This window comes from Lissotriton vulgaris, chromosome 11 (assembly GCF_964263255.1).
Source record: "Lissotriton vulgaris chromosome 11, aLisVul1.2, whole genome shotgun sequence".
NCBI lineage: Eukaryota > Metazoa > Chordata > Amphibia > Caudata > Salamandridae > Lissotriton > Lissotriton vulgaris.
This window is the reverse complement of record NC_141699.1, coordinates 90,202,516-91,200,886: the sequence shown is the minus strand read 5'-3', so window position 1 is coordinate 91,200,886 and position 998,371 is coordinate 90,202,516. Positions and strand designations below refer to the sequence as shown.

At 46.8% G+C, this 998,371-nt stretch overlaps 2 protein-coding genes across 4 annotated transcripts; one reads left to right on the top strand and one right to left on the bottom strand.

Annotated features, from left to right (window-relative positions):
• Positions 1–23,639: 23,639 nt before the first annotated feature.
• Positions 23,640–617,031, bottom strand: SLC2A11 (solute carrier family 2 member 11). 2 transcript variants are annotated; one of them, XM_086942750.1, is made up of 13 exons: positions 617,005–617,031; positions 518,530–518,592; positions 119,990–120,088; positions 87,763–87,923; positions 87,480–87,604; positions 84,263–84,392; positions 67,900–68,048; positions 62,205–62,392; positions 41,132–41,242; positions 40,487–40,588; positions 36,067–36,142; positions 28,403–28,530; positions 23,640–26,153 (listed from the first exon to the last, which is right to left on the bottom strand). In XM_086942750.1, exons 1-13 carry the CDS (start codon positions 617,014–617,016, stop codon positions 25,953–25,955), a joined length of 1,545 nt encoding a protein of 514 aa, XP_086798876.1. In that variant the 5' UTR covers positions 617,017–617,031; the 3' UTR covers positions 23,640–25,952. The 2 variants fall into 2 exon arrangements, with proteins under 2 accessions (XP_086798876.1, XP_086798877.1); XM_086942751.1 differs by lacking the exons at positions 518,530–518,592; positions 617,005–617,031 and adding an exon at positions 174,734–174,903.
• A 285,639-nt stretch (positions 617,032–902,670) lies between these two features.
• Positions 902,671–979,322, top strand: DERL3 (derlin 3). 2 transcript variants are annotated; one of them, XM_086942749.1, is made up of 7 exons: positions 902,671–902,897; positions 914,793–914,858; positions 915,419–915,492; positions 929,310–929,403; positions 946,098–946,293; positions 949,389–949,479; positions 978,591–979,322. In XM_086942749.1, the coding sequence occupies exons 1-7, from the start codon at positions 902,805–902,807 to the stop codon at positions 978,706–978,708; spliced, it is 732 nt and encodes a 243-aa protein (XP_086798875.1). In that variant the 5' UTR covers positions 902,671–902,804; the 3' UTR covers positions 978,709–979,322. The 2 variants fall into 2 exon arrangements, with proteins under 2 accessions (XP_086798875.1, XP_086798874.1); XM_086942748.1 differs by having other exon boundaries at positions 902,688–902,897; positions 946,098–946,305.
• Positions 979,323–998,371: the final 19,049 nt, after the last annotated feature.

Below are 998,371 nucleotides of genomic sequence, written 5' to 3'. Positions count from 1 at the left end.
ACAATGCTGGTTCCACCCCCTGTGGTGTGTTTGATGTCCCTGGCCTGTCCTGTGAATAGGGAGAGGGGCTGAGCAAAACAAAGTGCTCCAGAACCATTTGCATCTGGTTCGCCCCTTGCCTGTACCTTTGGAGACAAAGGAATTTATGTATAAAAAGGGGCTGTGACCCCATGTAAAATGTTCTCGTTCCTGACTTGAATCTACCAGGGGCATGCTGCTGGTGGGGCCCAGGAGAGACCGCCAAGGGGGCTACCTCCCTGTTGGAGGGCCCTGTGTGCTGGCCCCTGGGCCCTGCCCAGCCCCTGGATGCCTGGAGTTCTTGCTGGATCCTACCAGGAGGGGACTTGCTACTGCTGGGGCCCAGGAGGGACTGTCATGGGGGCTGTCTCCTTGCTGGAGCGCCCTGTGTGCTGGCCCCTGGGCCCTATATTGCCCCTCCTGTTGCCGAGGACTTCTGGGACCTATATCCTCCTTTTTGGATTTTACCAAGGCTTGTTACAGCCTTCCTGCGCCATATTTTGGGACTGGGCGCTTTGATTTAACTTCCCTGGAAAAGGGAGAGCCTGGGGGCTGAGCAGCACGGTGCTGCAGCCCTTTTGAGAGGGACTCCCCCTGCCCAGGGATTCCCCCTCCTTTCCTTCTTGGCAGGTGCCCACCCCACTTATTTGTGACTTTCTTTAACAGGTGCCCACCCTGCATTATGGCCGCCGTGCCGATGTGTCTTTCAATTGCGCGGGTGCCCACCCAGCGACTTTGCCCGTATTCCTATTTTTAAATCCAAGCGGGTGCCCATCCCGCGTTTCACCGCCGCGGCCTGAGCCGCGCTCTAAACTGCTGCTGAGCTGCCGGTGCTGCACTGGCCCAACCCGGAAGCCAGGCGGCCTTGCCTGACTGGGGGCGGGCCTAGTGCACGTCATTTCCGCTTCCCCCCCCAGACGGAAAAAAGCTGCCCCGAGCCACGAGGGCTCCCTGACCAAGTCCCGGTCCCGAGACGGGGGACCGGGTGAAGATGCGCCTCCGCCCCTAGTGAGGCGTTGTGTGTGGCGGGGCTCCCGTGAGTGTGAGCCCCAGAGACCCGCCAAGAGGAGAGTGTTGCACACAGCCCTAGGAAGCTCCTGTGAGTGGGGTTCCATGTGTTGGTGCCTCTGAGGCACAGGACGAGTGGGATATTTCGAGCGGCCCCGTCTTGCAGTGGACCGCTCCAACAGTGATGCCTCCTATCCTTTCCCAGAGCCCAGATGGCTCCAACAACTCCCCCGGTTATTTTTAGAGTCCCCATGAGGGACTTGAGACGCATTCAATTTAGAGCCGTTTTGGCTCCAACCTGTGTCTTTCAAGAGCCTAGATGGCTCCGGCAGTTGACCCTAAGTGTTTATGGGGTCCAGAGGGGGCCCATGTTCTTGCCCACATTCTCGCCTCATGTTTCCAGAGCCAGATGGCTCCCACATGCGCAGCATGTACCGTCAGAGCCCCGTGTGGCTCCAACATTGGGCGCAATTTATTCCGAGGGCCAGTGAGGGCCCATGTCGCAGTTTATTTTCCAGCTGCCCAGCAAGTAGTGGGCAGCTGCAACGTTTAGGTTTTTGCGCAGTGGCGCAACCTGGACTTTCGCTGCCTAGGCAGCAGCCCTGACTCTCTGGACATATGGCGTTTAAGCCCCCCTGTTTAGATGGCCAGTTGGACAGGGGGAGGGTTACTTTTATAGGGGGTAGGCCCTAATGTGATTTATGTGCTAATGTGATTTATGTACTAATGCTTTTGGGTGCTAGGAAATGTATGGTGTATATTATGTTTTGTGCACCCTGTTTTTGATACCTCTAGATATGGTTTATGCATAGGAGGTTGTTTTACCTGTTTAGGTTTGTATTAGGGAGATGATACTTCCCTGTGGAATTTACGCCCCTAGTGTAAAGTTTACTTAGGTGGTGAGGGTCTAAGGTAGTTAGACTTGTGGGATACTGTGCATGATGGATTTCATGTCACAGACTGTTGCAAAGTACAGTGATTATCAGTGGTTACTGGCTGTACGTTCTATGACCTATTTTACCTGTATGTTTATGATTTAGTTCACTTTTACCAAGTTCACTTTGTGATGATCCTGACAGTGGTCCATGTCGCCTTGTCAGGTGTACATAATCCCTTGTAAATATTGCCTGTGCCAGTTGGCACAATGTATTTGGTGTGATTATTATTCTAATGTGCTTTGAGACTACAAAGGCTATTTTTGATATAACCTTGTGTGGAGTTCCTTTTGTGGGGGGCCTGGGATGTTGTTGCTGGTGGGTGCGTGTGCAAATGCTTTACAGATTGCCTCCGGGATAAGCCTTACTTCTCGTGTCACGTTGCCAAGGGGGTGAACAGGGGTTATTCTTGGTGTGTAACTCCCTTACCCTGACTAGAGTGGTGGTTTCTGCCTGGCTTTGGCGCAAGCCTCAGCCAACCGGAAATCCCATTTCTAACACTGACAGAGAAAGGGAATCAGCTACAGCCCTTACACTGGATGAGCTGAGCCTAACTGCTGGCGAAGGCAAAAGTGCTGGGCTGGTCCTGTCGATCTGTACGCAGCATGTGACAGTGTGGCTCATTACATCCTGATTTAGCGCCCCAGGAGTGTAGGCACAAAGGAGAGCATACTAAATTGGTGTATGTCCTTCTTGGAGACTCGGTCTTACACAGTGATGGTAACCCACCCACCCCCCTACCGCTTGACATCGCAGGAAGTTTCGTGCAGAGTGGTCAGTGGTCATCTTTATCACCAACTTTACTAATATATACATATATTCGGCCCGTTCTTGGTGCTCATTAAATCCTTTCTCTGAAAAGTAGGGCTCTATGTGGAGGACCCATAAATGATTGTGAAACTGGATCAAAATACACCTGCATTGCAGGTACTTTAGCATCAAACTTCACTGCAGTACACTCCTGGATGGCTTGTAGCCTTCTGGAACTTAATACCAATAAAACAGAGATGCTGCTAAAGGGAAACAGTAGCACCAGGTGGAAGGTCGCCCTGTGGCTTGGGTGCAGGGTTTTAGCTCGTGCCTCAGTGTTTAAAGTAAAGAAAAACTCGGTGTCCGTGTAGATGAACATCTATTCATTGAAGGTTAATAGAAAAATATTGTCTTTCATACCAAAACATTTATACAAGTAAGGAGTTTCTGCTATTGACTAATGCAATACGATGTGTCTGCTGTATCTAGGCCTTCAAGAATCCTCACTGAACACATAGCAGTGGGTTCAACATTTGAGCAGTAATCAAACCACAGAAATTCAAGCCTGTTTTTCAAGCAAGAATGAAGCTACGCTGCATTCCTGTCAGAGAATCCTGTTTAAAACTCACAGTTTGATGTTTAGGGTATTCTGGCGAGCCAAATCCACCCCCATTCATCAGACTGAACTGCTTTATAACCCGCAGAGATCTACATTACAACTTAAAACCATTATTTTGTAACATGCACACACCACTCTTCTCTTGTAACACACGGTTTGCTACCTCTCACATTTTGTTTGCCTTTGATACTTGCACAAGTGCCACCATTGCCTACGTAGCGTTTGTTCTTGTGCCTGAGTGTTTAGCATATATTGCAGTATTATACCTCTAATTGTACTTTGATTTATCTTGTAACCTTCACACTTGTCACGTTTTCCTCCTGTGCACTGTTTGCTACCTCATGTATTTAGTTTGCTCACAATTGTCACTTTTACCTCATGTAACTTAACGTCTGCTTTTGTAATCTGTTCACGTGTAATGTTCTCTTCATGTATCACTTCATGTATCAATTCTGTTCCTATTGTGAAGTGCTCTGACGCCTTCGGGTAAAGTCTGCGCTATATAAAAACGCATAAATAAAATAAAATAATAAATAAAATACGCAGGCTTTCGGAAGGGTCTGAAGACCTCCTATTTTGAAAGTTTTAATGGCGTTTGTGATCTGTGCTTAGCTTGAGTGTTGACTGCCGAGGGGCAGTCGGGCTGACATTGCACTGTATAGGTTTTGCATGTGCGGCCGCGATTCCCCTGGTGTGCTGTAAACAACACGAACAGTGACGAACCCCAGCCGTCATCAGCACACGAGCACTGTAGTGCATGACGGCTGGGGTTCGTCATCAGCATGGAAGGGGTTAATATACCATTTCCAGGGATTCTGGAGACTTTATGAAAAGCGAGGGGTTGATTACAGTGCTCAGGTTGTCCATTACACCAGAGGTCCAGCCCGATTGACACTATGCAATGTGAGTGGTCTTCTGTTCTTGATTACACTGGGGTGGTATGTGTTCGGTCGGAAGTGGGAGGTGAGGGGCTGCCGCTTACAGTCCTGGAGCTAAAGAGTCTATCCCTGATTACACTGTGGGAGGGGCGAAGTCTGCTCCTGATATTACCGCTGTAGATAAGGCGTGTGGCATGGACACGTGTGCTGGTTACAATGTTAGAGGAAAGGGGTCTTGTCGGGAATAATCCATGCGAGGAAAGAGTGTGCTTGATTACAATTATGGGCTGTTCAGACTTTTATGCTGCTAATGAGTTCCTATAAATGGGGAGTAACCTGTCCCATATTCTTTGGTTGATGAGTCACCACCAGTTTATTTTCATGTGATCAATTGTGTATAGCGTAAGAGGGTATCACTACATTCTTGATCTAGTAATACTACAGTCTAATAAATGTGTGGAAATGACGGGCAAGCGCATCACCAACAAGGTTTTTATCTTTAAAGCCACTTACTGCTGGGGTGCCCTGCCTGTAAAGTCCATTTAATTTTGAATGTGGCTCCTGTTAATCGTTGCTCGGGCGGAAACATTAACCTTCCACCTCCAAGATTCATAAACACTTGGGTTGCGCAATCGCACGACGCCCCTCCCACAATTGGTTGCAGCAACTGACAAGAGACCAATCAGCACAGACATATGAACATCTGCACTGGGGAAGGAGGTAGGTCCTCGTGCTCGTCGTGGCAGTCACCCCAGCCTCCCACGTGAGATCTGCTGGCGTCGCTCGCTCTGCGTGGACGGCGTGTCCTGAGATGACACACCGTGACGCAGCCGATAAGGGACGCTTACGATTTGTAACTCCAAAGGAGTTCGATGCTGCTGACAAAGGGTCAAGCCCTCGGACCTGTGTAGGTGCAAAGGCAATACACCCATGCGTTAATTTACAGCTCCTACTCGGCGCAGTTATCACTCATTGATAAAAGCACGAGACTTCATTTCCATATCAAAGCTGTGTTCTGACCTTAAGGACCTTTTCAGAATTAACTAGTATGATTCAGCCGACATACCTTGGTGTAATGTGGTAGCTGAGGCCTACCACGTGCTGCTTCAGGGGCTAACAATAAGGACACTCGGACACCAGGTAAGGGTTAGCCGGAAAGACCACGAGCGGTCTTCCGCTTCTTTATTTATACCCCGGCGCGAGCCCGCCCCGGGGTTGTGCGTGCGTGCGTGGGGGAAAGCAACATTGTAGTGGAGAGCCCGAGTGGCTCTCTACATCCCTCCTTTATTTTAGTTCTTTCTGCCCTCGGGCATTCAACTGGCAGTTCACGGAGATGTCCATGCAAAGTCCCTCAGCCGTTGGCTGGGCACCGGATTGGGCCTCAGGCTATAGCGACGACTCCGGATCCCTAATGGTTCGGCAGCCCCAGCCGGGGTTGCCCTCGGATCTTCGCTCGACTCAGAGGCCCTTGGCTGGCTCCGTTCGGTGCTGAGGCCGGATGGCATGGGCCTCGGTTGACTCTCTCCTCGTGCCGGTCCTGGTGGAGGACTCGGGGACCTAGGGCAGCCCGGCTCTTCCAGCACCAGCTCTTCCTCTGCCACTTCCTCTGCTCGCTGGTGTCCCACGGCTGCTTCGGTTGCCTTTCTGAAGCAGGATACGTTCCGTGTGACGGTTTGTCCATTTCTCCTGGCCGTGATCATTGTCCCTTGTACCTTTTCGACTCTCCACACCTCTGGTTCAAACGGTGTTCGAAACTTCCATCCTGGGTAGCGATCCTTGACGACCACTGCGTCACCTTCTCGGATGTCCGGCTCTCTGGCGTGGCGGTGCAGGCTTGCTTTGGCATTGGTGACCAGTCTCCTGGCTTGCGTGGCCTCTGCGTCTCTCTCTGCCGGCATCCACTCGCTCACCGTGGGTATGCCATCTCTGGGGGCCCGCTTGAACAGTATGTGGGCTGGGGCGCACTTTGTCGTCGAGTGCGGCGTTTGCCGATAGGCTCCTAGAAACTGATCCAGTGCTGTCTCCGGATCTTCCCCGTTGTCCACGGCAATCCGAAGTGCTCTGTTTATGGTCCGCATCAGTCTTTCCACTTCTCCGTTGGCTTGAGGCCACAGCGGAGTGATCTTTCTATGGTTGATTCGGAGGGATTCTAGGTATGATTGGAACTCTCGCCCTTGAAAGGGAGGGCCGTTGTCTGACTTAATTTCCTCGGGGAGTCCCATGGTTGCGAACACTCGGTTTAGCACCTTTCTGACGTGTGGGAAAGCGGTGGATGCTATGACTTCCACGATGGGGAACTTCGAGAAGGAATCTACCAGCACCAACATCTGCCTCCCGTCCGGGAAGCTGCCAAAGTCAATACTCAATTGGGTCCATGGAGCCCGGGGCGCATCTTCCGTGATTACAGGGGCTGGAAGGGGTTCGCCCCCGGTGATCGTGCAGGCATGGCAGGACCTTATCATTGCCTCTACTTGGGTGTCCATCGCTGGGAACCACACCTTGCTTCGTAGGCGCGCTTTCGTCTTCGCCATGCCTTGGTGTCCCACGTGAGCTAAGCTTAATGCGCGCTGTTGGAGGTTTTCCGGCATGACGAGGAGGTGTCCTCGCAGAATCACTCCTTCTTCTCCCACGCTGAGTTCACTGCGAATGTGCCATAGCTGCTGTCTCGCATGGCTGACTTCCGGACGGAGGCTTGCGGCGCCATCAAGGAAGCAGGCCCATTGGTTCTCCTCCAGGGCTCGGCGGACTTTCGTGAGGGTTTCATCTCCCGCCGTAGCTTCTCCGATCTCCTTGAGGGTCATGTTGTCAGGACACGCGGCCTGCGTGACCATGTGCACGATCTCTTCTACTTCCTCTCCGTCCTCGGTGGGTGGCGGTTGCGAGGCAACGTCCGGGTGCCGCGATAGGTAGTCAGCGGGATTGTGAGCGCCAGGCCGGAACACCACTTTGAAGCGATAGCCCTGTAGCTGGACGGCCCACCGCTCGATCCGTGGAGGAGCTAGTCTTGAGGTTCCTGCAAAAAGGGGTAGGAGAGGCTTGTGGTCTGTGACCACGGTGAATTCCTGTCCACAGAGGTAGAGATGGAAGTGTTGGCAGGCCCATTTGATTGCCAGGGCCTCCCTTTCTATCTGTGCGTATCTGGTTTCCGTGTCTGTCAGCGCCTTGCTGGCATAGGCGACTGGCCTCCATTCCTCCGGACCGTACTCTTGCAAAAGGACGGCTCCTAGTCCCACGGGACTGGCGTCCACAATCAGTTCGGTTTTCCGTCTCGGCTGAAAGTAGGCCATGGTGGTATTATCTAGAAGACCAGCTTTGACGTTTTGGAACGCTTTGTTTGCGGCCGAGGTCCAGTCCCACTTCTGATCGGTGCGGGTGAGAGCCCGGAGGGGTTCCGCGATGGCAGCCAGGTTCGGGATGAACCGGCCGCAGTACGTGGCCATGCCCAGAAAGCTGCGTACTTCCGTTGGGTTCCGAGGTGTGCTGGCCGCTTTAATCGCCTCCGCTTTCTTTGGGTCCACTTTGAGGCCTTCCCTGGTAAATGTGTAACCGAAGAAGTCCACTGCTTCCTGGTAGAAGGCACATTTGGCTCGATGCAAGGTCAACCCGCTGTCGGCAAGTCTCTGCAGGGTCGCCCTCAGGTTGGTGTGATGCTCTTCTAGGGTTGAAGAATAGACAAGGATGTCATCGCTCAGGTTGATGACACCCGTCAGTCCTGACAGCACCTCCCGAATAGCGTTTTGAAAAACCTCGGCTGCCGAGGATACGCCGAAGCTGAGCCTTGTGTAGCGACGCAGCCCCACGTGCGTCGAAAAGGTGGTAATGTACCGGCTGGCGGGCTCCAACTCTAGCTGGTGATATCCGGAGTTAAGGTCCAGCTTCGAAAACCACTTTGCCCCGTTGAGGTCCGCTATGATGTCCTCCATGGTGGGGGTGATGTGCCTCTCACGCTTAACGGCCGTGTTCGGAAGTCTCATATCCACACATAGGCGAATGGCTCCTGGTTGCTTTGGTTTGGGGGCGACGACTAACGGGGAGACCCAGGGTGTCGGTCCCGACACCTTCTCAATCACCCCCAGCTCTTCAAGCTTCCGCAGCTCCTCCTCTACTTGTGGCCGTAGGTTGAAGGGCACGCGCCTATGCCTGAGTGCGACGGGCCTCACAGTGGGGTCTATGTGAAGTTTGTACTTCCGCCCCTTGAGTTTGCCGAGTCCTTTAAACAGTTCTGGGAAGTCTTTGAGCATGAAGTCCGCGTGTGCTTGATGTACCTGGTTGGCGAAGAATACCAGGCCGAGATCCTCCGCGGTGTGACAACTCAGGAGGGTGCCTTTCTTGCCTTCGGTGATATGGAATTTGGTCTCAGTGGAGTATTCCCCATTGACGACTGTGGTTTGTATTACCCCTCGGAGAGGGAGCGGTTCCGTGCTTCCATAAGTGTATATTCTTGCCGTGGATGGTGTCAGCGTCGGCTTCGGGGACATGCTGTCGTATTGCTCTGAGTCCATGACGTTGACAGACGCTCCGGTATCAATCAACGCGTTAACATTCGTCCCGTCCACAGTGATGGAGCACATGGGTGGCGGCCTTCGTTTTGTAGATGCCCGGCTGACGTAGGAGACGATGTATACCTCGTCATCTTCATCGTCCTCGTACCTGGGCCGACGGTCTTGTGCTTCGGTGTCCGGCGGGGGTCGCTCCTGGTCAAGCGATAGCTGATGAATCCGCTGCGTCACCGCACGGGCACGTGGTCCTGCTGATTTGAATTTGCCACCTCGGCAGACGGCGGCAAAATGGTTGAGGCGCCCACACTTGAGGCACGTCTTGCCTCTTGCGCTGCACGTGGCGGCGGTCGGGTGATCTTCTCCGCAATACCCACAGCGGTTGGTCCGTGGAGGGCCTTGTCGCTGCCTTGCCGGTGGGAATCGCCTGTGAATGGCGTCCACTCGCTCTTCCTTGATGGTCGGGGTTCGCGCCATCGTTGGAGCAATGACTGGAGTGCGCAACGCCACCTCCATCTCTTCAGCCCTCGCATCCGATAGTTCATGCGATCGGGCCAGGACGAGGATCTCGTCAAGCGAAATCCCTGGTTGCCTGAGGATCAACTTTCTTAGCAGCTTCGACTTGCATCCGACAATTATTTGATCCCTTATTTCTTCCCTGGGGTCAGTGAACGGGCATGTGCTCGCAAGTCGACGGAGCCGAGCATAATACATGTCGACGGACTCAGATTCGGTCTGCCAGGCGCGCTTAAACTTGAATTTCTCGAAGTCGTTGTTTAGCTGTGGATCAAAGTGGGCGTTCAGGGCCGCGACCGCGGCGTCGTAGTCGTCCTCGGCACCGGTGTTCGGGAGTGACTCGAATAGGTCGTAGATTTCTTGTCCCCCGTAGAGGATGAGTAGTGATCTCTTCACCGTTCCATCGGTTTCTCTAGTTCCTTTGAAATAAAGATTGAGGCGTCCGACCCACGCTCTCCACCGGAGAGCGGCCGTTGCTGGATCCGACGTTTCGCTGAATGGCGGGATGGGCGCTGCGCCGGCATGCAGGTGGGCAGGCTGAGCAGGAGTAGTGGGCCCGGCAGGGGCCTGATTGCCCGCCTGGGCATTGGCCTGTGGGACGACTGCAGGTGGCGGCGGCTGGGCCACGCCGTCTTGAGCTCCGCCGGCGTCCAGGCTCATGGTGGCGCTGTGTGTGAGGCGGTGCGGTGTCTTCCGGGGTCGCGTCGGCGTGCAAAGCAGTGTGCTAGGGGACTGCTGCTAGCTGGTGCCCTCAGATGCTCCCCCTTGCCTTGATATAAGCTTTGTCCTCAGGGATGCAGGCATGCAGAATCTCCCCCAATGCAGGCAGGAGCAAGGCCCGAGTTGCTGTAGCCAATGCTTGTTGGCACTAAAGTGTTCCTTCTCCCAGGCTGCAGCAGGCAGGATTTGCCGTCGCCAATGCTTTATTGGGCCGACGTGGCTGGGAGTGATGAGGGAGAGAAAGAGCAGCGCGGAGCCCCGCGCGCACACGCAGTAGAGGCGTCACCCTGGAGTTGCTTGCGGAGAGGGAGAGGCGGGCCTGCTCTGGGCCGCGAACACGTGGTCCTGCCGGTGTCTTGACTCTCGCCGGCCGGCGAGACGAGGGGGCGCGGTGAGCGCGCGCAGGCGGGGCAGAAGGATCACTCACCCGCAGGAGGCGAAGGCTGCGCACCAGTACCTCGAGTCCCGCCAGCTGAAGGCGCACCCTCACGGGTGACGCGTGGGCGGGTCTCGGTCGCAGAGCCCGGCGAGCAGGAGCGGCAGGGCACCGCAGCCAGGGCACCCACAGCAGGACGTGCAGGAGGCGGCGGGCACGCGTGGGACACTGCCGCCTCGTCGCCAATGTAATGTGGTAGCTGAGGCCTACCACGTGCTGCTTCAGGGGCTAACAATAAGGACACTCGGACACCAGGTAAGGGTTAGCTGGAAAGACCACGAGCGGTCTTCCGCTTCTTTATTTATACCCCGGCGCGAGCCCGCCCCGGGGTTGTGCGTGCGTGCGTGGGGGAAAGCAACATTGTAGTGGAGAGCCCGAGTGGCTCTCTACATCTGGTAATAATGTTGCGGGGTCTCATCTGCTTAGACGGTAACTATCCTTTTAAAAGTTTGGAAGGCCTGCCACCTAGTGGTAGGATGGTAAACTGTTTACTAAACGAAGCACATACGAGGTCACCTGTGCACGACTGCGTCCATCCGCACACTCTCTGCAGTTCCCCATTTATACCCAGTCAATGTTAGGGCTTGGGTGATGACTGGGCAGCCAGTGGGAAATAACTTGTAAAACACGTGAAAGGTCAGGAGCAGTGGAATCACAATACCGGTAGTGTTTTCTAAAGTTTCTACCCACTGGAACTGATTCACAAAGAGAATGATAGGCAAGGATTGGGAATCAATAAACTGACCGCGGTTTAATCAAGCTTCACTGAGTGTCATAATCACATGATGGTATTTCCCTCCCCTCCCCATCCCTTCTTGCCTCTTTGGAATGCTCCTTATCCTAACTGTCATCCTAAAGATTCAAATCAGACGCTGTTTGCTGGACAGCTAACTGGAATGTGATGGCGCAAGTATCGTTCTAAAAAACCTGTTGACAAGTAATGCACTGAGCCCTGGGACTCTCACCTGAACAGCTGCAGAAGGATCTACACTACATCAGGAAACAAGAGATCACAAAGCTCGAATGAATACAGAAGCAAGCTGCCAGACTACTGGAACCTAAACAAAAACACTGGATCACATTACCCAGGCGTTTAAAGGACTTTACTGACGTCCAGGGGCGCAAATAATAACGTTATCGATTCTATTTTCAAAGAGCATTTGGGCCACAACTCAAAATACCTCCAACAAATGTGTTTATGCTCTCCAGGAGAGACCTGATTGTCAGTGCTTAATTTGTAAAAAATAATAAGTGGCAGGGCTCTCGACAGGAGTCTACTGCATCTTGCACCACAGATTGCCTCTGCTAGCACTGCCAGTGATGGTAATAACTCAACTATTAACCATCACACTTCTACCAGTGTGACAGTTTGGACTATTTCCGGCCCCCAAAGCTAGAAAAATGATTTGGGCGGCAGGTAATAGTGATTTTTTAAATATATTTAATTAATACTTAACTGTTGTTGTGAGCATCTCTAATATGACCAGACAGCACCACCTTGTGGCAATCTGTGACAAGCACCGGTGCTGACAATTTAGTGACGTTGCCAAGAACCGGAAAGCACTAGCTCAAATTAAGCACTGCTGATTGTGTATAGTCGAGCGTAGTATCAGCGTTGCCCTTATTGGAATTGGTCTGCAATCTCTCCGGAGGCTGCTCTTTCGCCAGTGAGTAGCAGACCCTAATGCAGAGGACTATCCATCTTTTCTACACCAGCTAACCATTCTTTGCCACAGAGAACCCCCCAAAAACCTGAACATCCATCCGATGGTCCTTAGTGCCATCAATGTAAAATCTCAAAGTTCCTTTTGTGGTCCAGCTGACAGGGCCTCTCCTCTTTCAAGGGGCGAGGAAGAGCAAAATACACTGGGAGTGTGATGAATTGTCCAACGTAAAAGAAAGTCACAACTTTTGGCAAAAAGGCCGACCTGGTCTTCAACACCAGTTTGTCTAGAAAAAAGGTGGTGGAGGGAAAGACTTAACAGTCATAAGACGCACTGAGCTGCTGTGGATCAGCTACAAGTGAGTACACATGAGTAAAGTCTGGACCAATCTGATATCCCACTGAGGATCATAAGGGTTTGGTGGGAAACACATTTGTCAAACCTTTTATATACCTCATCAGGTGATTTAAACAAGGGGCGGTGGAGTGAGCTAAAGAATGATGATGGATTAAACCCAGATCAGTTTACTGGGGTGAGTGCTTGCAATGTTCAACACTCCGTCCATCATCCCCATTGGTTTTGCTTTGTTCGCCCTAAGTTGGCAGGGTATGGCAGGGTCCCTTGCTCACTGTGCCACTGGATTCAAGTTAGCCTGGCTGATGAGGGTTGATTAGCCAGAAACCGGTCCCAGGATGCTTGCTTTCGGTCCAGGGAAGACATGGCTTGGCAGTTCGGGCTGGACTGTTCCCATGAGGCACAGGGTCACACTGATTTGCATATGGCCATGTCTGAACTGGGGTGGTGGAGTGAGCTAAAGAATGATGATGGATTAAACACAGATCAGTTGACTGCTTGCAATGTTCAACACTCCGTCCATCATCCGCTTTGGTATCACAAATAATAAGACATTCTTATAATGTAACCATTTTTTAATTCAAACTGGTGTACATGTAAACACTTTCAGTCTTGTGATGTCTAATGAGCTGGTTTAATAAAAAGATTTAAAAAATAATAATAATAAGACATTCAAAAGTTTGGCTTGTAAAGGGTCCATATTGTGGGCTCTACTGCAAGTCACAAATTTGTCCCAGCACACAGCGTAGATGAATTTTGTAGAGGGAGGCAGGGCAGGCAGGATAGCATCTATATTATCGGGAGAGGGAACGAAAGCAGTCAAATGCTGCCGCTCAGTCTCCATGCATGGAGGTGCAGATTGTGTAGATTGTGCAGCTGTAGAATCCAGCCCTGCTGCTTCAAGAGAAGATACTTCAGAAGCAGTAGCCTGATCAGAGGACAGATTCTCAAGCCTAGAAGTTCCATGTTACACACTCTCCTGGCCCAATCCAGAGCCACTAGGAGGACTTGGGCCTGGTCGTTCATGATTTTCAGAGCTGGAGGCAGGGGAAAAAGGCATCTAGTAGTCCTGTGCTCCACTCTAACCGGAATGCCTCTGCTACAGAATGCCTTCTTGGAAACTGCAGCATGTGAAAAGTTTACTACTGCGCATTCTCAATGGTGTCAAAAAGATCCAGCAAGGGTTCTCCCTTTTGTTGGAAGATGCTCTGCACCACCACAAGATGCAACTGTCATTTGTGAGCTGCCTGGCGTCTCTGACTGGGCTCATCAGCCCTAGGTTGTTCATGATCATGAAACTGGCCTGATGCTCTAGCTAACTCCAGAGGCACAGTGTCTCTTGGCACAAAACACAAGACCCCACTCCACCCTGCTTGTAACAGTACCGCATGGCTGTGGTGTTGTCTCTGGGGATCTGCACCAGCCTTTCTTGATGGATGGCAGGAAAGCCTTCAGTAGCAGGTGAACGGCCCAAAACTCTAGCAGACAGATGTGGAGTTGGGTTAGTGCCAGAGACCAGAGGCCTCCGATCTCCTCTCCATGATGTCCTCCCCATCCCAGCAAAGATGTATTGATCACTACTGTTTTGTCTGGGTGGGGTTGGGAGAGGGTTCTTCTGCTGATCCAATTGCGGTCAAGCGGAAATCACCGCAGGTCTTTTGCTGTCTCCCCCAAAACCTGAATGTAATCTGGCAGGTTCCCTAAATGCTGGTCTCCCTGAGATTTCAAATCCCACTGCAGATTCCACTGCAAGGGCCACGTATGTCACCTGGCAAAATCAATGAGTAGGATGAAGGAGACCTGTAGGCCAAGAAACATCAGACTAACTCTCACTGAGACAGAGGAAAAGGCAAATGCATCACGATCATAGGCCAAATGTCCTGGAATCGAGGGAAGATCGTAATTTCACTACATCCAAGATGGCACCAATGAAAGGGAGCCTCTGCAAAAGAATCAGGTGTGACTTTGGTACGTTGATCTTGAACCCCAGCAATTTTAGGAGGTGTGCCGTTGTCTGGGGGTAGTCTAGAACTTAATGCAGTAAGCTCGCCTTCAAGAGCCACTTGTTGAGGTAGGGCAAAACAGGCTCTCCTAATTTCCAAAGGAGTGCCTCAACCACTGCCATCGCTTTCGTGTAAACTATGGGGCACTGGTGAGAAGAAAGGTGAGCATAGTACACTGAAAGTGCTCCTGGCCCACTCTGAACCACAGGCAATGTTTGTGGGATTGCAGGACAGGTACATAAAAGGAGGAGTCCTGTAAGTCCAAGGCCACTATCCAATCTCACAGATCTAGGGCAGATAGAACCTAGGCCAGTTGGAGCATCTTTAGTCAGCTAGTGTTCATGTGGAGATTCATAATAGGACGAAGGCCTCTGACTTTTTTGGCACCAGAAAGTAATGGGATAAATGACCAGCTTCTATATCCGAGACTTGATACCTTTTCTTTGGCCAGGAGAGTCTCCTCTGAAAGCAGCTGTGACATAAGCAGAAGATGCAGTGGGTTGCAAAGGAATGGCAGGACATGGCCCCACTGAATGGTCTGAAGGACCTCTCTGTCGGATGATATATTTTACCACAGTTAGTTTCTGTCCAAAGCATAGTGTACATCCTTGTCTGAAGTTTAATGTGTTAGCAACCATGATTGTTAAGTTTGCAGTTAAATTTGAGTGTGCAGCACAGGAGGTTCAGTATGATCATAGTTTGACGTACTTTGAAGACCAACAGTTATTTAAACAATTAGTGAGCATTTGGACACACATCCATTTTCACAGAGAATCCCTAATGAATATGTAACTACATGCATATGGACACACTAATTGTTTTTCATGTATTTCTTGTCTTTTTTTGGAGTGTTTATTCATTGTCAGTGTTGAATATTTTTGGTTATTTCAACGTTAAGAATTTATTCAGCAATATTTACGAGTATTATGCTTATTTTGTATTACGAGGCGCGCAGCATGAATGGGGTATTTTTTTCATTTCACTACTCTGCACTGGTTGGCTAGTTGTCACGTGGTATGCCCTAATCGCACAGTTTAATTACACGGCTGACCTACCCGCCGCTGTGTCTGCCTCAGAGGGCATCGCCCCGGTGGTGGGGGGGACCCCAATATCCTGCCTGATGTATGCTGATGATGTCCTCATTTGCGATTTAACCCCTAAAGGACTTTCCAATCGGCTACATGCTCTCCATAGTTTCGCTGTGGCTCATTGCATGAAGATTAACATAACCAAAAGCAAAGTCATGTGTATAGCTGGCAAGAAGAGGTGTCGTTCTGTAGATTTTGGTTGGTTTATCGGGGGTCAAAAACTGGAGGTTGTAAAGTCGTATATTTTTCTGGGGAAAATCATTACGGCTAATTTGAGTGAGAAGCTCCAAATAGAGCATTGCTCTCGCAAAGCTCTTGCCCATGGCAAAGGGTTAAACTGACTATACCGTGCAACGGGGAAACGGCACTTTCCGATTTTATTGGAAGTGTATAGATCTAAAATCCCCGCAACAATTCTCTATGGTATCGAGCTAATAGAGTTGAAAAAGTGGGACTTCTGCCATAAGATTGAGGGGAAACTGTTAAGATCTCTCTCTTCCCTAAATACTGCCTGCTCTTTGGCCGCTTGTAGGCTCGACTTTGGTCTAAGGAGTAGTTGGGTACAGGGATTATGTGCCCTAGTAAGATGGGTGGCCTGTCTTGCGAGAGCGGAAGTAGGGACAATGAGAGCTCTCCTTAAAAGTGAATTATTGGGTAATTTCAATGAGTTTTCTCAACTGGTTCGTAATTTTAGAAAATCCGTATCTCTTTTAAAATTAGATGAAACCACTCTCTTTGTGTATTCCCCCTTACAGTTAAAACTTGTTTTAAAAGCAGCCTCTTGGGACCTATGCTTTCAATCGGATAAAAAGCTTATTTGTGAAAAATGGAATGTAGATATCCTTCTTGACACCTATCTGATGAAACTTCCACAACCTTATGTGCGATGGTCCCTGCCTCACGGTATTCGTAGATTTTGGTTTCTTCTACGTTACGATTTAATACCCCTTAATCTTTTGTTATCTAAATGGCATGGTTCCTCTTCTTTGTGCAATTTATGTAATTTGAACATCCAGGACTGTATGCATGTTCTACTGATTTGCCCGGCGCTCTGTAAATTGCGCTCTAGATGGTTAAAAGTTATTTGTCTCCGTCTTGGCATTGTCACCTTGAATGACTTTCTTCATGCACTTTATTGTCCCCCTAATGAAATGTTCTGCTTCCACATTTTTAACTTTTTTAAAGGTTTTTTACCTATTTATTAATATTCAACGGAGATGCTTTTCGACTTGCCAATTCTCTACAGTTCTGTTTTGTATGTCAGTTCTGTATTTAATCTAGGTATCCTATATGGCAGATATTGTTTGTCCAATGTAATTGTAGTGTTTTTATTTCTGTACATTTTATGTGGCCCTCTGTCGAGAGCCAAAACATAATAAATAAAAATTGAATTGAAAAAAATTGCACAGTTTAATTCAAGAATATTCGGCACACCTGCTTGTACTAACAAAACACTTGTTGACGGATCAGTCCGTTTCGGTTCGGCTTCACTGGTGCACTTAAATTGAGCGTTTTAGCTCATGGCACAATTATATTAACAGCGTCAATCGTTACTGTGGCATAGTACAAGATTTCGTTTAGTAATATGTTTTGAACAGGCATGTTTTGTGTTTTATTTTCAAAGGTGCTGCACTCACACCATATGTTTTTCAGTATTTGGTACTAACACATGAGCATTTTTGTATTCTGGACTTGGTTTTCGTATTGGCCCTAATCATGTAGGTCAGATGTCTTCAAACTTTTTTAGGTTGAGCCCCCCAGCTGAATTTTATTAGATGTCAGGCCCCCTCCCCACCACCTTACAGAAATTTCTGGAATCTGGTACACTACATAATCGACCGCCATCCGCATATCCCAGGCCATATCAGGCAAATAATATTAAACAGAGTAAGAGTGTTTAGTAAACTGCAGGTTTGTGAGTGGGGGTGGTTAAATGACAGAAGCTTATTAATCTGCCCAAATCACATTTTTCCAAAATAAATTGTGTGCAAATTATTTTTACTAGGGTTTTACGTATGCAGTTGAGTAATAATGGGAAAGTGTTATCTGGAGCAGCCCATTCACCTCCGAAGTATTTACCCTCAAGTTATACAAATACCTTTCCTTCCACAGCAAGCAACGAAGGAAAGGCTAGCACATTTATTTTAAAAGAAGGATCTCACAGGGTGCTGACATCCCTTCCTGTGACACCAATGCGCATTGCTTATTCTAATTAGTCCACCCACTTGTTTTCTTAAGACTTATGCCCTGAGTGAGGGTTTAGGACACGTCAGGCTTATGTTTAAAAAATAGAACTAATAAAAACTGAATGATGTTGCCTATTTTACTTCAGAGCAATGTTGTTTGACAGACTTTGTGGTGATCAAATTAATCTCGGTCCAGCTGCACAGTGAACTGGCAGCATTGCACTGCATGTAAATACAGTGGCGGCCGACGCAGGTAAGAGCGATGGGGCGGTGGCGGGAAAGTTGATAGACGATGGAATAGATCTAAATAAATAAATAAATAAAATATTCGGTCCCCCGCCCCACTCCAATGCCCCACCGCACTTCCTTGCACCCGCTGTGGCTGAAGTGTGGGCCTCCAGGGAGTGGGTCTAGGCAGAGAGTAGAAAAGACTGTTAGAGCCTGAAAGGGTTTATGGTGTATGCCCATTAATAATAATAAAAGTACAGGTGCCAAAGCTTTTATTAAGTCACTTCTGCCACACTGGCTCATGCCAGGGCGGCTGTGTACCAGGACTGTCGAGTCTTGAACGAACAAACACACGCCTCCTTCTTCCTTCTGCCTCTGTCTCATTCTTGCAGGTTGTTTGTAATCTCTGCTTTATCCCTTTGTCACTGTTTTCACAGCTTTCTTGCCCATTTACTTCCACCCTATTCTGCTTTGCTCTCTCTGGTCAAAGTTGGATGCTGAAAAATAATTCTTGGTTCCTAAAAATGAGTACCGGGGCCACCTCCAATATAAAGGGAGCATTGCCCACATTGGAGTGAGGTCAGGAATGGACTAGTTGGAAGCAGTGTTTGTAAGATCGCCCTTTGCTCCAGCACCAACCTTGGCCCAGTCGCCTATGCGCTGCAACGTTAATCATGTTGTCTTTTGTGTTCATCAAATGTATGCTTCTGATTGCATTACTATATGATTGTATGCCGTATAAAGTGCAGACATTATTCAGTCAGGCAACAAGTGGTGCTTTACAGAGGTGATAAATTAAGAAATAAATATAAGGCGTAAGTTGCGTACATTGCTAGAAAACCTTCCGTTCGTCACAGGTATGGAAAGGCTGCTGAAACTTCCCATAATCAAACCCTCTCATCTGCCTTTTCGCAAGACTGGAGAAACCCTACTTTTGAAGCACGTCGATGCGATATCACTATGAAGCATTTATTTAGGAGCAAAATGTTACAGCTGCAAATTGTGCCAGCTAGCCACACTTGCAATTTACATAGCTGCACATTTGCTACTGGCACAAATTGAGCATGGCACAATCAGTGCATGTAAATGTTACTGCCCTTCATTTGTTCCCTAAACCATTTGATTTCAACCTATTATAAAGAAAGATCTGTCTTAAAAGTGTGCTCTTTGAGTACAATGCATTAAACAAGCATGAAAATAGCTACATTAAATGTGTACTTTTGGAATTTTTAAAGAAAACTCTGAGTGCAAGGCATGCCCATTCTTAAATGTAATTTAACCCGTTGCGTGCTGCCGTCGGCCGTTGGACGACAGGAGCACTACCTCGCTACTGCTGCCGTCGGCCAACGAACAACGCAGCCTCGGCCACCTTTTAGAACGCCTGCACTGCGCCGAAATAACGGCCGCAGTTAAGGCGTTAAAGAGAAACTTTGTTTTCTTTGTGTGAAAAACCATCCATCCACAGTTAATTCCCAGAGCTGAAATGCTTCACTTTCGGTTTCACAGCACAGAAGACGCCCTGCCTCCCCCAGCAGCTGAAGCATTTCAGCTCTTGGAATTAGCTTTCTCTCGTAATTACAAACATCGTGCCCCATCGATTAGGAAACAGTGAAAGATTAGATTTTACAGTGGAGTTTGCGTCCCCCGAGAGGGTGTTGCGCCCCCCTGGGGGGCGCGCCCCACAGATGAAGAACTCTGATGTAGGTTTATTCACAGCGATGTCGGGTTGAAACATTTACACATATCCAATAGTTTTACATAAGCATATACTTTGCGCAGTCATTTTATTCTTTGGATGCACTCTCTGGAGGAGTTGTATGGTATGCTATGCGTGAGGTTTTATGATCACATAAGAGCATTTCTGATTATGTGCAGGACTCTACTGGTTCTGATATCGGTTTTTCCATCACAGCTACCCCTGACGAAGGGCAGTCGCCCGAAATGCATTGGGGATACAACATCCATGCTGATTTATGAGGAACACTGAACACTCTGTGCCACTGAGAAAAGCCTGGATTAGCATCTTGTTGAACCTGTTGTTTGTAACATTGTGGAACGAAAAATGTATGGATTAAAAAGGATTACTTGGATTTAAAAAAGTAGAAACGTTTAAACTGGATTTAGATCATTGCATCATTTTTCTTTAGATGGTTGTGCATTTTGTTTGAGGGACCTGACGAGGCTCCAGGAGGAAATGTCTGATCCTGCCCCCCACAAAGCAGTTTTGAGGTTTATACTGCAGGGTTAGGGGACTGAGAAGTTTATTGTTCCGGATGGCTCGTACCCAACCTTAAATGACACCAGGGCACAAGTCCTAAAAAAAGAAGTGGGGGGACGCGGTCAACAGAAGTGACGTCATAACAGGAAGTGACGTCACAAAAGGTGGCTTGCACCATCGGGCTCATTGCCTCCCCTAGCTCACCCCTTAGATGCGATTGCTTCTGCGAAGCCAGCACGCGTGCAGCGTCCTGTGAGCTCCGATCTCGTCTCCGAGAGGCCAAAGAGTGAAGTCCAGCTGTTTGGCAGGGGGACCGGCGTCCACCCGGTAAAATAAGTGGGGGGACGCCATCCACCCGCGTGGTACCCCGACTCGAGCCCTATTGTACGCCACATCTCTGGAGTACACCTGAAAGGGACAAGACTGTGGGGAAACTGTCTTGCAGGGATTAGGAGGCTCAAGGAAAGCACTATATCCCAGTTCTCTTTGCGGCGCTCCACGGCAGAAACAGCCATTTCACTAACTGGACAAGATTTGGGCAAGATCTGTCAAAAAGCCTATCCAAAAGGGATGCCTGCATGTGCCCGAAAATATCCTGTGACTTCATCCATGCATGGCGATGAGGCACCACACTAGTGCTAACTGCGCAGCCCAAGCAATCAATAGTATACAGGCCAGATCGAATTACATACTTGTTTGTATCCTATCTTGGATGGTTTGAGCCAGGAAGGCCCGAATTTCCTCAGTGAATGCAGCAAGATCTCACTGACCATGTCCTAAACAGCATGTGTATATCAGCCAAGCAGGCATCTGAGGCTGAGTGACCTTGGGGCTAGGCTGGCTGATGAAAACATCTGTCTCCTGAATGCCTGACTTCTCTTTGACTCTCTGTCCAGAGCGGTCGAAGGGAATCAACTGCGGTTCATTTTGCTGGTGGAAGCTTGCACCAATAAACTTTCTGGCATAGGATGTTGTGTCAGAAAATCACTGTCTCCTAGTGACAGCCTGTGGAATCTGGCTCCCTGCCTGTTCACTGATGTGCAAGACTAAACCTCAATCCAGGTGCCCATTATTGTGTTGTAGAGGGCCTCATTAAATGCTAGTAAAGGTTCAGAGGAAAATTGTCCAGGCTTAAACCTTCCGTAAGCACATTTACCTTAATTTCCCCAGAAGGAAGCTGCAAGTCCAACACCTCTGGTGCACATCTTATTACCACAGCAAAAGATGCAGTGTCTTCAGATGCTGATGGGGAGAAACCATGGGAAGAGTCCAACCCACCGGTCTCCTGTACATCCATGTAAATATTGTCATCATTATATGAGCAGTAAGTCATCACCGTAATTTCCATGGTCATCTTTGAAGACTGGTTGATTTTGATCAGTCAGAGTCAAAAACGTGGTGGAGCACAGGACGGTGGGTCCCTGGTAAAGGAAGTGTCTTGTCTCAATCCAAACATACAGGGAACACAAAAGTGAATTTGGGACGCAAACTGAGTCTAGACGAGATTGGCTGAAATGCGTAACAAGTTCTCCACTGCCTGGGACATTGGGGCCGGCATTTATGTTGAAGGAACCAGCATGGATTTTGGTGCCATAGTGAAAAGTGGCTCCAAAGCCAGTGTGGGACCCGAGACACGTTCAGGAGGCACAGATGGCCCTGGGAACAGATCTGCCAGTGCTAACCTTACTAGAGGCCTCTGAAGTTCCTTGAGGTCCAAAGGTGCACCAAAGGGAGTTGAAAAAGTGCAAGAGATTTGCAGCACAGCATCTTTCAAAGCTGGGATCTGCTACGACATCACTGACGGCCTAGTAAACTTAGGATGCATCAGGATCAAGTGTGGAACCAGCTTCTCTGAAGGAGTTCAGGAGAGAGACCGAGTGGCATCTTGACGACTTTGCAATGTCTTTGTTGGAGACAGGCGGGATGGGTACAAGTCCCGCTCTGCCATCTTATGCTTCCACTTCAACATGAAATTACCTGAAGACTTCGACTGCAAAGAGGACCTTTCTGTGAATGGCCTCAAGAGTAGGAAAAGGTCTGCACCCTCGACTTTCAGCAGTACTTGCACAGGTTCTCCTTCCGATACTCTGCAACGTACAGCTATGCTTTACAATCTATTACCTCCTGTGGGTTCATGAGGACATACTTCTCACATGACAGTGTGGGTCTGTCACAGACTATCGTTTGCAAAAGCCTAACAATGTTTAAACCATGCAGTCTTTGGAGGGGACTTGGGGACAGATGTACGATTTCTACCCACATACTGCGATTCCTTAAATAGGAAATCGCAAAAAGGGATTTCCGATTTCTTAGCACATGTACGAATCATTACCTAAATGCAAAATGAGCATTTAGGAAATGCCAGTACCTTTGGCTTAAAGTCGAGGGCAGTCACGTGCAATTTTAAAAAAAGTAACCCAAAATGGTTTTATAAAGTGCAATAGAGTGCACACATGCCCCTATGGCATTTGTGCACTATACATGTGCAGAACTATTTTTGGGGTGCCTTACGGGCGGGCCTTATGCCCATAGTCATCCTTGGTTTAGTGTTTCCAAAATAGTGATTTCCTAATAGGTAATTGGTATTTTGGAAATGCAAAACCAGCCCATTGGTATGAATGGCATGGGATTCCCTAATTGCGATTTCCTAATAGCAATTCCTACTATGTAGGAATTTCTATTAGGAAATCTGTAATTTCAAACATATCAATTTGCATTTCCTAAATTGAAATACATATGCTGTCGCTATTTAGGAAATGCAAAAATGCATTTTCACACACCTGGCCCTAAATTCCCTTGCGGACTGGCAGTTTTGGCAAGGAAAATGTTTTTGAAGAAAATCGCTCATCAACAGAAGAGAAAAAGTGAGAGTGGAACTCGGAAATGCATACAAATATGCGGCACAAAAGCAACTGACATTGGCACACAGGGTTGGTGATTATACGTAGGTCCATGTGTCACGTCTTGAGTGGAATGAATTTGCCACAGAGCCGCATGATGCCATCTACTGGTGCGCAAGACAATTCTGTTTAAATCTTCCCAATCCAGTCTTGTGCCTGTGGTATTCCATAGGTGAGGAATCTGTAGTTAGAAGTATCCATCAGAAATGTACATTTTCTAAATACAGTGATAGTATGAGCTTAATGACACTAGTAAGCTACTCTAACTGAAGACATAACTGCCTAATGCTACGCCTATATCTCTCAGTTACTACAGCACTGTTTCTTGGGAACATATGCGTTTGAATATGAAACTAATACCTTCTTGTCCTGAGTGACTATATATGATCTGCAAACACCTTCTCTATGATCTCCTGGGAGTAAAGTGGAGACGTGGATTGTATTCCTGTCACATTCCATTTCTATGGTGGGAAATGTCCATTATGCATTTTGGTTGAGTTTTTGATACAGTCTGAAATGTTTACAAACAAAAAATCAGTCTATACAAAGAAATGGGAATGAAAACTAACATTAGGAAAATCTAGGGACCCGTAGAGGATGAACACAGTCAAAAAAGCGAACAGGTGCTTAAACTCAGTTTACATATGGTACTGGATGCAACAAGACCAACACATTCCTATAGAACATACATCAAGAGCATTATAACAATATAATATTTTGGGAATATAGTCTTCACCAAGTGTGGCTAAAAGCAGAGAGACCAACCTATAAAGATTAAAATCTATTGGTATAGTGGCCTATACACAGAATATTATATAGAGAGGCAAGTCTTTAAGGAGTGCAAGGTGGAGGCAGTTTAGATTATAGAGACTAAGAAATATACAGAGAGGCAAGTCTTAAGGAGTGCAAGGTGGAGGCAGTTTAGATTATAGAGATTAAGAAATATATAGAGAGGCAAGTCTTAAGGAGTGCAAGGTGGAGGCAGTTTAGATTATAGAGACTAAGAAATATACAGAGAGGCAAGTCTTAAGGAGTGCAAGGTGGAGGCAGTTTAGATTATAGAGATTAAGAAATATATAGAGAGGCAAGTCTTAAGGAGTGCAAGGTGGAGGCAGTTTAGATTATAGAGACTAAGAAATATATAGAGAGGCAAGTCTTAAGGAGTGCAAGGTGGAGGCAGTTTAGATTATAGAGATTAAGAAATATATAGAGAGGCAAGTCTTAAGGAGTGCAAGGTGGAGGCAGTTTAGATTATTGAGACTAAGAAATATAGGCACACAGGTCCAAATACAGCGAACAGTAAAAGGGACCAGCCCATATGGAATTAGTAATAGAGGGCCCCATCTATACTGAGTGCAAGATGTTTGGAGATTGGACTGTATAGATTGAACCTCAGTTGGGAACAGTCTGAATGGAGTTCAAGACAAAGCAATGCAGACTGTAATATATTTGTAAACTGAGACCAAAGGAGGCCAGTCTGTATGGAGTGGAAGACAATGGGAATCAAATGTATAGAGCCTGCAATACATTGGAAACCTACAGGCCTCTCGGTGATTTTTATGGGGCCGGGACACAAACTTCAAGTGAGACCCTTATGGTTCAAATATAAAACAAAATTCTCAGAGAATGAAGAAACTATTGCAGCTCCAGCATCTGGTGCCATATAGTGTCAAGGTGTGTTTGCAGCCATATCATTAAAAACCAGGGCAGGTTTGCCTCAGAAGTTTATTTTTAGAAGCTGCAGAAGTGCAAGACCCTGAAAAGTGCTGAGCCTGGTGCATAATAGCTGCTCTGCTCCATATTGGACAACCTTGGGAGTCTGGGGTACACAGAGCTAATGACAAAGGGAGACCAGTCTCTATGGAGTTCAATACGGAGGGGGTCCATGTTATACAGGCCGCAGTGTGGCCCGCCTGTAAAGAGCCTTTTGTATAGGAAAGTCTTGTTCATAAACAGTACTGAACATATAAAGAGCAGCCTGTGCAGGTTAGGGAGTAAAACCAGTGCCAAGATAGCAGAGGGTTAACTTGCTTATCTACAGTACTGTGAAATGGAGACAAAAGGTTGGAGGAGAGGTGAGTACCTGCCTCACCATGTACTTTACACCAAATGGCTTCAGAGTTTGCCATTATAGTATGGTTGATTTAATCTCCGATAGCCTGTTCTGGCAATTAGATCACGGTTGGTTTCATCGCAGTGACTCTCTGATTACCATTAAACCATGGTGAACTTGAGCTTGGATGCCTCATTCTTGGTGTTATTGCACGGTGCATATGATCTTGGAGGTTATTTGATGCCATCACTTCATGCTGGACTTGATGTAAAAGGATTCTATCATGCCAATACAGCTTGGTGGGTTTGATTTCAGTGGGATCTTTGTTGTAATCGCGGACTTGATTCTGCTCGGTCGGCTATTGTCAATAAAGCATGTTGAATGTGATCGTTGTAGGCCTGTTTTTTCTGTTTAGCATGGTAGGCTGGATCTCGAAGGTCTTTTGTTGTTTACAGTATGATGAATATGCTACTGACTGAAACTATGTTGCTCTTACAACTTGGTGACTCTGATTTTTCTGGGCCTGTGACTGTCATTAGAGCATGGGGATTTGAGCTCTCTACTGCCATTAGAGTAGGGTGAAGTTGATTTCGGGCAATCAGGTCATGTTGTTATAGCACGGTGGGTTTGATTGCGGTGGGACCTTTGTTGCCGGAGCATGTTTTTTTTTATTTTGCCTGTAATTGTCATTAAAGGTTGAAGGACTTTTCATTACATTATGAGCAGCTTGATCTTGACAGGCCCTTTGTTGGCATAACTTGGCAAATGTGTTCTTGGAAGACCTGGTCCTGTTGTTATAACACAATGGGTTTGACGTGAGCAGCCCTTTGTAGTCGACAAAGAATGGATGATTTTAATTTGGAGCATGGCCTACGAAAGCCATCACAACATGGTGGACTTGACTTTGAGGGGTCCGTTGAAAACCTTGCCTCTCGCTGCGCCTTTGAAGTTCCGCTTGTTGAACTCTTCTGTAATTTCCAGTAGGGTCTTCCCTTTGGTCTCTGGGAGGAAGCAGCCAACATAGATGGATGTGCAGACACAGACGGTGAAGAACGGGATGTAGCAGAAGTGGCCCAACCCTGCCTAGGAGTGAAAGAAGAAATGTTACCACTTACTCCATTATGCCGAAGTATGGAGCCTACCGCCCTACTTTTACTATCACAAATGACATTTAATATCAGAAATGACTGACTCTGCTAAAGTTGGCACCAAAGAGCATCTCCCTGCCTGGTCATTCCTCTCTGCTGAAGAAGGTTCTGTTTTTGATCAAATAATCCGCATGTATTAACCCTGTTTGATGAACTAATGTGGGAACTCTCAAGGAGTGGTAACACTTGTGGAAAGTAAGCAAGTGGTGGCACTACACAATGGGCTGAAGGATTGACAGGGAATGTTGTGAAAGTCCTACCTGCGGGGAAACACGCCGAAGTGCTGCTTTGGGAAAATGCAGTCTATTGGTAGGAATGGTGCTGATGTGCTGCTTTAAGGCCTGATAGTGGAAGGGTCTGAGTCCAACGTGCAGGAATGCTAGATGCAGTGATGCTGCAGGCTCTAATGGCCCTCGGGTGCTGGATGCTTGGATATTTTAGGGAATGTTTGATAGCCCTGGACTATGTATATTGCAAGCTTGGTGTAGGAATGCTGTAGGGACACTGAATGTAGGGGTGTCGGACACGGTGTGAAGCACTTTCTTCAGGAATGCTGTGTAGAATGTATATAGTGTGCTGGGTGCAGGTCTGCTGCAGCGAAGGATGCAGGAATGCAAGTCTGCTTTAAGGAATGGCGTGGGGGTGCTGAATGGAATGTTATTGTATGGGATGGTATAGGAGGGCTGGAGATAGTGTAGTGATGCTATAGGGAATGATGCATGAGCACAGAATCTCTGGCTGCTCTGTCAAATCGGAAGGAATGTTAAATGTTGGATGTTGAGAGATGGTGTTGGAGCTCTAGACAAAGGGATGCTGTAGAACATGGTGTCGGGGCACTGGGAACAAGAATGCTAAGTAGGGGATGGTATAGGAGCACTGGAAATAAGGTATTCTACCTTTACTACACGGTCATTACTTCGTATTGCCATTACTATGCCTATTTTAGCTCGCAGATGCCATTACTTAGCATGTATTTACTTAGCTTGAATTTACTACGCATGTTCCATTACTTCGCGTGCACTTACTACACATAATGGACTCACTGTGAAAATCAAGTTAAGTTTAGGTTTTGGGGTAATTTTAGGTGTCAGGGTGGGTTAGGGTTTTAAAGTGTAGGGGTATTTTCAGGGTTCAGGGTGCATTTAAGGTTTTGGGGTGCTGTTTTTTTGGGGGGGGGGGGGTTGAGGGTGCCTTTAGGTTTTGGGGTACAGGAGTATTTTTAGCTGTCAGGGTGGGTTAGGGTTTTGGAGTGTAGGGGTATTTTAGGGTTCAGGGTGCATTTAAGGTTTTGGGGTGCTGGGGTATTTTTGGGGTTCAGGGTGCCTTTAGGTTTTGGGGTGCTGAGATATTTATAGGGGTCGGGTGGGATAGGGTTTTGGAGTGTAGGGGGTATTTTTAGGGTTCAGGGTGTGTTTAAAGTTTTGGAGTACTGGGGTATTTTCAGGGATCAGGGTGGGTTAGGGTTTTGGGGTGCATGGGGTATTTTGAGGAATCAGGGTGTGTTTAAGATTTTGGGGTGCTGCTGTATTTTTGGGGTTCATGGAGCATTTAGGTTTTGAGGTACAGGGGTATTTTTAAGGGTCAGGGTGGGTTAGGGTTTTGGGGTGCTGGGGTATGTTTGGGGTCCAGGGTGCGTTTAGGTTTTGGGGTGCTGGGATATTTTTAGTGATCAGGGGAGATAGGGTTTGGGGGTGTAGGGGGTATTTTTAGGGTTCAGGGTGCGTGCCAGGGGATAGGTTACTCTTACGATTCATTTTTTGTTTTAAAGTACCAATAACACGTTGTAATGGTATGCATAATAATTAACTGCGAAGTTAAAGCATTTTTAATATATTTGTATATATTTGCAAAGTAAAAGCATGTGCACTAAAATCATACGTAGTAATGGTATTTGCAAAGTAAAAACTTCGAAGTAAATACCTGCTACGTAAAGGTATGCTACGTAACATCATATATACTGGACATAAGGATAACAAAGGAACAATGACTGCCAGATGTTGCTATGGATAGTGTAGGGTCGCTAACTATGGATGCTGTTGCCATGGTGCAGGAGCACTTAACTGCTCTATAGAATGAATTGGGGCACATAGTGCAAGGATGCTAGAAGGCATGAAGTAGGAACGTAAACATTGAGATACAAAACGGTATTACACAAATACTGAAAACAAATCACCAGCAACTCACCACAATAAACGGAAAGGCCAGCCCAACCATGAAGAGCATGAGCCAGATGAGAGATCCCATGAGCATGTAGGCAGCTGGACGGGCCATCTGGTCGAAGATCTCAGTGGGCATTATCCCGGTCACACCCGCTGAAGAGGAAATTAACAAAGCGGTTATTCAACTCCTAGTCTAACCACCTGCGGCATCGAAGAATAGAACTAGGGTCCTTCCTTAAAGTAGTACAACTGGCCACAACAGGCCCTCCCTTCATGAGCTCAGGTCAGAATCATGGTCCATTCTGGCCAAAACCAAACACAACTTAAAGCAGAAGTCAAATAATAATATGCTGGTCATGGTTTACATTAATAGTGAAAATCCAATGAAAAAAGGCTGTAAAAAATAACGTGGATTATTAGTTTTCTTTAGGGAAGCGCACTAGCGCCCAGAGGTTTCTATGGACTCCTGAAAGGCTAACTTACATAACTTAACCAACTCCAGAAATAAAGTTTAATGATTCTTCCTGGGTCTTACCAGGTTGGGTTGAGCTCGCATACTCAAAGGTAACAGCCTCTGCTGGATCTCAAAGAGTGCTTGACCTTCCTGCATTTGTCAGTGGAAGGGCAGGATATATGAGAACGACTTATCAGTACCTCGTAATCTTCAGCCTCATAAGCTTCTGCAGCTTCTAAAAATAAAGTTCTGAAGTAAACCTGCACTGTTTATTGATGAAGTGGCTGCAAACACAACCTACCTCTACATGGCACCAGATCCTGGAGCTGCAATAGTTTCTTCATTCTCTGAGAACATTTTTTTATGTGCAATGGAGAGGTCTCTAAATTGATTTATGTGCAAAACTCACCGCTTTAAATAAGACCCTCTTGGGGGGGCGTGGCTAGCAGCCGATGATGGCGGCAGCAAACTAGAGAGGCTCCCGGAGTAAGGCGGCTTCCCGCATCAATCCGCATGCCTATCTGCACAAAAACGAACCCAGACAAGGTGCCCCGGGTCCGGTGACCGAGCGGCACTGGGAGGAGAAGTTTTGGAGCAGCGGTGCCCCGGGAACGGGTGGAAAAGACGGCCTACGTCTGTGGCCTGGTAACACGAGCACAGCAGCGGCGGCTGGTTCGGATGCTGCCCGGGCGGAAGTGGGGCCTCGTCAGCGCTTTTAACCGGAAGTGCCCGCAGTGAATACGGACTCAGCGACAACGGCGGTGAAAGTCTACAGCTCCTCGCAGATCAGTTAAGGGCTCAACATATCGCTCCACTGATAAGACATTGCTGCTGATAATGGCGACGCTAACGGTGACTGAAGCCGAAAAAACAAGTGCGTGGACGCCGCCATTTTCTATCACATCCGCCACCGTAGGCACAAACTTTTCTGACTGCAGGGCTGGGCGGCCTAGGTCTCCGCAAGCTCGACAGTGGATCCTGAGTGTACCGCCACAATTAAGGAAGGGGTGCAAACCTGACTGTGGGGATCCGGCCCAGTAAAGCCTGACTACTGTGCGGACGGAGCGCAGCTGAAACTCGGGCGGCCCTGTCGGCCATTCACCGTGACGAGAACATGGCGGGCAAAGGGTCCAGAAATACCTCCACCCAAGCTAAGCTTGATAAATTTGCTTATGACAAACAATCACTCTCCCAGACGGAGCAACACAAGTCCCTGGGCAAAGGCATGGAAGGAGAGGGTGCGAAGAAGGCCACTCTGGAGGATGTACTGAACGCCTTTGCCCAGGTGCAGGCGACGGTGGTGGCAACGGCAACGGAAGTAACCCTTATACGGGCGGACCTCCAGAAGATGAGCGAAAGGGTGAAGCAAGTGGAGGTGGTAGCTAAATCCCTGGTGGAGGATGTCTCGGATTTGCAGGTGGAAATGGAGAAACTGCAGGCCGATAACAAGTTGCTCAAAGAAAAGCTGGATGATCATCAAGGACGCTCCCGGCGGAACAACGTTCGTATTTTGGGGGTCCCGGAATCTGAAACCACGGGGGCTATAGATCTATACGTGGAAGAATTGATCAAGAACCAGCTAGCCTCCAAGGGGTCTCTCAAACTTCTTCACTGTGGAACGGGCCCACAGAGTACCAGGAGGAACACCGAAACCAGGGGCCTCACCGCGTCCGATCCTGGCGAGACTTTTTAACTTTCGAGATCGCGACACCATCCTTCAGGCGGCCAGAGTGGCGCCTGCCATTCAAATTCAAAATTCGTGAATTTCCTTTTTCCCCGACTACACGGTGGAGGTAACACGACGGAGGAGGACATTTTTGGAAGTAAAAAAGACGTTGCGTGAGCAAGAATTGCCCTACTCCATGTTATTCCCGGCTCGGCTACGGGTGGTCGCCGATAAGAAGGTCTGGTTTTTTGACTCTCCCGAGGCGGCAAGAGACTGGCTTGATGGCTGGCAAAATGTGGAGCGTAGGTCCGGCAGAATGCACCACGGACATCGAGACGACAGCCGGACAGGCTCGCAAACTTCAGACAGAAGAGGCGCGAGCACACCACCAACACAAGAACTATCTGAGGCTGCCGGGGGAAAATAATGTGGAAAACCCGTGTGCAAATTGGACGCTGACTCCTTTATCGACTGCCTACACACACAGGTCGCGAATGGACGCTGCCTTGGGTACTCTGAAGGGAGCAGGGGGGCCGCCTGCTCGGGGAGACACTCTCCCCCAATGTGCAAGTACTCTGTTTTTGGGATGGGTTAAGCGCTCTGCTCAGTTGGGGAGGCGGGCAGTTGAAGGTCCGTTAAGCAGGGAGGCAGGGAGGGGGTGGGTGAGGGGGGGTTGTTGGTTGTTGGTTGGAAATTCACTATGTCGGTCAGAAATCGGTGCTTGTTGTGTGTATGTTATAGCTGGCAGGATACACCTAAAGGTCCGGTTAATCCTACTAGATTCATTTGAATGTGTCTGCATGACTGGAAATGGCGGATGATCGGCTACGTAACGCGGGGAACGCTGAGTCACAGTCACGTGGTTCCCCCCTTCGAATACTATCGTGGAATGTGAGGGGACTTGGGGATAAGGTGAAACGTGGCTTGGTACTGAATGCGCTGAAGAGACAAAAACCCCATCTAGCGCTGTTGCAGGAGACACACTTGACGGGGGGGCCTCTAGGGCCTTAGATAGGAGGGGATACAAGATGGTGGCACACTCGGAATTCACATAGGGCTCCCGGGGAACCGGCATTTTGATCAAAAAGTCCCCACAATTTATTCCACTGGGCACGAAAACTGGTGGTCAGGGTTGCTTCGCAGCCCTGCAGGGACAATGGGAAGGTCGCTCCCTAAATGTGGTATCAGTGTACGTCCCACCGTCCCTTCACTCCATAATGCTTCCAGCACTCAGTGACTTTTTATTGTCTCTCCCAGAAGGCGATGTAATTTTGGGAGGGGATTTTAATGCTACAGTAGATACACAACTTGACAGATTCCCCGCAAAAGTTCACCCGGGGGACCCTCCCGGTTCCAACGTTTCCTGACAGCAATGGGTCTAGTAGACATCTGGCGTCACGTCCACCCTCACGACAGGCAGTACACATTCCACTCCACGGTCCATAACAGCCTTTCACAAATTGATTACTTTTTAGCTTTGGGTGAAGGGTTACAACACGTCGATACCGCAGACATCCACCCTAGAGGCATTTCGGATCACTCCCCGATTACCCTAACAGTTTCCACCCAGGAAAAGTCTTGCAGCCGCATATATCCCATTCAAGCATCATACCTCAAAATCCCGAAAATCAGGAAAACCCTCCAGAAGGCTACAACACAATATTTCGAAGAAAACGTGGCTACCGTGGCCTCTTCAGAGGTGCTATGGGAAGCCTACAAAACAGTGTTGAGAGGGCAGGCAATAAGCTCCATCACGGCCCATAAAAAAGAGCAGACAGCCGAACAGTCTAAGCTTGAATCGACACTGCGCGACTTAACAACTTTGCACAAGGCTAACCCCACAACAGACACGGCGCATACCATTACACTCCACCGACAACTCTACATGGAACACGTTCGACATATGGTGAAGGGGCACATAACTGATACACAGAATCGGATATACGATGTGGGGGACAAGGTGGGGAAGATGTTGGCCTGGCTCGATAAGAGGGGGGGCAGTTCCAGAGGGATCCAACAAGTGAGGGACAGCAATGGCGCAACTCAGACAAGCCCTGAACAGATAGTAGAAGCATTGGCGACACATTTTGAGTAGGTTTATACCCCAGAACGCGTTGTAACTTCTGACACGGCACGGGAAGCGCTAGGTAGAATAGAACTCCCAGTATTGCAACAGCAGCTGACCTGGATGCGGCCATAACTAGCGAGGAAGTACAGCTGGCCATACGAGCGCTCAAACCTGGCAACGCTCTTGGACCAAACGGCATTCCAGTGGAATGGTATCAGTCCCAGTCCGAGGAGCTCAGTATACATTTACTCAACATGTATGAGGAATGCCGGGAGAAGGGTGAACTTCCACTCGATCAGAGAACAGCCACTATAATTGCGATTCCTAAACCCGGGAAGCCACAAGAGGATTGCTCCTCGTACCGCCCTATCTCTCTGCTGAACGCGGAGGGAAACATTTTGGCCAAGCTCTTAGCCAGCCGGTTGATGGCACATCTGCCGGATCTTATCCACCCAGATCAATCCGGATTTATGCCTCATAGGAACACGGCAATGAACCTTCGCAGGGTTCATGGGGTACTGGTGAGAGCAGACTTGAACCACGACCAAGCAGTAATACTGGCCCTAGATGCGAAAATGGTATTTGATTTAGTGGAATGGAGCTACCTATTTGAAGTTTTGGTCAGTATGGGCTTCGGCTCGAAATTTATATCATGGATCAGGCTGCTGTATACGAAACCGATGGCACATGTAGTAGCAAATGGCCACATTTCTCGAACATTTCCGTTGGGGAGAGGCACCCGCCAGGGCTGCCCCCTTTCACCTTTGCTTTTCGCGCTCTCCCTGGAGCCCCTAGCTACTCTAATAAGGCAAACGCCTTTACTTAAGGGGATACAATGGAAGGAAGCTGGGAAGACCGGCTGTCCCTCTACGCGGACGACATGCTGGTGTACTTAACAGACCCAGAGCGTGGTGTACCGGTGCTCTTGAATTTGTGTGACGATCATGGTAAAATTTCAGGTTACACGATCAACTGGAACAAATCAGAAATGTATGTTCTGAAAGGCCCGGTCCCGGTGCTAGGCCCTGACTGCCCCCTAAGACTGGCTGGCTCCTCTTTCAAATATTTGGGGATCCATGTCACAAAGGACCCAATGGAATTCATACAACTAAATCTGACGCCACCTTTGGAACGGCTCAAGCAAGACGTCAAGTTCTGGGCGGGGTTGCCCTTGACAATGCTGGGAAAAGCAGCGCTGTACAAAATGATGTCCTTACCCCGCTTTCTATACGTACTGGAAAACACACCGTTTCCGGTGGCGCCAGGGTACTTTAAAAAGGTGGCAGCAGTAGTCTCTGGTCTGCTGTGGAGCAATCGCCCGACGCGTATTGCGCAAGCCAAGCTACACAGGGGCTGGTATGATGGTGGCATTGCGCTGCCGAATCTTAACCTATACTACTGGGCGGTGCACCTTAAGCCCATTAACCAGTGGATACATGCTCCACAGACTGACCCAGCTTTCCGACCAGATAGGGCACAACTGGGCACCAACAGCATGCTAGCCCCACTCTATGACCAGCGTAAAGTGCAAACATTAACGGGACCTACTAAACTTACTGTAACGCTGTGGCATACAGCACTAGCTGCGCTGGGCTGGAAGGGGAAAATTTCCAAACTTACCCCGCTCTGGGACACCCGTGCCTTGGGAAACCTAAGATGTAGCAGGGGCTTCTCTCACTGGGACTCCATTGGGATATCCACGGTGGGCGATATGTGGGAACGGGGAGAGGTCATTTCCTTTGACTGCCTGAGGGAATTGTATGAACTGGGACCACACAAATCATACCGCTATGTCCAGATACACCATGTTTTGCTTGCGGCCATCCCCTCCGGGACGGATTTACCAGAATCCTCCCCGCTGGAGGATCGTCTTCTAACTGACTTCATGATTGAACGAGCGACATCGTTGACATACCGCAAGCTCCTTAATAATTTACCTGACCCGCTGACCTCCTTGAAAGAAAGATGGGAAGGGGACGTGGACGCCCTGGATGAACACGAATGGAATGAGGCACTAGCGTCCCCAAAAGAAGTAGGCATCTCAGCCAGGCTGAGACTCGTACAGCTTAAGGTCCTGCACAGAGTGCTCTATTAGTACTCTATTACATCGCATCCATAGAATACAACATCCTTACTGTCTCCGTGGCTGTGGAGAAGCGGGGACCCTTTTTCCATACAATCTGGGACTGCCCACGCATACAAAACTACTGGAGACAAATAATGCGCACTGTGTCACAAACTCTAGAGACCTCGCTCCTTCCAGAACCGAGGCAATGTCTCTTAAATGTGTGGGGACCGACTGACCTGTCCAGATGTGGCCAACTTTGGGTTACATTAGGCATGATAGTGGCCAAGAGAGATATCGCTCAGCGTTGGGGGGCGGTAGAACTACAGACGAAGTCGCAGTGGTGCATGAATATGGACAAGATAATGGTGACAGAGAGGGCGGTATACTTGAGTCACGCTTGCCCAGGGAAGTGGAACAAGATATGGACCCCATGGAATGTGTATCGTGGTGAAATTTGTGATCCTCTGCCAGAGGACGGCCAGTTGGAGTCAGATGATGAGGGGGAGGTAGGCCGAGGGGTCAGGAAAGGGTTAGACTGCTACATAGTAACACATGGGTACATGGGAAGTACTGACTGTCACCTTGGTTTTGATCCGTGCAAATGAATAGCAACACATACTATCGGGTAGACTGTTACTACAGCTATACAGCATGACTACTTTTAGATGACCGCAATGTGATTTCCTCATTGTTATTTTTGTTATTTTCATAAAAAACAGAAAACCAAAACCTTTACTGATTTGCAACATAACGTCAATTTGGTACCTGTCACTTAGCTATGTGATGCATCTTTTACTTTCAGCAGCATGATCACAGTATGGACTTACTATATGAATGACATCCAATGCTCAATTATTAACGGCCGGCCCTTTGGGTTGTAGGCAAATGGCTGTGTAATTATGTGAAGGTACAATAAAGGTTTAAAAAAAAAATTTTTTTAAAATAAGACCCTCTTGCGGGTAGAGCCCATGTGATGCTGCGAGATGTTGAAATATAATTGTTTCTTATGGAAATGTATTACTTTTAGCCCTCAATGGTCCTGTTGCTACATAAAAAAGATGAACACCTGAACCAACTAGGTCCTCTGAGATTCAAACTTGTAAATCGGAGGTTACACACAGATTTTCATCGACAGCACCTTACGTTATGTTGTTATGTTATGTGAATTTGTAGAGCGCGACTAATCACTGGTGAGCATAACCAGGCGCTCAGGAGGACGAGCCTGAGGAGGGAGGAGGAGATCATGCCTGTTTTGTGTATGCAATGTGAATTTGTAGACAGTGAGTCAGTGGACATTCCCATGGACCACCCACTAAAGTCCAGAAATACATAGTAACTGACAGCAGAGAAGGACTCCTGGGTACATCTATCCTTCCTTTTAGGGGTCTGTGACCTCTCTTCGGTCTCTTCCTATGTATTCTCCTGGCACCTACCTGGTCCGATTCCGAAGCTGAGGATATAGGCGAAGATACAGGCCATGCTCAGGTAAGGCATCCAACTAACACGCTCCTGAGGACCAAAGGGAGACAGTGAGAGAGGAAGAAAGAGAGAGTCAGAGTGTTCCAATTTTAGAAGTTTTTTGTTGTCATAAAACACATTACACTGAATGCAAAAGGGCATTTCCAACCATGCACAGGCCGCTGAAATCCACACTACTGAGCTTTTGAAAATTTAGTGGGTCTTAAACTGCCCATAACTCTTTATTCACAAGTACTGATGGGTATGGCCTATCACCTTTTTAACAATAACTATAGACCCAACTAGTTTTGAAATGCCTTGTGGAGCGCACAGGCAGCTAGTTACCAAGACCAGGTGAAACCTATAAGCTGCTCACAGTCAATCCTTTTAAATCTTCCAGAGGAAGTATATCCCTAAGTCGGGGCATAGCTATTCATTAGCCACTCTATTTATATTGGCCCAGCCCTCAGGTTCAATTTTAAAGATTGGTTCAGAAGCTCCCATGCATTTTTGTCTTATATGTAATGACGCAAATTAGGAAGGCCATTGGACGACAGCGCCTAATCACCCGCAGAACACAATGAGGGTCTCCCACCCCAATTTTAAGAGACTCAAATAGGGGGGCATCTGTTTTTCCTCAGTAGCCCCCACACTTTTGAACGGCCTGCTTATAAGTATTAGAGTGGCCCCACCTTATTTATTGGACGCTGCTCAAAGCTTGGCCCTTTAACATTTAATCCTCTCTCTTCTTCCCAAACTTCTAAACCTACCAGCGCCAAGACACCCACGGGTATTCGTGCACTTTAGAAATGTGTCAACATAACATAACATAACAGCGCCTAACATCTTAGACCTAGACCAGTCAGTCACATATTGCCCTGAGAACTCTTGTACCTCAACACACCTTTATCCTTGAGTCCAGCAAACCTGCCATTTCCAGCACATGCCTCTTTGGCACACTGTGGACTGGCGGCACACTGTGGCCTGGCAGACATCAGACTATTTGCAAAGTGTCTCCTGCAAAGTTCTAGCATGAGGCTGTGTGATGGACAACCATCTACTAGCCTGCTAAGAAAGAGCCGTAGCACTCCGCTGAATGCCCAGGGCTAGTCAGACTAGACGGTTGGGTCTCAGAAAAAAGCAGAGCCAGAAGTAAGAAACCAGGATGGTCCTGGTGTACTGCAGTACCAATGACAGCCCCTAGAACAGCTGCCCAGCAACAGTCACAGTTAAACCTGCAGTCAGCGGCCATGCACTCACTTCCAGGGCAGTCATATGCAGATGAACCTCTCTTCCAATATAAACATCTTAGCTGCAACCCAGGAATATAAGAAAAAGTGCTTCATTTTATAAAAAAAAGAAAACAATGTGCGAAGGTAAAAATGTCAAGGTATCTCCACTCAAATAAAAGTATATTACAAGGGTATTTCTGGAGCTCAAAATCTTCCACCAGCACTCAGCTGTGGCTGTGCGGGGCTACACAAGGCCAAATGTCTTTTCCTTTTCTTGGGCAGTTGACGTACCTTCTTCCAAGTCCACAGGTCCAAACATTACTAAGTGGCAAAAAAAATGTTTTAATAAAATATTTGTATTGGCATAATTCCTGCAAGTACTTCCAGAGCTAGGCGACAAAGGTGGAGCAAGATCTAGTCCTCAGTTCTTCTCTAGACAGACACCGACCCGTCTGTTCTTCTTCAAAAGCGAGTTGTGTCTGTGGAGCTTTTCTTATAGAGCATGCTAGCCAGTGATTGGTGACAATTCTGGATCCAATCCAAGAATTTCCCTGTGCCCAGCATGCTTTTAATACATCCTATTGGTTTCTGATAAATCACTCGAGCAAAGCTTAGTCTGGGCGAGGGTTATCAAAGTGGCAGGGGCCCAGGGCCCTTATGTGGAGTTCGAGAGTCCCATCCCCATCCCATGGCAGACTTTTAACAATGAGGAAATTCCCAATGAAATCCAACATTGGCTGTTTAACAGACCAGGTCGACTGAGAGAGGCTGGGTGGGAACAGACCAGAATCAAATGCCTTCTCACACTAGGACACCTTTTAGCTTCTGTATAACCACATGGCCATGCTTCAGCTTGGACTTTGTGATACCATCTGCTATTCCTGTCCACACATCACCCACAGGTCAAGATAAACAGCAGTGTAATAACTGCACAGTAACTCCTCCTCGCTTTCATGCTATCACACCAAGCCTATAGTCTTCTCCGGGGACAAGTATTTCACACCTCAACAAAGAGCTAATAAGGCCATCTAGAGAGGGGAGAATCCGGTTTGAACTGAATTAAGCACTAACCAGTCTTCAAGGTATAGCAAAGCAAGTTAGAACAAACTCAACTTTCCAACCTATTTCCAAAAATCTGTTTGCTACTCATTTACATGTTTTATAAAGGTTATCATGTTATAACTATAAGTACACAGTCACCTTTACGGATCCTTTGATAAAGATAAATATATGTTTATACTTTTAAATTTCCTAAAATAATAAAGTTGACAGATAGTTAAAGTAGCCTGATATGAGAATGGTGGATGGGCCAATAAAACTAAAAAGGCATGAAATTCACAAGTTAAAGTGCTGCCTTCACCTCCGGGTCCAACCCCACCATACTCCGCATACCAAGTTCACCTTAGCTACCACCCCTGTTATTACTTGAGAAATCTTGAAATGAAATGTGCTTAAAAAAGTCATTGGTTATGTCTATAGATGTGCAAGAGGTTGTATTTTGGCATAACTCATTTTTTGAAGTGATATTGTAGGGCATAGGGTGTTTGGGTTCATGAAGGTTGAGATGATGGATTATGGTGCAGGTATTGGAATATGTCCAGGGCGTATGATGCGGATGACTTTACAGGGCTAGATTGGGAAACGAAGGAAGCTCAGGTGAAAATGTTCAAACTAGCGCCCACCCACTGTCTATGTTTCTTTCCAATCCTCTTTCTCTGTCTTCTCTCCAACTCTGCCGGTCGTCACAAATACTGGTAAGCTGGAGACCGAGGTAGTGGCCGCCCACCTTGAAAGAGCAGCTTCTAAAGACTCAAGTCACCTGCGGAATGGCCAATGGAATAAATGGCCATTCGGCCCTACTGCTTGGATACATATGGTAGGTGTGTTGGTGTATGATGATGGCTGTGGGGATGTTCGATTGTGGCTGTGTAGCATTTAATGATGTGTGTGAACATAAATTGGTGGATGTTGGAATATGCATGTGGCTTTACTGTTGTTGGTTCTGGGGTGGCTAGGCCTATACAGGTGGTTGTGCACATATATAATGTTAAGTGTGTGGTCATCTATAATGATGGATAGGTGGCCTTATGATTGCGGAAGTTTTTCCAAATAATAGAGTTTGGACACAAGTATGAAGGTGTGGAGTTGGCACAGTATGGTGCATTTGTTACCAGGCGTTGATTAGGTATAATGGTGAGGGTGCTAGCATATGATATACTGACATTTTATATTGAGTAGTGTGTTGTTTTTTATTTAAAATGGTGTGTGTCCTTGCAAAGGCTGCATGCTGAGGGCAGGATACAAGTTTGACTAAGTAGGGAGTGACTGAGACCTAAGAGGAAAGCAGATTCTCAAGTAGTGATTTTTCATTACTTTTAAGCTTTTATGCCAATTCCATTGCTAATATACTTCTTAACCTCAACTCCCGTTCAACTTTAGTTTTTCAGTGAATTGTGTTTGTTTTTCTTTTGCTTTTGTGTGTTGGCATATGATGTTGGTCATGTGGATGTATGATAGGTTTCTGTAATGATGGTGGTGGTAGCAGTTATGTTGGTGGCAATAGTGGTAATGGAGGTGGTACTGGTATTGATAACGGAACATTTTGTGTAATATCACCTAATCGCATTCTCTTTTTTACTAATCTGATTGGGGAGCTTTATTGCTTTGTTTTGGTTTGTATTTTACTTTAATGCTGTGTTGGTGCTGCTTAAAGTCATATTTCTCTCGCAGAAAGCCTATTGCTCAGTGCCACTGCTACTAGGGGCAACCCCTGGTTTGTTCATTGAACTGAGGTTTACCAAACAAGGCACATGTTTGTTAACTTTGTCCTTCCATCCGTTATTTTCCCACAATCGCACGGTAGGTGCTCAACATACCGCATACTTGCTATGATTTGAGGAAGTGCCTTATCACTTCCACCAATCCTATTTAGCATACAACACTTAGAAAAGGTGTGGGCCAGTGTCATAACAAGACATGCTTGGGTTGTTGGGTGTGCTACGTTATAAGTCTCTGTGAAGACTGCTGGTGCTGACAGCTTGATTTTGGTGGGGTGGGTCTCTTATTACTGGTGGAGGCAGCCTGATAATACGGCGAAGGAAGAAAGACATTTTAGTAAAAATACCACTAATACTAACAAAGTTACAAGGAAAGGTTGGAATACCTGTTGCGACAACGCCACCATGAATACAACGGCCCAGACTGACATGAGTCCATATCCCCCAAATACGAGAATCCTGCGCCCCAGGCGCTCAATGACAAAGGTCTAAAATAAAAGAGCAAACAATTAGTTAGAGAGGAAATAAAATGCCATGTTCCACACACTACTTCGATAGTACTGGAGTTCAGCATCTACCTATGAGAAATCAACGGCGGAGTCATGATAAGAACCAGCATTCCAGAGGTACCCTGAGCCTGTAACTGGCACCTCCCGCAGAGGGGCACCATCATTGATAGATTGAAGGGTGTGCTGCCACCTTCCATGCAGGGATACTCGTGTGCCCACATTTCCAAGCATACGCTCATGTATACATGCACCATTTGGAATGGGTGCCTTTTTGGACATGGTTACGTGTACACACTTATGTTTATATTTGTGTAAATATCTGGAGAGTTAGAATAATGCATAAATATGAAATAATAATGATGGATCTTTAATATTGTGCCATTATTTCTTTAGTCATTGGTACTCATGAATGATGGAGTCTCTTTGGCAGGAATCAAACAAGTGACCTTTTGCTTGAGATTAGTTCTGAGGAGAGCCACATTGTATGTATTAACACGTCAGCAGGTTGTTGGAGATACTCACACAAGTGATGGAGGTGATGAATTCGCAGCTGCCCGTGCCAATCACCACATACTGGATCTTTTCATAGGGGATTCCGGCCTCTTGGAAGACAAATGATGCATAAAAATACATCTACAAAAGAAACCCAGGTATCGTTACATGAGGGTAAAGGTGTGGTGAAGTCAACCAGAAGGCATGGGTAAGACATACATGTAAGGTGATAAAACTAAGCAAAAAAGGCCTGGGTCTGTTACACCAGTGTGACACTGTGGAGACCAGACTATGAGTAGAGGGAACATTGACCAGGCTTGGTGCAAGAGGAGAAATCTAGGGATCTGTAGATTATTTCATTTATGATCTCAGCAAAACTAGGAGTAAGCTAACATTCAGTTCATCAATCTCTACAAAATGAAGCCTTCATTAAATAAGTTATCTAACTGTAAGGGGATCTGGCAATCCATCAGACAGGATGAAGGCAAATTGAATGAGGGACCAGAGAGAATTTCTGGCAACCAAGCAAGTGTAAGAGGGATGATGAGACTAGAGAGTGTGCATTGCAGATGTGGTGCATATACAGACTTAATGGGATGAAGTTCGAGGTCTGAGTAAGGCAGACATTTGGCAATAAGTGTGTGTAAGTGAGAGAACTGGAGAGAAGACAGGGTATGAAAGGTACCACCTTTCATACTCTACTAGACTTAATTGTCTACTAGACAATTGATTGCCCAGGCTTGATTATGCCAACTTGCTTTTTTTGGGGGCAAATAAAGTCAAGATCATGCGCCTACAAAGTGTCCAAAATGCGGTGGCTAGAGCCCTGTTAGGACTTCCGAGAAGACACCCCACTTCAGGCGCAATCCGGCACCTACATTGGCTGCCTGTAGCCAGGCGTATAGAATTTAAAGCTCTCTGCCTGGCTTTCAAAATTTTGAAACTCTCCTCTCCATGTATTCTGACTAACGTACTGGTATCAGACACACCTACGTGCCACTTGCGCTCTCTGTGGTCATGTCTTGCTGTTGTCCCGGGGGTAAAACGCATGCGTGCTGGGGGACGTTCTTTCCGCTGTTTGGCAGCCAAACAGTGGAATTCCCTCCCCATGCACATCCACAGCCTGGAGAATTATTTGACGTTTAGGAAGGCTATAAAAACTCATCTTTTCCCTGCAGTTTAGGCTCTAGTGTTTGGGTCTGCCTGTAGTAAGTGCCGGGACGCCTCGTTGCCGAGGCAGCTGTTGCGCAATACAAGTCGGTTTAACATAAAATACCATAACATAAAGTTCTGTTGTTTAGACTAAGGAAGAGATCTGCAAATTACAGTGTGCAAGCAGGGAAGTCTGGTGAGCAGACTATGTAAAGAGCAGATCTGGTAGTATGTAAGTGAACAGCAGGAGATCAGGTGTTCACACCAGGCTCACATTAGAGATATTCTAATATAACTGGGTAATACAGAGATCTGGTAATCAGACTATACCTAAGTTCTTCTAATTGTATTTCTGCATGTATTGTCTTCATGCTATATATATATTGTTAGACCTGACATCCTTAGGGTGGTCTTTCCCCAAACGTTTTCCCCGCTGGCCTCCTACTTTTGCAAATTTATTGTTTTAGTAATTCTGGTCATCATTGTTTGCACAAATCTGCAAACCCTAGAAATGTTTTAACTTATAATCAATGGGAACATTGTCCAACGCCACGAAAGAGTAGCTCTAAAACATTTTATGAAAAAAATGTCCATACTTCTCAGGCTTTAATGTCATAAATCCAGAAATATTTTACTTTAAAAATGTTAATAAGACAGGAATGAGAAGTATGTTGACGAATACTAAGCACATTTATTCTGCATCCCTTTATGCTGAATTGTCCACATTAGGTTTTGACTTTTGGAAAGACAACATTGAGTCAAAAACTGTCTGAGGCACAAAAGACTGGCAGGTGCAAGGTTTAGAAGCCTTATTTAGAGCCTGCATAATCCCAGAACAAATAATGTTTTTGAATGAAACTGTTCAACAGACATCTTGTCTTGGCCTGGCTAAGATAAAAGATTTTAACAAACCGTCCATACCTAAGCCCACACCTGATAGCAATACCACTAAAGATGGTGAGGTAGACGTAAACTATATTTTTAAGCAGAACAGAACTAACCCTGATTGGAAAAAATGGTTAATCTGGCCCTCAGACACAAATAACTGTCAAGATAGACATGTGCCTCCTTAGCTGTACTCTATTTGAAGATCCTTCGCTATCTGTGCGTCGTCAGCCTTAACATTTGTGTGTGTTGTGGAGTGGCTTGGTTATGTAATCCCCAAGCGCGTTGTGTTTGACGTTAATGTGTGTACGCTGACAGTGCCCTGCGTGACACCGTGCTTATGAGGGCTGTACGTGTGTGATTCACGCTGGTAGTTTGAGTGCTTTTCAGGCCCCGCCTGAGCCCAGGATTAACTTTCAATTGTGAAGTGGCTTTTATCGTGTGGTACGCTGCCTCGCTTGAGTGTTCGTCGGAGCCATTGGAGCGTAAATGGCGCGCTTGTGAAAGCTGCGGCCCTTTTTTTTTTTTTTTTGTCCAGCCCCCTCTGACAAAGCTGACGCCCAGAAAGGAGTGAAGGTTTGTTTTGTTTGCAAATTGGCACCGCACTCTATATCAGTAATGCTGCCTGAATGGCAAGGGCCGTGAATGCGCCGCACCTTGGTGTTTGGAGACGCAGGGTCAGAATTCAGCAGAATGCCAAGGTGGAGCATGAATGGGCGCACACATTGCTTGTGAAAACCGCGCCCCTTCTTTTTTTTTTGTCCAGCCCCCTCTGACAACGCTGATGCCCACAAAGGAGTCAAGCTTTGTTTTTGTTGCAAATATTGCGCTGCACTATATATCAGTAATGCCGCCTGAATGGCAATGACTGTGAATGCGGCGCACCTTGGTGTTTGGAGACGGCCGTGTCAGAACTCAGCACAACGCCAAGGTGGAGCGTGAATGGGGCCCGCACATTGCTTGTGAAAGCCGCACTACTGAAATGTGCGGCCATTTTTTTTTAATTTGGGCCACGCTCCTTTGACAACGCTGCACACCCACAAGGCCTAATGTGAAGTGTACTTTGACATGCCCATGCCAACTTTTTATTTGTGCCACACCCCTCTGACAACGCTGTACGCCCACAAAGGACTAATGTAAAGTGTACTTTGACACGCCCACGCCCACAAGGGACTACTTTACCCCTAAGGTTCTATGACCTTTCTAATGTATATGGTGGACAGCTGTATAGCCTATGTCCATTTGCTGCAACTCCCCTTTACAATGCTGTATTGGGTGTTGTGATTGGTGCTGGACTTCTTGAGCTTACCCTCAAACGTTTCAGCTCTCTCTTTATAATAGTAGTATAGATATGTCACCCCTGAGGTTGGCCCTAGATACCCCATAGGTCAGGATGCTGTGCAATGTACTTTTAAGTGCTGCATGTCCTTGTAGAGAAAAACTTCCAAACTAGTTTTTTTCGCTATTGTGAGGCCTACCACTCTCATTGGTTAACATTGGGTATTATTTATTACATTTAATATGCTGTAAAACCTAATTGAGAGAAGGTAGAGTTGTGATGTTTGTACCTCTGAAATGGTAATGACAAATCCTCTTTAATGGCAAAGCTGGATTTGAAGTTACCATTCTGAAAATTGCATTTTTAGAAGTTGGACATTTTCCTGCTCTTAGGCATTTGGTGTCCACTGCCTGTCTCTGATCACTGGCTGGACTGGGTGACAGTTAATTTTGTGTATTCTCTCTAGACAGTCCCACACAAAGGAAGGCTGGAGGTGAATACATGAATTCTCCTGGGAGGAAGGGGCACTTACACCTGAAAAGGCTGGGCTCTGCCCACACACAAGGGGCTTCATTACTTAGTGAGTCTGTAGCCAGGACAGGAAGAAAGGACCTCTGTGCACTTCAAAGACCCTACTGTGAAGTCACTCCCACTTCAAAGGCACAACTGGGTATAAGTAATGGACCTCTGACCCTACCAATTCAGTCTACTTCTAGACCTGAAACCAATGTGCTGAAGGCAGCTACACTGTGGACTGCTGCTCTGGAAGTCTGCTGCTTTGCTGTGTTCAATGCTGCCTACTGCTTCCTATAACTAGACCCACATCACCTGACCCAGAGTGACTTCAAGTGCTAGCTGACGTGCCTCCTGTTCCTCAAAGACTAAGGGACATCAAAGCCTTTAACCCTGCTCCTGTGCCTGGTTCATTGGAAGAGAACCCAGGTGTTTGTTCCAGTGGAACCAATGTATCTTCTGCTGTGACGAGCAGAACCAACGCATTGCAGCGGTTACAGGCACAGAACCGGTGCATTGCTCCTGGAACTAGCGCATCGCCATCGGAACAGCAGCATTTGAACCACTGAATCGCCATCACTGCTGAAGGACAATCTGCACAGCCCGTCATTTTCATGGAGAAACCAGGTACATCAGCTTCGGAACCAACACATCTCAAAATCGGAGCTTCATCTTGGGAACCAACGCATCAACATCTTTAGTTGAGGAAAATCAAAACATCTCGTTTTGTGATCAGATTAGGTTACTTTGCTCAGCAGCTCCTGAATGGTTCTGTATCTGGCACGTGCTCCACCACGGTCAGCCTGAACTCTTGACTTTGTCTTGGTCCAGTGCGAACAAATAATACTTTAAGTGCCATTTGCTTCAAAGCTATTTGTGCATTAATCTTTAAAAATACATTTCTCAACTTCTACTTATTGCATTTTTTACGCTTTGGTCTTGTTTTATTGGTAAATGCATAATCTATTTTTTAAAATAAGTGTGGAGTCTTTTTGTGGTGTCTTCACTGTTTTACTGTCTGTTGTATTGCACAAATACTTAACACATTGCTTCTTAAGTTAAGCTGTCTGCTCTGCTCCAAGCTACCAGAGAGTGAGCACCACAGGTTAATTCATGGTGTGTATCTGGCTTACCCTGACTAGGACTGCTTGGACAGGGTGCATAACTTTGCGAACCAGAAACCTAATTTACAAATACATATATATATATAAACACAGACACACACACATGTTTATGTATGTTCACTGCAAAAAAGGTTAAAGTGACATTATAGTTAGTTGTTCAAAGGAAATATGAAACCCAAAAACCAAAGAAACATGCCTGTTATAGTTTAGTGAACTAAGCAAACACAATAAGATGATGGACGGAGCGCTGAAACTTTTCAGACACTCACTCCCGGTCACTATTAGATCTGGGTTGAATCCATCCTCAATCTTTTGCTCACTTCAACACCCAGGTTCAGAACCAGTCATAACCAAATCAGTCTTGACCCTGTTACTCATGGGAACACTCAAGCCCAACTGGCAAGTCAAGTCTTCCCTGGACTGGGAACAAGCATCCTGGGACCGGTTTCGGGATAACACCCCTCATCAGGCAGAAGTGAGCAAGGGTCCCATGACTGGGCATTCCCAACGAATTTAGGACGAACATGTAAAATCCCTAAAAGGGAATAAAAGGCCATATTACAAATTACCTATTATGTATCCCCTCTCTCCTATCGGTGAAACACATCCGTGTTGTCATCAATCATATAATTTGAGATGTCATCAATGATGTTGTTTAACATGTCATGGGTGATGTAATATGGGAGGTCATAAGCAGTGCATGGCTGGGGCACGTGTTTTAGTTAGTAGATTTCAGTGTTTGCTTTCCCAGTTTAAAATGGTATTTTTAACAGACATTTTCACCTAGCTAAAACATCACTTTAGACGTGTAACATAAAGTAAGATATTATTATGAGACCTAACAAATAAAGTCACTTTAACATTTGCTTTTTGAGTGAATTTGAATAATAATGTCATTAATAAAACTGACAGGGATATTTTTGACCTGCAAACCTAATGGTCTGGTGTTATTTTTCTGGTGCTCAGGTAACACTTGGGCATGTAACCGTGTGCGTATATTCTTCATTTAAGTTCCTCAACCTTTCTATTTTATCTAGATAAGTGCTTGGTATCACTCCCTTCTCGCCACTTAATAGTGACACATTTTCCAATAATTTATTTATCTATTCCTCAGTGCAGGAGGGGAGTGTGGGGTGTGTGTGAAGGGTTTACCCGTGTAAAATTGTATATATATTTGTATTTAGCTTTGTGGGGTACTCTAGATGTAATCAGTGATGGGTAATATAATATTTTTTTTATTGTGTACAGTAATGTGCTTAATTAAATCAGGTTTCCAATGAGAAATAAATGTCCCATTGTGATGAATATTTTGGACGTAATTGAGCCCCATTCTATATCACTTTATCATGTGTTGACTGTTTAAGCCTAGGTTATATGGGGTTATATGGGCAAAGCCTCCTTCTTTTTCCCACACTAATATAGAAGGCAAGGCGACTGGCGTTGTCAAGGCGTCACAACATCATTATTTGAAGTTAAGCCTATTGGCTTTGTCAAAGGGTGATCACATATAGAAGACAAGACAACTAGGTTTGTCAAGGGGTCACCACATCCTTATATGAAGGCAAGTTATTGGCTTTGTCAAAGGGTGACGACATCAATATAAGAGACAAGCCTGTTAGCTTTGTCAAAGGGTGATAACATCACTATACAATGCAAGACTACTGGCTTTGTCAAGAGGTCATAACATCATTAAATATAAGGTGAGCCTATTGGTTTTGCTGCACAGTGACCATGTTATACAACACAAGCTTAATGGCTATGTCGAGGTGTCACCACTTCAATATATGAAGGCAAGCCTATTGGCTTAGTCAACAATAAGGAACGTATGTTTCCTTTATACTCCTCAGGCCACATAATGCAGCCATAAGGCTAATAAAAAGAGATCCCCGAAACCCTACACTGAAGAGCAAAAGCTCCAATTCTGGGAATGCTTAGAAACACCATCAACGTTTCCCAGGGCCCGAAACATAACTTACTTTAAAAAATGATTTCTGGGTGGCTGCGCTCTCCCTGTACACACCCAGAACACTTTTGTGACATGGTACGGGTGCTACTGCCCAGGGTGGACATCACAAAGCAGGACAAAATATGAAAAATAGCAGACAAAGGGCATTATGGCAGAGAGCAGTCTCCCGCCGGTAGGTGAAAGCCCTGCTTCCTTGTCCGCTAGAAGGACCGGCAGGGACAGGCGCGGTTCGTCCATTGGGGCGTAGCCCCCCTGCCCAATGTTGCACGCAGCTCCCTCATGACAATCATGTCAATGAATCAACATGAAGTCAGACCGCCGGGCGGGCGTCATGTTGATTCACTGAGATCGTACAGGCGGCAACACAAGTACGCATGCGTGGGGACGGAGGGTGAAATTTTTACCCGTGCCCACGCATGCGCACTTGTGTTTTTGCGGCGTTGCGCATGCGCATCAGAAGCCCTAATGGGCGTGCTGCGGGCGAGAGGGTACCTGTGCCCCTGGCGCCAGGATTGGCCAGGGGCGCTGTGAGCCTGTGACGTGTGGGGAGCAGAGCCCAGAGATGGCGCGGACCGGGACCGGCAGCAAGGTAAGAGTGTGTGTTTTTAGTGCATTACTCCAGTCGTCTCGTCTCATATTTGTTACCCTCTCAGTTCAACACATCTCCCTTATTTCTTAGCTTTTTTCTCACTCGTCTTTATTATTCTGTTTTTAAAGCTCCGTCCTGCTCTTCCCCTCTGCCACCTGTCTCCCCCCGCCCCGTTACTGCTCCACGCCGCTCTGAACCTGCTTGCTACTCTCTCTCTGACTATGCCTCAGCTTCTTCCTGACACTCTTTCCGTCTCAATCTCTCTTTTTCTTTAAAATTTCGAAATGTTAACAAACTGTAGAGGCGGAATAGCATGATATATATGCATTTATTATTGCATGCATGTTGGTGTATGTTTGTATGTGAATTTGTATAGTACATACCTAGGGCTTACAGGATGGCAAATACATGGGCGGTAGAAGGTTTCCAGCATAAAAAGGTAGGGGTGATGTAATATGTAAACTGGCACATCCTTCAACATCGATCCTAAAGGCTTGTTAGAGTCCATAATTTATTTTTATATGGTCATAAAAATACATGAATGATGGATGGATGCAGGGTGGGTGCATTAACCCCATGGCTGCTAGGCGTTTTCCACTCCTGTGCTGGGAATTGTTGTTTTACTTTATTTCATGACGAGCTGGCCTTGTCATCCGCGCACGGCAGGTAAGCGCCATGACGAGCCCAGCTCGTCATTAGCTTCGAAGGGGTTAATGATTGAATTTGAATTTAAATTTGAATTTAAAATATTTCTATAGCGCGGCGTACACCGAACGGTTTCTTGGCGCTTCAGGAACATGGAAGGCAGAAGCAGAGAGATAAAAAGAAATGGATTCAGAAGTGGATTCACTGTGGGAAGGCTTGGCTGAACAGAAAGGTCTTCAGGCCCTTGCGAAAGAGAGAGTAATCTTTGGCCAATCGTAGATGGGCAGGGAGGGAGTTCCAAAAGGTAGGTGCCAGAAATGAAAATTTGGACCCACCCCATTTTTTTCTCTTAAAACGGGGTACCTGTAGGAGAGCTTGGGACGAGGACCGGAGCTCCCTAGTGGGGACATATTCCTTTAACAGGGAGGAGATGAAAGCAGGGGCAGTTCCCTGGCGTGACTGGAAGACCATGCAGCCTATCTTAAAAAGAGAGCGTTGCCGAACAGGCAGCCAGTGTAGGGCCTTTAGAAGTGGCGTGGAGTGATGAGAGCGGGAAAGGCCGAACACTAGCCGAGCCGCCTGATTTTGCACTAGCTGGAGTTTCCTTAGACTGTAGGCCGGGATGCCGTTGTAAAGGGCATTGGCATAGTCCAGCCGGGAGATCACAAGGGCAGACATGATTAATTTTAGAGCCGGAGGGGAAAAGAAACGAGAAACGGTGCGGATAGTGCGGAGAGTGAAAAAGCAGGAAGAAACGACAGAACTAACTTGTGAGTGAAGGGTGAGGAGGTTATTCATTCTTATGCCTAGGGTCTTGACTGTAGGGGAGGGAGTGGGAGGGGGACCAAAGGAATAGGGCCAAAAAGAGGAGGTCCAGGGACTGGAGGAGCCACCCGTGAGAATGGAAAGGGGCGACCAACTCGGTCCCCCCGAACGTATGGCCGAGTGCCTCGATCCCCCCGGGAAGCCATTTTTGGGCGGGAGGCGCGTCTCAGCTGGTATGCCCGAAGCGGCGTAGCTGAGGCGCGCTCGTTCCCGCCCTAGAGTGGGCTGGCCTAGACACCGACGCAGCCAGCCACGCCCTCGGGGCAGGCAGGGGCGGGTATACGCCCGCCCTGAAGACGGATAAAAAGGGACGCAAGACCAGAAGACATCCTCTTGTTCTTGTGCTCTGAAGCTGCACCTCCTCGCTGCACGTGAGCTCGGGACAGAACGAAGAGCCAATTTTGAGCGTTTTAATCTTTCTTTTTGTCTTCTAGATACTTCGTCTGAGAGATGCCCAAGAAAGGCGCGAAGGGAATGTCAACTGACCAAATGGTTCGGGCCCTTATGAAGGACATGTCCGAAATAAAGAGGCAGTTGGCGGAGCGAGACGGGGAAGAGGGATCCGGGCGTCCACCGGCCGGAGGGAGGCCAAAGAAGCCGAGAAGGGGGCCGGTCGGGGGAGACGTCCCGGTTCCCTGTTCCCCGCTCGAGGCGCCAGTTCCGGTACCGGCCCCGGTACCGAAGGAAGGGAATCCGATCCCCGTCGTAGTCACCCCGACATCTGCCGAGGATATGCCTCCCGAGTTGGCGGCACAGTTAGCAGCATGGTTGGGGGACAGTAATGGGGGCGCCATGGCTGCCGAAGCGCAAGCACTCATAAAGCAGTTGCGCGAGAAACGGGATGCAGCCAAGGTGCCCGCGCCGGATGCGGCGATAGACAAGCCACGAGGGACGGAAGCAGCGTCCGGTGCAGGTAAGCGGCCATTGCCGATCGCGAGGGATGAGTCAACACCCTCTCGTAGAGAAAAATTGGGGCAACATGTTCCTTTGGCTATAAAGGAAAAGATTTGGGCTGGGGAATACGTAAACATTTTCTCCTTGCTTGTTGATCATTATGAAGTTGAAACTGTTAAGAGTCAGAAGGATCTGATGCATCCAAGTGTTTGGCGCGCAAAAATGGCCGCCTTTAAAGTGAATGAGAATATTGGCAATTGGGGCAATGCATGGGGAATTTTTACGTCAATCTTAGGGGAACGTAGGCCTGAATTGCTCCCTGAGTTTCCAGTATATCAGTCACGAATTATGGGGTACTCGATATCGCACCAAGGTAACCAATGGTTCTGTTATGACAACCTGTTCAGGAAAGCAATGGAGCATAACAAAAGTTTAACCTGGGACTGTTATGATTCTCTGACATGGGATAAAATGAAAGAGTCCGGGATGTTGAAAATACCGTTGGTGGGGAGTACTGTGGGTGAGTCCTCCCGCCAATATGGGGGAACGCCCTTTCGGTCGGGTGCGGGTACCGACGATTATCCGAGACCCGCTGGCAACACAGGGAAGAGGGGTTTCTGTTTCAATTTCAACAAAGGTAAATGTACTAGGCCCCCGGGATCCTGTAAATTCAAGCACGAATGTAGTGGTTGCGGGGCCCCCCATCCTGAGTCCTCGTGCAGAGCCAAAACGGGTGAAAATGGGGGTAGAGGAGGCGCCAAACAGGTCTAATGTAGTCCGAGGGGCGCCCTTACCAACCCCGATTGATACCTTGGCGATGATTCCTTGGCTCAGCGAATACCCGGATCGTACTTCTGCTGGGGTGCTGCGAAACGGTTTTTCATATGGTTTCCGCATCCCGGTGGGGGACTTTCAGGGTGTCGGGACGTGCAAAAACCAACTTTCTGTCTTACAGCATACGAATGTAGTACAGGATAAGATCCGGAAAGAGGTTAGCCGAGGTCGGGTTGCCGGCCCGTTTAGTGTTCCCCCGGTACAGAATTTTGTTTGTTCTCCTTTAGGGGTGGTCCCTAAGAAGGACCCAGGTGAGTTTCGATTGATTCACAATTTATCAGCGCCTCATGGCCTTTCTGTAAACGACGCAATTGATCCAGAGATGTGTTCGGTGCGGTACGCATCATTCGATGAGGCCGTAGCCATTTTGAATCGCCTGGGGCCCGGGGCGCTGATGGCGAAATCAGATATCGAGTCAGCGTTCCGTTTGCTCCCGGTATACCCGGAAGACCAACGTCTTTTGGGATTCATGTTTCAAGGTTCGTATTACATGGATAGGTGTATGCCGATGGGGTGCTCTATATCTTGTGCATATTTCGAGAAATTCAGTAGTTTTCTACAATGGGTTTACACGAAGAAAACGGGTTTTGGAAATGTGATGCATTACCTCGATGACTTTCTGTTCCTTGGGGCCGCTGGGGATGATGAATGTGCCCGGGCCTTGACTGAATTTTGTGTTTTAATGAATCAATTTGGCGTGCCATTGGCACCAGGTAAAACTGTGGGTCCCACGACTTGCCTCGAGTTTCTCGGGATCGAGTTGGACTCTAGTGAGGGTTGTTTTCGTTTACCAGCTGCCAAAGTGTCGAAATTCAGGGCAGCCCTGCAAACGTGTATTATTGCATCTAAAGTTACGCTGCATCAATTGCAGCAATTGGTGGGGAAGTTGAATTTTGCCCTAAGGGTGATCCCGATGGCCCGCCCCTTCTCCCGTTCAATTGCCCAGGCGATGGTCGGCCTAAAAGAGGGTCATCATCGCACGAGATTATCGGCCGAGGTCCGCCAAGACATGCGTATTTGGTTAGCATTTTTGGCGGATTTCAATGGTCGAGTCGTCTGGAACAAACCGGCCTTGTCCTCTGAAGAGCTTGGTCTATGGACGGATTCAGCGGGAAGCATGGGTTTCGGCGCCATCTTCGGCACAAAATGGTCGGCACAAAGGTGGCCAACATGGTGGCATGAAGAGGGGCTGACGAGTAATATTGCTTTCCTTGAACTGTTTCCCATTTTGGTGGCCCTCAGAACCTGGCCCGATGGATTCAAAAATCACTCTGTCATATTTTGGTCTGACAATATGACCGTTGTAGAATGCATCAATAGTCAGGCAGCACGTTGTAAAATGATTTTAAGGCTGCTTAAAGAAATTGTCTTACTGTGTATGCAACTGAACGTGGTATTCAGAGCAAAACATGTCCCAGGGGTGATGAATCAGGCTGCTGATGCACTGTCTCGTTTTCAAATGCAGGCTTTCTCGGGTTTCCTTCCCTCAGCGGACCCAGAGCCAGCACCCTTTCCCGAAGCTCTCTGGTCTCTCGGTGCCCCGAACTTCGTTACCTCGTGGGAGAGAGTCTAGCACCAAGGACGAGGAAGGCATACGAAGGGGCGTTTCGGGCTTATTTAGCCTTTTTGGGGACTGAGAGAGGGGGGCTTTGGGGGCATGAGGATTGGGTAGTACATTTTCTGATGTCCTTGCGTAAGGCTGGGAAGTCGGTGGCTACAGCCCAGAGGCATCGTGCTGCCATTTCCTTTGTTGCCAGGGCTCATAATATCCAGGACCCGACAGCGTCTTTTGTGGTACAGAAAGCGCTGCGTGGGTGGCAACGCCTTGAGGGTCGCAAAGTGGATGAGAGGCGCCCGATAGGTCTGGATAGGTTGTCCCAGTTGCTGGCCACACTCCCCGCCACATGCTCGTCTCAGTTCGAGGCCTGTTTGTTCCGAGCTGCTTTTACGCTTGCATTTCACGGGGCAATGAGGATAAGTGAGCTGGTAGCAAGGAACAAGCGGGATGTGGTGGGGGGTTTGTGCCGGGAACACGTTCGGATCAGGGGTGAGACGATGACTGTATCCTTTGTCAAGTCAAAGACCGATCAAGGTGGGGTGGGAGACTGCATAGTCATTCGCAGGATTTCAGGGTCTTCCATGTGTCCGGTGAAGTGTTTAGAAGATTACCTAGCACGAAGGGTGGCATCATGGGGGGGGACATTGTTGAGACACGCGGACGCCACCCCACTGACGAAGTTTCAGTTTCAGCGGGTGCTCGCGATGTCAATTACCGCAGCGGGCTTGGAACCGGGTGAGTTTGGGACCCATTCCTTTCGGATAGGGGCTGCCACTGAAGCTACAGCCAGGGGTCTTAATGTGGAACAAGTAAAACGAGTGGGGCGTTGGTCCTCCAATTGTTATAAGAGGTATGTGCGGTTGCACATGTTGTGAAGCTGTAATAATGTACTCACGCTTCTTGTCTTTTGTTTGGTTTTCAGTTACGCAAGCCTTCGAGGCGGGGCGGACTATGCAGTCGACCCAACACCAGGCCAGCGGTCAGACATCACCGGCTGTGAGAAAGGAGGTGTGGGTCGTGGGCCACTCATACGTGAGGCGTGCCGCTGACGTATTCGAAGCAGGTGACACGATTCACGTAGCTGGGGAATACGGGTACAGAATGTCCTTCTACGGAAGGGGCGGTCTCTGTATTGACCAGTTTCAGGCATTCTTTGAGGGTTTGTTAGGGCGGACGAGGTCACCGCCGTCTATAGTCATAGTACATTTAGGGGCCAATGATTTGGTCACCACCGGTAGACGACTTCTCCTGGAGGCAATGCTTTCCACTGTAAGTTGGTTGGCGAGGAAAGTTCCGGGGTGCTTAATTGCGTGGTCTCATATGATCCCACGAAAAGTGTGGCGGGGGGCTGTTTCGATCCCTGCTTTGAACCATTCTGTTAGGAAACTTAATAACAAAATGAGTAGGTTGTTTCGTTCCAGGACATTGCATTCTATCTCGCACGGTTGTATTAATGATGACAGTATGTATCTAAGGGATGGTGTGCATTTGTCTCGGGTGGGAAATGAGTTACTCATAGGAGACTTCTTAGCATGGTTAAAAACGTTGGAACATGACCTTTAGCTAGGAGTTTTGTGGGGGGCCCGGATAGCCGGTCAACTATCCTGGCCTGTGGCGGTAAGGTCATGATCGGTGAGCACTAATTAGTAGATCCCTATGAGTGGGCGTCACCCAACACGGATGGGAGCGCTCGGGAGAGGTGGCCATTGGCCCCTCAATGGGGAGGCGGTCCCTTCTAAGGATGGGCCGCCGGAAGTAAAGGAAAGGCGGTCAAGGCCCCTTCCTTTGTAGGAGGGGTTACAGCCCCCTCCTGGGGAATTTCCCGGGGCCAGTGACATCTGCGACGGCAGATGCGGTAAGTTGTGTGGGGTTGGGATAAGGTCTACGGTACCTTCTAGATACCTCACACGAGTATTCGAACGACCTTTAACTGGCGTCGAGTCTTTAGGTGCCCCCGTCAAGTCAAGGGAAATTGGTAATAGTTGCACTTGAGGTACGCCTCCGTGCTGTCGCCCAGCCCAAGTGGGAGGGGTAAGTCTGGTTAGGGATCTTGACACCGGTTATGACCTTGCCGTTGGCCCTTAAACGTTAGGTTGTACAATTTCAATATGTCAAGAAATGTTTTGTAGGATGCTAGTTCGGCTAGGAGAACCTCTGTATTAGAGAATCTGTTAAGGTTAGCCAAACATCGCAATATGGTAATGAAATTGTACATAACATGAAACGTTTAATGTTTTAATTTTGTTTTAATAAATACGGCCGGGATGGTCACTCCATCCCACTTCCAAAAACTTCAAGAACTGTTTCCGGTTTCCCTCCTTTTGGGGATTGTGTTGAGAGGGGGTGGCGGGTATCTCGGCCATATGGAAAGGGGCGACCAACTCGGTCCCCCCGAACGTATGGCCGAGTGCCTCGATCCCCCCGGGAAGCCATTTTTGGGTGGGAGGCGCGTCTCAGCTGGTATGCCCGAAGCGGCGTAGCTGGGGCGCGCTCGTTCCCGCCCTAGAGTGGGCTGGCCTAGACACCGACGCAGCCAGCCACGCCCTCGGGGCAGGCAGGGGCGGGTATACGCCCGCCCTGAAGACGGATAAAAAGGGACGCAAGACCAGAAGACATCCTCTTGTTCTTGTGCTCTGAAGCTGCACCTCCTCGCTGCACGTGAGCTCGGGACAGAACGAAGAGCCAATTTTGACCCACCCACCAGCCCCTGAAGACAGCCAGTTGTGTATAATAAAGTTGATTAATCTTGCTTCGGTTTTCGTATACAGGTTGTAGTGCCATGTTGATGAGTTAATAAAGAATGGTCGTTTTGAGTATGTTTGCCATTAAAGATATTCAGTTTAGTGTTGAATTTTTAATTGCATGCTTTCGGTCATAGTGGCCAATGTATTCGTAGGTTAATTTACACTGTCGTATTTATTTTGGTAGGCGGTAAGGTCATGATCGGTGAGCACTAATTAGTAGATCCCTATGAGTGGGCGTCACCCAACACGGATGGGAGCGCTCGGGAGAGGTGGCCATTGGCCCCTCAATGGGGAGGCGGTCCCTTCTAAGGATGGGTCGCCGGAAGTAAAGGAAAGGCGGTCAAGGCCCCTTCCTTTGTAGGAGGGGTTACAGCCCCCTCCTGGGGAATTTCCCGGGGCCAGTGACATCTGCGACGGCAGATGCGGTAAGTTGTGTGGGGTTGGGATAAGGTCTACGGTACCTTCTAGATACCTCACACGAGTATTCGAACGACCTTTAACTGGCGTCGAGTCTTTAGGTGCCCCCGTCAAGTCAAGGGAAATTGGTAATAGTTGCACTTGAGGTACGCCTCCGTGCTGTCGCCCAGCCCAAGTGGGAGGGGTAAGTCTGGTTAGGGATCTTGACACCGGTTATGACCTTGCCGTTGGCCCTTAAACGTTAGGTTGTACAATTTCAATATGTCAAGAAATGTTTTGTAGGATGCTAGTTCGGCTAGGAGAACCTCTGTATTAGAGAATCTGTTAAGGTTAGCCAAACATCGCAATATGGTAATGAAATTGTACATAACATGAAACGTTTAATGTTTTAATTTTGTTTTAATAAATACGGCCGGGATGGTCACTCCATCCCACTTCCAAAAACTTCAAGAACTGTTTCCGGTTTCCCTCCTTTTGGGGATTGTGTTGAGAGGGGGTGGCGGGTATCTCGGCCATACCAGCTCGGTTTTATCCGGGTTCAACTTCAGATGGTTGTGGCTCATCCAGTCCCTGATGAAAATCATAACAGTTTGAAAATTAGAGATAGAGTGAGGAGAGGAGGAAAGATTGAAGACGAGCTGGAGGTCATCTGCATAATTATATACAGTGACCTCCAGCTGCTGGAGTGCAAAAATAAGAGGGTAGATATACAGATTGAACAAAAGAGGGGAAAGAGAGGAACCCTGGGGAACACCACAGGTGATCTTGAGGGGAGTTGATGTGAAATCCCCCAGCCGGACCGCCTGGGTGCGGTCCCGCAGGAAGGACGAGAGCCAGACCAGGGCTGAGCCCCTGATTCCCGCCGCTCTGATACGTGAAAGCAAGATGGAGTGGTCCACCGTATCAAACGCGGCGGAGAGATCGAGGAGCACCAGAGCCTGGTGTTTGCCCTGGTCCAAGCCCTCCCTGAGTTCGTCCTGGACCGACACCACAACGGATTCAGTCGAGTGCCTGGGCCGAAATCCCGCTTGACAAGATGCCAAGCCGCCAGTTGCTTCCTTGGTGGATGGGTGCATGGATGGATGCATGCATGATGGGTGGATGGATGCATGAATGATGGATGCAGGATGGATGGGTGGGTGGATGGGTGGATGCATGAATGAATGATGTATGGATGCAGGATGGGTGGATGGATGGATGGGTGGATGCATGAATGATGTATGGATGGATGCATGGATGCATGCATGATGGATGGATGCATGATGGGTGGATGGATGGATGGATGCATGAATGATGTATGGATGGATGCATGGATGCATGCATGATGGGTGGATGCATGATGGATGGGTGGATGGATGAATGGGTGGGTGCATGAATGAATGATGTGTGGATGCAGGATGGGTGGATGGATGGGTGGATGAATGAATGATGTATGGATGGATGCATGGATGCATGCATGATGGGTGGATGCATGATGGATGGATGGGTGGATGCATGAATGAATGATGTATGGATGCAGGGTGGGTGGGTGGATGGATGGGTGGATGCATGAATGAATGATGTATGGATGCAGGGTGGGTGGGTGGATGGATGGGTGGATGCATGAATGATGTATGGATGGATGCATTGTGGTTCGGGCTCGCTCGCCGTGCTCGATCGCTGCGGTGCAATATGCAAATTAGTTTACGCCCCCACCACTTTCAAATGTCACCAGCCGCCCCTGGGCATGGACCCTGAACCCACTCTGTCCCGGGGATGGGGTCTGCGGGACAGCAATGCGTCGGGCCCCAGGGGATGGGGTGCCTGGGGCCAGACATCAGCTCATGGAAGGGGGATCACACACCCCCTTCACATTATTGCATTTAAGTGCAGGTGTGCTGAACCCTGGGCCCTGGCCCATCCTGGGGGCATTTAAAAACAAACTTTGGCGTTCATGAACTAATAACAAATACAGTGATTAATTAATCTGCATGGCGTCTGGCCATCTGTTAGCACATTAAGGGATGGGACGACGATGTGCATAGAGCCTGGCTTGTGGCTCAACCCTGCAGACTACTCCCACTGCAGACAGCTCAAAGCTATTAAAAGCGGGCAGGCTGCAGAATGACAGAGGTGCTACCATTCACCACTACACATACCACACTCACATCATATATATCCACACAACCACTAGTGGAACACTGAAAGTAACTCATGAAAATCTTCTTTAGAAAGACACTGAAATTCACTGGAAAACCCCAGTTAAATTAAGTTACGATACATGCAGTGCACTATACAAAGTACAGCTCAGACCCCAAACGCGCTGCTCACGACCTTAGTTACGTCATCACTGATGACATTTTTAATAACCTTCCTTAGGAAATTACTGAAGGCATCTCAGATGACACCATGTATGACAATGCCACTGATATCACTAGTAATGTCACATATGTGCTAATTGTTTATCAAGAAAAGTGTTAAGATATTTACAGTTAAGTAATAGTTGTGGCCTAGCTTCAATCTTATGGGTATTTCAGATACACACTCACAAACCACCATCTCAGATATTCATGCATCCATCATCCCACATACCCATCATTATACAAGCACACAGTCACTATGAAACAAACATCTTAATGTCAACACACCTACCATCATACAGCCAAACAGCCTAATTCATATGTGAGCACATGCACCATCACGCAGTCAAATATTCAACATCATATAGCACCACACAAGCAACAGCAAACACTAACATCCACCATTAAAGCACTCATATATCAACATAACCACACACACCCAGCATCATCTGACCACACAATCAGGATTACCTAGCCACGAATATATATCCCCACACAATCAATAAAGTAGGCACATGCACACACAATCAAATGACCGCACAGCTAATATCATACATCCACATACTCACTATCATGTCTGCACAACCACTATAACAATTCAGATACTTGCCATTATACTCCAGCACACCTACCACCACATGGACGTACATCTACTTGATAAATCTATCCACCCGCCAAAATGACCACAAAGCGACTATCATATGCCATCTCAATTCCCAATCTACATCTATTCAACTGCCAATCATCCACACAACATTTACACACGAGCACACCCACCATTCTATTGTAAAAAACAGTGTTCACTATAAATAATAAATCATGCAAGCAAAGAAGAATCTGGTCTTAAAAACATTTTAATCAGATAAGATAATATATCAAGGGAAATGTTGAAGTAGGCACAAAACAGGTACTTTTGTATTGTATTTTGTATTGAATGTATTAATTGCAGAGGAACGCAGCATCCAGCAGGAGGGGGGGGAGGGGGTTAACTAGTCAACAGAGGAGTCTCGCTCATTATCGGAATTACCTGGCCCGGACCTGAAAAGGATTGACAGATTGATAGTTCTTTCTTGATTTGGTGGGTGTTGGTGCAAGCCTGTTCTTAGTTGGTGGAGTAATTCATCTGGCTAATTCCAATTAGGTACAAGACTCCTCAAAACTAACTAGTTACGCGACCCCCAGAAATAACTTGTGCCTTGTGACGATTCAAGCTTAAATTACTACGGTTCGAAGTTGGATTATACACCTCCCCGCCCCAGCTGGACGCGTGTTCCTCTGCAGGCCCACTATGGCCAATTTCAAGGTGTCCTCCCCACTGGAGGACCCGAGGTGCAGGGCTAAATTCCCAGTTACTTACCAGATACTCGGTGCTCACACACCTTGTCCTGATGATGACCTCACATCTTTAGAGGTTGAAACGCTGTCGACTATATACATACAGACTCCTTTTTTAACTGTATAAAAATAATCCAAGGAGTCATACGTTGAGATTTTGTTGGTTGATGCATGTTTTTTATTACACGCTTGTCACTGCACTATTCCACTTATTTGTGCGCACTGGATCTTATTTGACACTACTTGATCGATATACTTCAAATATTTTGCAATATAAAATATGCTATGAATAAATTAATTGCAGTAAAAAATAATACTGTTGTGCCTACTTCAGCATTTACCTTCATATAATAACTAATTATCTGGTTAAAACGTTTTCTACACCAGATTCTTCTATATTTACATGATTTATTATCTATAGTGAAAATCAGATTTTTACAACAGGATTTATAATCCCAGGTTCTCTAAAAATGTTGGGGTCCCCCTTGTTACTGAACACACACCCACTCTTATGCTCCAACACACACGATCATACAGACACATAGCCATTACACAATCACCACAATTTACAAACACATACAAAAATGTACTACTCCTCACCCAAATTCAGGAGAGCCACAAACCCACCGTCAAACAGCCAGGCACCCACTGTCATACAGCCACATAGCTGCCATACCACTGCTACTCAATCACCCTAAATTTTTTTTACAAAGATGCTACCATACACTAGCATACATACACCATTGTAAGGCTTCCAAGCCATCATCATACACCAACACAACATGCATGTCCGGTGAATATCTGTTCAGTAGGTTTTAATGGATCAATATCAACACATCAGTGACATCACAGGTGAGACATCATCAATGATATCACCAATTATGTCATTTGAGATGTTATCGGAAGTATCACATCTGACGACAAGAGAGGTGCATGGTGTGGGCGGAAGTTATAGTTTGTGTAGCATACCATAACTGAGTGAATTCCAGGGGTTTTAGGTTTTGTAATGGACCATAATGTCCCTTTAAATTACTTTTGGAGTGAATGTGTTCATATAGAAGGATGGGAATAAGTTACTTTTAACTGTGTTTCTGAAGTATAGAAGTTTCATCTCTCTTTGTTGTGATGATTTCACACAGCAAAAAGTGAGGCAGTCTTACACTGTTAATATCTGTTGACTACTAATGGTACAACATACCTAAACTTAGTTGGGGACTTCAATGCAATGAAAAAAGAACAAGACAGATCTCAATCTAGGATGCTCAAGACCAGCTGTCAGGTGGGCTGGAGATGAGTTACTCAGGCCATGTGCAAGGACAACATCAGGGGATCAGACTATGTGCAAAATTATTATGTGTAGGCGGCGATTTGTTTAGATCATGAGTAAGGAAGGGACCTGGTTTTCAGACCAGAAGTAACTAAAAATATATTGATTGAATTATGAGCATGAGGCGATTGATCGTTAATATTTTGATACAGATAATATGAGTGCGTGTGAGGTAATATCTGATAAGCAAGAGATAACATTTCATAATATGAAGATGTGGTGCTCAGGATACATGTGTCATGAAGATCAGTGCACCAGACTTTTTTTGTTTTAGAAGTGGAAGCCCCTAGATCAGATTCTAAAATTGGGGAATTTCGTCAATAAACTGTTTGCTGGGCAGGATTTGTTGATCTGACTGTGTCAAGGGAAGAACTGGTAATGGCATGTTGTGATACAATGTTGATATGGTGCATAATGCACAAGCTATTTAGTATATGCAGTGAACGTCCAAAGATTAGACCTATCACACCGTTACCATGCATTTTACATGGAAGGGCGAGGAAGATGGTTGTCTGAACTAAATATATTATTTATAAAAGAAAGAAAACTGAGGTTTGGGGGAGGTTTACTTCAATGAAACAGAATTTCCACCATAGAGTGTTCTTCACGAAATATTGTTTTTTAGTGCTGTCATTTTGTTATTTGATAACACGTTTATGGGGTACAGTCCAACACACCGAATCATTGCCACATAGCTGCATGGCACTGCTCAGAACAATGACGGTGATCAGCTGCCACCGGACGGATGGATCCCGGAACAGATCCCACAGCCCTTTGGCCTTCTGACCTTTGATGGCCGCTTGTTCCGCCAACATCTCCTCCATTTCACTGCTTAGGTCGCTGTTGCCTCTCAGCCGCTTTAGTGCTGCAAGATAAATAGAGAACTGCAATTTTAAAAAGACCATGGGACCAATGGATGAGTACTAATCCAAGACAATACATCAGCTGCAGAGCCATACCTTATTAGCTTCACATGTCATATACAAAACATGGATCCATAAATGACAGCCTCAAAAACAACACACCACTCTACTGGCAGCTTACTTCACCTTTGAAAAACATTCCACTGAAAACTGCATTTTACTCTTTAAGCAATAATCAACCAAAGAAGTCACCAATTACAAAACATTTCACAAACATCACAGCATGAATGATGAACAAAAGTATCCCTTATGGCAGAATTTCCAAGAAGGAAACATGCCACCAATAAAACAGAATTCCAATAGACATGTGGGATACACAATGAATAATATGTTTTCGACATGACCTCTATGAGGCTCTGATGAATGGATTCACACCATTTAGATGCTGTTAAACTAAAAACATGGCTGATGGTCAATGACAGTTCATAATTTATTAACTCTACAGAATCTGAGCAAAAAGCGCTGTAAGATCTATGTCTACTCAAGCCATCACTGCATTCATGTCCCAAACAAAGATTTCATTGTATCATTCAGGAATTCCTCCGTTAGATGCCCTTAAAAGACTGTCCAAGACATATAATTATTAAAGGAATACTGCAACCAATCTGAATAGCTCTAAGGATCATCAGATGACTGACGTTTTTATTACACAGCGAAAATCTTGCTTAACCTTAAAGAGAAGTCAAAACTATCTCACGAAAATAGAGTCGGAGCTCACAAGCCGGAAATGTGATTGCCACCAAACAGGTTAGTACTTGTGAAGGGCTGGTATGGCTTGTACAACAAATTACATGTTGGATAGGGCTGAAATGAGATAAATCATTCAATCTGAAGGATTCAGGGGGGAAATTGCCAAAAAACAAGGAAAACAGAGACAAGGCCAAGCAGTATTTGGACACAATATCGAGTTCTAAATATCAGGATACAGAAATATCGGACCAAAAAATATTGTAATACAAAAATATCGTGATACAGAAAAATCGCTCTTGAGAATATCGATTTTTTCAAATAAGTAATATTGTTAAGATTATCGCTGTTGCTAATATCGTTTTTAATAATATATGCAAACATATAATCTACTAATTATCTTAATATGTTTTAGTTTATATATACATTTTACGTGTTATTATTGCTAATAGTTTGTAATTTAAAGCAATTCACAATTTTTTATTTAATTGCTAATAGTATTTTATAGTGTTGTAGCGGGTTGCTAGGTTTGTAAGGGTATTGGATGGGAAATCGATTATGTAACAATTAATTATTAATGTATTAATAATTATTTAACTGATTATTAATTATGTAATTTGTTTCATAATCATTTTAGTGAAATATTAGGTGTGGGCTGCTGGGTTTGTAGGGCAATAGGGTGGGAAGGTAATTAAGTATTAATTAATTATTTCTTGATTTTTAATTCTGTATCTTGTGTAATAATTATATACTTTAGGTATACATTAGGTGTGGGCTGCTGGGTTTGTAGAGTTACAGAGTTTGAAGTTAATTAAGTAATAATGAACTAACAATTAATTAATATATTATTAATTATTTGATTATTATTTTAATAAACTGTGTAATAACTTTATATATTAGTTATAATTGAGGTGTGAGCTGTTGGGTTGGGTGGGATATATGATGGGAAGTTCAGTAGTCATTGTCAATTATTTATTCATTAATTATTTAATTGATAATTATGTACATTATATAATTGTAATTTATTTTAGTATATTTTAGTTGGGGTTGCTAAGTTTGTTAGGGTATAGGGAAGGACGTTAATTAAGTGACAATTAACAAATAATTAGTAATCAATTAATTTATTATCAATTATATAAACTGTGTCATGCTGATTTATTTTAATTATATTTTAAATGTGGGCTACTAAGTGTGTGGGAGTGTAGTGTAGGAAGTTAAGTAATGAATACATTTTTAACATTTATAATTATTACATTTTTTAATTATCATGTATATTGTTTAATTGTTTTTTATTTTTTATATATCATTTTTTTGGTTAGTTAATAATGTCCATATTAAGAGTTTTATATTTGTTCTAAATTAATAGGGTATTCAAATACGTAATGTGTTTGAAGTGAAGTACTTTCCCTACTGTTGCACAGACTGGAGTGGAAATAGTACATTTAATCCCTCCAAAGGCCAACACGTTCCCTTCTGTTGCATAGACTGAAGAGGGAACAGTAAATCTTACCCCTACGAAGGTCAACACTTTCCCTTTTCTTGCACAGACTGAAGAGGGAATAGGAAATCTTACAAACTACCCCTCCTGTTACCTTCAGGAAGTCCCACACAGTGTCATTGACAAATTCACTTAACTATGTTACTTTAACCTTTGTGTGTTTCAGTATATATCGGCAAAAACAGCACTGTGCTAGTCCTATGCTTAAAGCCCTTTCTGTACAAATGGCAAAATACTTTGTTCATTTCTATCTCAGCGTGGATAGTACTGTGCTAATCCTATGCTTAAAGACTTTGCTGTACAAATGGCAAAATACTTTGGGCCAGATGTATCAAAGGGTTTTGCCCAATCTGTGTCAATGGGGAAATGTGTTGATACATATGGCCTTACGTCCATTTCTATCTCGGCGTGGATAGTACTGTGCTAATCCCATGCTTAAAAACTTTGATAGAAAAGCAGACATTTGAGGTGAGCAAATTTAGAGTGTCGCTGGTGTTGAGGGTGCTCTATACAGGAGCTGCCTTCTACCTAAACCTGGGAACTACCCAGAGTTCACTCCTTTTTTTTCATAATTTATGTGTCACTCTATGCCTGCAAGGGAATTGTTTTGACTTATACTGGGTGCTCCCTTGTGTCTGGACAAAGCTAAGCCTCTCTGAAGAGCTGTAATGATAGCCAAACATGTGTCAGGGGTCGCTTTTATTCATTTCAGGTTGGCTTGGATGGTATTTTACCAATCCAAAGCTGTAATATTGTGCCTGGGGTGGTAAATGGCTTTTGTCATTTTAATGCTCGGCGAGCAAAGCACTGTGCTAATCCAATGCTTAAAGACTTTGCTGTACAAATGGCAAAAGGCTTTGTCCATTTCTATCTCAGTGTGGATAGTACTGTGCTAATCCTATGCTTAAAAACTTTGATAAAAAAGCAGACATTTGAGGTGAGCAAATTTAGAGTATCGCTGGTGTTGAGGGTGCTCTATACAGGAGCTGCCTTCCACCTAAACTTGGGAACTACCCAGAGTTCTCTACTTCTATTTTGCAAAATGTATGCGTCACTCTATGCCTGCAAGGGAATTGCTTTGACTTATACTGGGTGCTCCCTTGTGTCTGGACAAAGCTAAACCTCTCTGAAGAGCTGTAATGACAGCAAAACACGTGTCAGATTTCAGCTTGGCTTGGATGGTATTTTACCAATCCAAAGCTGAAATATTGTGCCTGGAGTGGTAAATGGCTTTTGCCATTTTACAGCTCGGAGTTGATAGCACAGTGCTGATCCTATGCTTAAAGACTTTGCTGTACAAATGGCAAAAGATTTTTTCCATTTCTATCTCGGCGTGGATAGTACAGTGCTAATCCTATGCTTAAAAACTTTGATAGAAAAGCAGACATTTGAAGTGAGCAAATTTAGAGTGTTGCTGGTGTTGAGGGTGCTCTATACAGGAGCTGCCTTCCACCTAAACTTGGGAACTACCCAGAGTACTCTCCTTCTTTTTTGCATAATTTATGCGTCACTCTATGCCTGCAAGGGAATTGTTTTGACTTAAACTGGGTGCTCCCTTGTGTCTGGACGAAGCTAAACCTCTCTGAAGAGCTTTAATGACAGCGAAACACGTGTCAGGGGTTGCTTATATTCATTTCAGGTTGGCTTGGATGGTATTTTACCAATCCAAAGCTGTAATATTGTGCCTGGAGTCGTAAATGGCTTTTGTCATTTTACAGCTCGGCGTGGATAGCACTGTGCTAATCCTATGCTTAAAGACTTTGCTGTACAAATGGCAAAATACTTTTTCCTTTTCTATCTCCGCGTGGATAGTACTGTGCTAATCCTATGCTTAAAAACTTTGATAGAAAAGCAAACATTTGAGGTGAGCAAATTTAGACTGTCGCTTGTGTTGAGGGTGCTCTATACAGGAGCTGCCTTCCACCTAAACTTGGGAACTACCCAGAGTTCTCTCCTTCTTTTTTGCATATATATATATGTATATATATATATATTTTCTTTCTTTCACACTGGCGTCTCTCTCCACTCCAATTCTAATCCCAGTTCTTCGGCGCATATATAGTTGCTGCAGTCATCCTTGGAATGTGCGGCCCTGCAGGTGTGTTGCGTGGTGTCGGCCGTAGCACCCACCCCCAATACATGGAAATCCAGATGGTCCAATTCAAGACAAAAGGTACGGCATTCAAGAAAGTCAAACATAAGTGAATTATGGAAAAAAACACAAGCCCCTGCAACGTGTTTCGAGTCTTGTATGAAATGTGTAGCAGGGGCTGATGGCTTTTTCAGTAAACCAATTATGTTTGACTCTACAGCGTGCGCGTGACTTTTGTCTTTGAGCGTTTGGATTTTCATAAATACATATTTTTTATAGCAGTGCATTTAAATAAATAACCCAAACATTTTAATATAATGTAAATTATATATTTTTTTATAAACATGTTACATTATGTATATGTATATATAAACATACACATATATGTTTTTATATAAGTATATGTTTATATATGGCATCACATATTATTTATATGTATTCAATTTACATTATAATAATGTTATAGATTAAAATATTTAAGATTTACTCTTTAAAACTATATTTATATATTTTTAAACAAATATTGTGTATGCTTTAAACGATATTAGTCTGAAACATTATTTCTGTCAGATATTTTTGTCCTTATCATTATAAGTATAGGGAATCTTTATTTTTGTAATCAATATTTTTGACACAATATTTTTGTATCACAATATTGTTATTTTAGTTATTGTTTCAGTGATCAGGGCAACCAAAATATGGCCTATATGGTTGGTTAACTTATATTCTCAATGTGTCATGGTCATACAAAATGCTTCCCAAAACACAAGTTCCTCTTTCTGCTACATTATAAGAGGCATTGTGTCTGAACTGTTTTCTCACGGATCTGAGAAGACATTATTGCTGCAAGAGGGCATTGTGAGAAGCTTCGGAGGCCTTTACACTCCAAGGTTTCAATCTGCCCTCTATCTCAGGTACAACATTTCCTCCTTAAATTATTCTTGGTGTCCGGAAGCGAATAGTCAACACTGTGTACTGACCATGAAAACTGATTCAAAACTAGAAACCAGAAAGGAAAGGTTAGATCAGAAAGGTATAGGAATAAATTATAGTATTCAGAATGCAGTAATCCTGGCACCAATTTGCAGAGAGGGGCGCTGAATGGCACACAGTTCAGAGACTCCAATCTGCTGTTGACAGGTACTGCACCTATGTTGTCACAGGGTACTCACCGGAGATGCAGGAATCTTTGTCCCCACGGTCAATCAACAGATATCGTGGGCTCTCAGGGAGCCATGGCAGGGTGATCAACTGCAACAGGGCTGGCACTGCATTGCTGGCTAGCAGGAGAGGCCAGCTCTCTTCACTTCCTAAGATCTCCCTGAAACCATGAACATGGATATAAATAAATCAATGCATGAAAGGTAGATATACTCATATCATAATAATTTCTAATGTTCTACAAACCCTACAGACTCTTTGCGCTTGCCAAGTTTTCAAAATAAGCTTTTCTAGTTATTGTCATGGTGAATATCTCAGGAAAAGTTTGGAACCCATGAAGATTGTGCAGAGCATCCAAACCTACAACCCATGACAATAGGCACTGAAAAGCCACTGTAAAAACAAAACTAAAGGGCAGATTTTATCTCGGTGATAAAGGTCAATCCTCAAATTTTCTATCTCAAAGTTCTATCTATCAGGATTTTATTCACAATAGGCATAGAGTGGCAGTTGATAACCTACATGTTGTTTTAGAAAATCATGCAATTACTGCAAGTAGTGCTAACAATCCCTATGGCGAAGGATATTACACAAGTAGATTTCCTCCAGATCTAGTTCTACCTCCATAAACATTGGATGTTACGCTACCAGCAGGCTATGGGAGACACTCATCTCCCATCAAACTGCTTCCTTGATGCTCAATGCAAACTGTGTCATTTCACTAATCATATTTTCAAAGTTCTGTATTTATTTGCATTTTCACATATATTAGGCATTAGCTAAGTTGAATGGTACTGTGTTAAAAGATGAAAAACACAATGAAACGATGGTCGTAAGCATAGGCATGTCATACAAACCCTTGTCTGAGATACCTTGCCTCTGGAAAAGAGTTCCATCTTACAAATGTGGCCCTGTGGAGTTTGGAACCTGGCCATGCAGTATAGAAAACCAACATGGCAGAGGGTAAAGAATGGCACAAAGAATGTAAATGGGCTGTAAGTACCCATAGCACTCTAGTGAGGCTGATCTTATAAAGGGCAAACCAAAGTTTACCTTAAAGTATTCTTGTCTTACCACTGCGTAGGTATGTCCAACCTCAAGACTTACAGCCAAATTGAGCATTTGGGATCCGGGTTCTTCGCCACAGAGGTGACAAAAGTACCCTGTCTGCTAAACCCTCAGTCCACTGCGTTTCTCTCAGTCGAGAGAAACGCAGTATGGTCAAGCTGGAGTAGGGTCAGTCGGAGTAAAGCCATCAGACCAAGCCCCCTATTTAAAGTGGACAATTTGTTTACTCTTCTTCCTTTGTCTGTTAGTGCCAGGAAAAATCTAGTGGTCACAGACACACACTTTCGAAACTTGTTTGATGGACAGCTATCATAACCGACGATGTCCTTCCCCAGATGTTTTTGTACCTTCAGAGGAATTTACAGGACAGCGGTTCCTCTAAAGATGCAGAGGTCATTGCTGGGCTGGTAGTAATCTATATATCTTAAAAGCAGTAGTCAATCAAAGTGGCAGATGTAATTACATCTACCACGATGACTGGCAGATTAACATTAGCAAAACTATAAATCTGGCCCCTAGTCTGAGGAATGCACTCAGAGGGTGCAAGCATCACAAAATAAAATAAGTAACACAGTCAAGTGAAGAAAGGATAAGTTCTATATGCATTTAAATTTTTTTAAATATATTGCCTTACTATCCCAAAAAATGTCAACACAATTGATAACAAAAAAATAGGTTTTAACCATTTCAAGGTACGTCAACAGGAACTGAGGGGTCAACATGGAAGTTCATGGAAACTGGAGCTATGGAACGGTAAAAGTAAAATTCCAGGGGGGCGTAGCTTGGCCGCAAGCAAAGATGATCACGCTTTACTGAGCTTCGCATTTAGTGGTTACTAATCCTGCCATCCAACCATAATCAGATACTTGCACATCAAGCACCGGAATCGAGGTCCCTGGGGTGCGAAGGACCTGGCCAGGACCGTGAAAACTGAGTGAGAGCAGCGGCCTGCGGGTCTACAAGAGAACCTCGGAGACGCGCCGAGAGCCATGAGGCCGTGATCTGGAAAGTGGATTGGTGCTCCAGCCGCAGAGTGACTACCTGGTGATCCCAACATAGTGAGAAGGTACCATGGGGTGTCCCATGGAGTGGTAGAGGGGCTTGCAACTGAGCCGCATTGGGGGATGCCGGGGAGGAGGGTTGGAGTGTGCTGGGGCCATTATACCGAGAAGATGGCGCTTGTTCCCCAACAGCGATAGCACTAGTGAGGGGCGGTCCCCGGTGTCCCAGAGTGTATGGAGTGCTTTGCCTGGGTGATCTAAAGCCACCGAGCGCTGCGGGGAGCCGTGGCCCAAAGACTCGAATCACATGTGGAGGCAGAACACACTTGTCACCAGGATCAGACAATGAAAGTCCGGAGCGAGGGCGCCACTTTGCTCATGAGATCCTTGGCGGCCTGAGTAGAGTTGAGAGGCCGCACACAACAGTCCACCACATACCTTGGGAAACGTAGGGCCACCTTGCGGTTTGGGAGACGTGAGGGGAGGAAAGTGCCCCCAGTCGAGGTACGAGGTGGAAAGAACCCCCTCCCTTGATGGGAGAAGACGAATAAAAGTGGGCAGACTGGGCGGCCAGGCGAGAACATATAGGGCGGCCGGGTGAGAACAAGCCCCCGGAGTGCTAATACAGAGGAATTGGGTTCCCTGGACCTGGCGTAGGGTGCACAACTGGGGGGCTGACAGGTGGAACTGACGCAATATAGCAAAGAGAAAAGACAACTGCTGTTCGGCCCCCAGGTCTAGGATGGTGAAACCCAAAGGGCAATCAACAATATAATCCAACAAAAGGGACAGCTACACAAATCTGAAACCTCCACCCATAGGGGGTAGCAAAGAAACCCGGGATCCCTCCCTGAAAACCATCATGGCCGCCAAAAAAGACTTAAAAAGCACCTTGGAACCAAAGATAGACACGGTGGCAATCTAAGTAACTCTAATCCAAACAGACCTATCCAAGCTCAGAGAAAAAGTCAGGATTGCCGAAACACAAATAGCCCAACTACCATCAGTGAATAAACGACTAGAGGGACAAGTGCAGAAACAAACCCATCACACCATGACGATGGAGGCTAAGCTTGAAGACCAGGAGGACAGGGCTAGACGGAATAACATCTGAGTAGTGGGGGTCCCGGAGGCATCAGAAGGCCCCAGCGTGGAGCTGTTCAAGGAAGATTTTATTGTGAACAAGTTGAAACCTAGGAGACTGCCCCAGTCCCACCAGCGAGGCCAGGACAATAATTGCAAGAATCTTAAATTATCGTGATCGGGATACCATCCTTCAGGCAGCCAGGGCCACAGGATAAATACAGCTCGAAAATACTCAAAATAGATTTTTTCCAGACTTTACCTCGCTGGTGCACAAGCAACGAAGGAACTTCGAGGAGGCAAAGATGAATTATGTGAGAAGGGAATCAAATACATGATGCTGTTCCCAGCCGAGCTCAAAGTCATTATGGACAGTAAAATCATTGCATTTCACCGACCCTGAGGAAGTATGGAAATGGCTGGAGGGGTGCTATCAAGGAGCTCAGATCCAAAAAAGCGGGCCATGACAGAACCAAAGAGACCCCGACCGAGAACAAGGCAATAAAAAACTAACAGGCCCCTCTGAGGACACAGAAAGAGAAGGCAGAGTTTTAAATGCAGCGGGAAGCACAGCAAGTTGAAACAGACTCGGATTTCACCACGGTGAGGCCCGAGGAGTGGATGGATTGATGGACCACGGCAGTAAAGGTATTCAGGGACTGAAAACTGCAGAGCACCACAACACATATATGAGAGACTGTGATTAACAAATGTAGAATCAAGGATAGTCAATGTGCTTGAGCGGGGCGGCGCGCTCTTAAGGCTGGGACACCCCCCTTCAGTGTGCTGAGACAGTTTCGTATTGGGGCGACAGGCACTCTGCAGGTTGGCGAGTTGGGAATGTACAACCTTTTTAGCAGGGTAGCAGGTAGAGGGGAGGAGGGTGTTAGTTTTCACTTAAGGATTGTATTGTAGTAGTTTTATAGCGCAGGTTCAAGCTCAGGAATTAACACAAAGAAGTTACAACACTAGACAGACCTACATCTTAGTCAGCATGCATCCCACCAAGAGTCAGGAAAAGAGGAGGGAGGTCAAATTAGACTTAGCCAATGGCATCCCTTGAAACTGCACGAGGACACTTAAAAATTTGGTCCTGGAATGTCAATGGCCTGAATGGAGGGTTGAAGCGAACAATGGTGCTTCAGTTCATTAAAAAAGTATACCCCAGATATCGTTTTGATTCAGGAAACCCACCTTCTTGGCAATCAATGCAAAGCACTAAACAGATATGGGTATACCTTGTTGACACACGCAGGTTACACAACATGGTCCGGGGGTGGGCATATTATGTAGGGCATAATTTCCTTATACCTAGACAACACAATGCTCCAACCCGTTGGGCAGATATGTGGCGGTGAGTGGCCAGTGGGATGTTAGGATCTTAAACTTATGCTCGGTGTACGGCCTACAGGAGGCAACTCTCGACTTTCTGGGTCCAGTGCTGCAGGCGTTTCCAGAGGGCCGATTAGTAATTGGAGGTGATATGAATGACATAGTATCCGGAGACCTTGACACCTGAGAGGCGCAGTGGCGGAAAGACAATTGGGCCCATTGAGCGTATTCCTCCGTATATTGGGGCTAGCTGATATTTAGCGACATTTACATCCTAGGGTTAAACAATACACACGTTTCATCGTCCCACAGGAGCCTCACCAAGCTTAACTACATTCTCACTCCGGCCCAAAACCTGGGGGATTTCAGCAGGGCGAATCACATAGCACGAGAGGTGTCTGACCACTCCTCAGTAGAAGTGATTCTAGAAGGACCATACCCTCCCCCCAGACTGGGCCCATGGTATCCTAAAGCCCCCAAATTCAGGGGTGCTCTAAGGAAAGGGGCGGAACAGTAATTTTTAGAAAATGTGGGTTCAGTTGATTAGAAAGTAAAGCTCTGGGAAGCGTTTAAAACAGTGATAAAAGGGCAGGCACAGGCTCATATAGGAGTGTCCAAAAAAGGAAAAAATCAGAAAAGTATTGTCTTAGAGAGGGAGGTGTCGACCATTGAGGCCCAACTTGGGAAGGGGGAGACAGATGATAACAACACAAGACACAAGTTACAACTAAAGCAAAAAAAGTTGAGGGACTTAATGGAAGACAGTGCCAGAACCTTGGCCCAGGCCACACAGCATAGGCTATATGACGTAGGTGATAAAGCAAATAAACATCTAGCATAGCCAGATAAAAAAAGAATGGAAAATAAATGGGCCCCCAGAATCATAGACGAGAACGGTCTCAAACACGAGGCTGGCAGGAAAAATGGCAGAAGCCTTTGCCACATGTTACAAGTCACTATACCTCTTATCCTCTACAAAAACTGTAGTCGAATGTACGGAATTCCTAAAATACATTTGAATGCCGTCCCTATCCGTCGCAGACAAGGAAATGCTGGATAGTGATTTAACAGTAGAGGAACTCAAAGCGGCCACACAAGCGCTACAATTGGGAAAAGAGGTGGGACCGAATGGTCTGCCGTTTGAATTGTTTAAATCACTACTAGATAAAATAACGGAACACCTACTTGCAATGTACACAGAGGCCAAAATAGAAGGGGCTCTCCCACCCGATCAGAGGCTGGCGATGATAGTAGTAATCCCAATGGATGGTAAACCCCCGAGAACTATGGTTCATACCGGCCAATACCTCTGATAAATTATGAGGCAAAGGTTCTGGCCAAGGCGTTGTCAACATGACTAATGAAGGTAAATACATCCCTTATAGATCCAGACCAGGCAAGATTTATGCCACACAGAAGCACAGGGCGCAATCTAAATCGCTTGTTTGGGGTCCTACACATAACATCCAAAGATAAATCAAACCCATCGGCCTTACTGTCCCTAGACGCCAATATGTCCTTTGAAAAGATAAAGTGGAACTACCTGTTTGCGGTGCTAGGCCACCTAGGCTTCAGACCTAATTTTACCCTATGGGTGAGGCTCCTATACTGTCTACCTCTTGCATGAATTAGGGTTAACTCAACTATTTCCTGAGCTTTTACATTGCAGAAGGGAACGAGACAGGGGTGCCCCCTGTCCCCACTCCTTTATGCCCTGGCCCTTGATCCCCCAAATCCGTGGATTCGTTGTGATCCACTGATTTGGGGGATACCAATTGGGGGGAGTGCGAAGAACGCATATCATTATATGCTGAAGACATTCTACTATACGCAAGGAAACCCAGGCAGTCGGGAGACAGGATGCTCCAAATCTTCTGTATATATGGTAATTATGCCAGATATCGCATCAACTGGGATAAGGCTTTGTTATCCCCCCTAGCGGGTGGTACCCCAACACTCACAAGTAGATGTGTGATCCCAATCGAAATTGAAACATTGAAATATTTGGGAATTAATATTACCAGAAGCCTGCAAGAATTTTATCAGAGAAACATCGAACAGCAACTGACCCGCTGCAAGGCAGATGCCGAAAGCTGGAAAACACTTCCCCTCACCATGATGGATTACGCGGCCCTATACAAAATGATGACCCTCTCACGACTATTATACACCATACACCCCTAATGAGATTCCAGACACATTCTTTACCCGAGATGAGGCTGAATTACGAGCCTTCATTTGGAGCGGCGGCCCGCCGCGAATAGCTCTGCAGAAGCTACAAAAAGGGGTATACGATGGAGGGTTAGCAGTGCCAAACGTCAAGAGGTATTACTAGGCCTCGCAGTTAGTATGTGTTAATGATTGGGTTTTCGGAGACAGGATGGATTCATACTATCAAGTCAATAAAGTATGGGAGAGGGAGGGTACCCACGCCTCCTTTACAACTCAAGGGAAACCGAAAACCTACCGCCACACCCGCAAACAGTTATAAAGGCAAGGAAAGCGGCCACAAAATACTTGGGCTGGGATAAGAAATGAATAGAGATGACCCTGCTATGAGAAAGTAAACAACTCGATGGGAACTGCAGAGCTTCGAGAATTGGAGGTTGCTGGGCTTAGAAAGACTGGGGGATGTATGGAAAGGTAGAGCCTACATAACATTTGCAGTCTTGCAAAAACAGTACGAACTAACACAAGGAGAGTGGCTGAGCTATCTCCAACTGAGACATGCCCTAAAAGCCCATATACGAGAGGGGACTGCCCTGCCTGCGTCATCCCTATTGGAAGACAGACTATTGATAGATACACTAACCAATAAAGCAGTATTGTGTATATATGAAAAACTACTTATTAATTTGCCGGACCCTTTAGTGGCACTGAAAGTTCATTGGGAGGATGATCTTAGACAGATACACAAGGAGGAATGGACAAAGGCGATACAGGGAGCATGAGAGGTAGCGATTTGTGCCAGATTCTGACTCATTCAGTTAAAAATCCTGTACAGGGTATATTATTCCCATACAGCAATATACAAAATGGGTCATGCAGATAATTATCAGTGCCAGAGAAACATCAGGAAGGTGGGCTCCTTTTTTCATTTGTTGTGGGAATGCCCAATGTTGCAAGAATACTGGCAAAAAGTGGGGAATATCATGACAGAGGTGGTGGGGTCGGAGGTTTTGCTGGACCCCAAATGGTTCCTACTGCTAATATCAAAGAACATTCCTGGCCCAAATACATGGAAAAGTAGTTACAATTAGTGGCAGTAGTGGCTAAGCAGAATATTTCTAAACACTGGGGGGCGGTGGCCCCGCCAGAGAAGTCAAAATGAATAGCTGACCTCAACTGGTGTCAGCAAGCAGAGCATACGGTCTATCAGAGTAGAGGGTGCCCGAAGAAATGGGAGAAAATTTGGGAACCCTGGTGTGTATACTGAGGCAGGTAACGACTTAAACACGTACCAAGGGAAAACCCGGACCTGCAACTGAGGTCTTATTATGAACGCAAAATGAAAACATTTAACTTGTACTATACTTCAATGTAACATAACTGAATTGCTGAATACTGAGAATGTTAATAAAAAGATTCATTTTAAAAAAAAGTAAAATTCCAGAATTATTTTTTTTGATAGATGTCTATAATGTTTGATGGTCAAACTTTTCCTACTTTGACTGGAATCTCTACAACGGTGGTTCCTGTCACTGTAGAGAGCTGTTTGCAGGGCTGGTAGACAACTCTAATTTTGGTGGGGGGTGAGGGGAGGAGTCACCTAGGATAGCAGGGGTATTGTCCTCTGCCATCTCTACAGAGTTAAATCCATCTGCCAAAGTCTAAATAAGGTCCTTAGTCATACTATATGATCAAAAGTCATTAGCAGAGACACACACAGTGTGTCCAACTTCATGCATTCCTCATAGGATGAAGACTTGAAGACTTGAAAACCTCTCCAGTGACAATGTCTGAAGCTAACAACAGGTCCAAATCAGTACTTGTGGTGAGCTTAGATGAGACCTGGTTCTCAGTTCTCATGAGTGAGTATTCAAAAGACCACAGCAGGAGTTTACTTTAAAAAAACTAAAATCTAATGGCCCCCACACCCGGGGAGTTTTGTCCCAGGGTGTAGGGGGGGTGGGCGATTTTCTTTTCCAGTACCTTACTGCCAGGGTTCTTCTAGCGGTAATGGAAAGGCAAAATCGGTACTTACACCGCTCACCCTAAAGAAGGTCGAATGGTGTAAAGCCCTTCCTCTGGCAGCCCGCCAGATTCAAGCCGTTGGAAGAAGTATTATGTTGACAGAGACAATGGGGGCTTCGTAAATAGAATACTTATGGTTCACCTGACACTAAATGAGGCGGCGTATTATCAGCTTGATGGACATCGTGTTTGAGACGGAGTACCTTATTGGCTAACTTTTAAATAAGGCACTCAATCTCAAGTTAAATATGTACTTTGGGCCAAAACCAAAATCTCATATGACCACATGAACTCATGAGTCAGTTGAACTTTGGCAGGAACAAAGGTTTTAATTGTTGGTTATAAACTGATTCATGCAGGCTGCGCATAAACCACTCTCACCAATGACAGGCAGATGCTGTGTTCATAAATCTTATTATGTTTTCTATGAAGTTTTTTTAATGATAAAAATCGAATTTTTGCCAGTTATGTGGAGAAGTGTGGCTCAGGGGTTAGAGGCGGCAGACCCGGAAGCTGAGATCGGCCTTGGACCAGGGTTCAATTCCCCGCCTCGGCGGGTCTTGGGCTAAAAATTCCACGGTCTCGATAATTCTCGCTCCGGTGCCTTCTCGACTCACGGGTTCACGCTCTGCGACTCTGGGCAATAGCTTGCTTAATCTCCACAACGGCCCCTCGCGGCGGGATGCCTGGCTTTCACCTTGTGGATACCCTGCCGGGGCCTCTCACAGGGGAATACCAGGACGGGTTCCCTAGGCAAGCGCCAGGATGCCCTTTGTGGTGACAGGTCGCGCTATATAAGTATACCTACATTTACATTTACATTTATGCTAACTTTTTTCTTTTTGGTTATTTCCTCTATAGAGAAAAGTTAGGATTATATTTTTATTGCACATATGTTTTCCTCATTTGTATGTGTTTAATTGTGAACTTCATTAATTTGGTAAAGTTCTGACAAAGTGGATCATCAAATCCACTAAATGTATGCTTTTGTGGTAGAGAAATCCTGCAAAAACTATTTTAGAAAGGACATTTTCCAGCAAAGAAATGATTTTGGCAAGAAGATTTGGGAAACTTGACCTGAGAGAGTAAAAATAAGAATTCGAGGGCTGTAAACCTGCTTTCAAGAGACATGGGCTTTAGATGCAAAATTTCAAGAGCTGGGATATAACCTACGTACTTCAAACGGGATCACAAAAACATATTCTAATTTCTAGAATTCAGAGGCTATATTCCATAATCTTGTGGTCGCCATTGCTAAATCATTGACACAAGCAAAGGTGAATTCAAAAAGCCTCCAGCTTCAGATAATATGATACCAATTTTAAAACCAGATAGAAATCAGACAGTGCTGAGGCTGTCATTTTCCTTAAAACAATGGAGTAATGCATTCATTTCAAGTCCCTTGAACCCATGTGCAGATCAGCAAGGCATAAATCCAAAACATTAGAAACGGTGGCCAAGAAATGTAGAGTAAACTTAGGCTCCCTATTTCATTATCATCTTCCTGGGTATGACCAATGGCAAGATGTTCGGAGCATAGAAAGATCATGCAGAACTACATATTTCTCTACCTCTTAAGTAAGGTTGATTCCCCCAGGGAGAACCGTGGTGGTCAACACTGGGCCTGAATGGCAGCATTCTGAGATGCCAATACTGCGGAGGCTGGATGAATTGAGGAACCCGGCAGGCGCTGCTGGTGAGTGGGAGGGATCGCTTGGCGCTAGTGATGCCAGTGGTGCGGCTCGGTGTTAAAAGACACCGATACTGAATTGCCGGTATGTGACGGCCCACACGGAGTAAAGTTGGCGCCTGGGGCCTGGTGGCAAATACACGTAAAGACATTAAGGAATAATGGGGAGAAAATGATATAACGCTGGCCATACCTGGGTTCCCAGGAACACACAGACCTCAAAACTGCTGCATAACTACACAGCAAGACACCACCTGAACTTCGCACCATCTTTGGCAAACGCTCCTGGGGCACCATGGCTCCGTGGAAGGGAAAGGCCGACAGGCCACAAGGAAGTTACCCCGGTAGGCGGCAGTGAGTGCCCGACCACATCTAGTCTGCGGCCCAAGCATGATCATGCCGTCAAGCAAGGGGGACGCGGTTCACATCAGCCTAAGATTGATACATTTGTGTGGCGAAAAACTCATGCCCTGGTCCGGAGCCAGAGGCACAACAGAAACCAACAGAGCAAGAATCCCCCATGCTACACGATGTGATTACCGCGATAACTAGTGTGCACACTTCCTTGGAGGGACCCCTAGACCCCATCTCCACAGACATATCCTTGCTCCGGGTGGACCGTAGGAAGATGGACTCCAGGGTCAAAGAGGTTGAGGATGCTGCCCGAGACTTGAGTGCAGACACAACAACGCTAAAGAAAAAAGTTTCTGATCTGCAAATTCGCACCAAACCCCTAACGGAGCAGCTGGATGATTATGAGGACAGATCAAGACGCAACAATGTCTGTAATCTAGGAGTGCAAGAGAGGGCAGAGGGACCAGCAACTGACGTATTTGTGGAGGACTTGGTACTGAGCACCTGCAAGCTAAAAACCTTTCAAACTATTTCTCCATAGAACAAGCACATCGTATGCCAGGGGGCAGGCCTAAGCCAGGGGCACCTCCCCGACCCATCTTGGCTCAAGTGTTCAATTTTAGGGACTGGGATACTATTCTTCAAACTGTACGCAGTGCTCCGCCCCTCAAATATGAAAAAAGCACAATATTACTTTTTCCTGACTTCACCACAAAGGTACAAAGAATACGACACTCCTTCCTGGAGGTTAAAAAAACAAACCTTAGAGAGTGGGAAATTAAATATGCAATGCTGTTTCTAGTGAAATTGCGAGTCGAGGCGGACGGGGAAAGTTGTTTTTTTACCGAGCCAGATGATGTCTGGGATTGGCTGGATGGAGGGCGGAGAGTAGGCAATTGAGGGGACCCGGACCAGCAGGATCAACGAGTAGGAAAGGCTCAGAAAAGACAAGACCCCACACATGGAGACAGAGACCAACACAGCATGGGCGGCTTGTAAATCGACTGTAAAGATTCAGAAAAGGATCAGGCTGAGAGGTATTTTTTTGAGAAATGGGGTATCGGACAACACCTATTGGTGCTTCCCAACCTTGACGGATAAGTGACCTTGGAAACCTTTAAGAGATCATCAGCCTGAAACAAGCCAGACAAGGCCGTTCAAGAGGGAGAAAAGCGGAAACAACAACCAGTGGTCATCGACACAAGGAGCAGATAAGTATAAATTGACTGTTCACATATATCTCCTGTAGCATATCGAAACAAAGGTCAGTGAGAAGAGGTGGTTTGGCCTACGACTCCTCCAACACAGGGATGGTAGAAGGACTGGTACTCTGCACAGCTGGGGAGGCGGGCCGATGGACACCGTCATGCAGGGAAGCTGGGTGGGGGTAGGGGGGAGTTTTTGTTGGGGGGGGGGGTTGCAGAATTGTTTGTTATATTGTTCATGCTCAGCAACAAAACACATCAGAGTGGTCGCCTTCAGAGTCGAATACACGGCCACACACCTTAAAGACACCAGGGTTGGTGAAAGGGGGGTATCATATTCATGTCTCGGCTCAGACAAATTAGTGGGAAAGGGAAGTAGCTCAACAAACTAGGAACCAGGACAGGTGTACAGAGGGAGTTTTTTTTTTGCCTGGGAGAGGGGGCCCATGTAGATCCTTCGCTACTCCGTCATCAAATAACACACACCCATCTCCATGGCTAGGAAGAAAGGAAGAGACCTGAGGTTCCTCACGTGGAACGTGATCGGGCGGTAATAAGCTCAAACGAGGTATAGTCCTCCAGTATTTAAAACGCCAAGTGTCAGACATAGCACTATTGCAAGAGACCCATCTCATTGGCAACACCTCTAAAGCCATAAACCAATGGGGGTATTAGCTCATAGCACATGCAGGATTAGCTCCTAGCTCCAGAGGGACAGCATCCTTATTCACAAAAGTTGCTCCTATTTGGTCACCAAAACATGTGTTGATGTACAGGGTAGATACGTGGCGGCCACTGGCACATGGGAAGGGAAGCTCCTGAGCGTATTGTCAATATATGATCCCCCTGCACTACAGCAAACCACATTCATTGACCTAGGTAAATTCATTTTAGGCCTCCCAGTGGGTTCCCTAGTTATTGGAGGGGGTTTCAACCTAACGCTGAATGGAATCACTGACCGAAACCCACCGCGTAGAGACCCTAGCTCCAGGTCTAAGTTGGTGGAATTCCTCTAGGCCCTTGGCTTGGTCGACGTCTGGAGACAGCTCCATCCTACTGCCCGCCAGTATACCTTCCACTCAGGAGCCCATGACAGCCAATCCTGTATAGACTACTTACTCACCCACACCGAAGACGCCCCTGATTTCGTTGAGGACTGTTGTTTGGCAAAGGGAATCTCCGACCACTCTCCAGTACTCACTAGGATGGCTGTGGACGTTCCACCTAGACGCACAACCCACAAATGAACCCATGGACTCTTAAAATTCCACAAATGAAAACAGAATTGTTGAAAGATACCAATCTATACTTCAGCGGAAATATTGGCTGACTGACCTCGCCTCAATCTATATGGGGAGCATTCGGCCGTTATAAAAGATTGAGCCTTTGCTGTAATGATGGGGCACAAAATAAGAACTGACAAACCATACAAAAAAGCTTGAGGAAGAGATCTTAGAGGATGAGAAAAACCTTACCCAGACCAGGTACTACTCGATCATACTAGACTCCAAGAGGCAAGATTATAGACAGCTTCTTACAGAAGCAACCATATCCAGGCAAAAGACAATGTACCACAAGATATATGAACACGGGGAGCGGACAGGTAAGCTATTGGCTTGGCTTGAGAGAAGGGAGCAGGTGCCAATATGGGTCCACCGGTTGAAGGGGACCGCGGCACAGGGTACGGACATAGTCGACCCCCAGGAGATAGCAGACACATTTGCCACTTACTTCAAGGCGGTCTATGAGTCTGCCTCTGAGTCCACTGCTCTTGATGCCCGAAATCTACTTGCAACTATCCAGGTTACTGGCCTCTCTTCAAAAGAGCGGGAATCCCTCGAGGGAGACCTGACAGAAGAAGAGATACAGACAGCAATCCAAGATATACACTCGGGTAAGAGAATGGGACCCAACTGATTCCCTATTGAGTTCTTTAAACTAGCTGCCACTAAGTTGACACCCCACCTTCGAGAAATTTATCTAGATAGCTACAAAAAAGGGTTACTGCCAGCCGAGATTCGATTAGCTACAATAGTTATAATACACAAGCCGGGCAAACAAGTGGCAGAATGTAGTGCATATAGACCCATCTCACTCCTTATCGCAGAAGCCAAAATCCTTGCGAAAGCATTAGCCAACAGACTTATCCCCATAATCACACATCTAGTTCATCCTGATCAATCAGGCTTTTAGTCAGGCTGAAACCCTGCCTCAAATCTACGCTGTCTGCATAGTGCTCTGTGAAGAGCGGATACAATACGGGCCGACGCTGCCCTGCTCTCTCTCGATGCCAAGATGGCATTCGATACTATCGAATGGCCTTTCCTGTTTACAGTATTGGAACTAATGGGCTTTGGATCCAACTTTATGAAATGGGTTAAGATTTTATATACAAAGCCAGAAGCACAAATAGTGGTTAACTGCCACACACCACGACACATCCACCTGAGATGGGGAACTAGACAAGGAAGCTCCTTCACCATTAATTTTCACGCTGGTATTAGAACCACTAGCGACATGGGTAAGGTGGGACCCCCTGATACGGGAACTTAAATGGACAGACCAATACAAAGACAAAATCTCCCTTTACACGGATAACATACTATTATACATAGCATCCCCGGCATCGTCAATTCATCGCATCGTACACATATTTCGTATATTCAGCAATCACTCCGGCTATACTATAAACTGGACCAAATCCCTTTTATTTTTAGTTCATGGCCCTAAGTCAAAATTGCCAAAAGGCTAGGACATCCCTGTGGTAACAGAGGGTGTTCGATTATTAGGAATCTACATAACCGACCCAACATTATTCTACGGCACTGATTTACAGGGGCCATTAACTCGCTTGCGCACTGATGTTAGACACTGGCGAGCCCTCCCACTGACCCTCCTGGGACGGGCAGCTCTTTTTAAAATGTTGGCATTGCCTCGATTTCTATATGCACTGCAAAACACTCCCTAAAAGGTCCCAGATTCCTATTTTACAAACATTGAAAGTGTAGTGCCAACTCTGCTGTGGGAAGGGAGGGCACCATGTATTGCAATGCAGAAACTGACGGGGAAGGTATGATTGTGGGATCACTCTACCTGATCTCAAGCTATACTACTGGGCGTCCGAATTGACCGTTATCAATCGCTGGGTCCACGGTCCGCAAACTGTACCAAGCCTTCAGACAGATAGATGGCTAATGGGAAAGGGGGGATATCGTAGAGCCCTTTACACAAATCCCAAAAGCCTACAACTTACAGGCCCCACAGCCCGCTCTATAGAAATTTGGCATCGGATTATTAAAAAAATGGGGTGGCATAAAAAGATCACACAAGTAACCACACTCTGGGAGCCCGAATGGTTAGGCAGACTGAGCATTTAGGACCAAAAAGGGGCTGATATCATTTTCAGATCTACAGAAAGAATATCAAATGGCACATTCTGAAACCTTCAGATACCTCCAGATCAGTCACCCCATGAAAATAGCGATACCTGAGGGAAGCTCTCTACCTGAAGCATCCCCTCTAGAAGATAGACTGCTACTAGTTCCTATGCCCAAGAAGGCCATGTCTTTAACATATAAGAAGTGAATTAATAATCAACCGGATGTGTTGACACACCTTAGACAGTAATGGGAGGTGGATGTGGGAGACATAGAGGGAGAAGACTGGCGGGACGCAGTGGCCTCCGACTAGCCTCCGACTAGGAAATCACCATGCCCATGATACTCAAATTGGTTTAACTCAAAATTCTACATCGAGTCTGCCTGGACGCGAGAACCCCGGTTAAGATGGGGAGGAGGACAGACATATATTGCCTCCGAAAATGTTCCCAAGAGGGAACCTTTTTCAACACATTGTAGGAATGACTGGCCGTCCAAACATACTGGGCTGCGGTTATGTCTAAAATGGAAAAGGTGTGTGTGGGGGGGAGGTGTGTGGGTGGGAGGAACGCCTCACCGAACTTCTGCTTATTAAATATATGGGAAGGCACCCACCTAACCCATACCGAACAATCCTGGGTCTCATCTTGATAAAAAGATGGGTAGTCCATATGGACAAGGCTATGATAGCAGAGAAAGACGACTTTAAAAACAGGGGATGCCCTGAAAAATAGGACCGTAAGTGGGCAGCTTGGAATACATATTGAGGTGAAATATGCTTGTCTCCCACTGTTGAATTATGCCAGAAGGAGGAGAGGCCGCGGGGCTCCCTGGATGCAGAGGGCGAGTTATAATAATGTTGGAATTGTAATGAGCATCTGTGATGTACCTGACTGTTGTCAAATTGCTATCTGTAATGCTGAGCTTTTTGTTGTTTTGTTAAAAAAAAGAATTAAAACAATAAAAATATATATTTTTACAAAGTGTAACAATATAAATGAGATATGTGGTCACAGACCCCACCCTTATTCCTTAACCTCCCATACATTTCGTGTCTAGGTATGTTTCACCTGAGTCCTACCACCTGTCCCAGGACCAGCCCCAATGCGGTGAAGGTGGCAGAGGTCATTGCTACTGCTCCTCGAAATTTCTTTGGCGCACTCTCCCCGAGATACATTGGCTGGATGTTCATGCTTACACCTGGGCAGAAATAGAGGCATTAGACCAATGTTAGCATTCGCGTTGTAGTATGAAAAGATATGAAATACAAATGTTTACATGAATTTCAGTCGACATTTATGGTACAAAAGGCAGCTAGCTGTCCTGAATTCTTTTTATAACACTTCACCAGAATCCCATCGCTTGGATTAAAAAATGCAAGTGTGAGTCAAAAGACTACCCTGTACTTTTCTTACAAGGTTATTTTCTCTTTCCAATTGTGTTTTTCCACTGATTCCCTTCTTGTTCTGCACACTCTTTGCTCTTCAAGGTCTCAATCCTCACTGCTCATCACAAAGGTCTCTACCATTAAGTGCTTCCAAAGGTCCATATGTACATACCTTTACATTTTCCAGAAAACACTGAATAAATATGAACTGCTGTACCTTATGCACAAGCTCAAGCTCTAGGTGTCCAAAGTACATTACAAATCTATTGAATTCTCATTCTAGTGTCTCCAAAACACAATCACAACAACCATGGGTAAGTGTTTTTCTATGTTCCTTCCTTATCCGTGCCATTCTTTCTGTCTTTCAACAAGAATCCATCAAATGTAGGCCCTTTCTTCCCAAATTTTAGGAAAAAGCCTCCTGTTGTACTAAGCCACATTCATTTGAAACTCCAGTTGTACTAGGCAACATACATTCCTACAACTATGTTTCAGAGGAATGCAAAAAGTAAAGATAATATATATATCATACATATATCATGTAGGTCATGCAACGTCACAAACCCAACTGTAATGCGCATCTCTCGAAATATAATACTTGCCCCCACTTTTCATTTGTGTTATAAAGTATACTGATTCCCACATGGGTCTAAGGCGTTAAGGATAAGATACAAGAGGCTACTGTGCTTGTTTTAATCACACTCCCTCCTTGTCTGATGCCACTCACTGTATTTCTATCCACCTAGATGTCCTTCATACATTAATTTCTGAGGCCTCCCTCCCAGTTCCACCACATTTACAAACTCTCCATTGGTCCTCACTCAATTCCAATACAGTGTTTTGAAGTAAAGCATTAACCCGTTTAGCGCGTCGAACATTCCGCCCCAGTGCGGACGTTCGATCGCGCTAACGGGATTCGGACGTCCAACGGTCGTGCGCAGCCCCAGCGAGGTAGTGCACGCGACGACCGTTGGACGTTCGAAGCACGGAAGGGGTTAAAGGTGATATCTAATATGTTACTGTTACTTCTTTGGTTTAGTACAACACAAACTAGAGACATCACTAGAAAACATCTTTTTAAGAGAGCCATAGCCGCCCTGATAAGCTTCTCACAAAAACTGGGCAAAAGGTCGCCTGTGGAACTACTAAAAATGTATCATGCTAAATGTCAGGCAATAGCACTGTATGGGGCTGGTGTCTGGGGACACGCGGACGTTAGTGCTCTACAGGTGGCAGAAAACTCATTCTTAAGATTAATCCTTGCAGCACCCAGACGAATCTCTACATATGCATGCCACATGGAACTAGGGATACCACATATAGAGGATCTGGCAAAAATTCAACCTTTGCTACTCTGGCGGCGTATATGGACTCCTGAAAAAAACATGTTAACAAAGGGAATTGTGGCAGATTCAATGGCATTAGATCATTCGGCGAAAATCAGGTGGCTCCTTTATATTAGAAACTTCCTCACTGATTTAGGCTTAGAGATTTTCTACACCACAGCTGCAAAGATCAGTGAGATATCTAAAAAGGATCTGAAAGTAATGGCCCTGAGCCATCTAGAAGGACTAAGGCTTGCTAACGAGTCAGGCAAAGCCTCTGTTCTCCATGCAACTATGGTTCAGACCACTGTCATGATTCAGCCTTATCTAACACTTGACATTAGTATCTTTGATCGATTTTTACTAACAAGATTTAGATTAAATCTCTTCCATCGCTTAGTAGCCTTTCTAACGAGGAACACCTGGGAGCCAACTCTTGGACTTTGTCCCTGCGATGACACATCAGCACAGACTACCATACACACCGTATTGTTCTGCAAATTTTATCATATTCATCGCAAATTTTGGCTGATATCTCTGTTAAAGCTGTGGGGTCTCAGACAGTGCCGTCCTGCTATGTTGCGTCTCCAGCTTTTAGAGTCCGAATGTACCTGCTATTATGTTGTCAATTTCCTGAAATGTATCTTTAGGCACAGGAAAAACCTCTGCAGAATATGCTTAAACTACAGAATAATGATTTTAATGAAAAGTGCAGAAATTCATTTTTAATTATTTTTTATGGGAATCCAATTTTATTGTGTAACTGATTCTCAAATTTGTATTGACATGGATAATTCTGCTTTTATGGATTTCTATCATGAAATACCGAATAAAGACATTAATTTAATTTAGAGACATCACTAGCTTCTAAAAATGGTGATGCAGTCATGTAGTCATCCTGTAAGTGTTACTTTCTGGACTTCCAACTGTGTCAATGTAGGTCCATTGCTTGGTAGGACAGAGCTTACATCGCAGGCCGAACAGTAGGACCACTATGCTGAAGATGGGATAACGAGCCGGCTTAAGATCACTCGACAATACACTTCCAATGATAGACTTTTGCATTATAAAGTAGCCCTTTCTTGAAGCTGGAATCCTGGTTTAGTCCTTTTGAATGAAATGGATTACAAGTACAAGATTGCAATGCCTTGCAAATGTAAAGCTCAAGATTGGAGCATGGTGTATCCATCAACATGCAGGGATCTACTAAACGTGTAAAAGATGAATACATGGAATACGGAAGCCTCCATTCTAACTTCATTTTGCAATACACCATAAAGTTAAAAACCACGATAATGCTCTTCAAATCAGCCACACCTCATATGTAACACACAAAATTCCTCCTTCTGCGCTATATGTCACTTTCCCTCTTTACAGTATGCCATCAATCCATAAAAGGTAAAATTGACAACTTCTCTAGCCAAATGGCCAAGATTTAACTGGTGCAGGATACAATCTAGCTGAGCCCTGCTGTGCAGCATTGCTCAGGCACTGCCTCAAATTTCGCCTAGGGGACACTGCACAGGTGTGATATAAGACCCAGCGCCAAGCCAACAACGACCAAACCATACGCACCAGAATTGATCCCAGCAAAGATCCTTCCCAGCACGATCATCTCAAAAGACTTGGCAAGCTGGCTGAACCCACAGAGCACGGCAGCGATGATCACAAACAGGTTGTTGAAAAGAAGCGAATTTTTCCTGGAAGGGCAAAAATAGAAAAGGGATAAGGGACAGTACTGCTGACCTTGTAGGTTTCACAGTTCAATGCTTAGAGATGTTTAAGTCTGAGATTCAAATGTTAATCAAGCATACTGACGCATTTTGTGTGCCTGATAAGCCGATCAGCATGGCCTTACCTTCCCAGTCGGATAGCCATGGGTCCGGCCAGCAGAGCCCCTAGGAAGCCCCCGAGGGGGTACACAGACACAATGATCGACCAAATAAGAGTAATGATGTAGCTCTCCAGGACATTGCCCGTGCGATCCAACCACGTTTGATTCACAAACTTCTGAATGTGCTGAAAGAGAGGAACATTATACTCAGTACTAATCAGTCAAGAGCAATCTACTTCTTGAAACACAACATCCTCAATATCACTCAATGGCCAAGAAAAACAACAGCTAAGAAAACATTCATTGCATGAAACTTGGCTCTTAGAACATTAAGGACCACTTTCTGAGCAGGCCAGAAATACAGTGAGGTAGGTCTTCTAACGATGAGGTTGATCCCAGGGGCAGAATTAATACATGTCGTTTTCTGCTAGGTATGCGATTCTACATGTGGAGTCTGAGTCAGAACATCTTATTTACGTGCATGTTCCATCTTTCCGACCAATTCTCCCCATACAACTTTTGCCAGGTATAAGCCGCTGAACCGTTGACTAGTATTTTAAGTTTGGAAATGGCTGAGGAGGGTATCACAGGTATGCAAAATCACCACACAACTATGATTACTTGGATCTGACACCAAAATAACTGATAATGGAAGGGATGTAGGTGCTAAGCACACAGATGGGTAATAATGCGCCTGTACTTCCTACACTTCAGAATGTGCTTGGTATTGTCAGTGAAGAAAGGTTGTTATGTTATTCATGACTGCACAATATAGGGATAACAGGAATTTGTCTTTCAAATTTAACGAAAGCACGGCAGAAATTTGCTGCAAACCTCTCTTACCAATGAAGAAGCCACTTTACTTGGAAAAGAAGTAATGGACAGAGTAGATATGATATGTAGGCACTGTTAATTGCATTTTGGTCAGTCTGATTTTTGTCCAGACCTAGCACAGTGCCTGGAGTCTCTCGTGATCCTGTGAGGGGGCTTCAGGTCCACGTACACTGCTCTGCTGTGAAGGCTAATCGCATCTGTTCTTTGCTCCCATTGTGTCTGCAGCACAACGTCGGGTTCAGAAACCCTCAGTAAACAGTCCGGGGAAGGAAGGTCTGGCACCCCAAATATATTGTATCATTCTCTACGTTGACCCTCTATGGTTATATTGGTGGTTGAATATCCAATGAGTGCCCCATGGATGCATAGCAATTTTAGGTAATTTGGCTATTGAAAATCCTATTCTGGGACAAACTTGGTTGACCATAGTTCTGCCACATCCCAAATCCTGCATAAGGGATGCATAATCTCCCCTGGTCAGCCTTCTTCCTTACACGTCTTTGGTTACTGCCCCTTGCCTATTTCTTAAACCTCTTAGGGGCTTGTGCATCATTTTTATAGACCCAAGACTCTTAGCACATCAGTTCTTTGAAAGGTTGAAGTCACCTCAGCGGCCTTCCAAGCAGCAACCAAGAGACAGTCGTATTATCACACCCTGAGCGCCAACAGTGCATCAGTAAACACTCTACAAGCACGTGGTGCCTGTGCTATCTACTTCTGTGTGTCAGTTGATCTCAGCCACTGCCGGCTGGCATTCCAACATTATTTACTGTAAACAAACAGAAAGGAAACAGACTATGTAGGTGTTCAAGCAGTGTGATTGGTTTAAATCAATAGGTAAACATTTGTAACATAAAATGTGAAGCTTTCTTGGAGCTCCTAGTGCATTAACAAATACTAACAAAAATTTAAATCCATGGCATGTGGTCATATATAGGGTCATCATTAGGACATGGCAAGTAACAAGCTTGCATGTACAACTCTGAGGGGAAGTGAAGGCTGACACTCCGCCATGCAAATCAGAACAGCAGTGAGGCAACTCAAGAGCTTCAGTAAAAGTAACAAGCATTTACAATGCAATGGTTTCGCCTTTGGAAAAGTTAGAGTTATTGGCATTGCTCATGACATTTCTTTTTTTTTTTTACTTATAAATAAATGGCATTGTTATTTACATTGCCAACAGCTCTCTCAGCCCACACAGCTCTCACAGCCCACACAGCTCTCACAGCCCACACAGCCCACACAACTCTCACAGCCCACACAACTCTCACAACCCACACAACTCTCACAGCCCACACAACTCTCACAGCCCACACAACTCTCACAGCCCACACAACTCTCACAGCCCACACAACTCACAGCCCACACAACTCTCACAGCCCACACAACTCTCACAGCCCACACAACTCTCACAGCCCACACAACTCTCACAGCCCACACAACTCTCACAGCCCACACAACTCTCACAGCCCACACAACTCTCACAGCCCTCACAGCCCCCACAGCTCTCACAGCCCCCACAACTCTCACAGCCCCCACAACTCTCACAGCCCCCACAACTCTCACAGCCCCCACAACTCTCACAGCCCCCACAACTCTCACAGCCCACACAACTCACAGCCCACACAGCTCTCACAGCCCACTCAGCTCTCACAGCCCTTACAGCTCTCACAGCTGTCACAGCCCTCACACTTACGTTTTTAAGGCACTCCTGATGCAGCAATATTTTACCTGAAAATCCCGAAAGCATGGAGTGTGATAATTTCCGGTTATGGTGTTACCCTTCCATTAGGAGACTGCCCTGAGGGTTTTAGAGTTATTGCTGAAATTGTTATTTTTACATTTCAGCATTTGCCATCGACACTCAGGGCTATATTACATGGACACACTTTGCCAGGTCTTACCTAGTGAAAAGTGTCCTTGAATAAGAATCAAGATTCCGCCTTTTAATTGTAGCTCTATATGTACATATTGTATTTCAATTTATTGCTCTCAATATCTTCCTGTATCTTTTTACTCGGCTGAGAGGATGTCATTATCAACCCTATGTAGAGACACAATGACTACAGCATTAGGAGTAACCTAAAAATCAAAAGAAAAGTTTGATTCGCTTTCTAAAACTCAGTGTGTGAAACACAACAGGCCTGAAAGCACTCGTCTGTGAGGTCACTACCTCTTCCAGGCTCATCACAGGTGAGTAATGTTCAACACTGCCAACACTGCGAATGGAAGAAAATAGAAAACCCCTTCCACTCCTAAATCAAAGAACACATTCCTGAATTTCCGATTAAGGAAATTTCACCCGAAAATCAAGACAAGAGCTACACTGCTAAGGAGCACCCGCCTTTTAACTGCAGTAAAATGAGCCTGAAATACTGAGCTCTCAGGGCCATTATATTAAATGTGGCCTTACCAGGCACCTGTCAAAGATGATGAATGGATCAGTGTATTTTTGGAAGCCGTCAAAGTTAGATTAATAAGAGAAAGAGTGCAGAGTGTTTGATTACCCATGCTGGCTGAGACACCACTTACATGTAAAATACAGCAGCAGTGGTTCCACGCAGGCAGTGGTTCCAGGCAGCTTTGTGTCGGTCAGAATCTAAGAACGAAGCAAGATCGTTCTTAGGAGAGTCCAAGTCCACAAGGGAGGTGGGCAAGCGCATAGAAGGGAGCAGGGATGGGGTATGTGCATCTTACCAGCCTAAAAAAAAAACTTGCCATTTTGAATCGGAGAACAGGTGAATGAGACTGACAGGATAACAGTTCTCCGGATGGAGTTTTTTTTACTATTATTATTATTTGACATTTGCATGGTGCGTGGAGTGGCACGGTCTGATATCACAGCACTATGGGTTGTTCAGGGATAACTGGCACGTTTATGAGGTGGACCATTGCAAGCTGGTGGCTCACTAGGATTGTGGGCATGTGTGAACGTCCAGTAGTGTGAGTAGTGCCACTTTACAGAACTACTTGAAAGATAAATAGCATGTTTGCTCTTGTGAAAATTATATGGTTTTGGCATTTTGCAAACACCTGAAGAGGTGGTGATACAATTCTATGACAGAGAAATGGTGCTCGCAATGGCAGTATTTGACAAGAGAAAGGCCTTCACTGTGAAAAGGGAGAGGTGGCTGCTCTCCCTCTCTCTCGAGATACCAAGCAGCTCAAAGTCTCTGTGAACACGTTGCTGCTAGAAAAAGAACAGGCAGGCACTTCTTGGCCGAGGACGTAAAGAATAGAAGGGGAGGATTTTGATTTGAGGCAAAAACACTAGAGCAACAAGACAATGGAGCAGAGAACACCAATACTTCAACTAGGGGACATGATATCCCTTTCCAAGCAAGACATGCATCAACTGTGGGCCAGGGAACACATCACAACAGAATGGAAAAGAACCAACTCTATAACACGCAATGCACTAATAATGAAATAGGGACGGGACAGAAGGAAGCAGACATCCAAACAGTGCTCAACACTCGAGTGGCTGTTGGTAGGAGGATGCAAGACCAGACTGGCCTCCCCTTCCCCCCCTCCCCTAACGGACCCTGCATAGTGTCACCAGGTCACTGGCAGGATAAGGAAAAGATTTAGACTATGACAGAGAACACACTGACAACAGGAACGTGGGTGTCCGTTTCGGGGACAGAGAGAGACAAAAAACGGAGGAAAAGGGCACACAACGAGACCCTGTTACAAGCTGGGTAGGTCAGGAAATACGTAAACACCAGCTCAAGGAATAAGCACACAGTCTTGGGCTCACAAAAAGCGCCAGTAATGAGTTGGGCCAGTGAATGCACTGACACTGCCCCAGAGCAAGGAAACATGCTGGCACCAGGCTATAGAATACAGAGGCACCAGGCCACAGAATCCTACAGCGCCAAGAACGCCAAGAAATCATTAGTTGTGCAAATGCTGCACTACTCAAAAGTTGTATAATTACATAACAATGCACCATCTCCTATACTACCACAACCTTTCATAAGTGCAAATACATTCACTGAAGCACAGTCATCCCAGAATGAATACTAAAACACACAATGCACCCTGGTTGACTCATGCATGAACTCACCTTGTAGCGCAGCGCCTGGTGGATGTCCGCAGCCAGCTGCCCCTTCCACCATTGCCCCTCCAACTCCATGGCATGGGAGAGGCGCAGCTCCGGGACACCCGTGCACCGCTCCGACCTGTGTTTTCAAGAAAGACAACGGAGAGTGAAAGGGGAGGGGGGCGGGAACGGGCACACGGGGAGGGGGGCGGGAACGGGCACACGGACAGGGGGGGGCGGGAACGGCGGACAAAATACGTAAACTTACAAAGTGACACCCAAATACGAGCGGCCTTACCCCAAAAATGTATATGGTCATAATAACACACCACACTGAAAAACATAAGGTAAAATATACCGACACAAACAACGCAGACACCAGTGCCCGGAACACGACAACACACCAACTAACGTTTTCAATGTGCTGGCTTTGGAACGCAGTTTAACTACCAGGAACTATTGCAGATTTGGAAACAGTGCTTTCAGTGTTTCTCCTCGTCGAACTCTCGCCTCATATATGAAAGCAAAGCATGTATGGGCCATGGAGGGTCGGAGCGGCCCAACCGGAATTCAAACAAGAAAACACCAGGACCCGGTGAAAGTGTGGTGTGTGGCAGCGCAACGCCTTCACCATCTGCCACATTCACAGCAGATTTGGCGCTACCAAAAGAAACGTTCCCTCTCAGTTTGTACAGCCTCTGAACGCACAACTGCAGGGCTGTGTGGTGCGCACCAGACATCGGAGCATATTTTTTTGTATCCATCCATCGACCTGGACGGATGGACAAAGATAGTGGGCACCCAGCAACCAAGGTGCGGTGCCCAGGAGCTGTGTTTGGCCTGACCGTTGCCTGCGACAGACACAGAAACTACACCGAGACATGCCCAGCGGAACTCATGATGGGAGGTCCCGCACTAGAGGGGTCTTGGGAGCAGAGCTCAATCCCAGTGAAATGATCTAGGGAGCGACCGACCCAGCCCGACGCCTCTTCCTGTGGCTGGACAGAGAGCTGATTGATCAGAGAGACAAGAGAGCGTGTGAGTGCGCCTTGCCTGGGCTGTTGACTGCTCACTGGTGGAAACCGCCCAGCTCGCCTCAGGCTCCCGTCCACAGTTGTTCCTCTGCCGGCTAGCCCCTGCAAAAGCATCACCAACCCTGAAAGTGGTGCAACAGTGGAAGCCGGGCAGCATCTCCTACGGAGCTTTGTATGCCAAACCCCAGACTGCGATTTTGGCCCGCCCACATCGGTGCAGCCTCGCTGCCCGAATCGGGCGCAGTGCTGGCTGGCTGGCGGGAAAGACACGAAAGGGGGGGGGGGGGAGGCGGAAAAGACACGGAAGCGTGGGGGGCGGGAAAGACACAGAAGCGGGAGGGGGGGGAAAGACGCGGGAGGGGGGAGGGGCGGGAACGGCAGACAAAGTACGGAAACTTACAAAGTAAAAACATATTTATAAACAAACTCCTTACCTTATTGCCTTGTGGAACTCGAATCTTGCAGCCAACTCCAACAACTGGGGGGGGGGGGGGGGCGGAACGGCACAGACGACATGAGACGCACGCAGCAAGCACTTACCAGAGGAAGACTTCTTCCGGGAATGACAAAAGCAAACACGGACGAAAAAAAAAAGAAACCCCGCCCACCGCTGCATGACTACACAGAGGGAACGCCCATGGAAAAAATCTCAGAAACGCCCCCGAATCTGGTCCGGCCTTGACGGACAGATCTCTGTTCCAATGGCTAGCCTCCATTTATGGAGCTAGCCAATGGAATCGAGGGGCGTATTCAAGTCCCCCTAACTGAAAACTAGAGATTTCTCTGGGGGCGGAGCTTACGCTCCTTTCCCCAGGCGAAACCTAAAAATGTATTCTGTCTCAGGAACAGAGGTCTGCCAGGAGATGAAAAGAAGCAAAAAGTATACATCAGGAACAAACATTAATAATCAGTAAGGTTGTCAAAATGTGTGTCCCTTACGACACACGCATGTTCACCGGGTACAAGACTAAAGTGTCTTAGGTTGGCGCTAAAGAAAGGGAGTTGCATTATGCTGCACAGACAAAAATAGATGGCCAAAGACCACAAAACTCTGCTTCTGCTGAAGTGAGACTGGACCTAAAAGGGAATCCCTTGATTTGCAAACCTAGTGGGCTGCCAGAGCGACCAATAATCAAAGCTTTAAAGTGTGGTGGTCACTGGCCGAGGCGCAAGCGGACAACAAGGGCAGAAACCGCGCCATGAATCAGAGATGCAAAATGAATCACCGTGGACAGACAAAAGCGCACAACTGTGCACTGGGCGCTGTCAACCCTAGGCTACTGAGGAGGATTTCATTATCAAAACCAGTGCTTTAAGTGGAAGACTAAAAGTGCCGGTACTCACTAATTTAGAGTGACCGAACGTCCCGGATTTGCCAGGACAGTCCCGATGTTTCGGGAAATGTCCCGGTGTCCGACACTTTTTAAAAAATGATCAAATGTCCCGGTTTTGAGAGAAATTCGGGTGAACACAAACATTTACACTTTGCTGTGAAGGCTCACCTTCACTCCGGCCCTCTCAAGATACCAGGGACAGAGAACAGTTTGAAAGATTCTCTTACTGTGCTGCCTGACCTAATTCAGGCAACAACACAGCAGGGTTTAATGAAGGGTGATCAACCCCTGCAAAGCACATTACCGGAGGCCAGAATCACAACGCTTCCCTTGCAACACACCCCAGTTTGGCACTTTCATAACTGCACAACATATTGACAGAGCAGGGTGTGTCTAGAGACCCTGCCCTGTTAATCACTGTGTGACAAGCGCCCACTCAAACCCCTGCAGTTTGGGAACAAAGAAATGGGCCCTTCTAATCTTCAGCAGCAACTCTGCGAAAGGGCGGCTACTTCACGGCTTATTTACTTGCAAGCTGCTCGGAAGCCCTGCCCTGCCTGGCCCCTGGAGGAGATGCCTAGCCTGAGCCTGCCGTCCATGAGGGTACCGGTACTCTCCCTAAGTTACAGAGAAGTGCTGGTACTGAGGACCCAAAATTTCAGAAGTGCCGGTACTCAGTACGGGTGAGTACCGGCCCATTTAAAGCACTGATCAAAACAGTCACATTGTCGTGTAAAAAAGAAAGAATCGGAGTAGAAAAGTATTTCTACAGAAGAGGGTATGTGACAACTTTATAGCCTTAAAAACCATGTAATGTCAGACTAAATGTAGTATGGAAGGAGCATGAATGACTTTTCAAACACACGGTTCGCTTAGTTCGATGATGTCCTAACAAAACAGAGTTTTAAGAACTTCTTCAAAGGACCTGCAGCGCGACATTTGTTTGCATTTTTGACTATGCAAAACAAAAGGGTGGATTTTAAGATACTTTTAATGGCTTACCACCTACTCTCCTCTGCAGTATATGGTAGTTCTTGATTCTGTGCCATTAGTGGTTCGTTTGGGACTTTGTACCAAAATGCTGCATATTGATTGGCTGTAGCTGAGACAAGACACATTACAGGGACACCCACATTTCACTATAACTTATTTTCCTAGCAGCGGCCAGTGCAGATCACAGAGCTCCAATAAAGATATATAATGCTATGCAAACTAAGGGAACAGGTCAGTGTTAGACAGGATAGCTTTAGCGTCCTTCACTTTCCTGTAAATGTAAATGTAAATGTCAAGGTATTTGTAGAGCGCACTGCCACCGATCGGTTTCCTGGCGCTATTACTCATACCGCTGTGGAACCCTTCCTGGCTTTCCCTGCGAAGTGTCCCCTCCTGGGCAGCCCCAGGGTGAAGCCAAGCATCCTAGCACTGTTAGGGCCGGTGTGGAGGTTAAGCAAGCTATTGCCCAGAGTCGCAGCGTGGGGCCCATGATTAGAATAGGCACCGAGGCGAGAATTGTCAGGTCTGAGGAAATTGAGCCCAAGACCCGCCGGGGCAGGAATTGAACCCTGGTTCCGGGCCAGAACTCTGCATCAGGGTCTGCCGCTCTAACCAATGAGCCAAACTCCTCCACTTTCCTGTGGAGCAGGCTAAATGTTTAGATGAAAATGGGTCTGATCTCCGTGGCTACAAGTTCTGAAACTAAAGGAGGCCCCAAAACATCCTTTCCTTTTGCATAGATTTGTCTTGAATGAAAGAATATGGTATTTGTAGAGCGCATGGTCACTCAAACAAGAGCATCCTGGCGCAACCTCAATATATATATTTTATATGTCATATATTTAAAGTATTTCCAGTCCTTGGAAATTATTTATAAGCTGCGTATTGCTGGTTGTGGGGATAGCGCATGATGGAGTCCCAGGAGTTAAATGTGAGTCGAGTGTTCAGCAGCATTCCGATCACCACTCTTGCGGTTTAAACTCTTATTGTCAATGATGACTAGGACTCCACCGGTCAAAATGGCGGTTCATCCCAGATGTCTTTATGTCTCAGGGGTATGTGTGCTTGTCACACATACAAAGACAAGAGTTTGACAAGAGTATATCGTCTACACTGATCTGGGCATGTAAACAACCCAGAGTTAAACTGAAGAGACTACAACTAACCCATGAGCAGGTGGTGTCTGCCCATCCCTGACCTGGAATGCTAGCTTCTGGTGGCCCTCTCCTGCCTGATTAGGCAATGCCCCCTAGCCGTGAATGAGTATTATTGGGAGGAAGGCATGGGAATATGGGCTTGCACTTTCAATACTTGTACCTAATACCGGCAATCACAGTAGTTTCCGATAAGGTGATTGTAGGAAAGTAGGGTCTGCTTCCTATGGTTACCCCCACTTTTTGCTATTTTTCATTGGTTTTTAGACTTTAGTCTGGCTGTGGCCCTGCTAATCAGGACCACAGCCTAGCCGTTCTCTCTCTAAATTGATTCCATGTACATTAGGTACATACCAGATTGGTTACTGAGTTACCTTGTGAGCCCCTAGTATATGGTACCTTAGTTACCAAGGGCATATACCCCATAAGCCTACCAGTGGCTGAAGCATGTATTATTCCACCCCTGGGAAGCCTTTCAAAATGGCACCACAGGTCTGCACTGGCAGCCTGGGTAAAGTGGTGTAAGCACCCCTTACTGGGATGTAGTATACCTATATCCACCATTTAAAACAGACACATATTAACCTATAAGCCACTCCTATGGAAGGCCTTGACAATCCAGAAGGCAGAGTGCTTGGTTTTGTGTGAGAGGGTGCCCTAGCATGAGCTGAGCCCCTCTGCAGCTTTCGGAATCTCTTCCTTATAGCTGTTCTGTGATATAGCCATACCATATACTCTTAAGTGCATTATAATCCTCGCGGCTCATGCTGACTTACTCCCGCCCCTCCTGCCAGTTCTGGCGGCAGGGGTAGCATTGCACCCTTTTAGAGGGAGAAGACATGTACACACTGGTAAGTTTTACAGAGCCTCAGCATCACAAAATGGATGCTGCTGCCACAGACACGAGTCGATCTCCTGCTGCTGGATGAAACTGTGGCAGGGGAGGCCTGGACAATAGGTTTCCTGTCCAGGGACAGGCTTTAGTCTATTGGGGGAGGGTGGGTTGCATTCAGTGAATGCTTTGAGACACTGCCTGGGGCACACAAGGTGCTCCATGCATTTTCCAGTTCAAACTGGTTGCTGGGGCACTCAGCCCCAGCTCTGTTGCGAAACTGGACGAAGGGGTGTAACAACTCCCTCCCCTGGTCCTCCATAGGTGGGACCCTAGAGTTAGTCCATCCCCTAAACTTAGTATAAGTATAGGAACCCAGACCCTAGGACTTTAGATTACCCTGGACGAAACTCTGAAGACAAAATCCTGGGCCTTAGACATTCCATATCGACTGTAAGACGGTAGAAATCTTCCTTGGGGTCAAGGAGTGACCCTCCTGTTCAAACAGGCACCTAAGAGCATCTTGCCGTTCTGCATTTTTGAGGCTCCCACCGGATCCCGAAGAATCTGCGACACAGGACACGGACTTCCAGACTTCTCTGAGGCCAACACGAGATCCCAGCAAAGCTGAGATCTGCAGCCGTCACGAGAGACGTGGGACCAGAACTCCTAGACATCCTGCAATTTTGCAACTGCACCTAGTTCCCGAAGTTTCCCAAAGTTGTGCTTTGGGCTATTTGTTGACCTTGCCCCAAGCACCTTCTGCACCAAAGCTGAGAGGCCTACACTCCACGAGCGTCCCGTGAGTCCACTTTCTTCACCGCAGCTCCAGGCTCCTTCGCGATCCCTAGTCCGTTGGCTAGGGGGTCCCGACAAAGACAATCCTTTGTTTCTTGAGCTTTCCTGGTTGCTCCAGATGTGCTCTGAATCCCCTCCAAAGGGTGAGTCCCTCAGACCTTGCTGGTCTGCACCAAATCCAATCTTGTCATCTTGCATGGGTTGCTGTTGCCAAGGTTTGTTGGGTCCAATCCGGATACCGACGCTGCAGCACTCTACATCCTTTGTGGGACAACTCAAATCTAGCCCCTGGTCATCGTCGACACCTCCTGTTCCTCGTGGCTGAAGAGTCAAGCTTCTCCTACTTCACCTTAAAGCACCCGACATCGGCTGGCATCTTCCTGTCGCCATCCTGGTCACTGGCTAGTGACCCAGACTCTGCCCCCTCTGCTTTCAGGTTCTTCAGGTCTCTAACCCACCCTTGGATCCACTGGACACTTTTCCTGAGGTCGCCTGCAGCACTTCTTCGCAGCTCTCGACTGGAATCGACGACGAAACCAGACACCAAAAGACACCTATGCACCCAGCTTCCCTGGGTGAGGTAACACGAGTACTCCTGTGCTCCCGTGGGTCTTAACTCTCGAAGTGTCTAAGTCTAAAGGGGTTCCATCATAGTTCACTCCGAAGTGTCCTTAATCTTTAAAATTGTAACTTGCTTTTCCTCCCTAGAAGTCAATGGTGATTCGCAGCTGTGTTTATGCACTGCACGTGTCTGCCGTGGGTCTCCTGCATCCCTACCTTGGGTGGTTCCTGGTTGCCCCAGCGGTTCTAAGGGCCCTAGGCCGCACTTCTATCCCTCACGTGGTTCTTATACCACTATTTTAGTGTATAGTTTGTGAGGTCCCTAGGGCATAACGTATACTGTTGTATTTACTGTGTGCTATTTAAAGTTCTTGTGTTGTACTTTGGCCTCTAGCCTCATAAAGAGACTAGAGGGGTTGTGTTTAGAATAAATACATATATATTTGATATATACCTTGTGTGGTGTGCTTTCATTTGATCATTCAAGAGATTATAGACTGGTAAAACAAGCTGCTTTACATTCCTTTAAGACTTAGCCTGAAGGCTGCTCTCCACAGCTACCACTAGGATAGCTTTCTATAAAGGTTGTCTTAAACCTACCATCAATAAGGGTGGTGTGGACTGGTGTAAGCTGCCCACTAGAATAGTGGACATCATATGCCAGGCCAACTTCTCACAGTGATCTGAATGTCGATGATATGGAACTGGGTAATGACGAAGATATTGTTGAGGACAACACCATCTACAACTGAAGACCCACTAAAGGGATTGAAACACTTCTGAATTTCTGAATGTTTCACACAGAGACTAGTGTGCTCGGGGGGGGGGGGGGGGGGTCTGTATGCTGATAGATGACTGGTATGAAGGAGAGGAATTTAGGTCCTTTGAGAACATTCAGGCACAGCCGCAAGTGTTTGTCGGGCTGTTTCTTATGTATGCCAGAATGGCCAGAGCGCCCCACATTGTACGGGAGCTGTTCCCTGGTCAGTCCCTGGAATCCCGAATATTCCTTGAGCTCGTCTCGCTGCTGACTGGCAGATATCCACTGTCTTCCTTGTATTAGGCACTTTGTGTACAGCGTCCAAGTTTAAAGCTACTGATTCAATCGAATGGCTGTGCCATGCACACTTTAGATTTTTACAAAGAGTTTACTTTACATCAGGAGCTATGCACAAGATGTTCCCTATTCATTCTGACTGCTATCCATACTATGACTTAGACAATGCTGCCTTTACACATATAATCAGGTGGTGTAAGGTGGTGTTGATGTATTGTCAGAAGTGGTGGACGAACTGAAGAAGGCAAAAGTAAACCTGGTTGCTTTGACCTTAAAAATAACAACAAAAGAGTGTAACTTGGTTGAAAAATACACAAGTGATGGAGCACAAGAGAGAAACAACACCAATTAGGTTTGTTTAGAAAGCCCTCACTCACCGACCTGGTCGGTGACATGCTTCATCATCGGGCCCCACTGGGTGTGACCGAATGTCACCCCAGTGTGCTTCAACGCCAGATTTTACTGCGGAGCGGGTAATGTGAAGATGTGAAGGCTAAGTGATAGATTACGTGAAAAGAGTGCCGTGGTGAGTTTAAAAATGCCTTGATTGTATCAAATATTGATTTAATGACTGATCAACAAAGACATATTAAAAAATGTGTTGGTAAACACGGCCAACTAAATTGAATGGTCTGTTTCCAATATCATTACGTGATGGTCAACATGTTTCTGCCAATGTTCGTGTAATTAACCTGGCATTCGTCAGGACCTAGAGTGAATAAACCCCGGCGGTATGGACACGCTAAGGCCCACCCTACCAAGGGACATGAAAGTTAAAAGTCGTCTGTGAAAGTGCAATGAGGAGGGGGCCACACCGAACAAAAAACCGGGAGGCACACACCCTGCTTGTCTCTGGATTAGAGACTTCAAAAATTAAATGCACTTGAAAGGTGAGAAAATGTCACCACATAGACCGCGGGAGGGGGGTGATGGCGTATCTGGCACATCGCCCACGACGCCAGGCCTCCGTGTGTAAACCTGTTTGATCCCTCTGAACCTCATTGCACTTTCACAGACGACATTTAACTTTCACATCCCTTGGTAGGGTGGGCATTAGCGTGTCCAAACCGCCGGGGTTTATTCACTATAGGTCCTGACGAATGCCAGGTTAATTACACCAACATTGGCAGAAACATGTTGACCATCACGTAATGATATTGGAAACAGACCATTCAATTTAGTTGGCCATGTTTACCAACACATTTTTTAATATCTCTTTGTTGATCAGTCATTAAATCAATTTTTGATACAATCAAGGCATTTTTAACCCCATCGCTGCTGATGACGAGCTCAGCTCGTCATCAGCCACGGGTGGCGTGTGCTGATGACGAGCTGAGCTCGTCATGTAACGCGGTAAAATGCAAACAGCCGCACAGCGCAAAAATCGCCGCAGCAGCGATGCGGTTAAACTCACCACGGCACTCTTTTCACGTAATCTATAACTTAGCCTTCACATCTTCACATTACCCGCTCCGTAGTAAAATCTGGCATTGAAGCACACTGAGGTGACATTCAGTCACACCCAGTGGGGCCCGATGATGAAGCATGTCACCGACCAGGTCGGTGAGTGAGGGCTTTCTAAACAAACCTAATTGGTGTTGTTTCTCTCTTGTGCTCCATCACTTGTGTATTTTTCAACCAACTTACACTCTTTTGTTGTTATTTTTCTAGTTATAGTGGGGACTAAGAGTGCTGCTCCTTCCCTACCTCTCTTTTTGTTGATTTGTTGCTTTGACCTTAAAACAGTATGCTTACAAACAAGACCAAAGACAAGGAAAACGTGCTATATATTCACAGCCTATGTGTATTATTAACAAAGAGAGGGGTGGGGTTAAACTGGTTGCAGAAAACAGATCTGGCTTTTGATTCCAGGTACAAAGATTAGAGAATGTGTTATCACCCGAGCCGCGATGCCGGTGTATCAAATGTAATAAAGGGGACATTAATTGTGATGAACCATGGAAAGATTCTCGGAAAATGGGATTGAATTAACCCCTTCCATGCTGGTGACGAACCCCAGCCGTCATGCACTAAAGTGCTCGTGTGCTGATGACGGCTGGGGTTCGTCATGGCCCGCCCCTGTTCGTTTGTTTACCGCACAGGGGCGGAAACGTGCCAGCATGGAAGGGGTTAACACATACACAGAACTCCTCAGTAAATTATTGGCTCTATGTTTGACATGGGTCAAGTCAGCACTCATCCATGAAGACCAAGTGAGACATATCCCAAACAGAAGCATCATTTCTAGTTTTCGCCTGGAGTCCGCTGCGCAGCAGCGTTCGCGCAGGTGAAATTTTATGTTAGAACAGTACGGGGGCTTTGTCCCGCCTGCTCTTCCATTGGCTAGCTCCATAAATGGAGGCTAGCCATTGGAAGAGATATCTGTCCGTCATTGCTGGAGCAGATTCGTGGGCGTTCCGGCGATGTTTTCGCTCTCCGCCCCTTTGTGAATATCATTCCGGCAGTGGGCAGTTGCTTTTTTTTTCCCAGCAAAGGCATGTTTTTGTCACTCCGCCGAAGATGGCGGCCAGGCAGTAGCTTACTTGTGAAGCTCCGTCTTGAAACTTTCGAGTTCGTATATGTAATGTACCTTTTGCTACCTCGTGTATTTTGTTTGCTCACATTTGTCACTTTTGCCTCATGTAACTTAACGTCTGCTTTTTTAATTTGTTCACTCGTTAATCACAGTGACTCGTGATTTCTGAGGCAGTGTTCAGTGCGGCTCTTTAAACTGAATGAGTGGAAGGGAGGGGTGAAACTGTGGCCCTTTGCCATCTTGGCTGTGTGGGGAAGTGGTGTTTGCGTGTGACCCTAAAATGTGCGTACCTAAGTTCTTAATTCCTCCTCTGCCAGCGCCCGCCATAGTCAGCTGTCTCTTGGGCATAAAAACATTCTCCACTAACGGCGCTAGGCACAGCGACTCAGAGCAGCGCTTTGGGGAGGCGGAGCCATCCGCTGACGTCAGAGGCCAGGGGGGGTCGGAGGGTTTAGCACTTGAGCAGATTTCATCCGCTCTGTGGAGATCCTGTTATTATATGTGTTAATTCATACACAACATGTCTGTGTGCTGAGGACGCGCGTTGCTAAGAGGCAGAGATAAATCCCTGACATCGTACTGCGCACAGGAATGCACCGTGTCAGAAACCTTGCAGATCTATGTAAAAAGATTTTTATCAACACCTACATTTGTTTTGTCCCACGCTAACACCCCAAAAAGTGTTCAAAACGACATCTCGCTGTCTTACCGGTACTTCAATATCACTTACTATAGACATCACGTCAAAACAAATGCACAGCATTTTTTGGTGGTTTTGTTATTTTTTTGTTGCTGTTATATATAGTGCGAACTCGGCCAAGTGACGCTTTCCATGAGCACCACTTTACACAACACATACTCATGTTTTTTATAGGCTCGTGGACATTACGTAATTAGCCAAGAATCAGGGGATGTTGAGCAGACGCCTGGAATCCAAGATCCAACCTTTCCTCTATAGTGTTCCCCTGTATTATTACTTCTCTCTACATTCACGTTTTTAAATCGGTTTACATTGGCGCCTGAGAAACAGCATTCTAATAATGCGGGAATTAATAATTGTGCTGTGAAGAAGCTTGCACTGCTACGTTCTTCACTGGCGCCTGTACCAAGTGTAGTAATTCTTATAAATCGTATAAGCAAAACGGTTGAATTTGTAAATGCTTGTTTCTTCTTCTAAACTAGAATTCCCAGAATGCAATGTGTTGAAGGCTGGACATGCAGGGCTGGGTAGCGGTGTACGGAGTGACCTGAAGCTACTTCACATTCAAATACCACCATGAGAACCACATTACGTTTGCGACACTACTAGCGCTATTGTGGACTTGTGACACCTACAATGGAAGGGCAACTTTTTTCTTCACTCTGCTCTTTGAGGTTTGTGACTGAACAGCAAGCATCCTTGCGGTAGTCCCAAAGCTCTAATGCTTTCCGATTCCATGTCAGATTAAATCAGCTCATTCATTGTTTTTTCTCTGCACTCTGGAATCGGCAGTCATTAACAGGACTACAAGTATCAGAATGCACAGCGAAAAAAGTAACCCGTCGGGCCTACATTTGCATGGAGTTGGGAGATTATAACTGCACACAAGCCGGGCTGACCCAGCCCCCCCCCGCAAGCACTCGTAAACAAAAGGCATTGTTAACAGCTGGTTTTAAGCCAGACATAAAATCAGGCGCAGTATGTGCTAAGGGGCGATCAGGTTGGAAGTTGTTTCACACTTAATCAGTCATGTTGTCTTTTCGAAGATCAGTTAAGAAATGTCACTTTAATTTAGCTTTTACAGAATATTTGACATGGTAGGTTTTAACTTATACGTGTTATATTTATATGCATGTCACTTTGTAAATATTTTGCGAGTTTTGCTCCCTCGTCACCTCTACCACGCTGCAAGACCCCTTGAGGCAGCAGCACACAAGTGGTCCTCTGGTGAGTGCTTGCTGCTGTCCTGCCCACCCCCCTTGTTCATGCTTGCTGTCCTGCCTTCCCCCGCCCCCCTCCCGCTGTTCGTGTCTCCGTTCCCACCTGTCCTGCCTTCCCCCGCCCCCCCTCTAGCCGCCCGGACATTTATTTCCTCAGTCCTACTGGGAGTCTCGTGTTGCCCCCTGCTCCGCTATCATCATTCTACTTTAAGCAGCAAATTACAAGACACAGCTGTTTGGCCATAAAAAGGCTACGTTTCTCATACCTAACACATTAGCTTACGTACGTCCAGCCCTCTCCCTCACCATGTCCATCTCCCAGAGTCCTCTCGCTCACTCACCCTCCAGCCCTCTCCCTCCCTCCCCTCACATACCGGCTGCACTCCCCATCTCTGGGGTCTGCCCTCATTTACTGTCCATGCTCCCTGCACACACACCCCCACCGTCCGGTCCCTGCATACCGCCCTCAATTCACTGTCCACGCCTGATGGCTCTTTCCCTCTCCATCAACCCTCACTCACTGTCCAGCCCCTGCAGATATCCCCCTCCTCACTGCCGTCCCGCAGCCCTCTTCCTCACCCTGTCTACCCCCACAGTCCTCTCCCTCCCCACCTCCCGTCCAGCCCCCTCCTGTGTGTGGGGGTGTGTGTGGCTGTGTGTGTGTGTGGGGGTGTGTGGCTGTGTGTGTTTGGCTGTGTGTGTGTGGCTGTGTGTGTGTGGCTGTGTGTGTGTGGCTGTGTGTGTGTGTGGCTGTGTGTGTGTGTGGCTGTGTGTGTGTGGCTGTGTGTGTGTGTGCTGTGTGTGTGTGTGCTGTGTGTGTGTGTGGCTGTTTGTGTGTGTGGCTGTGTGTGTGGCTGTGTGTGTGTGTGTGTGTGTGTGTGGCTGTGTGTGTGTGTGTGGCTGTGTGTGTGTGGCTGTTTGTGTGTGTGGCTGTGTGTGGGTGTGAGTCTGTGTCTTTGTGTGTGGCATTTGCGAGAGATTAAGATTTGGCATTGTAAATGACAATGCCATTTATTTATCTATTTTCCAAAACCAACACAAAAATAAAAATGTTGTCATTTACAATGCCAATAGCTCAAACTTTTGCAAAGGCGAAACCGTTGCATTGTAAATGTGTGTTAATCTATGTAACTCTGACACATATAAAACATTACCTACGTACTCAGGACGTGCACTACTCTAAGCATCACTCGATCTTGAAAAAGCCTAAGACACAGTTGGTTGGGAGTACATGTTCAAGGTCCTGGAAGCAATTAACTTTGGTCTCCATTTCATGTGGCGGGTGCGATTGTTATACACCTGGCTACGCCAAGAGTGAAGTTTGAACAGTTGACGTCCCCAAGTTGAGAATTGGGTAGAGTCACACATCAGGAAAGCCCATTGTTGCCCCTACAGATTGTCCTGACCGTAGAACAGCTGGCTAGAATTTTAAAAATAGAAGTGGCTGAGGAGGACGTCATGATACAGCATACAACACATGTAGTGTCAAGGTACTTTGATGTACCCTGGTGTACATGAGAGACACAGAGAGATCGGTGTCCTACCTCTTACCACTACTAGACGGAAAGAGAGAACTGTAGATACTCATACATCCAAATCACAACAATTTCTGATGGGGGCCTTGGTCTGAAAATCTGGTGATTTGCTACCAGACTTGGGAAGGTAATGCTAGGGCAACCCAGATTATTTAAATATCTGGGGATACATGTATCTCACACCATTTAGTAAGACATAAAACTCTACACTGAATAGATCATATGGGGTGTGGAGCGGCCACTTCCATTCTAGTGGAGACTCCTGATGTCACTTGTGGGAAGTCTGGCTATCAGTAAAATGATCTTGCTCCCACAGTGTCTCTATGGTTTTCAGGGACAGATTTGTTTGCTGCTTCGAACTGTAGTTCGCAGACTAGATACCATACTGATCATTCTCCTACAGGGCGGATCACAACCAAGAATGAAACCTATCTCACTTAAACTACCTTATGCAAAGTAAGGCTAAACAGTGCCAGATTATGAATGCTACAACTTTGCATCAAAGATGCAGCACCTGCCACTCGAGAGAAGAGGCATCAACAAGGAACAAGACCTCCTGGTGGGACAGTATGCCGTAGAATCTTTGGGAGCAGCGCAACTGGTACAGCAACCAGTCCCCTACCTTCTGGTCTTGATGACTCAAATCTGAGATCAATATTGCAAACGTGTATTGGAGGGAACACCCTTTCCTGTCTCACATGGAAATAGGGGATTTCCCATCCCTCCACAGGATAAAACGGATGGCAGAGAGGGCAGGCTGGATTGAGTGTAGGTGTAGTGACCTAAGGGATCTATATGAGGAGAGGACTTTATTTTGATTGACAAGGCTAGAAGAAAATTCTAGGTGGGTCCGGGGCAGTTTCTAACACTTGTCAAGAGGACGGTAAAAGCTTGGCGATGCTGGAGAGGGTTCCCATAGAGCCACCTCGAAACGGCAGCACTGCAGGGGATTCTGGACCTCGCAGATGGTGGTAGGAGAGTCTCCTGCCTATATACAGCATTGATACAGGATCGAAGTCGGAACATCTGAAGCTTTGGTCCATGTGGGAAGGAGACTGGGCAACTCCATTCACAGACCCGTATTGGGTTAAAGTGCTATAATATCACAAAACAGCTTGCAGCAATTCCTGCTTCTGCCAGACTCAATTTAACATGTTACACAAGGAGTAACTTTCACAACAAACTCTCGGTTAAATATATCAGACTCAAGTGGACAAATGCTCCAACGCCTCCGGAGTGGGACGGATTTTATGAATATGATTTGGGCTTTCCCAATGATTAGTGAATATTTTGCAAGGATCGTGTAGGCTCGGGCACTGGTTCCAGAGCTGTATTGCTCTTTTACCCAATGTATATTGGGGTTGCTTCCTATACCTAAGAAGGGAAGATAAGCGTAAGAGTATATCTTTACTGCAGGTACTTGCCAAATGTAGGCTAACAATCTAATGGATGCAACCGATGGCCCTTCACCACAACTGTGGTATAAGGATATCTCAGAATGGTCCCTACAGGATGCAATCCGGATGGAAATGGTACGGACTGATGAATAAAACTACAGGACGATTTACAAGTCTGAGGGGAGGTGACAGATTTGCTTCTGGAGAGAAGTGGCACTCTCGACATGCCACAAACCCCCAACCCCACACAAACATAAAAATACTGTGCTAGTAGGGAGATTGACAATCTATGTGTCTAAAATAGAGCTTGGATCTTTTTGGAGTTAAGATTGTACTCCTGATTGGTAACTGAATACTGGTATTATAATGATGTTATTGTATATCTGCTTTGTAATGGAAAAAATACAGTAAAATGTGTTTTTAAAAAATTGGCTTATCGCCAAGGAAATTTGTATGCAAAGGTTTCTCACTGATGAGAAACTTTTGAAATGACTTGAGAAACTGAAGTGGTATGCTAGAAGTAGTACTTGATGTTGAGAGAGGGTATCCCAGGTCTAAATTGTGATGTGTTTTTATGAGCCGTCCCAGTCCGGATTCAGACGCAACCACAGCACCGAGACAGCCCTCATCACCGCCACAGACGACATCAGGCCCCAACTAGACAACGGCGAAACATTAGCCCTCATCCTCCTGGACCTGTCAGCCACCTTCGACACGGTCTGCCATCGCACTCTAAAGACACTCCTCCTAGAAGCCAGAATCCAAGAGAAGGCCCTTGACTGGACCACATCCTTCCTCTCCGGCAGAACCCAGAACGTCCGCCTCCCGCCCTTCCGATCCGAGGCCACCAACATCATCTGCGGCATCCCCCAGGGCTCATCCCTCAGCCCGATGCTGTCCAACATCTACATGGCCCCCCTCGCACAAGTGTCCCACCAGAATGACCTCAACATCATCTCCTACGCCGATGACACCCAGCTCCTCCTCTCTCTCACCAAGGACCCGCACACCGCCAAAATGAACCTCCACGAGGGAATGAAGGCCGTCACCGACTGGATGAGGAACAGCCGTCTGAAGCTGAACTCGGACAAGACGAAGGTACTCATCCTTGGACCCACCCCTCAGCCTGGGACGACTCACCGACACTCACCGACCATGCACGCAACCTGGGATTCATCCTCGACTCTCCCTCTCCATGTCTAAAGATAAACAGGTTGGCGCCGTCTCCTCCTCCTGCTGCAACACCCTCCGCATGCTTCGCAGGATCTACAAGTGGATCCCGACCGAAACAAGAAGAACGGTGACACAGGCCCTCGTCAGCAGCAGACTGGACAATGCACTGTATGCAGGAATCACAGCCAAACACCTACAACGACTACAAAGCATCCAAAACGCCTCCGCCCGACTGATCGTCAACGTCCCCCGTCACAGCCACATCACCCTCCACCTGAGAGACCTACACTGGCACCCGTCGACAAGAGGATCAACTTCAAGCTCCTCACCAGGCACACAAAGCACTCCACAGCGCCGGACCAGCCTACCTTAACAGCAGACTCAGCTTCTACACCCCCACCAGCCAGCTCCGCTCCACCAGCCTCGCCCCGTCGCTGTCCCCTGCATCCAACGAACAACCTCCGACGGCAGATCCTTCTCCTACCTCACCGCCAAGACCTAGAACACCCTCCCTACCCACCTACAGCAGACCCAGGACCTGCTCGCCTTCAGAAGACTCCTCAAGACCTGGTTCTTCGAGCAGTAGCGACACCCCCTCCCCTCAGCGCCTTGAGACCCTCACGGGTAAGTAGCGCGCTTTACAAGTACTTTGATTGATTGATTGATTGATTGAGCCAAAGTGTTATGACGAAAATGAGAAGTCTATTGAGATACTGTCCTAGTTGTGCGGTGCTCTGTGTCCCCAAGAGGGATGCCTTCTTGAAAAATGTCTTGCAATGAGGTCTATGAACCTTCCAATTGTGTTTCACCTGGCACAGATATTATAAATGAATTTTCTGTTTATAAAAAAAATCAACAAAAACCTTGTATTGTGATACGTAATAGGCTTCACTATGTTTAAAAAAAAGCTGCCTGGTTCAGATGAACACCTATGGGAGGAGGTGGTGGGCTTCAGAACGGTGCTGTGTTTTAGTTATCAACCTGTTGACCACTTACCTGAAATGTTTTAGAAATAGAATGACCCATAACACTTAATAACCAGATAAAGAATACTATTATTGCTTATAATTTGTGTCTGGGTTCTTACATTTATTCTGCCCTGCACCGTGGAGTACAAAACAACAATATAAGATGGACTGCAAGACAAAACAAATTGTTCAAATACTACTTCAGCAGCATTCTATAGCAACAGCAAGATAAACGGTGAAATGTATTACTGATAAACATTGACACTGATGCTTCATGTGTCATGCAAAGTTTGGCGAAAGCCCCTTAGAATTTATGGCAATTCCTAAAATGAGTGTGACATCAACAACCAAGCATTTAAGAAAAATATTTTAGCAACTATTGATGTAACCCTCAAGAGCATTCTCTTTCTTTAATGTATTTCAATAGAAAACTCATGTTGGTCAAAGAGAAAAAGATGCCAGAGCCTAATCACCAAAACCAAATCGATATACTTCATGTAACCCTCAACACTAAAATACCATGAAAAGACGCAAACGCTAACTATCAACTGTGTAGATCATAGTTCAAGGGTCCGGTTTATAGTAGCAATGTTAAGTACAGGGATTAGCACTGCAAAGTACATCTCCACAGGAGTGGCGTAGGATCAGGGCGAAGTCCACTCCACTAGGTATCTGCCAAGGAGTGCCTGGCTGTCACTTGGATAATATGGCTTAATTAGAACATCAAACCGTCCAGCTCACACAGTGCCACCATATGCCGCACAATATCAGCTCCTCTCACCGGGTGAGGAGCAGATATCACTGAGCGTGCAAACAGTAACTGGAAACTCCTGCAGAGAGAAGGTTTCCAGTAAATTGTATGGGGGATATGTGCAGTCTATGTCCATTCCAGGGTGTGAAACCTCCCCAGGACAACAGCAGCAGATTAAAAGGCTAGGGGAGGCTGTGAGTTTAAAGGCCCCAGTTTGTGCTCGGCACAAAGCCCCTGTTTTTTTCTAATCTGGCATGTCTGTGACACACCTGTCTTCCTCAGCAATGTTTTCATGTTGGCAAACAAAAATGAGAAACTGTGACTTCACAAGGTCGTCACAGCAGGATTTCACACCTCTGCACAGGAAGTCTAAGTTAATAAAGATGGCTGCGCCTACTAATGTTGCTGCAGCTGCTACAATGATAAGCGATCTCTTCCAGGGAGGCATGGGCGTCCGCAGAAATTTTTCCAGGGGGGGGCAACATTTTTAATTCATCACCATCCTCCGACATGATTGAGCACAAGTATTAAATAAACAAGTAAAAAAATCTAATAAGACAAAGAGCCTAAATAAACAAAGAAACCCATGGGGTGGGAGAAAAATCATGTGAGGCTTCACAGCAGATTACCTGGCAACCACAAGAGGAAAAAACAAACAAGCATTGGCATAGCCAATAGGTCTCGCCTTTGGGACCTTATTAGTGTTTAGCCATGCAACACTTGAAGTTGTTTCACCAAGGATATTGTACTAGACAACTAAACACTTATAAGGTCCCAAAGGGGAGACCTATTGGCTATGTCAATGCTGTTTTTTTTTTTAAATGGCAAGCAGTGCTATATGGCTCCGGCTGCCACTTAGTCCACCACATCCCACGTAGATGCTGCAGCCATCTTTGAATGGTTTTAAAACCAATTCAAAAGCGGTCACCAGTGTATGTTAATCTCTATCTCAACTGTGAGACTGCTCTCCTGTTTCCCAATTCTATTAAATACAAATGATGTAAAAAGAATATCCCTTTCTGAGCTGCACGGCTCATCCTACCCACGTTTCATGCACAGATTTGAAATACTGATGGTTTGGGCTTCCCGGAATTCAACTGGTTGAAAGGTAGACAGGGTTAGAGAGGTAGAGAGAGAGAGGTGTAGAGAGGTAGAGAGACAGAGGTAGAGAGAAGTAGAGAGAGAGGTAGAGAGAGAGAGGTAGAGAGGTAGAAAGAGGTAGAGGTAGAGGTAGGGAGAGAGAGGTAGAGAGAGAGGTAGGGGTGTAAAGGTAGAGAGAGAGGTATAGAGATAGAGGGAGAGGTAGAGAGAGAGAGAGGTAGAGGGAGAGAGGTAGAGGTAGAGAGAGAGTGGGAGAGGTAGAGAGGGTGAGAGAGGTAAAGAGATAAAGAGGTAGAGAGAGAGGAAGAGAGAGCTAGAGAGAGGTAGAGAGGGGTAGAGGGAGAGGTAGAGAGGTAGAGAGAGAGAGAAGTTGAGAAAGAGAGAGGTAGAGGTAGGGAGAGAGAGAGGTAGAGAGGTAGAGAGGGAGGTAGAGGTAGAGAGGTAGAATGAGAAAGAGGGGTAGAGAGAGAGAGGTAGAGAGAGAGAGATGTGGAGAGAGAGAGAGCAGTAGAGAGAGAGGTAGAGAGAGATGTACAGGTAGAGCGAGAAAGGAGAGTGGTAGAGAGAGAGAGAGAGAGAGAGAGGTAGAGAGAGAGAGGTAGAGTAATAGAGGTAGAGAGAGAGGTAGAGAAGGAGAGGTAGAGAGAGAGAGGTAGAGAGAGAGGTAGAGAGAGAGAGAGAGGTAGAGAGGGAGAGGTAGAGAGAGAAGTAGAGAGGAGTAGAGAGGTAGAGAGGGGTAGAGAGTTAGAGTGAGAGAGGTAGGGAGAGAGAGAGAGAGAGAGGTAGAGAGAGAAAGGTAGGGAGAGAGAGGTAGAGAGAGAGGTAGAGGTAGAGAGAGAGCAGTAGAGAGAGGTAGAGAGAGAGGGGTAGGGGTCGAGAGAGAGAGAGTGGTAGAGAGAGAGAGAGAGGTAGAGAGAGATAGGTGGGTAGATAGAAGTAGAGAGAGAGAGAGGTAGAGGTAGGGAGAGAGAGGTAGAGGTAGGGAGAGAGAGAGGTAGGGAGTGAGAGGTAGAGAGAGAGGTAGAGAGAGAGGTAGAGCGAGAGGTAGAGAGAGAGGTAGAGGTAGAGGTAGAGAGGTAGAGAGAGAGGTTGAGAGAGGTACAGAGAGAGAGGTAGAGGGAGAGCGAGAGAGAGGTAGAGAGAGATAGGTAGAGGTAGAGAGAGAGAGAGGTAGAGAGAGAGAGGTAAAGAGAGAGGTAGAGGTAGAGAGGTAGTGGTAGAGAGATAGAGAGTGAGAGAGGTAGAGAGAGAGAGGTAGAGAGAGAGAGGTAGAGAGAGAGGTAGAGAGAGAGAGATGTGGAGGTAGAGAGAGAGAGGTAGAGCGAGAGAGAGTAAGATAGAGAGGGAGAGGTAGAGGTAGATAGAGAGGTAGAGAGAGACAGAGGTAGAGAGAGAGTGAGATAGCGTGAGGTAGAGAGGTGTAGAGAGAGGTGTAGAGAGGTAGGTAGAGGTAGAGGTAGAGAGAGACATAGAGAGAGAGACGTAGAGAGAGGTAGAGAGAGAGAGGTAGAGAGGTAGAGGAGAGGTAGAGAGAGAGAGGTAGAGAACGAGGTAGAGGTAGAGAGGTAGTGGTAGAGAGGTAGAGAGAGAGAGAGAGGTAGAGAGAGAGAGGTAGAGAGAGAGGTAGAGATAGAGAGGGAAAGGTAGAGAGAGAGGTAGAGAGAGAGAGGTAGAGAGAGAGAGGTAGAGAGAGACAGAGATAGAGAGAGAGATAGCGAGAGGTAGAGAGGTGTAGAGAGAGGTGTAGAGATAAAGAGAGACATAGAGAGAGAGACGTAGAGAGAGTGGTAGAGAGAGAGAGATAGAGAGGTAGAGAGAGAGAGGCAGAGAGAATGGTAGAGAGAGAGAGGTAGAGAGGTAGATTGGAGATCCTAGCATTTCCAGAGCATTAAAGGCACTACTCATTTGTAACGTCATTCCTTTCACTGCACATCCTGCTTTATCTAAATAACTAGGGCCCTCAAATACAAAAGGATGTTGTGGTCATAAAGCTTACAATTTGCAGCATCACAGTGGTTGCTACTGCAAAACCCATTTTTAGAGTTGTGTATAACCTTCATGATTGACAAAAGGGGTTCTGCATCTTGCTTCATATTGGAATTTGGAGGGGCAGTGGAAATGGTGCTATCTTCAAATTGCAATTTACAATGATATATATCAATGGTTTTCAAACGCAATGGCAGTCGCAAACCATTGATCTGATAGCAACACTGAGCTGCAGTTGGTATATGATTCAGAAACGAAAAGTTGTCCCGTGGGACAGCTTTCCCTTCGGGAATCATGGCAGGCGACAGTGAGTACAGACAGTGGTCCAGGGGCTACACTGGATGAACATGAGGGACAGCCCCTTTGGAGCTCAAGGCATAAACTCTTTAATCCATCTCATCTGCAGACCCTTCTGTAATACTAGTGCTTATGGTGCAAAAAACAGGCATTTCGTGTGTGGTGCAGACACTTCTGTTCAGTTTTAACTCTTTTTCAGTTGGCAACAAAATATTTAAATTCATATTTTGGTTTCCATTGTTAACTGTTTTTTAATACATCCATTATTTTATTTTAGAAATCATGGATATATTAAAAAACGTATAACAACAGTTAACAATGGAAACCAAAATATGAATTAAAATATTTTGTTGACAACTGAAAAAGAGTTAAAACTGATTATTACCATGGAAAAGAAATTGATGAAACTTTAATGTTCGCTGAAAAGTGCACACATCCATCGGAACAGAAGTGTCTGCACCACACACTATATGGTATACGAAAGGGCACCTAAAGAGTAGGGGCCTCATTTATGAGGCCATGTGTCAGTTTTGCGCTTCCGATGCATCACTTTTTGTGACACATCGGTGGCGTAAAACATGCCTCCTGTTGCGCACTATTTACAAAGTGACGCATCTGAGCAGATGCGTCACTTTGTAAACCCCTGCGCAACATTATACCTGTGTCAGGTATAATGTATGCAGGGGGGACGTTCCCCCGCAAAAAGCCTCGTAGAAATGACGCAGTGAAATCTATGAGATTTCACTGCGTCACTTCTAGGATGCCGTTGCGTCAAAATCTTGCGCCTTCCTCACAGCATTTGTAAGACTGACGCAGGCCCTTTCACATGGGGCTTGCCCCATGTGAAAGGATGCATTGCTGGAGTTGCGTCACTTTTGTGACACACTCCAGCGATGCGTCACTTTTGCGCTTACAGATACGTCAGAAATACTGACGTATCTGTAACTCCTTGCGACATGATGCGTCATACATTAAATATGACGCATCAGGTATGTCACAAGGAGTGCGCACTGAGAAGTGACGCATCGCTGCTTTCACGCAGCGATGCATCACTTTTCATAAATGAGGCCCCAGGTACCAGGATGTAGTAGCACCAACAAAAGAAAGGAATATAGCTTGAGTACGAATAAATCACGAGTGCACAGAAGGACTTTCCAATTGATCTCGCAAAAAACAGGCAGACGCACCCATTGCATCTCTGGGCGAATTGTGTAATTCGGTGCAGGCGTTAATGAGGCTTTGATGGTTTTCACCCCTTCCTAGGGCCCCTGGCTGCAGCAGCTCCACTCTTCCTTAGCTTGAAAAATGTGCCCCCCTCCCCGAAATGTGACTCTAGGTGCGCCTCTGCTTCAAGCTGTGGGAGCAGCCAGGCCCCGACCTTCTCTCTTGCCATCAGCAGCAGTCATTTCCCGCTCATCTAGCAGGGCACGCTTTTAAAATTGATGGCCCTGCAGACAAACACCACCGTGGGGGCTGTCAATAGTGACGGACCTGTGTTCCAGGGGGGGGCAAGTGCCCCCCCTTGCCCTCCCCTGCGGACGCCCATGCAGGGAGGCCTCAAGAACTAGTGCAAGCACTCGCAAAGCCAATAGGTCTGGAGTTAGCCACCAGCGTTTTGCTTGGTCAGTGCTGATCTTATTTTGTCTTTGTTTTGTTAGGGTTTTTTCAAAACGGTATTGATGAGGAAGTTTTTGGGCCTTGCTAAATTAAAAAAAAAACAATTATCACAGGGGAAACCCATTAAACCAACAAGGCATCTGGGAAAATCAACTAAAAATAAATACAATGATGCCTATGGTATTATTTTTATAAACTTCTTAGTTTAGAACAGATACCATTAATTATCAAGATGGCCGCTTGAGTCTCGGCTCCGCCGGCCGCCACATCCTGACTAGCCATCCGGCATATTATCCTACTACCCGTCCCTGCCATCGGGTAGGGGAGCAGCACCTGAGTCACTAGGTGAAATTCTGGCTTAATTGGACGTTCTGGTGACATAATACCGTCGTCTGAAATTTTGAGGCCTACGGACGTGGAAGCCGGGACCCCGAGTTTGGTGGCGCCTATTAGTGGAGTGCGACAACATCGGCTTCCGGGTCCAGAAGTGGTCGGTCGGATCCTGGCTCATTGTGAGAGGTCTTGGTGTGAGTGCCCTGAGTCCACTTACATTGGACTACGGCTACGCTACTGGTGAAGTAGCCAAGACCCCATTGGGGGTGGCAATTGCTTCGAAAGGAGACCCCGAGAAATCCCAGCCGATATCGATGAAAACTAACCGGCAGGTCCAGACCAAGAAAATCGATAAGTATGCCCTCTCTAAGGGGTCCCCAACTGATGTCAAGCGTACCCCGCCTGGGAGTCGGGAAGCCGATTTGGTCGTCGAGGACCCTACAATGAAGGACTTAATGGCGGCGATCACCGGGGTCCGCTCATCCTTGGACACGATGGACACTAAATTGGACACTGTGTCGATCGAGGTGGGTCTTATCAGGGCTGACCTGACCAAAGCGGCAGAAAAAGTTAAGGGCTTGGAAATCAAGACGACATGCCTCATCGAGGATGTATCGGAGCTTCAGAAGGAGGTGCGGGATCTGAAGGTGGCCTGGACCCAATTCGATCGGAAACTGCAACAACATCCGTATTTTGGGACTACCGGAGAGGTCGGAGGGGATGACCCCGGACCTCTTTGTCGAGGAACTCGTCCTGGAACATCTCAAGCCTAAGGGACTCAGCAAATTCTTTACGGTCGAGAGGGCCCATAGAGTTCCTGGTGGTCGCCCGAAGACGTCCCATATTAGCCTGGGTCCTGAACTTTAGGGACCAAGACGCTATCCTGCAAACGGCAAGGTCCACGGGCCCGTTGGCCTATGAGAACGCTTCGCTATCATTTTTCCCGGATGGTCCAGAGGCAACGACAGAGCTTTATGGACGTCAAGCGACGTTGAGGGACCGGGAGATGAAATACTCAATGATGTTTCCGGCCCATCTGCAGATCGAACATGATGGGAAAACATTGTTTTTGACAATCCTGAGGTGGCCGCGGACTGGCTGGACCGGATTGTGGGCTCGGACACTGGGGGTCAAGCCCGGACGGACGACGGAGAATAGTGTCTTCCCGCTTTGACTATACCGTATTAACGTCCCTAGTGATGTAATGGAACTGGTCAGGGTTGTTTTTTCCTTTACCCCCCAGACTATTTTTGGGATTTTCCTTTTATATGTATGCCAGAATGGGGGGTCAATGGTTGGTTGGGGTGGTGGGGGCAGGCGGCCTGTTGTAAGGTCCTCCTCCGTTTTCTACTTTTAGATACCTGTAGTTAGTTGGGGGCGACAGGCACACTGCGAGTTGGGGATGTGCATTTGCTGCATGCAGGGGTACAGGGAGGGGGGTTGGGGGATTGTTCTTGGGGGGGATTTGTTTGCAGAGTTGTTTGTTTTGTGTGACCAGAGTTCGCTATGGGTGCCTATGTATCTCCTGTTACTTTTCGGAGACGAAAATGGCCTCCGCTAGATCGGGCTTGGGGTTTTCCGTCCTTAGTTGGAATGTGAACGGCCTGGGTGACAAGATCAAGCGCACCACGGTGAGTCAGCTGATTAGGAGGCACATGCCCGACGTGGTGTTACTGCAGGAGACTCATCTCATGGGCAAGCGATGTATGGCGCTACACAGAGGAGGCTATAAACTAGTGGCCCACGCTGGTTTTACATCTGGCTCTAGAGGAATGGAGATTTTGGTTAAAAACTCTTTTCCCCTTACTATCCAGTCGACATGGTCGGACAACAGAGGCCGATATGTTGGCATTTCTGGGTTATGGGATGGTAGGATTGTCACTTTGTTGTCAGTCTACGTCCCCCCAGCGTTACAGGTGGATACTTTCCGTGACCTGGGCCATGTGTTTCTGACTTTGCCCATCCCATGGGTACTGTGGTGTTGGGCGGGGACTTTAATGCTGTCCTGGACGGCGAACTGGACAGGCACCCCTCCCTTGTGCTCTTGCCTTCTCGTAGATGGCTGGCGGACTTTGGGCAAGAAATTACACTTATACCTGCATATGTATGCGTTCTGGATCGTGCCTCGGGCTTCTCCTAAGTTTGAACTTAGGAGAAGCACGATGCACTGACGGAGAGAATACCAAGTTTCTATATGTACTGAAAGCGCCCGTTTTTGGGCTGATGTGGTATCGCTTTGCTAAGTGAGATACAATAATCCAGAACGCATACATATGCATGTATAAGAGTAATTTCTTCCCCAAAGTCCTGAAGAGGCCTAAATAGTTTATAGGCTGAAACGCGTCGACTGTTATTGTAATCTGACATCAAGAAAATGTGGAAATATATTTCACATTTTTTTTTTGATGAGAGCTTTGAAAATAGAAGCATAAAAGTGATTTCAGCTTCCTAAGCTTCATTATTGAATGTGGTGATCCAGATGAAGGAATTAAGGTCATATAATAAAGTACCATAGATTTCCTTGTTCAAATTGTTGGGCATTTGAACCGTAAAAGGGGTTCAAGAGAAAGTTTTGTTGCTTTTTATGTTTGTCTATACATTGTAAATATTGTGTAAATATATATACTAAATGTGACAAATATGTAGATATATGTACAAAAAGAAAAAAATAAAATACGTGAAAGTGAAAAATATGTTTTCTGATGGAAGTTTACTAAAAAAGTTTTTGTAAATCACTTTTTTTGTTTGTGTTGAATCATTTACGTGTTTAGATAGCGACTAGATGAATAAAGATAAAATAAAAATGGAGATTTAGTCAAGAAGTATTAAAAAAACAGAGGATAGATAATTAATGGTATCTGTTCTAAACTAAGAAGTTTATAAAAATAATACCATAGGCATCATTGTATTTATTTTTAAATAAAAAAAAACAACATTGGCTAAAAGCAAACAGATTGTTTTGGTCTCATCAAACACATATTGCTATAGTAGTCCCAGGCATTGAAGGAAATTACTTTGTGTGTGCACATGCTCCAAATGAAGGAAGACAACCTGTAACTCATAGTGAAGTTAGCTAACGACTGCACTGGGCTGACTCTGCAGTGCCGCATGCTGTAGTAGGCTGATAAAATATGACGGACACAATAAAATGCCAATGGATGAAGAGGTCTGTCTATAGTAAAATCAAAAGCCATGGCTAACGCCAGACCTAAAAATGGCCCAAAAGAGGTCGGAAATACATGTAATAGCTGGATTTACCTATTAAATGTTTTTTGCAAAAAGAAAGTACTGTAAGGCAACACATTGTTAACATTCTGTAACAGACCTTGGGAGAAGTGGCTATCAGTAGCTCATGCCATACACCCTCCAATCCTTACAGATGCAATAGGTCTAACCAATGCCAGAGATTTCAGGAAATAGAGCGCCTCAGCTGAGTCCAGGATTCGCACAGGGTGGAGTGTTGATGACTGTGAGGTAGAGTGTGTCAGGAACTTTCAAGTATGTTCCATACCAGAGATTAGTTCAGGGCTCCCCATAGTTGGGGCACTGATGATTACAAAGTGGGATGAGGCAGGAAGTTAGAACTGGTTGTCGGCTCCTCAGCTCAGAACTGGGAGTGTTGATGACTACAGCGCAGGATGGGGCAGGGAGTTTGAACGAGTTCTCGGGTGGCACAGCTTAGTAAGGGCTTGTAATAGTAGGGGCATTGATAACTGTTTGCAGTGGTTGTCCCCTGGCCGAGCTTAAATCACCATTGTTGGGTTGTAAATTAATACAAAGTAGGTTAGGCGTGGTAGTTTGAAATGGCTGTTAAGTGACTCCACTTAGTTCACAAATAACTTTTGTTGGGGGCGTTGATGAGGGAAACGCAGTGTGGGGCACGGAGTTAGAACTGGTTATCTGGTGACCCATCTCAGTCTACGACTCCCAATAGTTGGGGCATTGATAATTGTTTGAAGAGGTTGTCTCCTGGCAAAGCTCTGTTCAAGACTCACCATTGTCGGGGCGTTGATGATTGTGAGGTTGTAGCCATACTGGAAGGTGCCTCCGATGCCAGCAGCGCACACTGTCAACATCAAAACACGAGCTTGGAGCTAAGGGTGGAAACAGAGAAAGATGGGCCGCACATTACTGACTTGTTTCTTCACACCTAGTGTTTCATTCACAGGAGACTCTTGAATCACTGTGAGGGAAAACAACCTTGGCTTGTGCTACTTGCACGGGAAGCATTACTTTACACAAATGTATTCATGTTAAGGAGCATAAACATTTAAAGTACAGCATTCCTGTATTGTAATTTCCTTCTATTGCGTTTGATGAAAAAATGAAACCATATTTATTTTAATTCTAGTTACCCTCTGGGTGATGATGGTAGTGTGTATGTGCTGGTGTTTTCATGGCCTGGAATGATAGTGCAACACATGCAAATAATGTTGTTTCTTTCTATGGTTTTACCGGCTATCTCTGAAAGCCTCCACAATATTTCAGAATCCCTGCATTCAAACTGGCTTTGACTTAAAACTTCCAATTTTCTACTCTCCTTTTTCTTTTCAATGACTCTTTCCTTCCTTTCCATGCTCTGCATGTCTCATTTCTCCAAGCACAGCCTACTCTAAGGGCCCCCTGGAATTGCACCATCATTCCTGCACGGTGTGGCATGCACGACATGGTGCATGCCATACCATGCAGGACTGTGCTACAGGCACCTTCACGGCGGAGGTAGGATAAGGCTCTCCTATTAGCCAAACACAGCTGCCGTTGTAAAACAGCAACCGCACCGCCCGCACACCCTGGATTAAACTCAATCTGGTGCAATCTGGTGGGCTGGCTCACCACAGCCTTGGTGGTCTACCTGGGACTGTGGCAGTGGGGTCCCATTGGAATACCGCCTAAGTTGGTAAGGCCAATAATACCTAATCTCCTTTGGCTCATCTATTAATACCGCCAACCATTGTATAAATTCAGATTCCCCCCTACCACCATTTTACCAAAGACACCCCTAACTCGTATTAATCACCACCCCAGGATATTGAAGCATAGATTACAAATGTTTGCAGCAAAAAAATGAGAATTTTGTAGCACAAAAAGGAAAATGTTTTGGCATTATGGCAGCACTTTATCTTACTCACAATCATTCTTTTTCAGCCTTAAATCAATTGAAACTCTTTCATCTGAATATTCCGATTTGAAGTAGGCATGTTTAAAGAATCTGAGAGAGTTTGCCTCCAATACATTCCATGGTAATAACATTCTGTAATACAGGCACAGCCACTGGAATTAAGAGATTCAGTGACTGCAGTTTTTTCAGCATAATCATGGCTTGGCCGTATTTGTCACATAATCCACCATCTGCTGAATAGTCTACAAATGTTAACCCAAAAAATAGTTTCTAGCTCAGACGGAAGTAAATGTATGGCCACACTTGTCACTGTGCAGTGGAAGGCCCTTCGCAAAGATTGACAGGTCATCTTTCAGTTACTTATTTGGGTGCTCAATTGCTACTAATAAAGTGAAATTGTTCCCAGACAGAAGAAGAAGAAGAAAGTTCTTTATTAAGCGATTAGTTACAATCTTTGCAGTAAAACCATTAATTCGGCCATACACATCAGCAGCATTGTGGACTTGACAGAGCCATGAACGAGGGATGGGCACTTATTTTTTTGCGAATTCATAAAATGTTATAGATGAAAGTTGGTTCAGTGTGACCATCATAAGTCTATTTATCTAAAGTGTAAGCGTTAAAGTGCGAAAGTACAAAAAAAGTCCAAGCACGCCAATAAAATGAGATACTTGTCCCTTGGTGGATTGTATACCTACCACTAAGGCCCCTCATAGCTGCCAAGGTTTCAGATTGCTATGTGTGACATTTTCATAATTTCAGGATAATTATGAGTGACATTTCAAAGATTATGAGTGACACTTGATTGCAAAAAATCAAGCAATGAAGACGAGGGAAACGTATAAATATCAGAAATGACACCTATTTGAGCAATGAGAAACTCTAATTACAGATTTTAAAACTGCTGCAAACATTCTTAAAACTGCGGCAAACGCCTGTGGAGTCCCAGGCTTCCCCAATGACCACCAAATACACTGGTTGTGGCATGCAGGATAAGTATTTTTGATATATATCACAAAGGGAAGAGCGCCGGGCGTCTTACTACGATCGCGCTCCGAGTCGCTCTGCCAAGGTGCGAACCGCCGTTCTCGCATGCGCACTGGCGTGCGCTCTCGCCCGATGCGTGTTACGTCACACGCACATCAGCGCGACTGGAGCGCTGACACCACATATCTCCTCCTTTTACACAATGGAAAGGTTATAGTTCAAAGTCTAATGCCCCATCACTCAAAGTCTCTAAGGTGTGCAGGTCTGACAATCACTCTCCCCGCACGCGTGCGCCTTACCGGAGTGGGGGCTTCGTGGACACCCTTGGTCGCTGGGCTTCCCACCTTTTCTCTCCCCTGAGCAGGTTCATTCTTCCTAGGCGTCGCTTCTTCGTTAGCTGGTGACTCCCTCACACTCGGCTCAATTAGCTCTCCACTTTCCATGCACGCACCTTCTCCTCCATGGCTTTCGACGCCTGACGCTCCTTCTTCTGCTTCACTTTCTTGTCTCAGGACAGGAGTGCTAGTTCCTTTCTCCTCCGGCCACTGCACGATTTTATTTATCTTCGCCATGCGATCCCGGGACCACACTTTGCCATCGCTAAGAAGTGCTGCTCTGCTGTACACCTCTTCCACTTGTAGGGGTGGCATGTACTTGCTCTCTCCCTTCTTTCTCAGTACTGCCTGCTTGACTCTCACCCACTCTCCCCTCTCCAGAACCGAATCCTTCACCTTTCTTCTCTGGTTGTAGTGTTCCGTGTACACTTTCTGGGCCTTCTCCAAATTGTGTTGGACCACGGCAGGCGACCATTTACTGGTGATGGTCTTTTCTCTCCATACCGCATTGTCTTTCGTGAACGGATGCCTGCCCCTTAGGATCTGAAAGGGACTATACCCTGTTGCGGTGGGGGTGATTCTGTACGCCCACATCATCCTCTGAATCTCTGCTTCCCAGTCCTTGTCCTGCATGATGGCCGCTTGAATGGACCCCATGAGGACTCGGTTAAATCTCTCCACCTGTCTGTTGCTTGCCGGATGGTACACTGAGGTGTGTTTAGATTTGATCCTTTCCTCTCGGTGTATTGGTGCCACTTATCGGATGTAAATTGCGGGCCATTGTCTGTCAATACTGTCCTCGGTATGCCTTCCCTTGGGAACACCGAGGTGAGAAACCTGATCACCACCTCCGAGTCCATCTCCTCCTGTACATGCACTTCCGGTCATTTGGAGTACTTGTCAACTATAACACATATGTATTTGGCTGTCCCATGGCCGTCTAATATTGGTCCTAGTATGTCAACTGCAAGGTCTTCCCAGGGATTACGGGGTTGTTCAAATCTCCCCAGCGCAGGCCTCAATGGCTTGAGTACTTTGTCTGACCCCTGGCATTGGTCGCAGTCTCTAACATGTCTCTCAATCTGGATGTCCATTCCTGGCCACCAGTACATCTGTTTCACCCTTGACTTGGTCTTCACTATGCCCAGGTGACCCTCATGCAGCAGGATCAGCAGGGTCGGGATCAGCTTTTCTGGCGGCACCACCTTGTCACCGCGATACAGGAAGGTTCCTGAATCACTCATGGATAATTCCTCCCTTACTTCATACAGTTTCCTAGGTACCTCTTTCAATCTTTTCTTTTCCGGCCATCCTTTTACGAGGTTCTTTTTACCTCTTCCAGGTTCTCATCTTCCTCGTACGCTTGCTCCCACTCCTGTAAGCTGATAGCCCTTTCCATGTCTTCCATCACCGCTACCATTTCCTCGTTCTCTGCTACCGGCGTGGGCGCTTCCTCTATGGCTGAGGCCCTGCTGAGGTAGTCCGCCACCTTGTTGCGTGTCCCCGGGATGTACTCCACATCATACGTGTATTCTAGGAGCTTGAGAGTTATCTTTGCTATCCGCGGGGTGGCTGTGTCGTGTCCACATGAAATAAGCACTTTAACTAAAGGTTTGTGATCAGTCTGTAAGCGGAACCTTGTACCCCATAGGAACTGTCGGAACTTCCCCATGGCCCATGTGACAGCTAGCATCTCTTTTTCAATCATGCTGAACTTTTGTTCGGTGTGTGATAATGCTCTGGACGCAAAGCTGAGTGTTTCCATCGTGTTGTCATCTCTCTCTTGTGCAAGGACCGCCCCCAAACCTTTTTCACTGGCGTCCGTGGTGAGAATGGTTCTTCCCGCTGGATCATGTCTGTGTAGGGGCACGGCCTGGCTGATGTTCCCTTTAAGCTCCTCAAACTCCTTCTGAGCCTCGTCGTCCCACTGGAACATTGTATTATCTCTTATGAGTTGCATCAACTTGTGCGTTTTTGTGGCAGTATTGGACGAATTTGCTGTAGTACTCGGCGATTCCAAGGAATGACCGCACCTCGTCTTTGTTGGATGGGGACCTGGCCTCGCAGATTGCTCTCACATTCTCCCTCTTGGGAGTGATCCCGTGTCCACTTATCTCGTGTCCCAGATAGGTGACGGATGTCATCCCAAATCTGCACTTTTCCCATTCTGCCGTTAGTCCTTTCTCCTGCAGCACGGCGAGCACCTTGTTCCGTTTGTCGTCGTGGTCCTTACGATCCTTCCCCATTATGAGGATGTCATCCTGAAAGTACTGGATGCCTTCGACGTCTTTGAACAGGCGGTGCATGAGTTTTTGGAACACCGCTGCGGCGGACACTAGCCCGAAGGGCATCCTGCGAAACTGGTAGCATCCATATGGTGTGATGAAGGACATGAGTTTCCTGCTTGACGGGTGCAGGTCAATCTGATGGTATGCAGACGTGAGATCCACTGTGGAGAACCATTTCACATTTCTTGTCTTGGCCAGCATTTCTTCGATTCTGGGGAGCTGGAATTTCTCCACCACCAAGCATTTGTTTAATTCGCGCAGGCGTACTTTGCCATTGGGTTTCCTGGCGACCACCAAGGAGACCAACCACTCTGAGCTATCTATAGGCTCTATGATCCCTAGTCGGCGCAGTTCTCGTTGCACCGCTTCCCTCGCCGCTATGGGCACATTCCGGACTTTGTGGGACACTGGTTGGGAGTCTTCTTTGAGAATGATCTTGTGCATGAACTTCTCAAGTTTCCCTACCTTTCCTCCGAAGACCTTTGGAAACTCTCTTCTCACTCTCTCCAGGTCCGGCCAGCTTTCAATGTCCGTGAGAAGCACTTGTTCCTTGCCCCCTGGGTCCAGTTTGATTCTGAGGTCTCCCTGGTCTCTCCATCCCAGAACCGAAGGACCTTTCTCAGCCACGTACAACATGCATGTCGATGTCCTCCCTCTGAACTCGAACTTCAGGCTTCGGTATCCTACCATTGGGATCGGGTTGCTCATGTATGACACTGGTCGTATTTCCCGTGGTTCTAGTTTGGGACCTAGGCTGGGTTTGAATTCCTCTTCCCATACTGACCTCTGCACAATGGTGTATGGGGATCCTGAGTCAATCGCGATTCTAATTTTGACTCCCCCTATTAACATGTCCGCTCGTGGTTTGTCAGAGCGCTTGGTGTCAATACCTAGCACTTGCTCTTCAATGCACAGAACTCTGTCGTCTTCATCTGATTCCTCGTCAGCTCCTTCTTCGTGCTGCAGATGCGTGATGTATTTTACTACCGATCTCTTCTCTTTCCTTCTACACACCTTCTCGTAGTGGCCTACCAGGCCGCAGAACGTGCATTTCGCGCGAAAAGTCAGGCAGCGTTTGTCCTGGGCTGCGTGGTTCACGCTTCCACATCTATAGCACGTGGACTTGGTGTGCGAGAACTGTTTTCCCGCTTCCCCGGGTCTTCCCGCCCATTTGTTGGTTCCTCTGCGGTCTCCGGGCGCCATCTTGTGTTTTCCTGATGGCTCCGCGTCATCTACTTTGTTGACCATAATTCTTTGCGCACTCTCCTTTTTTGCGGCTTCAGCACAACGCTTAGAAAGTTTGGCCTTCTTCACCATCGCAATTACTTCCTTTAGCGTTGCCTCACCGTGAGCCTACAGCTTGTCCTGTACATTCCTGTTGGTGGTGTGCATTACATTCTGGTCCTTAATAAAGTCTTCTTCCGACGCCCCATACTTGCACGTGACTGCTAACCTCCTCAGGGCTGTGACGTAGTCGTCAACCGACTCTCCTTCTCCTTGCTTCCTCTGTTGAAAATTGTACTGGTCAATAGAGACACACACCGCTGGGCGGTAGTGGGCGTCTAGATCTTCTAGAGCTTGTTTGAAGACGTCTGCATCGGCTGCTTGTCGAGGTGTCGTCGCTATGTTCGTGAACACCCTTATACCTTCCGGGCCCAAGTTGTGCAGTAGTATACGTTTCCTTCTTGCGGGGGTGAATTTGTCACTGGATTCGTCTTCTAGGGCTTCTAGGTAGTTCTTAAAGTATTCCCTCCAGGCCTCCCACTTCATCTGGGGTACCCCCGGCCTGGGTAGGAACGGGATCGGTGCAGTGAGTGAGGACGCCTGGTTACTCATTCTGGCCTGTCTTTCAGGTTCACCTTCCTGATTACTGGGGCTTCCGGGTGCGCTGTCGGTCCCTCCCCGATTCCTGGGGCTGCTAGGTGTGCTGACGCTCCCTGCTTACGACGTGTTGGGGCTTGGTTCTCCCCTTCCCCCTTCCTCGTGGTCACCCTTTTCTGCCAGGGCCTTGATGGGGACGCTTGCTTACCCCTACCGTGCTTCTGTGCAGGTTGCCGCCAGGTTGCCGCGTCGCTGGACTCTTGGCCACGTGGTGTGTTTGCCCAGGTCACTGCGCCTCTGCCGCGCTCTTCCCGTGCATCCTGCGGCGGTTTTCTGCCTCACTTTCTCTTCTGTCGGTGGGCGGTATCAGTTGGTGCGTCCCGGGTCCTTCTTTTTTTCACTCCACTGTTGTTCCACTTTACTCTTTATTTTGTGTGTGGGGACAGATCCCACTCCTCGTCGCCACTGTGGAGTCCCAGGCTTCCCCAATGACCACCAAATACACCGGTTGTGGCTTGCAGTATATCACACAGGGAAGAGCGCCGGGCGTCTTACTATGATCGCACTTCGAATCGCTCTGCCAAGGCGCGAACCGCCGTTCGCGCATGCGCACTGGCGTGCGCTCTCGCCCGATGCGTGCTACGTCACACGCACATCAGCGCGACTGGAGCGCTGACACCACAACGCCTGCTTGGGCGACTCCTAATTATAATGAAATTATCAAAATGTCATATAAGCTTGGTTGCTATGCAAGAGGACGGATATCTCCTGTTCTTGACACCGAGTCTTTTTTTACTTACACATTTCATAAAAAAGTGATAGGAAGTATGTGTTTTATTCTATTGCTATTTAATTGCTTCTTTTGTAAAATGCTGATCATATAATGAACTTGTTAATTTTGGATGGCACAATGTATTGACGAATAAGTGAATGCTGTAAGCAGGAATGTGGGGCTTGTTAACTATTAATACCTGCCTCGGATGTCACCACTAGAAAACAATAAAAAGTGAACGTCTAGAAAGCAATTAACATGATGGCTTCGCTAAGAATTAACAGCAAAAAGAGCAACAATTTGTGTTTATCTGCAGAACCACGGGAGTATACAACAAGATGTGAGAGGCCCTAACACAGGCTCAGCTACCTCGGGCCTTTACCATAAATGAATTAGTCAATTGACTCGTGGACTCTGGCCGCCGAAGTCAGTAGCAGGGGCGGCCTTAGGCATGTGCAAGCTGTGCATCTGCATAGGGCCACCAAACCCCAGGGGCCACCACGCCAATATATATCCTTAATATAATAATCCTCTGAGGATGGATACATATTTGCGTGGCGGCCCCTGGCAGGGATTTGGCGGCCTCCAGCTCTGTTCCACTTCCAAACACCTTGACCCCCCACACCGCCTCTTCACTGGCCTCCGCGCTCCGCCGACCCCCTCTTCCAGGGCCCCCTACCTACACTCCCTGCCCAGGGCCGCCATGAGCCTAGAGCCGCCCCTGTCAGTAGTGGCATGGAAGCATGATTTTCGGGCAAGGCTCAGGAGAGGCTGTGAGACGCACACAGCGATCTCAGCAAGTCAGGCTGTATTATTGTAAAATGTCACCAGTAAAGTGAGGAGCCACAGCGTGATGGTCCGGCACACCGAAGCTTCACAGTTAACTTCATTTCACCGCGACTAAGAGATCAGCGCGTACTTTGCTATAGCAAACAAACTGTTTTATGTCATTTTACCCTACAGGATAATGTGTTCGATTATGCAGGTTTGCAAACCTTAAGATTTAGACTGGCAAAACATGTCAGTCAAACTAAGATGAATCAGTAAACCGTGATCGTTTGAACTGAAACAAAAAAAGAACGTGCACAGGGTGTCAATGTACTTAAATATTGAAGTAGTAATACGTCGGTGCAGTTTTTGCAGTTAAAAACCAAGCATTTGCAATTCAGTAGGTTTCGCATTTACTAAACTCTCAAAAATGTGAGACCTATAGCATTGCAACTGGTTGTTTGCAAAAGCGCCCCTGCAGCTTTTTTCACTTTAATGGCAGCCATGCCCCTTTCCTTACACACGGCTCATCTAAAGAAAGGGGCGGCGTGTCCGAAATTAAGGTGAAAGCATCACATGGGGCGCTTTTACAAACAAAAGTTAAAAAATAGAACAAAAAATACAGCCGCGTTCGGCGCATCAGATAAACAAAAGGCGTGGCTGAATGAAGCCCTATGAAAAAGCGTGTCCCCCAAGAAGGTAGGGAAAAGCATTAAACAAAATAGTGCTCTGAGGCCGTAATTAAAGCCTACCAAGCAACAACTCAGATAACAGGGGGTGTCACCATGGGAAGTTACAAATGAAGACAAGGCGTTGCTAAAGAGGGACTACCAGCCTATTAAATAATCAGAAGACAGCATTTACCTAGGAAAATGACACAAGCCAATGACAAATATGGGCAGAGAGTAGGCGGAGCTTCACCTCTATACTCCGAATACAGCATACCTCGGAGAGCAGCGCATGCGCTGCCCAGGCTCAACCTAATAATAGGTACCTGAGCAGTTGAAAAAGAAGCAGACATCAAAACACTGCAGGAGAAAGTGAACAGTATGAGTATTACATGACTGCATATTAAAAACAGTGCAAACGGTAAAGACAAGACTTTAAGTGGCCGGGACTCACCGGTGCTGAGCATCAGCAGTTTAGTAAAGGGGCGCTCGGAATGGGTCTCTATCGAGCTCTGTTTTGTGCCCTGCCACAGGGTGTCAGTTTTTTTCGGGACAGCAGGCACATCGACGTGCGCATGCTCACACTGCTCACCTCTCAGATGCGGTATGACGTCATGCCAGGTAAACGTTGCAGGGGAAGGGAAATCCTTTAAAGAGAGTCACTTCCTCTTTGACTTTCCTTTCTCTATTTCAAACTCAGGAGCAACAACATTGTTGTGGTGTCACCAGAGCTTTAAGTGAAAGAATTTTCAATATTATATAGAACGAACCCATAGTTGCTGCTTATTTATCTTATGCAAAAACAACAGTTGCTGGACAGAATGCAGAACAATGTCATACATTCATCCCAGTACAGAGATCTGGGCCTAAATCCATCCAGGAAAGACATGGCTTGGCAGTTTGGGTTGGACTGTTCCCATGAGGCACAGGGTCAAGGCTGATTTGCATATAGCCATGTCTGAACTGGGGTGGTGTGGAGTGCAAAAAAACGATGGATTTAGGCCCAGATCTCTGTACTGGGGGGAATGTATGACATTGTTCTGCATTCTGTCCATCAATTGTTGTTTTCGCATTTGTCACCCGAGTTGGATGGGTATGCTCAGACGTGAGTCCCATGCTCTCCACTCAACTGGAGTCAAGCTATCCTGGCTGAAGACGGCTGATAGCCAGAAACCGGTCCTAGGATGCGTGATTCCGGTCCAGGAAAGACATGGCTTGGTAGTTCGGGTTGGACTGTTCACATGAGGCACAGGGTCAAGGCTGATTTGCAAATGGCCATGTCTGAACTGGGGTGGTGTGGAGTGCAAAAAAATGATGGATTTAGGCCCAGATCTATGTACTGGGGGGAATGTATGACATTGTTCTGCATTCTGTCCATCAATTGTTGTTTTCGCTAATTTATCTTATGCAACTAAATTTTATTGACAAAGACAATAGCCCTGACGTGTTGTCGTTATGATATTACTTGATGTATCATATATCTGGATGCAATGACAGAAACAGCAAAATACAAGTAGGGAGCCACACTATGCTAAGCAGAGATTTTTAGCTTAGTGCTTTTAAGCCACGCCCTATGAGATGCACCCCCCCCCCTCCTTCCCCAGCTTTTTATCCCTCTTAAAACCCTGGGTACAGAGATAACCCAAACGTACCCAAACTAACGAGATCCTGATAGGAAAACATATGGTCAACCATAGGAGCATTTTGTAGGGAAAAGTGAAAGGTCGAAACCATTTGCTTTTAATTTGGGACACCAAGTTGTGCAATGCATGGAAAAAAATGGAAACTGAAAGCGGACTGCTGAAATGCAGGAAAAGTGCACTGGGCTTCTAAGTGAACGAAAAAGTAAACAATCGGATCTTGTGAAGTGCAGAATGCAAATGCGTAATAAATAGACAGAGCTAAACTACAATGCCATGTAATGCTCTTCACTTTTATTGTGATCCTGTAAACAAGTTACACATGCTACATTATACGCTGGGCACAATTTGAGGATACATGTGGGTACACGGCGTCCGCCCACTATTTTCACAGGTTCAAAGGGTGGACGCAGTGCACCCTGCAAGAAGTGCCCTCCAGGGAAATATGCGGAACTTGTCCTGGTGTAATTTTCAGACACCGGACACGTTCAGCAGGGCTTGCAGGTTCTCTGATTTCTTTCAGAGCAGAAAGGTGAATGGGGCAGGGTATTTTTCGTATTTTAGACTCTGGCTGGGCCCATAACAAATGCCGAATGTAAGAGGCCATTAGGCACCCTTTTGTTCCACTCTCCTGACTGAGAGCTTTACGAGCCTCACACCTCAATGCAATGGAAGGGAAACAAAAGCACACATCTCATCTCTTCACAAATACTTGAAAGGCATGCTTTTTACTTTGTTTGATCCCTGTATATAAGATATGCATGCACTGTAAGGATGTCAAATGTGCTGGTCTGTCCCTGTATTTACACAAATAACATTTTAAAATACCATTATTTTATTTTTCTATAGCGCTAATCGTCCTAATGCAGGGTGTCAGAGCGCTTTACATCACACATACACAGTATACATTGACAATAAATGATATAAATGTGGAAATAACTGTATAGGATGTGTTATAAAAGACAGTGAGCGTTACATGCTGTAGGAGTCATGTCCTTCATAGCTCGATGTGCTGTATTAGAAGGATTACAATTTAAGAACTGCAAGCAACAAAATGATCGCAGTGATAAAAGCATCCATTAACCTAGCAACATTAAATAAAAATCTTTTATTTGATTCAAAGCTGGGACTAGAGAAAATACAGAACTCTCCAGCAAATGCGTTACCCTCTGAAGTTACCTTACCATTATTATTATTCCATGAGATTTACTGGCCACACAAAGATCTCTGCAACAGGTGCCTTAACCCCATAAGATATTTAAAAATGCAGACTTTGCAACCAATTATGCAGAATAGATATGCTGCCACATTTCTACTGGTTGCCATTTTTTTTGTGGCAGAGTTTTTACAAAATAAATGCATAAGTTGAGGCATACATTTTGTCAGGGATGCGTCACTTTTTTGGCACAACCCTAACGCAAAATCTTGTTTGTTAAATCTTGTAATGTGCTCAAATGTACTCATGATAGACCTAAGAAACATATGTGCGAGGTGTTAAGATCTGATGTCACTTCTTATGATGTCACTTCCTGTGAGGTAATGCGTTGTGATGCCACTTCCTGTGATGTTGTGCCGTGATGTGCTGTGATGTCATGGCCCATGATGCTACTTTCATACTGTCTAACTCGGTTAGTCCCCCCACTTCTATTTTTAGGACTTGTGCCCTGAATATATAGTAGTTGCGAAAGCGCTAGGAAGTCTATGATCAGCCATGTGCTATACAAAAAACACAGAATAGACTGTTGTAATGTCGATATACAGAAAACTTTATGTGCAACACTTCTAAACAAAATACCATATTTTACAATTGCAGCACTGATTAACATACGAATGCTTAACATTTTTTTAAATTATGTGCTATTGAATTGTGCCTAGTGATGTTGTGTGGTATGTACTACTGGTATGCAGATTAACATGTTTTACAACGACTGCAGTGCTTCTTAACTTGCCCAGGCTTGAAAATTTCATAATATGTCAAAGAAAACTAGTATCACTCTCTAGAAACTATCACAAGTGCAGAAATTATCATATAATATTACATGGGTTGTCGATTCCAGTAATGTGAACAAAAGTGAAATACCCAAACATGTCAGTCAATAGTGAATCGAAATAACAGTAGTGGAGCGAACCAAACATGGTGTGAGTTTCAAAATCACTGAAAACAAGTTTATAACACATCTGCTATGTGAATAAAACAATGTCCTAGTACGAAAGAAGGTCCACAGATACGAGGGGTGTCATCATGAAACATGTGTAGGTGATAATTGTAGTTCTATCGGGAAAACAGATTGGGATGACATCTAACTACCCGAAGCCAAAGGAGATAGAGGCTGATTAACAAGGGAACTATGCTAATTGTAGGACAGTCAGAGTTGTGAATACTCTGGCAGGAAGAAGAACAGATGTGCTGCTCAAGGACTGCTATTCTGCTGGACTGGTACTCTGGATAACCTACTGCTATGCTGTGCTGACCTGCTGTCCTCCTTGCCTGGGTGAGAAGGATTGGACCTTCATCACTGACTCCAAGGGCTAGTTGGCTGGCCTTATGACATGAAGCCTTAGGGACATACCAGGCTTCGATTCACCTTGCATCTACACTTGCAACTGGTGCCACTCCAGTCCTGACCATTGGAAGTGGGCCTTAGGGGCTTACCGGTGAAATTGTTGCAGTTTCTCTGCAGAGCGGTGCACCATCAAGCCGAAATGAAGCAATCACCTCGGCTAAGTGGCTCATACCCGAGTTGAACTGAAGCATCGCCGCTACTGAGTGCATTGGGCCCGGCACAGAAGGTCCGCATAAACCTCGCATCTTTGGATCTGACGCCTCACCAAGGGCGCGGCACATCACTGACCCAGGTCCTCGCATCCCTCGTCGACAGCAGCTCCGTCAACGCTGACCTCAGCATCGCAGCCTCATAGCTCTTCTAAACCAACGCATCGCCTCAGTTGTGCATCACGTACTCGAAGCCCTGACCGCTTCACAAGCTCCGTTGACGGAATTCTTGACAACCACTGTAGGAGAGTAGGGTCTGCTTCCTATGGTCAACCCCACTTTTTGCTCTGATATACTGGTTTCTCGACTTTAGTGTGGCTGTGGGCCTGCTAATCAGACCCACAGCCCAGCTGTTCTCTCTCTAAATTCATACCATGTACTTTAGGTACATACTTAATTGGGTATTGGGTCACCTTTGTGAGCCCCTGTATAGTGTACCATAGGTACCCAGGGCATAGGTGCATCCAAGGCCTACCAGGGATTGCAGAATGTATTATGCCACCCCTGGCTGGCCGTCCAAACTGACACAACTAGCTGATCACTCAGCTGGGGCAAGGTCGTGTAATCACCCCTTGCTTAGATATAGTATTCCTGTATCTAACCTTATATATAGACACATATGCACCTATAAGTCACTACTATGGCAGGCCTTAACAATCCTGAAGGAAGAGTGCTTGGTTTTATGTGAGATAGTGCTCTAGCATGAGCTGAGCCTGTCTGCAGCTTTCGGAACCATGTCCTTATAGCTGTTCTATGATATAGCCATACCGTATAATCTTAAATGCATTATAATCCTCGTTGTTAATGCCAACATTGGTTTGGCTTTATCAAAACATGTCGTGTAAGTTGTCATACGCTTTGGAATACTACCCCCTCGCCAGTTCTGGCGACGGGGGTAACATTCCACCCTTCTACAGGGAGAAGACATGTAGTTGCAGCTTTACCCGGTTAAAGTTAAACAGAGTCTCAGCATCACAAAATGGATGCTGCTGCCAAAGACACAAGTCTGACCTCCTGCAGCTGGGAGCCCTTCCAGCGAGGGAGGCCTGGACAATAGATTTCCTGCCTTGGGAGGTGCTAGCACCTCCCCAGACAGGCTATAGTGCATTGGGGCAGGGTGGGTTGAACGAAATGAGACACTGCCTGGGGCACACAAGGTTCTCCATGGATAGTCCGGTTCAAACCAGTTGCTGGGGCACTCCAGCCCCAGCTCTGGCGCGAAACTGGACAAAGGGAAAGGGGTGTAACCACCCCCTTCCCTGGTCCCACCCATAGGAGGGACCTAGCAGGTAATCCAGCCCCTTTAATCATTAAAGCTAAGAGCTGAGTCTAGAGACTTTAGATTATCCTGAACTGAAACTCTGAAACGAAACTCTGGACCTTAAACATTCTACTGCAACTAGAAGACTGAAGAATCTCCCTTGTGGTCAAGAGTGACCACCCTTTGCAAACAGGCACCACCTAGCGAATTGCCGGTTTGCTTTGTCGACGCTCCCGAAGGATCCCGACGACTCTGCTTCATAGGACTGGACTTCCAGACTTCTCCGACCCTGACCCACACCTCCAGCAAAGCTGAGACCCGTGGCGGACACGAGAGACGTGGGACCGGACACCTGGCCATTTTGCTCTTTGCTAAATTGTACAGCTTCAGAGGTGTCCTCGAAGTTGTGCATTGGGACTTGAGAAGCCCCAACACCGAGTCGTAAGTGCACCGAAGCTCAGCCCTCCGCACTCCACAAGTGACGCGTGGGGCCTGCTCTTGCATTTCCTCTCCACGCATCTTCGTGGTTGCTACCCCGCTGGCTAGTGGCCAGCTCGAAGACTCCATTTTGAAACAACGCTGCTTGCCTGGTTGCTCTGGGCTTGCTCTTGCTTTCCTGTAAAGTGGAAGCTCCACAGGCCTTGCCGGTCTGTACAAGAAGCCGATCATCAATTCCTGCGTGGGTTGCATTTGCCAAGGCTTGTTGACTCCAATCCGGAAGCCGACACCGCCAACAGCGAGAGCCTTCGTGGGACAGTCCGTATCCAGCTCCTGGTCGTCGTCGACGCCTCCTGGTCCACGTGGCTGCAGAGACAAGCTCCACTTCTTCACCTGTTTGCAGCTCGACATTGCCTGGTTCCTTCCTGGTCACTGGCTAGTGACCCAGACTCTGTCCCCTCTGCTTTCAGGTTCTTCACTTCTCCGATCCACCCTTGGATCCATCCGGACATCTACCACCTGGTCACCTGCAGCATCTTCTTGCTGCTCTCCATAGGAACCGACGACTTCACACCTATGCACCCGGCTTCCCTGAGTGAGGTAACTCGAGTACTCAGGTGCTCCTGTGGGTAATAACTATCCAAGTGTCCTGTTATAACTGGGTTTCCCCGCAACTCCACCTGGACTGTCCGAAATCAATTAGTTTCTAACTTTTATGTTCCCATTGAAAGTCTATGAGAACTCGTGTGTGTGTTTAAACACTGCACACGCATCCTGTGAGACTCGTACTTCCTAACCTGTGTTTGTTCAGTGTAATCCCAGCAATTCCCTAGGCCCTAGGCCTATTCAACTGTTCTGAAGTGCTTCTTATACCACTTATTAAGTATATGGTTAGTGAGGCCCCTAGGGCAGAATTGTATTTGTGCAACTTATAGTATGCTTAATGAGTCAGTTTTGCTGTATCTCGAACTCTGACCTCATAAAGAGTGCAGAGGGGTTGTGTTAGTAATAAATACATATATATTTGATATATACCTTGTGTGGTGTCCTTTCATTTGGTATTCAAGGGGTTATTATTGGTAAAACAATTGGCTTCACATGCTATCTGAAGTATTAGCCTTAGACTGCTTTGTCCATGCTACCACTAGGATAGCTGGTCTATAAGGTTGACTTTACAACCATCACCATAAGGGTTGTTTGGACTCATACAGGGTGCCCACTAGAATAGTGATTCAGAAAAGGGGTGAAGAATTGGCTTGGCAGTTTGGTCTGCCCTGTTCCCATGATGCACTGGGCCAGGGACAGACTGATTTGCATAAAGCCAGGTTCTGAGCTGGGATGGGGCAGTGAGTTAAATAACGGTGATGGATCAAGCCCTGATCTTTGGACTGGGTAAGAGTGGTCTGCTTAATTCAGACCCTCTGTTCATCACCACCCCCTTTTCTGAATCGTTTTTGGCCACTATAGGTGTGGCAGGGTATACTCAGACATGAGTCCCTTACTCACTGCTCCATCGGGATTCAAGTAAGCCAGGCCGACGACAGTTGAAATGCCAGAAACCGGTCCCCGGAAGCTTGTCTCCTTTCTGGTGAAGAATTGGCTTGGTAGTTTGGTCTGCCCTGTTCCCATGATGCACTGGGCCAGGGACAGGCTGATTTGCATAAAGCCAGGTTCTGAGCTGGGATGGGGCAGTGAGTTAAATAACGGTGATGGATCAAGCCCTGATCTTTGGACTGGGTAAGAGTGGTCTGCTTAATTCAGACACTCTGTTCATCACCACCCCCTTTTCTGAATCGTTTTTGCCCACTATAGGTGTGGCAGGGTATACTCAGACATGAGTCCCTTACTCACTGCTCCATCAGGATTCAAGCAAGCCGGGACGACGGCGGCTGAAATGCCAGAAACCGGTCCCCGGAAGCTTGTCTCCTTTCTGGTGAAGAATTGGCTAGGTAGTTTGGTCTGCCCTGTTCCCATGATGCACTGGGCCAGGGACAGACTGATTTGCATAAAGCCAGGTTCTGAGCTGGGATGGGGCAGTGACTTAAATAACGGTGATGGATCAAGCCCTGATCTTTGGACTGGGTAAGAGTGGTCTGCTTAATTCAGACACTCTGTTCATCACCACCCCCTTTTCTGAATCGTTTTTGGCCACTATAGGTGTGGCAGGGTATACTCAGACATGAGTCCCTTACTCACTGCTCCATCAGGATTCAAGCAAGCCGGGCCGACGACGGCTGAAATGCCAGAAACCGGTCCCCGGAAGTTTGTCTCCTTTCTGGTGAAGAATTGGCTTGGTAGTTTGGTCTGCCCTGTTCCCATGATGCACTGGGCCAGGGACAGACTGATTTGCATAAAGCCAGGTTCTGAGCTGGGATGGGGCAGTGAGTTAAATAACGGTGATGGATCAAGCCCTGATCTTTGGACTGGGTAAGAGTGGTCCGCTTAATTCAGACACTCTGTTCATCACCACCCCCTTTTCTGAATCGTTTTTGGCCACTATAGGTGTGGCAGGGTATACTCAGACATGAGTCCCTTACTCACTGCTTCATCAGGATTCAAGCAAGCCGGGCCGATGACGGCTGAAATGCCAGAAACCGGTCCCTGGAAGCTTGTCTCCTTTCTGGTGAAGAATTGGCTTGGTAGTTTGGTCTGCCCTATTCCCATGATGCACTGGGCCAGGAACAGACTGATCTGCATAAAGCCAGGTTCTCAGCTGGGATGGGGCAGTGAGTTAAATAACGGTGATGGATCAAGCCCTGATCTTTGGACTGGGTAAGAGTGGTCTGCTTAATTCAGACACTCTGTTCATCACCACCCCCTTTTCTGAATCGTTTTTGGCCACTATAGGTGTGGCAGGGTATACTCAGACATGAGTCCCTTACTCACTGCTCCATCAGGATTCAAGCAAGCCGGGCCGACGACGGCTGAAATGCCAGAAGCCGGTCCCCGGAAGCTTGTCTCCTTTCTGGTGAAGAATTGGCTTGGTAGTTTGGTCTGCCCTGTTCCCATGATGCACTGGGCCAGGAACAGACTGATCTGCATAAAGCCAGGTTCTCAGCTGGGATGGGGCAGTGAGTTAAATAACGGTGATGGATCAAGCCCTGATCTTTGGACTGGGTAAGAGTGGTCTGCTTAATTCAGACACTCTGTTCATCACCACCCCCTTTTCTGAATCACTAGAATAGTGAACATCACATATCAGGCCAACTTCTCACAACCACGCAGAGACCTCACACCGCAGCCGGACTGCTCTGTGCCAAGCTACGAGGGGGCAAGCACAGGTTAATTTGGGGAGTGCGCCTGCCTTACCCTGACCAGGATTGTGATTATTGCTTTATCAGGGCTCACACCCCAGTCAACCCAAAACCCAATTTCTAACAATCACCATGGATCTTAGCCAAGCTGAGGACAGATCGCAAAGCAACAATAATAGCTTCTAATGATTGGATGGGGCAAGGGGAGAGTTGGAGTTTTAGTAAATGAAACCAAAGCCAACTCACCACAATATCCAGGTTAACCAACAAACTTAGTCATGCAGTGTAAGGATTTTTAGAAATCACCTTTGTTTCAAAACTTTCTTTTATTCCTCAAGTGATTCACATGATGATAAGTCCACACCGCCACCATCCTATGTTTAGCACTGTCACATCAGTGCTTAGCTTTAATTCTGTGCACTGATTTATGTTTTTGAGCTATTAAAGCATTGGAATTTCCTCTATCCTTTCTTGCACATTGGTGCAGCAGGTAACAATGTATAGGTAGGTAGTTAGGCAAGTCCCTTCCTTCCATCTCTTCATAAGTATATCATAATTTTGTAATCATCTACGTAGTTTTGGAATGATATCTTATACTTGTGGACAATGTTAGTTAGGAACATAACCAAGCATAAAAAAGCCAAGGAATCAGGAATAACCCTGTGGAATGCTACATATTCATTCAGTTTGCCAAGTAAACCGGCCCTGCTTTATTTGTACCATAAGATCTTGTAGGAGTGACCTGTTCTATGCTAGTGCTATCCAAATAATGCTGAAGCGCTCCAGAATGTGACAAAGTACCATGAAGTGATCAACAGTGTCATAGGCTCCTAAGATGAACAGCAATACTAGGGCTACTGGTAGATTCGGGAAACACCCTTTACAACTAAGTCATTACACCGCGATACCTTTACAACGCAAGTTACAACGACTTGCTCTAGATGGCACTCCAAACTAAAGAATAGTATAATTTACTATTCCAACACCTTCTCTACTGTTGCACACAATGAAGTTGGAATAGTAAATTATATTATTCCTAAATACAGCGCGCCATCTAGAGCAAGTCGTTATAACGACTTGCTTTGTAATGGTACTGCATTGTAACAACGCGGTTGTTGTAACAACCGCTTTGTAAAAGCAAGCGATGTAATGACTCACGTTGTAAAGAGACATGTCCAGTAGATTCTGATTGAGAGCTTGCAATATTACCACTGAACTTTTTCCCCAAAGAGATATGGGATTAGTCGAAGGATGAGTCAGGGAAGGAATCTCTAGAGAATGGGGCTATGGAAACTGAAAAGAATCAAACCTTAAACCACAAGTTAGGAAGGAAAATGTGATGTTTTGCTAAAGACTACCCTCCCTTCCTGGTCCTAATACACTTCCGGGGCAGAATCTGTATTTATGGGTCTAGCCAACATGTATATGATGCCTGGCAAAAGGTTGTTACTTGTAGCTCTCTAGTTACACTACTTCACACCCGTCCTTATTTTGTTCATCTTTATGGTTTTGCTCCGATATCAATTTCCTTGCGTTCCTGGTCCCCCTATTGCTATCACCTTGTGGCAGTATTGTGTTATTTGTGCCTTTGGGTATCTTGTTTCCCTCTGGCTTGCTTCTTCAACTCCTGTCCAGTTCAGTTTGCAACACCAGCTACCACTTGTGAGTTCAAGCTGATGTTTACCCATACTGCGCCCAGGTTTTGTACTTTTGTTTTTATATGGGAACTTGATCCCCAAATACTACAGACTGAGAACACTGGACATCAGTCTTTGTTTTGGAGGAGGTTAGTCATTGCAGTATCTGCCACTGAAACCAGTAAGGCGAAGTATTGGGAGCACTATTAGTGCATGTTGTTTATCAGTGTCCAATGCTTACCTGCACACCGACTCTCTTGCAGGTCAGGCAGTGCCATACTATATTGTCATCATCGAATCCTCCTGTCCCAAAGTCTCTACCACAAAAAGCCCTTTACCCATTCATGGATCAGTATGGGGCACGGGGCTGATGCTTGGCACTAAAACAGCTATGGAACAAACACGAAAGGGAACCGGAAGCGGTGGCCAAGCTAGAGAAACTATTACTAGAGATGAATCCATTATCAGAAGCCAAGCAGGCACTTGACAATTTGAAGAAAACAATTGAGGAACTTCATACCTTTGAAATCAAACATAATGTAGAGAAAGTGTCTACGCACATCAAGAATTGCAACAAAGAAAAAGCATATCCCTACCTAGCAGAGGAGTTTTAAACCCAAAATCAGACCTTCAATAAATCTCAAACTTAGGACAGATTATTTAAAAATCTAAAAACTTTAACTTCGTCCTTTTTCTTCATACCAATCCTTGTTGGCCAAAGGGACAAGAGAAGCAGAGGCATGTCACAGAATGAGAACCCAGGGGACAGGCAGATAGGGAGAATATATTACAGACTAGAAAACAATACAAACCAAACAATACTGATGTTCATAATTTGTCACAATCAGAAATAGCAATTTTAAGCAGAGGGCTGTCCTTTGTCCTTTGTGGTTAATGAGAGAATCGATTTTTCTTAGGTACAGACTGAAATTCAAAAACTTTTCGCAGAATAAGACTTACATTTTCTGCTCTTCAAATGAAATACAAACCCACACCTCAGCTACCAATTTGAGACCTCCCTCTAACTTCAAGCCCCAAAACAGTGGTATGCCTCCTGAGGCTCTCTACTTTGAATATCTTGTCTCACAGGACTTTTCCCTCATTAAAGGGAAAGGATTCTTCACTCCTTACAGCATCAGCCTCCAAGAAATTCAAGCCTTAAACAACCTATAGAACAACACTGAGATTATCATTAAACCCGCCGATGAGAGGGGTAAGATAGTAATTCAGAATGTAGAGAATTCTGATACTGAAGTTCTCAGACAAAACAACAATCCACAACACTACAAAAGAAGACACACAATCCCCTTCTGGAGATTAGAGAGGATAGCCTGAGAGTCACAATCCAAGCTAAAGAAGAGGGCTTTTTAAGTACTTCGAATTTAACTCAATTAGAAGCATCCTAGAACACCAGTTCTGTACACCTTGCCTGAGGTCGACATGGACAAGGAAATCCCTCCAGGGAGACACATACTCTATGACTCCATACTGGAGCAACTGGAGAATATACCAATCTTTCTATCAAAGACACTCTACCAGAAATACAGACCTATATACGAGGCAGTACTTACATGATTAACCTACTTGAAAGAAAGAAATCCAACCCAGAACAAGACATCTTTGTGACACAAGATGCTGAATCATGGCATAAAATGTTCCCCAATGTGAAAGTCCTTAAGAATATAGTGGACAATAGATTGTTCCCAGTGCATATCCCAACAAATTTTATGATCCAACTCTTAGTAACTGTCCTCACCAAAAATTACTTTATGTATAGGTCACAGTATTATAAACAATATAAGGGGACTTTAATGGGTGCAACATCTTCTCCAACTGTAGCTAACCTCTATGTTGACTGTTTTGAACAATGTGTTGCCTTCTTTGACAACAATCCCATTATATCTCATGTAAAACGTTGGAAAAGGTGCAGTGACGACAATTTTATCATTTGAGAAGGACCTGCCGTATTATTTACTTTTAATGACACAGTGACACTAAGGGAATACCCTTTCTTGACCTGATCTTCGACATGACAAACGGAATTTGAATCACTGGCCTGTACGGAAAACCCATTGAGAGAAATACTCTATTAAAATATTAACGCTTACATCCCAGATTACTTAAAGACAACCACAGCCTACTCCTGGCAAATAATTGGTACCTAACGTCTATGTGTCTGAGCTATATCCGAGACTAAAGTCAACCCCCCAGTTCCCCCCCCCCCCCCCAACCCCCCATCCCCGGGAGCTCAATAATCTAGAATGCATAGAAAGTTGTAACCACAAATAGGATGTTTCCTATTATTAATGTTTACTTTGATTATAGGGTGCGCACTAAAAACCTTTCTTGGTTCTAGGTGCAGTTGCATGGAGTAAGAGTGCAAACAGCTGATAGTGATAGGCAACTGCTTATGCAAGTAAAGGGGAACTGTTATAGGAAGCATATTACTGGTCCAAGTTACATAGTTAAAAGGGATCCGTAATGAAGATGCATGTTTACATAGGTTGTCCTAAAGTACAAAGAAACAGGAGGGCATGACTAACCATCGAAGATGGCGAACGCACTTCCCTGACGCTTCAGTGTAGAGCCTTGAAACCACACACCATCCATCACAGTTCGGAACTAAAGCAGGCTCACTTCACTGTCCCGGTATAGAGGCACCAGTCCTGCATACCCTGGAGGCGCTACTGACTGAAATGCCCGCCTAGAGGGGCTGACGGATAAATGAAGGAGGAGCAGGCCTCGTGGATGCCGGACCGAACGCCCAGTAACAATGGGTCGATCAGCTCCCTCTGACCCCTCCTGCTCGCCCGCTCTGATGGGGCAAAGACCAGGGCTGTAGCACTACCAGAGGGGCTCCTTTACCCCCTGGGTTGATGTAGGCTGGCGCTGGCCTGGGGCAAAGGAGTGCAGCAAATGGCAGTGGCCCACAATTGCAAGAGCCGAAGCCTGGGGCATGTGGACGCCTGACCGCAGCTCGGCAGGGGTATTGCATGCCTGCCAACTCACACGGTGCCAGTGTGACACGCAATATCGGGTCCCATCACACAGACTCCCTGTGAGGAGCGATGTCACACTGTGGCAGGGAAAACGAGCTGAAAACCATTGTAAAAAGTGGTTTTCAAGCTCTTTTTTAAGAAGCTTTGAACTGCTGACGTCCATTAAGGGGTGTGGAAAAAACCAGGGACATCAGCACCAGACCCAGCAAGCTTTTTTGGGGGGGAGGAAGGGGTTTGGGGGGTGGGTTTTAAAAGTGCCTCCTAGGTACTTCTCGGCATGAGGCCCCACCCCCTTCAAAGCCACACACCCTCCTCACACTGTGAGTTTGTTCTTCAAGTTAGCAGGTATGGTATTGTGATCAGCTTCCCCGGGTGCCACTGGCCTCTGGGCCCTGAGGGGGGACAGACAACTGCAGCGGCAAACTGAGAGCCCACTTCTTCACTGGACTTGGATATACTGGTGCCGGCCCATGCTAGAAACCAGAGACAGTGAGGGTGGGAAGGCAGCCACAGATGAGGCCAGGTGTTGGGGGCAAGTAATGGGGTGCGGACGCAGGGGTGCGGGGGGGCACCCAGATGGTCGCACAATGATATCAATGAGACAAAGCTTACTGTGTGCAAGCTGGAAGAGGGCTAGATAACAGCTGGTTGCGGTGATCTCAAGTTTCATAGTGTGCCACACCAGCTCATTTGACGCTACAGGCAGGGCTGCCTGTTTAGGATAACAGTGTCTCTACTGGACACATTGTGAAAGGGCATGACTTAATGAGCCGTGCACGTGAAAGCCCTCCTGCATACCCCTTTAGGCAGCTTCCTGGGGGAGCAGCACCACAATTGTGGGGCCTTGAGAGGCTGTAACTCACAACATCATGGCCATTGCCTGCCAGACGGCATTCTCTCTTCCCTCATCTGAAGATTAATATACACGCCGAGCTAAGATTCCTGCGCTGTGCCCTGGCCTTATATAATGTAGATTTCCAGCAATCGACTCTGCCTGTAAAACGCCATCTGACCCTATTGTTATCAAACACTGCCTGCTCGTCTATTACTTTCAGTGAACTCTGTGCCCTGGCTTGGCAGAACCACCACGCACTATGGGCTGCATCAACTCTACCAGGCTGGCGTCTCAGCCGAGCAATGGCATATTTGCTGGCACTCAGTCAGATGGTTCCTCCACTAAATTGTCTGAAGACTGCATTCCGCCCACGAGACTCCACCCAGCCCCTGATAAACTAGATATTATCCTGCAGGAAATCAGAGATTCTAGGGCAACTATTACTCACCGCATTGATATACTTGCCACAGATGTAAATCTGCTGAAGGAAGACCATTGTAAACTATCGGACAGAGTCAGAGTTGCTGAGACCACCTTGTCCTCACTGTCTCCTCAGCAGGCAGAACACTCCAACACCATAGAACGTCTCCAGAAACAACTCACCACCCTATATGACAGGGCTGACGATGCAGAGGGAAGTGTGTGCCACAATAACATGTGTATATTTGGCATGCTTGAGAACACGGAAGGCTTCAATGCTACATTGTATATGGAGAATCAGCTGAATTGGGCCTACCTCCATTATTCACAGTGGAAATGGCCCATAGGATTCCTTTGCCACACCACGATGGGGTGCCACCACGACAAATCATAGACAGGATCCTTAACATTAGGGACCATAGCATGGTCTACTACAAAAAAACAGAGAGCATACGCCTAACACTGTAGACAACACAACGGTGTCTCTCTTTCCAGACTATAAATTGGCGGTCCAGCGCTGGCACTCCTCCTTTCAAGCGACCAAAAAGCAGTTGTGTATAGAAGGCCTAACCTACACCCTTATGTTCCTTGTCAAGCTGAAAGTGATCAACCAACAAGCCCTTTTCTTTGAATCTCCGGGGCTGTGTGGGTCTGGCTTGAACGACAATACGGCGACGCCCGGCGCCCGTCTGCATCGGGAGTCCTCCCCCGGGGGACTGAATGGCCTACTCGTCTGCGCCGGCCCAAACAACAGCACCATCATCCGAGGTGCCATCCCCGTGACAGGCCCTGGAGGGCAGACAAACAGAGATCGCAACTGTATCCTCTATTTTGCTATGGCAACTGTAACCCAATTCAAGCTCTTCGTCACAACTTCTTTGGATTCGGGCTCCAATACTAGTATAAGATGGTGTGTATAATATGGGGTGTGCTGGGGAAGTGGGTGGCGGTGGAAGTCTGATGGGGGGTTGGAGATCAAGTATGTCCAGTTGGAACTGAATCTAGCATGGGGTCAGATCCCAACGCTTATAACGATGTGGCGTCTACAGCCACAATTACTAGAAGACACTGTCTTCAAGGAGGCTTTAGCTACTGCCATGGACCCCTACTTCACAGAAAACACGAATACCATATCATCCTTAATGATAGATTGGGAGCCCTTTAAAGTAGTGATAAGAGGACTGTCCATCAATATCACAGTCGGCACATGCCGAACCATTTACCAAGATCTCAAACATACTGAGACACAGGTTGGCATCCTTGAACATGAGGCGGCCCAGAATGATTCCCGGGTAGACAGCTTATAAGAGGCCAGAATTAAATACGCTGAGCTCCTTGAGCGCCTCAGAGTTGCAGACTATGCTGCATACACACAACAAATACACACGGAGGGTGATAAAGCTTGTCCACTTCCAGTGTGAATGATGAGACCAGCGCTAACTCCTACATCGGTGCTATACGTGTTTACACCCACATAGTCACTGCACAACAAAGGCAGAGATCAACAATAACTTACGTGAATTCTAAGCTGAGTTATATGCCACTCCCCCTTCCAAGACACCTGACAGCATTGAAGCTATCCTCAATGATTTACAATTACCCCAGGTGTCCGCTATTAATAGGGAGGAATTAGGGAGCCCTCTATCACCTGGGGAAATCCGCCATGCCATTAATGAACTTCCACATAACAAAAAGCACCAGATCTAGATGGGCTGGCTCTGGAAGTTTATGCCATGCACGCTACCCTCATGATTCCACAATTACAGAACCCAGAAGATCTGTCCTCTCACAGACTCTTATCTCTTCTCAACACGAAGTATAAAATATTGAGTAAAAGATTAGCAGCAGGACTACTTCCCTTGCTTCCTCGGCTGATACTTGCTGACCAATCTAGCTTTGTTCCCCAGCACAGCACCTCACCAAATATTAGACAGCAACACAAGGTCTTGGAGGTGGCCCGGGGGCACTACCCAATGGCTGGCTGCCTCCTCCTGGACTTGCAACAGGAGTTCGACATGTTGGGGTGGTACTAAGAGTTCTCGACTCTAGCGAAATGTAATATCCCCCTGACCTTTATATAGTGGATTTGACTATTATACACTAACCCCAGGGCACAAACAGGGGCACACATATCACCGCAATATTCAGTGCTCCACTACACCAGATAGGAATGCCAATTGCCACAGCTATTATTTTGTTTTGGCCATGAAACCCCTGGCACGGCGACTTCGAGAAATACCCCCACCCATGGCATAACACAAGGAGCAATAATCCATACGGTTTCAATATCTGCAGATGATATGATTATATATGTCAGAGACCTTTATATGGACATGACATCGCAATCTGACCTACTCCACTTACTGGGCGCGCTATCCGGCCTTCAGGTCAACCATGCCAAATCCATTGCATTTTCCTTCCAGAATAATATAGATTGTGATATGCTTCCCCTAGGTACGAATATAAATCACTGGCTCCTTAAACATTCCAGTAACTGGGCATCCAGATTTACAGGAGCCGGGAAGACTTGCTGGCCGGGAATCTTATGAAAGCCATTCCGTCGCTGAATTCCCACATAAAATGTGGTTCACACTGCCGCTGTCAGTGGCAGGCCAGATAGTGCTGGCTAAGATGGTGATGCTGCCTCTCTTGCTATACTACTTTGTCAATTTGCCTGTACTAATCCATGTGACGACCTTCAATACACGAAACCTCTTATTGACAGCACTCATGTGGGGTGTGGGAGGATGTAGGGTAGGCCTATCCAAAATGCAATTACCAACGGAGGAGGAAGGGATGGGTGCCCCTGATTTTAAAGCCTATTGTATGGCTGGGAACTTCAGGGCTGTACTACTGGTTGGTGGGCCACCAGAGGAAATTTGTTATATGCAACAAATGCTGAAAACGGGTAGACTTCACTGATTTATCATTATGAGAATGGAAAAAACCCTCACCTCGTTAGAAATGTCCCACCCTTGCTGGTGCTCTCCATCCCCTGTGGAATATAATCACACAATGTTGCATAATTCCATAGAGACAGTCCCACTCATAGGGCATCAATCCTTATGCATTGCATAATATATGAAGACATGGATCCAAAGATGACAGGTTGGGGTTCCTGTTCATAAGGGAACCTTTGTTTCACTTTTGATGCTGGTGAATAACGACGCAGTCACACGTGAAATCTATGCAACCTCAGCTGTTTTGACACTGTCTATTATTGAACAATGATTACATACAGTGGATATTGACAAATGTGTTGCATGTTTGAACTTTGTAATATCATATGTAGCTGGTCTGTACTATATGACGTTTTCTAAAGTACAATAAAATATGTGTTAAAAAAGTTACAAAGACAGAGAGACTTTAGGTGAATGTTCAAGGTTGCAAAGACCAGAGCTTGTAAACGATTACTGTACATTGAAGAGGCGAGGCATGTATTAACACAGATAATGTGCACTCACCAATACACTGACGAGGCATACTTGACACCAAACATATGTGGGAGATGAGGGTGAATGTGTAAATCATGTGTTTAGAATAAGTAGGTATTGATCTGAAAAGAGTGTGTGATTAAGAGTGGCAGATCTCTCTGGACAGATTGTTCCAAAGCTGGAGGTTGCTGCAAATGAAAATCATAATTGCATTTTCATCACAAGCTACTCTATTTCTAAGAGTAGGCTGCATGTAAGATTGTATGTTACAATGTTTTCTTATGGATATTTGGGGACTATGCCTTCAATACATTTGTAGGTGAGGCTGAGAATCTTGCATTTGACTCTATCTTCTAAGTGCAAGCCAGTTATGGCTTGTTGGGTGAGCTGCTTCTCGTGGGTTTTTTTCACCCAACAAATCCATCTTCCTGCCATATTTTGCCCCTAGTTAAGTATCAATTTGCTAGGCTACAGGCACATGACATTAAAGCCCAGGTTATGAGCTAGGCACAGTATGATTATCACATGCCATGAAAAATATAGAATAAATTTGATCACAAGTTAAAAACTGCATGAGATATTTAGAACATGTGCTCAATACTGCATGTCTGTGTCCATGTGAGCTATTTACCACATACGAAAAAGAAAGCATGTGGTAAATTAAACCCAAATACAAGTCAGACCTTGAAATATCTAGTCGCCCACTCGCTCTGGCGAGTCACATTTTATCAGGGCAAACTAATATTAGGGTCTACTGGCCTTCTGCCAGAGAGCTTGGGCTGGCAAAGAACAAGTTTTCTGTTCATTCAGAAAATGAATGAGCAATAAAGATGCTTTTAAATATTATGTTTATCTTGCCCCATTTGGTGTGTGATATAAGTTAGAGGAGGTCAAATGTCAGCTTGTGTCTAACAAATTGCTACTTATTGTATCCTGGAAAGTGCGGTTCACTTTTCTTTCTCTGACTGCAAAGTAGGAGGATTTTGTACAGTCAACTTTCTGATAATCATGCTGGGGTGCAGGGAGTGTGAAATAAAAGGATGTAGGATGTCGGGTTTTTTTCCTAACGCAGAACATTTAAATAGCTTGTAAATTAACTATACAATTATTTCGAAATATATCAGCAGTTAGGAAATCACGTTTTTGTAATACTGAATTGTAATGGATGCAAAGATCTCAATAGAATCTTAAAAAAATCAGAAGACTTTACTCGGTGAAGAGCAAATGATAAATATTTGCTGAAACCCAATTTCCACACATTATCGTTTTTACCATATATAGTTTTATCAATAAACTGCATTTCAGTAGGAAATGTTGGGGTCAATTCAGTGGAAAATGTATTTTCGTAAATGACAGTGCATTATGAAACCAAGCTTTAGTGATATAATTATTAAAAGTGAACATTTTAAACACTGACTGAGAAGCATTCCGGCCCCTGCCTTGATGATAACGCTATTAGTGAGCTAAGAGGCAAATCAAGGGTCATGTGTACCTTAATTGTGGGCTAGATTCTGACTGTACATGGAGCAATAGTTTAGTCTATTAAATCAAACAAGGGAGTTTTTTTTTTTTTTTACAGCAGACATGCTGAGCTCACATATTTGAAGATGCTCCTATATGTGATGATGTAGAAAAAGGTGACTATCTTTGGGAGGAGCTACGATAGCAAGCAAGATGGCCGCATAGTCTCCCGGCTCCGCTGACCTCTGTCTTTCACTCGAAGATCCTGTCATTTATCCTGATATTCCGCCCCATATCCGTGTCTAGGAACTAATCTGCAGTCCGATGGAGCAATCCCGAGACTTTTCCGACATTGTGGAGTGGAGTAATGTCGAGGTTTGACTTGAGGCCTAACCCAGTCTGGAAGCCGAGGTCTCGAGTGCTGGTCCAGCCGGGTCCTAGTTGAACAACAGCGGACCGGTGAGGGCGGCAGGGTCCGGTCCATGGAACTTTCAACATCTTTTTTATTGCTTTGCTGCCGATCTGCTGCCTGGTCTTGTATCGAAGGTGAGGAGACGAGTGACGCCCGAGGCGGTGTGGCGGGGGTCCCTGACCCGGAGGCCTAGCGTTTCCATCGCCGGTGCCTTTGGGTTGGAGACTTGGTGCGCACGAACGCATGCTGACGATCTGTCCCTCACGGTTCATTCCTGCTCCGACTAATCTTCCCCCGGGGAGGGCGACTCTCCGAGGGGATCACTATGCCTGATGTTATGCGAAACCCGGCGGAGCGGGCTAAGTGCGGCCCGTCATTGCGGTTAGTGCTGGCAGCCCTCGAGGCACTTCAGGTGACTATGGAGGCCCAGGTTTGGAAACTGATGTCGGCAGCGGATGGAATTAGAAGATCGGGACCGGACCCTGACTCGTTGCCCGGGACCCGGCGGCCAGCTCTACTCCCGATAGACACCCCAGCGGTGCATTCAGACCCGGTGCATGGAGCTGTGCCTGCCCCTACAGAAGTGGAACCGGTTGAACATGCCGAGATCTGCGTATCAACTATATGATCGGAATCTTTGGTTTCACTACCAGCGGAACACTTAACTGCTGTTCCCAATCTGGAAACTTTTGGTCGGAACTGTGAACTGTTTGGATTGTGTCGCACCCCCTTCCCAGCTGTTCCAACAAGATGGCGGATGGGACAGTGTCTGGCCTTGGAGTCGGGGAGGGGCATCGTTGGAACCGGCCATCTACTTTGGGATTTGCCATCCTTTCTCCATCTAACAGACTATATTTCGGCAACTTCTGTGTATTTATTTTTTTTGTTTTGCCTATATTGTTTCTATGGCCTTTTTTTCTCTTTCGTATCTTTCCTTTTGCCTTTTCTTTCCTTTCTTCCTTTTTTGGGTCAGCGTAGTGGGTCCACTCTTTAGTCAATTATCAAATTTTTCTTATCTGTGCCTATACTTTTCACAGTATTTCAGTATTATTGGGCGGGCGCTTAACTGGTGCGAACTGTGATTGTATGCTTGTTTATCCTGAATTGTATGCCTTAGCACCACTGTCCTAAATGAGATCGATCTAACTGTGGAACTCCTACTATTTTGCCCGCCCTTTATGCGACTCTGTGATATTATATGGCACCTGATCCTTCCTTTTTTTTATATTGTAAAATGGAGCCTTTAGAATCCTGTCATTCGCATGGTATGCTTAATAGCCAGTTTTAACCGAATTTGTGGTACTTTCGCTTCCCGGGCTGCCGTGTCGTGTCCTAACTGACTTGCTGTGATGAAACTGATTAGCGGCCGGCCCTGGTGGTTGTAGGCTCATATTTGTAACTGATTGAAGTAACAATAAAGGTTTTCCAAAAAAAAAAAAAGGGGGGACTATGAAATAAAATATTTGCCTATGATCACATAAATTGAAACCAGTTCATGGACCAAGCACATTACAGATAGGTTTAGTAGAATATTCAAGTCACTAGACCTGCATGTCTGGTAACATTTTAATGATTTTTCGAGGCCTGCAAGTATGACGTTATTGAAAACTAGGGGGATATACCACCTTAAAATATCTCTAATCCAAAAAGGGTGGTAAACATACCTGAAAGCATACACAGAGAAAATAAAGCTGTAAAACAATATAAAAAATCTTGTCAAACTGAACAGGGCAAAATAATACAGTACATGCATTGTTTGAGTTGAAGAAATAAAATCACAAACAAACACACACACATCTGTACACAGGGTCAGACTCACACAAACCGCCTTAGGAACATAACAGCACTCACAGGTTGACGGTAGTAGCTCACACTTTTAATCAACTGTACACCACCGGGTAAGCAGCCCTGTTAGGCCAGTATACCATTCTCTACCAAATTCATGTTCAGCTACAGTAAACCATGCAGCAAAAGGATGGAAAGCAAGCTACAGACCAATGACCTCAAAGGATCCAGCAGAATGGCAAGAAACAGCTGTAACCCATAAACATGTGTTAGCTGGAGATCCAGAGGACCTACAAGTACCATACAAAACATATTTTCAAAATTATGAATACCTTGGAGTCCAAAATAGGGGTCAACTGCAATCCCCCCTTCCTGAAATGCTAATAGGCACCAAATAGCAAACAGCAGGATCAGATGACATTAGTACTACTGTGGTGATACAATATCCTCAACGCACTGGGCAGGCAAATCACCCCTTAATAATTAATGTTATGGCACAATGCTATTGTTGTAGTCCAATCTCAGAAAGGCAGCATAACCATTAGATAGTTGTTAGCTCTTACGGCAGTACATTCATGGATCCACGTGAATATGTGTAACAAATTCCATCAGGCACTCTTCACAATGAAGATGATTCTCAGTCAAGTCACCTTGTAACAACCACATGTACTTCAATGTAAATCCCTCATCTTGAAACCCTGTGACCTCGAGACGTTCTTTCACGTCTTCCACTCAAGAAATGCTGAGGATGGTCATAATTTTTGCTTTCCACTGCTTGAGGTAGAGTTGAGGTGAAGAACCACTACCAGACTCTATGCTCCATGCTTGTAATAGGCTACTCCTGAAAATACCTAACATTTCAAGGATTACACTTTATTTTCAATGTTCTCAACATGATGTTGGCATGCTGACACAGTACTGATTTTTGTCCCTTATCTTCATTTTCTCACTCCAGGAACTTCCAATCCCTGAAAATGGGCATTTCCTGATGTTTTGTACATGTACTATTTTCCACATTCGGTAAAGAGCATGCAATCTGTATTTGGCATGTGTGGTAACTACTGATTCTTCGGTATACAGGAAAAAACAAATAATCAGTGTTATTTAACATGCATTATTTACTGATAACGAAAGAATCTGTAGCTACCTAATGTGTGAGTTTGGCTATTTTTACCACAAAACTTGTAGTTGCATTTTCTGTTTCTCACAGCCTAGTAGTACATTGACCAAATCCTCCACCTCCATGGAGGTGCTATTCCTGATGAATGGGGGGTTAACTTAGAAGTTTACTTTGGGGGAAGGAGGTTTTTAATGCTGTTACCACTTAGGAATTCAAGCTGATGTTCACCTCCCATAATACCCCCAGATTTGGTACTTTTGTTTTTTGGCTACTTGTAGGGAAATAGGATCTGCTTTTATGGTTAACCCCACTCTTTGCTAGAGGTAATGCTGTTTCTGACTAGCCTGATAATCAGGACCCCAGTCTCTGTGCTTTCTCCTCTAATTTGGTATGGTAAGTACTTAGGTACATCTCATATTGGACACTGGTGTACACTGTATCAGTCCTTAGTATATGGTACTAAGGTACCCGGGGCATAGGTACACCAGGGCTGAAGCATGGACTACTCAATTTGTAACTACAGGCCTGCCATTGCACTGTGTAAGTTGGTGCTAGAACCACTTGTGAAAGATATAGGGTCCCTATATCTAAGGTCTCTGCACTTAAAACCTATAAGCCACCCCTAGTGCACGTTTTTCAATCCTCAAGGAAGGGTGCTCGATTCTAAGTGTGAGGGTGCCCCTGCATGAGCAGGACACACCTACAGCCTACGAAGTCCATTCTCCCAGGCTGTAAGTGAGACAATCCGTACACAAAAGGAGCACAGAGGGAAATATCCAGACTCAGGTACCCTCCACTCACATCATTTTTATACACAAAGACCTGGTCCTACTGTACTACAGGCAATTATATTCACAATACCTCATGTGGGCTCGCTGGTGCGGCTATTCTTAACCTCACACCCAATCAAGGAGTCTGCAACAGGGTGTGCCTGTCTTTAAAATGTCCTCATAAAATCTCTGCGTGTCATTCACTATATGTCTACAATCCCTCTATTCAAGCTATGCTTGTGCAGCCCCGTGTGTGGATGCTGAAAGGGAAAGGTCCAGTTAAATCAAAACAAGGCCAGGAAAAAATGTGTGGTGGATGGGAAGGTACCTCACGGGAGCAACCACCAGGGAACTACTGACAGGTTCTCGTCAGTGTGTTCCACTTCTCATCATTGGCTCCTTCCCATCATAAATAAACAAAATGAAAAGTAGGAAAAAAGGAAATTCAGTTAGCTCAACAGTGTATTTCCCTACCATAACCATGTGAGTGAGACAACCGTATGACATATAAAGGGGCACTGCGTTATTATGCGGTAACCATCTTGAAACTGGCTGTAATGAATCCTACCATGTTTGGTATCAAACATGTTGGAATCATAACCCCACACCATAAACGGTGTGGGGGTATGATTCCATGCACATTAAAGCTCCTTTGGGAGGCCTGCTGTGCTCCCGGTATCCATCTTCCAGACCCAGACAGCAAGCTAGGGCTGCTGGTGGTCAGAGACACGTTTCTGCCCTCCTACTGCTGAGTCAAGCTCGGGCAGGGGAAGGCAGAACAATAGGTATCCTGTCACAGGGAGGTGTGACTACCTCCCAGACTGGGTTTAGTGTATTGGGGCAGGGTGGGGGTGCTTGCCAGCACCACATAGTCTGCATGCAGGGAACACTTGGTGTCCTCCATGCATAGCCCAGTCCAAACTACAGGTGAGTATCTTTCCCCTTGTCCGGCCCCTCATTAGGGAGAGACCTCTGAATCGTCCCAGCCCTTTCCTTAGGGCACTTAAGGGCTTACCTGAGGGTGGGTCCCTAGATTCGTCGCGGGACAAGATAATTTCAGACACCGCTTCTTCTTTAACTGTTTGGGCATTCTGGACTTCGCTGTACTTCGCTCTGGGCATCAAGGTTGAAATGGGGAAGGCTCCTGCTGCTCCTGATCTCCTCGCCCTGTTCTTCTGCTGCAACGTCCGTGCCTGTGCACAATACAGGAGCCTTCCAAGGCTGGTGGGCATCCAAAGATACCTGAAGGAATCTACCTTGAAGTGAAGGAGTCACTTCCCTGCATCTGCAGTCACCGCAACTAAGCTGACCGGTCTGCTGATCGTGAGCTACCACAGACTGCGAAAGGCTCAGCAACACAGGGGGTAATTGTTCACATCCCTCGAGGTCTGACCTGTCTTCTCGCCAAGTGTGAGGCCAGTATCCCTTGTCGGAGCCGCAGGAACTGAACACCTGTGCACTGCATCGATTAGCAGTTGCAAAGGCTTGTTGGCTTCCTTCAACCAAGATCTTTGGGCTCCAAGTAGCCCCAACCATCTCCAGTGACCAAGATCATCATCCTCACTGCAGTACTTGCATTGTGAATCTACTTTTTTCATGAGCTGCTCGAGGTCCTCTCGTGACTTCAGTGCCTCTGGCCTGTGAGTCCTCTTGAGGATCATCTGTGATTTCTTTGGGCTCCCCTGATTGCTCAGGGCCTGCCCTGACTCCCCTACTCGTGGGGAGTCACCCGGACCTTGCTGGTCCCAAAATTGCACCTTCTTCGCTTTCCATGTTGGTTGCAGTTGCCAAGGCTTGCTGGTGTTCCTGACAACCACTGACCGCTCAACTTGCAACATCTGACGTGGGACAGCTTGTGAATGGCTCCTGGTCTTCAAAAGCGTCGCCTGGTCCTCACAGCTGCAGTTCCACAGTCACTGTCAAATCTCCTGCAGCATCAGACATCGGTGGGCATTTGTCTTCAGTGCCTCCTGGTCACATCCAAGTGGCATAGATTCTTTCGCCTCTGCTTTCAGGTACTTCTCAACTTGAATCCACTTTTGGATTCCACTGGACACTTTCTCCAGCAGCGGTATCTTCCTGAAGTCCTCCATTAGGCTCGAATGCGGTTTCCGTCGCCACTTCACACTTATGCACCCAGCTCCTCTGGACCAGGTAAGTGGCTTTCCAACCTTGTGTCTTCCCCGGGGTTTCTTCAAGGTGCATTGGGAAGGGTCCTTCTTTAAAATTACAACTGCGGCTGATCCATTGACTTGCATTGAACTTGCTGTTATGTTCCCACACTGCACAGGACCTCCATGGGTCTCCTGGTTACTTACTTTCAGTGGTTCCTTGGGTCCCTGGCACTTCTACGGCTCATGGCTATAGTCTTGACTTGAGTCGTGGTTCGCATACCGCTACTTTAGTATATGGTTTGGTCTCCCCCGATGACCACTGTGTATTACATGATATTTATTTATTTACTTGAGTTTTGTATAGTGTGGCTAGACCTGGAGGTATTAGAGTGCTTTCCATGAGGAGAGTTATAAAGGTTGCAAGTTACACATTGTTACAGAAGGTACATCAATTACAAGTTTCATCCGTTGGTTCACGGCGTGTAGAAGGGTAAGGGAGTAATGTAAAAGGGAGATGGGGAGGGAGATTAACCAGAACAAAGCAGGCAGGGGAAGAGAGATTCAGGGGAGAGAGGAAAGGAATAGGGGAGGCAAGCAAAGAGGAGGGAAGAGGTGGGGGAGGGGGAAGGAGACACAGCAAGGAGACGAGGAAGTAACTGTGTCTGATGTCCGGCTGGGTGGGAGACGGCTCCCAGCGGTAAAGGGATAATTCCCAGTCTTCCATTAATAGTGATTCCCTTGTCGCAGTGGACTCTCTCAGCAGGGTCGCTGAGACTCCAGGGCATAGATGCTAGATCCCTCCCCAACAAGGGGAGAGGAGTGCTTTGGTCATGGGCACATTTAAAAGAATGACGGAGGGAAGAGGAGGGGGATGGGATAGAAAACCCAGCGTGAACACAGGGTTCGACTTCTGGCAGGGTAGGAGACGATTCCCAGTGGTAAGGGAATCAAACCAAGTCCTCCACTATATGTGACTCCCTTGTCACTGTGGACTCTCTCAGAAGGGTCTCTGAGACTCCAGGGCACAAAATGCTACATCCATCCCCAACAAGGGGGAGTAGGAGTGCTTTGGACAAGGGAATACTTATGAGGGCCATTTTAGGGAGTCAGGCTGGTAGGGTTACATAGGTTACAAGTTACACGTTGTTACAGAAGGTAGGTCAATTACAAGTTACATCCGTTGGTTCATGGTGTGTAGGAGGGTAAGGGGTAATGCAAAAGGGCGACGGGAGTGAGATTAAGCGGAGCATAGGCACAAGGATAAACAATGCAGGCAGGGGGAGAGAGATTCAGGGGAGAGAGGAAAGGAATAGGGGAGGCAAACAAAGAATGAAGGAGGGAAGAGGTGGGGGAGGGGGTAGGAGACACAGCGAGGAGACAAGGAAGTAACTGTGTCTGAAGTCCGGCAGGGTGGGAGACGGCTAAACCCGCAGGTATCAGTGGGCTTTACAAGAGGATTGTTGCGTTGCAAGTTACATCAGTTACAAAAGCATAGTAAAGTACAGTAAACAAAAACAATGTTGAAATCACAATCAAGTGTGGGAGATGGTGAGATGAGAAAAGCAGTCAAAATTGAAACAAGGTGTGAGAGGGGGTCCACGATAGGGGGTAGCATCCAGGGGAATGACGTCTAGATGGCAGTCCCAAACTGAGGGTCTTTTGGACGAAGTTCATCCTCAGTCGACCATCTTGAGGACGTCCATTTATGAGTAACGTTGTGGGGTAAACTGATGACCGGCTTAATTCGGTGATCAGGTGGTACAATAAAGTTGCTGCCCAGCGGGCCCTCACATATCAGGGGGCCACACTGAGGGCCAGCCCTGTCTCCCCACGTCACTCAACTTCCCACAGGGAGCCCAGGGAGCCACCCGTTCACCAAGGTGTGTCGCCGCATATCCTCTGCAAAGTTCCAGTCAGGCACCCAAACAGCAAAAACAAACTCCTCACCTTCATCATGAGCTGAGCTCAACTCAGCAGGGCAATCACAGTTGATTGATCTGAGAGCAGGAGCCCAGTCATTTGCAGCGCAGATCCGGTACAGGGGCTCGGCCCCGGGGTCCCCGCTGCGCAGCCACAGGCCTGATTCCTCACAGCTCAGGCTCACTTGATGTTGCGTCCATGAGTCATCTGCTACGTATCCACTGGCCAGGCTCCTCGAGGCTCGCTTACCGGACCACCAGGTTGCATCCCGGACCACCTCTCGGCTACGAAAAAGCCAGGGTCAGCCCCATAGGATTGTGGTCGCCATCTTGGATCTGCCTGCATAACACCGAGCCGGGGAAAGTTAGGCTGAAAAGCTTCAACACGCGTGGGCTGTTGGGGGTATCCCCCGGATCAGTACACTCCCAGGGCGTTCCGACACCCAGAATTATGCATAAATATTTGTGCACCGGGCTCGGGACCAGTAGTTTAGGGGGACTCTGTGGACAAAGCTCCGGAGCCCACTCCTCCTCCGGAGCTCAGTGTGGTTCTTTTTCACTTAATCTTTATCAATAAGATTATGTTCGGGTAAAACAAGCTGCTTTACACTACTGCTGGACTAAGCCTGAAAACTGATCTCCACAGCTACCACTTAGAGAGCTTTCTATGGTTGTCTAAGACCACTAAAATCACCATAAGGGTTGACTGGATGGGTGCAGGGAATCCAGTTACATAAGTGTACACCATATACCAAGCCAGCTTCTCACAGTACTTAATCCCCAAATAATACAGGTTGAAAACACTGTGCACCGGTCTTTTTGAGGTGTACCATTCCAAGAACCAGAATGTCTCTTTCCAAATTGTTTAAAATCGGGGCTGCTACCTTTCATCCATACCTCAAAGCTATTGAGGCTTTTTCATATAGACTACAAAGTACTTTAGATGCCCTGTATATCTAAGGTACATCTGTGTGTTGTCTGCTTAGTAGTGGAATTTGAGTTGGTATGAGGATCAGATCATTAAACATGCTATGACAATATTAAAGATGGGAACATCATATGTTACCGCTGCCTGGGACAACACCTGGTGGCCCCCCGCCCTCGGAACCCACCTACCCCACGGACCACGCACGAAACCTCAGCATCATCCTTGACTCCTCTCTCTCCATGAACCGCCAGATCAAAGCTGTGGCCTCTACTAGCTTCAACTGCCTGCGCATCCTCCGCACTACCTTCAAATAGATCCCCCCCCCGACTGCAGAAGGACCATCACTCACACACTCGCTACCAGCAGACTGGACTACGGCAACTCCCTCTTCACCGGAATCAACCAGACTCATCTACACAAACTTCAAACCATCCAGAACGTCCTCAGAACACTGTGTCACGAACACATGACCCAACACCTACGAGGCCTTCAATGGTTCCCTGTCAAGAAGAGGGTCACTTTCAAGCTCCTCACCCAAGCCAACAGATCCCTCTAGAACAGCGGACCCAAATACCTCAACAAGAGAGTATCTTTCCACGTACCCAAGAGGAAGCTCTGCCCCGCTGACCTCGCCCTGGTGGAGGTCCCCCGCATCCGCAGAACGGAAGGGAGAGCCTTCTCCTACATTGCAGCCAAGACCTGGAACGAGCTCCCTGTTAACATCAGACACTCTCCTACCCTGCACACATTCAGAGGGGACCTCAAGACCTGGCTTTTTCGACGGACACGGAGCCCCCCCCTCCCCCCCCCAGCGCCTTGAGACCCTCACGGGTGAGTAGTGCGCTTTAAAAAAAACTGATTGATTATTAGTAGGAGAAAGGAGTTTGCTGAGGATTTAAGCCAACTCCAAGTCTTCTCTGTGGTACTGGCCACAGCCTAAAATCTGTGAAGCAGAATGCTATGATTTACTGTGTCAAATGCAGCTCAGAGGTCAGTATGAAAATGCTGAGCCATTCAACTGCAATTTCAAATAGATCTCCTCTAACATTCAGGAGTGTGATTTTTGTCTGTGTTTAGTCCTTTACACCCAGAGCGAAATGTGTTGACAATGCTGTGTGATTCAATGTGGTCTTGGACTTTGTTGGTGGCTCTTTCTTTTTTTTAAGTATTTCTTTGATCGGTGGGAGGAGTGCGTTGGGATCCGTGGGCATTCAGGATGGCCTTTTAGAGCAGGCCTGTGATGTATGAGAGGTTAAGTTTGTTTCAGGCCTATCCTTCAGTGAGGATAGTATTAATGAATGTGCTCAAATTGGTAGCTATATGTAGCGTGGGATGCTGTAATAAAGGAAGAGCAGAGATCACCTGTACCTTTTTAGGGTCGGAGGCCTTTTAGGAGAGGAAGCTGTTATATCCTGATTTGAGTGAAATGTATTCTTCCTCTAGTTTTATCGTTACATGCTCCTCAGCCAGTGTGCGTGATGTAATGGAATGTTGATGAGTGCCTGGCCGGTGAAGGTGTCAGTTGCAAGAGTGGGCTGAACATTAGGATGCTGCTCCTGGTAGGGCATATAAAACATCTTATAACCTGTAACTTGTAATCAAGACTTGTCTTCTTCAGTAAACCTACATCTTATAACCTACGTGGCCAGCTTACCAAGAAGCTATTGTTATTTGCAACATAAGCACACTGTCTGTGAATACTGAGGTGAAGTTGAACTCATTGGTAGTTGACATTTTGTACTTTCTCAATGAAGAAAGCAGACAGGTTGACGCTCAGGCCCTGGGTTTCAGTATGAATGAACATTGAGGGTTAACAACTCTAGTATGCACAACTTGGGAAGTTTCTGTGGAATGCTCATAGTCTCTTTTATAATAAAAGTTTGCTTGATATGACTGACTTTTGCATTTTTGCTTGCGACAGGCTGCCAATATACCAGGTGAATAGGCTGCAGATGGACGTGAATGACACCCAAACCTAATTTGCCCAGAGTAAATTATTTGATGGATCAGTATACCATAAGAAAATGAAGAGACCTATAATTGAATAGCGTTAAAACTGAGACACTGAAGGGGTGCAGAGCAAATCTGAGTCTTTTCCATGTGGATAACTATCAATCTTCTGAACTATCTCAGGCCCAACCGAAAAAGTCTAGAAACTTGGCTCAATTACGAGTATGGTAGTAAAATCCTCCAAACTTGGCACTAGGTTTAATACCGATTTCACTGGATTTGGAAAATAACACGTCACACAAACACTGATTATTAGTTTTTACAGTGTACCTCTGAATCATTATTTAGCACATATGTTAAATACAGAATGTGTGCTATTTTGCACATGTGGTAAATACATAACCTGATATATAACACATGCAAAACAACATCAGGAAGTGCTCCTTTTCAGGTATTGGTAGTTCTAGTCTGAGGAAATAAATTCCTAGAGAACAGAAATAGCCAGGGCCACACACAAAAGGACATTAAGGCCTTCCAAAAGTACGCCAACTCCTGCTTGTGTGGGATACTGCAGCCATTCATTTTGCAAGGAACAAAGTACCTAGAAACAAGACACACAGGATTCACTGACATCCTCTGATATCACTCAGTCATCACAAACAGAAACCTGCCAGACTTTTCCATCATAGCCCCAGGCAGGGAAAGGAATTACAAGTTTATGGATCCTGAGCTAGAGGTCATTCCCAAGGAGGTGGTAAGACACCATGGGTGTCTTATGTGCCATCTCATGCTCAAGATGCTACCCAAACAAACAAAAATATGCCTGTGGAAGAAGATCATTGACTTAATCAAGATAAATGACTTAAACTAACGGCTAGGGCGATCGACCTCGAATCTGGGGAACTGGGTTTCAGTCTCGGCAATGACGCTGAACATCTTATAATTCTGGGCAAATCACTTAATCTCCCCATACCTAACAAAAAATGAATGTGTCATGATGTAATGCAACTGGTGCTATGTAAAGCACTCTGATAACCGATTCGAGTCAAGTTCACGTTATATAAAACTCTGTTAAAAAAAAATATCAGTACTATCAGTACTGATTAACATACGCACATGATGTTGAAAACATGCGCTGGTTATCAGTCAGGCAGAGTGGTAATTACCACATGCCAGGGTAAATAACGTATAACTAACAAATCATCTGATCACGAGTCAAAAACTGCCCGTGTTATTTAGCCCGAGTGTCCACGTGTGTTAGTTGGTGCATGTACTATTTACTGCCTGTGATATTTACCCCATGCAAAAAATAACCTATGTGGGTGACATGAGCATCAATTCACCTAAATGCCAGCAGAAGAGACATTACACGGCATTTGATTTTTATGTTCAATCGCACACACATGCTTGCACATATACACAGAATCACACATACACACACTCTCGCACATAAACACACTCTCACCTGCATGCATTCACACAACATAGATTTAAAAGTATTTTTACTTACCTCTGCAGCCAGGGAGGGTCATATTCCATTTTGATTACACTAATAGTGAATAATATAATATTACTCACTGTTAGTGTAATAAAAAATATTAACAAGTACTGGAAATGCAATAGGTCTCGCATTAGTAAAGTTTGAGCTATTGGTATTGTAAATGACACTTTTTTTATTTATGTGTTGGTTTTGTAACTAGCAAAAGTAATAGCTTTGTCAGTTACAATGTCAATAGTTTTAACTTTCGCAAATGTGACTCCTATAGCATTTGTAATGCAATGTGTGTTGTCTTTACGTGACTTAGATGTATTGATATTGCAAATAACAATGGCTTTTAATTTTGTAAATAATGCTGGTATCACTGGGCGCGGATTGTATGGCTTGCACATTGGCAATATTTTGATGGGGATACCCATGCCTGCATCTACATTGTTTACATGTTGGGTCTGTCCATTGATGCACATACTCCCTTGAAAGTTTTGACAACAGTCGTCCTGCCCTAAACGCAGACTGCTTCCTTGTGGCCCAAAGCAACTTCTAGATTGTTTTTATTGTTGGTAGTGCTCTAGACTGTGTTTACCTGGAACGACCGCTTGTGTTGCTTGCTCTTTCATTATTGAGGTGACCTCCACACTCAGTCATTACGGACATTGTCTTCGTTCGTTAACGTTTCGCATGCCAATCATTGATTTCAGCTGTGCTGGTCTAATTAGTTCAATAGAGGTAAAACAAGACTACAACACCCAGAATGCAGTATACTCTCACACAAGTCCACCCCCGGGAACGATGTTTGTAACGACCTGGAGGGAGGAGGTCACACTATTCCTACTCTTGGACATGATGTCCTGCCGCTTTGGCTTCACTCTTTCATCAGCCCTTCATTGGCTGAGTATAGGAGTGAACGCTTCTCGTGGCAGGCCTCGTATGCTTGACCCAAGAGTGGGCTTTTATTGTATTTTAATAGCATCTCATTCCCCTGAAAAGGCCCTTAAGGGCGGACAAATAAGAGGCGAGTTGTTTTGCTCTGGGAGGTTGCCAGACTCTTGAGGTTTTTACAGCGGTGCATCTTGAAAGGATTGGTGTGTGGTTTAAGGGGGGCTCTCCAAACGTGCTGTGGGGAACGTCGGGCTGCGTTTAAGCAGGAGATGTGCGGGGTGGTCTTGTCTAGATATGTTCCATGCTTGGTGGGAACAGTGTGGGCGTGTCGGCCGGCGTGCATGGCTGTAGTGGGTGCCCGGTCGCCAGCTGTTTGTGTGTTTGCATTCTCCGCACAAAGCCTCTGTTGTGCGGCCTTCTCCGCCCCTGGTAAATGCGAGGTCTGTTCCGCCGGTGGTGTGTTTATTTACTCAGCCCGTGTAGTTCCTGCTTTGAAAGGCGGGCCATTGATGGAGGAGGTGTGTTTAGCGGGACACGGAAATGGGCGGCAGAAAAGTCTCACCCACAAGTTGGAACTGGTTCCTGCAGCTACGGAAAAAGACATGAGAGGTTTTGTGTTTCACTTTCATTATACATGTTTGGGAAACAGCCGCGCCAATGTGCGCCGTCTCTGAGGGCTTCTCTGATGGAAACTGCAGATCACAAGGGCTTGGTAGGAAAGTGGCCAGAGTGAACGCTTCTCGTGGCAGGCCTCGTATGCTTGACCCAAGAGTGGGCTTTTATTGTATTTTAATAGCATCTCATTCCCCTGAAAAGGCTCTTAAGAGCGGACAAATAAGAGGCGATTTGTTTTGCTCTGGGAGGTTGCCAGACTCTTGAGGTTTTTACAGCGGTGCATCTTGAAAGGATTGGTGTGTGGTTTAAGGGGGGCTCTCCAAACGTGCTGTGGGGAACGTGTGGCTGCGTTTAAGCAGGAGATGTGCGGGGTGGTCTTGTCTAGATATGTTCCATGCTTGGTGGGAACAGTGTGGGCGTGTCGGCCGGCGTGCATGGCTGTAGTGGGTGCCCGGGCTCCAGCTGTTTGTGTGTTTGCATTCTCCGCACAATGCCTCTGTTGTGCGGCCTTCTCCGCCCCTGGTAAATGCGAGTTCTGTTCCGCCGGTGGTGTGTTTATTTACTCAGCCCGTGTAGTTCCTGCTTTGAAAGGCGGGCCATTGATGGAGGAGGTGTGTTTAGCGGGACACGGAAATGGGCGGCAGAAAAGTCTCACCCACAAGTTGGAACTGGTTCCTGCAGCTACGGAAAAAGACATGAGAGGTTTTGTGTTTCACTTCATTATACATGTTTGGGAAACAGCCGCGCCAATGTGCGCCGTCTCGGAGGGCTTCTCTGAAGGAAACTGCAGATCACAAGGGCTTGGTAGGAAAGTGGCCCGCCTCCCCAGTAATTATAACCGGTTCCAGGGGGTTTGAGGCAATGTCTGCAAACTGCGGGCAGAGAGAATGTGCGAAATGTAAAGCACGACACGGCGGGCAGGGGAGGGGGCGGAGCGGGGAGAGGGAACAGACGGAGGGAAGGCAGATAAGGGGAGGGGGGAGGAGAAATGCGACACGGCGGGGAGGGGGCGGAGCGGGGGCCTGGAGTGCGAGGGGTTTGAACATATGGCTGGGGAGTTGCAAAGACCGTAACACGGCGGGCAGGGGAGGGGGCGGAGCGGGGAGAGGGGAGAGGTGCGACACGGCAGGCAGGCAGGGGAGGAGAGTAGGAGGAGGAGGGGGGAGGAGAGTAGGGGAGGCACGGCCTAGCGGCCGTGCAATCAAGAAGTGAGGGGGCGGAGCTGGGGGAGGCTGTGAGAGAGAGAGTAGGCAAGGCAGGCGGCTGGGGGCATGTGCACGCGCATTTAAGCTCAATGCGCATGCGCATTGAGCTTAAATTTCTCGTGCACTGCAAGGAATCGCCACGATTCCTTGCAAGTTAGATAAAGAGTGGATAAGCCCCCATAGACTCGCAAGCTCGATGCGCATGCGCATCGACAGGCGAGACCTAAAAATCAAGGAGATTGGAGCTTCAATCCTTATCCAAAAGGACAAGCAGCCCCTGTGTTCATGGCACTGACTTTGATAACTCTGAGGACAGGGCGACGTAAACGCAGGGCCAGGGATCACACGGGGCAAACCAGGGGTCTCAGATGCAACCCCTGGCAACCCATAAACGAAATATGAGAGGTCATTAGAAATCAGTGAAAATGCCACCTTGAAATAACTCCAGTCAAAAGTAGGTATTCCAGGAGGAGGGTAGGCTTATCTTATACCTCCTTAACCCACCTAGGACTTATACAGATGTAGTGTCTTGTGCATTAGGGAGGACCGGTCCCTTTTGGTCCCCGACGGACTCCACAGAACAGTGATGTAAGTGCTTGGGTGTGGGGATAGAATTCATGCTGCAGAATGTTTAGTTTAGGTTACACAGTCAGGAATAAAGACATGTGATACCAAGCTCCATGTGTGGTGTAATTATTCACATGTTCCCCGGCTGGGAAAGGACGCCACAGCTGGCGATGAGGATGGGATTATATAAACCCCTCTACCCAAAGAACAGCGAGTTCTCTCCCGGAGTTTGCAGCGGTCCAGCAAACTGCTTGTGCATGCCACGTGAGCCTCAGTCAAAGTAAAAATCGACAGCTGACGTATGTAGAGTGAAAGCGCCACTCCAGCCAGTGCAAGGCCTGTGAAGAAAGTAAAAGTCTTACATAAAGTTTGTTATAAAGTTTGTTTGTCATCGGCTAGAAATTTGTTAGTAAATTCGAGACAAGAGATACTGCCCGACAGCATAATAGAGCTATCATTCATACAGTATGAGACAGCAAAAGACAGCAAAAACCAGGTACAGAAAAGCGCCATCGGTAGCGATTGCCGAGTGCAAGGAAGCATTAGTCCAAGCTCTGGTGCTGACCAGATTGGACTACGCCAGTTCCCTGTTTCTGGGTGTTAATCAAGCTGAGCTTGCCCGTCTTCAGCGGGTACAAAATTCGGCGGCTAGGATGCTGGTCGGCCTCCCCAAATTTGTTTCTGCTCGCAGCACTATCCGTGACCTTCACTGGCTTCCAGTAGGCCAAAGAATTAAGTTCAAGGCTTTGTGCCTTACTTTTAAAATTCTCAATTTGGCCTCCCCTCCCATTCTCACCCAGACCATCCTCCACTATGTCCCTGCAAGAGCTCTTCGGTCTGCAGGGTCTAATCTGGCCATTGTTCCTCGTTTTAAAAAATCCAGAATGGGTGGACGCTCTTTCTCGGTGATGGCGGCTACTCTATGGAACTCTCTGCCTGCTTCACTTCGTTCCATCCACGATTTGTTTCAGTTCAGGAAACAATTAAAAACCCATTTATTCTCCGCTGTATAGCTATGTGTTTTGGTCATCATTGTTGTGTTGTGTCTTCTATCTCCAAAAGCGCCGGGACGCCTCTTGGCTGCGGCATCTGCGCGCTATACAAAATTTAATAACATAACATAACATAAACTTGGAAAAGATTAAAATATTTCTAACATAACGATACGCTAGAGGCAGTAGAAACCAGGTGCAATGCAAAGAAGTGAGAGCGGTGAATGCCCAATGCAAGCAAAACAAGCACTGGCATAGCCAATAGGTCTCGCCTTTGGGACCTTATAAGTGCTTTAATTAATTAATTAATTTTTGAGCTTGTAAAGCGCACTGCTACCCGTAGGGTTCGTGGCGCTGTATAGCGCTGGGGAACCCGTCCTGGCTTTCCCTGTCAGATGGTCCCTATTGGGCACCCCCAAGGTGAAACCAGGCATCCCCGGCGTTTATGGGGCCGTTTGTGGAGATTAAGCAAGCTATTGCCCAGAGTTGCTGAGTGGAACCCATGGTTAGAGTGGCACCGAAGGCGAGATTTATCGAGCCCGCTGACATTGGCCCAACACCCTGCCGCGTTGGGAATTGAACCCTGGTCCCGGGCCGACCTCTGCTTCTGGGTCTGCCGCCTCTGACCAGTGAGCCACACTACCCCACTATAGTCTTGACTTAAGTCGTGGTTCGCATACTACTATTTTAGTATATGGTTTGGTCTCCCCCTGGTGACCAAACCTTAAACTGGTGCTACTTAAAATTAATTAATTAATTAATTTAATTAATTAATTAATTAATTTAATTAATTAATTTAATTAATTGCTTAACCATGCAACAGTTAATGTTGTTGCACCAAGGATATTGTGCTCCATAACTAAATACTTATAAGGTCCCAAAAGCAAGACCTATTGGCTATGCCAATGCTTGTTTTTTATCATTGTGCACTGAGACAAGGAGTGAAGGGGCGTGAGATCAGGAGGGAGAGAGGCACACTGGTCTGGGAGGGAAGATGTGACAGAGAGGGAAAGAGGAGTAACTGGAGGGAAGGGGCAGGATGAAGAGGGAGAGAAACGAAGAGTAGGAGGGAAGAAGCTGTTATGAGGAGGAAGAAAGGATTCTATTGAGGGCAGGGAGCTGGCTAAGGCGAAAGAGAGGTGAAGGGACGGATATGTGGTAAGGAGGGGACAGGATGCCACTTACGGAAAGGAGGGCGGGCTGAAAAGGAAGAGATGCTGTGAATGAGAGGAAAGGAGTATGGGGAGAGCGCCACTGGTGGGAAGGGAATTAATATAAAGCATGAGGACAGCATGGGGAGACAGAGGAAATGGAAGGAATGAGAGGTGGGCAATGAAAGGTGAATTAAAAGACATTTTGAGGCAGAGGGTCAGTGAGAGACGCGCAAGACAGAGACTGTGAAGCAATCTCACTACGTGGCTGCCCGTAAAGTCATTCGCTTTCTATTGAGGGTCCACGCCGCAAACGGTATAATCTTTGTCAGCACTGGGCTCCTAATCACAGCAGTAAAGAGGGCTAATTGAAAACTAAACTTGTACTAATACTGTGTGAGGGGGTGTAGGAAGGGCAGAGGCAGCTAGAAGGGGGCACGGAGGGAAAAAATAAGGGGAAGAGAAGTAGATGGAGAAGAGAGAAAAATGCAAACAACTGACAGACAGACAGGAAGGAGAGAGAGCAAGGCAACTGGAGATACACTGAGAAGAAACAGGAGGGGGAAAGGCGGGAACGAGGAGGAGACACAGAGGAAATGGACACGTTATGGATGACTGGGTGAATGCTTTTTTTAAATGTGATTCTCACAAGCCTTATACTGACTGTTATAATAACTTTCAGGGCCCTGTAAGGGCTTTTCCCACACATGATAGAATCCCACAACAACCAGCACTTGTACCAGCAGAGTTGCACCGGGTGCAGGAGATATTATATGTTTTTAGGATATGGAGTTTCCAAACGAGGCTCCCAGGGAAAGTGACGCCAGGCAAGACGTCACAGTGCTCCTGGGGAGTGAGGGCCTGCTAGGTCAGCTGAAAAGTGTTGAGACTGGCGCTCTGGGCACTAATAGTTGTAGTGCTCGGTGCCTTTCATCTGTGTTGTGAAAAAGTGAATAATCCACGCTGGAGAAATGTGAGCCAGGGAGCGGGGGGAGCGGATGTTGTGCCAGACGAGACGCGTTGTTCCAGGCACGTATATTGAACACTGAGGGTGACGATTTGATTTAGGGGTGAATTTCGCAGGGGCTACTTTGCCTTGTAGAAGAAGTGCCCCAGACCTATGCCGTGCAATATAACTATTACTATCAACGAGAACAGATGTAAAACACACGGCAAAGCATAATTTCCTCTGCCGCAAGATTAGCCGGACCTGCCAGATCAGAGAGCTGTTCGAGGGCTTGGCGTGGAGGTGTGGCAATAAGGCACAAAGTTGTATACACCTACAGCGGCTGTCCCCTCCAGGGCCATGTTTCAGGTCTGGGCGGAATGTCATCCAAGCCCCTGCCCTTTGGAGAGGTCTCCCATCACGGATCTTTACCGGAGGGCTGCGCCTCACCTAGCTGTCCTCAGACCCCTCACTAAGAGTGTTAAAGTTGTCCTCGGAGCACAGGAGATAACCTGAATGGTGATAATGCAAAGCATCACCAGCAGGTTGGGTGCTTTGTGGTGAGAGGCACCCGCGCGTGCCGCCGTCCACGAAGAAAAACCAAAGGAAATGATAGACGGAGCGTTGACAATACAAGCACTCACCCCCAGTCAACTGATCTGGGTTTAATCCATCACCGTTCTTTAGCCCACTCTGCCACCCCAGTTCAGACATGGCCATATGCAAATCAGTCTGACCCTGTGCCTCATGGGAACAGTCCAGCCCGAACTGCCAAGCCATGCCTTCCCTGGACCGGAAACAAGCTACCGAGGACCGGTTTCTGGCATTTCAGCCTTCTTCAGCCCAGCTTGCTTGAATCCAGTGGCAAAGTGAGCAAGGGACTCACGTCTGAGCATACCCTGCCAACTTATGGCGAACAAAGAAAAACGAGCCGCCACTAATTGCATGTACATTTCCAGAAGTCCTGGGCATATGTAAAGTAAGATATTTTATGTCGACAGGAGACGAATGGCTGCATTTTCAAGAGTAAGTGGCACCACCTTCTTGAAGGGCTGACAGGCAGGGCAGTCGAAAGCAGTGTATGATGTGCAGGGAGACAGGGGATATCGCGAGGCAACTTCATGGGGTGATGCTGCGGACTCAGTCAATGTACAGTGTTTACCTTGCGGGAGCGAGCGCGATAATTGCAAACAGATGGAGTCGCTGCTCGCTCCCGCAAGGCAAACGCCGTACATGCACGAGTGCCCATTGGAAACCGTGCAGAACATGCACAAGTTTCCACAAAAGGCCGGAGTGATTCCAAGAGGTCACTCCAAAGCAGTGCTTGCGTGCTGAGTAGGCAAGACCTAAAAAAGCCATATTCACCGCCAAAGAAGACCGCCTCAACACCAGAGAGCGGCTGTTGCAGCACAATTGTAGGCACGCAGCTAGTGCTTAAAGTAGCTGTTGATACAAGTGGGAAGGCAACACTGCTGGTGCGGGCTCCGCTCTAGAAAGCAAAATGTTGCACATGTTATGATGCAGTCGCCTTCTTTAAACCACCGTCTCCCTTTGATACCGCTAAGAAACAGAACATTGGCGACAGATGGACTGCCTGAATTGAAAAATGCAATGATTTCATTGATGTGCTGGGAGAAGCCAATGTCTAAAAGATCATTAAGTATCTGCAGAATTTTGCAGGTAAAGGAGTTTAAAGAAGTGATAAAGAAAATACTACACAGTAGTGAAGTGACGTATTGACAGTCAAATCAAGGAAGAATTAAACACCAAGTTCAATCCAATGCCAAATGTTGACTACAAAAGGTACATCTTTAGTCAGAAAAGGCAAAGAACTGGTGAAATGATGGAAAGGTTTGTAGAAAGACTTGATACGCTCATCAAGCATTGAAAGTTCAAGGAGTTAAACGATGAAGAGGCCATGAGTCTCAGAGTAATAGATGGTAGTCTCTCTGATTCCATCAGACGATGAATGCTGAAAGAGAGACTCAGCTTGGAGCAAGTACTCATGGCTGCTAGAGTAGAAGAAAGAGTCGACAGACAAGCAGTTAACATGGAGGTTTGAACGGACCAAAATGAATCTGTGCCGAGTGTGGAAAAGCAAGCGGAAATGCAAGTTAGAAGGCCATAGAGCAATGTCTCCTAAGAAGTTGTGTTTTCAATGTGATTTTCCATTCCACATGAAAGTAAATGTCCCGCCATTTGGACAGATCTGCAAAGGCTGCGGGAAAGAGAACCATTTTGTAAGGGTTTGCAAAGCAAGACAAAGATCAAGTGTGTCATTTTGAGAAAACAAAATGGGGAAGATCAAGTGTGTCACGTCAAGAAAACAAAATGGATGCTCTAAAATTCTAGTGACATTCCAACCACACCCACAAGGCTAAGTGGTAACATCAGTTGAGGCAAGTAGAAACTGAACGACGTTATTTGTCATCAAATTCCTCATCTGAAAGTTTGCCACTGCCAATGTCGAGCGACAGAGAGGAAGATGGGTGTGAGATGTCAATGTTGCCCACTGAATGACATGAGCAAGTCGGTTTTGCTTCTTGTGATGAAAAATTCCATTCGAAGCTAGATCAACAAGTGAAAGTTCAAAATTAATTTGGAACACTGTTTCAAAATCACAGTGAAAGTGAATGGATGCTCCATACCTTTTATCATAGACAGTAGCGCGTTGATAAACATTATGCCAATAGAAAAGTACAGTGAACTGTCTCTTGTGCCCCATTAAACACAGTTGAAAACCAAAGCTTTGAAGCCACTGCAAAGGCAAGGTTCATTTATAGTAACTGAAACATAAAAATATAAAAGCGTGACCACCAATTCATGTCCTGCCAGGCACTTAGTCAGGTGCATGTTTACTCAATTTTAGCACTGCTGCTGACATGGGGTTGATTTCCGTAAACTACAACACAAATGCCTATCATGAGATAGTGAATCTGTTTCCATTTTTGTTTCATGAACTAGGAAAACTTGAGATAATGAAAGTGCAACTTCAGATAAATGAGGACATCCATCCTGTTGCTCAAAGACATTGTAGAATTACATGTCTGTTGTTGTTGTAGTACTTTATTCGATAAAAACATTTATCATAAAAGTAAAAACCACTTTCAAGTACCAACAACCCTTAAAATTAATACAAGACAGGATACAAATGTATGTGCAATTAAAACATATATACAATTAAAATTGGATGCACCAGAAGGATCATTAAAAATAGGATAGCAGCATGTTCAGACACAGTTAACCTGGTATATCATTTAGCACCCTCATTTGAAATCATCTTCAGCTGTTTAGATCTTATCTGCCATGCTCTTCCCAGATATTTTGCAACCCCACACACCAAAACCAATGATGAAACATCAGTTGTGAGAATGCGCAGGGCATTAAGGGGCTGTCTGAAGCCCAGCTCCCTACAAATTGGCCTAAGCCACCGTCTTTTTACACCCCTATAGGCTCTACAAGCAAATAAAAAAGTTGCTAATGACTCTTTGGGGCAAGGTCAGCATGGACATGAGGTATGGTCAGGCAGGGAAGGTCTCCACTTTCCAGTAAAATAATTTAGTGGTTGGGTTCCATATCTGAATTTTAAGAAAAGTGTTCTGTCACCAGGTGATTGAATGAAGTCCAAAAATAGTTCGAACTTCCTGACAGACTTATTGTTTAGAAACTGTTCAGTGAGCAGTCCCCACCTATGTCCCTCCAGTTCCTCCTTCAGAACCCAGTCCCAATACAACTTCTTAACAACATTTTTTGGTGGAGGGGACCGAGTCAGCCAAAGCTTGCCCAATCCCAACAGAGTGACCAACTCCTTCAGCTTGCTCAGCCATCGAATCTTGGCACAGCCGCCTAAGGTGATGAGTTAATCAAATGCCGCAGCATACGTGACTAGATCCGTTGATCTTCGCAAGCGCACCCAGAATAGCAAGGGGCCCAGGCGGACTATATCCTTGATTGAGCGTCTGCCCAAATCAAATTTCAAGAGGCTGTTGGGAAAGAAACTGAAACATTATTGAAACATGACATCATTGAGCGATCCACTGGTCGGACGCCAGGGGTGTCCCCATAGTGGTAGTGCCAAAGAAGGATAGTGAAAATCGTGTGCATCTGAATTGATATATGCCAAGAAAACAAGGCATTTGAAAGAGAACGACATCCAAGTCCGCACATTGTTGACATGATTACGCAGTTGAATGGAGCCAATGTCTTTTCCCGCCTTTATATGAACAAAGGGTATCACCAACTTGAACTGGAAGAAAACTAAAAGGTACGTTACTACATTTACGACTTATGTTGGGTTGCTTAGGTATAAAAGACTAAGGGCCATATGTATCAAGCAAAATTGCATTCGCAAATTTTGCCAAATGGTATGTATTAAGGCAAAATAAGGAATCGCAAAATTTGCGATTCCTTATTTTGCAATTGCATTTAAGGAATCGCAAACTTTGAGATTCCTTAAATGCAATGTAAGAAGCACCAAAAAAGTGCAATTTGGTCTTAAGGAATCGCAAACTACCACCTACATTGTGAACATTTTCATGTGTTCCTTTATGGGAAGCATTTCACAGTTATCACGGAGCACCAAGCGTTGCTCACCACTTTCTACAGTCGTAAAGCCAAGATGCCCCCTCGCATTGAGAAGTGCGGTTGCAACAGCAGGAATATGATTATACGATTGTGCATTATCCAGGAAAATATCAAAATCCTGTTATTTTTCACTGTGATATGGCACCACTTCTAAAGAGGCTTATACTTATGGTAACTTCATCGTGAAATCCAGTACACCTGCTGCCATATCGGTTGAACAAATCAGTGCTGCCACAAGCACTGGCAGAGATTTGCAATTCCTCAGACATTACCAATCAATTGTGGCGAAAGCATGTTCAACATCTTCATGATGACCTAGAATACCAAAAATTCAAAAATGTGCAGAAAAAGCTTTCAGTCATTCTAGAAGGTATCATCCTACAAGGAGCGAGAATTATCATACCTGAGAGTCTGAGAAAACAAGTCATTGAGCTGGCACGAGGGACATCATGGAGCTGTACGGGACAGAGTGTGGTACGCTCGTCTTGATTAAAGAGTTGAAAAGGAATCAAGGGCCTGTCAGTTGTGCCGACATAGTCACTGAGAGATTAGAAAGTATTTTTGCAACATGGGGTGTACCTTTGATTTTTAGATCTGATAATGGCCCACCTTTTAATAGTTGAGAACTTAAAGATTTTCTCACTCATCCGAATGTCAAGCATCAGAAAAACACACCTCTCTGGCCACAGGTGAATGGTATTGTCGAGTGGTTCATGAACACCCTCAGGAAGTCCATTAAGTGTGCTACGCTAGAAAAGCTTGCCCTTAAATGAGTTCTTCAGTCTACGCTTCATGCATACAGGTCAACTCCCCATTCTACCACCGGTGAAAGCCCGGCCACCTTAATGTTTGGGAGAGCCATAGGAACCAAGTTACCACATAGGACGTTGAAAGATCATTTGAAATTGATGCAATTTGTGCTACTGATTCATATCATAAACGAAGAATGAAGACCTATGCCGATAGACACTGCTGTGCTTGAAGCACTGTGTTAAAAAAGGAGACAATGTAATTGTTAGGAGCAAACGGAAAAGCAAGTATGATGCTCCTTGACTCATTGAATGTTGTGACTAGAAAAGGACACATGGTGACTGATCACCGTCCTGAAAAGTCCATTACATGAGTTTCTTTGCATTTCAAGCACCTACCTCGACATTTACAAAGTCCAGGTGTCAGAATTGAGACTTATCCACCTGAGAATCCAGAGAGCTCAAAAACTGTATCAATGTCTCTTTCACCAGTCATGGACACTTGTCCACAGCCTCACAGTACAAGATCTGGGCGAGTGATTTGAGCACCAAATCGACTTATGTATTAGTTGTGATGTGTGTATTTATGTGTGTGTATATATATATACACATGTGTGTGTGTGTAATTTTTATTTAACATTGCAGATGTAATGTCATGTGAGTTAGAGAAGATGGGTCCCTTTTCGCCCCTGTCAGACTCCGTTCAACTGAGACGTATGTGCTTGGGCGTGGGGATAGGATTCATGCGGTAGAATGTTCTTTTTCCAGTTCCACAATGAGGAATATAGGCATGTAATACCAAGTTCTGTGTGGTGTAATTATTTTCATGTTCCTGCGCTAAGGAAGACGCTACAACAAGGAGCTGCCATTACTGTGCCACAAACTCGTTGCAATATTTTTCTCAGCAAAATAAAAGTGACCATCTTGAATAACCAATTTGGTAGTAATAGCACTTTAGTATTCTGCTCATACATACCAGTAAGCAATCTAACAACAATTATCTTTAGGAAACTTCTAAAGCGGGGCTTGCAAATAAACCATAAAAAGCTCAAGCATTAAAAATAATTCCTACGGGCTCAGAAAAGGTCAAGGGTAATGAAGGGAAAGCAATTACGGTATCCTGGACAGGACGGGGGAGTTTACCCTGTTTAGCTGTGTTCTCAACCATTCAGATCTTTTCAGTTTCAAGTGTAATCACACAGCATTTCGTGAGGTTTTCTCTGATGCCTGCACATACCAATGAATCATTTAAAAGTAGAAAGCCGGGCAGAGGGGATGGAATAACCCCGATGACTGACAACTGACCGGAAATACGTCACTCTGCGGCTAACGGTTCAACAAAAAGAATACGACACAAAGCGCTATTTTTACGACGAAGACGCACGCCCTGGTGCCTTTGTAGAAGTGGAAGGGATAGAGACCTTAAAGGAAGATGGAATGAGCAGTGATTATTTAACCAATATCCTCCCTTTTTAAGAGACCGATGGTGGGGTCCGGAAACGTCATCAATGTGCGCCCCTGGGGAGGAGGGTCCGCTACCTAAGCGTGGGTGACGGGGCGGCCGGGGTGAAGAGGTACCGAGGGGTGATGTTGGCAAGGAGTACAGAAGGGAGGCTTGCGATGGGTACATGGAGCCGTCACTTACCCACGGCCTATGGGTGTTCACGGGTCCTTCCTCTTCCTCGTCGGCCTCCCCCTCGTCCATGGCGGGGCCGCGAGCCTGACAGCCGGGCGGCGGGGCTCGGCAGCGGCAAGAGCCTGACTGCAGCCAGCTGCGGCGAGGCAGCGCCGCGTGTGCTGCAGAGGCGGGGACACAGGGAGGGAGGTGCCCCCACCGGCTGCACCTGTCCTCGCAGGAACCGAGCGAGAGGTGAAACGGGGCGGAAGGGAGACACGAACGGGGTAGCACCAGCGAGCAGATGACGAGGACTCGAGGATGGAAACGGGACTAAGAGGGGCTAACCTGTCCATAGAGCTGGGGACAGTGCAAGCAGCTCGGCTAGACCAGAGAGCAGGGTTTGGAGATGGAGTTGAACAGCAGAAAACGAACGTAAAAATAAATGGGTTCTATATGGCGCTAAATGCCGCGCTTCTGCCGTCCCTCGGAAATGTTAAAGGATTTCTTTTTTTAGGGTGTGGGCGAGCCAGCAAACTAACAGGGCGAACTAAGCCAGGAGTCTAGTTTGACTTTTAGAGCTTCCGTGAAAGCCGAGCCATGAACATGTTTGCTATGTTAACCATACAAAAAACACCCCTCGAATATGATAACGTCTCTTCAGATTTAAAAAAAAGTGTACGTCAGTAAAATGTGGACGTTTTGACATTAATATATCCCATTATAACACTGCACTGAGAAGTACTTATTAAAAGTTATAGTCTTAAATATCAACTTAAGGCCATCACTGCTGCTGGCCCACACTTTCTTAGTGAACTAAGAGGCAAGGCAGATGTTGTATGAACACTGTATATGGCCCTGATTCTTAAAGATAGAGAAACGTTATAGTCTATAAAATCACACACAATAGTCAGTCAAAATAGCTTTATTCAAGATAAAACTCATAAAAGCGAGACAAATTGTACATAGTTCAGACAAGCTTACATGAATCTGAATTAAAAATGTCACAGTAAAAAAGTTGTAGATAAAAGGAATCGGAAAAAAGCAGCAAATGGAAGAAGTAAAAATCCAATTTCATACAATACAATAAATAAAATCAATTGATAACTTTAAAAAGTAATAAAATCAATTGGCAAATAGTCTAGACATGGTCAAAAGACATCAATTGTATACATTATTCGGAAACAATCAATAGGCTTCGAATCAAGTTCTGCCTTAGCACCCATACCCATCCCAAATATTTAGCTACTGCTATTGAAATAAATGGCATGGAGCTAGTCCCTATCAGCCTTTCAGCTACAGAACTTCTGTTGGTGCCCAGTGACTTGCACATAGGCACAAGCCAAACACGCCTCGGGATTGCATAAACTGGACACACAAAGAGAAGATGCGCAAGAGTTTCCTTATGGTTGCCACTGGACGGGCAGCTGTTGGTACTTGCAACATACGATCTAGAGGTCAATGCCTTCAGGGGCAGAGAACCCGCTCTAACCTGAAAGTAGAGCTTCCTAATCCCCAGCTTAGTAATGGTGTCCCAATAAGATTCAAATTTGGGCGCAAGTTTTGCCCCTAAAAAGACCCCTGCCATAGTGGATGAATCAATGTCGTTCCATGCCTGGAACGAATCTGTTCCCAATTTTTCTCCTTCAAGATTTTCTTGGACAGGAACGAGACTTCCCCAGGGCTATCCCAGAGCATTTGCGTGCCCAGAGCTACCAGACTACTTCTTAGCTGGCCAAGCCAACAAATCTTATGGAAAGAGTTTGATTTTATAACATCTAAAAAACCCTGCAGCATATGTGGAAAGCTCTGGTGTCGACCAGAGCCTATGCCAATATAAAATAAGGCGCAGCCTGGCGATGTCAGCAATAGCCTTCCTGCCCAAATCGCATCTTAGTGGCAATAGGGGTGTACTCTGAGGGAGACTAGTAATGATACAGAAAAACTTATTTTCAGGTAGTGTCAATGGTGCCAACTTCTCAAAGCCCCATAATTCAGCGCTATAGAGCACGGAGCTAACAACTTTGGATTCGTCGTCTTGCAAAACAGGCTGGATTGGTTTGGTCAATGACTTTTTATGCTCCAAGTTGAGAGCTCCCGCAATTTGGCAATGCTTGGGAGCAGCTGTATCTATATGGTGTTCCCATTTAAGATCCTTACCCAGATGAACACCCAGGTAGGTAAAAGCCATGACCAGTTCGAGCGGTTTCCCATTCATAAAATCTTTCCCCTCAAAACTAGAATGCGGATTAAAAGTCATTATTTTAGTTTTGGCCACGTTAACTTCTAGGCCCAGCGCGAAACAAAACTTTTCAAAAATTCCTAAGACTCGCTGGAGGCCACTTGGGGTTTTGGAAATAATTAACGTGTCATCCGCGAACATTAAAATCGGAACCTTAACACCAGCTAACGATGGGGCATCTATGTGTCCTGGTGACAAACAATCGACTATGCCATTAATGTACAAAGAGAACAAAGTTGGGGCCATGGCGCAGCCTTGCCTCACACCATGCTCAACCGGAAAATCAGTGGTGACCCTACCATGTCCTCCCCACTGGATTTTTGCATAATTAGCCTCGTGCAGCCGCATCACCATAGTTAAAATCTCTGTAGAGAGAGACCTAATTGTTTTAATGTCATCCATAACTGTGAGCAGGGAACAAGGTCAAAAGCTGCACGCAGGTCGACAAAGGCAGCATTAAGACTGCCTTTGCCCAGGATCCCAATCTTACAATGGAGGAGAGTAAAACGAAAGACTTGATCGATAGTACTGTTATATTTGCAAAAACTCTTGAAACTGAGACAGTACGTTATTCTCTTCAATCCAGTCCAAAATCTTATTAAGGGTCTTCCTCCCAATTATTTTTTGAATTGTATCTATCAGACTGATAGGTCTGTAGTTTCCAGGTTGTGTCTAGTCGCCCTTTTTGTACACCGGAATTATCACCACCCCTTTGCAAGAGGCCGGCACCGGGGCACCTTGTGCTGTGGCATTTGCCAACAAAAGTATGTATCTACCCCCAACGAGCCTTGTCGTACAGAAAGACATCGGCGGGGAGGCAATCGGGTCCCGGAGCTCTACCTCCTGCCACAGCGTTAAGGGCAATTGAAACGTCATTACTGTTAAAAGCATCATCTTTAAAAAAAAAAAAACGTAATTCTTCCACTTGGTTTCCTACAGGGTTACACACGTACGTACTGCGGTCTGAAATAGTCAAACCACCTTTCTTGAGAGACATAATTTTCAGGCTGTTCAGACTTGCCCCCTCTGCCCCACTTAATAATATTCCAGAATAATCTGGGATTCTTGTTGTCGCTTGCTTCTTTAAGCTCCTGCCATCGACGCTCATCCCATATTCTCTTAGCCATAAGAATAGCCCTTTTATACATCTGTCTGCCACGGCGGACGGCATCCAGATTGCCAGCCCTTATGGCCTTGCCCAAGTCAGCTCTAGCTTTTCTACAATCATCATTATACCACCTTAGCAATTTTGGGGTAACTTATTTCTTAGTTTTGACAGGTGCTAGAAAATAGGCACTAACATACTTGAACAGACTGTCATGGATTGTAGTTACATAGCTCAAATCAGTATTGCCATTAACATGTAGGGATATTAGAGCACTATCAACCTCCTCGGCTATTTTATTCAGCACCTCTGGGTTAGAAGCTATATTTGGCCATTTAAGACGCCTCATATCATTAGTAGGAACAGTAGTTTGGGGACAAGACTCAACCCAATCTACACAAGTTAAGTCCCTCTCCCACCAATCATGGGCAACACAGAGGGGATTATGGTCACTTTCGATGCGGTCGTTGACCACCATGTCAACAATCGAAAGCCAGAAATCAATTCTGCTTTTGCTTCGCCCGTTCTTACATGTAGCAGCCCCAATCCTATCCTTTGGAGTTCTACTATTAAGTGCCCTAAGTCCCCTTTCATACCAGAGACTTGATCTGAATTACTACCTCTGACCATTTCTTGACAGGCTCAAGTTCTATGTGTGGTACACCCCACTGACTATCTTCGTCTTCATTTGCATGGTGCCAATCAGTAGCTACAAGGGGCTTGAAGGTAGAGTTTAGGTCGCCTGCAACGATTACGTTAGTATCCTGCGAGTGAAGCTCAATGAGGGAGTCCAAGGCCGCTATAACCTGCGATTTACCCCCTCAAACCCCCCTCACATAGACATTATAAATGTCCATGCATCCCATAGAGCCTAAATCCTATCTTAACACTTGGATGTCATTACTCCCTGAGGGTAATTCTTTAATAGCTAAAGGGAGATGTTGTTGCACCCAAATGGTTGACCCACCCATTGCACGCCCCTTAATCCCCTTTATTGCAGGGGCAAGAAAATGTAAATAACCAGGGCAAAAATGTGGCTCAGATGACCAGGTCTCCTGGAAGAGGCAGACTTCAAAGCCTCAAATGAACGCTAACCATTACGGTGATGACACTTAGGCGCCCAAGCCTGCTATATTCTAGGAGATTAGTGTCCCCCCTACCCCCCTTGAGGAGACACTAATTTCTTGACAGGCTCAAGTTCTATGTGGACACTCATTTCTTGACAGGCTCAAGTTCTATGTTTGGTACCCCCCCACTGACTATATTTGTCTTCGTCTGCATGGTGCCAATCAGTAGCTACAAGGGGCTCGAAGGTAGAGTTTAGGTCGCCTGCAACGATTACATTAGTATTCTGCGAGTGAAGCTCAATGAGGGAGTCCAAGGCCGCTATAACCTGCAATTTACCCCCTAGGACCCCCCTCACATAGACATTATAAATGTCCAAGCATCCCATAGAGCCTAAATCCAATCTTAACACTTGGATGTCATTACTCCCCGAGGGTAATTCTTTAATAGCTAAAGGGAGTTGTTGTCGCACCTAAATGGTTAACCCACCCACTGCACGCCCCTTAATCCCCTTTTTTGCAGGGGCAAGAAAATTTAATTAACCAAGGCAAAAATGTGGCTCAGACGACCAGGTCTCCTGGAAGAGGCAGACATCAAAGCCTCCAATGAACGCTAACCATTACGGTGATGACTCTTTGGCGCCCAAGCCTCCTATATTCCAGGAGATTAGTGTCCCCCCCCCCCTTGGGTCCATCGCCCACAAAAGGAATATTTGCCACATTCATAAGATTTTCCCTAGTCCCCCTCTCCGACCCTATATCAGAGGAGATACTTAACTGAGTTAGACTAATAGGCATTTCCTGGCTAAAAAAAGTAGAGGGACGTGTATTGACTTGTCGCAGACATCTGACCTAATGTTTGAACAAACACCAGTGGGACACCCAGACCCTTTACAGATGTTACTTCGATAAAGTGGTGAGCCCCACTGACATTATCAATTGGTACCGCTACACTATTACCTGGCCCTAAAGTACTGTCAATAATTTTCTTTTCTATATCAAATCCTCCCCTGGTGAAGTCCCCAGGGCTTGAGTTAGAGAAAGTTATCCCAGAAACAACTGGGAGTCAGTCAATGTTTTCAAGGCCAGAGCCCCCAGTGTTAACCCGCGATTTCTGCACATAGGATAGATTAAAGGGAGATTTCCTCAGGTGGATATGGGAGTGGGCTGGAGGGCTGGTTCTAAATTCCAAGGCGAATAAACTATTGGCCAGCGACTCCGTTCTTAAAACCAATTCAATACAGTCATATTGGCCGACGTCCGAGGTTAGCCTAGTTGCCTTAGTAATATCCTCCCTGATTACTGATCTGCAGCCTCTAACATAACATAGCCAATGAATGGCTTTGTTAGTTAGGGAGTCAACGCGCTCAAATTTTCCCCCAGTGCCTAACTTGGGAACATTTGTCATGTAGATTTTATTAGGACTATGGGGTCTTTTAAGTTCAGAACCCTCTCTTCTTGCTTGGCGTTTGCCTCTATTGTGGACTTTATCAGTAGTACCCCCCCCCCCTCCGCTCCCCCCCTACTATCGGGTGTGGAGTGCTCCCTTACCGGTGTCTTTAACTGATATGTCAACTTATACTACAGTGGTTTTGACAATTTGTTTTGGCCTTTCCCAGATGCAGTGAGTCCACTTGACCTAGCCTGCTCTGTGACAGTGGATTGTATTGTATTCCCAACCCTGGCTATGTTACCCTCAACTTGGGACCTCTGCCTAATACTGCTGATTTTCAGAGGGAACGTGTTACCATTAGTTGGGCTAGGATTCAATGCAGGCGTATCCTCTCACTTATCTGGGGACTCACCATGGCAGATAGGTTTAAAATTAGAGTTTTCATAGACTCAATTTCATCTCTTAGAAGGGAAACTAGACTCGTTAGGACACTAATCTCCTGCAAAATATTGTTGGACTTGGTGCCAGCTTGTACTAAAGAAACAGGTACTTGATTTGGCCGAAGTTTAGAAATAGGAATGACAGTGGGGGCTCTTTCCTTATCTGTGCTGGGGTGCTAATTTACAATCCGCCCAACACCCCTCCCATCCATATGACGGATCAAATTACAACGTTGGCTGACCTTTCTTTAAAACACCCCCACTTTACGGTCCTGGGGGATTTTAATCTTCATGTAGATGACAGCAACTGTGCCAAGGCATGCTCTCTAGTAGAGACTATGGTGGGCATTAATCTTCTTCAGAAAGTCGTGGGCCCCACACACACTGCTGGTCACACTTTGGACCTTATCTTCACTAACCTATCCGTCCTTTCCACCCTCGCCCCGGCCCCGGTGTTATGGTCGGACCATTTCATTATTCTTTTTAAAATTAATTCCCCTCCGGCCCGACCTTCACTGGCAAGACAGAGAAGGTTGGAAGAAAGTGGTTCAAAGTAACACTGGAAACTATGGAGCCGGCAATTGCCGAGCTCAGTTGGCAACCCTCCACAAACATTAATGAGGACGTAGTAAACTTGAATCAATGCCTCATTACGGCCATCGATAGCATTGCTCCCCTCACTGTTCTCTCCTCAGCCAGAGCCAAACCTTCTGCACCTTGGTTCTCCCAGCGGCTAAGGGAAGAAAAAAGCAAATGTAAAAGGCTAGAACGCCTGTGGCGCCACACCTACGACCCAGCAGCTAAAACAAATTACAGAATGGCGCAAAAATAATTCCATAAAATTAAACAAAGTTTTATGAAAGAATATTTCGCCAGCAAAATTAAAGCAGCAGATAATTCTGCCAAGGCGCTGTTCCAAATCGTGAAAGATTTCATTAGACCTGTGGCTCTCTCCCACACAATAGAGCCCTGTCAAGAACTCTGTGATGGATTGTCAGATTTTTTCCATGAGAAAATCAATCTCATCTATGCTTCTTTTAATGTAGCGAATAGACTAGACACAGAGGTCATACCGGTGCATACGACCAACAAGGGCACTAGGCTAAGCACATTTAAAACTATTAACTCAGATGCAGCACTGAACAAACTTCAGCTTTGTAAATCGGGTTCTCCTTTAGATCCTATGCCCGCCCTAATCTTCTCTACAGTTGCCTCGGCGGTGGTACAACCCCTTGTAACTATATGGAACTCCTCTTTCCTATCTGGTCAGTTTCCGGAGATTTGGAAACAGGCCATTCTCATTCCTCTCCTGAAAAAAACAGAAGCTGACCCCACAGTACTCAGTAATTATCGCCCGATATCACTGCTTCCAAAACCTGCTAAAATCTTAGAAAAAATAGTTCAAGAACAACTCTCGGACTATCTAGAAAGCAATGATCTTCTTCATGATTCACAATCAGGATTCAGGAAAGGGTATAGTACAGAGACAGCACTTTTAGAGGTCTCAGAGACCGTGCGGGAGAGTGTGGACAGGGGCGAGGTAGCCATGCTTGTGCTCCTCGACCTGTCCGCAGCTTTCGACACGGTCTCTCATGCCATCCTCCTAAACAGACTCCTCGAGATGGGGATCTGCGACACCCCTTTAGCCTGGATCACTTCTTTTCTAACAAACCGTACACAACAGGTATGGTGCCAACCTTTCTGGTCTAAAGATAAGAAACCACTTGGCTGCGGGGTGCCCCAGGGCTCTGCTCTCAGTCCCCTCTTTTTCAACGTATATATTGCACCCCTAGCAAAGATGATTGAGAAAACTGGGGTTAGAGTGGTCTCATATGCTGATGATACTCAGCTCATCTTTTCCATCAGAGACCACTCACCCCTTGGTTTTAAAAACCTTAAAACCTGCCTCTCGAACATCGTAGCGTGGATGACCTTGAACACGCTAAAACTTAACACAGATAAAACAGAGATATTGTTTTTCAATCAAGCAAACCCCATGCCACCCAACACCTGGTGGCCAGCCGAACTCAATCCCCCTCCTTCTCCGGTAAAAACGGCTCGCAACCATGGCGTTCAATTCGATAATGAACTATCTTTTAAAACACAAATCCAGAAAGTCACTTCATCATGTTTTGGTAAACTACACTAAGAAAGATCTCACCCTTTCTCCTCACTGAGGATATGAAGACAGTAACCCATGCCTTGATTACTTCGCATTTGGACTATGCGAATATTCTTTATCTGGGACTCCCTGCCTACCTACTACACAGGCTGCAGATCGTGCAGAACGCTGCAGCTAGGCTGATTTGTAAAGTCCCCTACCGCCACTCCATTTCACCCCATTTAAGGAAGTTGCATTGGCTTCCAATCACTGCTCGTGTCAGATTCAAGGCCCTCATACTAGTCTTTAGGGCTCTGAATGGTATAGGCCCCAGATACCTTAGACAGCGTTTGAAACCAGTCCATTCATCCCGCAACCTCAGATCTAACCACCTCCGGCTTCTACTCCCCCCTCCAGATTCCGCCTTGCAAGGAAGGGTGGAAGAGCATTTGCAGTAGTTGTATCAAAACTGTGGAACTCCTTACCCATCAGTCTCCGTCTCATTGACACTGAATCTCAATTCAGGGGCAAACTAAAGACCTTTCTATTCTCTGGCTACTAAATTTTCCCTCCTGCCGCTCGCAATCCTTAGCGCCGGGACACCCCCGTTGGGGGTAGCCGCGCGCTTAATAAATGTCAATAATAATAATAATCGGGGGAGTTCATGGCATGCACTCAAGTCAGCAAATGGGATGGGATAGTGTTGTACCTAGGTCTCCAATAGAGTTAACGCCTCTTTCGACCCATTGTTTCCAGAATAGGTTTCTGCCTTCTAGTTTAATTTTGTGATTATGCCATACAGAAGCCATGGTAGAGTCGGCGAGATGGTTGTACAGGGCTTTATTGACTCTTAGAGTAATGGACAGGGCGGCGCAGGCTTGCTCACAACTGTCAGCTGTGTAGCGGACTTTTCCTTTTTCTGTTTTTCCGGACAGTGTGCTAGAACTGTTCTCCAGCAAAGAAAAGGCGCTGCACCTTCAGCATTTGGCTCTCCAGCCCACCCCAGACGATAGAAGCATCTTCCTCAGCAGTTCCCAGCCAGAGGAGACTGAGCATTGGATTGCCTGCAATTGCCTGGAGCCCCGTAGGGCAGTACAGATCGTGGTCGAGGAGCCCCGCTGGGCAGCAGAGGAAGCGCGGGGGAGCAGTGTGAAGGAGGACGGGACTGCGAGGACCAGCAGGTTGTGCGTGTGTCATCGAGCACACCTGCGGCCTCTTCCCGTGTCCCCGCCCCCCCCTGTCTGATTGTTGAAAACTCCTCGCGGCCCCCGCTTCGCGGGTGCCGCTCGCCAGAGGAGACTGAGCATTGGATTGCCTGCAATTGCCTGGAGCCCCGTAGGGCAGTACAGATCGTGGGCGAGGAGCCCCGCTGGGCAGCAGAGGAAGCGCGGGGGAGCAGTGTGAAGGAGGACGGGACTGCGAGGACCAGCAGGTTGTGCGTGTGTCATCGAGCACACCTGCGGCCTCTTCCCGTGTCCCCGCCCCCCCCTGTCTGATTGTTGAAAACTCCTCGCGGCCCCCGCTTCGCGGGCGCCGCTCGCCAGAGGAGACTGAGCATTGGATTGCCTGCAATTGCCTGGAGCCCCGTAGGGCAGTACAGATCGTGGTCGAGGAGCCCCGCTGGGCAGCAGAGGAAGCGCGGGGGAGCAGTGTGAAGGAGGACGGGACTGCGAGGACCAGCAGGTTGTGCGTGTGTCATCGAGCACACCTGCGGCCTCTTCCCGTGACCCCGCCCACTTTATACACAGGCAGCATAAGACTTGGAGTCATTACGCGTCAGTGGGACGCGTGTGCGGGACATCACCCGGGACAAAGCCCGGACTAAGGGCGGACCCTCTGTGGCCCTCAGAGGCCCGAGGAGACTGGACTGGGCCAGAATCCCTGGTCGTTTATTCCAGGACTATTGTGTAAGTGCTCGGGGGGTCTATTATTTTAGTAATTATAATGTCAATTGAATTACTAACCTCGGATATGGCTGGCCCTGAGAAACCTGTGAGCTTGATAAATGGGAAACTAGATAATTATTTTAAGAAATCTCTCCTGGATTCTCCAACTACCCCCACCCTTGAAGAACTTCGGGCAGAGCGACGGCGGTCGGTTGAAAGCTTAAAGAATAGACCATTCCCGGTTTCACCAGTGTTAATCAGCTCTATGGGGGATGGAACCCCTATTGAAAATATTTGTACCCCCTCGCAGGACAGCATACCTCTAATATTTAGAGAGGGAACAACTACGAGCGAACCAGAATCCTTAGGCACTACTAGTAAATTGCCAACCATTGCTACCACTCCTAGTATAACTAAATCTATTGTTCTAACCAAAGCACAAATTACCCCTATCCCTAAACAACCTAAAGCTGTTAAAAGTAGGGCGAAAAAAGTCACGCCAGTTAAAATTTATGGCCCTCCCCCGACAAAAAGGCGCAAAAAAACTGACCTTCCAAAGAGGAAGATTAATCATGCAGATTTTGGCATTAAAAAGGACGATAGTACTAGGGAAGGACGGGTTAAAGTAACAGACAAAGGAAGGATAGTTATATCACCTATGCATCCATGCTTAACCCCCTTAATAGATCCTGTCATCTCCACCGCCGATAGCCTCCCCGCGGTTGTGTCGTTACAGGAACCTACAAATGGGGCCTTGATCGATAGCATAGAATCTATAATGAGGACCTATACATTGGCTATCGTAGATAGACTCAATAAATTAGATGATAGACTCGGGAAGATAGAACATGAACTGGGAACCAAGTTAGTGATTAATAAAGTGTTGCCTAACCCCCCTGTACAAACTCCAATTTTACCCACCTCATCAGGTATTCCTGTTATAACCACTATACCTACCTCTGTGCAGACTACTATTGTGCCTCAATCCTTAAATAATATGAGTAAACCCACTTTGCCCCCCGCTGTAACGTCTAATGGACATTCAAATAATCTTGGTCAAGCCCCAGGGAATGAAAAGAGAGAAAGAGGAAATGAGCGGCCGGCTCGAGGAAACCATAACAAGGGCCCCCTTCCAGAACTTCCACCAGACGCTGTACCCTTTGTTGTAGTCCTTACAGGGGTACCAGAGCTAGAAAAGAACAAACGGGAGGGCTATGCCCAGTTGAAAAATAAAATATCGCATTGGTTAAGTTTACACAGACCTATTGCAAATAATGTCAATGGAGAAATCGTCCATGTCCGCCGCCTTCCGTGGCTGGGAGGAAGACCCAAAGATATTGAGGGAGACATAGTGGTCATTAATTTTAGAGACCAGAATGCCGTCCATTTTATACTTAACTGGCCTTCTGACCACGGTGGTAAAACTATTACCCCCCGCCCCTAACATATTTTTATCCTCGCTCAGTGGTGTTCCCACCCAATCATCAATCACAGCGAGCTCCCCCTCCCCCGTTATTGAGGCAAATGCTCCCAAATCCATATCGTCCACCTGTCTACAACAATGGCCCCATATTTAACAACACGCAACCACCTATAGAGGTAGACCCGTATGGGTGGAATACTGTAGGCCCAAGGTATAACTCCATAACACACAGGAGAATGGACCATCTCAAACCTTTTACACCCCTAGATACCTCCAATAGGTTTGATGTGTTTAGTGGCCTGGAAGACTGTGACTGATGCCATCGAGCCACAGGGGAGGGGGGAAAGGAACTGTGTGGAGATATAGGAGGAGACATGGGTGCAGGCACGGGGGAAAAAGGTTCAACTGTTATTAACCCACCTAATGGGTACAATGTTATTTGCAGCCCTGGGTATAATACATGTTATTCTGGGCAGCCTCATTGTAACTCAGATACTCCTACCCCGGCAAATGGAAGTACAACTCCGACCCGACTATCTGAAGACCCCGTGTCAGGGGAAGTAACTCACATCCATACCCTACCGCTACCATCTATTGAGGCGGCTAGCTTAACAGAACGGGGGTATAAGATGGCGAGTTGGAATATTGCCGGGTGGAATAATAAAATAGATCGTCTAGGATGGTTAGAATTTATAACCCAATTTGACATCTTGTGTCTCCAGGAGACTTGGGCGGCCGAAGATGTCTATCTTGATGGGTATGTCGCCTATAACTGCCATGCTCAGCCATCGAACATGGGGAGAGCCAGTGGTGGGATGATGATATTGCTCTCTGTGAGGTTACCGGTTCGAGTAAAAATCCACCGGACTGTTGGTCTGCACTCTCAGCTGTTATGGTTACAACACAGGAATGGGCGAAATGTTTTAGTAATAAACCACTACAACAATGTTTTTAACCACTCAAAAACAGATATGGTCGATGAACTTGAAGCAGAGGTGGAAAGGTTATATGAGCACAGTGATGTGTCTTTTGATATTTTGTGGGGTGGTGATTTCAACATTCACATGTGCCCATTTGCTGGCAAAAGGGTATGTGGGTATGGGGGTGAGGGAGGGGAAGATCAGACCCACTTTCTACATTCGGTCTATGGGGAATCTCTAAACACTCTTATGCTTAAAATGGATTTATGCATTATGTTACCTGGCGTAGACAGCGAGGGCAAGTCGGTACCGACCTTTATTGGTAGGAACTGTGCCACCGTTATTGACTACCTCATTGTCTCCGCCAGTATCACAGCCTTGTGTTCCTTACCCGTAACAGTAGATCCAGCCCTAAGTGATCATAACTGTCTAACAATGCATCTCGCCCTGTGGGGGGATAAAGTAAAGGCATTACACGGTGCAGTGACAGACGTTGTCCCACATAGACCCAATGGCCCTAGAATTAAATGAGGTAGGCAAAATGAGGAACGTTTACTATGTACCATTGTGTCTGCTTGTATAGATGAGGTGGAATGCTGCCTCGAACCCGAAAAGGACAATGCTGATATTCTAGCCAGTTTCGATATCATTAATAAAAACATTGCACAAATCTTAACCGGGAGAAAATCAAAGGGCCCTAGGAATAACGGGGGATGGTTTAATAGGGAATGTACTAAATCCTTACAAAGACTTAAAGTTGCCCTTAAGGGTAAACCTAGGGATAAGGAAGCAGTTAAAACCCTTAGAAGGGAATACTCTATTCATTTGAGGAATAGGAAACAGGAACTAAGGGAAGAGGCCTGGAACAACCTGACTAAGGCAGTGGAACTTAAGGATGCCAAGCTTTTCTGGTCCACTGTCAATAGTCCCTTCCTCCAAAATGAAGAAGCCCCGGTAATGTCTGCCCAGGTGTCTGAGGAACAATGGGTGGCTCATTTTACTAGTATTTTTAACCCGGAAGGATTAGATGTGGGGGGTGACAGGGAGACCGTGGCTTTTATGCCCCTACCTCTTAATATCACAGTTTCTGAGGTGGATGCCGCCATCCGGGTTAGCAAGGGGGGAAAGGCGCCGGGCCCTGATGGGGTACCCGTTGACCTTTATAAAGCAGAGGTCTCCATCTGGAGCCCATTGCTAACCAAGGTTTTTAATGCAGCGGCAATGACTGCGGCCCCACAGACTTGTGGGGAATCAATCATTATCCCGGTGTATAAAAAAGGAGAGAGGGGCGAGGCAAAAAACTATCGCCCGATTTCTCTCCTCACAGCTTCCCTAAAAATTATGAGTAGGGTATTACTGGGTCGTCTGGAGGAATGGGTAGAAGATAAAGGGATCCTTGCGGATTCTCAGTATGGATTCCGCAAGGGTTTAGGCACAATAGAACAGTGCATTAATTTAGACCTAATTATAGGCAAATATACACGGGCCAAACAAGGCTCGCTGTTTCTTTGCTTTGCAGACCTGACCAGCGCCTTCGACCTGGTCGACCATGGTCTTTTGTGGTCAACCTTGCTGGACATGGGTGCCCCACAGGATATCATCTATTTCTTGGCCCAACTCTATAGGAATCTTACGGCTAAGATACGTTACGGGCAATCGGGGGAGTGTACACCCAGTATTAAAGTAGGCTCCGGAATTAGGCAGGGATGCGTCCTTGCACCTCTTCTTTTCTCCCTTTTTATTAATGCAATCGAGTCAGAACTGCGGACCATCAGTGCGGATGCTCCGACTGCTGACGGCCTTTCCATCCCAATATTGCTTTACGCGGACGACGCGGTTCTGCTCTCACAAACCCCTCTTGGGTTGCAAAAACTTATGAATAAATTTGCAGATTTTATTAATGGGAGAAAATTAAAAATTAATAATTCAAAAACTTTTATAATGGCCTGTGGGAAGAAAATTAAAAACCTAAGGCCCTTTACAGTTATGAACCAAACTATAAAAGTGGTGGATAAATTTTGTTATCTGGGTATCACTTTTAACAGTGGGGGGATGTGGACACCTGAAATGATCAATGTTAGAGCTAAAATGGCCAAGTGTTCCTTCGGCATATTTAAGTTCGCATCTAAGCTAGGCTCAAGACGGATACCAGACATGTTGTACCTATACCACCATAAATGTGTTGCTCTGGCCCTATATGGCTCAGGAGTATGGGGCCATTGTAATAACAACATGCTCCAGGTTGAGGAAAATAAATTTATCAAAAAACTCCTATGTTTACCATCTTCTGCCTCAACAAAGTTGATCCATCAGGAGGTCGGTCTAGAACATCTATCTGACTTGATCAAATTAAGACCCCTGTTAGTATGGAGATCTATATGGAGTAAGGAACAAACTGGTTTCACAAGAAAGATCATTTTAGACTGTCTTCATATGGACAAATGTTCCCGCATCCCCTGGCTTAACTATATTATTCGAACATTTAATGATGTTTTTAATCTTACTGTACGTGATAACCCTTCCTGTGTTCTAGATATCCCGAAGAGTGAGCTCAAACATGAATTTTTGAGGGCTAGCATGGTGAAGCGTAACGCAGCTACTGCCCAGTTCTCCACACATGTTTTTTATGACAGATATACTAAGGAAGAAATGGGGCTTTCAGGATACCTTAAATTGGTTACTATTCGATCCCACCAATATGTATTGACAAGATTACGGATGGGGATTGCCCATTTGCTTGTTGCGTATCCTGTAATAAAGACCTATACTACTGCCCCCTGTCCGTGTGATGGGACTACAAAGCAAAGTACGGAGCATTTTTTACTGTTATGCCCTCTTTATCTCTACCTTCGAAAAATATATCTGAAACCGCTTTTTAAAAAATACAATGTATCCACTATTGTATCGGCTATGGGGCTTTTATTTGGACTTGATTCACAGGACATCTGCTTTTTTACTGCTGTATTTATTTTAAAATCGATATGCTTGAGGAATAGCATGCTTTTTTGATATGTGTTTAATTTAAATTTTGCTGCTTCCTCATGTTTTTACTTATGTATGTACTTTTATGATTATTAATCAATGATCGAATAAAGTTTTTGAATTGAATTGACTCTTAGACGGCTGATTCCATATCTGCTATTATGGGAAAAAAATGGGCCACTGTTTTTGGAGGCCGTGAAAAGTCAGCGTGGAGTTTAGCTGTATGGGGGAGAGTAGCTGAGATTAAATTTGCATCCGAGGGGGGGTGGGGGTGGAGTCTGTGGTCTTATTAGACCACCAGCTAACAGTTTTAGGATCAGACCGGTGATCCTAGCAAAATAGCCTTGTTCACTGTGTTAAAAAAGGGGTTATGTAGGTTTATGGGAAGCATACTGGATAGTAAGTTGACTAGGGGTGCTATCCTCATTTTCAATGCGTCCAACCTGCCCCACCAAGTTAGGTATTTGGGAGACCAAGAGGCTAATAGGTCTTTGATTTTGGAAAGTGTCTTTCCCTCATTGATTGAGGCTGAGACATTGAAATCTTTGCCAAACCAGATGCCTAAATACTTGAGCGCCCCAGGTTCAGAACGGAGTCGCCAAGAATTGTGGGGGTACAGTGGATATTCATGGAGAAGATCTCCATTTAGTGTGGTTATGAGTGTTGCTAAATACCCTAGAGTAGTTTATTTCAGTTATAATGTGTGGGATAGCTTTGTCTGCATTTTTAGTGATTAGAACCGTGTTGGCGTGGATGCAACAAGTTGCCTTCCCATTTCAGATTTCACACCTTAAATGTTTTCGTTCCCTTTTAGGGAGCATAAGAGAAGTTCGATAACTAATACGGAAGGAGGGGAGAGATGGGGCATCCCTGTCTGGTGTCTTGGGTAAAGGAAATGAGTTGGACAGGCAGGCATATATCCTGACTTTTGCCACTGGTGTTGCGTAGAGATCCATCACCATTCGTATGAAGTTGTCCCATAGTTGGAATTTGCAAAGTGCCTCTTGTAGGAAGGTCCAGGAGACCTTATCAAAGGCTTTTTCTCGTCAAGAGCCATCGCCGTGGAGGACGATGACCGGGCTTTTTCAAGATTGTGGCAGAAGACTCCGATATTATCTGCCTTTCAGAAATCCAGTTGGGTTGGGGCGATGATTTTTTGTATCACTTTCTCTAGTCTTTGTGTCCGGATTTTGGCATATATTTTACAGTTGATATTGATTATCGATATCGGCCTGTAGCTTTTGACGTCCAATTAGTCCTTTCTTTCCTTTGGGATAACTATTGTGGTCTCTAAGGGCGAGCCGGCGGCATGGCCGGTGTATGCATAAGAGTGAAATAGGGCAGTTAGAAGTTCTGATAGGAGAGCAGGGAATATTTCCTAAAAAGTCACTGAGTAGCCGTAAGGGCCTGGAGCCTTACCTGGCGTGAGGGATTTAATAGTCAAGTAGATTTCTTCAGAAGTGATTGGAGCTTTTAGCCGGGCTTTGTCATCTGCTGAGGCTGATGGAAGTGAGCATGTGTTGAGGTGTGAAATACAGTCTTTGGGTTGATTGTATTGTTTGGAGTTTAGAGATCAGAGTAGAAGTTATGAAAGCCCTCCAGAATCTCAGGTGGGGAGGTGACTGTAGAGCGGGATTTGTTTTTGATAGCCGTGGTGATGCATTTGTTTTTGGAGTATTTTGTATAGTTAGCAAGGGCCTACCGGCTTTGTTTCTAATGGTGTATTTTTCCGCATTGGCAATGTCCACCCATTTCTGCGCTCTAATACTTGAGGTTTGGTTGTACTCATATTGTAGTTTGTGCAGTTTAGGGATGTCCTGGGAGCCTGCAGAGTGCCTGATGGAATCATTTATAGACTTGATTTCTGACTCAATACAATCAATACGTTTATTCAGGGATTTGTTTCTGGTAGCAGCTAGATTCATTAAGGTGCCTCTGAGAGTGGCCTTCAGGGCGTCCTACCTAATCGAGTCCAAGGTGTCACCTTCTTTGTTTTCTTACAAGAATTGTTGAATTACTTCCCTAATTTTGGATATGGATAGGTCATCCTCCAAGAGCTCATTATTGAGGTGTCAAACATTTGGGAATGGGTGAATATCTGTGAGTGAAAGAGCAGGGCAGGTACGCCGCTTGCAGGGGGTTTAAGAGACCGCTTCTTATTTGGTGTAGATGGTACTATTCAGTCGGCGATATGCGGTAGCGAGCTGTTTCAGAGCTGTGGTGGTGCAGCAAAAGTGGGGTTCACCCCCTGGAGCTGGAGTGCCGCATGATCACAGAGGTTGTGAGCGGGTCAGTATGATCAGTTGCTAGTCATGAAGCCGGCATGGGGCGAGACAGCCGTAGAGGAAGGCTCACAGAGGTAGCGATGCCAGCGGAGGCCCCGGGGGATAAAGGTGGGTTGCAAGTCGAACAGCACGCTGAAATCATTCTTCGGTAACACCTCCGGGGTGCTGCATTTGTCTGGCTGATGGCAGGGTCGCATCATTGTCAGGATGGACGGGTTGAGGGTATGAAGTGAGTGGATGGAACACGTGCTGACTGTCTAGCCAGCCATCGCTCTTGAGCGCAAGTCTGACATGTCAGGTTTCAAACGCATGAAGTCTGGACCACCACATCTGTCAGCAGTGAGCATTCAGATTGGAAAACCATCCTTCCATTTTATGGAGCACGGGAGGACAAGCCAAAAGATTAGCAGGGAGAGCCAAACAATTACAATGTTTGGCATGTAATTTGTGCAACAAACATCTTGTGAAAATATGATAAGGTCTCTTTAAGGATTGGGGGATATTTATCATATTTGTTTCACTGTTCTCTTTTTTCTTTCTTTACCCTTTGGCTGGTGGGGGGGTGTGCCGTTGATAGTGTCAGATTTGCAGTCCTTTGACTGCATAAAATGGCTAACACATTTAACGCCTTGACTTGGAATGCACGAGGCATGGCAACCACTGCCAAGAGACACAGAATGGATGCTTGCCTTAGGCACTGACATGTCCACTTTGCATGTTTTCAGGAGACACACCTAACTACGGAGTAACTTGAAATAGTTGGTAAACAATGGAACAGTCATGTGTATGGTATGAGCTTCTCGACATATGCCCTGGGGGGTTTTGATTTGGGTTGCCCCAGAGTTATTTTTCCGTAAGATGTAGGCTCCTGATCGACATAGAAGTCAGATATGTGTCCCTAGAGAGGGTCCTAGATGGCCGCTTATTTTTCATAGTATCTATATATGCACCCAAAACTTCACAGGGTGAGTTTTTGGAGTGCCTCTCCCCAGCCATGTTGCTTGAGTCATAAGCTCCGGGTCTATGGGTGGTGATTTTAACTGCGTACTTGATACAGACCTAGACTGTCCTGTCCCCCCACTCCCGGGCATACAAAGTCTGCAGGCTACAAACACTTACAACACTTGGCCCTGGCCCTCAACATGCATGATTTTTAGAGCCCTGTACACCCCGGGGAGGTGGAATATTCTTACTGTGCATCGGGGCACCAGGTTCATACTAGGCTAGACTACTTTTTTAGTAACACCAACTGTTGGCCCCTTATATGCGGCTCTGAGTATCTAGGCCAGACTCTATCGGATCACAATCCACTTCGGGCACATTCCGGTGGAGGAGGCCGAGGGCCATCATTTGGACCAGGCAGCTCCGTCCTGAGTTGCTACAGAACATAGTGTACTGAGATACCATCATTACACACCCCAACCAATATTTTGCTTATAGCATGGGCTAAACGGACTCTCGAGGGCTTGAATGGGATTCCCTGAATGTGGTCATGAGAGGGCACTTATAAATACGATGTGGGGTGTCTGAAGAGCACTTACACGCACCGTGCTGGACATAGAAACTTGTATTAGAAAGGCAGAGGCAATGGCGACACCTGCCGCTTGTCCCCGCTTGAAGTCTGCAATATAGGGAGGAAATTGACCAATAGTGTGCCCTGGACTGTAAGAACTCCTTGGCTCGCCTCCATGACATGAGGATGGTGAAAACCCAGGACATATATTAGCATGGTTGCGGCCCTCTGAAGTACCCAGGACAATGATTGGTACCATACGGGACAATGGGGGCCAGGTGGTGAACACGCTAATTGAGATTAATAAGGTGTTCCACATACTACTATGAATGGTTGTACACCCTGCCCCCTGGACCGGCTCCAACACAACTGCAAGATTATCTTCACACAGTGACACTTCCCCATCTGACCCCCAATACAGCTGTAGGAATTAGAGCAACCCCTCCAGCTAAAGGAGATTCATCTGGCTATTAGCCAGATTGCTTGTGATAAGACTTCAGGTACCGACTGGTTTCCTGTGGAATATGCCGCCTACAAAGAAACGTTTGCCCCTCATCTGTTGGAGGTTTACCAGGAAGCAAACGGCCAGGGTCTTTTCGAGGACTCTTCAGGAGTACCTTATAGTGGTACTACCCAAGCCGGGCAGAGTCCCTGCTGAACCACCTGCTGTCCATAATGAACATTGATTATAAAATATTAAGCCAGGTCCTCACCAACAGAATGATCCCAGTGCTCAGTTCTTTAGTCCACTCAGACCAATGTGGGTATGTGCTGCGGCAAGCGAGTCACTCCAATATTTGGCATTTGTAACATATCATGGTCACTGTTTCCCAGGAGTCCGACCTCCCAGTGGTGGATTTTGAGAAAGTATTTGATACGCTGCGTTGGTCCTATGAACTCCAAGTGTTGGAAGCCCTTGGAATGGGCCCGTCTTCTTAAAATGTGTCAGGATACTGTATACTGCTCCACAGGCAAGAGTCTGTACTGGCTGTCAGTTTTCACATTCTTTCCCCATCAGGAGGAGGACCCGAAAAGGGTGCCTCCTTAAACCTATGATCTTTATGCTGGCCATGGAGCCGTTAGCTGTCCAGCTGCTTGCCAGGCATGGGCTGTCAAGGCAGGAATGGACTGGCACACAGTGTCTTTATACGGGGATGATCTTTCAGTATTTCTTCAGAACCATGCTCTTGCTCTACCGGACCTCTATGCCTTGCTTGATTTTTTGAGAGACATGACAGGTCACAGGATGAATTAGGACAAGTCTTATATTTTTCTGCAGTGCTGGGTTGCACCTGAACGGTGCATGTCACCACCGAAGGGACATCTTGCCTGGAGTTATGAGACCTTTTGCTGCTTAGGTGTGACTGTCTATCACACAGACTGGGACTGGATTGATGGGAATTATGGTAGGACCCTGACCTTGCTTTGCCAGTCCCTTTATTTTTGGACTAGATGACCTCTCTCAAGAATGGTCAGAGCTTCAATAGCTAAGATGCTTATCCTCCCAGGGCTTTTATATTTTTTCGCGGGTCTAATGGTGGTTCTCCCCCACCCACCCCCTCCACTTCCCAAGATCCTTTTTTGCTGTATTACAAAGCTTAGAATCTGCATTGGTCTGGGGATCCGTTAGGAAGCAAATTTTGTTTCCAATGATTCACCATCCGATTCTTGAGGAAGGGTTTGGGGCTTCAGATCTGGAATTGTATTTCACTGCATCCCAGTTACAATGCCCATGCGCTGGCTAGCTAGTGTAGAAGCTGAGGAGGGTAGATTTATACAAGCAGACCTAGGGGACTTGAATGTGCTAGACTGGCTGGTGTCTCCGGGGTGTCCAGATGGGGCCTACGCAGGCTATCACTTGAGGCAAAGTTGGTCTTGGTATGTCACATGCGCCTTCGAAGCGCGCCGGTCCCTTATGCACTGCAGCTACACTCTTAAGGCCTTGCTTGTGGCACACAAACCTTCCCCTTGGCTGGAGTCAGGGATTACTCAGCTGGGCGACCTGTATGAAGAGTGGGCTTTGTACTCTTTCCAGGGCCTCGGGGAACTCTATGGATTGGGGCCAGGGCCCTTTCTTGCTCATAATTCATTAGTGGCCGCGATTGGGAATATATGGTCAATTGGATAGGCCGAGCCTCCATTGCCTTCTGAATTGCAATGGTTCTGGATACATGGCTTGGGCAGCAGGGGTATACAGACAGTTCGTACTCAACTTCAGACATGAGACAAGCCTAGGTGGGATGTGTATTTAGGGAAGGATTTAACAGCCAAACAATGGACCATTTCCTTGGAGCAGGTGAAATGCATTTCCGACAACACCTATCTGAAGTTTACACAATTTAGTTACCTGCATCAGACATATCTTACACGACACCGCCTCCACTCAATGTTTCCGGTAGTATCACCAGCCTTCCCACGTTGTGGACATGCGGATGCCACATTTTGGCACATAGTATGGGAGTGTCCCCGTTACTTTGGATATGGACCCAGGTAATGAAACCATTATTGCTGGTGATAGATGTTCAGTTACCACCTGACCCACTCTTATGTCTGCTGGGATCACGAAACGCACCAAGCGCTATACGCACTATCTCAAGCTGGTGGACCTGGCGCTAATCTTTTTAAGTGCTTAATGGATATAGCTTGGAAGGCTCCGCTGCTGCCCACGCTTGGATCCTGGCTTCAGGTGGTTGACAAATGGGCTCGAGCTGAGGCAGATGGCCCGTGATTGTCCATTTAGAGGAGGTGGTGATGGTGCTGCTATGCTCTGGAACACGCATGTTCTTAAATTGTTTGACAAAGTACATGAGCCACCCCCACCACCTCCCTCTAGGCGATAGCGTTCTCTACACTGACCCAGGGAAAGACTACAGGAGTTTTAGGTACCATGGCTCTCCTTGAACCTGCATGGGTGTGGAGTGGCACTGTGCCCCGAGTGGGCTCCTGGAGAGCTCCCTGTGGAGGTGCTCCTTGCACCCTCCTCTCTCCCCACCCCTCTGTTCACCGACTCGCAGCCATTTGCTGACACAGTATTGGCAAAGAGCTCCTCATTTGTCTTATCACTCCCCGTTTTGCTGCTTCTAAGCGGAATCAGCAAAAAGATTTTTGTTGATTGTCATTTTGTTTTTCGTTTCTAACAGGCAATTTGATAATTTCCCTGTCGGATTAGATGCAATATGTTGCTAATGGTTTTTCCTGATTGTATCAAGTGCCACATGTTTCTATTTTCCTTGTATGATATGCTTGAAAACTACTATCTACTTTACACATTGGGCCATGTTTGAGTACTCCCTTCTTGATGATACCTTTAATTGCTTTTCTGTACTGTATGATGTATCAAATATAAATGCCAATAAAGATATATAAAAATAAAATACAGTCTCTTCAAAATTCAAAAAAGTTTAATTAACTCATGGAAGAGTTTAAACTTAATACATCATTTTATATCACTGCAGTAAAAGGCATTCATTAAAAGTGGGAGTTTTTAAACATGAACTTAGAAGCATTCAATCCCCCTGCCAACAATGCAATTAGTGAACTAGGAGGCATGTCACTTGTCATGCACACCCTGTTGTGGCCTAGATTTATATATACATGGAGTAACATTTTAGTCAGTTGAAGCAAACATAACCAATATTTGCCTCACATCACATGGTTTGGTGAAGGGGATTGATCCCATGTTTTCTGGGTTCACCCTTTGCAATTCAGCAACTAGATGGGTATCTCGTTCTCCAGTTTTACATCAAAGGTTAATGCTTTGTCTTTAATTCGTGGTGCATGTGCTTAGATTCTGGAGTAGCTGGCAGAAGCCACATGACAGCTATCCTTTTTTGGTCACGAGGGTCCCAGAGGAACTTGAGCTGAGCCGGAGAGAGGCATCTGGCTGGAGCCTTGAGTGGCCCGCACATTTTTAATATCGAGGGAAACTGGAGGAGAACTAGGCAAGAGGGTGCCCAGTGGAATGGAAACGGCCAGAGAGCAAGGCTTGGAGGGACAAAAATACAAGCCCAAGAGGGAGCCTTCCTGGAGAGCAGGGCTCAAGAACTATAGAGAATGGGAACAGGACCAGAGGCGGAGGGGGGCAGAACTGCACTGTGAGAGATGCAGAGATGGAGGTGATAACGAATAAAAGATGAATGAAGCAGGAACAGGACCAGAGAGAAGGGAAGTGTAAGATCTCAAGCAATGGAAAGAAAAAGGACTAAAAGTGAGCAGTAAGCTATGGTTAGAGATCGAGAGGGAACGGCCCAGAAAACATAGAACAAGGATAAGCGAAAACAAAGGCCAAGAGGGAAGGAAACCAGGCAAGAGAGCAGAATTTAAGATGAAAAAGAAAGTGGGGCATATATGCAAAGAGCAGGGATGCTAACCTGAGAAAGAAAGAACAGGACTAGAGATCTGGGGCGATGACCATAAAGGAAGAGAAGCAAGGCTACAAGGGAATAGGATTGGTGAGCAGGGAACCAGGACTAAAGAGAAAAGTAGGCGACCAGGGGCATAAGTTGAGAGTCAGAGAGGACTGGATCAGAGAACAGGATTGAAAGAGGACTAGAGATGGTACAAAAGTCAGAAAGTGATGTGCAAGGGCTAGTGGTTGAATAGGACCAGGCCAGAGAACAGGAAGAAAGATTTAGAGACAAGCGGCGGAGAGGGACCCAGGCCACAGAATGGGGGACAAGGACCTGTGAGGGAGGAGGACCAGACCAAAAAGCATCCCAGGCAGTGTCAAGAAAGGAAGAGGAACAAGGCACGAGGGAGAGGTTTGGGGAGAATGGAACAATGACTAAAGAAAGGGGGGTGTCAGTGGAAGGGTATGGTATTAGAGCAAGGGGAAAGAAACAGGAGCAGGTCAAGAGAGGTGGCAAGTGGAAAAGAGGGCCAGAGAGTTTGGGGGGGGGGGGACACATAGGGGGACAGAACTAAAGAGCATGTGTGGCGGTTCAGAGAGGGAAAGGATCAGTAAGCAGGACGGCAAGCAAACCACAGAGCAGATGAAGTGCTTCAAATATTTAAAGTGTAAATACAAGCTCGAGTAGATAGTCACAGAAACTATACAACTTAAAGTATATAACAAAAGGCTTGCCAGAGCAGCTCCCCCCTCCTCTTGAACAGCGATGGGTACACCCAAGTGTCTACTAAACATGGCCCACAGAGACCCAGCTTGACTCCTCGCTCCAGCAGGCCTACTGTCAATAACACTGATTTGGGCACGGTTGCCGTCAGCACTGGTGTACAGCTCAGACTGAGAGTGAAATCCCTTCTAGATGGGCGTGGCTGTAGAATTAGAATGTCGATTTGCTCTCGGATTAAAAGCAGTAAAACCGGTCATTCAGACTCCTGTAATTGCACTTGTAAATCCACAGCTCGTGACAATAAAGCAGTAATGTATCGCTTTGGAAACAACTGCAAAGCTGTTGCGTGGGCGTGAAATAGCCTGCAGCAGCATGACAGCTGTATTAATTGACATAAGTGTCAGATTTATATAAGTTTTGTTTAGTGTGACTGGCTATAGTTTATAGTATTTTTTCTATTTTGCAATATAATACAAAACATGTTATCTTATGTGTTTTAGGTTTCGCCTCGTCGAAAGCTGCAGTTTAGAGTATGTTGGCTTAGTCCCGCCTCTGTCTTCCATTGGCTAGCTCCATAAATGGAGGCTAGCCATTGGAAGAGAGAGGCGTCCGTCATTCTTCGAGGCGACTCGTGGGCGTTCCGTAGACTTTTTCCCTTTTGCCTATGTCAGTGCGGCGGTGGGCAGGGTTTATTTTTTCGCTCGTCGAGGTTTCATTTGGTCCGCCGCCGGAGGAAGTCCAGGTGAGTGCCTTTCTTGCCGTTCACTCCCCCTCCCGCTGTCCGTGTGCCTGCTCGCCCCCCTCCCGCTGTCCGTGTGCCTGCCCGCCACCCTCCCGCTGTCCGTGTGCCTGCCCGCCCCCTCCCGTTGTCCCTGTGCCTGCCCGACCCCCCCCCGCTGTCCGTGCTTCTTGTTTTAAATGGGTGTGCTTGTGGTTCTGTGAAGCGCTGCATGGACTGCAGCTTCATTGTGCTATCGTTCTTTTCTCACCCCCTCTCTGTGCAACAGTTATTCATAGGGCGTCCCTGTGGCAGCGAGTAGTTATCAGGGTATAGCGCACACACGCCCGCCCTGCGGTGTGGAGAGGGCCGGCACCACGCCCGAGTGCACGTTGGAGCTCCCCTCCCCCCGAACCTGGGAGTCCTCGGGCTCAGGTGTGCAGGTGACGCTCGCAGGAGCCTGCTCTGCAGAGCGCTCGCCCCGGGCGCGTCCGTTGGAGGGACAGGGCTGTGGGAAACAGGTGGGGTGGGGGCCTGTGATTGCACAGGGGCCTGAGGGCCACGAGACTGGCGAGCCGCCCGAGTCCAGGGGCGTGACGCAGCCCTCACCCCACCCCTTCAGGCCAGTGGCGTCATAAAACTCGAGGGTGCCCCCCCCTGTAAATTGCATGGAAGGCGCCCCCCCACGCTCAAGGCTCAGTCAGGAGCTCAAGGTATGCCCATGCACAGTGCCGACCCCTGCCGCCTGGAGTTTGCCCCCCCCCTGCACCGCGGGGGCTATTGTTCCACCACCGTCTTCAGAGGCGAATACTTCTGGGGCCCTCTATTAGCACCAGGCCACGGAACACGCGGGAGACTCAGGAGCCCCGCATCACATTGTGCAGGGGGTTGGACATCATTTTGTGCTACGCCATCACCCTACTCAAGTGTCGATGCAAAGCCCCTAGAGCACTAACAATCTCAGGAATCTGCGCCCCTATCCCCCTATTTTCTGGTTTGGTAGTCAAAACAGTTATCAATCTTATAATCTTATTAATTGGGGTCGAGTGGCCCCTCACATCCTTGCCCCTGGCGCCACTGCACCTGCCGCACTATTGACAGATACGCCTCAGGGGAGGAGGCGATGTCTTTACATTGTCCCCACTCATTTCTGCCTCACACGACCCTCTGTCTCTCTCAGCCTCTCATCTTTGCCGCTTTATCTTTTCCTCACCCCCATCGTGCCTTTGTCTCATCCCTTTCTACCTCTCACATCAACGAAGTGTATGCTACTACCGCCCTTCTCTTGTGTGTAGATTCATTTCCTTCTACCTCAATCACATATCGCATAAGTGCCTCATACCTCTACCTCACTCTGCCTCATTTTTCTCCCACTCTTTTCTGCCTCAATCTCGCCTCTTCCTCAATCTCCCTCTCACCTCTGGCTCATTTTACCTTACACCTCTGCCCTATTAATGCTTAGGTGGCCACCTCCCTCAGGAAGAATCACTGCCACGTTATTTCCCCCCAAACTCTGCCTCATAAGAACCGCCTCTCCCCTGCCACCCGTCCCCCCCTCGTGCTTCATGTGTTCCCGACTGCCTCTTCCCTCGGCGCTCTTTCACCCTCCCGTTGCAGCCCGCTCTGGTGCATCTCTGTTTCTCTCTCACCTCTAATTACATTTCCCTCCCTTCCCAAATCGCTCTGCGTCATTTTCCTTGGCCTGCCCTCCCCTCCATCTCGTGTGTCGATGTATCTATCCCTCGGCCCCCCCTCCCCACGGCTCTGCACCTCTGTGGTCTCCTTCCCGGCCCCTCTCTCCTGCTCCCCACACATTTCCCTCGGATGCTCACATGGCCCTCGCCCCCATCACTTCCCAGAGTGGATGGCAGGGCAGAGAATCCACCCTGTAAAAGATGCACAGCTGTTTTATTCCCCGGAACCAGCCCCTCACTTTAAAAACAGCTGTTCCTGTCAGTCAAAAGGAGTGGTCAACCTCTGCCATTTCGTTATGGTGGTGTTGAGTTACCACCCAATCGCGCACTGTTCACGTGGCGCCGTGGCGCTTTATATAATTTTATAGAGTCAAAAATATGTTTAAACCTTTTTTGTGTTGTGTCTCTCATTTATTTTTCTAGTTCATATTGTTTTTCATGTAAATCATAATTACTTTTTTAACATACACAATTATTTTTCATTACTGACATATATTCACAAGGTTTATACATTCCATGTTCATCAGTTCATGTTTGGCACATTTAGTATGATACATATAGTCCGCATTTTACGAATGAGCCCAATGCATTTCGGCACTGTTATGTGCCTTCATCAGGGGCAGTATCTATAAAAGAAAAATTAAAGAATATGGTGTAAGTGTCAATTATTAGCAGGGGGTTCTGTGTATCTATGATCGTCATGTTTGCGTACCTGGTCCTTGTAGTGGTGTGTGACCTTAATCCTGTCCCTCAGAATGGCCCTTGTACCTGTGTATAAAACATAAGTGCAAGCCTCTATATAATAATGCCATGTTCACTTGTGTGGTAACTGTCCACTTGCCTAGAATGGTTTTACATACCTTAAAAGACGGTATCTTGGGTCTCTAAAGAAATATATACATATAATAGGCGATTAAGTATTCAGTATGTATTATCGTTAGGTTAGACCTTGTTACAATGTAATAGGTCTTTGACATACCTGATTCAAATGTGCCTCAGGTTTCTGAAATATACAAATCGTTGTTTGTTTTAATTTCAATGATGGTGAATACATTTCTAAGAAAACCGGCTCGCGGTAGCTTGCCGTGTTTACCTGTTTGTTGTTCTTCGTTGTCTTGATCTAAAAAGTCGGAAAATAACAGTATGAGCACCCTCATCGGTTGTCTCCGAGTCTGCTAGGTTTAGATATCGATATTTCTATCTTACCTGTTGCTAACTTGCCTTCTCCTCTAAACGATACCCGTGCTCCGCACTAGCGTGTGTATTCTTCGGTTCCCGGTTATCTACTGTTACCGCTACACTCCGCGTCAGTTTCGCGGAGTTTACATTAAACGACGGACTATGCGCCCGTGTGTCTAAGTTTATCGAGATCCGTGGCGGCCATATTGAAACGGGGTCTAGGAGCCCGTTAGTGAATTAAGTTCTTGCCATTCTAAACTCCTATGTTGTTCCTGTTGTTCGTGGGTTCTGTCTATATGCTGACTGTGCCGATAGTATATGATTGTTCTACCCCATGTATTCCATGTGTGATGTCAAACTGCTGTTACGAGATCTATGGGGTTAAAATATTTAATGGCTCATCTATGTGATGCTATGTCTTATTTAGGTGGTGCTAATGTGCTCTCACGTTATGTTGGGGCTGTTGGTTGTAGAGTGAGCCCGCTAGTCAATCACTTGAAATGTATTAAATTGGTACATCCTTTGGAATCTGTAAAGGGACTCGGTATATACATCAAAAATACTTCAAGTTTTACAGTATATAAGAACATCAGTATATGAGAACATCATGAACACCTTGTACCTAGTATATTGTTACATACATCACAAATACTTCTAGTTTTACAATGTGTAAGAACATCATGAGGACCTTATACCTAGTAACTTTTCTGTGCTTATCTCACTGGTTGCATTTAGCAATTACAGTGTCCTGATCACTAAACATAATTTTGTTTGATTAGTGTGTGAGTTACTCAGGTATATTATATTAAAATGTCTCTCTTTTGGTTATTCTGTTGTGATTGTTCCTACAGACGTTGTCTAAACAACAAATAACAACACTTAATAAAGGTCTAACATTTGTACCCACTACTCCGGCGAATGAATTGGAAACAGAAGGAGCTTTCTTTAGATTCATGAGATCACTAAAATTAAAACATTATTTCGGGAATATAGCAGAATCAAGTGATGCCCGGACGGAACACACAGACAAACTATTCAAACCAAAAAGCACCTTTCAAGCACCAATTTCGCACAAAATGTTGGACACCTTTGAAATCATGGTGAAGAAAGATTTGAAGACATTGGATTACAAGAGGAGAAGACACAACAACTTGACTAAAGAAGAACAACACATCATCAATAATCTAGCCAACAACGCAAAATTAACCATACAACCTGCTGATAAGGGGGGAGCATTAGTCTTAATGGACACCCAGTATTACGAGCACAAAGTTGATGAACATGTTTTGGACAAAGATACATATTTACAATTGACCGCTGATCCAACACCAACTCTGCAAAGGATGCTACAAGACATATTGCAAACAGCGAGAAGCAATGAAACAGTGGATGGTGACACAGTAGCGTTTCTAACAACTAGCAATCCGAGAAGACCAAGGATATACATGATCCCGAAGATCCACAAGCATCCAACTAACCCACCCTTCAGACCAATAGTGTCAGGATGTGGATCTATATTTGATCCCATTGGCCAATATATTGACCACTATTTACAGAAATTTGTTCAACAATGGGGCTCATACATTAGAGATACAACAGACTTCTTGAACAAATTGGCCTGGATAGAGGAAGGGTACCAAGAACATTGGATACTGTGTACAATAGATGTGGTTGCACTCTACACATCAATACCACATGCAGCAGGACTAGAAGCAGTGGAGTGGGCATTGTTAAAACTGGAAGACATACCGATTGACAAAAAAATGCTATTGATGAAACTAGTGAAATTTTGCCTTCACAATAGTTATTTTATTTGGAGAGATACATTTTTTGCTCAATTGACTGGAACATCTATGGGCTTTGCTGGGGCCCCAGCATATGCGAACACCTTCATGGCTCAATTCGAGTCACAAACCATGATGAGTTGGAGTGAATGGTCACATGTCAAGTTCTATTGTCGTTTCATAGATGACATTTTTTTAATTTGGGATGACACACAGGCAAAACTAGAACAAGTAATAAGAACCCTTAACCAGGTGGAGACCAGGATACAATTCACTCATAAAATAAGCAATGAAACTATAGATTTTCTTGATGTCAGAATCACCAAAAAGGACAATGGATTCAGTACTAAACTGTACACAAAACCCACGGATCGTAATAGTGCACTTAATTATACGAGCTTCCACCCGAGGAGCTTGATCAAAAATTTACCACTATCCCAGTTCATCCGCATCAAACGAATATGTTCAAATGTACAGACATATGAGACCACAATCCAAAGACAAATTCAAAGATATGAAGAAAGAGGATATCCTAGTGATATACTACAAGAGCAGATAACAAAAGTATCCACAATGGATAGAATGACATTGTTACAACCAAGACCAAGGAAACAACAAGACAGGATGGTATTTGTAACAAAATATACTACCCAATCAAACAGGATTAAGAACATTATCAATAAAAGATGGGAGTTACTATCCTTGGAACCGGATTTCAGAGGATTATTCAAGGAACTACCATTGCATGCATACACTCGAGGAATGAATTTAAAAGAGAAATTGAAATTGAAACATCAACCCGAGGTAACTTCCTCCCATAGAGGGACAATTCAATGTCACAACTGCACTAATTGCAATAATGCAATAATAGGAGATACATGTGTTCACCCAACAACAGGTAAACATATTCGTTTGAGACACACTAGTGATTGCAACACGCAAAACGTGGTTTACGGAATCAAGTGCCCATGTGGAAGAATGTACATAGGCAAGACTGAGAGAAAAATAAAAGTGAGAATAACGGAACATAAAAGCCGAATCCGGAATAACACCTTGACTTCTCCATTGGTACAACATTGGATCTCAGAAAAACACAGTATATCCCAATTAAGATTTCAAATATTAGAACAAGTACCACTGAAACAAGGAGTGAACAACCACCAGAAATTATTACAACGCGAACTTTTCTGGATAAGATATCTTAACACGATGATACCAACTGGTTTGAATGACAAGTATGATTTAGCGTGTTATCTGTAGGAACAATCACAACAGAATAACCAAAAGAGAGACATTTTAATATAATATACCTGAGTAACTCACACACTAATCAAACAAAATTATGTTTAGTGATCAGGACACTGTAATTGCTAAATGCAACCAGTGAGATAAGCACAGAAAAGTTACTAGGTATAAGGTCCTCATGATGTTCTTACACATTGTAAAACTAGAAGTATTTGTGATGTATGTAACAATATACTAGGTACAAGGTGTTCATGATGTTCTCATATACTGATGTTCTTATATACTGTAAAACTTGAAGTATTTTTGATGTATATACCGAGTCCCTTTACAGATTCCAAAGGATGTACCAATTTAATACATTTCAAGTGATTGACTAGCGGGCTCACTCTACAACCAACAGCCCCAACATAACGTGAGAGCACATTAGCACCACCTAAATAAGACATAGCATCACATAGATGAGCCATTAAATATTTTAACCCCATAGATCTCGTAACAGCAGTTTGACATCACACATGAAATACATGGGGTAGAACAATCATATACTATCGGCACAGTCAGCATATAGACAGAACCCACGAACAACAGGAACAACATAGGAGTTTAGAATGGCAAGAACTTAATTCACTAACGGGCTCCTAGACCCCGTTTCAATATGGCCGCCACGGATCTCGATAAACTTAGACACACGGGCGCATAGTCCGTCGTTTAATGTAAACTCCGCGAAACTGACGCGGAGTGTAGCGGTAACAGTAGATAACCGGGAACCGAAGAATACACACGCTAGTGCGGAGCACGGGTATCGTTTAGAGGAGAAGGCAAGTTAGCAACAGGTAAGATAGGAATATCGATATCTAAACCTAGCAGACTCGGAGACAACCGATGAGGGTGCTCATACTGTTATTTTCCGACTTTTTAGATCAAGACAACGAAGAACAACAAACAGGTAAACACGGCAAGCTACCGCGAGCCGGTTTTCTTAGAAATGTATTCACCATCATTGAAATTAAAACAAACAACGATTTGTATATTTCAGAAACCTGAGGCACATTTGAATCAGGTATGTCAAAGACCTATTACATTGTAACAAGGTCTAACCTAACGATAATACATACTGAATACTTAATCGCCTATTATATGTATATATTTCTTTAGAGACCCAAGATACCATCTTTTAAGGTATGTAAAACCATTCTAGGCAAGTGGACAGTTACCACACAAGTGAACATGGCATTATTATATAGAGGCTTGCACTTATGTTTTATACACAGGTACAAGGGCCATTCTGAGGGACAGGATTAAGGTCACACACCACTACAAGGACCAGGTACGCAAACATGACGATCATAGATACACAGAACCCCCTGCTAATAATTGACACTTACACCATATTCTTTAATTTTTCTTTTATAGATACTGCCCCTGATGAAGGCACATAACAGTGCCGAAATGCATTGGGCTCATTCGTAAAATGCGGACTATATGTATCATACTAAATGTGCCAAACATGAACTGATGAACATGGAATGTATAAACCTTGTGAATATATGTCAGTAATGAAAAATATTTGTGTATGTTAAAAAAGTAATTATGATTTACATGAAAAACAATATGAACTAGAAAAATAAATGAGAGAGACACAACACAAAAAAGGTTTAAACATATTTTTGACTCCACGGCGCCACGTGAACAGTGCGCGATTGGGTGGTAACTCAACACCACCATAACGAACTAGTATAACCAGGACTGACAACCCTTAACAATCGTAGCACCATTGTAACAAGCAGAAAAATACAGAAAAAGTCGGAGTGCTCCTACAACCCTCCTATTCTACAACCTCTGCCATTTACAGCAAACATCTGTAGCACAGAGTGGACCGGTAACAGAACCGTGCAGAGCGTGAACCGAACACACAATACGCCTAGAGGCGTTCTGGTACCCACCATCTGCGCTATATACCCACATAATTAATGTATCCATCTAACTTGTCAACTGAAAATATATCTGGAATATATTTGCTTCTGATTATAACAGATGCATACGTGATTTGGCTGGAGAGGTCTCGCCTTTCTCTCCAGCATTACTTCATTCATCAATTCAAATAAGTGACATCTGTTTTTAGCGTGTCCTGTGACTCGCTTGTCTTGTGCAACTCTCCTCGTGTGACTGCCGCTTTATGAGTCTCTCTAGGCAGCGAAAGTACCACTCCTCGCCCTACCTTAAGACCCTTCCATGCTGCTGGCGTGCCTGTATGTCCTCTGCACCTCTCACTGCTGACGGCAATCCTTGCTGCTCCACCCTTGACTGCTTGCACTGTACAATGTGCTGAGGAGCCCCCCCCCCCCCGACCACACATGTGCATTCACATGCAGGTAGCCCCTCTTCAATTCTAACACCTCCAAACTGTCCGGGTTTTTCAGCAAACTGCACTTTGAATTCTGGGTCTTGTAGTTTTTCTCACTGAGCGTATACGCCTACAACTTCATATAGAGAGGAGTTTGCTAACAGGAATGTTAATCTGTAACCCTAACAAACTGTGGGCACGCCACATTTGATTTATGGAGTTGAATGGAGGAACAGCAGAGATTTCATGATTTGCAGAGGATCACGCGGATAGGACAAGTGTAGAAGCCGAGACCTAGGTCTGCAATAGACTGACCTGACAACGCAATTTCTCTTTTCAACCTGGGCCTCACAACAACCAAGTGCGTCCTTGTAAAAGAAAGCAGGAGAGACCGGGGCCTTTCTTTTAGAGGGGCACTCCTCTTAAAAAAAAAAAACAGTTTTCTCCGTCCCGTGTACAATTATGCTGTGTTTGTTATGAGGTGATGCACAACAGATACTTGAAAGTCCACGGGTCTGCAACAGGGTCTCTCCTCTTGATACTCTTCTGCAGGAGTAAATGCACAAGCCAGTTTTCATCGTAGTGCAAAATGATAACTGAAATAGTTGCAATACAAATCGCATTTGCGAGAGATTAAGCTATTGCCATTGTAAATGACAATGCCATTTATTTATCTGTTTTCAAAACCAACATATAAATAAAAAAATTGTCATTCACAATGCCAATAGCTCAAACTTTTCCAAAGGCGAAACCTTTGCATTGTAAATGCTTGTTTATATAGCACTCGTTTTACAGTTACTTGCCCTTTTTGCAGTTTTTGTTGCAGAGCATGGGTCTGCGCTTATGGGCTTACCCACAGAGGGTCTCAATAGGGTGGTTGAATTTTGGCAGGTCATCAGACCAATCTTGCCCAAGTGAGTGCATTATTTGCATATAATTGCATTATATATCTCTTCATAACCCTGAAGAGATGCCAAAGCGCTTTTGGTGTACTCTGTAAAGTTTAGACCATGAATAAGAGGTTAGTGTGATGAATATGGACTTTGATTCTTTGCCCTAGTAGGGTACAAATAATGCCTGTAGGCATCTCCTTGCCCAGTGAAATGCGGAGTGTGTGTATTGTAATGTGAGGATTTTTCCCGCTGTGGTGCTGTGTCGCGACTGACAAAAATCAATCAATGAAGGATTTGTGAAGTGCGCTACTCACCCCTGAGGGTCTCAAGGTGCTAGGGGGGGGAGGGGCATGCAGCTCCGAATCAGCCAAAGAGCCAGGTCTTGAGGCTCTTCCTGAAGGTGTGCAGAGTCGGGGAACGTCTGATGTTGATCAGGAGCTTGTTCCAGGTCTTTGCCGCGATGTAGGAGTAGGTTCTCCCACCCGCTCTTGCTCTGCGGATGAGTGGGATTTTGGTGAGGGCGGTGGAGCAGAGGTTTCTCTTGGGTACATGGAAGGAGACTCTTTCGCTCAGGTACTGGGGTCCGGTGTTGTGGAGGGTTTGTAGGTGTGTGTAGCATGAAGGTTACTCTCTTCTCGAAGGGGAGCCAGTGGAGGTCACATAGGTGCTGGGTGATGTGGTCATGTCGTGGGATGTCGAGGACAAATCTGGCAGCGGTGTTCTGAATGGTCTGGAGTTTTCGGAGCAGGGACATGTTGATTCGATCATAGAGGGCGTTTCCGTAGTCCAGTCTGTACGTGGAGGAGATGGCGCTGATCTGTTGGGTCATTATGAGGGCGGAGTCGAGTAGGATGCCGAAGTTTTGGGCATGGTCACTGGGTGTGGGGGTTGCCGAGGGCATTGGGCCACCAGGTGTTGTCCCTTGCTGAGGGGGTGGGTCAGAGGACGAGGAATTCGGTTTTCTCTAAGTTGAGCTTCAGGCAGCTGCGGCTCATCCATGATGCAACGTCTTTCATTCGTTCCTGGAAGCTGAGTCTGGTGGTGTCGGGTTCCTTCGTGAGAGGCGTAGGATACTATGCTGAGTCTATGAGTGTGACTACGGCAGCGAGGAGGCCATGTAGATGTTGAAGACTGTGGGGCTGAGCGATGATCCCTGTGGGTTCGGAGAGAAAAGACATGAGTCTGATTCTTTGGGTTCAGCCGGTGAGGAAGGTGCGGATCCAGTCAAGGGCGGTTCCCTGTATGCCGGTGTCATAGAGTCTGGCGGTAAGTGTGCGGTTGAAGATGGTGTTGAAGGTTGTAGAGAGATCCAGTAAGATGAAGGCCAGCGTGTGGCCCTGGTCGAGGAGGGTGCGGATGTCGTCTGTGGCGGAGAGGAGGGCGGTCTCTGTGCTGTGGTTGCTGAGGAATCCGGATTGGGAAGAGTCGAGGATGGAGTTGGCGTCGATGAAGTTTGTGAGCTGGATGTTGACAATCTTCTCACTGACTTTGGCCGCAGAGGGGAGGAGAGAGATGGGTCTGTAGTTTTTGAGGTCCGTAGGGTCTGCGGAGGGCTTTTTGAAGAGTGGCAGGGATCTTTGGGGGCTCCTGAGTGAATGCTCTTCATGGTTGTTGCGGTGTCTTCAGTGGTGACCGGAGTCCAGGCGGAGCTGATAGGCTGGCTGGTGTTGCTAGAGGTATGAGTGGTTTCGGTGTCTGGTGTCTGTTCGTTGAAGTTGTCGTAGATTGACTTGATCTTGAAATGGAAGAAGGAGCCGAGCTTGTTGCAGAGTTCCTGGGATGGTGTGACTTCTGAGGCTTCGCTGGGGCATTTGGTGAATTCTTGAATGATGCTGAAGAGTTCCTTCGAGTTACTGGAGTTGGCGAGGATGTTGTCCTGGATGAAGGTCCTTTTGGTCGATCTGATGCATTGGTGGTATTCTGTCATGGTGTCCCTGTAGGTGGTCAGGGCTTTCGGGGTTTTGCTGTTTCTCCACACTTTCTCGAGACGTCTGCAGATGGGTCTGGATTCTCGGCTGTCGGTGGTGAACCAGATGGCTTTCACGGGGCGCTGTCTGTCAGTTACGGAGGGGGGCAAGTTTGTCTGGGCAGTTGGTGATCCATCTGTGTAGTTTGTTGGCTGCAGAGTTGACGTTGGTAGTGGTGGGAGGGGGATCGTGGTTGAGGGTGGTGTTGAGGTGCTCCTCGGTGACCTTGCTCCAGTTCCTTCGCAGTGGGCGTGGTGTAGGTTTGTGGGCAGTGGGTTTGTTGAAGGAGAAGTTTACACAGAGGTGGTCCATCCAGAGGGGTTGAGTGGTGTGGCTGAAGTGGATGTTGTTCCCTCCTGCGAAGATGGGGTTGAGTGTGCGTCCTGCCTTGTGAGTAGGGCTGGTGGTGAGCTATTTCAGTCCGATGTTGGCGAGGTTGTCCAAGAGGATGGAGTTGGTGTCGCTGAGGTTGTTGTGGTGGAAGTCCTAGTCTACGAGCAGTATGTAGTCCATGGAGGCATAAGTGTGGGGCGCGACAAAGTCAGTGATGGTTGTGGTGAATGCGGTTCCCTGTCCGAGAGTTCTGTAGGCGAGGGTGCCGCGAGGGGTCGGTCTGGGGCTGGTCTGGATCTGGAAATAGAGGTGTTCCGAGGGGGACGAGGAGTCGTTCGTGCTGGACGTGGTGAGTGGGAGGGAGTTCTTGTGTGTGATGGTGAGTCCTCCTCCTGGGTGGTTGGGGCGGTAGCGATGTTGGCAGCGGTGGTGGAGTTTGTCCAGGTTTCCGTGAGGAAGGCGATGTCTGGGGAAAGGGTGTCGACTAGGTCCCAGATCTCTATTGCGTGTCTGTGCATAGAGCGTATGTTGAGGTGATGCCCCTCAGGGGTTTGGGTGCGCAGGTGTCCGGATGGTGGGCGGTGGCCGTGGGTGTCCGGAGGTTGATGAAGATTCTGCGGCAGTGTCAGCAGGAAAAATGGCCGTCAGTGGTGTCCGGTGACGATAGCTGGCAGTTGTTTCTTCCGGGGTTGAGTGCGTGGAGGGTAGCTGAGTCATATCGCTGGGTAGTCTGAGAGCCAGGGTTCCTGGCGCTGGCCGTGGTCAGGTCGCGGACGTGCGCAGGCGGGCTTGCATTTGGCACGCCAGCGGCCGCCATTAGGTAGGGGTCGGGGAGGGTGAGTCATCTGGGGGCAAGAACACGAGGGAGGGGAAGGGACCACGGGGCGGCAGCGGCGGGAACGAGGCAGAAATGAAAGTAAAAAAGAGAATAAGGGAGAAAGAAATGAATAAAGGATAAAGGAAATAAATGAAGGAAATGAGAAGAGGAAATAAATAAATAAAGGAAATGAGGAGAAGGGAAGGGCAGGAAACTAGAGGGCAGAGAAGGCAGCTGAGATGCCAAGGGGAAGCAGGCTAATAGCGAGGCAGAGCGGAGCGAAAGCTTTGAACCAGGGTCAGAGGACGGTGCAGGGGGCAGAGGCACTCAAGGTGGAGCTGTGTGCTAGGAGAGGAATATCATGGCCAGAAGGCAGTAAAAAAGAGAATACAGGAGAGTAGAGAGAAAGAAATCAATAAAAGAGAAAGGAAATAAAGGAAATGAGAAGAGAAAATAAATAAAAGAAATGAGAAGAGGAGAAAGGCAGGAAACTAGAGGGCAGAGAAGGCAGCAGAGAGGGCCAAGGGGAAGCAGGCTAATAGCGAGGCAGAGCAAGGTGCAGGCCTCGAACCATGGCCAGCGGAGGGTGCAGAGGGCAAAGGCACTCACGGTGGAGCTGCGCAGTGGGAGATCAGTGTCCTGGTCAGGGGTCCTGCTCCACCCAGACCTAAATGGGATTGATATAAGGTATGGACTGTCTCTGCAGGCTACTCAGTGGGTTGGTGTCTTACAACTTTCCACCTACCCATCTAAGCTTTGGTAATGTTCTCTAGCATTATTGAAGGTCATGAGTGCCAAGTCTATAGCCTTTTCATGGAACTTAATCTGTGCGCCTTAGAGTAGTTGTAATTTGGCATTTTGGCCTGAGGAGCTCTAAAGTGGGGTGCCATGGCCACGAAAGAGTGGCTGATGACCTGCAGGCTAACCACAGCTTTGGTCCTCTATACTGCGCAAACTTTCCCGCTATGGCACTGGGAAGCTGCAATAAGGGCAACAAGACAAAAAAAAGCATTGTAATGCTTTTTTTTCTGGTTGTGGGGCGTGGATGACAGATGGATGTGGCTGGGAGGAGAAGAAGCACCACTATAAAATTTAGATTTTATAAGCTCAGATTTTACAAAATAACAGGACATCTGTAGTTCCTGTCTATCTACAGTACGTTGCAGATCAGTTATAATAACACAAATCAAAAGAATTGGCTTATAACGTTTTAAAATGACCAGATATACAAATATCTATCCAAACAAAAGATACTGTACACAGACAATTAAAAAACAGGATACTGTGAAAAGCACAATAATAAAAATATTTAACACAAGTCTCCATAACAGCAATCAGGCAGGCATCAGTCAGGTCGGTTCGAGTCAAGTTTGCTCTGTATAAAAATGACAAAAAATGAAGAAATAGTACCTCAGTATTAGCGCGAGCTGAGGGCGGAGACTAATTTGGATAAATCAATCTGTACTTGGTCCATGCTCCACACAAAGAAAAAGAAGTGAAGCCTCACATGCGCTGCCAGATTAGAAGGTAGCAATGAACAGTGATTATTCTAGCGTTTTTTTCCATACAATAGATTGTCGCCAAGGCAACAGCGCATGCGTGCTGCCTGCATGCAAGACCTAAAAAGCGTTGCCACCACTGCTTATTCCCCTTGAAGCTGGCACACCCATTCCGAAAGGGAAAGGTGCCCAAATGGAACACTTTCCTTTGACAATCAGTTACTACCCCAACTTGAGAGTTGGAAACTTAGCAATGATTTGTGACCACAATTATGGTTGCAAACCATTGATACATAGAGTTCACAGCAAAACCCCTTCCAAAAAGTGACTCGCTAATCATAGATGAATCCATTAAGCAATTCACAAAACTTTTCCTACTGTCTAAAATAGTTTAGTACATTAGAAAAAACCTTTCTGGGAGTCACAAACCCTCTGATTTAGAGACTTGGATTGGTCGCTAATAGTTTAAAGTGTTGTACATCTGACCCTTACAGGCTTTTTGTAACAAGAACAGAGATTGTATATAGTGCTTTAGAACAAATGAATGTAATGTTATCTGAAAAGGTGTGGCCAAGGTAAGTTGAGGTGGGCCAGATCCAATACAGATTCTCAGGATAACTATTATGTACTTAAGGACCATTTAAATTGATTAGATTTAAATTAATTTTATGCAGATAAACTGAAAATCAGATCAGGCCTCTATCAGATATAGCCTCCTGGACCCAAGTTGGCCACTCCTCATCTAAATAATATTAGTAAAATAAGGTAAAAATTGTTTGTGGCACTGAAGTACCTATTGTACACATTACACCGCCTCTGGAACATCTGTAAAGAGATGGTGAATGTGTTTTGAGTGCCAGCTCAGCTCTAATATGTCTAATGGTGGCAGCAAGTTTTCTCCAATGCTTGGTAGGCAGACAGACTTTATTCACGTTGTAGGTTTGTGTAAGACAGGTTTGAAACCTTTTGTAATAAGTCGATCTGTTTTATGCACGGTAAGATGCAGGAACATATTAAATGGACACGTGGAGTAATAGATTGAAGATTTAGGAGAGGTTTAATGATTGAACATCATCTCTTTTATAGTTTAAAACTATGTAAACTCTCCTACTTCAAAATGATTAGGAAATCAAGGAAACAGCATTGCGAGAATGTAACGTTTTCATAAAAAGCCAGAAGAGGGTGGCACCTCCGGGAATAGTTCTCAAGTTCTTCAAGCTTATTCTCCAGGACACATTTGTTTTTCGCTGCCTCCTTCACCTTCCCACGCACTTCATTCATGTCGTCCTCCAGCAGTGAGATTCTAGTTTCCGCTTCCTGTAGTTTGATTGGGAGACATGTCATTGCCTCTTCTATTTTCCTTAGCCTTTGATGTAGAGAGGCAATCTCGAGTTTTTGTGATTTTTTTAAATTTCTCGAACCTCTTCCAAGATAAGGTTCAGCATGTCTTGAGGTTCTGTATTTCGTGGCTTTGTTCGTGTTCAGCTGCCATTTTGTGACTTGCCTCCATTTTGTGTTGCCCTCACTCAGGCAGCACGGCCAGCCAGGTATTCTTTTCGTCGTTTTCCTGCATTCGCATACTAAGTAACCTTTTCGCCTCTATTTACTGTTCTAGTGTCAGGGTCTGCCCGAGTACAACAATCCATGTCTCATTAACTAATCCCCGTCCAGACTATCTGTAGGTTCGCACCATTCTTTCCTGAGGCTATCTTATCTGCTGTCCTTCGCCATTCCCTCCATGAACTCTCTGATTCCACAACTGTCCTTCTTAAACATACAAATGTGTTTCTTCACCTGCAAGTTGGATTGTGTGGGTTCATTTGCAAATAGCTTAAGGGGTTGGGTAACAAATACAGCCGACAACAAAGCTTGTTTGAAGTTACGTAATACTTTGCTTTCCGAGCCCCTCGCATTTGTCTGATTTGTATGTCTTGGGATTGTTCATTGTGTATCTCAAATGTATATAAACCCGTGTGCCACGGAGTTCGAGAGCAGTCTCCTTTGAACATACTTTCTGTACTTCATGGACAACTCTGCTGGATGCAGCTAATAAAATACGATCTTCTACACCAATGGAGTGTCCGGTGTCTCTGTTCGACCAGGCAGAAGAACTTGAAGATTCAGGCGTACCCTGCGCCGCCAGGCCCTCTAAGGCTCCGGTTCTTCAATTGGCGCCCAAGTGGGGCGGCTTCAGTGGGAGCGGTTCAGCCTGAGGATTGAGAGGAGCCCCGCAAGAAATTCCAGAGGATGCGCACCACACGATTGTCCCCTGCATGTCATAAGTGGACCGAAGGTCTTTACAGCGCGGCTTCCCCCTTTTTGCTGACGGCTGCTGACTGCTGCCCTGACTGCCGCCCTGCCTTGGTCCTTTCGGTGATGATTGCTATTGCGAGACGGTAGACGGACCTCCGGTGGTGTAAGAAGACACTTAGTTAAGTATTTGGTGGGTCGCTCCCACAAATTTGTTTTGTTTCTGTTTTGGGTTTCTATTCGGCCTCTACATTGGCCGAAGCCAAGGGGTAAGTTCGTTTGTGCAGTGTTATTGGCATTTAACCCCTTGATGATTGAGAAGAGACCAGTGAAATAACGATGCCTGGTTTCAGTAAGTTTAAACGTTGGTGTTGTTGTTCTTGTGATAGGGATTCCCAGCTGGAGGACTCTTGTCCGATCCCTCCGGTTGGAACTCCCACTTATGAGTTATATTCGAAACATGGTATCGGCCCCATTACATTTAATGAGACATGGATCCGATATACTAAAAAGGATGGTGTTCTGCAGTGGCCACAAAATGGTAGCTTTGATACCGATATATTAGATAATTTAGAAACGAGTCTATTTAAAAGAAAAGCCCGGCCGGCAATGTTTGACTCTTTCCGCCTCTGGCGAAAAGAAGCCAAACAGAGAAAAATAAAGCAGGCAAAAAAGAGATAGGAAAGTGCAAGGTATGACGATTACACAGGCTGCCCAACAGTTTGCAAATAATGAGTCTGATTATGCGATGGAGATAACGGAAAGACAACATCGTATGGCGATAGATAGGTGCTATCCGGCGTTGCCTATTTCCCCTCCAGAGAAGAGTAGGGACCCTGAGGAAGATCCTTTAATGGCCCGCTTATTGAGGTTGCCTCCACCCTATGCACAAGGTGCTACTGCACCCCCGTTAGCACCTCCCGCTCAGCCAGTGGCCATTCAGTTGCCGATTGTCCAGCCACCTGCACAACCGATCATTGCTGCTTTGCCTGTTCCTATTCCCCCACATTTTCTCCTCCCTGTAATTCAGCCCTCACCTCCCTCATTGTCAACTTCTTTGCCTCTGTAATCTACTACGCGTCCGCCGGTGTCACCTTCCACTTCCCTTATGTCACCTGTTCTTTTAAGTGATACCCCGACCACGCATAAGCGACTGGTAGACGCAGTCTCAGGTTTCTTTTCTCCTTTACTTGGATCGTTAAATATGTCTCCGGCTCTTTCTCGACGGCAATCCCGTCGGCAAATTCAGCTCTCAGACGAGAAAACGGTGTTGAGTTCTCTCGCTCGCAGGTGGATTAAGGAAGGTCCAATATATAGTGCACAAGATATTATGAGTTCTTTCCGCCAATGGGCCAAGCTCACCCAGAGATATGTTTTCGATGTTATGTGTGACACTCTGATTAAGGGATGGGAGGATATGGAGTTTGATACAGTTCCCGGGGATTTGTTGAGAGTTCAGGCTGATTTTGACAATGGTCTTACAGTGGGACCAAAAGTCGAGGAGGCTATAAATGCGCTCGTTGCTTTTAGAACAATATTCTCTTCCTTAACTCTTCCAGAATGTGATCCTATTGTCGGCCAGGAATTAAAGCACTACCCGATGCGTGAAGTTCCTCCAGTATGGAGAGATGCAGTGGGTGGCGCCCATCCCGTACCAGCCCACTTTCAGCGTGTATGGGTTCATATCCCCTGGAAAAGGTCTGAGGTTTTGGCTCTTAAACAGACTCTGCCGGACCCTCGTAAAAACCCTGCTGGTTACTATAAAGAATTGTCCCAGACGGTTGAGGCTTGTATTATGAACTTAGCCGATATCGATATGTTATTTGGGAATGTAGTCCCGCAATCTTTATGGGCTCAGGTTCGTAGAGAGGACCATGCAGTAGAATTAGGTGGTGATTGGGCTGCTATACGCGCCGCAGACGCAATGCAAGTGGGCGGTACGAAGCCCGATGTTCTGATTACGGAACTCCCTGGTAGAATTATTACTCTAATAAAGACAATGATGCCCGCAGTACGAGATAATTGGGATAAGCTGGCTGCATGTAAACAAAAGATAGATGAGAGTGCCTCGTTTCGAGGAAACATTTATTGATCACGGCGGACAGGACATGACTACTGAGGGTGTCCAACGTTTGTTTGTGGACAAGTTTTTATTTAACTTACTTCCCGAGTTATCCAACAAATTGAAAAGTTCAGAGAGTTCATGGGCTGTTTCCTCTCCTGCCCAAATATTAGCCACTGCACAATATTATGAGAATAGGGATAGGGAGGAGAAAAATAAGCAAGAGAAGAAGAATAGAGATCTGAAAACTAAGGTCCTTTTACAACAGGCTTATCCTCCACGTTTTGCTCAGCATCAGTTCCCCCAGCCTCCGCAATTTCAGAAGGTATTTAAAAAACCTGAGCCTTTTGTTCCACGACCTTTGTTGGGTCCTAATCAGTGTGCTTATTGTAAAGAGGATGGCAATTTAAGAATAGTTGCCCAGTTCTGTTACAGCGTAGTAATGGGATGTCTGTTCCACATGGTCGCGGTGGTTTTCTGTCACCATCCAGGGGTAGAGGAAGAGGTGTGTTCCCTCAAGAACAGCGTTCTTTCCCTCCTCCGAATGCTACAAATTATTTTGACCAACAGAAAGCTCAGTCTGCACAATACTACACTGATGATTGTTATGTGGACAATGGGAACAAAGGTTTCCACACTGAATAGGACAGCCATGAACAAAGCGAGGGAGTTGTATCGATTCCAGTAGACCAGAATGGGCCTTATGTTATTGTCAACACTATGGGTGTTTCAGAACCATTTCTTTTGGATACTGGTGCGACGAGAAGTTCTATCATTCATTCTAAACTCCCTGGGGCACCTTTGTCTGGCTCAATTAATACATCTGTAGGATTTTCCGGCGCCCCTGTCTGTAATCCGGTCTCTTGCCCACTGCCTATCACAATTGGTCCTTATAACTTGGAGGCTCCACTTATTCTGACAGCTAGTTGTGGTGAGAACGTTTTTTTTTTTTTTTTTTAAAAGGTTGTATGCAACATTACATTGTTCTCCTTCTGGTGTGCATCTCACACTAGGAAGGAAATTGACTTCTTCAATGTACTTGTCCCGAGACCAATTTTCACCTGAGTTGCTTTCTCTCCCTGAAAAGCTCTGGGCTACAGGCCCAAATGATGTGGGCCGTCTTGAAATTCCACCTTATGTTGTTACACTTAAGCCCAATGTCAAGTTGCCACGTATTCCTCAATACAAAATATCTAGTGATGGTGAGAGAGCGCTGTTGGCTATTATTCATGATTTGATTCAGAAGGATGTGGTTGAGGAAACAAGAGGAAATGTGTGCAATAGTCCTGTGTTGCGGATTCCTCAAAGAACAGATTCTTCCCAGCCCCCTGTTCATAGATTTGTGATTGATCTACGAGAAGTAAACAAAATTGTTGTCCCACAGTTTCCTGTCGTCCCGGACATCACAGCCCTGCTGACAATGATACCTGCTTTGGCAGCTTGGTTCTCTGTGATCGATTTGAAGAATGCTTTCTTCAGCATTCCCATCACTGAGGAGGGTAGGGATATTTTTGACTTCTCTTTAGGAGGTCGAAGTTTCCGATTTAAAAGAGCACCACAAGGTTACTGTGAGAGTCCCTCTATTTATAGTCAGGCTCTTAAATCCCAGCTTGATACTTTCCCTTTGCCTTCAGGTGCTACCCTTATTCAATATGTGGACGATTTGTTGGTGGCTGCTGATTCAGAGGATGTTTGTAAGGACGTGACTGTCGCACTGCTGCACCATTTGTCTGATCTCAATCATAAGGTGACACCCTCCAAGTTGCAGTTTGCCCGCCAAGAGGTTACCAACTTAGGTCATCTCTTGTCGAAGGAGGGAAGGCGATTGACCCCAGAACGTATTCAAGCTATTGCACAAGTGCCTGTGCCGACCACACAGAGAGAAGTGCGTACCTTCTTGGGCATTACCTCTTATTGCAGACAGTGGATCCTCAATTTTTCCTTATTAGCTAAACCTTTGTTAGCACTTACATTGAAGGATACCCCTCATCCGCTTCCTTGGACTGAGGAGTGCCAGAAGAGTTTCTCCGACTTACGCACTGCTCTGTGTCCGGCTCCTGTGTTGGGTACCCCAGATTATAGTAAGCCTTTTGAATGAATGAATGAATACTCATTTCTATAGTGCATGGTTACCCGGGGGCATCCCAGCGCTGCAGTGAACCAGTACATCACCCGAGAGATTAAAGAAATAGGAAGGTTTTTAACATTTTTCTAAACCTAGGGTGGTTCTCTTCCATCCGAATAGGGTCCGGCAGGTTGTTCCAAAGTTTAGCTGCTTGGACAGAAAAACGTCTGCCGCCCATACGGGTTCTCCTTATTCGTGGGACTGCCAGAAAGTTCTTACTACTAGATCTCAGGGTCCTATTGGTTTGGTAGGGGCAGAACAGCGGTTGAATTAGACCAGGACCTGTGTTGGTCAAGGCTTTATGAACAGTGGTCATATCCTTAAATTCGATCCTTTGTTGTATTGGTAACCAGTGGAGTTGTCGGAGTGCTGGTCTGGCGGACGTTCTATGTGGTATCTTTAGAAGCATCCGGGCAGCACAATTCTGTACCGTCTGAAGGACCCTGAGGGTCCCTAGTGGTGCTCCCAAGTATACTGCATTAGAGTAGTCCAGGCGTGTTAGAATCAGGGCCTGGACTAATATCCGCCTTGCTTCGAACGGAAGCAATTCAATGATTGTTCTAAAAGATCTCATCAGGGCAAAGCAGGTCGCTGCAACCTTCTGCGCTTGTGCCAAAAAGTTGAGAGCTGGATCTAACCAAACCCCTAAACTTTTGATTTTCTTTTTGGGAGAAGGGGGGTGACCCAAGGTGGTATGCCACCATCCGTCCACCGTGGATGGAGCATCATGCCCCAACATCATGATCTCCGTCTTTGTTCCGTTAAGTTTCAGGAAAGAGGCATCCATCCACTCACAAACCTTGCTAAGGCAGGAGGAAAGTTTATCATAGGATGACATCTGATCAGAAAGGCTGATGATGAGCTGTGTATCGTCAGCATACGTCACTAGTTGCACTCCCCAGGGTAACACCACCTCAGCCAAAGGCCTCATATAGATATTAAATAATGTTGGGCTGAGGGATGAACCCTGGGGAACGCCACAGTGAAGATGCGCAGGAGGAGAAGAGATGTCATCCTCAAACACCGAGAAAGTACGGTCGGAGAGGAAGGATTGCAGCCACTTCTGCGCGGTCCCAGTGACACCCACATCACCCATCCTTTGAATCAGAATAGAGTGATTAACAGTGTCAAAGGCCGCGCTGAGGTCTAATAATAATATGGCTGCACAACTACCCTCATCTACAATCCTTCTTGCTTCCTCAATGACTCCCACCAGAGCCGTTTCGGTTCCTTGTTTGCACCTGAAACTGGTCTGGGTTGAATGCAGTAGATTCTAGGTTTCCAGATGGGTGGAAAGCAGAGAATTGACATACTTTTCAGTCAGTTTACTAATTGTGGGCAGCAAAGAGATAGGGCGGTAGTTAGCCCAATCGTCAAGATTGAGGTTGGGCTTTTTCAGTAATGCTTTCACTCTTGCATGTTTCCAGTGGAGGGGGACTACCCCAGCTGCGAGTGAAGTGTTGATCACCTCCTTAATCACCGGGGCCACAGCATCGGAGACCAGGTTGAGCATGGTGGGGGGTGCTACATCAACTGGTGAACCTGATTTCAGGTTGCGCAAAAGTGATTGAACCTCAGGGCAATCAAGAGGGGGAAATGTCTCAAGGAGGTTCATCTCCAGACTAGGGGGTGATGCTGATATCCGTGGTGTATCATGGAAAGTGGAATAGATGTCTGTTATTTTTGATGTAAAAAAATTAGCTAGTTCCCTACAGCGAGTATGTGCAAGACTGGGATCAGCAGTGGGAATAGGTGGGGTGACTAAGGACTTGAATATTTTAAAGATTTCCCTAGAAGAGCTGGAGGCAGAGGTGATTTTTTCCTGGTAATAGTTGGATTGAGTGGATTTAATCCGTTTTTTGTAGTTGCGAAGAGCAGTCCTATAAATATCCTTACTAGTTTCTTGGTAGTCTTTTCTCCAGAGCCTCTCCTTCTGTTTACAGAGTTGTTTAAGAGTTCTAAGCTCCAGCTACCAGGCTTTTTTATTTGCTCCGATACGATGGGAAAGCTCAACCTTAGGTAGGGTCTGATCCAGTGAGTCCTCAAGCCAACGATTATAACAGTCGTTAGCATCTGAGGGGTCATTGCTGATTTCTGGTCTAGTTTCTAAAAGGTTGAGTGTCCATTTCTCAATTACTAGTTTAGACCAGGGACGTCTGGGTTTTTTTACAAAGCAAGCCTGGCCTGCCTGTTCCTGGTGGGTAAGGGAGAAGGACAGTAGCGTATGAACGGACCAGGGAATTGGAGTAGAGTTTATAAACTCAAGCGCACTTAGATTGGTGTAACTATGATCCAGGGTGTGTCCTGCTGTGTGCGTGGGGCCAAAGATAATTTGTTTAAGTTGGACTGTATTTAACGCTGTCAACAAATTCTGACAGATTGAGGTATCTGATTTATCCAACTGAATGTTGAAGTCTCCCAGCACCGTAAAATTGGGGGTGTTGCAGGATAAGTTAATGACTGAACTTAACAGATCTTCGCAGAACTGTCCAGTCGGTCCTGGAGGTCTGTAAACCAAAAGGCCCGAAAGCGAGCATGTAGGGGAAAGGGTGATAGAGAACATCATACACTCTGCCCCCGGGATGAGGACTTTCTCTATTCTACAGTTTGTAGATTTTGTATGTGCTATGGCGATCCCTCCTCCTCGTCCATCCATCCGATCCTGCCTTACCATGACATAGTTCAAGGGAAGGGCCCGAACAACATCAGGGTCGGAGCCATCGTTGGTCCACGTTTCTGTGAGGAAAAGAACCTCAATATCTGAGTCCTCCAGTAACATGGAGATTTCTAGGGCATGTTTAGGTAGGGATCGGCAGTTCAGGAGAGCTAGTAAGATAGGGGGTTGCTCATGGGTCCTTATGTCTGGGTTAAAATGGTAGTGGCAGCCCGAGCATAACTCATGATCCTTATAGGTGTTTAGCAGAATACAGGTAGGTCTGACCTTACCTCTTATAGACAGGAGTTGGTTTCTGTCGTATGAAATCAGAGGTCTATTGTCAGGTAAAGAGACAGGGGGACTGGCCCCTGGGCCCGGCGTGGCCCGGACGGGCCCAGACGGGCTTGCCTTTGGCGCGCCTTCGGCGCGCCCGCCCGCCGTGCGGGCGAGATCCTCCGTTCATTTTATGACGAAACAAGGGCGGGAAAGGCGGCCTGACAGCTGGTGCGGGGCTCGTGATTCCCTCACCTAAGATGGCGTTTCCTCCGATTTTTCACCGCCCCAGAACCGAAAATCGTTCTGGGCGGGTACAGGGGTTCGAGGCCAGTGGGTGCCAAAAGAATCCTCGAATTAAAAAACAATGTAAAGACACAGTAAAATAGGCTCTATGTCCATGAGAGAGAGGGTTGTGCATTGTCAGTCTTGACCCAACAGTTTGGAGATAAACAGAGGCCATGTGCCTATTTCTCAGCCACATTGGACCCAGTAGCTAAAGCATTGCCTAGCTGCCTCAGAGCTTCAGCAGCGGCAGCAATCTCTATTCGCCAATCTGCTGGAGTAGTATTGGATAACACACTTACTGTTATGGTACCACATGCAGTGGACACTCTGTTAAACAGAACTAAAACACAACACCTCACGAGTGCTCGTTTATCTGAATATGAGCTAACGCTCTTGGCAAGTCATGTACATATTAACTTTAAATCCAGCTACATTGTAACCATTCCCAGATGAAAAACATGCTCAGGAGCAGCATGATTGTTTTCTCCGCACAGAGGAGGAAACGAAAGGCAGGATTGATCTGAAGGATACTCCACTTAAGGACCCGGATGGGATCCTATGGGTAGATGGTTCCTGTTTCCAACTCCCTAATGGAGAAACAACTTCAGCCTATGCTGTTACTACCCTGCATACGATTGTTGAAACAACACGGATTAGACGCAATTCAGCCCAGGCAGCTGAGTTAATAGCCTTGACCAGAGCGTGTGTGTTGTCAAGAGGGAAAAGAGTGAATGTCTATACAGATAGCCAATACGCCTTTGGCGTAGAACACAGTTTTGGTCGCGTGTGGAAGGAGAGAGGATTTTTTACATCTCATGGAACGAAAATACAGCATGGTCAATTGGTGACTGACCTTCTTGTGTCACTTGCTTTGCCTACACAGATAGCAATCATAAAGTGTAGCGCACACAAGAAGGTCACGGATGATGTTGGTTGTGGGAATGCTTTTGCGGATGAGGTAGCAAAAACTACAGCTAGAGATGCCACAAGTCGCATGTATGTTGCGGGCCCTGCAAATTGGGTCAGAGAAGTTGGAATGTGTGAGGACACAATAGAGAGTGTAAGATCAATTCAAGGAGAGGCTACAGGGAAAGAATTGAGTAAGTGGAAAGAAGGCACAGGAATGTTAGATGCAATGGGATGATGGACGGAGTTGTCAGAGCTCCAGTGTTGACTGTTGCCAGACGCCTATGTGTTGCCTGTAGTTACTATGGCACATGGTCCAGCCCACATCAGTGCAAAGGGTATATGCAAGGTTTTGGCTCCGGTATGGCAGAATGAAGGTATTCCGAAGTGTGCGGAAAATGTGGTGAAACACTGCATTATTTGTCTAATGCATAACCCAGGAAAGGGAACCCCAACTCCAGCAGGTCATTTTGCTCCCCCGACATACCCTTTTGAAATCTTGCAAATTGACTATATTCATATGGATCGGTGCAACATCCTCAAGTATGTCCTAGTGGTGGTATGTGCTTTCTCCCGATGGATAGAGGCCTATCCTTTGAAGGATAACACTGCTTTATCAACTGCTAAAATTTTGCTTAAAGAGTTCTTCCCTAGATTCGGTTTGCTGCGAATTGTCTGGAGTGACAATGGGAGTGAATTTATGGGCCAAATTATGCAAAAAGTGTGTGCTGGTCTTGGTATTAGACAGAAATTCCATGTGGCAAACCATCCCCAATCAGCGGGTTTGGTAGAGTGCTATAATGGCACTCTCAAGCTTAAATTAGCAAAGATTCAGGCCAGCACAGGTCTTGCCTGTCCTGACGCTTTACCTTTAGCTCTCTTGTGTACCAGGACCACTGCGCATTCTCGAGTGGGACTTAGCCCCTACGACAGTGGCTCCCAAAGTGTGCGCCGCGGCGCCCCGGTGCGCCGTGATGAGAAGCCAGGGGCGCCGCAGCGCAGGATGTTGGTAGTGGAAACTGCCGCCTGAGAAATGTTCCATCCCTTCCCTGTGAAGTGTGGCGTATGGTGCACCCCGAGCGTCTTGAGTAGGCCATAGTACAAGATGACTGAAATGAAAAACGGCCTGACAAAGCAAAGCAGATAAATAATTGTAGAAATAGCAAGGGACACAGGCAGGCCACCCATTCCCCCCCCCACCCCCGACGAACCTGTTTGGGTTAGGTCCTATGTTCCTCCTAATCTGCGTGCCTGGGCGGCAGCCACAGTGTAATTATCACCGCACAGGGGGCCTTAAGGAGTGCACAAAATAAAGGAATCTCCTGCTGACAGGAGAAGTGCTCTGGCCTGCTAATGAATAGGTGTGATGTTTTTCCTCCTGAAGGTGCGACTCCCCTGCCCCACCATCGCCATTCTCTGAAGAGAATCAAGTGACAAACTGTTTATGAGATGGCAATAGCAGACAAGATGTAAACACTTTGCAAGCATTTTTTTGAGGGTACTACAATTTTTATAATAAAAGCATAAGCTTTTACTTGATGCTTGTATTTAAAAGATGTTGCTACTACAAAAGCCTCAGCCGATCCAAGAAAATAGTGTCATGTTCAACCTTTAATTAGGGAGGTAGAGAAATGCCGAGCTGGGAAAAAAATGAGGCCGGCTGAAAATGACTGCCATAAAATAATCTGCATCTCAGACATGCTGTTCTCCACCTCTAGGATGCACATTTCCCTAATAAACCAACTTTGGTGAAAATGTTTCGATATTACATTCTTCCCTGTGTGCACATTTGAAAGCTGCTTCCCTTTCCCTGTGCAGAAAGGATTTCCTCACTTTTCTCATATGTACCAGTGCATGGAAATCATGAAATTCCCTTGTTGCAAAGGTGCTGATAAGTGCCAGAAATCTCCCTACTAAAGCAAAAAAATTGCAGGTAACCGGTATCAGACAGGACCTGCCCAATAAAAAAGCTTCAATTAGAACATCTGTTTGCTCTTACCTCAAAACATGATAAACATAGTGGCATGCCAGTTGATTGCCGGGCGTTGCCTTCAGTCCATCATTAGAGCAGTTGCCTTTGTATATAAGGGATGATATAGACCAGTGGTTACCAAAGTGTGTGCTGCGCCCCGGTGACCCCCCCCCCCCCCTCCCCGCCCACCGGTAAAAAAAATGGTGGGGAGCCACGGCCAACTGCCAATTAGGTCAAGGGAGCCACGGGTCAAAAAAGTTTGGGAACCACTGCCCTACGAGGTGGTTTTCGGACGCCCAGCAAATATCTGGGGAGTCCCTCGTCCAAAAAAGTATTCAGACATACCATACCCAATGTTGATTGATTACTTACATGATTTGACTACTAAATTGAGTGTTCTTCGTCAACAGGTTCAAAGAGCTTTGCCAGAAGCCTCCAAAGACCCAGGTCACTCGATCAAACCTGGGGATTGGGTCTGTGTGAAGAACTTTCAGAGAACCAAAAACCTGGAGACCCGTTGGACAGCCCCTCGCCTAGTACTCCTCGTCACACGTACGGCGGTGAAAGTCCAGGGGAAGAAAAACTGGGTTCATGGCGTGCACTGCAAAAAGGTACTTTTGCCCTTTGACCAGTGGGTCCACAGGGGCATAGGTGAGTCTGAAAGAGAGAAGATTCCCCGTTTCGTACCTTTTAGTAGCGCCCGGTTGGATGGAACTCAGTCCGAGAAAGAAGATGATGATATTCTTCAAGAAGCTATACCACCACATCTTCGAACAGACACCACGAATCCAGAAACATTGTTTCAAGATCAGACTATATCGAATAAGAGACGCTACAACCTCAGGCCTAGGACTATCAAAGACATTTGAACTTTTTTTTTTATTCCTTTTTGTTGCAATTTTTACGAGATTACTGATGTGCCGTCTGCCCCGTTGCAGGGTCACGGTAGGAGTCTTGGACTGTACCCTGTTTTGGTTGCTAGGACCCCCAGGATTTGCAGTGTCATAAAAGCAAATAACTACAGCTAAGTGATTGAGGAAGAATCCCGTGAGCAACAACATTTTTTTAGAAAGGATGGATGGTACATCAAGTAGGGAAAATAAGAAGATAGAGATGAAGCAGAAATACTGTAAATTATTGCGTAGTTGATTTGGTGTTACTTTGTGTATTTCGATGTTTTTATGCATTTTATTAGCATCTGCGGGTTGGATTATCCATCTTCTACAGCCAAAACCCCTTTCTGATTCTACTTCTTTGCCTTCTCGCCTCTTTGTTTCTCAACATCAGACACATGCCCTTCCCCCGCATGAGCAGATAAGAAGTATTGAATACCTGAATAACTCGTTCATTCAACTCTTACACCAACACCAATTAGCTGTCAACATAACTGATTGTTGGGTATGTGAACTCATGCCTCATAGCACGCATAAAGGAATGCCCTACCTAGTTCTTCCCTTCTCCTATGAAGGATCGGCCTGGGCATACTTGGCTATGTTCTCGGCCGCATACCATAATCGACTAAGATACCCCATTGGCTCGTTCAGGAGCGGAATGGATTTTAGCAATAGTAGCTTGATAAAGGGAATAGTATCAATGGCTAAGATTGTAGATAAGAATAGGATACCCATCGATGAGAAACGAGCATTTGAAGGTTGGAATGTGACTCACTATATCACTAGCCTTAGTGTCAGTCAGTCAGTCAAAATACTTTATTCGGTTCATAACAAAAACCACAAAAGCATACATGTCAGAAAAAGGGGGAAAACATTCATAATACAATATAAATTAACCATCAGCAACAATACATTAGCCGGGGAAAAAATATATTACAAGAACTTTAAAACAAGAGCAATTCATCTAGATTAAAAAAACAGAAATCATTAATTAACAATTTCCAGGGTATCATCACAAACTAACTAATTAAAACATTTTTCCCTCAATCTCATGGCTATATTTAAAAAGGTAGCGACATTAAAAATTTCCCACGTATTGGACAACAGTTGGAGATATAAAAGCGCAGGTTTCACTTGTTTAAACCCTTTGTCCTTTAGCAGCGGTACAATACATTTTTTACGTATCTCCTTGAAGTACCCACAAAAGAACATGAAGTGGACAGTATCCATTATTGAAAAGTCATCACATGTACATATTTTTAAGTCTATGTCCTTAGTCCAGCATGGGCTCCCTGATATGAGTAGATGGATTTTGTTTAGTCTAAACTTTGTTAATAGATATCTATGGTTGGCATTGTTGACAACTTTCAGATATAATTCTAGGTCATTATCCGATGTTACGACTAACTGGTGGGTTCTAAGGGTGGGCGTAAAATCCATTTCGCGGGCGAATTTGCGGATTTTCTGCGATTTCGCAATCCGCGAATCAGCGGGGACGAATTTTCAGCCAAGCAAGGGTTACAGCAGCAGGTGCAAAAGTTGAACCTAATTTCTTTGTAACCTTTTACAAAAGGGTTACAAACATATTAACTTCAACTTGGACACCTGCTGCTAATTGCTTCCTGGCGCCTCGTTGCCTACTTGCAACTATTCTCTGACCCTGCTCTGACCCTTGAAGCAGGGTCAGAGAATAGTTACAAGTAGGCAACGAGGCACCTGTCAAAGGAATTAAACCTCATCAGGAAGCACTTACAGATATAAAAAACAGGAAGAAGGGAGAGGATGGCAAATACACCCATTTTGAGTTGTCAGGAGGGGTTAAACTAAAAGAGACCTTTACAGCACAATTTTCATATGCATTTTGCTAAAAATAAAAAGCTGTATGTTCTGTAGGGGCAACTCAGGAATCTGGCCCTTCAGAGATCCGGCCTCTCTTTCTTTCTCTCATTCTCTCTCACCCTCTCTCTTTCCCTCTCTTTCCCTCTCTTTCTATCTATCTATCTATCTATCTATCTATCTATCTATCTATCTATCTATCTATCTATCTCTCTCTCCCTCTCCCATAAACGACTGCATGGGTAACTTCGCTATGCAAGCGGCTCGCGAAGACGCAAAAATCCCCGCGAACACGCAAAAAACCCAGCGAACACGCAAAAAACAAAAATTCGCACAAATTCGCGAATTTTGCGGATCGCGAATTCGCAAATCCGCGAATTCGCGGATTGCAAATTCGCAAAATTCGCCCATGCTTAGTGGGTTCTCACAGTTGGTTTAGTCAGCTCGGAGCCCTCTCTTTCCATCTCTCTGTGTAATTTGAAATTAGTCTTGACCCATTTTATATCTGCTTTAACCAGGTTAGATGGCTTCTCAAAAAGTTCCGGGCGACCCAATGAGACTGCAATGTTTCTCACATAACTTAACCACGGTATAGAGTCCCAATGTGCTAGTTTAAGGCAATCCATCAGGATCTCATGGTTTACCTCAACCTCTGGGTTTAACCATACCGTGATCCACTTTAAGAGGGGGGCAATAGCAATTCGGTCAACTAAATAACCCACCCCACATTCTTGATGAACAATGAAACCTGAGGTCGACTGTGGTACAGAAAGAATGGACTTTAAAAATGTATCCTCTGCCACCTGTAACAGCTTAACATTCTTAAAACCCCATAAATCTGCGCCATACATTGCAATGGAAACACATTTAGCGTCTTAAACTTTTAACACTGTTTCTAGTGGTTTTACCCCCAGTTTACGAGAAAAACTCAGGACAGCGGAGATAGATCTTACAAAGGCATTTCTCTTCTCAAACAATTGGGGAAGCCAGGTGGATTTTTCATCAAAAACCACCCCTAGGTATGGAAATTTGGTTACCCTAGATAGCCTATTACCGTTGCAGTGTAAGGTCATCAACTTCCTATGCCTGCCCTTTGTGCCCACAGCCATAACGTGAGATTTGGTGTAATTAATACCAAGGTCCAAAGCAGACATAAACTCATAAAATGAATTTAAAAGACTCTGTAAGCCCACTGGTGTACGCGATATAAGTGTGGCATCATCCGCATATAACAGAGCGGGTAGTAAAAAATTGCCTGCTTTCGGAATATCTTTACAAGCTGTTCCCAGGACGTTTGCTAACTCATTAATATATAAAGTGAATAATAATGGGGCTAAAATACAACCTTGCCTGACCCCATTGGATATTCCTATCTTACTCGTCCTGTTCCCCTTCCGATCATATCTCACTGTAGCAGTAAGATCCCGGTGGAGATCCGCAAGAAAGTATACTATATTCTCATCAATGCCCATTTTAAGGAGCAATTCCCATAGCTTGGACCTGTTTACTCGATCAAAGGCCGAGGACAGGTCCATAAAAGCTATGTACAAACTACCTTGCTTGGCTAGGGTATACTTCCCAATTAGCAATTGAAGATTAAGGCTCTGGTCTATAGTACTACGTCCCTTTCTAAACCCGTACTGTTCGGCTGACAGGGAATTTGTATCCTCAAGCCAGTCGGATAGTTTACACAGTACCACTCTGCCAAGTACCTTCACTGCAGAGTCTATGAGGGAAATTGGATGGTAATTGCTCGGCTCTCCTCTGTTGCCTTAGTGATAAAACAAAGCAGGGAAAATCTCCCCCAGTATGGACAGTACCCCATCAAGGTAATTTTTGCCTTCAGATTAACAGCAAGAAGATTGATATACAACAGAATTGTTCCCATACGTATGTTTTCACATCCCAAAATTCCCCTCCATTGGTTCCATCTCAGGGTACATGCTTTGTCTGTGAGGACAGAGCCTACACATGGCTCCCGTCAGTCGTCCCAGCCAGGTTTGAATTTTCAGCTAATGTGCTCTCGGTTTCCAGTGAAACACCGCTTGTGGTATTCCCCCTCTCGAGAGTTGAGACTGATACTGGGACTGAGACTGAGGAAGGAGTTGATACTGGGATTGGGCTAGGTCCTGTGATGGCAGAGAGAATAAAGCTTCTCTTTCTGGCATTCTATTGCCATCAGAAGGAAGTAGAAGATACCACAAACAATCCTGTTGAACTTTGCAGACTTTTGTGTTAAGGAACTTATCTTAACGTATCTTGACTAATCTGTTGGCCTTCACGAAGGCCCTAACAACCTGGCTCTTTAACAACTAACCATCAACAGTCACTTTTGCAATCCACGGGTAGGACCTCACCTCAGTGCCAGGACACCTTCGGGTAGCAGCTGCGCTTTACAAATGTAGTTAACATTAACAAAGGCGATTCAGCAGAGACAGTTTGCTGTAAATGAAACCACTAAATGCCGAATATTCTCTGATATGACAGTGGTGGCAGCACATAGATGAAAATAATTTGTTAAGATGCTTTATTTATTCAAAGCTCAGGGGGCTCTAGCATCCATTGCACAACAGTCATAGCTACGGGTTTTGGTTAAGGGAAAGTTCCATCTTTTCTAAAATTCGAGGAGGCCCAGGGGCGATTGAAAGAAATCTCGGCAGGATCTTGAACTTGATCTAAATATTAAAGAAAGTTTGAAACTTTTATTTACTGGGGGCAGCAGGGTCACCTCAGGTGTGGTACCATGACACCCAAGAGGTCAGTAAGTTGGCCAGAAATGTGGGTAGCCTGGTTAGCAGGGTCTTTTCCACATTTCTGTGGGTGGGTGATTCTTTTGTTGCAGGGGTTGAGGATGGGTTGGTGGGGGGATCAGTAGCAGAAAAAAGAGCAGTAGCAAAAAGAGAAGAAAGTGGTTAATACAAGTTCTTGTTGTTTAGCAACCAAGAAGCTTACCTAAGAAATAGAAACAGAAATGGCTAGTAAATGTAAGATTCCCTCAGTTAATGCTAATGGAATGCTTAATAAGCAAAAATATGGCAGGCTCATTAGGTGGCTTGCCTTGTTTAATACATGTTTTGTTTTTCCAAGAGACACATCTAAAAACGAACTCACCCAAATTATATGTACCTCAGGCATTTTCGGACGCTTTTTTTACGTCATCAGGCCTGGCCATGAGAGGGGTTGCTATTTATTTTTCTAGGAATCTGCCGTGGGAATTTGAACAAATTCAACGTGATCCACTGAGGAACCGGAATTGATTCTCGGTTCCATGAATCATATAGTCGTTGTTTGTAAATTAGCGTGATGCATCTAGAATAATAATGAAGAAAACGCAAATACTAATATACACACGAAAAGCAGTCATTTAGGAATTAACATATACCGCATTGCACGTTTTTTGTACTTGCTTGACTCGACCGACGCCATTTTGTGGCCTTGCTCGATCCCTGCATTAGCAAGCCCTATCCTTGCATTTCACTGAAGCCGTTCCCCTGAGAAATAGCCCAACTGTTGCAAACTGCTGTCTCTGCTCGTTAGGCCTGTCAAGGTTATAGGTAGAAGGAGGAGGCCGGATAAGCACATTCCGAGGGGTGCGGTACGGACTCTCGGAGTTAGCAAAAGGGAGTCACCCTCACGACCTTGCTACAATGAGATGAGCTAAACCAAGAGCGCTTTGTCTCCCTTATATGGTCTTTCCCTCTGCACCAACCTGTACCAACTTGTATTTTTCCATCTTGGGTAACGGTTTCGAAATGTAACAGTATATATGTGATCTTCTTGGCAGACCTCGTGGGGTTAGGTCGCAAGGAGCTCCTCGGGCAGAGTTTGTTTGTTATAATAAACGATTGGACCTTCTACACTGCCAACCGACTGATTATTGGTAATGGGTATTGGGCTAGTTGTAAGTATGGCTCTAATTGGGTTGTAATAATAATTTTTGGTACTTCACCACAGGGGAGATGGCTATGGGTGGTAGCAAAATTGAAGGGGAGGTTCCTAAATCTTATAAATTACTATGGCCCAGTCACGGATGATGCCTCAGACCTGGTTACGATTAATAAAACTTCTAAGAGGGCCCCTGCGCATACCATTATCGGTGGGGATTTAAACTACCTACAGGATCTAAAGAAGGACACCTCAAATAAAAATAAAAAACAACTGAAACCAAATAAGAATTTTTTTTGGAGGCTATCAGACAGGAGTACCAATTAATAGATCCATGGCGGAATATTAATGTGGATAAAAATACCTTTACTTATCATTCACACCGCTATCAGACCGCTTCTCCAATCAATTTTTTACTAACATTGAGATCCATCCTTGTCTCAAGGGCAGATATCGGGACCAACCCCTTTACGGATCACGCATATGTAGGGCTTGAGGTCGAACTTGGTGCAGAGAGAAGGGAGTGACCCAGGTGGCAGATGGACCGCCTCCTTCTCCAGGATCAAGAATGGGTGGAGAATTTTAGAGTTTGGATCTCTGAATATTTTAGGATTAATGCGGAGACGGCTGAACCCTTTGCGATCTGGGGGGGTTTCAAGGCTGCAGCCCGTGGGCAAATAATCTCCTTTTCGTCTGCCCAGTCTAGGTCCTGGCAGACGAAAATAGCTGAATTACAGGGTGCGGTGGAAAGGGCTTATGCCCAGAGGACCCGGTCTTGTACACAGCAATTGGTGAATGCTAGAAAGGCCTGAAAGACTTCTTTGTTCTTGAAGAGATCACTAGTTCCTGATCCTTTCAACAAAAGGTTTATGAGGATAGTCAGCTGGTCGGCAAATTGCTGGCCAGCTCCACAAAAATTAAACAGGAAGCATCCCTTGTTTTGAAGGTTACCGATCCTAAGACCGGAACAGAAGTAACTAATAGGGAAGAGATTCTGCAGATTTTTTTAGAGCACTTCCAGCAACTCTACACTACTGAGTATGTGGTGGGGGAGGGGACGATACACGAGTATTTCGATAATGTAAATATTCCTAGATTATCCTATTTTTGGATTGATCAGTTAAAATCAGATATAAAAACCGATGAGATCGGGGCAGCTATTAAAGCAACGGCTGAAGCTAAAGCGTGTGGGGAAGATGGGTTCCCAATAGATTTTTAAAAGACGTTCTCAAAAGAATTGATTCCTCATATGAAAAAACTTTTTAATTATATCAAAAACGGTGATCAGGTTCCTCTGGCCTTTAAAGAGGCAATTGTTATTTGGTTTGTAAAAAAAGACAAGAACCTGAATGACGTCAATTCATATAGGCCCATTAGCCTCCTCAACTCAGGCTATAAGATTTTAATAAAGGTGTGGGCTGGGCGTTTTTTTTTATTTTATTCATTTAACACTTAGGCAATGATGATACATATATTGAGTATGAGCCACACAGTAAGGTAACACAGTTCTGTAAAATTACCGTTAAAAAACATAATTAATACCTATTTCCAATTGTTCATCCTTTGACAGTTCAACCCCACATGTGCCCCCCTTCCCCTAATCCTCATCTGAACTATCTGAATCTAATTCTGGTATTGGGTCACAGATTTCCCTCCTGTATGTGTTCCAGGCCGCCCAGATTTTAGCCCATTTTTTGGGGCATTTACGTGTTATGTACACTGTTCTTTCGGTTACCATATTAAGGTCCATATCTGTACACCAGGCCTCTAGCGTCGGCGAGTCCACTGCACCCCATTTCTGTGCAATATTCCTTTTCGCCGCCATAAACCCCTGCGTGACCCATGTCTGACCATAGCGCGTGAGATCATGTGGCTCCCATATATTAAGTAAACACATGCGCAGCTCAGGCAGCAGCGACACCTCCAATACTTGTGAAATTGTTTGTAGTATCTGTCTCCAATAATCCACTATTTTTGAACATTCCCAGATTGTGTGTATGAAAGATCCCTCCTCACCGCACCCTCTTAAACAATATGGGTGTTGTGCCTGTGATATTTTAAACAACATGGTTCTAGTGTAGTATACCCTATGTAAGATCTTAAGCTGCACTAGCCGAAGTCTTGCAGGGATTCCCACCTCTTTAGGTGATGCAGGGCCTCCAACCACTCCGAGTCGTCTATGTCACCTACATCTGTCACCCATTTTCCCTTAAGGGAGACTGTCGGGTCTGGTAAATTGTTAATCAGCTTCCTATAGGTTAAGGACGTGCCGTGTTTTGGCATATGATCAGTTAGAAGTCGGTCTTCTAATGGAGAGGCTTCAGAAACGTCTGTGCCGTTTGGGATCGCAGTGAGTAACGCGTGCCGTATACCTGTAGGTTTCAGTCGGACCCAATTCATATTGTTGTTGGAGTTGGGTGAAGGGAATTACGGTCCCTTTGTCCCAAAGATCCCCTACGGCGGAGATCCCAATATTGTTCCATTGGTCAAATGATCCTTTGCTATTTCTCAGCTGTCCCAGTCTCTTGGCATCCCACAGTGGGGTAAGCTTAGTAATAACCCCTCTCCACCCAAGCTGTGCCAGCGCCTTGTGCCTCAATATGGCCGCATGCTTTGTAGGGCCCTGTATTTCATTGCTAGTCCTTTATCATATAAAATTGTGAGTATCCTATTCGTTCCCAGTTGGGCTCTAGCCACTCTGTACGCCGGGTCATCCTGCCACGCATGCAGCCACTGATTAATGACCTTAAGGTGTGCCGCCCAATAATATATTTTGAGGTCCTGGAGCCCTATGCCGCCGTCGTACCAGCTTTAATGTAGCTTTGCCTGTGCTATGCGGGCTGGGTAGTTGCCCCAAAGAAGTAGTGACACCTGCGTAGCTATCTGTGTAAAGTACCTAGGCGGAACTTGAAACAGTGTATTGTCCAGGGCATAAAGGAACCTGGGCAGGGGCATCATTTTGTATAGTGCCGCTCTACCCAGAAGGGTTAGGGGCAGAGACACCCAGTGTATCATATCCCTCCGTAGCCTTTCCAGTGGGGGTGTTAAATTCTTGGAGAAAAATTCCTTCTCATCTGAGGTAATATGTATACCTAAATATTTAAAAGAGTCTCTCGCCACTACCAATGGGTAGAGCACCCCCACTTGTTATAATAAATGTTTACAACGTAAAGCGGGGGGAAGGATGGGCCCTCCAATCTTAAGGCCCTAAATTGTGTGTTGGACTCCCTAAAGGAGGAGGGTTTTGGGCACATGAACTTCATTTTAGCCGGGGATTTTAATTGTCACTTGTGCCCATCTTTTGTAAAGAATCATTCTAATGCAAAGCACTGTCCGCTTTCAGATGATCTCCATATGGAGCACACCACGGAAGGGGAGGAGTTAAATAATCTTATAACTTGGCATTCACTCTAGACCATTGATACACTTGACCTATCTTACATTTGCCCCTGTCCTACAAAGGAAGGGGTTTTGCCACCATCATAGATTTTATCTTTGTGACAGCCTCCCTGGGCGGGGTTCCCAGCTCGCTTACTATATAGAACATAACCCACTTAGTGATCACAATCCATTGACACTCTGGTTGATAGGGTTGTGTAACCACTCAACGGGTCCTTGAAAGTCCTTGGCATTTTTAACCCCCACAGACCAGGGTAGGCGCCTACTATGGGCGGGTATAGATGTAAAGGCCTTTAACCGTAGCCTTTTTTCCTCCTGTAAGCAAGAAATAGTTTTATGTTTGGATCTTCATACATCGAGTGAGGAAATTTTGGGCTCATTTACCTCCAGTGCCTAGGTAGTTTCTGGCCTTTTAACCACACGGGTGACAAGGCGTGGCTTGGCTCCCCTTTCATGGTTTGACCATAAGTGCTCCCACGCTTTAAGGCGGTTAAAGGTAGCCTTGAAACAGGTGCCCTGGGATAAAGACAGTGTGTCTCTGTGCAGGCATATTTAAAACAAGACTCTCAAAGAGCGCAGGCTCCAAATACAAAAGCAGGCATGGGAAGACTTAATCAAAGCGGGTGAATTAAGGGACTCAACTTTATGTATGAAGATCTCTGTACAGGGGTGAATGTATGACATTGTTCTGCATTCTGTCCATCAATTGTTTTTGCATTTGTCACCCCGAGTGGGATGGGTATGCTCAGACGTGAGTCCCATGCTCTCTGTCACCACTGGAGTCGAGCTATCCTGGCTGAAGACGGCTGATAGCCAGAAACCGGTCCTAGGATGCTTGATTCCGGTCCGGGAAAGACATGGCTTGGCAGTTCGGGCTGGACTGTTCCCATGAGGCACAGGGTCAAGGCTGATTTGCATATGGCCATGTCTGAACTGGGGTGGTGTGGAGTGCAAAAAACGATGGATTTAGGCCCAGATCTCTGCACTGGGGTGAATGTATGACATTGTTCTGCATTCTGTCCATCAACTGTGGCTTTTGTGCAAGCCTAATAGTAGCATTTAGTTTACAGGCCCTAGCACACTCAGTGCACTTTACTAGGGACTAACAAGTAAATAAAATGCCCAATCATGGAAACACCAATGCATAACACAATTTACACGGAGAGCATATGCACATTAGCACTGATTAGTAATGATAAAGTGCCCAGAGTCCTACAACCAACACAAACAGGTCAGGGAAAAAAAGGAGGAGGAAGCAAAAGGTTTGGGGATCACCCTGCAAAAAGGGCCATTTCCAACAGCCTGATTCTTTGATCTAGATTGTCTGAGTGGGTCATAGATAACCAGATTTGATCAGATGTCCAATTAGGTTCAGAGAAGGCATGTCAACTATAGACCAATGTCTTAACGTCTACCTCCTGATATCTAAATATACACTGACACAGCTGGGTGCCTTGTATTTAGCTTTCACGGACCTTACGTCCGCCTTTCATCCTATAACGCTGAAGCAGGTCCCTGCTACCTTCACAGCATGTGGTTGGAAGCTGAGGGTGGAGTCAAATTGCACTCCCAGATTTCTCGCTACTTTCACAGTCTCTGGTGGGGGTGAGGGACCCTCTGGCCACCAATCACTTGGTAGAAATGAGACTTCTTTCTCTATGGGTAGGATCTCAGTCTTGTTGGTGTTGCACCTAAGGTGGTTATCCTTCATCCACTGAAGGACCTTGGTTAGACATCTTTTAAAATTGAGTTCTGCATCCTTAGAGTTCTGATCCAGTGATAGTATCATTGGGGTATCGTCTGATTAAGAGGTTACTTCGATCCCTTATGATGTGTTCAGTGAGATAAGTGGAGTCATATAAATGTTGAAGAACAATGGGCGCAATGTGGACCCCTGAGGCACCCCAGTTGTAACGTTCCGTTTGACAGATAAGAAGGTTCCCAGTGACACGACTTGTTCGCGCTTAGAAAGGAAGGATAGTTTCCATTCTAAAGCGGTATTTGAGATCCCGCTGGATTTAAGTCTCTATAGGAGGATGCTGTGTGATAAGGTATCAAACGCGGCCTTCATACCTCTGTCTGCTATCATTTTTTAAATGTCGTTTTTTTTCAAAAGTGCAGACTCAGTGGAGTCTTTGGGATGAAAACCGGATTGATGGGGGTGGAGGATGTTGGCCATCTTTTTAAAGTAGGATCATTCTTTGTGAACACATTTTTCTGTAATTCTGCCTAAAGCAGGCAGCAGTGATATGGGATGAAGGTTAAAAAGTGTTGCTGAATCAATATTCAGCTTCTTTTTTAGTGGTTTCACAATCGCTAGTTTCCAGTCATCAGGCACAGTCCCTGTGCTTAAGGATGAGTTAACAATCTTATTTATGACTGGGTTAATTATGTCTACAATTCAGTGGAGAATTGTAGGGGGACAAGCATCCAGGGGAGAGCCTGACTTGCATGATAGGATTGCTTCTCGAGTTTGATCCAGTGCCACTGGTTTGAATGAACACATGGAGTGTTTAGTGGCTTCCGGTTCGTGTTCAGGGCCGGGGGCGTATGTGGTTGGGACTGGGCTCGTAGTGAAGTCCTTTTTAATATTCATGATTTTATCTTTAAAGTAGAGTGATATTTGATTACATGGCAACTGGGATGGGGGTATTTCTCTTTGAAGCGCTTTGGGATTGGTATAGGACTGTACGACTGAAAAAATTATTTTTTGGTCTAGATTAGCTACTAGTATTCTATTTGTATAGTATTCTTTTTTAGTTTGTTTGTTCTGAATGTGGTAAAGTTTTCTGCTTGCTTTAGACGCTTGTTTTTCTGCTGCGTTATAACCTCTTATCAATTTGCGCTCTTCTTGTTTACATTTGTAAATGTAAATGTAATTTGGATTTATATAGCACCTATCACCCAGGGGTCTCTAAGCGCTGTACAAATACCGCTGTTGAACCCTTCCTGGCCTGTTCCTGTGAGGTGTCCACTCTTGGGCACCTCCATGGTGAAGCCAGGCATCCTAACGTTGTTAGAGCCGGTGTGGAGATTAAGCAAGCTATTGCCCAGAGTTGCAGAGTGGAACCCATGATTAGAGTAGGCACTGAGGCGAGAATTATCGGGTCCGAGGACATTGAGCCCAAGACCCTGCCGCGACGGGGATTGAACCCTGGTACGGACCAGACCTCTGCCTCGGGGTATGCCGCTCTAATCTGTGAGCCACATTTCTCCACATTTGAGATGCGCTTGTTTCAGAGTAGGTGTAAACCAGCGGGCTTGCTGAGATGTTTTCTTTCTGTCAATTTGTTTTCGAATTTTAGCTTCTGTGATAAGTTCATCGCTGACAGTAGTCATCCAATTATGGAAGAGATGTGAGTCTACTGCAGTGTTCCCTGTCAGGGTACGCACCAGGGTCTATGCGGTATTAGGCAGCTTAGGGTTGTTTGCTAATTGTTTCCAGTTACACCTGGGCTGCAGGCTGATTGGTTGTGTGTCTTGATGATTTGTCAAAGGGATATTCAACGTAAGGGGCACAAAGTTATGGTCTGACCTTATTAGAGGAATGGGTGGGTCTATCAAAAAAGGGGGTGAAATTAGAGCAGACCCCATCAAGTGTGTGGCCAGCTTGATGTGTAGAGGCGTCTACCATCTGGGTTAGCCCTAAAATGTCTGTTATTTGGAGGAAATGATCTACGCCTGGCGCTGTTTTGTCTTCAAGGTAGAAGTTAAAGTCTTCTAATAATGTGAAATTTGCATATCTAAGTAGGAGGTGACTTAGGATGTCCCCTAACGAGTCAGTGAAAGTGGTGCTATGCAGCGGTGGAAGTGGAAACAACAGGAAGAGTTAAAAAAGGATGCAGGTAGGAAAATGCTACTGTGCCAAGCTGCTGTCTAAGATCTTTTAAAAAAAGATGTAGATGTGGGATTAGTAAAAAGAGCGCGATTGCGGGGCAAGATAAAAGACCAAAGGCTGTTATTTAAAAGCACACTTACAAGGCGATATAAAAAGACCAAAGGCTTCTAAGGCTTCTAAGTGAGAGCACTTCTCACCTCTCGTATCGCTGGCCGTCCGGCAAAGCGTATGATTAAATAGCTGGCCAGGCACTGTAAAGGCTGTAGTCAGAGTTCCCAACCGGAAGTGAGGTAGGTGAGTCAGGGGGCGTGTTCACTTCCCTTTGATCAATCGGCTAGTGCCGCATCGGACCGGGGAAGTGGAAACAACAGGAAGAGTTAAACAAGCACTGGCCTTGCCAATAGGTCTCGCAGTAGAAAAGTTTGAGCTATTGGTTTTCTAAATGACATTTTATTTTTTTGTTTTGCATAGTAGCTACAGCTGAAATGTAAACCCTGAGTGATTTTTTAAATTTATTTTTATTTGGTATCGAAATCGCTATGATGGATCAGGATTGTAGTGGTCTGTTCGACTTGTCAGCACTGATGTTATTTATTAGTCTGCTTGTATTTGCAAGGGATCACAGTTGTGTTGTTTTTAAAGCGGCAGAATTCAGCCCGGAGTCTGAAAACGCTGCATCAAAATGTTAATGATTTAGTTGTTCAATTGAACACATCTAAAGCCCACACGTGAGAACAATGATATGCAAGATGAAAGTCCAGGTTTGGAATATATGGTTCTCAAGACATGGAATCATATGGTAACTCGAGTCGCAAAAAACGAGAAACACATGGGTTAATGTCTTATATACCTGAACTAGTTGAAATCAATATTATAGCTCACAGAAAACAATACCATCCAGAGACGCATAAAAATGACCATAGATCCTAATGCAAGCAAGAAAAAAATTCCTCCGGCCTCCAAGCACACAACATATCATGCTGAATTTTAGAAGACAGCCATATGGAGGGGCCCCTTGCATCTTTTGCGTCCCTTGCACTGCACCTGCTGAGCTGTTGATAGCTTCACCCCGGAAAGTGTTTCATGTAAGCATATTTTATGCCTGCATTTGTTTAAATACTAAATTTAAAAAAATGACTGCCAAAGAATAAAAAACTCGTTTGTAGGAAAGTGTAACTATTTAAAATATAAAACAGCGTATAGGCCAGAATACATCTCCTATAAATCTAGCATGGTTTTAAAGAGCAGCCCTCTCACAGGTTAATAGCGCGCGAGCTGCCTCGATCTGACGATGAAATGCCAGAGCTATTTTCACCCTCCTCGGCAGGAATATGCCTCGGGCTAGGGGGCAGGGGAGCGTCTAGGCTGTGCTGACTGCAAACCTCTGCCAGATTTTTAGAAGCGATTTGCTTCGGAAATTCTTTTCAAAATATCCTCCTAGCGTTAAAAGTGTGCCTGGAAGCGTGCAACACAAGTTTAGTTTTGGCTTTTTAATAATCCTAATGCGAGAAACCGGCACAACGATGATCGTAATTTCTCCGTCTCACGTAAACATGCGTTTGAGTACGGCCTTAGCTTGAAATTGCAACATTACCCGGCACATTTGCAGTGTTTCGTTACCTTCTGGTAGCTTCGAGGTGCTAAGTGCAGTATTGTAACAACTTTAAACGATTCTTTTAGTCACCAGTCGCTGCCGTGTAAACATTGTAACTTTAAAAAACGTACACTCACGACGTTGGGATCATTGCAGATATATTTTACATCTTACATGATCTGTGTGACCCAAGAAACGACCCGTACGTTATTAAAACTGCGTTCCTGACACGTTGGAAGACGGGCTGCTGAAGGAAAGGCCTAGCAGTAAGAAGCCTGTCTCTTTTCTCCTCGCAGAATGGCTCCTGCTCGCCAGAGCCGCACAAAGATAATCACTCAGGAAGTGTTTCGGCCAATCCGTTGACGCTTCAAATCCGCACACATGGGAGCAGCCTATGTACGACGAGCTTCTATCAGCAGGCCTGATCATCAAGCCGAAGTGCCAAGCCCTTTCTGTCTGAGAACAGAGTCTGGCCTCCATGTTTTCTAAGTATTGACATAACACTCTTTTAACAATGCATCCACAGAGGTAAGCGTTTTATTTTTTCGTATTTGCTCAGAAATATGTGAATGCATCTGCTCTGACTTTTTCCTCTGCGATTTGCCGTTCAAATCTCACAGTGCAGCCTGTGGTTTTGTGCAAACTGTTTACAGCTGCTTTTTAAGCAGGTCACATGTCTGGTATTCTGAAGCCACATCTTTAATTTCATAAACGAGCAAAACCTAGCAGGGCTTTTCTTTTAGGAAAGAGCAGGGAGGGTGTAAAGATCCTGCTTTTGGCAAGGGGTATTTCAGTTGGAGAAGAAAGGCAGCACTATTGTCTTATCTCCTGTGTCACATGCCTGCTGGGGAGAAAATGGAAGCGGAGAGGTGTTCTGTGAACCAAGAAAGGCCAAGCGAAAGGACAAGTTTGTCTCTCCAGAAGGATAAATGATGCTCCTGGCTTTCTTCTCTTTAGGAAAATGTGTCTTTTAATGGACAGTTTTCAATTTTGGGGCCTAAATGTGCTGCTGCTTCGTTGTAATTATTTAAAGCGATGCACGCTCTGTGCTGGGGGAGGGGGAGGGCCATTAGCCTGTAAGAACTCGCAGCAAGATCAAAGGAAGGGTGGGAGGGACATTGGGGAACAGATGGCCGTGAAAGTTTATGGCACAAAAGCGCGTGCCTGTGGCCACGTGAACTCGAAGAAAACCGCACGAAAAAACCTGTGGTTTCACGAGTATTTTGAGCACTTGAATTCTCGCCATTTCCCATTCCTTCGGAATGGAAAAGGCGAGACCTAAAAAGGATGCAGGTAGGAAAACGCTAATGTGCCAAGCTGCTGTTTAAGTTCTTTTTTAAAAAAGATGTAGATGTGGGATTAGTAAAAAGAGCGCAATTGCGGGGCAAGATAAAAGATCAACGGCTGTTATTTAAAAGTGCACTTATGGGGCGATATAAAAAGACCAAAGGCTTTTTTTTAAAAGACTGTTTTCTTGAAAACCCAAGGCTAAAATGCAGTGCTCGCTTCTAAGTGAGAGTGTGTCTCACCTCTTGTATATCAATTACATTGGACAACCCTGTTAGAGGGTAAGCTGAGTGAGCCGAATAAATCTATGGGGGCTATTACCAGCTTTGCTAGTAGATTGGGCTCATGGCACTGGAGGGCATTCTAAAACTGTATAAGTCCAAGGCATTTAAAAGATTTTACATGGTAGTGAAATCTGGGAGTACGTCCCCTCTCACAGAGTTAGCATTCCATATACTGTATATAATATAGTTTTGGGCAGTCTATCCAAAATTTGGTCCCAACTCACACCTCGTCTGTTTGATATCTTATTAGCAATAGCTTTCCACCAAATAACTTCAAATTTAAAAAACAACATACATCTTTCATATAAAGCATGGTGGTACTATGTGTCTTTTAATCACTCACTGAATAGAGCTTTTGTATATCCAATTTCTTTAGCTCTTCAAAGAGAATGTATATGGTCACCTTTACCATTCTTTCTTAATAGTTCAAGTTATCATTGTAAATTTGTTGATATTGTTGCTGAAGAGGTTTCCAAATCTCCCTAAAATGTTTTTCGCTTATACCTCTAATGCTCATACCGTTTTCCTCTATTTTGGAAAGGGAAGATTGTAAGTCTTTAATGTTAGTAGGTGATATGAATGCTAACGTTTCCTCACATAGTATTAGGGTATTCTCTAACACTGAAAAAAATGAAGCCCTAAAACTCCCCACTGCCCAATGTTCAAATAAAAACAGGACAGATAAAAGGGGTGCCATATTACTTCAAGGTCTGAGAAGCATACATCTTATAATTGCTAACGGGAGGTTAGAAAACATTACTCCTGAAAATTATACTCATAAGGCCCCAACAGGGAATTCTATTATAGATTATCTAATTGTTTCCTCTGATTTTCATTGTAATCTCATAGGTATGGAAGTTTTGGGAACTGATTTTAGCAATCATATGTTGATCTGTTTCAAAATCAAGTATACCTGTGCTAAGGTAAGCCCCTGGAACTTTAAATGCAGCACACTAGAGTTTAATGTAAAAAAATGGTAGAATTCACTGTAACACTCAAGCGACAGTTAAAGTAAAAGCAAATTTAACAGCTCTTATAAAAGATCAGCACCATCTAGTAATGACCGAGCATGAGTTGCCTCAAATTGATGAAGCTTTTTCCCGTAATGTAGGTTCTTTGGCTGCATTAAGTAAATCATCGCATGTTCCAACTAAACAGAAATCTAATTATAATCCAATTCTTTTTTTTTTTTTTTTTTTAATTTTTGTAAACCTTTATTGTGCATTAAGAAAGAACAAATACGGGCCCACAACCATCAGGCCGGCCACGAAAACACAAGAAGCAACAGTGCGTGCAAGTCGGCGACACAGCAATACGTAGTACCATCGGCAAGTATTTAAGAGTTACACTGTAAAACACCATGTCCCAGGATCAATGAAGGTTAATTTTAAATTTTTCTTGCAACTATTGAATTCAATACGTACTTTTTCTGAATCATAAAAGAAATAATAAATCAAGAAGGCAGAGTCCGTGCAGGTGGGACATGACTATGACTACAATTCACCATACAATCTAATAACCCAGCAATCAAGTCCCCACCCAGGCGGCGTGGCAGCGTACAATGACTACAGCAAGGTATCAGTCCTAACATCCCACCCATGCCGCCACCCATCCCCTAGCATGCCTAGACACGGACCAAGACCGAAGAAAGGAAAAACAAAAGTGAAGAAGGGAAAAAATAAGGCACCATAGAACCGAAACCAAAACTAAAATACTAACCCCCCACCCTACACGCATGCAGAGGCTATGGCCTACCCCCCCCAGCAGTGTGTTTGTCGCCCAATAAACCCGAAATATAGCGAGAAGAAGAAAGAAGTAAGAAAGGAAAAGAATACTATAATATCCAAGATACAGAGAGTGAGAAAAGAGAATACTAATCTTCAACTCTCGGAAGAAATTGGGAGGAGGTCACTTTCACATACTCCCGGTCACCATTAGCCGCCTAAGCATCCCCGCCCCAATTATCATAGGCACAACTGAATTAGCAAGCAGAACTGCATATGGGGAGGGTCAATTCTAATTGCGCAAGCAAAGCAAACAATGAACAGTCCCAACCTAGTCCCCGCCCGCCCATGCGTCCACCCCACTAAATAAGACCTAGCGCTGGCCCGATCTGGGACGCCCCCCCTGCGCCCGCCCCTCTTGAGAAGCCAGCAACTGCGAAGAGAAAGGGAGAGCCCGCCCCAACAAGAACAAAGAAACAAAATGGCCACACTCGGTAATGAAGAAGTGTCCGAGGACAGAATAGATGTCGCCAGTCCCAGACAGAGTCAACACATAAATGGAGCTGCGTGTCAAAAGCAATAACACTACACAGTGCGGGAGTTAGCGATGTCCCCAATAAGTAGACACAGTCGGACAGGATAGTCAGATATTGCAGCAGAGGCCCCTTGAACTCCGTGGGCGAGGTTGTGCTCCGCGTTGGGGAAAGAGACATTGTAGCAGTACAAAGGCGGGTAGAATGTACCTCCCTCTCCATGTCATCTCGAAGCTGTTGATCAATTGCACACTTCCCCGGCAACAATGTTTCACAGACAGGGATCAGCGGAGGCTGTTCAATAGAGCAAGGAGAGAGGACGGGCAAAATATAGTCCGATCCAGACAGACAGCCATCCAGCTTCTCCTCCAGCAGTCGCGAGCTCGCACACCACTCACCCCTCAGTCGAGTAAGAGCCAGGAAAACAGAGGCGAGGGTAAACGGCGATTGATCCTCCATTGCCTCCGTGGTACGAGACACTTCAGCCAGTTCTGCTCCCCAACCGGGTGCAAGCCGGATATATCGGTCAGGAGCCAGGGCGCCGTCCGCCATTACTATAGATGAGCCAGCCGTCGTGGTCCCGCCGTCAGAGCAAACAGTAATTGCAGGCAGAGTCGGCGTCAGGAGGAGACGGGCAGCTCCTTCGGGACAGGACAGGTCCTCAGTCGCAGGCTGCATGCAGTGGGGGGGCTCTTCTCCGATCGGCACAGGAGAGGCGAGGCAATGAGGGAGTCCCGGCTGCCGGGGCGCCTCCGATGCTGGAAAAGCAATGAGCGGTTATCCTTCAGCGTTCCGCAGTGGGAAGCGGCAATTCAGGCTCCCAATCGGCAGGCAGTTCCATTCACACAAGCGCCCGGCGTAAAGGCCAGATATCCAGTCGGCCAGCACAGGATGGCAGCGCCGCTCCAAAGTGATCGGCCCCTGCAGCCACGGCAGTCACAGGCGGCGCTTTGTATCGCAGGTCCCGGGTACAGGGCCAGGGTCGTCGCCTGCGTGCATCTCGACGATTTCTCAGGTTGCCGGGCAGGAAGGAACACCGGAGGGACACCAACGGAATCAGGAAGCTTCCCCAAACATCCCGCCGGTATACAGTAGCAGGATAGTAAGCAGGATTACTGTGCGGGAAACAAAGGCTTGAGGAGCCGGGAGGTTACACGTCCGTCTCCGCGGCCATCTTGGCTCCTCCCCTTTAATCCAATTCTTATCTTAAATAGAGAAATCAATAAATTGGTGAAGGCTCAGTTCCTGAACTTTACTATTGAACGAAGTGATTTAATAAACGTATTAAAGAGGAAAAGGCAGAGGAAAAAAAAACGCTCCTTAAAACAAATAAAAGAAGATGGCCCATGGGTGCAGTTAAAAGAGGTGGCTTCTAAAAATAACTCCCAAAAATGTTGGGAAGCAATTACTGACTGCTGTGGCACAAGAGTAAAATCTCTCCCCATTCCTATTAAAGCAGAAGATTGGCAAATCCATTTGGTAGAACTCTACACAGCAAATTCTAATTCTCTCAGCTTCATCCCAGCCGCCCCTGACCTCTTGGAAATGCCTATATCCAACTATGTACACTCATTGAATGACGTAGTTGGCTTTATAAAAAAAATGAGATCTTCAGGAGCAATGGGTCCGGATGAAATCCCTATGACGGTAATTAAAAAGATCCACTCTTGTAGGCCACATTTCTCGACCCACTGTTTAATTTCTGTTACTCTCAGGGGAAGACACTGCCGTCGTGGTCTGGAAGTTTTTTTAATCCGCCTGCACAAAAAGGGCCCTAGAACTCATCCAGGTAATTACTGGCAAATAGCTCTATTAGATGCAGTGGGGAAAATATTTGCACGCAGTATTCCGATCATCTCATGGAATGGGTCATGGAGAATAAGGTCCTCCACCTAGAACAAGCAGGTTTTAGAAAAAATCATTCCACCCTGGATAAAATCACCATGTTGAAATTAATTGAGGAGAAATATACCATATCACGTAGGTCAAACATTTACATGGCCTTCATAGATTCCTCAACGGTCTTTGATGAGGTAGACTGGCCGTTACTATGGAGGAAGTTACATAATATGGGATTGCCAGCTCCCCTGTTGTCCTTAATTATTGCATTACATTCTTAAACTTGGTGTCAGGTATTAGTGGGAGGAAACCAATGTTTAACATCTGTAATTCCCATAGAAAATGGTTTGAAACAAGGTTGTTTATTAGCCCCGCTACTATTTTCCATATATTTAGCAGATTTACTCAACTGTTTTTCCCAGCGAGAGGGCGATGCACCAAAGATAGGCAGCTGTCCTTTCGCATGTCTCGTTTATGCAGACAATATAGTAGTGATGGATCTTACCCCTATATAGCTAAATAAAAGGTTGTTATCATTACAGAATAACACAACGGCTCATTTCTTCAAGATCAATGTCTCTAAAAGTAGAATTTTAATCATGAAAGGTAACAGAAGTAGAAAACCAAGTAAATTCAAATGGTATATTGGTCTCAAAAAGCTGGAGGTGGTTGATTCATATTTATATTTAGGGAAAATAATAGCGAGCAATACGAAGAATAAATTTCATATCGAACACAGCTCCTGTAAAGCTATGTCCCACGCTAATGGTCTGCGCATTTTTTATAGTGCAATGGGTAGAAGGCATTTTTTACATCTGCCGATGGTTTTTAAAGCAAAAATTCCATCAACTTTGCTCTATGCTATTGAATGAATCCCAGTAAAGGACTGAAGGTTCTTAGATAGGATAGATGGCCAGATTTTTTGTAAATTGTGTAATTTTGATATGCTAGTTCCTTCAGCTGCTATTACATCGGAATTTGGATTGATAAGCACCTTTACCCAAGGCGTTTCCAGAGTTTTACGTTGGGGATACCAGTTAAAAAATAGTGAACCTTATTCACTAAGAGGTTTCATGTGTCAAGAAATCTTTGGTGGTATGGGGGGGAAATATTCCTTATATCGTGACTTCTCTCTGCCACAAAAAATTTCTGTGTACAGGAAGAATCTGTGATTTCCCCCCCTATTAGAATTTAAAACCTTTATAAAAAACTTAAGTGGTAAGATCAGTTACAATAGAGATATTGAGTCCTGTAATACTAAAGAAAGATTAAAGATAATAGCCAGGACAATTTCCCCGACACTTCCCCAGAAATATTTAACCTGGAACTTAGGTCATGGAACAAGACGCTGGTTCTCCTTATTTCGCATAAATCTCCTGCCTCTAAACTATTTAACAGCACACTGGTCCCAGAACACGAAAAATTAGAAAAATTGTAATTTCTGTGAACTGAGAATTCAGAACCTGGATCATGTTTTGTTTGTTTGTCCAGCACTGGTCTTAAGTCGTTGTCGCTGGCTTAGGCCGATGTTTTTACAAAATGGTGTTAAGGACATAGCTTCAGCTCATGACTTTCTCTTAAGCAGTTTGTGTAAAACTGTTCAACTTTTTAAGGAATTTATGTACATATTTTAATTATATATCTATTCAAATGGGCTGTAATCCCGGAGCCGTTGCCCTACTATGTAGTCTTAATATTCTGTCTTCTTTTCAAATGTATTTCGCATTGTTTTGCTACTATTTTAAACTATTTTGCATAGGTGGGATAGGTTTAGTTTTAGCTCATTGTTCTGCTGCACATTAAAACTAACATTTGCAATGCAATAGGTGTCGCATTATGAAAGTTTGAGCTATTGGTATTGTAAATGACACATTATTTATTTATGTGTTGATTCTGAAAATAGCGAAATTAATAGCTTTGTCATTTACAATGCCAATAGTTTTAACTTTCGCAAGCGTGACACCTATAGCATTTGTAATGCAATATGTGTTGTATTTACATGACTTAGATGTATTCATATTACAAATAACAGTGGCTTTTATTTTTTTTATAATAAATACTTAAATACAAGTTATTGTAATTTATAATGGGAATAGCTTAAACTTTTGGAAATAACTTTTGGGAAGATTATGTTCAGTGTATTTTATTGCGATGAAAATCCAAGAACAGAAGTAAAATATTAACATCTTGTTGTGACATTTGTAATAATGCTTGAAACATTGAGAGAACATATTAAAACCAGTTGTTGTTGAATGGTTGCACAGGGTGATGCTGTGGTGTTCAGTGGTGCTGAGTGATGCTGTGGCCTTCAGTGGTGCTGAGTGATGCTGTGGCTTTCAGTGGTGCTGAGTGATGCTGTGACCTTCAGTGGTGCTGAGTGATGCTGTGGCGTTCAGTGGTGCAGAGTGATGCTGTGGCATTCAGTGGCGCTGAGTGATGCTGTGGCGTTCAGTGGTGCTGTGGCGTTAAGTGGTGCTGAGTGATGCTGTGGCGTTGAGTGATGCTGTGGCATTAAGTGATGCTGTGGCATTAAGTGATGCTGTGCATTGAGTGATGCTGTGGCATTGAGTGATGCTGTGGCATTGAGTGATGCTGTGGCTTTGAGTAATGCTGTGACATTGAGTAATGCTGTGACGTAGTGAAGTAGTGTGGCTCACTGGTTAGAGGCGGCAGACCCGAGAGCAGAGGACGGCCCGGGACCAGGGTTCGATTCCCAGCGCGGCAGGTTTCTGGACCAGGGTCAGCGGACTCGATAATTCTCTCGCCTCGGTGCCCACTCTGATCAGCGATCACACTCGGCAACTCTGGGCATTAGCTTGCCTCATCTTCACTAACGGCCCCACCAGACCGCCGGGGATGCCTGGTCTCACCCTGGAGATACCCATTACGGGACTATCTCTCAGGGAAGCCAGGAAGGGTTTCGCAGCGGTCGAAGCGCCTTGGGACCCTACGGGTAAGTAGTGCGCTATATAAATGCCTATACATTTACATTTACATTTACATTTGTGACGTAGAGTGATGCAGTGGCATTGAGTGGTGCAGTGGTGTTGAGGGGTGCTGTGGCATTCAGTGGTGATGAGTGATTCTGTGGCGCTGAGTGATGCTGTGGTAATGAGTGATGCTGTGGTGTTGAGTGGTGCTGTGGCATTGAGTGGTGCTGTGGCGTTGAGTGGTGCTGTGGCATTGAGTGGTGCTGAGTGATTCTGTGGCGCTGAGTGATGCTGTGGCGTTGAGTGATGCTGTGCGTTGAGTGGTGCTGTGGCGTTGAGTGGTGCTGTGGCGTTGAGTGATGCTGTGGCGTTGAGTGGTGCTGTGGCATTGAGTGGTGCTGTGGCATTGAGTGATGCGGTGGCGTTGAGGGATGCTGTGCGCTGAGTGGTGCTGTGGTGTTGAGGGGTGTGTTGTTGGGGGTGCTGTGGCATTGACGGGTGCTGTGGCATTGAGGGGTGCTGTGCCATTCAGTGGTGCTGAGTGATTCTGTGGCGCTGAGTGATGCTTTTGCATTGAGTGATGCTGTGGTGTTGAGGGATGATGTCCGCTGAGGGATGCTGTGCGCTGAGTGGTGCTGTGGTGTTGAGTGGTCCTGTGGTGTTGAGTTGTTTTGTGGTGTTGAGTGGTGCTGTGGCGTTGAGTGGTGCTTAGTGATGCTGTGGTGCTGAGTGATGCTGTGGCGTTGATTAATTCTGTGATGTTGAGTGATGCTGTGACGTTGAGGGCTGCTGTGCGCTGAGTGGTGCTGTGGCATTGAGTGGTGCTGTGGCATTGAATGGTGAGTGGTGCTGTGGCATTGAGTGGTGCTGTGGCATTGAGTGGTGCAGTGGCATTGAGTGATGCTGTGGCGTTGAGTGATGCTGTGGCATTGAGGGATGCTGAGGGATGCTGTGCGCTGAGTGGTGCTGTGGGGTGCTGTGGCATTGAGGGGTGCTGTAGCATTGAGGGGTGCTGTGGCATTCAGTGGTGCTGAGTGATTCTGTGGCGCTGAGTGATGGTGTTGCGTTGAGTGATGCTGTGGTGTTGAGGGATGCTGTGCGCTGAGGGATGCTGTGCGCTGAGTGGTGCTGCAGTGTTGAGTGGTGGTGCTGTGGTATTAAGTGGTGTTGTGGTGTTGAGTGGTTTTGTGGCGTTGAGTGGTGCTGTGGCGTTGAGTGGTGCTGAGTGATGCTGTGGTGCTGAGTGATGCTGTGGTATTGAGTGATGCTGTGGTGTTGAGTGATGCTGTGGCATTGAGTAATGCTGTGGCATTGAGTAATGCTGTGGCATTGCATGGTGCTGTGGCATTGAGGGGTGCTGTGGCATTGAGGGGTGCTGAGTGATTCTGTGGCTCTGAGTGATGCTGTTGCGTTGAGTGATGCTGTGGCCTTGAGTGATGCTGTGGCGTTGAGTTGTGCTGTGGTGTTGAGTGGTGCTGTGGTCTTGAGTGGTTCTGTGGCGTTTTGTGGTGCTGTGGCATTTTGTGGTGCTGTGGCATTGAGTGGTGCTGTGTGATTCAGTGGTACTGAGTGATGCTGTGGCGTTGAGTGATGCTGTGGCGTTGAGTGATGTTGTGGCGTTGAGTGGTGCTGTGGTATTGAGTGGTGCTGTGGCATTGAGTGGTGCAATGCAGTAGGTCTCGCAATTATGAGGGTTTGAGCTATTGCATTGTAAATAACAATACCTTTTATTTATGTTTGTGTTTGTAAAACGTAAATAAAAGGCATTGGCATTTACAATGGCAATAGCTTAAACTTGCGTAAATGGAAGACCTATAGCATTGCAAATGCTTGTTTGAAGAAGGTCTTGCCTTGTGTGGCTGTATTATAGGAGTGCTAACAGCTGTTGGGACTATGGGCAGTCACGGGAAGCACGAGGGGAGGAGAACCTGGCAGGGAAGGGTGGTTTAAATTTACATATGTAGCAGTGTGGCGAGGTGCTCTTGGATGCCGCTCAAACACAAACAAATTTTTTGTAAAAAGCTGGCTCCACTAAACAAGCAATGTGTGCAACAAAATAAATAATTAAAAGCGGGCGCCATGGTAAATATAAAATGTGCACAACTAAATAAATAATTAAAAGCGGGCAGAAGTGAAAGGGGAGAAGAACCCGGCAGGAAAGGGGGGGTTTGAATTTACAGATGCAGCAGTGCGGAGAGGGGCTATTGGGTGGCGCCAGAACAAAAGTGGAGTGAGAAATTGTGACGGAATGGGTCGGAGAGGAGGGATAGGAAAGGTTGGGGGGGGGGCGGGGAAGCTGACGAGGAGGTGGGGAGGGGCAGCGAGGCGCTTAGGAGAGCGATGTGCTTTGAGGCATGACGGACTGAAGGAAGGCGATAAATTGTGGAAAAAGGTTCAGGGGGAGAGTGTAACAAGAGCTAACATCTGGCTCTGCCAGTGGAAAACTACCTGCCGGCCCAACTCTAAATGAGGCGGGCAGAGGGTATGCCATCGCAATTAGAATGGAGTACCTCTGGAGCGCTCTGACACCTTCGGGTAATGTTCGCGCTATATAAAATTGCATTAAATAAATACCCTGTTCGCAAGACTCTTAATCCAGCCCCAGCAGTGAAATTATATAACTCGCAATTTGATTCAAAAGGAAAAACAAGCTGTAGAGTGAGAAATATTCATCTAACTGTTATAGAGTTAATGTACAGGGCACCGGGTGTACTGCGAGAGCACCCACAAGCGGCGCCATTCACGGCGGTGGAACTGTGCGCGGCGCCACCAGCTCTGGATGACCAGGGCCGCCTCGTTCTTCTTGTGAGACTGGCAGTGAGGCTGCGGCGAGCTGGGAGAGACTTGGAGAGAGCACTGGGGTGAGGATGAAGGGAGAGGAAGGCAAGAGAGGGAGGGACCACGTTGAACAGAGAGAATCGAACGTGGGAGGCAAAGCGGAAAAAGAACGAGAAGGAAAAAAAGAGTGATTTAGCAATAAAATAAAACAAACAAAAAACACAGGTAAGAGAAGCAAAAGGGAGAGACACCGCGAGAAACAAATGGCGAAAGGCAGATGAGAGTCCCAAGTTAGAGGGGAAAGTGTTGGTAGGAAGGGAAAAATGGAAAACATGGAAAGGCAAAGATGGAGAAATGAAGGGCAGAAGTTACTGGGGCAGGAGAAAGAAAGGTAAAATATATAATGAGGTGATGTGATACAGGCAAGAGGTAACCATAAGAGCGAAACAAGGGGTAACCATAAGAGCGAAACAAGTCGGATAGGGGTGGGGGTGTGGGGTGGTGGGGGAGCAGGGTAGTGAGCGAGTGGGAGGGAACGAGCATATGGGGTGTGAGTGAGGCCAAGCGCGCACTGGCGAAGCGTCGCGCTTCAAGAGCCTGGTGTTGTGCGAGGCTTACTTGCAAGTCGGATGGGGGTGGGGGGGCGGGGGAACGAGTGAGTGGGAGGGAACAAGCATATGGGGCGAGAGTGAGGCCAAGCGCCCGCTGGCTAAGCGCCACGCTTCAATAGATCAAATGCATTGGGAGGAATCCACTTGGGATCCGCTTGTTCAAGAGTGTTGTTTCCCCTATAATATGTCAGAGCTATAAATAGCTGTTATAAATATTCTGTATATAAGGCTGCTGTAACACAACTGATTTTTTCCAAGTTAAGTGTTTGCTGAAGCTGGATTTTTTAATTTCAATTGTAAATTTGCACATGATCCAGTTGCTTTCTAATTATTATTTGCACAATTCAGGATATGCTCTGTTTCCTCATTGTTGGCTGCTAATTCCAAACTTTATTCCTTGAAATTGCTATATGTTGAAAAATTTTACTCGGAGTTGCTTGTCACATGTTTTTATTGTACTTTATGTAATAATTGGTATGTATCCTTTTAAGTGGACCTCATTGGAGGTCCAAAACTTTAATAAATATTGGATTTAACCATACTTTTTTCACTATTTATAATGCTTATCCATAGTGCTCATAATGCTTAGTTCTGTAAACTTTCATTTTCATCTTTGATGTTCATGTATCATCACTCTCTTTACTTTCTTTATCTCATGTACTCGTACGTTTATATTTAAATGTTATCCCATGTACAGTTTCTCGCTAACTTATTAGCGTTAATATGGATAACCTCTAACATCAATGTAATGTCTTTAATACTTTTATCAACATTCGGTTATGTTGCACTATTTATGTCCACTATTTCAATAAAATATACTTGAAACTAAAAAATAAAGTACATTTTGAACCAGTTCTGCAACAGAAGAGAACGGAACTATGGATGGATTTGATCAATGTGCAGAGCGCCCATAGAGGGAGATGACAAGTTTAGGGCAAATTGCCAATACATTGAGAGTGCCCAATGCAGTACTAGTGGTGAATATTGTAAAGGTACAGCTAAAGTGACATTAGGCAGAACAAGTATAGGGGTTAAGAGAAGATACTTTTGGAGCTAGTGCAGAACTAGATTGGGAATAGAAAGAGCAACTGTAGGGCTACTGTGTGGTCATATGTAGAGAGGAAGTGTAAGACTGAAGAGCTGGTAGATGGAAGGAGCAATTGTAGAACTAGAGTGGCAATAGAAAAGGCAACTGTAGGGCTAATGTGTAATTATATGGAAAACGAAAGTATTGGGCTAGAGAGATGATAAGTGGAATGAGCAAGTGTAGAACTAGAGATAAAGGGTAATCTACCATTACTTTGCAGCCACTACTATGACTTACCATCAGTGTGCATTTTTTTACTTAGCAGGATCTTTTACTACGCATGGTTTTACTTATCATGCTTTCACTTCGCACATGCCATTACTTCGCATGCGCCGTACTTCGCAAATTAAATAACTTGCAGACTATCCACAACGACGTGCACCTTGAAGCAGGAGAAGAGTGGATCCATGGTTGAAGGTGAAGAGAGGGACCACGAGGGGAGAGAGTTAAGTGGGGCAGTGTCGTTTTTAGGGTCATGCAGGGTGTTATCTTTAAGGTTTAAGGGTTTTGTATGTATAGTGTAGAATAGTGTATTTGGGTTGTAGTGTATGTGTAGTGTAGGGGGTAGTGGTTTAGGGTAGTGCTGTAGTGTATGTGTAGTGTAGGGTAGTGTTTTAGGGTTTAGGGTAGTGTTGTAGTGTATGTGTAGTGTAGGGGGTAGTGTTTTTGGGTTTAGGGTAGTGTTGTAGTGTATGTGTAGTGTAGGGTAGTGTTTTAGGGTTTAGGGTAGTGTTGTAGTGTATGTGTAGTTTAGGGGGTAGTGTTTTAGGGTTTAGGGTAGTTTTGTAGTGTATGTGTAGTGTAGGGTAGTGTTTTAGGGTTTAGGGTAGTGTTGTAGTGTATGTGTAGTGTAGGGTAGTGTTTTAGGGTTTGGGGTAGTGTTGTAGTGTATGTGTAGTGTAGTGGGTAGTGTTTTAGGGTTTAGGGTAGTGTTGTAGTGTATGTGTAGTGTAGGGGGAAGTGTTTTAGGGTTTAGAGTAGTGTTGTAGTGTATGTGTAGTGTAGGGTAGTGTTTTAGGGTTTAAGGTAGTGTCGGGGGGATCCAACAGATTAGTGTTAGTGTAAAGTGCACAGACTGGGGGAAGGGGGACGGTTGTGTAGGGGTAGAGTTGTAATGTTTAGGGTAGTGTAGTGATGTAAGAGAAGTGTGGGGTAGAGTAGTGTTTAAGCGTTACTGTATGATCAGAAATGTAATTCATATCCTAAAGGTATTTTTTTTTTAATAGAATCTGTATGCGTAGTAAAAACCTGCGAAGTAATGTACTGCTAAGTATTGCCACTTCAATGGTTTTATATGTTTATGCGAAGTAATGGCAAGCGTTGTAAAATTCTGCTAAATAAAGGCACTTGCGAATTAAAAACTTTGTAATAAAAGCATGCTAAGTAATGGCATGCTAAGTAACATCATACATTCGAGATAAAGTGTGGAGCTAGAGAGCTGATTGGTGGAAGGAGCAGGCGTAGAACAAGAGTACCAACATAACAAGCAACTGCAGGGCAACTGTGTGTTTATCTGGGTGGAGAGAGAAAGTGTAGGGCTGAAGATCTGACACAGGGAAAGAGCAATTGTAGAACTAGAATGCCAGCAGAAAGAGCACCTGTAGGGCTATTGTATGTTTATAGGGAGAGAGAAAGTGTGGGGCTGAAGAGCTGACAGGTGTGATGAGCAAGTGTAGAACTAAAGTGTCACAGAAAGAGCAACTGTAGGGCTACTGTGTGGTTATATGGAGAGTGAACATGTAAGGCTGAAGAGCTGACAGGTGGAATGGGCAAATGCAGAACTAGAGTGCCAATAGAAAAGCAACTGTAGAGCTACTGTGTGATTACATGGAGAGAGAAAGTGTAAGACTGAAGAGCTGGTAGATGGAAGGAGCAAGTGCAGAACTAGAGTGCCAATAGAAAGAGCAACTGTAGAGCTACTGTGTGGTTATAAGGAGAGTGAACGTGTAGGGCTGACGAGCTGACAGGTGGAATGAGCAAATGCAGAACTAGAGTGCCAATAGAAAAAGCAACTGTAGAGCTACTGTGTGGTTATATGGAGAGGAACATGTAAGACTGAAGAGCTGGTAGATGGAAGGAACAAGTGTAGAACTAGAGGACCAATAGAAAGAGTAACTGAAGGGCTACTGTGTGGTTATAAGGAGAGTGAACGTGTAGGTCTGAAGAGCTGACAGGTGGAATGAGAAAATGCAGAACTAGAGTGCCAATAGAAAGAGCAACTGTAGAGCTAATGTGTGGTTATATGGAGAGAGAAATGTAAGACTGAAGAGCTGATAGATGGAAGGAACAAGTGTAGAACTAGAGTGCCAATAGAAAGAGCAACTGTAGGGCTACTGTGTGGTTATAAGGAGAGTGAACGTGTAGGGCTGATGAGCTGACAGGTGGAATGAGCAAATGCAGAACTAGAGTGCCAATAGAAAGAGCAACTGTAGAGCTACTGTGTGGTTATATGGAGAGAGAAATGTAAGACTGAAGAGCTGATAGATGGAAGGAACAAGTGTAGAACTAGAGTGCCAATAGAAAGAGCAACTGTAGGGCTACTGTGTGGTTATAAGGAGAGTGAACGTGTAGGGCTGACGAGCTGACAGGTGGAATGAGCAAATGCAGAACTAGAGTGCCAATAGAAAAAGCAACTGTAGAGCTACTGTGTGGTTATATGGAGAGGAACATGTAAGACTGAAGAGCTGGTAGATGGAAGGAACAAGTGTAGAACTAGAGGACCAATAGAAAGAGTAACTGAAGGGCTACTGTGTGGTTATAAGGAGAGTGAACGTGTAGGGCTGAATAGCTGACAGGTGGAATGAGAAAATGCAGAACTAGAGTGCCAATAGAAAGAGCAACTGTAGAGCTAATGTGTGGTTATATGGAGAGAGAAATGTAAGACTGAAGAGCTGATAGATGGAAGGAACAAGTGTAGAACTAGAGTGCCAATAGAAAGAGCAACTGTAGGGCTACTGTGTGGTTATAAGGAGAGTGAACGTGTAGGGCTGATGAGCTGACAGGTGGAATGAGCAAATGCAGAACTAGAGTGCCAATAGAAAGAGCAACTGTAGAGCTACTGAGTGGTTATATGGAGAGAGAAATGTAAGACTGAAGAGCTGATAGATGGAAGGAACAAGTGTAGAACTAGAGTGCCAATAGAAAGAGCAACTGTAGGGCTACTGTGTGGTTATAAGGAGAGTGAACGTGTAGGGCTGATGAGCTGACAGGTGGAATGAGCAAATGCAGAACTAGAGTGCCAATAGAAAGAGCAACTGTAGAGCTACTGTGTGGTTATATGGAGAGAGAAATGTAAGACTGAAGACCTGATAGATGGAAGGAACAAGTGTAGAACTAGAGTGCCAATAGAAAGAGCAACTGTAGGGCTACTGTGTGGTTATAAGGAGAGTGAACGTGTAGGGCTGACGAGCTGACAGGTGGAATGAGCAAATGCAGAAATAGAGTGCCAATAGAAAAAGCAACTGTAGAGCTACTGTGTGGTTATATGGAGAGGAACATGTAAGACTGAAGAGCTGGTAGATGGAAGGAACAAGTGTAGAACTAGAGGACCAATAGAAAGAGTAACTGAAGGGCTACTGTGTGGTAATATGGAAAGCGAAAGTGTGGAGCTAGAGAGCGGACAGGTGGAATGAGCAAGTGTGGAACTAGCCCACCAAAAGAAAGATCAACTGTAGGGCTACTGTCTGGTTATAAGGAGAGAGAAAGTGTAGGTCTAGAGAGAGAGCTGATAGGTGGAATGAACAAGTGTAGAACTACAGTACAAAGAGAAAGCGCAACTGCAAGGCTTCTCTGTGGGTGAGAGAGAAAGTAAAGGGCTGAACAGCTGACAGATGAAAGGAGCAAGTGTTGAACTAGAGTGTCAACAGAAACAGCAACTGTAGGGCTAGCGTGTGGTTATGTGGAGAGAGAAAGTTTTTGGCTGAAGAGCTGACAGGTGGAAGTTGCAAGTGTAGAATTAGAGTGCCAACAGAAAGAGCAACTTGAGGGCTACTGTGCGGTTATGTGGAGAGAGAAAGTGTAAGACTGAAGAACTGGTAGATGGAAGGAGCAATTGTAGAACTAGAGTACAAATAGAAAGAGCAACGGGGGGCTGCTGTGTGGTTATGTGGAGAGAGAACGGGTAGAGCTTAATGTCTGACAAATGGAAGAAGCAAGTGCAGAACTAAAGTGCTAACAGAGCGAGTGTAGGTATAGCGTGTGGTTATGTGAAAGAGAGAAAGTGTAGGTATACAGACCTGGCACGTGGAATGAGCAAGTGCAGAACTAGAGTGCCAACAGAAAGAGCACCTGTAGGGCTACTGTGTGGTTATATGGAGAGAGAACGTTTAGGGCTAGAGAGCTTATAGGTGGAATGCGAAAGTGCTAAGCAGGCGTGCCAAAAGAAAGAGCAATTGTAGGGATATTGTGTGGTTCGATGGTGAGAGCAAGAAGAGGGAGAGAGAGAGATGGCAAGTGCAGGGCTAGAATACAAATAAATGAGGAGAGTAAGTGTTGGGCTTGAGTACTTGTAAAGAGAGAGACAGTGTATGGCGAGAGTGTAGCTTGCATGCAAGTAGATGGACAGAGAACTGTTAGGTAGAGCACTTATAGCCAGAGTAAGTAGACGGTGATAATGTGGAGAAAGCATATGTGGGGCTGCACTTCTGACAGATGTGGAAAGCAAATGCAGAAGAGGAGTGCTGATGAAACAAGTGTATGGCTAAAGTGATGATTGAGATAGTGACAGTACCAGAGTGATGTAAAAACAGCAAGTGTCCTAAGAATGTTGACAGAAATAGTGCTGACTGAGGTGCAAGAGTAGGCATAAAGTAGTAACTGATAGAACAAGTGCATGGAAAGTGTCGATATATGTAGTAAGTGCACAGATAAATGTTGGTAGACTTGGTATCAGAAGAGCAACGATTAATAGGGAGAGCAGGCCAGGCTGCAGTACTGATGGGGGCAGAAAGGGCACCTACATGTGGAAAGAGATAAAATGTGTACACTGAGTGTTGCTATCTAGATAGTTGAGTGACTGGGCAGAGTATTAATAAAGATAGTGAAGGCATCAGATTCTAGATGAAGTGTACGTTTCGAGTGTTTCTAAGAAGCTATAATATATTGTGAGAGGAGGGCTGGAATATTGTTAGCGATAGTGAGCGTATGGCAAAAACATTGAAATAGTGCCATAAGAGGTATTAAGAGTAGGTCTAGAGTATTGATATGGATAGTGACTGTTCTGTTTTACTTTTGATATAAATAGTTTCAGCAGAACAACAGTTTTAATAAAGATAGTGTTTTTAGGTTAAAGTGTTTCTTGTAATGACAATGAGTAGCTCTAGGTGTTCACAACGATGACATGAGTAGGGGTAGAGTATTGATAGAATAGCAGTTGTTAGCTTCTAGTGTTGATAAACATACTAATTGTTACCTTAGAGTGATGGTAGAAATACCAATTGGTAGCTTAGCACACAGATGGAACAAGCATTGGCAATGCCAATAGGTCGCTCCTATGAGAGAGCTATTGGCTTTGTCAATGTTGTTTAGTCATGTTGTACAGCAAGTAAAAAAAAAGCGCTATGACGAAGTCAGAATTAGTGCATTTTTTATTGTTGGTGCAGTGGGCTGACAAGAAGTAACACAGAGGGATTGAGGGCGGGTGTTCAAGTTCAAGTTCAAAGAGACTTTATTTTGGTTTGATTCAACCATAAAAGTACACAAGTCATAAGATACAATTGTTAAAAAGACATAGTCACATTGTTAAAGTGCAAGTGCGATGATATAATACCCTTTGTACGTTAATTCATTAATGATCTGGTACATTAATACAGTAACATTCATTGATCCAGGCAATTTCGCAGTCTAAGAGACAATTTTAAAAATTCAGTCACTTGAAGTATACTGTTAGTATGCAATAATTGTAGATATAACAGAGCTGGTCAGATCTGTTTAAAATTAAGTGTCTTTAAAAGCACAGTCAAATAGCGTTTACGCGGGTATTCATAAAAACCACATAAAAACATAAAATGCAGCATATCCTGTGGAGACTTTCCGTCGCAGCCACAGGGTGCTGGAGTTTTGCTAAAAGAATCTTTCTTTGGTCTAATGAGCAGGTGATGAAACTGATGTAACCTGAACCTTGTTAGCAAAAACTTCTCATGAGTGCTCAGTGTACCCAGTAGGTAGGGTTCCATTGTTAGACAAGTTTTAACCATAACATATTTTCTTACACTTGTTTTCTGTAACTCTACCCCTTCCCTCTGGGTCTTCCTGTCCAGGAGGAAAGATCGTTTAATAAGCTCAACATCCCCCTTAACAATACTGTTTGGGTGGTCAAATAGCTCTGGGCGACCCAGCCCAGAGAAGCAGGTTTTCAGATATTTTAGCCAGGGAGTACCCATTGCATTGTTTTGAGACAGAAAATCATTTACAATCAAATGTGTCAACGGAATATCTTGATTGAGCCACAGTTTTAACCAGCAGGTCAGCGGGCGTAGGGAGAAGATATCGCTCAAATATTCCGCCCCCAACTCCTCATGAACTGCAAAGTTAGACGTGCCGGCCGCGACACACAGGAGGCGCTTCATAAAAGCATTTTCGGCAATCTGAAGTTGTTCGCCGGGCACATACCCCCATAGTTCACTGCCGTAGACTGCACTTGCCCTGATTTTGCATCATAAAGTTTCATCATGGCATGGGTCGGTTTTTTCCCAAGTTTTGAAGCAAAGTTAAAAAGTTAAAGTTCTCTTTTTAGCAAGTTGGGGTCCCCAAGATAATTTGGAGTCAAAAAGAACACCCACATATGAAAATGTATTTGATAATGGGATCACTACATTGTCTAGTTTAAATGTATAGTTCCTTTTTGGGCGGTTACCTAGATGCATGATGAATGATTTAGAGTTATTGACCAATAGGTCTCTGTCTGTCATAAACAGTTTAAAAGCGTTGAGCAAGGCTTGGAGACCTAAGTCCGTTCTGGAGATTAAAACCGCATCATCTGCGTATAAAAGTACAGGAATACTCCGCCTGCCGACTCTGGGACAATCGGCCTTCACATCCTGCAGAACGCTATCTAATTCATTTATATAAAAGTTAAAAAGAAAGGGGGCCAAGATACAGCCTTGGCGCACTCCCTTATCTATAATAAAATTATCAGTTGTGCACAGATCTTGGGAGTACCTTACATTGGCACTAGTGCTACTATGTAGATCCACCAAAAAGTTAACAATCCCACTGTCCACACCCTTCTCCCTCATGGACTGCCAGAGCTTCCCTCTGTTCACACAGTCGAAAGCAGAAGATAAGTCCATGAAGGCGAGATTGACAGTACCTTTTTGGGCAACGGTGTATTTATTGAGGATTAGGAAGAGATTAATGCACTGCGTTATAGTTGATCTACCACTACAGAAGCCGTACTGGGAGATGGACATGATGTTATTGTCAAAAACCCAGTCGGACAGTCTCTGTAGTATAATTCTCCCCACTATTTTGACCATGGAATTAATTAGAGAGATGGGCCTATAGCAGAGTGGGCTATCCCTATCCCCCTTCTTAAACACCGGGAAGATGGTAGAAACCCCCCAAGACGGTGGACAGCCAGTTATGGCAGCCGCATTAATAACCACCTCAAGGATCGGTGCCCAGAAGTTCGGAAGGGGGAATCCCGTCAGATCCGGGAGCTTTCCCAGCAGTAAGCCCCTCTATCCCGACAATAACCTCGCCTCTGTCAAATCTTATGGATCCACCCTCATTAACGGGGAGGGGATTCATATTGTTGTTCAACGTGCAGCTATATAGTTGCTTAAAATGAGCTACCCCCTCCTCCTTTGTTATGACACTCTCAAGCCCGTCTCCCGGATCCTGGGCCAGAAAAGGTTTCTTAATTACTGCCCAGAATCTGGAGCTGTTGCTTAACGTATGGGGTCCAGAATCTCATTCCAGGCTTCATTTCTTAGGAAATCTTTGCGGGTGGCAGTAATTAATTTATACTCTTTCCGCCCCCTTTGGTCTGTTTCTTTAATTCTGGATCTAGCTGCCAAGGCAATTCTTAAATTGCGTGTGGCTTTTGAACAGTCCTGATTGAACAACCTAGGTCCCCCTCTCACGCTCTTCTTAGCTGTTGCTGTCAGCAGATTGGAAACTTTATCTGACAGGCTTTGAAAAGCGGCTAGAACCTGAGTTGGATTAGAGCCCTCAGCAATGCAGTTATTAATATCATCACTACAGGTATCTTTAATGTTTTTATATATGAGATCAGGGGTGCACATGGACCGTTGCGTGTACCGTACCCATACTAGGATTGCAGCTTGTTTGAGCCACCCAGGGTCCCCTAAGATGGACAGTGAGCGGATTGTGGTCGCTAAATTCGCTGTTTTCAATATCAAAGGAATCCACAAAGGCCTGCATGGGCAAGCTGAGCAGTACATAGTCAATAAATGTTTCTTTCCCATGGCCCTTAAAAGTTGGAATTACAAAATGCTTCGTTGGATCATACAGAGCCATTGTCATGGTTGAATCATGGTCATTTAACAAGTCATTAAAAAGTTCACCCTCCACTGTGTGTTCCAAGTGCAGACCCTCATACCGCTCACAGTGCATTTCAGACACATTTTTCAACAGAGGGTCACCACAGGGGTGAACATTAAAATCACCCATGATCATTAGATTGTGTGAACATTCCTTCATAGAAATACTGATAAAGTCATTTAGAATTTTAAGTTGACTAGGAGATGTGCATGAATTTAGAGAATTATAAAAATTAACCAGGCCAGCTTTACAGTTTTCTCCAACTAAGACTGAGGCTAAAATGCCAGAATTGCCTGTTACAACTCTGCGTATAGTACAAGACAAAGCTACAGAGATAAACGTAACCATGCCCCCCTTTGGTCTGCCCCTACTGACTGCTGTTGCAGGCACATAGAAAGCCTTATACCCTTCAATAAAAAGATCACACTCCCCTAGCCAGGTTTCTTGTAGACAAATAATCTGGAATTGTTTAATGTACTCAATCCAGTTACCGTCTGACATCTTTGTGGACAAGCCCGCGATGTTCCAACAGATGACATTATTTTTATGTATTTTGGGTTGGTTTACCTCTATATGACCCGCCACAGGTATACATGCATTACTCTGGCCCCCGGACTCCTCGCGTCAATCACACGCCTCCAGGCCTGAGAACACTTCATATCTGTTCTGCATAGGGACATTGTACCCATTCATGCCATTGCTCGCCGCATAGCTGTTCTGAGCGTCCATAGAGAAACCTCAGTTTTTGTTTAGCCAGGCCACTGTTTTATTTTTTAATGACGCTCTATGACGAAGTCAGAATTAGTGCATTTTTTATTGTTGGTGCAGTGGGCTGACAAGAAGTAACACATAGGGATGGAGGGCGGGTGGGAAGGGAGGGAAACACGAACAATGGAAGATGTGGGATAAAAGAGCTATGACACAGCCAGCGCTAACCATCTAATAGTACTTTCTTGTGTATTGAGAGGTGTGAGGCAACATGGAGGGAGATGAGCAGGAGGAACCACAGATGAGGAAGGGGGTGGGTGAAACACAGAGATAAAGAGGACAAGTCGAGTGCAACATAGACAACATTGGAGGGTGGTAGGGAGGGGCAAGCTGACAACAACAGAAGGTGGGAGGGGCTAGGGGCAAGCAGACAAGCAGCAGAGGGTCAGCAGGAGAAAGAACGTGAAGGTACAAATAGGCAAGGGAGACAGATAAGAAAGACACACTTGTGGAGCGCTTAATGACAAATGAAGAAGTATCCCTTAAAACAAGCAATGGCATAAGCCAATAGGTCTCCCCTTTGGGGCCTTATAAGTGTTTAGTCAGAGCTATTGGCTTTGCCAATGTGTTTAAGCTGTGCTGTAGAGAAGTGTAGCTGCTGTGCAGCATGCTGAAAAGTTGTAATAAAAAAGGGCCAGAAGAATTTGTGTTACCTTATATATGACCAAGAAGGCATTATGTCCAACACAACGACCAAGTTGAAAAATGTATGTACAATAAAAAAAAATCCTCATTTTTCTTTTGTTCTTGCAATGCTGGCAATTTGTTTTTGCCTATTCCAATGGTTGTTTGTTAAAGTTTTTTTTGGAGGGGGCATAAACAATTAGAGATAGAGGGGTAGAAGAGGGTAGAGGGGTAGAAGAGGGGTAGATGGGTAGAAGAGGGGTAAAAGGGTAGTAGAGGATAGAGAGGTAGAAGAGGGATAGAAGGGGTAGAAGTGTAGAAGAGGGGTAAAAGAGGGGTAAAAGAGGGGTAGATAAGGGGTAGATGGGTCGAAGAGTAGGGGGGTAGAAGGTTAGAGGGGTAGAAGAAGGCTAGAGGGGTAGTAGAGTGGTAGAAGGCTAGTAGATCGGTAGAAGAGGGGTAGAAAAGGGGTATAGGGGTAGAAGGGTAGATGATGGGTAGGTGTAGAGGGTAGTAGAGTAGAAGAGGGGTAGAGGGGTAGAAGAGTAGAAGAGGGGCAGAGTAGAGGTAGAGGGGTAGAAGAGAGGTAGAGTGGTAGAGTAAAGGCTGAAAAGTAGAGTAGAGGTAGTGGGGTAGAAGAGAGGTAGAGGGATGGAAGAGAGGTAGTGGGGTAGAAGAGAGGTAGAGTAGAGTTAGAGGGGTAGAAGAGAGGTAGAGCGGTAGAATAAAGGTAGTGTAGATGTAGAGTGGTAGAAGAGGGGTGAGGGGTAGAAGAGAGGTAGAGGGGTAGAAGAGGGGTAGTAGAGGGGTAGAAGGGTAGTAGAGGGGTAGAAGGGTAGTAGAGGGGTAGAAGAGGGGTAGTGGAGGGGTAGAGGGGTAGAAGAGGGATAGTAGAGGTGTAGAGTTGTAGAAGAGGGGTAGAAGGGGTAGAGGGGTAGAAGAGGGGTAAAGGGGTAGAAGAGGAGTAGATGAGGAATAGAGGGGTAGAAAAGGGGTAGAGGGTAGAAGAGGGGTAGAGCGGTAGAAAAAGGATAGAGGGGTAGAAGGGTAGAAGAGGGGTAGTAGAAGGGTAGAGGGGTAGTTGAGTGGTAGTGGGGTAGTAGAGGGCTAGAGGTTAGAGGGGTAGTAGAGGGGTAGTAAAGGGGTAGAAGAGGGGTAGAAGGATAGAAGAGGGGTAGTAGAGGGGTAGTAAAGGGGTAGTAGGGTAGTGAGGTAGAGGGGTAGAAGAGGGGTAGAGGGGTAGTGGAGTAGAAGAGGGGTAGAGGGGTAGAAGAGGGGTAGAGGGGTAGAAGAGGGGTAGTAGATGGGTAGAAAAGGGGTAGTAGAAGGGTAGACTGGCAGTAGAGGGGTAGTAGAAGGGTAGAGGAGTAGTAGAGGAATAGAAGAGGGCTAGAGGTGTAGAAGAGAGGTAGAGGGGTAGAATAAGGGGAGAGGGGTAGAAGAGTAGAAGAGGGGTAAAGGGGTAGAAGATGGGAAGAGGGGTAGAGGCATAGAAGAGTAGAGGGCTAGAAGAGGGGTCGAAGAGGGTAGAGGGGTAGAAGAGGAGTAGAAGGGGTTTGAAGGGGGTAGAAGAGGGGTAGAGGAGTAGAAGAGTAGCGGGTAGAGGGGTAGAGGGGTTGAAGAGAGGTAGTGGGGTAGAAGGGTAGAAGAGGGATAGAGGGTTAGAGAGGTAGAAGAGGGGTAGAGTGGTAGAAGGGTAGAAATGGGGTAGAGGGGTAGAAGAGGGGTAGTAGTAGGGTAGAGGGGTAGTAGAGAGGTAGAGGGGTAGTAGCGGGGTAGAAGAGGGGTAGAAGAAGGATAGGGGGTAGAAGGGTAGAGGGGTAAAAAAGGGCTAGAAGAGTAGTAGAGGAGTAGAAGAGGGGTAGAGGGTTAGAAGAGGGATAGCAGGGTAGAAGAGGGGCAGAGGGGTAAAAAAAGGGGTAGAAGAGGAGTAGATATGTAGAAGTGGGGTAGAGGGGTAGAAGAGGGATAGAGAGGTAGAGGGGTAGTAAAGGGGTAGAGGGGTAGTGGAAGGGTAGAGGGGCAGTAGAGGGGTAGTTGAGGGGTAGAGGGGGGTAGAGGGGTATTAGAGGGGTAGAAGAGTGGTAGAAGTGTAGAAGAGGGGTAGACATGGGGAAGAGGAGTAGTAGATATGTAGAGGGGAAGTAGAGGGGTTATAGAGGGGTAGAGTGGTAGTAGGGTAGAAAGGTAGTAGAGGGGTTGAAGAGGGGTAGAGGTGTAGAGGGGTAGAAATGGGGTAGAGGGTAGAAGAGGGCCATAGGGGAAGAGGGGTAGTAGAGGGATAGAGAGGAGGCAATAGAGGGGTAGAAGGGTAGTAGAGGGGTAGAGAGTTAGAAAAGGGGTAGTAGAGGGGTATATGGGTAGTAGGGTATAGGGGTAGAAAAGAGGTAGAAGAGGGGTAGAGTTATAGAGGGGTAGAAGGGGTAGAGGGGTAGTAGTGGGGTAGAAATGTAGAAGAGGGGTAGAGATGTAGTAGATGGGTAGAGCAGTAGAAGAGGGATATTAGAGGGATAAAGGGGTCGTAGGGGTGAAGGGGTAGTAGAGCTGTAGTGGAGGGGTAGGGGGTAGTAGCGAGGTTGAGGGGTGGTAGAGGGGTAGAAAAGGGGTAGAGGGGTAGAAGAAGGGTAGAGGGGTAGAAGAAAAGTAGAGGGGTAGAAGAGGGGTAGAGGGGTAGAAGAGAGGGAGAGTAGAGGTCGATGGGTAGAAAAGAGGTAGAGGGGTAGAAGAGAGGTAGTATAGAGGTAGAGGAGTAGAAGAGAGGTAGAGGGGTAAAGGGGTAGTAGAGGGGTAAAGGGGTAGAAGAGGGGTTGAAAAGGGGTAAAGGGGTAGAAGAGGGGAAGAGGGGTAGTAGAGAGGTAGAGGGGGTGTAGAGGAGTAGAAGAGGGGTAATGGAGGGATAGAAGAGTGGTAGAAGAGGGGTAGAAGAGGGGTAGAGGGGTAGTAGAGGGGTAGAAGAGCGATCGTAGAGGGGTGGAAGAGGGATAGAGGGGTGGAAGAGGGATAGAAGGGGTAGAAGAGGGGTAGAGGGGTAGAAGGGTAGAACACGGGTAGAGGGGTAGAAGACTGGTAGAAAAGGGGTAGAGGTGTTGAAGAGTAGAGGGGTAGAGGGGTAAAAGAGTGGTAGAGGGGTAGAAGAGGGGTATAGGGGTAGGACAGGGGTAGAGGGGTAGAAGAGGGATACAGGAGGGTTAGAAGGGTAGAAGAAGGATAGAGGGTAAGTAGAAGGGTAGAAGAGTAGTAGAAGGGTAGAGGGTAGTAGAGGAGTAGTAAAGGGGTAGAGGGGTAGTAGAGGGTTAGAGGGGTAGAGGGGTAGAAGAGAGGTAGAGGGGTAGAAGAGTAAACGAGAGGTAGAGGGGTAGAATAGTAGAAGAGAGGTAGAGGGATAGAAAAGTAAAAAGAGGTAGAGAGGTACAAGAGAGGTAGAGGGATAGAAGAGAGGTCGAGGGACAGAAGAGAGATAGAGTAGAGGTAGAGGGGTAGAAGAAGGTAGAGGGGAAATAGAGGGGTAGAGGGTCAGAGGGGTAGTAGAGGGATAGAGGGGTAGAGGGGTAAAAGAGGGTAGAGTTGGAGTAGAGGGTTCGAGAGGAGTAGAGGGATATAAAAGGTGTAGAGGGGTATAAGAGGGGTAGAGGGGTAGTAGAGGGTAGAAGAGGGGTAGAGGTGTAGAGGGGTAGAGGGGTAAAAAAGAGGTAGAGGGGTATAAGACAGGCAGAGGGGTAGAATAGCAGAAGAGAGCCAGAGGGGTAGAAGAGAGGTAGAGGATAGAAGATAGGTAGAGTAGAGGTAGAGAGGTAGAGGGGTAGAAGAGAGGTAGAGTAGAGGTTGAGGGGTAGAAGAAAGGTAGGGATATATAGGCAAATGAAAAGGAAGCTATTGACTTCAGGAATGTGAAAGAAATCTCTCCTATCTTGAAAGCTGATTACAAGCATCTCCAGCCTTTGAAAATTTCGCTGCGTTTCTCAGGAGATGCTTGCAAAACAGGAATACCCTGAATCATTTAATTTAACATTTGGCTCTGCCCAGGATTGCTTAGTAACGCAAATGACAAGGAAGCTATCGACTTCAGGAATGCGAAAGAAAGCTCTTGTATCTTAAAAGCTGATGACCCATGACGAGAGAGGAAAGCCAGATGGCGCCTCTGCTCGTTAGCGCACGCTCGCCCGTGCGCGTAACAGCAAGCTCTAGACCACAGTGGTAGCATTTTCTGAAGCCCACTTTCTTAAAGTCTCACCAGAGCATCGCATGCGCTGGCTCAGGTGAGACCTAACAATGAGCAGTGGAAGGACACAAGCAATCATTCCCTGCTCCAACTGGAAGGACAATCATATGAAGAGTATGCAGCAGCGGGCCACTAAAAAGCAAGGAAAAGAGAGGGTCAGGGAAGCCAACTAATGGTAAGCAAGGGGTGTCCTCTAAGCCCATGGTGAGAAATAAAAGGTCTAAAAGAGACAGCATATGTCCTGTCTAGGGAGCAACAAAAAATCAATTGTTCCCTTACAGTGCTGATAGAAAAACGAGTTGGTAGGTTAAAGCACAGATAGAAATACCAATTGGTAGATCAGAATGCTGATAAAAAAACAAATTGCTAGCTGGGAGCACTGATAGAAAAAGCAATCATTAGTGTACAACGCTCATTGAAAAACAAATTGTTCGTTTAAAATGCTGATAGAAATACCAATTCTTAGCTCAGAGTGAAAGTAGAAATATCAGTTGTTAGCTTAGAGCACTGATGGAAATGTAAATTGTTAGTTTACATTGCTGATAGAAAATACCAATTGTTAGTTCACATTGCTGATAGAAATACCAATTGGTAGATCAGAATGCTGATAAAAAAACAAATTGCTAGCTGGGAGCACTGATAGAAAAAGCAATCATTAGTGTACAACGCTCATTGAAAAACAAATTGTTCGTTTAAAATGCTGATAGAAATACCAATTCTTAGCTCAGAGTGAAAGTAGAAATATCAGTTGTTAGCTTAGAGCACTGATGGAAATGTAAATTGTTAGTTTACAGTGCTGATAGAAAATACCAATTGTTAGTTCACATTGCTGATAGAAATACCAATTGTTAGTTCACATTGCTGATAGAAATACCAATTGTTAGTTCACATTGCTGATAGAAATACCAATTGTTAGTTCACATTGCTGATAGAAATACCAATTGTTAGTTCACATTGCTGATAGAAATACCAATTGTTAGTTCACATTGCTGATAGAAATACCAATTGTTAGTTCACATTGCTGATAGAAATACCAATTCTTAGCTCAGAGTGAAAGTAGAAATATCAGTTGTTAGCTTAGAGCACTGATGGAAATGTAAATTGTTAGTTTTAAGTGCTGATAGAAAATACCAATTGTTAGTTTACATTGCTGATAGAAATACCAATTGCTAGGTGATAGCACTGATAGAAAAAACAAATGTTAGTTTATAGCCCTTACATAAATACCAATTGTAAGAACAGAGTGCACATAGAAGTAACAATTGTTAGTTTACAGCACTGATGGAAATTCTAATTGTTAGTTTACAGTGCTGATAGAAATACCAGTTATTAGTTTACAATACTAATAGAAATACAAATTGTTAGCTTAGAATACTGATAGATACAACAATTGTTAGCTCAGAGTGACAATAGAAATACCAAGAATGATAGAAATGTCAATTGCTAGTTTACATTGCTGATAGAAATACGAATTGTTAGTTTACAGTGCTGCTAGAAATACAAATTGGAAGCTTAAAGTGTAGATAGAAAAAACTGTTAACTCAGAGTGATGATGGAAAAAACAGTTGTATTAGAGTATTGCTAGAAATGCCAATTGTTAGTTTGCAGTGCTGATAGATATACCAATCGTTAGTTTACGTTGCTGATAGAGGTACAAATTATTAGTTTACAGCACTGATAGAGATGTCACTTGTTAGTTTACAGCGCTGCTAGAACAATTGTTAGTTTACATTGCTGATAGAAATACGAATTGTTAGTTTACAGTGCTGCTAGAAATACAAATTGGAAGCTTAAAGTGCGGATAGAAAAAACTGTTAACTCAGAGTGATGATGGAAAAAACAGTTGTTATATTAGAGTATTGCTAGAAATGCCAATTGTTAGTTTGCAGTGCTGATAGAAATACTAATCGTTAGTTTACGTTGCTGATAGAGGTACAAATTATTAGTTTACAGCACTGATAGAGATGTCACTTGTTAGTTTACAGCGCTGCTAGAACAATTGCTAGTTTACATTGCTGATAGAAATACGAATTGTTAGTTTACAGTGCTGCTAGAAATACAAATTGGAAGCTTAAAGTGCGGATAGAAAAAACTGTTAACTCAGAGTGATGATGGAAATAACAGTTGTTATATTAGAGTATTGCTAGAAATGCCAATTGTTAGTTTGCAGTGCTGATAGAAATACCAATCGTTAGTTTACGTTGCTGATAGAGGTACACATTATTAGTTTACAGCACTGATAGAGATGTCACTTGTTAGTTTACAGCGCTGCTAGAACAATTGTTAGTTTACATTGCTGATAGAAATACGAATTGTTAGTTTACAGTGCTGCTAGAAATACAAATTGGAAGCTTAAAGTGCGGATAGAAAAAACTGTTAACTCAGAGTGATGATGGAAAAAACAGTTGTTATATTAGAGTATTGCTAGAAATGCCAATTGTTAGTTTGCAGTGCTGATAGAAATACCAATCGTTAGTTTACGTTGCTGATAGAGGTACAAATTATTAGTTTACAGCACTGATAGAGATGTCACTTGTTAGTTTACAGCGCTGCTAGAACAATTGCTAGTTTACATTGCTGATAGAAATACGAATTGTTAGTTTACAGTGCTGCTAGAAATACAAATTGGAAGCTTAAAGTGCGGATAGAAAACACTGTTAACTCAGAGTGATGATGGAAAAAACAGTTGTTATATTAGAGTATTGCTAGAAATGCCAATTGTTAGTTTGCAGTGCTGATAGAAATACCAATCGTTAGTTTACGTTGCTGATAGAGGTACAAATTATTAGTTTACAGCACTGATAGAGATGTCACTTGTTAGTTTACAGCGCTGCTAGAACAATTGTTAGTTTACATTGCTGATAGAAATACGAATTGTTAGTTTACAGTGCTGCTAGAAATACAAATTGGAAGCTTAAAGTGCGGATAGAAAAAACTGTTAACTCAGAGTGATGATGGAAAAAACAGTTGTTATATTAGAGTATTGCTAGAAATGCCAATTGTTAGTTTGCAGTGCTGATAGAAATACCAATCGTTAGTTTACGTTGCTGATAGAGGTACAAATTATTAGTTTACAGCACTGATAGAGATGTCACTTGTTAGTTTACAGCGCTGCTAGAACAATTGTTAGTTTACATTGCTGATAGAAATACGAATTGTTAGTTTACAGTGCTGCTAGAAATACAAATTGGAAGCTTAAAGTGCGGATAGAAAAAACTGTTAACTCAGAGTGATGATGGAAAAAACAGTTGTTATATTAGAGTATTGCTAGAAATGCCAATTGTTAGTTTGCAGTGCTGATAGAAATACCAATCGTTAGTTTACGTTGCTGATAGAGGTACAAATTATTAGTTTACAGCACTGATAGAGATGTCACTTGTTAGTTTACAGCGCTGCTAGAACAATTGTTAGTTTACATTGCTGATAGAAATACGAATTGTTAGTTTACAGTGCTGCTAGAAATACAAATTGGAAGCTTAAAGTGCGGATAGAAAAAACTGTTACCTCAGACTGATGATGGAAAAAACAGTTGTTATATTAGAGTATTGCTAGAAATGCCAATTGTTAGTTTGCAGTGCTGATAGAAATACCAATCGTTAGTTTACGTTGCTGATAGAGGTACAAATTATTTGTTTACAGCACTGATAGAGATGTCACTTGTTAGTTTACAGCGCTGCTAGAACAATTGTTAGTTTACATTGCTGATAGAAATACCAATTGTTAGTTTACATTGCTGATAGAAATACCAATTGCTAGCTGATAGCACTAATAAAAAATGTTTTTAGTTTACAGTCCTTACCAAAATACCAATTCTGACCACAGAGCTCAGTAAGAAATACCAATTGTTAGCGCAAAGGGCTAATAAAATTCCATGGATCCAGCTAGTTGCATTTGATTGTAAAGAAGGCAAGAAGAAACTGAACGCAGGAGGGAAAAGGCAGAGAGCAGCAGGAAGCATCAGTGCACACAGTGTGTCCTGAGCCATCATAGGGAGCAGAAAGTGCAAGAACCACAACCCCCTGAGGGGGTGGGTAGCCCCTACCAGTTTCTGCGGCATGTCTCCTTCATCAAAGGACCTGTGTTCTTCAGCTCTGTTCAATGCAACAGTCATCTGAAGGTTTTAGCTGCTGAAGGGAGAGTGCAGGAATCGGTCTGTGGTTAGTCATCCATTGACAGCCTTTAACAGAAGCTTGGCTTGTCGAGTGTCTCTCGATAGGAAGGCGTGCTGCCCAGCTGGAGGTTAGGTGCTACTAGGTTGATGTTTACGCTTCATTCAATGTGGCATGCAGGAAGGGTGTGTTCACTTCTTACCTTTCTTGAGGCGAGAAACTCGACTGCCGGCAAATCTCATTTATTCGCACTGCCAGTGGTGTGTGTCTGGTGAGCCGCTTAGAGTCACAAGGTGACAAAAGTCGCAACACCACAGTGGGGCAAAGAACATTACAGCAGGAGGTGTGGTGTGCACCTGGTTTTGACCTGATGGTGACCTCTGAAATAAGTACAGGGGGTCAACATGGACGAATGGTTTTTGCTTCTGTTTCTTCTGTTATTACCCTTTGCACTTTGTTTTGTGGGGCAGTTGCCACCAGCTGCAAGAAAGTGGCAAGCTGCTATGCACCAACCTGCTGCAATTTGCAGTTCGATCATTATCAGACCAACGGCCACATGCATCAAAGTCTGATTTTGCGATTCCTTATTTGCGATTTTTAGGGAATCGCAAATAAGGAATCGCAAAATGGGATGCATGATTTAAATCGCATAATATTTGCGATTGGGTAAAAATCGCAATTTTTACCGAATAGCAAATATTATGCGAATTCTAATTTGCGATTTCGCAATTCCCATTGATTCCTATGGGCCAAAAGGCCCATAGGAATCAATGGGAAGGCATTGACATTTTGCGAATTTCAATTAACGATTCGCAAAATGTTAATGCATTCCATGGGTGCAGGGGGGTCCAAAGGACCCCCCCCTGCACCCCTGAAATGTATTTTGAAGTGCATGTTTCACATGTCTGTAACATGACAGTGTTTTAAAATGCAATTTTAAGCATTTTAATACATTTTCGCAAATTACCACGAGGTTCACCGTCGTGGTAATTTGCACCCCCTAATTGCGAATTCACAATTTTAAAAGTAATCATGCATTGCAAATTTGCGATTCCTTAAAAGCAATCGCATTTTTGGAATTCGCTAAAAATAGCGATTTTTCCAAAAATATTTGATGCATTCCAAAAACCTATTTAGGAACCTATTTAGGAATCACAAACGGCTGAATTTACCGATTCACACCGTTTGCACTTCCTAAATAGGTTGAAGCATGTGGCCGTGTTTAAGTGGTTGCAAATGCTACTTACAGCTATGTTTGTACTTACTCAGGGTTCTAAATGACCCAGTATATCCGCCCACGCCGGTCCTTGGACACTGCAGGGAAGGTTCGATCTGTAGAACCATTACCGAACACGTCATGTCACTGGGTCCTTAATCTTCTTTGGTAGGGCTCCTATAACAATGTAATATAGTCAGCTTCTTTCTCACATAAATAGACTCCTAATATTGACAGGTAGTGGAGTTACTTTTCCTACCTTGCGGGCCCTAAACCCTTTCACGGACGGTCGTTTGTTTGCCTACAACTGGCCTCTTCACCACGTTGAACGCAATAGCTCCTTTGTTGCAAGCTTAACCTTGCAGCCAAGCTGACTGAGAGCGTTTCTCAGTTGAAGGATTGACCCTCAGCTCTGTGGTGAGTTTCTGCCACAAATGGTGCATGCTGTAAGGGCCAGGGCCCTGGGCAGCCAGTGGCCACATCTCTGGCATCAACTCTGGAAACGTTTCCCCTGATAGTGGCTTTTTCCTTTAGGGAGAGGCTGTGGGCCTAACGCACATTTGCTTGCGGTCAGGCTGGAAGGCCTTTTTTCTAGGTTGCCGCTATAGAAGTTCCATATACATGCATACATACATACATACATACATACATACATACATACATACCTAAAGAAAGTATTTATTGTGGTACATAATCCTAGGGAGATGGATGAGGCTGCCGATGACATGTTTAGTATTAAGTGGACTCATTTCAGGGGACTGGTCCTAGACACTGAGGGGATGTGAAGTCCCTTGGCCATGAGCTTGAATCGCTCACTGGTGAGCCGCAAAGAACATGTGCAACTTCAGTGTGTTGCACCTTTGATGCCTTGATTTATTTATACAATTTTGGCAACTCTATCTGAATTTGTTCTGCATTTTTATTTCCTGTAAAATGAAGTTTCAACTTGTGTATTTCTACTATTAAGTAAAAAAATGTACTCAACTTCAGTGTCTAGGATTTTGATGCACGCATTATGATGCGTGACCTACCTAAGCTTCATTAATAAATCTTGCACCTTTCTTGAAACCCCCTATACTGTCAACATGCAGAGCTATTGACCCGGCAGTCATGACAGACATCACAGAGAGGTACCGGAAAGTACTCATTTTTACCTATTCCCATTTAAAATAGCCAGCTTTCATCATTCTTTTAGGAGCACAATATTTTGGGGGCTGCGTAATCTGGCTTTGGGCCATCTTAATATGGAGATGGCTCTAGTCTCTATTTTTGATGACCTGTGGATAGTAGCTGACCAGGATCTATCTTCTGCCTTGTTGCTACACCTATCAGCTGCTCTTGACACAGTGTCATGAGAGGCTAATTCTCAGGTTATTAGAAGTCGTAATCGGTGGGCCTGCCTTGCATTGAATTACATTTTAGTGGGATCACTGAAAAAATATCGAGGGACAAAATATTGACTTGCCAAAATATCGTGGACAAAATATCGACAGTCAAAATATCGAGTTTGTATCTACAAACAGGTAAGTACAAAAATATCGAGTACAATAATATAGATGTAAAAAATATCGACTTTATTAAAAACAGTGTTAAATTAAATTATTATTAAATTTTAATTACTAAAATATACTTAAAACGACTTAAATTAAATTATAATAATTAAATAATAAATGAAAATAATAAAAATAATTTTTTACAATCTTATTTGTTGACCCTGAACCCTAAAAATACCCCTTTACCCAAAAACCCAAAACTGACCCTGAACCCTAAAAATACCCCTTTACCCAAAAACCCAAAACTGACCCTGAACCCTAAAAATACCCCTTTACCCAAAAACTGAAAACTGACCCTGAACCCTAAAAATGCCCCTTTACCCAAAAACTGAAAACTGACCCTGAACCCTAAAAATACCCCTTTACCCATGAACTGAAAACTGACCCTGAACCCTAAAAATACCCCTTTACCCATGAACTGAAAACTGACCCTGAACCCTAAAAATACCCCTTTACCCATGAACTGAAAACTGACCCTGAACCCTAAAAATACCCCTTTACCCATGAACTGAAAACTGACCCTGAACCCTAAAAATGCCCCTTTACCCATGAACTGAAAACTGACCCTGAACCCTAAAAATGCCCCTTTACCCAAAAACTGAAAACTGACCCTGAACCCTAAAAATGCTCCTTTACCCAAAATTTATCAATATTATTTAATTACCAATTAATTATTAATTAAAAATATTGACAAACATATATTAATTAATTAATTATTAAATTACTTCCCACCCTATTCCCCTATAAACCCACAACCCGCTACAGAATTACATTACGCAATTATTATAAAAACAAAATTCATTTAATAAAATATTTTATAACATTAATACACACTATTCACACATATTATTACATAAAAATACACTATAACATATTATATATTATTAAAAAATCGATATTTTTGCTATCTATATTTTATACAGTCGATATTACTTCACTTACCTGAAAAACGATATTTTTGTAGTCGATATTATGTCCAGTCGATATTTTGTCCAGTCTATATTTAAAACTCGATATTATGTCCAGTCGATATTTTGGAGTCGATATTTTGTCTCTATACCATTTTGGTGCAACATCGGGCAGTTTATCTTGTATCTTCTTTTCTGAGTTTAAACTGCAAGTTCAAGATGTGCCTCAAGGCTCCTCACTGAGTCCAACGCTGTTTAATCTGTATATGCACTTCTGATTTGGCTGTTCTGTTTCAGTTTAAATTACAATGCGAATGACACATTCTAATGTCATTTGACCGGCACTGTTCTCAACTGTGGAACAGTGTTCATGGCTGTATGATAGCAATGGCCGTATAACTGGAGGACAACTCTCTGAAATGTAATTAACATAAGTCAAAACGACCTCATGTACCTGGGCGGAAAGCTCCTTTACGTCTTCTAGTTGAGATTTGCCCACACGATTGGGCCCTACCCTAGCTCCAGCGGCCAATGTACATAATCTCTGGTTTTATTTTGACACAGACCTTTCCTTAAACAGCCAAATCTGAAATCCGTCATCCACTTCCTTTCTGCTACTGAGGATGCTACTTAAAATCCTTCCAGCGCTTCCCCCCTCAGACTCATCCTCTGGTGGTGCAGGCCACGATGCCTAGTCATCTCGACTAGTCCAATTCACTAGTTTTGAGTTCTGTCTCAGACCTGTTTAAGCTCCTGCGTCATATTGAAACCCCTGCATGAAGGCTTGCACTTCAGTGGCCACGCAGTTCTTCATCTTCAACAGCGATGACAACTCTGCTCTGATTAGAAGTCTCCAAACGTGTCACCTTTTAGCGCTTTGCTTGGTCTTTCAAGCCTTGCACCACTTTGATCCACTTTACCTTCAACAAATGTTTATTAAATATCTTCCCTGTTGCCAGTTGAGGTCTTCTGTTGCCAGCCGTTGGGTGTTCCTCAGGTCTGGCTGTGGCAGACTGGGGGTGGGGTGTACTTTCTCAGTGGCAGCAACCAAACTTTGTATTTCTTTACCAATACCACTGCAATCTTGCAATCAACTACTGCCCTTTATGAAAGCTCTGCAAACCTGGCTCTTCTCGAAGTAGGGTGATGGCCATTTCAGTTTCAACTGGTTAGATTACTTTGTGTCTCTTTAGCACTAGGACGACATTCAGGTAACCGAGGGTTTTATAGGTCTATTTTTATATCAATTTACAAATACGCTAAGTTTGGAATCTTGGTGCCCCAAAAGGAATTTTTGGACAGGATCAATCTTCTAGAATATACCCATGGTATATGCATGAAATCTATTTGCTGCAAGGGGCAGCGTCCTGTTTTGTCTAGACATTTTGAAACTTCTTGGTATGGACTTGTTGGAAGTGTGATTTAAGGATCTGGTCATGGTGGGGCTCACAGTCATTTTCCTTGTACCAGGATAGCAGAGAATGTTAGCCACTTACAATCTTTTTTATGGTGTGCAGGGACACTAAAGCTTTCCTTCATTTTTAGAGAACCAATATTGCAGATATTTTAAACCTGTCGTTTTGTTCTCTTAACCATGTTTGCAGTTACTTTGGGAGCAACTTGATTCTACTGTACTTTCCTTTTTAGCCTTCATTTGGGCTTCTGGTTTAGGGAAATTGTCGCCACAGTAGTTTAGATTGAAAGTAGCGAGTTTCCATTACTCGGATTCGATTAAAAAAACTTACTCTGAGACGGACCACAATAGTAGGGTTGCGCAGGCTCTCTCGCATCATATTTGATTGAGGATACAGGTGTCCTCTGCAAACCTGCAGCGGTGCTCACTGGTTTATGATAACAGTTTAAAGCAACTTTAAGTTTGTGCTGAGTAATTCAGGTCTCTGTCGTTGGCAGTCGTTCAGGTAAGGAGTGACTACTAGGGTCTTGCTAACATGGCTAAGCGGCAATGCTAGCTGGTGAACTGAAGGGTGGAGTCAGAGCCATTCAAGAGGTGCTTCTGACAGTCGTCTAGTTGGATCTCATTACCTCCAAGTGCACTGGTGAGTAGGCAGAAAGAATTTAGAGGCTAAATTGCATCTTGACTATTCTTTTGTATTCTACTAATAGCTTCCCGTTTTATGGCATTTATTATTTTCGACATTTTTTGCTATATTTCTCACTATTTTTTTTAACTCTTTGTTATTTATCCATATTTATTTTTAATTGGTAAAAATATAAAATTGCGACTAGTCTATTTTCCGATTTATTCACCAGATAAATGTACACCCACACTTCAATGTTTCTAGGTTTTTTTAGGGTGTGCAAAGTAGCCTTAGACAGGGAAAACAATGCACCCTCCAGAGCACATTAATATCGAAGCACTAGCATGCCTAGTTCTTTAAACTTCATTAGGAAATCTCCTCCCTTTTTTTTAGATCGAAGCCTAGCTGTCTGGTTGTGAAAAGGCTTCCTGTGGGCATTCTGAAAGCTTCCCTAGGAATGATTTTCGTCCATTGCTTACCATTGGCTTTGTGGTTTGAAACTCACATGTTCTGGTTTTCTGTTTGCTGGCTTTGTTTTAGGCTGTACAATCAAAAAAATTCCCAAAACCCAGGACTCGTGTTAGTAGTTATCTAGCAGGCATGCGACTGTGATCAGCTCAAATTCTCAAAAGTAGAATTTGGGCATGAACACCCGATATTATTTCTATATTAAGGTGTTTGTTGTCTCTAATGCCTTACCGTCCTAAACTAGACTTTTAGTCTGTCGTTACCACTGATAGTGGGGGGTTCGTAATTTTTCAACTCGGCGCAACCAAAAAAATGTCAGCCCTATTTAGGACCATACACAGATCCACACATGTACCAAAATAATAAGTGAAAAAATGTGTGGCGGAGAGGAAGGCACCTCACGGGCGAACACCCTCGGGGCAATCTGGTCAGATGTTTACCAGAGACTTGGCCCCTTTCTCATCATAGGCGGCCGTTCCTATTCCAGAGTTTTGGTGAATAAGTGAAAAGAAAAGAGAGAAAGTGCATATCAAGGAGATATAGAGCGTGACTCCTTGAACAAACAAAACAGAGTGAAGGGTAAAATCAACAACCACACCACTTAAACTACTTTTATTCATGAATCAGGTGTATGTAGTTGAAATAAAAAGGAGGGTAGCTTTAGAATTGCATACCACTACCTGTGACCAACATGTTTCACTGCCCAGAAACCTTTATGGCAGATTCATCAGGGTCAATACTCTGTTACTGCACCCCCTTCCAACATCTTTTAAACAGGAAGCTGCCAAGTTGAAAAATAAACATAAGAAACTAAAATCACGACCAATTCATAAGCTAGACCACCCAAATGTTTGTACTTTTAGCAACAAAATATATTCAATGTTAGTATTGTATTTCCAAATTAATTTACCCTTATTCAGCTATGCTCCCTCGTACCAGCTGAACACAGGGTACTCCGCCGAACAGTCGGTTGTCACATCAACCTGTAGGGTATTTATATGTAGTTAATATCATGAGTCTACGTTGGCCAGCTCTCAAAAATGCCGTTTTTTGCATGGACTGCAAACCAATCGGGGCAAATGCTTCACCCCAATGTGTGTATATATGTACCCCAGCAAGAGCATAAACAGAGAATGATGGAAAACCTCTCTATTTTGCCACGTCAAAGCATGTTATCAGACTAGATGGTGGCATTCAGTGATAACCGTGTCAAAAATGACCGACTACCTATGTTTTATAACAAAATTTTTAGTAGTCTGTATAGAGTAAGCCATAAGGATATTCACATGTCATACATATTCTTATTTTTTATCTTTTATGGCCCAGTGTTAGACCATCTATGCATAACAACCTCGATTGCTGCTACTAGGCCAGTCATAGATAATTCAGAGACTCTGCATTCATAACCTGTGGGGGGGAAGGTGACAAACTGGGTAATCGCCTAACAGGCTCACCATCCGCATGTAACTAGCGTCCTCACAACCTTGAAAACGGGCAGACTATTCATGCCGATATTAAATTACCTCTTAGCTGCATAAAAACCGATATGCACAAATCGGGCTAGCAGCGGAGCCCGTGACCCAGTGCCCTCTCCTTACCGGACAAAAACGGAACTTGGGCGTTATATCATCCCAGGAACACCAGGTCATAGCCGAAGAGCACCTTTTAAACCTCCCAACCGAGGTAATCCCGCGTCGCGCACCACAATCACGTGATCGGCACACACCCCCGTCACGTGATGCGGGCTACAGAGGGTGCTATGCTTCATTTGCCGAACACGGGCGCCATTATAGAATGGCTAAATCAACCGGGAAAAGAGGGTAAAGGTGAAGTTAAAGTTATCAAACGCCCCCACAAAAAAAACGGATTAAGGAAGTAATAAAATCGAAGGCTAGATCACTTAACCCTCCTTATATATATCGATATTGCAGCCCTCATATATCGATTCCTCAGGAGTATGTACCTACTCAAAAGAGTGAAGGTGAATACATAATGTGGGCGCCATTGCAGAGTGGTGAAGACATTACGGACTAACCCTCATCATATACATCAGTATTCCTATGAACTGAGTGGATGCTCATAAGAGTAAACGGGAGACCATAGCTGATGTAGGCGCCATTGCAGAATGGTAAGGACGTTACGAAAATGTGTCTGAATAGCCTGAAGACCCAGAAAAAATAATTATACACATGACATACACTAGGGGTAAAACACTAGGGATGAAGCATTCTATGTGGATGTATATAGAATGTAGTGCAAGTGTATTGCTAGTGTCCAAAAATGATGGCAGAATGTGCAGCCCCAGAGCAATTGTTTTACAGTGCTGCTAACTGCACTGGCTAAGGAAGAGTACTACCAACAGACAACAGATCAGCAAAGTGTAGGCACACGGCAGAGAGGCAGAGGGGGTAGACAGCAATTCAGACGTACTCCTAACAACTGGACGTTCGATAATACCTCCAGTGAAGAGGAAGAGGAACCCCAACAGGGCAATAGGGTTAGGTTTAACCAACATAACCGCCAGGACGAAGATTTGGGAGCCCTGCTGCGCTCTTTTTTAGGGCAAGGTCAGGGAACCAATCACAACAGGGGGAGGGGGAACCCAGGAAGAGGCAGAGGGAGAGGCAACTCAGCACCCCAATGGCAGACCCACTCACCCAGGGTGACTCGCAGCAGAGGCCGCATACAGAGCTAGAAGAAAGTATTGTTGTGAATTTGTCAGACTACACTCTAACACCTGATGAAGAGCGAGTCTTGAACAAAGGTTTAGGGTTCGTCCCTACACCCAGACACGATGCCTTTAAATGTCGTACAGAATTCCATGAAACAATGAGGAGGATTAAACTCAAAAAGTTCTTTGCTAACAAAGAGAAAGACACTGACTCGTTTCGAGGGACTACCCTTAGAACACCTTCCACTTTTTGTCCTCCTATGGTGACTATGGGTCCGGAGGTGGCAGTCTTCGAGGAAAGGGTCTTACAAGACATAGAAAACTTTGAAAAATCCCAGGAACATTTTAGACATTCAAACATGACTAAAGATGATTGGAACGCAGTCAGATCCCTTGAACAGAATAGTCTGCTGACTATAAAATCAGCAGATAAGGGTGGTGCGGTTGTTGTACTTAATACTAAAGATTACGATGCAGAGGTGCAACGTTTATTAAATGTACGAACTAACTACCGTCCCCTTAATAAGGATCCTGTCGAGGAGTTGTCCCAAATGATCAATGCTATGGTGAGCAGGGCGAAGACCAACAAATGGATCTCGGTAAAGGAAGCGGAGTTTCTAATTAATGACACCCCTAGAACTCCAGCTCTATATATCTTACCGAAGATACACAAGCCTACTCGCCCACCCCCCGGTAGGCCTATCGTATCGGGGATACAATCTATTCTTGAGCCCCTTTCGCAATACGCTGATTATTTTCTGCGGGAGGCAGTGGTGAACCAACCTTCCTTTATAAAAGACACCACTGATATTTTGAATATCTTGGAGAATGTTCCCTTCGATTCGGATGTACAATGGTTGGTAACCATCGACGTAGAATCTCTGTACACGAGTATCCCTCAGGACGCCACGCTGGTGGCAGCAGCACGCGCCCTGAGGGATCTCGAGTGGTTCTATGATGTTCCACAATCATTCGTCATGGAGTGTGTTGAAGTGGCATTAACTCGCAACTACTTCATGTACAAGAACCAACTGTACTTACAGACCTCTGGGACTTCCATGGGGGCCACTATGGCCCCCAGTCTGGCATGTATATATGTTGGCCAGTTTGAGGAGCACGTCGTCTATCCGGATACCAACCCTTTCCAGAGGCAGACCTGCCTCTGGAAAAGATATATAGACGACGTGCTTTGCATCTGGTCCGGCTCAGAGGAGTCGCTGCTTGAATTCTGCACTTGGTTAAATTCACAAGACCAGAGCCTCAAATTTACTTGGTCATATAGCCATACCAAGGCCACTTACTTAGATCTGGACATTGAGGCCAATGAGATTGGTACTTTGAGTACTCGGGTCCACCAAAAACTCACGGATAGGAATTCCCTTTTACTGTACAATTCACACCATCCGAGGGCCCTGCGTGACAATCTTCCGGTGGGCCAATTTCTTCGCTACCGGAGAAACTGTTCTGAGACCAAAACTTTTGTTGAACAGTCTATGGATCTCACGAAAAAACTGGAACAGCGTAACTATCCACGCAAGGTTGTGAATAATGCAAGAAAGAGGGCGCTCAATACCCCTAGAGACACCTTACTTGAGCATAATACCAGGGAGAAAAAAGACTGTTTACCGGTGGTTATGACTTTTGAACCTATGGCCACGAAGATCAGGCAGTCAATTAGAAAACATTGGGGTTTGTTAAGCAATAAAGATTTTACGATGCCCCCTCCAAGATTTGCCTTCAAAAGGTCAGGGAATCTAAAGGACAGGCTTGTCCATACTCGGGATCGAGTTCCTGTGAGAAGTGACACTACGACGATACCTAAGGGACATTACCCATGTGGTACATGTTCAGTATGTCCTCTTACCAGTAAATGCAGTAGTGTAACGTTATCCACTGGAAGAGAATGGTTCCTAAACCAATTCAGCAACTGTAACACCACCAATGTGGTTTATAGGCTGATGTGCAGCTGTGGTTTACAATACATTGGACTCACCACAAGGAAAGTAAAAGTACGCATACAGGAACATCTAAGCACTATCAGGGCTGGGAAGTTGACCACCAAATTAGTCCAACACTGCTTCAAAGAGAAACACAGCTTCACATGGACAGTGTTGGAGACTGTAAGGGGAAATCCTACTAACGTCGAGTCAATCCTGATTACAAAGGAAGCGAAATGGATTTTCAGAGAGAGCAGTGACAAGCAGGGGCTGAATGAGATTATAGAGTGGAACAAGGTTAAATAACTGGTTAACCACCCACATTGCTCTGATATCCGATTTGCCTCCCCACAGCCAGTGCAGTTAGCAGCACTGTAAAACAATTGCTCTGGGGCTGCACATTCTGCCATCATTTTTGGACACTAGCAATACACTTGCACTACATTCTATATACATCCACATAGAATGCTTCATCCCTAGTGTTTTACCCCTAGTGTATGTCATGTGTATAATTATTTTTTCTGGGTCTTCAGGCTATTCAGACACATTTTCGTAATGTCCTTACCATTCTGCAATGGCGCCTACATCAGCTATGGTCTCCCGTTTACTCTTATGAGCATCCACTCAGTTCATAGGAATACTGATGTATATGATGAGGGTTAGTCCGTAATGTCTTCACCACTCTGCAATGGCGCCCACATTATGTATTCACCTTCACTCTTTTGAGTAGGTACATACTCCTGAGGAATCGATATATGAGGGCTGCAATATCGATATATATAAGGAGGGTTAAGTGATCTAGCCTTCGATTTTATTACTTCCTTAATCCGTTTTTTTTGTGGGGGCGTTTGATAACTTTAACTTCACCTTTACCCTCTTTTCCCGGTTGATTTAGCCATTCTATAATGGCGCCCGTGTTCGGCAAATGAAGCATAGCACCCTCTGTAGCCCGCATCACGTGACGGGGGTGTGTGCCGATCACGTGATTGTGGTGCGCGACGCGGGATTACCTCGGTTGGGAGGTTTAAAAGGTGCTCTTCGGCTATGACCTGGTGTTCCTGGGATGATATAACGCCCAAGTTCCGTTTTTGTCCGGTAAGGAGAGGGCACTGGGTCACGGGCTCCGCTGCTAGCCCGATTTGTGCATATCGGTTTTTATGCAGCTAAGAGGTAATTTAATATCGGCATGAATAGTCTGCCCGTTTTCAAGGTTGTGAGGACGCTAGTTACATGCGGATGGTGAGCCTGTTAGGCGATTACCCAGTTTGTCACCTTCCCCCCCACAGGTTATGAATGCAGAGTCTCTGAATTATCTATGACTGGCCTAGTAGCAGCAATCGAGGTTGTTATGCATAGATGGTCTAACACTGGGCCATAAAAGATAAAAAATAAGAATATGTATGACATGTGAATATCCTTATGGCTTACTCTATACAGACTACTAAAAATTTTGTTATAAAACATAGGTAGTCGGTCATTTTTGACACGGTTATCACTGAATGCCACCATCTAGTCTGATAACATGCTTTGACGTGGCAAAATAGAGAGGTTTTCCATCATTCTCTGTTTATGCTCTTGCTGGGGTACATATATACACACATTGGGGTGAAGCATTTGCCCCGATTGGTTTGCAGTCCATGCAAAAAACGGCATTTTTGAGAGCTGGCCAACGTAGACTCATGATATTAACTACATATAAATACCCTACAGGTTGATGTGACAACCGACTGTTCGGCGGAGTACCCTGTGTTCAGCTGGTACGAGGGAGCATAGCTGAATAAGGGTAAATTAATTTGGAAATACAATACTAACATTGAATATATTTTGTTGCTAAAAGTACAAACATTTGGGTGGTCTAGCTTATGAATTGGTCGTGATTTTAGTTTCTTATGTTTATTTTTCAACTTGGCAGCTTCCTGTTTAAAAGATGTTGGAAGGGGGTGCAGTAACAGAGTATTGACCCTGATGAATCTGCCATAAAGGTTTCTGGGCAGTGAAACATGTTGGTCACAGGTAGTGGTATGCAATTCTAAAGCTACCCTCCTTTTTATTTCAACTACATACACCTGATTCATGAATAAAAGTAGTTTAAGTGGTGTGGTTGTTGATTTTACCCTTCACTCTGTTTTGTTTGTTCAAGGAGTCACGCTCTATATCTCCTTGATATGCACTTTCTCTCTTTTCTTTTCACTTATTCACCAAAACTCTGGAATAGGAACGGCCGCCTATGATGAGAAAGGGGCCAAGTCTCTGGTAAACATCTGACCAGATTGCCCCGAGGGTGTTCGCCCGTGAGGTGCCTTCCTCTCCGCCACACATTTTTTCACTTATTATTTTGGTACATGTGTGGATCTGTGTATGGTCCTAAATAGGGCTGACATTTTTTTGGTTGCGCCGAGTTGAAAAATTACGAACCCCCCACTATCAGTGGTAACGACAGACTAAAAGTCTAGTTTAGGACGGTAAGGCATTAGAGACAACAAACACCTTAATATAGAAATAATATCGGGTGTTCATGCCCAAATTCTACTTTTGAGAATTTGAGCTGATCACAGTCGCATGCCTGCTAGATAACTACTAACACGAGTCCTGGGTTTTGGGAATTTTTTTGATTGTATTTGATGAGTGGAGGGCCTTTTCCCATAAATACCCGTAATACTCCCTCTAAGCTCCTCTTGTTATTGAATTTGTTTTAGGCTGCCCAGCATGTCTTCGTCCCTCCTGTGAAGTAAGGCTTGTTCACCATCACTCCTTGTATTCTTTCACACGTCCGAGCTTTCTATAAACAGGCCTTTACATTTTGTTCTTATCTTGTCACACTAGCTGGGCTTTTAATGATAGAGATTGAATGACAGGCTATGTATTCCAAGGGAGATTGGTGTTTACTTTTCTTTCTCTGACTTCAACGTGAGAGAATTTATGTGACAATCTTGCTGGCTACTGGGAAAAAAAAAATTCTAGCACACAACAAAAGTGTAATGTCTATAAATAAATTGAGCAAATATTTCGGAATATATCAGAATTAGTAAAGCACAAATTAAGCAAATTTTTTGTAATTCGGAAATGTGGTGGAAACAAATATTTTAATAGGATCTAAACAAATCAGTACACTAGATGATGCCATTGGCACACATTATCCTTTGTGCACTGTATAGCTTCATTAGTAAAACTGTGTGTGCAAATTTAATGGTATTTCTTTTAATTGAAGATGTTTTGTCTGTAGTGGCAGTTTGCTACCACACCACTCTAGACCACTCCACTCTACAACACTCTATGCCCCTCACTCTGTGACACTCTGCTCTACTCTACACTACGTCACACCCTCCACTCCACTCCATGCCACTCTTTGACACTTCACTCTAGGCCACTCTACTCCACTCTACAACACTCTACTCTGTGTCACTCCAGTCTACGACACTCCATGCCACTTTACTCCATGCTATGCCACTCCACTTTATGACACTTTTCTGCACTTTTCGATACTCCACTCCACTTTATGGCACTCCACTCTACTCCACGACAATGTGAGAAGTTGGCTTGGTATATGGAGTACACTTATGTAAGTGGGCACCTTGCACCAATCCAGACAACCCTAATGGTGATTTTAGTGGTCTTGGACAACTTTAGAAAGCTCTCTAAGTGGTAGATTTGGAGAGCAGCCTTCAGGCTTAGTTCAGAAGGAGTGTAAAGCAGCTTCTTTTACCAGAACATAATCTTATTGATATAGATTAAGTGAAAAAGAGCCACACAGTGTATTTATAAAAATATGTATTTAATATAAGACACTCACTAACACATACAGACATATCCTAGCCTGAGATATACACAATGCACACACTACTTTACAATAGAAACAGGTAAGTAGAACCAGTTTAAGGTTTGGTCATCAGAGGGAGACCAAACCATATACTAAATAGTAGTATGCGAACCACGACTTATGTCAAGACTATACACAGAAGACGTAAAAGTGCCAGGGACCCAAGGAACTACCTAAGAAAAGTAACCAGGAGCCCCACGGAGGCCGTGTGCAGAGTGGAAACAGGACCACTGGATGAATGCAAATCAATCTGTAAATCGAGGTTACAATTTTAAAGAAGAGGACCCTTCCCAGTGGACCCTGAAGAAACCCCATGGAAGACAGAAGGTTGGAGAGCCAACCCAAATGTGGATACCCTAGGAACCAGGATACCTACACTAGGGAAGCCGGGTGCATAGGTATGAAGTGGCATTGGAAGCTGCTGTAGAACTCAAGGAGGACTTCAGGTAGATGCCGCTGCTGGAGAAGGTAAAAGTGTCCAGAGGAACCTAAAGGTGGATTCAAGTCAAGAAGTACCTGCAAGCAGAGGGGACAGAGTCTATGTCACTTGGAAGTGACCAGGAGACCTGGAAGGTGAATGCCCACCGAAGTTGGGTGTTGCAGGAGGGATGATGGTGACCTTGGAGCTGCAGCTGTGAGGACAAGGCAACACAGTGGAAGACCAGGAGCCATTCACAAGCTGTCCCACGTGGGATATCGAGAGTTGATGGGTCGGTGTCCGGTGGGAGAACCAACAAGCCTTGGCAACTGCAAATTATATGGAAAGCGAAGAAGGCGCAGTTTCTGGACCAGCAAGGCCCAGGTGACTCACCACAAGCAGGGGAGTCAGGGCAGACCCGAGCAATCAGGGCAGCCCAAAGAATTCAAAGATGACCCTCAAGAGGACCCATAGGCCAGAGGCACTGGAGTCGCAAGAGGACTTCGAGCAGCTCACCAAAGACGCAGTCCCACGGTGCAAGTGATGTGGTGAGGAAGAAGAGCTTGGTCACTGGAGGTGCTTGAGTTGTGGGCTACTTAGAGCCCAAAGATCTTGAAGGAAGGAAACCAACAAGTCTTTCCAACAGCAAGTCGATGCAGTGCACAGGGGTTCGGTTCCACCGGCTCCGACTAGGGATACTGGTCTCAAACTTGGTGAGAGGACAGGGCAGGCCTCGAGGGATGTGTTGCTGAGCCATTCAGAATCTGTGGGAGACCAGGATCAGCAGGCCAGTCAGCTTTGTTGAGGTGCGTACAGATGCAGGGAAGTAACTCCTTCACTTCATGGGAGATTCCTTCAGGTATCTTGAATTCTCACAGGCCTTGGAAGGTTCCTGCATGGTGCACAGGCACGAATGTTGTAGCAGACGAGCAGGGCAAAGACATAAGGAGCAGCAGTCTTCCCAGTTGCAGCCTTGATGCCCAGAGCGAAGTCCAGAGTGCCCAGGCGGTAGAAGAAGTGGTGTATTGAAATGAATCTTGCCCCACGACCAATCTAGGGACTCACCCTCAGGTAAGCCCTTAAGTACCCTAAGGAAAGGGTTCGGACAATTCAGGGTTCCCTCCCAGGGGAGGGGTTGGACAGTGGGGAGGATACTCCCCTGTCCTTTGTCCAGTTTCGTGCCAGAGCTGGAGCCAACGGCTCCCTGAGCTAGTTTGAACTGGACTATGCAAGGAGGGCACCAAGTGTGCCCTTCATACAGACTGAGTGGTGCTGGCAAGCGCACCCACCCGGCCCCAATACACTAAACCCTGTCTGGGAGGTGGTCACATCTTCCTGTGAGAGGATACCTATTGTTCTGCCTTCCCCTGCTCGAGCTTGATTCCACAGCAGGAGGGCAGAATTGCGTCTTAGTTCAGCAGCAGCCATGCTGTGCTGTCCGGGTCTAGAAGACTGGTACCAGGAGCACTGAGGGCCTCCCGGAGGTGCTTTACAGTGCATGGAATCATACTTCCCACACCTTTTACGGCGTGGGGTTATGGTTCCAACATGTTTGATACCAAACATGATAGGGTATGGTACAGCCAGTTTTGAGATGGTCATCGCGTAATGACGGGGTGCCCCTCTATATGTTATATGGCTGTTTCACTTACTACACAGGAGAATGGACTCCGTAGGCTGCAGGGGTGCCCTGCTCATGAGGGCACCCTAACACTTAGAACCAAGCACCCTGCCTTCAGGATTGTAAGGCCTGTCTTAGGGGTGACTTATAGGTTTTAAGTGCAGTGACCTTAGATATAGGTAAATCTACATCTTTCGTAAGTGGTACTAGCATCAGCTTACACAGGCTGCAATGACAGGTCTGTAGTTACAAATTGAGTGGTCTCCCATGGTGGCATAATACATGCTTCAGCCCATAGGGGACCCCTGGTGTACGTATGCCCTGGGTACCTTAGTACCATATACTAGGGACTGATAAGTGTATACCAGTGTCCAATCTGGGATGTACCTAAGTACTTACCATACCAATTTAAGGGAGGAAGCACAGAGACTGGGGTCCTGATTAGCAGGATCCCAAGCAGACTAGTCGAAACAGTATTACATCAAACAAAAAGTGGGGGTAACCATGCAGAAGGATCCTACCTTCCTGCAGACACTGTACTCACTCTATGCCCCTCAAATCTATGCCCCCCCACTCTTTGCCCCTCCACTCTGACACTCTACTCCACTCTAAACCACTCCACTCTTTGACATTCTACTCTATGACACTCTACTTCACTACACAACAGTCTACAACACTCTATTCCATTCTATGCCACTTCACTAACAGTGCGTTTTTTCAAATCCGACTGCTTCTCTTCGGAAAAAAACGCACTGTTAGTGCGTTTTTCCGAAGAGAAGCAGTCGGATCGGGTCAGACTGTCTCATGCCATCGAGCTGTTGCATAAGGCATGTCCTTACCAACGCACTCCCCATCGTGGGTTTTGCTCATTGTAAGCAACTTGAAGATCACCATTGGATCTCCCATTAGACCACAGCACTTCACTGCGCAACCCAGACCGCGCACCAAGACCAGTTTTTTTCTCCTTGCTTAATCACCATCGCCAGTGAACCCGGCTGGGTTCACTGTGAGTAAATCTCTTTTACTCTTTTCACCCACATGGTTGGCACAGCACAATTTCACGTGAATAAGCATAGTGGAACTCAGATGTCCCCCACCCCTTGGTCCTAATGAGACCCCTTATCCGCAGTTGGGTCGAAAAGCCGTCGACGATCTAAGGAAACGCGCTTATGATTGTACAAAGTGGCTGTAAAACTCTCTTGTTTGCATTATATAATGGTCGCTTGCTCAAATGAACAATTGTTTTAGAAACCTTGTAAATACTTCCACCAAGTGTCACTTAACTGTTTTTTCTTGGTTCTTTATAATTACACTGGGGACACTTCGCATTGAAAAAATGTATTTTGTATATTGTATATGCTGTTACTATACTTTTTTGAACAAGAATACAATTGAAATATTTAAACTCGTTGGTGTCAGAAGCGCTCTCTCTCTCTAACATCCCCCTTAACCCTTGAACTTTGATTGCTAATATGCTTTATTTTTACCATAAAAAGTAAATGCATCCTCCCACTGGAACCACTGTTTCCCAGATATACTGTGCTGCTGCAGCGGCAACCCAAGTTGCTAGCAAGAGGATGCGGTGGCCTGCGAGGGATGCGGTGGCCTGCGAGGGAGGCCGTCCCTGTTCTTCACAACTAGCATTGGATGGCAGGAATCTTCTTCCGAGATGCGGTGCCATTGGGTAACGGCTGTAAGGATGCAAGCAGGGATAGTGATGTTTTCTGGATGGATTGCATGGTGACGTGTTGAGTTGTGATTTGTGTGCAGATACAAGTTTCCCAACTTTTTTTAGTAGCAGTTATTGCAGACCAGGTTAACGGAAACCAGCGCATCATAGTTTCCCCCTACCTTGCCTCATTTTTGCCAGCTGTTTTCAAAGCATTTCTTGTAGACCTTGTTAACGCAACAATAAAGCACTTACCTCGTAGTCAGTATTACAAGTTTGGTCATTGCATTTTGTTATCTTGATCTTCTGGTGTGATAACCAATATAGTCGATATTAGCGCCCTCTTACGTAACCCTTCCCCCACCAACCTTTCATGATGCTTAGGAAATGAGTTTCAAAGAGCCAGCGCATGCTAGATGCAACTGTTCATTTACACTTGTCATACTTCTAGGTCAGGCGCGCAACGCCCATTGGTCTTAAGGGCTTTCCCCCAACCCCCCTGTTGTGTGTGTCAGCCCAGGCTGAGACAGCTTCCCGAGCCCCCAACCCCCCTGTCGTGTGTGTCAGCCCAGGCTGAGACAGCTTCCCGAGCCCCCAACCCCCCTGTCGTGTGTGTCAGCCCAGGCTGAGACAGCTTCCCGAGCTGGCGACCGCCTTATTGCAGCACCACCCGAATACTTCACAGGTCCTTAAAAGACCATTTGCATTCTAACGAGGCTGTGTTGTGTGTTCGCCCCTTCTTAGAGCTCCTGCAGCTCCACTCTGACTATTGTTGGAAAACTTAGGCCCCCCCTGAAATTTTTATTAGCCCACCCCGAAATTTGTCTCTAGTTGTGGCTCTGCTCTTGGGTATTTACAATTGTCTGTTTTTTTTCATGGATCATTTGGCAACTGGTTGGAAATACTTTTCTATCCCTTCTCTGCTGAGATAGCTCATGGAATGGACCCTAACTTGTGTGTTCATTACCTGTGCTTGTATGTTTGGCTATGTAATTATCAGCTTTAAGAAAGACACACAGTGATTCTTTGTAAGCATTTAGGTGCCTGTGCCTGCTTTGCTAAATGTTTCTTATATTTGTACTGACTATAAGGTTAGTAGCGTAAACGAGTCTTAGACAATGCATTTTGTTTTTTATAAGTAGCTGACATTGATGGACAGTTAAACTATTATCAAAGACATCATTGTTGGAACACCACTGCAACCTCAATGCTCTGACTGTTTTGGTTGCTTATTCTAAGCGTCGCTGTAGGTACACCTCCCATTATTTAAAAAAAGAGCACTTTCCAATAATGCAAGCATTTGCAATGCAATAGGTCTCGCATTTTAGATTATTTGACTTATTGGTATTGTAAGTAACAATGCCTTGTATTCGTTGCTTCAAAACACAGAAATAAAAGACATTCGGCCAGATTCATCAAGCTTAATTGGGCTCGCAAAGGGCCAGATTCTGAGAATCTGGCCCTTTGCGAGTGCAATTTTTACATTTGGGATTCATAATCCCACATGCAAAAATCGCTATTAAAGAATTCAAACATTTGCGAGGAATTGCATTTAAGGAATCTCTATTTGAGATTCCTTAAATGCAATTCATGAACCATTTTAAAATTGCGAAATCGCAATTTTGGGCCGCTATTTACCGCGAGGTCAAACCTCGTGGTAAATAGCGAAAACCTAGAAAAATGCATTTAAATGCATTTTTCTAAGTTCCATGTTAGCTCAAGTTCAAGTTCAGGAATTTGTATAGCGCACTACTCACCCAGAGGGTCTCAAGGCGCTTGTGGGAGGGGGTGCATTATTTATCGAATAGCCAGGTTTTAAGTTCCTTTCTGAAGGAAATGTGGTTCTGTGTGAGACGGAGGTGAGTGGGGATAGAATTCCAGGTCTTGGCTGCCAAGTAGGAGAAGGATCTTCCTCCCATGGTGGGTCTGTGGATGCGTGGAACTGCGGCAAGCGCTTGATTGGAGGATCTGAGTTGGCGGGTGGGTGTGTAGAAGGACAGTCGACATGTTTGTGAGCAACACCAGTGTACATTTGCATTTCAGGGGTGCTACAGGGTGTCCTTTAGACACCCCTGGCACCCTTGAAATCACTTCCTTATTTGCGATTAGCAAATTGCTAATCGCAAATAAGGAATGACTCCCCATTCATTCCTATGGGTCTTTAGCCCATAGGAATGAATGGCGCATAGGAATGAATGGGGAGTCATTCCTTATTTGCGATTAGCAATTAACTAATCGCAAATAAGGAATCAGTGAGAATCACAAATTCAATTGCGATTCCTACATGAATCCCGTTTTGCGAGTCCTTAATAGCGAATCCTTAAAATTCGCTATTAAGGACTCGCAATTCCTTACCTTGATGAATCTGGCAGATTGTCATTTACAATGCCAATAGCTCAAAATCTCGCAATTGCGAGACCTATTGCATTGCAAATGCTTGTTTTTTTATAATGCTCCCATTCCGGTTCCCTGCTCTGAGGTATTCTGAAGATCTTTCTTGAAGTCTGCCTCTTTCAGTCGTTATTTGCTTCATTTAGTTTGCGTCCTGCTTTATTTGCACCTGTTTCTCTTCCTATCCTCCAGTGGGTCGAGAGTACTTCAGCAAGCAGATCACCTGCGCTTCCATCCCAATGTCTTTCTGCCATTCCACCGGATCAATTCCTTGGCTCTCCTGAATCTGTCCTCGTGCCTCTCGTCAATGCATCCCTGTTACCCCTGCGCTCCTCGTTAAAACCTGTGTAAAGGTGTTCTACAGACCTAAGAGTTCAGGCTCGAGCTGCGTCAAACAAACGAGCACATCAACTAAACCCAGCGCTCGCAAATCAAGTTTCAAAGGTTTTTTATTGACTGCGCAATTAATTAAAATCTTTACAGTAAAAGAGAAAGTACAAAGATCAATAATTCTAAAAATAACCTTCTAAATAAAATAAAGAGTAAAGAAGTATACCTATGCTGATTAGGATAATGGTATATAGGGGAGAGCAATGTGGGTACAGAAGAGTGCAACTCCCGCAGTCTTAGTCTCATTGATTGGGAGTTCCCAGTATTTGTATTGGTTCGGGTAAGACTTTGCGTTGTTGGTTACGATGGCGAGCTGGTGACTTTTTCGGTGGAACAACGGGTCTGGTTCTGTTCAGCTCATATCAGTTCTTGTTGTGGTGAGTATCCTAAGTTAGGGGGGGTACTCTCATTATGAGTTTTTAGTGCTATACTAATTTGATGAACAAATTTCACTGATCGCGCTAGGAACATGGTATTGGTGGTTGACAGGCACAGGGCTGATGCTTCTGAGTATGTTGTAATGCTCTGATTGAGACAGATCGGGCGCAGCAGTCGCCGACGTTCGCTCTTGAAATGAGGACAGCAGCAAAGAAGGTGCAGCCAGGATTCCCTCTTGTATGTGCAAAGCCTGCAGGATGTGGGGACCCCTTTTTGGACCCAAGCTGAGTTGAAATCAGCTATCCCGAGCGTGATCAGCCTCATGGATAGAATTTTACTTCGGGCATGTGTTGTGATGGCCTCGCTTAGATATGGTTGTGCTTTGCCCACCGTATAGGAGTTGTTTAGGGGTTCCAGATTTGGAGCTTCGACGGATGGATCTGTGATCAAGTTCAAAGGAGATTTCATTCACTTGTTTATTGATAGCTCTCTTCCAAAAGTTCAGCGGGATGTCCTGCCGCTGTAGATTTTCTTCTACTAATTTAAGGGCTTTAGTTGCTTTTCCCAGCCTAATGTGCCATGTCGATGCTGGATCTTCAAAGATGGGGCGCAGATGGTATTTTAGGGAGTTGGCCGGGGCCTTTGATATCCTTAGGTACAGTTTGATGAGCTCCCCCTGGCCGTTCACGTCTGGCCTTGCAAGGCCAAGCTCCAATCTCAGCCTAGTTCTCCTAGCGGACCTTGGGATATGTAACACCGACTTGTACGCCTTAATTTGGGCAGAAGGAGAGGAGTGCATCCAACTTCCCTGGAAATGCCAAGTGCCCGTAAGAGATTGCGGGCAGAAGTTTTGCCCTTAGAGCTATCAAAATTGGGCTAGCAGAGGGGCTGATCAGGTTCCGGTTTAGTTGTCTTAGCAGGTGTGTTACCTTATTAGCTTTTGAGGCCAGATGATTGAGATGGACAAAAGTTGTGTGAAGTTCACTTTTGTTCACTGGGTGAATTTTTAAATTTAATAAATACCTGTGGAGTTGGAGGACAATTGCTGCCTTGGGGATCTCACGATGAGCAATTAAATACAGCCACACATTTAGGGAAAATATCTACAGCATTTTCAAGGGAATTATTTAGGGCAAGGAGGCTAATGTGTATATATATATTAATTAATTAAACGGCAGGTACCATTCATTCAAAAGACGTACATAAATGGAATACATGTGTCGTTTGGAATGAGTGCAATTTTAAAACAGTAAGGGGCACACAGGGTGTATTGACCACAATTGCCATTTTAGTTTATTCATTTAAGAACACCACAGTGACTACTTTTAATACTTTTGTTTACTATTTGGGAAAAGGACAATAATCTATTATAGACATAGTACTTATAATATAATACCTCAGTTTGTTGAAAATGTTGCCTCTGGCGTGCTGTGTACCTCTTCCAAGAGAACCTGACATGCGATGGGCGGAATGGGAAGATGCTTTTAAGATATACACGCTTATCAGATGATTGAAACAGGCCACCTTATGGCATTGTTTGCGTAAGAAAGGATTAAGAATGTATCGCATTCTCCCAGGGGTGCAATCTGAAGAAGGTGGGGACAACTTGACTCTATACGTGAAAATCTAAAACAATTGGTAAATTATTTTTGGTTGCAAACTAATATTATTTTAGAACACTATAAATGATTCTGTAGAGTTAGGGAATTAATCAATCGTTTAGTAACAGCTTTAGGAGGGTTTATGGCGCATTTATTGGTAAACAATTAGTGATGCACAGGTTGAACAAAACCATTCAGGAAAAGCTTTCGGGTCCCCATTACTATACACTAATAGAAGCTTTAGGTGTAGCAAGGGGAGAAGAGATTACAACAAACTTTGCAAAATATGTCAATGAACAGAAGAAGGATAAATGTACGGTGATGAAAGTGCAGAATAATGCTTTGCTGGGTGATTGCGAAACTGTATGCTGGTTAAACACGCAAGGGTCCGATTCACACAAGTACTTACGTGTAGTAAAGTTACGAGTGTGGAGTCTCTGCGCTCGGGGCAAAATCTCTGCAGTGAGAACTGCAGAGCAGAGATTCCCGCCCGAGACCCTTTGGGAATCAGGCTCAAAGGCTACATGAGAGGTACATTTGTAATAGTTAAAAAGTTATCAATAAACCTAAAGGGAGTTGTATGAGATGCAGAAGCATCCACTGTGTGCCAGATGATGAGTTGTATGGCTGTGACTGCAAGAAAATTGACCAGTCACTCTGCTAGGATGTGTTACCATTGCAATGTGAATGTACTTTCGAAGAGTAAAGATGATGGTGAAGAGGATGATATTGATAAGTACAGTGCATTGAGTGTGGAAAAAGGAGTAAGCACGGGTTGCTGTGCAATATGGCTTAAAGTAAAGAAAGAAAAGACCTATGAGGCAGCCAACATTGACTGTGTCATATTGATTTTTTTTCTTTAAGCTACGTTGCACATCATACCACACTAAGGTGTGATATGTCTAAAAAAGTGAAACCCCAGGAGGAGCCAACCAGTAAGAAGCAAGTAAACAAGAGTGACCTCGAAGCCAACCAATGGTAAGTAATGGGCGGGCTCTAAGACCGTTTTAAGCTTTTTTTATTTGTTAACAAAAGATTTTGGGCGCACATGCAAAACCTAACTGTCCTACTAATATCTTTTGCAGGAGAAACCTCATTACATGTCCCTTTGCACTTGAGAATTCTAAGTTTTTGACAAAGAAAAGTCCCACAACATCATTTTTAAACACATTTCAGCCACAGAAGAAGTTTTGTGACAGCTCTATTAAAAGGCGGCACCTTAAACCTTGTTACACCTATTATATAACTGTAGTAGTACACAAAAAGGTTGCCACTCGAATCCATAAAAATCACAAATGAGCTTCTTTGACACTAGAATCCATTGTCATGCCGCCGCATTTCTTCCTTGTGACAGCCAAGGAGGAGGTTATGTCAAATGATTAGTTATTAACTTTACTGATAAAACATTAAGCTGATTGTAGTAAAGGATTATGCATAACTTGCTACTGCTGTGGGACAGAGAGCATGCTACACACCAATTGCATCAACTCTCAAGCTCAGAAGCAACTTTTCTTCCGGTGACCTTTAGCCCCTGTGTTTACGTTGGCTACTTGTATCCTATCTGTAAGTCCTCTTTTGCATGTCCAGGGCACCTTGCCCGGTTAAATGTGACAGCGGAACTGAGCTGGCAATCTCTAAACCAACTCACGAGAGGCAGAGAGGAGAAACCTGAAGGAAGGTCAGGTATTGGTTGCAAATTGAATATGACAAACTGCACAGCTGGAGAACTGATACCGTGTGCGGCACAGGAAAAGCAGTTTCTCTTAATTGCTCTTGAATTTTGCCAGACCTTTCCTTCATCTGGAAGGGTTACCCCCTTTACTTCAGGGCTGCGTAGAATGCCTCCTCTTAGGACCTTGTGGAAGCAATCACTATTTCTGTCAGCTGTCTGTGAGCATCATGACACCATTCATCCAGTGATATCTAAGCAAATCCTGAGAGTTTATCTATGATTGGATTACAATCTGACTCTCCTCTCACTAGTGTGCAGTCTGCTGAGGGTGGGAGTGGACGAGCCAGCAAGTTAACAGGGAGAGCCGAGCCAATGGTGGGCTCTGGCTCTAAGATTCCAGGCAAGAGGCGAGTTCTGAAATATTCAGCATATAAATCATCTAACAAAGATCATTTTAGAATATGTAGAGGTGTCTCCAAAATAGAAAAAGGTGTATTTCTTTAATTTGTGAAAACGTTAACCTCAGAACATTGTTTCAAAAGCATTTATTAAAAGTGAGAATTTTTAACTGAGAACAATTCTTGCCTCCACCCCTGATGGCAATGCTATTGGTGAACTGCGAGGCAAATCAAGGGTTCTCTGTACCCTATATGTGCCCTATATTCTTATTGTAGATGGAGCATGTGTCTACAACATTCTGCAACGCACATGCTGAACTTAAGTATTCAAAGGTGCTCTCATATGTGATAATGAACAAAAAGGAGTCTCAGTGAAATAAAGTTTATGCCTAGGATCACATCATTTCATTAAGCAAGGAAGTCTGTTTTGATCCCACAGTTTCCAGTTTCACACTGTGCAACCAAGATACTAGAGGGCTATCTCTTTCTGACATCTTCTGGCAGACCTTTGTGTTTAATTCTTGGAAAATGAGATGAGAGCTTGGGTGACAGGTAGAATCAACCTTTAATATTGGTAATTGTATGTACCACAAACCTTGCCCAAGGAGATGAGGGTGCTTCACAGCAGACATAGACTGCATTTTATTTTCATCTCAGGGAGATTTGCTTGGATTTACAGATTGCTGACTCAAAGCCAGGAATCAAACCTGATTTCACGTTACATGGCCAGCAGCTGTAGCCGCTCGGACATATCGCAGACCATGGAACCTTTACTTGCTTATGGACTCAAGGTTCCAAGATGACCTGGAACTGTGCCAGAGCCAGACGTCTGGCTCAATCTTTAAGTGGCTGGCCCTCCGCTCGCTGAGGGTAGGGTATGGTTGATACAGTGGCTTTATTGCACCTATAGCCTGTCAGGTCAGTGTTCAGTTGTAGAAGGTACTTGCCCAAAAAATAAACACGAGGTACAGCTGCATCAGTGTGTTTATGGTGAAATGTTTACATTGTGCACATTATAAACATGAATACTTTTTTAATTAAACAAAATGTACATCCCTAGATGACTCCGAGCAGATAAGTATTCAACAAGCATTGGCAGTACCAATAGGCATGACTTCTAACTGAAAGACATCAGGCGAGCCACTGGCAACTAGAGGGCAACATCTGCCAATGCGTCCACCAAATATGATTGGTCCTGGCTTCGCCAGGCCTTGATAAGTAACAGAGATTTATTAACAGGGGACGGTATTCTATACAATGGGGCACAGGGACCTATATCCTTACCCTGTGCACAATCATCCCCATTACAAATTTGCTCATGGAAAACATCTGGCTTTGCTAAAAATAAAAAGTTGCCAATCTCATTGTCGTACACTACCTGCAAATCATTCTTCTCCATGAAACATGGGCCGAGCAGTTGGTACCTATGATAGGGTACCTTGAATTTTACAAGCACACACAGAGAACCAGCTCTAGAGGCCGACCCAAAGGTGGCCTTGTGATATATATTTCATCTCTGCTCAAATTCAAGGTGGAGCAAATCGATGTTGCGCAGAACTGGCTACAAGCGGTTACAATAGAGAACGGGACGCAGGTGCGAAAACAACCACTATCTTACTCAACGTATGTATTCACCTGTGCTGCAGAGCCAGGACAACCGCAATGAAGGCTCTTGAAGAAACAGTAATTAAGTTGGTAACAGAGAATGGCACGCCCTATATAATCATATCAGGAGATTTTAATTCTAACCTGCTCCATTCCGAAATACAAATCAAGAATATATTCGCTCTGGAACATCCCAGAACAGACATCTACATCAAGAAGAAAGGGCTCTTGCTGCCTGCAGCTTGCACATTTGCTTGATGTCTACGGTTTTCACGCATTGAGGACCAGCTCCTGGCTTGGACGCATATTTCACATGTCACCGTCCATAATAAACCAGGATGCCACACCCTACCTTTCATCAAATACATCAGTAGCTTTCGGATTGATGAACGCAAAGACAGCGATCATAACATCCAGATAATAACGCTAAAACTCATCGCCGCATTCACCACCCGCCAATGTCTTCAATGCCGACTTCAGAGCACAACATCTGAGGTGGCTAAGAAGGCAAGGAAATTTGCCTAAACAACTTGGACTAGCATGCATTGCGCTGCTAGCTGAGCTGCAGCTCGCAATACGTAATGCGATAACAACACGGTAACAACATTGCAAAATGATATTAAAGAAGTTCTGTAACAGTCAGTTTTCAGTGCAAGGGGTGACTATCAAAAATAAATCTCAACCTTGGATAACCAAAGCGCTCATCAGAGCAAAGGAATCACTTGACAGAGAATTTCGTAAATTAAAAAAGAACATCATTAGCACAACTCTCCAGGGGAAAATAAGAACTATGTGCCAGAATTATAAGCGGTCTGTGTGGACAGCCCAAAAAGATCACTCAGAGAAAATCTGAGCCAACGTGATTCACACATGCAAAGCAAATAACCCTAAAGCTTTTTGGAAGATTATCAATGAAGCTGACAAGGATCCAACATCCTCCTGCAATACAAACACCACCAAAGAATTGTGAGTTCAACATTTGAGTAAACATAATCACATCATGGACCCAACACAAAACAACAATAAGGAACTTTACGTTAAATCATACAGTAGCAATGGAAATCTACAACAGCCAACCCCACTGCTGCAAAAAGAGTTTATACAGGAAGCACACAACCTAACAACTATGCCCTCAGGAGTGGCCAATGCTGACAGTCGGCCCACCCGAGCTCACTGAACAAAATCTAAGAAGCCTAGAAGACATCATTAGGAAGAGCAGGGAAGATGGGGCTCTGGCTTCCAACAGTTATCCTCTTGCACTTTATAAGTCTAACACAAAGTACTGGACAAAAACCCTTAATCTTTCATTTAATTCAGTGCTTTAGAACCAGCTGACTCCTGAGTCATGGCCTGGATCAATAATACACCCAATCTGCAAATATGGAGAGAGGTTCAAGACTGGCAAGTACTGATTGATAGCTCTACTAGACCTCGATTCGGATTTTTTGCAAGTCTAGTCCTGCAAGACCTAGTAGCATTGCCCAAGTCCCTAGACCTCATTCCGAGGAATCTATCAGGTGTTCGCACGGGGCAGGGCACGTGATCAGATCGAATTGCCCTTGACGTCTGCATTAGATCTGCCTTTGACACGAAAACCACACTTTCCACATGTTTTGTTGACTTTAAGGCGGCCTTTGACGGGGTCCCATGCGACTTACTATGGCAGAAATTAAAGCACACTGGGATCCTAACCAATAGTTTAAGAGCAATTCAACTCTTGTACACAACACATGGCTCTATGTAAAGCTGGGAGACAGCAGCACACTCTCACAAAAGATACACACAACAACGCGCTTGAAGCAGGGGTGCGTCCTCGCCCTGCTGCTGTTTAACATCTACATTTCAGACTCATCATGGGCTTTAAATGCCATAAATGGTCACCCCCAAAACTTGAAGGTCTACGCATGATGCACATATTGTAAGCTGACGACCTGTAACTCCTGAGCCTGACTCCGGAAGGATTACAGCGCCTCATGATACGCTTTTTTCTAACACACAACAGAACAAATTCGAAGTGAACCTCTCTAAAACTAAAGAGGTAAAATTCTGGAAGAAATGTAAAAGTTCAGGCGCATGGACTTTCGGCGGATCCTGTCGCAAGTGCACTTTCAGTATAACTCTCTTGGAGTGGTGTTTGACTCTAGTCTTGAGGTTTTTTCACCCTGCACATGGAGATGAAGCTAAAGGCCGCCCCCTCTGACATCAGGATTTCTGCAGCTCGCAAAAACTTTGCATGGTCCCACCCTCAGCCCTCTACAGCAGGGGATAACTGCCAAATTCCAGCCCACCATAGCTTATGGCTCTGAAATTGTAGGAGAAAAAATGGCAAAAAGTTTAGCCCTATTAATTGCCAAGACCAACCTCTCAGTTTTTAAACTCCAAATTCACATCATGCAAGCTCAGCTGCCTTTTGAATTTGGCCTCAGGAAACATAGCTGGGACCTTCAAAAGCATTCCTGAAAACGTGCCAAGCTTTATGTCGCGCCGAAAACAACACCGGGTTAGCCCTGTTTGGCAGGAAATAAACTCCTGTAACTCAAAGGAGGGGCTAAACGTCTATTTAAAGAATGTAACACACCCCCTTCGTGCAGGAATGGGAAAAATGGAGGGGATGTATCGCTGTCAAAGGTGAGATGTTAGTACTGAATTTGGGCAAAGTTGTTGATGCATAGATGTCAAAAGCGCCATGCGTCGGTTTCAGGGGGTCGATGTTAAACTGTTGGACTGAAGGTGATTCGTTGGTTTGAAGCTGCGCAGGGACAGGAACATGTTGAGGGCAAGGATAGTGCATCACAGACTTCAGTGATATAGTGTTTGAGCCTCACGCAGCAGCAGTGGTTCGAGGGCGCTGCGTCAACAAAGTCAGGGCTGCGTTGTAAGTCGAGATTATTGCATCGCACACTCCACGGATTCTGTGATGGCAGCGATGTTGAGCCGCTATCGCAGGGAAATGCACTAGTTCCAAATGACACTTCAGTGTTGATGCGTGGGTTTCTTGGGTTGCAGCACCAAACACTCACTTCCAAGGGCCCAGGACTGGTTTTGGCACTGCTTGGCACAACAGGACTCACAGGAGAGGAGCCCAAGTGCTGGTAACAAGATTCAGGTGAAGTCTTTGATTTTCCTGAGACTTCAGAAACAGGAGGTAAGCCTAACAAGTCTTTGGAGAAACTTTAGAGATACAGGTTGTAGAGAGTCAAATCTAGTCCTCTTATTCCCAGGCAAGAAGCAGCTGGCAGCAGACCAATACAGCAAAGCAATCAGCAAAGTGGCTGTCCCCCCTGGCAACACAACAGCTCTCCTTCCTGGTAGAATGTCTCAGTTCCAGAAGTGTTCTGAGTATATGGTGTCAGAGGTCCAGTACTTATACCCATTTCAGCCTTTGAAGTACAGAGACTTTAAAGAAATGGCTTTGTAGTGCACAAGACCCTGCCTTTCGTTGCCCTGGCTCCAGACACACTACAAGGGAGTATGCAACTCTTTGTATGGGGACAGATGCAGCACTATTCAGGTGCAAGTGTCAGCTCATCCCTCTCACTATAGTTCAGGAAGATCCATCAGCTTGGTAATGGGCAATCAGGATATACAGGGCACACCTCAGCTCTCTTTGTGTGTGACTGTCTAGAGGGAATGCACAAACCCCCTGTCACCCAACCCAGACATGTATTCCAGAGACAGGCTGAAGCACGGAATGTTTAAAGTAAGAAAATGTCAACATTTTTAGACCTGGAATTTAAAAACCAACTTCACTAAAAGATGTGCTTTTAAATTGTGAGTCCAGAGACACCAAACTCATTCTTCCTAACTTTTCCCAATTGGACTTTACACTTGTAAAGTGTTACAAGGCAGTTCAAATGGTAACCTATGGAAGAGAAAGGGCTTTCTGTAGTGAAAAAAGAATGTATCAGTCTTTCACTACCAGGGCATGTAAAACTCCAAAGTACATGTCCTATCTTTTAAATACACTGCACTCTGCCCTGGGTATACCTAGGGCCTAGTCTAGAGGTGACATATGTAATGAAAGGAAAGGTTTGGGCCTGGCAAGTAGGTGAACTTGACAGATCTAAATGAAAGTTTAAAACTGCACACAGAGGCTCTGCAGTGGCAGGCCTAAGACTTGAAAGGCTACTCATGTGGGTGGCACAATCTGTGCTGCAGGCCCACTAGTAGCATTTGATTTACAAGCCCTGAGCACATATAATGGACTGTACTAGGGGCTTATCAGTAAATCAAATAGGCCAATCATTGAGAAATCAAATGCCATTACATTTTAGAGACAGAACAGATGCACCTTAGCACTGGTCAGCAGTGAAAAAATGCAAGAGTCCTAAAGCCAGCAACAACTAAGTCAAAAACAGAGGAGGAAGAAGGCAACATATTTGGGCTAACCCTGCAAAAAGGGGTACTTTCAACAATATATTATCCCAATACTTTTCTATAGAGCAGCTAATCCTATTGCAGTGAATTTAACTTTTGTGGACCTTTAAGTGAAAGGACATATTTGACATTAAACATCACGTCCTTCTTTTAATGTTTTACTTTTAAATATCATGCCCCCAGCCTTATGGGAGGTAAGGCCTACTAGGGTGAACTTATTAATATTTGAAAGGAGTCAGACCTGCGAAATAGAGGTTATTTTGGCAGGTCAGCTTTGAAGTTTTAAAACTACACAAACAGGCTACAGTGCTGGGCCTGCAGGCACAGTTGCACTGTAACTGTAGTGGGTGCCACAATAGGTGCTACATTCCTTTAGGGATATTTGACTTACAGGACCTGGGTACACTTTGTCCCATATAATAAGGACTTATAAATACGTTTAAAGTGCCAATTAGGAGTATAACCAAATCCGTCACAAAACTTTCCAGAAAAAAAACGTTGGCCCCCTCAGCTACATCCTGGAAAGTTTCAGGGTGTACATCAAGTGGAGGTTGAGAAGAAAAAGGGAGTCCAAAAATGCAATTCCCCCTGCAGTTCTCCACAGTAAAATTGAACAGAGATACCACAAAAACAGCTGAACACAATGACAGCACCTTTGGCAGAAAGCTAGATCTTGGTCCAGAAACAGTGCCTTTTGTTATTGGTGTAAATCCATCCCGCATAGCTTCAGATGGGGTGTTTGAGGTGTTACAACTCCCTAATAAATGTATTTTCTAATAAATAGTTGGGTACAGGTACTTTCAGTCGAGTATGGTGATGCATCTGTTGGATTTCATCCCAGATTTTGTGCATGTACACACAGACAAAACACACTCACTCTTTCTCATCTCTGTTTTGAAAGTCCTAAAATGTTTTGATTATTTTACAAAATATTGTGGTTCTCTCACTTAGTACTCCTACCAATCTGCATTCTATAGTAAAGAGATCAATGGCCAGGATGTAGTTTCAAGTAGATTTATTAAGTTGTAGATACATGTTGTTATGTTCCTGTAAAGCAGCCCCACCCCACCCAAGTATCCAGGCACCCAAACATTCCATTCATGTCCATCACACCAACCTTCCATGCATCACATTCACACTGGCTGAGTATCTAGGAAGAAAGTAACAAGATAAATACAATACAGGTTACTACAAATCCTCCCTCCTTACAAAACACAAAATTGAAACCGTAAAGCAGTTTACTACATATCCTCCCTCCTTCCACAACACAAAATTGAGACCAAAAATTAGAAAAAGGTTCAAATGAGAAAAACACAAGAAAAAGAAATGTGTAACAGTAGAGAAAAAACAAGAAGAAAATGAACCTAAAAGAGAAAGAATCACAGCATAGATACCAAGAAAAACCGCAATGAGCATGAAAGAAAATACACAGAAGATACGCAAGAATAATTACAAGAGGAAATTAAATGGATTGTATAGAAGAAAATACAAGAGAAAGCAAATGCAAAGAAAAAATAGAAATGAAGAATTGAAAAGCATAGAGGAGATGGGTAGATAAATATACATAATATTATATCATACATCCTCCTCCTATATAAAATGTAATAAAGCATAGTCCCAAAAACCACAGGTGAGTGAATGAACCTGAAACAACAGGGGACACCCACACCGAACAAAAACATATACATAAGAGTTGGGGAAAGAATGAAAAGAAGGTTGACTGCTATCCATGCAGCCGCTATGACCTAAGAACAGAAAACAAAATGTGTGGCACATGGCGACATATACACCATACAGCAAACGTGCAGCACAGGGTGAATTCTATGTCAGGACTGGAGGCTCCGATTATACTTATCATTTCTATGCTTTATTACAGCAGCCAACAAAAAGCAATCTTTTTTTTCAATAAAACAACAAATCCCATGAAAACCAGGTGCCATACAACCATAGAGACTGTCCCTATATAAGGTCCAACAGAGGCAAACACTTCCCTTTTTCTTTGCTACTCAGCAGCCAGTTAAGTGCCTCTCCCTTACTACTTGTATCATTTCAGTAGCGTATGGGTTTTGGGTTGTTTCTCCTTACATGTATTGCCTATAATTAAGCGTGTTCGCTTAGTGTTATGTGTATGCCTAGATTCGCCTTACCATTAAATGTCTTTGTTTGCTGTCATGTAACTTGCGCGTTACTTGCGCTTTAAGCAGACATTCTCTTTCAAGTTTCAAACCGCTAGCGCGTTAGTACAGGGAGCGCTTTTCGCCTCCCAGACTGGGCGCGCTATGCCCGTGTCTCTCCTCAGGTGGAGTGGGAGTACGGTGGGGAGGACAGCGAATCGCGTGATCACGCAAGTCCTCATTCAGTGTGTACGGGCGGCCGATACCACGCATACGTGGTGGCCATTTTGGCTCTTGTTATCCGATCGGAGACACTAACGGGAGCAAATCGGGAATCGCTCCTGAATTTCAAACCAATTAGCCCGTAAACAGCCCCTGGTACGCCCGATGCTTGATTGTGCTGCGGGCTGTATAATACTGGCATAGGATCTGCCTCAAGAGGTTTTTTGGCAAGCCCTCCCTCTACCACAAAACACAATTACCATTGGCTTGACTGACTGGCTTGTCTGGGGTTGCCCCTCTCCCCCTTAATTCCTCCTGTTTATTTACCCTCTTGTATATTTGGGTGGCCTCTAACGCTGTCACCATGACCAAGTATTACTTTGAGGAGGATTATTTTGAATCTGAACCAGTGTGTCGCTGGAACAGGCCCTCGTAGAGGCCTTGGATGCTGGAGTGCAGCAGTCCGTGAACTCAGTGCTAGGCCATTGCGCCTCTTAAGCGACATCTCAATAATTATGCGCTGCAACAAGGGTAGCGCCCAGTCGCAAACACCCGCCCAAAAACCAAGGAAAAGAAGGCTTCTAACCCCCTTTCAGATGACTTCGCTCAGCTTTTCAGAGCTTTAGCGAATGACCATGCCTATCTGGCGCAGACAGAACAGACGGAGTCTACCGAGGGTGAGAAGGGAGACTCCTCTACTGACAGCGAGTCCGACCAGGAGGAAATTGCTAAACCAGCAAAAAAGACCAGAAAGGAACATCAAGTGGAACCTCCTCCACAACCTAAACATCTCACCTTTGAACCGACAGACATCATCCACCCTAATTCTACTGCTAGGCTCCCCTCACAGGAGGTGGGGGACTACCTTCAATCGCACCTCTGACGTCCCATCGACAAGGACGTCAGGGCACGACTTAGGTCTGAGTGCCCGAGACCAGACCTAGTCGCTCACGTGGCAGAGACCCCCTAGGTGGATCCTACTATGTTAACATACCTTAAAAAGTACTCAAAGGATCCCAAGAAGGGAATGGACCACGCCTGGCCGTCATGTCAGGATCAGCTGCTCGATCTTTCAGGGCCTTTGGCTAAAATCCTCAAGATGGGTCTCCAAGCCAAGGAGTCCGGGTCCCCAATAAATCCTGATGATCTCATCAGATGGGCGCAGCGAGCAGTATGCCAGTTGGGCAATGCCAACTGCGCCATGTCTAGCGAAAGGAGGAGGTCTATCCTCCCTAAGTTAGACCCTAAGCTGGGGGAATTATCCTCCTCCAAAACTGGACCTGTGGCCCAGGGTCTCCTCTTCGGCCAACCGTTCTTGAAAGAACTAGCCAAGTTTGTGGCCACTTTCAGTGGCCTGGATAAGGCGCAGGAATCTCTTCGGCGCACCTTCCGGACGGTTTTCGTCAGGGCCAGATGAAATCGAGGTCGGTCGGTCGGCCGAGGTCACAATCAAAGCGCCCCACGTGGCCAGCAACATCACAGGGGAGGTTATAAGGACAACTCTTCCACCCGCGCTAACTTTTACCCCTCCCGAAGTGCGAGGAACCGGTTCCACAGGGGCAGGTTTGGTGGCAACCAGGGAAACCACCAGGATTCTGGAACAACAGGTGAGACTCATCCTATGTTCAGAAGTGAGGTTGGGGGGACGCATTCAGTATTTTCTTCAAGCTTGGCACAGGCTCTCACAAGATCCTTGGATTTTAGAGATGGTGCAGGGTTACAAGCTGGAAATGTACAAAACCCCCGTCCAGAGTTCTCACTCTCCCCCCATACATTTTTCCCAACACAATCAGAATTTTATTACGGAGAGATACATTTCCTCTTGAAGAAAGGGACAATAGTTGACTCTCATTTTCACTCTCTGGGTTTTATCAGCAATGTGTTCCTAGTCCAGAAAAACGGGGGCGGGTCCAGGTTGGTTCTGAATCTCAAGGAGTTTAATGGGTGTTTCATTTACCGGCATTTTAAAGTGGAGGGCGTCCATTTCTTATGCGACCTTCTGCAATAAGGGGACTGGATGGTCTTGCTGGACCTAAAGGACGCATATTTGTCCATGCCCATCTACGCCCACACCAGCGGTTTTTTCAATTCCTCTGGCAAGGCATTTATTACGAGTACACGATCCTACCCTTCAGACTTTCGTCAGCACCATGGTACTTCATGAAACTCCTTCGGCCAGTGATGGAGTCCTTGCGCTTGCGCGGAGTGAGATTGATTGTCTATCTGGACGACGTCATTATCATGGCACGCTGTCCACAATTGGTGACAACACATGTGGAATGGTCCATCCACCTACTTCAGAGGCTCGGTTTCATTGTGAACTCTCAGAAGTCCGTTCTGGTGCCTACGCAATCTACAGAGTTTCTGGGTTTTCTGGTAGTTTCACGCAGCTGCCAGCTTCTCCTGCCCATGACCAAGTTCAGAGTGATCAAGAAAGAATTGAGGTTGATTGTGAGCAGGCAGATAGTGTCCTTGAGGTCCATAGCCCGGGTAGTTGGTTTGCTGGCCTCTTCGATCCAGGCCATTTTTCCTGGTACCCCTCACTACCACGCACTCCAATGTTTGAAGATTCAACATCTCCGCAAAGGCCTTGGATATGCCAAACAGATCCCTCTTTCAGAGGAAGCGAGGTTGGAAATGTTGTGGTGGCTAGATCCCATGGAGTTGTGGAATGGCAGGGCCATATTCGGTTCCAAACCCGAGGTAGTGATCGAGTTGGATGCCAGCCGCTAGGGCTGGGGAGCCCGCTGCGGTCCAATCTCGACTGGGGACGGTGGTCTACGGAGGAGCTCTCCCTTCATATCAATTGCCTGGAACTGCTGGCAGGCTCATTTGCGATTCACAGCCTCTCCCCACAGAAGACGGACTGTTGCATCCTATTGAGGATGGACAATGTATCAGCGGTCCGATATGTGAAGAAACACGGGGGTAGGAGGTCCCACATCCTAGTGGAGATTGCCAAAGACTTTTGCCATTATTGCCTACAACGCAAACTGTCGGTAGTCGCGGAGTATCTCCCAGGCCGCAAGAATGAGGTAGCCGACTGTCATTCCTGTTATCTATGGGACTATAGCGATTGGCGATTGCACCCACAAATTTTCGGTATGCTGGATCACTTATGGGGCCCTTGCCAGCTGGATTTGTTTGCGCCACGTCTGAACAAACAACTCCCGGATTTTTACAGTTGGCGTCCGAATCCGGAGGCTTTGGTCTGGGATGCATTTCTTCAGTCCTGGCCCCCAGTCCTTTGTTATGTTGTCCCGCCTTTTGTCATGATAACCAGGGTCCTGGCTCTAGCCAGACTTTTACGGACGGAACTGGTATTAGTTACACCATTGTGGAGAGCACAGGCATGGTTCCTGATTGTTCTGGAAATGTCTTGTGCTGTACCAATTCTCCTTCCACAGAGATGGAACCAGTTGCTGGACCCTCACAAGGTCCCTCACCCTTTGGTAGATTCAGGACAGCTGCCTCTGGTAACGTGGCGAGTTTCACGGACAGATGGCACGTTTCATGCCTTTCAACCGATGCTTCTGACTTCATCAAACAGGCATGGGCTTCTAATACCCACAAGCGGTATTCATCCACATGGAACAGGTGGTGTAGCTGGTGTGTTCAACGGGACGTCGATCCCACTACAGCTAATGTCTCCATGATCATGAATTTCCTAGCTTTTTTGGCTTCATCTGGTTTTGCGTATAGGACAGTAAATAATTTCCGGTCAGGCATTTCGGCTGGACACAGTCAGTTAGAAGGCAAACCAGTGGGAGAATATCCCTTAGTGTGTAAATTGCTTAGAGGCATCCGGATGGTCAGACCACCGTGTCCGAAATAGTCTTTTTTGTGGGACGTTACAATGATACTCCAGTTTCTGGAGACTTGGCCGGCTAACAAGTACCTGTCGCGTAAACAGCTGTCAGCCAAACTGGCTATTTTATTATGTCTTGTCTCTTGCAAGAGAGTATCTGATATTCGAGCTTTGGATGTGGCTGGTCGTTATTTTTCCCCGGAAGGGGTCACTTTTACTATTTCCAGACGTACCAAATGTACCTGTGTCTTATCCAGCTTTTCCGGATAACCCAAAAGTATGTGTTGTACAATGTGTAAAAGCGTACAAGGTGAGTATAGCTAGAATTTCGTTCAGATATGCAAGGTCAACTGTTTATTGCATTGCAAATACCCTTTCGCCCAGTGACTTCAGCTACTTTAGCGAGATGGGTGCGTTGGCTCATGAATGAAGCAGGCATTGATGTCTCTAAGTTTGGCGCTCACTCTGTTCGAGGCGCGATGGCGCCTGAGTCTTTTTCCCTAGGAGTAAGTCTAGCCGACATCATGAATACGGCTGATTGGTCAACAGAGTCTACTTTTAAATCCTTTTATTACAAACATATTGTAGATGTTGCATCAGTGGTGGTGGCTAAGCTTTAAACAAGCATAATTGAAGCCTCCGGTCCTGACATAGAATTACAAATTTGGGAACAATCGTGGCAAGAATTTTCAATTCAATTAAGGACAATGGAGGCGAGGATTATCCCACCCGGAACTTGTTTATTTGATTCAGTAAATGTGAATGTACGATTATTGCTATTATCGCATTCCGATTGCATTATATTTGATAGATGTTTCCCCCCCTGGCTATGAGCTCTTAATGATTGAATATAGTTTGGGGATAACTGTTATTACAGAATTTTTTCTTTGTTTCAGATTCCCATGGCTAGTGAGAAGTGCCTCCTTTTTCATGGTATCGTTGGGAGTGTTCTCTCCCCTTCAAGACGTGGTGATGGTTAGCCAGAATCGTCCCTCAGACCCGAAGTTTCACTGTTGGTCTTCGAGATGTTTGGTTCTGAGGTTCCGTGACGATTTGAACCCGTGTTTTCAATATTGTCGGAAATACATAATATTGGTATCAGCGAACCGCAAATGATCCATTTAGCATATCCTGGTGTTTTCGCTATGCTACGAGCAAGAGCACTCCTTTTATAAAAACATTTCTGATCTACCCACGGCATCCATCTTAGATCATGGCAGCCATTTTGTGTTTCTTGCCCTCACATACGCAATAACCTCTGATCACTTCATTTCGATTAAGGACACGTAGCCTTAGCCGGAGATTCACCTCTTTCATGACACGTGCACCTTAAACCAGATCACGCTGTAGCTGCATGACTCGACAAAGGCTGCCTCCTCTGCCCGAGGCCAGTCCTGCTAAACTGGTCTTCGTGTCCATTGTCCTGATCACGATTAGGCGGCCGAAGCCGGTAGCCTTGCCCATTTACAACCCACAAGCATCTCTTATCCCGCTTTCCTATCTTCCACACCTGGCTCCGTTCCTTTCTTTCTGAATCTTTATTAGGGGGAGGTAACGAAATTTACGATGAGGCGGTCCGGCTCTTGAATGCAATATTGACAAGGGATTGTGATGAACTAGTGGGAACCCCTCTTCGTAGTTGTTTCGTATCAGATTTTATCAACAGTTCCTGTGTACGCCAAATATTTATTGTTTATGACACAAAGGTTTTGGGAATGTACCAACATGTGAAGAATCCGCCTGAAGGCCAAAATGTAGTATATAAGGAGCAACCCTCTTTGTGCAATTTGAACAGGCTCCTAGTTACTGCCCATGCGTAGTTTCTGTGACTTCTGTGTCCCTGCAGTAATAAACCTTTGGTCTTTGACGCCACCATCGAGAAGCCCGTGTTTCTGTTCATTTGTGCACCAAGGCAGGTGGAACTCCGGGGTCTTTGGGTGTTGTTCCCTGACACCTCTGGACGGAACCAAAAAGTCCAGAACTCCAATTGGCGCCCAACGTAGGGCAACGTCATTCGGTACCGGTCCAAAAGCCTGAAGAGTTCGAGGAGCTTCGTGTGAAGATTCCTGAGGGAGGCGCCCCACTTCATCGATCCCGGCATATCGCAAAAGTGGCCCGAAGTTCTCTTCCACGAGGGTTCCCGTTCAGGACGGCTGCAGTGGGCCGTTGCCTTGACCGTCGCCCTGTCTTGGACCCGAGGTGCAGTCCTTAGTACGGCGAAACGTGACGGGTTTTCTCCTTGGTGACGTCTTCAGTGACTCAGTTAAGTATTTAGTGGTTGCTAGCTGGTTACTTCGTGAGGGTTGTTAAAATCCTTTTTGGTTCTTGGTTTGGTTTGGTTTCGTAGGATTATCTCTGGTTGTTCTGGTTACGATAATCTATTTGGTTCAGTTTGGGTATCGATACATCAGTTAGTTTTGGTAGGCCTAAGTTCTTGGTTCAGGTGCACATATCTGTTTCTCGTTTTGTTTGTTTTGTGTTCCGGACTGAAAAATGGTAAGTCGGAGAAATTTATTGTCTTGTTTTAGTTGCAACCATGACTCACGATTGGAGGACTCCTGTCTGGTTCCTCCGATTGGGACTCCCCTATATGATTTATATTGTAAGCATGGTGTGGGTCCTATATCTTATAATGAGGTATGGGTCCGTTACACTGAGAAAGATGGTGTCCTTAGTTGGCCACTGCATGGTAGTTTTGAACCCGAAATTCTCGACAATTTGGAAGCGAAATTGTTTAGGAAGAAAGCCCGGCCGGCAATGTTTGATTCTTTCCGTTACTGGCGAAAAGAATCCAAACAGAGACAAATGAAAAGGTTAAAGAAAGAACAGAAAGAGCAAGAAGAGTTGACTCTAGAGCAAGCGGCTAAGCAGCTGCAAGATAATGAGTGTGAGAAGGCCATAGACGTGGCTATTAGAGAGCATAATTTAGCGATTGACAAGTGCTATCCCGCCTTGCCATCGAAAATGGCTAAGATACTGGAGGATTCAGAAAACGATCCTCTGTTGTCTTATCTGTTACGGTCACCTCCACCGTATGCACAAGGTGCTGCGGCTCCACTTGTACCAAATGTTCAATTGCCGGTTGCTGGACAACCTGGTATTCCTGCTCCTGTCCCTCCGAATCAAGTTCCCGTACCTCCTGTGATTAATGTGAATGTTCCTACGGCTCCTCCTCTTCCTGGGTTGCCGACTTCTATACCTGTATCTGTGTCACTTGCACCTACGGTTCCACAAACTATTTTTCTCGATACTCCTACTGTTCCACTATCTATTCCTACTTCTACTGCGTTCTCTACGTCTGCGAGTGTGTTGACTCCACTTTCTGTTCGTCGAAGAATCACTGATTCTGTTACTAATATGCTGTCTCCTTTATATAAAACCTTAATTAAGACTCCTACTCCTGACTCTGTTCAGAGACGTAGTCAGCTTCCAAGTACTGAGGAACGAGGAATTTTGGATTCCATGGCTCTCAGGTGGATTTCGAAGAGTAGACGATATAGTGCGAGAGATGTGCTAGATACATTTATGCAGTGGAATGAACCAACGCAACGGTATGTCTTTGATGAGATGTGCTCGTTGTTACGTGACGAAATAGAAGAAGATGATGTTGAATCGGATTTAGAAGATTTAATTAAAGTTCAGAAAGACTTTGCTGCAGGAATGATAGTAGGCCCAAACATAAAAGAAGCGATGGAACTAATTTTAAGTTTTAGAAATGATCCATCTCTTCGTTCACCGAGAGATTTAGAGAAAGGAAAGACGAAGCTGAGTCGCCAATATCCTATGAGGGAGGTTCCTCCAATTTGGCGTGAAGCTGTGCAAGCTGATAATATTAATGGTATTGTAGCCGCTCCGGCGCAATTCCAAAGGGTGTGGATACACATTCCGTGGAAGCGAGCCGAAGTGTTAGCAGTGAAACAGGCCTTGCCAGATCCGCGTAAGAATCCTGCTGGATATTACAAGGAATTAACACAGACAGTTGAGGCTTGTATAATGAACTTAGCGGACATCGATATGTTATTTGGCAATGTAGTTCCGCAACCAATTTGGGCTAAAATTCGTAGAGAGGATCATCAAGCTGCCTTAGGTGGTGATTGGGCAGCTATCACTGCAGCGGATGGTCAGCAAATAGGTGGTGCAAAACCTGAACCCCTAATCGCTAATCTTCCAGGTAGAATAATCGATTTAATGAAGACTCTGATGCCCGCATTGCGTGTTAATTGGGACAAGTTATCCGCATGCAGACAGAAGAAAGACGAAAGTGTCTCCGACTTTTTCACGAGGTTCGAAGAGACTTTTGTAGATCATAGTGGTCAGGATATGAGCACAGAGGGAGGACAGAGACTGTTTGTCGATAAATTTGTGCATAATTTGTTACCTGAATTATGCAATAAATTAAAAGATTCAGAGAGTGCGTGGGCTGTATCTACAACTGCGCAAATACTTGCAACTGCACAGTATTACGAAAATAGGGATAAAGAAGAAAAAGAGAAATCAGACAAGAAAACGAAGGATTTAAAAACTAAAGTTCTTTTGCAGCAGGCGTATCCGCCTCGCATGAATCAATTTAATACACAGCAAGGTTCGTACCAAAAGACAGATTATAGTTCATCGAGACCTCAATATCAGTGGAATCAGTGTGCGTACTGTAAGAAAGAGGGTCACTATAAGAATGAATGTCCGATCTTAGCGCAAAATAATGCAGCAGCAGCTCAGAGAGGTCGTGGTGGTTTTGTGCAGAATTCTAGAGGTCGAGGACGAGGTGCTATGCCTCCACAGACGAACGATCGTCCTTCCAATCACTTTGATCAACGAAATGGACAGTCCACTCAGCAAAACAGATCTCAACAATATCTTGTTGAGGACTATTGTGAAGTAGATGAGGGTTTTCAGCAAAATGGGTACTAGGACAGCCATGGACAGAGAGAGGGAGTAGTATCAGTTCCAGTGGATCAGAGTGGGCCTTATGTCGCAGTAGCAACATCAGGTGTAGTCGAACCGTTTCTGTTGGATACTGGTGCCGCGAAAAGTTCTATCATTCATGCAAAACTCCCTGGCGCACCTTTGTCCGGCTTAACAAATGTTTCTGTAGGTTTTTCAGGCGCCCCTGTTTACAACCCGATATCTGGTCCTTTGTCTATTTCTGTGGGACCATGTCAATTGAAAGCACCTCTGATTTTGACGACAGGTTGTAATGAAAATCTGCTTGGTTTAGACTTGTTAAAACGACTATATGCGACATTGTACTGTTCTCCGGAAGGGGTACAGCTTACATTGGGTAAAAGAATAACCTCTCCGATGTACTTGTCAATGGATGCACTCCCACCAGAGCTACGTTCACTCCCTGATTCTCTTTGGGCGACTGGTCCTAATGATGTAGGCCTCTTAGAAATTCCACCCTATGTGGTAACCTTGAAGGCAAATGTAAAATTTCCACGAATTCCTCAATATAAAATATCTAGTGAAGGTGAACGTGCACTTTTATTGATTGTGCAAGATTTGATTAAGAAAGGTGTAGTTGAAGAAACTAGAGGAAATGTCTGTAACAGTCCTGTATTACCGATTTTGAAACGAACTGATGCCACAAAGCCTCCAGTGTACAGGTTTGTCATCGACCTTAGAGAAGTTAATAAGATTGTGGTCCCGCAGTTTCCTGTGGTTCCGGACATTACTGCCTTGCTAACATTGATTCCTGCTACAGCCACATGGTTCTCAGTCATAGACTTAAAAAATGCCTTTTTCAGCATTCCAATAGCAGAGGAAAGCAGAGATATTTTTGGCTTCTGTCTAGGAGGTCGAAGTTTCAGATTTAAACGAGCTCCACAAGGCTATTGTGAAAGTCCATCTATTTACAGTCAAGCATTAAAAAGCCAGTTAGATTCCTTTGTCCTTCCTCCAGGTTCTGCCCTAGTACAGTACGTAGATGATCTTCTAGTGGCTGCCGATGACAAGGAAACTTGCAAAGCAGCTACAATTTCCTTATTGCATCATTTGTCTAATTTGAATCACAAGGTGTCGCCTTCGAAAATGCAGTACTGCTGCCAAGAAGTGACCTACTTAGGTCATCTCTTGTCAAAGGAGGGAAGGAAGTTGACCCCAGAAAGAATAAAAGCAATTACGCAGATGAGTGTTCCGCGCACACAGAGAGAAGTACGTGCCTTTCTAGGTATTACCTCTTACTGTAGGCAGTGGATCCCAAATTTTTCTCTTTTAGCAAAACCATTGGTAGCCTTGACTGGGAAAAATGTTCCGAGTCCGGTGCCATGGTCTGATGAATGTCAAGAGAGTTTTACTGAATTACGAAAAGCATTGTGTTCAGCTCCTGTATTGGGTACACCTGATTACAGTAAGCCATTCACGCTCTACGTTCACGAGAGAGAAGGTTGCGCGTTGAGTGTTCTGACACAGAAGTTTGGTGATAAACAACGCCCTTGTGCGTATTTCTCATCAACATTAGATCCGGTAGCCAGAGCGTTGCCTAGTTGTTTGAGAGCTACAGCGGCAGCTGCAGCTTCCATTCGACAATCTGCTGGTTTGGTGATGAACAACATGCTAGTGGTCATGGTTCCTCATGCAGTGGATACACTCATGAACCGAACGAAGACACAACACCTTACCAGTGCGAGACTATCTGGTTACGAACTGACATTACTAGCGAGTCATATTCAGATCAAAAGATGTAATGTATTGAATCCAGCAACGCTGTTGCCGACTGATCAAGAGTCGAGTGATTCCGAGCCACATGATTGTTGTTTTAAAACGGAGGAAGAGACAAAAGGACGCATTGACTTGAGGGATACTCCATTATCAGATCCGGATGGTACACTGTATGTGGACGGGTCATGTTTCAAATTGGAGAATGGTGATGTGACTGCTGCTTACGCAGTAACGACTTTGAAGACGATTGTGGAGACTGCAAGAGTGAGTCAGAATTCTGCCCAAGCTGCAGAATTAATAGCTCTAACAAGAGCGTGTGTTTTAGCTAAGGGAAAGAGAGTGAATGTGTTTACAGATAGTCAGTACGCATTTGGCGTGGCCCATAGTTTTGGCCGTTTGTGGAGAGAAAGAGGTTTCATTACGTCCCATGGGACTAAGATTCAACATGGTCAGCTAGTTAACGACTTGTTGGAATCTCTAACCTTGCCGACTGAAGTTGCGATTGTAAAGTGCAGTGCTCATAAAGCAATCACGGATGATGTTGGTCGTGGGAATGCTTTTGCTGATGAAACTGCTAAACAGACAGCTAGAGACACGATGAGCAGAATGTATGTTGCTACGTCTGCAAGATGGATTGCTGAGTCTGGAATGTGTGAAGATACTATGGAAAGTGTGAAAGAGATTCAGAAAGAAGCAACTGAGGAAGAGAAACGTGTATGGAGAGAAAGTACGGGCAAGTTAGATTCGAATGGGTGCTGGATTGATTTGACAGAACAGCACCGTTGGATGTTGCCTGATGCGTATGTGCTTGCAGTAGTGACGATGGCGCATGGAGTAGCGCATATAAGCTCTAAAGGAATTTGTAAGATGTTGGCTCCAGTCTGGAAGAACGATGGGATCAGTAAATGTGCAGAGAGAGTGGTGAAAAATTGTATGGTGTGCTTGATGCATAATCCTGGCAAGGGAACTCCAACTCCTGCTGGTCATTTCGCTCCTCCTTCCTGCCCCTTTGAAGTGATTCAGTTAGACTTTATTCACATGGACCGCTGTAATAATTTAAAATATGTCCTGGTGGTGGTTTGTGCTTTCTCCAGGTGGATCGAAGCATACCCACTAAAGGACAACACTGCCCTATCAACTGCCAAAATTCTTCTCAAGGAATATTTCCCTAGGTACGGAATGCCACGGATTGTATGGTCAGATAACGGAAGTGAGTTTATAGGGAAAGTTATGCAGAGTGTGTGTGCCGGCCTAGGGCTGAAACAAAAGTTCCACAGTGCGAACCATCCCCAGTCTGCTGGTTTAGTGGAGGGTTACAATGGCACCCTCAAGCTGAAAATAGCTAAAATACAAGCATCCACAGGTTTAGCCTGGCCAGACGCACTTCCTTTGGCCTTGTTATCAACGAGAGCAACTGTACATTCTAGAGTAGGGCTTAGCCCTTATGAAATAGTCTTTGGCCGCCCGGCAAATATCTGGGGTGTGCCAAGGCCTAAAGAATTTTGTTCCATAGAATATCCTATGTTGATAGACTACCTTTACGACTTGACTGCTAAATTGAGTCTTATTCATCAACAGGTTTTCGATGCTTTACCAAAGCCTCCGGAGAGTCCAGGGCATCAGCTGAAACCGGGAGACCTCGTCGTCATCAAAAACTTCGCGAGGACGAAGAACCTTCAGCCGAGATTTGTCGGGCCCTTCCAAATCCTGCTCGCAACAAGAACAGCAGTTCGTGTGGCCGGACGCAAGCATTGGGTGCACGCGTCACATGTAAAGCGTGTACCCTTGCCACTTCCTTATGACGACTGGGTGAAGAAGGGAATTGGTTCCTCCGAATTCGAAAGTACGCCGAAGTTCATCCCTTTCAGCGATGCCGAATTGACCACTGACACTCCAAGTTCTGACTCTCCTCCTGAAAAGACTCCTTTGAACTCTGAACATTTGTCACCTACATCAGAAAAGACTCTGTCATCTGCGAACCTGAACACTGCAACAACTACCAGTGAAACGCTTTTTGCCGATCAGACAGTACCTGCGAAGCAAAGATATAACTTACGAAACCGTAAAATGGACAAATAAAGCAGGCAACTGCCCATTGTGATATTTAATATTCTGAACTTTTTGCCTTCAGCCAGGAAGTTTGCTATTGTTTTTTTGTTTTAAAAATTGCCTTGCCGTCTGGGTAGCCGTAGGGTCGTGGCTGTGTGCCTAGTTGAATCTGCAGGGGTCTGACACAAGGTCGATCTTTCTGTTGGTTCTGGGAACTCCCAGGGCTGATAGAGGCATTTTCATCTACGTACACATCATCAGTGGTCGCGAGCGGATTGTAGAAGATGGAGCTTCCTGCGCTACAACGAGAAAATGTAATTTATGTTCGCAGAAACAGACTTCATAGAATTCTTCATAGCAAATGCTTTTTGATGCAATGTGCCATCACATTCTTGATTATTTTAGCAACATTGGTGGGTGGAACTGTTTTCAGAATAAATTTGATTTTTGTGCCAGTAACCATAGTACCTCCCCTTGATCCTGCTATTTCTACTGTTTCTTCTATACACTCTTTTCACTCGTTTCTGGAACATGAGCAAGCCCGACGCTCAGAATTCATTAACAACACTTTTGTACAGCTCTTGCATCAACACCAACTGGTAGTTAACACTACAGACTGCTGGGTGTGTGGCTTGATACCCCACACTATGGATAAAGGTATTCCCTATCTGGTTTTGCCTTTCAGCTACAATGGATCATTTCAGGCCCTTCAAACCATCTTTGCTTATGCCCTTGAGACCTATCCTCCACGTCCACCGCGTTCCACTAAATATAACTCTGCCAACAAAGCTTTAGTCCAGGGAATTATTGATATGATCAAGGATGTCAATAATACTCCATCATACCCTAGAGATGAACTGCGAGTATATTTAAGTTGGAATACTTCAGAGTATCGCCTTAGTTTGGGAGAAAGCAAGCGTAAAAGCTCAACTCCAATCTGGGTCGTACCTCACCGAGGTCAAGTCTGTTTGCAAGGGAATGGGAGAAATCCGAGAGCTCGGCTAGGGAGGAGTGAGTGCGCAGAGACTTATGTGTTTCCGGCTGACTCTTCCCCTGCTTTTCTTACTGCTAGGGGTACCTACTTCATTTGTCGAGACAGAGCTTATACATGGTTGCCTGCCGACTTTTCAGGATCATGTTATATTGCTCGATTGTTGCCTCCGACATACACTGCTTCATCTGATTATCACAAGACCAGAGTAGCAAGAGGTGTCTTCAGCAAGGAAGATACTGCTGTTCAGGAAGCTGGAGACTTCTTCAAAGGCTTCCTTCTGTTCTGGGGACCTATGGCCAATAGTAGAAACATACGTCAGCTAACACGGGTAGTTGAATCTACTATTACCGAAACTGCTGGTGCCCTTAGCAATCTGACAGCTGAGCTTCAGGCGGATAGACTCATGACGTTGCAGAATCGTATGGTTCTAGACGTTATACTTGCAGATCGAGGTGGGGTATGCAGAATGATCCAATCGAGCTGCTGTGTCTTTATTCCTAATAATGCTCCAACAGTCTATGAGGCGATCTCTAAGCTACACAAAATTTCCGACTCTATACACGTAGACAAGGGAAACTGGTCCTTCATGGAGTGGGTTTGGACTCTGATATCAGCGTGGGGATGGAAGGTTCTTATGGTCATTGGTGTCATCTTAGTATTCCTATTCTCATGCTGCCTGATTATCCAGTGTGGTCCTGCTCTGTGTAGTCTTTGTGCTGCAACTTGTCTCAGAAAACCACCTGCGTTTGGAGAAAAGGCACGAGAAAGGATGATGATACAACAACATGTCACTGACCTGATGAGCATAGAGTTAGATTCTGACATAAATTGAGTAATTGCCTATGTAAGGGCAAAAGGAGGGTCTGAGGTTCCGTGACGATTTGAACCCGTGTTTTCAATATTGTCGGAAATACATAATATTGGTATCAGCGAACCGCAAATGATCCATTTAGCATATCCTGGTGTTTTCGCTATGCTACGAGCAAGAGCACTCCTTTTATAAAAACATTTCTGATCTACCCACGGCATCCATCTTAGATCATGGCAGCCATTTTGTGTTTCTTGCCCTCACATACGCAATAACCTCTGATCACTTCATTTCGATTAAGGACACGTAGCCTTAGCCGGAGATTCACCTCTTTCATGACACGTGCACCTTAAACCAGATCACGCTGTAGCTGCATGACTCGACAAAGGCTGCCTCCTCTGCCCGAGGCCAGTCCTGCTAAACTGGTCTTCGTGTCCATTGTCCTGATCATGATTAGGCGGCCGAAGCCGGTAGCCTTGCCCATTTACAACCCACAAGCATCTCTTATCCCGCTTTCCTATCTTCCACACCAGGCTCCGTTCCTTTCTTTCTGAATCTTTATTAGGGGGAGGTAACGAAATTTACGATGAGGCGGTCCGGCTCTTGAATGCAATATTGACAAGGGATTGTGATGAACTAGTGGGAACCCCTCTTCGTAGTTGTTTCGTATCAGATTTTATCAACAGTTCCTGTGTACGCCAAATATTTATTGTTTATGACACAAAGGTTTTGGGAATGTACCAACATGTGAAGAATCCGCCTGAAGGCCAAAATGTAGTATATAAGGAGCAACCCTCTTTGTGCAATTTGAACAGGCTCCTAGTTACTGCCCATGCGTAGTTTCTGTGACTTCTGTGTCCCTGCAGTAATAAACCTTTGGTCTTTGACGCCACCATCGAGAAGCCCGTGTTTCTGTTCATTTGTGCACCAAGGCAGGTGGAACTCCGGGGTCTTTGGGTGTTGTTCCCTGACACCTCTGGACGGAACCAAAAAGTCCAGAACTCCAGTTCTTACGAATGTTTTTCTCAAGGACCCAGTTCAAGATAAAGTGTTCTATTGAAGGTGTTGGACTTATCAGTTTGCAGTCTTGCAAAGAAAGAGGAAGTGTTTGCCTCTGTTGGACCTTATATATGGACAACCTCTATGGTTGTATGGCACATGGTGTTCATGGGATTTGTAGTTTTATTGAATAAAAAAGATTGTTTTTATTGGCTGCTGTAATAAAGCATAGAAATGAGAAGAATAATCCTCGCTTCCGTTGAACTTAATAGAATTTAAAAAATGTGTCACAATTGTTTGCATATTTTTAATCTCACACCGATTATCAACAAAAGTATACGTGTACCACAGGGTGACATATACCATATATATCCCAATAAAGAGTATGCAAAGAAACAAATTGCATTAATGGGACCCATACCCATACCCATTGGACACCCCTGTGTAGAGGTTGGAAGCATGAGCATGTAAGATTAGGACTGTAACCCGTATGACAAACTATGTAAATGGGACTAGCACCCATTTAGTCATATGGGACTGTGTCCCATATGACAAACTGTGTCAATGGGATTTAGTCACCCCTCTTGTAAAGGTAAAACTGTGTAAAGGGAAAGACTTCATAAAGCCATCCCTCATGTAAGGGAAATGACTGACTGTGTCGAATGGGATTACAACCCATTAACTGTGAAAAAGGGGGCGATGCCCCTTAAGCCACCCTTCAAGTAAAGGTAATGTGACTTTCTGTGTGGAAATGGGACTAAAACTCATTCCCATCCCTCAAGAAAGGGATACTGACAACTAAAATCAAACCAAAACACTAAAATGATACCGCCAAAGAGTGTGGTGTTACAAACCACGGGAATGAGTGACCACCACCCACAAAACAATAATATGACCCTCCTGTAAGGGTCAGTATGCACCTTCAACAGAATGGGTAGACAACACCCACCAACAATCCCATTTAGGATAAACTAGAACATGTAAATAATGTCAGTATGATGTCAACACAGAAAAAAGAACAAGAAGCAGGAATACAATGTCTAACATGGCCAAATGAAGATACAACCACCATTAACAACAAAATACTTCGCCGGTGAGCGAGCTCGCACCCGCGTCATGCCATAGTAGCCCACCTTTCCTCTAATGTTAATATTTATCATTTCAAATACTTCTCCCAAGTGTTAAGGAGGTGAACAATACAAGCAGAAATGTCCAGGAAAAGTGTTCATCCTTGAGCAGCTGTAGACAAGCTCTCTTAGTAGTACTAAGCATAACATAAACGGCACTCTGGAATCCATATTGATGGACCTCTTGTAGCCTAATCAGCATGTCACTGACCTGTCACTGTTAACATATGAACAAAAAAAAATCTTAAAGAGTATTTGTGAAGTGAGGAACACTGAGCCTTGTGGTGTGCATATCACCACGCTCTCGCTGTACGCAATGTGTCCTCCAAAGGTTTGTGCGCATCACCGCGCTGGATAGTGATGCAAGCAAAGATAATGCAGTACTTATGTCTTTGGCGTGTGGCACACAACTACAACAGACATGGACTGAGCATGGAATGAACCTGTGAACAGATACGTTTCACTCGGTAATCCGTTAACAAACCGTGTTAAAACTGTTCCACTGGATTATACAGAAAAGAGTTACACCTCCGGAACCACTGCGGAAAAGCTGATGTGCGCCCACAAACCGATTAACTCCAACGTTGCAGATTTCTTCCAAAAACCAGCTGGTGTATTGCATCACGGAAAACCATTTGTGTGCTGCTACCAACCCCAAGATGGCGGCACGCAGATGACACTGCGCCAGATGGCTCAAGGTGCGTCCGTGCAGCAGAGCATCCCACAGCAGCTCAGAGAGCTGCTTAGAGACACATACGTCGAAGGGTCTCCGTATGACTCCATGGAGAAGATAAGACTGCACGTACTTAGATTTGAAAAACACACAGTGATGGTTAAACAGGCCTTGCTTCGATAGAGTCATGCGAAAAAAATACAAGCTCACTACAATGATTGGCACACAGCTGATGCCACCCTTCGGCTGCCGGTACAGGGACCAATATGACTAATGGTATATTGCGTGGTTCTGTAAGTATCATGCACGTAATGTGGACAGCAAAAATAAACACCCCCATGAAACATGAGGGCAGAGACCAACCCATCAGCAGTTTTTTTGCTAGGACTCAGAGCTGATATGAACATTCAACATGTACCAAAGCAGGGTGAGCAGCCATTCTTCCTCCAGACCTAACACATAGATGACAGATAAGAATGTTAAATCCTTTAGATGAAAGAGCTTCTCCTTAAAAATTCCACTGATTCCTGTTTACAGCAACTTGCAGGAAAATTACACTGTGAAAGTGAATGCTCGGTTAGATCAGTTGGGTGGAATTGCTTTGGCTTTCATCAGTAATCCAGTTGCATGAAATCCAAGTATTGTAGGCATATGAAGCTTGTCCAGGCCGGGGCTATCTGCTGATCAAGACACTGATGGTGCTGGCAGGCCTGGTGCTCCAGTCTTGATACTTGTTTCTTAGTTTATGTAGGTTGCCTTAGATTTTTTTCTGTAAATCCAGTAGTACGCAGAGATCTGTCTCCAGATCGTCGCCAAAAATAATGTAGTAATGAGATCCATGGCCAGGATGTAGTTTCAAGTAGATTTATTAAGTTGTAGGTACATGTTGTTATGTTCCTGTCAAGCAGCCCCACCAGGAGTAGTCTCCCTGTCGCTCAGCCCATACTACAACTGGCACACTAAAGTATCCAGGCACCCAAACATTCCTTTCATGTTCATCACACCAACATTCTATGCATCACATTCACACTGGCTGAGCAGCTAGGGAGAAAGTAACAAGATAAATACAATACAGGTTACTGCACGTTCCTCTCCCTTTCCACTGCCCCTTAACACTACCTTATGTCCTACTTCTCTTATAATGTGTTTTAACAAGATTTCCCAGCATGACTATTGGGAAATCTGAAGCTCACACCCACCCACCCAGACATTCGTAATGACCAAGCTACACCCCTGGAACCCATTCCTTACTTTTTGATAAATTAAGTTTCGAAATATTTGTAGATCTGGACAGTTGGGTTCAGAAAGGCTAGTGAAATTCCTGTGATCACTAGAGTGATGTGTTTACCCCGGGGGTGGGGGTGGAGGGGTATTTTATTTCCTGTTGCCCACCTCTATCCTGAGGGAGTGGGAAACTCCCACAGGAGCTCATGCTGTGATTGGCTGTCCGCAAAATGTAACAGGGCAGGATAGGGATACATTGACCCTTACACCTTGGGGGGGTGTCCCCAGGGACTTCTTAGACATGAAAGAGTGCAGGGCTGTGCTGGCACCTGCGACAGTCTTGCGGAATTGTGAAAAAAACATTTTAAAGGGGACAGGCCTCGAGTGTTGGCAGTGAGTGGCCACACGTGAGCAGTTGGCCTTGCAGCTCAACGATGCCGTGCACAGGTCGGGACTTACAGCCAACCCCACACAGCATACGGCCTGCGGCCCTCTGCTATGGGTTTTGGCATATTTACATAGGGTAATAAAATATTACTTTAGATTAAAGAAAGGTTACAGTGACGTTATAGTTAGGTATGGTAATATCTTACTTTGTTTTAAAAAGAAACCTCAGCAATTCACTGAAAAAAACAAAGTTTCAAGTGATTTTATAGTTAGGTGAAAATATTAGTTTAAACATAACATTTTAAAGTAAAAAAGTCACAGAAATTTATTAGCTTTAGTTATTTCATTGATTGTAGCTCACGCCTTCGCTATGCACTGCTTATCACTGAGATATTACAACTCTCATGACATGTTCTAAAACATCACTGATGAGGACTGAATTGACATCACAGATGGCAACACTGTGCATGGTGGAGGCATAAGTTATAGTTACTTGAAATAACTACAAGGCTTTGCCAAACTATGAATCCAACTTTTGACCCACCTTCTGCTATTCCCATTAGTTGATCTGTTTCACTGGGGGAGAGAAAGTGGCGCTCTACTCACATTGCAAGGAACAGGAGACTAGACAGTCAAAGACCGCAAAAAATATAAAATCCACTTTTCTTTATGTACAGCATAGAGTAAATCCAAATGTAATTGTGGGATACTGATAGTTCTTTATTGGAGTTTAAAGATTTTTTTAATTGTAAATGAGAAGAACCACAATAATAAAAAAATTATATAGGATAAAATATTCTCTGCTGTATATTATAAGGATGTTGCAATTCATGTAGGAGTTCCATGGCCATACAGAATTCCTTTATAAGGTCATGGAACTCTGAGGCGACTTACAATATCCTTTTTGCATATGGCAGAGGGTATTGTATTATGTATAATACATATTCACATCATAACACTTCTAGCGAATCACTAAATGTCTTGGTAATTTACTTTTTCATATGTTAGACATAGTATGGTTTCAGACATGAAGAATAAAAGTGGAACCTTTTGCATCTAGTTAAACACATCACAAAGCACATGAGTATTTTTTGCATAAAGATATTAGAATCAGTTTAATGCAATCATATTTATAAATGCAGTTGATCAGACTATGTAGAAAAATGCCGAAAGATTCGTCCTTCCCTGTAATGAGCTACAGCATGCCCAAAATAAAACAGTTGTCATAAATATCACCTTTCTGGTGCTCAGTGTTCATTTTAGAAAAACAGAGTAGCATAAGGAAATGTCATTTCTCTGTTTCATTGTTTAAACTGCAGCTTCTATATTGCTCCATCACCTACATTTCACCTTGGCTGCTGCCTCTGCCAGGAGACATTGTAATGTCTGTGGTGTTAGGCGAAGGGCCGCCTAGGGGCTGCCTCATAAGGCCATGGTGTACATGATGGCTCCTCTTCTCTGCCTCGAGAGTGCCTGCACTGCAGCAGACTCTTGGTGCATCGATGAACGTAGGTGCCCCTTAGAAAACGCCAGTGACTGACAGGCTTGCAGAGGTGGGTGCGCCACTACAGACTCAAGCCATGTGCCTGGCTGTATCTTGGCCCAAGCTCCTCTGTGACTCTCGTTCTCAGGCCAAAATCAAGATTACTTGTAGGCTCTTCCCTCTCACGCCCTCTCACGTCATACTCTGAGCTCTCATGTACAGCGGAGGAGGTCATATGGGCATCTTGGTGTGCTCTAGATAGGCCAGGCTGTGAAGTAGTGTGGCTCACTGGTTAGAGGCGGCAGACCCGAGAGCAGAGGACGGCCCAGGACCAGGGTTCGATTCCCGGCGCGGCAGGTTTCTGGACCAGGGTCAGCGGACTCGATAATTCTCTCGCCTCGGTGCCCACTCTGATCAGCGATCACACTCGGCAACTCTGGGCATTAGCTTGCCTCATCTGCACTAACGGCCCCACCAGACCGCCGGGGATGCCTGGTCTCACCCTGGAGATACCCATTAAGGGACCATCTCTCAGGGAAGCCAGGAAGGGTTTCGCAGCGGTCGAAGCGCCTTGGGACCCTACGGGTAAGTAGTGCGCTATATAAATGCCAATACATACATACATACATACAAACAATGCAAGCATTTTCACCACTACATGCAAAACAGCATTTTGCTTGCTGAAGCACTTCCCAGGAAGCAAAATAAAACAGCTTTCAACCCTTTTGTAGTAACTTGCCATCGCCACTAAGCGGCACCCTAATGCTGAGCATTCATGAGCATATGGAAGAACTGGCCATGTAATATGCAGAAATAATCATAGTCAGGGCACTTGGAATATGCCGATGTGTGGCCCCAGTGTGTTCACATAGTTCTGCATCTGCCACTCTGGCCAAATAGTCCACCCTTTACTGCATAATTTGTAGATTGCAACAAAAAAGAGTTTCTAGCTCAACTGGCTCAAATGTTTTGCAGAATGGTTCCATGGACCATGCAAAGGGTAACCGTATACTGTCCAGATGATGCTTTATATAGGTCTTAGACTGCTACTAATGAGTTGGCAGCCATGATTAACATCCCCAACTGATGGACAGGGCAAGGGCTTTTGTCGGCATCATGAAATAAATCCTGGTATAGTTAAGTGTAATTCGGCAGGATGGAAATGCTTGCATTACCATGTTTTGCTTCCTTATTTGTATACATTCATGATACACCGCAGACAGGGTTCTCAAAACAGTACTTATTTTTGGAAGGCACTCCGAGTACAGAAAATGACATTTTACTTCTCTTTTTAAGCTCTGATGACTTTTCCATCCAAAGAGGTTTTTGTGGCATTGTTAAAAATCTCCTTAAACCCCCAGTAAATAGCTCTGTTCTAGCTCCATCGGAGGAACTCTGAATTCCTTTCCAGGTCATTGTCCGTGGTTAATTTGGTGACCTTGGAAAGGTGCAAGCAATATCTATCAGCAGTTGTATATTGGATGGAAAACAATACTCAGCCTCTATAGTGATAAAACATAGATTTCCACCTGGCCCTCTCCCTGGTTGGCATCTAAAGGCCCATAGTGCAGAGCGAAATCAGATCTAAAAGTCAGTTCTAAATCACAATTGGAATTCTCAATACGACATGGACACACATTGCATTACCTCCTCGTCCTGTCTTCCTCGCCACAGTAATTACCCATGAGCCTCCAGCTCCACACAGAACTCCAAGTATAAAACAGAAAAACGATCTAGTCTCCCTCTCCCTCCTCCAAGATGGCCCCCAGTGGCTCCAGCCAATCCCATAAAGGGATACAGATACAGTCAATCGACCTGTTCTTTTTTTCTGCACTACTCCGAGTGATGTGTTCCCTGCTGGTCAGGTGAGTGGGGCTGGGGTCTTGCTTGAGCAACCCCTTGTGCCCTTGGGTATTTGGCTGGGGGAAAGTTAGTTTTTCGAATTTGTTTGCTTTGTGCTTTCGTTTCTGTTTAATATTTTTTGTTCCCCCTTTCCAATGCCAGGTGCCTTGTCCTGCTTTAGCGGACTTGTGGTGCTTTTGCTTCTGAGAGTTCGTTTGGTGGGCTCGCTTTCTGTGGGTACGCTCCTGCGCTTCCTGCTGAGCGGGTGGTTGTGTTGTAGTGTGCCCCTTGCCGACCACGTGTCCTGTTTAATGGGATTCACGCGGTCGGCTGCAATCTTTGCCGGTTTTTGAGCTTCCATGCTGGCCATGGTGGTTGTGGACGGATGGGGTAGGCGCGCTGCTGGATTAGGGCTGCTGGGGGTCTGGAGCCTCGTTCGGTGTGGCAAGCGTGACTTCCTCGAGATTTTTCATCCTTAGGGGGCATGACATGGGTGTCTCCTTTGGTTGCCTGGCAACCTCCGGCCTTTTTTTACCGGTCGAGGATTTCTGGCCTGGTGTTTATTTCACTCGTGTATTGGGTGTCATGGAGCGTGGTTCTTCCTGTTTTGCTGATCCTGACCCCTTAGGTGGCTTCTGATTCCGGTGTGACTGTTCCTTCTATGGTATTGTTGCAGCAGATGATCAATTCTGCTGTGGCTGCTGCTTTGCTAGATACATTGCCAGTTCCTCCTGACATAAGGGCAAGGATTGATGGCGCTCCTACTGTTGACTCTAGCAATGGGGAGGAGGTTGATGTCACGGGTCGCTTTGTGCAGGGTGCTGACCTTATGGAAGTGCTGTTTCACATTCGCAGAAACTTGGTTTTTCCTGCATTGGTCATGCCTCTGGAGGATGTCTTGTTTTCACAATATCAGCTTCCTGAACCTGATTCTTTGCCTCTTCATTTTTCTGTGTTGACGGTTTTGGGGTCGGGGTGGAATGATGTGAACAATGCTCTTTTCCGCGTTTTTTGTATAAACGCTATCCTCTGCTGGACTTTGCTGATGTATTCCCATCCTCGGTTGAGGTTGATTCCTTGTTGGCCAGTTTGTCCTCTTTGGGGGCAGTTGTTTCTGGGGATTCCTCTCCTGCGGATCCTGTGGATCTTAAGGTGGATGGTGCGGTTAAGCGCACTTTTGCGGCTGTTAATTTTTATATCAGGGTTGCTGCCTATTCCTCTTACGCATTCCAATCCTTGCTTCAGTATTTTCAGTCTTTGGCTGGATTGTTGGCCCGAGGGGAGGATGTATCTGCTACTTTGTCGATGATGGAGCAGCAGGTTCGTCTGCTTTCTGATGTCTCTTTTGATTCGTTGGGGGCGGCGGCCTCTGCGACTGGGTCTTCGATCGCTGCGAGACGTCAATTGTGGCTCCGCTCCTGGAAGACTGATGCGGTGCAGAAGGGTCTCCTGATGATGATCCCGTTTTCTGGGGTCTAGTTGTTTGGGTCCCCTTTGGGGGACATGGTGATGATGGTGGCAGCTGACCGTTGGCTCCTTGCTCCTGAACGTGCTGGTCGCTTCTGAGCCTTTGGTGACCAGAGGGCTTTTTGGTCATTCTCGCGGGGGCCGTGCTGGTCAGCCCTTTCCTGGGAGGGGGCGTGGCTGGGGTGTTCCTTCCTTTGTCTAGTCCCGGTTCTCTGGTGCTTCTGCCTCCACCGCTCCCGCTTCGAAATCCTGACTGGATCGCTCCTGGAGTGGGTCCGGTTGGGGGTCGCCTCGCTTGCTTCATGGACTCTTGGCGCGAGACTGTGTCGGATCGGTGGGTGCTACAGGTGATGTCCGGAGGTGTGAGTCTTGGATTTGCCCTGTCTCCCCCTGACTGTTTCAGGTCCACTCCTTGTCCCAGAGACGCTCTGAGGCGGGTGGCTCTTTTGGAGGGTGTCGAGTCCCTTGTTCTGTAGACTGCCTTGATTCCCGTACCCGTGGTTCAGTTGGGGTTGGGGGTTTATTCCTTCCTCTTCCTGGTGACACAACGCACAGAGGATCTCAGTTCTCCAGGGGATTTTCTGACCTCCATGGACTTGGATGATGCTTTTCTGCATATGCCTGTTCACCCGGATTCTCGGAGGTTTATCCGTTTCTGCATCCTGGGTCGTCATTATCTGTTCCTGGTTTTGCCTTTTGGCCTCTGCTCTTCGCCCAGAATTTTTACTGTGGTTCTGGCTCCTCTTATTGGACGTTTACATGGGGTGGGCGTTAGTGTTTTTCCTTTTCTGGACGTTTTTCAATTTCTGCTTCTTCTCTTTTGGGGCAGAGTTGCATGTCCGGTGAGTGTGCCTTGTCCTGACGCATCATGGGTTCCTGGTGTATGTTCCGAAGTCCTCCCTGGTTCCTGCGCGGGACTTGACTTTCATTGGGGCTCTGTTCATGACTCTGTTGGGAATGGTGTTCCTGCCCCCTGCTTGGATTCTGTCACTGTTGTCTGCTGTGCGGTCCATGTTGTCGGGCCTTCTCATCCAGTGAGCATGTGGTTACGGGTTCAGGGACTGATGTCTGCATCCTTGTTGACAGTACCATGTGCTCGCCTTTACATGTATCCGGTGGTGTCCCTCGTTTGGTTGCATTGGGATCCCTGTTCCCTGGATATGTGTGTTTTGATACCTGTGTCCGCGGATGTTCGAGTGGTCCTGGATTGGTGGTTGGACGAGGGTCATCTGTCCAGGGGCCACATGTTTCTGGTTGTTCCCACCCGGGTTCTCACTACCGTTGTGGGCCTGCTGGGGCGGGGACTACTCTGGGGGATTCAACGACTCAGGGAGTTTGGCCTCGGTCTCTTTTATCTTGTTCTTCCAACTACAAGGGGCTAATGGCCATCCTTTTGGGTCTGTTGGCCTTTTCAGATCTTCTTCTGGTTCACCGTGTGCGAGTCCGGACGGACATTCAGGTGGTGTTGTCCTATGTCGACGATCAAGGGGGGTGCAGGGTTCGTTCCCTCAGTTGCCTCGGCCGTCGGACTTGTTGTTGGGTGGAGTTGATCCTGGCGTCTCTGTCTACGATTTACCTGCCGGGTCAGGAGAACACTGTGGCAGATTGTCTGAGTCAGGTGTTTTCTTCCATGGGGTCTTTGTCCCTCACATGATTGATGTTCAGGAGGTTACAGAGGATGTTTGGTTCTCCGATTGTGGTCCTGTTTGCTTCCCAGTACAATGCCAAGATCCGCTGCTTTTGCACAATTATGCCTTGCCGGGATGCCTGGTGAGTGGACGTTCTGTCGTTCCTTTGGCCAGAGGGTCTGTTGTATGCCTTTCCCCCTGTTCCCAAAGTCTTGCAGGTGCTCAAGTGGGAGGGGTCGTTTGTCCTTCTGTTTGCTTCGGGTTGGATACGTCGCCCTTGGTGTTCCCTAGTGCTGGAATTGGATGTGTCTCCGGGCTGGACGTTACCGTTCGTGCCTTGTCCTCTGTTGGGTCCTCTTCTACCTCTGCCTGTGTTCTGGTCCCTGGGTCTGAGGGCCTGGCTCTTGAGAGGGGATCGCTGATGCGTGCAGTTTGTTCTTTTGCAGTTACTGGCGTCATTCTGCAATCTCGGAGGCCTTCTACTCTTAAGTCCTACGCTAAGCATTGGGATAACTTTGCCTCTTGGTGTGTGTGTCACGAGCTGTCGTTGGATTCTTTGGACCTTGCTCGTATTCTGGATTTTTTTAATGATGGTTTCCTTTTGGGCTTGGCCGTTTCCACTCTCAGGGCTCAGTGGGCCGCCATTCGGGCATTTCATGTCCTGCCTTTGGTTCAAATTTCTCCTTTGGTGGCTCGACTTTTTAAGTCGCTTTCTTTGCAACGTCCCCGTCCTGTCTTATGTTCTCCTCCTTGGGACCTTCCTCTGGTGTTGCGTTCCTTGCAGTCGGCTCCTTTCGAGCCTTTGGGGTCGGTGGGCCTGATGTTCATGACACTCAAAGTGGTGTTTCTTGTGGCTATTGCATCTGCCAGGCGTATTGGTGTGATGGGTGCCTTCCTGCGGTCTGCTCCATTTTTGGTCATTTGTCTGATCGTGTGGTATTGCTCCCTCATCCTACGTTTATTCCTAAGGTGGATTCTTATTTTCACCGTTCTGCTGCTGTGGTTCTTCTGATTCTTTGTCCTGACCTTCCTCGACTGGGGTTTGCCTTCTCCACCTGTTGGATGTGCGTCGTGCATTGTTGGTTTATTTATCACGCACTTCTTCCTTTTGTAAGGTTGACAATTTATTTGTCAATTTTGGTTTGTCTCGTCAGGGCCTGAAGCCCTCCCTGTCCACTGTCAGTCGTTGGATTAAGGAGGCCATACTGTTGGCTTATGGTTCTGTTTCTGAACTTCCCCCTCTTCCTGGTCAGGGTCGGTCCACCAGATCTGTTTTTGTGTCGTGGGCCACTTTTAAGGGGGTGTCCTTGAAGGATGTTTGCCAGGCTGCCACTTGGTCGTCCCCCGCATACTTTCATGTCCCATTATCGCCTTCAGATTGGGGGTGGGGGTTCTGTTTCCTTTGCCTCTTCTGTACTGTCGGCTGGGATTCCTTGAGGTGTATGTTTCTGTGTAATATTTGCACCTCTTGTGATTGAAATATGTTTCTCTGCATGATTTCTGTGGAGTGTTTTCCTTGCATGAAGCTGATTGCTTTGGTATCGGCTCATGGGTAATTACTGTGGCGAGGAAGACTGGACGAGGAGGTAATGCCCCGGTTACTTACCGGTAATCTTCATTACTCCGAGCCCATGTCTTCCTCGCCACAGTATAGTTTCCCTTCCCTCCCGGCCCTGGTGGTGGCTTCATGTCTGCGGCTTGGTTTTTCAGGTCGATTGACTTTATCTGTATCCCTTTATAGGATTGGCTGGAGCCACTGGGGGCCATCTTGGAGGAGGGAGAGGGAGAATAGAGCGTTTTTCTGTTTTATACTTGGAGTTCTGTGTGGAGCCGGAGGCTCATGGGTAATTACTGTGGCGAGGAAGACATGGACTCGGAGTAATGAAGATTACCGGTTAGTAACCGGGGCATTACATTCACTGTGCTCATGCAGACTTTTTGTGTGTTATACATGCACTCTGGGAGTTAGAAGGGGCAGTGTGAATGAAATGTTGTTACTGCACTGCCAGCCACGTCTTATTCATTTTTTTGTTGTTGAATAACCTATTCAGTAGCATCAGGTGAGCAATTATATGGTTCCTTCTTAAGAAACATTTGTGTTTTGCAAGGCATTTGGATCACTTGCGAAGTGGCATGTCTTAGAATGACAAAATAGCACCATATCACTGCCACAGAATGTGCTCCATAATTAGCATAATTAAGCAGAGCTTTTCCGCATAATTTATCACTCCACTGCTTCATAATTCCCTCATCGAAGTTAGGCAGAGAATGAATGCAAGCAGATTTCATACAACCAAGAACAGCTCTACATTGAGCTTAAATGTGTGGAAGGTAATGCCACAATAGTTCCCTTTACACTGGCCTCGCTGGGTTAACAGACTGTTGCAGCCAAGATCTGAAAAACCTCAATGCATTATTGTTGAACCTGTAGTCCACTGCATGTTTCTATAAAGCTGGGCCACCCTGCCCTGGTCAATCTTTTTTATCCTGCCCAGAGTGTTACCCGAGTGCCCTCCACAATCTCTGAGCCCAGTGCAGGCGGTGCCTCTTTCAATGGGTGTCACCTTGACAGATCCTAGCTGTGTTAAAGGAAGGTAAACCCAAAGTGTACCCTCTACCCACATGAAGGTGGCTGCGCCCCTCACACCGAGCGATGTGGTGAGTGTTTGGAGGTGGAAACGGAATTATAGGCCAGGGGCACAGGTATTTACCTGCATTCATGTCCCTACTGTACCTGCTGTGTTAAGATCTGTCCAGTAACCTGTTTGCTTAGCCTAATGTGTAAACTGCATGTGTGTGTGGGGGCTGTGTGTGTGGATGCTTAACATGTATTCTGGGTGCCATTCCAACAGCACATGCATCCGGTGTACAAGGTGGTGTGTTGGAGACTGTCCTTTGTCCACAGTGGAAGCGACAGCTTGCACGTTGCTTTGCTCAGCCCCCTTGAAACTGTATTGCAGTTAGTATAGTGTTGCCATTAACTATCAGAAAGTCTCCCTTCTTTTTTTCTTGTGTGTTGGACTTGGCCCTTCTTAGGGGGATTACCCTATTTTTTTTTTTACTTTTTGTCCTTCTGGTTTTTGCCCACTCTCTTATCCAGACCCTAGGACTCTGGGCACATTTCCACTGTACTGTTGTGGGAAAGTGCCCTCGCCCTTCCTAATCATGCCAGGAAAGGGTGCTTTCTTGATTGGTATAGGTGCCGTACCTGTGAGTGTCCAGTGAAAAGGTACACCACATACTCCGGGCGTGGTCAAAACAGGTTGATGGGGGGATGCAGCGCTGATTGTGCCACCCCCCGGAATAGCCTCTAAAGAATTCAAAATGTCTCATGCTCTGGTTGGCCAGGCTTACGCTGTAGCCAACCCTGAGTTGGCTGTTCCCAGCACCACAATGGGGTAGGTGTGGGGCCAGTTAGGTACATCTGCATGTGAACTGCCGAGGTAGGGCCGAACCCAATGTGGGGTTTCCCTACCTAATTGGTCAGCTCTCTCCATGTCGGACACCTCCAGGAGGTGGCTGATTCCATTATTGTGGCTTTAGGGCCTGGGGCACTTTACCGCTGAAAGCCAGCGTGACATTCCGCAAGCCCTTCCTACACATGTTGGGAAGGGGTGCTTCTCCAAGGTTTCTAAACATGGGTCAGGGCAGGTCTGCCAGTGCAGGCCGGTGTGTGTGTGCACATGCATGTTTTAAAACCTATCTTCAGACTGCAATTGTTGGATGGGGGCGCATTTGCACCAATGTTTACCTGATTATGTGGTGGCCTGCCATTGAAGGATGGGGTGTTCACTTGCACCGATGGTGTCGCTAGGTGCTTGTCCAGTCTGCCGTTTCCTGCTGGTGTGCTCAGTGTCACCAATGGTGTTCTAAACATGCCCAGCTCGCCATTGCGGGCTGGTGTGCGCATTGGTATAGATGGTGCCTCTACATATGTGACCAGCTGTCATTGCAGACTGGTGTGTGCATTGCCCCACTGGTATTTCTAAATACGTGTTCAGCCTACCATTGTGCTGGTGGGCGCCTCGGAACCGATGGTGCTTTTAACTATGTGTCCAGCCTGCCATTGCAGACTGGTACTTTGGGCTTCAACTTTGAATTGCAGTTTTGCAGCCTCTTCATGTTTATTATTATTGGATTCACAGTGACAATCCTTTTTCAGTGGTAAAGGTGGCTTTGTAATGATTTGCATAGAAATGATACTACTAAAACATGGACAAACTCTGCTCTAAAACTCTTTTGTGTGCCTTTTTGTTTGGCCCCAGTCCACACTGGAGGTAGAAGGAGCACGTAAGGACATTCCCCAGTGACAGCTATAAAACACAGGGCATGCAACTGGATTGACAGACCTCTGTCATTTGCAGGCCCAGGTGGGGAGCTTAAAGGAAGAGGTTTGGACACTTGGCCTCCGGAGCCAGATCAAGGCCCCACTAATGAATATAATCTGCATTCCACTGCCTTATGGCTGGCAGGACTGAAATTTAGGGGAGACATCTGTGGTTCCCTGTGAAGACCCTTTGAACCACCCCCAACTTTAACGACACACTGTAGTACAACGACTCGTGCCACACTTCATCAAAGGGTGAGATATGTTTGTGGCAACATGGGACCAGAGTACTGGAACTACATGATGCGCACTGCCAAAGGACTCTTTTGTGCACAAGGTGGATTCCTGTCGTTGAAAGGGACCGCATACCCTTCCTGAGTAGTGGCTGACCTGGGCCAACTATTTGCTGCTGTGTGGCATCCTGAAGTGTGTTCTCCAAGGGATGGTTGGGCTTGCCCCTATTCTTCAGGCATCTCATGGACATCAAAGGTCTCTTTAGAGGGACCCCACCATCTACCTGTGACACCTAGAGAGCGGTGACCTCCCAAGTGCCCACATCGCCAGCTCAAATCCAGCTGGTAGCGTGGTGTGGGCATCAAACTAAGAATAGTGCCTGGAGATTGGATTGCTTAGTGTAAAGCCCCAAAGTTTTGCCTGCATCGAAGGCATGGGGACCTTAGCACACGTAAGCATTTTGTTGGTGGTAAGTGGATTCACCGGCTGCATGATCCAACGTGGCCCACTTTGTCGATCTTTTTGCATCTCTCACCTATAAGATGCTGACTGCATGCTCAATGCGTGTAGTGTCCAAATCACGGGTTGCGAACCTCGGAGGTGGCGGCGTAACTGTAGTAGTATCTTTTTCTACCTCATAAGGCATTGCTGAATTTACACCTGTGTGTGTGTGACCAGACCTGTCTGGTGTGACCAATATCAACATGCACTGGATGTTATCCCTCATTTTCAGGGAGGTCCAGAATTACGACTATTCGTTGTGTGTGACAGGAATGATCTGGTGCAGCTCGTATCCTTGCACATCCGATATTGTGCCAGGATTGTCTGGTGTGACCAATATCACTGTGCACCGGACATTGTGCCTCATTTCCAGGGAGGTGCTGATTTTGCAACTCTTCGCTGTGTGTAACTGTAATGGTCTGATGCAAACTATATCATCGCGCACCAGATGTTGTGCCCGGATTGCCCGGTTGTGCCTCTGATCGACGTGTACCTGATGGGGTACCTCTTCCTTCCAAGAGGCCTCCTTCCCCTGCTTAATTTTTCATTCCTTGATTGTTCTCTTTTTGGCACCCAGTGGGGTGGACCAACTGCCCTCTTGTGAGAGGCTGGCTTAGTATATGGTGCTCACTTTTGTAAGTGTAGCACCCTGCATTGATCCAAACAACTTTCATGGTGAATTTAGTGGTGTTACGCAACTTTAGAAAGCTCTATAAGTGGTAGCTGTAGAGAGCAGTCATCAGGCTTAGTCAAGAAGGAGTGTAAAGCAGCTTGTTTTACCAAAACTTAATCTTATTGGTTTTGGTTAAGTGAAAAAGAGCCACACAGTGTATTTATAAAAATAGGTATTTATTATAAGACACTCACTAACACATAAGCATATCTCCTACTCGGAGATATAATACAATGCACATTATACTTTGAAAATAAAACAGGTAAGTAGCACACATACATGTTGGTGTCCAGGGGAGACCAAACCATATACTAAAATAGTGGAATGCGAACTACGACTCAAGTCAAGACTGTAGTACTCAGAAGATAAAGAAGTGCTGGGTACTCAAGGAACCACCCGAGGTAAGTACCCAGGATCCCCACATAGGCTGTGTGCAGAGTGGAAATACGACAGCGTGCTCAATTTAAGTCAATGGGTAAGTTGTAGTTGCAATTTTAAAGAAGGACCCTTCCCAGTGGACCGAGAAGAAGAAATCCCATGGAAGACAGAAGGTTGGAGAGCCACTAGACCCTGTATTATCCTAGAAACCAGGAGACCTACTCCAGGTAAGCCGGGTGCATAGGTGCGAAATGGGTCAGAAACCGCTGTCAAAATGAATGTAGAACTTCAGGAAGATGTCGCTGGCGAAGAAGGTGAAAGTGTCCGGTGGACCCAAAAGGCGGATCTAGGATTAGAAGTACCCGCAGGCAGAGGCGACAGTCTATTGCACTCGGGATGAATGCCCACCGATGTCAGGTGATGCACGAAAGTTGACGATGACCTTGGAGCTTCAGCTGTGTGGGCTAGGCAATGCTGTGGAAGACCAGGAGCCATTCATGAGCTGTCCCATGTCCAGAGTTGAGGGGTCGTTGTTGGTCGGGAGCACCAACAAGCCTTGCCAACTGCAAACAACGTGGCAAGTGGAAAAGGTGCAGTGTTGAGACCAGCAAGGTCCAAGTGACTCGCTGCAAGCAGGGGAGTCAGATTAGGCCCTGAGCAATCAGGGGAGCCCACTGCAGTCAAAGAAGATCTTTGAGATGACCCACAGGCCAGAGGCACAGGAGCCCCAAGAAGACCTCGAGCAGCTCACCAAATATGCAGGCCCACGGTGCAAAGGATGTGGTGAGGACGGCTTGACTGCAAGAGATGCTTGAGGTTGGAGCTTTTTGGAGCACGAAAATCTCTGGAGGAGAGAGCCAACAGGCCTTGGTAAAGGCAAGTTGACACATGGCAGAGGAGTGCTGTACTAGCGGTTCTGATGAGGGATACTGACTTCAAACATGCTGTGAAGACAGGGCTGGCCTCAAAGGAGTTGTAGAGCCACTTCCTGTGTTGATGAATCTCTCATAGTTCGTAGGAGCTCAGGAACAGCAGAGCTTCATTGCGGTGCGTGCAGATGCAGGACAGTCCCTCATTCACTCTTAAGGTGTCTTGGATGACCACAGGCCTGGTGAAGAACCTCTATGGAACACGGGCACAGACATTTCAGAAGACCAACAGGATGACAAGACCAGAAGCAGCAGGAATCTTCTCTGGTGCAGTCTCTGTAGCCAAAGGGAAGTCCAACAAAGTCCAGAGTGTCCAGGTGGTCGAAGTTGAAGGTGGTATGTGATATGAATTTTGTCCCCCAACAAATCTAGGGACGCACCCACATGTAAGCCCTTAAGTACCATTTGGAAAGGGTTGGGACGATTCAGGGGTCCCTCCCAGAGAAGGGGCTTCACAATGGGGAGGATACTCCCATGTCCTTTGTCCAGTTTCGCACTAGAGCCGGAACCAACTGCTCCCTGAACTGGTTTGAACTGGAGTATGCAAGGAGGGCACCAAATGTGCAGCCAAGGGCGCTGGCAAGTCCTGTCTGGGAGGTGGTCACACCTCCCTGTGGCAGGACATCTTTTGTTCTATCTTCCCCTGCTCGACCTTGGCTCAGCAGTGGGAGGGCAGAATCATGTCTCTGGTCAGCAGCAGCCATAGTTTGCTGTCTGTTTCTAGAAGACTGGTACCAGGAGCCCTGAGGGCCTCCCAGAGGAGCTTTATATAGAACATGGAATCATACCTCTCACACTGGGTATGATTTCAACATGTTTGATACCAAACATGACAGGGTTTGTTACAGCCAATTTAGAGATGGACATCGCGTAATGACGCAGTGCCCTTTATATGTTATATGGCTGTCTCACTTACAACCTGGGAGAATGGACTCAGAAGGTTGTAGCGGTGCCAGGCTTATGTAGGGGCACCCTCACACTTAGAACCGAGCACCCTGCCTTAAAGATTGAAAGGCCTGCCTTAGGGGTGACTCATCATAGGTTTTAAGTGTAGTGACCTTAGAAATAAGAAAACTGATATCAGTCGTAATTGGTGCTTGCACAAGCTTACACAGGCTGCAATGGCATGCCTGGAGTCACAATGTGAGTGGTCTCTCATGGGTGGCATAATACATGCTTCAGCCCATGGGAGACCCCTGGTGTACCTATGCCCTGGGTACTGTAGTACTGGATACTAGGAACTTATCTGGGTACACCAGTAGCCAATCTGCAGTGTACTTAAGTACTCACCATGTCCAATTTAGGGAGGAATCATAGAGACTGGGATTCCGGTTAGCAGTATCCCAGTCAGACTAGTCAGAAAAACATAATGACACCAGCAAAAAGTGGAGGTCACCATGAAAGCAGATCCTACCTTCCTACAACTCCGCTCAACCTTCCTTCACCGACTACATTGTGGTGGCAGGTAGTATTTCCCAGCTAGTCCATGGGTGCTGAGTGATTGACTGGACTGGTGGAACGCTTCCGAGTACGATCAGAAGTTGGTCAAGAGTCTGTGTGACCTCCCCCCGCCTCTGTGCTTTGCAGAACTGGGCTGGTGCTGAAAGGCCAGTGTGGACCCCTTGGGTGTTACCTCTAATACCCTCAGCCCATTCCAGCTATGCATCCTGTGGGTGAACTTCTCGAGTGGCTGCCAAACCCCTTTGTCAACTTCCTCCTAATTGACCTTGCTGCCTACCCCCCACCTGCTTTCCTAGGACCCGGACTAAGAGGGACTTTAGCCGTGTGTGGCCTAGTGCCTGGGGTGAGGACTAGGTGTCTCCAATCTCAGGGGTGTAAGATAGTCAGGGTGAGTTGGAGGGTGGATGGAGGCTTGGGGCCATGGGGTCTACAGCGTGTTACTAATTGGCCTGCTAAGTATCGGTGGCACCACTTTAGGGTGGGGATGTGTGCAAGTGTGTTCCGTATAGACCTGTCTGATATCCGGAGAGAGTGTGTGTGTGGGAGTGACAGTAGTGAACCACCTGTGATTCACGACACTGGCCGGCAGTTTGATAAATACATTGTTTTCTTGCTAGGAAAGCATTACGTTTGACATTGGACTCTACCCAATCAGCTTTGGCCCGGTGTTTTGCTAAAAAGTGGTATAATTCGGTACATTTACATATTTCTGATATCGTTGTGACCAGGGGTGCACCAACTAACTGTGTGATGTTGACTTATAATAATTGCTGGCGTGTGCCTGGGTTGGACAATGTATCGCACTGCATAAGGGTGCTGGCATGGTGTAGATTCAAATCTTTCCCAAGTGTGCATATTGCTGATGGGCCTAGTATGGCTAGAAATGATTTCAATTGTGATTTATGCCCAGAAGTGCATGATGTTATCTTATGTTGATTATTATGTGTGTGTTGAACACAATTGTTATTTATATAGATCACGTGTGAAGTTTGTTTTGTGACGCTTAAGGTATTTATTGTGAGTGAGTGCTGTGCTAATGCTTTACACATTCCCTCTGTGGTAAGCCTGGCTGCTCAGTGTCAAGCTACCCAAGGGTGAGTGCAGGTTATACAGTGTGTGTAATAACCGCACCTGACAGGAGTGATAGGTTCTGCAAGGCTGGGGGTGTGCCTCAGCCAACCAGAAAGTGCCAGTTCCAACACTCTGCTAGTGTGCTAAACAATTGCATAGTCATGATATACGTTTGTACATATTACAGTTTTGTAAGGAAATTACTCTGTATACAACATGAGTACTTCCATCTTGAAGCATTGGTGTACCTCCAGTATCCTAATCTCCTGTAACCTGCAGCATCCTTAGCTTTCATCATACATGCCAAACTAGAAAGACCTACATCCCAAGCCCCAGGATCAGATGGAAGAGAAGCACCCCATCTCCAAAAGTCTGGATCCCAGCACCTCTAAGCAACATCTTGAGACAAGGCATCCAATAACTGATGCAAGCAAACCATGCATGGGCTCCCCAGAATCAGTATAAGGCAGTCAAATGCATAGTCTATGAGCCCCTATATTTGGAGCAGCATGCACCCAGGCCCTGTGCACCTACTCCAGATGACAAGCAGAACACAGGGTTAGGATCCCTGGAATCCGACAGGCACCCAGTGCACCAAACCATGGGCCAAGCAATACAGGGCCCCTGTAATCCTAATGATAATTCCCCTCTACTATGTTGGAGTGACCAGATTATCACTCCAAAACTAGGGCAGGCCTGGGGCACGTCTACTGCTCAATAAATCAACCAAGTCACTTATAGAGCGCACTACATACCCGCAAAGGTCTCAAGTGCCTGGGGGGGGGTGGAGGGGGGCTGCTACTGATCGAAGAGCCAGGTCTTGAGGAGTCTTCTGAAGGCCAGTAGGTTTTGGGGCTGCCGTAGATTGGTGGGGAGGGTTTTCCAGGTCTTGTCGGTGAGGTGGGAGAAGGATCTGCCTCTGGAGGTCATTCTTCAGATGTGGGGGATTGTGGCGAGGTCGAGGTCGGCAGAGTTGCTGGCGGGTGGGGGTGTAGAAGCAGAGTCGTCTGTTGAGGTATGTTGGTTAGGTGTTATGGAGAGCTTTGTGTGCGTGGATGAGGAGCTTCAAGGTTATCCTCTTGTTGACGGGGATCAGTGCAGGTCTCTCAGGTGTGGTGTGAATTGGCTTTGGTGGGGGATGTCGAGGATCAGGCATGCAGAGGCATTCTGGATACGTTGCAGCGGTCTCATGTGCTTGGCCGAAGTTCCAGCGTAGAGGGCGTTTCCGTAGTCCAGGCTGCTGGTGACGAGGGCTTGTGTGTCCGTTCTATTTGTCTTGGTGGGGATCCACTTGAAGATCCTGCGGAGCATTTGGAGGGTGTTGAAGCAGGATGAGGAGACAATATGACCTGCTTAGTTATGGAGAGGGTGGATTCGAGGATGACCCCTAGGTTGCGAGCATTGTCGGTGGGTGTTGGGGCTGTTCCCAGTGCTGTCGGCCACCAGGCGTCATCTCAGGCTGATGGTGTGGTGTCGAAGATGAGGACCTCTGTCTTGTCCGAGTTCAGTTTCATTAGATTGTTCTTCATCCATTCGGTGACGGCCTTCATTCCTTCGTGAAGGTTGGTTTTTGTGGTGTGAGGGTCATTGGTGAGGGATAGGATCAGCTGGGTGTCGTCGGCATAGGAGATAATGTTGAGGTCGTGCTGTCGGGCGACGTGGGCGAGGGGTGCCTTGTAGATGTTGAACAGCGTCGGGCTGAGGGAGGAGCCCTGGGGTACGCCGCAGATGATCTCGTGGCACTGGATCGGAATGGTGGGAGGCAGACACTCTGAGTTCTGCCAGAGAGGAAGGATATGGTCCAATCCAGGCATTTCTCTTGGATTCCGGCATCGTTTAGGTGTGTTTGTAGTGTGCAGTGGCAGATCATTTCGAAGGCAGCTGACAGGTCCAGGAGGATGAGGGCCGATGTATCTCCGTTGTCTAGCAGTGTCCTGATGTCGTCGGTGGCGGAAATGAGGGCGGTTTTGGTGCTGTGGTTGCTGCGAAACCCAGACCGGGACAAGTCCAGGATGTTGTTTTCCTCGAGGTAGCAGGTCAGTTGTTTGTTGATGATTTTCTCGGTGATCTTCGCCGGAAACGGGAGCAGGGAGATGGGTCGGAAGTTCTTGAGGTCCTTGGGGTCCGCCTTGGGTTTCTTGAATAAGGCATTGATCTCTGCGTTCTTCCAGCTCTCCGGGAAGGTTGCTGTCCCAAAGGAGATGTTGATTACTTTCCGGAGGTGGGGTGCAATGGTTGTGCTGGCTCTGTTGAAGATGTGGTGAGGACATGGGTCTAACGGTGATCCGGAGTGGATGATGTTCATGATGTCGCAGGTGTCGTCATCGTTGATGCTGGTCCAAGAGAGCAGGCGGTTGGTTCAGGTGGTGGTCGTCAGGGCGATCATGAAGTTGAATCTGTCGTGGATGTCGGCGATTTTGCAGTGAAAGAAGGTGGCCAGTGAGTCCCACAGGTCTTGTGAAGGCGGGATGTTGTTGCAGTTGGGGTTGGAGAGTTCCTTCACGATGTTGAAGAGCTCTTTGCTGTTGTGTGTGTTGTGGTCTAGGCGGTCCTTGAATGAGGCCCTCTTGGCGGCTCTGATGAGTTGATGGTATCTGCGAGTGGTGTTCTTGTGGGCTGTGTAGGTGTCCGGGGATTGTTCGCGGAGCTAGTTCTTCTCCAGTTTCCGCCATGTTCTTTTGGAGGCCTGGAGGTCTTTGTCAAACCAGGTGGCTTTCTTGCTGGCGTGGTTGTTGGAGGGTGTCCTGAGCGGGCGAGGGTATTGGTGCAGTCGTCGATCCACTGTCTGAGGTTGCGGGTGGCGGTGTCAGGGTTGGTGGGGTCGGCGGGCGGCCTCTGGTCGAGGGTGGTGGTTAGCTGGTCTTTGGGGACTTTGTACCAGCAGCGACTGGGCATCTGCTGGGTGCGGTGGTGCGTGGTGGGATTCCTGAGGGTGAAATGGATGCAGCGCTGGTCTGTCCAATGGGGTTCAAAGGTGTGGCTGAAGGAGACTTGGGGGCATGCGGAGAAGTTGGGGTCAAGCGTGTGGCCTGCAGCGTGGGTGGGTGTTGCCACGAGCTGTCTGAGTCCAAGGTTGGCGAGGTTAGCGATCAGGGTGGTGGAGTTGGTGTCGTTGTTGTTCCCGAGGTGGAAGTTCAGGTCCCCGAGGAGGACGTAGTCCGTGGAGGCGAGGGCATGTGTGCTGATGAAGTCAGCGATGGAGTCGCTGAACTGTGGTCTGGGTCCGGGGGGTCTGTAGATGAGGGTTCCTCTGAGGGTGGTGTTGGCAATGAGCACTGACAAGGCACATGGCACTGCCACAAATAAGAGTGTGAGCCCTTATTAGGAGGATTGCCAAAGCTAGCTCATGAACTAGGCAGCACTGCGGTACCTTTAATGTGGCATTACCTGGAACATCTGGATATTGCTTATATGTTTTTAATATATGCAGAGAAGAATACTAAAGATGCTATATTTAATGGGCCATTGCCATTTATAGGGATCAGATTCTGGTTTATAATTCAATACTGATAGATTTTTAAAGTAATAGCAAAGAGGCCAATGATTGAATGTTTATGGAGTCTGGTATGTCCATTTAAACTGATCACCATGTTACCCATAGTGGTGTTAAATACACAGTTCCACTGGAACTATGCAATTCTCCAACCGCTGCATTTTTCACATATTTATGGCCTTGAAGCATTTTCCACATAACCCATCATCTTCTTACAAAAAAACATAGTTTCTAGGTCAAACAGATCAAAAGTTACTGAAAATGTGCCGATGTGTTCCCTCACAGCAGAAGGCCTTTAGCAAAGGTTGGTCGGTCATCTTTCGTTTGCCTAATCAGTGTCTGTCTGGTAAACTGGTACTAATGAGGTGAAATCGTTGCCAAACTGTGGTACCATGAGTAAAAATTACAAAATAATGAAGTAATGCTATTACAAATGTGCTGTATTATGTTGCATAGATTGCCTTTTCTTGTTGCGCAATTTAGTCACCCCTTGCAGCATAATTTGGTCCTCCACTGCTCCATAATTCCAGTGGCCCTGAGCATACAAGACAGAATCTGATCTCAGCCAAGAGATTTATTGTTGCTTGAGCATTGAATATCAGCCCCCCTTTAGACTCCTGAGTATGTGTCACCGGTGCAGAATGATTTCACAGACACCATGAAGGTACAGCCAGCCACAGTACAGATGCCCCTTGAGCAAAGCACAGGGGCCTATCATGAAAAGCTGTGCTGACTCCGCACAGAGCTAAGCGCCTGAGTTTGAGTGGTGTAAAGTCCATACATATAACCCTGCATTTCTACGAGTGACTGCATGAACTTTAGACAGCACAAGTTGGAAACAGAGAGAGGCAATCTACTGGCTGTGCCTGGCGTGTCCTGTCTGCATTTTAGAAACTAACTAGGAGAAATTCTGAGTTATATGTATGAACTTTAGACACCTTAGTCACGTTTCTCTCCTGCACCCAACACAGGCAGAAGCACTGCAGTCTTTCCAGACTCAGAGAGCTACAGGGGCAGCTGTTCAAACTTTCATGACACACGAAACAGATAAGCACAGCCAGCTCAGAGGGGGTGCATTCAGAGGGAAATGTCAAAAAACATGGAGGACAGAGGGCCCCATGTGCATACCTAGGTCGAAACAACTGTCAACAGAAGACAACACAATTAGGGGGCCAAAGAGACATAAGCTTAACGTCCGACAGTGTTACCACGTTACTCTGATACCTGTGAGCCTCCAACTCAAAGCAGAAGCCTCCATGGTACAAGGTGGCGCCATTTTGAAAAGAGCAATCCGATCAACACGAGTCTGCTTGCAGACACCTCCCATGTGCTGCCTCCGCACCTTTTCTGAGAGTCGCTCTTCTCTTCCTGCCTTTAGACATTGATTCACAAAGGTAAATTACACTTTTGAGTAAGTTTACACTTAAGAGTAAGTTTAATACATCTGTAATTCAGAAATTCAAAGTGTAAGTTTGCTACAAAAGTGTAAGTTGCATGTCTCCACTACAAACGAATGCAGTTGGCTTATGTTAGAAACGGGTAGCGTGGTGCAGAGCTGGCGGGTTAAAGTCCGGAGGAAATGTGTAAAGCATCTGGGCAGCACATTCAGGCGACACACCAGGCACACTACAAAAAGAGACTCCACACCAGGTTGCATGAAAAATAACTTGTATATTTATAAAAGTACATTAGACTGCAAAACACAGGTGTGAACACAGCGTCAACTGGCACCAGGTAGCCATATACAGGGGATTATTTACAGGGCAGGGGCAATCGGGCCGCTGCCAACATCATCACCAAGAACACAGATAAAGTGAAAGTCCATGAGCAGTAAACGTATAACAGCCGGTAGTTACTGGCCACACCATGCCCTTAGTAGAAATCCGCATTAGGCCCATCAGCACAACCACAGTTATGAACACATTTGTATAAATCATTTTAGCATGAGGCATAACCTGGAACATCAAAACCTGACATTATGCAACTTCATATGCATTACGCATCAGTAGGCATGGAAACCACCACAGCAGGAAGTGGGCATAAAGCCCTATTAGCATAGGTATAAATCATGAACATGGGATGAGGCACACTATGCATAACCATAGGCACAAAACATATGAGTATGGAGGGATAAGCATATTTGCATAAATCACTCTAGGCATATACTAAGTAGGCCTTGGGCATAGAATATCATGCATTGCATCAGTAAGCAGGAAATCATTAGCATGGGTGCAATTTACACAAACCCCACTTACACCCAGGATCAACAGCGGCAACCTTTCGGAAAAAGATATTAGGCAGGATCACAGCACCTCCTAGGGCGCGAAAACACAAAGTGCAGACCTTCAGCCTCTTATTGGCATGAACCTCGTTGGTAGTGGGTGAATAATGAAAACATCATAATATGACATTAGGCCTAGAAACCCCTTAGGCCTTACACTAGGCATGAAAACAGTAGGCATGAAAACCTCGTTAGGCATAAAAGCATTAGGCATGAATTACTTTTGTAGGAGGCATCATCAGTAGCATACAGCCCACAGTAGGCCTGCCAATTATACTCTGCACCAATCCTAGGATATAAACATATTATCATGTGGCACCTCTTTCGCAGGAACACAATAGGCCTAAAATCAGCACTGCAAACCGGAGGGAGAAGCATTAGGTATCATCCTAGGTACAAATGCATTATGCAACAATATTATGCAATAAATCATATCGGGCAATAGGCCTCGCCAGCAAAAACACAGTATGCTCCAATCGGGGGCACAACACTCTGGAACTGGCCCCAGTCCAACTGGCCTCTCTCTGGGGCTCAAATGCCCTATGTCCCGCAAAGTCAGGGCTGGCTGCAAAAAACAGCAAAAGCAAAGTGCGCAAAGCGCTGGGGCAGGGCAGGAGTGTCTCTCACTCCTCTCTTTCTACTCCTGAAAAGTACAATGCCCCTCAATACGTTGCAGCTGTCTGCACACTCGCATGGCTGCAAAAAACAGCAAAAGCAAAGTGCGGAAAGCGCTGGGGCAGGGCAGGAGTGTCTCTCACTCCTCTCTCTCTACTCCTGAAAAGTACAATGCCCCTCAATACATTGCAGCTGCCTGCATACTCGCAGGGCAGCTGGGAGTCAGGCCCAAAAACAAGCACTGGCACAACTGCGCAGTTGGGAGCCCAACTCCTGGACCACTGAAATTCACAGTGCTCCCTAGGGTTGCAGCTGCCAACTGTCAGACGGGCTGCTGTAAGGTCAGCACGGACACCACGGTGCCCTCAGAGCGGCACCAGGGGGAGGCGAGCACCGCCAATGTGCCCGACACCACCCCCACCAATCTGGGATTGAGCCCTACTCACCGGGCTCTCTGTAGTCCGTGCTCAATCTCTGGGCACCGGCATTGTGCCCCGATAGGCCCCTTCCTGCTGGCAGACCTTGGGGGCAGCCAGAATGGAGCCAGCAGGGCTCTCTCTGGCAATAACGTGGGGAGTCCCACAGGCCTTCTCCTTGGCAAGGGGTTGACATATAGCACACAGGAAAGTAGCGCCCACGCTCCTCACCTCCTTCTGGGGCACAGCTGTAGCGCTCACGAGGCGCTAGAGTCCTCCCAAGTCCAGGGTCCCCCAGAATAAAGAAGCGCTCTGGCAGCACAGGGCTGCAGGCGTCAGCTCCTCACCTCCTTGAAGTACAGACCACCAAATATAGCGCTTTGACAGCACAGCGCTGTATTGACAATAACCAGCTCTCCCTGGCAGCACGCGCAGCAGGTCCCACGCACCTTCTTCTCCTGGGCAGGTGCTGGAGGCATCGCTCACCAGGTGCTAGAGAGGCCCAACAGCTCCAGGGACAACAGACAGTGCTCCTCTTCTCTGGCAATGTAGGCAATAGAAGCATTAATGTCCTTGGGGGCTGGGAAAGTACTGCAGCCCGCACAAGGCACTAGACAGCAGGAGGAGCAGAGTCACTTGAAATGTAGCGCTCATGAGGCACTAGGGGCCAGGAGACAGTTAATGCAGGGCAAGATCAGCAAGCAGCAGGGCAGTTCACCCAAAAATGAAGCAGTAGTTCCTGGGAATAGTCAGCCTCCATTATGATGGCAATCCTGCTAGCAGAGCAGTCTCCACTCCAGCAGAGTCTCTCAGTGGCCCTGTGGACAGCAGAGGGAAACAGTTGGGCACAGGGGCCAGCACACAGGCCATTGCAGCAGTACCTCCTGGCTGTAGGTCCCCTCTCATTCAAGTCCACGCTCAGTCTGAGCACATGGCATCTCTACTGCTCTACATATACCCCCCTTCTCCCACCTTCCAGAAAAGGCTGGGAGCTTCTAGAAGGTCCCTGGCAGTTCCAGCCTCAACTGTCACTGTGGGGGGAGTGTAGAGCACCTTGTCACTTCAAACACTAGACCGCCAGCCCACCTCAGCGGCACAAGCAGACAGAAATGGCGTCCATTTTAAAATTGACATTTTAGAAAGGTGCATTTCTACAATGGTGGAAATAAAGGTGCGTACACCATTGCACAACATTTATTATTTTCAGTTCAGACACATCATGTCAGTAAAAAGGCTAGGAGGAAAAGCGAAAAATGTTTGGACAAAAAGGGCCAAGTCCAACAGCTTACTCTTGTGTGGGTGGATGACATCCCACCCTAAACCCCTTCCTGATCCTACCTAAGCCCCTCCCTGGCCCAACCCCCAACCTAAGTCCCTCTTACTTCTCCCTAATCCCATCCCCTTTAGTAGTAAGTCTGCCCCTTTTCGCACCCACTCCCTTGCATCTGTATCACAGTTACTAACAAAATCTAGACTTACATGTGCGGAGATTCCTTTATTGCGGCAGAGAATTCTGCACATATGACTACTGGAAAAACATACACTTTGTAGCATGTTTTGTAGAACTACAAAATGCACTACAAAGTGCAGTTTGTGTATCAGGCCCACAGAGTGCAGTCATTCTCTCCTTCCCACTCTTTCATCACCTGGTTGCTTAAGCGTAGTAGCAGGAATGCCGTCTACTAAGAGCATGCTCCATTGGCTCCTGGCTGGGGAGATTTGTTGACGGGCTGATCCACCCTCAAACGGCTTGAAGTCAGAAGGGAGTCTGACGGGGTGCTGATGTCCTGGCTCATGGCTGCTGAAGAGTAACAGGGTATGTAGGTGAGTATGGCGGATGTATGATGATACAACGCTTGCCTTCACAATGCGGTATGTTACATCGCGCTCTTGACAATGCAAGTCGTTATATTGGCTTCTGCTGGAGGACGCTGGATTTAGGAATAGTGTGAATTACTATTACAACTCCAGTTTACTTACAGTATGGAAGGTGTTTGAATAGTAATTGTAATGATTTCATGGTAAAGGATGTCTCCCGAGTATGGCAGACCACTTTTGTCCTGCGGGCAGATGCTGCACTGCATACATGAGACCATAGCCGCCAGATCCTGGAACAAGGTTCACTAATGTCTTCAAGAATCTAGTGGAATAAGTGTTTGCACCTTTTTAACCGTACAGCAGATATTTATTCAAGCCTATTCAATCTGAAAGACATGAAAGCTGCTCTTCTCAGGCAGCCCAGTAAACACTGTGGGTGTGAGGAGCAGAAGGCCAGTGTTCATCTTAGGGCCTCAAACAAAGTCTGCCGGACCTCAAGGGCCTCTGGCACCTCAGGGCAATAGTAGTAGTAGTAGTAATATAGCAGTAGTAGTAGTAGTATAACTGTATTAAATTTCTTTATAAAAACATAAAAGTGCACACAGAAACGTAAAAATAAACATGAAAAAAGTGTCTAGATCTTTGCATCAAAAAACAAGGTGCATCCACAAAAATACAGCTTTAAACAAAATGTGTACAGAAAAGTGAGAAAGAGAAGAAAGCAGAACATTGCTGAACCTTATACCCGTCAAGCAACGGCACTGTTCAAAATGCAGTTCTTTTCTTCCAGTTCTAATTCAATGACAATAACACATTCCATTGAAAGATCCTGTGGCGAAGCTAATTTCTAATCCTCAAGCATGATACTGGTAGCTCCATCTAAAGATCCAGTGGAAAAGATAAACTCCAATCCTCAAGCATGACGATGGTAGCTCCATTTAAATATCCATTGGAGAAGCTAAACTCCAATACTCAAGCATGACGGTGGTAGCTCCATTTAAAGATCCATCAGGGAAACTTAACTCCAGACATCAAGCATGACGCTGGTGGCTCCATCTAAAGATCCGGTGGAAAAGATAAACTCCAATCCTCAAGCATGATGGTGGTAGCTCCATTTAAAGAATATGTGGAGAAACTAAACTCCAGACCTCAAGCATGACGCTGGTAGCTCCATTTAAAGATCCAGTGAAGAAGCTAAACTCCAGACCTCAAGCATGACGCTGGTAGCTCCATTTAAAGAGCCAGTGGAGAAGGTAAACTACAATACTCAAGCATGACGGTGGTAGCTCCATTTAAAGATCCATCAGGGAAATTTAACTCCAGACATCAAGCATGACGCTGGTAGCTGCATCTAAAGATCCGGTGGAAAAGATAAACTCCAATCCTCAAGCATGATGGTGGTAGCTCCAGTTAAAGATCCAGTGGAGAAGCTAAACTCCAGACCTCAAGCATGACACTGGTAGCTCCATTTAAAGAATATGTGGAGAAACTAAACTCCAGACCTCAAGCATGACGCTGGTAGCTCCATTTAAAAATCCAGTGAAGAAGCTAAACTCCAGACCTCAAGCATGACGGTGGTAGCTCCAGTTAAAGATCCAGTGGAGAAGCTAAACTCCAGACCTCAAGCATGATGGTGGTAGCTCCAGTTAAAGATCCAGTGAAGAAGCTAAACTCCAATCCTCAAGCATGATGGTGGTAGCTCCAGTTAAAGATCCAGTGGAGAAGCTAAACTCCAGACCTCAAGCATGACGGTGGTAGCTCCAGTTAAAGATCCAGTGGAGAAGCTAAACTCCAGACCTCAAGCATGACGCTGGTAGCTCCATTTAAAGATCCAGTGAAGAAGCTAAACTCCAATCCTCAAGCATGACGGTGGTAGCTCCAGTTAAAGATCCAGTGGAGAAGCTAAACTCCAGACCTCAAGCATGACACTGGTAGGTCAATTTAAAGAATATGTGGAGAAACTAAACTCCAGACCTCAAGCATGACGCTGGTAGCTCCATTTAAAGATCCAGTGAAGAAGCTAAACTCCAGACCTCAAGCATGACGGTGGTAGCTCCATTTAAAGATCCAGTGGAGAAGCTAAACTCTAAACCACAAGCATGACCCTGGTAACTCCATTTAAAGGTCCAAGGGAGAAGCTAAACTCCAGACCTCAAGCATGACGGTGGTAGCTCCATTTAAATATCCAGTGGAGAATGTAAACTCCAATCCTCAAGCATGATTGTGGTAGCTCCATTTAAAGATCCAGTGGTGAAGCTAAACTCCAGACCTCAAGCATGACACTGGTAGCTCAACAATTCGTAACTCCTACAGTTCCTCCTCACATCATAGCACATAGCACCTCCATCAGGTCTTGTCATGAATGAATGCGACTTTGCAGAGAATCATTACAGTGTAAAACTAAACAATGATTGATAAATCCAAAAGGTCTGTAGGTACTTTTATGTAATGAGCCCTTGTATAAAGGTTTTAATGAAGAAGGAAGTAACATATATATAATGATGCATGTTGGCATTGTTATGACAAGCACAGAAAGAGTTGTAAAATAACATTATTTTTAATGCAATATATATGAAAAGTAGCAGACTTGAATACACTTTGAGTAAAAGTAAGCTGGCATGTAGTTAGCATGTGTGAACATTTTTATGGGAGCCCTCTATGTTATGTAGTAAACAATGGTTTATGTGTTTTACCATAAAGTATTCATTTGTACGTGGAAAGTGGATTTGTCAATTCAAAATGAAAATATTTTGCTGATGTAGATATTTGAAAGACGTGTACAAACTTAAGAAGTTCAGGGAAGACATGGCTTTGCAGTTCCCATGAGATACAGGGTCGAGACTGATTTGCATATAGCTGGGTCTGAACTGAGGTGGCAAAGTGAGCTAAAGAATGATGATGGATTCAGTCAACACAGATCTGTGACTAGGGGTGAGTGTCTGAAAAGTTTCAGCGCTCCGTCTATCCTCTCCTTGTGTTTGCTTTGTTTGCCCTAAGTTGGCAGGGTATGCCCTGACTTGGGTACCTTGCTCACTTTGCCTCTGGTTTCAACCTAGCCTGGCTGATGGAGGGTGTTAGCCACAAACCGGTCCCAGGATTTTTGTTTCCGGTTCAGGGAAGACCTGTCTTGGCAGTTCGGGCTGGACTGTTCCCATGAGGCACAAGGTCAAGACTGATTTGCATATTGCTGGGTCTGAACTGATGTGGCGAAGTGAGCTAAAGAATGATGATGGATTCAACCCAGATCTGTGACTGGGGGTGAGTGTCTGAACAGTTTCAGCGCTCCATCCATCATCTCCTTGTGTTTGCTTCAAACTTAAGAAATACACAGAAAAGTGGTGCATGGGCAGCACTGCTGATGCTTGCTGTTTCTCACTGGGAAGCTTTCACTGCAGCTGAACTTGCTGTGACCAAGCTGTGGGTGTGATGAAGTATGCACTGTTGGTGCTGCTGTCTGACATCTGTGTAATTGCGTTTCGTCTTCGGGAAGATTGCACTGCTTGAAAAAGCGGCATTAGTCTTGTATGATAATGAAGCTTGGTGAACATTTTTAACTATAGAAAGCCAAATCTATTCAGTCTGTGTAGGGGTGAGAAAGTGCGGAGATGAAAGGAGTGATGTTCACAAGGTCCAATGGGGAACCCAGAGTTAAAGTGGGAGCCCAAAGCTGCATGTGAGGAACGTAGGGTGTTTTCAGCTGCAAGCTTCCTCGGCACACAGAACAAGTACCGCACGTGCAGCAGTGCATCCCCTCTGACACGCACAGAATAGGTTCAACAGTGCAGACTGCCTTCACATGTATCCAGAACAGGCACCACGCAGAAACCTTTCTATCAGGCCCATCCAATATTGTACACTGAGAACACAAACCACGTGGGCAATTGCATTGCAATCATCCTTTGTACACACAGAAGGAACCATGTGGGCATTGAAAATACAAGCCTAACTTGCACACACCCGAAATGTACAAAGGCACAAGTGTGCAAGCATTCCTCGCCCATAACAACTAAAGCAGAAGCAGTGCAGACATCATTCACACAGAACAAGTGCAGCAGAAGCGGCAGCAGTGCAGTCAGCCCTCACACATAACAGGTGCAGCAGAAGCCACAGCAGTGCAGTCATCCCTCACACATAACAGGTGCAGCAGAAGCCGCAACAGTGCAGTCATCCCTCACACATAACAGGTGCAGCAGAAGCCGCAACAGTGCAGTCATCCCTCACACATAACAGGTACAGCCGAAGCTGCAGCAGTGCAGTCATCCCTCACACATAACAGGTACAGCTGAAGCTGCAGCAGTGCAGTCATCCCTCACACATAACAGGTACAGCTGAAGCTGCAGCAGTGCAGTCATCCCTCACACATAACAGGTACAGCCGAAGCTGCAGCAGTGCAGTCATCCCTCACACATAACAGGTACAGCCAAAGCTGCAGCAGTGCAGTCATCCCTCACACATAACAGGTGCAGCAGAAGCAGCAGCAGAAGCAGCAGCAGTGCAGCGATCACTCACACAGAACAAGTGAAGCAGAAGCCGGAGCAGTACAGTCATTCCTCACACATAACAGATTCAGCCGAAGCTGCAGCTCTGCAGTCGTCTCTCACACAGAACAACTACAGCGGAAGCAGCAGCTGTGCAGAAATCACTCACGTAGAACACGTGCAGGAGAAGCAGCAGCAGTGCAGTCAGCCCTCACACAGATCAAGAGCAGCAGAAGCAGAGGTGTGCTGAACTAGATAAAAGAACCTATAAAACGCAACTGAATAAGTAACTTGCACACACCCGAAATGTACATAGGCACAAGTGTGCAAGCATTCCTCGCCCAGAACAACTACAGCAGAAGCAGCAGCAGTGCAGACATCATTCACACAGAACAAGTGCAGCAGAAGCGGCAGCAGTGCAGTCATCCCTCACACATAACAGGTGCAGCAGAAGCCACAGCAGTGCAGTCATCCCTCACACATAACAGGTGCAGCAGAAGCCACAGCAGTGCAGTCATCCCTCACACATAACAGGTGCAGCAGAAGCCACAGCAGTGCAGTCATCCCTCACACATAGCAGGTGCAGCAGAAGCCACAGCAGTGCAGTCATCCCTCACACATAACAGGTGCAGCAGAAGCCGCAGCAGTGCCGTCATCCCTCACACATAACAGGTACACCCAAAGCTGCAGCAGTGCAGCTATCCCTCGCACATAACAGGTGCAGCAGAAGCTGCAGCAGTGCAGTCATCCCTCACACATAACAGGTACAGCCGAAGCTGCAGCAGTGCACTCATCCCTCACACATAACAGGTGCAGCAGAAGCCACAGCAGTGCAGTCATCCCTCACACATAACAGGTGCTGCAGATTCCACAGCAGTGCAGTCACCCCTCACACATAACAGGTACAGCCGTGTTAGACCTGTCTGGCTTTTTGACGTAGTCCCTCCTCATTATTATATATTTTGTCCCCTTTTTGCCCCTCATACCCTTAATAATTTTTGTCCACTGACTTTTTATAGGTGTTGGCCAAGGGGATAGGTGTTCTTTTGTCCCTCATAGTTTTTTACCTCAGGCCCAGGGGCCTGTTCTGACAGAAAACTCCTGTATTCACAAAATGGAGGGCCCTAACTGTTTCCAACTGCCACACCTTAGTCAGCCCCATAGGATAACCTTAGGCCTTCCAGAACCTTCTGGACCCTACTGGACTCTGTGGGGGTTGTCTATATAAGGGCAGAGGTTAGGAGGCCATTTTGTGCTGACTAGAGAGTGGAGGAGTGAGGCAGTGGTGAGAGGAGGAGGACGCACTGGGAGCAGTTAGTTTGTCCTTGTGACAGACAGCCACTACAGGGAGACGTTCCCCCTTCAACCCCTGACCAATCCCTCCCAACCACCTTCTTCTACTGAAGAGTGTAGTCCTCTGCCCAGCATAGGATCCCAAAAGAGACTGTTCCAGTTTAAGGATCCCAGTGAGGTTGTTGCAGCAAGGGTTCCAAACGAAGTGAGGCTAATCCTGGTGCCCCTTCCCCTTACCCGGTTCATTAATTGGACGCAGTCCGACTGCTGGAAACCCCCTCTCCCCTAGCGCCACATCGCCATCGTATCCCTCTTCCTACCTGTGGTGGAGGAGGCAGTGAAGTGACAGGCTGGATTGCCCTAACTGGCGCGAGTCAAGCGGCGCCGTGCGGAGCATTGGCTGGATCCGGAGTAGAGGAGCCGTCCTGTAGTGGTTTCCCCGGTCCCCGGAGGTGAGGAGAGTGAGGGGAGGCGCTGACGCGAGTGCGCGATCTCCAGGGAGGAGACGCTGCTTCCTCGCGCATGCCCAAGCGCTTTAGTGTCCCGGGCGCAGGAGGGGCCTAGGATCGAGCAGGCCGGGTGGACGCCTCCTTCCTGGTTGCGTAGGCGGAGTGTAGCAGCATCAGGGCGAGCGCTACTGCGCAGGTCCGCGAGGGTAGTGGCCCCGCCGAGCATCACAGAGGAGCGCCGGCCGCCTCAGGAAACCCAGAGAGAGTCCCGCCTTCTCCCTTTGCTCGCGCGCCACGCAGAGGAGCTGGCCGAGCAGGGAGGGGGAAGCTGAAAGGCCCGATAGCGGCCTGTGGGCAATTGGAAATTGGCATACCTTCCACTCGAGCGCCACGCAGAGGAGCTGGCCCGAGTGGGGAGGAAGGAGCGGGGGAGTGAGCATTGTGGAGCGTTGTGAGGCGAGAGGGCCTCCCCAGCCTCAGCTCCTCGACCCCCTTCATTGCTGTTCTTCTTATAAGCCTGGTGCAGGACGACCCCAACTCTTTGAATCAAAAGTAAGGAGAGTGGGGGTGTGGGAAAACGGATGCCAGGGAGCCTTTTTCAGGCAGAAAGAGTTACTGATACCAGAGGTGATTCCCAAAACCCTCACAGTTAACGACAAGGGTTTTAGGTTGACAGAAATCTGAAGAGCCTAATATTAAGGTGTTGGAGGAGTGAATCCAGCTATTCTTCTTTGTGATATCATTGGAATTGACTACCGGGAGGAGGCCTACTTTGTGTATACTCTGGCCAGGGTGATCTAGCTTAACTGAGGTTATAAACCTACCCCCCTTTAGTCAATTGCTCAGTAGTTGAACCCTCTTAGTTTGACTGTAATATACTGAATTGTGATTCCTAATGAAACTGATATGTATTGGACTGTGATTCCAACTGAAGCTGAATTGTTGCACTTAATCAATTGTTTGACAAAAGAAAGGAGTACTTGCTAAAGGTGACTGAATAATAAGATCAAGAGTACTGAAGAAGATAATTTAGTAGTTTACTTAACAGTCTTAGAAATGTGACTGCCGATACTAAGATAACTTGAAATGTCTTACACTGTATAATTTGAAACTGAAGAGTATATTATTTTTATAAAACAGCACTTATTTTTCCACATTTTTGGTGTAGCGTTTTCTTTTTGAGTGCTATTGCGTGGTTTTACTGTTGGGTGGTCTGCAACCTTTACACTGTGCCTCTGAATGTTAGTCTTGCCCTAGGCCAGGCTACCCCAGTTCCAACATATTGGTGCCAAGCGGTGGGATACTGACTTGGTTGCAGCTACTCAATAGTAATTCGACGTAATACACTAAACCTACACCAGGAGTTTTCTCCTTGCGGCCCTCCCAATTTGTCTTTTTGATTTTTCCAAATTTGTTCCTGGTGGTGGGTGGAGGTGGCTTTAGGTTGCCCTTGCAACTCTGAAATTTCTGGTGTGTTCTATAGGTTTGCCTGACTCACAATGGAGTTCGCTATGGAAAACCTAGAAGTCTATTCTGTGTCACAGTTGAAAATGTTCTGTCAGCAAATGGGGGTATTTTTCAAACATGGTGCCAGGAAGGGGGAGCTCCAGACCAGTCTTAGGGCTTGGGTGGAGGCACACCAAGAAAAGAAGGAGGAGGATGAAGAGGCCGACCAGGACACGGTGGGGGGGGTAGAAGGTTTATTCCGCTCTGAAGGGGAAAACTTACTCCCAGGACCAGTGTCCTACTCCAGAAGGGGCAGTAGCTTCTCTGGGGGAAGCTTAACGGAAGCCGAGCTCACCGATAGGAGGGAGAAAAGACAGTTGAGGTGGGAGTTGGCTAAGTTGGAGCAGGAGAAAGAGGAGAGGAGGATGGCCCACGAGTTCAGACTGAAGGAACTGGAGCTCCAAAGTCTGCGACGGGGGTCCTCTCCTGAAAGGAATGGTGGCAGCGAACCAAAGGAGACAGCCAGGGAGACCAAACCCTATTTACCAAAAGACCTGATAGCGAGCTTCAGTCAGGGGGAACGATATAGCTAAGTGGCTGGCTGCTTATGAGGTTTCTCTGAGGGTTCATGGGGTGCAGGAGAAGCACTGGGGGGGTAGTTTGTATAAGTACATGCCTCCTGCTGGTCGGGACACCTTGCTGGCCCTGGAACCAGAGGAACAAACAAACTACCCCACCATGAAGCTGGCGTTGTTAAGGAAGTTCGGGCTTACCCCAGAAAGGTACCGACAGAAGTTCAGGGGGAGCCACAAATTAAGCACTCAGAACTGGGTGGACTTCCTTGACTACGCCAGAAAAGCCTAAGAGGGTTGGGTCAAGGGCAGTGAGGTAAAAGATTATGAGGGGCTGTACGATCTATTTTTGAGAGAACACCTCCTCGAGAAATGTTTTCCCGAGCTGCGCCAACACCTGGTGGACAGCAAGCTGACCAATCCCCGGAAGCTTGCAGAGGAGGCGGACATCTGGGCGAGTACCCGGGTGTCCTCCAAGGGGACTGGAGGGGAATCTCAAAAAGCCGGACAGGGCGCCCCCCAGAAGAAGGAGGGGGCAGAGAAAAAGAAAGAGTTCTCTAAAGGTCCCCAAAATAACTTCCAAGGGAAGGGAGCAGGTTTCACCCCTAGGGCAAACCCGCCCAGAAACCCTAATCCTGGCCAAAGCCAGCAGCCAAGGGTTCTCCACTGTTTTGAATGTGGTGGTGTTGAACATTATAAGGGGGATGTCAGATGCCCAAAGAGACCACCCCCTCCCACCGGAGGAAAGTCACCGGGAGTAGCTAGTGTAGCGCTCGGGGAGGAGTTGCCCTTAGATAAGGGGGGTGAGTGGGCGGGTGTCACCTTAGTGTCCCTGGGAGAGCGGGAGATGGTGCCAAAGATCCAGGTGCCCCCAAATACTACAAAGTATGGGCAATGGGTTACCATCAATGGCCAGAGAGGGGAGGCTCTGAGAGATACAGGAGCCAGTATGACTATGGTGAGAAGTCAGCTGGTGTCTCCAGAGCAGGTTGTTCCTAATGTACTCCACCCCGCCGCGATGGCTGACGGCAGAATGGGCCACTATCCAGTGGCTGAGGTTCCCTTTGAGTGGGAGGGGGTTGCAGGTTCACTTCGAGTTGCCGTAAGCCCCGCCGTGCCAGTCGATTGTCTGTTGGGGAATGACATGGAACACAACACTTGGAGTGAGGTGGAATACCGGACGCATTCTGCGATGCTGGGTACACCTGACTGGGCCTGTGTCAGCACACGGTCTGCGACTGCCCGGAGAGGGAGTTCGCCTGGGTTGGAGCCTGGAACAATGGCCCAACCCGCTGCTAAGAAGGGACAGACCCGGAGACAGAGAAAGCCTGCTCCGGCTTCCACACCCCATGTGACAGATCGGCCACCTGCGGTGGTGGACCAGGAGTCCGTGGAAGGGGAAGTAGACTCTCTGGAGGATTTACCCATCCCTGCGGAGTGGCATGTGGAGGGAGGTCCTACCAGAGAGGAATTCTGTAAGGGGAAGAGGGAGTGCCCCACCCTTGAGGGACTGAGGCGACAGGCTGAAGCCCAAGCAGCAGGTGATGTTACGGTTCATTACCATATTTACTGGGAGGATGGACTCCTCTACAGTGAACCCAAGGTACCCTTGCCTGGTTCATCAAGGGCCTTGGTAGTCCCGCAACAGTACCGAGCCTTTCTTTTGGAATTGGCTCATGCCATACCCCTGGCAGGACACTTAGGCCAGAACAAGACCTTTGCACGGCTTGTCCTCCACTTTTACTGGCCTCAGATGAAAGTGGCGTCCAACACTTACTGTCGGACATGTGTAACCTGCCAGGCCAGTGGGAAAACAGGGGTGAAGCTAAAGGCTCCCCTGGAACCACTTCCAGTCATTAGCACACCCTTTGAGAGGGTGGGCATCGACATTGTAGGGCCTTTAGATCCGCCAACCACAGCTGGTCACAGGTTTATCCTGGTACTGGTGGATCATGCCACACGGTACCCAGAGGCAATACCTCTGAGGACAGTCACTGCACCTGTAGTGGCAAGAGCCCTAATGGGAATCTTTACCTGAGTGGGATTTCCCAAGGAAGTTGTGTCTGACAGGGGGACCAACTTCATGTCAGCTTACATGCGGGCAATGTAGAAGGAGCGTGGAGTGACCTACCGGTTCACCACTCCTTATCACCCCCAGTCGAATGGACTGGTTGAGAGGTTTAATAAGACCTTGAAGGGCATGATCAGAAGTCTGCCCGAAAGCCTGCGGAGGAAATGGGACGTCCTCCTACCCTGTTTACTCTTTTCCTACAGGGAAGTGCCCCAGAAGGGAGTGGGCTTCAGCCCCTTTGAGCTTCTGTATGGGCACCCTGTACGCGGTCCTCTCAGCCTGGTGAAGGATGGTTGGGAGAAGTCTCCCAGGAAACCCCCCCCAGGATGTGGTGAGCTACATGCTGGCCTTCAGGAGCCAAATGGCGAAGTTGTGGAAGCAAGCTTCTGACAACTTGGAGGCCAGCCAGGCAGTCATGAAGGAGTGGTATGACCACAATGCTCACCAGGTGGAATTGGAGCCTGGACAGAAAGTGTGGGTGATGGAGCCTGGAGAGCTTAGCGCCCTCCAGGATCGCTGGACAGGCCCCTTTGAGGTGTTGGAGAAGAAGGGTAAGGCCACATACCTGGTGGACCTTAAGACCCCTCGACAGCCCCTACGGGTGCTGCATGCCAACCGTCTCAAGCCCCACCATGAGAGGCCCGAAGTCATGTTGATGATGGTGACTGACGGGGAGGAGGAAGCGGAAAGCGAACCTCTCCCCGATCTCTTTTCGTCTCAAGAGAAGGATGGGTCAGTGGAGGGAGTGATTCTCTCTCCTACTCTAACTCCTGAGCAGCGGGAGGACTGCCGCCAGATCCTGGAGCAGTACTCTTCGTTGTTCTCCCTTGTCCCGGGAAGGACTCACCTGTGTACCCATGACGTGGACACAGGAGACAGCCCACCAGTGAAGTCGAAGACCTACCGGCTGTCTGACAAGGTGAAGGCTAGCATCCATGGAGAGGTTGCCAAGATGCTAGAGCTGGGAGTAATTGAACCTTCCAACAGCCCTTGGTCCAGTCCGGTGGTGCTCGTGCCAAAAGCCGCACCACCAGGCACCACACCTGAACTGAGGTTCTGTGTGGATTACCGAGGACTGAACTCAGTGACTAAGACTGATGCTCATCCGATCCCTAGGGCGGATGAATTGATTGACCGGCTAGGAGCTGCCCAATATCTGAGTACCTTTGACCTTACTTCAGGGTACTGGCAGATCTCCTTGACAGATGGAGCAAGGGAAAGGTCAGCCTTCTCCACGCCTGAGGGACACTACCAGTTCTGTGTGATGCCCTTTGGGCTCAAGAACGCCCCTGCCACATTTCAGCGGCTGGTGAACCAGGTCCTCTCTGGATTGGAGAGTTTCTCTGCTGCTTACTTGGATGACATTGCTGTCTTCAGTAGCAGTTGGGAGGACCATCTGCAGCATTTGCAGGCAGTTCTCCAGGCCCTGAGACAAGCTGGATTGACAATCAAGGCCAGCAAATGCCAGATTGGGCAGGGGTCGGTTGTGTACCTTGGACACTTGGTGGGTAGGGGGACTGTGCAGCCCCTGCAGGCGAAGATTGAGGCAATCATTGCCTGGGAACCCCCCAAGACACAGACTGAGGTCCGAGCTTTCCTGGGCCTCACAGGCTACTACCGTCGCTTTGTGAAGGGGTATGGCACTATTGTAGCGCCCCTCACAGAGCTCACCTCCAAGAAACAACCTCGACGGGTAGTTTGGACGGGAGCTTGTCAGCAAGCTTTCGAGAAGTTGAAACAGGCAATGTGTGCGGCACCGGTCCTGAGGGCCCCAGACTTCTCCAAGGAGTTCATTGTCCAAACAGATGCATCAGAACATGGCATTGGGGCAGTGTTATCGCAACTGAATGAAGAGGGCCTGGATCAACCTGTAGTCTTCTTATCCAGGAGACTGCTTCCCCGGGAACAGAAGTGGAGTGCCATTGAGAGGGAAGCTTTTGCGGTGGTGTGGGCTCTGAAGAAGCTACGGCCATACCTCTTTGGCTCGCACTTCCTGGTTCAGACTGACCACCGACCCCTTCGTTGGCTGATGCAAATGAAGGGGGAAAATCCCAAGTTGTTGAGGTGGTCCATCTCCCTACAAGGAATGGACTTCCGGGTGGAACATTGGCCTGGAGTGGACCACGCCAATGCAGACGGTCTCTCCAGGTATTTCCGCCTTAGTGATGAGGACTCCCAAGGGGTTGGGTAGTTCTCCCCACTTTCAGCTGGGGGGGACGCGTGTTAGACCTGTCTGGCTTTTTGACGTAGTCCCTCCTCATTATTATTTATTTTGTCCCCTTTTTGCCCCTCATACCCTTAATAATTTTTGTCCACTGACTTTTTATAGGTGTTGGCCAAGGGGATAGGTGTTCTTTTGTCCCTCATAGTTTTTTACCTCAGGCCCAGGGGCCTGTTCTGACAGAAAACTCCTGTATTCACAAAATGGAGGGCCCTAACTGTTTCCAACTGCCACACCTTAGTCAGCCCCATAGGATAACCTTAGGCCTTCCAGAACCTTCTGGACCCTACTGGACTCTGTGGGGGTTGTCTATATAAGGGCAGAGGTTAGGAGGCCATTTTGTGCTGACCAGAGAGTGGAGGAGTGAGGCAGTGGTGAGAGGAGGAGGACGCACTGGGAGCAGTTAGTTTGTCCTTGTGACAGACAGCCACTACAGGGAGACGTTCCCCCTTCAACCCCTGACCAATCCCTCCCAACCACCTTCTTCTACTGAAGAGTGTAGTCCTCTGCCCAGCATAGGATCCCAAAAGAGACTGTTGCAGTTTAAGGATCCCAGTGAGGTTGTTGCAGCAAGGGTTCCAAATGAAGTGAGGCTAATCCTGGTGCCCCTTACCCGGTTCATTAATTGGACGCAGTCCGACTGCTGGAAACCCCCTCTCCCCTAGCGCCACATCGCCATCGTGTCCCTCTTCCTACCTGTGGTGGAGGAGGCAGTGAAGTGACAGGCTGGATTGCCCTAACTGGCGCGAGTCAAGCGGCGCCGTGCGGAGCATTGGCTGGATCCGGAGGTGAGGAGCCGTCCTGTAGTGGTTTCCCCGGTCCCCGGAGGTGAGGAGAGTGAGGGGAGGCGCTGGCGCGAGTGCGCGATCTCCAGGGAGGAGACGCTGCTTCCTCGCGCATGCCCCAGCGCTGTAGTGTCCCGGGCGCAGGAGGGGCCTAGGATCGAGCAGGCCCGGGTGGACGCCTCCTTCCTGGTTGCGTAGGCGGAGTGTAGCAGCATCAGGGCGAGTGCTACTGCGCAGGTCCGCGATGGTAGTGGCCCCGCCGAGCATCACAGAGGAGCGCCGGCCACCTCAGGAAACCCAGAGAGAGTCCCGCCTTCTCCCTTTGCTCGCACGCCACGCAGAGGAGCTGACCGAGCAGGGAGGGGGAAGCTAAAAGGCCCGATAGTGGCCTGTGGGCAATTGGAAATTGGCATACCTTCCACTCGAGCGCCACGCAGAGGAGCTGGCCCGAGTGGGGAGGAAGGAGCGGGGGAGTGAAAATTGTGGAGCATTGTGGAGCGTTGTGAGGCGGGAGGGCCTCCCCAGCCTCAGCTCCTCGACCCCCTTCATTGCTGTTCTTCTTATAAGCCTGGGGCCTCATTTATGAGGCCTTGCGTCAGTTTTGCGCTGCGGATGCGTCACTTTTTGTGACGCATCTGCGGCGTAAAACATGCGCCTTGTTGCGCCATATTTAAAAAGTGACGCATCTAGGTAGATGCGTCACTTTTTAAACCCCCGCGCCACATTATACCTGCGTCAGGTATAATGTATGCAGAGGGGGCGTTCCCCCGCAAAAAGCCTCGTAATAGTGACGCAGTGAAATCTATGAGATTTCACTGCGTCACTTTTAGGATGCGGTTGCGTCAAAATCTTGTGCCTGCCTCACAGCAGGCGTAAGACTGACGCAAGCCCTTTCACATGGGGCTTTCCCCATGTGAAAGGACGCATTGCTGGAGATGCGTCACTTTTGTGACACACTCCAGCAATGCGTCACTTTTGCGCTTACAGATGCGTCAGAAATACTGACGTATCTGTAAGTCCTTGCGACGTGATGCGTCATACATTAAATATGACGCATCATTGGTGTCGCAAGGAGTGCGCAGTGAAAAGTGACGCGTCACTTTTCATAAATGAGGCCCCTGGTGCAGGACGACCCCAACTCTTTGAATCAAAAGTAAGGAGAGTGGGGGTGTGGGAAAACGGATGCCAGGGAGCCTTTTTCAGGCAGAAAGAGTTACTGATACCAGAGGTGATTCCCAAAACCCTCACAGTTAACGACAAGGGTTTTAGGTTGACAGAAATCTGAAGAGCCTAATATTAAGGTGTTGGAGGAGTGAATCCAGCTATTCTTCTTTGTGATATCATTGGAATTGACTACCGGGAGGAGGCCTACTTTGTGTATACTCTGGCCAGGGTGATCTAGCTTAACTGAGGTTATAAACCTACCCCCCTTTAGTCAATTGCTCAGTAGTTGAACCCTCTTAGTTTGACTGTAATATACTGAATTGTGATTCCTAATGAAACTGATATGTATTGAACTGTGATTCCAACTGAAGCTGAATTGTTGCACTTAATCAATTGTTTGACAAAAGAAAGGAGTACTTGCTAAAGGTGACTGAATAATAAGATCAAGAGTACTGAAGAAGATAATTTAGTAGTTTACTTAACAGTCTTAGAAATGTGACTGCCGATACTAAGATAACTTGAAATGTCTTACACTGTATAATTTGAAACTGAAGAGTATATTATTTTTATAAAGCAGCACTTATTTTTCCACATTTTTGGTGTAGCGTTTTCTTTTTGAGTGCTATTGCGTGGTTTTACTGTTGGGTGGTCTGCAACCTTTACACTGTGCCTCTGAATGTTAGTCTTGCCCTAGGCCAGGCTACCCCAGTTCCAACAAGCCGAAGCTGCAGCAGTGCAGTCATCCCTCACACATAACAGGTGCAGCAGAAGCAGTAGCAGTGCAGCCATCCCTCACACATAACAGGTGCAGCAGAAGCCGCAACAGTGCAGTCATCCCTCACACATAACAGGTACACCCGAAGCTGCAGCAGTGCAGTCATCCCTCACACATAACAGGTACAGCCGAAGCTGCAGCAGTGCAGTCATCCCTCACACATAACAGGTGCAGCAGAAGCCACAGCAGTGCAGTCATCCCTCACACATAACAGGTGCAGCAGAAGCCACAGCAGTGCAGTCATCCCTCACACATAGCAGGTGCAGCAGAAGCCACAGCAGTGCAGTCATCCCTCACACATAACAGGTGCAGCAGAAGCCGCAACAGTGCAGTCATCCCTCACACATAACAGGTACACCCGAAGCTGCAGCAGTGCAGTCATCCCTCACACATAACAGGTGCAGCCGAAGCTGCAGCAGTGCAGTCATCCCTCACACATAACAGGTACAGCCGAAGCTGCAACAGTGCAGTCATCCCTCACACATAACAGGTACAGCCGAAGCTGCAGCAGTGCAGTCATCCCTCACACATAACAGGTACAGCCAAAGCTGCAGCAGTGCAGTCATCCCTCACACATAACAGGTGCAGCAGAAGCAGCAGCAGAAGCAGCAGCAGTGCAGCGATCACTCACACAGAACAAGTGAAGCAGAAGCCGGAGCAGTACAGTCATTCCTCACACATAACAGATTCAGCCGAAGCTGCAGCTCTGCAGTCGTCTCTCACACAGAACAACTACAGCAGAAGCAGCAGCTGTGCAGAGATCACTCACACAGAACAAGTGCAGCAGAAGCAGCAGCAGTGCAGTCAGCCCTCACTCAGATCAAGTGCAGCAGAAGCAGAGGTGTGCTGAACTAGATAAAAGAACCTATAAAACGCAACTGAATAAGTATAAGGAAGCAATTGCAAGAGCAAAGGCCGATTATTATGAAAAAACTATCCTGGAAGCACCGAATAAGGCTGGAACTATCTTTAACATAGTAAAGGATCTATCTAAACCGGCCTATGTAAGTAATAAGATCATAGCTACCAGGGCCGGACTAGCAACCAAAACCAGCCCTGGCAAAGTGCTCGGCCGTCCCCCCCCCAAGCCCTCCCCCCGGGGGTTGGGGGTGCCTCCGAGCTCTTTGCCAAGGCCGGTTTTCGGCTGATTTTGTTAAAGAGCCGAATTTGCAGCAATGCTGCAAAAAAGGCTCAGTAACCAAATCGGCCCCCAGGGGCCTAAAACCGGCCCGACCCATGCGGTGTACCGGGGGATTGCCCAGTGCCCGCTACGGCCAGTCCAGCCCTGATAGCTACGCAGAAGCTATGCATCGATCTGGCAATTTATTTTGATGAAAAGATCAATAAAATCATTGGTGGCCTTAACCAAAAAAAACATACTGGAGTGGATGATGAAAACAATCCACCTGGTAAGGAGGAGAATGACCTACTAGCGACAATGGCACTAGAGATACAAGACTAGAGCATAGACAGTGACCGTCAGCCTACTCTGAAGTGGTTTCAAACTCCCACCGAGGAAGTGTTCACTAATAAAGCTCTGACTGTCTCTTCTGGGTCACCACTGGACCCCCTCCCACTTAGGATTTGGAAGGAATTCAAGCTGGAACTCTTTCCCTTGTTACGCCAAATCTGCTGCCAGTCACTGATTAACTGTGAGGTCCCAGAATGCTGGAAACAAGCAATAGTGACCCTGTTACTCAAAAATCCAACACTTGATTCTCTCTGTCCATCTAGCTATAGACCCATCTCTCTGTTACCCTACCAGGTAAAAATCCTTGAGCAAATAGTCAGTAAATCCCTGTCCAGGATAATCATCTACTGGATGAACTGCAATTTGATTCCGTCCTGAGCACGGAGCCAAAACAGCCCTAGTGACTTTGTTTGATGATTTGAGAATGCGAGCAGACAATGGGCAATCGGTCATATTTGTACTGATAGATATGTCAGCAGCATTTGATAGGGTGAACCATGGCATTCTGCTAAAAAGACTTGAACTTGTTTCAGTCCTACCTATCAGATAGGACCCAGGCAGTGAGTATACAACGTTTCAAATCTCCAAAGACTTCTATCCAACATGGGGTGCCGCAGGGTTCAGCAATCAGCCAGATCTTATTCACTATATACCCGCATCCCCTTATTCCTATCATCAAGTCCTTTAGAGTAGAACTAGTCAACTATGCTGATGACACACAGTTTGTGTTTTTGCTGGAAGGGAATCAAACAATTCTCATGGATAAATTTCATAAATGCATGAAAAGTACTACAAACTGGCTCAGAAACAACTTTCTCCAATTCAATGGAGACAAAGCAGAAGTCGTATATTGCACTACGAGCAAAATAGCTCGTCCCCTTCCTGTTGACTTCCGGATCACCCCCACAGATACTTGCTAACTATATGCCAAAAAAGTACGCAATCTGGGGGTGCTGATGGATTATAACCTTCAATTGGACTCACGGATAAACAAAACAGTTGGCACCTGCTTTTCCTTGATTAGAGCACTATGAAAGATTCTCCCGCTATTGTCAGTCCTTGCCAGAATACAAGTAGTAAGGAGTGTTATTCCGAGCAGGCTGGGTTATTGTAACTCCCTGTATCTTGGAGCTCCAAATTCCTTTGTTGCAAAGTTACAAAGAATCCAAACAATAGCATCAAAGCTAGTTCTAAACCGGCAGCACAGGTCCTCTGAATCTCTGGCCCTAAGAGATCCTCATTGGCTGCCGATTCGGCAGAGGATACATTTTAAATATCTCTACATCGTTTTCAAGGCAGTACATGGTTTGGGTCCCAGACCACTGCAGAGAAAATTAACGTGGTATACTCCCCTAAGAAACCTCCGCTCATCGACAGCAAATTTGGTTAACACTACAAAATTTAAAAGAACTAGGACTGGAGGGAGAGCCTATAGCTCCGTGGCCTCACAGATGTGGAATGAACTTCCAAATGACATTAGGCAAATCAAGAACTTAATGCGATTCAGGGAGAAGCTGAAGACTTGGCTGTTCTCGAGGGAGAAATAATATATAGATGTAGAGTTACCGACTCACCCAGCTGTCTTACTCTGTTTCCTTCCCGCCCTCATTGTGTTGCATGTTTCATCAAAAGGAGGATGATTAACTATGCCATATAACAACAGCGTAAACTCTCGTTGGGTGACAGTGCGCTATACAAATTCTGCTTACATTACATTACATTACACTGCAGTGGTTCCTCACACAGAACAAGTGCAGCAGAAACAGCAGCAGTACATCGGCGATCACACAGTACACGTGCAGCAGAAGCAGCAGCAGTGCAGTCATTCCTCACACAGAACAAGTGCAGCAGAAACAGCAGCAGTACATCGGCGATCACACAGTACACGTGCAGCAGAAGCAGCAGCAGTGCAGTCATTCCTCACACAGAACAAGTGCAGCAGTGCAGTCCTCCGTCACACATAACTGCAGCACAAGCAGCAGAAGTGCAGTCAGCACTCACACAGAACAGGTGAAGCAGAAGCAGTGCAGTGCAGTCATCCCTCACACAGAACAAGCGCAGCAGCAGAACAGCTATCCCTCATACAGAACAACTGCAGCAGAAGCAGCAGCAGTGCAGACATCTCTCTCATAGAACAAGTGCAGCAGCAGCACAGCTGTCCCTCACACAGAACAAGTGCAGCACCAATGAACTTTTCTCACACACAACACGTGCAGCAGAGGTGCAGTCATCCTTCTCACAGAATAAGTGCAGCACAAGAAGCAGTAGTGCAGTCATCCCTCACACAGAACAAGTGCAGGAGTAGTAGAAGTGCAGTCGTTCTTCACACAGAGCAGCTGAAACAGCAGTATTGCAGTCGTCCCTCACACAGAGCAAGTGCAGCAGAAGCAGCAGCAGTGCCCTTGTTTCTCACACAGAACAACTACAGCAGAAGCAGCAGCAGCAGCAGGTCACTTGTCTCTCCCACACAAGGGTATCAGAAGAAGCAGCAATGCAGTCATCCCTCACACAGAACAAGTGCAGCAGCAGCACAGCTGGGCACAAGAGCAGCAGTAGTGCAGACATCCGTCTTACAGAATAAGTGCAGCACAAGCAGCAGCAGTGCAGTCGTTCCTCACACAGAACAAGTGTATCAGAAGCAGCAGCAATGCACTTGCCTCTCACACACAAGTGTATCAGAAGCAGCAGAAGTGCAGTCGTCCCTCACACAGAACAAGTGCAGCAGAAGCAACAGCAGTGCACTTCTCCCACACAGAACAAGTGCAGCAATAGCAGCAGCTGTGCATGTGTCACTCACTCACAAGTGCATTTGAAGCTGCAGTAGTGCACTAGTCTCACACACAAGTGCAACAGCAGCAGGGCAGTTGGCCCTCACACAGAACAAGTGTAGCAAAAGTAGCAGTATTTCAGTCAGTCATCCCTCACACAGAACAGCACGTATAGCAGAAGCAGCAGCAGCACAGTCCTCCCTCACACAAGGCAAGTGCAGCAAAACCAGCAGCAGTGCAGTCATTCCTCACACAGAGCAAGTGCAGCTGAAACAGCAGCAGTGCATCAGCGATCACACGGTACAAGTGCAGCAGAAGCAGCAGCAGTGCCGTCATCCCTCACCCAGAACAAGTACAGCAATTCAATCATTCCTCACATAGAACAACTGCAGCACAAGCAGCAGAAGTGCAGTCAGTGCTCACATAAAACAAGTGAAGCAGAAGCAGTGTAGTGCAGCCATCCCTTACACATAACAGCTGCAGCAGAAGCAGCAGAAGTGCAGTCATCCTCACACAGAACAAGTGCAGCAGCAGTGCGGTCATCCTCACACAGAACACGTGAGCAGCAATTCACTTGTCTCTCACACACAACACGAGCAGCAGCAATGCAGTCATCCCTCTCACAGAACTAGTGCAGAAGAAGCAGCAGAAGTGCAGTTGTTCCTCACACAAAACAAGTGCAGCTAAAACAGTAGAAGTGCAGTTGTCCCTCACACAGAACAAATGCATCAGAAGCAGCAACAGGCATTGCTCTCTCACACTGATCAAGTGCAGCAGAAGCAGCAGTAGTGCACTTGTTTCTCACACAGATCAAGTGCAGAAGAAGCAGAAGCAGCATCTGTGCACTTGTCTATCACAAAGAACAAGTGCATCAGAAGCAGCAACTGCGCATTGTTCTCCCACACAGCTCAAGTGCAGCAGAAGCAGCAGCAGTGAACTTGTCTCTCACACACAAGTGTATCACAAGCAGCAGCAGCAGTTCAGTCGGCGCTCACACAGAACAAGTGCAGCAGAAGCAACAGCAGTGCAGTCGTCATTCAACACAGAACAAGAACAGCAGAAGCAGCAGCAGTGCACTTGTCTCTTACACAGAACAAGTGCAGCAGAAGATGCAGCAGTGCACTTGTCTGTCACACACAAGCGCAGCAACAGCAGGGCAGTCAGCTGTCACACAGAACAAGTGCAGCAGTGCACTTGTCTCTCACAAACAAGTGTACCAGAAGCAGTGCAGTCGTCACTCACACAGAACAAGAACAGCAGAAGCAGCAGCAGTGCACTTGTCTCTCACACAGAACACGTGCAGCAGAAGCAGCAGCAGTGCATGTGTCTCTCACACACAAGTGCATTGGAAGCTGCAGCAGTGCATGTGTCTCTCACACACAAGTGCAGCAGCAGCAGGACAGTCGGCTGTCACACAGAACAAGTGCAGCAGCAGCAGTGCACTTGTCTCTCACACACAAGTGTATCAGAAGCAGTGCAGTCGTCACTCACACAGAACAAGTGTAGCAGAAGCAGCAGAAGTGCACTTGTCTCTCACACAGAACGTGTGCAGCAGAAGCAGCAGCAGTGCATGTGTCACACACAAGTGCAATAGAAGCTGCAGCAGTGCACTTGTCTCTCACACACAAGTGCAGCAGCAGGGCAGTCAGCCCTCACACAGAACAAGTGCAGCAGAAGCAGCAGCTGTGTAGAGATCACTCACATAGAACACGTGCAGCAAAAGCAGCAGCAGTGCAGTCATACCTCACACAGAACAAGGGCAGCCGCAGTGCAGTCATCCCTCTCACAGGATAAGTGTAGCACAATCAGCAGTAGTGCAGTCATCCCTCACACAGAAGATATGCAGAAGAAGCAGCAGAAGTGCAGTCGTTCCTCACAGAGAACAAATGCAGCTGAAACAGCAGGAGTGCAGTCGTCCCTCACACAGAACAAGTGCATCAGAAGCAGCAACAGTGCATTGCTCTCTCACAAAGATCAAGTGCAACAGAAGCAGCAGCAGTGCACTTGTATCTCACACACAAGTGTATCAAACCAGCAGCAGTGCACGTGTCTCTCACACACAAGTGTATCAGAAACAGCAGCAGTGCAGTCGTCCCTCACACAGAAAAAGTGCTGCAGCAATTATCTTTCACACAGATCAAGTGCCGCAGAAGCAGCAGCAGTGCATGTGCCAGGCTCACACAGAACAAGTGCAGCAGCAGCAGAAGCAGCAGCAGTGCACTTGTCTCTCACACACAAGTGTATAACAAGCAGCAGCAGCAGTGGAGTCGTCCCTCAAACAGAACAAGTGTAGCAGAAGCAGCAGCAGTGCAGTCGTCATTCACACAGAAAAAGTGCAGCAGAAGCAGCAGCAGTAGACTTGTCTTTCACACAGAACAAGTGCAGCAGCAGCAGAAGCAGCAACAGTGCACTTGTCTCACACACAAGTGTATCAGAAGCAGCAACATCAGTGCAGTCATCCCTCACACAGAACAAGTGCAGCAGAAGCAGCAGCAGTACAGTCGTCATTCACACAAAACAAGTGCAGCAGAAGCAGCAGCAGTGGACTTATCAAGCAAAATTAGACAGTTGCTTTTTGTGTCCCGTAAACGGAAAGATCACAACAGGAAAGAGAAAACATGGTTTGATAAGGGATTTAGTGATGCCCATAAAAATCTAAAAAGAGTCTTGAAAACCAAGCCAAAAGTCATGGAAGAAATTAATCAGGCCAGACTGGCATATAGACGGGCTCAACAGAAGAGAAAACTGGAACTAAGAGAAGAAGCAGGGCAGAATTTACGCAAGGCCAGTGAAAACAAAGACAATACAGAGTTTTGGCATATAGTCAATGCACCTTTCCTATCTATGCGCGACACCAACATAATCGATGTGGCAATAGAAGAGGAGAGGTGGGTGCAATATTTTAGTGGTCTTTATAATGACAGCCAATGCAATGAAGATATGGTAAATATGGTGGAGATGGAAGGTGAGGCAATAGGTGAATCATGGCCTGTGACATTTGACGGGAGAATGCAAGAAAATATCTTCCCATTAAAAAGTTCCTTGACCTTGGATGAAGTGATAAAAGCCATTGAAGATAGTGCGGCAGGTAAAGCCCCTGGCCCAGATGGCACACCAGTAGATATTTACAAATATAATATTGAGCTATGGGCTCCGCTTTTAACAAACCTACTTATGAAGTGTATGCACCATGGGTTAATCGCTACTTGGTCGGACTCTATAATTATCCCAATTTTTAAAAAAGGGGATCGAAATGACCCGCTATGTTACCAACCCATCTCTCTGCTAGATTCCCTTCTAAAAGTGGCTGAAAGGGTAATCCTGAATAAGCTACAAACTTGGGCTGATGAGAGGGGAGTGCTAACTAAGCTACAATATGGCTTCCGAGCAGGCCTAGGAACAGTTGAACAGGGCCTGAATTTGAGTTTGATTGTTGACAAATATACAGTGGCAAAAAGTGGTAATATATTTTTAACATTCGTTGACCTCAGTTCAGCTTTCGATTGTGTAATACATGATAAACTGTGGGCCATTTTAACGGACATTGGTGTCGATGATAGCATACTGCTGTTTTTAAAAGAGTTATATAGGGATGCTGGTGCAAGAGTTAGGTATGGGAAAGAGGGGGACTGTACCAAAAGATTTAATATAAGTAAAGGAGTGAGACAAGGGTGCGTTCTCGCCCCATTTCTTTTTACCCTCTATATAAATAGTGTGGGAAAATATCTGGCGGAGCACCCAAATGATTACCCAGTGATTGATGGTTGTCCCATACCTATCTTATTATATGCGGACGACGCAGTTTTAATGTCTAGGACACAAAATGGGCAACAAAGAACACTTACAAAGGGGGCGCTACGTGGTGCACAAGTAAGATGGCCGCACTTCTGTGAGGCTCCTACAGCCCGGTTAATTGATTCTGCAGGTATCCTGAATTCATGACCTTCTCTACACCTGAATCGCTACTGATGTGAAGGAGATCCCCCCTAGCACACTCGGTGTAATTTTCGGAGCAATCGGACTGCGGAAACCCGAGTTACTGTGCTCTGAAATCCCGACCGAGGAGCTGAGCAGGGCTGCGGTGGAGCGTGGAGCAGCCGCTGTGGTTACCCGACGCCGTGGATGCTCTGGCACGGACTGGGCCGCGGGGCAACAAGGACATGCCGGATTCACCTTTGATGTCATGGCCCGGTGCTGCATTTGAATCTGAGAGACGCCGGGAGGCAGCGGCACCCGTAGAGAGGTCTCTGACCAGCAGTGGGGACACTACGAGGACAGGTGGAGCAGCGGCAGTCTAGCTGCGACGGTGCTTCGGGCAGTGGGCTGGTGAGTGCGCCTTCTCGCGCGGCCCCTGCAGTGCCGATTTTGGTGCCCCGGTGGGTCTGTAAAGCTGACACCCTGCACTTGCGTGCATTCTCAGCTGGAGTGCATTGAGGAGCAGAGGTTGTGTGCTTCCTGTCGGCCCTGGCTAGGCCTGTTTTTATATCTGAGGATGACTACTGGGCTCTCTCCCCTGAATGGAGCACTGTGATGCACTGCCGGTCCCCACTGATAATTGTTACGAGGCGTGGAGGCACAGAATTTTGGTAGGCTGTGTGCTTGGCTTACGGAAGGAGAACTTGTCGGTGGGCCCCCGCCGAGTTGGCGCCATCTTCAGTCTGTGCTTCCTCTGAGCTGCCATCTTGCGTCGCAGGAGAGGGGACAGAGTACTTTGGGAGCCAGAGGACATGAAATACTCCCATAACACCTGATTCCTGCTCTGCCTGCAGAGGGGGCTTTGAGTTGTGCTCTTTGAGACCTCGCTCAACTTCTTATTGTGGTTCACTGAGGGTTGCCTTGTGGGAACACCAGATGACGGATGAGGACTTGTGCTGGGACACCTAGGAGAGACCAGTGACGACACGCTGCAGACCGGCATTGGTTGGGGCGAACGTTATACAATCCCGTGGCTGTCCCTGCTGATTGCGGCTACTGCTTGGTCCCATACTGAGAGGGACAACTGCAAGGCACCTATCTGATTGGTTTCCAGAGAGGCTGTACTGAACCCTGATGCAAAAATGGGGAAACCAGACACAAGGCAACCGAAGCTGAACTTCGACGCTGCCAAAAAAAGTGCACGTAATGTACAGGAGGACTGTAACCTGGTGGAAGGAAGGGAGGCGCGAGGAGAACCGGCCACACAGCAGCGATGTACAGACCATTCTGCAAGAGGTCCGGCAGCGATTTGCCACCATCGTGGATAAAGTTGATCGTATGTCATCGCGAATGGATGCTATAGCACATAAGCTGGAGGGGCATGAAGACCGAATAAAAGAAACAGAGAGACGCATCTCGGACACTGAGGATGTGACGGCCCGGAATGCCACTCAACTCGCCCACATGGATAAGCTTTTAAAAATCGTCGCAGCAAAGAATGAGGACTTGGAAGCGCGCAGCAGGCGCAATAACATACGCGTGATGGGTATTCCAGAGTCGACCAACACTGGAAGAATGGAGGAGTACGTTGGAAGAATGCTGGTGGCTGCGATTGGGGCTGAATCCTTTTCCAGTCAGTTTATTGTGGAAAGGGCACACAGATCTCTTGGACCTCGTCCCCCGCCGGGCGTCCCATCATAGCGAGGCTTCTCAATTATAGGGACCGAGATGTTGCATTGCGAGCAGCAAGAATGTAGGAAGGTACATCCTGACTATGGTTGCCCCCAACTTTTTGCCTGTGTTTTAGCTGGTTTTTGGACATAGTCGACCTGGGACCCTGCCAATCAGGACCCCAGGCCTACTGCTCTCTCTTTAAAATGGATTCCATGTACCCTAGGTGCATTTCCAATTGGTACTGGGCCACCTTATCAGACCCTGTAACTCAGGGCATAGGTGTACCCAGGGCCGCCAGGGGCTGCAGCATGTATTATGCCACCCCTGGCTGGCCTCCTAAATTTGACACAACTGGCTGCATGACAGCTGGGGCAAAGTCGTGTAATCACCCTTTGCTTTAGATATAGTAGCCCTATATCTAACCCTCCAATGGACACCCGAGTTCCTATCAGTCACTCCTATGGCAGGCCTTGACAATCCTGAAGGCAGAGTGCATGGGCTCGTGTGAACTAAGCTCTGGCCCGAGCCGAGCCCGGTTGCAGCTTGCGGAATCAAGACCCAATGGCTGTTCCATGATAACGCGTACCATATCGGTAACTTCGGTGTCGCGTTATCAAGACATGTCGAGTAAGGTGTCATACGAATCGGGATACTGCCCTCTCACCCACTCTGGCGACGAGGTTAGCATTCCGCCCTTCTAGAGGGACACGACATGTACGTAACTGTGAACCCCGGTTAAAGTTAACGAAAGCCTCAGCTCCACAAAATGGATGCTGCCACCACAGACACGAGTCTGACCTCCTGCCGCTGGGAGTCCTTCCAGCGAGGAGCACTTGGACAAAGGGTTTCCTGTCAAGGGCGGTGTTCGCACCGTCCCAGACAGGGTTTGTGTATTCTGGGTAGGTAGGGCTTTTGCGAGAAGGTGACTGCGGAGTGGCACCCCGGTGCTCACTACGCATCTGCCGGTTAGAACCAGTTCCAGGGGCGACAGCCCTGGCCTGGGGAAAGTCCGGCAGGGGAGAGGGGCGTAACTACCCCCCTTCCTGGTCCCACCCTTAGGGCAGGACCTAGTCATGTACCCACCCCTTTCTTTAGAATAAAGGCCGGAGCGGGGACCCTTCCAAATTAGATCATCTTTGAATCAAGAATACTTTCTACGAAAGGACTTCAAGACTCTTCTCAAGATTTCTCCCTTGTGGCTAAGGAGTAGTCACCCTGCATCAGCGGGCACCATCTAAGAACTCTGCGGTTTGCTGTAAGTCCTTCCTCAAGGAATCCGACGGCCCAGCTCGACGAGAACCGGCTTCCCTGGCACCTCTGACCTCTACCCACGTCATCAGCTCAGCTGTGATCTGTGGGTGCGACGAGACCTCGAGGGACCGGCCATCATCAGAACCTGCACGCTCTTAAAAACCAGCACGACCATCGAGGTAACTCTCTGGTGAGTGCTCTGGGGTCCGAGAAGCCCCGACCCTGAGTCGCTCCAGCACCGAAGTGCAGTCTCCCAGCATCTCCACGATCTGCGTGGGGCCCTTCTGCTCGCTGCTCAGCACGTTGTCTGGTCACTCGCCGCTGGCTTGTGTCCTTCTGTGACGACATCCGAGAATCATCACTGCCGGTCTGGTTGCTCCAGACTGGCCCTTGCTTCCATCTTTTCGAGAAGCACCCCGGACCCTCCTGGTCCACTCAAGACGCCGACAGCGACATCCGTCGTGGGACAGCTCGCACCTCCACCGTGGTCGCCGACAACGCCTCCTGGTCCGAGAGACTGCAGAGCCTAGCGTCGCCCACTCACCTGGTCGAGGTGACGGCCAACGGGTGCCTTCCTGGTACCCTCTGACTACTGGCTAGTAGTACGAACTTGGTCCCCTCTGCTTTCAGGTTTCATCAATCTCCGATCCAGGCTTGGATCTCTACGAACTATTCAGCACTGGTCGCCGGCCAGCAACTCCTTTTTCTTCCGGCTCCTGGCTCGTCAGCGAAGACCCCGACGCCTGTAAGACTTGTGCAGCCGCAGCCCTCGTGGCTAGGTAACTCTGCATTTCAGTGCCTGCATAGCCTCCTTACTCTAGGGTCCCGAGTCCCTCGCTTCCGACTTGCCTTAATCTTTCCGTGTCTCCGGACACTTGTTTTAAACTGTGCACTTGAAGTATTTACTAAAGAGATTTGGTTTGTGCTTAGTACCCTGTCCTCATAAAGAGTACAGGGCTGTTGTGATTCTTAATAAATATACTGTTTATTTTCATAACACTTGTGTGGTGTCCTTTCACTGGGTGTTCAAGGGGTACATGTGTGGTAAACAGCTGGCTTAACACGCCCTCTCGAGTCTTTAGCCTTAGACTGCTCGTATCCACGCTACTAGGATAGCTGGTCTATAGGTTGACTTACAACCAAACACCATAAGGGTCGTTGGAACGATACATAGCGGTCGCTAGAATAGCGAACGTTGCATATCGGGCCAACTTCTCACATTGGTGAGCAGCGGTTGGGATTTGAGCTTGCTGTTGTTTTACCACACGTATCCTAAGAATATCTTGTTGAAAGATCGCACAAGTACTGTTAGTACATATAACTAAAGCTTAGAATACTCTGAGTTCTACTGAACCAGCTGTTGTAGCTCCTCAAGGCTTAGCACACCTTGGCTACAACTCTTAGCAAGGGTACAGTAGGAAAACACATAGTGTAGGTAGGTGCATCACTTACACCACACTAGAAACAGTATGTCGGGCCAAGGAGGAAACTCTGAGTCTCCCCTTGTGTCAGTTGACCCTCCACAGGTCATCCCTTCAGGATATACTGTGCTGAGCTTCAAGGAGTTAAGACGATTGTGTCACTCCCGGAAGATTCAGCAGGGGTCTAACCCCACAACGTCCTTTCTGATTGGTCTCTTGGAGACTTATGATGCCAGAAGAGCTGAGAAACTTCGTAGCTCTTCTAATCCAGAAGGAGACATGCCTCCCCTCGAGGGAACCCGGGACGATCCTGACCTCATTCACCTCGCAACCGAGAACGAGGATGTGGAGGAGGATGAGGATGAGGATCTCTCTGGGGACGAGGCAGATAAGGGACAGGTAGAAGTCGTCAGACTAACACGGTCCAACTTAAGCAGACACGATAGTGGTACGGGGGGAACCCCGGCGCTACTGTCGGTTCCGCTTAACCTGGGGAATGGACGAGCCCGATCTCTGTCAAGAGACTCTGGCAGATCCCTTCATACCAACGGCTCTCACAACTCTTCTCAAAGAGGGATGACGTCCCCTCAGAGGAGAGTGTACGAAGCGAAGGAAAGGGCAGCTAATCTGCGGATCGAAAGGGAAGAACTTGCCCTGGCCAAGGAAAAGCTTGCTTTTGCTAGAGAGCAACAGTTAAGTGGGGCAATCCCCACTGGTGGCAGCAATGTACCTAGTAATAGGGAAAAGAGTTTCGATACGAAACACCTTGGGAAGATAGTGCCCCCCTTTAAACAAGGGGACGACATCCACAAATGGATCACTGCTTTGGAGAGGGCCTGCACTGTGCAGGGTGTTCCCCAGAGTCAGTGGGCAGCTATCTTGTGGCTCTCCTTTGAAGGAAAAGGAAGAGACAAGCTCCTCACCACAAGGGTGGAGGACGCTAACAATTACCAAGTCTTGAAGAATACACTGGTTGAAGGGTTTGGCCTAACCACTGAGCAGTACAGGGTGCTGTTCAGGGATACCCCGAAAACTCAGTCTCAAGATTGGACTGACTTTGTTGATTGTGCCACTAAGGCTTTGGAAGGCTGGCTACTGGGTAGTAAGGTTACTGATTTTAAAGGATTGTATAATCTAATTATGAGAGAGCAAATCTTAAATAATTGTCAGAACCAATTATTACATCAGCACCTGGTAGACTCTGATCTGACCTCTCCACAGGAATTGGGTAAGAGGGCAGACAAATGGGTCAGAACCAGGGTCAGGCCTAAAAACCAGGGTGGTGACCAGAAAAAGGAATCAACCAAGCCTCAAGAGAAGGGTGGGGATAAATCCACAGAGAAGACTTCCCAAGGGCCCCAAAACTCCAACAAGGGTGGTGGGTCCCAGAACACTCCTTCCGAACAGAAGAAACCTTATTGCCATACCTGTAAACAGGTGGGCCATTACAAAAGTGATGCCAAGTGCCCTAAAAATAGCAATAAGGAAAACATACCCCCAAGTAACACTCCCAGACCTCCTGTTACCACTAGTGGTAATCCCCCAGGTGGTGGGAGTGCCCCCAAGAATGTGGTGGGCATTACTTTGGGCAATCAGGAGGACTATGGCTTAGCCAGGTTCCCTGACCACACTCTTGTCTGTGAGACTGGCATGGGGTTTGCCAACTTCACTACTGGACCCCACATTTTGGGAAAGTATAGACAAGAAGTCTTATTGAATGGTCAGAAAGTTGAGGCGTTCAGAGACACCGGGGCCAGCCTCACCATGGTGAGTGACCATCTGGTCCCCTCTGCTCAACTGACCCCTGGTTTTACTTATCAGGTGACGGACATTCATGGAATGAAGAGAAGGCATCCCATGGCAGTAGTCAAGCTCAGCTGGGGTAATGTCACAGGGCCTATGAGAGTGGCAGTGACAGATAACCTACCTGTGGATTGCTTACTGGGGAATGACCTGGAACTCTCAGCATGGGCTGAGGTGGAGCAAGAAGCTCATTCCAGAATGATAGGCCTATCCAGACAGGTTAGTGGGGCAGTAATAGCTACAGCCCCAGTCCAAGCACCATTCCTCCCTGAGAAGGTTGGAAGAGCAGTGGTAGCCACTGCCCAGGCTCAGACCGACTTTACCGAACAGGATAGGAGGGCTGTGACAGTCACAGCCCAAACCCAAACTGAGTGCCCTCCTGAAAAGGTTGGCAAGGCTGAAATGGTCTCAGCCTCTACTCAAACCGATAGTGAGGTTGTGAAGCCTGAAACAATGGATCACTCCACTCAAACAGAGAGCATTGAGGAGGAAGAAGAGTCTTCCCCCTCCCAGACACTAGGTGAGAGCCAGCCTCCTCAGGGAACTGACTCTACCCCTGTTGAAGAAACTGCCCCAGAGGTAGTCAGGCCTAGCCTGGCCGAGCCCCTGATGGTAGTGGACCCTTCCCAGGTGGGACCCAGTCTGGAGCAGGTAACCTGCACCTCTCTACCCTGCCTCAGTCAGCCCAGGGCTGAAGAGGACAGGGAGGCCAGTGGTGGACCCCAAAGGGCCCCCTGTCCAAAAGAACCCCTTAATCAAAAGATTAGGATCACTGAAGCTGGTAAACCTAGCCAAGTGAAAATGAAACAGACTCCTGAGGGATCCCCCTTAAAAATAGTTAGGGACCTCCCACAGCTGGACACTGTTGGGCACAGCCAAACATGGGGCCTAAAAACCCCAGACCTGACCTGTCCCTCCAGTAAGCCAAACAGAGGGACTCAGCCTCCAGCTTTAGGTAGCCAGAGGCTGACCCTGAGAGCTCAGTGCATCTCAGCTAAAGGAAGGAAGGCACACATGATGGATGGTGATTGGAGGAAGTTGAGCCCAAAGGTAGAGGAGCCTCACTTCAGTACTCCATCCCAGCATCAGCCTTCTTCTTTCCCAAGACACACCAGAGACAGAGATTCCCTATGGTGGAGACCCTCAGATGCCCTTAGGGTGAGGGGTTGCCTAGTGGACCATGACACAGGGGGAAACCAAGCCAGAGCTGGTCCTTCCTTATATGGCCACTTAGGTAATAGAGGCTTACCTGGACAAGGATAGCCTTATCTCCTTTCGTTTGGGGGGGGGTTGTGTAGGAAGGTACATCCTGACTATGGTTGCCCCCAACTTTTTGCCTGTGTTTTAGCTGGTTTTTGGACATAGTCAACCTGGGACCCTGCCAATCAGGACCCCAGGCCTACTGCTCTCTCTTTAAAATGGATTCCATGTACCCTAGGTGCATTTCCAATTGGTACTGGGCCACCTTATCAGACCCTGTAACTCAGGGCATAGGTGTACCCAGGGCCGCCAGGGGCTGCAGCATGTATTATGCCACCCCTGGCTGGCCTCCTAAATTTGACACAACTGGCTGCATGACAGCTGGGGCAAAGTCGTGTAATCACCCTTTGCTTTAGATATAGTAGCCCTATATCTAACCCTCCAATGGACACCCGAGTTCCTATCAGTCACTCCTATGGCAGGCCTTGACAATCCTGAAGGCAGAGTGCATGGGCTCGTGTGAACTAAGCTCTGGCCCGAGCCGAGCCAGGTTGCAGCTTGCGGAATCAAGACCCAATGGCTGTTCCATGATAACGCGTACCATATCGGTAACTTCGGTGTCGCGTTATCAAGACATGTCGAGTAAGGTGTCATACGAATCGGGATACTGCCCTCTCACCCACTCTGGCGACGAGGTTAGCATTCCGCCCTTCTAGAGGGACACGACATGTACGTAACTGTGAACCCCGGTTAAAGTTAACGAAAGCCTCAGCTCCACAAAATGGATGCTGCCACCACAGACACGAGTCTGACCTCCTGCCGCTGGGAGTCCTTCCAGCGAGGAGCACTTGGACAAAGGGTTTCCTGTCAAGGGCGGTGTTCGCACCGTCCCAGACAGGGTTTGTGTATTCTGGGTAGGTAGGGCTTTTGCGAGAAGGTGACTGCGGAGTGGCACCCCGGTGCTCACTACGCATCTGCCGGTTAGAACCAGTTCCAGGGGCGACAGCCCTGGCCTGGGGAAAGTCCGGCAGGGGAGAGGGGCGTAACTACCCCCCTTCCTGGTCCCACCCTTAGGGCAGGACCTAGTCATGTACCCACCCCTTTCTTTAGAATAAAGGCCGGAGCGGGGACCCTTCCAAATTAGATCATCTTTGAAACAAGAATACTTTCTACGAAAGGACTTCAAGACTCTTCTCAAGATTTCTCCCTTGTGGCTAAGGAGTAGTCACCCTGCATCAGCGGGCACCATCTAAGAACTCTGCGGTTTGCTGTAAGTCCTTCCTCAAGGAATCCGACGGCCCAGCTCGACGAGAACCGGCTTCCCTGGCACCTCTGACCTCTACCCACGTCATCAGCTCAGCTGTGATCTGTGGGTGCGACGAGACCTCGAGGGACCGGCCATCATCAGAACCTGCACGCTCTTAAAAACCAGCACGACCATCGAGGTAACTCTCTGGTGAGTGCTCTGGGGTCCGAGAAGCCCCGACCCTGAGTCGCTCCAGCACCGAAGTGCAGTCTCCCAGCATCTCCACGATCTGCGTGGGGCCCTTCTGCTCGCTGCTCAGCACGTTGTCTGGTCACTCGCCGCTGGCTTGTGTCCTTCTGTGACGACATCCGAGAATCATCACTGCCGGTCTGGTTGCTCCAGACTGGCCCTTGCTTCCATCTTTTCGAGAAGCACCCCGGACCCTCCTGGTCCACTCAAGACGCCGACAGCGACATCCGTCGTGGGACAGCTCGCACCTCCACCGTGGTCGCCGACAACGCCTCCTGGTCCGAGAGACTGCAGAGCCTAGCGTCGCCCACTCACCTGGTCGAGGTGACGGCCAACGGGTGCCTTCCTGGTACCCTCTGACTACTGGCTAGTAGTACGAACTTGGTCCCCTCTGCTTTCAGGTTTCATCAATCTCCGATCCAGGCTTGGATCTCTACGAACTATTCAGCACTGGTCGCCGGCCAGCAACTCCTTTTTCTTCCGGCTCCTGGCTCGTCAGCGAAGACCCCGACGCCTGTAAGACTTGTGCAGCCGCAGCCCTCGTGGCTAGGTAACTCGGCATTTCAGTGCCTGCATAGCCTCCTTACTCTAGGGTCCCGAGTCCCTCGCTTCCGACTTGCCTTAATCTTTCCGTGTCTCCGGACACTTGTTTTAAACTGTGCACTTGAAGTATTTACTAAAGAGATTTGGTTTGTGCTTAGTACCCTGTCCTCATAAAGAGTACAGGGCTGTTGTGATTCTTAATAAATATACTGTTTATTTTCATAACACTTGTGTGGTGTCCTTTCACTGGGTGTTCAAGGGGTACATGTGTGGTAAACAGCTGGCTTAACACGCCCTCTCGAGTCTTTAGCCTTAGACTGCTCGTATCCACGCTACTAGGATAGCTGGTCTATAGGTTGACTTACAACCAAACACCATAAGGGTCGTTGGAACGATACATAGCGGTCGCTAGAATAGCGAACGTTGCATATCGGGCCAACTTCTCACAGCAAACACACCCTGTTGTACGATGGGAATACCTTTTCCTTATACCCGGATTTTACGCCAATAAGGCAGGAAGAGAGGCAGAAATTTCTGGACGTTAAAGCCAAGCTGCAAAAAGCGCAAATTGATTATGCCTTGCTGTAAACGGCGCAGCTGCGGTTTACACATCAGGGCAAGTAGCGCTTCTTCACAAAACCACAGCAGGTGGAAGATTTCCTCAAGCATATAAGGCATACACCACACACGGACAGTGACATGGTGGCGTCCCAACAGTCAGTATCGACTGGAGCTGAAGAAGACTCGCATTGAACTCCTCCTAGCCACGTTTGCAGACTGTTGAGTAAGATGGGACACATTGCTTATTGTGTGCTCACGTAAGAGATCTGTATGAGGAGGTACATTGAATGTCGTATGCACCGTCCAATGATCCAAAGTTGCACCCCAGCATACCCTGCCAACTTATGGCAAACAAAGCGGTACAAAAGGGGGTGGTGATGGACGGAGCATCTGAACCAATCAAACACTCACACCCAGTCCACAGATCTGGGTTTAATCCATCACCGTTCTTTATCCCACTCTTCCACCCCAGTTCAGACATGGCCATATGCAAATCAGTCTGACCCTGTGCCTCATGGGAACAGTCCAGCCCGAACTGCCAAGCCATGCCTTCCCTGGACCGGAAACAAGCTTCCTTGGGACCTCTCCTTGGTGTTGGGTGTTTTGCAGTCCTCTGCTTTTGAGCCTTTGGAGTCTGTGGACCTTCAGTTCCTGTCTTACAAAGTGGCGTTTCTGGTTGCTATTACTTCTGCGAGATGGCTGGGGGAACTTACGGCCTTGCGTTGTTCTCCCCCGTTTTTGCGGTTTCTGGATGACGCTGTGGTTCTCTCTTTGGATCCCGGTTTTCTCCACAAAATCCGCTCTCGTTTTCATTCCTCTCAGGAACTGGTTCTTCCTTCTTTGTGTCCTTCTCCTTCTTCTCCTTCTGAGCTCTTACTTCATTCTTTGGATCTGAAGCGTGCCTTGTCAGTTTATGTGGCTCGGTCTGCGGTGTTTCGGTACTCTGACTCCCTCTTTGTGACCTTTGGTTTGGCTGGTCGGGGTAAGGCTGCCTCCCGGCTTGCTTTGGGTTGCTGGATAAAAGCGGTCATCTCTCTGGCTTATCTCGGTGCTGGTTTGCCTTGTCCTGCTGGGGTTCAGGCGCGTTCCACTCGGGCATGTCTGTCTCTTGGGCTGCTTTTCATGGTGTTTCTCTTGATGAAATCTGTTGAGCTGGGACTTGGGCCTCCGAATCCACTTTTGTGAGGCACTACCGGTTGAATTGTGCACTTCCTTTTTTGAAAACAAATTTTATTTTTTAAATGAGGTCACATATTGTGCACAGCTCCATCACCCGAAGGCTAATGCCACCATCAATGTATCTGCAAAAATCTTCAGGTACATTTAAAACATAAGAAACAATTGAATCCCTTCCAGGAAAAATGTCGAACACAGAATGTAGTCAATATGTAAACCTCCTTCCCTCCCCCCTCCCGTGCCCTCCCTGCGTGCCTGCTCCCCACCTAACGCATAAGATAACAGTGCAGAACTATGCCATGTACAGTCCGAACCAGCTGCAATTGTTCATATCGCATGTCCTCATATCATCGGGAGGGTAGCCTCCTCTGGTGGCGGGTCTAGGTCCAGGCCCAGGTAGTCCACCCACCGTTTCCAAATTTTGAAATGCTTCCTGGGACAGCCCCTTGCTAAAAACACAGGTTGTTCTATGCCCATACAAAAGTCCATGCCATTCTTCCACGCCGTGAGTGATGGGGCCTGGGGGGCTTTCCATGCTTTCGCTATATCTCGTTTCGCCAGAGTGAATCCTAACAGCATTAGATGGTGCTTATACCTGTTTCCTCCAACCCCAGCCATGACATGTAGCAACGCAAGTTTAGGGTCCCTCTGTACCTCCCAGGCCAGAACCTCAGCCAGGCAACGATGAACCCCATCCCAAAACCTTTGCAGCGATGCACAGCCCCAGACCGTGTGTATCAGTGTGCCCACTTCCTGCCCGCAACGGAGGCAGTCGGGGGACGCTACTAGTCCTGCCCTCCACAGCCGCCGTCTGGTGTAATAGGTGCGATGCAAGTAGAAGAACTGAATTAGTCGCAGGCGCGTGGATATGGCTGCCCCCCTGGGACTCTCACGGGCCTCGAACAAGTATTCGTCATCTATCAATCAATCAGGAGTTTGTTAAAGCGCGACTACTCACCCGTAAGGGTCTCAAGGCGCTAGGGGTGGGGGGGGGTGGGGGGGTGCAGGTTCCATTCCATCAAGGAGGGGGTCTGTCGAAGAGCCAGGTTTTGAGGTTTCTTGCGAAGATGGGGAGCGATGTTGTCTGTCTGAGGTGGAGCGGAAGGGCGTTCCATGCTTTGGCCGCGAGGAAGGAGAAGGAGCGGCCTCCCGATCTGGTCTTTCTGGTGCGGGGGACCACGGCGTGGGAAAGCTGGGCTGATCGTAGGGTCCTTTGGGGTGCGTGGAATTTGAGTCGGCTGTTCAGGTATGCTGGTCCGGTGCCGTGGAGGGCCTTGTGTACGTGGGTGAGCATCTTAAAGGTGATTCTCGCCTCGACGGGGAGCCAGTGGAGTGTGCGCAGGTGCTGGGAGATGTGGCAGTGTTTTGGCAGGTTGAGGACCAGTCTTGCGGCGGCGTTCTGGATGTTCTGTAGCTTGCGGATGAGGTTTTTGTTTATTCCGGCGTAGAGTGCGTTGCCGTAGTCGAGTCTGCTGGTGACCAGGGCGTGAGTGACTGTCTTTCGGTGTTCGAGGGGGATCCATTTGAAGGTCTTACGAAGGAGGCGGAGGGTGTGGAAGCAGGAAGATGAGACAGAGTTGATCTGGCGGTCCATTTTGAGCTCGGAGTCCAGGATGATTCCCAGGTTGCGTGCGTGGTCTGTGGGGGTTGGCGGGTTTCGCTCCAGGCGTCGGGGTTTGGGTCCTAGCTCCCCAATGTCTCGCTCCCAGTGGGCCTTAAGGCCACTCAAGTCCGAGGAGCAATGCCGCACCAGCATCTAATAAATACGTGATAGCTTCTTGCCTGGCAGTTCTCCCATGAAAATTTTTGCTTCAATGGGACTGAATTCGGGGATTTGTTCCAGACCGACTAGGGGGGGGGGGGCTCCAGGGCATGGCGAAATTGGAGGTATCGATGGAACTGGGTGCGGGGCATCCCGAAGTCCTCCTGCAGGTCCATGAAGGATTTAAGGGTATCTCCAGACAGAACGTCGCCCAGGGTCGAGATGCCTATGGCGTCCCAGCCCCTGAAGCCCGTCAGGGCATCCAACTGCGGGAGCCTTCCATTGCGCCAGAGGGGGGGTCTCCTGCGTAAGGACATTCCACCATTCAGTCCGCCTCAGTGCCTGCCTCCACACCAGAAAGACCACCTGTGTGACCGATGGGAGGGACCTCCGAAGGGGAGCCGCATACAACAACGTGTGCAAGGACGCCGAGCTCATTAAGTGTCTCTCGACGGCGTAGGCCGGGTCCCCCTGGTGAATTGTGCCCTTTTTGACCGGACCAATTTTGCCCCCTCGCTCTGAGTCTGTGTGTTTATTACACTTTCACTGCTGCACTCCTTTGTGTGTGGTCTGTGTTTGCTGTGTTGGGTGTGGCAAAGGCCTTATTGGGCGTTGCTTTGGTATGCCTCATGAGTGATGACTGGGTCGAGGACGAGGGACGTAGAGGTAATGCTATGATTACTTTTGGTAATCCCCATTACTCTTAGTCCTACTCGTCCTCGACCAAGTCATATTTCCCACCCTCCCTCCCTGTCCAGGCCTTTGTTGCTTGGTGTGTCAGGATGTGCTTCTAGTGGTTGGGAGTAATATAGCACCTGGCAGGAGGGGGGGTGGAGCCTAAAAGCGTTTCCTGTTTTAATTCCTGTCTTGTGGGATACCTCATGAGTGATGACTGGGTCGAGGACGAGTAGGACTAAGAGTAATGGGGATTACCGAAAGTAATCATAGCAATAATGCCCTTATGTACCTGCAACGTATGGATAGTGAGATATGTATTAGCGTGATGGTGTCTTACTCGAAAAACTGTAATAAGATCTAGAAATACAATCCAGGGAAATTACCACTTGAATGAACTAAGGTGACGTAATAAAAACTGTGGACACTGTTAATAGCAATGAGATTGAATAAACCAAAGGGGATAATTGTTATAGGCTCAGATTAATTGACATTATATTGCGACTTATAATGTTTTTTATTAATATTTATTAATATCAATATTTGTTTTTAATGTCAATCTGTGGAATTTGATGAAATAGATGTAGTTGTGTTTGCTCTGCAAATGTATAATTATGTTTTTTATTGTGCTTTTATGGTTTTTCACCACATAAATCGAATAAAGCTATATTTGATTTGATTTGACTTGTCTCTCACACAGAACAAGTGCAGCAGAAGCAGCAGCAGTGCATGTGTCTCTCACAAACAAGTGTAGCAGAAGCAGCAGCAGTGCATGTGTCTCTCACACACAAGTGAGGCAGCAGCATGGCAGTAGGCCCTCACACAGAATAAGTGCAGCACAATTAGCCGTACTGCAGTCAGTCAGTCAGATAACTTTATTTCAGCATCCTGGGTTCCATAAAAGTGCAAATGCAGATAAAAATACATAATAGAGGAGGAGCTTCGCGGGCAACCAAGATGGCCGCGTAAGCTCGGAGCTCCACGGACCTTCCGATCCTCCTCATATATCCTGTCTGAAATCCTGATCCACGAGGGTGGATTCTTATTGCTGATGGTCTACTAAGGCGGGAGCTGCCTTCCACCTTCGAATCGGTGGTTCCTACGCTGAGCTACGTCGAGTTGAACTCCGTGCCGGGGCTGTGCCATTGTCTCTCCGGTCTCCGCCACTCTGCATGATTGGACTGCGTAGTGACTGGCTGCTGTCCCTACTGGCGGAGTGCTAGTGCCTACAGTGCGCTCTTTCATCGGTCTGGTCTAACTGTCTAGCTCGGATTCTCTTCTTGGCTCGCGGGGCTCGGGCTTGGCCGGTGCAGCCCTTTGTCCTCATCGGAACCAACATGGCTGGCAGAGGGGACCCCGACAAGACATCGAACAAAGGCGTCCGCGGGAAAGCTCAGTCACAACAGAGCAGAATTGAGCGTTATGTCCAGCCGAAGGCGCCGCCTGCCACGGGACCTTCTGCCAAGAACCTTGCAGCTACGGGCTCGCCTGACGGCTCCGAGCCTACCCTGAGTGACATTATGGGGGCCATCACCAGTTTTCGGGCTGACATGCAGCAGCAGCATGAGATTTTGACCCACAAGGTGGACACTATGGCTGTTGATCTGACTCTCATTAGAGCCGACCTGGGCAAAACTAATGATCGAGTGAAGTCGCTGGACATTAAGACCTCTAGCCTAATGGCCGACGTCTCGGACCTGCAAACCGAGGTCCGGAACCTGCGGATGACTGCTGACCAATTCTCCAGGAGGCTGGAGGACTTTGAGGGACGTGCCAGGCGACAGAACGTCCGCATTGTTGGTGTCCCGGAGGGGTCGGAGGAAGCGGCGACGGACCTCTTTGTGGAGGACCTGATAAAGACCCATTTGGCACCATCTGGTCTTAGTAACTTTTTCTCTGTAGAGCGTGCCCATCGAATGCCGGGCGGCCCGCCGAAGTCGGGCGTGGCGCCTAGACCCATCGTAGCACGGCTTCTCAACTTTCGTGACCGAGATGCGGTCCTGCAGGCGTCCAGACGGCATGGCCCACTCAAGTACCAGAACGCTGAAATACATTTTTACCCGGACTTTACCAGGGCTGTTCAGCGACAGCGCCAGAGTTATGCGGTAGTAAAGCGACAACTGCGAGACATGGGATATAAGTACTCTATGATGTTCCCTGCCAAGCTCCGGGTTGAGCATGAGGGCCGTGCCCTGTTCTTTGACTTTGCCGAAAATGTGAGTGAATGGTTGGACACTCTGTCGCCTCGTCGGGACGCTCAAGATGAACGAGATGGAGGTGCAGCTGGTGGCTCGGATCTATGAGACTTGGCTCTACTGTGTAACACCGGCGTTTGGTGACCCCGCTTCATGAGACTGTCGGTATTGTTTTTAAGTGACCCTGCTGACTTTCCTGTCTTTACATGGAGGGTGGCGGGAGGTGTTCGTGGAGATTCCTTACTCCTCTGGGACTTTTTGTAGAGTAGTTTATGGGGCGACAGGCACACTGCTGGTTGGGGGGGCTTTTTAGTCTGATGCAGGGGTGCAGGGTGGGGGGTGCAATTATACAAGTTTATTTGTTTGTTCGTTCTTTCTCTCTTCTTTCCTTTAGGCAATGGACCATGTTTGCTACTGTTTTTCACTTGAAGGCTGGGTTGGCTGAGGCGGGGTGGGACGGGTTGTGGGACGATGGGGGGTAGGAAATTGAAAGTGATCAGTTGGAATGTTAACGGGTTGGGTGACCGAGTTAAGAGAGGGGTGGTGATTCAACTGCTTAAGAGACATATGCCCGACATTCTGCTCCTACAAGAGACGCATTTGATCGGAAACTCTTGCAAGGCTCTTAATCGTAAGGGTTACAAGATGGTGGCCCACTCTGGGTTCTCTTCGGGCTCCCGGGGGGCGGGAATCCTGGTGCGTGCATCCCTTCCCCTTGAGATAGACGTCACTGTGATTGATGAGAGGGGGCGCTATGCTGCGGTCGCAGGGAGATGGGAGGGGCGTTCCCTCGCGCTACTTTCGGTTTATGTTCCCCCAGGCCTACAATCTAGTACTTTCCAGGACCTTGGTGGCGCCATTTTGTCCTTGCCTGATGGTCTATTGATAGTGGGGGGTGACTTCAACTCAGTCTGCTCTGGCTCCCTAGACCGCCAACCGCCGAGAGATCTCCGCAGTTCCCAATTGTGGTTGCCTTCCTTTCTAGACTCCATGGGTTTGGTGGACAGTTGGAGACTTCTGCATCCCGCGCTCCGCCATTTCTCCTTCCTTTCGAGTGCCCATGGTAGTCTCTCTCGTATAGACTACGTTTTTACCTTAGCTGCACATGCGTCTGCCGTGTCTGAGGCCCGTTTTTTGGCACGGGGTATCTCCGACCACTCCCCGTTGTGGGTCTCGTTTGATTTTAACATCGTCCTGTCTGACCGGCCGGTGACGGTTAACCCCTGGTACTTCCGTACTCTCAAGACCCGTACACTCCTTGCTAAGGCCATCGACCTCTACTTCTTGAAGAATGTGGGCTCGGTTGGTTCAGCTGTTACCTTGTGGGAAGCATTTAAAACTGTGTTAAGGGGGGAGGCTCTTGCTCTCATTGCAGAGGCCAGGCGAGTCAGGGATGCCGCCCTCACGTGTGTTGAAGATGAGGTTTTGCGCCTCGAGTCCCGACTGGGACCTGAGCCCGATCCCTCTCTCTTACATGCCCTTTCCCTTAAACAGACGGAATATCATGATCTTGCCACAAATGCTGCCCTTACCCTTGCCAAGGAACAGCAGGGGTGTATTTACGATGTTGGGGATAAGGCTGGGAAACTGCTGGCTTGGTTGGACAGGCGCGAGATGGCTAGCCGCGTCGTGCCTGAGATCTTGGGCGACGACGGGGTCGCCGTCACGGACCCGAGTGCTATTGCCGAGTCCTTTGCTGATTATTTCCGGGGTGTCTACACTTCCAACTCAGACCGCTCCGAGGCTGACTCGGCTGCGTTCCTCTCAGCGATTGACCTTCCCTGTCTTTCTGAAGAGGACCGTGCTGATTTAGATCGAGACATATCCGCGGACGAGATCGCCACGGCGATCCGTGCACTGAGGTCGGGTAAGGCGACTGGCCCCAATGGTATTCCGGTCGAGTTATACAAGATCCGACCGGATGTGGTGTCCCCGCACCTGCGAACTATGTTTCTGAAGGCATTGGACGAGGGCTTCCTCCCCTTGGACCAGAGGCTGGCCACCATCGTGGTCATTCACAAAGAGGGAAAACCTAGAGACGTGTGCCGTTCCTATCGTCCTATTTCTCTCCTCAATGTGGAGCCTAAGATCCTAGCCAAACTGCTTGCCAACCGATTGGTTGGAGTCATCAGTGATTTGGTGCACCCGGACCAATCGGGTTTCATTCCCCGTCGTAACACTGCCCTTAACCTGCGTCGGCTCCATGGTGTTATGGCCAGAGCCCACACCCTCGAGGAACCGGCGGTGCTTGCTTCTCTCGACGCCACGATGGCTTTTGACTCGCTTGAGTGGAGTTACCTCTGGGCGGTTCTGGCGAAGCTTGGATTTGGACCGGTCTTCATGAGTTGGGTGCAGCTCCTTTATGCTGGCCCGCTGGCTAATGTCACTGTCAATGGCCGCGTGTCGGCGTCCTTTGCCCTACACCGAGGGACCAGGCAGGGTTGCCCCCTGTCACCTCTCCTGTTTGCCCTGGCTCTTGAGCCGCTTGCGGCCATGCTACGTACACACCCGGACCTACATGGCATAACTTGGGCCCCGGGCTTTGAAGATAGAGTTTCCCTGTACGCGGATGATATTCTGCTCTATCTTACTTCCCCCTGCAAGTCGCTCATTGTGGCATGCGATGTGCTCAGGCTTTTTGGACGCCACTCTGGCCTGTCATTAATTGGGCCAAGTCTTCTCTTTACGTTCTGAAAAGGGACACACCACGCCTCGTCAGAGGCTGCAATATCCAGATGGCCGGGCACGGCTTTAAGTACCTGGGAATATACATTTCCGGTAGTTCTAGGGCGCGATACGACCACAATCTGCTCCCCCCCCCCAGCGGTTGCGGAGGGACGTGGATAGTTGGCGTAGGCTCCCGCTCTCTCTCCTGGGTCGGGCAGCATTATTCAAAATGATGTCCTTGCCTAGGTTCCTGTATGCATTGCAGAACACTCAGGACCCGGTCCCGGCCCGTTATTTTCGGGAGATTGAGAGTTTGCAACGGGCCTTGCTCTGGGATGGTCGACCTCGTGTCGCCATCCAGAAGCTCACGTTACCGTGGTACGACGGAGGCATAGCCCTACCGGATGTACGTCGATACTATTGGTCCTCTCAGCTCACTGCCATCAACCACGGTTTCTACGGCCCTGCTGATAGCCCGGGCTACGCAATGGATAGGTGGCTCTTCCGCGGCAGCAACTATTATCGTGCCCTGTACTCTAGGTCCTTTGATCAGCGCCTATCAGGCCCGACCAAGGCAGCGGTTCACATCTGGCGGACGGTCACTAAAGCGCAGGGGTGGCAGGGCAGACTGACTAGGTTTACCCCACTGTACGATTCAGACATCTTGGGCAGGTTATGGCACACCAAGGGCTTTGACAAATGGGATCTCATAGGCATCTCCAGGGTGGGCGATATGGTTATTAAGGGCGAAGTCAAGACCTTTCCTCAACTACAGGCCGAATTCCGTTTAGGCGATTCAGAGTTTTTCCGCTACGCCCAGCTGAGGCACGCATTGCTCTCTGCCAAGCCGCCGGAAGGAGAGATCCCCGAAAGCTCCCCCTTGGAGGACAGGATACTGGATGGCCATATGCCTGACAGTGCTATTTCCCTGTCCTATAAGAAATTGATTAATGTTCGAACTGATCTCCTCCTGTGCTTGCGAGACCAATGGACGGCGGACGGCCTGGAGCTTGACGACGAGGACTGGCAGAGTGCAGTGTCCTCCCCTAAGGAGGTCGCTATATCCTCACGTCTCCGACTGGTACCATTCAAAACCCTTCACCGGGTATATGTCACCGGCCCCCGGCTCATGCATATGGGATTCTCGCCGGATGGCCTTTGTCGTCGAGGTTGTGGTGCTCTAGCAACCTTCTTACATATTCTTTGGGAGTGTCCCGTCATTGCCCCCTACTGGGCGAGATTGCACCGGATCATGGGGGAGGTGACTGGTGTGGTGTTGGCTGCGGAGGCGCGGAGGTGTCTCCTTAACGTTTGGGAACCGACTGACCACAATACGGCGCAGACTCGTTGGGTGACATTGGGCAATATGGTTGCTAAGCGTGATATTGCTCAAAAGTGGGGTGCTGCTACAGCCCCCCTGGTGGTGCAATGGAAAGCCAACATGGATTGGTGTATGCTCCGAGAAAAGACGGTCTATGTAGCCAGGGGGAGGCCTCAGACATGGAATAAAGTGTGGGGGGCATGGAATGCGTACAGGGGCGATGTGTGCTTGCCGCCGGAACCTGTCCCTCTGGACGAACACTTATCACCGTAACCTGTGACACCAACTGTTTTATGTTGTTTATACTTCTCCTGCTTTTTCCTCCCCCCCCCCTTCATATCCTACCACTCATTCTTTTATTGATTCACCGCCTGTCCTTCCCCGGCCTTTTGCCGACTCCTTGACATCTTTACTGCTCCATTGCCACTCTCTTGCGCCTTTTGGCGTTTCTTTTCTTGGTTTAGTTTTCTTTCTTAAAAAACAATAAAACAACCTGCAATGTTCTGATGTGAATCACCTTGCACTTTTCTCCTCCTGATTCTATGCTGCCTTGCCTCCGGGATGTTAGGCTGAATAGCTGTGTGCTCTTTTATAATAAAGGTTTTAAAAAATAAAAGAAATAAAAAAATACATAATAAATAGAAAAAACTGTACATTTTGGCATAACAGAGACATAATTTGTGTAGGTTGGTGCCGATAGTAATACAATAAAAGTTGAAAAATATCCATTGTCAGAAGTTGACCTGGCATATGATGTCCACTATTCTAGTGGGCACCTTTCACCAGTCCAAACGACCCTTATTGATGGTAGGTTTAAGACAACCTTTATAGAAAGCTATCCTAGTGATAGTTGTGGAGAGCACCTTCAGGCTAAGTCTTGAAGGAATGTAAAGCAGCTTATTTTACCAGTCTATAATCTCTTGAATGATCAAATGAAAGAGCACCACACCAGGTAGATATATATATAAAATATATGTATTTATTCTAAACACAACCCCTCTAGTCTCTTTATGAGGCTAGAGGCAAAAGTACAATTCAAGAAATTAAATAGCAAACAGTAAATTAGCACAGTACATGTATTGCCCTAGAGACCTCACAAACCATATACTAAGAAAGTGGTATAAGAACCACGTGAGGGATAGAAGTTAGGCCTAGGGACTGTTGTACCGCTGGGGCGACCAGGAGCTACCCAAGGTAGGGACGCAGGAGACCCACGGGGCGCGTGCAGTGTCTAAACACAGCAGCAAATCACTATTGACTTCTATGGCGAAAGTTAAAGTTACAAAGTTACAGCTTAAGGATACTTAGGAGTGGACTACGGTAAAACCCTTTTAGTACTGGACACTTCGAGAGTCAAGACACACGGAAGCACCAAAGTACTCCTGTTACCTCACCCAAGGAAGCCGGGTGCATAGGTGTCTTTTCGTGTCGGGTTTCGTCGTTGATTCCAATTGAGAGCTGCAAATAAGTGCTGCATGCGTCCAGGAGAAGAGTGACCAGATGGATCCAAGGGTGGATCGGAGGTCTGAAGAACCTGAAAGCAGAGGGGACAGAGTCTGGGTCACTAGCCAGTGACCAGGATGGCGACAGGAAGATGGCAGCCAATATCGGGTGCTTTCAAGTGAAGTAGGTGAAGCTTGACTCTTCAGCCACGAGGTCCTGGAGGTGTCGACAGATCAGACCTTCATCATTCAATTGTGACTTTATTCACCAACCTTTGAAATATGGCAGGTGCCTTTTTCAGACCAACCGGCATCACCACAAATTGATAATGTCCACTAGGGGTTGAAAATGCTGTTTTTGGCTTTGCATCATCAGCTAGCCTGATCTGCCAGAAGCCAGCTGTTAGATCAAATGTGCTCAGAAATTTGGCAGATGCCAACATGTCTATGAGCTCATCTGCTCTAGGAATTAGATGGGCATCAGCCCTAGTGACTGCATTGAGACCTCTGTAGTCTACACAAAACCTCATCTCTCTCTTACCACCCTGGGTGTGAGCTTTGGGTACTAGGACTACTGGACTAGCCCAAGGGCTATCTGAAGGTTCAATCACTCCAAGATCCAACATTTTCTGCACTTCAGTCCTGATACAGTCTCTGACATGATCAGATTGCCTGTAAATCATATTTTTAACAGGCAGACTGTCCCCAGTGTCCACTTCATGAGTGCACCAGGTAGTCTGACTTGGAGTCAGTGAAAACATATGTCTAAACTGATTTAGAACTTGTCTGCAATCAGTTTGCTGCTGATCAGTGAGGCTGCCTGCCAAGGCTACTCCATCAACTGATCCATCATCAGGGTTCTGGGAGAGCAGGTCTGGGAGAGGGTCACTCTCTTCCGCTTGTCCTTCATCAGTAGCCATGAGCAAGCCCATGTCTGCCCTGTCAACATACGGTTTCAATCTGTTGGCATGAAGCACCGTATGGGGGCTCCTGGGAGTTCCAAGATCTACCAAATAGGTGACCTCTCCCTTCTGTTCAACAATAGTGTGGGGCCCACTCCACTTGTCTTTGAGAGCTGCTGGTGCCACAGGTTCCAACACCCACACTTTCTGTCCTGGCTGGTAAACAGTCAGTACAGCCTTTCGGTCATGCCAGGCTTTCTGTAATTCTTGGCTAGCCTCAAGGTTTTTAGTTGCCTTTTTTATTTACTCAGCCATCATAGAGCAGAGACCAAGTACATAGTCCACAATATCCTGTTTAGGGCGTTTGAGAGGTAACCCCCATCCCTCCATCACCAGACAAAATGGTCCTCGGACAGGGTGCCCAAACAGACGTTCAAATGGGCTGTAGCCAACCCCCTTCTGTGGAACCTCCCTGTATGCAAACAAAAGGTAGGGTAGCAGGATATCCCATCTCTGCCTGAGCTTTTCTGGGAGACTCTTAATCATACCCTTTAAGGTTTTGTTGAATCTCTCAACTAAACCATTGCATTGTGGATGATAGGGTGTGGTGAACTTGTAGTTCACTTCACACTCCTTCCACATTGCTGTCAAATAGCTAGACATAAAGTTTGCACCTCTGTCAGATACTACCTACTCTTGAGAAAACTCCCAAGAGGGCTCTTGCCACAACAGGTGCTGTAGTGGTCCTGAGGGGAATTGCCTCTGGGTACCTAGTTGCATGACCCACTACCACTAGGATAAAACTGTGCTCAGATGCAGTTTGGGGATCCATTGGTCCAACAATGTCAATCCCTACTCTTTCAAAGGGAATCCCCACCACAGGTAGTGGTATTAGGGGGGCCTTTGTAGTGCCACCTACCTTACCACTGGCTTGACAGGTTACACAGGAGCGACAACACTTCCTGGTGTCTTCAGACATGTGGGGCCAGTGAAAGTGAGGGACAATTCTGTCCCAAGTCTTGTTCTGGCCCAGGTGTCCTGCTAAGGGAATATCATGGGCTAGTGTAAATAGGAAGCCCATGAATGCCAAAGGTATTACCAACCTCCTGGCTGCACCAGGCTTGGGGTCTCTACTCTCTGAATACAGGAGTTTATCATCCTAGTAAATCTTATGGGCGGCACTAGCATTCCCAGCAGCCTCAGCAGCAGCTTGCTGTCTGAGGGGTTCAAGAGAAGAGCAGCTCAACTGTGCCTGACTCAGATCTGCCCTGGAAGGGCCCCTTGTCCCTACGAACTCTAACCTGATCAAGCTCAAGCTCCTCTGGGACAGTTCCTTATTCAGGCTCATAATCAGCTTCCTCGGAAGGCTGATCCTCACTCTGAGTCGGGGGGAAGGCACTGCCTTAACCCTACTGCTCCTTTTCTTGGTGGGCAACTGGTCTATTATTCCAGAATCCAGTGCCTGTCCAGTGTTAGACTTTCTGACCTGTGACCTAGTCACAGCAAACACATGTTTAGGAATTCCAAGCATTGCTGCATGGGTCCTCAACTCCACTTCAGACCAGGCTGAAGTCTATAAATCATTACCAAGCAAGCATTCTACAGGGAGGTCTTCACTGATCACAACCTTTTTAAGGCCAGGTACCCCTCCCCAGGAGAAATCAATAACTGCCATGACATGGGTAGTCCTGACATTGCTGGCATTGATTACTTGGTAAGTCTCACCAAGTATGACTTGTCCAGGGTTCACAAAGTCTGGTGTCACCATTGTGACACTTGCCCCTGTGCCCCTGTAGGCATCAGCCTTTTTCTCATTAATTAAATGTGTTTGTCTGTACTAGCCCAGATCACTGGGACTCACAGAGGAGGTCATATCCAAGCCTCCAACACGGACCAAAACAGCTTGAGTTGGCATTCTTAAGTAAGTAAGTAAGTAATTTATTGTGCAGTTAATTAAAACCATTACAATGATTGACCCACTATTATAAACAATAAAACCTCAATTTTCTTTATAAAAAAGCTGATAGCCATAGTTAAACAAAAACATGCGTTAAGATTGGGAAGAAAATCCACACCCCCGGCCTCTGTAGTCCATAATCTTGTTTCTTCACTTCGGCCGGCGAATATCAGTGGCAGTCCGTGAGATAAAAGTACCCCCCTTATTAAAATCTTGACTTCAGAACGATGACAGACCGGGATGCGCCGATTTAAAGTGCATAGTGCTACCTCGGCTTCCGTTGGTTTGTGCAAAGTGTGTCGTATAGTTAGCCTTTCAATGGTTTCCTTTGAGGTTTGGGTGTGGAGAAAGAAACTTGACATTGTATGCTTGACACACTGTTATGGTTGTGTGCACTTTTTTTTTTAAAATGTAGGTCAGCTGCAATTAAAAACTTTACCAGACAGCAGCTTAGTTGAGTATCTTGGCCAGAGAAGCTTGCAAGCACCGCTTGTCTGCATGACCGTATTTGGTTTTTGTTGAAAATTGGTCTGAGTAGTTGCCGGCGCTCCTGCATCAGCTCGCGGCAAATGGCTATAATGTGGACTATGTCCTCCTCTCCTTCCCCACAAAGGCGGCACACTGCTGGCTTTGGAGGGCGCAGCCAAGGGGGCAGGTGGTATGCTGTCGGCAGCAGGCCTAACCGAAATTTCAAAAACTTCTCTTTGATGGTTCTGGAGAAGTTAGAGAGGAGGTAAGCTTGAGGAGTCGCTTTGCTATAAGATTGTATAGTTAGCCAGCCATGCGAACGTTCAGTCAAGGCCGCTTTGTCCTGTAAGATTGACTCTTTTTTAACAGTGTTATTTACGATTTTCTTGAAGCTTGCCATGGTCCCAGGCGTTGCCCAGAGTTGCCGTAAGCCCAACTGGTCCAGTGCAGTGTCCAAGAACAGTCTGGCTGGGCAAGTTACTTTCGTTTCTACTTCTCTCCACAAATAGAAATTTAAAGTTTCTGGTTGCCCTTTTTTGATCTTAAACCAGGTTTTAACAAAGGCTCCTTTCCTGTCCAGCTCCTGTTTTTGTATACCAAATTCCAGCCTCATTTGCGCTGGAGATGTATATCCAGGCAGCCCGTATATAATTCTTAGCGCTCTGGCGATGGTGCCATTTAATGTTTCCGCATCCCTCCCTCTCATGGCTTCGCTTCCATAGGTGATAGATGGTATGAGTTTGGCCTGTATCACCTTGGTCAGAGGGAGGAAGCTCGGGCCCGCGGTTATGTTCTTCAGGTTTCTTAGTGCTACTGCTGTCATAAGCCCCCTCTTTTTTATTGCCTCAAATTGTACTTTGTAATTGCCTTTGCTATCGATCATAACCCCCAGATATTTGTAGTCTTGTACGACTTCAAGCTTGCATTTTGCCAAGTGCCAGTTATGTTTTGTTTTTGTTTTCCGGTAATTTATACACATGACTTTTGTTTTGTCTTGGTTGATGCTTAGTTTGTTAGTATCCGAGTATTGAGATGTAATGTCCAGCAGACGTTGTAAACCTATGGGTGTCCGACTGATAAGTACTAAATCGTCTGCATATAGGCGATTAGATAGCTGGTGACCACCAAGCTTTGGTGCATGCGCGTTGCTCCCATTGAGTTGAACTGAGAGCTCAGCCATAAATAGATTGAATAGTGTGGGGGCTAATACACACCCTTGTTTTAGTCCTGAGGTTGTATTCATCTTTTTCGATAGATGGTCACCTGCCCCCAACTTTACTTGTATCCAGGTGTTACTGTGCAGAAGGGTTAGTTGTTTTAGGAGCAATGATGGAATACCTAATGTTTTTAATTTTTGCCACAGAATATTTCGGTTTATGTGGTCAAATGCTGAACTGTAGTCGATAAAGCAGATGTACAGAGGCTGTTTAATTGTAAGTGCTGCGTCTATCATTAGTGAGAGGGCAGAGATGTTAGTGGCAGTGCCCATGTCCCTACAGAAGCCAGTTTGATTGTAGGGTATTGCTTTAATTTCCGTGGCCCATGTTGTTAATTCTTGGAGAAGTACCCCAGCATAATATTTGGCCTCGTTATCCAAAAGAGCTACCAGCCGATAGCTCTTGGGATCGTTCCTGTTGCCTTTTTTGTATATAGGGGAGATTATTGAGCCTCTCCATGATGATGGTAATGTTGACGTCTGCAGGATTCTTTCAAATATTGGTTTTAGAGCTGTAGCCCAATATGCAGGATCTTGTTTGAATAATATGGGCGGAATCCCATTGGGGCCAGGAGCTCCTTCTCGTCTGCCTTTCAAGATTCTTTTGTGAACTTGGATGTGTGTGATTGTGATTGTGGAGTTCTGTCCAAGACATGCATTGAGATTTTCATGGAGCGGTCGAAGTTCCATATTAGGCTCATGGATATTAACACCGATTTGGGGGGTCTGATCTTTGTTAAAATGGGATTCGAGGTGGGTTATCCATGCTTCTTCTGTAGCATTGGAGCTGATGCGCTGACCTAGCGGATTTGATAGGGCATTTATCTTCTTCCAAAATTGTGCACTATTATTGTTCTTGGCATCATACAGAAGTCTGGCCCACAGGGTTTCTTCAGTTTCCTTTTTGTTTTGCCAAATCAGTTTTTTGCGGGTGGCTTTTAGCAACCTCAACTCTTGTAAGGCCGAGGGATCTTTCTTCAGCCTCCGCAGTGTAAGATTTATCCGAGTTTTTAGCTTTTTTAATTTGGCTCTGTTCCGTGGATTGGAGCCAGACTGTGGATTTTGCTGGGACGTTGTTCTCCCCTTTCCAGAGTGGATCTTTGTATCTCCGTAACTTTTACGTAGGGCGTTTGTAAATGCCTCCCAGCCTCCGATTATGTCGGGGGTAACTGCTTTCCCTTCTTCCCAGAGTTGTTTTGCTCGAGCTAGTAGTCCTTCAGGGTCGTTGGTGCTACATTTTACTCTTCTCTCGTTGTTGGTGTATTCTGAGCAGATTATATTTACTGGGGGCAGTTTGTGTAATGATGGCTCGTCTACCGTGATTTCCTGGGGTAAGTGGTCGCTGCATTCTTCGCTCCCAATGCAGTAGTTTTTTACTTTTGTGAACATGCAGCGAGAGCAGAAGGTGTAGTCAATTGTTGACCTCATTGCTGCATTATTAAATGTCGCTGTTTGCGGGCGGTCTCCGGGGAATCTGCCGTTTAATGCACGTGCACCCAGTTGCTCTAAGAATGACAGTAGACTTTTTGAGGTGTTTGTGAGTCTTCCGTCTGTATTAATGTCTTGGGGCGTCTCCTCCCATGCAAATGGGTCCTCCTCTGTGTTGATGTCATCAGTTTGTCTCCTCAGCATGTTTAAGTTGAAATCTCCTGTGATTATCCAATTATTTGTTTCCTCATCTGTTATTATTTTCATCAACTCCTCCTTTAGTTGTTGACTCCCTTTATTTTTATCGCGTGGGTGTAGATAGAGGTTTACCAATATTATGTATTCCTTGCTTCTCTTCCCCTGCAGGGTGATTCGGCATACTTGCATTTCGTTTGGTGGCGCTAAATTGTATGATAAAAGTTCTGTTGCGTATATGCTGCTTGTGGAGGTATATATGACTAATCCTCCCTTGTTGTGGCCAAATTTGGAGCTTCTGATTGCAGGTAGGTAGAGCATGTTAAAGCCGTGCAGTGCCGTTGGTAGTGCACTCCATGTTTCCTGGAGTGAGATTATATCAAATTTCTGCAGATAAGTTAGCAGTTCAGGGTCCGAGGTCTTATCTCCCAGTCCATTGATGTTCCAGGAACAGATTTTCAAAAAGGTCTTTTTTGGTGGTATATTATGCTTAAAAGGTCATGGTATTCCACTTTTGATTTTTATTGTCCTGGTTACCCTGCTCCACTCCAGCATGGATCTACTTATCTCCACGTGAGCCCTAGGTGCATTATATTCTCCGTTACCCCTATACTCTATGCTGTTGCTACGAGCCCCTCGCAGTACCGAGAATAATCGCGGGCTCAGTTGTTCATGGCCACGTTTTTCTTCTTGACGCTTTGACTCGACCAGTAGTGGGTCAGGATACCTTGGTTTTGCTATTGGCTGAAGTTTAATGCCCCATTCGTTGAACCGTTTCTGTTCTTTTAAGACTCTCTCGGCCAGGTCTAGTGTGGCCCATACTGTTTTCGTTAGCTCTAAGCCTGGGCAATCGGGTGAGTCTTTAAACTCAACTGACTCCAGGTCGGGGGTTTTGATATTTTTTAGCGTGTTAATAGACCTCAGTAAACGCAAGATGTTACCCCTGTTTAGAGTATCAGCCCGTCCCTTTGATATATACTCTGGGTGAAACATGATTGCTGTTGTAGCGCCCGAGTACCCTGATTGTTGGTCCAGGGTGTCCTCTGTCGCTGTTGAGTTCTCCATTAATAATGATGGCGATGGTATAATCAAGCCAAGTAGCTGGCTGTTACTTACTGCAGCTTTCTCCATATTCGGCGCTAATGTTTTAGTTGTCTCCCCGACCATGCTGCTTTGTGAGATTATTTTTTCTCCTGCTGGCTCCCTCGACCCATTGATTAATGGGGTGGCAGGGCATGATTTTGCCTTATTAAGTGCCCAGACATTTGTTAGTATCGGTGGTTCCCCAAAGGGGGTCCCGCTATTGTTCCCCGGTTTCTGCTCCAGTCTATCCATAGTCAATTCTTTGGCGGTTGTTCGCACAATGATTTCTGGTCCTTTTTCCTGGGTCAGGCTCTTTTTCTCTCCCCGACCCGGGGCCATATCTTCTTCCTCCCTACATGAGTAGACTAGTTGGACATCCCTTGGATCATCCCTGGTTCTGTGGATTCCTTCCTTGTTGTCTGGCAATGCCTGCAAGGTTTTTTGGTTTCTCCCCTTTCTCCTTTGTTTTCTCCGCTGTTTGGAGGATAATTGTGCCCCTTTAAGCGGAGTCTGATTTTCCAGGAGATTACTAGGTTTAGTGAAATTGCTCTTCAGGGCTACTGTTGCTCCTTCAATTAATACACTGATGTTTGGCCCTGATAGGGGTGAGCCCTCGTCATCGCAAGACTGTTTGTTCTCTGATGTCTGTGCCACGCTTGCAGTTTGCTTAGCCTGTGCTTTGGGTCTTTCGACTTTACTTAGCTTAGTCGTTTGTTGTCCACTAATACTGGAGTGGACCACACCTAGCGTTGGTTGGGCTGGCACTGCTTTCCTTATGTCGACAAGGAGATTATCCAATGCTGATGGTAATGTTGCTAGCTTGTCCACAATTGTTATGCAGGTGCAGCTAGCCTGAGCGAGTTTTGTGTCTGACTGTGCCCTCTTGATCAAATTGTTGAGGTCGGCCAGCTTGTCATCTATGCCGGAAACAAAAATGGAGAGTGAGTTGAGGACTGACAGCTGGAGGTCCATCTTGTCTGATTGATACTGCAATGCATTCACAGACATTTGCATTGTGTGCAGTAAAGTGGACCAGATGTCATCTTTGTCCTGTGATTTATCCTTTTCATTGTTTAGTTTTGGAGAGCTGTTATTCCTTCCATCTGACTCGCCTCCGGTGACGTTGGAATAGGACGCGACTAGTTCCTCCCATTCTTCAGGTGTAAGATACGATGTCTCTGGTTCGGTTTCCTTAGGCATTAGCGATTGTTTTAAATTACAGTCAGGTTGGACTGTGGCAAGGCTGAGGCTGTGTTGGATGTTTGTTTTTGCCCGTCTTGGTTGAACTTGCTCATCTTGTGCTGTTGGAGGTTTTTTGTCCTCTGTTTTTTTTCTCATTGTTTTGGAGTTTATGCTATCTGTTTTACTCATATTAGCTGTGCTCAGATTAGCTGTGCGTACCTCCGGATGCTTGCATGTCCCAGGTATCTCTGATGTATCCTGTCCAAGAGTACCCATAATGGGAGGGATGTAATTGGGGTTGGGATTGTCTTCTTTTTTGGCCTGCAGCGGCGTGACTGGTTGCCGTATAGAATCGAGAGAACCCCAATTGAGAGGGTTATCTTTGGGATTAGATTTGTCTTCTTTTTTGGCCTGCGGCGGCGTGTCTAGTCGCTGTGTGGAGCCATGAGAAGCTAGGCTAAGCTTCTTAGTTTCAGAAGCCTCCATCTCTTCTCCCAGTTGCTGTGGAAACATTTGGATCAATGAACCATCCTTGATGTGCTCATAGGGGGTGCTGTTATTGGTGATTTCCCCCTTTTTTTCCTCCCCGCCTTCGATTCCTCCCTCTGTCGTTGTTGCTCTGCCACTCACCGCTAGGTCAGACATATTGAGCCTACGTTCATTGCCTTTTACTTTATTTGTAGGCTGGGGTTTCTCCAATTGATTCATGTCATCGTACCCTAGTTGATTTTCTTCATTGAATCTCTGGGTCCTTGCCTCCTTAGTTATGGTTGATGCATCTTTTCCCTCTTTAGGGCTTGCGCCGCCACTAACATAGTTTTTGCATCTTGCTGATAGGCTACTACTGTCTAACCCCTGTTGCTGACCTTGCTGCCAATGCTGCTGCTGCTGCTCGTGCACCAATTGATGTTGATGTTCCGTTTGGTGTACATTGAGAGGTTGGAGCGGCTCCGGGAGGTTAGTTACTTTACTACTGTTTAAGCACAGTACCGGCCCAGCATCTTTTAGAAATGAAAATTTTGTGTAAATTTTTGGTTGGTATGTTGGCTTAGGCATGTTAAGGCCGCCGCTTGAGCTGCTTGGACTGCTTGTAATACATGCCATCCCGCTTAACGAGAGTTCAGGTCTAGTAAGAAGTGGAGAGATTAAGTTGTGGGCATCATCTTTCGCCCTCACTTGCATTTCAGGACTGTCTTTGTCTATTGACTTCTTATTTGCTCTCTTTGCTCTTTTGGCGGGGTTTGCTGATTCCTGTTGCCTTGTCTTTCCGGACCGCATTATTGCGAGCGGGCCGGTTTAGGTTAATGTGGCTGCCTAGGCTGGCTGCTGTGGCCGCAAAATGATCCTAGTGTCACGTTTTTTTCAAAATTGATGTTTAACTCCCGCTCTCAGTGAGCCTCTCTGGGCGCACCTCCTTACAGGTCAAGAGAGGGGGAGGTGTTCCCGGGATGTAGTAGAGTCTGGTGGACCAGGTAACAGTGACAGAAGGAAGTAAAGAGAAGCAGAAAATCGTCCTCAAGACCGGAGGGGGCTATAGGTTTGTAGAGGCACACGCAAAAATGACAATCAGTAAGTCAGTTAGTCAATTAATCAGTTGGTCAAGTGGCCTCACCTTACGCACCTTACGCCGTGAAGCCTGCTATGTCCTGAGTGCCGTCCTCCGATCAACTTTTCCCCGTTCTCAGTTCTCTTCATTCACCAGCACCTCCTCTGCTATCCTCAGGTGTCCCCAAGTATCCGTGAGCGCACAGCCACTAACTGTTTTCAGAATATCCTCGGTAAATTAGGATTTGATTTGCCAAGTTGAGGTTTCAGCAGCAGCAGGGGAGTTGCTCAGCTCTGCTCTGCTCTGCTCGATCTCACTGCCCTCAGATGCCACGCCTTGGCTTAACTTGTGGCTCAATTGAGGCTCCTACCCCTGTCGTGACACAGAGGTGCAAGAAGTGCAGGGGGGCTGAAGCCCTGATGGAAAGTGGGGGGGGGAGGGCCGGGGCAGGGAGGGGCAGGGAGGGCCAGGGAGGGGTGAGTCCTTCCTATGCGCTGCCGGTAATGGAGGCGACCGGCCACAGCCTCTCCCTGCCAGTCACCCACTCCCCTTCTCTGAACTCCTGGCCTGCGACAGATGCAGGCTGCTGCTCTCTGCTCGCGTCCGGTATGTGTTGCAGCGGTGCTGTACTGGGTGGAGGGATCGTGGTGCTCCAGAGATGGCCACATAGATGGCCACACCACACCGGACCGCTTCTGCTGTTTTCCGCCGCCTGCCCGCCGCCACCTCAAACACCGTCGTGGACTGTGGTGTATGCGCTGCGGGCTGTAGATCGCGGGTCATAGAGCTCCTGCCGAGCCGCCACTGCTGCCTGCTCTCCCGCGCCTGACACCCCCGCAGTTCTCTGCGCAGATGAGGGGGGCCACAGGGGGACCACAGACGGAATGTGGTTGCAAAAGCTGCCGCGGGACCGAGGTCTGGTGCAGCCGGCGTCCTCCTCGCGTCCTCTCGTTTTCGCGCGCCCTGGGTCTCAGCGTGAAAACCCGGAGTTGGCATTCTGACTAGGCCAGAGTCCATCTCAGATCCCAGGGTTAACCCTACTACACCCTTCTGCTGGGAACGACTACTTGGAGCTGAACTAGGGGGAACAGTTGCCTTAGGGGCAATGCTGGCTGGAGCTGTCTCCTATTTGGTGCAATCACTAGTCCAGTGGCTATTATTCTTACAAACTTTGCAACATGGTTTCTTTGGGCCTTCTTTCTTTTTGGATGGGGGACCCCCAACATTAGAAGCTTTTTGGGGACCTTGTGAAGACTTCTGGTCTTTACCTTTCTCACAACCCTTTTTATCTTGCTACTTTTGGTCGCCACCTTGGTTCTGTACCGTCTGCTTCACCCTGGTTCTGACCCATTTGTATGCCTTCTTTCCCAATTCTTGGGGAGAGGTCAGATCAGAGTCTACCAGGTGCTGATGCAACAGCTTGTTCTGACAGTTATTAAGAATTTGTTCTCTCATGATCAGATTATACAATCCTTATAGTCACACACTTTAATGCCCAGTAACCAGCCCTCCAGTAGCACAATCTACAAAGTCAACCTAGTCCTGAGTCTGTGCCTTCTGGGTGTCTCTGAACTCTATCCTGTACTGTTCAATGGTTAAGCCAAACCCATCTATCAGAGCACTATTCAGGACCTTGTAAGAATCAGCATACTCTTCTCTTACAGTGAGGAGCTTATCTCTACCTTTGTCTTAAAATGAGAGCCACAAGATTGCTGCCCACTGCTCCTGGGGTACCTTCTGTACTTTGCAGGCCCTTTCCAGTGCTGTAAATCATTTGTGGATGTCATCCCCATTCTGATTGGGAGGGACAATCTTGTTTAAGTTTCTATGGTCATAAGACCTATCCCTACCACTAGGGAAATTGCTGCAACCATGGGGCTCTACTCCCATTTTTTCCCTCTATTTCAAGAGCTAGGGTCTCCTTTTCTAAGGCTACTTCTTGTCTCCTTATTCTCAGCTGGGCTTCTTTCATCCCGTAGCATGATGCTCCCTCTTCTCAAGTGAGGTACCCCTCCTATGAGCAGAGTCAGAAGATCCTACAGATGCACTAGAATGATTAGACTCCTGTGAAGGAGACCTTTCTCTTCTAGGCCCACCACCAATTCTACCTGGTGGGACAAAGAGGGGGCCTCTTTGGCCTTCTTCATCTCCAGGCAGATCTGGATTCCCCAGGTTTAGGTCAGTGTCACCTACCTGGTCCACATCACCATCAGAGTCCTGGTGAGATAACTCATTAGTGTTCTCTTCTTCTGATGTGCCCACCCAATTGCCTACTCTTGCAGGATCTGATGCTTTCATAAAGTCATCAAGCAACAACACCTCTGTAAGGCGTTGGGTATTGGGATTCTGCCTGGCTTCAATTTTCTCATGGCACACAAAGTCCATAACTCCTGGAAAGGAAATGTGTCATACTTAGATGTATGTCCTTGACTGGCATCTGGAACAGACCCACTGGGTCCCTCCTTTGAAGACATGACTAGTGAGGTGTGTTGTATGCACTAACCTACACTATTTGGTTTCCTACTAAACCTCTCTTAAGTTGTAGAAAGGGTGTGCTAGGCCCTTGGCACACAACTCAAAGTTCATACTGTATTCTAAGCTTATATTATATGTACCTATGGTACCTTTAGTGATTTTTTCAAATGATATTCTCAAGATTATCTGGTCTATTTTATCTACCGCTGCCACCAATGTGAGAAGTTGGCCTGGCATATGATGTCCACTATTCTAATAGGCACCTTGTACCAGTCCAAATGACCCTTATTGATGGTAGGTTTAAGACCACCTTTATAGAAAGCTATCCTAGTGGTAGCTGTGGATAGCAGGCTTCAGGCTAACTCTTGAAGGAATGTAAAGCAGCTTGTATTAACAGTCTATAATCTCTTGAATGATCAAATGAAAGAGCACCACACCAGGTGTATATATGAAATATATGCATTTATTCTAAACACAACCATTCTAGTCTCTTTATGAGGCTAGAGGCAAAATTACAAGACAAGAACTTAAATAGCCCACAGTAAATTAGCATAGTATACGTTTTGCCCTAGGGGCCTCACAAACCATATACTAAGAAAGTGGTATAAAAACCACTTGAGGGATAGACGTTAGGCCTAGGGCCTGTAGAACCACTGGGGCGACCAGGAACGACCCAAGGTAGGGACGCAGGAGACCCACGGGGGACGCGTGCAGTGTCTAAACACAGCTGCGAATCACCATTGACTTCTATGGCGAAAGTTAAAGTTACAAAGTTACAGTTTAAGGATACTTAGGAGTGGACTACGGTAAAACCCTTTTAGTACTGGACACTTCGAGAGTCAATACCCATGGGAGAACCGAAGTACTCGTGTTACCTCACTCAGGGAAGCCTGGTGCATAGGTGTCTTTTCGTGTCTGGTTTCGTTGTCGATTCCAATGGAGAGCTGCAAAGAAGTGCTGCAGGCGTCCAGGAGAAGAGTGTCCGGCTGGATCCAAGGGTAGATCATAGATCTGAAGAACTTGAAAGCAGAGGTGACAGATTCTGGGTCACTAGCCTGTGACCTGGATGGCGACAGGAAGATGCCAGCCGATTTCGGGTGCTTTTAAGTGAAGTAGGTGGAGCTGGACTCTTCAGCCACGAGGTCCAGGAGGCGTCAACGACAACCAGGAGCTGGATTCCAGCTGTCCCACATTAGATGTCGAGTGCTGTAGCATGGGTATCCGGATTGGACCCAACAAGTCTTGGCAACAGCAACCCACGCAAGATGACAAGATTGGCTTTGGTGCAGACCAGCAAGGTCTTGGGGACTCACCCTTTGGGGGAGAGTCAGGTCACGTCTGGAGCAACCAAGAAAACCCAAGAAACAAAGGATTGTCCTTCGTGGGGAGTCGGGACCCACCCGTCGACGGACTAGGGATCGCAAAGGAGTGTCGAGCTGAAATGCTGAAAGGGGCCCACGGAACACTTGTGGAGTGTAGGCCCACAATCTTCAGTGCAAAAGGTGCTCAGGGCTTACAAGTAGCCCAATGCACATCTTTGGGAAAGCTCAGGAAGTTTATACACTATCAAATGTGCAGGATGTCCAGGAATTCTGGTCCCACGTCTCTCGTGATAGCTACAGGTTTCAGTTTCGCTGGGGACTAGTGTCAGCCTCGGAGATGTCTGGAAGTCTGTGTCCTGTGTCGCAGATTCTTCGGGATCCATCGGAAGCCTTGAAAATGCAGACCGGAAAGATCCTTCTTTAGTGCCTGTTTGAACAGGGGAGTCACTCCTTGACCCCAAGGTAGATTTTTTCCATCTTCAAGTCCATATGGAAGGTCGAAGGTCAAAGATTTCTGTATCAGAGTTTCGTCCAGGGTAATCTAAAGTCTCAGTGACTGGGTTCATATACTTATACCAAGTTTAGTGGTTGGACCAACTCTAGGGTCCCACCTATGGGAGGACCTGGGGAAGGGGTGATTACACCCCTTCCCCTTTGTCCAGTTTTGCACCAGAGCTGGGGCAGAGTTCCCCAGCAACCAGTTTGAACTGGGAAATGCATGGGACACCTTGTGTGCCCGAGGCAGAGTCTGAAAAGCATTCACTGAATGCAACCCACCCTGCCCCAATACACTAAAGCCCATCTGGAGAGGTGCTGGGAACCTATTGTCCAGGCCTACCCTGCCGGAGTTTCGTCCAGCAGCAGGAAGTCAGACTTGTGTCTGTGGCAGCAGCATCCATTTTGTGATGCTGAGGCTCTTGTAAACATTTACCGGGTAAGTAAGTGTGTACATGTCTTCTCCCTCTAGAAGGGTGGAATTCTACCCCTGCCATAGGAGTGACTAATAGGTTAATATGTGTCTATATATATAGCTAGATATAGGTATACTATATCAAAGTAAGGGGTGCTTACACCACCTTACCCAGACTGCAAGTGCAGACCTGTGGTGCCATTTTGGAAGGCTTCCCAAGGGTGGCATAATACATGCTTCAGCCCCTGGTAGGCCTCTGGGGTACCTATACCCTTGGTACCTAAGGTACCACATACTAGGGGCTCACAAGGGTAACCCAGTAACCAATCTGGAGTGTACCTAATGTACAGGTAACCAATTTAGAGAGAGAACAGCTAGGCTGTAGTCCTGATTATCAGGGCCACAGCCAGACTAAAGTCGAAAAAACCAGTGAAACACAGCAAAAAGTGAGGGTAACAATAGGAAGCAGATCCTACTCTCCTACATCCTTTACAGATACAGAGAACAAAAGTACAGGGGAGCCGTTAGTGTTACAGACTTTTGCAAATTAAAAGCTAAATGGAAACATGATAATCAGTGTGGTGTTGCATGGGGAGCAACACCTTCCTGCAAAGTATTTACATGGTGCCCAAGAACCTGGCTACCGGAATGCCAACATTTGGGCTGCAGTCTGACCTCGGAACACGAAGGGCAGCGGAGTGGCTACGGACACCTAGGCGGCTGCATGTGGGAGCTAGCCAGGTTCTACGGGGTGGCACAGGCTGCGTAGGCAAAGAATAAAAGCACAACGCTGTAGAAGTACAAAGAAGGAATGCATCAGTGGCCCCACAAGACCATTGAGATGTAAACGCTCTCAGCAGAAGAGTGTCCACTCTCAACTGGAAGTATACAATAACTAGCAGCCCGCCCCAGTGTTGCCTGGGGCAGAATGGGGCTGGGGGCAGTACACCTGCTCCCGCCTCGACCCCCTCCCTCACCGACTCCCTCCCGCCCGACTCACTCGCGCCCCCCTCCCGCCCAGACTCACTCGCGCCCCCCTCCTGCCCAGACTCACACGCGCCCCCCTCCCGCCCAGACTCACTCGCGCCCGCCCAGACTTACTCGTGCCCCCCTCCCGCCCAGACTTACTCGCGCCCCCCTCCCGCCCAGACTCACTCGCGCCCCTACCTCCTCCGAAACTGCTGCCTCCACACCTTTCCTCGGGCCCGCAACCTTCGGCAGCTCCGAGCCGCGTTCAGTGCGCTCAAGTTCAGACCCTCCGCTCAACCGCACTCCCAGTTGTCGCCATCTCGCACACAGCTCGCTGCAGAGCCGTAGTCATAGAAGAGAGACACGGCCCTGACAGACTGCAATCGAGGCATTACTGCACCGCCCTCCTCCTTGTCGTCATGACGCACGTCGCGTCGTGGCCAGCGCTAGGAACCCGGCCAGGGCTACTTTCTGGGGGGGACTACTTTGTTTACAAACGTAATTTTTTTTATTTACTTTTTTTTGTAATTTATATAGCCTATGTTCATCTACACACCCTGACATTTTCATAGATGTATCGGGTGTGTAGATTGGCACTGTAGTTCCTGAGTTTACCTTGCCAAAAGGTGCAAGTTCTCTCTTTATAATAGTAGTATAGATATCGATGTTTAAATATCGAAGGTACAGAATATAGAAGGTAAGTAATATCGAATTTTTTAATATCGATGGGACAGAATTTTGAAGGTAAGTAATATCTATTTTGTTAATATCAATGTTAGTAATATCGATGTTAGTAATATCGATGTTACTAATATCGATGTTAGTATTATCGATGTTACTAATATCGATTTTTATATGATTTTTATGTATATTATTATGTATATATTATGTATTTTTTTAATGTAATTTAATAACATTGTGTATTTTAGTACTGTAGCGGGTTGTGGGTTTATAGGGGAATAGGTTGGGAAGTAATTTAATTATACTAAATTAATTATTAATTTTTAGGAATTATAAAATAATTTATTTAATTGGTGATTAATTTTTATTAATTGGTAATTCATTTAAATTAATTGATTAATTGGTAATTATGTTCTGTAGCGGGATGTGGGTTTATAGGGGAATAGGGTGGGAAGTAATTTAATTATACTGAATCAATTTTTAATTTTTATGAATTATAATTTTTTTTATTAATTGGTAATTAATTTGTATTAATCAGTAATTATTTAAAATGAATTGATTAATTGATCATTATGTTCTGTAGCGGGTTATGGGTTTATAGGGGAATAGGGTGGGAAGTAATTTAAATGTAATTAAGTAATAATGTATTTTAATTAATTGTTTTTGTTAATTATATTATTGTTAAGTAATTAATAATTGCTTATTAATTTGTATTAATTGATTAATTGATAATTATGTTCTGTAGCGTATTATGAGTTTATAAAGGAGTAGGGGGGAAGTAATTTAAATGTAATTAAGTAATAATTTATTTTAATTAATTGTGTTTGTTAATTATATTTTTGGTGATTAATTATTAATTGATTATTAATTATTATTAATTGGTATTTATTATTAATGTATTTTTACTTAATTATTCATTGGTAATTATGTTTTTAATAATTATGTATTGGTATTTGTAAATAGTTTAGATTTATTTAATGATTAATTTTTTTTATATTTTAAAATATTAATATATTTATAAGTATGTTATTTTTAACTTGTAGGCTATCCAACACTTTCCCTACTATTGCACTCTCTGGAGTGGGAATAGTAATTTTTACCCCTACGTTATCCAACACTTTCCCTACTGTTGCACTCTCTAGAGTTGGAATAGTCATTTTTACCCCTACGCTATCCTACACTTTCCCTACTGTTGCACTCTCTGGAATGGGAATAGTAATTTTTACCCCTACGCTATCCAACACTTTCCCTACTGTTGCACTCTTTGGAGTGGGAATAGTAATTTTTACCCCTACATTATCCAACACTTTCCCTACTGTTGCACTCTCTGGAGTGGGAATAGTATTTTTTACCCCTGCGCTATCCTACTGTTGCACTCTCGGGAGTGGGAATAGTAATTTTTACCCCTACGATATCCAACACTTTCCCTACTGTTGCACTCTCTGGAGTGGGAATAGTAATTTTTACCCCTACGCTATCCAAAACTTTCCCAACTGTTGCACTCTCTGGAGAGGGAATAGTAATTGTTACCCCTATGCTATCCAACACTTTCCCTACTGTTGCACTCTCTGGAGTGGGAATAGTAATTTTTACCTCTACGCTATCCAACACTTTCTCTACTGTTGCACTCTCTGGAGTGGGAATAGTAATTTTTACCCCTACGCTATCCAACACTTTCCCTACTGTTGCACTCTCTGGAGTGGGAATAGTAATTTTTACCCCTACGCTATCCAACACTTTCCCTACTGTTGCACTCTCTGGAGTGGGAATAGTAATTTTTACCTGTACGGAATCCAACACTTTCCCTACTGTTAAACTCTCTGGAGTGGGAATAGTAATTTTTACCCCTACGCTATCCAACACTTTCCCTACTGTTACACTCCTTGGAGTGGGAATAATAATTTTTACTCCTATGCTATCTTACATTTTATTTATTTATTTTATTTATTTTATTTATTTATTTTGAAAGTTTTATATAGCGCGAACAAGATCTTTGCAGATATCAGAGCGCTTTACAGACGAAAAGAACAACGTGTGAGCAAATAGTATTGGGGTGGGGAAGGTACATGTGGGAGCATAGTCAGCCAGATACATCAATAATGATACAAGTACAAATACAAGTACAAATAATTGATAGCGTAAACACTCAGGCAGGTCATGAACACGAGTCATACAAAAATGCAAAAAAAGGTCAGTAAAACTGAATGATGCAGCGTTTGTAAATATCATCCCCAGTAATAATTCAAGTGTTTTTAGCCATGAGGATAGCTTTTACTTCATTCTTAAAAAGTATGGTAGAGGAGATGAGCCTGATTTCAGGGGGGAGTGAGTTCCAGATCCTGGGTGCCATTCCAGAGAAGGAGCGTTTATACGTTTTTTCCTTATGGAATCTTTGGGGCTTTAGCAGGAGATTGTTTTTGCCTCTAGTGATTCTAGAGCCTCCGGAAATCGACAGCTTTTGGGCGAGGTATCCGGGTGAGCTCAGGTGGACAGCCTTGTGCGTGATGCAGGCGATTTTCAGATGAATTCTCGCTTCAAAAGGTAGCCAGTTCAGGGCTCTCAGGTCAGGGGAAATGTGTGAGTGTTTTCTTGATCCGGTGATGAGTCTCGCTGCAGCATTTAGAGAAGCTCTTATGGGTGCCGTGGTAGTTAGGGGGAGACCGCAGAGGGCGATGCTGCCGTAATCTATTCGAGGGATGACTAAAGCTTGTACCGCAGTTTGGAAATCTTTGGCTGGAAGGAAGGGTTTGAGTTTCCTTAAGGTATTGATCTGGTAGTTCGCCCCTTTAGTTGCTTTGTTGATGTGTTCCTGCATGTTGAGGTTGGTGTCAAGTGTTGTGCCTAGAGATTTTGCTGAGTCTACAATGGTGGGATGAACATTGAGTGCGGTTAAGTGTTTAAGCCAGATTTGAGTGGTAGTGATCTTCGCAGGAGGTGAGATCAAGAGGAACTCTGTTTTAAGAGCATTGAGCTTGAGATGATTAGCGGCCAACCATGATTGGGTGCTTCTAATCGTTGAATTCAAGAGCATAATGTCTTTGGGTGATTGTACTTTGAGATAAAGTTGGGTGTCATCGGCATACATGTGGAATTGAACATTGGATGCCTGTAGCAAGGTGGTGAGAGGTTCCATAACTAGGTTAAACAAAGTTGGGGATAGGGAGGATCCTTGTGGGACGCCTAGCGATACCGGTATTGGAGAAGACATCAAGTTGTTACTCTTGAATTTCTGCGTTCTGTTGTGTAGGAAGGACGTGAACCACTTGAGCACAGTTCCAGATATACCCATTCTTGTGTTTAATAGCTCGAGTAGGTTCTCATGTTTGACGGTGTCGAATGCAGAGGAGAGATCCAGAAGGATAAGGAGGCAGGTATCGTTTTGATCTAGGATTTGGAGGGCGTCGTCAATTATGTGTATCATAGCAGTTTCTGTACTGTGGTCCGCTCTGAAGCCTGATTGATGAGTGTTGAGTAGATCAAACTGATTAATGTGATTAGTCAATTGGGTTTGTGCGCATTTTTCCAGTAGTCTGGCAAGAGTCGGAATATTGGTAATGGGACGGTAATTATTTAGATCAGAGGGGTCGGCTGTGGGTTTCTTTAGTAGAGGTGTGACTCGTCCAACTTTGAAGGAGTCGGGAATGGTCCCTTGTTGAAGAGAGCTGTTGATGATTTTAGTCCAAAGTGGAAGGAGCGACGGGGTAAGGTCTTTGACAACGTTGGGAGGAAGGGGGTCCGAGAGGTGATTGGCTGGTTTCACAGTGCTGAGCAGTCTACCAATCTCTTCTTCCGAGTAGGTGGCAAAGGATGACCATGTCGCATTGTTTTTTGGTTCAGCGGGTGCTGTGCAGAGCGGTTTGGGGTAGAGACTTACGTCAATGAGGAGATCGATCTTTGTTGTCTGTTTTTTGGATGAAGAAAGAAGCGAAGTCTTCACAGGAGGGTGCTTCGCACAGAGTACTGAGTGGTTGGGGTTGTTCCTTGGATTGTGTTCTGATTAGCTCAAACCGCTTTCTCGGACGATTTTTGGCTTGGTCAAGCTGACGGCTGAAGAAATCTTATTGTGTGCGTTTTATTTTCCTGAAGTAGGCATTTCTCTTTTTCTTCAGCATTTTTAAGTGCAGTGCGGAGGGAGCTGATCTCCAGGTGCGCTCTGCCATTCGCATGGCCCGTCTATCGTCATTGAGACTCCCGTTGTACCAAGGATTGGACATTTTTGTGGATGCTCTTTTTAGCTGCATAGGTGCTGCTTCATTAACTAAAGAGTGTGAGAAGTTGGCCCGATATGCAACGTTCGCTATTCTAGCGACCGCTATGTATCGTTCCAACGACCCTTATGGTGTTTGGTTGTAAGTCAACCTATAGACCAGCTATCCTAGTAGCGTGGATACGAGCAGTCTAAGGCTAAAGACTCGAGAGGGCGCGTTAAGCCAGCTGTTTACCACACATGTACCCCTTGAACACCCAGTGAAAGGACACCACACAAGTGTTATGAAAATAAACAATATATTTATTAAGAATCACAACAGCCCTGTACTCTTTATGAGGACAGGGTACTAAGCACAAACCAAATCTCTTTAGCAAATACTTCAAGTGCACAGTTTAAAGACACGTGTCCGGAGACACGGAAAGGTTAAGGCAAGTCGGAAGCGAGGGACTCGGGACCCTAGAGTAAAGAGGCTATGCAGGCACCGAAATGCCGAGTTACCTAGCCACGAGGGCTGCGGCTGCACAAGTCTTACAGGCGTCGGGGTCTTCGCTGACGAGCCAGGAGCCGGAAGAAAAGGAGTTGCTGGCCGGCGACCAGTGATGTATAGTTCGTAGATATTGATGAAACCTGAAAGCAGAGGGGACCAAGTTCGTACTACTAGCCAGTAGTCAGAGGGTACCAGGAAGGCACCGGTTGGCCGTCACCTCGACCAGGTGAGTGGGCGACGCTAGGCTCTGCAGTCTCTCGGACCAGGAGGCGTTGTCGGCGACCACGGTGGAGGTGCGAGCTGTCCCACGACGGATGTCGCTGTCGGCGTCTGGGGTGGACCAGGAGGGTCCGGGGTGCTTCTCGAAAAGATGGAAGCAAGGGCCAGTCTGGAGCAACCAGACCGGCAGTGTTGATTCTCGGATGTCGTCACAGGAGGGCACAAGCCAGCGGCTAGTGACCGGACAACGTGCTGAGCAGCGAGCAGAAGGGCCCCACGCAGATCGTGGAGATGCTGGGAGACTGCACTTCGGTGCTGGAGCGGCTCAGGGTCGGGGCTTCTCGGACCCCAGAGCACTCACCAGAGAGTTACCTCGATGGTCGTGCTGGTTTTTAAGAGCGTGCAGGTTCTGATGATGGCCGGTCCCTCGAGGTCTCGTCGCACCCACAGATCACAGCTGAGCTGATGACGTGGGTAGAGGTCAGAGGTGCCAGGGAAGCCGGTTCTCGTCGAGCTGGGCCGTCGGATTCCTTGAGGAAGGACTTACAGCAAACCGCAGAGTTCTTAGATGGTGCCCGCTGATGCAGGGTGACTACTCCTTAGCCACAAGGGAGAAATCTTGAGAAGAGTCTTGAAGGTCCTTTCGTAGAAAGTAGTTCTTGATTCAAAGATGATCTAATTTGGAAGGGTCCCCGCTCCGGCCTTTATCCTAAAGAAAGGGGTGGGTACATGACTAGGTCCTGCCCTAAGGGTGGGACCAGGAAGGGGGGTAGTTACACCCCTCTCCCCTGCCGGACTTTCCCCAGGCCAGGGCTGTCGCCCCTGGAACTGGTTCTAACCGGCAGATGCGTAGTGAGCACCGGGGTGCCACTCCGCAGTCACCTTCTTTCAAAAGCCCTACCTACCCAGAATACACAAACCCTGTCTGGGACGGTGCGAACACCGCCCTCGACAGGAAACCCTTTGTCCAAGCGCTCCTCGCTGGAAGGACTCCCAGCAGCAGGAGGTCAGACTTGTGTCTGTGGTGGCAGCATCCATTTTGTGGAGCTGAGGCCTTCGTTAACTTTAACCGGGGTTCACAGTTACGTACATGTCGTGTCCCTCTAGAAGGGCGGAATGCTAACCTCGTCGCCAGGGTTGGTGAGAGGGCAGCATCCCGATTCGTATGACACCTTACTCGACATGTCTTGATAACGCGACACCGAAGTTACCGATATGGTACGCGTTATCATGGAACAGCCATTGGGTCTTGATTCCGCAAGCTGCAACCGGGCTCGGCTCGGGCCAGAGCTTAGTTCACACGAGCCCACGCACTCTGCCTTCAGGATTGTCAAGGCCTGCCATAGGAGTGACTGATAGGAACTCGGGTGTCCATTGTGGTTAGATATAGGACTACTATATCTAAAGCAAAGGGTGATTACACGACTTCGCCCCAGCTGTCATGCAGCCAGTTGTGTCAAATTTAGGAGGCCAGCCAGGGGTGGCATAATACATGCTGCAGCCCCGGGCGGCCCTGGGTACACCTATGCCCTGAGTTACAGGGTCTGATAAGGTGGCCCAGTACCAATTGGTAAATGCACCTAGGGTACATATCGTAATTTTAGAGAGAGAACAGCCAGGCTGCGGGTCTGATTGGCAGGCCCGCAGCCAGAGAAAGTCGTAAACCAGTGAAACAAAAGCAAAAAATCTGGGTGATCATAGGATTGCAGACCCTACTCTCCTACATGACCCCCCCCCCAAACGTCGGAACAACTAGCTAACCTTGACCAGGTGAGTCTTCTTGTTCTAAGTGGAAATATCTGGAGAGCCCATCGGCATTGCCATGATCAGTACCAGGTCTATGTTCCACTGTGAAGTCCATCCCCTGTAGGGAAATGGACCACCTAAGTAGTTTGGGGTTTTCACCCTTCATCTGATTTAGCCACAAGAGGGGCTTATGGTCGGTCTGAATCTTGAAGTGAGTGCCAAACAAGTATGGCCTCAGCTTCTTCAGGGCCCACACCACAGCAAAGGCCTCCCTCTCAATAGCTGACCAATTTTTCTCTCTAGGGGTCAGCCGTCTGCTTATAAAAGCAATGGGCTGGTCTTGACCATCAAAATTCAGTTGAGAAAGAACAGCTCCCACACCCAACTCAGAAGCATCTGTTTGGACAATGAATGGTTTGGAGTAGTCCGGACTCTTGAGGATAGGCGCCGTGCACATGGCCTGCTTTAGGTCATCGAATGCTTTTTGACAGCTCGCTGTCCACTGAACCTTTTTTGGCATTTTCTTACTTGTCAGTTCATTTAATGGTGTCACGATGGAACCATAGTTCCTGACAAACTTCCTGTAGTAACCAGTCAGGCCCAAGAAAGCTCGAACCTGAGTCTGGGTGGTTGGAGGAGCCCAGTCCCTGATTGACTGTATCTTGCTCTCCAGTGGCTGAACCTGACCTCCACCTACAAGGTGGCCCAGGTATACAACCTGTGTCTGCCCTATCTGGCACTTGGTGGCCTTGATAGTGAGGCCTGCTGCTTGCAGCGCCTCCAATGTCTTCCGCAGGTGGACCAGGTGATCCTCCCAGGTGGAGCTAAAGACAGCGATATCGTCAAGATACGCCGCACAGAAGTCATCCAGCCCAGTAAGGACGTGATTCACCAACCGTTGGAAGGTGGCAGGTGCATTTTTCAGACCAAAGGGCATCACCACGAACTGATAATGCCCACCAGGGGTTGAAAACGCGGTTTTAGGCTTGGCGTCCTCAGCTAACCTGATTTGCCAATACCCAGCGGTCAGGTCAAACGTACTTAAGTAGTTGGCCGAAGCCAGCCTATCAATAAGCTCGTCTGCCCTTGGTATTGGGTGGGCGTCAGTCTTAGTGACTGCATTGAGACCCCTGTAGTCTACGCAGAACCTCATCTCTCTCTTACCACCCTGGGTGTGAGGTTTCGGCACTAGAACTACGGGACTAGCCCAAGGGCTATCCGAAGGTTCAATGACTCCCAGCTCCAACATTTTCTGCACTTCACTTTTGATGCAGTCTCTAACGTGATCAGGCTGCCTGTAGATTTTACTCTTTACGGGCAAGCTGTCACCAGTGTCGACCTCATGGGTGCACCAATCGGTCTGACTGGGTGTCAGAGAAAACAGATGTCGGAACGACTGAAGAACCTGTTTACAGTCGCTCTGTTGATGTTCGGAGAGGCTGCCACAAAAGACAACACCATCTACCGAGCCATCGTCAGGATTCTGAGAGAGCAGGTCGGGGAGAGGGTCACTCTCCTCTTCCTGTCCCTCATCTAGGGCCATGAGCAAACTCATGTCCTTCCTGTCGACATATGCTTTTAGCCTGTTGACATGAAGCACCCTGTGGGGGCTCCGGGGAGTTCCCAGGTCAACCAGGTAGGTGACCTCTCCCTTTTTCTCCAGGATGGTGTGGGGCCCGGACCATTTGTCCTTGAGTGCTGCTGGGGCCACTGGCTCCAACACCCACACCTTCTGTCCGGGCTGATAAACAGTCAAGACAGCCTTTTGGTCATGCCAAGTTTTTTGGAGTTCTTGGCTGGCCTTAAGGTTTTCGGATGCCTTCTCCATGTATTCAGCCATCCGTGAGCGGAGGCCGAGCACATAGTCCACTATGTTGGTTGCAGGCTTTTTGAGAGGTCTCTCCCATCCTTCCTTCACCAAACACAGGGGTCCTCTTACAGGATGCCCGTACAAAAGTTCAAAAGGGCTGTAGCCAACCCCCTTCTGTGGGACTTCTCTGTAGGCGAACAAGAGGCAGGGGATCAGGACGTCCCATCTACGCCGAAGCTTTTCCGGTAGTCCATGAATCATCCCTTTTAGGGTCCTGTTGAATCTCTCAACAAGCCCATTGCATTTTGGATGATAGGGTGTAGTGAACTTGTAGTTGACACCACATTCCTTCCACATAGCAGTTAAGTAGCTCGACATAAAGTTTGCACCTCTGTCGGAGACGACCTCCTTAGGGAAGCCCACTCTGGAGAATACTCCAACTAGGGCTCTTGCCACAACAGGTGCTGTAGTGGTCCTAAGGGGAATAGCTTCAGGATACCTGGTGGCATGATCCACTACCACCAGTATAAACTTGTGCCCTGACGCTGTCGGTGGTTCCATGGGACCGACGATGTCGATCCCCACCCGTTCAAAGGGCACCCCCACCACAGGCATTGGTATAAGGGGGGCCTTTGTCGTGCCACCTGACTTACCACTGGCTTGGCAAGTGACACAGGAGCGGCAAAACTCCTTGGTATCTTCGTTCATGTGAGGCCAGTGAAAGTGCGAGACAAGCCTGTCCCACGTTTTCGTCTGGCCTAAGTGGCCTGCTAAGGGAATCTCATGGGCCAAGGTAAGTAGGAAACCACGCTGAGACAAGGGGACGACCAGCCTCCTGGTCATGCCAGGCTTGGGGTCTCTCGACTCAGTGTACAGGAGTCCATCTTCCCAGTATACCTTGTGGGTACCTGTGGCGTTCCCAGCAGCCTCAGCAGCGGCTTGCTGTCTGAGGGGTTCAAGAGAAGGGCAGTCTAACTGGTCCTTCCCCAGATCTTCCCTTGAGGGTCCCCCTGAGCCCAAGAATTCAACTTGATCAAGTTCGAACTCCCTCGGCTCAGTTTCCCTCAATTCCTGTAGGTCAGCCTCCTCTGAGACTTGATCCTCGACCTGGGGCAAGGGGGAAGGCGCAGCCTTAACCCTACTGCTCTTTTTCTTGGGAGGTGTCTGGTCCGTTGTTCCAGGATCCAGCACCTGTTCAGTGGGGCATTTCCTGACCTGTGACCTAGTCACAGCGAACACATGTGCTGGCAAACCTAACATTTCCATGTGAGTCCGGTGCTCCACTTCTGACCATTGTGACGACTCCAAATCATTGCCCAACAAACAATCCACTGGGAGGTCTGGACTAACTACAACCTTCTTTTGGCCAGTTACCCCTCCCCAGGAGAAAGCTACAATTGCCATACTGTGATTGGTAGTGACATTGCTTGCATTGGTCACCAGGAATTCTGTACCTGGCATGATCTGTCCAGGGTCCACAAAGTTAGGCGTCACCATGGTGACGCTGGCACAAGTGTCCCTATAGGCCTGAGCCATCTTTCCATTTATGAAAGGCGTCTGTCTGTATTTGCCCAAGGTATTGGGGCTTACGTCAGGGGACACGTCCACGTCCCCTGTACTGACAAGGACAGCCTGAGTGAGTGTGCCAACTAAGTTGTCACGCCCCTCAGAACCCAGGGTTAACCCTACTAAACCCTTGGGAGGCGCACTACCACTGCTGGCTGTACTAGGGGGCACAGGTGCCTTAGGGGCTGCAGTGGCAGGAGTCTGCCCTCCTCCTTTCTTGGTGCACTCACTAAACCAGTGAGATTTACTTTTACAGTACTGGCACCATCGTTTGGATTGGCCTTCTTTCTTCTTTTGGGGAGCCTGACCCCCACCCTCTTTGGGTTGTTGGGGACCTGTCGAAGACTTCTGGTCATTTTGTTCCCCCTTAGAATCTTTACCCTTCTGGTCTGCTTTCTTCTGACCACCTTGATTCTGGCCCTGGTTCTGTTTAACTCTCGTACGAACCCATTTGTCTGCCTTCTGCCCCAATTCTTGAGGAGAGGTCAGATCCGAGTCGACAAGATGCTGATGCAACAACTGGTTCTGACAATTGTTTAAAATTTGTTCTCTCATCATCAAATTATACAATCCTTTGTAATCAGTAACCTTACTGCCCAGCAACCAGCCCTCAAAAGCCTTAGTGGCACAATCGACAAAATCAGACCAATCTTGAGACTGCGTTTTCTGGGTATCCCTGAACAGCACCCTGTACTGTTCAGTGGTTAGGCCGAACCCTTCAACGAGTGTATTCTTCAAGACTTGGTAATTGTTAGCGTCCTCTACCCTTGTGGTGAGGAGCTTGTCTCTTCCTTTACCTTCAAAGGAGAGCCACAAGATAGCCGCCCACTGACTCTGGGGAACACCTTGCACAGTGCAGGCCCTCTCCAAAGCAGTAATCCATTTGTGGATGTCGTCCCCTTGTTTAAAGGGGGGCACTATCTTCCCAAGGTGTTTCGTATCGAAACTCTTTTCCCTATTACTAGGTACATTGCTGCCACCAGTGGGGACTGCCCCACTTAACTGTTGCTCTCTAGCAAAGGCAAGCTTTTCTTTGGCCAGGGCAAGTTCTTCCCTTTCGATCCTCAGATTAGCTGCCCTTTCCTTAGCTTCGTACACTCTCCTCTGAGGGGACGTCATCCCTCTTTGAGAAGAGTTGTGAGAGCCATTGGTTCGAAAGGATCTGTTAGAGCCTCTGGATAGAGACCTAACTCGTCCATTCCCAATGTTAAGCGTACCTGACAGTAGCGCCGGGGGTCCCCCAGTACCAGGCAAGTCGGAAGCGAGGGACTCGGGACCCTAGAGTAAAGAGGCTATGCAGGCACCGAAATGCCGAGTTACCTAGCCACGAGGGCTGCGGCTGCACAAGTCTTACAGGCGTCGGGGTCTTCGCTGACGAGCCAGGAGCCGGAAGAAAAGGAGTTGCTGGCCGGCGACCAGTGATGTATAGTTCGTAGATATTGATGAAACCTGAAAGCAGAGGGGACCAAGTTCGTACTACTAGCCAGTAGTCAGAGGGTACCAGGAAGGCACCGGTTGGCCGTCACCTCGACCAGGTGAGTGGGCGACGCTAGGCTCTGCAGTCTCTCGGACCAGGAGGCGTTGTCGGCGACCACGGTGGAGGTGCGAGCTGTCCCACGACGGATGTCGCTGTCGGCGTCAGGGGTGGACCAGGAGGGTCCGGGGTGCTTCTCGAAAAGATGGAAGCAAGGGCCAGTCTGGAGCAACCAGACCGGCAGTGTTGATTCTCGGATGTCGTCACAGGAGGGCACAAGCCAGCGGCTAGTGACCGGACAACGTGCTGAGCAGCGAGCAGAAGGGCCCCACGCAGATCGTGGAGATGCTGGGAGACTGCACTTCGGTGCTGGAGCGGCTCAGGGTCGGGGCTTCTCGGACCCCAGAGCACTCACCAGAGAGTTACCTCGATGGTCGTGCTGATTTTTAAGAGCGTGCAGGTTCTGATGATGGCCGGTCCCTCGAGGTCTCGTCGCACCCACAGATCACAGCTGAGCTGATGACGTGGGTAGAGGTCAGAGGTGCCAGGGAAGCCGGTTCTCGTCGAGCTGGGCCGTCGGATTCCTTGAGGAAGGACTTACAGCAAACCGCAGAGTTCTTAGATGGTGCCCGCTGATGCAGGGTGACTACTCCTTAGCCACAAGGGAGAAATCTTGAGAAGAGTCTTGAAGGTCCTTTCGTAGAAAGTAGTTCTTGATTCAAAGATGATCTAATTTGGAAGGGTCCCCGCTCCGGCCTTTATCCTAAAGAAAGGGGTGGGTACATGACTAGGTCCTGCCCTAAGGGTGGGACCAGGAAGGGGGGTAGTTACACCCCTCTCCCCTGCCGGACTTTCCCCAGGCCAGGGCTGTCGCCCCTGGAACTGGTTCTAACCGGCAGATGCGTAGTGAGCACCGGGGTGCCACTCCGCAGTCACCTTCTTTCAAAAGCCCTACCTACCCAGAATACACAAACCCTGTCTGGGACGGTGCGAACACCGCCCTCGACAGGAAACCCTTTGTCCAAGCGCTCCTCGCTGGAAGGACTCCCAGCAGCAGGAGGTCAGACTTGTGTCTGTGGTGGCAGCATCCATTTTGTGGAGCTGAGGCCTTCGTTAACTTTAACCGGGGTTCACAGTTACGTACATGTCGTGTCCCTCTAGAAGGGCGGAATGCTAACCTCGTCGCCAGGGTTGGTGAGAGGGCAGCATCCCGATTCGTATGACACCTTACTCGACATGTCTTGATAACGCGACACCGAAGTTACCGATATGGTACGCGTTATCATGGAACAGCCATTGGGTCTTGATTCCGCAAGCTGCAACCGGGCTCGGCTCGGGCCAGAGCTTAGTTCACACGAGCCCACGCACTCTGCCTTCAGGATTGTCAAGGCCTGCCATAGGAGTGACTGATAGGAACTCGGGTGTCCATTGTGGTTAGATATAGGACTACTATATCTAAAGCAAAGGGTGATTACACGACTTCGCCCCAGCTGTCATGCAGCCAGTTGTGTCAAATTTAGGAGGCCAGCCAGGGGTGGCATAATACATGCTGCAGCCCCGGGCGGCCCTGGGTACACCTATGCCCTGAGTTACAGGGTCTGATAAGGTGGCCCAGTACCAATTGGTAAATGCACCTAGGGTACATATCGTAATTTTAGAGAGAGAACAGCCAGGCTGCGGGTCTGATTGGCAGGCCCGCAGCCAGAGAAAGTCGTAAACCAGTGAAACAAAAGCAAAAAATCTGGGTGATCATAGGATTGCAGATCCTACTCTCCTACAAAGAGGTCATAGCGTTGAGATAGTGATCCGTCAAGGCTTGGACATCCGCAACGCCAGTGGGAGGGAGTAATATATTGCAGCTGTTGGGGGGTAGCGAGTTTGGGTTGAGTTTTTTCAAGTCTCTTTTCCAGACTTTGAGTTTGAAGGATTGAACCGGGTTAACTTTGACTTTTTCGTTGATGAAGAACGTGACAATGTGATGATCTGACCAGTCACAGGGTTTGATAGATTCGAGCTGGATAGAGTCTTCTTTGGAGACTATAAGGTCGATGATAGAGCCGTTCTCGTGGGTCGGGCTATTGCAAATTTGGGTGAGGTCAAGGGCGTCGAGGAAGTTTTTAAGACTATTTACCACCGCGTCATTATGATCGTTCCAGTGGAGGTTGAAGTCACCAAGGTATATTTGTGTGAGTTGTCGCCCCGAATTGGTGGTGATCAAATCCATAATTTGTTGCGCGAAGGTAAAGTTGTCCCCTGGTGGATGGTAAATGCCGTGGATAGAGCATATCGGTTTGCCCTCACTGATAATATCAAGGCAAATGTATTCACAGGAGGTTGGGGAGGATAGGGAGGGAGAGGTTACTTTCATGACAGAGAGGTTACTCCTGTGTATACATGCGATTCCCCCACCTTTTTGACCAACCCTGTCTAATCTGGTGATGTGGTAGTTGGGGGGAACCAGTATGTCCAATATGGGTGTAGAAGATTCAGTTAGCCAGGTTTCAGTCATGATGATGAGGTCAAGGTCCAGTGATAGGATGAGATCAGCGATTGCGGAGGAGTGCCTAGAGGCCGATCTGCAGTTGAGGAGGGTGCATTTGAGACGGGGTGTGTCGAGGGTGGAAGGGGGTTCTAGAGAGAGGGGGACTTTTCTCAGGTTACTAAGGATAGAGATTCTGTTGTTTTGCGTGGGGGGTCTAAGGGGATTTGGATGAATCGTTGGAATGGCGCGGAGGGTGGAGGGTATGTTGTTAAGGGGAGCTGGGTCGTAGGAGCGGAGGAGGGTGACCGTGTCGAGGTCCGATAGTGTGTTGCGGGTGCGATGGGGGCGGTTTTCCCGATTGCGAACAGGGATGGAGATCCAGTGCGGGGGGCGTTGAGTGCGAGAGTCAGCCGCCCGAGTGGAGGTCCTGTTAGGAAGGGTGGTGCTGGTGAAGGCGGGTGAGGGGTGTCCGGGATGTGTGCAGAGTAATTGTTTGATGATGTGAATGTCTTGTTTGAGATTGAGGAGGGTGGTGGGTGAGGAGTGACTGGAATGCGAGCAGAGTAGTTGTTTGATGTTGTGAATGTCTTCTTTGAGCTGGAGGAGGGAGGCCATAACGTGGTCTAGTGTGGGATTTGTGTTGGTGATGGGTATTGGAGGGATGAGGGAGGATGACATAGAATGGAGGAGGGTATTGGTGGTAGGTGGAGAGTGCATAGTGGAGGATGGGCGTATGTTAGTTGTGATGGGGCGCATGTGGGGTAATGGGGGGTGAGAATCGGGGGGGGAGTGTCATTGTATGTGGTTATTTTTTGCCGAGGCGGAGTTGAAGTGATAGTGGTGTGCTCAGAGTGATTAGTTGATGTGTGGAAGTGGGGGCTTCGAGTTGGGGGGGATACAGGGTGGGGATTGTCTGTGTGCGTGTCGGTCTGGTGCTGAACTCGGTTGGGCGGATTGTGGGTGGAAGCTGTGTTGTCATGGGTGAAAAGAATGGGAATGTGGGCTGGTGACAGGGGGGAGGGGGTACGGTTGGTGTATATGGGTGACAAATCTATGTCTATGGTTGAGGTGTGTGAGGTAACTACCGTAGGTGGGTGTATGACTAAGGTGATGATGGTAGAGGAGAGGTGCATGTCCTTTTGGGGCTGAGGTAAGGTAGAGGCGTGGTAGTTGGGGGTTGTGGTGTCAGGGGAGAAAGGAATGTGAGTGGTATGAGTGGAGGTCAGGGTGTTGGTGGGACGGGAGGGGGTGCGGCTGGTGTATTTCGGGGAGAGATCTAAGTCTGTGATTGAGGAGTGTGAGGTGGTTACCGTGGGTGGGTGGATGACGACGATGCCGGTGGTGGAGGAGAGGTGTGTGTCGTTTGGGACTGAGCTGGGTTAGCATCGTTATGGTCGGGGGCTGTGAAGTCAAGGGTGATCGGACTGAGTGGGGTCCGCGGATTGGAAAGGTGCTGTAAGAAAATATGGCACAGGTTGTCTAGTAGTTCCAGGTTCCTGTCTGTGGATTGGATTAGGACAATCCCGTTGTTGTAGATAGTGATGGAGATTCTGCCTGGGAAGAGTTGGGATGGTGTGATGGAGAGTGTTTGGCCATGAGCGGATTTCGTGGAATTGGATACGGTGAGTAAAGAGAGGAACGTTTTTCTCCATTGGGCTCTGCGTGCTGTGTGGAAGATGATATCAATGTTTACGGCACCATTAACCGGTGAGTAGTAGGTGTCTGCAAAGGGTATTTCAGGTTGGGACCTCAGTAGGTTGTGTTTAAAGCGTTTAGCGGCTTTTTTGGTGAGTGTGGGTGGGTAGTTGATTCTGTATGTGTGCTTGCCGATGAGCTCCATGTTGGGGTGACGGAGTCAGTAGGTGTGGGAGGGTGCTCAGTAATCGCTGGTTGCATGGAATGAAAGTGACACTAGTGGGCAGCCAAAGTGTATGCGGTGGTAGTCAATGCAAACAGGGATAAGATCTGTAGTGGGTGCGTATTGCGCCGATGTAGGGTGCACAGTAATGATAAACTGGTGCAGAATACAAACACATACACTAATACCCCAATGCATGTAACAACAGGTGCACAGATGTAGAGTGCACAATAATGATAAACTGGTGCAGAATACAAACACATACCCTAAAACCCACTTGCATGTGACAGCAGGTCAATATGAGCAATGAATCAGTGCATTACAGTGAGGTCGTAGTGGATTACAAACATATACAGCATGGACTATAGGTTTAATACTGATGATAAACTAGGCTGAAATACCCATGCAGATAATAAAATACCTGAATCAAAAGTGACATGCAGATAATAAAATACCTGAATCAAAAGTGACAATAGTGATTAGACAAAAATGTGTGTTTCCAAATAACTGAGGTGCAAGAATCAGTAGCAAGATAGAGTTGCACCAAAAATTATATGCTATATAACAATAGTGAGTAGTCAAAAATAAATGAGGTATATGAGTCAGTAGCAAAATCCCATAACACCCAAAAAATTATATGAGACCTAAAGTGACACTAGTGAGCAACCCAAATATATGAGGCAGCATTTGGTGCATAGGGTGAAGGAAAAGTGGGATGTGCAATATACCATTAGGATTATAGACATATAATACCACCGTAGAAGGCAAAGATGGGTGTTTCCAAATAGATGAGGTGCATTACTTACTGTTGTTTTTTTTTTAGTTATAATAGTATTTTATTTACTCTGTTATGTAATATAGTTTGTATAGTTTTACCTAATGTAGTATATAATTCATTTAAAAAAAATTAAAAGTAAATAATTTTTTTAAAATTTGTTTTGCATAATTTTTTTTTTATTTATGTTAATATTTTATGTGTATAGATGAATTTGTAATTTATAATATTTGTAATTATTTATAATTTATTTAAATAATTATTAAAACTGATTATTAAGTAAGTATGTATATTTTATATTATATGTATATGTTTATTATATTTGTAAGTATTATTTAATTTATTTTGCATATTTTTTAAAATGTAAATAACAATATTTTTTTTAAACAATATTTTTGACATCAATATTTTTTTCTCGATATTTTTGTACTTACCTTGTTGGAGATAGGATGTCGATATTGTTGACATCGATATTAATGCTCCGATATTTTTGTACCTCGATATTATGTCTTTCTATATTTTGTCAGACATCCGTGCAGTCATCTCTCACACAGAACAATTGCAGTAGAAGCAGCCGTAGTACAGGTGTTCCTCACATAGAGTAACTGCAGCAGCAGCAGTGCAGTCATCCCTCACACAGAACAAGTGCAGAAGAAGCCGCAGAAGTGCAGTTTTTCCTTACACAGAACAAGTGCATCAGAAGCAGCAACCGTGCATTGATCTCTCACACAGATCAAGTGCGGCAGCAGCAGTGCAGTCATCCCTCACATCGGACAAGGTCAGCAGAAGCAGCAGCAGTGCAGAAGGCCTCACACATACAGAGTACCAAAGTCCCTCACACAGCACAGGTACACTACAGGCAGGCCTTTAAGTGAGGGAGGGTCCTGACACTGCTCAGACCAGGCTGTAATTAAAACTTACCTTTGAAGTGGGTCACTGCTTGGCCCTATATTCATGTTTACAGGCAAAGCAATGTGTAGAGTTCTCAACAGTGACTCCAGGTAATCCATGTCAGGGATGCAGCCCTGTTTACAGGCACACCTTTCACTTCACAATGCATTCCTTAGGAGTTTGCTTTCTCCAGATGTCTTTTTAGGTTTCGTTTTAATGTAACATGTGGCTCTTGTATGTGGAGCGTTGTGACCTGAGATGCCTGTAGATGCCTGGGTACGTTCTGATTAGGGTGGGTGTCCATGAGGGGCATGATGGAGAGCTCTGGAGTTGAGGCTGAAGGCAGTGCTTCTGGCAGCTCCTGAAAGTGACTCATAAAAGCTTTCGACAACATGCTCATTCCTTCCGTGGCCTCTCTGCAGGGCTCACAGAGTGAATGTCACATATGTGCCAACTGCAGCTGTGTCACAAAGAAGTAGATGCAAATGGACAGAAAGAAAAACAGTGACGAAGAGAAAAGAGATGTTCCCATGGAGGCTTTCAGAAAGATTGAGTTTGAAAAGGGGCGTATGTGCCTTATAGAGTGAGACATTCCAAAGGAAGCTGTGTAAAGGGGACGCCGGACTGACTGAGGCACTTCGAGTACAAATATCCCTCCCACAGCCCTTAGCTATCTTTAACTCACAGATTTGAAATACTTTCAATGCTAAGTATTGGCAATGTTACTCATTTACCAAATATTAGCTTTAGCTTCATTTAGACGTGTTCATTGTTGACGCAATAACAGAAGAACAGTCACACAGCAGCACCCAAAGGCTGTACTATGTGCACAATGTGTCAATCAAAGGAGCAGGTCTAACCTCTAGTTCAAATGTTTTGGGCCAAACCCTTAGTTACATATGCTATGAATCTTGGAAAGGATTCCTAATTATGCTTTGTGGGTCACACCCTTTGTAGAGACAACCCCCCCTCCCCACCCAGCCCTTTCAGCCCACTCAAAGCACTTACCTGGGGTGGAGCTCGGTCAGTAAGATTGGGGGATGCAAGGTTCAGATTTTCAACACTCATGCTGGCATAGCTTGTTAAAATACATTATGAGAAGCAGGACACGAGGGGGGCTTAAGAGGCGGTGGAAAGACTAAAGAGAGAGGAGTGTGGATTGTGAGGGGAACTTAAAACAATAGTTTTCAAACGAATTAGTTTTTAGGTAGAGACGAAAGAAAGAGTCTGTGGCTGTGTGTGTGTGTGTGGGTGTTTTGTCTGTATGTGAATGCAAAAATTCAACAGACCCTCAACATACCCGAATGACAGCACTGGCACCCAAGTATTCACTACGAAATACATTTTCTAGGGCGTGTAACACCCCAGACAACCCCCCTCCCGAAGCTACGCCCCTGACAATTACGCCTCCCCTACATTCTATCATTCTTTCACTCTGCCGCCTTTGAAACTAAATTATAACTTTTGTTACATATCTCATACATTTCACGGGTTCCAATTTCAAGAATTCTCGTTCTTGCTTGTATTTCGCTCGGGTCTAAGAGGAGATAAGGCGAACAGTGTTTCCCAGAAATAATGAATGTGCAGAAGATGGCAGCTCGCCACCGCTCCTAATGTCCCTCGGTCAGCCAGCACAAGTGTAGCGCGCCTTATGTAAGTCACAGCCCATTTCACAACTCAGGGCGTTAATCATCTGAAGAATTGCAATGAGGATAGACGTATATGGAGTGTTTTGGACACCAACCAGATTCTTGGTTCCCGCTTCAAGGTCACTGGCAGCAGGAGGTTATCTGAGTGCACAACGACTGTAAGGAAGATTTTCTCACAATAAATATAATTCTGCTTGGGAGGGATTCGAAATTGTAAACTGAAGGCGCATGTGTTGATGTGCTATCTTGCAGCTCTCAGTATGTGTACGTGTCTATGTGCTGTCCTGCAGCTCTCAGTATGTGCATATGTTGATGTGCTATCTTACAGCTCTCAATTAGTTTTGTGTCACCATGCTGCCTTGAAGCTTTCAGTTAGCGCTATATTGTTGTGCTAACTTGCAGCTCTCAGTATGTGCATTTGCGGGATGCACGAGGTCCCTGCAGGGGACCCCATAGGAGGGCAAACCCCGTAGTAGGGCGTGGGGAACCGTAGGCCAGTCCAGTGGAAGGAGGTGGGGCAGGGGGCGGGGTCACCCAAGGGAAGGCCGCCCCCCTTTTGGGACATGATATAGGGGAGCCCCTCCCTCCTGGCGCCCTCTTTGCTCCTGCCCACCCTCACTAGTCGGTCGTGCCAGGCTGCTCCTCGCCAGCCTTAGGTCCATTAGGCCCCCAGCCCCCCTCTCATTCCCCCCCACCCCCCCGACGTCGGACGCGAGGCCCGCGCATTCAGCTCAATTTGAGGTAAGCGGATTAACAGGCCTCCCCCTGGGCCCCGTCTTCGGGTAAAATCCGAGTCGACAGGGCTCCGTGGCTCTGCCAAGGGGGGGGCCAGGAGATCCATTGTCTTACGTCGTACGGCGACTGTTGTTCGGGCCTGGGGACAGAGGATGTCGCATGGCGTCCGGGCGGGGATTAGAGCTAGTGTTAAATTATCAGCCGGCTAAGGCACGGGGTGCGTGTGGTGCGTGTAATTTGTTTAGTAGGGAGATCCGCAGAGTTGCATCCTTTTTGTTGGGCACTCAGGTCTGTGAGGCGGTGGTAAACGTAGGCGGTGGCCGGCAGAACGGGGAGGTGGCGTGGCTTTGTATCGGCATCGCCGCTACCTCGCGCCGGAACAAGGGCATCGGCAGAACAGAGCATGCACGCGACCGACAGCGAGGTCGAAGGGGCGGGTCGTGTTCAGCGGCTCCGCTGGCGCCTACAAATGTTAGCGGTGACTTTATAGCTCAGTGGGCAGCGAGGTCGGGGTGGCGGGGAGCGGCTTGTGGCTCCGCCGACGCCTCGAGGGGCATCAAGAGCATTGTGGCGCATAATTCACTGGTTTTACCACTGTCGTATCTAGATTATCGTGCCTTGCTTAGTTATGGGTAATACCACGTTATGGGTAAATAACAACAGCATGCTCAAGATCACAGCATTCGCAGTGTTGGTTTACCTCCTTTATTATGCATTATATCGCCTTGCTTAGTTAGGTGTTAAATCGGAGAAGTAAGGGTTAGCGGGGACGGGGTGGCGGGGATTGACGTGTGGGTTCACTGCCACTGCGTACGACAGTGAGGCATAGGGGCTGGTTGCCTAGGCGGTCCCACCGGCACCCGCAGTTCCACCAACATTTTAAGTTACTGGGCAGTGAGGTTGGGGCGGCGGGGAGCGGCATGTGGCTCCAACGGCACCGCAACCGCACTGCGAGTGTCAGCGAGGATAAGGGGCAGGTTGCCTTAGGCGGCCCTGCATGCTCCCGTAATGGCAGGAATGTTAATTACTGGGCAGCGAGGTCGGGGCGGCGGGGAGCGGCATGTGGCTCCATCGGCACCGTGAGCGACAGCGAAGAGAAGGGGCGGGTTGAAGTTAAGGAGTGTGTGGCCTTAAGCGGCTTCGCCGGCACCCGCAGTTTCACAGATTTATAATGATTGTGCAGCGAGGTCAGGGTGGCGGGGAGCGGCATGTGGCTCCACCGGCGCACTCTGCACTCCTGAAATAAAAGACGGGTGTTAAGGGAGCCTTGCGGTCAGAACCCGGTCTTGCCGGAAATGCCTGCAGCTTTGACCGGATGCTGCCTTTCGATCTTGCCCTGTAATTGCGGAACCGCCTGCCCGTAATTGCGGAACCGCTTACCGTCTCGTATGGAAGCCCCCTTTTCCCGAAGCGCTTTCTTGCCCTGTAATTGCGGAACCGCTTGCCCGTAATTGCGGAACCGCTTGCCGTCTCGTCCGGAAGCCCCCTTTTCCGGAAGCGAATGTGTTCAGAGGACATGTAATTTTATGGAAGCAAGGGTGCAGTTTGGGCACACCAACTGATCCGTAAAGCCAAGAAAACAGCATTCAAAGATCGACTTGACAACAACGCCCACAACAGCAAGGAACTTTTCAACATCGTCAAGGAATTCTCCAACCCCTCGGCCAACTCCAACGACATCACCCCCTCTCAAACCCTCTGCGATTCCCTAGCCTCTTTTTTCCACAACAAGATTGCTGACATCCACAACAGCTTTGACAACCAACCCGGAAGCCAACCCACCCCACCATCAGCTGACCATCTTCCCCCCGTTAACACCCTTAACGCCTGGAACCCAATCTCCACTGAAGACACCATCCGCCTGATGAATTCCATCCACTCTGGATCCCCCACAGACCCATGCCCTCACCACATCTTCAACAAAGCAGACTCCGTCATAGCTCCTCACCTCCGAGACGTCATCAACTGCTCCTTCAACTCCGCCACCTTCCCAGAAGACTGGAAACACGCTGAACTCACCGCCCTTCTGAAAAAACCAACAGCAGACCCCACCGAACTCAAAAACTACCGCCCCATCTCGCTCCTCCCATTCCCGGCCAAAGTCATCGAGAAAGCTGTCAACAACCAGCTCGCCGCCTTCCTCGAAGCCAACAAATCACTCGACTCCTCACAATCTGGCTTCCGAGCCAAACACAGCACTGAGACCGCCCTCATCGCAGCAACAGACGACATTCGAACTCTACTGGACAATGGAGATACAGTCGCCCTCATCCTCCTCGACCTCTCTGCAGCCTTCGACACAGTCTGCCATAGCACCCTTTTACAACGCCTCAGAAACATCGGAATCCAAGGAAAGGCACTGGAATGGATCACCTCGTTCCTCACTGGAAGAACCCAGAGAGTCCGCCTCCCACCATTCAAGTCAGAGGCCTCAGAAATCATCTGCGGCGTACCACAAGGATCCTCACTCAGTCCCACCCTCTTCAACGTATACATGAGCCCCCTCGCGGCCATCGCACGCCAACACAACCTCAACATCATCTCTTACGCGGATGACACTCAACTGATCCTATCTCTCACCAAGGACCCCAGCACCGCCAAAACTAACCTACACGAGGGAATGAAAGAAGTCGCCGAATGGATGAAACAAAGCCGTCTGAAACTAAACTCAGACAAAACAGAAGTCCTCATCCTAGGCAAATCCCCTTCCGCATGGGACGACTCTTGGTGGCCGGAAGCCCTCGGAAAAGCACCCATCCCGACAGACCACGCACGGAACCTAGGCGTCATCCTGGATTCTTCACTATCAATGAACAGACAAGTCAACGCCGTATCCTCTTCCTGCTTTAACATTCTTCGCATGCTCAGAAAAACATTTAGCTGGATACCCTCCGAAACAAGGAAAATAGTCACCCACGCTCTGGTCACGAGCCGACTGGACTACGGAAACACCCTCTACGCAGGTACTACCGCAAAACTCCAGAAGAAACTACAACGAATCCAAAACGCCTCAGCCAGGCTCATATTAGACATCCCACGCAACAAACACATCTCTGGTCACCTTAAAGACCTCCACTGGCTACCCGTCAATAAGAGGATTACTTTCCGACTGCTTACCCACGCACACAAATCACTCTACGACATCGGACCAGAGTGCCTCAACTCTCGACTGTCCTTTTACACCCCCTCCCGCCAACTTCGCTCTTCCAGCCAAGCCTTCGCCACTGTACCTCGCATCAACAAGACCACCATGGGAGGCAGATCCTTCTCCTACCTGGCTGCCAAAACATGGAACTCACTCCCCGCTTACCTTCGCCTCACCCAGAATCACCTAGCGTTCAGAAAGCAGCTTAAAACGTGGATATTCGACAATTAATCCTACCCCCCTTCCTAGCGCCTTGAAACCCTCTGGGTATGTAGTGCGCTATATAAATGTTATGACTTGACTTGACTTGACTATAATGTTATACCATGCGCACGTTTTCAGGTGTCCATAATTTTAAATTATGCTAGTAGCGTTCCTAAGGGCACATTCACTTTCCTAGGCATGGGGGAGTTACGTTACTTGCCACAGTTAGCTAGATTGTATTGTGAGTAATCCACAATAGGACAGACCCTTTTTTTACAACAAAAATTTTGTGCATTTTGATAAAATATTGACGTTATTAATTACGCAACAGAACAAGCCATGTGGTGCACTTGCATAGCTCAACAGTAAAATGTTTGAGGACAGTACTAAAACTATTGGAATGCTATTGATTCCGGTAGGACTTGCTACATAGGACTGGAATATAATATGACTTCATGGTTGCGTCTTCTTGCTGCATGTTGTAATGCGTGTTCCTCAATTTTAGACAAATAAGGATTGCAACATAAAGCAGCGAGAGCACAGTGCCACCCCCTCAATTGGAAGGTAAGAACCAAGAAGGTAGGGGGTTTGCAGGTGAAGAGGTTCATTACTGCAACCAGGGGGGCCGGTGTTCATGGTCTGGTCCCACTGGGTCTACGGTATGGTAGGGACAGTGGGTTGGGCCCTTGACCGGGGGACCGGTGTTTATGGTCTGGTCTCCCTGGGTCTTCGGTTTATCAAGGCATTGGGTAGGGCTAAGCCAAAATGATGTTTATATCCACCAATACAGGACCGTGGCACACAACCGACGTTGCCGCACCGTATTCGTGGAATAGCGAGGTCCCCCCTTTTTAAGAGTCTGCGAATTTCAAAATAAGTATTAGAATGATCAAGAGAATGCTACTTTTAAGAGTAAGGCTAAGGATCCATGAGGGGAAATCGCCCGGTAGTCACGACAATTTTTCTTGCAGGGAGCGAGACCACACAAGATGGCAGAAATGAGACCAGCTGGCGCAGGATCAAGGGCGGTTTCTGAAGCTCAAGCAGCACATGCGTCGATTTTCCTACAACTAGTGGAGACGAACGGTGTGGCATGAGCTACCATTTTGCTGAAGGGCACCACGGCGAACCCCTGTGTGAACAATGACATCATTGCATTGGATGATGAGGATACAAGTAGTACAGGACACGCTAGAGCGTCTAAAAGAGTAAGGGTGCCTACGAACAAAGACTTCCCGCCGCCGTCTAAAAAGAAAGGCAGTGTTAAATTCACGGTTGCAGTAGTACATGATGTTTCTGGTACTTCAAATTTGTCGGCAGTGGTTCAGGAGTTGCCTGGCCCATCAAACTTGCCTGCTAACGGGCAACCAACAATGGAATACGCCACTAGAAGCGATCTGGGTAAGATCATGTCCACATTGGAAGTATTTATGAGGGAGATGAGGGAGAGTGTGACGCCTGGTGCTAATGGTGGGGTAGTACCATCCAATGTGTGGGGAAACGGCGCTGCGATTCCTGGCGTATCTGGAGCAACAGGGGGAGGGCCAGAGGGTACTGCCACTTGCCCCTCCGGCACCCGGGCCAGCACTACCTGCATTACCCCCTGCACCGCACATGCCGCCTGCTATTCCAGCACTGCCAGCCCCTCCGGCACCACAGCCACCGAACTCTGTGCCCCCGCCCTTGGCGGTGCCATCGCCCCCTTCGAATACAGCGATTCCTGCTCCCACGTTACCAGCTCCTTCTCCAGCGCTGCCAAACGATGAGGAAGAAGTGGTGCTTGATGCTCCTTTGCTGTCAGGCCGTTCTTCCTTGACCTGGGAGGTTCCGCTGGCAGCTAAGGAATTAATATGGAAACGAGAATTTATAGATATTTTCTCATTACTCATGTTAGGACAACAAGGTGCTGATGTATGCAAGGCAGGGCTAAAAGAAGGTTAGATTTCAGCCCTGGCCAGAAAAGAACATTGACACATGGTTGGAAGCCTTTGCTATACTGTCCTCTGTTATCATGGAGAAGTTTGCCGATCAAGGACCGGCGTTAGTTCAGTACGGGAGACTCATTCATAAAGAAGCGAAGAAGTGGGGAGGTGTAGGTTGGTTAGAGTATGATAGGGAATTCAGGAAGAAAATGTCGAGATCTCCCAAGATGAGCTGGGATCACAAAGAGGTACAGCTGTGGATGGACCATATGAGGTCCAGGGCGCTCCAAGGCATAACTATAAACAGTAAAGTGCAAGAAACGCAGGTGGTGTCTAATGATAAAAGCAGCACTACGGCCCAGGCAGAACAAAGGATGCCGCCCTTTCGGGGGGGCCAGAGGGGGAGAGGTCAAAAGAGGGGAGGCGGGAGGTCATCTCCAGGGTCTTGCAGATTATTTAACAGCGGTCACTGCCATTGGGGGAGATTCTGCAAATTCATGCATACATGTAGCAATTGTGGAGGGCAGCACCAGGCAGGAACGTGTAGGACGAACAAAGGACAAAAGCAAGGTAGTTATCATGGGGGGAGGGGCAGGTCCTGGCAGAATAAGTAACCCGTCTACATCCCACACTCCCTCATCACCCCCCCTGCCACCGCCCCCCTGCGCCCCGCTGTCTAACAAGCCACCCCCAGCCTGTATTGCGCAAGCATTGTCACCAAATCTGCTAGAGTTAGGCGCAGTAAAAGGGCCCTCACCGATAAAGTTGGAACGACTGGTTGCACTGCTGAACAAATATCCCAACAGTTTGGATGGGAGATTGCTACTGGGGGGGTTTGCTGAAGGTTTTGTTATACCATACATAGGGGTTCCTGCCGTGAGAGATGCAGACAATCTGAAATCAGCAAGGGACAATCCTGAGGTGGTGAGAGCGAAAGTTGGTAAGAAACTTGAGCTGGGGAGGGAGCTGGCCCATTTTCACGACCACCACTAGACAACTTCGTGGTATCCCCACTGGGGATAGTACCAAAAAAGAGCCCAGGGCGTTCAGGCTGATACACCACCTGTCCTGCCCTGAAGGAGAGTCAGTCAATCACAACCTTGAGGAAGGGGTGTGCTCTGTCTCGTATTGTTCATTTGATGTGGCCATGGACCTCGTACGACGAGCTGGCAAAGGGGCCTGGCTGGCAAAAGCTGATATCGAGTCTGCTTTTCGCCTCCTGCCAGTGCATCATAGCAGCCAAAACTTACTGGGTTTCAGGCTGGGCAATGAATATTACTATGACAGATGCATGCCCATGAGTTGCTCCATCTCCTGCGCATTCTTCAAAGTCTTTAGCACCTTCTTGCAATGGGTACTTCAAGACGTGGAAGGGGTTGAGAACGTGACCCATTATCTGGATGACTTCCTTTTTGTAGGCAAAGCGGAAACTGTAAATTGTGCAGAGGCGCTGGCAAAATTTCAAAAAATGACAAAGTATCTGGGAGTGCCACTGGCTCCGGGGAAGACTGTGGGTACAGCGCAGGCTTTAGTTTTCTTAGGCATAGAAATAGACACGGTAGCGGGTGAGGCCAGGCTCCCAGCAGACAAGGTCGCCGAGCTAGCAGCCCAGATCAAACTGGTTCTGGGGCAGGATAAGGTGTCATTTGACGACATACAGAGCCTTCAGGGAAGACTAAGCTTCGCCCCGAAAGTGATTCCAGCTGGTAGGGCTTTTGCGGGCAGGTTGGCCAGGACAGCAGCAAAGATAAAGCGCAGGCATCATCAAGTGAGGTTGAGTTTTGGGGTCAAAGAGGACCTTAAGTTGTGGGGGCACTTCCTCGAACAGTTTAATGCCTCCATGATATGGAGGGAACCCTGGACCAGCAGCCAGGAGCTGACGTTGTTTACGGACGCGTCGGGCAGGGAAGGCTATGGAGCAATCCTTGACAGGGACTGGTGCGCGGCTGAGTGGCCCAATGCATGGAGGAAGAAAAAGATCACCAACAACATAACGGTTTTAGAACTGTTCCCAATTGTTGTGGCTTTCCACCTTTGGCCTGCCTTGCTGTCTGCAAAAAGAGTGGTTCTACGGTCTGACAACATGGCGGTAGTCCAGGCCATCAACACCCAGTCGGCCTCTTGTGCACTTTTTTTATGCTTACTCAGAGAACTTGTCAAAGTATGTTTATACAATAATGTGGAATGTAAGGCTAGGCACATCCCGGGAGTTCAAAACATGGCTGCTGACGCACTTTCACGTTTCCATTGGCAGCGGTTTTGAGAGGCTTGGCAGAGAGCGAGCGAAGAGATGACGCCTTTCCCGGCTCGGCTTTGGCATCTGCTGGGGTTGCGCAGCGTATCAGAGAACTAGGCGAGATGTCCTTGGCACCTTGGACTATGAGGAGATACCAGACTTGTGTAAAAACATTCTGCGAAATCATGGGCCCATGGGAGAGGGAGGCTTCGAGACAAGTTGAAAAAGTGCAGGCATTCATGGTCTGGGCGAAGGATGAGGGGAAGAGCAACTCATGGATGGCCGGGCACTTGTCTGCCATCGGGCACCATGCCCGGCTCTTAGGTCAGAAGGACCCAACGACGTTATTTCCAACAAGGGCAGCACTCAAAGGCTGGGCAAGAGTGATGCCCAAACTAGCAGATCAAAGGGCCCCCATAGATTACGAGACTTTAAAAAACATGCTAGACGCCCTGCCTGCGGTCACACATTCCGCCTATGAGGCAGCCCTCTTTGCAGTGACTTTTAGCTTAGCATTTTTCGGAGTATTTAGGATAGGCAAATTGGTAGCTCGGTCCAAAAAAGAGAGCAACTCCAGGGCCCTTTTGATGAAGGACGTTCGTTTGACAGCGGATTCAGCAGAGATCCTCTTACAATCCTCCAAGACAGACCAGACAGGCAAGGGTAGGAACATTTTGTTACAGCGGCTGGGCAACGACAATTACTGCCCGGTGGCTCTGCTGGCCGCTTTCCTGTCCTGCCGCCCACATATAGAAGGCTTACTACTTATACACTCTGACGGCTCCCCGGTCACAAAGTATCAGGTGGAGCATGTGATGCAGGGGTGCCTATTCCTGGCAGGATACACAACAAAAGGGGCCAAGTTTAGCTCCCATTCCTTCAGGATAGGTGCGGCTACCACTGCCTTTAGGATAGGTCTCCCAGCCGAAGCAATTAAAAAAGTAGGTCGATGGGAATCCAACTGCCACAGAAGATATGTGAGACCAATGAGTGTAATACGCCCTTTGAGCAGACATATGGTTGACGACGTGTAAATAAAGAAAAATAATTTGTAAGCCATGACAGGATTAATACGATGTGTGTTTCAAATTTCAGTTGCCACTGGTTGTTGTTTGTCTTTACAGTGCTTTTAAGTGTGTCAATAAACTAGAATCTTACAACATATTGTGTTTCATTGCAGGGACAGAGGTATGGGTGATGGGGTACTCTTATGTCACGAGACTGGCGAGATGGGTGAATGCCAACACCTGGAAGCACGGCTTTAACAACACTAACATATCGTGGTTTGGCTTCCCTGGGATGCATTGGGCGGCTCTGATAGGGGCGCTGCGTAGATTATTGAGGGAGAACAGGCGAATGCCAAACATCCTTGTGGTGCACCTAGGGGGGAACGACCTTGTGACATTAGGCAAGAGGCGATTGTTAGACGCAATGAGGAAAGATTTGAGCATCTTGAGCGGCGAATTGGGACAGTGCAACATATATTGGTCAGAAATATCCCCTAGACCGATTTGGCATGGGGCAACTTTGCAGGAGGCATTAGAAGTCACTCGCAGGCGCGTAAACGAAGCAATGCGCAAATTCAGCGAACAGAGAGGTGTAGGTTTCATCAGACATGGCTTGCTGCACGCCAAATCCATTGGCTGCTGGGAATCTGACGGGGTACACTTGTCCAAAGTAGGCATGGCGATTTTCCTATTAGATCTAGGGGAGGCGCTAGAAACAGCCGGATGCTGATAAGAGAGAACTAAGGGCTAGGTAGTGGGGGCTCTGGGCGCAGCGGGTGCCACGCCCAGGGCTGTGGAAAAGATACAAGGCTATCCCCATAGAGGACAGGCGCAGGAACAGGACCTGAAGCCCAGGTGCGAAACGCACCGTACTGAGTCATACATAATCCAAGGGGCCCTTCTTGGGGACTTGGTTCGACGGCACCCCGTTAGTCCTTAGGGCGGTTGTAAGCCTGAGCAACCGGGGGTTTGCCAATAACGCCCCGCCTGGCTGGGCAAGGTGTGAGTTGACTCTCCCTTGTCCGGAGGGTGGGGCAGGTGGACGATAGGTCCGCCGGTGGGAGGTTTTCCTCCCAAGTTCCACACCGGGATATGGCCACTGGTGTCCGCTTCTTTGGCTCAACTTCAGGCGCCCTGCAGCAAGGGGTTGCGGGGTATAGGGGGTCGCCTGTCAGTTAACCCGTTCTGTTATTTGTATCACAAATAAACCTGCAACTTCTTCATCCCAGCATGCTTGTCTGTGTATCATTTGGGTGGTGAGGGTTGTGGGACGAGGTGTACCGATGCAACTATTATGCGGGATGCACGAGGTCCCTGCAGAGGACCCCATAGGAGGGCAAACCCCGTAGTAGGGCGTGGGGAACCGTAGGCCAGTCCAGTGGAGGGAGGTGGGGCAGGGGGCGGGGTCACCCAAGGGAAGGCCGCCCCCCCTTTTGGGACATGATATAGGGGAGCCCCTCCCTCCTGGCGCCCTTTTTGCTGCTGCCCACCCTCACTAGTCGGTCGTGCCAGGCTGCTCATCGCCAGCCTTAGGTCCATTAGGCCCCCAGCCCCCCTCTCATTTCCCCCCCGACGTCAGACGCGAGGCCCGCGCATTCAGCTCCCCTCCCTACTGCTCACCCGCTGAAAGGGGGGAAGTGGGGAGGGGGGAATATTAATGATGTATTTGTGTTTTCTAGGTTGCAGGAGGAGTCAAGGCGATCCCCATACAGGACAGGCGCAGAAACAGGACCTGAAGCCCCGGTGCGAAGCGCACCGTGCTGAGTCATACATAATCCAAGGGGCTCTTCTTGGGGACTTGGTTCGACGGCACCCGGTTAGTCCTTAGGGCGGTTGTAAGCCTGAGCAACCGGGGGTTTGCCAATAACGCCCCGCCTGGCTGGGCAAGGTGTGAGTTGACTCTCCCTTGTCCGGAGGGTGGGGCAGGTGGACGATAGGTCCGCCGGTGGGAGGTTTTCCTCCCAAGTTCCACACCGGGCTATGGCCACTGGTATCCGCTTCTTTGGCTCAACTTCAGGCGCCCTGCAACAAGGGGTTGCGGGGTATAGGGGGTCGCCTGTCAGTAAACCCGTTCTGTTATTTGTATCACAAATAAACCTGCAACTTCTTCATCCCAACATGCTTGTCTGTGTATCATTTGGGTGGTGAGGGTTGTGGGACGAGGTGTACCGATGCAACTACTATCACTGTGCTATCTTGCAGCTCTCGGTGTGTGCTATATCGCTGTGTTTTCTTGAAGCTCTCGGTTTGCTCATGTGTCACTGCGATATCTTGAAGGTTTGAGTATTTACATGTGTTGATGTGTTGTATTGCAGCTCTCAGTACATGCTTGTGTTGATGTGCTGTCTTGCAGCTCTCAGTATGTGCATGTGTCGATTGTTATTTTGCACCACTCAGTATGTGCATGTGTGGATGTGTAAATGTAAATGTAGTGTGTAGGAGAGTAGGGTCTGCAATCCTATGATCACCCAGATTTTTTGCTTTTGTTTCACTGGTTTACGACTTTCTCTGGCTGTGGGCCTGCCAATCAGACCCACAGCCTGGCTGTTCTCTCTCTAAATTACAACATGTACCCTAGGTGCATTTACCAATTGGTTCTGGGCCACCTTATCAGACCCTGTAACTCAGGGCATAGGTGTACCCAGGGCCTACCAGAGGCTGAAGCATGTATTATGCCACCCCTGGCTGGCCTCCTAAATTTGACACAACTGGCTGCATGACAGCTGGGGCAAAGTCGTGTAATCACCCTTTGCTGTAGATATAGTATACCTATATCTAACCCTAAAATGGACACACAGATTCCTATCAGTCACTCCTATGGCAGGCCTTAACAATCCTGAAGGCAGAGTGCTTGGAATCGTGTGAGATGGTGCTCTGGCATGAGCTGAGCCTGTCTGCAGCTTGCGGAATCAAGTCCTAATAGCTGTTCCATGATATCGCATACCATATACTCTTAAGTGCATTATAATCCTCGCGGTTAAATGCTAACTTTGGTATTGCTTTATCAAAACATGTCGAGTAAGGTGTCATACGAATTGGAATACTAACCCCTCGCCAATTCTGGCGACGGGGTTAGCATTCCACCCTGCTAGAGGGACACGACATGTATGTAACTGTGAACCCCGGTTAAAGTTAAACGAAGCTTCAGCTCCACAAAATGGATGCTGCCACCACAGACACGAGTCTGACCCCCTGCAGCTGGGAGTCCTTCCAGCGAGGGGAGCCTGGACAAAGGGTTTCCTGTCAGGGGCGGTGCTAGCACCGTCCCAGACATGGTTTTGTGTATCCTGGGTAGGCAGGGCTTTACAGGAAGGTGACTGCTGAGTGGCACCCCGGTGCTCACTACGCATAGGCCAGTCTGAACCAGTTCCAGGGGCACACCAGCCCCTGGCCTGGGGAAGTCCGGCGTGGGAGAGGGGTGTAACCACCCCCCTCCTAGTCCCACCCATAGGCAGGACCTAGTCACCGGGTCAGCCCCCTTTTTTAGTATAAAGATAGGAGCGGGCCCCCTGTTCAAATTAGATCATCTTTGGAATCAAGACACGACTTTCTGCGAAAGACATCAAGATTTCCTTCTTCAAGATTCTCCCTTGTGGCTAAGGAGTAGTCACCCTGCATCAAGCGGGCACCATCCTAAGAACACTGCGGTCTGCTGCAAGTCCTTCTTCACGAATCCGACGACCCGGCTCGACGAGACCCGGCTTCCCTGGCACCTCTGACCTCTACTCACCTCTACAGCAAAGCTGAGAACTGTGAGTGCGACGAGACCTTGAGGGACCGACGATCGCCAAGACTGCACGACTTCTTTGCAACAAGCCCACCGTGTGCTCCACTGGTGAGTGCTTTGGGGTCCGAGAAGCCCCAACCCTGAGCAGCTCCAGCACCGAAGATCAGCCCTCCAGCATCTCCACGATCTGCGTGGGGCCCTTCTGCTTTTGCGTGCTCACCGCGCTGTGTGGCTACTAGCCGGCTGGCTTGTGGCCTTCTACACGACGCCCGACGACATCACTGCTGCTGGTCTGGTTGCTCCAGACTGGCCCTTGCTTCCTTCTTCAAGAGAGGCACCCCGGACCCTCCTGGTCCACTCCAGACGCCATTTTGAGTCCACCGCGTGGGCTTGAATTTGCCAAGGCTTTGTTGCCCAATCCTGGGTCCAGCGACGCCGACAGCTTCAATCTTCGTGGGACAGCTCGCTCCTCCATCCTGGTCGCCGACAACGCCTCCTGGTCCGTGAGATCTGCGAGCACAGCGTCACCCACTCACCTAGTCGAGGTGACTACCATCCGGTGCCCTCCTGGTGCCACCTGACTACTGGCTAGTAGTCTCGAACTTGGTCCCCTCTGCTTTCAGGTGTCATCTTCCTTCGATCCAGGCTTGGATCCATCGAACTTTCTTCACTGGTCGCCTGCCAGCAACTTCTTTCTTCCAGGCTCCTGGTCCGTCTACGAGGATTCCCGACGTCTTTTGAGACCAATGCAGCTGCAGCCCCTGGGCTAGGTAACTTCGGCATTTCGGTGCCCCAGCATAGCCTCACTAGCCAAGGGTCAGAATCCACTTTCGTTTTCCTCCTACCAGGTCGGGTTCGCCCGAGAACACTAACTTTGTCATTACTAGCTACCATAGACTTTGTCCCGCATCCCGCGTGAGAGTGCACACTCTGCACCCGAGTCCCCTGGGTCTCCTAGAAGTAATCTGAAGATTCTATAGTCAAGATCTAGCGATTCCAAAGCCTATTAGTACTGTACTTACCTGCTAGTAATTTCGCATTCCACTTCCAGAGTATATGGTTTTCCGTGCCCCTCGGGCATTTGTATATACTGTGCTAACTTAAGTATTTTCGTAAGAGTTTTGTTTTGTGCTTAGTACCCTGTCCTCATAAAGAGTACAGGGCTGTTGTGAATCTTAATAAATAACTTGTTTATTTTCATAACACTTGTGTGGTGTCCTTTCACTGGGTATTCAAGGGGTATATGTGTGGTAAACAGCTGGCTTAACACGCCCTCTCGAGTCTTTAGCCTTAGACTGCTCGTATCCACGCTACTAGGATAGCTGGTCTATAAGGTTGACTTACAACCAATCATCAATAAGGGTTGCTGGACTGATACATAGTGTTCACTAGAATAGTGAGCACTGCATATCAGGCCACCTTCTCAAATTGGTGAGCAGCGGATGGGATTTGAGCTTGCTGTTGTTTTACCACACGTATCCTAAGAATATCTTGTTGAAAGATCACATAAGTACTGTTAGGTACATATAACTTAGCTTAGAATACTCTGAGTTCTACTGAACCAGCTGTTGCAGCTCCTCAAGGCTTAGCACACCTTGGCTGCAACTCTTAGCAAGGGATCAGTAGGCAAACACATAGTGTAGGTAGGTGCATCACTTACACCACACTAGAAGCATGTCTGACCACGGAGAGTCTACTGAGACCCCTCAGGTGGTTGAGGACCCTCCACAGGGCTCTTCTAGATATGCAGGTCTTAGCTTCCAGGAGATGAGACAACTCTGTACATCCAGGAAGATAAGACAGGGGTCTAACCCCACACTCCCATTCCTGATTGGTCTCTTAGAGACTTATGATGCCAGAAGGGCTGGTAACCCAGACCCCTCTAATCCAGGTGGGAGCATGCCCCCCTTACAGGGTCCCTTTGGTAACCATGAACATCCCCTCCAGGAGGCAGATGATGCTGAGGATGAGGATGAGGATGTGTTATCAGGGGATGAGGCAGACAAGGGACAGGTAGAAGTCAGCAAACTAACCAGGTCCAACTTAAGCAGGCATGAGAATGGTACTAGGGGACCCCTGGGGCCTCTCTCAGGCCAGCTTAACATTGGGAATGGACGAGTCAGGTCTCTATCAAGAGGCTCTGGCAGATCCATTCAAACCAATGGCTCTCAGAATTCTGCTGTGAGGAGGATGACTTCCCCTCAGAGAAGAATCTATGAAGCTAAGGAAAGGGAAGTCAATCTGAGGATTGAAAGGGAAGAACTTGCCCTGGCCAAAGAGAGGCTTGCCTTTGCTAGAGAGCAACAGTTAAGTGGGGTAGTCCCCACTGGTGGCAGCAATACACCTAGCAATAGGGAAAGGAGTTTTGATACAAAGCACCTGAATAAGATAGTGCCCCCCTTTAAGCAAGGGGATGACATCCACAAATGGATTACTGCTCTGGAGAGGGCCTGCACTGTGCAGGGTATTCCCCAGAGTCAGTGGGCAGCTATCCTGTGGCTCTCCTTTGAAGGTAAAGGTAGAGATAAGCTCCTCACTACTAGAGTGGAGGATGCTAACAATTACCAAGTCTTGAAAAACACACTGGTTGATGGGTTTGGCCTAACCACTGAGCAGTACAGGGTGCTGTTCAGGGATACCCAGAAAACTCAGTCTCAAGATTGGTCTGACTTTGTCGATTGTGCCACTAAGGCTTTTGAGGGCTGGTTGCTGGGCAGTAAGGTTACTGATTTTACAGGATTGTACAATTTGATGATGAGAGAACAAATTTTAAACAATTGTCAGAACCAGTTGTTGCATCAGCATCTTGTTGACTCAGATCTGACCTCTCCCCAAGAATTGGGAAAGAAGGCAGACAGATGGGTCAGAACAAGAGTTAAACAGAACCAGGGCCAGAATCAAGGTGGTCAGAAGAAAGCAGACCAGAAGGGTAAAGATTCTAAGGGGGAACAAAATGACCAGAAGTCTTCGACAGGTCCCCAACAACCCAAAGAGGGTGGGGGGTCAGGCTCCCCAGAAGAAGAAAGAAGGCCAATCTAAAAGGTGGTGCCAATACTGCAAAAGTAAAACTCACTGGTTTAGTGAGTGCACCAAGAAAGGAGGAGGGCAGACTCCTGCCACTGCAGCCCCAAAGGCACCTGTGCCCCCTAGTACAGTCAGCAGTGGTAGTGCACCTCCCAAGGGTTTAGTAGGGTTAACCCTGGGTTCTGAGGGGTATGACAACTTAGTTGGCACACTCACTCAGGCTGTCCTTGTTTGTACAGGGGATGTGGATATGTCCCCTGACATAAGTCCCAATACTTTGGGCAAATACAGACAGACACCTTTCATTAATGGAAAAATGGTCAGGCCTATAGGGACACTTGTGCCAGTGTCACAATGGTGACACCTAACTTTGTGGACCCTGGACAGATCATGCCAGGTACAGAATTCCTGGTGACCAATGCAAACAATGTCACTACCAATCACTGTATGGCAATTGTAGCTTTCTCCTGGGGAGGGGTAACTGGCCAAAAGAAGGTTGTAGTTAGTTCAGACCTCCCAGTGGATTGTTTGTTGGGCAATGATTTGGAGTTATCACAATGGTCAGAAGTGGAGCAGAGGACTCACATGGAAATGTTAGGCTTGCCAGCACATGTGTTTGCTGTGACCAGGTCACAGGTCAGGAAATGCCCCACTGAACAGGTGCTGGATCCTGGAACAATGGACCAGACACCTTCCAAGAAGAAGAGCAGTAGGGTTAAGGCTGTGCCTTCCCCCTTGCCCCAGGTTGTGGATCAAGTCTCAGAGGAGGCTGACCTACAGGAATTGAGGGAAACTGAGCCTAGAGAGTTTGAACTTGATCAAGTTGAATTCTTGGGTTCAGGGGGACCCTCAAGGGAAGACCTGGGGAAGGACCAGTTAGACTGCCCTTCTCTTGAACCCCTCAGACAGCAGGCTGCTGCTGAGGCTGCTGGGAACGCCACAGGTACCCACAAGGTATACTGGGAAGATGGACTCCTGTATACTGAGGCAAGAGACCCCAAGCCTGGCATGACCAGGAGGCTGGTTGTACCCTTGTCACAGAGAGGTTTCCTCCTTACCTTGGCCCATGAGATTCCCTTAGCAGGTCACTTAGGCCAGACAAAGACTTGGGACAGGCTTGTCTCACACTTTCACTGGCCTCACATGAATGAGGATACCAAGGAGTTTTGTCGCTCCTGTGTCACTTGCCAAGCCAGTGGTAAGTCAGGTGGCACAACAAAGGCCCCCCTTATACCAATGCCTGTGGTGGAGGTGCCCTTTGAAAGAGTGGGGATTGACATTGTTGGTCTAATGGAACCCCAGACAGCATCAGGGCACAAGTTTATACTGGTGGTAGTGGATCATGCCACCAGGTATCCTGAAGCTATTCCACTTAGGACCACCACAGCACCTGTGGTGGCAAGGGCCCTAGTTGGAGTGTTCTCCAGAGTGGGCTTCCCTAAGGAGGTTGTCTCTGACAGAGGTGCGAACTTCATGTCAAGCTACTTAACTGCTATGTGGAAGGAATGTGGTGTCAACTACAAGTTCACTACACCCTATCATCCACAATGCAATGGGCTTGTTGAAAGGTTCAACAGGACCCTAAAAGGGATGATTCATGGACTACCTGAAAAGCTCAGGCGTAGATGGGATGTCCTGATTCCCTGCCTTCTGTTTGCTTACAGAGAGGTCCCACAAAAGGGGGTTGGCTACAGCCGATTTGAACTTTTGTATGGGCATCCTGTGAGAGGCCCCCTGTGTTTGGTGAAGGAAGGATGGGAGAGACCTCTCAAAAAGCCTGCAACCAACATAGTGGACTATGTACTTGGTCTCCGCTCCAGGATGCCTGAGTATATGGAGAAGGCATCTGAAAACCTTAAGGCCAGTCAAGAACTTCAAAAAGCTTGGCATGACCAAAAGGCTGTCCTGACTGTTTACCAGCCTGGACAGAAGGTGTGGGTGTTGGAGCCAGTGGCCCCAGCAGCACTCAAAGACAAATGGTCTGGGCCCCACACAATTCTTGAGCAAAAGGGAGAGGTCACCTACCTGGTGGACCTTGGAACTCCCAGGAGCCCCCACAGGGTACTCCATGTCAACAGGCTCAAAGCATATGTCGACAGGAAGGACATGAGCTTGCTCATGGCCATAGATGAGGGACAGGAGGAAGAGAGTGACCCTCTCCCAGACCTGCTCACTCAGAATCCTGATGATGGGTCAGTAGATGGTGTTGTCTTTTGTGGCAGCCTCTCTGGGCATCAGCAGAAAGACTGTAAACAGGTTCTTCAGTCTTTCAGACATATGTTCTCTCTGACACCCAGTCAGACCAATTGGTGTACCCATGAGGTTGACACTGGTGACAGCCTGCCAGTAAAGAGTAAAATCTACAGGCAGCCTGATCATGTTAGAAACTGCATAAAAACTGAAGTGCAGAAAATGTTGGAGTTGGGAGTTATTGAACCCTCAGATAGCCCTTGGGCTAGTCCAGTAGTTCTAGTGCCAAAACCTCACACCCAAGATGGTAAGAGAGAGATGAGGTTCTGCGTAGACTACAGGGGTCTCAATGCAGTCACTAAGACTGATGCCCACCCAATACCAAGGGCAGATGAACTTATAGATAGATTGGCTTCTGCCAACTACTTAAGTACATTTGACCTGACAGCTGGGTATTGGCAAATCAGGTTAGCTGAGGATGCCAAGCCCAAGACAGCATTTTCAACCCCTGGTGGGCATTATCAATTTGTGGTAATGCCCTTCGGTCTGAAAAATGCACCTGCCACCTTCCAAAGGTTGGTGAATCAAGTCCTCACGGGGCTGGATGACTTCTGTGCAGCATATCTAGATGATATTGCTGTCTTTAGCTCCACCTGGGAGGATCACCTGGTCCACCTGAGGAAAGTGTTGGAGGCTCTGCAAGCAGCAGGCCTCACTATCAAGGCCACCAAGTGCCAGATAGGGCAGACACAGGTTGTATACCTGGGCCACCTTGTAGGTGGAGGCCAGGTTCAGCCACTGGAGAGCAAAATACAGTCAATCAGGGACTGGGCTCCTCCAACCACCCAGACTCAGGTTCGAGCTTTCTTGGGCCTGACTGACAAGTAAGAAAATGCCAAAAACGGTTCAGTGGACAGCAGGCTATCAAAAAGCATTCGATGACCTAAAGCAGGCCATGTGCACAGCACCTATCCTTAAGAGTCCAGACTACTCCAAACCATTCATTGTCCAAACAGATGCTTCTGAGTTGGGTGTGGGAGCTGTTCTATCTCAACTGAATTTTGATGGTCAAGACCAGCCCATTGCTTTCATAAGCAGGAGGCTGACCCCCAGAGAGAAGAATTGGTCAGCTATTGAGAGGGAGGCCTTTGCTGTGGGTTGGGCCCTGAAGAAGCTGAGGCCATACTTGTTTGGCACTCACTTCAAGATTCAGACCGACCATAAGCCCCTCTTGTGGCTAAATCAGATGAAGGGTGAAAACCCCAAACTGCTTAGGTGGTCCATTTCCCTACAGGGGATGGACTTTACAGTGGAACATAGACCTGGTACTGATCATGGCAATGCCGATGGGCTCTCCAGATATTTCCACTTAGAACAAGAAGACTCACCTGGTCAAGGTTAGCTTATTGTCCCAAAGTTTGGGGGGGGGGGGTCATGTAGGAGAGTAGGGTCTGCAATCCTATGATCACCCAGATTTTTTGCAACTTCTTCATCCCAACATGCTTGTCTGTGTATCATTTGGGTGGTGAGGGTTGTGGGACGAGGTGTACCGATGCAACTACTATCACTGTGCTATCTTGCAGCTCTCGGTGTGTGCTATATCGCTGTGTTTTCTTGAAGCTCTCGGTTTGCTCATGTGTCACTGCGATATCTTGAAGGTTTGAGTATTTACATGTGTTGATGTGTTGTATTGCAGCTCTCAGTACATGCTTGTGTTGATGTGCTGTCTTGCAGCTCTCAGTATGTGCATGTGTCGATTGTTATTTTGCACCACTCAGTATGTGCATGTGTGGATGTGTAAATGTAAATGTAGTGTGTAGGAGAGTAGGGTCTGCAATCCTATGATCACCCAGATTTTTTGCTTTTGTTTCACTGGTTTACGACTTTCTCTGGCTGTGGGCCTGCCAATCAGACCCACAGCCTGGCTGTTCTCTCTCTAAATTACAACATGTACCCTAGGTGCATTTACCAATTGGTTCTGGGCCACCTTATCAGACCCTGTAACTCAGGGCATAGGTGTACCCAGGGCCTACCAGAGGCTGAAGCATGTATTATGCCACCCCTGGCTGGCCTCCTAAATTTGACACAACTGGCTGCATGACAGCTGGGGCAAAGTCGTGTAATCACCCTTTGCTGTAGATATAGTATACCTATATCTAACCCTAAAATGGACACACAGATTCCTATCAGTCACTCCTATGGCAGGCCTTAACAATCCTGAAGGCAGAGTGCTTGGAATCGTGTGAGATGGTGCTTTGGCATGAGCTGAGCCTGTCTGCAGCTTGCGGAATCAAGTCCTAATAGCTGTTCCATGATATCGCATACCATATACTCTTAAGTGCATTATAATCCTCGCGGTTAAATGCTAACTTTGGTATTGCTTTATCAAAACATGTCGAGTAAGGTGTCGTACGAATTGGAATACTAACCCCTCGCCAATTCTGGCGACGGGGTTAGCATTCCACCCTTCTAGAGGGACACGACATGTATGTAACTGTGAACCCCGGTTAAAGTTAAACGAAGCCTCAGCTCCACAAAATGGATGCTGCCACCACAGACACGAGTCTGACCCCCTGCAGCTGGGAGTCCTTCCAGCGAGGGGAGCCTGGACAAAGGGTTTCCTGTCAGGGGCGGTGCTAGCACCGTCCCAGACATGGTTTTGTGTATCCTGGGTAGGCAGGGCTTTACAGGAAGGTGACTGCTGAGTGGCACCCCAGTGCTCACTACGCATAGGCCAGTCTGAACCAGTTCCAGGGGCACACCAGCCCCTGGCCTGGGGAAGTCCGGCATGGGAGAGGGGTGTAACCACCCCCCTCCTAGTCCCACCCATAGGCAGGACCTAGTCACCGGGTCAGCCCCCTTTTTTAGTATAAAGATAGGAGCGGGCCCCCTGTTCAAATTAGATCATCTTTGGAATCAAGACACGACTTTCTGCGAAAGACATCAAGATTTCCTTCTTCAAGATTCTCCCTTGTGGCTAAGGAGTACTCACCCTGCATCAAGCGGGCACCATCCTAAGAACACTGCGGTCTGCTGCAAGTCCTTCTTCACGAATCCGACGACCCAGCTCGACGAGACCCGGCTTCCCTGGCACCTCTGACCTCTACTCACCTCTACAGCAAAGCTGAGAACTGTGAGTGCGACGAGACCTCGAGGGACCGACGATCGCCAAGACTGCACGACTTCTTTGCAACAAGCCCACCGTGTGCTCCACTGGTGAGTGCTTTGGGGTCCGAGAAGCCCCAACCCTGAGCACCTCCAGCACCGAAGATCGGCCCTCCAGCATCTCCACGATCTGCGTGGGGCCCTTCTGCTTTTGCGTGCTCACCGCGCTGTGTGGCTACTAGCCGGCTGGCTTGTGGCCTTCTACACGACGCCCGACGACATCACTGCTGCTGGTCTGGTTGCTCCAGACTGGCCCTTGCTTCCTTCTTCAAGAGAGGCACCCCGGACCCTCCTGGTCCACTCCAGACGCCATTTTGAGTCCACCGCGTGGGCTTGAATTTGCCAAGGCTTTGTTGCCCAATCCTGGGTCCAGCGACGCCGACAGCTTCAATCTTCGTGGGACAGCTCGCTCCTCCATCCTGGTCGCCGACAACGCCTCCTGGTCCGTGAGATCTGCGAGCACAGCGTCACCCACTCACCTAGTCGAGGTGACTACCATCCGGTGCCCTCCTGGTGCCACCTGACTACTGGCTAGTAGTCTCGAACTTGGTCCCCTCTGCTTCCAGGTGTCATCTTCCTTCGATCCAGGCTTGGATCCATCGAACTTTCTTCACTGGTCGCCTGCCAGCAACTTCTTTCTTCCAGGCTCCTGGTCCGTCTACGAGGATTCCCGACGTCTTTTGAGACCAATGCAGCTGCAGCCCCTGGGCTAGGTAACTTCGGCATTTCGGTGCCCCAGCATAGCCTCACTATCCAAGGGTCAGAATCCACTTTCGTTTTCCTCCTACCAAGTCGGGTTCGCCCGAGAACACTAACTTTGTCATTACTAGCTACCATAGACTTTGTCCCGCATCCCGCGTAAGAGTGCACACTCTGCACCCGAGTCCCTTGGGTCTCCTAGAAGTAATCTGAAGATTCTATAGTCAAGATCTAGCGATTCCAAAGCCTATTAGTACTGTACTTACCTGCTAGTAATTTCGCATTCCACTTCCAGAGTATATGGTTTTCCGTGCCCCTCGGGCATTTGTATATACTGTGCTAACTTAAGTATTTTCGTAAGAGTTTTGTTTTGTGCTTAGTACCCTGTCCTCATAAAGAGTACAGGGCTGTTGTGAATCTTAATAAATAACTTGTTTATTTTCATAACACTTGTGTGGTGTCCTTTCACTGGGTATTCAAGGGGTATATGTGTGGTAAACAGCTGGCTTAACACGCCCTCTCGAGTCTTTAGCCTTAGACTGCTCGTATCCACGCTACTAGGATAGCTGGTCTATAAGGTTGACTTACAACCAATCATCAATAAGGGTTGCTGGACTGATACATAGTGTTCACTAGAATAGTGAGCACTGCATATCAGGCCACCTTCTCACATAGTGTATTTTGTAAAGCGCGCAGCTGCCCCAACGGGGTGTCCCGGCGCTGTATAACGCTGTGGAACCCTTCCTGGCTCTCCCTGTGAGATGCCCCTCCTGGGCACCCCAAGGTGAAGCCAGGCATCCCAGTGTTGTAGGGGCCGTTGTGGAGATTAAGCAAGCTATTGCCCAGAGTTGCAGCGTGGGACCCATGATTAGAGTAGGCGCAGAGGCGAGAATTATCGAGTCCGCAGACATTGAGTTCAAGACCCTGCCGCGTCGGGACTTGAACCCTGGTCCCGGGCCCGATCTCTGCTTCAGAGTCTGCCGCTCTAACCAGTGAGCCACACTTCTCCACGATGTGCTGTCCTGCAGGTTTCAGTATGTGTATGTATTGATGTGCTGTCCGGCTGCTTTCAGTGTGTGCATGCTGTCCTGCAGCCCTCAGTATGTGCATGTGTCGATATGCTGTCTTGCATCTCTCAGTAGGCCCTTGTACCAATGTCCTTCCTTGCAGCCCTCAGTATGTGCATGTGTCAATGTGCTGTCCTGCAGGTCTCTGAATGTACATGTTTTGATTTGCTGGCTTGCAGCTGTCAGTTTATGCATGTGTCAATGTGCTGTCCTGTAACTCTTAGTACATGCATGTGTTGATGTGCTGTATTGCAGCTCTTAGTGTGTGCATTTGTTGATGTGCTGTCCTGCAGCCCTCAGTATGTGCATGTGTCAATGTGTTGTCCTGCAGCTCTCAGAACATGCTTGTGTTGATGTGCTGACCTGCAGCTCTCAGTATGCGCATGTGTTGATGTGTTGTCTTGCAGCCCTCAGAATGTGCATTTGCCGATGTGCTATCTTGCAGTTCTCAGTATGTTCATGTGTCAATATGCTGTCCTGCATCTCCCAGTATGTGCATATGTTGATGTGCTGTCTTCCAGATGTTGGTTCATGCATGAGTTGATGTGCTGTCCTGTTTTGTTCAATATGTGCATTTGTTGATGTGCTGTCCTGAAGCTCTCAGGATGTGCATGTGTCAATGTGCTGTCCTCCAGCTCGCAGTATGTGCATGTGTCAATGTACTGTCCTGCAGCTCTCAGTATGTACATGTTTGCAGCTGTTGGTGTATGTATGTGTTAGTGTGCTGTCCTACAGCTCTCAGTATCTACATGTGTCGATGTGCTGTCCTACTGCTCTCAGAATGTGCATGTGTTGATGCACTGCCCTGAAGCTCTCAGTATGTGCACGTGTTGATGTACTGTCCTGCAGCTCTCAGTATGGGCATGTGTTGATGTGCTTTCCTGAAGCTCTCAGTATGTGCATGTGTTGATGTGCTGTCCTGCTGCTCTTAGTATGTGCATGTGTTGATGTGCTGTCTTGCAGCTCTCAGTATGTGCATATATTGGTTAGTGTTGTGTTACCATGCTGTCTTGAAGCTTTCAGTTAGCGCTGTATTGTCGTGCTAACTTGCAGCTCTCAGTATGTGCATGTCTCCGTGATATCTTGCAGCTCTCGGGTTATGCATGTGCCTGTGCTGTCTTGCAGCTCTCGGTTTGTGCTATATCGCTGTGTTTTCTTGAAGCTCTTGGCTCGCTCATGTGTCATTGTGATATCTTGAAGGTCTGGGTATGTGCATGTGTCGATGTGTTATCTTGCAGCTCTCAGTGTGTGCATGTGTTGATGTGCTGTCCTGCAGCTCTCAGTGTGTGCATGTGTTGATGTGCTGTCTTGCAGGTCTTAGTATGTGCATGTGTCAATTTGTTATCTTGCACCACTCAGTATGTGCATGTGTTGATGTGCTGTCTTGCAGGTCTCAGTATGTGCATGTGTCAATTTGTTATCTTGCACCACTCAGTATGTGCATGTGTCGATGTGCTATCCTGCAACTCTCAGAATGTGCATGTGTCGATGTGTTGTCCTGCAGCTCTCAGTATGTGCATGTGTCAATTTGTTATTTTGCACCACTCAGTATGTGCATGTGTTGATGTGCTGTCCTGCAGCCCTCAGTATGTGCATGTTTTGATGTGCTGTCCTGCAGCTCTCAGTATGTGCACGTGTGGATGTGGTGTTCTGCAGCTTTCAGCATTTGTATGCATTGATGTGCTGTCCTGCTGCTTTCAGTATGTGCATGCTGTCCTGCAGCCCTCAGTATGTGCATGTGTCGATATGTTGTCTTGCAGCTCTCAGTAGGCGCGTGTGTCAATGTGCTGTCCTGTAGTTCTCCGTATGTACATGTGTTGATTTGCTGTCTTGCAGCTGTCAGTTTATACATGTGTCAATATTCTGTCCTGGAGATCTTAGTCCCTGCATGTGTTGATATGCTGTCCTGCAACCCTCAGTATGTGCATGTGTCAATGTGTTGTCTTGCAGCTCTCAGTACATGCGTGTGTTGATGTGCTGTCCTGCAGCTCTCAGTATGCGAATGTGTCGATATGTTGTCTTGCAGCCCTCAGAATGTGCATTTGTCGATGTGTTATCTTGCAGCTCTTGGTATGTGCATGTGTCGATGTGCTGTCTTGCAGTTCTCAGTATGTACATGTGTCAATGTGCTGTCCTGTATCTCCCAGTATGTGCATATGTTGTTGTACTATCTTGCAGATGTCGGTTCATGCATGAGTTGATGTGCTGTCCTGTAGTTTTCAGTATGTGCATTTGTTGATGTGCTGTCCTGCAGCTCTCAGAATGTGCATGTGTCAATGTGCTGACCTGCAGCTCTCAGTATGTGCCTGTGTCAATGTGCTGTCCTGCAGCTCTCAGTATATACATTGTTTGCAGCTGTCGGTGTATGTGTGTGTCAGTGTGCTGTCTTGCAGCTATTAGTATGTGCATATGTTGATGTGCTGTACTGCAGTATGTCAATGTGTCGATGTGCTGTCCTACAGCTCTCAGTATGTGCATGTGTCGGTGTGCTGTTCTGCGACACAGCAGAAACGAGAGCTGCAAGAAAGCGCAAGGACACAGCACAAACCAAAAGCTTAAAGATAGCACAGTTGACCAGCACAACCCGAGACCTACAATATAGCAAAGACACATGCACAAAGAGCTGCAAGATTTCACAGTTACATACCACTAACATAGAGCTGTGAGACAGCACAGTAACATAGCACTAACTAAGAGCTGCAAGCGAGCATGGTGACACACCTCTAACTAAGAGCTGGAAGGCAGCACATCAACACATGCACATACAGAGAGCTGCAAGATAGCATAGTGACACAGCACAAACCCAGAGAAGCAAGATAGTAAAGTGACACAGCACAAACTGAGAGCTACAAGGTACCATAGCAATATAGCACACACCGAGAGCTGCAAGACATAACATTGACACATGGACATACTCAGAACTTCAAGATATCACAATGACACATGAGCCAACCGAGAGCTTCAAGAAAGCAGAGAGATATAGCACAAACCAAGAGCTGCAAGACAGCACATTCACATACCCAACCCAAGAGCTGCAAGATAGCACAGCGACATGCACATACCGAGAGCTGCAAGTTAGCACTATAATACAGCGCTAAGTGAAAGCTTCAAGACAGCATGGTGACACAACAGTAGTTGAGAGCTGTAAGATAGCACATTACATATGCACATACTGAGAGCAGCAGGACAGCACATCAACACATGCGCATACTAAGAGCAGCAGGACAGCACATCGACACATGCACATACTGAGAGTATCAGGACAGCACATGAACACATGCACATACTGAGAGCTTCAGGACAGCACATCGACATGTACACATGCTGAGAGCTGCAGGACAGCACATCGACACATGCACATACTGAGAGCAGCAGGACAGCACATCGACACATGCACATACTGCAGTACACCACATCAACATATGCATGTACTAATAGCTGCAAGACAGCACACTGACACATACATACCCCCATAGCTGCAAACATGTACATACTGAGAGCTGCAGGACAGCACATTGGCACATGCACATACTGAGAGCAGCAGGACAGCACATCGACACATGCACATACTGAGAGCTGCAGGGCAGCACATTGACACATGCACATACTGAGAGCAGCAGGACAGCACATCAACACATGCACATACTGAGAGCTGCAGGACAGCACAACTACACATGCACATACTGAGAGCAGCAGGACAGCACATCGACACATGCACATACTTCAGTACAGCACATCAACATAAGCACATACTAATAGCTGCAAGACAGCACACTGACACATACATACACCGACAGCTGCAAACATTTACATACTGAGAGCTGCAGGACAGCACATTGACACATGCACATACTGAGAGCTGCAGGATAGCACATTGACACATGCACATCCTGAGAGCTGCAGGGCAGCACATCAACAAATGCACATACTGAAAACCATGCAGCTCTCAATGCACTCATTTGTCGCTGTGCTATCGTGCAGCTCTCAATTTACTCATGTGTCACTGTGCTATCTTGCAGCTCTCAATTTACTCATGTGTCACTGTGCTATCTTGCAGCTCTCGGTTTGCTCATGTGCTACTGTGCTATCTTGCAGCTTTCAATATGTCCACATATCGATGTGCGGTCTTGCAGCTCTCAGTATGTCCATGTGTCGATGTGCTATCTTGCAGCTCTCAGTATGTCCACGTGTCGATGTGCGGTCTTGCAGCTCTCAGTATGTCCATGTGTCGATGTGCTGTCTTGCAGCTCTCAATTTGTGCTGTGTCGCCATGCTGACTTGCAGCTCTCAGTTAGTGCTTGTTGCGCTTTGCTGCCAGAAACTTGGACTGGCTCGAATGAGGGACACCTCGACGTAGCATATATTGTAGGATGGTGCTTAGTTGACGCCTGGCTACCGGATGGCCTAATGTAAATCTATGTCAAAAGAGACCAGTAGGAGCCTGAGACAAACATTTACAGACAGACATTGACTAGAAAGACGAGTTCTAAGGTTTTTTTCTGGAATTGGAGGGACAAACTATAGATTTGACCTGCAGTGAAAGATCGTTCCAGAGTTTGAAAGCCAAGTAAGAAAGAGAAAGGGACTTAAAATGCTTAGCATAGGTGGAGTGAAGAGAACGCAAACATATGTGTGACTCCTCCAGCCTACCTTAATGTTTGTCAAATATTAAGAGGAGGTGATCTCCTAAAATCGTTACTATGATCAGCAGTATGGGGATGGAGGAACTGAATGCTGTTATACCACAATTATTAAATGACTTAAAGGATTTGTCTTGTTTTCTGTACATCTAAACATTATTTTGACCATTCACATCAACTGTCAAGTCAAGTCAAAAGTAAGTTTATTATGACCTTAGTCTTTAAACAGGTGCAAGAGGCAGTATCACAAGTTTAAAATATTCACATAAAGACGTTTAAAACATTATAAAATTTATCCAATATTGGTAAAAACTCTTACATGCCCTTATTCTTTTGCCAACGCCAATAAAATTGCATTTAAGATAAAATTTTGCATTTGCGATTAAAACCCATTCATTTCCCTTATTCGAGAATAATTTCATTAAATTAAAATTCATACAGTCCTACAGATTATTCCTGGTTTCTTAAATCACTCAGTACTACTTTTATGTATTTCCCAAGAGCAATTGCAATATCAATAGTGGGAATTTCAGTTAATAGGTTAGCTGCCTGCGCCCTAGAACTTATATCATATTTTAGGAACACGGGCCGTAGCCACCGTTTCCGCTGTTCCAGTAATGTCAAGCAATCGAGAAGGATATGTGCCAGTGGCCTCATTTATGAAAAGTGACGCATCGCTGTGTGAAAACAGCGATGCGTCACTTTTCACTGCGCACTCCTTGCGACACCACTGATGCATCATATTTAATGTATGACGCATCATGTCGCAAGGACTTACAGAGACATCAGTATTTCTGACGCATCTGTAAGCGCAAAAGTGACGCATTGCTGGAGTGTGTCACAAAAGTGACGCAACTCCAGCAATGCGTCCTTTCACATGGGGAAAGCCCCATGTGAAAGGGCTTGCGTCAGTCTTACGCCTGCTGTAAGGCAGGCGCAAGATTTTGACGCAACAGCATCCTAAAAGTGACGCAGTGAAATCTCATAGATTTCACTGCGTCACTATTACGAGGCTTTTTGTGGGGGAACGCCCCCTCTGCATACATTATACCTGACGCAGGTATAATGTGGCGCAGGGGTGTAAAAAGTGACGCATCTACCTAGATGCGTCACTTTTTAAATATGGCACAACAAGGCGCATTTTGTACGCCGCTGGTGCGTCACAAAAAGTGGCGCACCGGCGGTGCAAAACTGACGCAAGGCCTCATAAATAAGGGCCCAGGTCTGCTTTGCATCCCAGGTTACACCTGCAGCACCCTTTCTGATCTAACATTTTCGCTTTCAGGTCTTTATTTGTTAACAATGGGTTAATTCCAACCCGCAGCATTAAGATCTCCTGCCTAAAGCCGCGGTTGGGTAGGATGTCTAGATAAGGGAACCAATTTTAATTTGACCAAGCGCTCATCATGTGTGTTACTGATTTCTTTTTCGCTAAGTATCCCATATCATTCATTCCAGATATTTCCTTCCCCTTTAGTTTCAGCTCACTCCTAGTACAAAGTAATTGATGCATTTCTTGGTTCACCTCTACCTTTAGTCTTTTACAAATTTGGGTCACTCTTTCCGTACATGCTTTTGCCCATTTTAGGTTACTCGTTTGGATTTCCTTCCTGCACCATTGTGCTACTTTTTCCCCATCTGGATCTTCCAATCGTTTCCAAAGTCTGAGTATTGCCATTTGCGTTTGTATCTCCCAGGACTTTGTGCCTATTTGTCTTCTTATAGCTTGTACCATAGATGATTGTGGAAGAGAAAGGAGGCCTTTGAGGCATTTGCCCTCCACCAAGTCCCAGGCTCCCTTACCTCTCAAATAAAGGATTTCTGCCCCGTACAGAACTTGGGGGGGGGATCATTGCCTCAAAGGCTCTTAGCATTGGTCGGTGTGACATCTCTCCATAATCCCTATTGAACATTTTTAGGCCACATATTGAAGTGTGTGCTTTAGCTTTTTGTGTTTCCAGATACCTATCCCAGTTTAGTCTCTTGTCAAACCATACACCTAGGTAGCGATACTCATTAACCGTCTCCAGTTTAAGCTCACCTAGGTACCAGTTAAATCTGCTTATTTTTTTCCCAAAGCAAAGGACTTTTGTTTTATCTAGATTGACGGTTAGAAATTTACTAGCACAGTATGCATTGAAGGCATTAAGCTTTCTTTGGAGGCCTCTCTCGGTCTGGTCTACTATTACCAGATCGTCAGCATATAGTAGGCAGGGCACCTTATTTCCATCCATTCTAGGGCTTGCACTACCCTCAACCTCTAAGTGGGCCGGGAGGTCTGACAGGAATATGGAGAATAACTGTGGGGCTAAAACACAACCCTGTCTTAGACCATTGTCTATGGGTATTTTTTGCGTCAAAGAACTCACAGTATCCTTGATGACTTGCGCCCAGTTCCCACTGTGTAGTTCCTTTATTATAGTCAGAAGGTCGCTGGGAATATTTACCTTCAATAGTGTTTCCCATAGGCATGCACGATCGACTGAATCGAAGGCTGCTCGGAAGTCAACGTTGACGCCTGGCTACCGGGTGGCCTAATGTAAAGCTATGTCAAAAGAGACCAGTAGGAGCCTGAGACAAAGATTTACAGACAGACATTGACTAGAAAGACGAGTTCTACGTTTTTTTCAGGAATTGGAGGGACAAACTATAGATTTGACCTGCAGTGAAAGATCGTTCCAGAGTTTGAAAGCCAAGTAAGAAAGAGAAAGGGACTTAAAATGCTTGGCATAGGTGGAGTGAAGAGAACGCAAACAAATGTGTGACTCCTCCAGCCTACCTTAATGTTTGTCAAATATTAAGAGGAGGTGATCTCCTAAAATCGTTACTATGATCAGGAGTATGGGGATGGAGGAACTGAATGCTGTTATACCACAATTATTAAATGACTTAAAGGATTTGTCTTTTTTTCTGTACATCTAAACATTATTTTGACCATTCACATCAACTGGTCAAAGATGGTGAAAGAGTAAGGAGACAAAAAAGTGAACTAGAATATTCTCTTTTAATGTTAAATGAAACATAAGAGGGTTTATCAATATGATAGTGTGACTAGTGTTCACACCACCGTACAACCAGAAGGAAGAAGGATGCCAGGGGTTTTGATTATTTGGAGACAAGGTAAAAGAACTCTTTAGTATCCTGAAGATAAAGGGGTAAAATGATGTTAGACTAATATTGGAGTTTACTAAATAGATATTTATTTTTTAATCATTCTAAAAATGGCTCATACTGTTCCAGATGAAGGGCTAATTTCTAAAATACATTGAGCAAAATTAGCATTATTACCAATGTTGAAAATGAATGGAAGAATATTCTGTCGTTAATGGAATTCATGAAAAATTTAATTTACCAGTATGTACTAAACGAATGTTTTAAAGTAAAATATGGCAATTTGGTAAAATTACTTTCTTGGACTGCACCAATTAACAAGTTATATTTTCTTAAGCTGACAGTAGTTGCTGGAATCTGTCCGTTAATTGCAGGTGGGATTTGTGGGTAAAGATATGGACGTGGAATTTCTCTATGGTGTTAACGTCTTCAAATTACTTCCAGTGAATTCTGAATTTTCACATTGCAGCATGGTTCAAACCTTGCTTTCACAACGGGAAAAACAATTCATTCTTTTGTCAAAGAAAAAGCATGTGTTGATCCCGTATTTTATCCTGAGAAGTCAATTTCTTGAAAGAAAAGCTTCAGTGGTCCACAATATCCGACTGCGTCACATGTAAAACCAGCTGTACGAAATGTAACAAAAAAAGTCCCTTCCTTTGTGGAACCATCTCACTGCTTGACTAATAAAGTTACAACATTCCATTCATGTAATGGAAAAAAGTACTTATGTAATAAATGGAAATATCAGTGGCGGCTGGTAGAGAACTGTGGCAGGGTGGGAGGGTGGTGAGAAGTGTGGGGTAGAAATAAAATATATATAAAAAATAAGAAAACTTACCTGCTGGTCGCGTCGCCAGCTGCTGTCTCGCCTCCATTGCAGGAAGCCCCTGGGCTCCCAGACTCCCTAAGCCAATGACAGCGCTGCACTGCAGCATTGTGGTTGGTTCCTTTAAGCCAATGACAATGCCGCAATGCAGCGTTGTGATTGGTCTGAGCGCCGTAGTCCAGAGCTCAGATGGGGACAGAGAGCCTGTGCATGTTCCCCACCAGGCTGTATTACACAGCCATGTGGGGAACATGCAAAGTGAGCGTGACTGTTTGTCCGGCTGACATTTGCGTTGCAGCGCGCGCAATGTAATTCGTTTCATTTATTTAGTTATGCACCTACCTCCGGACGGCGTATGCCGGAGTTTACTATCCCCTGCCCTGCCCCTTTCTCGCCCTGCCCACCACCCCGCAACACTCCCACTACGAGCTGCTACTGTTCAGAATTCTCCGCTTATAGTAGATAAAATTAGCTCTGTGACAAAACATAGGCTATATCAGGCAAAGATTTACTGTTTAGGTGTCAACTACCAGACAATGTAAGCTGTCTGATTGCGAAAGAACTATTATGAGCTTACAGTGGGCTTACAGCCCACCCATTGCTTACCATTGGTTGGTTGTAGTGTAACTCATCTGCTTGCTTCTTATTCAATTGCTGTCTTCCTCTTCTTGTGTTTGAGTCTCTATTGGAGCATAACTTCTGTACAATCCTACTTATTGGCTGGTTTGTAGCCTTTCACGGCTCACTTTTAGGGAGCTGCTTTTTTCATTTTGTTTAAGCACTCCAAGAGAGTGCATGAGTCTTCCTACTCTCTCACGCTTGTGCTTCTCACCCCATCCCCTCCGCTCCATTTTCCCCTCTCCCCCCCACCCCAGCATTCTCCCCTAGCCCTCCTTGTTGCTGTCTCCCTTGCTTTTCCCCTCCTCTTGGCTTTATTTTTGTTTTATTCCTTCCTCTTCTTTTGTTACCCTCACCCCATCCATGTGGACCTTTTTTTAGTTAAATGTTTATTTTTCTAGCAGGGCCAAACAGCAGGTTGGCCCCACCCCCATCTTAAAATAGTTTTGTGCTTCTTCAAATACATTTTTTTTACCAATCTATGTCATCCAACATGCGTGAATCAGTCAATCAATCAAGGGTTGGTAAAGGGTAACTATTCACCCGTGAGGGGCTTAAGGGGTGGTGGGTGACAAGTAGTGTGCTGACATCATCTAAAGAGCCAAGTTTTGAGGTCCTTCCTGAACTGTGTAAATGTGGGAGATTGCCGGAGGTGGATGAGTAGGGTGTTCCAAGCTTTGGCTGAGAGGTTGGCGGAGGACTTTCATCCCGTTCTAGTCTTGTTGATATGAGGGACGGTAGCCAGAGAGAGCTGGGCTGATCGCAGGTGTCTTATGAGTGTGTGGAAGGAGTATCCACTCATTCTTTTTTCTACTTGAAGCCAGTGGGAATTGCGCAGGTTTTGGGTGATGTGACTGCGACGTTGGTTGTCGAGAATCAACCTGGCTGCAGCTTTCTGGACAATCTGAAGTTTGCAAAGGAGTTTCTTATTAATTACTGCGTAGTGATCGTTGCCATAGTACATTCTGCTGCTGATGAGTGCATGCATGATGGCTTTTCTGGATTCCTTGGAATCCATCTGAAAGTCTTTTAGAACATGCGGAGGGTGTTGAAGCAGGTCGAGGATACGGCATTGATTTGGCATTTTAATGTGACCGAAGAGTCTAGTATGATGCTGAGGTTTCGAGTGTGGTCCATCGGGGTGGGGGGATTGCTGAGGGCAGAAGGCCACCAGGGGTGATTCCATGTGGAGGGGGTAGAGCCAAGGATGAGGACTTCTGTCTTTTCTGAGTTGAGTTACAGGCAGCTGTTATTCATCCAGGTGGCAAATTATATCATACTTTCTTGGAAGTTGTCTTTGGGGAGGTTCAGTTTGTTGTTGAGGGAGATGATCAGCTGGGTGTCGTTGGCGTAAGAGACGATGTTGAGCCTGTGGTCCTGATTATGGATTGCGAGGGGGGCCATATACACATTGAAGAGGGTGGGGCTGAGGTGGGATCCCTGGGGCCTTCTGCAGTTGATCTCTGGTGGTTCCGATAGGTAGGGAGGTGGTCTAACCCACTGAGCTCTGCTGGTGAGGAAGGAACGTATCCAGTTGAGGGCCTTTCTGTGGATGCCGGTGTCATGGAGTCTGATGGCTAGGGTGCAGTGGGAGAGGGTGTTGAATGCCGCTGAGATGTCAAGGAGGATGAGGGCTGCCATTCCGCCCTAGTTGAGGAGGGAGCAGATGTCGTCGTGGTGGCAAGTAGGACAGTCTCAGTGCTGTGGTTGCTTCAAAATCCGGATTGGGATATGTCCAGGAAGTTGTTAGCTTTGATTAGGTTTGCTAGGTGGGTGTTGACCGCCTTTTCAATGACCTTGTCTGTGAAAGGAAGCAGAGATGGGCCTGAAGTTCTTGAGGTCCGTCGGGTCCACAGAGGGTTTTTTCAGGAGGAGGTTGACTTCAGCTTGTTCCATGTCAACGGGGAAGGTGGCGGTCTTGAAGGAGCAGTTGATCGTCCAATGTAGTTTGGGTGCAATGGCAGAGGCAGCTCTATAGAATATGTGGTGCGCGCAGGGGTCTGATGGTGCCCCGGAGTGGATGCTTTTGATGGTGCCCCGGAGTGGATGCTTTTAATGGTATTCAAGGTGTCTTCTGTCATGAGCAGGATCCATTTGAGCAGGGTATGTTGGGTGACGTTGCATGAGGTGGGATCTGGTTTGGTGAGATGGTCTTGGTTGTTGAAGTTGTCGTAGATTATCTATAAAATGGCATGCCTGCCAGTAGTGGCCCTGTCATCACGCCTTTTATTTAATTTTTTTGTTTGTCTATTGTCCTTGCTGCACAGTATCACCCAGAGGCATCTGCAAATTCAAAAGGTCCCAAAAGCAAGACTTGTTGACTTTGCCAGTGTTTGTTTTCAGCTTACGTAGTATCACTCCCTTGTGCCTCCACATCCAGCCCTCCTCTCCTATTTCCAGATCTTAAATAATTTGTTTGGTAAATTATTTTAATGGTTAGACATTTCACTTTTTATATTAATTTATGTTTTTCTAGTTTGCATTAAAAGACAAGCATTTACAATGCAATGGTCTCGGCATCATTAAAGGAAGAGCTATTGGCATTGCTCATGACATTTCTTTTTTTTTCTTTAAATCATAAACAAATGACATTGTCATTTACATTGCCAATACACAGCGCTCTGCACTCAACAGCACACACCGCTCTGCACCTGCGCTCACAACTCTGCACACTCAACTCTGCATTCTGCGCTCACAACTCTGCGCTCGCAACTCTGCATTCTGCGCTCACAACTCTGCGCTCGCAACTCTGCATTCTGCGCTCACAACTCTGCGCTCGCAACTCTGCATTCTGCGCTCACAACTCTGCGCTCGCAACTCTGCATTCTGCGCTCACAACTCTGCGCTCGCAACTCTGCATTCTGCACTCACCACTCTGCACTCACCACTCTGCACTCACCACTCTGCACTCACCACTCTGCACTCACCACTCTGCACTCACCACTCTGCACTCACCACTCTGCACTCACCACTCTGCACTCACCACTCTGCACTCACCACTCTGCACTCACCACTCTGCACTCACCACTCTGCACTCACCACTCTGCACTCACCACTCTGCACTCACCACTCTGCACTCACCACTCTGCACTCACCACTCTGCACTCACCACTCTGCACTCACCACTCTGCACTCACCACTCTGCACTCACCACTCTGCACTCACCACTCTGCACTCACCACTCTGCACTCACCACTCTGCACTCACCACTCTGCACTCACCACTCTGCACTCACCACTCTGCACTCACCACTCTGCACTCACCACTCTGCACTCACCACTCTGCACTCACCACTCTGCACTCACCACTCTGCACTCACCACTCTGCACTCACCACTCTGCACTCACCACTCTGCACTCACCACTCTGCACTCACCACTCTGCACTCACCACTCTGCACTCACCACTCTGCACTCACCACTCTGCACTCACCACTCTGCACTCACCACTCTGCACTCTGCACTCTGCACTCTGCACTCTGCACTCACTACTCTGCACTCACTACTCTGCACTCACTACTCTGCACTCACTACTCTGCACTCACTACTCTGCACTCACTACTCTGCACTCACTACTCTGCACTCACTACTCTGCACTCACTACTCTGCACTCACTACTCTGCACTCGGCACTCACTACTCTGCACTCACTACTCTGCACTCACTACTCTGCACTCACTACTCTGCACTCACTACTCTGCACTCACTACTCTGCACTCACTACTCTGCACTCGGCACTCACTACTCGGCACTCACTACTCTGCACTCACTACTCTGCACTCACTACTCTGCACTCACTACTCTGCACTCACTACTCTGCACTCACTACTCTGCACTCACTACTCTGCACTCACTACTCTGCACTCACTACTCTGCACTCACTACTCTGCACTCACTACTCTGCACTCACTACCCTGCACTCACTACCCTGCACTCACTACCCTGCACTCTCACTACTCTACACACTCACTACTCTACACACTCACTACTCTGCACACTCACTACTCTGCACACTCACTACTCTGCACACTCACTACTCTGCACACTCACTACTCTGCACACTCACTACTCTGCACACTCACTACTCTGCACACTCACTACTCTGCACACTCACTACTCTGCACTCTGCACACTCACTCTGCACACTCACTCTGCACACTCACTCTGCACACTCACTCTGCACTCACTACTTCGCACTCTGCGCACTCTGCACTCACACTCACCTTCTGCCTCACAGAGGGATGAAGTGAGCGCCGTTCTACTGGGCAGACCTGGGGTCGGGCGGGAGGGTCACCAGGGGCGCGCACGGCTTATAGAGCTATACCGATCAACACAATATTCTCCGGAGTGCCATCCATCTACCGCAGTAGCAGAAATTAGTTTGAAAGCATTGTCGAAGAATGCCAAAAAGCGCCTCATTTAGAAGCGGTGAACAGAATTCAATTTTTAGAGCTCCCATGATGTGAAAACAATTTACAATGTACTGTGAACAAACTATTTACGAAGATAAAATATTAGTGAGATAGGTAGTAATCCTTATGCATATTGCCAGATAAGCAGGTGCACCAATGGTCCTCTACACTGGAAAGTCATTTTGAGGATGTAAACACTTCTCAGAAGACAATCTCCTTGACTACAGCGGACCTGCAACAGTGTGCAAAATGTCATGACATTTTGTGTTTACGTACTCTGCTGTATAGATATTTATTGCCCTAATTTTTTTTCAGTATTAGAGGATATCTTTGAAAATACAAGCCTATTATGAAAGTGGATAGAAATGATTATGATCATCGTGGCTAACACAAAGGTGCAGTGAGGAAAGTGAGTGGCAGATATCGCCACCTCATGGTAACTGAGTATAGTGGGTCCAGTGGTAGCTTGCACAGCCACGTTCTTTCACTCCGTGTCCAGACTTTGACACTGTGGAATGGGGTTCAAGTCCCAGCGTCGGCTCTCCCAGAGATTACAAAAAAACATGCTGATCGAAAGAAATAAAATTAAACAATACCGATTGGCGTGACGAGGATAAATCCATGTGCAGTGCACTGCCCCCTTGCCTTGTAGACACCGCAGCCCAAGAAAACATGATTGACGGAGCAAAACGGTGGTCTAATTGTCCATAGCCAAAGTATATAACAAGCTGAGGATCAACAAACGTGAAAACAGCGTGGTGGGCGCGCACGTGACGCAGCGTGGGCGTGCACATCAGCTGAAGGATCGCCGGAGAAGACACGAGTTTGCCTGCTGCCATGACTGACCAACTGCAGAGGGAAAGAGCCCGGTGAGTGTGGGTAGAGGGGGGGCGGCAGAGAGGGAGTGGGCAGAGAGGGATGGGGTGTGTGTGTGCGTGCGTGTGTGCGTGTGTCTGTTTCTGTGTGTGTCTGTGTGTGCACGGCCATGCCTGCCTGTGTGTGTGCGCGTTCACGGACCCTGGTCGGCGTGTTCACAGCTCTAGGTCCCTTCAGAGCGAACTCCATAACAATAGGTCTCGATGCCGAGACCTAAAAAAAAGACAGACATCTAACAGTAGGGTTAAAATCTACAGCATTTCAACACAGCGTTTGTAGGTCTGTATCCACCAGGTGGCAGTATAAGAACAGCAATGCTTGCGTCGGCAGCGTGGCTTCAAATTTCACAGCAAGCATCAATTGTCAGAAATTTTGCTTACCAAACATGAGCCACTCAGTGTGAACTCAATCTGACTGGCCACTTGTTTAAAAATAGCGCTGAGTAGCTCTACGTCAGATGATTAAGAAGCAGCTTGTTATTTAGAGTTTAGAAAGGTAGGAGGAGGCCAGCAGCCAGGCGACAGTCAGAGGGAACAGCACATTCTATACGTTTATTGGAAAGACTTGCCAGGCACCCAATCAAAGCAGCACTTAGGAGCTTCAATTGTACCACAAAGCAGGGAGGTCACAGGGGGAGGGCATCCAGAGCTCTCTGCCCCAAAGCTTGCGCGTCATGAGTCATGCGTCCCCATCCTGCTGTCACAACACACTTTGAAGCAGTAAGAAACAAAGGTCTGACCTGCCCGTCCTTCTTGTTGCTGTTAGAACACAGCTAGACGAGGACATGGCGGTGTTTTCTCTTTCCCCAGCCTCCTTCATATCTGTGTTATGAGCTGCACCTTGACTCAGAGAGGCGGGCCCTGCACAAGCTTCTGACATCCTCACCCCTGTGCTACAAATCTCTAGCTCACCAGCTCTGAAGGTGTTTTCTTTGCAATCTGGGCCTCTTGTGCTGTTTTTTTGTAGTGATCATCTAAAGGGATGGAGGGGGGCGGGGGGGGGGGGGAGTCAGGGCAGTCAGTTCAGTCCTCCTGCCAATACTACTGAGCACCAACGAACTGACTGCCTCTCCGAAAGGACAAACACACAGACAGCAGACTAAAATGGAAACCACAATAGTTAAAGGAGGAAAGCCCTCACCCACTCCATGGGTGACATGCTTCATCATCGCCCCCCCCCCCCCTAGCACCCATCCAAGGGGATCCCATCGTGCAAGCTACCACCCAAATGGTATACTCCGTGCAACAACCCTCTGTAAGATACGGTTCTGGTCTCTTTAGCGGGTAGTCTTTTGCTATTTTTAGAGTTATCAGAGTATCATCTCTTGCACACATTACACTACAGTTCCTAGTAATCCGTGAAGGAGAATACTATGGAGTTCTGAATATATCATATGCAGTTTCAAAACATAACAAATTAAAAGATATCTCGTCACGTGGTGTCTGGTTGGTTGTGCCCACGGTTGCTGTAACTACAATTCCAAGTACACCTAGTGGCAGAGCACCACAGCATTGTGACATCATTACGTCAAGTGCTGTGTTTATTTAGACAGGTTCACACTTTATTTATTTATTTTTTATTGAAATTTTCAAAATTACAACAAACAGAAAAAAAAGAGATCTTATTGTTAAAAGGGGTTCAAAGACAACCAGTAACCAAAGACCCCTTTTTGTTGCCCGGCGGTGTCGCCTCTATGACCCACCAATATTAATCAATGAAGAAGCAGGCGCTGGAGACTGGAAGGCAGGAAACGAGGATTTTATTCTCTCCAGAGGAGAACACATCAATTCAGACAGCAAGTATCGTCACGAGGTGCTCTAACCACATCTCTGAGGCCTGGCCTCTTATACTAGGGTTTATGACCTTTATTGCACGTAACACATTCTCGCAACACTTTGATATTTGAAAGAACATCCTCGGAATCTCCCCTTCAGGCCCGTTCCCACATACATTTACAGTTGAATTCCCCACCCCGGTCACAACAGGTGATGATTGTCGCGCAGCAGGGCATTCCACCGATTCACGGAATGCGTGGAGTTGATCGGATCTCATAGGGTGGGGGCTTTGATCGGCTCGAGGGTCTTTTGATGGGGAGGGAAAGCTTCCTACTGTACGGGGTAATAAACAGTATCCGCAGGGCCAGGTGGCGGCCTGGGAACAAGGAAGACAAACGGGGACACAGGGAAAGGGGGTTCGCATCAAAAGGATCTGAGACCATGAAAGGAATGAGGGGAGGTGTCGCGCTGGGAACAGGATGGGATTCTGTGGCGGAGCTGCGCTGAAGAGGGGTTTATGATCCAAGGCATGAGAGAGCGGGGGTTGTCAGCGTGCGGGGGATGCTTGCGAGGTTAGGAGAGAGAGAGAGACGCGCTGGCTATCAGCGAGGGGCAGGGAGGCCATGGTGTTTAAAATGGCTGCTGCTTATGCGCAAGGCATGTGAGAGTGGGAATGACCGGTGCGTGGGGGTCTTTCGTGAGGGTGATTCTGATCGTAACGGCTAAAATATGGCGGATGTGCATGACGAAAAGTGTGGCATCGGAAAAAGGCAAGATGGCGTAGATAATGTTCACCAAACTGTATTAATTTTCCACAGTCCTCCCTTTAACATTTCCAAGACATCTTGCTGGCCTATTTCCTATCTATACCTATTGCAGCGGTCATAAGTAAGGGAGAGGGGACTTAGGCAAAAGAACTGTACATAAACATCACATTATAAACATCACATTGAAAAATCTCATCATCTAGTAGGCGGGTTCATCGTTAAGTTGGTTGCAGAAAAAGTCATAGTACTGCAATATCAGACTAGAATTATGTAGCGAGGGCGTTGGGTACAGATCATAGATACTTATAGTCATTTGGAATAGGAACTGGTAAGTTATCATATAAGTAAGTCCTTTTTGTACTCGGCGGGAGCATAGTCAGTCCAATGGTGGTTGGGAGAGAAATGAGATATAATAAAAATAAAAATCAGAGTTCTCAGTGTCTTTGCCGTCTTCTGTTGGCACTGTTAAGCACCTGGATTACAATTTGTTCTGTCAACAGGAATGTTCATGTGGATTGAGTCGTTGGAGGTCTGCGGGCAGGGGTACATTTTGTTTTGTTTCGCCAGACCTCATAGGAGAAATGCGTTACGGTTTTGGAGCAGGTGCATTTTCTTCCGTAACCCAGAGCATAGTTATTAGGAGGCAGAAAAAGGATTGTGATGAAAAGTGCAATTGTCTTTGAGTTGTGGGGTCTGTTTGTTTCTTGAGTCTCTGTGGTGGGTATTTCCTGTTGCTTCCATCATCATCGAGGCGTTCAGCAGCGGGTAGAACCACATACTTCGTTCATCTTCTCTTTAGGGGCGACCCTTGGTGGAGTTCTAGGTCACCGTTCTGAGATTAACATAGTTCGTGGTCTACTTAGTCGGAGCTCCCTCCCTTTTGACGCAGGGAATACCCTTCTCTGGATAGCTCAGTAGGATTTGGAGGAACTTGGAAGTTCAGGTGGAAAGGTGTGTGTGTGAACAGTCCTTATGGTAGGTCGGAGGAGGAGGGGATGGAGCAGGGCCAAGTCGGGAACAGATCAGGGGGACAGAGAATTTGAGACAGGCGGGTCCATAACCAGGTTCAGAGAGCGGGGACTTTGTTGGCACACGTCGATCATAGAGCAGGGGCTTCAGGTCAGCCCTTTCCTTAGCTTTGTCTGAAACAGTGCCTCATCCTGCGACTCCTTACTGCTGTGGTCTCGCCTTGGCCTCCGTCGCTGAGGTTCCACGATCCGCAGTCAGGCCGCGTGCTCCCACATCCGGTCTCTTTCTCCTCCGACAGTGGTACCCTTAAATGAGTTCGAAAAGACAGTCTTTAGAGATTTTGCAGAAGAAGGTAATTACATAAACCTATTTCTCTCCCAACACCAAGCAACTGGGGTAAACATCCGCTACATTGAGATTTGCAGCCAACGTATAAACAATTGATGATGGGTTTGCTGGATTTCCTACAACTTCCCTTTGTGGCTAATTCTTTGGCGTTTTGTTGGTTATTACATTCATTTGTCGTGGTACGAGGTCTGGTACCCATTCATTGCATTCGTCTATTACAGTAGATATCAGTTCTTCTGGTAGAGACCCATTTCCCTAGTACGAGTCTTGCAAGGCTAGGCCGGTCTTCAGGGCTTTGTATCTTACGGAAAAGTGCAACGTGCTATTCACCATAGTCTGATAGGCATCCTTCTGAGGGATGAACATAGGCTAAACGACTCTCCATTACATCAATGCGTCCTATCTTTTAGCTAAACATCCTATTTTCAACAAGGTTTACTGCAACGAGTTCTTTCAGTTTTCGATCTAATTTTAACTTTGCACACATCTTTCTAACTTTCTATATAGTTTCTCGCAACCTGGCTACTACAAAAACTCGGGGGGGCTTGCGATAATTATTAAACTTATCCTTGGGGTGGGTGGGATCTTATGGAAAACAACTAGGAACACAGCGAATTGGAGCAAGGGGCGTTTTTCAGATTCTCGTTCAGGGCAGCTGATACCAAACTGGGGGCATTTTGGGAAGACGGGGGTGTCTCGATCATTTCTTACTGCTTGGGGTATGGAGACAATTTGGAATGGGGAAGGTCGCATTACCACAGACATTTTTTTTTTTTTTTTTTATCATAGAAGCCACTGACAAATAGTTCCCTGGCTGTGGGTCAAATTTAGGGAACCTTAGTCGTCTTACCTGTCCCTTTCCTTTTGGCCAATTTAATTTTCATCCATATTTAGCAGAAAAGGAGAGGTAGTAACGTGGTATCGATACAATTTTATTTAGGACGAATTTGTGCAAATACTTGTGGTATTTTGGGGCCAATCAGGAGGTGCACCAGGTTCGCCAATTAGGTGCCAGTCGCTAGGAAGAGGGAAAGTGTGGAGGGGTGAAAGAGAGAGAGAGAGAGAGAGAGAGAGAGAGAGAGAGAGAGAGAGTAACAATAGGCCAAATAGTACACGTGTGACATGGAGAATGACCGTGTATTGTTTGGGCTATTCAGTGCATTACCCAACGTTAGACGTTTCGGGTCTGTGTTAGGATGTAGAAAGCATGCAGTTTTGGGACGGAAGAGCATTAGGTCAGGTACAAAAAGGTCGCGCATTGAGTAGGGCGTCTTTTTGTGTCGTCTTGAAGCGTTAGTCCGTTTTCATGCATCGGGCGTGACGTGGCTCCAGATCCTTTACGATACCCTAATCGGGACTCCAATGTAACCTGCAGAGGGAAAAAGGAGGAAAAAGGGAGGGGGAACAACATTCGAGCACATCAAATGTACGGGCACGAAAGTCCTTTACTTACCACATACTCGTACTTATCTCCTCGGGATATAATCCCTAGGGTCTTGGTTTCTGAAGTCAAGGGGGGCGGGCAGTGTGATAGGTGGTTCATGGGGGGTTCGAGGGTGGCATTATGGATCGTGTGTAGGGAAACGCTAAAAAAAGAGGAATCAGAGGTGCCTAGCGCGAGGTACCTGGTTTTGTAGATGTATCTGGCCATCGGGATCCTTAAATCATTCCCAAAGCTGTGATGTTCTAAGGCATATCAGTTCTTCGGTCAGCCCTGTCCCTTAGTACCTTCGACCACCATACCTTTATAACATTCTATCAATCACACCGCTTTACTTTACCCATTCTCAGAAGTCGAGGTCCTTCTTCATACGTTAGTTCCTGAGCTTAGTCGCATATTTTGGAGGCAGCGTATCATACCTTTGATTCGATCATCAATCCAGGGCCGAACAACCATTTTTCAGATAACCTTAAAAAAAGAGCAGAACGGTTGCGCACAGAAAAAGCCCTCCCACCAATTCCCACATTTACAAAAGTATGTGATGCCTATTCATAGTTTGGAAAACCTTTATTTGCATAATCGTTCAGTACGTAAAATGTGAGAGTGCAATCATATTTTGGCCGGACATGTCGACGAGGGAAGCACATACAGTAGGGGGGTTATTTTGCGGCACAAGAACATGTTAGAAAGGCCTAATTAATTATTTGCAAGTAACTAAAAACGTTTCATTGCGTGATGAGGGATCAGGGGCATTTCAGTTCATAAATGGAAACACAGTCAAGCTCATTGTAATCATATTTCCTAGATGTATACCGTGGGTGTGCATCATAAGCGACGTTATGTACCAGTTACAATAAATATCAAAATAAATCGTTCATTGAAATCAACATTTTTACGGGACACCTTTCAAATGTTCGTCAAGTGAACCCTCCTCCCTTTTTCATCAAGTGCGCAAAGGTTCGTATATAAATCTTAGTACATCTAGTTTCATTAGCTAAGGAACACCACGAGGCATCCGTTAGTTGCTATTGATACCGGCGCCATTTTGGGCGAGGCCGGTTTAGTCCGGAAGTAGCATCAGGGGCAAAAAATGTCTCCCACGATTGGCGGTTGGACCAGGGTCCCTTTCGGCAGTTCAAAAAACCTGTGCTAACAGAGGGGCTGGTGGTGTGGACCGTCAATCAAGAGAGGGAGGGAGGTAGAGTCTTTCTTACCGGGTCATGTTGATGTTCAGCCGGAACTTACTCGAGTTTGTTAGCCCATAATGTTCCTGGGTGGTTCAGACTGAAGCTGGTGCAGACACGAGAGCACCGCCATCTTGCTGCTGTGTCGTGGTTATTTCATTAGTGATCAATGCAGCTGCTCCCCACCGGAAGCCTGAAGGGGCCGAGGGCTCTTGGGACTTTGGTAGAATCTTCAAAGTCGAGGGGATGTTTGTCGATGGTGGGGGCTTGCGCCCAGGTGGGCAAGTGCCCGAGTTGCAATTTCGGACAAAGTTACTCCAGCGGCCTAGACCCGCCTTCCGAGGGCCCAGACGCCATTTTGAGACCCTGCGGCAGCCGCCCTCCGTCGTATCTTTCAGGAGTGGAAGAAACTTCTTGTGGCGACAAAGACAGAACATCATGCTGTTGGAGCAGGACATTTTGGTTCGGGGCGCCAGGGTGCAGCAGTGGAGCCTTCATCTGGGGAGGTGAGGGAGGCTCGTCCGTGCCGCCTCCCTCTCCCGGCGCATCCCACGCCGTCCCTTTGAATCAGGGGTGCACATGATGACCACCCTACACCCCTGATTCCGACTCTTGGGGGACCATTGTACGTCCGGTGCTGCGCAAGTATGCCCGTCGGACATTGTATGTCCTGTGCTGCGGAAATATATGTGTGTCGGACATTGTAAGTTCTGTGCTGCGCAGGTATATGGCCGTCGCCTGGCTGGAGGACATCGGCGCCGGGCCAGGGCTGGGAAACCTCCTACCTGCGGAGGCGGGAGAGGCTCGTCCGCGTCGCCTCTCCCTCCCTGCCCACCCTGCATCAGTTCGATGGAGGAATTCGTGATGGCCGGACCAGGAGATACGAGGGAGGGGGTCATTTGCATCCGCCCCCTCCCTACTCGTGGCCCGGGGGACGCCATCCCTGGAAGGGTAGTATGGGAAGACCATTTCATTGCCTGCTTTGAGGAGCCTCCTGTACCTTCTCGCCGGCGATCTCTTTTGGTCTATGGCTGTTGGCAGGCCCCGCCCCACACGTGCTATGTGTTTCGGGTGGGCGGGACCGTCGAACTGTTACATTTCGAGGACTTCCGGAGCGAGCGTAATATGTTTTGTATTTCTCCTATTAGTACAGTTTGCTTTAGAGAGTGTTCTACTAGTTATTCTATTTACCGTTGGTTGTGTGTTATCTTTACCGTAATTAAATCCTAAGTTATATAACAGATGCTTGGCTTCCTTGAGTCCTTTCTCTAACGGGGGTTGTTTACACTGGCCTGTAATTGTGTTTGTTTTTCAGAGTGGGGGAGCAACAGAGAGCAGTCAGTCCCAGAACTCTAACATGTCGTTAAAATTGGTCTGACGAAATCTGTGCCATCGAGCATAATCAAACGGGGTGGTTCTATCTGTTCTGTCTGCACTAGTCTGATTGGTTTTTATCTCGCGCCTTTTCCCTTTCTGTCGGCCTGTTCTTTCTGTCGACCCTCCGTTCTTACCTATGCTCTGTAGAGTCGGGCATTGGGCTTTCCAGTGCCCGAGACATCTACAGAAAGCACATTGGTTTTGTTTTAAATCTGTTCGTCCCGTGCATAGTGTCGGGGGATTACTTTCGGGTCGTTGTGTCCCGGGGTTGTCCTGTCGGCACATCCCTTTACACCGTTCCCTTTTCATGTCTACTCCTCGGAACTGTGCCATCGCTGGCCCTTCCCTTTGCCTACTAGACGTTTGGATGGTTGTCCGTCGTGTCTCTTCACCCTTTCTGACTTCATCGCTTTCCTTTCGTCGTGTGGCTTCTTTGCGCCACATACCGAGACTATCGAGCATAATAGGTGTTGTTTCATTCCTACGAAGGGTTATTTCTACCGTTTCTATTTTGTCAAGATCGAAGGATCCTATCAGTGGCCACTGACTTTCTCGATCCCTTTTCGTATATTTATGCCACAGCTCGCTATAGGCTATAGCGATCAATCCATGCTTCATGAACATGTCCTTATTAGGGGTGCCTTCCAGCGGAGCCGGATGGTTCATCTCTAATAAGCGGTCCGGGCTAAACAGGCTACTAACCAGTGGGGAGAAGACAGGCATGACGGATCACAATGGGGATAATAGTCAGCACTACCTATCTTATCACTGCGTGCAAAGACTAGACAGAATATTTCTATTCTACGTTGTTTGCAGGCAGTGAATACCTCATGAACCAATCTTGAGCACTCAATGTTAGGTCAAAAATAAAAAATCAATATGGTCAATGGGGAGAATAAGTAGGCTCGCAAAGGTCCGCGTCACCTACCCTTTCACTATCTGCAAAGAGGGGACCTATTCTTCCCTGTTTGCAGACAGAGAATCTCCAGAAAACAATCTATAACAGTTAATCAATGGGGGAGGGGCAATTGTTCAGTGGGGGAGAAAGATAGGTCCGACGGATGCGTACCTATCCTTCACTGTTTATAAAGGGAGAGCCTGTTGTTTCTCCGTTTGCAGACAGTGAATCTCCAAATAAATTAACAAAAAGTAATACTAGTATTTTCTCATCAATTATCAATCACTTTCGCAATTCGTCGTATTTACACGACCTTACCCGGACCGCATGGACAGTTTCTTGTCTTCCGAATCCAGCGCCCGATCGTTCTCTTCTCTTCGTACTCCTTGTGACACTCCTGATGGTTCCCAGTCAGGACCGCAGATCACTCGAGAGAGGTCTGTTCGGAACCAGTGAAGTTCGGATGATCGGCTGTCAGACGAGGGTCTATCGGACAGGGTACCTTCCGATCGTTGCAGTCGTTCACTCTGTCGTCAGGACCTCTCCCACTGGATCCACGAGTCGCTGATGGGCCCCACGCTTGGGACGCCAATTGTTAAAAGGGGTTCAAAGACAACCAGTAACCAAAGACCCCTTTTTGTTGCCCGGCGGTGTCGCCTCTATGACCCACCAATATTAATCAATGAAGAAGCAGGCGCTGGAGACTGGAAGGCAGGAAACGAGGATTTTATTCTCTCCGGAGGAGAACACATCAATTCAGACAGCAAGTATCGTCACGAGGTGCTCTAACCACATCTCTGAGGCCTGGCCTCTTATACTAGGGTTTATGACCTTTATTGCACGTAACACATTCTCGCAACACTTTGATATTTGAAAGAACATCCTCGGAATCTCCCCTTCAGGCCCGTTCCCACATACATTTACAGTTGAATTCCCCACCCCGGTCACAACAGGTGATGATTGTCGCGCAGCAGGGCATTCCGCCGATTCACGGAATGCGTGGAGTTGATCGGATCTCATAGGGTGGGGGCTTTGATCGGCTCGAGGGTCTTTTGATGGGGAGGGAAAGCTTCCTACTGTACGGGGTAATAAACAGTATCCGCAGGGCCAGGTGGCGGCCTGGGAACAAGGAAGACAAACGGGGACACAGGGAAAGGGGGTTCGCATCAAAAGGATCTGAGACCATGAAAGGAATGAGGGGAGGTGTCGCGCTGGGAACAGGATGGGATTCTGTGGCGGAGCTGCGCTGAAGAGGGGTTTATGATCCAAGGCATGAGAGAGCGGGGGTTGTCAGCGTGCGGGGGATGCTTGCGAGGTTAGGAGAGAGAGAGAGACGCGCTGGCTATCAGCGAGGGGCAGGGAGGCCATGGTGTTTAAAATGGCTGCTGCTTATGCGCAAGGCATGTGAGAGTGGGAATGACCGGTGCGTGGGGGTCTTTCGTGAGGGTGATTCTGATCATAACGGCTAAAATATGGCGGATGTGCATGACGAAAAGTGTGGCATCGGAAAAAGGCAAGATGGCGTAGATAATGTTCACCAAACTGTATTAATTTTCCACATTAGCATTACAGTGCAGTGACAAGGATAAAACATGCATAACAGCAGAGTACAGCAAAGTAGGATTTTGTCTTAAGTCTGTCTTAAGTCTGTCTTAAGACAAACTTAAGAAAAAATCCTAACTTCTGTGAATACCAAAAGTAGTAAATTTAGGAATTTGTTTTAAATTAGCAGGGCCGTTTCTAGGTTTTGCCACCCTAGGCGAAAATCGAAAAATGACGCCCCCTCCCTTTTACTACCATCACTGTGTTCCCCTGGTATGAATGAACTTGAAGGATAACATTAATCTACAGGATTTCCAAGAAAAGGGGGGTGACTAAGGGCCAATTTTGACTAGGTCCAGCATACAAGCCCAAATGCAATCCAAAACAAAATGGTATGCCGTTCCTACTGTGTGGTACAGGTGAGTAGTAAATGAAGCAAGCACTCGTAGCGTGCTCACTATGGCAGGAGAAAGATATCCTCCTTTTAGAAAGGGACCCTCACACACCCAAAAAGCTAGGTGTCTTGCTTCATCATTGGGTCTGCTCCTCGTCGGGTAGGCGCTGCAATACTCAATCGACACCATTGATGGGGCCTTTTAATGGAGATCTTTTTTCCTGGCCATTGGGTCCAGTGCGAGTGAGGGCCGTAGTGAGTGTAGGTGTGGAAAATTGTGAGTTTAAAACAGGAGTTAGGGATCCACTTAGAACTATTTTAATGAATGCGACCCCTATCCTGATTAAAAACAATAGTGTGCGGCCCCTGCTCTAAGGTTACAGGGTATTGCGCTTTGAAATTAGACCAACATGTTTCTTGCCTTATGTCAAATGGACAGCAATTCTTCAGGGCAGATGTAAGATCTATCTACACTTTTTGGTGGTGGTCTAGAATGTCAAACTCAATTGACCACCCATACAGCACCCTAAAAAATGTTACCTGTAGATCTACAACATCACTTGTAAAGGAGAAAATCTCAAACGGATTACTACGTCATTATCCAACAGTTTACAGTGTATATACATTAGTGCAGCACTCCAAACAAAGGTCATGGAAGCATGCATCACACTAAAGTGTCTGCTTGTGTGTGAGGAATATAAACCTAAAACGACATATATAGCTGGGAATGCTGTGTGTGTTCTCACACGTTTAAGAACTCACCCAAGTCGGGTCTGCAGTGTGTAGCAACGTGTACCGGCAAGTGTAGACACTGGATAGCACAGTGTCCTAATAAAAAGGCAGTAAATGGAAGCAGGAGTCTGGCTGGAGTGAGGGATGGCCCCAATCGGTATAGACCCTCTTTCCCAAACAATCAGCAACTTAGTATGTGAATGCAAGTGCCCCTATGTATATCTGCCACGAGGTCCAAAGAGGGGTTCTACACAGTATGCCTCCTCAACTCCACCCAGCCCCAGCAATGAGTGTCAGGTAGGGAGGAGCAGGCACACCGCAGAACCGACACTAAAGGTCACACAGAGCTTCAAATAGCACATAGGTCATTGCATAAATAAAAGCTCTCATAAAGAGTCCATGTGAGTCACTGGCCAGGACTAGCGCACTTCTGTTCCCACCGGGTATAACCAGTAGCCCATCATGCTTGATGTCTCTTAATAAAGGGTCATGTTAGACGGGGCAGGGTAAAGAAGTTCGCCGCCCACCACAGCTAACCAAACGGCGCCCTCTTTCAGGTGCTGTTAACCCACCAGATACTATGTTGAGTTGAAGGGGTTAGGGCTATACAGGTGTATCGGTTAAAAACAGCCCACGCGTTGTGTACTTACGTACTGGACTCTGTGTCTGCTGTGGGTCACCTACCCCTCACCTTGCCGGTCCCGGATGATGGCTGGCGATGTTGTGGAGGAGGGAATTCTGGTTTCTGGCTACAGGGAGCCAGCGCGCCAACCCAAAACACATTGGGTGCCATCTTGGAAGTACATTCTGATCATCTCAGAGTTACCCCTGTATGCATAGTTGGGGAGGCAGAACTTCCGGTTTCTGGCTCCAGGGAGCTAGCGTGTTGCCCTAGAAAACAGTGGATCCCATATTGAAAGTACGTGCTGCGTGTTCCCTGTGTGTTAGCTCATGCGTCGTAGTAGTCTTAAGTTCAAGGTAAGTAAGCCAAATGAATTGTGTTTAAGATTGGATGCTAGGTATCTATACTTGTTAGTGTCTCACATACATCATGGGCAGAGTAATACTTCAATGTGCAGTTCACAAAGAGGGGGGGTCGGGGTGCACTCATTGAGATGTTATATTAATAAAGTTCAACTGAGAATGTAATACAGGTCAAAGTGTGTTGTGGGAACATCTCTAGATCTGGTCATGTCCCGGTGCTGGCGATTGAAGATATTAGAAGGTACCTTCACGCACTGCGTGTCCCTTATAAAAGCAGTGGGTGTGAAGATTCCATGTTATCAAGGAGGAGATGCCCCATTCTCCATATCAGGTTGTAAGGCTAGAGAAATCAGATGTGGTTGATTGTCTACATGCTGTAACATGATCTCTGGTGATCAAGTCAACAGGCTCGAGGGGATCTCTTCTTTCAATCCCTCCTTGTCAGAGGCTAGTCTCAGTACCCATCTCTGTTCGATGGGGAACAGTGAGTTCTTGTTTATACCAGGGTGTGCTTCAAGATTGTTCCAACTGATTGAGTTGGGTGAATGTTTTTGATGTTCGAAACGTGTTGTCATCTTGGTGTTTAGTTTTATGACTTCTGAAATTACTCCTGTGTTCTATGATATGGGTTTTTACCGGCCTCGTGGTCATCCCCATGTATAGGAGTCCACACAGGCAAGTTAATACATGGATACAGTTAGGGGTGTTGCAGTTTGTATGTTTCTTACAATGCCAAGTGACCCCATCTCTTTTGTGACATGGTGAAAGGACTCGCTAAATAAGATCCACAGGGGTGGTGTCCTACAGCTGGTGGTAGATCACACAACGACCTTTGTGTAGTGATCTGTTGGTTCTTAGGTCTTGTGTGTATGAGCACATCTTTTAGGTTGTTTGTGTGTTTAAACGCAAACCTAGGTACAGGGAACATTAATCTACACCCACATATTTTTTTTGGGGGTGGGGAGCAAATATTGAGCCAAATGAAGGACTATTTTACTCTTAAATGCTCCTATACTATTCCTGTCTTACTTTGGCTTATTCTAACACCAAACAGTATTCGTAGTTTTCATCTGGAACAAATGAGTAAGCAAGGAGAGCTCTAAGAGTAAGTCACACCTACACATATCAACATCTTGGTAAATCAGATCCAAAATAACTCAACCTATACATTGCAAACACCCTGGAATGAATGCTCTGAACTCTTCAGACACATCACACTCTGTTTTCACAGTAGCGGATATCTCAGGGAAGGGTATGGTGGCTGAATGAACCTCGTGGAACAAATATTGCCTGCATTATGCCTCAGAACATGTCAACAAAAACATCTCCAGGCATAAAAATTGTGTCCTGACCGTTTACAAAAATATTGTCGCATTCAAGTTGAAAATAGAAAACCAACTCATCGTGGCACTAGTTCTGTAGACAATATTTAGGCCACACTATATGTAAGGAAAGATTTTTGTGAACACATTTTGGCATAGAAAGCAGATTTTATCAGAAATAACACAACTGTCAGTTTATTTAAAAAAAAAACATGTCAGCTATAAACCTAGTAACTCTATTTTGTCCTGTACACTGTTGGGGACATTGTGTTGTTGCGTCGCAGTGAAAGGGAGGGATGATAAATATATGTCATCTAAGTTGTGTAGGTGATTGCCAATTCATCTGATTGAAAACAATGACGTGCCGTGTATATTTAGAAAACAGGTAAACAGAAATCATGGAGAACTAATTACTTTTTGGAGTTTTGTAGCTCGCATTCCTAATCCGACTCCAAAGCTCTCTATATAAACAGAAAATGCACTACGGAAACTGAAACCTAGAGAATAAATGTTTTCCACTGATATATTTCTCACCTTACATCCGCCTCTCCGCCGTCCCAATTAGCATTTTGTACAAAATTATGCAAATATCAGCATTGATTAGAAACAGCAGAAATCACCAGCACTGTACATATTCCATCAATTGAGCCTTGGCAAGCTCGCACCTTTCCCCTGATGGTTGGTATAATGTGCTGATAGCACTTGGTTATTTGTAATCCTGAAATTTTTTTATTTTCGAGTTACCATCATTATGAACTCCTAGTCTTGCCTAGTGGAAGAAACGGCCCTGTAACTTAGTTCTGTGAGGCAGGCCCTATGGGCCTAGCAGCCGGCGGCTGCAGTAGTGCATAGGTGTTACTCATGGTATTACAATATATCAAACTATGAAGCCATGCATTGAGTGTGGGCGACTGTGTGCAGGCCCATTTGATAACCACCTCATGCTTAGCGATAGGAAGCGCAAAGGCAAAAAAACGGTGCTTGGATTTGGGAAGAACATGAACGTACCCCAACAATGCCATCAAGGGCGACGGCGCAACATCAACCTCTACCATCTTAGATATTTCCCCAAAGACCGAACTCCAATAGCTCCCTATTCGAGTGCAAGTCAACTTTATGCGTGCAAAGTCGGCCTCTGGAGAGTGACACCTCGGGCATATCTGTGGACAAGAGGGGTCCATACAATGTAGTTTACTGGGGGTCATGTATGCCCTCCACAGAAATTTAAAATGTAACAATGTATGCCGATGGTTAGTCATAATTTCTTGTGTGGAGTGGATCTGCACACCAGTTGTCAAATGTAAAGTAGGACTATGTGGATTTTTAAGAAGTCTTAGCGTGCTTACTAGTATGAGGGTTTTGTGCCTAACTCCCTCCTGAGTAACAGCGTTTCAAATATTAGCCTAGGGGAACCCCAGGCTGCTAGAAGCACAGCCGATGGGCATTCAGCCTCTGTAGATTTAATGGAGTCTTAACACAATTATACAAACTTCAAAGTTTTCCTTTAAATTTTACTCTTGCGTGTTAGTCATAAGAAATACGTTTGTACATGTTTCAAAAACATTCGTGATCAATATCAACATATAAACACATAAAAATATTAACAAAACATATTTTCAATGCATATCAAGTAATGTAAACAGTTCATCAGTGTTTGAAAATCAAAAATAATAATAATAGCCAACATCCCAATGCATTTCGGGTTACAAACGGAACCCTTCTTCAGGGGATAAACAATATACGGTCAAAAGTTCAATCTTCTTTGAGTGCTTGGTCTCTCAAAGTGCAAATTCGACAGGATCTAAAAAACAACAACAACAAACCGAGCTCTTTTGAGTTGTCTCATGAATTCAGTTCTATGTTCAAGAAAGAGCATACTGAAGTGAACACTGAGGGAAAAAACCAAGGGACACGCCAAAAAGAATAACACCCATGTATTGTGAGACATTAGGAAGGTGTAAAAATAACGAATCGGCTGATCAACCAGTTCAAGGAAAGAGATAGAGTGAAATGTGCTTCACTTTCACAAGTGAAAAGAGCGGAACCCAAGAGTGCCAAAGTACATTCATGCACATGATGAAAACACCAATGGTCATTCTAACATTAAAGTGTCTGCCAAAAAAGAAAAATCCACTGAAATACACAAATACATACACCCGTTCGAACAGAGTAACGTTCTTCCGGTATATTATCCAACGTGAATAGTCCTATCTAGCACGAGCCTACATGACAAAATGATAGAAACCTATTACTCTTCCGGACTACCGTGTTTTCAATACCCTTAAGTGACTAACTGAGAAACAAGTCTTACCGCCTCCTTGAAGACGGGACAATGCGCTGCTCACTTTGGTCGCCCAACAAGAATCTATATGTTAAAGAAAAACTCGCGGTAAGTTCAAAACCGTAGGACATGCTGTCCTTCCCAAAAGGAACCACTGTTCCCGTGTGGAGTTACTAACCTGCCGCTTCCTGCTACGGTGTCCTAAATCAATCTCTCGGAACGAGTCCGCCCTCCCGATCACGTGGTGCGGAACTCGTCCGAGACATATAGCATTAATCGACACAGAAAATGGACTGTAGTCGTTCAACTATGTGAGTCTACTCTAATCATGGCGGCAGAAAAACGCCGGCATCTCTAACATGAACAACAATAGATGCCTTTGTGCAGAGAACCAGTTTGAAATGTACTTAAAGGGTCTGGTTTTAACTCCATTATCCCAGGAGGAGTTAGTAGTGAAATACACTGGAATCTAACGTTATACACATAAATAACGTGAAGCAGTCTAAATATTCACCTGTTTCATCCTTAACTAAAGCTATTTGTATATTCCTTCGCTAAGTGCTGCTGTGTAAGGGAATACTAAAGGAGATAAAATAAAGAATAAAAAATAAAAATGAGTGGGAAAAATATACAAACGGTCATGTGACACACTAGAATAAGTTATAGAGGATTAGAAAACAGGATGAGTTAAAGGAAAAGTAAAAGTGAATGCCAGGACTCAGTGTTCCCCCTTACAATCTGAAATACGAAATCATGTGAAGTTCAGAGAAAACACAAAAGTTCATAATGATCATTTAAACCATTTGGATCAACAGTTCCTAAGAATTTTATCCAATGTGTTTCCCTTCTTGCTAGAAGTGTGTGCAAGTCCAATCCTGGGGAGCGTTCTATACGTTCTAGGACTGTGTACCTGAGTTGAGGAATTGTGTGATTGGCTTCTACCCAGTGTCTGGCTAGTGGAGAAGTAGTAGTGTGATTCCTGATTCGACTTTTATGCTCTATTATTCGAGTCTTTATTTTCCGACTAGTACGTCCCACGTAGACTAGCCCACAGGGGCACTTAATCGCATATACAACACCTTCCGTGTTGCAATCAGCGTTATGTCTTAATTTGATGTTCACTCCTGAGTGTGGGTGAGTGAATTGATCACCGGTGATAACGTTCCCGCATTGTCCGCAGTTATAGCATTTCATCATACCCCTTTCTCTTTGTCTAGCTGTTAGCTTTTGAGGTTTCAAAAATTCCCTTAAGTTCTTAGTTCTGGTGTGTGCAAAAAGGGGACTACCTTGAAATACTGTTGTAAAATCAGGTTCACTTTCAATAAGTTCCCAACGTTTCCTGATTATTGTCTTGATCTGTGTGGCTTGTGTGGAGTTCTTGAGAACAAATACCTCACGATGTGTCGGTATTTTCTCCTTTGGTGTCAAGAGTTCATCACGGGTCTTTCTCAACGTGATCTGAGCAGCTTCTTTAAGTATTTGGTCTGGATACCCTCGCTCTTTATATTGTTGCATCTGTTTTGTGATCTCTTCTTGACTTCGCACATCATCTGATGTAATCCGCTTGATTCGCATCATCTGCGAAATGGGTAAGTGTTTTTTTAAACTGTACGGATGTGCGCTCGTAAACAGTAATGCATTGTTAACATCTGTGGGCTTCCTGTATACTGATGTAGATAACCCTTGGGGAGTTTTGCTTATTTCAATATCTAAGAAATGAATCTTCTGTTTTTCAATATTGTGGGTAAACTGGATGCGAGGGTTCTGTTCATTTAGTTTGCCAATACTCGTTTCCAGTTCATCTCTGGTACCTGTCCAGATGACTAGAATGTCATCAATGTACCTCAGGAACACAGCTGCATGTCTTGTCCACATCATGTCTGACAGTATATGTTGATCCTCGAAACGGGCCATGTAGGTATTGGCGTATGATGGCGCTCCGGGAAAACCCATAGCTGTACCCGTACGCTGTATGAAGAAATTGTCCTTCCACACAAAGTAATTGTTGTACAGAGCAAAATGTAGTAGTTCTAAAAGAAAAACTGCTTTGTTGTGATCTATTTCTGACTGTAACAGTCGCCATTCTATTGCCTCTAGTCCTTCCTCATGTGCTATTGAGGTGTATAGTGCGACTACATCAATTGTACAAAGCCAGATGTCATTCAAAAAGAGGTGTTTTTGTGATTCCAATTTCAGTAAACAGTCAGTGGTGTCTTTAACGTATGTCTTCCAGGATTGGACCAGCGGTTGTAGATAGAAGTCAAGGTAGTATCCCAGAGACTCGTGGATCGAACCGCACCCTGCTACTATAGGCCGAAATGGTGGTTTGGTTTTGTGCTTATGCACCTTTGGTAGCATGTATAAGTTTGGAATTTTGGGTGCAGAGTTGAAAAGGAATTTCTTTGTGTTCTCATCTATGATGCCGGAATCTAGGGCTTTTGACAAGAATTCATCCAGTAGTTTCAGTAGTTCATTAGTTGGATCTTGTTCTAAAGGAAGATAAGTGTCTCTGTCTTGAATGTGTTCCATTACACTCTCGTTGTAAAAGTCGGTGTCAAGCACCACTAGAGCTCCTCCTTTATCTGCTGGATGGAATGTTACTGAGGAGTCTTGTCTCAGCTTGTTTAGAATGCGTCGTTCTTTAGGGTTCAAGTTTTGATGTTGTGTTGAGCCGTATTTGATTGTCTCTAAGTCCTTTTTGACCAAAGACTCAAAGGTGTCAAGAGTCTTGTGCGAAATTGGGGATAAAAATTTGCTCTTAGGTTTGAATTTTTTCTGTTCCATCGTAGGATCTTGTTGACTAGGGTTAATTGTAAAAAACCACCTTAACCTAAGTTTACGCATGAATTTAAAAAGGGCTACCTCCGTCTCTAGTGCGTTGGATGTGTAGGATGGAACAAAGGAGGTTCCTTTATTGAGTACCTTAATCTCTTCCGTTGTCAACTGTCTTGATGAGATATTGATTACCAGAGAATTTACTTCTTCACTGTTCTCTGTGGCCTTCCTTGCTCTTTTTGCACCTTTGGTTTTTCCACGCCTTGTGTTTCGTCTTGTGATGTCGACGTTTTGTCTGGTGGAGTTTTGGTCAAGGGGCCCTCCCCTAAAAAAGGTCCACTGCTTGTTGAGGTAGTCGCTGTCGTTTGCAAATTTGGTGCTGTAAGATGTGTCACAACGGCGGGAGGTCTCTGCATCGTTAAGTCCTCGTCTTGTACTATGCTTTCTTCCGACGATGCCGCATCTGGTTTTTTAAAGACCCTCTTTTGTGCGTATTTTTCGGCCCAAGTATAAACTTCGTCCAGTTTATAGTCGATCGTGTCCCTGCGGAACTTGCGTATCTTCCTTTCATGTACTTCCTTTGCATGCGTGTCAAGATTCCTGTTTATCTTCTCAAGTACTTGATTCCAATTCTCTTTCTCCATCTGATTGCTTATTTCATTTTTTAATTTGTTGATATCAAACAAAAGTTCTCCTAGTAGTGACGAGATCTCTTCTATTATAAGCAAAATCAAATCAAGCGAACATTTATTCAAAATTGCATTCCAACGGGCCATAAAGGATTTATTGTATTTAAAGAGCATTGGGCGTAGGGCAACCCTTAAGCCTCGAGGTATACGCTTGACTTTATGATATTCTATCAGTGTGGTTGCGTGTAATCTTTGATTCACTTCTTTTTTCATTAAGTATTCCAATTGTTTAAGTTGCTGCGTAGTAGTTCCTGTAGATGTTCCGAATTCCCTCACTCCCTTCACTAAAGCGTAAATGATTTCCGCTTCTTCTGGTGAATAAACTTTTGTATCTGCCTGATTCGTGGTCAAATTTGAAATGTCCTGCCAGGACATGGTTATTCTTGGGTGCTGTTCCACAAGTTGGCACTGTGGGTAAAGAATTTCTTGTGTGGAGTGGATCTGCACACCAGTTGTCAAATGTAAAGTAGGACTATGTGGATTTTTAAGAAGTCTTAGCGTGCTTACTAGTATGAGGGTTTTGTGCCTAACTCCCTCCTGAGTAACAGCGTTTCAAATATTAGCCTAGGGGAACCCCAGGCTGCTAGAAGCACAGCCGATGGGCATTCAGCCTCTGTAGATTTAATGGAGTCTTAACACAATTATACAAACTTCAAAGTTTTCCTTTAAATTTTACTCTTGCGTGTTAGTCATAAGAAATACGTTTGTACATGTTTCAAAAACATTTGTGATCAATATCAACATATAAACACATGAAAATATTAACAAAACATATTTTCAATGCATATCAAGTAATGTAAACAGTTCATCAGTGTTTGAAAATCAAAAATAATAATAATAGCCAACATCCCAATGCATTTCGGGTTACAAACGGAACCCTTCTTCAGGGGATAAACAATATACGGTCAAAAGTTCAATCTTCTTTGAGTGCTTGGTCTCTCAAAGTGCAAATTCGACAGGATCTAAAAAACAACAACAACAAACCGAGCTCTTTTGAGTTGTCTCATGAATACAGTTCTATGTTCAAGAAAGAGCATACTGAAGTGAACACTGAGGGAAAAAACCAAGGGACACGCCAAAAAGAATAACACCCATGTATTGTGAGACATTAGGAAGGTGTAAAAATAACGAATCGGCTGATCAACCAGTTCAAGGAAAGAGATAGAGTGAAATGTGCTTCACTTTCACAAGTGAAAAGAGCGGAACCCAAGAGTGCCAAAGTACATTCATGCACATGATGAAAACACCAATGGTCATTCTAACATTAAAGTGTCTGCCAAAAAAGAAAAATCCACTGAAATACACAAATACATACACCCGTTCGAACAGAGTAACGTTCTTCCGGTATATTATCCAACGTGAATAGTCCTATCTAGCACGAGCCTACATGACAAAATGATAGAAACCTATATGTCTCGGACGAGTTCCGCACCACGTGATCGGGAGGGCGGACTCGTTCCGAGAGATTGATTTAGGACACCGTAGCAGGAAGCGGCAGGTTAGTAACTCCACACGGGAACAGTGGTTCCTTTTGGGAAGGACAGCATGTCCTACGGTTTTGAACTTACCGCGAGTTTTTCTTTAACATATAGATTCTTGTTGGGCGACCAAAGTGAGCAGCGCATTGTCCCGTCTTCAAGGAGGCGGTAAGACTTGTTTCTCAGTTAGTCACTTAAGGGTATTGAATACACGGTAGTCCGGAAGAGTAATAGGTTTCTATCATTTTGTCATGTAGGCTCGTGCTAGAAAGGACTATTCACGTTGGATAATATACCGGAAGAACGTTACTCTGTTCGAACGGGTGTATGTATTTGTGTATTTCAGTGGATTTTTCTTTTTTGGCAGACACTTTAATGTTAGAATGACCATTGGTGTTTTCATCATGTGCATGAATGTACTTTGGCACTCTTGGGTTCCGCTCTTTTCACTTGTGAAAGTGAAGCACATTTCACTCTATCTCTTTCCTTGAACTGGTTGATCAGCCGATTCGTTATTTTTACACCTTCCTAATGTCTCACAATACATGGGTGTTATTCTTTTTGGCGTGTCCCTTGGTTTTTTCCCTCAGTGTTCACTTCAGTATGCTCTTTCTTGAACATAGAACTGTATTCATGAGACAACTCAAAAGAGCTCGGTTTGTTGTTGTTGTTTTTTAGATCCTGTCGAATTTGCACTTTGAGAGACCAAGCACTCAAAGAAGATTGAACTTTTGACCGTATATTGTTTATCCCCTGAAGAAGGGTTCCGTTTGTAACCCGAAATGCATTGGGATGTTGGCTATTATTATTATTTTTGATTTTCAAACACTGATGAACTGTTTACATTACTTGATATGCATTGAAAATATGTTTTGTTAATATTTTCATGTGTTTATATGTTGATATTGATCACGAATGTTTTTGAAACATGTACAAACGTATTTCTTATGACTAACACGCAAGAGTAAAATTTAAAGGAAAACTTTGAAGTTTGTATAATTGTGTTAAGACTCCATTAAATCTACAGAGGCTGAATGCCCATCGGCTGTGCTTCTAGCAGCCTGGGGTTCCCCTAGGCTAATATTTGAAACGCTGTTACTCAGGAGGGAGTTAGGCACAAAACCCTCATACTAGTAAGCACGCTAAGACTTCTTAAAAATCCACATAGTCCTACTTTACATTTGACAACTGGTGTGCAGATCCACTCCACACAAGAAATTCTTTACCCACAGTGCCAACTTGTGGAACAGCACCCAAGAATAACCATGTCCTGGCAGGACATTTCAAATTTGACCACGAATCAGGCAGATACAAAAGTTTATTCACCAGAAGAAGCGGAAATCATTTACGCTTTAGTGAAGGGAGTGAGGGAATTCGGAACATCTACAGGAACTACTACGCAGCAACTTAAACAATTGGAATACTTAATGAAAAAAGAAGTGAATCAAAGATTACACGCAACCACACTGATAGAATATCATAAAGTCAAGCGTATACCTCGAGGCTTAAGGGTTGCCCTACGCCCAATGCTCTTTAAATACAATAAATCCTTTATGGCCCGTTGGAATGCAATTTTGAATAAATGTTCGCTTGATTTGATTTTGCTTATAATAGAAGAGATCTCGTCACTACTAGGAGAACTTTTGTTTGATATCAACAAATTAAAAAATGAAATAAGCAATCAGATGGAGAAAGAGAATTGGAATCAAGTACTTGAGAAGATAAACAGGAATCTTGACACGCATGCAAAGGAAGTACATGAAAGGAAGATACGCAAGTTCCGCAGGGACACGATCGACTATAAACTGGACGAAGTTTATACTTGGGCCGAAAAATACGCACAAAAGAGGGTCTTTAAAAAACCAGATGCGGCATCGTCGGAAGAAAGCATAGTACAAGACGAGGACTTAACGATGCAGAGACCTCCCGCCGTTGTGACACATCTTACAGCACCAAATTTGCAAACGACAGCGACTACCTCAACAAGCAGTGGACCTTTTTTAGGGGAGGGCCCCTTGACCAAAACTCCACCAGACAAAACGTCGACATCACAAGACGAAACACAAGGCGTGGAAAAACCAAAGGTGCAAAAAGAGCAAGGAAGGCCACAGAGAACAGTGAAGAAGTAAATTCTCTGGTAATCAATATCTCATCAAGACAGTTGACAACGGAAGAGATTAAGGTACTCAATAAAGGAACCTCCTTTGTTCCATCCTACACATCCAACGCACTAGAGACGGAGGTAGCCCTTTTTAAATTCATGCGTAAACTTAGGTTAAGGTGTTTTTTTACAATTAACCCTAGTCAACAAGATCCTACGATGGAACAGAAAAAATTCAAACCTAAGAGCAAATTTTTATCCCCAATTTCGCACAAGACTCTTGACACCTTTGAGTCTTTGGTCAAAAAGGACTTAGAGACAATCAAATACGGCTCAACACAACATCAAAACTTGAACCCTAAAGAACGACGCATTCTAAACAAGCTGAGACAAGACTCCTCAGTAACATTCCATCCAGCAGATAAAGGAGGAGCTCTAGTGGTGCTTGACACCGACTTTTACAACGAGAGTGTAATGGAACACATTCAAGACAGAGACACTTATCTTCCTTTAGAACAAGATCCAACTAATGAACTACTGAAACTACTGGATGAATTCTTGTCAAAAGCCCTAGATTCCGGCATCATAGATGAGAACACAAAGAAATTCCTTTTCAACTCTGCACCCAAAATTCCAAACTTATACATGCTACCAAAGGTGCATAAGCACAAAACCAAACCACCATTTCGGCCTATAGTAGCAGGGTGCGGTTCGATCCACGAGTCTCTGGGATACTACCTTGACTTCTATCTACAACCGCTGGTCCAATCCTGGAAGACATACGTTAAAGACACCACTGACTGTTTACTGAAATTGGAATCACAAAAACACCTCTTTTTGAATGACATCTGGCTTTGTACAATTGATGTAGTCGCACTATACACCTCAATAGCACATGAGGAAGGACTAGAGGCAATAGAATGGCGACTGTTACAGTCAGAAATAGATCACAACAAAGCAGTTTTTCTTTTAGAACTACTACATTTTGCTCTGTACAACAATTACTTTGTGTGGAAGGACAATTTCTTCATACAGCGTACGGGTACAGCTATGGGTTTTCCCGGAGCGCCATCATACGCCAATACCTACATGGCCCGTTTCGAGGATCAACATATACTGTCAGACATGATGTGGACAAGACATGCAGCTGTGTTCCTGAGGTACATTGATGACATTCTAGTCATCTGGACAGGTACCAGAGATGAACTGGAAACGAGTATTGGCAAACTAAATGAACAGAACCCTCGCATCCAGTTTACCCACAATATTGAAAAACAGAAGATTCATTTCTTAGATATTGAAATAAGCAAAACTCCCCAAGGGTTATCTACATCAGTATACAGGAAGCCCACAGATGTTAACAATGCATTACTGTTTACGAGCGCACATCCGTACAGTTTAAAAAAACACTTACCCATTTCGCAGATGATGCGAATCAAGCGGATTACATCAGATGATGTGCGAAGTCAAGAAGAGATCACAAAACAGATGCAACAATATAAAGAGCGAGGGTATCCAGACCAAATACTTAAAGAAGCTGCTCAGATCACGTTGAGAAAGACCCGTGATGAACTCTTGACACCAAAGGAGAAAATACCGACACATCGTGAGGTATTTGTTCTCAAGAACTCCACACAAGCCACACAGATCAAGACAATAATCAGGAAACGTTGGGAACTTATTGAAAGTGAACCTGATTTTACAACAGTATTTCAAGGTAGTCCCCTTTTTGCACACACCAGAACTAAGAACTTAAGGGAATTTTTGAAACCTCAAAAGCTAACAGCTAGACAAAGAGAAAGGGGTATGATGAAATGCTATAACTGCGGACAATGCGGGAACGTTATCACCGGTGATCAATTCACTCACCCACACTCAGGAGTGAACATCAAATTAAGACATAACGCTGATTGCAACACGGAAGGTGTTGTATATGCGATTAAGTGCCCCTGTGGGCTAGTCTACGTGGGACGTACTAGTCGGAAAATAAAGACTCGAATAATAGAGCATAAAAGTCGAATCAGGAATCACACTACTACTTCTCCACTAGCCAGACACTGGGTAGAAGCCAATCACACAATTCCTCAACTCAGGTACACAGTCCTAGAACGTATAGAACGCTCCCCAGGATTGGACTTGCACACACTTCTAGCAAGAAGGGAAACACATTGGATAAAATTCTTAGGAACTGTTGATCCAAATGGTTTAAATGATCATTATGAACTTTTGTGTTTTCTCTGAACTTCACATGATTTCGTATTTCAGATTGTAAGGGGGAACACTGAGTCCTGGCATTCACTTTTACTTTTCCTTTAACTCATCCTGTTTTCTAATCCTCTATAACTTATTCTAGTGTGTCACATGACCGTTTGTATATTTTTCCCACTCATTTTTATTTTTTATTCTTTATTTTATCTCCTTTAGTATTCCCTTACACAGCAGCACTTAGCGAAGGAATATACAAATAGCTTTAGTTAAGGATGAAACAGGTGAATATTTAGACTGCTTCACGTTATTTATGTGTATAACGTTAGATTCCAGTGTATTTCACTACTAACTCCTCCTGGGATAATGGAGTTAAAACCAGACCCTTTAAGTACATTTCAAACTGGTTCTCTGCACAAAGGCATCTATTGTTGTTCATGTTAGAGATGCCGGCGTTTTTCTGCCGCCATGATTAGAGTAGACTCACATAGTTGAACGACTACAGTCCATTTTCTGTGTCGATTAATGCTATATGTCTCGGACGAGTTCCGCACCACGTGATCGGGAGGGCGGACTCGTTCCGAGAGATTGATTTAGGACACCGTAGCAGGAAGCGGCAGGTTAGTAACTCCACACGGGAACAGTGGTTCCTTTTGGGAAGGACAGCATGTCCTACGGTTTTGAACTTACCGCGAGTTTTTCTTTAACATATAGATTCTTGTTGGGCGACCAAAGTGAGCAGCGCATTGTCCCGTCTTCAAGGAGGCGGTAAGACTTGTTTCTCAGTTAGTCACTTAAGGGTATTGAATACACGGTAGTCCGGAAGAGTAATAGGTTTCTATCATTTTGTCATGTAGGCTCGTGCTAGAAAGGACTATTCACGTTGGATAATATACCGGAAGAACGTTACTCTGTTCGAACGGGTGTATGTATTTGTGTATTTCAGTGGATTTTTCTTTTTTGGCAGACACTTTAATGTTAGAATGACCATTGGTGTTTTCATCATGTGCATGAATGTACTTTGGCACTCTTGGGTTCCGCTCTTTTCACTTGTGAAAGTGAAGCACATTTCACTCTATCTCTTTCCTTGAACTGGTTGATCAGCCGATTCGTTATTTTTACACCTTCCTAATGTCTCACAATACATGGGTGTTATTCTTTTTGGCGTGTCCCTTGGTTTTTTCCCTCAGTGTTCACTTCAGTATGCTCTTTCTTGAACATAGAACTGTATTCATGAGACAACTCAAAAGAGCTCGGTTTGTTGTTGTTGTTTTTTAGATCCTGTCGAATTTGCACTTTGAGAGACCAAGCACTCAAAGAAGATTGAACTTTTGACCGTATATTGTTTATCCCCTGAAGAAGGGTTCCGTTTGTAACCCGAAATGCATTGGGATGTTGGCTATTATTATTATTTTTGATTTTCAAACACTGATGAACTGTTTACATTACTTGATATGCATTGAAAATATGTTTTGTTAATATTTTCATGTGTTTATATGTTGATATTGATCACGAATGTTTTTGAAACATGTACAAACGTATTTCTTATGACTAACACGCAAGAGTAAAATTTAAAGGAAAACTTTGAAGTTTGTATAATTGTGTTAAGACTCCATTAAATCTACAGAGGCTGAATGCCCATCGGCTGTGCTTCTAGCAGCCTGGGGTTCCCCTTTTATCTAATATTTGAAACGATGGTTAGTCATAAGTCATAAGTCATAAGTCAAATGCTTTTGTATAGCGCGCAATTCACCAAAAAGGTCTCAGGGCGCTTTGCAGAGAAAAAATGACAGCATCCTTGACGAAGTTAAAGGGACTGAGGAGGAGATGTTAATTAGGGAAGAGCCAGGTTTTAAGATTTTTACGAAATTCCTGGTGATTGGAAAGGGACAGAAGATGATGGGGCAATTTGTTCCAGAGTAGTGGAGCTATATAGGAAAAGGACCGTCATCCATTTCGTGATGTCCGAGCCCGTGGCTGAACTAGAAGGGATTTGGAATTTATGCAAGATCCCTAAGCATACACGAGTTACTTGATTGATGTGCGTTTTCATGGAGAGAGAGCTGTCAATCATAATTCCCAGGTCGCGCACCACTTCTTTAGGTTCTGGGCAAGTTCCTAGTTCACGAGACCACCAATCTTGTGACCAGACTTTCTTGGCTTTGCCAAACAGCATGATATCTGTTTTGCTGTTATTGAGTTGGAGTTTATTGTCACACATCCATTTGCTGATGTTGATCATGCACTGTTTGAATCTAGTACTGGTTTTAAGGAAATCAGAGCCACAGGTAATGAGCACCTGAGTGTCGTCGGCATATGATACTGTTGTGAAGCCATAAGATTTTATGATGTTTGCCAGCGGAGTAAGGTATAGATTAAATAGCATGGGACTGAGAATTGACCCTTGTGGGACTCCCACGGTGAGAGGAGTACTACTGGATACAAGAGTATTGACCTTGATGTAAGTAAGGCGGTCTGCGAGATAGTTCTCAAACCAGAATAGGGCCTTGCCTCTGACACCAATCTCCCACAGCCGATGTTTGAGATTGCTGTGGGATATGGTGTCAAAGGCCGCCGATAGGCCCAATAGGATCAGAACTGCGGATTCGCCTTTATCTAAAGTCAGTCGGATATTGTCCACTATCTCAATTACTGCTGTTTCGGTACCATGGGCAGCGCGAAAACCCGACTGAGAGGGGCCCAAAAGCGCATGCGTTTCAATGTAGGTGGTTATGCGTTTATTCACTAAGTGTTCCAGTACCTTCCCAAAGTAGGGCAGTAGAGAGATCGGTCTGTAGTTGGACGGAATGGTGGGGTCACTAGTGGCCTTTTTGAGAATTGGTTTAACCTGAGCCTGCTTCCAACTAATGGGTACAGATGCTTGCTAAAAGGAGGTATTAAAGATGTTAGTAAGAGAGGTAGCCAGTAGCGGGAGTATCTCATTGTACTTCCGTGGGAACAGCAGATCAGTGGGGGAGCCCGATTTTATTTTCCTGAGGGCTTCTAGTACTTCAGCAGTCGTGGTGGGCTCAAATTCTGTAAGAAGCGGTGTTCCTATGGTTTCAGTAATAGTGAAATTGGGAGGGGGTGCCTCACTATATTTGGGTGCAAATCAGCCTCAGGTATATAGTATGGGATCCAATGTCTGCACAATACCAGTGTCCAGCAAAGCTCGCATGCTCTACCAGTAGGAGACACCCGGTGTGTTTGTGCACAGCACCGACCCCACTGCACATCTGTCAACGGGTAACCAAATTCACATTTCCATGCTGCCGCAACACCCGTATTGTGGCATAGAAGCAGTGCCACTGCCGCCTTGTGCATCTGTGCCACCAAAAGGCTCCCATCCCCGCCCTTGATAACCTCAGTTAAGATTGAAAATTCAGGGGGTTCCAAAGGATAACTATCCAAGCATGCGTACAACGCCCTCTGCACTCTTACCAGTACAAAGTGGTCCATTATAGTAGCAGTTCTAAAATGGGGGTCTTCGGTGTGCGAAAAAATATGTCCTCCAGGAAACAAATCACTAAATGTTATCAACTGATATTTCACCAATGTGCGCTTCACTAAGGTCTCCTGCAAGATGGGAATCCAACCATTTCCCGCAAGCGGTAGCAGGGGTGAGTATAATACATGAGCACCTGTTACAGGCAGTAGCTTATGCCATGCCCAGCTGGTTGTGGACACTGTCTGGATGTCATGCGGGTCCAGAGGGAACCCACATGGCAGCAGAGTATTGAGTGGTGCCGGCAGCACCAAATCAGCCTCAGGTCTATAGTATGGGATCCAATGTCTGCACAATACCAGTGTCCAGCAAAGCTCGCATGCGCTACCATATAATCGATCTGAAAGTTTGGTACACCAAACATCCCCCTCTCATACAGCAGTATTAAGGTTTCCCAGCCAATGCAGGGCCGTTTACCACCCCACACCAGCCTTATCAAAATGGTATGTAGATTAGAAAATACATTGTTGTATAATGGTATAAGAATGTTTAGAAAGAGATACAAAAATTGTGGGAGTACCACCATCTTAATTATAGTTATCCTTCCAGCCGTTGACAAGGGCAGTTTCAACCAGCGTTCAATGTTGCGGCCCAGTTTCTCGAGCACCGAGCAATAGTTCAGCTGGAGGATACAATCCTTATTTCTATCGATGTGGACTCCTAGGTACTTCACAGAGTCATCACACCAGGTCAGTGGGTAATCCACTATCTATAACAGGTTGCCTCGGTCAATTGGAGGCCCTCCAACTCCTCCCAATTTCTATGCAGACCCAACTTGGTACCGTATCTCGTCACTTCCCGGAGCAATGGCGTTAAATTATCCTCAAGTCCGTGCTGCAGTGCTTTGGAATTCTCTTCCCCCGGCGATCCGCACCCTCAGGGATCTGCTTTCTTTTCGCCGTGCTGTTAAAACCTTCTTGTTCACTTAGTACTCTGTTTTTTCGGTTCTGTGTTGCTTAGTTGTGTTGTGCTGCTGCCTTGTCGGGCGCCAGGACGCTCCTTCGCTGGAGCATCTGTGCGCTTAATAAATACGCATAACATAAAATAACATAACATAACAGGTGCCGTACATATAGAATAATATAATCGGCATAGAGTGTGAGTAATAAGGGCCCACTGTTAAATTGTAATCCCCGGTGACTATGCCTTTCTAGCAATTATAAATAACAAGGGGGATAAAGGGCATCACTGTCGCTTTCCCCGTGTAAGTGGAAACGCTTTGGGTAACGTGCCATTCAGTCGAATATGTGCCGTAGGCAAAGTGTACAACAGCCGAACCACTGCGAGGAACCTTTCCGGCACCCCCAGTCTCTCCATGGTGACATACAAAAAGGGCTACTCAAGCGAGTCAAATACTTTCTCAGCATCGAGGATGACAGAGGCTCCCGGGACCGTCGGCAAGATCCTATTCAGTGTGGCGAAGAGCGTGTGAGTGTTGAGGGCTGTGGATTATGGGGAATGAACCCTGATTGCGTTGGTGAGATCAAGTTCTCCACAATCAATACAATCCTTGTCGCCAGCATTTTAGCTAGAATTTTATTATCAAAATTTACATATCCTGATACATATCGATAAGATGGGAAATAAGGAGGCTTTTATATTTCTTATAACAACAACCTGTGAATCCGTACAGCCCTGGTGCTTTAGAGCCATCCAATGCATTGATGAGCTCCGTTCCTTCTTCTTCTGAGAAGGGCTCCGCCTGGAATTCCTGGAGAGCCTTGTCCATCCTGGCAAGTGAGACCTCATCAAGGTAGTCACTGTAGTCTGAAGGGAGTTCAGTAGTTCTGGAGGGATATAATGTTATGTAATACTTAAGTATCTCCCTCAGTATTCCTACATTACCAGTGATCCGCTCTCCATCATTTCCACTTAGTTCAGCTATGTAGGTGGGTCTACGGTTTTCTTGCATCAGTCTAGCTAGCGTTCTACTGGGTCTTTCACCCTCCCTATACCACCTAGCCACAGCACATTTAGCTAAAAAATGTGCCTCACGTTCCGCGGTTTCTTGAAATTTGTCAGCAGTGCTGCACGTCTTTGTGAATCAGGGGGACCAATGTTAGCTGCGCTACGATCCAACTCACTAAGCTGTGATTCTATCTGCGCAAGCATATGGCACAGATCTTTAAGTACCCCAGCGTTTTTTCGAGATACACACCCCTCCTTAATAGGCTTTAAAAGCCTCCCATAGGGTAGCCTTAAAATCTATTGACCCAACATTTATCGTGAACTATTCAACAATTGCTTCCGCAAGTTCTGCTGCAAGGACAGCATCCCTCAAAGGTCGCTCTACCCCCCTGCTCTGGGGATTTGCAATTTTACCAACACAGGAGAGTGATCAGATAAGGTGCGCGTCAGGTGGGTCACCGCATCAACACATACCGCCACCCCAGTAGATAGGCACCAGTAGTCCAAGCGTGTCCAAGTATTATGAGGAGCAGAATGATGAGTGTACCCCTCACGGTCTGTGCAGTGATATCTCCATGCATCGACCAACCCAAGCCTTTCTATAGTGTCCAGCACCACACGTCTCGCCCATGGTTTTGTGGCTATCGTATGTGCTGTGCTTTCACGTTCCGGATCAAGCAGCAAATTAAAGTCCCCGCCAAATAAATACAGTCAGCCCCCATGCGTTCAATGTGGGTGTGGACAGTGACAAAAAACTCGGGGTCATCAACATTCGGGGCATATACATTGACAAATAGCACAGAATGTTCAAGCACAGAGCCCTTAACCAATAAATAATGACCCCCCGCATCCCGATAGACCTCCTCCTCCCGAAATGGCACCCGTTTATGTATCAACACTGCGACCCCTCTGGCATAAGAACTATATCCTGCAAAATATTTATGTGCACCCCAGCTCGATGCCAATGATGTCTTAACATTTGCTGAGAGGTGAGTCTCTAGTAGAAAGGCAATGTCTACTTGATATCGCTGCATATAGCTGGTCACCTGCTTACACTTATGGGCATTATTTAAGCCTCTGACATTCCAAGACATCAGTACCACACTGGCCTCTGCCACAACTTTATTAACCATAATCTATATTCTGTATTTTTGACCAATTGGCACTCGGACCACTCGTGCTACTGTAAATGACAACTGCAAGAACAGCGGATTGCAAACATTAGCCTGCAAACCTTGTTCCTCCTTTACTTAACTTTAGGGGGAAGTCCCCAAGGCTTATAAACATGGTCAAATAATTATGCAGACAAAAATAAATAACACTATAATCCTGCATCAACTGAGACGTGCTTCCGCACTGGAGGGGTGGCAACACCCCGCCGCTTCCCCTGATCTTGGCATATAGTGCCTGCATACTTGCATTATAAGGGTGGGCGTAAAATCCGTTTCGTGGGCGAATTTGCGGATTTTCCGCGATTTCGCGATCCGCGAATCTCGCGAAATCGCGGTAAAATCCGCGAATCAGCGGGGACGAATTTTCAGCCAAGCAAGGGTTACAGCAGCAGGTGCAAAAGTTGAACCTAATTTCTTTGTAACCTTTTACAAAAGGGTTACAAACAAATTAACTTCAACTTGGACACCTGCTGCTAATTGCTTCCTGGCGCCTCGTTGCCTACTTGCAACTATTCTCTGACCCTGCTTTGACCCTTGAAGCAGGGTCAGAGAATAGTTACAAGTAGGCAACGAGGCACCTGCCCAAGGAATTAAACCTCATCAGGAAGCACTTAAAGATATAAAAAACAGGAAGAAGGGAGAGGATGGCAAATACACCCATTTTGAGTTGTCCGGAGGGGTTAAACTAAAAGAGACCTTTACAGCACAATTTTCATATGCATTTTGCTAAAAATAAAAAGCTGTATGTTCTGTAGGGGCAACTCAGGAATCTGGCCCTTCAGAGATCCGGCCTCTATTTCTTTCTCTCGTTCTCTCTCTCCCTCTCTCATTCCCTCTCTTTCTCTCTCTTTCTATCTATCTATATATCTATCTATCTATCTATCTATCTATCTATCTATCTATCTATCTATCTCTCTCTCCCTCTCCCATAAACGACTGCATGGGTAACTTCGCTATGCAAGCGGCTCGCGAAGATGCAAAATGCCCCGCGATCACGCAAAAAACCCCGCGAACACGAAAAAAACCAAAAATCCGCAAATTCGCGAATTTTGCAGATCGTGAATTCGCAAATCCGCAAATTCTCGGATCGCGAATTCGCAAAATTTGCCCATGTTCTAACATGCCATAGGCACGAGTCCATAGCGGTGCAGTTCAAGGACTATGAAATGAGACATCATAGAGCTTTTGCTTTAAAGACGAGTTCTAAGTAACTAACTGGTGGTGAAAAGGTCCGCACTTGCACCGGAGTCCAGTATGTCCTGTGTCTGATGTGGTGATGCCTTGCCCCGTTTCTTCACAGCGTTGGAGTATTTCTGGCAGAACACTTGGGCATCATGGGGGAAGTCGAATATTTGGGACCGCCCATCAACATCAACCTTCAGCCGTGCTGGATATAGCATTCCATATCGTAGCCCCATCTTCCGATGGGCCGGCTTTACCCCTGCGTATTTTCTGTATGCTTCCTGGGCCGTAACAGTGAAGTCCAGGTACAGGGAGATTCTACCCTCTGCCACAGTCAGACACCCTTCCTGCTGATCCAACCGGGCCCCATTGGAGCACAACCTCTTGTTGAGGGCATCAAAGCGAGTGTCCGGTGCCCTGAAGCCTGCCTTAATTACATCAACAAACTGTCGGGCCCAGCTACCTCCGTTGCGTGCGTCACTCTTCCCTCCGCCATGCCGATCTGCTGTTCAGCAGTGCTGGTGCTTTGAAGGACAGGGTGCTTTGCTTGGGGTCTTTACGCCCCATACGCATCATTGTTGATTTGCGGCGGTCTAGGTCGTGCCTATGGCCCCTTATTGAACAACCTATAGATCAATGATGAATGGGCCCCACCTGTGGATAGGCTGCGCACCAGCACAGTTCCATTCAGGTCCACCGTCCTCTCACTCCATTCATTTAAGCCAAACAGGCTATCAGCATGGTAGCGCCACCGTAGATATTTATCCACATCTGCAGAGGTGCCCTTTACGTGCCCTTTACGTGCCCCATGCGTGCTCCAGGCTGAACAAGGCCTTGCCAGCAGTAAGGTAATTGTAGTAGGCCATGGAGGAACTCTCCAGCCTTCCAACCTGGTGCCCAGGAGGATAACACCGGTGCAGTTCAGGGAGATAGCTGCCTGCGCACTGGTCATTGCTCACAATGCGCCCCTACGGTGTGGCTCTTCTCAGGCCGGATGGGCCCTGCCATTGCCATGTGTTCCATAGTAGTGCATAGGGGCGGGTCTCAGTACCTCGGTGCAAGAAGAAGAGGGGTATCGCAGCCGAGGGGGAGGAGCACTCGCAGACAACACAGCATCTGGCTGAACCGACGGTCCCCAAGCCCGCCCATGGCCCCTGACACCGCAGGGCTTCCAGGGAATGTCTGTGCCTCACCACCAGCATCATGAAGCTTCTAGCCCCCACTGCGACGACTTACCTCAGCATGCCTGCCACCCGGTCTCAGTTCTCGGCAGTTCCACAATCCGCGCCTCAGCTCCGGCTGGCACGCTACTCAAGTCCCCGGCGTCCCTCATGGCAGAAGGTCACACCACGCTCAGCACAACAGGTCAGTGCCGATCTGCGTGGTGAGCCGTAATCAGGCAAATTTTACCAGCAAGAGCCACACCATCTTCTCCTACGCCTCCCGCCGTGTCGCGGAGTGCAGCATCGCTGTCATTGCCGCCATAACAAGTGTGGAGCAGCGAAGCTACAAGCCTACTCGGCCATCATGGTTGGCGGCTTGGCCACACACCCTTAAACAGGTTCAAACTTACTATTGCGTTTCCCTCAGTGTGTGGAAAGAGGCCAACGCGTAGTGGCACAAATTCAAGCAGGTACGAGAAGGTCTTGATAGGATTTAGGGGGATTCCATGTTCTATCTTCTAAGGGTTCCCATTGAAGGATGTTGCATTATTGTTAGTAACAATAGCGAAGAAAAGTAGATTTATCATGATGGCAGTATGAACATGGTGCAGTGATATACACCCACTGTTGTGGACTGTTGTTCAATAGCAGCTCTTGTAGTTCCACACTTGTGCTACTTTGCTGTTCCTTACCAGTTCACACCTTGCACGCGCACAGTGAATGGCAGCACTGGGGTCCAGTGCCGGATTAAACCCTGTGGAGGCCCCTAGGCAGTCGAAATTTCGGAGCCCCATGCAAATTATCTTCTGATACGTTTTTAATTTTACCAACTAACAATTTTAATAAACCAATTTTTTTACACAAAAATAAACATTATCAAATATCACTGGTATTAAACAAAAAATAAATGTTTTTCATTTTAATAAACCAACAAAATTATAAATATTCAACATTAATATAGTATTTTCTCTATAGAGTCTTTAATGTAAAGTTTTAGTTTTATTGAGTGTATTATTTTTTTTCTATCTTTTGGAAACAATTTAATAAAACTTGATTGTAATTTTCTTTCAAGATCAAATCAATATTATTTTGATCCATTGTTGTGGGGTCCCTAAAAGGAGTGGGGCCCATAGGCCGGGGCCTACTTTGCCTATTTGGTAATCCAGAACTGCTGGGATCCAATTCAGTTAGTTATATTGCAGACTCTATGCTGCCATTAACAGTGTGGGTGTGTTGACCATGGGACTTTGTGAGTGCTTTGCCTGGCTGACACTTCTAGGTTCTGAAAATGAACGGTGCTGACTACTGCACTATGTAAAAGGCAGCATTGCTAAACTCTGCATCATCTGTATCATGTACAAGGCTGGACTCTACGTCCAAGAGATACCTGCTGACAACTAGTGAGCTACTGGTACCTCCCAAGCTACCGTTGGAGACCCCTGAACTAGGAAAAGTAGCTAAAGGCCTACTTACTGTTATAAAAAAAAGATAAATAATCACACTGATATCTGGTATTCATAAACAAACACAGTTGATGTGGATTTTTCATATATTTATTTCAGGAGACATCTCTCTTCAAGCAGGGGCACTCGAGCAACTGTCCCAGTTGGAATTCCCTGCTCCATGACATCAACTCATTCTTATATTATTCCATTCTGTGGCTGACATCACCACACACTCCCTTTTAACAAAACAAAGTATAATACTATTATTGTTCTAATAATTATTCTAATACTCATCATCCCCCTTCCCAATGAAACAATAAGAAAAAGATAGAAAAGAAGAAAGAAAGAAAAAAAACAATTGAAGAAAAATACATAAGAAATGTAATATAAAAACAGAGAAAATCAAATCTAAACAAAATCAACACCAATATGTTGCCAAGGTTTCACAGGAAAAGGATTGATTGATTGAGTTTGAGGTTCAGTAATTTGAACTTTATCACTGAGTTTACAATTGGTACAATTAGATACAAATTCCTCAATGTCAGAATCCATGTGTGGCCACCAAAATCTTTCTCTGATCTTTTTCTTAGTCATCATGGAACCCAAATGACTAAGTTAATTAAACGCTGATGTAAACAGAGAGGAGCTACTAATTTGTCTCCTCAAACTAAAATGTCACATTCAAGGGACAATTCATCTTTTACTTTCCAAAATATTTGAAGTTCATGTTGTAATACATTTTCTTTGGGCCATTTAGATTTCACAAATGTGATGACTTGATTAAGAATAGGATCAGATTAAATCCCAGAAATCCAGTCTTTTTCGCAAACAGAGGCATCCCCAATGTAAGCAATAAAACACTCTTCTATTTCATTTTCCCATTCTTGATTTTCAGATTCATCAATGGGAAGTCTGGAGTTGACAGTCTGCATGGGAATTTTTTCCATCGGGGATATATTGGATAGAAAACTTGAATTCTAAAAGTTTAGAACGCAATCTTTAAATGTGAGCTGTAGTACGTTTAATGTTTTTGCCAGAAAGTATATTCACCAAGGAACAATGATCAGTTTTGAGTACGAACGGTCTTCCCCATACATAAGCTTTAAATTTTTCTACGCTCCAGACGCAAGCTAAAAGATCTTTCTCGATTACTGAATATTTACGTTCAGTGGGTCTGGGAGTTCTAGATGCAAATCCTATAGTAAATTCACGTCAATTATCCATTTGAGTGAGAACAGCTCCAATACCATATTCACATGCATCAACAGTTATGATGGTGGATCTACCTTCAAGAAAAGGTTGTAGAGCAGGAACATTCACAATTCTCTCTTTGATTTCCTTAAAAGATTGTTCACAAGACTCTGACCATACAAAATCTGCATTCTTCTTTAACAATGATCTGAAACACTCTGTTAAATTAGCAAAATGTTTTTAAAATTTTGCATAAAACTCACACATGCCTAAAAATAAAGTAATTGTTCTTTGTTTTTTGGAGCTGGAGCATCTGTTATACTTTTGACAAGACAAGGATTAGGTTTAATCCCTTGGTTTGAAAACACATGTCCTAAATATTCAATTTCTCTGGCTTTAAAAATGGATTTGTCTTTTCTCAATGTTGCGCCCCTAGATTGAAGTATATTCAGAACTTTTGTTATCAAAAGATCATGTTCAGATTCATCTTTGGTGAAAAGTAGAATGTCATCTTGAAAAACAGCCACTTGAGAAATACCAAAGTACATTTCAGACATTAATCGTTGAAAAACAGCTGCAGCTGAAGCTATGCCGAATGGCATTCTGCAAAATTGAAAAGTTCCATCAGGTGTGACAAAGGCTGTAAGATGACTCGAAGCTTTGTCCAATTCCACCTGGAGGTAAGCAGATCTGAGCTCAAGTTTTGTAAACCCATTAGATTGTCCAATTTTTGTTATTAAGTCTTCAATCCTGGGCAAAGGAAAATTATCTAACCAGATACCGTCATTGACACTCCTTAAGTCAACTCACATTTTAAGTTCACCTGTCTTTTTTTTATCTAAAACTATGGGAGAAAGCCATAAAGTACCTTCTACTTTTTTGATAATCCCTTGCATACACATGCCTTCAAAAGCCACGGTAGTGACATCAGGAGATAGTAAGTGTTGAGAGCCTCAAAGTTGTTCATATTTGATATGGTCTATGATAGTAATGCGAGCTCCAGTGTCTGTTAGAAGCATAATGGGTATATCATTAAACAACACTTCAATTTCTGGATCAGCAATGGGAGAAATTTGATCTTGTTTGATGCATCTAACACCTAAGGATAATTCTTTAACTAAGGTGTCATCAATGTTGTCATCAGTATTATGGTCATGGTCATCATTTATTACACAACGTACAGGATTAGAATTACTGAACCTACTTCCAGTACTAAACTTTTCACTCCTGCAGGCTTTAGAAAAATTACCCACTTTACCACATTTTTTACATTGTTGCCAAGTGCAGGACCATATTTAAAATTAGAGACATGGTTTGGTGAACCACATCTGAAATAGAACATTTTCTGAGAAAAAGAATGAGTAGGTTGAGTATATTGAGTTGTAGATTTAAAAACTGTTTTGTTATTTTTGACATCATTTTTATCAAAGTTAGAAATATTTTTATTGACAACAGCACCAGAAATAGCAGTATTGTTGAGTGAGTCCTCTAAAAACTTTACATCTTGACATGAACCTTCTATACTTTTAGCTATATCAACAGCTTTATCTTGCACGTGAGAAGGCGTTCTTGTATTTTCTTCGAATTACATCTAGCAACCAATTGATCTCTTATTAACTGGGAAGTAAAATCTTCGAATGCACAAGTTGCAGCTAACACTTTTAAAGCAGTGACATAAGAGTCTATGCTTTCTGAACACGTGTGAAAAATTTAAACCTATGGACAACAAGATTTTTTGATTTTGAGAAATACTTATCTAATTGAGCTGTAGCAAGCTGGTATTAATCAAGGTCAGTTTCATCAATGTCAGGATAATCGGGCAAATGATCAAAAATATTTTGCCCTTCTACCCGGAGATGATAATACATCAGACCTTTTTTTCTATCAGGTTTAAATTTCGTAGCATCAATAGTTATTAAATAAGCATTAAATGAACGAATCCACAATTTCCATTCTAATAAAGGTTGACTCGGTTCTTGCAGAAAAGGTGCTGGAGGTGAGATACTCTGCATTTTTTTTATATATTAAATATCCATAACACAAAATTATAAAATATTTCAGAAGTGTTGTGTACATCACATGAAAAAAAATAATATGCAAATAAATGGAAATACTTTCTAAATCACAAAATGCACATAAATATAACTAGTGAGTAAATCACTGAAGAAATTTCTTCTGAAAATATTATGTAAATTACTGGACTTGTAATTTTTTGAAAGTTTGCACTTGAAATAAATATTGTGTGCAAATCACAGAAATGACTGTCTTTGAAATTAGTTTGCAAATCACGGAAGGTTTGACTTGCACAAGAACTTGCATAAATACTTGAATACATATTGTGTGCAAATAACGGTTTGAATTTCTGGTGTTTAATGTGAAGTTCCACAAAAGACCACACGATGGCAGTATTGGACGAAGAACAGTGTGAGGTACACTTTATGGCACAGTTCTTCAAACTGTGGGGTGCGCCCCCCTGGGGGGCGTGGATGGGTTCCCAGGGAGGGCACAAAGGCCTCTGCCAGCACATGTAAATGATGACGCCTGGAAGTGCAGCGATGTTTATTTGCTGCATTTTCAGGCTGTTTTCATTTACTCCGAAGCCCTAAGAGTGCCATGGGGCCAGAGGTCAGTGGGGGCTCGGTAGTGTCTGGAGTCTTATTAAGACTCCAGCACAGCCGAGTTTTTCACAGGTCTTTAAAGACCATTTACATACATTTGGAAACTGGTTACCTAAGCTTAGTTTTTTTTTCTTTTTCCAGTACTCCCGGGGCCTCGACTCTGCCTATTCCATACATTTGCATTTTAAACTTACTGCTGAAGTGTGAAAGTGTATTTCATGAAAAGGAATACAAAAAAGGGTTGCCAATAGAAAAAATGCCAGCCATGTATGCTTAAAGAGCCTGCAAAGACCTGGCTTTGACACTAAATAGGTTCTTAAATAAAAAAGTATGTATTCATTTGTAATGTGACTTTCTGTCTGTTCCTTTTATTTTCAGTCATGAATCATTCAGGCGGCCCTAGAACACATTTAAAAGTACTTTATATTTGCTTTTCGAAGGGGCTTTAGGTGACTGTTTATTTTTGTGCCGTATGCAACATCAAAATAATGAGCTGGCAACCCTAATCATAAGACTGGAAGTTTGTTGCAGGATCAGCACATTATTTATTTCCTTCACCCTCGATTCCCTGATTAATTCCATAATAGCAATAGTTTAACTTATACCTGAAACCCTACACCCCGTCAATAACACGCTGATTAACTTCAAGTGTCTGGGAATTCACCCTGCATTCAGACAACTCACTCCTCATTCTCACCCTTCACCTTCACGCTCACCCTGCACTCAAAGCGCATAGTTATGGTTTTCCCGCATTTGCCACATAATCCATCGTCTGCTGCATAATTTGCAGATTAAAAAATGCAGCAACACATGTTACCTCACAGTGGAAGGCCCTTTCTAAAAGTTGACTGGTCACCTTTCTGTTGCTTATTGCTATATGTGGGTGTTAATGTGGTACTTATGAGGGGCAATAAAGGCCAGGACAATGTTAACAAGTGTAAAAATAGCAAAATAGTGCAGTAATGCTTTCACAAAATATGCAGCATAATTCGCATTTGCTTGCTGCAGAATTTAGTCAACCATGCTGCATAATTTGGCCTTCTCCTGCCGCATAATTCCAATGGCCCTGTTTATAGTGCTATTTAATACCAGCCTGTGGCAGAAAGCACTGTGAATATGTAAGTCAAAACAGTATTTACATACTCTAAGCTAGACTGCTGCAAAATGATGCAGTGATTGAGATAAAACAAGTTCTTTCAAAATATACTTTTTAGTAATAAGTAATCAAACTGTATCTAATGCAGACATTTTTGTAATTGTCACCACTATTCCAGATCCCAACTGATAACTCTGTTACATTACATCTTAAAAAGAATAGATCTTCGCCACCATAAAGCTTTAAGCAGATCCACTGGAATTATTCAGCAGAAAAGAACAAAATTATGCGGCAGGTTTGACTAAATTATCCAGCAAGAAAAGGCAAATTATGCGACACAATGCGCCACATTGGCATCAATTCATTATTCTGTCATTTTAACTCACGGTAACGCTGTCAGGGGAAATATTTCACCTCATTAGTACCAGTTTAACACCCAAATACAGCAGTAAGCAAATACAAGATTACCAGTCTTTGGAGGGACTTCCACTGCTCCGGAAACACTTTGCTACGCTTTAAGTAACTTTTGTTCCGTTTGAGCTAGAATCAAGTTTTTTGTTATTGAAATCTGGAGATTATGTAGCAAATGTAGTAAACTGATAATTATGTGGAAAGCGCTGCTGCTGCAGAAACTCATAATTCCAGAGGCCCTGGCTTTAAGTGACTCAATCAATTAATGGCTGTTAAGAAGGCAGTTTCTTTTTTACCTTTCTGCACTACCACCACCCACTTCGATTTCAGGCACAGGCATGTCCAAAGTCAGTATTAAACATTCAGGGGAAGTTTTTTGTGGGAAACATCCTTTACAACGAAACTTTTACAAATCAGTGCTATTACAACGCAGGTTTTACGACGAAAACCATTACAACGCATTGCGCTGGGGGGCGCTCTAGGATAGGGAATAGATTTAATTTACTATCCAACACCTTCCCTAGTGTCCACGGGGACTGGAGTTGGAATAGTAAATTAAATTATTCACTATCCAGCACCCCAAAGAGCTACGCGTTGTAAAGGTTTGCGTTGTAAAACTGGTGTTGTAACAGCATTCGTGGTAAAAGCATGCATTGTAACGTCATACATGAGTCCATGGGGTGGCTGGTAGAAGGCCAGCAGGGGTGCATTCAGATGTAGAGCCCTAATCCTCTCGATCCTTGGGGCCTCACAGAAATGGTCTAGGAGACAGAGGAAAGGGTCGAGATTCATAGATATTGTCAAAGAGAAGGCCCAGAATAGCGAGCACTCTATGCAAAATCATTTTTTGGTTTACAAATGGCCAGAGACAGCTTATTTAGAGAGCTACCGGAAAGAAGGGGACGATATAAGTGTTTTTTTTTTTTAAAGGGACATTAGTGAAGCTGGTACTGCTGCCAAGTGTGTAAGTGGCCACTGCTGGTTATCATAAAGGAGTAGATGCAGATGCAGAAGGGCTTGGGCCCAGGAATTTGGGGGGCCCACTGCATTACAATTATGACTGTCTACCTTTAGAAAAAAGGGGCATCCGAGCGTATTGTCCTTTCAAGCATTAGGACAGAGGTGATGATCCATCATGGTGGGGAAGAGGTAAAAGAGGCAGAGGAGATAGCCTGCTACTCAGGACTGCAGTTATCATTAGTGCACCAAGTATAGTTGCATTGGGGTCAAAGAGTGTGAGGGGCTCACAATACCCCAATTATGGGGATCAGTTTGTTTGGGATATCTATTTTTGTTTGATGCATTTGCTGTTTTATAAGTTTCATATTTGGTGCGGTTCATAAGTTATAGAAAAAGTATTCCTGAAATTATCTCATAAGCCCCACTCCCTGCACGCAGCCATGTCCCTCCCGCTCCCCCAATCCTAGCCATATAGTTTTGGAGGGGGGCCCGACCTCAAAACATTTTGCTTAGGGGGGGCTCGGAGTAAAAAAGTTTGAAGACCTCTGCTCTATGGTAACAACTTGATGGTTGGATTGCAGCAATGAAGAAATGTTCCCAGCGAGAATTCAACTGCAAGTCACAGCAGTGAAAAGTTGTTCCCAACGAGGAATTCAAAATGACACAGGTAATTCCTTGTTCGCGCTATGTTTTTGATGGGCTCAAATGACGTTTCACTGTGCAAATGCTTAAAACAATGTACGCGTTAGTGCTTCAGCTTAATAGAGTGCTCGCGCTTCTTTCAACACGTACTCAGTTTAGTTTAGAATCTTCACGTGCGCACAGCTCGCGCTTGATCTTGCTCGAGGTCAGTATTTTTGTTAACTTGCTTGCGCCTGCAAGATGCGATAACGAGATTATTGGGCTTAAATTTAGGCTTAAATTCAGAGAAACACGCTCCGCACAACAAAAAATTCAATGCTTGCGTGCCTCCTAAGGTTGGAAGTCAGTGCCTGCCAAAAATTGCCCACAGTCAATCGATAATGATGACGCTCGAGTCCAGTAATAAATAGATAATATGCACGCTGATAAATCAAAATCATCCCAGAACATCGCCAGTACGGTATTCATAAACAAACACAGTTGATGTGGAATTTTCATATATTTATTTCAGGAGACATCTCTCTTCAAGCAGGGGCACTCGAGCAACTGTCCCAGTTGGAATTCCCTGCTCCATGAAATAAACACATTCTTATAACATTCCATTCTGTGGCTGACATCACCACACAATACCATTCCAGGGGTTGCAAGGCAGTCGAGAAAGTTTGTGAATAGCACCATACAGAGCTCTCAAGTTTCCCAATTAGGTGTGGTAGCATCTCATCGAGCCCAGTCTTTTTATTTGGATTCTGAAGAACCTGAATGCTAAAAAAAACACTGTACTGTACTCATTTTGTTGATCACTCATGAAATCAGGAATTTTGAGAACTCCATGGGCAGGGATTGCATGCTGATTGCCCCAGGACTGTGCCCTTGATGTCAACTTTCCTAGATTTATTAATCTTAATCTGCAGTGCCCAACTGTTCCTCAGCTATTTTGACTGGTCCCAAGAGCACATGCCTGACTACACAAGCAAAGCAAGATATTCTGCCTCCGTGTAACTGATCATGAATTGCATTCACGGCTCAAGTCCAATGTCCAGTAACAATACCACAAAATGAGCTTTAATAGCCTCACAAGCCTTGCACCCCTACTGATTGTCAGGACACTTGTCTGCTACTGATGATGTGTGTTACTGGCTTTAGGACTGGCAGGTGTAACATGGGGTATTCCATTAAAAAGGTGCTATGTATTTGGTCTCTTTATCTGCAGTTGACTTGCACCTCTTCAGTAAGGGGCGCCTGGTGTTTATTTTTGAGATACTCCACAAAATAGAGGTATGTAGTGCTAAAGGAACTCCTATGTTTTGAAACCGTGTGATGACCTTTGACTACCATTATTTTAATTGTCTTTTTGTGGTTTATTTTACCCTAGCCTGAATGTATGACATCATTTTTCCCTGCATGTGCATGTTTCCTTGACGAGGTATTTCGTGTAATCCTGTAGTTTTAAAGTGGGAGAGCTTTCACAGAGTAGAACAGCCTTGCCAGGAACAGAACGTGTTGGAAGTGCATTTGAAAGCATAAAAAGAGAGAGAGGTGTGGAATGTACTTCTTGGTCTCGGAGTGCAGTAGGCAGTGGTGCTCAAATGTGCACTGTGTTGTACTTAAGAAGTATTATGAAGTATTATGAAGTTCTTACTATTGGCTATGACATGCTCTCATGTCATCTTGATTCTGACTGTCTTGCTTGAGGTTTTTGCGCGCACAGGAGGGCCCCTAGATAACTCGAGTTGTTTAGGATATTCACGTTCAAGATTGTTTTGTTTTCTGTGCTTTGGGAGATTGTTGAATGTACTGCCGGAGACTTTCGTAAGCTTTGTTAAGATAAAGGCTGGAACATGTGGAAGTGCAGAAGGAACTTGAGAACTCCTATGCCTTTGGAATGCTTGCATGGAAAGTGGCCAACTCGACTAAGTTTCCTTGGCGCAAGGGAGGGCCTCTTGGAACCTTCTAGTATGTTTTGAGATTGTAAAGCTGGGTTTAGTTGACTTGGAGACTGGCATTTGTTTGGCCTGAACGATGGACGTATCTGCTATGCAGTAGCTCCCGGTTTTGCTGAGTCTCTTGATCCCAGCTGTGAATCCCCCAGTCTGGAGTGGGCCAAGATGAATTTACAGCTGGTGATGTATTTTGTTTTTGATTATTGCCATTGTGATGTGTGAGTGTCTGTGTGCACATTCAAGTCTCCAGTGGCTTAATCATCTGAGGTGTTTTCTTTGAGTATTGACTTGGCAGCTATGTGAGTTCATACCAGCCCAGGAAGGACCCGGACCAGTACTCTGCTCCGACTACACTCCTGGAGGAGCGTGGTTAACACAGATGCATGCCTGTGTATGAGTGTGAAGCAAACACAAGGAGATGATGGATGGAGCACTGAAACTTTTCAGACAATCACCCCCAGTCACAGATTTGGGTTGAATCCATCTTCGTTCTAAATTTTCAGTGCTCCGTCCATCATCTCCTTATGTTTGCTTTGTTCACCCTAATTTGGTAGGGTATGCCCAGATGTAGGTCTCTTGCTCACTTTGCCACTGGATTCTAGCTAGTCTGACTGATGAGGGGTATTACCCCGAAACCGGTCCCAGGCATTGTTCTCAGTAAGCTGCGCGCATGGGCGTGCGTGCACCGGTCTCTCCTCGAGCACGCAGTGTGGCATTTGAAGCGCGCACAACAGCAAGTTACTCCAGCAGCAAGTGTCTCCTGCACTTGCTACATTTCTTTTGTTGAAAGGTCGCGGCTGCAGGAGAGATTGTAAGCCTTTGTGAGAGTACTCATGTTAATCGCAGCGCCCATCATGCGCTACAATTAACATGGTTACTCTAACAAAGGCACACAATCTGCCCTGCAGCTGTGTCTTTTCAACAAAAGAAATGCATAGAAGTCTACAATCGCGACTTGTGCTTTCAGAATTACCTGAAGGCACACGTCATGCTTGTAGACTTGCTGAATTAATTTTACTAATAGAGCAGGGCAGATTGTGTGCTGAGTTCTATCAACAAATGAAATGAGCAAGACTACAAGCTTTGAATCAAAGGATGTTGAGCCAACGTGAGGATAAATGCTGCTTTCTCAGCTCGAAAGACGGCAGCTTTAGCCTTAGCACAACCTCACCCACAAGTACAGAAGAATGTTTAATTGTATTTACACTGAAGTCATACCTATTTCTTATTTATCTTATACAATTTACAACCATTGACAAAGGCAACAGCCCTGGCTGGTTGTAGGTATAATGTTACTCGTTGTGTTATATATTTATATATCTGGATGAATGGACAGATGCAGCAAAATACCAGTGGGGCAGCACACTATGCTAAGTACAGATTTTCAGCTTAAGTATTTCAACCTATGCCCTTCATTACATTAGCCCCTATGAGAGACCCCCATATTTTTTCATCCCACTTAAAGCCTTGACTACAAGCATGACGTGCTTTGATCTGCCATCACGTGGTGTCAACAGACTTCCTTCATGCCTGTGACTCGCTGCACCAGAGAGCAGACAGACACAGAAAGTAACCCCAAACCCAGGGCTTTAAGTGGGCCCGGTCAGACACCAAAAGTAACCCCAGGCTTTAAGTGGACCGGGTCCTGCCGGCGGTGCGCCGCAGGTGCCGAGACGCAGGGGCACAACTAGACCTGAACTTCGGGGTGGGGGCTAACACTCCCAGCCAGGGCTACCCCTAGCACTGGTCGCACATGGTGCAACAGTCTTTTTTGGTGCCCCATTTCCTCCTTCATGAATTCCCTCGTTACCACTCACCAGCAATGCACCTCATCTCGCTATAGCACCTTTCTGACCAACATTTAATTTTTTTATTGCGCTACTCATAGTTTACTCGCACTCAGTTCTGTGATCTGTACGGTACACATTCTTTGTAGCAGGCACATTACCCTCTGCGCTATGTGGGTGGCAGGTATGCCAATGTGAGTGCACGGTGAGCGATGTGACAGTGTGAAAGTAGGGTAAGACCAGTGACTGCAGGTTGAGTGAGGTGACCAGATGAATTTGGGTGCGGATGTAAGTGCAGAGTGGGACGAATGAATGCATGGTTATTGATGGGCTTGTTTGAGTAAGATTGCAGATTGAGCAGTGAGGGGGACAGGTCAGTGAAGTGTCATATGAGTGCAGGGTGAGTAGTGTGCTCATGTGACTGCAGGGTGGGGTACAAGGTGAACAGCACAAGTGCATTTTGAGTATAGAGTGATCACTGTGAGTGCAGGGTGAGCAGGTGAATGGTGTGAGTGTTTTGTGATCGCTATGAGTGCAGGGTGGGCATGAAAGGGAAAGGCGAGAATGAGTAGTGTGTTGTTTGAATGCAGGGTGCATTCCTAGACACTTGAAGTAACTCATAATGTTATTGATGGCGAAGTAGAGTTTCAGATGCAAGTTAAACTATTGCTATTATGGCATTAATCAGGGATCGAGGCTGGAGGAAATTAATAATGTTCTGACCCTGCAACAAACTTTCACTCATATGATTAGGGTTGCCAGCTCATTATTTTGATGTCCCAGATGGTACAAAAATAAACAGCCACCTAAAGCCGTATCTTCAGCACTTATCTGTGCATACTTCAAACAGCAAAAATAAATAGAAAACACTTTTAATTGTGTTCTAGAGCTAAACAACACATGGCTGGCATTTTACTTTTGGCAACCCTTCTTTATATTCCTCTTCAGGAAATGCATTCTCACACTATGCCACTAAATGTAAAATACAAATGAAAGGAATAGGCGGAGTGGGGACCCTGGGGGAACTGGAATCAGAAAAAAAAGGAAGCCTCAGTAACCAGTTTAAAAAAATGTATGTAAATATGCAAATGGTCTTTAAAGACCTGTGAAAAACGTGTGCGTGCCGGCGAGAAGAATCCAGACACTTCCCAGCCTAACCCACAGCAGCTCGAGCTGCACCATCCCGGGTTGTATCACAGGACGTGTGGGGGGATGAATTCCCTTTAGCTCTATGGCTGCCAAAACAGGTCCCTATCGGGCTCTCCATTTTTCCCCTCACCCTCAAGGTGAAAAAAACAAAAATCTTAACTCTGCGGCAGTACCACCCTTCACTACCTTTTATGTAACTACAAAGAGACTTGTTACAGTTCTTTCAATGTCATCATGTTAGACCTGAAGCATTTGAAAAAGTGCAAATAAATCCAAGAGGTGGAAATTTTGCCAAAACCTTCAATATCCGCGAATGCAAGTGGATCCACATTTTTGATATTGTAAATAAGGGCTTGAACGAACATGAGGAGATCAGTAAACAGATAGGCATTCTTAATACCGGCTAGTTTGACCAGATATCTGTATACATGTCCCTTAAGTCCCTGTCATAGATCTTGGAGATGGGAATTGACATTAGGGTTCCCGATTTAGGAGGAGACCTGTGAATGTGAAACTCTCAATGTGACCAGAGACTTCTGTGTATGTTCTCCGTCATCGATACCAGTTCCACAAAGAAGCAGCTGTATATTGTATATTTTAAGTTTTAATCGACGTAATGTTTATATGTGGTTATGTGTAATAAGTGTGAATGTGGACCCAAACCATTTTCAATACCTGTTGTTTTTTTGATATGTAGTTTTCTGACAAATGCCTGTACATTAGATGCAACCCGCCATCCCACTGACCCCTTTCTTTTTATTTTTGCTGGCTCAAGTACAATTGTGACCGCTCGACTCTGGGCAGTTTGTCACTTTATGTATCTTATCATGCTTGTAATGGGTCCAACATATGAATCTTCTTGAATACCTCACCGTAATTTCACCGAGTGAGTAGTCTGTTCTCTGTGTCAACTCACGTTACTGCAACAGCGGTCGGTTGTCTACGTGCACGCTGATTTCAAACCAGTCAGAACCGCCGCTTGCTCTCTCCTTTGGCAGCGAGACTGACGGATGCGGCTCGTGTACAGCAGTGGATCTAGGATTTATCTAAGGTAATTCCTGCGACTAAGGGGAGCTTGCAACATTCTTTTAGCATCACATGGAGGGGCACTGACTCTACCCTCTCCGTTTCCTTTTATTAACAGCTTACACCACCACTGCTCATGCCGGACTAATAGGAGAGCACGGACACTACCATTCTTGGAGCGTCTTTTATCGTTAGAGACAGGTATTTATCGATGGGGCCCTTTTGAGTTATGATATTCACTATGACTTTAGCAGCAGTACAAATATTTCGGCAATCTTTTTGGCAGATTGATGATATCTACTAAACTAGATGGTATTACCCAAACGCCCACGAGCAGATCCCCGCATTGTCGGTAAGTCACTTTCAACCATCTGCGTCTAATTGTTCTTTATGTATGGTGCAACCTAATTGTCCTATGTTTATTTGTAGCACTGGGCTTTTCTTCCTGATACGTCTACAGGACTATCGAACTATCGATTCATATATGATTTGTTCTTGGTCAGTCATCTGACAATTCCCATGGTGAGCATAATCATCATATAAAGTTTTAGTCTTCTAGGCACCTTGAACTGGGTTTATTGACAGACTCCCTTTAGTACAGCCATGCTAATAGTGTCATGGTTATTTTCAGATACTCCCTACCCCTGTCCTGAAGAAGACCCACCGCTGAGGTCTACACTAACCCTTAAGCACCTGGTTCGAAACGTTGACGCCCCTGAGATAGGCCTACACCCTCCCCCTGATTCCCCATTGTTTGATAAACAAAAGACATTGCACTGTGGAAAGAACAGCTTGAAATTTAGCGCGGGGACACACTGTTCCTAGTGTAACCAGGCGCTATATAAAAGGTGTTATTATTATTATTATTAAATGCTCCATGTTATATTGTTTGTATAGGGGTAGGCCTCAACAGTAATGAGAGACAGGATTGTAAATTACATTGGATCTCATATGTAAAAAAAATATATATATGTTTAATAATCTCTGTTTCCTACCTTTCCGTAACCCTCTATCCTTTTTTCACATGAGCACTGATTCTTTACATAATCACTTCCTGTCTGATGATGATAACCATGCGCTAAAAATGGTATGCTTTGCTTGTTGAAATAATACTTCATTTGATTGAATAAACTATGTTATCAATCAACATCATAGTGGCTCTGAATTGAAATGTATTTTTGTAGATACTGTTGGTGCCTTATCAGTATATATATATATATATATATATATATATGTATGTATATATATATATATATATATATTATTATTATTTTTTTTTTGCAAAGGCGAAACGCGTCTGTAATGTAAGGGGTGAAGGGGGGACTTTGGTGTATTAAATCGTTGAAACTGGATACCAGTGTGCCAGCCTTCTTTTTCTGAGACCTTCATGGACAACAGAAACGTGCAGCTATATATATATATATATATATATATTTATATATATATATATATATATATATCCTCTAGCTATGTTTTGCTGATAAATCAATACGACGTTAGTCTAGGACCACTTGTATTCTATAATGTCAGTATGAATGACATGTCTCTCCTATACCTTGCAGTCCTCTGCCATATGTAACATTTCTTATACACTGATTTACATATCTATGATTGATTGTCTCTGTTTAATATGTGTGCAATGTAAAGTACACAATACACTGGTATGAGAGACGTTATAAAACAAATTAAATACATCTCAGAGAGAGTGGTAATGGAGACATTGAGGGGCACTGTTACAGGGTAATAGTGAGGGAATCACTGGCGGGAGTGATCATTGGGGTGCGCCAACAAACATTGTCACACAGGGAGCCACCAGCGGGGCATATTGTGTGCCTCTGAAAAAGTTTTCATGGTACTTGCACCACATGACTGGCACTGAGATTAACATGAATACTCACACAATCTGCACTGATATTTGTCGCTGCAACCACACGTGCGGTCGGGTTACTGGTGCACATAGCCTTGGCTGCATCGCACAGAGACCTTACAGTGCCACACACAGAGGGGAAAAATTAGAGGGAACATTGGTCCCAGGATGCTTGTTTCCAGTCCAGGGAAGACCTGGCTTGGCATTTCAGCTGGGCTGCACCCACGAGGCACAGGTTTAAGACTGATTTGCATATAGCTGGGTCTGAACTGAGGTGGCAAAGTGAGCTAAAGAACGATATTGGATTTAACCCAGATCTGTGACTGGGGGTGAGTGTCTGAAAAGTGTCCACGCCCTGTCCATCATCTCCTTGTGTTTGCTGTGTATGAGGGTGGCCACACCAGCTGGTAGGGGCACCCAGTGCAAGAAGAGAAGTTCCCAAATAGAGAATGGTGATCAAGTGTAAGCTACTGTGGGAGATACAGGAGCGAGAGCAAGAGAGGAACTCCGCTAAAGGAAACAGTAATGTTTTTGTTGCTTTAGTTGCGTTGTTGGCAGGATTTGCCTTATTTAATTGACTAGATAGTGAGCTCAGAAAAAGGCAGAACACAGTAGAAGGAGCCTAAGCTAAAAAAGAGAAAAGTTTGGAAAGACAAGTGAGATTGGCCAGAAAATAGTTAGGAAAGATTATTACTATTTTTTAGTAAAGCTACCACTAGAGAAAGAAGCACTTCCATTTTTAGGAAGGAAAGGAAATACCCCGATACAAGAAAATATAAAAAGCAAAGCTGAGGAGTATAAAACTCGGCAGAGACAATTACCTTATAGAAGTTCTTTGTTCTTCTGTGGGTGGGAAGCTCCACAAACGGCCCATCCACGTAGTCCTGGAGAGAAGGGAGAAGATAACGAGTTAGAAGGACCGAGCCCAAGAACTACACAGGAAGCTTACTATCACTTCAGAACAGTGGCGGCTGGTGACATTTGAAAGTGGTAAGGCGTAAAATTAATGGTGGTGCACAAAATTAGCGACGGTGCACACGGTGCGAGCGAGCGAGCCCGAACCACCTGAAAAATTAGTAGGCAAATGGTGCATTTTCAAGACTTTCAGAAGCCACTGTGTTAAAGAGAAACAGGCCACTGCCTACACTTAAAAAATGACATGAAAAAATGTTCTTTTTTAAAATGCATCCCATTTTCCTTTAAGGAGAATGTGCTGCATTTTAAAAACAAACTGCTTTATTTAAAAACAATCCCAGACATGGAGGTCTGCTGAGCCCAGCAGGCCACCATACCTGGGAGAGTCAAACGGAGTTGTAAATTTCGAGTTCCTCAATAATATTCATGAGACATGCAATTTGCAACCCCATTAGGAATCGCTAACTGTGTATCAGACACTGTTGTACATGGCATTTAGTGACTTGCAAATCCTGACTTGCAATTGAGCGCAATTTGCAAGTTGCTAAATGCCATGGTCGAACATCTGGCCTCAAATCTGCTTAGGGTGACCCGCAATTTTACTAGCCATGGTAGACTACCAGCACAGTCCGATTCATCAAAGCAGCATAACTCTATGGAACCTGAGGGAGAAACACAAAAATACAATATCTAATGCCTGTTTTTTTGTCAGAGCTAAGAGATGTGCGCATAGCAATCAACAGCTAAACAGGAAATCCCGAAAAGGCAGGCCAAGCTCCAATACTAAAATACATATTCAACATTGAACAAGAACCTAGAAAGCCAAATGCTGGAAGGCGTTTTAGAGCCCAATTCACAATATAATTTAATCAGAGAAATCAACATACTCAATGGATGAACGAACCTGGGAGGTTTACCTATTAAACCTCTACCATGAGCGATCATTAACACACAATAGAGAAAGTTTCCCTGCCATCACCAAACCAGGCTCTTTCCACAAATGTGTTATAACTTTATTATACTACTAACCTAGCATCTGTGACTGAGAATGAGCCCCAAATAAAAGGAGTAAATGAGGAGCATAGCGCGCTACGTAACTCTGTAAACTCAGCATTAGCATGCCGTGTGCATTTAGGTAGCGCCAACTCAGATAGCCAAGAGTCTTCAGCCGCTAAGTATGAGGTGAAATAAACTCAGATGGGTTGGTCAGATAAATCAGACAGATAAATGTACGATGCAGTTTTTAGCAGTTTGTGTGCCTGTTTCTTTCATGTTTATTTCCCCGATTTTAACACAAGCGCGGCCTGCAGCAAGCTCAAATCCATGCAGTCTTTAGTCCTATGCCTTGCAGCTCATCTATACGAGTTCAAGGCTCATCTGATTTCCAATCTGGTTTGCTAATGGGGTGGGTGGGGGCACTTACGTTGATGCTCGCCTTCCATGTGCAGAGAGAAAGTGCAAACATAGCGATAGGAGCAGAGAGAAAAAACACACAGGAGAAGGGAGGGTGTGGGTCAACGTTCAGTTAGGGTAGTGTGTTGGCGATGGTTATCGAGTGAAAAGGGAGAGATAGGAGGCGCAAGAAGAATGGGATGTAGGCCTTGTGGTGAGACTGGAGTGGGAAGGGGAAAGTGAGTCCAGTAAGAGAGAAAAGCACGTAACAAAATACCGCAGTGGAAATACCAGGGGAGAAAAAAGAAAAGACACAAGTAAAAGAATACAGTACTAATGTATAAGTCGACATGATTACATCACAGACATTGGCAAACAGTACAAAGGCAGAAACAGCCAGTAGTGAAATGGCATAGGTAGAGAGAAAGGAAGGAGGAGACAAAGAAAAGGAAAAGAAAAAGAGAGCACACATTAAAGAACAGGTCAACAAGATGTAGGGGGTCTGAAAAATGTCAACATAATGCATATCAAAGATGGTCACAACCAGGTTGAATGAATGTGCAAAGATATAATATATGAACAAACGTAGAAAAATATACTGTACAAAATGTATGTGTCAACATGATATCATCACATACGGCGGCAGACAGAACAAAGGCAAAGACAGCCGGTAGGGAAATGGCATGAGTAGAAAGAAAAAGGAGAGAGCGCGCGCACATTAAGGAACATGTTAAAAGTTGTAGGTGATGTAACACTGGCAACATAATGTATATCAAAAATGGTCACAAGTCAGGTAGATTGGGCGTGCGAAGACATAATATATGGTGTACGTTGATTCAACCAAAGCGCGGCATATAGTCAAACAAGTGTAGCCAGGTAGAGTAAGCGTGCAAAGACATACTAAATGTTATACGGTAATGTAAAGTAGAACAAAAGTGTGGCACATGATCAAACACAAGTGTAACCGATTCGAAGGTGACAGTGGTAGAAAAAAGGAAGGAAGGTGCGCACGTAAAGTCCAGGTTCCCACACATTGGGAATCACAGAGATGGCAAGATAGTGCATTACACATGTGGTCAAAGACCAGGTTTGATTGCTGAGGTATGTGAAGGATGCACCCTCAAGGGCCTGAAGGCTGACCACCATCTTGCTTATATTGGCCAAGTGCAGGGTCGCCATACGCCCCACTATTTAAACACTGACTGAGAGATGAAGCATTCTGTCAGCCAGGAGCAACTTTTAGGAGCTGATGCCTTAGTGATCCATAACAAAGGATATTTGGACTCCCCTGATCACCTATCTTGCTGAGCTACAGAAGGCTGGACTGCATCAAGAGACTAATCTTACTATTAATATTTATTTAGAGAGAAGATAGAAGACGCCCTCGGGGACTAGAAACACCCACTGCTTTCCGCAGTGTTTGACCAGAGTTATGAATCCACCCCAGGCCCTCCCACTCCACCCTAAATACATGCACATTCCGCAGTCTTTGACCAGAGTTATAAATACACCCCAGGCCCTCCCACTCCACCCCAAATACATGCACTTTCCGTAGTGTTTGACTAGAGTTTGAAAACATGATGAAAACATGACTTCTTTGCAAACCAAGATGGAGTCAGAGCCCAATGAACGCCTAGTTTGGGTAATGGCAAGACAAACTTAGTTCTGTACATTGCAGCATTATCGTATCAAAAGCAAAATGTTCATTTTACTAAGTAAATATGATTTTAACCAAAAATAACTCCAACAACGATTATAGACAACTGGGAACAACAAGGTCAACTGAGGTACCCTACGGGTTGTCGCCTTTGTGTTTGCAGAGCCGGGCTCCAGCCGGGGGTTGCTCAGGGGCAAGAAAGCTGTAAACTCCCGAACAGAGGGGGGTCTTTTCCTGGAATGTCCACTGAGACAGAGGGTGGTGGGATACTGTGATGTAGCAACAGTAGCAGAGGGAATGAAAGGACCAGGCCCTTGGCTGGCTGGTCAGACCCTCCCAGTGATGCAATGCAAACAAGGTCTACACGCCTGAGCTGACCTCAGTCCGACTGATGTAGGACCATTATTTATAACATTTGCATGGGGTGCATGGGCAATGACAAGGCACATGTTACTGATGTGTCCTGAGTCTGTCATCTGCGTCCTGGCTTCCCTCGACCACCTCATCCTGAAACCCTTTTCAATCCTTACCTCTTACCTTTGTCATCTAATTTCATTTTCTGTCAAGTGAGACATCTTTCATCTTTGTCTCCTATATAATATTTTAAATTGTACTTGTAATAACTGTGTGGTCATAAATTTTTGAATGCATATCAACCATTGAAAATCAGCATTATGCTGATCAGGCATAGCTGTAGGAAAGACATTGTGTGTGTCAAATCTTGACAAGCACAGGATACTGTCCATGCTTATGATATAAAGGAATCGAGCATTAATAAGGCTTGTACATGGAGCTTTCCTTAACGTCCACCATTGAACCTGAAGAAGAGATTCATCTGACTGTCCGAAGGCTCTGCCTTCTTTAATGTTCTGTACACACAGTCATGTACCGATCATCAACTTCCAGCTCAGCTAATTTATTAATTTGCACATAATGTGGGACATCTTCAATTATTGCCCACTTCTTTCTACCGATTATTGATTAGCATCCGTTTGTATCTTCTTTGTTCAGTCCCACCTGCCCTTCCATCTGTTAATCCCCCTTCTGTCACATCAGGTGCCCCTAAAGATGGGTAAAAAAAATAAATTATTTTGAGCCTCTCTCAGCTCCACTGTAGACTCCAGAGAATAATTGTGCGCTGGGCGCCACATAGAAAACCACCTCTGGAAATATATTTTAAAATTGACGCCTATGGCATTATGTGCAATGTGCTGCATACTCGGTCATCTGGTATATCCCAAAAAGATATTGCTTTCTGTCCTGCTGTCTGCTTCCCCTCCCACCGTGTATCAATTCAAATTAAAAGTGTCTGCTAATGCTATTGAGGAGTGTACTGATTGTGTAAGACATTTTTTTTATGGAAACCCCCTTCACCTAGGATCGCTGCTATTTGTATGTAGTTTGTCAAAAGCAAAAAGTATCATTAAAAATAAAAACAAGGGCCATCTGATCCTTCCAATAACCTTGGAGTATGCCAAGCCAGGAATAATTCATTTAAAAATAAGTGCATCTATGTGATCAGGGGCCGCTGCTTTACTAACCGTTTTCAATTCCTTGTGTTACCCAGCTTCTTGTTAACCTGCAGTAAAGAACTTCTCTGCCTGCCGCTGCCTCTCTTATTTTTGCCACGTGCAACAGGTTTCTGTCAGCACATCTTCATTGATAAAGTACCGGCCCAGGATAATTATCTTGATTAGCCTGAACATTGTTGGTTCTTTGGTTAAGAACGAAGAGGTGGATTCACCAGTGCTCACTGTTAGACTCATGCATCGCCTGCCGTCCTCTCTGCAGTGTAGTCGATGCTCACACGACAGGGCCTGTCGTGTGAGCATCTACTGCACTGCAGCGAACAAAGTGACACAAAGTTAGCTTTGCAATGAACAAATCCCCTTATCCGGTGACTAATCTGGTCCTGTCGAGCCCCCCCACATCCTTTGGGGCAGCTTTGGAGGCTCGAGCTCTGGTATTACCTAGCGCTGCGCTGTGAGAAAGGACAGGTTCTGGACACAGGGGCCGGACGTGGACACCTCAGGAGGACGGGACGGAGGAGGAAGTTGGCCGTCTGGCCGGTGGGGGCTCCTCCTGGGGTACAATGAGTGTCCTTATCTGTCACTGTGGTGGTCTGACTCCAGATTACATACAGCATTAAGAGACAGGGTTGGGTTCACGTGGTGGCGGCGCTTTTCAGCAACAGTGCCCATTTCAGAATGGTGGTAGCAATAGCAACTTCAAAAAAATGCCCGCCTGGGCCTTACCTGGGCAGAGGCTCGCTTTTGCCTTCTGGTAAACTGCCGTAGACCTCCGACTACTCTACTGAGACGAGTGAGTCACAGTCTCACTCTCAATCAATCGGGGAAGTGGGGAACTCCACTCCGACTGTGCTAATCCTCCTTCCAGAAAGTTCCACCACAGGTTACGGTGGAAGGGTCCTGCCTCACCCCTTTCCCAACTCGTCACAGGGTGGGTGGGTCCCACCACGCCCTGTAATGAGTTGGGAAAGGTCTCCACTCTCTGATTGAAGTGAAGGGTTAGAGATACCGGGCTTGGACATAAAACGCCCGGGGCTATCTTAACCTCCACGCCATCAGGGGGTGGAGACTGGGCCCTGAAGCTAGATCTTTGCCGAGCTGATAATATCACAGCCTTCAGGGCTGTGAGGTTGTCGGCCCGGCAAAAATGAAGCTTCTTTGGGACCGCAAGGGGGAGAATCACGTGACGTGAGTGAGTGACATGCCTCCAGGCAGCCAGCAGCCACCACAACGAACGGCCACTCACTGTCACGGCCGGCGAGGCGGCAATATAGACTCCATCGACTTACAGCAGTACTAGTCTGTGATTCATTTTACTGATTTACTAAAATAGATTTTAAACTTAGCATGGCACTTTTGGTAACGTGGGCGGAGCCCCGACGCCCTCGGGGAGAAACCGCCACTGCTTCAGAAGAGGAATCACAATAACCCAGGATGAGAAACAACTAAGTCATACTTTTTGTTTTGAAGGTACCTTGCTACTGAAATTTTTTTTTTCTGTTCTATCATATTTTCCCTGTTCCTGAAGTCACTACAGCAAAACCCACAATAGGTGTTTGTGTGTGTGTGTGTGTGTGCCTGTGTGTTTGTGTGTGTGCATGCACTCTCACTCTGTGACAGCGCAGGTGAGAGAGATGGAGAGAGAAGGAGAGAAGTGGCATTAAAGCAAGAGAGACAGTGTGAGAGAAAGGGCTCGTGGGATATTAGAAAGAAAGCTTTCCAATATATGAAAATCTAATATACTCCCCAGAGTGGAAGCAATTCGTTTCAAGGAAGCAACGTCTATGTATGTATCAGATTAAGCATCATTGCATCATCATCGTCGCCATGCAAACCCTCCATCTGCTGCTAGGGGTGCCACTTTTCCAAGAGGAAAATACTGGCCATTTGTTATTGTTTTTAAAGTCTGCAAAAGCCCAGACAGGCTACCAAATAGAACACCAAACAAAAGCATATGTGTTCATTTGTAACATGGCTTTTCTGCCTTGGTTTACTTCATAGTAATGGTTCATTAACGCAGGCCCAGAGCACATTTAAAAGTGCTTTCTATTTATATTTGCTGTTTGAAGTATGGAGAGATTAGGACTAAAAATATCCCCTTTAGGTATTTTGCTTGTTTTTAAACTGTAAAGAAAGATACCGGTGGTGCCGGTAGAACCCCGACCAGGTGGCAGCCCTGTGACGGGCCGGCTGTTGAGATGGACCTCAGTTAATGATTCCGGAGTATAATTGCCAATCATGGCAGCCAGGAGTGTAGGTGAAGTCACGTGCTCTCCATCCCCAGCTCTCGGCACCGTCCGGCTCCCGCCTTTTCCTCCGCACGTGATGACAGGGCTGTAAATCGCTGACCGAGGTCCTCGTCAGCTCTTGGCCGCCGCAGGCCTGAAGTCAGCAGATCCAGGGAAACGAGCAGCTAGCTGGTGCTGAGGACAAGACTGAGTCACCCCCCCCCCCCCCCCCGGAGATCAGAGGGCGAGGGCGGGAGCCCAGTCACGGGGGGTTTGATCTCGAGGCCGTGCTCCAGGCCTGTCGCTTTCAGCCTGCCCCTGTTATTAGTGGAGTTGTCTGACTCTGCGTCGCTGCTAATCTCACAGCTCCCGACTCATCACACCACAGGTGCACATTTGTCTTGGAAGTTCTAATGTTAGTCATTAGGAGTGCTGGTGTCACAGGGTGTCCGCCGACACTGTCTGACATGAAAATACATTACGTAATGAACCTGCCATTTACATACGGAGGCCTTCTGTTGCCAAATCTGATAATCAATTCCTCTTAACGGGAGAACATCAGAGCCTGTTGGCAGATTACAAGTGTTTTCTTCTAAAACAAGCATGCTTCAAGATTCTCGCCATGCTGCCTCTACCTCCTTTCAGACGAAAGAACTCACCACCCCCTCCAGGAATTCTATCCACTTCCTCTTCAGTGTTTGGGAGACAGAGGTATATTCTTGCAACTTTATGTTTGTAGCTCTAATTTGGCACCAGATTCCAAATTAGGTGAGGTTCCAAGGGCCCATGAGTCAATCTGGCCATATCCGAACTCGGAAAACAAGCCTGTGGGGTTCTCTGTATTTCGTCCAAGACCACTAACTTGCCTGTTTCACCTCCACAAAGTTCGCAATAGTACAGAAAACAAGAGTTGCGCTATAGACTAGCCTCATGATTTGAGGGGTGCACAGGAATTAACATCTGTCATCCAGGAATAAAGCATTTTTTGTTTGGAAGTAATATATTTGAGGAGTGTCAAGTGTAGATTGGCATGTTAGATATTGTGGTAAAAGTCTAGAAATTCATTCCTGATCTCATGATTCATGTCTAATGTTTATTTGGATTCAGAATACTTCTTCCTTACCCAGGTTGTCACTGTTTTAAATTGAACACCCAGGCAAGATTACGGCCACTTTTTGCATCAATCAATCAATCAATCAATAACATTTATAGAGCGTGCTACTCACCTGTGAGGGTCTCAAGGCGCTGTTGGGGGGGTGCTGCTACTGCTCAAAAAGCCAAGTCTTGAGATGTTTCCTGAAAGTGAGGTGGTCCTGGGTCAGTCATAGGTGTGCGGGGAGGGAATTCCATGTTTTGGCTGGCAGGTAGGAGAATGAACTTCCTCCGGCTGTACTTCTGTGAGTCCGTGGGACGGTGGCGAGGGCCAGGCTGGCGGATCGGAGCTGAAGGGTGGGAGTGTAGAACGAGAGGCGGTTGTTGAGGTATTCGGGGCCCATGCCGTGGAGGGCTTTGTGTGCGTGGGTAAGGAGCCTGAATGTGATCCTCTTGTTGACGGGGATCCAGTGCAGGTTTCTCAGGTGGGCAGGTATGTGGCTGTGGCGAGGGATGTCGAGGATTAGTCGAGCCGAGGCGTTTTGTACGTGTTGTTGTCGTTTCTGAAGTTTGGCAGTGGACCCTGCGTATAGGGCGTTTCCGTAGTCCAGTCGGCTGGTGACGAGGGCCTGGGTGACCGTCTTTCTGGTTTTGGTGGGGATCCATCGGAAGATCTTTCGGAGCATGCGCAGGGTGTTGAAGCATGATGACGAGACGGCGTTGACTTGTTTGGTCATCGTGAGGGAGGAGTCCAGGATGAATCCCAGGTTGCGTGCGTGGTCCGATGGTGTCGGCGCGGAGCCCAGTGCTGAGGGCCACCAGGAGTCGTCCCAGATGGATGGGAATTGTCCGAGGATGAGGACCTCCATCTTCTCTGAGTTCAGCTTCAGGTGGCTGAGCTTCATCCATTCTACGACGTCTTTCATTCCCTCCTGTAGGTTGGTTTTGGCGGTGGCTGGGTCTTTGGTGAGGGAGATTATCAGTTGGGTGTCGTCGGCGTAGGATATGATGTTGATGTTGTGTTTGCGTGCGATGGTGGCGAGGGGGCTCATGTAGATGTTGAAGAGGGTTGGGCTGAGCGAGGAACCTTGAGGTACGCCGCAGATGATCTTGGTGGCTTCTGAGCGGAAGGGAGGGAGACGGGCTCTCTGGGTTCTGTTGGAAAGGAACGAGGTGATCCATCCATGGCCTTTCCTTGGATCCCAGTGTTGAAGAGGCGGGTTATTAGGGTGCGATGGCATATGGCATTGAAGGCTGCTGAGAGATCCAGGAGGATGAGGGCGTTTGTTTCTCTGTTGTCCATCAGGGTCCTGATGTCGTCGGTGGCCGGGATGAGGGCAGTCTCGTGCTGTGGTTGGCTCGAAATCCGGACTGGGATGGGTCGAGCAAGTTGTTTGTCTCGAGGAGGGCAGTCAGCTGTTTATTGACGGTCTTCTCGATGACTTTGGCCGGGAAGGGGAGGAGAGAGATGGGGCGGAAGTTCTTGAGGTCTTTGGGGTCCGCTGTGGGTTTTTTCAGCAGGGCATTGATTTCTGCGTACTTCCAGCTCTCGGGGAAGGCGGCTGACGCGAATGAGCTGTTTATGATGTTCCGGAGATGGGGTGCGATGAGGGTGTCGGCTTTGTTGAAGATATGATGGGGCAAGGGTCCGAGGGGGAGCCGGAGTGGATGGAGTTCATGACGTTGGTGGTGTCTTCAGTGCTGATGGGGGTCCAGGCGCTGAGGGTGGTGGTGGGGGTTGCTGGTTCGGTGAGTGGAGGCGGAGTCATCTTGCTCCATTTTAGTTGAAGCCACCACTTCCCATTTCTTGGAGGTCAATGTCTGAGTTTTAGTCCTAAAAAGGGCTTTAGTTGTGGTAACTGGTTGCCTATCTGCTGTTAGATGGTCTAGCCTCATTTGATTTGAACACCTCTTCCAGATGGACAAGTTCTGCTTTCTCTTTGTAGCAGTTGTCAATGCCCTCTGTTAAACCTCCACTAATGTAGGTTTGTAGGCATCCCATGCTCCTGAGGGCTCCGCTCTTTTATTAATCTCTGTACATACGTAGGTAGCTTTATTCGACCGTTCCTGTTGGAGTTCACCCAGGTTCTTGAATTCCCAGACTCAACGGTCAAACACCCAGAACGCTGAATTGCTTTCTTTTTTAAAGACATGCCTAAACTGGCTGTTGAGTAATCAGACAAGAGTCTGGCGGTTGTATTTTTTATTATTATTTCTTTATTTGCATTTCAGCTGACAAAAAAGCAGCTATGATCTTATACAGGTCACATCATCAAGGAGGAGAAAGGTGTTCACAGCAGTCAACACAAAGCGTCAAACATTAAGCAAATTTGGGGTGAGCGCCCCCCTGCAAACGCAGCAGTTCTTCTCTTTATAATCAAGTATAATGTGTCCACTTCAGGAACTTAGATCAGTGATGACATGACATTTCTTTTGCAAATTAAAATACTATAACCCCCACAAAACTCCCCCCTCCAACTCCAACCCCTTCTGTAGCTTTCCCTTGTCAACTTCTACACTTGATTATTGTACTGTGAGGCGAATCAGAGAGGTGGACACATGGTTTAATCTCACCTCTAATGAACATAAGTAAGCATGTGAATATTGCCCGGACCGCCTCATTGTAAAAATAATTGTCTTTAATTAAAGAGTTTTGACTATACAACTATCTAAAATATTTCGTTTTCTTGTCAGCCCATTCAGTGCTTGCCTTGATTTTTGATTGCGAATGTGCGTAAACTTAATAGTCTGATCTAGTGCAGGGTCGAGAGCAACACTGAAGTCCATGCCGAGCTAAGGTAACTTCGGAGGCTTGAATCGACTCAGGTTCCTCGTGTTTGGCCCCCAATATCAGCCACATATATAATTACATTATTATTCATGGTGCACTTTACATGGATCCATCTGCCCTGAGTATCAGCTTCAATATATGTGAAACATACGAAAAAGCAACTCTCACCAAACTTCCTCTCCCCATGTAACTCAGTGGAGGATGGTCTGAAAACCTGGTCCATCCAATCTGCCTTGAGCATACTTTGAGCTTCCTGTTTCCCTAAATGTAGCAATGGTTTGCAACCACCATTGCAGTTGTAAACCACTATTGGGATCCCAGCACCTGAAGCAGGTGCTATTCCATCTGCACTGCAAGAGACAGCTTCCACTCTCTGTGTATGGCTTGCTGGAATTCTCCTGCTCACCGCATACACCTTAGCTTCATGCCATTGTTGTCGTTGCACCACCAGTCCCTTCATTGGACAGACATTGCATTGTTGGCATTCCAAGCGAAACTGGTACCTCATTAATATACATGAGGTAGAATTTCTGCGCATTGCTCTGAATGCTCTTTTGTGCACTGCTACTGATTAGTACATCCGTCACATCCAAGATAAGGAGGGGTGTGCATCGTAGCGCTGTGCGAAAACAGCAACACCCCTGTCGCCCTTTACTCAGTGCATCGGGTCCTTCGTCCTGATGGCGCTTCCAGGCTGAAAATGGGAAGGCTCACGACATAGAAGAGGTGGGCATTTGTTGTGACGGGATAGGAGGAACAGTCACACCGTTGGCCTCCATCTGGTTGGCCACCTGTATAAGGTAGCGTATTCCTATAAACTGAGTTGGACACCTCAACAACTGGTGGCACTGCTACTTTCCACCACCAGCTACCCTCCACGTTTAGTTACCACAAGGAGCTGCCAACTACCCTCCCCGTTTAGTTACCACGAGGAGCCGCCAACTACCCTCCCTGTTTAGTTACCACGAGGAGCCGCCAACTACCCCCCCTGTTTAGTTACCACGAGCAGCCGCCAACTACCCTCCCTGTTTAGTTACCACGAGGAGCCGCCAACTACCCTCCCTGCTTAGTTACCACGAGGAGCCGCCAACTACCCTCCCTGTTAGTTACCACAAGGAGCCGCCAACTACCCTCCCCGTTTAGTTACCACGAGGAGCCACCAACTACCCTCCCTGTTTAGTTACCATGAGGAGCCGCCAACTACCCTCCCTGTTTAGTTACCACGAGGAGCCGCCAACTACCCTCCCTGTTTAGTTACCACGAGGAGCCGCCAACTACCCTCCCCGTTTAGTTACCACGAGGAGCCGCCAACTACCCTCCCCGTTTAGTTACCACGAGGAGCCGCCAACTACCCTCCCCGTTTAGTTACCACGAGGAGCCGCCAACTACCCTCCCTGTTTAGTTACCATGAGGAGCCGCCAACTACCCTCCCTGTTTAGTTACCATGAGGAGCCGCCAACTACCCTCCCTGTTTAGTTACCACGAGGAGCCACCAACTACCCTCCCCGTTTAGTTACCACGAGGAGCCGCCAACTACCCTCCCCGTTTAGTTACCACGAGGAGCCGCCAACTACCCTCCCTGTTTAGTTACCACGAGGAGCCACCAACTACCCTCCCCGTTTAGTTACCACGAGGAGCCGCCAACTACCCTCCCCATTTAGTTACCACGAGGAGCCGCCAACTACCCTCCCCGTTTAGTTACCACGAGGAGCCACCAACTACCCTCCCTGTTTAGTTACCATGAGGAGCCGCCAACTACCCTCCCTGTTTAGTTACCACGAGGAGCCGCCAACTACCCTCCCCGTTTAGTTACCACGAGGAGCCACCAACTACCCTCCCTGTTTAGTTACCATGAGGAGCCGCCAACTACCCTCCCTGTTTAGTTACCACGAGGAGCCGCCAACTACCCTCCCCGTTTAGTTACCACGAGGAGCCGCCAACTACCCTCCCCGTTTAGTTACCACGAGGAGCCACCAACTACCCTCCCCGTTTAGTTACCATGAGGAGCCGCCAACTACCCTCCCTGTTTAGTTACCACGAGGAGCCACCAACTACCCTCCCCGTTTAGTTACCATGAGGAGCCGCCAACTACCCTCCCCGTTTAGTTACCACGAGGAGCCGCCAACTACCCTCCCCGTTTAGTTACCACGAGGAGCCACCAACTACCCTCCCCGTTTAGTTACCACGAGGAGCCGCCAACTACCCTCCCCATTTAGTTACCACGAGGAGCCGCCAACTACCCTCCCCGTTTAGTTACCACGAGGAGCCACCAACTACCCTCCCTGTTTAGTTACCATGAGGAGCCGCCAACTACCCTCCCTGTTTAGTTACCACGAGGAGCCGCCAACTACCCTCCCCGTTTAGTTACCACGAGGAGCCGCCAACTACCCTCCCTGTTTAGTTACCATGAGGAGCCGCCAACTACCCTCCCTGTTTAGTTACCATGAGGAGCCGCCAACTACCCTCCCTGTTTAGTTACCACGAGGAGCCACCAACTACCCTCCCCGTTTAGTTACCACGAGGAGCCGCCAACTACCCTCCCCGTTTAGTTACCACGAGGAGCCGCCAACTACCCTCCCTGTTTAGTTACCACGAGGAGCCACCAACTACCCTCCCCGTTTAGTTACCACGAGGAGCCACCAACTACCCTCCCCGTTTAGTTACCACGAGGAGCCGCCAACTACCCTCCCTGTTTAGTTACCATGAGGAGCCGCCAACTACCCTCCCCGTTTAGTTACCACGAGGAGCCACCAACTACCCTCCCTGTTTAGTTACCATGAGGAGCCGCCAACTACCCTCCCTGTTTAGTTACCACGAGGAGCCACCAACTACCCTCCCCGTTTAGTTACCACGAGGAGCCACCAACTACCCTCCCCGTTTAGTTACCACGAGGAGCCGCCAACTACCCTCCCCGTTTAGTTACCACGAGGAGCCGCCAACTACCCTCCCCGTTTAGTTACCACGAGGAGCCGCCAACTACCCTCCCCGTTTAGTTACCACGAGGACCCACCAACTACCCTCCCCGTTTAGTTACCACGAGGACCCACCAACTACCCTCCCTGTTTAGTTACCACGAGGAGCCACCAACTACCCTCCCCGTTTAGTTACCATGAGGAGCCGCCAACTACCCTCCCCGTTTAGTTACCACGAGGAGCCGCCAACTACCCTCCCCGTTTAGTTACCACGAGGAGCCACCAACTACCCTCCCCGTTTAGTTACCACGAGGAGCCGCCAACTACCCTCCCCATTTAGTTACCACGAGGAGCCGCCAACTACCCTCCCCGTTTAGTTACCACGAGGAGCCACCAACTACCCTCCCTGTTTAGTTACCATGAGGAGCCGCCAACTACCCTCCCTGTTTAGTTACCACGAGGAGCCGCCAACTACCCTCCCCGTTTAGTTACCACGAGGAGCCGCCAACTACCCTCCCTGTTTAGTTACCATGAGGAGCCGCCAACTACCCTCCCTGTTTAGTTACCATGAGGAGCCGCCAACTACCCTCCCTGTTTAGTTACCACGAGGAGCCACCAACTACCCTCCCCGTTTAGTTACCACGAGGAGCCGCCAACTACCCTCCCCGTTTAGTTACCACGAGGAGCCGCCAACTACCCTCCCTGTTTAGTTACCACGAGGAGCCACCAACTACCCTCCCCGTTTAGTTACCACGAGGAGCCACCAACTACCCTCCCCGTTTAGTTACCACGAGGAGCCGCCAACTACCCTCCCTGTTTAGTGACCATGAGGAGCCGCCAACTACCCTCCCCGTTTAGTTACCACGAGGAGCCACCAACTACCCTCCCTGTTTAGTTACCATGAGGAGCCGCCAACTACCCTCCCTGTTTAGTTACCACGAGGAGCCACCAACTACCCTCCCCGTTTAGTTACCACGAGGAGCCACCAACTACCCTCCCCGTTTAGTTACCACGAGGAGCCGCCAACTACCCTCCCCGTTTAGTTACCACGAGGAGCCGCCAACTACCCTCCCCGTTTAGTTACCACGAGGAGCCGCCAACTACCCTCCCCGTTTAGTTACCACGAGGAGCCGCCAACTACCCTCCCCGTTTAGTTACCACGAGGACCCGCCAACTACCCTCCCCGTTTAGTTACCACGAGGACCCACCAACTACCCTCCCCGTTTAGTTACCACGAGGACCCACCAACTACCCTCCCTGTTTAGTTACCACGAGGAGCCACCAACTACCCTCCCTGTTTAGTTACCACGAGGAGCCACCAACTACCCTCCCCGTTTAGTTACCACGAGGAGCCACCAACTACCCTCCCTGTTTAGTTACCACGAGGTAACAGGCAAGGGACAAACTGGGCCTGACAACTTAAGTTACATAACAGTCGGATACCAATGAGCAGAGGTCCTCTAGGCAAGAGAGGTGGGTTACAAGGGGGGGGCGGGGGGTCCTCTGCAGCCCAGGTATGAGCCGCCAGCGCCTATCACACCGATATGGTGCACAGAGGCCAGCAAGTGAAAACTGTTAGCCAGATTGGGGGCCCTTTGAAGAAAAGAGAAGCACCAAGGCATGAGGGGTGCACCCCCATAATAAAAACAAAGATAAGGAAAATGTGGAAAGCAGAAACCTACATCTACATTGGAGTCACAATTCGTTGGGATAAAACGGCTCTTCCTCAGGGAACACCACGTCTAGAGTGCGCGTGTCCCACAGTGAATTATCAACAAATAGAGGATTGTAGAGCAAGCTGCCCCCTTCGAGTCTAGTTGGCATGAAAGGTTTCCATCTGAGGTAACCAGGCTCCTGTCCTGAAATGCCAGTGGCTACCAAAGAGGCAAACATTTAGCCAAAGGAACATGTTGCAGTTAACCATGGCATTGGGCAGACGCGGCCCGTGCAGGTAAGAGCGGTGAGGCCGGGTTGGGGGAGGATTCAACAGACGACTACGAGGGGAAATTAAACACATAATTTCCCATCAAATTGTTTTTTGAAATCTCCATCCACCCGGCACCACCGCTCTTACCTGCACGGGCCGCGCCTGGCATTGGTATTTTTCATTGCACTTGATCATGAAGGAAATGAAATTCTTTACATTCAGTTGAAAAATATCCCTGTCAAGAGACGTATAAGGGGATCGGACGCCACCGTGGGTACATTGTAGTGAAATGGACTCTACTCCCAGTTTTTCTCCAGAGTGGACACACGGCCTTTCTTGAAATGCAATGGTCTTGGCGGACGGGCCTTCGTGGCAATGGTAAAGCGAGAAAAATACATGCCAACCTGCCACCATGCACAGGTTACAGCCCTAACCCTGTAGTCACTTGGCCACTCAGTGCCTTCTGTCTGTACCAATGGATTACTGCAGGTGCTTTTCAAATCAAATCAAAAAGAGCTTTATTCGGTTTGCCAGAAACCATGAAAGCTTACAGTAAAACACAGATAATGGTAATTAAAAATATAAAATGACATTCATGCAATATACAATACAATAATCATAAAAATATAACTAACAGGTGCTTTTCATGTTCAGTGTTTAATTACCACTAACATATCTGTTACTTGTTAAGTGGTTATCTCGCTGTTGCGGTGAATAGTGAAGTGCATCTAATAATGTCTCACGAGCTCTGTGTTACTAACAGTGTGTCCACCTCCATCCAGGTCATGACAGACGAGAGGTGGGCGAGCCACTGAACGCACGAGCCAGGCTCGGGCCAGAGGCCCGGCTCTGGCTCAGCTCGGGGTGCTGTTGGAACCTGAAGCCCAAAATGAGTCATATTTCAGGTGTCTTCTGTCAACTTTGATGTTAAAAAAAACAAAGAAACTACACATTGAGGGGATGAATTGCACAACGTGAAACGAGAACACCTGGGATCAACCCCAGCTTCCCTACTTGACCAAATTGTGTGATCCTAAGCAAATATTTTGTTTCAGTGAGCCTCGATTTTTTTTATTTTCACATGAAAACAACTTCAATGATGTGAGTTCAGGACGTGCGCCCTGCAAAGGCTGCGTGTGTGTGAGTTAATAGACTGTGTCTGTATGTTGCTTTATCAAAGACAAGAATCTGCGCCACACACACAGGGTACACATGACAACGGACTTGCCTCTTAGGTCACTAATGGCATTAACAGCGGGGGCGGGAGGGTTCCTACCTTCATGTTAACAAAATGATCACTTTCAATAAATACCGCTCCCTGGAGTGATATAATCTGAAGTATTAGAGTGAAATGCATCTTAAAGGAATACACTTTTTGAATTTTTAAAAGACGTTTTCGTATTTTTACATGATGTTTGTTTCATGATTTCAACGGCTTGGCTCGTCGTGCACGGCCTCTTCGAGCCAAGACATTATCTCGGCTCGGCTCGGCTCTGGCTCAGCTGTCCATCTTAATTTCTTGACTTGTTTACCTCTATGACCGCCGCTGTGAACAGTCCTCGACTTTCATGTGATCACAAAAGGAGTTCTGGGAGTTGTAGTTTTGCTTTTGAACTAATTAGACTAACAGAGCTGAAAACAACGCGTTGTAGGTGGGAAGGTCAGAGTCGGAGAGGGTATCTACCCTTAACGCCCTGGGGAGAGGCTGCCACCGCAGTCATTACAGCCCCGTGCCAGCACGTGCGGTAACTGCAGTTTTACGGCGCTAGTGGCTGCCAGAGCATGGCCCTACTGCTAGGTCTGTTGTTACCCCTCCTAGTTTTAAGTTGTGGGAATCTGGCCACCCTGATAAACTTTGGCATCGTTTTGTGCCGCGGCAAAGACCTTATGTGACATCACAGTTTCCCCTCGGACATCAAACATTCTCAAAAATGATTTTGTGTCTCTTCCTGCAAAGAGAACCAGAGCTGCCTCTCGAGGACACGAACTTTGTGATGACAATGCCTCTCTGTTTTTGTATGTACTGAAGTTGCTGAAAAAAACGAGATAAACAGATTCCGCTGCCTCGTTTGATTTCTGACCGCAGACCCTGCTCCCCATTACCGAGGCCAGCGGAAAAAAGCAGTTGTTTGCTAAATGATGGAGTAGGAACTTAGAAATGCTTCTTTCATAAGCCCAGTTTTCTATAAATATCCCGCCAGGCCGCTCGGACCCGTAAGCGGTGTCACGGCAGCGCGAGCGCCGGGGCTCATCTGGTTCCGCTTTGAAAACCATTTTTAAAAAGTTAATCTCCGAGCGCTGCATATCAAGGGAAAGCGGAGGAGCCGCGGAGGACGGGTCCCAGATGGGTTCAAGGGGCCTGGAAGCGAGACAAGCGCGGATTGTCCGAGTTTCCGAAATTACCGGAAGATCTGAAGGATGGGAGGACGGGGACGAAGCGCTTTCATGTACTTTTCATGAGCAGTCCGCCAACCCTCGCGTGCACATGTAGAGCACTGTGAAAACCGCACCTCCCTCCAGGCCGAGATGACCCCAGCCCTCCCTCTCTCACCTACCTCCCTCTCCAGGCCGGGATGACCCCAGCCCTCCCTCACTCACCTCCCTCCCTCCAGGCCGGTATGTCCCCAACCCTCCCTCACTCACCTCCCTCCAGGCCATCATGCCCCCCAGCCCTCCCTCACTCACCTCCCTCCAGGCCAGCATGACTCTAGCCCTCACTCGCTCACCTCCCTTCAGGCCAGCATGACCCTAGCCCTCCCTCATTCACTGCGCTTCAGACCATCATGACCCCAGCCCTCACTCACTCACCGCCCCCCGGGCCGGCATGACACCAGCCCTCACTCACTCACTGCCTGTGAGAAGTTGGCCTGGCATATGATGTCCACTATTCTAGTGGGCACTTTGCACCAGTCCAAACAACCCTTATTGATGGTAGGTTTAAGACAACCTTTATAGAAAGCTATCCTAGTGGTAGCTGTGGAGAGCAACCTTCAAGCTAAGTCTTGAAGGAATGTCAATCAATGACATTTATAGAGCACACTGCATACCCGTAGGGTCTCAAGGCGCTGGGGGTGGGGGGGGGGGGGGGGGGGGGGGGTGCCGCTACTGCTCGAACAGCCAGGTCTTCAGCTTCTTCCTGAAGGAGAGGTGGTCTTGGGTCAGGCGCAGGTCGGGAGGGAGGGAGTTCCAGGTCTTGGCGGCCAGGTAGGAGAAGGACCTTCCTCCTGTAGTCGCTCTTCGGATGCGGGGGACGGCGGCGAGGGCGTGGTTGGCTGATCGGAGGTGGCGTTTGGGAGCGTAGAAGTTGATTCGGCTGTTGAGGTAGCTCGGGCCTTGGTCGTGTAGGGCTTTGTGTGCGTGGGTGAGGAGGCGGAAGGTGATTCTTGTATGAAAGCAGCTTCTTTTACCAGTCTATAATCTCTTGAATGATCAAAGGAAAGAGCACCACACCAGGTGTATATATATATAAAATATATGTATTTATTCTAAACACAACCCCTCTAGTCTCTTTATGACGCTAGAGGCAAAAGTACAATACAAGAACTTAAATAGCACACAATAAATTAGCACAGTATATGTTTTGCCCTAGGGGCCTCACATACCATATACTAAGAAAGTGGTATAAGAACCAGGTGAAGTATAGAAGTTAGGCCTAGGGCCTGTAGAACTGCTGGGGCAACCAGGAACCACCCAAGGTAGGGACGCAGGAGACCCACGGGGGACGCAAGCAGTGTCTAAACACAGCTGCGAATCACCATTGACTTCTATGGCGAAAGTTAAAGTTAGAAAATTAAAGTTTAAGGACACTTAGAAGTGGACTACGGTGAAACCCTTTCCGTACAGGACACTTCGAGAGTCAAGACCCACGGGAGCACCAAAGAACTCGTGTTACCTCACCCAGGCAAGCCTGGTGCATAGGTGTCTTTTTCATGTCGGGTTTCGCCGTCGATTCCAATGGAGAGCTGCAAAGAAGTGCTGCAGGCGTCCAGGAGAAGAGTGTCCGGATGGATTTAAGGGTGGATCAGAGATCTGAAGTACCTGAAAGCAGAGGTGAGTCTGGGTCACTAGCCAGTGACCAGGATGGCGACAGGAAGATGCCAGCCGATGTTGGGTGCTTTCAGGTGATGCAGGTGAAGCTTGACTCTTCAGCCTCGAGGTCCAGGAGGCGTCAACTACAACCAGGAGCTGGATTCGAGCTGTCCCACATAGGATGTCAAGTGCTGCCATGTCGGTATCCGGAATGGGCCCAACAAGCCTTGGCAACAGCAAACTACGCAAGATGACAAGATTGGCTTCGAAGCAGACCAGCAAGGTCTGAGGGAGTCACCCTTTGGAGGGGAGTCAGGGCACATCTGGAGCACCAGGGAATCCAGAAAACAAAGTAGAAAACAAAGTAGATTCCTTCGTGGGGACCCTCTAGTCAACAGACTAGGGATCACGAAGGCGCCTCAAGCTGAAATGCTGAAAGCGAGCCCACGGAACACTTGTGTAGTGTAGGCCCACAATCCTCAATGCAAAAGATGCTCAGGGCTTGGACTACAAGTAGCCCAATGCACAACTTCGGGAAAGCTGGGGCAGTCAATGCACTTGCAAATGTACAGGATGTTAAGGAGTTACGTTCCCACGTCTCTCGTGATAGCTACAGGTCTCAGCTTCACTGGGAACTCGTGTCAGCCTCGGAGATGTCTGGAAGTCTATGTCCTGTGTCACAGATTCTTCAGGATCCGGTGGGTGCCTCGAAAATGCAGATCGGCAAGATGCTTCTTTGTTGCCTGTTTGAACAGGGGAGTCACTCTTCGACCCAAGATGAGATTTCTTCCGTCTTCCAGTTGATATAGAATGCCGAAGGTCCAAGATTTATGTTTCAGAGTTCGTCCAGGGTAATCTAAAGTCCTAGTGACTAGGATCCTATACTTATACCAAGTTTAGGGGTTGGACTAACTCTAGGGTCCCACCTATGGGAGGACCTGGGGAGGGGGTGGTTACACCCCTTCCCCTTTCTCCAGTTTCACACCAGAGCTGGGGCTGAGTGTCCCAGCTGCCGGTTTGAAGTGGGAAATGCATGGGAAACCATGTGTGCCCAAGGCAGTGTCTGAAAAACATTCACTGAATGCAACCCACCCTGCCCCAATACACTAAAGCCTGTCTGGGGAGGTGCTGGCACCTCCCTGGACAAGAAACCTATTGTCCAGGCCTCCCCTTACGGAGTTTCGTCCAGCAGCAGGAAGTCAGACTCGTGTCTGTGGCAGCAGCATCCATATGGTTGTATGCTATAAGTTGCCAAGGTTAGCTGGTGCTGGATCACAGTGCTTTTCTTAATTTCCATTACAGCTCTTAAGTATTCTAAGTGTGACAGGCATAACAATTTAAAGTCCTTCCTGGAAATGGAGTTCATAGTATCAGGATGAATATAATAATCAAGTCTATCCAAATCTGTTTAACATTTTTTGATATAGTTCAGCCAAGTGATCTTATTTGCATAGCAAAGACTCATGGCGTCTCCAATGATTTCCCTACTCAACCCTGTATTTGTGGACGTCCCGACTCTATGCCATAATAGCAGAAGTTGCATTTTAATCATGTCAGAAATATAGGGGATCCCTAATTCATTGTGCAATTAAAAACTGAAGAACTCTGCGGAACTGCTAAAATAAACCTTAACAATATATTTTCCACAATTGGTATTGGGGATATATTGTGGTAACCCCAGACTCCTGCCCCATGCATCGTGACACCCAAATATTTAGCCTGGTCCGGTACTGAGTAACAGCACTTTTATATGTTGAAAGGGAAAGTACCGGCACTTCGCTAGAGAAATTTAATACTTTTAATTGGAGAATACCAGCACTTCTATTGTCCATTTCAAGCACTGCTAAGGAGCAGCAGGACGAAGGGGGCACAGCCCTTTTCCCTTTATTAACAAAACGAGCTGACATTGGTCAGTATGCTTCCCCCTGTACCTTAGAAAATTCCATCCAGGTTAGCATGCCCCCTCCCCATCCTCCACACTCCTCCCTCCAAATCAGCATGCCCCACTCCCTGTCCCCCACACTCTTCCCTCCAGGTGAGCATAACCCACTCCTGTCCCTCAGACTCCTCTCTCCAGGTCAGCATGCCCCCTCCCGGTCCCTCACACTCCTCCCTCCAGGTCAGCATGCCTCACTTCCTGTCCCTCACACTCCCCCCTCCAGGTCAGCATGCCTCACTCGCTGTCCCTCACACTCCTCCCTCCAGGTCAGCATGGCTCACTCTCTGTCCCTCACACTCCTCCCTCCAGGTCAGCATGCCTCACTTCCTGTCCCTCACACTCCCCCCTCCAGGTCAGCATGCCTCACTCGCTGTCCCTCACACTCCTCCCTCCAGGTCAGCATGCCCCCTCCCTGTTCCTCACACTTCCCCCTCCAGGTCAGCATGGCTCACTCTCTGTCCCTCACACTCCTCCCTCCAGGTCAGCATGCCACTCCCTGTACCTCACACTCCTCCCTCCAGGTCAGTATGCCCCCCCCTGTCCCTCACACTCCCCCCTCCAGGTCAGCATGCCCCCTCCCTGTTCCTCACACTTCCCCCTCCAGGTCAGCATGGCTCACTCTCTGTCCCTCACACTCCTCCCTCCAGGTCAGCGCACCACTCCCTGTACCTCACACTCCTCCCTCCAGGTCAGCATGCCCCTCCCTGTCCTCACACTCCTCCCTCCAGTTCAGCATGCCCCTCCCTGTCCTCACACTCCTCCCTCCAGGTCAGTATGCCCACTCCCTGTCCCTCACACTTGATGAAGCAAGGTGGAAACAAACATTTTTGTATACCCCTTGTGATATTAACTTTCCATAACAGTAATAAGTACTAAAAGCGTGGGTTTGAAATTAACCAACATAGAATAGAATGCACATACACAAATACACGTGGGATACTAATTTGCATGGATTTGCAAAGCATAATTTACTAATTTGTCGGATATTGTGTAATAAAGAGTACGCATTTGTCATAATCTAATTGAGAATTGCATGAATGTGCTTTTATCTGTTTATTTGTGGCATAAAGCATGAAGATTGGTAAGTCAAACAATGCATATATGTTGCTTAAACCTAGGTAAATGCTAATCAGGATATCATTAGAAAGGGGGAGGTAAACAGAAAGGGCTTTATTTCGTAAATTTCCATTTATTTATGTTTGTTTCTGTAATAGTTTCTAAATTGAGGCCTATTGGACCCAATAAAGATGGATGCTGACTGAAATTCCGAGATGGCGGTAAAAGTGCGCAGGTGCCAAATCGGAGATGCGAGCTGCTTGTGTCTGAGCAGTATGGGTCAAGGACAGCATGGTCATTTCATGGGGCCTAAGCCAAGTTTAGTGAAGTCAGCATGTTGGTTTGTGGGAAAAGTACATCAACTAACAATTTAAAGGGCACTTTGAAGGATGTAAAAAGTTAGGACAATGGCCCCCCAGTTTACCGCGACGTAAGGATGACTCCGCACAAAATTGAACTGTAAAATGATGAGGTGATGCTCATCCGATTCAAAATTGACCAATCACAGACATTCTAGGACTTAAGAGTTACAAATTTAGACAGATAAGTTAGTGAAAAAGGGTATAAAGGAAGACGTTTGGGACATTGAAAGTAGCTCGCTTTTTGACCTGATCTTTGCACCCCGAGATGCTGTCGGTCTGCGCAATTTTTCCTATGGCGCAGGGACTTTGACATTTTTCTGAACTTTAACTTTTGAATGGGTGTGAAGTTCTGAGAGAGAGAGACAGAGAGACAGAGAGGTTTTAGTTTGGAAGTATTACTTTCTATGCTAATGTCTTCGCTTCTATATCTGTGTAATATGCCTCTAACTTATTTTTCAAAGCTGTCATGCTTATAAATGAATGTTATTGAAATTTAACTTTTCTTTAAGGATTTATTGCATAACTGAATTACTTTCATTTTAGTAAAATGTATAGATCATGCTAGGAGATTTTATCTCTAAATAAAAATTAAATAAATGGAGAATTAAGCAGGTTATGTTGTGCTTTAGTTAACTTTTACTAGCAGATCCATTAAATAAACGAATAGTGGGGTGTTTTAAAAAATTCTTCTTTTAGAAAACCATGGTATTAGAAATAAAACTGCAGTTGTAAATAATGTATAAGGTTTAGTTTAGGCACTCCGCTATAGCACCACAACTCCTCTTTTGGATCCTTACTGAATCCTTGGAGCAGAGTAAATGTGTGAATGAATGCAAGGTAGGTATGATTGGCCCAGTTGTGAGAAAATAGTAAGTAACTCCGTGGGCTAAGGTGATGGTTTATGAAGATTGTTTGGAGCCGCGCTGCACCAGTAATACTTGGTACCAGAGCATAGGTTACTATAGGTTACCTAGGATATATGATGTGTAGAATAGAATATATAGAATCATGATGTAAAGAATTTTGGACTAACATCTGTTGAGTTCGTATTGCGTTATATGTAGTCTTAAAAAGGCTTCCGGATAGTGTGGGAAGCTGGTCACTTTGTCTGCAGGCAGAGGAAGTGTGGCAAATGAAGTCGCACATCGCATAGTGTGTTTCAAAGTGGTGACATCGTCGTCTGTTACAAGTTTAGGGACCTTTACGTGTACAATTGGTGAATGGATAGCGAGGGGCAACCTGTGAAATCTTGGGTCTGAGTACAGGGATCATTGCGTATTCTGTCTTAAAACTCTACTTGAGCAGAGTAACAAAATTTAACCTACGCTTGAGAGAAGGGTAAGGTAGAGGGAAGTGCTACTTTATCGACAAAAGTAAAAAAAAATTGGTAGAGAAGAGGTAAGTGCTGTCTACTGAAAATACAGAATTCTTGTGTGATTGAAGAACTATCCCTTTGGTTTTAGCGAAACAGATCAAGGGAGATGTTTTATGTAGTTACTAACCGATTTTGCTGTATAAAAAGTGTAAATACAGTGTGCCGATAAATTTTGTAAAGAAGGGGGCAGTTGAAGCTGCAGTAGCTAGATCAGGGCTGACGTCAAAAGTGTTGCGCTGGGATTGTTCCGTGTGACAAAGACAGAGTAAGGGCTGATTGGTGCATCAGCAAAAGCAGCAAAATAATTGGTCGAACACTAGTGAAACGTATCTTTTTCTAATTGGTGCAATAGTGTGAACGGCGCTGCGATAGGCTGGTGTCACAAAGCAGTGTACGGAAGTGTGTGCGATCTTTTGAAAAGACAGGAGAATAATAAAATGGAATTTTATTTCGGAATGGAGAAAGAGAAACCTTCATGGTTTCAAAAATTGAAAAATGTATTAAAAAAAGACAAAGTAATTGAAACTAGAGAGGGAAAAATAATTCCTCCACCGAAAACGCCTGCATCATACATGATGACAAAATATGGCTACCATTCATGTATATGGTTAGAGAATTGGGCAAGGTATATCAGAAATGATGGTGCGTTAGCTTTCCCAGAAGAAGGATCTTTTAGTCCCGCGATATTGAGAAACTTGAGAGACAAGATGATGAACCTTAAACTAAGACCTAGACCAACTCAATTTGAAGCTTTGGCCGAGTGGGAAGATGAAATGCATGATTTAGAGCAAGAAAGGTTTGGAGACTACCTAGGACCAAGGAATAGAGGTCGTAGATTTTGGAAAGAAACGCATGAGACTAGAATGAGAAGATGGAGAGATGCGAACATGTGTGATGGAATGTATCCGGTTAGATTGGTAGATGAGGAAAAAGGGCACAAATGTACTGAAAAGAGGAATAATATAGACACTGGAAAGAGGAGTTATGAGGATTGTAGGTCTGAGGATGCAGTATTGGAAGATATCCTAAATAGGAGACCACCGCCATATCAAGCAAATTCTATGGGTACAACTCCAAGTGCTCCACAGTTAGAGGATAGAATAGCAGAAACTCCAAAACGATTCTCAAATTTTAGAGATCTCCCAGACAGAGTAGAATTGAGATACAAACCAGATGTTCCATTAATCAGAACAAGATATACAGGGACACCTAAATATGGAAATTGAATGGACAGTATGGGAAATAGTGTAGAACAACAAGTTGAAGCACAACAGAGTACTGGTGAATATATACGTTCAACAAATGAATTAGCTGAAAAGACACAGGAGCTTACTAAAAATATAGAAGCTGTAACTGTTCCGGTAACAAAAGGTCCTGTAATCCGGTTGTGTTGGAAAATCAGAAAATAAAAGAGCCATCTTTACCTATTCCTTTAAATCAGAGATACATAAAGTAAAAGAAAATGTTTATCCAGATTTGTCAGAAATTAAACGTACCAACCAAATGACACTGCCAGATGTGACTTTTAATCAGAGTTTTCCGTATAAATTCCCATCAGGAGCAGAGTCAGATCAGGGGTGGGGGAATCATATTGCCCGACGCCCGAACCATGTTGATTTTTATGATGGGCAAGAACATTTAATGTCTATTTTGTCCGACGGACTAGTAGACATTAAATCACATAAATAATGTCCGATCTGTGGGGATTCTGGAGCTCACAGCCAATCAAAAATGATTGCTGAAAGCCAGAGAACTTTTGGAGGCCTCTGATTGGCTAGAGGCCAATGACTGGACTCTAGCCTGTGATTGGCTGTGAGAGTAAAACAGCGGAGTCTGTGTTACTGGCGGGCTTGGCTGGCCCGGCAGCTCTCTGCTGTTTGCCGGCACTTCAGAAGTCTTCCGTTCTGTAGACCAAGCAATGACCAGAAGGAGCCGCTCTCTACAATGCAGCTGAAGTCATCACGTAAAACCCGGGAGCAGTTGGAGAACGGTGGAGCAGGGTTTCTGCAATCTGATGCTCCTCCTACTGTTAAAACCTAGACTGCAGTGTCAACATTATCGGCGCCATCTTGCCCCCTTTTCAAGCCCATTCGTGCGCGTAAGCGGCAGCCATTTTAAATACCATGGCCTCTCTGCCCATCGCCGACAGCCAGCGCGTCTCTCTCTCTCTCTCCTGACCTCGCAAGCATCCCTCGCGCGCTGACAGCCCCCGCTCCCACATGCCTTGGGCCATAAACCCCTCTTCAGCACAACTCTGCCTCGGAACCCCATCCTGTTCCCAGCTCAACACCTCCCTTCATTCCTTTCATGATCCCAGGTCCTTTGATAAAACCCCCTTTCCTCTGTGCCCATTTGTCTTACTTGTTCCCAGGCCGCCACCTGGCCCTGCGGATGCTGTTTATTGCCCCCCCCGTACAGTAGGAAGCTTCTCCCATCAAAGGATCCACGAGTTGATCAAAGCCCCCACCCCATGAGATCCGATCAACCACATACATTCCGTGAATCGGCGGAATGACCAGCTGCACGACAATCATCACCTGTTGTGACCGGGGTGGGGACTTCAACTGTAAATGTGTGTGGGAACGGGCCTGAAGCGGGGATTCCGAGGATGTCCTTTCATACTTCAATGCATTTGCAGGAATGTGCCACATGCAATAAACTGTAATAAAGATCGTAAACCTGTGTATAAGAGGCCAGGCCTCAGAGATGCGGTTAGAGCACCTCAAGAAGATACCCTGTTGTCTGATTTGATGTGTTCTGCTCCGTCGGAATAAAACTTCTGTTTTCTGCCTTCCAGTCTCCAGCGCCTGCCTCTTTGTTTGGTAACTTGAGTGGTAATAGAGGCGGTTAACGCCGGGCAACTCTGAAAAAGGTGATCGGCCCTACCTTTTTCCACAATTGGCGCCCAATGTGGGGCCTATCAGCGACCAGTGGATCCAGTGGGAGAGGTCCTGATGACAGAGTGAACGACTGCAACGATTGGGAGAGCTCCTGTCCGAACTTCACTGGTTCCGAACAGACCTCTCTCGAGTGATCTACGGTCCTGACTGGGAACCATCAGGAGTGCCGCGAAGATCACGAAGAATAGAGGACGATCGGGCGCTGGATTCGGAAGACAAGAAACTGTCCATGCGGTCCGGGTAAGGTCGTGTAATCGCGACGAAGTGCGAAATGATTGTTTGATTTGGATAATACTAGTATTACTCTTTTGTTGGTTTGTTTGGAGATTCACCGTCTGCAAACGGAGAAACAACAGGCTCTCTCTTTGCAAGCAGTGAAGGATAGGTAACGCAGACTTTTGTCCCCGTTGTAATCCGTCGTGCCTATCTTCCTCCCCCACTGATTGATTGTTTGGCCTGAACTGTTGTTCGCGGATTGTTTTCTGGAGATTCTCTGTCTGCAAACAGGGAAGAACAGGTTCTCTCTTTGCAGGTAGTGAAAGGGTAGGTAACGCAGACTTTTGTCCCCGTTGTAACCCGTCGTGCCTACTTATTCTCCCCATTGATTGTTTGATTGACCGAACATTGACTGTTCGATATTAGTTCTTTTGAGGTATTCACCGCCTGCAAACAACGAAGAATAGAAATATTCTGTCTAGTCTTTGCACGCAGTGATAAGATAGGTAGTGCAGACTTTTGTCCCCGTTGTAATCCGTCATGCCTATCTTCTCCCCACTGATTGGTAGCCTGTTTAGCCCGGACCGCTTATTAGAGATGAACCATCCGGCTCCACTGGAAGGCACCCCTAATAAGGACATGTTTATGAAGCATGGATTGATCTCTATAGCTTATAGCAAGCTGTAGCATAAATATACGAAGAAGGATCGGGAAAGTCAGTGGCCACTGATAGGATCCTTCAACGTGAATAAAATAAGCGCGCTAGAAACAGCCCTTGAGAAACAAAAGACAACGCCCACTATGCTTGATAGTCTCGGCATGTGGCGCAAAGAAACCGAACAGCGTAAAAAGAGAAACGAGAGTAGGTTGGGAAAAGAGCTGCGAAAGGCAGCCCACCTAGCTGCTAAGAAATTAGAAGAAGAGATTAAGGAAAGAGAAGAAGCCAAACAGAAACTAGAGGTAGAGACATCAAGCCAGTGTCCTGTTAGAATGCCCTCTACGCTCTATCCTGAATTGCCCTTGAAACAGCGAGCCAACGATGATCTTTTGTTAGGTCCCCCGATCATCTACATGCCCCCTCCATATGCCCCTTCCCAAACCTTTTAGAAAAGGGGGTGGTGATGAACAGAGTGTCTGAGTTAAACAGACCACTCTTACCCAGTCCAAAGATCAGGGCTTGATCCATCACCGTTATTTATCTCACTGCCCCATCCCAGCTCAGAACCTGGCTATATGCAAATCAGTCTGTCCCTGGCCCAGTGCATCATGGGAACAGGGCAGACTAAACTACCAAGCCAATTCTTCACCAGAAAGGAGACAAGCTACCGGGGACCGGTTTCTGGCATTTCAGCCTTCTTCGGCCCGGCTTGCTTGAATCCTGATGGAGCAGTGAGAAAGGGACTCATGTCTGAGTATACCCTGCCACACCTATAGTGGCCAAAAACGATTTAGAAAAGGGGGTGGTGATGAACAGAGTGTCTGAGTTAAACAGACCACTCTTACCCAGTCCAAAGATCAGGGCTTGATCCATCACCGTTATTTATCTCACTGCCCCATCCCAGCTCAGAACCTGGCTATATGCAAATCAGTCTGTCCCTGGCCCAGTGCATCATGGGAACAGGGCAGACTAAACTACCAAGCCAATTCTTCACCAGAAAGGAGACAAGCTACCGGGGATCGGTTTCTGGCATTTCAGCCTTCTTCGGCCCGGCTTGCTTGAATCCTGATGGAGCAGTGAGAAAGGGACTCATGTCTGAGTATACCCTGCCACACCTATAGTGGCCAAAAACGATTTAGAAAAGGGGGTGGTGATGAACAGAGTGTCTGAGTTAAACAGACCACTCTTACCCAGTCCAAAGATCAGGGCTTGATCCATCACCGTTATTTATCTCACTGCCCCATCCCAGCTCAGAACCTGGCTATATGCAAATCAGTCTGTCCCTGGCCCAGTGCATCATGGGAACAGGGCAGACTAAACTACCAAGCCAATTCTTCACCAGAAAGGAGACAAGCTACCGGGGACCGGTTTCTGGCATTTCAGCCTTCTTCGGCCCGGCTTGCTTGAATCCTGATGGAGCAGTGAGAAAGGGACTCATGTCTGAGTATACCCTGCCACACCTATAGTGGCCAAAAACGATTTAGAAAAGGGGGTGGTGATGAACAGAGTGTCTGAGTTAAACAGACCACTCTTACCCAGTCCAAAGATCAGGGCTTGATCCATCACCGTTATTTATCTCACTGCCCCATCCCAGCTCAGAACCTGGCTATATGCAAATCAGTCTGTCCCTGGCCCAGTGCATCATGGGAACAGGGCAGACTAAACTACCAAGCCAATTCTTCACCAGAAAGGAGACAAGCTACCGGGGACCGGTTTCTGGCATTTCAGCCTTCTTCGGCCCGGCTTGCTTGAATCCTGATGGAGCATGTGGCGCAAAGAAACCGAACAGCGTAAAAAGAGAAACGAGAGTAGGTTGGGAAAAGAGCTGCGAAAGGCAGCCCACCTAGCTGCTAAGAAATTAGAAGAAGAGATTAAGGAAAGAGAAGAAGCCAAACAGAAACTAGAGGTAGAGACATCAAGCCAGTGTCCTGTTAGAACGCCCTCTACGCTCTATCCTGAATTGCCCTTGAAACAGCGAGCCAACGATGATCTTTTGTTAGGTCCCCCGATCATCTACATGCCCCCTCCATATGCCCCTTCCCAAACCTTAGCACAACACCCGCTATCCCCAAGTACAGACGAGAATGGTACCAGAGCTTCGGTCCCTATGGCCTCCGCGCAGGCCGAACCCCTTGTACTAGATACAGCACAAGCGACAGTGTTAGATGACCCAGAGACCCGAAAGGCTGATTCCGCAAGAACAAACAGATTAAGCAAGGATGAGCGAGCAGGGATTGACAAGATAGTGAGGACACTGGTAGAAAGAAAGGAAAGTGAAGAGCACATCACGGATATGTTCAACTCATATGCAGGGAGCCACAGACGACATTTTGCCGTACGACTGTGTTATCATGCCCTGAATGCGTATGAGGACCGATATCGAGACAAAGGTCCCGAGAGCCTAACGACTCTGTATAGGAAGGTCGATATCGGGGATGAGGGCGAGTGTGATGTGACGGACCTCCTTACGCGTACGCTTGAAGTTTTCCGCCACCTCACTGAACAGGAATCAGAAGCTAAACCCACGACACCCGTAGCAACCGAAACACGAACTGAGCGAGCTAGCACCATGATGCCAATAAGAGAAGCTGCCCCCTAATGGGTTCCTCCACGAGGTCTAGGAACCCACGATGACGTCAACCACCAAGATGCAAGAGGGAGGGTAGTGTACAACTGGGTCTACCAGCCATGGGATCGGCAAGATATTCTGACGTTCCGGAAATCTCTGCCCGATTTACGTAAAAACCCCACTGCCTTCTATACTGAATTAGGTACGGCCCTAGGTTCAACGATCATGACCCTGGCTGACATCGACTTGTTTTTCGGGTTATGTCTGCCAGCTGATGTGTGGAAGCAAATCCGGAAAGTCGACCACCTTGAGCTGTTCGGACATACCTGGTCACAACTCGATGGCATAGATAGGCAGCGAGAACCTGGACAGAAGCCTTTGAAATCCATTTTAGACCTCCCAGACAAAATTGTACAGAAATTGAAAACCCTGATCCCAGAAAAGAAAGTGGACTGGTCGATAGTAACGGCTTGTCGTCAGAAACCCCAGGAAGACGTATCGGACTACTTCTCCCGGTTTGAAACGGTGTTCTCCGATTACAGCGGCCAGGACATGACCACTGCAACCGGACACCATCTGTTTGTCCAGAATTATGTTAAGGGTTTGTCGCCGGAGGCCTCTCAGAAACTGCAGGCCAGTGAGAGTAGTTGGGCGGCCTCCAAACCTGCGGCTATCCTTCAGATGGCCCAATATTACGAACACGAAAATGAAAACGATAGAGCATCAGAGAAAAAGAAGAAAGACTTAAAAGAGAGGGTGATGATTGCGCAGTTGCAAGGGGTGACTATAGGACAAGAGCAATACAAAGGAAACTACCAGACAAATGTCCCTAGGAACGCACCTCCTAAAGACCGCACCTCAACACCCCACATTGGACGTACAGACATTAGCGGGGACCAGTGTGCCTTCTGCAAAGGATTCGGCCATTGGAAATCCCAGTGCCCGGTCCTGTTGGAGATGATTAGAAATAGGGACCCCAAGGACATAGCGGGTGGACCGAGAAATAGAGGACAGCAACGGGGGCCCGCAAATGACACGACTAACGATAAATCAAACAGACCAAATACATTTGACCGACCCAGACAGAATCAGTACCAGCAGTCTGACTGCGACGATGCCCACAACTTCGCATAGGACTGCCAAGGACAAGGGAGGGATCCAGTCGAGCTCTATGTTGACCAGCAAGGTCCTTATGTCACTGCTAAGGTCCTGGGTACAAAGTCTCCATTTCTGGTAGACACTGGCGCGACACGTAGTGCGTTATCTAAACGACTGATTCCAAGGGCACCCTTGTCTGGCTCACTTGTGACATCGATAGGTTTCGATGGAACGCCCTCCACTAACCCTTTGTCCACTCCGATCCCCTTTGACTTAGAGAACAATACAACTGACACAACGTTTTTGCTTTCCGCCAATACTCCTGACGCCATTATGGGACTTGACTTACTGAAGCATTTCCGAGCAACTATTAGATGTTCCCAAGACGGAGTTCGAGTTTTCCTGTACGACAACCCCATTCTGCTTAGACATTGCCCTTCCCGACGCATGTTTTCTATCACTGACGCTGACTCGTCCCTACTTGACACTCTGCCTCCGTATCTGTGGGCCAAAACAGATTCGGACGTAGGACGCATGATGATTGACCCAGTGCACATCACTGTTCGACCAGACGCAATACTCCCAAAACTTCCACCATATCGGATATCGCCCGAGGGCGAGAAGGCATTGGTAAAGATTTTTCAGTCACTGATAGACGCAGGAGTGGTAGAGGAAGTGGTTAGCAACGTTTGCAACAGCCCTATCTTGCCCATCATCAAGAAACACGGAGAGGGAGATGAGAAAGCATACCGCTTCATCATTGACCTTCGAGAGATCAACAAAGTGGTTGTACCCCAGTACCCCGTGGTCTCAGACATCACCACTATCCTGACTTTGATTCCTTCTACTGCCACCACCTTCACTGTCATTGACCTCAAAAACGCTTTTTTCTCTATCCCCATCCACCCAGACAGCCGATATCTCTTCGGCTTCACCCTAAAAGCCCGCTCATATAGATTCTGTCGAGCACCCCAAGGCTACACAGAAAGCCCCAGCATCTACAGTCAGGCCCTCAAGAGACAACTGGATGAGGTCCAGTTACCCGATGGAGTGGTGTTGATACAATACGTCGATGACATCCTTTTGGCGGCCGACACCACTCCACTAGCAGTCACAGCCACCATTCAACTCCTGCACTTCCTTGCGGAAAATGGCCACAAGGTCTCCAAGAAGAAGTTGCAATTCTGCCAACCCCAGGTCACTTATGTAGGCCACCTTTTGTCCAAAGACGGAAGGAAACTTACTCCCGACCGGATCCAAACCATTCTTGACACTCCTGTCCCTAAGACTCAGAAACAGGTCCGCTCCCTACTAGGCCTCACCTCCTTCTGTCGGCAGTGGTTACCAAACTTCAGCCTCATTGTGAAACCGCTGCTTTCTATGCTAGCCAAAGATGTCCCCTTCCCCCTCCCTTGGACTCCTGAATGCCAATCCTCCTTCATAGAGCTACGAGATGCCCTTTGTTCGGCCCCGTCCTAGGAACACCCGACTACACGAAGCCCTTCTCCCTCTACACTCACGAAAGGGAGGGGTGTGCTTTATCTGTCATGACCCAGCCAATTGGCCCAAAGCAACGACCATGCGCTTACTTCTCTGCCACTCTTGACCCCGTAGCCAGAGCCTTGCCTGCCTGCCTTTGAGCTGTAGCTGCCGCTGCTATCTCTATCCGACAGAGCGAGGGGATCGTGCTCTCGAATTCCCTCACGGTATTAGTACCCCATGCAGTTGACACCCTCCTGAACCAAACCAAGACGCAACACCTGACGAGTGCACGACTAACTGGATACGAACTGACTCTGCTCGCACCCCACATCACCCTGAAAAGATGCACCACACTGAACCCGGCAACTTTGTTGCCCCTACCGGAGAACGATCCCAATGTGCCCCCTGTACATGACTGTGTGACCCTCACGGACGAACAGACTAGAAGTAGGGTTGACCTCAGAGACGCAGCTTTTCCTGACCCTGACGGAGAGCTGTGGGTGGACGGCTCTTGCATCAAACTCCCCGATGGCACCACTTCAGCTGCTTATGCAGTCACCACGGCCCGAACTGTAGTAGAGACAGCCCGCATCACACAACGATCTGCACAGGCCGCGGAACTGATTGCCCTGACACGAGCATGCATCCTAGCAGCAGGAACCACAGCGAACATTTACACCGACAGCCAGTATGCCTTCGGGGTGGTTCACCATTTTGGGCTCCTTTGGAAGGAAAGGGGATTCTTGACCTCGCACGGCACCCCCATCTTACATGGAGATCTAGTCTCCGCCCTGATCGAAGCTGTCCTTCTCCCCAAAAGACTTGCGGTTATCAAATGCCAGGCACACAAGAAAGTGACAGACATTATTGGACAGGGAAATGCACTAGCCGATGTCACTGCTCGAACCACAGCTGAAAATAGGACGACGACACGCATGTACATGACCAGGTCACAAGTAGAGAAATGGACCGACGCTAGGGACACTATTAGGGACATTCAAATGGCTAGCACACAACACGAATTGACTGAATGGGCACGGGTGGGACTGAAAGACGACGAAGGCTGCTGGCGGACAAAGGACACGAACAAATGGTTGCTACCTGACTCATACCTGATTCCCATACTGACTATAGCACACTCCCCTGCCCACATAGGATCAGCCGCCATGATTGAACTTGTCTCCAGAGTTTGGCACAACGACAAAATCACAGACTCCGCCAAACGTCTGGTCCAACAATGCTTGATATGCCTGCAACATAACCCCGGGAAAGGAACTGTGGTACCCCAGGGAGGGTTTGGGGTTCCCAATCACCCGTTTGAAGTCCTGCAGATGGACTACATCCAACTAGACAGATGCCAAGGCCTGAAATACGTACTTGTTGTGGTGTGCGCATTCAGCAAATGGGTGGAAGCATACCCAACCCGTGATAACACTGCTATGGCCACTGCAAAAGTACTGTTAAAAGAATTTTTCCCTCGCTACGGCCTTTGTCGAATTTTATGGAGCGACAATGGCCCCCACTTCGTAGCCGAAGTTATCCAGCTCATCTTAAAGGCGCTGGGTATCAAACAGAAGTTCCACGCAGTCTTCCACCCCCAGTCTGCTGGACTTGTTGAGCGACACAATGCCACACTAAAACTAAAGCTAGCCAAGATAGTGGCTACCATAGGACTGAAATGGCCAGACGCTCTTCCACTGGCATTGCTATCAATGCGTTCCACCCCCACCAAACACCACTTGACACCTTACGAGGTCGTTTTCGGCCGACCCATGAGCGTCTGGTCTGCACCAAAACCGACTTCCATTCATGATGTCCCGGACGTCTTAATGTCTGATTACTTGTATAAATTAACTGAAACTCTGTCTGTCATTCACCAACAGGTGCTGCATGCCATCCCTGATGCTTCCAGGGGTCCCGGACACAACCTGCAACCCGGGGATTTCATTCTGATCAAGAACTTCCAGCGCGCCAAGAGTCTGGAACCCTGGTGGGCGGGCCCCTGGCAAGTCCTCCTCACCACCCGAACAGCTCTTCGAGTGGAAGGAAAGCGGACCTGGGTGCATGCGCACCATTGTAAAAGGATTCCCCCGACCCTGATGACAACTGAAGACGTGACCACCCAGCAAGAGCTCCTGAACAAAGACCGACCATCGCTGAATTGCTACCCAGACACAGAGACACTTGAACTTGCAAAGATTCCTGACCCTACCGTGCCATCCAAAGAAGGGTATAACCTGCGACGAAAGGAGAGAGTTTCGGCTAAGCAGACCATTGACTAAGTCATAATTCTCAGATCGGTGGCCTAACACTACAAAGGCTGTCAGGAGAGAAAGCCAGACTAGGTCTTTGGTTCTGCCCGCTACCGAGCTCCCTCGAAGATGATGGAAGCGCCCGATAAGAAGATGATGGAAGCGCCCGATAAGAAGGTGATGGAAGCGCCCGATAAGAAGGTGATGGAAGCGCCCGATAAGAAGGTGATGGAAGCAACCGGACATCCGAAAATTTGCTACAGAAACCCAAAGACAGACAGAATCCACAGCTCAAAGACAATTGCACTTTTTATCACAATCCTTTTCTGCCTTCTCCTCATGACCACGCTCTGGATTGTGGAAGAAAATGCACCTGCTCATGAAACATTCCTGACCACTGCACAGCCTACCACCATGAAGGAACATTATTTGATCTCTCTCTCTCCCCAACTCATAGAAAGGCGAAAGGAGTTTTGGAATAACTCCTTTGTGCAGCTGCTGCACCAGCACAATCTTGCCACCAATGCCACCAACTGCTGGATCTGTGGGTTGCTACCCCACGCCACTGGACATTCGATACCTTTCATCCCTTCATCCTTCTCAATTCACGGCTCCTGCCTTGCTTGGCTGATCCTCCTGCAAGAGAGCTATAAGGACAATGCCACCTCCAGCAAAACCATGACGCATTTCTTTCATGAGGTCTGGCGAAACAAAACAAAGACACATTTCTGCCCGCAGACCTCCAACGACTCTATCCACATGGACATCCCTGCTAAAGAACGAATTGAAATGCAGGTGTTCAACAATCAAACCAGACCCACCTTCTCCTACCTACGGAAGCGAACAGCTGCCACTCTGACTGTGGCTCTATCTGTCATCAACGTCACAGGCCATATGTGCATAGAAGGGCTTGGGACACAGCTGGTGGGCCGCAGTGCTTGCCGTTTCACCATAACTTTGGACTCTACCGATCCACCTTCCTTCGTATCCTCTCCAAACATGTACTTTGTTTGCGGCACAAAGGCTTACACCTGGCTCCCCAAAGGCTGGGGGGGCACTTGTTTTATCTCCTTCATCCTTCCTCCGACCTATGTGGCTCCAGCGAATCACCATAAACAAAAACGAAACAAGGACATTGAACAAGCCGACTCAACAGGAGCACAGTTCCTCGATGCTATGAAGGGACCCGATGGCAAACAGCCGTGCCATCCGACATCTGACTCAGGCAGTCGAGACAACAATGAACATCACAGCTGGTATCCTTGCAAACAACACAGCCGAGCTTCAAGCGGTCCGCCTGGTGGCTCTCCAGAACCGCCTTGTTCTAGATGTGGTTCTAGCGGACCGTGGTGGAGCATGCCGCATTATTGGATCCAGCTGCTGTACATATATACCGGACAATTCACCCTCATTGTACAAGGTCATCGAACACCTCCACAGACTGTCCTCAGATGTTCACCAGGAGCAGGAAGAATGGTCGCTTGGTGGATGGTTTTGGAATACCATTAAGAACTGGGGCTGGAGACTGTTTACCCTTATCCTGATTCCTGTGGTTGTAATATGTGGGTTCTGCTTAGGAATTCAATGCCTGCCGCCTCTGTGTTCAATATGTGCAAATTGTATTTGCCCTAAGACTGTGGACTTTGGAAAGGAACGCATGGGAGCACTGTATGATGCTGAGGTTAGGAATTTAATGCAGATAGACCTGGAGTAGACAAGCTGGCTAGATATGTTGAAAAGGGAGGACTGTTAAAACCTAGACTGCAGTGTCAACATTATCGGCGCCATCTTGCCCCCTTTTCAAGCCCATTCGTGCGCGTAAGCGGCAGCCATTTTAAGTACCATGGCCTCTCTGCCCATCGCCGACAGCCAGCACGTCTCTCTCTCTCCTGACCTCGCAAGCATCCCCCGCGAACTGACAGCCCCCGCTCCCACATGCCTTGGGCCATAAACCCCTCTTCAGCACAACTCTGCCTCGAAACCCCATCCTGTTCCCAGCTCAACACCTCGCTTCATTCCTTTCATGATCCCAGGTCCTTTGATAAAACCCCCTTTCCTCTGTGCCCGTTTGTCTTACTCGTTCTCAGGCCGCCACCTGGCCCTGCGGATGCTGTTTATTGCCCCGCCCCCCGTACAGTAGGAAGCTTCTCCCATCAAAGGATCCACGAGTTGATCAAAGCCCCCACCCCATGAGATCCGATCAACCACATACATTCCGTGAATCGGCGGAATGTCCAGCTGCGCGACAATCATCACCTGTTGTGACCGGGGTGGGGACTTCAACTGTAAATGTGTGTGGGAACGGGCCTGAAGCGGGGATTCTGAGGATGTCCTTTCATACTTCAAAGCATTTGCAGGAATGTGCCACATGCAATAAACTGTAATAAAGATCGTAAACCTGTGTATAAGAGGCCAGGCCTCAGAGATGCGGTTAGAGCACCTCGAGAAGATACCCTGTTGTCTGATTTGATGTGTTCTGCTCCGTCGAAATAAAACTTCTGTTTCCTGCCTTCCAGTCTCCAGCGCCTGCCTCTTTGTTTGGTAACTTGAGTGGTAATAGAGGCGGTTAACGCCGGGCAACTCTGAAAAAGGTGATCCGCCCTACCTTTTTCCACACTACGAGAGGAGAATGTAAGGCCATCGGAAGGGGACAAGGGAGACTGAAATCCGGCATAAGGAAGATGGAAATGTGGCACTGATTTGCCCGCCTTGAACCGAGGATCTAGACCGCAGCTTTCGATTGAGGATTTGTTTACTCTGACTGGTGGCCAGAACCAACTCCTGGCTGGTGCTGGTGTTGAGAGCGCACCTCTCCCCAGCAACCCTTGAGACCGGCAACCTGGTCAGTCTACGGGTCAGCCCGGAGCAGGTGTTACATTCACAGAGAATATCCAGGGATTCACATTGGGGAAGCACCAAGCAGCACGCAATGCATCACTAAAGCAGGGACGCAGCAAAGTGAGCCACCCTGTCTTCGCTCCTCTACATGCAAGTTTCAGGTCAGTGTGTATTTTGTTGTGATGGCCCCTCATGTTATTACTACCACTTCTAATCCTGGCTCAATCACATTGCATTATACAGATGCGCGTGCACGATGCTCTTCCACCCATAATTATAACCGCTTTAGCTAGGTCAGACTATATAGTCTTGGGCTTTGAGGTGGGGCAAAACTCATATTTATATGCAGTCAATGGCTTGCCTAATAAGATGATGTCAGTTTTACTGTTCCCTACTATGTGTATCGCTAAGCTCGGCAGTGACTCAGCAGGAATTTTCCTTCTGGCTTACAGGAAATGAACTGTAAGGATACTACAGTTGGGCTTAACGGCATGCGCGCAAGCGGGTTTTCCCGCTGCGCGCTGAAATTTGAAAATCGCGGCTTTCGTGACAAAGCCAGCTCGTCATGCGCGCAGCGCAGGTAACGCCCATGACGAGCTGGCTTTGTCATCCGCATCGAAGGGGTTAAAGTACTGATGATGCTCTTGATTGTGGGGATGTTTTTTCCCGTTATCTGATGTTTCAGAGGCTTCAGGGTCCGAAGATGAAGACAGTTGCAAGCTCTCCAGTCTCAGAGAATAGCAGCAGTAGCTCCTCGGAGGATATGAACACCACGGTTAAACAGTCAGTCCATTGTAAGGGGGATAAACATTTGAAATCTACTAACAGGCCAAGCAGGAAGCCAGCAGCGTCTGCACTTAAGTGGGTTTATTCGGGTAGCAACAAGTCCATACTGAGCCACCCCAGACCACCTTAATTGATTTCATTCCACTATAATCAAACCTGCAAAAAGCGGCGAAAGTGTGCATTATATTATATTATACTCCTGTACTATGATCAGCAATTTTCAGTAAATGTACACAAAATATGCAGGTATTTCACATTTTCAATTTCAGGTTGCTTTTTCTGTCATTTCACCCAGAATACTCAAGTCTAGATCGTGTCTGGTCCCCTGTGATTATTGACTGTGTTGATTTCGAGGTAATTTGCCTTAAATTTATCCAGGTTATTTAGTTTTATGTTATTGAAGCCCCCTTTTTTGTCTTCCCTATTTATTCTGCTTTCCTCAGCCTCCCAAGGTGTTGGCCTACTGCTGTCAGGGGTGAAAGATGCTTCTATAAACCACAATGTTGGGGGTTAATCCAGAATGTTCTTTCTGCCTGGAATAAACCGTCCCCCTGACTACTTGTCAAGGAAGGTGAACCCATAATCTTACAGATCCTGCCTCCTCATTCTAACGCCTCCCTTTTGTCTTGGATCTTTCAGTTGCTTATGGCTATAGTCCCTTCTGGCTATCACATCTTTCCTTCTGCCGCTCACTTCCTGCTTAGTGCCTCAACTCCTGAGCTACAAACCTGTCCACCTCTCTTTCCAGCATCCTCATTGCACACTTCCTTGCATTCCTGTACACTACTTCACCACTGTAGCCGACCCATCTCCAACTCGGATCCTACTTATTTCCACTCTGAACTCACTGCAACCACTATCTGTCTCACTTCCCCCGGCGAGTAAGTCCACCATCAGTGTCTTTTTTTGCTACATGCTCACGAGCCACAGCACTGCTCTCTCCCGAGGGGCATAGAACATGTAGTGAGTTGGAGGCAGAGGGACCAAGCATGAAACCTGTATTCTGTGTAGTGGAAGAAGGGGCATGGAGCCTGTAGCCTGTAATGAGAGCGAGGAGGAAAAACACTATTCAGTCTGTACTGAGAGAAATGGGGAAGGGGATAAAACACATAGTGTGAAAGAACAGAAGAAAGAGCGATGAAGCCTATGATGAGTCAGTGGAAGGGTTGTGGACTGCAAATAAGAGGAAAGGGGACGGGTTTAGAATTTATGGTGAGAGGAAATGTGGAAGCTTATAGGTTGCTGTAAGGGAATTTGCGTGGTTACTTACTACTGATGGACGGAAGCAGAGGGCAAGTTTACTTAGGAGACTGTAGCCAATTAATAAAAGCCTCATCTAAATGATTAGGTAGTGAAGGGGACAAGTGGATTTCATTACAGGACAAGAAGATTTCTGTAGCAATTTGTCCCTTGGGCAAGTACATTTTTCAAAAATTCCACACCCCTGCAGATTCTGTAACTCCAGAGAAAAGTGTAGAGAAAATTGATTTAACACAAACTCCAGTAGGGCCAACATAGCAAGAATTAAGTGATTGGATCAAAACCTTAAAACTGAAAGAAACAGAATCAAAATTGCTAGATGTAGCCAGGTTAAAAGTTAATATGGAAGAACTAATAATTGTAACAATTGGTACAGATAGATTGAAAAATTATCAGGATGATGAGATCACATTTATGTGCAAGAGTATTACATGGAAAACAAAAAGCATGCATGAGAGATTTGAAAGCCTAGCAAGTGAAATGGATGTGGATTTTAAAATATACAAAATTCTGCAGAAACCGTATAGAGTGGATTTTACTGACAAAGATATAGAAAACATGAATAAAGCAGGGAGAATTACTCTAATAAAAGAATTATTGTGTTCCTGAGAAAATGGGGAGATATGGATAAGAGGAAAATGATTTGGACAAAGAAAAGAGAGGAAAGCAGCGACAAATCCACATTAGCATTCCCGGTAAGAGAAAAGGAAGAGGTTGGAAAAGAATTTCCTATGAGAGAAATACCTGGAGGTGGATATGTACATGTACCTTGGAGCCGACAAGATATTTTATCATTCACAAATGATTTTCCCAGATTGAGAGAGAGAATCCAGTAGAATGGTATAGACAAGTAGATCGATTTGTGAAAGTTTCAAATGTTTTATGGGAAGATTTAGATGGAATGTTTGACATAGTAGTACCAGCAGATTTATGGTCCGAATGTAAGATTACGATGAATTGGCCAAAAGAAGAATATCCACGAGATAAAGTGGCATGTGCTCCTGGACCTGAAGTGATGCGAAAATATGAGCAAGTGATAGTGTTTCTGAAAAATGCAATTCCACCAAGAGACAGATTGGGTAAAAATAGACTGGACAATACAAGAAGCCAAAGAGTCAGTTCATGCGTTCTATGAAAGACTGTTATTAGTATTTAAACAGTACAGTGGATATGAGGAATTGAATTAAAAATATAAGAGTCACTTTGTATACCGCTTTGTGTTTGGATTGAAACCAGAAATAGGGGATACGATTAAGCATAATTTGATGGGATGGCAGTCATGTTCCGAGGGCGAAGTCCTGAGACATGCAAAATTTTGTAGTGATGAAATTGAGGTAAAACAAAGAAAACTCAAAGAGAAAGCAATGTGGGCACAAGTAAAGGTTGCAGAACATCAAGTAGCTCAGTTAGAAAATAAGAATGCAGAAGGTAACCAAAATAGAATAAAAGGAAATTTTAGCAAGCCAAAATTAACTGGAAATATAGAAGAATTAAAGAAAAAATATCCATGTCATAATTGCGGTAGGATGGTACATTGGAGGAAAGAGTGTAAGTATCCACGAAAGTTAATCCGGAAAATACATCATTGAATCCACAGGTGCAGAATGAGATAATTCAGCAACCATCGCCACCGCAACAGGTAGTTAATCCACAGTGTCAGGTGCCACAACCTCCACTTCCTCACAATGTAAACCTACAGAGATAAAGTACAGAGACAGGATTCTGCGCAGGAGACCAGGTAACAAGAAATAATAGAGTGCATGTGAGTCTGCAATATTGGCTGAAAGAAGAAGGAAGCGAGTCGGATGGTAGTTTCTGATGGTGCCTGAGAGAGGGAGAAGAGTGCATGCTTGGCACTACTCTAGAGGTAGATCAGTGTGGTCCATATGTGAATGGAAAGGTGAATGATGTAGATGTGACATTCCTAGTGGACACATGTGCTACCCGTTCTACTGTTAGATCAGGGGAAATTCAAAATCTTCTTCTCTCAGGTGAACACATTCAAATGGTAGGTGTAGCAAATCAGCAGATTAAAACTTCCTTAACAAAACCAATTGAAATAGAGATTGGAAATGTCAAAGACATGCATCGATTTGTTGTGTGTGACAGTCAAGTCAAGTCAAGTCATAAAATTTGTATAGCGCACTACATACCCAGAGGGTTTCAAGGTGCTTAGGAAGGGGAGGAGGATTATTTATCAAATATCCACGTTTTAAGCAGCTTTCTGAACGCTAGGTGGTTCTGGGTGAGGCGAAGGTAAGCGGGGAGTGAGTTCCATGTTTTAGCAGCCAGGTATGAAAAGGATCTGCCTCCCATGGTGGTCTTGTTGATGCGAGGTACAGTGGCGAAGGCTTGGCTGGAAGAGCGGAGTTGGCGGGAGGGAGTAGTCCTGTAAATCTCCTTGGAAGGGACACACTGTGTAAAATGAACTGTGCCGTTTATTGCTCATCAGATGGCATTGAGCTCCAAACTTCAGATGAGGATAGTCTGTATAAAATGACAATGACACTAATGGAAGAACAAAAGAATAAAATGTTTCCTGTGTTTGATCGAGAGAAAATACCCGAAGAACTGACAGAGGTAGTCAAAGAACAAGTGTGGAAATTTACAGGAGAGGATATTGGTTTGATGAAAAATGTATATCCTGTAAAAGTTTTTGAAAAAGACGTAGTAAGTTATCCGAATATTCCTCAATACAAAATGACAGCTGAAACAATTGAAGGGATAACGCCATTGATAGAAAAAATGATTGAGCAAGGGATTTTGAGAGAAATAGAAAGCAGTCCTTGTACTTTACCGGTAATGGGATTGGAAAAACCTAATGGAATGTTCAGAATAGTAGAGGACCTGAGAAAGGTAAATAAAATAGTTGTTCCATGTTGTCCAATTGTGTCAAACCCAGCAGTAATTCTATACCAAATTCCACATGATGCAGAATGGTATACAGTCATTGATCCTTGTAATGCGTTCTTTACAGTTCCATTACACCCTGAAAGCCAACCAATATTTGCGTTCCAATTCAAAAAACGTATTTTAGCATGGTGTCGAATTCCTATGGGTATACTGAAAGTCCCTCAATCTTTAATCAATTATTAAAGAAATCATTAGAAGATCTGAGTCTACCTCAGTTCTAGTGCAGTACATTTATGACCTGTTATTGGCATCGAAAACAAAAGAAGCATGTGTTTCAGACACTGTTACCTTGTTAAATACTTTGGCAGATGAAGGCCATAAAGTGTCACCGTCAAAATTTCAGTTTTGTCAAAAAGAAGTACAATATTTGGCCACAAGATTGCAAAGAGAATCAGACAGGTAACTTTAGAAAGAATCAAAATGATACAGGGAATGAAACCTCCAAAAACACAGAGAAAAGTGAGAATGTTTCCTGGAATGGTCGGATACTGTCGGCCATGGATTAGTGGGTTTTCACTAATAGCTAAACCTTTGCAGAGATTGACGAAAGCAGATGTAACAGACCCAATAACTCTGAATAAGGCAGAACTGGAAGCTTTTGAGCAGCTAAAAACAAGTCTATGTGAAGCACCAGCTTTAGGAATGCCAGATTATAAAAAGAGTTTTAGCTATACTGCAGTGAGAGGGAAGGATGTGCTTTGTCAGTTTTAATACAGAGATATGGAAAACTAAGAAAGCCAATTGCATACTTTTCTACTGTTCTGGATCCCGTTGCAAAGGCATTGCCAGGATGTTTAAAGGCAGTAGCTGCTACAAGCATGAGTATTGAACAAAGTGAAGGTATAGTGATGGGATTTCCTTTGAGAGTGTATGTACCTCACTCAGTGGAGATTATCCTCACTAGAACTAAGACACAGTACCTTACCTATAACAGAATGACAAAATATGAGAAGGCAATTCTAGGTGCAGACAATATTACAATTTCAAGATGCGTAAATGTGAATCCATCTACATTATTGCCTGATGCCATGAATGTGGAAGTAAGAGATGAAGTGGATCCCAAATGCCTGGATGAACTAGAATATTACACCAAACCAAGTTCTGACATCAAAGATGTACCTTTACCTGAATCTGACTATGTAATGTTTGTGGATGGATCATGTCTGAGAAAAGATGAGGGTGTACTGAGCGCTGCATATGCTGTTTGCACAGTAGCAGATGTCTTGGAAGCATCTTGTCTGAAATGAATTAGTTCAGCTCAAATTGCAGAATTGATTGCTTTGATTCGAGCAAGTGAGTTGGGAAAATAAATAAGGATCACCATAGTGACTGACAGTCAATATGGATTTGGGGTTTTCCATGACTATGGTCAACTGTGGTCCCAAAGAGGTTATATTACTTTGGCAGGATCCCCCATTAGAAATTCTGAATTTGTGAAAATTTTGATTGATGCCGTACAATTGCCAGATAAGGTAGCTGTAGTTAAATGTGCAGCTCATAAAAAGGGAGATGACTACATAACACGTGGTAATAAATATGTTGATTCAATTGCAAAATACTGTCCAAAAATCAAGCATCTATTAATCAGGATAGACAAACTGAACATGTTTCAAGTCCTTTGATGCTAACAACTGTAGTGGAGACATGGCAGGAGGAAAAACAAATGCAGGAAGAAGCTAGTGAAGAAGAAAAGGATAACTGGTTAAAGGCAGGATGTAGACAAAGAGAAGAGGATGAAATTTGGGTTTACAAAGATGAAAGGCCAGTAATGCCAGATAACATGATCTCAAATATGGCCCGAATGTATCATGGTCAAGCTCAAATTGGAAGAGACGCTATGATTAGATTGTTTAGACAGACATGGTATAATCCAAAATTTAGGATGATTGCTGAGAGCCTTTGTCAAAGATGCCTTGTGTGTCAACAACTGAACTCAAGAAGAAAAACTGTTGTGAGTCTGGGAACCATAGGATGGGATGGAGGTCCATTCACCAGAATGCAGTTAGACTTCATTGAGCTTCCTCCATGTAACAGACTTAGGTATGTACTTGTGATCATTTGTCTATTCTCACGATGGGTTGAAGCATTTCCCACTAGGAGGAATGATGGAGTGACTGTTGCCAAGCTCCTGTTACGCAAGATAATACCACGCTACGGTTTCCCAGTAACTACTGAAACAGATCGTGGATCTCACTTTCACAATGAGCTAATGTCAGTCAGTCAGTCAGTCAGAAGTCTTTATTTCGATAAAAACATATCATAAAAGCTTCACATTATAAAAACACATTTGGAATTAAAAGCTGAAAATAATCTATTTACACCAAAGTTTTACAATCAATAATTACAAGTTAAAAACAACATTTTAAGCAATTGATTAAAAATCAGATTAAACATTTCATTTAAGCCTTTTGTTTCTAACATGACATGCCCATGATAAAAATGTAGAGAGGCCACAAGCATACAATGGCCGTGAATCTGCCATTAAAATGCGCAGAGCCTCAATGTGAGACCTAGTGCCTAACAACCGACACAGAGGTTTGAGCACCTATTTCTTGGCTGCATGTACGCCAGGCATTCAAACATAAAGTGCGCTATAGTTTCTGGTCTGCTATTGTTTGAGCCGGGGGTTTCCAGCGACCTGTTAAGGCACGCACTGAGAGAGCCCCGACCCTAAACCTGAATATCCTCTGTCGCAAGAGGCTCATATGCGCAATTAAAATCTCCTGCGACCAGGAATTGCATGCCATCATTACAATCTCTGAGCTCACTTTCAAGGATGGTTACTATTGGAGACAGAGAGCCATTTTTTGTGTCCCTAGCACAGATGTTAAATAGCTTGAGGGTTCGCCCCATATTGGGACCCCTCAACGAAATTCTAAGAATATCTGGGGAGTTGCACTGCTTTTGCGTAATATGGCAACCCAGGGAAATGCTTACCCAAATAAGAAGCCTCCCTGAAGGACGGCCCTTCCCAGTGATTGGGGGTACTGCAGGTAGAAAATAGGTAGCATAGCCTGCTCTGTGGATGGGTTTCAGGCTCCGCGTCTCCTGAAAAATACAAATCTTGTGCGCCTCCACCAAGGTGTTCCAATCTGGTGAGCCTAATTTCCTGTGAATACCTGCTATATTCCAGCTGATAACCTTAAGTGTTCCAGTAGCATCTAATACTTGATTCATTGGGGATTCCAGTCGTGCTCTGGGGGGGGTTAGGTTCTGTACTGTCTGGATCAATAGCCGGGGTAGGCCGGGGGGGATGTGCCCAAAACCGGGGCATCTCCCTGGTCAATTGGATGTACTGCTAGGGTCAAAGGGTCACTTATAGGGCTATCTGCTAGATTAGAAAAAGGGGAATCGATATGTCAGTACCCTAAATCAGGGCCATAATGTTCTTGCCTATTACCAAAGTTTAAAGTGGGATGGGTACAGTAATCAATAGGAAACGCTCCCCAGGATTGATGTCCATGATTCTGCCATAGGGTCTGAGGCACTTGTTGCGGGTAGAAATGCCTCCCCAGACAGTTCGGAAGACTGCCGGGAGACACCGACGGACAGAGCGGTGCTCCTCTAAACCTGAGCTGTAGCCAGGTGGGGTGAAGCGCAACAACCACAACAAATGGTATGTGGTTGTACTAACAACCTGGATGTTTCAGGTGATATGACTTTTTATCTTTCACACAAAAAGCAGTAGTTATGTTACAACGGGTCCTGAAGAAGGCATGAAAAATGTTCGTTGATATGCTGAAACATGTTGACCACTACTGTTCACGGATATTTTGTTAAATCTGTGTTTGCACTGAGTTTTTAGAGTTGGAAGTCTGGGGGATACCAATAAATCATTTATATCCACCTAGCCTATCTAATTTTAAGTATTGCACCTTTCACTTTTTTCACTCACTTTCACACTGCTTTTTCATTAGCCACACCAACACTGTAAACTTTTACATAACCTCCCTTTATAAGTATACTTTATGCACATTTGAATACGGCTAAGATAACAACTAGCCGTTTGTTGTGTTTTGTTATGTCTCCTGGGCAAGGAGTACCCAAATGATGCAAAAGAGGGCGGTATAGTGTGGTTTCTGATGGGAATTTTTCCCTATGCCCTTGAGTTTTAACTCAAATATCATCACACTTAGTTCACATTGTTAGTTCCCACTATGTTGTCTGTATGGTGTTGGGGCTGTATCCACAGTTGAGTGGTCTTTTCGACCTTTAGGTACTCTTTTGTGTATTGCGGGTAGAAATGCCCCAAACCAAATGCTCTTATTCCACTATTGCCAGACTCGTTATGATGGTTGCAAATGAACTTTACGGCACGCATATCCCGAAAATTAACTAGGATACAATCGCCTGGGACATCCTTTACTCTGCTGCCCACCCAGCCAACTCTTCTAGCGAACAGAACCTTTCCATCTATTTGCTTTGGCAAAGGCCTGTTATTGTTTAACCAATATGCAGTTTTGTTTTTGAGATCAGAGTATGATTCTGCTTTACCAGGCAGTGGCTGAGGAACTCCTGCTAAAACAACTGCATAGGGCATACTTGCAGGAGGCAGGTCAATATGGGGAGAGCTAGGCCGTTCGCTGTCTGTTTCACCCGATCTATGGGCCGGATTTGTCCTCTCATTTGCTACATTACTGGGAATATTTTTATCTTTCTGAGTCTGCGTGGATACAGCAGTACTACCCTCCTTGCCTTCTATAGTTGCTACATTACTGGGGGCATTTTTGTCTGCTTGGGGTTGGGAGGGTTCCCTATCTCTACGCCCCTTATCCCTTTTTGCTGTCGGATGTTTACTTAATGTACTCCCCTTTTTTATGGTTGGTACTGAGGGATTATTACTACCTGTTATCCCAGGGAAACCATTTTGGTTTGGAGAAGCAATGATACATGTCTGCGACGGATCTTGCAGCTTCTGTTCGTCAAAAGCAGAGCTATTCTTTGAGTGTAGCTTAATTAGTGACTTTACTGAAAAGAAGTTATCAAGGGTCCCTTGTTCAAAGCTATCGAACCTTTTTGATAGAGCCTTTAACCTCTCAAGTACCGGCAGTATAAGGGACTTCATTATCTGTTCAATATGGACAATGAGAGGAATGTCTTTAGGAGGACTTGGTGAGCTTTCTAGGTTTAAACTTTCACCAGACAGCGGAACAGTAATAGTATTAGCAGTTCCACTGTTGGTTTGGGCAGAGGGTTTCTCCAACAGGACCTCCAGTCTTTGCAAGAGGAGTTCGCCAGTTATTGGACCTCCAGTTTCAGCTAATGTAATTACAGGGTCAGATACATAGCTACTATTATTCTTTTCCTGTGGTGCTTTTTGTTTTTCAGCTCCATTCTGTTTCTTTTTCCTGTTGTCTCCTGCACTCCCCTTAGTCTTTTGGGCAAAAAGGTTTTCTCTGGAAACAAGTTCGGACCTAAGCCTAGCCAGCTGTCCTCTGGTAGTTACATACGGACTATTTGAACTTTGGTCTCCCTCAGAAATCGAGGTCGAACTTTCACAGTTCTCGCTGTTTTTAGGGTCATCTGGCTGGGATAAGGGGGTGGTCGGGGTCTCGGACAACCTATCATGTGTGGGGATAAAGGTAGTATCACAAAGGGCACATTACTATTCACAGGAGATAGAACTTGAGCCGGCGTGACCTGTCGAATACCTGGAAGAGAAACATAGGAAGGTGCCAAGAATTAATCTTGGGAATTGGTGGTAAACATTGATGTATTAAAGGGGGGCAAGGGAGGGAGAAAGCGCACAGGCAGTGGCAGACGACGTTCTGTACTGTCTTTCTATGGCATTTGCCACCACACCAATTGTTTTTTGCAGCATACGATCTATCGCTGTCAAGCTAGGAAGCTGAGAGTTAGCGGCTGCATTTTGCTTGGGTGCAGGGAAAGATCTCGAGGTGCATTCTTAAGCAATATTAATGAAAAGTACAAATATAGGTAGTAGATGTAAAATTAGCACTTGCCAAAACCACCCTAGGTATAGCAGAGTGTAATACACTAGAGGAGTAAAAGTTCTTCTAGCAGGTGTTTCTATATATGCCTTCAGCCCTTAACTAATAACAACTCGCAGTCGTACAACTAACAGGTAACAAGATCATAAAACAACCTGTATAGGTACTGAGGCACAGGACCACAGGACCTAGAGGGATGGCCCAGCCCAGCCTCTCCCGGCCACTAGCGGCTGCAAACGGTCCCGCCCTTGTCCCGGGACGCTCCCGTGCGCTCCCACGCAGCGGCTAGATGTACTCGCTATATACCACGTGTGGGTGCCGGTGGGCGGGGCTGGGTGCAGAGCGCTGGAGCAGGTGTCAACAATCAGCGCAGGGACTCCTGGAACAGCGAGTCCCTGCCAGCGTCCAGTGCGCGCTCCGCCTGCTCTCGGCCCCAGGTGACAGGCAACAGCAAAGCCCAGGTCAGGGTCCTCCTCTCGATCGAATCCGCGACGCGGCACCCGCGACACGGCACCCGCGAAGCGGATGCGGCTAGCAGTAGCCCTCAAGCCTCTCCAAGGCAGCGGGAAAGTACAACAAAATCCTCACTTCAGCACAGCAGACGCCCAATTGCAGGGGGAAAGTCAGGGCTTTAAGAACCCGATGAATGCCGACGGGTGGGGCTGGGTGCAGAGAGCTGGAGCAGGTGTCAACAATCAGCGCAGGGACTCCTGGAACAGCGAGTCCCTGCCAGCGTCCAGTGCGCGCTCCGTCTGCTCTCGGCCCCCGGTGACAGGCAACAGCAAAGCTCAGGTCAGGGTCCTCCTCTCGATCGAATCCACGACACGGCACCCGCAAAGCGGGTGCGGCTAGCAGTAGACCTCAAGCCTCTCCAAGGCAGCGGGAAAGTACAACAAAATCCTCACTTCAGCACAGCAGTCGCCCAATTGCAGGGGGAAAGTCAGGGCTTTAAGAACCCGATGAATGCCGGCGGGCAGGGCTGGGTGCAGAGCGCTGGAGCAGGTGTCAACAATCAGCGCAGGGACTCCTGGAACAGCGAGTCCCTGCCAGCGTCCAGTGCGCGCTCCGTCTGCTCTCGGCCCCCGGTGACAGGCAACAGCAAAGCCCAGGTCAGGGTCCTCCTCTCGATCGAATCCGCGACACGGCACCCGCAAAGCGGGTGCAGCTAGCGGTAGACCTCAAGCCTCTCCAAGGCAGCGGGAAAGTACAACAAAATCCTCACTTCAGCACAGCAGTCTCCCAATTACAGGGGGAAAGTCAGGGCTTTTAGAACCTGATGAGTGCCGGCGGGCGGTGCTGGGTGCAGAGCGCTGGAGCACGTGTGAACAATCAGTGCAGGGACTCCTGAACAGCAAGTCCCTGCCAGCATCCAGTGCGCGCTCTGCCTGCTCTCGGCCCCAGGTGACAGGCAACAGCAAAGCCCAGGTCAGGGTCCTCCTCTCGATCGAATCCACGACGAGGCACCCGCGAAGCGGGTGTGGCTAGCAGTAGACCTCAAGCCTCTCCAAGGCAGCTGGAAAGTACAACAAAATCCTCACTTCAGCACAGTAGTCGCAAATGCTTTGTGAAGAACTGGACATTCATCAAAAGTTGCATAGTGCTTACAGACCAGAACCTTCAGGGTTGGTTGAACAAGTAAATGGAACAATAAAAAACAGAATTGCCAAAATATGTTTGGCCACAGGACTGAAATGGCCCAATGCACTGCCACGTGTTCTAATGACCCTGAGGAGTACTCCTGACAAAAGAACAGGATTGAGCCCACATGAGATTTTGATGGGAAGAGTAATGAGACAAGCATTTGTACCAGTTGATAAACTGTTGAGCATAAATGATGATATCATACTGGATTACTGCAAAAATCTGTCTGACGCAGTAACTTTTGTGTTCCATCAGGTGGGAACTGAGTCACAAACGAAAGAAAAACATCCAGCTCATGATCTAGTCCCTGGAGATTGGGTATGGATAAAGGTTCACAGGAGAAGTAATTATCTGGTGCCTCGATGGCAAAGAAGACAACAAGTCATTCTTGTCAGTACCACTGCATTTAAGTGTGCTGGACTCAAAAGATGGGTGCACACCAGTCACACTATTCATGTGCCAGAGCCTGAAAATTTGCAGGAGGAGAGTGAAAGCACCACTGATTCAGACACTGAAGGTGAACCAGAAAGAGATCAAGATATTGAAGCTCGACCTGTTCATCGACATCTGGAGATATCAGATACTAGCTCTGCATCAGAAGGAGAAAATGAAATTATTGAAATACCAAATATTGAAGATCGACCTGTAAGTCGAAATTAGTTAGAAAATGATACTAGCAAGGACACTGACCAGAGTGAAAAGAAAGCTGGTAATTCAGAAAATACTGAAGGACAGTCTGAAAGCTCTGAAAGCCTTAACCGAAATCTCGAAACTGGTGAAAAGGAAATAACTCGCGATGAGGATGAGCTTCCAGGTACCAGCTATGGAGAAGTTCCTAACAGAGTGAAAGAACTAACCAGAGACAATTTAAATTCCGAAAAAGAATTAGATCCTGTGAAAATTCATTTTAAATGAAACTATAGAAAGATCTGAAACAGAGACAGATGACAGTGATGACGAAGCTGATTTGAGGAGAAGTTCGAGAAAACGAACTTGGGGAGTGGAGCGAAACACTACTGAACCTGAAATAAAAAGAGTAAGAAACTGAGATATTTGGCCTAAAGAAATTGATGGACTGAAAATTAAACTGGTTAATAAAGCAAAAGTGCAAGAGGATCAAGTAAATGAAATAACCAGTCAAAAGGAGTTGTTGGGAAAGAAAACAGAAGTTGTGCGAACGCCAAAAAGAGTGAAAAGACCAAATCAAAAGTATATATCACCTGAGTGGACCTACATGGTGTTGCCTCCAATAAGAGAAGTAAACAGCAGCCAAGAGAACTTGCATAGCCATGGTGTTGAAAAGGAAAGTGAGTAAACTGTAACATAAAGAAAGCAAAAGGATTTTTCCTGTGTACAGTGAAAAGAAAGGGATATATATATATATATCCAAACGAAAGCTGTAATTGAATTGGAAGGAACATTGTAAGTGAAAACAAGGTTGAAAAGAGACAATTGAAAGTAAAAAGATTGAGATATTTGCTGTGTAAAAAAAATGGCTACTAATGAAGTGACTAAATCCAAATGTTCTATTTTTAGAAAATGGTGTAGAATGTGGCTAATTTGTACTTTAATATTGATTTTAATATGGTTAATTCTTGCTATTTCTATTCCTTTTACTCCTGACATTGAAAAACTGAAAACAAATAAGAGTTTGAAAGATGAAAAGAATGATTTGAAAAATGAAAAATTACATCTATATCGGCCTGAAATCCATCAAGATAATTCGCTCAGTGATTTTTCTAAAAACACCTTTTCAAAATGATTGTCTGAATATGTGAGGACAATGGATGCCAGCGATTGCTATGTTTGTGTAAAGCTGCCTGCGACTGTGTTAGAAGGTGTTACCCATCACAATTTGCCGTTGACATATGGTGTGACCTGTAGTGTTATATCAAGTCTATTTTATAGATCGGGAAAATTGGAATACTACTATTCGTATTCAGATGATGTGTTTGCGAAGTTGAAAATTGTAGCAGAACTAAATTAAATTAAGCCTGCTAAAGGTTTTGGTGAATATTTCTTAGAAACACAAGAATTGAAACATGATATTGCTTTTAAACATTATTTGACTTGTAAAATGAGAAATGAAGAAAAAGTTTTTCTGAATATGGTAGAAGAAAGCAGACAACAATATAAGAGACGAGAAAAAGTAAACAAGACTAAATCCACAAAATGGGTATTTTCAGATGATAATATTGAAGGACATAATGTAAATGTGGCTATACATATAGATACACCAATGTTAGGGAAATTATGGATTCAAAGAGATAACACTGTGTATGACAATTACTTTGTGGGTGCGAGTCAATGTGAAGATACATATGTTATCAAAGGGGGATGGGGATTTAAAGGTGGAAATGACCCAGTTTTCCGGGAATTTATTTTCCCTGTGGGAGCAAATCATATTATAGGTTACCTGACCACTGGTATGGGTCCTGCTATATTGGATTGGTCTTTACAAAAAATGTCCATGTTGACAGAGGTACAAATGGAATTCATGTAATAGGTAAATCCCTAAGTCGTAGAGAAAGAGAGAGTGTAATTGAAATAATAGGTGATGTTTTTGGAGAACTGATACCAGCAGTAGGTATATCATTTAATGCAAATCGAATGAGAAAATTGTCAACAATAGTAGATAGACTGTCAACAGATACAGCTGGAGGATTTTTAATGGTTAACACGGAAATGTTTGCTATGAGAAGTATGGTAATGTAAAATCGACTAGCTTTAGATATAATCTTGACAAAAGAAGGAGTCGTCTGTGGAATTTTAAAAGTCCAACACTGTTGCACGTGCATTCCTGATAAGAGTCAGAACATTGAGAGATACATTACAAATATTACACAATTGCATAAAGAAATAGAACCACTAGAAGTAGAAGGTGTTCTTGAGAAACTTGGTAGAAGGATATCAGCAGTTAGAAATTGGTTTTATGAAATAAGTAGATCTATAATAGGTAAAATACTAATACCAGTACCTGTAATAATAGTAGTGATCTTAATTTTGAGATTAAGTTGTCAATGTAGGCAGAGAAGAAATGTCAAAAGGTCTTTGAAGAAAAAAGATTGAAGAAAAACATGACGGGGAAAGAGAAAAAGGTGATATTGATATGGAACAATTTAAAGAAAAGTTTTATCAGGATACAAAGAAATTAGAAGAAACAGAAATGTAACAAGTACTAACTAAAAGAATTTGAAACATGTTGAGTTAAAAATGTTCTACATTTTGGGAGGTATTTGGTGATAAAGTCACCAAAGGGGGAAGTTGATGGAGTAAGGTGGAAACAAACATTTTTGTATACCCCTTGTGATATTAACTTTCCATAACAATAATACGTACTAAAAGTATGGGTTTGAAATTAACCAACATAGAATAGAATGCACATACAAAAATACACGTGGGATACTAATTTGCATGGATTTGCAAAGCATAATTTACTAATTTGTGGTATATTGTGTCATAAAGAGTACACATTTGTCATAATCTAATTGAGAATTACATGAATGTGCTGTTATCTGTTTATTTGTGGCATAAATCATGAAGATTGGTAAGTCAAACCATGCATACATGTTGCTTAAAGCTAGGTTAATACTAACTGGGATATCATTAGACGGCGGTAGAAGTGCACAGGCGCCAGATCAGAGATGCAAGCTGCTTGTGACTAAGCAGTATGGGTCAACGACAGCGTGGCCATTTCATGGGGCCTAAGCCAAGTTTAGTGAAGTCAACATGTTGGTTTGTGGGAAAAGTACATCAACTAATAATTTAAAGAACACTTTGAAGGAAGTAAAATGTTAGGACAATGGCACCCCAGTTTACCGCGACGTAATGATGACTCTGCACAAAAGCGAACTGTAAAATGATGAGGTGATGCTCATCCGATTCTAAATTGACCAATCACAGACACTCTAGGACTTAAGAGTTACGAATTTAGATAGATAAGTTAGTGAAAAGGTATATAAAAGAGGACATTTGGGACAATGAAAGAAGCTCGCTTTTTGACCTGATCTTTGCACCCCAAGATGCTGTCGGTCTGCACAATATTTCCTATGGCGCAGGGACTGAAATTTTTCTGAACTTTAACTTTTGAATGGGTGCGAAGTTCTGAGAGAGAGAGCGAGACAGAGAGGTTTTCGTTTGGAACTATTACTTTCTATGCTGATGTCTTCGCTTCTATATCTGGGTAATATGCCTCTAACTTATTTTTCAAAGCTGTCATGCTAATAAATGAATGTTATTGAAATGTAACTTTTCTTTCAGGATTTATTGCATAACTGAATTATTTTCATTTTAGTAAAATGTATAGATCATGCTAGGAGATTTAATATCTTAATAAAAATTAAATAAATGGAGAATTAAGCAGGTCTTGTTGTCCTTTAGTTAACTTTTACTAGCAGATCGATTAAATAAACGAAAAGTGGGGTGTTTTAAAAATTCTTCTTTTAGAAAACCATGGTATTAGAAATAAAAGTGCAGTTATAATAATGTATAAGGTTTAGTTTAGGCACTCCTCTTTTGGATCCTTACTGAATCCTTGAAGCAGAGTAAATGTGTGAATGAATGCAAGGTAGGGATGATGGGCCCAGTTGTGAGAAAATAGTGTGTAGCTCTGCGGGTTAAGGTGATGGTTTATGAAGAATTTTTGGAGCTGCGCTGCACCACACTCCTCCCTCCAGGTTAGTATGCCCACTCCCTGTTCCTCACATTCCTCCCTCCCAGCCAGCAAGCCTACTCCCTGTCCCTCACATTCCTCCCTCGAGGTCACCATGCACACTCCCTGTCCCTCACACTCCTCCCTCCAGGGCAGCATGCCCACTCCCTGTCCCTCACACTCCTCCCTCCAGGTCAGCATGACCTCTCCCTGTCCCTCACACTCTTCCCTCCAGGTCAGGATGCCCCCTCTCTGTCCCTCACACACCTCCCTCCAGGTCAGCATGCCCCCTCCCAGTCCCTCACACTCCTCCCTCCAGGTCAGAATGCCTCACTCTCTGTCCCTCACACTCCTCCCTCCAGGTCAGCATGCCTCACTCCCTGCCCGTCACACTCCTCCCTCCAGGTCAGCATGCCCCCTCCCTGTCCGTCACACTCCTCCCTCCAGGTCAGCATGCCTCACTCCCTGTCCCTCACACTCCTCTCCTCCATCTCAGCCTGCTACCTCCCTGTCCCTCACACTCCTCCCTCCATCTCAGCATGCCCCCTCCCGGTCCCTCACACTCCTCCCTCCAGGTCAGCATGCCTCACTTCCTGTCCCTCAAACTCCCCCCTCCAGGTCAGCATGCATCACTCTCTGTCCCTCACACTCCTCCCTCCAGGTCAGCATGCCTCACTTCCTGTCCCTCACACTCCCCCCTCCAAGTCAGCATGCCTCACTCTCTGTCCCTCACAATCCTCCCTCCAGGTCAGCATAACCCACTCCCTGTCCCTCACACTCCTCCCTCCATCTCAGCCTGCTCCCTCCCTGTCCCTCACACTCCTCCCTCCAGGTCAGCATGTCCACTCCCTGTCGATCACACTTCTCCCTCTGGGTCAGCATGCCTCACTTCCTGTCCCTCACACTCCTCCCTCCAGGTCAGCATGTCCACTCCCTGCCCCTCACACTCCTCCCTCCAGGTCAGCATGCCTCACTCCCTGTCCCTCACACTCCTCCCTCTGGGTCAGCATGCCTCACTCCCTGTCCCTCACACTCCTCCCTCCATCTCAGCCTGCTCCCTCCCTGTCCCTCACACTCCACCCTCCAGGTCAGCATGCCTCACTCTCTGTCCCTCACACTCCTCGCTCCAGGTCAGCATGCCTCACTCCCTGCCCGTCACACTCCTCCCTCCAGGTCAGCATGCCTCACTCCCTGTCCCTCACACTCCTCCCTCCATCTCAGCCTGCTCCCTCCCTGTCCCTCACACTCCTCTCTTCATCTCAGCCTGCTCCCTCCCGGTCCCTCACACTCCTCCCTCCAGGTCAGCATGCCCCCTCCCGGTCCCTCACACTCCTCCCTCCAGGTCAGCATGCCTCACTTCCTGTCCCTCACACTCCCCCCTCCAGGTCAGTATGCCTCACTCTCTGTCCCTCACACTCCTCCCTCCAGCTCAGCATGCCTCACTTCCTGTCCCTCACGCTCCGCCCCCCAGGTCAGCATGCCTCACTCTCTGTCCCTCACACTCCTCCCTCCAGCTCAGCATGCCTCATTTCCTGTCCCTCACACTCCTCCCTCCAGGTCAGCATGCCTCACTTCCTGTCCCTCACACTCCGCCCTCCAGGTCAGCATGCCTCACTCCCTGTCCCTCTCACTCCTCCCTCCAGGTCAGCATGCCTCTCTCCCTGTCCCTCACACTCCACCCTCCAGGTCAGCATGCCCCCGGCCCTCCCGGTCCCTCACACTCCTCCCTCCAGGTCAGCATGGCCTCTCCCTGTCCCTCACACTCCACCCTCCATGTCAGCATGACCTCTCCCTGTCCCTCACACTCCTCCCTCCAGGTCAGCATGGCCTCTCCCTGTCCCTCACACTCCACCCTCCAGGTCAGCATTCTTTCCGGACCGTGACCATCGAACTCTCTGTCCATTATGTGTAAATTCATTCTGGCGGGAAGGAGCGGTGGGGGTTATTTATCAAGTAAGATCACACAAAGTTTGTTTCAAAGCACAAAAAGCAATGCCTCCCAAAAGTGCGTAAATCATTGCCCACTCCTTGATTCAGTTCTTTTGAGAGAGGTCCAGCCTGGAACTCCAAGCCAACTTCTTTTAAACTCTTCAACCCGACACTGCACTAAGCCATGGAGATTTACTCCACGCAGGGCCCTCGCTGGCGCCCCTAGAATGACCTGTCTGTGCGATAAGCACCCCTCAGTCCATGACTGCTCCGGCTGATTACACTGACTCTCAGCATAATAGTGCTTAATTTGTAAAAGTATAATTGCCGGGGCCCTAAGTACGGCTCAGAAGCCCTTGTCCGGCGAAGTTTAAAACCAGGGATCAGGGATGTCAAGAACGCCTGAATGGTGGAGGGAGGCGCGAAAGGAGGGGGGGGGGGGTGTTCGTACCAACAAAATAACCGGCAGAGCCCCCGCACCAGCAGAGCGCAGGGTGGGCTCTAGCTCTAAGACCCCATGCACCAGCCAAACTTTGAAAATATATGGAATGTAAATCATGCAACAAACATTGTTAGAATATGGCAAGATGTGTCAAAATTCAAAAAAGCATACTTCTTTAACACAAAAAGGGTTTATCCTCGGTTCACCGGTTCATCAGGTTGTGTCTCTGCAGAGAGAAGAATTTATTAAAAGTGAGGGTTTTTAAATGCAAAACTAAATCAATCTTGCCCCACCATGAAGTTAACGAGTGAAGTGAGAGGCAAGTCAGTTGTCATGTGTGCCCTATATGTGTCCTTTGATTCTTATTATGCAAAGCAACATTATAGGTCATTATGGACATTAAATAATTTATTAAACACTAGAGTATTTTTTACACCGCACATCCTGATCTCACATAGTTGAAGGTGGTCTAATATGTGATAATGAGCAAAAAGACTGCTCATTTACAATGTATTTGCACAGGATCACTCGAATGGTCAATCAAGTAAGCTGGGATTGATGACAGTCTCTCTAGTTTCACACCGTGCAATTCCACCACGACATGGGTATCTCTTTCTGACACCAAAGGTTGATGCTTTGTCCTTAATGCTTAGAAGAGGAGATTAGCAGGTGGTGATAGGCAAAATCCACATTTTTTTTAAATAATAATAATAATAATCTTTATTTGAATATAAAATATCCTTAAAAGAACACCACAATAATTCTGACAACAGTACACATTATTAAGAAAAAGACGAACCTGTAAAACAACAATAGTTAAATGAAAATCTACCAAATAACATTATGCGGGTTCTTATTACATATGAGTGATTAAAAAGCACAATCAACGTAGCTTTAAACAGAACGTTAAAACAGGTTTGTGATAACGACAGTTGGCAATGTTAGGCTTGTAAAAGCAATCTAATGTTCATCAAATAGCTGCAGGTTATAAAAAAATATAAAATCAGATAAAACTCAGCAGCAACACATCTATAGCAGCAGATTGTGGAAAAATGCAGTCAGATAAAAACAGTCTTAGCAGCTTAGAGATAAAGTGCAATTTGATTTAAACTTTTGCTTATGAGAAGAGGCATGCACAAAGGAACGATATGCAGCAGAGCGTATATATGTTGTGAGGCCTATATTTAAGGCTATGTTTTCATGGTTTAGTGCTGCAATAATTGCCTGTCTACAGGTCCGAATACCCAACCTGTTCCACTCCGTTTTCAATTTGTGTCTGCGCTGAGACATAAGGGCGGGGCAAAGGCAGACCACGTGCTCCAAGGTTTCAGCCGTCTTGTCGCACCCTCTGCACAGTAAAACTTCTGACAAGCGACGCCAAGAGGGCAAATCTTTTAGAAATTGCCAGTCGCCCAGTCTAATAGCCATAAAGCTAAGGGGCATATTACCAACAACTAGCGATAATTTTTGTCTCTAACTTGTTTAGAGACAAAAATTATCGCCGCACATCGGCGATTTTTATCGCAGATAAACCTTGCTATTATCAAGGTTTATCGCAAATGCGATAAAAAAACGGCCGCAATGCATGGATATCGCTGAAAAGTCAGCGATATTCATGCATTATCGAGCTAATGCTCTTAGCCATGTTATCCACCTCCCATTGGATAACATGGCTAAGAACTGCTCAGGGCAGGTGTTAGCTTTTGGAGATATTCGCGCTTAGCGCGAATATCTCCAAAAGTTGGTAATAGGAGATAGCGATGTTAGCGACTGTTTCCAGTCTCTAACATCTTGGCACGCCCACTTTGCATCTCATTAGTGATAAATATCACTGACATGCAAAGCGGGGCCCAAGATGGTCGCTATCTCCTTTTAGCTGTCACTAACTGGTGTTAGCGACAGCTTGGTAATAGGGAGATAATTTTATCTCCGCTTTCTTGGCTTTTAAAGCCAAAAAAGCAGAGATAAACCCCCTTGATAATATGCCCCTAAGTTTTAAATAGAGGGAGTAAGTGCAGGACAGATAGATAGCGGGAGATAACCTCCCATAAGACTTCATAACTGCCCATGCATGTCTGCGTTTGGCAAAATGGGCTTTGTCGGTAATAAGGGAGCTCATTCTGACACATTTCTTAATGCAGGATTTGAATGCAGTAGTGCTGGGGTTGAGGGCCCATAGGTCGCCCGCAGACACTTCGCGGATGGAGTCCTTAAAAAGGCGTCCATAAGAGCCCCCTGGGTTTTTCTCTGAGATGTTTAGCCAAACTAGTGACTCTATTGAGGCTGTGTCTGCTAGTCTAAGTTTATGGCAGAGGTTTAAATACGAGCCGATGTTAGAGACTTCATAATTTAATAAGCCCAGTTCTAATCTGATCTGGGAGGCAGATGCATTTTTTGGCAATTGGAGGACTTTTTAAAGAAATTTTAGTCACGTGTTGGTTTAGGGTGGTGTTTAAGTTACCCCTGAAAATCTCAATGCCATATGACAAGTACGGCCCAATTTTTGCTCTCATGACTTCTAATAAAGGTGATAGACTTGGGCCAGACACATTTTTTGAGAGCTTAGGGTCACCTGTAAGATCATGGCTTTTACTGATAACTCACTACGCTGTTTGACAAAGTTGCCCCTAGAGTCAAAATTAACTCCTAAGTATTTGTAGGTGCCTCCTGTCGTAAAGCTCATATTGTTATACGACCAGCCAGTGCCGACGTTGCGTTTTCTACCAAAGGTTACCACTTTGGTTTTCTTTAGGTTAACCTCTAATTGATTCGTGGTGGTGTAATTGTATACTTTATCCAAGAGCCTTTGCAACCCCACCCGTGTAAAACTAAAGAGAACCAAGTCGCAGGCGTACAGAAGATTGCTTATTGGCGAACCACCCAACTTGGGTGGATGACTATTTGTTTCATTTAGAGCAGCCGACAAGTCTGCTATGAACAGATTAAAAAGAAGAGGGGCCAGAACACATCCCTGTTTGACACCCCTAGTTGTCATGATTTTCCGGGAGAGATGTGTGCCGGACCCCAACTTCACTTGAACCCATGTACTGTAATTGAACAATCGCCTCCAACAGTTTTTCCGGGATCCCCCATTTTTTTAGCTTTTCCCATAGGACAGCCCTGGGAACCCGGTCAAAGGCGGCTTTAAAATCAACAAAACAACAAAAAACAGCCCTGGATGTGGAACATGCTTTGTCAACAATTATGGACAATGCCAATAAGTTAGTCAGAGTGCCAGATTTGGCGGTAAAACCGGTTTGATTCACTGGAATCAGGTTGTTCTGTTCCGCCCATGATCTCAGCTCCTTCAAAAGAATGCCTGCATAGTGCTTAGCCTCTATGTCCAAGAGAGTAATTAGTCTGTAATTGTTTGGAGAGGAGTGTGAGCCTGATTTGTAGATTGTATGAATTATTGCGCCACGCCAAGAGTCCGGAATGTTTGAGGTTCTTGAAGCAAAGTTGAAAAGGTTAGTTAGGTGTCCCGACCAAAGGTCTATATTTGATTTAAAAAGGGTCTGTGGTAGGCCATTTGGGCCCGGAGCTCCGTCCGATCTTGCTTTTAACAAAACTTTTGTGACTGTTTCTTGGGTAATCTGCAAGACATCGCTGCGGGGGTCTAAACAACCAGTGGGCCTACTCCAGCTCTTACTCTGGCTTGTTCCCGTCTAGTTGAGGGCGCACATTTCTAAGGACACTATTCCCTCTGGAGACCTAATGTGGTCTTTAAGGAAGGCAGACCAGTCGGCTTCTTGAAATCCACATTTTGTTTTTAGCAGCGTCACACAGCACAAATCTTTCTCCCTGAAACATAGGCACTTCACAACAGTCACAGACTATTTTTCACGGTTTTTAATGACACATGGAGATTTACAGGATTTAAAGATGTAGAACCCAGACCGGATTCAAACCGGGCTCCTCGTGTATTATGGTGGCTCGTTTTGAGCTTGTTGTGTGTACTCTGTATGTGGCCCTAAATTCTCATTATACGCAGAGGAATATTATAGTTTATAATTTGTTTAGTAAATCAAACACAAGAGAGGTTTTTGCATAGCACATATTTGATGGTGCTCTAATATAGCCTTATACCCCGCCGTAGCGGGCTATACCGGCTATTAAAGGCCCGCTCCCACATTAAAGACCTGAGCCAAAGGAATGGGACTTTAACAAGGGACGGGACTTTAATAGCCGGTATATCCCTGCTAGGAAGTGCTATAAGGCCATCAGAACATTCTGCCACTAGAGGGCAGAATGTTCTAACAAATAAAACAAAGTCTTCTTGAAGCTCGAGGGGATTTAAATCCCCTCAAGCTTCGAGAGGCCTTTGTAAAACATTGGAATGTTGCTCTGCGGGCCTTTACCTGCCCGTAGAAGCAGGAAGAACTCCATTGTCTTCAATGGAGCTCCCAACATTCCAATGTTCTAATATATTATAATGAACAAAAAAATTGCTCAGAGCCAAAGTGTTTGCCAAGGATCACAGAGCTGGTCAATCAGGGAAGCCGTGATTGATGCCAGCCTTTCCACTTTTACGCTGTGCAAATCAGACACTAGATGGAGATCTGTTACTGACATCAAAGGTTAATGCTGTGTCCTTAATTCTTATAAGAGAAGATTAGTGGATGGTTAACAGGCAGAATCTACATTTTATTTTTAGCAGCATGGTAAAAAATTGGCACTTAACAACAGACACAGGCTACTTTGCGTGTTTTTTTTTTTAGAGATTTCCCGGACTTATAGGACGCAGAGCCCAGAACTGAGTTGAGCCTGGTTCCTTTGTGGAGAAGTGTGGCTCACTGGTTAGAAGCAGCAGACTCTGAAGCAGAGATCAGGCCCGGGACCAGGGTTCAAGTCCCGACGCGGCAGGGTCTTGGGCTCAATGTCCGCGGACTCGATAATTCTTGCCTCAGCGCCTACTCTAATCATGGGTCCCACGCTGCAACTGTGGGCAATAGCTTGCTTAATCTCCACAACGGCCCCAACAACACTGGGATGCCGGGCTTCACCTTGGGGGTGCCCAGGAGGGGCATCTCACAGGGAGAGCCAGGAAGGGTTCCACAGCGTTATACAGCGCCGGGACGCCCCGAGATGGGGCAGCTGTGCGCTTTACAAGTATACTACATTTACATTTCTTACGTTTCAGTCCGGGCCTCGAGCTGATTCAGAGCCAAGAATCTGGCTCCAGCCTGGCTCGAGCTTTCAGTGGCCCGCCCACTACCAAGACTGTGTAGTCTTCATTCCACCTCCTGCCTCTTTCATTCACCACAAGAGCCTCCCTTTCCCTTTATCTTACTCCTTCAGGTTCATTTTCATCTTTGCTTTTTAGGTCTCGCTCGAGACCTATTGTGATTAAGTCGGCTCTCAAGTGACGTTGGCAGGGTCACGCGCGGCGATTTACCAGCGTGGACGCGCATGCCCCGCCCCCCGAGCCGTGCACATCACCAGAAGCCGATTGCCAGGGTCAGCCATGCCTCTCCAGTCACACGCGCACACACACTGCATACACGCACGCGCACACACACACACTGCATACACACACGCTGACACACAGGCGCCAAGCCCCCCAAGCCCCACTTACCGCCTGAGCCGCCTCTCCTGACTTCTGCTGCCATCCACTTTGTGAGAGTGGGCGCGGGCTTCTCCAAAAGACGGAAGTCCCGCCCCACGACTGCCGTGAGCGTGCACATCCCGAGACCGGAAGTTCGAGAGAGTGCACGCTCACGGCTTGTGTTCCACTGTGGCGGACGCACAGACCTCTCGCAGGATGCTGCCCTTGTTATAAGTGCGTGCGTACATCTTGTTTACTAATGTGATGCCTGCTGCTTGTTATATTTTAGCACGGCTGCCGCTTTATACAAAAAAATCGTGGATACTGCACACCTCTCGGGATGACACATTCAGCGTCTGCAGAGATAACAAGGGTCCCTGTCAGATAATCCTGCCTCCCCTATTGTGTAATGGCTTCGGGAGCAAGGGGAGGAGAGAGATTTAGCTCGCTGCCGGGGTAACGGCTACCAACGATCACACATTTTGCACGCGGAATACCATGTCTAAAAACCTGTGTTCCGCCACCGGATCCACCATGTGCATTTTTAAATGCGTGAGCTCGTACAAACTGTGCTAGCAAATGCTCCGAAGCCTAGAATAAGGGGGCTGGGGGGTATTGTCGTCTGGCTTTAAGCCTTCCATAAAAATCAACTGTAAAAAGGCGTAATTTGAAAACCTCAAAACATTACACAACGTCAGGGAGAGTTTGCAGAAGCGGCCTGCATATCTAAATTAGGCGCTGCATTAGTTTTCCAGCACGTCCCAAAATATGGACACGGCCTGCTTTCAAACTTCCAAGTGCTCCCCCCTGCCGGTCAATCACGTCTCCTCCACATCTGCAAGTGCAGTCGGCTTCCTTTGTTAATTCACACCTCTCCAGTTGACATTACGACTTCAGAAACAAATACGCTTTTGGCACTGATACACTTGCACACGCTGTCCCCTCCGCCCCTATCTTTGCTGCAAGGACTGCATTCTGCATGCGGAAAGCAAAACAGGGTGATTCCTAGCATGTCTAGTGAGTATCTCTGAACGGGATCTCCGCGGCCCTCCACACACGTCACTGAAGCAGGGCCACAGGGCCAAACACACAGCAGCATCGGTAGGGAGGCAATTAGTTAAAAGCATTTAAATAGTTACAGCAGCAACGGGCCATGCCGAGAATAGTCCAGAATTACATGTCAGCTAACACAAGTTAATACATGTCAAGGAGAAGTTCGTGTTTACATGACTAAATAAGATGTTTCTTTTAGTAAGTCTGCAACTGTTTGAGACAAAATGAGCAGATTTGATTTCAGCTCAGATTTAAAAGAGATCGCCACGTTTCACATCCGAGGGGCACAACAAACAACACACAGGTCTCTAGCTTGAAATCAGGGGTTGCCTCCGAGGCACCGGGAACAATGCTTTGGGGGCTATGACGTGTAACTTTGACAGCCTGGTTCGGGGCACTTTCAAATACATGGGAGGGAAACATTGAGAAACGAGTGAGAGAAATCTCCATCAAACATGTCAGGGATATCTGGTGTGCGAAGTGAGAGGACACATAAATGATTTGTAAGGGTAGTGATGGTTGAGAAGTGAGGGAACATTTCAGGGGCAAGAAAGGGAAACTGAGGGCTTGTGAGGAGAAACTTAGGGAAGTGAGGGGAGCATAAGCATAACGAGACTTGTGGACCAAACCTTAGCATACAAGTGATGTAAATCTAAAAAGTCAGGTACAGAAAACGTAAACGAAAGTGCGACATACATAATAATAGTCTTCGCTTTGAAGCCCTGCACAATGGTGCCGGGCTTTCCACGGCACGTCAAAGCGCCCTCCAAGCCCCGAAGGAGAAGCCGAGATCTAGTGGTTTCATAGCGATGACAGAAGCGGATGGCCCGGGCTACCCAAGGATGAGATGAAGATAAGCGTGAATATGGTATGAGGGTGAACATGACGAGTCCAGCCTGTTCCACAGCACCTTCCCCGTCTGTGTGTGATTCTTCTTTTTCCCGTGCCAAGGACATGCACTGGCTTTGATGTCAGAGTCCAATGCCATCCCACATCTGGCCACCCATGCTCTACGGGTCCTTTCCTTGCCCTTAGTGCCCACCACTGACTAGTTTGTGCCACCCTCTCTTCGCCACCCCACCTGTAGCCACCCTTGCTCCAAGGGCCCTTTCCTCTTACTCCCCACCACCGACTAGTATGTTTTTGTATCGTGCGTTAAAGCTGAAAATGTAGATTTATAAATAAGTGTGCCCCTCTTGTATAGATCTGTTCCGCTCTGTTTTCTATTTGCGGTAAAACGATAGAAATTGTCCAATTGTATAAAAGGATGAAGTTGTTTGGCGTCGTCTGAGAGTCCAGGTTCTTCACGGCTAGGAAAGGGTGAAAAATTGACTTGTTGTTGCCACTTTTTTTTCTTCTTGATCTGCAAAACCTCTGCTAATCTTCTTCCCTTCCCAGCTGCCGGTCTTTTGTTCCCTGAGAATGGAGCCAAAGCGTTTTTCTCCCCCACCAGAGGCAAGCAGGGGAACCCCTCACGCGCTGGGGTGGGCTTCACAGCTTTCATTGCACCGCTCTTACCAGAGACGGATATGAGTGCGTCCATGGAAATACACACATTTGTAGTTAGTAAGATATAATTGATTATAAGGACTGATGGTTACATGTTTTACTTGGAGGCTTCCGCTTTTAGAAAACTCTTAGACGAGTACAGTTATGGCATTGCATATTCTTGTAAATCGGCCGTAGTTTTATATTTTAAAAACCGTAAGTTCGAAACAGTTCTTTTATTTGTATTGTTGCATTGGTACTTAAATGCGTTTGTTGGAATTCTTAAAAATAATTAAGAACATATTGCACTATGATTACGACTAACTGTACGCTTACCTATGGGTGATGTTCTAAAGAAGTGTACATTTCCCACTGGCGGCATCAATTCAAAAGAGGTGTGTATTTTTACTGGCGACATACATTTTTCCCCTTTCCTTCCTAAGGAAATGTTAATGCTTCCAGAATTTGTTTAGCAGCAGGCTGATTTGGAATAAGATTTTTCCACTCCCAAAAATATCTGGAAATTCGATACACTCATGTGGCGTTCACACATGGTTTTCCATTTTTTTTGCGCGACATGTTACCATTTTGTATATCTGCCCCCCTGTATTTTAATCTCGTTTCTTACATTTGAATAGTATTCTTCAAGCTTGTGTTCACAATAGTGGACATTTATTGATGTGACATTGACATTTGCGGGATTGTGTTTCATGTAGCGAGTTATTAATCTTAAGAAAAAATCAAGTCCGCAGCTTTTCGGATTATTTCTCAGGAATCCTGTGCACTACAGTACATTCGGTCCACTTGTTCGCTCCAATCGTGCTCTTATTTTAAAGTGCTGCACTTCTGCCTCACTGCCTGACCAGGCTCCTTTGCAGTCATGGGTTCTGTATTGGATCATCACTTGCTTGAGTTATCGATTACACCAAAGCACATTTTTTAGTGGGTGCAGAGTGAGTGCAGAGTAAGTGTGACTGCAGAGTGAGTGTGACTGCAGTGTGAGTGCAGAGTGAGTGCAGAGTGAGTGCGAGTGCAGAGTGAGTGTGACTGCAGTGTGAGTGCAGAGTGAGTGCAGAGTGAGTGCGAGTGCAGAGTGAGTGCAGTGTGAATGCAGAGTGAGTTTGAGTGCAAAGTGAGTGCAGAGTGAGTGCAGAGTGAGTGCAGAGTGAGTGCAGAGTGAGTGCAGTGTGAGTGCAGTGTGAGTGCAGTGTGAGTGTGACTGCAGAGTGAGTGTGACTGCAGAGTGAGTGTGACTGCAGAGTGAGTGTGACTGCAGAGTGAGTGACTGCAGAGTGAATGACTGCAGAGTGAATGACTGCAGAGTGAACAGCGACGGCTCGTGGAGGGAGTTACGGTGGGGCAGGAGGGCGGGGAGGGGGAGGGGCAGGGTGGAGGTTGCTAAAAACCGGCATATGGATAATTGCAGGTAAGTAAACAATTTAATTAATAAAACGAATTTCGTAGTGCGCCTTGCATCGCAAAATACAATGCAGTGCGAGCTACGAAATTCGTTTTATTAATTAAATTGTTTACTTACCTGCAATTATCCATATGCCTGTTTTTAGCAACCTCCACCCTGCCCCTCCCCCTCCCCGCCCTCCTGCCCCACCGTAACTCCCTCCACGAGCCGTCGCTGAGAGTGAATGACTGCAGAGGGAATGACTGCATTGTGAGAGTGACTGGAGAGTGACTGCAGAGTGAGAGTGACTGCAGAGTGAGAGTGACTGCAGAGTGAGAGTGACTGCAGAGTGAGAGTGACTGCAGAGTGAGAGTGACTGCAGAGTGAGAGTGACTGCAGAGTGAGTGACTGCAGAGTGAGTGACTGCAGAGTGAGAGTGACTGCAGAGTGACTGCAGAGTGAGAGTGACTGCAGAGTGAGAGTGACTGCAGAGTGAGAGTGACTGCAGAGTGCGAGTGACTGCAGAGTGACTGCAGAGTGACTGCAGAGTGACTGCAGAGTGCGAGTGACTGCAGAGTGCAAGTGACTGCAGAGTGACTGCAGAGTGCAAGTGACTGCAGAGTGACTGCAGAGTGCAAGTGACTGCAGAGTGACTGCAGAGTGCAAGTGACTGCAGAGTGACTGCAGAGTGCAAGTGACTGCAGAGTGACTGCAGAGTGCAAGTGACTGCAGAGTGCGAGTGACTGCAGAGTGACTGCAGAGTGCGAGTGACTGCAGAGTGACTGCAGAGTGCGAGTGACTGCAGAGTGACTGCAGAGTGCGAGTGACTGCAGAGTGCGAGTGACTGCAGACTGACTGCAGAGTGCGAGTGACTGCAGACTGACTGCAGAGTGTGAGTGACTGCAGACTGACTGCAGAGTGTGAGTGACTGCAGACTGACTGCAGAGTGCGAGTGACTGCAGAGTGACTGCAGAGTGCGAGTGACTCAGCAGTGTGAGTGTTCCAGAGAGAGCAGGTTATGCTAGTGCGCTTACACGGTGCACTGACACACAGGAGCTAAAACAAAGAACAGCTGAACACGTGTCTTGGGAGCTTCATTGAGGCAGCCGGCCCTCTGTGAGGGGAGCAGCAAAGAGTGGACGCCCCAACCAATGAAGCGCAACTACTCACTACCTACTGTACGATTACAACACAGGCCGAAGGGCAGAGCTAGTTTTAGACTTGTAAGTAACACACACTTAGGTCTACTCTGGTCTAGGACAAGAATACATCTTCCTTCCATTAACATGATAAACTATGGTTGATTCCCACACAGGTCACACTCACATCCCAAAACAATGCAAGGGCAAAGAATATAACGCTGAATCGTTCTATCCCTGGGTCCTCTTCTATTTTACTGCCCCTTTAAGTGCATCCCACATGGACCAAACAACAAGGCATCGCCCTTCCAACAAAGCGTAATCTGCGGGTACATAGCAGTCCTAGACACATTTCAACGAGCCTTACCAGGTATCAGCCGGATCCCCCGGCTCCCGGTTGTTCTGTGTGATGCTGTTTAAGGCAAATGCCCGTCCACCTTGTGATGGGAAAAGTAGCATAGACATGGCCGAGCGTGGCCCTGCGGGGGCGAACGATACGATTTGTTTCCTGGGAAGGATTCTCATTATACAGTGCATAATAATTGGATCTACATTGCAGATCGTGCCCCAGGGCCAAATGTTGATGTTCTCTAGCCGACGCCTCTTTGTGGCTCTGCATCAATGTGTAATCTTGTTTAAATCAGCATGCTTATAAGCAACAGCTAACCATTCACAAACAATGTTTATATACCAATTGCAAATAAAATAAAAAAATGAATGCAAAGCATTGTCATCTGTGAGCCCGTGCCTGAGGTGCATCATCAGAGCTGTGTGAATAATAACTGCGTCAGCCCCATGCGTAAGGTGCATCATCAGAGCTGTGTGATTAATAACAGCTGTGAGCCCCGTGCCTGAGGTGCATCATCAGAGCTGTGTGAATAATAACTGTGTTAACCCCCCGCGTGAGGTGCATCATCCACATTGCTCAGGTTACCCAAATTCCTGCACTCTCTACCACACTGCTTTCAAGAACAGCATACTCTTGCACACACTCTCACTGCTCACCAATTCAAAGTTTGCTAAACATTTTATGCAACGGCATTGTCATACACAATGCCAATAACTCAAACTTTAATGCTGCGAGACCTATTGCATTGTAAATGCTTGGTTTCTTTGCCACCAGTTGCGGCCGCCACAATAAAGAGGTGGTGGGGTGAGTCGAAGGGGCGTTAGGGAGCGCGGGAGGGGGAGCTCGCTCGGGGGGGAGTTATAACAAAAAAGAAATGAAAAAGAAAAACATACCTGGTGCTGTCTCCCGCGTCGCACTCGGCATAGTCCTTCCAGGTCCCAGCAAGCACTGGGGTCACGTCACAGACTCCCTGCAATCCCCGACCTGCCCTCATGGAAGAGCAGCGTGGGGATTGGTCTGAGAGGGCAGGAAAGACTCCCTGCTCAGACCAGGGAGTCTGTTGGGTTTCTCTAGCTCGGCTGGTCAAACACATATGCACACTTAAGGAGTGCACATAGCACTCCTCCTCCCCATACCTCGCCCCTACCTTCGCAAGCTGGCTCAGAGCCGGAAAATGAAAAATAAGGAGATGACAATGTTTTATTTTTCATTTACTGGCTCTGAACCAGGCTGTGGGGCAATGCTCCGCCTTTATCTTTCTCTTCTCCCATCTTTCTCCCTTTTGTGCCTTTCTCTCTCTTGCTCTTGGCTAAAGTCTAAAGTGTTTAAATACGCGCTGGTCGACAAAAAGAAGTGCTGGTGAGCCCCAACTGCAACCATTGCTTAAATTAAGCACTGTCTGCGTGACGTTTGCAAATGTATTGTATTGTAATGGAATTTAAAAAATGCATGCGCCTTGCAAGGTATGAAGCTCTTTCATTTATTGACATTTGGATAACCCAGATCTTAATTTAGTCTTGGGTGGAAAGTAAAATCCTCCATTTTCCTTCCGTCCCCTTATTGTGTACTTCCATACTTCCATACAATTCTAATTGCTGTAGATACCGCTCTGTTACTAAATATAATGATACTCAGTTTAAGAAAATCGGATTGAAATCTGACTTGGTATTGTTAGGAGATATCATCAGTGGGCATTAAGTTACTGCAGCAGCTTACCAGCTACCCATCGTCTCATAGGCTTGCAAAGGCAGTTAATCTGTAGCTGCTGAACATATTTGAAGGATAATCTAGTAGAAGTTTTATTATTTCTCCCAATGCCCTCCTCAATATGCTATAAATGGTGTGCGCCCTCCTACAACCCCAGTTCATCAAGACTGATGACATTTCTCCTAACTTAGTTTCAGAAGAAACATTTTAAGGCATGGGCAAAGGGGGCTCTGGCCCAGGGCCCCAGACTTCTGGGGGATGGGGGGGCAGATAAAGCCAGCTCTGTTCTGCACAAAGTCTTGACCTGGTGACCTTGAATGTAGTTTTTTTACAGATTCTAGAAAATAGCGTTTTTCCATGATTTATTTTTAATGTGTGAGAGTATATTAGAGACATTTTGCATACAAAATATGTTTATGTTTCATGCAACATCCATATAAAAAGTTTCTTTTAGATCAATACAGAACCTCACATATGAGAAATGGGAGGGTGTCACTGAGATTATATGCAGTAATATTAGTGAGCTGCTGCTGTGTTACAATACTGAAAACACACATCTCTATCCCTGAATATAAGATGTACACACATTTAGAATTTGACCAAAGAGGGCATGAAAGAGCTGAAACTGGATCATAAAATCGAAGCTGTTCCGAACAGGATCCTCCAAAATGCATTTGGCCAAGTGCCCCTAAAATCCTTAAAATGTCCCTGAGTTTCAGTACTGCACACATGTATTAGATATCATGGGTGTATCCCTCTATGCACCCCCACTCTGCTAGAGTACATTAGGGGTGATGTGGTTTCCCTGTTGCACTTCACTAGTGTAAGCGTGCATTAGATGACACAGGGGTACCTCCTATCCCAGTACTCTAATAGTACTGGGATAGGAGGTACTAAGGGTTATTGAGGAGTGCCTGATGTAATTCCAGTAGCGTAAGAGTACATTAGCGGTCATACACTAACCCACATGCACTCTCAGTACTATAAGAGTACCTTAGGTATTTTGGAGTCGATCCTTAGGGCTCACAGGGGTTATAGAAAAAACATCAAACATTGACATTGTCAATGGAGATGTACCTGTTTTCCTTTCTGCCAGGAAGTGGAGGTAAAATTACTGTTCTTGTACCCTGCACGCCAAGCACAGGAACTGGAGCACGATATGAGGGACCAATCTCCTTCTTGTTTGCGACCTTTTCTTGGACCAGTTCACCAACTCGGGGTAGCCAGCCAACTACCGGGATCTGCAACGCAGCATCAGTTGTGGAGGGCAAATGTGTCTCTGGTCTGTAAAACATTAGAATGTTCATCTACGTCAAAGGATGCGGCCGACACCGCCATGTCTAGACCCTCAAGGTCCGTAAAAAACATTTTGATGCCAAAGAGCATTTAGTATGGGGTCCGCCCACCCAGATACCTTGTAGGGAGATTTTAAGTGCACGCTGAATGCTATTGAGGTGGGCTAGCCAGTTCCGACCTGTACCTAAAATTCTAGCTGTCAAAGATTGCTTTAAATCACAGTTCATCCGCTCCACAACGCTATTGCTCTCAGGCCGATATGGAGACGAAAATTTGACTTGGACCCCGAATGAATGCATGTCATCCTTGTATGCCTTAGAGGCAAACTCTTGACCCTGGTCCGAATGGAAGGTACCTCATGCATAAATTCCCACAAAGACATGCAAACCCCTTATGACAATTCGAGAATCAGCACTCCTTTCTGGCCATGACCACACAAAGCGTGTGCACGAATCAACTGCAACTAAGATGTACTTATACGCAGTATCAGAGGAAAAAGGACTGCAGTGATCCAAATAAACACACGTGAGTGGTTTATTGGATATGTACAACTGCGTCTGGGGCGTGCGTGCAGCAGTAGAAGGCTTAATCTGCTGATAAATGTCACAGTGAAGGACATAATCACATGTCTGTTTGTACAATCCCATCCACCAGTAACTTTGCTGTAGGAGTGATACAGTAGCTGACACGCCGGCATGCGCTTAGGCCATCCCCTTGTGAGCAGCAGTAATCAAAGTCTGCCTGCGCTCCGCGTTGGGAATCAACCTGTCACCAACGTTGTCAATTTTCACATAAGGAACTTTATCAGGACTTAAATGATAAGATTATTAAGAAGGGAAACCTTTCAGGTAATTACCTCCCTTCTCTGTTGCGGCAATAGCTGCCATGATGTCATCATCAATCTTACTTTTGGAACGTGTAACTGCTGCTACTGAATATGTTGCAACTGCTGTCTTCACCGCCTCATCGGCAAGACTATTGCCAACAGCGTGAACTCCTACACGCCGGTGACCAAGAGTATGAATCACAAACATGAGTGGAGTCGTTCTTTTAGTTCAGCCACTAGAACTTAGATAATTTTATGTTTTATTGTGCAACCTTTGGAATCATTTGAAGTCCAAAAGTGTAAATTGTCATTGTATGATTGAGCACAGTAGTAAGAGTCACTTACGACAAGAGTAGTCACACTAAGATCTGCATACTCCAATGCAAGCATCAGGGCACAAAGCTCTGCCAATTGGGCGGTACAGTCCCCTAAAGTCTGTGTATGCACAACATCGGACTTGAATTTACCTTCCACCATTGTACCAACCACAATCGCGCAGACTGAAACCTAGGCATGTCTAGAATCCGTGGCCGGTTGCACAGAACCGTCAGTGTAAATGATACAAAGGAAATCCTCCAATGGCCGCATGCTCAGAGGAGCAGGATGAACAAATTCATACTGCAAAAACTCTTAAGTCTGCAGAGAGGAATCAAAAATGAACGTGACATCCGGAGATGTCAATGGCGTAGCCCATTGTATCCACTGTAGGTGCAAAGCCTTTGAATTGGGTACACTGGCTTTCGTCACTGCCTCCAAGGCAGGATACAGAGTAACAGCCAAAATGCGCTTTCCCTGCACCATTTGCACTGCTGTCAAAACTTTCTCCACAGTGGAAAACCTCAACTCAGCTGAAGTGTATAAGTGTGACTTGTCAGGGATAGGGACTGTGTCACCCTCATTAAAAGTCAGGTACGTGAAACCCACCGCCCCAGGTACGATTCTTATTACCAGGTTGGTGTGGTTATCACGAGTCAGCAAGAACCAAGAATCTAGAAGATCAGCCTGCAAAGATTGCAAGATGGCTGAATGTGTTGACAGTCAGCAAGATTTGGAGAAAGTAAGTTGTACCAAAGCGTAAAGAGGCTTGATATGCTGGGCATAATCGGGAATGTAAGTACGCCCAAAATTTAAAAAACCCAGTAAAGATTGTAGTTTTTTCAGTGTTGAGGGAGCGCGCAGCTTTGCGCATTTCTCCAGGAAGAGAGGAGCCAAACCTCGGCCTTCATTGTTGAGCTCGTTGCCCAGGAACAACACTGTGTACTCTGCAATGTGCGACTTTGCAAAGTTGAATTTATAGCCAAAATCCGCAAAATTTCAAATTATGCAGTCAACGCAACACAGATGCAGCATTAATTCATCTTCTGTGAGATAAATGTCATCCACATACGAACTTGCATCTGAATTGAGTCCCTCTAAAAGAGAGACAATGCGGGTGGCAAAGTCACCTGGACTGTTTTTTAGCCCATAGCCAAACGACGGAATTGGCGATGTTTGCCACCACTGGTAAAAGCTGTCCATTGACCACAAATAGAGGACAGGTTATGGGTAAAAAAGCCATTCGATATGTCAAGTGGGGTCTTAAACCTTTTGTACATGAGACTATCCACAAGAGCGGAACTGTGAGTATTCTCTACCCCACAAGTACGACAATGGGAGTTTAAGTGGCGGTAATCCAATACCAAACGGTCCGAGCCATCCGGCTTGGTTACTGTAAAAAGAGGGTTATTCATCGGAGACACACACGTTTCAATTACACCTTGATATTCTAACTGTGCAAGGATTCTTGCCCGGAAGCTTTCGCTTCACGCCGCATGGAGTATTGGGGTTGAGGCTGTGGCATAGACCGCAAGGGAATCTCATGTCTGGGGGAAAATGTGTCCCAACCACAGTGAGTACGGTACAAAGCCGGCGCAAGCGCCTTAGCCCAATCTTCTGCAAAATGCAGAGCCTGCTCCGTCGGCACTGTGTGAGCGAAACTCGGGAGGATCACTTCCTCCCCCCGCAGAGCTGGTAAAACAAAAGGTGGGGGCCAGTCGACCTCCGCCACCAAAATGTCATAAGTAGTTGTTAGATTTTCCCAAAATGCCCATTTTACAATCTGTTGTATGTCACCTTCAATTAAAAGGACAATTTCAAGGGGGGGCGTGGCTACGAGCCGACTGCAATGGCGGCGTAGTGCGAGAGCTCTGCGGCTGAACCAGCTCTAACTTCACTGATCCGACTATTTATCCGGCATATTGCACCTTTTGGAAGCTGGACCGGAGTGCTGAGGCTGGGAGGCACTGTCCGCCCCTGTTCCGGGTAAATTTGAGTGCCGCCAGGCGGACATAGACCGAGGGGAAGGATCTGGCCCTGCCGGAAGGTACCGCTAGCTGACTGCGGACCGCGTCGCAGCCCAACCTGAGTGAGAGCGGGGGTGGCCTGCCTCATCTGATCAACTGCCCAGCGGCGCTGCTGCCCACATAGGCGGAATACCCAGAACTCCAACAACGAAGCGCCCGCTGAGCCCGGGGCGCCCCTGTTTTCGAGTAGGCCCGCGATCTCCTGCCCCAGCGGAGTGTGCCGGCGGCACCTGTCCACACCTCCCCCCCTGGATGCAAAAATCTTCAGCTGATCGATGTGGGGGCTCGGGTGCGGCCGAACGTAGTGACCGGGAGTGGATATTGCTGCCCTTTAGGACTCCGGACCTGTGTGCCACCGGACCTACAGTGCTCGGTGAGACGGAGTTGCAATACCGTCTGATAGGCGGTTGGGGAGTGTCGGTGGCCGCCGGAGGAGCGAAAACCTGTGAATCTGTGATGGAGGGGGTGACAATACCTCGGCGCCTACTTCCTGCGTTCACCAATAACCTGGCCCCACTAGTATCGGGCGTGGGGCACTGAGAGGCGACTCCACTGTGGACATTTCATCACCCCGGCCCGCAACAGTGATAACGGCGACATACTGCGTACAGCGACACAGGTGCAGACGGTGAAACGACAACCCACATTGATGGCGGGAAGGGGCACAGGAATACTAAGGCGCAGTCGAAGCTGGAGAAATATGCCTTCGACAAATCCGCAGTGCAGCACCTGGAGGGCCGCCCATCCACGGGGAAGAGTCCAGAGAGTGAAGCCCCCAAAAAGGTGACGCTAGAGGATCTGATGAAGATGCTCACCAGCGTCCAGGCAATGGTGGTCTCTATCTCAACGGACGTTGGCCTCCTACGGGCCGATTTCCACAAGATGGCGGAGCGTGTGGAGCAGGTGGAAGTAGTAACCAAATCCTTAGTGGAAGAAACCTCGGAACTACAGCTCGCTGCGGAGTGCATGGAGGCGGTCACCAGAAAGCTACAGAAACGACTGGATGATCAGGAGGGACGCGCACGGAGGAACAACGTCCGAATTCTGGGCATTCCGGAGTCAGAAGGCAAGCAGGCGATGGATTTATATGTGGAGGACTTAATCAAGACGAAACTGCAACCGAAGGGCCTCTCCCACTTCTTCTCCGTCGAAAGGGCGCATAGAGTTCCTGAAGGGGCGCCGAAGCCGGGAGCGGCGCCGCGACCAGTGCTGGCCAGACTTTTCAATTTCCGCGATAGGGATGCCATACTTCAAACAGCCAGGATCTCGGCACCTATAAAAATATTGAACTCCACTGTAGCCTTCTTCCCAGACTATAAGGCTGAGGTAGCCCGGCGCCGGAAAACCTTCACTGACATCAAAAAAGCCTTGCGGGCCAAGGATTTACCCTACTCCATGCTTTTTCCGGCAAGACTGAGAGTCGTAGACAATCATAAAGCATGGTTTTTCGACAGCCCGGAAGGCGGCGACGGACTGGCTGGATGGTTGGAGACGTACTGAGGCCCCGCGTCGAACCGGTAGGAGTCAACGCGACCAAAAGACATCCACTCAGGAGAAGCACCAGGCATCGCAAGGACACAGTCAGAACTTATTCTCTGAATCTGGTCTGGAGGAGGACGAGCCTCCGTTGGAGTAAAACGCCGGGCTCGAGACCGCTAATCGAACCCGCTACAGAATTCTGACTGTGAGCCCCTTGATGTTGACTCCCTGTCCGGCAGATGGGGTCACACAGAGCTGGACGTGTGGTCGCAGTGCAGTTCCCCCTACAAGCAAGTACAATGGGTTGGGATGGGACTAAGCGCTCTGCTCAGTTGGGGTGGCGGGCGGTTTCAGGCCCGTGCAGCAGGGAGGCAGGGTGGGGGTTGGGGGGGGATTGGTTGAATGTTTTAGTTTTAGTTTTTGTGCAACATGGCGAAACACGATATGTCCTACACAACACAAAGGAGACAAGTTTCTTGGGGAAGGTGCGCGACGAGGCCTGTCCCCTATTGATCTGCATAAACTCTCACATACAGCTATATGGCAGCACACGTGATGGATACACCTGAGAATCCTACACCACACTCCTCCCACACATCGACTTTAACAATCCTAACATGGAATGTCAGGGGACTTGGCGACAGGGTGAAGAGGGGATTAGTGCTACAATACCTGAGGCGCTGCAAACCGGCGATAGTTCTATTGCAGGAGACTCACCTGGTTGGCTCAGCCTCGAAAGCGATGGATAGATGGGGGTATAGGTTCCTTGCACACGCAGACTTCTCCTCCGGCTCTAGAGGGACGGGGATACTTATTCGTAAGAACTTTCATATGGTGTGTCAGCAGACAAAAGTGGACAGTCAGGGACGCTTTGCGGCGGCAACGATACAGTGGGAGGGACAATTGTTCAACTTTGTGTCCGTGTATGTCCCTCCTGGTTGCATGCCACAGCACATACGGCCCTTGCTACCTTTCTCCTGTCGTTACTGGCAGCAACTCTAGTGATAGGAGGTGACTTCAATGATGTTCTGTATCATGGGATTGATAGACACCCCCATACCACAACGGTGCGGGGAGGCGGGCGACTTGCCGGACTGCTGGATGCCCTGGGTCTGACGGACTGCTGGCGACATAAACATCCCTATGACAGGGAGTACACTTATTACTCGATGGCACACCACTGCCTATCATGTATAGATTACATTTTAATGTCTGGAGATGGGCTACATGGCATCGAGGACGTAGATATCCGCCCCAGGGGAATCTCAGATCATGCTCCACTACGACTCACATACACGAATCACCGCTCCTGTAGAAGCCGCATTTTCCCTCTTCACGCAGGCTATCTGCAGAGCGCCCCTTTGCGGAAAACCCTTTCCACCACTGCCAAACACTATTTTCAGGAGAACTCGGGCTCTGTGGGCTCCCATAGTACTCTATGGGAAGCATATAAAACGGTCATACGCGGGCAGGCAATCGCGTCCATAATCAGATATAGGCGTGCACAGAATCAAGAACTTAGCACCCTTGAGGACGCTCTTAGGGACGCCATTTCTGACCAAGAGACCCGCCCGTCACCGGGAACCGCTCAGACAGTCCGACTGCGGCAAGTTGAGTGGAAGGAGTATCAAAGAGAAATGGTGCAGACTACAATTTAGGCCTCCAGTCATAGGGTGTACGAGTTGGGCGATAAGGCTGGGAAGATGCTGGCTTGGCTCGACAAAAAAGAAAAAGCTGGTAGGGTCATTGCGCAACTGACGCTTCCCCAGGGTAAGTCGATCTCGGACCCTGGAGTAATAGTCGAACTACTGGCTGATCATTTTGAGATGATCCATGCCCCTCAGGCAACATGCTCGACAGAGGAAGCTTATGATTATATTAAAGACCTGACTATCCCCTGCCTCTCACCTGAGGCAGTACTACTGTTGGAGGCTGACGTCACCATGGAGGAAATTGGTGAGGCGATTAACGCCCTAGCGTCCGGCAAAGCTCTGGGACCCAATGGACTCCCAGTAGAACTGTATAAGCAAACAGCTTCCATAACAGCCCCTCATTTACTCAAGATGTTCAAAGATAGCCTGAAAGTGGGAGAGCTCCCTCGCGACCAACGCCTTGCCACGATCATCCCGATCCATAAACCTGGCAAGGCACCGGAGGCATGCGGCTCCTACCGCCCCATCTCCTTACTAAACGCCGGACCCAAAATCCGTGCCAAATTACTATCGCAGCATCTGGCCCCCCACCTTGCCGCCTTGGTACACCCGGACCAATCTGGATTTATGCCAGATCGTAATACCTCACATAATTTGCGACGTCTGCAGGCGGTGCTGGCTCGCCGGGACAACATACAGGAACCGGCGGTACTTCTCTCCCTTGACGCCACTATGGCCCTATCTGTTTGCGGTGCTTCGTCACATGGGCTTCGGCCCTAAGTTCTGCGCGTGGGTCCGCCTGCTTTACTCCAGGCCATTGGCACAAATAGCGGCGAATGGCCATATCTCCAGGGATTTCCCGCTTGGCCGTGGGACACGGCAGGGCTGCCCGCTGTCCCCCTTATTGTTCACGCTGGTCCTTGAGCTGTTGGCGATTTGGATTCGGTGGGAGCCGGCCATCAAGGGTATCAGATGGTCGCCGTCATGGGAGGATCGAATTTCTCTCTATGCGGACAACATCCTGCTTTATCTCACCTCCCCTAAAAAATCAATCCTAGAACTACTTAATGTCTGCAAAAAGTTCGGTAGAGTCTCGGGATATAGAATTAACTGGACTAAGTCGGTCCTGTACGTCCTGGCTGGCTGTCTGCCCCCACTCCCGGTGGACTGTCCGTTACGTTACACTGACACCCCTTTTAGGTATCTGGGTATCCAAGTGTCATCCAAACCAGACGATTTTCACGCCCTAAATTTGAAATCCCCACTGGAACGGTTCAGTCGAGATGTAAAGGTGTGGCGTTCTCTTCCTCTCACCCTTCTGGGCAAAGCCGCGTTGTTCAAAATGATGGCACTGCCCCGTTTTCTTTACCTCCTTGAGAACACGGTGTTCCTGGTCCCCCCCTCTTACTTCAAAGCCATCGTCGCTGCGGTTTCTACCTTGCTGTGGGACGGGAAGCTGGCGCGGATTGCGCAGAGCAAACTTGTGAAGGACTGGTATGATGGGGGCATAGCGCTCCCCAATGTTGAACTGTATTACTGGGCTGCCCACCTTAAGCAAATCAATTACTGGCCACACGCCCCACAGTCAGAACCCGCTTTCTTGGTGGACAGGCAGGGTATTGAGTCCAGGGGACTGTTAAGAAACCTCTATAGTCGTAGTGCCCTCTCTGACCTTGTAGGTCCGACCCGTCACACAGTTCAGCTCTGGTATAATACACGTAGGCACCTTCGGTGCACCAACATGGTTACACAAATGACACCCCTGTGGGACTCACACAAATTGGGCTTCATGGGTAATAGCAAAGGGTTCCAGGCGTGGGACTCCATAAGTATATCAGTAGTGGGGGATCTCTGGAAGAAAAACACCATAGTGGACTTCACCTATCTGCAAACCAAGCACAATATACGGCCCAGTTAGAGTACTTCCGGTACTTGCAGATACGTTATGCTCTTCTATCAGCCATTCCGGCGGGAACGAAAGTACAGGAGTCCACCCCTCTATAGGACAGGCTACTAACAGAGCATATGCCCCACAAAGCGACTTCCTTCACATACCGGAAGCTAGTCAACAACCTACCTGACATGCTGTCCAAATTACGCCTCACCTGGGTGGGCGATATTGGTGACCTCGAAGGTTCGGAATGGCAGGAGGCTCTCGCGTCGCCCCGAGAATCAGCGATTCCTTCTAGACTTAAACTGGTGCAGTTAAAAATATTACACCGTACATACTACACTAGAACGGTCCTTCACAAGATAGGAGAGCCTCCCACGAATATTGCCTCCGCGGATGCGGATAGAGAGGAACGTTCCTCCATACCATTTGGGACTGTAGCCGGGTGGCCAGGTATTGGGCTGCGGTAATGCGAACCATTTCCCAAGTCATAACTGTTTCCCTGATACCCAACCCACGTCGCTGCCTGTTAAACATCTGGGACGCAGAGGACTTGACCCATCGTCAACAGGACTGGGCTGTATTGGGAATGTTGGTGGCGAAACGTAATATTGCTAAACTGTGGGGCTCAAACGTGCTGCCTACACTGAGAGACTGGTGCAGAGACATGGATGAAGCAATGGTGGCCGAGAAGGCAGTATTTGTGCACCGGGGATGCCCTGGAAAGTGGGGGAAGATCTGGGGGGCCTGGAACAAATGTAGGGGGGACATATGTGAGCCGATCTGTGCTGATCCTGATGAGTGTCTTTCAGATTGAGAATTAGGCATGAAAGCTATAGGTGTAAATGTGCAACTCTCCGGCTGTGCGGAACTCCGTCCTGCCGCTTAGAGACTATCATATTGTGGGGGAGGGAACGGCGGGTGGTCTGCCAATATTGGCTATGGAGCGCATTTGAATATTGTTTGGCCGCCTGTGGGGACCTGACAGTTATTAACGTGTACTTAGCCTAATGCACGGTTTTGTTACTTGTTTAAAAAATACAAAATTATAGGCCTAAACCATCTCGTCTAATTATATTGTCTGCTTTAAAGTACAACATGTTCTCCTTTGCCGCCGGGCCCCTGGGTTATCGGCTACACGTCTGTATAATTCTGCTGACGTTACTTTGAATGCATTCTTGTTGCGGCCGGCCCAGGAGGTTGTAGGCCCTGCATTGTGATATACTGAAATGTACAATAAAGGTCTTTAAAAAAAAAGGACAATTTCAAAAAGTCTCTCTGGGGGTGCCACTCTGGTGTCAGCTGTCTCAACTACAACAAACGTGTCAGTCGCTGTCACCTTCAGTAGTGGACGAAGCGCCTCTCAAACAATGGTAATCTCCACCGCGCTGTCCAACAGCGTCAGCGCCCATGTCAGATTCCGAAGCTGCGTTCTCACTATCTGTGGCATATCTCGCTGTAAAAGCAGCAACTTTCTTTTTCTGAAACTGGGGTCTCTGACGTGGAGTGTCGTCCTGCTTGCCTTTACAGTCTGTCTTTCGGGGCTGCTCTTGCTTTGCACCCTGTCCTTTGCCGCCTTCTCCTCCACCAGCGGTAGATGAGACCGATGTATCCTGCAAAGAGCGAGGAGAACGTTGATCAGGAATCTGAAAATTATCAGGTGACTTAATCGTAGCGCTGTCACGCAATTCATAAGTGCGCTCAGTAGACACAGGTATTGGGGAACCCTGATTCTGTTGCTTTTCCCCCTGTTTCTTATTTTTAGTCCAATTTTGTTTTCGACCTGGGGGTCGATCATCTTTGCAAGACTTCGCCTCCTGTGTTTGTTTTTGCGCTGCCTTGGCAAAAGGCTTAACACCTAAACTATTACGACCAATGGTCTTATAAGCTGCCATAATTATTTTCGCAAACTGACGGGGTTTCTCTGCATCGGGGACATCACGCAAAGCATTAGAAACCTGAAAGCTTACCACATCTCCCTTAACATTAGCAAGGACTAGATCCGAAACTACGTCAAACACTCCCACGAGTTTCATTCCCAATTCAACAGCTGCCTCCGGCCTGTGCTCATCCTGAACACGCTTAATGACGGAGGGTAGGACAGACATTGACGGGATGCCGAAGCATCTCGTATAGACTGGCGCAAAAATCATACCCCAAGTGGTACAGTCAGTAACTTCAGGCACTAAGTCTTTCTGCAAACTAAAGGTAAGGATCCTGTGTTTTTCCACAGGAGTCGTATTAGGAAACACTGCCTCCAGTTGGTCAAATTTCTGGGCAAGCCAAAAAGGCATTTCATCCTTATCTTGGGGATGCTTGCCCATAACCGCATTAACCATAACTGGACTAAGCTTCAACCCGTTCGGCCCAACTGGATGCGCCGCAACACCAGGGCCCCCACCTGGCATGTTGCGGGAAATGTAATGTAGCAAAGCCCAAATAACCGCTACTGCAGAGGCATAAAGGGGCCTTAATTCAAGTAAGGGACATTCCCCTGCATGCGGATGCAGGGTAAATCCAGCCAAAACAGGCCAAGACGCATCTGGAATGGACAAAGGACCTAATCTAACAGCCGTTAGAGTATGAGGAAGGGCGCCATCAAACCAAACGTGGTGCTGCCAAGCAGAAATCAGAATCTCTTGTGTCCTATAATGAGTCTACTCCGCAGGCACGACAGTGAGAGTATATGTATGAAACACATTAGTAACCCCATTAACTGCCGGAAAAGAACCCAAGAGTAGAAAAGTTCAAACGGGTATGCTGCGTCAACAAAAACGGCTGCCATGCCTTCCAAGGCGACGTTGTAACCCTGCAAATAATTGCACACAGCCAATTGACTGTGCTGCGGGATATCAATGGCAGCCATAACGACACAGTAAAAATACAGACAATACAATGTAATGCAGCACAACTGGGTAGTAATTCAATAAAACCTGTTTTAGAATTTCAAGCTTGAAAATACCTATTTAACTATAGGTAGGTTTATCCATCAACACTGTCAACCGGGAACAATAGTGAGGGGGTCGTGGACTGATACAAGCACTACTCGAGAGTATCACAATATGACCACAACGTTAGGTGCGCCATGTCGCAAGGATTCTGCTCATACACAGAACTGTGCACAGAGACCCAGGACCTCAGTGAATTGTGGTGTACCAAAAAACTCACCTCAGTGTCTAGAAACCCTAACCAGCTAGTATCAGTGTCAAATTGGCTCTTCGTCCTATAGCAAAGGAACCAATGATTAGACAACCAAGAACATGCGTCAGGAATGGTGGGAAATAAGCAAGAACACTCTTTGGTTATACTCTCACACCAGTCCACAACAGGAGTAAAAAAGAGACACAGTAAGGTTAAAATATTTATTTTAACGACGTGCTCTCAGATGCAGTATATTTGCTAACATAAGCAGACATATGATTAGAAATAATATGATCAGCACTGTTACAATTCCATAAAACACAAAAGGAGAAATTATATAACAATGATGTTGAAAATAGGTCCTATAGTGCCTAGTAATTCACCCTCCCTAGGTAGGAATTATGTTTTATAAAATATAGAAGGTCTCTTAGGCTTGTTTGGGGGACCCCATACCTCTAAGATCAGCAGTAGTGTATCACATCAGGATCTGCAAACCTCTGTCTGTCTGGAAAAACGGGCTTCTTCCAAGTGTGTCAAATCATGCCTACAGTGTGATATTAAAGGTGCCAGAATCACGTTGGCTGCAGCTGCATTTGTGTTATGTCTAGAAACGTGAGCCGATCAGCTTCGAACAACAGCTACCTTGTTATGATGGCCTTGGAGCTTTCGAACTCAGTGTGCAGACTAGAGTCTTGAATGCAAGTCTAGGGATGCTGAAAACAAGCCATTCTCATGTGAAGCATTTTACGCAGCCTAACCTACAACAACAGTTATATGCAGTGTTGTGAGCTAAAGCGCAAAAAGGTAAAATGGCGTTTAAACTTCTAATAAGCCTATGCTAACTTAACAATGTGCACAACAAGGCCCAGCCCACACTAAAATACAAGGAAGCAGCAAAATACCATCAAGCTGTACAACTGTTGCAGCCAATTAAAGTAATGCTTTTTCAGGCAATCTCAACTACACAAAAAAGGTATCTGATCTAAATGCCTGTCATTGCAATGACGTTTCAACCCGTCAGTGACCATAGGTTCATCATCAGTATGCTAAAGCATTCAGAGAGTAAGTATAAAGTTCTGTAAAAGTAACTACAGAAAAAATTACTAAAGATCATTGAAAACCAAAAAAAGTAATGTAAGCTGCTCTGCTGCTTGCATGAAAACGTACATACAGGATGGACAGTGTCGTGACCTGGACAGTGGGCACTGGGACCTTAAGTCATGAGTGTGGGAGGGGGCCGAAAACGGACACCACTTCCGGTCAAGACAGCATTCTCGGGCACACAGACAGGAACGTAGCAAGGGGCAGGACGTATAATGAGTGGGGCTGCAATGAAACAATAAAGATAAACCTGAGTGTAATCGATGGTCTCCTGTCGTGATTGAGGCTCGACGACACGACAACTGGCAACGAAGGAGGTAAAAGAGCACACGTGTGTCTGGTGCACGATACAGCTGAAAAGCGAAGCCAGGAGCCCACCCTGGTTCGCATGAGCAGGAGAAGTAACGGCGCGGGAGCCAACCCCGACCGCAACAGGAGCAGCGAAGCGTGAAGCCTGGCAGCATCGAGACGCCGGTAAGCAAGCCCCGACATCCCCGAGTGAGCTCGTCGAGCGCAAGGAACTGGGAAACATAGCGCGAGCTCTCGAGAGAGAAAGAGTGGCCATCTTAGAGGCAGGTGGTTTGGCCAATCAGCGTTGCAGAAGACCGGGCGGCCATTTTAAGATCAGGCAACGCCCGGATTGGCCCCGAAATCGCGCGAGATTTTGGCGGCCATCTTAAAGTCAGGAAAATAAAAAAATAAGGGAGCTAGAAGAGTCCGGCGGCCATCTTAAAGCCAGGAAATTAAAAAAATAAGGGAGCTAGAAGAGTCCGGCGGCCATCTTAAAGTCAGGAAAAGATCGAAAATTGAAGAAAAGTGCCAATAAGAGCACAGAAGAAAGAAAATAAGCACCAGCAACTGCAAAGAAAAGCAAGAGGAAGTAAAGGATCAGAAAGGAAAGAATAATTCAGAACAAAAGAAGCTAATAACAAAAAGAGAAGCAAACAAAAAAAACAAGCACAAGTGCCAATAAGAACACAGAAGAAAGAAAATAAGCACAAGCAACTGCAAAGAAAAGCAGGAAGAAATCAAACGAAGGAAAGGAAAGAGGAAATAAATGAATGTGAAAGAAGCAAACAATAGAGAGAAGAAGGGCAACAAGCAAGTAATATCTGAAGAAGCATCGAAGAGGAGCTGCAAGCACAAAGATGACTGATCAAAGGAGCGAGAAGCAGAGCACCCAATACCGCAGACCTTTCCCATTCAATCTATCAGAACCGCAAGTAGGGATCAGATGGGAGCGATGGATTAGAAAATTCGAGCGGTACATGCGCGCCACGGATGTAACAGAGGCCAAACAAATGGATCTGTTTCTAAATCTGGTCGGCGTTGAAGTAGACGACCTACTAGTAACACTACCAGCAGAAGAGACATCGACATACAAAGGGCCAATAAAGTGCCTCTCAAGCAAATTCGATCCACAGAGAAATATTGACTTTGAGAGATATACTTTCACAATAGCATTTCAACATACGGATGAAACGCTGGATGGCTTTGCGACCCGATTGCGCAAGCTAGTGACACACTGTGAATTCAACAAGTTTGACAATGAACAAGCGATTCGCCTGCGCATCATTGAAGGATGTCGTGACACAGACTTACGTGCGAGGATTCTGAAGGAACCAACCTCGCTGGAGAAAATCTTGTCATTGGCAAGGGCCGAGGCAAGGGCAACGGTGCAAGCGAAGCAAATGGAGCGGGGCAAGGAACGGTGAATAGAGCAGGAACACCGCATGGCGGAGAACAACCGCACAAACAATTGGAAGAAAGGACACAATGAACAGGTGACAAAGAAGCAACCTGAACTGACCTGTTACAGATGCGGACTTGAATTCCCACACAAATGCGTGTCCCCTGCAATGGGCCAGACATGCAGGAAATGCAATAGGAGCAATCACTTTGCCAGCGCATGCCTGGGACTGCAGTTCAGAAGTGAGAGAGGAAGACCGGGAAGACCGAGAAAGACAACGAGCAGGCATGTCAGACAAGTGGAAACAACAAACAGAAGCTCATCAGCTGATTCAGGAGAAGACGAGGACGCTGTTGCCATGCCCACCGAAGAAGACACGAGTCGAGAAAGCATCCACCTGGTGAACAAAAATGAAGTAAAGAAAACAGGGCCCGTACCATAGGCGTGGAACCACACAAAACACGGTTTATGCTAGACAGCGGAGCAACATGTAACATCATGTGTGTATGGGAATATGAGAAGATGGAAGTAAAACCAGTGTTGATGCCATCCAGAGTCGATGTATTCACGTCGGGATCAAGAAAACCAGTGATGAACATGGGAAAGTTCACAGAGAACTTGACATATAAAGGCCAAACAATAAAAGAAGAGATACATGTACTGAAGGGTGACATTCCGGCACCGTGCCTATTGAGCAATGTCACAGCTCAGGTAATGGGCCTCCTCGAAATGACATACCACATGTCGGAGAAGAAAAGCATCCTGCGAGAATATGCTAGACTCCTCCAGGGACTAGGGAAGCTAAAAGGACGACAAATAACACTGCACATCAATGAAGCAGTAAAACCAGTGGCTCAACATCACCGGCGAGTACCAATACACCTACAACCCCAAGTAGAGGAAGAAATTGAAGCGTTGCTAAGTCAGGACATCATAGAGCCAGCCGAGGAACCGACGCCATGGGTGTCGCCAATAGTGGCAGTGCCCAAGAAGAACACATCCAAAATTCGCATCTGTGTTGACATGAGAATACCGAACACAGCAATTGAACGTGAAAGACACCCTGTACCTCACCTCGATGAAATGATCAGCTGCCTGATAGGCACACGACGTTTCTCGAAACTAGACCTGTGCAAAGGATATCATAAGCTAGAACTTGACCCTCAGTCCAGATACATCACGACATTTTCCACTTACCTGGGTCTTTTCCGATTCAAGCGTTTGAGTTTTGGAATATCATCGGCTGCTGAAATATTCCAAGAGACAATACGGCAAATAATAAGGCTGGTAAAAAACAGTCTGAACTACAGTGACGACATTCTGGTGCTCGGTAAGCCAGATGATGAACATGACAAAGCACTGCAAGATGTTTCCTCCCAGCAGGAACAAGCAGGGATGACGCTAAATGAGGACAAGTGTGCACTGGGGCGAGACAAATTGGTGTTCTTTGGACACATTTTCTCTAAAAAAGGGATGTGACCAGATCGCAGCAAAGTGGACACGCTAGAAAAAGCAAAACATCCAAGCGATGTTGCAGAAGTCAGGTCATTCCTCGACCTTGCTAGCTACTGCGCACGATACATAAAAGACTTTGCCACAGTGAGCACGCCACTGAGGGAACTAAGCAAACAAGGCCAGACCTTCATGTGGACAGAAGAGTGCAGCAAAGCATTTAAAGCGATCAGACAAGCAGTGACAGCAGTAGACCACCTTGCATATTTTGAACTGCTGCTTTGCACAGAATTGACGGTGGACGCCAGCCCAGTGGGGTTGGGAGCGATACTAGCACAACACAGACCAGGCAAAGTAACCAAGGTGCATAGTAGCCTACGGAAGCAAGAGCCTGTACGACATTGAGAGGGCATACTCTCAGCCGGAGAAAGAGAGTCTGGTAGTAGTATGGGCATGTGAGCACTACCAAATGTTCATATATGGGAAACCATTCACAATAATAACAGATCACCAGGCACTGGTAACGATCTATGGAAACTCCAATGCAAAAATACCACCCTGAATAGCGAGGTGAGGAATAAGACTCATGGACTACAACTTCAAGATCATACACAAACCAGGAAAAGAGCACAACCCGGCGGACTACATGTCAAGACACCCACTGTCGCACGCACTTGAGGCAACATCAATGACAGAAGAATACCTGAACTTTGTACTAAAACATAACACTCCGGCATCGATAAAGATGGAAGAATTGGAACAAGAAACAAAACGGGATCCAACAATGCAAGCGATCAAGACGGTGACAAGACAACAGAGGTGGAGGCATGTCAACAACAACAGCATCATGGAAAAAGGAGTGATCATGAGGCACAGGGTCAGACTGATTTGCATATGGCCATGTCTGAACTGGGGTGGTGGAGTGAGCTAAAGAACGGTGATGGATTAAACCCAGATCAGTTTACTGGGGGTGAGTGTTTGTATTGTCAACGCTCCGTCCATCATCCCCGTTGGTTTTTCTTTGTTCGCCCTAAGTTGTCAGGGTATGCTCAGACGTGAGTCCCTTGCTCGCTTTGCCACTGGATTCAAGCAAGCCCGGCTGAAGACGGCTGTAATGCCAGAAACCGGTCCTGGGAAGCTTGATTCCGGTCCAGGGAAGACATGGCTTGGCAGTTCGGGCTGGACTCTTCCCATGAGGCACAGGGTCAGACTGATTTGCATATGGCCATGTCTGAACTCATAAAAACATACTGAACATCATAATTTTAAAGAAGGGGACAAGTTAAAAAGAGACAAGTTAAAAAGGGTTTTTTGTAGATAGTGTAAACAGAGTGCAGGTATGACAAAGGGCCCCACATGACCTTTTAGTTTCATCCCATTTCATCCGACATTGTCAGCCCCTTGTGTTTCTTAGTTTAAACACAATTTTCAGAAAACTCATGATCGTACACAAAGTACGCATTTCAGTAGCTCTTTGCAGAAACAATAAGGCAGATTTGGCATGGATAATGTTTGAGTCCTTTAAAATGTCCACCAAGAATCTTTGACGAGGTTTTTTATAAAAAGGACACAGTAATACAAAATGAAGGGTGTCCTGCGGAGACCTATTGTCGCAGCCGCAGGCACCCTTCTGCTCAACTGTTTGCGTAAAACCAGACGGATAAGCTAAAATGTTGTGCAGCAAATTGAGCCTAAAACGAGTCATTAAAAACCTCTTGTGTGGGCTATACATTAAAAAGAGATACGGTTCCATGCCCGCTTCATTGCAAACAAGCGAATGAGCAACTACCGAGGGTTTAATAGAGTCAAGCTCCCTCCTCCTACAATCATACTTTTCCTGTAGTTGCTTTTGTACAAAATGTCTGCAATATATGTCCACAGTTGAGGGGTCCAGAAATAACCTTTGTTGGCCAATGTCCCCCAATGTGTCTTTGATGTATTTCAACCAGGGAATTTGGAGCCATCTATCTTTCCGCAGGCAATCCTGGATGATCTGTCTGGACAATTCCGCATTGGGGTTTGACCAAATTTTGAGCCAGGCCAGTATTGGTCTCAGTCTGATCAGGTCGGATATGTATGGGGTACCCAACTCTTCGTGTGTTATCGCTGCTGGGATGCTTAACGGAAGCTTTAACAGTTTTTTAAAGAATTTGTCTTCCTCTCTTTGTATCAGTTGTGCATCCCTAAAACCCCACACTTCAGCTCCATAGATGGTTTTTGAGATGCTAACCGATCTGTACAATGTCATCACCTGCTCTGGGGACCAGCGTCCCATTCGTCGGGCAAAGTTTAGAATGGCCCCATTTGCTGAGACTAGTCTCCTTGACATCTCCTCTATCAAAGGGGCAAACTTGAACTTTTCGTCAAATAGAAGACCCAAATACGGAAATGAGTTGACATTGTCCAAGACATGATCCCCTAATTTGAAAACAAATTTCTTATGTGGTTTCTTCCCCATTACCATAATAAAGGATTTTGTCAGGTTGACGGAGAGGTCCAAATTCCTCATGAAGTCAGAGAAGCCTTTAATTAAGAGCTGCAGACCAATTGCTGTTCGCGCAAGGAGGACCGCGTCATCAGCGTACAAAAGTACCGGCAGATGATGCAAGCCTACCTTTGGACAGTCAGTCCCCAGTGCTATCAGGGCACTCTCCAGGCCATTTATGTAGAGGGAGAACAAGAACTGTGCCAGGATACACCCCTGCCTCACCCCGCCAGAGCACGGGAAGGGATCGGTACTCACCCCCCCCGCACTATAGCGGACCTTGGCAGTGGTGTTCCAGTGCAACTCCCTAAGAATGTTAATAAGATCTGGGTCAATTCCCAAGTCATACATGAGTGTCCATAGTTTGGCTCTATTGACATTATCAAAAGCCGCTGCTAAGTCCATGAATCCCATGTACATGGTCCCATCAGTCGTCTTGGTGTATTTAGCCGTAAGGAGGTATAGGTTGAGGCATTGGTCACTAGTTGGCCTGCCTGTTCGGAACCCGTACTGGGTGTCCACCAGGATGTTATGAGTGTCAGTCCAATCTATTAAGCGGTTGAGGAGCGCCCTCCCGAGTACTTTGGCAGATACGTCAATCAACGAGATGGGTCTGTAACACTGCGGGCTGTCCCTACAGCCTTTCTTATATATAGGGACAATCACCGCAGTGGACCATGATCTCGGAAGGCCTGATTTGATTGCTGCATTAAGTACTCTCGTTACCACTGGTGCCCATAAATCGGTGTTACTAAGGAATAGATCTGGTGGGGTACCATCCGGGCCTGGGGCTTTGTTTCGTGTCAGCCCTCGGATTGCTTTAAGGACTTCCTCCAGGGATAATTCTAGTTGTTCTGCCCTTGGCCCCCTCCATATTCCATCTCCAATGTCTACCTCCTGCTGGTTATACAAGGATTTGAAATGGGTGATCCATTGTTCTGGTAATATGTTAGAGCTAATGACTGGGGAGCTTGAGTCATGGAAGCATGGTCTATTTATGATTTTCCAAAACTGTGTGTAGTCCCTGTTTTCCCCAGCCTCCCTAAGATCTGCCCAAACTTCTTTTTGGAGAGCACTCTTTCTTATCTTTACCTGGGTTTTGTAGTTCTGTCTACAACGGGCAATTTCAGTCTTGACCCTCGGAGCCTTTTTTAGACTCTGCTTTAGTTCTCTTAGAGCCCTTGAGCAGTTTATGTCAAACCACCTTGGAGAGGATGACTGTTTTACGGGCTTCTTAGTTTTCAATAATCCTTCAACAATTTTGGTTAAAGATTCGAAAGCCACTACCACTTCTCTGCCCTCTATTGAAAGATCTAAGCAGGTCTCAATATGATCTTTCCCTTCGCCCACTAGTTTACAGTAAAACTCTTGCGGATTAATCATTGACCACCTTATGCGTCTCCCTTGATCTGTTGGTTGGATTTGGGTTTCCTTAACCACCCCTGGGTTTTTTCTAATTAAGTCTTTCTGATTAATTTCTATTGTGATGGGGTTGTGATCACTAAAGGGGCCCCACTCTGTACTTGTTTTTAGAATCTGATCTCTAGCGCAGGCAGAGATCATTATATAATCTATTATGGACCCACCTTCTCTCCCTTTGAATGTGGGTGTTGGGGATTCCCCTACTTTAAGTGCAGCTAAATCCATAACATGGGTGAGCGCAAAGTTATCTAATAGCTTCATCAAAGCGGTGCCCTCTTTATTGTGTGCAAAATGGGGACCCTTTTCTAGTGGGCAGGCTGACCAGTCGGCAGATATGGGGAATAGCTTGGGGCATAGATGACAATTAAAGTCCCCCATCAACAGGACAGTTGGTTCTGGCCCCTTCATCCTTAAATCCAAATCCTCATTTAATCTACTCTCCAACTCTGCTAGTATAGGAAAATTCCCCTCCACCGGCCCAGAGTTATAAAAATTTAGAAAAAGTAGACTCTCCCTGTGATATTGTAGTGAGACTACTTATATGTTGTCTGACAACCAGTCTGGGTGTGACCAGGTGCCGTTCAGGTCTAAATCTACGTATATTGCTAGGCCTCCCTTAGCTCTCCCCGCATTCGTCCCTTGGGCAGGTCTAAAAAAACACTTATAGCCCTCCAATTGACAAAAGTCCGAATCCCGTGCCCATGTTTTTTGGAGCGCTATAACATGAAAGCACCTTATATATTCTATCCACTCCTTACTTTTTAGTTTGGCTTCCAGGCCTGCAATATTCCAGGATAAGACGGTCAGTCCAGCCCTATTCTCTTTGCCACTAGCTGTAATAATTTCATTTGTTCTCAACTCCCCCACTATTGGTGCATCTTTGAGGTTTACATTTTTGTCCCCCTGGCTCAAGTGTGATTCTGGCCTCCCGGTTTGTGTATTCTCCACACTCCCACGTTCAACCCCTATTTCTGGGCCTGAGCGTCCATTAGTTGCTAGACTTGATATAGAGTTATTTTCTAGTGGAATGAGTCAGTCGATGTCCTCGAGTGATTGAATTGGGGCAAATCTGTTTCTCCATTGGGAGTAGTCTCGTGGAGGAAAGGACTGGTTGGGGTGGCTTACTGGTCTTGGTCTATGTGTACGTTGTGGTCTTCCAAGAATCCACCCACCCTCATCATCCGCACGATTAATGTTCCGACTCCTTGGGTAAAAATACCCGAGTGGGAGTGCACAAATCGTGCTGGTTTGATTCCTATTGACATTCTTCAGGATGTAGTCAACCAATCTGGTATCCCTAAAATTTGCGACTATGCAGTCCCCTTTTATGTCTTTATTTCTCCCACCAATCCAGTTTACTCTTCTAACGTGCACTATCTCTCCTTTCCTCACACATTATTTTGTCCACCTTGCTTATAATGGGCTTTAACTGTGCAACAATAAAGGATTCTAGGTGTTTTTTAAGATCTACGACTATTGTCTCAACCCACCCTGGTGGAATAGTTTCTGCTTGGGAATTATTTTCTACCAGTATATACTCTTGTGTGCGTGTTGAGGGATTGCCTCTCACTGATGCTTTCCTTTGTCTCTGCAGCCCCTTGGTCCTCTCCTGTCGCTTCCTTTTTTTCTGGTGGATCGACTCATTGCACCCAGAAGTTTCTTGGCCCGGGGTTTGTGCACAGGGGACATCCTCAGTGTCATTGTTTGATTGGGTCACATTTCCATGCATATTTGGGCTATCTACTATTGGTGGGTCTCTGGGGGGTGTTTGGGTGATTACATTGAGGTTGGGTGAAGAGGATAAACTCCGTTCCATACGTTCTATTTCCCCCGTGACTTTTTTTAACATTAAGTCAATTGCTGTGGGTTTGTTCCCCTTCGGGAGGGCACACTCCTTCGTTGCCGCTCGTGTTTGCTTAGGGGTCTCTCTCTTGTTAGTTTTATTCACAGCCGAACGTGTGTTGGGATGATTGGACATTTTTCCTTTTGATCTCCAACTAGATCACTCTAGTGACCACAAAAACCAGTTAGGGTAACCTGCATTAATTGGAAGTCCCACAATTTGACGGATAGCTACCCGGCTTGTTTCTCTAGTGGTTCTCTTTGTGCGGCCGTTAAGTTAGTCTAGTTAAAGGGCTTCAAGAAAGTTTAAGTATTCCAGAATCTCAAAATGCAGTACCTGGCTCAGTTGTTAAGAGTCTGCTGGGGCCAAGGGGGGTGGCCCGTCCCGTCCCTCGTCGTCCCCGGACGGCCACAGACGGCCCGCCCTCTGCCCGGGCTCCGCCCGGCCCGTCCCGCGAAGCGGGAGACAGCACGCAGATTTAAAGCACCTCCGGGCGCGTTTGTGGGCGTGACCTTCCCGAGTGCTGCTGGGGCTTGTGGTTCGCAGCCTCCCCTCTCGGCGGCTGCTCCCGGTGTACTACGGAGCAGGCGGCGGGGGGAAGCGTCAGTGAGGCAGGTGGAAGCCCCGGTCACTCCTATGCTCCCAGGTTCGTGGCAGAAGGTCAGTAGGTCTGCTGGACAACCCACTCGATTGAAGACAGCACGCAGATTTAAAGCGCCTCCGGGCGCGTTTGTGGGCGTGACCTTCCCGAGTGCTGCTGGGGCTTGTGGTTCGCAGCCTCCCCCTCTCGGCAGCAGCTCCCGGTGTACTACGGAGCAGGCGGCGGGGGGAAGCGTCAGTGAGGCAGGTGGAAGCCCCGGTCACTCCTATGCTCCCAGGTTCGTGGCAGAAGGTCAGTAGGTCTGCTGGACAACCCACTCGACCGAAGACAGCACGCACATTTAAAGCGCCTCCGGGCACGTTTGTGGGCGTGACCTTCCCGAGTGCTGCTGGGGCTTGTGGTTCGCAGCCTCCCCCTCTCGGCGGCCGCTCCCGGTGTACTACGGAGCAGGCGGCGGGGGGAAGCGTCAGTGAGGCAGGTGGAAGCCCCGGTCACTCCTATGCTCCCAGGTTTGTGGCAGAAGGTCAGTAGGTCTGCTGGACAACCCTGTGGACTGGCTGAGATCATATGAGAGCCAGTATGAGAGATCATATGAGAAGCAGGCAGTGTGTTTTCTTTCCCGTTGGTTCACTTTGCAACATTAGCACATGTTTTTATATACACAACGTGACGATAGTCACAAAAACATATTGTGTGCCCACAAGCATTGTGAAATTAAACATATTAGAAACGTGTGCTTACTCTTTTCTTTCTCTTCCCTTTAACCAGACTGAGCCACAGCAAAGCGTGGCAGGGTACAGCTAGTATATAAATAAAAATGTAAATCTTCATTTGTTCAAAATCGCAAATCTCCGAAAGTTCTTCACTGATTACTCTGAAATTTTGACACAACGTTGGATTGGAATTGGGGCGTGTTTTTATATACACAATGTTGGATTCCAATATGCGCGTGTCGAATACACGCGTGTTTTTAATCGAAAGCCCGAACAGACACATAAAAATGTCAATCTTCAATTGTTTAAAATCTTACATCTCCAAAAGGTCTTCACCGATTGATTTTAAATTTTGACACAAGGTTGGATTTGATTAAGCACGTGTTTATATATACACAACGTGGCATTAAAATACGCGTGTGTCCAATACACGCATGTTTTTATTAGAAAAGGGCGAACAGACCCTATCGATTTGGTTGCTGCGCAAAAACTACAAGGGACGCATAGAGACAATAGTCTACATATATTAGGATGGAAAGCTGGTGTCAGGATGGCAGACCAGGAAGTGGGTGGAGGCAGGGGGGGAGGATTTGGTTTACTTTGCAACATTAAGAAAGGACGCATAGAGATAATAGTCTACATATATTAGGATGGACAGTTGGTGTCAGGATTGCAGACCGGGTAGTGGGTGGAGGGAGGGGGGAGGAGTTGGTTCACTTTGTGACATTAGCGCGTGTTTATAGATACAGAAACGTTGGGTTTGAATAATTGTGTGTACAATACGGGCATGTTTTTAATCGAAAGACCGAAGAGACCCTATTGATTTCCTTGCTGCTTAACAACTACAAGGGACGCATAGAGACAATAGCCACAAAAACATATTGTATGCCCACAAACATTGTGAAATTAAACATATTAGAAATGTGCGCTTACTCTTTTCTTTCCCTGCCATTTAACCAGTTTGACACAACATTGGATTCGAATACGCACATGTCCAATACGCGCGTGTTTTTAATCAAAAGGGCGAGCAGACCCTATCGATTTCGTTGCTACGCAACAACTAAAAGGGACGCATAGAGATAATAGTCTACATATATTAGGATGGACTGTTGGTGTCAGGATGGCAGACCAGGAAGTGGGTTTAGGGAGGGGGGAGGAGTTGATTCACTTTGCAACATCAGCGCATGTTTATATATACACAACGTTGGATTTGAATGCGCGCATGTCCAATACGCGCGTGTTTTTAAGCGAAAGGCCGAACAGACCCTATTGATTTGGTTTCTGCGCAACAACTACAAGGGACGCATAGAGACAATAGTCTACATATATTAGGATGGACAGTTGGTGTCAGGATGGCAGACCGGGAAGTGGGTGGAGGGAAGGGGGAGGATTTGGTTCACTTTGCAACATTAACAAAGGACGCATAGAGACAATAGTCTACATATATGAGGATGGACAGTTGGTGTCAGGATGGCAGACCAGGAAGTGGGTGGGGGAGGGGGAGGGGGAGGAGTTGGTTCACTTTGCAACATTAGCCCGTGTTTATAGATACACAACGTTGGATTTGAATACGCACGTGTACAATACGCGCGTGTTTTTAATCGAAAGGCCGAACAGACCCTATTGATTTGCTTGCTGCTTAACAACTACAAAGGATGCATAGAGACAATAGTCACAAAAACATATTGTATACCCACAAGCATTGTGAAATTAAACATATTAGAAATGTGTGCTTACTCTTTTCTTTCTCTGGCATTTAACCAGACTGAGCAACATCAACGCGTGGCCGGGTACAGCTAGTAAGATATATATATATATATATATGTGTGTGTATATTTTTTTTTTAAAAGATGCCCAGATATGAAGCCGCACTCCGTGTTCCGGTAGGTAACAACCTTTTATTTAACACATACTGCTTCCCTTTCGGTAATTGTCCCGTGGCCTGATGCTTTTCAGGGAGTCATTCCCTTTCCTCAGAGGCCAACATAAGTAACTCTTTCCGTATAACTGTACTGTTCCCTGCATGCTAATTCAATAAAATTGGCCTCCTGTGTGCCACTTAATTTATGTATTTTTACGCTGCATGCTGGATTGAACTGCAGGTTCCAGCATGCAGCGTAAAAATAAATAAATTTAAAAGGTTGTTACCTACCTGAACACGGCGTGCGGCTTCATATCTTTGGCATCTTTTGAAAAAAAAAATATATATACACACACAGTATAAAATAAGCCACACAGAATTCTATTCTCATTTGTTTACAAAAATTAGGCTCAATGCATAAAACAATTTGGTGGGCACACCCATGTGGTATGCAAGTTTGCAACTGAAACCAGTGACTGGAAATAAGCGCCACAAGCAATCATCCCTTCATGGCCGCCAAAAAACAGAGTGACATGAAGTACGACTGGCCTAGTTAACATTCATTAGACATGCAATTGTGTGAGCCCGTTTCTGTACAATTTGCAGAGCTACTTATTAGTACATAGGTTGCATCACAAATTGCATGCCCATTTGCAAACCAGTTCGTCCGTAAATTATCCATCCTGGTTTACAAATGGATTTGTGTGCTCCAAGCACCACCACTGATTGTAGACTGTGTAGATATGACAGTTTCATGCCTCTAACTCCAAGTAAACTATTAGTCATCATCAGTATTAAACATTTCATTTTACAATACCTAAGAATGCTAGATTTTCTGTTGATAGACATTGGGCGGTAAATGCCTTGTTCACCCCCCCCCCCCCGACCCTTGCCCCCAAGTAGACCTGATTCCTAAGATCCCCATAAAATAAGACACAGCAACGTATGGTTTCTAAAAAACATTACTCTGATGTGGCCCGGGCAGAGCACCGCTGGGCGAGCACAACAACCTCCATGTTAAAAAGTGAAAACAAGCATTGCTGTGTTAAAACACAATGATCCTCAAACTCAAGAGCGAGCCGCTTTCTGCTTGGGTATATTTCGGATACAGTGAAAGTGCAGGTTTTTTCAACTATATTTGAAAATAAAACAGCCACATCTCTTGACACCATTACCTAATAATGCAAGAATACATGGACGTCAATCTGGACAATGCTATAGGGCCTTATTACGAGTACAGCAGTTCGGGGACCGCTGTACTCGCAGTGGTGGTCCAACCACGACCACTCGTCTGCCCTATTAAGACCACCATAAGACTGCCACCTCCGCCGGGATCAAGGATCCCTCTGCAGCGGTGGTCTTCAAAGGGCCGGAATATACTGGTGGTGCCAAAGCCGGCACCGCCAAGCATATTACGACCTGCATAGCCAACGTCTTTTTCATGGGGGTGACACCACCATGAAAAGGGTGGCAGAAATGTAGGTAAGGGGGCCCTAACAGGGTCCCTGGCCAAATCTGGACCTGGGGGTGCATGCAGGGGGGCACATGTTGTGCTTCCCCTAGAGCTGCACTCTTGTTCCTGCGTGGTGTGCTGTGCCACATCATGCAAAAAAGTGCTGCAGGCTCTCTTGCAGCAATGGTATTCTTGTTAGGCTCTCCTATGAGCCTAACGTACCACTGCCTAAGACTGCCACAGCGCACCCTGCTCACCCTGGATTAAAGTCAGAATCTGGCAGGCAGGTGCAGCCCTGGCTTGGTGGTCTTCCTGGAACTGTAGTGGTCCCAGCCAGAAACCTTCAAACTCATAATAAAGTCCATAGATTAGTTCACTATTGTTATTCTTTCATTTCATCATCCAATGCAATAGAAGATAAATACAAAATAACCTAAGATGGTCCAGATTGGCCTGATCTCCAAGGAACAGCCAAGCGAGAGGGGGAGGGGATGGGAACTACATCTTGATGTATTGGCAAAACAGAGTGGTAGGTGGTAGGTTCATTGCAGAAATGTCCTGGCAGAGTAATACCATACCTGCATGACCATGCAGGCACATCCAACGTGACAGGCACTAGCAGTTATTATAAGCCGGAGCCGGAGAAAAAAGTGCTGCTATCCGGAAGCCGATATCGCAGTGTTGTACGGGTGGCCGATGGAGCGCTGCCGACAAGGCGATCCGAAGGAAGCCTGGGAGAAGGTGCTCTTCTGATTCACCAGATACTGCAAGCCAAGTGAGATGAATAAACAGGAATAAGCCTGTGCTAAAGCACAAATGAGATGCAGGTCAAGTGGGGACATGGAGTCCCTCCTCCCTGAGTAGTGACAAAATATATGAAGGAGACAAGGAGGGGCCTTCGCATTATAATGACAAATTTAAACACACATGGAAGAGGGTTGCAGGAGGCACCCTTTACCCGCATACATATATATTAACTATCGGTGTTTGCAGTAAATGTTGGTGGGGAAGGCGGGAGTAGCTGTAAAATGGGTAACATTTACAAATAAAGGACAGGGAATTTAGAGAATACGAGGAGTTAAGGAGAGTAAGTTAAGGGTTCAGGGAGGGAAATGAACCCACCCACAAAAGAGTGAGCCCACTCCTATACACAAAAATTCTATAATTGCTGCTGATAAAAAAAGACCAAAAACAAGTTGTAAATGTACTCCAACTCAGAGCTAGAGTAAGTCCAGCACCACACATGGCAAATCACTGCTACTACAACACCCTCCCGTTGAAAATAATGGTGGTAAGGACTTAAAATAGACACCCCCCTATAGGAAATAAAGTCAAATCAATGTATTTAAAGTAGGTATGGATTTAAATACTTTGAATAATTCTAATTCAATGTTAGAAAATAGTTGGTATGTCTAAAAACGGGGTAAAATACCGGAAAAACCTAGCTGTGATGGGTTAGGAATCCCTAGTACACGTCAACATGTTTCGAGCATTCCCCAGAGCTCTTCGTCAGGACTACACAGGGTCCAGCTCTGTGTACGCCACTCCAGAATGAACCAAATTGAGGTAATTAGTCAAAAGAAAATGAAAATACACTGTAACTAATAAGCATGCATTATTACATACGATAAACCATTGTCATGTAGTATTTATATGTGAGCAAAATTGTGCCCCATGGTCTTGGGGGGATGAGGGTTCTCGCATTCTAATTTTGACAGGAGTTCCCCTCACGGTGTGTTACCTACTTAGTTCCCCTCCAGACCAAGATGCGGTCTGGAGGGGAACTAACTAGGTGACACACTGTGGCAATGGTTTATTGTACCAACTAGGAGCAAGAATAAAGTATTTCGCCCACTAGCTAGCTATTTTTAACTCACCGCTGTCCACTCCACAACACCAATGCACCACAAATATCCTTCACTAAAGTGCTCCTACGTAATTTCACAAGTCGCAGCACACCTCAGTTTGTAGCGGACTGAGATGGCCCCTGTGATGAAGCATGTCACCAAGGGGAAACCCTGGTGAGTGAGGGGACTCAAGAAAGAAAGTTTTATTTCCTGCTGATTTTCTGGCTCAGATTGAGCAAAAATCCTTTCCTTTTGCTAGGTTCTTTACCCAACATCTCCGATTTTTACAGGTCTATTATTATGTATGCAGTCATGCTTGTTGAAATGCCAATAAAAACAATTTTTATAAAATAGGGAGGCTCCTCAGTAGGAGCAGAGATCTACGTATAGTAAAGTATAGGGAAAGGAAAAAAGTTTATTTAACTTGAAATACTTTTGCAGGTAATTTCAGGTCAACCTGTTTTACCAGTTTAGATGGTTGCCAAGAAGGGCTGAACTGCTGTGCGGGTTCTTACTTACAAACTTGAGTGTCACTTCTGAATGCCAACGTGGCTCACAGAAGCAAGTTTTAAGGGGCTCTGTCACAGATCATTTATCCAAAAGTGGTCTTCTTGGCCGAAGTCCAGATAATGTCTTGCTGTTTTTATATAAGAATGGAACTCACCTTTGTTTGTTACATAAATACATGCGAACCATGCAGTGCTTGATTTGTAAAAGAAAGAGTGCCGGTGCCCCAAGCTGTACTCAGAAGCCAACAGCCAATGCTAATAAAAGTCAGTGTGTTGAATAACAAGGATGAGTAGTCTTAAATTCGCCCAGGGCCTATTTAATCCTCTGCCAGACACTTCCTTCCCCCATTACCTCACTCCAGCAGGTCCCTGCTGTCTCCCTTTGTGACAGTTTACCATCTTTCTCCTTTTTTCCCTTTTGTTTGCTTTCCCTCTCTTGCTCTCTGGAAATGTCTTAAGAGGAAAAATAAGTGCTGGTCCCAAAAAAGTAGTGCCAGTGGCTGACACCGGCAGACACCAGCTCATATTTAGCACTGACACCGTAAAAGAGGAACCTACTTCCGAACAGATAACTTCCCCATCAGATCTGGTTACAAACTTCGTACTCCAGCACAGGCAGGGTTTGGAACATATGCACCCGGAAATGGCTTATCATGGAGATGTGTCTTGCAATACAGTTACCTTGGAAGGACATGTGTGGAGGCCTTCATCCTTACTGATACTGTGAGTGTTTTTGTGCCCTGTCCTTTTTCTGTTGATATTTAAAAGGGTGCTCCTACACAATGTGCCCAGAATTTTAGAGCAGAATGTGCATTTTAGTGTGCCACAAAGTATGTTTGATCTTGCTAAAGAATATATACATTGAAGTGGCATTGAATATATTAATTATGGTGAGAAATAGGTCACATATCGAACGACCTAGTGTTCCTATATGCCGGATGTCCTTCTAATATAGGACTGAGCAGCTATGTGCAGCGTAAGCAGTGGGTGGAGAAATGTCATCATCTCTCCACTCCTCTTTATCTTTAAGTTTAGGACTTCAAGATGCCTAACACAGAACAGACCCATACAATTTCAATAATTAGAGGGAGCGGTCCATACTTCTTGAAAATATCACAGGGCCAATGAATGTTGATTCCCAACTTTATTGTTCACGTTTGAAACACCAACTGACGACAGCTTCTTCAATCAGTTTCAACAAATAATTAATCCAAATTTCACTCAAAACATCAGACAGCCGATGCGTTTCGTCCTGTGAAGGACATCATCAGGGTTGTTAAAATATAAATCAAACAAAAAACGTATATTACACTTTTTGAAGTTACATTAAACCAATGCTGCAATATTGTCATGAAAACACAGTCATTTACCCTTAACGTCCATCATCCTGCCTATTTAACAGTCTGAGGCATTACACAAGTTATTTTCCACATTACAGCGCTTATACACCATTGCAAATTCACAGATGCTGTATACTTCAACCCCTGCCTATTTGGCAGTCTGAAGTATTCAATTGAACTTAAAAGATCTATTATCCCAGCCTCACAGAATCAACACCTACTATGGTGTAACCCAAAACCAACGAAACGCCTACCTTTCAAAATGATCAGTTTTGTGCGATATATCTTTCTAGTCCACGTTAGCAATAAATGTTTGATCGTAATTCAATATCTGCAATAAAAACATCCCAATGATATACATGGTACATGTGATGAAGAGTTAATTATTGCTGAGCATTACTTTCATGTCCCCTGACCTTGGTTCAACTAGTGTCTCACCTTTTAAGTGAATAATATTCCAAGTCAGGACCTCAACTTCCCTTTATTTACTCCACGTCTTCTGCTAAAGTCTTTGTAAGACATAACATAATGTCTGCCCATTCTCTATCCATACACATTCACTATTTCCATGTACCATAGAGGCTCCCACTCCAAGTCCCAAATCGTTACTTCTTTCTCCTGTAGTACCTAATGCACAGAAAAATATAACCAAAAGTACAGCTCTCAGTCTCTACCTTTTCTAAATTTAAAACTATCCAAACAAATCCAATAATCCCTCTATTTACCTTATTTCAATATCAAGAGTATTCAAGATCCGGGAAGTCTCGGTCCGTGGCGACGGTCATATCTTCAATCCTCCGTGCAAATAACTCTCTATCCTTCCAGATATCTGGAAAGTAGAGACTGAGAGCTGTACTTTTGGTTATATTTTTCTGTGCATTAGGTACTACAGGAGAAAGAAGTAACGAGGTGAGGGGATGGTTAGCCCTATTAGCAATATTGGTGTTGAAATAGTAAGCATGTCCTTGGAAATTTATATATATATATTTACATGTGTTTTTTTAGGTTTGAATAACAGAAATAGAGAGGTGTGATTGGATGAAACGCTAAAAGGAATTATGGATATTTCAATGGTAAGTTCAGATTTGGGACTTGGAGTGGGAGCCTCTATGGTACATGGAAATAGTGAATGTGTATGGATAGAGAATGGGCAGACATTATGTTATGTCTTACAGAGACTTTAGCAGAAGACGTGGAGTAAATAAAGGGAAGTTGAGGTCCTGACTTGGAATATTATTCACTTAAAAGGTGAGACACTAGTTGAACCAAGGTCAGGGGACATGAAAGTAATGCTCAGCAATAATTAACTCTTCATCACATGTACCATGTATATTATTGGGATGTTTTTATTGCAGATATTGAATTACGATCAAACATTTATTGCTAACGTGGACTAGAAAGATATATCGCACAAAACTGATCATTTTGAAAGGTAGGCGTTTCGTTGGTTTTGGGTTACACCATAGTAGGTGTTAATTCTGTGAGGCTGGGATAATAGATCTTTTAAGTTCAATTGAATACTTCAGACTACCAAATAGGCAGGGGTTGAAGTATACAACATCTGTGAATTTGCAATGGTATATAAGCGCTGTAATGTAGAAAATAACTTTTGTAATGCCTCAGACTGCTAAATAGGCAGGATGATGGACGTTAAGTGTAAATGACTGTGTTTTCATGACAATATTGCAGCATTGGTTTAATGTAACTTCAAAAAGTGTAATATACGTTTTTTGTTTGATTTATATTTTAACAGCCCTGATGATGTCCTTCACAGGACGAAACGCGTCGGCTGTCTGATGTTTTGAGTGAAATTTGGATTAATCATTTGTTGAAACTGATTGAAGAAGCTGTTGTCAGTTGGTGTTTCAAACGTGAACAATAAAGTTGGGAATCAACATTCATTGGCCCTGTGATATTTTCAAGAAGTATGGACCGCTCGCTCTAATTATTGAAATTGTATTGGACATTTTTTGGATCTTAGGACGGTGGATCCGTTTGGAGGTTTCAGAGCGGATACTACATTAGAATTGACATTTGTGTTATTTCTATTACAAATTTGGGTTATTTTCTGTGCTACAGTGTGTGTTGCCCTCACCGTTGCTTCTTTTGAGTATTACAGACCAGGCCCATACTTTGTGGCATACATCTGCTGCGAATCCCAAGCAGGGGCCAGGACACAAACCATTGGATACAATGGCCTCCCTCCAAACCAGGCGCTGGTGACCATTGGCCTTTACACTACTCCCCACACACAGGCCTCCAAACCAGCTAACAAAGGGGAGGGCATCCCAAAAGTGACCTAAACCACCTGGTAACTTAATGCTGTTGTAAGCCATACAATTGTCACAATCTGCACTACTGCTGCAGGACCTTTGTAATGCAGTGGACAGGGTGGAAGGCACAGAGGACACAGGTTCTGGAACACCACATGGAAGAGGCAGAGAATCGCACACAGAGGAACACCCTGCACTTTATTGGTTTCCCAGAGGGCTTGGAGGGGGCAAGCGGCTCATGTCCTGGGTCCTGGCAGAGAAACTCCTGTCCTGCTTTGTGGTTGAATCAGCATAAAGGTTGCTTACAGCTAAAACCCCACCAGTCACTCCCCAGTGCCCTATTATTGTGAAAGTACTCAACTACAGAGACAGGTACCTGATCCTAAAGGTGGAGAGGGAGAAAGGTGAACTAACCAGTCATGTATGTGGGTGGCTGTGTTTGTGGGTGGCTGTGTGTGTGGATGGCTGTGTGTGGGTGGCTGTGTGTGTGGGTGGCTCTGTGTGTGTGTGGGTGGCTCTCTCTGTGTGTGTTTGGGTGGCTCTCTGTGTGTATGTGTGGGCGGCTCTCTCTGTGTGTGAGTGGGTGGCTCTCTGTGTGTGGGTGGGTGGCTCTGTGTGTGTGTGTGGGTGGCTCTGTGTGTGTGTGTGGGGGGGGCTCTGTGTGTGTGTTTGGGTGGCTCTCTGTGTGTGTGTGTGGGTGGCTCTCTCTGTGTGTGGGTGGGTGGCTCTCTGTGTCTGGGTGGGTGGCTCTGTGTGTGTGTGTGGGTGGCTCTGTGTGTGTGGGTGTGTGTGTGTGTGTGTGTGTGTTTGTGGCTCTGTGAATACTCTCTACTACTCTCTAATGCTCACCTATTGCCATTGTAAATGACAATACCATTTATTTATGTTTTAAAATAAATGAAAAAAAATGTCATGAGCAATGCCAATAGCTCTACCTTTAATAATGCCGAGACCATTGCATTGTAAATGCTTGTTTCAAAAGATGCCCAGATATGAAGCCGCACTCCGTGTTCCGGTAGGTAACAACCTTTTATTTAACACATACTGCTTCCCATTCCGTAATTGTCCCGTGGCCTGACGCCTTTCAGGGAATCATTCCCTTTCCTCAGAGGCCAACACAAGTAACTCTTTCCGTATAACTGTACTGTTCCCTGCATGCTAATTCAATAAAACTCCTGTGTGCCACTTAATTTATTTATTTTTACGCTGCATGCTAGATTGAACTGCAGGTTCCAGCATGCAGCGTAAAAATAAATAAATTAAAAAGGTTGTTACCTACCTGAACACGGCGTGCGGCATCATATCTTTGGCATCTTTTGAAAAAATAAAAATATATATATATATACACACAGTATAAAATAAGCCACACAGAATTCTATTCTCATTTGTTTACAAAAATTAGGCTCAATGCATAAAACAATTTGGTGGGCACACCCCTATGATATGCAAGTTTGCAACTGAAACCAGTGACTGGAAATAAGCGCCAGAAGCAACCATCCCTTCATGGCCGCCAAAAAACAGAGTGACATGAAGTACGACCTACCTAGTTAACATTCATTAGACATGCAATTGTGTGAGCCCCTGTTTCTGTACAATTTGCAGAGCTACTTATTACTACATAGGTTGCATCACAAATTGCATACCCATTTGCAAACCAGTTCGTCCGTAAATTATCCATCCTGGTTTACAAATGGATTTGTGTGCTCCAAGCACCACCACTGATTGTAGACTGTGTAGATATGACAGTTTCATGCCTCTAACTCCAAGTAAACTATTAGTCATCATCAGTATTAAACATTTCATTTTACAATACCTAAGAATGCTAGATTTTCTGTTGATTGACATTGGGCGGTAAATGCCTTGTTCACCCCCCCCCCCCCGACCCTTGCCCCCAAGTAGACCTGATTCCTAAGATCTCAATAAAATAAGACACAGCAACTTATGGTTTCTAAAAAACATTACTCTGATGTGGCCCGGGCAGAGCACCGCTGGGCGAGCACAACAACCTCCATGTTAAAAAGTGAAAACAAGCATTGCTGTGTTAAAACACAATGATCCTCAAACTCAAGAGCGAGCCGCTTTCTGCTTGGGTATATTTCGGATACAGTGAAAGTGCAGGTTTTTTCAACTATATTTGCAAATAAAACAGCCACATCTCTTGACACCATTACCTAATAATGCAAGAATACATGGACGTCAATCTGGACTATGATACAGGGCCTTATTACGAGTACAGCAGTCCGGGGACTGCCGTACTCGCAGTGGTGGTCCGACCACGACCACTAGTCTGCCCTATTAAGATCACCATAAGACTGCCACCTCCGCCGGGATCAAGGATCCCTCTGCAGCGGTGGTCTTCAAAGGGCCGGAATATACTGGTGGTGCCAAAGCCGGCACCGCCAAGCATATTACGACCTGCATAGCCAACGCCTTTTTCATGAGGGTGACCCCACCATGAAAAGGGTGGTAGAAATGTAGGTAAGGGGGCCCTAACAGGGTCCCTGGCCAAATCTGGACCTGGGGGTACATGCAGGGGGGCACATGTTGGGCTTCCCCTAGAACTGCACTCTTGTTCCTGCACGGTGTGCCGTGCACGACAAGGTGCATGCCTCACCATGCAATAAAGTGCTGCAGGCTCTCTTGCAGCAATGGTATGCTTGTTAGGCTCTCCTATGAACCTAACATACCACTGCCTAAGACTGCCGCAGCGCCCCCTGCTCACCCTGGATTTAAGTCAGAATCTGGCAGGCAGGTGCAGCCCTGGCTTGGTGGTCTTCCTGGGACTGTAGTGGTCCCAGCCAAAAACCTTCAAACTCATAATGAAGTCCATAGATTAGTTCACTATTGATATTCTTTCATTTCATCATCCAATGCAATAGCAGATAAATACAAAATAACCTAAGATGGTCCAGATTGGCCTGATCTCCAAGGAACAGCCAAGCAAGAGGGGGAGGGGATGGGTACTACATCTTGATGTATTGGCAAAGCAGAGTGGTAGGTGGTAGGTACATTGCAGAGATGTCCTGGCAGAGTAACACCATACCTGCATGACCATGCAGGCACATCCAACGTGGCAGGCACTAGCAGTTATTATAAGCCAGAGACGGAGAAAAAAGTGCTGCTATCCGGTAGCCGATATCGCAGTGTTGTACGGGTGGCTGATGGAGCGCTGCCGACAAGGCGATCCGAAGGAAGCCTGGGAGAAGGTGCTCTTCTGATTCACCAGATACTGCAAGCCAAGTGAGATGAATAAACAGGAATAAGCCTGTGCTAAAGCACAAATGAGATGCAGGTCAAGTGGGGACATGGAGTCCCTCCTCCCTGAGTAGTGACAAAATATATGAAGGAGACAAGGAGGGGCCTTCGCATTATAATGACAAATTTAAACACAAATGGAAGAGGGTTGCAGGAGGCACCCTTTACCCGCATACATATATATTAACTATCGGTGTTTGCATTAAATGTTGGTGGGGAAGGCGGGAGTAGCTGTAAAATGGGTAAGATTTACAAATAAAGGACAGGGGATTTAGAGAGTACCAGGAGTTAAGGAGAGTAAGTTAAGGGTTCAGGGAGGGGCATGAACCCACCCACAAAAGAGTGAGCCCACTCCTTTACACAAATATTCTATAATTGCTGCTGATAAAAAAGACCTAAAACAAGTTTTAAATGTACTCCAACTCAGAGCTAGAGTAAGTCCAGCACCACACATGGCAAATCACTGCTTCTACAGCACCCTCCCGTTGAAAAGAATGGCGGTAAGGACTTAAAATAGACCCTCCCATAGGAAAAAAGGCAAAGCAATGTATTTAAAGTAGGTATGGATTTAAATACTTTAAATAATTGTAATTCAATGTTAGAAAATAGTTGGTATGTCTAAAAACGGGGTAAAATACCAGAAAAACCTAGCTGTGATGGGTTAGGAATCCCTAGTACACGTCAACATGTTTCGAGCATTCCCCAGAGCTCTTCGTCAGGACTACACAGGGTCCAGCTCTGTGTACGCCACTCCAGAATGACCTAAATTGAGGTAATTAGTCAAAAGAAAATGAAAATACACTGTAACTAATAGGCATGCGTTAATACATACGATAAACCATTGTCATGTAGTATTTATATGTGAGCAAAATTGTGACCCATGGTCTTGGGGGGATGAGGGTTCTCGTATTCTAATTTTGACGGGAGTTCCCCTCACGGTGTGTCACCTAGTTAGTTCCCCTCCAGACCAAGATGCAGTCTTGAGGGAAACTAACTAGGTGACACCCTGTGACAATGGTTTATTGTACCAACTAGGAGCAAGAATAAAGTTATTTCGCCACAGGCTAGCTATTCTTAACTCACTGTCCACTCCACAACACCAATGCACCACAAATATCCTTCACTAAAGTGCTCCTACGTAATTTCACAAGTCACAGCACACCTCCGTTTGCAGCGGACTGAGATGGCCCCTGTGATTAAGCATGTCACCATGGGGAAACCCTGGTGAGTGAGGGGACTCAAGAAAGAATGTTTTATTTCCTGCTGATTTTCTGGCTCAGATTGAGCAAAAATCCTTTCTTTTTTGCTAGGTTCTTTACCCAACATCTCCGATTTTTACAGGTCTATTATGATGTATGCAGTCATGCTTGTTGAAATGCCAATAAAAAAATTTAATAAAATAGGGAGGCTCCACAGTAGGAGCAGAGATCTACATATAGTAAAGTATAGGGAAAGGAAAAAAGTTTATTTAACTTGAAATACTTTTGCAGGTAATTTCAGGTCAACCTGTTTTACCAGTTTAGATGGTTGCCAAGAAGGGCTGAACTGCTGTGCGGGTTCTTACTTACAAACTTGAGTGTCACTTCTGAATGCCAACGTGGCTCACAGAAGCATGTTTTAAGGGGCTCTGTCACAGATCATTTATCCAAAAGTGGTCTTCTTGGCCGAAGTCCAGATAATGTCTTGCTGTTTTTATATAAGAATGGAACTCACCTTTGTTTGTTACATAAATACATGCGAACCATGCAGTGCTTGATTTGTAAAAGAAAGAGTGCCGGTGCCCCAAGCTGTACTCAGAAGCCAACAGCCAGTGCTATTAAAAGTCAGTGTGCTGAATAACAAGGATGAGGAGTCTTAAATTCGCCCAGGGCCTATTTAATCCTCTGCCAGACACTACCTTCCCCCATTACCTCACTCCAGCAGGTCCCTGCTGTCTCCCTTTGTGACAGTTTACCATCTTTCTCCTTTTTTCCCTTTTGTTTGTTTTCCCTCTCTTGCTCTCTGGAAATGTCTTAAGAGGAAAAATAAGTGCTGGTCCCCAAAAAGTAGTGCCAGTGGCTGACACCGGCAGTCACCAGCTCATATTTAGCACTTAAACCGTAAAAGAGGAACCTACTTCCGAACAGATAACTTCCCCATCAGATCTGGTTACAAACTTCGTACTCCAGCACAGGCAGGGTTTGGAACATATGCACCCGGAAATGGCTTATCATGGAGATGTGTTTTGCACTACAGTTGCCTTGGAAGGAAATCCCTACTGATACTGTGAGTGTTTTTGTGCCCTTTCCTTTTTCTGTTCATATTTAAAAGAGTGCTCCTAAACAATGTGCCCAGAATTTTAGAGCAGAATGTGCCTTTTAGTGTGCCACAAAGTATGTTTGATCTTGGGGGCGCTAGAGGGCGCACAAGCGGAATGGCCGCTTAGTATCGCAGCTCCCGCTCCTTGGGACATAATCCTACTGTTATCCTCTGCCACGGGGTCCACATCGGCTCACATTCCTGGTGATTCGCAGCGGGACACTCATCTCTACCCTCGGTCCAAGTTTGGTGCCGCTGGGAGAAGTGGAGCCGGAGCAGTGCCTCATTTAAATATTGCCGAAGACAGCTCTGGTGCGGAGGAGTGCATGCGGCCGGCCCTGCAGTTCTACGCTGGGCCGGGGATTACCACGAGGAACTAGGCCTCTCCCCTCGGCGGCTGGCGGACCCCCGGACGGCTCATCGCCGGCGGACCTGAGGCGGAGGTAAGGGGCGGCCTGCCCGGTGCTGCGGAGACCCTCCCCGCCCGCCCCCCCCTGCTGCTCTCGCTGCCCCCGTCGGGGAAACTGCTGCTGCCTCTGTTACTGCGGGCTGACGGGGGGTGGACGTTACACAGCCTGCCTGGTCCCCGAGAGGTGCCGGGCCCAGTTGGCGAAGGGCGGTGCAGGCCAGTATACTGCCCGGCGGGGTGGCTGCCTATCGGGCCTGGACCCTCGAGCCTGCTGTAAATCCTGCCTCGGGCCTTTGCCGGCCCTAGCTACTTACTTTGCGCCGGATCTTGGGACGCTGCCCCTCGCTACAGACCAGCCACACCTTCCATGGGGAAAGGGCTGGGGCCCTTCCACGCTCCCCATTTAATCACCTGGCATCGCTCTACTGTTTCCTGGCTGTGCTGTGCGGGGTGGACTTGTTGCAGGTGCCCCACATTGACCGCCACACCTGCAAGGCACGCCCCCGCTACGCCTCGGCCTTCCTGCCTTTGACACCTGCCTGGGCCTGCCGCGCCGCCATTCTCCACAGCAGTGTTCACGGGTGGGGCCCCACCACCATCGCTGCTGGAACTTCGCTGCCCCCTTCCCAGTTACCAGACTGCGCAGGGCCTGCACGGACCCACCAGGACCCCGTGCCTTCACCGCCTGGATCCTTGCTAAGCACTCCCGGCACTGCCCTGCCTCGCTGCTGCTGTGGCCCTGCATGCTGGTGACAGCACCCTAGATTGACGACCCGTAGTGCTGCTGCACTTTACGCTCCTGGGGTGTCGTGTCCAGGCACCACCATGTGCGCCCAAAGAACCGCCAGACCAAGCTCAGCTTCGATGCCGCGAGAAAGGGCGTGAAGTTGACGCAGCTGGACCTGGACCCTAGCACGTCCTCCCCGAAAGCCACCGTCTCCTCAGCTAAGGACGCCGACCTGTCCAGCCTGATACAGGAGATGCGACAGGGCTTCGCCACTGTCGTGGAGAAGGTTGATGGTGTAACCGCACGGCTGGACGCACTGGTGCACAAGGTAGACCGACATGAGGAACGCATCAGGGCCGCGGAGCAACGCATCTCCGATACCTCGGACGTGGCCACGTCTCACACCACTCAACTGTCCAGGATGGACAACCTCCTCCGGATCATAGCGGCAAAAAATGAGGATTTGGAAGCCCGTAGTCGCCGTAATAACATACGGATCACCAATGTGCCGGAATCCACAGATACGGGCAGAATGGAACTTTACGTGGAGAAACTGCTCAAGGGATCCATCGGCGAGGACGCTTTTTCGCCTCAGTTCATTGTTGAGAGGGCGCACCGCTCCTTGGCACCTATGCCCAAACCTGGCCTGCCACCACGCCCCATCATTGCTCGGCTGCTGAATTACAGCGACCGGGACACTGCACTCCGAGCGGCCCGGTCTCAAAGATCGCTGCAATACAATGGAGTCACCTTCTCCATCTACCCGGACTTCACGCCAATGGTGCAGGAGGAGCGGCGTAAGTTCCTACCGGTGAAGAAAAAGCTTCGGGAGGCACAGGTCGATTATGCACTATTGTACCCTGCAAAGCTACGCATCACTCATCAAGGCAAGCAGCGGTTCTTCACCAACCCACAGAAAGTAGAAGACTTTCTCAAATCGCTCCGGAGGGCGCGCAGGGAGGACCGAGATGCGGAAGAGGACCGCGACGGAGCAGACTTGTCCCCGGCGCCTCATGAAGACTGACTGCGGATATCCGCTACATTGCGCATCCTACCTGCGGCTGCCTGTGGCCTTCCCGAACATTGATGCACAGGCACGAGAGACCGAACGGACAGTGTCCCTGCATGGACTCTTCATCCCTGTGGTAACGTAAACCAAGGACCACTTTCCTGGCCCTAGTCTCCACCGAGGGCGCCACAGATACGAGGCTGGGGTCTAGGAAGTGGCTGTGCGTTCTCTATGTCTTACCCCCACTGGGAGATCCCCTTTGACTTGCTGGCGTTTCAGCTGTTCATGTTACTTGACTTGGGGGAGGGTGGAGGGGGGAGGGGGGTGGGTTGCTGGGTGGGATTACTTGGCTGCTGGCATGATTGGGATGCTGGGGTGGGTGGTGGGTTGGGATGTTTTTCTTTTTCTTCGAGGCAATCATCTCTTGGACTGGATGCTTGAACTTTACCTGGGTGTGAGCACCGGTGCTGGTGGTGCGGTCGTGGTTTATTTAGGCTGCCTAGGTCGGCATTGTTCTGGCTTTTGTTGTTTCATCCATGGCCACTCCGGTAGCTAACACGCAATTAACTTGTTTATCCTGGAACATAAGAGGGTTGAATAATGCCAGAAAGTGTCGAGATGTCATTGCATACCTTGATAGGCATCACATGCAAGTTGCTATGCTGCAGGAAACACATCTGTCACCACAGGGCGGTACATCATTTGCGAGTAGGTGGGCCGGAGAACGAGCCTTCTCCTCCTATTCTACCTATTCGAGCGGAGTCGCTATCCTCATTGCCCGCAAGGTTCCTTTTCAGAAGTTTGGAGACCTACTTGACGGGGAGGGAAGATATGCGCTTCTGTGGGGCAGGATAGGCCGCAACACTTTCACATTTGTGTCCATGTATGCGCCTAATGTTGACACACCAGTTTTTTTCACTACACTCTGGGGCAAAATTCTCTCTATTGCATCGAAACATGTGGTCTGGGGAGGGACTTTAATCTGGCAATGCAACCACAGCTGGATAGAGCGGATGGGGTCTGCACCTACAAGGCCAAGGCATGGGAGGCGCTGGAGGGCATCGTTGAGGAGGGCGGACTACTGGACGCCTGGCGGCACTTGCACCCCCTGGGGCGGGAAGGCACGCACTTTACATCATATACCGGGACTTGGGCACGTTTAGACTACTTTCTCATCACAAAGGATGTTGCTGTGGAACTAGTGGGGGTCCATCACCTGCCGCGGACATACTCTGATCACAGCCCTGTCTTGCTACACTGTCGTACACCAGGCTGGGACAGTCCTTTGCCGCAATGGCGACTTCGCCCTGATATCCTCCTAATAACCTGTTTCACACTGAGCTAGGGGAAGAGATAGCGGATTTCTTCACTAGGAATAAGGGAACGGTGGACTCTGTAGAGCATATATGGGAGGCATTTAAAGTCACAATCAGGGGGTATTGTATATACAAAGGCCATGGTGTCCTACGCGCTATCCTTGCATCTATTCGCACATTTGAGAAAGACTTGCGGGATTTAGAATTTAGGATGGTGTCCAACCCCAACCCTGGCCTGCAGGCCACTTTTAGGGAAAAGCTGTCGCGTTATGACGAGGAGGCTGCGCGAGAAGCAAAGTTTAGGGGCAAACACTGGCGGGCCCGCAAATATTGGGAAGGGGACGGGCCCGGGAAGACACTTGCTGTGATTACACAGCCACCACGTGCTCACAACACCATATTAGAACTCACCGACACCTCTGGCACTGCTGTTCGAGACTCAGACGCGATCCTCGCTACTTTCGTGGTGCATTACCATTCACTCTACACTTCCACGGTGGGGCCTGATGTCTCCTATACTGACTACCTAAGCGACGTCGCACTGTGTTGGCTTAGTGACGGCGATAGGGAGTTCCTCGCGGCTCCGTTCGAGCTAGATGAGGTGCGAGAGGCCATTATGTCCCTCAAGAATGGCAAAGCCCCAGGACTTGATGGTATACCAGCCGAATTCTACAAAGCTTACATCGACATTATGGCCCGGTACTCAGCGAGGTCTTCTCGGAATCACTATGCGATGGGGTGCTCCCCTGTTCCATGCGCGAAGTGGTGATCACATCCCTCCTTAAACCCGATAAGGACCCCAAATCCTGTAATTCCTACCGTCCACTCTCCCTCCTAAATTGCGAAGTCAAGATCCTTGCCAAGGTCTTGGCCACCCGGCTGTCGTTGTTGATGACCAGACTTGTACTGCCCGACCAATCCGGCTTTGTGGCGGGCAGGTCCACTTCCCACAACCTTCGCACGCTCTTCTCCCTGCTCCGCACGGTGCACCCTGACACACCCTTGGCGGCCATGTTCCTCGACGCGACCAAGGCCTTCGACTCCGTCGAATGGCCATGCCTGTTCTCAGTGCTGGCTAGCATGGGATTTCCCAAATTGTTTATATCCTGGGTCCACCTGCTGTATACTCGCCCTATGGCAAGAGTATTGATCAACGGTCATCTATCTCAGCCCATCGCACTGACCAGGGGTACGAGACAGGGATGCCCTCTCTCTCCCCTATTGTTCACCATAGCTGTTGAGCCTCTTGCCTGTCGACTGCGCCAATTACATCGCGGCGGCGCAGTACAATGCTTGCAGCGCCAGATTGATGTTTCCCTCTATGCGGACGATATCACACTTTATGTCAAACATCCCGAAGTATATCTTAACCCGTTACTTAGGGAGTTTGTATTGTTTGGCGGGATGTCTGGTGTCCATATCAACTGGTCCAAGTCGCAGCTCTTCCCCCTGACCGATGCTGTGACCGATTTCCCCCTTGATTACCCACTTGAATGGTGTCGATCTGACCTCCGCTATCTTGGGATATGCATTTCGCGGGACAGGGACGAGACACTGCGATCCAACTACGGGGTAGCGATAACCAAACTGATTGCTTCAGTGGACCGCTGGATCATCCTGCCTCTATCCATGGCTGGGAGAGCGTCGCTCATAAAAATGGTGGTGCTCCCCCGCTTTCTGTACTTCTTTCTTAATATACCTTACTACCCTGGCGCTAATTTTTTCCGAACCCTGCGGTCGGAGCTGCGACGGCTCTTTTGGGGTGGCAGGAACCCCCGACTTAAGTGGTCGACCATTACCCTCCCCTATGAAAAAGGAGGTTTCGATGTTCCTGATTTCGAGGCCTACTATCAATGTGCGCAGGCGCATTTCGCCTACCACTGGATGGCCCCTAGTCCCTTTATGCCGCTTGTAGCGGTGGAAGACTGGATCGTACATCCTCTCCCGCTCAATGGCTTGCTTCACTGTCCTGAATTTGCCATTACTACACCACATACGTCGGTCTCCTGCACATTGGACGCATGGCGCCGCATCGCCAAGGGGTTGGCTTGTAAACTTCTTTACTCACCCAAATTACCGCTCGCGCATCACCCTGATCTTACCCTCTTGGGGGAACTGGGCTTTCGCAACCTCTGTACAATGCTACGAGTCTCTACCTGGGGAGATCTGTTCTCCAATGGCACCTTTAAGTCAGCAGACCTGTTCTTTGCTGAACATGACCGCACTCCCCTCGACCTCTTCTACTATGTGCGGCTGCGGGCGGGGATGAGAGACATACTGCCAGACTTTCCCAACGAGCCCGACACCCTGCCACCGCTATACTTTTTATTGAGCTCGCAGGACGGAGCCCACCTGGTCTCCGGCCTTTATAGACAACTCAGGGGAACTTCCAAGATACCGGAATCCAATGCGCGGATGCGCTGGGCTACCGAACTCGCAATCGACATGTCAGACGAGCAGTGGCACCGCTGCTGCGCGCTCACATCTCGCATTTCTGCCAGCAGCAAACTAAAGATTATCCATTATAAATACTTGCAGCGGGTATATTACACGCCGGCGAGGAAGCGGCGTTTCGGACTGACTGATGACGACCGCTGTGAACGTTGCCATATTGCTGGTGCTGACTTCCTCCACTTGGCGTGGGCATGCCCTCAGGTTGCGACCTACTGGCAACAAGTGTTGGATGCTCTTGCTGAGATGGTCGAGGAACCCGTACCTTTTGATCTATTGGTGGCCCTGCTTGGGGACTCAGTACGATTTCCCAGATCCTGCCGAAAATTCATTGACACTGCGCTCCTGCTGGCAAAGAGACGCGTGGCGTGCCGGTGGGGAAGGGGCAGAGCGCCCAAATTTAAGGATTGGCTGGGCGACTTAACTTATTGCCAAGAGCAACTCGCGACATTTGCTGAACTGTTGCCTATTTCATGTCGCCCCGGTGACATTTGGGATCCACTGGTGCGGTATCTACTTACACGCTCAGAAGACACGAACCCGGCAGATGACCAACCCATCATAGATTAGCGCACTGCTCCAATACTGGACCTGGCTGGGGATCCTCTTTCAGCGTGCGTGCCTCCTCCTTGTGCTGTCCAGGGGGAGCACCTTCCAGTTCCGACCACTGTACACTTGTTGACCCCCCCCAGGCCCCATGCGAAGCCCACACCATGGCTCTACCACCTTAGATCGCCATTACTCCCTCTTACTTACACGCGGACCGTATGTGCCCTACCTACCCTATGTCATGACACCCACTGCAGGCTGACCCTATGGGACTCCATACCTAACCTGGCTTCTGGCTTATAGAGATCCTCTCGCTGGGACAACTGGGGCTTGCACACACTCACATACACACCTCTGCACACATAGCATGCCACACCTGCTCACTGCTGCTTAATTCACCATGTAGCATGACTTGCCTCTTCGTTACTACATTGTTGGGTTGTTTTGTTACGATGTTGTGAACCCCCAAAAAAAGAACGGATAAGGAAGAACTCTCTTTTATCTCCGATGAAAAACACTGTTCTGCTGCTGTTCATCCTTTTCTGTCGTGACACGTCTTTGTTGGACAGGCCTCATGAAGGGCTCGCTCCCTCCCCGCATGACAGAGCCCGGACACCGGCTCTCCAGGTGCTACCCGAAGAACAACCACAACGACCCACAGGAGCAACCCGCAAACCGTCCCCTACGGGACGCCTGCTCCCGGACATCTCTGTATCACTGGCCCGGGCCACCGTCAGCACCATTGCCCGGCCCAGCCGCCATCTTGGACATTGCACCACGAGGCCGTGTGGCCTCAGCTCGACCCCAACCCTGGGCCTGGCCAGGCCCCGACATCCCGGCACCACCAGCCACCCAGGAGGTGAACGGACCACTTGGCAGGTCAATGGGAGAGAGGAGTGTCGATGGCTCTCCCCCGCCAGGTGCCGATCGCCCCCAGCCTCCCCGGGCGCTGGCTCCACCCCCCTGCTGGGTGTCTGGACTCCCTCATCCCGGACCTCCCGACCTCCAAGTGCGAGGGTCCGGACATCAAAGGGCGCCAGACCTATAACTGGGGCAGCTCCAGAGCAGGAAGGCAGTTGTATCCTGGAGTCGAGAGACACTGTGAAGAACTCATCCTTGACGGACTGCTGGCGCTGCCGCAGCCCTGCCTTGTGAACCATCGTCCTGCCTGCTGGCGCTGCCGCGGCGTTCTACAGCCTACATCCTCGTCGGGACCTGCTGGCGCTGCCGCGGCCCGTTGCAACCTACATCCTCGTCGGGACCTGCTGGCGCTGCCGCGGCCCGTTGCAATCTACGTCCTCGTCGGGACCTGCTGGCACTGCCGCGGCCCACCCTTCCAGAACACCGAGCTCGAGGATTGTGAGCTACCCATCACTCTATCTCCATACCAGATTGGTACCAAGACTGTGCCGCTACCCCTTTTCCCTCAGAGACTAGAATTGAGAGGATCCTCGTGTCCTGATCTCGTTGTATCGTACTACTTTGCTTCAAGAACTGCATATAAACAGCGTTAACCTTATCTTTGTGTGGTGTCCATCTGTGGGGGGGAAGTTACTCGTCTGTACGATCGCTGGAGACGGCTCTCCCCGGAGACCTCTCCCCTTGTCCTCGGCCGACCCTCCAGGTCCCCGTCTAACAATCTTTAATTACACAATAAAGCAGATTTGAACTCCAAAAAAAAAAAAAGTATGTTTGATCTTGCTAAAGAATATATACATTGAAGTGGCATTGAATATGGTGAGAAATAGGACACATATCAAACAACCTAGTGTTCCTATATGCCAGATGTCCTTCTAATATAGGACTGAGCAGCTGTGTGCAGCGTAAACATTGGATGGAGAAATGTCATCATCTCTCCACTCCTCTTTATCTTTAAGTTTAGGACTTCAAGATTCCGAACACAGACCAGACCCATACTTTGTGGCATACATCTGCTGCGAATCCCAAGCAGGGGCCAGGACACAAACCATTGGATACAATGGCCTTCCTCCAAACCAGGCCCTGGTGACCATTGGCCTTTACACTACTCCCCACACACAGGCCTCCAACCCAGCTAACAAATGGGAGGGCATCCCAAAAGTGACCTAAACCACCTGGTAACTTAATGCTGTTGTAAGCCATACAATTGTCACAATCTGCACTACTGCGGCAGGACCTTTGTAATGCAGTGGACAGGGTGGAAGGCACAGAGGACACATGTTCTGGAACACCGCATGGAATATGCAGAGAATCGCACACAGAGGAGCACCCTGCACTTTATTGGTTTCCCAGAGAGCTTGGAGGGGGCAAGCGGCTCATATCCTGGGTCCTGGCAGAGAAACTCCTGTCCTGCTTTGTGGTTGAATCAGCATAAAGGTTGCTTACAGCTAAAACCCCACCAGTCACTCCCCAGTGCCCTATTATTGTGAAAGTACTCAACTACAGAGACAGGTACCTGATCCTAAAGGTGGAGAGGGAGAAAGGTGAACTAACCAGTCCTTCAAAATCCCGATTTTCACAGACAACACCCACGAAGTACAACATCAGCGGAAATCGTTTGAAGCAGTAAAGCAAAAATTAAGCAAAATGAAGTTACCAAACATGCTCCTCTTTCTGGCCGAACTCAGGTGGCACATACCTCCAAAACCCTTTACTTTGACAACCCAACAACAGCATGGATAAGAGCCACAGAACAACGGCCTCTGTGGGGTCACTCTCCCCCACCCAGGGGAGCCCGACAACTGGTGCCTGAAGGACCGTCAAGAAGTCTGCGGGAAAGGCAGGGTAGACACGGGAATGCCAAATGAAGAACGCGAATCAGAGATGCTTCACCCAGGTCACTGAGGTCAACTGTAGAAGAGCTGGGTCTGAGATGCAACCCAGGCATTCCCGTTTCTCAGGACGCTCTGGATATGAAAAATAATCTTGGGGATAATGAACCCACATAATCACAGAGGTTGACGGACTCTCAGAAGGAGGAGGCCCACCGGTGGAGTGATGCCACCCTGTGGTGGCCTGTGGGCTCCTGAAGCATTTTGTAATGTTTGTGCACCAGCAACAAAATCTCCTAATTATCTACTAGGGCACCGGAAGAGCTGACTCATGCACTACAAAGATGGGATGTTTTCGCCTGTTACTTTGACTGTGGCAACAGATGCCTCCGGGTGGGAAGTGTGTGGTGGGGAGAGTTGGGAGTGTTACACAGGAGTTACGCAGCCCTGTTGGCTCAGTGTTACAACTATTCTGAGAAAATGGTGAGACTGCAGGATAATGGTTTCCTACTCTATACCTCACCCATCGACCCACCATGTCAAGATTTACAGTCATGACATGGAATGTCAACTTCTTACTTGATAAAATAAAGAGGTGGGGGAGCGGGTATGGGTTTTGCACAATAGCACACACCAGAGGTCATGCTACACTAGTAGACATATATGCTGGGGATGGGGAGTCAGTTCCTCGCTCAACAGGGGTATGGCAGAGTGTAGCACTTTGGGCACTCCAGGGGATCCCTAGGGGTGGCTGTTCGCATACACTCACATTTTCTCTTAGTGGTGACCCGGGTGAAGTTGGAGGACCAAGACAGATATCTGGTGGTTGAGGAGATGGTAGCAGGCCAGGTTGACATTTTCCTCAGTGTATATGTCTCCAAAAAATTGGTGAACCTGACACTAGACATGTAAAGGAGGATGTTCTCAGCCTCCATAATGGCAGTACAATTCTGGGAGGAGATTTTAATGCTGTGATGGACTCACTGATGGACCGCACTGCAGAGGGAAGAAGGGCCTCAAGGAAAGATACTGGGTTAGTGACATGATCCGCCAGCCTTGGCCACTGTGACGTCTGGAGGGTGTGGCACCCATCGACATTAGAATACAATCATACCTCAGCAGTGCATGGCACACAGTCACAGATTGACCTCTTCCCTGTGCCGGGCCTACTTGTAACCACAGGAGCAAATATTCTTCCTATGGGCATCTCTGACTACTCCCCAGTGGTGCTGTGGGTTGGAGGCCTGAGCAGTGAATCTCGACCCATATGGAGACTAAACGCCTTGTGCCTCATGGATAGAAAGGTCTCATACTTCCTATCAGGTGAATTGAAGGTATTCCTGGAACAAAATGAGGAGTCAGTGGAGTTCCGGGAACACCGAAGGGGGTGGGAAAGCCTTTATGTCGGCTGTCGCCTGATCGCACCTTAGGGCAAGCATTAGGAGGATACAGTGAAACATAGCAGAGGTGGAGGCCAGCATAGAGCTCCTAGAAAAACAGTTTGAGTGAGACTAATTTGAAACCTATCAGGTGACGATCAACAGAACGATGCTGCGGCAAAGGTCCTTGATGAGGCCCACCAATGTTAGCTAGTGTCCATGAACAGAGTATACAAAGGATGGACAATTCTAGCAAACTACTCTTTTAGTTGGCGAGCCATAGGGATGCCAACTGGCTGATTCCAGGGATCAAAGGAGCCTCCCTTTGGATAATCACAGAGGCAGTGGTGGTCACCAATGCCTTAGCAGAATGCTAACAGGCCCTATATGCGCACCGGGAATGACCCTACCGGTGGAGATCCGCACCCATGATCTTAGACCTACAACTGAAATCTATATCAGCACTAAAACGGACTGAGATGGAAGAACCCATAATGCTGGAGGAGCTAGAAGAAGCTCTTGCAGTCAAGAATAAAAGGAAGACCCCTGGACCAGACAGGTTCCCTATAGAATACTATCAAAGGTTTAGGTTGCTGCTCCTGCCACCATTGTAAGCCATGTGGAACGAGGCTATTGAAAAAGGCCACTTTCTGGATGGCCTAGACATGGCTACTATTGTGTTTCTATTATATTTCTTTGTAAGGAAGGAATGCCCCTACTACCGGCCCATATCATTGATTAACAGTGAGCTCAAACTCTATGCCAAGGTGCTCTCCAGTCGGCTCCTTACAGTTCTTCCATCACTGGTCCACCTGTACCGATGCGGCTATGTGCCCCAATGAAGCAAAAGACACCGTATATGACAGGTGCATGCAACCGTGGCATACCGAACCTGCACAGCCGGGCTTAGTGCCTTTCTCCTCAATGACTTTGAGAAGGCATTTGATTCCCTTGCCTGGGAATTCCTGTGGGACGTACCCCGGTGCATGGGTTTGGGACCGCAATTTATAACATGTGTGCAGGTATACACACCTACCCAACAGCTTGGAATCGCGTGAAAGGAGTTCTGACTCCTGCCTTCCAAATCAGGCATGGCACCAAGCAGAGATGCCCCTTATCGCCTCTACTCTTTGCGCTAGCAATGGAGACACTGAGAGCGTGGGTCAGATCCGTTGCACAGGTGTGGAGAATGGTAGTTGAGAACAGGCTGGAAGACCGTATCGCTCTCGATGTTGACAACTTCCTGTTTTTTCTATCTTGGCTTGAAACCACTGGTTCCAGAATACCTCAGATGCTCGACTTATACGGTCAGGTGGCAGGACTCCTAGTTAATTGGTCTAAATCCCTGATGTTCCAGCTCACCGGTGAGGTGAAGACAGGAGGCTGGCATAACCAGGTGCCTATTCGCCAGTTAAGAACATGGATGGTTGGACACGCCTTCTACTCAGTGTTCTGGGGAGGTTGCCCCTTTTCTACATGATGATTTGCCCAGATTTCTATATACTCTCTAAAACTTCCCACACTTGATTGTAAAAAAATGGTTCACGGACGTTCAGGCAACGATAAGATGAATATATAAGGCTGTATGTAGCCTTCAGCAAATGCATACAATCTACATATGATGGTGGCATGGCTGCAGCTGATGTCTGCCGGTACTATTGCATTTCACAATTCCTCAATCTCAATGACTGGGTATACGAAGGCTTGGCAGACCCAGCAGTCAGGACAAAAGTACGCAATCCAATCCAATCTTTTTTTATTATTATCCCCTCAGACTACATAAGAACATTCACAGATATATACAATATATAAAAACAGATTACAAAGCTAAAACCCGGAAAAAAACAAGATTGGGTATTACATAACAGTTAAAAAAATCAATCCGTAGTAAATCCATTACAGGTTCCGAAGAAGACCTTTCATGTCCACCACATAGAGCTTAAAAATGGGATACAGCATCCACAATTGGCAATTCAATGTTGTATTTTAGGAGCCTAAATGCTTCTTTACAGTGTTGTGTGCCTAGGTTCCTGCACAATTGGACCAGGCATCTGTGTCGGATTTGTTGATATCCAGGGCAGAACATAAATACATGAATTTCGGTCTCCTCTCCCCTACTGCAGGCTGGGCACCCCAAGGCAGAGCTGCAGGACCATTTGGTATTAAATGCACACAGAGGGGGAGAGCCGTGCCTAAATTGTACGTACAGTTTGCTGGTTAGAGCCAGTTGTATTTAGTCTAAGCAAGGCTCTAGATTGTACACATCCTTTATATCCAGAAAATTAACTGTGAGGGAACCAGTGGCAGACTTTTCTTAGTATTTGAGCAAGTCCCCCCTGTGAGAAGTTGGCCTGATATGCAGTGCTCACTATTCTAGTGATCACTATGCATCAGTCCAAACGACCCTTATGGTGATTGGTTGTAAGTCAACCTTAGACCAGCTATCCTAGTAGCGTGGATACGAGCAGTCTTCGGGCTAAACTCTAGAGGGCGTGTTAAGCCAGCTGTTATACCATCACATACCCCTTGAACACCAGGCGAAAGGACACCACACAAGTGTTATGAAAATAAACAGTGTATTTATTAGAATCACAACAGCCCTGTACTCTTTATGAGGACAGGGTACTAAGCACCCAACAAAACTCTTAAGAAAATACTTCAAGTGCACAATCTACACAAATGCCCGAGGGCACGGAAAGTTTAGTGGTCTCGGGCGAACCCGATGAGGTAAGTCGGAAGCGATAGGAACTCGGGACCCTTAGATCATGAGGCTATGCGGGCACCGAAATGCCGAAGTTACCTAGCCCAGGGGCTGCGGCTGCACAAGTCTTTACAGACGTCGGGAGTCCTCGCTGACGAACCAGGAGCCGGAAGGAAGGAGTTGCTGGCCGGCGACCAGTGGAGATAGTTCGTAGAGATCCAAGCCTGGATCAGAGATGGATGACACCTGAAAGCAGAGGGGACCAAGTTCGTAACTACTAGCCAGTAGTCAGAAGGTACCAGGAGGGCACCGGATGATCGTTACCTCGACTAGGTGAGTGGGCGACGCTAGGCTCTGCAGTCTCACGGACCAGGAGGCGTTGTTGGCGACCAGGATGGAGGTGCGAGCTGTCCCACAAAGCTTGATGCTGTCGGCGTCGCTGGGCCCAGGATTGGGGCAACAAGCCTTGGCAAATTCAGGGCCACGTGGTGGACCTAAAATGGCGTCTTGAGTGGACCAGGAGGGTCCGGGGTGCTCCTCTCTTAGAAGGGAGCAAGGGCCAGTCTGGAGCAACCAGACTAGCAGCGTTGGTTGTCGGGCGTCGTCGAGAAGGCCACAAGCCAGCGGCTAGTAAGTAACCAGACAACGTGCTGAGCGGCAAAGAGCAGAAGGGCCCCACGCAGATCGTGGAGATACTGGGAGGCTGCACTTCGGTGCTGGAGCTGCTCAGGGTCGGGGCTTCTCGGAGCCCAGAGCACTCACCAGAGGATCCCTCGGTGGTCGTGCTGGTTAAGAAATCGTGCAGGTTTTGAAGATGGCCGGTCCCTCGAGGTCTCGTCGCACCCACGGATCTCAGCTGAGCTGACGATGTGGGTAGAGGTCAGAGGTGCCAGGGAAGCCGGTTCTCGTCGAGCTGGGCAGTCGGATTCCTGAGGAAGGACGTGCAGCAAACCGCAGAGTTCTTAGATGGTGCCTGCAGATGCAGGGTGACTACTCCTTAGCCACAAGGGAGAAATATTGAGAAGAGTCGAGAGTTCCTTTCATAGAAAGTATTCTTGATTCAAAGATGATCTAATCTGGAAGGGTCCCTGCTCCTGCCTTTATCCTAAAGAAAGGGGTGGGTACGCGACTAGGTCCTGCCCTAGGGGTGGGACCAGAAAGGGGGGTGGTTACACCCCTCTCCCATGCCGGACTTTCCCCAGGTCAGGGGCTGGGGTGCCCCTGGAACTGGTTCTAGCTGGCAGATGCGTAGTGAGCACCGGGGTGCCACTCTGCAGTCACCTTCCTGTAAAGCCCTGCCTACCCAGGATACATAAAGCCCTGTCTGGGATGGTGCGAGCACCTCCCCGGATAGGAAACCCTTTGTCCAAGCTCTCCTCGCTGGAAGGACTCTCAGCAGCAGGAGGTCAGACTTGTGTCTGTGGTGGCAGCATCCCTTTTGTGGAGCTGAGGCTTCAGTTAACTTTAACCGGGGTTCACAGTTACGTACATGTCGTGTCCCTCTAGAAGGGTGGAATGCTAACCCCGTTGCCAGCATTGGTGAGGGGTCAGTATCCCGATTCGTATGACACTTTACTCGACATGTCTTGATAACGCGATACTGAAGTTAGCGATATGGTACGCGTTATCATGGAACAGCCATTGGGTCTTGGTTCCGCAAGCTGCAACCGGGCTCGGCTCGTGCCTGAGCCCAATTCACACGGTTCCACGCACTCTGCCTTCAGGTTTGTCAAGGCCTGCCATAGGAGTGGCTCATAGGAATTCGGGTGTCCATTTTAGGGTTAGATATAGGTATACTATATCTAAAGCAAAGGGCGAGTACGCCACCTTGCCCCAGCTGTCGTGCAGCCAGTTGTGTCAGATTTAGATGGCCATCCAGGGGTGGCATAATACATGCTTCAGCCCCTTGTAGGCCCTGGGTACACCGATGCCCTGAGTTACAGGGTCTGACAAGGTGGCCCAGTTCCAATTGGGTAATGCACCTAAGGTACCCATGTTAATTTAGCGAGAAAACAGCTAGGCTGTGGGTCTGATTAGCAGGCCCACAGCCAGCGAAAGTCGTAAACCAGTGAAACAAAAGCAAAAAATCTGGGTGATCAGAGGATTGCAGACCCTACTCTCCTACATGACCCCCCCCCCAAACGTTGGGACAATAAACTAACCTTGACCAGGTGAGTCTTCTTGTTCTAAGTGGAAATACCTGGAGAGCCCCTCTGCATTGCCATGATCAGTGCCAGGTCTATGCTCCACTGTGAAGTCCATCCCCTGTAGGGAAATGGACCACCTAAGCAGTTTGGGGTTTTCACCCTTCATCTGATTTAGCCATAAGAGGGGCTTATGGTCGGTCTGAATCTTGAAATGAGTACCAAACAAGTATGGCCTCAGTTTCTTCAGGGCCCAAACCACAGCAAAGGCCTCCCTCTCAATAGCTGACCAATTTTTCTCTCTGGGGGTCAGCCGTCTGCTTATAAAAGCAATGGGCTGGTCATAACCATCAAAATTCAGTTGAGATAGAACAGCTCCCACACCCAACTCAGAAGCATCTGTTTGGACAATGAATGGTTTCGAGTAGTCTGGACTCTTGAGGATAGGAGCTGTGCACATGGCCTGTTTTAGGTCATCGAATGCTTTTTGACAGCCTGCTGTCCACTGAACCTTTTTTGGCATTTTCTTACTTGTCAGTTCATTAGGTGGAGTCACAATCAATCCATAATTTCTGACAAACTTTCGGTAGTAACCAGTCAGGCCCAAGAAAGCTCGAACCTGAGTCTGGGTGGTTGGAGGAGCCCAGTCCCTGATTGACTGTATTTTGCTCTCCAGTGGTTGAACTTGGCCTCCACCTACAAAGTGGCCCAAGTATACAATCTGTGTCTGCCCTATCTGGCACTTGGTGGCCTTGATAGTGAGACCTGCTGCTTGCAGAGCCTCTAACACTTTCCTCAGGTGGACCAGGTGATCCTCCCAGGTGGAGCTAAAGACAGCAATATCGTCAAGATACGCTGCACAGAAGTCATCCAGCCCAGAGAGAACATGATTCACCAACCTTTGGAAGGTGGCAGGTGCATTCTTCAAACCAAAGGGCATTACCACAAACTGATAATGCCCACCAGGGGTAGAAAATGCGGTCTTGGGTCTGGCGTCCTTAGCTAACCTGATTTGCCAATACCCAGCTGTCAGGTCAAATGTGCTTAAGTAGTTGGCCGAAGCCAATCTATCTATAAGCTCATCTGCCCTCGGTATTGGGTGGGCATCAGTCTTAGTGACTGCATTGAGACCCCTGTAGTCTACGCAGAACCTCATCTCTTTCTTACCACCCGGGGTGTGAGGCTTCGGCACTAGAACTACGGGACTAGCCCAAGGGCTATCCGAGGGTTCAATGACTCCCAACTCCAACATTTTCTGCACTTCAGTTTTGATGCAGTCTCTAACGTGATCGGGCTGCCTGTAGATTTTACTCTTGACGGGCAAGCTGTCACCAGTGTCAACCTCATGGGTACACTAATTGGTCTGACTGGGTGTTAGAGAGAACATATGCCGGAAGGATTGAAGAACCTGTTTACAATCCTCCTGTTGATGTTCAGAGAGGCTGCCACAAAAGACAACACCGTCCACTGATCCATCGTCAGGATTCTGAGTGAGCAGGTCTGGGAGAGGGTCACTCTCTTCCTCCTGTCCCTCATCTATGGCCATGAGCAAGCTCAAGTCCCTCCTGTCGACATATGCTTTGAGCCGGTTAACATGGAGCACCCTGTGGGGGCTCCGGGGAGTTCCAAGGTCCACCAGGTAGGTGACCTCTCCCTTTTGCTCAAGAATCGTGTGGGGCCCAGACCATTTGTCTTTGAGTGCTGCTGGGGCCACTGGCTCCAACACCCACACATTCTGTCCAGGCTGATAAACAGTCAGGACAGCCTTTTGGTCATGCCAAGCTTTTTGGAGTTCTTGGCTGGCCTTAAGATTTTCGGATGCCTTTTCCATATACTCAGCCATCCGGGAGCGGAGGCCAAGCACATAGTCCACTATGCTGGTTGCAGGCTTTTTGAGAGGTCTCTCCCATCCTTCCTTCACCAAACACAGGGGTCCTCTAACAGGATGTCCATACAAAAGTTCAAAAGGGCTGTAGCCAACCCCCTTCTGTGGGACTTCTCTATAAGCGAATAGAAGGCAGGGAATCAGGACGTCCCATCTACGCCGGAGCTTTTCAGGTAGTCCATGAATCATCCCTTTCAGGGTCCTGTTGAACCTTTCAACAAGCCCATTGCATTGTGGATGATAGGGTGTAGTGAACTTGTAGTTGACACCACATTCCTTCCACATAGCAGTCAAGTAGCTCGACATGAAGTTTGCACCTCTGTCAGAGACAACCTCCTTAGGGAAGCCCACTCTGGAGAACACTCCAACTAGGGCTCTTCCCACAACAGGTGCTGTAGTGGTCCTAAGGGGAATAGCTTCAGGATACCTGGTGGCATGATCCACTACCACCAGTATAAACTTGTGCCCTGATGCTGTCTGGGGTTCCATTGGACCGACAATGTCAATCCCCACTCGTTCAAAGGGCACCCCCACCACAGGCATTGGTATAAGGGGGGCCTTTGTCGTGCCACCTGACTTACCACTGGCTTGGCAAGTGACACAGGAGCGACAAAGCTCCTTGGTATCTTCGTTCATGTGAGGCCAGTGAAAGTGTGAGACAAGCCTGTCCCACGTCTTCGTCTGGCCTAAGTGTCCTGCTAAGGGAATCTGGTGGGCCAAGGTAAGAAGGAAACCACGCTGAGACAAGGGGATAACCAGCCTCCTGGTCATGCCAGGCTTGGGGTCTCTTGCCTTAGTGTACAGGAGTCCATCCTCCCAGTATACCTTGTGGGTACCTGTGGCGTTCCCAGCAGCCTCAGCAGCAGCCTGCTGTCTGAGGGGTTCAAGGGAAGGGCAGTCTAACTGGTCCTTCCCCAGGTCTTCTCGTGTGGGTCCAAACAGGAACACGGCTCGGGGGTCTGAATCCATTACACGCCGCTCCGTCGCTGCACACAGCCTGGAGCGTACTTTGAAGTTACAACTTCAACGGCACACATGAGTGATTCCCCGCCTGATAGAACAATACCCTGTTCTATTTGGGCGACAAACACCTTTAAGAACGGCTTAAACTACAATCCATAGGACCTCCGAGATTGAGGATTTAAGCTCAAGATCTACCGATATTCGCACTCTTCTGCATATATACTCATACCGAGTATTCTCACGGTCAAGGGCCCGGCTGGGTCGGAAATATCACCAGCTGAGCGACCGTATTCTGACCTGGACACAGCCATATAGCCCTGAGGAATCGCGAATGCGATGAAACACGTGTCGGCTGGCTGCATACTGTATTAAAGACTCCAAGACTTACCCCTCATGAGAGTTTTTGTTCTAATACTTCTGTCACTTATTACTGTTCGTTTTTCAATTGTTACTGAACATTGTGTACCATGTGGAGTGCATCGGCAACCCAGTCTGTCAAATGAGGGGTAGTTTTCTCTACTCTATTGGAGTGGTTTTAGGGTTCTCCACTCGCCGAGTTTGCACCTGAATAAAAGTAATTCTGTACTGTGTGCGTACATACGGGCAGTGCACCTGGAGCACAACTGATCCAAAAACCTTCGGTATTTGTAGCTTCTCGTGTGGGTCCCCCTGAGCCCAGAAACTCAACTTGATCAAGTTTGAGTTCTTTAGGTTCAGTTTCCCGCAATTCCTGGAGGTCAGCCTCCTCTGAGACTTGATCCTCGACCTGGGGCAAGGGGGAAGGCGAGGCCTTAACCCGACTGCTCTTCTTCTTGGAAGGTGTCTGGTCCGTTGTTCCAGCATCCAGCACCTGTTCAGTGGGGCATCGTCTGACCTGTGACCTAGTCACAGCAAGCACATGTGCTGGTAAGCCTAACATCTCCATGTGAGTCCGGTGCTCCACTTCTGACCATTGCGATGACTCCAAATCATTGCCCAACAAACAATGTACTGGGAGGTCTGAACTAACAACAACCTTTTTCTGGCCATTTACCCCTCCCCAGGAGAAAGCAACAATCGCCATACTATGACTGGTAGTGACGTTGCTGGCATTGGTCACCAGGAAATCTGTACCTGGCATGATCTGTCCAGGGTCCACAAAGTTAGGTGTCACCATTGTGACACTGGCACAAGTGTCCCTATAGGCCTGAGCCATTCTTCCATTTATTAAAGGCGTCTGTCGGTACTTGCCCAAAGTATTGGGACTGAGATCCGGGGATATATCCACATCCCCTATACAGACAAGGACAGCCTGAGTGAGTGTGCCAGCTAAGTTGTCACACCCCTCAGAACCCAAGGTTAACCCAACTAATCCCTTGGGAGGTGCACTACTACTGCTGGCTGTACTAGGGGGCACAGGTGCCTTAGGGGATGCAGTAGCAGGAGTCTGCCCTCCTTTCTTGGTGCACTCACTAAACCAGTGAGTTTTACTTTTACAGTATTGGCACCACCTTTTCGATTGGCCTTCTTGATTCTTCTTTTTCTGGGAAGCCTGACCCCCCCCTTCTTTGGGTTGTTGGGGACCTGTCGAAGACTTCTGGTCATTTTGTTCCCCTTTCGAATCTTTATCCTTCTGGTCTGCTTTCTTCTGACCACCCTGGTTCTGGCCCCGGTTTTGCTTAACCCTTGTTCTGACCCATCTGTCTGCCTTCTTTCCCAATTCTTGGGGAGAGGTCAGATCCGAGTCGACAAGGTGCTGATGCAACAACTGGTTCTGACAATTGTTTAAAATCTGTTCTCGCATGATCAAATTATACAATCCTGTGTAATCAGTAACCTTACTGCCCAGCAACCAGCCCTCCAAAGCCTTAGTGGCACAATCGACAAAATCAGACCAGTCCTGAGACTGAGTTTTCTGGGTATCCCTGAACAGCAACCTGTACTGCTCAGTGGTTAGGCCGAACCCATCAATCAGTGTGTTCTTCAGGACCTGGTAATTGTTAGCATCCTCCACTCTAGTAGTGAGGAGCTTATCTCTACCTTTACCTTCAAAGGAGAGCCACAAGATAGCTGCCCACTGACTCTGGGGGACGCACTGTACAGTGCAGGCCCTCTCCAAAGCAGTAATCCATTTGTGGATATCGTCCCCTTGCTTAAAGGGGGGCACTATCTTACTCAGGTGCCTAGTGTCTAAACTCCTGTTTTCCCTTGGGGGAATGCTGCCACCAGTGGGGTTTGTCCCACTCAATTCTTGCTCTCTAGCGAAGGCGAGTCTCTCTTTGGCCAGGGCAAGTTCTTCCCTTTCAATCCTCAGATTGACTTCCCTCACTTTAGCTTCGTATACTCTCCTCTGAGGGGATGTCATCCCTTTCTGAGAAGAGCCTCGAGAGCCATTGGTTCGAACGGATCTATTAGAGCCTCGCGATAGAGACCTAACTCGTCCATTCCCAATGTTAAGCTGGCCTGAGAGGGGCCCCAGGGGTCTCCTAGTTCCATTCTCGTGCCTGCTTAAGTTGTCCCTAGTTAGCTGGCTAACTACTACTGGACCTTTGTCTGCCTCGTCCCCAGATGTGTCTGGCTCCTCCTCCTCCTCTTCACCTTCTGCGGAGAGGTGGATAAGGTCAGGGTCACCTAAGGTTCCCTCGAGGGGGGGCATATTCCCTTCTGGATGAGAAGGGTCTGTGTTACCAGCCCTCCTAGCATCATAAGTCTCCAAGAGACCAATCAGAAACGGAATGGTAGGGTTTGCACCCTGTTTTAGCTTCCGAGATGTACAGATTTGTCGCATCTCTTGGAAGCTAAGTGCAGCATATCTGGAAGTGATCTGTGGAAGGTCGACTGACACAAGGGGAGACTCAGAGTTTCCTCCTTTGTCTGACATGCTGCTTCTAGTGTGGTGTAAGTGATGCACCTACCTACACTATATGTTTACCTACTGATCCCTTGCTAAGAGTTGCAGCCAAGGTGTGCTAAGCCTTGAGGAGCTACAACAGCTGGTTCAGTAGAACTCAGAGTATTCTAAGCTAAGTTATATGTACCTGGAGTACTTATGCGATCTTTCACAAGATATTCTTAGGATACGCGTGGTAAAACAACAGCAAGCTCAAATCCCAACCGCTGCTCACCAATGTGAGAAGTTGGCCTTATATGCAGTGCTCACTATTCTAGTGATCACTATGCATCAGTCCAAACGACCCTTATGGTGATTGGTTGTAAGTCAACCTTAGACCAGCTATCCTAGTAGCGTGGATACGAGCAGTCTTCGGGCTAAACTCTAGAGGGCGTGTTAAGCCAGCTGTTATACCATCACATACCCCTTGAACACCAAGCGAAAGGACACCACACAAGTGTTATGAAAATAAACAGTGTATTTATTAGAATCACAACAGCCCTGTACTCTTTATGAGGACAGGGTACTAAGCACACAACAAAACTCTTAAGAAAATACTTCAAGTGCACAATCTACACAAATGCCCGAGGGCACGGAAAGTTTAGTGGTCTCGGGCGAACCCGATGAGGTAAGTCGGAAGCGATAGGAACTCGGGACCCTTAGATCATGAGGCTATGCGGGCACCGAAATGCCGAAGTTACCTAGCCCAGGGGCTGCGGCTGCACAAGTCTTTACAGACGTCGGGAGTCCTCGCTGACGAACCAGGAGCCGGAAGGAAGGAGTTGCTGGCCGGCGACCAGTGGAGATAGTTCGTAGAGATCCAAGCCTGGATCAGAGATGGATGACACCTGAAAGCAGAGGGGACCAAGTTCGTAACTACTAGCCAGTAGTCAGAGGGTACCAGGAGGGCACCGGATGATCGTTACCTCGACTAGGTGAGTGGGCGACGCTAGGCTCTGCAGTCTCACGGACCAGGAGGCGTTGTCGGCGACCAGGATGGAGGAGCGAGCTGTCCCACGAAGGTTGATGCTGTCGGCGTCGCTGGGCCCAGGATTGGGGCAACAAGCCTTGGCAAATTCAGGGCCACGTGGTGGACCTAAAATGGCGTCTTGAGTGGACCAGGAGGGTCCGGGATGCTCCTCTCTTAGAAGGGAGCAAGGGCCAGTCTGGAGCAACCAGACTAGCAGCGTTGGTTGTCGGGCGTCATCGAGAAGGCCACAAGCCAGCGGCTAGTAACCAGACAACGTGCTGAGCTGCAAAGAGCAGAAGGGCCCCACGCAGATCGTGGAGATACTGGGAGGCTGCACTTCGGTTTTGGAGCTGCTCAGGGTCGGGGCTTCTCGGACCCCAGAGCACTCACCAGAGGATCCCTCGGTGGTCGTGCTGGTTAAGAAATCGTGCAGGTTTTGAAGATGGCCGGTCCCTCGAGGTCTCATCGCACCCACGGATCTCAGCTGAGCTGGCGATGTGGGTAGAGGTCAGAGGTGCCAGGGAAGCCGGTTCTCGTCGAGCTGGGCAGTCGGATTCCTGAGGAAGGACGTGCAGCAAACCGCAGAGTTCTTAGATGGTGCCTGCGGATGCAGGGTGACTACTCCTTAGCCACAAGGGAGAAATCTTGAGAAGAGTCGAGAGTTCCTTTCGTAGAAAGTATTCTTGATTCAAAGATGATCTAATCTGGAAGGTTCCCTGCTCCTGCCTTTATCCTAAAGAAAGGGGTGGGTACGCAACTAGGTCCTGCCCTAGGGGTGGGACCAAGAAGGGGGGTGGTTACACCCCTCTCCCATGCCGGACTTTCCCCAGGTCAGGGGCTGGGGTGCCCCTGGAACTGGTTCTAGCCGGCAGATGCGTAGTGAGCACCGGGGTGCCACTCCGCAGTCACCTTCCTGTAAAGCCCTGCCTACCCAGGATACACAAAACCCAGTCTGGGATGGTGCGAGCACCGCCCCGGACAGGAAACCCTTTGTCCAAGCTCTCTTCGCTGGAAGGACTCCCAGCAGCAGGAGGTCAGACTAGTGTCTGTGGTGGCAGCATCCATTTTGTGGAGCTGAGGCTTCAGTTAACTTTAACTGGGGTTCACAGTTACGTACATGTCGTGTCCCTCTAGAAGGGTGGAATGCTAACCCCGTTGCCAGCATTGGTGAGGGGTCAGTATCCCGATTCGTATGACACCTTACTCGACATGTCTTGATAACGCGATACCGAAGTTAGCGATATGGTACGCGTTATCATGGAACAGCCATTGGGTCTTGGTTCCGCAAGCTGCAACCGGGCTCGGCTCGTGCCAGAGCCCAATTCACACGGTTCCACGCACTCTGCCTTCATTTTATTTATTTATTTATTTTGAGTATTTGTAAAGCGCGGCTGATACCTTGCAGGCTTCCTGGCGCTGGAGAATACTCTACTGAGGAGAAGCTGAAGTAAATGGCCGGCGGGAGGAATTAGGGGAATAGCCAGGTCTTGGTCCGTTTCCGAAAGGGAAGGAGTTGAGGGATTTGGCGTATGTCGATGGGCAGTCTGTTCCATAATTTGGCCGCTGCGACCCTGAAAGATTTGCCCCCGGTTCTGGCTTTGTTGAATCTGGGCACTATTACCAGATAGGCCGAGGACGATCGCAGGCCTCTGGTTGGGGTGTACCACCGGAACAGAGCTTGTAGAGGTCTGGGCCCGAGTCCATGCAGAGCCTTGAAGACAATGCAGAGGGATTTGAAAGCCACACGCTGCTTCAAAGGTAGCCAATGCAGCTCGGCTAGGGCCGCTGTGGCCGAGGATCTCCTTGTCCAACCAAGAGCTAGCTTGGCAGCGGATTGGCAGGATTGTCAAGGCCTGCCATAGGAGTGGCTGATAGGAATTCGGTTGTCCATTGTAGGGTTAGATATAGGTATACTATATCTAAAGCAAAGGGCGAGTACGCCACCTTGCCCCAGCTGTCGTGCAGCCAGTTGTGTCAGATTTAGATGGCCATCCAGGGGTGGCATAATACATGCTTCAGCCCCTGGTAGGCCCTGGGTACACCGATGCCCTGAGTTACAGGGTCTGACAAGGTGGCCCAGTTCCAATTGGGTAATGCACCTAAGGTACCCATGTCAATTTAGCGAGAGAACAGCTAGGCTGTGGGTCTGATTAGCAGGCCCACAGCCAGAGAAAGTCGTAAACCAGTGAAACAAAAGCAAAAAATCTGGGTGATCATAGGATTGCAGACCCTACTCTCCTACACCCCCCCTATAACTACTAACTAGTGGATTGCACGTAATTGCCACACAAGCCGGCTCCAGATTAATCCATAAATTGTCTCTTCCTATGATACTGAGACCTTCCTTGATGTGTGCAAACCAAGCCAGTATACCTATACCGGGGAGACTCAGTAGTTCTTGAAGCTCAGACCTATAGATACCCGCTCCAGTTGGATACCATTCATATGCAGGTTGGGGCAGGTTGAACTAGCGGGGTTGAAGACCATGTATTTTGTCTTTTGTATATTGATCCCCAACCCCCGGTGTCTACAAAACTCGCAGAACCCAACAAGGATTCTCTGGATGCCCATCTGGGATTTAGAAAGCAGGAGGTTGTCATCTGCGTACATCATTACTGGAATTAGCTTGTGTGCTAACTTGGAGGCATCTATGTTCTTCAGTCCACTCAGCGCACCTACCTGACCATTGATGTAAATACAGAACAGGGTAGGGGCTAGCACACAGCCCTGTCTGACTCCCCTGTTGATTGAAATAGGCAAAGTGAGTTCCCCCTTCCTCCCATATCTAATTTCGGATTCCAAGATCACTCAATACCAACCAAAGTGCATCTCTGGGAACCAAATCAAAGGCACTTTTAAGATCCACAAAGACCAGATAAAGACTACCACCTTCCAAATACAATGATGTCCAGTAAAGGATTTGGAGCCTAAAAATGTGGTCTATAGTGGAAGTTTTTTCCCTAAAGCCAGCTTGTAGGGGGTTCATAACCTTGTGGTCCTTCAGCCAGGGCCACAGGCGATTAAGTAGGATCCTAGCAAAGACTTTTTGCAATACATCGATCAAACTGATCAGCCTGTAGTTGATGGATAGTAGGGGGGTGGGGGTGGGGGGGGGGGATTTATAAACTGGAAGAGTTTCCGCTCCAGCCCAGGTTGCAGGGAATGCCATCCCTTGTAGAATGGCGTTGAAAAGCACTCACAAATAGGGACCGCAGATGTTAGGTTCAGCACGTAAAAGATCCCCTGGTATCTTATCAAGACCTGGGGCTTTTTTTGGAGCTATTCTATTTAGGGCTCTCATAACGTCTGGCAGGGTAAGCTCCGGGGCATCTAAATAGGAGTTCAGTGGTGGCAGGGTTGCTAGGGTCTGGCTACTAGCCTTGGCCTCCAGTGGGGAATAGAGAGCCTGGAAATGCTCTATGCACTATGTTTGGCTCCAGAACAGTCTTTCTGTTGCTGCTACCTGTACTTACAATGTTCCAGAAGGTTTTCATTTCTGGTCCATTTCCCAAGATGTTTTTGCTAGGTCAATAGTGGCTTTATAAAAGGCCCTCACTGTTTTTGTTTGGTTGCTACTCTTAGATTTTATGGCCTCTATCAAGGCCTTCTTTGCCTTCCAACAACTACCATTAACCCAGGTCTGCTTCACTGTCTTCCCTCCCCCCGGTGTGCACACTGGGCAAAACACATCTACCAGTTTGACAGTCATGGTGTCATGGATCTTAGCAACATCTAGTGTGGATACAGCTGTACCAACTGTTGTCATGAGCTTTACCTGTTCCACAAAAATGGGTATGATGGATTCAAATAAAAGGGCAATTTTTTGGGGCAATTGTTCAATCCACGCCCACCTTACTTTTCACCTATCATTGATGAATGTCAATCTGTTATCTATTGTTGGAACTAAATCAGGTTTTCCACCAGTTATTGGCAACAACAGCTTGAGAATTAGAGCGTTGTGATCGCTATCATGTCGTGGCCGGACAGCGAAGTCAACAACCCTGCCCCACATCCTGTTTTCTACCAGGATATATTCTATGATGGAAGAATGACCAACCCTATTGAATGTGCGCTTCCCAGGAGTCAGAACTGGTTCAGCCATTTCCGGCTCTCAGAGAGTTTTTTAGAGTGAATGCTTTAATCTGAAGAGCCAGCGATGCAAGCCCTGATTGGAGATGTTAGACTCGGGCATGGCCCAGAGCTCATCCTCCTCTGGGGTAGGTGTGACATTAAGATCTTTCACTGGCTCAAATTGGCAGTTACGATCACCCCCCATGACAACCATAACAATTTTGGGAAAACTAGTGATTAGGCCATCTAGTTGGTCTAGAGTCGGGGATTCTTTGCCAATCCTCACAGGCCTGGAATAAGCATTAACTAGAGCTAGTTAGAGGTTTGGTGAAAAGGTTAGCATAATACACAGTATATCAGCTGAGGGGTACTCCCTCTGGGTGACCGTGTAAACTAGATGGAGCCTACCTAGGTACATAGCCCTCCAGAAGGTCTACTCCGTCCCCGTGATAGGGCAGGAATTTTAAAGGATGCAAACCCCAGACGTGAGGTTTCCTCTGTTGCCCAGGTTTCCTGGAACATACATTTGTCAAATGTAGCCACAAAATCCCCCCAGTCGCGACAGCTCAGTTTACTCTTGAGACCTTCTACATTTTCCAGGATAAAACCTTAAATTTGTTTGTTACATTTTAATTGACTGATCTACCACCCTGGATTTTAGGCTCCAGGGGATCTTATGACTCTGACACCACACTGTGGTGCTTGCTCATTGTACCAACAGTAGCTACAGATTTCTCCCAGTTAACTGTAGCGCCAGGCAGGGGTTTCTAATGCACCTGGCATACAAGTTTGGGCATGTGGGTTTGTAGAGCTTGAGGAGGCTTTTTCCAAAGGCAATGTGTTAAGCTTGGGGCTTGATGTTACTAGTGTATCTGTGAACACGTTCACAGGGTTAATGTTGTTACACTGTCTGATGAGCCTAGATTCTTCAATTATAGCATCCAAGGCCGTACCCATTGTGACCTCTCTCAATTGTGCAGTCTTAAGTATCCTCCCTGCTCCTTACAGAACAGCCAGGTCAGACTGCAAGCTCGGCCACACGCTCCTCCCCCTTGGGGTCCCCGGGCAAGTGGTTTGCGGCTCAGGATTACATTTCGGAACAAGAAATAAAAATAATAATAATAAAAGATATTTATAGAGCGCACAGCTACCCCGAATGGGGTGTCCCGGTGCTAACACGGACACAAAGCAGTGGGAGGTGCACATCTAGTCATTACAACTAAAAAGCAAGGTCTTCAAGACCTTTCTAAATTCCTGTTCAGAATGCATATGTAATTGAGCAGGTAAGTTGTTCCAGCATTTAGTGGTACCCACTTCAAATGTCCTACGCAAAATGGGTTGTGCTGAGGAAGCGTTTATTATTGGACCTTAGTGATTTGTCCTGCTTGTAGGGGTCCAGTCTCTTCCTCAGGTAGTTGGGCCCTCTGCCCTGATATGCCCGAAAGGCAAACGTAAAGCCTTGAATTTGATTTGCCTGGCTACCGATAGCCAATGGAGTTGTCTAAGAAGAGGAGAAACACGCTGACAGAGAGGGACCTTGCAGACCAGTCTAGCTGCTGCATTTTGTTTAATCTGGAGCCCATGGATCAGGCCGATCTGCAGACCCATTTAGAGTCCATTAGCGTAATCGAGATGGGAGGTGATTAACACATGGACTTCGGTTTTGCGAGCTGTCTCTGGCCAGAAATCAATCCATTTTCTGATAGTTTTCATCTTGCCAAAGCAGGCCGCAGATACAAGTTGAACATGGGTAGTGAGGGGCAAGTCTCTGTCCCACCTGACTCCCAAATTCTTGACAAAGTCCTTATTTGTAGGGGCAGATCCCAGTTCTGCTGGCCACCACAAGGTTACTATGTAATGAACAGGGGTTCTGCCCAAATTACCCTCGCATACCTGGGCAAGGAGCATCAAAAGATGAAAAAGTAGAAGGAAAGGTACTGAGGAATCAATGACATATATACTATTTTAAAACAAGATACAAATTTATTATCCTGTTTTATACAGTAGTTTCTGTTATCATTAAATGATATGAATTGAAAAGGACAGTATTCAAAGTCAAAAGACAAGGAGGTCAACAAGTGTACAGTGTATAAAAAACAACAACAAAACCTATTGATGCAATATATACATTATATATACAACAGTGTGTACCCTCAACAAAAAGAAAAAAGGGAAAAGCACAATCAATTTTCTGTAGATACCCACTCCTCAATTTGGGTGGAGTATCACAACCAAGGTAGTCCTTATAGCGCAAAAGTTATAATTTCTCCTAAAAAAACAGTATAGTTTTTATACAAAGCGCTTGGTAATATTTACAAAGTATATACAGTATAGTCGGACTCCTTAATCAGATGTCGACGCAGTCAGGTCGCGTTTCCGCCAACAATATATTGTGGCTTCATCAGGACAAGGGTACTTTAAATGGCTCACGGTATCACCCCCACACTACAAGCGGGGGACACACCCCTTAGGGGTGCAGCCAACCTCCTCTTCAGTGACGTAAGGATCGGGTTCTCCTCAAGAAAAAATGGTTCTAGGTCCAAAACGCAAGGACTCCAGAAGTGTATGTAAAGACATACACGAGGGTGTTTCATACACCTTCAGCTGGTATGGGGGGCAACCTTCAGTTACTCTGTTCCCCCGCTAAACCTTCAACCGGAAAACCACTCAGTGATGAAATGACCAGAGCGCCATCCGTGCAGCTACAGAAAGTCCTCGGAACAAGAAATAAAAATAATAATAATAAAAGATATTTATAGAGCGCACAGCTACCCCGAATGGGGTGTCCCGGTGCTAACACGGACACAAAGCAGTGGGAGGTGCACATCTAGTCATTACAACTAAAAAGCAAGGTCTTCAAGACCTTTCTAAATTCCTGTTCAGAATGCATATGTAATTGAGCAGGTAAGTTGTTCCAGCATTTAGTGGTACCCACTTCAAATGTCCTACGCAAAATGGGGTGTGCTGAGGAAGCGTTTATTATTGGACCTTAGTGATTTGTCCTGCTTGTAGGGGTCCAGTCTCTTCCTCAGGTAGTTGGGCCCTTTGCCCTGATATGCCTGAAAGGCAAACGTAAAGCCTTGAATTTGATTTGCCTGGCTACCGATAGCCAATGGAGTTGTCTAAGAAGAGGAGAAACACGCTGACAGAGAGGGACCTTGCAGACCAGTCTAGCTGCTGCATTTTGTTTAATCTGGAGCCCATGGATCAGGCCGATCTGCAGACCCATTTAGAGTCCATTCGCGTAATCGAGATGGGAGGTGATTAACACATGGACTTCGGTTTTGCGAGCTGTCTCTGGCCAGAAATCAATCCATTTTCTGATAGTTTTCATCTTGCCAAAGCAGGCCGCAGATACAAGTTGAACATGGGTAGTGAGGGGCAAGTCTCTGTCCCACCTGACTCCCAAATTCTTGACAAAGTCCTTATTTGTAGGGGCAGATCCCAGTTCTGCTGGCCACCACAAGGTTGTCGGAGGCGGTACAGCTCGTTTTAAAAACAAGACTTCCGTCTTCGACTTCTTCCAGGACCCCAAATCTGTTTGCCACAGGCAAATTAAATATATGATGGCACGGGTGTAGGTACCCCTGTCCCAATGGTGACTGATTCTGATACCAGTCATCCTGTAATTGTCTGATACCAGCCCTGGTTTGGATCATCAATCTTGAAAGTTAGAAGTGGATGAGCAGGAGTGGCCTAATTAAGGTACCTGGATCTTGGGTATGATGGTTCAGGTGCAGGAAGTGTTGTACAATTAGTGGATTTTTAAAATTAATTATAACACAATCCCCATGTTGATCTCTGGGCCTATTGCCCACCCAGCTAACCCTGCGGGTCATAAGGATTTCGTTAGCATGTGAGTAGGCATACTGGTGATGTCTAACAAGGCGGTGCAGACAATTATTTTTTAGCTCAAACTGGGTTTCCTTCTGACCATCCTTAGCTTCAGGTACTCCTGAGAGGACAACAACATATGGAGTTGACACCGGGGGAAGGTTTATTGTTGGCAGATCGACCAAAGTACCCATGTGTTACATTCTGTATCTTGTCTCCTATATATTTATTTATATCTGCTTGCATGACATCATGAGGTTCTTCAGATGCCTGCCTCCACACCATGTTATGATTCTAATATGATTCTGGATTCTAGAAGGTGTTGAAGGCTGAAGGGCAGTTCTTATCTGGACCTGTAGCAGAGAAGTTGTAAATGCTGTGCTGGATATTAAATCTACAATTTATCCTACTTTGATTCCTGTTTGATTTCAACATATTTTGGCGACGAGGGAAAGAACCAAACTAAGCTCCTGTCATTTTACCAGCACAGGTACGGAGTGTTTGATGATTTATAACATTTATTATATTTGTGCTTTGATAGCACCAGCTGCAGTTACCCTTTTAAATTCATGATAACTGTGCCCTGATAGCACCTGCGGCTGTTTTATTCACTTGTTACATCTGGGAAAAGACCTACATATTTTTATTCTTACTTTCATGGAATTTTAAGGAATGAAAAGGAAAATATGTATTAATTACTGCTCTCCCTGCGGTACATCGTAATTTTCTGACCCAGGAAAACATTCGAAATTAGTTTGACGCTTTTATTGTGGAAGTTTTAACCTTTTCGGCTTTTCCAGTTAAATCTACTCTACATCCGACTTTGCATCTTTCAAGTTTCACTCATGTGAAGTCCATGTTCCATCAGCGTCATTCCTGCCTCGATCTATGACTGCGAGCTGTCTCTCCGCTGCCTTCGATCTTTGTTTACTAGCGTCATCACGTTGTACGCTACGCATTACATCATCGGCGGCCATTTTATTACCAAGGAAACAAGTAGAAACATCTTGGCAACCACGGAGCTTCGTGAAACTTTTACAATTTGTGCCACAGACTACATTTCATCATATTATTGTGTGGTATTTGATCTTTTACGATATTATTGCGCCACAGACTTCATTTTCGACGAATTGATGTGTTATATTTATGTTTTTTGCAATATTTCTTGACAAGTTTTTCCTCATTCAATTATTTCATATTGTGAAACAATATTCACTACTAGCTATATTCCACATGTATATACAAATAAGTTTTATTTAACATTCATATATATATTTACTTCTTTATTACATTTAATCTTTTATTTATATTTAGAAACATGCAGTTTGACCCCCAGCAAAGTTTTTACAAACAAAAGGTGATCCTCCCATGCCATGGGCAAGATGGAAGGAAACATTCATTACCTATATAAAAGCAATAGATGGGGAACGCATGGGGACAGAAAGAAAAAAAAGTATTTTTCTTCACTGTTTAGGTTCAGAAGGGCAAGTTATTTTTAGATCTTTACCCCAAATTACTTTACAGAACGATGGAAGTGGAGATAATCTAAATGTTTATAATGAAGCTTTATTACATATTGAAAAGAGATTCAAACCTGTTACTAGTATTGCTTTGAACCGATTTAGATTTTATACCAGGGCACAAAAGGATGATGAAAATTTTGATGACTTTCTTACAGGTTTAAGATCCTTATCTCTACATTGCAATTTTGGATTATTGACAGATGAAATGATTAGAGATCAAATTATAGTACACGTCAAGAACAAAAAAATACAAGAAAGATTATGGGTTTTAGGTAATCCTACTTTATCTGAAGCTATTTCATAAGCGAAAGCATTAGAACAGTCAGAGAAATGGATGGAAGTTGTTAAGGATAATTCTAGTAAGAAAATAACGGAGGAGGAAGTTTGTAATATAAAGCTCAAAAATGATAATCAAACACATCATACCTATCAACAAATACAACCTTCACATTTTCAACAAAATTACAGAGGAGGATTCTATAGAAATCCTCAAGGAATTTCATGTAGAATCACAGTTTATTATAGATGTGGTAATAGATCACACTTAGCATCTTTTCCTGGTTGTCCTGCACTTAACAAAGAATGTAGAAACTGCGGCAGAATAGGACATATCACTAGTGTTTGTAAGGACCTCAAACGCAGTGTAACACCCTCTAAGGGAGCAGTATCTTGTCTTGCTTGTAATGAAACTGCACACAGTAGTACCCTACAGGATACAGGCATCATTAATAAGGGTTTTGCTGTTTCTATAATTGATGTAGTTCCAGATCACATCAAAAAATCACCTAATAGTGATTTTGAAATTTGTCAAGTTAACATAACTTTGATGGTAGATTCAGGTTCGCCTTGGACAATCATTACTCAACAATATTTTCTAGAGAAGTTGAATAAACAGTTATGTTTAAGTAATTTAGTACAACCTGATATTAAGGCTGTTAGTTTTGAAGGGAATCAAATTGAAGTTGAAGGATTTTTTGAGGTCTCCATTCATTTCAAGCATAGATGTGCTGACATTAAACTGTACATTGCTAAAAAAGGTGTTAATGTCTTAGGATGGCGTGACCAATATAAGTTAGGCATTATATTAAATCCTAGAGCTAAAGAACCAGTTATGCTATGTGATGATGCACTATATTGTCAAGTTGCCATTGTTAATGATGATGTTAAGGATGATGATGAGGAACGGAAACTGATAAACTCTTTCAAAAATGTTTTTTGTGACAAGTTAGCGAAACTTAAGAGTTTCTCACACAAAATTGTTTTGAAAGAAAATGCTACGCCGGTAAAACAAAAAATAAGGGGTGTACCAATTAGTGTAAGGCAAGAACTGAAAGATATGTTGAAAGAATTATCAGATGAGGGTATCATTGAAACCATTGAATCTGCTGAGTGGGTTTCTCCCATAGTTTTGGTTCGCAAACCTGATCAAAAGTTAAGGGTGTGTGTTGACCTCTGGGCTCTCAACTCCAATATTGTTATAGATTGTCACCCTTTGCCAAACATTAATGAAGTGGTGTCAATGTTTGAGGGAGCCAAAATCTTTTCTACGCAGGATTTACGTTCAGCATATCACCAAATAGAACTTAAGGAAGAATCTAAGAAACTCACGGCGTTTATCACGCCTTTTGGTTTATATCAGTATACGATAATGCCTTTTGGACTGGCGTCAGCAGCGTCAGTTTTTCAAAGAGTTATGCTTTTAATTTTTAGAGATTTGGATGAATACGTAAAATGCTTTCAGGAAGACATTTTGATTTTCTCAAGGAATAAAAATGAGCATGTGGGTCATTTGTATGAAGTATGCAAACGATTAGAGAGTCATGGTCTCACATTAAAAGCTCATAAATGCAAACTTTTCCAACACACTGTAGAGTATTTAGGACACACTCTTTCCGGAGATGGTATTATCCCTAAGAAAAACTAATGTTGATGCTATAGTTAAAGCGCCATCACCGGTCAACAAGGATCAATTATTGTCATTCACAGGCATGTGTGAACATTACAGTAAATTTGTTGAAGGATTCGCGACCAAGATGGAACCTCTGCGGGTTTTGTTAAGACAGAATGTGAAATATGTAGGGTCAAAGGAACAACAGGAAGCTTTTGAGTTGATAAAGAATGATATTGTTAATGCTCCCACATTGAAACCTTTCAGGATGAAGAAGGAGTGTATTATCACGGTTGATGCTAGTTTATACGTCTTGGGTGGAGTTTTGTCTCAAAGGGAAGGAAAAGAAGAGTGGAATGTAGCTTTCGCTTCACGCACTTTGAATGATTGTGAGAGGAAATATGCAGCGATTGAGAGGGAGTTACTAGCGTGTGTGTGGGCGGCTGAACATTTTAGATTGTATGTCTGGGGTTGTAGGTTTGTTCTGAGAACAGATCATAAACCACTAGTTAATATATTGTCTACAGGTGGTGGTTGGCATTCTACAGCCAGAATTGCGAGATTGTCATCCAGATTGCAGGAGCACAATTTTAGTACGGAGTATGTTCCAGGGAAGAAAAACGTCACCGCTGATTTTCTTTCTCGATTACCATGTGAACAAGATGAAGTGGATGTGATTAGAGAAGAGAATTTTGTTCTAACGATAGCTGATGTGTTAGGTGATCAGTTTCAGGAGATCACAGAGGAGAAGTGGGACAGTTGTCTTGGTGAAGATGATAGGTGGAGCACCCTTAAAAAATACGTGATGGAATGTTGGCCAAAAAAGAGTCTAATTAGAGAAGAGCTTTTACCGTTTGCTAAGGTAGCAGATGATTTGGAATTGGAGAATGATTTTTTTGTTTAAGTCAGGCAAGTGTGTTCCACCACAAGGAATACAAGAAATTATTCTTAAGTTGGCTCATAAGACACATCCGGGTATATCTTCTATGAAGAGGTTGATTAGGAGTTTCTTTTGGTGGCCAGGAATGGATGCGTACATTGATAGAACAGTAAGGTAATGTGAAGAATGTGTGTCGAGTGAGAAGATGCTTAGAACTAATGTTCCACCTTTAAAGGTGGTAAGTGGCCAGATATGCCGTGGCAAAAGTTAGCTTTTGACATTTCGGGCCCATTCAAGAACTTACCAGAGAATTCACGGTATGCTTTCGTGATGATTGATTTCCATTCAAAATGGCCAGAAGTAAAGTTTGTATCTAGTGCCACTACTAATGCAGTAATCATTTTTTTAAAGAGATTTTTGCTCGTGATGGCTGTCCTTCTGTGTTAGTTACAGATAATGGTGTCTAATTGAAATCAATAGAGATGGAGAATTTCTTAAAGGGACATGGTATTATACACAAGTGCACATCATTATACGAACCACACGAAAAAGGACAAGTAGAAAGGTTTAATAGAGTGTTGAAGTCTTATATTACAGACGTTACTAATACACTTGGAGAATGGATGAATGAGTTAAGAGAAAGGTTGTGGGTTTATCGGATTACGCCTCATTCGACAACTGAACTTAGCCCTTTCAAGTTACTAAAGGCAAGAGACCCTGCGTCTAAAATTTGTCCATGGTGGTTTAAGAATAAATGTCTAGATAAATTAGCTACTAAGGAATGTGTACATGATACTGCTAGAAGAGTTGATGAAAAGCAAAATAAGACTATGTGTTGGTACAATAAGAAATGGAAGGTCAAAACGCATAATTTTGTTGAAGGGGATTGGGTGAGAATTATGAGACCAGGTTTGATGACTAAAGGCTCATGTAAGTTTGGTAGACCCATTCAAATCAAAAAAGTCTTTAGCAATTCTGTAATTACTCAGGATGGAAAATTGTGGAATGTAAGGAGAATTGCCAAGTGTAATAATTTTGTCCATGATGTTAGTTCTAGATATAAATCTAATTCTGATATTTCAGGACAGAATGATTATGACACTGTTGCCTCAAGGATCAAACAAAATGTCTGTGTTAAAAATAGACCAACCAAGTTTAGAGACTATGTTTGAATCTTTACGTTTGTTTTATGGAAAAGGGGGATATGTTACATTCTGTATCTTGTCTCCTATATATTTATTTATATCTGCTTGCATGACATCATGAGGTTCTTCAGATGCCTGCCTCCACACCATGTTATGATTCTAATATGATTCTGTATTCTAGAAGGTGTTGAAGGCTGAAGGGCAGCTCTTATCTGGACCTGTAGCAGAGAAGTTGTAAATGTTGTGCTGGATATTAAATCTACAATTTATCCTACTTTGATTCCTGTTTGATTTCAACACCATGGTTGGTGGTACCCGCTCCCCTTGCTTGTGTCCAGGATCTGGAATATTGTTGACCAGGGCCTGGGTAGCGGGAATCTACACACAAGATACTTTGAGCTTTTCAATAGACTCTGCGATGCCCGAAGATGTGTGAGCAGCAGGATAAGTTCTGCTCGCTCTGGCCGGTGCAGGGTTTACAAAAGTGTTTCCGTCACTATTGACACATAGGTTGGTCAGTTTATCAAGTCGAGCTAGCACTGGGGCGAGTTCCTCTCTCACGATATTACTAATCTGCCTTCATAGAACTTCTATCAAGGAGGCCACCCATGGTGGAAGTGACATGTCCAGTTGCAGACTTTGACCATAGGCCAAGACCTGGTTAGTCGTGATTCCCATATTAACCGACTTTCAGCCCACTCTCTTCCGGTCTATGACACGGCAAGATGGGCCAGTGTCAGTCCGGTCTTTGCCTGGGACACTTGTGACATTTTTTTTTATCACTCGGCACCTCCTGGAAGCGTTGTAGCCCCTTCTCCTTGCCCAACGGCAGAGTAAGCACAAGCAGCGGTATCCCCCACTAACTATGGGGTGGGAAGCCATCATAGAAATGCTGTCCCGGGCCTGATTCCCCACTCGTTCCCAGATCTGTCACAGGTGGTCCTCACGGTGTGGTGATCAGACCTGTATTGGCCAGGATGGGACAGAAAACTTACTAAGAATACCCTCCTCAGGAAAGTCTCCTGATTGCTACGAGTAGCTAGCCTGCTGGGTTTGGTAAATGGGACTTAATCTGAATCTCAGATTTGGGGGAATGTATGAAGTGACTCCCGTATGAAATCCTTCAAAGAATTACAGACAGACTTTTGGCTTCACCACTTACAGTTTTATAGATTTCTCCATCTCCAGCATACTCTAAAGTCTCAGAGGGAGTCCCTGGAGGAGACTACCGTATTCAGCCTCCTGGAAGCACAAACACGGATGAGGTCCATAGGGAAAGGGAGAATATCACACATCTACAAATCCCTAGTAATTAACTCACCAATCCTGTTCATATCATAATAAGCCAGATGGGAAAGATGGGTGAGATCACTTGAAGACTCTGAGTGGAGGGAGGCTTTAATGACCGCAAGGGAACTGGCAGTATATTCAGGTCCCACCTGATTCGATTAACATATCTTCACATCACCAACCTAATGCCTGTGCAACTGTGGAGAGCCCACCTACGCCCATCCTCAGCATGCACCAGGAGGATGGGTCACTTTTCTCCATATAGAGCTCTAGAAAATAGCGGACCCGTTGCTGCCCCGATCCCGGGGATGACGATATCCCGAGACTGCCAGGTTCCCCTCCTTGCGGTGGGGGGACAGCAGTGACTGGGGTCCCTTCTGCTCACCCCCAACGTCTGAACCAGCCTGATGGTATGCCCCCAGCACGGGACCTCTTGCGGCCACGCCGACAACAGACACGGCATGTGGTGCTCCGTGGGTCGGGGCTCGTCTGATCTACGGGCCAGATTTGTAGCCCTTCCAGCGGTTACTGTGGAGCACTTCCGAGACCCGCCACAGCCCTCGGCCGCCATTGTCGGGCTGTGGTGCGGAGGCCAGGGCCATCTTCAGGCCTCCCCACATGTGTCTCCCCCCTGAGACTGATCTCTGCGGGTGGTTGCCCTCTGGACCCAGCGAGGGGCGCCGCTTCTGGGCCATCTTGGGACAGCCTGGGGAGTGGTGGGCCCGCTGCGCTGTGACCTCTGGCAGGGCCTCTCCTGGTCCGGGCGCATGGGCTGCCCTGGGCCTGGGCGTCCTCGGCCTGGGCCTACCTGCTGGCTCCCGCCGATGTGGGATCAGCTGCGGCTTGCCCTGGGGGCACCTGAGACTTTCCAGCAGAGTAACGGCACTATACCGGTGAGTGGGGCCTGGGGTGGGGGACTGGCCATCTTGTGAAGTGGCAGGGTGGAGGGGTGGCCTGGTGTCCTCCAACTTCCATCTCTGTTCTGACTCCCCCCCATAGTTCTGGGCCTACTCCTCTGAGTCACCTTCACTGTCGACCACGGGCCTGTTGTCACTGGCCCGCCTGGAGTCCTGCACAGGCTGTGGGCCCCTCATCATTGCACCCCCCGGCGGGCTCCTCCCGGTAGTGGGCGCTTGGGCTGCCTTGGACATAAACCATCTCACCACTTAACCCTACAAGGGCACAAAGACTTCACTAGTGCTGCCAGGGCGACTGAGCCCGGGTACAAGTGAGACCCTCCTGTCGCCCCTGTCGCCAGTCCACGGGTGAATGGGGTTTGGGAGTGGGGACCGACCAACAAGTCGGGTGGCGGCACAGGGGGCTACCATCGGTGCCTCCGCTTCCTCCTACTCCCTCGTTGCCTACTCTCCCCTCTTCATGCGCCAGGCTCCTCGTCGGGGGAGTGCCTCCCTAGGGACAGTTGGGGCCCTTCTGTTCCAGCTGACTGGTGTCGGCGGCGGAACCCACCACGGAACTTGGCTCCTCCCTAACCCCTACCAGTTTCAAGCTACCCTCTCTTGGAGAGAGGCCATCTCTGCCGGATGGAGGGTCCGAGCGGTGGATTTGTCATTGTAGATACTAACTGACCCGGCACAGCAGCCTTCCACCGGAGGGCTCCACACAGACCTGACACCGGCCCTGGGGCTCTGAATCCATCTTGGTGCTCGCAGAGGGGCTGGATCCAGGTGCCCGGACCTGAGTAATAATGGCCTGGGTGACCGGGGATCCCGTCCTCCACTGCAGGGCCACTGTTTCCCCCCTGTCCGCACCTTACAGAACCCTGCCCCACTGGCCAAACCGCAATGGATCAATTTACCATGTCGGACCGGGATCCTGGAGGTGGGACATCCAAGGGCCCTGCCCCAACCGGGGACGATCTCTCCATCATCCTTCAGGTGATAGGCGCCTCGCAGGCCTCCGTCAAAAATAAGATTGGCGAGGTGAGGGTGGATGTGGCTCTTATTCTCCAAGACCTGCACAATGCCACAGCACGAATCACGGAGACGGAATCCCACATTTCCCTGGCAGAGGACGACATTGGCCAGTTTAAGACACAGGTGGCCTGCCTCCAGACCCAGACCTTGGAGCTCCACTAATGGGCAGAGGATGCCGAAAACAGGTCGAGAAGGAACAATCTACGCCTCATAGGCTTTCCTAAAGGAACGGAGCAAGGTCATGCAGACACGTTCATGGAAAACGGTGCGTTCCTGGATGCCCAAGGAGCACCTTTCACCCTGGTTAGCTGTTGAGCTGGCACTTCGCTCCCTGGCCTCCAAGCCTCCACCCGGGGCTCCTGCCAAACCCATCATCCTGATGGTCCTTAATTTCTGAGACAGGCATGCCATCCTCAAGGCGGCTGGGGCACAGGGCCCACTGCTGTTCCAAAACAGCAAAATCATGGTCTTACCGGATTACACCAGGGAGGAACAAGCCCGGCATCGACCCTATGACGAGGTCAAGCAGAAGAGCCACAACCTGGGTCTTCGATACAGTCTTCTCTTCCTCGCCTGGCTCAGATTGGTCTTTCAGGACAAGGCATTCTTCTTCGACAGCCCCCAGGCGGCATGGACCTGGCTCACGGAAGACAAACCCCTCCTGAATCGGCCGATCCCTTCCCCTACCCAGCGGGCCCCCACGCAGCCCCACTTAACCTTGCCTAAACCCCCAAAACGCCGGACTAGGTGGGAAACAACCTTTACAACGCAACATTTAAAACGCACTACCATTACAACAAAACTTCTACAATGCAACCTCCATTACAACGCATGCCATTACAACGCAACTATTACAGCACATGACACTACAACGCATACCACTACAAGGCATGTCATTACAACGCAGTCATTATAACGCATACCATTACAACGCATAGTACCCTTACACTATCCAACACTTACCCTACTGTTGCACCCCTTGGAGTTAGAATAGTAATTTTTACCCCTACACTATGCAACACTTACCCTACTGTTGCACCCCCTGGAGTTAGAATAGTAATTTTTACCCCTACACTATCCAACACTTACCCTACTGTTGCACTCCCCTGGAGTTAGAATAGTAATTTTTACCCCTACACTATCCAATAGATACCATACATGCAATGTAATGGTATGCGTTGTAATGGTATGCATTGTAAAGGTAGTACACGTTGTAATGGAATGCGTTGTAAAGGTAGTTTTAAAAAGTTTGTTGTAATGGCATGCGTTGTAATGGAATGTGTTGTAATGGATGTTGCATTGTATAAAATGCGTTGTAAAGGTATGCATTGTAAAAGTATGCGTTGTAACGTCATACATCCGACTAGGTCACATACGAAAACAACCTTCAGGGGGAGGCATCCCACTAACCATTTACACCATCCCAGCACCCTCCCTCACATGTTTCAACTCAGAGGTCCGCCACTTCCAGTCCTAATAACTCTCTGATTAACTTGAGCCATGTCCCGGACCCCTACAAGGCCTTGCTCCCCTCCCTATCTGACTCAGACTTGTCTAGGAGCCCTGCGCTTCATGGATCTGGAGATGAGGGGGGAGCTTGAACTGCAGCCTAAACAGGAACTTTCCACTTTGATTCCAATATGGCACCTACACTTACAACTGTTTGCCAACCTCTATACTAGGTGCGATCCATCTTCACTTTAACCACGGCTCGGCGAACGATTTCCTATTCCAGTTCCTGAACTTCCGTGTACTCTTTAATGCATATTAGTTTAAAAGTAATTACCGCTGTAGACAAATCTCTTATCTGGCTATATGGATGGGGGTCCATATCTGCCACGTCCATGTTCAGCTAACCGTTTTAGCTTAGCATTTAAGACTCACTAATCAGTTGTTGTTTTGAGTTGTTTTCCTTTTCAGGGCGACAGATACTTTGTCTTCAGAAGTGTGGGGTGGGGGGAGTTGGGGAGCGAGGAAGGTTGGGTAGACTTTTGTCTCCCGATTGTTTGTTGCTTTTATTCGCCTACGGGCCACTGTTCCTTGTTTTCCTTGGCAGCTACCCACGCATGTATGCCACTGACTACGACATGAGACTTGCCAGTACGCACAACTTTTATCCAAAGACACCAGCCATGAAATGCTACTTCCCTTGGGATCTGGGCCGATTTGCGCTTGCATTACTTCTTCCACGCACTTTCCACCTCGATGATGTCCACCTTACATAGACCCCTCCACATCCTGTCGTGGAACATCAACGGCCTATTAGACCGCATAAAATGCACTGCTGTCCTTCATAGTGCCCAACGACATACGCCAGATGTCTTGTTCCTACAAGAAAAACACCTCAAGGGCACCCAATGCAATTTCCTCGCCCGGTATGGGTTCGACAGGGTCTGTCATTCAGGTTTTGCGCAGGGTTCCCGGGGGGTTGCCATACTGCTCCAGAAGGACCTTCCCTTTACCCTGGCACAGGCCAAGATGGATACACAGGGCCGATACGTGGCCCTGATGGGTAAGATCGAGGGACACCCCATTAATCTCCTGTGTACTCACATTCCCCCCCCACCATGGCCTCTGCCCTTCAGCGTCTCACACTCATGATCTCCTCCTTTTCTTAGAGTCTGACGGTCATCAGAGGGGATTTCAAAGGCCTTCTGCAACCCTCTCACGACCTGACAGGTGCTCCTTCAGGTCCTGTCTTGCCTCCGCTAAACGCCTATCTGATTGGTCTTCTGCTTTGGGTCTTTACAACGCTTGGAGGGTGCGGAACCCCCTCAGATAACAATATACTCATGCATTGGCGGCCCACCATACCCACTCTTGCATTGATCTGTTACTACTGCCTACCCCAGACTGTCAACTGATGACCGGGGCCACTGTCTTGCCCAGAGACATCTCAGATCACTCCCCGTCTCCCTCCATCTCAGGAACCCTCCTAACAGGACTCATACGGCTTGGCGGATGGATGCCTGGTTCCTGCAGGACACAGAATTCGTTGAGTCCCTCGGGCAGAAACTGAGGCATTACTTTTCGACTAATACGGACTCGGTCTCCTTGATGTGGACATTATGGGAGGCTAGCAAGGCCACCATGCGAGGGGTGGCTAGAGGTTTGGTCCACGTGAAGCGCACGGAGCAGACCTCCCAACTCATACTGCTGGAGGCCCGGTCAGCACAGTTGGAGGGGGTCCTGGCGGGCACAGACAGCGATGACTTCGATCGTCGGCTCACATTGATCTGGGAAGAAATCTGCCAGATCTCACTGGAGTCCGCTAAAAGGCTCTGGCACTCCTCTGTGGCACGCGTGTACGGCTGGGGCGATAAAAATGGCAAATTACTTCACAATTTAGTGTCCTACCACAAAGTCAACCGCATTATCCCTGAGATCTGTGACGAAACCGGGGCTCACCACGCCACCTCCCAAGCTATCCCCCAAACTTTCACGGGCTATTAGGCTGCCCTTTATGCGGATCGACCTCCCAGGACAACCCTGGCTGATTTACTATCTGAGGGGGGGACTCACCTGCTCTGCATCTCCCAGATGGTCTAGGAGACTCTAGATCTTCCCCTCACCCCGGAAGAGATACACAGGGCCATTACACTGTTGCACTCGGGCAAAACGCGAGGGCCCGATGGTTACCCCCAAGACTACTACGCGACTTACCATGACACGCTGGTCCAACATTTAGTGGAGCTGTTCAAACATATAGTAGACACGGGGTCCTTCCTACCAGAGACCGACGTGGCCACGATTGTGGTCCTTCCAAAGACACAGCCGCCCTCCCTTGCCTATGCGGACTACCGGCCATCTCCCTCATAAACACTGAGGTAAAAATTTTCACCACTGCTGTTGCCCAGCAACTCCACCCCACTTACAAGATTTGGTTCACCCAGATCAATGCGGCTTTATGCCTGCCCGGGGCACCCGGCACTGCATACATCATCTCCACCTTGCTTTGGCACACTGTCACCATCTCACCCCATATCTGGCCCTGCTTTTTGTTGACTTCGAAAAAGCATTTGATACGGTGGACTGGAACTACCTTGGAGACGTGTTGGAGATGATGGGTTTTGGCTCCCCGTTTTGACGCCTTATCCGGGTCCTATACTCCAACCCTAGAGCAAGGGTCCTCATTAACGGCGGGCTTTCAGAGACGTTTCCAGTTCGGAGAGGCACATGTAAGGCCAGTCCGCTCTCGCGGCTCTTATTTGCATTAGCAATGGAGCCTCTAGCCTCCCTCGTCCATCAGGATCCCCTCATATGGGGCTGGGCTTGGGACCCATACCAGATGGATAAGATCGCCCTGTATGCTGACGACATCCTTCTTTTTCTGGCAAGCCCAGAGAGCTCACGACCGAGATGCTAGGACGCCCTCCTAGCCTTTGAACGGGTCTCCGGCCTCCGGCTCAACCCCGCGAAGTCCACATTGGTTCCCCTACATCCATCCCGAGCGTGGTTTGACTGGTAAACGACCAATCCCCTGCGCAGGCAGTCATTTAAGTTCTTGGGGGTGTGGGTCGCCCTCCTTCCAGACCTCGAATGGGCCCTGAACAACACACCCCTGGTCATTAAGGTCAGGGTGGACCTCAAGAAGTGGCAATCCCTCCCACTTAATCCCCTTGGCAGGTGCGCCCTTTTTAAAATGATGGTCCTGCCCCGTTTTCTATACATTTTACATAATATTACCCTTCATCTCCCAGGAGGTTGGTTCCGAGATATAGACAGTGCCCTTACCTGGTTTCTGTGGGGTGGTGGGAGGTCACGATTGTCCCTGGCGCACTGACGCATACTTCCCTATGATGGGGGTATGGGGGTAACCAATCTCCACCTATACTACCTGGCCATGAAGCTCATTGTGATCCATGATTGGTTTGCGGGGGCTGGTCCGACCCGGCGTACCGGGTGGAGCTAAGGTCAATGGACTTCCCACCTCTTCAAGCCTACCTTTAGAGGTTCCCCGTGCCACAGGTCCTCACTCCCACATCACCCAAATGGTACTTATGGCCTGGCATACAGCCTTACGCCACACGAAATGGGATCGGAAGCTCAACAGGCAAACGCCTCTGTGGGGTGGTGTTTGGCTGGAGGAGGTCTCACTCCGAGACTTCCGCCGATGGGACCACATAGGGATCTCGTTGTTGGGAGACATCTGGGTGGGGGACCACATTAGATCATTTGCAGACTTACAACACCGCTATTCCCTCAACTCCTCCCAATTTTACAAATATTTACAGCTAAGGCATGCCCTCTAAACACACATTCCATCTCACACCTCCCTCCCGGAATTCAGTCCCCTGGAAGCCCAAGTGATGATGGGGAACCAAGGGAGAGGGGGGGTGTCGCAGAATTACCGCTCCTTAGTGAACAATGGCCCTGCATCCCTGGACCTGCTGCATGCCCGCTGGAAGGGGTGGCTGGGCCCCCTAGAAGACGCGGTCTGGAGGGATGCCCTTATGACTCCCGAGAACCTGATGACCTCCTCCAAGTTGCGTCTAGTCCAACTCTACTGCATCCGCACGGCATACCTCACCCAAGCACCCCTGTACAGCGCCCGTATGCGGCCGTCCCTGTCCTGCACGCAATGCAACCACGCTCCTGCGGACTTCTACCACATGACATGGCAATTCCCCTTTCTTGCACCATTCTGGGCAGGGGTGGAGCTAGAGCTTACACAGACCTTGGGGTGGGAGGTTCCCCATGACCCGATACGCCTGATCCTTGGTGTGTTCGAGGGCCTCAATGGTTCTGGGGCCGATAAGGAACAACGGTGGCGGTGGCGAATTGCAATGTAGCTGCACTTTGGTCTCAGACCAAGCCACCTACTATGCGGAAATGGAGACAGGGAGTGGATTGGCGAGGAACTCAGGAGAAACCCCTCTTTGAGGCCCGGGGTCACCCCAAGCTTTTTGGTAAGATATGGGGCAAGTGGTTCAGCTTGGTGCCTTGAGGGGCGCAAATGCATCTTGTATAAGAATGTTTACATGCAAGTACTTTATTCATTCCCAGAGTGTCGTACAAGTCTCAGTCATCCTTCTTCCCAATGTAATTTACTGTTATACCATGTCTGATTATGCTGCCATTATTTTTTGTAATTTGTTCTCTAAAAAACCAATAAACTTGATTATCAAAAAAAAAGTTATTGGTTTTGTAAATTAAATGTTTAATTGATAAACATTTTTTAATGAGTTATTTTATCTATTTCCGTTATTTAATGTGTACATTTTAATGTATATTTTCATGTTTGTAATTTGCATATTAGTAGCAGATTGTTGTGTTTGTCGGGGAATAAGTTGGGAAGTTATTAAAATTATATTTATAAAATTAGTTTTTATTGATATTTGTGTATATTTTCAATTGTTTACTATTACTTACATTGTTGTATTATTTGATGTATTCATTCTTTTTTTTACATGTCATCAGTATTAATATTTGTAAAATGTAATTTTTTTATTTTAAATGTTTAATTTCAGTAATATATTAAAATAATCTTTGTTTGGGGTGTTTGTGGATTTTGTGGGTTGTAGAGATGGAAGTGAATTTTAATTACTTTAATTTTGTTCTTTAATTATTTTGAATATTTCATTCTATTTATGTTGTTAGGCTTATATTGTTTGCATTTTCTATATAAAATATGATTTAGAAATGTATTGTTGTTAGGTATTTCAATGGAACGGTAAAAGAAATGTCTATGAATTGCAACACTTTCGCAGTTTTTTTAATGACATAACATAAACCTAACTTGCAAGTGTACATCTTGCTTAGGTGGCGCCATACATGCATCAGGCAGGACATAGATACCTATTGATAAATCATCTGCAAGACACAATGCATATATATAGTCATCTGCCTTTTCAGTGATGAACATTGGTTTTCTAGGTTTATGACAGGGGTAAGCCTTCAAAGGGGTCTATCACTTTTCCTACTCTTGCATAGATTAGAGTGGAAATAGTGATTTTAAACCCACCGAAGTCCAACTCTTTTGCTACCATCGCTTAGGCTGGAGAGAGTATAGTTAATGTACATCTGGCCCTATATTCTTTCATTTAAAGGAATAGCTCAAGATACTTCGGGGGTCCAAACCATTATGGATCGGCAGACTCCTACTACGGTAAAATGTCACCCTACCCTTTGGTAAGACATAAGGAACCGTTTATTGAAGCTCCCATTTTGCAACAAGTTGATGCTTCTCAGCCCTTCATTCCAGAGACTGAGGCCTCAAATCTAGCTATGGAAGCAGCCTCTATTCAACTAGGTCAAGATGGAGAAGAACAACCTTCACCTTCCCCTCCCAAAAAATGTCCTCAGCAGAAAGAAAGTATTCCCTTTGGAGAAAGAACTCCTGGCTAACAAGGCAGCCTTGATTGATTAAAGATCACTTACGAGTAACTGTCCACACTGATCACGAAATCTTCAGGTGCGGCAACAGGTTGAATGTCCGAATAGCAAGAAAAGCCATTGGTCATTCTTTTTTCAACAATGTTATTATTTTCCTTTATGACATTCCCTTCTCTAAACATTTTATTTCGGATTGCCTCTCCAGGTGATATCCCGAATCTGAAAGCCCCAGGCTCTTTGAGAAAATCATTGTTCCCCAGGCCTTCATTTTTTGTAACAACTTCCACATTTCTTGAGTCAAGCCATCACAAAACAAAACTATTCAACCTCCACAAACTCGATTTTTTTCTTCCTTATTTTCATGTTAGGAATACAAATGTTCTGATGTTTGTACAAAACAAGCTCTTTATTCCGTCAAGACATTCATATAAAGTATACTTCAACTATGCTACAATTCATTAATCTCTGGACATAGATGTCGAAGAATCACTGTAGCCTAAATCTCAAGGGACTTCTTGTGGCCTTTCCTTCAAAGAGATGTCATAAAATTCAGCAACTTCTGTAAAGTGTCCACTGAACCACAAAAAAGCAGGATTATTGTTGACACCTGAAATTCCTTCCATACTTGGTAGATTTACCTCCAGATTCATCAAACCCAAAATCTGCGAATTCTAAATTGCGAGAAATACCGAATCGCAATTTACAATTCGCAGAATGGAATTCATGAACAAATGCGATTAAAAAAAGCGAATCGCAATTGGCCGCAATTGCCGATTGCGATTTTGCCAAAATCGCATAAAAATCGCAGAATCACCCGTTTTTCATGTTGAAATTGCGATCTCGCTAATTGGGAGATCGCAAAAACGAGAAGTCGCATTTCGAGCACAGTGATGACATCACAACCAGGAAGCAGGCAGTTCCCTCCCTCATTCTGCATACTGAGCCTGAAGTGGAAGCATCACTGTCCAGAGCTCCACTCCAGACCACCTCCAGCTCAAATTCAGGAGACACCCCACAGCAGAAAATGTACCAGGAAGCAGCAGGGAGCAGTTCCTCAGGAAGGAAACGAAAAATCAAATTTTCAGAGCAAAAATTGGAATACCTAATTGAGGGAGTGAGCAAAAACCATGACCAGCTCTTTGGAAAGGACTCAAGGAGGGTGGCTGAGGAGGACAAAAGACGCATTTGGATGCTCATCCGCGCCAAAGTAAATTCCGTGGGAGTGACCCAGCGCTCCATAGAAGAATTGAAGAAGAGGTGGTATGATCTCAGAGGGCGTGTCAAGGAGAGGCTGGGGTAGCGTGTCGCAACAGGAGGAGGAGAGCCCACTGTACCACCCAACACCCCACTGGAGGACCTTGTGGAGGACACCCTGATTCTCGAGGCATGCATGGGGGTAACCCGGCTGGACTCCTCCCGACCACCCAAGATTCCCAAGGTAAGTGCCATGCGACTGCAACCCTGTCCCCTAACAATGTCCATGACCCTAGAACTACCCATTAGAAACCCCAGTCATGCAGCCCATGCACACCAGAAAATCCCTATTGCATTGTGGGACATGTAGTCTGACCACAATTTCCATCTAGCCCCATACAGCCAGACCTGTCCAGTGAGAGTCAATCCTACAGCCAGTCAGGGAATGCTAGCCTGCATGCATGTAGCATCCTTCCATGTGCAAGATACATGTCATTAATCAACGTCCACTTTACATCACAGGTGGTGCTGAAGAACCCAGCACTGATAGTGAGGCCCTGCAAATAGATGGCAATCCTGAGGACACCGAGGGAGACGTCCATCCTTCCCCTCAACCAGGACCATCAGGGCAAGCACCAGCACCAGCAGTAGTACCACCACCTGCCCATGTGGACAGGGCCACCTCAGCAACAACAGGCGCACCACAACCGCACCATGTGACTCAATACAGCTCACATGTAACTGTAAGAAAAGATGCCACATTATTGTGAACTAAACAATAATATATATTCAGTACCAGTAATTCTGACTCATGTCATTATTTCAATTGTCATGCATGAGTGAAGTGTTGGGTGAGGGGAGTGGCTGCACTAGAAACAGTTCATTGTGATTTGGTTGCGGCGCCTGTGTCCTTCAGCAGGATTCTCCCCGTGTGCATGACGCACATGTGCAGGTTGGCGGTTGTCCCCTTCCCACTCACTGCCAGAGATCTCTACAGGTATCCTGCGCTTGGTAGCAATCTTGTGGAGTATTGCACACACGGCCACGATGCGGCAGCAGACCTCAGGCTCGTATTTGAGGGCCCCACCAGTCTTGTGAAGTATGCGGAATCGGCTCTTCAAAAGCCCAAATGTCCTCTCAATGCAATTTCTTGTGTGTATGTGTGCAGCATTGTAACACCGTTGCTGTGGTGTGGCAGAGTTGAGGTATGGGGTGAGGAGGTACTCACGGAGACCGTAGGCGCTGTCACCTGAATGAAAGGAGCAGAGGGTGAGTGCCTGTTTTGTGCAGCTACATGGTCACAATGCACTATTTGGTGGCATGTGTATTTACCTAGTAGGTGTCCTTCGCCAAAGTCTCCCCTGGCCATTTGTGTGTGCATGCCTCTGTGCCGGAATATGAAGGAGTCATGTGTGCTCCCCGGGTATTGTGCCACTATGTCTGTGATGATTGTCTTAGCGTTGCACACCACCTGGATATTCAGGGAGTGGTAGGACTTTTGGTTCTGGTACATGTATTCTGTTTGTGCAGGTGGGCAGATGTGGATGTGGGTACAGTCAATGCATCCTATTACATGTGGGAATTGCGCAATGTAGTAAAAATGAAGCTTGGTTTGATTCAAGTCCTGTTGGGTGGTCGGGAATGTGATGTAATGGTGTAGCCGGGTCAGCATTGCCTCCAGGAAACTCCTTAGGCAGCGGGACATGGTGCTCTGGGAGATCCCCCCTGCACTGGCAACTACCCCCTGGAAGCTTCCGGAGGCCAGGAGGTGCAGGCTGCACAAGACCTGGACATGGGTGGGCACGGCATTGGTCCTCCTTGTTGCACCCCTTGGAGTTAGAATAGTAATTTTTACCCCTACACTATGCAACACTTACCCTACTGTTGCACCCCCTGGAGTTAGAATAGTAATTTTTACCCCTACACTACCCAACACTTACCCTACTGTTTACCCCCCTGGAGTTAGAATAGTAATTTTTACCCCTACACTATCCAATAGATACCATACATGCAATGTAATGGTATGCGTTGTAATGGTATGCATTGTAAAGGTAGTATACGTTGTAATGGAATGCGTTGTAAAGGTAGTTTTTAAAAGTTTGTTGTAATGGCATGCGTTGTAATGGAATGCGTTGTAATAGATGTTGCATTGTAAAAAATGCGTTGTAAAGGTATGCATTGTAAAAGTATGCGTTGTAACGTCATACATCCGACTAGGTCACATACGAAAACAACCTTCAGGGGGAGGCATCCAGATAACCATTTACACCGCCCCAGCACCCTCCCTCACATGTTTCAACTCAGAGGTCCGCCACTCCCAGTCCTAATAACTCTCTGATTAACTTGAGCCATGTCCCGGACCCCTACAAGGCCTTGCTCCCCTCCCTATCTGATTCAGACTTGTCTAGGGACCCTGCGCTTCATGGATCTGGAGATGAGGGGGGAGCTTGAACTGCAGCCTAAACAGGATCTTTCCACTTTGTTTCCAATATGGCACCTACACTTACAACTGTTTGCCAACCTCTATACTAGGTGCGATCCATCTTCACTTTAACCACGGCTCGGCGAACGATTTCCTATTCCAGTTCCTGAACTTCCGTTTACTCCTTGATGCATATTAGTTTAAAAGTAATTACCGCTGTAGACAAATCTCTTATCTGGCTATATGGATGGGGTCCATCTCTGCCTCGTCCATGTTCAGCTAACTGTTTTAGCTTAGCATTTAAGACTCACTAATCAGTTGTTGTTTTGAGTTTTTTCCTTTTCAGGGCGACAGATGCTTTGTCTTCAGAAGTGTGGGGTGGGGGGAGTTGGGGAGCGAGGAAGGTTGGGTAGACTTTTGTCTCCCGATTGTTTGTTGCTTTTATTCGCCTACGGGCCACTGTTCCTTGTTTTCCTTGGCAGCTACCCACGCATGTATTCCACGGACTACGACATGAGACTTGCCAGTACGCACAACTTTTAATCAAAGACAGCAGCCATGAAATGCTACTTCCCTTGGGATCTGGGCCAATTTGCGCTTGCATTACTTCTTCCACGCACTTTCCACCTCGATGATGTCCACCTTACATAGACCCCTCCACATCCTGTCGTGGAACGTCAACGGCCTATTAGACCACATAAAATGCACTGCTGTCCTTCATAGCGCCCAACGACCTACGCCAGATGTCTTGTTCCTACAAGAAAAACACCTCAAGGGCACCCAATGCAATTTCCTCGCCAGGTATGGGTTCGACAGGGTCTGTCATTCAGGTTTGGCGCAGGGTTCCCGGGGGGTTGCCATACTGTTATACCCTGGCACAGGCCAAGATGGATACACAGGGCCGATACGTGGCCCTAATGGGTAAGATCGAGGGACACCCCATTAATCTCCTGTGTACTTACATTCCCCCCCCCACCATGGCCTCTGCCCTTCAGCGTCTCACACTCATGGTCGACTCCTTTTCTTAGAGTCTGACGGTCATCAGCGGGGATTTCAAAGGCCTTCTGCAGCCCTCTCACGACCTGACAGGTGCTCCTTCAGGTCCTGTCTTGCCTCCGCTAAACGCCTATCTGATTGGTCCTCTGCTTTGGGTCTTTGCGACGCTTGGAGGGTGTGGAACCCCCGCAGATAACAATATACTCACGAATTGGCGGCCCACCATACCCACTCTTGCATTGATCTGTTACTACTGCCTACCCCAGACTGTCAACTGATGACCGGGGCCACTGTCTTGACCAGAGGCATCTCAGATCACTCCCCTGTCTCCCTCCATCTCAGGAACCCTCCTAACGGGACTCATACGGCTTGGCGGATGAATGCCTGGTTCCTGCAGGACACAGAATTCGTTGAGTCCCTCGGGCAGGAACTGAGGCATTACTTTTCGACTAATACGGACTCGGTCTCCTTGATGGGGACATTATGGGAGGCTAGCAAGGCCACCATGCGAGGGGTGGCTAGAGGTTTGGTCCACGTGAAGCGCACGGAGCAGACCTCCCAACTCATACTGCTGGAGGCCCAGGCAGCACAGTTGGAGGGGGTCCTGGCAGGCACAGACAGCGATGACTCCGATCGTCGGCTCACATTGATCTGGGAAGAGATTGGCCTTTCCTTCAAAGAGATGTCATAAAATTCAGCAACTTCTGTAAAGTGTCCACTGAAACACAAAAAAGCAGGATTATTGTTGACACCTGAAATGTCTTCCATCGTTGGTAGATTATATCTATTAACTTTAAAGTAGAGTTGCCTTCATCTGAGAATTATATCACAAATATGGTTACCGTGGATTACATACACTAAAATGTCTCACTTTTCTGCACTTCCAAAGATACCAACTGCGTCAATAATGGCTGAGGTTTTCTACTCTGACATATTCAATCTCCACTGTTTGCCTTTGAAGATCGTGGCTCTCAATATGCCACAACATTTTGAAAATCCCTTTGTCATAAACTTGGCCGCCAAAGAGCATTAACTTCCATCTTCCACCCTCAAGTCAACTTGAAAACAGAAAGGGTGATTAGAACTCTTGTATAATTTCAAGGTTCTAAATTTCTGCTACCCAAGACAACTGGAAATCTCTCTTATATTTACAAAGCCCTACACGACGAAGGACCAGCATACCTGAACCACCGCCTCACATTCCAGGTACCCACCAGACAACTCCAATCCTACCAACTCGGCCTCACCTCCGTCTGCAGGATCCACAAGACCAGAACCGGAGGAAGATCGTTCTCTTACCTCACCGCCAAGTCCTGGAACACCCTACACCTGCACCTCAGGCAATCCACGTCACTGACCCAATTCAGAAAGGACATCCAGACCCGGCTCTTCGAATGATCCTCCACAAAGTTTGCCAAGCAACCCTCTTTCCCCAGCGCCTTGAGACTCACGGGTGAGTAGCCCCGCTATACAACCCCTCATTGATGGATCGATTGACATTTATGAATTCCATCCAGTATCTTTATTCCATTCTGTGACTAGAGGGTGATGCTGTGCAACTTCCCTGGGATGAGAAAAAATAGCCCAACTCAAGGATAAGAACGAATCTAAAAGAATATGTGCAAGTACATTAGTGTATACACACTGGCGCCTTTACACGCACTGTGCTGTGTGTTTCACAGAGTGCAATGTCTCACCTCTTTTTCTTTCAATCCTACATTGAACAAAAAAAGTAAAACGTGCAGCAGGAAAAGTGTAAAGTATAAATTCTTGTGCTCTCACAGAAAATAGATGATAAAATGTACAAACTTCACGGCCGGACTGGGAACCACAACCGGCCCTGACAAAGTGCTCTGCCGCCCCCCACTAGCGGGGGTTGGAGGTGCCGCCCAGCTCTTTGGCGGGCCGGTTTTCGGCAGAATTTGATACAGGGCCGATTTCGCAGCTATGCTGCAAAAACGGCCCTGTAACAAAACGGCCCCCAGGAGTCCAAAACCGGCCCCCACCCGTGTGGTGCACATGGGGATTGCCCGGAGCCCGCTATGGCCAGTCCGGCCCTGACAAACTTGACATGAGTAATCTTCATCCATTGCTTTTGTTGAATGGTGCATGCAAGAATGCCACATGTTTGTCCATAGAAGTTGTAGTGTCTTAATATCCACACAGGATTTACAAGGCCAGAGACTACAACGTCTTGCTAAGGTTGCTGACCCTTTTGGAAAATATATGTCGGACTAAACATGATGATCTAAGAAAGCTATGTAATAAACCAAATACGTTTAGAACTCCATATGCACTTTTAATCCAGGCAGGGTATCCCTGAAAAAAACTACATTGGAGTGGGTAGACCTAGACTGTTATAACCCCCACTTTTCTGGCTCACAAGTGCACTAATTAGAAAAAACCCTCACTCCGACACAAAGAGCGTGATTATGATGACGGTGGTCCGTCCGACATCGTTCTGGAAGTGGGACCGACCGACCTCCTGTCGATGGTCCCAAACCAGCAATTATGATGCGACCAAACACTATTTGGTCGCAATCCTATTCTCTACAATGAGGGCATGCATTTCGAATGGAATGCATTTTCTCATCGCAAAGAGCAGAGGTGCAGTTCATCCCTGCACCTCGTGCCACTGGGTGCATGGATCAACAGGGTGCCCCCTAGGCTGCCATCAGAGGCCTTGCACCCGTGGGGGCCCTGCTGGGGTCCCGAAAGTGGGATTCCCACAGCCTTTCTGTGTTGGAAAGGCCAACATAGAAAGGCTGTGGGAATCCACCATCACAATCCCTCAGGCGGAAAGAGCCGCCCTTGGGATTACTGAAAACATTCTGACTTGAGGACAGGCTCTCCGAGCCCATCTGAAGCCAGTAGGAATGTCCGGTTGCAATCCTTTCCACCTGACTCCATCCTAATGGGTCGGTCGGAAAGGAATCCAACCGCCCGATTAGGATGCGGTTGGAGACGTTTGCGTCGAGATACTAATCAGGCCCTACGGGTTTGAGTATTGTGGACTCACAATGAGGGTGAGGGCCTTGCTTTTCCCAGAAATACATCGCTACAAAGTCTGTAAGTAGACGTAAGTCAATTCAGCCCTATTCTTTCCTAAATAGTGAATCGACTGATTAACCTGGGAAGACGGAATAATAGATCCTTAGTACCTCTCCCCTTCCAGTAGTGGTTATGTCTTAAAGCTTGTTCCTAATAACCTTTTAAAGATGGGAAAGTAGGGAGTTTACTTAGTAAGAGATAACATGATGTATCAGCATTGCCTTTCCGAAGGAGTCTCATGTGTGATGTCCAGAGTGAGGGAATTGTGGGATAAGATAAAGCAGAGAGTGGAAGTGAAGTAAAAGGAAGGGCTTGTATGTAGATAGCAGAGGATGTGCCGGGGAGAGCAAGATGCCTGGCTGGGGGGTAGGACATGTGGCAAGAGGGTGCAGAATGTTCAGTAGAGTAAGCATGGGCGGAAAATCCGTTACGCTCGCAGATTTTGCGGATTTTCGGGAAATTCGCAATCCGCGAGATTCGCGAATTTCTCGCAAAATCCGCAAATTCGCACGCAGCGGATTTTTTTTGCGGCGCGCGGCGTTGGTGATACAATTTTTGCGGCGCGCGGCGTTTATCATCGTTTGCCGGGTTGTTTTTCTCGATAGTTTGCGAGTGCTGCGCCATTTTGGATCTTGCTGTGTGATCCCGCGGGATTTGGCGAGCGCGATTACGTCATCGCGGCTTGCGAGCGAGAGTTTGTCAACGCGAGTACAGCGAGATCACGTCTCGCGGTACTTCGCAATTGCGAGATTTGAGATGCGGCGAGCAGCAAGAATCTCGCACAAACGAAAATATAAAATTTGCAATTCTGCACAAGAAATCCACCAGCAAGCAGCATAAACCTTCTTGAAATGATGATTTTTATCTGAATAACTCCTTAGGTTGACATTTGCCTGCACTTTTTTAGCGAGGAGTCCATTTTGGGGAGGGGGGAGGGGGGTGGGAGGAAGGAAGTGCCCCACAGTCTTCAACTTCCTGTTCCTGTCCAGCAGGCTCCTCCCAGTGCTTTGTCCATCTCCTGGTCACTTTTCATTTGGATGTGGAGCTGGAAGGAATACTTTTTGTGGATGCTGCTGGATATTTGGATTTGAGGCCTTTTTGACTTTCTTTGGATCATTGTTGGATTAGAATTTTACAAGTAAGTTTGTTTGGGGCATTACAGTTGCTGCAACAAAAATTTTGGAATTTTCGATTTTTGGGCTGTTTTGGGGCCTTTTGCCCAGGGGTACTCTGTGGTGGGTGGGCTGAGTCTTTCTGAGGGGTCTCTTTAATGTGAACATCATGGAGGGCATGGATGGCATGGGATTGTGCTGATTTTAGTGTGTTTTTCGATTTTTTTGGCTGCTGTTGGGGCCTTTTGCCCAGGGGTAGTGAGTGGTGCATGGACTGAGTCTTTCTGTGGGGTCTCTTTAATGTAAACATCATGGAGGGCATGGATGGCATTGGATTGTGGTGATTTTTTAGTGATTTTCGTTTTTTGGGGCTGTACTTGTGGCCTTTTCACCAGGGGTATTTGAGTCTAGCATGGGCCTAGTCTTTCTGTGGGCTGTCTTGAACTTAAACATCATGGAGGGCATGGATGGAATGGGATTGTGCTGATTTTGCAGTGTTTTCCGATTTTTGGGGGTGTTCATGGGGAGGGACAGGCCATGTGGCTGGTGGCCATTTTGAGTGCAGCTACAGGCACTGGCCATGTGCTGGGAGGCAAGTGGCCATTTTGAATGCAGGCTTTGTTGTTAGGCCTCCAACCATTTTGCCTACTTTTCAACCTTTATTTATGCCCAGGGGTAGTGAGTCTTGCATGGGCCTAGTCTTTCTGTGGGTTGTCTTGAACTTAAACATCATGGAGGGCATGGATGGAATGGGATTGTGCTGATTTTGCAGTGTTTTTCGATTTTTGGGGGTGTTCATGGGGAGGGACAGGCCATGTGGCTGGTGGCCATTTTGAGTGCAGCTACAGGCACTGGCCATGTGCTGGCAGGCAAGTGGCCATTTTGAATGCAGGCTTTGTTGTTAGGCCTCCAACCATTTTGCCTACTTTTCAACCTTTATTTATGCCCAGGGGTAGTGAGTCTTGCATGGGCCTAGTCTTTCTGTGGGTTGTCTTGAACTTAAACATCATGGAGGGCATGGATGGAATGGGATTGTGCTGATTTTGCAGTGTTTTTCGATTTTTGGGGGTGTTCATGGGGAGGGACAGGCCATGTGGCTGGTGGCCATTTTGAGTGCAGCTACAGGCACTGGCCATGTGCTGGGAGGCAAGTGGCCATTTTGAATGCAGGCTTTGTTGTTAGGCCTCCAACCATTTTGCCTACTTTTCAACCTTTATTTATGCCCAGGGGTAGTGAGTCTTGCATGGGCCCAGTCTTTCTGTGGGTTGTCTTGAATTTAAACATCATGGAGGGCATGGATGGAATGGGATTGTGCTGATTTTGCAGTGTTTTTCGATTTTTGGGGGTGTTCATGGGGAGGGACAGGCCATGTGGCTGGTGGCCATTTTGAGTGCAGCTATAGGCACTGGCCATGTGCTGGGAGGCAAGTGGCCATTTTGAATGCAGGCTTTGTTGTTAGGCCTCCAACCATTCTGCCTACTTTTCAACCTTTATTTATGCCCAGGGGTAGTGAGTCTTGCATTGGCCTAGTCTTTCTGTGGGTTGTCTTGAACTTAAACATCATGGAGGGCATGGATGGAATGGCATTGTGCTGATTTTGCAGTGTTTTTCGATTTTTGGGGGTGTTCATGGGGAGGGACAGGCCATGTGGCTGGTGGCCATTTTGAGTGCAGCTACAGGCACTGGCCATGTGCTGGCAGGCAAGTGGCCATTTTGAATGCAGGCTTTGTTGTTAGGCCTCCAACCATTTTGCCTACTTTTCAACCTTTATTTATGCCCAGGGGTAGTGAGTCTTGCATGGGCCTAGTCTTTCTGTGGGTTGTCTTGAACTTAAACATCATGGAGGGCATGGATGGAATGGCATTGTGCTGATTTTGCAGTGTTTTTCGATTTTTGGGGGTGTTCATGGGGAGGGACAGGCCATGTGGCTGGTGGCCATTTTGAGTGCAGCTACAGGCACTGGCCATGTGCTGGCAGGCAAGTGGCCATTTTGAATGCAGGGTTTGTTGTTAGGCCTGCAACCATTTTGCCTACTTTTCAACCTTTATTTATGCCCAGGGGTAGTGAGTCTTGCATGGGCCTAGTCTTTCTGTGGGTTGTCTTGAATTTAAACATTATGGAGGGCATGGATGGATTGGGATTGTGCTGTTTTTGCAGTGTTTTTCGATTTTTTTGTGCTGTATAACTGAACTGATGTTCCTCTGTCTTCCATTTTTTTTAGGTGCACAAGACTCAAGAGAACCACCAGTGCCAGGAAGAAGTCCTGCAGCGGTGTGTGTGTGCAGCATAACGTCACGCGACGTCACGTCTGGCCTCAGACAACTCTACAATTCGTGCAACTGCGGCCTGCTGTTTGACCTGCTCTGAAGAAGATGGCCCCAAAGAAAGGTCTCCGTAGCTCCTCTAGCAAGAAAGTTGCTAGTAAGGAGCAGAAGAAGCAAGTTACCAAGGAGGCTGGTGTGCCACCCGCTACGTTTTTTGGGAGAAAAAAAAAAAGTACGCCTGCAGCAGCAGGATCTGCTGGGGACCAAGCTGGGAGCAGCACCCCTGCTCCATTGGGTTCAGTGCCTCCACCACCACGCCAACTTAAGTCAAAGCCCTTGAGTGCTTCAGAGGCAGTCAGTGTACTTCTCCAATCACCATCGACCAGTGATGTTGGCTCATCGCAAGAAAGTAGCAGCAATGTCCCTGAATCAACACAGGTTGTTGTAACTCATCTGACAAGTGTTGAACAACCACAGCCGCAACAACAACACCATGTGCAAGTACACGCCCAAGTACATGTGGAAGGAGAGGCAGCAAAAGGAGATGCGCAAGCAAAGGTGCATGGAGGTTCACAAGTGCCCACAATAGTTGTTCCTCCCGAAGTAGGGGCACATCAGGAAATCGACAATGAAGCCGAGGTATCATTGGAAGCCACTCCTCCTGATGATCATTCATTGTCTTCCACATCCCTAGCAAGGAAAAGATCAAGGGGGGTGTCTACATCTTCTTCAAGCCCACCTCCTTCTGATGATACAGATCCAGCTTGGGAACCACAACTGCGGTCTGACAGTGAGGCACACCATGATCTGACACCAGTACCTAAGCGTAAAAGGAAGGTCGTCGAAAAACTCATACCAATGGAGGCTCAACAAGAAGTGACAGATACTGCTGGTGATGAAGCCTCTCACGATGACGACGAGCCAGTCATCACAATGGTCACTGCAGCCCCACCGGGCATGCAGCAAAGAGACATTTTGACCCTATCCCGAGAAGCTGCTGAGCGTGATGATGATGTCGACGAGGAGGCAATGGAAATGGAATCATTAGATTTGGAGTTAGGTAGTACACCAAAACCTACCGCTTCCATATTTCTTCCTCGCAAGAAGGTACCCACCTCGACCTCAATTCGTGGTGGTGAAAGTGCAAAACGTACTGAAGTTCGGCAATCCACATCCTCCACTTCATCTGGCATTAGCAGCAGGACCACCACCACCAGTATCGCCGCCTCCTCCGGCCCCCAAAGACATTTCAAGTCTCCAGTTTGGGACTTCTTTAGTGTTTGCCCAAAAATGGAAAACGTAGCCATTTGTAGCCTTTCTAAGGTTCGAGTTGGTCGTGGTAAGCTTGGTTCTAACTATGGTACCGGAGGCCAGAGAGGTCATCTTAGGAGAGCGCACCCTGTCCAATGGTTTCCGCACCTAAAGGCGTTTATGCAAGCCAGAATTGCACGTAATGAAAGCGTTGATTTCTCATCTGATGATGACGAGGAGGAAGAAGACGATTCAAACATTTCACTTACACCCAGTACCCCTGTCAGCAGCACACCCCATGTGAGGCACACTAAGAGTGTGGGAGAGAGTGAGACATCAATGCGGAAAAGTTCATCAGCGAGCGTAACTGGGTCGAAGATATCATCATCATCCCGTAAATCCTTGGTCCAGGGCAACATTAAAAAGATGTTGTTTACAGAAACGCAATATGAACGCAACCACCCACTGACGCGTCTGTATAACACTAAGCTGGCTAAAATGCTAGCTCTGGACCTTCTCCCTTTTTCTTTTGTAGAAGGGGTTGGTTTTCTAGAATTAGTGGCAGCGCTCTGCCCGAAATGGAAGGTTCCTAGCCGGTTCTATTTTGCCCGAGTTGCGGTTCCAGCACTACATGAAGATGTTCTGAAGGTGATTGGGGCAGCTTTGCAGAAGAGTGCTGTTCACACTATACATCTGACAACAGACATGTGGACCAGTGGCGCAGGCGCTGATTACATGTGCATCACTGCACACTGGGTCTCTTTTTCAGGGGCTAAAGCAAAGCTAAACGCAGGTGTTGACACGGACATTGTTTTTAAAGCTGCTCGGAAACATGCAACACTAGCCATGTTTGGTTTGGAGAAACGTCACACAGCAGAAAACATTTTGGATGTCTTTAACACAAAGGTCCTTAACTGGCTGTCCCCACTAAAACGCCAGGTTGGTTATGTTTCCACGGACAATGGCGCCAATATAGTTAAGGCCATGAGGGACGGTTACTATTTCAGAGTGCCGTGTTTGGCGCACTGTATAAACCTGGTTGTCCAAAAATTCTTGGCTAATAAAGCCAGTGCAGCGTACAGTGTATTGGACACCTGCCGAAAAATGTGCAAGCATTTCAGCCATTCTTTTAAGGCCCGGAAGCAGCTGAGGAGCCTGCTATATCAACGTAAAATGCCAGTGAAAGCACTCATCCAGGAGGTGGTAACACGTTGGAACTCAACCTTCTACATGCTTGAGCGTCTGTATGAGCAGTATATGGAACTCGATCAATATTTCCTTACAGAGGGTACAGAGGAGCTGAGGATGGGTGGGCCGCAATGGAACATAGTTCAAGGCCTGACACGCATGCTTCGTCCTTTTGAGTTCTTCACGCGTGCAGTCAGCAAGGAGGACTCTAATTTGGGAAAAGCTATCCCATTGTTGTACCTGGAGGACCAACTGAAGGAGGTGTGTTCTGTGTTTGAAAAAGATGACAAAAACCAAGACTCTTTGCTTCTGGCTGAGCAATTATTAGAGCTCCTACAAGGTGATGAACGTCTTAAAAAGATCCACTCAGAACAGCATTACATTTGTGCTACTATTCGGGATCCACGCTACAAAAAGGCGCTGGCAGGCCAAGCATTCTTTCCTTTTGATGATGAACATGTTCCAAAGTACAAACGTTGGCTAGCCTTGTCAGCCAAGAAGTTTGAAACAGAACGGCTGAAAATTGAAGGAAATGGCAGTACATCAGCAGGCCATCCCCAGTCAAAACAATCCACTTCTGCACCTGTGGCTGTGGCACAAGTGACCTCTCAGCCGTTAAAGACACCGGCAACCGGATCATCTGCACAAGACACAACAGAAACATTGGAGGCTGAAGAGGATTGGCTAGCTCTGCGTGGGTTTGGTTCTCAAAAGGTCAGAGGCACAGCAAGAGCTAAGCAAAGTGGAGGAACCTTGGAAGAGGACCTTGAGTCGATGGTGAAGGACTATCTGAATGACTCAACAGAGGTCTATGTTAATTCTGACCCATTGGCGTATTGGCATGGGAAAAAAGAATTGTGGCCACAGCTCACCAACCTGGCTTTAAACTACTTGTCTTGCCCACTCGCAAGCGTGTCTTCTGAACGGGTTTTCAGTGCTGCTGGTGGCATTGTAACTCCCAAACGGAGCCGCCTCTCGCCCAAAAATGTGGAGAGGTTAACAATGATCAAGATGAATCAGCACCTCATACCACCAGATTTCAGAGTACGAGAAAGCGTGCCGGATGAAGAGGAGGTGGCCAGCAACATAGATGAGGGAATTTCTACTCTGTCAGGTGACACTGAGCTCACCCTGCCTGAATTCGCAGAGTATGATGACGAAGCCTTATTCTTATTCCTGGACCGAGATACCGAGCCCTGAAAATGAGACAACGAATCAATAACTTTCTTTTTCGTCCCTATTCACTTTTATTCCTGTCTGTCTGTCTTTCTTTGTTGTGCACAGTTAATATATTACAAACTTTAATTAGATAATCACAAAATCAAGCCCATCAGCAGAACTGTCTTCACTGGTTTGCTAATTGATTTGAAGTTGCCGCAGTCTGCATTCCTCAGGTTCACAATTTCAGAAGAACATGCTCCTCTATCCTCCTCCTCCAGACTCCTATTTCCATCAAACCAGAGGGCTGGTTTACGCCCAATGAAGAAAGACTCAGCACTTGTGGGGGTGTTGTTGTACCTCTTTACAGGTGAGTTGACGGCTCTGGGGCCATTGCTGGGAAGCTCTAATACCGGATAAAAGTGTTTTGGACCAAATCCCAGGCGGAAAATTATTTGTGTTTTTGATGACTTGCTTGCCTTTGAGGTGCTCTTAGGGGGGCTTCCTGGTGTTTGCGGGTGAGTTTCGTGGTCTGGGAGCACTGCTGGGACACTCTAATCTTGATTGCATTTGCTTTTCAGGAAATCCGTCGTGGCAACCCCGACTTATGGCCTAGCTACGCAGCGCGTTTGGACCGAAGGCCGAGAAATATTGTAAGTATGAGATTTTGCTTTTGGCCTGTTTGGGGGTGTTATGCTTCTTGGCGAGTGGGTTGGCGGGTCTTGGGGCATTCCTGGGAAGGTCTAATACCGGGTAGAAGTGGTTGTGACAAAATCTAGGCCGATTTTTTTTTGGCTATTTCTGACATTTTGCTCAATGTAGCCTTTTCGGGGGCCTGTTTGGGGGGCTTCCTGGTGTTTGTGGGTGAGTTTCGTGCTCTGGAAGCACTGCTGGGACACTCTTATCTTGATTGCATTTGCTTTTCAGGAAATCCGTCGTGGCAACCCCGACTTATGGCCTAGCTACGCAGCGCGTTTGGACCGAAGGCCGAGAAATATTGCAAGTATGAGATTTTGCTTTTGGCCTGTTTGGGGGTGTTATGCTTCTTGGCGGGTGGGTTGGCGGGTCTTGGGGCATTCCTGGGAAGGTCTAATACCGGGTAGAAGTGGTTGGGACAAAATCCAGGCCGATTTTTTTTTGGCTATTTCTGACATTTTGCTCAATGTGGCCTTTTCGGGGGCCTGTTTGGGGGGCTTCCTGGTGTTTGTGGGTGAGTTTCGGGGTCTGGGAGCACTGCTGGGACACTCTAATCTTGATTGCATTTGCTTTTCAGGAATTCCGTCGTGGCAACCCCGACTTATGGCCTAGCTACGCAGCGCGTTTGGACCGAAGGCCGAGAAATATTGCAAGTATGAGATTTTGCTTTTGGCCTGTTTGGGGGTGTTATGCTTCTTGGCGGGTGGGTTGGCGGGTCTTGGGGCATTCCTGGGATGGTCTAATACCGGGTAGAAGTGGTTGGGACAAAATCCAGGCCGATTTTTTTTTGGGCTATTTCTGACATTTTGCTCAATGTAGCCTTTTCGGGGGCCTGTTTGGGGGGCTTCCTGGTGTTTGTGGGTGTGTTTTGGGGTCTGGGCTCACTGCTGGCTATATATACTTTACTTTGCAAGAGGTTTGAAGCAAATCCATGGTGGCAGAGGGGAGTTAGGGCCTAGCTGCAGAGCGCGCGCGGAGTGATTTGGGAAATTTGTGAAAAATTGACTAAGTCCCCATTTTTGTACTTTTGCTCTTTGGCTGTTTGGGGGTCTTCTACTAGTTTTCGCCTGGGTTGACGGCTCTGGGGCCATTGCTGGGAAGCTCTAATACCGGATAAAAGTGTTTTGGACCAAATCCCAGGCGGAAATTTTTTAGTGTTTTTGATGACTTGCTTGCCTTTGAGGTGCTCTTAGGGGGGGTTCCGTCTGTTTGTGGGTGAGTTTCGTGCTCTGGAAGCACTGCTGGGACACTCTAATCTTGATTGCATTTGCTTTTCAGGAAATCCGTCGTGGCAACCCCGACTTATGGCCTAGCTACGCAGCGCGTTTGGACCGAAGGCCTTGAAATATTGCAAGTATGAGATTTTGCTTTTGGCCTGTTTGGGGGTGTTATGCTTCTTGGCGGGTGGGTTGGCGGGTCTTGGGGCATTCCTGGGAAGGTCTAATACCGGGTAGAAGTGGTTGGGACAAAATCCAGGCCGATTTTTTTTTGGCTATTTCTGACATTTTGCTCAATGTGGCCTTTTCGGGGGCCTGTTTGGGGGGCTTCCTGGTGTTTGTGGGTGAGTTTCGGGGTCTGGGAGCACTGCTGGGACACTCTAATCTTGATTGCATTTGCTTTTCAGGAAATCCGTCGTGGCAACCCCGACTTATGGCCTAGCTACGCAGCGCGTTTGGACCGAAGGCCGAGAAATATTGCAAGTATGAGATTTTACTTTTGGCCTGTTTGGGGGTGTTATGCTTCTTGGCGGGTGGGTTGGCGGGTCTTGGGGCATTCCTGGGAAGGTCTAATACCGGGTAGAAGTGGTTGGGACAAAATCCAGGCCGATTTTTTTTTGGCTATTTCTGACATTTTGCTCAATGTGGCCGTTTCGGGGGCCTGTTTGGGGGGCTTCCTGGTGTTTGTGGGTGAGTTTCGGGGTCTGGGAGCACTGCTGGGACACTCTAATCTTGATTGCATTTGCTTTTCCGGAAATCCGTCGTGGCAACCCCGACTTATGGCCTAGCTACGCAGCGCGTTTGGACCGAAGGCCGAGAAATATTGCAAGTATGAGATTTTGCTTTTGGCCTGTTTGGGGGTGTTATGCTTCTTGGCGGGTGGGTTGGCGGGTCTTGGGGCATTCCTGGGAAGGTCTAATACCGGGTAGAAGTGGTTGGGACAAAATCCAGGCCGATTTTTTTTTGGCTATTTCTGACATTTTGCTCAATGTGGCCTTTTCGGGGGCCTGTTTGGGGGGCTTCCTGTTGTTTGTGGGTGAGTTTCGGGGTCTGGGAGCACTGCTGGGACACTCTAATCTTGATTGCATTTGCTTTTCAGGAAATCCGTCATGGCAAACCCCGACTTATGGCCTAGCTACGCAGCGCGTTTGGACCGAAGGCCGAGAAATATTGCAAGTATGAGATTTTGCTTTTGGCCTGTTTGGGGGTGTTATGCTTCTTGGCGGGTGGGTTGGCGGGTCTTGGGGCATTCCTGGGAAGGTCTAATACCGGGTAGAAGTGGTTGGGACAAAATCCAGGCAGAAAAGCCTTTTGGCACTTTTTGTAACTTAGGGTTCGTTAGGGTTAGCCCTAGCAGCAGGATTGCATGTGTTTCGGGGTGTTCTAGATTTTTGCAACTGAGTTCTGGGGTCTTAGAGCACTCGTGAGAATGTGTAATTTTGGTTGCAAGTCATTTGAAGAAAATCCATGGTGGGAAAGGGGGGATTTGGCATAGTTAAAGAAAGCCTTTGCCACTATTCTTAACTTAGGGTTCGTTAGGGTTAGCAGTATTTCTATTGCATGTGTTTGAGTGGGGGGGATTTCGAGTCTTGGAGCGATGCTGGCTATGGCTACTTTTGCTTGGTTGCTTGCAAGCGGTTTGAATGCAATCCACGGTGGGTAAGGGGTAATTAGGAAGGGGGTACTTCGGCCTACTGTTACTTTCAAAGTAAGTTTTGTCACCAGTTTTCTGCTAGGCCTCGTTTTTTGAGATTTGATTGGGGGTCTTCTACATTTTTGCGACTGGCTTTAGTAAGGGTCTGGGTGGGAGCACTGCTAGGAAGATCTAATTTTGTTCTAAAAAACACTTTACAGTACACCTAGCTTGAGGGTAAAGATCCGCTACATTAATTTGCCCATACTTATTTATCCTTCAAAAGGTGACTCAGACAGAGTACGCACTTTCAAAAATATTGTACTGTCTACTAGGAAAATCAAATTGTGACTTTTTGCACTCCACAGCCTACATACCTTATATTTATTTATCAGTGGTGTTGTAATATTATATCACTTCCTGTTTTTCGTTGAATAATTACAGGCCGGGTTTCAGTCTCTGTAATGGGGAAAAAAGGATGGAGTCAGGCTTCACAGTAGCGAGCCACAATTCAGCATCAGGCAGGCAGTGGACAGGGTGTCTTCTGGTGACCAACATCGATGGACGAAGCGTCGGCTGCAATGGAGGAGTGCCGCTAATAAGAAGATTTTTTTTCTGCAGGCAACTTACTTACCACTTCCAACAGGACAACTACAACCACATAGATACAGTATCCCTTGCCTTTTTCTCTGACTGTGACTGCATTTCTTGGATCTCTCTCTGCTTCTAAATTGATCCCTTAACACATCACTTAGTCCACTCCACTATCACATCTGCACCACACATAGTCATTTGTAAGTGCTCCTACGTAATTCGCAAGTCGCAGCACGCCCCAGGCCGTAGAGGACTGGGATGGCCCCAATGATGAAGCATGTCACCAAGGGGCAACCCTGGTGAGTGAGGGGACACCTAGAAAAAAAGCAATTTCTCCTTTTCTATCTACTATACCTTCCAGACCAACCCCACTGAGTGTTGTTGTGAATGGATTTATAGTGACCAGCAAGGCTCTCGGGTATCTGGCTATACAGAGACCTTATGTTGAATATCGTTATCAATAATTCCACACAGGCCCTGTACTGTCGCATTCTTTCTTCCACAGTTGTCGAATGTACTACTTACTTTTCACTGACATGCATGCAGTAGTGCATGCACTTTCAAAGATTGATGGATAGGTTTGTACCCAAAGATTTGTTTATGTTCAATTGTTTGTCTATGCTGTGCTTTTTTTTACAGGGTGTCTTCTGGTGATCAACATCGATGGACGAAGCGTCGGCTGCAATGGAGGAGTGCCGCTAATAGGAGGATTTTTTTTCTGCAGGCAACTGACTTACCACTTCCAACAGGACCACTACAACCACATAGATACAGTATCCCTTGCCTTTTTCTCTGACTGTGACTGCATTTCTTGGATCTCTCTCTGCTTCTAAATTGATCCCTTAACACATCACTTAGTCCACTCCACTATCACATCTGCACCACACATAGTCATTTGTAAGTGCTCCTACGTAATTCGCAAGTCGCAGCACGCCCCAGGCCGTAGAGGACTGGGATGGCCCCAATGATGAAGCATGTCACCAAGGGGCAACCCTGGTGAGTGAGGGGACACCTAGAAAAAAAGCAATTTCTCCTTTTCTATCTACTATACCTTCCAGACCAACCCCACTGAGTGTTGTTGTGAATGGATTTATAGTGACCAGCAAGGCTCTCGGGTATCTGGCTACAGAGACCTTATGTTGAATATCGTTATCAATAATTCAACACAGGCCCTGTACTGTCGCATTCTTTCTTCCACAGTTGTCGAATGTACTACTTACTTTTCACTGACATGCATGCAGTAGTGCATGCACTTTCAAAGATTGATGGATAGGTTTGTACCCAAAGATTTGTTTATGTTCAATTGTTTGTCTATGCTGTGCTTTTTTTTACAGGGTGTCTTCTGGTGACCAACATCGATGGACGAAGCGTCGGCTGCAATGGAGGAGTGCCGCTAATAGGAGGATTTTTTTTCTGCAGGCAACTGACTTACCACTTCCAACAGGACCACTACAACCACATAGATACAGTATCCCTTGCCTTTTTCTCTGACTGTGACTGCATTTCTTGGATCTCTCTCTGCTTCTAAATTGATCCCTTAACACATCACTTAGTCCACTCCACTATCACATCTGCACCACACATAGTCATTTGTAAGTGCTCCTACGTAATTCGCAAGTCGCAGCACGCCCCAGGCCGTAGAGGACTGGGATGGCCCCAATGATGAAGCATGTCACCAAGGGGCAACCCTGGTGAGTGAGGGGACACCTAGAAAAAAAGCAATTTCTCCTTTTCTATCTACTATACCACCCAGACCAACCCCACTGAGTGTTGTTGTGAATGGATTTATAGTGACCAGCAAGGCTCTCGGGTATCTGGCTACAGAGACCTTATGTTGAATATCGTTATCAATAATTCCACACAGGCCCTGTACTGTCGCATTCTTTCTTCCACAGTTGTCGAATGTACTACTTACTTTTCACTGACATGCATGCAGTAGTGCATGCACTTTCAAAGATTGATGGATAGGTTTGTACCCAAAGATTTGTTTATGTTCACACTTGTTTGTCTATGCTGTGCTATTTTTTCTTGTCTCCCAAAACCTTTCCCAAAAACCCCCGTACCCATCCATTTTTCAAACCCTAACCCTCTTCCCCCGGGCTGTGTGGTTTTGATTGATGTGTGACTAAATTACAGCAATAAATCCACACACTTGCTGGGGAGGATAAGGTGATAGCAACAGGCTGGTGAAGAAATCCGAGGATATATTCTTACTCTGCTTGACAAAGAACCATTGCTAATGTGAAAGAACTTCAACCGAATTAGTAGTTATACATTACCATTTGTTAGGCTACAATGTGGCACTGTTCTACTGTACTTCTGTCACCTGCTATATTCTCAGTTGTACCGTTGAATTGCTCAGGAGGACAAACCAGATTTCATTTTCTTTTTTTTCATAGGCATGCAACTGCCACTGTGTCACACCACTAGTACCACCGCTATGAGGAAATTTTATCCGACCAAGATTGCCAACCTTATTCGCTGTTTCCCGTGGAGCCAGCCCTGGGTCTAGCCCTACTTTCAAACACAAATTACAGGTAAGATAAGCGTTTGGTGGTTTGGGGGTATAATGGAGTATTAGTACGAGAGACGAGAGACTGAAGGTAGTACTACTAAAGTCCTAGGACTCTTGGATTCACTTCACTTAGTCTGTGAGAGGCACTTAGTGTTGAAAACATTTGGGAATTTACACTTAAATGAAGAAAATGGAAGTAAACTTTCAGGAAAACAAAGTCACTGTTAAACCCCCACCCGTCAGGCAAGCAGTAAGAAACGGGTATGCTCAGATAAAGTTTGAAAAAGTATATTTATATCCCTAACAAAATAATCTCCCGCAAGACCCTCCCTAACCCCAACGATTGTCCTTCAAAAGTCCCCAAAAACCCAACTCCCAATTCCCACCCCCCAAAAGTCTCTAAAAAAGGGGCAAGGGACACTATGGGTGGATGCTGTCAACTTTTTGGGCCAGGGCATCATGCTCCTGGCGGAGCAAGGCGTGCTCTACGCGGAGCCCCTCCAACTGGTTGGAAAAGTGGTGGAGCTCCCGCTGGAGGCGGGACACCATCAGGGTACTGCGGCGCAGGCGTGCCTTCAATGCCTTGTAGGTGCAGCGGCTGTGAGAGGAAGCTGTAGCTGTTGTCCTTGCTACTCGGCGGTGGCGTTTGGCTTTGGCAGCCCGGCTCAGTCTGGGTGGACCACTGTGCTGGGTGGCACTGGCAGCCCGTGGGGGAACGGAGGCCAATGCAGACGACGTAGTTGTTGTGGTCGACTGCACACTTTCTTCGTCCTCCAGGGCCACCAGCCGCCGATATTCGGCCACAGTGGCATCGATCCGCCGTTGCCGGGCTGCTCTAGCCAGCTCCTTCCTCCTTGTTCGTTTGGAAGGAGAACCTATATGAAGAAAGAAAGACATAGTCTGTAACCAATGCTCTTTAAGATTAACTCAATCATTCAGCAGAAACTTGCAAACGCATTACATAACTATTGAGGCCAGTATCTATCTAACCTCACACTTCTTCATCCTTGCTCTAACATTAGTGGGAGTTTAAGGAACAAATTCTACGAGCACTATGGACTTCCATTGGAGTCGACTATGAAAGTACACCAGTCTTATTCTTCTTCTTGTCTCTTGTTTTGGAAAATTGGTACGTTATCTTCTGCAAGCCGGCATAATGGCAGCGCAGTAAACTTGCACCCGAGAAAAAGAGACGCACGCCATGAGGAGTGACCTAGACTTGCGTTGCGTTACTGTACCCGTCCAGTACATGCAGGTGGTGAAGCTCTTACTTTTCTATTACGGGTGGCACTGAGAATACTCTGTTACAACTCAAGGGCTACTGCTTAATTAATTTAACTTTCACCCTACAGTGGAAATGAGTACTAGAAATGGAAAATTGAAGAAGATAAATAATCTGATTATCTATCACTTCACATGGGATGTTTTTGCTTATATATGGGATGACTTTAGGTGCTTTGCTTTTTATTGAGTGACCAGTGATACATCCACACATGAATGACTGAGTACTACTAAACTTATTAAGAGAGGTAGGGAGTGGCCACCGTAACAACCGGATCTATGCAGTGCTTGCAATACAAACTACTGCTACTATTGATGGTAGTATTTGGACAAAATTAAAAGTTCTTTTCCTTGCCTTTCCTACACTGGAACGGACGTGCGGGTGCAGTGTTACATGCTCTTCAAAGTTACACTTAGTTCATCCACTGACCGTCTACTCTCTCTAGATCATGGGTACTCACAAACTTTCTCTCAGGGGCTACATTTACAGTGTAGTTTGGGGCCGAGGGCCGCACTGGTGGGGGCGGAGTCAGAGGGGGCGGGGCTAAAGCAAAATGATAACTTGTGACCATGAGGTTGCACACAGGTCCCTGCAGCAGATGCCCTCATCCACTGAGCCACCAGACCCAGCATTTACATACATCTCTCTCCCTCCTGCTCTCCCTCCTGCCCTCCCTCTCCATCTCTCTCTCCCTCCTGCCCTCCCTCTCCCTCCCCCTCAGTCATGTCACTGTGTGTGTGTCTATCTGTGTCAGCCTTCAGCCCGGGTTGAGACCGCTTCCTCAACGCGCACACACAGACAACAACACCAAAGTACTTAACAGGTCTTTAAAAGACCATTAACATATTATTGAGGCTTTGTTTGTTGTAGCGCCCCTGCTTCTCCACCCTGACAATCACTGCTTGCCCGGCCCCACAGAGCAGAGGCTTTGTTCTATTTCACCTCTTTGTGGCCTTGCATCTCCACTCTGCTCTGTGGGGGCCGGGGGAGCAGTGATTGTCAGAGTGGAGATGCAGGGGCGCTAACAGGTGAAATACAAAAAAGCCTCTGCTCTGTGGGGGCCGGGGGAGCAGTGATTGTCTGCAAGGTCTGCGCACCGCCATGGAAGGCTTGCCGGGCCACCACCGGCCCGCGGGCCGTACTATGAGTACCCCTGCTCTAGATACACATATGCTATCTAAGAGTCAGATAGTAGCATGATCCAGGTATATGGACACATACAGTTTCTGTGTCACCCACCCAGGCTGTTGTCCTTCCACCCATCATTGCTTCATCATTCACCCAGCCATGCATCTCATATTCTTGCCTTCCCAGCTAGTCTTCAATCTCAATAAGTAAGGAATATATAAGAGCTTACCTCCGCCACCACCACCGTCTCAACTCTCACAGCCGCCGCCTCCTCCACCGTCTCAACTCTCACAGCCGGCGCCTCCTCCCCTGAAGAATCGCCTCCGCCTCCGTGTCGAGCACCACCACCTCCACACTGGCCCCGCCACCAGATGTTCCACCTACAAAGTACATTTAAGAATGTTAGAATAAAGCACTCACTAGTCTTTGGTCTAGGAATGAAGACATGTGAAAACAATGTAATTTGTGACTGTCTACGTTAAAGTTAAAAAAAATGTCCCTTTTTCCAGGGAAGGTTGTCTTGCTGCACTTTTTGGCACAACTGATGAAGGCTGTTTTTTTAACACGCACCATTTTTCTCCACACAGACAGAAGATGGACTTCTAACAACAAGATCAAGTTGAAACGAGGTGAGAGCTCGGCTCGACCACAAGAAATATCTTCAATTAATCGTCAGCACTAACCACTTTTCCATTATCAGTTAAACGTTTAGTTTTATTATGACTTCATTTTAATAAATGTGTTTACTTTTAATAAAGCTTTTAAACTTAAATACAATCTGTGTTTTTTGGTCCAGACTAGAGTGACTGAGCGAAAGGTTTTGCAATTTTTGCAAGCATGAGTCCAGATAGAACACTTCAAAAGACATTATGGACAATCCCAGAGGACTGCACTAAGTTGATAGAGCTATTGCTGACTAGAATCATGGGAGTTTCGCCAACCGTGCAATCTTAGTTAGCTACACAGACAGACTAATAAGAATAATCTAGTAATACCACAGGGAGTCATAGTAGAGGCAGGATAAGAATTTAGATACAGTCTACAAGAAGAGCAAAGACAATTTTGAAAAAAGTCAAATGAGGAACGCTAGGAAAAATAGGTACTAGTCTAAAATGAAAACTTACTGGGGCCAGCAGAGGAGCCCTCGCCTGCCCGATCCTGGCCCTGTTGAACAGCATCCGCCGCCTGCTGCTCCTGTGTCCTCCTCTCGCCCCTGGGGGGAGCTGACGTACAACATGAAAGAAAGAACAGAAAACATGGATGATTGTTGCTTGTCAATGTCAACCAAATCAAACATTTCAAAAGAACAATAACAAAATATTTCCGCGAAATTATATTGATTAGGGTTAGTTTTCATTTATTTGCGGACCTGTGACTTCGAAAGTCACGTAACTCACTAAACAAAGTACTGAAACGTTCATCTAGGACTGGCAGGCAGCAGTCCGCAGGCAAGACGCAAAGTGACAGACAAACTCCATTGTGATTTCAGTCAGATCAGTGACAACACTAACAGTTGCCTGCTACATTACCAGTCATTTAAATAGTCAAACTATCAATCCACCGCCACTATTTTTCTTATTGTCAGGGGTACAAAGGAAGGGGCAGATTTAAGCCCCTTGCGGCTCTTTTGCGCCGTTCTTGCATGACTTTTGTGACGCAGCAGCTAAACAAAAAAGGGCGCCATGGTGCGGCGTATAATATTATAACAACGTGACGCATTTGGGAGATGCATCCCGTTATAAAGCCCTGCGCCATCAGGGGGCGTTCCGGCGCAAGGGAGGGCATTCCTGCGCTGGAACACATCCTAATAGTGGCTGAGGGAAATCTACAAAATTTCAATCAGTCACCTTTAGGACAATGATGCGTCACACAAACCCTGCACCTGCTTGAAGCAGACGTACGGCTTGACCCAGCATTGGGGAGATAGGGTACCCCAGAGCATTGCTGGAGCTGCGCCATCGTTGTGACGCAACTCCAGCAGTAAAGCTTCGGTGACGTTTTGGGCCCATGGTGCGCCGCATTGCAAATACGGCGCACCATGTTTGGTGGTGGTAGCGGGCCGCACAATTAATGGCGCATCCCTGCTACTTTGCAGGGATGCGACGGTAATTGCAATTCTGCCCCTTAGGGGCATACTTACTTACGCGTTCTGGCGCATCTCCAGAGATGCGCCAGATCAAATGCGTCACGCAAAACTACCCTTGCGACACGGCAGATGCGCCTCATTTACAATGCGGCGCGCCCTGGCGCAAGGGTAGGCACTTGCGTGACGCATCTCGTCACGTAAGAGCGGCGCATCGCTGGAGTCACGTCGCCAATGCAATGCAACTCCAGTAATGCTCAGGGCCACCCAATACTTAACATGCTGTGTCAGTCCTTTAGCCTGCTTCGAGCAGACATAAGGAATTGAATTGACGTAGCAGCGTCGCAGAAGGGCCTGCGTTAAATCTTGTAGATTTCACGCAGGCAATTTTGCGAGGCGCACAGCCGCCGGACCGCCCACCCTGCGTACTAGGAACGCACCCATTGTGGTGCAGGCCCATGGCTTTATAACGTGACGCATCTCCCTAGATGCGTCATGCTGTAAATGACTCACAGGGATGCGGCACGTTTACGCCGCTGTTGCGTCACGCAAGGCAACGTAAACGTGGCGCAAGGGGCTTGTAAATGTAATCTGCCCCCTAGTGTCTAGCATTACGCAGTTCTGTAAAGTACACTCATACATAATAGTTACTCAGGCCAATGAGACCACGAAATAGAAAACAAATAAGCATAGTAGCAACGCCACTGAGAAGGAGAGCAGTGCACCTGAAATGCACAGAAGATTTTGAAATATAATTTAACTACAATGTAATCGTCATCAGCGGCATTATTGGCTTGCTCCATGTAAAAAACAAATATTTGCAATACAACAACACAGAGCAGGAGAAAACATCATAGTAGTGAGTGATTAAATGGCTACTACTACTCACCAAGCCCGGGGATCTCCAAGCCGAGCTGGTCCAGCAGGTCGCGCTCGCGGTCCAGGAGGTCCGTCCAGCGATGGGTGACCTGGCTGTAGGTGCGCTGGACCCCGTAGAGGTGGGATATGGCCCAGCACACCTTCTCCCACCGCTTCCGGCGCTCCCGCATGTTGTAGCCGCCGGCCGCGATCCTGCCGCCTCCCGCGATGGTCCTGGGCAGGCGGCGCTGGACGAAGTAGACCAGCGCGCCCACTTCCTCCGGGCTGAATATCTCCCGTCGCGTCACCTGCTCCCCCCTCAATCTCCCGCATGCTGTCCTGGCACTGGGTCCAGCACTACTCCCCGCCGCCGCTGCGGCCCTCAAGTGCCTGGGCACCTTCACGGCGCCTGGCTTGACCATGGTCTGGGCAGCTAAGGTAGGAAGAAGTAGAAAATTAAGAAAGAATAGGATAGGGAAGAAGAAAAGAAAAGAGTTTAAAAAAGTAGTTTAAAAGTAAAGAAAAATAGCAGAAAAGACAAAAATATACAGCTAGGAAAAGAGAGGGATAGATAAGAAGCAAAATCGTAAAAAAAAAACTGAAAACAAGCAAAGGATGGCAAAGATACCAAGAGGATTAAACACCATGCCCAGACACAGGAAATGAATGAAAAACAAGATGGCCGGCGCCCGTTCACGAGCGCGAAAGTAAGTTCGCGCGAGATTTTCCTCGCGATCTCGTGCGAACCTCTAGATTTCCCGCGCGATCTCGTGCGAACCTCTACTCGCAATGCGCTTACTGCGCGAGATTATACATAGCGGGCGGAAACGGAAATACGTCACGCAAACAAAATGGCCGCGCCCGTACTCGACCTTGGGGTAAATTCGCGTGATGCGCTGCAAGCGGCTCGCGAATACTGCAAAAAAACTCGCGAAACAACAAGCCGCAAAAAAATAAAATGCTCATTCGCACGAATTGGTGGCTTCCGCGGTCGGTTTCACACGACGCCGCGCCCCGCGAATAGCGCGAAAAAACCGAAAAACGATTTCAGCAAAAGCAAAAGCAATGAGCAGGTGCAAAAGGTCAACCTCATGATTTGTAACGATTCTTTGTAGTGCTTCCTGAGGGGGCCCTCCAGAATTCGGTTGCCTGCTTGCAACTATTGTGTGACCCTGCTCTGACCTTAACTGTATGCCACAAAGGTCCTGATTTACAGCTAAAGGAGCAGACAAGCAGGTGCCAGGCTGGAACTTGAAATTCTTTCAGTGACACATTAATTAGCCCCTAATTCATTATTGTCAGTTGGGGCAGGGCAGGTGTTGTTAATAAACTAACCCCAAATTAATTCATGTCAGTTCAAGCAGGGCAGGTGGGCTTGCTTTTCCCCCCCATCTTCTACAGTGATGATGAACCAGAGGGTGGCATTGATGTAACAGAGGGTGGCATGGGTCAAAGAGAGGGTGCCAGTGGTGAAACAGAGGGTGCTGGGAGGCTGTGATGATGAACCAGACGTAGAAACAACATAGTCGCGACCGTTGCGAGCCGACAAGTAAGTTCGCAATTGCGAACTAGTACCAAATCCTCGCGAACTGGCAGAAACAATTGCGAACACACAAAAAAAAAAATCCGCAAATTCGCGGGAATTCGCGGATTTTGCGGATAGCGAGTTCGCAAATCCGCAAAATTCGCGAACGCGAGATCCGCAAAATTCGCCCATGCTTACAGTAGAGGAGATCCGAGGAGGTGCCGGGAGAGAGGGACAGAGCTGGAAAAAAGAATTAAAAGCAACCCTCGCACAAATGTTCAAACCATCCCGCTCCCTGCGTCTCTTTGTGTCTCTTTCCATCCATCAGCAGTCTCTCCTTTTTTCCCCTCTTTCTCTCTGATCGCTTTCTCTCTACCTTTCACCTCCCCCATTCTCTCTCTCGTGAAGCCTTTCTGTGCCTACCGCAATTTTCTTCAAGGAGCTGGGAAAGTGAAAAAGGCCCTAGGAATAAACCTGGGCTTTCAAAACCGGCCACTAAGGGCTCTGACCCACCAGGGAGTTGACCGGTGGGGGAAAAAAGGCCTGTCCAGGCCGGCGGAGAGGAGGTGTTGTAAGACTGAACATGGAGTTTAGTTAGGGTGTCCAGATGTCTCGGATTTGATGGTTCCTGACCTTCACCTGTCCATGCAGATTTAGGTACATTTATCACATGCCCTGGTTTTGGAGGAAGTCGACTGAACACATAGGGTGGCATGCTTTCATGTGCAGGACTAGATGGAAACCCCTCACAGAAAGCTATTTAGTAAAGCCTGATGATACTGTGTGTAAAGTTACATTTAATGACCTTAGTGCCTCATTTTCCTGTATTTTCTACGTTGGTGGGCTTGGTCAAGTACATCAGGACAATGTAAAATTGTAGTCCTTATTCTATGAATGTTAAATGTTTAATTTTGTTTTTCTAAATCTGGTCACCCTAAGTTTAATAATGGGGCTGTGAGGTGGTAAGAGGGAACAAGGGTGTGGTAGGAGCATGCACAGGGGGAGCAGAGGGCCTGGTAGGGGAAGCACATGGTGTGCTAAAATGTTAGGTAGGAGAGGTAAGAAGGTATGGTGGGAGAGAGTGGAGTGGGCATGGAGTTTATAGGGGAAGTAAAAGGAAGCAAGGGTGTAGTGGGAGGGATATGAACAGCGGCCCTCATCCTCCTGGACCTGGCAGCCGCCTTCAACGCAGTCTGCCACCACACACTACGAACACGCCTCCACAAAGCTGGGATCCAAGAGAAGGCCCTGGACTGGACCACCTCCTTCTCCTCCGGCAGAACACAGAACATCCGCCTTCCCCCGTTTCCGCTCCAAAGCCACCGAGATCATCTGCGACGTACCCCAGGGCTCATCCCTCAGCCCAACTCTGTTTAACATCTACATTGCACCGCTCGCCCACATCGCCTGTCGGCACGACCTCAACATCATCTCATACACCAATGACATCCAGCTGATCCTCTCCCTCACCAAGGACCCCCACACCGCCAAAACCAACCTTCACGAAGGAATGAAGGCAGTAGCTGAATGGATGAGGAACAGACGACTGAAGCTGAACTCCGACAAGACTGAGGTCCTCATCCTCGGATCCAACCCTTTGGCCTGGGATGACTCCTGGGGCCGACCTACGGGAAACCACCCCAACACCCACCGGCCACGCACGCAACCTAGGGGTCATCCTCGACTCCACCCTCTCCATAACTAAACAGGTCAACGCCGTCTCCTCCTGCTTCAACACCCTCCACATGCTCTGCAGGATCTACAAGTGGATCCCCACTGAAACAAGAAGAACGGTCACCCAGGCCCTCGCCAGCAGCAGGTTGGACTACGGAAATGCCCTCTACGCTGGAGCCTCGTCCAAACTCCTGAGACAGCTCCAACACATCAAGAAAGCCTCTGCACTCCTGATCCTCGACATCCCTCGCCGCAGCCACATTACACCCCACCTGAGAGACCTGCACTGGCTCCCAGTTAACAAGAGGATAACCTTGAAGCTCCTCACCTACGCACACAAGGCACTACCCAACACCGGAACAACGTACCTCAACAGACGACTCAGCTTCTACACCCCACCCGCCAGCTCCGCTCCGCCGACCTCGCCCTCGCCACAGTCCCCCGCTTCCGAAGAGCGACCTCCGGCGGCAGATCGTTCTCCCACCTCGCCGCCAAGACCTGGAACACCCTCCCCATCCACCTACGGCAGACCCAAGACCAGCTAACCTTCAGAAAACTCCTCAAGACCAGGCTTTTGAAGCAGTAGCAGCAGTCCCCACCCCAGCACCTTGAGACCCTCACGGGTGAGTAGTTCACTTTACCAATTATAAGATTGATTGATTGATGAAGGTTAGGTAAGAGAGATCAGAGGGTGTGATGGGAGTGAGTGGAGTTGTTTTAAAAACGAGCATGGAGTATAGTAAGTGGGGTTATGGGGTTGTAAAATGAAGCAGGGCGGACTAGAAAGGAGTGGGGTGTTGTCTGAGACATAAGAGACTTTGTTGAGACATACCAGGTGTGGTAGGAGGAAGCACAGGGGGTTGCAGGAGGGAGCAGGGGGTGTTGCATGAGACATCAGAGGCTCTGGTGGGAGGGAGCAGGTGTGGTAGGAGGAAGCACAGGCTCGAAGGAGGAAGCAAGGGATAAGATCAGAAGCGCCTGAGGCTGTGGCAGGTGGGAGTGTGGTAGGTGAAAGCACAGAGGGTAGTAGAAGGGATCACAGGGCTAGATAGGAAAGATCAAAGGGTGTCGTTGGAGAGATAGGCGTGAGTATGGAGTTTATTAAGAGGGGTTATGGAGTGGTAAAAGGGAGCAGGGGTATGGCAAGAGAGAGCAGGGGATATGGTAGGAGGCATAAGAGGCTGTGGCATGAGCAGAAGGTTAAGGAGAAGCAGAGGGTCTGGTAGGAGGGATCACAAGGTTAGGTAAGAGGGTGCAGGAGGTGAGAGGTAAGGGTTTGGTAGGAGGGAGAATAGAGTGTAGAGGGAGGAAGAAGGAGGATATGGTAAGAAGGAGTGGTGGCAGAGAGCAGAATGATATGGCAGGAAGGAGCAGTGAACGTGGTGGTAGAAGGCGTCATAGAAGGGGGTATAAGGAAACAGGAGTACACAGCATGATGATAAAAGGGTATGATGCGAGGAAGCCGGAGGAGACTGAAAACCATAAACTGCGTGCCTGTCTTGCACACTTCACCCATCACACTACTAAGCACTGCGCCCCATAGCACAATAACCGTCATGGGCAACATAGAAACACTTCCTGCATAGGATCAAAACAGAGACAACACACTTGCACCCACACACCCTACACGGTTTAGTGTGCTGCCTATGTAAGCAAGCACCCATATATATATGAATGTTGCACAACAATACAATATGGCGGGAGGGTGCTGTGAGAGGGGCAGAGGCCCTGTGAGCAGGCAGTGGAGAGTGGGGTGCACGGGGAGTGCTGGGTGAACTGTGCATGTAGCAGGTGTGAGCCCACAGTGCACCGGGAGGATGCAGGTATTTGCCTGCGGCGCTTGATGGTAGGTGTTCTGGGCCCCCATGGAGCAGCTCCGGACGAGGCTGACTTGACTCCCGTCCAAGATCCGGGTTCTCTCCAGGACACACGGCATTGGCTGGAAGTTCATTCAGACTATTGCAGGCCGGCTTACAATGAAGACATTGTGGTTTAATGCGTGTGTCAGCACAAAGCTGGGAGCGTGCCTGACCTGGAACAAATCGCTGTCTCCAACACTCTTTGTGTCTAATCTTCGGCTGTACCTCTGACTCTGACCGAGGGCAGGTTACTTTGTTTCCACACTCTCTCATACGATCTCACAGCATCGTCTGACTCAATGCCTGGCCTTGAATCACCTACGGTGGCCCCTTTGTCCTCTGTCTGGTCTTCATTCTCCCTTCAACACCCTGTCTGAGCTTCAGCAACTTACTATGACTCAGGCTAACACCCCCAGTTCTACCTCTCAGTCTAACCTATGACGTCAGACAGCTTCTCCTAATTCATCGCACTGATATCACAGCTCTGTCCTGGGCTGCACGTCTACTTATTATCCATATTTAACCCCAGCCTTGCCAAATGATGCAGACACATCAATCACAGCTCCTCAGTCTGATCTCAGGTTTGCAGTTTAAAGCTTCCGCTAGGGTGACCAACTGGCATTGGTGCAAATTCAGGACGGCGAGTGTAAAAATTCAGGACAAAGGGTCAAAATTCAGGACACAAATTCAGGACAGGAGGTCAAAATTCAGGACAAAACTTCAGGACAATTGGATAAGTTTTACAGACACATCAGAGGTCGCACAATAGTATATAAGTGAGCCCAGCCATATCCATGCAAATTCACCATCTGCAAACCTATCCATCATGTATCCTTCCATCTATCCTTTCACTCATCCATCCCTTCATCCATCCTTTATCCATCCATCCACCCTTTCACCTTAGCCATCTGTACACTCATCCATCCACTCTTCTACCCATCCATTCACTCATCCATCCAGCCATTTACCCTTTCACCCATCCAGCCATCCTTTCACTTACTCATCCATCCACCCATTCACCCTTTCAGTCATTCATCCTCCTCCCTTTCTCTCTCCATCGTCCCTTTCACTTAGCAATCCTTCCTTCCATCCATCCATCTACTCATCCACTCATGAATCCATCCATTGACCCTATCACTCATCCATTTATCCCTTCACTCGTCTATTGATCCTTTAGTCCATCTACCATCCCTTTCACTCACTCATCCATCCTTACATCCACCCTCTCACTCATCTGTCCATCCATTCACCCTTGCACTTATCAATTCATCAATCCATCCATCATTTCACTCATCCATCCACCCACCCACTCACTCATCCACCTTTTTACTCATCCATCCTTTCACTCATCCATCCACCCTTTTACCCATCCAGCTACCCTTCCACCCATACATCCAGCTATTTACCCTTTCTCCCTCCCATCCTTCCACCACTCACTCATCAATCCACCCATCCTCTTTTATTATCCATCTATTCAATATTTTATTCATCCGTTCACCCTTTCACTAATTCATCCAGCCATCCAGCCATCCCTTCACTTGCCCACCTTTTGATATTCATTTTGAGTTTAGCCTTTTTGAGCTGCAGGAGCCATTCCTGGACTGGGACAGAAGCCACCCATGGCAGAGACAGGATCCACCACCAGGGGTGGGGGGGTGGGGGGGGCGAGGGACAAGAGCCATCACTGGGGGAGGGTGGGCAGGAGGGGGACCAGGATACCAGAATCCACCAGGGTGGGCACAGGGGTGGGCATGCGGTATTCTAGTATCATCTTGGTCTCTACCAGGGTGGGTAGGGCTCCTCACCCCCTCCTGGACAAGACAACGAGAAGACAGGCTCTCTTTCCAAAATGTTGGTTTTACCAGCACTGTGATGTACAGTACTTAAAGGAGATGCTCCAAGAGAACTGATTTAACCGATAGTCCTCCATACATTGTTAATCAGTGTGGGTGCGATTGTGCCATTTCTTTATTTTATTACATTAAAGACTTCATGTTTGAAGAATCGAGGTTTGTTTACAATTTAGTGACAGTAATTAAGCTGTGTGCTGTGAAGAGAACCACGTGCTGCCTCGGTGTAATCCAGACCGGTTGTAGGATGTTTGGGGCCCTGGGCAGAAAGGGAATGTCATTCAGGCTGTTTGCATCTGAATAGATGCCCCCTGCTCCTGAAGCTGCACCCCCTCCCTCTCAGTCACCTTCAAGCACCTCTTAACAGCTCATCAAGGGCTGGAGGTGTGAGGGGTGGGGGCTGCAGCTTCAGGAGCAGGGTGCATCTATTCAGATGCAAACAGCCCTGAATGCGTCAAGTCAAGAAGGGAGGTGGGTGGAAGCTGTGCTGGCTTTAGGGAGGTGTGACCGGTGCCCGGTTAAAATTACGGACAAATGGCGTCCGTTAAAGAATCCTTCACGGACAGATGGCCGAAATTACGGACTGTCCGTGAAATTTACGGACGGTTGGTCACCCTAGCTTCCGCTCCTTCCCTTCAACGCTCCTCACAGAACTCTGGACTCGCTGTACGCCACTTACCACATCTGTATACCCAGAGCTAGGGCAGCTCTACTAGTTAACCGATGCAGGATGCTGGTGACTTCATCTTACACTTGCCGCTGCAGGAGACATTCCATACATCCTGGTGAATTTACCTGAACTGCTCTACGGGTGACACCAACATGATCTTGCTGTTTTGACCTCATACAACATAGCTCTACAGGTTATGCCAGGAAGATGGTTTCATCTCACTTATACAACTTGAACACAGCTCTATGGGTGACGCCATGCCTGATCTTGTTGTTTTACCTCAGGGGGCGGGAATAACCGAAGATTGGATCAGTGGGCGGAGTCAGGGGTGTGGCTAGAAGTAGCAAAACATAACAATTTTTTGTACGTTTAGCATTTCACTGACCAGTTACAGCTTATAACGTTATTTAATTCAAACACTGGATAAACATGTGTATTTGAGGTTTAATTAAGGAAAAAGCAAACACTCATAGGGAATACAGGTTTATGTAAAGCGTGCAAAATATAAGCAGGAAAAGCATGTTACCTTAATGCCTTTACTCTCATTGTTCAGAAATCCATGAGTACTTTTTGTTTCAAACATTGAGGACATGAATACAAGGCTCCTCCTGTACACATGTGTTAAGCAGGGCTCAGAAGAGAAAGGGACTCTTCAGGAGAATCTAGACTCACGGAAACCCACAAAGGCTCCTTCATATTCATGTCAGCCAGCTAGCTGCTCAATCATAATATAGCAAAAAGAACAACTGGTGGATAGAATGCAGAATAATGTCATACATTTACCCCAGTACAGAGATCTGGGCCTAAATCCATAGTTTTTTGCTCACCATGCCATTCCAGTTTGGACCAAGCCATATGCAAATCATTCTTGATGCTGCGCCCAATGGGAACAGTCCAGGCCGAACTGCCAGGCCAGGTCCTCCCTTGACTGGAAACAAGCATCCTAGGACCCGTTTTGGGCTTTCAGCCCTCATCAGCCATGATAGCTTGATTCCAGTGGCATGGAGAGCACAGGACCCACGTCTGGGCATACCCGTCCCACTCGAGGTGACAAAAGAAAAAAGAACAACTGATGGGCAGAATGTAGAATAATGTCATACATTCACCCCAGTACAGAGATCTGGGCCTAAATCCATTGTTTTTTTGCTCACCATGCCATTCCAGTTTCCTCTTCTGCCCCATCACTTCTCCTACCCCGTCCATTCTCCTGCACCATCCCTACTCCTGTCTCATCATTTCTCCTGCCCTTTCACTGCTCCTATCTGTTCACTGCCCCTATCCATTCACTGCTCCTGCCTGGTTACCGCTCCTGCTCAAGCCTGATCACCGCTCCTGCCCCGTCACTTCTCCTGCCCGTCACTTCTCTTGCCCCGTAACCTCTCCTTTCCTGCCGCCTATCCTGTCCCGTCACTGCTCTTGCCCAGTCACTGCTCCTGCCCAGTCAATTCTCCTGCCCCTTTACTTCTCCCACCCGGTCACTTCTCCTGCCCCGTCACTGCTCCTGCCCCGTCACTTCTCCTGCCCTGTCACTTCTCCTGCCCTGTCACTTCTCCTGCCCTGTCACTTCTCCTGCCCATTACTTCTCCTGCCCGGTCACCTCTCTTGCCCCATCACCTCTCCTTTCCTGTCGCCTCTTCTGTCCCATCACTGCTCCTGCCCAATTCACTCTGTGTAGAACATTGACAAATTACACAAGGGGGCAAGTTCCCCACAGTACTCCGTTTGGGGACAGCTCCTCTGTTATGCCCTTCTCTTTCTTGAGCTCGCCCATGTGCTTCTCCCCATTACTTCCCCACAAGCTGCCTCCGTGTTGATTTCCACCAATCCTTGAATTGCTTTTTCTCCTTCCTTTCCACTCTTGCTTTTGTGTTCCCTTCAGCTCTCTCCATCTGTTGCTCCTGCATCCCTACTGTCTTGCTGTGGTGCCCCCCACCCTCCTGTTCACTTACAAAAAAACACACCTTTGCACATTCATTTTTTTAGTTACCTGGTACAACTTGGATCAGTAATAAAAAGGTTTTTAAAGCAAAACGTCAATTTGTAGGGGCTCACATGTATGGTGAGTGCGCCTATAAATATACACAGTTGGCCATGTCGAAGGCTTTCGTTATATTATTTTTTTACTTTAGCCACCCTGCATTGAATCACTGATGCTGTGAAGCATTGCTGAAAACCATTGCCATTTATAATGGCTCACACAGGCGAAACCTAACGGCTTTGTCTGGCACATGATATGCTAAAGGCAGGCAGCGGGCGGGCGCATTGTCATACCAAAGGGGATAATCAGCCTCAATCGGAATGACTATGGGCCTGTCCTCCGTTTGTGAGAGCTCAGGGAGGGGCTGCTGCAGCCTCTGGAGCTAAACAAAGAAGTGCGAGCCGCAGCAGGAAGCTGGATGAAAAAGTTATCGTTTTAATAAAGTACTACTATTCTTGCCATACCGGGATGCTTCTTTGAAAGAAAGAAGTAGGGGAACGTACTGAAATATTTTTTTAAAGTAGTGGCATGCTGTGCCCTTCCGTCCCCGCCCACTTCTACCACTGATCTGTATAAGCTGAGCACACCTACACGGGTGACTCCATGCAAGATCTTGGTGTTTTTACTGCATCTGTATAAGCTGAGCACACCTTTATGGGTGACTCCACATAAGATCTTGGTGTTTTCACTGCATCTGTATAAGCTGAGCGCACCGTTATGGGTGACTCCACATAAGATCTTGGTGTTTTCACCTCATCTGTAGAAGCTGAGCACACCTCTATGGGTGACTCCACATAAGATCTTGGTGTTTTCACCTCATCTGTAGAAGCTGAGCACACCTCTATGGGTGACTCCACATAAGATCTTGGTGTTTTCACCTCATCTGTAGAAGCTGAGCACACTTCTACGGGTGACTCCACATAAGATCTTGGTGTTTTCACCTAATCTGTAGAAGCTGAGCACACCTCTACAGGTGACTCCACATAAGATCTTGGTGTTTTCACCTCATCTGTAGAAGCTGAGCACACCTCTATGGGTGACTCCACATAAGATCTTGGTGTTTTCACCTCATCTGTAGAAGCTGAGCACACCTTTACGGGTGACTCCACATAAGATCTTGGTGTTTGCACCTCATCTGTAGAAGCTGAGCACACCTCTATGGGTGACTCCACATAAGATCTTGGTGTTTTCACCTCATCTGTATAAGCTGAGCGCACCTTTATGGGTGACTCCACATAAGATCTTTTTTTTTAATTTATTTTTTTTGGTGTTCAAACTGCTTTATTGTATAGTACGTTCAATACACTGCTTCATGCGCCTACAACCCGGAGGCCGGCAGCTTCGTGTGCAATCAGTAGGAAAGTTATAGTCGGATGAACACAGCCTTGGAACTGGCATACCGGTGGCCCGGTGGTGTAAACAATATTGTTAGAGGAGCGCCTGCCAGCTCGTGCGATGAAATAGGAAATGAAGTGTAGGATGCAGTGCAGTAGAACAGGGCTTTCGTTGTAACAGTCCCCAACATCAAACAAAACCCCGATTACTAGCGAGGGTTTACAGTCCTGAGGCGGAAGCCGGGACCTTTAAACTGTTTCTATTTTAAGGTTATTACTTGCACTACCCGCCCCGCCTACATAAAAATCGATGTCTTTCACTTCCCCCGCTGATTGCTAGCGAGGGTTCATAGTCCTGAGGCGGAAGCCGGGACCTTTTAACTTGTTTTCCTTTCACTGCTGCTATTGTATTTTTAACATTTGTGCCTATATGTGTTTTTAGACGCTGCTTATTTGCACATTGTAGGGCTCGAACTCCGTGACATCGCCCCTCCGGTCCCGCCATCTTGGGTGAGGGAGACGAGTTGGGCGAGCAGTCCAGTGCTCCGCCCCACCCGCCCCTGCCTGTATAAAAACTTTGGTATTCTTCTCCCACTCTGATTGCTAGCGAGGGTTTACAGTCCTGAGGCGGAAGCCGGTACCTTTAAACTGTTTCTCTTTTAAGGTTATTACTTGCACTACCCGCCCCCGCCTACATAAAAACTGATGTCTTTCACTTCCCCCGCTGATTGCTAGCGAGGGTTCATAGTCCTGAGGCGGAAGCCGGGACCTTTTAATTTGTTTTCCTTTCACTGCTGCTATTGTATTTTTAACATTTGTGCCTATATGTGTTTTTAGATGCTGCTTATTTGCACATTGTAGGGCTCGAACTCCGTGACATCGCCCCTCCGGTCCCGCCATTTTGGGTGAGGGAGACGAGTTGGGCGAGCAGTCCAGTGCTCCACCCGCCCCCCCCCCTGCTTGTATAAAAACTTTGGTATTCTTCTCCCGCGCTGATTGCTAGCGAGGGTTTACAGTCCTGAGGCGGAAGCCGGGACCTTTAAACTGTTTCTCTTTTAAGGTTATTACTTGCACTACCCGCCCCCGCCTACATAAAAACCGATGTCTTTCACTTCCCCCGCTGATTGCTAGCGAGGGTTCATAGTCCTGAGGCGGAAGCCGGGACCTTATAACTTGTTTTCCTTTCACTGCTGCTATTGTATTTTTAACATTTGTGCCTATATGTGTTTTTAGACGCTGCTTATTTGCACATTGTAGGGCTCGAACTCTGTGACATCGCCCCTCCGGTCCCGCCATCTTGGGTGAGGGAGACGAGTTGGGCGAGCAGTCCAGTGCTCCACCCCGCCCGCCCCTGCCTGTATAAAATCTTTGGTATTCTTCTCCCGCGCTGATTGCTAGCAAGGGTTTACAGTCCTGAGGCGGAAGCCGGGACCTTTAAACTGTTTCTTTTTTAAGGTTATTACTTGCACTACCCGCCCCCGCCTACATAAAAACCGATGTCTTTCACTTCCCCCGCTGATTGCTAGCGAGGGTTCATAGTCCTGAGGCGGAAGCCGGGACCTTTTAACTTGTTTTCCTTTCAATGCTGCTATTGTTGTTTTTAACATTTGTGCCTATATGTGTTTTTAGACGCTGCTTATTTGCACATTGTAGGGCTCGAACTCTGTGACATTGCCCCTCCGGTCCCGCCATCTTGGGTGAGGGAGACGAGTTGGGCGAGCAGTCCAGTGCTCCGCCCCGCCCGCCCCTGCCTGTATAAAATGACACCCTGGCCCTGGAAGCGCAGCGGACGTGCGCAGCGGGCGCGCCGCTGGCGCGCCTAAGGCAAGCCCGTCTGTGCCCCTCCGCGCCGGGCTCGTGCCTAGCGCTGGCCACTATGCGCAAACCGACCGGACAAACTGTTGCAGATGGTCTAGGGACGGTCTCCTGGATCTAAGACCCTCACTATCAGACAGTCATACTAGGTTTGGCCCGGTCTCTTCACTGGAACACTATATCTGCTCAAAATCCCAGTATACTTTCCACTCCTCTCCATCTAACTTGGGCAGGGACATTAGTGTGAGTTGTCCCTCCCCCCCCATCGTGAATTGCAGGCTTGCCTTGTCAACTGCCGATCTCTACCGAAACACGCAAGTGAGATCTGGCTCTCCCTCACATCTAATAATTTGGACTTAATGTTCCTCACGGAAACTTGGATAAAGGACGCTTCCAACCCTGACATTGCCTTGGCAATCCCTCCTGCCTACCAATATGCTGGGCTAAATAGAGCTGGACCCAAAACAAGGGGAGGTATAGCTATTATTCTTAGACCCCAATGGAAAATTGTCTCCAGGAAACTTGATAATCTCGGTCCCATTGAAGCCATGTATTTCAGCATTTCCGAGGCCGCTCTTCTCATCTGTGCTGGAGTGCTAATTTATAATCCTCCCAACACTCACCCCACTCATATCACGGACTTAATGACGATCTTAGCCGACCTTTCTCTAAAACACCCTCACTTTACGGTCCTTGGAGACTTTAATCTGCATGTAGACAACAGTAACTGTGCAAAGGCGTGCTCCTTAATAGAAACTATGGAGGGCATGAATCTCACTCAGAAAGTCATAGGCCCTACCCACACTGCCGGCCACACCCTCGACCTTATTTTTACTAACTCTTCCGGCCTCTCTGCCCTTACCCCACGCCCGGTGATATGGTCTGATCATTTCATCATTCCTTTCAACATCACAATTCCTCCCATCAGACGCTCTGTCTGTAGGACAGAGTGGCTGGGAAGAAAGTGGTTTAAGGTGACATTGGAAGAGTTTGCACCTGCTTTAGCCACGTTCAACTGGCAGCCTTCCACTAACATAAATGAGGACGTAGCAATGTTAAACCAACACCTCATTACGGTTATCGAGGACTTAGCTCCCCTCACCGTTCTCTCATCGGCCAGAACCAAACCCTCTGCACCCTGGTTCTCCCAGCTGCTGCGAGAAGAAAAAAGCAAATGCAAACGATTAGAACGTCTCTGGCGTCGGACCTACGACCCAGTCGCTAAAACAACTTACAGAACGGCATTAAAAAACTTCCACAAGATCAAACAAAACACCATGAGGGAGTATTTTGCAAGCAAAATTAAAGATGCGGACAATTCAACTAAGACGCTCTTTCAAATTGTGAAAGACTTCACCGACTCCGCTGCCCTCATGCACAAGCCAGAGCCCTGCCAAGATCTATGCGATAACCTTTCTAATTTCTTCTATGATAAGATCAACCTAATCTATGCTTCTTTTAGGACAGTCGACAGCTCTGACGTAGAGGCTACATCCATGCCACATATTATTTCTAAGGACATAAGGTTAAATGCGTTTAAACCTATCACCCTGGACACCGCTCTCAATAATCTTAAGCTTTGCAAATCAGGCTCTCCCCTTGATCCCATGCCCGCTCATGTATTCTCCGCAGTGGCCCCAGCGATTCTTCCCCCGCTTCTATCAATCTGGAATTCCTCCCTTCTTTCAGGCCAGTTACCGGAGACTTGGAAGCATGCCATCCTTATCCCCCTTCTGAAAAAAACTGGGGCAGACCCTGCCGTTCTGAGCAATTTTCATCCGATATCACTGCTACCCAAACCAGCAAAAATCTTGGAAAAAATGGTCCAAGAACGACTCACGGACTATTTTGAAAGCAATAATCTCCTGCATGACTCGCAATCCAGCTTTAGGACCGGGTATAGCACAGAGACAGCACTTCTGGAGGTGTCGGAGACCGTGCGGGAGGCGGTGGACAGGGGTGAGACAGCCATGCTTGTGCTTCTCGACCTGTCTGCGGCCTTCGACACGGTCTCCCACGACATCCTCCTGACAAGACTCCGTGAGTTGGGAATCTGTGACACCCCGTTAGCCTGGATCACCTCGTTCCTAACGGATCGGACACAACAAGTATGGTGTCGCCCATTTTGGTCTAAAGATAAAAAACCGCTAGGTTGCGGGGTGCCCCAAGGATCTGCCCTCAGTCCTCTGTTTTTCAACGTTTACGTTGCCCCTCTCGCGAAACTGATTGAGTCATCCGGGGTGAGAGTGCTCTTCTACACTGACGATCCACAGCTGATTTTCTCTTTTAAAGATCACTCGCCCATTGGTTTTACAAAATTAGAACTTGTCTTGCCAATATCGTAGCCTGGATGACCCACAATACGTTAAAACTCAAGACGGACAAAACTGAGGTGCTGTTTTTTAACCAAATGAATCCCATGTCTTCGACCACTTGGTGGCCGCCTGAACTCAACCCAGCACTTTCCCCAGTCACAGTAGCACGCAACCTGGGAGTTCAATTCGACACCGAACTCTCTTTTAAACCTCAGATCCAGAAAGTCACCTCAGCATGTTTTGGTAAGCTCCACATGTTAAAAAAAATTGCTCCCTTTCTCCCTACGGAATCACTGAAGACGGTGACACACGCTTTGATCACTTCGCACCTGGACTATGCGAACAGCCTATATGTGGGACTTCCGGCCTATCTCCTGCATCGGCTGCAGATCGTGCAGAATGCCATGGCTAGACTGATTTGTAAAGTCCCCTTTCGCCACTCCATCTCACCCTTCCTGAGGAAACTGCATTGGCTTCCGATCTCTGCTCGTGTTAAATTCAAGACCCTGGTACTTGTTTTCAGGGCTCTGAATGGAAAGGGTCCTGGATATCTCAGACACAGACTGAAACCGGTCCACTCTTCCCTCAATCTCAGATCCAACGACCTCCGCCTCCTACTCCCTCCCAGATTCCGCCGGGTAAGGAAAGGTGGTAGAGCTTTTGCTGTAAATGCCTAAAAATTATGGAATGCCCTCCCTATCAGCTTCCGTCTCATTGACACCGAATCCCAGTTCAGGGGTAAACTAAAGACCCTCTTATTTTCTGGCTGTTAGCTTTCCCTTGTTGACTCTCTCTCAAATCTGCAATCTTAGCGCCGGGACACCCCCGTCGGGGGTAGCCGTGCGCTTAACAAATGTCAATAATAATAATAATAAAACCCCTCTGTGTCAGGTAAAGAAATAAAAATGGTCAGTGAGTTACACCAGTCTCGAATCTGTTACAGCACCAGTAATGCATCTATAATTTACACTTCTTGCGGTTATCGCCACAGGGAAAAAAACATATTAGTCTATGTCTTCTGGGCCAAACTGTGGGACATGGGGAGGCTCGCATATGTGACCCCTAAATTCATTCCAGCTTGACCAGATTTCTCCCCATTTGCGGGGGCATCCTCTTGCCATATATACCGTCTTTTTTTGCAGCATGCACCAATCCATGTCGCTTTGCCAGTCCCTCAGTGTCGGTGGATTGGGGGCTCCCCACAGTCTAGCAACATTCCTCTTCGCCACCATCTGCCCAAGAGTCACCCAGATTTTCCCTTTGGAAGACAGGTCTGTGGGCTCCCAAATGTTCAGGAGACATCTCTTAGCCTCAAGACGGATTTCTACGTCCCAAACCTCCCGTATACATTGTCTCCAGTATCTTTGCACTTTTGGACACTCCCAAAGAATGTGGAAGAAGGTGCCTATCCCTCCACATCCCCTTCTACAAAGCCCTTCTCCTCCTCTTCCCATCGCCTCTAGCCTGGTGCATGAGACATAAACTCTGTGAAGTATTTTCAGCTGGATTAACCTTAATCGGGCCGAGATCGCTACCTCCCTCGGTGAGGCGAGAGCATACGACCATTCTTCCTCGTCTATCTCTAGCCCGTCAGCGACCCATTTTTCTTTCAAGGGAAGGAGAGTGTCAGGGGGATTGTTGATTAGTTTTTTGTATGTGAGGGAGATGGCGTGTTCTGGGATGTGCCCGTCTAGCAATCTGTCCTCCAGTGGGGAGGCCTAAGGTAAGGTAGTGTCTGGTGGAATGTTCGCCAGTAGGGAGTGTCGCACTTGTAGGTACCGGAAGTGTTCGGTGTGTGTTAGGTCGTATGTTTCTTGCAGGTGTGCGAACGTGTGGACTCCTTTTGGCCTCCAGAGGTCTCTGATTTGTGAGATCCCTATCAGGTCCCAGCTACGGAACCCCTTGGTGCGCCCCAGGGTGCCAAGTTTTTCGGAGGCCCACAGAGGTGTTGACATAGTGAGGACATCTGACCACCCTAGTCTCTTCTGAGCAATGTGCCATATGTGTACTGAGTGTTGGGTCGGTCCGGTGAGTTGGTGTCTACCCGGCTTGAAGTAGAGTGCGACCTCATAGTTCCCCCCGGGAAGTAGCCATCTATCCATTCCGTACCCGGGGTCATCCCCGCCACTGTATGTCCCTTGGTTAATTGCCGCTAGGTGGGCTGCCCAGTAATATTTGCGGATGTCGGGGAGGGCGATCCCACCGTCGTACCACCCCAGTGTGAGTTTGTGTAATGCGATTCTTGGCACCCTTGCCCACAGGAGGTCCCGTTGCGCTGCTTCCACTGCTGCAAAATATGAGTTGGGTACTAAATCAGGGTAGTTCTGCAACACATAGAGAAACCTCGGCAGCCCCACCATCTTAAAAAGGGCCGCTCGGCCCAGCAATGACAGTGGAATTTTCTGCCAGGATTTAGCATCCCATTGGAGCCGTCTGAGGGGTGGGAGTAGATTGCGTTCGTACAGCAGAGTCTTGTCTGTGGAGATGAAGACTCCTAGATATTGGAAGCCGTCTGTTGCCACCGTTAAAGGGCAAGTGGCTGGAAGCCTCGGGGGGTCTCCGTGCAGCACGTAAAGGTGGGATTTGCTCCAATTTATCCGAAATCCGGAGTTCCGTCCGAAGCTCGTAAGGATGCCGAGCGCCGCCATGATAGATCTACGCGGTCTGGACAGGTACAGAAGGATATCGTCGGCGTAGAGGGAGATCTTGTCCTCGCATCCTTCTGTCCAGGCTATACCCTAAAGCCAAACATCCTGCCTTATCCAGGCCGCGAGCGGCTCAAGGGAGAGCGCGAACAGGAGGGGAGAGAGAGGGCAGCCCTGTCTAGTCCCTCTCTCAAGGGTGAAGACTTCGGACGCCTTGCCATTTACCACCACCTGGGCCAATGGTTCGGTATAAAGGAGGCGCACCCATGATATAAAGTTCGGTCCAAAGCCCAGTTTGCGCAGTACTGTGATCATGTAGGGTCACTCTTGGGTGTCAAATGCCATGGTGGCATCAAGGGAAACCACCACCGCGTCCTCTTGCAGCCTATGTCGCTGCCCGAGTACCCCATTAAGGCAGCGAATGTTGAGTGCACTGTTGCGGCGGGGCATGAACCCTGATTCGTCCGGATGGACCAGGGTGGACAAGACTGGTTGAAGTCTATTTGCGAGTGTTTTGGCCCAAATTTTTGGCTCCGCGTTAAGCAGCGAGATCGACCTGTATGAGGCACATGACTCTCTGGGTTTGCCCTCTTTAGGTATTGCCACTATCGTTGCTAGGTGCTGGTCTCGTGGCAAGATTTCCCTCTCTCTACTGTCTTCAAACATGGGCTTTAGGTGTTTGCTGAGGGCGTCTGGCTGTAGTTTGTAGAGTTCTATTGGGAGGCCGTTAGGTCCTAGGGCCTTGCCCGGGCGGAGATCGACAATTGCACGTTGCAGCTCGGAAAATTCGAGCGGGCTCTCAAGGGCTTCTCGGTCTTCCTTCGACAGGCAGGGCATTCGGATGTCCGCCAGGAGGGCTACCGAGTCCTCCTCTGGACGGTCAGATTTCCGGCTGTATACCTGCTTGTAGTGTCGTGCAAATTCCGCCACTATCTCCCGGGGTTCAGTTACCACGGTCCCCGAGTCTGTTAAGAGTTCTGGAACTACTCTATTAGCCTGTTGCTGTTTGTCGAGCCATGCTATTAGTTTCCCAGCGTTGTCGCCCTGGTCATATATCCTTCCCATCTTATGTCTGGCTACCGTTTGTGCTTCCTGTGTGACTAGTTCCCTATATTCAGTCGTTTTGAGCCTCAGCCTATGATGTGCGTCACTTGTCCTAGTGTCACTCGCCTCCCTCTCCAGTACTGCCAGGTCTGCTTCCACTGTGGTAACCTGTCTTTCTCTATCCTTCCGCCTACCTGCAATGGTCGACAGCGCCACCCCCCTGATCACAGTTTTAAAGGCCTCCCATAGGGTGACAGGGGAGTCCACCGACCCTACATTACTGTTAAAGTAGTGAGTGATTGATTTAGTGAGTACCTTCCTAGTCTCCTCGTTCTTCAGGTGCCAAGCGCTGATTGGTGCGATACAGCCCTCACGTCGAGTACCAAACGTTAAGTGTGTGAAAACTGGCGAGTGGTCAGATATGCCACGTGTTAGGTGTGTTGCTTCGTGTACTGTCATGTCGTGTTGTAGTAGAGTAAGGATGTAGTCAAGACGAGAGAACATGCGATGTGGGCCGGAGAAGGTGCATTGGTTATCTGTCGGGTGCAGCAGCCGCCAGACGTCAGTGAGCCCGAAGGCTTCCAGGAAGTTTGGCAGCCATTTCTGCCCTTGTAGTGTGTCTCTGGGGGGACGCCTGTCTAGGGTGCCTGACGCTACAGCAATGTAGTCACCTCCCATTACCAAGTGACCGTCAGGGAGGGAGAGTAGCATTGTACCCAGGTCTGCGTATGCTTGGGTTTGGAGGCCCGGTGGAATGTACACTGAGAGCAGGTTCAGGCGATGACCTTCCCATCTGCCGGACACCACTGCAAAGCGGCCCTGTGGGTCTGACTCAGTGTGATCTATGTGGATAGGCAGTGATCAACGCAGCAGGATCCCCACCCCCCTGGAGCCTGAAGTGAAGCCTGAGTGAACTGCAAGGGTGTACCCCCACCTGTTGAGGGCCTGACATGTGTTCCCCAGGAGGTGCGTTTCTTGCAACAGTACTGCGTCTGGCTAATACCTTTTAATGAACTGTAGGACTATGGTGCGTTTGAGCCTGTCTCCTAGCCCGTTGACGTTCCAGCTCAGGACTTTGAGACTTTTTTCCCATCTCCTAGCCATAACCGTTGCTATGTGGGGGAACTTGTACCCGCATTCTGGTGCATGGGTCGAGTCTGACATCGCGAACTACACATGACCGTAAAACCTTCCCAACTCCCCTCCCCTCCCAATTGCCCTCCCCACACTCATGTTCAATGCAAACATTGTCACTATCATAGTACGAGTGGCCCTTAGTTCCCATCCCCACCCGCGTAACCTTCCACCTCTTTAAACAACCCCCCCACCCTGCTCCTTGCTCTGTAGGCTCCAAACTACCCACTACCCCAATTAGCAGAGCGCCTGTCGCCCAACCCCACCCCGGAGAGAATAAACCACTTCCCCCCCCCCCCCGAGGAAACTCTGTTAGTGAGCACGTGTGCCAGTCCCAACTCCAGCTGCCGTGCCCGTGGCCCCGAAATATAGGTCCCTTGAGTCTACGTTATTGTGGGAATCTGCTCAAAAGTGCAATAGTCATGGACGAATGTGTCCGCTCCCCACATCAGTGACCTGGAGTCTTACCACTGTGGACGCCTGTGTAGCTCTGTTAGACGCGGCGTGGTTCCGCAGTCCGACACCTCACCGTGCTGTGTTGTCTTGGAGAGGGTCCCAGTGAGGACTGTTGGATCTGGAACGCCATGACCTTTGACTCTGTTCGTCCCCCGCTGATTTCTCCGCCGCCGACCCTGGGGATGGGGCTCCGGTTCCCTCCAATTGTCACGGTTCTGCGTTGCCGGTGCCTCCGGCGCCTGCCCATCGAGCCACTCCTGGACCGCCTCTGGCGAGGTGAAGAATCGGGAGTTGCCCCCCGATATAATCTTGAGTTTCGCAGGGAAGAACATCATATATTTGATACCTCGCTCTCTGAGTGCCGCCTTCACTCCCATGAATGAACGTCGTTCTTGCTGAACCTGCAACGTGAAGTCGGGAAAGAATCGGATGGTAGTCCCCTCGTACTGCAGGTCTCCCTGTTGTCTAGCAGCTTGGAGGATGGCATCATGGTCCCGGTAGTTCAGGATCTTTGCAATTATTGTTCGCGGCGGGGCACCTGGCTTAGGCTTAGGGACCAGGGCTCGGTGGGCCCGCTCAATGGTGAAAAACTTAGAGAGTCTCTTGGGCCGAAGATGGTGTAGGATTAGGTCTTCCAGAAACTGCTCTGTACTGTGCCCTTCCGAATCTTCCGGCACACCCTCGACGCCTATATTACTCTGTCTGGCCCTCCCTTCCTGGTCCTCGAGCCTCAGGGCCATTAGGCGGTGTTGGTGGACTAGTTCGTTTACCCGCCCTTCCAGCCGCTTCGAGGAGGCCCGAAGCGCCCCAATGTCTGTCTCGTTGGTCTTGGACCTTTCGGTGGTCTTACCAAGGTCGGTGCGTAGCAGGTTTACTTCGATCGTGATCTTGTCCATTTTTGACTCGAGAGTGGTGCGAGCGTTAGTATTGCGGCCATTATAGAGGTCAATGAGGGCTCCACTGTATCCGTGGTACCTCCTCCCTTCGCTCCAGACTGTGTGGGGCTGGTCGCCACCGCATATTTATCAAGTTTGTTTGTCTGGGTCGTGACTCCCGGCTTGGGCCTCATCATAGACTTTGGCGCCAGCTCCTGCAGTCCCCGCAACACCGGCCGGTGGCCGACAGCCGTTGTACTCGTTTCTGAGCAGCGGATTAGTTTGGGCTGGCCGGGTAGGCCGCAGAGCAGGCAGGGACCAGCGCCTCGTGGGCGGCTGCGAAGCTCGCAGGGGGCCCCGGGTAGGTATTCAGTCCACCAGTCGGCTAGGCCTTGTGTAGTAGGCCCCTGGAGCGGCCTTCCACTGCTGCGGGCTATAGATCCTCCCCCATCGTCCGGCACTTCATCAGTATACCACCGCGGTCAATTCCTAGGCCCGGCCGCGAGGGCCTTCAGGCGGGCCCCCCGCACGGTGCTCGGGGGCTGCTCCCGCTCCTCCAGCCGTCCAGCCCTCACCTCCGTTCAGTCGCCACCCAAGTGTGCACTCCTCCGGTACTCCGCCCCGACCTGGGTGCGTGCACGGGAGTTCCGTGGGGAGTCTCCCTCTCTTGCCGGCTGGCGCTCAAGATTACCGGCAACGCCGTAGGTCTGGGCCCACCCGGCACCTCGCCCGGCCTCTCCGTCTCTTCTTGCCAGAGGGCACAGGAACCCCAGTCCGTCACAAGCGGCCCAGCTCAGAGCCGCCTCCCGCCGAGATTCCGGTTGTCCGGCCCTTCTCCGGTCGGCCGAGGCGTAGGCCGCAAGCCGGGGCCTCAATTTCCCGCAGCGCCAGTACTCGGGCTCCAGGTCACATTCACGGGTCTGGCCGCGGTATAGAGTGTGGGGGCGTTTCGTCCCCGCTGGGAGCACGACCTCCGCTCCAAGCGCGGATCAGCAGCGCTTCACCTAAGGGAGCCGGTGCGCTTGTTTAAGGGCGCTCCAGCCAGGATCCAAGGACAGATTTCGTGGGGACAGCAGTCGTCCCGGCGGAGCTCGGCTACTAGGCGGCCATCTTCGTTGGCACCTGGCCACGCCCCCCCTCCACATAAGATCTTGGTGTTTTCACCTCATCTGTAGAAGCTGAGCACACCTCTACGGGTGACTCCACATATGATCTTGGTGCTTTCACCTCATCTGTAGAAGCTGAGCACACCTCTACGGGTGACTCCACATAAGATCTTGGTGTTTTCACCTTACCTGTAGAAGCTGAGCAGACCTCTATGGGTGGCTTAATGCAAGGTGTTGTTGTTAGGCCCAGAGCACAGCTCTACGGGTGACTCTTTAAAGATCTTGGTGTTAACCCCTGAGCACAGATCTACGTGTGAACCCCTGGATGGCTCTGGTGTATCCACTTCAGCAGCTGAACTGATCATAGCTTTGTCAATGACTTCACCACATTGCAGAACCTGCACCTGAGCGGAGCTCTACCAGGGACTCCAGGTCTGATCTTGGTGTCTTTTCCCTACCTGTGGAACCGGAGTCACATCATATCTCTGCCAGTGACTCCAGGTCTATCTCGGTCTCTTTTCTCAACCTGTGGAACCAGAGTCATACCATATTTCTACCAGGGACTACAGTTTTATCTTGGTTGCTTTTCTCTACCTGTGGAACCGGAGTCATGCCATATCTCAGCCAGTGACTCCAGTTCTGATCTTGGTCTTTACCCTACATGTAGAACCAAAGTCATACCATACAGACTACCGCAACTGCCTTCGCCCACCACCACCCGGCCTTCTACCCTCCCCCACGTCCATCAGCAGCTCGGGGATCCCTCCAGGCACAAGATCACCACCCATGAGTGCAACAACACCCTGAAGGCCGGGCTGAAAGCAAGAACCCCAGCAATGGCAAGAAGATCACGATGTCTAAATATGTAATATATATTTGTCCAACCATAATCGCTTCAACTTTCTCTAAAATGTAATATTGAATGAAACTTGTATATATGTAACTCTAACCACTAGCAGCCGCGGTCAGTATTGGGTGTACCTGCAGGGCGGTGACGTGGGGAGGGGGAGTGGCAGGGTGGGTGGTGGTAATCTATGGATTACGGAGCTTTACAGGTAAGTAAACATATAAATAAATAAAAAGAAATTTGTTTCGCACACTGCATCGCATTTGGGGTTTACCGTAGTATTTCTTTCCTGCTTTTAATTTTTCTTGTCATAAGAATTACCGATCTAGCCCTGAGTTTTGAGGGCCTCGGAGAACTAACCTGGAGCCACTTTGGTGTATCGCCTCTGAATTAGCGCCAAATATAGCATGTGACACGGATCCACAGCGCATGGGTGAACAAGTGGTCCACAGTAAATGTTCATTTAACACTCAGAAACTGAAGAATGTCTGTGTGCTCTACAGAAGATATTGATTTAGGTCGTATGTGTCTAGGATAGGCCTGATGTCTCTGGTCTGTTTTGGAGATAAGAGGTAGCTGGAGTAAAATCTCAGCTCATTTTCTCACCTGGAACCAGTCTGACAGGTCGAGGGTGCTGAAGCCCTTGCATCTACTGCAAGGGAGGATGAGAAACAGGTAAGGGTTGAAATAGAGACCTTCCAAAATTATGCTCAATACCCATTGGTTGTGTGTAATGAAAAGCCACTGTATTTGAAAGGATGAAAGACCATAACCCTCTTGAAATGTCTGAGTTTGGGTCACTGATGAGGAACTGATCTCTGCAAATAGGCATGAAGACATCTTGGCTGTACCAGTGGAACTGACAGACTGAGAGATAGGATGTGTTGGGGACACAAACCAAAAAAGAATGGTACATTTCTTTTGGAGCCCGAGCGGCCTTAAAGGCTTTGAAAGCCTCTGAATGTTGATAAAAGCCCTTTTGTTGACTTGTAGAAATGAAGTTCAGTTGTTTAGCTGGTACTGCACCTGGTTTCAATTTTCAAATATATTTTCAGTCAGTAGTGGGAATAGCATTTGTTAACAAAGGGCAAATCTCTGACATGTGTTTGAAAGTACCCATGATGGAAAAATTATCTTGAGACATGCATACTTGTACATACAGAGTGAGTCATTCATGGCCATAGCTATAGCATCCCCCAGGTCAAGGGTGATCTGTAACTGATGTCAGATGCCTTCCTGGGCTTCCGAGGTCTACAAGAGAAACTCTTAAGCAGGCTGAGGGGGCAGCAGTGATCAATTCCACTTTTGTCTATGCTCTTCCCTATTTGAAGTTTATAGTAGGAGGGCATACTTGTAGCAGTGTTTCTTTAGCACATGGAAAGAGAAAATCCCTGCAGCTTTTATACTTTGATTCTCCCACACTTTAGCCTCCTTGTCCAAACCTGAAGAGGTGGGGAGAGCGGGAATGTTACACCTGGCCAATGCTTCGGTGACAACTTTCAACTGAGACGCGTGATTCCCCTTTGCTATGAAAGCATTGTCCTTTCGAGTGCAATACTTTATATCCAAAGCTCCCAAATCTGCCAAACCGAATGTCTACATGATCAGTTAGACAATGATTATTTATCATTTGAGTTTTCTATAGAAAAAATAGGCTTAGATGAATGTAAAGGTATAGACATAGAAAACAGACACTGAGCCTTTAATTGTGCTACCAAACCCAACACCTTTACGCTTTTAACTTAAGGTCATGGAACTGTTGAGTTGGATTTGGTTTCCCTAATCCAATTGTGGAAGTTAAAGTTCCCAATAATCCAAAAGACGTGGATTCAGATAAAAAACTCGCTTTAATTTCAGAGAAGAAACTCCAGCCACAAACACAGGAAGCATCCAGGCAAACTGCCGCTCCCTGGCATTCACCTATATACATTCTACATTGAATTCTCTGCACCAGCAGAGTAAAACTATAGATATAGACAAAATTCAATTAATTAATTCAACCCTATTTATTTATTGTCTATTATCGTTTTTTACAGGTAAGTTGTGTCTAACTGCTGCAACTTAAAAGTAAGAGTACGTTACGATGTTATTTTATACCTTGCATGCATTCCGATCACTTATGCATTTTTAAATTACCACGCAGCGTTTCACGGTTTTGTAAGTCCAATGACCACCCACTTTCATCAGTTTTACTATTCGGGGATTCTTGAGTCCTGTACAAGGTCCACCGGTTATAGTGAATTTAAGCACTCTGACAAAACTCCTACAACGTTGTACGCTTTGCATTTTATTGGGATATAAGGACGTTTTCAGTGATCACACTGATGTTTTTGCAATTGCACCTTCATGCTCTCTTCGTGGTCAGTCTTGATAGTGTACTTAGCTTCTCATGTTTGATTCACATATACCTATGAGGTCAATTTCTGCACATTGCTGATTATTTGATGTTTGATGATCATCATGTGAGAATTGCATTTTGGTTTACACTTTCAGAGGGGACCCCTGACGAAGGGCACTCATGCTGCTTGAAATGCATCGGGGATCGGTGTGAAGATGAATTAAATTCATCATAGATTGTTTACTCTAAAGAGACATTGATGATAAAGTGTACATTCAAAGACTGTTATGAGAAGAACATGAAATATAAGGATTTCGATGTGAATAAAACATCCTATTTACAACATATAACATTTTTGGAATTACAATATGATTTAATGGTTACCCAAGTCTTGGATCTCGAGCTGTGCACAGGGGGACATCTCCTCTGAAGGAGATGCTACTAGTTCAATTTCATATGTATACACTTTGTGGATGGAAAGTGAAACCACAGTAGCACGCCACAAATAGCAACCTTGGATCAATTGGTAGTGTGTGTCCTTACTGCCTGAAAAATCAATTAATAACATGAAATACAAAGTCTGACAGAAAACAGCATAAATAGAGAAACGATATGATATATCACACATCTTCCCTCTATAATAAAGCAAGCTGAGGAGGACTTACTCATTCTTTATCTTTACCAAGCGGTTAAAGTTCCAAATGCGTCCATCATCCAATTTGGCTGCCCCCAATACACTTTGGTCACAGATTTTTTTTTTGCTGAACTTAGAAACACTAAGAGATTTTTCTGGTAATTTTACTTTTACAATATCACCAATAGTTACCTGAAAAGGTTTAACAGCATGACATTCATCATATTTTTTTTTCTTCTCACTCTGAACATGCAGCTCTCTTTCACGGGACGTTTTCAACATTTCATCACTGCACAATACACTCTTGCGGTGACTACTAACCCATGGAGGTTCAACTAGTGTATACGGCCTGCGTTTTTTAAACAACTCAAAAGGACACAATCCCGTAGTTGATGTGGAGTGAGTCTATAATCCTCAACTCTTCTTTTGACAGCATAAATCCGATTGTTCCCACTACTTCTAGAAATGTGAATAGCTTCCTTCAATATCCTATTGAACCTTTCGATCATACCGTTAGATTCTGGGTGGTACAATGCACACTTTTTGTGAGAGATACCCCTACTCGTCCGAAACTCCATCATATCTTTTGAAACAAATTGCACACCATTGTCGGTAAGAACAGACCCCTGGTTCCCTCCCCTGGCAAACACCTCTGACAGAATTTTAACAACAGCTGAAGTATTAATTTCACTAGTTATCCCAACCTAATGCCACTGAGAAAGCATGCCCATAACAACCAGAACATACCTGGATGTACACCCGACATGTCAAGTGCAATATCCTCCCTCACCTCAGTTTAAACACTTGAGATGAGCTGTGCACGCTGGAATAGTTCGGGAGGGGAACAGCTTGTGCTGAACAGTTGGCTCGAGCGCATATAATAAAAGCGATAAAAGCGGAATGAAGGCAGCAATATGTCCAAATCCTTCAACAAACTGAACAAATATTAAGATACATGTGATGCACCCATTAATAAAAACCAATAAGGAAGTTAGCAACCCGAAACCGGGCAGAGTCTTGTAGTGTCCTGCGGGTCAGTAAGAGGCAGACACTACTTTATATTCACGGAGCTTTATTGCATACATCCATCTTCCATGGTACCCCTGCTCTAACTGCCCTAGCTCGTCCCCTTAGCCCCTCCTGTTCCTGTTCCTCCCTTTAGCTCCACTCTAAACACTATACTGCATCACAATATTACATCTCCCCCCTCGTTAACCAAATAAACTTAGCGTCCAGCATCTCTCTAGTTCCTCAATCAACCACACGGGTCTGCAGGCCCCCTGCTTAGGCTATGGAGACGCGTCTCCATTTGTTGCCTTGACAAGATCGTCCTTGACTACAAGAGTGCATCTTGGAAATTGCGAAATGTCTTGTGTGATCTTCTTGTTCCTCGATTCGTGGAGGTCTCCTATGAGCTTCTGGATTATCCACTCATCTTCAGTTTCTGAGGCAACCATAGCTGCCCCTCGGGAAGTGACTGTGAAGGGCTCAGCTTGATGGCGGCACTCCGTCTTCCCTTGTGGCTCTTGTTCGATTGACGCTCGATCGCCTCCGTGCGTGGATGTTGTTCTGGTTCTCTTCCGAGCACCCGCATATAATTCTAATTCCTTTTGTCTTGTCCGGTCGAGAGCAGCACTGTCCTCGTGTTCAGAGTCATGCATGCCAGATGGTAGGGCACTATCTGAAAGGGTCATCCTAATTTGGTTAGGGGATTCATTTGCTGCCTCTGATTGTCTCGACAACTCCCACTCGCGTTTGAGACTGGTGAACCCTTTGACTATCTGGACATGTGCCTCTTTCTCTCTCATCCTATGATGATCTGTCGCTGTCACCACATCCGGCCTTCCTTGCAGAGGGACTGGATAGTCCTTGCCCATCCAGTTGGTAATTCCCCCTATATCTGTTTTCCTTCTGTAGGCCCTTTGAGTCAGCCTCGCTGACCCCTTCAGGGGTGACGGTATATTATTGATGTCTTGATATACCTGCGACTGACATGACATGTTGTCTTGTGGGGAGATTGAGTATTCAGAGACATTGGTGCGAGATATGTCGCTCTGGATGGGAAGGATGTCCTGTGGTTCTGTGGTGTGTTTGGGTGATTGATGCCATGGCCATTGTCGGGACCCTGACTCGGTCGACCCGAGGGATCGAACAGACATGCTTTCTGAATCGGAGGAGCCTTTTGTTGATGTCCTTTGAGGATGTTCCTTTGAGTGTGTTTTGAATGGTAGATTTCTGAGACGGGTGGTTTGTGACAAGTTGCTCCTACAGTCGGAGTTCTCTTTGGGGTCTGTGTCCGGGTACCTTTCTCGAGGTGGCTTCAGTGTCATCTCACTGGAGAGGTTGTTTGATAACCACATGTTTATTTCTTGTGTCTGATCCCAGGGTACTTTGTCTCCGCCTCTCTCGTATGACGATAATGGCCTCCTCTCAGTTTCTTCACTGTCTCGGATGTTTTCATTGTCTCGGATGTCGTGGATGTGCCTGTCTTCCCCTTTCTGGTGTCTGAGTGGAACAGTCCGTCTTATGCGGTTTGCTTCTTCTTTCCGTTTGTTTTGTGCGATGTGTTCTCCTGCTTGATGCTTCCTCAGACTCGTCTCTAGAATTTGGCAAGCAATGAGGTGCTAGGGCGTGTTCGTATACCGATTTCCAGTGTTGACGTGACCGGTCCGGTCTTCCATAATTTGTCTTTCTTGCACGCTTGTTGGGCAAGCTGTCATTTGGTCCATTGATGCGATCTGTTCTACTGGACACTTCATCGGCTTCAGAATCGTTTGCACCATACATTGAATGACTCCTTGAGGTTGTATCAGTACGGCTGACGTAATCCTGGATCCTCCCGGTCTTTTGTATTGTTGACTCAGAGTATTTCATGTCACTTTGTCTCTCCCGTTGTCTTGACTCTGGTCTGCCTTCACCCTCCCTGTTTCTGGTTTTGTTTGTTTCTTGAGCTTTGTTAGTGTCTTTGCGTCTTGCACTCGGGTGTAGTTCATTTAAGATTTCCCTTGCTTTGATTCGCTCTCCGACTCTGGCCTTCCTGATGATTTACTTTAGCGACCAATGCCCTCGAAGGATCTTGTGCTTCGTGTTGGAACTTGAACAGCCTTCGATTATCCGGAGCCGGACTGCTCCCTCACTTGTAAATGTGTTGAAATGGCAGCATTGTACCAGACTTTGCAACCGAGTGATGAATTCTGGCAATGGTTCTCCTGGTTCCTGCCGTGCTGTGTGGAAGGCGATGCGGTCATGATCCACGTCTGCCTGTGCTTTGAAATGGGCACGTAGCTTCTCTTGTAGTCTTTCATAGGTCTCTGTGTCCTTTTCAGAAAATGTTCTGACTAAGCGTCGGCCCTCATGACCCATCAGCTGGAGGAGCAATTTCAGGCATTTTCCATCTCTTCGTTCACCGATTGCGTCAAGAAAATCATCCAGTGATTCCAGCCACCGGTTCCATTTGGGACCCAAAATCTGACTGTCAGTCTGCGTCACTGGGGGTGGTACTTCAATGCAAGGATTGGACTGGTGGGTTGCTTTTCCCACCACCATGAGGGAGGAAAACTCTGGTCTGCTGTTATCACAGGACCGTTCACTTTACTTCCCGTCTGATTTGCTGACTTTCTTCGGCCAAGATCCTGCTAGCTGGAGGTGATTTGGGGCTCTTCCGCGCTGATACGTAACACCATTGACGTCTCGTTCTTGCTTTCTTTTTGGCCTAGCGCAGGTCATCCAGTCACTTAAGTGATGGGAGAAGGCTTCCTTGATATTCGTTTACTCATGCTTCTGGATCACTTTAATTTCTGGGCTTCTCTTACTTTTAATCATTTCTCTTCGCGTGATGTTGAAAGTCTACTTTGGTACTTGCCTTTGCTTGTGTGTTTATTCGAGGTTTGTGCGGGCTGGTGCTTGTTTTCAGTGCATCCCTTGCACTTGCCAGTGTTTGCTGTGTTTATTGGCCCTTTGCTCCTTTCACTTCATGTTGCTTGTACTCGTGCTTGTTTACATTCAGTGCGATCTTCGCTTGTTTCTGGTATTGTCTTCTGCAGTTCTGCCCTCTTCGGGGTCTTCTGCAGGACTGCCTTCTTCTGGGTCTTCTACAATTCTGCCCTCTTCGGGGTCTTCTGCAGGACTGCCCTCTTCAGGTCCTCTGCAATTCTGCCCTCTTCGGGGTCTTCTGCAGGACTGCCCTCTTCGGTTTGTGCTCACCGTTGTCTTTATTTGTCTCTTGCATTTGCGTATGCTTGGTCTCTTACACCTCTTGCATTTGCTTAGGCTTGTTTCATCACACTTCTTATATTGTCCGGTGCTTGTTTTCTTGCACCACTTGCATTTGCTTGTGCTTGTCTGTGTTGACTATTGTATTCGCTTGTGCTTGTTAGTTTACCTTTACCAATGCTTGTTCGTTTGTATTTACCAATGCTTGTCCCGTACATTCACCAGTGTTTGGTCTTTTGTATTTGCCAATGCTTGTTGATTCACATGTACCAGTGCTTGGTCTCTTGCATTTGCCAACGCTTGTTGTACTATTTCTCTTCTTGTCTTTACCAGTGCTTGTTCTTTACATTTACCAATGTTTGTTTCACTACTGTTACCAATGCTTGCTTATCAAACTGGAGGTTGCCTGACTCCAAAATGGCCGCTTACAGTCTTCACATGGGGATGTCTCTCTGGCCGCCTGACTCTAAGATGGCCACCGATTTCACAATTCCATGTTCCACGAGATTTGGCTCTTCTTTATTTTCATTTTCAATCAGGCACTCACCCGGAAATCGCGCACCACGCGGGGGCCTGGAAATCTCCCTTGGAAGTCCCGTGTTGACGCTATCCACTCAGGAGGGCTCTCAGCTGCAGGTAGGACCGGGGTGGGCTCATGCCGTCCTTTCTTCACTCACCGCGTTACCACGCATTAGGGGTGAGCATCCAAACGCAGCGCTCAACAGCGCTTTTGCGATCCTGCTCCACGTGGTTTCCAGCCACAGAGCTGCAGGGCACATACGGTGAGGCTGTCCGCTGCTGATCCGGCACCGGTCCTCACTCCAGGCACGTCTGTCGTAACGGCGACCTTCCTACGCGCTCCCGAAACAATTACTTAGCTCCTGGGTCCTGCGCAGCGGCACAACGCAGGGATCTCACCCTCATCGCCAGCTGTAGTGTCCTGCGGGTCAGTAAGAGGCAGACACTACTTTATATTCACGGAGCTTTATTGCATACATCCATCTTCCATGGTACCCCTGCTCTAACTGCCCTAGCTCGTCCCCTTAGCCCTCCTGTTCCTGTCCCTCCCTCTAGCTCCAACCTAAACACTAGACTGCATCACAATATTACAAGTCTGATTGTAGCAAAAGAACAGGTGTTTGTAGAAAACACGGTCAATGTGACATAGAGAAAGTTAAATTTGTAGAATAAATGCCTGCCCGCAGATGTCACCGGAAAATGAAGAAGTCCAGAATCCTTCTGGGGAAAATCAAGGAGAAAACGCACTCACGGAACAGCACAGAAGTGTTGAAGTTTCTTCTTGGAAGTGCCCAATCGTCGCTAATGTGGAAGTTAAAGTTCCCAATAATCCAAAAGACGTGAATCCAGATAAAAACTCGCATTAATTTCAGGGAAGAAACTCCTGCCACAAACACAAAAAAGCATCCAGGCAAACTACGCTCCCTAGCATTCAACTATATACATTCTGAATGGAATTCTCTGCAGCAGCAGAGGAAAACCATAGATATAGGCAAAATACAATTAATAGCATGAAATACAAGGTCTGACAGGAAACAGCATAAATAGAGAAAAGATATGCTATTTCACACCTATCTATGCTCTATGTCTAACGATCCCAAGCACAGTTGTTCCACTGGTTATGCTGGAGGGAGTCTTAAATGCCAGTTAAAGTTTAATGACCAGGTTGTGAATCAACACCTGATCCGGTCTGTGATATCAGATCCAGTAGTGCTGGTATAAGAACTATTTCCGGACTGCTGTGCTCTTGCTTCTTACCCTTTTTGTTTGTCTGTTTCTTGTACTTCTGCTTCTTGTAGGTCCCAGAAACAGGAAAGTCCTAGGAAAATCCCGGGACAGATACACACTTATTATTATTATTATTGGTATGCATCTTATAGAGCGCACGGCTACCCCCGACGGGAGTGTCCCGGCGCTAAGCAGCAAAGAGGGAAGGTCAGCATAGTGTAACCCGACTGAGCTACAATTGGCTGAAGAGCCACGTCTTCACTAGTTTACGGAAGTTGGATTCAGATGGGGCAAGTTTGATTTGTAACGGCAAGGATTTCCACAAGGCGGCTGCCTTTACCGAGAAAGACCGTCCGCCCAATCTGGCCTTTGAAAAACGGGGAATAACGAGGAGTTCTTGATAGTTCGACCTTAGGTGGAGGAGTGTGGCTCACTGATTAGAGCGGCAGACCCTGATGCAGAGGTCTGGCCCGGGACCAGGGTTCAATTCCCGACACTGCAGTGTCCTGAGCCCAAAAAAAAATGTCCACGGACTCAATAATTCTCGCCTCGGTGCCTATTCTAATCATGGGGTCAAACGCTGCAACTCTGGGCAATAGCTTGCTTAATCTCCACTACGGCGGCCCACCCGCTGCGGGATGCCTGGCTTTCACCTTGGGGATGCCCAGTATGGGTTATCTCACAGGGAAAAGACAGGACGGGTTCCCAAGGCAAGCGCCTTGATGCCTTCAGGTGATATGTGCGCTATATAAGTTGCCATACATACATAGGTTTCTTGTGTGTCTTAGTATTTAGATGCGTTTTCTTAAATAGCATGGACCAGTGGCATTTATTGCTCTATACATGATAGTGAGTGCTTTAAATTCTGTGTGTTTTCTTACTGGGAGCCAGTGAAGAGCACCCCGCCTTTTGTATTGTCTGCAGCTTTCTCTACAAGTATGCTGGCAGGTCAAGATATAGACTATTAGCGTAATCCAGTTGAGATGTCACTAATGCGTGTACAATTGTTTTCCTACATTCAGGCGGAAGCGGATGAAGGAATTTACGCAGAGCTTTTAATTTCCAAAAGCATGTGGATGAAACTTGGGCTATCTGGGCTTTGCATGACAGAGTCTCATCAATTTTAAAACCCAGATTTCTTGCTGATGGAACAGGACAGGGAGCTGGATTGAGTGCCGAGGGCCACCAAAGATTAGAACTAGAGGGTGATGATTGATTAAAAAAAAGGACTTCAATTTTATCAGCGTTCAGCCGCAGGCAGTTTTTAGTCATCCAGGTGGATGTATCAGCCAGACATTCCCGAAATTTAGTAAGGGCTGCTTCCGAATGATCTTTAAAAGAAAAAATCAATTGAGTGTCATCTGAGTATTACATGACAATAACATTGTGCTGTTCAATGAGTGGGGCTAGTGGCGCGAGATAAACATCAAAAAGAATAGGACTAAGGGCCGATCCCTGAGGGGCTCCACAAATTAGGGGGCGGGATAATGAGACAAATGGCTGTAATCGTATCTTCTGGACCCGACCTTCAAGGAAGGATTGGAACCAGGCCAGCACAGTCCTGGAAATCCCTAAATGCCTGAGCCTGTCAAGCAGAAGTTTGTGCGACACCGTATCGAATGCTGCTGACAGGTCAAGCAGCACCGCATTGTACAGCAACCTTTGTCAAGAGATTCTCAGATAGATTCAGTGAATTCCAGTAGGGCTGTTTCGGTGCTTTAGCCAGCACGAAATCCAGATTGTGTGTCATGCAATGATTTGTTGGATTCCAGAAAATTAGACAGCCGTTTTTGAACCTCCTTCTCAAGAACCTTAGCTGGGGCTGATAGAAGGGAAATGGGTCTGAATTTTTTTTAAATGACTGGGTCAAGATTATCTTTCTTTAGAATAGGTTGTATGTAGGCTGTTTTCCATAAGGATGGAAAGATGCCAGTCTCTAGTGAGGCATTCCAAAGTTTATTTACTAAGGGATTAATGAAGTGTGCTAATGTACTGAAGAATCTGTCCGGGAGGGGATCCAGAGGGGAGCCAGACTTAGTTTTTTGCAATAATTTGAGCAAATCTTCCATGCTAAAAGGCCCAAAGTCTGTCCATGTTTCTAAGATTGGGGACCTTGGTGTGACTAGGCCCTCGCTCTCAGTGAATGAGGTATATATGTCTTCAATTTTTTCATAAAAGAAACTTGCTGGGTTCTCACAAAGAATTTCCTTCCTCTCTCACTTCATGTTGAGGCTTTTAGGTCCAATGTGAGACTTGGATTTTTTCTGGCTAGTTAACACAGCAGCACCAGATCCAGGTAAGACCAGTATGGTAGGGGATGTGGCCAAGCAGCATGGCCGGCAGGACGTGAGCTCCGCAAGCTCCCGGCCTGAGAACCCGTAAATCCTGCATATTTATCTTCTTGGTGCTCGAACCCCCTCCCACTAGTGACCCCCCCCGCGAGTGGCGAGGGTGAGTGCCTGGGTGGAGAGCCGTGCTGGATGCTGATGTGGGTGAGCCCCGGGCCTCTAACTACGCAAGGCCGGGGTCTGAGGCCTAGGCAGTAGTGAAGACGGCGGGGCAGACCTGCTCCTCTGACTCCCGGAGGACTCGGCGCCTTCCTATCCGCGCCGGAGCCTGCTTCCATCTGCGGCTGCTGTGGCGAAGCCTGGAGCCTGCTGGTTGCTGCTGCGGGAGAGCTGTATCGACCGGCACATGCGGAGGTGGCCGCACCGGAATGCCTTAACCGCTGGCGCCGCATCATGTAGGAGGTGGAGGCCTTGGGAGACGCCTGCAGTGGCTTTGGTGAGACCTTATCGGCCCTAGCGATCCCGGTCTTCTTGTGCCCGGCGGATGGCCAGGGGCTCTGCACGATGGAGGTGACCTGGCCCGTGGTCTTCTGGCCTGTCCCGTTGTGGCTATGTTCCTCTTGTGGTGGTGGGCGGCCATTGGGCGGCCCGAATTCATCGATCCGGCTGCTGGGGGGTGGGCTTGAGACCCCTGGGAGAGGAGCTGCTCCGTGACCTTAAACACCCCGCTGGGAGCGGATTGAGGGCCCGGAGGGCGCTGCGGTGAGTGGTGTTGCGTATCCTGACCCCCCTGCACTGACTTGCTTGTTCATAGGGGCCACTCACCGAAGATGACTGGTGTCTAGTGTGGGTCCATTCAACCGGCCTGTGGCTGCTGGGGTCTAGATATTGACCCATTGCACGCGGTGTCGCCGCTTTGTACCTGGCGTGTTGCCCTACGTTGCTGACTCCTTGAAATCATTGGCTGGGTGGCACCTGGGACTTCAGTCTGAGGGGGTCCAGTGCTCCTAAACCTGAGGGGGCACCCCGAGTGGCTGGTGGGATGACCGGACCGCTCTGGGCCTTGGCCATGCGTAAAGACAGAATGTCGCGTGCCACGCAGCCAAACACCATCACCCAATACACTACACAGCGGCTGCCCTCCCAGCGGATTACGCGCCAATCAGGCCAGGAAGAGGGAGCGGGCGAACCCGGAGAGCCATCCCGAGCGGAGTTGTTAAAAGCCATACAGGGCTCACATACTGCACTAGAGCGCAGATCAAGACGGTCTCTATAGACATCAACTTGATGCGCACTGACCTTCGTAAGGTTGCTGACAAAGTCACTGATGCCGAGGGAAATATTGCGGAGCTACAGGGTGAGGTGGCCACTCTCAAAAAGACAGTCATGCACCTCACAGCTGCGACGCAGGCCCTGGAGCGGAGGGCTGAGGATACGGAGGGAAGGGCCCGTCGAAGCAACATAAGGGTCCTTGGGGTGCCGGAGCGGCTGGAGGCGGGGAACGCTGAACGCTTTCTAGAAACCTGGATCCGAATGTCGCTGTGCCCGGAGGGCCTCTCAGACGTCTTTGTCATCGAGCGAGCACACCGTGCTCTGGTTCTGCCGCCGCGCCCCGGGGCGCCCCCACGAGCCTTGATCGCCAAAATCCTGAACTATAAAGATCACAATTGCATTCTGTGGGCGGCGAGGGAGACAGCGGATCTCACCATCGAGAACAGCTGGGTGTCCATCTACCCCGACTATACCTAACAAGTCCAGGAGCAGAGGAAGTCCTATTTGGGGGTGAAAAGAAAGCTGCGCGAGATGGAGCTGCAGTATATGCTGTTGTATCCTACAAAGCTCAAGGTACTCTCTCAAGGGAAGGCGCACTTTTTTGAATCCCCGGCGGAGGTCTGGGAGTGGCTGGAGATCAGGGGCGACGACCTCATAGAGACGCCGTAGCAGACGGAGGCGCAGGTCTGGTTCGGCTGGCCTGGAGGAACCTAGGATTATGGTGGGCGACGACGGTGCTAGGCTCCTGGAGCCTTTGCCGGATGAGTCTGAGTTGGGGGCTCCAAGCCTGATCGGGCCTGAGGAGGTCCTGTTTCTCGACACTTTGCAGGGCACGATACAGGACACGCTCTTCACTGCTCCTGTGATCCCGGAAACAGGGGGGACTAAGTCGCTTGAGGTGCCGGTTTCATCCTGAGGTGATATGACTCCTGGCTGTTCTGTGTGTTTGGCCTACTGGCACGTACCTGGTTTGCTTTTCCGATTGATAACTGCTGTCGGCAGCGTGTGACACTTTGTGACTATATGACTCAGAGTACCTTCATTGTTTTTGCCATATGAGAGATGTGTTGGAGGTTGGGGGGGGAGCTATTTGATGGGACGGGTTCCAAATTGCACTGTTTGGCACCAGGGAGAGTACAACTAACCTTTGCTGGGTTCGGTAGGGGGCTTGGAGGGGTGGGTGGTTGTTTGTTGTTGAGTGTGTGAGTGGTGTGGGGTGAATGGGGTGGCTGTGTACATCCTGGCACTGGCAGAGGGAGGGCGGGGTAGCATGTTTTGTTGTTGCGGTAATCCTGCTCGTGGGTGGGGGAGGGGGGGTTTCTTCAGAGTTTGAGTGGTTGGGGGTGTTGGGAGATTGGAGGGAGTTGTGGGGAGAAACTGTTTTTGGCATCGAGTGTACTGTTGTTCGAGCCCCTGGGAGGCTGCTTGCAGATGTTAGATTTAGCTGGCCGGATGGGCGTGGCCTGTGCTTATGGGATACAAATTTTTAACTTGGAACGTGCGTGGAATGGGCACCTGCACTAAGAGATACAGGGTACTGTCCTTTCTCCGCCGCCATGGAGTCTCTGTAGCGTGTTTGCAGGAAACTCATCTGAACGAGGAGGGAGCTCTTAAGCTGGCAAAGAAGTGGAGGGGTCAGGTGTTTTATTCCTCCTTCTCTACCTATGCTAGGGGGATCCTGATCTGGGTGGCACCCGGGGGTTCCCCTGGCGGTTCAGTTTGCTGAGGCGGATATTGAGGGCAGGTATATACTTCTGCGGGTGAAGCTAGATGGGAGGGATGTCCTGCTGCTAAATTCCTATGCACCCAATGTGGATGACCCAAGCTTCTTCTCCAATCTCTAGGAGCTTATTGTTTCAAATTTAGATGCCCCACTCCTCTGGTTTGGGGACTTTAATTGTGTGATGGATCCGATGCTGGACAGGCACCCTCCCCGTATGGGCACGAAACCGCGGATGACGGTGCGTCTCCGGGAGGTGATGGATAACCTCGATGCTGTTGATGTGTGGTGCCTCGGTAATCCGGGGCTGTAACTATACACTTGTTACACTCCGACACACAACACACATAGTAGGCTCGATAGAGTCCTTGCTGCCAATCTCGACGCATCCCTTGTTTTATCGGTCACCCATCAGGCTCGGTTTTTGTCTGATCTTTCGCCTGTGACGTGCGTAGCACAATGGGTGGACCAGTCCTCCCGCCCGCGGACTTCGAAGATGCCAGGGGACCTCCTGCAAGATCAGGTGGGTAGGGAACATGTGGAGACGGCCCTACGGAACTATTTAGACTTAAATTGGGGAGACAGCGACATGCCTTATGCGACCAAATGGGACGCTCTCAAGGCGGTTGTGCGGGGCGCATGTATGGGCCTAACTTATGGGGTCCGGAGACAGTTGCTCCGAGATCTCAAGTGTGCTGAATTGAATTTGAATTTGAATTTAAAGTATTTGTATAGCACGCGTATACCGAACGGTTTCATGGCGCTGTGGATCGCCTCTGCCACTGTCAATCCCTGTCGGAACCGGATGGGTCGGACCTGGACTCTGAGCGGACGGCTCGTGAGGGCGTTCATGATATCCTTACCCGGCTGGATAAGTTTACCCTCGGCCAATATCGCCAGCGTCTCCACCGGGAAGGGGACAAGTCGGGCTGCCAGCTAGCCTGGATTCTTCGGAGGGAGTCTGCTCCAGCACGGATAGTGGCATTGAAAAACCCCGTTGGGGACATGGTGCACTCAGAGTCGGACCTCCTCGCGGTTCTCTGCACTCAGCTGCAGGCAGTGTATACCACGGACCCCTTGGTGACGAAAGCATTCTATCAGCCATACCTTCGGGGTCTGACCCTCCAGACCCTCTCAGGGGAGGATGCGGAGGAACTGGACGCTGTCTTGTCGCTTCAGGAGGTCAGAGTGGCACTGGCCGCCCTGCCAATGGCCAAGGCTCCGGGTGGAGACGGTTTTCCACCGGAATTTTATCAGGCGTTTGCGGATACTCTTGCCCCCCGTCTCCTGCAGGTTTACCATGAGGCACTGGAGCATGGCACACTCCCACCCACCATGCACCAGGGTGAGGTTTGCATGCTTCTGAAACCGGGAGGGGATAGCTGTGATCCCGCGGCATACCGGCCTATCACTCTAATCAGCACCGATGTAAAAATCCTTACTAGGATTTTAGCCACCCGGCTGGCGCCGCATATGGTGCACTTAGTCTATCAAGACCAGTGTGGGTTCATCCCTGGCCGCAACACCGCCATGATCCTTCGGCGCCTAAACCATGTCCTCCATGAGGTGCGTGAATGGGAGGATCCTCAGGTCCTGGTGTCGATAGACCTGGCTAAAGCTTTCGACACTGTCAGCTGGGGGTACCTCTTGGAGGTGCTTCAGCTGGCTGGGGTGGGGCCCCTCTTCTGCGCCTGGATCCGGATCCTATTCAGCGCGCCTACAGCTAGGGTCAGACTCGGGGCGGCCCGATCGGAAGAGTGGCAACTGGGCAGGGGCACCCGTCAGGGGTGTCCCCTGTCGCCGCTCCTATTCGCCCTGGCGGTTGAGCCCCTGGCGGTGTCACTCTGAGCGGAGATGGTCCCCTGGGGGATACAAGTGGGGGATACTGTGCACTTGATCTCTCTGTATGCCGATGACGTATTGTTCTACCTGACCTCCCCCCGGAAATCGCTGCCGCTCCTGCTGCAGCACTTAGATCGTTTTGGTGCAGCTTCTGGGCTGCGCCTTAATCCTGAGAAGTTCTTGATCTTTCCCCTGGCGGGCTGTGGCGAGGACCCCAGAATGGGTTTCCCGCACCTGGGGCTGAGGTGGGAACTGGAGGCTTTCTGATACCTGGGAATCCAAGTGGCCGTGTTCGATGAGCAGTTGCTGGCCCAGAACGCCGAACGAGTGCTCAGTTCTCTGCAGCAGTCCGTGTCCTTTTGGAATACGCTCCCACTCTCCCTCATGGGGAGACTAGCCGTCCCAAAGATGGTGATGTTGCCGAGGGTGTTATACTTCCTGCAGAATACCCTGTGCCCGCTTCCCCCTTGTATATTCAACAAGCTTAATACACTGCTCACCTCCTTGCTTTGGGCGGGCAGGCGCAGCAGGGTTGCATTGCGCACAGTGGTCCAACGCTGGGAAGAGGGGGGTCTAGAGGCCCCGAGGTTCGACTTATACTATTATGCGACCCAACTTCTGCCAGCCACACGGTGGTTCGCGGGTACAGACAACTGGGAGTTGCAACTCCTGGCGGGTAGAGCAGATGAGAGGACGCTACAGGTGGCTCTGATGCGGGGCAGGGGAGCGGACGAATCCCTGCCGTATGTAGTGCGACACACTGCGAGAATCTGGCAGCGAGTTGTGGAGAGGGTGTTGAGGCGGGCCCCCTTTAATAGGGAGCTACCGGTGTGGATATTGGCACCGGTGACGTTGATGGAGGAACACATGTCGTTCCGGGAATGGCATGAGGGCGGTTGTGAGACTCTGGCGGACCTATATCCGGACGACTCTTACGTGACCCTAGAGAGGGCTACGGAGGCCTTTGGACTCACTGGGGGACAGTATCTCCATTATAGAGGCCATCAGGAAATGGCGAGTGCGACCTGGCCACAATATCCGGAGGTGCCCCAGGTGTCCCATGCTCTGAATATCCTTCTGTCCTGTGGAGGGGGACGACGACTGATAACGCTGTTATATACGGCTATGAGGTGTGACTCGGCCCCTCCGATATCCCCGTCTTGGGTGGCATGGGAAGCGGATCTGGGGGTCGCCCTAGACCCGGGACAACGTAAACGAATAGGGACCCTTACCCGGAAGGTGTTGTGTAATGCACAATTCAAACTGATTCACTTTAATTTTGTGCACCGCACTTACATGACTCCAGTTGCTTTACACCGCATCGCCGCAGATAAAACGGATGCCTGTCCTAGATGCGGTACAGTCAGAGACGGATTTCTCCATCTGGCCTGGAAGTGCCCGCTGGTCGGAGACTTCTGGAAGGCGGTGGTGGACCACATCCGAAAGGTCACAAGCTTACATATTGCCCTGACCCCGCTTCACTGTTTGCTGGCCCTGGTCCCTAAACCTAGAAAGAGGAACTTATCCTACAAAATGTTTCAGCTACTCTTGGTGCTGGCTATCACTTGGATGGGACAGAGGGCACCTGTCATGTCATTATCGCTTCGGGATGTTGGGGAATGGCCGTTGGCTGAGGAGACACACATGCAGCGTACACGTAAGGATGAGCGGCTACAGGAGGACTTGCTTGCCTGGCGTATGATGTGCGCTGTGGGGTCAGTCGGCAGCGATTCGGATGCAACTAGTGCTGAATTGTTCTCCTCTGGGAAGTCGGTGTCTGAGGGTGGGGATGCTGGTGGCGGGGAGGGAGAGATGGTGTTGGGGTAATGCCCTGCTGGCTACGCACAATGTTCCATAATGTCAGTTTTTATGATTTACTTTGCATCCCGAAGATTTGACTCTTATATTTATTATTATATCTGCACCTGCTGGGGCCGTATTGGGGCAATGAACTGTGTAAACATGTATTTTCTTTCTACCGATGCCAATTTTGGGGGGGAATATGTTGTTCATCTTTGCTAAAAAAAAAAGTAAAAAAAAAAAGACCAGTATGGGAATGTGAGGAAATGTGGTATATTGTATATTGTATGGTGTGGGGTGACCTCTCCATGGAATACACTCACATTAGCAACTGGGGTCCAGTTAAGCTCATTTGTTAAACCTTAGCTTAACCCCTGGAAGCTGTGGCTTTGAGCAGTCATACTTAAACAAAGGAACAAGTGTAAAGTATTTAGAAGTACCAAAACAATTTAATAAGAAAGTCATGCAACACAAAAGAAATCCAAAACCAATTTTTTAAAATAGACCATATTTCTATGAATTTTTAGACAACAAAATAAACAAAACCCACAGGAGGATTTTGGAGATGAAGATTTTTAAGTAAAACGTAAATCCCAGCTTTTCACTGAAAAACATGATGAACATGCATCGTAGCCACATAATTTAGAAACTTTGTCAACTGAATTGCACTTGACTACTCTGGCCCAGTGACCAAATCTGACAGGGGGAAGATCAGGGGAGATAATGAGGAGTAGGAGGACAGTTGCCATGGCACCAAAGTAGTCTCAAACCCAGTTCTAGGCTCTATGAGTGAACTGCCGTAGACTTCAATAGAGTTATATTGATGCAAGGGTTGCAGGATGTTGAAGATGCTGTAAGATGCTGAGGATGCTGTGCGGTCAACAGGTTCTTTCCTGTGGTAACTCCTCGATCCACAGTCTTGGTGGGATTAGTTTGGCCACATGGGTTGATGTGGTCCTGCGAATATCCAGTTGCCATTGGACTACTGGCCTCCGGTCACAGTGAAATTCTTGGTTTCCTTTATTGAAGGCTAGTGTTTGTCTTAAGCGACCAAACATGTTGGGGCTACTGAGTGGCCAGAACAGGCTTCTTCAACTTTTGTGGCTCTGGTGCTGTAACAGGAAGTCAGCACCTTGACTCCTGGAGTTCACATCTTCTGTCTGGGGCAACTTTTCTACAAGACAGGCACCACACACACAGTTCTCTCTTTGCTTGCCCAAGGACCAGAAGGTGCAGCTCAACGGTTGGTACAGCCTGTCTTGCCAGGTCCATGGAACAGCAGGGCATTGCTTCTTCAGTCCTCTCTCTTGTCAAGATGTGATCTAAGGTCCGGGGTGCCAGAGGTGGTATTGTTATGTGCAGAAAGTGTCCTCAGGGGAGGTAGAAGTTACTAGCCAATGGGCTACCAGGATAATCCCTGCCTAATGATGATTTCCTGCAAAGCATGGCATCTAGCTATCCCAAAGTGCACATTTATGCCCCCCCTCCCATGATGGCTGAACCCTTCTCTTGGTGTGTGAAGCTTGTTAGCCCACCCTAGAAGGGTAGCTACATGGGGGCTACATGCCCATAGAAAACCAGTTTAACAACTGGTCTCCCCTTGCGGTCCCCAATGCCAGCCTGTCTACCTCAAAAAAAGAGCAACCCCTCTTGTGTGTCTTCACCATTTGCCCTTCACAGGTGGTTTCTCTTTTGAAACTCGCCTTTTGGGCTCACACGCTGTGTGGCTTCCTGCCAGGGAGATATGACATTTTTCCCAACAGCAGGCCTCTATTGTTCATGCTCCTGGGAGTCGTTCACATTTCTACTCAGGAAGTCAGAAGGCCATCTTGCGTCCAGAATCTGCGAATTGCCACATGAAGACCTGGGCAACAGAGTGACAACTTTCTAAAAGTTGTATTTCTTAACAAGTTACACTGATTTCAACATGGGAATCAAGTCGAATTTAATGTAATGATTCTTTTGAATCCTGGAAATATCAACCTTGGATAATCTCATTTAAAAGTTAGCACAGCTGAGTTATTGGTGTATAACTCTGGACTAATTCAAAGGGGATACTAGCCTTTTCACAGTAAAAATGACAATTTGGTGTTTTTATTGTTAAGACATACGGGAACACATGTTCTACTTTTTAATATTCAGCACCCTGCCTTAGGACTCGAGCGGCCTACTGTAGGGGTGACACATGTATTAAAAATGGAGGTTTGGGCTTTGCCAATAATTTAAATAGCAAAGTCGAGTTAGTAGTTTAAAAACTGTCCTACCAGTCTGCAGTAGGAGGCTGGGAAGATGTTTCACATTGTCACATCCAGGGTTGCACAATAAGAGCTGCAGCCCTAGAGGGACACTTTAACTTTTAGGCCTTGGGTACCCTTGGTACCACATACTAGGGACTTATAGGTAAGCTAACTTACGCCAATTGGGTGTACGACAATCAAACATTACATTTTTAAGGGACAAAGAACTGGAAGAAACGTATAGTTAGCACGCCTCAGTGCACTCTCACAGTCAGAAAAAACAGCAACATCAGTCCACAACCTTGGGAGAGATCATGCAAAAAGAGGCATTTCCCTACAGGAAAGTACTATGAATTTGGATGGAGTGACTTCACATCACTCAGATGGAATTAGGAATGGTGATTATCTAAGGAATTTGGCATGAAGAGTCTGATCAAACCTCAAGTATTCTGAGCCGGTTCAGTGTTGCTCTGAGGCAGAAGCAATCCTCCACAGGATCCCAACAGCCTCATTGGTTGTACAAGAATTATCAGGCAAGAGGGGACTATATCATTGCAGTAGATCACTGCAGCCCTATCACAACATTCACCCAAAATGAAAGTCTAAGTATATATATACAAGTAAAGGCATCAGCAATCATGGAATTAGTTAAGAAGATTATGTTGGTCACCTTGATTCAAAAATTTAAAAAACGTACATAGCTTGCCCATACTCACCAGGTCTGCATCAGCTTCACAATTTACCCAATTTTTAGCGCTCAGTTATAAATGACTTAAAAAACATTATTATATTGTCTAACTCCAAGCCTAATGCTGCAGCCAATATGGAAATAGATGTGATATAGCCATCAGTGCATCTACATTTCCATTGTACGAACCATGTGATGTTCTCTAAGCTCAAAATAGTGGAGATCAATTCATGTTGAATCCAACCACCAACTGTACTGTCTATACTGATGAAGAAATCTAAATCATGCCACAGACCAGTTCCAGAATATCACAAGTAATGAAAACCTGGCCACATCTGCTTGCAGCCAGCCTGATCCATGAATAAATGGGTAAAATGAAACACCCATCCCTTTAAACCCTGGGAAATTACCAACGTTTGAGCCAGCTCTTTCTAAGACTAAACGTAAATCAAATAAATCAAACCTACCTATTACTTCTGTTAGGTGTCAACAACAAAAATTAGCATCCATACGCTTTTTAGATCACAGTACTTAATGCAACAATGCAGTGATAAGGACAGCAACCAATTACAAACTGCCAATAGAAGGTCTACCTGATCGAGCATGGCGGAGACAGCTGCGTGGAAGTCAATATCCACCTTCCACAACAGTAAGCCATATGCACTAACTTTAAATAATTGCGATGAGACCATAAAAGCGCATAACCTTGAGGCGGATACGCTCTTCCTTCCTGATCAGAATAATACTCCAGAAACAAGTTATTTTACCCTACTTTTCATTCAACATTACAAGTCCAAAGTGAATTTTGACATTAAAAACAGATTGTTTCTTATGGCTGTTTAAAGCATCCTCTAAACTAAATTTTATTAAATCAGAGGATATTGAAAAAGTTGGTTTCATCTGTACATCAGCAGCAGTAATGCTTAAAACAACTATAGTAAACTGGTACAGGCAATCAACAGCAGATTTTATTTACTCCCACAGACAAGCCTTGGATGGGAAATCAGTATTGAAATATGTGCACAGCATCTTTATCCAACACCCTTTTTGCCAAGTGAATTATCAAAGATGTTGGACACAAGTTGGACACCTGTATCCCTCTTAAGAGTCGCAAAGGGCGCATTACCTCTACGTCCCTCGTCCTCGACCCAGTCATAACACATGAGGTATTCCACCCGACAGGAAACAAAACAGGAAACGCTTTTTAGACTCCACCCACCCTCCTGCCAGGTGCTATAACACACCTCACCACCAGAAGCAAATCCTGTTTTGTTTCCTGACGGATGGAATTCTGATGGGGGACGCTTGGGTAGGTGCCAGACACTTACCTGCTTCGCCTGTCCTGTGGTTTCCTCCTTTGCTGGGCATTGGGGGTGCTCGTGGACCTCCGTGGGATGTTGACACTGGGCTGCTGGGCTTCCTGTGTTTCCTGGATTGCTGGGGACCTGGGTTGCGGGGCCTCTCGGGTCCCCAGGGATTTCGTCGGTTTCTTGCTGGGAGTGTCTCTGCATCTGCCCTTGGACCTGGCTGCCGGTTGGTGCTCCCGTTCTCCTTATGCTGTTTCTTCTATTCTTCAGTTTTTTTGGATGGCTTTCATAAACACTATGCTTTGTCCACTTTGAAGGGTCAGTGGGCTGCTATCCGGGCCTTCCGGGATCCGGCTTCTCTTCTGCCTTCGGACGGGTTGTTGGTTTCCCGTCTGTTTCGGAGTTTCTCTCTTTCTGCTCCTTCGGTCCGCTCCCCGGTTCCTCCCTGGGATCTTTCTTTGGTTTTGGGTGCCTTGCAGTCCCCTCCCTTTGAGCCTTTGGAGTCTGTGGCCTTGAAGTTCCTATCTTTCAAGGTGGCCTTTTTGGTCGCTGTTACATCTGCTTGGAGGTTGGGCGAGCTTACGGCGTTGCGCTGTTCTCCCCCTTCTTGAGGTTTATGGACGATGCAGTGGTCCTTTCTTTGGACCCTGGGTTTTTGCCTAAAATTCGTTCACGTTTCTATTCCTCCCAGGAATTGATTCTTCCTTCTCTCTGTCCTTCTCCTTCCTCGCCTTCTGACATCTTGCTCCATTCTTTGGATGTGATGCGTGCTTTGTCTGTTTATGTTGCAAGTTCTGCTGGGTTTAGGTCTTCTGACTCCCTCCCTCGTTACCTTTGGTTTGGCTAGTAGGGGTAAGGCTGCCTCTCGCCTTACTTTGGGTCGTTGGATCAAGGCTGTGATCTCTTTGGCTTACCAGGGCTCTGGTTTGCCTTGCCCGTCTGGTGTTCAGGCGAGATCTACCAGGGGTGTGTCTGCTTCGTGGGCTGCTTTCCATGGGGTTCCACTTGATGAGATTTGTAGGGCGGGTACTTGGGCGTCCGAGTCCACTTTTGTGCGACATTATCGCTTGAATTGTGCTCTGTCTGGCCGCCCTAATTTTGGATCTGGTGTGTTGCAAGCTGTGGGGTCCCCCCCCTGTTTGATTCTGTTTTGTTTCTGTTTATTATTAAACTCTGTCTTGCTGCACTCCATTGTGTCTGGTCTGTTTCTGTGTCTGGTGTGCCAAAGGCCTTTTTGGGGTTGCTTTGGTATGCCTCATGTGTTATGACTGGGTCGAGGACGAGGGACGTAGAGGTAATGCTTGGATTACTGGAGGTATTCCCCATTACTCTTAGTCCTACTCGTCCTCGACCCAGTCATACAACCCGCCCGCCCTCCCTTTCCAGACCTTTGGTGCTTGGTACATCAGGATTTGCTTCTGGTGGTGAGGTGTGTTATAGCACCTGACAGGAGGGTGGGTGGAGTCTAAAAAGCGTTTCCTGTTTTGTTTCCTGTCGGGTGGAATACCTCATGTGTAATGACTGGGTCGAGGACGAGTAGGACTAAGAGTAATGGGGATTACCACCAGTAATCCAAGCAACAAACAATATGGTCACCCCTAGATCTGGTATATATATCTATAAGTTGGAACACTGGCTCGCATAGATCATGCCTATTGACACAGGTGACAAACACACCGGCAGGGAACGAGGGGAGGCGGCCACCAGAGATGCAGAACCTTTCACCTTTGAAATGTCATACATTATCCTTCCTAGTAGGTCAGTGTTGAGCGCAAAGCCACCTGACTTCAAAATAGATTCGAAAATGATATACATTCGCTCATGAAATAATTCAGGCTTCTGTAGGTTAAGAAATAACGATATAGAATTTGATTTCATTAAATCGTATGACATCTTCTGCTGGCAAGAAACTGGGGCCAGATGTATCCTTGGATTGTGTTCCCCCTTGAGTCACGCAGTGTTGCACGGGCAACGCAATCCTTAACTCAGGTTTGCGTAGCGAGGCTACCTGGTGTGGCCCTGTGCTGCTCTGTAAATCTGGAGCGAGACTTTGCAGCACAAGTCGCTGCTTCTCATTACTCTGCCCCGATCATGAGTTCCAAGGGTGGCGAGTGAGTGTTCTCATACATCTACCCAAGGATGTTGGTGCATTCCCTGACTTACCAAGACTGATAAATCTACACCTTCCCGACTCTTCTTTCTCTTTGTCAGTGTGCTGCATCCTGCAGAACTCTTAAAAAGAGGAGACTACCTCTCAGGTTTGTTTTTGTGCAGGAAAGTGTTCCTTATTGTAGACAACAACCCTGCATGCAACGCAGTCACCCCTGCACCATGACGCAAGGGTGCCTGTTTTGGGACTAGGCTGCACTGAGTGCATCAGCACAGGAAGAGGGCAGGACTGCACCATATTTTGATAGATATGGTACATTCCTGCCCCCTCAATTTGACGCAGCACAGCAAGAGAAGCTAAACTCACTTTCTCCTGAGGCGGAAGCCGGGAGACGCTAGGATTGTCATTTTTAAAACTGTATTTTGATTGTGTTTGACTGTGGTATTTTACCAACCTACCTCCCGCTCCTGGGCCTTTTACCATCGCTATTGATCCTCTGGGCATTCCCGCGCAGCAGATTACATAGCTGCAGCGGGCTACACCTTCTTTGCCGCCATTCCCTTGAGGCCACTGGCCACGCCCACCATCTATCGGCCACACCCCCCTCCTCTCTTCCTGTAAATAATGTGCCTTTCCTGTACGCGCAGCGGACGGCCGCAGCGGGCGCGCCGTCAGCGTGCCGAAGGCGCGCCAAAGGCAAGCCCGTCTGCGCCTGTCTGCGACCGACAGGGACCAGGGGCCACGGATGCTGCCCTGGCCCTCACCTATTCCCCAGCTCAACTTCTTCCCCTAAATTCTGCCCTGTCCATCACTCCGTCCCTGTCTAAGCACATTGCGGCTTTGGCATTTCTGTCCCTTCCGTTCCTTTGTCTGAACCTGTATTACTCTCTCCCCGGTTACAGACTTTCCCTCTCCCTGTTTTCCCTTCTTCCTCTCCGCCCACTACGGCCACTGCCTACCTGCTAAATACTAGATCAGCAGGCAACCACCAGTACGAGATTTTTAACCTACTGGACACTGAAGCTCCAGACCTCTTGTTTCTCACTGAGACTTGGTTTGCTGCTGATTCTCTTCCCGATCTGTTGTCCGCCCTCCCCGATTCGTACTACGCCCTTAGGGCGGACTGCCCAGCTGGTAAGGCCGGCGGGGGAGTGGCGATGATCATTCGCTCCCATCTACAGTTTCAGCTTCTCCCCCATTCTCCTATACCGGATATAGATTTCTTGGTTGCTCGCTCAGTTAACCTTTTAGCTCCTATCACAATAGTTCTAATGTATCGTCCCCCTCAGAATATGCCCAGTTTTGTGCCTATCTTACAAGAATTACTTGCCACACTTGTGGTCAATAACTCCTCAGTGCTCCTCCTTGGAGACTTTAATTACTGGCCAGGTGATCCTAGAGAGGACTTGCCCTCAAAAGATTTTGCAGCTACTCTTCAGTGTCTCAATTTTCTCTCTCACCTCCACTCCCCTACCCATATTCACGGCCATATCTTAGATCAGGTATGGTCAGCCAGCTGTACTATTCTTTCCCCTATTGTCGTCCCCTGCACCTGGTCTGACCATTTTTTGATTTCATTTCTCATTGAACTTGGAGCCCAAAAAAAACCCTTTTATCTAAGAATATTACAGCTCGCAACTGGAATCGGGTTGATCTCAACCTTCTTTGTTCCTCTCTAACTTCTTCTCCCCCGGACCTAGGGACCCTCTCTCTTGATCTTCAAGTAGACTCTGTGAATCAGTGGTTGTCCTCTGCCTGTGATCGCGTTGCCCCCCCCTTAGAAAAGTCAAGATCTGCCGCCCCCATGGCGCCCAAAAATGGTTCACAGATGATTTGAAAACCCTTAAACTGGACCTTAGACGGTCCGAACGTCATTGGAGACGCAATTACTGTCCTTTTTTGCGAGCCAAATATAAGCTTCTTTTGATAAATTACAAGAAGGCTATTCTCTCGGCTAAAACCACGTACTTTTCTGAGAGAATATCTCTATCAGCTAATAAATCTAAGGAAATTTTTTCCATAGTCCGCAACGTGCCTCGGACAGAGCCAACTCCAATCCCGTCCCCTCTCAAGCCCTTTGTCTGTCTCTTAACAACTTCTTTTTAGAAAAGAACGCGAAGATCAAATCTAATATTCCTCCAACAAATTCACCCCCTCTCTCCTCTCCTTCCCCCTTACCGCCTTTGCCCTCTTTGTTCCTTGAGCAGTTTCCACCCATTTCTCTAAATACCTTTCTGGCTCTTCTCCGGAAAGTGAAGTCAGGGTCTCTGGCTGATTGTACTCCAGCTCATATTCTAAGGGAGCTCCTCACTCATTGTCCTGATCCCTTTCTCTTCCTCCTTAACTCCTCTATTTCCTCTGGTCAATTTCCGCATTTTTTCAAATCTCCTATAGTTCGCCCCATCCTAAAAAAGACTGGTGCAGACTCCTCCCTTCCTTCTAATTTCAGACCCATTTCCCTTCTCCCATACCTTGGAAAGATATTGGAGAGCTATACTACCTCTTGTCTCTCCTCCTTCATTGAGGATAACCATCTCTTGGCCTCCCACCAAGCGGGTTTTCGCCCAGTCCACTCTAACGAGTCAGTGGTCCTGTCCGTCTTAGACGAGCTCAAGAGTAAGGCGGATTCCAACCTGCCTCAAGCCCTTGTGCTCCTTGATCTGTCCGCTGCATTTGACATGGTCGACCATTCCATCCTTCTCGACCGTGTCGGCGCGGCGGGCGTTCGGGGCACCGCTCTCTCTTGGCTCGCCTCCTTTCTTAACGGGCGGACACAGGCCGTTCACCTGTCTGGCCATATTGCTCCAACCCGCCTGGTCCCTTGTGGGGTCCCCCAAGGTTCCTCCCTGTCCCCTCTTCTTTTTAATCTTTATATTCGTCCCCTTATTCTTTCTTTTCTTGACATGGGGGTCTCCGTATATAATTATGCAGATGACCTCCAGCTTGTCTTTGATCTCTCTTCCCGCCTGCACTCCCTACCTAAATTTCATTCCACTCTTCTTTTCATCTCGGAGTGGATGAATTGCAACCAACTGAAGCTTAATCTGGACAAGACGGAGTTGGTCCTGACCGGCCATTCCATCTCCCCTTGGTCATCTGCCTTCTGGCCCTCCACCTTTGGCCCTTCGCCCATACCAGCGGCCTCTGCAAAGACCTTGGGCATTAAAGTCAGTGGAGACCTCTCCATGCATGCCCAGATTGGCTCAGTTGTCTCCTCATGTTTCCTCTCCCTCCGTATTATTTGGAAAGTGTCCCGTTTCTTTTCCACCGATGCTCTCAAACTTATCATGCTAGCTATGATTCTTTCCCGCATTGATTACGGGAATAGTCTCTATGTGGGCATTCCGGCTTATGAAGTACGCCGATTACAAGCCATCCAGAACCAGGCTGCCCGAATTATTCACCACCTGCCCAAATCTTCCCACATTACACCTGTCTTGAAATCTCTTAACTGGCTTCCCATCTGCCAGAGATCTTTCTTTAAAATGGGATGCCTGGCCTTCATGGCCCGCGCACGTATTGCCCCAGCCTTCATCAATTCACTCATCATCCCTTATACTCCCATCCGTGCACTTCGTTCTTCCACCCAATTCCTCCTTAATGTCACGCGGTTTCGTAAATCCAAAACAGGAGGTACCAGATTTTCAGTATTAGCCCCCCGCTTCTGGAACAGCCTCCCCTTGTCCATCAGGTCCATCCCAACCTTCCTCCAATTTCGTAAAGCCCTAAAGACAAATCTATTCTCCATAGCGTACTCCGGCTGATCTCCTCTTGGCATCCCCCATCCTTTTTAGCTTCTATTCCCAGTGCCAGGAAGCCGCTTGGTCACAGTGCGCTTTATTAAGAACTTTCTTCACTTCACAAGTTGTCTTGATGCATTGAACTACAGCAAAGTTTGATAAATCTTTCCCCTGGTGTGAAGAGCCTGAATCTATCAGTGGCTTTTTAGTATCACATGCTCAAGCTAAAAAAAACTGGATAACATAATTGTCAAGTTGGAGGCTTAGCAACATATATAACCACTTCCTCAGACCTTGCTATTATGATAATTGCATCAGAAGAGCCCTTTATATGAACAGTCCTAATCAAACCTAGGAATTGTTCATCATGGCCTAGTCAAATTGTAATAGGAAATATTTACATCAATCCAGCAACAAAATATAACAAAATGAACTTTACAAAAGGAATGGGCATTTTAGAAAGGATAAAGGCATCTCACATTGCAACTGAATTAATAACAGGAGATTTTAATATGAATCTACTATCAAGGAAGTCCGAGAAATGAACTAATTGAAATCCAAAACTCAGTTTGTGGAGTCCTGGAAGGTACCCCACTATGCCTAGACAGTTGAAACCAAGTAATTAAGGCCTCATGTACAAATGTTCCTAATAGAAAATCATAAATTGCGACTAATAATGATTCACAATTTGCTATTTCTTATTTGGAATATACTAAAATGGATTCAGTGAAAGTGGTCTCAATTTGCGCAATGAAGTCTCTGAAATGCATTGGTATTTTGTAAACCCACCTATGAACTAATGGTCAGTTCACAATATACAGGATCGTCACGGGTCAAAATTCGGGCCACCTAATCAATAGTCATGAGGTAGGTTGCATATTGCGAGCCACTAAGATTGGCCATAATAACAACGATGTTGATCTGCAGGGTAAAGCAGATCCCCATGTCTGTGATTGCTTTTAATTAAAGTATTTTTTAATGCTGCCCCTTTTCCTTAAGTAAAATAGGATGTGTTGGAGAGTTTTACAATCTATTTTTGGTGTAGGCAACCACTGCCGACTCTAAAAACCTTTCTGACAAAATTCACAATGGAGTCCTTTGGGGACCCCTTTCCGTTTGCGAATGGCTTACCACCTTCTTTGAGTTGGTAGTAAAATATTAATGCTTTGCAACCAGATTTTGGTTGGAAAACAGTATTGCAAACTGTAAGGAGTCAATATTTGGAAGGGTTGCCTTTAAGACACTCCTTCCAAATAGCAATCCCTAATGGTTCCTGAATCCCATTTCACAATTTGGAAAACTTTTTCTGAATCGTTGAATGGGTTTCATTCATTTCCTCTAATTTACCGAAACAGAAGGTTTACAAATGCTAAAACCCTTTGTACATGAGCCCCTTACAACCACTTCATATAGGAGTGTGTAGCCGTAATGGGAGATTGCCTTCTGAAAAACCAGCTAACTACACCAGTTACCAAATGGTGCAAGAACATTGGAAAAGTCTCACTTTGTTTAGACACATAATACGTTTGAAAATATTGGAACGTTTTGAATGTGAAAACTTTGCCCAACGTTTAAGTCTGTTAAAAAACGTCAGTGAGAAGGATAAAGTAACAACTCTTTGTTTATTTACAAGGTTACAAAAACTGAATAGTCTAAAATAGCATATGACTCAGGCAGACACTTTGGCAGCATAGAAAATTGATGAAAGTATGACCCTATCATAATCATATCTAAAGTCATTCATCGACTTTCAAGCACCAGCATCTTTTTTAGGCACACAGCCAATAAGATGTAATGATAATGTCACAATTTGCAGTGACAGCTTCTTTCAGCACGTCATTAACAATGCCAAAAAACTCATGAAAGGGAACCCAAAGAAGGAATTAAACATTATATTTAACCCCCCTTTTGCAAAAGGAAAGAGAACTAAATAAGCGTCGGCATCAAGTAAAACTAAGCAATTCACAACCCTAGAACTTAGATGTCTTTAGAATCTGCAGGAAATTATACAAAAGTAATTGTGGGAAGCAAAAGGTTCCTAAAAGACAAAGAGTGGTTGGCTTTAGTTGCTGTTTGCAAAACCAAAGATACATCAATGCTTGGGGCCTATTATAACAATATGGCCCTTATTCCAATATTGGGCGGAAGGCCATCCGACAGCTCGTCGGTGGCGGTCCGCCCGACATCTGCTGCTGCAGTCCAACTGCGGCATTACAATGCATGCGGTTGGAGGCAACAGGCAGAGGGACTGTCCGACACTTTCAGACCGGCTCAACGAGGCAGTAGGTTTGTCAGACAGGCAGTAATCCCAACAATAGGGGTAGTGCCTACTCAGGCACCACCACAGGGGTTACAATGTCCTTTTCTGTCTGACTGTCTATGGTGGTCCGACCACCATTGAAAAGCAGATGGAAATGGACTTTGGGGGCCCCTAGAAGGGCCCCCATCCCACGGGACCTACGCTATGGGCTCTGGGTGGCACCTGGTTTGCCCCCCAAACATCCCTGCATTGTGTGTGGTGCCTGCCACACAGTGCAGGGATGTTTAAAAAGTGCGTATTACATATTGCGGCTTGTGCTGCAACTCTCAGCACAAGCCACAATAGGAAATACTCCCTTTCCACGCGCTGTGGTGGCAGTCGCATCATTATCAGTGAAGCGGGACCTCCGACTCCTTGTCGGGTGGTCCCTTTTCTGACAAAATGCTGCTCAGCTACTCATCCAACCGCCATCGAAATGATGGCCTATGTATATACTTCAAACAACAAAAAACTTGCAAAACAGCTTCTCAGGAAACGGGTAGAAATAATGAGATTCTTCTTAATATTGCCAAAGTTGGGCAAAGGTACCAGCAAATGAAAATGAACATTGTGCCGCGCAGGATACCATCATGTATTGAGAACAGGTGTACAGTCAGATTTGTTGCCACTAGCATTAAAAAATCTGGCCAGATGATGGCCGTGGCGAAATAGATCGCCAGCCTCATTATAAGTTTGATATTGAATATTGGGCGCAATGACTTCATCCCATATATAATGCTGGCTACTTGGCAGGATCAATATCTCCATCTTGACAGGGGTAAATCCTCTGACTGTTACACAAAAAAGTTTCTTGTTCCTCTGCACCCAACTACAGAACGAGTGCCCTTTGAGATACAGAAACAAAACTATGATCAATATTACCTTTAATCAATCTTCAAACATTGGCATTGGACTCAGAGCAAATTCCTTTGCATCCAACAGGATTCAGAGACAACCAGGAACGATGGATAAGAAAATGACTTTTCAATGTTAGTCAGCAAAGACAGCGCTCCTTCTACAGCAGACTTCTATAATCTGCTTGGTTCATCCAATACTTTTTCAATACTATTGACTGAAGAAACCTATGGCTCAAATTGGAAGGCTGGGAAATAGAAAACACACAGCTCAGGGCTATTCCAGCCTTATACATGGGCATTTGAGTCTAGGTGCAAACAGGCAAAGATTCTCTTACAAAAAAAAGATTTTCACGACCAGAGGTCTAAAACATGGCTGTGCACTGGCCCCATTACTTTTCAGACTTTTATGATACTGTCAAAGAACTACATAACAAAGGAGCATATCGCAAAAATAGGAGGTAAACCGATTGCATTACTGATGTCTGCCGATGACACTGTGATTTTCGGCCACACGAGAACAGTCTGCAACACACATTGAGTTTGCTGAAACCTCTTATGCCGGCAATCACACCATTTGGTAAACCATGAAAAATTGAATGTTTCATACACCTGTAACAACAAAATAGAAAAAGTCTGCTGGTATAGAAATAACAAAACATTTGGCTGATACTTGAGGCCATAGGAATCAAACTCTGATTTAGCGATTCTAAAATTGCAATTTTTTGCTAATCGCTATTTGAGAATCGCAAAACGCTATGTATATAGGATTTGCAAATAATTTTGCGAATCCTACATATTCATTCAGAGGCTCAAAGGAATGAATGGAAAGACATTCTCAATTTGCGATTCTCAATTAGAGATTGGCAAATTGAGAACGCAATTTCAAGGGTGCCAGGGTATCAAAAGGACACCCTGTTGCCCCCCTGAAATGTGCATGTGTGCACATGTGGCACACATATGTGCCCTAAGGGCATGTATGTGCGCTACATGGCACTTTAAAAAATGCAAAAAAGTGCATTTTTCAGAGAAATGGCAAAATACCACCAACTTGAAGTTGATGGTAATTTGTGATTCCTTAAGGCCAAATTGCACTTTTTCTGTGTTTCTTACATTGCATTTAAGGAATAGCAATTTGTGATTCCTTGAATGCAATTGCAAAATAGGGAATCACAAATATTGCGATTCCTTATTTTGCGAGGCAGTTTTTCTTTCATACATACTACTGAGCCCAATTGCGATCGCAAACGCCGAAATTCGCAAAATTTCGGCTTTTTCATTCACAATGTGGAATGATACATATGGCCCTTACATATTTTCTGGTTTATGGTTCAACAACAAAGGCACCTTTACCAGCCAGAAGGCAGAACTGACAAGAAAAGCAAATAATCTAACATATGCGTTTATGAAACAAACAAATAATTTGAAAAGCCCTTAGTAGAAGCCGCTTTTGATGTGAGTAAAGCAAAGTACACACCATCAGTATCCCACATTTGTGACGTGTTCTCTACAACATTAAAACATACTTTCTACCCTCTTCAACAGCTCTGTTCCGTATTTGTCTAGAATTTAATCTGATAAATCAAACCGCACTCCATGCAGGGCATGCGTTACATTTCTGGCAGAGACATAAGAAGGCTCCCCGGGCTCATTAGGATCCAGCCTCTGGGCTGACATCAGGACTCATAAGCAAATAAAAACACCTCATCGTGATGCTCTGATTAAATAAATTGAGATATTGCAAATAAAGGTTGGGAATTAACTCCATCTTGGCCTCATTTTAAAGCCATAGCATAACAGCAGCATTGAGTGTGATCCTTTGCTCTGGAATTTGCTACCTCTTGTTGTGTTCTTAATATGGGGAGTGGCAGCCTTAGGGGTATCAACTTGGGACCTACACTCCGGGGCATCTAGGTCTAACTAGGCCTGACACGTGGCCCTAGAAATAACTGAGACGGACACTGGGAATAACTTCTTGGCTCTCCGTCTGCGCGTCTGACTGCGTACGTGCGTGCGGGGTCCCTCTTTATTATGGCAAGTCACATGACTCAACGTTGCACGCTCATGACATCATGGGCGTGCCAGAACCAGGAACATAACATTCCTCCTAAAACATGAGGAAAAACAACAACAAGACATACAAACATTATCAACCAGTCTGTCATGATATTTTCCTTTGGCACACTCTGCTCAAACTGTTATTCAAAATTGCTGGGCATCACTCTCACTTTTTATGAACAGTCTTACGTGAAGTAGTCGCGTAGCCGACAGGAGGGCGTGGGGTTTCTTCTCAGTCCGTGTTGCGACTCCCTCCGACTCGGGATATCTTTCTCCGCGACTGGGGCAGACATCGGCGCCTCACTGTCTGCCGCCTCAGGATGTCGCAGGTCTTCCAGAGCCCCAGAACTTTCACTCTGCTCATCACTCACTGCTGCTCTAGCACTGCTTCTCTGGGTGACTTTGTGGCTGGGTGCTGTTTCCTGGTGTGAAGAGCTGATTGCAGTCTCAGTTCCATCGTCGAACGTTGGGGGACAGGGTGATGTTGGCTCAGGATGGAACCGTTTGAAATGGGATACATTTCTTGTTACTGTTTCCCGCCCCCGGGCTGCTATGATGCGGGTGCCTTTCACGCCAATCACTCGCCATGGTCCTTTTTCATAGTTCAATCTGAACTTTCCACTGGTTACCCTGTTTCGGAGAAGCACTAGATCGCCTCTGTTGAATTTTACCATCACAGCCCTTCTTTTCTTACTGATTTGAGCAAAGGTGGCTTTTCTTTTCTGCGCAATTCGATCTTCTTTTGCCCCCTCAGGTGCCCACCTTGGATGGTGAGGGATAGAGCCAGTCACCACTCGCCCCATGAGGACATGTGCTGGAGCTACCCCTGTGGTCGAATGTGGGGTCTGTCGGTAGTTACGGAGGAACGTGAAGATGGCCATCTCCACTGACTGGCTTTTGTCATGGGCAATGCGAATGACCTTGTTCAGTGTTCTCATAAATCGCTCTGCCTCTCCGTTAGCCTGAGGCCAGCGAGGGGTGATGCGCCGATGCTGGGTGCCGAGGGAGGACAGATAAGTAGCCAGTTCTTGTCCTTGAAACGGGGGCCCATTGTCTGTGCGGAGTTCACGGATTGCCCCATGAGCGGCAACAATTTTCTCAATTTTGGGGATGACTTCCTCGGCGCTCGTGCTAGTTATTATTTCCACTTCCGGGTATTTGGAATGGTCATCGATCATCACTAAAGTGTGTCTCCCGTCCGGGAGACTACCGAAATCCATACTGACTCGTTCCCATGGCTGTCGTGGCCGGGGTTCCACTATGATCGGGGCTTCACGAGGAGCATCTCCAGTGACTTGGCAGGCTGTGCATGATCTCACCGCATTCTCCACCATCTCGTCCATCAGGGGGAACAACACTTTTGTTCTTAGACGTGCTTTGGTTTTGACCATTCCCTGGTGACCCACATGCGCAAGTTGCACCACCTGGTCGGCCAACGCAGCGGGTATTACCAGACGATGCCCTCTCAGCAGGCATCCGGTTGCGTCCTCGTTTAGCTCTTCCCTGACATGATGCAGGCTCTCCATGATCTTTTGGACTTCTGATGTGAGCACCTTCCAACTCTCCTTGGCCCGGTGCCAGTTCGCTGTTCGGAGAGCCTCTTTGGCCCTCTGTAAGCAGGCATCTTGCGCCGTGGCATTCGCAATGTCACCTACGGAGAGGGGTCGCGGACATGACCGCGATATCACCCATTTGACATAGGCTTCCGTTTCTTCTGCCTCGTCCATTTCTTCCGGGGTGGCTGGCCTAGGATGGCGTGAGAGGTAGTCCGCTGGGTTCTTTGCCCCTGGCTGGTATTCAATGTTGCAGTTGTACTCCTGCAGTTGAAGCATCCATTTCTCGATGCGGGGCGGCGGTTTTGTCGAGGTCCCCGAGAACAAGGCCACTAATGGTTTATGGTCGGTACCACCGTGAACGGCTTGCCATACACATACAGATGAAAGTGCCGGCATCCCCAGTGGATGGCAATGGCTTCTTTTTCGATTTGGGAGTACCGCTGCTCCGTGTCTGTGAGGGATCGACTTGCAAAAGCAATCGGCACCCAGTCCATTTCGTCCCTTTGTTTCTGCATTAGGACAGCTCCGAGTCCGGCCGGCCCGGCATCTACCGCTATGAGAGTGGAGTTTCGAGGATCAAAGAATGCGAGTGTTGTGTTGCTCGAGAGGGACGCCTTGATGTCTTGGAAGGCCTTCTCCTGTGCCGGTCCCCAGGTCTATGGCGTGGAGTCTTTTGTGAGTTCACGCAGGGGAAGTGTGAGGTTGGCCAGATCTCTGATGAACCTCCCACAATAATTAACCATGCCAAGGAAACTCCGAACTTCGGTGACAGTGGTGGGGGGTGGTGCGTCTTTGATGTCTTTGACTTTGTCTGGGTCTGGATTAACTCCTTCTGCGGAAAAGACGTATCCAAAGAATCCTATTTTTGTTCGTAGGAATTCACACTTCTCTCTATGGAGCGTAAGTCCTGCTTCTCTCAGCCTGCGAAACACCTGGGTTAGTCGTTGATTGTGTTCTGTGATGGTGCGGGCATGTATCATTATATCGTCGCTGACGTTTATCACCCCTGGTATGCCTGTTATCAGCTCCTGGATGACATTCTGGAACACCTCCGCTGCGCTGGAAACTCCAAAGCTGAGCCGGGTGTACCTTCGAAGGCCGATGTGAGTTAAGAACGTGGTAATGTTTCGCGACTCCTTGTCCAGTACTAGCTGGTGGTATCCCGACCGTAGGTCTAGTTTTGAGAACCAGCAGGCTCCGGCCATTTCTCCGATTAGGTCATCGTTGGTGGGAGTTATATGACGCTCTCGCTTTATGGCCGCATTGGGGAGGCGCATGTCCACGCAGATTCTGACTGCCCCTGGCTGTTTCGGTTTCCTTGTGACCACGTGGGCGACACCCACGGGGTGGGGCCTGAGACCTTTTCAATGATGCCAGCCGCTTCCAGTTTGCGAAGCTCCTCTTCCACTAAGGGCTGAAGATGGAACGCAATGCGTCTGTGTCTCAGGGCCACCGGCTGTACCGTGGGGTCGACGTGCAGGTGTACTTCACGGCCATTGAAGCGTCCAATGCCCTCAAATATGTCAGGGAAGTCCATGAGGAGCTGTTGTACCGACTCCTCGTGGACACCGAAAGCAAATGTCACCACACCCAGATCCTCGGCCGCTCTGCAGCTTAACAGCATGCCTTGTCCCTCTTCCGACACGAAGATGTTCGCGTTGATTGTCTTGTCCCCATGGCGGACTGCCGCTCGGAACTTTCCTCGGATCTTGAGGGTGATGTCCTGTCCATATGCGAAGACAGTAATGGGAGTAGGGCTCAAGGCCGGAGGCGTTGCCATGGTTCTGTAGAGCGTTGCACTCAAGAGGTTTATGGATGCTCCCGTGTCCACCACCGCCATTATGTCTTGGTCAGCCACCTGGATTGAACATTGGGGGAGCGTTCTGGTGCGACGGGCGGCGGTGCCAATCATGTGTACTTTGTGCACCGACCGTTCTTCTTCCTCGTCGTCGTCCATGTCACTGTGGCTCTGCTCGCCTTCTGTCACTGTGTTTACCACTTGGCGGGTCCTACGGAATTTCTTCGAGCGGCACACTTTCTCGAAATGGTTTAGCTTGCCACATCCCGAACAGCGCTTCCCCCTCGCCGGACATTCTGGTGCCGAATGACGCGGGCCTCCGCAGTATCCACATGAGTGTCCAGATGTCCCTCTCGGTGTGTGGGGTGTCTTTTTGTGCCATTTGGGCGGTGTTTGGACTTGAAGTTTGTTGACGGGTTCTACCTTGACGGTTGCTTGCAGCGCGGCCTCCATGTGCGCCGCTCTGGCTTTGGGTAATTCTTTTGTGCGGCCGAAAGTTAGAATGTCGGCTAGCGGTTTGCCTGATTCTTCCAATATTCTTTCCCTCAGTTTGGCAGAGGCACAGCCCTGTATTATTTGGCCTCGGATTTCTTCCGTTACATCCATGAACCCACAGGATAGCTCTAGCTTTTTGAGTCTAGTGTGGTAGGTGTCCAATGACTCTTCCGGCAGCTGACGCGCTTGTCTGAAGACAAATCGTTCATAGTCCTAGTTGGCCATGGGTTCAAAGTGGGCATTTAGGGCATTTATCAGCGTGTGATGTGTTTTGGGGGTCGCCTCTGTGAGTGTTCTAGCGATGGAGTGTATGTCCTTGCCTCCTAAGTGGAGCACCATGGCTCGCTTTTGCTCTTTGTGGACTTTCGTGGCCTCGAAGAATACTAGGAGTCTGTCCACCCACTCTTTCCATTTCGGGGCTAGTGCCGAGGGTGCACCCTCCACCACAAACGGTTCGATGGGCGGAATCGTGGCCATCGCCCTGTCGGCGCCTGAACAAGCTTTCGATGGGCCGGAAACTCGATGGAGCTGGCACTCGAAGGGGCCGGATGTGGGCCTCTGCTAGACACCGGACTACGGGCACACATGACCCGGCTGTTCCGTGATGGTGGTATCCTCAGCGGGAAGCCCGGAAAGGCGCGTGCTACCGGCGCGCTTACCACGGGCAGACAAGGCCAGCAGCGAGACAGGCAGGCGCCGCGTCCGCTAGAGGCGTTAGAAGAGGCAGGGCGCCGCCCAGTTCACCGTGCAAGACGGACAGAAGCGCGCTTCACGCACGTGCCGAGGGGCCAGGTGCGGCGCTGGGTGTGAAACCAGCGATGAGAGTGCACGCGGCCTCCAGGCGCGGGTAGGCGATCGTGATGATACGCTCTGCAGGATGGCGCTGAGCAGCACGGTCCCACCAGTAGACGTGGGACGGTGGCACACGGCTCACCTGTGTTCCCCCAGGGATCGGAGTCTTTGCCCCAAGTGCGCACCGCAGGGGCGTGTGATGCCGTGAGGCACGAGCACCACGAGCCGAAGCACGGGCTCGTGGCCGCCGCACGGGACAGCAGGCACACACGCACCCCAGGCGAGGATTCGGCAGCCACCCTCGTCGCCAGTTGTTGTGTTCTTAATGTGGGGAGTGGCAGCCTTAGGGGTATCAACTTGGGACCTACACTCCGGGGCATCTAGGTCTAACTAGGCCAGACACGTGGCCCTAGAAATAACTGAGACGGACACTGGGAATAACTTCTTGGCTCTCCGTCTGCGCGTCTGACTGCGTACGTGCGTGCGGGGCCCCTCTTTATTATGGCAAGTCACAAGACTCAACGTTGCACGCTCATGGCGTCATGGGCGTGCCAGAACCAGGAACATAACACCTCTCTCCCAGCTAAGCACGTTGGCCCCTTACTAAACCAGATGCCTTTGCCTCAATGCAATCTTATTCAACAGAAGAGCTCCAGTTTAATGTAAAGAGGGACATCACAAGACTTGACATATAGATAGATAAATTTAAATGGGAATGTACACATCAAACTGAGGGGCATACTAACAAGGGCCAGCGATAATTATCGCTGGCCCCACATAGCGGTAGAAATATTATTGCCGGTTATCGTTGATAATTATCGCCATGATGACGCTATATTAACAATACATAGGGCTACGGCGATAATATTTCAGCAATAGCGGTGTTTACCATGGAACATCGCTGGTTTTCTAGCGATGTTCCATGGAAAACAGCAATAAGATTGCTGATACGACCCCGTGGTCGTATCAGCATAATCCACCTACCATTATTAGTATGCCTTAGTCTGGAATTTAATAGACGTTAAACTCCAGTGTGAAGGCCGAGGTAGCGTGATTTTTTTGTATCGCTGCCCCTCCTTGTTAATATCGCAAAGCTGCCTTCGCGATATTTTCATGTGTTGTTTTCACAGCCCCACCTCCTTTGCATCTCGTTAGCGATGCAAGGCGAGGCTGTGAAAAACGGGCTCTACATCAAAGCAACACACGCTAGCGTGTCCTTGATGATATTGCGATATCATTTTTGCCACTTATCGCCCGAAAACGGACGCTAAAGCGTCGATAATTATATCGCCAGCCCTTGCTAATATGCCCCTGAAAGCTGTCGTTTGTGCCCCCTACAAGAAGGAATCCTTTGCTCATGTGATCTGCTATTATCAAGGCTTTTCACATGAAGGAGCCATCTTTTTACTTCCATATTTAGACGATTAATTATTAGATCTTGCTCTCTGGGAATAACGGAATGTTGTAATCCGACGGATATGCATTTTGTCAGTGGTTTCAGAAACTTTTTTAGCTCAGTCTTAGCTAAATCAAGCCCTCTGCTTACAGAGTATGCGAAAAGACGCCTGAGTAGTCTCAACATGGGCTGAACTCGTTACTTCTTGTGTAAAGTGATCAGGTCAAGTGATTCAATTGGATTGTTTTAATCGTCATCTAGGGCCACATGTATGAAGGTACCGATTTGCGATTCGGAAATAGCGATTTTTATGAAATCGCTATTTCAGTTTTGTAAATTGGTATGTATGTACAAATTCGCTTTTTTTAGCGAATTCATAGTATTCCTTAATTGTGAATTGCAATTAAGGAATACTTTCCATGTATTCCTATGCGCCAGGAGGCCCATAGGAATGAATGGGAAGGTATTCTCAAATTTACGATTCGCAATTTGAAAATCGCGAATTGAGAATAATTTCAAGGGTGCAGGGGTGTCCAAAGGACACCCTGTTGCAGCCCTGAAATATGCATGGGTGCACATGTGGCGCACATACATCCCCTAAGGGCATGTATGTGCATCACATGGCACTTTGAAAAATGCTGAAATGTGCATTTTTCAAGGAAATCGCAACTTACCACCAACTAGAAGTTGGTGGTAATTTGCGATTCCTTAAGGGCATTTTGGAATTTTGTTTTGGCTTTATACATTGCATTTTAGGAATCGCAAAATTTGCGATTCCTTAAATGCAATTGCAAAATAAGGAATCGCAAATTTTGCGATTCCTTATTTTGAACCAGATTTTACTTCATACATATCATTTTGTTAATTCACATTCGCAAAGGCAGAAATTCTGAGAATTTCGGCCTTTGCGAATGCGAATTTGCTTCATACATATGGCCCTAGTCATCTGTTTTAAAAGGCAGTCTATTGTTTTACTTATTTTGTAATGGTTTTTATTAAGTATACAATACAGATAGTTCTTCTTCAGGTACTGTTTCACCCCAGGTCTAGCAACTGGGTGCTTTGTTATCAAGAAGGGTGGAAGAACAGAAAGGCTGTATCCTGATTAGGTTTCTGGAGCAAGCCCAATGACCCTCACACAGGTGTGTTTGCGGTGCTGAAACAGACACTGTGGTCGGTCCTGTATCCCTCTATACCTAGAGGCAGCGGGCCCCACCCTGCCATGAAGGCCAAAGGCCACTATAAAGAAGGACCTACCCTTGCTGTCCATAGAAGGCTTATTATCCTGGGCTACATTAACACACAGAAATAACAGAAGCTCATTGGATGAGGAGTTCAGAATCGAAACACAAGAACCTTGTCAGGATCAGCAGGCGAGAAGAAACCACCGCCCAATGCATTGCAAGAAGCACCTTCAACAGTATATGCAGAATTATGGAGGCACATTGTTTTTCTTAACCAAATAGAACTGGATTCAGGCCAAAAATACACCCCTTCCAGGAGAAGAGAACTCCAAAAAATTGAAGAATTGGCAACACAATGTGGTGTGTCAGAAGCGGTCCTTCAATAGGCACTGCAGGGGTAGTGGGCAGGGCAGGCTCTTGATAAGGGAGCGCTTTCTCTTGGATACTTTGGAAAAAAAGGGCCGAAGCCAGAATGAGAGTGCAAACATCAGGAATTTTCCTCTTGTGTATACTCTATCTGAAAGAGACACGTTACTGATAGATTCCTTACCTTAGAATATCCCCAGGCGTCAGACTGGATCCGGAAATTTTTGCGTAGCAATACCCCTGAGCGTCGGTAGGCGTTGTCTGCGGCTCCACGTCCGTCGTCGGTGTCGTTAGCGCCAGAATGACGTTGTCGGAGTATTAGACGCCGCCCATGCGCGCTGACGTCAGTTCTTCTTTTTTCCGCGCCATCTAGCGCAGATCCGGGGAAGCTCTAACCCTAGTCACTTTTTGACTAAAACTTTTGATCTTTTTGATCATTTCTTTCTTCGAGTCTTCGACTCTATCGGTGCCAGTAGGGATGCCCGGGTTCAAACCCTGCTCGAAGTGCGACCGACTGATGTCGGTTACGGACCCCCATTGCCGGTGCCTGAAGTGCTTAGGCCTCGATCACGATGACCGCACCTGCTCCGACTGCCGGGCCCTGACGTCGAAGGCTAGGCGGGAGCAGTCCCGCAAGCGGCTCGAGCTTCGGCAGTCGGCCCCGCGCCACTCCAGGTCCAGGTCCCGGTCCCACGGGAGGTCGAGGGACAGGTCGCGGGGTCGGAGTCATCGCAGCTCTGGGAGTGGACACCGGTCGTCAGGCTCCAAGTCCTCAGGTAAGAGGCATGAGAGGTCGGAGAGGTGTCATCGTTCCTCTGACCCACCCCGACGCTCGCACGATGCGGCTGGGGGCTCGGGCGTCACCGCCCACGCGGCTCCGCGGGAGTCACAACCGTCGCCGCCTGCCCCACACCTTCGGGTCCCTGGGCACGGCGCGACGCTGGAGGAGATCGAGCGGTACCTCATGGCCATGAGGTCCCTCCCTCCTCAGTCGGGTTCCGTGGCGCCTCCGGGCCCAACGGTCCCGACTGGAGGCCCAAGCGGATCGAGTACTTCGGCCCCGACGCCACCGGCGACTTCGGTCTCGGCGCCGCAGGACCTCACCGGATCCGCTTCCGGATCCGGGTCGTCGTCGGTCGACCTCACCGGCACCGGCCCCACGGGTGTCACCCCTGGTGCCCACTGTGGACGCCGTCCCCAATGTTCCCTATGGTCTGAGTCTGGCGCCATAACGGCGCCGATTCCGTCAGCTTTTGGAGATTTTTATCTCAATGAGGAGGCCCTGTCTACTAATCCTGTTTTGCAGGACACAGGTGACGAGGTAGATTGGGAGGGGTCTGAGGACCCTCTGCCACTGGAATGCCAGTCTCAACAGGACTGGACATATGAGCTTGGGGAGGCCAGTGGTATTGACACTTCGCCAGACACTGGATTTGTCTCCCCTCCGACCGTGGCTTCGGAGGAGGGGTCTGCATATAGTGTAGTGTTGACGAGGGCGGCCAAGGCCCTAAACCTTGAGCTCCCCGTCGCGGCCGTGAGGACTAACCTCCTCACCAAGGTCATCAAACCGCAGTCAAGATCCAGTAGGCCTCATTTATGAGGCCTTGCGTCAGTTTTGCGCTGCGGATGCATCACTTTTTGTGACGCATCGGCAGCGTAAAACATGCGCCTTGTTGCGCCATATTTAAAAAGTGACGCATCTAGGTAGATGCGTCACTTTTTAAACCCCTGCGCCACATTATACCTGCGTCAGGTATAATGTATGCAGAGGGGGCGTTCCCCCGCAAAAAGCCTCGTAATAGTGACGCAGTGAAATCTATGAGATTTCACTGCGTCACTTTTAGGATGCGGTTGCGTCAAAATCTTGCGCCTGCCTCACAGCAGGCGTAAGACTGACGCAAGCCCTTTCACATGGAGCTTTCCCCATGTGAAAGGAGGCATTGCTGGAGTTGCGTCACTTTTGTGACACACTCCAGAAATTCGTCACTTTTGCGCTTAGAGATGCGTCAGAAATACTGACGCATCTGTAAGTCCTTGCGACATGATGCGCCATACATTAAATATGACGCATCATTGGTGTCGCAAGGAGTGCGCATTAAAAAGTGACGCATCGCTGTTTTCACGCAGCGATGCGTCACTTTTCATAAATGAGGCCCAGTGAGCCTCTGCTGCCGTTCAATGAGGCCTTGTGTGACGTTCTTGTGGACACTTGGTCCAAGCCCGCCACGGGTCCGCCTGTGGATAGGAACATGGCCAGATGCTACCGCCCGGCCCAGGGTGACCCTTGCTTTTTGTCCACCCATCCCACCCCGAGAGCCTGGTCATCCAGGCCTCTAATTCCCAGACCGCGTTCCCGTCGGCTCCGCCCGACAGGGAATCCAAGAGATATGAACAGTTCGGGAAGAAGGTGTTCTCGTCCCTAAGCTTAGGGCTACGGTCAGTCAATACCGCCTGTCTCTTGGGCCGCTACACCCACACTCTGTGGGACGCGGTCCGGAGGAGGTCCGGGCTAAACTCGCCCAAACCCTTGTGGAGGGCCGAGATGCAGCGCGTTATTCCATCAGGTGTGGGCTGGATACCACAAACTCATTGGGCAGGGCAATGGCAACGACGGTGGCGGTTCGACGCCACGCCTGGTTGAGGTCCACCAACTTCTCGGACGATGTCCAGACTACACTTCTGGACATGCCGTTTGATGGCCGTCGCCTCTTCAGCGACAAGGCAGACCACGCGCTGCAACGTTTTAAGGACTCCAGGGCTACGGCCAAGTCCTTGGGCCTCTCGGCCCCACGCCAGCAATCGGGTACCTTTCGCTCCTTTTGTGGCCACAGAAGGGGTGCCCCCACACGTGCTGCCAGCCACGCACCGCAGAATGTTCAACAGCGCGGTGGCGGCCGTGAAAACCACTGTGGCGGGGGTTGGGGACAGCGGCGAGGCCAGTCCACACCTCCCTCCGCAGCACCCGCCTCAAAACCTTCCTAGTCTGAGTTTTCAGGCCCATGTGACGCCTGTGGGAGGCAGGGTTCGCCGTCACCTCTCCCACTGGCGCACTATCACATCGGACAGGTGGGTGCTGCAGATCGTCCGAAGGGGCTACTCCCTCCCCTTCGAGGCGACTACTCCATCCATGCCACCGCAGTGCGACCACATTTCGGGGGATCACTTGCAACTTCTGCAAGAGGAAGTCACGGCCCTCTTGGCCAAGGGGGCCATCGAGCGCGTTCCTGGGCCAGAAGTAGGGTGTGGATGTTACTCCCACTACTTTCTGGTACTCAAGAAGGGCAAAGGGGGCCTATGCTCTATCTTGGACATGCGGAACGTCAACGGATTCCTCCGGAAGGAGAAGTTCAAGATGCTGACTTTGGCTCAGGTCTTAGCTGCCCTGGACCCAGAAGACTGGCTGGTAGCGTTGGACTTGCATGACGCTTGTTTTCCACATCCCCGTCCTGCCGGCCCACCGGCGTTACCTGCGGTTCAAGGTAGGCCAAGAGCACTTTCAGTTTACCGTGCTCCCCTTCGGCCTTACCAGCGCCCCACGGGTGTTCACGAAGGTGATGGCGGTGGTCGCAGCTCAGCTGCGCAGGTTAGGGGTATCAGTCTTCCCCTACCTAGACGACTGGTTGTTGAAGGCGAGCTCGCCCCAGACAGTCGTCAGCCACCTCCAGACTGTGGCCGACCTCCTGCATTTGCTGGGGTTCTCCATCAATGTACCGAAGTCGCACCTGTGTCCCTCTCAGAAGCTCCTCTTCATCGGAGCGGTTATCGACTCGGCGCAGTTTCGGGTTTACCCTCCCGAACAGCGGATTCGGGATATACAGGCTCTGATTCCCATCTTTCAGCCTTTATCCCGAGTCTCGGTCAGGTTGACGCTGCGGCTTCTGGGGCTGATGGCCTCCTGCATCCTTCTGGTGCATCACGCCCGGTGGCGGAAACGGGCTCTTCAGTGGGACCTGAAGTTTCAGTGGGCCCAGCATCAGGGCAACCTGTTCGATCATGTCTTGATCTCGGAGGGCACTGCGAGACAACTGCAGTGGTGGCTCACGGACCGCGATTGGGTCAGTGGCAGATCCCTCTCCCTACCCCACCCGGAGCACGTGGTTGTGACGGACGCGTCGCTCCAGGGCTGGGGTGGCCACATGGGAGAGGCAGAGATCAGAGGCCTCTGGTCTCCGGCGGAGTCCCAGCTCCATATCAACCTGTTGGAGCTGCGGGCGATCCGTCTAGCACTGAAGGCATTCCTCTCCTATGTTCGGGGGAGTGTAGTGCAGGTGTTCACGGACAACACCACCGCCTTGTGGTACTGCAACAAACAGGGCGGGGTGGGGTCATGGACCCTATGCCAGGAGGCTCTGCGCCTCTGGCAGTGGCTGGAACATCAGGGAGTGACCCTGGTGGTTCAACACCTGGCAGGCTCTCTGAATGCCAGGGCGGACGAACTCAGCCGTCGGTGCATGATGGATCACGAATGGCGTCTAAACTCGGACGTGGCGCAAGGCCTCTTTCAGCAATGGGGAGAGCCTTGCTTCGATCTATTCGCCACAGAAGAGAACGCGCAATGTCATCAGTTCTGCGCGTTGGAATTTTCAAGGCGGCACTCGCTCGGAGACACTTTTCATCACGAGTGGAGTTGCAGTCTATTGTACGCCTTTCCGCCTATACCACTTCTGCCCAGAGTGCTGAAGAAGATCAGGCGCGACCGGGCCTAGGTTATCCTTGTGGCTCCGGACTGGGCACGGAGATACTGGTATCCCGAGCTACTCAGCATGTCAGTCGATCCCCCGATTTGTCTGCCTCTTCAGGAGGACCTTCTTTTGCAGGAGCAGGGGACGGTCCTGCACCCGAACCTGTCCAGTCTCCACCTACAAGCTTGGAGATTGAGCGGCGGCAGTTGAGGCCATTTGACTTGCCTCCCGAAGTCTGTGATATAATTCTGGCAGCCAGGCGTCCCTCCACAAAGTCGGTATACGCCTGCAGGTGGAACAGATTTGTGGCATGGTGCACAGCAAAGGCTGGGGATCCTCTCTCTGCACCCCTTTCTGAAGTTCTACTCTTCCTTCTTTCCCTTGCCCAGCAGGGCTCTGCTATGCGCACTCTTAAGGAGTACCTTTCTGCTCTTTCCGCCTTCTTACGGCTACCTGATCAGCCTTCCTTATTCAAGTCCCCCATTGTAAATAGGTTTCTGAAGGGCATCACACACATGTTCCCTCCTGTTCCCTTTGTGATGCCCCAGTGGGACTTGAATCTTGTACTCACTTATCTAATGTGTGCTCCCTTTGAGCTGCTCCATAACTGTCCTCTCCGTCTTCTTACCCTGAAGACTGCTTTCCTGGTTGCTATCACCTCTCCCAGGAGAGTGAGTGAGCTCCAGGCTCTTTCTTCTACTCCACCTTTCCTCTCTGTTCATCAGGACAAGTTTATGTTGCGGACAAGACCTTCCTTTCTGCCCAAGGTTGTCACGGCCTTCCACATGGGGCAGTCTATCACCTTGCCCACCTTCTTTCCGCCTCCGCATCCCTCGAAAGAGGAAGAGAGGCTCCACCGTCTGGACCCAAAACGTGCACTCTCTTATTACCTAGATCGCACACACCAGTTCTGGGTGGATGACCAACTCTTTGTTGGTTACATGGGCGGGAAGAAGGGAAAGGCGGTACACAAGAGGACCATTTCGCAGTGGATCATCTTGTGTATTCAGGCATGTTACTCCATGGCCAAAAAGGAGCCCGCTGCTGGATTACGGGCTCATTCCACTCGAGCCACGGCAACAACAACTGCCCTGGGCCGAGGAGTCCCCTTACAGGACATTTGCCAGGCAGCTATGTGGGCCTCTCTGCACACGTTCGCAAGACACTACTGCCTGGACAGTCAAGTCCGGAGGGATGGCTTCTTTGGCCGTTCCGTCCTACAGGACTATCTGGTGTGATAATTGGTTTGCAGACCCACCACCGGGGTTGGTATTGCTGGGGTATCTATTCTAAGGTAAGGAATCTATCACTAACGTGTCTTTCAGATGCACAAGTTACTACTTGTGTAACGATATATCTGTAAGAGACATTAGTTAGTGATAGATTCCTTACCGACCCACCCATCCTCCCCGTTCTGCGAACCGATATCTAGGGTTAAGGTCATCCCCTTGCAGGGCCCTAGCTTCATGGCACCAGTGTTGGCTCTATCATGGCTCTGCGTATCTGGCGTGGAACAGCTGTGTATCAGAACTGACGCGCATGGGCGGTGTCTAAGTACTCCAACGACGGCATTCCGGCGCTAACGACGCCGACGACGGATGCGGAGCCGCAGACGACGCCTACCGATGCGCAGGGGTATTGCTACGCAAAAATCTCCGGATCCAGTCTGACGCCTGGGGATATTCTAAGGTAAGGAATCTATCACTAACTAATGTCTCTTACAGATATATCGTTACTGACTAGTAACTTGTGCTTCTGGCATCTTTGATTATTTCTTTTCTTCTTCACATGCCCATTTGTTCCTACTCCCACCTTAGCTTCATTGCAACTTACTGTGCTTCTACACGCCGGTCATGGGTTTTACCGACGTGCCTGATGTAAAAAATGTTCATCTTAGTTGTTGCCTATAGCCTTATTTGTTCTTTTGTAAAGTACTTAAACAAGATATGGCAACTGCATGCATTTGTGTTTGTGGTAATACCCGAGAAAAATAGGCCCACCAGACCATAAAACTGGTCCCAAACTGGCAAAAAAACGGCCCACACACTGACCTGTCAGAACAGCCCCTCGGGCGCTGCCTGATGGCCCTGTAGGCCAGTCCGACACTGCACACATAGCGGGTTAGCACCACACATTTTAGTACTGGTGTCCACACCAAATTATAGGTCATGCATAATTAGCTAGCTCTGGTTTAGGGTGCGGGATGACTCACAAGTTACTCCGAGAGGCACAGAGATGTTTAAATCTGACTGCCAGCTCATGTGTGCTGTGCCCCCTGGTGAAATGAATGAGCTGACCCAGCACCTAAATTGCTTGTTTACTTGTAATTGTCTCTGACATTACAGTTCATTAACCCACCCCAGACATAGGACTGCTACAATTCAGCTACAAAATAACCAAGCACGACAGAGCCAACAAACATGGAGGCGGCATATGCATTATTCACCAAGAAAACATCAACTGCACCTGCACAGTGGCCAAAAACAACCAATGGCTGTACCAACTAGCCTTCAAGTTCAACATTTCCAACACCTCAACTACTGGCTGTGCTCTCCTCTACCTACCTCCTGAACCCACAGCCAACTTCCGCCTAGCCCTCTCCAAACTCATCACCCCCTAGACAATAGAATCCAAACCCTTCTTACTATTCTGCGACCCAATGAATCAAAGGCCCCACCCACATGGCGGGATACCTCCACCACATCTTCACCAACTTCTCCAGCATCACAGTGGACCCCTCTGACCTGAACCGATCACTACCTCATCAAGTTCAATATCCAACTACCCAACCAACTTATTCCCCACAACATCCAGACTTTCCGACGACAATGGGAAAAAATCACAGACGAGAATTGGGGCTCCAAACTCCTCGCTTGCAGCACCCCATTGACCCACCTGCCTCTCCAAGTCACCTCCAATTTCAACAACTGTATAACCACCTGCACAGAGTCGCTGGCCCAATCAAAATAAACTCCAAACTCCAAACCCCAAACCATGCCCCCTGCCAGCTTGTACACCGAAGACCTAAGATTTACAAAACGCCACAGCAAACACCTGGAAGAACAATGGTGGCTCACTCACAAAGCCACTGACAGAGCCTCCTTCAAGTTAGCCCTCAGGATCTATCATCAACACCTTAAAACCACCAAGTGCGCAACCCTCTCACCCTACATATAGAACAGCAGGAGATCTTCATAATGGTCAAGGAATTCACATGCCCGCATGCCAGCTCCACGGTGGTCAGGCTTTCTCACAACCTATGCAACAAGCTCTTCATCCACTCTTCAGAAACAATCAGGACCATCTATACCAAACTCCCCCCCAAATGGATCCCACATCCTTCAACCCCTTGATTCAACTACCAGCTATTATGCTGGGCAAAAATCTCCACAAGAAAACAACGAGCACTATGCGATCCGTCAAATCTGGAGCTTTCTCAGATCTCTGCCCATACTACATCTTCGTAAAAAGGCCTAGAGACGATCTGCTTGATGCTCACCCCATTATTCAACCTCTCTCAACCTCCACCTTCCTGAACACCTGAGAACATTCCACCATTCTACCACTCCTCAAAAAACCTTCAGCCATCCTGATGACCACAGCTACAGGCCCATCTCTTCTACTATACCCTGCCAAAGACCTCGAAATACTGGTCAACCTTTGCTTCACTCGCCACACTCGCTACCTTGAGACCAGCCTCCTCCTTGACCTCTCTCAGTCGGAATTCATAGCCAACCACAGCACTGAGAGGGCCCTCATTGCAGCCACTGATGACATACGCCTCATCACCGACAAGGAGGACATGGCAGCCCTCGTCCTTCTGCATCCCTCTGCAGTCTTTGACACCACCTCCGACCTTATCTCATACCAGAGACTCCACAAGACTGGACTCTGGGGCCCGGCCTCCAATGGATCCACTCCTTCATCCACAGACGCTCTCAAACTGTCCGCTTCACCCACTTCCAGTCAGACACCACCAAACGGCGGAGTTCAACAGGGCTCCTCCTTGAGTCTCACCCTCTTTAAAGTCTACATCTTTCCTCTTACCTCCATCATGTGGTCACACATCCTCAGCATCGTCTCATATGCAGATGACACGCAACTCATACTCTCCCTTTCAGGGGCTACAAAACTGCAGTGGTACTGTTCTAAAAGCACACCTCTATGAGGACCCTTGCTTTGGTGACATGAAACCCTGGACCCACACCCTTCCCAACCAAAGCTGATGGAAACTAGCATAACATAATGGACTGCCAAATCTCCATGGCCAGCCAGGTCAACACAGTAGCAGCAAACTGCTTCCACACCCTCATTATGCACAGAAAAATGTTCAAATGGCTCACACTGGACACCGCCGGGACAGTCACACATGTACTCATCACCAGCAGACTAGACTATGGCAGCACCTTCTACTTGGTATCACCATCAAGCTCATGAACAGACTTCACATAGTTCACAACTTGTCTGCCAGAGTTACACTCAACCTCTCTGAGCACACATCTCCAAACACCTCAGAGACCTTCACTGGCTTCCTGTGGAGAAACGTGCCACCTTGAAACTCCCCTACCCCACCTACAAAGCACTCCAAAACATAGGCTCTGCATACCTCAACAACCACATCCACACCCCTAAAAGCACCTCAGATCGTCTGGAAGGCTCCTCGCCCACATCCCCAGCATGAAAATGAGAGCCCGCGTCTTCTCCCACATCAGCCCCAAAATCTAGACAAGTGCCCATCAGAGCTGCCAGCTCCCTCCTTGAATTCAGAAGAAGATTCTGGCTTTTCAACTAGGCTCCTCTCAGGCTGTGCAGCTCTCTACTTCTAGCACAACCGGTTAACCTCCTGGTTAAATAGCGTACACTACAGATCCCGATTACATCACATAACATCATTTGTATTAATGCAGAGAAAAAACCTGGACTGGATGAACTACTCGCTCACGGAGCTAGTCAATGTTAGAGCGCTGGATATGTAAAGAGGACGCATGGGAGCAAGTGAGCATGTGTAGCCAACCATAACACTGTTCAGCAGCAATGAAAACAAGTGCAATTAATTTGTAAATTGATCTTTGCCATTTTAATTGACACAATTAAGAGATATGAAAAGCAACACGTTTCCCATAGCAATTAGCAATTAGAGTCTATGCATGCATATTTTTAGATGTGCAGAAGGAGGTGCTGTTGTGCTGTTCAGGATCATTCTGGGCTTGAACCAAAGTGGTTACAGCCTCACTGAAAGTACATGAAAACAAGTGGCCTAAACACACATATCACACATCTTGATTGATCTCTCGTGACTGTCTAGGCCTTCCCCACAATAGGTGGGAACCTTTACCTTCAGAAAACTGGGTCGGGAGAAATAAAAGCAGACATTAAAGAGGTAAATAGTGTATTCCCCTTGTAATTCGGAGACAAGGCAAGAGGAGTTTTCCGGAGCGATCCCACTATGTGCAGCACATTTTCAGATGTGCATAAAGCTCGGCTGCTGTGCTGTTCGCTATCACACTCTGTGTTTGTTCAAGCTTTTAAATCCCTAAAACAAGCTGCATGGGGGCAGTAGGGTTGCCACCTGGCCAGTTTTCTACTGGCACCACTGGTATTTTGATGTCCTGGCCAGTACAAAAACAAGCATTTGCAATGCAATAGGTCTCGCATTATGAAAGTTTGAGCTATTGGTATTGTAAATAACACATTTTTTATTTATGTGTTTGTTTTGAAAATAGCGAAATTAATAGCTTTGTCATTTACAATGCCAATAGTTTTAACTTTTGCAAACGTGACACCTATAGCATTTGTAATGCAATATGCGTTGTATTCACATGACTTAGATGTATTAATATTACAAATAACAATGGCTTTTACTTTTTTTTAATAATTAATACTTAAAAGTTATTGTAATTTATAATGGCAATAGCTTAAACTTTTGTAAATAACTTTTGGGAAGATTATGTTCAGTGTATTTTATTGTGATGAAAATCCAAGAACAGAAGTGAAATATTAACCTCTTTTTGTGACATTTGTAATAAAGCTTGAAACATTGAGAGAACATTTTAGAACCAGTTGTTGTTGAAGGGTTGCACAGAGAGATGCTGTGGCCTTCAGTGGTGCTGAGTGATGCTGTGGTCTTCAGTGTTGCTGAGTGATGCTGTGGCGTTCAGTGGTGCTGAGTGATGCTGTGATATTCAGTGGTGCTGAGTGATGCTGTGGCATTGAGTGGTGCTGTGGCATTGAGTGGTGCTGTGTGATGCTGTGGCATTGAGTGATGCTGTGGTATTGAGTGATGCTGTGGCATTGAGTGATGCTGTGGCGTTGAGTAATGCTGTGACGTTGAGTAATGCTGTGATGTTGAGTGATGCTGTGGTGTTGAGGGCTGCTGTGCGCTGAGTGGTGCTGTGGCGTTGAGTCGTGCTGTGGTGTTTAGTGGTGCTGTGGTGTTGAGTGGTGCTGTGTCGTTGAGGGGTGCTGTGGCATTCAGTGGTGCTGAGTGATTCTGTGGCGCTGAGTGATGCTGTTGCTTTGAGTGATGATGTGGCATTGAGTGATGCTGTGGCATTGAGTGGTGCTGTGGCATTGAGTGGTACTGTGGCATTGAGTGGTGCTGTGGCATTGAGTGGTGCTGTGGCGTTGAGTGGTGCTGTGGCATTGAGTGGTGCTGTGGCATTGAGTGATGCTGTGGCGTTGAGTGATGCTGTGGCATTGAGTGATGCTGTGGCATTGAGTGATGCTGTGGTGTTGAGTGATGCTGTGGCATTGAGAGATGCTGTGCACTGAGGGATGCTGTGCGCTGAGTGGTGCTTTGGCGTTGAGGGGTGCTGTGGCGTTGAGGGGTGCTGTGGCATTCAGTGGTACTGAGTGATGCTGTGGCATTGAGTGATGCTGTGGCGTTGAGTGATTCTGTGGCATTCAGTGGTGCTGTGGCATTCAGTGGTGCTGTGGCGTTGAGTGGTGCTGTGCCGTTGAGTGGTGCTGTGGCATTGAGTGGTGCTGTGGCGTTGAGTGGTGCAATGCAGTAGGTCTCGCAATTATGCGGGTTTGAGCTATTGCATTGTAAATGACAATGCCTTTTATTTATGTTTTTGTTTGTAAAACATAAATAAAAGGCATTGGCATTTACAATGGCAATCGCTTAAATTTGCGTAAATGTGAGACCTATTGCATTGCAAATGCTTGTTTGAAGAAGGTTTTGCTTTGTGTGGCCGTATTGTAGGAGTGCTAACAGCTGCGGGGACTATGGGCAGTCACAGGAAGTACGAGGGGAGGAGAAACTGGCAGGGAAGGGTGGTTTAAATTTACAGATGTAGAAGTGCGGCGAGGTGCTCTTGGATGCTGCTCAAACACAAACAAATTTTTGTAAAAAGCTGGCTCCACTAAACAAGCAATGTGTGCAACTAAATAAATATTTAAAACCGCGCGCCATGCTAAATATAAAACGTGCACAACTAAGTAAATAATTAAAAGCGGGCAGAAGTGAAAGGGGAGAACCTGGCAGGGAAGGGGGGTTTGAATTTACAGATGCAGCAGTGCGAAGAGGGGATCTTGGGTGGTGCCAGAACAAGAGTGGAGTGAGAAATTGTGACGGAATGGCGTGGAGAGGAGGGATAGGAAAGGTTGAGGGGGGCGGGGAAGCTGACGAGGAGGTGGGGAGGGGCAGCGAGGCACTTAGGAGAGGGCTGTGCTTTGAGGCATGACAGCCTGAAGGAAGGCGATAAATTGTGGAAAGAGGTTCAGGGGGAGAGTGTAACAAGAGCTAACATCTGGCTCTGCCAGTGGAAAACTGCCTGCCGGCCCAACTCTAAATGAGGCGGGCAGAGGGTATGCCATCGTCATTAGAATGGAGTACCTCTGGAGCGCTCTGACACCTTCGGGTAATGTTCGCGCTATATAAAATAGCATTAAATAAATACCCTGTTCGCAAGACTCTTAATCCAGCCCCAGCAGTGAAATTATATAACTCGCAATTTGATTCAAAAGGAAAAACAAGCTGTAGAGTGAGAAATAGTCATCTAACAGTTGTAGAGTTAATGTACAGGGCACCTGGTGTACTGCGAGAGCATCCACAAGCGTCCCCATTCACGCCGGTGGAACTGTGCATGGCGCCACCAGCTCTGGATCACCAGGGCCGCCTCGTTCTTCTTGTGAAACTGGCAGTGAGGCTGCGGGGAGCTGGGAGAGACGTGGAGAGAGCACTGGGGTGAGGGTGAAGGGAGAGGAAGGCAAGAGAGAGAGGGACAGCGTGGAACAGAGAGAAGAGAACGGGGGAGACAAAGCAGAAAAAGAACAAGAAGGAAAAAAGAGTGATTTAGCAATAAAATGAAACAAACAAAAAACACAGGTAAGAGAAGCAAAAGGGAGAGACACCGCGAGAAACAAATGGCGAAAGGCAGATGAAAGTCCCAGGTTACAGGGGAAAGTGTTGGTAGGAAGGGAAATATGGAAAACATGGAAAGGCAAAGATGGAGAAATGAAGGGCAGAAGTTACAGGGGCAGGAGAAAGAAAGGTAAAATATATAATGAGGTGATGTGATACAGGCAAGAGGTAAACATAAGAGCGAAACAAGAGGTAACCATAAGAGCGAAACAAGTTGGATGGGGGTGGGGGCGGGAGAGCAGGGGAGTGAGCAAGTGGGAGGGAACAAGCATATGGGATGTGGGTGAGGCCAAGCGCGCGCTGGCGAAGCGTCGCGCTTGAAGAGCCTGGTGGTGTGCGAGGCTTACTTGCAATTCGGATGGGGGTGGGGGCGTGGGGGGAGAGGGGAGCGCGCAAGTGTGAGGGAACGAGCATATGGGGTGTGAGTGAGGCCAAGCGCGCGCTGGCGAAGCTTCACGCTTCAATAGACCACATGCATTGGGAGGAATCCGCTTGGAATCCACTTGTTCAAGAATGTTGTTTCCCCTACAATATGTCAGAGCTATAAATAGCTCGACCTAATAATCAAAATCGCCTAAAGCTGTTATTTTTAGCCCTTACCTGTAAAGATGTCAAACAGCAAATACAAATAGAAAGCACTTTAAACGTGTTCTAGGGCTGCATTAACGATCCCTGACTAATAATTAAAGCAGCCATTTTGAAAAATGGGGTAACCCAATTCAAGTCTTGGACCTGGGCATTAATCGATATAGAAAACAATCTCAGTCTCCTCCGGCGTGCGAACTGCAATGGCCTGTGGGTGTAGAACATGGGCATCACTCTTGGTTGCCCATCCCTGCCCTGAGGCAGACCCGCAGGCAAAAAAGACGATACATCTCTGACTATTGATATATGTAAATAGTTGTTGTATACAATTGATCAAACGTGACTAGGCTTATCCAGACTGACAATTTGTTATCAGTCCAAACTTTGAACTGTTTTAATCCCCTTCCCTCAGCACCTTTTCAAATTATTTCTAGCTTTCACTTGAGCACATTTTTCTGCAGGTTACCTTGGAGCAACCTTCCTTCTAAAATTCTTCACAATTCCTTAAATGCAGTAAGATACCTACTGCCAGTATGGTATATTTAAAATTCTTTGGTTGTTGCACATTATTAATTTGACTGTTTTTGATTACCTAGAGCTGACAAGTTTGCATGCTCAGAATTCCATAAAAAGATCAATAGAGATCGGACTTATACTTTCTTAAATTAAGGTTTAGGACCATTGTTTTCTATAACTTATAATTAAAGCAAACAAAGGCAAAAAAGTCATTTAACAGATTAATGGTTGGTTGATAGCTTTATTTCGATATTAGTATATCTTAAAAGCAGAAGATTAATAGATTCCAAATTGTTTAAAGTCCTATTTAGAGGAAAAACAAATCACATATCATTAGTGTAAGCAGCAGGTGCCAAATGAACCCGAAATGAATGGGCGGACCAAGGTGGCCACCGGTCTATACTTTACATGGGCTGTCTGTAATTTTGTGCAATTATCTGTTGTCCGTAATTGATGCTTTAATGGACAATATTTGTCCATAATCTCAATGTTGCCTGCTGACAGCCCATCATGTGGCTATGCACTGCCCCCTGTGGTGTACATGGGCAATGAGACGTAGAGGACACATTGTGGTGGGGCCTTTTATGTCCTGGGCCTGTCCTGAGATACCCACTGTGGCCTATGAGCAGGAGGGACAACTAGCCCCAAACATCGGGCGTGGGGGCCTAACACTTAGAAAGGTAAGGGTGGAGCCATTTTTTTTCAAAGACCTTTATTGTACCTTTAACCTTGTACACAGCGTCTGGCCTACAACCCCTTGGGCCGGCTGGGTGGAGCCATTTTTAAAGCTGAATCAAAATTACTTCTGGTGACTCCCTTCACTTTTCTGGTACAATACCATGATGTGGGGTGTCCATCTAATATCTCAACATAAGAAGACTTACCAATGTTCAGGGTTCTCCCTCAAAGAATATTAGCAGCATTCTTATTGTTGTGTGACATATGAAGCCATTAGACCTGGTAAGGTATGGTATTTCGGGTGCAACCCTGCTGAACCATTGGAGGAAGTTTTCCATTGATTGAGCCAACGGAGGATCTGTTGTCTGAATACTTAAGGTACGACTGTCTCTACATAAAGGGGGCAGACAAAGGGTTTGGCGGGAGGGTTCTCCGTCACATTTGCAACAGAGTACCTGAAGAGCCAAACTCTAATTCAGGCTCTTGGTTTATCAATCAACTTTCTTATAATCAAGGGGAAGAATGCCTTGTGTCCAAGGTTTGCAGCACACAGAATGTTGAACCTGTTATTCCATCATTCTAAATAGTGCCCCTGAGTTTTAGCTGATATCAAATATCTTTCTATGCTGTGCTGAGGCACTCCCAGGGCCTGAAATGGAGGCCACATTTGGAAAGATGTTGACAGCACAGACTTTTGGTAAACGCAGAAACTGAGCATGAAGTGTGATTACCCAGGGCGCCACTAACACAGAATCAATGGTAAAACGTGCATCTCACCCATAAACATTGATATCTGTAGAATACTAACTAGTAATGCATTCTATAAAAACTATTTGGCAACATCGCTTGTACTCAGCTTCAGTTTATATCAGTGGACGTTTTGCAGATTGCATAATAAGTGTACTTCAGCTGAATTCTCGTGTGAGGCTGGGTGGATTCTTGCATTCCCTGCAAGGATCCATGTTTGTCCCTGTGGTAAAAGTTTGAATTTGAGCTTGCCCGAACAGCATGTTATGGTTCTGAGATCGATAAAATGAATACCATTGAAGTAGCTAACAACAAAAATCTGTCATTCACATTTTTATTTTATGAGGTGTAGGAGTCATGGAATAAGACTTACAAAATATGCAGTTATATCCTAACAGAAGAAAGAATGATAAATGCACGCAACTGGATAATGGTAAAAGGGATGGGGTTAAATCCGGAACAGAATTGAAAAAAGGTTGTGAGCAACCATGAGTATTTATAGTGTAAGGAAAATAGTGAGTTGCAGGTGTACTCATTTCTACTGTCTTGAAGCAAGCAGGAATAGGAAAGTTAGACGAATAGATAACCCCAGAAATTCTAATTCCAAAAGTCATTTGCATTTCAGAGACAGAGTCCTGGCTCTTCTGAGCAGAAATCAAGTCCTGCAAGATAATAAATACCTCCTCTTGGTATTTTCTATTTCAAGAAGTACCATTCCTGTTGGTTGAACTCATGGTCATCAGTACTTCCCTCTCTGGTAATTCTCTCTCCTTTTCCATCTCTTATGGCTTTCTTTGTGTAAATTCTCTTTCTATCCTTCCTTTACCTACTCTGTGTCGCGCTCTACTCTTTACATTATTTTCTTTTTCTGTCTTTCGCCTCCTTATCTGGGTATGTCTCCATCTCCATTTCCAATCTTCTCCTCCTGTCCTTGTCTATATATCATCTCTGTAAACTTTTACAATTTATTTGACTATACAAAACAAGAATATTTATCAATGCTGTTCTCACCGAAATACTGGAATGTGGCCTCCTTTGTTCTCGAGTCAGCCCCAGAGGTCCATGTACGAGAGGTGTAAAATAATTTCCTATGGCTGCCACATTTTATTTTTATATGGACCTCATATATCTTGGTAACAGGGCCGGACTGGGAACCAAAACCGGCCTTGGCAAAGTGCTTGGCCGGCCCCCCCTCCCCACTGGGGGGGTTGGAGGTGCCGAGCGCTTTGCTAGGGCCGGTTTTCGGCCGGTTTTGTTGCAGGGCCGATTTTGCAGCTATGCTGCAAAAACGGCGCTGTAACACAATCGGCCCCCAGGGGCTCAAAAGCGGCCACCACCCTTGCGGCACACGGGGGGATTGCCCAGTGCCCGCTATGGCCAGTCCAGGCCTGCTTGGTAAAAGTGGTGTCTCCTTATTCTCCGGAGATAGCATCTTCTGCTCCTGAGAGGACCTAACAGATACCTGATTTCTTGGTGCTGCTTTACCTCCACTCGTCTTTGTGCACTGAGGCTCATATAAGAAATGTGTCTCTTGATTTTCTTGGGTAATACAGGGGCATATTACCAAGCAATAGCAATAATTATCGCTATTGCTTGGTTAGAGACAAAAATTTACAGCTGAGCTGCGGCGATTTTTTCGCAGATAAACCTTGGTATTACCAAGGTTTAACGCAAATGCGATAAAAAAACGTCTGCAATGCATGAATATCGCTGAAAAGTCAGCGATATTCATGCATTACCGAGCTAATGCTCTTAGCCATGTTATCCACCTCCCATTGGATAACATGGCTAAGAACTGCTCAGGGCAGGTGTTAGCTTTTGGAGATATTCGCGCTTAGCGCGAATATCTCCAAAAGTTGGTAATAGGAGATAGCGATGTTAGCGACAGTTTCGAGTCGCTAACATCTTGGCAAGCCCACTTTGCATGTCATTAGTGATAAATATCACTGACATGCAAAGTGGGGCCCAAGATGATCGCTATCTCCTACTAGCTGTCACTAACTGGTGTTAGCGACAGCTAGGTAATAGGGAGATAGTTTTATCTCCGCTTTCTTGGCTTTTAAAGCCAAAAAAGCGGAGATAAACCCCCTTGATAATATGCCCCACAATCTCCAACCCTGCGTGGATCCCATAAACCCATATATGAATGGGATCACTTGATCATCTTGCTCGAGTGCTCCATAAACAATGGAGTCTGCTGATTTCCATTGGGTCATGCCCTTGCTTAGCCTAAGCTACAAACCCACACCTACTCACCAATCAATCAATCAATCAGTGACACTTATAAAGCGCGCTACATACCCGTAGGGTCTCAAGGCGCTGGGGGGGGGGGGGGAGCCGCTACTGCTCGAACAGCCAGGTCTTCAGCTTCTTCCTGAAGGAGAGGTGGTCTTGGGTCAGGCGCAGGTCGGTCGGGAGGGAGTTCCAGGTCTTGGCGGCCAGGTAGGAGAAGGACCTTCCTCCTGTAGTCGCTCTTCGGATGCGGGGGACGGCGGCGAGGGCGTGGTTGGCTGATCGGAGGTGGCGTTTGGGAGCGTAGAAGTTGACTCGGCTGTTGAGGTAGCTCGGGCCTTGGTCGTGTAGGGCTTTGTGTGCGTGGGTGAGGAGGCGGAAGGTGATTCTTTTGTTGACGGGGAGCCAGTGAAGGTCTCTCAGATGTCCGGAGATGTGGCTGGTTCGTGGGATGTCGAGGATGAGTCTGGCTGAGGCGTTCTGGATCCGCTGGAGTCTCTTCTGGAGCTTGGCGGTGGTACCGGCGTAGAGGGCGTTGCCGTAGTCCAGTCGGCTGGTGACGAGGGCCTGGGTGACGGTCTTCCTGGTCTCGGTGGGGATCCACCAGAAGATCTTCCGTAGCATGCGTAGGATGTTGAAGCATGCCGAGGAGACGTTGTTGACTTGCCTGGTCATGGAGAGGGAGGAGTCCAGGATGAAGCCCAGGTTGCGTGCATGGTCTGTCGGTTTGGGTGCGGTGCCCAGGGCGGGAGGCCACCAGGAGTCGTCCCAGGCGGAGGGAGAGGAGCCCAGGATGAGGACCTCCGTCTTGTCCGAGTTCAGTTTCAGGCGGCTGGTCGTCATCCACTCGGCTACCTCTTTCATCCCTTCGTGCAGGTTGGCTCTGGCGGCGGCGGGGTCGTTGGTCAGGGAGAGGATCAGCTGGGTGTCGTCGGCGTAGGAGATTATGCTGAGGTTGTGTTTGCGTACGATGGCCGCGAGGGGGCTCATGTAGACGTTGAAGAGGGTGGGGCTCAGAGATGATCCTTGGGGGACGCCGCAGATGACTTCGGTGGCCTCTGACTTGTACGGTGGTAGGCGGACTCTCTGTGTTCTTCCGTCGAGGAAGGAGATGATCCATTCCAGCGCCTTGTCCTGGATTCCGACGTTGCTGAGGCGCCGTACTAGGGTGCGGTGGCAGACCGTGTCGAATGCCGCGGAGAGGTCTAGGAGGATGAGGGCCGCTGTTTCTCCGTTGTCCATCAGGGCTCGGATGTCATCGGTGGCGGCGATGAGGGCGGTCTCGGTGCTGTGGTTGGCTCGGAAGCCGGACTGTGAAGGGTCGAGGGATCCGTTCGTCTCGAGGAAAGCGGCCATCTGCTTGTTGACGGTCTTCTCGATGACTTTGGCTGGAAACGGGAGGAGCGAGATGGGGCGGTAATTCTTCAGGTCGGTGGGGTCCGCTGTTGGTTTCTTGAGTAGAGCGCTGAGTTCGGCGTGTTTCCAGCTCTCAGGGAAGATTGTGGTGTTGAAGGATGTGTTGATGATGTCTCGCAGGTGGGGTGCGATGACAGCGTCGGCCTTGTTGAAGACGTGGTGAGGGCAGGGGTCGGTCGGTGATCCGGAGTGGATGGAGTTCATCGTGCGGATGGTGTCTTCGGTGCTGATCGGGGTCCAGGCGTGGAGGGTGGTGGTGGGGGGTGGTTGTTCGGTCATGGTGTGCGTTGGTTGGTTGTTGAAGCTGTTGTGTATGTCCGCGATCTTGTTGTGGAAGTATGAAGCGAGGGAGTTGCAGAGGTCTTGCGATGGGGTGATGTCGTTGTTTCCTGCACTGGGGTTGGAAAGCTCTTTCACGATGTTGAAGAGTTCCTTGCAGTTGTGTGCGTTGTAGTCCAACCGGTCCTTGAATGCTGTTTTCTTGGCGGCGCGGATCAGCTGGTGGTGTTTCCGGGTGGCAAGTTTGAAGGAGGTCCTGTTGTCCGGTGTCGGTTCCCTTCTCCAGACTTTCTCGAGGGCTCGGCAGTTCTTCTTGGAGCTCTTGAGTTCGTCGGTGAACCATGGGGCTTTCTTGCTGCCGGGTCTGCTGGGCGGGGTCCTCAGTGGGGCGAGTTCGTCCGCGCAGTTGCTGATCCACTTCGTGAGGTTGTCGGCGGCCTGGCTGGGGTTCGCTGAGCTGGCAGGAGGGTGCTGGCTCAGGGAGGTGGCGAGCTGGTCTGCTGTGATCTTGTTCCAGCTTCTGCGGGTGGCCTGTTGCTGGTGGTGGTGGGTCGTCGTTCTCTTGAAGGTGAAGTGGACGCAGCTGTGGTCCGTCCATTGAAGCTCTGTGGCGTGGCTGAAGTCGATGTCCTTGCTGGATGAGAAGACAGCGTCGAGTGTGTGTCCGGCGAGGTGGGTGGGGGTGGACACCAGTTGCTTGAGTCCCAGGTTGGCGAGGTTGTCGAGCAGGGTGCTGGTGTTGCGGTCGTTGTTGTTCTCTAGATGGAAGTTGAGGTCTCCCAGGAGGATGTAGTCAGCGGAAGGGAGGGCATGTGGGCTGACGAAGTCGGCGATGTCCTCGGTGAATTGTGTGCGTGGTCCAGGGGGTCGGTAGATCAGGGTGCCTCTGAGGGTGGTGTTCGGGTTGGTGTGGATCTGGAAATGCAGGTGTTCGGCGGTGGTCAGGGAGTTGTTGGTGCTGGTCGTGAGACGGATGGTGCTCCTGTGGATGATGGCGATGCCTCCTCCCATCTGGTTGGCGTTTCGGTCCCTCCGGACGATCTTGTAGCCCTCTGGGATGGCGATGGCGATGTCGGGAGCTGAAGAGGCGTTCATCCAGGTCTCCGTGAGGAAGGCAACGTCTGGAGCTGTGGTGTCGAGGAGGTTCCAGAGTTCGATGGCATGTCTGTGGACGGAGCGGGTGTTGATCAGGATGCACTTGAGGTGGGTGCTGCTGGTGTTCGGCTTGGTGGGTGCTGGTGCGAGGCAGGTCCGGATGCAGGTGAACTTGCAGGCGTGGCAGCTGAAGGGTCCGTGGGTACGTCGTGGAGTGGCTTGATGGCATTCTGGGAGTCGGCCGGTGTTGAGAGCGGTGAGGGTGGCGGCGGAGTACGTCAGGCGGGTCGGTCGGGGTCTTCGTGGGCCAGGGGTCCTGGCACTGGGCGCGGTCCAGGCGCGGACGGGCGTAGACGGGCTTACCTTTGGCGCGCCTTCGGCGCACAATCGGCGCGCCCGCTGCGCGTGACCGCTGCGCGTTCGCACGGTCGCCATTTAAGGCGAAGTGCGCGGGTGGGCGGAGCAGCTGGGAGGCGGGAGCGGGGAGGGTACAGAATGGAAAAAGGGGCGGGGAAAAGCGGCGGTGGCGGGAAGGGAGGGCGGAGGGCGGCGAGGTAGGCGGACAACAAGGAAGGAAACCACAACACGGGGGAAATAAAAATTAAACAGAACGGGCACAAATTCTCGACAAAACAAGGAAAAAATCTAAGTTATACAGAACAATCACAAATTTTTGACAAAACAATGGCAAAAACAACCGCAGCGGCGCCAGCCGGCAACCGGCAAACGAGGCAGCAGCGAGGCAGAGGGCAGGCAAGGGGCACACGCAGCAGCTGGTGGCCGTGCGGCGCGGGGGTGTCCCACAAGTGGGTCACACTCACCTGCGTCGCACGGTCGCCATTTAAGGCCAAGTGCGCGGGTGGGCGGAGCAGCTGGGAGGCGGGAGCGGGGAGGGTACAGAATGGAAAAAGGGGCGGGGAAAAGCGGCGGTGGCGGGAAGGGAGGGCGGAGGGCGGCGAGGTAGGCGGACAACAAGGAAGGAAACCACAACAGGGGGGAAATAAAAATTAAACAGAACGGGCACAAATTCTCGACAAAACAAGGAAAAAATCTAAGTTATACAGAACAAGCACAAATTTTTGACAAAACAATGGCAAAAACAACCGCAGCGGCGCCAGCCGGCAACCGGCAAACGAGGCAGCAGCGAGGCAGAGGGCAGGCAAGGGGCACACGCAGCAGCTGGTGGCCGTGCGGCGCGGGGGTGCCCACCAAGCACAAAAGGGCAGTTCACCCCTGCGTTACAATAATAAATAATGATGATAAGTATGGCATGGTAAGTGTAGACAAATATAGCTCTGTTTTCCATATCTTTCTGCTTCATGACATGTTTAACCACAGCCACATGTTTGGAGCAATGCTCTGAACCTCACACAGCTCCAAAATACATCATTAGAGGTAGGAAAATGGTACATAAATGATACTCTGTATACAATAATAAAATAATACTATATAACTAGAGCCACTGGGATTATTCAATTCTGTGCTGCGGCCACAGCTGTTTTCGCGTAATTATGTATTTGCTGCATTTGCCACATAATCAATCATCTACTGCTTAATCTGCAGATTTTAACAAAACAAAACAAACACTTCAGAGAGGTTAACTGCTCATCTTTCGGTTGCTTATTTCTGTATTTAGTTGTTAAACTAGTACTAATGAGGTCAAATCTTTGCCCAGACAGTATTACCATGTGTAAAAATTACAAAATACTTAAGTAATATTATGAAAAAAATGTGCAGGATTGTGCCACATAATTTGATTTTTTGCTGCATAATTTAGTCAATACTGCTGCATAATTGTGTGCTCCACTGCTGCATAGTTCCAGTGGTTCTCAATGTATAGCACTGTACTCTAGAAAGTCACTATGCAAGAAATGTAAGTAGATATGGTTATTTTTCTGGTGATCAAGATCTGGCACTGCATAAAGAAACTGTTAGTAAGTGCAAATTATTAACTGGCACATAGAAGCTGAGCTTGAACAAATGTACAATTATTCTAATGAGTGTACAATCGGACAAACTGAGGTAGAGTCATTCTAACCAAAGGACATATTTTGTGACTGATAGCTGCGACTTAGCACTACTTAACTTTACTCATCATTATCATTCACTTAATGCAAAGTTTCTATTAAGAGACAGGCAGGGATTATAGGAGCCACAGGCATATGTGCTATGTGTTTTTTTGCTGTATTGTCACTGCGGAACCCTGAAAAGAGCCATATTTGCAGCATCCCTCGATGTGGGACTATTTGAGGGTTATCCCTGTTAGCACAATAAGGCAGCAGTACTTTTTTTCTTCTTTTCCTTTTTACAGAGTTTTATATAGCGCAAACTTGACCCAAATCGAGTATCAGAGCACTTTACATAGCACCAGTTGCATTACATGAGGACACATTCATATTTTTGTTAGGCACGGGGAGATTAAGTGATTTGCCCAGAATCACAGGATGTTCAGCGTCATTACCGAGACTTGAACCCACTTCCCCAGATTCAAGGTCGACCGCCCTAGCTTTTAGGCAACTCCTCTCCTTTACACTACTTCTTGATGTAATAAATGTATTGTATTGCACGTGTATTTATATACCAGTAACTACCCCTTACAAGGCATTAATGCGCTTTATGATACGTTGCACAGTACTACCGGAAACCAAGGTTAGTGGTTAGCCTAGTCCATGATTGCTTATTATGTTTAGCCTTGTTGTCGGTTCTGTCCCTTCCCGCAGGGTCACCCCAACACTTTTTGCTTTCCTCCTATCTTTTTTGGACTTCAGTTTTATTGGCTTTAGGACTTTCTGCACTTTACCACTTCTAACTAGTGCTAAAGTGCATATTATATGTACTCTAAACATGGTACCCTTGGCTTACCCACAATTGCCATATTTAATTTACTTGTAAGTCCCTAGTAAAGTGCACTATATGTGCCCAGGGCCTGTAAATTAAATGCTACTAGTGGGTCTGCAGCACTGATTATCCCACCCACTCCGGTAGCCCTTTAAAATGAATGTGCCAATCTATAATCAAACTAGTGCTCATGTAAAGCGCTCTGAAATCTGATATCTTCGGGTCTAGTTCGCGCCATGTAAAACTAAAAAAAAATGGCTCACGCCTGCCATGGCGGAGCCTGTGAGTGCAATTTTAACTGCCATTTTGACCTGACAATTTAACCTACGTGCCAGGCCCAAACCTTTCCTTTTATTTAATATAAGTCACCCCTAAGGTAGGCCCTAGACAGCGCAATGGGCAGGGTGCAGTGCATTTAAAAGGCAGGACCTGTAATTCTGAGGTTACATGTCTTGGTAGTGAAAAACTGCTAAATTTGTTTTTTCATTCCTGCAAGATCTATCTCTGCTGTAGGTTAACATTAGGATTTCCCTAAAACATCTATTAAGTGTAATTTCCACTTAGGAAAAGATAGAGCTTTGGAGTTTGGTGTCTCTGGACTCACAATTTAAAATTACAACTTATGGTGAATTCGGATTTTAAATTGTAAGTCTGAAAATGGCACTTTAAGAAAGTTGGCATTTCTAACTTTAACCATTCTGTGGCTCTGCCTGTCTCTGAATATACTTCTGGGTTAGGTGGCAGCTAGGCTTTGTGCATTCCTTCTAAACAGTCACACAAAAGAAGCTGAGGTGAAACATTCGGATCCTGATCACCAGGCAGGTGGGCCTTCTTGCAATAGATTGGGAGGGAGGAGCTGAAACTTGCACATGACTATGGCTCTGCCTGCCCCCACGCAAAGAGCTGCATACACCCCTCTAGTGAGTTTGGAGCCAGGGCAGGAAAGGCAGGGACTTTCTGATCTGCAAAGGTCTCTTTATAGTATCCCCCACTTCAAAGGCATATCTGAGTATGAGTACTGGACTCCTGACACTACCAAATCAAAACCTTGCTAGAGTCAAGGACAATCTGCCTGGAAGAGGAGCTGCTGTGCTGTAGGAGGGACTGCTACTTTGCTACCTGTATTGCTGTGTTGGCCTGCATTCTACTGATTGCTGTGCTGTAGGAAGGGCTGCCACTTTGCCACCTGCCCTGCTGTGTTGGCCTGCTGCCTGCTGCTTCTGTGCCTGGGAGTGAGAAGGACTGGACCTGTTTGCTATATCCTTGAAACCATGTTTCTCCAAGGGCTTGTTGGCTTACCTCCTGTTCTCTAAAGTCCCAGGGTCACAAAAGATTTTTTTGAAACTCTGCTTGTGCTGCTGGACTCTGCCATCAGTGAGACCTACCCTTGTCTGAAGTGCCCCCTCCAGTGCTGGGCCTCAGAAGTGGGTTCTACAGCTGTTTCTGCAAAAATTGACGCATTGTCACCACTGTGCCAATCAGAACCAAGGCAGTGCACTCCGACGCTGATGCAGTGCTTATTCAAGGACATCCCTGTACAGGTCGACGACAAGGTTCAACAATAACGCAGCACCAACCCGAGATCCCGACTGTGTTTAACAATGATAAAGCGCTGATCCAAAGACACCGCTGTGAGGCTCGACTTCGGCGCATCGACCCTACTGCATGACTCGGAACCGGCACATTGAGTCTTTGACACCGACGCTTGCTCCATCCAACGGCACATTATCAGAGGGCCATTCGTGGATCCTGTAGCTGGCCTGCCCTCAATCGCAGTCAGCCTCAACTTTAGATTTACCCGAGTCTAGCACGACCCCAAGTAACCTTTTAGCGCTATTGACTTCTATGCACTATTTTTGGATTTAATCTTTAAAAATGCATATCTCAACTTCGACCTATTGTATTTATGTCCTTTTGGTCTTGATTTACTCAGATAAATATTCTCTATTTTTCTAAACTGGTGTGGTGTCTTTTTGCCGTGTTTTTCATGGTGTTACTGTAATTTATGTTTTGCATAAATACTTTACCCATTGCCTTCTAGGCAAAGCCTGACTGTTCTGTGCCAAGCTACTAGAGGGTGCGCACAGGTTAATTTAGATTGTTTATTTAATTTCCGGTGACTAGGATTGTAGCTCCTACTTGGGCAGGGTGCATACTCTGCCAACCAGAAATCTCAATTTCTAACACATGTGCATTCAGGGAAGTAATTCCATGCATCTTCGTCTGTTTCTTTGAGATAAATTAAAGGAAATTAAATTAGAATAAGGGCTTAGTGGCATCATGTAGGTTACCAAAGAGGTAAACATGGGGCTAGAATGGGCTGGGTATTGTTGGGTTTTTATTGAAAGGGCTGCACCTCTTGTGTTTTCTGAAATGCAGATTTCTCGATTAGGCGGAAAGATCAGGAGCAGCAGGAAGAAAGGGAAGATATTGAAGGCTTGTGGGCTTTAGAGGAGAGGTCAGAGCACGCCATACGCTGATGGTACTTGGCCCCCTAACTCCCAGGCTCAGCCCAGTCCATGGAGGCTGACGGGGTGAGGGCTAAAGCCCTCTCAACCCAATGGGTGTTGCAAAGTTGCCTGTAACGTCTCGTGCATGCACTCTGCACTAATGGCCAAGGTGCCTTTTATCAGTAGACAAGTACTGAACCCCTGCAAGATCTGAAAGTACCATATGGGGCACTCGAATGAGGGCATCTCAGGCCGGTCATATTCTATCCAATCTGCAGCCGAAGAGCGGGTGGCGGCGGGGAGGGAGAGAGCCCACAATAAAAGTCTGCCCATGCTATCTGCTATTATTATCTGCTATTATTAGCTCGTCTGGTATGTGTGTCCAAGAAATTCCAACTTTAGCTCTGGTCTATCGCATCCTTTTGAATGAATCAGAATTAGAGGCGGTGTTATTTTAAAGCCCCTGGTGTGTCTGACTCATCACTTCCTTTCCCAACGTTTCTGGAGCTAAACCTTTGCTTGGTTGTGAATGTTTGCCGTGTTACACCTGGGGATCCGCGAGGCCTCTTCAGGCCTGCAACCGTTTTACAAAATTAAATAATGTCAAGGTTAATAAATGACAATAAATAAAGTATATCAAAATAAAGGGCAAAATTGAAAATTTTAAAGCTTTGTCAAATTTGTTTGTGAATTAAACTAAATCATCCAATATTTGAGCATTTGGTTGGTGTATATATAATTTTGTGTATAGTTTTGTGGTTCAAATAATAGAAATAGGTTAGTCTGGGGGCCACAGCTTCCAATACTGACTCAGAGGGGGTCCCCGCGATCCAGTAATGATTGACTAGAGCTCCACAGCAGTCAAAAGGTTAAAACCCGCCGGGTTAGAATATTCTCTTGGCCGAGGAGTAGGAAAATGTTTCAGTTTCACCTGGAGATCTGTGACCTTAAGGAGCTGGGATGGGGGGAGGGCTGAAAATGCTTACTGTATCAGCACCCAAATCTATCATTTAAAAAAGAAACAGGTCAATGTTTTCATGCATCAAATTGAAATTGTCATTTTAAAATCATAAACAGTAATGGATTCTGAATGTCCACTGCAATTAGATTTTTGAGAACAAACAGTTAATGACTGATTTAACATGATGTGAAAGGTTAGAGCTCTCTATGTGATTTGAAAGTAAGATCGTTCTTGGGACATATAGGCAACATTAGATAAGTGGATGCATTTTGTGCCTTTATTTTTTTTAAAGGTGTAAGAATTTGTAAGGACTTTACATTTTTAAGTTTACGAAACATTTAGATTCGTTTTTTATAAAACATTTTCCTACTTTGATTGGCGATGTGGGTGACATGGTAACATTTGCATATGCGTTTTGTATGTGTTGCCTTAAACTATATGTATGGGTTGTTGCAGACAAACTGACTTAATATAAGTTAACATTGTTATTACTTACTAAAATATTAATTTTAGCATTAATTTTGTTGTGGACTTACAATAGATTTTGCACTGCAGCAGTCATTTGGCCCACAACCTCTCCCATATACATCCTAAGGGCTCTCAGCAGCAGGGACATCTTGAATGTGCTGATTGGGAAGCGTGTGTGTGCAGGGTTTGGCCATTTATATTTTTTGCTCCATAACAAGTGTAGAGTATTTTTCTCCATGGATCTGCCAGTGACCTATGGACTCCATATAGGGCAAAAGAAGTATTGTGTTTTTTGACAGATAGTGGACATGCTTTTAGCTGTAGAACATGGCAAGAGTCATGACTACTCTCAACTAAAGTGTCAGATATTGATGGGTGGACAACTCCTGACTCCTCTCATTGACACTGGTGCTTCCGTGAACGTTATATCACAAGCACGGTTTGACTCCCTAAGACTGTGACCAATAATCAAAGCAAACACAAGGAGATGATGTATGGAGCACTGAAACTTTTCAGACAATTACCCCGAGTCACAGATCTGAGTTGAATCCATCATCGTTCTTTAGCTCACTTTACCACCCCAGTTCAGACACAGCTAAATGCAAATCCGTCTTGATCATGTTCCTCATGGGAACAGTCCAGCCCAAACTGCCTAGCCAGGTCTTCTGTGGACCGGAAACAAGCATCCTAGGACCAATCCTGGGCTAATCGATCACACAAAGATCACGTGCTACACCTATGGCAACAAATTACCTCTACCAATGGGTCATGCATAAGGCCTGGATTCACACTACTAAGATATAAGTCACCCAATAAGGGACAAGACGCTTCTCAACTGCAAAACTACCAAACAACTGTGTTTGATACTGTTTGTTGTTGGAGAGCTGCCTGTCATTTATGACTGAATGTGGATGCTGAACTGCTCAGATTTAAAGTGTCAGAGATCATTGAGCTGGCGGAGGCTCCACACCGTGGGTGTCACCATTCATTGTTGCATGAACGAAAGCAGCCCGATGAGGTGTGCATCTTTTGGGTCTCGTCCTCGAGACCTATTGTCGTCAAGATGCCTCTCAAGGGAGACAGACCGGGGCACGCGCGGTGATTCTGGTCTGTGGACACGCCCGTCAGACACGCCTGCCACAAAGTGTGTAAAGCTGCTGCGCATTGACAGTGTGAACGCGCCGCGCATGCTTTAGTAAAACTATCACGATCAAAAACTATCTGTCACTGTGGATGCTGCCTCACCCCTCTTAACGGCTACTGGTCTCTGCTCCTCCGCTATAGTCTCAGTCTTCAACCTGCCCCGCCTGAATGCCTGCGCAGCACTCTTGAACTGTGGTTAAGTCCGCAGGCGCCACCACTGTGCACGAGCCGCAGGCCACGCGAATGTGCACACTCATGGCGTGCCTACAATGCGCGCGTGGCGTGCTTTCACTTTACCCTCCCCCGTCGGCTACAGATCATCATGGAGGTGCCGGGAACCCTGCACTGCATTAGCGGTCTCGGAGTCGGCTCACCGTTCTGGATTCTGGGCAAGTCACTAGTCTTCCACCTTGTTTTACAAGAATTGGATTTCATTTTCAGTGTTCAAATATTGGTTTTTTTTAGGTTTTTAATTTTTGTACCAACATTTATTTTCCTGCTTGTACGGTACCATGAGTCCGTGGGAACTTCAGAAAGAAATAGAAACGCAACACGTAGAAAATACTTGTAAGCACTTGGTAAAAGACTAACACAGTGGCTAGCCTTGAGTCAGACATCACACCAGGTCTTTAGATCACAAACAGGTCACCTGCTTACCTGGGCGTTTATTATGATAAAATAAAGTGCAGCACCATGGCACCACGAATCAAACATGTACACTCGGTTTAAGAGAGAGATACTTATGTATTCCGGCAGCATTAGTAGTGGTTGTATTCTCACAGAACTGGATATCAAATGTACCGTATTTGTAGGCAATTACTGTTAAGAGGTATCCCTCAGTCACAGTATGGATAAATCTGCTGCGATGCAAGGTGCATGATGGGTAAGGAATTCTTCTTTGACTCCTCTCTAGATTTCCACAGATCGCTGGGATTCCGACATTTTTGGTGCTAGTAGGTTTCCCCGTTAAAGAGATTCACAGGTAAGCATTCTACCCCACCAATGATCTATGATATGACACCCCTCTCTTCACACCCTTTCTATTGGCCATAACTCCAGGATGCTTTGAGATACGACAGAATGGCTACTCCAAAATACCTCCTTTTTTCCTTACTCATCTTTTCTATCACTTTCTCCTTTCCGTTCCTGTTTACTTTACCTTTACGACCTTGACGGGTTTCTTCTTTCCTTTCCTGTTTACGTTACCTTTTTGACCTTGACAGTCTCTCAGTTATGACAGACTGGCGTCTTATTCTATACTCGTATGTCCCTATTGTTCACTCCTCCGCCTAACTAAACAGTAGAGATGTTAGACCTCCTGTGCCTTGTTATAGCTAGATCGGCTTTTATCTTCGCTATCTCACAGTTGCATGTGTTTGGATAAAAAAAGAAAAATTGAAATCCCAGGCAGAAAATTAATGAAAATGTAACCCACAATACAGAAGGAAACTTTAAATCAACTCAGTTTTGCTCACAATAGGATCTCGGGTTTGTGTTTTGTATCCATACATTATGTCCTGCCTCTTCTTATCTACCAGCTCTCCAGTTGCTAGCTGGCATTTAAAAAAGCTTTACAAGCCCTTCGAGGATGTGCAGACGTCTGTTGTTTCCCCAGATCAAGATAATCCCTTAGTGCCCAACATGCACTTTCAATTTAGCCAATAGGCATTTGCTGCCCGCAACTCACACGATTCAGAAAAGGGGGTGGTGATGAACAGAGTGTCTGAATTAAGCAGACCACTCTTACCCAGTCCAAAGATCAGGGCTTGATTCATCACCGTTATTTAGCTCACTGCACCATCCCAGCTCAGAACCTGGCTATATGCAAATCAGTCTGTCCCTGGCCCAGTGCATCATGGGAACAGGGCAGACTAAACTACCAAGCCAATTCTTCACCAGAAAGGAGACAAGCTTCCGGGGACCGGTTTCTGGCATTTCAGCCGTCGTCGGCCCGGCTTGCTTGAATCCTGATGGTGCAGTGAGCAAGGGACTCATGTCTGAGTATATATATACCCTGCCACACCTATAGTGGCCAAAAACGATTCAGAAAAGGGGGTGGTGATGAACAGAGTGTCTGAATTAAGCAGACCACTCTTACCCAGTCCAAAGATCAGGGCTTGATCCATCACCGTTATTTAGCTCACTGCACCATCCCAGCTCAGAACCTGGCTATATGCAAATCAGTCTGACCCTGGCCCAGTGCATCATGGGAACAGGGCAGACTAAACTACCAAGCCAATTCTTCACCAGAAAGGAGACAAGCTTCCGGGGACCGGTTTCTGGCATTTCAGCCGTCGTCGGCCCGGCTTGCTTGAATCCTGATGGTGCAGTGAGCAAGGGACTCATGTCTGAGTATACCCTGCCACACCTATAGTGGCCAAAAACGATTCAGAAAAGGGGGTGGTGATGAACAGAGTGTCTGAATTAAGCAGACCACTCTTACCCAGTCCAAAGATCAGGGCTTGATCCATCACTGTTATTTAGCTCACTGCACCATCCCAGCTCAGAACCTGGCTATATGCAAATCAGTCTGTCCCTGGCCCAGTGCATCATGGGAACAGGGCAGACTAAACTACCAAGCCAATTCTTCACCAGAAAGGAGACAAGCTTCCGGGGACCGGTTTCTGGCATTTCAGCCGTCGTCGGCCCGGCTTGCTTGAATCCTGATGGTGCAGTGAGCAAGGGACTCATGTCTGAGTATACCCTGCCACACCTATTGTGGCCAAAAACGATTCAGAAAAGGGCGTGGTGATGAACAGAGTGTCTGAATTAGGCAGACCACTCTTACCCAGTCCAAAGATCAGGGCTTGATCCATCACCGTTATTTAGCTCACTGCACCATCCCAGCTCAGAACCTGGCTATATGCAAATCAGTCTGTCCCTGGCCCAGTGCATCATGGGAACAGGGCAGACTAAACTACCAAGCCAATTCTTCATCAGAAAGGAGACAAGCTTCCGGGGACCGGTTTCTGGCATTTCAGCCATCGTCGGCCCGGCTTGCTTGAATCCTGATGGTGCAGTGAGCAAGGGACTCATGTCTGAGTATACCCTGCCACACCTATAGTGGCCAAAAACGATTCAGAAAAGGGGGTGGTGATGAACAGAGTGTCTGAATTAAGCAGACCACTCTTACCCAGTCCAAAGATCAGGGCTTGATCCATCACCGTTATTTAGCTCACTTCACCATCCCAGCTCAGAACCTGGCTATATGCAAATCAGTCTGTCCCTGGCCCAGTGCATCATGGGAACAGGGCAGACTAAACTGCCAAGCCAATTCTTCACCAGAAAGGAGACAAGCTTCCGGGGACCGGTTTCTGGCATTTCAGCCGTCGTCGGCCCGGCTTGCTTGAATCCTGATGGTACAGTGAGCAAGGGACTCATGTCTGAGTATACCCTGCCACACCTATAGTGGCCAAAAATGATTCAGAAAAGGGGGTGGTGATGAACAGAGTGTCTGAATTAAGCAGACCACACTTACCCAGTCCAAAGATCAGGGCTTGATCCATCACCGTTATTTAGCTCACTGCACCATCCCAGCTCAGAACCTGGCTATATGCAAATCAGTCTGTCCCTGGCCCAGTGCATCATGGGAACAGGGCAGACTAAACTACCAAGCCAATTCTTCACCAGAAAGGAGACAAGCTTCCGGGGACCGGTTTCTGGCATTTCAGCCGTCGTCGGCCCGGCTTGCTTGAATCCTGATGGTGCAGTGAGCAAGGGACTCATGTCTGAGTATACCCTGCCACACCTATAGTGGCCAAAAACGATTCAGAAAAGGGGGTGGTGATGAACAGAGTGTCGGAATTAAGCAGACCACTCTTACCCAGTCCAAAGATCAGGGCTTGATCCATCACCGTTATTTAGCTCACTGCACCATCCCAGCTCAGAACCTGGCTATATGCAAATCAGTCTGTCCCTGGCCCAGTGCATCATGGGAACAGGGCAGACTAAACTACCAAGCCAATTCTTCACCAGAAAGGAGACAAGCTTCCAGGGACCGGTTTATGGCATTTCAGCTGTCGTCAGCCCGGCTTGCTTGAATCCTGATGGTGCAGTGAGCAAGGGACTCATGTCTGAGTATACCCTGCCAAACCTATAGTGGCCAAAAACGATTCAGAAAAGGGGGTGGTGATGAACAGAGTGTCTGAATTAAGCAGACCACTCTTACCCAGTCTAAAGATCAGGGCTTGATCCATCACCGTTATTTAGCTCACTGCACCATCCCAGCTCAGGACCTGGCTATATGCAAATCAGTCTGTCCCTGGCCCAGTGCATCTTGGGAACAGGGCAGACTAAACTACCAAGCCAATTCTTCACCAGAAAGAAGACAAGCTTCCGGGGACCGGTTTCTGGCATTTCAGCCATCGTCGGCCCGGCTTGCTTTAATCCTGATGGTGCAATGAGCAAGGGACTCACATCTGAGTATACCCTTCCACGCTTATGGTGGACAAAACGATTCAGAAAAGGGGGTGGTGATGAACAGAGTGTCTGAATTAAGCAGACCACTCTTACGCAATCCAAAACACTGATGGATCAAGCCCTGATCTGTTGACTGGGTAGGAGTATTCTGCTTAATTCAGAAACTCTGCCCATCACCAATCCTTTTCTGAATCGTTTTGTCCACCATAAGCGTGGAAGATTATACTCAGATGTGAGTCCCTTGCTCATTGCACCATCAGGATTCAAGCAAGCCGGGCCGATGACGGCTGTAATGCTAGAAACCGGTCCCCGGAAGCTTGTTTCCTTCCCAGTAAAAGAATTGGCTTGGTAGTTTGATTTGCCCTGTTCCCATGATGCACTGGGACCAGGACAGACTAATTTGCATGTTGCCAGGTTCTGAGCTGGGATGGTGCAGTGAGCTAAAAAACGGTGATGGATCAAGCCCTGATCTGTTGACTGGGTAGGAGTATTCTGCTTAATTCAGAAACTCTGTCCATCACCACCCCCTTTTCTGAATCGTTTTGTCCACCATAAGCGTGGAAGGGTATACTCAGATGTGAGTCCCTTGCTCATTGCACCATCAGGATTCAAGCAAGCCGGGCCGATGATGGCTCTAATGCCAGAAACAGGTCCCCGGAAGCTTGTTTCCTTCCCAGTAATAGAATTGGGTTGGTAGTTTGGTTTGCCCTCTTCCCATGATGCACTGGGACCAGGACAGACTAATTTGCAAGTAGCCAGGTTCTGAGCTGGGATGGTGCAGTGAGCTAAAAAACGGTGATGGATCAAGCCCTGATCTGTTGACTGGGTATGAGTATTCTGCTTAATTCAGAAACTCTGTCCATCACCATCCCCTTTTCTGAATCTGCCCGCAACTCATATTCAGAGTGAGCTTATGGAAAAGAGAGGATTTTGTCTTCGGTGCACTGTGGTACAACGCGTTGCCAATATTACTTTGTTGACTGTATTGTTTGCATTTTCACAAAAACACAAGTCTTACACATTTCATTGAGCCAATTAAATTCTGTCTCTAATCACTGCTTTTATTATTAACATTTTGATATTAATTTATACTTTTGCTGATAGCACTCATACAGCCAAAGGGTTTTTGGGCCTATCAAGTGTACTCCAGCCATGATACAATGTGAACCTGCCCTTAGCACAGATGAGTGTAGCATGCAGATTTCATCAATTTTGTCTCATGTGAGTTACGGCATTTGAAAAGTACAAACAATACCCAAGTAATGTAGAATGTTACATTGTAGCAGGGTTACATATCAAGCAACAGCACACAGAACCTGAGGGGGTTCACTTGCATAGCTTAAGAGGCCATTCCAAAGAACACCTGATACAGCGCTGGGGCACACACGTAAGGGGTTTGGAAGATGTTCCTACATTTTCCTTTGCCAGTAATTCAAAGGCCCAATTTCACGCTAACAGTTTGAGTGACACTGCAAGACCCAATTAGGCCATGTGTTGTGAACTGCACTGTATATGTGACCCCAGGCCTCCCAATTCGCTGGCCTATTTGTGTCAGTTCTTAATATTTTTTGGGCCCTTCATGCTAGCCCCTGCATACCAGTGGCAATTCTTGACATTATGGGCCATCTATGCTGGTCCTAGAATATTGCTGACAATGCTGGACGTTCTGGCACATCCTCTGCATGATGGTTCCCACACTGGGCAGAATGCTGGTCCTGGTATATTGATGGTTACTCTTTGTATAATATTGCCATCACAGGAATAACGGTGCCCAGCCTGAATAAAATGCCAGGCGCCTAACATACTGATGGTAATTCTTGTATATTGGTTATATCTAACTTCACAAGGTGATACATGGGCATGCAAGGCTGAATATGTCCATGTGTCTGCTACATATAAGTTATTGATGAAAATTATATATTGATATTAGGACACCAAACATTCATTTACCAAAAATGAAAAGGTGGTATTAGTTCATAACAAAAAATACATTGTCTTAAATGGTAAGCTCTTCTTTGGGGAATCAAGTGTATTGTTCCAAAGTAAAAGGGTACATTTAATAGCAAAATGTGTTTATTTTCAAAAGCCAAAAAGCTGATGTCTGAAGACAAAATGATTGCATTTCCAAATAAATCTGAAACTGTAAGGTTTTTGTTGTCAGAATACTATTGTTGCTGTATAAACCTATACAATTTGTTGAGATCTGCTATGCGCTGCATGAGCAAGACTGTGTAATTTTATTTTTGCACCCTAGCACTCCAAGGTGTTCTCAGTAATATGGGTGGGAATCTACGTGACAGGAAGCAGGCTAGAACATTTAATTAGCTGAAAACTAAGAGTGTATACAAATACTATAGAAAATGATAGGGGGCAGGTGAAATTTCAATTTAGAGCTACCCATATTACCCATGTTATTTGAGAAACTTTTTAGGGGAATGGTTCCCAAATATACTCCACATTGCCTTTATTTTCCCAAAATTATCTTGAAGAAGGTGAACTTGCAACCCTCCTGTGGAGGGTCAGGTTGAATGACCACATCATGAACATATTGGGATAGTTCACGAGTGCCCAATGGGGGGCTATTGCTCTTTAAACAAATTTCTGCTAAATATGTAGAAAAAAATCCACTCATTTACCCTCTGGAGACTGTGGGCTCCTTCGTTGAAACTTAATGCTACAACTTTGGAAGTTAGTAGGAGTCTATGGCCATAGAATACTCTGAATAATTGATGGTAATTCACAATATATATTTAAAGAAGAGGAAGTCTTCATTTTGAAGTTGACATTTAGGCATACTACATGAAATCAAACCATATTATCAACAGAGCACGAGTGGCTATTCTTTCCACCGAGTTTAAATATGAGGCACAAATCAATTAAAGATGACTTGTCTTGCCTCTGTTCCCTGCTTGTGATAGTTTTTTCTTGCCTCTGTTCCCTGCTTGTGATAGTTTTTTCTTGCCTCTGTTCCCTGCTTGTGATCGTTTTTTCTTGCCACTGTTCCCTGGGGCGTTACTGGGCAGAGATGGGCGTGTGGCTGACCTAGACTGAGGGAAGCAACGGGTGAGCTCTGGGAGTTGGTGGGGGCCTTGAATAACCCATTTGTAAATAAGGAGACTCCCCGGGGTGAGGGTGTGTGTGTGTCTCTGTGGCCTTGTGTGTGTGTGTGGCTCTGTGTGTGTGGCTCTCTGTGTGTGTGGCTCTCTGTGTGTGTGTGTGACTGTGTGTGTGGCTCTGTGTGTGTGTGTGGCTCTCTGTGTATGTGTGTGGCTGTGTGTGTGTGTGGCTCTGTGTGTGTGTGTGTGTGGCTCTGTGTGTGTGTGTGTGGCTCTGTGTGTGTGTGTGTGACTCTGTGTGTGTGTGTATGTGTGTGGCTCTGTGTGTGTGTGGCTCTGTGTGTGTGTGTGTGTTGGGCTCTGTGTGTGTTGGGCTCTGTGTGTGTCGGGCTCTGTGTGTGTGGCTCGGCTCTGTGTGTTTGGCTGTGTGTGTGTGTGGAACTATGTGTGTGGCTGTGGCTCTATTTGTGTGGATCTGTGTGTGGCTCTGTGTGTGGCTCTGTGTGTGGCTCAGTGTGTGTGTGTGGGTGCGTGTGGTTCTGTGTGTGGCTGTTTGTATGTGTGTGTGTGGGTGGTGCAAATGCAATAGGTCTCGCATTTGCGAGAGATTAAGCTATTGGCATGGTAAATGACAATGTCATTTATTTATATGTTTTAAAAACAAAAATAATGTCATGAGCAATGCCAATAGCTCTAACTTTAACAAAGACGAGACCATTGCATTGTAAATGCTTGTTTGATATGCACCTTCCCACTGGAGCCACAAAAAGAGCAGGGCACCTCACTCCAACAGTGTACGACCTGGTAGCAGATGTAAATGGGTCCTGTTGGTTCTCTAAGTTTGACCTTAATTCCATATACCTTAAACGTCTGCTATATCCGAAATGCAGGTACATCACATACTTGTCTACCGATCTTGGCCTCTACAGGTACAAAAGACTCAACTTTGAAATCTCTAGCATGGCACATGTGATTTAAAACACCAATCGAGAAGTCCTTGCTGGACTCAGGAGTCATCATTCTCAGTGATTACATTCTTGTACAAGAATCTTCATAAACACAACTCCACACTTTGCCACATCCTGCAACGGCTGAAAGACAGTGGTCTTACCCTTAATCACAGGAAATGTGAGTTCCTCAAATCATGCATCCATTGTTTCATATTTTGGTGCTCATATGATGGGGTGGTCCTTATTCCTCCAAAGATTAAGCTATTTAAACTAAACCAACTCCTTCCACTGATGTCGTGGTCATGAGTTTCCTTGGCAAGATTACATTTTGCAGAAACTTCATTAAGAATCTTACACCCCTCTCTGGCCCATTAGGAGAGCTGACTTAATCCAAATCTATGTTGGACTGGACAAAGGAGCAGCAAGTCATAATTGAAGCAACAAAGAGGTGCAATAGACAGTGACTACAAATATTTTGACTGTTTCAATGACTTTGATTTGGCAGACGGTGCCAGTCCTACCAAGATTGGAGCTGTCTTGCCTCAGGGACAACCTTGAGGATAATGAGCAGCTATTGCATATGCCAGCAGATCAGTGACCACCGGTGAACACTGTTACTCCCAAATTGAAAAGGTGACAATGGCAAATAATTGGGGGTGCCAGCCTTTCCGTCTCTACCTGTATGGACTCTGTATTGCAGTTAGCACTGACCATAAGTAAGTCCCATTGTTCTAGGGGTCATCATCTAAGCCCCCACAGCAGATAGAAAATGAGCTCAACAACTGCAGAGGTACTCTTTTGTGGTCATCTACTCAGATCACAAAACCCAGTGGACTATCTATTGAGGCACGTCCACTAAGATGCAATGTGGCATCGTAACTGAAGAGTGTTTCAAGCTCATTGTGGAACGCTCCCGGACAAATCTCATATCTCTGGAGGGCATTTGCTCTGCCATCACTGGCTATGATTGTTTGAAATTAGTGCTATCCTTGCAGCTTGTAGCAGCCAATGGAAGTCGGTACTATTAAATTCCTTGACCCGCACTCCAAAAGCCCACCAAATCCTTGCATCCTTGTACAATTTCAGGATGAGCTAGCTAGCCACGTACCTTTGTTGGTCTCGCCTTGTGAACCCCTCATGATACCATAGTGAAAGACGTGCAGTTGGCCCGTGCTGGGACTTGTGGAATGGTTAAAATGAAATACAGACTCTGCAGTCCAGCCTGGTCCCGAGAACAGGATGACCATATAGAGAGGATAGTGAGAGAATGTCCTCCAGCCTACTTGAGCCCCCATCACCTACTTTTACTGACGATATCCCTCCCCACCCATGCCGATTGTGGGAGCCTACTGAATGGCCATAAACGTCTGCTGACAATAGATGATTACTCAAAATATCTGGAAGTTGAAACTGTAAACACCACATCCGGATGGAATCTCACTGTTATATGGCTTATTTTTTTTTAAACAAACTTTATTGGGATTTTTCCTTTCATCGACCAAGAAACATATTGCATGTGTATATTATGTGGGATTATACATCTCCTGTATATGAGGCCTACATACAATAAACTTTATGACCGTCAGTATAAGCATTCAGGGAACAAAAGAAAGGAGAAGAATTCTTGCTTAGCTCACTTTCTATGAGGAATACAATACAATACAATAATATTTAACTAATACCTATTAAACCACCCTCCTCCTCTGCTATATAACTGTCAAAGCCCAGCTCACCTGAGTTTCTGTTCAGTTCTGATGGAGGTTGAAGACAGTCCGACCCCACTCTGAAACTACTAATATTTAACTAATACCTATTAAACCACCCTCCTCCTCTGCTATATAACTGTCAAAGCCCAGCTCACCTGAGTTTCTGTTCAGTTCTGATGGAGGTTGAAAACAGTCCGACCCCACTTTGAAACTGCTTGTTCCAGCACACTAGTTGTAAAACAGTGCACTAAGAACCAGAACCTCAAGGGAAGGGGGAAGTGGATAAAATAAAAAAGAGAGACAACACCGTTCTTGCGTTTCCACTGTAGAAGAGCTGCTAAAATCTGCGGCCCTCTCTGACTTGTGTAGAAACTGGTGCCTAATGAAACATAAACAAAGAACAGATAAGTGCAACCTATCCCTAAATGTGTTCCTGACTAAACCTTAATCTTATTAGAAATTCTCTCTTGGATCCTGGTCTCAAGCTTCCAGGTTTGGAATGTGTTACTGTTCTGGGATGTGCTTTCTATTACTGTAAAACTTCTGTAAAATCAAACTAATATCATTATCAGAATTACCAACGTCTAACATTCACCTTAATATAACTAAAGCCTAAATTCTTAATAGCAAACTCACTTTTCACACATTTCCAGACTTTTTATAAAACAAATATATATATATACATATATATATTTGTATACTTGTAGAGCGCAGCCTGTCACCCAGAGGGCATCCTGGCGCTTTGACTTCGGGGCGGAAACACTACTCGCTGCTCAGGCAATTTTCGGAAACAAGTGCATTTTCAGCGCTTTCCTAAATGGTAGGTAGTCCTTGTGGCTTCTCAGAGAGAGAGGCAGGGAGTTCCAAAGTCTGGCCGCCGCAACACTAAATGAGCGGCCACCCATCCTAACTCTCTGGAACCTCGGGACCACCAACAAGTTGGCCGAAGATGAGCGAAGGGGCCGCGAGGCAGAGTACCAAGCAAACATGTCACGAAGTGGTACTGGGCCCTGTTGGTGTACTGCCTTAAACACCAGACACGCGGCCTTATACACCACTCGCAGATGCACCGGGAGCCAGTGCAGGTCTCTTAAAGCAAGAGTGGAAGAGCTAGACCTGGAACGCGAGAGAGCCAACTTGGCGGCCATGTTCTGCACCCGTTGTAGCTTCCCCACCAGATTTTTTGGGGCCTCCAGAAGTAGCGCATTGCAGTAATCTAAACGACTTAGAATAGTGCTGCGAACTACCTCTGGCCTGGCCTGGGCGGGGAGAAGGGGCAGAACTTTACGCAACATGCGTAACAGCATCATGCACGTAGAGATGGTTTTATTTACGTGCAAGTCAAGCTGTAGATTTGGGCCGAAGATTACCCCCAAGTTGCGAGCTGATTTCGCCGCCGCTACTGGTTCAGGAAAGGTGGTGGGCCAGAAGTTCTCTGGAAGAACCCGCGGAATTCGATCACTGGAGCAGTGGAGCACCTCCGTCTTAGAGCTGTTAAATTGGAGGGAGTTGGCCCATAGCCAATCCGCTGTGGCTGCCATACAGCGATGAAATGTCTCCAGCGAGACCGCGTTGTTTCCTTCCAGAGAAAAGACCAGCTGGGTGTCGTCGGCATAATTAAAAGCCGAGACACCAAAAGATTTTATAAGCTGGACCAGGGGGCGAAGATACAGATTAAAAAGTACTGTACTTTTACATCAAAATACAGCAGGTAATTTGTGCAAGTCCTTGATTTACTGTTTGCCTTGCTGTCAATGGTTTCTTCTGTTCGATTCTTAAAAAAGTTCCATGCGAAACAATGTTTATTTCACAAAGTTCCACAAAGTATTCTTGTAACAAAGGGTTTGAACCACAAAGTTCGTGGGAGATATCTTGTTCCAAATTGCCTTTACATGAATCCAGAAATCGCCGATAAAGTTCTTTCAGGTAATAAAAGGTTTTGCACTTACTAGTTGCTGAAAAGGGATACTGATCAGTCTAACCTTGACCTCTTTCTCTTTTGCAGGTGGATTGCAGTGGACAGAAGAGGGGCTGAGGCAAGAAGTAGCCGGAAACCAGAAGACGGAAGAGCCAGAAGCCAAGCCCGTTGAAGTCAATGAAGGCATGGAGAGAGCAGGAGTGCCAGCGCCGAAGGATCTGTTCTCAGGTAAGTGGAAGGTAGACGAGCACAAGCACTGAGTGAGGTTCAGGGGCTGCCTTTTATAGACAGGGCTGGGTATGGTTCGAAGAGCTGGGTGGTGTTCGAAGAACTGGGTGTGGTTCTCACAAGCAGGTGTGCAGAGTTTCAGTTATTATGCTAATGAGTTGAAGGAACACATGGCCTTGGGAGGAGTGTTCTAAATAAGCCTTGGTAAAAGCAAGGTCCAATGTTTTTTAAATAACCTTGGTAAAAGCAAGGTCCAATGTGCAACAAGACAGCAATGTCAAAACTTGTGAATACATTGATCAACATACACATAAGTCTTATGGAGGGTCTGAGATAACAAGAAAGGCTTTCAGTAGTATCTTTAAAGAGAGCTATTACAGAGACCACTAGTGCAATGATAGGGTACATCCTCTTTGCTGTGCACAAACCCTAACAGTCGCCCCCCCTCAAAGGCCCTCCTACTGGACGGGATTCCCTGGATTTTTTAGATAAAACTGTCTAATCAACCGCTGGGCATGTACATAGGACGCGGGTTCCCATGAAATCTCAGTTTCGTCATATCCTTTTCATTATCCTAAATAAAACAGACGACCATGAATTCTTTTTGCATCTTTTATGCTTTTCACTTCATATTCTAGATTTCCCTTAATTGGTATGGGTGGAAGTGGTGGTTCGGGTCGGGTATTGGGTTGTACGGCTTAAGCAAGGACACATGGAATGTAGCATGTACTGGGTATTCTTTTGGTAAGTCCAATTTGACTGTTACCGGGTTTACTATGGCAGTTATACTAAAGGGTCCAATGAAACGTGGTTGCAGCTTTCGGGATCCCTCTATATTTAGGTTCTTTGTGGAGAGCCATACTTTGTCACCGATTTTATACATTGGGGCCTCAGATCTGTGTTTGTCTGCTTGTCTTTTCATGCTTTCTTTTTACTTTAATAAATGTTTCCTGGCGTTGTCTTGTATGTCACCTAATCTCGTTAGTGTATCTGTTACTGTAGGCAACAGGGAATCTTCTAATAAAATGAGTAAAGCTCTCGGATGATACCCCTGCATGAAATAGAATGGTGAGCAAAGTAGAGCTGCATGCTCAGTATTATTATAAACAAACTCCGCTACAGGGAGAGCTTCCAACCATTCACTAGAATAATCAGCCAATAAACAACGTAGCGTTTGAAGTAAGGTTTGGTTCAGTCGTTCAGTTTGTCCATCTGTTTCTGGATGGAAAGCAGTGGATAATGCCACATCTATTTTCAGTTTTTTGATTAATTTTTTCCAAAATCTAGAGTTGAACTGGCTACCTCGGTCTGACACCACCTTACTTGGCAAACCATGTAAATGCACAATTTCTCTTATAAAAATATTGGCAAATTCTGCCGCAGTTGGCAATTTCCCTAATGGTACAGAATGTGCCATTTTAGACAAAAAATCCACTATCACTAATTCTGTTGTGAAGGATTTTACTGGTGGTAAACCTACAATAAAGTCTACACTCACAGTGTGCCAAGGTTGTTTGGGTGATGGCATTGGTATTAACAAACCGTCAGGGGCCTTATGAGAAGATTTATGTCTTGCACAAACTGGACAGGTAGTGACAAATTGCTTAATGTCCTTACTCATATTGTCCCACCAAAAGTGTTTTCGCACATTTTCCAGGGTTTTTACCCAGCCAGGATGTCCTGTCAACGGTGAGGCGTGATGCCAAATTATCACCTGTTTTTGTAATTCTGTGGTGGGCACTAACAGCATGTTGTCGTGATACAATAAACCTCGTTGAATTGAGCTATGGGAATCCTTTAACCACTCTTGAGGTGCCATTTGCATGTGTGCATTATATAGATCTGTGATGAAATCCTTCTGTTGTACTGGTGCCAAAAGGTTTTGGGGAGGAATAATGGGTTCTCCTATTTTGTCTTGTTTCATGTCCGAGGTATGTCCATATCTAGATGACACATCAGATTGAATTTGTTGTGCACCTGGTCCATAGGATATAACAAAGTCAAATGTACTAAAAACAATTAACCAGTGCATCTGACGTGGAGTTAATGCTTTTAGTGATCCAAAGAACTGTAGGTTCTTATGGTCAGAAAAGATGGTAACAGGGTACTTGGCTCCCATTAAATGGTGCCTCCATTCAGAAAAGGCTACTTTGATAGCTAATAGTTCTCTTTCAGCCACAGTGTAATTTTGTTCAGCTGGTAATAACTTTTTGGAATAGAAGGCTAAAGGATGTAATTGGCCATCTACTGCATCTCGTTGAGAGAGAACTCCTCCTAAAGCTACTTGTGAAGCATCCGCTTTGACAAAAAATGGCAAGTCAGGATCAGGATGTTTCAGAATTGGGGCTGAAGTAAACTTTTGTTTCAGGAGTTGAAAGGCGTGAGCCGCCTCATCAGACCAAATAAATTGTTGCCCTTTCCGCCACATGGTGGTTATTGGGGCCGCAATGTCTGCAAAATGAGAAATAAACCTCCTATAAAAATTGGCGAAACCCCGAAAGCACCGAGACAATAGCCAAGCTGGATCACAAACATCCGGAAGAGGAGGATCGAACAGGTCACCAACGCCTGAATTCCAGGGAGCGGAAGGAGGCATGACGCCCTGATTTCTCGGTGTCAGCCACAAAGATGCAAACTAATGAACTCTGAAAAAGGGACTCGCTTGGACACTGGCCTGGGGAGCTCGGAGGAGGGCAGGGTTGTCGCCTGCTCCGGAGGACACTCCACCCCAGCGCGCAAGTACTCTGTTGAAGGGATGGGTTAAGCACTCTGCTATGTTGGTAAGGCGGGCGGTTGATAGCCCGTTAAGCAGGGAGGCAGGGAGGGGGTGGAAGGGGGGGTTTGTTTAGAAGTTATTGAAGTTCCACGAGTGAGGTCGAATTTTGCAAAAGGACGCATGAATGGTTTCAGCCACATAAGTGACAGATACACCCCGGGAACGAGATCCGATTTGCACTGTGAGAGGTGTAGGATAAAAAATGCAAGACGTTCATAGACAGGCACTTGAGGAGGGGCTGCGAGGATCACAAGTGGTGCCTCTCCGGCTCATGTCTTGGAATGTGCGAGGGTTGGGAGATAAGATAAAGAGGGGACTGGTGGTGAATGCAGTGAGAAGGCAGGGACAGGATTTGGTACTCCTCCAAGAAACGCACCTCACAGGGGGGGCAACTAAAGCTCTTGATAGGAAAGGCTATAAGATGGTGGTTCATTCAGAGTTTACCAAGGGTTCTAGGGGCACGGGTATACTGGGGAAAAAGTCAGCGCAATTCATCACATTGAGCACCAAGACAGACACACAGGGATGTTTCGCAGCACTCCAGGGACAGTGGGAGGGGAGATTAATGAACGTGGTATCAGTATATGTCCCCCCGGCACTTCATACGGTCATGCTACCAGCGCTGGGTGAAATTCTGCTGAACTTACCCGAGGGAGACATAATAATTGGAGGGGACTTGAATGCAGCAGTAGATACACTAGTGGATAGGTTCCCGGCAGTGCCTCAAACGGGGGGCACCTCACGTATGCAGAGATTTCTTAACCGCAATGGGACTAATAGATATATGGCGCTATGCACACCCTGCTGCGAGACAGTACAATTACCACTCCACAGTCCATAATAGTCTGTCACGGATCAGTTACTTTTTAGCACTGGGAGATGGGGTACAGCACGTAGACACTGTTGATATACACCAAAGGGGCATATCAGATCACTCCCCGGTCACACTCACGTTATCCACACAGGAGAAGTCACGTAGGAGGATTTACCCAATACATGCTTCGTATCTCAAAGTTCCCAAGGTGCGTAAGACACTCAAGACAACAACATCACATTACTTCGCGGAGAACACCACATCAGTACGGTCACCCACTACTGTGTGGGAGGCATACAAGACGGTACTCAGGGGACAAGCTATAGCATCCACAGCGGGACATAAAAGAGAGCGACAGCAAGAGTTGTCCGAGTTGGAGATAGCACTGCGTGCAGCAACTACGGCGCACAAGGCGAACCCTACGCCGGACACGTCCCATGCACTACTGATAAAGCAACAGTAGTTCAGGGAACACGTAAAGCAACAGTCAGTGTCCCAGATAACAAAGACGACACACAGGATTTATGACATAGGGGACAAGGTAGGTAAAATGTTGGCATGGCTTGACAAGAGGGGAGGGAGTACCAGAGGTATACAATGCATAAGTGACATACAAGGAAGGGTGCACACGAGCCCCGAAGAAATTGTGGGGGCACTAGCGGAGTATTTTGAGGGAGCATACACACCAGAAACCGAAGTATCAGCAGATAGGGCACGCATGGCGCTAGAAAACATACCCCATAAGACACTGATGTCAGAGGCGGTGACAGAACTGGAAGCAGACATCACAGAGGAAGAGATACAAAGAGCAATTCATGCTATTAAGCCGGGAAAGGCGTCGGGTCCCAATGGTATCCCTATAGAATGGTACCAGGCAGCGTCAGAAAGACTCAGTGGGCATTTGTTAGACATGTATACAGACAGTTTGGAAAAGGCCAAACTTCCTGTGATCAACGGACGGCGACTATCGTTAAAATCCCCAAACCTGGCAAGGACCCGGAAATGTGTACATCGTATCGCCCAATCTCCCTTCTCAATGCTGAGGTCAAAATCTTGGCTAAACTCCTTGCCTCTCGGCTGATGGCCCATCTCCCGCAAAGCATACACCCCGATCAGTCCGGTTTTATGCCGCACAGGAATACAGCTCTCAATTTGCGCAGGGTGCATAGTGTGCTTGCCAGAGCGGATACACTATCGGAGAAGGCGGTCATACTGGCGCTCGACGCAAAGATGGCATTCAACATGGTGGAGTGGCAGTACTTATTCGAAGTCTTGGTCCATATGGGAATTGGCATTAAATTCGTGGCCTGGGTCCGACTTTTATACACCATGCCAGTGGCGCAGGTGGTGGCAAATGGCCATATTTCGCAACCATTCCAGTTAGGGAGGGGAACCCGTCATGGATGTCCCCTGTCGCTTTTGCTTTTTGCGATTGCACTGGAGCCATTGGCAAATCGAATACGCTCCACTCCGCTATTAAAGGGGATCGCCTGGTCGGAAGGGTGGGAAGACCACCTGTCACTTTACGCGGATGATATGCTGGTGTACCTGACGGAACCGGAACGAAGTATACCGGCGCTGTTGACACTGTGAGATGAATTGGAGAAGGTATCGGGATACACTTTGAACTGGAGTAAGTCGGAAATATATGTATTGCAAGGCCCGACCCCCACATTGTGCGAAAACTGCCCTCTGAGGGTGGCAGGATCATCCTTTAAATATCTAGGTGTACATGTAACAAAGGATCCAGCCGAATTCTTTAAAAAGAACTTAGCACCCCCGTTGGATCGATTGAAACATGATGTTAGATTCTGGGCGGCGTTACAACTGACATTGTTGGGTAGAGCGGCGCTATATAAGATGATGTCATTGCCCCGATTTTTGTATATCCTGGAAAATACACCATACCCAATAGACAAAGGATATTTCGGGAAAATATCGGCATTGATGGCAGGCCTCATGTGGAATAATCGTCCGGCATGAATAGCCCAGACTAAATTGCATAGGGGGTGGTACGACGGCGAGATGGCATTACCGAACCTGTACCTCTATTACTTGGCAGCGCAACTAAAACCCATAAACCAGTGGCTGCATGCACCTCAAGAAGACCCAGCATACAGGGCGGACAGGGAGCAATTAGGTACCCATAACATACTGACACCTCTATATGACCAAATAAGAGTGCGCATACTCGTGGGGCCCACAAGACTTACCGTATCGCTGTGACATACAGCACAGGCAAAACTGGGCTGGAAGGGGAAAATTGCTAAACTTACCCCACTGTGGGACACGTGGGCCCTGGGAAATCTGAGACGCAGTAAGGGATTTACGCTACGGGATAACATTGGTCTATCCACAGTGGGAGATCTGTGGGACAAAGACACGGTGATCCCCTTTGACCAGTTGAGGCAACAATACGAGCTGGGGCCCACAGAATTGTTTTGATACATACAGGTGCGACACGCTCTGCTAGCAGCCATCCCACGTGGCATGAAAGTCCCAGAGGCTTCGCTGTAGTTCCATAGTTTGAGGGTCTGAGGTACGGTGATTCCGAACCCGTTCAATAAAGGTCGTCAAAAATAGACGATTCTGGTGTCAGCGGACCGCAAATCACGAGTGCGGTATGTACGAGTGTTTTCGCATTAATCGATCAATGAGAACACTATGTATTTAGGGATTTCGTTTGAACCCTCGGGTTCCATTTTGTGTACGGCAGCAATTTTGTGTGGTTGCCGTCACATAGGCCGATGACTGCAGCCGAGCGAGTCCTTGAGACACGTACACCTTAGCTGACTCCTGTGTGACCTGGCCGAACTGACTCCCTTGCCTTAGGCTGACCTCGCCGAGCCAGTTCCTTGTTAAGCAGCTGGTCAGATAAGATCAAAGAGCAGGACGTGCCGAAGTTTACAGTACACTGCACCCACCTTTCTATCTTGTTTCCAATCTGTTTCTGCTCCTTCCTTTATGACATAATCACTGATTTGGGTTGAGGGTTTTACGATGGGTTTGTCCGGCCTAACCGAACAGGATATTGGAATGTGCCTGGTCATTTCTGGTGGGCTGGACAACGGAAAGTGGGATTATCGTCATGCGCTACTTTTGAAATATCAAAATTTGATTGGCTAGTTTGTATGTAACTGATGCTACTTTGGAATGTGATTTTTGGCATAAAAGACCATGCTCCGCTCATTGAATTTGTGCAGTCTCTAGCGAACCACCCGTGTTGTGCTTCGTAGATCTCTGTTCCTGGTTGCAGCCAATAAACTTTGGTCTTTGACGTCGTCGAGAAGTGTCCCGTGTCTCTGTTTGCCAAGGCAGGGGAACTCGAAAGCATCGGGCGTTTTCCCTGGCGCCGCTAGGTTCTAAAACCTGGTCCTCCCGTTAGCGCCCAATGTGGGGCGACTTCAGCAGTACCGGTCCAAGCCCGAAGATCGTGGAGAGCTTCGTGTGGAAACTCTGGAGGAAGGCCTGCCACTTCATCGACCCCTGTATGTCGTTGTGGTCCGAAAGTCTTTGCTGCGAGGTTCCCCGCTTTCCGACGGCTACGAAGGACTGCTGCCCTGACTGTCGCCCTGTCTTGGAGCCGTAGACGATTTGTAGAGCGAGACGATTGACGGGTCTTCTGGTGACGCTATCGACACTTCAGTTAAGTATAAGTGGAGCGTCTCCCAGTCCTTAGTTTGTTTGGTATCCCTTCGTGGATCGCTTTGAATTGGTACCTGCAGGCCCCAAAGCCAAGGGACTCGTGTATTCACGAGACTATCGTTTTTTTAGATTTCCCTTGAAGTTTGAAGCTAGACTAGTGAGCGAAGACGCCTGGTCTTGGCAGACTTGGAAAGATATTTGGGTGTGGTTGTTCTAAGGATTCCCGGTTAAAGGATTTGTGTCCGGTTCCTCCGATTGGAACTCCTACATATGATCTTTATGTGAAGCATGGTGTGGGCCCTATTAGTTATAATGACATCTGGGTAAAATATACGAAGAAAGACGGTGTCCTACAGTGGCCCCGTTACGGTGGCTTTGAAACTGAGATTTTAGACAATCTCGAAGTTAAACTGTTCAAAAAGAAAGCCCGGCCGGCAATGTTTGACTCTTTCCGCATATGGCGCAAAGAAGCCAAACAGAAAGAAATCAAATTAGCGAAGAAGATAAACGGGAACGAGGTTTGTCAATGGTGCAAGCTGCTATAGCGTATAGGGATAATGAGGAAGAGCAAGAGAGCGAACAGATGCTTAGGGTTAGGAAGTTAGCGATAGATAAGTGCTACCCAGTTTTACCGCTTAAAGAACAGGAAGCAAAGGAAGATCTTGTGAAAGATCCTTTAATGTTGCATCTATTGAGTTTGCCACCCCCTTATGCACAGGATGCTACGGCACCACCGCCACCAGTTGTAGTTGCACAACCTCCGGTTGTCGTGCCACCTGCAATTCCTCCACAGCCAGCTCCACTTCCGTTGGCTACTATTCCTTTGGCGCAGCCTCCTCAGGGGCCGCCAACTTTGCCTCCTTCTTCGTCTGCTACTCCTACGCCTATCTATAATACTCATTCTGTTCTGACTTTGGATTCTTCTACTATCGTTCCGTCTTCTCTTATTCTTTCACCTTCTCCTTCTGCCAGACAGAGAATGGCTGCTGCAGTTTCTGGTTTCTTTTCTCCTTTGTTGGAACAATTGGGTATGTCCCCTGTTAATGAGCGTAGACAATCACATAGTCAGTTGCCTGATACAGATGAGCGTACAGTTTTGGATCATCTGGCGCGTAAATGGATCATGTACGCTTCTCAGTATGATCTTGAGGGTGTTATGGATGTTTTCCTTCAATGGGAAGCACCAAAGCAACGGTACGTCTTTGAGATGATGTGTGTGTTCCTCCATGAACAATGGGTTGAAGAAGTAGGTCAAGCTCCTAGTGAGTTGTACCGAATACGTTCCGAATTTGCGAAAGGGACCGTTGTGGGTCCTCATGATGTTGGGAGAGCAGTTGCGACTATATTGTCATTTCGTAGTGACACTCCTTCTGTGCGATTGTTTGAGCCTGATTCGTCAGTTAGGAGAGCAGCGCTTCAGTATCCGATGCGTGAGGTTCCTCCAGATTGGAGACCTCAGGATGGAAATGTTGCTGCACATTTTCAGCGTGTCTGGGTACATGTTCCCTGGAAGCGTGCTGAAGTCTTAGCGCTTAAGCAGGCTTTGCCTGATCCGTGCAAAAATCCGGCGGGATATTATAAAGAGCTCACTCAGACTGTGGGTACGTGTATTATGAATTTGGCAGACATAGATATGTTGTTTGTAAATGTTGTTCCACAGCCTATTTGGGGTACGATTCGACATACGGATCATGACCGAGAATTGGGCGATACATGGGTTAATCTTCGTGCTGCCAATGATAGACAAGTTGGCTGTGCTAAGCCTGAGGATATCATTACTGAACTCCCTGGTAGGATTATTACTTATATGAAGACTTTGATGCCCGAAGTGCGTGTCAATTGGGACAAGTTGTCTGCGTGTAAGCAGAAGAAAGATGAAACGGTGTCTGACTTTTTCACGCGGTTCGAAGAGACCTTTGTAGATCATAGTGGTCAGGATATGGCTACTGAGGGTGGCCAGAGATTGTTCGTTGACAAATTTGTGCATAATCTGCTTCCCGAGTTGTGCACTAAGTTGAAAGATTCTGAGAGTGCTTGGACTGTTTCCACGTCAGCTCAGATTTTGGCTACGGCCCAGTACTATGAAAATAGGTACAAAGACGAGATATAGAAAGCGGATAACAAGACTAAGGAATTGAAGACTAAAGTTCTTCTACAACAAGCTTATCCACCCCGTACTAATCATCAACGCGATTATCAGCAGAATCAGCAATATTCGGGAAACTCGCAAAGGAACGAGTCTTCTCAACAGCGTCTTCCGTATGGGCCTAATCAGTGTGCGTATTGTAAAGGAGAGGGCCATTTCAAGATTAGTTGTCCGGTTCTGTTGCAGCGCACGAATGGTGCTTCTGGTGTGAGAGGTCGAGGTGCTCAACAAGCACCTAGAGGTAGAGGTCGCGGACAGAATGGGCGTTCTTAGCCTCCACAGAATTCAATGAATAGTTTTGATCAGCAACAGGATTCGTCTGGTAGGACAGCACAGTACTATACGGATGATTACTACATTGAAGGTGAGGAAGTGAATGGTAATGATTGTTAGGACAGCCATGGACAAAGAGAGGGAGTTGTTTCAGTTCCAGTAGATCAGAGTGGACCTTATGTTGAAGTGATTGCATCAGGTGTGTCAGAGCCTTTTCTGTTAGATACTGGTGCTACGAAGAGTTCTATTATGCACTCTAAACTCCCTGGCGCACCTTTGTCTGGCTTTGAGAATGTTTTTGTAGGTTTTTCTGGCGCCCCGGTTACGAATCCGATTTCTACTCCGTTGTCTTTTTCTGTTGGTCCTTGTAAATTTGAAGCACCCCTCATTTTGACTACAGGTTGTGGTGAGAACTTGTTGGGATTGGATTTATTGAAGAGATTGTATGCGACGTTGTATTGTTCTCTGTCAGAAGTGCATCTTACGCTGGGTGAGAGAGTGATCTCTCCGATGTATATATCTAAAGATGAACTTCCACCTGAATTATCTTCTTTACCGGATTCATTATGAGCTACTAGTCGGAATGATGTAGGCCTCTTGGAGATTCGACCATATGTTGTGACATTGAAGGCGAATGCTAAGTTACGGCGCATTCCACAGTACCGTATCTCGAGTGATGGTGAGCGTGCACTTTTGGCGATTATTTATGATCTGATCGAAAATGGTGTAATTGAGGAAACGAGAGGTAATGTGTGCAATAGTCCCGTTTTGCCTGTTCTGTAGAGGACTGATTCTTCACAGCCTCCTGTATATAGGTTTGTGATCGATCTTCGTGAAGTGAACAAGATTGTTGTTCCACAATTTCCTGTTGTGCCTGATATCACCGCTTTGTTGACTTTGATCCCGGCTACAGCTATGTGGTTTTCGGTGATTGACTTGAAGAATGCTTTCTTCAGCATCCCGATTGCCGTAGAGAGTAGAGATATTTTTGGATTCTCTTTAGGAGGACGAAGGTTCCGCTTTAAGCACGCTCCTCAAGGTTTTTGCGAGAGTCCATCGATCTATAGCCAAGCTTTGAAAACACAACTTGATCTGTTGGTTTTACCTGATGGTGCTGCCCTTATTCAATATGTTGATGACTTGCTAGTTGCTGCTGACAGTGAAGAGATTTTTAGAGAATCCACTTTGTCGTTGTTACGCCACTTATCTGATTTTCATCACAAAGTTTCTCTCTCCAAGTTGCAATATTGCCGACAAGAGGTAACCTACTCATGCAGGGCTCGACAAATCCACTCGCCCGCTCGCATTTGCGAGGGAGAATGGATCAGGACGAGCTATTTTTAGGTCCTACTCGCCCTTTCTGGCGAGTAGGAAGTCAAACTAACTTTTGTCCTCTGTCTTTGAAAACAGAGCAAAAGTGACAAGATAACATGATTTAAAGGCACTTTTATTGCTCCTAAAGGGAATGAGCAATAAAGATGCCTTTAAATCTTGTTATCTTGTCACTTTTGCTCCGTTTTCAGAGACTGGAGGTCAAGTGGGTTGCAGTCAGGTCGAGGGGATTTTCCATGGTACTAGACCTGCAGGACTAGTACCATTTTTCGGATTTGTCGAGCCCTGTCATGTCACCTCTTATCAAAGGAGGGAAGGAAACTGACCCCAGAAAGAATTCAAGCTATTGCGAAAATGAGTGTTCCTACGACACAGAGAGAAGTATGTGCGTTCTTGGGTATTACATTGTACTGTAGACAGTGGATCCCTAATTTTTCTTTGTTAGCGAAGCCTTTGATAGCTCTTACTGTTAAGGATACTCCAAATCCTATTCCTTGGACTGACGAATGTCAGAAGAGCTTTTCTGAGTTACGAAATGCGTTGTGTTCGGCTCCTGTGTTGGGTTCCCCCGACTACAGTAAGCCTTTCACACTGTATGTTCATGAGAGAGAGGGATGTGCATTGTCATTGTTGACTCAACAGTTCGGCGACAAGCAACGTCCATGTGCGTATTTTTCGTCGACTTTATATCCGGTAGCTAGAGCGTTGCCGAGTTGTTTGAGAGCTACAGCGGCAGCGGCTGTTTCGATTCGACAGTCTGCTGGTTTGGTTATGGACAACACATTGATCATAATGGTTCCACATGCATTGGATACCTTGTTGAACCGTACCAAGACACAGCACTTAACTAGTGCTCGGTTGTCGGGTTACGAGTTGACCTTATTAGCGAGTCATGTGCACATTAAACGATGCAACACGTTGAATCCATTTTAAACAACAAGGGGACCCCAATTGGTATCAGCGAGGGACCTCGGGGAACTTAATCATATGGAAACAACAGTGGTCCCTAGCAAGGAGACAAATGGTTGAAAAATGAATATAGACTCAGTCAGTTCTATATTAATGAAGACATGCCCAGCCGGGCAGAGGTCCTCAAGGTTTATATTTTAAATCAAAACTTATAAAACACAATAACACCTTCAACATTTCACGTTCGTGGGGCACAAGCCTGTACCCAACCACGACAATACACAAACAAAGACATACACAAAGGGCTTGTAAGGCAAAGTCAACAGTCTCTGCAAAATTCCAATTCTAGGCAGAGAATTTCTTATAGGTACCATTACACAATTTTATATAGTGAGTTATTCCACAAGTATATGGTACACAGTAGGTCGACGATGTTTCGGACCCCCTTACTAAATGATGGGGTCCATCATCAGGACAAAACAATGGTTGCCTTTTTAAATTATGAGCCTCTTTAGCCGGGGGGGCAATTGGTAAAAGAGCTCATATGAGAGCTTGCAGGCCGGTGGTTAGATCAGGAACAATTTTAGATTAATTGTCCACTTAATTCGGTTTATGAGTAGTATTTAAGAAATTGTTTTGAGGGTCCAGGGCAATTGGTATGCGAGCTCAAAATACGAGCGCGCAGGCAAGGAAGTAAAGCGGATGCACTTTTAAATGAATAGTCCGCATTTTCGGGTTCTCAGTAGTTTTGAGGAAAGTATTTCGTGGGTCCAGGGGCGGGGGAGATTGATATCTCGTGCCCGCTGTACCTTGTGTGCCGGGTAGTACCGGTCACGCCGTGTCGCGCTGGGGTCCTGGAACCAGGAGGGCCGGGTCAGTCGGCAAAACTCGATTTCCTGGTTGAAACACGTTGAATCCAGCCACGTTGTTGCCAATTTCAGCTGATACAGATAATGACACAGAACAGCATGATTGTTTTCTGAGAACTGAGGAAGAAACGAAAGGGAGCATAGACCTTAGGGATACTCCTCTTCCAGAGTGTGATGGTACTTTGTGGGTTGATGGTTCGTGCTTTAAGTTACCGAATGGAGATATGACTGCGGCATATGCTGTTACGACTTTGTATACGATTGTTGAAGCTGCACGTATCCCACATAATTCAGCTCAAGCAGCAGAGTTGATTGCATTAACGAGAGCATGTGTGTTGGCGAAAGGAAAACGAGTGAATGTGTACACTGACAGCCAGTATGCGTTTGGTGTGGCTCATAGTTTTGGACGTTTGTGGCGTGAACGTGGGTTTTTGACTTCTCATGGAACAAAGATCCAACATGGGCAGTTGGTGAATGAACTCCTTGAATCACTTACTTTGCCATTGCAAGTAGCGATTTTAAAATGCAGCGCCCATAAGAAAGTTACAGATGATGTTGGTCGCGGAAATGCGTTTGCGGATGAAGTTGCGAAAGAAACTGCGAGAAATATGTTTAGCTGAATGTATGTTGCAGGTCCGGCGAGATGGGTTCCAGAGAAAAGTATGTGTGAAGATACGATTGAGAGTGTGAAATCCATCCAAGCTGAAGCTACAGAGAAAGAGTTGAATGAATGGAGAGAAAGTAAGGGTAGATTGGGTTCGAATGGTTGTTGGACTGATTTGTCTGAGCATCAAAGATGGTTGTTGCCTGACGCGTATGTGCTTCCAGTTGTTACAATGGCTCATGGGATGGCACATATCAGCGTGAAAGGGATTTGCAAGTTGTTGGCTCCGGTTTGGCAGAATACAGGGATTCCCAAATATGCAGAGAATTTGGTTAAGAACTGTATGGTGTGTTTGATGTACAATCCTGGTAAGGGAACTCCAACACCAGCTGGTCATTTTGCTCCTCCTACGTATCCGTTCGAGGCTTTGCAGCTAGATTTCATCCACATGGAGAGGTGCAACAACCTGAAATATGTTTTGGCGGTTGTTTGCTCCTTTTCTAGATGGGTGGAAGCTTATCCTTTGAAGGACAATACTGCCTTGTCCACAGCGAAAGCCTTAATCAAAGAGTTTTTCCCGAGATTTGGTTTGCCGAGAATTATCTGGAGTGACAATGGGAGTGAATTTGTGGGTCAAGTGATGAAGAAAGTATGCGAGGGATTAGGTATCCAGCAGAAGTTCCATGCTGCAAATCACCCCCAATCAGCTGGTTAAGTCAAGTGCTATAATGGCACTTTGAAGTTAAAGTTGGCCAAAATCCAAGCGAGCTCTGGTTTACAATGGCCAGATGCTTTGCCTTTAGCGCTCTTGTCCACAAGAATGACTGTGCATTCCCGAATGGGTTTGAGTCCGTATGAGGTTGTGTTTGGTCGCCCGGCGAATATTTGGGGCGTACCAAGACCAACAAAGTTCAGTGACCTTGAGTACCCTGTGTTGCTTGATTACTTGTACGAACTGACGGCTAAACTGCGTGTTTTACACCAACAGGTTTATGACAGTTTGCCACAAGCTTCTGAAGATCCAGGTCACGCCATTGAACCCGGCGATTGGATCTTCATCAAGAACTTTCAGCGGAGCAAGAACGATCAGCCCCGCTGCACAGGACCTCATCTAGTTCTCCTGTCTACACGTTCTGCAGTTCGAGTACCAGGCAAGAAACACTGGATCCACGGTGTACATTGCAAACGGGCTCCATTGCCCTTACTGTACGACCGGTGGGTCCAGGAAGGACTCCCAGACTCTGAAACAGAAACTGTGCCACGATTTTTGCCATTCAGCGATGCCCATTTGATTGGGACAAACTCTGAAAAAGAAAGTGACGATCTTTTACAAGAAGCTGTGCCGCCTTTGAATCGTTTGAACACTGCTGCGCCTGAGCTCCTATTTAAGTAACAAACATTACCTGGGAAAGATCGTTATAATTTGCGACCAAGAGTCGTGGGACAAATAAAGAAATAAATTACGTTTTTATGATTTTTCTGTTTACAGGTTAACTCTCCAGCGAGGATCTACTTATTTTTGTTTTTCGAACCGCCATCCGGGTTCAGCTGTAGGGTCGCGGTTGAGAAGTGTTTGGAGTGCAAGCCTGAGACACTAGGTCGAAGGTTCTGGTTGGCCTAAGGGAATTGCCCTGGGTTGACAGAGGCATTCCTTAGCGTAGAGCACCCTACCATCGCGAGCAGCATATTTAGTTAGGATGGATTTCTTCAAGTTGGAGAGACCTGTAGGAATGATGACTTTTAGAAAAAAGATATACAAATTGATCACACGAAAAAGATTTTTAATACTGTGCTTGTTTTTGCTATTGAGTTTAATGATATTTATTATTGGTTATGTGACATTCTCTTTTAAAGTGACGTTTATTCCCACTCTGCAACCTACACCTACACCTACTATTTCTTCTCATTCTTTTCACCCTTTGCCTGAACATGAGGTAGTTAGACGACTGGAATTTGCCAATAATTCCTTTATTCAACTTTTGCACCAACACCAGTTAGTTATGAACACAACGAATTTTTGGATCTGTGGTCTAATGCCCCATACGACCGATAAAGATATTCCGTACTTGGTTTTGTCTTTTAGCCTCAATGGTTCTATTTGGGCTTACAGAACGATGTTCATCTATGCCCATAGTGTCTATCCCCTACGTTCACCGAAGGACAATCCGAAGAATAGTGCTCTGGTCAAGGGAATAGTCGATATGATTAGGGGAATTAGTTCCTATGAGACTATTCCGAGGGATGAGACACAAGCATACATTGGTTGGAACGTTACTGGATATGGAGTTAGTTTGAGTGTTAACCAGCGAGCGAAAAGTTCTCCACCGATTTGGATAGTGCCCCACCAGGGTCGCTATTGTCTGCAGGGTAATGGCAAGAATCCGAGAGCTCAGCTAGGGAAGAGCGTTTGTACTGACATCTATGTATTTACGTCCCAGACTTCCCCAGCATTTCTAGCCGCTAAGGGTACTTATTTTGTTTGCTATGACAAAGCATATACATGGTTGCCCCCTGACTTTTCGGGCACATGTTTTGTTTCCTTTCTGTTACCTCCCACTTTTACAGCTGCCGCAGATTACCATAAGACAAGAGTTGCTAGAGGTGTCTTCAGTCAGGAAGACACTGCAGGGCAAGAGTTGGGAGATTTCTTTAAGGGTTTTCTGCCGTTCTGGGGACTGATGGCTAACAGCAGGAATATTCGCCAGTTGACGAGAGTGGTTGAGTCCACCATAGTCGAAACTGCTGGTGCCCTTAGTAACTTGACTGCTGAGCTCCAGTCGGATAGACTTATGACACTTCAGAATAGAGTTGCCCTTGACGTCATACTAGCAGACCGAGGTGGAGTATGTAAACTGATTCAATCGAGCTGCTGCGTTTTCATTCCAGACAACGCTCCGTCAGTCTTCCAGGCCATTTCCAAGCTACATAAGATCTCCGATTCTGTCCATATAGACAAAGGAGATTGGTCGTTGATAGGATGGTTCTGGGGATTGATATCCACTTGGGTATGGAAGATTCTGATGATCATTGGGATGGTCTTAGCTATCCTTTTCCTGTTCTGTCTCTGTATACAGTGTGCTCCTGCTATTGGTGGCCTTTGTGCTACATTGTGTGTAAGGAGACCTGTCCGGAGAGAGGTGCTAAGTACTAGGATGATGCTACAGCAACATATCGATGATCTGATGATGATATACCTAGATTCAGATTGACATGCGTCTGTTGCCTATGTAGGGCAAAAGGAGGGTCTGTAGTTCTGTAGTTTGAGGGTCTGAGGTTCGGTGATTCCGAACCCGTTCAATAAAGGTCATTAAAAATAGACGATTCTGGTGTCAGCAGACCGCAAATCACGAGTGCGGTATGTACAAGTGTTTTCTCATTAATCGATCAATGAGAACACTATGTATTTAGGGATTTCGTTTGAACCCTCGGGTTCCATTTTGTGTACGGCAGCCATTTTGTGTGGTTGCCCTCACATAGGCCGATGACTGCGGCCGAGCGAGATCTTGAGACACGTACACCTTCGTTGACTCCTGTGTGACCTGGCCGAACTAACTCCCTTGCCCGAGGCTGACCTTGCCGAGCCAGTTCCTTGTTAAGCAGCTGGTCAGATGAGATCAAAGAACAGGACGTGCCGAAGTTTACAGTACACTGCACCCACCTTTCTATCTTGTTTCCAATCAGTTTCTGCTCCTTCCTTTACGACATAATCACGGATTTGGGTTGAGGGTTTTATGACGGGTTTGTCCGGCCTGACCGAACAGGATATTGGAATGTGCCTGGTCATTTCTGGAGGGCTGGACAACGGAAAGTGGGATTATCGTCATGCGCTACTTTTGAAATATCACAATTTGATTGGCTAGTTTGTATGTAACTGATGCTACTTTGGAATGTGATTTTTGGCATAAAAGACCATGCTCCGCTCATTGAATTTGTGCAGTCTCTAGCGAACCACCCGTGTTGTGCTTCGTAGATCTCTGTTCCTGGTTGCAGCCAATAAACTTTGGTCTTTGACGTCATCGAGAAGTGTCCCGTGTCTCTGTTTGCCAAGGCAGGGGAACTCGAAGGCATTGGGCATTTTTCCTGGCACCGCTAGGTTCTAAAACCTGGTCCTTCATCGCCCCTCGAGGACCGCCTCCTTACGGACTATATGCAGGAACGAGCGACGTCCCTCACATATCGTAAACTGTTAAATAACCTGGTGGATCCAACAATAAAACTGAGAGCTAAATAGGGAAAATGGACGATTTTTAATGGAATGAAGCACTGGCATCTCCTATGGAGGTGGGCATATCAGCAAAGTTCCGGCTTATACAGCTTAAAATCTTACATAGGGTATACTACACTAGGAGGATGCTCCACACAATACAGAGGGCACAACATTCATATTGTCTTCGTGGGTGTGGAGAAGAGGGGACATTCTTGCACACTATTTGGGATTGCCCTCGTATTCAGGAATTCCGGAGACAAGTTATGCGTACCATCTCGCAAGCAATGGAGATATCCCTGGTTCCAGAACCACGGAAATGCCTGCTCAATATATGGGGACCCAACGACCTTTCCAGACACGGACAGCAATGGTCCACAATAGGTATGATTATAGCTGAACGTGACATAGCACAGAGGTGGGGAGCGGTAGACATTCCAACACTAACACAGTGGTGCGAAAACATGGACAAAGTCATGATAATAGAGAGGACTGTATACACTAATAGAGCATGCCCGCGCAAATGGAACAAGATATGGACCCCATGGAACACATTCAGGGGGGACATATGTGAACCGCTGGAAGATGATGACACCTTGACATCTGATGAAGAGGGGGAGGATGACTAGGGTATGAGACAGGGGGGATCAAGGTAGGGATTCAAAGGAACAACGGGATGTATGTATGAGACAGGGAGGAGAGGGGGGGTACATAATGTAGCAATTGATTTTCGTGCGAAATTACCCCACCATGGCAAGCTAAATGGTCTTTGAGCCACCTACACAAAATGAACGCTAGGTGACCAAACTAGATTAGGGGTGATATACTCGTTCTGGCAGAAGTGATGACCGAATGTGGTAACGTTATGTTTATATTGTTCATTGTTATAAAATATAAAATGAGACCTACATGAATCCATAATTTACTCATGAGCTAAATACACGCATAAAAGTATCATGCCGCCGCACCTCCGGGTTGGCGGCTAATGGGCTGTGTACTCTAAAACATACTGCGTCAGAGAAATAAGATTGGCGGCCGGCCCCAGAGGTTGTAGGCCAGAAGCTGTGTACTGTTTATCGATGATAAATAAAGGTCTTTTAAAAAAAAAAATTTTGATTGGCGAAACCCAGAAATTTCTGAACATCCTTCACAGATGATGGTTCTGGCCAATCAGTAATAGCACTAATTTTCTTTTTATCCATAATTATTCCTTGAGGTGACAAGCAGTATCCTAAAAAGTCCACTTTGCTGATATTAAAAGTACATTTTTCTAATTTAGCAAAGAGATGATTTTCTTTTAACTTTGATAATACTGCACGAACATGTTGGGTATGTTCTTCCGGGTTCTTAGAGTAAATGAGGATGTCGTCTATGTATACTATGACACAAACGTCCAGGAATTCGTGTAGGACCTCATTTATAAAGAATTGAAAGGCCGCAGGGGCATTACACAACCCAAAGTGCATTACTGTGTACTCAAATAGACCAAACTTTGTCTTGAAAGCTGTCTTCCACTCATCCCCCTCTTTTATTCGGACCAGGTGGTAAGCTCCCCGCAGATCTAGTTTAGTGTATACAGTAAAATGTCTTAATTGATCCAACAACACAGGTATTAGAGGAAGTGGATATTTATTTTTTATTGTAGCCTTATTTAGTCCTCTATAGTCGATACACACGCGCAGAGATTTATCCGGCTTTGGGATAAAAAAAATGGAGATGACATCGGAGATGTGGAATGTCGGGGGAACCCAGACTGTAGTAGGTTGTCTAGGTAGGTTCCTAAATATTTTGTCTTTTCGTCAGTCAAAGCATGTACTCTGTTATTAGGTAAAGGGGCCCCTGGGATGAGATATATACGGCAGTCATATGACCTATGTGGGGGTAACACACTAGCCTTCACTGGATCAAAAACGTCTTTAAAGTCAGAATATTCAGGAGGGAGACTTGGTTCATCTTGTGTAACACTAGCACAGTGTATACTGAGCTCTGTTTTGTAACTGCTTCTTGATAGCAATTGGTTCTATAGAATGAGGAATCCAAAGTAACTGTTCTGTTCACCCAATCAATTTTTGGGCTATGAGTTGTTAACCAGGGTACCCCGAGATCAAGCCAAAATTAGGGGTATCTATCAGCTCAAAGCTAATCATCTGTGTGCCCGTTTTGACAGACCATGACAAGGGGACTTGTTTGTTTTGTGATTATTCCAGAGGTCAATTCTGACCCATCCACTGCACATACTGCTTCTGGACAAGGCTTTAGGCAAATAGGAAGACCTAATGTGTTAGCTAACTTATGATCCACAACATTTCCTGTTGCTCCTGAGTCCAGTAGGACAGGGAGAGAATGTCTAACTTGGGTAGTAACAATTAAAAAGATCTGAATTATGAAATGTCTAGGTATGTGCGGTACCATGAAGGCTGCAGAATTAGAGGTTTGATTAAGATGTTTTCTCGAACAAGTAACCTCCCCCCTTGTCGAGCTTAATCGTTTCCTGACTCAGTTGCGGAGATAGAGGAAACAGTACCCTTTCGTGAAGTTTTAGGTTTTACTGGACATTCTCTAGCAAAATGTCCTGCCTTGCCACAATATAAACATAATTGAAGTTTTTTCCTTCTTTCTTTTTCCTCTGACGTGAGTGGACCTCTGAGTGTCCCTATTTGCATAGGCTCAGGTACAGGGAGTTTATTATCTGTGTCTTTCTTCTCATGTCTAATAAAATTTAACCGCAATTCCAGTTTGGATTTATCTCCCTTTCTTTCTCCTAGTCTGTGTTCCAATTTCACGTCTAAATCTACAAAGTCAGAATAGTGTTCTGGCAAATCAACGATATGAGCCAGCGCGTCTTTTAACTCGTCTCTCAAACCTTTATAAAAAAGGGAGACACGCTTTTCTTCTGGCCAACATGTCTCGGTGAGTAAACGATTAAAACTAGGGAGATAGGTCAATAAATCCTTGTTACCTTGTTTAAGATTAAAAAGCTCATTATCGCTTGCCTGCATAAAAGTGTGTTTTGCAAAAAGGCTGGTCATAGTACGTTTAAATTGATGGAGGATGGGATCATCTCTATCCACGAAAGGTGTACCGCCCAAATAAGACAAGATGAATGCCACTTTCGTACATCAGTAGGGAACTGTTGGGGTTTACAAACGAAGTGTAATTGACATTGATTGATAAAAACATGGAATTTGTTACTATCTCCATGAAAACGTTCAGGTGCTGCTAAAGGCACAGCATTAGGAACAATAACAGTAACCTCAACTGGGGGGGAAGGTTGCATGTTTTGCTCGTGCCCATGTCTCTGAGGAGGTTTTAAACAAAGGCGTAAAAGCTGTGTTCCAATGAGATTCCCTAGGTTTATACCTGCTTAAATCCTGTTTTAAAAAGGTGTTTTCCAACTTTAATTTCTCTATTTCCTCTTGCATATGTTGCAAGATGCCAGACACTGATTCATTATGGGCCAAGTCCTCGCTTAGGGCCTGCGCCAAATCCGTGGCATCAATGCCCTCTGTTTCTTCCCCGGCATTCATCGTCCAACAGAACTAAATATTTTAAAGGCGTGTGCTTCTGTCAAAGCCCAGCTCACCTGAGTTTCTGTTCAGTTCTGATGGAGGTTGAAGACAGTCCGACCCCACCCTGAAACTGCTTGTTCCAGCACACTAGTTTTAAAACAGTGCACTAAGAACCAGAAGCTCAAGGGAAGGGGGGAAGTGGATAAAATAAAAAAAGAGAGACAACACCGTTCTTGCGTTTCCACTGTAGAAGAGCTGCTAAAATCTGCGGCCCTCTCTGACTTCTGTAGAAACTGGTGCCTAATGAAACAGAAACTAAGAACAGATAAGTGCAACCTATCCCTAAATATGTTCCTGACTAAACCTTAATCTTATTAGAAATCCTCTTCTAAAAGTACCTCTTGGATCCTGGTCTCAAGCTTCCAGGTTTGGAATGTGTTACTGTTCTGGGATGTGCTTTCTATTACTGTAAAACTTCTGTAAAATCAAACGAATATCATTATCAGAATTACCAACGTCTAACATTCACCTTAATATAACTAAAGCCTAAATTCTTAATAGCAAACTCACTTTTCACACATTTCCAGACTTTTTATAAAACAAATACTGTACTTTTACTTCAAAATACAGCAGGTAATTTGTGCAAGTCCTTGATTTACTGTTTGCCTTGCTGTCAATTGTTTCCTCTGTTCGATTCTTAAAAAAGTTCAATGTAAAACAATGTTTATTTCACAAAGTTCCACAAAGTATTCTTGTAACAAAGGGTTTGAACCACAAAGTTCGTGGGAGATATCTTGTTCCAAATTGTCTTTACATGAATCCAGAAATTGCCGATAAAGTTCTTTCAGGTAATAAAAGGTTTTGCACTTACTTGTTGCTGAAAAGGGATACTGATCAGTCGAACCTTGACCTCTTTCTCTTTTGCAGGTCGATTGCAGTGGACAGAAGAGGGGCTGCGGCAAGAAGTAGCCGGAAACCAGAAGAAGAAAGAGCCAGAAGCTGCGCCCGTTGAAGTCAATGAAGGTCTGGAGAGAGCAGGAGTGCCAGCGCCGAAGGATCTGTTCTCGGGTAAGTGGGAGGTAGACGAGCACAAGCACTGGGTGAGGCTCAGGGGCTGCCTTTTATAGACAGGGCTGGGTGTGGTTCGAAGAGCTGGGTGGTGTTCGAAGAACTGGGTGTGGTTCTCACAAGCAGGTGTGCAGAGTTTCAGTTATTATGCTAATGAGTTGAAGGAACACATGGCCTTGGGAGGAGTGTTCTAAATAAGCCTTGGTAAAAGCAAGGTCCAATGTTTTCTAATAAGCCTTGGTAAAAACAAGGTCCAATGTGCAAACAAGACAGCAATGTCCAAACTTGTGAATACATTGAGCAACATACACAGAAGTCTTAGGGAGGGGCTGAGATAACAAGAAAGGCTTTCAGTAGTATGTTAAAGAGAGCTATTACAGAGACCACTAGTGCAATGAGAGGGGACATGCTCTTTGCTGTGCACAAACCCTAACAGTTTGGGTCCGCCAACTTGTCGCCAACCCTCCAGCCAGTCGTGTGTATCCTCAGGTGTGTCAAAGAACCATGTTTTTCCATCCGCAACATCTCGCAGTTTCGCCGGAAATAACATCAAATAAGGCAGTTCTTTGGCCCTCAATTCTTTGTTGACCTCCATGAAGCTCCTGCAACTCCTAGAGACCGCCATTGTATAGTCCGGAAAGAAGGACACTGTTGAGTTCTGGATTCGGATCGGCGGGGACACTCTGGCGGTTTGTAGTATAGGGTCTCTATCTCAGAAGTTGAAAATACGGGCCAGTACAGGTCTGGGGGGGGGGGCTCCGGGTTTGGGCTTCCCCCGGGGACTCTGTGAGCCCTTTCGACTGAAAAGAAGGCTGATAACCCCCTGGGTTGGAGCCTTGATTTTATGAGATCTTCCACATATAGGTCCATCGCCGGGCTCCCTTCACTCTCAGGAATTCCTGTAATTCTGGTGGGAGCGCCCTTCTTGGTCATCCAGTTTTGTCGCCAACAGTTTGTTCTCTGCCTCCAGCCGGGTTACTGTTTTCTGCAGGGCTGCTGTGTCTTTCACTAGAGTTTTGGTGACCTGTTCCACTTCCAAGACTCTGGCCTTCATTTTTTGAAAGTCCGCCCTCAGGAATGAGACATCTGTTGATATTGTCCCCACTGTTGATTGTACATTGGTAAGGGCTACCATTATGTCCTCCTAGGTCACCTTTTGTGCACCCTCTCCTCCCGGGGCCTTGTTCGTCGGTTCCCTCCGTTCCGGCAGCGACGGGAAGTCTTTTGCGTATGCCTATTTATCTAACTTTGACTGGGTGGCTGATGTCCGGGGGCCCCTGCCCGCCATCCTTTCTCCTGACTATTGGTGCACTCCTGGTACTGGCCGCCGCCTGCCGTGAAAATACTTGTTCCGCGCGGCCTGTGGGCTTTCCCAGGGTGCTCCTAGATAATGCTGTATCACCACCGGTAGGTTAACTGTTGGGGGGGAGGTTATCGTTCAGCCGATATCTCTGTGGCCCTTCACCTCTTCTGCTTTGTGTCCTCGGTATAACGCCGATTCTCCCCATATGTCAATGTGGCGGTGTCCCAACGTGGCAGCAGGGCACAGAAAAGCCAGGTCTCACCGCCCCCGCCTCGCCGCCAGGACCCCAACCAGCAACTTTTGGGGTGTGGGGTTCTGCACTGGGCCCTTTGTCTGCACTAGGCACTGTTCTGCGTTTTCTCCACTGGTCCACGGTCCAGCAACGATGGGGGCGCCGCTCTTTCCGGCACCGTCCGGTGAGCAGGCCTGCTGATCAGTTGAATACCCGGCTTCACCGTGGTCTCTGTGGGGAACAGACCGCGGGTCGACTCGCAACTACGGCCGCTCTCCTATGCGGGTTGCCTCCGCTCCAATATTCATCCCCGCCCCGTCCGTTGCAGAGGACGTTTCCCACGTCGGGGCACTCTTGCCGCTGCTCTCAACCCTTGCGCGCCCGTCGTCGCTGCTTCCTTTAGTGGGCGTTCCGGTATCTAAAGTCCCACACGCCAAAAACACCTGGACGCAGAACTGGAACAGAGTTGATCTTCCCTCTTTGACCTCCCTGCTTCGGAACTCCATTCCGACCCTCTCTGGTCTTTCATCCGACTCTCAAGCCAATGCTATTAATGCCTGGCTGGCTGGAGGTTGTGACTCAGTGGCTCCTCTGCGTCGCATTTCCATCCGACGACCCAAGGACTCCAACAGGTGGTTTAACGACAACCTAAAAGAGCTAAAACTGACCGTTCGACAGGCAGAGAGACATTGGAGAAAAAATTATTGCCCCTCACTAAAAACCCTTTATCTCACATCACTTGCCGAATATAAAACAGAAATCCTCGCCGCCAAAACCACCTATTTTTCAACTAAAATAACGTCAGCCGAAAATAAACCGAGGGAGATTTTTGGTATAGTGAATGACCTAGCTTTTTCCGACAGAACCTCACCCCAAATCCACCCATCCCAGCCTCTGTGCAACCAACGAAACACCTACTTTTTGGATAAGATCGTAACCATGAAGGCCAACATCCCCCTCCCCTCGTCTGCCTTTGTTGATCCTTCCCCCCCACTGTTCAATGCCATCTCACCTCCATTCCCCCCCTCACTGAGGAAGTATTCTTGGAGATACTCCCCAAAGTAAAATCGGGCTCTCCGGCAGACATCTGTCCGGCACGAATTCTGCAACAAATCTACTCCTTCTGTCCTGAACCCCCCATTACTTTCCTCAATAGTTCCCTAACGCAGGGAGTAGTGACCCCTGCGCTCAAATCAGCCACCATAGTGCCCATTTTAAAGAAGCCTGGCGCTGACCCGTCCATCTCTGCCAACTACCGCCCCATTTCCCTGCTGCCCTTTTTGGGCAAGGTGCTGGAGCGCCATGTCACCGCGGTACTCAGTGCCCATGTAGAGGCAAATGGGGGTCTGGCTTCCCGCCAGGCCGGCTTCCGCCCCAGGCACTCGACCGAATCAGTCGTGGTATCGGTCCTAGACAACCTCAGGAAGGGAATGGATCACAACAAATGCCAGGCGCTGGTGCTCCTCGATCTCTCCGCCGCCTTTGACACGGTGGACCACACCATCTTATTGTCCCGTGTCAAGGCGGCAGGAATTGAGGGATCAGCCCTGGTCTGGCTTTCCTCCTTCCTGAGGGACCGCACCCAGGCGGTTATGCTAGGCGACTTCACGACCACCTCACTCCCTGTCACCTGTGGTGTTCCCCAGGGCTCCTCTCTCTCCCCCTTACTGTTCAACCTTTATATCTTTCCTCTCATTTTCGCACTTCAGCAGCTGGAGGTCACCGTGTTCAATTATGCGGATGACCTCCAGCTCATCTTCGACCTATCCTCTTCTCCCCTCTCTGTCTCTAACTTCCAGTCCACTATGATCTTCATCAGGGACTGGATGAACCACAACCATCTCAAGTTGAACCCAGATAAAACCGAGTTGGTTCTCACCGGTGGTTCTTCCAGTCCCTGGAACTCTCTCTTCTGGCCCTCCTCTCTTGGTCCCCCCCCCCACTCCTTCAACCATGGTCAAAACACTGGGTGTCAAAATGAACAACCATCTCACCCTCCATTCACAAATTAGCTCTGTAGTTTCCTCCTGCTTCCTCACCCTCCGAACCATCCGTACCGTCTCCCGCTTCTTTTCCCCCCAGGCACTCAAGTTAATCATGGCCGCACTGGTGATATCGCGGCTGGATTATGCCAATGCCCTATCCAATGGCATCCCGGCATACAGCCTGCAGAGGCTCCAGTTGGTCCAGAACCAGGCGGCCCGGTTGGTCTATGGTCTCCCACGTTACCACCACTCCACACCCCTCCTCAGGGAGCTCCATTGGCTTCCCGTTAAAGAACGTTCCCTTTTTAAAACCGCCTGCATGGTTTTCCAGGCCCGCCAAGGCACTGCCCCCGCCTTCATTTCCTCGCTGATAAACGAATACGTCCTCACCAGAGAGCTTCGTTCCACTTCCAAGTCTCTCCTTCAAATCCCACGTTTCAAGCGCAAAAAGTGGGGTGGAGCCAATTTTTCTACCTTGGCTCCTACATTTTGGAACTCCCTCCCCGACCACCTTCGTTTTGCCACTCATTATGTTTCTTTCCGCAAAGACCTAAAAACGCTCCTTTTCAAACAGGCCTTCTCCGTGTAACGGGCCCATTCTTGCCCTACGACAGGTCTATTCTGCCTCAGTTGCCGGATCCTTCACTAGCGCCAAGAAACCGAACGGTGAACGTTGCGCTTTATAAATGTTTTAAATTGGAATTGTTCTCACCAGTCAACTCCCCGGCTGCAGGCCGTCACAGTTCTCACTTTGGTAGCACGCGTTCTCAGCTTCGGATTCCGACCGGAGTTGTGTCCGTAGACGACGCCCGGTTCGGAACACCAGCGAGAGTCCTTAGGGCATAATTTTATAATGGATAAGATTACGGATTGATGCGGAAGGATACTGCTTCTGCGGAGCTCCTCTAAGTGCAGCCATCTTGCTCGGCCACTAGCCACGCCCCCCAGATAATTTTAATTAAAGAATAATAGGTGATCTAAAATGCCTGTTATCACAACAATTCTTTTGTAGAAGCCGAATTAAAAAATGTTTGGCATACATCTGATAAAATTTACAAAACTGTGTAGCATGGGTTGACCAGACTTGCCATCACATGGGCAGGGTAACTTATCTAACTTTTTCATAAAACCTTGCGAAAAACATAGCAAACGTTTACTGTATCAGCTCTAAAATGATATAGTAATGACAGTTCCCATAGCCCTCGCACGTGCCAAAGATAATTAGTGGGGGGGTTTGGTAAAATGACACTATTATATTAGACCTACTCGCTTCTCAATTGGATCTTTGAGAAAATTCATAGTTAAACAGGGCTGGCTTAACATGCTTCTTATTTAGAGTATTACAGAATAATTCTGGCTCTGTTAATGCTCGCTGCAGGCCTATTCTGGAGTATTCTGATTTCTTATAGGATAGCCATGGGATGCGCAGTCTAACATCAGATGAAACACAATCCAAAATTATGTCTCTAGATAGACTAGCCTCTTCCCTTTCCAAATAGCAAGCCACAGAAGTGCGGGTCAGGATCTAATACAATCTTCTTCATATATGGTAGGCCCAACTCTTCATGACAAATCAAACTTGAGGAGGATATAGGTGTTGAAAGAAGTTTCCTATAAAAGCGGTTTTCTTCCCGCTGGATGAGCTCCCATTTCAAAACGTCCCACACCTCAGCCCGGTACATCTCAATGGAAACACACTGGGACTTATAAAGCTGCAGTAAAGGAGCAAGCAAATGTCCACCCTGTGGTTGCAGGTGGCTACTCAAAGTGCCAATTGCTCTCGACAATTTATCTCAGCTCTGCATGTTTAATGTCCATGACCCTGTAACAGCAAAGGTGATCCCTAGATAGGGAAAAGTACCCGTGCTACTCAGATGATTAGTACAATAGGTAATAGTTTCAATCTGTTTAGACTTTGGACCACAAGCCTCAATGTGCAGTTTGGCAAAGTTTGTTCATAAGTTTAAAGTGGCCATAAAATCAACAAAAAGCAATAACCAAGTGTCACAGGGCTTTAGGTGTGTGTGCCATAAGCACTGCGTCATATGCATATAAGAGTGTAGGTACACCAGGAGTGATAGTAGTTGAAACAGGGTCGAGTTAATTAATGTACAAAATAAATAAAAGTGGGGCCAGGACCCACCCCTGTCTTACACCTTGTTGCACATTTATATGTCCTGAAACCTCCCCTTGGGTAGTAATTATAACTCTTGCCTTCATATCTTTGTATATATGGGCCAAAAAGTGCACTAGTGCTTCGTCCAATTACCGGGAGACTAGCATTTGCCACAATTTGGAATGGTTAACACAGTTGAATGCCTAAGTTAAGTCTGTAAATTCTAAATAGAGTGGGGTTCATTTGGCCACAGTATATTTGCTGAGCATTGAATTCAAGTTGAGGCATTGCGCAATTGTCCCCACTCTGTTTCTAAACCCATACTGACAAGGATATAAAACTGAATCAGCTTGGATCCACTCCTTAATTCAATTATAAAGGACCCTCCCTAAAATCTTGACCATAGTGTCCATCAATTAAATAGGCCTATAACATCCATGCTGTGCTCAATCACCCTTTTTATATATTGCTGCTATAGTGGATGTGGACCAAGAATCAGGGACTGAGTTGTGAGCAAGAATATTAAATACATTGGTTAGTAATGGGGCCCAAATGTCGGTATTACATTTTATTAAATCAATCGGTACACCATCTGGGTCTGGCGCCTTACCACCATTACCGTTTAATTTCTCCCTCTATCTCACATAAGCTAGTCTGAAAACACCTTATGCTGATGGGTTCTTTTTTAAAGTCCACTTCTACTGGTGGAGCCGCATAAAGTTTAGCAAAGTTGGCCTCCCAGGAATTACTCAAAATATGGCATGTAATAAATAAATCGATTCCGGCGCGTCTCCGGCTGGTGCAACTGAAGATTTTACACCGTGTCTATGTCACGGGTCCACGCCTGATGAGTATGGGTTATTCTTTGGATGGGTTGTGTAGACGCGGCTGCGGTATGCTTGCTACTTTTCTCCACATTTTATGGGAATGTCCGGATGTCGTGGTATATTGGAGACGTGTGCATGCTGTTATGGAAGATGCGGCGGGTGTTTCATTATTGCCTGAGGCCAGGCGCTGCCTGTTGAACGTTTGGGAGCCGAATGATTACAGCGTTGCTCAGACTCAATGGGCCACCCTCGGCAATATGATAGCGAAAAGGGACATAGCCCAGCTGTGGGGGTCTCAAAGGGCACCTCTGGTTTCAACATGGAAGGAAAACATGGACTGGTGCATGTTTAGAGAAAAAACGGTATATGTCGCCCGTGGCAGGCCCAAGAAATGGGGGAGGATATGGGGTCAATGGAACTCGTATCGTGGAGAGATCTGCACCCCCCCTTTCGTAGAATCCTCTGATATTCCTGTGTCCCCGTGACCGTGCATTCCACGCATCCATATCCTAGTGTACACGACTTGCTTGCCTACTCTCGACCCCCTTCCCTCCTCGAGATCCTCTGTCCTTTCTCAAATTAGCTTCTTTAACTGAATCGCTTCCCCTGCTATCTGAGACAGCCACTTATCATATAGATTATTACCTCGGATTTTTGTTGGTATGTTTATTTTAAAAAATGTAAAATGTGAAACCTTTCATTTATCCTCTTACCACCACAAGATCATCGCATTGGCATATGATATCGATGCCGGACCCACGGGTTGTCGGCTGATGAGCTGTGTACTATTTTGATTTGGATATTTATTGCTACTGGCCGGCCTCTGTGGTTGTAGGTCTGTAATTGTACTACTTTTCTTGTGATAAAGGTTTTATATATATATTAGATTTTTATGTCTCAAATCTGAGTTAACAGACCAGAAGTATTTACTATCTTTCTGAGAGGCTGTTTGTGCTAACGAGTCCCATTGTAGTACCACCACCTCTAGCCAGCGTTTAAAGGTAATTTCTTTATATTGTTTTCGCAACATGGCCACAAATACTGGGTCCTAGGTTAACTTATAAAGGCCCGGTGGACCATGCGAATTGCCACGAGCAATCGCAATTGAATCATCTTGGTATATGAACTGGGGGATGGAAGGGCTTTAAAAGAGCTTTCCTAATGCTTAGGCATAAGCCATTGAATGCTTCAACAACCCTGAGGTCCACATCCACTTCATCTAGGCAAACTTCCACTAGCTCTATATTTTCCTTAATCACTAAATTAAAAAACTGACTTGGGTTCCACACCAAGCGGAGAATATCTGTTGAGGGCTGAAGGTTGCATGCTCTGTCGTGTACTCTAAATCTTTCCTTACCGCCTGATCAAAACACCACCTCCAGGGGGTTATGGTTGCTGCAATTAAATACAGTTACATTTCCATACAGAAGTGTGTCTTCTACGTTATGTGTGATAAAGATAGGGGGGCATATTACCAAGCAATAGCGATAATTATCGCTATTGCTTGGTTAGAGACAAAAATGTATCGCCGAGCTGCGGCGATGTTTATCGCAAATGTGATAAAAATCGGCCGCAATGCATGAATATCTCTGAAAAGTCCGCGATATTCACGTATTAGCAAGCTAATGCTCTTAGCCATGTTATCCACCACCCATTGGATAACATGGCTAAGAACTGCTCAGGGCAGGTATTAGCTTTTGGAGATATTCGCGCTTAGCGCGAATATCTCCAAAAGTTGGTAATAGGAGATAGCGATGTTAGCGACTGTTTCCAGTCACTAACATCTTGGCACGCCCACTTTGCATGTCATTAGTGATAAATATCACTGACATGCAAAGTGGGGCCCAAGATGGTTGCTATCTCCTACTAGCTGTCGCTAACTGGTGTTAGCGACAGCTAGGTAATAGGGAGATAATTTTATCTCCGCTTTCTTGGCTTTTAAAGCCAAAAAAGCGGAGATAAACCCCCTTGATAATATGCCCCAAAGTCTTATGAGAAGTAGCTCCCACCCCCCCTAAAAATAGGTAGGGCAGAATCATTAATACTCACTATTAGAAGAAGCAAGATAAGACACCAGCTCCTAACTTGGCAGCAAGAAAGCCTCCTGGTTCAACGATGATCTCAAGAAATCCAAGAAACTCTGCCGCTCCCTGGAGAAGGCCTGGAAAAAAGACCCAACCACCAGCACCAAGGAAGCCTTCAAAAACGCCACTCGCACACACCACCAACTGATCCGAAAAGCCAAGAAAACGGCCTTCAAGAACCGACTAGATAGCAACGCCCACAACAGCAAGGAACTTTTCAACATCGTCAAGGAATTCACCAATCCCTCGGCCAACTCCAACGACATCACCCCCTCTCAAGCCCTCTGCGACTCCCTAGCCTCATTCTTCCACAACAAAATTGCAGACATCCACAACAGCTTCGACAACCAACCCGGAGACCAACCCACCCAACCATCTGCTGGACCTTCACCACCCTCGAACATCCTCAATGACTGGAATCCAATCTCCACTGAGGACACTATCCGCCTGATGAACTCCATCCACTCAGGATCCCCAACTGACCCATGCCCTCACCACATCTTCAACAAAGCAGACTCCATCATAGCACCGCACCTCAGAGACGTCATCAACTGCTCCCTCAACTCCGCCACCTTCCCGGAAAGCTGGAAACACGCAGAACTCAGCGCCCTTCTGAAAAAACCCACAGCGGACCCCACCGAACTCAAAAACTACCGTCCCATTTCGCTCCTTCCATTCCCGGCCAAAGTCATCGAGAAAGCTGTCAACAACCAGCTCGCCGCCTTCCTCGAAGCCAACAACTCCCTCGACTCCTCACAGTCCGGCTTCCGAGCCAAACACAGCACTGAAACCGCCCTCATCGCAGCAACAGACGACATTCGAACCCTACTGGACAATGGAGACACAGTCGCCCTCATCCTCCTCGACCTCTCTGCAGCCTTCGACACAGTCTGCCACAACACCCTTCTACAGCGCCTCAGAAACATTGGAATCCAAGGAAAAGCACTAGAATGGATCACCTCGTTCCTCACCGGAAGAACCCAGAGAGTCCGCCTCCCACCATTCAAGTCAGAGGCCACTGAAGTCATCTGCGGCGTTCCACAAGGATCTTCACTCAGCCCCACCCTTTTCAACGTATACATGAGCCCCCTCGCGACCATCGCACGCCAACACAACCTCAACATCATCTCCTACGCGGACGACACTCAACTGATCCTATCACTCACCAATGACCCTCGCACCGCCAAAACTAACCTACACGAAGGAATGAAAGAAGTTGCCGAATGGATGAAACATAGCCGTCTGAAACTGAACTCTGATAAAACAGAAGTCCTTATATTAGGTACCTCCCCCTCCGCATGGGACGATTCTTGGTGGCCAGAAGCCCTTGGAAAAGCACCCATCCCGACAGACCATGCACGGAACCTGGGCGTCATCCTGGATTCCTCACTTTCAATGTACAAACAAGTCAACGCCGTCTCTTCATCCTGCTTCAACATTCTTCGTATGCTCAAAAAAACATTTCGTTGGATCCCCACCGAAACTAGGAAAACGGTCACCCACGCCCTGGTCACGAGCCGACTGGACTACGGAAACACCCTCTACGCCGGTACTACCGCTAAACTCCAGAAAAAACTCCAACAAATTCAAAACGCCTCAGCCAGGCTCATATTAGACATCCCGCGTAAAGAACATATCTCTGGTCACCTGAAAAACCTCCACTGGCTTCCCGTCAATAAGAGGATCACCTTCCGGCTACTAACCCACGCACACAAAGCACTCTACGAAATCGGACCAGAATGCCTCAACACACGACTGTCCTTCTACTCCCCCTCCCGTCAGCTACGATCATCCAACCAAGCCCTTGCCACTGTACCTCGCATCAACAAAACCACCATGGGAGGTAGATCCTTCTCCTACCTGGCAGTAATTCCCCTCCCCTCCTCAAGCGCCTTGAGACCCTCTGGGTATGTAGAGCGCTATATAAATTCTTTGACTTGACTTGACTTGACTATCTAAGCGCAGCAGAAATGCACAGACACACACTAGTCTCAGTGTGGGCCGATGGTCATGTGTGACCAGGGGCCCATTTTTTATACCCTCGGACAGAGCCCGGTCACGAGACGTAGTGTACTGCTACAAAATACGGTAGTGGCCGGGTGACCCTCTACATTCCTCCTTTCCTTTAGATATCAACACACAACAGAAATGTGAAAAGAAAAGAGGACAGTAACATCAGAACAAAAGTAATATCACAATGAGCATCTGGCTGCTGTAGTTGTTGCCTTGCATTTGCCACCACCTCAACATGCAAAGTCTCTTAACTTCTGGCTGGGCGCCGGGTTGGGTTGTAGCAGATACCGCTGACTTCGGGACGGCATCTCCATCGTGTCAGCTGTCATGTTTTCTGGGGATTCCTCTGACACTTCCTGTTGCGGCTGGTCTCTGGGGCTTCCCCTTGGGGTATCTGTCTCGTACTCAGGCCCCTTGCGAGTTCCATGGTCACCTCCATCGATCCGTTATCGACTTCTGGGAAGACCCTGCCAGCTGGCGGGTTCCCTGGACCTTCCTTGAACCAGGACGCATTTCGCATGCAGTGTGGCAGCCTCGCCCTGCTGTGAATGGTGCTCACCACTTGGGTGACTGTCCATATCTCCAGTTCAAAGGGCGTGCAAAATTTCCAGTCTGGATGTCGATCTTTGAGAACCACCTGGGATCCTATGCTCACTGCCGGAATCCTAGCTCCTCTGTATCTTGTCGCTTTCTCGTTGGGGGTTTTTCGCTCTCAATATTGAGATTGGTGGCTCCCATTCGGGATCTTCAGGGATGAGGTCCCTTGGTGAGTGCTTCAGGGCCGGTTGTACATGTGCAAACGCTGTGGACTATAACTACTGGGAATTCTGAGAAGGAGTCCATGACGACCATGGTGTGCCACCCGTCTGGGAAACTTCCAAAGTTGACATTGATCTTGGCCCATGGCGTGCAACGCGGTCCCTCCGTGATTATAGGTGCGGGAGCGGGGTCGCCACCTGTGATGGCGCAGGGATGACACTTCTGACTTCTGCATGCACCATGTCGTCCATGCCATGGAACCACACCTTCGCCTTGAGTCTGACCTTGGTCTTGGCACTGCCCTGATGACCTTGATGAACCAGCATGACCATTTGTTGATGCAGCTCCTTTGGCAAAACAATTCTCTGTCCTCTTAGGACCAGTCCGGATCCGCTAACACTGAGTTTGTGTCGAACTCTCCATATTTGACACCAGGAGTTTTGTTCTTCTGCAATGAGCAGAGTGAGACCATCCAGAAAATGATGAAACTGCCTCTTTTCGAGAGCCTCTTTGATCCTTTTCATCCATGCAGGTGAAGGCCTCTGTACTAGCTGTATCGCTGGGAAGTGGCTCTCCTTCGCCAAGGGGTGCCTTGACAGTAATTCCGCTGGGTTGCCCCCAAACTGGGCGGTACAGCAGCTGGAACGAGTATGCCTACAGCTGACCAGCCCATCTTTCGATCCTTGGTGGTGCCAGGCACGTGGACCCACTGTACAGTGGTATGAGGGGTTTATGGTCAGTTATCACACGAAACGGACGACTGCACAGATACAAATAAAAATGCTGGTATGCCCATCGTATTGCCAGAACCTTGCGCTCTCTCTGCGCATACCTGGTTTCTGTCATTGACAGGGCACAACTGGCGTATGCCAATGGGACACAGATTCCTTTGGTGTCTTCCTGCAGGAGGACTGCCCGAGCCCCACCGGGCTGGCATTGACCACAAGTTCAGTCTTCCGCTTGGGGTGGAAGTACACCATAATTGTTTGGTCCAGTAGGGCTTTCATGATACCTTGAAATGCCACTTCCTCTCAGGGCGTCCATTCCCAGGGAGTCCCAGTCTTTATCAGTTGTCGGAGTGGTTCGGACATGGTGGCGAGGTTCGGAAGGAACCTCCCGCAATACGTTGCCATCCAGAGGAAACTTCTTATTTCCGTGGGGTTCTGCGGGACTGGGGCACTTCTGATGGCTTCCGCCTTGCAGGGATTGACGCAGAGCCCATCTCTCGAGAAGACGTAGCCAAAAAAGTCTTTTGACCCCTGTTAGAAAGTGCACTTCTTCTTGTGGAGTGTGAGTCCACAATAAGCCAACCTCTGCAACGTCGCTCTCAGTCTGGCATGGTGCTCCTCCAGACTCTGTGAATATATCAGAATGTCATCACTTAATTTGATAACTCCAAAGAGGCCAGAGAGGGCTTCCTTGATTGCGTTTTGAAACACCTCATCCGGGGATGACACTCCAAACCTGAGTCGGGTATTCCTCCTGAGCCCCACGTGCATGGAGATGGTGGTGATGTAGCGGCTCGCCCGCGCTAACTCAAATTGGTGGTATTCGGAGTTTAGATCGAGGTTTGAGAACCATTGTGCGCCATTAAAGTCTGCTATATCATCCATCGTTAGGGTCACATGCCCCTCTCTCCTGATGGCTTTATTAGTGAACCTCATGTCCATGCACAAACAGATTACGCCAGGTTGCTTTGGCTTGAGCCCCACCACCAGTGGAGACACCCATGGAGTGGGCCCCGATACCTTCTCTATGACGCCCAGGTCCTCCAGGTTCTGCTGTTCTTGTTCTACCAGGGGCTGGAGGTGGAAGGGTATGCGCTGATGTCGGAGTGCCCTCGGTTGGATACTCTTGTCAATGTGTAGTTTTTCTTGCCGTACTCATAGCTTGCCCAGCCCCTGGAAGAGCTGCGGAAATTCCTTTATCATGTCCGCAGCATGATTCTCGTGGACCTGCTTGGTGAAGAAGACTAGCTCCAAGTCCTCCACCGTGTGGCAGCTCAGTAGCTTTCCTTTCATCCATTACGTTACATGAAATTTAGTTTTCACTAAGTACTTGGAGCTCAAGACTTCAACTTCTATCAACCCTCGCAGTGGTATCGGTTCAGTACCTGCGTAAAGGTAGATCTTGGCGGCGCTGGGTGATAGCTGTGGTTTGGGCGACAGACGTTCGCACTGGTCTGAGTCCATGACGTTAACTGACGCCCCGGTGTTGATCAGGGCCTGTATTGATGTTCGTTGACCTTGATCCTGCACATCGGGGGTGGACGTCCTTTGGAGTCTGGCCTCCCTGCGAAAGAGATGATAAATGTGTCATTGTCGTCTTCATAGTAGGCGGTAGGGATCACTGACAGAATATCGACAGTCAAAATATCGACTTGCCAAAATATCGAGGTAAAAATATAGAATGCCAGAATATCGACTTCCTATCTACAAACAGGTAAGCACAAAAATATTTACTCCAAAATATCGATAGGAAAAAAGTATAGACAGTCAAAATATTGAATTTTTTAAATATCTTAAAAGTAATTTAAAACTAATATATAATTAATTTAAACATACTTAAAATACTTAAATAAACTTAAAATTAATAAATAATGAATGTAACTTAAAAAATATATATATTTTAAAACATATATATGAATATATATATATATATATATATATATATATATATATATATATATATATATATATATATATATATATATATATATATATATATATATATATATATATATACATATATATATTCAATGAAAAAACCATTGGTTTTAGGCCATATATAGTTAGGGATTTGCATTTAGAAAACCTTATTTTACTCGCATAAAACCATTGAAATTCCATATATAGTTATAAGCGCTAACTATATATCGCGCACCCGCAATCCACTGCTGATGATGTCACATATTACATCATTCATGACATGGTTAGTGACATCACTGATGACATCACTGATGACAACATCCAGTGACTGTATGTTTCTGTAAAGTTAAAACATGTCTTACATATTGAAGAATGAGTGGATGTATAAGTGTCTGGATGAAGGATTTAGTAGGTGCAAGACTGACTGTATGAGTGAGTGATTAAATGTGTCTCACTGAGTGCATGGGTTAGTGACTAAACTGTTTTAATTTGTGCATCATTATATCTGTTGTTCTACAAACTGCTGCATATGTTGATCAGTAGCTATAGGAGTAACTGTATGGGTTATTGATTGGTTGTCCAAGTATTTGTATGGGAAACTGAGTGTGTGTGTATGGGTGGCTAGGAGGTGTGTGACTCTGTACATAGATGTGTGAGTAGTTGATTCACTATATGTATAGATTCAAAACTGCATGTGGAAACAGCTGTATGGGCGGTTGACTGTGTATGAGTGTATTAGTGAGTGAATGGATATCTCAGTGCTACATGTCATATTAAGTACATATGTAAAACACAATACATGTGAGAGTTGACATCTATAAATAACTGTGCATAAGAGCTAGTGAATGTGTGAGTGGCTGTATGGATCATTGTGAACATGTATCAGAGATTGTATAAGAGAGTAAAGTAAATATGTGTTAGTATATGTTTGAATAAGTAAGGTGTGTATAACTGTATAGTTGAGAAAATGGAGGTGTGATTGATTTTTGGCATAACTGACTAGGTGTGTGAGTAACTCCATGGATGAGTGACTGTCTGTTTACACTGATTGTATCTAAGGTTATATTAGAGTCTGAAGAGGTTCATGGTATTATCCCATGAATGATATCATCAGTGATGTGATCAGTCATGTCAAATGAGATGTTATCAGTGATGTCATCAGTGATGTCATTTGAGATGTCATCAGTGATGTCATCAGTGATGTCACTAACCATGTCATGAATGATGTAATATGTGACATCATCAGCAGTGGATTGCGGGTGCGCGATATATAGTTAGCGCTTATAACTATATATGGAATTTCAATGGTTTTATGCGAGTAAAATAAGGTTTTCTAAATGCAAATCCCTAACTATATATGGCCTAAAACCAATGGTTTTTTCATTGAATTTTCAAGGTTTTGTAAATGCAAATTCCTAACTATATATGGAGTATAACCTATGGTTTTTTCTGTGAATTTCAATGGTTTTTTAATAGCAAACATCAAAAGCTGTCAAATGTCAAGTACGTGATAGGTAAAAACGTTTTCGTGTTTATGCACGCTGATGTGCTTTGAACGCTGCCCCCCCCTCCCCTCTTTTCTCTTAGTAGTACTCTCTCCTTGCAGATAGTGAAGGGTAGTTAACGCAGACCTTTACCCCTGTTGTAATCCGTCGTACCTGCTTGTCTCTCCATTTGATTGATTATTATCCAAGCATTTACTGTTTTACAATTGGTTCTCTTTGGATCATTCTCTATTTACAAACAAGCACAAAGTCGCAATACTCTGTTTAGTCTTTGCAGATAGTGAAAAATCGTGTAAAAAAATAAAAGTAATCGAGCAAAATCAGTAGACCACTAATTCGATCTCTTTTTAACCTCGGTAAAATACAAACATTAGGAATAACCCTTCATGAGAAATACGAAAATAGTGAAATGAATTGAGCTCCACACCATGAGGGCTGCAAAACAGCTCGACTCCGCCACCCACACCGCCCAAAATAACGGCAAACCCTATGCAAATATTATAAATATACACAACACACCACCAAAGAAACAGAATAAAACATTTTATTAAATAACTATTTACATAACTATTTTATACTTTTTATTGCCCGATCCGGCTAGCTCAATCGATCGAGCATGAAAGTCATGCACTGATAACAAGCGTTGAGAGTTTGTAGAATGATGGCTTCAGATTTTCCACATACAGTGTAGTGGCGCGAACTGGCAGGGGGCGTTTGGATTCTACCCCTTCTCCAAATAAGATTTTCATACGTGAATGTTCGTTCATGCTTTTTGTCCCTGAGTTGCTTCCATGTCACTGCCTTACATAAATGGCATAAGTCCTGGTTATTGAGTGCCATACTTCAGAGTTCTAAGCAGTTCTTGTAACACTGTTTAAACCTTATTTGCACCTGCTGCAGCTTCACTATTCAAAGTAGTGGGGTCCATTTGTGGACCTGACTGCATTGGAAAACAATGTGATACGGTGCCTCCCTAAACCGCTTGACGGAGGCTCCCGAGGGGCGGTGAGATGGCGCGGACTGAGAGGGGGCGCTTGGCTCCTGCCCCCTCCCCAAGTCGTGTTGCCCTGGTGAGGCCTGAGATCGCCCCCGGCATAGGTGGCCGGCTCCCGGGGTCCGGCGGAATTTTTTCCCTTTTGAAGAATCTTTCATTCTGGACCTTGTCCCACAATCCGTTTCACCTGAAGACACGCTGTCGTAGGGCGCCCCTTTACCGTTTTAGTTGCCATTCCGCCCGCTTTTGGTACTCTGTGCCTCTTCCGCCATTCAGCTGTTTACCGCTCGCTCTTGCGACTACAACGTCTCGCTCACCATGTAGTTGAGTTGCTCCCGCTCTTAAGATTTGACCGAACTTTTTGGACTGCTGAAAGCGGTGGAATTCCGACCGCTGGTTGGTGGAGACATTTTGACTATATTCTGCACCTGCATTGTCGCGTAATGCGTCATATGACGCGACGCGTTAGCGCACCCGGATGTGCTCCGGTGCGCAAGGCGCAGCTTCCCGGAAACGATCCAGAGCGCGCCGCGCAGCGCGTAACGTAAGCATAACAGGTCATGTGACTTGTTAATAAAACTTTTCATTGGTTCATTTTACTTTTCTTTTCCTAATTATGTAAGACTAGGTCATGTGACCTAAAAATAACACTTTTCATTGGATTAAAACTTTTTTTTTCCCAAACGATGAAAGCCCCACCTTGTTTCTGGATGTTTCAGACTGAAGCTGGCGTCACCATGAGAGCACCACCATCTCGTAGCTCCGTCGTGGCCATTCCGCAAGCAATCATGGCAGCCGCTCCCCACCGGAAGCCTGCGGGAGTCGAGGGCGCCCAAGACTTTTGTACAATCTTCAAGGCTGAGGGGACGCTTTCGAGAATGGAACCCAAGCCCTGGCAGACAAGCGTCCGAGTTCCAAGGTGTCCCAGGGCCATTTTACTGGACCAGGCCCAAATCCGAAGAGCCGGCCGCCATTTTAAGAGTCCTGTGGAAGCCGCCTACCGCTGCACCGCAAGAGTGGGAGCAACTCAACTACATGGTGAGCGAGACGCTGTAGCCGTAAGAGCGGGCGGTAAACAGCTGAATGGCGGATGAGGCACAGTGTAGCAAAAGCGGGCGGAATGGCGACTGAAACGATAAAGGGGCGCCCCACTACAGCAGACAAGCCTCCGCCATGTGCTTCAAAACTGCATATGTATCTCGTGATATCAAGGTTGGGCAACCAGTACAGAACAAGCAGTTACGAGTCCCATTTACACCGGCGCCATTTTGGGCGCGGCCGGGCAGGTCCAGGATCTACTGAAACATAAAAAATGAGGCTGACGTCTCTGAAGCAGTTCACGAACAGCAGGACATAGCAAATAAACATGAACTCTCTAAAGCTGTTAACTCACTGCAGAACAAAACAAGTGAACCTGAAACCTCTGGAATAATTGTCGCTCAAAAGAACAACACACAAAACTCTGTAGAGCCTGAAGAAAAAAAAACAGAAGGGCACTGTAGTTTCAGACACACTTAACACTAATGATGAAACAAAGATATCGTCTGTTTATAAAGCAGTTATCATCTTGACAGAATTGACAAAGAAGTGTACAGACACCAATGCATCAGCATTCTCGGAGATAACATCTTAAGGAACAAAGAAAGACCTGTTCACTCTTGACACCCCAGGTGCTGTGTATATTGCACTATAGTGCTGCATCGACAAAACGGGCAACCCTATTGATGTGGATTTTTCATTATTGATTATTGTAAAGAAATGGCGACTCCCCCCTTTAGCAGATTAGCTAAATGTTTGCGTAATTTAGGCATAAAAGTTATATTATTGTTGTTGTTGTTGTTATCGTTATAGTTCTGGTTAATTTCAAAAAATGGTTAAATATATTTACAGTTTTTGTTGCGTTCGTTATATTTAAATATTAATAAAGTTTTAAAATGTAACTGTCTTGGAGTACTATATTTTTTTAAAAAATCGGGTGAATGGGGCCTTGAATCGGGTTATTGTCATGTGTGGGCTTTGCAAGTGTACTGCTACAAGATCGGACATTTCAAACTCAAATGCACGTTCTTTTTCTTACCTTTCCGAAGCATGGAGCGCAATAGCAGGCAGAGAAAGGGTGATGCACGTGTTGAACACTGCCTGGCCTGCAAATTGCTGCCAGTGCCCCCCCGCCCGCTCCTGAAAGAGGACACACACACACCGCCGCCCCGAGTACTTCACAAATCTTTAAAAGACCATGCGCTTGTTCAATGGGAAGTGGATAACATGGCTAAGAGCATTTGCTGACTAATGCATGAATATCGCTGACTTTTCAGCGATATTCATGCATTGCGGCCGTTTTTTATCGCATTTGCGATAAACCTTGCTAATAGCAAGGTTTATGTGCGATAAAATTCGCCGAAGTGCGGCGATAATTATTGTCTCTAAACAAGTTAGAGACAAAAATTACCGCTAGTTGTTGGAAATATGCCCCCGGGTTTTTCCTTGCAGGAATCGGGAAACGAAAGACTAGCACTGAAATCAGTAGTCTCACACCTGAATCGGGAGGATTGGCATGTCTGGATACTCTACAGCTGGAGCCATACACTACATCCGCAGGGCTAGGTGATAGCCTAGGTCCGGCCTGGACAATCGGACACAGAGGAAGAGAAGTGTCAGAGGGTGCGGTAGTGAATAGGGTGAAAGGGAGGTGTCGAACGGGCACAGGGTGTGATTCTCAGAGAAGAGCAGCGCAGATGGGGGAAGTATATGGCCCATGCATGAGAGAGAGAGCGGGGGTGACCATTGCGTGGGGGAGATGCGTGCGAGGGTGGGGAGCCATGCTGAGAATCGACGGCGTGCAGAGAGTGGCCCTGGTCAAGGCATCTAAAATGGCTGCTGTGCACGACAAAATTGTGGCATTGGACAAAAACGCAAGATGGCGCAGACAATGTTTATCAATAAGGATTCATTTATAACAAAATATTTACTCGCAGTGACAAAATGGTGTTCAACACTTCCTGATTTCCATCGAATCGAACGTTAACAAACGTCACGCAGCAAAAAAAAAAAAAGCTCACGCACAGAGCGGTTTTTAGCCATGTTATCCAATGGAAGGTGGATAACATGGCTAAGAGCATTTGCTGGATAATGCATGAATATCGCTGACTTTTCAGCGATATTCATGCATTGTGGCCGATGTGCGGCGATAATTTTTGTCTCTAAACAATTAAAACGAAGCACAAAATGGCGAATTCCCGTTTCGCTACCAGTTTGCGGCCCAGTTCGCGGCCCGTGAAGCGCTTCTACCGTGAAAAATAAATTTTTTTTTATTTTCCCCACGGGACCCTTTAATAACCCCAACAACATTCCTAGGGGTCAAGAGGGGTATACCTTGCCCCCTTTCAATAAATTCCCCCTTCGTTTTTCACCTCTTCTTCTCTCTCGATCCTACCGAGAGATAAGATGGCGGCCGCTCCGGACTATTTAGAATGTTGACAGACACCGGAGAGCCAATCAGCTTTCTGTTATCCAATGGAAGGTGGATAACATGGCTAAGAGCATTTGCTGGATAATGCATGAATATCGCTGACTTTTCAGCGATATTCATGCATTGTGGCCGATGTGCGGCGATAATTTTTGTCTCTAAACAATTAAAACGAAGCACAAAATGGCGAATTCCCGTTTCGCTACCAGTTTGCGGCCCAGTTCGCGGCCCGTGAAGCGCTTCTACCGTGAAAAATATTTTTTTTTTTATTTTCCCCACGGGACCCTTTAATAACCCCAACAACATTCCTAGGGGGTCAAGAGGGGTATACCTTGCCCCCTTTCAATAAATTCCCCCTTCGTTTTTCACCTCTTCTTCTCTCTCGATCCTACCGAGAGATAAGATGGCGGCCGCTCCGGACTATTTAGAATGTTGACAGACACCGGAGAGCCAATCAGCTTTCTGTTATCCAATGGAAGGTGGATAACATGGCTAAGAGCATTTGCTGGATAATGCATGAATATCGCTGACTTTTCAACGATATTCATGCATTGTGGCCGATGTGCGGCGATAATTTTTGTCTCTAAACAATTAAAACGAAGCACAAAATGGCGAATTCCCGTTTCGCTACCAGTTTGCGGCCCAGTTCGCGGCCCGGGAAACGCTTCTACCGTGAAAAATCTTTTTTTTTTTATTTTCCCCACGGGACCCTTTAATAACCCCAACAACAATCCTAGGGGGTCAAGAGGGGTATACCTTGCACCCTTTCAATAAATTCCCCCTTCGTTTTTCACCTCTTCTCTCTCGATCCTACCGAGAGATAAGATGGCGGCCGCTCCGGACTGTTTAGAATGTTGACAGACACCGGAGAGCCAATCAGCTTTCTGCGCGCAAAGTTCCGTTTCGCGAAAAGTAAGCGGACCGGATCGCTGCCCAGAGCGCTGTTACAGATATATATCTTGGTTTGAACGTTAATTTCTCAAAAACTACTGGAGCACATATATTGAGACCTAGCAAAGGCACATCGGGCTAACAGTCCCTACAATTTTGCCAAGTTTCGTGCAAATCCATTCAGCCGTTCGAGCTAAAAGTGAGTCCAACCGCCCTATGGAAAAATGAATGGGAAAAATGCGTTTTGGGACCCCCCTTTTTTCTCAGCCCCCCCTTGACGAAACTCTACCAAATTTTCAGGGGCTGCTCAGAAACAAAATGTGCCATTTTCCTGAAAATTTCAGCCGATTCCGTCCTCAAACGCCAAAGTTATTAGACATAGAATTTTCAGAAATCCCATAGGGAATTAATCCTAACTATATATACCTACTGGCTATTGCCAGTAGGTAATATATATATATATATATATATATATATATATATATATATATATATATATATATATATATATATATATCTCGCTCAAGGTTTCCACCTCCACTCCGATAGAAACCACGCACTCCGGGGATAATTCTCCAAATTAAACTTTATTCAGTTCGCAAAAGACGCGTTTCGGCGCTCCGCCTTCCTCAATGTTACAAACATTGTGAGGGGACGCCATGCTTTATTGCTCACATCCACGTAACTTTCACAGTGAAAACAAACAAGGGACTCAATTCTACCACCATATTGGTTGTCTGCTCATATCGAGGTTACATTTAAGTCACTTATCCCGTTTGAACACATTAACTATATTTTGTTAAATGCGTTACGATCCGAATTGTTGTCCTTCGCTTTCAAATAATATTAGTTACATTATTTGGAGCGTTCACAAAGTGCATAATACTGCCGTGTATCGGCTGTAATTAATGATAAATACTACCAAGGTTTGGCGCTGCTAAGGTCAGTGTATCAGAAGCCATCTTCTGATGTTTCACGATCAATTGATTGTTTGCTCAGCACATGCCTATGTTCCGTGTATCGGTTTGTTTCTGCTGAGTGTTGCCACTGACAGTCACAGCGCCATTTTGGTAGTTTTTACCTCAATTTCTTTTGCTCTCTGATAGAATTATACCTTAGCCTATTCAATGAGCGCAAAGAACAAAATTATACAGCCGTGTATCGGCCCCACCAGATTTACGTGACAATGTACACCTCCTTTGATTAATTAAGCCGTGGATCGGCCAATATCCCTTGTCAAAATTTGTTTCCACATAATACATTCATCATAATATCCAATTAGTTCGGGGTTTGCTCAAAATCAGATCTCGGAATGGATACTCTCAGTTATTGCAATCAAAAAATGCATTTACATTTTAGCCAACGAAATACTGAAAATTTCAAAGAGTTCCAAAGGGTTCATAAATTTCGGAAAATTCATAAAATACGATTCAAACTTACATACCAAAATCAGCACCATTCTAATTAATTTCACGTTAGTGCTACACAGTATCAATTGCTAGTGTTCTTGACAGGACATATTAGGGAACAGCCTCATTATTATGATCATTATTTCATAACTCTTATTCAAAAACCAATATGTGATGCTAATTCCGCTCCTGCATTAAGTCCCTTGGGATGTTTCGTCATCAGGTCTATTATATATCGGGACTCTAACCTCCTTAATTTGTGTAGCCTGTCTCCCCCCCTAATACTGTCTACAATGTGGTCCAGTCCGAAATACTGCAGCTGATTTCTATTGCTGGAGTGTTTGTCTTGGAAATGGCGCGCCACGGGGTACGCCTGATCGTTTTTATCAATCGCTCTTAAATGCTCCAAGATTCTCAATTTTAGTGGTTTAATGGTACTTCCAATATATGAAAGTCCACATGGGCATTTAAGACAATATACAGCATTAGGGGTGCTGCAAGTGAGGTATTTGTTAATGGTTTTCGTTATTCCTGTTCCTGGTATCTCATAACTTTTAACTCTTTTACTGTGCGCACAGGCTTCACATTTGTAACATGGGTGAAAGCCTTTCAAATCAGCCAGGGCATTGGGTTTCTTTTCCAGTTTTTTTAAGTGACTTTGCACCAACATATCCTTAAGAGATCTTGATTTTTTGAACGTCACTAATGGAAAAGCTGGAATGTCGTCCTTGATGATACTATCAGTTTTTAGTATGTGCCAGTTTTTTCTAAGCATATGTTTTAAGTGGTTGGCTTCCGCTGAGTAGGGTGTTACCAACCGGAACTTCCCTGTCTCTGCTTTGCCGTCATCAGTAGTTTTATCTTTTACTTGTAACAGAGTTCGTCTCGGTATAGCCCTTACTTTCTTTAATGCACTTTCCAGAGTGTCCCTGACGTAACCTCTTAGCTTGAATCTACTGATACATTCCAGTGCTGCAGTTTCAAAATCCGAGTCTCGGGTACTGTTACGCTTTAGCCTGAGCAGTTCCCCATAGGGGATGCTCTGTATCAAAGGGATCGGATGGTTGCTTGTTGCATATAATACAGAGTTACCTGTGGTGCTTTAACGAAAGAGAGATGTTTAAATCTTCCCATCCATGATAAACACCTTTAGATCCAAGTACTCAACACCTGTATTACTTATTGGCCCAGTAAATCTTAAGTTCATATCATTGTTATTGAGGACATTGATATAGGCCACGGCGGTTTCTTCCGAACCCTGCCAGATTATGAATAAGTCGTCTATGTAACAACACCATTTTATCACACTGCCATTCTCTCCACCCGCTTCCAGCGACCTGGGTACCTGCTCCTCCCACCAGCCTACGAATAAGTTTGCATAACTGGGGGCAAAGCAGGTGCCCATTGCTGTACCGGACATCTGTCTGTAGTAGTTTTCTTCAAACAAAAAAATGTTGTTCCTCAGACAGAATTCCACAAATGTTATCTACTAGCAGGAGGAGAGAGCGCAAATATATATATTTATATACAAATTATTAACAAAACATATACAATATTTTTTCCGTAGGATAACGAGAGGGTTAAATTTACCATTCACACTCCCGAGAGTGCAACAGAAGGGAAAGCGTTGGATAACGTAGGGGTAAAAATTACTATTCCCACTCCAGAGAGCGCAACAGTAGGGAAAGCGTTGGATAGCGTAGGGGTAAACATTACTATTCCCACTCCAGAGAGCGCAACAGTAGGGAAAGCGTTGGATAGCGTAGGGGTAAAAATTACTATTCCCACTCCAGAGAGCGCAACAGTAGGGAAAGCATTGGATAGCGTAGGGGTAAAAATAACTATTCCCACTCCAGTGAGTGCAACAGTAGGGAAAGCGTTGGATAGCATAGGGATAAAAATTACTATTCCTACTCCAGAGAGTACAACAGTAGAGAAAGCGTTGCATAGCGTAGGGATAAAAATTACTATTCCAACTCCAGAGAGTGCATCAGTAGGGAAAGCGTTGGATTGCGTGGGCAAAAAAATTACTATTCCCACTCCAGTGAGTGCAACAGTAGGGAAAACGTTGGATAGCGGGAGGGTAAAAATTACTATTCCCACTCCAGAAAGTGTAACATTAGGGAAAGCGTTGGATAGCGGGAGTGTAAAAATTACTATTCCCACTCCAGTGAGTGCAACAGTAGGGAAAGCGTTGGATAGCGTAGATGTTAAAATTACTATTCCCACTCCAATGAGTGCAACAGTAGGGAAAGCGTTGGATAGCAGGAGAGTAAAAATTACTATTCCCACTACAATGAGTGCAACAGTAGGGAAAAAGTTGATAGCGTAGTGGTAAAAATTACTATTCCCACTCCAGAGAGTGCAACAGTAGGGAAAACATTGGATAGCGTAGGGGTAAAAATTACTATTCCAACTCCAGTAGGTGGAACAGTAGGGAAAGCGTTGGATAGCGTAGGGATAAAAATTACTATTCACACTCCAGAGAGTGCTCAGTAGGGAAAACCTTGGATACCGAAGGGGTGAAAATTACTATTCCCACTCCCATGAGTGCAACAGTAGGGAAAATGTTGGATAGCGTAGGGGTTAAAATTACTATTCCAACTCCAGTGAGTGCAACAGTAGCGAAAGCGCTGGATAGCGTATGGGTTAAAATTACTATTCCCACTTCAGAGAGTGCAACAGTAGGGAAAACATTGGATAGGGTAGGAATAAAAATTACTATTTCAACTCCAGAGAGTGCATCAGTAGGTAAAGCGTTGGATAGCGTGGGCATAAAAATTACTATTCCCACTCCAGTCAGTGCAACAGTAGGGAAAACGTTGGATAGCGTAGGGGGTAAAATTACTATTCCCACTCCAGTGAGTGCAACAGTAGGGAAAGCGCTGGATAGCGTATGGGTTAAAATAACTATTCCCACTCCAGAGAGTGCAACAGTAGGGAAAGCATTGGATAGCGTAGGGGTAAAAATTACTATTCCCACTCCAATGAGTGCAACTGATGTGATCATATCTAGGACCCTAATTAAATTATCCCGATTTATGCTCTTATGTGGTTATAACAAATCATACCCTTATAAAGGCATAAGAATCAAATCCATATTTAGTAATAGCCAATGCAAACCAAATACGGCAAGGCTACTTCCTTAGACTCCTAGAAAGTACAACGAGTTCTTTCAACAAACCAAACCTCCAGCAACCTGGGAATTCCCCATGCTTTTGTTTTGATTTGTCCTAGAATTCCTGCGAGCACTGAAAGAACGGCCAGTTCCTAGTGACATCTTTTATTGACGTCTTATGTCCAACCTTACGTCAAACATGGCACCTTCCAGGTATAAATATACCAGCGTTTGTCTTAAGCAACACACGGTAGTGTGGAGCAGAGCGGCTATCTACTTATCCTAAGCCCACCCGATGCGGATGCTGAAGGAAGCCGTCCCTCCCATTTTGACGCACTGAGAAATACGCTGTCTTTTTCTCCTGCCGAGAAAATCCAGCTCCAGTGTTTCCAGTCACCCTTGCGGGTGACTGGGAGATCGAGTCCTGAGAGCGAGATACAAGACCTCCTTCATTCTAAAACCAAGGTACGGAGCTGATTAGATCCTTAGAGAATTCTTGAGTCAGATTCTTGGCAAAAACGAACTTAACTTATCTGCAGCTCATTTACTCCTTCCCACGTAGTAGGCTTAGGTTAGGTACATCGGGGTAGGCGTATTTAAAAGCACCAGTTGAGTACGTTTAGTCAAACTATTATCATTGTATGTAACTGTATATATATATATACCTTTTAAGTATCATATGGCTCAGAAACCATATCAATGCTTTTACAGTATTATTTCATAATACTGCTTTAACTGTACGCACTTTACTTTATAACAAGTATTGTAATTGTGGCAATTCATTTCTCATGAGACTGCTCAATAAATAACACCTTTTATTGAAAACGCCTGTCTCTCTATTTCTCTGCACTCTGGTGAAACTAAGTATGCACGATTGACTGAGTGAAATAGCTATCTATTGTTTTCACATGACTCTGGAGATATACTCCTTATTTTGGGGGAGAAAAGTTGTCATGTTTATGCGGTTGTCAGAAGCTGAATCCCTGCTTGTCTAATCAGGGAAGTTCACTCCTCCCTGTTCATTCGAGAAAGTTTCTAGTGACCTCTGAGTAAGCTGGCAAACCTAAATTACCTAAATTAAGTTTAACATATTCAATAGAGACCTAGTCGACCTCAGTCCTACGTCGAAACTATTGTTTATGTTATTCCAATGCGCAGAGCCTATTGGGAAAATAGGAACTACACTACATGGCGCCCAACATTTGTAAGGCGATAATCTAACGCAAGATACTGGAGTAACTCAGTCGTGCTTTTTCACACAGACCCCTTTTCCCCGTAAAAACTCCAATAGACGTCTGGAGTGGGTGAAAGGTTAATATCCGCCGAAACTTAGTAGGATGAGAATCCTATGTATTAGTTTACGGTATAATCAACGTTGAAGGATACAGTGTTCCAAAATATTGTGCACCTAATCTTGGTTTCCTCAAAAATTGCCCTGCAAAACTTTCAGTCAGTAAAATGACAGAGAGTGAGGACGAAAGGGAGAGAGCTGATTTGGCAGTTCAACTCGCAGCGGACGACACACTTGTCCGAGATAACGACCATGATGCAATAATCATCCCAGTCAATGTAAGAAAAACCATAACTATAAAACTTAAAGAAAATGGAGTATCATCAAGAGGTGGTACAGTCATATTTGTGGGAGAGGCACATGAATTTCAGCAGACAGAGGTATTCTATTCCTGGATAAATTTTCCAGCAGCACATGCTGTAACACATGAGTTCCACTACTACAAAATAGCGGAATCTCCAGCGGAATACTCTCCTTTCGTGGAAGTTGAAATTCCACTAACATACCTAGAGCACCAGCTCTTGTTTAATGGTGCCCGAAAACATCAAAATCACATGACCAGGCTCGGTCCACTAGGTAGACTAGGAGCCACATGGCCGGTTCTAGCCAGCTACACACCACATCCGGACAGTGAAGCAATGTCAGATGGAGAACTTTTAGTTCAGCTAAAACAGCTAATTAAAATTCATAGACAATTGGTTCAATATGTCATGCGGACTTCAACAGTCCAACCTGCAATTAAAATTCCACAAAACACCCTTCAACAGGGGAACACAACCAAGATTACGCCACAGACTATACAATCATGTCTTGGTAAACACCCGCAAAACGGGAACAAATTCCATTTTGGTTAGCTCAAAAAATCTCTCAGATAGAGGTAGTATTTCCTGATACTACCCCTCACGAAAAACACAGAATTCTGACTATCTATCTTCCAATGGGGATCGCACCACATGTGGAGGACTGTGACACTTGGGGCACAGTCTTTGCCTCTATCTACACAAAAACACATGGTGTTCTGTCTATGGCGGTTATACCAGATGCACTAAGACAGATTCAAAATGAATATGGTCCAGAACCTGCTTTAACTCTGGGTATGAAATTACTGAAAGACATTAAGCAGGTCTCGGCTATATTATTAGCCAACATAAAAGGAGATGCAGCATGTTTGGCAATCCGCCAAAAATTGAAGGAGAGAGATATAACAGACCAACCTTTTGAGCTTGCTAAAATAATTGAAAAATCCTATGAAGAATTAGGCAGAGATAGTTTGGGTGGTAAACCAGTAAAACCCCAACTAATTGAAAATCCTGAAAAAACTTTTATTAAAAATAATCTCAATTCTCAAAAGAAGAAGTGGGAGGGTAATAAACAAACCACTCCCAGAGAAAAACAATTTCAGTCCAGAGGAAGGTCTCCCCAACGAAGAAATAGATCTCCGGAAGAGGGTGGCAAGTCTCCTCAAAGGGAGCCCTCTGAAAAAAGATACAACCTTAGAAATAGGAACAATTTGAGAAAACCTGACAGATATCAAGATATTGATACACGTCCCTCTCGATCTTTTCAGAGTTCATCATAGAAATCGGAAAGAAGAGGACGGTCAGAACATAAAGAAGAGCACGTCAAGTACAAAGACAAGGAACCTGCTCATCAAAGTAAAAAATTACAATTTCCCAGAAAGAAGGTAGCCAGTATTAAATTAAAACATGCAGAGAATCCTGAGGACACAACTGAAAACCAGATAGTGGGCCCAGACAATGCTAGACAGTGCAGCAGAAGTGAGCATAGCTCGCAAGATCCTGAAGAATCTTCTGGAGACAGTGGACACAAATGAATACATTCAAGTGGAAACTGCAGGCACCCGGGTGAGCGTGCCCCATAAACTATATGAAATAACATTACGTACAGAGGGAGATAAAACTAGGAAAATAAAAGGTCTCTTTTGGGAGAATCTATCTAAAGGCTATGATATCCTTCTAGCAGAGAAAGACTGGCCACCAGAGTTTGTCAGGGAGTGCCCAAATGGCGAAGAAATGATTATGCCTGCCTTCTCAAATCACATTCCAATTCATAAAAAATACACACTTGCTAGAAAATGGGCAGTGGCCCAAGCCCCTGCATTATATAAAAATCATGTAGGATGGGATGAGGATTCTCCTCATCATAAAATCCAGATAAAAAATCAACCTACTGCACAAAGGCAGTATCCTGTTAAGCAAGAAGCTAAAAAACAAGTAAAAGAAATTTTAGATCAACTTGAATATCAAGGGGTGATTGAAACATGCACCTCACAAATGAACAATCCTTTGTTTCCTGTCTCCAAGCCAGACGATTCATATTGTCTAGTTTTGGACTACAGACACCTAAACTCCTGCTGTAAAACATTTGCAGTACAAAACTCACACAGTGCAGTACTAATGAATAATATTGTTCGCAAAAAATATAAAACGACATTAGATATTTCAAATGGTTTCTTCTGTCAAAACATAGCACCTGAAAGCAGATATTTGACCGCTTTCTCTAGCATGGGGACCCAAAAACAATTTTGTCGTCTCCCACAGGGATTCAAGAACAGCCCAGGATTATTTTCAGCCAGGGTAACAGAGTTACCACAAATATATGATGATGAGGCATTATCCTATGTCGATCACATCTATCTTACAGACGATGACCTGGAGACTCACTTGAAAAGAGTGAACACCATAATACTTGGGTTCGCATCTGAAGGGTACAAATGTAACTTTAAAAAATCACGAATTGCCCATCTAACTGTCCTATTTTTAGGATATGAATTATCAAGTGAAGGCAAAAGCCTAGCAGAGAACTTCTTAGAGAAGTTTGCAGTACTCCAAGCTCCAAAAATGCTGAAAAACTTACAATCAATACTAGGTTTACTGAATTTCGGAAGAACATACATCCTAAATTATGCAGAGAGGGTTAAACCTCTCTCCGAACTAATAAAACCTGATTTTAAACCAATTAATTGGACTAAAAAACACACAGAATTTTTTAGATCATTACAGACAGACATGTTAACTAAAACAAAACTGCAAACACGCGCAAATGAACGCAACCTTGTAATCCGAGTCATCCCAGGAAGATGCGGATTCACATACCTGACCTCTATTGAGGGAGAAACGGTACCAATAGCTTACAAATCACATTTGTACACACAAGCTGAAATGAAATTCAGTTCTACTGCGGTTCAAACTGCTGTAGCAAAAGAAAGAGCCCCAGCCCAAGGGAAGAGGATATCTGTTTTAACAGCAGTATCAGCCCTTGAGGCGGTAATAATACCAGGCAATCCTAATGCTAAAGCTCTAGATCCAAAGTGGATAAAATGGGAAACTTCTCTTGCAACAGAAGACGTGACACACGCATTTGATCCGAAAATGAAAAAACTAGAATATCTGGAATATGAAAATGAATGTCCTCTGCCAATCGAAATTCTGCCTCTCGAACAGTACATCTGTGTAATCTACACGGACAGATATGCACAACACTACGTTGTGGAAAAACAGATTTACAATGCAGCATGCGCGATTGTTAAAGGTCGCTGACGCTTAGGTAAATTCAGACCGATGGTCACTAAAACTGAATCACTCAGAAACTGTACAGCTCAGCGAGCTGAAATAAGATCTCTAAAGATGGCGCTTGAAAATGCTGATCGTGAATTCCCGACACTAATAGTGTGCGATTCGCATTACTGCGTCCGATCTTACAATAATTCCATGCAGACCTGGATAAAAAACGGTTACAAAGATGAGACAGGTGCCACAATAAAGCATAAAAAACTATGGGAACAAGTAGTTCTTTTGCAGAAAGAACTACAAAAGACTCACGTGATACATATGCAGAGTCTTCAACGTGATGGCGTTCACGTTGCAGGGAATTCATTGGCTGACAGAGCCACAGCGGCAGCTGATCTCTCGGCTTCCGTAGCTACAAAAAAGCGTACGAAAAAACAAATAGATGGCGAAACGCTGCTTGCTGTAAAAGCCTCACTGGAAGGCAATTATGCATCTTTACCTCTAAACAGTCCACTCTGCAATACATACATAATTGATGCGAACTCCGTTCCGTTTGCTCAAATCCCTGGAGTGGGAGATAGAGTAATTCCAAACACGAACCGGAGAGTCTTCTTGATACAAGAAGCACACATGGGATTGGGTCTGAGGCACCAGGAGATCATGAAATCTCTAATAGAATTACAATCACAATACTGGTGGCTGGGGATGAGCGTAGAAAATTACAAATTTGCAATGAATTGTCAGGACTGCAACAGAAATCACAGTTGTGAACCGGACCAGACACCAGCCCAGACACCACTATTAGACAGCATCAGGCTATCTATGCACAGACTTCCAGACGGAAAAATGCGGTCCCATAAATATTAAGACGAGATTCATTTGGATGTGGCCCCAGAGCTCGGCTGACGCCAGAACTGTTATAAAAGATTTGCGAGTCTTTATCGGCACATACGCAATTGGCATGCTACATTCTGACCAGGGTCCTGCGTTTAGCTCTCGGGCTTACAAGGAAGCCATGGCCAGCATGGGTATTGTATTGCGGTATTCTAGTCCATTCCATCCCGAGGAAAATGCGGTAGTGGAGAGAAAAAAACGGGACATAAAGTAATCTATAACAGCGAGGGTATTAGGTTCGGGTGATGGGTGGGTCAAACATCTAATAAGTATCCAACGTAGTCTTAATAATATGCCAAGAAATTCTCTAAGAGGTATCAGTCCGTATGAACTTTTATTTGGTACCAGAATGATCATTCTGGACTTGGATTGTCAGACTTCAGTGGGGCAACAAAAAACCTTTGATATCAAAGATCGTTTGGCTGTTTAACAGGACTTGAATGAAACAAGAAAAAGTCTGAGTAACGCAAAGGTAAAGCCAACTACAACTGAAGAAAAACCACCTGTCCCAGCAAGACCTGTCTGGATTCCAAAGATTGGGGATCTGGTCAGAGAAAAGATCGCAGTGAAGAAGGAATTTGGGCCTTCTAACAGAAAAGCAGTACCTGTCTTAGCTGTCAGCAGAACAAGATCAGTTGTACTACCGCCCCTTGCTGGAAAAAAAGGAGAACCGAGTTGTATCAATTGACCTGGTGAAACCACAATCATGTGGCCAATAATAAGTAGTTGGCCCAGTGGACTCCCAAGAAATAGCAGAAGACCAAATCTTGCTACAATCCAAGAGGTTCAAACTGAGAGACTAATCACATTTGATAAACCTGCTGTGATTAAAAAAGGACTATGCAACAAAGCCATGGAACTTGTGCCTCTTGAAACCCAAATTACAACAGTTCATCAAGAAACACCAGTCTACATCGATGTAGCCTCGGACTATACAAATGCAACAAAAGAAAATGCAAAGATCAATGGTAATCCGGAGGCAATCCCACCAATTGACAGAACTGCATCTGGCTTCTTTATCAACTTTGATGACTTTTCCGATGATCCAAGTGAACATGGAGACAAGCCAGCAACAAAAACATTCAAAGAAAAAATCACAGAACTCTTTCATCAACTCAGAGAAACATATCTAACTTCACAATGGATTAAATTATGGATTGTGTTAGGCGTACTTTTCCTCCTTCTATAGCTCATCTTGGTTTTAAGTTTGGGTAGATTTATTGATGGAAAATATAGCACAATCGACACAGCAAGTAAGAACATCAACCTGGTCCTGAAACCACACAGATCATCACACATCGAAAAAAAAGAGAACTGTCATCAGTGAACATCACAGCCATCCCTATACCTGGTGGTATAGCATGGGACAAAACTGACTATGAAATGTATGGCCCGGTTGAGCTTTTGAAATATCCACACCAATTTAAGATTTCTTAAAGTGACTTTGTATCACCTAATACTTTCTCTGATGATTGGGACTTTGAAAACATTAACAATATGATGTCAGATTTAGAAATGTCAGCAAAATTTACAGCACATGATTATTTACAGTGTTCATTGAATTATGAGGAAATGTACTGCTTCAACCACTTTGGGCATCATTATCTGCATAAATCTGCAAATCCTAGAAATATGTTCAATTATAATTGATGGGAACATTGTCCAACCCCACCAAAAGGCAGCTCAAAAACATTTTATGAGAAATTCCCTTACTTCTCAGGGTATAATGTCACTGATCCTGATACATTCTATTTTAAAATGTTAAATAAGACAGGAGTGAAAAACATGTTGACAAACACTAAACTGTTTATTCTGAAATTTTTTATGAAAAATGTCTACATTTGGTTTTGAATTTTGGAAAAACAACATTGAGACAAAAACCATCTGGGGTACAAAAGAATGGCAGGGACAAGGTTTAGAAGCATTGTTCAGAGCCTGCATGATCCCAGAACAAATAATGTTCCTGAATGACACAATTCAGCAAACAACCTGTCTTGGTTTAGCCAAGATAAAAGATTTAAACAACCCGTCTATACCAAAGCCAATGCCTGATAGAAATCCCACTACAGATGAAGGGTTAGACGTGGCCTATATTTTAAAACACAACAAAACACTTCCTGATTGGAACAAATGGTTGATCTGGCCCGCAGACACTAATAACTGTCATGATAGATTCCTGAACAAAATACAGGGGTTCAAACAAAACAGGCCAGACCCAAGATATTCTCAGAGACAACATCCAGGGATAGTTACAACATACAGTGTAGGAAAACTATGCCTCGACTGGCTACTGAGATTCACACTTCCCAAAATTAAGCAACACTTAACTTTACCTAAAGAAGATGCTGACTTGTGAGATTTCATACTGGGACCTCGCAAACAGCGTCAAAAACGTTTCATATACGCCGGTATATACGCATCTTACAATGAAGCTTGGAAATTAAATCAAATTGAAACTGCAGAAAAGATACGAGAAATTGATCGTATTAATTTGGAAAAAACACTTTCTGTGGTGGACAATGGGTTAACGACTCTGTCCTCCAGAATCTATTCACTGGACAGGATTGTATCATCTGCTATTGATATAATAGAACAGGATATGATAATGTTACAACATGGTCAGTCCCAATTGCGTTCTATTGTACAGCTAGGCTGGACGTTACAAAACCTCCGTTCAGGTCATGTGCCATGGTGTCTAATCAACATAACATCATTATTTTCTATCTTTAACCTTATTGATAGACAAATCTTGTTGGCACAGAAAGGAGCAGACTATACGGTGCTGAGCATTGAAAAACTTGAGAGATTACCATTGACAATTTCAGAAAGACCTGTCATTGAATGGATAATACATGGCACCATTACAATCCCGATAATGACTTTTCAGTTTCAATGCTGCCAAAAGTATATACCAGCAGGCCTGTATGAAAGGTTGGGTAAAGGATACATCAAATCAACCTGGAATTTACCTTATAGACATAGATGTTGGAGTGGGGGCAAGAAAGAGGTATTTCTTAGTGGTAATAATTGTAAAACATCACTGAGCGGTACACTCCTATGCAAAGGTATAAACTTGCATGGATCTTGCAAAGGTTCATCAAACAACCTTTCATGTCATCTGCACGTCACCCCATCTACACAGATAGAGCCCTTTTTCAGACATCTTTCCAACGGTAGCTACGTTATATAAGTGACCACAGCTGTTGTGGCATGATGCCAGGAAAACCCTATCTCGTGAGCGTTACTTCTAGGGTCATTTGTTGTATGCAAGTATTGAATCCAAACAGCAATCCAGACATGGAGGCGACATTATGGCCTTCTGTGAATATCTCTTCTATTCGAATTGATACTTTAAGCAGAATGAAGTCTATTCTTTTACAGACAACTGTGCCTTTAACCTCGTCCAAAGAGACGTATGACCTGCAAGCTGCAAGGACAGCAGCAGAGATACATACCCTATTATCGACAAACTGCCCCATGCATTTCGTAGAAATGTTAAGCCAAATTTTAAACATGTCAGATACCAGTGGCATCGCACATGTATTTAAGACAATATTTTCAGGACTGTTAACACCTTTTGAAACGGTTCTGGGCATCTTCCTGAATTTTGTGCACTCTCTTTTCGGTGGCCTGCCTCTTATTTTGGGACTCCTAGCAGGAATTTCAATTTTGTTCCTTCTGCTCCGATATGGCAAGCCAAGTCATAGACAAAACTCAGGCTACAATGGAAGAAACGATCCTAGCAATAAAATACCGAGACCGTATCACTAAGGTCCTCGGATTGGGCCAGCTAAGAGATCTGAATACTACCTGGTTTCTTTCATTCAGACAGATCTAGCAAAATTGCATCTTACTTGTGCTTCGATGTCTGCTATGCGGAGAAGAATGCGTGTTGGACGTCTGTCTTACACTACCATCAACAGTACCAATGGATGTCGACGCTTTGCTTTGTCCGGTAACAGCTCACGCAACATGTTGTCCCCAGCGGCTACCGATTCTGATGACGGCATTCGTTGAGACTTCACCATTACGATCAGATGGCGGTGAAGTACGAAATGAAAGCGGCAGCACACAGGTACAACCCTCTGTGAACATTGCTGATCTAGACACCGATGATGGCAATGCATCTCATATATGCACTATTTAACTTTTTCGGAGTTGGCACAACTTTCACCTACTGTGGTAGACGCGTTTTTTGCTGGTCTATCTGAGGTAATGTTCTCTCCTAACAACGGGAATAACAATTGAAATAGCGGACACACAGCGTTCCCTTAACTCTGAATTTGGCCTTCAGTTTTTTTAAACAACACAGCTGAAAACACTTGGAACTATTTTTTTCCCTTGAAAGAATTCTTTTTTTTCCCAACTTCCAAAATATTTACTTTTTTTTGGCACAAGGTACTCTGCTTAAAGTAGAACTATTCTTAGAGAACAGAGCTTCTATTCCTATTCCTAGAAACTCTAGAGACAATATTTTGAATCAGCCTCTAGCACATTTACAATCTTGTATAAATATGTGATGAAATGGTCTCGACCTTCTCTTCTGTATTAAGAGCCATTTTCATAAACGTAATATTCGGAATTCACTCAGCGGATATTTATATTTGCATTATCTGAATGATACCATTGCTTGAAAGTGGACAGTATAATTCTGATTTTCGTGTATCTGTACCATTTCAAATGCATTTAATGTATTTTGGGGTGGGTTAAAAAACACATGCATACCTATATGTTTATATATTGCTTAGTATTTAGTAATGATGGACATTATACGTGGAGTGGATGTTGTGATCATATCTAGGACCCTAATTAAATAATCCAGATTTATGCCCTTATGTGGTTATAACAAATCATACCCTTATAAAGGCATAAGAATCAAATCCATATTTAGTAATAGCCAATGCACACCAAATACGGCAAGGCTACTTCCTTAGACTCCTAGAAAGTACAACGAGTTCTTTCAACAGACCAAACCTCCAGCAACCAGGGAATTGCCTATGCTTTTGTTTTGATTTGTCCTAGAACTCCTGCGAGCACTGAATGAACAGCCAGTTCCTAGTGATATATTTTATTGACGTCTAATGTCCAACCTTACGTCAAACACGGCACCTTCCAGTATAAATATACCAGCGTTTGCCTTAAGCAACACACGGTGGTGTGGAGCAGAGCGGCTATCTACTTATCCGTAGCCCAGCTGATGCGAGTGCCGAAGGAAGCCGTCCCTCCCATTTTGACCTTGCGGGTTAGTGGGAGATCGAGTCCTGAGAGCGAGATACAAGACCTCATTCATTCTAAAACCAAGGTACAGAGCTGATTATATCCTTAGAGAATTCTTGAGTCAGATTCTTGGCAAAAACTAACTTAACTTAAACTGCAGCTCATTTACTCCTTCCCACGTACTAGGCTTAGGTTAGGTACATCGGGGTAGGCGTGTTTAGAAGCACCAGTTGAGTACGTTTAGTCAAACTATTATCATTGTATGTAACTGTATATATTTTATACCTTTTAAGTATCATATGGCAAAGAAACCATATCAATGCTTTTACAGTATTATTTCATAATACTCCTTTTACTGTATGCACTTTACTTTATAACAAGTATTGCAATTGTGGCAATTCATTTCTCTTGCATGAGAAAGAAGACTGCTCAATAAGTAACACCTTTTATTGAAAACGCCCGTCTCTCTATTTCTCTGCACTCCGGTGAAACTAAGTATGTATGATTGACTGAGTGAAATAGCTATCTATTGTTTTCACACTACTCTGGAGATATACTCCTTATTCTGAGGGAGCAAAGTTGTCATGTTTATGCGGTTGTCAGAAGCTGAATCCCTTCTTTTTTTTTTTTTTTTTTAAACCTTTATTTTCAAATAGTGCACACAGCTATTCAGCCTTACATCCCGGAGGCTAGGCAGCAAATTAGTAGACAATGGGTCAAAGTGCAAGAAGCAAGGTACCAGCATGTGTCAAGGTTGTAAATTTTCATTTTTTGTATTTTTTATGAAAAAGGAACAAGTACAGAAAAAGGAGCCAGAACTGGCGCTAAGAAATACGGCAATTAAACCATTATGCAGTGGGGCCCAATCTAGGAGTCGGCTAGACACAGTGATCACAGTTAAATTAAATTCAAATCAATATGGATGCACAGAACCACGGGGGGAGGGAAGCACAGGATAGTAGTGAAACCAGGACGCCAGTTGGAGTTATAGGCTATGGGGTCAAATGTTCTTCCAGTGGGGCGGTTTCCGGTGGTATGCAGATGTCACCCCTATACTCATTCCAGGCCCCCCACAGCTTCTGCCATTTCTTGTGTTTACCCCTGGCTACATACACAGTCTTTTCTCGGAACATACACCAATCCATGTTGGCCTTCCACTGTACCACCTTCGGGGCTGTTGTCGCACCCCACATCTGCGCAATGTCCCGTTTTGCAACCATATTCCCCAGGGTAACCCATTGTGTTTGTGCAGTGTTGTAAATTTTCAAATTTTATTTATTATGTTTTGGCTCTCAAAAGAGGGCCACATAAACATGTACATACAAAACAACACAATCATCAAAAATACAAGAGTTATAAAAACATACTATTCGAACCGTGATAGGTGCACTGCAAACCATCAGTCCCACAAGGCCAGGCCGGGACCACCTTCCAGAAGATTAATAAATAGCTAAAAATCCTTTAAAAAAGTTAAAAACATAGGCACAAAACATTTCATTTGGTGGGCAATAAAGTGCATGAAGAAAATCTTGAAAAGTGACAATGCTGAGGCGTAGACAGATTACTTTAAGCCATCGGTTGCGCAAGCTACGTAACATAGGACAAATCAAAAGTACATGCATACAGTCCTGGTTATTCAATTTACATAAATTGCACAACGGCGAGGTGCCATGCCATTTGGACAACAGCACATTAAGAGGGATTAAGTCATACCGTAATAAAAACCAGAACCTACGTATGCCATGTGGTAAATTCCACAGGGCGTACGGTTGGGGCTGTTTCAACCTATAGGAGGAGATTAGCGGCTCCACGTTCCTTTTGTCGCCAACTGTTTTTTTGTCGGTTAGAAAACAGTACTCCCACGAAGCCTCCTTAAGGACCTGCTTTAACTGCGTGGGAGTATAGGAGAAGAGTGCGCTTTCCTCCAGCCCCAGGATTTTCACAGCCCTTCTGAAATTGCCAACGAGTTTGGAGAACTCCTTGAAGTTGCCCAAAAGTTCTTTTTTGAGCAAAGCTCGCAGGGTTCCTTCTCTCGCTCTAGCCAAGCTGGCTACCCACCTTATTAAGGCGCATAGACCCTGCACCCAGGCACTCCTGAGTCCAAAATCCAGCCTGCAGGCGGCCAGTGGACAGGCATTATTAAGAGTCGAGAGGGATCTAAGGAGTTTTCCCTCAGTCTTGTGGCAGAAGTCCCAATATTTTATCTCAATTATTTCTATACCATACAAAATGGTTGCGGGGATTTTAGCTCTAAATACTTCCAAGAGGCTAGAAAAATGTCTTCTCCCCGTTGCCAAATATAGGGACTTTAACCCGTTGCCATGGGCAAGAGCTTTGCGGGAGCAATGCTCTATGTGAAGACTCTCGCTCATATTGGCCGAGAATATTTTCCCTAAAAAGGTATAACTAGTAACGACCTCCAATCTGTGCCCTCCAATGGCCCAACGAAAATCTGTCGAGCGGCATTTCTTTCGACCAGCAATACACATCACTTTACTTTTATTGGTATTGATCTTCATATAATGCTCCCTGGCGAAGCCCTGCAAAGCCTGAAGCCGATTTGCCAGTCCCACGGGTGTTAAATCAAGCAATAACACATCATCGGCATACATCAGGCAGGCCATTGGCACCCCTCCTATCAATGGTGCGATCCCCTCGCTGTGGGACACAACAGCAGGGAGGTTAGTTGCATATAAGGAGAATAACAGGGGCGCCAATAGGCAGCCCTGCTTAAGGCCATTCTGAGCTGGAATTTTGGCCGAAAGCCCCCTTTCGCCCCCCATTAAGACCCTGCACCAGGTCTCAGTGTGCAGAGCCCGCACCAATTCCAACAGATGTGAAGGGAGGCCCAGCATCGCCAATTTTCTCCACAGCGTTCCCCGATCTACTTTGTCGAACGCTGTGGAGAAATCAATGAATGCGGCGTATACCACTCCCCCTCTCACCTGTACATATTTATCCGTAATAACCTGCAGGGCAGTCAGGTTGTCCAACGTGCCATGTTCCCTTCGGAAGCCAGTCTGTTCCAAAGGCAGGATGTTGCGCTCCTCGACCCAATCGGAAAGAGAACTCAGGAGGCATTTCGCAAAGACCTTTCCGATGGAGTCGAGGAGCGCAATCATGCGATAGTTACTGGGACTGTCCCTTGCCCCCTTTTTAAAGATAGGAACCAGAATGCTTCCTCTCCATGATGCAGGGACACATTTGGAAGAATGGCACGCCTTAAACAGGGGATACAGGATTTTACTCCAGGTCAATGGGTCTTGTTTTAGGACCGTCATCGGAAGCTCGTCCGGTCCCATGGCCCCAGAGGATCGCATATTTTTTATAGCCAACTCGATTTCCTTCTCAGAGGGAGAGAAAACCGCGTCATCAGGGGCGGGATACGAAAAGTTATCAACAGCTATGGTCCCATTTCCAGCATATAATTCACTAATATGGGAGAACCATAGATCTTCTGGTATAGCTATCGGGATAGGGGAGTGGCGTGTACCACATCCTTTCCCAATTATTGCCCAAAAATCTTTAATGTTGCCGTGTACAGCAGATTCCCTTAATTTAATCCATGCCTCATCCTCCCTGTCCCTTTTAATTTTTTTCTTAAGTCTGCTTCTCTTTCTTCTTAACCTAGCGATAACTTTCCCACGTTCCGGTACCCTTTCAGCATACTGTGCACGGATTAGTTTGTTTAACTCCCTATTCAGATTACGGAGGGGCAGAGGCACTACCTCTCCTTTTTTCCTAAGCGGGGCAGATTTTTTAACATTCGATAGAATCTTTAACATGAATGCCTCCAAGCAAACTATTTCATTTCCGTTCCACACTTCTATTTCCCTGAGAGTATCGGACAATAGCTCCTGGACCCCATTAATGGCAGCATTATTCCAGAAACATCTTCCAGCTGTTGGGTTGAAGGTAGCCTCCTTACCATTTAGAGCCCAGGATGCCGTATTCAGAGAATTTAACGAAATTGATAATGCTAAAATACTATGGTCACTCAGAGTCGTGGGTATAATCTTTAAGTCAAGAATCAAGGGAAACAGGCTGTAACTGGCGATAGCATAGTCCAAAATTGATGATCCAAAGGGGGAATTGTGGGTATAATTTGCGGGGACGTCAGATGGAAATCTTCCATTTAAAATAATACCATCCCCGATTGCAAGTTCTTTTAACAAAATCTTCCCCCTTTTGTTTGTTCTTAAGTTTTCCGGGAAAAGCGTCTGGGGGATGCAATATGCTTCCTCCTTAGCTTTATCCCTGAAAAGTGTTAGACTAGCATTTGATACTTTACAATTCAGATCACCGATTAACAAGATTACAGGAAAAGGAGGAGAATTTTTTATATTTTCCATAGACTGGAGGACCCGCTTCAGTTTATCATTAAAACCATCCTCAGGCGGAATGTACACATTAAAAATGACCATGGAAAATTTTGTATTGTCATGGTACATATTTTCCAAAGTTATTGTGTGGAAAAGTCTAGTGGGATCAATATAATGGGAGAATCTCCATTGGAACTTATTTGACAGTAAACAGGCGAGCCCCCCCCTAGCATGCCCTTTTTTAGAGGGCGCAGCCGGTACTTCCAATACATAGAAATCTTTTAAAGGCATTAACCTATCTATGCACCATGTTTCCTGGATACACAATATATCGGCCTCCAGAGTGGATAAGAAGGCCAGTTTCTCCGGGCTACTATGAAATCCGGCCGCGTTCCAGGAAATTATGTTTAAGGTTGGGTTAAAGGCGGTGAAACAATTTGGGTTTATCCTTATTTTTTGTTGATAAAGCACTATGGAGCCAATTCCACCGGTTATTGTCATCATTGAGTGTGGAATTCTCAACTAGTGGAAGTGGCTTCACGTGCGATACAGAGCGGTTTCCCCTGGAAACCCAAATTTTCAGGTCTCTCAGAGGAGAGGTTATCCAATTTTGCTCACCACCTCTCAACCCCTGCTTATCGAAAGAGTTTGGCTTGCCAGGGGTAGAGATAGGAAGGATATCAATTCCTAAACGTTGGAAATTTTCAGCCTGTTCAAGAATCAGATTTGTTATAATCGGGGAATAAAATTTCACCCGAATACTCAGAACCCGACTGCCACCTAACAGAGACACCAATTCTATGTCTCTAGACTGAATATGATAGAGACATTCAACCTCGCTAAAGCGCTTAAGGAGCCAGGCTCTATTTAATAAGAGGTCAGTATCAAATAATGGAACAAATTCTAGCACACGCACATCCGCAGGGGCCTTAGGCATATTTACAGGCCGAGCAAGAGGACAAGCATTTTCGGAGTCAATTGTTACCACAAAGGGAGCAGCCAAAGGATTTAAAGTCCCGGATGGAAAAGAAAGTGGCCCTCCTACTGCACTCCGAACCGGAGAGCCTGGGAGAGGGCTCCCAATTTGTGGAAAGTCTTCCTGGGAAGACAAGCTGCCTTGTTCATTTTCCTCCTCCACTGAGGTTGAAGTGATTAAGTTCACATCCGTATCCGCTTTTAAGGAAGTAGATAAAGGTTCCCCATTCCTTATTTCATTCTCCCTTGCCTCTGTGTATTTTTGGAAAATGATCCTCCGTTGCTTCTTCTTTCTATATTTTCGAATTGGTTTCCTCTTGCTGGCTTTGGTATTTTTTTGTTTACCATATTTTTTCTTTTCTTCATTAAGTTGGGGTTTGTCGGCCAAGAGTTCTTTTCCACCATCCGGGACAAAGATAGGAAATAACTCCTGTGCCGTTTTGGGGCCAGGCAAGACTTTATCCACCTCCTCTATCTCGAGGACTATGTTCTTGATGCAGTTTGAAGCTGCAGTATGAGGCAACTCCTTATCAGGGACCAGAGAAGGCGGTTCATTTTTCTTAACTAGTTCGCTTCTAGTGGCTTTGATTTTCCCCTCAGATGCAGGTTGTTCAGGCTGTTGAGGGGAGGAGGCCTTACCCAAATCCGGCACTTTCTGCAGCAATAACTTTAAGATTTGGGTAACTGATTCAAGGATACAGTCCGAGCTGCCTACAAATTTTCCTAAAAGCATCAGTATTGAAGCAAGAAGTTGTTCCAGCGCGATCATGGATTCAGAGATCGGCTTTTCTCGTGCCTCCGCCATGGAAATATTATCCAGGAGATTGAGATTGGGACTCTTGGAGGAGTTTAACAGGTCAGAAATTTCGTGTCTGTTTAGTGACGGAGTGCTACTATACAACATTAGTCCTGATGGGGTGGCTCCACCCTGAACTTTAAATTGCTCCAGGGATTCCACTTTAGCAGGGCTTATGTAGCGACCCCATAGTTCCAAGTCAATAGATAAAGCGGACAGATCATCTCCCGGCCTGTCATTCGTGGATGCCTGGGGGATCGATGGTATATGTACAGGCTCACTTACAATCATCGGCTTCCCGTCTGTAGGGTCCCGTGAGGGAGACCCTCCTACCATGAGTTGGGAGGCCCCCTGCTGGGCCTGGGGAGATCGAGGCTCAGAGGTAGTTGGTAAGTGTACTTCCTGTACCTCAAGGACTTTAGTATCTGAGTTGAGTAGGGTCGCACATTTAGGTTTGTTAATAGCGGTTAGATCCCACAGTTCAGATAACTGACATTGACCTTTCAGAGGTGGATTATTTATTGATTTATTTCTTGTGCGGATGATAGGTAATTTCCGGGTGGATTTTTCTCCCACTACCCTTCCAGAACGTAAAATTTTAGACATTTTTCACAGCAAAAAAGGAAAAAATGTAACACTATAAAATAGATAAAAGTCTGGAATAAAGTTGGTCCCTTGCGGGACAGGTAGGACCAGGGTGTAGTATATCTATCACAGTGTTTGCGGCGAATTACCCTCCTACTCAAATGGGCACAGACGCAAATGGATAATAGCTGTGTGAAAAAGAAAATGTAAGGGTCCAGGCCCAGCCCGGCCTACCTCGGTCACTGAGGGCCACAGAGGGCCCGCCCTTTGCCCGGGCTTAGCCCGGCGTCGCCCGCGCGCGTCCCGCGATGCGCGTTCCTCCTCCTCAATTATCGGCAGGTGAGGGGGGCGTGTCAGGGCGGTGCTCCAGGGCCAAGAGGTTTGTGGTTCTTGGAGTTCTTTTAGCTGTCGCAGTCCGCCGTCCAGGGAATGCGAGTGTTTCCCGCGCAGCGGGAAACGCGAGCTGTGGCGGTGTGTGCACTCCAGGCAAACGAAGGGTGCAGTGTTGTAGTTTGTTGGGCCCCAGATATTTAAGAGGCATCTCCGGGCCTCCGCGTGAACTTCCACCCCGGTTTCCTCGCTCATAATCATGTGTACCCGCCTCCAGTAGGAGGCTATCGCACTACACTCCCAAATGATGTGCATGAAAGTGGCCAGAGCGCCACAGCCGCGTCGACAGAGGCCATCAACCGAATGTCCCATGTGTATTAATCTGGGACCAGTGACATAAACTCTGTGCAGAATCTTCAATTGCACCAGTCGAAGCCGGGCAGGAATAGCAACCTCCTTGGGGGACGACAACGCACATTGCCAGTCCTCGTCGTCGATCTCTATCCCGTCCCGTACCCATTGATCTCTCACCCCCAGAAGAAGGTCCGTGCGGATATTTATCCGTTTTTTGTACGTTAGGGAAATAGCGCTATCCGGCATATGGCCGTCGAGTACCCGATCTTCCAGGGGAGAATATTTGGGGATTGTCTCGCCCTCCGGCATGGCCGACAGGAGTGCGTGTCGCAGCTGAGCGTACCGAAAATATTCCGTTCCGCCCAGCTGGAACTCGGTCTGTAGTAGGGCAAAAGATTTCACCTCCCCTCGTATCATCATATCCTCCACCCTAGATATGCCAATCATGTCCCACTTGTCGAATCCCTTGGTGTGCCACAATTTGCCCAGAATCTCAGAGTCGTAAAGTGGAGTTGCCATCGTGAGCCTGTCCTTCCACCCCTGTGACTTTGTAATCGTTCTCCAGATGTGCACAGCTGTTTTCGTTGGCCCAGACATCCGCCTATCAAGAGATCTCGGGTATTTCCCACCGTCCAGGAGCCACCGATCCATGGCGTAGCCCGGACTATCTGCCGGCCGTAAAGGCCGTGATTAAGGGCTGCCAACTGAGAGGCACAGTAGTATCTCCACACGTCTGGCAGTTCTATACCCCCGTCATACCACGGGAGTGTTAGCTTCGTGATAGCAATGCGTGGCCGGCCATCCCAAAGCAGGGCACGTTGCAAGCTCTCAATTTCCCCAAAATATCTAGCTGGGACCGGGTCTTGAGTATTTTGCAGGGCATACAGGAACCTGGGTAGAGACATCATTTTAAATAATGCCGCGCGCCCAAGAAGGGAGAGCGGAAGTCTACGCCAACCCTCTACGTCACGTTGGAGACGAACAAGAGGGGGAAGCAAATTGTTCTCGTAGCGTGCTTTAGGGTCAGTTAAAGCTGAATCCCTTCTTGTCTAATCAGGGAAGTTCACTCCTCCCTGTTCATTCGAGAAAGTTTCTAGTGACCTCTGAGCTAGCTGGCAAACCTAAATTAAGTCTAACATATTCAATAGAGACCTAGTCGACCTCAGTCCTACGTCTAAACTATTGTTTATGTTATTCCAATGCGCAGAGCCTATTGGGAAAATAGGAACTACACTACACAACAGTAGGGAAAGCATTGGATAGTGTAGGGGTAAAAATTACTATTCCCACTCCAGAGAGTGCAACAGTAGGGAACGTAAATACTTCATATATGAATGAAAATTAATTAAATATTAATACCAATTAATTTTTTTAAAAATAATTATTAGTTTTTTATAATAAATTAATTAATTTCAACAAACATAACCAAGAAATAAATTATAAAATGTCATTATTTATAATTAAATTACTTCCAACCCTATTCCCAAAAAACCCACAACCCACTACTGAAAAGAAAATAATAGAATTAACATAATTAATATTTAATCAATTAATTAAAATTAATTACCAATTATATTTTAATTACTTACCAATTATTAATTAATTAACAATGAATTACTAATTTTAGTTTAATTAATTACCAATTAATAAATTAATTATCATTAATTACCAATTACATTTTAAATTATTACCAATTAATAATTATAAAACAAATTAATTCAAAATAAATACCAATAAATAAATTAACATATTTAATTAATTTTAATTAAATTACTTCCCACCCTATTCCCCTATAAACTCACAACCCACGACAGAAAATAAATTAATATAATTAACATAATTATCAATTAACCAATTAATTAAAATGAATCACCAATTAAATTTTAATTAATTAGCAATTAATGAATAATTGACAATTAATTAAAAATAAATACCAATAAATAAATTAACATATTTAATTAATTATAATTAAATTACTTCCCACCCTATTCCCCTATAAACCCACAACCCCCTACAGAAAATAAATTATTATAATTAACATAATTATCAAGTAATAAATTAATTAAAATGATTTACCAATTAAATTTTAATTAAGTATCAATTAATAATTAATTAACAATTAATTCAAAATAAATATCAATAAATAAATTAACATATTTAATTAATTATAATTAAATTACTTCCCACCCTATTCCCCTATAAACCCACAACCCGCTACTGATTTATATTACGCAAAAATAAAATACCATGAAATTAATTAATTAAAATAAATTATAAAATAAATATACACTTTTCACACATATAGTAACATAAAAAACACTTTAAAAATTTGATATTAACTTACTTACCTCTAATTCGATATATTTGTTGTCTATATTCTGTCCATTCGATATTTTGTCCATTCTATATTTTGGAATCGATATTAATGCTATTCTAGTCGATATTTTTGTAGTCTATATTCTGTCCAGTCGATATTGTGTCCATTCTATATTTTTGAATCAATATTAATGTAATTCAAAATAAAAAACTTGATATTTTGACTTTTTACCCTTTTTAGCATTTATTAAATGGGTTTAGAAACCTACACAGCACTCTGGTCTCTCCAGTGCTTGATAATCAATTTGAAAATGATGTACAAAGTGTTAAAAACAAAGCATTAACATTTGAGGTAAAAGGGAGAGACAAATTGATATCCATTTAGTGGCTGATTTATTGAAAGTGAGACCAAACAAGCTGAGATCAATCCTACTCAACCAAACAGTTTGACATTAGACAAATATTGTATTTCAGCAATCCTCCATTTTCTTCATTTTTGAATATAAAAACACTTTCAAATAGGTTAGTTTAGAATACAAGGCAACAATTTTGTTTGCTTAATAGACTATAATGTTGCTCAATTTATAACAGGGTGGGCACATACAGGATGCACATGACAAATTATTTCCTTTTAGTTCACAAACATGTTGCCAGGGCGAGGAAGAATGCTTTTAAGTTCACGTTTAAAAACTCTCACTTTAGCAGTGAAATGCTTTATTGTGACATTAATGTCAAGCTTCTGAGTGCTAAAGAAAGGTAAATTTTTAGGTCTCGCTAGAGCCAGCGCATGCGCTAGACTGGAGAGACCTTTAGTAAGCGGCTTTTTAAAGTGCTGCCGAAGGCAGCCACCAGCTGGCTGTTACGCGCACAAGCGCACGCGCCTCTCCAATGTTCTGTTGCTTGTCTTTTCCTGTTTTACTTTTGCCGGCGCGCGTGTGAATCCCCTCCCCAACCCCCTCCCTTCTCCCACTCCGTCCTCGTCGTGATCACTTTCCCGCGCGGCCAATGCTTGTTGCTCCCTCCTACCTGATCTACGAGGCAGGCAGGCTGACAGCGTTCCTGTGACTCCCTCCCCTTGTCTGGCATTATTTCCTGCTTTTGCACTTGTGGGCGTGCTGTGATTAGAGCGAGGGAAAGCTGGCTTGTGCTCCACTACGTGTGCGAGACTCGTGCCTTTGTGGGTGGTCCCAGCTACCCCTGCATCTGCCTTCTTCCCTTTGAGCCACCCGCTCACTAAGCCAACACTACGAGAGGCCAGGCAGCTCACGGCACAAGACCCCGGAACCAGTTTTGTGGCGCCCCTCCTCTGGATCACTTGTACCTCTGTTTTGTGTACTGCTCGAGCCGCTGGTTCAGGAGCAGTGCAACACACTTGCAAAGTCCGTCCCAAAGTGCTGCAGCATAATCCTTACAACTGCTGAATACTCTCCCTGCGGACTCGGCGAACAGCTCTGGTGCAATCCTAGTTCCCCGGCGCATGACGAGATCCTGTGATAAGAAGTCAAAGTCTAATGACAAGGTTCCAGGGACCAAAGGTCAAGGCATGGCCTTCCTGTCCCTTGCCTCCTTTGCTTAGCTTGTCTTCCACTCAGGTGCTTCGCTTCCATTACGGGATTTAAACCCCACTAACCAATCACCTGCCCGCTTTCTCCGAGGCTCCAGGCTCAATTCTCGCAGGCTTCAACTCCGTGCTCTGGCAGACACCACCCTCGGTAGGCATTCTTCGTGGGCCCTCCATGGTCAGGCGCTGCCTTCCTGCCCCGTGCCATACCTCCCTTTTTTTTCCTTCTTGCGTTCTGGGACTCTTTCCTCTCTTTCAATGTCTCTCCTCCCCTTTACCCCATCTCTGTTTTATCATGTGGCTGTCAGTGATCTGATGCCTGCCTCTCTCTGCTTCACTGTCTAATCATCGGACTGCCTATGCTAGCTGTCTGCCCTCTTCTCGCCCCCTCACAAGTTAGTCCCCTGGGCCTGCTGTCAGTATACTGTGCTCTTCTCCTTTCTCGCAGGGCACAATGGGATTAACTGTCTTACCCCCCCCCCTTATGCTGCCTCTTCCCATCTCTGCTCCTGTATTACCGTAGCCATCTCCCTTTCCACTGTCCCTCCTTTGATCTCCTACTTTACTTTTATTAGCCAATCACCATCTCACACTCTTTCACTGAACTACCTCTCCCATGGTCTCCCTGTATTTTTGTTAACATCCATTTCAACCCCTCATTCAATATTGTGTGATCTGTTGTCTCACCAATCTTCTCAATCCACACCTCTTCATCGCTTCATGAATCTATTCCACGATCTGAATCTCTCCATCGGATTACAGCACACCCTCTAGATTCACACTGCTCTGCGTATGTTGATTGCCATCCCTGGGCCCAAGGCTTTAATTGGGCCAGGTCCTGTTGGTGCTCTGCACTGGCAGTGCAGTTCTCAAAACCAGGTTCTGAAACAAATTTGTATCAGGCTCTCCATTTTCACTCTCACCCTCAGCATGAACTTATATGACCTTAGTGACATACCACCCTTACCCGGACATTAATAAAACATTGAGGAGGCTGCCTTGTTATGTATTTAGCCACAATCACAAGCTATAATCTTTGGGAATGGCCTAGGGAGTTGTTAGAGCCTCTCTTTGTCACTTTGAGGTTGTATGGGTGAATTATGAAGGTTTAGGACATAGGTAATGTGTTGTATTATGTTTTGTTGTGTGGGCATTTGGGTGAGCGCAGAAGTTGTTTGGAGCATTGAGGTTATTTAGACGCATCATAAAGAGTGCTTGATGGACATTGAGTGGGTCTCTGTAGGGCTGGGTGATGTGTTGGGACAACATAATTACACTCCACATAATACTACTCAACACAACATGATTCAACTCCACATAATTACACTCTAAATACCACATAAATACACCCCACATAAAAGCACACTTTGCTACATAGCAACAATCCACATAAATTTACTCCACACCATGTCATATAATTCCAATCAGCATAATTTCACTCAGTGCCACACAGTTCCACACAACACAATTCAATTCCACATATTTCCATTCCACACCACATAATTGGATAACAAACCACATAATTCAACTCAACAACAAAATTACACAACACACCACAATCATCCAATCTACACCATATAATTCCACATCATGCCACAAAATTCAACAGCACCCCACATAAGTAAACCCCACTACATACCTCTCCACAACATAGAATACCAATCCAATTAATTACACTCCATGACATTAAATCCCACTCCACATGATTCCAGTGCACTCAATACCACATAATTACGATCCACATAATTCCGCTGCAGACTGTGCCACATAATTCCGCTACAGAAATCCACTCCACACGACACTATTCCACTGACTTGGGAGGGTGTCCACTGCACATGTACAGATGCCTCAGTCATTGTTACCTAGTAAAATTCGAGCTTCAACTGGTGAATATAGTAGAGAGCCAGCTTTTTCCCCTCTGTTCAAAGTCCATGCTCACTACTATTATTACAAAATTAATTATACTTATCGTTCCTGTATGTCCTATTCAAGGCGGATTTGGTACGCCACCGCCCAATAGTGAAATTCAAGATTCTATTATTGAGGGGAGTAGAGAACCAGCTATTTTTTTAGTTCCTGCCCAAAGATCAGGCTTTCAAATAACATTTCAGAAGTAATTAGACCAATTAACCCTGCATGTCCGATTCAAGATGGGTCTGGCTGAAAAGAAACTTGTTGGGAGAAATAGGGTCTTAAACCTCTTTGGTCAAACAAATAGCTTGATCGTAATTGTAAGACTACTAAAGGTGCTCTCATTAATACCCGGAAAAGCAAAGATAAATGTCAGATTTTTCTAGCGAGGAAGGGATTATGCTGGCACTATAAGAGAAAGTAAAACTTTTTGGGAAGAGGGACGATGGAAAAATGTATTTATGGCAACTAGAACTAGAGCCAAAGATGGTAAGCGTTTTTGGCATTTGGTATCTCAGAATGGGCACACTGACAAGCAGAGGCCAGATTGTCATATATCCCCTGCTGGACAGTTGCATATTTTAGGGGTCTTTATAAGGTTAGCACATCACTCGCCAGAAGAGAATTTGTTTTATCAACATCTCCCACAGAGTGTGGGAACAAAGACCATGGTGAATTCACCCTCAAAAAAATCATCCTAGCTATATCAGCCCAGAAGCCAGGAATAGCACAAGCCTTAGATTAATTCCCTGTTGATCTCTACTGAAGCGAATTATAGATTTGGGGGTCCATATATTAATTCTGTGTCCAATGCCTTGATGGTAGGAGGCCAGATTATGACTCTCTTGGAAAGGAGCTATATTATTTCTGATCCATAAAAATGGAGACAGCTACTGTGACCTGTCAGTCTATAAGATAGCATCCAGAAATTTTTTAGTTCCTGAATACTTAATAGACTATGGGACTGGATCTTGAAAAAAAAGGTTTTATCTCCTATTCAGGTGGGGTTCAGGCAGAAAATGAATTAGTACTGTGGATCAAATTATTCGCTTGTTGGACATTAAATGGAGGACAGTAGACCTTGACATGGTGAGGCTCTTTGTGGCTTTCGTTGATCTTTGATATGCGTTCAATCTTGTTCCAAGGATCAAACTTTGGGAGACTCTATTTAGAATAGGGATTCCTGACAGATGAGATTGTTCTTGGTAAGTGGGGTCTCAAAAAAACAAAAACAAAATTGTTGCTGCTTCCCTCACAATAGTATTTTTTTTAATGTTTAATGTGGGCATTTTGTAGGTGCACACATATATCATTAGGCATGCGCAATTACAAAATGAGGCGGGCATCATATTTTTTTTATTCACTGATCCAAAATGGACGGATTAAAAACAAAACAAGCATTGGCATAGTCAATAGGTCTCGCATTTGGGACCTTATAAGTGTTTAGCCATGCAACAGTTGATGTTGATGCACCAAGGATATTGTGCTGCATAACTAAATACTTATAAGGTCCCAAAAGCGAGACCTATTGGTTATGCCAATGCTTGTTTTTTTATATCTTGAAGAGACTTTATAATGTGTTAGGTAATGCTTGCTGCATGATTTAGATGGCAAGCATTTCAGGCTCAGCTTGTACAAGGGCTACAATTGCAGAGACAGAGGTACATGTGCAATGATACAAGAAGAGAAAGCTAGCTGGCTGATCTTTATCTTTTTAATTATCACCCCGGGAGTGGAATGGGTAGGCTAAGAACAGCAGAAGCCATCTCTGCAGCATCAACTCTCCGCTGGTAAACATAAACAATGTCTAGAGCAGACTTTAAAAGAAACAATACTACAAGTTATCCTGTGTCAAGCAATTGAATGTAGCAAACTGCACATCATGCCTTTGGACGCCAAGCAATACTAATTAGTGCATGTACTAAAAAACATGCATTCATTAGAGACACTGCTGCTGTAGCCACCACTCCCGCTACCTCTAAAACTAATGCAGCAAGTTGCATGTGCGACAGCGACTTGCTAAATAACTTGTAACCCTCTGCAGCCAGGGCCGTGAAAGAGGAATACAAAACTTATTCTCCAGTCTTCCAGTTTGATCTGCTCCGCAACATGAGATCACCGCCGCTGCTCTTTTTTCACACTGCTCGCTTTTTTTAAGAATAAAATCAGCAGTTGCAAAAAGTCTTGTGGATGATATGTGAAGTGTACGAGCTTCGCAATCACGATTGAGCGCTACATGGAACACTTGGTTAAGGAAATGCCCCTTTTTGCATGATCACCCCCAAAGTTTGAACAAATGCTGCTGCTTTTTCGATTCTGAGAGTGCACTGAGGCCTGCTAACTAGACCTCTGTGTCAGTGTTCAAACTCATTACAAAATGACTGTTGAATTGGCAAGCACCAATTCGTATAAACTGACTTTCTTGTAAGTCTCAAGGATAGGAAACCAAGGGTATGTACCCAGGGTATGTTAGATAGAGTGTCTCCTCGCGGCTGCAGCACCGGTTGTGCCATCCTGTATGTGACAAAGTACAAAATGACTCCCAGCCTGCCACTGCAACCTGTAAGAGCAGTTTTAAAACTACTAGTTTGACTTGCTATTAAAACCAATGGCATAGCCCCCACTTCCTATAAAAATAAATGTAGTCTCCCTTAACCCCTTGCATGCTCATGACGAGCTCAGCTTGTCATGAGCTACAGTGCTCCGGTGCTCATGACGAGTTCGCACGCTGGGCTAATTCCCATGCTGTGCTGAACGTTCTAAAGAAACGGGTATGGCTGTGACGAGCTCAGCTCGTCATGAGTGTGAGAAGTTGGCCTGATACATGATGCTCACTAGTTCTAGTGATCACCTTGTATCAGTCCAAACAACCCTTATGGTGATTGGTTGTAAGTCAACCTTATAGACCAGCTATCCTAATGGTAGCATGGACAAAGCAGTCTTAGGCTAAACTCTTTTGGCATGTGAAGCCAGCTGTTTTACCACATATAACCCCTTGAATACCAAATGAAAGGACACCACACAGGTAGTTATGAAAATAAACAAGATATTTATTAACTAACAAACACCTCTGAACTCTTTATGAGATCAGAGGGCTAAGCACATGACAAGACTCTTAAAAAAAATACATTAAGTTGCACAAGTTACAATGTTGCCCTAGGGGCTTAACCAACCATATACTAAGTAAATGGTATAAGGAAGTCGATTAAAGGAATGGAGCTGTCCAGAGGCTGTAAGATCGCTGGGACTACACTACCCTGACTTTAGGTAAGTAATAGGAGGCCCACGGAACGCGTGTGCAGAGTGTGAACTCACACGCGAAATGCGTAATAACGTCTATGGACAGTACAGTTCAAGAAAAAGGTGAGTACGGACAATCCTGACTAGTTAGGACTAAAACGACTGTGGAACTGGACACTAGGAGAGTCAATCTACCCTTGAGCACCGAAATGATCTCGTTACCTCACCCACGGGCTGCGGGTGCATAGGTGCGAAGTCGTGTCGGGTTTCTGCATTGAAGTCTATGGAGCCTGAAAGAAAAGATACTGCAGAAGACCAGGAGGAAGATGTCCGGTGTGATCCAAGGGTGGATCAGGGATGCTGAAGACCTGAAAGAAGAGGGGACATTTTTCAAAGTCACTAGCCAGTGACTGGAGTGGAACCAGGAAGGAACCAGAGGCTGTTGTCGCGATCAGGTGAAGAGTGGACGCTTGACTCTGCAGGCACGTGGACCAGGTGATGTCTTCGACGACCAGGGTGAAGGCACGAGCTGTCCCACACAGGCTCTCGCTGTCGGCAGTGTCGGATCCGGATTTGGAGTCAACAGGCCTTGGCAAAGGCAACCCACGCGGTGAGTGGAAAAGACGTCTGGTGCGGACCAGGAGGGTCCGGAATGCCTCTCTTTTGGAAGGAAGCAGGGGCCAATCTGGAGCAACCAGACCAGCAGTGTTGATGTCGTGGATCATCGTCTAGGAGGCCACTAGCCAGCCGGCAAGTGACCAGACAACATGTCAATCAGCAAACAGGCAGAAGGGCCCCGCGCAGATCTCGTGGATGCTTGAGGGCTGGTCTTCGGTGCAGCAGCTGCTCGGGGCTGGGGCTTTTCAGTCCCCAAAGCACTTGGTTGAGGATACCTCAGAAGTCGTGCTGGAAGCGAAGTGCAGTTTCTCCAAGCTGCCCGGTCCCACGTGTCTCATCGCACCCACGGATCACAGCTGTGCTGCAGATGTAGGTAGAGGTCAGAGAGGTCTGGGAATCCGGGTCTCGTCGGGCTCTGAAATCTGGATCCTCGAGGGAAGACGACAAAGTGAAGCCGCTGGATGCTGATAGCGCCTGCTTGTGCAGGGTGGACACTCCTTGCCCACAAGGGAGATTTCTTCAGTCTTCTTGGCAGAATGTCAAAGTCCAGAGTTTCTTCTTGCAGAATTTCAGTTCAGGAATAATCTGATTCGGAATGGGACCAGCTCCTACCTTTATCCTGCTAAAGGAAGCTGTACTATCACTAGGTCCCTCCTATGGGTGGGACAAGGAAGGGGGGTGGTTATACCCCCTATCCTTTGTCCGGTGTTGCGCCAGGGCTGGGGCTGGAGTGCCCCAGTAACTGGTTTGAACCGGTGTATGCAAAGGGCACCTTGTGTGCCCCAGGCATGTCTCATTCCTTTCAGCACGGTCCTACCCAATACACAAAATCATGTCTGGGGTGGTGCTAGCACCTCCCAAGGCAGGAAACCCTATGTCCAAGCCTCCCTCGCTGGAAGGACTCCCAGCAGCAGGAGGTCAGACTTGTGTCTGTGGTGGCAGCATCCATTTTGTGATGCTGAGGCTCGAGTTAACTTTAACCGGGGTTCACAGTTAGGTACATGTCGTGTCCCTCTAAAAGGCTGGAATGCTACCCCCGTCGCCAGAGGGGGTAGTATTCCATTTCGTATGACACCTTACTCAACATGTTTTGATAATGCTATGCCAAAGTTAGCAATAACCGCAAGGTTATAATGCACTTAAGAGTATATGGTATAGTGTTATCATGGAAACAGCTAAAGGACTTGGTTCCGAAAGCTGTAGACAGGCTCAGCTCATGCCAGAGCACTATCTCACATAATTCCAAGCACTCTGCCTCCAGGATTGTTAAGGCCTGCCATAGGAGTGACTTATAGGAGTATATGTGCCCATTCTAGGTTTAGATATAGGTATACTATATCTAAAGCAAAGGGTGATTACACCACCTTGCCCAAGTTGATTGATCAGCCAGTTGTGTCAGATTTGGATGGCCAGCCAGGGGTGGCATTATACATGCTGCAGCCCCTGGTAGGCCTTGGGTTCACTCATGCCCTGGGTACCTATGGTACACTGTACAAGGACTTACAAGAGTGACTCAATACCAATTGGTAAATGCACCTAAGGTACATGGATGTCAATTTAGAGAGAGAACAGCTAGGCTGTGGTTTTGATTAGTAGGCCCACAGCCAGGAAAAGTCGTAAACCAGTGAAGCAAAAAGCAAAAATCTGGGGTGACCATAGGATTGCAGACCCTACTCTCCTACAATGAGCACAGGAGCACTGTAGCTCATGACGAGCTGAGCTCCTCATGAGCATGGGGGCACAGCAGGGGAATGTGTCCAGCAGGGAAGGGGTTAAGAAAGGCCTATGGAGCCCTAAGGCAGGGACCTGTAAAATAATAAGCAAAATATAAACTTGGGTTGCTGTGGAAAAATTAGTAGCTCCATTGGCTAACACAGAGTTATCGGCTGACCTCTCAATCAATCTAATTTCTGAATGGGACAACTACAATGGGTACTACTTCAAGGTATCAAATTAAGGGCCTCATTAGGATGGAGGATTTTCTGCATCCTCCGGGCCGGCGGAAGCCACCGCCGGCCCGGAGGATGCGGAAAATCCTCTGCTGACCCACCGAAGACCCACCGCCACATTAGGATGGCTGGTGGGTCCTGGTTTCCGTCCGCAGCTTTTCCGCCGTGGTTTGCTTACAACCGCGGCGGAAAAGCTCTAATATGGTGATGGTGTCTCTCAGACACCGTCAGCCAGATTAGGATGGGCTGCAAAACATGCTTTTCCGCTGCGGCTTTTCCGCGGGTGAAAAGCATGTGTAACTTCACTGCGGGGGCCCGTTGCGGGCCCCCTAGGTGAAGGGGGAGTGGGGGGTGCACATGGGGGGTACCTATGGTACCCCCCTGCATGTGTATGCATAAAGCGGCAGGCTCCGCGCGGTGCCTACCACTTTCTACATACAAATGCAATGCGTGCATTTTTAACATTGTTGCGGGTGCAGCTTGAAGCCGCACCCACCGCAATGTTAAAAATAGAGGATGTGACCGCTAGGGTGGCGGTCACATCCTAATTGCACAGGAGGGAACTCCGCAGCCCATGCGGAAGTTCCCTCCTACTCTATGGTGGCAGACGGACTCAGGTCCGTCCGCCATCATAATGTACCCCTAAGTGTGGCATTCAACCTGATTTGATTCCCGAGTCGAATTTCATGTCACTTTCTGGGAAAGGCAACTTTTAGAAAGTTGCCCCTCTGTTGCCCAGTTTGTCTAGTGGCCTTGCACAGTTGCATCTTAGTCATTGTATTTCAACACAAGGTATTAGTCCCAAGTTGTCTCTTATCTCTGCTATTAAAGACTCCACACCTCCTACAAACAAGGACACTCTTCATTCATTTCTTGGATTGTGCAAGTACTACTCTTGTTTCATTCATGGGTACGCTTTAATTGTTCAGCCTTTAAGGGACCTATTACGTAAGGAAAAACTTTTCTTTTGTCTGATGAAGTGCAGAAATCATTTTCTGAGATCAAAACTTTAATCACTTCTGGGCCCATTTTGTCACCCTTTACTAATGGTCAATTGTGTTGCTTAACAGTTGATGCTAGTCAATTAGGCTTAGGCACTGTTCTGTCGTAATGTGTTGGGAGTAATGAACATACTATTGCTTATGTCTCACATTCCCCATCGTCCTCAGAAGTAAATTACAGTACCATTGAGAAAGAGGCACTTACCTGTGCCTGGGTAGTTGAAAAATTCAAAACCTATCTATGGGGTACCCAGTTCAAAGTTTTCACTGACCATAAGCCTCTTATTTACATGCTTAGTGGTAATAGCACTGGTAACGCTTCGGCCATATTAGTGTGCATTCTTTCTAGACTGCAGGAGTACAATTTTTCTCTTAAATACTTACCTGGTGGCAAACACGGACGTGCTGATTGTCTTTCCAGAATGCCCATCAAAGATTCTTCTCTGCCTGAAGCAGATGAATTAGAGTGTGTTGTGGCTTTCATTGAAGATACTGTGGGTGAGAACACTTCCTTTTCAAGAGAGTCATGGTTTTCAGCACTTAGTAAGGATGTCCTCCTCCAGCAAGTTATTACTCACCAGGTAGGTCGCTCCCCCTCCGCACAGCACCGCCTGTGTCTCCCTGCCTCAGCTGCCACTGCTGCAGCTGTGGACGTTCGAGGCCCTCCACCACCCGCAGGCTACCACCTGCACCTCCTCTCTGGTGGCCAGTGGTAGGCCGTAGGTAGGTTTGTTCATCCTCCGCTTTATTGCTTTTATTGTATAGCCTGTATTTTCATTGTTGTGCCTGTGACTGCTGTTGTCTGTCTTCCCCCGCTGCCTGCATGTTGTCCGTGCCCCTTTTTCTTCCCTCTGTTCCCCTCGCTGTCCCCATGCTCTCTCTGCCTGGTCTTTTCTACTGTACCCCTCACTGCCCTCATGTCGCTGCCCAGTTTTCCCTTCTGTTCCCCTCGCTGCCCCTGTGCCTCTCTGCCCGTTCTGCCTTCTGTTCTCATCTGCCCCTGTATTTCTGTATTCTGTATTTTGTTTCTGTGCCACTTGTTTCTCCGGTATTTCTGTGCCCTTTTTGACTTCTGTGCCACTCGTTTTTCCCTCGTTTTTGTGCCCCTTTTGCCTTCTGTTCCACTCATTTTTTGTGCCCATCTGCCTTCTGTGCCACTCGTTTTCCCTCATTTTTGTGCTCTTTTGCCTTTTGTTCCACTCATTTTTTGTGCCCTTCTGCCCTCTGTTCCACTCGTTTTTTTGTGCCCTTCTGCCCTCTATGCCACTGATTTTTCACTCATTTTTGTGCCCTTCTGCCTTCTGTTCCACTCGTTTTTTGTGCCTTTCTGCCCTCTGTTCCACTCGTTTTTTTGTGGCCTTCTTCCCTCTGTGCCACTCATTCTTCCCTTGTTTTTGTGCCCCTTTTGCCTTCTGTTCCACTTGTTTTTTGTGCCCTTCTGCCCGGTTCCACTCGTTTTTTTGTGCCCTTCTGCCCTCTATGCCACTCGTTTTTCCCTCGTTTCTGTGCCCCTTTTTCCTTTTGTTACCTTAGTTGTCCCTTACCGCCCTCGCTGCTGCATCCCCTGCGGCCCCGCCCCCCTGACAGCCCACTGCTCATTCACTGCCCCCGCCTCCCGCTTCTCAGCTGCTCCTCCCTCCCACCTCCTCATACATGCCGGCCGCAGTGTGGCCGCGCAGCGGCCGCGCCGCTGGCATGCCGAAAGCACACCTAAGGCAAGCCCGTCTGCGGCCGTCCGTGCCGGGACCGCGCCCAGCACCAGAACCCCTGGCCCCCGCACCCCCAACGACGACCGCCGCCACTACGACGCAAGCACTCTGCACGCTCTCAACTCCGGACCGAGCCACACCTGCTTCAAGGCCGCCCCGAAACGCACACATGGCCCCTTCACTTGCAGGAACTGCAGCTACACCAGCCTCAGAGCCGACGAACCACCCACCAAGAAAGACCCCAACCACTTCCAATGCATACTACTGAACACCCGCTCCGCATGCAAGCATGCCGTCGTGCTCTGGAACCTTCTCGACACAACATCCCTGGATGTCGCCTTCTTGACAGAGACCTGGTTTAATGACTCCTGCAGCCGACATCGCCATAGCCATCCCAGCTACAAGATCAACCGCAGAGACCGCACCAACTGAGTCGGAGGAGGAATCGTCATCGTCCACAAGAACAGCATCAGGGTCTCGACTAGTATTGCCGATGCGCTCAGCACCACCAAACACATGAATTTCCAGATCCACACAGACCCTAGCTCCACCCTCAGAGGCACCCTCGTCTACCGCCCCCGGACCCTGCCCCCAGTTCAGCGACTACATCACTGACTTGATCAGCAAGCACGCCCTGACCTCCACCGACTACATCCTCCTCGTAGACTTGAACTTTCACCTTGAGAACAACAACGACAACAACTCCACAACCCTGATCGATAACCTCGCCAACCTTAGACTGAAGCAACTCGTCACAACGTCCATCCACTTCGCCGGCCAGACACTCGACCCCGTTTTCTCCTCAAGCCTGCACGTCTCCATCAGCCACACCTCCGAACTCCTCTGGACAGACCACCGCTGCATCCACTTCGCCTTCCAGAAACTCACTACACAACACCGCACCCAACAGATCCCTGCCGCTGCTGGAGCAAAATCACCGAAGACCAACTACACACAAACTTCGCTCTCAGCCCCCCCACCGAACCCTCCAACACTGACAACGCTGCCCACAGCCTCAAACGCTGGATCGAGGACTGCGCCAACACCCTCGGCCGCTGAAGAAACCCCTCCCACAGAGACACCAGCAAGAGGGCCAGCTGGTTCACCCCAGAACTCCTAGCCTCCAAGCAAGCCTGCCGGAAACTAGAGAGGAAATTGCACAGATAACAAACTCCGGACAGCCACGCAGCACATAAGGACGCCATCCGCAACCACCACCACCTTATCAGGGTGGCCAAGAGGACCTCCTTCAAAGACCGCCTCGACAACAACGCACACAATATCAAGGAGCTCTTCAACATTGTGAAGGAACTCTCCAACCCCAGCTCCAACACCAATGACATCCCGCCATCGCAAGCCCTGTGCGACTCCCTCGCCACCTTCTCCCACCGTAAGATAGCAGACATCCACGACAGCTTCAACACCCAGACAGCCCCAACAGACAACAATACAACAGACCTTCCGCACACCATCGACCATGACCCTCTGCTAGCCTGGGCCAGCGTGAGCATCGATGACACCATCAAGACCATGCGCACAATACACTCCGGCTCTCCGGCAGACCCATTCCCGCATTACGTCGTCAACAGAGCAAGCAGCTCCATCGCACCCCACCTGGGCAACGTCATCAATCTCTCCCTCAAGACCGCGATCTCCCCAGAGATCTGGAAACACGCTGAGATCAACGCCCTACTCAAAAAACCTAAGGCAGACCTAAGAGACCTCAAGAACTTCCGGCCCATCTCTCTGCTCCCTTCCTGGCCAAGGTCATCAAGAAAACCGTCAACAGACAGCTAACCCGATACCTCGAAGAAAACCCCTCCCAATCAGGGTTCTGCAGCAACCACAGCACCGAGACTGCCCTCATCGCCGCCACCGACGACATCAGGACCCTGCTGGGCAACGGCGAGACCGCAGCACTCACCCTCCTAGACCTCTCTGCCGCCTTCAACACCGTCTGCCACCACACATTATGCGCACGCCTCCACGCCACAGGGATCCGAGACAAGGCTCTGGATTGGACCACCTCCTTCCTCTCTGGCAGAACCCAGAGCGTCTGCCTCCCCCATTCCGTTCCAAAGCCTCCGAGATCATCTGCGGCGTAGCCCAGGGATCCTCCCTCAGCCCGACGCTGTTTAACATTTACATGGCCCCGCTCGCACATGTAGCCCGACAGCACGACCTCAACATAATCTCCTCCGCCGACGACACTCAGCTGATCCTCTTGCTCACCAAGTACCCCATCACCAACAAAGCCAACCTCCACGAAGGACTGAAGACCGTCGCCGACTGGATGAAGACCAGCTGTCTGAAGCTGAACTCGGACAATACGGAGGTCCTCATCCTCGGCTCCAACCTTTCAGCCTGGGACGACTCCTGGTGGCCGACTGCACTGGGGGCAGCCCCGACACCCACCGACCATGCACGCAACCTGGGAATCATCCTCAACTCAACGCTCTCAATGAACAATCAAGTCAACGCGGTCTCCTCCTCCTGCTTCAACACCCTCCGCATGCTCGGCAAGATCGACAGATACAAGAAAGACAGTCACCCAGGCCCTCATCAGCAGCAGACTCGACTACGGAAATGCCCTCTATGCGGGATCCCCGACCAAGCTCATCAAACGACTACAACACATCCAAAATGCCTCAGCACGACTGATCCTCGATGTACCATGCCAAGGCCCCATCACCTCCCACCTGAGAAACCTGAACTGGCTCCCTGTCAACAAGAGGATATCCTTCAAACTCCTCACCCACACACAAGGCACTCCACAAGACCAGGCCAGCCTACTTCAACAGAAGGTTCTCCTTCTACATCCCCACCGCCAGCTACGCTACACCGACCTCTCACTCGCCACCGTCAGGCGCATCCAAAGAACAACCACCGGTGGGAGATCCTTCTCCCACCTCGCCGCCAAGACATGGAACAGCCTCCCACTGAGCCTACGACAGACCGAAGACCTGCTGACCTTCAGGAGGATACTCAAGACCTGGCTGTTCGATCAGTAGATCCACCACCCTTGCAGGTATGTAGTGCGCTTTACAAATGAATGATTGATTGATTGACTCACATTAAGCAAGATTGGCCCCATGAGAGAAATCTTTCTCCTGATGTTAAACCTTTTGCACAAGTTTCAGATGATTTGTCAATTGTGGATGGGTTTTTGCTTCGTCGTGACTCATTATTTCCTCCTACTAATCTTAAGGAATTATTGTTCAAGAAGAGTCATGAAGGTCACATGGGTGTTTCTGCTAACATTTTCAATTTAAAACAGTTCTACTGGTGGCCTTGTCGGGATACACAAGTTAAAAAATGGATTTCTGATTGCAGCAAATGTTTAATTTCCGATAAGCATTGGAAATTATCTGAACCCAATCTTCACATGGTTCCCATACCTGATTCCCCGTAGGACAAAGTTGCTCTTGACTTTGCGGGGCCTTTCAAACTTCTTCCCAGTAACAAAAGGCACCTCTTTGTGTTAATTGAGTACATGTCCAAGTGGGTGTACTTTAATTTTGTTTTGTCACCTGATACTAATGCTATAATTAAATTTTTTAAAGGAATTTTTTGAATTGAAGGTCCACCCAGAGAACTGGTGACTGACGGTGGCACACAATTTAAATCTCACCAGATGTTGAAGTTTGTTCAAGATTTGGGAATTAAACACCTTACTGTTGCGTTATATTCCCCTCCTTCCAATGGCCTGGTAGAACGAATCAACACATTTTTGAAGGAGTGGATTCAAACTGCTCTGTCTGATGGTTTTCATGTGGAGGAATTTTTAAAACACAAGTTGTGGGCGGTGAGCAGCCTTTACAATGCGGGTATTACCGCGCCCTGCCATTACTACGCTGCTTTTACAGCGCAAGTCATTACAACGACTTGCGCTGGAGGTTGCTGTTGGATAGGGAATAGTTTATTTTCTATTCCAACACCTTCCCTACTGTAACGTGGGCTGGAGTTGGAATAGAAAATTAAACTATTCCACTATCCAGCGCTTACAGCGCAAGTCGTTGTAACGACTTGCGTTGTAAAAACAGCGTTGTAATGCACGCGTGGTAATAGCCTGCGTTGTAGTGACATACAACCGTTGTGGGCTTACCATACAACTTCTCACAGCACCACTGGTGTTTCTCCTTTTAGATTATTGCATAACACACTTGCCAGTTTACATTTATGCCATGCTTGGGTGAGATATTTAACTGTTCCTACTTGCAGTTTAGAAACAGTGAAGGATACTGTCAAGCGAAAAAATGCAGCTATTTCAATTTACCATCAGAATTTAAAGAACAATAAAGATGACTTATTTACTGGTGGTGGTAGCGTTTTAATAAAAAAAAACAACAGGGTTAAAAAAGGAGAATCAAAGTTCACCTTACTTGTTAGTGTTATCAGAGTTTCTAAAGGGGCAGTTCTGTTGGATGATAGTGTAGGAGAGTGGGGTCTGCAATCCTATGGTCACTCCCGATTTTTGCTTTTTGCTTCACTGGTTTACGACTTTCCCTGGCTGTGGGCCTGCTAATCAGACCCACAGCCTAGCTGTCTCTCTCTAAATTGACAACCATGTACCTTACGTGCATATCTAATTGGATACTGAGTCACCTTATCAGTCCCTGTATAGTGTACCCTAGGTACCCAGGGCATAGGTGCACTCAGGGCCTACCAGGGGCTGCAGCATGTATTATGCCACCCCTGGCTGGCCATCCAAATCTGACACAACTGGCTGATCGATCAGCTGGGGCAAGGTGGTGTAATCACCCTTTGCTTTAGATATAGTATCCCTATATCTAACCCTAAAATGGACACAAACCCTCCTATCAGTCACTCCTATGGCAGGCCTTATCAATCCTGAAGGCAGAGTGCTTGGACTTATGTGAGATGGTGCTCGAGCATGATCTGAGCCTGTCTGCAGCTTTCGGAACCAAGTCCTTTAGCTGTTTCCATGATAACGCTATACCATATACTCTTAAGTGCATTATAATCCTCGCGGTTATTGACAACTTTGGTATAGCATTATCAAAACATGCCGAGTAAGGTGTCATACCAATTGGAATACTGCCCCCTCACCAATTCTGGCGATGGGGGTAGCATTCCACCCTTCTAGAGGGACACAACATGTATGTAACTGTGAACCCCGGTTAAAGTTAACTCGAGCCTCAGCATCACAAAATGGATGCTGCCACCACAGACACAAGTCTGACCTCTTGCTGCTGGGAGTCCTTCCAGCGAGGGAGGCTTGGACAAAGAGTTTCCTGCCTTGGGAGTTGCTAGCACCACCCCAGACAGCATTTTGTGTATTAGGTAGGACAGGTCTGAAAGGAATGAGACTTGCCTGGGGCACACAAGGTGTCCCTGTGCATACACCGGTCTAAACCAGTTCCTGGGGCACTCCAGCCCCAGCTCTGGCGCAAGACCGGACAAAGGATAGGGGGTGTAACCACCCCCCTTCCTGGTCCCACCCAGAGGAGGGACCTAGTTGTAGGACAGCCCCCTTTAGCCGGATAAAGGTAGGAGCTGGTCCCATTCCAAATTAGATTATCCTGAACAACTTTACAAGAAGAAACTCTGGACTTCGACGTTTTTCCACAGAAGACTGAAGAAATCTCCCTTGTGGGCAAGGAGTGTCCACCCTGCACAAGCAGGCACCATCACCGTCCAGCGGCTTCCCTTTGTCGTCTTCCCTCAAGGATCCAGACTTCAGAGCCCGACGAGACCCGGATTCCCAGTCCTCTCCGACCTCTACCCACATCTGCAGCACAGCTGAAATCCGTGGGTGCGACGAGACACGTGGGACCGGACATCTTGAAAGAAGCAGCACTTCGCTCCAGCACGACTTCTGAGGTAACCTCATCCAAATGCTTTGGGGTCTGAGAAGCCCCGACCCCGAGCAGCTCCTGCACCGAAGACCAGCCCTCCAGCATCCACAAGATCTGCGTGGGGCCCTTCTGCCTGTTTGCTGCTCGACTCGTTGTCTGGTCACTTGCTGGCTGGCTAGTGACCTCCTAGACATCGAACTCCAAAATCTTCACTGCTGGTCTGGTTGCTCCAGATTGGCCCTTGCTCCCTTCCAAAAGAGGAGCACCACGGACCCTCCTGGTCCACTCCAGACGCTGTTTCCACTCACCGTGTGGGTTGCCTTTGCCAAGGCCTGTTGACTCCGAATCCGAAGCCGACACCGCCGACAGCGAGAGCCTGAGTGGGACAGCTCGCGCCTCCATCCTGGTCATCGAAGACACCACCTGGTCCACGTGGCTGCAGAGACAAGCGTCCACCCTCACCTGATCGCGACGACGACATCTGGTTCCACTCCTGGTTCCACTCCAGTCACTGACTAGTGACTTTGAACATTGTCCCCTCTGCTTTCAGGTTCTGCTCTTCACTGATCCACCCTTGGATCACACCGGATATCTTCCTCCTGATCGCCTTCAGCATCTTTTCTTCCAGGCTCCATAGACTTCAACGCCGGAACCCGACACGACTTGGCACCTATGCACCCTCAGCCTGTGGGTGAGGTATCATGAGCATTTCGGTGCTCAAGGGTAGCTTGACTCTCCTAGTGTCCAGTTCCGCAGTCGTTTTAGTTCTACTTAGTCAGGATTGTCCGTACTCACCTTTTTCTTGAACTGTACTGCCATAGACACTGTTACGCATCTCGCGTGTGAGTTCACACTCTGCACACGCGTTCCGTGGGCCTCCTATTACCTACCTAGAGTTAGTATAGCGTGGTCCCAGCGATCCTACAGCCTCTGGACAGCTCCATTCCTTTTATCGACTTTCACATTCCACTTTCTTAGTATATGGTTTGTCGTGCCCCTAGGGCACCATTATAATTTGTGCAATTTAAACGTATTTTTCCTAAGAGATTGTCATGTGCTTAGCCCTCTGATCTCATAAAGAGTTCAGAGGTGTATGGTAGTTAATAAATATCTTGTTTATTTTCATAATAACCTGTGTGGTGTCCTTTCACTTGGTATTCAAGGGGTTATATGTGGTAAAACAGCTGGCTTCACATGCCAAAAGAGTTTAGCCTAAGACTGCTTTGTCCATGCTACCATTAGGATAGCTGGTCTATAAGGTTGACTTACAACCAATCACCATAAGGGTTGTTTGGACTAATACAAGGTGATCACTAGAACTAGTGAGCATCATATATCAGGCCAACTTCTCACATTGGTGTGCAGCGGTTGGGATTTGAGCTTGCTGTTGGTTTTACCAAATATAATCGTGAGATATCATTTGAAAGATCACATAAGGTACCATAGGTACATATAACAAGCTTAGAAATACTCTGAGTTCTACTTAACCAGCTGTTGTAGTAGAAAGGGAGTAGCACACCCTGACTACAACTCTTAGCAAGGGATCAGTAGGAAAATCCATAGTGTAGGTAAGTGCACCACTTACACCTCACTAGAAAAGCATGTCTATCACAGGAGAGAACACAGTGGCTCCCCTTGGTGATATTGACCCTCCACAGGTCATGTCAAGATATGCAGCCCTTAGCTTCCAGGAGATGAGACAATTGTGTACCTCCAGGAAACTAAAACAGGGTTCTAACCCTACAATTTCTTTTCTGATAGGTCTCATAGAGACATTTGATGCCAGAAGGGCTTCTAATCCAGGCCCATTTGATCCTACAGAGGGAACCATACCCCCAGTAGAGGAAGACTCTAAACTCCCTGAAACTGATGATGTGGAGGTAGATGGAGACTCATCTGATAGTGAGGTAAACCACGGTCAGGGAGGAGTCAGCAGACTTACTAGGGCCAACGTAAGCATACATGAGAATGGAACTGGGGGAGCCCCAGGCCTATCCTCAAGCAGGCTTAACCTTGGGAATAGACGAGTTAGGTCTCACTCCAGAGGCTCTAACAGATCTATTCATACCCATGTCTCTCGGGCATCTTCTCAGAGAGGGATGACATCCCCTCAGAGAAGAGAGCATGAAGCTAAGATGAGGGAAGGCAATCTGAGGATTGAGAGGGAAGAACTTGCCCTTGCCAAAGAAAGACTTGCCTTTGCCAGAGAGCAGAAATTGAGTGGGGCAGACCCCACTGGTGGCAGCATTATCCCTAGAGATAAAGACAGGAGTTTTGATACTAGACACCTGAGTAAATTAGTGCCCCCCTTTAAGCAAGGGGATGACATCCACAAATGGATGACTGCTCTGGAGAGGGCCTGCACTGTCCAGTGCATCCCCCAGAGTCAGTGGGCAGCTATATTGTGGCTCTCCTTTGAAGGTAAAGGTAGAGATAAGCTCCTCACTACTAGAGCTGAGGATGCTAACAATTACCAAGTCCTGAAGAATACACTGATTGATGGTTTTGGCTTAACAACTGAGCAGTACAGGTTGCTGTTCAGAGACACCCAGAAAATTCAGTCTCAGGATTGGGCTGACTTTGTTGATTGTGCCACTAAGGCTTTTGAAGGCTGGTTACTGGGAAGTAAAGTTACTGATTATACAGGATTATATAATCTAATTATGAGAGAGCAAATCTTAAATAATTGTCAGAATCAGTTGATGCATCAGCATCTTATTGACTCAGATCTGACCTCTCCCCAAGAATTGGGAAAGAAGGCAGACAGATGGGTCAGGACAAGGGTCAAGCAGCAGAACCAGAACCAGGGTGGTGGCCAGAAGAAAGCAGAGCAGAAGGGTAATGAGAATAAGCAAAATGACCAGAAGTCTTCAACAGGGCCCCAACAATCTAAAGAGGGTGGGTCCCAGAATTCCCAAAAGAAGAAGAATGATGGTCAGAGGAAACCATGGTGCCCATACTGTAAAAGTAAAACTCACTGGTTTAGTGAGTGCACCAAGAAAGGCCCAGCTCCTACCACTACTGCCCCTAAGGCACCTGCACCCCCTAGTACAGTTAGTAGTGGTAGTGCTCCTCCCAAGGCTATAGTGGGGTTAACCCTGGGAACTGAGGCGGGCTCTGACTTAGTCAGAGTACCTACCCAGGCTGTTCTTGTTAGTACTGGGGACATGGATTTGACCCCTACAATAAGTCCCAGTACTCTGGGCAAGTACAGGCAAACACCTTTAATCAATGGAAAAAATGGCTCAGGCCTACAGGGACACCTGTGCCAGTGTCACTATGGTGACACCAGCATTTGTGGACCCTGGACAGGTAATACTAGGTACAGACTACCTAGTAACCAATGCTAGCAATGTCACTACCAACCATAGTATGGCACGTGTTAATTTCTCCTGGGGAGGGGTAACTGGCCTAAAAAGGGTTGTAGTTAGTTCAGACCTCCCAGTGGACTGTCTTTTGGGCAATGATTTGAATCCTCCTTATGGTCAGATGTGGAGTAAAGGGCTCATGTGGAAATGTTAGGTTTGTCAGCACATGTCCTTGCTGTGACTAGGTCACAGGCCAAAAAATGCCCAGCTGAACAAGTGCTGGATCCTGGAACAATGGACCAGACACTTCCCAAGAGCAAGAGCAGTAGGGTTAAGGCAGTGCCTTCCCCCCTGCCTCAAGGTGAGGATCAGCCCTCTCAGGAGGCTGACCCAAAGACCCCAGAAGGAACTGTCCTAGAAGAGCTTGAACCTGAACAGGTTGAGTTTCTTGGGACAGGGGGAACTTCCAGGGCAGACTTGAGGCAGGCACAGTTAGACTGTTCCTCTCTTGAACCCCTCAGACAGCAGGCTGCTGCTGAAGCTGCAGGGAATGCCACAGGTACCCACAAGGTGTACTAGGATGATAGACTCCTTTACTCTGAGGCAAGAGACCCCAAGCCTGGTGCTACCAGGAGGCTGGTCATCTCCTTGTCTCTGAGAGGTTTCCTTCTTACCTTGGCCCATGAGATTCCCCTTGCAGGTCACTTAGGCCAGAACAAGACTTGGGACAGGCTTGTCCCTCACTTTCACTGGCCTCATATGTCTGAAGACACAAAAGAGTTTTGTCGCTCATGTGTCACCTGCCAAGCCAGTGGCAAATCAGGTGGCACCACAAAGGTCCCCCTTATACCACTACCTGTGGTGGGGTACCCTTTGAAAGAGTGGGGATTGACATTGTTGGACCAATGGACCCCCAAACAGCATCTGGGCACAGATTTATACTGGTGGTAGTGGATCATGCCACCAGGTACCCAGAAGCTATTCCCCTTAGGACCACTACAGCTCCTGTTGTGGCCAGGGCCCTACTTGGAGTTTTCTCCAGAGTGGGGTTTCCTAAGGAGGTTGTCTCTGACAGAGGTGCAAACTTTATATCAGGATACTTGACTGCAATGTGGAAGGAGTGTGGTGTCAATTACAAATTCACCACCCCCTATCACCCACAATGCAATGGGCTTGTGGAGAGATTCAACAAGACCCTCAAAGGGATGATCAAGGGTTACCAGAAAAGCTTAGGCGAAGATGGGACATCCTTTTACCCTGCCTTCTGTTTGCTTACAGAGAGGTCCCACAGAAGGGGGTTGGCTACAGCCCTTTTGAGCTTCTATTTGGGCATCCTGTAAGAGGACCACTGTGTCTTGTGAAGGAAGATTGGGAGTTACCTCTCAAAAAGCCTAAGCAAGACATAGTGGACTATGTACTTGGTCTCCGCTCCAGGATGGCAGAGTACATGGAGAAGGCATCTAAAAACCTTAAGGCCAGCCAAGAACTGCAAAAAGCTTGGCATGACCAAAAGGCTGTCCTTACTGTTTACCAGCCTGGACAGAAGTTGTGGGTGTTGGAGCCAGTGGCCCCAGCAGCTCTCCATAGTGGACTATGTACTTGGTCTCCGCTCCAGGATGGCAGAGTACATGGAGAAGGCATCTAAAAACCTTGAGGCCAGCCAAGAACTGCAAAAAGCTTGGCATGACCAAAAGGCTGTCCTTACTGTTTACCAGCCTGGACAGAAGTTGTGGGTGTTGGAGCCAGTGGCCCCAGCAGCTCTCCAAGACAAATGGTCTGGACCCCATACTATCATTGAACAGAAGGGAGAGGTCACCTACCTGGTAGACCTTGGAACTCCCAGGATCCCTCACAGAGTACTTCATGTAAACAGGCTCAAGGCATTTGTCAACAGGGAAGACATGGGCTTGCTCATGGCTACAGATGAGGGACAGGAGGAAGAGAGTGACCCTCTCCCAGACCTGCTCACCCAGAACCCTGATGATGGGTCAGTAGATGGTGTAGTCTTTTCTGACAGCCTCTCTGAACATCAGCAAAAGGATTGCAAACAAGTTCTTCAGTCCTTTTGACAAATGTTCTCTCTGACACCCAGTCAGACAAACTGGTGCACCCATGAGGTGGACACTGGTGACAGTCTGCCTATAAAGAGTAAAATCTACAGGCAACCTGACCACGTCAGGGACTGCATAAAACAAGAAGTACAAAAGATGTTGGAATTGGGAGTCATTGAACCCTCAGAGAGCCCTTGGGCTAGTCTTGTAGTTCTAGTGCCTAAACCTCACACCCAGGATGGTAAGAGAGAGATGAGGTTTTGTGTAGACTACAGGGGTCTCAATGCTGTCACTAAGACAGATGCCCATCCAATACCAAGAGCAGATGAACTCAAAGATAAATTGGCTTCTGCCAAATTCTTGAGTACATTTGACCTGACAGTTGGTTATGGGCAAATCAGGTTAGCTGAGGATGACAAGGCCAAAACAGCATTTTCTACCCCAGGAGGTCATTACCAATTTGTGGTGATGCCCTTTGGTTTGAAAAATGCACCTGCCACTTTTCAAAGGTTGGTGAACCAAGTTCTCACTGGGCTGGATGACTTTTGTGCAGCATATCTAGATGATATTGCTGTCTTTAGCTCCACCTGGGAGGATCACCTGATCCACCTGAAGAAAGTTTTGGAGGCCCTGCAAAAGGCAGGCCTCACTATCAAGGCTACTAAGTGCCAGATAGGGCAGAGTCAGGTTGTGTACCTGCGCCACCTTGTAGGTGGGGGTCAGGTTCAACCATTGGAGAGCAAGATACAGGTCATAATGGACTGGGCTCCTCCAACCACCCAGACACAGGTCAGAGCTTTCTTGGGCCTGTCTGGTTACTATAGGAAATTTGTCAGAAATGATGGAACCATTGTGACTCCACTGAATGACCTGACAAGTAAGAAAATGCCAAAGAAAGTTCAGTGGACAGTTAGCTGTCAAAAGGCATTTGATGACCTGAAGCAGGCCATGAGCACTGCACCTATTCTGAAGAGTCCAGACTACTCCAAACCTTTCATTGTCCAAACAGATGCTTCTGAGTTGGGTGTGGGAGCTGTTCTATCTCAACTGAATATTGATGGTCATGACCAGCCCATTGCTTTTATAAGTAGAAGGCTGACCCCTAGAGAGAAACGTTGGTCAGCTATTGAGAGGGAGGCCTTTGCTGTGGTTTGGGCCCTGAAGAAGTTGAGGCCATACTTATTTGGAACTCACTTCAAGATTCATACCGACCATAAGCCCCTCTTATGGCTAAATCAAATGAAGGGTGAAAACCTCAAACTTCTTAGGTGGTCCATTTCCCTACAGGGGATGGACTTTACAGTGGAGCACAGACCAGGGACTGACCATGGCAATGCAGATGGTCTCTCCAGGTACTTCCACTTAGAACAAGAAGACTCACCTGGTCAAGGTTAGTTTAATGTCCCTAGGTTTGGGGGGGGGGTTATGTAGGAGAGTGGGGTCTGCAATCCTATGGTCACCCCCGATTTTTGCTTTTTGCTTCACTGGTTTACGACTTTCCCTGGCTGTGGGCCTGCTAATCAGACCCACAGCCTAGCTGTCTCTCTCTAAATTGACAACCATGTACCTTACGTGCATATCTAATTGGATACTGAGTCACCTTATCAGTCCCTGTACAGTGTACCCTAGGTACCCAGGGCATAGGTGCACTCAGGGCCTACCAGGGGCTGCAGCATGTATTATGCCACCCCTGGCTGGCCATCCAAATCTGACACAACTGGCTGATCGATCAGCTGGGGCAAGGTGGTGTAATCACCCTTTGCTTTAGATATAGTATCCCTATATCTAACCCTAAAATGGACACATATCCTCCTATCAGTCACTCCTATGGCAGGCCTTATCAATCCTGAAGGCAGAGTGCTTGGAATTATGTGAGATGGTGCTCGAGCATGAGCTGAGCCTGTCTGCAGCTTTCGGAACCAAGTCCTTTAGCTGTTTCCATGATAACGCTATACCATATACTCTTAAGTGCATTATAATCCTCGCGGTTATTGCCAACTTTGGTATAGCATTATCAAAACATGTCAAGTAAGGTGTCATACGAATTGGAATACTACCCCCTCGCCAATTCTGACGACGGGGGTAGCATTCCACCCTTCTAGAGGGACACGACATGTATGTAACTGTGAACCCCGGTTAAAGTTAACTCGAGCCTCAGCATCACAAAATGGATGCTGCCACCACAGACACAAGTCTGACCTCCTGCTGCTGGGAGTCCTTCCAGCGAGGGAGGCTTGGACAAAGGGTTTCCTGCCTTGGGAGGTGCTAGCACCACCCCAGACAGGATTTTGTGTATTAGTAGTACAGGGCTGAAAGGAATGAGACATGCCTGGGGCACACAAGGTGTCCCTGTGCATACACCGGTCTAAACAGTTCCTGGGGCACTCCAGCCCCAGCTCTGGCGCAAGACCAGACAAAGGATAGGGGGTGTAACACCCCCCTTCCTGGTCCAACCCAGGGGATGGACCTAGTTGTAGTACAGCCCCCTTTAGCCGGATAAAAGTAGGAGCTGGTCCCTTTCCAAATTAGATTATCCTGAACAACTTTACAAGAAGAAACTTTGGACTTCGATGTTTTGCTCCACAGAATACTGAAGAAATCTCCCTTGTGGACAAGGAGTGTCCACCCTGCACAAGCAGGCACCATCAGCGTCCAGCGGCTTCCCTTTGTCGTCTTCCCTCAAGGATCCAGACTTCAGAGCCCGACGAGACCCGGATTCCCAGACCTTTCCGACCTCTACCTACATCTGCAGCACAGCTAAGATCCGTGGGTGCAACGAGACACGTGGGACCGGCCATCTCGAAAGAAGCAGCACTTCGCTCCAGCACGACTTCTGAGGTAACCTCGTCCAAGTGCTTTTTGGGACTGAGAAGCCCTGAGCAGCTCCTGCACCAAAGACCAGCCCTCCAGCATCCACGAGATCTGCGTGGGGCCCTTCTGCCTGTTTGCTGCTCGACGTGTTGTCTGGTCACTTGCCGGCTGGCTAGTGACCTCAAAGACGACAAACTCCGAAATCTTCACTGCTTGTCTGGTTGCTCCAGACTGGCCCTTGCTCCCTTCCAAAAGAGGAGCACCCCGGACCCTCCTGGTCCACTCCAGACGCCGTTTCCACTCACCGCGTGGGTTGCCTTTGCCAAGGCCTGTTGACTCCGAAGCCGACACCGCCGACAGCGAGAGCCTGCGTGGGACAGCTCGTGCCTCCATCCTGGTCATCAAAGACACCACCTGGTCCACGTGGCTGCAGAGACAAGCGTCCACCCTCACCTGATCGCGACGACGACATCTGGTTCCACTCCTGGTTCCACTCCAGTCACTGGCTAGTGACTTTGAACATTGTCCCCTCTGCTTTCAGGTTCTGCTCTTCACTGATCCATCCTTGGATCACACTGGACATCTTCCTTCTGATCGCCTGCAGCATCTTTTCTTCCAGGCTCCATAGACTTCAACGCCGGAACCCGACACGACTTGGCACCTATGCACCCGCAGCTTTTGGATGAGGTAACACAAGCATTTCGGTGCTCAAGGGTAGCTTGACTCTCCTAGTGTCCAGTTCCACAGTCGTTTTAGTTCTACTTAGTCAGGATTGTCAGTACTCACCTTTTTCTTGAACTGTACTGTCCATAATTTAATTTAATTTAAAGCCATTTGTAAAGCGCCTGGTTACTCAGAAACAGAGTGTGCCCGCGCTGAATACTGAAAAGATGCCAGAGAAGGGAGCACGGGTACACCAATTCATAGATGAAGATGGGGATTAAGTACTTGGAAAAAGAAACGTTTTAAGTTTTCCCCGAAACCTGATTTCAGAGGGTTTCATGCGGATCTCAAGTGGGAGCTCGTTCCAGCATTTAGCAGCCAGATATCTGAACGAACGGCCGCCATAGACACTGTTACGCATCTCGCGTGTGAGTTCACACTCTGCACATGCGTTCCGTGTGCCTCCTATTACCTACCTAGAGTTAGTATAGCGTGGTCCCAGCGATCCTACAGCCTCTGGACAGCTCCATTCCTTTTATCGACTTTCACATTCCACTTACTTAGTATAGGGTTTGTCTTGCCCCTTGGGCACCATTGTAATTTGTGCAACTTAAACGTATTTTTCCTAAGAGATTGTCCTGTGCTTAGCCCTCTGATCTCATAAAGAGTTCAGATGTGTATGGTAGTTAATAAATATCTTGTTTATTTTCATAACAACCTGTGTGGTGTCCTTTCACTTGGTATTCAAGGGGTTATATGTGGTAAAACAGCTGGCTTCACATGCCAAAAGAGTTTAGCCTAAGACTGCTTTGTCCATGCTACCATTAGGATAGCTGGTCTATAAGGTTGACTTACAACCAATCACCATAAGGGCTGTTTGGACTGATACAAGGTGATCACTAGAACTAGTCGGAATCATATATCAGGCCAACTTCTCACAGATAGAGGGTGGTGGAACAGGAGAAATCTGGTGAGAATTACAGCTGATCAAGCTTTAAAAATTACATCTGCAAAGAAAAGAGGTGTTTGTATATCAGGGTTTTATGGAAAAAATTCTGGTATGGACTTCTGTTTTGACAAACCTGTCCCTTCTTCATTGGATGGTGATGTTCATATTAATGAGGGTGTTTGTATCAATGATTTTCCTCATGTCGCTTCTCCAACTATTGAATCCAAAGTGGTACCTCCAACTTGCAGTCATTACCTGATGATTGTTTGTTTCCGGTGACTTCTCATAGATTGCCTTGAAATGTTTCTCTTCCTCAAAGATTTAGAGATTATTCTTTAACGCCTTAACAGCGGCGGTTTTTCGGCCGTGGTGCGGGCGTTCTAAAGGGTGGGCGGGGCTGCCTCGGCCGTTGGCCAACCGCAGCACGGGGGAGGGAGTAATCCTGACGGGAGCACAGAAGGGGTTCATGTGATTTCTCAGTTCAACTTTTTATTTCTATTTATTTATTTATTAATATTGTACATTCTGTGATTTGTATTACGTTATGAATTAATTGTAATGTTACAATATTTTTTTTTCGTCAAAACTAAAGGGGTGATGTTGTAATGACAAGCTGTTCTTGTCCCTTTAAGAACAACTTGTCTTCCCCTTGCGCCTGTCCTCGGGCGCTGTTTTCATTTAATGTCCACTCCACGTTCTGGCTGCTCGTCTGCCCTGCTCAAACTGTTTACTTGGACAGTTACAACGAGAGCACCAGAATGAGCGGTTGTGGGTTGTTTCTTCTCCCAAGCTCAATACTTTAATAAACACTTTTTAAAAGTGCAACGTTTCATGGATTTACTAATCTCAACAGCGACTCTTTGTGCCACCAGTACACTTTGTTTACATTATAAAGTGTTGTAATATGTCCCTATTGGTTCCAATAAAATAATGCTAACCATGTCAGCATTGGTTGTAGCGTCCAGCTGGGTGTTTGTGGTGTTATTGTGTCATGCCTGGAATCAGGAACACTGCTGTGTTCCGGATTCCATGGGATGACAGTTACGACCCAGGTTTACTGTTATGAACTGATTTTCTATGCTCTACAATAAATCTCCTTAAATCTGCTTTCCTGTCTCTGGAACCGACTTTATTACACTGGCGACGATTGGGCAAGAACCTTAAGACAACCTGGAGTCCCTACCTGCATCGTCTAGATTTTTTTTGTGCAATATTTAAGTAACTTACACAGTTACTAAAGCTACTAACCAATCACATTGCCTCTCCTGAAGTTAACGAAAGCATGTTAGGTCTTCCTTTGCCGTTATCTGCAGTACCCAATTACAGCCGAAATCTGGCGTGGGCTCCTCCTATTGGTCCGCGTACTTCTGGTTTGACAGCTGCCCCGCCACCTCTCAAACAGACACGTGGACTTTCAGCCCGCAAAACAACAACAGAAGTGGCGAGACGTCGGCACGCCTCCACCTGACGCATTGAATGGTCATTGGAGCACCGTGCAGCCTCTATACTTTTGCGTAAGCCTAGAGCTCACTACTATTGGTCTGAATGCTCATCAGTTATATATGTGGTCCAATGAACAGCGGGTCCGCCTGCAGCCAATGGTTTTACGTAACGTAAAAGTGAATCGCTGGGGGTGTTCCGATCCCGCCGTCCCGAGTCCTTGGGGCGGGTTTCGAGCGTTCGGCAGGTCCGCTGGTTTGTTAGAAAGACGCTGTCTGTCACTGGACAGACACACAAGCTAGCCCTGCCATTGGCTGGCTGCTGAGATGCCGGGACAGGGGCGGGGTGTTTGTGTTAGCATGCAAAGATCTGTACTGTCCTGTTCCTGAATTAAGGGACCGGAGCAGCGGATTCGAGGGACCCTAGCAGCAGGCCTGGGTGGCCGCTGCTGCCTCCGCCATGGCCTATCAGGGCTTAGCCCAGGAGTACATGCAGATTCCAGCGGTGACCCGCGCCTACACCACGGCATGCCTTCTCACCACCGCCGCTGTGGTATGGAGCCGGGGGGCAAGGGTTGATGTTTATAGGGTGCTGGAGCAACAGCTGGAGACTGGCTCAATGGCAGTGCGACCTCCAAAACGTGGGGAAGGGCATGCTGCCAGGGGGCATGGCAGAGGGTGGCACCCTCTAGCGAGAGGATGCAAAATGGAGGGTCTGTGGAGTGGTTTTCCTGCTGGCAGTGACCCATAATGAGGGCAAGTTGAGCCCATACGGGTGCAGCGGGTGTGGGGGCTCAAGTTGGTGAATTACAAGGAGAGGTACTTTCAGGGAAGAGGTAAAGCTTGTAGAGGGTGGGCCAGTGGAGAAAGAGATGATGCCGGGGGGATTTCGGCTGGTCCTGCACAAGAAGGTTATGTTATGTGCTCATTAGTAGCTACCTGAAGCAGGCAGGTGTGGAGGGTGGAACGTGGCTCCCCCTAAAAGGAAATATGGGTATAGTCGAATGAGGCAGTGTGCACCAGGGATGGTAGTATGAAATGGTGCTGCATGAACCAGGGAAGCATGGTTGGGTGTCATTAGGTTGCATGCAAGTGTGGTAGGATGAAAGGGTGATCCGTGCATCAGAAAGGGACGGTTCGTCGAGATGAGGCTGCGTGCTTCCCTGAGGTGCGGTAGGATGGGATCGGGCTGTGTGCACCATGGCGGTATGGTCGTTTGTAATGGGGCTGTGTGCTGCAGTTAGGCTCTGTGAACCAGATCCAATGTAGAAGGTCGTTTGCACGAGGGGCACTGTAGAATGTGTGCACTAGGGGTATGGTAGGATCAGAGAGCGCTGATTGCTTTATGCATCAGTGAGGTAGGGTACGATGCAAAAGGGGTTCTGTGCACCAGGCTGGTAGGATGGGAGTGGATGTTTACAGAAGGCACATCGTAGGATGGGTGTGGCTGTATGCACCAGTGAGATATGGTACGAAGGGAAAGGATTGATGTGTCCTTAACAGGCAGATAAAAACGCAGTCAATGCTATCTGAGTTGGCAAAATTAAAATCAAAGAGTACTCCAGCATTTGCAGCAGTGGCCACCTCATGTGACACCCACGAACCGATGTATCTGAGACCATATCCATACCTTCGGCACGCGATTGGAAAGTCATGTTCAAAACAAATCATGGCTGCAAGGTTGATGTGCTTACAGACTAAATAGATGAACCCAAAATGGCACTACTTTGCCATGATAGTTAAGTGCAGACTTTGTAGATACCAGAAGGAAAATCTAACCAGCTTTTGTGCTGCTGCCCTGCGCTCTTGAATGCCCGTCGTACCTTGTCAAAACCCTTGTTCCTCACACGTGGGACGCAAACCTGCAAAGAGGCCGCACATGTGTTTTTTAACTAAGTGGAGCCGTGCTACTTGGCAAAATTTGGCAAATACATCAGCCTGTTAACAAGTATTACTTAAAGACACTGACAAGTCTGATCACCGCCCTAACTAATTCACCAAAAATGATTGAATTTTAAGATTTGAATGATTGACTTATAATATCTGTTCAGATGGAACTTTTAAATGGTTTGTTTTTTAGCTATTTGTCTAGTTCATGAGTAGACAACAATTCACTTTATGGCTTCTAGATCACATGCACTTTAAGCACTGTTTTGCACATTTAAACAATTGTTTGCAGGTTTGAGTAGACATCTATCCTCAGGTACTGTCGATTACTCCCACATTTTCACGGGACTTATTTAAATTAAGTTATATTTATCTTGCGTTTAAGACAATATGCATTATATGTATAGTCTGACAGCCTTGACATATTTGCACACCAATGATCTGGTTCTAGCCCTGACTCTACCCTTAAACTTTTATTATATCTTATTTTTTTTATTTTTTATTTTTTTTTTTATTTTTTTTGGAAGACCTTTATTGCACATTGTACATATACACAGCGGTGTGCCTACAACCCACTGCTGGGGCCGGCCGCAATCGGTGCACCACACACATCATACGAGCCTGATATTATACGCCATCAACACCATTACGGGAGTCCAGAAGTTTCGGCTCATGAAGGCACAACAGTTGATCCAGATGCAATATTTACAGCACACCCTTAGAGTGCGGCCGTGTCGCCCCCATGTGATCTCGGTCTAATTTTTATTTTTGCATAAAGAAAAGTAACATCAACAACACCCAACCCCTCCCCCCCCTCCTTATCCTGGGTTCAGAGAGTAGTCCAAGTCCAGTAGCCATAGTGTAACAGGGCAGCCAACATAACTAATGTGCAACATTGCATCCCCAAGGAAGGGAACCTTCACTCCTTTCTTGTAACCAACCATAGGCAGGAGCGAGGCTAGGGAAGTGAATATTTCCATGCCAGTCTAAGCAGTCCATGACATTCCCCCTGTTGTGTCCCCCGCACAGTCTCCCTTCACCAAATACAGGTCAATCATAGTAACGTCTCAGGCATCTCCATCCTCACAGTCCAACAGAGCAGCAGTCACACTCTCGTCGCTGTCGGTGTCTGCTAAGGACAACATATAAAGTGTAAACGGAGCCCACACATCCCTCGGGCGAGAGGTCGTGGGTAATTCATCATAATAACAGTTCAATTGGTCTCTGCAATAGGCCATATCCTTCAGCCACAGTTGCACCTCTGGCGCTCTCCTCCCACCCCAGACCATAGCGACCCTCCTCCTGGCCAATTGCAGCGCCAGCACCACCAGCCGCCGCGATGTCGCAGCCACCCCAGAAGCAATGCCCAAAAGGCACAGGCGCACATCCAGCTTTACCTCAGTCGAAACCATGACAGTCAGCCTTTCAGTCACCTCCTTCCAAAAATCGTAGACGCGTGAGCATCCCCAGGCCAGGTGTACAAAGTCAGCGTCTTCACCTCCACACCGTACACATTGAGCAGTTGACCTGAGCCCGTAACGTACCAGTTGAGCCGGCGTATAGTACCACTGTTGTAGAAATTTATAATGCAGAAGACGGAAGTTGCCATTGATCACATACCCCCCGGTCATAGCACAACACTCATTCCAATCCTCATCGCTTAGCGGTTCCGGGAGACTCCTATCCCACCTCGCTCTAGCCAGGGTCGCCCCTCCACCCTCGTCCTCCTGCGCAGCCTTATATAGTTTAGATAGTAATTTAGTCCTGTCCTTGGCCGTATATAACAACTGCAAGGCTCCCAGGGCCATCGGTTCCTCCGGATACATTGGGTATAAGTCACGCACGGCTGCCCGAAGCCTGACATACACAAAGGTGGACATAGTAGCATTCGACGAGCGGGTCGTCATCTCCCGAGATGTGAGAAACGATGCTCCCGGAAAGAGGTCCCCCATAGTCTGTAATCCAGCCTCCCGCAGGATCTGTAGCCCTCCAGGTTCGCCTGTTACGGAGATATCCGAGTGATAAAGCAGTGGCATAGCCGGGGCATACAGCGGTAATCTGCCAGCTCGTTTACCCAGGCTGTCCCATGCAGTCGCCGTGAGCCGCACAGTATCGATCTCCCCTTTCTCAAACACCGAGTGCTTATTTACGATCATAGCCCTAAGTGGATACGGCAGAACCGCGCTCGCTTCCAGAGCTACGTGCGGGGTGTATGGTGGAGCAGCGATCCAGTAACTCGCAAAGTGTGCCTGTGCGCAAAGATAGTAAAGTCTCATATCCGGCAGGGCGAACCCTCCCAGATCGTAGGGCTTGATCAGCACCTCCCAATTCACCCTTGGTTTTTTGCCAGCCCAGGTGAGCGATATCAAAAGGGATCTTAGTCTCGCAAAGAAGTGTGACCTCAGCGGGACTGGAATGTTTGTGAAGAGATAGAGAAATTTTGGTAGAACTACCATTTTGATCAAAGACACACGGTCAGCCAGGGTCAGAGGGAGACGAGTCCATCTCGCCACCTGGTCCTCTAATTTGGAGATGGCAACGCCGTAGTTGGCCCGTATGACTTCTTGAGAATCCCTATGCACCCAAACACCCAGGTATCTAACCGACTCCGCCGCCCATTCCAGCGGGAACTCCAGTGGGACCGGATTAGTGACATCCGTGAGAGGCAGCACCACAGACTTGTCCCAATTTATGGTCAGTCCCGAGTGACGGCCAAATTTAATGAACTCTCTGAGAATGTTTTCCAGGTGGAGCGCCGGATCCCGGACATATAGGACCATGTCGTCAGCGTACATCGACACAGCCAACGATCGGAGAGGGAACTTCAATGCTGCTTCCGCATATCTCTGCCGCAAGACACAGGCCAGTGGCTCCATCATGATGGCAAAAAGCAGAGGCGAAAGGGGGCAACCCTGCCTCGTTCCCCTCTGAATCGGAAAGGAGGAAGAGACATGACCATTGACCCTAACTCTCGCCGTGGGCGCAGTATACAACAGGGAAATTAGTGACGTGAAGAAGAAAGGCACCCCCATCCGATGCAGAACGGCCATCATATATTTCCATGCTACCGAGTCAAAGGCCTTGGCGGCATCCAGCATGACCGCCACCGCTGCTAGCTCTGGCTTAAGGAGATGTAGGACGGCAAATAGGGTCCTCAGGTTGTGAGTGGTGGACCGGAGAGGGATAAACCCTGATTGATCCGGTAGTACCATAACCGGCAGGAGGAGACGTAGCCTTGTGGCTAACACTTTGGCAATTATTTTGACATCAGTATTCATGAGTGAGAGGGGACGGTATGAATCGCACCTATTCAGAGGCTTCCCCGGCTTAGGGAGCGCCACCAAGAGCGCCTCCCTCATAGTCCCCGGAAGCCGTCCGCATTCAAAAGCTTCTTCCAGGACCATTGCCAACTGCGGAATTAGCAAATCTGCATATGTTTTATAGAATTCGGCGGGCAAGCCATCTGTGCCAGCCGCCTTCCCATTTGGGAGGGCCGCAATTGCATCTCTAAACTCAGCCGCAGTAACGTGATGCATCAGAAATTCCTGTTGACCCCTGGAGAGCCACACCAACGCCACATCCTCCAAGTATCGCGTTACTTCTTCCTCTTCCGCCGTTTCCCTGTGCTCATAGAGCTGCGCATAATGTCTCGAAAAACAAGCAAGTATACCATCCGTTGTAGTCACCACTTCCCCCTGATCTTCAACTTCTAACACTGTGCAGTGTCTTGCCCAGGGTTCTCTAATCCGATCAGCAAGGCCCTTACCCGGCCTGCCCCCCTCTCCATAATACCTGGCTGTAGCACGTTTGGACAGAAATTTCACCTCCTGGTCCGCCAAGTCATTATATTCTGTGACCTTCGCCCTAACTTCCGCTAGCAACGCGACTTCCCCCCCCTCCTCCAGTCGGCGCTCTAGAGCCAGCAACTCCCTCTCTAGTTTGGACATAGAGTCCCTGATGGACGTGAGAACCCCGGATCGCAACCCAATACACGCACCCCTCACTGAGACCTTAAAGGCCTCCCACACTGTGCTCATACTGTTGACAGAGCCCACATTATTCACAAAGAACTCCTCAACTATCTGCCGCAGACGTTCACACAAAACCTGATCAGTTAACACTCCAGGGGAGAGTCGCCAAGAAAATGGAGCAGGGGCATGCGTAGGTATCTGCAGCTTCAAAGTGACAGGGGCATGGTCGGAAATCGTGCGGGGCAGATGTTCTGTATTCAGCACCCATCCACTCACATCTCGGGTCAACAACCAATAATCCAATCTCGACCACGTATCATGCGCAGATGTGTAGCAAGTGCCCTCTCGCCTGCCAGGATTCCGCAAGCGCCAAACATCCAAAAGTCGCAGCCCAGTCATACCCTCGCACACCGCATCCGCCGCTCTCTTACGCTCATATGGCCGGTCATGCCTCTTGTCCAACTCAGAGTCTAACGTAACATTCCAGTCCCCCCCACAGAGTAGGGCTGATGGTGGTAGGCTATACAGCTTGTTCCAGAGTGTAACGAAGAAATCAGGGTCATCAATATTAGGGCCATAGACATTTAGAAGAGTGATCAATGTGCCGCACAATTTACCCTGCACGACAATATATCTACCATCCTGGTCCACCTCCTCGTGCAGCACCTCAAACGGGACATTCTTTTTAATGAGAATCATTACCCCACGGGCATAGGAAGAATACGCCGTGGCCCACCTCGCCCCTGCCCACTGTCTGCCCACCATCTCGGCCGCTTTACCCCTGAGATGCGTCTCCTGCAGAAACGCCACCTGTACACCATGTCTGTTTAGAAAGGCAAGCATTCGTCGAGTTTTCTGCGGCTTATTAAGTCCTCGCACATTCCATGTAACACACGTGAGAGTACCTCCCCTATCCATATCGCCAAAGGTAAAAGCAACCCAACAGTAAGTTCTTCCTCGGCAGCCCCCACCCACTAGACCAGACCTCAAGGCTCACCAACCCGGAGACAACACCAATGACACTGTTCGAGATCCCAAATCCCCATCTGAAGTCCCAATCATTGCCCGTGGACCCTTTAGACTCAGTCCCCTTAACCAGGAAAATCAACAACATCCCAACAGAGTCCAACTCCCCGTCCCCCAACCCACCGCCCACTTCAGCACCCCCAATTTGCCAAAGCCTCCCCATGTCCCCCCCCTTTACAACCCCCAACAATGCAAACAGCCACATTTGGGGAGCTCCCATATCCGGGGGCGTAGTGGCGCACCACTCTCGCCAGAACCGGCGAGAGCGTAGACCATTGCCGTTAACCTCAACCCCAACCCCTCCACCCATACCCCCGGTCAAAGCATTAAACATTTTGGTAATCAAATAACAGTACATTGCTCTGGGCGCCCCCGGAGACGTCCATGCCCACCAGAGCAGCACCTGTACCATGAAATGCCACCTCATCTGGCGTTTAGTCACATAGAGCTCAATCGGGCCACGTTCAGCCAAGGTCACCTGGAGGAGAGCCCCATTGAAGCTACATGTCGTTATCAGCAGGGCAGCGTTAGTTGGGGCATCCCCCCTCCCGCATCATGTAGAGCAACAGTACAAAGTGAATCAGGAGCTAAAACGCCCGGCCAGCTCACAGCAAGTAATAAATGCGCCATAACAGAGGCGACCCAACGCAATACTCCGCAGTCCATCCATCACCACAGCTAACAGTGCAATGCAATTCAGGCTACGTCGTCCAGTCTTTCATCATCACCTTCATGACGCCCAGCCGGTTCTTTAGCACGTTTTTTCAGCTTCTTAGCATAGTCCATGGCTGCCTTTGGCGAAGAGAAGATCTTGTTATCTGAAGGCGGCCCTATCCTAAGGCGCGCAGGGTACAACATGGCATAAGCTATGGTCTCGGCCCTCAGCAACTGTTTTACCGTAGCGAATTCTTTACGTGCAGTCTGCACTGCCATGGTGAAGTCGGGGTAAAACTCCAGTTTGTTACCCTGGTATTCTATGGAGCCCTTTTCCCTGGCAAGCCGTAGAATAGTGTCCCGGTCCCTGTAGTTCAGGATCCTAGCCACGATAGGCCGCGGTGGTGCTCCCGACGGAGGCCTCTTAGCCAGAGACCGATGCGCCCGCTCTACAATAAAGACCCGAGACAGCTGGTCCGCCCCAAAGATGTCGATGATCATACGCTCCATGTAGTCCTCCATGCGCCCCACGTTTGTGGACTCTGGCAAGCCCGTGACGCGAACGTTGTTCCTCCTGGACCTCCCTTCTAACTCCTCATTCTTTGCCTGTATGACCGCCAGCACTCTTTCCATATTAAACACTTTGGACGAGACCGTGGCCAGGCCATCTTCCGTGGCGGAAACTCGCTGTTCTACCTCTCCCATCCGCTCGTTTTGACGGTCGAATTGCGTCGCCATGTGGTCAAGCCGGTGATTTACTGACTCCATGGTACCTTCAATAGATTGTAGAGTCTTCTGCATAGCCACCAGTGTGGATTCCAGATTAGGCGTACCCCCAACAGCCCCAGCCGGGTCAGGGTCCGCAGGCGCCTGGGAGGATGTGTGCGCAGTCTTTTTCGCCTCAAAGTTGATTTTAGGCTGGTTTCTCTCGGTTCTGCCCATGTCTGCGATCAAGAGCAGCGCGGTCAAAGGCACAGCTATGTAGGGCAAAGGCTCCCGATAATGCGCTCAAAACTGCAGCAGGCCCAGGGACAGGCCCCACAGGCACTTTCAGTCTATTTCCAAGCGGCTCAGCAACCCCGGCGGGCAAAGCGCGCCAAGTCGACCCCTGTGCAGCTATGCAGCGTGAGTATATGCAGAACCCAAAGGGACGGAGTGGCCACTTTGAGAAGGTCTCCGGGACCAGGTCCTCTCCCCGGCAGCACCGAAGGTCAGGATAGGCAGCGCTGGAGAAGCGCGATGATCAGCAGGCAGGAGAGAAGAAGGTCCAAGATGGCGGGCGAGTCGCCGGCCAGCAGCTCACTGCAGCAGGCCACTCAGTGAAATGTACGTAGCAGAGAGAATGCTCCCCTGCAGCCCAGGTCGTGGCCCCGCTGTAGTGCTAGTCCACCCCAGCCACTCCGCTCCTCAGCCGACCCTTCCCCAGCCCCCCCCGGCCCAAGCTCGCGCGACGCGGGCTATCGCGGCCCAGCACCACCTCCGCAGCCCCAGGCTCGCGTAGCGCCCCGCCCCACTCACCGAGACCAGCAGGGCCGAGTCCAGGCCGTCCGGTGCTCCGATGCCGCTCCAGGCAGCCTCCGCCGCCGCCTCCGCTACACCGCCTCCGCAGATACAAGCGCCTCTTCCGAAGCGCTGATGTCTCAGGCAGCAGCGGGGACAAGGATCCGGACCACAGCGGGACCTCCACTCCGCTCCAGCCGAGGCCGCAGTCTTCGATGTCCCGGCCCGGGATCGGACCTCTCCAGGCACCCACAGCACAGTCTCAGACACGGCACAGAGCGCTCCAGGGGGGCCCCCAATGTTAGCGGAGCAAGCTCAGCCGGAGTTCAGGGTAAAGGCGCCGGGGAAAGCAGGATTAATGTGCGGATTTTCAATGGTCTCGGCGGAGCCTCACACGAGTGCGGCCATCTTGCCCGGCGCCCTCTAGCGCCCCCTTATTATATCTTATGGCACTTATTTAATGTGGCTTAGCATGTTGAACATCTCTGAGCTTGTTTATGTCTGTGGAAGCAACTTTTTACAGCCTATATTTTTATCAGACAAAACCTGATTTTATTTTAAGCTTTTGTACACACATTGTAATGGTTTTAATTAATTATGCAATTAAGGAATTGACTAACTTACTGAATGATGTGCACCACTGCATGTTGGAGTGTGAGGAATCTGTGTGCGCGGGCGATTAGTAAGATGGATAAGGGGCTGCGTGCATCAGCAGCATGGTTGGCATGGAACTGGGCTGTATGCAGTAGGGCGATGGTAGGGGATTTGGCTATGTGCACCAGGGTTGTGGTCGGATGGAATGTTGTGGTGTGCAGTAAGGTATGCACCAGGAAGGGTCAGAGAGGTATAGATACCACAGGTGGCGTGATGGTATTAAACAAAACCGTGTATGCCACCATGCTAGGATGATATGGGGCCAAGAGAACCAGTGAGGTATAGAGATGGTTTTAGGAATCTGCACCAGGAAAGTGAGGACAAGGCACGAGTCTGCGCCCACCAGAGAGGTATAATGGGATTGACTTGTGTGCACTAGAGCAGTATGGCAGGGTTGGGTTGTGTGCTTTACAAACATATGGACATGGGATGGGAGTGTGCAAACCAGCGAGGAATGATTCGCGGCGCCTCTTCGTTACAAGAAATCATGGAGGAAGATGTGAGACTGTGGGCACCCGGGAGCTGTGGAAGATGGAATGTGATTGCATGGACCAAATAGGTCAACTGGAGTGTGTACACTGTGGGCGGAGAATTTAGTGCGGAGGTACTTTTTAATGGCTATAATATTGTTTTCACTTTATGGAGGTTCCACGTGCTTTATCGAAAATTATATCACCACGACAAAACCCCCTCGCCCTACTTTAACAGAGGGCTGCGGTTTATGAATTCTTTAGCATCGACATATATCCTTTTATCAGCAAAGCATAACTACTTTGACGTCATGTCTCTGTAGATTTAAAACCGTTATTAAAGTTGATACTATCTCTACAAGTAATTTGAGTGCATCTCAGCAAAATGCCACCCCTCACTATTGATCGTTTTAAAATTCTGCCTAGTCCCCTCTCCAAAGTGGCATCATGTGGGAGTTGGTAATGCAACTTGTGATTGATCACCTCAGCGACTGTCTTCATTCCAGACCTGTCTAACTATTGTTATCTGAATGCAGGTATTTATTAAGTGACTTCACCATTCTTAGGTTGGGGCGGAGGTTCCAAATGGTACAGGTGTTCTGAAAATGAGACCTGCATTCTGACAACAGAGGGGGCTATAATCTGAACACATTCACAGATTGAATCCTAGCACTGAATTCAGAGGGAAATTAGATCTTTTGCAGAAAGTACTGACCACAACAACACTGAAGTGCACCATCAACCTGCTGGACGTCTACCTGTGGGGGGCATTGACACACTCATGGGCTTGCGATGGTGAATGACAGTGAGGGGCAAGGAAGGACAGCAATAGCAGACCTTGACACTTGTGGTGATCAGCGACAGAACAAATACAATTAGGTGTTTGGAGGATTGCTTGCAATTAGTCTAACCTCTGGCAATCGCTCGGGGAAGCATCCAACCCACTGTCCTTCTGCCCACCATTCCACTTCATAATTTACCCAGAAATTTGCAAATCAGTCATGGTCCTGCTCGCGTAGGAACAGTCCAAGCCAGGTCCCCCTTAACCAAAACACAAGCAGCCCAGGACCATTTTCGGTCTGAATGGGCCATTGTGGGTGCAGATTAGTTCCAGAGGCACAGTGAGCAAAAGACCCTCACCTGGGTATACTTTTGCCCGCTCATGGTGTTCCAGCAAATACATAAAAGATGATGGGCGGAATGTACATAATATGCCTAACCACTGGCTGTCGCTCATCTAACCTTCTTTTGCCTATTTTCCTTCAGATTAGACCCAGTCAAATGCAAATCAGTCTTGGTAGTCTTGGTCCTGCTCCAATAGGAACAGTCCAGCCTGAACTGCCAAGCCAGGTCTTCTGTGAACCGGAACAAAATCAAACCAAGACCAGTTTTGGCTTTATTCTGCCTCTTCAGTCAGGTGCAGCTTGGTTCCCGTGGCACAATAAGCAGGGGACCTACAGCTGGGCACACCCATGCCCACTTAAAGTATTACATCTAATAAACAAAAGATTATGTCTGGAGCGCTTGCAATTTGTCCAACCGTTGCCTATCTCTCAGGGTAGCATTCTAACCCATCATTCTTTTTCCCTCCGTGCTACATCATATTAGACCCAGCCATATGTAAATCAGTCTTGGTCCTTCTCCAATAGGAACAATCCAGCCCAAACCGTTAAGCCCTCCCTGAACCAGGACACAAGCAACCAAAGACCGATTTTGGCCTGATTGGGCCTCTTCAGTTGGGTGCAACGTGGGTTCCAGTGGCACAGTGAGCAAGAGACCCACGTCTTGGCATACTCGACCAACATGAAACCACATTCAATTCATGGTTCTGCCTTCACTGAGTAGGCACATGGTTCTTTGCAAGAGCCTCACTGCTGGCCCACCTCTACATTCCACTGGGCAAACCACACTTTCCCATCATTCAAAGGCCTGTTGATTTATTCCATCTACATTTTTGGACTGTCACACTGGCCTGTTAATGCTGCGCTGGACATTAGACTGTGTGTATGAAGATATCACCTGTGTATGCTTGATTGTAATTCAGCCAAAGGAGGATCTGCAGTGGGCATAGAAGATGGAGAACAAACAACATAGATCACTTAGAACATGGCATTGATTTGGGGCCAAAGGTTGCCAGCGATGCTTAGTATGAGGAAGAGAAACACAGGGCACATGAATCAGACACAACTTTTCAAGTTAAGAAACGTCACCTTCTGGTTAGCGTTCTTGTGGGGGGCTAAAAAACCCTAAGTAGCACTAACATATTCCTTCTTTGACCTTCCCCAGCAGTTGGAGTTTATCACCCCTTTCCAGCTGTACTTCAACCCTGACCTAATATTTAGGAAACTCCAGGTAAGAGTCTTTCCTTTGTGTTTGTATTGAAAGATCAGGGAGCCCTTCTGAGAGAAGTGATGTATCTCGTTATGGTTTCTGTACGTAAGGAGGGCTTACAAACTGAGCGGCAATATGACAAATATGAGATGTGTGGTATCCAATTTGTTGGGTGGCACAGGGACATATAAATTAAAAGGTATATAATTAGATACAAATCTACTCATATTTACACATAAAATGTACCTCTTCTTATTTACATCCTGCCAAATTATAACTAGAATAAATATTTCATTTTATTTGCTATTGTCATGCATGTGCGACTGTCTCCATGTGATATTTCTACAAATGTTTAATTTACTTATGATGTCCCATGATTGTTTGATCTTTCTCTAGATATTGTTTAATTCTTATGCATCACGCCTTATCTATACTTCTCACGTTTGCCTTTTCAGCACACACATTTCATTATCTTTTCGTGCTCCAGGTTTAGCTCTCATCTTATGCACATATTCATGTTTCTAGTGCAATTCTCTTATGATCACAGTCTCTCTCTTTCTGACTCTATTCACACTTGGCAGATATGGAGGCTCATCACCAACTTCCTCTTTTTTGGACCCCTTGGATTCAGCTTCCTGTTTAACATGATCTTCCTGTATCCTTTGCACTTTTGCGCTACTCAATACCGTCGTTTCTCTGGTTCAGAGTTTGATTCTGCAGTTAGGTGAGAGGTTAATGAAGATGTTGACAAGAAGAGCTGTGTATTTCCTGATTCAGGCATGAAATGCTGTTTGCACCCAATTCTTGACTCGGATGCTGATTCCACACCCTGCAGGTGTTTGCCCACACAGTTTTCGCTGTGTAAAACCGGGCAGACATTATGCAGGCAGACCATCTGTGTTTGCACACCTCAGAATGATAGATAACATCCACAGTTAGCACATCATTTCCTATTCCAAGTACCAAAACTCGTACCAATGTTCAAATGACACACCAGATAAATACCATACTTTGTGGTATCAGTATGTACCGGATGTACAATTTGCACCTTTCATAGTAACATTTTCAGAAGATGGTGCCTTAAACGTCAGGAGGTACCTTGTGGTACCTACCATTGGGCCTGAGGCTAATGTCTGCAGACTGTTGTGATGGGAGAGAGTACCAATTTAGGGAAATAGAATTGTAATGAGTAGGATGACACCAAAACAACAAACATCGAATAAGGGGTACTAGTGATATGTTTTAAAAAGATTTAAGGGATAAAGCACCAAGAAAAAGTGAAGTACCAATTAGAATCATCAATAGTGTCCGAGTTGGATATCCCAATCGGGTAAGTCTATTTTACTTTCTGACTTAGGTCCTCGTTACGAGTTTAGCATTCGTTCAGTGGCGCTGCCACCGCGTCGTCCACTGGAGGACCACCAAAGCTGCGGTGCGCCCGATCACCCGCCGGATTACTAGTTTAATCCAGGTCGAGCAGGAGGGTCTGCAGAGGTCTCACTGCAGTTGTCTGTTAGGCACATAGAAGAGCCTAACATGCTGACCGCCGCAGTGAGAGTGCCGATTGCACATTCCTGTATGGCATGGCATGGCATGCACCATGTTGTGCATGCCACTCCATGCAGGAAAGGTGGCGCAATTCCAGGGGAGCACCGCGTATGTACCCCTAGGCCCAGAGGCAGCAGGAGGCCCTATTGAGGTGCCTTTAGTTGCCTCTGTGCTGCCCTTTCCGTAGCGGGCTCACTGACATGAAAAGGGCGGTGGAAAGCTAACTCGGAATATGCATATTCCTGCCTCTGACTGCTGCACCACCCCAGCGGGATCATGGATCCTAGGAGGGCATAGTGGTCCTGTGGCTGTCCAACTGCAAAATTCCTAATGCTGCAGGTGGGGCTCGCAGTGTGGCGTTGGTCAGACCGCCAGTATGAGTACGGCGGGCCTATGGACCATAGGACCGTCGTACTCGTAATACGGCCCTTAGTCTCTGAAATAGAAGGCACAATTCTCCAAGGGGCAAGGTTGCAAGCTGAATCTACCAAAATGCTCTCGAAGCCTGATATGCTAGTTGACGTGTTCCCTCTAAATTAATTGATTTCGTCAGGAAGTGCTCAGAGTGGGTGAAATAAAAAGTTTGCAGCAAATTAATTCCTTGCTCTGGACAGGTACTTTTCTCGCTATTGCTCAGCCAATCGAAATTAGGGACTGGTTTATATTTTGACGGTCCGCCCATCGTCTGCGAGGGCGAAGTAGTAAATTGCTCTGTCACTCTGATGGAGGTGCTGACCACCAAATTTTTATATGTCAGCTGCCCTGCAGACATTTCAAGCATTGACAGGAACTGCTGTCATGGCGGTTCTTGCCAAGGCATAGTAACTTTTCCAGTGGACTTTTGCAAATATGACAGAGCCATAAGCTAAGTTAAAAAAAAAATTATTTCAAAAAGAAGATGATAATTCTCGACTTTTTATATAAATAAAAAAAGCCCCCCCCTCTCCATGCGAGCTGCTTCCCATGGCTAAGGGGGGCATTGAGCAATTTTTAGTTCCATTTTTGGCAAGGTTTATCCTGGCGGTAATGGGCACTGAAAGATGGCTTTATGTCCGCCTTTCTAAATTAGGTGAGCGGATGTATAGCTAATTCTCTGTTGGGCCACCGTAGAAGACTGACAACATCTTCAAACTGTGGTCTGCCCGTATTTAAATTGGGCGGGCAGACCATAGTCTTGGTGAGGAGGAAATAACGTTGTAACAGCGATGGAGCTCCCTCTCTGCCAAGCTCTAAGTAAGACCCTTAGTGTTTTTATATACCTCAAAATTCTCCCACAGGACAAGCCTAAAGCTTTATCTGACAAAGTTTCATTAAAAACAGATGCCACTGCCACGACGACCCGCTGACGCTCTGGAGTTCTTGAAAGTCTTAACTGTTCAGAGTTTCTGAAGTAGCTCTTCTTGGTAACCTCTAAGACTCCCAAGACCTCAGGAACAGGAATTAAGGGCCAGGGCTCACTCCATTAGAGCCAACACCAGGCCCTGTCCAGTTCCAGTTGATAATTGCCAGCTTGGCACTTCAGGAAAAGGCCTCTTGCAGCTTCTTGTGTCCCTGTAGTCACACAGGTGGTCATCCAAGTGACCCATGAAGTCCTGCTTATAAGTGGCAGCACGTTAATACCTTCAGGTATGCACACAGGCCTCAAAGAGCATATGTAGTCATCATCTGCTCTCTACAGTTCCAGAGAATGTTCTGATGAGCTGTGGTTGAGGTGGCGGCTTTGTAGGTTTCAGCATCCAGTGGGTGTGGGTGACTCCAGGAGGCTCTCTAACTAATGAGAAAAACACTTCCCACTTTTACAGCACATCATGTTTGCCTTACTACAAACTATCCCACATTTCACTATTTTCAGGTAAATCAAACATAGCAGAATATTTCTGCCCCTGAGGAGAGCTTGTGTGCCACACAGGGATGTGTTTAAGGAAATGAGCAGTCCTCAGCTACACCAAACTGGTTCTGGAACCAGCTCCCCCCTCCCACTTGATTGGTGCCAAACTGGCAACAGAAGACCTACGGTCTCCTTTTAGACTTGACTGGCCAGGCCTCACTATTGTCACTTTCAGGTTAATGAAGTTCGAAACCCTTCCCAGCTATCCTTCCTGAGCTGAAATCTATAAAAACTTCATGCCTGTGAAAAGGCGTAAGCCACTGTTCTGCTCTGGGAGCAGTTTTCACACCTATGTAAAGGGATGCACTGGCAGGGTTTCCTTTCAGCAGGATATTGCTAATTAGCGGACTGGAAGCCGATTGAGATGGGTACCCCACCTCCCCCCTCCCAGTGGGCAAAAAATCTGGGGGTCAAGTGGGACGAAAATCTCTCTTTTGTGCCCCAGATCCATCAGGTCACAGGGTGCTGCCTGAGCAAAATGAGGAATCTCCGCCCAGTCCTGAAACTTTTGCCTGAGTCATGCCGGAAAACCGTGATCCATGCCACCATCACATCGAGACTGGATTATGCTAACGGCCTGTATAGCGGTCTCCCGAAATACTTGGTCCAAAGGCTGCAGACGGTGCAAAATGCGGCAGCCAAGCTGCTTAAGCATATTCCTTTCAAAGAGCACATTTCCCCCCATCTTCGGGCCTTGCATTGGCTCCCGATTGCCAGTAGAATAAAATTTAAAACTCTTACTCTGGCCTACAGGTCCCTCTACGGTACTTGCCCTAATTATCTGAGAGCCCGTCTGCCCAGATACACACAGACCCGCTCCCTTCGCTCAAACGATCAGGTGCTACTGCGTGTGCCGCGAATCAAAAGAGCTAGATTGGGCGGCCGGACCTTTTCAGCCAACGTGGCCCGTCTCTGGAACTCCCTACCTCCTGAGCTGCGAAAGGGCCAATCAGAAACAAGCTTTAGGAGACAGCTTAAGTCGTGGCTGTTCTCGGAGCCTCTCTAAGCCGCAGACTCCCAGCTAGCTTTCTTGCCATGCCCTCACAGCGCCGGGACGCCTCCTAGTTGAGGCAGCTGTTCGCGCTTTATAAATACCAGTATTATTATTATTATTAAGCTCAGGCACGTAAAGTTAAACCTTTTAAAAGTCTCTTTACCTAAATGTTTATTTAAAGTCTAACTTCACCATTGAATTGGATGTTTAATAAATAATAAAATATATTAGTTTAATCAGTCAAATATACTTTTATTTGATTTCTTTAAAAAAAATTGCAAAAGATTGTAAAAACACGTTGTACACAATAATTAAAAGCAATGATTTGAAAGATGCAAAGAAGTAAAAAACACTGTTGTCATTACACAATCCCCGTTAACAATTAAAATAGGAAATGTTATGTTTATAATCAGTGCAGTTTTAAAGTTCTAGGATATTTCATTGAGAAACGATCAAAAATTAGTGCATGAAAAGGTGAGGTCCTATCAGTCTGTCTTGTGAGAGCCACTAACATTGATTCTTGTATTTTATCTAGTTCTTTGGCTGCCATTTCCCAAAACGTAATAGCTTTGCAGGACAGTTGCACTGACAGGCCTCCCAGACATTCTATGACAGCTGCTCTGCATGTCCTTAATTGTTTTTTTTCTGAAAATCTCACAAAGGACGATTTTCCGGGGTTCTAAAAGTGAGGGGCAGATGAATAGAAGGTGTAGTAGTGTCTCATCTCCCTGTCCACACAGTCTCCATTCTTTCGTTGGCCATATGCATTTCCATTTCGGGGTCAGATCCTTCGTGGGGAAGTGCCCCAATCGTAGCATCATCAGATAGTGCTTTTTATGGTGTGAGAAGTGTTCTGACAAGTATTGTTGTGGTTTCAGCGTCTGATACGATTGAATCACTGCCCATGCATGTTTATTTGTAGAAAATGCAGTTTTGTAAATTAACAAAGACATTTGTTTGGTTGCCGTGTTCGCCACTTTTTTGAACACGGAATAGGAGTTGATTGTATGCCAGGCCTCTTCAAGGTGTAGGTCTGCAAGTGATTCTTTTAGTATGCTGACAATGGAATTATTTTAACTCGCTTGCTGTTCAATTTCTGCCCAGCAAAAGCGGGCTAAGGTTTTTTTTTCTGCTTGCCTCATCCGCCAGTAATATTTGACCACCACTCCTTGTCGGGCTGGTTTCTGTTTTTTAGCCCGTATTCCAATCGAATCTGTGGCTGAGAGATATGTTGTGTAGTTGAAAACAGATTCTTAAAGATACTCGACTGGGCTTGGTTTAAAGCGGCTGCATCTTTTGTATTCATCAGTTCTGACCCATAAGATTTAGTTGGAATTAATTTTGTTGCAATTACCTTTAACAGGTGACCCGTTGAGCAGCCTTTTAACTTCCTCTCTAAAATTTTAAAGGCGTAGTGGAGTTGTTTTGCCTTAATTTTTCCTTGGTTCAGCTGGTTGTTAAAGTTGAGGTTGTGTTCAAGTTGAAACCAAATGTGTTTGTATGAATTCACCTGGGATATTGGTTTGCCATCTAGATTCCAAATGAATTTACCTTTTGACCTTGTTTTCCGATGTTTGGAAAAACATAGAACCTTAGTTTTCTTGTGATTTATTGTTAATTGGGCTGTGATCATGTATGCTCCTAGTTGGGCCATTGATCGCTGCAAGCCTATCGGTGTTTGAGCTAGAAAAACAATGTCGTCTGCATATTGGAGGCTAGTGATTGGCATGTTGCCCAATTTAGGGGGGTCGGTTTGAACTTGTTGGAGATGTTTCTCAAGGTCAGCAGTATAGATGTTAAAAAGGCAGGGGGCCAACACACACCCCTGTTTTAATCAATTTTTTGTTGGAATCTTGCTTCTTATACTGCGCCCGTCTCCTTTCTTTACTTGTACCCACGTGTTTGAGTAAAGGTTCATTATCGCCGCCAGAAGTTTGGTTGGTAACCCCCAATTTTGCATTGTGGCCCATAACCTTGCTCTTGGTACTTTATCGAACGCTGCTTTAAGGTCGATGAAGCACGCGTGCAGAGTCCGTGATTTTGAGTGTGCTTGTTTCGCTAGAAAAGTAACCGCTGAGATGTTTGTGAGGGTGCCCATTCCAGCCCGAAATCCGGTTTGTGTATTTGGCATCAGATTTTTACGGCTCACCCATTCTTCTAGATCTGTCAGCAGGTTTAAAGCATAAATCTTAGCCTCAATATCAATTAGTACAATCATTCTATAATTGCCGGGGTCCGATTGTAAGCCTGATTTATATATAGGGTTTAAGATGCTTCCTCGCCAGGAGTCAGGGATTGTGCCTGATGTTAGCGTGTGTGTGAAGAGCGGATTAAGGATACCTGACCAAAATGGGGGGTCGTGCCGGAATAAAGCTTTTGGCAAACCGTTGGGCCCTGGAGCTCCTTCTGGCCTTGATTTTTTATGATGTTTAGTACCTGTTCTTGTGAGATCTCCAGGGTGAAATCAGGGCGTTCTGACTTTACTATGTCATGGGATATTCCTACGTTAGAGACTCCATAATTTGCAATGTCAGTAGGTGGAATGGCGTTGTATGTATGTTTGATGTGTGCTCTCCAGGCATCCTCCATTATTTCTGAGTTAAAATGGCGGTTCTTGCCATTTAATATCTGGTTAATGACATCCCTGAAGCGCTTGGAGTCTCTTTGTTTGGTGGCATGATGGAGTTTTGTCCAAAGCAGTTCACTATAGTTTTTCTTAGCCACCTTGATGTCCCTTTTTAGGTTTTTCCTTAATTTTGATATAAGGGAGAGAATGCCATGTGATGGTTCTGAACCTCGAGTTCGTAATTGTCTTAAATGTTTATTCAGTTGTTTTTTTTGTTTCCTTAAGTTATTATTAAACCACGCTGACTCCGCTGACCTTCCTACTTTGCGGCCGTTGCCTTTTCTTGTGAATTCCTTATTTAGATCATGTGTGAAGGATACCCAGGCCGTTATACATGATGGTTCGACTTTAAAGCTTTCTAGAAGAGCAGTGCATGTGGCCATGATATCGCCTATATTTTCCCTTTTCCAAGTGAGTCGTTTCAGATTGTAACATTGTGTTTGTTGGGACATTGCTTTATCTGGTATTGGATTTGCTGTGCTTATATGCAAGGAGAAGGTTTGAGGATAATGGTCGCTTTCTGTCCTTTCTATTATTTGGAAATTTGAGATGTGTGAGAGGATGTTGTGATCTGTTAGTGTATAATCGATGGTAGATCCTGTTTTTTGCGTGACCCTGGTGTATTCTGGGAGACACCCTGGAGAGACTTGTCCGTTTAATGTGCACATAGACTGTTCCTCCAGCAGGGATGCGCATCTATTACCGTGTGTATCACCTTGTTTGCTAGGTTGAGTGTGGCCTGTTGATCTTTCTTTGTGGCCTTGTAGTAGATTCATGTTGAAATCTCTTGACACTATGATGTTGGCCTGAGGGTGGGCAACTTTGAGGGTAGCCAGTGTTGCTGATAAGGTCTCGATACATGATCTCTTTTGTTTCGGTGAAGGGTGGATGTAAACATTCAATATTAGCAGGCTAAAAGAAGGTGCGGCCTCTAGTTTGAGACATAAAATCCAAGCTGAGTCGAGGTCTACTTCAGAAACTTGCCATGAGATGTATGTCGGGACAAAGATGGAAAGGCCCCCTTTTGCTCTACCGTGTTTCGAATTCTCTTTTTGCCGGAATTACATATTCTTTATATCCCACCATTGGTGAAGCGTTTATCTGCCACGTCTCTTAAAAAAGAAGAAGGTCATACTGTTGAATGAATTCCATGAAGTCGGGATCTTCTAGTTTTGTGCTTAGGCCATTGACATTCCAGGAACAAATGATACGGTCGTTGTCTGGTTTTGTTCCTCTGGTTGAATTTAATCATGCCATTCTGTCAATGGCTCCGTTTATGTTTGTCTGCCTATGACCAGTATGCTTGTTTGCTTCAGGGTGAGCAAATGTGATGGTGATTTTCCTTCCGGTTTGGACTGTGCTCTTTGTTGTGCTTTGTTCATCCGGGCCTTTCGGGCCTCTCAGCATACTCTCTGGGAGGTTTAATAGTTGTAGCGGACTCGGGTAACGGGGGGAGACTGATTTTTTATTTCTATGCCCCATTTTGCAAATGACTCCTGCTGCCGCCAGATCTGTTCGATGGTAGAATTATCAGTGAAAGTTGCTGTGGTTATTTCGTGACCTGTTGGGTCGGGATTAAGCTTAAACTTTACAGTCGTTGCTGCACCACTTCCCCTGTGGTGATTGTTTGTTAATTTATGATGGGTCCTGACCTCGTCGTCGCCCTCCTTGTGCGGGATGCATCCTTTGCACTGGTTGAGGTGACTTCTGACGTGTTAAGACCCATTGTGGTGGTGGATTTAATGGTTTGTGTGGCCTGGGTTGATGAGTGCCGTTTCTTTTTTCTTTTTTTTATAGGCTTGAATATACTTTATACGTTTGGTGACTGCGAGTGTCCTGTTATGGGTTTGATTTGACTTATTTAGATAGAGATCTTATTAGTAGATGGGGAAGTTTCAACCTCTGGGCTGACACCCTCAGCGTTTGTCGATATTGTCTCAACTTCACTTTGAGTGGCGTCTTGCTTCTTCGTGGTGCTGGTTGCATTCTCTGCCTGTCTTTGTTTTTTCCCAATTCTGGCCTTTCTAAAGCGTTTTCTTTCCCACTTGGATAGTGGGGCTATTATTTTTGGTGACTTGGTACTATGATCAGTTGGTGGAGTGGCCAGGGGGACTGGGTTGCTTAAGACTACTGTTGGAGGAGATTTATTAATATTTCCAGATGTTTGGGCTAGGTTGGACTCCAGTGCTTTTGCATTTTGCTCCTTGAGGGTGCTAGGACAAGCCGGATCCTCTTCCCTCAGTGTTTCTTTCACTTTGTTGACCGGTGGGTTGGTCTTGAATGCAGTGTCCCTGTAGACCCCCAATAATTCAGACATTAAACCTGAGACTACAGCTAATTGATCTATTATTTGAGTGCAGTGGCAATGACATGTTTGAAAAGTAGTTTCTCGGTCTTGCTGCACCCTCTGGATCACGTCGCTGAAGTTTTGCAACCTTTGTTGAACACCCTGTACATGGATAGCAAAGATATTTAAGAGATCCACTTGGGTGTCTAACTTGTTGGCGTGATAGATCATAGCTTTACCGATGGTGTCCAGGGTATTTAACAAGTGCGTCCAGACTATTGTCGGCGGTGATCTGGCTTTCTCCTCCTGTAATAATTGGAGGTCCAGAGACAGTAAATTCAGTGAATCTGGAATCTCACTTGGTTTTTCCCATTTTTGTGAATACAGCACAGTGGGGGAATATTCCGCGTTTTTAAAATTGAAGGACGTGTCATTATATTGGTTAGAAAATTAGAGATCCTGGCCACTTTGATTTACTGTTGCCAATAGGTGTTGAGGTGTAGGGTGTTGGTATTGCTTCTTGTTGTTTATTTCGACAGGATCCATGTCGTCTATAGGCGTGGGTATATGTTTGTTTCCAAATGGACTGAGGATGTTTAAACTCGTCTCATGTGTTGGAACTGCTTCATTGCTGCAGTGGCAGCTAAGTGATGTTTGTTTTTCCTGCTGCAAATGAGATTCTGAAATGGGTGGGTGATAATGGTAGTGTATTAATGCCTCCATGGCTTTAGTTTTGTGGCTTAGTCCCCTTTCTAGAGGAGTTTTTGGTTGTGTGGAATCGTGAGTCTTGGGCTTCACTGTTTGCCGCATTTTGGTGGCCTGGTCCCGTTTTCCGAAATTCCTCTATTCCGTGATTTTGGCTCTTGCTGCTGCTTCTCTCCCGGAGAGACTTTGTGGCGACTTCACTTTGAGTGTCGGTAGTATCTTTACTGATTTTGTAATATTCAGGGCATTTGACTTCAGTCTGATCCTGTTTAGTCATGATGGTTTTTGTCGCCACTTTTAAGAAATCAGTGATCAGTGCCCGTTTACTGCTATTCGGGCATGAATAATGCCTGGATGGTACCGGTGGAGTACCTTTCTTACCACCTTCAAGAGCTACGTGTGGGGCCGACTCAATGAATATTTTGCTGATGATAGGCTCGGTGCTTGTCTTTGCGGGGGTCACTGCGCTGATCGTTGATGAAGCTCCAAACGTGTACTGCTTGTCTCAGTTTATTTGCGTTGGCTCTGTTTGGATCGCTCCTCCCTGCGAGGAGCCAAGTGGGATGCTGGTTTACTCCTCGGTCAACGCTGAGGTGCCTACCTTTTCCGCTTCCTTTTCCGCTTCTTTTTTGGAGTTAGCTAACACATTTTGGTCTTTTTTCTCCCCTCCTCTTGTCCTTCCAGACCTCATAGTGAGTTTGTTGCCCTTTCACCTAGTGATCCGGGATTGTCTGCTTGATCAGTGTCTCTTGGGGAGGGGTTTTCTTGACGAGTTTTGGTGTTTGGGTCGCTTGCCGGAGCTTCCTTCAGCTTCCAGTGGCACCGAGGTACAGGAACTCTGTACCTACTCCACTAACTCAGTTCTTTAAAGTGCTGAGGAAGGTTTTCCTGAGTGAGATGGGGAGTGAGCTAGGGAAAGTTCAGTGCTCACCTCACCACGCACCTCAGCACTTTAGTTATCACTTAAGGTGACTGCCTTGATTCCTGAAGGTTGTGCCACCTGGCTGGTGGAGCAAGATGGCGGAGCAAAGTGGCTAGGGAAGGCTGCCTCACAGCCTCACAGCTCCTCAGCTCCACAACTCCACAACTCTCCGAGGGTGCAAACCAGAAGGGGGGCTGAGGCAGAGATTTCCAGTCTGTTGTTTGTTCCCTCCTACTACCCCCAATTGCCCTCGTAATCTCACCTCAGTTCGCTGCGCTGTGTGTGGTGTGAGGTGGGGGACGGCAAGCTGGGGATACTGCTGCTGCAGTTAGGACCCTCGTTGACCTCACTTCGACTTTCGCGGCTGCTGAAAACGCCTCAAATTCCGGGCGCCGCAGCCGCTGCTGTGGGTGCTGCACAACAAAGTGATGCTTTGTGGCAAGCGTACCTGCACTCAGGACCGGGATCCTCGGCCGATAAAACATGCAGCGGGATCAAGGAAGGGAGCAGGCACGCCACTTGCGTTCGGTCCGCTGGGGGGGCACAGCTACGGACTGGACCGGACCAGACCGCAATCCTGCTGCCCCCAGAGAAGGAGCCCGGTGCTGGAACGAAAGGTGGGGCTGGAGCCGGGCCGGGCGTGAGCTTGATCGCCACGGCCTCGCCGTCCACGGCGTCTCCCTGCTCTCAGCTATTGGCGAACGGTAAAACGAGGATCTGGATCGCAAACGGGTCAGTTCCTGCCTCTTTCTCTCGCTGTAGCTTATCCCAATCCAAAGCGGCAGACCTATTATTTTATCTGAAATTCATTCTTTCTGATAGGACAGCTACAGCCCTGAGAGTGAAAATAGCTTTTGGTGGTTTGTCACTATAGGTGCGTCTTGTATGTACCACTTTTAAATACTAGGCATGATACCTTTTAGGCTACAATGCATAATTGATTGTGACTAATTTAATATTTAAAAATAGAGCTCTTTCCTGACAGAAAGGGTTATTTTTACTTCTTCGCCTGCAGGTTTGTAAGCTGCAGGAGTCAAGCTATGCACGTAACGACGAGGCCAGGTTTTCTTTGTTGTCACTCTAGTGGATGGCTCAGTAAGTGCTGCAGTCCACAGGTGACACTTTTGGCCTTATTGTAAAGGTGAATGTGTCATTTGGGACTGGCCAATTTTACCATATTTTAGGGTCCAGAGTTCATACATTGTGGCCTGTACAGCAGTTCCCCAGTGTACTAGTATTGCTGGCTTTTGAACTTTGCATACTGGGTCATCGCTCTAAGGGCAGTTTCTGCTGGAAGACGAGTCTGCCTTGGTCCTAGAAGCCTGCCTAACTGCCTGCTGAGAATGGGAAAGAGCGTGTATGGCTCTGTGATCGGGTCGCGGATCGACCCAATCTTTCCAAGATGGTGGCCGCAATGACCCCGAATGGCAGCGCCGGCAATGCTCCACTCGCGAGAGAAGGGAGACAGGGAAAAGGGGCGGAAACGGAAGAGGATACTCTCTTGAGGCCGGCAAGTGCGGTGTGCAGAGGAAGTCCGGAGGACGCGACAGAGACACAGGGACCTAGAGAAGAACACACCGAAGGTGAGGAACCTGCAGGAGAGCTGGAGTTTGGAGCGGAAAACGTGAAGCTGCCCAGTACTCCAGGAAGCAGCTCTAGGAGCAACGCGCGTGGGTCCAGTCCTTCCCCAGTAGAAGAGAAGGCAAGTGACTGAGTTGCCATTTTCTTTTGTTAAGGGGTTAAAGGGCACCCAAGCGTGATTGGGCACAGACCTTTTCCCCCACTAAAGCACGAGGCACAATAGGGACGGTGAAGGGTGCACTTGACCCCTCCCCCCAATATCCACTTTCAGACCTCCCATCCACTTACCCCTGCCTATGCTTCTTTCTTGTCCAGTACCTTTATGAAGAAGAGGGCCCAGACGGTGTAGCCCTCGGGAGCAAGATGAGAAGCTGAGAATAGCATGGACACCTGTTAACCCAGCATACCTAGAATCCCAACAAGAGAATCCCCACCAGTGCTGATTATACCGCATCCTTTTGGTTTAACGTTATAAGGATTGTGACTAGTGTAGCTAATAAAAATCATCTGTAAAGATACCCGGGGTCGTGCGTTTCTAGGACCTGTGTCATATCCAGACCCACCAGAAGCGAAGTAGAATACAGGCTCTTTAGGAGGATTGTCTGCACAGGAGGAGATGCCCATTATGTTCCCAGCCTGAGGAACACCCAGAGAATGTCCTTATTGTTTATTGTGAAAAGTTATGATTAAGGCAGTCAGCCTGTCGTATCAATTGTGAAAAGCAATTTTAAGTCAATAGGCATTGCCTATTACTCTGTATTAAAGTCTACAGATAGGTATTTTGTTACATGGAATTCCACAGATTTCTGTAGTGTGCAGGGATTTTGGTACTTTTACCCCCTCTAGCAGAACATGGTTTAAAGATTTGCACTGTGATGATCCTTGTTAAGCCCTTTTAGGGAAGGTAGTATATCACTTTGCCATCTGTCATTTTGTATACTTTTGTAGTTTTATGACTGTATGCCTGATGGTTACCTTGTGGGAAATCTTAAGCTCTATACGAGAGGACAGAGTTGGTTATGGTGACAAACTAATGATAACAGCTTTAGGCCTGATTGGCTCACTGGGAAATGATATTTTAGATGCCCCCAGCCTGATCTGTTTAATATGAAAGGTAAAGAAAAAAAGCAGTAGGCCTTGCGTATTTATTGTGAAAATGATATGTTAAAGTCGCTAGGCATTTAAGAATGGATTGCTATTACTCTTTATTAATGCCTGTCGATGGGTATTGTGCTACGCTCAGTAGCAAAGTAAAAAAAACTGCAAAAGTAGTAACAGTTATGCACAAATCACACTCTTCTGCATATAAAAACGAATAGGAGGCAGCGCTGACAAATAGCATCTACGATAAACCGCATACTCTTAACAGAACTGGACCTGACCTTGCAATTGATATGAAAAAACATGAGATTTTAAAAAGTCCTTTAAAAGCTGGTGAAGTATGGGGAGGGCAAGGATGAGTACGCTATGACGCGAAGGGTGAAGGGTTTGGGATTCGATCTGAACCTTTTTCCTGAGCACCAGATGGCTAGAGATGGTCCTGGTGACACATTCAGTCAGCGCTTCCTTGCATTTTCTACTACAGCGTTTTGGTTCCAAAGGATGGACCAGTGCCTGTGGCAACACTTCCTCGAGAGTTTGAGGTGGTCTTTCACTTACAATAGTGGGGCTATCATGGGTTTGGAGAGCCATCCTTTGTCTTTATGCGTCTGAAGTAGAAAACCAATAGAAAATTGACACAATGAGGAACCGAAAGGCGTGAGCTTGGTATATGCAAACTTGTTGAAGTGTGCCAGACTTGTGGGTTTGCCATATATTGTATCTGTGTATCATTCTCGCATGCTGCATCCTGTCAGTTCGCCTGGATCCTGTTGGCGCAGAACCAGTTCTTAAGCTTCCTTGACTGCTCACCCTGCTTCAGGTACCGCTACTGCCGCATGCTGGAGGAAGGCTCCTTCCGAGGGAGGACAGCAGACTTTGTCTTCATGTTTCTGTTCGGGGGATTTCTCATGACAGTATCCTTTCAGCGGGTCCAGCCCCTGTTTTCCCTGCTGCACTTTACTCCTTAGACCAAACCTTTATAGAGTGTTCAGGTGGCCATGTCATTAGCTCAAATAAATGATTCACCTGCTGTTTAATCCCCTACCACCCTGTCGTACATTGCAATTGTTTGTAGCCAACTTTCTATTGTTTTTCACTAATCTTTAACACCTGCACTCTTCAAGAAGTCTGTGCAATATTAAAAAATGGCTTGGACTTGTAATATGAAAATTACAAGTACAAACTTGTGGACGTGAGATGCAAGGTTCCTGAAGCATGGCCAGAGTGGTTGGTGTCACCAGGGACAACATATTTCCCATGCTGTTGATTGACATATTAGCTGTTTGTGTGTGAGGTACAGGTGGGAGACCACCCTTAATGTAACAAAGGGGCTTTGCTATACATATTGGATAAATGCGATTCATAATTTCTAATCTGTATAGCCGAGAGGGCATGTAACTCTGGGGGGATTCGGAAAATGCTTTTATTATTTGGTACAGGGAAAGTAATTTCTTATAAAACATGGTTGTATCTTCCAGCCCCTTACTGCATCATTGGTATGTTGCTTCTTGTAGTGAAAGAGTAACTCTGATTTGGCATATAAAGAATGTAAATGGAATCTGTATTGCAAAAAATGCAACAATGTACAGCTTCAATTTTGTAGGGAACACATTTTATGGATTCTTGTGGAAGTGCCAGTCAAACCTGCTTTCTGGCAATCTGCAGGTAGAGTCCTGTCCTGGGCCGAATGGCAGCAGTACCAAAATAATGTGTTATAAAACTCCTCCTGATCAGCCATTGTTCCTTAAGTTGTAGGAAAGGCATGCTCTTGCCCAGTTTTTGTAGTTGAAATTTGTCTTCGAAGCTTCTTTTTCCCTGTCCTGGCTCTGAGAGAGGTAGTGTAAAATCACAAAGCTGCTATCGGTGAATTCGTAGAATAAAAATGCAATTTTCTTGGGTCTGGTTAGAAATGATATCACAACTGAACTGTAACAAGGAAAATAGGCAATGATTACAGGGAAATATGATTATACTGTTAATATAGGGAGGTACGAGTTAATTTGAATGGAGGACATGTGAGTCTGTTAGTTGGATTGAATAGAGTAATGGAGGGATAGAAGAGGGAAGAAACGTGTTAATTGGGAGATCATAGTAGTAAGTTGAGGTCTGGGATGAGAAAAGGAGAGATGGATGACGGAAGAACCTGTAGAAAGGGATTAGGGAGGAAGAGAATTAGAGTAGAAAAATGAGGTTTGGGATGAATCAAAGAAGAGATACTATGAGGGAGAATTTAGAAGGGTTGTTTGGGAGATCATAGTAGTAATTTGATGTGTGGGGTGTTTACAAAACTTGGGGCACTTAACACTTAAATTCCACTGGGGAGCCAGAGACAGGAGGCAAGGCTCAGCAGGCCTGAAAGGGACAGACAGCTTTAAAAACCACAATAAACCCCTCTTTGAAGCCAGGGGCAGCCTGAACTATTCGAAAAGGTTTGAGGTAAATGGTTCAATCTATTGTCCTGTGGGGTGTGTGTGTTCTTATGTATGATGATAACCTCGCGCAATACTTTATTCTGAAGAAGGATTTACAGGTCTCTGTCATATTCCTTGCGGTTGTGTACTATCCAGACACTGTGCTTGATTTTGCTGCCAAAGTAAATTTGTGGTTTGTTTTAAAAATCAATAAACTTGATTATCAAAAAAAAACCACAATTAACACAGCTGTTGGAGTATGGGTTTAGAGGAACCGCTCTATATTGGGGAAGTACTCTAGGTAACCAACTGGTGCACAACTGCAATCCTGGCCAAAATACGTGCACGCCCCCGGTCTGATTCCTATGACAGATTAGGCCTGTAAATTTAAGTATAGTTCTGTAAAGTCTCTACAGAAGAGATGAAGACATTTGCCTATGCCCAGCTCTCACAAATGAGCCTCTTCAGCCTGGGGTGGGCCCCTACCAGGAAGCAGCGATGCACCCCTTGGAGCTCTCTTATCTACTAGATAACATAGTGGTTGTGTGCGCAAAGCGACTTGGCCTCTGTCATCAGATAACTAGCCTGCATCTGATGCAGATTAGATTTCGTATCTGTTGTTTCTCTGCACGCAGCAGTCACTTCACACTATGTTTGAGTAATCCTCACAGGCTCAATCCAAGCACTTTGGGGTGGGTAAGCCCACCTTTTCAGTTTACTGAACACAACTCCATTCACCAGGAGGGTACTGGCCAACCGTTGTACCAGTACAGTCATGTGCATAGTGCTCGCTTTCATAAGCGTGTAGTTTTCACACACAGATCTTTCATTCAGCACACATGGGCACTGATAGCCAGAACTGAGCAGGCAGCCTCACATATTTTACTGGCAGAGAGTGTTGCCATTGGCAGCACCTTCTGTGCAGCAAGCAGCGTTTTTAGCATGGAAATTGGCATGGGCATAATGGAGGGGTGAGAGATGCTGAGGACTGTAGTGGGGATCTCTGGCATGGCACTGGGCTATAAGGGGGTTTGGGAGACGGACAAGGCGGCTGGCACCTGGTGAGCCATGGTCACTCCTCCGGCAGAGACCTCTGGAGGGCTGCGTGTATAGCTCGCCAGCGTCTTGCGTCAGCGACTCGCTCTTCGCTTTGGCCGGAGTGGTCGCTCCCAGTGCCCCTGGCGTCTACTGGTATCGTTGGGCAGCGCTTTTTGTCGATTTTGCCTCCTTACTATTGCCTACAGCTCTGCCTGACTGCCGCTTTGCTTTTAATGCGCTTTGGATTTTAGATTGTAAATTTATCTGCTGTGTTAGCGCGTTTTCCCCAAGCGCTCTGCTGTGCTCCCCCCTCCTCCATTTTGTTTATTGTTGTCGTCTTGTGCAGCCCGCCCCGCCTCCCAGCTGAGCCGCCCTCCCACAGACTACAAACAGCGCTTCCCTACCTGGAAGCGCTGTGACTCGCTCTTCGCTTTGGCCGGAGTGGTCGCTCCCAGTGCCCCTGGCGTCTACTGGTATCGTTGGGCAGCGCTTTTTGTCGATTTTGCCTCCTTACTATTGCCTACAGCTCTGCCTGGCTGCCGCTTTGCTTTTAATGCGCTTTGGATTTTAGATTGTAAATGTATCTGCTGTGTTAGCGCGTTTTCCCCAAGCGCTCTGCTGTGCTCCCCCCTCCTCCATTTTGTTTATTGTTGTCGTCTTGTGCAGCCCGCCCCGCCTCCCAGCTGAGCCGCCCTCGCCCCTCCCCCTCCACTATCCATATATGACAGTAGTTCCCGCGCGCAGCGTTCACGCGCAGCGACCGCGCCCAATCCGCGCCGAAGGTGCGCCAAAGGTAAGCCCGTCTACGCCCGTCCGCGCCTGGACCGCGCCCAGCGCCAGTTCCCCTGGCCCTCGCATTGCCCAGCCCTCCCGCATTACCTACGATGCCTCCACCCTCCTAGCCCTTAGCCCCGGCCGCTCCCCCAACTGCGTCCAAGCCGCTCCTGGACACACCCATGGACCTTTCTCATGCTACTCCTGCAAATTCATCGGCACCGTCAACAACCCCGCTACGATCACACCTCAGATTCCCGACCCCAACCACCTACAATGCATCTTGCTCAACACCCGATCGGTCCACAGGCACGCCATTGACCTTTGGAATCTACTAGACACCATCTCTCCGGACGTCGCCTTCCTAACAGAAACATGGATGAACGCCTCCTCCGCCCCAGACATCACCATTGCCATCCCAGAAGATTATAAGATCATACGCAAGGACCGTACCGGCCACACAGGAGGAGGAATCGCTATCGTCCATAAGAAATCCATCCACATCTCAACCAGCTCTGACGTCAATCTCGCCAACTCTGAACACCTTCACTTCCAGATCCACATCGACCCCAAGACCACACTCAGAGGCACCCTCCTTTACAGGCCACCAGGACCCCGCGCACAATTTAGTGAGGACATCACGGACTTCATCACTCCACACGCGCTCCCCTCCAAAGACTACATCCTTCTGGGAGACCTCAATTTTCACCTTGAAAAGAACAACGACCGCAACTCCACCACCCTTTTGGACAACCTCGCCAACCTCGGACTTAAACAACTGGTCACTTCCCCCACCCACATCGCAGGTCACACTCTCGACCCTATCTTCACCTCCAACAATCATGTCTCCTTCAGCCACACCACGAATCTCCTCTGGACTGACCACAGCTGCGTTCACTTTACCTACAACAAACCCAAACCCAACAACCACCCCCACCCAACTCTGCAAAGAAACTGGAACAAAATCACCATCGACCAGATCTCCTCATCGCTTCTTCTAAACCCCCCAGCCCACTCCTCAAACCCCGACCAAGCCGCCACTAACCTTACCCTATGGCTATCCAACAGCGCCGACACCCTAGCACCACTGAAAAAACGACAAAGCAAACCTGGCAGCAAGAAGGCCTCATGGTTCAACGATGATCTTAAGAAATCCAAGAAACTCTGCCGCTCTCTTGAGAAGGCCTGGAAAAAAGACCCAACCACCAGCACCAAGGACGCCTTCAAAAACGCCACCCGCATACACCATCAACTGATCCGTAAGGCCAAGAAAACCGCCTTCAAGGAACGACTAGATAACAACGCCCACAATAGCAAGGAACTTTTCAACATCGTCAAGGAATTTACCAATCCCTCGGCCAACTCTAACGACATCACCCCCTCTCAAGCCCTCTGCGACTCCCTAGCCTCATTCTTCCACAACAAAATCGCAGACATCCACAACAGCTTCAACAACCAACCCGGAGACCAACCCATCCGACCATCTACTGGACCTTCACCCCCCTTAAACATCCTTACTGAATGGAACACAATCTCCACTGAGGACACCATCCGCCTGATGAACTCCATCCACTCAGGATCCCCCACAGACCCATGCCCTCACCACATCTTCAACAAAGCAGACTCCATCATAGCACCGCACCTCCGAGATGTCATCAACTGCTCCCTCAACTCCGCCACCTTCCCGGAAAGCTGGAAACACGCTGAACTCAGCGCCCTTCTGAAAAAACCCACAGCGGACCCCACCGAACTCAAAAATTACCGCCCCATCTCGCTCCTTCCATTCCCGAATAAAGTCATCGAGAAAGCTGTCAACAACCAGCTCGCCGCCTTCCTCGAAGCCAACAAATCCCTCGACCCCTCACAGTCCGGCTTCCGAGCAAAACACAGCACTGAGACCGCCCTCATCGCAGCAACAGACGACATTCGAACTCTACTAGACAATGGAGACACAGTCGCCCTCATCCTCCTCGACCTCTCCGCAGCATTTGACACAGTATGCCATAGCACCCTTCTACAGCGCCTCAGAAACATCGGAATCCAAGGAAAAGCACTGGAATGGATCACCTCGTTCCTCACCGGAAGAACCCAGAAAGTCCGCCTCCCACCATTCAAGTCAGAGGCCACTGAAGTCATCTGCGGCGTACCACAAGGATCTTCACTCAGCCCCACCCTTTTCAACGTATACATGAGCCCCCTCGCGGCCATCGCCCGCCAACACAACCTCAACATCATCTCCTACGCGGATGACACTCAACTGATCCTATCACTCACCAATGACCCTAGCACCGCCAAAACTAACCTACACGAAGGAATGAAAGAAGTAGCCGAATGGATGAAACACAGCCGTCTGAAACTGAATTCTGATAAAACAGAAGTCCTCGTCCTAGGTACCTCCCCCTCCGCATGGGACGATTCTTGGTGGCCAGAAGCCCTTGGAACAGCACCCATCCCGACAGACCACGCACGGAACCTGGGCGTCATTCTGGATTCCTCACTTTCAATGAACAGACAAGTCAACGCCGTCTCCTCATCCTGCTTCAACATTCTTCGCATGCTCAAAAAAACATTTCGCTGGATCCCCACCGAAACTAGGAAAACGGTCACCCACGCTCTGGTCACGAGCCGACTGGACTATGGAAACACCCTCTACGCCGGGACTACCGCTAAACTCCAGAAAAAACTCCAACGAATCCAAAACGCCTCAGCCAGGCTCATATTAGACATCCCGCGTAAAGAACACATCTCTGGTCACCTGAAAAACCTCCACTGGCTTCCCGTCAATAAGAGGATCACTTTCCGGCTCCTAACCCACGCACACAAAGCACTCTACGAAATCGGACCAGAATGCCTCAACACACGACTGTCCTTCTACACCCCCTCCCGCCAGCTTCGATCTTCCAACCAAGCCCTTACCACTGTACCTCGCATCAACAAGACCACCATGGGAGGTAGATCCTTCTCCTACCTGGCAGCTAAAACCTGGAACTCACTTCCCACTTACCTTCGCCTTACCCAGAACCACCTAGCTTTCAGAAAGCAACTTAAAACGTGGTTATTTGACAAGTAATCCCCCACCCCTCCTTAAGCGCCTTGAGACCCTCTGGGTATGTAGTGCGCTATATAAATCCTTTGACTTGACTTGACTTGACTCTTCAGTCGTGACTTCGTCTGTAATCTGTGATCCAAGCTTATCTGGTGCCTACAGGTGCTGGTTTCAGATCCTTTCTGGAGCTCTTTTTTTGTTTCACTGAAGTAATTCCTCAGTATTTGATGGTGACTGGTCAGATGTCTCCTAAGATTTCAGGATTTAAACTCTGTTGCAGATGCTGCAGATTATGTCCTTATCAGACCCACATCACACTCTGTATGTTGGTGCTTGGGCTCAGAACATGATGTTCCCAAAGACATCAATGAAAAATGGCGCTTCTGGTCCCTGCTCTGTGCTTTTTAGTTTTGGCAAAGCCTGTAAAAAGCAGATCACCCACTCTGTCCTTTCAAGTGAGATGTGTTATAGTACCCTGCGCAACTTGAGTCCAGTCCGTGCAGCCATTCCTCCTCTTTGGTGTGATGATGGGGCGAGAGGAAGGATGGAACTAATGGCAGATGGCACAGCCGGTAGGAAGGAACAGCTTATTTTAGTAGAAAACTTTGATAGATGGACAAACTGATAGGATTTAAAGTTATCCGACCCTATGTACTACAGTTATCTACCAACAATACTTTATTCAGAGTGAGAAGTAAAACTGGACAGTTATGCATCTGCTCGAATGGGAATGCCTTAATAAAGTCAACACCAGATTCAACTCATATTGAGAAACAATAAAGGAGAAGAAAAAATAAGTAAAGTAATCCTTTTTGGAAAATGATGCTCCAATAGTACTAACCCAAACAAGGATGGCTACTCTGGGAGATGCATTAGGATGAACAGGGTAGCCAAGTAACCTTTAACTGGAGCTGCTGCCAGACACTGCTGTTCAAGAGACATAGTGAACTGGAGGATTTTGGAAAGGCGGGATGTAAAAGCATCTACGCCTTCCGACCGGGAACATTGAACACATTTATTCTAGCGACTTGCATAAATCGATTTTGTAGTGGATTTCCTGGCAGCCAAGACTGGGTTCGCAGCTTCATCAAGAAGACAAAAGTACTTCTGCTGGTAGTGCTCAATCTCCAAATGTGCAGCCACAGCATATGGGGACTAGAGTGGAGAATTTGATCGTCCTGCTGCGAGGGTAGGTCCACCAAATGCACGAGTAGAAGCAGTGGATAAATGCTGACTGCCAACAGATCAGCATACCGGAACTTCCTTTCCCAATATAGGGTGATCAGGATCACCTGGGCATGATACTCCCACACATTCCGCAGTACTTTTGACAGAAACGGAATCAGAGGGAACGCCTTTTAACAAGGTGATTATGAAGGTATACGCCGGAACCATTCAGAGGGAAATATTTGGCACAAAACTCAGAACACTTCCTGCTGTGGGCTGTGGCAGAGATATCCATTTATAGGGATCACAATCTAGAAAGGATCACCTCCATCGCATTGGTCGTCTTCGTTCATGATGAGGGTACAAGATAGGTGACCTGTTACCTGGAAAATTCCCTGTTGTTGTACCCATTGCATGAACTATGGTGTTTTCTGACAGAAACAAAATGGTATTTCCCAGGATGGAAGAGACACGCCTTCATGGTAAATGGACCACCACAGCTTTAGCACCTTAATCTGCAGGTGCTGCTTCAATGCAAATCAAAGACCTCACTGCGCTGTTGTGTTGTTCAAATGAGCGCACCTCAGTGGAACGTTGAGTCGTTGATGACCATGGTAGCTCGTGACTGCGGAGGGCTGAAAGGGTGACTCACCTAAACATTGGAATATATATCCTGATGAATTCTTGGGAAGATTTGCACCTCAGCAGAAAAACTGTTAGGTCTTTGAGTGAGGGTTCGGCCTGATGTCATACACAGGCCAGCTGCACCCCATTAAACCTGAAAAAAATATCCCTGCCATCCAGTGAGCGATCTACCCCCTCTCCCCAGGTAGATTAGATTAGCTGAAAACACTCATGTGCTTTATGGTGGGTTGCCTCCACACCTTTTTTTGCCTCATAGTATAATCCCTGGTGTCTACCCCCTCCCCCCACCACACCTAGAAGGCAGAATGGGGTCAAACCTCAAATAGGACAAACTTTCTTTCTGCCCCCCAAGGGGTTGAAGAAAGATGATATTTCTCTTTTTGGGGCTGTGCATGGCTAGATGCCAGGGTTGGCTTCTCCCACCCCTTTTTTGCACCCGTCTACAATCCCTGGTGTATAGTTGGCGTTCTTCACCTGGAGGGAGACAGATAGGGGGGCAAACCTCCTTATCTGTCTCCCATTGTTGGCAGAAAGTCTATTCTCCTTTTGGGTGCGGGAGCACAGCCCCATGCCTGGACAAGTGGCTCCCAACACTTCTGTTTTTTGGGGCCTATTTTTTCCCTGGTCGTTAGTGGGCTTTCACACACACAGGCAGGCGTGCAAAATGCCAGTCAGCCATGTTTTATTTAAACAGCCTGCAAATTGCTTGTTTTGACACTAAATAGGGTTATAAACACAGAAGTATGTATTAATTTCTAAATGACTTTTCAGTCTTTGTTCCCTATTATTATCTTTAATGTATCATTCAGGCAGCCCCAGAACAACATTTTTTCTATTTATATTTGCTGTTCAAAGTATGCATACAAGTGCTGAAAATACAGCTTTAGGTGACTGCTTATTTTTGTACCGCCTGGGACATAAAAATAATGAGCTGGCAACCTTCACTATAGGACTGGAAGTTTGCTGCAGGGTCAGCACATTATTTATTAACTCCACCATGGATCTCTGAATAATGCCATAATAGCAATAGTTTAACACATTTGAAACCTATGCTGCAGTCAATACATGCTGAGTTACTTCAAGTGTCTGGGATTGCACTTTGCATTCAGACAACTCGCTCCTCATTCTCTCCCTTCACTTTCACGTTCACCCTGCACTCACACTGATCCTGGTGCACTCACACCATTCACCCGGTCACCCTGCACTCACAGTGATCCCTCTGCACTCACAATGCACTTGCGCTGGTAACCCTGGAGTCACACGAGCACAGTACTCACCCTGCACTCATGTGACACTTCACTCACCTGTCCTCCTCACAGGTCACTCTGCAATCTCACTCAAATAAGCCCACCACTAACCATACATTAATTTGTCCCACTCTCCACTTACATCCGCACCCAAATTCATATGGTCACCTCACTCACCCTGCAGTCACTCCTCTTACCCTACTCACACTGTTGCATGGCTCACCGTGCACTCACATGGGCACTCCTGCCACCCACACAGTGCAGAGGTTTAATGTGCCTGCTACAAAGAACGTGTACCATGCAGATCACTGAACTGAGTGTGAGTAAGCAATGAGTAGCGCTATAAAAAACTAAGGTTGCATATTAGCAAGGGCCATATCGCCACTTTATTGGCACTTTTTGCCGCTAAAGCGGCAATATTTTTATCGCCCTCACAGCAAGCTGTTGCTAACAGCAGTTAGTGACAGCTTTTAGGCGACAGCGACCGGTTTGAGGCCTGCTTTGCATGTCAGCGTTATTTATCACTAATGACATGCAAAGTGGGCGTACCGAAACTGTTAGCGACTGAATGCAGTCGCTAACACAGTTATCGCCTATTACCAAGGCAGGCAAAGCGATAAAAAAAATTGCGCTAAGCGAGATTATCGCTATAATCTAACGCCTGCTAAAAACATGACTTACCTGTTTATCCAATGGGAGGTGGATTTTCAGGTTAAGTCCCCATTGTCGTTAAAGCGTGAATTTCGCCACTTTTACTGGATATTTTAGCACAATGGAAAAAAACGTTGCTAATAGCATGTTTTCTCCGCTAACATATCCAGCGATAAAAAAAATGTGCAAAGGGCATTTTGCGATAAATATCGCTATTCCTTGCTAATATGCCCCTAAATGTTTGCCAGAAAGGTTCTATAGAGAGATGAGGTGCATCATTGGTGAGTGGTAGTGAGGGAATTCATGGAGAAGGAGGAAATGGGGGTGGGAGCGACAAAAAAGACTGTTGCACTGTGTGCGACAAGTGCTAGGGCCAGCCCTGGCTGGGAGTGTTGGCCCCCATCCGAAGTTCAGGTCTAGTTGCACCACTGTACACAAGTATGGGCATGCCGTTCCCCATCAAGGTTTTCGACCTAATTTACAAAGAACACATTTACATGCACTGCAATCCAGCCTTCCAGGGGGGACCCTTGATAGAGACAGCTCTGTTTTTGCCTGGAAAAATTCCTAAACAGATTCTTGTAAATACTGTTTTGTATAATTTCTTTTTAATGTGATTGATGGTAGGAAAGTCTGTTACTATTTGCAGAGAAATGTGTTTGTTTCACGCAACAACCATAAAAAAGTTTATTTTAGATCCAAGCGGGTCTTCACATATGAGAAATTATAGGATATCACTGATATTATTTGCTGTGAAATTAGTGGGCTGCTGCTTTGTTACAACAGTGAAAACACATCCCTATCTCTGAATATTAGATGTAAACACTTTTAGAATTTCGACCATAGTGCCTGTGCACAGTTAGTAGCCTGGCTAAAGAGGGTATGGCAGAGCTGAAAGTAAATCATTTAAACTCAAAGCTGTACTGAACAGGGGCCCCCAAAATAATTTTGGTCCAGGGCACCCAAAATTCTTAAAATGTCCCTGCCACCTCAAAGTCTGTCAGACAACATTGCTGAAAGTAAAGTAGACAACTTCATTAATTTATTAATAGTTCTATTTTTTTTAAACATAAGCCCGATGCGTCCTCCACTGCTTCAGGCAAGCAACTTATCGTACCACTAATGAATTCTCAATTAGGTGTTCGTTTTGCGCCCTCTCTGCGGACTTTCAACTTTGTCTTCGGATCCATGACTGGTTGGTGGGCAATTATCCCATTATAATGCTGCCTAAAACACTTGTTAAAGATTTCTAGAGAAGATTTGTTTCTCATGTACCAGCTCTGAGCTAGGGAGTGCTCGAAAAATCTGATAACACTGTCTTCCTTACAGTCCCAAGTTTTGTCTGAAAATGTCTGCAGATTATTCAGCTTTAGAGAAACTGCTAACGAAACTCTCTTGCCTTTTAGCTTGTCTTATTTATGTGAGATTGGGCTCTCAGCACTTGCCGTATTAAAGACTAACAGCCAGATTCATTAAGGTGAATTGCGCTCGCAAAGGGCCAGATTCTCAGAATCTGGCCCTTTGCGAGTGCGATTTTTGCATTTGGGATTCATCATCCCAAATGCAAAAATCGGTAATAGCGAATTCGCAAATTTGCGAGGAATTACATTTAAGGAATCTCTATTTGAGATTCCTTAAATGTAATTCATCATCCATTTGCAAATTGCGAATTTGCAATTTCGGGCCGCTATTTACCGCGAGGTCAAACCTCGTGGTAAATAGCGAAAACTTAGAAAAATGCTTTTAAAAGCATTTTTCTAAGTTGCATGTTGCACACACACATGTCCTTTGGACATGTGTGAGCGCAACACCTGTTTCAATTTGCATTTAAGGGGTGCTACAGGGTGTCCTTTGGACACCCCTGGCACCCTTTAAATCGCTATCTTATTTGTGATTAGCTAATTGCTAATCGCAAATAAGGAATACCCCCCATTCATTCCTATGGGCCTTTTGGCCCATAGGAATGAATGGGGAGTATTCCTTATTTGCGATTAGCAATTAGCTAATCGCAAATAAGATTGCGATTTGAAGGGTGCCAGGGGTGTCCACAGGACACCCTGTAGCACCCCTCAAATGATCTGTGACACAGGTGTTGCACACACACATGTCCAAAGGACATGTGTGTGTGTAACATGCAACTCAGAAAAATGCATTTAAATGCATTTTTCTGAGTTTTCGCAATTTACCGCGAGGTCTGACCTCGCGGTAATTTGCGCCTATAAATAGCGAAATCGCAAATTGAAATAGGATGTTGAATAGCATTTAAGGAATCTCAAATAGAAATTCCTTAAATGTCATTTCCTCGCACATTTGCGACATCGCAATTAGCGATTTTTGCTTTTGGGATGCTGAATCCCAAAAGCAAAAATCGCACTCGCAAAGGGCCGGATTCTCAGAATCCGGCCCTTTGCGAGCCGATTTAGCCTTCATGAATAAGGCTGTTAGTTTCCTTGCCCCAGTGAGCTTTCAGTGCCCGTGGAAGAACATTGAAGACAAGGTCCCCCTGCATCCCCATGCCACCTGTCATGGGTGAGCACTGGAAGCCCCTTCACCATGGCAAGCCCATTTAGGATACACTGGTTATTAGGGTGGGGGCTTAACACACTTCTCATAAGTGAGCCTGGATTTGGGGCAGATGGTAGTTCTTGGGATATGTAGTTTTGTCTTTTTAAAAACCTCTTCAGTGGAGTTTCTTAGTGTCTGGTAGAATGCTGCTTGGTATCCAGTTCTGATCTCAAATGGGTCAGTGCATTCCGAGTCAGGGTGAGCATATCAGTTTTATCCGTGGAAATTAGACAAGGTAAGAAAGTGCATTACATTTTTGCACTTTAGGCATTGATCATTAATAACAATAATGGTTAACCTGCCCTAATTTGATTTGCACTCTACCTTGATTTATTTTATTGTTATCCTTGACTGACATTAACTCTTTTAACTGACCTATAGATGGTCAGTGTTTCATAGATTTCTTATTTCTATGGTTCAGCCCCTTTGTATACACCTGCCAACTGGGGATCCAGCAGGAGACTCTCCAAATCGCCGTTAGACCAAATCAAAAGCAAGAGTTGTTCAATGGATTAATTTAAAGTGGAGTTATAACATGCAAAGACTCCAGGGGTTCTCCTGTGAGTAGACAGGGGCTTTCTCGAACAGTCCCAAGGTGCTCTTCTAGAGGGTAGTGTGATCGAGCAGCCTTAGGCTTATCAGAGATAAAACATCAGCAAATGCACACAATAGTAAATAAGTAATACACACAACTCAATAAGGAGATACACACCAATTTATAAAAAATATCCAGTATCTTTATGTATATGTTTAGGCACCAAAATCAATTTGTTCAGGTTAGTACGTTTTTCAAGAGAAATACTTTTAAATTCAAAAAGTCGACAGTGCAATTTTTAGAAACTGCAATGTTATCCTATGGGAGGAAAAGTAAGTGTGTCATTCAGGTACAGTACAGCGACTTATGGGACCACTGTCCAGGGGTTAAGGTGAATGGTGGGCAAGGTCCACGCAGCACCATCAGAACACCACCAGCGGCACTAGGACAGCCTGGTACAGAGGTGCAAAATAGCATCCGGTGCCCAATGTTACTCAATGGAGATCGGTCTTTGCGTAAAGAGGCTGCAGTCTTTGACTGGGGGGCCAGAGGGCCGAACCAACAAGGGGGCTCAGGCCTCCTGATGTTTAGGGACACCTTTGGCCCACTTCTCCACGACCCAGAGGCGATGGGTGCAGAGGTGTCCTTTAGGAATTGGGTTTTTCTTACTGTGAGCCGTCACGGTAGAGTGGGCCTGCGTGCAGAGTCTGCAGCATTGTCAGAGAGTTCACTGAGGGATGAAACCACAGTGGATTCTGTCTCCGAAGGGCAGGAGGACCATGATAACACAGTTGACCCACTTTAATTCAGGCTTGGAGCGACGAGTGCAGTGGTATCTTCAGGCGTCAGGTTTTTGCAGACACAACTCCTCTTCAGGAGTCTTTGGTTGCCTGTAGGGAAGCAGGTCTGCTACTTCTCAGAAGGCCTAGGTGTCTGGGTGAAGGGCAGGCAGATCTCCAGAGCTTTGTGGACTCAGCAGCTGCAGAACTAGTGGTCTTTTGGCACGATTTTTGAAGTCCGCAGGAAGGCCGGCAGGGTTGGCGCCAAGTCAGTTGCTGGGTTTTCTGTTCTTGCAGTTGCAACTCTTCATGTGCGTCTTCTTTTTCAGGTCAGCAGGATAAGATTGTCTGGTGCCTGGGGCTCTGCTCAATACTGAATTCGGGAGGTTAGGTGAGTGTAGAGTAGTAGCCAATGGGCTACTGACCCTTGGGGTCATGCCCCTATATGACCACTCCCTGCCCCACAATTCCTAAGTTTGCCATCAAAAAGATGGCAATTTCTGAAACGTTGTGTCCACCTAATATTAATATTAGGTCACCTTAGGGGTGGTACTAGCCTGGGGGCGGCATGCCTACTTGACTAGCTAAGTTTCCTGCCTGTCCAGGTGCCCAAGGGCTCTGGGCCAATGAGGTTGGCTTCTTCTCCTATGAGCGAAGCCAGACTCTCATTTCAAAGCCATTGGCTCATTTGAAGCTTCCCTAGCTTGGAATGCTAATCAGTGGGTCATTCTGTGGCAGGGGGGTGTAAACTCCCTTTCCCGAGGAGGCTTTGTTTCTGACCTCCTGAGACCAAAGGCTCTCACCCTTGGGGTCAGACACTCGTCTCTGGGGGCAGGCTGGCAGAAACCAGTTAGTCAACACCCCAGGGTCTGGTAGGTTTTCAGGAGATACCTCTAAGGTGCCCTATGGGTGCATGTATTAATAAATCCAATACATGTGGGTTTATTAATATGAGATGTTTGATGCCAACCATCCTTATCTTCAGTGAAGCCATCATGTAGCTGGGGAACTCCTTTTCAGCAGTGTCCAGCACGTCTTAAAAATGCTTCTTTGGTCACTTGCACTGGATGTAATAGAACTGAATGGCTCAGGGGCATATCTGCTCATTCAGGTATGCCCTCACATGTAATATTAGGCACGTTGCTTTAGGGCATTCAGGCCTGCTGTAGGGGTGACTTACAAATATTACATGTAGTGTTAGGGGACATGGTACACAGGGATGTGTGTGTGGTTTCCCTTTTGTCTGCACCAAAACATGCAGCCCACAATGGCAGCCTTGCATGTGTTTGGTGAAGGCTGCGTTAGGGCAGCATAATTTGTGTTGCAGGCCTTTGGGACCCACTTCAGTACCTCAGGCCCCAAGAACCAGGGGTTCCACTAACTAGGGACCAACAGAGAGTGCTAAGGGTATTGCCAACTGGGGGAAACAATTGTATAGTTTTGGGAAAGAGATCTGGCACTGGGGACCTGGCTAGCAGAGGCCCAGCGCACTTCCAGTCGAAATCAGATCAAATACCAGGCAAAAAGTGTGGGTGACCATGTCAAAAAGGGGCACTATCCTACAATAAAGAAGTAATTTCAGTAACTTGACAACTTATTTGCTGTCTCTAGTGTAGTTTGATAAATGACACAAGAAACTGCAGCATTTGTATTTGCATTTATTCTTATAGCTCAACTAAATCTGTGGTCACAGCGTTTGACAGTGTTTTGCACTAGATGTTTTGGTTACTCAGCTCAGCATCCTTGCTCATATCTTTGTTGGTCTATGGAGCCACATCTGAGCATCTCTTAAGTCAATCATATTACAGTTCTGATGCTCGGGTTTAGGCTCCATAACTATATGTAGTAGCTAAATCATGATGAGAGAAATAATGGTGAATAACGCTCTTTAACCCTGGTGGGATTTAGGAAAACTAAAATTTAAGATCTGTAATTCTGTGGTAAACAAAAACAAATTCATCAAAAAGAACGCTGTTAGTAGTGTGGCACAGAACTACTCTCCAAGTTTGCAGCTCTTAGTGTGTTTCTTCTATTATGGACCAACAACCACTTTCCCCACTCCTCCCCACATAGGTGGGTCTGGGGAATGGGTAAATATCTTCATAAAATTGGGGGCATTTGTCATCCATGCCACCTGGAAACTGCAATTAAGTCGCTTCGACATGAAACGTGTATTGTGCTTGCTCTTCTTCTGTGGATATTATATCATGCAAGGAAAGTGATGGCGCACTGAGAAAACACCAATGGTTAATTCTTGTGTAAGGCATCCCTTGATCAGAGGCTGGAATGGAAATGTGGCCTAATGGTCAGAGCTGCTGACTTTAGAACTGGGGAACCAGACTCAGGTCCCAAACTTGGTGCAATATCCTATGATTCTGTGCAAAACACTTACCCACTCACTACCAAAATAATAAACAGAAAAATGTGTAATGTAATCTGGTCCTAATGTGGAGTGATCAAATGCCCTTCTGCTAAGTTTGTGCTATGTAAAGTTGCAAAAACATAAAACCAAATAGATGAATGTAGACTTTCAGTTGGCAGGATATGCGTTGTGTCCTCCTCTATGAGCCGGATATCCAAAACCGGGAAAATGATCTTTGGCAATGGGTGTTTGTTTATTTAAGAGCTTACTGTTGGGAAATCGTATTTTGCCTTCATATGAATTTACTGCTAGCGTGATGGTGTTATACATCTATGTCATGAAATATGCTTATTGGGCAGGCTCTGCTCCTTGACTCTGTAGCTCGCAGCTGTTTGGTCTCTTTGCCAGCCTCTTCTTCTTAGGACAGGCCTTCACGATTATGCTGGTGTATGTGTGGAGCCGCAGGAATCCCTACATTCGAATGAACTTCTTCGGCCTACTTAATTTCCAGGCTCCCTTCCTGCCCTGGGTGCTGATGGGATTCTCCTTGCTGCTTGGCAACTCAATCTTGATAGACTTGATAGGTAAGGTCACTGGTGAGTTTCACAGGATGTTCCTAACAAATCAGCATCACCCGATAAGACGTACTTCGCCCATTGCTGCTGCGCTGTTTTTATCCATCTCCGGCCTTCTCAGCAAACCCATCTTCTACTAAATGCTTGCCTCCTTCCCTTTTTAATAACCTACCTTTTGTGATCTTTCATATAGCTGTTGGTAAATGATCAGTTGTCTCACTGTAATGATTTTGTCTCCTACTTCTCCAAACAGGACAGCCTTGTGCTCTCAGCCTACCTTGCTTTACCACAGCCAAACCCTAAACCCTAATATTACCCAAGTCTCCCTTTACCAGTGCTCACCCTAAACCCTCAAATTAACCTTACCTCCCTTTACCACTGCCAACCCCTAAACCCTATTATTAACCTTTCCTAGCTTTACCACAGCCCATCCCTAAACCCTAACATGACCCTTACCTCCCTTTACCACTACCCACCCGGAAAAATAAAATTATCTTGAACTCCCTTTACTGGTACCCTTAAACCTAAAACGGCCCTCCCTTTACCACTGCCCACCCCTAAACTCTAAAATTATCCTTACCTCCCTTTATCACTACACACCCCTTGAACCCTAAAATTACCTCCCTTTGCATATATATATTCTCTCTCTCTCTCTCTCTCTCTCTCTCTCTCTCTCTACCTCTCTCTACCTCTCTCTACCTCTCTCACCTTATCTAGACTTACCATGCGTGGTAAAGGCATCTGTATGGGAAAGGCATACATGGAAAAGACTGTGTGTTAAAGGATGGTTTCCATCAATTACACTTTCTGGACTCACCAATTTATTTCTCCATCACTGGTTACTGTTCCCACTCTCCACTAGGTTTCTATGTGCGTTTGATGTGAGCTGTACATTTAGGGCCATATGTAGGTAGCTTAATACCGGTCAATAACTGCAGAAAATCAGTAAATTTCCCGTTACCGACCGGTATTTAGCTTTTTCAAATGTAGGTGGCTGGATTTAAGGATTCTGTAATTTACTGATTCAGTAATTCAAGGCCCATAGGAATGAATGGGAATTACCGAATCGGTAAATACCGAATCGGTAATAACGAATATTACCGAATCAGTAACATTTACCAAATTTTTACCAACATTCAATTTACCGATTCCTAAATACTGAATCGGTAAAATTCGGTATTTAGGAATTGTTTAAATTAAATTACCTACATATGGCCCACAGTGTTTAATTCGAGATGGTCACCGATAGTTCCATGCATGAACTACAGAGATCCGAGCGAGGTGGGGTGTAATTGAAGGGGGGGGCGATTAATTACCCTCTGAAAAGACTTGAACTCTGATCCCTGCTTTTACCATTGTGGAAAGAGTTTCCGAAATATGCTTTTACGATCTATAAGGACTTTTTTTTTAAACCAAACAAAGCTCCCCAATATTATCCATGAGGAGAGTGTCACCTGAAACCTTGACTCATTGTGTACTCTAGGTGGTGGTGAATCCTGTTGCAAAGATGAACACAATCTATGTTAACCAACCATGATTTTCAAAGAAAATTAATGGAAACAGTTGCTCCTGGCTTGTGTAATTTGAACTCAAGCAAAGGGAGAATTAAGGAAAAAGGGGAGCCCTCCACTCAAATAGACACAATAACAACAAAAAACAATTTCCTGCACCCCTAAGAAACTCTCTTCACAAATTAATTAATACCCTGTTAACAAAATGTCACTGTTTGGGGACGAGCTAGTATAATCATCTGGTTCAAAAGATTGGGGTGTTTACGTTACAATTTGAAAACAGTACAGTACTGTACTAGGTGTTTAGTTGCAGCTAGACAAATGAGGAGTCGCCCCATGTAAGCTAAACCCAATGAGCCATTGAGAACGCTATTTCCTCTCATCATCAGTGGAGCTCCTTATTTCAGGGGGAACACTGAGAAGTTACCACCAACAAAAACATGACCCTCGGTCAGTATTCGATCAAACACCGTGGCAAGAGGTGCAACACATACATGTCCCTGCAATTAGTGTATGGCAGACCCTCAAGAACCTAGAAAACTAAAAATCTGTACTGGGAACTGTACCCAAATACATTTAAAAGACCATACCCTGGAATATGGTTAAAAACAGAATTGCATGTTCTGATCAGTAAGTATGAAAAGCCGTGATGTTTCATTGCCACTAAACCTTAAGGCAAATTCATCAGGGCTAAGCAACCACCCCTATTTGCACTGCACCTAGAAAAAAAGAGAAGGAAAGCAATGCAAACGGCAAATAAAGGGGGCAAAAAGATTAATCAAAAAATATAGTGCATACCTCCAAAATATATATCTAAACTCAGAGAAGGGTTTAAAAATAAAAGTATAATTACTGAATTTCCACTGGAAGACTACATACCAGAGGACACTGGGTACAACAACTTTTATAGTTTTTTCTGTTTATATTGCTACCTGAACGAAATTTGAGAGGTCTTTTCAATAGTTACAAAAAATTATGTTCAGTGGGAGTGACACATTAGAAACCACCCTTCTGGTTACTCAACCAATCCAGCAGTAGCACAACGGTCACAAAACCCACAGATAATCAGCATCTCTTTGTAGGGGCAGAATGGAATCCCGCTGCCTATGTAAAAAACATTTAAAAAATGTAATGTTGGCATTACGAGAAAGTTGTTAGTTAGTAAGAATGGTACAGCTTATGTGGATGAATAAAACAATGTCCTTATGAGAACTCCAGCAAACGCAAAAAGACCCTACGTCAGCGGGTGCATTGATAATCACTACATTATGATGTTATTTTTTTTTTTAAAAGGCTCACTGTGTGTAGCCTGTCTTTTGGCACAATGCCGCAACATAAGTTACCCACACCTATATCCGAAGTTCAGCAACAAGAGGCTGCTGTTTCAACCCTAGGTGAACACACGAGAGTGTCAGCACAGTTATTAGAGGATCATTTTTATGTGTATCCCTCAGTTTCCATGCACAGCTTATGTTACTTAGGTAGATCGACAGTAAGGTGCCCTATCTTTCACATGTAGTCTTTCCTCTATTATGTGGTATGCCAAACTGTGCATTGTGTAGTTATATCTTTTTTTTTATTTTTCCCCTTCAGGCATTGCAGTTGGCCATATTTATTACTTCTTGGAAGACGTGTTCCCCAACCAGCCGGGAGGGAAGAAGCTGCTTGTGACGCCAGGACTACTGTAAGTTGAAACAATGTCCAGTCTCTTCCCATCCATCATTCGGCTTTTTTCTACGCCCAGTGGAATAAACTGTTTGTTGGGCACATGCTTAATATTGTGGAAATGCTCTAAAAATACAAACTTAATATCTCTGACATGAAATGAAAAAGTATCCCCGCAACAGTTTCAAAATGGCGATGGATATGGAAGGGTGGACGCCTGAATAACCAGAGAGAGACTAGGACAGAAAGTCCACGCTTAGAACTAGCCTGCATTTATTGTTGATTTTCACCAGACTTCAACTGACAAAGCTCCACAGTTCCATTTCAAGGAGTCCCAAAAAAATCTCAGTATATCGGTATAGTGTAAGGGCTTTCTCTCTTTTAACACAGCTTTGTTAGCCAACGATGGCCTTATATCTGTATTCCGCAATTATTTGTTCTAACCCAATCTGATTTGTGTGAAGCGGGTCTGTGCATACGTTTATATATAATGTTATGCTAGTTATTTGTAGAGAGCTTTACGCTTCAGAGTATTACTCTCCAAAGCAGTGCTCCTTCACTGGATGGAGCAATGGAGCATTGTGGGTAGCTGGCTTTAGAGCTCTGACTGGTAGTTCGAGAGCTGGAGAGATAACGGGTAGAGGGAATGATGGTGAATGGGGAGGTCATGCCAAGCTGTTTAGTAATATAGAATATACAAATTAATTATAAAATATACTGTTTGGTTTCCCACAGATAGGTTGCAATCCATAAAACGTATGTGCCGTGTGAAATCTTCCACTCCAGGGCTTAAAGCGATGGATGACACTCACCCTTAATCATCACATAAATGCCATCTGAAGTTTTTTCTACATCTTGCATTCTTTACCAAATAAACTATATCTTATACATAAACCTGTGCATACGAAAGTAGTCACTGCATTAGTCCTAACTGGTGCAGTTGTCTTGCAACTCATACAAACCTTGTGTTTAGGGTGGTAGCCGGGCTAAGAACGTCGGCCCATGTGGGTGATGCAAGGAGGAGGCTCCAGGGGTTCCCAGTGAAGCAAATAATTCAGCAAAAGCAGCATGTATCATGCAGGAAGCTTTCCATGACCACCAAAACTCAATCCTAAAGGACCGCTTTACCAAATATTCTCCCCAGCGCACACGAGTAACTACTACCCAGGTACTCCTTCAGATGTCTAAAATCAAGACAGCACAGAACTTAGGCTGGGCTTTCTATCACTTGGAGTCCAACTTTAGAATACTCTACTGCTTTTTGATTTGGCAAGAGAAAGGCAGCCTCTCGCCAGGAAGGCCCTGGAGAACTGCCCCTTATACCTGCTCTTGGTCTTGGGATTCACTCTTCTGCGCCATGATGGAGTGAGTGCGCATTTTGTAAATTAATAAAATAAAGAGCTGTGTCCAGAAAGTCTTAAATTGATGTTTATGGAGTGCCTCCTAAGTCATGTTCATTCTCCAAGTTCTTACCCCTTACTCCCTGCATTGTCACTAATGACTATGGTGGGAGTAGGGGTAAGTAGGTGTTTTAAAATTGAAGTGATATCATTAACGCAAGTCTACAAAATTGTTCAATAAGCATCGGTGGTGTTTTAATGCATGGTAGTTGCAAGTATTGGCTAACAGGCGACATAAAACACATTTCTACCTCAAAAGTGACGATGTTGGTAAATGGAAAATCCTCCTTGATCTACATTAAAACGGTCTTGAGGAGTGTTGTTTTTAAAAAGAGCGAATGCCCCATCTGTCAATACTGACTTCTACCTAGAGTTTGCCTTCTCGAGCTACACCAGTAGCATAAATGAGCGAAGCCAAGGCCCAGCAGCCCTTATGTCTTGAAACAAAATATCCGTGGTGTGCAGGACAACCTGCTTTGAACCAAACTGAAAATATCTTGATGGACATGCTTTTTCTTAAGAATAGAGATTTGTGGCCTGGCATGTCCAATTCTGGTGCCGAGAGGTCATTGATGTAAGGATCTCTCAGGTGGACAGTCCCTCTCTCACTGGAGGAGAGGCCCCAGACTCCAGTTCCTAGGTGGGCACTGGCTGTGCTACTGAAAGAATTCTGCACCAGAATTAACTGATGTGAAAGTATAAGCAAAGTCATGTTCACTGGGCAGCAAGTGAGATCCTTTCAAAGCAGAAATCGTTTGATATGTAGTTGCACTATAACATTACCCAGCACTTAGGTTGTGTGGCCTCCTGCTAAAAAGCCCAACCCGAACCATGGCCAAGACCCTTTGTGCAAAATTGGGAACTCGAAAACTGAAACTGACTGCTTGTTTGTGAGCTACACAACACCAAAGTGAACATTGCTGCTTGTAATGGTCCATGCCCAAGCACATCAAGTGCAGAAAAACATACTTTTCTCCTGCTAGAGGCAAATATTTCTTGAAGGGCTTAACCTTGGCCATCAAAAGAAATACAAAACAGAGATGTAGTCAATCACAAAATGTGTATTCAGTAAAATCCCATTAAACACATTAAATAATATATTAATACGGAACTGAACAAATACATTGGAAGATTAATCTTACAGTTATACCAAAAACAGATATTTCAAGATGTTTCTGCAAAAAAAGTAACTGCATGATAAAACACTAGAGTAATTGTGTGTGCCATTTTTTGCAGAAAGTGCTGGTTTACAGAGTGTACGTGGCTACGGAATTACAATTTAAAATGTTAATGCTTAATTGGTAATTTGCCATTTTAGACTTAATTTTAATTGATTACCCTATCATGATTAAGCATATTAACCAGCCCTAACTTTAAATGTATAGATAAACCTAAAATTAATTAAATCATGGGAGACATTTCAAAATTGTGTTAAGTATCTTACGTACGATACTAATGAACATAGTGATGCAACCCTACATGGGCAGGGTAGTTCTAAAACAATAAGCATCTTGTCAGCAGTTGCCTGGAAGGCTTTCAAGCCTGATATGGTATTTGCTTCTAGACTAGATGTCATTTTACAAAAGAACAGATATGTACTCAGTTGGGATTACTAATGCAAAAGCAGATAATAGGTACAGTTATCTGATGCTCTGAAGGAAGGAGGTATCTTTTTGGTTTATATTTTTCATCATTTTAGTATTATTATAGCTTTCCTGTGTATAACACCTAAAGAAATACACAAGAAGTCTGAACCTGTTCATCAGGGCAAGGCCAGTCTATTACTGGTTTACTGGGGTTTTGTTTAGGCCGAGTAAAACCCCAAAGTGTTCATCTAAATGTAAATCCGTATTTGTAAAGGGCGAACTACTCACCCTTCTGGGTCTCAAGGTGCTGGGGGGCGGCGTGGAAATTAAGTGAGCTATTGCCCAGACTCACCTGGTGCTGAGCTGAGCTACCGCCGGAGTCGGGGTTTGAGCCGTGAATCCTGTGCTCCGAAGTCAGCTGCCCTGGCTGCTGCACCACACCTCTCCACCTAAGAAGGCTCCCATTAAAACTTCCCATTCTTGACTTCTTTAAGTCGAGAGGGTCTTAAAAATGATTGGCAGCACTGGATATGGTGACCTCTCTGGGACTGCTGCCAACCCAGATTACTCCTAGCTGCAGCCATCTAAAGCAGACTCTCATAGAAGTCGTTCCAGACACCCAAATGTAGTGGAATGCCCTTTAAAATAAATGTTTGAATGAATCTTTCAAACAGTGGAACTATGGGTTTTGATGTATCCATCATATTCTTAAATCTGCAGGATATTGAAAAGCTAATGGTCTGAGTCAAGATACACCTTTAATAGGTCATTTCCCCATCTCTCGCCGTTATTATTCGTGGTCCCCGCAGGAAAGAAGCTGAGTTTGTTCTAGTGAGATATTTTCCCTAATCCCAGATAATTTACTCATGTTAGCAGACGCTATTCGTTGTGTCAGACAATCACGGTTAAAAGGGCTTACTATCAGGGACCTCTTAAATCTGGAACCCCTGAAACATCACATCGGTCTATATGGTGAGAGAGGAGTCGCACTAGGGTCAAAGATTTCCATCAGTTGAATTGACGATTATAACATATTTAGAAGGCCACACAACACTACAACCCAAGGCACCTAGAGTGGGAAGACCACTCTCCGTCCTACACGGGCAGAGAATGCCCACCCAGGAGTTACAAGTTTGGGGATTAGCACAAACTCTTCTGGGCAACCGCTTCAGATGGTGACTCCGTCCAGGTATATTGCCATCTCCAGTCGGTTTCTGCAGAATAATGTTAGACCAGAGGTGTCAGTGAGACCATCTTATTCAAGACTGGGAAAGCAGGCTACACTTGTACACTTTCTCCGTGCACTCGCGAGATAGTTTATAAAAACAATGTTTGTAAAACAGAAACACTGATTGCCCTGACTTTCTAGTGACACGTCACACATTTCAGTTCACTACATTCGGGACCTTCTTTCCGGCTCTGTTTGCCGAGATCTGTCATCCTCTGAAGGGAGGGTCCTGTTCCACCTTCCTCTGACTTTGTAGGCTTGGCTCCCCATAGGTATGAAAATGCTGAACTGGCTGCACACGTTTGACCTTTTGAAGTAATTTATAATTAGGGCTCCCGGTTTTATGGTATTTATTTTACGCCCATTTCAGTCTGTATTTATCCATATTTATTTTTTGGCCACATTATCTGTATTTATCCATACTTATTTTGTGTTTTGCGCATAAATGAAGTTATAAAACTGTGAATTTCCATATCTATTTATCTTATAGACGTGCACTCATACTTTGATGTCTGTTGTGTTTTAGCTATGTAAGCTGCAAATATTACATGAGAATGCATCCACTGGTAAATACTAGGGGGCAGATTTACAAGCCCCTTGCGCCTCTTTTACGCCGCAGTTGCGTCACTTTTGTGACGTAGCAGCGGCGCAAAAGATGCATCATGGTGCGGGGTATTTACAATGTGACGCATCTGGGAGATGCGTCACGTTGTAAAGCCCTGCACCATAAGGAGGCGTTCCGGCGCAGGGGGTGTTCCTGCGTAGGAAAGCCTCCTAAAAGTGGCTGAATGAAATCTACAAGATTTCACTCAGTCACTTTTAGGTCAATGCTGCGTCAAAACCCTGCACCGGCTTAAAGCAGGCGTAAGGATTGACGCAGCATTGGACAGATAGGGCCCCCCCAGAGCATTGCTGGAGCTGCGTCGCGCTTGCGACGCAACTCCAGCAATGCGCCACCTTTACGGCACAGATGCATCACGCATCTCTCAACACAATCCCCAAAAGGAGGGAAACCGGAAACAGTTCTTGAAGTTTTTGGAAGTGGGATGGAGTGACCATCCCGGCCGTATTTATTAAAACAAAATTAAAAACATTAAACGTTTCATGTTATGTACAATTTCATTACCATATTGCGATGTTTGGCTAACCTTAACAGATTCTCTAATACAGAGGTTCTCCTAGCCGAACTAGCATCCTACAAAACATTTCTTGACATATTGAAATTGTACAACCTAACGTTTAAGGGCCAACGGCAAGGTCATAACCGGTGTCAAGATCCCTAACCCGACTTACCCCCCCACTTGGGATGGGCGACAGCACGGAGGCGTACCTCAAGTGCAACTACTACCAATTTCCCTTGACTTGACGGGGGCACCTAAAGACTCGACGCCAGTTAAAGGTCGTTCGAATACTCGTGTGAGGTATCTCGAAGGTATCGTAGACCTTATCCCAACCCCACACAACTTACCGCATCTGCCGTCGCAGATGTCACTGGCCCCGGGAAATTCCCCAGGAGGGGGCTGTAACCCCTCCTACAAAGGAAGGGGCCTTGACCGCCTTTCCTTTACTTCCGGCGACCCATCCTTAGAAGGGACCGCCTCCCCATTGAGGGGCCAATGGCCACCTCTCCCGAGCGCTCCCATCCGTGTTGGGTGACGCCCACTCATAGGGATCTACTAATTAGTGCTCACCGATCATGACCTTACCGCCTACCAAAATAAATACGACAGTGCTAATTAAACCTAAGAATACATTGGCCACTATGACCGAAAGAGCATGCATCAAAATTCAACACTAAATCTGAATCTCTTTAATGGCAAACATACTCAAACCGACCAATCTTTATTAACTCAACATCAACATGGCACTACAACCTGTAAACGAAAACAGAAGCAAAATTAATCAACTTTATTATACACAACTGGCTGTCTTCAGGGGCTGGTGGGTGGGTCAAAATTGGCTCTTCGTTCTGTCCCGAGCTCACGTGCAGCGAGGAGGTGCAGCTTCAGAGCACAAGAACAAGAGGATGTCTTCTGGTCTTGCGTCCCTTTTTATCCGTCTTCAGGGCGGGCGTATACCCGCCCCTGCCTGCCCAGAGGGCGTGGCTGGCTGCGTCAGTGTCTAGGCCAGCCCACTCTAGGGCGGGAACGGGCGCGCCCCAGCTACGCCGCTTCGGGCATACCAGCTGAGACGCGCCTCCCGCCCAAAAATGGCTTCCCGGGGGGATCGAGGCACTCGGCCATACGTTCGGGGGGACCGAGTTGGTCGCCCCTTTCCATATGGCCGAGATACCCGCCACCCCCTCTCAACACAATCCCCAAAAGGAGGGAAACCGGAAACAGTTCTTGAAGTTTTTGGAAGTGGGATGGAGTGACCATCCCGGCCGTATTTATTAAAACAAAATTAAAAACATTAAACGTTTCATGTTATGTACAATTTCATTACCATATTGCGATGTTTGGCTAACCTTAACAGATTCTCTAATACAGAGGTTCTCCTAGCCGAACTAGCATCCTACAAAACATTTCTTGACATATTGAAATTGTACAACCTAACGTTTAAGGGCCAACGGCAAGGTCATAACCGGTGTCAAGATCCCTAACCCGACTTACCCCTCCCACTTGGGATGGGCGACAGCACGGAGGCGTACCTCAAGTGCAACTACTACCAATTTCCCTTGACTTGACGGGGGCACCTAAAGACTCGACGCCAGTTAAAGGTCGTTCGAATACTCGTGTGAGGTATCTCGAAGGTATCGTAGACCTTATCCCAACCCCACACAACTTACCGCATCTGCCGTCGCAGATGTCACTGGCCCCGGGAAATTCCCCAGGAGGGGGCTGTAACCCCTCCTACAAAGGAAGGGGCCTTGACCGCCTTTCCTTTACTTCCGGCGACCCATCCTTAGAAGGGACCGCCTCCCCATTGAGGGGCCAATGGCCACCTCTCCCGAGCGCTCCCATCCGTGTTGGGTGACGCCCACTCATAGGGATCTACTAATTAGTGCTCACCGATCATGACCTTACCGCCACAGGCCCGGATAGTTGACCGGCTATCCGGGCCCCCCACAAAAAGTCCTACCTAAAGGTCATGTTTCAACGTTTTTAACCATGCTAAGAAGTCTCCTATGAGTAACTCATTTCCCACCCGAGACAAATGCACACCATCCCCCAAATACATACTGTCATCATTAATACAACCATGCGAGATAGAATGCAATGTCTTGGAACGGAACAACCTACTCACTTTGTTATTAAGCTTTCTAACAGAATGGTTCAAAGCACGAATCGAAACAGCCCCCCGCCATACTTTTCGTGGGATCATATGAGACCACGCAATTATGCACCCCGGAACTTTCCTTGCCAACCAACTTACAGTGGAAAGCATTGCCTCTAGGAGAAGTCGTCTACCGGTGGTGACCAAATCATTGCCCCCTAAATGTACTATGACTATAGACGGCGGTGACCTCGTCCGCCCTAACAAACCCTCAAAGAATGCCTGAAACTGGTCAATACAGAGACCGCCCCTTCCGTAGAAGGACATTCTGTACCCGTATTCCCCAGCTACGTGAATCATGTCACCTGCTTCGAATACGTCTGCGGCACGCCTCACGTATGAGTGGCCCACGACCCACACCTCTTTTCTCACAGCCGGTGATGTCTGACCGCTGGCCTGGTGTTGGGTCGACTGCATAGTCCGCCCCGCCTCGAAGGCTTGCGTAACTGAAAACCAAACAAAGACAAGAAGCGTGAGTACATTATTACAGCTTCACAACATGTGCAACCGCACATACCTCTTATAACAATTGGAGGACCAACGCCCCACTCGTTTTACTTGTTCCACATTAAGACCCCTGGCTGTAGCTTCAGTGGCAGCCCCTATCCGAAAGGAATGGGTCCCAAACTCGCCCGGGTCCAAGCCCGCTGCGGTAATTGACATCGCAAGCACCCGCTGAAACTGAAATTTCGTCAGTGGGGTGGCGTCAGCGTGTCTCAACAATGTCCCTCCCCATGATGCCACCCTTCGTGCTAGGTAGTCTTCTAAACACTTTACCGGACACATGGAGGACCCTGGAATCCTGCGAATGACTATGCAGTCCCCTATCCCATCTTGATCGGTTTTGGACCTGACAAAGGATACAGTCATCGTCTCACCCCTGATCTGAACGTGTTCCCGGCACAAACCCCCCGCCACATCCTGCTTGTTCCTTGCCACCAGCTCACTTATCCTCATTGCCCCGTGAAATGCAAGCGTAAAAGCAGCTCGGAACAAACAGGCCTCGAACTGAGACGAGCATGTGGCGGGGAGTGTGGCCAGCAACTGGGACAACCTATCCAGACCTATCGGGCGCCTCTCGTCTACTCTGCGACCCTCAAGGCGTTGCCACCCACGCAGCGCTTTCTGTACCACAAAAGACGCTGTCGGGTCCTGGATATTATGAGCCCTGGCAACAAAGGAAATGGCAGCACGATGCCTCTGGGCTGTAGCCACCGACTTCCCAGCCCTACGCAAGGACATCAGAAAATGTACTACCCAATCCTCATGCCCCCAAAGCCCCCCTCTCTCAGTCCCCAAAAAGGCTAAATAAGCCCGAAACGCCCCTTCGTATGCCTTCCTCGTCCTTGGTGCTAGACTCTCTCCCACGAGGTAACGAAGTTCGGGGCACCGAGAGACCAGAGAGCTTCGGGAAAGGGTGCCGGCTCTGGGTCCGCTGAGGGAAGGAAACCCGAGAAAGCCTGCATTTGAAAACGAGACAGTGCATCAGCAGCCTGATTCATCACCCCTGGGACATGTTTCGCTCTGAATACCACGTTCAGTTGCATACACAGTAAGACAATTTCTTTAAGCAGCCTTAAAATCATTTTACAACGTGCTGCCTGACTATTGATGCATTCTACAACGGTCATATTGTCAGACCAAAATATGACAGAGTGATTTTTGAATCCATCGGGCCAGGTTCTGAGGGCCACCAAAATGGGAAACAGTTCAAGGAAAGCAATATTACTCGTCAGCCCCTCTTCATGCCACCATGTTGGCCACCTTTGTGCCGACCATTTTGTGCCGAAGATGGCGCCGAAACCCATGCTTCCTGCTGAATCCGTCCATAGACCAAGCTCTTCAGAGGACAAGGCCGGTTTGTTCCAGACGACTCGACCATTGAAATCCGCCAAAAATGCTAACCAAATACGCATGTCTTGGCGGACCTCGGCCGATAATCTCGTGCGATGATGACCCTCTTTTAGGCCGACCATCGCCTGGGCAATTGAACGGGAAAAGGGGCGGGCCATCGGGATCACCCTTAGAGCAAAGTTCAACTTCCCCACCAATTGCTGCAATTGATGCAGCGTAACTTTAGATGCATTTATACATATTTGCAGGGCTGCCCTGAATTTCGACACTTTGGCAGCTGGTAAACGAAAACAACCCTCACTAGAGTCCAACTCGATCCCCAGAAACTCGAGGCAAGTCGTGGGACCCACAGTTTTACCTGGTGCCAATGGCACGCCAAATCGATCCATTAATACACAAAATTCAGTCAAGGCCCGGGCACATTCGTCATCCCCAGCGGGCCCAAGGAATAGAAAGTCATCAAGGTAATGCATCACATTTCGAAAACCCGTTTCCCTCGTGTAAACCCATTGTAGAAAACTACTGAATTTCTCAAAATATGCACAAGATATAGAGCACCCCATTGCCATACACCTATCCATGTAATACAAACCTTGAAACATGAATCCCAGAAGACGTTGGTCGTCCGGGTATACCGGAAGCAAACGGAACGCTGACTCGATATCTGATTTCGCCATCAGCGTCCCGGGCCCCAGGCGATTCAAAATGGCTACGGCCTCATCAAATGATGCGTACCGCACCGAACATACCTCTGGATCAATTGCATCGTTCACAGAAAGGCCATGAGGAGCTGATAAATTGTGAATCAATCGAAACTCACCTGGGTCCTTCTTGGGGACCACCCCTAAAGGAGAACAGACAAAATTCTGTACCGGGGGAACACTAAACGGGCCGGCAACCCGACCGCGGATAACCTCTTTCCGGATCTTATCCTGTACTACAGTCGTATGCTGCAAGACGGAAAGTTGGTTTTTGCACGTCCCGACACCCTGAAAGTCCCCCACCGGGATGCGGAAACCATATGAAAAACCGTTTCGTAGCACCCCAGCAGAAGTACGATCTGGGTATTCGCTGAGCCATGGAATCATCGCCAGGGTATCAATCGGGGTTGGTAAAGGCGCCCCTCGGACTACATTAGACCTGTTTGGCGCCTCCTCTACCCCCATTTTCACCCGTTTTGGCTCTGCACGAGGACTCAGGATGGGGTGCCCCGCAACCACTACATTCGTGCTTGAATTTACAAGATCCCGGGGGCCTAGAACATTTACCTTTGTTGAAATTGAAACAGAAACCCCTCTTCCCTGTATTGCCGGCGGGCCTCGGATAATCGTCGGTACCCGTACCCGACCGAAAGGGCGTCCCCCCATATTGGCGGGAGGACTCACCAACAGTACTCCCCACCAACAGAATTTTCAACATCCCCGACTCTTTCATTTTATCCCACGTCAGAGAATCATAACAGTCCCAGGTTAAACTTTTGTTATGCTCCATCGCTTTCCTGAAAAGGTTGTCATAACAGAACCATTGGTTACCTTGGTGCGATGTCGAGTACCCCATAATTCGTGACTGATATACTGGAAACTCAGGGAGCAATTCAGGCCTACGTTCCCCCAAAATTGACGTAAAAATTCCCCAAGCATTGCCCCAGTTGCCAATATTCTCATTCACTTTAAAGGCGGCCATTTTTGCGCGCCAGACACTTGGATGCATCAGATCCTTTTGACCCTTAACAGTTTCAACCTCATAATGATCAACAAGCAAGGAGAAAATGTTTACGTATTCCCCAGCCCAAATCTTTTCCTTTATTGCCAAAGGAACATGTTGCCCCAATTTTTCTCTACGAGAGGGTGTTGACTCATCCCTCGCGATCGGCAATGGCCGCTTACCTGCACCGGACGCTGCTTCCGCCCCTCGTGGCTTGTCTATCGCCGCATCCGGCGCGGGCACCTTGGCTGTATCACGTTTCTCGCGCAACTGTTTCATGAGTGCTTGCGCTTCGGCAGCCGTGGCGCCCTCGCTACTGTCCCCCAACCACGCCGCTAACTGTGCCGCCAACTCGGGAGGCATATCCTCAGCGGATGTCGGGGTGACTACGACGGGAATCGGATTCCCTTCCTTCGGTACCGGGGCCGGTACCGGGGCTGGCGCCTCGAGCGGGGAACAGGGAACCGGGACGTCTCCCCCGACCGGCCCCCTTCTCGGCCTCTTCGGCCTCCCTCCGGCCGGTGGACGCCCCGATCCCTCCTCTCCGTCTCGCTCCGCCAACTGCTTCTTTATTTCGGACATGTCCTTCATGAGGACCCGAATCAACTGGTCAGTCGACATTCTCTTCGCGCCTTTCTTGGGCATCTTTCAGACGAAGTATCTAGAAGACAAAAAGAGAGATTAAAACGCTCAAAATTGGCTCTTCGTTCTGTCCCGAGCTCACGTGCAGCGAGGAGGTGCAGCTTCAGAGCACAAGAACAAGAGGATGTCTTCTGGTCTTGCGTCCCTTTTTATCCGTCTTCAGGGCGGGCGTATACCCGCCCCTGCCTGCCCAGAGGGCGTGGCTGGCTGCGTCAGTGTCTAGGCCAGCCCACTCTAGGGCGGGAACGGGCGCGCCCCAGCTACGCCGCTTCGGGCATACCAGCTGAGACGCGCCTCCCGCCCAAAAATGGCTTCCCGGGGGGATCGAGGCACTCGGCCATACGTTCGGGGGGACCGAGTTGGTCGCCCCTTTCCATGCGCCACCTTTACGGCACAGATGCATCACGCATCTGTGCCGTTTTTTGCCCCATGGTGCGCCGCATTGTCAAAGCAGCGCACCATGGGTGGCGGAGCTGCGGTGCACAATAACTGGCGCATACCTGGGGATGCGCCAGTTATTGTAAATCTGCCCCTTACATTATACCATAAGGGTATATTGACATATGCAGTTATTTAAAGAAATTACATCCTGTTTTTTAATTTCCCATGCTGATCATCTGCTCAGCTGCTGGCCTATAATTCATGAGACAGCTCGGAGAGTCACTTAAAATTTGCACAATTTTCTGTATTTAAACACTTTAAAAAATAAATGCAGACAGAAAACACATTGGTTTCTGTTTGTATTTATCTGTAAAAATCCGTAAAAACGGAAAACAGGGAGCCTTATTAATAATTAAGAGCAAGCGCTTTGTCAAACAATTTCTTACTGATGCAACAACGATTTTTGGCACATTATCTGCAGGTGGTGAATGGCAGCAGGGTCTTTCGTGTAGGGCAGGGGTGGAGGGAGTGGGTGGAGTCAGTTAGGGAGGGAAGGGGAATAAGTGTCCTGTCAGTGAGGAGCTTTGCACGCTCCCCTCCTTGCTGGAAAATATGGTGGGTGGGGCGGGTCCTGAGCCCTGGCTGCTGTTGCAGCCGGAGTCTAAAGCCATTTAACGGGACAGTGTTTCCAGGCAGTATAATCGGACCCTGTCTTCCAGCACCCCCAAAGAGCCAGAGACTACCATGGCAATGTGTGCTTTTTGAATCCCAAATATGTTTTTGCTTTTAGCCAATGATGTTTTTTCAGATTGAGGGAGGTCCGGTAGCTACCTCAACAGTTAAGTGTTGCAAAAACATGACAAAATAAGCATGGACAATCCAAAAAACTGTCAGCCAACACCAGACTCACTGACTTGGCCGATGCTCATTTTGATTTTACTAAAATTGTATATAAAATCATTTACTTATAGGGGCTTTTAGTCAGTGCTCTTAATCCATCAGTCCGTTGATGTTTCATTCACATTTGTATTCCTCCCACTGCAGCAGACACCATGGGGCAGTGGGTCTGCCCACTTTTGCCATTGGATAACTTCTCTGTGAGTGACGGTCTTTCACAAGGAGATCCTCCATACAAAGCAGTTCCCTTTGGTGTCAGGGGCTGCTGTTGCACAGTGCCCATAGTGAGGTCAAGAAATACTTGTTTTACCCAATGTTTGTTTTTATATTGTTTAAGAAAAACCTTGCCAAAACAAAAAAAAGCATTGACAAAGCCCAAAGGCTGGTAGCCTTTGCCAGACCTTTTATCCTTGCCAATTCTTGTTTCCATGTGTAATGGAGAACGCTTTATTTACAGAAATATGACACCAGGCAGTTGGGCCCAATGAATGCTTTTGAAGTGAATTTGGACAAGCAGAAACTATACCTGGGCTCGATTCAAAAAGAAAAGTGCACACATATGGGTTGAGTTCAACGACCCAGCCTGGGCGCACTTTTGCACTTGTTTCAGTTCATTAAACAGGTGTCATTGTATTCCTGGAAGTCTGCACTAAGAGTGCTGTTGAACCGGTCATGGCGGCCAATCTAACCTATACAAAGTGTACACTTCCGCAGTGTGAAGGGCAGCCAGATGTGCAAAGCATATTTATTTAACTTTTTTCTCCTTTGTCTACAGCACTACACAATTCGGGGGTGATCTGTTTTCTTTCCCACCCTGGAAGGGGAGCTACTCCAGCCTTTTCATGAAGTAACTCTCTGACCATTTCCCGGGTGGGAGAGTGGGTGTTAATAAACTTGTAAAGAAAACCATTACTTGTTCCTGGTATTTCCCACCCCTAATATAGGATTTTCTATGGCGGAATTCTCCACACTTTTTGCAAGTAAATCTGCAGTGGTACAACAAGGATACATATGCCTGTCCTTGATCTGCTATGAATTCTTGACAGGAGGAAATGAAGGCATTTTCTTCTGTAAACCTATCTTTACGGACGAAACCTCCTTTGTGAATCGGGCCTCCCTTTGTTTAGAGCTGGCATCGAATCGTTAACAATTGTCCTTCACGGTATGTACAAACATTTGAAAAGGCGCAGTTTAATAAATGTTGGGTAACTTGTTAAAACTTCTACTGCTGTTGGGAGTCAGTTCCAGATAAGTTGGGGATTTATGGAAAAAGTACATGCCATGTTTATTGTTCATGGAGACTTGGACATTTGATTCATGAGAGGTCTTTGCTGCATAATCCGTCGTCCCACTGGACACCTGATTTCACAAGGCAAAGCGCAGACTTGAGACCCAGGCCGCTCAACTGAATACAGGCTGTGACAGCACACATTCTCCGGTTGTGGGCTCCAGTGCAAATGTCCTGGCATCGGAGTGCAGTGATAAGAAACCAGTGCATATAACTTTGCACCCAAAAGAAGTGGTAGGAACCAGTGCGGATGACTCACCACTGCAGTGAAGTGGTAGGAACCAGTGCAGATGACTCGCCACTGGAGTGAAGTGATAGGAACCAGTGCAGATGACTCAGCACTGGAGTGAAGTGATAGGAACCAGTGCAGATGACTCAGCACTGGAGTGAATTGGTAGGATCCAGTGCAGATGATTCGCCAATGGAGTGAATTGGTAGGATCTAGTGCAGATGACTCGCCACTGGAGTGAAGTGGTAGGAACCAGTGCAGATGACTCAGCACTGGAGTGAAGTGGTAGGATCCAGTGCAGATGACTCGCCACTGGAGTGCTGTGATAGGATCCAGTGCAGATGACTCAGCACTGGAGTGAAGTGGTAGGAACCAGTGCAGATGACTCAGCACTGGAGTGAATTGGTAGGGTCCAGTGCAGATGACTCGCCAATGGAGTGAATTGGTAGGATCCAGTGCAGATGACTCGCCACTGGAGTGAAGTGGTAGGAACCAGTGCAGATGACTCAGCACTGGAGTGAAATGGTAGGATCCAGTGCAGATGACTCGCCACTGGAGTGCTGTGATAGGATCCAGTGCAGAGGACTCGGCACTGGAGTGAAGTGGTAGGAACCAGTGTTGATGACTCTATACTGGTGTGAAGTGGTAAGAACCAGTGCAGATGACTCGGCACTGGAGTGAAGTGGTAGGAACCAGTGCAGATGACGGCACTGGAGTGAAGTGATAGGATCCAGTGCAGATGACTCGGCACTGGAGTGAAGTGGTAGGAACCAGTGTAGATGACTTTCTACTGGAGTGAACTGGTAAGAACCAGTGCAGATGACTCGCCACTGGAGTGAAGTGATAGGATCCAGTGCAGATGACGGCACTGGAGTGAAGTGATAGGATCCAGTGCAGATGACTCGCCACTGGAGTGAAGTGGTAGAATCCAGTGCAGATGACTCACCATTGGAGTGCTGTGATAGGAACCAGTACTGATGACTCGCCACTGGAGTGAAGTGGTAGGAACCAGTACTGATGACTCACCACTGGAGTGCTGTGATAGGAACCAGTACTGATGACTCGGCACTGGAGTGAAGTGGTAGGAACCAGTGTAGATGACTCAGCACTGGAGTGTAGTGATAGGATCCAGTGCAGATGACGGCACTGGAGTGAAGTGGTAGGAAAGTGCAGATGACTCGCCACTGGAGTGCTGTGATAGGATCCAGTACAGATGACTCACCACTGGAGTGCTGTGATAGGAACCAGTACTGATGACTCACCACTGGGGTGAAGTAGTAGGAACCAGTACAGATGACTCAGCACTGGAGTGTAGTGATAGGATCCAGTGCAGATGACGGCACTGGAGTGAAGTGGTAGGAAAGTGCAGATGACTCGCCACTGGAGTGCTGTGATAGGATCCAGTGCAGATGACTCAGCACTGGAGTGAAGTGGTAGGAACCAGTGTAGATGACTCAGCACTGGAGTGTAGTGATAGGATCCAGTGCAGATGACGGCACTGGAGTGAAGTGGTAGGAAAGTGCAGATGACTCGCCACTGGAGTGCTGTGATAGGATCCAGTACAGATGACTCACCACTGGAGTGCTGTGATAGGAACCAGTACTGATGACTCACCACTGGGGTGAAGTGGTAGGAACCAGTACAGATGACTCAGCACTGGAGTGAAGTGATTTGGATCCAGTGCAGATGACGGCACTGGAGTGAAGTGGTAGGAAAGTGCAGATGACTCGCCACTGGAGTGCTGTGATAGGATCCAGTACAGATGACTTGGCACTGGAGGGAATTGATCGTAATAAAACTTAGAAGAGGGAAAAGTTACTTTCTATTAAAAGTCTGGGTGTAATATGGGAGCCCTCGCCATGGACATGACATATATTCTCCTAATGGTTGGGAGATCCTACAGCACTTATTTTCTGTAAAACATCTCTTTTGGTCCTTATTTCGTGTTTTTGCACTGGGTTCCATTTTACCATTAGGTTATTAAACAAGGGCTGTTTCCAAACAAACTTCTTTTCATTTACATAAAATACATGCATTTTACAGAAATCAAATCACAACTCTCTTTTTTTTACAGTAACAAATATTCTAATTTACCACAGCGACGATTACCATTACAACGCAAACCCCAACCACGCATTACATTACTACCCCTCAGCACTATCCATCCCTGAAAAACCATTACTAGCCCATACACTGCCCAATCCCTGAACCCTAAATAACGTTGAAATATCGTTACACTACCCATGCCTGTACCAAAAACACCTCCATTTACCCCTTTACACTACTCATTCCTGAATACTAAAAACTAATTGCTACCTTTATACACTACTCATTCCTTAATCCTAGATACTTCTTTCTACCCCTACATATCACCCATCTCTGAACCCTAAAAGCCCCTTGACACCATTATACACTACCCATCCCTAAACCCTAAAAACCCTTAGCACGCAAATGTGCCTTCCAAAAACCACTTACTTCCCCTAGACTCTATCCATCACTGAACGTATGACGTATGACATTTGCAAATGGGGGAACATTTCAAATGTATCCAAAATGATTTAACCATATATCTTGTGATCAAGCCATATCAAACAAACATTTAACACCACAAGCATATGAATTACTGCCTGGAAAAAAAGACTACTTCCAAAGAGGGGTGGGGGATAAAGCAGTGTAAGGAAGAAGCGATGGCTAAAGTTTCATGTAATTCTGCTTCAAGGGTTTCAGTTTTAACTGATTTATACCAATAAAAACCCACTGAAAGAAAGTAGTGTTTAATTAAAACTAATAAATACCACATTTTTCCTTGGGCTTGGAACATTCCATCTGAAAAGTCAGTGTTGCTTCATTCCTCTGACATGCACCTGTGCACTCTGCCCAGCATCCGCCTGTCTTTTCATTTCAACATGCTGTGTGGTATTTTACAGCACAGGAGCACTGCCTGGAAATGTGGGTTAGTCAGGCAGGCATGCAGGCGAGCCAGTGGGAAAGAAGCACATATAAGTGGAGCTATTTGAGAAGAATAGCAGACTAACCAGAGGATCAAAAAGCATATTTTTTAAATATTATTCTGTGCCTCGCTAACACTGCACTGCACTTCACTTACTGAATCTTGGCTCCTCCTATTTCCGCAGTCTATTCTCCTCACCACACTAAAGCCACATTCAGACGTGCATGGTACCACAGTGCCCGGATCCCCAGTCGTGCTACACTTGGTCTGCTGTGCCTGGAAAGTTTTTTTTCTATTTTGGCAGCCAAGTTCAATGATTCGCCAAGAAGTAAAAAATTAGAATTTTGTGAAAACCTGAAATGTTTCATGACTTTTGATTAGTCATAGATAAACCAATCAACGGTTTTCAATTCTGAATCACCAAGGCATCCTCAATCAGGCGGACCCACTCACACTGAAGTGTTGTTTGACTGCGGCCTGCGAAACTATAAGATTAAAAGCCCCATATCTAGCTCAGAGGATACATGATCTTAGTCTCTGGCGGCCACCCCATATTTACTCCAGGTCTTTGGGGTTTAAAGGACCTCAGTAAATTCACACAGCTTATCCACAGGCTACAGACACATGCCTCAAATCTCAATAGTCCCTTTCCATTTAGTCACTGATCGCTGGCCCTACATTTTGTGGGGTTGATTTGGGTTTCTTGGCAAACATGTAATTTTGATACATGAATGAAAATTTCCGTTTGTGACGTGACAGAGGTCATCAGTATATAATGATTTTTTTATTAAGTGCAAACTGTCGCTGAAACTGTATCCTGGCACTATGAGTAAGCAGGCAGCATATACAGGCGGGAGATAAACCGAACAAGAGAACTAACAGGAGAGGTGGGCCTTCAAGGTGTGCCAGCAGGACATTTCAGAGTTGAACTCAAAAAGCTCATCCACCATCATTTGAAGGATTGTGCCATAAACAAATTGAGAGAAACTTATCTCAGCGAAAGAACAGGCTTGTACAGTACAAGTAGATCAGAGAGCAAGGCCAGGCCCGATCTATAAAATGTTCTCTGGACAAAGCAAGGAACCTTCACCTAGATGTGCTTTTTAACTTGTAACCAGTGAAGCGCGTTAGACGTGATCAAAGTTCAAAAACCCACAAGTCATTCAGAGTGCCATAGTTTTTTTTTATAAAGCTTTATTTTTCCCAATTTTATATACAAGAACGAAATAATCAGTACATTACAGATTATAGCATCGGCATTATTAACAAAAAGAAAAAAACATGCATATCAAATCAAGTTGTAAAGGCATTACAGTCACTGATGTAAAGGGACAGTGCATTATGGGCAGAAAGCAATGACAGAGATCAAAAGCAGACAATAGAAAGATTTACAACACTCGGAGACAATACCTTCTACATGAACGGAAGTATCATAAACATCACCACAATGACAGCGGCAACTAATAAAGGCAGATCAACCATACAGGCATATGTTACAAAACCAGCGTCTAGCAGACCCCTTCAGGAACAATGCCGCTTGCTGTCTGTGAGTGTGTATCGGATTGTTTCTTGACAATGTAATCCCTATATGGGCCCCAAATGTCCACTGGTCGTGACGAAGAGTGGAGTATTCCTCACAGTTAACGTTACAAAAAGCCAAGCTTCTGAGCCACTCCTGCAGTGTTAGGGCTCTCTTGCTACCCCGCAACAAAGCAACCTCTCTTTTAGCCAAAAGGAAGCCCAGCGGTGCCAGCTTCCTGACTGCCCGGGGAAAATTGGCCACATAACCCAGTAGTAGGATCTCAGGGGTGGGCAAGAGCTGCACAGAAAGTATGTTGCCTAGTGTGGTGTGGACCAGGGACCAGTATTGGTGTATCTTGAGACACGTCCAGGCGAGGTGAGCAAAATCAGCAAAGGAAACTCTGCACTTCTGACAGTGGTGGGGCCCATTGTGATCAATTCTATGTGAACGTGCAGGTGTGTGATACATTCTACGAAGAAACTTAAAATGAAGTCGTTTGTGCCTGCTGTTCAAAGAGATCTCCTTGGTACCCCTACAGCACTGCTCCCATTGGTCGTCGTCAGTAATTGGCCTTCTCAAATCCACCTCCCAAGCCGCACGCACCTTGGTGTCAGAAACAGGCATGGAGGCCCCACATTGTTTGTATAATTTGGAGATCAAATGTGCGCCAGTAGGATTCTGGATAAGCAGAGTTAATGGTGGGGTCGGTTCGGGGGCTGTAGGGAATGAAGGGAATGTGGCTCGAAGCATGGAGTGCATAAGAGTCAAAACAAAGGTGTCCATAAAGGAGCGTTCGGTGAATCGGGCATCCTGTAGTACCGAGAAGGCATGGCCTTCAGGGAATAGGTCGCCTATCGTGCGAATGTAAAATTTCTCCAGTGTGCGTTGGATGAAGATCTCACCCGTTATTGGAAGCAGCGAGGGGTTAGGTAGAGGTAATGCCAGGGAATACAGCCTTTCAAGGCCCAGCAGTCTTCACAGCCTGTCCCATGCCCAGCATGTGGTCGATACAGTTTGAATGTCTTGGGGGTCCAGAGGGAATCCCGTAGGTAGGACATAACATAACATAACACATAACAGGGTCAAAGTCTGTCAGTTCACCCGAGGTGTTATGTCCCCCCAGACAAGGCGCAGTAAGAGTGTATGCAGTTGTGAAAAAAAGGTTTTTGTAAGTGGGATGGGAATATTATTAAAAAGATATAAGAGCCGAGGGAGGACTACCATTCAAATTATGGCAACCCTCCCAGCCATTGACAATGGCAAGCCGAAGCCATTTCACAATTTAGGACTCAAGGGAGCTGATCGCCCTACCGTAATTCAGCCTAATCATGGTAGTGGTGTCGAGTTGAATATAAACTCCAAGATATTTGCCCCGTCTTGGCACCACTCAAGCGGGAATTCACAGGCCCCTGAAGTCGTGCTGGCTGTTAGTGGAAAAATATTCGACTTATGCCAGTTGAAATTGAGCCCGGAAAACTTGTCGAAGCGAATGATTTCCAAAACTAAGGGTTCGAGATTAAGCTGGGGCATTCCACAGTACAAAATAGTATCATCCGCATAGAGCGAGATCAAGAGGGGGCCAGTACAAAATTGTATGCCACGGTGCAGGTGTTTTTCCTGGAAGTGGCGTACCAGTGGATCCATCGCCAAAATAAAAAGCAGTGGGGATAAGGAGCAGCCCTGCCACGGGACAGAGTGAAAGGGCCGGAAAGAGAGCCGTTCAGGCGCAATCTAGCAGTCGGCCGGGTGTACAGCAGAGCCACTGCCGAGACGAAGCATTCGGGCATGCCCATACGTCGCATGATGGACAGGAAAAAGGGCCACTCGAGGGAATCAAATGCCTTTTTGGCATCAAGGAGGATAGCGGCAGCGGGTGTGGCGGGATCGCCGACTGTGCCGGCGAAATGATGGATTCCATTAATAAGCACAATCGTATCGCAATTACCTTGGCCATTATCTTATAATCAAGATTTAATAAAGACAACAGCCTATAGGAGTTAAATAGTTTAGGGTCCCTGCCTGGCTTGGGGAGGAGAATAATGACCACTTCCCCAAATGTTGGGGTAAGGATACCCACCTCTAATGCCTCAGCATACACCTCCAACAGTCTCGGAACTAAGACATCTTTATAGGCTTTAAGGCTTTATAAAAATGTGTGGAAAAGCCGTCAAGACCGGGGGCTGAGGAGCCTCGCAATGCATCGATGGCCTCCAATATGCTGTCCTGGGTAATGGGAACGGCCAAAAAGTCCTGCATGTATCGTTCTAAGTAGACCATTGCTATCTCTGCTAGATAGTTCCCCTGTTCCTGTAGATCCCCAGTCAGTCTGGAAGTATATAATGTTTTGTAATATGATAGAAAGGAATTGCATATATCTGGGGTAGAGTGTAGTAGAGTGTCATTAGGGCCAACTATTTCTGTGATATAAGCTGAGTCTCGTGGGGGGCGAAGAGTATGAGCCAAAAATCTACCAGGTCTTTCGCCCTCTCCACATCATCGCGCAATGTCTTGTTTATTAAGGAACAATAACTCACTTTCTGCAGCCTCCCTAAATTCGAGCAGCAGGGCCAAGCGTCTAACCTCTCCTGCACTGGATCCAGTGACCGTTAACTCTCAGTCCAGGGCAGTGATGTCTGCCTCAACACGATTCAAGGTGGAACGAAGATCCCGCAGGACTCCTGCATTTTTGGCAATACAAACTCCTCTGAAATAAGCCTTGAACCCCTCCCAGAGAACTGCCCAGGTGTCCACCGATCCAGTGTTGTTTTTGAAATAATCTTCAATGGCCTGTCTAACTTCTTCGTTAAAAACCGGATCTAGGAACGCGTTTCCAGGGAAGCGCCATTGCCTTTCGTATCCACCCGGCCTGGGAATATTGAGCTTGAGAACAATCGGAGAGTGGTCCGAGCGTGTGCGGGGCAAAGTAAGCAGCCCTCCCATCCATCCAGCAATTACCGGGGAGACTAACCAGTAATCTATCCTGGTCCACGTATTGTGAAACCCTGAATAGTACTTGAATTACGGAAGCTGTGCATGCATTTTGTTTTCAATATCTATTAGAGAAAAATTAGTGCATATGTCGTGGAGGGCTTGTCAGAAGCTTGTCGTGGAGGGCTTGTCGGAGGGCTTAGTGTCAGGGGAAGTGGAAGTGCTATCCCAGGAAGGATTCATCAGTAAGTTGAGATCACCCCCTAGTATCAACAGTCCAGGATCAAATGAGAGGAGCCGCACCTGCTGCTCATGGAAAAAGGTTGGAGAGTACACATATGGACCTTAAATACCTACAAAGGAGATCCTGTTTCCCAACAGGGAACCCGTAACAATCAGTGTTTGACCCTCAACGTCAGTCAAGGTCTTGTGTAGTGAAAAGGGAACACACTTATGTATGAACTAGCAGCCCGTCCCGACGTTGTCCGGGTATGAATTGCTGCCTGCCAGTATTATATTGTTTTGTAGGATTTCGTTTCCATAGCATTTCTTATCTGTGACAGGCCTGTGAAACTCTCCGATTCACAGTGCACTGCGATGCACTTAAGAGTGCGCGTTCAGTAGTGTATGAACTTGAGTTTCCCTACTTAATTTTTCCTTGCAATATTATATAGCACGAACTCGACAACATGGCATGAGCACAATTTACATTACAGAACAACACATTAATTTGAGGTAGGCACGGGGAGACAAAGCGATTTGCCTGGAATCACAGGATGTTGAGGTGATGCCGAGATTCGAACGTAGCTCCCCAGCTCTAAAGTTCGCAATTCTCGAACTTGTGGCGGGAGGTGTGTCTAAAAGTGTATGTCGGTGCTGGCCATCAATAAGAGAGACCTGTGCATTTTTGAAATGGGTGGTGAAAAAATAGGAGTATGTTGCTGGAGATGTGGGCCGCCGTGCCACCAATCTACTTACCGGGGGAGAGTAAACACCCATTACTCCGCAACTTTCTTTCCGCATACCATCACTCCTCATACTTTCATTACGAAAGTACCATGACTCCGCAATGCCATTATAACGCATGGCATTACATTTTATATGCTTTTACCACACAATCATTTATAACGAAATTAGTTGTAAATGCATGAATGGTAAAAACATGTTTTTTTTAATGTTTGGATATGGTAAGTATGGGTATAGGGGTATATGTTTTGGGGTACTGAGGTATATGTTTTGGGGTGTTTAGGTATTTTAAGGGTTCAGATATAGTTTTGGGGTGGGGGTCAAGGGGTAGTTTTAGGGTTTAGGGATAGGTATGGGTTTTGGGGTACAGGGGTATTTTTAGGGTTCAGGGCTAGGTTTGGGTTTTGGGGTATAGGGGTATTTTTAGGGTTCAGGGGTAGGTTTGGGTTTTGGGGTACAGGGGTATTTTAAGGGTTCAGGGCTAAGTTTGGGTTTTGGGGTACAGGGGTATTTTTAGGGTTCAAAGCTAGGTTTGGGTTTGGGGTACAGGGGTATTTTAGGGTTCAGGGGTAGGTTTGGGTTTTGGGGTACAGGGTTATTTTTAGGGTTCAGGGCTAGGTTTGGGTTTTGAGGTACAGGGGTATTTTAAGGGTTCAGGGGTAGGTTTGGGCTTTGAGGTACAGGGGTACTTATAGGGTTCAGGGCTAGGTTTGGGTACAGGGGTATTTTTAGGGTTTAGGGATAGGTTTGGGTTTTGGGGTACAGGGTATATTTATAGGTTTAAGATGGGTTAGTGTTTAAGGGTGTTGGGGTATTTTAAGGAGTAAGGGTGGGTTATGATTATGGGGTGCAGGGGTATTTAAAGGGAGCAGGGTGGGATTAGCATACAATATGAGACATGGCATGAAGGGCGGAACGTACCACACGCCCCCAGCGTTTGCCACGCCCCCAGCACACGCCCACAGCACAACACAGACACGCCCACAAGGGACTACTTTGCTGGCATGGTTCTTTTACCTTTTAAATGTATATGGTGGGCGTCTGCATAGCCTATGTCCTTCTGCTGCAACTGCCCTTTCCAACGCTGTATTGTGTGTTGTGATTGGTGCTGTGGTTCCTGAGATTACCCGCCTCAAAGGTTTGGGCTCTCTCTTCATTATAGAAGTATAGATTGTGCATACTGCAGTCCACAGGAAAGCGCCTTATATGTGGTATTACCAGACACCAGAAATTCTGGGCAACATCTCCCTGGTTGACATTCTGGAATTTATATTTGCCCATTTGAAAAATGAAAGCAAAGTTGTTACAAAAAATGAAAATGTCTCCACATTTTTTATGCCTTCATCAGGCTGCAATGAGGTATTGATGCAGGGTTTGCACCAATACATTGCCCGAAATCTGCTGAATAAATCAATCATGTAGTTTGTATGGAAGCTCAAAGAGACCAAGGAGGTACAGGTGCTTGAACAACCTAATCCAAAACTTTTGAAAAAAGCTCCGGTACAGAGGAACACAAATACTCCGGCAGTCAAAAGGTTAAAGCAAACAGAAAACATGCAGTTTATAGATAAAGGGACCTGTTCCAAGAATGTGTTAATCAAGATCTTTTACTAAGAAATCAAACTATGAAAGAAAAAACATGTTTTTAAAGGGGGCGGTCAGGTCTTAAAGCCTTATGGTGATACATCAAGTAGGCGGTTGACGTTGTCTATAATTTCAGACTATGAAGCACAAAAATAGAGTATCACACAATTAGTCCAGAGTAGGTTTATCATTTAAATGTGCTACTGTGTAAGAAATAATTTGTAATGCAGCAACTTGGCTTCCTCTAACATTTTTATTAATGGCTAGCAGCCCGTCCCGACGTTGTCCAGGGAATAAAGAGAATGTGTGCAATGGTGTTTGTTTGTTTCTAGAAATTGTGGTGGAGGCGTTGTTCACCAAAGATATTGCACGTCATCTTTTACCTTTGTACTTCATCACTGCGCATTACAAATGCCATTTCATTCATTCATCACTGAAAACCTGGCTTTTCATTAAAGCATACCAGTAAGCTCTGTTTCTGACTACTGACAGCTAGTTATTTGAGTTAGGCGCCTTGACGCCCATTGGGCATAGTTGCGCATTACAAATGCCATTTCATCTGTGACTAGTCCTTTGGTGTGTCCGCTTGTGCAGCAGTGAGCGTCAGGAACTGGCCGAGTGAGAAGTGCCTAAACGCCGACTGCAAACTTTCCTGAGCGCTACCTCCCACCCCCCCTCTGAGCTTTACAATGAAGCAGGCAAAGGATGCGAAACGTTCCCGAGTGCTACCTCCCACCCCCCCCTCGGAGCTTCCCGAGTGCTACCTCCCACCCCCCCCTCGGAGCTTTACAATGAAGCAGGCAAAGGATGTGAAACGTTCCCGAGTGCTACCTCCCACCTCCCACCCCCCAATGAAGCAGGCGTCTTATAATGCAGACGCTCACACACAACAACGTTGAAGGGCACGCAGACGTCACGACGTGCACGAACGCTAATCTCATCACAGTGAGATTAGCGTTAGTGCACGTCGTGAGGTGTGCGTGCTGTTTAGCGTTCTTGTGTGTGGCCGTGTACATTGTGGTCTCTGAACACACGCCCACCCACACGCCCACCTCAATGTTTTTCTACCCGGACAACGTTTTTAGGCTGCATGCGCCTGTGAACGCACACGCCCACCCACACACCCACTTTTTTTCTACGCGGACAACGTTGTGAGGCTGCATGCGTCTCTGAACTCAAACGCCCACCCACACACCCCCGACATGCCCGCGCCAACGCCCATGCCCACAAGGGACTACTTTACCCTAATGTTGTTTGTCCTTTGTAAATGTATATGGTGGCCAGATGTATAGCCTATGTCCATCTCCTCAAACTCCCCTTTCCAACTGTGTATTGTATGTTCTGATTGGTGCTGTACTTCTAGAGTTTACCCGCCTCAAAGGTTCCCAGTTCTCTCTTTATTATAGTAGTATAGATATAGCAACCCCCCTAGCATACCGACTATATTTAGAAAAACATCTGTGGGAACCCCAAGCCTTCGCAATGGGAGCATGGTCTGAATCGGACAAATGCGTCTCCTGCATGAACACGATATCAATGTTGTGTCTGAATATGTAGTTGAGAACTTGTCTTCGCTTTTTAGTATTGTTTAGACCCCTAACGTTCCATGACATCAAAGAGAGCTCGGAAGGACCGGGCTGATGCCCTAGCTTAACCATCGGAGAGCCGTAACTATAATCGCACCGCAATGCATGCAAATCTCCTGCCGTAAACTAGCACGCGAGCAATGACTGTAAAAGAAACAATGAATATGCACAAATATCCTACCCACCACCCAGCCTCCTACTGACCCCATAGAGGCAGACCCCATCTTGCCTAGTCAAATATGTGTGCAATATAAACAGACCCATTACAAGGGAAAACAAATGTGTACAACGCAAAAAAGGCATACATAACAGAGAAACTTTGGTATTCACCATAGGGCGCGCCAACGCCACGCCGGCCGGGCAGTAAGAAATATGAACTCAGCATGTAGGTTAGAACTGCCAATATAAGCTAAATATAGCAGAATATAGTGATAACTGCGATAATCATTCAGCCAGTCCCAGGGTTGGAGAAGAGTTCAACACTGTCCTGCGAGCCCCCTGAGACGGGGAGACAGAGCGGGGCACGCTGGTCGCCCCAGAGTGTTTCCTCTTGTGTTCTTGGCAAAATTCCTGCGCCTCAGTGGGAGTATCGAATTTACAAAATCTGCCTTCCACATCGACTTTTAACCTCGCCGGGTAAAGCATGCCGTATTTCAGACCCAAGTTCTTCAGGGTTGCTTTGACTCCATTGAATTTGCATCTTGCCTCCTGAACCATGATGGTGAAGTCAGGGAAAAAGGCCAATTTGTTCTCCTGCCATTGGACGTCCCCCTTGTCGCGAGCCTAACGGAGAACAGCATCTCTATCTCTGAAATTCATGAGTCTGGCAATGATGGGATGCGGGGGAAGGCCCGGCCGCGGATGGGGCCCCAGCGATCTGTGGGCGCGCTCCACCAGGAACCCCTGTGTGAACGTGTCCCTACCAAACAGTTCTGTAAGCAATTGTTCCACAAAGGTGTCCATGCGACCAGTGGAGGTAATCTCCGGAACTTCAATGATTCGGATATTATTTCTGCGGCTGCGCGCCTCCAAATCCTCATTCTTAATAGCAACGTCTTTGAGGATCTTCTCCACCCTATCCAGCCGCTTCAGTGAGGATGATGCGCCGTCTTCGATGTCCGATACCCTTACCTCCACAACATCTAGTCTCCGATCGTGTGCTGAAATCTTAGTCCCCATGTCAGCTAATTTCTTGTCAAGGTCATCAAAGTGGCTGTCCAGTGCTTTGAAACCGGCCATCATTTCGTTGAGCATGGCCGTCGCAAGAGTGGCAGGGGCTTCCGCGTCATTCGAGCCCATAGTCCCATCAGCCTGGCCAGTAGGGACATCCGAGGAGATCCAGGGACTTTGTCGAACTGAAGCATGCGTTGCTTAGGGTCCTTCGTCCCCTTTCTTTAGGGAGGGGAAAGAGACTTGTCAGTGGTCTGGCAGAACCGCAGCTACAGGTGAATCAGAGGGCAGGGAGGCGCAGTCTGAGCATGCGAGGGAGCCTCCGCCTACGTGATAGGCAGCGATACCAACTTGTGGTGGATGACGCCGTCTGACTATAGCGGCGACGCTGGCCAGCGGATAAAAAGCGGAAGGGCTCCCAAGGAAGAACAGTGGTGCGGCAATACAAGTCCAATGGCAGGACTGGGTAAGAGCACAGGGGAGAGTGTGGTTGGCAAAAGCAGCAAAACAACAGTGATCCATACAGGACAGAGTGGACCGAGGAGTGGAGGCAGGTACTAGTCTGAGGGCACCGGTGGAGCGCCAAGACACACAGAGGCGCCAGTGGGATCCGCCAGTACAAGCAGAGAAAACCCCCAGTGATCAACAGCTAGCAGGGGAACTCTAAGGCCTCAGGAGCTGTCAGCGTATCCAATGCCACATCAAAGCTGATGAAGCATATGGCTGCATACACGCTTGCGTGTGTCTACCCCAAAGCAGGCCGTCTCATTCGTGGCAGTTAGGCGGCCAGGGGAGGTCGGGGGGGGGGAGCCAGCACGACCGATGAGGATCAGCGCCGCCGCCGCCTCAGTCAGGAGAACTGGGGCCTCCCCGCTAGCCCGTCTTGCCCTCCACCACAACCCACAGGCCAGGCCCCGGCGCGGACACGCCCACCAGGCCAGAAAGACCCCGAAAGCACCCCGCGCCCGTCTGGGCCAAGCCCGCAGCCGCAGCAGGAGGGACGGGGGAGGAAAGCACTCAGGAGGAGCGGGGAAAGAGCACAGGGCAGCGCTAAGCACCCACCAGGGCCACACTCACCACCGCCACAGACGCGATGTCGTTGCCGGGAAAGGCAGCCAGGCCACATCCGCTCTTCGTGCCGGTCTGCCTCACGCCTGCCCCATTCGTCATTGCCGCCCGGATCCGGCATCAGGTTGTTCCCCTCGGTCCCTGGCAGCAGATGGAAGGTGTCTGCTGGAGCAGGAATGCTCCTACATCAGGGGAAAGCAAGTTAGTTTAGCCCGGCCGGCGGAGCTTTAGGCAAAGGCGGCCATCTTGGTCGCCTCCATGACCACACCCCCCATTCAGAGTGCCATGTTTGCAGCCTTTCCACAAGTTCTTCAGGAAGGCCCATGTGCATAACTTTGCGATAGCCAATATGCGAAAGGATAATGGGCACTACCAATAGAGGCTTAGAATTTTTTAGAGTTAAAAGAGACCCGACAAGCGTGACCCATTTAGGTGTTGGCCAATGTGAGGACTAGCCAGGAGAAACACCCCAAGAGGTGTGACAAATGATCTTTGAGAGCATAGAGACAATGCAAGAAAATGCATACTTTGCACAACGAAGGGCTCCTTGAGTAACATAGTGCTGTTGTTATGGAGTGTCTAACACCCGTGTGAGCTATAAAAACCTAGATCCTGTTGTCCTAAAAGAGAAGGGGCTTTGTTGCCATGCTGGTATGCATATTGATATGTATGCAGGGCTCTCTGTATGGTATGGAGCACGGATAATAAATATCATTGATGTTCTGTGGATATATATATATCCAAACATCTAACACTTGGGTTTCCAGTATGCTACCTTTTAGAAATACAATGAATGCAATCTATTTCTGTTTGCTATTTGGGAGGAGCAGACCATTGAAGGCCTAACTTCTGTTTTCTTCATCCCCATTAGGAAGCTGATCTTTGAGGTACCAGAAGAGGATCCCAATTACAACCCTTTGCCTGAAGACCCGACAGAGCGACAACCAGACGCAGACCATGAACCTGATCAAGACCTTAATGAACAATAATGCCAAAGCCCTTCTGCCCATGCCCTCTAAATGACTGCCCAGATGAACTTGTGTGTGTACTCCTTACACACAACTTGCAAGTGTTTCCCCTTTTTGGACTTTGAAAGATACTGTAAGACACTTTGAAAGAACATGCAATACAGAGCCAATCAAATTTCATGGTTTAAATACTAGATCATGTCTACCAGCAAAGCCTGCTCATTTTATATTTGAACAATTATATATTTGCTAATTTGTTTAGCGTGCAGTTGTGCAGTAAAAGGGATTAGGTACAGCTTATTATTCTCCTCTCAAGGAGTTTTGGCTGATTTGGAGTGATCCTGCTTACGATCTTTGCTGAATAAATACTGTATTATCAGTCATTTTGTTCATTGGGATGAGTTCTGAGCAATCAGTAGTAATGTTATCAATGAATGAAGACTACTTCTGAGGTGTTCTGTTAACCTAAAAATGATTTGCTGGTGCACAGAATAGACGCAAGGACATCAGGATCACCACTTGGAGAAAGCTATATTTTCAACCTTTTCTGAAAGGCTAGGTATTTCTGCTGAAAGACAATCCAGGAAAGTATTGCAATGCTTGACGGCCAGAAAATAAAAAATATAACTTGCCAACCAATTGTGATCAGTTTATATTTGAAACAGTAAGTAGCCTGGCAAAAGCTGACCTTAGAGCGCTAAACGGAGAGCATAACGTCACTGATAAATGAAGAGAAGAGCTTTTGTTTTCACAACACAGTGACTGATATAAACAGAGTTCAAACCTCCGATTTTGGCCTCTGGGAACAAGTGAAGGGTGGCCACATAAGATGAAACAAGCATGTAAGGGAATGTCACCATCTTGAATATTTCCCCTCAGGAATCACTTGTATCCTCTTTGCCAATTGTCCTTTTTAGGGATACAAGGGTTAACTCCAAGTATCCCTACTTTTGGTGTCAACTGTCTCACTTTTCTGATTCCTGGCTTCCTTCAAACTCTGTATTTAAGGGAGAGGAAATGTATTACCATAATGATGTATAGCCGAGAGGAGGAACAGCCACCATCCAGAAAGAGACTGTACAGTGTACCTCCGACAATACCATCACCCTCGTGGAACATCTCAACTTCAAGCTCCACACAGACTATAAGACGACCATCAGAGGGACCCTTGCATACCACACCCCTGGCCCGCGCTCCAGGTTTCTGCAACACCCTTGCAGAGTTCACTATACCCCTAGCCTTAAACTCCAAGGACTACATCTTCCTCAGCAACCTAAATTTCCAAATCAACGACCCCAACGTGAAAAACACTGCAAACCTCCTCAACAGTTTGGGCGGTCTCGGATAGACCCAGATAGTCCATGACCCTACACAAACCGCAAGACACATGCCAGACACAATTTACACTTTAGCAACCGCTTTAAATACAGTCATGTCACAGAACTCACATGGACTGATCACTCCATCATCCACTTGAGCATCTCCAGCCTCAACACAACCACCCCCAATATGACCAAAGAACCCTACCAGCGTTAGAAAAAAATCTCAAAGACCAGCTGGGTGAACGCCTTCAACACCTCCAACCCTGCTACCACCACTGACCTTGAACAGGTAGTGCAAAACTTCAATGCCTTAATCACCAATTGCTCAGACAGCATTGTCCTCATCAAGAGCAATATCCAGAGAAAATCCTCCCAAAATGCCAGCTGGTACACTCAAGCATTCAAAACAGTGAAACGAGACAGCAGACAGTTGGCGAGGAGATGGCGCACCAGCAAGGACACCTCTGACAGGGCAGCCTTCAAGACCTCCCTCAACCTCTACCACTGCCTGCTGAGAGTCACAATGAAATCATCCCTTGCTGCATGCATAAAAACCAGCGGCAATAGCACCAAGTAACTTTTGAACATCGTTAAGGAATTCTCCAAACTGGCTGCCAGCAAAAAACATCACACCCTCACAGGAGCTGTGCGATATCCTCCCGTGCTTCTTCCACTACAAGATTGCAACCATATACAGAAACTTCGACCCACAACCCACACCTAAGGACTTTGACAGATACACCACCACTGTACCCAACACAAACCACACACTGACCACCTGGAACACCCTCTCCACTCAGGACACCACCTCCACCATGAAATCCATCCACTCAGGAGCTCTCACAGACCTATGCCTGTACCACATCTTCAACCTTGGAAACCAAAGGGTCAGCCAGAAACTCACCTCTCTACTCAACTCCTCTATCACCACACCTGGAAACATGCCAAAGTGAGACCAGTACTCCAAACACCCTCCGCCGACTCCAACAAACTCAACAATTACCGACCAATCTCCCTGCTCCCATTCCCAGTGAAGGTACTGGAAAAGATCATCAACCATCAACTCATGACATACCTGGAGCAGAACCATCTACTAGACGCCTCCCAATCCGAATTCCGCAGCAATCAGAGCACCGAAACTGCCCTGATTGCAGCCACCGATGACATCCAAACCCTCCTTGATTGAGGAGAAATAGCAGCTTTGATCAACCTTGACCTCTCATCAGCCTTTGACAACATATCCCACCATACACTGATCGAAAGACTCGACTAAATTGGTATCCAAGGGGACACGCTCAGATGGATCACCTCCTTCCTCTAGAAAAAGGAGGTAGGGGGGTCAAAAGGGGAAAGTTTAACGAGCACAGCAGCTCAAACCCCTTTATCAACTTAAGAAACAAACAGGAGTTACCTGGTCAGATCGCTTGCCTACGTGCTGTGTCATGCCCGATAGACCACTAAACCAACATGTCCTCACAGTGATAATACTGGGTTAGAAAAATTCCCATCAGCCCACCATTATTGGCGGAGTGTCGTCATGTGGGATGTAAACCATGAACCTTAGTTTCTCCCAATGCACCTAATAATGATGCGGAGATAGGTTCTGGAAGGTGTTGTTCTGAACCACAGTATTTCAAAATATACTGTGGTTCAGAACAACACCTTCCAGAACCTATCTCCGCCAGTATTATCACTGTGAGGACATGTTGGTTTAGTGGTCTTTCGGGCATGACACAGCACGTAGGCAAGCGATCTGACCAGGTAACTCCTGTTTGTTTCTCACCTCCTTCCTCACCAGAAGTATCCAGAGGATCCACCTCCCACCTTTCAACTCTCAACCCAAGGAGATCCCCTGCGGTGTCCCCCAGGGCTCATCCCTCAGCTCCACGCTGTTCAACACATAGTTGACCCCACTGGCCAATATCGTCAGATTCCAATGTCTCAACATAATTTCCTATGCCCAACTCGTTCTCTCACTCACCGACAACCTCACCACTACCACCAGAACCAACTTCCACAGATGCATGACAAACATCGCTGACTCGATGAACAACAACTGCCTGCAGCTGAACACAGTCAAAACAACAAAAGAGTGTGCCTTCTTAGGAGAGGAGCAAGCATGAAGAGTCAAACTTGATTCTTTAGAAAGCCCTCACTCACCAACCTGGTTGGTGACATGCTTCATCATCGGGCCCCACCAGGAAGGTCAAGTACCTCCCCGGTGTGCTTCAACACCAGGATTGCTTCGGAGCAGGTTAGTGTTGTCTGGGTGACAAGTGCAAGTGATTGTGAAGTGTGTTTTAAAGTGTCTTGGTTATGTCCAAAAATAGTTTTATTCGTTGGCCAACCAGGCATGGGTAAAAACAAAGTTAGCGATGCATGTGCTGGATAGATTAGTCATCTCTGTCTCACTGCGTGTGGTCAACATGTTTTTGCCTATATGGTGCTACTGGCTAGGCATTCTTCAGGACCAGAGTGGGGACCCCGGCGGTATGAGCACGCTAAGGCTCACCCTAACCAAGAGGTCCACAGTGTGAAAAAACAGGGGGAAAAAAAATGTGTAACCTGCTGTTACTGCGGGATCCTTCTTAAATGTAGGAACCCAACATTTATCTGAAAGGAAGAACAGAAACAAACAAACACACAAAGATAAAAATGATTGTTTAGAATGTAGTCACTGTGTGTTTGTTGTTCCAGTTTCATCATGCTCTCGTGCTATTCTCGAAGTGTGCTGCAACTATACCTCAAAGAGCTACGGTGTGCTAAGGTGAGGTAAGGATGTGCACATATTTATTCACATTATTGCTAGTGAAGGTACCTTGTTTATAGCGCTATTTCACCTGCACGCCTACTTGGGCGTTTAGTGGTATCAGTGCATCAGTGTCAAACACGCTATTGTTAACCTAAGCAACATGCCGGTGTTGTTTTGGTGGGTTGAAGAAACCGCAACATAGGAAAACGTCTTACATGTGGAGGGATCATTAATCACACCATGGGTCTCGGGAGGGGGGTGGTGGCTAGTAGGCACACCATGTAGGGAAAGAGAGGGAATGCGGGTAAATTAGATTATGTCCCCACTTCGGAAAGGTAGTAACTTATCTGTTTTGCAGCAATGTCGCAGAACTTGACTCACGCTGGTAAAGGCAGGCACCCGCTTGGTACCTGATACAGCCCTCAAGATACCGGACCCCGTCGATGGATGATCCAGTATTCCACACGATCTTTTATGGGGCTGTGGGAACCAGTCAAAGCCACTCGGTTTGGGCATGGGCGTCACTCGGGGTGCCATGGTGCTATCGTCATTAACGTGTGCGACGTCAATTGGGCCAATCTGGGCAGTGGGTGTTTGGTCATGTGCCCTGCGGCGTCATAAGTGCTACTGGAACGCTAACCTCGGTCGCACCTTTTGTATATTCAAAAAAACTTTATTGACAAACGATATTAGCCCCGCATCCCATGGCTTATTTAGTTAGAAATGGGAGGAATATTAAGAAGGGGAGAATATTAAAGAATTAAAAATTGGGGAAAGCTGTCAGGACACTTGTTACATATGCGCTATTATGTATATGAGTTTACATGTTATATCTTGGCAGTCCAACACTCTACATATGTTTACATGATATATCTTGGCAATCCAACACTGTCATTGGTGCGGGCACGATGCTAATAGTGATATGTGCATGCGTGGTGTGCCACATCTTGTTATAATCGAGAGTCTATCTTTGTAAGTGTGTTGTTATTAGGAGTCCCTCATGGGGCGCAATGATGATAGTCATATGTGCATGAGTGGTAAGCTACATCTTTGAACTATAGAAAGTCAGTCATTTTAAATGTGCAGATATTATGAGTCTCTTATGGAGTACAAAGGTAGATAAAACCCCTAGCAGGAACTTTATAGAGGAGGCAGTCAATGAGCCTGAATGAGATGCAAGGGTGTAAAGGAAATATCCTCGTAGTGCAGTGCTCCATGGGATGTTATCATTGAGCCTTTTGTCTGTGCCCAGACCGTAGACCCACCTTTGTTTTTTCTCGAATAGGGACTGCTGTATGTTTCTGCCTGTGTTCACCTGTTCAATGATAGTCCACTTCAGGTCATTTGTGGTGTGATTCTGTTGTACATAGTGCTCACTTAATTTTGTTGTGATTCTCCTACACCGGATGTTGCTTCTGTGTTCACACACGCGTTGTTTCACTTTCCGTGTCATCATCATCACATAACGTAACCCACAGGAACAGGTGATCAGATAGACCACATTCGTGGAGTTGCAGTTAGTGTGGTTGCGTTGTGTCCAAGTTTTACCTGGTTCAAGGTTAAGGACCTTCGTGTGTGTTGTCAAGTGGCAGATGCTACAGTTTGCGCAGGGAAAATGACCCACTACTCTTGGCAAGCCCCATGTTTTAGTTATGGATGGGGGGTCAGTGGATTCCTGACTTCTCGGTTGTGTGTGAACCATGAAGTCTCTAAGACTACGACCCTTTCTGAATGAAAAGAGGGGTTTCTCTGATGTCCTATTGCTACTTGTGATTATTCTACAGTGTTTGTTTATTACCTTCTTAACTGTAGTGGATGCAGTGCTTTATGTTGTAACACAAGTGAGGGGGATTTCCTTGGTCTCTCTGGGGTTATCTTCCAAGAGAACAGCCCTTGGTTGATTCCAGGCTCTCTTGTAGCACGTGTTAAGGATTCTTTCAGGGTAGCCAAGATTTTTCTGTCTGGCTGTAAGATCAGCTGATTAGTTGGAAAAGTCATCCAATTTACTGCAATTTCTTCATAATCAAAGATATTGTCCATATGGTAGATATTCCAGTAGGGGCCTAGGATGGAAGCTTGAAAATTCAACCAGATTTTTTTTCGCCGTAGGTTTATAATGCATCTTAGTAGTGAGGCCCCACTCTGATTTCGTGATTACCACATCCAGGAATACCACCTCATGTTGTTTGCAAGTGTGGGTAAATTTAAGGATCTGGTCAAGGCTATTTATTAATCCAGAGGAGGAAATCATTGAGAACGTTTTCAGGTCCTTTCCATATCATTAGGACATCATCAATATACCTCTTCCAAAATACTATGGAAGAGGTATATTGGTTGTCGGCAGGAAGGATGAATCTGCGTTTGAAATCGTGGACGTACAGACCTGCCACACGGGGGACAAAAGTACTGCCCATCGAAGTTCCAGTTGATTGGAGGAACAGGTTGCCTTTATATTCAAAAAAATTGTGTTAGAGTGCCAAAGAGGCAGCTGATCGCAGAAAAGATGGAAGTACTGATCTTTGCCAACAGCAGCAACACATGGAACGACTCCTGGTGGCCATGAGACATAGGACCTGCACCCACTCCTTCCAACCACTCCAAAAACCTCTGAATCATCATTGACAACGAGCTAACCAGGAAATCACAGATCATCGCTGTCTTCTCTGCTTGCTTCCTCACTCTGCACATACTACCTAAGATCTTCAAGTGGTTACCCCTACATACGAGATGCACTATTACACAAGCCCTCCTCACAAGCCGACTGGACTAGGACAATGCCCTCTACATATGAATCGCTGCACACCTTCAACAGAGACTTCAGACCATACATAACGCCTCAACCAGACACATCATCTGCCTTCCCCGACGAACCCACTTCACCCCCCACCTCGGGAATCTCCACTGAATACCCATACAGAAGAGATGACAATTGAAGCTGCTGACCCACGCACACTCTGCACAACCAAGGACCCGCCTACATTAACCACTGCCTGAACTTCCTCCAGCCATTGAAAAGACTACACTCTGCCTCACTTTCACTTGCCTATACTCTCCACATCTGCCATCGCAGCTAATCCACGTGCCAATAGCAATGGCGTGGAAGGTTTCGGCCGCCATTTTATGTATCGGGGCACAGTCCTGGGACAACAAAAGATAAGTGCATAATGATTGAAGGGGTCAGGGTTGTGTTAGTGGGTTCGCAGAGAGCCCCAGGAAGGTCAAGAAAGTGCCTTAAAAATGTTTTTGTCTCCACGTGCGGGTTTCACGGATCTGTAGCGGTGCTCAGTCGGCCGTCATGTTAAGCTGCAAAGGTTACTAATCCTGCGTCAATTAAAAAAAAAAACACATACCCACTCACAAAGCCACACAGACACACACCCAATCACAGACCTATAGTGCCAGTCACACCACTCATAGAACCACCCTGACATAGACCCACACAGGCACTCACACACCTATTCACAGGCCTAAATAGACACATACACACCCACTCAAAGACATGTACATACCCACTCAGACCCATAGTGCCACTCATACATCCACTCACATTCCTACTCACTCACACACCAGCTCACAGACCCATAGTGGGATTCCAACACCTACTCACAGACCCACACAGACACTGAGCCACCCACTCATAGACCCACACAGGCACTCACACCCCCTCACAGAGCTACACAGACACTCACACCCATTTACAGACCCACACAGATACTTACACACCCAATCACGGACCCATAGTGCCACTCACAGACATTTGCAGACCCACTCAGACACACATACCCACTCACATCTCCTTATAGGCCCTCACAGCAGACTCATGCAGACACTTACATACCTAATCACAGACCCATAGTTCCACTGATACACCAACTTAAAGACCCAGACCATGATTCACACACCCACTTACAGACCCACTCAGACACCCAGTCATACTCATATACCCATTTACAGACTCACACATACACTCACTCACAGACCCTCACAGGCACTTACACACCCGCTCACAGACCGATAGCACTAATCACAGACCCACTCAGACACACACACACCCATTTGCAGACCCATACAATCACTTATATATCCACTCAGACCCACACAACCACTCACCTACTCACAGAGCCATAGTGCCACTCACACACTCCCTCACAGACCCTCACAGTAACATATACCCATTCACTCACAGTAAAATATACCCATTCACTGACACACACACACACATACCCACCTACTCACAGGCTCATAGCACCACTCACTCATACATCCACTCACATTCATACTCAGACACTCACACACCAGCTCACAGGCCCATAGTGTGATTCAGACACATACTCACAGACCCACACAGACACTGAGCCACCCACTCATAGACCTACACAGGCACTCGCACCCCGCACAGAGCTACACAGACACTCACACCCATTTACAGACCCACACAGATACTTACTCATCCACTACTCCTACACACTGCTAACTCTAATAGTCACCTCAGCTCCTTCATGGAAAGTTTAATGCCGATTCAACAAGTGGGGGACAAGAAAAAAGGATTCCAAAATGTTGACTTTGTATGTTAATTTGTATAGGAATCTTTGCTGTGATTCAGACAAAACAGCTAAACTGAATTGCACCAAATTTGGCAGAAAGTTAGAACTGAACACAGAAAGTGTGCTTTGTGTAATTTAGTTTATATTTCTTCAGCCGTTTTTGAGATATTCACATTTACAGAGGTGTTTGGGGTGGATACGAAGATGTTAAAAAGTTAGTTATATCTGAACGGTTGGTGCTGCAGTAGTCCTGCGGTATCGATTTTTTTTTTTTAAACAGCCTTCTGATTGGCCGAGGAAACTTTTTCTCATGTTGACAAATTTGGTACCCCGGGACCAGCCCAGCAACATCAAGCGATCTGATAGGCCAAAGGCTGTGCACAGCAAGGGATTGAGCGCTGCGGGAACATTGGCTGAATATGATCAAACAACCCCAGAAATTCATTGAAAAACAAACAAAGGTTAAAGTGACTGTTGGAAAGTAAGATCTGCTTTCATGGTTACCCCCAATTTTTGCTGGTGTTATTCTATTTTCTGACTAGTCTGACTGGGATCTTGCTAATCAGGACCGCAGTCACTGTGCTTCCTCCCTAAATTTGAATGTGGTTAGTACTTTGGTACCTTCCCAATTGACTACTGGTGTACCCAGGTAAGTCCCTAGAATATGGCACTAAGGTACCCAAGGCATAGGTATACCAGGGGTCTCCCATGGGCTGCAGCAAGTATTATGCCACCCATGAGAGACCACTCAAACTGTGACTACAGGCCTGCCATTGCAGCCTGTATAAGTCGGGGCTAGCACCACTTACAACAGATTTAAGTTTCCTTATATCTGAATTCACTGCACTTAAAACCTATAAACCACCCCTATTGCAGGCTCTTCAGTCCTGAGGGCAGAGTGCATGAGCAGGGTCCCCCTACAAACCCCGGAGTCGATTCTCCAGGTGTTGTTAGTGCAGTCAGCCATTTAATACACATAGTGAACATCAAGTCAAATATGAGATGTCTGACTATATATTGGATGCACCAAAACTGGTCATGTGTGGTATCGAACATGTTGGAATCCTACCCAAACACTGAATATAGTGTTGGATGTAGGATCCCATGTACTGGGGTTCTCCCCTATGGTACCTCCCTGTATTCCTGATAACAGCCTTTTAGGGTCTAACAGCAAGCTAGTGCTGCTGCTGATCACAGATACAATTCTGCACTCCTGCTGCTGAGCTGAGCTGTGCTTGATATGGGGAAGGTAGAACAATATGTTTCCTGTCACAGGGAAGTGTGACCACGTCCCAGACAGGACTTGGTGTACTGGGCTGGGGGTGCTTGCCAGCCCCACTAGACTGCTTTAAAGGCCACATTTGGTGCCCTCCTAGCATACTCCAGTTTGAGCCAGTTCAGGGAGCCGTTGGTTCCCGCTCTGGTACAAAACTGGACAAAGGACATGGTAGTATCTTCACCCCTGTCCACCCTCTCCTCTGGGAGGGATCCATGAATCATCCCAACCCTTTCCCTAGGGTACTTAAGGATTTACCTCTGGGTGGCTCTTCAGATTCATCGTGGGACAAGATTAAAATCCAAAAGTACTTCAACCATCTGGGCACCTTGGTCTTTGTCTGGAACCGAGATTGCATCACGGGAGACTCCTGCTACTCTTGGTGTCATCATGTGGAGAAGTGTGGCTCACTGGTTAGAGCAGGCAGACCCTGAAGCAGAGGTCAGACCCGGGACCAGGGTTCAATTCCCGACGCGGCAGGGTCTTGAGCTCAAATGTCCATGGACTCGATAATTCTCGCTTCGGTGCCTGACCTAATCATGGGTTCACACTCTGCAACTCTGGGCATTAAGCTTGCTTAATCTCCACAACGCCCCCCCCGCGGCGGGATGCCTGGCTTTCACCTTGGGGATGCCCTGTAGGGGCTATCTCACAGGGGAAAAACCAGGACGGGTTCCCAAGGCAAGCGCGGAGATACCCCTTCGGGGGTCGATTCTGGCGCTATATAAGAATATAATAATAATAATAATCATCCTGCCCGTCTTCTGTATCGACTGTGCATGTGCTTCATCCCAGTTCTCCAGGCCTGTAGCATCAAAGGCACCCAAAGTAATCTCCCTTGGTGTCAAGCAGTCACTCCCCAGTATCTGCAGGCACTGCAATGAAGCTGACCGATCTGGTGCTCCTGAGATCCCACAGACTCTGAAAGGCTCAGCAACACAAGTTGAGGTTTTGCAATTCCCTCAAGGCCTGCACTGTGTTCTCAGCAAGTTTGAGGCCAGTGTCTCTTGTCAGAGCAGCTGGAACCGAACCCCTGTGCAACACGCCGACTTGCTGTTGCAAAGGCTTGTTGTCTTCCTTCCATCAAGATCTTCGAGCTCCAAGTAGCCCCCACCTCAAGCATCTGCTGTAACCAAAATCTTCGTCCTCACCGCATCACGTGCACTGTGTGCCTGCATCTTTGGTGGGCTGTTCAAGGTCCTCTTGTGACTATAGTGCCTCCCACCTGTGGGTTCTCTTGACGGTCTTCTTTGCTTTCTGTGGGCTTCCCTGATTGCTTGGGCCTGCCCTGACTCTCTTGCTTGTAGTAAGTCACCAGGATCTTGCTGGTCCAGACACTGCACCTTCTTCGCTTTCCACGTTGTATGCAGTTGCCAAGGCTTGTTGGTGCTCTTGATGGACACGGACCCCTCAACTCGCGACATCTAATGTGGGGCAGCTCGTGAACGGCTCCTGATCTTCCAGAGCATCACCTGGTCCTCACAGCCGTAGCTCCTAGGACACCATCAAAACCCTTGCAACACTCAACTTGGGTGGGCATTCTTCTTGTGGGCCCCCGGTCACTTCCAAGTGGCCTAGACTCTGTCTCCTCTGCTTCCATGTACTTTCGACTTGATTCCACCTTTGGGTTCCACCGGACATTTTCACCTGCTCCAGCAGCGGCCTCTCCTTGAAGTCCTCCATTGAGTTTGACAGACAGTTTCTGACGTCGCTTCACACCTTGGCATCTGGCTTTCTTGGTGTAGGTATCCTGGTTCTTAGGGTTTCCTCAGGTGGGGTAGCTCTCCAAACTTCTGTCTTCCACGGGGTTTCTTCAGGGTCCACTGGGCAGGGTCCTTCTTTTAAATTGCAACTATTGCAACTGCGACATACTCATTGACTTGCATTGATCTCGCGGTTGTGTTCCCACTGTGCACAAGGCCTCCATGGGGCTCCTGGTTACTTACCTCAGGTGGTTCCTTGTGTTCTCTGCACTTCTACGTCCTCTGGGATTTAGTCTTGACTTGAGTCGTTGATCGTATACCACTATTTTAGTATATGGTTTGTCTCCCTCGGGTGACTACTGTGTATTTCGTGCTACTTACCTGTTTCTATTGAAAAGTATTGTGTGCATTGTGCACATCTCCGGCTAGGAGATATCTGTATGTGTTAGTGAGTGTCTTATAATAAATACATATTTTTCTAAATACACTGTGTGGCTCCTTTTCACTTAATCTATACCTATAAGATTATGTTCTGGTAAAACAAGCCTGAAGACTGCTCTCCACAGCTAGCACTTAGAGAGATTTCCAAGGTTGTCTAAGACCACTGAAATTACCATAAGGGTTGTCAGGATTGGTGCAGGGTGCCCACTTACATAAGTGAACACCATATCCCAAGCCAGCTTCTCACACTGATCCCAAGCAACAACAGAAGCTTCTTAAGCGGAGGGTGGCGGCGAAGACCAGATGAAGCTCACTGAGGGTGGTGGTGGAGGACTACGGCAACAATCAGGAAATGGAGGAATGACACTGCCACTCTTTGATGGACACTTGGCCTGTTGACTGTTGGGATTGTGAGCTCTGTTGGCGTTGGGTGGACTCCATCATCTACAACTCCCCAAATTCCTCACATGCATTAGCCAGGTTCCCCGTGCGGTGGGATGCTGGGCTGTGGGGTGTGGCGGAGGCCCGCCATCAGTGGACATCCATAGTGAACATTTATCTGACTACTTGGTAAGAGCATTCCATTTCTGCTGCTGAGACGATTTAGTATTGCTTGTTGAGTTGACTATACAGTGTTCCGTGTTGTCATTTTATCCCTGCAATTACAGTGAGACACTGACACATTTCTATATTGTTTATTCACCGTATGAGTGTAGGAAGCTGGCTCTATGTATACTATACCAAAGTAAGGTTTAGTGTGCACAGAGTTCAGGGAGTCCCCAGAGGTATAGCAGTGGCAAAATTAGGTAAGTACTAACAGCTCTCTGTGTGATGGTGTGGGTGAGCAGTTAGGCTTATCCAGAGGGTGTGGTGAGCATTTATTGTATTCACTCAATCAAGACTGATGACACACACTCAGACAGAATCCAGATCAATTGAGTAAATATAAAAAAAAGTATACTTGTATTTTATTTCTAGAACCAAGCAGGACTTGTTACAGGTAGGTAAAATATACTTTCAATTGTAAACCTTTACACAGAAATGCAATTGGGAGTGGATTTGCAGTTGTTCAAGGTTGGTATGACTTTAAAAAGCAGTTTGAATTACACAGTAATTACTATTAGAATACGTTTGAGTACTATCAGATTACATTGAGTCTTGGTGGTGGTATGCCTAGTTAATACACCTAAGGATCTCATAATACAAGGAAGACTTTTCTTGTCTTGAGTTATAGTTACTATTTCCCCCCTGCAAAAGAACAGTTCAACACTTAGAATGTTTTAGGCCCAAAATCTCATAACATGGGTTCCTATGGGAGAAAAATGGTTAGCGGTTTCACAGGTAAGTAAACGTCTTACAAGTGGGAGTTTTGGGGTTAGGACCAAGTTTCTACAAGGTCTATATAAGCACCCGATGTGCCCCACCAGAGGCTCTGGGGCGGCTGGGTGCAGAGTGTAGGGGCCCAATGCTAGCCAATGGAGCTAAGGGGCCTTCGGTTAGGGGCTGCTTACGAGCAGGCCACTCGGGTGTGAGAGCAAAGCTCCTGGGATAAAGGTAAACACTGCTGGGGTGCATAATCAGCGCAGGAGCTGCACCACCAGCGGCACTGGGGCGACCGGGTTCATGGTGCCAAGAAGACGTTGGGGATCCTGTGATTCTCAATGGGGAACTTCGGTTTGGCAAAGGTGCTGCAGGCTCAGGCAGAGAGGCTTCCTGAAAGCGACCACCAGCTGGAGAAGTAAGTTGAGCACTTGTGGGACACCATCGGTTGGGCTACCCAAGTCCTTGGAGCATCAGGTGCAGGGGTGTCTTCTGTCATTGGGCTTTCTTACTAGCTCAGATAGTGGTTGGAGGGAACCCTTCAGGTTGAGGATGCAGGCATCATCTGGAAGCTTGAGGGAGGTCAGGAAGAACAATAGTTACTTACCTGTAATCTGTGGTTCTCCAGTATTGGTGTCTTTCATAGATTCACATGCCTGAATCATTCCCCGTCGTCGGAGTGGGAGTCCCACGGTACATAAAAAAGCAATAAAATGCTATAAATATATAGTAATACCAATAGAAAAGAACCAGGAAGTAACACAGCCAATGGTACAGTAGGCAAAAACTTCCCATCTATGACTATCATAGTCATTTTGTATGGTCCAAACTACAGCCAATCAGGCGCTAGCACCCACCAGAATGTTCTCCCCAGAGGCTCAGGCTCTCAGATTTTCTCGCAAGGAGTGAAGGTAACCATAATAGCCTAAAAGCCTCTGAGGGGAGGTGGGCGGGTTGCATGTGAATCTATGAAAGACACCAATACTGGAGAACCACAGATTACAGGTAAGTAACTATTGTTCTTCTCCAGTATTAGGGGTGTCTTTCATAGATTCACATGCCTGAATCAGAGTAGCTAGCAGTACATATCTTTGCTGAACAGACGCTCATAACACCTAGCTTGTCCGCTAGTAATGTAAATAACAATGCGAAGTGAATAAACACATATCATATAATGCATAACATAATGCAATCAAGAAAATATGTGAAAACATAACATAAGAAGCGTCTGACAGCAGAAACAAGGAGGTGGGAAACAGAGGCTCACCTTAATGAAACAGGTTCCGTAGAACAGCTCGACCCACAGAAGTATCAGCCTCGCTGATGGACTCTAGACAGTAATGTCTGGTAAAGGTATGGCGGCTTGCCCAAGTCGCCGCCTTGCAGATCTGCTGAAGTGGGACTCCAGCAAATAAGGCCGTAGATGAGGAGACTGCTCTTGTAGAGTGCGCTCTGGGCGCAGATGGTAACGGTCTCCCAGCCTGTGCATGGCAAAAGGCAATGGCAGCAGATATCCATCTTGCAATAGTCTGTTTTGATACTGCCTGCCCTTTACGAATCGCACCGTAGGTAATGAACAACTGGTCGGAGGTGCGTACAGCAGAAGTTCTTTGTAGATAGAATTTGAGACATCTTCTAATGTCAAGCGAGTGTAAAGCTCTTTCCGCAGGAGTTTGCGGGTCTGGAAAAAATGATTTAAGAACAATAGGTTCGTTCAAATGAAAATCCGAAGGCACTTTCGGAATGTATTTGGGATTGGTGCGAAGTATTACAGAATCGCTAGTGAATTGGAGGAAAGGATGATGAACAGTGAAAGCTTGGATATCACTAACTCTCTTGGCGGATGTTAAGGCTAAAAGCAGTGATACTTTCCATGAAAGATACTTCAAGTCAGCTCGATGGATGGGCTCAAATGGGTGACGCATGAGTTGACCCAGAACCACATTCAGATGCCATAAAGGAGGTGGACGACGTACTGGAGGGAACATTCTAAAGAGACCCTTAAAGAACTGTTGAATAATTCTTGATGAATACAGAGAATTGGACCCATCCTGTCGATATCTGGATATTGCAGCTAGAAATACTTTCAAAGTAGCATGGGACAGACCTGTTCGTGCCAACTGCAAGAAAAAAGGAAGAATTTCCTCAGGTTTTGCCAAAAAAGGGTGAACACCTGCTGAACGGCACCAGATACAGAAGCGTTTCCATTTGAGACTGTAAGTCTTGATGGTTGCTGGTGCTCTAGCTTTGGCCAACACCTCTTTACAGTCTGCTGGGATGTTCAAGTGTGCAAACTCATGGTGTTCAGGAGCCAAGCTGCTAATCTCAGCGATGCTGGGTCCGGATGAAAGACTTGACCTTCCTGAACACTGAGCAAGTTCGGGATTGGATGTAACTGAATTGGTTTGCTCTCTGATAGTAGGAGGAGCTCTGTAAACCAATACTGGCGCGGCCATCTGGGCGCGATCAGGATCAGTCGGCAAGGTTCCTTCCTCATCTTCCTCAGAACCTTGGGGACTAACGGAATCGGTGGGAAAGCGTACGCAAACCTCAGGGACCAATCGAGGGAGAATGCATTCCCCAGAGAACTCTTGTGGGGGTGCCAGCTGGCGAAGCTCAGGCATTTGCTGTTGGTACTTGTCGCAAATAGGTCTAGGTCTGGCCAACCCCACTGATGAAAGATGTGGTCCACTGTGTTCTGGTGGAGCTCCCATTCGTGGTTGGTGATTGTGGTCCTGCTGAGTGCATCCGCAAGGACGTTTTCCGTTCCCGGAACATGCACCGCATGTAACTGTACATTGTGGTGAAGAGCCCATGTCCATAATTCCTGCGCCTCTTGAGACAGGAGAAGAGATCGAGTTCCTCCCTGCTTGTTGACGTAGTGCATACTTGTTGTGTTGTCTGTTCTTATCAACACATTGGTGTTCTGAATGATGGCACAGAACGCCTTGAGGGCAAGGAAAATGGCTCTCAGTTCCAAACGATTGATGTGCCACCGTTTCTGTTGTACAGTCCATTTGCCACTGATCGTGAGGCCTTGCAGATGAGCCCCCCAGCCCTCGAGGGATGCATCTGTAGTGATGGTGAGACTTGGTGGTTCTTGAAGGAACGCATGACCCTGACTGAGATGACATTTCTGTGTCCACCACAGGAGAGACTCTTTCATGAGTGTTGTGATTTGAATGAGGTCCTCGAAAGTGCCTGAAACCTGTTGCCACTGCAGTACTAGTTCCTCCTGGAGCGGCCTCATTTGAAGTCTGCAATTTGGAAGCAATGGAATACAAGCCGATGCCATCCCCAGAAAGGATTTGTATAGTCGGACAGAAGCTGACTTTCTTTGCATGAGATCTTGTGCTAGCCGAATTATTTTCATTTGTCTCTCCTTGGAGACGAAGGCTTTGCATTTGTGAGTGTCCAACATTGCTCCTAAGAATGCTATTCTTTGAGACGATTGCATTTGGGATTTGGAGAAATTTATTGTCAGGCCTAGAGACTGAAACAGGTAGAGACACTGGTGAAGGTGACGTTGAACGGTGCCATGAGAATTGGCCTTTATAAGGCAATCGTCCAGATATGGGAAAATTTGTATTCCCTCCAGCCGGAGGTGCGCAGCTACTGGAGCTAAAACCTTCGTAAAAACTCTTGGAGCTGACCGTAGTCCAAAAGGAAGGACTTTGAATTGGTAGTCCCTGCCAGCCACCCTGAAGCGAAGGAATTTCCTGTGGCGAGGTAGGATGGGAATGTGGAAATATGCATCCTGGAGGTCTAGGGTGACCATGCAATCTCCCGGTGATAAAAGATGCAAAATTTCTTGAAGAGAGAGCATCCGGAAAGTTAATTTCCTTAGGTATTTGTTTAATGCTCGAAGGTCGAGGATCGGGCGCCACTCCCCGTTCTTCTTTCTGATCAGGAAGAACCTGGAGTAAAATCCTAGTCCTCTCATCCTCTGAGGAACGCTATCGATAGCTCCTTTTTGTATCATCATTTTGATTTGGGTAAGCAGCTCCTTCAGGTGAGCTGGAGGCGGGCCCTTTGGCGGTACATTTGGGGGAAATTTTTCGAATTCTAGGGCATGGCCCCTGGCGACAATATCCAGGACCCATTTGTCCGTTGTTATCGACTGCCAATTGGAGTAAAATTTGGAGATTCTTCCGCCAAGTCTTTTGAGAGGGTGAAAGGACGGTGGTGGCAGGTGAAGAATATCATTGTCGCTTGTCCTTGCCGCGGTATGTTGTCCTACCCCTGTTTGGGGTGTATTGAGATTTTTTCTGCCCATAAGACTGGTAGCGCTGATTTTGGTAGCGCTGATTACCCTGACGGTATGAGGATTGTTGATGTTGTTGCTGGTATCCACCTCTATTGAAGGACGTTCCTCGTCCTCTCGCTCCTCGAAAGGGCGGTTTGTGAAATTGTAGAGTGCCTAAGGATTTGGCCGTTTCGGTATCCTTTTTGATAGTCTGTAAGGCCTCTTCTACCTCGGGGCCGAATAAATATTCGCCATCAAATGGCATGTCTAGAACTCGGTTTTGCACTTCCTGTCTAAAGGCCGTGGAACGTAACCACCCTTGTCTACGGAGAACCGCAGCCCCTGCTAATTGGCGAAAACCTGTAGATGCCACATCAACAGCTGAATCAATTATCTCTTCAGAGGTCCTTTGACCTTCATGGAGAATCTGGAGTGCTTCTGCCTTGGATGGCTCAGGGAGTAGGTCGATAAATGGTGAGATGTCGGACCACATTTGACGGTCGTAACGACCTAAGATGGCTAGTGCGTTAGCAGCACGGACAGTTGTTGCAGCCATGGTGGAAACTCGTTTTCCTATTGAGTCTAGGCGTCTGCCATCTCTATCCGGTGGTGCCGTAACTGCAGAGGACGGATTTCTGGCCCTTTTCTGAGCCGCCTGGACAATTACCGAGTCAAGTTTTGCTTGTCCAATGAGACAGGCAGGCGTCTTGTCTGGAGCTTTATATTTCTTATCAATTCTTGGCAAAACTGGAGGAATGGAAGCCGGTGTTGACATCACCTTAACGCCTTCCTTCCAGATGAATTCCACAATGGGTATTGTTTTAATTTGTCGTCTGGGTTGATCTTTAAAATCGTAAAGGAAACATTCTTGTTGAGTATGCTCCATCTTCATATGAAAACGTGCAGTTGCACGCTCCATCAGCAAGTGAAAATTTGCTACATCAACAGGAGGGGAGGCCGACGCAGTCTGAGGAGATGTAGAAGGAGATTGGACCTGATAGTCCTCCCACTCCGATAAATCATCCACCTCTCCTTCCTCCCGTTGGTCGTCATCTTCCGAGGATTGCGGGTCCTCTTCGTGTGTAGGTTGTGGGTGTGAAGGTGGGCCCACCGATGGGAGCACGGGTGGAGGCGTTTCCGAAATTGGAGTTGCTTGTCCAGAACCTGCCGATTCCGAAGGTGGAAACCTCCGATAGTAATCGTCCAGCATAAGTTGTAAATTGGATATTAAATCCAAAGGCACTTGACCAACCGGGGTAGTGACAGGCATCGATACCTCAGCAGGAGTGTGAGGATCCTCATATTCATCATCTTGAAGTTTAATATGTAACTCCGATGGACTAGTGGCCTGTCCAAAAGTATTCTGGGCCATCTCATTGTCACTGTCAGAATCCAGTAGTTGGTCTGGGACTTCAGAGGACACCTTGTGAGGTGAAACACGCAGGGGTGAAAGGCTCATTACAGTGTTGCGCAGCTGTTCTGCTGCTTGGCGTGGTGTTAAAAACACCGTCGACGGAGACCACACCTGTAGTGCCGTGCAGGAGGATAACTGCGGCGTCGATGGATTTGTCGCCGACTGATCACCTCTCGTCGACGGGACACTTTTCGGCAACGAAATAGTCGTCGTCGACGGGATACCCGTCGTCGACGGAACACTCGTCGTCGACGGAACACTCGTCGTCGACGGGACACTCTTCGTCGACGGGACACCTTTCGTCGACGGGACACTCTTCGTCGACGGGACACTCCTCGTCGACGGGATACTCTTCGTCGACGGGACAGTCTTCGTCGACGGGACACTCTTCGTCGACGGAACATTCTTCGTCGACGGGGCACTCTTCGTCGACGGGACACCTTTCGTCGACGGGACCGTCTTCGTGGTCGAGTCACTCCTCGTCGACGGCGGTATTTTCGTCGACGGCGTAGAGCCTGATGAAGAGCTCGTCGACGGAGTCTTTTTCGTCGGCGGTAAAGCCTTTAAAGACGTCGACGACGAGGCGTCGACGACGGACGTCGACGAGATAGGCCTCACAGAAACAAAAACCATCGTTGGAGATGCCGTAGACGAGGACATAACCAT

Excerpts from the sequence above, each read along its gene's own strand:
- DERL3 (XM_086942748.1), top strand. The coding sequence starts at position 902,805 with ATGGCCTATCAGGGCTTAGCCCAGGAGTACATGCAGATTCCAGCGGTG. Across the intron at positions 902,898-914,792 it reads TTCTCACCACCGCCGCTGTG|CAGTTGGAGTTTATCACCCC; the intron begins GTATGGAGCCGG and ends GACCTTCCCCAG. Across the intron at positions 914,859-915,418 it reads TAATATTTAGGAAACTCCAG|ATATGGAGGCTCATCACCAA; the intron begins GTAAGAGTCTTT and ends CACACTTGGCAG.
- SLC2A11 (XM_086942750.1), bottom strand. Across the intron at positions 87,605-87,762 it reads ATGGCTATCCGACTGGGAAG|GAAAAATTCGCTTCTTTTCA; the intron begins GTAAGGCCATGC and ends TTGCCCTTCCAG. Across the intron at positions 41,243-62,204 it reads AGCTATGTGGCAATGATTCG|ATGTATTTTTATGCATCATT; the intron begins GTGTGTTGGACT and ends TTTCTTTTGTAG.